We start from the raw sequence: 1,153,433 nt of genomic DNA, 5'->3' as shown, positions 1-1,153,433 counted from the left end.
TTAGTTTTTTGATAAAAAAAAAAAAAGAATTTCTCTGTATTCAATTTAATATTCTTTAATTTAATCTTGTAGTTAATCATATAATGTAAATAAAAATTAATGTTTACAACAAATACTTAACACGATTTTGAAAATGTTTATATTATATAATCTATATATAATGATAAAAATAGAATAATCTATGATATAATCCTAATCAAATTGCAAATATCAAAATCCAAGCAAATAATCGGTGAAAATTACATGGATCATGAATTACATTAATTATAATCAATACAAGCTTGAAAATTAAACTAACAAGAATATCGTGACTTCAAAATAATTATAATTAAAAATATATCAAAGTTAATTATCAATATAGCAACAATTATTGATACTAAGTCAGAACAACACAAAGCCAAGAATTTGCATTTGATGTTTCCATTTCTGATTCCAAGTTACTCCCATATGAATATTCGAGCATGCGATTCAAAGCAATATTATTTTCGCCATAAATATTCTGCGATGCGTAGTTACTTCCGCTGCTCTACGATAATCTCTCGTTACGATTAGTATTCGAGGGCGAAATCAGCAACGACGATGACGATGATGGTGGTATCGGTGGTTGCGTACATAGATCCAGGGAGCTTTTAAAGTCGCGTTTGCAAATTGGAACATAAAATCACGGTTATAACGGGCATCGCTGATTGTTCGTTACCACCGCTGCCTACGCAAACGAAGTGCGTATATGTGTGTGCGTGTCGCGAAAACACACGAGTGAACACTACGATCGAGACACGAGGTTAACTACCATCGGGACGTTGCATATAAAGGGCCGTTCCGATATTTCATCGAACGGTATGCGGTAAAGTCATCGTCGGGGCGTGTGTGTATCGAGGGCGAATCGATTTCTCGAGGAAGAACGAGCGAGCTCCGATGGTGCTCCGATCTTCGTCGATCTCCATTCTAGATCTTCATTCGCAATTTCGACTCCGCGCGAGAGATATTCCGGCTATTTATTATCTCACTGTCCGCATCTGCTGCCTATTGCATTTTTAATTAATCCATAGGCACATACGGCGTATCGCGCGTGGACGATCTCCTGCACGTGTATCGTCTTCTTCGACCATCGTGACGTCGTTTTCAATTTTGCCCTTCGAGTCTTCTCTTCTTTTACGATTTGTCTACATTTTTTACAATTTATCTATATTTGTCTATTATTGTATTAGCTGCGAGTAGCAGTTTTTGTAGCAGAACTCGATATTGATTACTAAATTTTTATCGATATAAACAGATTGATAGCAAAATGAATATTTGTCATTATAGTGTAATAAGTAGCGATGACGGTGGATGATGTGTGATTGATATGTAATATTAATAATAGAGAGAGAAGAAGATAAATTACAATACAATATTATAAATTTAATATTAAATATGATTAATTCTTATATTTAATATATTATTTATTATAATATTTATTATTATATTATTATTATATTATTATATTATAATATATTATTTATATATAAATCATAATTATTGTATAATTAATTATTAAAGGTTGTATAGTTATGTTTTATCAGAGACAGGTAACATTTTTCATTTATAAGCAATATTATTTTATATGTGTGCATATGTGTGTATTTGATATTATTGGAATATATTTAATGCTTATGCCTTCTTCCTTCACATATATGCAGATTATCTTATATTTAGAGATAAAGATATCTTTAGCATAATTTTTTTTTTTAATTAAGTTGAAGAAAATAAAAGTTGAGAAATTATTTACAATTATTATACGTCCCTTGATGAGGAATGCAAGAAGAGAAGCTCGTTGCGTGAGCGACAAGCGGCGTCTGTCCGGGTAATTACGCGAAATAGATTCGATATCTCGATGTCTCCCAGCGAGGTTCCGACCTTTATCGCCTGTTTCTTCTCTTAACAAATGTCCATTACGGTTGTCTTCGTCGACTCCTCCGACTTTTCGTGCTCGCACTCGTTGACGTGCTCGGGGGCGGCGAGGGCCGGAAAGAACGCCGCCACTCGTATTAGTCGCCGAAGGGGTAAGAAGGGGATCGGGGACCGGTCGGATGCTATCCGAGGCACAGAGGGCCCCCGCTGGGTTACTAATTGCAATCATGGTCAACAATCTGGTAAGGCAAGAGGCCAGCGGATGTATTGGCGAAAGGAGCCTACGTCAGAAAGCGCTCTTCCGCCAACCTGGGAATTAAGCCGCGTGCACAGTGATTGTCAAAACGTATCTATTCACGTAAACTTACACTTTTATGCAATTAAATCGATAAAATTAACATCCTTTTATATGTGAAAAACACTTCAATATTAATTCGCACATTCTAAATATGAGCATAAAAATATTTATTTAAAATGACGTACTGTCTCACTGATATTTTTTCATATAATATGACTTTTCTAAAAAGCAACTAAAGAGAAAAAAAGAGAGAATTTATATTAAAAAAATACTTGAGATGCAGTCTTATTTTAAAGAGCCTGACTTCATATATTGTATAATTTATACTAAGAGATCGGGACTTTCATATCAATGAATGACCGTATTAAAAAGATTAGAGCAAAATTTAAATATCATATTAAGCGGTAATAAGCCAATGCAATAAAGTGTACTTTCTCGATGACGGACGCACAGGTAGCGAAACTTGGCCGCAGCCGGCAGCAGATTGGCCGATAGTTCGTACGAGCTAATGGATGCTCGCGATGGTTACTAATTGGGTAGATCGTCGCCCGTCGATATTGCAACCGGCACAGCCGGCAGCGAGCATTCGGCCCCGAGAAGGGCTCAATGGAATCTCTCTATCGGCGTAACTGACGTCGGGGCTTTTGTACGACGTTGCGCCTCGGAAAAACGCGCCGCTAAAAGCGGCGGTTCTCTCTTTCGAGGGCCCTTTGCCGTCCCATCGATTCGCCGGGATGCGCAAACGGCCTTCCAGAAATTCCACCGCGGAAACATTCGGCTACCGCAGCTCTCGATTTGCCGAATATGCCGATTAATTCTGGATCCCCGACACCGTACTTGCATATCTGCTCCCTTAACGCGGAGCCGAGATGCGTCCTCATTAACTCTTTGCGGCGTGAATTCTTTCCTTTGTATGTCTGAAATGCTTTAGCCGCGTCGGATTGGAATGATAGCGGTCTGTCTATAAATGCAAATTGAAAGGGTGATTTTTTATCTTAACGAAAAGATTGATGAGTTCATGAGTTAATTGATTGGGTAATTTTGGAGCTTGTTTATATAGTATAATGTGTGTGTCGATTTTTCTTGCTAGTCTCTACTAAGGATAGGTTAGCGTCATTGCTTATTCAGTCAGCACGTTCTTTTCAATGCCTGACAGTTAAAGAATAGAGATGAATAATTGAATAATTTATGATTTGTTTCTCTTGACATATTTATATCGCAACGATGACATAACGAAGATTTTCTTCTCTTCTTTCTCTTTCTTTGGGTATCATTCAAGATTCGAGTGTGTATTTATCTTGGTTAAAGATATTATCGAGTTGCTCAAGGTACAAGACGTAAATGTGATCGATGAAATCGATATTTGTTTTCATTCACTCCCGTTCACTTTCTCGACAGTATCATGGCAAGCCATTTCAGTGACAAGTGCTTATTTAAAGAGCTTCAGTTCCCTAACTTAAAGAAGGTTGTTTCGGAAACTCTAAATGCGTTTTCAAATCCTCCTCTAGAGATTCCTTCTCTATCTCAGGTTTAAACTAACTTGTAAGATATATTTTTTCCCGAAATATATGTATTTTAAAGTATCATGCTGGATCCAACCGGAAGAGTTGTCGAGCCTTTCAGATACACGCGTATGTAAAGTATGTATAAGATTTTACCATAAAAAAGCCGCGTCAGCTGATAACGCATCTCCGATACCAATCTAGCATGACGCATGGTGTCCTCCTGAAGAATTTACGTTCACTGCTATTTATTGCCATCCGCGGCGGATCCGAGAAGATGCTTCGGAGAAAAAAACGACGAGAGGAAGCTCATACATGTTAGAGTAGTTTAGTTCATTTTAATTATTTCACAAATTGCATTAATCTGGAACTATCAACTATAAACTATAGTTAAGAGAATATAAAGTCAAATTTTGAATTGTAATCCTGAAATTGTGTGTGTGAATCAACTATCTAATCGAAACGAGAGATATATTGAAGATACATTGAAGAAATCCTTGCAAGCAAGCGCTAATTTTAGGACAGGATAACCGTTAATAAGCGACGGTACCAGACGGATATATCCAGCTTCTTTCCTCGACAAGAGAGCAGTAACGTCCTTGCGAGTCTCGGCGAACGGCCTCGAGAGGAGGGTTTCCGGGCTGGAGGAGCGACGCGATGCGCGGCGATGTGTGCCAGACACTCTCGCGCACCTAGGAATTCCTGACTCTGCCCACCTTGATTGCCTACCCACGAAGTGCCTGCCTGGAAGCGCGAGAACCCGGCGGGTAGAATAATCGTACGCTCGCACACACGCGAAAATTCGCGCATGGGCACGGCCCCAGCTTCCTCTGGCATCTCTTTGTTGCAACTTTCTTGCACCAGACTATTTATAGTTCGCGATCTATTATGCGAATATTTGTCACGTTGATTTCTTCCCGAAATACTAATTATTTTTGTTTCGATAATCATATGAAATGACGTACCTTGATATTAAAAAAAATATGATATTCTATCATTTCTTATTTATTACTTATATAGTTTTAAATTAAAGAACGATTATATATTTATTAGAATTGTCAACAAGTTGTTAGTTATTAATTCTCTGCTACATTTCTCTCTCATAGTAGCATTCTTTTTTTTCTAATTTTTAATAGTACTCATCGACAATTCAAATTGATTATTAATTAATTCAGAAGATACATAAATAAAAAATAAAAAGATGATAATATAATTTAGGAAAAAAGTGAAATTATCTAATAATAATTTTTAATCTTAAATCAATTTACTGATACGTCATGTAGATAACTCACACACGTCAAGATAATTGAAAATTGAGAGTGAAATACTGATCCCTAATATTTTCTTCAATCAACTTGCTTGTCACAATCTGATAGCAAATCGAGTTGAAAAAATATAATAATGCGTACCGCCGCATGCACGTATTTCCCGTGTCTAAATTATTGCGATCTTACAGTGTTGTAATTGCGTCGTTCGTACCATTATATGTTAACACGGTGCTTCTGAATGATATCGGTGTCGCAACTCGGTTTCGGACTCGAGGAACAGTTATTGGACGCGATCGCGGAGAATATAAAATCTATCATTACGCCAGATAACTATAACCGGTGATGTAGTGCGGAGCATAAAATAGCGGGCACGTATTACGGCGCTATTACGATAACTATTATATATTGTTACGACTCTCTATAACGTGGACGGCAGAACCGCCCGCGCGCGAGATATCGAATGGCTCGCTCGCTTCATCAGGAAGCGATTGTCGTCCGGGCGCGACACGTAGGACGAGAATCGTCGTAGGAGCGCGAGATCGTCTGGATAGACTTTCACTGGCATTTTCCCGGCGGTGTGTTACTACCCACCCACTGCACCGCACGCACTGCACTCACGCACTGCACGCATGCGATCAGCCGCGAGGAATTACGACTCGCCCGTTCTCATCGACGATATATCCGTCGCGATAAATAACGCGCATAATGTAAGCTTCGCATGACTCGCTCCAAATTCGAGCCAAGTCGCGACTAAAGCGCATATCTAATAACCCATGGTTGGTAGATCGCCGATTTATCAGGATTTTTCATCATCGCTGAATGGCCTTCCTCGCGATGACATTAGACAGTCATAGCTAAACTGCACCAGGTTGACACATTATTACAGATATAGACTATCTAGACTTCAAATTTATGTATTTACGAAACTGTTTAGAGTGATACCAGACGAGGCATCAGATGAAAATTTGACATGCGCTAGAAAAGTTGACATATCTAATGATTTATGCAGGCTGTTCCAGATCCAGAGAGGTCGAGGAATATTAAGGGACAGATCTTACGGCGTGAAAATAACCGGGATTGTTTATCAGAGAGATTGACATTATGAATATAAATGAAACAACCAGTGGATTTACACAGATTTTACAACTTGTAGTTCTCGTTTCCCAATACAATTCGATGGAAATCGATTAATCAGATTTAGATCCAATAAGTCCCGATGTACTTTCACTACCATTCTCGATAGTCCGTGTTCTCCACGAAATACTCATCGACTGCTTCGTTATTACTTTAAAACGATAATGTTTATATATGTAAAATAAAATAATTTTCTGCAAATGCAATTCAGAATATTATAGTTATTAAAAAATTAATATTATTTGTTATTAAATATTATTAATAATATTTTAATTATTTAATTTTAATTATTTTTTAATTATTTTCAGAATATTTATCAAGAAATTATAGTTATTAAGAAATTAATATTATCCATTATTATATATTATTAATAATATCATTTTCAGAATATTGTAGTTATTAAGAAAACACAAAAATGACAAATTAAGAATTTAATTTTTACCTAATTTCTATCCTGGAAAAATAACTTTTCCATTTATGTCAGGTATAAAATCACATCCAACGTAATCACCACAAGATATAATGACGAGACAGGCCTATTTCGTCGAATAAGAACGTTGTTACGCATTAGCGCGTTTTGTTATTATCGCGCGACATGGTTTATAATATCGCTGTGGTGGTATATCAATTCCATTTACCGCAATGCATACCTGCAGGTGGCCAATAGTTATAAAACGTCGAAGGCGGACTGCCAGGAAGCATATGGCTTTCAAAAGACTCTTGGTTGTTTATGAGATTTCCACGCATACGGATGAATGAATTTATAATACCAATATATCTCGAATAATTTATAGAATTATTGAATTTCTTCTGACGATTTGAAATTCAGCGCGCGTAATAATATACGCGAGGATATTGTTGGTATGCTTTAAATATTAAATCCAGGATAAGCCATGAAGCTCGTAATTATTAAAGACAGGCTAATTTGAGACTCTTACATCACTTTTCCTTTATCTAATTGACATCGTTTATTATCTAATAATCTTATTCGTATTTTCGCGACTCATTTTCTCTAATTGAATTTTGCAATTATTTATAAACCTACTAGAATAATTAGTACAATCGTGTGATATATTTATTAAAAAAAGAAAAACCTCAATGTTAATATATAATAGCTTTTAACAAGAGCGAAAAATTATAAGTTATTTACTAAAAATAATATTTTAATAACGACTAAGAGCGTCCTTTTAATTAAAATTTGTCTAGAGAGATTTTTATTTTTTATAATAATATTCTATATTTAATTTGTTATGTTCTTATATTTAAATATTAATTATTTTTTTAATTATCATTTTCTGATAATGTTTATAACTTGCTATAAATTCTGCAATCTTAACAGGTAAATCTTAGTCGTTTATTTGCTTTCTCTGCATCGTGATAAAATCTATTTCGATTATCACTGTAGCATAAGGTACGCGCAAACAACAGTTAGCTTTCTAAATCACGCAACGAGCGCAAATCGAATCGACATCTGTCAAGCAATCGATCGATTAATTAATAGCGATGAATCGGCAGTCTCTATTAACATCCTGTAATTGCATTTGCAATTATATAATTTGCAATATTAGCGTTATAATATAACGAATTTAACTCAAATCCAGCATGAATCAATAAATGTTTGACGCTCGTCAATATAGATATACTATTCAAAATAGAGAAACATTGATATATGATGCAAAGATTCGATCGGAATACCAATGAGATACTGTTAAAGCCAGTCTTACAAATCCTCGTATAATTTGAAAACTAATTATATTCTAACGTTCAGTTAAGAAATATAACAGCCAAAGAAGCACAATTAATAATAACAGAATATAGTTATTGAAATACAGTTATTCGAGAAAAAGAATTATTATGTAGAAATATGTATAAACTTGCGAAATGTTAAAATAATTTATTTATTTATCCTAGAAGTCGATTTTCCGATGTGCAAAATTAATTACATTGTAAAATCTAATTTTAGAAGAGATTTAGAATAAAACAAATCTGTATACTTTAAAAATATTTTTGTATTATATGTAATATATGATATATATAATAATAAAATAAATATAGTTTATAAAAGTTGATAAAATAAGGGAAAGATATTTTTTGGCAGATTTTGAAAAAGAATTATATATTGTTTCGATAATTGATAAACATGACAGTATATAAATATAATATATAAAGATGATAAACATGATATAACCTTTATATTTAAACTTTTTTATTAGAATTTTAATTCAATTGAAACAATTAATAATCTATAGATTTCATTGAAGAAAAATCAGTTAGTTTCTGGATTTAAAATTATACATATTTTAGTGTAATGGATTTATATTAATTCTCTCTTTTAATTGAATAAAGAATAATTATTTTTTCTATGATAAGCTCCGTGATACATCATATTTCAACGACAAAATAATAATAACAGTTCGTCCTTGACGGAGTATAACGTCAGACTAATGTTGTGTGTTTCAGTTCTTTATCATTTGAGTGACGACGCTCGATGAAAAGTAGTGATACGAAACGCTCCGTTAAATTTCTTTTCTAGACACGAATAGTGTACGAAAATTAATGTTATAATAATATAATAAATTTTTATAAATAACATATAATTAATACCTATATATATCACAACGAAAGTGTTTAAAGCGCGTAATTTATTCATTTAATCAAGTAAGAATCTAAATTAATAAATCGGAAATAAAAAATAATAAATAATCGTTTCGTCGCAAAATCGAGTTTTACGAGCAAAAACTATTTCTTAATAATATTTCCAGTCAAATATAATTTGGCGGCGATGTTTTATCGTTCTATATATATTTTTTACCATCTAAATATAATTTGGATCGAGAACGCGCAATATAAAACAATCGAATCGGTCTAAATAATTAAGATAATAAAAGGCTTCGTGATATATTAATTAATTAATCTATATAATTTAAAATACTTTTATACTCTAATATTCCGCGTATACATATTTTAAAGTATGTGAAATGTTTCGGCAATAAATGATACACGGTGTTCGGCCTTGACAGCGTACGACGTGTTATGTTTACATGTCACGGCTTTAGTATCATTCGCATGGAAGGGGGAATAAGATGAGAAATATTTCGTATATCGAATTCTCTTTCTAAAACGCGATCATGATTAATATCGAAACATAATTCGCTATGATAATTATAATTAACGATTGAACGAACGAACTACTGTAGGATATTTTGGTGTAAGGATGTAAAATGGAATAGAATACTTTTTAGGGCAAATGACTCAGATATTTATTTGTTGGATTACAAGATTAATATGAACAAAGAGATACGCTCGTCTAACGTACGTCTTCGCGCTCTCGCAACGACACAGAGACTACTCGCATCGCGGACCGGAAAATGCTCGGGTAACCCATCTGTTTGTACCTAACCCAAGCGCCCGGGTAGTCCATCTGCTTATTTTCAGAAAAATACCCAAGCACTTGGGCAGCCCTATGGACTCACTCTCCTTCACTCGGCCGTCCTGCTCATACATTCGTCCCGAATGTCTCCGTCATCACTATATTATTTGAAACTACATGTACGCAAATCGGATATGAATGCCCGTCTACAATGATTTCTGTTTGAAACCCTCCTAACGTCACATTATTGCTCGAACCCACGCCGTCGAAATATATTTCGCCTAAACTTAATCGAGGAGATCCAAGCTTAACATGTTCATCCGCGCGAATTAAGGTAACATCGCTTGCCGAATCTATCACCGCCTTAATCTCGCAACCGTTAAGCAGAACATTTTTAAAATATTTACAAGGCGAAGCTCCCGATACCGCACAACTTTCTTTATTCACGTTCGTCTTCTCGGAACATCTCAACGCGATATGCCCACGCTCGCCACATTTAAAGCATTTAGCGCCTCGCTCTTTTGTCGGACAGTTTGCACTTACATGATCGCGCTCGCCGCAATTAAAACAACGTACAACTTTAGTCGAATGTTTTTTGTTTCCTCCACCGTTAACAGTCTCTTTTCGCTCGCTTTTATTTTGATTACCATTTCGTTTGTTCGATGTCGATGATCCTGGTGTGCTTGCTCGGTCTCGAAGAGTTACCTTCTCAAATGCTTCTAGCAATCCATCTGTTGTCGTAAATCGTTGTATACGCGCCTGGTTTTGAAGTGCCTCGTCTGGAATGCCTTCAATCACGTACTCAAGTATCTCGCTGTCGTCGATCGGTACTCGGTTGCCCATAATAATTTTCTCATGGAAATATTCGTGGAAAGTCTCGTCTTTCTTCCACATACGTTCTTCAAATTTTTTCCGAATTGCCACCTTGCTCTGTCGACGATGAAACATAGCTCTCAGCTCGTCCAGAAGACGATCAAATGTCATCGCAATGTATTCCGGTTTGGAATGTAGCCACTCGAGTGCTTTTCCTTTAAGCCGCATGCCCACAAGTATTTTCGCAGTATCGTCTTCCAATTTGTATGTCGCTTTGAGTAGCTTGACTTGCTTTTCCCAAATCTCATAATCACTAGATTGACCGCTGAAATTACTGAGCAAGTCCGCTATTGTCGTAATATTTGCTCGCGGCCGACCGGCCAAAACATTGTTGTTCGTGGCAGCAATGCTATGCGTCGATTGTTGTCGACTTTCGTCTTCTGCAACTGGCTCGGTATATACTCCTCGTCGCATTGCTGCTATTTCAAGACGTGCCAATGCTAACTCACGCTCTAACAACTCTCTCTCCCTTCTATATAAATCGATCTCTCGTTGCTGTGGATTAATCGTTGGCTGCGCATTTGACGTGCCAGCTCCTTGTAAAGAATCCTCGACATCCTCATCATCTTCTCGTCTATCATCCAACCACGCTCCCGATGGATCAGCTTCCATTATGCGCGAGATTAATTCGGTTTTCGTGCCGATACTGGACAAACCACGCGCTGACAGTAACTCTTTTAAGGCAGGTACCGTGAGTTTATTCAGATCTCTCATCTCTACACTACTCGAACACTTTCTCGTCCTCTATATCTCTCTCTTCTACACAACACAATGCGATATCCCGCGGACACACTGCGGAACCTTCTTGAAGACGATCGAATGCTCAAATATTCTTGCTCGAAATCTCTCTCTTCTCTCTCGCACACTATTCGAAGATCTCTCGTCCTCTGTCTCTCTCTTTCGCACAACTCACAACACTGCTCGCGGAAACTTCTCGAAAATGCCCGATTAAATGTTCAAATATTCCATTGACTCGTTATTATCCCGTTATGCACCGTTATTATCCCGTTATTATCCGTTATCATCCCGGACGAGCCCCCAAATTGTAGGATATTTTGGTGTAAGGATGTAAAATGGAATAGAATACTTTTTAGGGCAAATGACTGAGATACTTATTTGTTGGATTACAAGATTAATATGAACAAAGAGATACGCTCGTCTAACGTACGTCTTCGCGCTCTCGCAACGACACAGAGACTACTCGCATCGTGGACCGGAAAATGCTCGGGTAACCCATCTGTTTGTACCTAACCCAAGCGCCCGAGCGGTCCATCTGCTTATTTTCAGAAAAATACCCAAAGCACTTGGGCAGCCCTATGGACTCTCCTTCACTATTTTTAACCTAACTTAAACTTTTAACAAACGACACAAAACTCGTAACGAAAAAATCTTTATTAAATCATGATTATCCATAATTATAAATAAAAATTAAAACGACGAGCTAACCGATTGGTATTTATATGCATATAATATGCATACTATCCACAATGAAAATAGCATTTACAACGCATAGCGTATGAATTAGCTTCATATAAAAATCGTGCGAATCGAGTGTTCTCTCAATTTTACAATATAAAAAAGTATGTATCTCGTGTAATTATTTCGCGATCGGAAGTGCCGTCCAAAGTATCTCGCGATCGTTGCATATGATTAATCATTATTAATCGTGTTTTCGGGAGTGAGTGTAAAGTGTAAGTGCCACGAAGAAATAGCAAAGGACGAACAAGGAAGGAGAAGGAACTTAGGAAAAACATTGGGCAACATACGGAGCAACGAAATATGCGGTAAGTCATTTATAAATTATTTATCATTCATATTACTTTCAGACATATTGCCTGTTCCTTTTTCATTTTTTCGAAAGTAATTTATTTTAAATTCATCTAATACATAACACATGTATAAAAAATATTAGTTTTAAAATATTAGTTTTTTTTTAATATTCCAAGCAATATTGTATATAATAAAATATTTGTTGTATTAATTAATATTTTCATATAGATAAATATTAGATGTTTCATATACAGTGACTCGCATTAATATTCGGACACTATGATGTGCGAGATATTATTGCTGTTATATTTGCTTACAATAATGTTAACGAGGTAATTGTGGTATCATGTATTAAAGTGAACATCGTAGTTGGAAAAAACATAAATTTTATTTATTTAATATAGATATGTTTGTAAATAACAAAGTATAAGTGAAATAATATACAAATTTCATGTCGCAAAAATATTCGGACACTAAACAAATTACATTTCGTATAAAATATGCTTATTTAAAAAATATTATAGTGAATATTAATACTTTGTTGGAAAACCATTTTGTTTAATAACTTCGTGTAATTGCTTTGGCATATTAGAAATAATTTTTTTTTAATATTCCTGCGTAATACAGTTCCACTCTTCTATTAAATATTGTTTTCATTCTGGTATTGTTCTTATGGGTATTTTTCGAATATTAGGATCTAATTGATCCCATAAATTTTCAATGGGATTTAAATCCGGCGATTGAGGTGGTGGGTGCAGCACTTTGGGACAATTATATATAGTAAATATTCTTGTACTATTCTTGATTTATGTTTCGGGTCATTGTCTTGATAATATTATATATAAAAACCATGGATACAATAGCAGAGTAGCTCGAAAAAAACCATATATAAACGAGAAGAATAGAAAGAAGAGATTGACTTCCGTTAAAGAATTTGTTTTGAAAGATCAAACGTGGTGGAATAATGTAATATTTGCTGATGAAAGCAAATTTAATCTTTTCGGATCAGACGGGCGTAAAATGGTTTGGCGTAAACGAAATGAGGAATTACAAATCAAAAATTTGAAACCGACAGTGAAACATGGATGTGGAAGTGTAATGGTATAAGATTGTATTTCGATGGCAGGCGTAGGTGAATTAGTTTTCATCGATGGCATTCTAGACAAATGCAAATATCTAAATATTTTAAAACAGAATTTAAGCAAAAGTTTTTTTCGAGCTACTCTGCCATTTTATCTATGGTTTTTATATATAATATTATCAAAACAATGACCCGAAACATAAATCAAGAATAGTACAAGAATATTTACTATATATAATTGTCCCAAAGTGCTGCACCCACCACCTCAATCGCCGGATTTAAATCCCATTGAAAATTTATGGGATCAATTAGATCCTAATATTCGAAAAATATCCATAAGAACAATACCAGAATTAAAACAATATTTAATAGAAGAGTGGAACTGTATTACGCAGGAATATTAAAAAGAAATTATTTCTAATATGCCAAAGCGATTACACGAAGTTATTAAACAAAATGGTTTTCCAACAAAGTATTAATATTCACTATAATATTTTTTAAATAAGCATATTTCATACGAAATTAATGTAATTTGTTTAGTGTCCGAATATTTTTGCGACATGAAATTTGTATATTATTTCACTTATACTTTGTTATTTACAAACATATGTATATTAAATAAATAAAATTTATGTTTTTTCCAACTACGATGTTCACTTTAATACACATATGATACCACAATTACCTCGTTAACATTATTGTAAGCAAATATAACAGCAACAATATCTCACACATCATAGTGTCCGAATATTAATGCGAGTCACTGTAGTTAAATATTTTATAAAATTTTTCGCAATAATGTAATTATTATATAATTTATAGATAGGAATTAGATATTTTTTAATAGATTGAATTTATTAAAAGTTTATATTCAAGACAATTCTTATATTAATACAATTACAATTTATAATATCAAATACCTGTTTAAAAGGTAAAAAAAATTGATTGCGCGTATTAATTAATTTTACAATCAATTAATTTAGATACTTAGTTTTTATACAAAATAGATTTATAAAAATATTAAAATTGAATGTATTTGCACTAATTCGTGTTTGGGGCCTTTATATAACGATTAATATTCGCATCAGATGTCCTATATATCGGTAACATTCCGAATTTCCCGACCTAAATAATGCACAGGGACTGTTGAGCGAAATACTCCACGCGGATTTGATCGATAGCCAATAATCATATCATAAAAATTAAATGATATAAAATATATGCGTAGAATACACCTTCCATTTTAATGCTAAATACATAACATCAGTCATATTGCGTTATTAATGTTTAAATGATTGAAAAATAAAAGATATTGGCTATCTCCTCAAATATCCTCACTGATGTCTTTCAAATTTCTCAGACTCGACAATCTCTTGTACCCGACAATATTAACGATCCAATAACTATTTCTTACGCGCTGGCGTTGGCGTATTTCATGACCAATCTCTATTATTTCCCGATTCCAATTATTGGTCACGGTAAAGTGCTCGAGAATTCACCGGAACGAGCGAGGTTCATCCTTTTCAAAGACTCGTCGTAAAGAAGAGCCGGGAAAGATCAGTAAGAGGTGCGTCGCGCCTCGAGAAATAAAAGGAGTCGCGAGCGTTGGAAAGATCAATCGGCGATCCTTTTCAACGATCCGCCCTTCGTGTCTCCAACGCGGTGCTCTTGGCCACCTCGTACCTTGCAATTAGCGACTTACGGCATATCGGCGATCGTTAATTAAATTGAAACCAATAGCCGTAGAAGCGACTTATTATTCGCATCTTGAGACGCCATTCTCTAGGAAAAAGGACTTGCATTTGGCTGTGCTAGACCAGCTGTCATTATAAAACACGTCTATTCGTCAATTTTATAGTCAATAGAAACATATAATCTCTAAGATTATTATTAAAGTGTCCTTTGTTTAAAAAATATTTTTTTTTACGCTTTAGTTTCTTCATTTCTATTTATTAGTGAAATAATTGCTAATAAACAGAAATAAAGAAACTAAAATTATAATATTAAAAAGTTATAATATTAATATTGAAATTGGTTGAATAGGGAAATTGGAAAGATAAACATTTTTAATTTTTGTGCTAATATATATTAGCATTATAACGAAACTTATTATAATGCGTATAAAAGTATAAAATCGTCAAATCATATCAATTGCAGCAATTAAATAGGTCAATCAAAGTAAAATCTCAAAAATAATAATTAAAAATTAATATCGCTTAAAATTCAAAAATAAAAATTAATATCATTCAAAATTCTTCCGCGTCAATAAAATATTTTTCAAATAATATTGTAAGCAATGCGAATCGAGGAAGACTGTATAAATTATGTAAAGGTATCACGATAGCCGGTGGGATATCTCGGCAAAGGCTCTCAATTTATGACGTCCGTATGGGAATTTTTAAAGCCGTCTCGCCTCCGTATCTGCCAACACGATGATAATGATAAATCCTGGTACAAAGAGAGCTCCAATCTCGCTCGTGCAACGCGAAACGTTCATGCTCCTCTTCACGCCGATTAGCGTATCGCATGTGCATTCCCCGCTGGAGCCTGTGGGCCCTGATGGACCCACGCGTCTAACAATAAGTGCACCGCCATTGAACCGCACATGGTGCGCTGCGATCGACCGAATTATAACTCGCGGATAAACGTACGCACGAAGAAAAGAACTTCTACTCAGCCTTCGGGGCCCTTTCGAAGATCGCACAAGCGGCCTTCATTCGCATGCACTAAGCAAGCGCGTACCTTAATCCGGGATTAGATCCATGATCAGGCGATATCTTTAACGTATTATGTATGCGACAAATACGGTTTGATATCGATTTTTTTATATCGAAATCCAAATTGTAAAAATTTGGCTTTAGATAGTTGAGATAATGCTTAGATTTTTCTATATTTTTCTAAAAATTTAGACAATAATATTTTTGACAGAACTGATAAATTTTTCCTATTTGATGAAAAATTGCAGGCTGTTATGCCTCCTTCTTTGACCGTTAAATTTAAGCAAATAGATTAAATTTAAGTACGTTTGTATCTTCTCGTGCGAGCCTATACTGTTCTGTCTTTTGCGAAACCGGCAACGCCCGTTTTACATGCCAAAGTAATGAATGCTAGGACCGAAGCTTCACACACATAAGGTCTCTTTTCTTTCCTTGTTTATCTATTTGCATCCTCACCGCGTCCGTTCCCCTTTCTCGCTTCTCTAGCCATCTTTCTCTCAAGACTCGAGAGGCTTTTACCTTAACGCGAGAAATGGTGTTGTGGGCCCTACATGGCAGCAAGTCGTTAACGCGGTGTCGACGGTTTTCTCCTCTTGACAGTCTCTCGGTATTGTTGGCGCCTACCTGCCTGGATTGCAACGACACTCCACCTATCAACCTCACTTCTCACCCTCGCTTCTCGCCCTAATAAGGCATTCGTGAACATGAAGAATGTTTTCCGCGACACATTTCTTAGTGTGCATACTATAACTGTCAGACGTCAAAAATGTCTCTTATAGCGAAATAATAAAAATATAATTTATAAAAAATTAGAAATTTATAAAAAAATTCAAAGTAATATACAATATGATATTAAAATAATTTCGAGTATTTTTATAGCATTTATAATTATTTACAATTTTTACATTATTTTTGTATCATTATTTCAAGATCTCGATGTAGATGTATCATTTCTGAATAACGTGTTTAATAGAATATTTCAATTTGAAATCGACGATCGCCTTGAGAATAATATACTCTAATTGTAATTGCAATAAAGTTTGCTAACAAATTCATCCATCCAGGATGAAATACTCGCCAGAATAATCTCCCTCTATATTAATCTAAACAATGTGTCTCTTCTTCCGGGTATGACTTATATCCATGATAGATACAAACCACGATATCGATTTTCGATATCAATCTTTTAGCTCGACCAATATCCGTGTGTCTTATATCTTATATCAATCGCTTAATACATGAATAAACTTCCATTATTGCAAGTCGCGATTAATGATGCGAAATACCGCTTTTTCACCCCGTTAGATTTAGTTAAGATATCCTCACGAACGGAAATCATTAGAGCGATTTTTCTAAACATTATCGTAATTTAGCATAAGCACCTCAATTGTTTAGCTTTTTATCATATCGATATATCTTTACTTATGTATATATCTTTATGTCGATCTATACCACTAATGATATGCATGATCATTTGCTCTATAAAATCAATTTCTTTACCTGCTCCCTGGATTGCAACAAAATGTTTCTTTCGAAATATAGACATATATATATATATATATATATATATATATATATATATATACATTTAAATTATATGTACGCTATTATATATAATATAATACATATAAAAGAGGCAGAAAAAGAGACAAAACAAAATTTACTTTATACGTATTTCTTATATTTGATATAAAATATTCGATTAAATTTGAGTATTAAGATGTGAAAGCACTATAATATAATATTAATTTATGAAATATTAATTTAGAATATAAAAATATAGATATATTACACAGCCATTATCAGTTTTATTAAACCGTAGGCTTCTATAATAAATTCTACAGTTATAATAAATATAGCTCCCTGCAACTTAAAATACTTTCGTAATTGAAAGATTAAACTCATTAAGGTCTATTTGACTATTTGGCATTTTCCGAATTATTTGTAACTTGCGCTCGACGTGGATATATCCGTACCTTCATTAAATCTATTGCGTCAGTTGATTTTCAATTAATATAATCGGCCGTATACTTTAGGAAACCCGAGATCTATCGTTTACGTATAGGAGATTTCGTTCGGTACCGTCGTATTTCGCCATTTAACGGAATCAGGTATTTCACTCTCGGCTGCAGAACGGAACGATAATCGCGCGAACAGTTTAGAGGCAGTGGTTTGGTGCGTGCTTGGCGATCTTTAAGACCTTTAATAAGGGGCTTTGGCAAATAACAAGGTCTATCTGAGTAAACGTGTCTATTTACGAGATATACGGATTCTCTTTCCTCAGTTTCTCTCATCTCTCAGTCTTTGATAATCAAGGCTTAGTCATTGATTAAATTTTCGAACATATTATTAGCCCATATAAAGTAAAATTTTCAAGAAACGCACCATTAATTTCAAACTTTTGACAATATATGACATCAATAGTGCAAAATATACTAAATATTTCTCAACAAATATTGTACCTATAGACATATTTTTTTTACGATCATGCATGATTCTAAAAAAAGCAAAATACTAAATATATTAAGAAAAAAATTGTTTTTAATGCAGAAAAATTGCAGTTTATTATAGAATTTATTAAAGAAAAATTTTAATTATTTTAATAAATTAATAAATTATAATAATTTAAATTTAAAAAAAATGTTTATATATTATGGATTGAAGCGCTAGATTGCATTCAGAAAAAAATATATTCGCTTTTATTCGCGTATTATCCTTCGTGGTTTGTTGAGTCATGAATAAAAAAATATAAACGCGCGATTTTACGTAACGAAAAATGATGGCTTTCCGATACTGAAATGCCGATTTATCATCGATATAACGACTCAAGCGGCTTCGATGGCTTCGGCGATAATTAACCCCCACTGATTGGCTCTATTGTGAATAAATAAAGTTGCGATCGTCCGTTTCTTTGGTGTATGTTAAACAAGACGGTCATATCACGAACGAGTGTCTCCAAGGATGAGTCCCATCCATAAGGACGAACAGCGGGAGACATGACGGTTGCAAACTTAAAAGCCTCGGTCTCTCTACAAAGCTAAATTTTATTCTTCTTAAGCAAGCGATAACTACATATTTCCATAATATCTCATGGATTTCAGATATTTACGAGCAGATTTTATTGTAATAATTTTACATATCTTGCATTTATCTCGCTGAATGATTGTAAATTATTAAAATTTATTAAAATTATATTTTCGAGTATAAATTAATAATAGAAAACATTAATGACAGACATTTCACTCTATCATAATAATTATAATCAGAAAAATCTCAAAAATAAATCTTCGTTAGTCTCGTGCTCTCCTTTTGAAAAATTTTTAAGCTTTACGATGGTGTATTCAAAGACAAAACTTGAGAATGCCAGAAATGCATATAAGCAGCAATAACGATTTACCGATCGTCTTGGAACGATTTGTCGCGGACATCCAGCGTATTTTAAACGCACACAGAATGATAAGAACAGCGATGCAAAGGAACAAGAAAAAGAGGAAGAGCAGGAAAGAGAGTGGTAACACGCGATTACTAATCGTGGTATCGCCTCTATCCCTAGGGGTCGTGGGGTTGGACGATGAGCAACGGCGGTGTACATTATTCGTAGAGAGGCCCCAAAGTGCACGAAATCCCCCTTTCTCGTATGAGATATGGCCGCACGTTTCGACTTCTTGGAACCGGCGGAGGTCGACGAGCTTGGCGAACCGCGGGGATCCTCGCCCACGCTCGGAGCGGTGCACAAAGCGGAGGAATCAAAACCACATTCGATTCGGAGCCCGACCGTCGAACGCAGGTGAAAACAGGTGGAGTTTGACCTCGACAGGTCAGCGGGAATTAATACGACGTAGATAGGACTCGATTCCTCACTTTGAAATTTCATGTGTATTCAGGAATCATTATCTATCATATCTTAAAGCAGATATATACATAAATTTATCGCAAAAATATTGTCGGTAATTAATAATTTTCTTCGCGTGCGACTTTTGACGCTCGAAGGAGCCTTGTTCCTTCTCGGTCGCGTTCATGGTGAACCATAAATCCTCTGTCCCGCCGAGCTCGCCACACAGGTTGTTTCTAACCGTGATAAGATAATTGGCGAAATGTAGTAATCCCTAATTACGCCAGATACCGCGCCTAATTCCGCGACACGAACAAAGGTCAAAAGGTGATGTATTCTTTTCTTTTGGATTAATAGTTACCGCTTACTTAACAATCTAACACGCTTCTTAATAATGTTCACCAAGTACTTTATTACGAATGCATAATTGAATAATCGTGCATTTTGAAACGATCATAAATTTTCTCATATCTGGATTGAAAGTGTCAGCATATTGATTATAATAATAACTTGTTCGAAAGTAAACTCGAATAATTAATATCGAATAGTTAATTTCCTTTTTTTCTTAAATCATTCAATGTCTCCGTATGCGAAATGCAACGCGTGCAAAAAATATAATAACAAGGCGAGATTTCCTAATCATACATTACATGTGTATAACATTCATGTGAAATATCTCATTTCGCACGTAGCTTTATATTTCGCCTGAATCCCATGCGAAGCCAATAACTCTACGATTTCCGTGAATATATCTTCTCGGTGAGATACCGTTAACATTTAATTATCCCATTAATACGGTCATCAACCCTCGTTCGCGTCGCGAGATTACATCACGCGATTTAGCTTTCGAAAGAACACTTTATTGCCGGTCGCTGCTCGTAATTCAAGGATCGTCACATCGTTAGGCGGCGGACGCCGCTATCGAGAGATCGCTATGCTCATCGAGAGCCAAGTCGACATTTATGCGGGATTGAGGATATCTCTAAACTGTCCTACGGAGCCTCCAATAAAGATGTCTCTACACGATTTCATACGATTCTATTTGGTGGCCGGGCAGCGGATTTTACGACGATCCTCGCGTATTATCGTCGCGATCCCGTCCCCCTCGATTCGCGGCTTCTCGGTTCATAGATTCGCACCCGATTTTAACACCTCGTAAAATTATGACCGCATAATGATAGCGGGATATCGCGAGTTATGAGTCACTTCTACGGCCTCTTCTGATGTCATCGCGTCGAACAGGTGGAATCTGCACGCGCTGTTACGTCGAATCTTGCAGCTTAGTATCTCGACATAGTATCTTTCCGCCAAAACTATCGGGTGTTTATTCTTTCGATGCTGTAAAAAAATGCTTGCAAGAAAATTTGTAAGTCTAAAAAAATATATATTTGTACAAAAATAAGATTAGCTCCAAGATTGATGCAGTTTATTCCGAACTTTATGATACAAATCATGAGGAACAAGAACAGGAAAATGTTGATATCTGTCTCTTTAATAGTAGCGTAAAAAAATTTACAATTTGCAATAATGTACTTGAAAGAAATTTCCACAACAACTTGTTAACTTATTAAAGAGAATTAAGTAAAACCATGCATGCGTAGATTAAGTGTCGTTATCGCACAAGTAGTATGTTCAACGAATGTAAATGGTCGTTCGGCAAACTCGTGCGACGAATCCGCGATAATTCTAAGCGACAACTATTAACGCGCCGTTAAATATAATACAAACGAGGCGACAAACGACGTCGCAGTGGCTTTCGTCCTCGACGAGGATCCCTGAAGGAAAAAAGCTCTGAAGAGACAGTATAGACGAATGGCATAAATCAGCTGGCAGACCAAGTGTCCCTCGTATTAATTAAGATAGCGTGCCTCGAGACGACCGTAGACGAAGACGAATAACAGGTGGAAGATTTGAGAAGAGCGAGAGAGAGGAAAATACTTAAAGGACAAGAAGTTTTGTTGCTCGAGCACAGGAGGTAGTAGAGACGAGTAGAAGATGGGAGAGAAAGAGAGAGGACGAAACGACAGTCGCGAGCGCAACGAAGCCTGGACGGCTAGCGTGATCCTTACAAGAGGGGGCCGAGGGTACAAGACTGGAAGGTAAGAAGGTAGGCATAATGGCGTAATTATCCGAGGACGAGACAAATTGCGTACACGCCTGGCCGCGACACGCCACCGTTGGTCGGCGCGTAGGAGTCGAACTTGGGAACCCCGCAGGGGGGTCCGCTCTCTCGCGTCGCAATTGTCTCGTTAAAGTCGCCGCGGGGGATGCCTGGAAAGGAAGATCCACCTGATCACGAGGGGATGGCCAAGCGCGATGCCGTCGCGTACATAACAACTCGCTGTTGTCTTGAGGGTGAATTATATTCGTGATGCGGTTTGAAGATTATGATGCGTTCCTCGTTCATTCTCTCCACGTATCTTCGCTCGTCCGACATAGGCAGAGAAGCTACGGTCGCTCGAGTATCTTCGGTATTTCGACACTGACTTTTCCACCCACTGTGCTCACGATCATCGTCGTTACTGCACGATTATGATCGTTATTTCGGAAATTATTCGATATGTTACACGATTTCAAGATTTATGCCAAGAAGTGTCGGAAGTTGTACTTCTTGCTTCTTTCCTTGATAATTGGGAGGTGAAAATTTTAGAAAGGAGATTCGAAAGTTTGGGAAACGATGCCTTCTAGTGTAAAACGTGCGCAAATGCGACGAGATAACGTGTACATAACGGAGGTTGCATGCTTGAAAATTCTCGCGATTCAGATAACGCTACATAGTTACGATGAACGATATGACTTTTCGTATACAAGCAGAATTTCTTGTTTCTGTTCCAAAATACTTTACGTTAATTATACATTTAGAGTGCATATTATAATACTTTGTATAACTGTCTGTAAATTTAATTTTTTTGCAATATTGATTTATGAGCTTAATTGATGCATCTAATTAAATTGCAAATGAAGCTGATATACGTTGCACAGTCAGTCTAAGGTCAGACAAAAATTAATTTTCGACGCAGAGAGAGTCCGTAGCTTAAGAATACGAAAAAAGAAGGGGAAGAACGAGATATATTCGTCTCTATTCATGACTCTTGTTCTTCTCCTTAGGCGAGAACGATAGCGCTCGCTACTCGGGGATAGTAAAAGCGATAAAATAGGGCGAGAGAGGGAAGATGCGGTAAGTCAGGAAACTGGAGAGCGAAAGAAGACGAAGAGTACACGACGAAGGCGGGCTTACAGCACCCTAATCGCCGATATAATTCCTCGCAACTGGCTCCCTGCATCGAGGACAGAACGATTTCCCACTGTTAATCTGGTTAATGACGACCATCGAACAGTAGCGATCATTATTTTCGCAATACCTTTTCGCGAGTACTTGTGAAACCGTTGAGTCGCTCATATATATCGATCAAAGATCATATAACGACGTTATAAATGTATTGTTGCATGATAAATTCCGAGAGAGCGAGAGAGAGATTTGATAAAAAAAACTTTAACTTTATTAGCAATCATTGAAGCAATGAATATTTTTGTTTCCTTCCTTGCAGAATTTAAAAATTTGTCGACACTGGAAATAGGATTCTAAGCTAAAGATACAATTTTCACGCTATAAAGGTAAATTTGTTGTACCACGTAACGACATAGTCGAGCAACGAGACAATATAGTGTGCAAGTGCATCGAACCTCTGCATATTGCAGCCTGTTTTGCTTATAATCTCGTCGAATACCGCTAAGAGCCGTGTCTTACGGTCGTTTCGCTTTGCATCATTACCGTCTGGATAGCGCTGAAAATACCTATCTTTTATTACCGGTCTGTTCTTTATCTACTTACTTACGTATCAATTTACTTATCTATAAATCACTCCATCGGCAGATCTACGTATCTCTATCGCGACGATACAGGGGAGCTACCTTCCACGGCGACGTAACGACCACCTAATGGGAATAGTAGCCTCCACGTGTATAATTCAAGCCGACCCGACGACAGCCCCGTTGTTTCTGGTGCTACACCCTGACAAAGCGTTTCCTTGCGCGAGAAAGGCATGTATAATCAGTAATAGCGACTGCAAGCTCTCGAGATATATCCCGAAAATAGGCTCTCTAGATTGCCAGCGAGAAAACCTCCGAGCTAATATTACTGCCTGCTTCTTACATCGGGATGAAATGTAATCGAAATTTTCAAGTTTTTTTGCATCTTCGCAATCGGATCTATTTGATCAATCTTTCCAAACTTAATGCATATATTATATACACTTATTAAATTAGGAATTAAATTCACGTTTAGCCACATCCGTAATATTATAAATGTATTGCTCTTTTCAATCTTTGACTTTTTTTTATTATAAATGCTATTATCTATAATATATATTTTCTATGTATTTAATTTTGTATAAAATTAAACAAGGAAAAAACCTGTCAAAATTAAATTAAATTTTGACAGTCTTGAAAATTATGACAAATTATAGAAAATTAGACATTAACAGTAAAATATCTTGAGAGATATTTTTATATCATCAAAAATTTTTTAAATTATTTCAAATATAAATTAGATATAAAATAATAATAAAATAAATTAGACATTAATTAGACATTTAAAATAAATTAGATATTAATTTATAAGTTACACGTTAATGGTAGGGTATCTTGAGAGATATTTTTGTCATCAAAAAATTTAAAAATTATTTAAACTATAAATTAGATATAAAATAATAATAAAATAAATTAGACATTAATTAGACATTTAAAATAAATTAGTTATTTAATTTATGAATTAGACATTAAAGATAGGATATTTAGAGAGATACTTTTGTCATCAAAAAATTTAAAAAATTATTCTTAAACCATGTACCGTGAGCATAATATTTGATACACAATTGTGACATGGAGTACTGTCAAAATGTATTTTCCGACATCGCGACGAGAATCATAAAACTCGCGTCAGCTGTGTCACGCGGTGCGACGAGGTGCGAGCAGTTATCGCCGCGCTTGAATCTCGTCGTATATGCGTGAGAACGCTCGTGTCAGGTCTTCGACACGTGCGGTGCGCCGTGGGGTATAAAGGTGGGCTCTTGAATCGTCGGCAGGCGTAATACACCGCGATGAGAGATAAAAGTGCGTTTTCCATCAAGCGGCGAACCGCAACGTAAGCCGCGGCGTAACGCACCGCGTAGTAGTCACGCGCGTTGGCGAGAGCGCGCGGTCGCAGGAGATGCGTAGACGCAGGAGACGGGTCGCGCAAATTGTATTATGCCGTGTGTATGCAGATATGCCTTTCCCCTGCCGCAAAACGCAATTGTCCCCGGCGTATATGCAGCGCGACGGGAGGAGGGAGGAGGGGGGGAGGGGGACGACGACGCGTAACGCACACGCGTGCGTTAAACGCGAGACCGGCGTAACCGTTCGCGAAGGAACCCCGTTCCCTTCCTTGCGTGCGCCAAACTGCGTGCGTGATTATTTTTCCCGCGGCTTCCCTCGCTCCCGACTGCGGCGATTTACGAGTTTATCCTTTTTTTTCTCCCTTCCGTTTCTCTCTCTCGTCTTCTAAAGATAACGACCGCGATGCTATGAGCGATTCTCTCTAGCGTCTATCTTTCGACGTTACCGTGGCACCTTTCTGACGATTTCCGCATTGTCCGCGACGCTATTATATGACTGATTGGCAGCGATACTAAAATCATCAGATGTCACTTAATGATGATTAGAGACGGACGAAACGAAATGAATTTGCAAATGAAACTTGGAAATTGCATAATCCACAAGATGATATTAAGAACCTAAGTTTAATGACGGTATCAAAATAAAAAAAATTAATAGAACAATTATTAAAGATAATAAAATAATTACATTTACTATTTTTCTATAAATGACATTTATGGAAAAATTTATTAAATCGAAAAATATATAATAGGGGCGTAATTTTTACAACAATTTTCTGTAACAAATACGAATTGATTCTCTCATGAAATAATTCTAGCTTTCGTAGGGATATGAAATTTAGCTTGCTCCAAAATTTTCAAACAAGCAATATGCTTAGATTATTTCAAAATATTTAATAATTCGATAAATAACTATATAAACTATTAATGATAATCAAGATGAGAATTCCAATCAACCAAAAACCTATAAACCCAACATATTGGTAATTGTAAAAGGTACGTGGAAAGGTACAGAACATACTTGCGAGAAGCTCATAGGTGTTCTCCAAATTATTCAAAGCAATCCGGAAAACGTATTAAGGCGTTTTAAGAGTGGGTATACGCTGCTGAATAGACAATAGCGCGATAACTCATAATAGCATCGGGTATTATGCCATTGATAGGACGCAAGGCTGCGTACTCCATGAATGCCAATGAGAGCGCAAACAATGGCCCACGTAGGTAATAATTCTGTGATCCGTATTCTTTCGTCGGTCGATTTAAGCCGGGTACGTCGCAAACGCGCGCATGCCGTCGCGAAAGTGCAACCGCATTTATTAGCGGCGGCCGCGCATCCGCGACGCGTCAACGTCCGCATAAATACGAATGTAAGATGTCGCATGACGATTGAGAAGGAACGACGCTGAATAATTAGTTCGAGCTTCGGTAATCTTCACTTTAAACGCTAATAATCTTGCTCTCTTGCGCGTGACATTACATTCAATTGTGTACATTTTGTATTCTGCGGAGTCTAAAAAAAGAATAAGAAAATTGATTAATCAAATTTTTATTTACAAAATCCTTATCTAAAAATTTATTACAAATATACTATAAAAATTTATTACAAATTTCCTTTATAATAAATATGAATAATTGCGCGAAATGTGACATAAATATTAAAATTTAATAATTATTGATAAAACGTGCATTTTTAAAAAAATTTGTGTTTGTCTAAAAAATGTATGAGTCTTGGTAAATTATTTTTTAAATTTCTTAGATATAACAATTTAGATACTATTATGTAACAATTTAAATCATTGTACTATCGCGTTAACGATTTGCTAAAGAAATTTGATGAACGTGTTTACGAAATGCCTATTATTAAATTCATAAAAATTTAACTGTGCCTTCTGCTTCAAACGGCGCAAGAGTAAGAAAGAAAGAGAGAGAAGGAGAGAGAGAAAAGCTCTATCACATTATCATCCGTTTATATTTAGTTGATCTTTCGATCCACTAAGCCGCGATAAACAGTCCTTGGATAGGACTGGGTTTGTTCCGTGCTTCTCCTTTTCTTCCTCGGCATTCGCGCCTGTTATTTTCGCCCTCGCCACCGGCGCATCTCGCGCAAAAAGGCCATCAGGAGGCCTGATCGGAGACAAAGGGGCAAAAGATGGGTAGAAAAATGAGTAAAGTGGAACGGGGGTAGAGTAAAGGCGGTCCAAAGAAGCATCGACGAGAAAAAGAATCGGAAAGCAGCGCCTACGCCCCGGCGGACAGACTTCCTCTATTGTAATAGTCTCTTCCTCGTCTTCGTCTTCTTCTTCGTCTTCGTACACCGCTGCCGCCACTGCTTCTTCGTCTTCTTCTTCTTCTTCTTCTTCTTCTTCATGTACGCATGCCAGCCACTGACTAAGCCCTCGCTCCTTCTGACAATGAGTCAGTGCACTTGCCACGCACTCGACGGAGGGAAGTGGGAAAACAAAAATGAGAAGAGGCCGCTCTCGAAGAAGAAGTAAAGAGGAGGACGAGAAGAACAAGAAGAAGAGGAAGAAGACTCACCGTGGAATACGGGCCAACGACAGGATGCGATGCATCACTGTCGAGAATCGAGCTCGGTTACGGGTCAAAGTTTACGGAATCGGGAGGACAGTTCTTCCTCGCACATTTTGCTCCGTTTTTTTTTCTCGTCTGGTTTCCGTTGGAAGCTCGTTGCACGCGTACCACGAGACGCCGGGAGCGTGACTAACTTTTGTACGAGACAAAGAATGCATAGACTTGTGCGCGTCTAAAAAATTTACGCATTAATCATACATAATGCATCATAAGCGATATATAAAACATCTGTGTAAAACTTTCTCTTCAAACAATCGTTATGTAAAAGGAAACTTTTTCAACAATCTTGAAGATTATTCATTATCGTGTAACATATTGTGAGTTCTCTCTTTCTTTTTCTCTCCAATGGAAGCGACTCAATTATGATGCTGTCCATATTATAATGAGCATGCATTATAATGCGCGCGGGAGAAAGGCAACGACGATATAAGCACCACATCAAAGTCCTTATTTCCGCAGAACGGACATCCGGCTGCTCACCACAACGGATAATTCAGATCCGCGGTGTCCGAGCGACGTAGAAAGCAAAGGCGCGTAGGTCAGAGTTCGACACGGCAGATGGACGGTTTCGATTTTTCCACTGCCTCGACTGTACTGAAGTACATTTGCTTGCTTACGCGCTATGAAAGGAAAGTGGTACGTGAGTGGATATCGCATTGCGAGTCGATTTATTTGACGTATAAGCGAGAGAGAAACTATCACGAGAGTGGTAGATAGATACTGGATGAGGTTGATGACTTTTCAAGCCTTGAAACAACGCAAGAATACATGTAACTGTCTAAATTTATACAGTATAGTATATATATTAGTAATATAAAATTGTGTAGTGAAACGATATAATTCTTTAAAAATACTTGTTTAAACATGGGAGAAATTATTTTTTAAATATTATTATTAATATCTTTTTAATACTTTAATATTTTATTAAAATATTTAAAAAAATTGATTATTATAATTATTTAAATAATATTGAGATTACCCTGCGGAAATCTGCGACAAAAGAATCGAGAGAGCTTAACTTTCATTAGTTGTCAGACGGTCTCGCCCTTGCTACGCACGTATGCGAGCTTGTGCACGCACTCGCTGTGCATTTACTCGCGCTCACCAATTACCGTTAAGCACCCGCGAGCCGAGTCGTTTCCACGGTAATCTCAGTTTCTATAATCCCTTCTTCCCTCCTGGCGATTGTCCAGCTGTCAGCCGGCGCGAAACTATAAGCGCGCCTCTCTCTGCCATTCGCTTTTTGTCCGACTAGACGCGCGTCTGCATCGCTTTTCCTCTTCCTACTGAGATCGTGCCCATAGATTCGGCTGATCTTGGAAGCGACGACGGGCGATGTAGATAACCCGAGTTCCCTCGAGGCCACCAAGATTTCTCACACGGGAAAATACTCTCCTGGTAATCGGAAATGGCGTAATGACAATGTTGCTCGAAAGATGATTCGTACAAGCTTATAAAACGTTCGTGTATCCGATAACAGCCTTATTTTTTTTGCGATCGTTTGCTTAAAAATGAACTTGAATGTCACTTGATCAATTAATGCAATTTCAATGAAAAATTGTTACATCAATAATTATCTCAATATGCTTGTTTAAAATCAGTCAGGTCAGCATACATTGGTCAGGTAATAAAAGATAGTTTCGTTATCAAAATTCATTTCTTCCGCAACAAGGGACTTCATTATTTTTTCAAGTCCAACAAAATCGGATTCTGGCGACTTTAATTGACGAGCATTCATCACCATGGACAAATATATTTGTAAACAAGAACCCCGGAAGGCGTATAAGTCAGACGTCTGGGGAAGATTCCAGAGTCGTATAATTTATTCTTCTAACGTAGCCCATTATGCGATACAAGATGTCATCTGGCTTACAGATCTGAAGGAGAGCGGACGCGACGCAATGAAGAAAGAAGAAAGGAAAGAAAGAAAGAACGGAAGAGAAGCAAGTCCGAGGAAGGAGAGATGCGTATCGATAACCAGTAACACTGGTAACACAGGTAACTGTTAGTGACGTGACGATTTCGACAGTGAGACCTACCGGACTCGGACAGCCGCTCCATCATGGTATAAAGTCCCATCGTCACCGTCGGCTCAACCTAGGCGGAAAGATCTGTGTTTTCCCTTCCGTGCCTTCGTGATGGACACGAACCGGCGGAAGAGCGATAACCGTTCTTGTGATTGGTAAGATAACTCATGGACCACCATCAGTCAGAATCTATCACCGATTGTAATCGATTTAGCTATTACAGCTTGAAACCTTTGGTTTCAGCCGCGAATCGCAAATAATTTCGACATCAACGAAGCTAAATGCAAAGCGCGCAGAAATAATGTCGTTAAATCTCAAGAAACCTAATTAATTTGCGGCTGAAATATTTTTCAGCTTTATCTAAGCGCTAAAAATATTCTACTGTGCCATCTTTATTATTTAATAATTAATCCCGATATGAGAGAAATATTTTTAGTCGCATCAGTGATAAGAATGACAGCGTCTGTTTCCTTGAAAAATAAATTAAGAAACAATCTTGTTAAGATCCGGGTTAGGCTCGATTTTAAGGTCACGATCTTTCGCGTGCTTTCGATAGCTGACTATCGCATCCCGGTGATAATAATTCGCGAAATCGAGGGGTCATGATCCTCGATAACCTCGGCACGATCATCGAAACGAGGCAAGTCGTCCCTGATATCGATCGGTTTCCCCGACAGCAATGCGCGAATGCGCTCCGAGATCGGCAGCGAGAAATCTACGTGACGGCATTAAGCGGCGATTTCGCTCGATTCCCCGCAAATTGCCCTTGTAAATTCCCCCGCGGTGCAGGAATATTCCTACAAAATGTTGATCGGATTACATCGATTTCTTCCCTTACTTTGTTGCAGTCGTTCCTACGCGTTCGCATCGTTCTTTATGTTCGTGGACTCGTGATTTGTCTCGGTAAAATCGCGCTAGTAGGAGGAAATGGGCTGAATCGTATAACGTTGATGAAACGTTTACGATGGCTCTCAGCTAAACGCAAGTAAGATCGGATATTTCAGTGAAATCGCTTCATTTGCCACAAAAGTGGAGCTGCCACGTGTAATCGTCTGAGTATTTTAGATATCTTTTTCATCAGATCTATTAACTTTACATATTTTAAAATATTATACGCATTATTATATGCATTATGTTATTTCGATTTAAATGTTAAATCGCATATAAATGATTCTGTCTCAAGAATTTATTATAACGACTAAGAAAATCTGGCTTTACTTGGAATAATCAAGATGAATAGCTCTGTATTAGCTAACCATACGGTATCAATCATGTTGTATTATTATCGATTATGACAGGATCGTCGACTGTACGCGCGGATGCGCTCACCTTAGAAGATAAAAGTGTTGTACGAAGTATGCACTATATCGACAGTCACCATAACTCCTGCTCGCTTGAAAGGCATCTCGTATCTCTAATCTCGAAACAATAAACTGATGGTGGTAGCAGCATAGAGGAGAGAAAGGAAGAGAGACACGAAACAAGATAAAGCGAATGGCATTGCATTAAAATAGCCGATCAAAGTGAAAAAGAAATAAACACAAGATTAAGAGCGGTCAAAAATAAGAACAAAAATGTGCGAATATTTGATGATAAAAAATACAGAGATAAAAGAAATAATCTCTGTAAAGAAGAGCAAGAGATACATGAAAGTATACAAGTTCTCTCTTAAATTGAATTAGTTCACTCAGAATATGATAAATTTATAAAAATGAACAAGATTTTTATTATTTTTTATTATAGTCAGATTTTTAGATGTTTCTAAACTAAATATATAAAAATTAATTTCTCAAGATAATAATATAATATAAAACGCATTTAAAATATTACTATTTAAAACAGCCAGCATTACTAATTGATTCTTTCAGTGAAATTTCACTAAGCAATATGTCATATTTTTCTAATAAAAACCAACAATTATTCACTACTTCTCAATAATAATAACATTAATTTAAGAGAATATATGAAAAAGATTTTAAAAAATAAAATGAATCTAGAAAATCGCTCACAAAGAGACTTAACTCAATAAACGGAAAAGACGAAGGAAAGAATCGGCGAATCTCATAGGAAAAGAGATATAGCGTTGTGTGTCGGTTCAGGTCCGCGAGTATCGCGGCCATAGATTCAATGGGTACGCGAATGGACCATCAGTCACCAGATAATCTGTACCTTCCCTTGGAATATTGACAATGACAAAGGGGCCTGATAGACGCGCGCGCGAACCGGCAGCCAGTTACTACCTGCTACCCATAAGGCCCCGACACAACTCGCCTCGAGCGCACAGCTCGCTTCTCCTCTCGCGAGCATTATACGCTGCTCTTCTGCCTCGTCAGCGAACCGACCTCGCTCTCGTCCTCGTTTCATCTCGGTTAATTTCCCTCTGTCGCTTTTTCCAGGCGCCCTCGCTCGTCATAGCCGCGCGCAGCTTATCAATCATTTTCTGCTTCTTTTTCTTCTTCTTCTTTTTACTACGTTACGCTCGTAGCCGCTTTATGGTCCGTCTCGCGAGGATTGTTAATTGGAATTATTAGAAACCTCCAGCTTTACACAAATCTTTAGTTTTAGAATTTTTTATTTTATAGTAGCAATTTTTAATTAATTGCTATGAAAACAAATATATTTAATATTTAATTAATATCTCATTAATATTCTATACTAGCAATTTTTAATTATTGCTATGAGAACAAATTTGATTTGAATGTAAATAAATGCTTTATAAAATGAAGAAAATGAAGAAAATTTATTTATTGAGAAATGAAGAATAAAATGAAAAAATGAAGAAATGAAGAAAATGGAGAAAAAATGAAGAAAATGAAGAAAATGTAGAAAATTTATTTATTGAGAAAAAAAATATATGTATAAAGGGTAAAGTTGACACACTAATATATAAAACAACGTCATTAATTAAATGATACATTTTAATTTTGACTATGGATGCGTTGAAATGTAATAATTTCCAGTCCTCAATTTCTCTTTGAATTTAAACGAATCCAGACACGAGTGCATTAAGTAGATCTCTAGAATCCTCTCTAAAGCAGCATCATCTTTAGAGCATCATCTTCCATCTAGAGGTTTGCGGGGAGGGAACGTCGCTCATCGGAAACGCATCCATCTCCTGCAGCGGCTACCGGCACTGACGTTCTAATGTCTCGCGCGCACAACAGCCGGTCTATGACGTCTACCAGATCTCCAACCCGCATCTAGCCAGGTCGGACGTATCTTAACGTCGGATCAGCACGAAACCCCGCTCGGCCGATCATCAGGAGCTCGACGGATGCTGGATAACAGCCGTGGCTTACGGATCTGAAGATTAATCGTATTCCGATGATGCGGACGGCTCCTGTTTTGGAAAACATAAGAGGCTAACACGGGGTGTCTCGGGTAACCGAGATGTTTGGCGGGATGGAACCATCTCTTCTCCGCGACGAATCATTCCGATTGCCGTGAGAGTTCAAAGTCCGGCTATTTCTCATCCCGGGCACGAAGAGGCACAGCAAACATCAGTTTCACGGCGACTGCGAGGCGTTCCTCACCTCGACGTTCGGTGAACGCGCGACAATAACAAGCGCGCGAGGGATGGTAGTTTCAACGAAGCAGTACAGCCGCTGTTTATAGCCGCGTAGGACGCAGCTCGCGTGGCAGTGTATAATTAACAACCGCGAGCGAGAAGACAAATACATTCGAACGAGAGGCGCGATGGAGGCTGAACGGGTTAAAAAATAAAAACGCTGGGAACGACAGGAAGCTCGATAAGCACCTGTAGGAATGTACGGTAATTAAAGATTTATGGGCGAAAATATTTATGGGTGTGCTACTTTATATGAGAGAGTTATAATGTGACAGTATGTCATTTATTTTTCGTTACATTATCGACTCGTAAATATTTTATTAGTTATTTTCGGATTTTCGCCCAAAGTCATCAAAATACTGGCCAATCGGCTGAAGAAGCTCGAGACTCTTCAAAAAAATCAAAATTAGATAGTTCTAATGCTATCTTAATAAATTTATGATTCTTAAAGCTTCCGTGATCGTTATTAATTTTATTAATCTTACTTATTGAGAAAATTTTGAATTTATCCAATAGTTTCCTAGAAAATGTCTACAATTTCTGATACAACGAGTTATACACGTAAGGCTGAAGAATCACGGTTGGAAGTTTCCGGTTCGCATGATTCTTCCTTAGATTGAACTAGACGAACGCGCAAAGCGCGCAGGTATCGTAAAAAACGTCAAACTTGTGCGGCGGCGAGGAATGTAACACGCGGAAGAGAGCAGTACGCGTCGACGACGAAACGGGACGCGGAGGGGGCGGACGCGGTACACGATCCCCGATGCGGATAGCACCGGCGGAGGCTGGGAGTGAGACTTCTCGCCGGGGCCGATGAAGAGCCGTAACCGAGAGAGAGGAGGAACCCGTTCGAAACGAGAGTTTATATACCGCGTATAGCTCAGGGCAAGGCTGCGGCGAGCCTTGGCGATACCGTCTCATGTGAACAGGTTGTGAGACTTCCAAGAGTCCGCGATGCAGAACAAACGATTCCCTCCTCTCTCCTTCCACGTGTCTCGGTATGTACGAGCGATTAGAACATACCGGTAATTGTGCTCGCGACTTCTAGGCGGTTTCTAGCCTCCGGGACGAGGAAAGGATTATCCGATACGCATGTGCGAATTTTTGTAACGCGCAACATCGACTCGCTTCTGATCTACATATTGGAAAATAAGGAGGCACTATTTTAACGTTATCTATTTTTCAGTTTTAGAATGTCAAAAGATGAGAAAAAAAAATAAAGAGATAATTTTCAAGATATATTTATTCATTCAAATTTTTAAAAATTGTCCTGGTGTAAAAAAAATATTTGATAAAAAAATTTGATAAAATATTTGATAAAAATATTTGATAAAAAGTGCGACCAGGCAATGTATGTATCATATTCTGTTCTATCGTAGAACATTTCGCTCCTCGTCTCATTGCAAGCAATTTCCATTCATTCGTAAAAAAATAAAGAACGGAATCGAATCATCATCGATACTAGCGATCACGTGCGGTTGTCATCGAGAAGACGAGAGCTCCCTTCGGGGAAAGATCGTCGAACACGCCGCGAGGCAGGCGATAGCTAAGTTACGCGTTGCACCGGTGGGGCCCCTGGGGCCCCATTACGGGCGCTACCTCGTCGTTGGCGATATTACCGCAAATTGCCACCCTCAAAAGAGGAACGGCATCAGCTCTCCGCTGTTGCTAGAGCCACGGAGTCGGCCGATTGCTCGGTGCATCGCCTACGTCTCGCAACATCTCGGTTTTACAACAGAAACTCCCCTTTCGACCCCCCTTCCTCCCTCTCTCCTTCGCCGTCCATCTCCTCCCGCGTCCTCCGCTCTCACCGTCCGCTTGTCCGCGGCGTGTAATACTGTAATCGGGCAATTTCGGGGCTTCTCGTCCGAATAAATCCATGGTTAATGCCTCCTGCGTTGGCTCCTCTCGCTCTGTTTTCGACTCCTCTTTTCTCCCCTACGGGTTCCCCTACCCTCGCCGTTCACCATCACCGCCCCTTGCCTCTCGTCTCCTCCGTATCCTCCCTCTCGTGCGCGCTCGGTACGCTGGAAGTCGAATATATATATAAAGAGATAGAGAGAAGAAGAAAGAAAGACGAAGAAAGAGGGAGAAGGAAAGAGGAGGACTCGGCTTCTATCCGGGCACTCGGAGGCTCGCGTGCGGCTAAGTGGGCCCCGAGAAAAGGGGCCCCGAAAGAAGAAGAAGAAGAAGGAAAAGAAGGAGGAGACCGGAGGTAAGAGGGGCATACAACACCATCTACTACCTTTTACCTCAGCCATCCTTTCGCCTCACCCACCTGTCTGCCGGCAATCTTCTAGTAGCCTTGGGCTACCACTCCGCGGCTACCACAGGGGCTACTCTTCGGCTACCAACGTCCGGTCCTGGTTTCACCTCGCGGTGCAGTAACCCTTCTGCACGTCCGTCAAGGATACTTTAAGACAAGCTACGCAGTTTTCGCGCGAACCAAGATTTTTGCTTTTGTCGATTAAATCGGTCAAATTTGAAGAATTTCACGTGTCCCAAATTTTTCGGACATCTCTCTTTAAAAAGTAGAAACTTTTGTAAATATTTATAATTAATTTGACAATATTTGAAAATATAATTCCTTCTGTTTCTATGTGAAATAAATTATTACAAATTATTATATATTATTAAAAATTAATTATTATAAATTAATATCAAAGATTTGCCAGAAAAAAATTTTGTTGAAAATAGACTTGATAACATTCAAAAGATTATTTGTGAAGAAATGAATATGAATTTCCATCTTAAAGAAAATATGAAAATTTGTAAAATAAAATAATGTTTTACCTCGCTAAAATATAGAAAAAATCCTTTGTAGAAATCAAATCAAGAAAAATTGTGCAAAAAATGGAGAGATTTAAATGACAATATATATATATATATATATATGATTTTCCTAACTTACATTACACATATATTTACAACAAATCTTAACGATCGCAATCGAGTTTTTAAAATTGTTAGAGCATAAAGTTGCGCACGCGAGTGGGCGCATTTTACAGTTGACGGCTCGAGAGGAAGACATACGATTATGCATTTCTGTCACTTCCAGTGTGTTTCACCTTTCACCTCAACTATTATCCGTCGCACGCTCACCTGTTAGTTCCTAAAGGGATATCACGTGGTTGAAGTCCAGTATAGAAGTGGAGATAAACAAAAAGAGAATAGAACAATGTATTATTTCGTTTTGATATAAGAAAAATGTGTTAAAATTGAATTTATAAAGTAATTTAATACAATGAAAAGAAAGAGAAAGAGAGATATTTAAGTATATTATTATTTAATATATTTTAAAATACATTATTTATTATATATATTTATAAAATAATAAATAAATTTTAAAGAGGTAATAGTGTTAAAATGCAAAGTTACGTCTTTCTATAGTAAAGAAAAAGTTAAAATTACAAAAATATTAATTTATGCAAAATCTAATGAGACATCAATAAAAAATCTTTGTTTCAAATAAAATCGATTAAAATCGAATAAAATATAATTTATAAAATAATATAAAATTATTCATACAAAAGCTATTTAAATGTTTCAATCTTCGAAAATATTCATGTTTTGATACATTATTTTCCTCTTCATCGAAAGATGAAATTTGTGGTGCGACTTTTTGTGATCTTGCATCAACAAGAATTTCCTTCACGAATTTCTTTACGGCTGCCGGCAAAAGATCATCGAACGGGTCTGCTCAAGTGCCCCCACGCTTTTTCTTGCCTTCTACCTCCTCCTCACCGGTTTACCCTAATTTTCGCGTATGAGCTGCCGGATTCGCCCCGGCATTCGAGATGGTTGCAGGTGATCCACCTGCCTACGCAGAAGCTGGTTCGCCTTTTACGCCGCTTCGAAAAACATTGTGGCAAAAAAGTGACTCCGGGGAAAAGACAGTTGTTCTTCTAACGCTGTTGCCATCATAGCAAGTTGTAAGAATACTTTCGTACCCAAAGCAAAACACACAAAAATAAATTATTTATCGTTTCAAACGAAATAAATAATTAAAGCATGAAACACATTGAATCATAAAACTTTAACTGTTTCTTGAGTCACGCAGAGCTCTTTACGCCATAAAACTTATATAAAATTTATTTTATTATTTTATATATTTCTCTTTAGTTAAATCTCTTATATTTATATGTGTTTTTAATATCATTTATTTTTTAGCCATCAGGTAAATTATAAAAATGATTCTTGAATGTAAAATTTTACCTATTATAATTAAGATATTTACAATGAAAGTAAAATATATTTTATTTTTTAATACATTATATAACAAATATATATTCTTAAGTTAAAAGATGATATCTACTTCAATATTACAAAAGTTGATATACGCTTTGCGACCTTTTAATTTAAATGCTTACAATATATTAAGATAGTTGATTGACCAACCAGGGTAAATACATACAGTTAGCAACTATCGACGATAGTTTTCGTCATGATTTTCGAAAGAACGAAAATTTAGTTTCGCGCGCGAGCCTTATTCAACTTGGTCGACTTGAATCCAATTAACACTCTGAAACGAGCGGAGACTCGGGCAAGTCTAATTAAGGAAGACCAATTACATGCCGCGAGATCTCGCAATTAGTTGGCAACAAGAGAGAGAAAGAGATAGAAGAGTGGACAACGGACACGGATCTTGGGTGCGGCGCTGCTCAGAAGAGAGCAGCCGGAATCATCTTTCTCAGCGGGAGACGCGCGACGACTCACAGCTTCATCTCGGCGCAATCTAATTGGTCGAAATGCTCGTTTACTAATTAAGCATTCGACTAATTATTAATTACATCGACGGGGCCGCTCGAATTAATTCGCCTGGCGGGGGGGCGGGGTGCTCGCGCCGCGGGGCATATTAACTGCACATAAGTATCGCATTTAATGCGCACGTGCAGGTCGCACGACAGCCGAGCATACACCACGTGTACGAGCTACAAGGACGTAGGTTCCCGAAGATACCTCGTGTTAGTTATGCCTCCGAAAAGCATCGTCGTGTTCTTACGTAGCCCTGCGATTTATCTATCTATGCTCTTTCCGCTTCAGTAGAGTCGGAATAAAATAACTGTTTCACATACGGTGAATAACACACGCTTGGAGAGAAACATATCACAGCCGATTCTACAAGTCGCATTAAGACGATACGCGCGATATATGTCGAGGTAGAAATTGAATTCTAATTTTTCTCAAGACGAGCCATTATTTCAGAATAGCGTGAAAATTTTTATAATCGACGTCCATTAGGTTTAATTATTCCACGTATCGCGTATTTAGGAACGTTTTTTCGTAACGTGACGTCATTTACTTTAGATATTTCGCCGGATAAATTTGCCTTTATACATGGTATGCTACTGGTGAATTTATAGGTTCCAGGCGGACGTGAATTTATAACAGGGAATAATGCATATCTCGTGCTTGAAATATTCTAATTTTATGATTAAAGTAGCATTGCTAATTTAGCATAGGTGGTAGCTATTGCGTGCTGTAAATGATAAACAAGTCGCAAAGGCAACAATTTACATGCAATTTATGCGGCGCCTAGATACGCGCCCGAGGGCAATCGAAGCACAACATTGTCATTTTGATCTTTCCACGTGGTAAAGGGACGGTGGTGTTTGCACCACATACGTATATTTACGACGGAAACTGAGACGTTCAAGTGATTTGCATGCGTTTCAATATTGGCGAGAAAATTTACTAGAGCTTATGATTTATTTTGGTGATATTAAGAGACGTTTCTTGAAACATCAGTATTTTAAGCAGCAAATCTTATTTTATTCTTCATATTTCATTTATCTGCGCGTCAATCAAGACAAGATTTTTTGTTGCCTATAATAATAATAATGTGTACTTAGGAATAGATTTTATTCGGTCAGTTACAAAAAATTAATATTTCTATCAAAATGAGCAACATTTGTACAAAAAAAATAAATTTTAAATTTAAATTTAATTTGTAAAATATTTAAATCTTGTAGTACATAAAAAAAATGAGAAAATTATCAGAGAACTTAATCTTCTAGATTCATGTACACACAATCTATCACACATCCTTTAGGATGATATGTGCGAGTAAGCACATAAATTTTGCATAAGTTGATACCACATGTATTATATTTTTATACATTGGAACCATACGGTTTTATGTATTTCTGTTAATTATGATCGAGAATCGATATTACAAATATTAATATAGCTTGGAAGAGAAAACGACAAGTCTACTTGTTGCAAGTAGAATCTTCATCCCTGAAAAGAGTTCTAGCAAGGGATGTGTAAACAAGAAATTCTACATCTCATTTCGATTTATATACTTTGTTCTTGCGATCCTACGAGAAAGACCTTCACGAGCGAAGTTCGTATTTAAAGTATCGGGGCGTAGGTGCAGGTGCAACATACACGCATACAATTTATTTCAACGAGTTAGCGTGCAACACTCGCGCTCTCGTTCTCGTAGATATCATTTACGATTATGGATCGTCGCTGTTTATTCGGTGACACCTTGACTGACTACAAGTACCGCTTGTCGCAAAGTGAGTATATCATTAACAGTTTCATAAACAGCGATTATTAATAACCCCGCGCCGGTGAACAGGGGTTGTTGATGCACACACATACCCATATATACTATATACACATGTATGCGCGTATCAGTTATTAATTTCAACCTAGAGTACTTTACTTCAGAAGATTTCTGGATCGACGGGATATCCTAAGCATCTATATCGATTTTAATCAGGCTCGTCTTATTAACGGAGTATTTTTGATGAAAACAAACACAAACGAGTCTTCAGATTGGATTACACCTTCGCGAGCGGATGATTGACTTTTCATTATACACTGGATGTACGTTGCATTAGTTTCAAATTATTATCTATCCGCCGCGAGAGGATATCCATTGAATGAGGATAAACACTAAACGATCCGTGTGTCTGTATGTGTGTGTGTCGAATGACGTGCCGATATCTGATTCCCGATTATCGGATCGTCGGATCGCATCGATAAAGCAAAGCGAAATTTTTCATAATCAATTGCTATCGCGTAGATATTCAGTCATTACGTACGGCAAATATCGAGCCAATTAATCTCGACGTTGCTCGTTCTCTATTTTATCGAATATTCCTCCCTTGTGCACACAAGCATATGATCGCACGTGTCAAATTCACCGCTGCACGATGTTTATTTTCTTACCTGTGCTCTTCGTTTATCTAATTTACATGGATATTCTTATTACTATTCATAAGGATGTAATGACACGATTATGCATCGGTTATCGCGAGTCACAAATTCATGCGACAATTAATAACAGTTGGATCGAGCATCTCGATTGCCTCCCTCGTTAAGGTGATCGCTAAAATCGCACTACAGTGAATAGAAAAAGCCTAGGTTGTTGCGAGGGACGCAGCGAATCTTGATAAACGAAGAAGAAGAAGAAGTCGATGGCAAAAGTGGTGGAGAAAGAAGAAGAATACGATGTGTATGCGAGTGATGTGGGGGAAGGGAAGGGGGATAGGGGAACGAGAAGAAAGAGGGACGATGTGCGTGCATGCCGCTCACGTAGCGTGCCAGCCAGCCTGGCAGCCTGGTGGACTCCCTTCGACCTCTTCCTCTTCCCTCGCAAGTAAAAGTGAGGTCCCATTCCTCTCTTTCCCTTCTCTCTCTCTCTCTATCTCTCTCTCTCCCTCTCTCTCGATTCTCTCCATTCCGCCCGCCTTTTTTTCCTCTTTCTGAGGAAGAGCATTGCTACGGGAGAGAGAGAGGAGAGGAAGGGAGGTATCTTCCTTTTTATCAAACTGCAGCCTCTTACCTGGAGCACTCCCACCCACGGCCCCACCTGCGGCTGGAACGGGCATCGCAACAGGTGAGCGACTACCGAGAACGCTCGCCGCGGCCTTAAAGCCGTATCGCGCGGCGCGATTTTCCCGGGGGACGTCGACGGATCGACCTGGCGGAGTGGCTACCAGGTGACCGATTAAGGTCATTATATTGTCACATAGCGTTCTACTTCTTTTTTACTAAATATAAAGAGATACGACGATTACTTTGATCATTCGCCACCGCCGGGGTATACTTACGCTTTACTTCGGAGATCCATAAAAAAATCTCGATATCTTCATACTTTAAGAACTGACAGCTACTTTCTCGCGACGCGCTCCGTTTTATCATTATTAAAGTACTTGGCTTGAATTTATGCGAGGAAACGCTTTGACGCTGATGGTCGACAATCTCAACGCACCGGGCGAAGATATTCCGCTCGGCGAATAACTCGTTCTTTACCGCAAATTGCTATAATTCGAGTAATACAATGTTGCAAGAACACTAAGGAGATACGGTATAACTTATTCCGCGGTCATTTTTAAGACTGGTCTGCCCGAGTGCCGAGCGACATAAGGATCATTTTTGTATATCAACGACACCGCGCGCGAAATAATCGAGGCTCGTCGAAATTATAACGGTTCCGACCTTCTTGTGTATCGTCGGCGATTTTCGCAAAGGAAACGACGGTCCGATAATCTTTGCTGCGTGCTGTGTATCAGGAATCGCATTGCGACGAATTCTAAATTAGCTGTCAAATTTCTTAGCTTCTCCGTTATTAGAACTGGGAGTTCATGATTCCGTTAACGATTAACCGTCAAAATTCCAGAATAATTCACATCGATAAGCTTCAGATAATTTATCAAGATACTACGCGATCTCGTTGCTCTATCATTACCAAGATAGTAATAATAATAAATTAGTTTCTAATTAGTATTTTTATCGTAATGAATTATGTAACGTTCCTCAATCGCGCGAGGTCGTTATGGTTCAACGCGAATTTAAGATTTTTCCCTTATGCAAACAATATATCTCGTAAATATATGTACACAGTGATTCGATAGATCTTTCGATATGCGTATTGAGAATTAAATTGCTAAATTGATTTAAAACAAATGCATTTAAAACAATTAAGCTCCTTATTAACTGTTTCTATCATAATTTTCTACAAATTCCAGTGCTTTCTTTCTCTCTCTTTCTTTAAGGCATAATTATTAATTATATTCAATGCTTGTCGATGTGAATTATTCTGTAAACAGGTTATCGATAAAAAATTACATGATTTATACGTAATTCCAACATTATATAACAGATACATCATTTTATAATTATAAAAATTATTAATTGATAATTGTATAAGTTATATAATTATATCATTTATAATTGCATAAAATATAGGTAATATTTTTTGCAAATTAATGATTTCTCGATCATTTTTTTTTCATTACGTATTTGAGAAAATATTGTAATTTAAGAAAAAAAATTTATTTATTAATTTATATATATAAGAAATATATTTATTTAAAATCGTATATTAATTATAGTAAAAATATATTAATTTAAACCAACTAAAAATTTCTTTCCAGAAATTAATATATCCGTCATTCGTGCCACTTTCGCATAAACTTCAAAATCGTTAATAACGCAACACAGATCTGTCAATACGCGTGCGATGTGCAAATAATGATACGTATAATCAAACGGAAATATCTTTCATTGAAGTTTATCGATGACTGGGAACGATTTCTTCGTAGAACGCGATTTTTGCAACGCATTTTTATCGCATGCAAGCGAAGTACGTCCGTTCGTCCGTCCGTGCGTGCGTGCGTGCGTGCATGCGTGCTCGCGTGCATGCGTGCGTGAGCGAAATACCGAAAAGTTCGGACTATCTTCTCCTCTTCCTCCATCTCTCCACCTCCTCCTCCTGCCCCGCCTTTTTCGCCCTCTTTTTCTTCCTCTCGCAAGCCACTCGCCGGAAGCGAAAGAAGCTCGAGTCCTGCTGCGATTAACCTTTTCAGGGATGAATTATCTCGCTCGTCAAGTCCCAGTCTCGGACTCGCGATATTGCGATTTTGCGATTCGTCGAAGGAACACCCGCTGGGAATATCCGCCAAGAGCCGACGACGGCGAAATTGTCACGCTATTCAAAGCTATTGATAATATTAACGATAATGATCTGTTTTCGAACAAAAGAAATTAAAATTTGCACCACTTTACTAAGATTTATTTGCGACAAGTATTTATTCATACTATAGGAAATTAAATTACTCTCATATTTATATAATTTATGAATCTATTCAATAACAAAATCGAATCAATCAAAAATATAATTTTGCTATATATTTTATTTTATTTTTATCTCAGTGCAATTTAATTCAATTTATATCGATACACAACGAAAAAGAAAAAAACACATCTGCAGCCAAGCGTGCAGATATCACAGGTTCGAGGTTTTTACGAAACGCTTCGTTAAAACATGCCTTAACCATAAAGATGATCCTTGGAGCGACAAGTGGTATGCAATAATCGATACAGACAGTGCGGATTAATTGAGAATGAGTGAACATTAATTGAAAGAGGAAAAGAACGAGGCACGTGCAAGTTTCCTTAAGCAGGCAAGCGCGTGGATGCGACTTAACGATCGTGCATAAGCGATAATTCAACTGAATTCATATGAACGGGAATCAATAGCTGAAGGAAAATTAATTGAAGGAATCGAAGGGATAAAATCACGGTCGCATATGATCTCAGAAAATTTAATGGGATTATAGATAATCGATTATGACGCATAAATGTAAAAATAGACATGTGATATGTGTGGAATTTCATTGATGGAAGCTTTATATAGATCCTCACCACTCTATTCTTATTCGGATATGAAGCAAAGAACAAGTAATAAGAGATATATAAAACTGCATCATTGTAATTAAATAGTGCAACATGTGTGTCCGAAACTTCGATTATATTAATAACGATAATCTTTTTCTTTCTCTTTCTCTCTTTCAGATAGTGAAATATGTACTTTGTGTATATAAATAAATTTGAGATGTATTTTTTTGAATATAAATATCCACATCATATAACAGTATAAGAATACAAATATACATATGTAACAATATTTAACAAATACCATAAAATTAGTTTGTTACATAATGTAATAAAGCTATACATGTCAAAGTCGTTTGTATAAAAGAAATTAAATCACAGATTATATTTATATTAAAAAGACAAAAGTTACTTCAATTAAATTCTTAAAAATTTATTCTTTTATTTAATAAGAACAAAATTTCAAAAATTATTAACAAATAGATATATCAAAATTTGGTTACAGTATTGTAATTTCTCACAACATATATTATAGATAATATTATTAAATATCGCAATAAAAGAATTTTAATTAAAGATATCTATAAGACATTTTTGATAATTTTTTTCAATGAAATTAAAAATGAATTTATTATAGCACATTGTATATAGCTATTTCTCTTGTCTTCTATATAACTATACAATATCTCATTATAACAATAATGTTAATTATAACGTTAACAATAATGTTAATTATAACAATAATGTTAAGAAATTTGAAAGGAATTGCGTTGCATCTTTTAATTACGAAAAACTGAGAAATGAGAATATAATTTAAAAAAATTATGTTTTCCTTTCATTACTTTTAATCGCAAAAGAGAGCAGCCATGAAAAAAACAATCCAAAAATAACACGAGATGACAAGGAGTTGGATAAGGGCGCCGATCCTGAAATAATCCTGAAGCTGTTTTCTGAGAATCGCGCGGTCCATTGATGTGCATGCAAAACAGCCAGCGCGGTAGCTGAGACAGTGCATGAATGAGCTCTCGGAAAAGAGAAAGAGAGAGAAAGAAAATGAGAAAGAGAGAGAGAGAAAGAGAAAGAGCTACACTCGCTTGAGAAACTACCGTACCTCGCGTGCAACGCGAGGTATAAACGCGCCGTAGCTTTCTCGGGGTCGAATGCCGGCGGCTGCATTCGTGTTACATACTTGTAAGGGCGTATCCTGTGCTCACCGAGACCTTGTAACGGTCAATCACGAATTCAAGAGCGCTTGGATCAATAATACTCTGCGAAATGTACGAGCGAAAATAGCACGAAACAAATACTTAGAGTTACTTAGATGCCCTTAGAAAATTCTCGTAAATAAATACAGTACCATTGCATTTTCGCTTACAGATTTGATTGAGAAAGAAAAATTCTCATATATTTCGCACGAGAATATTATATAAAAAAAGAAGATGGAAAAAAATAGAAAATACATAGTTAATGATTTATGATTTCCAAATTTGCTTCACGTATACTTAACATGTTATTGACCATTTAATTAGATGCGTGGATCGATCGGACCTTAAAAATTGCTTCAAGGTCATATCTTGATCTTTTGCTTAATTTTTTCTGGACATGGAACTTTATGTGAAAAATTAGCACAATATTAGCATTAATATTAGCATACTATTATAAAGAGATTATGTAATTGTCAATATTCAATGAAATGATGAGAAAGGCTCATTAGGGCTATTTAATCGGCATAAGTAATTTTAAATTTTATAATTGAATAAAATTAATTTATTTGCATCAAGAGATAAATGCTTTCTTAATCAAATAGAATGTTTGATCACGTATGAATTATTGTCCGAAATTGTACAAGATTTTCGCCCTTTTATCCACAATTTTCGCGGGTCCGAAATTATATAGGTAGATATGTATAAAATGCCCCTGTCTGCGGTAATTCGAGAACCACGAGGGGATAACCACGAAGCATTTGATATCGGCTTTGCGGAGGTGGACGAGCCTTCTTCGATATACATCGATATACGTCCTTCAAGAGCAACCCTTCTGTAATCCGGGAGGTTCGGATTACACACTTGCCCATAATATACACAAGTTGGTGATACGCTCGTGATATTTCGCTGTTTACTTTTCCCGAGTTCTTTTCTCGTGTCTCCGTCAATCTTGAAGACGATAGGAAGCGAAATCTGGCCTGAAAAAACTCCGGTGTCCGATAAAGTTACATCGAGCCCGTAAGATCGAGTCCATTAACCCTTTTAATGCTCTTAGAGAAACGCAGCTTGTTGTTTACACGTATCGATTAATTTAATTATGTATGCATCAATCGGGCACAAAAAAATTGTGACACACATATAAATTCAGTAGAATTTATATATCTCCAAAAATAAAACTAATTCTTATGTATTTAATCATGAAAGTTATAGCAAAGAAACTATTTTCGAAATCGATAAATTTCTAATCGAAATAATTTAAACGTTCACATGGGTCATTATCTTTTTCTGGAAATACCGAATTTCCAATTTTGAACGGAATCGATTCGAGGTTGCGGAACAAATATATTCAGCGTGCAAAACTGGGACGATTATTGATACTGATGTAACCACAGGGAATCTCGGGGAATATATATTGGCTTCGCCGACGAATTTTACTTCCGAGTGGCGGAAATTCATTCTGTGCCTTCACGATGCTTGCATTAACATCGGCGTAATGCAGAGGCGTAAATGCGTCCGGTGCAAGATGCAACCGCTCATTACCGAAACCGCCGCTTTTATCGGTTACGCGTGAAATTGTACTCTCGAACCGTTGCCAAAGAAAACAAGCCGAAGAGCCGGGAAGAGAAAGGGTGGTAAAGCAACAACAGCGTGTGTTATCATCTGGCGTTGAGAAGAGCCAAGTATTCTCCGAAGGATGATATAGACGTCATAATTCATAACTTGAGCTTCGAAAATTATTTATATCGTTGAACGTTATTTTATAGATTTTTTACATATGTAAATATCTCCGCCTTAATTTAATCCTTTCCCGAGCGGAAATGTAAATTTATGATTACACTATTCTTTCTATTATTCCGTACTAGATTTCATCTCATTATCTTATATGAGGTAAAACGAATTCTCGATAATGTTCCACTTTCTGGAATAAAATATGCTTCTAGTGGCTTATAAAGAGAAAGGCGGATCGTTGGCGGAAGAAATGCAAAATTTCATAGATTCCATATGTATGCTTCAGTTCTTGCGCATCGACTTCTTCAAGCTGATGCGGTTTCTTCGACGTGAGATGGTATTCTCTCTAATGAGAAACGGAAACGCGCGAGTCCTTGCGAAGACCGCTGGCGAATGAGCGAACGCCGACAAATGAACGTATTAATTATTTTTCTTGATAATAAGCCCGCCATCATTCGGCATGTTCGCAATTATAGTTTTGTTTCGACCTAATGTAACTTACCTATCATCGTGCACGTACATTACATGCGTAAACCGGAGAATCAACCGCGACAGAAGCTGTATTAAAGATCTCCCACGTATTAGTGCTATATTTCCGCTCCGCTATATTTAATTTCACAGCATAATATAAAATGGATTTTTGCGATAAAAAGTTCTATTTTTCAAATAAAATACATTTTTTATTTAAAATTAATGTCTTCTATAAGCATCAAATTACTGTCATATTTGAGCTTCAAATTTGTATTCTTCATTTAACCTCAAGAATCTTTTAAAGAATCGCGTATATTTGACTCATTTGGCTTATATGATATTTGTATAAATTGTTTATATAATACCAAAAAATACTACTTTTTAATAAAATATATTTTCAAAATTAAAACAGATATTAAAACGATAAATTTAATAAAAATACAGTGTTCGGTTGTCTTCCAATTCGATTCTGGAAACTTATGTTGTGACTAAAAGAAGTTAACGCAGATGAGGCAGAGGAGGCAATTGAAAGCAAATTTCAATGTAAGATATGTTTTTATGTATTTGTCAGAAATTATAGTTAGTTATCCTTAAATTTCAATAATTATCTAAGAGTCTATGGTTTCACACAATTATATAACTTTTATCTTCTAATTAAAGTCATGAAGTAAGATTATCAACAATGAAAATTAAGCTCAAGCAATCATAAAAAAGAAACCAACTAAAATAAATACTTTAAAATGTTATAACAATAACTTAAATTTAATTTCATAATATAAGACGATTAATATTTCTATTAATAATGATCATAATGTGATAGGCTTCACAGCTGAAAATTAAAAAGAATTAATTATCTGTAAGAGAAGTAGTTATTAGTTGACTCGAGAATAATACGATTGTATATGAACACAATGCTATTTGGCAAGCACCCCCTCTCCCTGTCGGAGGGGTCTGCACAAGGCAAACAATGGATATCAGTCGTATAGAGACTGTTCCTTCTGTGATTGCTCAGAGTCGAACTGGGACTCAACACCTTGCGGCAGAATACAAGAGTCGAACTAGGACTCAACACCTTGCGGCAGAATACAAGAGTCGAACTAGGACTCAACACCTTGCGGCAGAATACAAGAGTCGAACTGGGACTCAACACCTTGCGGCAGAATTGAAAGGCTAAATTAGCCTTAGAGAGAGATTTCTCTCACTCTTCCACCTTTCGGCACGTTTCCTCAGATTGCCCGAGAAAACCCAAAGTATAACTCACAAACTCGTCCCCAATTGGACTCGTATAGGGTTTGAAAATTCGGAAATTCACAAGTCTCGCGAGACACGTGTCGTCACGACTCAAAGACAAAATTCAACATGGCTTCCGTCCGACGCAGCCACGATCCTCCTCCTCTAAGTGAGCGGCCCCGCCGGGACTTGTCGCCCCGAGCGCTCTCTACATAGATTTAGCGTCGGTAATACAGTTCGTTTTCTCAACATTTCCGCCCGCCTTCGACAGGGTATCTGTCGAATGTGCTTCGTTAGGATCTATAGGCAGCACACACAACTTAGTTATGGGCCTTTTCATCGTGGAAACAGCTGTCTTCACAGTGACCACCCGTGTTAGCCCGTGTGGCCCTGGATGAAGATGGATTACTCTTGCTAAGGGCCACTTCCCAGGCGGATAACGTTCATCAGTTATCAACACCATGGATCCCTCCTTGATGTCATTGGAAGGATGATGCCACTTTGATATTGACTGATACCGTTGAAGACATTCCGAAGACCACCTTGTCCAAAAGTGATCCACTTTCTGTCTCAGCATCTGCCAGCGTGAGAGTCTGGAAGTCTTCTCGTCTAATAGACTGGGCTCTGGTATTGTAGTGGGGGGTTCTCCAATAAGAAAATGCCCGGGGGTTAAGGCGGTAAGGTCAGATGCGTCTTCTGACAGCGGACATAGCGGTCTGGAATTTAATACTGCCTCTATTTGAATTGTGATGGTCGTCAATTCTTCATACGTCAAAATGGCGTCCTTTAACACCCGTTTCAAATGGTATTTTGTTGATTTCACTGCTGCTTCCCACTTTCCTCCGAAGTGGGGGGCAGAAGGGGGATTAAAAATCCATTTAGTATTATCCTTGGTTAGTATGGAGGCAATATCGTGTAACTCCTTTGAAGATGACTCAAAGAGACGTCTCAGCTCCACATCCGCTCCTACAAAATTTGTGCCACAGTCACTTTGAAGTGTGGCGCATATTCCTCTCCGTCCTGTAAACCGCTTGTAGGCGGCAATAAAGGCTTGGGTCGTGTAATCAGTGACCACTTCAATGTGGATGGCTGACGTAGCGAGGCATACAAATATTGCTAAGTAAGCTTTATAAGTACGTGCCGCCCGCCCTTTCCAGGTTTTCACCATCAAGGGACCGGCATAGTCAAGACCGGTGTTGTAGAAGGGTCGAGCAGGAGATACTCGAGCCGTAGGGAGCTGGCCCATCAACTGTTGAGCTCGCACGCCTCGGTAGCGCGCGCATCGCCCACATTTCAGGATGTGAGATCTTACAGGAGCTCTTCCACCAATGATCCAAAATGATCTTCGAATGAAGCTCAGGGTCACCTGAGTACCCCCGTGAAGCATTCTTTCGTGAGCATCATCTATTATTAACGTGCTGAGTGCTGATCTTCTAGGTAGTATGAATGGATGCTTCGTTTCCGTGTCAATTTGAGCATTGTGGAGCCGTCCTCCCACGCGAAGCAGGCCATCTTGATCCAAGAAGGGAGTAAGACGTGCTAACGGGTGAGATTTTGGCAGCTGCTCTTTCTTAGAGATAATTCCTATCTCATTCGAAAACCATGCCTGTTGTGTAATCCGTATCCATAACTTCCGACTATTCTCTATCTCTTCAGGCGTCAGTGGATGTGTTAGTGGTGACGAGTTCGGCTTCTTCCGTAAACAAGAGATGAACCGGCAACAGATTGTTGTAATTCGAAGTAATCTCGTGATAGAAGAGTACTTGTCCATTAACTCCCAATAAGGAGCTTGTCGAGTGACTGCAACCATGACGTTACTTTGTCGTTCTTCCATATCAACGTCATGTGTAGGTTCAACTCTAAGTGAAGGCCAAAATGGTTTGGGTCTTGGCAGCCAGGTGGGCCCATTCCACCATAATCCATGTTGTTGCAAGTCAGCTGGTCTCAACCCTCGAGACGCACAATCCGCTGGATTCTCCTTGCCGGGTGTGAATTGCCACGTTGCATTCGGCAAATTGTCATGTATTGCGGAAACTCGGTTGTGGATATAGTCTTTCCAGCGGGCTGGATGTGTGGTGATCCAGGTCAGTGTCACGGAAGAATCGGTCCAACAATATACTGGTGCATTTGTAAGATCGAGTGCTTGAATGGTTTTCGTCATTAAGCGCGCTAGGAGTAAAGCAGCGGTCAGCTCAAGACGGGGAATAGTGACGCGTTTTATCGGTGCAATTTTAGTCTTGGAACACACGAGCCGCGTAAGATGTTCCCCATTTTCTTGAGGTACTCTCACGTAAATCACTGCGGCAATTGCTAACTGTGAGGCGTCTGAAAACCCATGGAACTGAACGGAAGTAGAAGCGCCATTGCTGCCGAGCCATCTCGGAATCGACAACTGCTCGAGCTGTAGTAGCTGCTGACGAAAGGTCGTCCATCGTTGCTGTAACTGCAATGGGAGAGATTCGTCCCAACCTACTTTTGCCAGCCAGAGCTCTTGTAGAATTATCTTGGCCCTTACCAGGATCGGCGCGATTAATCCCAGCGGGTCGTATAATCTTGCTATTTCAGATGCTATTTTTCTTTTTGTGAAAATAACGTTATTGGTCGCTAAAATGGTTGAGAAATGGAAGGTGTCTGTGTCTGGCTTCCAGACAAGACCTAATATCTTACAGAGTGCAGGTTCGATTTCAACAGGAGATGGTGACTTGTCGGTGCTCTCAGGTAACACTTCGGAACAGTTGCTGCTCCACTTTTGCAGCGGAAATCTGCCCGCTTCACAGAGCAGTGTAAGTTGTTTTATAATTTCCTTCACCTCTACGATTGAATCCGCTCCTCCGAAGATGTCGTCGACATAACGGCCTTTCGTCAAGGGAGTGATTGCTCTTGGAAAGCGATGTCCTTCATCCTGCACTAACTGCTGAACTGTTCTTAACGCAAGATATGGGGCGCAATTTAGTCCATATGTTACGGTTGTGAGTCGGTAGGCAACGAGTCGGTCGTCTTGTTCGCGCCACAAGATCCTCTGTAAATCCCAATCGTCTTCATGTACCGCAATCTGGCGAAACATCTTGACTATGTCTGTTGAGAATAAGATTCTGTGTGTTCGAATCCACAGGAGAATTTCTGTTATGTCCGCTTGTAGTTTTTTGCCTGCGTGTAAAATGTCGTTGAGGGAGAGTCCGCTGCTAGTGCGGCTGGAACCATTGAACACTACCCTCAGCTTGGTTGTAGGGCTGTTCTCTCTAAGCACTCCTAAATGAGGCAGGTAGTATACGGGTGAGGCTTGATTTATGGAAGCATCAGCTCGCACCATGTGACCCTGGTCCTTATATTCCTCAACGAAATCACGATATAGCTGATGAAATCTCAAATTGGATGAAAATTTGTGTGTTAACCTGTTCAGGCAATTGAGTGCTCGTTGTTTTGAGTCTCCTAGAAGCGTCGGTTCTCTTTTCAAAGGGAGACGTACGATGTATCTTCCCGTTGTGTCTCGTGAATGTGTGGTTCGGAAGTGTCGTTCACAAACCTCTTCATCCTCGCTTAGTTTTGAGGCAACAGATGAAGGGAGTTCTTCTTGTCTCCAAAATCTGGCGATCAGCTCTTGTAACTCATGGTCGAGTGTACAATGATGAGCTTGTGCCGGTAGTGTCATTTCGTTTGTAAAGATCGTTCCGGTGAGAACCCATCCAAATATGGTTTGTTGCGCGACAGGGGTTGACGGCTCGCCCTGGATCAAACCTGGGCGGATAACTGTACCGTAATAGTCCGACCCGAGTATGATATGGATAGGCCCGGAGCAAGCGTAATCAGGATCAGCTAGTGATAGACCGGTTAAGTGTGGCCAGTGTTGTGAGGTAGCACTGTAGGGTGGTAACTTCGCAGTGAGCCTTGGCAGTATATATGCCTCGATGGTACACGATATTGTTGGATCATGGATTGAATAGAGCTGTATTGTTACAATTCCTTTGGTATGACCTGCGTGTGTGCCACCAATTCCGAGAAGCGGGATTGAAGCTGCGGATCGTCTTAGCTGCGCACGTTGTATCAATTCTTCTGAAATAAAGGATAGCTCTGATCCTTGGTCGATTAACAGTCGTACGGGATAGAGTTCTTGGTTCTTCTTTCTCAACAATGCTCTGCAGGTTGCAAGTAGCGTTAGTTTTCGATTTGAGGAAGCTCTCCCGGACTGATGTATGCACACTCTCGGATGTCATTGTGTAGTAGGTTGATCTCCTGAATGTAGGGCGACGGTCTTCATTTGTTTTTCTGCTGATTGTATTGACGTCGTGTTGCTGGCATCGTGTATCGATGTGTGATGCTTTTTTCCGCACTTTACGCAACGTCTCGTGGAGTTGCATTTACTAGCCACGTGTGGTCCGAGGCAGTTAAAGCATCGTTTTTGTTTTGATATGTAGTCCCTTCGTTGTTGGAACGTCATAGATTGATATTTCTCACATTTCGCAAGGTAGTGAGGAGAACCGCATAATATGCACGCAAAGGCACCTTGTGTAGTCGTTGAAGAAGTGGCGACGTGCGCCGCAACTTTTGTTCGGGGTTTTCCATGAAACCCAGCGGCACTATCCTTGTGTGAATTAGAAGTGGGAGTGAGCAGGTTGAGGTTTTCCAATGCTCTAGTTCTTCCAACCAGGAACTCCTCGAACTGTGCGTAAGTAGGATAGGATGTAGATGTTCCCAGTTTCACTTCCCACGCTTCTCGAGTTTCAGGATCTAGTAACCTTACGAGTAGGTGTAGTAGCAACGGGTCCCAGTGATGCACAGCGCAACCAAGTGCTCTTAAAGCGCCTATGGCTTCCGAAATTGTTGTTAAAAGCGTTCTCAAACCTTGCGGGGATTTTGTCTTAAGCGGCTTCAAGCTGGTGATCCTGTCAATCTGTGCCGTTATCAGAAATCGCTTGTTTTCATATCTGGAAACTAATAAGGTCCATGCAACTGCAAAATTGTCTCCTGAGACTGGTAAATTGCAAACCAAGCGGGCCGCTTCTCCGGTTACGCACGTTTTCAGGTAGTGCATTTTCTCCACGTTTGACAATTCAGTGTTGTCGCGTATGAGCGACGTAAATAGATCGTGGAACGACTTCCAAGATTGATAATCCCCTGAGAAGGATGGTAGTTTTATCCGCGGCAAGGCACTACGAGGCATTATTGTAACAGAAGCTCCATGGTCAGAAATTGAAGATCTTGTCTGTAGATCTAATGTTTCGAATTCGTCTCGTTGTGAGAGCAATTTTGCGCGAGAATATACGTAGAACGCCTGACAGCGTTCATAAACTCGTTTTCTGATATACTGCTGGTCGCTCAAGGCATCACTTTCTGATAGGCACATATTCTCATGTTCTTCCTGGAATCTTGTCCAATTCTGTTCTAGCATTTCTAAACGCGTAATAACTAATTGACGCGTGACTCGTGGAACTTCCGTGTTGTCGAACTCCGCAGCTTCCTGTATCAGATTAAACCGGCTCAGTTGGAGAGCAATCCTTCCATCTAAGTTGGACATCTTGTTATTATCCGGCTCGAAGGACCACTAATTGTTCGGTTGTCTTCCAATTCGATTCTGGAAACTTATGTTGTGACTAAAAGAAGTTAACGCAGATGAGGCAGAGGAGGCAATTGAAAGCAAATTTCAATGTAAGATATGTTTTTATGTATTTGTCAGAAATTATAGTTAGTTATCCTTAAATTTCAATAATTATCTAAGAGTCTATGGTTTCACACAATTATATAACTTTTATCTTCTAATTAAAGTCATGAAGTAAGATTATCAACAATGAAAATTAAGCTCAAGCAATCATAAAAAAGAAACCAACTAAAATAAATACTTTAAAATGTTATAACAATAACTTAAATTTAATTTCATAATATAAGACGATTAATATTTCTATTAATAATGATCATAATGTGATAGGCTTCACAGCTGAAAATTAAAAAGAATTAATTATCTGTAAGAGAAGTAGTTATTAGTTGACTCGAGAATAATACGATTGTATATGAACACAATGCTATTTGGCAAGCACCCCCTCTCCCTGTCGGAGGGGTCTGCACAAGGCAAACAATGGATATCAGTCGTATAGAGACTGTTCCTTCTGTGATTGCTCAGAGTCGAACTGGGACTCAACACCTTGCGGCAGAATACAAGAGTCGAACTAGGACTCAACACCTTGCGGCAGAATACAAGAGTCGAACTAGGACTCAACACCTTGCGGCAGAATACAAGAGTCGAACTGGGACTCAACACCTTGCGGCAGAATTGAAAGGCTAAATTAGCCTTAGAGAGAGATTTCTCTCACTCTTCCACCTTTCGGCACGTTTCCTCAGATTGCCCGAGAAAACCCAAAGTATAACTCACAAACTCGTCCCCAATTGGACTCGTATAGGGTTTGAAAATTCGGAAATTCACAAGTCTCGCGAGACACGTGTCGTCACGACTCAAAGACAAAATTCAACATGGCTTCCGTCCGACGCAGCCACGATCCTCCTCCTCTAAGTGAGCGGCCCCGCCGGGACTTGTCGCCCCGAGCGCTCTCTACATAGATTTAGCGTCGGTAATACAGTTCGTTTTCTCAACATACAGATAAATAAATCGCACGTAATTTTAACGAGCAAACGTATTTTCTCAGACGAATTTTTAGAGTATAAAAAAATATCGATCTTGACGTGAGATTCGTCACACCGTAATAAGACATACAGTCGTTACGACTTATCAAACGATGACTTAATTTTATTGCCCGCAAGATTTACGGCGGCCATCGGATTAATAAAACAATCAATCGCGAGCTCACGGCGATATTTTATTAGAGACTAATCCTCATGCAACGCGATCACGTGGTACGATTCTTCAGTGGTCCACGATTTCTAATTCTGTCGGAACGACGCGCGATAGATCATGACGGATGGATCGTGACGGCCGGAACGTATCGGATAGATCATGATGGATACATCACATCGGAGATATATTCTCATTTCGAGTGAGACTACATATGGGATTAGATAGACTGTTTTGCTCCGTGCGAGATTACCGTTTCTAGTACACGTCGATTTCTTAACCGCTCCTCCCAGCCTCCTCGGTCGCTCCTATTGATTCGGCACGATCGATCCGTCTCGATTTCGCACCGCGGCCTTATATGGTCGAATCTAATTTACGGACGCTGAGCGAAATAATGGGAAGTTCTAAGATTATCGAATATTATATTAATGATATTAATTATTAAATTACTCGAGCTAAGAGATAAATTTATAAAAGCTGAATTTAATTGAATGATCATTCTAAAATTTTTTATTCGTCTCGTTATTTGTTTTCTAAGTAGCTTAATAAATATGCCTTATGTTATAGATTTAAATAAATTTTATTAATTAATTAAAATAATATTTTTAAAATACTTCTTTTTATAATTATTTATAATGTTGTTTCCCTTGTGTAACAGCTACGACTTTTCGTGTCATCCAGCGTTAGTCAAGTAAGAAACACACCGCTCATTTTCTGCGGACGTCCCGCTCGAGAAAATCTACTTCGAACAGAGTCATCATGAACGTGACATCGGCATGGGCCGGGATACTGACGGCGTTTCCGTCTCCTCCAAAATGAAGGGCGAGGGGACATGTCTCTCGCGACGAAGAATCCGCGAGGGAACGATCGATCAGGAAGGAGGTCTGACACTAATTGCGGGGAACACTCGAGGAACACACGCGGTTCCAGCGCGGAATGATCGTCGGAACGAAACCGGCGTGATTTATCGCTTATCGGCGGTTGCCTCATCCCGTTGATTGGCCGACTGGAGGAGAGGACTCGGAGGTTCGGCGCGACACTCGTGTCCTCCCCGATTTACGATCGGTGACGTCCGGTTAGCATGACGTCGAACATCGTCGACGACCGACATAGCCGGCCGCTTGATTGGCAACGAAATCGAACAGAAATTGCTCGCCGACGGTCTATTAGCTCAGTGTCCGCGAGATACATGTCTCGCGATCGGATACGCATAGGAATCGCCGGTGGCGGCCAAGTAATGAGGCCGCTTTTCAGAGCGCATCGTTGAATCCGAACTTTAAGTATCGCGTCGCATCCTTACAACCGTAATAACATTTCTTCTTATCTATCATTGCGCTAATATGTCTGGGATAGTTTCACGACCGAGTACTAATAGCACTCGGTTCAGACAAGACTAGAATGCCCGAAGAATCTACTAGTGACCTGAAGCTAATTGCATATCATTTCCTTGCACGAAGATCATAACAGTAATTATCGTTTCTCGGAAAAGTTAATTAAACGTTTTAAATGCTTAGTAACGTCAGATTTATGGCTTATTATTTTTAACGTTAAATATGTGTGCTGAGATTATAAAAGTATATAAATCTAATTAAATCTTTCCAAAGTCCATTTAAAATTTATTAAAAGAAGGATCTCATTATATTTCATATGCTATCGGTATATTTAAAGTTTAATTGATTATTTTAAGAAAGATAAACATTTTTCTCAATTTATTTCTTTCTTCTAAATTTTTACAAAGAAAAAATATTATAAAAAAAGCGCTTCTTGTAAAAAGAGAAAAGATCTCGAAATATCCTATATAAACTTATAAGAGTTTATATTGTATCGAGGAACACGAAATATGTTACAGTGAAAGGAGGCATACGGTTGCATCCTATCTTCCTTTAGTCTTTGCTAGGTATTCCAGTATCTCTGAAGATTCGACAAGAGAAATTAGAAACTCCCACGATACCCACTCCTTCCGACAGCATTAATGCGGAACGGCAGTCCGACAATTTCCGAGACACGCATTCCTAAAGGTGGAATGACCGGTCACAACAGTGTCCGCCAATTTTTCTAATGCTTACGGGCACCGTGCAACTTCCGGGAAGCAGCGGTATTGTGTCTCGAGATTCTTCCCCTCACCTAGGATGAACTTGGAAAACGTAGGAAAGATATGCGTCACATATGCGTAAAATAGCTTTTTCCACAAAGTCGCGCAATTTTATTTATAATAAATAAAAAAATTCCATTAAGTAAATTTTAATAAACAATTTCTTGTCATATTTAAAAATAGATGTTAACTGTTTAAAAACTTGTAAAAACACTTATATAATATATAGCTACACTGAGAAAAAAAATTGTAAACTTAACTAAATATTTTCAACCAATTATTTTTTTAATTAAAATATTTAATAAATTAAATACAATATATTAAATTTAACTGAAATACTTAAATATTTTCAATTTAAAAAAATAATAATTAATTGAAAATATTTAGTCAAGTTTACATTTTTTTTTCTCAGTATGGCTACCATTTTAAAAATATCATAAAACTTAATTTCGAAATTTTATAAACTATAAAAATTATTGCAAGCTTAATTCAGATATTTATTTTTAATATCAATGTTTTTCTCTTTATTATCGATATTGTCGGTTTTTCGACGATTACACGGAAAATCGTCAAATCCCATTACAATAATTTGCGAATTTCCGCTCGATCTTGTTTCGAAAAAAAAGAGAAAGAAACGAATGTATGGCGCATACATTATCGCGCATAAAGCATTTCCGGCGACATCGGGTAACGCCGCATAAATCGCTTTGCGCGTATCTCTCTCGGATCCCCCCGAGGTCCCCCGATGATCCAATTGGCGAAGTAAGAGAGGAACCGGAGATGCGAGCCGAAAGAGCGCGTACACCGGGACCCAATTACCTCGACTGCCGCCGCACAGTGCGTGCGTACCGTTAGGAGGTGCGTACGTACGTTTGTGCGAAGGAACGAACGAACGCGGCGGCCACCCCGAATCAAATTGAACGCTGCATCACGTTCGCGAACTCAGAAAGTACATACGGGTCCCGGTATCGGAAGAAAAAAAAGAGAGAGAGAGAGAAAGAGAGAGACTCGAGGATCTCTCGATGTGGGGCCTCACGACGAGGCAGAGGGAGAAAGGACGGCAGGGCGAGGTTTCGAGACAGCCTCGAGGATATATCGCATTTCCGGGCTGCCCCCGAGGCCTGACCTTCTCGTCTGCCCGTGAATTCCTGCACGCCGTTACGGATGTGCACCCGAGAGGACTACGCTGTTGACCGCTTGTTTCTTCTACCGTAACTTCGTGTTCGCGAGTTGTCGACTTCATGTGCTTTTCCTCGGATCAGAGTGCAAAAGTTGAGCCTCTTTTCCTGCACGAGATATTTGTACTTGTATGTAAGGTATATTAGAATGCCTGGGGAGGACTCTTGTGTGCACTAAAATATTTTAATTCATTCAAAGTAATCTTATAAAAGTGCCAAGTACGTGAAACTAAAGGTGTAAACTCCTATTGTACATGTATTTCTTGAATATTTTACTTGAGAATCTTTCCTGAAATGATATAAATAATTAATACCAAGAAGATATCTCCAAAATCTATTGTCTTCTAGCTGCAATATTTCGTACAATCCGTGGATTGCGTAAAATTTTCCCGATGTACTTCTGCAGCATCGCGTACCGCAATGCATCTTTTATTATGTGCTCTGTATTTGATACGCGCTTAGCTTCTTGGCTCCATAACTCTCGTTCTTGCATAGTGAACAGAACATTTTAATGTACTGCGGATGCAATCGCGCCTTCGTACCGTCCTCGAGGGCCGATTCGTTCCCCTGCGCTCATTCTTGCTTGCTCCTCCTGTCCTGATCGATATTTAACTCTTGCATAGGCAAGTCAAGATATTCTTATACCTCTATATTTGAAGAAGGAACGTCTGCACGGGTTTTTTTCGTACAACATTTGCGATTCATTTATCCGAATATTTTTACTCAAAATTTTGTATTAAATAATTATTTCAGCGAAAATTATTTTTCCTTTTTTAGAGAAAATGGTAGAAACTGTAAGAACCTCAAGATTCATGAGATTTCATGGATGTTTCGAGATGCTGATTAATTTTCTAATAAAGCCGATAACAGAACATGTGGTAGGGAAGCTTTAATTTCAATTAAAAATAACATTATGTGAAAACAATTTCATGTGGACCGCTTTAATATGCCATCACCGCCTGCCTGGGAAGACTCGTCGTGGAATCTCACGAACTCCCACACTATAATGAGAATATATATTTATATACAAAGACCGGAATAATATAAACCGCGTCAAAAGCATAGAAGCAAATATGATTAAACAAACGCAATCCCACGAAAATGAGCCCACTCACAATGAGCAAAACTCCGACACGATAAAAAGGAACGATTATTATCACACGATCGGCATTCCTTTAATTAAAAGTGTTTAACGGAACAACGCGACAAGAGAATTGCGAGAAATAGTGAAATAATTCACCGGATATATCCTACTTCCGGAGTATTTTGTGAACCGACCTCGTTTCCGTGAATTCTCGTACGATACAATGAATATTGCGTTATTTTTTAAATTTCGTTTTATTCATCTTTTCGTTATTTGTATGTTGCTAATATTATTAATGTTTCAATTAAGCAGGAAATTTTATTTATATGCGTGCTAACATTTATTAATTTTAAATTGCAAAACTTTATAGATTGTGCAAAATATAATTAAAATTAATTTCAATATTAAAATTATGTTTTCATATTTTTATCATATTATATTTGATTATTTAGTTGTTAAATAAGCAATAAATTATATAATTATTAAATTATATAATTACTAATTGTTTTATATAATTATATTTTTAAAATATAGTAAATCTATAACGTAAGATTTCGAAATTGAAGAATGCTGGCTTGTGCGATAATTCGAGTTTCTTTGCGGGCATTTGATCATGTTTTATATAATGAAGAAGAGTTATGAGGACGGCAGTGCCCGAGAGTTAATTAATTTATGAGGCCGCTTAATCTGATATTACGCGAATCCTGTCTTCGTCGGTAACGTTATGATAGAAATAAATTACTGCCGAATGTTGGCCACGTAGGGCGGGAGAAGAGGGAGGGAGGAGGAACGGCCGGGTGCCCTCCAGGCGAATAAATAATCGATACACGAACACCACCTGCGAGGATACCTAAATATATTTCGCACTCCGTATATTCTCGAGCTGCGGCCTCGCGGCATCGTCGTCGCCATTTCAAGGGAGAAAGAGAAAAAGAGAGAGAGAGGGAACGAAAGAGAGAGAATCTACGTCGCAACCTCTGACCTGGGCCAAATTATCGCCACTATAAAAACCACGCTACTCGCCATTAGCATTCGATCGACGTTATTTTATGAGGGATACGTACAGGGGCCAAGTTCGATGCCGACCGATCATTCTTCTCTTCCTCGATCTTCGCGCCGGCCGCCAGCTTCTCGTCTCTCGTGGCGAAATATAATATTACACGCTTCTGCCGATTGATTTGATTCTCCCTTCCGGGTATCCTAAAAAGCACTGTAATTTTTCAAAACTTACCGGCTCAAGAATCATGATTTGCCTAAATCTATTCCCGTCGTATTTCTTTTTGACAGCTCCAAATGAGAAGCGGGACCCTTATAATAATCACATAATGAGACATCAGAAAAATACGAAAGAAATGATTATTAATACGTATGGCATATTTCTAACGGAGAGGTATTCTAAACTATTACCTTACATTATCATAATATTGTGATACAAATTAATTAACTTTTTTAATTGAGTTATCTCTGGATCAAATTTAATCATCTTCTTTCGAGAGTTTAGCTGGTCATTATAAATGTCAACCAGAATTGAAAATTAAAATTCCCCTAAAATTTGCTCTTTGAAAACGACTAAGATTTCGTCATCTATTTCAACGCGAAAGATAACGAGACAGAATTCTCGATACGATCGATCGATCGATCGGTCGGTCGATCATGGACGATCCGCGACTTGTGTAAATCCGCGACGAGAGGCGGGGAGAAGAAAGGGAGCGAGACTTTTTACGATGATGGATCGCCGGTCGAACCGGACGGGAACGTCAGGTTCGCTGGGCCCACTGGGTCCCACATGTGTTACACGCCGTGGGTGGGGACGCGGGAGCCATACACGTCTCCCTGAGCACACATAAATTCGCGCGAACCCTCATAAATCGCGGGCGGTGGCGAGCGCGAGCGCGGGACGCGGGGACGTGTCCGCTTCTCGCGGTTTCGGCCGCTTCTCGGCGATGCGGTCTCGTTTGGGAATTGCGTTGGAGCCCGAGTCTCGGGGCCCACGGCGTAGTCACGAAGGCATCCGGTATAAGGCAGCGACCGTCGAGAACCGCTCCCTCGACCGGTTTGCTTCTCGCCGCGAATATGAATGAAAGCGTCCTCCGGAAAGCGCGGCGCGTTTACTACGCCGATTATCGATTGATGCGAGACGCATATCACGTCCCGAATTTATCGCACGCGAGATAATTCTCGATGAAAAAAGTAGACATTATCGTAATGGCGAGAGAGGACTTTTCTTATCGTACTCGGATGCCTTCGATATAAATTCGATTAAATTGAATGATCAGCAAAAATGAATGAATTTGTAAAAGAACTAATAATTTAATTGCTGTTTTGTAAAAGAAGAATATGTTTTAAATATAAGAATGTGGTGCTATTAATTAAAATTGATTTAAAATCTAGATTTCAATAACAACTATATATTATACAATGCGTGTGATTTATTCGCATTAATATGTATGAGAATCGTTGATATCGAATTATTTATCACGTTGTCGTACTTGTAATGATGCGTGCTTGTTGATCGCAGTCCATTAATTAAAACTTTTCTCTCGATATGTCATATGTACATGATTTATACTCTTGTTCGTCAACTGCCATAACTAACATTGACTGATACATTTGTAAACCGACACCTGCGGATATCTCTACGAGTCAAAAATCATTGGTGTTTTCGTAAAGTGTAGCATTTAATGCGACATCGGCAAAAAAATTCGTCCACCTCATCCCATTTGTAATTCTTCGGACCAATGGGACCCTACAGAAGGGAACAACGGCCTTACATACTTGTTGGCCCACTACGCGTTCTGCATTGATATTATTTCATTAACTTTTTGCCAATCGCCCCGCTTGTTGGTATAGTGATTCCGTCAGTCGTCTCCTCCTTTACTCTCCTCCCGTGTCTCCTTCTTTCCTCCTTCCTAAAAAACCAAGATCATCCTTCTCCTTTCGTCTCTCTCGTTCTCTCCCGATACTTTTCGATACAGATTGTATATGCACCTGCTTGCACGGAGATAACTCGCGGGAGGAATGTATAGGAGATTTCAAACTAACCTACGAATCCCTAATCATTTGATCCGCGCTTTGATAAGTGACGAAATAACCGGTGTCCGGCGATGTAAAACAAAAATCTTATTTGTCTGCGCGTTCATTAAGATTCTAATCGCCCGTAGCCTCGAGTCGACTTCGGCAGCAGCGCGTCCTGTCAACTCAAGCAACACGCCGCGAGCAGACTTGGCCGCTGAATGCATGATTAAAGTTAAAATAATCTCGACGAGAGTCAATATATTATTGCGAACTCGAGGAATATATTACAATCTTCTCTCCGTCTTTTAAAAGTATAATATTAAACTCGCATCAAACGAATAAAATTATCCGCACGCTATCATTATGATTCCTTCAATATTCGAGCTGTCAAATTACACGATCTTCGCTCGATGAAAAATTCTGATCGACATGAAATAATATAGTGTATATTAAAATAACCAGTCGGGGCGGGACAAGAGGCAACGAAATAAACCTCTTTACTTTCATGTGCGTATCCCCTTCACCTGTTACAGCTGTTTTGCGTCTGCGAGCTGGCATCTTCGGTCCCGACAGTTTTAGGGAATTAATCTCGAGCTCGGTTGTCCGCTTCGCTTCCCGATGCCCAGAGTCGCGAGATGCGGGCCGCGAATCACGCAGAGAGGCGAAAAGAGCGGAGATCGGCGCTTTATTAACGAGGCGTTCCGCAATAAAGCGAGAGCCGTATTGCTCTCGTCTCGGGTCAAGAGAACCGCACGGAGGCCGCGCCGTTATCAGGCCAATCTTTCGAACGGTTCCGCGCGAGTTCCTCTTCGCGAGGAAGGCGTGTTCGAGGAGCATGAAAGGGATGTAGGTACGCGATACGTCCGTTGCTCGCTCGCCCTCTCTGCCCTCTCGCTCACCCTCTTCCTTTGTGCTCTCGAGCCTCCCTCTTGCTCTCTTTTTCAACCGCGAATGATTCTGTAAATTTTTCTCGACCATAACTGGATCAACTCTTCAAAATACAGCATTATATTATTATACAGCATCATTTTAAAGCTCCGAGAAATTCGTATGTTTTGTAACTTTATAGATATAATTTATTTCTGGTTTATTGTTAGTTTCGATTCAGCTTTGGAGTAACAATTTTGTAATCCAATGTTCAATTCCAAAAGCAAATAAATCAATACATACTGATAAATCTACACAGATAAATAAGCTCGTATATATTCTAAAAATATATTTTATTTTTTGATATATAGGATGCAATTTGTGGATATCATTGATATTCGATATTCTATTATTACGCAAATTTCATCGTGGAATTGGAACTTTTATCATAATCAACATCCCGAAATTAAATTTTTATATTCTATTTTAAAAATTTTGTATTGCCCAGTAAAACTACGAAATAATATTTTATTTCTTCAATTTATTGCTGATGACTGAATATCAAAAAAAAAGAAACAAAATAGATTATGTAATTTTTTTCTGATTTAAATTTTTATTCATAATTTATACTTGCTTATGCGAGTTCGTGTAGAATTTATGTAATTATTTACACGGAGAAAATTTTATATCAAAGATTACTATAATGTGGTAGTAGCTGCGGACCATCGAGAATTTATAAGCTTAAATGCTATAGTCATTATTTTAAAAACAAGAAAGCAACGTAATTTTTACACTTTCTCATAGTAGAAATTATTATGTTTTAAAGTAAAACTTGCTGGATAAAAGTTAGTATTGAAAAGAAAAATAAAAAATATACAGGGTGACCCATTTTAACTTAGGCAGCCAAATAACTCGAAAAATAAGCAAGATAGAGAAAAATGTTTTAGACAAAAGTTGTATGGTTTCGAGGGGGCCATAAGATGGTATCATTGGTTTGACCTTGAAGAGTCATTTGAAGGTCACGTGAAGGTCACTTCAATTTTTTTAAATGGAATACCCTATATATTTTTGTACATTCTTGTAGCTTATTTCGAGAGCTTTCCAAAACACTATAATTAAGTACCTTTCCGTTAAGTACTTTTTGAGTTATGATGCTTGAAATAATTTCTTAATTTTACATAAACCGTAAAATATCTTGTAAAATATTCATTTTTCGATTATCTTACCTTAATACTTTTATGTACAAAATAATGAGAGGAATCAATTGGTGTAAAGAAAACACATAGTTGTTTTTAAGAAAAAATATGGAATTGTTAATTGCAAATTACATATTTTTTCTTAAAAACAACTATGTGTTTTCTTTACACCAATTGATTCCTCTCATTATTTTGTACATAAAACTATTAAGGTAAGGTAATCGAAAAATGAATATTTTACAAGATATTTTACGGTTTATGTAAAATTAAGAAATTATTTCAAGCCTCATAACTCAAAAAGTACTTAACGAAAATGTACTTAATTATAGTGTTTTGGAAAGCTCTCGAGATGAGCTACAAGAATGTACAAAAATATATAGGATGTTCCATTTAAAAAAATTGAAGTGACCTTCACGTGACCTTCAAATGACTCTTCAAGGTCAAACCAATGATACCATCTTATGGCCCCCTCGAAACCATACAACTTTTGTCTAAAACATTTTTCTCTATCTTGCTTATTTTTCGAGTTATTTGGCTGCCTAAGTTAAAATGGGTCACCCTGTATACAAAGTCAATTTTTACTGTATACTATAGTAAAAATTAACTCTTCCCACCTTAGAATATGGCTTGAGTGTCGGTTTAACAAAAATTACTTTACTTATGTGATAAAAAACAATGTTACCATAGTAAAAGTTACATCAAAATCATGTACTAGTTGTTAAGAAATCGGAGAGAAGAGGAAAGCGATAGGTGTCGTCTGCAAGAATAAGCCGAAACACGCAGAAGCTTGTTTTATCATACAGTGTACACTTCTGGTTGCAGCTACCGCGTGTCGCATTCAATCGTTAACTCGATAACGTATGCGTTTTGTTGAGCTTTGTTTAACGCTTATTTTATTGTCTTTCTTATTCGTTATAGAAGAATAAAAGAAAGTGTTGTGAATGAAAATGCTGTGAAGATAAACGAAAAAGAAAGCGTAAGTATCTCTTCGATAAGTCGAATTGCAATCTTTATTATTATATTACATATTTATTTATCGTTTTCCATCTATTATTTTTCTGTTAATGTATCTCATCTATTTATAATTAATATCTCTGAGTGCTGTTAAATTAATTAATAAAGTGTATGGGAAAAATAGCTTTACAGCACATAATAGTTTGATCATATTTAAGAGATCTTAGATATAAGATTCAATTATAAATACTTACAGATACATTTTGTATCTGTCTTTAATAAATTTTTATTAGATTAAATAAAATTGTATATTATTTATTGTGTCCGTTCAATAATGAATGAAATATTATTAATTATAAGTAAAATTAATAAGAAAAGCAAAAAAGAAGAATCCGGAAAAAAGTAATAAAAGAAAGAATAAAAAATACATTTATCGAAGTTGAGATTTAGTATTATAATGTTTTACAATAATACATAATAAAGATTACAATTTAGCACCTACGAATTTTTACTATGGCAAATAATAAAACATGTTATGTAAGTGTTAGTTTAAAATTTTACTATGTTGTACTGTAATTTATTCTATAAAGTCATGATGGTCCACCAATCATACAAAAAATAGTAAAATGTGATATAAAATTGTATTACATATTAATATAAAATTTTCTCCGTGTAGTGATATCAGAAATTGAAATAATATATCATATAAATATCGGTCATTTTTATAAAAATTAATTTAATTTCTTGTGCGTAAAATTGATCATATTGTGGTTTCGGTACCGTTTGTGGTTTCCACTTTCGCGAAAAAATGTCTATGCGAAAAAACCGCGTTTTCAGCATACGCCATGATATACCGTGTGCGTGATATATCATTATATCTTATACCTTATCTTGTAACGAGAAAATTCATCTTTCACATGAGTGATTTCGTAAACCTGCACTCCTACGCGTATCTCGCGAAAGCACGCTCTCTCGAGTGCTCCGGCAAGTATGCGAGGCTCGCAAACGTTAAGAAAGCGCAACGAGCGAGCTCTTTCGCGCACACTATGCAATCGCAATGGGCTCTGCATTAAACATAAAGCTGCTCCCTTCCCTTCTACAGGAGGGCCCCGCGCGCGCGGGACGCGGATCTCGATAAAAACCAGTTCCATTTTCCGCGCGTACAACCGATCTGACGCTTCGCTATAAAATCAGACACACGTACATAGCATATATCCTTCCTTTCTTAGGGGAATTTCTTTCCTACTTCGTGATCGCCGCCGTCATCGCCGCCCCCTGCTCGTCCAATTTTATAAATGTGGCGAACAAAATAAATCCTGTCGCTGCTGGTCCTAAGTTTCTCTTTCTTTATCCCTTCAGGATCATCCTGTCCCATAGGAAAGAATGAAATGCATGTTCTCTCTAGTCAAATAATTGATTTTATTATTTATTTAATAATTGATTATTTAATAATTGATTTTATTTATTATTTTATTTTTTATTGGAGAAATAATTATGCTGATCATATTGATTATTAAAAATTCATTCCCTCAATTATATGTTAGCAATATTCAAATATATATGTATATTTAATAATTACAAAGACCCTCGAAAATAATAATTAATAAATACATGTGCCCCTAATTAACGCGATATATCAATAAAGCAATTCGATCACAGCTAGATGCTAAAGGAATACGCGTGCGTTCCTGCAAAAATCATCTCGGCTCCCACATCTTTATTCCGCGCCGCCGCTCGAATTCCACGTAGCAAGGAGTCGAAGGATCTTCCCAAGCGGAGGCGCATATCGAACCGCACAACGGGGCCCCTCGGACCTTTTACGGGCTAAACGCTCGTTCCGAATGCCGTTCCCCTCGATCGGGACTGTGACAAAGCCGCGTTTTCCACTTCTTGTCGACGTTTACGCCGTAAAACGCCAGTGCCATCCGTCTTCCGAGAGGCAGACGGCGAGTATATCCTGGACGCATCTTGCCGAGGAAACGCGCGCTCTGTGAAAGTGTTCATGGGGGACGCACGTCGAGGACAGAGAAATCTTTACCCGATAATAATAACAGACAAGCTCATTCAATCTGGAAAAACAATTAATTAAAATTTTAAAATTGCATAAAAAAATTTATATAATTATTTAGTTGAATAATTTGTGATTAAATTTTATATAGAAATATAATTCGCGCTGATGAAAAACGACCTTTTCTAGAAATCCTGTTGCGCGATAATATACATATATATTAATCATGAGAAAAACAAAAAACAAATGACCGCGTAAGCGGTTGATAAGGATTTAACAGCTCGTTCACGTCGAAGTGGCCATAAATACGCTTTCGCAAAAAGCCCCAGAAATGTTGTCGTGCGAATAATCCCACGCGTATCGTCCGATCTATAAAACTAGACGATTATTAATTGCGACGCTGAGTAATTTCGATATTATACGCGAAGGATCGTAACAGACATCGATTGTCTGGCTACCGCGTTTCACAATGCATTAATACCGATTAATCAACGTGTGAGCAAGAATATACGTTATTTTCCGCGCGTCTAGTGTCGCAAGAATCCGCGAAAAGTGCGTAGGCGACGCACGTTGAGTTGCGTCAGGAGAGTAACGCATACGTAATTTATTGACGTCGGGAGGAGAGAGAAAAATGACTCGATTTATTCCACCGTGGAAAGGCATTCGCGGAAAAGTTATGGCGTTTAGAGCTCTCGATAGCGTTTAGATTGCCCGCGGCGCGGCGTAGTTCAAGGGCTATTAGGACGTGGAAGTCTGCCGTTACACGAGCATCAACTACCCGAATGTTTTATTGTACGAACAATCTATTACTGAAACGATTCGCACAAGTATCCAATTTAAATGCAAAACACTCTCCGCGCTACGAAATCTTTTTTTTCGCGCAAATATGATACGCGATATAAATTGCATCGAATTGCGCGGAGATGCAAAATTTATCACCGATAAATATAGAATAAAATAGAGCGCGTGGAAGAAGATGAAGTATCATTATCCTTCTATAATTTTATTTCTAAATCTTGCCGTCTTCTCGACAATTTGCCGGAAATACACGACAAATGGGTTGTTATTCGGAATTAAAGGCGACAGAAGAAGATGCATCGAGACGAGATAATGCATCGTAGAAACGTTCGACGCGAAATGAACAGAAACACGCGCGAAAGTAAAGAGAAGAGCAAGTAGAGAAGAGACGAAGATTGAAGAGACGAGGGATCCCGAGGCGCGATGCGGCAGAATCGTTATTGTCATTTCACGTTGCATAATAATACAGGTCTTGATTAATTAACAGTTTGATAGATTGCCTGCGGTCATACGCTATGGGAAATAATGAATCCGGTATATACTAACTAGGAAGATGAAGATGAATTGTCGTAACTAGAAGAAAATGATGGTGATGATGATGACGATGAAAATGAGATACGATAGACAACGAACTCGGAGGCGGGAAAAAACAATCGCAACATTGTATCCATCTCCTTCGCGTCCCTTTTTTTCACGCGGAATTTAATCGCGAGATCGATTTACGCGCGATTCAATCACTCCGAGGCTCCACCGAGTCGATAAACACGTCTCATCGCTTCCGTTACGCAATAAGGAAAGCGCATCGCATCCATCGATTCTCGCGTCGCAAGCAATATGCAAATTTGCTAGCGGATAATCGCCTTCTTTCCTAGAATTTAATTATGGCGCGAACAAGATTTTTTTTCGCCATCTTGCTCATGCGTAACCACTGTACATATTACATGGAGACATCTCACCTGCGGATCGCATTATTTACAGACTGTCGATTAGATATTTACAGAGCGAGACGGGCAGGATCGTGGTTAATTTGAAAACGGGTCATAGCCGCGTGTCCCACGACCATCTACGCGATTAATGACAGGCATTACGGCAACGATAGCCGCGCTTTAACATAAAAGACAATGGAACCCGCTAACAGCCTCGCACGTTTTCCTTAATGACCCAGTCGACTGGCAGAGAGTTTCTTCTAAGGTGGCACCTTTGCACGCCGAGCATGAGGCGATCGGACTCGTTGCGCGCCGATCGGCGCAATCCCAGCCGGCAATCTACGCGTGTACAAATGACACGTTAGGCGACAGAGCTAAAACGGCGAGTTCAACTATTTTACCCTCTCGCTGCGCATCCTACTTCCAAGAATTGGCGTACGCCTACTTGAAAGAGGTGCGCTAAGAACAAACGCTCGTTGAATGTCGATTCAATTGCGACGACGACCTGCGAAAGTGAAGATTTAACTAAGTCGCAAATTAGTTTCTCAGCGGATATATAAACTATAATAAATATTAATATCTGTATTATAGAAGAATTAAATTTATATTTCATTACGTTTGAATTTTTCAATTTTGTATTGTTTAAGATAAAATTGGGGAGAAAAATCGATTTTCCAGATATTGATATCAAGGCTAAATCATTTTCAACAGATTGATTTGCATTTAAACCTCCTAGAAGGCTCGTAGCTTTTCGCAAGATGTCACAATCCTAAATCCATCCCATAAGCATATCGCGATTTCATTGCAAGAAAATTAAAATTAATTAATTATAAAAATTCTTCTAAAAATTAATTAATTATAAAAATTCATTTATAAAGTATTCGTCCTTTTACACCGTACGGTCAGTCCCTTAAAAGAAGAAACGTCCGTTCCTCCACGTCCTCGATGCTCTAATATATAATTAGGTGGTCGTTTAGAAGAAGGCGATCGCTGTAGAAATGCGGGTGCTCGGAGCGTTAATGGGGACCGTCCTGGTCTATCATTACGCGTAATACGGACGTGTAATACCGGCTGGTACCTCGCACATTCGTACATACGTGTATACATGTAACGTGTACTTAAAAACGAACGCGTTTCTACCGCTCGGACGGGAGAGATGCGCGTGGACGAGAATGGACAAGCTATCGCCGTTAACATCAACAACATCCTGAGATGATGGGCACCACCATCGGTGTTGCATCTGAAATTGCAGACCCAGGATCTAATAATACATCCCATTAAGCCATCGCTTGTTACATTTCCGCTCAACGGATATAAATATTTCGAATTATTCATTATAAAAAAATCTATTTAATTAAAATTATATATTTAATTATACATAGAATATTAATATTAATACTAATATTTATCAAAATTCTATTCCATAATTATATGTAATTAAGAATATTTATGTATATAGTTAAATTATATTATATTTTTAGTAGAATATGCAGATGTAACGTGTGCGTTTACAAAGAAAGAGAATCCTCGACTATTCATCTTGGGAGAAGGAAAACAGGAAGACGAAAGCGAGAGACTGAGACGACGATCCCGCGATTCCGAGAAACGCGATATTTGTTGTCATTAGCATTACTATTCGCACTAAGCGAACGCCTTCTCCTCGCGCGAGAGCATGATCGTTCACCGGTGACGAGAGCGAAAACCGTCCGCGGAAACCGGCATTACGTAATTGGCCGAGGGTTTTCATTAGAAATCATTACGAGCCGCTGCTCCTGTGGCCGGCGATGCTGAAGAAACGAAATTATCGCGGAACGCGAAGATACAAATAAATACGGCAGCTCTTTCAACCCAGGGATGGCTGGTAGGCTCTTACATTCAACCATCAAGGTCGCAATTTTCTGGTACCGTTAAGGCGCTATAAATTAATTATCCGCGTGCTTTTGCAAGGAGGGAGATTATAGTTATCGCGCATATTGTGACCGCGGCAATCGTGGGGTCTCTCATCATCCAATTTCTTCTAGAAATGCCTGTAGCCCATGTGACATGTGACACTCTCACGATTAAATCGTCTGCGTTTCAATAATCAACGATAAATATTAAATATATTTCTTTGTTTTTCTTCAAATTTATTGATGATATAAAAGATTTAATTTAATTAAATTTATTAATATAACATAATTTAAATTTATTTTTATTAATATAATATAATTTAAATTTATTAATATAATTATTGTAACGTTTTCAGTTATTTTCAACGATATTTAAGGATTGAAAATTCTAACAAGAATGCATCATGTCAGTTTTACTTCGCTCTGCGAAATGAGATAATAACAAGTTAATTAGATTCTGATTTGACTAATTCTAGTTTTCTTCTTTTTATCGAATTTCGCGCATAAATGCCATTACTTTAATGAATGTAAATTATTTATTAGTTTGAAATTCCATTATTTTATCATGAATTATTTCAATCGTTTTCACATAGTTCGATTTTCTATAATCATACTAAATGTGTTCAATGCTATCTCCTGAAACATGTCGTTTATACGTGGTATATCATATCGATTATTCGCATCACATTGTTGCGCACAATCTCGTGCCGCAGGATCCCGCTGCGATCAAGACATTCCTATTGATGTTCCTGCGGCAGGAATCGAGATCTAAGGCTCGAGAAGCCTTACCGGAGAAGAAAACTAGTAGCCTTGAACGGCCTCCTATCGCAAACATAACGCTCGAGGCATCGAACGGCTCGCATTATCGAGGATAGAAGCTAGACCCTCGTGTGTTGTGCTGTCTCATGCTATCTTCCTCTCTGTCTTTCTCTTTCTCTCTCGTTTTATCCCTCTCGTTTCTCTTTCTCTTTCCCATCGTCGTGCGTGTTGTCCGAGGTACACGCACAGTTTATAGTTCTTGTCAATAGCAATGAACAGCCCACGAAAGGCGGAAGCGCGTTTACTGCCGGACCCTATGGCCCCTATTCGGATTTGCAATTGTGTTTTGACACCTGAAGACCTTAGCCGGTCTTTTTACAAACGCGAACCAATAGTTAAAGTGCGTGTTCTACGATGGTATTTATATTATTATTATCGAGAGGCGTTTATTAATCAAATAATGAAGAATATATAATGCAAGAAAAAGAATTTGTATTTCATATCCTAATATTTTTTAAAAGCAACTATTTTTTCATAAAGACAAAAAAATATGTGTAAACTAATATGTAAAAAATATTTTCGAAATCAAAACCAAATTCGAAATTTGATTTGTAAAATATTTTCGAAGTAAAAAATATATTAATAAAAAACATTATAACACTAATATATTGATATTTCATCTTGAGAAAGAATAAAATCCTTTTATTTATAAATTATATTTTACTGCATAACTAATCGATTTAAAAGATCGAAATCATACATCATGGGCAATTCATCGATCCGAAATGAAAGAAGCTATTAACTCGTATTGTAGAAATGTGAAATCATAATCTATGAACATGTGATGAGATTCGTCGCGTCCTAATTAAATCTTTGAAGAGAATACGAAACGCGAAGCTATGAAGAGGGTCATTGTATGCAAACGATACGCTAAAAGAATATATATTCATAAAGTTTATCAAAGCGATCGATATGAAAAATCGCGGAGAGAAGTGTGATGTACGGCAGTCATTTCTAAATGTAACGCCCGAGGCTTTGGGAGAGAAATGGCTTCGCATTTTCTATTCGTATGTTCAAAGGCAAGTTCATTCGACCAGCAACGTCGCAAGAGTGATCCGCGAAATTGTGATCATCGATAGCAAATAACAGCGCAAAAATGCCAACGTTATTACATAAATTTATCTCAATTAATATTTCATATTTTTCGTAAAATATGAATTATGTATTATTTTTTTAAAAATTCCGAAAATAAAATGTTTTTTAATTATATTATTTTACACACACCGAAAGGAATTCTTCATTCAATACAGCTGATAACCATCTATCGATATTTATTAAAACTGAAAAAAATTAAATTTGCATCCCTAACAATCACAGAATTGGAGTCTCTAATTAATGCTGTTGAATCCTGGCGGATATTCTAGTGAACGTTGTTGTATAAGGATTATTTGCTATTTTTCGAGCCTAAGCCATCAGCCCTCCGGGCTTCGTCTTCTGCAGAGAAATACGTTCGCGACGTTCATACGCTCAATTACGCGTCGGTGCGCGCACGCAACGGCCCCTGCGCATTATCCGCTGCTTACGATGGCTGATGGTCGGCTGATAAATTTACGGCCCCGCTCCCGGTATGCTCGGAACGAGCACAGGAGGAGAAGCGGCCCGTGTATTTACGGGTGCAAATGCTTTTTATTATCCATGCATGCGGTAGGTCACTTCCTCCCGTTCGCGTGCCCCGTGATTCCTTTAGGACGGGAGCGTATCCTCTCTCGCCGAGGGACAATTATGCGATTAGCAGTTTAGCACTTTTTGTTTCGAGGCATCGTGCGTAACGCGATGTAACTTAATGCCGGGTTGTCCCACAAGATTTGTCGATCTTTCTAACGCTATTCTTGAAGTTAATGGTGTAAAATTCTAGCATTCTTTTTTAAATCCAAAAATTGTTTAAAGATTCTCTCAATAAAATATTGACTCAAGTAGAAATTGTGTATGTGTAACATGTATTGATTATAATAAAAATACACCAATTATTTCTTTTTTTCTAATTTTTAATCATTTAAATTCACGTATAATAAAAGGGTAACATTTTAAAATATTGTTGTTCATATAAAATTACTAACATCATGAAAGGGTCATCAAAAAATGTATTTTTAAAATAATCTGAGAATTCTTTTTTGAAGGAATAAAAGGAATTTTAAAAAATCTCAGAACCTATATATATTTAAAATTTAAATAACATGACATAAAATATTCAATATAAATAAACTAATAGTTGGAAACAAGGCGGAAAGCGCAATAAATATTCACAATCTAATCGGCGTTGATAGAAAACAATCTAATCGGCGTTGATACAAACAATCTCTTCGACATCCGCCTGATAACACCCCGATAAATCGATAATTCGAAACGATACAGGCTTTTCATGCGAATACATCATTTGTTATTGTTCCAAATAACGTTAAACGGAAATCGATGCCTTACGATAAATTACAACGATCGCGGTCCGCTTGTCGGATTAATGATAAATAAATTACATCGGTCCCGATATTTACGAGAACCACACGCGGGACTACAGGAAGTCCATAGATCCTCTCTCTTCCCGGGTAAATATAATACCAGATCTCACGATAGTGTATCGCCGATAATTCAAACCGGCCGATCCCGCGGCCGGCGACCCGGAACGACGCGCGTCTTCTTAACGTGCGTCAAAATTTTTCGCCGCTTATCGGTCGCGCGCGTGCTCGTGGCACGAAGAACGCGGATCGGATCGCATCTCGCGGACCGAGCTTGCGAAAACTCGACAGCCCTCGGATGCGCTTGGTTGAACAGCTGACCGCGCGCGCGCGCGCGAGCGAGCAATAAGCGCCGAGCAATAAAGTATCCTTAATACGCCCGTCGACCGAATACATTATCGCCTTAACGATTCGGAATGCGGATTGCCAACCGTAATCGGACGCGCGCCCGCGGCATCGAGATTCAACTACGTCGGCGCCAGAGTTCTGGATTCTATTGTATAATGACTTCAATAAAATTTTATAGGGAGAATTCTTTTTTACTCGTGAACAGGGAAATATAAAAAGGAAATATTTTCGCATAAGATGTGTTTCCTCTACTAAAAGATTATGCAAAATAACACGCTTATTATGTTAATTAAAGTGTTATGTAAAATAAGTAATTGGTTTTACGAATCGCGGAAAAAAATATTTTAAATATATATTTCTCGTTAAGAAGTAACGAAAATAATTACACAGGCCCACAAAAAAAAAAGTACCCTGTGCTGGCGATCTGACTAGGCTAGTCTTATGTATTTTGGCCCGCTGAATTCGAATCTGACGTCAGAATTGCTCCATCACGTCACAGTTTTTTTTAAATCTCAAAAATAGACGAAAATTTCGTAAAAATCGACATTCTAGGATAATAAGACTGCGCTTCTTAAAGAAAAAGTTACCAAAATCATATTTTAATGTATTTTCAGACATTATAAATCCAAATCCGACCTAGAATATAAACGTTGTGCTCAATCTTTTTTTGTGCTCATTTTTTATTTTTTTTTATTTTTTCAGGTTGTAACACCTAAAATTTACTGCAAACAGATTCTATTTATCAAGATGCGAAGATATTAAGATAGGTTTTTACCTCCAGATAACACAATCTTTTTTTTCATGTACCTCTAGCGCTTTAAAGACATGAAAAGAGGTTTGTGACCTATATAAAGAAATTTCTGCATCTTATACGAACTCAACAGCTAGAAGCTGTAAGTTTCGAAAAAATTTTTCTCAAAATTTGGACTTGGAGAATATAAGATTAATTCTTTCCAATATAAGATTTATGAATGAACTAAAATCAAATATGGAATACGGAAGATTGCTATTTTTTCATGACAAATGTTAATGGAATCGATGGTATGATTGGTGTGACAAATCGAATTTGGATTTATAATGCCAGAAAATACATGGAAATATGATTTCGGTAACTTTTCCCTCAAGAAGCGCAGTCTTACTACCCTAGATCGATTACCCCTATGTCGATTTTTACGAAATTTTCGTCTTTCTCTTTTGAGATTTAAAAAAAAACTGTAACGTGATGGAGCAATTCTGACGTCAGATTCGAATTCAGCGGGCCAAAATACATAAGACTAGCCTAGTCAGATCGCCAGCACAGGGTACTTTTTTTTTGTGGGCCTGTGTTATTTATCTAATTATAAAGGCGATAAAGTATTTGAAGTACTGTTTTCATAAATTTACATATATATTTATTTATTTATTTTCTTTAAACAAAATTGTTTGAATAAATTTTCAATAGTTTGCACTTCGAAACCATTATTATTGACTATTATCGCGAATATTACAATCATATCTTGTTTCCATCTTTTATCAAAATTTCCTTAGATTTTTAAAAGTTTGATATGACAAATCAGAATTTTTTTTATATATAATAAATAGCGCTATAGGAAAAAGAAGAGGAAGAGCGAGATGCTTGTTTTTTGGGAAGGATGCATCCAGCGAGGACCGAAGACGGATGATTCCTCGGCCAGGTACCATTTGACCCCCATTACCCTCTCATTCGTTCTCCACTGGTCCCTCGATTTCCGTCTCTTAATTTTTCTACCGTGCATTGAAATCCCCGACGAATCTGTACTCGAGACATGTCGTCTGCAAATGCATTTCTCATATAAGTGACACATCACAATTAATGTTTCCATTACTTCGGTATACATGTAATTTCTCAATTTCTCGTTGTGCTACGTTGATGCTCACGCAATACATTACCACATCACGGCGCAAAATCTGAAGGGAACTTCTAAAAGCAAATAATTAATTATTCTTTATATTGATCCATTTACACAGACAATCACATGACACTATTATAATTGCATATCCATCTCGTCGCTCGCAGTCAATGATTCTATTTATATGCAATAGAAAATTCCTCAATCGATGTTATGAAAATTTCAGCGTCATTCATCTTTCGAGAGGGCTTCTTTAACAATCCACGCGGGTTGAATCGATATTACTCGAGAAATACATTATTCCATTATCGATAATCGAATTATCATTTCGCTCTAAAACGGTATTAGATTCTGTTACAGATCGATTTTCAACCGAGCGCCATTTGACCTCCATTATCCTTTCGTTCGTTCTTTCTCATTTTTACGATCTCCTCGTTTCTCTTTCTCTTTACCTTCTCCCCTTTTCCCACCCCAATCGCTCCACTGCTCTCTCAATTTTTCTTCGCCGGTATCGAAACTCCGTCGATGGAAATGGGCCGCCGGAAGAGCGGGGGAGAAAGAGAGGGACGCTATTTATTCCCAAGAGCGTACACCTAGGGTACACAGATATCTCGCCCCGAGGGCGGTTGCGCAAGGATAATAATTATCGTCCCGGCTACGCGTACCTGGAGAGTCGTGAGCGGCGGCGATCAAACGAGTCTGCCGAACGAGCGAGTCGCCGCCGCGAGGATGGGGACGAGAAAGGGGCCCCGGGGGCCTGGAGAGAGAAACCGGGGTCCCGCCGCCAGCACCTGCCGGTTCGGGGCCTTCACAAGCCCACGAGGTCGCGACACGCGGATCGATCCAAGTGAGGCGATTCCTTCGCCTTTTGTCTCCGATCCTCTCTCGCTTTCGTGCTTACCGTGAGTATTTTCACCAATCAAACTCTCGCCTTTAATGATGCGTTGTGCAATCAATTGGAATGAGTAAATTATACAGGATTGATTGTAATTAGTTGTACTAATGGTAATTGATAAATAAATAAATTTTATGTAAGTAATTAATTAATTTTTAAGAGCTTGTGAATTATACAGAATAGTTTGCACGTTTTTCCTCGAGTTTTTTTGACGTCATATCAGATTTATTAAATTTCGATTAAAAAATGTCATTAGCATTTTTATAAAAATAAGAGGGAAAAATAATTTATTATGCAAACTATGTTTGCATTTTAATAATTTATAAATTTTATTTGTATTCCTGCCTAGAAATAAATGACTCATGTATACTAATTAGCTTTTCTAGTAAACATCATTGCTTTTTTTTTAGAATCTATGTTGACTCGAATCGTCTATGGAAAATGCATCTATTTTTTTTCTTTCTTTTGAATACGCGACCACTATCGCTGGCCATATATCGTCAGAGGCATACTTGTATCGTGGTTCTGCGACAGAAGGACTCTCGAAGGAGCAGGGGTCCAGTGACGCGGCTCGGACCTGTAAGCCTCACGCTGCACCCTGGTCAGTGGCCCCCGGAGGAATAATATTCCCACGCCTGCGCGCAACATCTCTGGACCCCGCCTTACCGCTTTACCATCGAGGCAAGACAGGTAGAGAAAGTCTATTCAGTTAAATGACATCTGTCCCGATATCCATTAAATTTAATCTACACATCAAGAATCACTCTAGACACATTTAAATTTTCTTATATAAATTTATTATTATTATTTAATTAGTATCATTTTAGATACTTGTAATAAGCTAGATAAGTATCTTGGAACAGGCAATTCTTTTTAGCAAAGCATTGGCGTGATGATAAATTAAAAGTCATTAAACGAGCGTTCTCTAATAAACGAACACAAGTGAAGACATAGCAAACGTATTAATGACGGAAATAAAGAGACTGGCCATAATGTCTAAGAAAGTCTCGGGACTCTTTCGCGCACAATTCTGATAAATTCCCGGCGCCGAAAGCTCGTATATGCAGATAATTGCTAATATGGTAGCCCAACGCGCTTCTTCTTCTTCGTGGGAACGTATCCTCGGGAACGCGTCCTCGCATCGCGCCCTTGGCCTCCGCGTTGCCCGATGGTGGCCACAAAGTCGGCGCACAAGCTGCTCTTATCACTCGCTGGGATTGTAAACCCGCGGTGCAGCTCTTATGGCTACGCCATGCGATGGACGCGCGATTAGAACCATCTCACATCGATGTGCTTGTCAGCAATTAATGTCTGTCAAACAAACTTGAACTTATGAGACAACATTGATTCAGTAGTTGAAAAAAGAATTAAAAGAATTAAAAAAAGAATTAAAAGAATTGAAAAATGAATTAAAAGAATCAAAATATATCGATATTTCCTTCGAATTTATAAATTATATTTTATTAATTAGTAAATTATAATTTATCTTATTATTCTAAACAAAATTTGAAAATTTATATCAGATTTAATTTTGAAAAATTTAGAGAAGTCAGAATAATGTAAAAGCAATCGTTTATTTTAAAATTCTATTTTAGTTTTTATTTTTCAATTCGGTATTGAATGAATTGATTTCATAGTTAATTGTCTAATTATGAAATTGAACAATTAGAAAATTAAAATTATGATAGATTATATTATAATAATACAAAATTTATCTAAATTGCCTAAAGTTATGTATTTTCAAAGTATCAATTCTTAATCATAAAAAATAATTATTCATTCACATTCAAATAAATGCATTATTTTATAATAATTTTCCCATAATATAATTAATAGCAATTTTATAGTGATTACATGAGAAATAAAAGTTTCAATAAAAATATGATTAATATTGATATTCAGAGATTATTTTTATATAAAATTTCTATACTATTGGCTGTCATTTTAAAAGATTGATTAATCGTAGAAATTAAAAGATTCATGATAACATCATCAAATTCTTCGAAGCGACATACACGATAGAGAAATATGTGTCTAACAGAATTACAACTCGCTACTGTGAAAAATAAACCATGACGATCTAGTTGACATGTGTTTTGAGCAGGTAGCCATCGTTCTCATTAAAATACGTGACGGAGAATGCCGCGGGTAACATCGTTTAGATTTTAATTGCCTAAGACATATATTAAAATTCGAGTCCACAAGCTAGTACTTGTATGTACCTAGCATTCTACACGCACATATGTAGAGCAATCGCACTTGGCATCTTTATTAATTAATTATTTTCTCGGAGTATATCCTTCTAATCGTCCAATCTCGATATCAGATTAGAAAAGATAAGCGCTCGCGAGCAATTCCGATAACGCAACAAATTAATATAATTGAAAGATAAAGCGACACGCTTATATATACGATTGTTCTTCTTTCAAAAGTGAAGAGAAATGCAAGTTATATCAGATATTTCTCCACTTATGTGTCGAACGTGTAACACGCGGGAAAAACGCGTGTTCAGCATGAGACACGAACGGGGATTCTCGAATGGCGTGTGGGTACAAAAAAAAACGCATTGGTGACAACTTGCACCACCAATTCGTCGTCGGCTACGACAGCGAAAATTGCGAGACGCGGGACAAACGGTGCCGCCGTCCCTTGGCTTTTAATTCTCGTCGTCCGACTTGCTTGCCGATCGGGAGGGAGCTTGTGACCTACTTTTTCTGCATTGCTATGCGATGCGCGTTGTCGCATCACCAGAACGTGCATCGATCGATCAGCTCGAGAAACACACCTGCGGTTTTGCGCGTAAAAATATTTCCTTGCGAAATATCGCTCTTGTTGCAAAATCCGTGTTTATGCACGTGTAATCAATGATGGAGATGAATGGTGTGTTTTATTTCAATAAAATTTTATTTAAAAAAATCATCTTTTCAATAAGGGTAGGGAAAATATTTATCTGAATAGACTGATTAATTTCAAAATAATGATTTTTTTTAAATATTACATTTGTTTACTTACAAAATAAATATTGTCATATTTTAATAAAATATCTAATGAAACTGAAAATTCAAAGTTACAATCGAGAGAGAGATATTTTTAATGCGCAAGGAAGCTCAATAATTAGATCATTATAGAACCACTCTGTCAATGTAATTGATACTGAATCATTGACATTATCAAGCACATGGTTTGTTGACTCGAGCATGTAGGTGGGCATGTGGGAGCCGCGTCTGGACGCGTATCTCTCTATCGAGTCCTTACTCGTCTCCGATACATCGAAGAAATATCGAGCGCGAAAGTTAGAGGTGCGGACAGGACTCGATCTACATGAGAACCGTGTAGAGCCTCCATAACGAGAGACCGTGTAACGCCCACGCGATTGCTCCGCTATCTTCGCCTCTACACGACGGAGTCATATGCGATCGTTCCCTGCCGATGCGTCGCTCTTTACTTGTACCCGGGAACGATGATGAAGAGGGCAACCTCCCGCGGATAGAAGAAGATCCGTTTTAACGAACGCCCCTCGCTGGATTTATGCAGCCGTTTATCAAACACGGATGAAAACGTAAGCGAAACGCGTAATCAAACGCACTCCGAGGTGCAGTGGATATGCAACTTTCAGCGACGCACGTTCTCAAAATACGCAATCATTTTGGGCTAATGATATATACTCAAGCAAAATTTTTTATTCATCTAAATCTGATTTAAATCTGAAGATTAAATTTTGCTATACTAATTGTAAATTATTATTACAACAAATGAGGGAAAATTCTTCATATTAAAAAATATAGCAAAATATCCAGCACTTTTCAAGCTCTTATGTAAAAAGGCTAAATGTGATTTCTCGAATAAATTTAAAACGATGACTCGGATGACAAGCGACAATAATCGATAGAGTTCAATCGAATCGCTTATTATCCTTATGAATAGCTAAGCGGTGATGAAGCTTGCAGGATTTATACCCTCGCTTGTCCGCGACACGATAACATTAGCGATACATCTTTATTAGTTCGCTATCTGCAAACTGTCTTCGTGATCAAGTGTTGGTAGTTGATTATGGGCGTGATCTCGACTATGAATAAGATCCAATCTGGAGGAAACTCGTTCCCCAGCGCTCCACTTTCGATTATGATTAAACATCCGCCGATATTTACCTACTTATCAAGCTCGCATCCCTTTATCACCGAGATAGCTAGGAAGTTGGCGACCGCGAAAATTTATGTCGTTCGATCGGCGGGTCCGCCATTAAATCGATGGATCATCGCGATTGCCGGTCATCTAGGATGCCAAGTGTGCGACATCGACGTGACCGAATCTATAACAGTAATATCAGATCGTATCGACGTGGTGATGTCTTCCTTCTACGCCAGGAAGAACAACGGTGACGATGGGACGTCCCGCGGCAGGTAGAAACACCCGTTACGAGGAACGGCTTCCCGGGGCGACTCCGTCGTTTATCAGACAACAGGAGGAAGGAAGCCCGCGCGATGAGGATAATGGAGCATTTGATTTTTCTTCTTGCTCGCGTGATACAGCGACTTCTGCAAAGACGCTCGAATGCGCGCGTTTTCATGGGGGTCACGTAGCATCGATAAAATAAACGTCTGTCTTCGCCTCGCGAAGTCGTGTTCGCAGACTTCCACGACGTTTTCTCATTTACCGCGTAATTGGTTCTGCAGATAATAAAGAAGTAACGGTTCCAGATGCAAAAATAATCGGAAAAGTACTATATTATTAGAGTAATATATCAGTTTATCGATGTTAATAAAAAATGAGACATAAAATAGTTTGCAATAAATTTCTTTGTTCAGCCTTCAACTTTTTACAGTAAAATTATTATTCGCGAAATGTGAACAAAAATCTTTGTAAGATCCAAAAATTACCATATTTTAGAATGTCAACATCAAAATTAGAACTCTTCATATTCTAATAATTTATCAATCATTTATTTATTTCAAAAGCACTTATTAACATTCATTAGACTAACGTTCTCAGAAATACAGTTGTCAGATACAAAGAACAACCTATATAACATCTCTGCCTATTTACATAAAATCGTTATCGTATTTTACTTCTTTTTTGATGGTATTATTTGATTACACAATAAAATGTATGTACTTTTCAAAAACACTCATTATAACGGACTTTCCTCTCTAGATATCAGTTATCAATTTCCGAATCGCGTGCACAATCATGAAGATAAGCCTGCGGCAGATCGATAAGAGTTTCTTATATCAGTCCAACTGACTGCAATCATTATGATACGATCGCGCTAATGAAAGCGATTATGACTTACGTAAATTAAGATACAAAGTGTACATAGCTCGTGCAGAATCGCAATATATTAAACGTATATCGGTGATGTAAGATCGCATTAGACTTATCTTCCTTCTTCGTGTACCGGGACAGATGATGAAGAGGACAATCATCAAAGAATCGACAAATCCTTTCTCCAGGGCTTCCTGGACACGCTCCCGTTTATTAAGAACCAGGTAAAAAGCAAAAACCGTCAGAGTTGCATGTCGTAGAGTAATCAAGAATATTTGCGCAGTAATCAAAAGTAATTTCCAAATATATAATAAGGATGCAACTTTTGAAGATAAAGTAACAATAATTACCCAAATTGAGTATCTTCAAGAATATGTAAAAAAATATCTGTTTTTTAAGTTATAAATTAGATCAAAATTATTTTAATATATAAAATAAAATTATTAATATATTATTAATATATAAAAATTTAACATATAAAATTATTAATTATTATTAATATATAAAATAAAATTATTGCATTATTTTCTTCTGATAAAAATAGGCATTTTGCTAGCATCTATCAAAAGTAAAAAATAGAGAATTTAAAACGAAAGCGTTCAAGTGAGAGAAACTGAACGTCTAAGGGTAAGATCTGGAAATTGAGATCTTTGATTAGAGTCCATCGGAATTCAAAACTCTCGACGCGGTAGTCGAGTCTTAATCTGGCTCTAATTCGGCGAGACTTCCAACAGCTGCGGATTAACGCGGTAGCTAAGCACTAACCGCATGGATGGACGTGCGTTACGTGCTTCTTGCAGTTATCTGCTCGTCAAGCGGACTCGGCGGAAGCCGTCTCGCGAGTTTACATCGATTCACCCCGCCACGGCGATCATATACCACCATCATGCTGATGTTGCGTAATTGCGGCTTACGACCGACTAAGCAAACTGATGAGCAATAAAATGGTACCCGAGTTCCTTTTGCAAGCCTGATGAGCGCGCGACTCGAAGCCGTTATCGAAAATCGATCTGTTGCTTTCGTTCTTCGAGGATCCCTCATGTCACAAAGATTTTGAAAAAATATATTTTCATAAATCATCTTATATACATCTTACATAAAGTTAAAATCGATCGATCATTATTGATGTTTTTATAACCATATTTGTATAAAGAAAAAAATTTGCCACCTAAAAAAAATTTTTTAATCAGAAAGAAAAATGTTATACCCGTGATTTAAACTCCATAAATAACACGATTAGGAAATAAATATGTATAGAAAGTAATATGCAGCATCTTTTCATATTTTCAAGACATGCATGTGTATATATGCATTACGCAGCGCAATATTATTTTCATTAATCATTAAAGATCAAGTTTTTGCAATGTGTAGGAAATACTGGCGACCTTTTCTACCAGGAATCGATGTCTCCCGGTTTACAAAGAGAGTTCAAACCGGCTGACGTTAATCGAGACAAATGATCATTACGTGAAAAAAGGAGAGAAATCTCCGATTGAGAATTGAGACAATGCAAGGAATGCGATTTGATTCCTTTAGCATCTTATGCTTATAAGAGATTTAACTTCTCAGTAGCATGCAGTTAAATGTGGAAAAAATATTTTGTAAAATAATTTTATCACAGAAAATAATATTATATAATAAAGAATATTGATTTTTGCAATAAAATTGAATAAAAATTGTGGAGTAGAATATTAAAAAGAATTATTTAAATAATGTACGTAATTAAAATTTACTGCTGTCTAATTAATTAGCTATCTTTCATTATATATAATATATGTTACACATCATTAATCATTTTTTTACACCCATATAAATAACGCAAACGTCACATTAAAATTTTATTAAAGTTTCTGGTAATATTATCGCAATTATGTGAGAGAGGAAAATGAAATGATTTTATATACATAGTATTCTCTTCACGATATTATACGGTGATAAAACGATACGGCGAGGATATTAAAGTTAAGGTAATAAACTTTTTGACGCGCTGTTAATATTTCCGCGTGATACTTAACCGTCGTTAATTTCTCAATCGTTTGAAAATATTTAACGTTTCGTCGGAAGAGATCTCTATCTTTGCTCGCTTTATTACATTGTCGAATGTGAAATCAACTCTTTCGTTCTCGGAGTGGTGTCGAAGGAAAAAAGAAGGGAAAAAATTCGATAACTCGATCCTCGCGGGGGCTTCGAGAGGCAAAATCAATTAGCCGTTAAATTTAATTCGACGTGGCCGCGCAACGTGTCGCAAGAAACACATTGCGTTCCGCGCGGATTCGCCCGCGGCCATTAACAGCTCCGCTTGTCCGTTCCGCTCCGACCGTAATTAATTAAGCTGAGCTTACTGCCTGCTCACTTACCCGTCGGCGTCAACCGATCCTACACCGTACCACCGAGTGCGCGAATATCAGCAGGAAGTGTCCGCGCGAGACATCTCGCTGACGAAAATATCGTTATAAGTTGCCCTTAGGCCAGCTGCTCAGGGCGTTACGACGAAGCCGCAAACAAATAAATATGACGAAGATGACGCGGTGCTTGTGTGTGTGACTCGTAAATCAGTCCGGCCTCCCTGCGGATTCTGCGTCCAGCGAAAGCTTGGATTTTCATGCGCGGATCTGTAAGGATATTTTTCCAACGTGACGCGGTCTTTGCCACAGTTCTCTTCCTTACGTAATGCCGGAAATATCGCCTATCTCTTTTGCGAAGAGAGGAAGATATAATTCTGTTGAAAAGCTAAATTTCATTTGCACTCTTAATAATCTACTGCAGATTCACGTAAAAATACACATGTATATTCATGGATTTAAAATTTGAAGAGTCGTAGCTTCACTGATCTAACTAACGTCACACATAATGATAATGTGACAGTCTAAAATCATAAATCGTGGTCTCTTAGGCGTGGCTGTTTTGCGCGACAATCAATCAAGATCTAATCCGTAATATATTTAAGTAGTACCTCGAAAAAATGTCCAATCTTCTATCAATCTATTAATCTTCAAGGTGCCTACAAAGATTCCTTCCATTTGGACAAGTAGAATTAGCCGGCTTTCGTTGGGGCGAACGACCGGAACTAGAGTCATTATTAGTCGACATGGACTTAATTACTCCTTTCGGTAATTACGTTTTTGTGGCGCTTCTACTTCGCGATTGGAAAGGAGCGTTTCATTAGTGCCTCGTACAGTTCGTGACACGATACGTCATGGTTATAACTACTAGGAAAAATTTAAATATCCCCGACGTTATTGATTATGCGAAGATGTATAATCTCACGATTCCACAGTCGTTTCTTGGAGCATTTAAGTGCGGCTGATTATACCTTGAATAATAGAACAAACGATTTTGAATAATAAAAGACACGCGAGTCATTAATCGAGATCGTGAATCAATCTATTTATAAATTCGCTTTGTCTCTTCTTCTCATCTCAATTGATTAAAGTATAGATTCTTATTTACTGTCATCGCTGTGTATAATAATTTATGTTGTGTCATATAAATGGAAATTATCGAATATAACGTTGTTTTACTATCGTACGTATGACGATTTTTATTATTAAATTTTAAGACACGTAACACAAAGTATATATGAGATATTTCATAGAGTTTTCATAAAATACACGCTAATCTTTACGTTGCACGGTACAAGAAGCCGGGACTAAGAAAATAAAATATGCTAATGTGTTGAAGATACAAGAATCCAAGCAAGAGCTTGTCTCGTCCGAGTCTCGGAAGATGTATGGATCATAAGTCAAGGATATCTCTCGTTCCTGCTGATTCGCGACGTTGACGCCGCGCAAATTGCGGTCCGGTCAACACACAATAAGGGCGTTTCGCGAGAGGATCCATTGAGTTAGGCGGAAAATAATGCGCGGACGTGATGGGACGATGACATGAAAAGAGATGCCGGGTTCCTCTCTCATAGCAAGGTCGCGCGAGCTCGTCGAGATCCATACTCTCGTGAACAATTATCTTAATAGCGCAAACGGCTCTAACGAATAGCGAGGTTTTTGCTCGGGCGGAATAAGGAGAGAGAGAGACAGAAAGGCAGGACGCTGGCTACCTCGTCCCTCTGCGGTCTATCCTCGCCTGATGAACCGCGAGACTACGTGAGGCTCGTTACCTCAACGAGAGTACGAAAGAGCCGCTCAGGAACAATCAAGAGAAGCGGAAAAGCTCGTTAAACTGAAACGGCAAAAATGCCTGTGAGATCCCATCGAAGAGGAAACCTCTCTGATGAATTTGAATTTTATTCGGATACGCTTATCATTAACGTTATGTCTCAATATGATAACATGATCTTATCTCGATTTGTCTTTTTTACGCTTTAGAAAATGCAGGATTCTTATTGTTATATTTTTTTCAGTAATAAAATAGAAAGTTTTATATTTCCAATAGGTTTAAAATACTTTTTAATCAATTAAAGCGATTTTAAAGCGATTTCAAAGAGATCATTCGCAGTCATTTAATGCACTTCTTGGTGCACTCGATTCGTGTCACGTTTTTCATGCTTATGTAAGAAGTAATAACGCTACGTACAAGTTAATAAATCACCATCACGTGAAATTACATAAAGTTGAACAGAAAATAAAATATGCATATATTTTCTTTTATCGTCGCTAACTTATATAGTTACAAGATTTTCCATCACAACAGATCACTACAAAATATTTTAAAATATATTATAGATTAAAAATATTTTATTTTTCAAATAGCCATTTTATTTTTTTAAAACATCATAGTATAATATTACATTATTATTTCTATAAATTGAAAAAAATTATATTGTATTTTTCTTGTTTTTTAAAAATTCTTTCGTTTTTGAGGAATTGATTCCTGCCTAATTCGTTTTAATCTAATTTCAGATTTTCAACTGAAAACCTCTGCACAACAGCTTACAAGCCCTCACAAGTTTATGCCTTCTTCGATCGTAAGGCCTATAGAAACTAAACAATAAGGTACAGATAAAAGAAGGGAGAAGGATGGAGAGGCTACAGAATATACCAAAGAATCCCCGAGACAGGCGATTATTAAGCCTTCGCGAGAAAAAAGTGCCGGCAGATTCACGGTGATGAAGAAACGGCGTATAGACATTTTATCGAAGGCTACCGACGAAGGCTCGATTGGTTATCGAGAATCGATCACCGGGAACCGCTCAACGCCGGTCAGCGTTTGGAGTCGTAGAAATCTCTTGTTACTTCCTTGCGGCTCCTATCCGCTGAAAGATATGACGTTGATTGCTCGTCCATGGAGGACCCGGTGATGCACGGCGCGAGTCGATGACCTCTGCGACGCCCGACCTTTCGAAGAGTGAAGAGAAAACCACAAAGAGAAAAAGAGAGAGAGAAGAAAGGTTCGCGGCAGAAGGAACTTTGACTCCTTGAAACGTCAGTTTCTTCGTCATCGTCTTCGAAGACGACGACGACGACATTCACTTCGAGGACGTGCATAGCGGGCGGCTCGAATTCTTCGATGATTTCTCCAAGTTTTTCACACCTCGGGATTGCTAGCGGTATCCCGTTAGCGGCCAAAAGGTTAAGCGACGGCTAATGTTAACGCGAATCGAACGACGACATTCGCAAATCGATCGTGAGTTCGTGACAATCGCAATCAACGATTATCTTCGCGCTTCGATCAACCGTCAGGAGATTCTTCTGGTTCATTTTCTTGCTCAAGTAAACTACAATACTTCCCTCTAGCTGAATGGGAAACAAAACATATTACCTTGGATTGGATCGATAATCGGATCACGATTAATATAAAAATTTGTATGTCAAAAATTATCTATTATCAGATCGATGGATATCGATTTTTATGGAGATCCATTTCTCGATCAGATCGGAAATGCGATGATCGAAAGAAACGATGGACCGATAAAATTCCCAGAGAATCCGAAGAATTATCCAGACAACATGAGATATCGTAAAAATTAGGATAACGCCAAAGGTGCCGATCGGACAAACGAGTCGTCTTCGCGCTCTTTTATCTGTTTACGAGTTTCGGAGTCGATGCGACGCGCTGTGCGAGGCGGATAAAAAGTCGATGCCGAACGAATGTTGAATGACGCGAGTGGGGTAGGCAGCTCGTACGAGAGGAAGGGATTTCTTTCTGCAGGAAGAGGAAGGAAGAAAAAAGAGAGAGGTTCCTCTCTTCCAGTGCCTTGGTTCAAGGTGAATTCGTCGATAACGTCCCACGCCTACCCGCCCGAATAATTAATCATCTGTTCCCGATGAACTGACGTACCGTTAAAGCGGGCCGCCTTCAGGGTACGTTGATCCTCGCGCCGAGTAAAAACAATTTCAACACAGCTATCCCGCGACATCAGAAGGATGCGCACAACTATGTTTTAGGTTGATATAGTTGAATTTTTAGTCTATAAAATAAATGCATGAAAGGCTTTTCTAGAAATGAAAAAGTATAGCAAGATATGAAGATTAAGAAAATAATTATATATAAAAAAATGAAGTGTCTTTCAAAATTGAATATGCACAACGAAGAAAATCAATATATGATACTCAGTTAGCTTCATAAATTAACAAATTATAATACTTCTGCAAGAGATGTTTAATGCAGAATCATTAAATGAGAGAATTCTTCTCGAGAGAGTTACCTTTCACGATAATCCCGTAAAAGACATCGTAAAATATCGGCAGCGCACCAACTTAATCATGTCATCCTTAGCAGTTCGCAACGGATATTACAATGTAATGAATATGTTCAGAATGCCCGGCTGAAAAATGAACCGCGTGTGTTCCTCTCGTATAAAACATACTCGGCGAACGATCAAACTATGTGCGCGATATGCGACTGGAATTTCGAAGAACCCCCTCGCTCTCTTGACTGTAAAGTTTCGCAGTCTATGGACCTGGTGAGGAGAATCTTCTCCTCTCCCTCTCTTTCGTTTTCTTATTTTCTTTCTCTTTCTCTCTCTCGAGTAACCCAATCTCACCGAATTTTACCGAGAATTTTTATGGAGCTGCTTAATGGCGTTTTAATTGCACGGTCTCGCGGCCTCGGCTGATTAAGCAGTAAATTCGCGTATTCATAAAACACTGCGGTTTACGAATGTACAGTGTGTATGTATGTGTATATATGCGTGCACATATACACACTTGGTCTTTTATCCCGCCGCCTCGTCCCTCGCGCTCATCACCCCCTTTTATTATTCGTCTCTCGTTATTTTTTTTCTTGTCGTTTTTCTCTTGCAAGCCACGGGACCTCACGTCGCGAATTATACGCATCGCGGCGTCATTTCGCTCCTCAGCATGTCGCGCTCGATGCTGGAAAATCGCCTTCGTGCGTTTTACGATGCGTCAGTCGAGCTCCACATTCGCTTGGTTGGCGTTTAAAGTTGATATAACGCAATAATTAATCGCGACGGTAGACTTTCTGTCGAAACGAGCGGCGATCGCGTCGTCCGAAAATTCTTTACGCCAGTCGGCGGGGATTAATGAAAAGTGAGCGGCGGAGTTTAATCCTAATTTAACGCTCGTTAAATAAAGCGGCAGTCTTCGCAATCTTCTTGGCGGTAAGATACAAAAATAAGGAGAGATAACGTCGCGAAGTGGATTTAAAATTTATCGCCCGCGCTCTCGCTGATTTGTTGCGGCCTTGATCGCTTATAGGTTTGTCCCTTTCTAGAATACACAGCCCGCAGCCATAACGATAGATCGAGATGAAAAATGTAGCTGATCGCGGTAGCGCCGAGCCGTCATCGACGCAACCGGCCCCCGAGATTGCTAGCTACCTTTAATGAGATGGATGCGGTTGCAGATACGCGATATCTGCACGATAAATCACTGGTGATTCTATCTCGACGAGGCATCAATACTGATACTTGCGCGATGTCGCCCGTCCGTCATTAACTCGATCGCGAGCCACGATGCATCGAGAGAGAGAGAGAGAGAGAGAGAGAGAGAGAGAGAGAGAAAAGGTCTCCTTTTAGAAGCTCGGCACGGTGCTCGAAAATGAAGGAGGCGTGTGAACGAGAGAACCAGCTTCGTAAAACAGAAGAGGAAGAACACGACGGGGAAAGAAGAAGATGAAGAGCGAGAGACGGGGATGAGGGAGGTGTGTCTGTGCGCGGCGGCTACCTGCAAAACCACTCTTGGACGAGCTATATATCGCGGTCCCTCCCCCGCGCCGTATCGCTTTAATTTTAAATTAAAATTCATGAACGGGTTATTACCTTTTTGTCGGATCAGGTTACGCACTTTTTCGGGGCCAGGCCGTCGCGATTCTACCCGCGCCGCGGCTGTTACCCTTGGCGCGGCTTTACTCCCTCGGTAGCCTCAAGGACGTTTATTTAATAAAACGTCATCGGCGCGACTAGATGCTCGCCGGCAATTATAAATTCTCGTTACGCCGCGAAAAGTATCGAGCATCGTAGATTGCACTCCACTCAGGCTGCCTCGTGTACTTGTTATTGCTTGTTGAAATAGATATACACTCTGCGTTGCCTTATTTTGGTCTCAAATACTGATGACTGATAAGCGATTATAAATGAGCCATCGAAGATAGAATAGTGGTGTAACGTATCCATATTCTCTTTACTTAAAAAAAGAGAAAAAGGCAGGAGAAATAAATTTAAAAATACATTTTATGTAAAGTTAATTATTTTATCATGATATTCTTTGCGCGAGAAAATGGCGTGTGTAAAAATTTTACTTTCTCATCTTCTCGTGATTTATGTTACTGTCTCGAGGGTCTCTTAAATTATACGTATCAGATATTTTTGAAACAGTTACAAAATCCGTTCTCAGTATTGTTGATATTTTTGCGTAAATTGCGGAGGAGTTTCTAACACGAAAGGAAGAAAAGTCGCACGAAAGAAGAGCGACTGCGAATTCGACCAACTTGAAAGTTATACTTACAGAGTCCTAGAGTCAAATGGGTCGGCATGTGCTCTAATAAAGCTGGAAGAAATTGCCCTTTTTCGCGTAAAAACCACCTTCGATGATCGAAGGACGACACTTCGAGGTGGCCTTGGTCTTCTCTGGCTAACCCGAAATTATTGTTCTCTCCGATGGCGATGATTTTTTGAATGCCAAGGACGCTCTTAACGCGGTGTCCTCGTATCCGACATTTACTGGATCTGAACATTATTGGATCCTCCGGTAAGTAATTGCAACTACTGATCCAGTAACTGATAATTATTCAATTTGCATCTCTTTCATTCATGAAACTATAAATATTAATATATAATTAATAACAAAAGCTTCATGACGGATAATCATTTTATATTTATAAAAAGACATACAAATACTTATGTTCCAATTTAGTTTCAGAATTTACTCATTGCATGAGAATTAAAAGATACAATCTCTAGAATTTATTAATCTTAACAAAGTGAGTGCTAATTGAACAGTTGAATATATAATATATAAATAGTACATAAAACATTTGATATAATAAAAGGTATTTTATTATTTCTGAAACATCAAAAGCTGTAATTTCGAATTTCAAATTCACATTCACGTGCAAAATATTAACACTTTTGAAAAAAAAATGTGACGCGTGCTTTTTGTAATTTAATTGCCATAAAAACGTTTCGCATCAAGATTAGGTCGTATTTTATTTTTATACGCGCGATAAGCATTAATGCTCGCGCGCATCATATTAAATAGCGCATCGTAAAACGCGCTTCTTTCCCCCGTGGTTATTAATTTTTTTCACCCCAGCGAAATAATCTCCCTACACAAATCTCAGAGTCGACGAGTTACGAACAAGATCGTTGCCTCTCGCGAGGAGTATCCATGGCCTGCGCGTCCAGCAGGACGTAGCGTACCACGTCATTAATTAGGAGCTCCCTGCGTCTCGGGGATTCATTTGGGTTCAGTAATGAAACTCGAGCAACATGCAACCTCGGCGTATCGAGAAACAGCAGTAAGCTTCACTCTTCGTGTAAATAAAGCGTATAAAACATCGCAAGATCGAAAAGAAAAGCGAAGGAATTGATTCTAAAGATGCCTATGACTCGTTTCTTTGCAGAGAATTCATCGTTTTATTCAAGAAAAATTAATATCTTATTTATGTTTCACCCTACGCATGTTAATCATATTGTAAAATTGACAATTTAATTAAATTCTAAGAAAATTATACTTGCATGTGTGTAAACTTTTCACAGCATTTTGTAGCCATATGTTATATCGATTGTGTTGAAAGATTCTATTAATGCTGCTTAAGAAGTGCATTCTTTAAAACAATTAATTTATGAAAGAATTATACAGAAAAAAAGAAATCATTATATTGATTTCTTTGAATATCGACATATTTCTTGATATTATTAGAAAAGTGCAGAGATAGAAAAGAAGAATTACCATGAGATGCGTATTAAATTTGCATATCACAATTAAGGCTTTTCAATGTATGCGAACCTTCACCGTTTATCTTGCATTATTAGAAACATATCTTCCGCGGTGTCCTCGTAAAGTTACGTTCAACGACAATGTATTGCTGCGTTGCTGCGACACGTAACAAGGGCATGCGTTCAGCAACACCCTAAGCCGAGCTGCCATCCGTCGCGCTGAGAAACATTTATTTGCATACCTATCGATTACGGTGCAATTTGAGAGAATATATGGCGGACATGGCCGAGGTGTCCGCATAATACGGATGCCACAAAGTGAAACTCACGGCGAGCAAGATAGGCGATCTATATAGATGCAGGAGCGGATTTAAATAACGCAATGCCCCAAATTCATTATTACACGCCATCGTGTTAAATTCATTCGTATAATCATGCTTACATTACAGAGTAGTATTCTGCAATACAAATAATATTTGTCGTGTTGTGTGTCATTCAGTAAAAGATTCTCTAAAGAAATTAATTAATTCTTTTATACTAATAAATTTCCCAATTTTTATGAATAAAGTTTAAAATTTTTATTAAAGAAAATATGGAGATATGTGTGTAAAAATATATATATATAAAAAAATAATTATAAATATGAGTAAGTTCACAGCAATTAATATTTATATTGCCTCGCGTATCGAAATACACAAAAATAAATAAATCAGTAAAAAATGAAAAGTAAGTAAAAGTAATAAGCGGAACGATGAGAATTTTTGCTTTGAAGGAAATGACATCATCTCTGGATACTGGAAAGATTAAAGAAGTCAGGAATTTGTTCTACAAGATACGTTTATCTCTCCTCGAGACGACGCTGTTTCTCTAGATCCCTACTCACTAGGGTCCACAGCTAAATCCAGCGCTGTGAAAACTCGTTTCCACGCGGACTCAGCGGTCGGCTAGACATGCGTAGGCGTGCGTAACGTAGCGTAACGCGCGCGCGTACGGGAGGGAGGCGGAATGGCAGCCAGGCATTTTCAGATAATGAGCGGCACTTAGGCCTGCGTGGGTGGCTGGAAATAGCCCCGCACCGGACGATACCGGCCGTCGTGTGGCCTGTAATTCGAGCCTCGGTCAGGTGCGCCGGGTCGATTACCTTAATTCTCGAAACTCGTTCCCATCTCGATTCACAGGCGCACCCAGAGGAGGAAGCGCTACGTCCCAAGCTCCCAAGCTGCGGTAACCTCGATAATACAATCGCCTTCGTCGGGCGCTAGCGCAAAATTGCTCACTTAACTTTCAGTTAAAAACAAAAAAGTTACGAAATATTGTGATGAAGCGCGTATCGTTCGCGATTATCCTCGCCGTTTTATTTAAATCCTCTTGGACCCTTATATGTAAAGGTCATCATCGCTAATAGAGTTAGATAGTTTTGTCCAGAAAAAAGTTGCATATTGATTCAAGTGTTAATATTAAATTATTATTATTTATAGTTTCTTAATGTCTATTTATCTTTTTTTGAAAATTTTTAATTTTCTAATCTACGCACTTAATAATTTTCATCAAATTGGCTTCAAGATTATCTACAAGACTTACTAAAGCATGAGTACGTTCTGTCAAGTAACTAAAATTGCAAAGACAAGATTTAAAAGAATTTTGCGTTGATAAAATCTCATGTATATTTACACCGACTCTTGCCGCAATCGAATTTAACTACAAACGAGTATCCGACAACGCGCGTAATGATTCCTTCCTCCCTCTTCGCACCAAGCATCATCAAGTCGCCGATATTCTCCGAGAAGGAATAATAACCGAACGCCGCGTAGACGAAGCTTGTTAAAACTTTAGTTAATCACGGCTCGGACATCGGTCACACGTTGTCGTGCTTAATTCTCCGAGTACGCCGTTCCTCGTTTGTCCTCCGTTTGTCCCGCACGATCTCACGATCCGTTCCCTATCACCGTTGGAGCCTCATCCTGCCTCCTTCTTGCTTGCCCCTTTTCTCCTCTCCTCCTCGCGTATCGAACATCCTACATAGATGTATCTCAGTCTCCGTATCGCGAAGCTGAAAACTCAATTACCGCTTAATGAATTGGCACGAAGACTCTCGGGTACGAAGGAGGCCAACGCCCCCCTCCCTTTCCTCTCTCTCTCTCCTTTGAACGAGGTCCAAGGCAACTTAGCGATAACGAGCCGGACGGTAACCCGCGCAACCTGCACGTACATATCGGCCGCGAAGAAGATACGGAGCCTGAGATACGGAAATCTCGAGAATCGATTCTCCTCTCGCGCTAAACGCGCGCCATATCAATCAATCGCGCTCATCTCTTAGCACGAACAGATCGATCGGCGACCGCGAGATCCCGTAATCGGCGATTTCCCTGATCCGAGATCGGCACCGTAGAGGAGGGAAGGAAGGGGAAGTACCGGTCACGCGGCCTCAAATTTGATGAGAGATACTATATTGAACGAGATGGGCGGGATTGAAAAAGTTCCGCGTGCGCCGTTCACGATAATCGCGAGTACGTGTATAAGATTTAATGAATAAATCTTCCCATGTTTGGGGAGAATCGTTAACTATCGTTCTTTCTCGTAATCGGCTAAAACTTGACCGAAAATCCACAATTGTCGTAATATAATGTTCGCGACTTGAGGAATATCAAAGGATCCAACTATTGATTTATTAGAATAATTCTACAGAAAGCTGACATCTGAAATTAAAATCGTAGTAACATTTTTCACTTGAACAAACATACATGTTTTTTAATCGATAATTTATCCTTGATTTATTTATCCGCACTCGATCATCGGGATGAACGTTGAAAACAAATCTTGTCAAGGGATAACTTCATTAAACGCAGCTGTGGGAGGATCATCGCGGAATTTATCTTAGCACGGGAGGCAAAGCATCACGAGCAAGGTTTTAATAAAAAGACGGCGTGGATCATTAGCGCCGAACGATATTTACGAGCGGCGAGCGCATGAACGGTTTAGATTCTGGCGTAAAAATAAGGGGTATAAAATTTTTTTGGACCAGCTTTCGCGCGCGTATCCACCTTCCCTGCGCGCTAATAACATTCTTTTTTTTCTTTCTTTCGAACGTGTACGAGCCTCGAAGTAAAAGCCATTCACGAGCAAGTCTGTCCGTTCGCCGATCCCGTAGAAGTAGGAGCTCAATTAAAAAGGGCCGCGTAGAAATCGTGCGATACGCAATTTGGCGCTAAGTCCATGAAATACCGGCGACGTTAATCGCCCGCGCCATCGTAAACGCACCGGGAACCGCTACGCTTATCTTGAGCACTTTGACGAGACTCTTGTCCCGACAGAGAGAGCAACGGAACGAGAAGAAAGCCGACAAGCTTGTTGAAATGGTCTCTCGAAGACGTCTCGTTAACTGTCGTCAGGAATATTACACTTAACGAAGAGACGCTTACTAAAACTGAAAAATTAATTTTTGGGTCTACATTGACGCTGGTATATGTCAGATTGGAATTCTTTATACATATATTTCTCGAGATTCCGTGGATGTGTCTCGTGGCGACTTTGATGCTTGGTGAAGTAATCGGCCAGGAAAGTTCAACGTCTGCATACGCGATGCTCTAAGAAAATCTATTTTTACGATATTTCTTTACAAATGCAATTAAATATTTTAATTATAAAATATTATTAAGATATATACCTAACATAAATACTCATTTATTTCATAGATTCAAGATAAAATATAAAAGAAACATATAAAATAAATACTCATAAATTTAAAATAAAATATATATGGAATAAATACTCATTTATTTCATAGCTTTAAAATAAAAGTAAGTAAAAAGGTTGTTTGTTCAAATTTACACGAAGATAATTTTTAGATCGACTTATGAAAGGCAATCGGTCTCGTTTAATATATAGATTCGCAGATTGATAAACAACGTTTAAGGAAAGAGGAGAGCAGATGTTACCTTGTCAAAAGAAGTATGTTCCTCGCGAGAGCATGTCGAGGTGTCCGTGGCCATTGCGTGGGCGAACACGCCGATAGAGCCTACATGCTCCTCGGCGTGTGCAAGCCGGACTTGGTGGTTGCTCGACTTTTTCGATTACCTTCCTGCCTTTTTTATTAGCCGCCGCGTCGGGCCAGCACGATGAGAGGCTTCGTCGCCGAGAGAAAGAAAGAGGAAGAACCCGATACTTACGACGCGTGGGAGGAACGGACGGCCGAGTTTGCTTTGTTGGAGAATCGAATTTTAATAGCCTGGATGCTTCGAAGATTCTTGCCGATCACGCAAAAGAAAAATACTGTAAACAATTATCGATATAAATATTTTTAATATACAAATATACAAATATTAATATACAAATATTTTTCAGTCTTATCCGCGAAGAATTTATATTTTTTTAAATTATATTATTAAAATCATGATTATTTAGATTCTGCTGCAAAGCAAACGAAATCTATTGATCTATTAATCGTAAAAAACATGGCGGAATTTTAATTAAAAATTCCCCTAATATATACAAAATACATACAAAATTAGCATACGACGGCGCGCGCGAGGACAGAGATTAATTCGATCGAATAAAAATACTCGACTTCGGGCGATAATTATCACCGCGACGTAACAGACATTGTCTTAAAAATTACCCTTCATCCCGCAACAAGATACGCTAATGGGCGCGCACCTGCTCGCGGATATTGGCTCTTCCACGAAGACCCCCGCTTCGTCGAAATCGCATCGCGGAAGGTTCAAGGCACTTTGCCCGTAGATTATGCATGCCTCCTACTCCCCCTCCTCTCTTGAATGGCAAAGTGGAGCATCGACTGTACCCCCGGAATGAATATGCAACGCGGGTAGCACAACATTGCGCGAGCGCAAACTTATTAAGCTTCATCTATTGTTCAGGATAAACAAGGCAAACTAACATAAAATTGCACAAGTGCAATTCAATGAAATAATATAAAGATAAAAACTTACATAAAACGTTGTTCTTATTTTATATAATTGCATTTTTATATGATCCTAATCAAATTTAATATAAAAGAGAAAAAGAGCGAGAAAGCGCTTTATAATTAATCTTTTATTAAGTTTGTAATTTAGATTTGAATTAATAAATCCGAAAATTCAAATAATATAATTTAATTTTTCGGATATTAAATTTTCTTTCGAGTTATTTCGATAATTCAGATATCCTAAATCAAATAATTAACAATTTGATAAATCAATAACCCAAATAATCGTATATCTTTCTCCTTCAAATTTATCTGGATCGATATGACAACATCCAGAATAAAGTACCAAGTCTCTTTGAACAATACATACTAGATTTACATAAAAAATATCTACAAAGACACGATTGAATGCGTAGGAGTGGATTGAAGGCAAGACTCACGCGCGACGACACATTGTCGGTCATTTTCGGCCATGGATACGGTACATCGGTAAAGACGCGTGTAAAATCGTACGCGCTGTACACACGTGCGTGCCGAGGGTGAAGTGCCGTGGGTGACTTGTTTCTCTCTCTTTCCTTCTCGATTCTTCACACACGCCACACGTTCTTGCTTGCCTTGCGCGATGACCGTGCCTCGGACGGTAATAAATATCAATGAACTCTCTTCGTACCTGTCCCGCGTTAATTACCCGAGACCATTTCTTACTCACGAGGCTTGAGAGCCTCGAGAAAGATAAAGGTCCTCTTAATTACTCGTAGCGGACGTCCCACCCCGGCGCTTTCATTCAGTTCTGGCTCAAAGGCAGCCGGATATTAAGAGGACTTTCGGATTTTAGTACCGTTAATGGTAATAAACATCATATTAATAAGATATAATGCTTCAACGAATAAATCTGCCATTCGAAATCTCGCGAATGATATAATTTAATCTTATAAATTAGTTTTATGTAGGTAACTCGTTAAATCAGTATTATATACGACTAAAAAGATATTGAGCGCAGATTTAATTAAGGTTTTTAAAAAAATTGCAAAAAATGCTGCTAGAATCTTATAAGAGTACAGATAGAATTCACAGTAGGTAATGCATAGCATTTAATTAATTATACATATAAAAATTAAATATATGAATATGCTCTATAAATATATAGGTACTTGAATACAAAAATACATAAGTTTATTATGAATGTCGAACAAATATATTATATATATGCAAATATGAACGTAGCCTATAATTTATAATGTTTTTTCATATAAAATTCAAGATAAAAGTAATGTGCGATCACATTTGATAAATTTAATCATAGCATTTATTGCATTTATTTTGATACTTTATGAAAAATCAATTATAGTCAAAATTGCAGAGGAGAAATAAATAATTGGCAAAGCAAGAGAGAGACAAAGCAAGAAGTGAGGTCACAGCTTCGACACTCGAGTGAAAACGGAACTGCAAGAATGGAAAGAATAGGTAGGTTTATATATCAGCAGGACAACGGCATGTTTTTTATGTGTTGGCAATCCTCTTGTCCGCATAAACTTTGTTGCGTCAGATAAGCCTCGATGCCCGCGAACACTCGATTAAAATTATCTATCGATACCTGCGCACGTTCAGTTTTACGCGAATTTCTTTCCTCCATGTTCGATTCGTGCATGATCTTAATATCGTATTCATAAAAAATAAAACTATAATCGAATTTATCAAGGATTTATCTAAATAGATAGGAATGAAGAAAGAAATGCTGAATTTCAGGCAACGAAATAATTATGATTTTTTCGAAAAAATACATATAAACACGTAAAAAAAATAAAATTTAATAAATAATAATGATGGTAAACCGTGTACAGGTAATTTATAAAATTGAACGTCTAATTTTATACGCCAGCAATAATAATTGTCTTATAATTTTGTTTTGTCATTTATATTATTACGAGCGCATTATCATATGCATGTATTATCAAACCACGTCTCTCAGAGAGATACAGGTACTCCATATACGTCGCATGTAGAATCGACATCCGTCTCGTGAGATCTCGTGATACATGGACTCACGCATTATGTCAGCCGAGAGGATACCGGATTTATACACGAATCGTCGGCTGGCCGGCGCTTTTATCGTCGCGCCGTTCAGGTTTTCAGGGTTGTCGAATCGGTTTCAGTTATCTAAATTGCATCGGAATCGATGTTGGTGCCCACGGTTTTGCCGCGGCGTCATAAACCAGCACCTGTTGATACCGACACGTGCACGGGGTGGTCCCGCACGTTGTCGATGGACGACGTGTAAAAAAACACGAGAACCGCGAATATTTTTGCTTAAAGTATAGTCGTTAAGGAATTTGGGCATTTACAGATGTAACGATGATAATAGGAGGAATAAAACGGGTTTTACGCGCCAGAAAAAAATCGATACACCAAAACCGAGCGATAAGTTTTTCTTGACAGATCTATAATATTTAATTTTTCGATTTTCAATCTTATAGACAAATTGATAAATAAGCTCCAATTCTAAAGTAATGTCTGATAGCATCCGAAAAATAGAGATTCATTATTCATTTGTATTTTTTAATCAACAAAAATCTCTCTTTATTCTCAATATTTACCGTAATATTAAATTGCTTTAAACATAATTCTTGCTTAAAATAAAAGTAATTTTAAATTTATTAAAAAAATCACCCTTTATATTTTTTGGAAATATTACATATACTCTCTATTGAGACGTCACGTTCGAACTACCAGTAAAGTGGTGCAAAACTTGTTTGAAGGTGTGTATTTTGAGTTCCCGTTGGCGCAGAAGGGCCACGAACGAGGAATTCCTCGAACTGGTCGTCCAACTCTTGCCGCTCGTGCCCGCGTCCGCCAGAAGGTAAGCCAACTCACTTCCTTTATGGAATATTTCATCGTCTGATTAACGCACGACCTCTAATCACTCACACGCGCGTTTTTCCTCACATACGACGGCTACGCGTTAACTTAAGCCGCGTGCACACGAGCGCGCGAGCCGCGTACTCGTCGCAACACTTGTCACGGTACGATAATCTGACATTGAATAATGAACTGTGAATAATTACGCAAGGTGAAAGGCGCGCCACCGACTCCTCCGGTTCTTCGAGACGTTTTGACGTCTCTTCTGGAAGGCTCGCCGTCTAACCATCGATCGTGGGTGAAACTTGCAAAGTCGAGGTCGTCGCGCGACCTTCCAAGATGACCAACATGGGACGCACGTTTCAATGCAAATCTATCTAAACGAACTATCTTTTTTACATCTACCATTATTACATCTTACGGTTATTGTTTAACAATTTTTTATCTGTTATTCAAGAAAATTTTTACCTGTATTATCTTCTTTTCCTTCAATTTTAATTAAAAATATATATAATCCTTTGAGTACAAATTTTGATTATTATTTCTAATATTCATATTTTATATCTGAATTTCATAATCATTTCTTTTTATTTTTTTGCTTCTTTTTGCAATATTTATTATTATAAAAATTTTTGAAAATCAGATATAATTGCCATATTAATTATATTATCTTTAATTTTGTGTTATAATTGTAATAAATAAATTGTAATTTCATTATAATTGTTAAATAATAATTATTAAATAATTACTAATAACAAATAATTATTAATGCTAATAATTAATGATATTACTATAAGAGTACTGTTATATCACATAACTCGTATACTTTATGCTTTCAGTAAATTTCTTAAGCTCGATCTTAGAAGATAATGAATATTCACTCTTTATCTCTTTTCTTCCTTTTTTCCTACTTCTTTATTTTTTTCTTTATATGTATATGACACACAGAATAGTTATAAAGGAATGCTTTCCTCTATTTTTATCTTTAGAGAGCAGCAAGAAAGTTCAGCGTTTTCAAATTATTTCCTTTCCACGGTTATGAAAGCAATTCGATTACGGTCCATATTTGAAAAGGATTATATTCTGTATAAACTGCAGTGATTTATTGGTAGATTGAAGTTGCATGCTTAGAAGAGAACCATGTCGAAACATGGAAAGACAAAGACGAAACGAGTCGGCTCTACCGACTCATTAATTTTCTCTATTAATGACTGCAATCAGCGGTACAAGTGTGCTCGGTGAGCGCTCAATTCTGTTCTCGATTACGAATGATCCTCGGGATGCAATGCCGACGCCTAATCACCATCAGTAGGAGCGCCGGTAATCATTGAAGACTCGGCAAAGATCTCTCTATCAACCTTATAATATTGTCGATTCAGAGGATTCCGATGAAAACAAATTACGGCAATCTATAACCCGCAAAAACCAACTATTGGTGATACCTGCGGTGCATTTGAAGTAGAAAGGAAAATATCAGCAAATATAAATAAAATTGAACATTCTTAGAAAATATCTCCTCTTTTGAATCTTGAAGTATTTTGTATTTTTAAAAAATAATTGAGACTTTTATGAATAAATAAACGTTCACAGGGATTAAATAATCAAGTGTTTCAAAGATTCTCTAAAAATATGAAAGAACATAAAAATATTCAAAAATTTATAAATTAAATAATTAAAAAGTTTAAACATTTAAAAAAATTCTGAGGTTCGTAAATATAAAATTTTAGAGATGTAGAACTCTTTCTCTCTTTCATTCTCTCTTTCTAACATGATAAACACGTTAACTCAAAAGAACTTCGAAATACGAGGAGGAAGTAAACTCTCTTCTCCAGAAACATTGACCAAGATGGAGATTAGTCCTACTGTTTAGCATAAATAACAAGTACATACATGATGAGTGCCTACAGGCGACTTGGGATGTCAGTTCCTCGCTAGTTGAGAGAGAGAACGGAGAGATAATCCGTCGTTGAAGGGCTATGAAAAGAGCTACTTCATGGCACGATTCTACTCTCCCGCGAAAGGGAGAGTAAACGCGTCCTCCTTCCTTCCTCAGCTGTCCGAGTTTCCCACAGTTCCCCGCGAAGGGGTGACCTTTGTTTCGGATAAGACGACCTAGCCACCCATCGTCTCCCTTCTCTCGCCCTACCTTGCCTCGGTTTTCACTACCGGCGATTTATCGACGGCAAAATCGTGAAAGTTTATGTACTACGTTGCACTGTGTTTGCGTCGAGCTCTCTTAACGACCGGTTCCATTCCGAGGGACGAATCGAGGAACGCACCCTCTCCCCCTCTTGTTCCCCGAGAAAACGTGATGCGTATCGATTCATCATCCCGAAGGGAACTTTACCATTTATTTCACAGCAAAGATGTGTAGCTGTTGTTATTTCCTTGAAAATGCACAGAATGAAAGACGAAAGTATACGAAACTTCAAAACCATCGTTATGTATTTTAGGTAAAAAGAGGACAATTGCAATTGATTCATTATCGATTTTGAAACATAAGCCATTGAGCAAAATAACAATTTCGTTAAACAAAAATGTTTCTTTAATATTATTTTTAAAATATATATACTTTGATAAAGAAAACTGAAATTTTATGGCATGCAATCTTTTATTAAATATTTACTAAAAATAAATTTTTAAAAATTTTATCATTAAAATATGTTATCGAATCTCTGCAGTGTGATAATAATCCGGATCGAAAATGTCAATTAATCACATATATTAATTTATCACTAACCTTATTGTAATACTATCTATAAAACATAATAAGATGATGATTAGTTCTGTTACTTAAATTGATTTATATATTCAAGAAAATATATTGTTGCATTCATTGAATAACTTTCACTCGAGCAATATTTAAATAACGCAGTCAAAAATTAAAAACCTATAGATACGATCTAGCAGCCTGCAACCATCGAACAAGAAAGCAAAAGTGAATAAATAAAAATAATGAAATCAATTTAAAATTAAACAAAAAGAATTGAGTCCACTCGAAGCTGATACAAGCAGCCCGGCGGGAATGGAAAAGGAGGATTGGTGGGTGTTTAGGATTAATATGTGTGTCCATATGTATGCGTATATATGTGAGCACGTGTATATAAGTGTATATATGTATGTGTTTGGCTTTCCTCTGTGCGATATGAACCAGGAGCTCGTTAATGCGCGTGCACGCTGGAACATAATGCGCCATCGGGCACGCTAATAGTTGTTTCGTACCGACGACAACCTCGTGAAATAGGCCCCTCGAGCTGGTCCATGTATCGTACGCCGGTACTTGTACGATTCAGCCGCCCACGTGAACCGCGGATGATTCACGCGACGCCTTCTTCGACGAGCCGACGCGACGCTCCTAAAGGACTGTAAAGTTGTCTTCTTTACTTTCTTTACTCGAGCCGTTCTGCTTCTTATGTATAATGCGTTCTCTTTTCATGCGATACTTGATGAAAATCGACGATCACGCGTTAAATTTTCAGCCCAATTAAATATTTTACATTTTATAAGGAACCGTCAATTAATGATAAATGCATTTTAAATTAATATAATTGTTGAAATAGGTTTTTTTTTAAATAAAAATCGCTTAACATACAGATATATTAATTATTATATATATATTAATTAATAGATATAATAATTTATTAATAGAATTAATTATTACATTATTAATAAAATTAATTATTAGATATATTAATTATTTATTTATATATGTTACTGCAGTAGAAATATTTTCTCAAATATTTTTGTCTTCTATTTAAAATATTTAGTCGAAAATTCCATCGTCAATTTGTGCCAACTCGGCTATAACTCTCGTTGTAACAAGCGGTATTATTACATCGTAATGTCAAAATAATGGCAACTCTTACTAGAACAATGGTGTTGGCGACACGACAACGTACCGCCGTCCCAGACACCTTTGCTCGTGGGCAAACACGATGTTTCTTTCTTCCTCTCGCAAGAAAAGGCATTGTGTGGCGTGGCAGACGCGCCATTGTGTATCGCGGTCTTCGCCACCCACGTGAAAATTTCAGAGAGTCGCGGCGACGAGACGCACAACGTCTCTCTACTTTGCATGCGCATTCGGCAGGCGGATCTTGTTCCAACGAGGCACGTGTCAGATCTCAACGTACGCGATAAGGTACTGCGATGGTGTGTTAAACATGACGGTATGAAAAACAAACTCTCTGTATCCCATTATTAATATGAGGAAAAATTATTAGAGTACATAAGTAATGATTTTTGCGTTGTCTTCGATTTTTATACAAGTGTGTTCCTTAAAATTATAAGATTTCTTTTTTCTTTTTTGCATATTTTGTATTTTAATATTCCTACATCGAAATTGAAATAAACAATCAAGTCAACCATTTATTTATCTTATACGTCTCTTGTTCCGCTCGAGAAACTCCGAGAGATGATCTCAATGATGTCATCGACCCCTGGAAAGAGGCGTCCAGGTGTATCTTCCGGGATCTCGGCACGCATGAAAACGCAATCGGACGATGGATATTGATGGAACGCTGGAAAGAGACAAGTCTCTTAGTTTTCCCAACCAAACAGTGAACGGTTTCCCCTCGCATCTTGCGCGATCAAGAGGGAGAGAAAGGGAGAGTGTTCACATATAACGAAGGTGCGCCCTGCGAGAGGCGAAGGAGAAAAAAGAAGGGAATGCAGGCTCTCATAGTTTCTCCGAAATATGCATTCCGGCGAGACGAACGATGCGAATATTCGCACACGTGCGCTCGCTTCCGTTGAAAAAACGTGGGGGGTGGCGGCATGTATACCACGTGGGAGCTTGAAAAATTCCCTCAACAATACTCGTTCTCCCACAAGCCCGATCCAAAGAAATGTCATCGTCCTTCGCGTAACGCGCATTACTTAGACACGTCAGATTCTGACAGTCTTTTACGAGAAGACTTTCACAAGTTGCAAGATTATAATCCCGAACTTTTATGTCTTGATTTAAATTAATAAAAATAGATTTATTTTCCTATCATTCCTCTAATTTTATCAGAAAAAAAATCGATTATAACATTCATCAAGAAATTCCTTATTTTTTATTTATTAAACTTTTGGTTTCCTTAATTATAGATAATGTTTAGAACACAAAATTATGATATTTTTGAAAAAATTAAGATTTGAAATCACATCTCTCTTTTTAGAAGAAAGATCTTGGATTCCCTCTAATATTAAAATTATCTTTGTATTTTTGAAAGCTGTGAGTTTTAATACAAGCATCCATCTTTCATTGATTTTATAGGGGACGTTGTATAGTCACCTGCCAGAATTTTGGCGGGAAAGCTCGACGACCCGGCACCCTCAATGCAGATCGGATCCCTCGCGTGACGTGTCAGCAGTGTATGGGTCGAACATGACGTAAAAGGTTTTTCGATGGTGTTTTGGCGGGAAGCATTAAGGTATTCCGCTTTAGAAGTGCGTCTGCGCAATTCCCACACGAGAAGAGCTGTAGTTCCGAGATTCCCCTCTCCCTCTCGTCATCCCCTCGTTAATAACTCCCTCCGTGACAATAGAGGGATCGCTCCTTCGTGTTCCTCAAGCAGGCGGAAGGAGGGGGATGCTGACTGGATAAAGAGAGCCGGTCACCACCTGGAGGCACCGTGCGCCTCAACGTGGGAGCTGTTTGTTCCCTGATATGTTTTCTCTGTACAAAGGCAAATTTAAAATACATGTGACAATTTTGAAGATTGGAAAGTATATATATTTTTAGATTGGGAAGTTCAACTAGTTTTCTCGAGACTTCCGCTTTTCAAAGTCGGAGTTTAGGATTGCTTATAAAAGCTCCGCATAGATAACAACGTGCTATTCTTTTATAAAAATAATTTACATCAATATGTACAGGCAAACAAATATACTTTAATATTTGATCAGAATATTAATCCAATTTAAAATATAAAAAAGACATATTATAATCAACATTTAAATAATTTATAATCTATGACCGACGAAAAGCACGTAAAAAAGTTCATTTGAAGCACAGAAATGTCACAGAGATATTGGAATTTTGTAACTCGAACGCATCTAGATCGTTCTCAGTACAGTGTAAGGCATATTACGATTGGTATTCGAGCGATTTGCGATGTACGATCGGCGAGGATATCGCGTACCTGTTGCGTCGACAGCTCGGAAGGATCGGTCGTACATTCGTTATACGCGCGGTACATTCGGGATTGCATTGTAGGATCGACGGGCCGAGGTCAGGAGATTCTGAATCATCCCGATCCTTATCGGTCCTGTCGACTCTCCCGAGTTGCACAGCGAAAGGTATCCGAGACAGGTAACTCTCGGTCGCCCGGAGATAAGTCACTGCATGTCTAAGCGCCAGGGCCGATTATCGTCCTCGTCGATCGTGCTCGATTATCTGCAATTCAAAATGCCACCAAGACGACGACGACGACGAGGACGAAGAAGACGACGAGGAGGAGGATGACGACCGCCGCTGTCTTTATGCGGGAGTCGCTCCTGCCTCCGAGCGTCGACTACGCTCGCCATCGGCCATGTTGTTTTGCGTCGCTCGCATTCGCATACGCGTCACGTATAAAGGCGTGCAATTTGTAGTACGACGGATTGAAAGATTTTGCATCGGTGAATCCCGAGTGGCAAACTAGGCCGGCAGTCGTAGAAGAGCAATTGAGAATGTATAAGAGAGCTGTCGTCATTTCTCGCGCAGAACTTGAATACTCGTCCCGTACCCATCTCTCCAACTTGGTATTTTAATTATTGATTGCACTGTACTCTAAAAATGTTTTTATTTTCATCAACTCTTCAGAAATGAAGATTTCATGAAAATTTGAATAAAAAGAAAAAAATAAGAGAGCGACACGATTTTCCAGCAAAAGAGCATCATGAAATTCGTTCCTCGCGGATTGATGTAATAAATTCTGCTTTGCTACACGGAGAAAATTTTATATTAATATGTAATACAATTTTATATCACATTTTACTATTTTTTGTATGATCGGTAGACCATCATAACTTTATAGAATAAATTACAATACAACATAGTAAAATTTTAAACTAACACTTACATAACATGTTTCATTATTTGCCATAGTAAAAATTCGTAGGTGCTAAATTGTAATCTTTATTATGTATTATTGTAAAACATTATAATACTAAACTTCGATAAATGTATTTTTTATTCTTTCTTTTATTACTTTTTTCCGGATCCTTCTTTTTTGCTTTTCTTATTAATTTTACTTATAATTAATAATATTTCATTCATTATTGAACGGACACAATAAATAATATACAATTTTATTTAATCTAATAAAAATTTATTAAAGACAGATTCAAAATGTATCTGTAAGTATTTATAATTGAATCTTATATTTAAGATCTCTTAAATATGATCAAACTATTATATGTGCTGTAAAGCTGTTTTTCCCATACACTTTATTAATTAATTTAACAGCACTCAGAGATATTAATTATAAATAGATGAGATACATTAACAGAAAAATAATAGATAGAAAACCATAAATAAATATGTATATATAATAATATGTAAATATAATAATAAAGATTGCAAATCGACTTATCGAAGAGATACTTACGCTTTTTTTTTCGTTTATCTTCACAGCATTTTCATTCACAACACTTTCTTTTATTCTTCTATAACGAATAAGAAAGACAATAAAATAAACGTTAAACAAAGCTCAACAAAACGCATACGTTATCGAGTTAACGATTGAATGCGACACGCGGTAGCTGCAACTAGAAGTGTACACTGTATGATAAAACAAGCTTCTGCGTGTTTCGGCTTATTCTTGCAGGCGACACCTATCGCTTTCCTCTTCCCTCCGATTTCTTAACAATTAGTACATGATTTTGACGTAACTTTTACTATGGCAACATTGTTTTTTATCACATAAGTAAAGTAATTTTTGTTAAACCGACACTCAAGCCATATTCTAAGGTGGGAAGAGTTAATTTTTACTATGGTATACAGTAAAAATTGACTTTGTATATATTTTTTATTTTTCTTCTCAATACTAACTTTTATCCAGCAAGTTTTGCTTTAAAACATAATAATTTATACTATGAGAAAGTGTAAAAATTACGTTGCTTTCTTGTTTTTAAAATAATGACTATAGCATTTAAGCTTATAAATTCTTGATAGTCCGCAGCTACTACCACATTATAGTAATCTTTGATATAAAATTTTCTCCGTGTATAAATATACCACTTTGGAAGAAACAAATCTGACGATTGATTAATATAATACACAGTATAATATACATAATAATAAGGGTTGTATGCAATATGTAGCCAAAAAAATTTGTTATTCTTGGTCCTAATTTCTTTGACATTAGTCGCATTGTGCCTAAACGGAAGCAAGGCATAATCATACACGTAACGTACAATCAGTCTCGGAACAAGCAGGTCACAATCGCATTGTTACCAAAGCACAACTAGGAGCAACAACAACGGTGGACCTAATTAAAATGCTGGGGCGAATAGCGGAGGGCGGTCGTGGGAAAGGCGTAGAAATAAAGAGCGGCGAGATTTTCGAAAGAGGATATCGAGAAACTCCTTATTTCTCTCCTCGCAGAGGAGATCTAGCCAGTATTTCGGCGCCCTCAGGGTCGCTCGAACCCTTAACCCCTTCGAGACGTGGACGAACGTCTCTAATTTGCATGCGCAATAAACAGTCTTTTCCCTCCTCCCTCCCCCCCACCCCCCACCCCGTCTCTCTCTTCCTTCCTCCTCGCATATGTTTTCGTTCTCCTCGTTTGACCAAGTGAACGACGTGTAAAACGTGACGTCACGTCACGTTACCGCGAGGAACAAGCAACCCCCGACGAAACAGCTGCTCGCAGATTTCTCACGCGTCCAAAAGCCACTGCGAGACAATTGAACTTGATTCCGGTTGGCCTGGGGTGGCTTCCTCGAGGTGTAAGAGACGAGGGCGAAGAAACGAGGGAGAGAGCCAGTCCACCCATATGAGCGCGCACCTTCCGTCACAACCGAGGAACCCGCCCCGATGACGCTTCCGGAAAAATCGATAGACAGGTGGAGCAGATGCAATCAGGATGCCGCTTAGACGATATGAAAATCGCTATTGAAATCGCTTGAGAGAATTACTCAACGATCTATCGATAATACTTCGAAACTGAATGTATTTTATTGTCGGCATTTGCACATTAATTATTAACAAATATTCAGTCAAATAATAAAATTTGTTAAAATAATAAATTCTTTTATATGCAAAAATTATTATTGCTGGTAATAATTTTAATATTATTAATATATTATAGTACAGCTTTAGAAAATAAATATTTTTTTAAAATGCATTGTTAAAAATAAATTATTGAATAATTAAAAAAACAAATTATATTGACAACATTTAACGCAAATTTTATATGATATGAAATTATCAAAAAACAAGAAACTCTGTAGTTATTTTATAATTAAATACTGCGTTATTTCATATAATATACTTTAGAAATCTTGATAAAAATCGTTCTGCAAAGACGAAATCATATGATAGTCGAATAGACTATAGGATCTTCTGGCAAATGTTATACGAATACAATTTCCTTTCGAGGACACGTATACTTGGTCAATTCTGTTAGATCCTGAATCTAGGTCCTCGTCGAAATAGCGCGGTTATCGATGTCGAATTATCTCCAGACGATTCGGCGATTCGACCTCATATTCAGAGCGGAGGTCCTTGCATCCTGATCCCGCTGTTCGACTCGGCTAGATATCCTAAGGTAATATGCATTCGCCGGCCAGTCGAATGAATTATGCAAACTCTCAGGGATCCGATCGGCACAGTCTTTATATGCATCGATCTCTCGTCCTTCTTCTGCCTTATTTTCGTTTCCTTTTTACGTCGCTCCTGCTGACCTAGAACCTACCAGTAATGTTTAAGAAAAAGTATAAGGATATATTCTCGACAAATATATACTTGTATTTTTACTATTATTTATTCGATATAATATTACAGATAAATTTTTTAATTAATTAATCATATATCAGTTTTTTAAATTATTTTATAATATTTTAAATTATTTTAAATAATTTTATAATTTAATTATTACTTGTATAGGATAGTGACAATTATTTTGATATAATTTATCTTTTTAATATAAGTTTAATGGCAAAATTATACATGTATGAAAATTTAAAAAGTATAAAAATAGTAGATTAATATATAAAAAATTGTGTAATAAATTATATGGAATAAAAATGTCATCTTGATATCTAATGCGTAATGGATGAAATAGAAAGTGGCACCTATCGATTGTTTATTATTCGCGATCGCAGCATCCGAAATATGAAATGCGCGCGTGTTGCTAAGCAAATTCAGCTGGATCCAGCAAAGGAAACTGCACTCGACGAACTTACGAATCTAAATTCATTTATTCGATCGCGAACGGATCGACGCAGTCTGGTATCTGTAGCGATGCAAATACTAAACAACGAGGCGTGGGTCTGCTTTTTTTCCTCCCACTTTGCAATGACACTATCAGTAGATCTAAATGTAACTACGCGCGAGAAAGTTTGTATTTATTTATATCCGAAATATATATAATATTTTGAGAAAACTCGTACAAAAAAATAATTGATTTTTTCAAAAAATTAAAAAAATTCTTATATCAATTATAAATCTTTATGATATAAAAAATATAGATAACTAGATAAAAAAATTAAATCAATCCATCTTTAAAACGTTATTATTACATTAAAAAATTTAATAATTAATATTTCTATTATTGCACAAATAAATGCATTTATTTTCTACTTATTTTGTATATTATATTTCTTTGTGCTCATCTCTTTCTCTGCTGAAAGTCGATATATTTCATCGTCAAGACGAGTCATCCTTGTTCTACGTTCACATAGAATTGCAACGCAATATGGCCGGATTGCGACAATGTGGAAACGTTTAATTGATACTGCATTACAACGATATACCATAATGCGATAATTATTCACAATGTCGACAACCATGTTGCCCGCGTGCCCGTTAATCATTTGTCACATCGGTGCACTCGAATCTCGCACGTTCTTATTTGCACTTGGCAAATGACTTATTATCAAAGATCGAAATTAAGATTAAGTAACGGCGAATTTTAATATTTATGTAGATCGCTTTTTGTGCAGCGCGACGATATACGATACACGTCGTTCTATATATATATATTCATAAAATGGTACTTTCAATAAATTAAACATTCTGCATCGTATATCGTAAATATATGTACACGTATCCTTTCTCTCCATTCATTAGTAACATGTATATACTATATAATCGTAATACAAAGTTAAATGAAAACACATAATCCTGTGACAGTACAATCTATCCGTCATCTGTCAAACTTTAGGATCTCTTTATATCAAAAATTTTAGGAAGATATTTTTTTATACGCGATATTAATTATTAAAGTCTAACAATTTTATTCAAATAAAATGTAAAAATTCTTTCCTCGTAAATGTGTCGAAGATATTTACTTAAGATTAAAAAAGTAATTATTACATCAAAGACAGTACAAATAGTCCAGGAAAAATTTGACGAGACAATTTTAAATAATTAAACTGAAAAGAGGTTGGTCGAGAGATCTGCAAATTATAAGAACTTATTTTATACAAGTTTACAAAGAGAAGAAAAAAAGAGAGAGTCCAGTCGCGTCGCGGTCCGTGACATACACGACAGAAGATGAATGCTCTGCGCTTTTGTGAGCGAGCCGCAACTTCTTGGGCGGGACGCGCGTTTCCTCCGTCTCGCTCCGACACCGTGTATGCGTAACTCTTATGATGAATGTCGACATTAACTGAAACAATAATTCAATTAAGACTACCGTTACTTGCGGCTCGCTGGCGTCGCGAGGTCGACAGGTACCTCGCTCATGCGCGCGTGCCTATTGTGTACATTGCGTATAATGTCGATGTCGATCGAACGATATACGATTGAAAGTCATTCATAGTCGATACCCGATTTGACGTCGGCGTTACGAAGCAGAATACAATCGCGATTGTAAGAAACTGTATCATAAGACATGCGGTTATATGTTGGTGTGATTCTCGCGAGAGAAAGAATGTGTGCTACAATTTGTGCTATATCAATAAACAAAATGTGCGAAATCCTCTTACACTTTCATCTAAATTAAAGGTGTATTTTATTTATTGATTCCCAAATATGTGTTTTAAACATATTAAAATAAAATGCTTTATTTTCAGTTTATAATTATAATAAATTTAATGCTTTTTTCATTCATGCTATAATATAATATATTGTAAAATATAATTAAATTCTATAAATCTATCGAATATACGTTGCCACTTAAATGTGAATGCTATTTAAATTCTCTCTACTAATATTGTTTAAAAGAAAATTACTTCAAATTATAATCCTCGTTGCAAGAAGGAGATTCGCATTTATTATTTAGGACATTGATTCGATATGTTCTCAGCGAGTTTGTATACTCTCGGGATTCGTGAATGCGCGAGACTATTGTTTCTACGTTTCATTTGCGGCTGTCGGCTTCCACTCTCGCTCTCAGCGAGATATAACGGCGTAGGAGAGAGAGATGAGGGTCTCCCAACCGAGTATAATTATTAGTCACGCTGTGGTCAGAGAATGTATACCTGGATGTGGCCGCGGCCCGACCGAGACCAGCGTAGATTCCATGTTATTTCCGCTGATTACATTCATTATCGGATTTAAAGTTAGTAGACCCTTAGTTAAGAGTGTCTCGAACTGTGTGTATGTGTCTCGTTGAGCCCGCCGAACCTACGACTTTGACTGGGACTCTTGACGCACGAACACGGTGAAGGAACCAACGAGAACCGTATATTAATTTTATTGAGCCACGATTATTTCGAACTCTGCCGTTCTTTACCGTGTCTCGTATTTCATTATTTCTCGATTCGCCAACGCGCAAAAAATAAACGTCGTTGCTCGGAAACAACTAGGGGGAGGCGAATCAATTAGATCGGATTTCCTATAAAATAAAATGACATCTTTAAGCTTCTAGGCACACAAAATAATCCCAAATTAGTATCCACTTCTGCGTGAAAACCTCTCATCAATAGGATCCATTTTTCTTTTAAAACGCAGGTTTCTCTCTCTTCTTCTTTTCCCTTCTTTTTTTTTATTTTACAACATATATTTCAATATGTAATTATATTTACACGTTTAAGACATTTTATGCATTAAACTTTTTGTTTAATTAATATTCTATTAAAAATAATAAAAATAGATTTATTAAAATTTCTGAAATTTCAAATATTGGTAGTTCAATATATTTTCGTTAACAAAATTCCAAATTAATACAAAATTCTCATTATGTGTATTAAAACGCAAATTTATGATAAGCTTATTACTAATATTATACTCTATCACTATTAAAAAAATTTCTCTTTATGATAAATGTTCGTTAATTATATCATTATTAATCATTGTTTATATACCTCGGTTATATGCATGATTAATAGTTTGATGTCAAAGCTACGAGAGAGACAAGTTTTCAGATATCGCGTGTCACAAATCTTGCAAAATACAAAGTCGCTTATCAGCGGTGGGATTGCTACGCCTACGCAAGATAATGCGAGAATTGCGTACATGTCCCATATAGTATTCTATTCTAAAAATAAGCGCTCTATGGCGATATATATATGATATCGCAAATAAAAAAAAGTTTCAATCAGGTTAAGAGTTATCGCTCGAATTCAAAATATTTTGTCGAGTATCCTCCGATTCTGACGTATCTAATCATTAACTCACATTTATACAGTTGTGAAGAAAAAGAAAAATTAACATTGTTTTTCTCTAACAATAAATAAAAGAATCACACATATCTGATCTATTGCATATTTATAGACAAATTTTTTTTAATAAACTATAACTATAATATTTTTAAAAAACTATAAATATATAACTATAAAACTATAAATTTGTCATAAAATTCAAATTATTTCATCTTAGCTTTAATAATGCTTTCATGCAGCCATTTAACGTTTGTACGCAAGAAAGAGAATTATATGTTTTGCTATATACATATATCTTACAAGATAAGTTTGACCTTCATTTTGCAGATGCATCAAAGCATGAAATGGCTCAATAAAATCCACAGCAAATTCTTCCGCGGAGCAATGAAATCGCCGATCGAACGATGATCATATTGACCCCGATCGATACAATTGCGGCCAATTGTCGATGTTCTCATTCTCGATCAATTGAATTTGCGGTGGGTGCTTGATACAGAAAACAATGCTGACGCGATCAATGAGCGGCGTCCGAGACGCCCACTCCGAGAATTACGCAAACAGTTGATAAATCTGACTTTATCTAGCTTTATTTATGTGTAATCAACATGATTCGTTCAGCGTATTTTTTTAGTCTTTGATTTTATATATCGTCTCGTCTTGTCTCAAGTTAACCATGATAAATGAGTACAAACGCACAAAAACGCTACTCTCGAGATTAACGATTTGAAAAAAATATCGATAAGTATTTTTTACTTTTAAATATATAATCTGGAAGATGCAGATTCATAGAAAGAAATAAGATTAATGAGGATCATTAGTAATAAATATTTAGATCGTCCGTTATCACTGTTTATACAAAATATAATTAATATATTAATTAAATACAATACATAGTTATTTCATGATATTCTGGCTTATTTAATCGAGTTTGCCATTGCAAAACCAGGAAACGCGTAGCATCAATTCAATTACCAAATATAGTAGTGAATATATAATCCAGATTTTCCGATTTTTATTTTAATGATAAATATACTATAATAAATTCTTCACATCTTTTTTGATCGACTGTTTCATAATTAATAGTGTCCAGACGCTTTCCGATTATAAGCAATTGAAAACGCAAAGACAGATCAAAGATGTCTAGATTGTAATTAACAAAATCAAGTTTTTACTATTTATTTAAATGTAAGCTTTATTTTTTCAAAATTTTATATATTTCGCAATTGAATAAATAAAATATTCGATATTGAATTCTAATAAAAAAAATAAAAAATGAGAATAATGTCTATAAGAAAAGATAATTAAAGTTATGAAATTCAAGAAAAATCTATTATTAAAGTTGTAATTAGTTTTAACACCATTAAAGTTTTAATTAATTTTAAACACACAATTAATTATTGCATTTGCAAAGATTTAATTAATCGCGGAGGTAATCAATCGCGTTTAAATTAAAACAACGTTTTGCGTCGCGCGTGAAAAACTGTGACGTTTTAAAATCTACGATCAGCCTAATTATTATCGACGGGCTTTCTGCGTGGGCTTCGAGAGCCGGTCTCGATACGTCTCGTACAAGATGACGGATAAACTCGTGGCTGACTGCACTATCGATACATTAATTAAAACATCGATGCTCCGGCTGTGACTGGCAGCGAACTCACGCCCAGATTTGATCGCTCAAATATAACGTACTTTTATTTCGTCTCCTGTTCTCCTCGCGCTTGACGCATCTTGTTCTTTCTTTGCACTTGTTTCCGTCTTCTCCTACGAGCTCCATCAAGTTTCTCGCATAAATTAATCATTGTCAGGTGTGATTGGCCTGCTCGAAAGTTTAAAGACGACATGTTTCAAATTTAGATTCTCTTTCCTTAGGTTTTCATATCATTTTTTATTTAGGAAATAATTTTCGATATTTCGTTAATATAAAAGTTTTTAAAATATAATGACAATTTTTTATGTGATTAATATTATTTCAAGAAGATATTCTTACAATTATTTTCTAAATTCAAAAATTCAAAAATTCAGAAACATATGATCGTAATCATTTTGAGTTATTGTCATCAAAGAAATTGTTTATAGCATGATGAAAATTTAATCTGGGCAAGTAATTCACGGCAAAATCTAGAGACGTTCTCTATAGACCTCGCCACCAGTTGCTTCGAAATTACATTACCCCATGTGCAGCTATGCTCAGCGTGGGACACGACGGCGAATAAATCTCAACCCCCGGTGGACGTACCGGGGGCGGCAGCGGACTTCCGAGAGGGGCGCATGGTAGTACGCGGTCTACCCTCGGAAAAGGGCGCGTCTCCAAGGGAGGAGTCCAGGCAATGAGGATGCAGCCGAGGAGGCGGTGGAGGAGAAGGGACGAAGGGAGGAATTGCGGGAACGCGGCGTGGGAACCGAGAGGGAGAGAACGTTCGCCACCCTTCGTTGGAAGGGGAACGGCAGGGGGGAAGTGAATTTTGCAACCCGGAGAGATCGTCGACGACGAAAATCGTCGTAGCCGCTTAGTCGTCTCTCGTTCATTGACACGCGTGGGTTTGTTTTTCAATCTCGACGCAAAACGCGTCCGCGAGAGAGCTCGGGTGAAGGGGGAGATAGTTAACATACTTTTAATAATTACATTAATTGACGTAATTTTTAATAAATTAATATCAATTTATTATATATACGAAAAATTTATCGTTCATGTTTTCACCAGTGTGTAAGATTATATAAGAATATCGCGTGTTTTTAACTTTGAAGTAATTCTAAAGATGTAATGAAGAGAGTCATCCTTTTTTTAATACGTTCTTGTTTTAATACGTTTTGATATATTATGAAATGCATGTCGTGTCCCGGGAAAATTGGCAAATTGCTGCTTACATGAAAATTTCCTACGATGGTGGAGGTGATACATCCTACATATGTGAATGAAGAGCGGAACTTTAAAGCGGTGAGTACAATTGCATATAAAAATAGTTTATTAGTCAAACTATTACATCATCGTTATCGGAAAAATTTGATAGCTTCGCTGTAATGAAAGCTGATATTATCCGCATAAGAGTTTTCATCGATGAGATATTCTATCTTTTACTATTTATCACTTCAACATATGTTAACAATAAGTGTAAAAGCGAAATCACTATCCATACATAAAATTATAATAGACATTTCATCATAAATCTCAACCATATAAGAATTTTTTCGCTATTTATTCTATATTTATTAGAGAAATTGTTTTTGAATTGAAAGATCATATTTTATCAAAAATATTAAGCATTTAATTAACAAATTGGAATGATGCAACATCTAATTATTCACATCGGTCAAATATTACCAGTCGCATTGTTATTAATTTATCGGACACGCGACGTCTGTGTAAAGCGGTATCCGTGAGACATTTTAAAAGTAAATTGGAAAGAAGCCAAAAAATGGTTTCGCAAGCTAGGCGAGAAATCGAAGTATCAATTGAAGAAGATGGAAAGGTACATACGGCGCGAATGAGAGGTTGGCCGGCCAGAGAGAATCGTGTGGAAAAAGGGGGAACGCGCAGGATGCTCGATGTAGAGAGAGGAAGGAGAGGGTGCCCCGTAAGAGAGAGAGGGGCCCCGGAGGAACAAGAGGGGACCGTACCCCCACTTTTGTCTGACCCTCTCTCCCCCTACCAAGGCTTGTGTCGCGTGTCCCATCTCCCACTCCTCTCCTATCGATACATACAACACCGTCGCTGTTGCTGCCGCGAATCGGATACATCAGCACATGCGTAAGCATGTGTGTATGTGTGGAGCAAGTAGTTTTGCTGCAGTTGGCGCGTTTATTCCGATGGAAGACACGGCCTGATTGTCGTGCGAGAGAGAGAAGGAGCGAAAGAGGGGGTGGTCTGCGGATGGAGTCGGGGGATGGAGAAGGGTGGTGAGCAGAGAAGGGGACAGGCCGTGCGTGTCGGAGATGCACGCGCGCGCGACGGTGTGTTGGCGGCCACGCGTGTGGTGGAGAGAGAGATCTCTCTGAGGAGAGAAGAGACGAAGAGGAGAGAGGTGACTTCTCCTCAGGGGCCTTAGTCGCCGACTGTCCGCTACTACGCACGGTGTTACACCATCATCGTCATCGCGTTTGGCTCTCTCTCTCTCTCTCTCTCTCCTTCGCTCTCCCACTCCACCCTCGCTCTTTCTCTCTCTCTTGTTTGTCGCGGCGCGTATATCTTTGATCTCAGTCATTTTCGTGCATCCCACGTCAAGAGCGACGTGTCTTGTTCAGAATCCTTGGAGAGACTTGGAAAAATTCGACACAATTGGATCGGTCACATCTTCAGAAGGAGAATCATCAAAGAGGAAGAGAGGTTTCCGACCAAAAGCTTTCATGATGGAAGAGCATCATATATAAGAGCGTAATCTTTAGACAGAACTCTCCCTGATAGCCTAGGATGTCGAGAAGTTTCGTAATCACGATTTGATCTTCAACACAGACAATATTGGACAGACGGTTGTAATTCGAAATTTCGTGGAATTCGTCTATTTACGGAATAGTCATCTCCATGATAAATTCACGACGACCGTGAACATGCCGAGAGGAGTATAAACAAGATCATTAGCACTAGATTCCCAGATGTATCTTCGAATATGCGTCTTTTGCACACTATGAGGACGCTTAAACATTGTCGAAAACATCTCTGTACGTTTCTCTCCTCTCCTACGAACTGTGAATATGACTGTGGTTCAAATTTATGGGTGATTTAAGAAAGACAGGTCGAAGGCTCGATGACAAAGGAAATCAATCAATTCCTGATAATAGCACTTTTGTTTCCTTCATCAAAGGAAACGAAGTTGGCTTGTTTGAAAGGTGAGATTCGAAAAGTGTAAAAATGCATGATATGAATCCTAAGTGAAGTGGAGACTACAGGGTGCTGACTGAAGTGTATTGGCATCGAAAAGTGCTCTCCATCATCGCCATCATTGAACGACCGTCGACAAACGGATTCACGCTGCCATCTGCACAAGAGGTGAGAGATCGTCGTGATAATACTCTTCCTTGTGAGAACTTTTTCGGATCAACCTGGTCTTTATTAATTTTAATTTCGATTTGGTTTATAATTAATGATAAATAAAGAGCCGCAAAAGAATTTAAAAAAAATTGCAAGTCATTAATTAAATATTTACATTAGGCATATTCGATTGAAACATGGATTAAAGTCATTGTTTCAGCCATAAAAGGTTTAATTTAGTTTTCATTTGAATGTATCTAATATATTAACAAATTTCGATATTAAATATATTCTAATTAAATTTTAATTAAATTAAATATATTTTAATTAAAAATTAAGATCGGATATTCATATATTCATTACTAAAAAGATCCTGAAGTATTAATTAAAATGTATTTAATATCGAAATTTATTAACAATATATCAGATATGTTCAAATGAAACGTAAATTAAGCCTTTTATAGAATAGAATAGATACATGGAAAGTTTCAAAGTAACTGAAAAATTAGTGATAGAAAAATCGAAATCCACTTCAGCTAATTGAAAGACGTATTAATATTATCGATCTAATCACGAGTTTGTTCCTTATATGTGTATGTGTTGTAATTACTTTGGAATTAGTCATTTACTATTCGATATCTTTTTCGACTTTCATTATACATTAGTAGAAAAGAATAATGAATTTCTGTTAACATTACGAGGCACTTGTGCGTCATCCTTGTCGCCAGAGATTATCGGCCGGAGATACCACAAAAGTTTACCTACTAATTGCTCCGACGAATTGAGACGACGGGGGTGGGGTGCAGCAACCAAATCATTAAAGAGAAAACGGTCGTTTGTCTTATCGCGAGACATTGATATCGGGCGTTTTATATCTCTTACCTACATCACAAAATTACATTTATTAATCTTTTTTCCCCGTCACATTTTAACAATAATTAAATCGCTGCCTCGTTCACCATTTTGCCTCGCATATGTCAGGTGGACACGTCAGTCCCAGCCCAGCAACAATCAAGCCCGACGTAAAGCTGTCGGGAGGAAATGATAAGCATCTCCTGGGTGAAACGCGCATTTGGAATAAATCTTCGAATGATATCGTTTACGGGGAGAGAATTTGTACCGAGATGGAGAGAAAAAGAGAGACAAGTACATGTATATTGGCGCTCGCTCGTTCGCGCGTTTAACGAGCGCCAATAAAAATATCTAATAAGCTACCGCGCCACAATAATTAATTCCGGCAATAGCATTAATCGTTGCCATCCTGGCGGCAATTATTTTTAAATGTACGCCGTTACGCGTTTCATCGTAAAACTCGTATACTGCCGGCGCTTTTTTTCTACCCGACATCCCGTAGCGGCGTAAAACGGACAGTTCTCTCGAAAAGCGAGGCGCGCATATAAACAGGGCCTTTCTTCAGGGTATTCGAGCCCAGGATAAAATATTACTTGACACGCGCTAGTTAAGAAAAATTTAAATTTTAAATTTAATTAAGAAAATTATTGTATTACATATATATATTGGATTATGTTATTTAAATTTGATATAAAAGAAGAGATGCGTCCGAGATTTATTGTCGATATTGATTTTCTATCTTAATCATCATTCATGAAAAATCTCTGAAAGGCTTTTAGGGATGTTTAGGACACGTGGTTTGTCCAATCGTAAGCGGAAGAGATGGACATCGCTTGTAAACGCGAGCATCCGCGAGAAGCCCCTTGATATTTCGCTGCGAGACTTTCCGCCATGAATTATCGCCGAGAACCGTATAAATCACGCATGCGAGCATGCGGAATAGAAGTGAGAGATGTACATTACATACGGATACACGTCATGTAACACAGACACGCTGTCGTACAATAGCAATAGCGCGGTGTTATAACACACTACGTGCGATTCGGTACTTACGTAATTCGCGTATGTTATAGGTAGTAACGCAGGTAGCCGACATGCAATCCGCTCATTCTTTCGCGGTAGAAATTGATTGCATCTGATACAAGCAGTAGCCCGTAAAAGCACGTCAGTACAAATAGCTCTGGGAGAAGGAAAATAGACCATTCCTTCGCTTTGCAATGCGCGGAAATCACCTTTTAACCTGCTTCTCCTTCTTTCTCTCTCTCTTTCTCGTGTAATATATCTTTTACATAGACACTTGTATCTCTAAATCGCCCTAATATGAACGGGATTGAAGGAAACGGGATTATTTTTATATTCTGTTTTATTTGCTATTTTATGTACTATATATTAGTAATTTTTATATATTTCTTAATAAAATTTCGAAGAGGTTTTTCTTATGTATAATTTATTTTAAGTTACAAAACATGCATTTATTATAATAATCCGAACTCTTAATCTACTTTTTTGTAGTTTCGCACATTTTCAACCTTGATTATTTCTTATCTCTAAATCGCCCTAATATGAACGGGATTGAAGGAAACGGGATTATTTTTATATTCTGTTTTATTTGCTATTTTATGTACTATATATTAGTAATTTTTATATATTTCTTAATAAAATCATTTCAAAGAGGTTTTTCTTATGTATAATTTATTTTAAGTTACAAAACATGCATTTATTATTATAATCCGAACTCTTAATTTACTTTTTTGTAGTTTCGCACATTTTCAACCTTGATTATTTCTTGTTGATGCTACATTCAAGATTAATTTTCGAAAATCAGTTGAAACTTGTATCAGTTGAAACTCTTATTTTTATGCGAGATATTTTATTTTATACAGCGATTTGTTACTTCAATATCGAGAATGCAGCAATTGCTCTTCGATTTAATCTCGTCGGCTAAATCCATCGCACGAAACATAGGAGCAAATCAGTATCTATGCTTTATGAATCAGCATGCAAACATTTTATCGCGCATATTGGCAGAGCAATGTCCGCTTCTTGGCATTCCTTAGCATCGGGATTATAATAAAGACCTTCACAGGACTGTAAAGCCCATTCCAATTTGTCCCCTATCCATTTACATTCAAGGTACGCACGGCAGTCACAATCGTGACATTTTCGATTGCCCTCTCTGCAAAGAGGAGGAGGAGTATCGTCATTGCATATCCCGCCCGCTCGATTCTCCACACATTTCTGACACGTGCGGCTGAAACATGTACCCCGAGGACATTTACGAGGGTTTGGTCTACCTCCTATGCATTCGAAATATGTTTTGCAGTCGTTTTCTGGATTGGATATCTTCTCGTTCTCAAACGTGCACTTGTCAATCGCGGGCTTCGTACAATTTGCGCAACCAGCCTGCCACGGCCAATCGCAAACTTGTAAGTGTCTGTTATAGTGTAGTCTCCTATATCCCGGAATCCCGGAAAGAGGACAGTCCTGCAATACTGGTCTACACCAATCGCATTTGTAGAACTTTGTGCAGTCTGTCTCATGCGGCAGATTAGTCGCATAATCCTCTGGACATTTGCATTGTGTAACAGGACATTCTAGCTGCCAGTCGTGGTTTGCGTTGACCACGGTCCAAAGTGCCAACGAGGCGATGACGATTACGTACACTCCTGTGGCAAGAATTATTGTGAAGCTGTTAATTGCGATATAATCGAATCGCGGTTTAATCGGTTTTTGTCATGATAGAAGAATGTATCAATTATTTATATAAATCTAAATAAATAATTTATATAAATAAATAAATAAATTATTTATATAAATTATTTATATAAATAAATAAATTATTTATATAAATATAAATAAATAAATTTATTTATATAAATCTCAATAAAAAAAATTTGTGGTACGATGTGTAATACAAGTACATATCGATCATTTAACATTAATATAATCTTATTTTAGAAATTTGTTAAGCAATTTCAACACTTACGCTTCATCGCCTGTCCTTACTCAAGTTCGCACTCGAAGAGAATAAAACGTATCGTCCGTTTCTTTATAACACTTCTCTGATCCGTTTAAATATGTGCCTGAGACTGAATTCAAGTAGATCATCGGCTTTTATAAATATTCATTGCGTTATCACGAAACATACGAGGACACAGATTATCATATCTGTACTTAGAAGATATACTTTTCTTGTTTACCGGAAGAGTGGATTATTGGCATAATATTTTACAGAAGAAATCAGATCAAACCGCGATAAATATGACCAGGCACAATTTTTGTCGGTCATGAATTAATAGTTTAGAAAATATAATGCAAAAATTAATTATAATCATATTTTATATCATTTTGTTTTATCCTTAAATCTTGTTTCAATCAAATATATGTATGCTTTGTATATACATATATTTTATAAAAGATATGATATAAATTAATAAGATACAAAGGTAACATCTAGTATAATTTTTGATTCGATAATAAATGAAAGCTATAAAACGTTTTATCATTCAATGAATTTTTGATACATTACATTGTATTGCGACTTATACAGATAAATTTTTAAATTTGATATAAATATGCTTCTTGATATACCTCTGCATATTATCAATCCAAGCCTTGAAATTTAATGTGATATCTAAATCGGCCTTTGGTCGCGATATTATCAAAGAATATAATCTACATTGTTCTATATGATATCGAATAATAAAAAGATGATTAATATAAATAAAATTTCATTGCATGTCCAGACGTGCAAATGTAATTCTAATCAGATCAATGTAACGTATCATTGTGTACTGATGACTAAATAGACTAGATAGAATGACATTAAAATACAGCGAATATCACTTAACAACGTATCATCCGTCGTAGAAAAATTTTGGAATTTTCTGCTGACATTACAATCCTGGCCCGAATATTCCGAGCACAACAAATAGACGATTGTTCAGCCGATGTTCATTTTTATATTATATATAACATTAAAAGAAACATCTTATTGTTTAAAATTCATATAAAAAAATATACATATATATATATATATATATATATATATATATATATATATATATGAATTTCCTGAATGTTTTTAATTTCGCAATCGTATAGAATCCTTGTTCCTATTATTTGGTCCTGAATGACATCAAATCATGTGATTAGTATCGTTATTTTGACAATTGACGAAAATAAAATATATTATTTTTTCATTTATATAATGATGTGTTTTTTATTCTACAATAAATAAATTTTATTCGAAAAGGAAACTGGACAAAATTTTAATAATGTATTTTTCAATACACACGGACGTCACAAATCTCGAAGAGATTTCTCCATCGATTGATTTGTTATTCGTTTCGTCGTATCATGGCGTACAAATACATAAATAAAACTGTAAACGCGAAATATAACAAAGTGAAAGTCGTTTTAATCTTGTTTCACCGGAACTATTATTCTTGATTTATTAGCGATGTTATGACGATGGCGATGTTCGAAATTTGTTTGCGATATATCAATGCCGTAAAAAAATTATAACATTATTGTAACAACAATCGAGCACTTGCGATAATATATCTATCAAATGATATAAAAAGACTTAATTTGTCAATTATAAATTTTACATTTATAAAAAAGAAATTACTCTCATAGAATTAAAAAAAAATATAATTTTTTACATATCATTTATTAATGCAAAACCGATGTGGTCTTATGAAAAATACATTCTCTATATGATACAAATAATATTTTATCACAAGTTTAAATCTCGTATACATATTTCTGTCAAAGTTATATATTATTTCGTCTTAATTCGTTTAAATTTGTTATCGTTTTTTATCTTGACATATATATTATTTTCTTGATAAAACATTTTTCAGTTTTTATATCACTTGTATAAAATTTGACTTTTTAAATGACTTTTTAAATTCCAAGGGCAATAACAAAATTGCATCCTACGTTTCGATATGGCCTGCTGTAGAAACGCCGTTCGTTCATAAATCCCGATGCGATTCCAGTTATCGCATTGAAACGGGCTGCCGCTTGACGGCAATTTGTTATCGGCGGATTTATTGCATCTAAGCGGCTGTCGTGGAACGAAAGTATCTATTCAGGATCGCGATTTCTGTCGACAGTATGTCAGCTTATAGCAAGGAAATTCCAGCGTACGACACCGTAACCCTTGCACGTACCAGTAGCATAGCAACTAGGGGCTGTGGATTTACTTATTGTACATACATACATGCATACATACATACATACATACATACATACATATATATATATATATATATATATATATATATATATATATATATATATACAGGGTGACCCATTTTAACTTAGGCAGCCAAATAACTCGAAAAATAAGCAAGATAGAGAAAAATGTTTTAGACAAAAGTTGTATGGTTTCGAGGGGGCCATAAGATGGTATCATTGGTTTGACCTTGAAGAGTCATTTGAAGGTCACGTGAAGGTCACTTCAATTTTTTTAAATGGAACATCCTATATATTTTTGTACATTCTTGTAGCTCATCTCGAGAGCTTTCCAAAACACTATAATTAAGTACATTTTCGTTAAGTACTTTTTGAGTTATGAGGCTTGAAATAATTTCTTAATTTTACATAAACCGTAAAATATCTTGTAAAATATTTATTTTTCGATTACCTTACCTTAATAGTTTTATGTACAAAATAATGAGAGGAATCAATTGGTGTAAAGAAAACACATAGTTGTTTCGAAGAAAAAATATGTAATTTGCAATTAACAATTCCATATTTTTTCTTAAAAACAACTAAGTGTTTTCTTTACACCAATTGATTCCTCTCATTATTTTGTACATAAAAGTATTAAGGTAAGATAATCGAAAAATGAATATTTTACAAGATATTTTACGGTTTATGTAAAATTAAGAAATTATTTCAAGCATCATAACTCAAAAAGTACTTAACGGAAAGGTACTTAATTATAGTGTTTTGGAAAGCTCTCGAAATAAGCTACAAGAATGTACAAAAATATATAGGGTATTCCATTTAAAAAAATTGAAGTGACCTTCACGTGACCTTCAAATGACTCTTCAAGGTCAAACCAATGATACCATCTTATGGCCCCCTCGAAACCATACAACTTTTGTCTAAAACATTTTTCTCTATCTTGCTTATTTTTCGAGTTATTTGGCTGCCTAAGTTAAAATGGGTCACCCTGTATATATATATATGCATTATATATATCACTATATAGCTCCCTCGCGTGCCAATACTACGCACGCACGCACATGTGTACGCACGCCTTGCGAACTGGATTACGTGCACGCGTCATACGTATAAATACGTTTCATGTCGAGATCATACGCGTGTGTGCGCTGCTGTAGAGGAGACAGATGCGTAGCGCGCACGCATTTGCGTTCCCGGCACGCGAGCATTTTCGTGCAGCTCTTTTCTATCACATGACAGACTTTCCGCAACCGTTCAATGGGACCACGCGTTCTTAGGACAAATTATATTCGCATAAAAGAAAAGGATTTGCAAACTTTAAATTGACGGTAAAGGAAAAATAAAATTTTTAAAATATGTTAAAATAAAATCAAATACTTTTGCATATGATTGAACTTTTTAACGTAATGATAAGAATCTCAGAAACAAGATAAATAAAATAAGATAAGATATTAACTGGAAGATAAATATATAAGATTGGCGATCTCGATGAAACATAAACTTTCTGCGAAATATTCAATTGTCTTGATTTATATCTTCCATCAATAAATCATTTCAAAAATTTTGTATATCAATTCTAATATATTCATATACACTCTATTATAATTTTTTACTTTTCTCTAAACTTTTATATATATTTTCGTCCCTATCGAACAATATTTATTATAGAAAATCACCGCAATACTCTATCAATTCTTCACGCGTTTCAAGATGCTCGAACAGAACCAAATCGAGATCACCCCATAATCAGAAAATAAAATCGCTGCGCATTATTCATCATGGTCAATGGCTGAAGATGGTCCTGATTTATATATGTATAAAGAGATCTGTACACGAGACACGTGCCGCGGAGAAATCGCAACTTTGGCGGAGCAGCTGGCAGAACGAGCTAAAAGAAACGTCGAGGAGTTCCCTTGGTCTAGTCCTAGATCCGTCTCTAGACGGATCGGATGGACGGATGGACGCACATACAAGCAAAATAGACAAACAGGGGAGAGGGAGAAAGACAGATCGCCAGACGAAGGGTCCAAGGACCTACGACGATGGTAGCACGTGCCCCATTCAAGACGTCGTTCCCCTGGTGTTGCTTCGGGGACCCTCCACCCCCTCGTAACTTTGCCTAACCTAATCCAGCCTCCTTCTAGCCGGGGCTATTCAACCGGTGACGAGACCGAGGCTCTTTGTGACCCGATCAAAGTAGCGCTGGTCCCGATTTCTCGTCTTGCTTCCTTTCACGCTTTTTTATCGCGCCGCGCGGCATCAGGAAGTTATAACGACCGCTGCCTTTCGACGGTGCTCCCTCGAACTGAAGAAGGCTAATCAGTGCGAAATAATAGAATAGGATACAATAATAAAAGTTGGAGAGTGTGATATTTTTGTTCTTGAAATGCGTTAATTATTTTTGGTACCACGATGACAGAAGGAGCGGTCAATTTTTCCTCGTTTTTTCCCGGATAAAGAATAAAGAATAATAACACTTATCAATTACAAGATATACATTGTAGATATATCTATATTCTTTGCCGCAATTGCAAAAAATATGTAGATGTGTTTATAATAAAAAATGCAAGAAGCTGATAAACAGATTTTGAGAATTTTATCTATGAATTTTCTCTCTCTCTCTTTAATCACGGAATTGGAGCTGAAATCCATTTAAATAAAATAACACTTTAATTTACAACCTACAAGTATTTTGATAATAATGTCTCATATTTTTTATCTTTTATAAAAAACCTGATTGATATCAATATTACACAGACAGATTAAATCTCAAAGCATCAAACGTAACGATAAACGAATTAATATTTATCAAAGATAAGAAAAATGAGGAAAAAATTCAGATTTGCATGACCAATTTGTCAGTTTCATTATAAACCGCAAGTTGACAACTTTCCGCTATAATACTTATAAATCGTTACTTCCAACTGTGTATTTGACAAATCGTATCGCCGTTTCTTTTTTCCTTCAAAGAAAATTCGGTTTTCCAATCGTAAGTGTCAATTTGTCAGAATTGAAACGCGAACAAATGTTTAAGGCGTGTAACCGCCCTCGCACATAAATCAGGAAAAGAATATTAGCTTTAGGCTCTATAAACGTCCCGTTACACGCCCTTCAGAACGCTAGGGGGTTGCTTTCATTGCCTCTCGTAAACTCAGTGTCCTGAACAAAGGTTCGGAAGCTTTTCACAAGCTTTGACTTTCCTTTCCGGATAGAAAAGGATGCACGAGAGCAACATGGACCAGTGCCTTACGGAAATGGGTCATCCGTTGATTCAGTTTGCACCATTTAAGGACAATGACATATGTCGAGTTATGCGCCTTGAAATTGCGTGCTGTTGTTAATATTGTTCCGTTCAAAGAACACGAGATACCACCCACAAGAAAAGAATGAAAACCGACGGAAAAGGAAAGGAATATAAATCTTTCTTAAGATTTAAGGACTTTTTTCTTGAAAGGCGTGTTATACTCACTTTTACGATTATGAAGATTTTTATGATTAGAACATTTTCCGATAAAAGATAAGAGAAACTTATCTTTTGTTACATAAAATATTCTCATTCATAATTTTACGTAATCAGCAGCGTAAAATTTAATTCTGAGCGTTATAACATCTATACACTTGCACATTTTATTTATATATATTAATTTATATTAATTAATAAATATTAATGTATATTAATTATTATATTTATCATAATTTATAATATTTATAATTGTAATTATATTTATAATTATATATATTTATTTATCTATATCTATTTATAATATTTATTAATAATAATTAACAATCAACATTAATTGGGACAACAAAGCTACGATTAATAGTGTGTTCCAAGGATTATAAACTCTGTTATATCGCTCAGTGTCTTAGATACAGTAGTCGGGGAATAATGACGATGGTCTCTCATTAATTCTCGGAAACTACATCCGTCACTAAATCCATCCATTTAATTACGTAGCGGCCAAGGAGCAAATGAAAACGACCACGCGAGGCAGTGATGCCACATAGAATTTTCTTCCCAGGAATCCCGCTGCGTAGAGATTTTTATTTGAAACCATCTACTGAAATATTACACAATTATCTTAAGAAATATTAAATTAATAATATTTTTTTCATATATCATCCAGCTGATTATTGTATATCCGTTGAAAAAGTCTGTGGGAGAAAAATTTTGCATCATCAAAGGCTTTAAATTTTTACGAAAAAATTGCTACGTGCGTTTTGCATTAATATTACATTTTATTTTAAGCAATCAATCTCTATAAAATTTCTTGTATAATATATATTAAATTTGACACTTGCAAAATTTATTCAAAAATTCAATTTTGGACCCAGTGTCGTCAATTTTGAAATGATTATTGTACAAATCGTTTAAAGATACATAGAATAAAATAATCTTCCGAGGCGATTATAGGAGGAAACAAAGAAGAGATTCTTTTGTGAAATTTCGCACCACTCTGCGCAATCTTCTGCCATGCTAAAAGCTCGTTTCCAACGTCGTAATGTCAATGTGCTCGCTACCGCGGTTAGTATAGCGGCGGCGGACCTCAATTCAGGTTTCTTTGGGGGCCCCCGAACTCCCCTTTCACACGTCGCCTCGAAAGGAGAGCTCGATATTCTTTCAGAAGGGCGATAAAGGTACCGCGCGCCTCTGAAAGGAGGACTTCTCGCAGCGTGTGAAACCGTCGCATCTCGGCGCGATCTGCCGCGGGCGATCGTTAATAATAAGGCTTCATTATGAGGTTCGCGGGGGGACAGTATATAGCGTGCAATTACGCGTCAATTCTGTCAACGTACATCGTCACGCTGCAGGACGCCCGCTGAAAAGGATCGTGACACACGCACCTTCCTGAGGAACTTTCTTCTAGAGCATCTCGCGAAATTCTTCCCGATCACCTGGATCGTCTCGACGAAAGCTATCGTTCTTTTGGACGAAAATTGCACGATTTACAAAATATTTGCGTGATACTAACACCTTTATCTTCTTGATCGCATCAATTTTATATAAGAGCGTGATGTTTCGTCAGACGTGTTTATCAGATAAAATTGAAAACGAAATCGAAGCAGAGTCATCGCTGATTTTGATAATCAATTTGCCTCGGAAAAAATCTTTCTTCTAATACATCTTAATACAGAATTTGACAGAGAAAAATAAATAAATCTTTTGCATCAATCTGTATGCTTGAGTTAGTTATTTAAGATAATAAAAATTTTGAGAAATTTAGAGTACGCTCACATTTCCTATAAACATCCACGTGTTTCTCTAGTTAGATCTTTAAATAAGATCTTTAAACAGACAGTGTGTTAAAAGAGCAGACTGTGTTAAAAGGACCGGAATCGAAACTTCAATATTTGGAAAAGGAGAAACAGTCTTTTTCCCCGAAATTATTCCGATGGCCAGAACATATTGATATCGCAGAGAAGTCTAAGGCTTCTTACGATCATCCTCGCGAATCCTTTGATCCCCTGGAAGTTGACGTAACGCGCGAGTCGGTGTCGCGCACCTCTCGCGAAAGATACAAATTGAGATAGCCCCCCACCCGCGTCGCGCAGGGGGCTACATCGCACCCCTGCAGCTTCGTTGTTCCTGCGCCATTGTCCCGTGAATGCGTCCGCGGGGCGAGCGGGCGGAGGGAGGGCCCTAAAGGGCACGTACACGCGTGGTTTACACGCGGAGTACAAGGCAAGCTGCAACATCGAGCGCCTCGTCATAACGGTCGCCGACGAGGTCACGGGGTATATACGGGCGACAGGCAGCCAGCCAGCCAGCCAGCCAGCCAGCCAGCCAGCCAGCCAGCTCTGGGGGCCATTATTGTGCACGGACGACGATCTTTATGTGAGATCTTACACGGGGTCCCACGGGGGCCCCGCGGCGCACGCCCATAGGATGCGGAGGGTGGCTGCGGTTTCGCTATTTTTCTTTCCCTCCCCGATATCCGCCTCCCTCTCTCCCGCGTACTTGGTGCAATCTCTCTTTTCTTCGTACTACTCCCTTTCGCCGCCTCGTAAATCTCTTTAGGCGTTGAAATGCATGGGGAAGGAAGGCTACATTGCTTCCTCCCCCTTCCTCCCGTTTTTCTTTCAAAGTTGCTGGTTAGTAACTCACTTATTATTAGTGTTAATTCAAAAAATGAATTTTAATCCTTAAAAATGGATTAAGAGTGCTCTTCGTAAAAAGTACAATTTTTTTACTTGATTTTTAAATATATTCTATTAAGTATAAATTTAAATATATTCTTTTAAATTTATTCTATAAAATAACTGAGAAGAGCTTGAAGAGAAATATCTGCTGATCTTGAAAGATTAATATTCTTTATTAATATTCTTTCCTCGATATTATTGTTCATTCTGGTTGTCCTCATTATTCTTTAAATTTAAAAAAGTATAGTTTATATCTTATTCCATTATACATTTTTAAAAAAGCAAAAGAGAGATGTAATAAATTTTTGCGTAATCTATCTAGTGCACCCATAATATAAAAAATGCTTCTACTAGACAAGAAAGGATCTAATTCCAGAGTACAACAAATATTCTCGCTCATCATCCCATTTCTTTGTCATCATCGCGATTGCTCTTCCAAACATCCTCGTAATTAATCTTTGTATCATGAAAGTGTGTTGCATCTTTGTAAAACCGTTTATATAATTTTTTTATTCAGCAAGTCATTATTTACCTTATGTAACTGACGTTACAGTATTGTAAATACACATTCGCACTTGGATTCCACCTGGAACGTATATTCCACGCTCGCGGAATAAATTGCATTTTTTCTCTCTCTCTTCCCGGCGATGCTGCGGTGTAGAAGTACGGTAGTGACGATAGCCTCTGGTAGGGGCAAGTCCTAATGAGAATTCCCCTTCCCCTCGGATCCCTCACCGACCGACCGACGCAAAGTAAATGAGCAGGTGCCTCTGGTATGCGCCCCGCCTACGCTTTCCACTCCGCTCATCGTTCTCTCCCTTTTTTCTCTCTCCTTCTCTTTTTTTTCTCCCGCATTTGTGATGGGAGATTGTGCGTCGTGGAAAAATGGTCGCCGCGCCCGACAAATTATTCGTTTTCCCGCAGCCCTTTCTCTCTCACTCCCCCTGCCGCCCCTCTTTCCTGCAACGGGACCAGCTACGACCGTATTAGGGTGTATTAGGAAGGCCAACGTCATAATTCACGCTCGAATTCTCGGTGTTCCGCTTCACCACGTTTGGGAAACCTGTTGCGCGCTCTACGCGCCACGTCGTAGGTGGATCGTGTAAATTACTCCTGTATTCCACCGTGTGCCACTTTTATGCGATACGGGTATTAAATTTCCTCTGTATTTTTTATATTGCTTCTATGGCTCGTATACTAATCCCCGTATTTATGATATTCAAGCGGCGCTCGTTCTCGCATTATGTTATCTTACAAGTTTATTCCACGGATATCTCGAAGACGAACTTATATTTGGATAGAGATACATATCCAATATGTCCAATAAGAAAAATCACAATTTTAAAATTTTAAAATTCTTACTAGCTAATTGAGATATTATAAAAAATTTTCGATTAAAAAGAACGAATGTTTAATCATAACATATATACAAAATAGTAATTAAATAATTAAATAATTAAAAATATTTTTCTTTTTTTTTAATTGCGATCTTTGATCACATGTACATGTTTCTTAATAACTTTTTTCAAATATGCTTAAATTATCTCGATGGTTGCGTTAAAATTTGGGCCTGGCGTTACTTTCTTTCGGCGAAAGCGGTCTACAAAGTTACGAAGAATCGACGTGTAATCCTCTTATCTACTCGATCATGGATGACGGATCGACGCGACGGTCGTTAGACTTTCAACCTTGAAGAAAGACCTTCCGAAGGTGAACAGAGGCGGTGACACGGCCGGCTAAATCGGGAGGAGAGTTCTCGGAGCAAGACTCCTCTCTTCTAGTCGTACGTGCCCGCAAAGAGGTCTTCGAGACAGAGCAAACGCGCGCGCTTTTTTAATACGCGTAGTCATGCGTGCACGCACATGAACGTCACGCGTACCCGCGCACGTGTTTGCTTAAAATCTTGACGCATGACCGACCGTTCGATTTGTTTTTCCTTTCTCAGGGCCGGAATAGGTGCTTATGCGAAACCGATGTCGGCCGCGAGACCTCAAGTGTCCGGCAATACCAAGAAATTGTCTGTACTTATGGAAGATATGAATATCTTGAATTGCAATATTTACCAAAAATTCACTAATATTATATTTTATTTAAATATAAATAATACAAAAAAATATCATATAAAATGAAGCACTTATTTTTGGACACGCACTTTGCTTTTTTTTACAATATGATAATTTTCTATGGATAAGAGAAATCACAAAATATCCTTTCTCTCTTCTTGACGTTCATCATTTTTTTCGATCAAGATGATAGATTAAATACAGTTAAAGTTTAATGGTCAAGAATTAATTTAAATCATGAAGATAATTACATGATATTTCTGATAATTATCGATTACAATATTTCAAATAATTGCGAGGACTTTATCCGATCCTGTTCGATTTCTGTGGAAGAGGAGTCACCGTCCGTCCTTCATCGATCGTACACTACTGGCGACCTTAACGACGTATACGTCTCACTCCGTGCGTTCTCCGGAGCCGTCATACCTTCTCTCGGGGAAAAAGGACGAACACCTCCCTATACGGACTATACCTTCCTTCGCCGGTATGTAAATACGAGGAAGGAGAAGGCTCCTCATCTTCTCCCGAACGACCGACCGCGGTGCATCGTATCGTATTCCGCTGCTATTTGTCTTCGCGATCCGGGATTACGTTACCACGATGATACACGATGACATTTATTTCGGGATTTGCTCGGCTCGGCCCGCGAGCCTCCCTTTCCTGTCCGCGGGAATCCTTCGTCAACGATCCTTTCGTCGCGCGAGCCACGCGTACTTGCGTACGGCTGGACTCGCGTGAAATAAATGTCCAAAGAAGGCATTTTTTAAAGAATATACTTTCGCCTTAGAAGATATAAAAATGATGGACTTGATTTATTTAATTAAGAAAAAAACCTGATATATATTTTACACGTGGAAAAAGATATTAAATCTAAATATTCTCCAACTGTTAAATATGTAGAATTCATAAAAATTAAGTAATAAGAAAGAAAGGCTAAAAGACCGTGGCACAAGATGTTAGAGTGTAAAAAATAATAAAGACTCTAAGTAAGAGACATAATATATTAATAATCAGTTAAAAATAAAAATACATACGTACGTTTCGATCTTTTCAAGATTCTTTTCAATGTTCAAGAAGTCGTTAGAAAATAAATAAAACATTAAAAATTTCAAAATTTCAAAATTTTTAATGTTTTGTTTATTTTCTAACGACTTCTTGAACATTGAAAAGGATCTTGAAAAGATCGAAACGTACGTATGTATTTTTATTTTTAACTGATTAATAATATATTATGTCTCTTACTTAGAGTCTTTATTATTTTTTACACTCTAACATCTTGTGCCACGGTCTTTTAGCCTTTCTTTCTTATTACTTGATTTGTTATCATCCGGACCGTATATTGCGTTTATCATTGTATTCATAAAAATTATTTTTCAAATATCACACATGGCTACTTGGTCAATTATAAATGCCTAATAAAAAGAAATTATAATATCTCTCAACTTTTACATTTTTAATTTAAATTTCATAAAGTACTTGACTTTTACTTGACAGGTTTAATTCGTTTAATTAGAGAGACTTAATACATTTTATATATAAAATAAATATGTTTAATTTAAATATTCTCCAACTGTCAAATATATAGAATTCATAAATCGTAAAAATTATATTTCAAATATCACATGGCCACTTGTCAATTATAAACTCCTAAAAAAATTATAATATACGTCTGCATTTTTAACTTGGATTTCTTAGAGTAATTTATTTTTCCATATTTCACCTCTTTTTTGCAAGAAATTACGAGATCATACGTGCCAGATTAATTTTTCGAAAATCTTGAACGTAATATGCATCTGAATATTTCGTAATGGTGTCAAAATACGATGCATTTACCGTTACTATGTTCTCATATCGCACACAGGAGATTAGCAAAATCTGATATAACGCGACATTACGAGCGCGAAGACTGTGTAAACGCAGATGCCGTTACGGAATCCCGGCGCAACGTAACGCAAGCTCCCTAAAAAGGGAGCGCGTGGCGGAGATCAAACAGCTGGATCATCTCGTGCGTGCCTTTAGGTAAGGATCTCTTTCTTGCGGGGAAGGTAGGTATATACCCAGGTGCAAAACTCGGAAGGCGTGCGTGACAATGCGCGTACATACGTGGTATGTGCAACGTGACGTGAAAGTCGCGCGTGAAAAAAAAGGAGGAAGAGAAAAAGAAACAGAGTTGCGGGCTTTACGCGAGTCAATGACCGCTTTCCGCTTTCCCGGAAATTTTAGAGGCGCGCATCGGATGGGAAAGATGCGGAAATTATCCTTATCGACAGCATCTATCATCGAATCTACCTTCCTAAGGATCAGAAATGTGTTGCATTATGCCATGTTGCGTTTCATCTCCTTTTCCAATGTTTTGCGACTCGACAATTGTATCGATTTAACACAAAAAAATGTATCATTTATATATGATTAAAAATATTTTATTGAAAAATGTATTATTTTATTTAAAAAGTGTATTAATTAAATTCGAAATAATAATAATAATGATTATATATTTTTAATTCTATCTCTTTAAATATATATAATTAATAAATTATAAATATAACAAGAAATTAATGATAAAATATATAATTAAAAATTAATTTGCTTCAAATCTAAAGTTCTTAAAGAAGCAAATGCTCTTAGAATATATTTTATGGAACATGTTGAGAGCAAACGTAGCAATAACGATTGTCCATAGCCCATATGATTAGCGTACCTTTATGATCTATTAGGCAGATCATGTGCTCTCGAAAGCGTGTAATTACGTTGGATTTTACGAATCGGATGGCGACGAGGTGCGTGGGCCTCGTGAATACCGTGTATCTGATCATTTCGAAAGTGCAACGGTTTCTAGGAGGCGTCAAGAGCCGACTCGGGCTCATTAAGGCTAATGATCGCGGGATCGCGCAATTATTCCAATAAGCGATGGACCCTCGAACCTATCAATTTATTATAATTACAGCACCAAGGGAAGGGGGAGCGAGGGAGAATATATATATGATTGCGCTCTAGTGTACGCACTTTTCAAATTACACGTCTCTCATACGTTCCTAGATGGAACAGATTGAAATCCATTTGGCTCCGAACGGGATTGTCACGATTCACACGCGACTGTTGACCCCATCTCTATGATTATTAGAGTGCCGACAAATTACTCGGGCATTTTTGCGATTGTCCATTATTAATAATGATTACAAATTGCTTAATCGTGTTTTTCTACGGTCGACGTTCGGTATAGATAGAGCGTTCGATTGAACAGAAGGGAAAAAAGAGTGGAAGAGGATGACGTTAGATTTGTATTCGCGGCACGCGAGCTAAATAAGATAAATCAACCTCGACTCATTCTCCGAGGTTCTCCATTTGGCATTGGGTCGCCGCCGCGGCCGGCTTCTTCGAGGAGAAGAGGAGAGAGAGAAAAAAAGGAACTGGAAAGAGGAAAAAGGCAAATACGAGAACGTCTAGAAAAAATTCAAACGGTCCAGCGGTGCCACTTAGCGAGCACTCTCGACACGGTGGACACGTGTCTAAAGTGTGGCCGGAGCCTCGATCACGTGTCAATATCTCAAGAGGCATCTGTTTACAAAAGTCGTACAAGGAGAGGACGGCGCGCCGGGATATTTTTATCAGAAAACTTTCCGAAAGGCTATATTTGAGTTTCCGCGTTCGCGGAACCGGACTTGCGATGAACGCATCCGAGTCGCTCTCGCGAAAGAATGTCGCTGAATAAACGATCCGGAGAGGAAAATTTACGGACGCGAGCGGTAGATTGTATCGTAAAAGCGCGCGGTACTTTTCGATAAAATCCCAAGTTTCGCGTTGCTGGTAGAGCCACGATCCTAGTGACGGCTCGGGACGCTATTAAGCGCGCGCGACTTGGAGCCGGCTTCTTTATCGGGGAGCGAGTCCGTAGCACGCAAAGCTCTCGAACGCGTGGGCAATCCCGGCGAGACGCCAGAGCCGCGCGAGAGAGACAGCCCGCTCTCTCCCTCTGCCTCCCTCTCTCGCGTTCCCTCTCGATTCTACCCTCGGCCACCGCGCCGGGTAAAAACAGCGCGAACTGGTCGGTCGCGTGCACGAGGTAGGGAGATAGGCGTGGCACCGCGTCCGTACGTGCGTCCACGCGCTACGGTGTGCGTGCACCCACCTAGCACCTATGCGTGCGCTCTCGAGAAGAGAAAGAGAGAGAGAGAGAGAGAGAACGGAGTCTGGAGGAGCTCGAGGAACGGTAGTGGGGCCCAGCTGGCACGGGTAGGCAGCGGTGGCGGAGGAGAAAGCGGCGAGGAGTCGAAGAGAGAGAGGAGCGGGGGAGAGGAGGGAGGGGGGAGAGAGCACCTAAGGTCCGCGGACACGAAAGTCAACGACGAGGGAAGGGGTAGACGTGCGCGCCGGGTCGCGCACGTGGAGAGAGGGACGGGGCGGGAGGGGAAGAGCACGGCGGGCGAAGGTGAAGCTGGCGAGCCGTCGAGGCTTCGCAGTCGGCGCGAGACCGCGCTACTGGAAGGATCGCCGTTTTGTCGATGTTGTGCGAGCGTGCGCCTTACGTTTTTCCCTCCTTCCTCGTGCCCTCTCTGTCTCTCTCTATCTTTCTTCTCTTTCTCTCTCTTTCTCTCTCGTTTCCTTCTTTCACCCTCGCGCGCGTGTAAATAGCCGTTGAAGCGCGAGAGGAGAAACGTCAAACGCGGGAGGCTGAGGGTTCGAGGGAAAGAGTCCGGAAGCAAAAACGCGTGTGATCGTCGTCCGTCGGGGAATCGTCGTCGACGAGGGACTCTCGAGCATTCGTCATCCCGATCCTGTCGAGACACACCTAATAATTTCGGCGACGTCCCGGAGAATCCTGTGATTTCGATGTGCCTGATTGATCTCGCTGCTGCGGCGAGTTTCCGCCCTGACTGCTCGACGTTATTGGAATATCGAGAGAGGATCTAGGAGAGGAAGCACGTCATCGAGTAATGTCATTCCCGACGGAGGAGCGCTCGTTCGCACGTGTACGAGAGACGAGGGGGATCGTGGAAGAAGCCGTCTGATCGGCGAGGATCTTGACGCGAGTGTCGACGCGATGTGACAGCGTCCTCTCGGCGGGCAATCTTTTATCGTTGGTCTTGGTCTTACCGTTCCAAGTCTATCGTTCGACAGTATTAAACCGCCGCGAACTGTGCGACGGCCCGGCTCGAACGTTCGATTGTTGCTGTGATAACGGAGAGAGGATGGTCTCTGTATAAGCTAAGTTCAGTGCCTGCTCTAATAGTGATTTGTGACTATATAAGAAAGTAAGATAAGAGAGGAAGCCCCGCCCCCTTCCCCGATTAAAGTGTCCCAGGTTAAGGTGGAAGAGGTTAAATCTACGGAGGATCGGATGCGCAGCAGCAGCAGCAACAGCAGCAGTCCCTAACTGTCACCCGGTAAGCGACGCGACCTCTCATCTTATCTCGCTACTTTTTATCGTCAAAAGCGCGCCGCGATGTCCCTCGACCCGTCTGTAATTATCGATACTTATCGCGAGATCCGGCCTCGGATCGGCCGAACCGCAAAGTTGCTCGTAAAAGCGACGTTTTATTAATAGTCGCAAGAAGAGCATCCCATATATGACATCGTGATGCTTAACGCTACTTAATTACGTGTCTCTTATAATATATTGGATTTTCTCCGCGAATCTATGAATATTTTGTAATAACGTTAATAAAAGGGCGCACGAAACATAAACATAAATGTGAGAAAAATATCGTATTAGAATTTTTCTCTTAAAAAAATCCGTTTCACGCGAAAAGGAAGAGAGAGAATCGATTACAAGTGAAATGTGATACGTCGCATACTGTAAAGTATGCTGCTGCCTATCGAGGGTTATTACAAAGTAAAACAAGCGCGCCAAGTATATTAAAATTCGATTATGAACTCAATAATATTTTGTCAGTTTTTTATTCGCTGCCACTTTATCGTTGTTCACCACATATTAATATCGACTTTAATCGCCGTTTTCACTCCACACATTAAGAGACAAATATAAACAAAAAAATCATCGTGCTGTCCTCTTTTCGAGTAAATTAAAGCACCGATTATTCGATATTAAATAACGCAGCGTCGAAAGAATCGAAAGAGATAATCGCGCAGACGGCCATTTAATATCAAAGCCGCTTTTTCCACCCTCGTTGACACTAGAGTGCGTTTATAATCGATCTCATGGAGGCCAGCCTTTCTGTCGTCCGTTGCGAGGGCGGTTTTAACATCGTTACACCGCGCTCGTCAAAGCGTCGCGACGCTGAGCGTCGGAAGTGGAGCGGACACGCGTGTTAAAGTAAATACGTGCGAAGAGCGTGTTCTCAATTACTTCGGTCTCTTTTTTTTTCACGCTCGACCTTTTCCGCCTCGCAAAAGTTTGAAAACGCGACTGAAAATATGTGCTTATCGATCCTCGGAGGGGGAATTTGTATCGTGGAAAACAGAGACGCGCGTACGATTATTACGTATTTACTATGCTAGATTATTTATGCGGCAAACGCACGTTAAAATAATAATGCAAATGTGGATTTATATTTTGACATATATAATCTGAGTTTATAAAATCTTTGGGCACTTTCCATTTAGTGACACAAGTCTTTGTTTTTCAACTGATGTTGAAGAAAGACAGAATGATCCTTTATTTTCTTGTACGCTCAGCTTATCAATTTGTGCTGTTTGTTGTATTTATAATCTCGTTGTCATACATCTGTCAACAGAATCAGCTGTGAGAGTTGTTATTGTATCTTAGTAAATCGGAAAAGTCCAAAATGAAGAATGACACATACATTGTTTAACAATCTTAAAACTCGCCAATTTTATTCCTATGATGTCTTTAATAAAAGAAAAGATTTTTTTTCTCTTTATTTTAAAATATGCTACTTTATACAATTCACTTTATGCATAACATTATCGAAGCTTCGTAAGTTTGATAAAGTAATTACCCGAGAGTTTGCGTGATAGTAGGGAACTCTCTCCCTCTCTCTCTCTCTCTCTCTCGTTCTTTTTCTCTCTTTCTCTCCGCGGGCTTTGAAAATATCTTCCAGCGACATTACGCTGAATGCCACCTTGCGAGGGTGGCTTAATGTCGGAAGTGGAGCGGACACGCGCGTTAACCCAGCCACGTAGAACGATCTGCCGCGACCAATCTCACCACGCTTCGTCCCTTCACGCCTCGTGACTTTGACGCGTGCTGCGAGCGTGACATGTACATTAAATCTCTCCGCTGCTACTGTCGCGCACGCGCCGATTTACCGCGCATTACATCGTAGAATTTTGTCACGCTGCGAGCGTGTGCCTGTAGTGAATTGTCGGATGATACAGATACATATTAGCAAACACAAATGCCAATTTGACGGAATTATAATAAGAATTTTAAATCTCTGTTTCTGTTTTTAATTTATAATTTTTCATAATTATTTTTATTTTCATAAATGATGTGTATCTCAAAGCAGCAGAATTAAATAGAAAATATAAGATATTTAATTTCAAAAACATTATTCGTCAAAAATATTACAGATTTTCTATTTTTATTAATTTTGTTAAATTGATTTTTGATAAAATACTGACATAATAAATTATATATAAAATAATATTGAATAAATCATATATAAAAAAAATAGTATATTCTCGAATAGTAATCATAATACGTCGACTCGAAATAAATTCATGACAGCAGCACCAGTTTCTCGCGCGTTTCGAGTTAGGTAACAAACGAAAGTTTATTGACGTCGATGGGACAGTCGTGCGAAACTCACCTCCATTGTCTTAATGGCTTCTTGATACGACAGCGATCCGAGAAGTCAGCGTCCTTCGCGACTCGCGCGCGGTAAAGAAAGCGTGGCCGCACAAAGTGTCAGATGTCACGGCTGCCTTGTCTCATTTGCAAACAACGCGACGAAAACGTTCCTCCGATTCCACCTCGATTTCTTGAGCGAATCCTCGAGGTGCTTCGATTTCGCGAACATCCGTATAAGAAATGTTATTATATTTAGGAACAATTTTATTTTTTTATTTATGTAATTTTATAAAAGTCTACGCGAGTGATAATTCGATGCAATTTTTACGAAATTTATATTGCACTTGGATATTATATATTTTCAATTTAATTACTTGAATATATCAATCATCACGCGAAATTTTGATTACACATATTAATTCTTTTTTTATACAATTTTAATAATTTTAATTATAAATAAAATTACTACGTATATTACAATTTTAATTACAAATTATACGTCATGCTCGCCGATACATACGTGTAATTGCTGCGAGGAGAAAGTACGTAGGTACACGTCGGGATTAGACAGGCGGCTCCTCTCGATGGCAATCGTCGGGCGATTGTCATCCGTCGATCGGTATCTATGGGTGGGCACGATTTATCGTGCTTTATGCGCATATTCGCGCCAATGCAGCGGCAGCTGCATCAACGCGACGGGATCCCGGGTCCCCGTAATGATACATTGCGCCGGACATGAAAGTTATAAGCTTTAATTCGAGGCTCGCGCGATTCACCGGTGCACCTCGCCGCGCCGGTCACCGTATATCGATCGCCAATTTGCTATGCAGATCGGGAGGAGGAGGAGGAGGCCTTTCGTTCCCTAACGCAGCCCCTGCAATCTTCCTTCTTCTCCTCTCTCCTCTCTCTCTCTCTCTTTCTTCCGCTCCTTTTCCTCCCTTTATATTCCCTCTTGCCGCTCCTCCTCCCCAGCGTGAGACGTTCTCTTTTTCTTCCTATCGGCGCTCCCACGTGAAAGAAACGGCGGCCGTGCAGAAATAGAATAAGCGAGGATTAAGGTAGTCGCTATCTCGGGCGATAAGATTACGCGGCTCCTCCGTTGCAGAGAGACAACCGCCGAGCGTTTCCTCTCCCCCGCCTCCGCTGAATCTTTGTTCTCGGAAGCGATTGCGAGCTGGTATATCGCGTGAAAAGGGTTTGGGTGAAGGCTTCTTAGGAAAATCCCTTCGCGGAAATTAATTTGAAAGGGGGTATTTTTGAATAAAATAGACAGACGGATCCTGTCAGAGATCGATTCTGCGATAAATGCGTCTCTCGCGGAGGACGGCTATGGCGGCTCGATATTTACCGATTCGACGGACGCGGGTTGATCGAACGTGAGTAATCTCCTTGTGGCGCGGCGCCGCAATTAGGAAATCCATTTGGTGTAATTGCGCCAACAACCGTTCTCGGTGCTAGCTACCGCGCTTAATCAAACGGCCGCCGCTCGCCATTTACCTGTGTACCTGTACCCGTGACGTGGAGTCTACCTGTGGAGCCTCCAGAAGGCTACGAGTGCGTGTTCCTCGTATTGCGTATGTATTCGAAAATCGATTTCTTCCCCTCAAAGAGTGGAAAATCAGGCGGAGTATGAAGCCATTTAGCTGAAATTGAGGAATCTTAGTGAATAACATTTTTTCAATGTATAAAACTCTTAAACGAAGATGTAATTAGATTCTTCGACCGATGTGGACTTTATACAAATCTCGACTTGAAGCTTAGGCATCTTGATATTTCAAGATATCTTTCTTCTCAACTTGAGAGATTATTGAAAATAGACTCCTAATTTGCGGTTGATAAATAATTTGCGATCTTCCTTTTTTCTTATTTTATAGCATTTATGTTTCTAGATATAAACTTAAAGTTAAGTCCTGAAATATATGTCATCCAGAGAATTTGAGCCAGAGGAAAAAGTCGCCCAATCGGTTAAAATTAACTGCAGATAGTTTGTGACATTCACAGAATTGTCATTAAATTGTCAAAAGAATAATAAAAAATATAAGTATCTCACATAACATATTATATTACATAAAAATGTGCTTCCGTAAATTTTAAGTCTCTGCTCTTGATTCTGGTCTTATTATTCGCAAATATTGTTTTGTCAAATTAATCGATTCGTGTGAATTTCAATGAAAAAACGTGTTCAATCTAATCAATCGGCGATATTTCTCAACGTGCGATTGCACGTATCGATTGGATATATATTTGCGATCATGATAGTCGACGTCGGAGGTAATGACGATAACAAAGAGAGAGAGTAATGATCATAATAACGGTCGATTATCGATTTAACGTGTGTAGATCGGTAGCTTTCGGAGCAAGCTACAGGGAGCACATAATGTATGCACATTGTACGTTTTCCTTCCGAGAGAAATTTATGTGCAGAAATAAGGAAAAAAAATTGAAAAGTCGCAATTTTACAAACGATCTTACAGTCGGTTCTGTCGATATAAGTTATCATACGTTCGTGTAAGCCAGCTGACTCATAGGAAGTAGCACACAGAAAATCGGAGCGCGTGTAATGTTAAATCTATCTGTTCGTATGAAAGAATTCTTAAAGGAGAACGTACGTTGCAGTGAACGCAAACGGGGAGTGAAAAAAAATTAAAAAAAGATTTCAGAAAAAATCAATTAATTTTCAAAAATGTTAATTTTCTTCGCGATTTCAAGAATTTTGCGAGATAAATATTAAGTCACTTGTAACTTTGACAAAAAATATATATTGCTTTGCAAATTATAATTTATTTTGAAGCAATGAATTAATGTATCCATTATTTCGAATTTTTTACACATGGAGATCACATACCATAAGTGGAAGGCTATTATGTTATTCTTTCGCATTTTGCGTGGGTGCGTTTGATTGTTTCTTTATTTCGTCTCCTAGGGAATACTCGTTTGCGCGCGATTTCAAATGTACGCCCACGAAAAATCTGGCGATGTCGATCGTAATGATCAGTCATTATGCTAATCGCCGAGTTCGCAAATCTCGCGTTACAATACGCGTCGCGAATTGTCACCTGCGCAAAGAACCGTATTGCGAATCGTATACTTGCGAGGGGGCACGACATGCAAATCACACCTTCGAGGCGGTCATAATTGGCAATGTGGATTTTTTAGAGACGTACATTCAATACGCGATCGAAAATCATCGCAAATGTAAACGTCGCGCGAACCTATGTTTTGTATTGTTAGTCTAATGATTCGACGGATCGTGCGATGTCATTAATAGAAACTCTTCAATGGAACGTATTTGACCTTTGGAGGAACGATGCATGGTGAGAAGAAAAGCTCGAAGCTATGTTAAGAATTCAGAGATTGTTCCGATTCATATTTTATAAATGATTATGTGGAGCTTTTGAAAAAAGTCAAAATTCAATTTTTTTCATTTTTTTTAATCTTTATATTGCAATATTTAAATCAATTAAATATCCTGAATTATTGTAAATTTTTAATTAATAGCGTTTTCGAGTGAAGCAGGTGTGATTAAATCCAATATGCCATAAACATATGTTCGACCAAAAATAAATCTTGTGAATCTGATTAATATAATATAAATCTTTAAAGTTTCTCAGATTCTTTGTCTTGATAAATCACTCAAACTTATTCAAAGTATTTCATTGATTAATTTAATAATCCTTTCCGGCAATCCAAGACAGAGTTGATCAAACTCGCTTCACTCGAAAACCTCATGACAGACTTCTGAGGAACACTTTGAAAGCATCCCCGAGGGGAGATTTACGCATGTAATATCGTATGCGTCGACGAACGGTCGCACAGAGGCGTGTGAATCTTCGTCTAATTAATTCTTCGACCGGGCCGATAATGGGGCCCCGAGCGAACGAGCGAGCTATCGCGTAGGTGGGCCTGGAGTTTCCTCATCGCGCTCGCGCGCGCGAGCGCGGCAGGTGTAGTCCTCGCGGTAACGAACGACCAGTCGATAGCTCTCGACGATATTTTATACCGTTGTCTGTCCCCCGTCGATCCCCGCCGAGAGAGATCCGTGGAAAGTAAACGCTTGCGTAAAACCGTCGATCCGATACGCTCGTCCCCCCTTCACCCCCTCATCCTCTCCTGTTCCGAGGCGCGCGACTTGGTGTCGTCGATTCTAAAATGTTCACTTCGGGGGAACGAGCAGAGGAGCTCTAACAACGTCCTACGCTAAATTCTTCCAGCCGCGTGGACGCCGGTGAATACACTTGCCTTACGCGAGGATGTAATATTAATTACCTAACGCGGCGTAACACGAGACTGGTGTAAAGAGAAGGCGCTTTTAAATAAAGTAACGAGAGGGAGTAAAGTAAATAAAAATTGGGATCTTTAAGAATCTTGTAACATCGGCATTTTATTATAAATATATCGCGAGGTTTCGAATATTAATTTAATGAGCTTAGGGAAATATTACGTCGACGCCCTACATAATAAATCTCGGATACTAACGCTCCGCGTGTCAACCTATTAACGAACTTTGCACCACTTTCAAGCCATGGATGACGCTGATTATGCTCCAGCAAGCGCGGAGGGGTTGGGGGGAGTCGTTAATCACGACACCGTGAAGCTTAAGCGGGCGGGTGCGAGGGTCGCACGAGGATAACACGGAGGGTTGCTTGCACCGGCCTTGACCGTGAATCCACCCACCCCCTCGATAGGCCACGCCAGCACGAGGTTGCACAGGTCGGTTGGGTTCGTTCCACGCTACGATGCACACGGTGTCGTCTCATCTTTCCTCCTCCACCCTCTCCCTCCCTCTCTCCCTCCCTCCCTTCCTCCCTCCCTCCCTCTCCCTCTCTCTCTCTCTTTCTCTCGTTGGAAATCAATATTGTTCTCTTTGCTCGTCCGGCAGAGACTGCGTCGCACATACGGACTGGTCTACTAACGGGTTGCGATATACGGAACGTGACTCTGGATATGTCAGGATTATATTTTTATATAAATATATTATATTTATGTATGAAAAAAAAAATATATGTATATTTTTTATATAATTATATAATTATAATTATAATTATAATTATAATTATAAATTATTATAAATTTTGTTCGCAAGATCTTGCCGTCATAATAGCTAAAAAAATTATAATAGATGGAAGCTAATAAATAAGGTGCTGGAAAGTTTATTCGATTGTAAGGGGACGAATGCATTGCGTAGGGAAACCGCGTGTGCGGGCGAGAATTACGATGCAGTATATTCGTAATACAAAACTGGTAACGAGCGGTATGAATGTTATGACGAGCCGCGTTATGAAGTACACACACACACACACACACACACATATATCCGTGTGTCATAAACCGCGTATCATTCGCCGCGACCGAGCAGTATCTAACCCGAATATATTACTAACGAACGTTGTTAAGTATGCTATGGTATTTCGTAATAAATCTCGCGAACCCCTCTCACGCTGGATCCTAGATTACTTTGTAAGATGACACACGAAGAGACAATCTGTGTCTCGAGAGACGCTGAACAGATTTTTTTCTTATGCGTAGTTTTAAAATAATACATCTTATATTTTTGAGCACACTTTACTATGATGTAACACGTCAATGTTCTATAAATGCCAATATTCGGCTTTGATGTAACTTTGTTTGTACTGAGTTTTCGAGCTTCTCTCAGATTCTCTTCAGTGATAAATATTAAATCGATCACTTATTAATGGTTTAGTTTAATTCAGTTTGATTGAGCTGATTTTTCATCAAGATCTTTGTCGCAAACTTAATGCGAAGTGTGAATAATTAATTCTTATTTTATTTTAATAAATTCTTATTTTAATAAATTCTTATTTTATTTTAAATATAATTTCACATAAATAAATGATATTTGATATTAAATATGGCAACGATACGACTTGTTATATTTTTTTCAAAGGGAAACTAAAGAGAAACAAAGAGAATCAATTAAATCTATCGATTGTAATTACAAACTTGATCAATATTGATGAAACCAGGCAGGCAGAAAGAGATACATATATACGCGACCGCAGCCTATCTACGGTCGAGCAAACACGCTTGCAATGTGTCCGGGACAGGCCGCAGCCGGTCGTATCCGTCGACATTTTATACCGATGTGTAACGCACTCCCACTAACGCGATGCGACAGATTTAACGGGGTAATTAACGCCCACGCGCGCGGCTTTGTACCGTCGAACGTTGGCGATCCGTTGCTCCTTCGACTCGCTCCCAGATCGATACATCCGGCTGTAGATACGAGGATCCGCGCGACGGATGTGACGCAGCGATTCGCGACGATTTCCGGCGGCGGATTTTTTTCGTATTTTTCCGCGCGCGAGAGGATCGTTAATTGCTTGGCGGCGCGAGGTATTGCTTTGTTGCCGGCGATTTGTGTCAACTAACAAAAATCGACGTCCGCGTCCGAGCGACAGGCCGCATGTTTACTGTTAATTGGACGCCGGTGAATTTGCATTTTAATCGGCCGCCGATCGGCTCCGAGTCGAGAGCGCGTTTTATTTACTCGTGAGTCATGTTTTTCATGTGCATTTTCAAAGCGACGGGGGAAAATGAAAATGAGCGTGAAAATCGAAACGACCGACGACAATTTGACAGCTAGATTAATAATAGCTGGCAATCGCGTCGATTGTCTTCGGAATAATCGTCCGATGATATCTTAATATATCCTCGACGCTCGGATTTGATTTAAAATTATTGCGCCATGTGTTTTGCAGGAGGATTTACGTAAACACACGTGTCGTGTCTTATGTGTGTACAGTATTAAAATTAGCTTCTTCCACATTACTTACTTAATGAAATTAGATGATAACGCGTATCAGAGTGCAAAGATCTCTATCATTTTTATACTTTGTCGCGTGTTTACAGAAAAGAGAGAGATCGGAGGAGATGCTCGCGTTCGCTCTCGTTTACCCTCCCCCGGAATTCTCCATGTTTATATAGGTCAGGAGACGCGCGTGGCGCCTATCGATCGACCATGGGATGCGAGTTCAAGGTCGCGCATCTCGCGTTTCAGAGGCTGCGCCGCACTCTGCCTCCCCCCTTCTCTCTCTCTCTCTCTCTCTCTCTCTCTCTCTCATATACGAGGCTGCTGCACCACTACACTTGCAAGCTGAGCGCATGCGAGTGATAACGCGAAGCTTTCCGATTTTTTTGATCATGCTGGTATTTTGTGCTGCATCAGTACTTTATTGAAAAATAAATAAATATCGCCACGCGATGAGATTATTTTAATATGTCAATTTATATATAAAATTCTGAATTTTAATCAGCGTAAAATACATAATTTTGCATCACGCAAAATACCATCGAGGAGAAATATGAAAATATATATAATATTCTTTTATACATAAAATAATATATATTTATAATGTGATGTAAATTGAAAATATATTAAAAACATATTAAAAATATATTAAAAATAAAATATATTAAAATATATATTTTAGAAGCAAATGCAAAATCGAGGAGTTTTCGAGTTTTTGCGAGCAAGATATTCAATTGAAATACGATATTATGCACGTGGATGATATCGATATCATGTTACAGGCGATAGTAATATGATACGACAACATTTTATCCACAAATAACAAATCTTTACATGCGAATATCGTCGATGTGTATTTAATGCGTTTCATAATTCACATTTTTTTTCAACGTAACATTGTAATATATGTTAGTGTAATTCTTACGTAATATTTCCATAAATGTACATAACTGGTTTTTTTTGGACTCTAAAATATGGACGTACGATGCTCACCTTTCAAAGTATTGCGATACTTGTAATAAATTTCCCTTTGCCTGTCGTTACAAGCTACACTGGGCTTTTTTCACATTTCGTATAGAGAATAAAAATTATATCTAAGATGTAAAAAAAAATTTCTCATGGCTAGGCTTTTGTCGGACAATGAAAAAAGATGTGTAAAATTAGCGAAGCACTTTAACAATGATACGCGTATACTTTATCAAATTTATTTCAACTATTATTCAAGGTAATAAGACACAATAAAGGTTTAACGACGTATCGATCTTGTCGTGAGAATGCGTTGATTTCAGTCATTTAGATAACGCTCGATTCGCTGAAAGCGTTAATCTCCCCTCGCCTGCCCCTTCCTCCCCCCGCCTCCCTTCGTCCCGCGGCTCGCTCGCTTCCGCAGTCAGCTGTCGCTGAGCGATCGTCGGCACTAGGAAAGCGATCATTCTCTATGGTCGAACAGGTAGCTGGGTTGGGCCTGGATCGTTAAGTAGGTGTACGTACCTGCCGCGCGTGATCGCGAAGTCGCCAAAGTGCCACTCAGCTACCGGAGTTAACGAGTTAAGTCGAGCTTCTCTCTCTCGAGTCAGATTCTCGCGATCATCTACTCCCTATCCCGCTTCTCCTAGACGCGAGAAATATCGAGGAGAAAATCGACACGGAAATCATCAACGTGTCGAGTATTTATAGATCCTCTTTTCAAAACGTCGGCGATAATGCGCAATTTTTTTCGCGCTTGATTAATGGGCTATATAATCCTCAATTTAATCATTACCGCGGTGAAAAATCGCGTTTTTAATTATGTGCATTAATGATAGATCCTTTTGTTCATTCGCTCGACGCTAAAAAACGTTCGTCTTACACGTAATATTCTCGAAAAGCGCGTTATTAAATCTATATTTTGTTATTTAAAAATTCGATATCGACATTTCGTCGAATTTCGCCAAATTGTAAAATATTGATCCCTGATTAATTAATCGAAATTTGAATAACCAGTTTGGAAAATTGCAAGTAATCGAATAAACTTGATTAATCGATCAAAAATGTCCTCGTGAAATGCTAATCCAATGGGTGTATCTGCGAATCCGCGCATCGCGAGATATCGATACTCGACCATGCGCCTTGAGAACTGAAGAAGATGAGGTACCACCGTCTCATCTCCGACACTTTCATATTCGCGGCTCATATACATACAGAAAGCGGCTCTTATCGGAGATCGGATCGCCGTCCTCTGACTCTTACGGCAGCCCCGACGTCCCGAGGCTCTTGATCAGTGGTTCCCAAGGATCGGCATTTCTCGTGTAATTTCTTGTATATAAATACACCTCTATGTTTTTTTTATTTCAAAGGATCAAAAGACGATTCATAATTCCCGATTTTTAGAGATTAATAATAAAGCGATCTCCGTAAATCAGATTTTTTAATGTTGATAACATTGTGAGAAGTAATTGTCAGTTTCTTAAAAGATGTATCTTGATAGTACTTGAAAGTTTTTTCTTACATTTTTGAAATTTTCGAGATATTCATTCATTTATTTCCTTTCAGAAACGTCATGCTTTCTTTGAAATTTTGGTGAATATTTTGTAAATTATGCTGATTTTATTATGAATTTTCAGTTTATTTCATTCTATTTCGGCGAGAAATTATTTGGAATTGCGATCGAAATCAAAATTTGATGACGTGAATTTTTTTATATAACCAATTATTAAAAATAAACGTGATATCCTGCTGGATTTTCGATTAAATGTCGCGGGTTCCAAACTACAGCTGTTCTCTGGAATCGAGACGCGTTGACACGTGCGCACGATTCGGGACGCATAATTTAGAGCCCGATCACGTGCGGGAAACACATTCAATATTGACTCAAGTATGCAAACACTGAAAAAATATTTAGACTTTTGAGTGTGCCAGCATCTCGAAAATCCTGGTATCCAAATATTCAACTAGCTAAACATCCAGATGTTTAAATAAACCATCGAATTAGCCGTATATGGAATATGGATAAACTACTCTTATTTGATAAAACCCGGTATCATTTTAATATTAAATATATTTAGATGTCCTTACGTATAAAAAAATTCTTAGTACAATAAATATTGACCTTATGTCGAATTATTACATATTTTTTTCTTTTATTAGCGATATAATAAAATTAATAAAAAATTATGTGGTGAATATAATTGTAGCTAATCTTGCAATGAAATTCGCCTTCATCTCGTGACTTTAATAGAATTATATTATTGTTACTTATTATTTTTTCTGCTTGATTTCTTGCTCATTGAAATTAAAAACCGCCTGCTGTGTTATCGAAATAGTTTTTGATTAAAAGCATTTTTTGTGCCGTACATATTTTTCTCATAGCTATAAATCTTTGGTCTTTTTTATTATCGGGTCCTATTTTAAGACTCATCTATCTATTAAATAATCTATAGAAGATACTTTAGGCTAATCAACAACTTAAATAAAATAAACCTTTTTATCAATTTCATCAAATCTTCTTGAAGTGGAAATTTCAAAATAAGCGAAAGCATTGTTTTTTAATTTTTAAATTTATAATAATCTTTAACAAGTTAATAAATGTCTAGTGAAATTCTAAGATTAATCGAGAAAAACAATACTTTGCTATCTGTTTATATTTTATAGGTTAATATAGTTCATTTTCAACATGCAATATTTTATAAATATGACTGATTAATTTAAATTCTCCTAGACTTTTTTATAATTTATATTTTAATAGAATTTTTCGAGGAATGAAAGAAGAAAGAGAGATGATGGGTCGAAAGGAGATACCTCATGTACCGGCTTCGAAGTATCCACGTTTTACATCATCAGGTGTACCATTATCACTTTTTGCAGGCTCATCGCCTTATGCTATTATTATATTTATACCTGGTTCGCCGCGTAGGAGAGTTGAGTGCGAACATGGCACGCCAGGTGTCTTATTCGAAAGAAATAGCTTCGGGCTCGATACTGGTCGCGAATCTCCGAATACTTCGGGCGATTAATTTTAATTGGCCCATCTGTCCCGCTGTCAAGTCGTATATCTCGCTTTTTGAATATCCGCCTTAAAAGAATGTCTTTATCGATCGTGATTTACGTACGTCGCGACTTCTTTTTAAGTAAATTCGCACATGTACTCGCTTATATTCGCATATAACGAACGTAAATTATCAAGTATGATAGCTAAAGTGTCTCTGTTATCCAAATTGACAATCGTAATAGCGTTAATAAATTCAAAATCTAAGAGCTTATTCTAATTTTATCTTGTATTAATATATAATGTAATTAAAATGTTCTATTTCATATTTTTGTAAAGTTATTATGAATATTATCCCTTCTATAGAGATTTGCTTGGACTTTGCCCTCTGTCACGATTGATGATTACGTCATCCTGGTTACTTGTGTACGAAAAAAAAGAATGTTACGTTCCGGGTTTGATGCGAACGAACAAACTGGGTCGTCCTCTTAAGTCTCGTCACCTGAATCCTCGGAAAAGCTGTTTGAGAGTTCTCAATCTGGTTTGCCGGTGATAAATTTTCAGGACTTTAAAGTCAGCACGCGGAACGACTAACTTTGTCATGGTCAGTTAAGCAGATCGTTCTTTTTTAAAGCGGATCATTTATTTATATATTGCGAGTATAAATATATCATTTATTTTCTTTCAGGTTTATCTTTAATATAAGCATATAAGGTATCATTAATTATTATCAGAGATCAAATTACACATGTTTTATTTACTTTGAGTTCATTTTAAAATTACAAGAATCATGACTATAATGATTTAATGATCAATTCTTATTTATTCAATATATTATTTCTTCCTACGAGTATCCGCTATTGATACGTCAAATTCTTTTAAATAGCCTATTGTGATGTTTTGCTATTGATATAATAAAGAAATAATCTTCCTCCATTCTCGTCCGTGAAGATTTATCACCTTTAGCCATTACAAAAATACGGACGAGAAACCGTCTTTTACGCTTCCGGACGTCTTCTGCCGACCGCGCATTTCCTTGATAAGATCGGCCTCTCTTGCGTGGTATTAACTCTAATCTCCAAAGGGAAGCGGCTAACCGATGCGGAAGTCGATTGCTATACCACGCTCTCAAAATTATGTTATGGAAAGTACGCGTCGAAAGATTGATAGTATCATTCGGATTTTCCTCAAACCATTATATCGCATTTCGTTTCATATTTCGACTAATCGAAATTAATTATTTGATTAAAATCAAATTTTTATTATTATATTATTATATTATATTTATATTTTTATTATATTTATATTTATTTTTATATTTATTTTTATTTATATAAATTATATTTATATTCATTTTTATTATCATATTTATATTATTTATATTTATTTATATTTTTACTATTATAGTTTTTTACTTACATGTATTTTAATTTTTTAATTTGTCTAATTTAACTGTGTGAAAATTTTATCTCTTTAATTATATCTCTGCTTGATAAAAATCGCTAATTATATGAAGTAGAATTATATAATATAATTGTCAATTGTAATCATTTTTATTTAGTTTGGTTCTTCTCTTTGGTTATTTTCGTCTCTCTGCTTTACGAGTCTCTTATCGTCGAATTCTTGGATTCTTTATCTTGGAAATTTACCACGTGAAAGTTTTTCATAATGGGCCTACCTGATGTGTCATTAACAGATAAGAATATAGCCTACAGTAATTTGGAAAAAGAATTTTTCATTTTCTATTTTCTTTTTTTTTCACGCGATACTGTACAAATATTGCTTTTGCATAAATTTATTTGCATCGCACTGAGTAATCCATTTTTATTTATATGTTGTTTAGTAATGAATGTTTATGTTTTTCACTTGTGATATAAAGTTCAAAATATATCGTAATTATGAAGATACATTAACAAGCCAAAAATGTGAATTAAAATAAACTATTATTATATACATGTATTTTATACAAAATTAAATTTTTTAGATACTTTCAAAATATTTCCAAGATACTTTCAAATAATTTCAAATTCAATTTAATTATAGACAAGTGTGCGATGCATCGATTTTCCATGTTTCAGATAACAAAATTTTTGCCGAGCAAGGACTTTCCTTATCTCGCGATGTTAAAGTGCGAAAACACGGAAGGAAAAATATCTAGATACGTCGCAAATGTTGAAACAAATATTTACCGATCGCCTTTATACTATGATTTCTATCGAAGAAAAAAAAACGACAAATCGATGCATCGTATCAATCTCTATAGCCACTTTCCAGTCGCGTAAAAGAACTTCAAACGACTTCAGAAAATTGAAACCACCTCCGATGGACCAAACGGAATGAATAATAGTCGAAAGCAAACCTCGGAAGCAAACAGGCGAGACAAACCTCCTATTCTTAGTAATATTTTACGGGACGCTTCGACCCGAAGATTCGGCGCAGAAGACGAGCTCCTCGACTCGAAGTTAGGCCGAAGCGTCCGCTGTAGCGCAGCGAAGTCAAAGTGAAGTGAAGGAGCCTATTCTAGGTTTAATGCACCTGCGAGCGCGGTTTTACGAGCGGCCGGGAGATCGACGTCTCCTCGCGAAAATAGAACGTCATTTGGGACATTGTCGCGGCTCTCCTTGCGCGCGAGCGAGAGATATGAAGCAATGAGGATGACTGCGGAAAAAAGAGAGAGAAAGCACGGAGAGTGACAGCGAGTGATTTAGAAAACGATGTCCGCCAACGCGTACGAAAACGCGCGCGCAATTTTCGAGCTAAAGCTCGCGGCGTCTTGCCTTCGAGACGCGTCGAGCTGGACATAACTGCTCATAGCAGTAAATTAAAATTACTATGAATTAAAATTATTATCTCTTATCAGACAATTTAATATCTTAATACTATGTATTTTGATTATCATAATTAATATCATAAATTAAAGTTATGGCAAATATCTCTCGTATCAAATAATTTAATATTCTAATACTATATATTTTGATTATTGTAATTAATATCAGGAGCAATAATTAAATGGAAATTGATAATATAGTTAATATTGTCGCCTTTTGTAAAATCGATATAAAAATTTTCTATCAGAGTATTTTAATTTTATTCCGATGTATCATCGAGATTGACTTAAAATTTGTACGCTAGTGAAATGCGAAGAGATGGACGCTAATGTTCTTTGTTTGTCCTCGTGTGGAATTCCGGAGTGAGCGGCTTATTTGCAATTTCGCCTGAAAATAAACAATCCCGTTAGAGATGTCGGGAATGCCGCGGAAACTTTTCAGGCATTTCTCGTCGCAAACGTCTCCCTGCCGAACGTCGTTCCACGTCGTTTTTGCGCAAAACGGTCGTCAAAACCGCCGACAGAAATGAGAAATTATCTAAGGATCTCGGCGAGGAAATCCTCTTCCACGAACGTCGAGCGGATGATGATAAAGGGCCGCGATTACACATCGAAGGGGAGAAGAATTGCGCGATAATCGTCCTCGTCTTGGAAAAGTGAGGATGTCTCTGCCTCTCGTCCCTTCTCCTCCACCCTCGATGCTTATTTCCCGATTAATTTCCATAGGATTCGGAGGACGGGAGGACGTTGTCCGGAAGGACGACGTCGCGTGGGGCCGTCATTACGTGGGTACAGCCGTGATACCTCGCCGAGCCTCCGTAAGGAAGGCCGTAACGCAATAATGTGTCGACTTTATGCGACAATTATGGCAAGAGCTCATGGCGCGGAAAGACGGTGAAACCTCCGGCGAGATCCCATTAAGCGGCCACGGTGGGCGCCCTAGCGTGTGGCACCTGTCCGGGATCCCCCCTTTCTCCCCCTTCGAATCCTATGCCGCTTATTTGGTCTTCATCCTTCAGCGCAGAACTTCTTTCGTTCGAAGAAACTTCCGATAAAACACGCGAAACTTCTTTCCAACACGCGAGTCATCGAACTCCTCTGATTCCTCTTCTCGAAATTTTATTAAATTTAAATTTTTGATTGAAACGAATATTTTTTCGAAAGAAATTCGGATTTATAGCTATTCGAATTTTATACTATTTAGATTCTTTCCTTCTCAAGTTTACATAATATGATGAGAAATTTTACAAGATACTTGAAAACTAAAATTTTTAATTTTTTAAAGAGTTTGAATATATATATTTTCCTGTAACATTTTATACTTATAATTATTTTTAATATAATATTTATTTTTAATATAAATATTTAATATAATAAAAATTTTTAATATAATTATTTTAATAATTATTATTAATATTATATATTTATATTTTTATTATATATTTACATTATATATTTATTATTTAATTACTATTTTAATATTATAATTATACTCTTTTTCTGTAATATATCATACTTTCAATAAAGAAACGTCAAATTTTTTTTTCATCGGAAACATCTGTGAACTATGAATCAGTAAATATATTTGCGAAATAACGCGATCCTATCTTTATTTTCATTAGTATAAAACAAATATACTGTTAATCGAGCCAATAATTAAACGGCGCGAATTAGTCATCCGTCTTTTACGCGGATGAAAGTATAGCGTAAAATCAAGGCTGCTGGCCGTGACTACCGGGCACGCAAGTTATTCTATCTCCTGTTTGTGCGATAGACCATATCAAACCGATGATTATCGATCTCGATCGCAGAGATACATAGCGGGTGCCGTTTGCGAAACCACGCAAAATCCCATCGGCTTTACTGCGACTTTGCCAAGTTTTTTTCACACAATGAGTTCTTTCTTTCTGGAAAATTGATTTGAACTTACGAGATATGGAATAAAACAAATTAAAGAATACAAAGCTGACGCGATATTGCAATTAAAGGTGAACAAAATTTCATAGGTTTCTTGCTAGTAGCTACTATTATGTATAAACAAGTCGTTTTAATTTACTTTCGCGATCAAAAAATGTTATAATTAAAATCTTAAAAAGAATATGTTATTAAAGTACTATTAAATCTTATAACGTTTTTTTAGAATATTTCGTAATAATGATTTTGCTTGCATGCCTATAATGCAGCTGATAATTATTATAAAATATCGACAAGATACTATAATTTTCTTTTGTACGGATGATGTAAACAACATATCAAGGCAACGATTATCTCGAATTATCATCAAATCAAAAATAATCGATTGTCTTTCTCTTAGAGATAAATACTCGACGCATAAAACGACAACAAAGTCATCATCAATAATTACACATGGTTGATATCTCAATGCATTAATATTTATCTCAATTCATGACACGCAGTTATGTGCGTTGTAGAAACTTAACGAGATACATTTGAGTTTAATTCGCTGATTTTTCCTTGTCACAAGCTATCTATTAACGAATTAGCTGATAGACTTACAAATTAGACTATTAACATTTTCTAAAATATTCTTTTAAAATTGTCATTATTTATTATCATAATAATATTTTTTTAGATCTAATATTTTTTTTAGATTTCTTTTTATTATCATAATAATATTTTTTTAGATTTGTGAGGGACGGTAGGGGAAATTTCCTTTAAGCTAGATCCTATAATTTAAGAGAGACCAAAAGAAGATAAAATGTAATAAATATTAGATTTTGTAACAAATTTTCTCGCACCGGAAGTTTCTTCGGGATTGTCGACGATTGCACCAGAGATGAAAGGCACGTTTTACTTCGTAATAAATCATTGGCTTAAACAAGTCGCGACAGAATGAAAGTCAATGACTCGGGAGATTGTTAATCGATCGTTGGCTCATTTTGGTAAAAAAAAAAAAAACGGGCGGAAAAGGCCCCTTTGTCGCGAAACCGGCGCATTCGTCAAAGTCCTCGTAATTATTTTTGATAAATGAACGAGCGGTGCTGGAGGTATGCGGCCAATTTGGTGATTTTCGTCAGCCGAGCGTAATTAAAAATGTGTCATCGTTATTAACGATCGCTTCATCCTTTTTCGCCGAATCGAGGGAGCCGAAAAGTCACGTAAGGGAAATCGTCGATGATTAAAATGGGTTAATATGCGTAATTAAATCTGCCGATTGGAAAGCGCATTTTCTTAATTTCATTCTCCCTTTTTGCTTTCCTTTTCTGACTCGTATTTCTGTGAAAAAAATCGTTTCGTGTTTATTGTGAATTTTAAAAAAAATCGCAAATCAGGATAAAAATATCGCGATGCTTAATTTTGAATCAAAATTGCGATATTGAATCGCATGCTGATACATATGATTGATATATCAACTTGACAGCTCGTTTGATTCTTTCTTCTAAAAAAAGATTCTATACAAAATTTTTTTTGAATTAATTTATAACACTAATTTCATTTTAAATTAATTTAACACTCTCTTTTTCTTCAAAACCTCGCATCACTTTTCAGAAGCTTTTTTTATATCGAATAAAAATGGCAATATCGCCTTTAGCAGCATTTTTTTCCGCATTGTAAAGACACGCGTGTGGTTCGGAATTTCGCGAGATCTATGGCGAATTAAGCGATTTCCGACGATGAAATCACGACTGTTTTATTATTTTCTCTCTCTATCTCTATTTCTTTCTCGTCTCTGTCGATCTCTTGATGCGAAGAGAAACCACTGCGAAACATCTTTATAGCAGCAATCAAACCCGCGTTTCCACGCGAAGAAACTCACGCTCGAGCGGAGGGATCGGTTGATCCACCGATCAAGCCGTAAAACAAAAGGTCTACAAAAACGGGGAAGGCGACCGACTGTTAATAGCGGGGTTGACCATAAATCAGTTTCTGTTACTAATGTTCGGTCAGTTAAAAATACACGAAGGAGTGCATAAACGCAGTCATTGAATGAAAAATAGAGAGAGAGAGAGAGAAAGAGAATGCAAAATCGAATTAACAGTTCATTGATACACCCGATAATCGCGGATATTAATTCATCACATAGTTTGATAATCGTTAATTATAATAAGGAAATGCGGTCTTCTCAACTTGCATCGATCATAAATTCTTCGATAGACGAGGACAGTGAACGTCTGTCTCAAAGTTACCGCGCGAGTGACGTCACGACCGCAGAATGTCAACAATGGCGCGCTCTACGTCACAAAATTCGGCGCTCGTAAAAATATTAAAATATGTATATTCTAATACTTTTTCACCAATCCATTATTTTGAAAATATAAAAGAAAGAATTTACTACTCACGAATATACATAAAGAGTGAAGTTGTAGCCTCCCCAATCCTCCTTTTCCTCGATCTTCCTCGTCCTCCCCGATCCTACTCGTTCTTGTCCTCTTCCCTTTCCATGCTTCTCCTCTTTTGTTTTGTTGTAGCTCTTTCATGGCACTTATTCGCGTTAATTACACTTACACACGCACTAATAAGCAGGCTAACAATCGCGCGACACTCCCGATATTAATCATACGCGACAGTTTCACTTTTATTTATTATTATGACGAAAGAATAATGTAAAAAAAATGTACGTATTCTCGTGATTGCTTTCGATCGGACAACTTACACAAAGTACACGGGGTGTTTTAAAGTGGATGGATCTTCAAACGCGATCGCGTCAAGTATCAAATTACGTTGTTACTCTCTAAATTTCTTAGAGTGAAGCTTGCACTCAAAAAATTGAGTGACTGGTCAAATCACTCTAGTTAGAGTGATTTTTCACTCCTATGAGTGAAAAATCACTCTAACTAGAGTGATTTGATCAGTCACTCAATTTTTCGAGTGCAAGCTTCACTCTAAGAAATTTAGAGAGTAAACTCGTTTTAAGCAACGTGCGATACGAACTCGACCATTCCATCTTAACGGCTTTTCGTCTACGCTCGAAAATCGGCAATTTCACTTTGATACCGCACGATACTACGTAAGTCAAATTAACAATTAATAAAATGATAATTGAAGAACGGAATTTGCGACATCATCTTTTCGCACGAGGCTCGCGGTGTAAGTGACAACAAAAATATAACAGCGCTCAATGTACCGCGAAGTTCATAAAAAACGAGCGTCGAATTTTACATACAATGCGCCATGTTGACATTCCGCGGTGACGTCATCGTGATGTCAGTCGCGCGACGAGCCTCGAGGCAGACGGCATCGACACGCTCAGTGTCCTTGTCTATGGAAGCGTCTACGATTCGTGCAAATATTTAAAAAACGCGATCGCGATTTCTTTACTATAATTAACGATTATCAAGCACTTATTATGCGATCAATTAATATCCCCAATTATCGCGTGTATCAATATATTAACTACTAATTGGACTTACGTAGTATCGCGCGGTGAACTGTCAGAGTGAACTTGGCGATATTCGAGTGTAGACGAAAAATCGGAACGAGCCTGAATCGCGCAACGATTTGTTGCAACGAGTTAAACAATTAACTGAAATTAATTAAATTAAACAAAACAGTTATAATGGCAATACGAGTCGAGTGTCGATGTTATAACACATTTATTTATAATACAATCAAATAAATATTGATATTAAAGCATACAGAGAGAGGATAGCGAACGTTTCGACCCTATTTTTGGGTCATCTTCAGCGCGAAAGTATATAATAAAAGATAATATAATGAAAAAATATAATAACAAAGTGTTTTATATCGGAGTCTGTTACAAAGGGTGCTGTCTAAAGCGATAATAAATGTCTCGGTATCTCATTATCTTGACGATGCCTACGTAAAAACAAAGGACAAAAGTAAAATAAGTTAAATAAATAATGTAATTAATATGAACAAAGAAAGAAAAAGTACTAAATTAAACATGAAATTACGAGATTGAAATGTTAATTTATTAAAAATGATCTAAATATAAACTGAAGACATAAAGTCAAAGAAATAAAATAAATAAGTTATAAATAAGTTAAATAAATAATATGACTAATATGAACATAGAAAGAAAAAAGTACTAAGAATTAAACATGAAAATTACGAGATTGAAATTATTTTAATGTCAATTTATTAAAAATGATCTAAATAAACTGAACATATAGTCAAGAAATAAAAATTAAAAGGTTAAAAAGATAAGAAGTTAAAACTACGGAAATAAGACTTACTTCCAGGCATCGAAGATAATGACGCGCCGAGGAGATGAATAGAGACAACTTAACATCTCCGAAGACAAAGATCGACTCGTCTTTAACGGATAAATGTGACTTATATATAAACGGTAAAGAGAGTCAAATAATGTATAAATGTACACATACGCAAAGTCGCAGACCTATTTGTTATGATAGAAACTGTGTTAAATTTTTGGCAAGTTGTTGACAATATTTAAATAAATTTCTGGTAAACGTTCAGTATCCGTATCCAATATCAATATTTATTTGATTGTATTATAAATAAATGTGTTATAACATCGACACTCGATTCGTATTGCCATTATAACTGTTTTGTTTAATTTTATATTTCGAGTCTTATATTTATTAATTTTTGTTAATTAAATTAATTAACTAAAATAATTAAAGAGAGAGAGAGAGCAAGGTATGTAATATATATTTTTAAAAAAATCTATATTATTAGAAATATAGATAATATGCTAATTATTTACTTATTAACTGATAATAATTATGGAATTAATTGGTTTTCATGTTCTGAGAAATTAATATATTCTCATTTTTTGATTTATAATATCTATCAATCTATATTCATTATTATTTATTTTTCTTATTTTCTTATTTATTCTTTTTTATATTAATTTATTTTCTTATTTATTTTTCTTTATATTAATTTTAATTTAATTTAATCTAATTTTAATTTTAATTTTTTATTTGAATTCTACAATTTTATTTTTCCATTACTTTAATTTATTCATCACAATTCTGATACATTTGTATTATAGTTTTACTGTTACTATGAAATGTGTTTAAAAATTAATTAAAATAAAGAAGAAGCTATATTTAACTTATATTTGGGACATTCATTTAATATAATTTCTTCGGAAAATTGGGTTTCGTATTGTGCAAATAACGAAAGTCCTACAGACTCCGAACAGATTCCATCTGTCTCCTCTGTTATCTGTTTTCTGAAATTAGTCGCGTAAATCAGTTTTCGTTCCGTGCATCGCCGAGAAGTGTTTCTGCGGGTCGAAAACGCGAAGAGGAATAAGAAGACACGAGCTATTCCAGACGCCATATCCCCGACGCGCGATTTTCTCATTCCCTTTTCGCTACACGCCGGTTATAACATTCAATCTCGGTTTGTAACGGCCTGTAACAACAAAACCTATAACCACGACACGGTATAAATTACGGTAAATGAGGAAAAATAAATGAAATTGAGCGCTGGGCTTCAGGATAACACACATTCTACTCAAAGAGCAAGATTTCTTATTAAAATTGACTTTTAATGCGGGACAAATTAATAAAGATTTGTAAATATAGAGCACATAACAATTTTTTAACGTCCAGCGACAATGTTAAGTATCATAATTCTCGCTTCATCGATTTTACATTTATGTTCAACCGATTGGAAAGCACAACTTCATTTATTCGTGTGACGTTAAACAAGATATACACGAGAAAACGACTTTAATTTTTTACGCGAGTGCGATGAATTTTATTCAAATCTGTCATTAATTATTCATCGCATGATATGTCTCTTTTTTTGCCCCCAACATGCGTTACTTCCTCATTAAATCGTTTTGAAATAACTTCATCCGACACACCTGTTTATATTATGTGAAAAATATTTATTATCTCATAATGCGTGAAACCATTTTTCTCCCTCTCTCCCCTCCTCCTCTCCCTCGAGATAACTGTATATTTAAAAAAATTTTTTAAAATAAATATAATTTAAGGAAATTTTTAGATTTAAAATTTTTTTGCGGCTTAAGAATTAAGATTTTTCGTGATCACCAGCCAACGACTGAGGAAATGCGATAGCGATATCCGCGAAAAATTGGTGGGTGCTTATAACGAGTTGCGGTGACGTGGTGCAAAGTCTGGCTGGTCATGCGATGATCACTTAGGGTAGTAATGACGATCGGTCGGCCAGATGGTGTGGCCGCGATAAAAACTCGCCTTCACTATGTGTGTTGGCCATAGTCACCATGTAATACCTTCGTCCATCTATCCTAACATCTTCTCTCCCTCTCCCCCTTTCTGTGTTGTGTGTGTTCCTCTCCAGATCATTTACCTTTCCGTTCTATCTGAGCTAGTTTGCTGCCGATCTCTCGCACCTACAAGTCTGCTAGTTGCCTCTAAAAACTTTGCAACGTGTCTGGATATTATTTTCTTTACCGTAACATTTTTGTTTATTTTTTTTTAGCGATAATAATCAAAAATCTCTGCCACATTTCGTGAAATTGTAAATCTTTTAAAAGTACAGCGGATGTTAAAAAAGCACGTTGTAAGATTTATTAACACGTTTCTTGAAATCTTCTTGTACAGTTGATCAAAATAGGTTTCGAGCGAGTACATATATTTCTTTATCATGTGAAAAAAGCATGATATCGATATATTGTATATTAGATTGCGAAATACTTGGCTGTTTCCTAGGAACGAGAACTCATCGTGGCCTAAGATACGAGAATCCAAGAAACAAAAAATCGTGCAAAGCCGGGGGATTGCTTTGTCCGAAATACAATAGTAATTAAATCGGACGTATCGTTCTTTTTTCTCGACTTCTTCGTGAAGGATTCGTATTATCGGTGGCATAATCGAGGACAGGATCGCGCGAGAAACACCGCGATACGGTTAATCGACACTTTATTCGACCGGGATCGTTTTTGTCACATCCGGGATTAATTTCTCGCTTCGCGGCGTTGAGATTTAATTTCGTAATTTAACGAGCGGTTCATAAGATCTCTCTCTCTCTCTCTCTGTCTCTTTTCTCCGAGGCGAGAGATCGAGTCGATCTATATATCGAAGCAAGTAGATACATCTCGATCGTATCGAGGGTGCTCGCTCGGAGTTAACGACAACGATGAGCGCCCACGCTGCAGGATGGATCGGGTGTCGAACCGAGATCACTTGGGATTGATTTACGGCCGAGATGCGTTCTTTATCGATCAATCTGTGCGCGCGATCCTTCTAAATCGCTCCGCGAGCGTTCGCAGCCATCATTGCCCCTGCTTGAAAGCTATCAGCTGTTCTCTCGATCTTTTGATTTCTATTTAAATTTTTTGTTTTATTTAATTATTCGTGTTATTATTTTTTTAAACATTTTATTTAAATATTCTTATTTTATTTAATTAATTAATTTTATTATATTCGTGTTACTATTATTTATTAAATATACTTACTTTTTTCACATTAAATATTTTGAAGTGATAAGAGGGCCTTAGTCATGCTTCTTATAAAGCTTGAAATTAAATCCAATTTATTAATTTCTTAATTAATTAAAAATTAAGTCCAATTTATAATTTCTTAATTAGAAAAACTATTAGAATAGACTTTTGCAAAAAATTATTATCTCATAATTCATACGTCGAAGATGTTTTTATTTTATTTAATTATTCGTGTTATTATTTTTTTAAGCATTTTATTTAAATATTCTTATTTTATTTAATTAATTAATTTTATTATATTCGCGTTACTACTATTTATTTAAATATACTTACTTTTTTCATATTAAATATTTTGAAGTGAGAAGAGGGCTTTAGTCATACTTCTTATAAAGCTTGAAATTAAATCCAATTTATTAATTTCTTAATTAGGAAAACTATTAGGATAGACTTTTGCAAAAAATTATTATCTCATAACTCATACGTCACAAGATTAATTTTATTTTCGCCGATTGATTGTATCTCCATAAAATTCCTTTTTCTTCCCGATAAAGCCGTCAGCTCTGGCAATTGATTTCCTTTTCCGATCGACAAGCGAGCGGCGTTGCCGCTCGGGCGGTCGATTCGTTGAAAGACAGAGAATGGCAGAGCGAGCGGAGGAGAGATCGACCATCTCCGGCTATCGATGCATCGATAGCGAGAGGAGAGGAGGCGCATCTCGCGCTCGATGACTCGGCCCGATCTGCCGTCCAGATACACCGCAAGGAACTCTGAAAATCCGCGGGCGAACTCTTCTCCGCGCGTCTCTCTCTGGCCGAGCTATATAATTTCAAAAGACTCCTCTCCCTCTCGCGTCGGCGGGTGATTTATGTAGGACGCGTCGCACCCCATGGAAACCGCCATGAACTGCAGGACGCGGGGGAGAAGAGGAGAGCCGTCCCGCGAGAGATCGCACTTCGGATAATTCTGTAAACTGCGCGGCATATTTCGCCCCTTTACGATTCACCGACGAGTTCTGTTTCTCTCTCTCTTTTTTTTTCTACCGGCGCATTTTAATATCGCTCTGGCAAAATCGCGCGAAATTTCTCACCGCTAACAAACGCAAGCATTCGCGAAAACGATCTTGAATCCGACGAACAGGGGTGATGACAAAGATTTATGGACGCGGCTCCAAGTTTGTATTTCCTAAATTTTAATTTTTTGACAAAATTTCAGAAATTATAATATAAATTACTTTTGTATTTAATATAATATTAATATTTATATAATTATTTATGTAAAATTCTATTATAATATTTAATATAACATTATTATTAAATATATAATATTAAATATAATATTAAATTTAATATCAATAGAATTTGATATAAAATTATTAAATTTTATATTAAAATTTAAATTAATAGAATTCATATTTTTTAACTTTTAATTATACTTTTAATCATGCGCAATATATGATATTTTGTATCAATTAAGGTTAATTGCAAACCGATTAATTATCGAAAGATACTTGATGTTGAAAATTTGGAGTTTATTCTGGTGAAAGATAAACGTCTCGAGGAAATATCCGGAGCAATTTATACTTGTTGCAATCGGGTGCTGGTTTGGTATCATGCGGATACTTTCGTCGCCCACTGCTCGCAGCATAATTTTTTTAAATCGTTTCGTGAATGTGGAACCCGAAGGAAAACGAACCGCCCTTCATTCTAGTTTTTCCCTCGCATTTTCGCTCGCACGAATCCCGTTTTTGCATAATACACACCACATGATCGGCCGCAATTTTACGCGCCTTTGTCGTAGGAAATATTAATAAACGCTCGTACGGATAATGTAATGTATGGGGTCACGCTCGTTTCGATACAGTGATATACAGGTTTCCGTAAAGTATTTCGACAAGTCCGTTCCGCTCGAGTCACGCGCAAAATCGGACCGTAATTTACCGCTCATATCATTTCCTCCGCGCGAATTCAGCAAGAGCAATTGAAGTGTTCCGTGCAAAAAAAATTAAACAATGTTACGTATGTGTTATATATTCCTTCATTATTCGAATCTGTGTATAATAATTTTAAATAATTAATAAATTTTTTTCATATATAGTATATTGTTTACATAAACATAAACGCGTTTACATCGAAAAGTAAACACACCTATTGCTCTTTCAATATTCTTTATGAATTATTCAATTTTTAGTATCATTCGCGAACGGTGGTAATCGTGGTCGTTAGATCGACACCTGATCTAATTATAATAATCGCGAGCGCGGATACTGAACACGGATGTTTGCACACGATAGGCGAGAGAGACGATAGCGAGGAAGAGGAGGGCGGGTGGGCGGTTCGCGAGCACTTTAATTTCTATCTTGGGCTCGCGTTTCTCCGTTTCCGTTGCTGCTTCGGCTGCGAGGTTTCCTCGGCATCATTCTAAAGCCACCGACACGTTAATTAATTGCGCTCGCCGCCCGATCGGGCAACTTTAATTGGAGACTCCAATCTTGAGCCTGCACTTGACTCTGTTGCTCTTGCAACATCGAGAGCAGCGAAAAGATCTTTAAAACTGGGATGGATTTCGACAATTTATCGTAGAGTCCAGAAGATGTTATATTCATTTCTTTGAGCTAGGCAACAGAATAAAGTTAAATACTCAATTTCTATCTTGCCTAATAATCAATTTTTACGATTATAATTTATTATGATTATTTAATATTTTTTTAATTAATATTTGTTATTTATCGTTTAAAAAAATATATCTAGTTGTCAGAATATAAATCTATGGAATTTTCTTTGCTATAAAACGGCAGATAATTAAAGCTTATATTTCATCTATTTTGAAGTCAAAGTCAAAAAATTCTTTATACACCATCTGATATTTATTTGTACTTTAGACGCTGCACAAATAATTCGCGCGTATCCTCAGAGCAACGATAGACAATTAAAGAGAATAATTAAAAATTAAAAATTGAAAACTATAAATTAAAGATTATAAAGATTACGGATAGTGTGAAGAAATGGAGAGCGAGGTAAGAAAAAGTTCTCGCACACGACACGCGACGTTCATTACAAGTCCCCAGGACTTGTCACCTGCGGGCCCCCTTTTTTACCCGGAGGTCCTGGTGCGATATCGCGCGTCTGCCCCTCGTTCGCGCCGTTATTCGTCGGCGTCTCCTGTCGGGGGTGGTTAATTTACGTGGCGGCTAATTTACGCCGGCCACTCATCATCGCGCGCGCCAGCTTATTACTACTCTCCTTATCCTCTCTCTCTCTATTCTTTCCCTCCTTCTCCTGCCTTTGTCGTCGCGTCCCTCGCTCTCTCTCTCTCTTTCCCTTCATCTCGCATTCACTCGGATCTTTCGCGATCGCGGTGTGGAATACGCACTCCTTGACGGTTAAGACAAAGTACGCGCGTCTCTCTCTTCATCATCGCTGACTATGCGCTCGCGCACCGTGACGACTGCACATGCCACATGCGACCGAGTTGTCACCTCTGCCACGAGAAATCGCGGCACAAACAACGGAACTTGGTGCAGCGAGGGATTGTTGAATCAGAGATGGCTGCTCAAAGTTGGAATTTGAAAGATTTTTATATGTATAGTTATTTTTATATGTATATGTATTTTTTTAGTTCTTTTTCTCACGAATATTAATATTGTATATAAACTATATAACTATTATATAACTATTATATAACTATTATATTATATCAACACTATAACATTTCTCATTTTATAATCTTATCATTCTTTTTATTTATATTTATGTTGATTGAGAGATTAGATAAGCAAATTATTAATTCAAAAAATTTAATACGCACTTTTTTTCAAGTGTCATATGTATATCAAAAGTATATCACAACGTATTAAATATCACGCTTGTAAAGGCGTAATATTCCTAATATTCCTTTACGTCTTGTATGAGCGGGAAGTTCGCCCGTATAATAGGAGTTATAGCGGAAACCCATTTGCCAGCGACCACATATCCGGTAGTCCATAATTCAACTCTACGCGAAAGTGAGTCACCTTAGGCACTTGGCACATTAGTTGCTGCTTTTTCCTTCGTTATTTTTTATAATTTGATTTTACATAACAGGGTATTCTTCTTTTTGCATTTTTAATGGCATTTATTTATATTATAATTTTTGATTATTTTTGATATTGAGTGAACATATACAGAAAATATAAAAAAGAGTGAAAAATTCTGATAACGACCAGAAACGTATTAAATTTGAAGATTATATACCTAACTACATTTTCAATGATAAAAAACAAAAAATAGTACTTGCAAATTAATTAATATCATAAATTAATATCATAAAAAAAAGCTTTCATATAAATCTTCTTTAATTTCCTTGAATCTAAATTTCTTCGAGTGAGGGAAATATTCCTGAATTTATATGTATCGGCTTGATAAATAATTTCGAACATAAAAAGTCGTTCTCGAATGTAGGACGATGAAAAATACTATTTGCAACTTGTCAATTAATATTGTAAATTTCGAAAAAATGTATCTCTTTCATATAACTCTTCTTTAATTTGCTTGAATCTAAATTTCCTCGAGCGAGAGAATTATTTCTGAATCGAATAAGTATCGGCTTGATAAATAATTTCGAGCACAAGAAATCGTTCTCGAATGTAGGGCAATGAAAAATACTATTTGCAATTTGTCAGTTAATATCACAAATTTTGAAAAAATTATCTCTTTCATATAACTCTTTTTTAATTCCTTGAATCTAAATATCTTCGGGCGAGAGAATCATTCCTGAATCGAAAAAGTATCGGCTTGATAAATAATTTCGAGTATGGAATCTCGAGTGTAGGACGACGACAACATCGAGAACTGAGATGGGGAAACGCGGGACCGAAAAGGGACGAGCAACCTCTTTAGGCTCGATGCAGCCTGCCGCTTTACGCGATGGCGTGCAAACTGCCAAGAAAACGGCAGGTAAAAGGGAACGAGGGAGGTCGATGATATTTGCATACGGGAGATCGCGAACGAGGGGATGGGGAGGGGGAATGTTTACGATATCCGTATAATGAGGGCGTGGGCGTTTCTATTAAGGCACACGGTCCTATATAGCTGCCAAGCAAAGAGGCCCCGACCTATCCGAGGCTCTGATCTCTCTCGGCAAACTTACACTTTACGCGTGTGTGCGTTATTATAAAATGCACCGGCACACACGGGAAATATTATGTGCCGTCCGCACCGAGAACCTGGATTCGCGTTGCTCGTATATCTCACTGCATCGCTTCGTGGCATCCTCTCCCAGGTGCCACTCGTTCCTCAGATTCCTTCTCTTCCTCCGTCTTTAATCCCGGAGAGAAACGATTCTTCTTTTTTTTTTTTATACCGAACGAACGAATGCCCGCGCATCGTGAATAAATGATTGAGTCGTGCTCGATGTTCCGACTTCGTAGAGATCGACTTTGTCGGTCTTAAGAATTTCCTTCGCTCTATTCAATTTAACCGCATATCTAGAATTCTGCATTGCAGGTCATGTGACGCAATGTAATATGGATTAATCAACCGTATTTTCTCTTGCCTGTTTATCACTGTTGCTTAATGTATCTTTAAAGTACTTGCTTGTTAGAAAAATGTGTCGCAGGGAAACAAATTTTAAACAAGCTATTTTTTAAAGAATATTAAAATAAAAGAACGATATCATAAAGATTAATAATCTGTGGAAACAAAAATTTATTTTATCAAAATATATAATACTTGTAATTTTTTTATATCAACAGAAAGAGTCTTCGATATGTGAGGTATAATTTAATAAAAATCCAAAAAAATAATAAATATATTAAATATAATTGTATTATATTTTTAACTGTAATGTAAATATAAAAATAATTTAAAATCTAATAATAAATAATTTAAAAAAAATAAATAATTCTAATAATAAATAATAATAAAAAAATCTAATAATAAATTAAAATTCTAATAATAAATAATATCAAATAATTCTAATAATAAATAATAATAAAAAAATCTAAATAATTTAAAATATAAAAATAATTAAAATAATTAAAAAATAATAAAAAATCTTTTATATAATAAATATCTTTTGCAACAATATAAATAACAGAAAAATAATTTTGAGAAAATTTAGATCGAAGATATTTTCTAGATGAAAGTAAATTCCTAAGATACTTCACATACATCCCGTGAAACGAGATTTTCATGCTTTTCACACATCCGATGAGTAAATCTTACGTGTCTTCTCTTTTCGCGGTAAATTCAAGAGGCTCATTTACAATGAGCCTCTAGATTTCGCGCGCTTGATTTTCATGTAAATTATAGCCCGAACAATCGTCGGTCTCGCGCGACGAAGCGTAAAATATGTTCAACGAGCGCTGGATAGAGATCCCGAGAAACTACTACTAGGAGACGTCTCTGTCATTTGGCGAATGTGTGCGGTTGCGTGCAGCTACGCGAAACGACAAAACGAGACAGGCCTAAGGAATCGCCCACGCCTTGTATACCGTCGCCTGCCAGCCTCGAATTAACCCGCAATTACGCGATAACGTGCGCCATACGAATGCTGTGCTTGTGCGACTGCCTGCAACATCCGCGTGCGTTTATACACGCGAAAAATAATACGTATATAAATAGTTGATTTCATTCTTTACTCGAAAAATTTATTGATTATTTATTAATTATTTATTAATAGAGTTTTATATACATTTAATACATGTATATAATATATACATAGAATGGATATTTTAAATTTATATTTAAAAATTTTTGAAAAATTTTAAAAACAAAAAATTTTAAAAAAATTTGAAAGAAATACGATTTAATATTAGATACTATATAGACTTTTTTCACATTAGAAAGTCGAATTTTAAATTTTTTACTCATTTATTATAATTTTCAAAATTAAATTATCGAGGTTCATTTTATTCTATTATTCTAAAATTTCACTTTATTATTAATAATCATTATAGTTTACTATCGAAATTGATTGTTGTTTACATCTGTACATGTATGTCTCGAAAATTCTAGGCAAAGTCCTCGTGCAAATCAATCAAAATGCTATCTCATAAGATTTCATCTTGATCATAACAGATTAATTAATTATTTTCCATGATGCCTATGCTAATAATCACAATTTATCATATGAAACTGTAATCTTGTGAATGTTGCAATTTTTGATACGTTAAAAATGTTGAATCGATCATTAATAAATCTTTTCCTTCTCCCACTTTTATCAGAAATTATCATTAAGACAAAAATATAATTATTGTAATAAGCGTCTCTCTCCTCTCCCTTCCTTTCATTGTTGCGCAATTAAACTTTATAGTCCTTTAATATAGTTGCATTTTGTTACGCTTACTTATTGTCCGGTCTTTCGGCCGGCGCCTATTGCAATTTTCCGGCGTAGCTGTGAGTTTCCGTGACCGCATATGGCCGCATACTATGCTACATTTCGGAGCCTGCTGCAGTCTTGCTGCACTGCAGTGCCATGACTCTTCCGATGCGGCACTGAAATAGTTTCGCGCGCATACAGCATCATCCCGTTCTGTATCGCTCCGCGATATCTCGGATCAAAATACGCTCCGGAAAGAGCATTCCATTTGAAGCAGGTCTCGTTACGATGAAAATTTCGCCTATTTTTACGCGGAAACTTTTCTTGGCCTCGTCTCCATCTTATTTACAAAATTTCCTCATTTATATAAGTCACACGATTTATTTTCTCGCGTCACTTTTGTAAATTATACTCAACATCCAAGTACCCCTCCCCCCATGCGATAAGAATAAATCATAATAAAAATATTTCTAAAATTATTGATATGTTACATCGCGTCACTTGAGAAAATATAATAATTGCCTTTGCAATTATTTATTTCGAGTTATAATATACTATTTAATATTTTATTATACTATAATATATAATTATATAATAATATTGAATTATATTAATTATAATATAATATTGAATAAACCCCACAAATTATCTGAAACACTTTTCAAAACGTTATCCTTAAATATTACATCAATAATAATTTAAAAAATATTTTTATAAATTTCTTTGGATTTTTTCCGCAATTTTATAAAATATTCTTCTGAATAATTTTTATACATATTATGATTTCCAATTTCATCATGCGTCCGCGTAATCGTGGCTCTTGCAGGTGGTAGCCAAGATTTATGTCAGTCTAATCAAACAGTGATACTTTCTCATACTCATTGCATAGATTCTGAATGCATTAAACGTTCAAAGGTACGCTCTTGGATCGCGTTTTTACGGCGGCTACGCTCATAAAAAAATCAATGTTCCTCGATTTTATATACGCGCTTTCTCTCTCTCTACGATAGGAAATTGTTATTTTCCAGCGAATGCCACTCCCAGAGAGCAGAGCATTATTCTCGTATCGCATTCTACTCGCGAATCATTTTATGCATTTCGGTAGCGAGTTGCAGTTTCGCGGCGTATTTATGGCCCTGGAATGACACACGAACGTATAAATCGCGAGCACTGTTATAAACTACTATGATACTGTTTATACCGCGCTGTCAATGTTATGAGTTCGCGGAACACTTTAGCAAGTTGTGACGTAAGGAAATCGACTGCGAATAATACGAGCAGCGGGTAAGAATGCTAAATGAATTGGCTATTTATTTGTCGAGCCGGACACGATTGTCGTCATCGTCTCGCTGATGTATACTAAATTGCCACAATGCTCGCCCATCGATCATTTCCACCTCATTCAAGTCATTACGCGACAATCGAAATCATTGTAATCTTATGTTATTAGCTTAATTTCAATAATTGATCGGTAAAATTTAATTTAAAATTTTGGTTCATTTTCTGTCATCGGCAGAAAATTTTATATTAAATATTAGTCATTTATTACATTTTTATATTAAATATTATATTAAAGTTTATATTAAATATTAGTAATTTATTACAATTTTATTTTCAAGGTATTTTTAATTCTTTATAAAAAGCCTATTAATTTCTTTCCAAGAAAAACTGTCAAACTGTCAAACGCATCGAAATCGCGCTAATCAATTAAAAAAAACAATTTAATGTAGATTATCTATGATAATTATATATCAGTTTTTAGAGCTAAAATACATGTGTGTACTTTTTTCAAAATGACTCTTTTTAGTTTTCGTCGAGAGAAGCGTTAGGTCGTTAATGGTTGCCGGGCAGTTTTACGCTGTCGGCTCGTAAGGCGCCGACATACGCACTGTATCTTGCATCTCTCTCTCTTTTTCTTTCTCTCTTTCTCATATTGCAGTGTGACATGGCGTGGCAAGGTGCAAACCGTAAAAAGCCAACGACGTCGGCCGACGAACGACGGCAAGCAAAGTCGCGCGAGAGTTTAATTACCGGTATGCCTATCTTTTTCTCTCTCTCTCTTGACACTCGGTGAGGATCCCGGGATCGCGGACCGACTGACTAACGACTCGACGATCTTCGCGGAGATCCCTTGGCGGATAACGATAATTTCAGAGCGTATTTTCAGACTGCCTCGTTCGGCTCCTCTCTTCGATCTCTCGTCGTCGTCATCATCATCGTGTCGTCTCCCTTCCGCAAACGAGCCGACTCGGCGGCGAGAAGAGCGGAGAAGACTTAAATAATAACGTCTCGCGGGAACGGGTCGACTTTAGCGATGGCGGCGACGATGGCATTTAGAACCTGCAGCTCGGAAAATGGAGGAGACCGAGGGGGTATCGAGCGTTTAAGCAACGCAAGGGGACGCGTGGGTTTTGCGGCGGCCAGATGGAATGAAATGCGAGCGGCGCCGCGGGAAAACGCGACCGGATGAGAGAGACCGGGATAATCGGATTATACGCGCCCGTCGAAACCAACTTGCCTTAATGTCGATAGAACGGCGTGACATCGCGATGCGTTTCGGTTGACTCCGAGATCGCGAGACGCGGTAGAGATTTGACGGACACTCGGAATTATGACAAGCGGTATTTTAAGCTTGCACTGAAAATATCGTTCTTTAACGCGGAATATAACGTGATGTAAATAGAGATAGAGAGCTTCTCCAAAATTGAATTTTATATTAAGATTTAATAATTTATTACAATTTTAAAAACATTTTTAATTTTTTATGAAGCCTAGTTTCTCTCTAAGAAAAGCTGTCACATCGAAATTGCGCTACTTAAAATTGCATTAAAATTAAATTATATTAAAAATAATTTGTCATAATTTTTATTCAATTATGTTCAAAATAATTTAACATAATTTTTATTCAATTATATTAAAAATAATTTAACATAATTTTTGTTCAATTAAATTAAGAATAATTTAACATAATTTTTATTCAATTATATTAAAAATAATTTAATGTAAACTCTATATTATTTGCATGGATTTATGAAAATCGATGGACCTTAGAAGATAATAATTCATTATTTATGATAAACGCAATGCACCTTTAGTATCATTGAACCGTAATGCATTTATACATAACGTGCAGATAAATAATCGAACTAGAAACTAGCGAACAAAGAGATAATTGATATAGTACACAGAAGACTACAGGATACAGGTACGCTTGTTTTCTTCCTCCACCTGCACGCTGCATCTATGTATATTGCATTAAAACGAAGAATACGGAATATTTTAATGCCTTATTAAATAATGCATGATGCCGTTCTCCGGCGTCACAAAGCAGACGGTCGGGAAACACGAGGCGTCATTGGCATCATCGTCGCGAATTACCCCGACGGCGGTAATGATTCAGTGAATTCTACGCCCGTCCCCTTATACAGAGACGAGGGCGATCGATTACACGCCAATCGGATCGCGCTAACTAGATCGTAAGAGTCGAGGACGACGATCTATACTCGACTACGAGCGCCAAGTCCCGCCTCGTCGCGGTCGGCAAAAAGCGCGACTCGGGATGACATCTTTTCGTGGAAGTTATCTAATGGAGGAGGCTCTCGCGGCGAGAATCCTCGATGACCATCGCGTTGTTCTCTCTGCGAAGCGAAATCGCGAATGCCGCGTCATTTTTACCCGCTCGCTCTGGAATGTCTCTCGAAAAAGACGTTCCATGAACGATCTCGACGTGATTTAAGCGAAATCGATTAAATCAGCTGCAACTTTAGGATACGTGAATTTTTTTTTAATTAATATCGAAAAGTTTTTAGATTAATATCGAAAAATTGAACTATCATCCTTTGATCTCGAGATTTTTTTATAATTATTAATTTTTATAATTAAATATATTTTTATAATGATTAATTTTTAATTTTTAATAATTAACTTTTTTGCCGGCAAATATTTTTTCTCTCGATAAAAGCCGACGAGCCTGTTTCGTTTCCGTCGTAAAGTAGAACCGAAGTTACACCGTCGTCGCTTTTGATATGCGTCGCATGCGTTACACGCGACAGAAAAATAGAAACGTGGCGACGCGTTAGCATCTTTGTCAGGAAAAAGGACGAGAGAGACGTGAATCGAGAAAGAAATACGAAATATATAGGAGGAAGAAAAAGGACGGAGAGAAGATACGATCGCGCGCGCGCCTCTTGTTCGCCTCGCGAAACTTTAAATCAGCTGTAGTTGGCCTGTCACTCGCGCCGCGCACGCACTATATCTGCGTGGCGCACAAATTGCCGCGCGTTTAATTACCGTCCAATATCCAGCGGGGGGCCATTAATCACTCTCTCGATAACCCGTAATTTTCCACCGACGATAAAATTTGTCGCGCGACCAGACGCTCGGGCATGCGACTTCTTTGCATCGCTTTGTAAAGAAAAGAGAGAGAGAGAGAGACACAGGAAAAAGACGAGACATAAAGAGTGGAAAAAGAAAGAGCGAAAGAGAGAAACGAAGAAGAGGGGTTGGGGGAAAGAAAAAACAAAGCGAGGAAAGTGGCGTGCTTCTTCTCTCTACAACCCGTTCCGCGGAAAAGTGCGCGAACGAACGAGTCCTCCGACGTGCAACTCGTGGGCAGCCCGATATAGGTTGTCAGTCTTCTCGTAGACGAGCCAAACCGGGGCCGGAGCCGCTGCCGCGAAAAGGCTTAATGGTTAACGAGTGCTCGTTCGCTCGTCGAGACAGATCATCGACCTTCGATCGTCGGCCGGCTCGATCTCTTTCTCCTCCTTCTTTCCCCCCCCCCCTCGGTTTCTTTTTGCGAACCTCGCCCTCGCGGAAAGATACGCTCCGATGGTTGCCGCGCTCTTTCCGTAGCCTATATAGATACCAACCACCGGCTTCCCTTCGGTAGCCCGTCTGGTTTTTTGGTAGCAGTTCGCCAGAATCCTATCGCCACCGCGGTAAGCCTGTCTTGCCCCGAGGCTGCTCTTCCTTTCTCAAGGAACACCGGACGAGAGGCCGATAGTGATGGGCGCGGGACGCATTCACGATGTACGCATCGAGATCGTTTGACGTTTCTCTCGCCAGGCTTCCTTTTTCATTTCTCTTTATATTGTATTTTTTCAAAAAATCCGTCTTATCATAGTTATCATGTATTCAAAAATGTAGCTATTTTAATTTTGGAATAATAAGACAATTAAAAATATTAAGTAAAGCACTTATAAATAGAAAAATTCAAAGTAAAGAGATTAAATGTCCTTTAAAATCTCTGAAATATATCTATTATTTATCGGCATATTTCAAGGGAATATTGTAACAAAAAAAGGTGTACCTTAAAAAAGTACGAAACTGGTGCATCTTTGAGATGGATGCGGAAACTCGCGCGCCGAACGCGCCCATCGCTAGCCCATCGTGGCCAGTATATGGGCAGATCGTGCGGGAGAGAAAGATCAAGCGCTCCACCCACGCCCACGTCTCAACCTGTTCTGTTTCTCTCGTCGTGCCACGGTTACAGGTGCCTGCCCGAGGGCATTCCTGCTGGAATTCTTCACCGATGATCCTCGCTCCGCTCACCTACAGATCCTCGCATCCTCGAATCATCGCGCGTGTAATCAAACACGCGTGGATACAAATATATTTTCCGCGCTTCCGATACAATTACTTGTGTCGAACGAAAATGGTTTATATTTTTCTTCTCCGTAAAAAAAATTATGAATTTTTCTTCTTTATGCAAAGAAAGTGAGTCTAAAAATGTGCACAAGTCATAGATTATGTTGCTTTATTTTTTCTCTTTCCTTGTTATTACTTTTAAAATTTAATTCTTTTGATTTTGCTGTATTTTCTTATTTATTTGTCTTATTCGATAAAAGCGATAACAATAGTTTTATAATCTTTGGTCTTCTCCAAATTTTAATTCTTCTCCATTCTTTAATTCTTTACTGTATAATTTTAAGAAATTATTATATCCTTCCCATCTTTTAAAATCTTTATATCGTTAAAATTTAAAATATTTTTAAAATATTTAAAAAATGTTTAAATATCAAAATTTGTTATCCAAATTTCATAATCTACGAAACTGCAATTTTTTGAAGACCTGAAATTTTTGCATTCTTGAACTCTAATCTTTAATTTATTAGCATCGATTTGACAGGTAAAAATCGTTTCTGACACTGTTCTAGTAATTTAAAATAATAACATACTTTAAAAGAGGTAGAGAACAAAGAGAAAGTAATGAAATGTGGCAGCAGAAATCTCTGAAAGATACAAATATCTGTCTGAAGAGAAAGGGGAGAAAATCAAAGCAGTGTGGGAAGAGTAAGTACGCCCACACCGCCTTCCTCGAGGAGGACCTGTTCTCGGCGCATTTACGTTCTGACATCTTTTCACTCCGTTTACGAGTCCCCTTTACGTTTTACGACCGATCATCGAGGCCCTTTCTCTCCGTAAATGAAGGCGGGGAAGGATAGGACATGCGACGGCGGCGCCAGGGAGAATAAAAGGATAGCCACTGTGGCGAGGAAGAAAGACTCGAAGCGCCGAGCAAGAAAGACCGTCAAACAGGACTCGTCATCCATCGCGAGTTTTTTTCTCTTTTTTCTCGAAGTAGATGCTTCGTAGAAGCTACACGTTCAGCTCTAAGATCCACTGCACGTTTCGTTTTGATTGATGCGATTTTATAATTAAAAAACCGCAAGTATCCATTTATGAATAGACAATAAATGTAACTCGATAAAGAGATTCCTTCCCTCCCTTCCTCTCTTTCTGTCAAACATTTTATTCAAAAATAAGTCACGCTTTTTTGCAACGCGCCCCACGAGAGCATCCAGCCAGTAAAAACAATCAATATAAAAAGACGAGACTTTAATGTTTATTCTATCTCTCGAAGAAAACGGCGCAAAAAGACTTTCGAGCGCATAAAGCAGTTTTTTTCGCGCGACAGCCACGAGTCCTTATTCTAGAATCCCGGGAATGCTCCGGCGGTGCAAAGTTGAAGGACGCGCGTTGCACGTGTATCGGAATAAATCGCGCATTAAGTCACTCGAGCGACTGTCAGAGCCCGCCTCCTGCGGCCAGGAGGAGTCGGCGTCTTTCGCTACCGATGCTTTTCTCGGTATTCATCGGAGGTAAGCGGCCCCCCTCCTCCCCCCTCCTTCGACCAGGACGAAGATCGGTCTCGAAACGGCGCTCTACGCACGTACGCACGTCGGTATGCGTACAGCTGGAGCCGTCCGTGGAAAACCGTTGGACGGTTTTGTCCTCCTCCGCGTCCCCCGCGCGTTTTTCCAGGAAGCCCGAGTAAGAATCTCTATTCCACGATCGTGACGCGCTATTCAGACCGAAGGCAGGCCTGCAATCGAGATTATGCACGGCGCCAAGATACCGTCGCATCGAGCCATTAAGTGCCACCGGTTCTCAGGAGGCGCGTCGTGATTTAATTTCCTTCACCCCTCTCTGTCTGCTGAGCAAGTTGCATTTTCCTCCCCTTTCACCTTTCACTTTTCCTCGTCTATTTAATACACGCGTTCGGAAAATTAATTAATTTACCCTTACCGTGCTAAATAAATGAGTATATCTATTGTATGTAATCAAAAAAGAAAAAAATAAAACATAAAATAAAATAAAATATAAAATAAAAATATAAACATAAAATAAAAATAAAATAAAACATATGTTACTTGACGTTGAGACTTCGCATCATTTTTGGTTGGCAAAAGCACGCATTAAGGGATTCAAGATACATCAGATAAAATGATTATAATAATGTATATACATTATATTATGTAATGATTTTATCTGATATATCTTATATGTAATTAATTGTCTTTGATGTATGCGGCTAGATAACGTCGCGTCTCGGATAATTAATCGCTACGCCTTTAGAATTCTGTTAACTTCTCGCTCGTATAAAAGAGCCGCAGATACAACCGATAATGGAGTTTCATGGGATACAAGCTTAAAACTAGACACGCGCAACGAAATTTCGCCCACGCTGTCAAAAAAAGAGGAAAAAAAAGAAAATGAAAAGGATACCGAATTAAACGCCAGTCATCGGTTGTCTGTCCGTTGATTCATACATTCGTGCTCGCAGGCGGATTTAAATTTCAAATATTCAGCAGATACATCTCTCGAATTACGCCGCGCGCGGTCTTATGACAAAGTGCCGTTGTCACGTCGAACAAGACGGAGTGTGGTCCATTAATGAATAAATCCATGCGGATTAAAAAAAAAAATCCCTCGTGACACACACCGCCTCCTTTCCCGTCCATCATTTCGTGGGAATTGGGACTTCGTCGAGAATTCTTTATCATTATTTACGTGTCGTACTCGCTTATCGCGAATCGTCCAAGACGCAACTCTTTTTTTTCTCTCTTAGAAACATCATGGTTTAATGGACACTCGAATCGATTGACCCATGATAGATCCCTTCCTTCTTTTATTATTAATTAATTTCCTCGGGGCAGCGCTCCTCGATAAGCGGCGACGCTGCCTGTTTACAAAGTGGGCGAGATTCCTTTATCGGGAATGTTGGGAAGAGAGAGAGGAAAAAAAAGTTCCGTTAGCCGAATCTGCGGCGGCCGCGATAATCGGCCCCATCGGCATCGAGCGCGATCTCGCCGAGAGAGGCGATCGTCTCTCTATCTCTCTCTCTCTCTCTTCGTCGTTTAATGGCGGCCGTGCAGCTAATGACAAATGGCCGGCCGATATCGCGGCGCAAAAACGCGACGAATATTCTAATCGCGTCTCGTTACGACAACTTGGCGCTTTTTTACCGTCCCTGCCGTCTCCCCCTTCGGGGAGGCCTCCGTTGCCATCACCACGACCGACATTCGTTTCGAGACGAGCCTCTACGCACCTGTTGCCTTCGCACGAATACGTCGCTGATACCTATCCTTTTCGGATCGACGGTAAGATTCTATGCAAACGATCGCTCCTCACTTTCACGATAACGACTTTGTTAACGATGATGATCCCTGAGTTTTGACAGTAGCCTCCCCCTCCCCCCTACGTTCACAATAAATTCTCGGCATATTTCACCTTTTGACGTTACTCGTTAACCTGTTCAGTTTTAACGTCATCGATATTCCGTGATATAATAGCGACATAGATACATAAATGAATTTGATATAACTGTCTCGGAAAAGTTGCTATTTAAAATATATAAATTTCTATTTTAAGTTCCTATTTTAAATGTATAAATAATAAATTCTACTTTTTTTCTCTTTCATTTTATGACAAAATCTACATTTTATGCCTAGCTTTCTAATGGTTTTTTTATGATTATGCTAGCCTAGCAAATCACATATACGCTTCGGAAATTTTGATTTATTCGTTACTGAAATTATTCGGTAATAAAATTTGCTTGTACGTGGTGATTATATTAAACGTGATTTTACCGAATTTTATTTTTACTATATTATCATTATCTATATCGCAGCTACGGTTGTTTATGTCGTAAATAACATCATGTATAATTACGAAGTCATGGTTTATTAGCACCTGCGAGTCTCAACTTCGCTTGTATAAATGTCGCCATGATATGTGAATTACTGTCATTAGCAATCCGATGTTGTTAACAACGTTATGTCAACAAAAATATCATTTTATCCATCGGCGTTCAAATCTGATTAAATCTCATCAATTACATCTCGTTTTCTTTTTCCCTGTCTTTTTAACAAGCGTAAAATTATATATGATATATAATTATACATATAATTATATATATGATATATATTTATATTTTATAAGACTTATGGGGTATATTTGATTGCAATTCAATTTATAAACACGATTAAATTTATAAAGATAATGAAGGGCTGTTACTTCTCAATTTCGAAAGAATTTGAAGCTTCGAAAAATATATTCTTGCAAATTCAGTAAGAAATGTTGAAAATGTGGCAAATAAAAGTGAATTAATTAATATATACACAAAAAATTATTTAAAAAATAAATTATTAAACAATTATTAAAAATTATTGAAAATCAAAATTTTTAGACATATTTTTCAATTTAGCAACATTTTATTTAGATCTTGTCATGTAATTCTAGAAATATGTATTTATCACAATAATATAACCTCCGAAGCTTTGAAGCTAAATTATCAGCCCTAGTACACATGTTCAATGACTCAAGCTAATTTTAAATCATTATTCTGTTTTTAGTGTTATTTTTAAGATTGTGTATTATTTAAGAGCGCGCAAGATTTGAAAATTCGAAGATGCTTAACACGAGACATCCTCGAATAATCGCACCAACGTCATTTCGATTGTTTCAGGACGAGGTGGGAGGTAGTACGGTGGTAGCCGAGGGTGTCGTAGGTGGCATAAGGGGCCCAGGCGGCGGGTGCCGCGCATCCTCGATGACGATGGCCGAGAGCGCCGTGGAGGACGCCGCAGCCGCGCCCCCGGGTCCGGCTAAGCCACCACCGCCCTCCTGCACCAACAACAACACCCTCGCGGCGACGGCCAACCGCAACCATCGAAACCCGCGCAAGAAACGGAGACGGCTGGAACAGGTCGTGGATACACTGCAGGCTCACCGGAGCTCGCCGTCCGAGGGCGAGGTGCTGCGATTCGAGGGCAGCGGGCCTGTGTCGGAGGAGGAGGATGTGTTCGGCTCGCCCAGATCGTCGTCTTCGCGATCCGCCGCGGACGCCACTCCGGTCATCGGTCAGCTGCCGTTGAGGCTGAAGGACGCGGAGTCGGTGACGTCGACCGAGGAGGAACCCCATGAAGCCGGTCAGCAGCATCACCATCATCCCCACCATCGATCGTATCGCTCGTACTCGTATCACCATCATCATCATCATCGGCACCGTTACTCGCCCTACCAGAACAACCATCGGCTGTCGACGCCCAAGTATCCCGACTGCATGTGCAGCCAGTGCTCGCAGTCGCTGGCCGCGTCGGCGGCGGCGGCGGCAGCGATAATGTTGCCGACAGCGACGGCGACGTCACTCCAGACGCCGCTCTCGCGATCCAGCTTCGCGTCCTACAGCAGCATATGCGGCACGTACAGCATATTCGAGCAGTATATGCACAACAAGTACCTGACGCCTTCGTCGTCGTCGGGCGACACCTTCCGCGGACGCAGTCACTCTGACTCGGACGTGGTGCCTAGATGGGACGACACGAGGGTAACCGCCTCGACCACCTGCTCCTCGTCGTCCTCCATCGTCAGTCATCCACCGCGAAGCGGTTCCCTCGAGAGCGACGGGACGAGTCCCCAGGAGTCGCCGTTGGATCTCTCCATGAAGAACCTCACGTTGCAATCCGCCGCAGCCGCTGCGGCGGTGGCGGCGGCCTCCACCATGTCTCCGGCTCTTCAGCTTCTACCGTCCGGTGTCGTGACGCGGGGTGCTGTAAACGTGCCCGTAGTGAGGGGCGACGTCGCGTCACCCACCACCAAGGAGAGCGTCGCGGAAAGGTACAAGCTGACGGTTCTGCCCGTCGTGGAGGAAATGGCACCGGGCGCGGATGTGGCTTACGTGTGTCCCGAGTGCGGGCAAATGTTCAGTCTACACGATCGTCTGGCGAAACACATGGCGTCCAGGCATCGTCGACAGGGTCTCCACGATGCCTCGGCAAAGGCGTACCTATGCGACGTGTGTCAGAGGAGCTTCGCCAGATCTGACATGCTAACCAGGCATATGAGATTGCACACCGGCGTCAAGCCGTACACGTGCCGGGTCTGTCGGCAAGTCTTCAGCAGATCCGATCACCTCAGCACCCACCAGCGAACTCATACCGGCGAGAAGCCGTACAAGTGTCCGCAGTGCGCGTACGCGGCCTGTCGCAGGGACATGATCACCAGGCACCTCAAGACCCACAATCGGTGCGTGGACGGTCCGATCCCGAAGACGGAGCCGGGTCTACTCGGCACCGAGGAGTGTCCCACCTTCGGTCAGAACGTAACGGCGGCGCCGTCGGCGGTTATCAAGGCCGAATGACGACGGCCAGTCGGATGACCCTGGTTGCACTCTGGCAGCAGATGCCAGCGAGGACATCGCAGCAGGATCGATCGAGGATCCCCAGGGACGATCTTCGCGGTTCGATCGGGACTTCGTCGAAACGCTTCGAAGGAACGAGGTCGCCGTTCGATGAACGCTGCGACATCAGCCGAACGTTAGAAAGAGATTGATGCTCGAAGAGGTTGCGGTCTTTTGGTGAAACGGATCGATGGGAGGGAGGATTTGCTTTGCTGTCGAAACTCGGGGTCCCGACAGACGCTAATCAGAGTCTGTGATTAAGATTATGGAACGGCTATTTTGGAAGGAATTGCAGCTAAGACGCGTCAATTTCACTCTTTCGCGTTGAAACTTAATTTGCAGCAGAAAAATTTACATATTGATAAACTTAAGAATTAATTATACGCGAAAATATGATTTCACGATATCGAAAGATACAGCGATCGTGTGCACGTAACATTCACAGCTGTTTTGCTGTCAAAAAAAAGAAGAAAATTATTCCAACGTTCTGCGATCTTTTATCGTATTTCCAGGTCCGAAAATCTCCCTTTACATGTCTTTTCTCGGCGAAAGAGTTAAATTCACGTGTCGAGAGAGCATCATGAAGAGCTGAGTGATGGATAGAAATACTTCGCTCTCCCGTGAGTATATTATATTTATATTACTTGTCAAAAAAAATAAGATTCTTTTTGTTTGATGAGTGTCCGCGAATTGCCTAGAAATCACTCCCCTTTCATGCGTCATATGCGATCGCGATCAGCGAACAATGCCGAACAGTATTATCGTACTTTTTTGATCTTCCGTCTGATTCCGCTTTCGCGGATCGATGTTTTCAACCTCTGAAATTCGCAAACGTTTCATCAGTGACGACTTCGGCCGGAAAACAGTCCATTAACACAACACGCAGTTTTGTAAAAACTTTATTAGCGGATCAGTCTGTTAAAAAAATTTATTTCGAAAAAATCGCAAAATAATTTATTAACAAAAAAAATTTATTTTAAAATGAAATTTATTTTAAAATAAATTTATTTTAAATGTATTTTAAAGTAATTTACTAACAAAAAAATTTATTTTAACAGATATCTATTTCCATCATTTGGAAAATTTCTTGAAAGTCGATCTTATAGTTTCCAAAATTTCTTTGCTTGCATTGATCACTGCGTCAATGGTTGTTCTCGAATGTTTTTTGACCGTCATCGTTATAAAAACGTGTATCACCGATTCTCTTTATACATCTTCCGTTCTCTCGTTCTCGATGCGTAAAGTTAAGTAATAGAAGCCGAAAATGTAAAGCATTCCTGCTCGGCCGTGCAAGTGCAGCGCGGAGATACATGAAAGCGGTGCTTAAAGCTTGGCGTCAGAGTCGAATCGTGTTTTTCTTTTTTTCTTTTTTTGTTTATCGTATTCGTTAAACGACCACGTGTCCATATAATATCGTATGTACATAATCCATCATTCTTTTCGCGCGTTATTTCTTCACAAAGGATTCTCTTGATCTTTACCGTTAACTGTGGAGAAAATTTACATTTACATGACGCGAAATACACGTGCCAAATTCTTCGAAAACGGACATTTCGAACACGCGATTAACACGCATGTCAACCCCGTTAAAACTGCACATCGAGATCTAATGGAATCCATGATTTTGACATCGTTGATATCGTTATTTCCTATTCTTTATATACATATATATATATTTTTTAGCTGAAAGATATATTGAAATGCAAATTGTTGTGTGTATAATTTTTAACATGGCTAATAAATGGTATTATAAATAAATCATATCGAGGATATATGACAAGAAGTCTAGACAGGATTCATTAGACTCCAGTGAGCAGTTCTAGAATTACATCGTGTAAAACATATCCGTCGGTCGAGCTCGCGATTTTTGCGGAGAAAAATTATTGGTGACGAGATGAAACGGAAGTAATCTCGCCAATAATCCCGACGCAAGACGAGACATCGATCATTCAGGACCAAGTCTACAAACCGATCAACGGATCATTTCTCTCGTCGAGTTTATTTATCACCAATAATTTTCTCAACGTGTCTATGAATAGCGAGTCGCCATTGGTTGCCTCGTCGATTCGCCCGAAACCTGCTCAAGTTGTTGTTACTTGAAAAATTGTTAAAATGACTTTCTAGATAGAGAAACCGAAGAAACTTCCGAAAAACCGTGATGTATTAATAGTTACAAATGTGTAATCGTCCCTTTGCGGTGGACATTTCGTTAAAGGCGTCGATCGATTGCAAGGATGATAATGTAAAAAAAAGAAAGAAACTATATCTGTACCTGCAGGGAAGGAAGGAGAGGAGAAAACTCGATGTTAAAGCATAATAAAGCGTATAGAAGTAACGTTAATTAGTAAGTAAATACTATTGACATTATTATTGCGTTCTATTATTGTAACTGTTGTAATTATTCGCGCCGCCGCACGCCTTGTAAAGGAGATAAAAAATATTTTTTCACACGCGAAGCGTGGGTGATTTCGCAAGAGGTTTCGGTTATCAGCTTGAAAAGCTTGGAAATTGTTCTTACCTCGAAATTAATGCTAATCAGTTACGTCGAACGTCATCGGGGTCATTAAGTTGACGATCACCGATTTGTTATCGAGAGACGAGCACTTGAAATTGATACACGTGTTTCTCTCTTCGAGTTTTTTAATGAAAATCAAGTGTGCATGCGTTGCGGCGCGATTAATCGGAACCTGGTTGTGGTGCTTAAGCGAAGAACAGGGCGAATCGGACAAGGTATCTTTGCGCTGTGAATCGACGAAGACAATCTCAATATGATCTCCGCGGATAAGATCGCCGGGTCGAGTGAACGGCAAATTGAACACGCTAATGTCGTTCCAATAGAATCATAGAGCACGGAAAATGTCACTCCTCTTCCTTCCCCGAGGAGAGATGAAAATTAAAGAGGAGGCTAAAAGTGATTTGATTATACGATTAACACTGTTGAAACTATAATATTTATATACTGATACAAAAAAATCACACGAGAAGAAGAAGTATTCCGTCCTCTCTGAATCTGTAACTCATCGCCATTATCCGTTTGTTCGGCCCCGCGAACAAGTTCGTCTCTCGTCTCGGAAACGTCAATTCCACATAGTTTTACGAAAATAGTCAATATGGTGACTCGCTGACAGGAGCAGCGCACGCCGACGTAATGCTCGAGCTTATTCAGTTTCGAGGAGCCGCGCGCGTTTCGTTCTTAATTCTCACCCTGTATACATATACGTATGTACGACTCCGTGTACTTCCCCCGATGTGTCTCTTATTCTCCTCCTCCTCGCCGGCAAATAGATAAAGTATCAGTGCGCCCTGATACGCAACAATTGCGCGCGCATAAGTACGTATATCTGTATTTTTGTATATCGAGGTTTTTTCTAATTATCTACCTAATACCGATTAAGCGTTTCCAGAGGAATGGGACGAGTAAGTAGCTATTAAGGAGAAGGTATTGTCGCTCTCTGCTTGCCATTTTACTTGCCCCCTTGATCGAACGATTGCTTGGAAAAAGCGGTTTATATCGTGTGGTGCGACGTGCGAGGGAGGATTGTCGAATCGGAGAATAATTGTTTCATCCTTTAATCGATAATACTCTAAGTTTCGAGTAGTAGAAAAGCGACCGTGTTAACAATATTTTCTAATTGTTAGTGCTTTTTTGAACGGTGAGTCAATCAATTGTAAGAGCGTAATTAATATGTGGCATCTAATGACAGTAATTAATTATTGTTGTGATGATAAGTTATTTAATTGCTTAAACAATTATTGATTTTCTAAATTGATTTTTTAAATGTGTTATAAATTGAGGTAAATTATGTTTGTCTCCCAGATTGAAAATTAAAAATCTTTGCAATGCATTTTCTGTTTCGTTATCTCGTTCTTTATTTTTTGGAAGTTTGTTTCACGCAACGGAAGAATAATTCAATCCGGTGCTCGCTCGGATAATTAATACTCATAGATTAACGAGTGGATTCGCTCATTTGTATTACATTGAAAAGTGAATTGCTCAATATTCTTCAGTAGAAAGTTGTTATATTTGCACATTCAAGTCATGCGATTAATTCAAGTGCCATCCAGTCTTCGATGTATCGCACACAAACTCTCGTCCTTTTTCGTTTTATTTTCTCTCATTATTTTTTCGGCGATTATCGAAGCAAAAACATTGTTGATCTCTGACTTGACGTTATCCCTCGCACCGATTCAGCCTTAAACTGACAGAATCTCTTGCGTAATAAATCTGTAGTAATTTAAAATAAGGAAAGACGCGAAGGAAAAAGGAACAAACACGTTCGACGTGTCTTCGGGCAGTTAAGCGATTGCCGTGCCAGACTTGTTCTTGTAATTATTAACAAGTGTAGCCATTCGTATGATCATTATTTTATTTCTATTATTAATATTATTAATTATTATTATTATTATTATTATTAATATTATTATCTCTAGTTACGTTGTTAAGTAATTAATCATGTTTAATGCTTCTATTATTTATTTTGTTATTCATGAGTCAAGCTTTCTATTCTCCTCGTCTGTTCTTTCCTCACTTTCTCCCTTCGACTCTTCTCTCTCATCCCTCATTCTAGTTTTCTACTTTACTCATTTATCTCTTACCGTCATTCCGTCATCGAATCGGAAGAGGAAGGGAGAGAGATTCCAATTTACTTGGTATCATAAAGATAAATTCATTGCAAAATAATTCATGCGTTTATGAAAGATATTCGTCGTGTTCTCGGTTTTACCGGGACGAAAGGATATTTCGAATCTCAAGCTCATCCCCCCTTCTTCCTTCTTACATGGCACAAAAAAGCTTTTCTCGGAAAGAGATTTTGATCTCCGACTCCCAAGCGAAAGCATATTATCTTTTGTAATGATGAAACACTCACGAGAATTTGTGTAAATTATTGAAGATGATTGTGTACGTTAATTTATAAATTATGTTGTGTTTACGATTCGTGCCAATGAATGGAAAAAAATATAATTTTTCAACGATTCGCTTTTGTATTTTGTCATTTTCACCCGTATTTTTCCCGTTATATTCTGTTACAATTTATTTTATTTCTTTTTAGCGTGATTTACCTTTGAAATTAATTATATTAAATATTGAGATAATCACAAGGTTATATTGAGTTATAGAAAATTAATAATTGAAGAGATGCTTGAGATAGTTTTGATTTCAATTTTAATTTAATTGAATTATATACGATTTTCATGCTAATTACGTCGGAAAGTATGCGGTGCCTTGCAACGTTTGAGGATTCGTATTTAGAGTAAATAAATAAATGAGTATGTCTATCACATATCACTTTAAGGCTGAAAAAGAATTATGTAGGAACAGGTTCCGAGCAAATTATTTTTTCATGCGATTCTCGGATAAGAGAGCTAAAAAGCTCTTTCCTATCTATATATACGTAATTAAGAACACATAATCTATCTATAAACCGGCAGTCAGTGTTGTGCAAGACAATCGTGATTATTATCTAAATAAAATGATACCTAGTATCAACAGAGAATATAAAATGTTATTAAATAATACTTCAAGTGCTACTTTATCATATATCATACAAAGCGATTGTTAAAAATGATTGATTGAGCGATAACTATACCGGTTTATATATCGTAGAAAAATTGAATTAAAGAGAGTATTCTATACATGATGCTTGATTAGGTTTATCTATCTATGTATATTGCACAACACTACTCGCGATACTTGCTGCAGTAAATTGTAAATATTTCAAGGCCTTTAACGAGAAGGGCATAAATTCGTTTCGTCATCTTTGTATTTTTTTCTACTGCCACGAATTTATAATCCACATATCTGTACACACATCGAAATCGAGACAGGAACCTGTATGTGCTGCACATTTAAAAAAATGAAAAAAATATACATATGTATATATATATATACACGTTACTTGTTCCTTACTAATTTTTGGCTGCATATTTATTTCACTTCTACCTATGATATAATTTTGTTTTGAATTAATTAAAAACATTTTTTTCTAAAAAAAATTTATTCTAAAATATAAGTAGATTTGAAAATATTGAACAGCGTGTGTTGCTGCAATGGTAACTGGATAAAGAGTTATGATTGTTCAATCTTGTTTGTTGAGTAGGATATACAAAACAAAATATAATATGAGATTATAACTGTAACATCAACCAGAAAATAGTATAAAATTTATTCAGACAAATCAAATATGCAGTGAGATCAAAGTAATACATGAAACTAAACTTTCTAATTCTTGGATTTAGTAATTGTGAGATTTATAAAATAATATAAGGATAATGAACAAAGATAATACTAAGTATAAACTAGTAAAATATTCATAACAAAGCTTAAATAAATAGAATGTAAAGTGATGAATTTCACTTAATTAACAAATCTAAAACTAAACACTTAACAAATAAAATTATTATTAGAGATATTGCTGTAAATATTAATTTACGTCTTTGTCTTCTACGATACTAAGAAAAGAGAAAAGTGAATATAATTAAGGATCAGTATTCCAAATGTCTTGTCCACGGATGTTACCTTACGTTCTCGTTTTACAAACAAGTAAATGCTAAATTTGTCATCCAACCTTGTTGTGTATCACCCCTGTGATCTATACAATCGTTTGATATTGTGTATCTAGCGTAGTCCGTTCCTTTGTGTAAAGCCAAGATGGCCGGATCACTGAACGTCTTGGTTACGATCTCGTATGATCGATCTTTGTTAGATTCTCCTGTGAGGGATCTTTGTGATAGTTCTTTCGAGAACCGTGATTACACACGGCCACAATGCAGAGATGAGATAAATACTTACGAGAACCGTAACTATTTATGGCCACAAAACACTAAAGAGAAGCGCCCAAGATAACCGTGATCATTCACGGCCGACACGTAGAGAAGAAGGAGGTGCGCCCAGCAGAGGATAAAACAAAAGAGAAAGGAAGGGCGCCCTTCCTCCTGTAGGATATGATAGTGGCGCCACGCGGGTGGCGCCGCGTGGCGCTATCGGTTGGAAAAACCGGCCGTTCTTTCGATGCGCGCGCTCTGGCGCTCTCTATGAGCAGAAATGATGTTGTAACAGCGTGTAACTTGTTAAAATTCTTATATATATAGCACATTTATATTTAAAGATATTTATTGACAGCTAGAATATCTGCGAATGTTCAGCGGACATAGTGTTTGGCTGAGGATGTATCGCGAAAAAAAAGATACGATGAAGGCGACATCGATAACCCGACTTGACCCAATCGTCTTACAAATTCTGAAATAATCGATATGCGTACTTCTTTCGGCGTTAATGGATGCAGCGAAGAGGGTCAATATCATATTTTCTTACACTTAAAGTTTCCATTATTATTAATTCTTTATCAAATCCACATATTTATTGTGATTAGATTTATATAAAAATCTCTCATTAAGTTATTGTACTTTTATCAAAAATGAAATCGCATCATTAATATATGACTTTTATTGATAACTTGTAAAGTAAACTATAAAATATTTTAATGATTCTTAGGCCGGTATTCATAGTCCGTTCTTATATTTAAGATCGTCTTAAGAACCCATTCAACCAATCAATGACCGCATTGCAGCTATTTGATTGGTTGAATGGGTTCTTAAGACAATCTTAAATATAAGAACGGACTATGAATACCGGCCTTAATCGTCAATTAATTAATCGCTGTCAAGGGAGTGAATCGAAGACCTATCGCAACATTCAGAATGCACCGAGGATCGTATTATATCTTGAACCACGAAACGTATATCGATAATCGGTTGGATGTGTTTACATCATGCGCCTGGAATTTCAGCTGTGCACCTCATTATACGCTCGCCGGACGTACGTACATTTCCCTTTCAGCGCGATCGATATCCCGGATAACCGGTAATGGAATAATCGACGTTTCGTGTAAGGGATATTCGAATAATCGGCTTGCCGATGTTCCATCTCCGTAACAGCATCCACCGGCACAGCTTCTCAAATGATTGCGGCAGCGCGGATGAAAAGGCGTCATAATTAGATTAATTATCGCGGATCCTTCAAAATAAGGACCACACCGAGATTCCTCGCGTTCTTTCCACGTGAACGCAAATATCGATCGAAATAGCTCCATTTGCCTCTAATTAATGCAATACTATCAAGTGATTATAGTTTAATACATTTACTTCACATATGCTGTGTTTCTCACGTTATTTATAGGAAACATATTTTATCCTTATTTTTACAGATTTCTAGAACTTGATAAATGCATGAGACTTATGTCATTTCATTTTTAATAAACGTTTAATAAAGATATTTATTTTTCCTCGCGAAAAAAAGAGAGAGAGATGGAAATGTACAGACACATTATTAAAAGAAAATTATGACGTAACATATGTTATCATACTTTTATTCATCATATAATTTGTAATTAATTTGGCTAAATTTAACTTAAGTTATTCTTAAAAAATCGATAGATATTTTAGAATTCTTTGTATAAAGGAGATAAAATATGTTATATAACATCTCGTCTGACTGTCATCGACCATACGAAGCACTTTTGATTATTAAATTAGAAAAAAGTCTGTTGGCGTACGAGTTTCTCATTTTTGCCGCTTTTGTATCATTCTTGAACGCTACATGAAAACAACATCTCGTTATCTCTGTACAAGAACGTGATGATGCTATGATACTTTAAGAGGTATCGAACGACGCGCAGCCTTGAAAAAGTGCCGACAAGGCGAATCGTGCTTCTTTCGCCTATTCTTATTTCGTTATAGCTTCACTCCGCAAACACATCAATCTTATATTTGCGAAATTCCTGCAATCTGTTTTACACGTTTCGCTAAAACTCGCGATAGTAGCATTGAAAAATATTTTATCGCGCCCATACAATAAAATAATTATTCTAGTCGATTGTGAAATTTTTAAGAATGAAGATACTTATTTGTAAATATATGTATATTTATTTCTACGTGTGATTGAAATTTCGCGAAATACACCTAAATACTTCAAATAAGATTTTAACTATTAAAATATATTTTGAATATAAAAAATATATTTTTATTTTCAAAACAAAAATATATTTTTAAAAAATATATTTCTATTTTCCATCTTAAATATTATTTTATGATCGCTTCTGCGAGGATACTGTCATATCGCGAATTACAAAAAAATGTCAAACGGTAGCTTCGGTGACGGATCCACTTCTCCCTTTTTTCCTTCTCGCGAACGCGACGTGACAGCGCGATTCTCGCGTCCGTTTCTTCGCTCATTCACGCGGGATCGCCGGTGCAAATATAAATCATTGCGGACGACGGTCGGAGGAAGCGATCCCGAGATGCGGACGAAAAAAAGGAGAGGAGCTACGTACGTAGCTCGCACGATCCATTAGAAATTATAAGCGTCGCTGCCCATCTTCGAGGGATCTCGACTCTCCCGTTTTTTTTCCATCATATACTCTCTTGCACGCTTTTTTCCTTCTTCCTTATCTCGTTCTTTCTCTCAGTAGATCGACCGCGATCCCACTTGTCACCGTTCGACTTCCACCCACGTCCCACCAGCTTGGCTCTTCGAGGTGCCTGGACCGGTCCTACTTTTTTGTCATGATGGCCTTCCTCGGTTCCCTTCCTTCTCTGTAACTTGGTCATTCCTCTCCCATGATCTATTTGTTCGTATTCGCCGACGTCTCTCTCCTTCTCTCTTTCTTTTCTCCTTTCCGTGTCTTTTGGTCGTCTTTTACTCTGGGGAACCACTTGCCCTCTCACGGAAAAATATCGATCGTTCTTCGAGATAGTCGCCGAGACTGAAATGAGTTGTCGTTGCCGCGAATTGGCATCGTCATTCGATCACTATACTTGGTGATAACAACGATCGTTACAGCCTACCCACTCTCGCCGTTATTGAGACCGGAAATAATTTCATTGCGTCGAATTTCTCCTTTAAGGAGACTTATCTCTCTCTACGCTTTACATTTTTTCAAAGTGTCAACAGATACATGGGTTTTATCCCCCCTCCCGTCTACGGGATTTTCAACCCGATAATATCACAATAAGAGACTCGAGACTCTTCAATGATTTTTTTCCTCTCGGAAAAGGATCATCGCGCAGGGATAGAAATTCGAGATAGTAATCGATCGATTAAGGATTGATATCTTCGCGAGCGAACAACGGAAGCGGATAATCGTCATTGATGATGGGTGCGATGGGATCCGCGTCGAGTCGCTCGATTGCCTTGATTCACGAGCACTCGTCGCTAATTGAAACATACCGGCGTCGAACCGTTACAATTATCGGCGCTTCCAGCCGCAGCACCTAATTTCTGGTAATGAGCGCCGTCAAGCCCCGACACGGTGTAAATCCGCGGATTCGCGCGGATCGCGCGAGCGCCAAGATTAACGAGCGCGATGCGCTCGTAAATTACGCTCGCGAGCGGACGATGAGGCGTGAGATGCGACCAACTTTGTCCAGGACCGACCATCGCCGGTCGATTTAATAAGCACCGCGTTTGAAAACAGGAGCAAGTCGACGGTTAAAATAGCACATTGAGTCACATACGTGTCGGAGTTACGTATCGCTTGCATATTGTAACTTTCTTCAGGTTTCGTCCCATTCACCCAGCTGAGAATAATTTTCCATGGACAATCAAAATTTTGATATTGCCTCCCATTATTTATTTTAAATTTTGAATTTATTATTTATTAATTATAAATCATTTATTATTTACAAGTATTAAATAATTTATTTATTTATATTATATATACAATATGTTATATACTATTATAATTAATAAATAATATATTTATATTATATATTATTAAATATAAATTAAATTATAAATTTAAATTATATCTAAATTATGAATTTATTATTTTTTTCTAATTTATAAATTTATTACTTTGTCTTAAAATTAATTTTGATCTATCGATTGCAATAGCAGCTGTTTTGATGTTTACTGTAGTGTTTTCTAATTTCTCTATCCTATGTTTCTTGTCATTCTTAAATCATTGCTCACGATAATTTCCAACTTATAATTATAGGTAGTCTAGATATCATTGATATCATTAAATGGACGATGTTTTTCATCATTGTATTTACACACACATGCGCTTTCGCGAAAGCAGAAACACGATAGACCGCAAATTCAGGAATATAATGATCATTACACAGGCGGTACCGGATCGAGATCTACACTATGTTTGTCCGGCAACGTGACATTAGAGATCGCGGCAAAAACCAGTTTACGAGAGACCGGAAATGAACAATAGACAAGTTCAAGCGTGAAAGAGGATGCGGGAGAAAGATGTGGAGCGCTCGATGAGAGAAAGAAACGCGCATCGGGACGAGAGGAAGCGCATCACGCGGGGATGCGCAGCTTTTCTTGCAACGATGACCTCGAGGCATCCGGTCTTCTCGCACGCACGTCGAGAGCCTCTTCGTCGATTAGATCCTCGCGGCAGATCCTCGGAACATCTCCGAGACTTCTGGAGCCGTTCGATAACACCGACGTGTCGACCTGTAATAATGACAAGTGTTGTAACTTAATCTCTGGAATAGCGACTTTATCGAATTCTTGAATCTCCGTCGATTTCATTTCTGATCATCGATTGAAAATTTCAACTTCTTTGTTTCATTTCGACTTCGATTTTTCTTTGACATTTGAATCGATGAAAAAATTAATCCCATCGAATTCGCTTATCATTAAATAAACCGTTCGCTCAGAGACGATAAATTATGTCACTTTGCATGTCACGCGGAGTGACAGCAATTCCATAAAGTGATACGCGCGAGCTGTCGGCAAATTTAACGAAAGATCCGTCGTCGCGATATTGTACTCGATTATAACGGCCATCGCGGCTAAATTTATCGCGTCCAGTGTCGCGTCCGTTAAATGAGCGATTCTATCGGCAGATGTGCTGTGCACGGAGGAGAAATATCACGTGTCGCTCCTGAAAAGAGAGAAATAAGGGAGAACCACCTCCGCGCGGCGCGATATGACGCTAGCGTCTCTTGCGTGGGCGGTCGCGATAGCATCAGATCGGCGGGGTACTTACGTCCAGATACCTTCTATATGTATGTACATATGTATGTATGTGTCTATACGCACGCGTGCAAACTCTATCTCTATTACCTGGCTAATTTTACACGGCGAGGCACGGCACGTCACGCCACGCGACCGGCCGCGGATATAAAGTCTTTTCGAGATCTTTCCGAAACGAGCTCACAATGTAAATTCCGCGGCGAGAGAGAAATATTTATTGTAAGGAAGAACCAAGTGTCCGATAACTCGGAATATCGCGGTAGCCAACCCCAGTTCGCGATCACATCCGTGTCTTTTTACGAGTCTGACATCATCGAGCAATCTTCTTTTCTTCCCTTCCCTCTGAAATCTCATTTTATTTTTCCCTATATCTCTATTTTAATCATATTAATCCAGTCTATAGAGAATCTGAATTAACAAATCATTGCAAATATCGTATATCTTTTTAAATTATTTATTATTTGAATTTTTCCTCCTCCTATCTTTCATTAGTTAATAAATACTGACAAGTGTTTATAACGCGTAGCAAATAATTCGCTTTTTTATTAATTTTAATACTCTATTTTTGCTTTTTTAATCTTTGTAATATTTTAACAATTAATTATTAAGTTTATTATTAGTTAAGTCATTTTATTAATTTACAATATTTCTTTGACTTTTTTTGACATTACAGCTTTTATATTTTTTATAATATTTATTGATGGCATAAAATTTACTAATAAAAACATTTTTCTTTAGTTTAACTCATATCTATCCCTAGGATACATAATATTTCTTTACATCTATAAATATTTACATATTATTATTTTTTTTCTTAAAGCGTTTTTTTGTAATTAACGTCGGCAAAAGCGTAACGAATCGCAATCGCGGATAATCCACCTTTGTCGCGTTTCTGCGTTACTTTGTCGTGTTTACGCTCGTTTAAAAGCCAGGAGTGCGAGACTCGAGAGAAAAGTCGCAAGATTCGCGGCGCGATATAATACGCTTATTCATAGCGGAATAATCCGCTTAATACGCCGCGACACTTAGTTATTAACACTTGGCGCTCGCCAATCAATTAGCACGGTTTTTCGACTCGTGTCGGAAGATTAAAGCGCTCGGGATTAGCATCGGTAATTATACTGTATCGGGCATTAATTATTCCTCGTATTATCGCGCGCTCGTACATCGTGATTCTTCAGGAATAGGCGCGATTAAGCGGACGAATGAAATAATGAATCTGCTCCAAGATCTCATAACCGTTCAATTTAACGAATAAAAATCATCGTTTTATTAAGACATATCTGTCCTCGACTTTATTGATATTAAATTCGACTTAATAATACATCGTCGCGTAGGACACTAATGACAGAAACGCCATCGTGATAAAAAGAAGAGCAGCGTTAACTCATTAAGCGTATACGAGAAAATCAAATACCCGCGCGATATACGGAGGGAAAAAAATATATATCATGCGGCGGCGGCGGCGATAAATAGCCGACCCTCGCTCGCGAGATTCTATAATATACCGAAGATATTAACGTAGAAATATATATTTTTCGCAAGTAGAAATTATATATCCAACGATAACGAAGTAGCAGCAAGTAGCAGGGCACTTGACGCGATCGCTATTAAAAGCGATATCGTATTTCTCCGGCGCGATTACGGCGATTAAATTGTATCAAAGTATCCGCGCCGCGCGGAATTAATGCCTATCGCGTAATCGTTATTTCCCCTAATGACTTCTTACCGAATCGCGAAATAAATAGTAAATTCCCCCCTCCCCCTCCTCGGAAATGTACGCTTCGCGAGGCAAGTACGCGCGCATCCGAGAGGCGTGCGCTCTTATCGTCTTCGCGATTCGTGATCGGGAGACAATTTATCCCGGCGTTTAATGGGCACCACCGATCGGGCGATCGCCGATCGAGAATTATGGGCGGCAGTCGCGGAGAGAGCGCGAGAGAAATTGTTAGCCGACGGGATCGTAATTATCCCTCGCAGTCATTAGTCGGGAATATATCAGCCGAGTGACACGCGAAAACGCGGCACTGACGTGCCGTCCGATGGACGGACGGACGGACGGGAGATGCTTATCTCGGGCGTATATATCGTATGCACCTTTCTTCTTACGCGCTTCTTGCGACGCGGTTGCTCGCTGCCGCAGGTGATCGTCGCGTTGCGGACCCTCGGCAATCGGCGGCTCTTCGACACGAGGATACTTATTTGCCAGCGCACGGGACTTAATCGCCTTGCTTGCAATTGACTGGCTACTATTGGGCAATGAGAATGCTATCCCGATCGAGACATGCGTGTCCACGTGCATAATCAACCGCGTCAATATCTTTGGAATCGGTAGCGATATTATGAGAAATCGATGGGACGTGTTTAATACGAGAATTAATTAATAATTAAATGATAAATTTGCAGAGAGATGTGCGCTTTTTCCGTTTTATTTTTATTTATTGCTTGTATTTATTTATATTGTCTCATACAGTTTTATTTTTTCTTTTTGAAAAAATATTTGTACATATATTCTGTTTATAATATTAATAATTTTATTTCTAATATGTTGGAACAATCATACATACATTAAATTGAGATTATTCTTTTCAAGTAAAATCTATTATTTTTCTGTAATTAAATGAATCAGATGCGATTTATTTATTTATTTATTTAATTTACAAATCAAGAATTTCGATTTTTCTGATTCTATAATTTGCTCATACATATTTTCATGAAGTCTAAAGGAATAAATATCAGTATCATACTTTAATGTAAAATTTCAAATTAATTCAATTTATTTCAATGAAAAACAAACAAAAAATTAGTTAATTAATATACATATAATGAAAAATTATTCTTAATAACGAAATTAAAATATTAAAAAATATTGAAATGCGATATTATTGCAAATGATTGATAAATTATGACACATCGTACGTAATTTTTAAAAATTGTATAAAATTGAACCATATATAGTTTACAGAAATTTTAATTTCCGTTAACTGATCTTTTATGTTGTCACACGATATGTTAAAAAGAAAGCTATATCTTTGCGAACCCTATTTCAATTTGCACAAAGCGTGGGCGGAGAGGTCATTTATCGATCGTTACTGTCGCTCGATCAAGCATAGACCGGCTAGACCGACCCTTTTGAGCTCAAATACGTCTTTTTAGTCATCTCCGATCGCTATCCATCGCGTCTCGCGAGACCACACAAGGCGATCGACCGAATTGGGTGGGCTTAATTAATCCATATTAATTCTTTTCGACTTCTCGCCGAAGAGTTTCGTCGATCGAAAACGCTCTTTGAAAATATCGCGATTAAGTAGGAGAAAGCGAATCAGATGGAACGCGATGAGAGGTGAAGAAAGATAAGGTGAGGAAGGAAGAAGCGTGAGACGCGAAGGAGAGAAGACGCGGGATGAGCAGCGGTTCGGGGGCGGAGGGAGAGGCAAGGGAGAACCGTAAATTTCCGTTATGGGACTCCTCGTAAAGCCGGCTCTCCCCGGTCGGCGCGATAAAAAGGCCAGTCTGCAGGTTGCTGCTCCCCAGGATGACTCCTTCCTCTCACCCCCCCCCTCTCCCCTGCCCTCCTGTCCCACGCCTTCTTCTCTCCTCCTCCTTTTGACCGAGAACGGCTCGGGAAAACTGTGCGAGGAGAGACGCGGCGGCTGTTATCCCTCACAAAGGTATCCTTTAAAATTCGTGGGACATCGCCACGATTGCGGCAACGCTAAAGAGAAGGATTCGATTCGGAGAGAGATTTGCATCTCCCCCCTCCCCCTCCCCGCTCGTTAAAACGGCGGCGACTCCGCTCATCGGTTGCTTCTCGCATCGTAATTGCCGATGCTCGCCCACGCGAAATCACGCAAGGCGTATTTACGACTTAATGTCCTCCGCCTTCTCTCTTTCTCTCTTTCTCGTCCGCTTCTTTTATCTTTTTTTTTTCGTGCACTGTGTTCTCTCTCGTCGCTTGAAACGCCGCAGATACGATCGGGGATGCCTTTTCATCTTTCATATTTGCGCTTCGGAGAGAAATCGAGGTTTTGATAAATTGGAAAATAACTCGTAATGAATTAATCATTGTGATCATTGTGACATGATTGATTGATTAGTCTCGCCGCAGTTTTAATATTATTATTACTAATCAACTGTCATTTTGATTTAAATGGCACAAATATGCCTTGCAATGAATCTATTCTTCCGCAAAAAAAGTTACATTTTTTATAATATTAATTCATATATCATTTAGTGAAAATGCAAATCTAACGACGTCTTTAGCAAACGATGCAACTAATTTTTGTTTACACTGATTTGAAAACAATTTACATGCTTTTAAGCGATCAATTTTAAAACTGCACGCTTGTGCAGGATAAATCCGAGAGCTACGTGCTTGCCTCATCTATTATTAAACGACATTAAAAGCGGGTCGTTCCAGCCGAGATGAAATATTATTTCACCTTATTCGGAAATACCTTCGCACGAATTTCATGCATTAACGGACATATCACGTAATTTAGACTACAGTCTGCGGCATCCACGTTCAATAATACATCTGCCACGTTCAATTCGGTTAACGGTGATTGACGTATCTGCGCAGGTTGAGTGCACCTGAGCATGAGGGCTCTAGAAATTTCGACTAATAAATAACTGAATCGTTGGGAGAGGTCAGACGCGCGATATAGATTCGCCTCGTTCCACTGTCAGGATATATTTGAATATCCAAAAACTCATCTTCCGGATGTCAATTAAGGGATCTAGGTCAGCGCTGGAGAAGTCGCGCGAGTCCTCTGTATATTTCGAAAGCAATTTATCAAACGTAATAGTATCAGAGTACACGAATACATGTGGAATAATCGATTAAAGTCGTCATTTTTTTTCTCAATCTGACAAATTTTTTTCACAATCAGACTTTTTAGAAACCTATAAGTTCGTGATATAATTTCGCTGAATGATATAACTTAGTTTTTGTCGGTTTCAATTTATTCACGTTTATTACACAATAAAACTCGCAAAAAATAGTATATCTGGATCCGACGTCCTGCATTATAACTCGCGAATATCATTGACATGAGTTTACATTGCAAGTGGCTCATTGGCATCAAGCTATACGATTATTCGACATAAAAAGATGAAAAGCGTAAATAGTACAGTTCACGACGATCAATAAATCGCAATTCTAGCCATCGTAAAGGAATCATTCCGACGTGGTACGACGAGTAATAAGACAATTGTTTCGCATTTCGTTTTCCCGATTCGTAGTTGCAAGTCGAGCTAGATCGCCGGCGAGGTATAAATAATGTAGAGATCGTTAGAGTTCTAAAAGAGCTGCTTGCCTTCCCGCATTTCTTATTCGTTGTTGCTCTTCATCCAGACAGATTGTCGAGCATCGCGAGATCGACAAACGGTTTGTCTGGAATTATTGTGCCACGATTGTTTTCGTCGACTTGAAAATATTATTGCACGTAATATTCTCTTAAGCGAAAAATAATTAAAATTTAAACGAGACACGAATAGAGGTCGTGAAATATTCTCGGTTTCTTTATTTTCAATTACTTTCGAATTTTAAAAACGTTCGATATTAGTCCATTTATAAATAAACAATGAATACAGAAATTATAAGCTTCTGATGAGTATAAAGATAAATCATTGAATCAAATTCAGATCAATTTTGATTAAAAATACACTAATTAATTAGACTAATTAATTAGAAATAGGAATATGTTTTGCGTGTGTAATATTTTTTCCTTAATATTAAATATGATATCTTTGTTTCCTATCAAAATTTTTCAAATATGATTTTGTGGCAATTAATTAAAAAAAATTCTGTTAAAATTTCAATAAATCTTTCTTAAAACTTCTTTAATAGATTATTCTGAAAATTATCTAGATAATAAAAATAATGAACAGACTATACAAATGTGAAGATGATATGAATGAAGAAGGATGCATTGTGTTTTTCCGTAACCGCGCGCGCGCGCGAAATATTTTTTATATTTATTTAACAAGACATGTAACTTTTTCATCGTAAATGGAACAATCGAGGTGAGAAAGTAGAGAACAGCACAGCTCGCCGTCATTGGTCTTCCCACGAAAGAGGTTCATGCGCTTCTCGGTTGACCATTAACTTCGAAATCATGGATTTACGATCGGTTTCTCGTATTTTACGCGTGCGAACAATGACCGCCTACATCAAAGCATTTTATTTATTCGTCGATCCAACCAATGTATGTAAGGATGTACACATTTGTATAAGTTCTCCACCGCGTGTATTTATACAGAATAATTCCCAGAATAACTGTCTACTTTTCCAGAAAAATTTTCTCAAAAATATTTGAAAAAATATTATTAATAAAATATTATTAATAGAAAAAAAGCAAAGGAAATAATCAAATAACATAACGATTATTTTTTCTATCAATAACCTCATTTTTTTACAACAATGTAGCAGAAAAAATGCATGTCAACTGTTTGAAGATTAAGGTAATGGATCTACATGTCACATTTTTTTATAATATATTGTATTACTAAGGATACAGACATGTCTGGAATATAAATTTTAGGATTCCAGAAATGTCTGACATATAAATTTCCTAAATCTGTTACCTCAACATAAAATAAAAATGGATCATTTATTGGTCAATGGGTCGATGAGTCGAGCGAGGTTGATTGCACTTGAGCCATGTTGATCTATAACACACAAATTAAGATCCAAATTAAAGCAGCGTTCAAAATAATTAATATTTATTAATATTTCAAAAAATTATTATTGTACGTATTGAATCTTATATTCGATGCGTACAATAATCAGATATTTAATGAATTAATTTTATAAATTTTGGAAAAATTTTATTTTTTAAATAGAAACTTTTACAAGATTACAGTTTTCATACCAAAATCTTTTTCTAATCCTTTCTTTTTGTTCAAATTATTTAAATGTACTAAATATATTAAATATACTAAATTAAGCGATTAATTGTGTAATTTAAGCCTCGCACATACGCGATTAATACTAGTATACAAAGAATAAATTATTTACCTGGTACCTGACACTTCTCTTAGACGTCCTCTTCCTCCTCCCAGGTTATTAAAGTTTCTGAAATCCGTTGACTCCTGCGCTTGATCGCGTGACACTTTGAACAATATTCTTTTCGCGCAAGATTGTACGTCGAGTCGAAATAATTTCAAACAAAAGTTAAAATCGAGTTGAAAAAAATGGATGGGATCGAGTAGAATTCATCCCGACTCTTGTTTCATAGCATATTCGGATCTTGGAATGATTCGAGCTCGTTAGATATGGTTTGTTATGATATCATAACAGTTTATAGACATTATGATATTACAAAAATCGTGCTAAGTTTTTTTAATCAGGCAAAATTATCGAGGCGAAACATACATATCTTCAAGATATAAGAAAAAAGGAAGCCGCGGTATTTAGTGGGCACAAGACATAAAAACATGATACAGCGATACTATTGATGTATGGTGTATGTGACAAGAGACGGGACGAGACCAAATGACGATCTGCCCTTATCGGGCAATCGATCGAACTCTAACCGATTCGAGCCAAGAACCGCTTGTCAGAACATGCTTTATATAAATTATTTGCGACTCGTGACAATCCTCTATTTTGGGTACTTGGCTTCCCCTTTGGGTTTCCTTCTGAAAACCTTCCAGGTACTGAGCCCTCCCACCAACGTCAAGGTGTACCCACTGGGAGGGTAATATTATATAATTTTGTAATGTAATGCATATAATTTTTGGGACTTTTTTATTTTATAATTGAGAGATTTCTTATGTCGCATTTTTTTTCTAAAAAGAAACATCACATAGATGTGTTTTAAAAAACCGATTAATTCTCTTTTTTAATTATTAAACAATAAAAAAAATAATAAGCATATTTATAATTTTCATTTTCGTATCGTTTTGATTTTTATTTCGGATGAAAATAAATTGTGTCAATTTTATTTCGATAAATATTTATAAATAACATTTACAAATTTTTTATTACGGAATTAATTAGTCGAACTAATTGTAGTGAGTTAATAATACGACCTGATAATCGCTAAGTATTTTCAATCATTGAATTATTCAATTAATCAAATATCATATATCAATTAATTAAAGAATCAAGAATCAAATAATTAATTATATAATGGGGAAATATAAAATTTTGATCTGTTTATATATATATATATTAATTAATAAATTCTAATTTCTCATTGTCACTGACATTAAATTCTTAATTTGACATTTTATATTCTACTTTTAAACGAGTAATTTTGCAAACTCTTTTAAATTTAATCGAAAAGACAATTCTAGTGTTACAAAAGCTCGGGTCAACGAATGTTTTTATAGCTTCTCTACGAGAAATCATTGCATTAAATGTTTCGAGTCAAAATAAGCGAAAACGGTTCAAAATCGTTTTATAATACGAATGAAGAACATCGTGCAGTTATTCATTAATATAAAACTTGCCAGATTCGATCAGTGAGTGAGAGAATTGGTTTTGCAGAATATATAGTGAATTATAAAATGAACGAAGCTTTTGAAGAGGCAGCGGGACAATGAAAAATCGATTAGACGTCTATTTAGCGGGCTACGGAATAACAATGTAACACGAGGCCAGCGTCGAGCGATTAAAGGCAATTTCGTCGGATCAAAGAAATCGGTCTGACGATATCAGATTTTTTTGTCGTAGCGAGCGAAACTCGTTCTCCACTTGCGACTTCTACTCTCCTCTTCTCGAGGAAGGTGGACTGCTTTCGGCGTCATCTTCCGCCCCTCGTCTCGCTCGCGGAATCCACGATCGCGATCTCGTTTCGGATTTTTTGTGGGTGCCCCGCGAACACGCAAGCACACCTACATCAAATCGTAAATACATTTATTCATGTCAGGCACCGGCCAAGTATTGTATTCCGTTCGAGCGACTTGGTGGACAATGAAACGGGGGCGTTTTCGTCAGTCTTTCATTGAACGTATCGAGACAGAAAGGGAGAGCAGTTGCGGATCCTGCGAGAGATGGCAACGTCCTGAAATTCATCTTTGCCAGCAAAGAGATGTCAATTATACGTTTGCGAAATTTTAGCCTCTCTGACGACGCAAACACGCCCGATGTACAAAATAAATTGTAACATCTATAATTCGCATACGATGTATATCTGAAGAGTAATAATATACGAAAAAAAAATCAGATTAATTAGAATTCAAATCTTTTATCGATAATTTTATGTTAAAATTATGCTCATATTTATATTATATTTCATTGCGTAGACGTGTTAAAAAAATTAAATATTTTTTTCTATTCCATTATTATGTACATATTATATAATTGCCATTATCCTAATTTAATTTTAAATTAAGAAATGAAATTATTTTATCTGAAAATTAAAAATTTAACATTATGAAGATATGCACGAGGACATCGCAAACCGAAAGAATAACTATTAGAAATCGACCAAAAAGGGGGTAAAATCTCCGGATTCCATGATGGAAGGATATCCATTGCTTTCTCGCAATTGGTAACGAGGACGATCGATGCGCCGGACGTTTAATTGGCAATTATTTGTTGAGGCAGCGAAACCGACACCATAAAGCATTGTAAATCGACTAAGGATAAATCCTCCCTTCGCCGAAAGGACGATCACCGACGATTCTCCCCTTTGTTTACGACGAACGAGAAATACGTCTGAATGCAACCACGAGACACTTTCCTCTCGTCGCTCTCCCTTCTGTCCTTGCCCTTCGCAAGATTCCCTCTTTTATGTGCGCGCGGACGAAGATGTACGCATAGAGATGCACAAAGAGCACCATTGTGCGTCCATTTGCACACACTCGAGATCTCTACGATCGAAGGACGACGAGGAAAATGTCGCGAGAGACTTGGAATTGTCGTAAAATATAACCGATTAGTCTTTCATGCTTGAAAAAATTTCGATACATATGATTTATATGTTAACATCCAGTATAAAAAATATAAATATAGCTAATAAATTGACTTTAAATTTCTTCAGTTTCAAAGATTTTCTCACTGCGATTTTTCAAATAAGTAAATAATATTGATGCAAAAATTTTTATGCATTAATGTTTTTCTATTAAATTCTATATTAAATTAAATTAAATGTAAGATAAATTAAAAATACACAGAATTTTTTCTAGTTTTTTTATTAAATTCTATCTTAAATTAAATTAAAAATATGATACGAGAATTAAATATACGGAATTTTTTCTGAAGAAAAGAGGATTGGAAAAACTTTTTTTACAGGGAGAAAAAAACTGATTTTGAAGCAATTTTATCTCGCTCTAATTTCAACTTTATTTGATAGATATCACAAATTTTTTCAATCAAATTATTTTCTGTTCCCTTATTCTGGCTATTCAAAATTCAAAAACTCTCTCTCTCTCTCTCTCTCTCTGTAGTCTCATTAATAATATAAATTTATATTTGATTTATATATTTATATCTTAAATTTAATAAATATATGCACGTAATTTAATACATATATACAATAGCGCATTAATAATTTTTGATAAAGTATAATTATCACATTATTATTTTCTCCGTATTTACAAGTTTAATCTTTCGGTACGTGTACCTAAAAATTATTGAGATAAATAATACGCGCGATCCGGGAAATAAACACAAAGAGAGAGAAAGGGAGAAACGCATCGATCGGCTCGTTAGCCGCATGCACCTGCATAGGGAGATGCACACGTATAAGTTGTGCGCCGCCAGCAATCATGTGTGGGCCAATCTCGCCGTCCGGCGACCTCGGGGGCTGTTCGTGGCACTGTGCGTGGAACCCGGGACCGCAGGGAGCCGCTTATTACCGATGCGGAATCAATTTTAATTTCGCGCAGGTTCACCACCTGCGATGCCGGCCATCTCACAATCAGTCGCGAAGGCCGCGCACCTCGCCCTAAGATTACCCGGTGAACACCGTACGTTGCCTCGCATACATGCGTTTTCTGCAGCGTTTATTCAACGCGAGTTACGCAGGGATTTAATGTGCGCGAAGTTATCGAAGCAGGAAAAAGCTGACTGATGGAAGGCTCCTCATTATTTTGTTCAATAGTTTACCAATTTTTTTTTATAAAAAGATAATTGTATTTTAAATAATGTTAGTTGCTTTTATGTAAATTAGCATTAAATCAATAATTTTTTTTAATGTAAATGTGTATTTATTTTCTTATGACTTTTCTAATTATTTTCTTTACATTTAAAATAATATTAAAATTAATAAATAATAAAATGATAAAATATTTTAAATGTGATCAATACAAATTCGATAGTTTCAAATATTATATTGTTTATAGATAAAAGAAATTATCAAACATAAATTAAAAGAATTAAGAATTAAATAAAAATGTTTAATAAATTAAAATTAAAATTATTTAATTATTACTCCCATCATCATTATGGAAATTAAATTTTTAATTAATATTTTATTCAAACGAGACACAAATGCTATCTAAATAATTTTTGATAGTCTACATATAAAATGTATCCATCATAGAAAAGGAGAAATACAGATGCTGTATTTGTAGATTTCGAAAGACACAAATTGAAAAATCTTCACTATTGCTTAATATGCTAAGAGGATGTTCAATGGATAATTGAACAATCTAATCTCGATAGCTATAAAGTATCGAGCTAAGGAGCGTTTTAAACGCAATCCGTATATGCCAGGAAGAAATATATTTGTTTGCCGTGCAAGAGGAGTCACTCGAAATTTATTACCGCTGGTACTTTTCGATTCCTCGCCAACTGTATATTAGCTTCCTTATCGTATCTCTAGTATATATATATTGTATATATCCTTCTATTGGATACTATTGCGTTTAATTAATTACTGCCAGTATACGTTGCCTCGTTTATTAAAATCCCTACACCACTCGATATCGGCGCGAGTGCGATGCAGCTCGCAACTCTTACTCGCCCCGAGATTAAATAAAGTCTTACGTTTACTTCTCGCAGCTGCAAGGTGCTAAAATTATACAAGAAGCGGGCAAATCGGAAGTGTCATTGCTGTCGCGGCGATTGTTACAGATAGATATCGATCTATTTTATTATTACGGTCTCTCCTACATTCGTTTTTCGCGCGACTTCTTACGCGATTTATCACGTATTTATCCTATGTCCGATTGGCGAATGTATGTATCGCGATAAAGAAGCGGTTATATACAGCGGAAATTGTCGCAGGCGTCCATTTATTTCTCGCTGCAACGGCAGGACTTTCCCCCATTTAGATCTCACACGCGAGATTATTATTTAGCAACCAACGTTTACAACAAGGATGGCATTGAGTGCAATAAAGTTGCGACTCAAAGTTAGTGCGACTATTGTAGTAGTGTAATAATGTTTGTTGGTATTCTATTAGTTAGATAGAACTTATCGATTCCGAAGTATCTTTATTTCTTCCTCCAAAATACGATCACGCGCGTAGTCATTTGCACGCGTTTACCCCGTGCGATTTTATATTAAGCTGTAAATATCCAGCTTGGTGCTTGGCGCGAAAGGTTCGATTGTAAGTCGCACAGGCAGGTGTAAAAGTCGACGAACGCATACGCGATCGCACAATTTAAAATATCGCCGATAAAATTTGCCGAGAAGCGACTGCGGTTGAAATTGTGAGATTAACGCTATATAGATATATCTAAAGCGATCGAATCGGCCATTTCAGCGTCGTTTCGTGCGAGAAGTTAAGAATTGCCGAAAGCCAGTAGCCCCTCAATTACGGAAAACATCGATTTACATGACTTTTATTGCGATTACACATCTTTTCACAAATATTCGTGATGTGTGAGTAAGAATATAATGTGATCTTTCATCCATTTTTCAAGTATCGGATTCTAAATAATTTGAATTCTCATCCTGGATCTTGAGATCAATTATTCAAAATTCCTGTCTACCCTTGTTCCTTCTATAAATTCTGTATTTATTAAATTCGCAATATTTCTAGGGTGAAAAGCTCTAGTAACGAGAGCGATTCAAGTAAAATAATATCTCTCTCATCGTGATTATTAAATAAACTCTCCAATTAAATCCAGCATATTATTATTTAGGTGTAAAGATATTAATTAAGCTTAAAATGCTCGAGATGCGAGTGATTCAACAAATTCGGATCGGGATTAATTCGCCTCGCCGTCATTAAATTCTAATCATTGTCATTCGATTTCCAGAGTACATGCGTTGCCTATCGAGAATGAGTTGAATCCGAGAGAGTTTCACTTTCACAGCGAGGAGTACCTGTACTACACGAACGCCGCTGATGGATTTGACTTGCTTTCGTTCCGTTCGGAGGATGAGCGGCGACGGCCATGAGGGCGATTATAGAACCGTAGCAATCGCTGCGGAAGAAATGAGGGGGAAGGGAGGGAAAGGGGGGAGGCTCTCGAGGACCTTCGTTCTCGCAGTGGAAGAGGACGAGAAGTTGGCCGGCGCTCCTGCTCTCGAGAGGTTGATTGAGGTTGGTGGGTGGCCCCGCTCTCTCTCTCTCTCTCTCTTTTTTTCTCTTTCTTTCTCTCTTTCTCGATGTTACCCGGTAATGCCCTCTAATCACGGCCAGCCATTAACCATTATGGTTAAATACGATTTTGAGCGATCTCAAGCGCGGCAAATTCGACGGAACCAGGAACGCGCGCTACTTGCTCGATGCAGCATGCGACTAATGTTATTACCTTGTAATTCACCAATATTACGCCATAATTAACGCGTAATGTTTCATAAAGGCTCGGCGATACAAATGATTCGCGCGCGGATTTAATTAAGATAATTTAATACGCCTAATATCTCTCGGAGTAAGTTTATTGCGAAATAATACGCACGTTTCTATACGAAACATTTGCTCGTAATATAAATTTCTAATAACATAGCTAAAGTTTCTCTACATAAAATTTCTAAAAAAAATGCTAAAATACCGTAAATAAGACAAAATTATAGATATTTATTTTATAGATATTTATTTATTAATTATAGATATTTATTAGAGTGATATATTTATTTTATTAATTATACATATTTATTAGAGTGTGAAACTATTATTTATCCGTCTAGGCTTCATAATATCTAATATAATAAATATCTAATATGATAAATATCTCTATTAATCTTTACAACATATATCACATTAAATTTCATAGATACTTTTTTTCACGCTAAAATTCTCGGATTTTTTCTTCGGATTGTAAGATATAGATGTAAAAGAAACTGAGTGAATAGATAATGACATTTATTCGATGTTCTGTAATTACACTGCTGATATCATGATACATTAATTAGCTGACAAAATTCCGCAAATTTCGAGACTCGGATCAGCCTGTAAATCGTACACGCTAATTAAGCAACGGTAGACACCAATTAACATCATTCACGCGCACAGGCACCATTAGGTTTTATCGTTTCACGATGAGATAGCGTAGAACGCTGACGTGAGCTTTACCAGAAAAGCGGCCATTGGTGATAATTGCGAGAAATATATGATCGTGGGATACCGATAGCAAATACAATAATACGCGAATCTTCTTCCAACTGAACCGTAACGTCACCGGCAAATTTTATCAGGACCAGATAGTGGGTGCCACTTATAATTAGGGTTGGTAAATTCACTTTGAAGATTTCGATATTCAAACTTTCGAAGCTTCGATATTAAAATCTTCGAAGAAATTTTGAAAGATTATATTACTGTGATAAATACACATTTATAAAATTATATGACAAAATTTTAATAAAATGTTGCAATTATTGCTAAATTGAAAAATGTCTAAAAATGTAGATTTTTAATAATTTTTAACTAATTTATTTTTTAAATAATTTTTTGTATGTATATTATAATTAATTCATTTTATTTTATTACATTTCTTACATGAATTTGCAAGCATATATTTTTCGAAGTCAACTTCGAAATTCGAAGCTTCGAAGATATCTCAAACTTCGAAGTTTCGAAGTTAATTTTGAAGCTTCAAATTCTTTCGAAACTCCGAAGATTCGAAATTGTCAAAAGTAACAGCCCTACTCGTAATACGAGGTACTCTCGACGTCTGTTCCGCAACGCGGATTATCGCGGAAATTGCGAAACTGCACGACGATCAGCGTCGCCGGTGAGGCGTATGGCGTAAAATCTCGCTCTTCTCTCTTTCTCTTTCTGACAGGCGGAATTCTGCGGTCGCGGCGGCGGAAACGAGCCGCGAAGATTACGGCAAAAACCGCTCCCTCGCTGGCTCTTTTACACGTGCTGCGATCCGCGCGAGTGCAGAGGAGTAAGAACTAAGAGTTCGCTTCGAGTCGAGCGAGCGTAGAAGGGACGAGTCATCGCGTTCGACTTTTCCGGAAAAATTCCCGCAACGCGCGTTTCCTCTTCCTGCTACCCGTTACCGATTCCCCGTTCGTCTCTCTTTGCGTGTTTCCATTTCCCCCCCTCGATCCCGATCCAATTCTTGATTAATGAGTCCTTCGGAATATTTATTGGAATAATCAAAATGGATAATTTAATTTTCTTCTCAGAGCTGACGAGTAATAATAGAAACTTGTTTGTTTAAGTATGCCGATTATGAATGTAAAAGTCAGTGTAAATTATTTCCAATTAATAAAACACAATATTGGCTTTGATCGATTAAAAATTAAACGTAGATTGAAATGAGATTGTCACCGTAATATTGAAAATAATTAACTTCTAAAATAATCATGATACTTTTACGATGAAATTTTTTCTTCTGAGACATAAATTTCTGTATATATTAATTTCTTAACCCGTTATATATATTACATTTTTCTTTATTCGTTTCTTTTCTCCTTATTTTTTAGCGATATCCATTATATCAGTCGAACACGCCCCTGGCTCGCCTGTTATTTGACACGGCAAACGCGATCGTGGGCGGAAGTTCGTGCCTCCTCCTCCGGAAAAAATTCTTAAAATTATTAAATATTCGAATATCCTCTCGTACACGCGGCGTTGCGGGACGTGGAATTCGTTTTAATTATATAAATCGCTTCCTCTTCCGCGTACTTCTATGCGCGCTGTAATTTCTGCGTATGACTCTTCCTCGAGTACCCTCAGCATACGAGGATTACTCGCCGTCTTCTCCGTCTCTCCTCCTTCTATCCCTCGCATTCTTATCGAAATAAAATTTTAAGTACAGGTTTTGTGGCCGAAGTTACCGCTCTTACCTACCGCACGAAACGCATCCGCCCGTTCGGCGATTTTACGGTGCGGCTCCGAGATTCGGGGCGCATCGCGGATCGGAGCATGGTTTAAGTACCAATTAAAGTACATTTAAAGAGAAAAGACTTCATTACCCGAGCGGCGATTGCACGCCGTGCCCTACTTATTCCCGACATTTCATTTGATTTATTAATCAGGTGCTACCTAGTTCACTAAAACTTTCCTCACCGTAATCATCGTAACGTATCCGCGCGATAAAGCGCGTATAATGAAGCATGTTATTGCTCCGCTAAAAATAAGCAGCTGTGCTAACCACTAAGAGAGCGTAAAACGTTGTAGTGTTTCATTTATTCGCTGTTTAGGCCAACCGAAGCGATTACTTTAGCTGCCGTTTTCTAGTCGGCTATGAAGAGAGTTTATAGTCCTATTAGCTTTTAATCAATATTATACGAGGAATAAGAATAAATTATACATCTTTTTTTATTATTCGGAGAAATCAGTTTTTATCTCAAATATTCTCTTTTAAATATTCCGTTCATATTGTGGTAAAAAAGGAATCCTTCAATCAATGAGAAAGATTATTACATTTATATTTCTCTCTCATGCGCCTCTCGACGGAATATATTAAATCTTAAGTAATCTCTCCTTTAATCTCCCCTTTCTATCTCAAGTAGATTTAACATTAAAGTTTAAAGATTTTGCAATACAAGATTGCATTGGATAGCTTTAGCTGACACAATTTTGTATTAGTTTAATTTTAAACTTTCCCATACCTCTCCAAAAGTATGTCAATTTTTGTCGCATATATTCAATACGAATATTTAATTAAATAATACACTTTAGAATAATTACATCTATCTTTTATCACATCTTTATCTATCTTTATTACATCTATCTTTTATTTCTCATTTAAGAGGTATCTTGCCATCGACTAATTATAATTATATCCGTTAATAACATGAAAATTTCATGTTATATTTGCAAGTTCCCAAAAATTGCACATATAAATTTATTATTTCTTAATGTAACTGGATTTAATTAAAATCTCCAATTAGAATTTCTTTAAATTAATCCTCGCGATTATATAAATGCATTAAATTGATTCCAGCCAACTTTTGACATAAATAATCCCGCTCTGACGCGACGCTTTGAGCACGTGCCGCTGCAGGTAAGCCCTTTGACTCTCCTCGATACATAAGCCCGACTCGCATGTGCATACGCATATATACACGCAAATACTCGCTACTGCTGCGCATTCAGAATACCCTCGCGGCCGCCGTCGTGTCGCGCACCACGTCCTTGTAAGGCCACTTGTTCACCGGTTGCAGACTCTTGTCTTGGTGCACAGACGAGTAGCGTACGTACGCGAAATGTATGCGTGCGTCGCGCACGCACACGTGGCCGCACTGACGCAACGGCGTTTACTCGTAAATCGATTCCGAGGGAACAGACGGACGGGGAAGAGGTCGTGGAAGCAAGAAACTGCGCGCCTTAAGCAAAAGCAAGCAGCCTCCCTCCCCCACTGACTTCGACTCCTCGTAACAACTGGTATTGTCGTAATGAGTGGTGTTATGTCGTCGTGTGTGTACTTTGGATCGTTACTTCACCACCGATCGACTTTTATCCCGGGATGAAGTTTGTTAGAGATTAATCGACGTGCACACGGACAAAATGTTGCGAATTCACTGATTCTTGATTGCTTTTCTTAGCGACTACTTATTATAAAAATTTTATTATATTAAAATTACATAAAAATTTTATTATATATATTAATATTATATAAATTTTTATATTATTAATTTTTATATTATTATAAGTTATATTGATAATAATGATTTTTTTCTCATAATTAATATCAGAATTTTTATTAATTGCACATTTAAAAGATAGATTGATAAAGAATGAAAAACTTCCAGAATTAAAAAGATTAATTATTTAAATAATAAATTACTTAAAATTAATTATTTAAAAAAATTACTCAAAAAATTCACTTAAAGAAACTTGTGTGTATGATTAAAAAAATTTTCTGGATTCATCCATCATCTGGAAATAGAAGGAATAACACTGTAGGGAAGATGAATTTGTAACACGTTGCGAGATACCGGAAGTTCTAGCACGGTGCTTGTTTGTCAAATGCGTCGCACGCTATTTCCGAGGATCGCTGCGAGCTTAATTGCATAATTTCGTATCGCGGCACCTCGTATATTGATTACCGCGTGGATGACCGGCTAAGACAAATCGCACTTTAAGATTCTCATCGCGCCGCGCAATTTCCTATGCTAATTTTCTCTCGCGGCTGTTCCGAGGTGTGCCTATCTATCCAGCAACTGCGACTTGGTATCGCATTCAGCTGAGAGAAAGCAAGAAAGAGAGCCTGGGGATCGATCGAAAACTCGCCGATTATAATGAGATAATTTAACGAGCAGCTCGAATCGCTCTCTCAGACACGCGTCCGTCACGCATCGGGCGGAAGTGACGGATTGGATTTGGCCCCGAAATGAATACCGTGATACACGGTTGCTCTCTTCGCGGCTCATCTTCGAAATTCAGACAACATCGTTGCAATTTCTCCCCAACTCTCAGAATTATTCGTGAAAATTCAAAAATTTACGAATAAAATATATGTCAATGATTAAAAAAATTAAAAAAAAATTTAATTCTTAATTTATATACTAATCAAAATAACGTGATTATAAACAATAATTTTCGAATATTTTGGCGACATCTCTTAGTGATTTTGTAAAGTAATTTTATCTGAAAAATATAATTTATAAAAAAATATCTTTTATTGTCTATTCAAATCTTATCAGAAACATTAAATTCATTGACGAAGAAACATGATAAAAAATTTTTTTTCGAATCTAAATAAATATCCTAAATATATAAATATAATCTCCTAAAAATTCGAGCAAGAATTTAGCGATTCGATAAATTGACGATTGCGAATAGATGGTCGCGTGAGACGAGGGACCCTTCGCTCGACCCGTCATCATCGAATATTGAGAGTCGATCTCTCTCGCGTCGCGCGAGATATCGTCGGCCGCGGGCGAAGTTGAAGAGACTGTCGAAAGTGAAAGGAGACGAAGAAATCGGGAGATGGATCGCGCGTTCGTTATAACGCGGGTTCTCTCGCTGCGTGCAACACGCACCTCTGCGTATCCAAGGACTCGCGGTGAACGCACGATCGATAGCACCGATCGATAGCGTGTATTTTCGCTTTGGGGATGACGGAGAAGCCAAGGAATGATTATTCTTACAAAGCGCGAAATCCTTAAAGCACATCCTTGAAATTCATGTATCTTAATATCTCGTTCTAATAGATTTTAATAGATTTATCCATCTTTTGATGGAAATATAGCCCGTCTCTTTTACCTCTTCTTATTATATTTACGTCACAAAAATTTGTAACTATGCGAAAAATATCCTCCTGTGACGTAGCGTTTTGCTCTCGTAAATAGCGAAGATAATGCGAGCCTCCGAGAACGTGTGGAACCGATACTTAGGCTCGCGCCTCGGTACTCAAAATTGTCTTGAAGCGAATTCCGTTATGTTTTCGTCCGTAAGGCCTAACCACCGTCCGTTACGTTCCAGCAAAAAGGCCCTAACAGCTCTCGTTATAACAATTTCGGCGCACACCTTTTCCGACAGTAAAGAAGATCCCCGCGATACAGCAAAGTGCACGGATCTTTCACGTTAGACATAACGTAAAATAAAAATATTCGAAATAATTATTTTTCTCACAAATTCCACAAATAGCGAGAAACAGCAGCCAGCACGTTGCTCATATTTCATTATGCATAGCAAATCAAATATCGAAAGTAAATCGTAGATACTTAACAGTTAAACAATCGCATATTTAAGTGTGCAAATAATACAAAGTATTGAAATGCGCGAAAAAATAATCAAACGTCAATATTGAAACCAAGCTCTCGAATGGCGCAAATATTAAATTGCCAAGTATAATTAAATATTCACGGATATCCCGCGCGCGTAATATTTAAGAAACTCTCAGCTATCCAAATATTTTACAAATTCTCCAAGCACGCTCAGCATCAAATAATACAAATCCTCGAATGCCGCGCAATAATGACTCGACTTCGGCGAGCACAGAAGGAGAAAACATTATATCGGGGCGGCAATTTCACCGCGTATTATTCAGCCGAGATTCACGCGTATACCTCATAATGTCGAGTTTCGTTCGACCCAGCGGGATTTCAGCATGATAGATTCCCTCTCCGGAGCGAGAGAAGGAAAGAGAAGGAGGGAGACAAAAGCGCTCCAGATTGCCGGTCAAAAGAGACACGCACATGCGAATGCGCGTCACGTAATCGCCGAGTCCTCCGGGGAGAGTCCGCGAGAAGAAAGGGAGAAGGCCCGTTTCTCTCCGGGTAATTTCGTGTGGGATAACACGGGGCGAGAAACCAAAGGGGGGAGGAGGCGAGGGGATCGTCCGGTACCACGAATTTAACGATTCCGTCGACTTTACGACGGCGATCGCGCCGCCCTTATTATTAACGCGGCTCGCAGGCCGGTTTCGGATCGCCCTTGGGAGACACTCGCGCATCTCTCTCTCTCTCTCTTTCTCGTCTTTCACGAGGCGCACCCGCGCCATTACGTCATTAAGGCGTCCAATAAACTTCTTTTACTACTTCCTCGAGAGAGCCCTCGCCGCCTCTCGTTCGGTTCGTAACGCGTTGCGTCGCGATTCCGCCCGTGACATCGCGTCGGTCCTTCACCTCCCGCGAGTCGTCGCCCTTTCCTTTTAAAGGACGAAAAATTAACCTCTGCCGGTTTTTTTAGAAATACTTTAATGAGAGGAATCAAGTGGTTCAAATTGTAGAAACAAAGTAATAGCGGGATTCTGGGAAAAGAGGGAATTAATAGAGATAATTTAATAGAGAGAGCTGAATTTAAACAAATTACGAAATTTACATAGAAGAGTAAAAATAATTGTTTAAAAATAAAGTAAATAGAGGGAAATTGTACAGTTAAATCTCTATTGCTTAAATTATTATTTGCGAAAAAGGATAAATAACGGAGAAATTTATAAGACAATTTTCTCGACGAAATGTCATTTTAATTCATTGACATTAAAAAGCTAACTTTATACCTTCCCAATTTTTTTTATAGAAATGCTAATGTTTATCGTGAGATTTATGATTATTAACACGTGAAGAATATCACGGCATGTTGATCGTTATAACTACAATTAATCAGAAATTAGTATCGTATCGAATCTGGAGATAAGAGATATCCTGTTTCCGATCACTTTGGTTTAATTAAGCCTCGCCTCGAACGGCACTAAACGATGATATGCGACTTTTGTAAGGACTTAGTTATCCTAGGAACTGCAGTTTCATTTAAATTTCGTCGCGAGACGAGCGTCTGGAATTTAAAAATAGCCGGTAGATACGATATTTACGACGACGGCGGCGGGGACCGTTCGTCTCTCACGTGAATGCGAGATTTAATTTTCTACAATATGTGCCTGTGTATCCGATGTATTACGTAATTCATGAATATTGTGCGCGTTTGAGATTTCACTGTTTCCCACAGTTCCGAGGATTATCGCGCCGTGTCATCTCTCGGACTTTCGACCTTTTTCTGCCTCCTCCGTTTCGAAAATCAGGAAAGAATGACAGGAGGCGCGAGCGAGAAGGAGCTACTTTTTGTGTGTGTATTTGATCGGATTTTTTTTTAATTATTTCTCTATGCGATGACCGGAGTTCTCCGGCCGGTCGTTGGAAAAAGTATTGTCGACCAATGTTTCTTTGACGCGACGACTTTACGGCGCAGCATCCCGGTCCAGACTTTCGCGGTGCGTGCTCTCTCGTTGTGTGCTATTGACCCTTTTTCGCTATACACAGGTGAGCTGGGAGGGGCAGCCCGGACAGGTAGATACATCTAACCCACGTACCGTAAGAAACTGCGGCTGACGTCTAACGGGTGTTTGCGCAAGAAAAGCATCTGTTTTTTCCATTTTATCATCATGTGATACCTCGATTCACATTCCACCTCAATAATTTGCAAATTGTCCGATTAGATATCTTGAAGAAATATACAATAATGAATTGAAAATTGTGATATTAAATACGTCCTATCGTGTAATTTTTAACCTAACCTACAATTGTCTAATTTTGAATTCGCGCAAAAGTATTCAAGGAGAAAGAAGTTACTTTTCAGCTGGAAAGCGAAGGTTGCGAAACAGCCATTTACGTCAGTCGCAGAACAATTAGAAGTACGATGGCTATCGGACATTGTTATCTTCAAAAGTATTCACCCAGTATGTGGCACGGTACGATGCTGTGTAGATATGCGGCGAGAGTGAGCATAAGGTGCACAAAACATACATGCCCTTGCATGGTATTCGTATGTTACGACACGTTTGCTCATACTTGAACTGAGTGCTGTGTGTGTTTGTGTGCGTGTGCAGATCTCGTTACATCGTTATCTTTGCGGTCATTAAGTACATTGTTGTTCGAAGGTGTTTCCTATAATAGATTCCCGTTGCTTATTAAAACGGTAGGTCTCTTACAAAGTGCTGCCGTTCACTCTCGACGGGCATCCACCTTGAAATTATGTCGGTCCTCGTAATATCGCTTATCGATCGAATACGCGCAATTAAAAGAGTACGAAAGCCGAATGTTATGTTGATTTATGCGCGTCTTGGAGTGAACGTCGGATGGTTGCAAGAATTTCACTCGCCGATTAAACGAGGCGTCGAGTAATTTATAATTTGAATTATTCATTGGGCAATGTGTCATCGTCAGTTAATATAGGTCCTAATTGGCCCTTCCGATCATGATCTTATACATCACATACTCTTTTCATTTTTCATACGCTGCGGTATGCGGTAATGTTTCGGCCGCATTATATTTTTATATCGAAAATCTATAAGAGTCTGAAACGAGAGATATTATTATACAATTATTCTTTATTATCTTTTTTATTTTATTTATTAAAAAATTTTATTTTATATTTATTTATGTATTTATTTTATATTTTTCTATATTTATAAAAATATTTATTTTTTTAAATTTATGTTTATTTTCTTTATTGCAAAAAAATTATATATAAATATTACAACTGTCTAGAGAAAAAGCGTGCAAAGCGTTTTATTGAACGAAATCATACGCGGGAACATTCAGTCCAGCTTCATTAATGTTTCGTCGACGCAATGAACGATAAAAACCGATCGGGCGGGGAAAAAATTGAATTAGCTCAATGTCGACTCTGTTATTTCGTTACGAAACCGAGAACCGGAGACCGGAAATTTCTTCGAGCGTACCGAGATATATCCTCCCTCCCCGCAAAAAAAAAAAAAAATAACGGCGACGGAGGGACGCGGCGCAATCATCCGTTACGACAAAAGCGCGAGCAAACAATATTTATCCCGATAAATCGCGATTCGCGCGGGCATAGAAAATCACCATAATTCAGCCACGAGATAATCATCGATTCTTTTCCTCCTGTGCTCTCTCGCACGCGTGCCGGCCGATATTACGGTCGTAATCGTCCTCGTGCGTTGACGTTACGGCATCGACGCACGTGCGTGCCGTATTGCGAAATGTCGAATTTAACGAAGCTGGGGAGATAGGGAGAACAGGTGCACGCGGCGCAATATTGGAAACCTGGCGCGCGCTTTTTATTTTTTTTTCCCTCAGCCTTCTGGCGGTAGGATAATCAGAAACGATAGAGTATTATATAGCCTCTTTAATTTTTGTAATTATAAAAAAATTTAATTTTTATAATCGTTGAATAATTTTTATTATTATTCAAAATTATATTAATTGTTTAAAAAAATTTTTATTATAATTAAAAATTATAGTAATTGTTTAAAATAAAATAGGAGAATGTTGCGGACAATTCTTTCTTAATGTCTAATGAGGAAAATATCAGTATGTCAAGAGATACATATATCGATTCTTAGACAGGAATGTTTATGATATGTAATGTGACATTTGCTATAAATAAATTGAAATTATGCAAAATCTACGCTGCTACCACCAAGACAATTTTATACTTTACTGCGATTGCACTATTTAGTAACTGGAACTTTAAAGATCCGTTGGGAAACGAGGGATTAGAGCGCCCAAGGAAATCGAGGCGCTTTGGCGATAATAATCGTAGTGCACAAATATTGTGATTATTGTGCGCTGCAGTCCAGCAGTTTCGTTGAAACGCGGTCGTTTCTCGTTGTATAATCTGGCCGTTTCTTGTTGAGTAATCTCGCACTTTATATTTAGAACGTTTTACGATTTGTTGCGTTGATAACAATGCAAAAAGTTTCCAGCAACTTAAAATTAATCTGTATTTCTTATATCGGCATAATTTTATCATACAAATAATTATCTGTCTGTTTAATATTTGACGTTTGAAAAAAATGTGTAATCTAATAAGAAAATATATCGCGTTGCAAAATATTGCGCAAGGAAGACTAAAATCAAATCTAAAAAACGATAATATTCTTATATTTTGATTATTTGATAATATTCTTATCTTTTTAATTTTTTGTAGATTTTGTGTGCATTTTTTTACACATGATTTTATCAGTGATTAAATGTCAAATGTTAAACGAATTATTAATTAATTTTAATTTGCAACAAATCACAAGACATTCTAATTTTTATATTTGCTTTGAAAATGTCTATTTAAACTGACATGTAAAACAAGAATCTCTTTCTTTCCACCGCACGTTGCAGCACAATTGGCGGAGTCATTGCTCGAAAGTGACAGTACGACCGAGAAAGTAAAGGTTTAAAGCTCCCAGAGCCAGATTGATAATCGCGTTCCGCAAATATCGCGATTATCCGGTGTAATCTGAACGCGAATGCGAGCTCGTTGCGATCGTTGCTCCAATCTAGTAGAGCAAATAAAACTCGGCAATATCGCGATCCTCGCGGGCGGCACGCGATAGTTAATGCCGCGGATTTGTGTCCGAGCGAGCGATTATATATCGCGCGATTGAAATTTGCTTCCGGCACGTAACCAATATGGCCTGATCAAGAATTCTCTTAACGGCTCGCTAATTTGATCAGTCAATCCGGCTTGGTTGCTCGTCCTTTCTCTGCGCTTCTTCTTCTTTTTTTGCATGCCACTTTGCTAATCATCGCGGATAGTCGAGTCCTGAGTGCATCCTATGTATCCCTAGATATAGGGGATCCGATCCATTCGCCGATTTTTTCGCACATCCTTCGTTCTCGTCGATCCAATCAGCTAACCGAGCCTCTCGTTCCGGTTATATGGACCTCTCGACGTTGCTCTTTTGCTCCTTCCTCCTACTCGTTCGCCTCATCATCGCTACCATTCACTGGTCTTTAGAATAATATTTGCTTAGCTCGCCTGCCTCCGTTTGACAATCGTTTGTATCAACAGTTCTCTGCGCGATAAAACGGCTAAATCTGAACAATCGCGCGTCCATGTGGGTGTGTGCGTATATGTATGTGTTTGCATATTGAGAATCCAGAGAGGAAAAGAGAGAGAAAATTCCGAGAGAGAGTCCGGGCAATTTGCCGAGACCGATTTGAAGCGAGGGAGACTAGGGAAGTGAAAGCAAAACTCGGAGCTCTCCTATTTCGAGATTTTCACGGCATACAGCCTACGAATTGTAATACGCAAACGTAATTGCACCGCTCAATCTCGTCTTTGCGTATCGTGAGTCACATTAAATTTCTTGGAATAAACCTTTCCTTTTTAGCTGAAATTTTTTCATTGCAATAAACATAGGAAATACAATAATCTAGAATAATCTAGAATAATTCTAAGAAATTAATAAATATTCTTTTTTAATTTATCAGATTACAAAAAAATATATAAGATTAGCAAGATTTGCAAGCAAAATGGGAATCCATTATTTTTTAACATAAGTATCATATGTAAACAATAAAGCCTCGTGCTTCAAAAATGCTCTGCTAAAAGAGGCCTATGATTCGGGAAATCTAACGCTCATTCGATGGGCGAAATTACGAGTCAAATAAACAAGCGAAGGAACAAATAACGAGTAAATAACTTTTCTCGAAAATTATTGCGTCGCCGATGCCTGCGGGTTCGTTTGTCGTCGCTGACCGCGCTGTAAAGTCGGGCAGGATCCGACCACGGCCGTTTCCGTCGTTCGCGAGGATCCTCCCGAGATTAATGGGCGTCGTAAATAAACGACGGTTTCCCGGTATCGGTCGGGTCTTTCTCGGCCGCGTCGAACGCAAGCAAAAGCGCACGCAAACCGGCAAGCGGCCGGTTGCACGTGCTCGCCGCTCGGCGCAGTCACGTTTGCGGTGCACCTGTGTAAACGTCAACCGGCCGCCGGAGTTATTACGGCGGCGTTAACTCGCTCATTCGCGAGACGTTACCTGCGTTACGCGAAATTAATTCCGCGGCGGCTAGTTTGCAACGCGGGTACGTACATCCCATAAAATAGTGACACGTTGTAACGAGGCGTCACCCTCGTTATTGCCCTCGCGAAACGGATCGCGTCGTGTTTCGTCGACGATTCCACGCGAGTTACGATTATGTCGGTCAATGGGACGTTGAATGTTTAACCCTGAATTCCGAGATAAGAGAGAGTTAAATGAGAATGCGTATCCTAAAATTTAATTCCGTCGTATATAAGATACATTTGCAGACAAAGAGTATTTGTGCAGAAACTAATAATAAAAGTGATAGGATTAATTAAATGTAAAAAAGTTTAATGCAAAGTTTAATAAAAAAATTTGTAATAACAAAATATGTCAAAAATAACATTCTTAAATGCAACAATTTAATTGAAAATATTATATAACACGTGAAAAAAATTGCTGCAAAGTAGTGCGTTGCATACATAGAAATTTCCATGTTTCAATTTTCCTTACTTTTAGGTAATTTTATCATCTTTATTGATATTAAAAATTTTTAAGATTGAAATTTCTTAAGAAAACTGATGTAGCTTTTCATTTTTTCGACATTAAGAGGTCGTTTGAGACTAAAAGTTAACACTCGATGCACTTTATCGGCGATATTGTGGCACAAGAAAGAGTGAAAGGGACCTGTTGGTGTCGCGTAAAAAGCCCACGTGCGATAATTAGCACGAACTAGTGGATAATAGATGTCGGTATAAAAAAGACACAAGTAAACAGCGCGGCAGTCGAGTATTAATTAGGGGCGAATAAGAAATAATCACGCTTGCATACATTTATGCCGGAATCATAATTTATTTGGCATGTGTCTACGTATGTGTTTGTACACATATGCATATGTATACCGCAGTCGAGCATCTCGCGAAAAAACTGGACTTGTGTTTCGCGAGTCGTGTTCGCGCACGCATTCTTTACTGGGATAAATTAAGTAAGTACTCGCACCAGCTATATTATTATTATGTTGCTATCTTTTTCTATACGTACGCTTGCTAGTCACGGTATTTATTCATTTATTTATGGCGAAATTAAGTCAGGAATCTCGTGAGGAATGACGATTCACGTAATCGTATATCGGTACAATTGAGAAAATTCCTCTGTGTTGCACGGGAAACAACGATAATGATACAAAGAAAATAATAAATAACTAGAATGGAGTGATTTAAAAAGAAGGAAAAGCATGCATATTCCAAAGAAAAAATTATACATGTTTTTTGAGAGTAAACAATTTATCGCATAAAATAAATAAATAAATAAAATATATAAAATATATAAAATAAATATATAAATAATATATAAATATAATATATAATATATATAATAATATATAAATGTATAAATAATATGTAAAATAAATAAATATATATATCCGTATAAAAATATTAATTATTAGAAATATTTTAAATGTCTCAAAAACTTTAGAATAATTTATATACACGAATATCACACAAGTAATGATTTAAAATGAATCATATTGCGAAGATAAAGCAATTTATTTCAAAAATAATAAATAACAAATTAAATAAGTTATGAATTGCTTACCTTCGCTATAATTGCTTCGCCGATTCCTTCTCGGACCTTTTCCTCCTCTTCTATTTATCTTTTGCTGCTCCTTCATGGCACTCACTCGCGAAAACACAGTTAATTACGATCGCAGCGGGCACTAATAAATAGAATACGTTAAACGCGTGACATTTTACGGCACTCCCGATATTTATTATACACAATGGATATATTATTTATTACATTACTTGTGAAGAACAACGTGAAAAGTATGCATAAATTGTTCACACGATCAATTTCGGTCAGATAGAACGCACAAAATATGCGTTCTAATAAATCAACAATATTTAAACGCCGAATTTTTGCTACGCAGTTGGCAAGTGTTTAATTACGTGGTTGAATATAATTATATTTGCTAATTAAACATGTCACTGTTTGACTCGATACATTTTAGATTTGCAATTTTTTGTTATGATCGCGAAAATAACATTGGCGGCTTTATTCTGACATCAGAAAATATTGCGCGAATTAATTAATACGGAATAATCACGAGAATAAATTGATCGCGAAAATTGATATTCAATAATCTTAATAATCGTGAGAAATAATCGTGTTGAACATATCTAGTACTTTTCACGATCGTATTGCGAACAATAGTACGACGACATACAAAGCGTTTCGTATCACAACCTGTTCCTTCGAGCCACGTCACGCAAATGACAAGATAATACAATGAAAACAGGTAAAGACGACGCGGTTACAAACCATGGTATGTAAACAATAGCGAACTTTATGCTGCGAATATTTGGCAACCATTTTTTGCGTAGCGGTTATGACTGTTATTCTGAATGTGAAACATGTATATATTGCTTTTTTTTGTCAGATCGTTCTTTCTTACGAATTTTTATAATTATTATATTTAATTTTTCGTTATGTCTTTTACATTTATATTTTTGTCTATGATTCGTTAAATTATCTTAGTTATTTTTATACTATTTATTACACTAGTTATTATACATTATTAAATTATTAAATAAATGATGGTTATTCTTCTCCAATAAACGTATATATATTTTTTGTCATTTTTCTATTTTCCTTATTATATTTGCATCTCTTGCTCTTTATAATCTTCTCACAAAAATGAATTTTTAAATCCTTCAATATTTTATTTAAACAAAAAGGTAAATATATTTGAATAATAATTTTTATCATAATTTTTAAATAATTATCTGTACTCAAACCGTGCTTATCCTATTTCTCTGCGGCCATAAATAACCAGCGGATGGTCAGATTTCCAGAGCGTTCATTACTCGAAATTGTTCCAGCTTATATTTCGGTGATAGATAGGTAGGCAGAGAGAAAACGGATTAGCACAAGGCAGGTATCGGGAGTGTACGAGTCGGAAAGTATCATGGACACATAGGCGCGGCAAGAAGCACTGCCGTTTGCAATTAAAAAGCGATTTAAATGCTAATGGTTACGTGTAATTAATGCATCACGCGCAAACTCCACGCACTGGCGCTTCTCGCGCTTTCCCACCCCCTCTCGTTTTCTCTCCCCCTTTCTCTCCACCGGGTGTCAATTATTATTTTACCCAACGATCCAAAGCGGAAACCTGCGGGGCGGAGCCGAGGGAGGCAGATGTATCGATTTTACGAGACACACACGTCCAAGCTGTCGATGGATTTATAATAGATTACTCGGCGGAGAGAGAAGAGTATCCATTTTGTGCGTGGTAAAGATCGTTAATACTACTCGGCGCGGCCGACAGCTCGGAATATCATTTTCACTTTACGGGAGAGTTTCTTGAGAGGCACCCCCGTAGGGGGTATGCTAACGTTACGTTAAAGCTGCTTCGATATTTCGAGCTCAGCTGATTTGCAATCATTGCAATTCAATTCTTTTTACTTTTAAATTAAAAATACAAAATAATTATTTTATATGCATTCTCTTCATCTCGTGAATATTTAATGATTCGTCGAAGAAATAATAAATTTATGTCGTGAGCAACAAAACGATTTCAAGATCGATACGATGTCTCTATAATAATCTATGAAGTCGTTCTTATTAATAAGTCGAGAGATCGTGAATATGTTTTCCCATATCGGGCGACAATATTCTTGCCTGAATAACACGCGGAATAATTTATCTGCGGTTTACCGAGTAATTGGGTTCCGTCGAAGGGTCGATATTTTCGTTGTCCGCTCACGATTGGGATACGCTCGTCGCCGATCCAGCACGATCGTAAATAGATTTTTAATCGGGCAATATATCTTCTCCAAACGCTCTCTCGGTTCGGCGCGCGCGACACAATCCCGATAAAAAAAATATCGGAAAATCGAGTTGGAGAAAATTCCATTAACCCATCGGCGTTTTGAGCCGCAGCTAAGTGGCTCCGAAAGGGGCCACTTGATAGGTACACGAGTTATCGCGCGATATCGTCCTACACCGGCACCCGTACGTGTAAAAATCGTAATAATGGTTATCGCCGTCTGTCAATCGTCGACGAAGTAGGAACTCGTTAATTCAATAATACGACCCATCGCGAGCTGATAAGCATGTTCCTCAAGAGCCCGAAAAAAGGCACCTACGCAACTTCTGTCTGCCATAATAAGGCACAAATAAGAGGAGACAGCTTCGAATATCTGGAAAAGATTAAAAATACTTCTATGGTTAAGAGAGCTTAGAAGACAAGAGAGAGTTATCCACTATTCTTATTAATAATTGAAGATCTTATTTCAGAATCGTCTGAATAATTTGGATCTTATAAATATTGCGGTGTTAATTTTTTCAAATTGAATTACCTTAAGTGAAATTCGGAATAGTTGACGTGACGGCTGTCGCGATGATTTATTTGATTCGACGCAATCAGAGAGAGACACAAGTGTACTCGAGGATAATCTCATTGAAGTATTTCCAAGCAAGCGATTCTCTCCATTGCACGTACGCTTTAATCCACTTCACGAGAACGCGAGGCCGTGAATGATCCGCGATTGGCAATCGATTAATCGGCATTATCCGACAATACTGACAATTCGTCGCGCCAATCTCCCGGTTTCCCGTTTGCCACTCTCGCCTCTCGTGCAAAATTCTACGTCAGCTTTTTTTCGTCGACGTCGAATCGAGGGCCGCCACGTTCCGTTTTCTCGGCGCGATCGTATTTGTGTATATATCTGCGCTTTTTGTCTCAACCACCGTCATAGCTAATTTATTTCTGCGGCAGTTTCTTTCTGACAAGCTACGTTTTCGCAGAAAGACTTCTGAATGTTTCTTGACAGTCATTAATATCAATATCCTTTTACTCTTTTTGTGGAATAATTCAGTATTCATATAATCTCCCTCTCTCTTTCTCTCCCTCATTTTTTTTTAAAGGAGAGACACTTTTAAATCAGTAAACTCAGTCACATAAATTTGTAAAATCTATATCTTCATCATTAACATATTAATTCGTTACTCCGATCATCCAATAAAGACTTTATCCTTTCATATATTCAGGTACCGGATCAGATACATCTTTGGCGTCGCAATTAATTTCAAGATGTACGTAATTAAGAGTCCTTATATCAATATGTCAAACTAAGATTACGGAAAAATTTATTTGTGAGAAACGCTTTGCACACTTGTCGAAAAATATGGAGACAACGATTACGTCTGTATTACGTATTCATACGGCAATGTCGTCACTATGGGAAATCGTTAATACGTTTAATACTGTAACGAGCATAGACAACGAATGGACAGCTGACAAATGGCTCGAGAGAATTGCGCGCGCACAGGAAATTGATTTATGTCTATCTCGGCGTTCTTTCTCTCTCTCGGGATAGTTACGAGTCGACACGACTGCGGTACATCTCCGCGATTGCCAATATCTTCCCTTTCCAAGTTAATGATCGACCTTGTCAATTAGGGGGCTCCTCTAATCGAGGCTACGGGGTAGGTAAGTTTTACATTATTACGCGTCGCTCGATACAAAGTAATCGCTCGCGTACGAGACGGGCTCGTACCTTTTGGCCCTTCCTTGGTTCTCGAGCCAAGTTTCCTCCGAGAGCTCGTCCTTTTTCTCCCTCTCCCGCTGTTCCATCCGCGATTCGGTTACGTTGATGATTGACCCCCAACCGCGGCTGTCGAAGAAACGGAGTGCCCCGTCGTCGATTAAGACGTGACCGATGAAGAGGGAGACCTATCGAGGTAATTCCATTTCTTTGCGGGGGTTGCGAGGCAAGGCGCACGTAGGTCGATCGTTTTTCTCTTCTTCTGTCACATCCTCTCTCTTCTCCTCTCCAAGACAATGATTCACTAGAGCAAGATGGGCAATCGGCAACAAATTCATTTGAACCCAGATGTAATAAAGACGCAGGCCTTCCGATGGCAACGACCAGCCCAGCAAACTGCTCTCGCGATGATGTTTTTGACGCGCTCGTCGACAAATCTGTGAATCTTGAATCATGTCCTATCTTTAGCACAGTGAGAAGGATGCTCGACCCCGAGGAGGATGCTCGTGATATCGCGTACCTTCCGCGCGAAACAAATATGTCGTCCCGGGGAATCGGGCACCGTGAGAATGACGCCTACGTGAAGCGGCCGCTCGAGGAATATTTGAACGAGGCCCGCGGGATCTGAAACGACGATCTATAACGTGGATCGTGAATCCCGCCGTCCGGTCGTTGAACTCGCTCACGGTCGTTCGCGGTGCGCCATAACGAGAATTTTAACACCCTCGCCGGGGCCTTTTGCCGGCCACGCCGAAGGGTATCGCTTCCACGTGACGGCATATTCCGGCACGTACGTCTGCTTCTTTCTTTCTCTCTCTCTCTCTCTCTTTCTCGCCGTCATTGCACGGCATATCCTTAATTCCTCAGATAAGAAACATCGAGTAACTTGCCTGCCCCGGGTCCGCAGCTCCAATTCTTAAAAGTCAGCTTACAGAGATCATCGCGGATAAGGTAATGTCGTTGCTCGTTGAGGTACGAAGTAAAACCGGGGATACTCTCGGTCGCTTATGTGATTCATGGTAGGGAAATTATGGCGTGTCTCGTGATGGTCGGGTCAACATAAAGTTACATGTAATGTCCTCTTTACAATTATTAAATAAATTAAATTACACATAGCTGCTCCCGAAGTGCAACGATCAATTGTTAATTATGTATATTCATACAACTATAATGCACGAATTTAAATTAAAAATAAACTATATAATTAACATAAATATAATATTAATATAAATTATAATTCTCCTAATAAACCTCCTCCCTTTCTTTCCTACGAACCGTCATGTAACATGTTGCTGTGTTTAAATAGTCTTTTATAATCAGCTGCTTTTACCTGGATATGCCTGGTTAACGAGACGCTTGCCTATACGTTTTAAAGAACTAGCTCTCTCTCCTTTTCATTCTTCTCATCCATAAAACCTCCAAAATCATATCTCTTCTCTTTTATCTGGCCTGAAGCCACACAAAATTAAGTAATTACGACATACACGGATATAACGATCCCGTGAAAGTCTTGCCTTTTTTTCTCAGTATCGCTGCACATTAATCGAGATGTTAAAATGCTCCGATTTCAAAGCTCGCCTTTTTATCTGGCACTATAAACGCGTTTGCTACTTTTTATTATCGTGCATCGAAAATTTTATGTGAGGTTGAAATCCTCTGCAGTCATGATGAATCGGTATCATTCTAGTAGAATGCCACTTAGCAATAATATCGAGACGCGAGTATATCCATTTATATTATTATTTATGGACTCTTGAGATTTTTATTGATTGCAGATGATTTTTAGAAATTCTTATCCGTATCTTGTAATCTTTTCAGATATTCTTTTCCAAGATTTCTAAATATTTACACATCTTCGCACACGTGTAAAGAAAGCAAACCTTGTTTCTTTCACATCGCGTCTATTTATTACAATCCCCGACCGTTCAGACAGACTTGATATTACCGCTAGTTTATTTGCCCTTTAGCTGAGTAGGCTGGAAAATATAGCTTAATCAGCGATAAGAAATCGAACGTGCTATTCCGTTATTTACTCGTTTGCAAGTTACACACCCGCCGTGAGTTACTTTAGTCACGCGATGTGAAACGCGTGATCAAAAAACCAGAGGGAAGAGTTGATGAGAAATGACAAAACACGTACGTCTCTTCGTGCGCCCGGTTTGACTTTTCATTTTTCACGCATATTTACGACACTTGATTACAAAGCTCACTCTTGGTTGCGCAGCGAATGCCGGATACAGCTAACAGGTATTAATTATTGCGCACAGGGAACCGAACTGACAACCTGTTGCATTCTTCCTAACGTTTGCCGGTGTCGCCACGAAGAATCTGTTTACACCATGAATATCATAAATTCTTGCGATAGCCTCTCGATATATGTGTATTTATATCTGCTGAAAGCTAAGTCACATCTCTCTCTTTGGATATTTTTATAAATATATTTAAAATATATACATGTATATAAAAATTATTTTTCAACATTATTTATAATTTAATTTTTTAAATTTATTTATAATTTAAATTGTATTATTAATTTAATTTAAATTATATTTATAGTTTAAATTTATTTATATTTTAATTAAATTAAAAAATTATTCTTGTAATTTAAACTATTTTTAAATAAATCTATTTTAGTAATTTAATCACAATAAATATAAATAAAGATAAGTTTGTTGATATTTTTGTTTATTAAATTTACTCCCATTTTTCTTAGTTTTAAGCTATTCTTCCTTCATGCAGCAATATTGTCGCTGCATCTGTGTGCGGTGATCAATTTAACATAGATACATCATAATTATTCAAAAAACACCTATCAAACACAGATCGGCAAATTCGGCGTAAACGTTCGCGGGATGCAGGAGATACACGAACGGTAAAAGCGGTGCGGTGCGCTGTCGCCAGCCGGAATATATGAGCTATCGCGCGTTGATGAATCGCTCGAAACTTCGGGGACGGTCCGGTATCGCCGACCGGCCAAGCGGCCGGTGTAAACGGAATCGTAAATCGTCGGGACGATAAATGACAATTGCGGCTGACACACGATCGGCTGCCGTACGCGGTGTCGCGCGATCGCAAGGGTGGGAGGAGGGAGGAAGGGTGAGATCGGCGACAGAGTAGCCCGAACGCGTGGGCGGATGCGTGAGATAATGCGTCGCGTGGGATGTTAATAAATTATCGTTCCCCCTGCCGCAGAATGATATCTCCATTGTCCTTCGAATTAATAGCTCGCGGGGGCAACGCGTGGTAACCGCGGCTAACAGTTGTCTTTGGGAGTCGAACGGTGGGATCAGACGCGATGATCGACGACGTTGCTATTTCGAACGCTTGCAGAATTCGCGATACGATGTTACGCAATAGATGCTTTCGTCGCGTAATATTCTCGAAGAGAGAAGGATGCAAGGTTTGAAGAGTGTGCGACATGTGTATTCAGAAGAAGTCATATATATCAAGTCATGCACAGCGCATGAAATCGCACGTATCTACTTTCCCAGTGATGCTCCGACTTGCCTGAACGGTAGTGTATTTAAAAACGTGATTCACTTGGAGCCATTCACTAAAACCGCGACGATGAGCCAAGCGTGAAAGCCTAGAGACTATTATCGAGTATGACAGGTCGGTTGTACCTAATTTATCTCGCTTTACTTCTTATATCTGGCGAGAGACACGCATTCGTATTATAAGGACGCGCCGCATACGGAACAAAGATCTGTCCCTCTCCTTCTCTCTCTCTTCCTACTCGGCGATCCATCATCGTAACAATTAGTGTTGGCCACGTTTCTTTATCGGCTCGCACGTGGGAGGTGTAGGTGGTGGTTGAGCCTTCGTGCCCGAGGATGATTCAACGTCTGATTGCATTAATGGCACCATGGAATGTCTTTGTCTCGATTTGGTAGCGGAAACCGTGCATTCCGACTCATTGTGTGTTCCTTCACTTTCGTTTTCCTTTTATCCGCTCCATTAAATATTATCGATCTCGACTCTCGCAACGAGATAAATCACTAAGGAATAAAATAAGTACTGAAAATAAAGACGAGGAAATGTATCTTTAATAAAAATCTGGTATCGCTTTTATAGAGCTAATGAAGCGGAATATGAAAATGAATTCAAGAGAGTTAACGGTTGTGAGAGAGTGTTGCAAGATGATTTAGATACGGACTACTTTTAACATACGATTGTACGGAATACAGTTAGTAACGACGATGGTAATAACATTAATAAACTGTTCTTACTCTCGTGTTACACCATCGTACAACGATAGAGGCTGCCTTCCTATCGACGTGTCCGTTAGTCATACGTCAAGTAATATACCCCTATTAACCTGGCACCCCCACCATGAAAAATCGAGTTCGAATATAGTGCATAATTAAGTGCTAATTTGTTGCTAATTTGTTGCTATAAGCGCGAATTTGTTGCTTCTACCGATTAGCAGGAAAATCATATTAAAGGTGGGGGTGCTAGCTTAATGGCAAGCTAGCACCCCCACTTCCGAAAAACACTTATAGAGAGTCGCAAATTAAAAAACAAATACACTAGAATTTGTTGCTAATTAGTTGCTCCAAGATACTGCAAATAGATTTTAAAAATACAAAATTTTTAAAAATACACCAATATAACATATATACATATAAGCGTAAAATCATTAAAAATAAGTAACTAACAATATCAGTTTGTCATAAAATTGTTTCTCGCATAAAATAAATCATTTCTTAATTTATTGCCTATAATTTAAATGAAAAAAATCAATCAAAACGAGTGGCGGCGTTATCTTACCGCCAAGAGTAAAGTACATTAACGCAATTAGTTGCTTCGATTATTTTTGTCTTAAAATGTTTCTCTAATTAGTTGCTCGAAGAATATACAATATCGAAATTGTTGCTCGACAATTAACTTAAAAAATTTGACTCGAACAGATGACGGTGTTAGCTTGATTTCCCGATATCTCCCGGTCGGGAGATATCGGGTGCAATATACTCTCTCTGCACGCGCGTCTACATCAAATTTATTTTTAATTAACGTGCAAATGAAATGCACCGGCCGGCGAAACTTACATGAGATTGCTTGAAAATTCCGCCGATTATCCCCAATATTTCGCGCGCACAAATTCGACATCGCGTACGTGAAAATAAAAACATGATACATTCATTAAATTTGTCCGACCGGAACGAGAGAATTCTCTCTTATATTCGTGGAAAAAGCTGTTTTTCAGATAATTAATTAATCATGCACGCAAATTCTCGGGATTGTTTCTGTATTATGTAAGATTATCTTGTTCCGTTGGCGTACAAGTAGCGAACAAATTGCGTTTTATATCGGACAAATTTAACAGCGAGGAGGGCGGGAGCGAAGCGTGTAATGGGAAAAACGAATCTGCTGCAGAGTAGATTTATTACATCCGAAGCGATTATCCAGGGGGTGTCTCACTGTCGCAATACATGTACATTTTTCCTGGAATTACTTATGCATTACTTCGAATTACTTCGCATTACGTTGTATTATTTCGCATTTTACCGCGCTTACGTCTGAAGCAGCATCGATAGCATAGGAATGGGGATGAGTGGGGGTCATTTTGGACGGTACACAGTGTCTGTATGCATGTGCGGCCGTTCAGAACCATCCCCACTCCCATACTGTCGATGTTAAACTTATAGAAAAGTTCAATCTACAAGATATTGTATCTCCTGATTATTTGAAGCAACTTCTCCTTTTTACTGGATATGACAATATCACATCAATAAGCAAAATAAACGAAGAAAGATTTTTGCCAAAGAAAAGTTAACTTTATTGTTAATTCCTGAAGAAAAAAAAGATTTTTTTGGTATATACACGGCAAAAGAACAATATTTTGAAATTTTATTTAGGCATAAAGAATTATTAAATATATTAATTAAAAGTAGTAAAAAGTTTCTTGAATCTACTATTCTTGAAAAAACTCAAGAAAAAAATTTAGAATGTTTATGTGACGTTAGTACACAACATCAAAGCACGTCTAATAAACGTAAATGCTTAAATAAAGATAGAAATATAAAACGTAATAAAAATAATTTTGATGATACAATTAATACATCTAAAAACAAATCTTCTTATTTAACTGAAGACGATAAATCTAAAGCTGTTAATCATATTAAAAACGTAGTTTCAAATTATATTATTAAATTCCTACAAAGCATCAATTATGATGAAGCTAAAAAATCACAAACTCTTTCTAACTTAGATAATATTAGCATAGAAATAAAAAATCAAACTGCTTATGTAAATTGCACAGAGTGCAATTTTTTTTCTAAAACATTTACACAAATTGAAAATAATAAATATAAATGGGTTCTTTCAAATTTTAATAAGCATTTTAAAACGCATTTTAAAAATAAAAAGTCTCAAAATATGGTAAAAAATTCTAATATTTTAAATTTTCTTCAAGTAAATCCAAAATCTAATGTAATAGAAAAAAATATTAATGAACAACCTGATGAATGTAATAACAATGTCGTCATAATTCCGTATGATAATGCACTCAAGAAAATACATGTATGGAAGCTGAAAAATTATCAAGTGTCTCATTATGTTCTTCATCAAGTGTTGATGATTCGATTCAAAAAGAAATTAATTTTATTGAAAATGTATCACAAAGTTCTAGTTTCATATGTACTCAACTTTATATGGATGATCAACTAACTTCACATAATGCAAGTCTTTTCTTGGATTTTTCCTCGGATTTTTCTAAGAGTGAAATTACTAAGGAGGCAAATCAAAATGACAACAGCAATTCTGATGAAATTATCCAGCTTCCACAAAAAATAACAAATTTTCCAAACAGATTAGATCGAACAAAGACAAAAAGAAATCTTGTTTTAGATATAAATCAAACGAAAATCACAAACTTTGTTGAAATTTGTGAACGTATCAAACAGCATGTAAATGAATGTGAAATAATTTCTCAAGAGTTTGTTTCCAATTTAAGACTTTTGGATGAGGAAAAATATTATGCTGTCTATTATAATAACACATTCTATATTGGAAGAGTCATTGAAATATTTGAAAATTCTACAAAAATTAAATTTTTTAAATCCAAATTAGATGTTTATAAATGGCCTAAAGAAACAGATATATATATGTTCAAATAATACAAAATGAATACTTATTCTTTGGACCAGTTACTCTAATTGGAACCGAACCGTTTTCTTTAAATAGACATGAAAAGTATTAAAAAAAGATACAAAGAATTAAAGAGAATATATAATGATTAACTATACATATGTAACTCAAATATGTGTACATATATATATATATATATATATATATATATATATATAATTGTATTTTATGTGTTCATGTTTGTAAGTTTAAAATAAAAGATTTTTTTTTTAATTAATAATTGGAACAAAGTTTAAAATAAGACATTTTTTTAAATTTATAATATGTATATTTTGCAAAATAAACAATTATTCACGTATATATTTATTTTATATATATATACATGAATAATTAAAAAATATATGTATAACTAAATATTATAATTTATATAATCATTAATGATTTTATTCCGATCTAATTTTATTACTAATTTTAGTACTAATTTTATTTGTATTTTATGTGTTCATGTTCGTAAGTTTAAAATAAGATTTTTTTTTTAATTAATAATTGGAACAAAGTTTAAAATAAAACATTTTTTTAAATTTATAATATGTATATTTTGCAAAATAAAAAATTATAAATAAATATATTTGCATTACATAGAATTACTTTATATTTCATGGAATTGTTTCGTATTACGTCGCATACTTAGAGTACATGGTGCATTACATGGAATTACCTGAAATTACCTGATAATTCGCAATACATGTACAAATTTTTAGTCAGTGAGACACCCCTTGGTTAATATACTTTACTCTTGGTGGCCAGCCAGCACAACCACCAGTTCGAGTCGAAATTTTTAAGTTGATTGTCGAGCAACAAATTCGATATTATATATTCTTCGAGCAACTAATTAGGGAAACACGAGGGGATGGTCACTGAGGTAATTTCTGTACAAGGGCTAGGTAATTCAGCGGCAGTCCAAAGGAAATTTTGGGTAATCTAAGGTAATTTTTGGTAATTCTAAATAATCTTTAGCATTCTCAGGTAATCTTGGGTAATCTAATAGGAAATCTAAGTAATCTAAGGGTAATATCAAATAATCTGTAGGTAATTCTAGGTATTCTTAAGGTAGTCTCAGATAATCTGAGGTAATCTAAGATAATCTTTAATTTTTGAAGTTAGTGAACGTCATTGACGAACTTGTATCTTTTTACAATATTATACATTTACAGTTGATTTTTGGAATCGACGCTTTGTAAAAACGTGCTTTTTTGCAGTCTACGAATTGTCGTGGTTAGGTTTTCGCGGTATCACGTCTTGTAATGCTTTCTCTCTCAGGCTACGAACACACGAGCGTTTAAAAATTGTGAAATGCATTCTTATCCACAACTTTTGGTAAGCCATCGTCATTTAATGGTAAAACAAAAGCTATATTACAATTTTCATGTATTGAATATTCTGCCGGTAATTCCAGTCGCATTTTCACTAAGCCAAACTATTTTAGGCAAATTTCTTTGCGTTAAGAAGTCGCTTAGTTCCTTAAAACGAAATTCACCTTCCCGAAGTAAACAATAGTTTGAATTTATTACCCTGCTGATAGTGGATACAGACGGAATAATGCCATTCAAATTGGCATGTAAAGTCGTTTTGTAAGTCAGGTGTCTACTTATTATTCAAAACAAAATTCAAAAAAGCTAAAAATAACTAAAAATACAAATATATAAAAATTGCGAAATGCATCCTTATCAATGAAAAGATATGTGCAAAATCTCTTAAAAGATTCTTCATATTGATTATTCTTCGGATTCGTTTTAGCATTGTTGAGAATTGCCGTTTTAATAAGTCGTTTAAAAAAATCGTCAATGTTATTTGGGATCGAAGCAATACTTTTTTTAAGACATCGAAGTTCCTCGGCATGCTCAAAAAACACTTTCTTCAAAATGTCATTTTCTTATGCTATTTTCGAAATTTTACTAACATAGGAAAAATATTGAGTAATGAACATTTGATTTGGAGATATTATTGTAATTTTCTTTTTAATCGACTTTGTCGACTGTATTTTTTACTAGAAGATGATTTTTTTGAAGCTGTAATTTTAGTACTGCACACCATCTTATTTTTATCTAATCTTGGGTAATATAAGGTAGTATTTGATAATCTGGAGTAATTTGAGGTAATATTAGGTAATCTTAAGTAATCTGAGGTAATTTATAGGTAATCCGTATCAAGGGTAATTTTTGTACACTATAACCACTAGTGATCAACCCCTCGGGGAAACATTTTAAGACAAAAATAATCGAAGCAACTAATTGCGTTAATATACTTTACTCTTGGTGGCCAGCCAGCATCACCACCAGTTCGAGTCGAATTTTTTAAGTTAATTGTCGAGCAACAAATTCGATATTATATATTCTTCGAGCAACTAATTAGGAAAACATTTTAAGACTAAAATAATCGAAGCAACTAATTGCGTTAATATACTTTACTCTTGGTGGCAAGCCAGCACCACCACCCGTTCGAGTCGAATTTTTTATGTTAATTGTTGAGCAACAAATTCGATATTGTATATTCTTCGAGCAACTAATTAAGGAAACGTTTTGAGGCAAAAATAATCGCAGCAACTAATTGCGTTAATGTATTTTACTCTTGGCGGCAAGATAACACCGCCACTCGTTTTGATTGTTTTTTTTTTCATTTATATTATAGGCAATAAATTAAGAAATGGTTTATTTTATGCGGGAAACAATTTTATGACAAACTGATATTGCTAATTACTTATTTTTAATGATTTTACGCTTATATGTATATGATATGTCATATTGGTGTATTTTTAAAAATCTAATATTTTTAAAATCTATTTGCAGTATCTTTGAGCAACTAATTAGCAACAAATTCTAGTGTATTTGGTTTTTAATTTGGGACTCTCTATAAGTGTTTTTCGGAAGTGGAGGTGCTAGCTTGCCATTAAGCTAGCATCCCCATCTTTAATATGATTTTCTTGCTAATCGGTAGAAGCAACAAATTCGCGCTTATAGCAACAAATTAGCAACAAATTAGCACTTAATTATGCACTATATTCGAACTCAATTTTTCATGGTGGGGGTGCCAGGTTAATAGGGGTAAGGAATATACTGTCCGCGACCGAATTACTTACCGTCGGATCAATCATCTAAATATATTGGCGTCATTACGAATGCGGTGTAATGCCGATAAATCTATTCCCGTCGCGCCTTTACGTTCGCTGGTCTTCTTTGTACGCCTCCCTGTCGCTAAGAAGTATCTTTCGCGCAAGCAGCAACGACGAATGACGTTGACGTTCGCCTGGCAGTGTGACAATTATTAATGAACATACCCCACTGCGCGTTCTGCATAAATCCTTTACGACCCGTTTATGTCCCGCGGTTTGTAAAATGTGTTAAAGCAAAGTCCGCGAGGTTTACGGTAGCAGAGATTGCGAAAGGGACTTTTGCGACAAATATGCTCTGATTACGCAATTGTTGTAATAAACATCTCTGTACGATGCTTTAAAGTAAAGTCTAATTATAAGGATGAGCATATTTTATATTATATTTCTTGTGATTCTTTTTTTATAAACAGAAAAATCGATCTTAATTAAAACGTGATTATTACTTGAATTAAGATAATTTGAATAATTTTTTATTTGATTTTTTCTCCAATATTTTATTCTATTGATTTTACGATTATTAAATTAACTTTTGCAAGAATGACACAAATATCAGAATATTTTCATCATATCTTTAAAGATCTGGTGAGAAAAATACAGTAATTTCTGTAATCATTTATTTATAATTTTATGAAAGAGTACACCGGAATAACCTATTTCTCAATATTAAGCTTTGCAATGATCTTTCCAATATCGCGAGAATATTATTATATACTCACATAAATAAAATAATTACACAAATTGGAGAATCTTGTCGTGGGAAAGAAGCGTATCGTATTGTGGCTACTGACCATTAGGCTAATGAGCGGCTGTTACATTACAGGGAATTTGTTATATTTGCTATTAGAGCCGCGTCATCGTAAAATAAAACGAAAATATTAGCATTTCATTGAATTAGCAATCGATTCTGAAAACCTGCCGAGAACGCGATAAAGACTCTGTTAATGGTCCGAGCGTTACACCTGGACGGCTTAAAATTCCCCACCGGGCGAGTGCTTGTCCACTGGACCGGACGGCCGAAAAAAGCCGGTCCTGAGACAGGCGTAGATTTATTGCCGTTAATATCGACGCGATATTAAAATGCGCGCGTTAATTAGGAGTTTCCGTCCCACGGTGAGAGACTCGAGCACACTTTGCGTCGTGCTTCTCGATACACTCGTAATACGTTATACACTTTACTCCATTCTCGAAATAACTCCCCAAGATTGTCGTTTAACCGGGGTCTTGCAAATTCATGCCTTTTGCTTGTCAAATTTCGTCCTGCAGCTGTCGCGAGGAACGACGGCATTACCAGCGTAATTAATTCTTCGATAAACTGTAACGGAAATACCGCTTCGACGTAGGCAACCCGACGATCTTTATCCGTCCGGATTTTTCGCGTTCATTTTTCCAGTTTATTATACGTGCTGCATGCATTAGACGATGAAGAATTTGTCGCCTGTCACTTACACCGAAATAACAACAATAGCAGTTTCAATTAATATTTCAGTTATCGCGGTAATCCTGCGATTATTCCAACGGTCAATCAAAAAGGAAAAGCCGATGAGTGACAGCGATGAGATTAAAATGTTTTGCACGTGCCAATAATGTATGAAATGTAATGTCAAATAAATTTTTTGTTGTAATGAGAAAAAAGAGAGCATGAAATAATATATCGACAAATATTAGGAAAGTCGTATTACTCTTTGGAAAATTGTTCCTTAGCAATTGTGAATGAATATACAATCTATTCGAATAATAAATGATGCAAAACTGAATATTATTTTTTACAAGATAATATAATGTATATCGGACACTAATTGATTAGTTTTTGCAGGAGAAAAATTCAATTTTTATGACCGCAAATTTCGATTTTATAAATGTTTGAGAAGAAAAATTTTTTTGTGAAAGAATTAATTGTTACTTAATAAAAATCTTCTATTTTTTTCTGTTTTAATATTTTTTTCTGTTTTAATTTGAACTTTTATTTTCAGCAAATTGATGATTTTTATCATTTATCCATCTTTTATTGTCAAAGTGTTTTATTTAGAGACGTTCTTACAAATTAAACACACATCTATACATTCGAAAATATTCATATTCAATTTAAAATAATATTCATTCCTTATTTATATATCATAATTATATCGTTTTAATCCCTATTTTCCGTGAAACGTCAAGCTCTTGGGGTAAGAGTAATTTCTCTCGTTGAACGATATAATATTGAATAATATTAGCCATTTTCCAGCGCTCAATCTCGCTGGTAAACGCGAGATGGCTTCGTGGCTCACCTCATCTCGACTCACCTGCGGTCGGCGAGGCTGGTAGCACCTGCCGAACGAATTGGCTCGTCGCGCTCGGTGGTAGGTACAGCACCACCGAAATAGCGTATAAGTTGTAAGGAAACGTCGGTCGTTATGTCTATGTGCGCACATACGTTACATACATACTCGATGTGATAGCAGTCGCATATACAGGGTGTCACATGAAAAGCATTCACAGGACGAATTCAGTATCTCAAAGCGAGAAAAAAGTATTTATCTTTTTTTTTTGAAATGCAAAAATTTTAAAAATAGTGTTTTTTTAGCAAATTTTCGTTAAAAGCTTTTTCATTTCTAAATATTTTATGACATCTTAATTTCAATATTAGACAAGTTTGTCGGTTGATGTGTTTAATTATATGCGTGGCAGTTCTAGATATTAATTTTTAACGTATGCAAGGTAAAACCCCATGGTACTTTTCACATATTACGTGACATCCCGTATACGAGCGTGGTGCGAGTCGCGCACACTCGCGATTATAAATAGAAGCCAGCGTGGCGGGTTATGCGGCACCCGCTAGATAGCCGCATCGCGCGCTGTGCGGCGCTATTATAAGGACAACCGCAAACCTGTCAGCGATCGGTGTCGTACAAAAAGAACGGGCAAAAAGACGGACGGACGGATGCGTTCGCGCGCGAAAATTCCTCCCTTCGCCGAGGAAGGACGAGAGATTTGACCACCGGAGGAAACGCCACTTGTCTCTCGTGCGTCGCTCGTCAATCTCACCCTCTCTCCCTCCTCCCTCCCCGTCTCTCCCACCGTCGGGAGAATTAACCGGTTGCTCTTCCGTACGAAGGAAAGTGCGATAACCGTGAAGCATTGACCTACGTGCCTCGTACGTTCTAATCAAAGCCTGATGGAAGCAAGCTAGTCGATTTGTGAATGGCCGGAAAAAGGGAAACTAAAATTTATAAACTTGCAAAATTTATGTAATGGTGAATTATTGTAAGTTTTATCCATTGAATCATAATTAAACGGCACGGATTTTAAATTTAAATAAAATATTGTGAAATAGTCGATGCTTGAAAGATAGATTTTAATCAACTTTATAGCTGATTGTGAGATTTCGATTAGTACAACATATTGTTATTCAATTATCGTGCAATCAAGTAGCATTTAGTAACCCTAAATTTTAGTCCCAATGCGATTTATATGTTTTAAATATGTTTTTAAAGAGGTACATATATTATTTTATCAAATTTAAAAATATTATTTGTTAGAACATATTTAAAATTAATATCGGCACATTACTACACTGAGAAAAATCATTTGATTGGCAACAAGACGTATCTGTTGGAAGGCATGTTGATTAAACCAAGCAAAATTTTTAGTTATCACGATAAGACTCGATTTCTCATAACTAGGACGTTTAATAGACTTTACTACAAGGATTTGGTTAGTATTTCCTAGTTGGATCTATAAAACTTTTTGTTATATTAACTAAACATGGACATAGTGATGCCATTTTTATTATAAGTTTAGTGTTATCAAGAAAATCTGGTAAACAGGAAGAAATTAATCATACTTATCTGGTAATCCCTAAGGGAATTCTGATTCGTCCATTTTCCAACAAACATATTGGTTCAATCTATCAAATTTCTAATGCAACCAGATTTTTTTCTCAGCGTGTTACATGTTATTAGATGTTTTACTACCTACTAATCGTTTCTTTTTCCTCGTAGAAATATGAAATATTTGATCACGGCGGTTTTTACTTTGCAGCGTAATTTTTAAAGTCAGCAATTAAGGAAAGTAATCTTTCTTCTCGGGAATCACCGGCAATAAAACCGAGATTAAATCATGCTCGAGGACTCTTTTTAACGATACATTCGCCACTTATTTATAATATAACGGTGAAACTTTTATGGGACCGGTCGGATTATCCCGGACGTATCGCGTTGTGCGAACGATAAAGTCGGCCGGTGATAATCGCGTAAGTAACGAGGCTACATTATATCGTCATTAGCCCGAGGTGCCTGGTTTAAACGCTCGGGGCGCGTCCGTCACGCGCGATGCCTAATTATACGTCCTCCGACGAGAGATCCCGAGTTGATATCCCGAATTACGTGGGCAGAGATGTCGGAGTGACGGACGGGGTGTCTCTCCAGTCCATTGAAATCTCGCGAAAACGACTGAATGGGCTTCGCGGAAGCGAATAATGGGCTCCGGCGGCGGGCGGCGGTTATTCGGTTATTCATCCGTTCGCGAATCGCGGCTCTATCAACATTGTAATCGTCGCGGCTGTGGTTGGATCTCGTCGCGGTACGATATAACGACAAACGGCCGCCACCGTCTCGGAACACCGGTCATCGTTGTTCGCCTAATGGGCTGCGCATTTCTCCGTCTGCTTTCACAGCCAGCTGATTATGACATGTTGGTCGCGTCTGCGACCAGACGAGAGCGAGCGAGAATCGGATACGTACCCCATACCACGTGTTCCAGGCACCGTAATGTCATTTGCCCGGCTAATGACTCGCTGGCACTTTGCGTTACCAAGATCCCCTTCGCCTCCCCTCCATCTCCCTCCTTCTAGCGTATCCTCACTGCTTTCAGACGGCTCTATTCAAAGAAGATCACACAAAGTGTCGCTGCGAGTAAAATCCTTTACCTTTTGCCAGCTGATCGCGTCACTCGATTGCGAATCAACGTGTGTTGGGATATTTAAGCGCAAACGCGGTAGTTTTTTGGAAGATATATTATTAAATTATTTTAGATATAGGGGAGTAAAAGCATTTAAAAAGGACTTGGAAGATGTTTTGCAGTGTGCCAATCTTCTATACCAATGAAAACAATAATTATGCTCAGTTGGAATGCGCACGTTGCATGATATATAGATTACGAAGTAAGAGCTGCACGACTATAAATAATTATATATGAGCATAATTTGGATAAGTTAGCCATCATAGCCCATAGCAAACGAGCGATTTCCGATCTTTGCGTGTGGGCAGGTTAATAACGTGTTATTAGTACTATCGGGATAACAGAAAAATGAATACGATACAAATCTTAGATCGGCTATCTAAAGAGACTTTTATACGGGAACGAACGCACAGTAGCAAAAACCCCTGGGCGTCCTCATAATTTATATAAGGAGCATGACATTAAAGGTACTTGGAATTATCATGGGATATCGATACCAACTTACGACTTTGACAAACTGAAAAATCGCAAACTTTTGCCGCGTTAGAGGCTGTCGCGATCAATGTGGATTCGTTACGCTCTCGAACGAGACGAATCGATGGAATGGGATTAAGATTGGTGAAGACGTCAGCAACCGCCGAGGCCATAATTCTCGCGAGTATAAAGGACGCCCTCATCGGCGTCATCGTCGTCGCGTCGTTCTCGTCTTCGTCTTCGTCGTCCCGATGTAGGAAACGATTCCGTCGCCGACGTGGAAATCGCGTCTTACGCCTTGGCGGCGTGACGTCGCAATTATTCATCGCGTATGCTTGCGAGTAACAAATCGCCAGTCAAGTGGCAACAGTGTCGGCAGCTTGCGCAAGAGAAGGTGGAGAGAAAGAGAGAGAGAGAGAGAGAGAAAGGGGGAGACAGAGAATGCATACGCAGAAGAGACGAGATCGAGAGAGATGTATGATGATAATGGTGGGCCGCGTAGGGGGAAAGGACAAGTGCGAGGAGGACAGATAGAGGGAGAGACAGGGAGACAGGGAGAAGGAGATGAAGCGAGAGGCGGACTCCTCCCACATACGTCTAGATTCGTGTCGCCAGAACGTAAATTTAGCACTAACGCATTATGCACGCTCGGGCTACGTCGCATTGGGCGTGCGATACCGACAACAGTGTCCGTCTATCGCTGTGTCGGATGTGTTGCAGACTATGTGAGGAAGGGCGTCGCTCGACCTTTTATTTCGTGCAAATGAGGTGCGAAAGTCACAGCGAGGCCGATTGAAAATCGAGAGATCCTGGAAACGACCAACAAACTCAGTTCAGTCTGCCTCATCTATCATTATAATCAAAATGCAATATTTTATTCAATAATATTTTTATATAAGGATTAAATTATGTGTTCGCGAAATTTTTAATATATCTAAGTAAGTTTAATATTGCAAAGGCTGAAGAAATAAACATAAAAATTATAGCAGATAGGAGAAATTATCATTCTTCTTATAAAGTTCAATATCAAAATTTAAAGATGTTAGAAACGTTAACTTTTTACAAGTGTGGGGCAATTTTCAATTTTAAAGAATTGGCCAAAGACGAAGCGATGTGCTCTTGATTTTCGCGGTCATTACAAGGTGGCCTCATTGAAAATAATCGTAAATCAGCACTAAACAACAAGCGCAAGGTCACTGGTTCACGCCGTAACGGTCAGAAATCTCAATTAGCCCTTTGTGTTGGATGTGTACGCCTGCGCCCGGATTTGATTAATGTACATTTTACCGTAGGCCGCCTCTTTGTGCCTCGAGTCGGTGGTGGCGGAGAAACACAATTTACGCCGACTGCGATGGCAATATCTGTTTTACGTTCGGGCTTTGTGAGTGCGATCCGTTATGATTTACATGGATATTATCTACAAAGACGAGATTAGAATTGATAGAGCGACAGATCTTCATTATCGTGACATCGATGGTTTTTGATTATTTTCATTGGAATTAATCTTGCATCAAATTAATTAAAATTAATTAATTAAAATCTAAATGAAAAATTTCAAGATATTTCAATTTATCTGAGAAATTATAAAAAATAAATAATTGGCTAAGTGATACTACCATAATTAATATACATAATTGTCATAGTGATGAATTAATCACTGAAATAGATGACGGAATTTCATAGATTTAATTATTCAATTTTTTATTCTTGAATGAAATTTCTCTATTTTTAAAATATTTAAAAAAAATTGATTTTTTTCTTCCAATATAAATGCAATTTATTTATACATTTTTCAGTTAAATCCGCTATGTTTCCACCCGTTATATTCTATTTCCGTGATAATTTGGTCTCACAATAGTAGCACAAAGACAAATGTTAGCGGTAAAGTCACGCAAATTGATGTACCATGTACACCCGCTGCTTTCTCGCTTTATAACAATCATCCTCGGTTACGTCGCGCAATTTCCACGATTCGTAACAATATTTCACATCACCCGTGCGCGTGCGAGCGCGATTAGTCGAAAGAGTCATTCACACGTCGCGTTTCCCTCGATGCTCTTAGAAACGGAGTTATGCCGTAATAACTTCCCTCCGCGAGGACACATTGAAAATTCGCAATGAGAAATGAAATGACCGACGGATTTGTCACGCGTATAAAAGCGCGGGAGGATTATAATTCGCGGTTAAATCAGACGGGGACTGGAAGAAGAAGTGCCTCGCGAGTGCATAATCCGAGACATTAATTAACCGTGTAGTCATAATACTGTCCGGTAGTGGAATCGAGTCTCTGAAAGACGTTCCTTCTTCGCTCATTGTGCGTGGCTATCGTCGAATCAACAAATGGAGAGAGAGAGAGAGAAAAGACGAAATTATTCAGAGCACCCGCTCTTTTTCGAGAGAAAAATTTCGAAAGAAGGGGAGGCAGCGAGATTCGCGGTAGTCATCGAAGAAGGACAATCCGGAGACAAAACAATTGTGCGCATTCGTCCCGAGATGCAATGTCACGCTGCACAAAGTGTGACTAAGCTAAAAGCCAAGTATCCCGCTTCATGTCGTATGACACTCTGGATCGCGCTGACAAACAATACTCGGCTCTCGGTAGCGAGATAATAAATCTGGCAGCACGAGCTTTCGTCACATTTTATAATCATCTCTGAGTCCTCTCTCTTGGAAAAAAATTTTAATATATGACGATTGAAATCAATATTCATCACGTGTATCGAATATTTATTAATCAGAAAATTGTATTAATTTAATGTTTAAAATTAATTAATATTTAATTCAAATAATATTTTAATTTAATTTAAGTAATATTTCAAATATGGTACATTCTCTTTAATATTGTGTAGGGATTTCGTTAAATAATAAATCGACAAAAAAATAAATCGGCAAAAATATTTTTGAGAAATTAATATCGAGAGATCTCGAGATCCGGATGTACCTGCGACAATCGATCAATTTGCAAAGAGATCGATGAGATCGCGCGTATAAGATCTTGTTCGCAAGCAAGTCATCTTGTATGCGAGGCAAGATTTCAGTTATAGACATAGTGGATAACAGAAGTCGCCTCCCTGCAAATCGCGTTCACCGATCTCGCGCCTACTTGAGATAATTGCGTCGAAGACGAAGTGATTCACTGACTAGAATGACTGCATGGATTGTGGGTCGGCGATCTATTTCGATCTAGGTATCATCTTCTCTCACAAAAGAGCTCTGATATATCCAAGCTATATTTCTTTTGCTAAACAAATCGACTTTATATATGCATTCTTTCTTTTTTTATTTTATTCAATAATAAATATGCAATCAAATATGTGTATTATATGATTCTTGGTATTTTAAATTTACCTATTACTAATTGGTAATAATCTTGAAATATAATGCAATTTAAATAATATTTAATTTAAGTAATGCTTTAATTTAATTAATTTTTAATTTGAGTAATATTTTAATTTAATTTAATATTTAATTAGTATAATAGTAATATTTAATTTAAGTAATATTTTTATTTAATTAGTATTTAATTTAAATAATATTTTTAAGTAATATTTTAATTTAATTTAAGTAATATTTTTAAGTAATATTTAAAATATGATAGTCTCTTTAATTTTTTCTTTATTATTTGATTCTGTTTATTATTATTCTCCGTGAATGCTTTGTCTCGTCTTCTCTTTTTCGATTACCATTATTCTTTCTAATTTTACACGACTGCCAGCGTAAAGTAAGTTATCCCGTAACACACGTCACAGTCGTGAAAGGGGTAGCGCAGAAGAGAGAGTTGGGCCCACAATACGCGTCGACTCGTCGCAAAACAAGGACAACGCATCGAGAGCTTTCGCGCGTTGGTTACCATCGTCTTCCCTTGATCTCTTTTATCTCCTTCACCTCTCTTCTTGTTCCTCCTCTCGTTGCGCCTCATTCTTTTTTTTTTCGACGGCGCTTCGCTCCCTTCATTTACCGTAAGCACGCAAAGCCGCGATGCCTGGATCCCCGACCCCTTCTCTTCTTGTGAACAAAAGCCGACCGACTGGCTGGCTGGCCTTCTTTTCGGATGCACTCCTTAACTTCCTTCCTTTTTCATTCCCGACGGGAAATTCCATCTCTGTGATACTTGTATTGTTTTATGTAGCCAGCGTTTAATTAGAGCATCGCGTCGTAAATACGTGCGCCACGTCCCGCCGAAAATGCGTGAATAAAATTTATATAAATTTGTTGACATATCACAAAATTTGTCATTTTACTTTTCTTTATTTCTGTTTCAATTTGCATGACATTTTCCAATAGTCTATAATATTTTCAAAATATGCATAAGAATGACTATCTTTATACTTGTAAACACGCGCGATGTCGAGAATCATGTAACAATATTTTAGGATTCGTCGTCAGATCCAATCGATTCGATGACTGAGCGCGAAGACGCAAAAAGTGGAGTGCTCTAACAACGAGAGTCTTACGGTCTTTCCTTTTCAATGGGATTTATGATAGCGAGACTCTTTTCTGGACTTCCATTCGACAGTAGTCACTCGTTGCCTCCGCGATGCATCACGACGTGCGTACAAAGCGCAATAAGGGGAGTTAGCATTCGCAGTCCCCGCTTCTCCATCTCTCTTTCCACGCCGCCAACTCGAATAATTCACATTGTCCGTCGGGAATGGTAGGCGCAGTCCTGGCTTTTCTTTTGCCAATTATTTCGGGACACGCCGGTGCGAGGAAAGAAAGCCCCGCGGGACAAAATAGATCGCGCGATTTTCTGCGGACTAATTTAGCCGCGCTCTCTTGTTCAACATATTCCCTCTCTTTCTCTCTCTGCTTCCCCTTTCCTCGTCGTTTACGCCTTGCTGCGTCCATGTGGCGTGTGCCTTCCTGTCTTGGAACTCGGCTCGATTATCTCTCTCATTAACATCAATCGCATAAGAAGGATATTTTACGACGGACAACACGGTTATATCGGTTTGCGCAGAGAGGTCTATTTCCGTCGCCTCTGGTCGATTGTAACAATCGATGGAATAGATGGTCTTTCAGCGAAACGTCAATTGGACGAGATATCCCTACGTAATTTATATTTCCGAATTATTAACGCAGTTGCGTTAATATATGCATCCGCGTCTAATTTTAACGAATCGACTCGTCGTTTCGAAGACGGCGCACGCTCGGAAATTTCTATCGACGCCGATCTATCTGCCAGATAACGGCAGATTAATGAGAAGAACAGAATTGGTAGTTGCTCGCCAGCGACCTTTCGAAACCTCGGGATATTGTGTTCCTTGAATTTCCGGCGGTTCCAGCTCGTTATCGCCAGTTTTTAACTGGATACTTCTGAGTCGCTTCAACTTTGCTGAGAATTATTATATTTTCTTGTAATTTTTTAGAAATATTATAAGGAGAAAAAAATAATTTTAACGTTGGTTCTGTAATTTCTAGGAAATTAATTATATGCATATTAAATTATATTAATTATATTAATTATATATTAAATTATATATTAATAATAATATATATTAATAATATATATTAAAATTATATATTAATAAATAATTAATTTCTAGAGAAATGGGACTCTTAATAAAATTTTTACCTTATTAAAAATTTTTTTAATGCGAAATAGAGATAGTTGGCCATTAGTATTACTCGGGAATCGAATCGTCAACGAATTTGCGCGAATTCCAATCAAAGTTCCTCGCGGTCGTGCCCGTCGGGAGTCGCTCTTCTCCCCTCTGCACATCTCCGCCCTCATCGTCGCCGCTTGCAATTTTCGACGCGCCTTCCCTCGCCCAGCGAATTAATGCTCGCGGTGTTTCAGGGATCGCGCGCGCCATTCATAACGCGAATGTTATTAGTGCAGATCGCAGTCAGATATACCGCCCGGCCCGCGTCGTGTGGTTAAAATAAAGATGATGAATGCCCGGCCGTCCCTCGCCGCGGTGCTGGATGTAGATTAATATCGGCCCTCGCTCGCTTTACCGCCCCGCGCGCGCCTCCTACTAATATCTGCCGCCTGTAGTAGGTAGGTAGTAGGTACACGAGGATTCTTTTTATTATATATCGCTCTCTTTCCCCTCGACTTTGTCCGCTTTCTCTTTTTTTTAGTAGCGTTTTTTTTATTTTTGTCGAAAAATAAAAAAAATATTAAAAAATATTGGTTCCTTCACTTATTTTCAAAGAATTTTCCAAAGAAAATCTGCACTACAACAAAAATGATTGCTTTTTCTTTCCCTGATATACTTTTGAAGTGAAAAAAAATTTTCCGTTAACAACTTCTTAAATTTGTTAAATATGTGTACGTCATCTATTTTATATGTAATAATAATTTTAGAGAATTTCAAAAAGATTTTAAAAACCTACTATTAAAACATTTATGTAAATTTTATAATTCAGAATAAATATTATTTTATTTTAGAATTACTTTAGAATATAAATATTACTTTATTTTACTTATTTCTTTTATATTAAAGTGATCGCATTTAATTTAGAATCGACTTCGAAGCGAGGCATATTTGTTCATAATCCTTGTATAACTGTAAAAATGATTCTAAATGAATTTATCTTCTTTTATGATCTTTTTTTTCTTTTTTAATTCTAAATAATTTTATAAATAGCATGTTAAATGAATGAAAAATAACGACGCGCGTTGTCTGTAATTTTGCTCTCGATATCGCATACCTGACGCAGGAATCTTGTACGGTTCCGTGCGAGTGATTTTAAATTTTTTTCGATGCGCGAAATGGAGGAGTCAGGAAGGAGCGTGATGTTCCTTCTCTCGCGATAACATCTTACGATTACCTGAAACGTACATAATTTTTAACGAGGGTCCTTCATAACCGGGCAATCGCTCCTGCATTACACGGCTTCGAATTTCGAATCTGAATTATTGTAACAATGACTTTGAACGCCGTCCTAAGTTAAGTCTAAATATTCTGACGCTTCTCGCATCGCGCCTGCAGATTTATCGGACGTGGCGGACGTTAATGAAACCGTGCGCGGCTATGCATATCTCGAGATAAATTTGCATAGTAGTGGCGCGCACATTTAGTCGGCGCGCTTAGTTTAAGCCGGGGAATCAGGGAGTTCGATCGACGACATCGCAAGCGAGCCTCCTTCGCCGTGAAAAACGATCCACATGCATTCGCACGTGTTCGCGTTCTTGTAAGGCTTATATTTTCCATCGTGTTTATTGCCCAACGATGGAATGATCGCTTAGCTGTAGAATTTTATAAACATTCGCATGTTTGGCATGAACTGAAACATCAAAAGGGACGTCTTAACTCATTTCATTTTTTTGTAGCTATTTGTATTTAACTAAAATTGATTATTATCTTCCGCTCTTCATGGCCGCGTAAAACTTTTAAAATTTGAGAGATAAGTGGGATATAATTATTATATAATTAATTAATATAAATTAAATTAATTATTATAACATTAGTGTAAATTTTAATTAATAAAATTTGGCAAATTTCTACTAATGATTTTATTTTGTTATTTTTGTTATTAATTATTTAGCAAATTTCTATTATTCCTAAAACATAAATAATAAGGACAACAACACACCAAACAGAATGTACTGTTATTTTTTTTTATTGAATTTTAACAATTTTTAGATTTTTTGTTGATTTTTATTTAAAATTAATTAAAATTAATTAATCTAAATAATAATCTAAATGATTTTATTGAAAATAAAGTGACGAACAAATTGCATGTAAGCAATAATTAACAGGACTATGCCATCGTTTCTGACGTTAATTATTCTACATTGATGCGAGCACTCATTACGAATAAATTTAATGCAATATTAATTTTATCGACGAACATGTACGAGTTTCTTCAATGGCCGTACTATAAACGTAGCTTCTCGTAACATGCTCGTATCTTCGAGCAGAAAGAAATGACACTAAATACACTCTTACTTATTTAAATAGTAGAACCTAATGTTCGGAGCTTAATTGTATTACATAATTGTAAAGCGGAAGCGAAACAAACCGGTACATGTACGTGTATGTGATCATCGTTACAATCTCAACGAAACTCATCGTTTTAAAGTTCCCTCGAGAAGCGTTCTTGAACTACCTTCGACACTAATGATCGCATGAATATCCGCGACACTGACGTAGTCATTACGTGTCGCAAGCAGGTTTTCTTTCGCGTATGAAAACGTCTTATAACGAGACAAGGACGTATCGCGGTCGCGACAAGAGAAAAAAACGTGTCTCGGTTTTAGATCCATCACTTTCATTATAAAAGCGAATGATCATCCGATCGTATGGGACAAGTTGCTGTGACAGGCACGAATTGAAAAACTTTGCACAAAAAAGTATGGAAAGTTTGCATATAGAGAAATAAACAGCAAATAAATACTCTTAGCTGTTGATGAATTACAAAATTTTACAACAAAAATTAAGATTAAAAGATTAAATCACAAAAATGTTATTGACGAAAAAAAAAACAAATAAATAAATGAAAATAATTTATGAACGAAATACAAAAACATATAAATTTGACTTTAAATTTTATCTATGTCTTTGTATATTTTTTTACCCAAATTTTTTAACAATTTAATTTTAATTTCTATTTGTTAATTAATTTAATATCATATACACATGTTTACAACACTTAATTCTATCAAAGCTTTTGAATTCAGTCCTCTCTCGAGTCGAGTCGCGAAGGACAAACGATAATATCCTGACGACATACTCTGGATGCGCAGATCCTGTTCGCTTTATCCGAGCTCGCGCAAACGGATGCATCTTTCGGCCTGACAGAAGACGCCCTTGAGGTAGACTGCTAGTCGCGAACCCGATCAACTCGTGCTAAGGATTATAACTTATAATAACTGCCAGTATTATTAGATTAGATTCCAGAGTGGAATCGATGCGACTATATAAATCAAGAGCTACAGGTGTAGCCCTAGAAATTAACGGAAAATATATATGTCATAATTAATGTCTCCCGGCGACGTTGTTATGTTGTAACGTGGTTAGTGCAATAAAATCGCAATTTTAACTTATTAAAAGACAAAACATTTATTACAAGCGAAATCTTTTGTCATAGGTTAAATTGTCGACACTGTATTTTACGGATTTGAAATTTGATTTAACGTGACCTATTTTTCATATATTTTAATATCTACTCTGTAATATAAATATTCACATATGTGTAACTTAAATATCACAACTGTCATGTGTTACAATTTTGGCTCTATGCATTCGATGAATTTTTATCGATAAATCTTTCATTTTAATATTTGAGATAAAATAAACCAATATAAAATGTTTGACAAATAAATGTATAACTCATGTATTACTTATATATATTCGTCCTACATTTGTTAATGTGTCTTCAATATATTTGTGCACGTTTGTTTCAATTAAAATGTTTTTTTTTTGCTTCCCTTCATCTCGCTATTATGATTAATATCAATAACACGACTAACGAACTTTATCTTCATTACCTGATGCCTCATTATATCGCGGTTAATTTTTTACGTTATTATAGTTGGTTGTCGTCTCACGTGAAAAACACCATGTCACGACATTATCACGACGAAGTAGCTTATTAACACGCGCGAATGATACGCAGCATTTTTATTATTATAAATCAAATAAGAGGAAGGAGTGTCCTCGTAAAATATCGATCATTCGATGGATGGGATTGTTATGGCCGGTCTATCATTTGTTAAATTAACTTTAACGAGCTCTTACATCACATGTCTAACGCTTATTATATGCGTTCCTAACATCTGCTTATCAATTAATCTCGAGTGAAATCCAATTATTTGAAATTCCGTTTACACCTGTATATTATATATAATTGTATGTATAAATATTTATTCCATGAAAACTCCCATAAAATACAAGTTTGAGATTCTATATTTTTCTCTTAATTTCTCGTAATTTTTCTTTACAAAAAGGAATTATTAATTAATTTATAAATAACAATTATATTTACAGATGGAAATATGTATTGAATCTATCTATGTCCTTATCATCTAATTACATTACATTTATTACACACAAAAGATACGACAAATTTTAATTAAAATCTATGAATTTCTAATTTATAATTTCCCTACTGGCAGAAACGCTTCCATACTTTTATTGGTGAAAACTTGTGACTAGCGCGAGTCCAGTGGCCTCTGCTAATACGCAAGACATTCTCAGACGGCGTCGCCGCGAATTAATATAGCCTCGACGGCACGGTGCATCGGAGATTATAATTGCCCCGGAATAATAAGAATACTCTCTGAGGAATTATATGCAGAATTATATGCCGCAATCTGTGCTAAAGATATTTCTAATAAATCTGATTTATTCTCGTGCGCCGACGCGCTGTATTGTATTTTCTCTTAAAGTTAATTATTCCCGCCATCCTTTCAAGTTTTACACGGCAATAAATATGAGAAATAAATATTAAGAATTTTAGAATACAAATTAAATTTCGAGATATATTCTAAAATTTATTATTGCCAAAAAGAGTATTTTATTGAAAAAATAATGTCTTCTAATAAATTATTGTTTTTTAAAGGTATAATTATTGATTTTTATAAAAGTATTATGTTTAAATATGGATTTATATCGTATCGCTCTCGCGCTTCATTATAATATATTTGGAAAATTTTTAATTAGTTTCGACACAAAAACATTTCTTTTATTTATATCCATTTTAATACCGTAGATCTCATTAAAAAGTGATGATTCTACGATCCAAGCAATTATTAAAAATTTACGAACGACGTCATGCAGCGACGGACGTCTTTCTTAATCTTTATTCTCGAAACAGCCCGAGTTTTCACCTACTTCATTAAATGTAGACAGGTTAATAAGTATCCGCAATTTAATGTGTGTTGAACTTGATTTTTATGACGAAGATCTTTCTATATCAGAATTAAGCTAAATTAGAATGTTCTCAGAAATTCCAATGTAAAGAGGCTCTTTTCCTCTTCTGAGATCATTAAAAATGACGCATATATTTTGATCTGATTTTTAAGACATCCAGGATTGATATATTTGTATTAGCATTTTTCTAAATATTTAATCTGATTTGAAAACTCTTATTTATGTATCTTATGTATTTTATTATAAAGTATTTTATTCAAACACTATCGATAGCGATAAAAAATCGCTAATGTTTATATCGTAATCCTACAAAATATTTTCTCATATTAATCTGTTAATCGCGGGTTCAACTTAAACTTACGTAATCATCTGTGTACCACGATCTGGCTTCTTTCATGACAACGAACACGTTCTAGCCATCAGGCCTTGTAACGTCGGACATTGAGCGATGCCACCGAGACGAACGATTGTGTCCGCGAATATTTTACTAAGTCGAGAATCGAACTAAATTTAGATTGCGAATCACGCGAGATATCAACCAAAACGGGCACATGAATCTACTTTAATTTTTTAAGGAATTATACTTTATATCCGTAAAATTCTGATTGAATAAGATATTTAAAACAAATTTCAACATTATTTATAGTAAGTGGACAAGCAACAATCATCATTATTTTTCTGAAAATTTTTTGTATAGATATTAATATATAATTAATAGATATCCTTGTGTTTATTTTTTCTGCAAAATTTTATTATTTTTTGTAATTTTCAAAATAGAAAAGTCACTGCAAAAATAATACAAATATCTTTAGTCTGATTGTAAAATGAATGGAATTAATTGATTTCTGTAAAAAAACTTGCCTACGCTGATTGCTCACAAATGAATGAACTTAAATTGGTACCGATATCATATATCACCGTCCGTTCCTTCCTTTCTTAATGCCTTTGCTTTGTCCGCCTTACTGCCAGTATTTCTGGATTGAGCTCTCAACAGGGTTAAAGTAGCTTAAGCGTTGATTGAGCGAACAGCTTGGAAGCCGGATTAGTCCTTTGAACCGGAATCGCGATATACCGCCACTTTCACCGTAATTGTCATAAAGTAATTTTCAGGTACATTTCTTGCTTTCTTTCTTCTCAGCTTTAAGTATGATAATTTATTATGCCAACTTCATTTGCTTAATTACTTTATCCAAAGCTCTTAATCTATTTCTTGCTTGTTTATATATTAAATTTTTCATGTTTTCAATTTTCAAAATTTAATTAAAAAGAAAAAAGAATAAAAATTTTAGAAAAAGAGAATGAAATAATGAAAGTTGGCTAGTTATGATGAATATCAATATCGTTATAAATATTGAATATTATCACAATATGAAAAATGTTAAATTTTTAATTGAATTAATTATTTCCCTAGAAATCTTATTTTAAAATTTATCAGAAGATAAAATATTATTTAATAAAATTTAATAAAATTTATATTTAAAATACTATGCATAATATTATATTTAATATTGATATTAAAAAAAAATTATGTGATAGATATTTATTTATTACGAGATAGATTAATTAAAAAAACCTCTTAATTGAAATTTACTCAATCTTGATTTTTTCCTAAAAATTTTTTCAAGTAAAAATTAACATGATATAAATTTCCGTTTCTTTCTTCATTAAACAAACAAAAATTATTTTGATATTCTTTTTTAGTGAGTATACTAATTACAAGTGTAATAAACAAATCATTAATTTGGCTTTTGCTTACAACAAGAAAGGATCGAGATCGTTTATCGAATGAAAATCCAGTAGCATTGCTCGCATAATGTAAACCGGAAGGGCACCCTCGCGGCCACCTGCGCGCGGAAATGTATTCAATTTTCGTGACGAATATATTCGCGCGACGATGTCTACTGAATAAGTATGCTAAGAACTCGAATGAAGACGTTCCCTTCATTCCGCTCTCGGCGTCGCATCTGCTGCGTACCTGCCCGATCGATTTTCGAGCTGCGAGTGCATTTACCTCAGGAACCGAGCCGGCGAAGTACAAAGGGCGAGGCCGAGGGTGCAAAGGAAGAGATCGGTTTGTATCTTGAAATGGGAGCGTCGACGCAGGTTGCTCTACCGCGCATAATAAATGAGAGAATCTCTCTCTCTCTCTCTCTCTCTTTTTTCCCGGAAAGGAAAGTAGACTTCCACGGATCCCCGCCCGGAGCTCGACGCAATATAATGAAAAGCATGCCCATTACTATTTTATTATCGCTCTCGCACACATGCACCGGAATGCTTGCTCACTGTTGCACTATCGGGGGAGCGTATCTGACACGTGCGAGTTATTGCGATTAGTAACGGGTACGCGTTTCTCGGATATTTTATTGCAACCGACGAGTACGCAATCGGACGAAATACAAAACCGGCGATAAAACCTCCCTCACTAAACTAAACTATCCGCGATCCGTTACTCGAAAAATTAATTTTGAATAACGCCCGGACGTTTCCTTATCGCCTCTTTCTTATCGCTTCTATAGCGTCTTTCTGCTTATCCGCGGGTTATCGAGGGTTCAACGATAATTATCCGATGGCTATCTGCATCTTCGCGAGAGATCCAGTTTAAATTCATCTCGCGCGAACGTCCGTAGATCGATACCTCGTTTCAGACAATTAATCAGAGCTCTCGTCGTGAATAATCCTTGGTGCGTAACCAGCGAAATGTATCCGAGACGGGACGAAAGAGCGATAGCTAACATTAGTGACAATCATCGATAACCGTTTAACGATCCACTGTAACTAATTCCACGTAAGCAAATTTTTTTCCTCTATGGACCGATATCTCCGATGTTATTTCGCTGATTACCATATTACCACGAGACAATGTTGCGAGAGATATACACCTGAGATCGCTCAACTCGCTAAAAATTAAATCAGATTCCTCTGCCTATCTTATCTAAATTGTTACGTGCGCGCATTTCAAACACGCCTAGACTTTATCTCACCTATTCGTTCTTTCTTGCATCTTGCGTGCAGCGCCTTTCTCGTTAGCGAGCGATCGCGCACGGCTATAAATTTTATCGGCACGGGTTTAAACAAATTTCAGATGCAGACTATTGAAAATGATCGTTTAAGAGTATAATTTCGTTTAAATAAAATATTACTTTGCTATTAAAGAAAGAGCATGCAACAGATTTGAGATACATAAATTGTAAGAGAAAAATAAATACAAATCAATAAAAAAATTATTTCCAAATATTTTATTGCTTATATAATATAAGAAAAGTAATCATTTTAATTGATTAATTGAAATATTTATTCGCGTTAACATAAAGCAATTTGAAAAGGAATTTTTGAAAGATTCTCATCTGTTAATAATGAATGATTCGAAAATAATGAAGTAGAAAAAAAGAGATTTACGCAAATTTAATTAAAGAAAAAAATTCAAGAAGCCATAAATCGCAGAAATTTAATCAGTGAAATAAAGTCGGAGAAATCAAACGACTATAATATATGTTATTATAATATATGAATTTTTATATTATGAATGATTATATTATATTATAATATATGAATATTAAATATCCAAAAATTGCGAAATAAATATCAAAAAAATATCGAAAAATAAATCAATTATTTCTAAAGGTGTTCCTATATTCATGGGAAAATACGCTCCCGTAATTTAATGTTGATATTAAGAGGTATATAATAGAAACGCAGAAATTATGTAAATATTTAATTATTATAAGAACCGGGCAAAATGTCAACTCTCTCTTGTCTCTCTTTTGATAATGCCACGGTTAACGCTCGAAATCGGTACGTTACTCCAAAGTCACATTATATATCAAGCGTATGACACGTGGATCCTCGAGTCATCCTGCATGAAGATACCCGTCTCGGGATAGGAGATAGCCTAACCGAAATTCTGGCTCCTGGACAACCTTGGGGAGCATAATAAGGAGCGTTATGAAAGGAGGGAAGAAGGCACGGGACAAGATCCTCTCGCGCATTGAATTCGAATCTGAGCCGTTGGCGAACACCTTGAGCACACACGCGACGCGATTCAATGCGACTCAGCTGTTTGCCCCCTCCGCCAAAAACTCTCCTCTTTTTTTTTCTTACGACCCCGTCGTGCCTTGGGCAACTAAACTTTCAATTTTGGCACGCGTCCTTTGACGACAAAAAACGTTGGAACCGTTGGATTTACCTGCGGCACCGTTACGTTTCGCGTGATGAGACTATAATTTGATTATAGTGCCGTTCATTGGCAAGAAAACTTAAGGAATTTTGCTTTTTATACCACCAGATATATATGAAAAATGTTAAAGAAAGTGATAGTTTCGAATCAACGTTTTATTTCGCTTTTTTTCTTTTAATTAATATAAAGCAATGTCAAGAGATCGTTGTGATTTATAAAAGAGAGCAAAAAATAATTTAATGAAGTAAGGAAGATAAAAGAAATATTTTAAGATAAAAATGACGATTCTTTTAAAAAAATATTTAAAAAATAAGAAAAATTTAACGCATTTTTAAGATTTACAAAAATAGCTTAAAATTAAACATAATGGAAAGAGAGAGACACATTCTCTTTTCTAATTAAAAAATTCAGTGTTTCTTTCTTTTGTATCTGGCTGTAATTGGCGCAAGGATGTAACTAATTTAAATTAACTATTAATACGATCGATCGAGGCTACGGCAATGAAGATTAGCTCATCGCTTTTGCTCCGCGAACGCATCAGCCTCCCTATTTCTCGCGGCAGGTACACGTAGGGAATGTACGTTACGCAAGAGATCCGGTAACGTATCCGAGACCTTTACCTGGAGCCTTTCAGAGGAAGAGAAGAGAAAAAAAGGAGGATAGGTGGCATGGGGATGGCACGCGCCAACGTAAAACGGCAAGGGAGTAGCGGCCCCGATCAGCTGCAGCTGCGCTCACTCGGTTCCTCTACTCTTGGCAGCTAAAGCCGGGCTCTTTGCTGCTTGGCTCTTGGCCGATCTTGACCCGATCGTATCGAACGGCCGCGCGACCGACCCGCTGTCATCCGAAAACGAATAACAACGCCCGCGTTAGTCTCCCCCGGCGGCCCATTGCTATTCTCGAAGAGGCGACAAGTTGACTTTACATTCGTGATGTATATCTCGCCGTATCGCGCCTTGTCGTCTCTAAACGAGCAGTCAGATCGCCGATTTAGCTAGAGATACATACGGAGAGATATATGCTTTCCGAATAAGACATAATAAAATGCAGTCATTATCGTTCCCCCTTTCATATAATCCGTCAACGATGAGGTCGATAGGAATTTTATAATTAAATGGAATCTTATTATTTTTGAACATTTTTGAATATTTCATTAGGAAGAGATATCGAAGTGACAAATGTCAGATAATAATAGATAAATATCTTACTCGTATTTTTTTAATTTTTAATTTAATTTCATTATTTATAATAAAATTTTATAATTTCGTTAAATATGTTTCTATCTTGATCAATCGTTACTGTTAGATCGGTATTAAATTAAATTCAGAATTTGCCAACTACAACAATATAATTCTGATTATACATATAACTGACATTTATTAATAACAATTCCATGTATAATAAATAAAGTATTATATAATTATAAAATTATAAATATATTCTAATAGAAATTTTTTAATTAATATTTTAGTAAAAGTTGTATATTTATGCGTCCTTCGACCGTATTATTTTTAATTATATTATATATCAATATATCATTACAATATAAAATTACGAGCATTCTAACAATCGGTAAACATAAATTCCAATAAAAACGAGCGTCGAACAAAGTTCACTATTTGCCACGTGCATCTGGCAAAAAGCCATCGTTAGCGTCTATCTCGTTAAACATACCGATGTGAAAAGCGCCTGGGGCCACCCTCGCGCCATGTTTAGACACGGTCGCTATTCGCTTGATAAACGACCGGTGGGCGGCTGGTCAAGCGGTCAGTATACAACGTGTTGTCAGTATTGTCGTTGCATTGTGCTAACTGCGCGGAAACACGTGTACGCGATTAGGCACCCTCGTAAACTCCCGGTCAGGCGGGGGGCGCAGTTTCTCGGCCACCTTCAAGGTGACGTATATCACGAGGGGGACGGCGACGACTACCAGCTGGTGCTGTAAGGAGGAGTCCTTCTCGCGGGATTTTCGTCCCCATTGTCCTCGTAAATGCCCCTCGCGTGAACGTCCGATCGTCACATGCCGCGCTTTAGACGGATGTGGGCGCTTAACTTCGATTTTTTATCAATGCCACATCATCCTCCGTCGCTTTTTTCTCGCCTCGAAGGCAGTAATCATAGTCTTCTACTTCGGTGGTTACAAAATGTGCGTGTATATACACATGTATATGTGTATTATATCATTGACGTATGATGTATTATGACACACTTATGTGTGCAAAGCCAGTTGCACGTATTTTTTTTTTTAATTTTGAAGTAAAAGGCAGAGGGTGAAATTTTATTACAAGAACAAGATGCATTAAATTTATTATATAATATAATTATATTATTTTTATTATGTTACAATCGAGATCTCTGAAAAAAAGAACAATGATTTTTTAAATAAATTTCGTTTTGTTTATTATAAAACATTTTAAAAATATCAAATATTTACTTGCAAATCAGCAGAAAATAATTGAAAACATTAATACAATGAATTGTCTCGTTTATTTGAAGATATCGATTACAATATTGAACTTTTTATAATATTGTTATTGATTTAGATTGCGATTTTGATCGATGATTGTATCATAAAAATTGAAAAAAAATTTCGTTCAAATTCAAGCATAGTTTCCGTGTTTCAAAACCGTACGCAAAGTGATCCTGGACTCGTTTTCTTCGTAGTTACGTTTCTCCGAATACACGTTCATTTTCTCAATTATGCCGGACGCTATCATCGTGCTGCGTAATCGCTGTCGGTGTGCATTTATCGGTTGCATAATTAAATTATCATGGCCCTTTCAGGAAAGAGGACTTTCGCGCTGATCCAGGAAGGAATAAGCCTCGGGGCCAATAACCGCGTAACCGCCGTATAATAATTTATAGAAATATCCGCCGTTGCGCGACTGGTTAATGCCACGACAAGAATGCACTCGGTATTTCCACGTGTTTGCGCTTGGCATAATGCATCTCGTTTTTGCCAATCGACGCTTTTGAAGTAACCGACTAAGATATTATTAAGATAGGGAGAGATATTTCGAAAAGAGATTTTCTAGAGATACGAAACACTCTCGCGGAGCCAAGAGTACTCGAAATCTTCAGTCACATTAGTGACAAGTACAGAGTGTCTTTAAAGAGTCAAACTCGTATAAATCACGATATGAAATACGTGTTTTGCATTGGAATTTTCAACAATAGCAAAATAAAATAGTGTGCAACATGTTTCAGAGTTTAATTAAAATTTTATTAAAAGAGTTTAATTTATTTCAGATTCGTCTCAAGATTTAAGATTGCTTATTAGCAGAAATAAAAATAGCAATATTTATTCAAATTCCTAAACAAGTAGTTTATCTTGTAACTTGTACCCGGCTGAGTTTCGAATATACCGTGTGCGTATTTTAAACTAATGAACGCATTTGCGTGCTCGAGGCATTTCTTACGCGACAAATATGCGCGTACAGGTGTAACTGGCGACGGAAATGTGCGTTTACACGACTCGTGCGTTTCGTCGTCGCAGCCTATCGAGAACGGATAGGGTCCTTCGGGGTCGCGCGACACTCGTTAATTAAAATAGCGAGCTGTTAGTCCCGTATTAACGCCGGTTTACTGCCGCGCGGAATTCATTGAAACGCTCGTACGACTGTCGCTCAATGTAATTACGCGTACCGTTCCCGGCCGACGGCGATCGCGAGCAATTCTCATTAATGTCCGATGCCCGTACAACTGTCGTAGACGTGCTTTTCAGTCGTACCGCGTGTGCGTATACATAAAAGGCTTTATATATTGCCGGCCGCACAATCGCGCTCGTGATTCCGTTAAGCCTCCTTTACGACGGGTTTCATTTTCTATCGTCGGCGTATAAAGCGATGATAACGCGTTTCGCGAAAATATCCGCGATGCGTATCATTTACTCTCGACGATTCGATATTTTAACGCGATCGCCTTATTATTAAAGAAAAAATAAGATTGATAAAATATAAGATTAAAATATAAAAATAAGATTGATAAAATATAAGATTAAAATATAAAATAAGATTGCTTCTATTATTTCTGTTTTCTAAATTAAACAAATTATTTGTTGTAATTATTTATACCTGCTACAAAATTGATTATAGAATAATTTTCTTTAAGTCAAAATTCTTAAGATTTAGCTAAAATTATTGAATTTAGAATATAATAAATAAATTCTTAACATAGACATTGTATACGTGTGTGATGTTATTTTCCTTAAATTATTGAGTACGATGTGTTTTCATAGCTGGATGATAAATGCATTCTTATTCTGCCATGTCAAGATATATGACTTTGATAGAGATGAAAAATCGGCGAAAACGCATCAATTCTTTGTGAAATATAGGCAAAGTTTTTTTAATTATTTTGATATAATTATCCTCGATCGATGGCGAGTATAGTTAATAATGGTCGAATGTCGTTTTGGTTTTCATCGAAATTGTAATTTAAATTATTTAATTGTCTGATGTGGAAATAGCTATCTCGCAAAATGTAATTTTCATTAAGAATGCTGGATTCGATCGCGCGATTTAATTTGCAATGAAACGGCAAAATGGCTAAATGGATAACAGGTTTCTCACTGCTGGTTTAACATTGGTTGTCAAATGATTTAGAAGTGTTAACTAAATATTCAACCTGACAATTCGATGGTATATATAAGTAGAGAATGTTTCTTATATTGTACGCAATTGATATTTTCAATTTCCAACAAGTATACGTCTCATTAAATTCATTTAACTATCATAAAAATGTTGTTTAGAAGTAAAACAAGAATTCTATTTGCCTCCTATACAATTATAGGAATATTATTTTTCATCTACTTTTATTTCTAATTTCTTAAAATTGTTATTTAAAAATAGTCTTGCAAAACTGTTAAATATTTTTTATGGCTGGTTTTTATGACTTCAGATTTTCAGTTTCTAACATTAAAAAAGTTTCGACTAAAATAAATTAAGTTAGAAGACTATGAGAAAGTAAAACTGATAAAATCTAAAACTGTTAAATTTGTTAAAATTTATTTCTTCGTTTTGTGCTGACGTATTCTTATTTTCTTTGTCTGTAATATTGATTGGAAGAATTGTGTGCACTTCGTACATTCGCTAATTTAAATTAATCCAATGTTAATATTCATCGCGTTGAACGGTGGCCGCAATAAACGTTCACCCGCTATATCTCGTTGTCTACAAATCAATTTTCGATTTCTTCGCTCGCCTCGAAAACGGCAGGTGGCCTCTCGTGGTCCAATTTTAAGGGCGTTCGCGTGATAAATCTCTCAGATTTATACGTCCTTTTTAATTGCATTGCGCGCGGAACGATCAGCAGGTAGCACGAGGCACCGGAGAGGACTTTATTCGCGAGTCGCGCATACAACTTGAGGAGATCAGAATCTCTTCGACGGAAGAGATCTTGCATCTCTCTCTTTTACACGCAAAGAACATCGAAAGAAACGTCACAAATATAGCAAGTTGTAAATATAAACGCTCATCCTCACATTTCAACGATCGCCTGCAATTCCTCAACAATTTTTCGGCATAGGAATAAATTCGGGAGACAAGATCGAGGCCATCTTTGCGCTGCGGTGATAAATAAAGAGAAGAAGAAACACGCGGTGGTATATGAGTCATATACTTGCGTGTCTCACCCTCATCGTTTTTCTTCCCCTCTGTCTCTCCCTCTCATCCTCTTCTCTTTCTCCCCGGCCCCGAAGCGTGTTCGGGCCACAATTTGCCGGCAGGTGCTCCAAATTGAAAACCCTTCCTCCGCCCTCGAAGATGCGCGTCGCCTACGCGCCTCCTCGGTACGAAAACCGTCGGTTATCGCGCGACTTTCCATCGCGTGCGGCCGTTAAAATTCCCGCCGATCTCCCGGTCGATCGGCTCGATGCTATCGCGCCGAATAAAGTAACGGACGGGCCGGTAATTGAGCAACCGCCGTCCGTAAGTTTGCCGGTCGCTCGTAATCTACGGCCGGATTGTCCGATTCGAGCGAGCGTCGCGTGCGCATAAGTCACATGCGTGCAATAATTAATCTCTGCGGGGAATTAATGCCATTTACGCGCGACATAAATCTCGGTGGCCTGGGCGCGACTTAGAAATCGGCCGAGCACCGAAAAGCGATCTCCGCAAATTACGTGATCGGATTGGAAATCGGCCGGGAGATCGATCGATGTCGCTTTCCATTCGCGCGTTGCACGTGATAAAATAATGAGCGGCCAGCTTATTGCTTCGACAATCTGTCTTAAAAGCTCGAGCGTAGAGAGTACTTTGTTACTTTGTAACTTCCTAATAGAAAGGATTTGTCTCTCATTTTCTGTTCTAGCGATCTAATATTTTATACATGTTTTTCATCACATATGTGTGCTTTTTTTACACACAATATCTTAAAAGTTATATGAAATAATCTTTAAATATATTGAGAATATTTTACCAAGTCAATTTTTTGATTGAAAATTGTCATGTATTTTTTTGACAGGTTTAAAATTTTTATATTCAATTTCCAGATGATAAAAAAAATTGTCCATGTCGATATAAAAAGTACATATATATATCATCTATAAAATATAATCTATGCATGAGGAAGACAAGTTTAAGAAGATATCACGCGGCGTTTGAGAAGATAAATCGCCAGTGGCAACGTACGACATAAAAATTCATAGCTACTGCGCCTTTTTGTTCAGCCAACATTCTCAAACAACAGTCTCGGAATAGTGAGCTCTATAAATAATGGGGACATCGTTTCTACGCTCGGATGTACTATGTAAGGCGTAAGTCTCGCTTCGGGTGGTGCTTCGTTAAAAGAGAGCAACGCTACGATGCTCATATCTCCCTGCTATAATATACGAAACCGCCGATGCGAGAAACAGGCATTTCCGGAAACGTGCGAGAGAAAGAGACTATCTCGCGCGTTATCGCGCCGGTAAAACGTATGTCACGATTTCTCGAGATACGAGCCTCGCTCCGGGTGCCAATGGCGCTCGCTTAACAACGAGCCGTCGCTACGTTCTCAGTTTGTAACAGGAAATCTGTCATTAATTTCACAAGTTACGTCGTGTATAACCGCATTGAATCCGCAACATCGCCTCCCGAATAAGTCGCTTTGCATTAACTGCAAACAGTATAAAATATCCTGCGCGTATAATAAAGGACTTTCATAGCGTGACAATAATTTTATATTTTTTTAGTTTTGCGAGACTAAAATTAGAATATCAAACTGTATTAAGCTTTACTAATCTCGAAAGGAAATCTAAAGCACCTACAATTCCTACTGATATGCTGCAGCATCTTAGTATCGCGCAAAATAATTATTTTATAATTATTAATTTATGATTTAAATAATCAATAAATATTTATTTAAATTATTAAATTATTATTAAATTATTAATTTATTATTAACTATTAATTTATGAATGTGTGTGTATTTAAAAAAATTATTTCTGCCCTCTCTCTCTCTCTCTCTCTCTGATATTATATAAAAATCTTTATATTTGTTATCTATGAACATGTAATATATAAATAAATCTTTGGACATACAAGCTGCAAAGTTAGTTAGCATTGATAGCAAATATTAATTATAATTTTGTCATATATATCGCTCTTGGATTGCAAGCTGGTTCACTGTCAGTTTTAACATAGCAGCATCCGATCGGAGGAGCGCAAAAACTAGACGTCGAACAAGATGAAAAGACACATATTTACTGGATAACGGGTTACGTTTGCGAGAAGTCATCTGTAACGTTACCTGATATTTAGCGGCAGTGTCGTGCAAGATACGTACGTCTCGTATTAAGCGGTGATGATGATGATGATGGCAGTGATGGTGGTGGTAGTGATGGTGGTGGTGGTGGTGATGGAGGAGGACGGCCGAGAAGAGAATGGCGCTGCCGAGCGGCGCTTATGTCTTCCTCTGGTAATCAGCTGGTACCTCCTGCCGGTCGAGGCCTCGTCAAGTTATGACACGGTGCACCTGCCACACGAGAAGCCATCGTTCGCTCGGCGTCAGCTTGATGGTGCCGCTTCTCCGACGCAATGACGCCATCTTCTACGATCGGTCATCGGCAATTTATTTATTAATGAGCTCGGCTCCGCGACGTGGGCAGTACACGACACTCAAGAGTTCGCTATCCCCCTCTCCCTCCTCCTCCTCCTCTCTTTCTCTTTCTCTCTCTCGGTCCCCTATTGTCTTCCTCGTCGCCCAAACTAATTAAACATCCAGCGGCCGGAGAGAGCGAATCCAGCGAGTCACGATGCGATGTGCAGTCATGGCGCCGTGTTTGTTCTTGCGACAATACGATGCTGCGCGATAATGGCAGCGATTTTTTGCGGCCGACAGTCGCTTCGTCAGCGTCCGAGACGCAGCGAAATTCAACGGACTTATTCATGCAACCGCAAGTGAATACCTCTTTTGATCTCGCTCGTTAATGATTTTTACACAGATGACGGAGAAATCATCCCATTAATTGCATCGATTAGGTAAGAGAAGGATAAAATGTACGCCTACGACCCTGCAAATTCGTCCTTCCTTCCTTCCACGTTTTTCCCGAACGAGAAGGAATGTCGGTGATCTCGGTAGCCGCGCCAATCGATGTTTTCTCCCTCACGTCGCTTTCTGGAAACCGGGCGGGATCGATTATCCAATTATCCTCGAGCAAGAGCCTTCGCTTGTATATACCCGAGATACATGTATATGTATATACATCCGTACATATATATATCGGACGTTTTTTCGCCCAAGGCTGCACATGCATGGCGCCGCTGCGTTGCGTTGCACGCATGTAAGTCACCGTGTAATTTATCACCGTGCTTAGCGAGATCTTAATACAAATCGCTCATATCGGTCGCCGCAGATACGCTCGAATATACCTATTATTTACGATGCATAAAATAATATTGAATACAATTTATATTTTTTAATATTATATTTTATATATATTTAATATTTAATATGCATTTAATATATATTCTATGTAATATTATTTTTACATACAGGTGTGCAGGTTCACGGGGAACTAGTAACCGAGAGAAGCAATTAAGGCGAAGCCAATGAAGGTTGCGACCACAAGTTTGCTCCCTTTTACACGTCCCTCTTCTCATCTCGACATCCGTGTCCCATGGGCGCCCAGCGTTTCCTGTGCCACGCCATCGCCATCCTTGGTCGCGATCCTGCGACGCGGTCGATCGGAGAATCCGGGGTGCGCGGGATAGAAGGCGTATAGTAATTTAGAAAACCATCGCGATAGGGAGAAAACCGCCGCGGTTAATACGGCGCTACTTGTAACGAGGCATCTCTGCGTCTCTCGGCTCGTTATCACCGGATAATACCATGTTTTCCGGATCGCGAGCCTCGGCGCTCCACAGGAAAGAGAGAGATCTCGCGGCGGTCTCCTCTTCCTTTTTCTTCGACGGCGCAAATTATCGGCCGTCTTAATCGAACGTCCATTGAACATCTTGCTCGCGCGATGCTGTAAATCCGCATCGCGCATTTTTCCGCGATTCTTTCGCCGGATTAATTCCACGGGGCTACAGTTATCGCGTCATTGTTCTCGTTTTGCCGTCACGTAGAAATTTCCTATTTAATATTATCTCATTGATCTCGAGGAACGCAGAAAGCGAAAAAAAAAATCTTAGATTAATTTGCGGCGAGTCACTTTTAGTTATCGAAATGATCAGTTGTGCGGCTGAAAAATGACGTAGAACGCAAATTGATACTAGACAGTAATCGTTTTGTCATTTTTGAGCTTGAATACAAATTAACAATTTTAATTATATTAAGCATTATAAATTAAAGCTTCATATATTATGCAATTTTGTTAAAATTACATTTTTTAGAAATATTCTCTCTCTGGCAAAAAGATTTTTATATCATTTTAATATGATACTTGACGCATCTAAATTATGCTTAAATGATGAACGCGTTCTTTCACGAGAGCGAGATAATATAATATCGTTATTTTAGCTCCTGCACGATTTTATTATTCGTATTATCTCGTCCAGCGGCATAATACATGTTTACACAAATAGACACACACATACATATAATCGCGATAATTGTACCGAACAATAAACCAGTGGAAAGCCTGGATACGGTCTTAATGCGCTCTCATTGTTAGTCATTATGCATATGGCGGACGATGCAGTGGCAACTGAAATCAGATCGACAGGAGTGCAGGAGAAGATTCTCTCCACATGGTTGGTTCTTTGTATCCCGCGGTGTTTACGGTTCAGTGATTTAACTGGGAAACAGATGCGACCACTCGAACACATTGTCTCTTCCTCCATAGATCGCGCGATATTAAGCGCGGTCGCCCACTTCCTCCCTCCTCGCTGCGGTCGTTTTCTATTTTTTTTCTTCTTGAACGCGTAAAAGCGCATATTACCAAGATCGCCCTTCGGCCGTCTTTGTATTGTAAAGGGCGTAACACTATTATAATGCAACGCAACTATGCGCGCATTTATACAATTCTTTATGAATTTTATGAATTTTTATTTCTCTCTTACAACTCTTATGTTTTTTAAAAATTTTATCTTTTATTAAATCATACTAATTGTAAATTAACATTGAAAATGGACGATACGACTTTTTGGAAAATGCATATTTTTTTGCTAATTATTTTCCTTGATACATTATATTAGAAATAATTTAAAATGATATAAGGATAATAAAAGAAAAATAAAATATTTGAAATGCAAGTGAATGCAAAGTTAAAATTTATTTAAACTTATATTTTTTGAACGATTATTATTAAAAATTGAATTAAAAATAAAAATAAAATTGGAATTTTTAATTTTTAATTGATTATTAATAATTTGTATTTGAAATAAGCCCGCCATTAATTCTCTCTCTCTCTCTTTCTCTCTCTCTCTCTTTTCCTATATATTAATAAATTATAATTTATTATTTACCGTGAAACACATGACAGTTAACGATATACAAATAGAATATCCTATAAAAGAATACGATTGTCAAATGATATATAAACCCTGAATAGAAAGTGACTACATTTTAATTAAAACTCACGTCTTGTAAATCATAAATTATAATGAATAGAATATGGAAGTCGATTATAAGGCGCATTCTTTCTGAACTAAAGATAGCAATTCTAGACTAATAGCGACACTCCTATATTACACAAATCAGCGCGTTTAAAGTCGCACATCAATAATACCGATACTAAAAAAGTAATCGGTAGCAACGTAGCACGTATAATACAACGCCTTTCCATACGTACGGGATCATCCGAGGAGAAGGTGGCAGAGACGGGGGGACCGGGGGGGACCACACACCGGTAGCGTTCAATTTATATTTTGGGCGGAGTTACGTTATTTATTGCTGCCGGCCTTTCGTGCCTTCGACTGCCATTCCGCGTGCCGCCTTCGATGTAAATGGGACGAGCTGCCTTCTTCTCAGCCGAGGAGCTCCGCGAGAAACGCGAGGATGCATCTCGAGACGTATACATCGCGATGAACAGAGGTCCTTCACGCGCCATGTCCTTTCGCCAACTCGGTTTGTCCATTTCCTCCTTCGTCCTCTCGTACAGACCTTTTTCTCTTCCTCGACCGCACTCTTGACCTCGCGTTTTAACGAGCCGCGGCGCATCATCTTACGAGGACATAAATTTTCAGTTTTGCGAGCGGCCGCTTCCGCGAGGCTCTCATATTAATTGACTCGACGAGATCACCCACGTTCCAGGTTAAACCTTTCGTCGGCAGCCGTTTTTTCGTAAATAAGTCGCGGATGGAATATACGACCTCGTAATCGCGGCGATCAGCTGACTCAATTAATGCGGTGCCCTTTTGCGATTGCTTTCAATGGATTGTCATTGTATTAATTTCACGGAGTTTATTTTTATGCGAGATAACTATATAATAATTTTTTCGATCATTTAAAAGCTGATTTTCTTCTTTCGCGGAGAAAAGAAATGCAAATTCCTTCGCGATAAATCGCGTGGGTGACTAGAATAGCGTTCGTATCTCGGTGAAAGCGCGTTCCCCATAGTGATATAATCGATTTATTCCAAGTAACATAAAGTAGTTCAGTAAAGTGAAGGGTTTCGTTTCTAATGATAATTCGCTAAAACGTGCACTCGCTAAGATATTAAGTATTCACGTTCAATTTAATTCCGCGCTTTCTCAGCGTGCGAGATATTAATGACCCTTCAAACTCTTTTCTCCTGGACATTTGTATGAAATAAACGTTATTTCGAGAATAAGTTTGAATAATAATATTCTCTCAACCACGAAATAAACGAAAATGAATCTTTTAATAATTGCCTGATGTCTCTCCAGTAAAATTATTATTATTATAAAGCATATTGGGATTTAATCATCTTAATTATTACAAGAAAGAGGATTAAGAGGTTCTTAATATACTTTCCAATATTATTTTAAGTCATATTTTTTTTCTCTCATTTCTTTCTCTTTCTTTCTCTCTCAAAAATCCATATTGATCCCGTCTAAAGGACATGCAGCGAAAAGGATATAAAGAGACTAGTAAAAGCGTTGAGCAAAGATACGAGTGTCAAGAGGCGAATAATAATGGCGGACTTGTGTGTGGCACTTAATGATCTAATGCGACTCATTAGATTCATGAGATGTTAATAACCCGTTTATGACGTTCGATTCGCAATGCGTTTTTTTGCAACCCGGTTATGTCCAACGCGAGAGCGATAGTAACGAGAAATTTCAGCGGCAGGCCTCCGAGGTCCACGTGGATGACACACGGCGGCAGGAACGCGAGAAAAAATGAAGAGCAGGAAGAGACGCGCGAAAGGGAAGACGGTGAGGGAAGAAAGAGGCGAGGGGGACGAGAGGAACGGAACGGGCGCTGCCACTCAGCGGCCCATAAACTGTATGAAATATTAATAATGGCGCCGGCGCGCTTTCTTGGGACGACGTTGCGAAAGACAGAGAGAGAGACAGGTCCCGCGGGACCGTCGTCATCGGTTCGTTAACCCGGGCCCCCGCGACTGTCGATCGTCGGGGACCCTCCCGAGAGCGAGATTCTCACGATTTCTTTTTTCCCCTCGATTTTCTCCTAACGAACCCGCGGCAGCGTATCGTCAATAACGATCGTCCGGACACCTTCACGGCCATTTAATTAATTTAACTGGTTTATCGCGTATTATTCGACGTGTTACACGCGTCATCGCGTCGAGAAAGATGCGTAATTACATGACATCTAGAGAAATTCGAGATAACTCTGTTTTAATTATCATCTTAAGTTGTTATCTTCTTAATTGCCCTCTTTTTGTCGCTTATCTTAAACAGTACAACCTGGAGATTTTAATCTTGTTTATCATGTCTAAAACATGTATATTGTATAAAAAACAAATGTAACGATAATTAAATTTTCTAGCAATATCTATTAACCTGTGTGCATATATATTTCTCATTTCAAGACAGCGAACTTCTACATGTCCCCGTGAGAAAATTATAATTCTAATTTTATTCCACATAAAGTCTCTGGAAATTGTAATTTTAATAGACCAGATGAGAGAGAAAAAAGGTGAATTTTAAATGGCAGCTAAGAATAACTTTGCGTTGTCGGTTACGCACGACGGAGGATTTATAATTGGATAGGCTTTTAAGTGTCATTCGTGGGCAGCAGGTGCTCCCGAGCTTACCGAAGTTCGACCGCTGAATGCGTCGCAATGAAAGACAATAGACTGTATTACGTCGTGACCGCCCTCCACGTTCATAGTTCGATGGCTTTGACGTCTGTAAGATCGCGGCGCACCTGCCTGTACGTGAGTTTATTAGGCGGTCGTCGTGCTTCACCTTGACGATTGTGAAAGGAAATAACAGCGATTCCTCTTCGGCGGACATGATAACGAATCCATTAAATATGAAAAAAATTTTAACGACGCTAGTATTATTATTACAAGTATTGCTACAGCGGGAACATAAAACGCGTACGACATGTGTCCGTATTCTCTGATATAAATATTTAATGTCGATAATATACATTTGATCGACGGCGACAGGCGACTTCTATCTTCGAAGCGGAATAGATATGTCATATGTTTATTCGTTGACAGGTCATTGCCATATCGCGAAACGATTCTTATCGCGCTGGATTGGACATGAAGTAATATTCGAGCGAGTTCGATCATTAAAGAAGCGGCTAATTGCCCTGAAGAGAAGGGAGAGAGAGAGAGGAGGGTGAGCTATGCCGATTAACCGCGTCCCCAGTCGCGTAGACTGCCTCCTCTCTTCACAGGTGTTGGTATCCTTAAACGGGTATTTACGCTCGCATTGTCGTAATTATTTCGTAAGGACGACCGTAAAGCCAGCTACGTTATTACACGCCCGACGTGCGCCCTCCTCCCCCTCCTCTCCGCCTCCGTTCTAAGTCTTTTTCTTCGCGTAAGAACCCGTCGCTCGCGCCCTACCGATTCCGCCGTGAGCAGGTGAATATTATGCATAATGAATCGTCCACCTTAGGTCTCTCGCCTGGAAAGTCGAGGTGCGCCATTGATCTCGAGTCAGTGAGGCGAGAGGATGGCTGCTGACGAACGAGTCAAGATCGGGACGTCGATCCGTTCCGATCTCCCCGAGATCGTTACGGTGATGATATTTAGAGGAGCGTATCGATAATTTACTATCGACATTATACACGTCGCGATACGAATTTGACTGTCGCGTCCTCCTCGAGGAGGAGGTAAAATCGACGTCCAGGTAAATCGACGAGAAATTAACAAGCGTACGTCGATAGAAGTTTAATTGGCGATGACGGGGGCAGGTGGCGGGGAAACACGACTGCGTCCTTGTATCTTGATCTCGCGCCCATCTGGCACTCCATCATTGGAGCAGAGTCTCAACGTCGGACTCGGTGAATGTGATTTTACGCGGTAATTTCGTGAAATTAACGGCGTCGTTTTCTCTACGCCATTTCAGTAAATCCTCGCCGGAGAAAAATAACCGCGCGAGATCCACGCGTATTCCGTATTTAGTCTGACGTTCCGATATCGCCCGAAACATCGGGCGGTAAGACACGTCATCCAGATGCGGCATCCGGTTATATCGCTCGCCGAGATACATTATCCCGATCACCCGAACATCTCGCGAGAGAGAGAAAGAGAGCGTGATGCGTTGCATCAGCTGATAAGGGATAAATTTTGCGCGATCGACTCGGCTGATAAGGCAAGAAGCCGCAACTACGCGGAAATACGCGATCTCCGGTTGGTTTGCGAAACGATCGACAACGGTTGTTCCGAGAGGTGCGACCGAGTATTACGAACATTCTCTTAGGAATTTAACGAGGAAATAGTCGACAAGCGCGATAAAAGATGGTCCGCAACTTTTTGATTGTCTTTATATGGAGTGTATCCATATAAGAAAGAAGAAGAGGAAGAGGAAAAAAGAGAGGGAGAGAGAAAGAAGCATTCCAGAGATCTGCACCGACTGATTAGGAAATTAAACGTGAACAGCTTCAATATCTAATTAAATTGTTTTATAGACATCCGCTGCGATAAAATCTGTTTTATTGTAATTTTTTAACAGTTTTTATTAATAAAATTGTGTAAGTTGGATGAAAAAATAGCATGCAAGAATTAAATTTGAGAATATATAGAGAATTATTTTATTATTTTATTATTTTTTTATTATTTTATTTATTATTTATTATTATTTATTATTTTATTATTATATTTTTTTATTATTATATTTTATTTTTATTATTTTATTATTAGAGAATATATAATAATTTTTAATTGATAAAATTAATTACTTGATGTTCATCAAAATAGCACAAAAAATCACATCGCTTTATTCATTTAAAAGAAAGTCTCGCTGTAACCGTATAAGACGTAAATCATGAGTATATTAAAAAGCATATTATGCAAAATCGCGACTTTTGCTGGACCTCGGCAATTCATAACTTTTTGTTCGACCATAAGGACGCAATTACACGTGCATACAAAGTATCAGGCAGGTACGAAAATCAAATGTTCTCTCTCTTTCTCCGAAGGCAGAACAAATTTTTCATTAGCAAATACCGTAAAAGCAGCGATTCGTCTTTTTTTGTGCGACGAGAGATACTTCCTGAAGTCATCGAGGCTTGCGAGAGAGCCTCGTCGGCGCGCGAAATTTCTGATGTTTTGCGGGTTTCTTCGTACAACGATTTACGCTCTCCTGTCGGGCGTAAATAATAATCAACCCCCCTTCTCTTCCTCCTCTCTGGTGGAAGGCAGTAAACTCCATCACTGATATTTCCCTCCCACCTTTCCCTGAGCTGAACCCCCGGGCGTTATCCTCAATTACAAGTGGCTGGTTCGTTTCAGTAACGAGCGCTACCGACCACCAATTCTCTCCCCTTCCCCTCCCTCTTTTGTCTCTGTAATTTTTTTGCTAGTTTGTCCCACGTTTTTATTTAATCGTCCTGTTGGCAGCTTTGTTACCACAACGTTTGAGCCGAGGAACGCATAAAATCTGCGTATCCGGTCAGATTAATCAAGTGAAAATGTCAATAGTAGAAGCGAACAAAAATAGTACTCAAATTAGAAAATAAAATAAAATTTTACATTTACTCCTATTGTAATTATAGATATTTAATATAAAATAATACTTTGCATATGTGTGTTTATTATGATTAACTAAACAAAAAATTCGGAAAAATAATTTAAATTATAATTTAACTTTTTCTCTTATGATTGAAAATCTTTCTTATCATTTATAAATAAAAGTAATTTTGAAAAAATAGGCACGTACATATTGAACACACATATGGATTTTATTCCACGACGAGACAAGTAGCATGCTAAAAATTTATATTAAGAAACATTATCGCTGGCACGTTCATCATAGGAAGCTGCAACACCCGCGAAGCGATTAACACGGTTAATCTCGCACAGCTGATCCGCGATTAAAGTTTCATTCTACTCGAATTAATTGCCGATGCTGATGCCGCTGCATTCTTGCAGGTGAAACGTATCTAATTTTGTGATTGGTACGATACCCGTAATGAACACGCTCACGAGTTCGTGCGATCAGAAATATCGAATCTATTAAAGGAATTGCGCGGACGCTGTTCGTACCTAATAAAGTGCGTTCCCTCTTTGCGCATAGAGATAATTTTTTCTCTCTAATTATTTTATTATATACTATAATAAAATGTTTTATAGAGTAATTGTTAACAGATATTTAGTCTGCACATATTATTTCTATTATTATTTTTTTTCTTTACAATTATTCGATCAATCGATTCGATGATAATTTCATCGCAGGATCGATGTAACTTTTACAGACGACGCGATTGTATCGCACGTTAAGGGTCAATTCGTGGCTGACCTCGGCCATCTGTCACTTTGCGTGACATTTGTCGCGTGGGAGGTATCGAGCTTCTCCGCACCTACCCCACTAACAGTGATTCCTACAAAGTACACTCGGTTATACACGTTGCTACCACGTGCACGTCTGCTTAAGGCGATCAGAATTTCCATAATGAATAGTACGAATTTATTCTCACGGTGCGCATAAATCCCTATCCGGCTGGCACGCGGAGAAACTCATCAGATATTAAGTTCTAATTAACACGTTGGATATTTTGCAGGCACGTCATAGCAGCTAACTATGATAAAGTTGCGGATATGTTGTTAATTATACGGATGGCTTGGCGAAACGCGTGTTATTTTTACGGACGGAATTAATGAAGCTGACGGTATATTATATGTGGCGGAAGAATTCGTTAATAAAACTGATCGGAAACGCTATACGTTCTGAGTGAAAATATTTAGATTCCATTTGTCTCTCAATTTATTTTATCGATGTATTTTTTATCTATCATTTAATCAATCGCGTGTCTCATCGCAATTTGTCACAAATAGTTAATTTCCCCCCTCACTTTTGGATATATCAAATCTTAGGTAATCAAGTGTCATTTTTATATCAATGAATTTTATTGCGATTTTTCCGAATTATAAATATGATCTTGTTCTTCCTTTTTTTGTTTATTTGGATCTTGGATCTTGACTCGCCAGTCTTATATCGCGTAATTCGGCTTCTAAAATAAGTTTGCCGTTAATAAATAATCCTTTCTTCTCGCACGATCGCAGTATCAGCTGCGTATGCAGTGCGTCATCTTGATAGGATCTTGAGTCTGGTACACGTTTCTCGATTCGATACGACGGCTGAACATTCCGCCCATTTAATCACGGTATAATTCGCTCAAGACCGCCGAATTTTGTCTCGTGGTTTGCCTTCGTTCCGCCGAGAGATCTGTTCTAGCGATTAGCTCGCGCACAAAAATATTTCGACTACCGACTAGTCGTCTGTAATGAATATCGTAGATAATATTGGAGAAAATAATGTCTTTAATTTTAATAAAGTCTTTTATGAGACTCTGTATAATAATAAAATTATAATCTCCTTTTCTATCTCGATTAATTCGTTTTATTAAAATCATTTAATTCAATTAAATCTGACCATATTGTATCATGTAACGTGCATAATACAGATGTAATGTGTACTTTAAATAAGAGAAAAATACATCAACGCGTTAATTCATATAGATTTAGTTCAAACTAATCATCGATAAAAAAATTGGATCGAAGATTCAATTGAGCAGCCATCCATCATACAAACTGGTTGTCAAAACTTAAAATTTGAAGTCGAGAAGAATTTCTTTTTAGTCAGTTCTTGCCGACACGTCAGGTATAGGAAAACTTTATAAACGAGAATAATTTAGGATATCTCTTCGTAATGGGAAATGGATCACAATGGATGCAGTTTATGCATGGAAATCATTAATGACGTTATAAAGATTACGAGTGACTATCCATGCATAGAATGTCAATTTTATTTTCAAAATCCTTTATATGTTTGTAATGAAGAATTCATAAAAATAATTTTCTTTATAACATTAAAGAAAGAAATGCTTGTATTTAATGAATAAAATGTGTAATTTTCATTATAATTATATATTATCGATTAAATTTCTATCCATAAAATCAGTAACATATTAATTTTCTCTATAATAATAAATAAAAAAATGTGTAATTTTTATTATAATTACATATCATCCATTAAATTTCTACTCATAAAATCAGTAACATTAATTTTCTCTACATATAATACATTAATGTTATTAAATATTAATGCATTATAAATATAACTTTACTAAATATGACAGAATTGGTAAAACTAAGTTCTGTATATTAAAAATATGTGTGTAATAAAAAGATCGTTGGAATGTAAGATTTATTTTCATCATGAGAAGAAAACTTGAATAAAATTCAGCGTTTCAACATATATATTTCTATTTACCTAATATTAATATATTATATTTTGATATTTTTAATATATTATATTTTATATATTAATATATTATATTATATTACACTTTTAATATATTAATATATTATATTATCTGATATTAACATAAAAAATAATTACGCGCTGTAAATGTTCGGATGGCAAGAAAAGAGAAAGAATCTCGATATATATCGATCTTAATTTACATAGTCATCGATATAGTAAACTACCGCTCATCCCTTTTATACAAGATTATTCGTAATAAATCATTTCTTAGTACATGCGCTCTTTTAAGTATTATAAGAGATTACGATTTATTTGACAGCGATCTGTATCCAGCTGATTAGATGGCACGGCTCTATTATATATCATAATCGTATCTTTATCGTAGCCCAAAGAGATGACATTTCTATCAACTGCGAAATATTGTCGCAGGTGTAATCGATTATCCCGCAGTCTCTCAGAGTCAGCCTCCTTCTGTGACGCGAGAGATGCGAGATATACCGAGTCCGATCGTCTCGGACAACGCTTAATGTTCATTCGCGTGTAGTCGCCACGAAATAAGCGATCAAAAAGCATCGGTGCGGCAAGTCGTGCGCGCGCGAGACGGTTTCCGTCTTATCTCATATTCCATTACACGGACAAGCTCGGGGACGACGGGTGGAAAGCCGCTTTAATGGCAGTTATCAGATTCAAAACCAATATCCTATGCGAGGATAAGCCGGATCCGGGCTCCGGCTGAACGATGTGGGTAGATAATCACGCGAAGCGGAGGTATCTCGACGCCACACGTCTCTCAATCGCCACGTACGTTTGCTCCGTGTGTGGGTATGTGTACTTTCTATGTATGTACATACATTATTATACATATACGGATAAATATATACATGCGACGCGAACACGCGAAGGACCGCGCACCGACTGCGCCCGCGATCTTCCCAGCTGCTGGAGCCGATCAAAACTTTCGATATCGATTGGATATAATGACGCGTTCATAACTATTGGATACTGCGGCGAACCGCAGGATATATCGCCGTCCGAGACCTAAAAGGTAAGAAGAAACGCGGTGCACGCATCGCGTACGCGGTTGCATCAAAGTCGCAACCGCGATGAGTGGGAGAGAAGAAACGATCGTCAAGAATCCCCTATCGTCGAACCTTCGATCGATGGCCGATGCTCGATCGACTATTGCCATTTACATCAAGCATTCGCATGCCAGTTATTTTTCTCGATCGACGATCAGCTGCCAATTATCGAGCTGCTTATTGCTAATATTAAGATTGAAGAGTAAATACTTTGAAATTTATTTTATTTCGCCTTTAAAAAATTTAATTTTGATTAAACAGATAATGAATTAAAAGATGAGGTCAAAGCAAAATAACTGACACAAATATTAATATTATAATTGTGTGTGTGTTTTGATAATAATTTTTGTTTCATCTCTTTTAAAAAACAATGATGATTTTATATTTTTGTACCATTTTATATTTTATATTATTCTGTCAAAGAGAAGCAATCTTAATCATTTTCTGTCTTTAATATACCGTCTATAAAGGGAGAAAATATTCTATTGTCTTTCTTCGGTTTCATCTTTTTTTCTTCCTTTACTAATTTACTTTTATGTTATATTGTTTTTGTGCACCACAAATGACACTATAAACGTTTTTATTAGATTTATGTACTATCACATGCACATGCTCTCTTTTTTCATAAATAATGGAGCAAATATCGCTTAATCAAAATAAATATTCGCAATATCAAGATGATAAATCAAAAATATAATTTCTATAATTAACTTTTGTGATCATGTCATTGGAAATAATCACATATACTTGAAAAATAAACGTCATAAAATAAATATTAACGACAGAGAGAGAAATTTATATTGTATAATGTTCATATATATATTTTCGATTCGAGAAAAAATGCCCGACAAAGAGAAGTGAAAAGCATTAACGCTCCTTGACAGATCTGCGCTTTAAGGCAACGCGGTCTCACACGACGCGTCTCGTCTCGTTTCGAAATCCGAGTTTCTCGGTAAAAGTTGGCCCCGTTGCATCGTGAAGGTTCCCTCGTATATCATCGCGGATTACGAGCCGACGTGGTGCGAGTCAACTCGACGCCGAGCATTTCGACGGCGATTCACCGATGAACGGGAGAACCCCCTTCGTCGCCGTCGCCACCGCGTGAGTCTGTCACCGACGAAAAATGTCGCTTATTCTTTGCCGACTGTGATAAACGCGTGTGCCGCCTCTCGAATATATCTCTACCTACGTCGACATACGAGCGTAAACGTCTCCATTTCCTAATTAACGAAGAATGATTGTGCTTCTCAGAGTGATGCACATCAAATATAGATTATCGCAAATAATTAGAAATATGGTATTTTACTTAAATGGAATATTTAAAAATTTATTATCTTTGAAAATGTGATAGGAACCCACGAATATGTAAATATTTATTAAAATATTAATTTATTTAAATCTAATTTATTTAATAATTTATTTAAATTTAAGTTATTACACAAATATATGATAATTTATTTAAAAGTAAATATTTATTAATTTTAAATGTTTATTTTGAAAAGCAATAATTTCTTAAAAAATAATAATTTCACCAGAAATACCAGAAATTAAAATTCAAAATTTTCAAATTTAACCTTTTCAAATATTATTTTAAATGTCATGTACTTGTGTGAAGTAGGACAGAATTTTGTGAAAATAATATTTAACTATTATAGCTCATGTGTAATGAGATATAATAATTATTGTAATAATAATATATTTATAATAATATAATAATAAATAATTATCCTAATTAATTACTTGAACTTTCTAACGAGAAGTACACACATCTGCAATATTCATTTTTTTCGTAAAATCCATTAATTTCAAAGGATTTTAATATAGACATATATAAATAATTGATTATCTCACATTAATCATTTATAGTGTCCCCTTGAAGAAATAGAAAATATATATATTTTCTATGTCAAAAATATTTTTCTCCATCTCTGTCTTCTCGCACCGTGATGCTGCAACGCGCGGACCCAACCGGTCGACAAATTAATGTCAAAGGCCAGTTAATTGGAGAGACGCGACGCGGAAGCCTCATTCTAGGATCCTTGATAATGATTCGCGAGATCTAATCTACGATCTATAGTCGCGCGCGAAGAGGAGTGTATTTTCTGTCTTTCTTCCACCTTTCTGGATTTCTAGGAACATTAACCTGTTATCTTAATCACACGGATTATCCCCGCATGATCTCTTTCAGGATTTTTTTCTCTGTCTACGGCTTATGTGACTTTCACGTATTAATTAGCGACTTACTCGCATGTCCGTCTCATGCGATTAGCGTGAATTGACGTTTATATGCGTGGGCAGTCATTTGCGACGTCTCGCGTTATTGCCAGGACGAGCCCGCATCCTACGTCAACGAGCAATCCTCTCGCTCACCTGTGCACTAATTGCATTAATATAATATTATAATGATATATTATATTTTATTATATGATATTTTATTATTATATGATATTTTATTATTATATTGATATTTTATTATATCTCATAATTTTATCTTAAAATCTTAATTATTGAAATGCAAATATATTTTCCAATTAATATTAATTCTTTGCGTTGCTAATGTCAATTTGGTTTTAAGAATATTTGATAATTTCATTATTTTTAATTTACAATAGTAAATGCATTAATAAACAAATTTCAAAAATGTTTTCAAAGCTCTTTGTAATAAATAATTATCGAATATTAGCACAAAATTATGAGAAGTAGAAAGGATCAATCCTAGAATGTGCATAATTATAAAGAAAAGAGAAAGAAAATAACTACATTGTGTCAACTTACAAAGATTTGTCTCGAGATTTAGGAGTCAAGTTGCGATAAAATCGTGAGACGATGATTGAATATAAACGAGCGTAAATATACCATGTTAATGAGATAGCCGACGAGACCATGATAATTAAAGACCCTAGGATTAACTCTTGAGCGGGTCTGCCAATTATCAATCTTCGATAAATGATCCCTTCGACAAGCGGATATTTATTTTGCAGCATCACCGATAAACGAGTCGCGGCATCGAGCATTGTTATCGGTACTCGCGGCAATTTATTTTCCTCCAGAGTGGCATAATTAATTATCGCGGCTCGGATCGTCAACGCGCGAGATCCATCGATCCGCGAATCGATCGATCAAACGGAATGCACACGACGCGACGTCTTGTGCGTGCATCTTCTCTCGCCGCGCAAGGATAGTGAACAGCTGTCTTGTCACTCGCTCGCGGAAAGGGTAAGGAAAAGGCCATTTGTATTATCAACGCCGCGTAATTATCCCGCCGAGTTCCCGCAAATTACGCGTGCATCAATATTTAGTATTTTCTTCCTCCCTTTTTTTTTCTCCCCCTCGTCGCACGTGCCCGCCTCGGGGTACGAGAGGAAACAGTCGCGACGAACCGGTGCGTGCGTCTCGTGCGTACGCGAGCTTTCGCGCGAATACGTCTTATTACGTTTAATGAGAAAAATCGAGTTAATGAGAGCCGAAGCGTTACAAAATGACGGTTTTAATATCGCGATCGCGCAGCTGGTACCGTTGATCGACGAAGACGAAGGTGTCTGCCGGCTATCAATCGCGCCGCCGGGTATTTGAGTAAATGAAATCGATAAGCGCACGCGGCTCGAAATTGAAAGCTAAGGAAATTCAACGTACGCCGATGTTAAGGGGAGATCGTTTCGACCCAAGGTGCGCGGTTCTCGAGAAAAATTTCACGCCTATTCCGTTATCGTCGTGCTTTATCCTCCTTAACAACTATATTTCGTTAATATTTCTTCCCGATGATATAATGGGGAATCGTTAAAATTTATACAGATACAGGAAGAACACATATACGTCTCGCACACAGACACAGAACGCTATTATAAAGGAACGAGACGGAATTTATTGACGAACTGTCAAACAACAGAAGGTATAATGAGCGGCCAAGCAGCGCTTCTGGAAGAAAGCGGAACGTTTTCGAGGGGTTTTACCTCGAGGGCTCGGTTAAATCTGCGAGATCGGCGCGTTCTAGAAGTCGGACCGTGTGCTGAATGTTGGCCGAGGTGCATGCGTGACTCTTGCACCGAAAGAAAAACGATGGATGCGCCAACATGTGCGAGGACTGACACAAATGAGGCCGCGAACATATGGTTGATTCATACGCATATCATTATAGATCGTAGATCTGAGCTTCTACAAAGCGATGCAAACTCGAACTCATCCTCGGTTCGCTCGCGATCGTCTCGATGACCAGGACGGTCATTAAATAGAGCGCGAAATTTCGAACCACCCTTTATATCTTCACCTCAAGTTTTTCGCTTCACGTCAAATTGTGCGATATAAAATGTAAATTTCCTCTCAGTGTATCATCGTATACGATATATGACATCCTATCTCGCAAGTTTCGTAGGATTTGAAGAATTTTGGGAGGAATAAGTAGAATAATTAGCTTTTAGAGAAGACAAGAGACAGGAAATAATAACGATAATCGCGTTATTGATCCATCCTCAATCTCTGTCAACTACGGGCAAGAAAACTTGGAAGAAAATCGAAAACAAAGTTAAATTACTCGGCTTGCGTGCGCTTGATTATTCCCTCGAGCTTCGAGTCAGGTGGTTGTCTACCGAACCTTGAATACTCGGGATTCAAAAGTCGGAGAGAGCGAGGAGCCCCGGTGTAGTAGACTGCCTTCGGGGCTATCGTCTTCTGGCCCTGAAACTGGAGATTTGTCCGCAAAGAGAGAGAGAGGCTCCTCTCTTAGGATGCCTCTGTGAATGTCTCTGTTCAAGGTCGGCGGTGCGCTTGATTGGATAGAGAAAGCTATCATTCTTAACAACCACTTTTTTTTCACGTATGAAAGACGAGTCGTTGAAAAATTTTTAAGACCCGCTTTGCTCGCCAAAATAAGAAACATAATTTCGCATGATTTATCGAGGGACGCAATAATTTATGCGGCTTCCTGAATAATTATCACCAACGCCACGCATCGCACAACTACCGATCCGATAATAATAGATTCTTGACGGCTATTATTTCTTCGGTATTATTAACGTCCTTGCCCTCTCTCCATCTCATCCGCCTGAACCAGTATTTGTTAGCTGCACCTGATATATTTAAATGCACTCGAACGGAAATAATAACGAGGATAGTTATTTATATTGCTCGCACTTCTTTCTTAATCGATATTCAACTTGACTCCCGAGTTCTCTTCACACGCCTCTATAATATCAATTCTATAATTTGGTTTTTGCGAGACATCATTTCCGTATCAAATAACCGATATCCTCACACGTTACATAATGTACATATTATAATACAGAGTTGTATACTGATCTTTAATACAATAATAATATAAACAATTTTTTATCTTTATAATCTTACTAATTTTCTATCTTTCTAATAATCTAAAAATGTTTCTTTTTTTAATATTTCCTTGAGAAAATCTCTCCACAATTCTCCTTTTATTATCAAAGATAGATATCGTAAGAAAATGAAATTATTTAAAACGTGTGAATTTTATTTTTTTTTTAATTTTCGAAAATGGTTGCTTGTCAAATATATATATATATATATATATATATATATATATATATATATATGTCTTTATGCAGAATATCACACGGTAGAATGATTATGAAATAATAATAATATAAAAAGCATTTCTTAAAAATATTTTCTTCAGAATAATTTCCACAATTTTTTCTATTATTGAGCATAAGAAAACAAAATTATTTAAAATATATAAATTTTATTTTTTTTAATTTTCGAAAATGCTTGTCACAAATGTATATATGTTTTTTTATACAAAATATCACGTGGTAAAATAATTATAAAATAATAATATAAAAAGTGTTTTTTCTTAATATTCCCTGATAATAAATTCTTTAATTTTTTCCATTATCGAGCGTAAGCAATTAAAATTATTCAAAACGGTAAATTTTACTTTTTCCTGAAAGTGGTTGCTTATCAAATGTATGTGTCTTTTTACGCAAAATATCACGCGGTGGAATGATAATGAAACAACGATGTTCCGATCGCTAACGCGAGCCCTGTCGGGAGTCTTCCGCGAGGAAAAGGCGGCCCTCGTTCCGGTAGAGCAGCTCGGCGGACAATCTTCCGCTCTCTCTTTCTCTCTCTCACCCTCTCACCCTCGACGGAGGGTCCCGCCGTCCGATGATGGATGCGCGTTAGCGCGGGAGTGCGCGAAGACAAAGATCCTGCGGACTCCCTCCCGGCGTGCGCAACGTGCATTAGTTTCACGTCGCTCCCGCTGTGCGCAAATTAGAGCCGAGAGTGCAGCGCATCTCGCGGCGCGGAACGAAGAGGTTCCCCTGGCCCCGGAGAAATGGCCGCGGAGAGGACGAGGACGCGCGAGGGGGAGAGGAAGCTGGGACGTGCGGGCGAAGGTGGAAGCGGACGAGGAGAAGGGAAGACGGGTGGTGGACGGGGGCGAGCCCGCGATGAACGACCGCAATCAACGCAACACCGCCCCGCGAAAATTGCCTGGAATACACCCGGAATATATTATCCACACGGGGGGCGGCGCGTCCACCTCGCTGGGTCAAGGGGTCGCGTACCCCGGAACGGCCCCGAAGCAAGAGAAGCGTGCCCGTGAAGAGCCGCACGACCGGCCGCGTCACGCTGATGGCGCATCACGTGCAATTGCGGTTGCATTCGACGAGACCACCCCAAGTTCCTCGGTTTTGCTAATTGTCCGTTGGAACGATTTTACGTTTCTTCAACATGTGTTATATCTCCTTTTTTCAAATAATAAAATGAACAAAGCTATATTTTTTAAATAAAAAAAAGTTACTCCCATTTTTATTTTAATTAAAAAAATATATAATATATATAAATATATATATTTTATATTTTATATTCATTAAAAAAATATATAATATTCTGTCACGATAATTAAATATTCTTTTTCGAATTTAATAAATTAAAATTAAAATTAAATATTATTTCGATATTAGAAAATATTCTCGAAATGCGAAAGGGGAACAGATGTACATCTTTTGTCGAATGCAGAAGAGTTTTTTTTAAGTACGGCGCGTTTGAATAAAATTGCGATATATCAAAGACACCGGAATTGAATTATATCAATCGGTGCGACACGCAACTTTTGTCGCTCTTGTTGAAAATAATCCTCGCTATTGATTTTGACGGTTGTCCCCGCGGGACAGCGATGCGTAAATCATTACGCCACCACGTGGTAGCGGCCTCGGTATTCGCCCCGAGGTGACCAGCGGGGAGAGTAGCGTATGGAAGTCGGCACCAATACTAATCGAGATGTGTTAGCTCATTATTGTGACGTATGGCTGCCGTTGCCGGCGGTAACGCGATGCCGACCACGCGAGGTTCTCAATCGACCACTTCCGCGCGGTTCTGGTAGGAACGTTTATCGGTTCCGTAATAGCGAGGCAACAACAGGATAGATAGGTTTTGCCGATTCGTACCGACCGATAGCTACGTTACATTAAGTATGCAGGCATACCTTATTCTGTAAAAAGTGCGGTGAAATCGGAGCTCGCTTCGAAAGCCGCGCCCTTCCGCCTCTGCACCTCTCTTTGGATAACTTTATTTAATGTGCATTCGATATATCTGTCCTCCCCTTTCTACCACATCGATCCGCCAACGATGATGCCCTATAGCGATTAATACGATTCGCAAAGCGATTTTTTTCTCATCTTCGCGATGGGATGCACGAATAAGTTTAATGCGTACACGAGGTAGAAATAATTTCGGTTCCCTATCATTTTTTTGAGTGTATTTTTCGATAAGCTAGATATGTGTTATAATTTATTGCACCATAAATTGTAAGGAAAAGTAAGCTGCTTAAATAATTATTCGCGATTTATTCTATCATCTATTTATCTCTTTATGTTATCATCTTATTTTACATTGCGTGATATATATTATATGCAACCCTACACTATAAAATTATCATTATATATTTATTAAAATTATATCGCTGTTTATTATATAAATACATATTTTTTAGATAATTTTAATAGTTAATTAAATACTTGTAATATTTATGATTTTCACAATTTTTATAATTATAATATTTTTGAGAAATTATTCAAGTGATTACTTCAAATTAAAACGTAGTCAAGATTGCATAATATTACATAACCGGGATGTACGACGCAGAAATTAATAAAATATCGTTTCATTTAATAATATAATTTTACTGTGTACGATTGTACGTAAATTTCAAGCTGAAGCTCTAATTGCCTATGTCATCAAATTGATGTACACGTATGACAAGAGGAGAATAAAAAAAATGATCTTTTCCTTTTTTTCTACCAACAGATAATTACGGATTGCTAGGATAGTTAATCACGTCCGGATGGTTGTTCGTTGACGGTTCCTGCATCTAGTACCCAATTCTACCGTGAGAAATTATCCTCGACAAAATGTTACATCGCCGAGCACTTTAATCGATCTAGAACCGGCCCGGTAAATGCGTAGGTGTCTATGGGACGCTCCTTCTGGAGCTGCTTTGAAAATATGCGTCCACACCCGACGAGCACCACATCTCAGACATCTCTTCACAGGTGTGGAACGATCTCGAGTGTTTGGTCAAGTTTATAGAATGCCTGAGAGATGCCTGAGAAAAGGGCGGAAGCCCTTTGAAAGGGTACCATTTTAATGACTTCACCTGCGCAGTTGCTATCATTTATTGCATCTCATATTTATTATAAACTCACAAATCTGACCGTAAAAACATTTTTTTACAAGCAAATGCGTATGAAATTATAATTGCTTCGTTATAAAATGTCAATCTGTTCCTCTTTTTCATATCAATAATATACGATATGTGTAAAAAAGAAAGAAAAAACAATTCAAAATCGATTTACAGAACCGAGAAAAAATTGCTAATTTAACTTGCTGACGTCATTGTTTTTTAATCGTCAACATGTAATTAGCAAAAAGCCGACGTGCGTAAAATTCCATCGAAAGAGTTTGATTAATTGATTCGCGGGTCGTAGGTTCGATACGCTTTTGAGAATCCCGCGTTGGGATCCCTGCGTTTTGCATTCACGTGTACGGAAAGATCGTCCACGTCGTATAACGAGATTGAAAAAAAAAAAGGAAATTTTATATGTTAATGCGATGTCAATGTTTACAAATGATTGTAATTATAAACACGCGTCTTGAAAACACCATCGCTCCGACATTCCTAGAGACTGCGAGCAAAATTGTTGCGCAACGAATGTACCTTTTAATTCACGGCCGAAGCTAATCGATTTAGTTTTTGTACCTGTTGCTATCGCTTGTGTTGCGCGAGATACATATCCGCGGGGGGATAGAAAATTTATCATCATTTGGGATTGCTCCCGTTCTAAATATCATTATACTTACGTGACACGTCATTGTATGTCATTTACTTGCCATATTTTCAGTAAGGTTGTGATTTAATTATTCGAAGAGAAAAATGATTGAATAAATAAGACAAAGGAATATAAAGTGTACACAATATTTTGAACAATATAATCGGTACTTATACTTAATTAAATTAAAATTAACAAAGATTAATCGAATTTGATTCGAGCATGCTTTCGATTGAAGAATAAATGAACGTGATAAATGGAACGATAATCGCGCAATGTATCCTGTGGCGTAAAAAGAACAGATGAGAGAGAGAAATTTTGTAACGAGAAATCTAGAAAAAAAAATGTAAAGAGAGAAAAAAAGGAGAGAGGAAAGTGAGCTCCAAAGAGTAGTGCCTCTTTAATTTTAAATATACTATCTAATGGCCGATCGTTTATCACTCTTGCTCTACGCACGAAATATAAATGCGTTTTCTATTAATTCTTTCCGCCGCTTTCGTATCCCCTCCCCCCACCCTTTACTCCCCCCGTCGCTCCTCCCAACCCAGACGATGCGAGGATGCAACCGGATCACGCAAGCCTGCGTGATGATAAACCCGAACGGATGTTATCCCGCGTCTATTTACTCGGGATCATCTCGCAATCGATCTTTTGTGAGCGCCGTTTTGCTCCCTCCTTCTCTTTTTCTCTTTGCTTCTTCTTCTTTTCCTCTCGTTACGCATTGAAACTTAACGCACGAATGAACGTCGCGCGATTTATATCTCTATCAATCCGTAAAAGTTCCACACCCTTTGCTGATTTTATTCCGTTTAGCAGGCAATTAATATGCGCGAAATTAAAACACGCACGTTAAACCGGACGGACGTCATGCCGATAAAAATAATATTAATAATACGACGCAAGCTCATATATATCCTTGATTTAATGGGCGCTCATAATTTAAGTCCAATCTAATCAAATCAAAAATAAATAAAAGTAAACACATAAAAGGCAAATATATATCGTTTTGAAAATATTGCATGAAATTTGTACTTAACATTAATTTTACATCAAAATAATTTTTTATATCATAATAATTTTTGCGCAATAAAAATAACTCGCGATGTATTTTGATCATTTCATTAAAGCAGACGCGATAATCTCACAATTTTATCCCGCGCGCTTATCTTCGCACTTTATCACTGCTGGAGGGAGAACGAGAGGCTCCGATTAATTCACGAAGGACGATGTGCGGCGGCGGCGGCGGAGGAGGCCTCTGCTCCTAAGTCATTAACGTCGGGGCCATCGATGGGGACTAATTAGCTCCGCACCGCGGTGCTTTAGCAAAAGCGCGCACGAAATGGTAGCAGCTGTTTCGACGGGAGCAGGTGAATCTCGCTACCGTATTCGCTACGCAAGTCGACGAGCTCTCGAGACCTAATCGCCATCGCGCCCCTAATGACGTCCAACCCCTTCGTTCGCGCTCTGCACCACGTTCCTTTTCGAAATTGGCTTAATTGGCAGCGCCGGCCGATTATTTATTGCCATTGGCGCTATCTTTTAACGCTGTCTTTTAATGGCCGGTTGACGGGATTTAGATTTTTCAGATCGGTTTAATTTTTCTCAAACGAGCAACATTTCGATATCTCCGAAATTGCACACTTTCCCGCATGCGATGTTTATCCTCGGTAATTTAATTTTATGAATATTGTACTAATTTTATGAACTTTATAATTGTTTCCCAATTTTTATTTATTTTATTCGTTTTCGTAATTTTATGAATATTGGTTTTAAACGAAATATTTCTTAGGAACATCACGATGAGATATTGTTAAACGATTTATGCATTAATGCGAGAGATTATGTTAATTAATTATTTAATTATTCTATTCGATAGAATGTTATTAATATTAAAAAATAATGACATATTCACACCATATATATATATATATATATATATATATATATATATATATGTATGTATATATATATATATATAATCTAATATTTTCACGAATTCATTATTTCCAAAATATAAATAAAAAAAAGAACAATATATACTACTCACAGAGATACAATATGCACGGAGATTCCTGGGTGCTCCTCGTCCTCGCCGATGATCCTTGATCCTCGCCAATCCTCCTCGTCCAGTTCGTCCTTCTTTTCCTTCTCCTTTCTTGTTTTGTTGTAGTTCCTTCATAGCACTCGCTCGTGTTAATTACACCTGCAAACGCATTAATAAGAAAGCTATAATTATCGAGTGACACTTTACACGGCACTCCCGATATTAACCTTATGCGACAGATGTTTTACTTATTATGAAAATAGAAGGACACAACGCGAAAAGTGTTTACGTATTTTCGCGATTGCTCTCGATTGAACAGCTTGCACGAAGTGCCTAGAGTTTTAAAGAGGATGGATCTTGAGACGCGATCATCAAGTATCAAATTACGTTGTTCAAAGCGTTGTACAAAGCTAAACAACTCCGGATTCGCGATTTGTTTTATAATCATGGCTTTTCATTTGTCCTCGAAAGTCGATAATTTTACTTTGATTACGATACTACGTAAATCAAATTAACAGTTTATTGATACACGCGATAATCGTGGATATTAATTCATCATATTTTGATAATCGTTAATTATAATAAGGAAATGCGGTCTTCTCAAAACTTGCATCGATCGTAAATTCTTCGATAGACAAGGACAGTGAGCGTCTGTCTCAAAGTTACCGCGCGAGTGACGTCACGACAGCGGAATGTCAACAATGGCGCGCTTTGCGTCGCAAAATTCGGTGCTCTAAAAATATTAAAATATGTATATTCTAACTTTTTCACCAATCCATTATTTCGAAAATATAAAGAAAAAATTTACTACTCACAAATATACATAAAGAGTGAAGTTGTGGCTTCCTAATCCTCCTTTTCCCCGGTCTTCCTCGTCCTTCCCGGTCCTATTCGTCCTCGTCCTCTTCCCTTTCCGTGCTTCTCCTCTTTTGTTTTGTTGTTGCTCTTTCATGGCACTTACTCGCGTTAATTACACTTACACACGCACTAATAAGCAGGCTAACAATCGCGCGACACTTTACGCGATACTCCCGGCATTAACCTAACCTAAGTTTATGCGACAAAAATTTTACTCTCAATTTTTTATTATGACGGAAGGACGACGCGAAAAGTATTAACTTACTCCCGCGACTGATCGGACAGATTACACAAAGTACACAGTTTTAAAGTGAAGGGATCGTGAACGCGGTCGTCGTCAAGTATCAAATTACGTTATTTAATTTGTTGCAACAAGTCGGTGCGCGACTTGGGCTCGTTCGGTTTTTCGTCTATACCCGAACATCGCCAAGTTCATTCCGAGCCGCGCGATACTACGTAAGTTCAATTAATAGTTAATATTGATACACGCGATAATCGGAGATATTAATTGATCGCATAATAATGGCTTGATAATCGTTAATTATGGTAAAGAAATCGCGGTCGCGTTTTTCTAATATTTGCACGAATCGTAGACGCTTCAATAGACAAGGACACTGAGCGTCTCGCTGCCGTCTGCCTCGAGGCTCGTCGCGCGACTGACGTCACGACGTCACACGTCACCGTGAAATGTCAACATGGCGCGCTGTATATATGTCGCAAAATTCGACGCTCGTTTTTTACGAACCTCGCGGAACATTGAGCGCTATTATTTATATTTTGTTGTCACTTTCACCGCGAGCCTCGTGCGAAAAGGTGGTGTCGCAAATTCCGTTCCTCAATTATCATTTTATTAATTGTTAATTTGACTTACGTAGTATCGTGCGGTATCAAATTGAAATTGCCGATTTTCGCGCATAGACGAAAAGCCGTTAATATGGAGTGGTCGATTTCGAGTCGCACGTTGCTTAAAACGAGCAACGTAATTTGATACTTGACACGATCGCGTTTGAAGATTCATCCACCTTAAAACACCCCGTGTACTTTGTGTAAGTTGTCCGATCGAAAGCAATCACGAGAATACGTAAATTCTTTTTACATTATTCTTTCGTCATAATGATGAGTAAAAGTGAAACATTTGTCGCGTATGATTAATATCGGGAGTGCCGTGTAAAGTGTCGCGCGATCGTTAGCCTGCTTATTAGTGCGTGTGTAAGTGTAATTAACGCGAGTAAGTGCCATGAAAGAGCTACAACAAAACAAAAGAGGAGAAGCACGGAAAGGGAAGAGGACAAGGACGAATAGGATCGGGCAGGACGAGGAAGACCGGGGAAAAGGAGGATCGGGGAAGCTACAACTTCACTCTTTATGCATATTCGTGAGTAGTAAATTTTTTCTTTATATTTTCGAAATAATGGATTGGTGAAAAAGTATTAGAATATACATATTTTAATATTTTTACGAGCGCCGAATTTTGCGATGCAGAGCGCGCCATTGTTGACATTCCGCGGTCGTGACGTCACTCGCGCGGTAACTTTGAGACAGACGCTCACTGTCCTTGTCTATCGAAGAATTTACGATCGATGTAAGTTTTGAAAAGACCCCCCCTCTCGCATTCCCTTATTATAATTAACGATTATCAAACTATGTCATGAATTAATATCCACGATTCTCGTGTGTATCAATAAACTTAATTTGATTTACATACTATCATAGTATCAAAATAAAATTTTGATTTTCGAGGATAGACGAAAAACCATGATTATAAAACAAATCGCGAGTCCGGAGTTGTTTAGCAACGCTTTGAACAACGTAATTTGATACTTGTCGATCGTATTTCAAGACCCCTTTAAAATTCTGTATATTTTGCGTAACCTGACCGATCGAAATTAATGGGAAATTAACGAGTAGATTAATATTTTTCGCATTGTTCTCTTCTGTCATAATAATAAGTATGTAAAAGTAAAATAGTGCATTTTTTAACATCAGAAATGCCGCGTAAAATGTCGTACGATTATTATATTCTGCTTATTAGTGCGCGCGCAATTATAATTAAGCTAAATACGTGCTATGGGCAACAACAGAATAAGAGAAAAAAATGAAAAACCTGCGGGAAAATAACGATAAGATGAGCAATTTACATTTATTGATTATTTTTTTGTGATTATGACAAATTAAAATAATTAAAAAACTTTAACGCTTATCGTTTTTTTTCCACAATTGGCAATTAATGATATGTCAAAACAATGGATTATCAAATATGTAATACTTTCTACATATATGTATCTATATTTGGCATTTTTACGAAAAATAAATGATCGAAGAATAAATTTTTTATTAGACGAATTTATAGAAATAATTAATTTCAATAATCTTTGTATAAAATATATATCCGTTATCGATAATAATAATTTAAATATGTAGAAATTTCTTTTTTCTTCATTTATTTATTATTATAATTAATGTCATATTTTTTTTATTTTTCTTATGCAGACTTTATACAGTTAAATCGAAATGATATCGTCAGAATTCGATCTAAATAAAGTTTTAGATGATTGCATAATATGATAATATACAATATACGATATTATATCATGTTCAGAAAAAGGAGGCATGTGGTAACAATCTATTTTATTCGTGAAACGTGAATTTTGAGAAAAGAGAGTATAAATTAATCAAAATCATAAAAAATCCGATCTCTGCCAATTTTTTAAAATTCTTTTCTTCATGAAAACCATTCTACACTTCTCCTTTTTCTGCCGATATATCGCCAAGGCAAGCGTACGTATAAAATGTACGCACATGGTACTGCGTAAACGCGCGTCGGCATCTCATTATCAGCTGATTGGCAATCGTGCTTGCGCGCTCGTAACCATGATACCATTCGCCTTTTGCGAGAAGATAAGCATTGGCGAACACGCAAGGGAAAACGGAAGGAAGAATGAAGAAGACAGAAAGAGAGAGAGAAAGCGGTCGGTTTGAGGTAGATCAAAGAACGCCGGCAATAATTATAGAAATATGCGCGTTGATGCGTACCGCCTCTTGCCGGACGAAGGACTCCTAGCATCGCTGCTGTATTGCCACCGGATGTTATCGCTTCCTCCTGCTTCCTCCTCGCCTCCCGCTGTTCCTAATACAGTTATTTATTCGCCACCCGGTATTATCTCGTAATCTATAAACACGCTGTACCTCGACCGCTTTCTGTACAGCTACCTCCTCTATCTTCTCTGTCGCCTACTTCTTCTTCTTATCGTGCTTCGACTAGTATACGTACTTCGGAAATAAGAGGGAGGGAACGAAGGCGATTAAAGGAGGATTTTTCGATGAAATGAGCAACATTTAGCAACATTTATAGCATCCATTAGTTTAAAGTGCAGATAAATCTATTTTTATTTATAATAGACTCGCATACTTGAGAATATATCCGTGCGTATGTGTGTGTATACCAGTACAAGAAGCGTAACATTCATGCGACAGCCGGTTGATACGCGAACATACCGATAATTATCTTAAGGGAAGGCTATTATCTCGATCCGATACAGCACCCGCGCGAAACTCGCCGCTCGATAATTCAACCGATTGCTTCTTTTTTATTATGCACGCAAGGTCTCTGGATTAAGATTCTTCAAATTATCGTGTGTCTCTTTTTATACGGCTTCGAATGCCGATTAAATGCGCGCTGAGTCTGCAACAAATAATTAATGTTATCTGCAACGAAATAGTCGTCTTTCATTTTTATTATAAAAATCACGAGCAGGAGGCTTCCGTAAAAATTATTATAGAATTATTACATAATTTTATTAAATTATTATAAATTTATTATATCGCTCTCTCTCTCGACTGTGAGGATGAGGAAGGGAAAGAAAGTACTGTTCTAAAAAAAATTGCACTTTTAGTGGAACACGCTTCTAACAAACTAACGATTCTGCCAGGCATTTGCTGGAATATTTAACGAGGAGCGTTATTATTCTTGTGCAATAAAGCCAGAAATAAAACTTCTCAGAGAAATGTTCTAGGATTAATCATAATTTTCGAAAATTAATTTCTCGATTTAAAGTAAAGATTTTTTTCTCCATTAATGACACGAATAAAGAGCGAAAATTTGCAAACAACGCTTGGCTGCTGATAAATGTCGGCGTTCAGTTATCGTGGTTGCTGTACCGGAAACCGCGCCCGATGCTACGGGCTATCGTCAAAAAGCCATCCGTGCGGCAAGCCAACCGAAAGCTCGGACAATGTGGAATTTCTCGTGACGTTTAACGTATTGTGTCCGTTGGGGAATATCTCGCCCGGAAGCGACAAGAGCGCGAAACTTTGCCTTGGCACAATCGCGTTTCGGCTCCAACGGATATCGCGCGAGATTGTGGGCGGAGATTATTGTGATCGTTCGACGAGATCGCCCGGTAACAACGTTGCTCGGATCAGGAAATGTATCCCTAAAGCGACAATGTAATGAGGAACGATGCGAAAACAAGAAGTCGTGCAATAAGGCATGAAATGTACTCTGGATGCTGCCTGGTGAAGATGGCGGAACACTGTTGGATTGACGCGCTATGATCCTTTATATATCCTATTTTATATAAATATACCTCCTTTTCCTTCTATCGCGTTAGATGAGATCTACGGGCGATACCGGAGATCGATCTCGAGGAAACGAATAGGCGATATATAAATGGGTATTAAAATAAATTGTCCGAAATTGTCCGTACAAAGCAACCGATGCTCAAGCGTGATTTCCTTAACGATGTCTAAAAACTATGATGGGATAAGATTCCCGGAGGCAGCAAGAGTAGAATTGTTGCACAGAAGCGCGGATCTACGCGAAAGCTAATGGAATTTTAATTTCAGGTTTTCAATTATCTGTCAAGAATATTATTTGAAGTCAGAAGGTGCAATATATATTTTTGTTTGAAATCTATTATGCAAAAATTTTGATTGGAAATAATTTTAACTAATTTAATTTAATTAATAAAAATAATAATTAATTTTAATTAGTTTAAACTTGAAAGATTTTTCTCTAAGATTTTTCTTCGAAATAAATATAATGTGTGAAATTTAAGGAAACATAATTTTTCTTTAAAATATCTGCTCATCTGGACTCTTACTGTGATTTTTAAAGAGACGCCATTTTTACGGCCGACATTTTACTAATTGTCGAATAGCTCTAGGCATTTGATTTAATAAAATTCACTTCTCACCATAAAATAAAATAAAAATAACATCGAAGATATCATAGCGGGTGTATCATTATTAAAAGGCTACCTCGAAGGTGACAGACTGATGAACTTATTATTCGCAATTGCATTTCGCGTTAATCCCCCTACGCGTCGTGTAATTGCCTATCGGTCAATTCGTTAAAGCTGCCGTGTCGCGTCAGAAAGATCTTTAATCTCTGTCGCCCGCAATTTTACTGTCTCCGTGTTCTTGGCAGGACACGCAGCCTTTAATCCGTCCGGAATTTCGCTCGGCAAAGAAAGGAACCGCGCGAGTCAGAAATACACGCGCCTTCTTGCGTCGCTCTCTCTTTCGCGAGAAAATGCGAGCACATCGTCCGTATCTCTTCGGTTTATTACAGGATACATCTGTTTCTGCTCGGACGATGGTAGTAGCCATGTAATCATGCTCGTAATTCGAATGCAGGGAGAGGGAAATTGCCGATTAGCCGGGCGCGTTTCTTAATCGCGCCGGGCATTATGCTTCGAGTGCAATCGACAATCGTCGCAGTCAAGTCGTTCTTACTGCTTACTGCCCAGAGGTAAATGAGAAAAACCAGGTCAGCTAATCTATTCGTATGCATAATGAAACACGATAAAAATTGCTCTCGATTCAGCGAAAGCGACCGCTTTTCGTACGATGAATTTTAATTTTTAAACACATTTTATTTCTGTAATTTCAATAACAATAATAAAATAATAGATTTATAATAGATAATAGATATAGATGTTTATAATAAATTTAATTATTAAATATATATTTTTAATATATTCTTTTAATATATTTATTATTATTTAAATATAGATTATTATTTAAATATAAATTTTTATTTTTCGAATTTTTTTATATAAAATATAAGTTTAAAAAATTATATTATTATTAATTTATTAATATTGCTGTTTTTAATTTTTAATTTTATTTGACATTTTCTTATCATTTATCGTAAATAAAAATTTATTCCAGCATTCAAAAATTTAATTGATAATTAGACTCGTAAAGAAATTAATATCGCGGAAATTTTCACACTATCTAATAAGTATATATATTTAGCGATTATTTTTACGAATGCATCTATTCTACTTGCAATAATGCGTCGCTCTAGCTTAATCAAGATATCACATGATCCGGAAAGGTGTGTCTAGGGTGTCGCTTCAATCTCGCACAATGTGCGTAATATATCGTAATCATGAATTACGGGCGCACGTGTGTCGTGACTTCAACTTTTGCTTGACGAACGTCGCGGATCTCTAGAAGCGAAGACGTAGATCAGCGCTTCCGACTTCTCTTCGTAGGCGGTGTAGATCGCGCCCCGAAGAAAAACGTAACGCGGCATAACTCGTGCCTCGGTCTCGGGACGAAAACATGGCGTTTCTACCGCTCGCGAAGCTACGCTGAGATAACATACGCGTGTAACGAGTGGCGCCTTAAATAATGCAGTCTGCCAGCTCGGTGAACGACAGTCGTGCGTCTTCTCTCACGGCAGAGGCATCGTTTCGCGGGCACGACAGTCACGCGTGTCGCGTTGATACGTGCGGGGATTACGTTTCATAAACTGCGTTAAATCACTGTAGCTGTGCGTTTCATCGTGGCTTGAAATTCTAAGGTCCGACCCTAAGTATTTCAACGTCACTCTTTCTCAGAGATCAAAAAAACGACATATATATATATATAAATTATTATATTACACCATTATTTTTGTAGATTTTTTTATAACTGTTATTAATAATTAAGAATTTTTTTACCATCAAGACTCAAATTTTTATCGATTAAATCTTTTAAATGGAAGATATATAGATATTGGTTTTTCTCTTGCAAAACAATTTATTCGAATCAAGTACGCTTAAGTATTATTTTATTTTATTATGCTTGTGTGTGGATTTTATTTGTAATTCTTTGTATATTTAATAGTTGTTTAAAAGAATGAATGTTCGAAAAAATTGCTATTTTAAAGTATCCATTAACAAAATATCTATATTTATAGATATAACTATCTATATATTCTTTAAAAAATGTATGAGCAGTCGAGAGAGCTTGTTATAGAAATTATTTATATCTTACTCTATTAATATAATTATTAATATTATTATTAGAATTATATTATTATAATTATTAATATAATTTTTAGATTTTTCATTTAATGAATCTATTCTAGACGCGAGTATATATTTTGTATTAAAAGTACTTAATGCTGTGTGAAAGAAAAAGATTTTAATATGTATATAAAATTAATATTTATAAAGAATCTATAGAGAAAATTTATACAAGTTATATAAAGAAAGTTTTATTTTTATGATACTTTTTAATTGTCTACCATTACGTAAATGAACAATATTGTTATAAAAATATTATTTGATTAATAGCTATTTATTATTTAATGCTACTAGAAATTACGAGTTTTATGATTTTTTATAATATCGAGCGCTCGTAAATTTATATTGACGATCGATTTGTATAAATCGAACATGGATCCAATTTATAAGCAAGAAAAGAGGATTTTCCAACAGGATGCCATGCGCTAGTAACTCATATTCAGCGACACATTGCGAATTGTAAACCTATTATTACCTCCTGTTGCAATATCATACAGGTGTGGAGAATGTTTCGACCGGAAAGAAAAGTCTCTCGCGTATATACGTCACGACAATTTATAAAAACTAATGGCGGTTAAACACTATAACTCATGAACTCATTATATCTAATAGCCGCCGGCACTTTTACGCCGAACGAGTTCGTTATCCCTCCTCAGGTCTACGTGGTTTGCAAATTACACGTGAGCCGGAATTATATTGCCGAGATGCGTACAAAAACGTGCTAAAATTACACGATGGGGACTCAATTCTAATCGATTAACAAATTTCGGTAGACCGGACACAGATACTAAAAAAAAATCTGTATTTTGCGATAAAGATAACAATAATTTATCAAATCGAAACTCGATAAAAGATCTAGAATAGAATACATTGAAAATAAAATCACATGTATGATAAATACGCGAGACGCGATTTTGTGACGCAACTTCAAGACTTCTTTTCTTGAAGCGATTTTTGATCAATGATAAAATAATGCTTGCATTATTTACGCGAAAAATTGAGATCAAGATATTTTCAAAGCAACGAGTTAAATCGATCACTTGAACTTCTGACTTCGGGTACTCGTTTGACTACAGACTACAGACTGTTGTCACGCGCTCTGTGCTTCGTTGGAAACGCGACTTTTAATCCGTTCACGTAGCGTGAAAGAAGAGATTCCTTGGAGCAGAATCGTTCGAGCGTGAACGACGAGGAGGCCATCCCTCTCAGCATGCATTAGAAATGTCCATTCAGTCGTCTAATTTTAAATCTTACCTCCCACTCTCTATGACGCGTCGCGTGCATAAAGAATCCGTGTTTATGTACATACATCAGGATGCTCGTTGCGCGAATTCACATCACATCGCAGGGAATGTGACTGTATTGCGCCAGCAAAACGTACCGTGGATCTCCGCCATAAATTATTTCGCTCCGTCCACGGTTCTCCTATCGGAGTTTCATATGATAATCGCGACAGAGGTGTCTCTGACGAATGTATAAATCGAGCTTGCGAACGAAACAAGTCGTAGTCAAGAGACTTTGTGCGTAGATTACGTAAGATCTTGGCATCTGGGTGCCCACACAAGGGATGATATATATAGTCATTACATTGATAATGCGAGAAAGCGATTGATCAAATGTAGGATGCAAAAATGATAACGCGATGTCGCCCCATGATTGTCACGGTTTATTAAATATTTAAGGCTTGGCAAGAGAGTATAACGCACTATTATCATCGTATTGTTTTGTGCATAAGAGTGAATTATATATTTTGTCGTTTGCGCGCATCAAGCACTTCCTTAAGCAGAGAAGTGCGAATGTATAGATGAAATTACGGCGAACATCTTTCATCTTGTCCGATTGTTACGTCAGCCGTATTATTCGTATCAGCCGTTGAAACATCGTCCGAGTTCATAGGGCAACGGCGTTGCGCGAAGGGAAGGAAGGAGGAAATTCTAATAACATTCGGAGAGGCAAGATAAGAGTTTAATTATTCACGCAAAGCGGAGTTCCGGGCCGCGGAGGATCTATTGGTCCCGGCGCTCGCGCGTGTAACGTGTATGGACGCACTCGGGATTTACGCGGTGTTTGTGCAGCGCCAGTGTGTATTACGTAGGTAGGTGTATACCTTATATCTAGCCATCGTGAGCGCGATAAATCTCGCGGAGTCAGGTGGACGATGGTCATCAGCTAGTCGCCGCGTGTAAGAGGCCCGGTGAGCCTGGGTTTAAGCCGTGTTCTCATGATGCCGGACGGTCCAGCGACGACCCACGACCCTGCTGGCCACAACTTACCGCATGGTACACCCGCAATATGCGCTTTCCACCGCGATCCCTTCCACGGCATTCCTGACCCAGCGGGCCGGAAATACGCGATATTCCACGCTGTGGATTTCGACGAGGAGAGACGCAGAAAGATGCAGGAAGTGTCGTATCGATCGTGACACTGCCTGTGATAATACGTCGGATGTGATTGCTCGACACCTCTATAATTACGAAGATAGAATTTTCCTTGACGCAAGCAATGCGTTGTGACAACTTGACACGCATGTAACTTTCAAATATACTCATTCATATTCAGAATAATGTCATACCCACGTGAAAAATGAGAGAAAGAGGAGATAAAAGAATTCTTAGGGGCTAAAAAATAGATTCTGTCAAGATCAGCTGATCCGCCAAGCGCTCTGTTCCTTGCAATATTACAGATTTAACCGGGATACAAAACACGCCGGGGGCGAAACGTCAAAATGATTCAGCTGCGTTCAAACCGCGCCAACTCTCTACAAATGTAGGAGAAACAAGGGGGAGAATGATGGGGAGGAATCGCACAGCGTAAGAATCCACGGGACTTGTCCTCGTAGCTAGAACGGTACGAGCAAGGGAGGTCTTGGCTCTCATTAATCTGGGGATCCAGTCTCGTCAAAGAAGACACTACACGATACGCAGGGAGGACAAAGGGCTTCCCTCAGCGCGGTATCGCAGCGCAATCTCGTCACATCGTACGATCGCGAGGCGGTGATCGCGGAACATCGAGGAGCGGGCGGGAACCCGCGGCGCGAGATAGAATCTCGACGAGCGACCACACAATGCCAAACATATTAATTAATGTGCCTCGCCTCGGGAGCAATGACGTGCAACTGTAATACGAAGTACGTTTCGAAAGCCAAGTGTATTGTCTCTACGATAGGGTACAGTACCCTTTATGCACAATAATGAAACACTTAATGCACTGAAATAATTATTACATGCTTAATTATTTATTTATTACTTACTGCATTAGTGAATATTTCCAGCAGAAATATGTGTTTACAATATTTGTTAAATATATATATTCGCCAAAATAAATACAAATCTTTGAAGGGATTTAAATGATTCCAATTTACTCCGTATGTAGTGCATCGCAAAGTTTAAGCTCGTGTTGGAGTATAATTACATGCGTGAATATTATCTGATGGCTTCTTCGGGAAGTAAACTTGGTCAAGTGGACCGGAGAGTGAACGCTTGCGCGCATCCTCATTACGGTTTTTACTGTGAAAGTTTCCGCGAACTATTACTTCATTATATGATTGAGAGAAAAGGAAGAGAGAGAGAGAGAGAGAGAGAGAGAGAGAGAGAGAGCTCACAAGTATGCAGTGCTCGTCTCTCAAATGCTCCTCTCTTGTCGTAAACGCGGACAAAAATATCAATAAGCCGGATGCAAGTTTGCTCGCTAGAGTACCTTGCACGCTCTTGCAACTTCGAAGTCGCCTTCGAAGCAGTTTACGACTATTCGGTCGATTCGTTTGAGGGAATGTCAGGGAACTTCATCGGACGATAATTTGTCGCTTAATTAACGGATCGGACACGATTAAGAAGGAGCGAGAAAGAGAGAAAGAAAAATCTCTCTCTTGGTATTTATTATATTTAATTCTCACTGTCCGACGAAGCATAATCCGTCGCTAAATAAGAACAGATGAAACGCTAGAGTCGTTTTACGAGCGCACTTAGGCGGCATGCGATCTTGATCCTCCCTTCCCCCTCTTTACGTCTCCTCCTCTTTTTGCATCCTGACTGATTCCCTTGCGAGATCGCTTCTCCAGATCTTTTAACAAAGATGACAGCGCTTCTTGCCGCGAAACGAGAATTTCGTTCGCGGACATTAAATTAAAGGGTCTTCTCTCACTTGTCTCTCTCGTTCTCTCCCCTATAATGCACTGACATGCATCATTTTCTTATGTATATCCTGTCATTAGCAGGAAGAAACAAAGCACGCGCGCGCATTCGATTTATCGGGTTTATCGCAAATAAAAGTTATTTATAATCATTTCTCTCTCTCTTTCTATCTTTTCGCATCTCTTTCGTGTTTTCATCCCTTCGTTTTTCTCCATATTTCGTCGCGTGATAGCGCGACCACACACACACAACACGAGTATGATAGACGCGTTTTACGGCGCTTTAACGCCCCGATGCCGTCCGTTCTTCGTCGCGGAAATCTAGAAGCACGGATTCACAGTTGTATGCACCGTGACGATGTTTTACTGAGGAAATGACTCCGTGCCTCGGCTCTAGCTCTTCCAGACGATCCACGACGACCGATGGTCTACGGTAGTCGTAGCAAAATATGTTAACAAACGTAGTACTGTTATTCACTTAGCCTTTGGACTTTAATCCGACGCACTTTTTCAAATTCCAATATCGGATACTTGGAATTGGTCTTGGATAAATCTATCGGATACGCTGAAGAATCTCGCTCACGACGATAATTACGGGTTATCGGCCTGAATTTGCCATTAATAATATTTATGCCTCGCCGATCATAGATTCTTCATCCTTGCGCGATATTATTCTCCGGATCACACCAACAATGCAATGCGATTTGTTACAAAATTTCAATGACACTTCATTAAACAAAGCCGCTCCGCACCGGTATAATTAATTCGCTTGATTGTATTTGCGTAGATCGATGGTCCTTCCTTTAAATACAGCCTCTCTGCCAAATAGAGAAACTAATTATCGTGACCTGATAATACTGCCGATAATAGACATCGTCGTTGGTACGTTATTGTTCTCCGGATCTATTATGGCGGCGTGATAAAAATACATCGTCGAGAATGAGAGAGCCTCGCCTCTCGCTCATTCAAATCAGCGGTGCGTGTTTCCATCCCGCACGTGCGTACGAAGGAGACGCATGTGGGTGTCGCGGTGATTTAAGCGTCTCGACCGATTTTCTCGATCCCAGATTATCGCCCCCGTCATTGTGCAATATTTATCGACCAATTCGGTTAATTATTCCGCTTAATAAGAGATGCGGAGTAATTGCCATCGAGTGTGTTTACCGAATCGGCGATCTATAACCTCGATTCGAGATGAAAATCCGCGGAATCTCGTCAATCAAGATATCTTGCGGAGAAATCAGAGGAGAGAAAAATCCAAGTATTTCAATAGAAGAATATTTAAAAAGAAAAGATACACATACTTTTATTAACCATCACACATTCTGTGCGATATATATATTTATTGTGTATATTATATTTATATTTTTATCATCAACAAAAGAGAATGTTTGAATTTTTATAATTTTTATAAATCCTTTAGGGAGCTCACTGAATATCTTAGACGCGTAAAACTGATAATACAGACTCTCTCGAGTTTGGAGCATTTAGGATGATTAATACATATCCCGCGGAACTCCATCGCTGCGCGAGAGATTCTGGGTCAGAAGTTCACGAAGTGCCCAGACCCGGGTAATTCTATTCGCCGCGGAATCTCGGCGAGAGCGCGGCGGATATTTTTGTCGGAGGGGTATATCCCGTAGCACGTTCTACGGGGAGAATGAAGGAGAAAGAAGGCTCGTTTAACCGCGATATCCCGATGCGGGAGGAAATATATGCCTCGCGGCTTCATCCGACGCGCGCGATGAAACGTTCCGGAATAAATAGAACGTATACGAACACCAACAACCGCCGCCGATAACTAACTACGTGGCTAAGCGTGCGTGAAATTACAAGTTACTGCAAACGCGCTCGTACCTCGCGGAACGCATCGTTTATGTCGCTATTAATTATTAGATCCATCCAAGATAATGGCTCGCGGATTATTTGTCGATTAACGGCCGGGTATGACTTGTCGCTCATCCGTCAAACCCCCGCCGTTTATCATCTTATCGTCCACAATCAGATGCTATTGTTTTCCTCGATCGATATAGGAGAGAGTGTCTACAAGTCTTTGCAAGATGATTGCGAGATCCGAAAAACAAATCGAGTTTCGAGTCTGATCATCGCTTTAATCCGATCGAATCTGAGATTGGATTCTTGCTTCGCGATCTTCGTGATGAAGCATGGATAAATGTCGCTATCGCGCGATTTCCGTGTACGATTCGGATCCTCCTCGCGACTCGACTCGACTCGTGGGCGAGGTCGATGAGGAAAGGCAAACATTGAATTGCGTCGCATTACGAACAATGCACGAGCCCACACGATCTGAAATCTTCTGTCTTCCGTCCTGGGAATTCCACCGCGCCAGCCCACCATATCCTCGTGGCACGCATTCCCGACACCGCGATCCTTCTGCAAGCCTCCATAAATACTATTCGGGCGCGCGTGCTATTGTTGTTGTGTCCTAAACCGGTGATTTAATGCGATTAAGGTGTTTCGTCATCTCTCGACGACATTCAACCTCGACTAGAGTGAGTAAATTGTTTCCTTTGAAAAAAATTGTAGAGAATAGCAAGAGAATATTTCAAATTATTATTAGATACTTTCAATGCATAAAATATTTTTTTATTATTTTATTATTTTATTTTTATTTATTATTTTTTATTATTTGTTATTTTATTATTTTATTTTTATTATTTTTTAGCAATATGAAAAACAAGAAATAAGGACCTCTCTTTTAATATGTGACTTAATTAAATATGTGAAAGAAAGACAAGAGTTGCATTTTAAAAATTGCATGCAAACTAATTTTTTTTAAATTCAATCTCTCAAAGATTTGACAGTTTCGCTAATTTATGTCTTGGTTTGACGTCGAGATCGTCTTTTGTATTCGAGAAGATCGTACATCACGTCGCATGTCGATCATGCGAAGTAGATCGTTCGGCGTCTCGCGATCAGCTGATCTATCCGACGTGTAAGAATCATTCGGTCAGACAATTTGCATGCCGCGTTTTGCGCGACGAAAGGACGAGATCCTCGGATCAGGACTTACACACCTGGCATTCCGGTTTCCGTTCGCGCAAGAAAGTGGTTAGATCGAAGATGTCGCGCAGGGATTCGCGTGGGCGGCGAGTCCTTAAAGCGAGTCTTCCTCTCTCGCGCTGCCATTAAGATACGGTTAATTTACGGCGGTCGTAATACGAATGTAGAACATTGTTGAGATTATCGGCGACTTAATTGTCATTCCCTCGGACGCGGGACATCTCATTACGCCGCGCGTCGCAATAAATCAGGACAATTGGGAGCCTTTCTCCCAGCCTCTTTCTTTGCTGCTTCCGCTGTAATTGCTCGAACGAGATACCGAAGATGATGATGTTTCGACTTTTCTAATCTTTGCTTCTCGCAGTGATATCGAGTGAATTTGCCGGGATATTTATTTATTAAACTTGAAACAGGCAACATTTTTCGAAAGCGCGATCGCATGAGAATCGATGATTACTCAAAGCCTTCCCTTGCATCACCTTTGGCGTTCAGAATCTTTTGCTCTTTCACCTTCCTTTCAGTCGGCGAAAGATTCACGGCGAATTTCATATGCGATAAAATATCCCAGTCGACCATCGAGTCTAATTAATCACCGTTAATTACGAGCGCGGGGGCAGACTCGCGGCGAAAGAGGAGGATTAATGAGTAATTGATTTCGATCACGCCACACGCCTCTCGAGAAAAAAGCCACGATGCAATCACCAAGAAGATGGCTGGATATACATTTTTTTCCGAGAACGAAGAACAGTGAGTTTTACGCGGATATAAACTATGAAAATTGCGACAAATCAAATGTGTATGGAAAGTAGAGAAATCTTTCTCTACATGTCTATAAATCGGCAAACTTAATAAGTACAATTAAAATTTTAGATATTATATTTTGATTTTTAGATTTTATTATTATTTTTAGATATATATTATTTTTTGAATACAATTTTTATGTGTTGTATAGATTTTATTAAATTTATATTGTGTGGATGCAAGTTATTTAGAAAATCTCTTTGCAAAAAATGACGCATGTGTCATGTACAAAATTTCCGTATATGAATAATTATTTGTGAAAGTTATAAACTCTTCGCATTTAAGATTAAGTCGTTCGTTCAGCTTCGTGGCAGCTTGACTCTACTTTGACAAGCGTGTAATTAGCGAACTCTAATTTCTGGATCAAATCGAGCTCTGCCAACATTTCGCGCGATATTGATGATGCCAGGGATCATACGTATCCGGTATGCCTACTATATGCGTCGGTTCCTTCTGTCAGATAGACTAATCTGCGGTTACTCATAATTCGCGCGCTATTACCTGCTCAATTAACGGTTGCTTCACGGCTTACCTGATGACGTCAGTATTTCAAATTTGAAAGCGAAAAGATCTAAAGAGTTTACATGTGTGTAAATGCGCGTTGCGTGTCGAGGCTTTACCACAAGCTTGAAAGTATAAATTCGTCGTTTTCTGCTTCTTTTCTCGTCCCACCATTCGAACCAGCCTTTCGTTTGGATTACAAGGCAAAATCACGAGAACGAGGTACAGCGGCCTCGCAAAATTGCTCCTAATTTCATTTCAGAATCGCGTGACGAGAATTCGCCGATTAATTCTTCGCAATCACTCACGCAAAGCCCGATTATGAATGGACTTTTGTGAAAAACGAGAGCATTTCAAGCAAGTTCTTTACAATGAATTTTAAATCATATACAAGCATCAATTATTTTTCGGTAATTGTGAAATTATCATTTAAAGAGGCTTTTTTTTAAATTTAGTACGTCTTAGTTTTGACATAAATCTATTTTAGAGGTATAATTAATAGTTTTCATAAAAAATAATGTATTTTAAATAATTTATTTTAAAGATACATAAAAAACTTTGTATTTTTAAAATTAAAATTTTCAATTCTTGCAACTGAATCTTCTTTCGCATAAATATATAACAATAGTATGCAAACTGTTAGCTTTTAGTATCTGCAATTTTTATGCTTGAATAATCTCGATCGTAGTCACACACACACACACACACATGGGATCTGCAACGAAACGGACAGGTCTTTAATTAATTAACGCCGGGCTTCATCGCCGGGATGCTAAGCTTAAACGAGGATGCGCTGATCGACGGTCGATTTTGCCGATCGATAAGAGAACGTCGCAAACGTCGCGGAAAGCGCTGAGTTGTGATTACATTGTTTGGAGCTGAATAGAGCCGTCCGTGCATGAGTACGCGCAACCAACCATTGTAAGCACTCGGGGAACCTGCTGGTTCCGCAGTCACTTCCCTGGCCTCCCTCTCTCTCTCTCTTTCTCTCTTTTTTATTTTTTCTTTCTCCCTCTCTGGATCTCTATGTTGGTTTATACTTAATATAAATACAAGAGCGCGCACGACGGTTACCGGTTCTACGTCTACCGGAAAGTGTTCTTCTCTTAGTTGGACGCAGCTGCATCTCGATCGAAAAATTGTGTCATTGAGTTACGACAACGACGCGCGAATTACATACAAAACGGAGCTCCCACTCGCGGTGATTATTTTACAGCTAACCACGCTAAGAGAGATGGCGGTGCGATGGTGGCTCGCCTTTAAAAAAAAAAAAAGAAGGAATATTCGACCGAGAGCCACCTCTTTCTTCCTCTTTCTCTTGCGCCTGTCATAATTACAAAGTATCTTAAAATCAATTAAACAGCGGTGTGCGAACATCTCTCGGTAAAAAAATTACCGGTTGTCACCAACGCATCACGTTAACTTCCTCACCGCGTACGATGCATGTCCACCTCGTTATAATCAAGAAAGTGCGATCAAGAGCCCGATCAGGAAACGGCGTAACGATCGATCGAACGTCTGTCGATTCAAGTGACGTTCTTGACAACTCCCCAAAATTATATAGCGCGTGTGCAAGAGCCCCAAAAGGTCTTTGTTTCGCATCGCGATGCTTCTTTCATATTTGCACGTAAGGATTTAAATAGCATATTATTGCAACGGAAGTACCATTTTTTATATGAAAATAGAAAATGCCCCGCTAGAGAGATTAAACAATCTTCTCAAAATTTATTTGAGATTAAGTTATAGATTTATGGTATTCTTACTAGCCAATATTATAAATTGAATAATAATAATTGAATAAATAATAATTATATTGAATAATAATATAAATTGAATAATAATAATTAAATATATTATTTGAATTCTATCAACATATTTCGTATTTTAGATTTAAATACCTATGAAATTGAAGATAATTCTATTTGAAAGGAGATTATTTTATTTTTCGCTTGTTTAAGTTAAAGTACCTCTATTTATATACATGAAACTGCTAACATAGTATTTGAAGGATATAAAAACGTTTTGTACGGTTCCCCATAATACATGCAGATTATTACAACGGGATTAATCAAAGACACTAATACGAGCGATCGACGGACGAAGAGGATAATTAAAATTCACGATGCGATTCCGATGAAAAACAGACCGGTCAGTACTATCGACGTTGACATCAACCGCGTGGGACCTTGCTAATTAGCGATGCAAATGCGGGTTGCAATGTTGTAAACAGACGATAGAACCGCGATGCAGCCAGCTTGTGTCTAAGAAGCCACAAAAGAGCCGTATTCGCAAAGCGTGTCTATTGAAGGCACGATGCAGGTGTAACGTCAAGACTCTTGCCGTACTTTTGACTCGTCACGCCTTTATGACGCTGATATTCAACCTTATCTCGAAATTTATCAAAACAGAATTAATTAAACTCCGAATAAACATTTATTGGTCATTCAAAGGTTTTTGTTACAACGAGATAAATCTATTTCTTTTTTAATTTAATAGATCTTTCACTGTTTAACGTTCAGTAAATTGTGTATAATTGCTTTTTCTATCGTAAACGTGATGTAATTTTTACAATTCAATAATTGATAAAAACGAAAAGTTGTGCTACGATCGCTATCTTTAATGTCACAACTGCTATAATTGATTTCAAGAGATTACAATCAGGGGGGAAAAAGGAATACTTTAGATTACGCAAATGTAGCTTGGTGGAGAAGTAATACTACTGCTTTCTAGCCCGCAGCAACGACAGCGTTGTGTTCAGGTCCGCGTTTCCAGTCCGTTTCAAGTCATTCGGTCATTGGAAACGTTGGCGACACCTTTCTAACGCAAAAATTGTCACTTTAAAGGCACATTTTTCCATCACAACATAATGTATAACAATTAAATTTCACAATAAATAATTATAGACGTAAAAGTAATAATCCTACTTTCATTTAACGATGACTAGTCAATCGACGATCGTCAAATTGAAATAAGTCGTCGCGTTTATTTATTTCTTTTGCTCAGATTTTCCGATCAAAAAGCCAGACAGGTGTGTTCATTGCACCTACTGCTTCCGGCTGGATTCGTTGGCTTGATAAAAAACGCTATAAATTACGTCCAACTCACGTCGCGCCCGATATTTTCCTCCTCGCGACCGAGGACCATTATCGGTAAACACGCTATTAGCGCTGCCGTTGATCGGGCTTAAGAGAGACCGGGGCTAAGAGAGCCGTGTACCAATCTAGACCCATAAAACTGGCCGAGTGTCCGGTAATAACGTGCGAACGCGCTATCCATCAGTCGGCACAAAACAGTTAAGCGGCTATAGAGAACGGCCGCGGTAATGAACGCCGGTCGAGCGAAGCGAAATGTCGGCGAAAAGAAGTCCAGGTAGAACATGCGCTAAATCTTCCGTCAGGGAGGAACGGCAGTAGCAGCGTAATTCGCAATTACATCGTTAATCAATCCCATTGTCGCTGCTATCACTATTACAATAATAGACTTATTACCTTAGACGCTCTTTTGGTATTTGATTATTTGCTGATAAGATCTGTTATTTCTGATGAATTCGATATAGACACTAAACGCGCGAAATTAATTCTTATACGAGATCGGAAATTAAAATTGAAAGTAATTCTTTGTGTAAAGAGAGATAAATGGAAAATATAAAATAAAATTTTTTCGTACAAAGCTTTTATTTTTGAGAAAATTCTCTTTTTAAAAATCGATAATATATTTACGCTTTTTAAAATTTTTATACAATATTTAATTAAGTATAAAAATTATTAAATTAAATATATATAAATAAAATATGTATATAAATTTATATATATATATATATATATATATATATATATATAAAATAAAATACTTATATAAATTAAATATAAAAAACTAAAAATTTAAATTAATTAAAAACTAAAATATTAAATTAAATATAAACAAATAAAAGCAATCTTAGTACCTTGATGTATATAATTTTTCTTTAATAATTTAAATTGCTGATAAAACGAATTTGATATATAAATTTATTAATCATTTTTAAGAAGAGAATTTTAAGAAACCTTCAGGTATGTGTGTCTTTGAATGAAACACGGTATCGAGGTCGAAATTGATTGTGTGGACGTCCATAAATGAAGTACCGTCACGCATAATGTAAGACAGTCGATTATGAGAATGCTAGTAGATGATGCAGCATACTTGGTCGCTAGTTAAGTACACGAGCCGTATTGCGTATCAGTCGTTAATAACGCTTCGATGTAGAATCGGATGCTGTAGAATTGCCACCTGCTGTTTCCGTATCGTCGGCGTAGCCTAATTCGAGTACCTGGTAGTTTACGGTTGGTTATCAATCGCGCGGATCGCACGAATTAAAATTTCTCTCACGTGATCTAGGTATAATTAGCCGCGAAGGTGGCGGGGCGATTAAACTTCTGGAATGTAGACCGAGTTACACGTTTGCACGAATTAGAGCGCGATGATCTTGTCCTCTTCTTTGGCCTTTCCTTCATTTCAGTTTATCTCGGCATTTTTATATGCACTAAAAAATTCAAGTTATAATAATAAAATATAAGAATAAAGTTTCGTAATATTCCCATATATAAATAGCAATGAAATAAATATGATTTTTTCAAAAACATTTTACAAAAATAAAAAGCTAAATTCCTTTTTCCAATATTTAAACCAGCCAAGTGTCCTGTAGCAGGAACTGACATTTTTTATCTCAAATTTACTTTAATATTTGCCTTTTCAATAACATTTATAAAATTGACTTGCGGCAAAGCCTGCTTTTTCGGTAACATTTATAAAAATATTATTGAAAAAAACATTAAAATAAATTTGAAATAAAAAAATGTCAGTTTCCTAAGGCGAGAAGCTAACGACAAAAGTATAAAGTGAGGAAAAGTATCCGTTATGCAAAAAGACCAAATGCTATTTCCGTTTTCCGTAATAAAATCGCTTGAATTTTACCTTCCTTTTTGCTAATCATACTTGCAGAACGTTGCGTGCGTACACTTCTTGCTTCGCCGATATAACTTACGTTGTAAGTTAAGTCGGAGGTACATATCCGCGGGTGTGAGCCTCCGGTCAACCGCCTAATCTGGCCCCGGAGAGTCGACACTCTCTGCCGCCTCTCGGTGGTAACATAAATCTACCTTAATGATACCACGTGTATAAAGCCGGAGTGACGCTATCTCGGCCAGTGAGAACCCACTGACACCTCGGTATCCGCACAGTTTCACGTACGCGATGAGAGGAGATAGTATCGCAATATCGCGCGAGATTTTCTGCCCGGGCCTCTTCCTGTCCGCCTCTCGCGTCATTCAGGTAGATCCGTGCGAGTGATGAGCGAACGTGAAACGCCATTCGGGACAATGGTTATGTCTGCCAACGACCGCGAGCAGCTTTCGTTTTTTTCAACATAACGAAAACACAGGGAAAAAATACCAGGGACAACCGTTATGCGTTACTTTAGGCGTACCGTCGTTTTAATTTGTCGCTTTCATAATTTATTAATAAATTTCTATCATACGTTTCTATAATTATACATTATTACACGTGTACAAAAAAATTTTTATGAACGATTGTATAAGAGTCGCTGTTTGACACAAAAATATTTTTCCTTCGAAAATAAATTTATATTTTACCAGAGATACCCATCATGAGATATAACGTCTCCAAGGAAAGTTATTTTTCACGTAAACTTAAAAAATTACATTTTAAAATAGGTTACAATATTCAATTATAGAGTAGCAGAAAATATTATTCAGTGTTATTATTGCCTTGGAATCTTACGGAAGCTTGCGGTCGCCAGGGACGGGAACAAATCGATACAAGTCGAGATAGTATCTCTAGATTTAACGATACGCTTTTTTTACGTCGAAATTAAAATCCAGATGGACCACCAGGGAGAGAGAGAGAAAGAGAGTTTCGTTCTTGAAAGAACAGTGAACGGTTCTTCGGCTATAAAGAGGGTCTTAGGATAAAAAGAGTCACCGTTAGAACAGCATTAATATCGCTTGATAGATCCCCGGTAGTAACATCGCGTCGACCTCCGGGAGAGAGTCCTGTCGAAGAATAGAGAGCAGTTAGGATTGCGGCGATTAGGTTGTCGCAAGATGTTTAAACGGGAATCAGCAAAATCCTCTTCTCTCTTTCGCTTTCTCGGTAAACACTACTAATCACTTCTCGATCTTGACGCCTCCAAGAATTGTCGCGGTTGGTTTTATTCAAGTTAGCCACGAGAGCCACGTTTGCGTTTGAAAATCGTGCCAAGAATACGCCGAGGATTCGAGCGAAATTATGTTTCTCGAATACGACAGGAAGAATATTATTTTGCATTATTCTTTGATGTCATCCTTTTATATCATTCAGAAACAATTGGTTAAATTATTAAAAACAAAGATAAGAATGAGAAGAAAATAATTAGGTCGATTAAAATAGAAATACAAAAATTATTGACGAGATGTAATGGTATATAATTGGCAGTGTAAGAACATACAAAATTTGCAAAAAGTCAAAGACTACAAAACAAGGCTTGCGCTGTCGACGTACATTTCGGACCGCCACTGCAATTTATCGTCAATATATGAGACAAAATGTGTAAATTCGTAAAAAAAAGGAGTTATCCCCGCGTCACTGATCGGTAACCACCGCGTCGAACGATCAATCCTTTGCAGTCTCGATCAAAAGATTGTAAGAGTTTGCTTTCGATTCCGAAATTAAATTTCTCATAATGTTTAACAACATGTAATACTTGGTTCATACTTAATAACTTTTTTTCAATTTTGTATAAATTTTCTCCCTCGATATCATATCATTTATAATACTTTACAAAGACGATATATACGCGCGACTGCAAAGGATCAACATTCGGAGCATCTTTTCGTAGATCACGGCTGATCGCGATTTCGGTCGTCGATCATCTCCTTGTCGCTGCTGCTCGATTGGCTGCGAGTCTGACTTCGATCCCGGCTACGGCTCTGTTGTCTGGACGGCGTTTTATTGTCGGTGCTGTTCTTGTACAAGTAAGACATATTCTTTCCAAGGCTCTCCATCGGAGTCTTTCTCAAGGTATCCTCCGTACGTTTCCTGGACGACGAGCACTTGTTGCATCTGGTCGCGAGAGATCTCGATCTAGGTGGAGGACTACCCCTTCCCCTGCTCCTTCTTTTGCTTCTCCTCCTCCCCCTCCTCCTCCTCCTTCCTCTCCTCCTTCTTCTCCTTCCGTCTCTTGCGGCACGAACTCTTCGCCTTCGTCTCCGCGATACTCTGCGGCCACGTCTTCTTCCTCTTCTTCGTCCCCTTCGTCTCCTACCTTGTTCCAAGGGTTCCAAGGTGTGCGCTTTGTACATCATGTCAGGATCCATATTCAGACTGTAATAACCGCGGTCCTTCTTCAGGATACCATAGTCCAAGCCACGTTTCAAGGCAGTGTATATCTGTGAAAAAGCATTTCTTATGCAACTTTATTGCGTTTATCAATTTGCAATCTTTAATATAATTTTTTTATTTTTTAACAGTATAATTTTTAATATAATTTTTTAATTTTTTAACAGTGCATTACAGATATTTTGAAGATTTTATAAATTACTGGATTTTTATATATCATAGAAATAGAAAATTTTTTTACAATTGTATTTTTTCAAATTTAATAGATTATAAAAATGATTGATTGTTGATTAATATTAATGAATAATATGTCAATTAATCGGGTAATTTCATAATAAACAAGAAATTAATATTAATAGAAGAAATTTCATAAAAAATAAGATATGTAACATATATAATTTTTACATAAAAAAGGAGAAAATTGAATTTATCTAAAATATATTAGATAAATTATATAAGATTTAGATACCTGCTTTTGCATACTGGAATCCGACCCGTTAGTGTACTGCGACTTGATGTAATTCATGATTTCCTTGGACGTGGAGCCGCGGATCTCTCGCAGATTCCGAATAGCGGAGGCCACAAGGGCCGACATCTTCGGCTTCGTCATATTTTAGCCCCTCTTGCCGTCTCTCCCCTTGAAAAATATTCCAGGATGATAATGTTGATGTGTCGTTTCATGGAGCGCAGTCCTCGATCGCCGAAACCTTAACAAGCCAAGTACGAAGAGCACGAACGGATCAAGAGAAAATCATCGCCGACATCAATTTCATCAATTCAATCTGCGATTATCTGGATGATGTCGAGTAATTTCTCGCGGTGGCTCCTCTTCGCGACTTCCCGAAATGTGCGACGACACTAAAATAACTTGGATTTGGGGATTATGTAAACTTGGAAGTGGCACATTCAAGACGGCACGCTTAAACAATCACTAAGAAGATTTAATTAACCGATAGGAATCGGTCGTAACGATATGCCAAATATGATTTTGTAGAGAGAGGATAGAATGTGTTGCTCGTCAATGGCGTGTCCGGAGATAACTGAACTGTTGTTATTCGATGCGCTGTTTTGTCGGATTCGCGTTGCTAAGAAGAAGTCGCGAGATCTAGACTCGGATCGCTCGGAAAATGAAGATCTTTAAAAAATACCGGGCGATAATAAATTATTCGGCGATCAAGAATTATTCGAATCACAATCAACGTTACAGAAATAACTCGTAGCGTAAAATCGACGCTTGAAAGGAATTGAATTAACGTGGGAAAATCAGATTGAGACACGTGTTTCATTTTTATCTTTTTCCGTCTTGAATTTCCATTTGATTGAGATATCGAAAATTTACTGTTAATATATTAATTCTCACATATTACGTTTAATTCAGTTATGTTAAATAAGAAATATATTAAGTCAACGCATTGAAAAGATTTGAATAGAATCGATAGATTTGATAAATGATTCAATTAGCAAATTCGAACAACATATCGCGATGGCAATAACAGGGGATAATAAGACACGCATGTTAAATTATGCGATTATCGATGTTGATTTTATTGAATATTCTCGTTTCTCGCTCATTCGTATTTTTTCAGAAGGCAAGAAGAGAGTGGAACGACGTGACACTTCTTTTTTACGTTTTCCCACATAATTTGCCAGTAGCTGCATGCGATGCACAAGTACCGCTGTTCGCGTAAATGTCGTGTAATCGAGCAGCTCCCATTGAGCTCGCCTTAATTAATACGCTCATTTTCATGCTTATAATAATCGCCACGTGCATAATTAAGATTGTAGAAAAATGAAGGGAGCTTGAAGATCCGCACGCGACTTCGATTTTAATGCCGTTCGTAATCTTTAAGCGGGCATTCATCATCGCCGATGAACGTAACATAAGTAATATTAATGGCAACGAAATGTTTCCCGCTCGCGAAGATAAGACTCGTGCCTCGTAAACCGTCCTTTGCTCGTTGAATGCAAATGCGTCTCCAGGATGCGCAATCTCGGAATCGCGGCGCGCAACATTGTGTAACCGCATAAATCTAATGGGGGTTCGGAGGTCTCGTCGGTTCACGAGCTTTGTATACGAAATTATGCTGCATCGCGCGTAGACGTCGTAGAGAGAGTTTCCTTTCTTCTCGACTCGCGAGGTCGCTTCATTATCCGTCTTTAACGGTACTTTACGTCGCCGAGGAAAAAAAAAAGAAACGAAGAAGATGGAAAAAGTCGCGGAACGCGTGTATCCCGGAGACGTGAGACGACTCGTCACCTCGTCCGGTAATTGGACAGTCCATGAGGATTCCGCGGTTTGCACAAGAGTAACATGGCAATTTAGATCGGGTTGTTTAAGTGTCGCTAACGTGCGCGCATTTCGTTTCGCTCGTGCCGAGGACGATTCGTTTGTTAATCAGCACCAGGTGTCTCTTCAAGAGGCGCACCTGCTTGTGTGTAAATGCTCGGCATCTACGCTCCAATAATTATTTATCAATGTCGCATTCGGAGCGAGGGGGACGAGGGACCCGCACCGCGCCATTCCTCGGGGCATTTTATTATTCGCAATGTACTTGGATCTGTCTCTTCTGCTCCTGTTCCTTTTCTTCCTTTTCACCCGCAGCTTCCGCGCAAGGCGCGTATTAAAAGGATCGCGAAAACAGGTGCGTTTCCGCAATTAAATTCAATCGAACGTACCCCGCGAGCGTGTAATCCGCGATATATTATGTATATTTACGATGGTAAAACGACGACTTTATTCCGTTACTACATCTTATCTAGATTCAATTTGCATCGGCTGTTTCTGAAGATTAAACCTTATCGTAAATTATACCGATCCCGATCCTGGTTTGGAGCGCGCCTTGATATCATTTCGAGATATCGATCGCATTACGCGCCGCATTGATCGATGAAATCATCGCGCATTATTCGAGTTGATGTCGCGAGATATTGCTTCATCGACTCTTCGTGTCGGGAAGACGGGACGCGAGGCAAAAAGCCGATCTTCGAGGAACTCTAGGAACGTAACTTTGTAACGTCGTGCTCGGCTGCGAACGAGAAACCGCGCTTTGTTGCAGAATCGTCCGCCACGTCGACCGAGATTCCGACCGAGCGACAGGACCTTAACAAATGTCGTACTACGTCAGGATAATTGCGGGCGGAATTCGCCACTCTCGAGCGCGTTGTTTCTGACGCCGCAGGAGAATAAGAACTTCTAGGTAGGATGGAGCGTCTCGCCAGACATGGGCAAAATAGTATTTCAAATAGGAAATAAAATTATTTGTATCATTTATTTTTTCCCTACTGAATTATATAAATAGTAAAAATAATTTATTTTTGGATGTTAATTATAATTCTATTTAAAATATTTAATTAATCTTACGAATCAGAAAGTAAATATTTACAGAACATATTTTTCTAATTTCGTGCATAGAAACTTTGAATAATTAATTGAAATTATTATTATTATTATTATTATTATTTACATGAATTTGTATTCATTCTTTATTTTTATCCTATGGGTTTCTCTTAAATCTTCCTGTTTTTGCTCATATTTTATTAAAACATTTTATTAATTATTTTAATAAATTAATCTTAAAAGATCAATTATTTTTTTTAAATAAGTGCTATATTTGTTTCGTCATAATTACTTAATGATTATTACTTACGTAACATTTTAAATAATATTTCTCATAATACAAGAACTATAAGATACTATTTAAAATAACAATTTTAAGTATTATTTTAAATAAGAATTCCTGATAATTTTTTTTAATTCTTATTTTAATAACAATCTCAATTATATAATAAAAAAAATAAATATTTAATTAATATTTTAAATAATATTTCTCATAATACAAGAAACTATAAGATATTGTTTAAAATAATAATTTTAAGTATTATTTTAAATAAGAATTTCTGATAACTTTTTTAAATCCTTATTTTAATAACAATCTCAATTATAATAAAAAGAAATAAATATTTAATTAATATTTTATTCGAGGAAAACGCGCGATTTTTACAAATGTTTATTTGCAAATGTACCCATTACTATTTCTCAGGTCGCACGTCCCTGACGCCGACGTCAGGGAACCGCAGAGATTCCACGCTTCGTACGTTTGTACGAAAGTGTGTGCGTGCGTTTAAGCGTGTACCATCACCCCCTTCGCCGCGGGATGTCCGGCCGGACAGAATGCGGTAAACCGAGCGTGACGATTGCCCACCGAGACATTTTTACACCTACGCCCGCTCTTTCCAGGAATCCATCGATCCCGATCCTCCACACCTCGCGGCGTCTAATCACCGTGACTTCGCCCCGGCGGAATTTCTTTCTTGGACTAAGACAATGTCGGGGACTACCTGGGGAGCGCGCACGTACGTTCGTGATTTTACTCGGCGTGGTCTGCTTCTTGTCGCTCGGAAAGTCGTTAGGGTATTGCCAGAGAAACGCGGTGCCGTGTCGCAAGAAAGCTAAGCTCCTGACAATCGTTGCGGATCTTGCGCCTTTTACGATTGCAAACGTGTTGTTACCGAGTATACTTTGAGGATTCTTTACCGGACAAGACGGAAAATACGCATTGTTTCCGTCACACGTCCTATTTATTTTATAATAAATTTTTTTACGTGTAAATTATGCTATTTATATGATTAATGATGAACATGATAGAAAAAATCCTATTCAAGATATTTAAATTTTTGTCGTTTTATCTTCCTTATTTTCTCTCTCAATCACTTGTAACTATAAAAGTATTTTAGTGCCTCGATATATTTTAATTAAAGAAAAATAACCTTAGAGAGGCTATTTCAATCGCCTGTCATTAAAATCTAGATTGAGAAACTTTTATATACCTATAAAATACATTCTACGTAGAAATTCTAGAATTTTTTTGACTGACTGCGGGTTAATTGCTGCTCGTAATGATTGAAAGACCTGAGGCTACGATCTTAGAGGTGTCACGGTTCGAGGACACACGTTGCAAATTTATATACCCGGAGCATTAAACGACGTCTATTAAATGACGGAAAGACAGCCTTCGGGACACGATATTGTCCGATCGACCAATCGACATGTCGATCCACGCGTTGCACTCACGTGCCGCGATGATGGCGATTGGTCGATCGAAGTACCTTTCTACCTTCGACGACTGACAATCGCGCACAGGTATCAAGCATAACGTGTTATTCGCTTTGCATACTTGACCGGCGGCGCCCAACGCCGTTCATTATCCGTCGTAAATACGTTTTTGCCACGCAAATCGCCATTTTGTATTAATTATCAGCCGGCTCCGAGCGCGCATCGCATTAACGTTTTCCCCGATGGCGCAATACGCGAGTTATTCGATCGACCAATCATCGATTGCACGGCTTGCAGCATAATACGATCGGATAAAAATATTACGCGTGTAGTATAAATAATTGGCGTTCTCCGGACGGAGGGAGATCGAGGCGCGTGTTGACGATTTTATTATCATAATTTGTACGACTGCCGTATCTATCAGCGCGCGGCTTTTAATTATTACCTCACACAAAGTTATAATCTTGCGGCACATGTGTCGCTTGTATTTTACAGAATATCTACAATCATATATATTTATTAACGGCGTAACGCTCTTTATTCTTGTCAGATTTTAATCTTGATCTCACTTTTATCGTAATAAATTAGCGAGAACACTGCTTTTAAAAAAGGAGAAAATGGTCACTGATAATTAAAAGCCAGTTCAAGTTTTTTATTATGTTATTTTTTACATATATATATATGTGTGTGTGTGTGTATGTGTAGCATTTTTATTTTTTGTTATATATGTATAATTTATATATCTTCATTTCATATATTATAAAAATTCGCAATTAGGACGCTAGGTTCTAAATATTGCGATATAATAAAAATAGGAGCAATTTCTATGCGACAAATCTTTTTTTCTAAAATTATACACATCCTTCGGACTTGAATTTATAGGTGCATCACATGAAAAACCAACAAAGAATACTTATTTTTTTTTTCTTTGCTTGTCTTTTCGCATGTTGAATTTTCGGCTCGCAAGGGATTCGCGGTGAAGGGTAAATTAATGCGCGAATGGAAACAGGCGCAGTTAATAAACCGGATTTATTAAACGATTACATTAGCGCAACCGTCGCCGGAGATTAATGCACTCGCGGCACTCGAACGTCTTATTCGCGCACAAGGAAGCCGACAAGAAATATGATGTACGCGATGTGGGCACCGCTGCACCGCGGTAGCTTTAAGATAATTACGGCCACGACCGATCATCATTTTTACGTATCGAAAGGCTAAAGTTCGAGCGGTAAGTCGGGCGAATCGAAATGAAGCGAGCTTCTTTAACTCGCTTCTTTAACTCGCTTTAATTAGGGCAAAGCGCATCGCAAAGACAGCCGTAATAAATAGAAATGTGTAATTGTCAAAAGATGCGCGCAATGTCCGACTGTGTGTATTTATACCGTTAAAAGTACATTAATTTATTTTATAAATGTAGATCAAGCAGATTCCATGACGTCGAATAACGTTATAAGCCATTTGCATCAATTAACGATAAAGCGGGTACATTTATTTTAATTAATTTACTAAGTATTTAATTTATTTGGTTTTTTATTTAATATTACTTTTTAACAAACTCTGAATCTAATTTCATGACATGATCACTTATTTTTAATTATTATTTAATTTATTTAATACTATTTATTATTTACAGAATATTTTCTCTTTAATTATTTTCTCTCGAACATAATTTTTAATCGGTTGCATTAAATCTTTCCATTAACAATTTTTCGGGCTAGTTTGTATTACATTGATTGATAAGAATTATACATAAGTTTGATCGATGATCTTGATGAAAGAAAGTTAAAAGCGATTAGGGAAATCTCCGTCTGCGCAAATTTAATAACGAGCTAACTATTTAAGTAAAGCCTACGGGCATCTGAGAAATGAATCGGAAGAAAGAGTAAGAAGAAAAGGGAAGAGATAGGGCGTCTGACTTCGCGAGAGCAGGTGGACGAGAAGAGGCGACAACGCGAAAGTAACTCTCCGTCGCGGTAGCGACGTAGGTTTTCTTGGCCCACCCGCACCTACCACTCGTCTCGATGTCACGTGTTTATAAATAGTGCATCAACGTAATGCTCGGCGGCTGTAAGCACAGCGAGAGATTTACGAACACCGTGGCGGCTGAGCAAGTGAGCATTCGGCGGAGACGGGAAACGAGAAGACGTTCTCCCTGAACGCGGAAAGGAATTCGGCGAGAGATGTAATAACGAGGTTGAGCGCCTGGTTAGGCAATACCGATGATTCCTAGAACGTTCCGTTTGAGCTAGAGACAGTCGGCAATATTATATCTAGGCCTGTCACATTACGCAGGAGAAACATAGTGGAGGGTTTCGTTACACATTAACACCAAAAACTCTGTCGAAATCAAGCCATGTCTTTTTTTCTTGAGAGAAAAGATTGTGCAAAGTTATTTTAATGGAAGGAAATAATTTTATTAAAAAATAAAAAAATGAATCCAGCACGCAAAAAATTATTAATATGATTTTATTTTGATTTAATGACATGTGTAACATTTAAAAAATATTTGGAGTAATATTTTTACAAAATATTCGAAAATATTATATATATTTAATCAATTAACATTCTAAAAATGTAAAAAAAATACTATATGCGTGAGAGAAAAAATATTCAACAAATGCATTTAAAATCATTTCAAAATCATCATGTTTTTTACTTATCTATTATTTATTTGGATATAATAATTTCGATCAACAAAATTATCAATATTTTCACAAAAGATGTAATTCATTGTCGAAAATATAAAAAAAGCACTGATATATAAGACAACAATTTAAATATGTGACGCAACCAAATAAGTTACACCTATATAGATTCTGGCGGAGTCGCCATAAAAGTGGTTTAAATGGACGATGGTGGAATCTTGAAAGGGTCCCGAAAGTCGTAAAGATATCTTCGACAAAGTAACGACACATATTTCACGGATCATAGCTTTTTCGGATACGCGCTAGCTATTCTGGCTATTTGCGACACTCGTTCGTGTCAGACGCTCACGCTCCTCCTCGTAATGCGAGCAAAGCGTCCGTGATTTCGGCTGAGATCCACGTACGCGCTTAGGTCTAGTCATCATCGTCGGAATTTGCAGCTCGACGCCGCCGATCGCCTCCAATTAGTCGCGCCCTCGGAAATCGCGCGGTCCGAGGATAATTAATAATACGGAAAAAGATGGTTGTCGTTGCCGACAATGCAGAACGGATCGCGTACCGACGATAGCAAGCTAAATTCAGCACGTTTGCGATGCCCCGCAGTGACGTTGGAGATCGCACAGAGTATCGACCGGAGTCGAGAATACCGTCGGGTATAACTAAAGCGCAGCTAATTTTGTTAAGACCACATATACTATGTATCTATACGTGTACGTTGAGACGTAATCTTGAAATTGAATACGGTACACCGATGTTAACCAGTTACACGCGCAATCCCAGTTTAGGAAAGCGATCGTAATTCTTTCGTAAATTAATTACTATTGATTAAATTATTTTGATTTAATAATTAGATTAAAATTATTACATATATTATCATGCAAAAAATTCAGATCAAATAATCAATAGCAGCGAACAATTAGATATAGTATGTCAGCTGAGAAATGCGATGAGTTAATATACACGATTCCTTCTTGACGGATATGCAAATATTTAATAGAATCTGCGCGACCTCAATAATAAAATGATACATAGAATGGTACTTGTATGATAAAATTTTATAAAAATTAGAGAGAGTTGTAAAATAAAATTTTATTCAGAGAAAGTTGTAATTTAAACAGCATTCACACATTTGAGTATAATTAATGAATAATTACGTTTTAGAAACATGATTGGAATTTCTGGTACGTAATGATTCGGTACACGTGTGATTTTATATTTTTATGCAAAATTATACCATCATATTTTATCGCAGAGAACATCAAGAAACTTTAATAAGTCGCGGAATTAAATCACCGAGAGGATTAAAAGTGCTTGACCACTTGTCCGATAATCCCGCTATCCGTTTTGCTTATGATCGATGAGATGTTACTCCGTTTTAACTCGGCAAAACGTCGTTTCTCGCGAATGAGGGCGGCTGAAGAGCCGCTTAAAGCGGACGCGACCATCTCCTTCCGTAGCCAGTAAATCACGCGAATCTAAGCTCACAGATGCGAGTTTATAAATGTATCTCCCACGCCTTACACTGTCTGGCCGAATTTCTCTTTTTGTATTCTTTCCAACACCCGCTCACGGCCCGCGAAGCCTTTTGCTCTCTCTTATGTGTGAACATCTTGAAAAGGAAAATTAATTTGGTTGTTTCTCAGATGTTCCGCGATCGTCGGGGAATTGTTTCACACTGAAAAAAAGATATCTTGTAAACGTAAAATAGAAATATTTGGAAAAAAAAAAATTAAAACATAGCTTAATAAATTTATTTTTTTACGAAAGGGACAACAATTTTATTGTCTCAAATATTTGATAAAGATTATATTTGAATAAATTCGATATAAATGTAAAAGAAACTTAGTTTTGTGCAGATTTTTCATTTATAATCTATTTTCATTTTTATATCGATTTTACACAGATTTTTCAATTAAAGTTTGATATTGCTTCTAATTTTGGATATAATATATAATTTTCGTTATAGTGAGAATATAATATGTAACATATATTTACATCTCTCTTTAATATATAAAATTATGTATATTAATATAACATAAATAATTGGAATAATAATAATAATAATAATAATAATAATAATAATAATAATAATAATATTAATAACAAAACCGAAATAAAATTTTTAAATAAATCTAGCATTTTATTTTTAATTATCCAGGTATTTTATGTTGAATTTAGGAATCTTAGGAAATCTCACGTATATCTTTGGAATTTAAATAAATTTTGCAACGTTAAGTTTAAAACATGATAGAAATCTATAGTCGCTTAAAGAAATTTAAAATACGCAGTTAAGCGATGATGTTAGTTAATGAAATAATAATCGACGTACATAAGGAGGATATTGATGATCTAATTTATAATTATGCGTATATTATACTATCGGTGGAAATCTATCACGTTAAGGATAATAATCAAGTCTCATAGCCATAAACGCTAATGATCAATTAATAACAACCTTTACTTAAGGGACATCATGGAAAAATATGTCTTCTTTATCATCTCGAGAGTAGCAAAGTAACTCAAGTGAAAGTGTCTCTTGAATTCGGAACGAATGAATGTCATGTAAAGGAATCTCTCATTTGTTTCTGTTAATTATCAAATTTATTAATAACATGTACGAAATGCATTGATGGATATTCGCATTAAAATATATTGATTTAATTCGAAATAAAACTTAATAAAATTCAAATACAAAATTCAATAAACAAACAACAGATAACAACAAAAATTAAATATATTATTACACATGCAATTAATATTTAAAGAATGAAAAATAAATATCCTCCTTTCATAATTATTAATATGAAAAAAAATAAATAAAAAATCAATTTAATTTTATAAAATATACAATATTTTTTGTTTTTTATTTTGCTATTGACTGAATTAGACTTTATCCCACGTGAAAGAATTCGATGATCGAAAAGTTTTCATTTCTTCGTTGTTCGCTTTTCAACTTCGCGTTAACGATTGACTTGGTTCCAAGTATGCCGCCGTTCCAGCGCGAGATCTTTCCGCCTCGTCGACTCTAATTGACTAGACGTGCACGAGGGGGTGGCAGTCCACGGCTGGACACTCGCTTGAAATCGTGCAACAAGGAGGCCGTTTGCGACGAGCGTGAAAATAGACGCTCAATGCCTCACAGTCGCGCAGGCTGCCAGCGCGATGCTTGACTGTTATGAGCAGCTATAATAACAGTCGCCGCAAGAAGGAACTCTCATTAATGGTACACCCGCGGGACCATGAATCGTGATCATGGTGGAACCGCGCTCTGAACGAAACTCAGACCGGCTGATGCGGTCTGCGAACGCGGATGAATGTACTCGCGTCTCTCACGCGCGAGGAGAGATTCGTCGTCGCCCTCGTATTGTGAACACTGTGACAATAATAGCCAGCTGCGAGTGCGTCCACGATCTCACCAAATTGTCTTGAAAATTCAACGCGATAAATCAGCGCAAACGTCCCTCACGACTAACAAAGATTGTGGTATTATTAATATCCCATGTCACGCGTGATAATAAATAAAAATGATAATTTTGTCATAAAGAGCTAGGTGATGCCACATCAATTATACTATAACATACATTATAATAATTATATAAAAGTCTACGTTAATTTTTTTAATTATTTAAGAAAAATTTCCTCTCTATTTAAAATATAAAAATGCATATGCTTGTATTTTTAAAGTTATTTATTTAATTGATTATTTAATTAATCATAGTACAATGTTATATATATATCATTAGCTGAGGGGAGACGTGAAATATCGATCTTTAGAGATTTACTTTAGCTCGTAAGATGCCAGAGCAACGCAATGACGTTTGTGATTGAAAGCACTAAAGACAGACGACTCGAAACAGTAAACGAGATACCGTCAGCATTATAGACAACATAAGAGATCACTAATGGCGCGGAATGGCACTCGCAACAGCTTCTTTATCGATGTAAACAACCGCTAAACTCACTGGGAGCGGTACTCTGTGCCAAAGTGCCGTCGTATTTTTGGAACGCACTAAGCGTCATGGCGTCTCACGTCAACACGCCCTCGCTCAAGCCACCAGCGTCTAGATGTTGGCAAAAAGTGCTAATAGAGTCTGAACTCTGTCTGCCTCGGACGACCATATCAAAAATACGCGTTCGCAGTTTAATCCAAATACGGTTAGCGATTCACATGTATAAAAAAAATTAACTTGGAGATTTACAGCTAATATCTCCGAACGATTAAAAGATAATTTTGCGTCTTGAAAAACATCCGATCTTTTCTTCGTGTCACTTGCGTTAAATAGAGATCTTTGCCTTGTATAATACAATTTTGCATATTATATATGGTACACAGCGGAAAAGTTGAAAGGGCCTCTCCGAGTCTGGGCGCATGATCCGTCGTTGTCCGTCCGTTCATTTAATCTTTTTTTATTTCGGCGCACTTGATACGGCGTTAATTGGTTCCTGAAGACGCAGGCGTAATGCTACCGCGGGAAACCAATATAACGTTTACGAGTGCACATAAGAGACGGTCATAAATCAAACGCTTGAAAATGAACGAAAGGATAGGGATCGGGCCGGGTTTGCAACATGTGATACATCAAGACACTGCGTGCCGCATAAATCTTGTTTATATCGCGCCAAAAATCAATGTTTGAAAAGCAATTTTTTAAACGTCGCTTTAACGACGCTGCCCACGAGACTCGGACGACGAAAAGAGCACGCGAGACCTATAATAAAATAAGATACGGAGCCGAGTGAAAAAGCGATATTTATCGCCATTCGATAATGTACAGATACACAATTTATCGCAATTAGAGAGTCACTTTGTCATTATTTCGCTATCGCGATAAAAGCAGGAGAACGATTGATAAAATTAATCTCGCCGCAATTAGAGATAATTTGCAAATGCTTATTGCATTCTTTTTAATCCTGAATTTTTTATAATAGGGATATATATTTCACGTGCGACTTACGCGCATTTTTAGATGAAGAAATATCTTTAATGCTGTTATAAAAATACAATCATGGCACCGTAAAAGCGTTTACCCTACTACCCGATTACTGACGCGATAAAGATGCAAACTTAATGTCGTTCGTCGATTCCGCGTGTCGTTAATCATGCGACAGTTTTCACTAATTAGACTAAATAATGACTTGCTCTACTTGGTTACGTTCTATATGGTAATTTATCACCCAATCGCATTAAAACGAACATTGTCGCATGGTACTCGGTGGAAGAGAAAAACGGAGATTGAGACATTTAAAAGGCGCCTCTTATTGAGAGGCGATAGCGCAAGATAATAACACGCTTGAATAACGTCCACCGGCTTTAATAACGTAAACGGTGTCCAACGTGACAAGTGTTTCTCCCCCCCAACAGTTGGCGTCTAAGCGATGTCCGGGGCTAATGTGTATCATTGAGCGCGACGGAACCTCGCATTTAACCCATCGATGCCGGGGTCAAAAATCCACGGCGCGCGATTATAATCCCATTATGGAAACGGCCGTTTTGTGCGAGTTTCCTTACATCTCGCGCTTAATTATACCGTGCATGATTGCAGTTTTAACGCGCATTTGTCAACTTCCAGCGGCTTTCTAAGTCGCGCTCGCGAGGGGGGAGCGCTTTTTTTTCCTCCTCTCCTCGCGAGTCCGACCGTGTGTGTAGCCCCGTTTGAAACAGGTTCGATTTTTACGCAGCCCCGCACTTCGTATTCTCGTCCGCGAGACTATTGCTTAGCTATTGCCAGCGAGCGATTTAATCGCAACGATCGTCGATGATCCGTGACTCGTTATTCAGGAGCATAATTTTGTTCCGTTTGTCCCCGTCGACGATTAACCCGAATCGAGGAAAGGGGAAGTTTAGGGGCTATAAACGACTCTCGCGAATACCAGATTAATATACCTGAATTTATTTTTTGCGCCCGGTTAAATCGGACTTTAAATGCCGCGATATTCGCGCAGGATCTGACAAAATAGCGGGGCTAAAAAAAGGTAGACGTCCGATGAAATCGTCCCGCGTTTGCAGATGTGTAATTCTTTTATCTATAATTTCGCAGATTAGCCTAAATTTAACCGCGACGCGATCCTCCGATTAAATGAGGATCTCTGCATAATTGCCGCTTCGTTCTAGCGCTTTTGCGCTCCGTCTTTTTCTCTCTTTCATAAATCGCATCACGTAACGGATACTTTTGTATAATGTGGCGTTAACCCGTTAACGGCAACGGTGTTGATACATTATGTATTGAGCTGATGAGCTGGTAATTACGTTAAACATCTCACCATTATTGCCAGGTTAATTTTCGATATTACCTTCGACGCGTCTTTAACTCTTCCCTCGGATAATATGTTCATATGTTGTGGCGCAGGTTTTATTATGAGTTTTATAATATAATATAATATAATATATCGTGTAATATATACGCTTTTTATATATTTTATTACACATGTAATACAACATATCCATCTAAAAGTTATACATTATTGTATATTAAATGTCATTCCGAAGGTTTTAATTTTATGAAGCATTTTTATAAAGTAAATATCTTCCGACAATCGCTCATATATCACGTTAAAGTGACATAATTCTTTTACGAAAATATGCTTCAGTTTTTGTTGAATGTTAGCAATTCTTGAAATTATAATAAATCAGATAAAATTGGAAAATTCGTGCAATAATACTTTTTACAAGTTTAAAATTGGCTAGAAACCCTTTAATCCAATATAAATTTTGTGCTTGTTATTGAGAAGAGATCCGGTTTACGTGAAGCTTCACGTTCATTTCCATTGAACGTGATCAGTGGGAGTTGTTTGATGGATTCCAGTAACAGACACCGAGTTAATTGACTTCGCGTTCTCATTGTCCAAGCGGCCACGATCCATTTAACATAGTTTATTTCGGGACGACGCGGCGCGCTTCGCGCGGTTAAGCGCGTCTGCCATGTGGGTGTTGGCGTCTGTTGGTGAATTTTCTTCGCCTTGTGTTTACCAACTCTGACGATTCTCTGACGTTGTCGTATTTCGCATCGTACAATGTTACGTTAATTATATAATGTTGTCATTGTCTCCGCCGAATACGCATGTCCAATTAAGACGCCAATGTGATGCTCTCTGCTGATTAGCCGCATTCTTGGCAGTCGTGGATATATTTCAAATGCAGATTATTGGAAATAATTACTTAAATAGTTTTTAATTAAATACTATTTAATTGAATATTACTTGAATTAAATATTATTAACTTTTTTTCTTGTAAAATTTTTAGAATAATTATGTTAATATATGTAACAATATTTAACATGCAAGAAACATAAGAATTGAAATGATTAAATGGGATAATAATTTTAAAAGATTATTAGAAATTCTTTTTTAAAATAATAATTTCGCTTTTGGAATTTGCACTATTTTAATTATTTTATTTTCTTTCTTTTATAATATTTCAAATATTATGCGTAATAAAGAAAATATTTAAAAAAATGACAAACACTTATTTATATGAATACTTATTTATATGAAAAGTAACAATTATATCTATTTTTAGAGTTAATTTTTATAAAGATAATTAATAAATATAATCTAATAAAATACGAATAAGCAGAAAATAATTGACGAGATGTAAACCTTAAAACAGAGATAAATAGAATTAATATAATAGTTATGAAAATATTTTTATAGAAACCTTTTTTACATATCTTACTGTCTATAAAACGAACGAAATAATTATTTCAAATCATTATTACATATTACATATTACTTGAAGCTTCTGAATGAAAAAAAATATCGAACATATTTACTCTTAATTCGTAAAATCAATTAAATATGTTAAATCAAATTTTAATTAACATATGGCTAAACTATTTGCGTAAATTTTTCGAGGACATAATCGTTGACCAGAAACAACTTGCGACAATTGTATTGTGCATCTGTGTGAATATCATCGGAAAATCTCACGCACATAATATGTCATAGGTCTATGTCAAGCATGTATTTCATCAATAATGAAGATGACATGCGCGTTCAAGGATATGTGTGAGTATCTACAGTTATCCGCGTTACATGCGAATTATACAATAGTCACACATTGATGACATATTCTAAAATCGAGAAAGGAGAGCCAATCTCGCCGGTCTCTGCGACGTCTTCTGCGCTTCTCTGAGCTTGTGGACATGATATACTCGAAATATATGCGGAAGTTATCACACGAAATATCACGGAGGTGATATCTGTGATACGCGAACACCTCGCAGATGCACAATATTACATTACGTGAGTCTATTACATGGTTTACTACGTAATATAATCTAGTAGTTATGCGTAAAGTTTGTCATGACACGTTCTAAGGTAATATAGATCATGCGCGTAGTTAGAACTTTACTACATTCTTACATTTGACATTTCATCATTAATCGCGTCCCTCTATTAGCTGTTTTTATTTGATTAATTATCACTTTTTACGCTTTATTATTTTTATTTCACTAACTTAGAGATATCTTTTTATGTATAAAAGTTACAAGTAATGAATACGGAAGAATAATTCTAAGAGAGACTATTTTTCTTTATTTAAAATTGATTAATCTCATTATTTATTATATTTTTGTCATTGTGATGGATTGCGATAATTTCTCTTGGATAACACGTGAGTTGTTCGCGCTTCTTTCTTTTTTTCTCATTCTATATCCGTCGTTTCGTTAAGCTAAATATCTTATCTTGCTCGTCGCAGAAAAGAACATGCGAATAATATCGGCTGGCGCGAGTCGGAAGAATGAAAAAGTGTAAGAACGGCAGAAAAAGGCACGTCTGGAGCGACCGGGACTTTTTGGGAGGCAACAGATGCTCGCTCTTTTTCGACAGTCTGAACGCGAAAAAATTCCTCCTCTCTCCGGGCTTCTGTCAAACTCGTCCGGGATAAAAGATCTTATTTATTACTTCTGCTTCGTGTAATTTCTCCTTATGTCTGGCGGCGATAATTCTATTCGATATATTTAAATAAGACACGTTTTCAATTTAATTAATAAATATTTCTAAGTTCAATTAATAATGAATTAATTAATCATTCATTATTCACATGGATTTTTAAGAACATATTTATTGCATTGCAAATAATCGAAATTGTGCATAAATAAACCGTCATTCACAAATGTCAAAATGTAACAATATTAAAAATTATTGAACTTTTTCATTGATTGTCCAGAAACGTCGAAAGAGAGAGAGGAGAGAGAAAGAGAGAGAGCGTTTGGCTCGAGACGCGCGGTCTAAGTTTGCCACAAACGCCGGACAAGTCTGATATATTAGTTTCATGCGTGGTTACATAACCGAGCACATGAGAGTTCTTCGGTTCTCCTCGCATACCCGACGTCAGGCGCTGTCGCCGCGGACGAGGCGTCGACGTGGTCTTCGTCGTCGTCTACTGCCTCGTCGTCGTCGTCGTAGGTGCCTTCGTCGTCTTCCTCTAGGGTCTGAATTCGACTGGCGTCGTTGTGTCTCACAGGAATACGCATATAGTATTATATGATACAAGGAGAAATTCTTGAGGAATTTTACATAGCTGAAAACTTTATGGGTTATGTTTTTCGTGTGTTATAAATTAATCTTCATGAAGAGCCTGCTCATAAAATTATCGACTAATTATTGCAGAATGATTAGCAAAATTCGAGTGTATTTTAAAATTTCCAAAAAGTATACTAATTATTGCTTGCTTGTCATTTTTAGAGAGTATAAAAATTAGAGAATTTTTAAATCAATATATATAAGAATATATTATATTTATATAATTTAAAAAAATATATTTTTCTGATAGAAATTATATGTAATATTAAATCGGTAAAATTGCATATGTCTTCCTAAATTGAAAGAGAAATATATACGTGTAACATAAATCTCTGAAAACTTTGATAACATGAATACAGTACAAAACACGACTCATTCTAATGAGGAAGCTCTAAAGTAATCTTTGTCTGGAGAACAAATATGAATCAAAGAGAAACATGCGCGAAGCAGATAAATTAAATGCTGTTGTTTCTACAAATACGACATGACGGTTTGGCTTGTCTGATACTTGCGAAACATTGTTTGTGCTCATATAAAATTTCATGATTAATAAAGTAAAAAATGAGAAAAATATGAAAAGAATAAAAAATGTATCCCCTAAATGTATAATTTAATTTTTCTGGAATGATACACACACTTATATGAGTCTTTTTATTGAAAAAATTTATTCAAAATATATTAAATTTTTGCTTACCAATGACATTTGTATCAGGTGTTCGATAATTTGCGGGAAATGTTCCTTTTAATTAGGTTAATCGCAAATGACCTCTGAGTAAGAAATAGCAGAAGACGTTGAGACATATTTCGTTGTTTTGTTTCAGGCAACATGACAGTCTGGCATGATAGCAACGTGTATACTGTTGTTCATTCAACCCGTGGCCACCCACCTCAAACGTGTTACACACACACAAGAACAGGCTGAGAGACGGAACAGATATCGAAGAGATAGAGGCGTAATAAAAGAGATGGCGAAAGAACTCGGGGAAAAAGCGACGGTGTTGACCATGAGATGGAAGACGATTCGGCGCGTCCAGATCTTCAGAGTTGAGCTATGTATTATAGTCGCTATTATTATTCCTTCGCCACCCCCGACATCCCTCTTGACGGACAGTATGACAGACAGTCTTCTGTCTCTCTCTCTGTCTTTTCGTTTCATCTTTCCCCTCGTCTTACTCTTGCTTCTTCAGTAACTGGCAGACTCACAATGCACACGCTTTCTAATTATCTTAATAAAATGCGCGTGGTATTAACTCACGTCAGATTTAATTAGGAGGTATAATTGTCTTGAACGTATATACCTATGATTAAACGATAAATGTGTCAGTAGATGCAATAATAAAAAGATATTCAGACAACTTGTTTATTAAATAATGGTATTTTTGTTCAAAATGCTATTAATTTTACGCAAGAAATATCATGCAAAGTTGAAAATGATGAAAATGGAGAGAGAAATTATTAAATTAATGGTCTTATTAATTAATTGGCAATTTTAATAAGTACTTAATTTTATTATATTTCAAAATTAATGTTTTCTATGCTAATATATTTATTTTTTTATTCCACTTTGTTCCAAAATAAGATATTATTCTTTTTATGAATATTATTAATAAAAAGAAGCATAAAAAATAGAATTATTTACTCATCTCCATCTGTTTTCTAGTATATATCGCAAGAAATATATATTTTTAGAATCATATGTATAATTATGTACAAGAAGAGAAATTTTAATTAAGCTAATCAAGAAATAATAAGCACATTATATAATTTATTATAGTTCAGATTTCTCCCACAGTTCAAAACTAAACGCAAGATCATATGTTTGTTTTTTTAATGATCGAAGACGAATGACGACAATTGCCCCAAATTGACGTAGGAGCATTACGTTTAACATGATGCTCAACATTTCTTGATTCATCTGTATAGGTGAGTGCAGTGCGTGCGTATGCGTACTGACGCACAAGCCGAGCTGTAAATATTCCAAATGTTTTATCGCAGAGCAATATAATTATATTTTGCCCGATGTGCGCTGACGTCGCTGACAATTTCACGACATCAACGGCATCATCGTCTGTTATCCGTTTAAGAATCTCTAACGTGATCGCCCGACAATCTCGCTGGATTTGCTGGAGTATGTTTCGCGAAGCGTGTTGCAAGCGCATCTCGCACGCGACGAAATTATGCGGTACTTGACACTTTGTCGTCGGACAACGAGCAGTGGCTTTACATACTTGTATATATCGTGCACTCACGCACATCGACGCACGCGTTTGCGTTCGTGTGCGTGACTCACTCATCATCCAACTTGTCAAGCGAAACAGTGATTTCGGTGATCCCGTCGCGCGCTTATTAGCCACTGTCTCGCTAACGCGACTTGTCGCGAGACAATGTCCGACACGGGAGAAACTCGTTTCATTTGACTACTTTGTTTAGCAGACGAGCAAGTAGCAGGGAAAGAGAGGGAGATGAGTAACGTGTCCTCGAAAGAGGGACGTCATAACTCATAAATTATATTCCACGTGAACGGAACAATGCGAGCGATGTCGAGGATTATGTTTGAGCCGCTACAGCTTCTCCCTTTTTACAGCTTGTTTCGCTTAATGCAAGCAGATGCCTCTCCTCGCTTTTCCCCCCTTGCTTAATTTCTCGCGAATATTTTCCCTTCCCTGCGAGGCATCCTGAGTCTCATTATAGGTTCTAGAAATTCGCTCTCCCGAGCTTTGCTTCGATGCAGTTTCTCCATTGCATTCCTCTGGCAAGATTTACCTCGCGTAGTCCGCGATACCGCTGCCTCTTTAAATGCGACTTTAGCAACCGCAACCCGAGCCGTATCGCCGATGACGGCGATATCGCTGTTCTAGAGGTACCCGGTTAACGTGATCGCTGACTGAGACGAGCCACCGTCATCTGAGAATAGGTATCTCGGCCGTGGTGTTGAAAGCGAAGCCGTCGCGATACTAATATGAACATGCAATTCCGATTTCGTGATGGCTAGAGTTTGTCTCGTGGGCGCACTCTGGAAGAAAGATGTAACTTATCAGCTGGCTAATAAAATCATGGCAACTTGCGTCTTACATATAATGATCGTTAATCAAGAAATATGATTATTGTGTTTATTTTGCAGCTTGATAATGTGTCTTTCACATTTATTTAAAGTTCTCAAGATTTCTTTGACTCTAAAAATTACAGCAGTATTGTCTGTGCAAAAATAGATAACGTGTTTTTTATTATTATTATATTACATTTTTTTAAGCTAAAAGTTACAAAATTGCCACGCGTTTGATACAAGAAATGTTATAAGATTGCGATGATTTATTCAATAATTTCTCTTTTAATTGGACAGATTTACTAAATAACTATTAATTATAATATCTCAATTGAACAGAAATAATAACAGTCTCTTGATCAGATGGACAAGTTTATCTTCTGCCAATTTTTTTTTGTTAATCATATTTTTTAAAAACAAGCTCTTTAAATAATTAAAAATTTTTCCTATTAAATGCGATATAACACAGAAAATCACTCTTCTTTCATTTTGTTTTTATACAATCATATATTGCACATCATTTATCCTCATATTTTTATTTAGAATTTTATAATCATTGGCTGATTTTATTAGAATAATCATTCACATCAAAGAATATTAAATCGAGAATATTAAAGATAGAGGAAACAAACACTTGTGCATCATGTAACGCATGTGCGAAAAAGTTTCGATGCATTTCGTGCAACTCGAATGTGACTTACGTAAGCGCACGCGCGCTCTCTCTCTTCTTCTCTTTCGTAATAGAGGGACAATATTTCTTCGCGTGTCAGGGAACGAGACGGCCGCTCAGACGAGCGACGCGACGAACTTACCACCCACGCGAGTCGGCCAACGGCGGCGTTTTCCATTTGTCTATCCACCCTGTCGTCTGTCTTGCCAATCGCGGAATAGCGTGACCGACCCTAGTCCCTCGTCGTCATCGTCGTCTTCGTCGACGACGTACATGTCGTTTCGTGGACCGCGCGAAACGTTACAATCATCGCTCATTCCGTGGATGCTGCCGCGTCCATCCCCCTTTCTCCCCCACTCACCCCCTCTTTACCTTTCCGCGGACGTCGTCTGCTTTAGACGCACGTGGAGAGACTACGAGGCTGACGCGAGACGATTCTTCGCTACTATTTCAAGCGTACGGAGTCTACGCGTGTCGCGTTGGACCTTGTCCAGGGCGATCGTCCAATTGCCCGCGGAGATTATTAGCGGGCGCGCATAGTTATTCGATTGTCGCTGGACATCGATTCCGCGACACCGATGATGTAACGGCAAGCGTGGAGCGTCGAGTAAATCAGCTGACCTGTAGAGGAAGAGTAATAAGCGATTTATCATCGGGAACGTCGAGCTTGAATATTCCAATTCAATCGCCGTCAGATGTTATTAGCGTTATATCAGCTTGATATTGATATATTCTGTGCTATCCATTTATTTAGTTATATATAAACGGAAGAGGGGAAAATCTCTCTAATACAATTTGCTTGTCATACGTCGAAAGGTACAAATAAAATTAGAAAATAGAAAATTAAATAAAATTAGTAATTAATATTAAGTTGTATTTGAATAAAAGAAAAAGATAAAATAAAAAAGTAAACACACTTAATTACCAAAGATTACTATTGGCTTAATTTATATGTATATAAAATAAAGTCAATTAAATTCAAAAAAAGTCACTTGCATAATTTGGTTTATGGAATGAATTCTTTTCTTCTCTTTTATCAGGGAATAGAAATTATATTTTGAACATATTTTTGAAATATTTGTCTAGCCTTAAATCGACATTTTATGTATCATCGATCTGAATTAAATACGAATTTAAAACGATAAATAGCATTTGTATTCGCGTATCTTTCCTGTCAATAAGAGGCTGGACTTGAATATTATCCGCTGACTGCTTATATGCAAAACGGATTTTGTATAAGAGCTCAGCACAGAGAGCTCCGAGAGATCAAGCATCTTTGTCGAGTTTCAACGAGATTGTCGCAAAGTATGCCATGTGGAACATGTTGAATCCGAGAACACGCGCATCTCTCGATGCGCACAAAAGCAAGGAGAGAGTCATACGAACAGAGGAGATACGACAAGGCATGGAAAGAGCCAGACGCGTCGCCGGCAATAACTTGTTGCACCCAACCACTTGTTGCACGCCTCTCAAAATTCTTCACGCCTCGCCGAGCAATTTTACCGTAAATTGCCTCTTCGGGAAAAAATCTCTCTCTTTCTCTGTTTTTGTTCTCTCTCCCTTTTTCTCTCTCTCTTTCTCCTCTCTCGTAGCGTATCTCATTGGATGCGGGGCCAAGACCGAGGCAGGAAGACTCGATCGGCTATGAGAGCTCGTAGTATCGCGAACAGGAAGAAACCGAGAGGAAGTTAATGAACGAAAGTAAAATAATAAATTGAGAGATTTTGCGCCGCAGGAAGATAAAGGACAGTTTCTCGCGGTCGTTCGCTAAGATTTCCTCGCATCTTACCTACCTTTAATCGAGATTACTTCATTAACCGTAATTTTATCGACATCCTCCGACGTGAGTTCATATACGAAAAAAACGACCGTTTAATCTTTTCTTTTGTTTTCTTCTCAAGAAAACATAGTTTCTTATCGTAATTGTATCCGTAATCACTTGCTTGCCATTACGATTATAAAATCACAATTATATGTCGAGGTCTCAAAGACAATCAAGAGCCCAGTAAATTATTCGGTCCTTTGACGCTCTATGCCGCCTCCATAGTTCCATAATTTCTCATGTTGCGATACATAGATCTTATTACATCACGTAAACTTTTTTAAACGTAGTGGATATTTGATTCTTAAAAATTCAGCGAAACTGAGAATTGATTGTTCCAATCACACAAGCCTTTTCCTAAATATTTAAATTTGCGTTTATGATGAATAATAATATAAATCCGATATATAATATACAAACAGATGACATACTAATCTATTTATTTCCAAAAAAAAGGCAAAGTCGATTACTCGAAAGTATCGAAAGTTATTATTGTTTTTTTCCATGATGCTATTATCTCAATATACGCTATGCGTTATTTTATATTGATAAAAGTTTGTGATTTTTTAAGATTGTGATGAAGATTGTGTAATGACAGCTCGAATATTGAAGGATAATAGTGTATAATTTTATTCGTTTAATGCGTGTTTAAAGTTTTTAAAAAATGGGAAAAATCATAATAAGCTTCTCTCAAGTTTGCAAGATATTCGAAGAGATTGTCATCACGGAGATTTATATTTTGATAGTTTTTTTTAATCTTGTGGTCAATTATTTAATATATAATAAATTTATTTAATATAAAATAAAATTATAATTATAAATTAAATTTTTTACATATATTTTTCATTTATGTAAAAAGCACACATAGATTTATCCTACAATTAGATATCTGTTAACTGACAATTAATAATGTCAATAGTGTTAAAAAAGCTACAACGTTAAAAAAGATATTCAATAATAACGCGTTAAAAATTATTTTGTTCATAAATAATTGCATTATTTCATGTTAAAATTGCGACAAAATTAAGACGAATATTTAGCGAACGCAATCTGTAATATTTCAACGTCGAATTTCTTTAATCATATAGCGTTAAAACTTTTGAAACCTAGACGTAGTGTCAACAGGACTACACGCTGAACGAACAAGTGAGCTCGGTTTTAAACCGGGTCGCTTTGAAAGAGGAACATGTGGATTTATTAACTGAACGATGCTCACATACAGTACATCAAAGTAAGTATTATTAGACGGTGACATGTTGTGTGACGAGAATAGAAACACACCCCCGCTTGTTGGTTTCAAATATTGTTGGAACCTCGACCTTGCTTCGGTGTAGCCATACATCATCATTAGGAGTATACGTCTGCTTTTATTTGTACGTTACAGTTTATGTTGAGATCATTTCGTTAAAATGTTAATAAATGCAACAAGCATTTCATCATGTTTGAACATGTGTTAAATGTTTAATTATAATATTGTTATCAACATATATTTAAATTTTTATCATGTTCTGTCAAATCATTACAGAAAATTATCAGATATCATTCTAGAGGAAAAACAAACATAATTAAAACCTCGAGCAGTTAATCGATTCTGGATACAAGTTGCGTATGATTATTATAAGGGTTTTAATTTTCAATTTTCGTTGCAGTCATTAGACGCCTAAGTGCCTGTAAGTTATTACGCGAACCGAGACATACGACGTCTTTAACGAAGATTAATTAAATGCGTCACAATGACAGTGATAAATCGATATAATGTTGCGATGATATTGCACGTTTTAAGAGATCCACGTGCATCGCCGATTAACTTCTATTAATTAAATTTCTTGCGCTTTAGCTAGTCAGCCGTCTGTCCATCGGATGATCGCTCGATGATAAGAAGGTTCACGAAGAAGATGCGAAATCTAAGCGACACCGCAAAGATATCGTTCGATAAATCTAATGATAAATCGATCATGCCAGATCGATCTGTCGATCGGTTTTTAAAATGGTAGCGACTAATATCGTGGCTACGAATTGTATAGATACATATATCTTCTCGTCGCGTGTCCCTTTCTTGCACAATCGATTAATATAATCTCGCAATTAATATCGGCGTGATATAAGCGCGAGCGCGGCAAAAATCGTTTCCATGCATGCAAATGAGCGACTCGGCATTAATTAGTGTCAACGTCGTCGAAGCGATGCCGGCGTTGCACGAGTGTATGAAAGTTCGTACATTGTAAAAAAGTCCCTACGTTGCGTTTTGCACATGTGCGTGTTGTGTGCGTCAGTATTCCGCCGATAAATATTCGCGTCTGATCACGCATGTCAAAAAAAGTACGTGAAAAAGTCACAATGTCTAATCCAGATCATCGATTGTACAATATTTGCGATGTTATATTCTTGCTTTCAATGAAAGTATTTAAAATTTTTTTTTAATGTGAAAGATTCTGAATTATGACTTTGTGTATCGTACGTTATTTTTTGATTTTAATCCATAATTTTTAGTAATTGATAATTTTAAAGAGATAAAAAAGACTCGTTACAAATTATATGAGTATCTTTTTAATTCTTTACACAATATATTACATTTTGTCACTATTATAATTTGGATATATCATTTATCAATTATTCAATTATTTCAATGAAAAATTAAATTAAATTTGATATTTAAAAAGATAAGCGAAAAGATTTTTGAAATTATAAAGATATTGTAAAATCGTCCAATTTGAGCGATGCAATGTTTAATAAGATATGAAATTTAAAAATAATGTGATACAAATAACGTTATAATTATAATAATATTTTAATATAAATAATAATGATTGTAAATAATAGAGATTTTGGAAATTATAAAGAGTTTGAACATATCATTATTTAATAAAATAAATTTTCAAATAAAACTTGCAAAGTAGTTTGACATTTGCAACGTTCTTTCTAATAAGAACGAGGAGGAAGCATTCCTTCAATTAGCACAATTTGCATTTGCGTCTTTCATATCTCGGAGCGAAGAATAGAATCGCGACGAATCGAAAGGAATACACGTTGGATGTTCGTTGGCGCGACGCAAAGGGAAAAAATAAGAAGGAAAAAGTCTTGATTCACAACTCGACTTATTAATGGTTAAGCCGTCGTTGGAGAGCGCGCTAAAGGAGGCGTACGCGTCTTGTTTGCCTTTCCACCTAATTCAACACGCGCTGGGCCTCGAATATAACGCGTACAAGTGTACGTGTGCACGTATATGCGAACACGCGTACGCAGGTATATACGCACATCGCGCCTCTGTCACGGGAATCGCACCTGTCCGAGACTCGTTCGTGCCGCGAGCCTTAAGCCTGTCAGCGAGATTCATATGTACTCGGATTGATATATCTCCGGTGAGAGTGCGAATTCGCCCGTGGTCTCCCTCTCTCACTCTCTCCTTTCTGCCTCTCTCTTTCTCCTTCTCTCGGAACTTCTTTCATTTTCTTTCGCATCTCGTCGATCTCACTGCGAGGTCATTCGTGCGTTATGCGTTTAGTGCGTACGAAGAGTGCGTGCCGAATAAAGACGCGGAAGAGCGGGGTTCGTTTTACCTTACAAGCTGCAATTATTTTATGTGGCAGCTGTAATAGAGGATGTAGGACCTTTGCAAAGGATGGTGAATGTTTCTCGCGGATGAAGCTATCGAAACGCAATTTCTTCCTCAAAAAATAAGGAATATTATATAATAGAAATAACGCAAAAGAAATTTTTTTTCTTTTTCCATAAATTTTCTTTCTCTAACTTGAATCATCTAAAAAATAATCTCGCACAGTCCAGTGAAAAATAATTACGCCAGTTTCATAAATCAATAATTATGGCTGATTCCAAACATGCTCCGCGATTAAGGGACTAAGAGAGCGCGAAGAGATCGACGTGCGTAAGGAGGGGGTGAGTACTCGCGTGCATCGCGATGACGTACGATAAAAAAATCTCATTTTCGTTGCACCTTGCACGTAGCGGTTGCCACGCCCGCTAAATTATGTTTTCCCCAAATTGCCTCGCGCCACGCCCGCTCGTACGTTTCGGACATCGAGAAGGGTTGACGGTCGTTAAGAGTCGGCCGATTTTTCTCCCGTCCAGCTCCACCGCTCACATTTCATCGTTTAAACCCCCATCAACTAACGGCAAAAACTGAAAGAACAAGAGTAACCTTGCGGAGATAACATTCACAAGTGATGCGAAAGAGTTTTGCGAAAAATGTGTACTTTGATGAGATCAGAAATGACTTTTGACGCTTGAAAATAAAATGAAAATTATGCGACTTTGGAAAAGAGATGTGTAAAAAATATTTTGGAGACGAATCTCTTAAAAGATCTTGGAAATATATTTTTTAAAAATTTTGCAAATCATTATATATAAAATTCTAGGTAATAAAATATATTTTGTAGAAGCTGTCAAATTTACAATTTTGGTTTATTTTTTAAAGGTCATTTGAATTTTTCTCACGTTTATCAAAATATTACCTCAAAAATCTTTGCTGCAAGACTATCGAGACAGTACGTGCATCCGCGGATTCATGATCTGGTGCTACGGTATTCAGCTTCTCGAGATTCCCGACGCACGAGCAAACTATGCTCTCGCCGGATGAATGGAAATCGCGTGAATGACCGAGGATTGCCTTCGGGTGATCGAGAGAGGCAGAATGAGCAGCGACGATCCGGTATGCGTGATTGAGAATGATCGAGCGAGTCTCTGAACCGAGCTTCTTGCGATTCTTACAGCTTGCTTGCTTCAGGGAGATGAGGAATAATCCTCTCTTCGTGATGCATACGCGCTTTCGGAGGCGTACAGAGAGAAAGGGAGAGGAGGAGGAGAAGAAGAGAACTATTGGGGGAGAGGGAGAGGGAAGAAGAAAGAGAAATAGCCAAGTGGAAAGTGGCAGGCCACCGTTAGCGACCGAAAACGCGCCACCTCGAGGCGCAAAGTATGCAAACGACGCTTTAAAACGGGATATATCTGTACTTGGTGCCGTCGTCGAGATCCGTTGGTACCACCTCGAATCTTACTGTTCCCGATGCAGCGCGATCAGACGGTGTCGATCATCTGGGTCTCGCTGGGCGGCGATAAAAAATTTTGTCCTATATTCGCACCCAGATGGTATTAAGGAAATGATGAAGAAGCTCTTTTGACGGGAATGTAAAGATTCTTTCTGCAATAGTAATCATTACGACGAGGCATCTCTTTAAGTGTGTTAAGAAGAAATTAATCCACACACAAGTCTAGGTTCACTATTAAGGATATGTTTTGCTCATTTAATTTCTACTATCAATATTTTAATTTGATTTTATAAAGAAGAGGAGTGTCATTCTATCGCGAAACGAAATATAAATGTCCTATTTTTATTCAATAATTATGCATTTCAATAATCGTATACTTGAGATACGCATAATAAGTAGATCTGTATTCAAAAATATGATCTCTTGTTTCAAATAAAACTATAAGGTGCAGGACCAAGTTTGAATTTGAGAAGAAAATAGATGCAAGATCGAAATGAATAATACAGATACGCATCCGATATGCACGCCGGAAAAAAATGATATTAATTAAATCTTGAGAAATGATATCTCTCCCATCTGAAAACTCGATAATCTTGAGGAGGACTTTGTTATCTCTGAAGAGGATTCCGTTATAAGCGGGCCCGTGTAAACGTCGACGAAAGAAGCTCACCGGAGCCTCGGGGGAGGACCAGATCGAAGAAAGAAGAAGCGATTTGCGAGGAACGAATTGAAGCGGGATGAAAGAGACAGAGGAAAGGGAAAGAAGCGAGGGAGGAGAGGGTTGCTCTACATATAAGAGAGCCGTAGCCCGAGGCGCGATTCGGCTACCGACGTTCCCTCCGCTCCCTGTGCATGAGATTCGAAGGGGCTCGGAGGAAGAGAGCGAGGAAGCAAGATTCGAGGCGAGCGAGAGGGGAAAAGAGAGAAGGAGCGAACTGAGGAAGATATGGAAGAGGAAAGGGAAGGCAGGGGGACGTTCATCTTATCCATCCTTCTGCCGTTCTCTCGTTCCTGCTTCTCCTAATGATAGCGTGCACGGTGCCCCCTCGGATGCATCGGCAGCAGCAACAACAACAACAACAACAGCAACACCAGAATATATACAGAGCGGAGAGGAATACGACGGCCGGTGATGGCGAACCTAACTACCAGAGCACGCCTCCGCCTCCGTGCACTAAAACATTACCACGCCGGCAGCGGCGGTTTACTCTCGCTACCTTGTAGGGTATCATCCGAGGATATGTATAGAAGGGGGCCCTAAGTGCTATTCCGGGGCCCCGAACACCGTCAGTGCTACCCTTGGGTCGTTCTTGCCGCTATCACGAGACCGAGGAGGGGAAGACCGGGTAATCGAACCGAGGCCTGTGATTACCCATTGAGGGTGGAATTCATTATAGCGAAATCCATTTTGACCCTCTCCATCACTCTTTCTCCGTCTCTCCTTTTTCGTTCGAACTGCCTTCGCACTCCTCTCCTCCCTTTCTTCTCGCGAGGGAGAGATGGAGGGCTTTAATTACGAGATAATTGCGCGGACATGACCATGTATTATTCGGCGCGCTAGTATACTTATTATTTTTTTTTAATATCTATATATATTTTATCTTTCATGCTCGAAGATTATTCAGTTTCTGACATTTTGATATTTTTGGGTAAACTTATTCTTATATTTTATTTTTCACATTCGAAGATATTATTCAGTTTCTGACATTTTGATACTTTTAGGCAGACTTATTCTTCTAACTTTAAAGAAGTTTTAATTTTTCCAAGACACGTGGGCGTTTGAAAATTGCGTATATTTCGTCATATCCCTTCTAAAAAAATTTTATATATGTGTATATTTTTTTCTCCGATATCAAATTATCCTGTCACACCTTGTTAGTGGATGAGCACATCAAAGGGATCTTGGAGGCGGCCGAGTCGAAGCCGAGCGTGGCCAAGAGATGTGACCTCGCCGCGGTTGAGGCCTCGCAATCTGTCTTCCTTTCTACAAAGTTGAATTTCAATTCAACGCGTTTGTGTCGACTTATCCGGCGGTAATTGGCGCATTTACCGCCAGACGCTGTCTACGCGCGAAACATGCTCGGTTAACGGACACAAGGTATCGGGAAACAAGAAAAGGCGCTCGCGTACGAAACGATATAATCGTGTAATTTACACACCATGATCTCAAATATATCCGCTGAATGCGGCTCGATATCTAATTTGCGGGCTACCAGAATAATTTCACACGATTTAATTCCCATACGCTTTCGCAAGCAGACCTGAACGTATAACTTGATGTAAGATTTATGCAATATTTTATAATTGGTGACATGATTTTCGAAATAGTAGATGATATCTCATGGCTCCTTCCTTAAATCTAATATAACTGTATTTGTATAAATGATCATTTAATTTTCAGCCTCGTTCTCTTTCTTACAATTAAAATATCGATAAGATAAAGTTTATAAGACGATTAATACTGAAAATTTAAACGTGTAAGAAATTGCACATGTGTAATGTGCCTTTAATGTTTTAATAATTGTTTTTCAATGCCTATTAAATTTACAATTTATTATACGCGACAGCCATCGCAGACTGAGGTAATATCAATGTCACCGGAAACGCGTTTCCGCATAGAATCTCGTACAAAATGCATTGACTTACATTACAGCACGACTCGTCGCCGATGTCGAGCGCGAAATTGAAATTCAATTGCGCACGCGAGGAGCAATTCTTTGGTCATCCTCGCTATTCGTTCTCCACTTGGCGAACCTGTCTTGTCTCCTCTGCCATCGTCTCTCTTTTTTCCTATCCCTTCCCTCTCCCGGCGGGGTTTTTGCGCTGTGTTTACTCTGCGCTCGCCGCATAACACGACGGATCGTATGTGACAACGATAATCAGCGAATTAAGTGGGCTTTAATTTTCTTTGGGCGCGGGGGCGAGTGGAGAAAAAAGAGAGAGAGAGAGGGAGATAGAGACGCGGATGGTGGGGAGAGGAAAGAAGGAGGAAAATGCGTGTATACACCTGCCAAGAAACACGCAGACTTGTACACAACATAGGCGGACCTTGTGCGGACTCTCGTCGACAGAAAGGGGCACGAAGGGAAGAAAGAGAGGAGAGAAGCGAGTGAACGCGCGAGCTTGGACGGGGACACAAGAATATCCCGAGCACGCCCGCACCACCTGTAATTGGGTCCAATCATCGTGGTTCTCATGCGAGATCTTCCTAAGGTCTCGTAGATCGAGCTACTCGCTAAAATTTGTAGCTTACGCTCGAAGGTGGAATCATGTGTTAATCGAGTCATATGACAAGTACACGTAGTGTAAATATGTTACACTCATGTAAAGGATGACATTTACGATTAGGAAGTAAAACTAGATGTAGATAGCTAGAAATTATAAAATTAAATTTTTCAAACATAAATCGATAGCGAAGATCATGCGTCATTTTGTTATCGAACGAGTCCCGTATCTTGCCATAAGGTATTCTAAGCACTTGACGAACCAAAGATAATTGGACCCAATCACCGTGATTTTCACGCAGCGCACCTGCCAAGATCCTGTAAATCAGCGTGAACGTGACAGCTCGCGTGAGCGGAAGAGATTCTTGTAAATCGCAAAATTATAACAAATTAAAGGAGTCTCTTATGAACTCGTTTGTACAGGAAAGAAAGAAGGAGTAAATTATGATGTAAAAAATATACCTTTGCACAAGTGTATTTCATCATCTTGCGAGAATTTTCCTTTTTGTTTAGTACTTGTGTATTATGTGCTCCGATGATGCATCTCTTTGAACTCCTTTATGTTTATCTACAATAACGCAGATACGTATAACTGATCTTTCTAATCATCCTTAAGCTATGAACTATGAAAAATATTAGTATGCTCTATTATTTGTTACGTACACTACTTTGAACATTCTGTGTGATAAAGATTAATGAAGATTATACTGAAGATTATATTCTCGATGATGTATAAAGATTGTCTCTTTTTATTTCTATAATTATAGACTTTTTTACTCGCATTAGATTTCCTGCCACGCGTGCCGTCGACTTTAATCGTCGCGATTTCCTACTTGTTTTTCAAGATCCGAATGAGAGTTGCTGGTTGGCTGCACCTACAGGAGCCACGACGCATCTCCGAAGGCAGCTGCCTCGCCTCCTTGCCTACACATAACTTATACAAGTCGATGGAACGACGGATAAGAACATCTATTGAATTCGAATAAAGATAAAACAACATTCATTTCGCGTATATGTAGAGAACAACACAATTATTGCTTGCAAAATTTGTAAGCAATATTACAACTCGTCAACAACTCGTTAGAGCTGACTTTTTATTGTCTGCAGTTTATAATCTATTCGAAAATTTAATGTCGTTGTGTAATTCGTCACACTCGCTTTTACCGAAGATATTTATGATACTACTGTTTCCTCGTAGTTACACAATGTAGCATAGATGAAGAGCGAGTGGGCAGCAGAAAGGGTAGGTAGGTGTATGTTGGTTATATACTTTAAGCTGTGAAGCTGTTAATGACGCCTACGATGTTTCTTTTCGTCTACGACGAAAGCAGCTTTGAGTCGCTACGGCTACTTGTATCGATTCGAAAGAGACAAGATTATCGCGACACGAAATATTGTGTTTTTGTTGCTATCTTGAAGCAAGCTTTCAGTGCGGTAAAAATGACTTGAAGAATATTTTATTTATATTAAACTTATTTATTTGTTAATTTTTTATTTATATATTCCTCATTTAATATTACTAGCATAATTACTGTGCATTAATTAATATAATTTTGAAGGGTGTGGTCTCTTTATGGCGTTGTGCTTGTCAGTGACGGTTTTACGGAAGCAAGCGACTATTTAGAGCTTTAGGGGTTCTTCGTGACAATCGACAGTGCATCCATTGAGCGAGATTCCACCATCGCTCTGGAATCATATGTGACTGTGTTAAATAGCGGCATTAAGTGTAAGATCTGAATAGCTCAGAGGTTTAGAGCAGTTGCCAGGAAGGTGAAAGACTCAAGTTCGAATCTCGATCCAGCCACTTGCACCTCACATCGCCTAGTCCACGAATATTGATTTCTAGTAATTATTCGTTGGACTGAAAAGTGTGTGAATGTTCTCTTCATAATAAAATATATAAACGACTGTGCTATTGAAGTTAGCAAGTAGGATGTATTAGATGCAATAAGTTGTATTGGAAAACAGCGAGAAAAAAATATTACTATTCGTCGATAAGGTATTTAACATGATTGTAATAATTAATAAATTAATAAATTAAATAAGTGTCTTTGAATATAATTTTTGTTGCTGCTTTCTAATTAAATATGTAAAGCATCATTAGAAAATATATTTAAGGAATTCTTTTTTAGTACAATCATGTTAAATACTTTATCGAACGAGAATTGGTATTTTACTTCTCGCTACTTTCCAATACAATTTATTGCATCTGATACATCCGATTTTCTGCCTTCAATAGTACAGTCGTCTATATATTTTATTATAAAGAGAACACATTCACACACTTTTTAGCCTAACGAATAATTGCTAGAAATCAATATTATAATCTTACATTTTATATGTTAATGTTTGTAATCCTTGATGTTGGTCAAATCATTAATTATTATTGTTAATTCTAATTCTAATTTTTATTTTTAATTCTTTTTTTTAATTCTAAATCCGCTTTTAAGGAAGTCAGTTGTGTAGAGATTGTTCTATTTGTTTTTCTTATGTTTTAAATCTTTGTTTTTCCTTTTTCAAATTAGTTTCCAGGTCTTTTTGATTTTCTTTTAATGCAGCTATTTCTTTTTTTAAATTTTAAACATCGAATTCTTTTATTTTATCATTATTTGTTTGTTGGGCACTTTTTTCCATAATTTTTAAACTTGCCATGTTTTGAACTTGCTTATATTATTTTCCTTTTTTTTGTACTAGTCGATGTAGTGATAATGCTTGAAATTTAGGTGCTATTTTATCGGTCCGCTCACACGCTCCTCTCATGATCCAATCTCTTGTTAGATAATTAGTATAGTTTTTTATTGACGATGGATTGACCGAAAGTTTGTTCACACTATCGGTGCAACTCCAGACAAATTCGATCACGCTTCGGCAAAATATTCTTTCGAAGGATCGTTGCTTGATCCAGATCGATCTATTTGTATAAGTTTTAAATGTCTTGTGAAATTAGATTTTGGTTTATGTAGTTTCAATTGTTCAAATTGCAAATAAATTTCTTTTTTTATTTTTATTACTTATTATTTATTTTATTATTTATTTTTTCTATGCTTTTATTATCTTTTCATTGTTTCATAGATTTTTACTTTTTTCTAAAAAATAGTTTCTCTTCGTTATTTCCTTTTTTTGTACTTTGCATTTTTCGCTTTCCTCGTCTCTTTCTCTTCTCTTTCTTTCCTCTTCTCTTATGTCTGTTTTCTTTCCTTCTTTTCTTCTTCTTCTTCTTATTTTCATCTTCCTCTCTCTTTTATGCTGCATGCACTTTAAATGTGTTGCATGCGCGTGAACTTGTAGTATATGTAGTATTATACCTTCACCTGTTACTCGAAGATGAATCGAAACTATAAAAAACGAAGAATCTTAACTCTAATCTTCACACAACCATTGAAAGATTCCCTTTTTAGCCTCCTACAATTCAGAAATTGCTTACTTCGTGCAATTTACGGGAACAGACTTACTATTTCAAAAACCGTCTATGAGTTTATTTTCTAGACATCAACTTTCAAGAGTTAAAAAACGAGAAAGTAAAAAATGATGATTTAAATTTTAATACTTTTTATCTAATTACAAAAATTGTATAGATTAGTTGCTCTCTCCACTCTTATCACTCTGTTGATGTCCTAATGATTTCAAGTTCCTCGAGCAAGGAAGTCGTAAAGAGGTTGCCCTCTGGTAACTGGCGCGATGAAACGCGCGAATCGAGCCGTTTCCAAGGCGCAAAAAATCGCGTCGTAACGATTAAGGACCGTTAGGATCCTGATCCTGGTTTGCTGAAGGTGGCGACTGCGCCGAGATTATTTTTCACCTGAAGCCGGCTCAAGTTAAGAACAACGACGAATATTTTTGAGGGGCCAGGAGAGTTCTTAGTCGTGCCGCGCTACCGGGCTCGGTATCAGGAGGCATAATCAGCATTCTGGCATTCTCCAAGAACGGAACGGCGGGATAGAAACTTATGGCGGCGCCATGTAATGACATTAGTAAGGCGGGACGAGTCCGTATTTCATTGGTACGTACGGGAGATTCCATAGATGAACCGTTGATATGCTCTTATTAATGCAACGTTGCTTATCTTCGCACATCATGGGGCTTGTTTTCGTCGGTTGCATTCGAGATTTTAAAATCAAAATTATTACTTGTTTATTCAATTATTTTTAATTGGAAAGAGTTTCTTTGTAATATTTAACGCGTACAAAAGTCAATGGATCATATCGAGAGCGCATCAATTAGAATAATGTCAGTGACGAAAATAAAAAAGAGAGAAAAAAAAGACGAGAAAAATAGACGAGAAAAATAGACTTTATTAAGGATAATGAAATAATTTATACTAAACGATATGCGACAAAAAAAGAATCTATTGAATTGGAAAATTGTTTGCTATAAGCAAAGAAGTTTTATAAGAAGTATATAAGAAGTATAATTCCTAACAATTTAAAATTTGCTCCAATATTTCAAGACAAACAATACATTTATTGTGTTTAATAACTTAAGAATATTACCCTTAAATAAGACACTTAAAAATGTCCATTTAATGTTGCATTATTACAGAAAATAATCATGAAAATAGACAATTAAATTAATTATAATAATATATTGGATTTTACACAAATAAAAATTTATTAACATCTGTTATTTAACATTTGAACAGAGAATTAATTTATCGAATCCATTTATCAAAAATATTCTTTATTTGCTTAGATTTTATCATGATTATTTTATTATATTATGATTTATTAAAAGAATGATTTTTCTACGTAACGTTAATTAAATTTTCTTTTTAATTTTTTAAAATAAAATGAAGTATTTTTTCTGAATTTTTATTTTTATTTTAAAACAATTTTTATTTTAATACGTAATATTTTTTTGACATTGGACATCTAACTAGGTTTATCTTGTTTAAGATCTCTTGCATTAATTAACTGTCCCATAAAAGAGAACGATGTTGAAAGCGAAGTCCTCTCTTTCAGTAACAACTTTGTTAAGAAGTGAACGTTGCAAAGTCGATAAGATTCTTACTTTGGCGCGTAATCGCCAGTAAGAATCGGTAGAACATCGCCGTCGTGTTGGCTTCTTATTCCAATGTGGCAGTGTCCCTTATCTCGAGATACGTTCTCGCGATGCTGCCTCGTTTTGGTCCTCCTCTTCCTCCTTTTTCTCGGATTATCACGCACCTCAAGGTACACGTTGTCATACGATGGCGGTAGGAAAACACTCTAAATGATCATCTTTAACTTATCGCAATATCCTTACGCATAGATAACAATCTATACATTAATTAGCATAAATTAACATCGCGCCAGGGAAAGAGTGTTGTGAGAGTTGTGCAAATCTCCAAGTTTTACATCGGTATCACGAGCAACTTGCAAATAATTTGACAGATATTATTAAGATAACGTCCTTTTTTTGGCACCTGCCGTCCAAAGACAATACGTTCGCATACCTTGGAACATCCACGACGCGCATCTCCCTGAATCGAAGCTATCCAAGTTATATCTTTCGGGGAAGGGAGGTCAAAGGCATGCGCGGACGCGGGTTCGCCACCCGCGTGCAAGAAATAATAATAATTAAACGCGCTTAATTACCGGCGAGTCGCGCCGCGTAGGATTCGGACGGGCGATAACTCTCAGTCGGCGGGAGAATGGCCGACCGAAAGCATTTGGTAGGATATTGCGCGAGAGTGTGCGTAGTTCATTAGAGCGCGGATCCTTTTCGGACCTGGCAGGACCGCTGCTGGCAGGAACAGTGGGAATGAGAAAGGGGGGTGGCGGGCGCGCGAAAGAGGCACAGATAGCTGCAGAAGCACGAAGCAGTTAATATTGTCTCCTAGGGGCATATTTTATGGCAGATACAATCTTTAGGATGCCTCGCTAAAAGCTACACGTGTTTATCAGCGTATATAAGCCCCCTCCCGCCCCCGCCCGTCATTCTCTCTCTCTCTCTTTCTTCCGTCTCTCCGACACCTGTGAGTTTCTTTCTTCTTAACGGCTCCCGTGCCCTTCGATGCTGTAATTTCTCTCGGTGGTAATTTCCATCGCAGTTTACATCCGCCCCATCTTATCGTTCGTGGATTTATTAATCGAAAGTCTCACGCGTTTCTTTCGTATTTACTTTCGGTCAACAACTTTCTTTTTGCTAAAATTGCTCCTCGTCGATAAATTCCGCGAGGAATTTGAGAACATTATGTATGTAAATCAAGTTATTATATAAAAATATATCGTCGTTAAAAAGTTATTATTTATCTTGGCGTACAAAATGATAATTCAGTATTAATTAGTATTTTAATATCTTACAACTTGGGAAAGTACTTTAATCTTCATTTTATGCAAATTAAGAGTAGAGATACAATAAAAATAAAAATAAATTTGCTTGTGACATGTTTAAAGTTGTTGTCTTGTCAAAGAAATTTTGAATTTCTGAAGGAAATTCAGGAATTTAGCGTAATATTAAAATATAATATTTTTCCAAGTGTTTTTAAGATATTTTTAAATATTTCAAAAATTCTTGAAACATGAAATAAAAATATCACCATGAATAAATCTATCTGAACACAATCTTTGTATATAAACTACTTCATATAATTTTTGTGGAACTTTTTTGCCATTCTTTACAACGATACATTTAATTTTGTTAGTCACATTCTCGTGATAAAATTTCACAATAAATCGCTAAATTGTAAAAGAGCTCGAAAATACACTCTGAAATTAAAGTCCTTAGATTACTTTATAAGATACAGATGTGCTTCCCATATCTGCGATTACGAAATTTCAATTGCTTATCTTTCCTTCATGAGCCTGTATCGTGTGGGACAAATATATGAGTGCACCTGCATGAAGAAGGCTCGTACACTAGCTTATCTGGCGGCTGATGATACCTTCGTTCACAATGATGTGCACCTACTCATCTCTCGTATCCCGAATCATTCCCGATACCCCCTGAGGCGTCGCAGCCGAGATCGGACCCCGGTAGCCACGCGCTTCTAATGTATTATTTTCTCTCATTCTACCGAGAGAGAAAGACGTCTATCTTCTCGGTCGGCGGTACTTATCAAATTCTGTAACATCAATTATCCCAATTTTCCTAATTCATCCGCGAGTCGTGTTCTTAATATACCGGTGCATTAAGCTCGACCGCAATTTGCGAACGTTCACTGGTTGCGACATTTAAATTCGTCTTTTAATATTTAATGACCAGAGAGAATAATTATTTTTAGTCTTCCCTGATAAACTAGTTTCCTCGTATAATTATTCTGCGAAAAATGCAATAAGATGTCGATTATTTTTAATTGTGTGATTTCATCTCAAATAATATTGCATTTTATTTATCGAACTTTGCATGTAGCTGTAAACTCAATTATTCAGATCGACAAAAAATATTTTTGCAGATGTGAATATCGTTATTTTTTTACTCTCATGTGTACGATATTTTATCATAAAATATCAATAACCCTCGGAAGACCCATCAAAAAGCGTTCATCTAATAAATGTCACTGCGATGTACTTTTTGGTTGAAAGATACATCGACATCTTTTATGTCAATTGAAATAAAGCATCCGGTCCCGGTTACAACATTTCCCGAATGAGTAATAGATTCATAACAGTTTCCATTTGCTCGACGTTATTTACGATCCCGTTCAACCTAGAGAACTCTATCGAATAGTGAGAAAAAAATGGCGAATTTTTACATCGGCCATATATAATTCACGGAGAGAAACCGCCACCTGTGCTTCGAAAGTGGCGTGCCACGTTATTGAGTTTAATAACTTTTACAGAACGCACCTGATATCTCGTCTCGACCACCGCGCGTGTAAAACGATACGATAATAATAATAATATTAATCGATTATTGCGCTAAATGATAGTTGGCGCGCTGCGACTGAAAAAGCGGGATAATGATCATGCGCGCGCGCGCGTAAAGAAGAATGAGTATTGTGCAGGTAACGATCTTTTACGACACCGTTCTGGCGTCATATTCGTAGCTCTCTCGCTCGTTCGAAGAACGGCGGTGAATCAATCATTGTATTATCGTGTTCCATGCGATGATCGCGTACGTAGTCTTATGTATGTACACGCAACAGTAATCTCGATGGTGAGGCGAAGGCAGTGATTTTCGAACCGATGTTTTTATCGCAGAGGATTACACGCGTGAATATGACAAGCGAACGAATACACATATTCTTTTTTCTTAATGATATCCTCTTTTAAATCCACTTTTTCTCAATATTTTTTACGTCAAGTGTGACTTCGAAGACTGATCGATGTTTTCATTAGGGCTGTTACTTTTGACAACTTCGAAGTTAACTTTGAAGTTTGAAGTGTCTTCGAAACTTCGAACTTAATTTGACATTAATTTCGAATCTTCGAAAAATATATTCTTGCAAATTTATTTTATTATTAATTTATTATTATTCATTCAAAATTCGAAGCTTCAAAGTTAACTTTGAAGCTTCGAAATTTAAAGTGTCTTCGAAGCTTCGAACTTAATTTGAAGTTAATTTCGAATCATCCAAAAATATATTTTTGCAAATTCATTCATTCAAAATTAGAACCTTCAAAGTTAACTCTCTTTTTGAAGCTTCGAAATTTAAAGTGTCTTCGAAGCTTCGAATTTAATTTAAAGTTAATTTTGAATCTTCGAAAAATATATTCTTGCAAATTCATTCATTCAAAACTCGAAGCTTCAAAGTTAACTCTCTTTTTGAAGCTTCGAAATTTAAAATGTCTTCGAAGATATTTGTGAATTTTAAGACACCCCGTCGAGAAGCTCGCTGATGTAGCGCGAGAGGAGAGACGTCAGGATGGCGTCGAAATAAAACCCGAAGATCCACGCGCGACCAGCAGCAGATAAAAACGAAGAGGCTGGCCGTGGAGAAGCGTTCGAATTTGCATATTCAACGCCCGGCCGTGTTACAACAATAAAATGCCGCTAAACACGTGTTTCGCGGTACGATACAGCCTGTCTCTCGGCGCTCGGTTCGACCATCGGGTCGTGCCTCTTTTCGCGAACAGGTAACACGGCCATAATCGCAAATTACCCGGGACTTGGAACGTGTGTACGTCCTCGTGATTACACGTTCCTCTCGTTTACATTCGTTCGATACGGAAGTATCGAAGCAAATTGGCTCGCTCGAAAGGTCTCGCGTGAAAGTTCTAGTTTGATAGTGAAATGACGTGTGTGCGCGAAAGTTCCTTGCAGCTATTTACATACATGACGAATAATAACGCCTCTTGCTATTCTTCGATTCACCATCGAATGCTCTTTAGCTATTTACACTCTCTTTCTATAGGAAATTTTTTTTTATATATTTATAAAATTTTATATATTTATATATACTTATAAATTTTTTAAATATATTTTTTTATATATTATAATTTTTTTATTTTTTTTATATAAAACAGAAAATAGTTATTTTTCATGGTTTTTTCGATATAGTTTTGATTTTCTGGATACTATAATATTTATAATAATTTTAAGAAATTTAAAGTTGTAATTCTAACGAATATTTTAGCATACCTCGTCATTCTAGTAAGATATACATAGGGTATTGGAATATTTGATTATAAAAATTTTATTAATTTTAATTTTCACAAGAGGTTTATTTCGGGAATTTTAAGATTTAACATGAATATTAAAACAATATAATTAATTGAAATGAAAAAAGAAACTTTCCTAGTCATGTCTTAAAAATATCCTAAATCACATAAAACAATTTTATCTTCCTTGACTTAAATTTTTTCAAAATTGTGTATATAATTAATTGTTAATATATTTAAAATTCGATCACTTTACTCGAGTGAGAAACATCAATCAAAAATAACGTTGGAAAGTTGGTCGCTGGCATAATCCACATGAAAGATCGCAAATTGCAATTCGTGCTCGCCGGCGCTCGCTCGTTCGTGCGTGCGTTCGTTCGTGCATGCGTGCGTGCGTGGGCGCGAGTGATTGTCTGTCCGTGTCTCTTTTTGCGCCTAGATCGCTCGCGGCAAAAATGAAAATAGCTCGGCTCGCTCGCGGCTATAAGAGACAGTTGTATGTACCTAATGTAGGCCTGGCCTGGCGCGAAAGGGCGGACAAGTCGCGTGCGTGCGTGCGTGTTGCGTCGAACACGTCGCTTAATTCCACCACTGATTTACGTACTGATTTACGTACTGCCGTGTGTCACACGACGCGGCACATATAGGTACGCACGACGGCTTTATGCGTCGCCAATTTTGTCCCGCGCGCCAAATGTCAACGCGGACAAGCCGCGCCAATGCACGGTTCCCTCTCTCTCTCTCGCTCTCGAGAGTGTCGTAATCTTAATTAAAAACAGATTGGAGCATGTGCGAAAAGCTTCCCACTGCTGCCAGATTGATATAAACACAATCAGCTGTCAATCCGAACAGGTGGTGCGTTGCGAGTTTATTTTAAGCATTATTCCTTTTTACGAATCACTGTCACTTTATCGCCTCTTTTATCGCTCCAATCTTGGAAAGAGAATACGAGAGACTATACAAGTTTACGCGAGAAGTTATAATTATTTTAACGATTAATGCAGGATAAAACACCTGCTCTCTCGTATAATTCGCCTTTTGAGAAATATTAATTCGCCGACACTGACGTTCGGGTTTTTCTCTTTTTTTTTACAAACCAAGACCAAGGTATCGCGACTCGAGAATGAGCGAATGATAGATTTTGCCGCACCCTGCCCGGTATCGAGATTACGTGTATTGTCACGCCGATTGGCGTTGCGTAGTTATGCCAAGTTTATACGTCTATCGCTATAACAGGCACGACACGACACCGACACGTCAAAGAGAGACTCGATATAGAGTCGCTCCCCTCGTGTAGCAGAATGCTGCGGGCACATGGGCGGCACGGATTCAACGGGAAACCGGGCCCACCGGCATTTTGAAACCGGTCTCTCCGCGATAGGTCCGGAATGACACCTACGCCCTTACACGCGGCTGGCGAAATCGATCGAAGCGCAGCGAATTTCGTTGACATGCCGATTTCCATGTCTAATCGGCACGTGTCGGTTCCCGAGGATTTCTCAACAGGCGTGAGATAATCGAGGTCCTGCGTTTCAGGCGCAAGATAAAATTAAAAATTTCTTAAATAATATTAAAAATTATTTTTATTTGCGACGTTAAAAAAGAAGAATAAAAAAGAAATGTTGGAAATATCGATTAAAATTGAGAGCGATAAAAAATTGGCCCAACATTTATGTACATGATTTAAATTTAAATTTAATTGGAGTTAAACTTATGATTTGAATAAAAAAAAAGACTTACTTTAATAATTTTATTTTTTCGAAATGTATCCAGCTTCCAATAAAATTATTACAGATATTAGAAAAAATCAGATGAAATTTTAGAATGATTTAAATTTCTTTCGCCTTCTCTCTCTGAGATTTCTTTCTAATAATATTGTATTAATTTCAAAAGAGATGCAGTTGACGCAAAGTTATCTTCAATACAATATATAACTTTCGCTGAAAAAGTCAATTACTTTATCGCAGAATATATGTATATGTAATTTTTATCTCTCGCGATCACGAGACACCGAGACTAAAGGATGTGACGAGTGGAAGGTTGCGTTTCGTGGGAATCGATTCAACACTCTACGATCATCGTTAATTCCCGTCAAGCTTCGCGAATGTGATACTAATCCGGCAATCGGCTCGAGAAGAACGACACGGTCCAGCACGTTTCTTCTTGTTTCAAATGGGACGCAAAAACATCTTAATCCGACGCAAGAGTGGATGGCTCCTATATTCGGCTGGATCCACGAGAATGTAACCGATACCACTCTCTTACTTGTCTTTACAATCGGTAAATCCTCGACTCGTTGTCGACTCCTCGTCACTTCTCGCCATTTCTCAGCATCTGCAACTGATATCTCGCTGTCGTCACCGGTATCATAGCCATGCGAAAAGAATATGCCATAAATATCTTAAGGGTGCTTAACAGAAAATCATTTAATATTCTGTTAAAGAAATTATTTTCTCTAGGAAGAATAAAAATGATTTTTGACAATTAATTAATTGTTCAGAGATCTTAATTTTTGTTCGTTAAAGAAAATTGAAATAATATCAAAATTTCTATCGAATATTTGTGGCTGCAAATTTTTATTTTTTTTTTAGCCAGAGACTGGGAACAAAATATCTTGGCTTCCTATAGAAGAGATGAACACATAACTATAATATCTTTAAAAGTGCTCTTAATGCATGATTCAATTTTTCATCAAAAAATCGTATAACAACTTTGGGCGATTACTTACTTTTGGCACACAAAGACTATAATCCTTTGGTGCCTCTAATTCTAACGTTAAGATTGAACGTCTTTACACGTATTATCATAAGAATCACTCGCTTATGCGTTCTCGCGCATTATTGCAAAAGATGCGTAGGAAGAGATAAAGAATAGGGATACAAGTCCTCGGCTTTGCCCGATTCAATTGAAGCGCAATAGATGTTGCCAGAGACTATTGTGTCTTTCTCATAATCTGTGATTCAATGAAATCACAGATGTACGAATCTACTCGAGTAAGTTGGGAAAAGCAAACAGCGTTGATTTTTCCGTATTATAAGGCGGTGATATTTTCTTCTTTCTTGTTCTCTTTCATGGCGGTCAAAAATATGTGCCATTTGTGTCCAACAAATCTTCTTCCTCTATACAATTTGTGTATTCAAAACTTGTTGTTGATTGAAATATTTATCTTCTTAGAATTTCAGAAGCCATGTTGAATTTTCAAATCAACCTTCTTCCTAGATTATAGTTCTCGACATGGCTGAGACTATCAGGTCGAGCAGTTTTTTTCGGTTAAGACTCAGCGGCGCCGGTTTAAGGCGGCCGTAGCTTTTCACCTCCGCCTTAAACGGGATAATTAACCGTCTCTGCTCACTTAACGGTAAAGTACGATATTTCAGGCCGACGCGGTACAGCGTACCGTATATTCTATATCCGAAGGCAAAGCGCAACCTCTCTCGTGCCGCCCCAGACGTTGCCCGCGCATTACGCACCTTGTAATTTTGTCCAATTAAAAGGGGCTGATAGCGCCCGAGAGATGCGGCACTCGTCCTAGAGACCGCGAGAGCGTTCCTATTAGCACCGATAATTGCACCGAGCCCTCGTCTCGATGGGAGAAAATGCAGTACGCAAGCAGTAACCTAGACGAGAACAACGGGCATCGAAGTACACCTCAGAACCTTGATAAACGCGTCTGTAATCACGAGTTCTTTTCGGTCCGATTGACTTACTTTGACTTAATTGGAAATATTTTTCAGACCAAGAAATTTTTCGTACAATATAAAGATTGTTTCATCCAAGGCTTATCAACCAATGAATTAAATATTTTAATTTGTAGCGTATATTGTAAATTTGAATAATATATATGAAATAATATTCAATTTATTTTATAACATTGTATGTTTTATAATTCGATTTTATAAAGTATTAAAATCGAGCAGTGTCAATGTTTAAGAATCAAGGATGCTCTGCAGATTTTCCTTATTTACATGAGAAGTAGCTGCGTGTCGTGTCGATTAAGAAATAAAATGACGATGTGGTCGTTAAATAAGCATTATGATGCATATGAAATTGGAATAATCTCATAAATAATTATAAATTGGGATCACAACAACGTGATTCCTAGCCCGACAACAAAGTTGCAGCGGAAATTATCTCTCGACGTGTGTAAGGCCTGACGCACACACAGCGTGCGTACCTTAAAACGCACCTGCTCATTTCCGCACGCACCACACTGTGCACCGTCTTGCGCGATAAGAGAATCCAATTTAAACGACAGTCTTATAATTTTATATGGAGCGAACAAGCAATAAAATTCATTTTTGCTGAAGCTCGATCAAGCGGGTGTATTCGTGCCCTATAGTTAGCCAGATAGAATCATCAAAATTCGAAACTTATATGATAATTTTAATCACGCAGCCACACGTTCATTAATGTCTTCGGTAATAATAATAATAATAATAACGTAGTGAGTAACAAGATAATAATATATAGCAACGCGCTGCTGCATCCGGCATAATCAGTTGTCAGAGCTTTTTCCGTCGGTGGCGTCTGCTATCGAACAAAAATCATGTGACGATTGTCTTTTTTGCGTGTTCCGTGTTATTACTTTCATAAATGTATGTTATTATATTGTCCAAACATTTAAATTCTACTTTCATAAAGGAAATTGAATTTTGTTGACTTGCTGAAAATTTACACGAAAGGAAACACAAATTTGCGTTGAACTTAAGATGATTTTCGAAATAAATTTTACCTGATTCTTGTAATAAATATTTCTGTTAGAGTAGAGCGTATATAAGATGCGAGCTCATTCATAATGCGATTATTAGGCGCGGCGCCAGCGAGGCTTTACGCTAATCAGATTAATTAATCCGCTCTGTTTTCGTTTTGGTGCACGTCGAGTAAATTTTTATTTGTCACTGACAGTTTCGAGACTTGTCACACCCACGTGTGCATCGAAATATACAAATAACACATGACAAATGATACTCCTACTCAAGAACTTGAAAGAAGGCTATGTCTCTTATGAAATAATTCGATTGTCAGTTGATGGCCATCAATTTAGAAAAATTCTTTTTCATATCTTACTTCATTATTTTATAGCAACAACTAAACTAATAAGGAAACTAGCATAAAAGATAAAATTACAATCATCAAATTGTCAAGTTGCAAGATGGAGATATTTTGAAAGTGTTTCCAATAATGATATTTCTTGAATGATAATACAATCTCGACAGATATTATTGTTTTATTAAATTTTTTTCCATTCAAGGTAGAATTTTCATTTCATTTTTCGAGAGGAAGGATAATCGACGAAATATGGTGAAAGTAACATTATGAAAAGGAATTCGCTCGTGCACGATATATTTGCGTGGGTGATAAGTTGAAACAGAATTTACGGATCGATGTTTTTAACGGTAAAGGCGAAAGGCAGGACACACACAGCAAGGAGTGAGAACAGGTGACATAAATCGCTCTTGGAAACTTTCATTGGACATAATTGGATTGTGACCAACTCGTCATCTCGACGGGCGAAAGTATTCCCTCCATCAAAACTAAACGCCAGGCGATGAAGTGGAGTTTCCGCGATTGAAAGTTTAGGACAGGACGTCTCTTAGGATGAGAGGACGTGAAATCAGTACGAGAGCAATTTATGGAGGAGAAAGGATATCGGTGATCGAGGAAACGGGCCGGCGTACGATCAAGATCGATATCTATCCTTGCGAATTAGACGTCGACGCGTTTCCGGCTGCTGCTGATGTTGCGATCACCGTCAGCTATTCTCTCGCTGTCCTATCGATATAACGCTTTCTTTTTTTCTCGCGGCTGTTTTCTAATAAGATTAAAGAGAGCCGGTTATGTCGACGTGTGCACAAGCCAACACATTGCAACAAACAGATCGTAGCGTTTCCAATAATAACCATCGCAACTAGAATGCGATGTAAAAATATAATGCTAAGCCGTTTTGAAATATCGAACAACCGGATAATTGCAATCACAGGTGGCTTTTCGAGCGAGATCAGAAATTTTATATCTATGAATTTTGCAAGTGGACAGTTATTGCCTGACTCTGACAGCTTGTATTGATGTATTATCGAACGGATTCTGTAGTTTTTTTTCTTCAATATTAAATAGATTCAAATGCAGATTATATTGAAATCATTTAAATATAATATTATTTAAAAATTTATTTTTTGTTAGCATGATATAGTTATAAATACATAAGAAATATCGATTTAGAGCGCAATAATTGGCAATTTTAATATACATCTTTTAAAAGAATTGTCATAAATTTTTTTATTCGATATATCATTCAAATGTTTAATGTTTTCAAATTTTATTATTCCAATTAATTTATTTTTTATATTATTTTAAATATTATTTTCAATAACACAGAAAATAATTAAAGAAACGGAAAATAAATATGTTTTTCTTTAAAAAATCATTGTTGATTTAATACTAATTTTCAAAAATAACTAATTTAATTTTAAATTTTATTAAATTCATTATATATAACTTATCTTAATATCTTGTTTATCCTTTTATCTTTTGTATTATTTGATTAGTACACTCGATTATACATATAAAGATTAATGCTAGCCTAACAAATACATCAATCAATAAATGCATATTAAAAATGGAATATAAATATCTCATAAAAAATAGTATTAACGTAGTTTCTTTTTTTTCAGATCACGTTGAAGCTTTTCGTGTTTCCAGTTTGCAAATTTATTAAGATTTCGCAGATACCATGAATATGTTTCTAGTCACGTATCATTCGTCTAATAATCGACCGATCGAATTACGACTCGCGTTGCAGGCGACTTGCACTACTGCGAATGCAATGACGACGATTTGCATACAATCGCCTTGCACGACTTGACGTAGCATTTCTCGCAGTTTTAAACGTAGCACGTCTCGCTACTTTTGTGTCATGAATCAACTTCCTGAAGCCGGTGACATTTATTGCGTTAACTCATATGGTCCAATGATTAGCCTCTTTCAATCTCAAATTATTATTCTCCTTACAAAAATATTTGAGAATTTCACGAATATTTCATACATGTTATAAGATTATATGTTATAAGATTATATGTCGTAAATGTTCTAAGATTATATGTTTACATATTATAAATGAAGGAAAAAAATGTTCTCTTTGATATCAAAAAGGAAAGATTTTTCGTTTATTTGATCATGGTCTTAAAAGAATTTCAAACATGCATAAAAGCTTAAGAATGTAAATTAATTAATATAATAAATGAGTATACCTTTAATATAAGCAACAAATATTAGTTAAAGATAGCTATCGAAATTATGGCGGGTCCCAAATCTACATTATAATAGAGTATCCCTCCTTTTTTCGGGATCAGACCGACGAATCGACCGCATCGGTGATGCGTCCTGGCGAAGTTCACGTTCGGGAACCGTTACGCGAAGAAATGGCTATAAATCTGCTGGGTCGACATTGATTGCGTCCATAAATCGATCGACTTATTAAATCAATTAAATCGATTTATTAATTTTGACGCAGAAATCGCACGGCACCGGCCACCATTTCTCCGGGGTGATTGATTTATCGGCCTTAATCAATTTCCACGCCGAAAGTTCCGCATGAATAAGTAATTTCTCTCCCTGCGTGGTCCACGGCTATTAGCACTCGTCCGAATACGGATATTATCCGGACGACTTTCAGCGTCCCGATACAACGTACTGCATTTTTCAAACATGAGAATCTCCCAAGTGGTGGAAGAATCGTTTCATTAATCTTCGAGCATATATGGCTTCGTAATAAAGTACTGCAAGGACTGTTATAAGCGATCTTGATAAATTTAAAAAGTAGCTTAAAAATTCGCCGGGGCAAGAATTAAAAAAAAAAGAAAGAAAGATAAGAAACTTGTGTCAGTTTGCTACAGTAGAATCAACGATCAGTATATATATTTTAATATTTTTTATATTTTCTTCTCCAAATTTTTTCAAGGATTGCATAATATTGCTGCGTGTGGTCCAGCTAGTAGATTTTATCTTCTGATTTTATCGATGATCCCCAGACTATGTTTACACGTTATACCTGTATGTCTTAGTCACGATCTTTTATTGTCGCGAGATAACAACGATGTGTAACGTGCGGCGGCACCGATCGTATTCGAGGGTCGGCAATGCATGTCGATGACTATCTGAATAGCACTCGACTGTCTTTGAGTGCTCCAATTTGTTTACATGCGCAAGTATCACCTTGATAGAGACCTCCCGTCAAGATTAAGTGGCATTCAAAATTCTTAAATCGCAATCAATTTACGAGCGAAATGAATATTCAAGTCTTCTTGGAACGTACGTTTACAGAGAAAAACGAACTTTAGATTAAATCTTGAGATTAACATTTAATTTTCAATATGCTGGTTATTGATGTTTCTTGTGAAAATAATTTATATTATTATTTTTTTTCATAGACTTGAAAGCGTAAACTACCAGCTCATAATACTTTCATGCTTAAAAAAATTGCTTTCGATGATTTTGATTACCGAGAAAGTGAATAATAATCAGTGCGTATCATCATATGATTACTGACATATCGAATTCAAGAAGATTAATATCATAACGCAATCGAAAGTTGCTAGATATATTATTTGAAGAATTATTAACGTGATAATTAAGAAGTATATTGTCAATGAACATACACTTATAATTAGAGATGATATAATGAAATTTTTACAAACTTTTGTTCAAAATTTATTTTAATTTGGAAAATAACGAACTAAGGAACTATTACGTCTTTAGAATCAACGATTGCTGTGAATGTACCTTTAATCGTCGGACTCTGCCAACTCCGCGGGATGCCATGCCTCGAGTCAAGCATTCCTGACACTCTGAAGTGACTGTCGGAACCAGAAATGGAAGGTGAAAGAAGGAGAAATAGAAGGAAACCGAGAGTTAAGCCGAGAAAATATCTAGAGTTCCGCGGTGATGAAAGGACACGTTCGTCATTCCCGCCATATTTGCGTACCATTGTCCAAAATCAACATCACGTAACATAATGCGTCGGCCAAATGTAACGTAGAGTTCAGGTTCGCCAATTCGTGTTCTCGCTTGATACTAAAATAAGATTCGCGCGATGGTTCAGTAAGCTACTATTTTATCTAGCAATGCGCGATTTTAGTTATATTTTTTTCGTTTGCCATAGTATCGTAGTAGCAAATTAGCGTCGTTTCACGCGCCGCGTGTTGAGAATGTTTCGCGTGACGAGGATGAATCTTACACGAGAATGCAATGCGGAAATTTCAAGAGGACCTCCGTTCTGGTTTCCCTCCCTCTGTCCCTCCCTCACATCACTTTGGCAGCCGTATTCGTTGATTTCCTTAGTAAACTCCTTAAAACGTTCCAGCATTTCGACGTCGAAATGACATTAAGAAATAATGGCGCCTCATAAATATCACGCGACCACTGAAGCATATGTTTAATGTCTTTGTAAAATATCTTTAACACTACAAATCTTGTTGGACTTTTTATTAAAATAGCAAAATATAATATAAATTTGCTTCAAATTTTCTCCATCTTATACAAAGTGAAATTTTCATGAATTTTCTTTCAAAATGTGTCCATTAAAAATAAATGTTAATAATAATATTTATAATTATTTATAATTATATAATTATTTTATGATAATTTTTGTCTTAAGTAATTAAAACTTGTATAACTTAAATCTGATGTATCTGAATACATCTCAAATAATGAAAATTTATATATATTTGACACATCTTAATTTCTCTCTGATTCGTGAAGAATTGAACTAATTAATTTAAATAAGATTTTAATTAGCACAGAAATAAATTATTATGTCTTACATTAGCTATTTATAATCCAGTAGAGGAGAAACAGCTTAAGTGAATATTTTTATTTCTTATTTCGAGCACTATTTATGCCCAGCTCCGTTCATATACTATTGTAAAATATACGCGTGTAGCAGAGCGTGAAAGCTAATTCATGCAGTTTCAGTTTTAGCGACGTCGTTCAGCCGTTAGTCATGGAAGACTTACGAAGGCAGACGCAGAAATCGCGCGAACAGGATCGACGATGTGCAAGTACGTGCGAAAAGTCGTCTACGATGGCGTCTCGGCGCTACCTCTGGCCAGCGGAGAAATAAGAATGCATCTGTTGCAATCTCTGACGGAAATAGTAGCCAAACTACAGACGAAGTCTCGTTGTACGATATTTTAAGTGATATCAAGTTATTAATATCACACGGTAGATACCCTGTGCCTAAATATATATTTTTGGCACGAATCCAAGTCATCCCTGGCCGGTTTTATCGCGAACGGGGAAGGGGAAATAATGTTTTACCCGATAATTGGAAACTGCGTGGATTTCTCGCGTGGTCTCTCAATGTATCGAGTTTGATAACTTTTAATTTAACTCCTCGTCGATGAGTGTATCTCTCACTTTTCGCAATACATTATATGCTTTCGATATTTTTCAGAAAACGCAAGGTACTTAAGTTGTATTTCAATATCCTTCCAAATTAAGGTAGCATTTTTTCTTTGGCGGTCTTTCTTTTATTTTTTTCTTTCGTCTCTTGTACTTTCTTAGCAAGATATTATTATCATTTTATTTCAAAAATTAATAATTAAATAAAAATTAATGATTTTCGACATACAAGACAAAATCTGATGAAACTTTGAACCAATATCAGAGAAGATACAAATTAATATTCTTTTAATTTTTCTTTAACTTTGCTTAATTTTTCTTTTATTTTTTATTACATGATTATAATTAATAATATAAATATTTAGAAGTAATTGAAAAATAATTAAAAAAAAAAATTTTTTTCAAAAAAAAGTTTTTTATTTGATACAATTATATTTGATGAAATTATATTTGATACAATTATCTACATAAGTCATATTAAAAATTAGATTGAGAATTGAATGAATCACACACACGAGCTATATAATATAAAATTTAATATATATTTATGCATATCATATTTTTTGCTGAGAGAAATAAATCATACATCTTAACTGAATGCAAAACCTCAAGCGCACATCATATCCATTTCTTCACACAATTACTTAAATGATCAATCAGTTATTTATCGGGATGCTGATCGATCCCTCGTGATTAAACGAGAGAGAAAGATAATATCCTGCGAGAAGGAGGAGGTCAATGGTCTATCAAAAGACGGTCGAAGAACCCTCTTGCGACAGCTTAGGTGGTGGGAGGGTTGGTAGTTAGTAGCCGAAGAAGCATCTGTTAGCGCCAGGCATTCACATGTAAATCAAGCACCACTAAGAAAAATAAACAATTGGAAACAAGCGTGCAAGACGAACCTGACGTACGGGAAGATGCGCAAGCAAGTTTCTGCTTGGAAAAAAGGACAAGACGAGGAAGATCCGACGTTGAGTGTAACACTTTAGAGAAAAGGGTGCGCATGAATTAAAATGTTTGCACCGCCATGTCATTGTCACTCGATCCATTCGATTTCTTCGAATCATTTCCATATCGAAAAAGTCACGATAATATCGTGACTTTGATGTTATCTAAAATTCGTTATATTTCGTTTTGCAAAAGACAGTTTGTCACATTTGTTATTCGAAGATGATTATGACTTCGACTGCATTATAGTGTATCGATCAAGTTGAATAGTTTCGAATTCTACTTACATCCTTTTTACACGACATTACATGAGACTTATTATTACATGAGACTTATTATTTGAAGGAATCTTTATCACGTTCGATTTAAGAATCGGTAATTTTTTTTTTCACGAAAAATTTAAATTTGAAATAGACCTCTCGAGCATTAGACTGTATTAGCAAATTGAAATACTCATATTTTATTGTGTCAAGAGCAATCTCGATAGCTTAATAACCGAGTCACGTAGCAAATAGCAGTCGAGGAAAAAGATTAAACGCTCGCCGAAATCGGACTCTAATTACCTGAAGAGTAAGGTCACCGCATTAAACCACCTCTCTACAACGCGCATGTATCGGGGGGGTTCGGTGAACCCACATGCTATCAATCTTGAGACGTAATCGTCGACGTTTCATTAGAGCGGCACAATGTACGCTGCGCGTGAACAATTTCCGTTCACGTCCTTCTCTCTCTCGTACAAATATAACGGAGCGGTACTTAATTCACACACAACATAATTCGTATCCTCCTAATTTCGACTTCTCATTATTTATTCTCGCCGCGTTTCCAAATAAAGCGCAGCATGCCGTCCGCTCTTCTTTTATAGAGTTCGGCGGCAATTTCGTATTTTCTCTCATTAAATCGACGTCATTATCGACGCGCGCGCGCGAGAGAGAGAGAGGGAGAGAGAGAGAGAGAGAGAGAGAGAGAGAGAGAGAGAGAGAGAGAGAGAGAGAGAGAGCGTTTTAAAAAGGCGAAAGAAAGAAATGGATAGAGTTGGTAATTGCAGGTGTAATGCGTCCCTCGTTACGGACGATTTATTCGTTTTTCTTAGTCGCGCGAGATCGCGATCTGCGCGAATATTTCAGATCTTGTCGGGTTCCAGCTTGCGTTTCCGCCTTTTTTCTGTTTAGCGCCTCGATATTGGGGCCGATCGCGTTGCACAAATTGATATTGTATGTATATGGTAGCAGCTGACCCTTCGTCTTCTTCTCGCGCGACTGTATTTTGATAATACTTTAAATCTTTGTCTCACTTATACGTAATTTTAATTACACTTAATATATCTCGCATCCACCTGTCGGCTAAATTTCGATAAAGTGAAAGAACGCAACAATAATTTAGATAATTTTTTCCTTCAGTATCGTCTTTGCTTTATTAATTGCAGCTTTGCTCACTTTGGGAACACGTAACGTGCTTTGAAAAAAAAATTATGATACCGATATCGATGATAGCGTTAAAGGTACCAATTTTGTTTCGAGTCGCGACTTAATAAAATATCAAGAAGGTCTTTTCTCTTTCACTTTCTCTCTTTCTCTTTCTCTTCCCCCAGGTGAATCCTTTTCATCTAAACTACCGGGTATGAGATTAAAGCGAGTTCATTGAGAATTCTTGAATCACGTGTGCCCCATTCCCAAGAGGCACTTGTGCCCACCAATTACGAGAGAAGCTGCTTTCATCTACGGTTCTTCCCGTACTCTCCTTCCTCATCTCTCGTTTACACCGCGAAGGTCAGGAAGATACGCGCTCGACCGCAGTTATGAGCTTGGGAAACAACAAGAACGACGGGGAGACGACGATGGGAGGCATCTGGGCACCTGAACTTTGACCTGAACTTCTTCACACGCGACCCGGGAAAGGGAGAGATGATATATTATTTTCTTCTTTTCCGCGTGAAGAGTCAACGATTATTGTCGAGAACATATTAAGTAAGTTTCATTGAGACTTCACGTTATCTATAAGGAATGACAGTGAAAATCCATTCATTAGGGATGTAAAATTTTTAAGCGAGCTAACCATCTAAAATCGTCACGTCCTCTTCGAGCCAAATTCAATTTCAGTTCGAGTAATATTATCAAAAATATCGAATTTTGTGCATGTGTGTCTTGATATTTGTAGAGAATATATTTCGAAGAGCAAAACTTGGCATAAATATCGGTAGAAATATAAATATCAGTTATATGCGATGAAGAGATTGAAATGGAGGTGGGGAATGACGTTGACCTAATTTCAGATTAGTAACTGTCGCATGAAGAGAGAGCGCATATGTTTCATTTGATTTGTGTCATAGCATCACGAAGACAAGTTGTCCAAACATTTTAGCCTTTTGCCATCGTTATTATCGTTGTAATTATGCGTTTTAACACGTTCTTTTTGGGTGATTGTCACTCGAAAGGTATTAAAATTCTGACAGCATTACTTTCAACATCAGAAAATTCTATTATATCTATTCGATATTATCATCAAAAATTTAATCGTCTAATAAATTTATAAAAGAAATTTATCTAATAATCAGTCATCACAAATTTTTAAATCATGAAAATAATATTTAAAAGTGTTCAATTTGCATCTACAAACACAAAAGAAAAAAAAAGAAAAACGGTAAAAAAATGCATATTCCATTTTGATTGTATTCATTCTCATGAGGCACTTTTTTACACGTGTACACTCAAATTTACATAATAAAAAATAATCAATTTTTCTCTAGAGAAGCGTCGTAAATCCTCGTTTTTACAATCGAGGGAAATCGTGGGTGTACGAAAGAAACGAGTGGCAGCGCGGGGGACGGGACGGGAGGAGGAAGACGGAGGTGGAGGCGAATATGTGCGCTTTTGCCCGTTACGAGAGAACGTGCGCCGGCTTTCGTGCCACGCCGAGATAAGTGGTGTATGATTTGGCGATGATTGATGGGGTCGTAGGTCAAAGTGATCAGCGGCGCTCCGGGCGCCTCGGCTCACCTGACTCCTCGGCGGGATCTGAAAGTCTGGAATACCGGGGGTTCTCCTCGGCTTCCCGAGTGTGTAATACGCCTTCGTTCCCCCCGACTCCCTTCTCTGTCCCCCTCGCGCGGCTTTTTATCTTGTGTTTCGATGTCGAATACCGACATAAATCTAAATTTATGCCGGTATTCAATATCGGTAAAAATTTTGCGCTGTCGATAATCCTTCCCTTCAACAACCTTCCAGCCAAAGAAAAAGATTCGCTCGTCGAGCAAAATAAATAATGTATAAGAAATATTTTATCATTATTATATTTATTTTAATTAATTTATAATTGTAATTAAAATAATTCTAATTATTTCATACCATATTATTCATCACCGTTAGATAAAAAAGAAAAATCTTACTGATATGTGTTTATCTGCAAACGCAATTAATTATTCAGTCATTAATTTTTGACATTTATAATATAATAAAAAAATGTATCATATTTGGATTCGATAAAATATTGACTGTCACTTTCGACGTCACTGAATAGTTTTATAGTTTAAAGTCATTTATATAGTTTAAAGTCAGTTTCATTTCTAATGCAAGTTGTTTATTGCGTATATTGACGAGAGAAATGACTTCCCAGCCAGAAAACAAGCAGAATAGAGGCTTATTTTTTGTATAAACTTTTATCGTCGCATTATTTCGAAGCCTGAGCAAGCAATATCGACTACATTAATTCGGTATAATCAATTTAGGCCTAATTGAGGATTACGATGAACCGCTCAGGGATCTTTCGAAACCCATTCTCGTCTCTTCCCCACCGTCGGAATGCAGACGACCGCGGCGTTAATAGATTAATTTATTATGTTAAAGCCCTCAAAGACACCGCCCGATTTCGTAGCTCGATGACATATTATTATCGTGTCACGGCTATCGTTAAAAGAACTCCACGAAGTACCGCGAAACTTCCACCGATGGAATGTTAATTTCATCGCAACACACGTGTTCAAGTATGCACACATAGTGTGGGAGACATCAAATTTATTTTGTATTTTCTTATTTTACTTTGTTTACAAATTCTTTTCGTAAAATTTAAGAGATTCAGAGATGATTTTTATAATTAATAGGAGAAACATATCATTATATATGTATATATGTATTTTTTTCTTCTATTGATATTTTATACATAATGATGTAGGTTTTCTGATATATTTCTTTTCTCTGTTTCTTAGCAATTAATCAAAATTGCATTTTATCAAAACTGATATAAATGTGAGAAAATTTGATTATAATTAATATTACAGAAAATATTGCTCATTAATTGTATTAGTAAATAAACTTTACAAATCCATAAATCAGAAATTTTTAAGTTATAAAAATGTATAAAAAAGATGTGTAAAAGAAATGTATAAAACAGATAAGAATTTGTGCTATACAATTTTTATATATTGTATTTATATTATAAATCACAAGAGAGATGCGAACGTATAATTTTAACATTAATACAAATTGACGATTAATAATATTACATATAATATTAAATGTTAATTAATAATAATCTTAAATGTTACATTAACATTAATAATATTAAATGTTAAAGCATTAGTCAATATATCACTGTAACAATATAACAATATAACAATATAATTTTTTATGTTAAGCTATTAAAAATCTAATAATAATATATAATAAATTTTATTATTTATTAAAGAATGAAATTGGCAATAAGAAGCATCTCGAAGATTTTTTCGAAACTCATATTTTACATGAATATATTTTGTATCGAATATGTATCGATTCGAAAACATTATCGTTCATCTGTTTTTAAGGATAATAATATAATTATTTAGAATAAAAAATATCGTAGAGAAATATAATTTAAGTCTACATATATATATATATACATTATATGTACATATATATTTGGACAAAATTACATATACTTTATTTTTTGTCCTTATATAGTAATGATAAAATGTTTTACATCTATGAACTATTTCTTTGCATTATTATATTTTTAAAGCTTGAAACGATAATTTTATCGAATAGTTTTATATTTAAAAAAAATTATAAATGATAGATTTTACAGACTTTATTAAGTTAGTTTCTCATTTTAAAGATTTGTTTAAAAAAATTAAAATAATAAAAAAATTATTTATAATTGAAATAAATCTCCGAGCGATATATAATTTGTACTATTCATAGATCAATAGGTGAATTATTCAAATTTAATATTTATTATAATTCAATATAATTCAAATTTATTATAATTCAATATTTTTTTGGCTCGATTTTGGATAAGATAGATTTCATTTAAACGTTTTCCTATCTTGCGAATGATAAACAAAATTCGTTCGGATATCATATCTCTTATATATTCATCCAACTAAAATAAATTATTTTTCCATTGTAAGTAACAATTATTTGTTATAAGAATATAATGTAACATACTTTCTGATTGTTATCATAAGGGAAATAAGTAATTTATAAATATCTACACAAATAAAATATATCTTATACAGGGTGTTCTAAAAAGGTATGTCAAAAATTTAAGGAGATATTTTTCACACCTGAAGGATGAAAAAATGTTATATGGACATAGGTGCGGAAATGCTTATTTCAGGAGTTATGTTGAAAATACTGTTAGCTGTATTACTTACACAAGGAAAAATTTAGGATTAATTATTGTAGACGACAATCGTTTAATTAGGCTTATTTACATTTGATTTTAATGTGACCTTGAGTATGTTACAATAAATGTTGAAAATGTTCACCATTTTCCTGAATACAAGCAGTGACACGTCGACGCATCGATTCACGAACATGTTCAAAAATGCCACCAGTGCGTGATATTCAAGATCTTCGTGACCGTATCACTGCAAGTTGCGAGACAATTCGCTGTACGCCAGGCATTTTTGAATGTGTCCGTGAATCGACGTGTCACTGCTTGTATTCAGGAAAATGGTGAACATTTTCAACATTTATTGTAACATACTCAAGGTCACATTAAAACCAAATGTAAATAAGCCTAATTAAACGATTGTCGTCTACAATAATTAATCCTAAATTTTTCCTTGTGTAAGTAATACAGCTAACAGTATTTTCAACATAACTCCTGAAATAAGCATTTCCGCACCAATGTCCATATAACATTTTTTCATCCTTCAGGTGTGAGGAATATCTCCTTAAATTTTTGACATACCTTTTTAGAACACCCTGTACATGTATGTATATATATATATATATATATATATATATATATATATATATACATATATACATGTAAATGTATATATCATATGTATATATTTTATCTAAAAAGATAAAAAAATTTTATGATAAATAAAAAGATATTGAAATGGATATATCTGAATCAAAAAATTTACCTTGTCAAGTTCACTATGAAGCAAAATAGCCTCCAAATTATTAGTATCTAAAATGTATCGTTCCATAAGATTATCCGCAAACTCCGTAATCTAAAATGAATTATTTCGATATTTACTGTCAGCAAAATAAGTTAATTATTACACAAAAGTCCAATGCGACATAATTCTTTTTTCCCAGTATAATTAGATCAAGAAATTATGTACACAGAGAGATAGATGGGATTAATATCGAGATACAAATAAATAAGTATACACAGTACATAGTTTTTCGAAATACCTTGTGTAATTGTGCCTCAGAATACACATGATTAATTATAATAATCAATGCTGTGTACGTATTAATTTCCCTATAAAATCAAAACAGCAGATATATTAACATGATAAATATCCATATGAATTGTAAGAATATATTTACGAAATACATATTTATTTTACCTGGGTTTTACTTTTTCAAAATTTTGCAATATATATTCAAGTATTTCATCGTTCTTTGCATGTCTTATAATCATGGAAAGAAACCTTTTAACAGGGTCAATGTCCCGGAAGTTTACAAATATATTTTTCTCAGAAAAATATGTTTTTTTGAGATCTAGATATGCTTGCAAACTTTCTTCATTCAAATATTCTTTGATAGATATAGGATGTGCAATACAAGCTAGAAATTCTAAAATTCTGTGATCAGAAACTGACGCCCACTTTTCTAATATTATCGACCAAGTACCGTTTAAATCTTTTTCCATCATTATACCGTTACAGTATGTCCATTGTTTCCACCATGGTAAAACTCTAATATACCAAGAGAAAAATGTATTATACAAATATTTAGGATATATATATATATATATATATATATATATATATATATATACAGGGTGTCCTAGACCACCCGTACACTCCTTTTCTTTCAAAAACTAAGCATTTTAGAGAAAAACGTTTTCGACAAAAATTGTATGGTTTTGAGGGGAACATAAGATGGTGTCATTGGTTTGACCTTGGATGGCATCGTTAAGGTGAGGTCAAGGAAGAAAACACAAGGAAGAAAACACAAAATTGTTTCGAAAAAAAAAATGTAATTTGCAATTAACAATTACATTTTTTTTCGAAACAATTGTATTTTCTTTACACCAATCGATTCCTCTCATTATTTTGTACATAAAAGTATTAAGGTAAGATAATCGAAAAATGAATATTTTACTAGATATTTTATGGTTTATGTAAAATTAAGAAATTATTTCAAGCCTTATAACTCGAAAAGTACTTGATGAAAAAATACTTTATTATAGTGTTTTGGAAAGCTCTCGACATAAGCTATAAGAATATGCAATAAAAAATAGGTGGTTCCATTTAAGAAATTAAAGGTGTCCTTGATCTCACCTTAACGATGCCATCCAAGGTCAAACCAATGACACCATCTTATGTTCCCCTCAAAACCATACAATTTTTATCGAAAACATTTTTCTCTAAAATGCTTAGTTTTTAAAAGAAAAGGGGTGTACGGGTGGTCTAGGACACCCTGTATATATATATGTACATAATAAAATATATATAATTGTTTAATATATTATTTAGCATGCATTGTACAAGATACAAAAAAGACTGCAACAGAAAGATGATAAAAAAAGTACTTTTCAGAATGGATAATATGTCGTTCCAATTTATTTCTGGCCATTTGTATGCATTTAGGATCCTTCAGAACACATGCCCATTTGGCAATTTCTTGTCTTAAACATTTAGTAAGGACACTCTCTTCAGAATGTTCTTCATATCCAATGCGTTCAAGGACTCCATTAAATATACCTTTCATGATTTTCTAAAAATTCGTTATATAATTAGAATTGTACATTTGGAATATTCTATGTTATACATATATTTTTTATTTACAATAAAAAAGTACAACTAAAAAATATTAATAACTCATAATTACTTATTGAAAAAGTAAATAATAAAAAAATTTATTTTTAATAAGTAATATGCCTTTAAGAAATATTTTACGACTTTACAAATTAAGATTTTATATAGAATTTAGATAGGATCTAGATTTTAGATAGAATCTAGAATTTAGATAGAATCTAGATTTTTTAATAAATTTTTAAGTAACAATCTTTATAACGAAAGTAATCGATAAGTATTCTTTTTAATAGATTGCTTTCTCTTGAAACTGGATGTAACTTTTTAAAATTAGCATGTAATTATTATTTCTACATTCATTTAAAGCATTCTTTATATTAACGCAAGAATAATTTACTATTAACATGTAATGTTTAACATCTAGAATGTAAAATTTGAGAATATGCAAATCTCTCCTTTATAAATTTTCTTTATCAAAATAAAATTATGTAAAAGTGCAACTAAATTTTCTCGTATATGTATATTTTACGAAATTGTTTGACAATTTTGTTTTTTATATATTTTATATGTAATAATCTAATATATAGTATATGAAAAACACTTTTATTAATGAAATGTCTGTTATTATTTACCTTGAATAAATTGACATTTTCTTCTGTGTCTGATATTGGAAGGATACTTGACATATCTTCAAGAGCTTTGATCATAGGATACCATGCCACAAAATCTGTCTCTTGCGATAAGTATTTCGCAAGATCCAAAAATGTATACATATCGAATTTGCCTGACGACAGGAAATAATAGGCGTCGTCGATAATTTGAGCACGATTGAGAACATGTATTTTATTATAGTTTGCAGAGTTCAAATATTTCGCAATATTTTGCCAATTTTTAAGTTCGTAATTAACACGATAATATCCTATGGTACAAACAATACACTTTATGTCTTACTAAATCCTTTCATGTATTAGTAATTTATTAGAAAATATTACCAATTTGTTGTAAGTTAGCTATTATCCAGTCACCGATATGGCCATCTATAGCAATATCCATAAACCAAGTAGAATTCGACTTTTTCCAATTATAGAAAAATTTCCAAGGATGTATCGTAAAATTTGATATCGTCTGTGTAGTTACAGTTACAGGTATGCACCAATGATTTTCAATATTTTCTACTGTTATTCTTACATAATGAATATTAATGTAATCGTATATTCGTGCAACCTTTAAAATAGGATAATGTTTTTGCTTTGTCCAAGCATTCATTATTTCTCTTACGATAATTCTTTCAATATTAGTTGTATTATGAGCACTTTGCATGCTTTCCCAGAAATCATCAATAGATGCCGAACTAAATTTGCTAAATTTATAAAAAATTACAAATAATTGACGATAGACATTATACAAATTGTATAGATTACAGGAAAGCAACTATATATTTTGATATCTACAGATAATTTTGAAGCACGTACAACTTAATGTAAATTATTTAAATAATATAATAAGGAAAATGATTTGTGGTAGAAAAGACATAATAAAAATTTGAACAAAAATAGAAGTAGATAGTTGCCCGAAAAAGAAAGAACATAATAATGAAGAAGACTAAAAAATAAAAGAAAAAATTATATATTTTAAAATAGGAAAATTAAAAATATTTTATAAAATTCTTAATCTCCATTTATAATTTTTATTTTTATAATACGCAACTATTATATTACTCACTGTCTGCTAAGAAATACGTCAATACCCCTTTGGAATACCTGGTCCGTAAGAAAATGTCGCAACGTACGCAGTATGACAGGCGCTGCGATAATGACAAATCATAAAGTACGTATACAATTAATACTAATATACTAATTTATTCTAGTGCCCGTAAATTCATGAAAGCATATCTGTGATTTTATAAAAAACTTTAAATTTTATATTTAAATTCTACTTTCTCTCCTTTTCTATGAGATTAATATATGTACATATAAATAAACTGAGGAAAAATTAATTTATATATTTAATTTTTCCAACTTTTTTTCATGTTATTTACGTTCAGAAATTTATGGACAATCTACTTATGTGTTATTATTGTTGTAGTTGCTTTATCTTACCTTTAATATGAAAAGAAAAAGAAAAAAGTGAATTAATTTCAGATGGTTTATTGACTTCTGATGTAAGAGGCTTCATAACACCTTCTGTAAAATTGTCCAAACGAAGAGATTCTTGTTGAATTTGAACCACGAATAGATCCCACATACGGAGATCTTCAAAACCCTATGAATGAACGTTTTATTATGAAAGTTTGAACCAATAATCAATAATCAATTTTTGAAAGGAAGTAAATATTTTTAATAGGAAGATCTTGTGTATATTTTTTTGTATTACATAACAAAAATTGTTTACTCCACTAAATAGGTTTTTTAATTTCTATTGAGTGAAAAGAATATAGCAAAATTTCCCTGCAATGATATATATGCGTCTAATTATCTGATTGTGAGATTATAGATAATATTACAAAAGATGGTTTTTTATTTTTAAATTAATACGTATCATATTTTAAATTTAATTAAATCATTTTTATACTTTAGATTTTTTATAAAATTAAAAAATTGAAACAATTAAAACTTATGATCTTAATAAATTTACAACAAATTTTTTCATTGTCAATTTTAATACATAATAATATAAATAATAATTTTTTTTATTGTATATAATCAAAAAACATTATATGTAATCAGATAAAGAAATCACCTTATTGAGGACATCTGTTCCCAGCAATGTAGCAATACCCTCGTTCAACCAATAGTCAGGCCACCGGGATGGGCTGATCAGATTATCAAACCATTGATGTATCAGTTCGTATCCTATTCTACGTATTACGTCCAATTTGTGCATATCAGAATCTAATTCATCATTATAGAAAATAGTTGCATCTCTAAAAAACCATTGTAATGTGAATATGTAAAGTTTTCATTAAGCTTAATGTTTAATGATTTTTCATGTATTCCAATTATTATACTTTAATACTTTAATATACTTATACCTGTAAAGAATAAGTTTCTTGGTGATACTATTTTGACTATCTAAAATGATATGACGATACATATTTGAAATATCTTTAAAATATTTCCATCTTTCGAGGTTCATTGTGATAAGTTGAGTGACATTATCTGCAAACACTGTTTCTTGGATATATTGCTGTTCGAATTGTAGGTCGAGAGGGAACTTATCATATATTCCAAACAACACGAGGTAAGTAGATATTAAAGGAGTGGTTTCGAACTTTGTCGAGAGTACGTACTTAACATCATTAGTTACATGTTCTATCGGCATGTTTGACAAAATCATATACATTTCGTAATGTTTAACTGAGATTTTAAATGTCGCTTTTAATCCTGGCTCGTCCCAACATGGAAACAATTGTCGAGCTCCAATTGCTTGGAATGGTGTTGCGATAAACCATCTACCACATTTTAATAGCATATCTCATATAATAAGAAATATTAAATCATCATTAAAAGTTACTTTAAATTTGCATTAAAAATTATTCTTAATAATGTAATTCACTAAAAAAAACGGATATATATATATATATATATATATATATATATATATATATATGTACATATTTATATCCGTTTTTTTAGTGAGTTACATTATTAAGAATAATTTCAATGTATTTTACTAAAGATATTTTTATTACAGTATATTCAACATTTACTCACGCTTCATTTTTATTTGAGTATGCGTAGGCAATTCTCAAGAAACTTTCATCATCATCCGCGTAATTGATGAAGTTCATCATTAATGTATAATTTCCAATTGATAATTGATCATTAAAGTGAAAAACGAGAATATGAGTTTCATTGTTATATGTAGTATTTGTCGGTTCATAATAATAATAAAAATAATGAAGTTTTAATTTCGATGTATCGATGAGGGTAGCATTCTGTATTTTTATTTGCGGCTTTTTTGCGTGCAAACTTATGTTCCTCGTTGGACGAGTAATCTCAATATTGACATTGCATTTACCGTAGATATTTCTGAACTGATTTCCTTCTTTGTCAAAATGTGTTAGATCCAGCAGGATATCATAATGCTCTGGTATGATATAAGCCGGTAAACGGAATCCAACTGGCATGTCCACTTTATAATCGGAGTTAAATAAATGACCCATTGCATTTATTATTAAGCCGCTATTTAATAACAATTTTAACAACAGTCTCCCCATGTCAAGTTTTTCGCTTCAGGTATCTGTTGCTTTATTAAAGAAAATATAAACGTAAATGAAATACAATGTAGAGCTTCTTATATTGAATGCATTTTTTGAATGAAAAATAACGAGAATGAATACAAAAATATTTCAAATATATCAATTTTTATTAAACAAAGCTAATTAGGAAAAAGCTTAATGAACTTTATTATTACACACGGTATGCTATATGTTAATCTTACGAATTAAACTCAATTTAATCGTTATATAATAGATAAGATACATATATATTTCTTTTTTTTCTCTAATGACTTACCTTATCTATTGAAATTCTATGCAGATTGAAGTGTAATCTTTTGTTGAAATGTAAACTGCAATTAACACATTATTATCACAGATTGTTAGTGCCAGAAGATATCGCACAATTACAATCTTTTTCTTTCGAAAGATCATCGAAATCTAACGACAATCTTGGTACTTGCCATATCTTATAAACAAGCTCTAAAGTCAATAATTGTGTTTTCCCACTTCACAGACACATTCAAATATCAAAACACGTAACGGAATATATTTACATTGCTTCCAAATTTAACGTATTTTAGCAGACTTGCGTGCTTTGCATCTCTGTCTTCTTCATATCATTAAAAAATTTTATAAAGTATTTATAAAATTACCTATCTAATTGTTTGGTAGACACATTGTTACAGTTTTGTTTGCTTCAAAAACACATTGATGATTTCTTAATTAAATTATCATAATCACGCTATTTATCTTGTGTTTATCACAGATAAAAGCTGAAAGTGAGCAGAAATGAAAGCTTCCACGAAAGCTCGATTTATACATAGTGCATTTCTTTCTCGCCTGATCTTCGAGGGAAATCGCAAGGGACCTTTAATTCTTATCACCAAATACAAATGCATTATGATAAATCAGAAATTTTTGAATTATAAAAATGTATAAAAAAGATAACATAAGAATTTGTGCTATGCAATTTTTATATATTGTATTTATATTATAAATATCACAAGAGAGATGCGAACATATAATATAATTTTAACATTAATACAAATTGACGATTAATAATATTACACATAATATTAAATCTTAATTAATAATAATCTTAAACGCTACATTAATATTAATAATATTAAATGTTAAAGCATTAGTCAATATATCACTGTAACAATATAACAATGTATATAATTTTTTTATATTAAGCTATTAAAAATCTAATAATAATATATAATAAATTTTATTATTGATCAAAGAATGAAATTCGCAAAAAGCATCTCGAAGATTTTTTCGAAACTTATATTTTACATGAATATATTTTGTATCGAATATGTATCTATCCGAAAAAATTATTGTTTATCTATTTTTAAGGATAATAATATAATTATTTAGAATAAAAAATATCGTAGAGAAATATAATTTAAGTCTATATATATATATATATATATATATATATATATATATATATATATATATATATATGTACATATATATATTTGGATAGAATTATATATACTTTATTTTTTGTCCTTATATAGTAATGATAAAATGTTTTACATCTATGAACTATTTCTTTGCATTATTATATTTTTAAAGCTTGAAATAATAATTTTTTCGAATAGTTTTATGTTTAAAAATATTAGAACTGATAGATTTTGCAGACTTTGTTAATATTTCTTATTTTAAAGATTTGTTTAAAAGAATAAAAATAATAAAAAGTTATTTATAATTGAGATAGATCTCCGAGCGATATATAATCTGTACTATTCATAGATTAATAGATGTATTATTCAAATTTGACAACATTTCTCTGGCTCGATTTTGGATAAGCTCGATTTCATTTGAACGTTTTCCTATCTTGCGACGGATAAAACCAATTCGTTTGGGTATAATAGTTCTCATATATTCATGTATCTAAAATAAATTATTTTACCATTGTCAATAAATAACAACTTTTTTGCACTATAAGAATATAATGTAACATACTTTCTGATTTTTATCGTAGGGTAAACAAATTATTTATAATATTATATTTATATTATTTATAAGTGTCTACAAAGATAAAATATATCTTATATATATATATATATATATATACCTATATATATATATTATATGTATATATTTTATTTAAAAAGAGATAAAAAATTTTACGATAATTAAAAACAGATATTGAAATGGATATAATATCTGAATCAAAATTTACCTTGTCAAGTTCAGTGTCTAGCAAGATGTCCGGCAAGACGTTCGCTAAATTATTAACATTTGAAGTGGATTGTTCCATAAAACTATCGACGAACTTTATAATCTAAAATGAATTATTTCGATATTTACTGTCAGCAAAATAAATTAAATATTACACAAAAGTCTAATGCGATATAATACTTTCTTCCCAGTATAATTAGATCAAGAAATTATGTGTATAGAGAGATAGATGGAATTAAAATATCTAGATACAAATAAATAAGTATACAGTACATAGTTTTTCAAAATACCTTATGTAGTTGTGCCTCAGAATACACATGATTAATTATAATAATCAATGCTGTGACCGCATTAATTTCTCTATAAAATCAAAACAGCAGATATATTTACGTGATGAATATCCATATGAATTGTAAGAATATATTTACGAAATACATATTTATTTTACCTGGGTTTTACTTTTTCAAAATTTTGCAATATATATTCAAGTATTTTATCGTTCTTTGCATGCTTCATAATGGAAAGAAATTTTTTAACACAGTCAGTGTCTTGGAAGTTTACAAATATATTTTCCTGAGAATAAAGTCTTGTGTGATCTAGATCTGGCTGTAAGCTTTCTTTATTCAAATGTTCTTTGATGGAAGTTAGAAATTCTAAAATTCTATGATCATAACCTAACACCCTTTCTAATATTATCGGCCAAGAACCATTTAAATAGTTTTCTATCAGTATACCGTTGTAGTATGTCCAGTGTTTCCACCACGGTAAAACTCTATATAATATACCAAGAGAAAAATTTATTACACAAATATTTTGAAAAAAAAAAAAAATATATATATATATGTGTATATAATAAAATATATATGTATAGTTGTTTCTACTATATTATTTTAATATATTTCTAATATATTATTTAGCATGCATTGCACAAGATACAAGGAAGATATGACTGCACCAGAAAAATTATAAAAAAATTACTTGTCAGAACGAATAACATGTTGTTCCAATTTATTTCTGGCCATTTGTATGCATTTAGGATCCTTCAGAACACATGTCCACTTAGCAATTTCTTGTCTTAAACATTTAGTAAGGACATTCTTTTCAGAATGTTCTTCATATCCAATGCGTTCAAGGACTCCATTAAATATATCTTTCATGATTTTCTAAAAATTTGTTATATAATTACAATTCTACATTTGGAATATTGTGTAAGCATATATTTTTTATTTATAATAAAAAAAGAATAACTAAAAAATATTAATAACTTATAATTACTTATTAAAAAAGTAAATAATTAAAAAAAAATTTTTTTTAATAAGTAATATGTTTTTAAAAAATATTTTACAAATTTTATAAATTCTACATTTTTTGTAAAATGTTTTATAATAAATTTTTGAGTAACAATATATTTATAACGAAAGTAATCGATAAGTATTCTTCTTAATAGATTGTTTTCTCTTACAACTGGATGTAACTTTTTAAAATTAGCATGTAATTATTATTTCTATTATTCATTTAAAGCATTCTTTATATTAACGCAAGAATTATTTACTATTAACATATAATATTTAACATCTAGAATGTAAAATTGAGGATATGCAAATCTTTTCTTTATAAATTTTCTTTATCAAAATAAAATTATGTAAAAGTGCAACTAAAAATTTTCCCGTATATATATATTTTACAAAATTATTTGACAATTTTGTTCTTTATATATCTTATATGTAATAATCTAATATATAGTATATGAAAAACACTTTTATTAATGAAATGTCTGTTATTATTTACCTTGAATAAATCGACATTTTCTTCTGTATCTGATATTGGAAGGATACTTGACATATCTTCAAGAGCTTTGATCATAGGATACCATGCCACAAAATCTGTCTCTTGCGATAAGTATTTCGCAAGATCCAAAAATGTATACATATCGAGTTTGCCTGACGACAGGAAATAATAGGCGTCGTCGATAATTTGAGCACGATTGAGAACATGTATTTTACTATAGTTTGCAGAGTTCAAATATTTCGCAATATTTTGCCAATTTTTAAGTTCGTAATTAACACGATAATATCCTATGGTACAAACAATACACTTTATGTATGATTAAATCCTTTTATGTATTAGTAATTTATTAGAAAATATTACCAATTTGTTGTAAGTTAGCTATTATCCAGTCACCGATATGGCCATCTATAACAATATCCATAAACCAAGTAGAATTCGACTTTTTCCAATTATAGAAAAATTTCCAAGGGTGTATCGTAAAATTTGATATCGTCTGTGTAGTTACAGTTACAGGTATGCACCAATGATTTTCAATATTTTCTACTGTTATTCTTACATAATGAATATTAGTGTAATCGTATATTCGTGCAACCTTTAAAATAGGATAATGTTTTTGCTTTGTCCAAGTATTCATTATTTCTTTTACGATAATTCTATCAATATCAGTTGCATCATGAGCAATTTGCATACTTTCCCAGAAATTATCAATGGATGCCGAACTAAATTTGCTAAATTTATAAAAAATTACAAATGATTGACGATAGACATTATACAAATTGTATAGATTACAGGAAAGCAATTATATATTTTGATATCTACAGATAATTTTGAAGCACATACAACTTAATGTAAATTATTTAAATAATATAATAAGGAAAATTATTTGTGGTAGAAAAGACATATAAAAATTGGAACAAAAATAGAAGTACATAGTTGCCCGAAAAAAAGGAACTTAATAATGAAGAATACTAGAAAACAAAAGAAAAAATTATATATTTTAAAATAGGAAAATTAAAAATATTTTATAAAATTCTTAATCTCCATTAGAACTTTTATTTTTATAATACGTAACTATTATATTACTCACTGTTTGCTAAGAAATATCTCAATACCCTTTTGAAATACCTGGTCGGTAAGAAAATGTCGCAACATACGCAGTATGACAGGTGCTGATAATGACAAATCATAAAATACGTATACAATTAAATAATAATTTTTTCTAGTGCCCATAAATTCATGAAAACATATCTGTGATTTTATAAAAAATTTTACATATTATATTTAAATTCTACCTTCTCTCTCTCTTTTCTTTTCTATGAGATTAATATACATATAAATAAACTGAGGAAAAATTAATTTATATATTTAATTTTTCCAACTTTTTTTCATGTTATTTACGTTCAGAAATTTATGGACAATCTACTTATGTGTTATTATTGTTGTAGTTGCTTTATCTTACCTTTAATATGAAAAGAAAAAGAAAAAAGTGAATTAATTTCAGATGGTTTATTGACTTCTGATGTAAGAGGCTTCATAACACCTTCTGTAAAATTGTCCAAACGAAGAGATTCTTGTTGAATTTGAACCACGAATAGATCCCACATACGGAGATCTTCAAAACCCTATGAATGAACGTTTTATTATAAAAGTTTGAATTAAATAATCAATACTTTTAAAAGGAAGAAAATATTTTTAATAGAAAGAGCTCGTGTATATTTTTCATAATAAATAACGATAATTTGTTTATTGCACTAAAATGGTTTTTTTATTTTCTATGAAGTGTAAAAAATATAGCAGAAATTCCCTGAAATAATATGTATGCAATGCGATTAATTATCTGAGATTATAGATATTATTACAAAAAATGATGTTTTATTTTTAAATTAATACGTATCGTATTTTGAATTCAATTAAATCATTCTTCATACTTTAGATTTTTTATAAAATTAAAAAAATTTATACAATCAAAACTTTTGATCTTAATGAATGCACAACAAACTTTTTCATTGTCAATTAATTTCTAATATATAATAATATAAATAATAATTTTTTTATTGTGTATAATTAACAAACATTATATATAAACAGATAAAGAAATCACCTTATTGACGACATCTGTTCCCAGTAATGTAGCAATACCTTCGTTCAACCAATAGTCAGACCACCAGGATGGGCTGATCAGATTATCAAACCATTTATGTACTAGTTCGTATCCTATTGTACGTGTTACGTCCAATTTGTGCATATCAGGATCTAATTTATCGTTATAGAAAATAGTTGCATCTCTAAAAAACCATTGTAATGTGAATATGTAAAGTTTTCATTAAGCTTAATGTTTAATGATTTTTCATGTATTCTAATTATTATACTTTAATACTTTAATTTACTTATGTATTACCTGTAAAGAATAAATTTTTTGGTGTTATTATCATGACTATCTAAATTTAAATTGACATGATACATATTTGAAATATCTTCAAAATATTTCCATCTCTTTAAGAAATTCATTGTGATAAAGTGAGTGACATTATCTGCAAACACTGTTTCTTGGATATATTTCTCGTAGAACTGTAAGTTACGAGGGTACATATCATATATTACAAATAACACGAGGTAAGTGGATATTAAAGGAGTGGTTTCGAATTTTGTCAAGTGTACGTCCTTATCATTTCCATTTGCAGTTTCTCTCAGCATGTTTGATAAAATCATGTACTTTGCGTAATGTTTAATTGAGATTTTAAATGTCGCTTTTAATCTTGGCTCGTCCCAACATGGAAACAATTGTCGAGCTCCAATTGCTTGGAATGGTGTTGCGATAAACCATCTACCACATTTTAATAGCATATCTCATATAACAAGAAATATTCAACCATTATTGAAAGTTATTTTAAATTTGCATTAAAAATTATTCTTAATATTATAATTCACTAAAAAAATGATTATATATATATATATATATATATATATATATATTCGTTTTTTTTGAGTGAATTACATTATTAAGAATAATTTCAATGTATTTTATTCAACGCTAGATATTTTTTATTACAGTATATTCAACATTCACTCACCCTTTATTTTTATATGAGTTTGCGTAGGCAATTTTCAAGAAACTTTCACCATTATCCGCTAAACTGATGAAGCTCATCTTTAATGTATAATATCCAATTGATAATTGATAATTAAAGTGAAAGATGAGAATATGAGTTTCACTGTTATATGTAGCATTTGTCGGTTCATAAAGTTCTAATGACGATATATTGGTGAGGATAGCATTCTGTACTTCTATTTGCGGTTTTTTTGCGTGCAAACTTATACATTTCGTTGGACGAGTAATCTTAATATTGACATTGCATGTACCGGAGATATTTTTGAATAGAATTCCTTCTTTGTCAAAATGTGTTAGATCCAGCTGGATGTCATAATGCTCTGGTATAATATAATCCGGTAAACGGAATCCAACTGGCATGTCCACTTTGTAATCGGAGTTAAATAAATGACCTATTGCGTTTATTATTAAGCCGCTATTTAATAACAGTTTTAACAACAGTCTCTCCATGTCAAGTTTTTCGTTTCAGGTATCTGTTGCTTTATTAAAAAAAATATATATAAACGTAAATGAAATACATTGTAGAGCTTCTTTTATTGAATGTATTTTTTGAATGAAAAGTAACGAGAATGAATACAAAAATATTTCAAATATATCAATTTTTACTAAACAAAGCTAATTAGGAAAAAGCTTAATAGACTTTATTATTACACACGATATGCTATATGATAATCTTACGAATTAAACTCAATTTAATCGTTATATAATATATAAGATACATAAATATTTCTTTTTTTTTCTAATGACTTACCTTATCTATTGAAATTCTATGCAGATTGAAGTGTAATGAAATTGTATTTTACTTTGTTGAAATGTAAACTACAATTAACACATTATTATCACGGATTGTTAATGCCAGAAGTAGATATCGCACAATTACAATCTTTCCCTTTCGAAAGGCCACCGAAATCTAACGACAATCTTGGTACTTGCCATATCTTATAAACAAGCTCTAAAGTCAATAATTGTGTTTTCCCACTTCACGGACACATTCAAATATCAAAATACGTAACGGAATATATTTACATTGCTTCCAAATTTAACGTATTTTAGAAGACTTGCATGCTTTGCATCTCTGTCTTTTTCAGATCATTAAAAAATTTTATGAAAAATTTATAAAATTACCTGTCTAATTGTTTGGTAGACACATTGTTACAGTTTTGTTTGCTTCAAAAACACATTGATGATTTCTTAATTAAATTATCATAATCACGCTATTTATCTTGTGTTTATCAGAGACAAAAGCTGAAAGAGTGAGCAGAAATGAAAGCTTCCGCGAAAGCTCGATTTATACATAGTGCATTTCTCTCTCGCCTTCTTTAAGAGAAATCGCGAGGAACTTTAATTTTTAACACCAAATACAAATGCATTAGGATAAATCAGAAATTTTTGAATTATAAAAATGTATAAAAAAGATAATAATATAAGAATTTTGCTATATAATTTATATATTTATATTATAAATTACAAAAGAGAGAGAGATGCGAACATATAATAATAATTATAACATTAATACAATTTGACGATTAGTAATATTATATATAAATGTTGTAGCATTAGTCAATTTAACAATATAACAATATAACATTATAATATTATAACAACATAATAACATCTAATTTTTTAATGTTGTTAAGAATATGCATAATATTATATAATAAATTTTATCATTGATTACAGAATGAAATTCGCAAAAAGCTTCTCGAAGACTTTTTTCGAAACTCATATTTCTTATATGAATACATTTTGTATCGAATATGTATCATTTCGAATAAATTATTGTTTATCTATTTTTAAGGATAGTAATATAATTATTTAGATTAAAATACATTATACAGAAATATAATTAAGTCTATATATATTTTTTTTTTGACAGAATTATATACACTTTATTTTGTCTTTATATAGTAATGATAAAATGTTTTACATATATAAACTATTTCCTAGCATTATTATATTTTTAAAGCGTAAAATGATAATTTTTTCGAATAGTTTTATATTCTAAAAAAATTATAATTGATAGATTTTAGAGACTTCGTTAGTGTTTCTTATCTTAAAGATTTGTTAAAAAAATAAGAAAAATAAAAACAATGACTTATAATTGAGATAGATTTCCAAGCGATACAATTTGTACTATTTATAGATTAATAGATGAATCATTCAAATTTGAGAACTTTCCTCTGACTGTATTTCAGGTGAATTTCGTGATTTCAAAGAAGCGTTTTCTTATCTTGCGACGAATAAACGAAATTCGTTCGGATATAGAAGCTCTTACATGTACCTAAAATAAATTACTTTTACACCTACTGTCAATAAATAACAATCTTTTTGGACTATAGATAAGAATATAATGTAACATACTTTCTGTTTTTTATCATAGGGTAAATAAATTATTTCATTATTTTATCATAAATATTTTATGATAAAGAAAAGATATTGAAATGAATATAATATCTGAATCACACAAAATTTACCTTGTAAAATTCATTAGGGAAGAAGATATTCGCCAAACGATTAGTATTTAAAATATTTCGTTTTACAAGATTATCCACGAACTTTGTAATCTAAAATGAATTATTTCGATATTTATTCAGTTAAAATGAATTATTTCGATATTTACTTCAACAAAATAAGTTAATTGTACACCAAAGTCTAATGCGACATAATTCTTTTTCCCAATATAATTAGATAAAAAGAAATTATGTGCATAGAAAGATAGATGCGATTAATATCGAGATACAAATAAATAAGTATACATAACTTTTCAAAATACCTTCTGTAGTTGTATCTTAGAATACACATGATTAATTATAATAACCAATGCTGTGTACATATTAATTTCCCTATAAAACCAAAATAACAGATATAAACACATTTACGTAATACATATCTACATGAATTGTGAGAATATATTTATGAAATATATATTTATTTTACCTGGGTTTTACTTTTCTAAAATTTTGCAATATATATTCAAGTATTTCATCGTTCTTTGCATGTCTCATAATCGTGGAAAGAAATCTTTTAACACGGTCAATGTTTCGAAAGTTTACAATTATATTTTTCTGAGAAAAATATGTTTTTTTGAGATATGCTTGTAAACTTTCTTCATTCAAATATTCCTTGATGAACGTAGGATGTGCAACGCAAGTTAGAAATTCTAAATTTCTATGATCACAACCTGACGCCCATTTTTCTAATATTATCGACCAAGTACCGTTTAAATTTTTTTCCATCATTATTCCGTTACAATATGTCCATTGTTTCCACCACGGTAAAACTCTATATAATATACCAAGAGAAAAATTTATTACACAAATGTTTAGAAAAAAAAAAAATATATATATATATATATGTATATATATATATATATATATATATATATATATATATATATATATATATATATATATATATATATACAGGGTGACCCATTTTAACTTAGGCAGCCAAATAACTCGAAAAATAAGCAAGATAGAGAAAAATGTTTTAGACAAAAGTTGTATGGTTTCGAGGGGGCCATAAGATGGTATCATTGGTTTGACCTTGAAGAGTCATTTGAAGGTCACGTGAAGGTCACTTCAATTTTTTTAAATGGAACATCCTATATATTTTTGTACATTCTTGTAGCTTATTTCGAGAGCTTTCCAAAACGCTATAATTAAGTACATTTTCGTTAAGTACTTTTTGAGTTATGAGGCTTGAAATAATTTCTTAATTTTACATAAACCGTAAAATATCTTGTAAAATATTCATTTTTCGATTACCTTACCTTAATAGTTTTATGTACAAAATAATGAGAGGAATCAATTGGTGTAAAGAAAACACATAGTTGTTTCGAAGAAAAAATATGTAATTTGCAATTAACAATTCCATATTTTTTCTTAAAAACAACTATGTGTTTTCTTTACACCAATTGATTCCTCTCATTATTTTGTACATAAAAGTATTAAGGTAAGATAATCGAAAAATGAATATTTTACAAGATATTTTACGGTTTATGTAAAATTAAGAAATTATTTCAAGCATCATAACTCAAAAAGTACTTAACGGAAAGGTACTTAATTATAGTGTTTTGGAAAGCTCTCGAAATAAGCTACAAGAATGTACAAAAATATATAGGGTATTCCATTTAAAAAAATTGAAGTGACCTTCACGTGACCTTCAAATGACTCTTCAAGGTCAAACCAATGATACCATCTTATGGCCCCTCGAAACCATACAACTTTTGTCTAAAACATTTTTCTCTATCTTGCTTATTTTTCGAGTTATTTGGCTGCCTAAGTTAAAATGGGTCACCCTGTATATGTATATAATAAAATATGTATAATTGTTCCTAATATATTATTTAGCATGCATTGTACAAGATACAAAAAAGACTGCAACAGAAAGATGATAAAAACGTACTTTTCAGAATGGATAATATGTCGTTCCAATTTATTTTTGGCCATTTGTATGCATGTGGGGTCCTTGAAAATACATGCCCATTTGGCAACTTCTTGTCTTAAACATTTAGTAAGGACATTCTCTTCAGAACGTTCTTCATATCCAAGGCGTTCAAGGACTCCATTAAATATTTCTTTCATGAAAAATTTCTTTCATAAAAAAATTTTTATTAATAAGTAATATGCTTTTAAAAAATATTTTACAAATTTTACAAATTTTAGATTTTTTGTAAAATGTTTTAATAAATTTTTTAGTAACAGTATATTTATAACGAAAGTAATCGATAAGTATTCTTCTTAATAGATTGTTTTCTCTTACAACTGGATGTAACTTTTTTAAAATTAGCATGTAATTATTATTTCTACATTCATTTAAAGCACTCTTAATATTAACGCAAGAATAATTTACTATTAACATATAATGTTTAACATCTAGAATGTAAAATTGAGGATATGCAAATCTTTTTTTTATAAATTTTCTTTATCAAAATAAAATTATGTAAAAGTGCAACTAAATTTTCTCGTATATATATATTTTGCAAAATTATTTGACAATTTTGTTCTTTATATATCTTATATGTAATAATCTAATATATATGAAAAACACTTTTATTAATGAATGTCTGTTATTATTTACCTTGAATAAATCGACATTTTCTTCTGTGTCCGATATTGGAAGGATACTTGACATATCTTCAAGAGCTTTGATCATAGGATACCATGCCACAAAATCGGTCTCTTGCGATAAGTATTTCGCAAGATCCAAAAATGTATGCATATCAAGTTTGCCTGACGACAGGAAATAATAGGCGTCGTCGATAATTTGAGCACGATTGAGAACATGTATTTTACTATAGGTTGCAGAGTTCAAATATTTCGCAATATTTTGCCAATTTTTAAGTTCGTAATTAACACGATAATATCCTATGGTACAAACAATACACTTTATGTATTATTAAATCCTTTTATGTATTAGTAATTTATTAGAAAATATTACCAATTTGTTGTAAGTTAGCTATTATCCAGTCACCGATATGGCCATCTATAACAATATCCATAAACCAAGTAGAATTCGACTTTTTCCAATTATAGAAAAATTTCCAAGGGTGTATCGTAAAATTTGATATCGTCTGTGTAGTTACAGTTACAGGTATGCACCAATGATTTTCAATATTTTCTACTGTTATTCTTACATAATGAATATTAGTGTAATCGTATATTTGTGCAACCTTTAAAGTAGGATAATGTTTTTGCTTTGTCCAAGCATTCATTATTTCTCTTACGATAATTCTTTCCATATTAGTTGCATTATGAGCACTTTGCATGCTTTCCCAGAAATCATCAATAGATGCCGAACTAAATTTGCTAAATTTATAAAAAATTACAAATGATTGACGATAGACATTATACAAATTGTATAGATTACAGGAAAGCAATTATATATTTTGATATCTACAGATAATTTTGAAGCACATACAACTTAATGTAAATTATTTAAATAATATAATAAGGAAAATGATTTGTGGTAGAAAAGACATATAAAAATTGGAACAAAAATAGAAGTAGATAGTTGCCCGAAAAAGAAAGAACATAATAATGAAGAAGACTAGGAAATAATAGAAAAAATTATATATTTTAAAATAGGAAAATTAAAAATATTTTATAAAATTCTTAATCTCCATTTATAATTTTTATTTTTATAATACGTAACTATTATATTACTCACTGTTTGCTAAGAAATATCTCAATACCCTTTTGGAATACCTGGTCGATAAGAAAATGTCGTAACATACGTAGTATGACAGGTGCTGCGATAATGACAAAAATCATAAAGTATACAATTAAATAATAATTTTTTCTAGTGCCCATAAATTCATGAAAACATATCTGTGATTTCATAAAAAATTTTAAATTTTATATTTAAATTCTACCTTCTCTTTTCTTTCCTATGAAATTAATATACATATAAATAAACTGAGGAAAAATTAATTTATATATTTAATTTTTCTAACTTTTTTTCATGTTTTTTTACGTTCAGAAATTTATGAACAATCTAATTATGTGTTATTATTGTTGTAGTTCCTTTATCTTACCTTTAATATGAAGAGAAAAAGAAAAAAGTGAATCAATTTCAGACGGTTTATTGACTTCTGATGTAAGAGGCTTCATAACACCCCTTGGAGAATTGTCCAAACGAAGAGATTCTTGTTGAATTTGAACCACGAATAGATCCCACATATGGAGATCTTCAAAACGCTATAAATGCACGTTTTATTATAAAAGTTTGAACCAAATAATCAATAGTTTTAAAAGGAAGAAAAAATTTTTAATAGGAAGAGAGAGAGAGCTCGTATGTGTATACTTTTTGTATTAAATAACAATAATTGTTTACAATTACTGCACTAAGATGGTTTTCTTATTTTTTATTGAGTGTAGGAAAATATAGTAGAGTTTTTCTGTAATGATATATGTGCGACTAATTATCTGAGATTATAGATATTATTACAAACAAATATGCTTTCTTATTTTTAAATTAATACGTATCATATATAATTTTATACGTATCGTATTCTTCATTTTAGAGAATTTTTATAAAATTTAAAAGTTTAAACATAATCAAAATTTGTGATCTTAATGAATTCACAACAAACTTTTTCGTTGTCAATTAATGTTTTTTTTTTTACCGTATATAATCAAAAGAGCAATATATGTAATCAAAGAAACAACCTGATTGATGACATCTGTTCCCAGCAATATAGCAATACCTTCGTTCAACCAATAATCAGACCACCAGGATGGGCTGATCAGATTATCAAACCATTGATGTACCAGTTCGTATCCTATTCTACGTATTACGTCCAATTTGTGCATATCAGGATCTAATTCATCATTATAGAAAATAGTTGCATCTCTAAAAAACCATTGTAATGTGAATATGTAAAGTTTTTATTAAGCTTAATGTTTAATGATTTTTCATGTATTCCAATTATTATACTTTAATACTTTAATATACTTATGTATTACCTGTAAGGAATAATTTTCATGGTGTTATTTTGAGGACCTAAATTTTTGACGTGATACATATTCTCAAAATATTTCCATCTTTCGAGGTTCATTGTGATAAGTTGAGTGACATTATCTGCAAACACTGTTTCTTGGACATATTGCTGTTCGAACTGTAGGTCGCGAGAGAACTTATCATATATTATAAACAACACGAGGTATGTAGATATTAAATGAGTGGTTTTGAATTTTGTCGAGAGTTCATGCTTAACATCATTAGTTACATGTTCTATCGGCATGTTTGACAAAATCATATACGTTTCGTAATGTTTAACTGAGATTTTAAATGTCGCTTTTAATCCTGGCTCGTCCCAACATGGAAACAATTGTCGAGCTCCAATTGCTTGGAATGGTGTTGAGATAAACCACCTACCACATTTTAATAGCATATCTCATATAACAAGAAATATTCAATCATCATTAAAAGTTACTGGCATTAAAAATTGTAATAAAATATAAGCTTAGGTGATATACATGTATATATATATATATATATATATATATATATATATATATATATATATGTGTGTATATATCCGTTATTTTTTAGTGAATTACATTATTAAGAATAATTTTTCAATGTATTTTACTGTAAGTACTTTTTATTACAGTATATTCAACATTTACTCACGCTTTATTTCTATTTGAGTTTGCGTAGGTAATTCTCAAGAAACTTTCATCATCATTCGCGAAACTAGTGAAGTTCATTTTTAATATATAACGTCCAACTGGTAATTGATAATAAAAGTCAAAGACGAGAATATGGGATTCATTGTTGTATGTAACATATGTCCATTTATAAATTTCTAATGACTTTATATTGGCGAGGCTAGCATCCTGTACTTTTATTTGTGGCTTTTTTGCGTGCAAACTTATGTACCTCGTTGGACGAGTAATGTTAATATCGACATTGCATATCCCGAAGATATATTTGAACAGATCTTCTTCTGCGTCAAAATATGTCAGATCGAGTTGGATATCATAATGCACTGGTATAATATAGTCCGGTAAACGGAATTCTGGCTTGGGCTCATCGTTGGTAAAAAAAAAGTCGAAGTTAAATAAAAAAGCTGTTGTGTTTATGAAGAAGCAGCTGTTTAATAACAGGTTTAACAACAGTCTCCCCATGTCAAGTTTCTTGTTTCAAGTATCTGTAAAAATATTTCTTTATTAAAAAAAGTATAAGCGTAAATAAAATATAATGCAGAGCTTTTTATATTGATTGTATTTTTTTAATGACAAATTACGAGAATGAATACATAATCAATTTCTATTAAACAAAGCTAATTAGGAAAAAGCTTAATAGACTTTATTATTACACACGATATGTTAACCTTATAAATTTAACTAAATTTAATCGTTATATATAAGATATATATTTTTTTTCTAATGACTTACCTTATTTATTGAAATTCTATGCAGATTGAATTAAATCCTTTGTTGAAATGTAAACTGCAATTAACACATTATTATAACGGATTATTAAGGCCGGAAATATATATCGTACAATTACACTCTTTCTCTTTCGAAAGGCCACTGAAATCTGACGATGATCTTAATACTTGGCATGTCTTAAAAACAAGCTCTAAGGTCGTCAATAATTGTGTTTTCTCAATTCAGGGACAAATATAAATACGTAACGGAATATTTACATTGCTTTCAAATTTAACGTATTTTAGAAGATTTGCGTGTTTTACATCTCTGTCTTTTTCAAATCATTAAAATTTTTTGAAGAATTGATACATGTCTAATTTTTTGAAGAATTGATACATGTCTAATTGTTTGTCAAGCATACTCTTACACTTTTGTTTGCTTCGAAAACACACTGATATGATTTCTTAATTAAATTATCATAATCACTATTTATCGTGTGTTTATCAGAGACGCGTGAAAGCTTTTGCGAAAGCTCGATTTATACGTAGTGCATTCCTCCCTCGCATGATCTCCGAGAGAAATCGCGGGAGACCCTTAACTCTCAACACCATAAATTCAGGCCGCGTAGCGTCATTAGCACCGAATAACGAGGCTCGTGTTGTGGTTGCTCCAGCTGGAGTCCCGATCATGGGTTTGAAATAACGAAACCGACGCAACCACGTCACATTCCTGGAGATCCCGAAATAAAATCCCCCTAAATGCGGTTCATTTGCACGGAGATTCCGAGACTCATCGCGCAAATATTTGTCATTATTTTCGCAATTTTTTTCGTATCTGAAATCGTTTGTTACAATTTTTAAGAATTGGTTAAAAGTAATTACTCGAAGACATTTATTTACTTTCGCACTTTCGTGGGAAACCAATCAAAAATCAAAAAAATATGTATATGTATTTTCAAGAATCTTGTATAATGAGATGGATGACTCATATTTACAAAGAAACATCGCTTATGATTTCGTGAAATTTATTTTCGCTATGTTTGGTTTTCGGAAGTATACTGTTTTATATGTTATGTTTTACATAATTCAAAACTAGATCAAAGCATATACGTTCATAGCCATTTTCCTTCTCCTCTGTCGCTCTCTCCGCAAGCTTTGTTCCTTTTTACGTACAATCAAGTTGAAAGACTGAAAATTTATCGATGACTAAAACGCAACAATAAGCAAAATTTTAGATAAATTGCTCGTGCTAAAAATATTAACATGATATTTATGAAATTTCTTTTTTTATTTTTCTAGAATAGAAATGTTTATGAAAATAATTGTTAATATAAACATCACAAATACATGCGTTATCGCAAATAATTTTGTTGTTATTAGATATTAAAAAATATATAAATAATACACACTTTTTTCTTTACTATATTTTATTTTATTTATTTTTATTTATTACTTATATTTTATTTTATTTAATTTTTATGATGAGTTTTTACTTTTAAGGTAAATTAGGAGAACAATAAAGAAAATTCAAAGACAATAGGACAATTTATACAAATAAAAAATAATAATAATTAATAATTAATCGTAAGATAAAGTAGCTGAAATATATGAATGACGTAACGCGTGTTGTATAGTAGTTGTTTATGAAAATGTGTTTTTAAGGCTGTCTGTCATACGTCTAGATAAGCAAAAATACTTTAATGTAGAGATTGTGCATGCTAAAGCGAAGGACGATGATGCAGCAAGAATGAGTCGATCTCATCTCGTCATCTATTCATATCGATCTATGACGTCGACAAGAGTTCTATGGAAATTTATTTATCTTATAATCATCGGCGAATGACAACACCCACGTACTCACGTCCTTTAGGCTCGTACTAGCTGCACGTTTGTGATGCATAATGCATGTTCTCATCGCACAGAACTTCGCTAAGCTTTAGAAACAGCGACTTCTCTCACGCTTTTATAGTAATTAAAAGGATAAAACTATTATTATATATCTTGATTGATTTCATTTTATTTTAAATCTACGAACAATGGAAGAGTAATTTTATTCTACGATTAGCTGTGTAAAAGTAAATTATTTTGTGTCTTTGTTATCGATTCCTCTCTTTGCAGCTAACAAAATTACATTCATGAATATGACGAGTAATTCGAATTTAATTTGAATGAAATTTCTGGATTGATTTAACGGCGGTTTCAGCCGCAGTAATCAAGAAGAGCCTCGCATTGCGCCAATTTATATGTTTCGATGTTTCATATTTATATCTGCCTTCTCCCATTTTCATCAAATACACAGACTGGATCGCCAAAATCGTGCAATTACTCGCTCATAAACGAGCGACATTAAAGAAAGTCATGCGCCTGGTCAATAAAAAGCATCACAATAACACACGGTCGCCGGCAAAAAAATATTAATGATCCTCGTGCAAAATCCATGAGCACAATATTGTGTTATACAGGGTGTTCGCTATTATTAGGAGTACACGTGAGAAACTCCAAGCTCGACGATGAGGTCGAAAAGTAACGCGGTCAATCGCCACTTAAGAATTCCTCGTGCGAGATAAGAATGATATTTTAAACATCTTATTACATTTTTATAACGTATATCGTCCATTTAAGCTTCTCCAACGTCGACTTGTTCGTATCTTTCTAACTTAAGTATAGATAATTTAAAGTAATTACCAAATTAATACATTAACATTACCAAATTAACATTACCAAATTAATGTTAATATTAAAAAGGCTATCCGGCTATTAAGTAAGTTTCAAATTTTAAATACCACTTTGTTTAAAGAATATATGATACCAAATTAATGGGAAATATTTAAATATAATAAAAGGAAATATATTTTAAATATTAAAACTACCATCAAATTAAAATTGCAATTAATGCATAATGATTATCAATTAGAATAATAATATTATTAATTGAAGTAACAATATTATAATAATATTATCAATAATATTATTTTGTATTAAAAAGTTAATTAAAATATTGAGAGCAGAAGACAGGTAAAAATCTCATTAGTTGTAGAAATGTAGGATGAAAACTGAAGATTAAACTATATAAAATGACAGTATATTTTGCAATAATGCTCGAACGATGTCTCTTTCTTTGTTTTTGGGCTCCATAATCGTTGATGCGGGCTTCCGACTCGATTTTTACATCGTTAAAATCTCTCGCTCGCTCATCAATTAATTGCGCGCGAAATACTTTGGCGATCGATGTGCGCGATGGCATACCGCGAATGGTGAACACAAGTTGCGGATTGTTTTCCACATCGAAGGCTATTACGTGCGCACTGACTTATACCGATCGCGGCAAAGATTAAGCCGAGATGCGCTCTTGCCATCTCGAGTCGGCGCTCACGGGGTCTGCCACTGCAGATCGATGATAATTATATGCGAATTCCATAGGAATTAATTAAGCAAGAATTAGTAAAACCTTATAAGAGTGTAAAAGGAAGTGGGGACCAAGTAGTTTTTAACGGCATGAAACCAGGCATTGAAATCGCTGCAATCGAGATTAATTTACTTCTTATCGATTCTATAGATGTAGAGAAATGCATCTTTATTTTATGTGTCACGGAAGAGAGCGCTAGAAATCTCAATAAAATCATGTTGCGGTGCGTTTAATTAGAGTCTACAATTATACCGCATATATTAAGTAGAACACGCGCTACCGGTCAGTAACTTGGAGAAATTAGCTTCCTTTATATTAAGACGCTATCGTGTGGAAGCGCCTTAAGGCAGGACGGGCAGCACTCCGGCAGGTCAACAGAAGCATATTTTGCATTCGCTGGGCATAAGCAGCATTAACTCCAAGAATAGTGCTAACGTGGGCGGCTCTCCCACATGCCTTCTTACGCGTCATACGCGCTTCATATTGAAAGAAGCGCACTCGACAGAAGCAGGTAAGGCACTCTACCGTAAAACAGAAACGAACATAGGTTCGTCGTTTGCTCGACAAGAGAGTCCTGTAAATGACTAACTTGCGTCGTTTTAAAATTAGAATAAATGATGCCAGATGATCATGAAAAGTACCTAGTCATGAGAAATGTTAAGATATAAATTCTTTTACTAAGTATACCTTGAAAGGAAAGAAAAAGAAAGGAGATTATTTTATATCAGGCCCCGTAACCAATTATGTTAGAGAGAGCAAAATTTCTTTTTCAATGCACAATTTTATGAATTTTGACATAAATCAAACGGCATTTTATTCAGGAAACAAAGTTTCTGAAAACGAAAGAAAAAAAATCGATTCTTTTTGCAAAAATACCCAGCAGAGAAATGATTAAGGAGCAGATACAGAATTTAAAAATATATACTATGTAATTACAATTATATCTATACGATTAAAATATAAAATCTTTCTTAATATTGATTTTCTCAAATATTCAACTAAAATTAATCGATATTTAGCAAATAATCACTTAAAATATATCAACCATCTTGTAATCGATAAAATACCCCTTTCTTTAATAAGAATTAAGTCACTCTTTTTCGAAGAGAAAAATAGCTCCCCTCGTCATTCTTTGTTAGTTCGTCACATCGTGCGGTCGGCCTCGATTAGGCCTACGGAATAAATTTCTGCGGAGTGTGGGAGCGAGGCGACTGAGGTCCTCGTCTTCAATTGACCCCACTTTGCTGCAAAACTCAAGCGATTACGCGGGCAGATTTCAGTACGTATACGCGGGCGCATGCCTTAGATTTTCGCAGATTACGCGCGGATTTCTTGCAGGTGAAGCACCATACATCGCGTCAATTAAATGGATTTTTCGTGAACTTAACTTAGAAATTTATAAAGAAAATTGAATTATTAATAATAGTAAAATATAATGCTTGTAGCAATAAAATAATAAAATTACGTAAGTAATTAATTATAAATTAAAAAAGAAATATAATTTGCTTTTGTTTGCAAGCGTAAGAAATTAGATTTTGCAAGAATAAATCTAGATTTTAAAATATATAGATATATTATATTATATATTAAAAAATATAGATATATATATCATAGATATGTATTATTAGAATACATCATTGAATTTAGGAATAATGCGAATAAAAATTATGTCTGAAACGAAATGTTCGGCGAAATTTATTTATCACTTGTCATATGATAAGATCATTATTGACATTATTTCTTATTTTCATTTAGTTATTTCATTTAGATTACAAAATTCTTGCAGTAAGATTTAAAAAATTTAGCAACTACTAGTTGGAAATTTTATTTAGATTCTTGTAGATACGAGCAAGACAAATATTTTCAAGTTGTTTCCACTTTTGAAAATTACTATTATATTACACAAACTTGATTTATATATAAGATTTATATTATAAGTTTTATAATTTAATATTTTTATTTATATAATTCATAAACAAAAAATTATTATCTATTTTTTAAGACAAATTTTTAAAAGAAATTTCAGCTTAAAAAACTCTGAAATATAGTAAAATGCATTTTAAATCAAACTTTACATTTGGACATTATTTGTCACGTTAGATAATTCATGGTTTATCCTATAAAAAGAAGCTCGATAAGAGAGCTTTCACGAGGACTTGCAACATATAATAATGCCTCGACATTAAATTCTCGTGACTGACGTCACGAAAAAATTAAGATTGTTATCACAACCTTTCTCTCTCCCTTCTTATAAGATAACATGTCAGTCTCGTTACGCACAAATATAGTACTTAAATGGCATAGTGGGTGGTGGTTTCGTGTGGACAAGTCTTTAAACGTTAATTGAGACAAGAGCCGCGCGTTGGTGGTCTAAATTCTTCGTTATTCCGGGAAAGCTATTTTAAGAGACGTATCTACGACAATTCGCCAAGTCCAAGGAAACAACGATGACGTGCATTGATATGTAGGTTTTCTCTATTTGCGATATTTCGCTGTTATATTGCGTTCTATCGTGCATAATCTAACATTTAAACCTTTCGTATCATATTTATTTCGCTTTTATGTGTTGCATGACATTGAAGATCGACATTTAAATAGTATTTATTTCTCTACACATCATAAAAGCGATTTTATATTAACTTATAGTACAAAACTCTAAAAAGAAAACTCATAAAACAGATTGAGACATGTCGATATAATCAATGCACAAATAATAAGTAGCTTTAAAATATTTAATTGCTTTACTTATCACGAATTATCAGCAATCTAAGGTTTTAAAAAAATAAAATTTACAACTTTTTTGTAGCAGTAATAATATTTTTTTCACGGTAAATTTATATTGTGTAAATTATTTCGCAGATTTTTATATGTTTATTATGCTTATAGTTCAATCAATTATTTTAATACCGTAATTATTTATTAATAAACTTCATATGCTAATTATTTGCAGCATATGATAACTCGCACAATCAAATGTGATAATAGATATCTCCCAAGAACCGCATTAATAAAAGCAGTAAAAAAATCTATTTCATATATATATATATGTTATTAGTAGCAAGTTTATTCATTATTTACGACAAATTTGTGCGGATCATTAATTCAGTAAATCATAGTTACATGTAACGGTCTCTCATAATCGTCGTCTAGAGTTATTAGTGTCAGACGTGTCCAATATCATTTAGATTAGCTCGAAATTGTGTCCAGCTCGGGCACCACTTCTCGATCACGTCGGACGAGGAGCGACGCCCACACGCGCAATGTCGCATCGCGTCTTAAGTGGTTTCAATGAAAAAAGCGCGCGTCCCAGTCCCGGGGCTCGAGGTCCTCGACAGTTGCATTATAATTACTACAAATTGAATCGTTTAGCCGCTTTTAAGGTCGTGAGATAGCGCCCAGCAGGAATGAAACCGAATAAATCAGTCGCTGCGTCCGCTCTTGATGTGTGTGTGTCTGTGTGTGTGTGTGAAACAATAAGAAATTATTGATAAATAATAATTACCTTTGCAAAGAATACACGAGAAATTCGTAATTTGAATTACCCGCATATAATTATCCGCATTCGAATCACAGAGCACTCTTCATTGACAGGATCTCTTGTGGTTAGGTTAGATGATATTATTTGCATCCATCACAAGGAAGGGACGAACATATGATAATATTAATCGCAAGAAACTCAATGTTAGCGAGAGCAGAACCGTTAATCGATTGTATAAATATAATTCGTAAAAACAGAAAATCGTTAAAATATCTGTAAATATAATAATATTTCATACTTACGTATTAAATAAATATTTTCTATATTATTATTATATTCTTATATTATTATTATTTTATATTATTATTTTATTATTATTATTTTATTTTATTTATATTATTATTATTTTATTTTATTATTTTATTATTTTATTCTTATATTATTATTATATTATTATTACATTATTATCCTTGCGAAAAATTAATTTCTCTATTTAAACGAAATACGATTTAGATTATAATAATCTTTATCTAAAACGCATGTATCTAATGATGCTGCGCTCTTCTTGCGCAGCATCCTGTCGCGATATTTCGCGACGATCGATTTTACTCGGCGTAGAAGAGAATTCGCAATGTAAATATTGCTTTCCCCCGCGGCTGTCTCTCTCTCTCTGTTCCTCTCTCTCTCTTGCTGAGCGGAGGTGCGGTCATGAATATTCATGCCGGTAATGACGCGGATAATTGTGGTACGCGCGCGGATCTTAAAGAACTCCACGCAAGGGTCTGTATCTATCTCTCTCTCTTTCTCTTTCTCTCTTTCCCGTCTCATGCTTGCGCCTTCTTTGCATGCCCTCGGGACGGATGCCCGTGCGCGCGTAACTCGGTGGTTAATTCAACAACCATCGGCGGATTGGAAAACATGATTGCAATCACTCCGCGGCACGAAGGTGAAAGAAGGGAATAGAATACGAGCGAGCGACTCGGCGGATTATGCGGAAGGAATATTGAACGAGCGAGCGAGCGGGCGCCGATCTACGGCAATAAAGATGCCATCATCCGCGATTTGTTTCAATATTAACAAACTTCGTGGCTTAATTGACTTCATTCCGCGTACGATCGTAAATTATAGATAGGGAACGGTAGCGGCTGCGCCTCTCGCGCTTTTCATCCCGTCGATTCAACGCGGAAAACGCTTCAACAGCTGCGTAAATGAAGATAAGATTGATGTAAAGAGCTCTAATGTATCTTTCATATATTAAAGATTAGAAAACGCAATTTCTATTTTGCGTAAATTAAAAAATTTTTTAAATTATTTTCTCCTGAATTCTTTTTCTTTAATAAACTCCAGACCTCTAAATCCTCCTGATCGAAAAAATAGAATTCGATCCTTGTAAGTGAGAGGATTGGGGAAAGATATGCCGGAAAGGGAGATCGGAGGAGGAAACGGCGAGAATACGGGGCTGCAAAGTGAAACGTTTCAAGCACCCACGCGACCCAGAGCCAGTCCAGATGAACTGTTTGTGTGTTTCAGTAAATTTACGAGCGGGCCGCGGCCTCGCTCCACGAAGCCGCCGTATATTAGCGGCTGAAAGCCAGCAAATGAGATCCGGGAAACATTACAATTACCATCGCAAACAATATTCCGCGGCGCTCGGACCCGAGAAAACGGTTATTTACAGCCCATTATAGTCAAGGGACAACCGAGACGAGAGAAGAAGATACATAACGTGCGCGACCGCCTCTCGACGACACGCGTCGTAGACACGAGAGGAAAGGAACTTTGAGAATGTACTTCTATAATATGCAGAAAAGAATTTTGTATAGCGACATAAGAATAAAAAATAGATCATCGCTGTATTAGATATTTTTTTTAATTATAAATTGTTAAAATATATATATTTGTTCACGTGTATTAAATATGTTTAGGGATAGTCATATTTAAATATTTATTTTCGATGTACATTTTAAATGTACAATTAATTAGGATGTAATAGTGAAATATAATTTGAACCGTAAATATATCCAAATTATATAAAATAATTTTTAAAGTAATTATTATCTCAAGAAAATGATTATATATGTGATTATACACAATTAAATTCTTGTTTGTCATTTTAAACGAACATTAAACGAAAGAAATAAATACATAATTCTCAAAAATTTTATTTAAGATGTAAGCTTGTACATATGCTATGTATATATCTCATAAATAGAAATTTAATTCTTACAGAAATAATGTAAAGAATGTAAATAAGAATATATAAATAAGGGTATAGCAGCGTACAAGGACGTAGCGCGCTGTTGTTTACATTTGGTGATCTCTTGTCATTCACGTAGTGAGACGGGAAAGTAGTGGCACGAGTTGCTCCGTGCGTGTCGCATTTTCTCTCGGAATATAATCGTGAGAATATTAAAAGATATTAAAAGATATTAAATATCATTCTCTCGAATAATCAGAGCTTGTAAGTCAACGCGATAATTAATTTTCGCGTCTTACGTGATCATTTATAATATGATATAATCGATATCGTGGTTTAAAAGAGTTCAGATAATATTATTTTCAGATTTTGGATTAATTAACAAAATGTAGTAAAAATTAACTCGCGCAATATTACGACGTTTATGTGTATTGGTGATTTATTATTGAAACGTGTATTTTGTATAATTTAATCAATCGTAATTTACTACGCAATTTGGCAAAGTGATCTGGCTACGCGATTTGGTAAAGTATATTATATTCTTTCGTATATTGTATTCTCTATGGATATTGATATTTAATTTTATCTTGCATTATATTTGTCCTCTTGTATCATATCGAGAGAACTAATTACCATAAACATGTATGTACGCATATTGATTAACAGAAATAACATGCGAATATGATCATTTTTCATGCCAAATGGATAGCTTTTTGCAATCATGATTTTTTTGTATCCTCCCCGAGACGCAATAATTGTAAATAATAATTATTTGCGCTGGTTAACAATTTTTGTAATACAAATGCGCGTCTCATACATACGCCAATAATTTATATAAAGTGCATCGCGCGAGATTGTCGTATTCTGATAATTAGTGCACGCGTCTAATTAATTGTGTTTCCGCGAATATGTGTGTGAGTGTCACGTGAGTGTCATGAAGAAGCAGCCAAGCATGAAAACGAGAGAGAAAAAAAATCCAGGAAGGCGTCGATAACAACATGGTGAAGCAATCATGAGGTTTTGCAATCAAATGTTTCTTTACAATTTGCACAATATTAGAAATATAATTTTAATGATTTACAAATTCACTTTTCTTATTACGTTATTTATTGATTTGCGATCAAGTGAATTTAAACAAAATTTATGATTGATCAATTTCAAATTCTTCTACCGAAAATTTTTGTTTGAAATAAAAAATCGCGCAAATACATTTATATTATTTAATTTTTCGAGAACTTTATTATTGTTATATTTTGTTTCATTTATTTTACGACACTCTGTGTAATAAAAAATCAGCTTATATGTGTCAATATTTTTATTTTATACATATGTACTATTTTTTTGCTCGTGTTACAATCTATAATAGTATGATCTATATATATGTATAATTTGAATGTTAATTATATATTAATTGAATACATTTTAATGCCTATTGAAATTCAATCTTGTCCAATTATGTGTGCTTTTAATTTTATTTTACTGAATTTTATTTGACTTAATTTTATTTTACTCCGGTTTATATTAGACCTAATATTTTAAAAATCATCTATTAAATTTGTATCATATTGATTTATTTTTAGCTTATAAACTTCTTATATATAAGACAGGAATCATATATATTTTTAACACAGTTAATACTCTCAAGGAAATCATTGCCTGAAAAAATAATAAAATGCTATTAGTTCGCGGGGAACGCAATATGATTTACGCTAAGTTCTCTGTCATTTTGATATCACGCTGCCGCGGGATTATAAATTTCTGCTAAGTTTTAAATCTCTCTTTTTCTCTCATATATGTACAAAAACATCGGCAAAAGTAACGAATGACATGATATTTTGCGAAACGTCAAATAAATCGTTGACGACGGGTCCTTGTTGTATACGAGCGACTACTTGCCGCCGTTTGCCACTTGGCAGTTTAGCACGTGGAACCGACAGTTAAAGAGGATTTTTCTCGAGTTGATCCACCGACTCACGCATTCCATTTGCCGTCTGAAAATAGAAACGCTCCATCAGCTCCTGTAGATCGTTTCGCAGCGTGCTGTAATACGTCATGCTTAGTCGCGGATTAGAAAAAACGCGTCAATACAACTGGCTATTACATCGATGGCCAATGCAAACCTCTATAATATATGAATTCACGTATCGAGAAAGCTGCGACTATTATATGCAATGTAAATAAATGTAAATATACGTGGCATACACACGCGGTTATTCGCTTATTTCAATTTTAATCTGTGCCATAGGAATGACGCAAATCGAATGACGCAACGGAATGTGCGCGTAATTCTTTGGATTACCTGTGGAAGATATGAAAAGGATATTATTCTATTGATTTATCGATTAAAATCTTACACTAATAACACGTTTCAAATAGAAATTTCATGGAGTGATGCTTAAAATAATCAGTAAAACAAATTTTTAGTCCTCTCTTAATGAGTTTAATTTTTAAAAAGATTGAGCTCCACAATATTATTTAAAAAAAAGTTTAAAAATATGTTTATATAAATTATAATTTTTTAATATATATTTGGTACACATATTAAATATAAATAATTATATATATTTAAATATAAAAATCTGATATTCTAATATTTTAATCTCATAATTAACATAAAATAATAAATAGCTGACATAAAATAATGTTTAGAAAATTCTTTAAAAAAATTCCTTATATACTATATATTTTAAGAGCAGTTATATCAAACATACACAAGCACAACAGCATTTATTTCTCTTCTTTCGCTGTTTGCCGATAGAGCACCGTCTAGACATTAGAAATTTAGATCGCATTCAAAGCATTTTCTGAGTTTCACGGCAGAATTTATAACATATTTAATGACCGGTGCCGCGATAGAATAGCGAGATAACGTCGCGCGATTCGCGGTTGGCGAATATACACGAGCTCTTATGCACATGTAACCCTCGTCGAAGATTTATGCACGGAACATGTCGTTGCCACCATTGTGCGAGCATTAGGTAACACGGTTGGTACTTCATCATCGCCGATATGAAGGAAATAAAAAAGAATAATCTGGGGGAGAGACCACAACTGGAAGCTGCGTTTGCTCTTTTCGTTTTCATTGCAATGAAAATAGGAGAACAATGAGAACGGTAGCTTAAAATTAAATCACACAAAAAAATTAAATAAAAATTGTTATACGAAGAATTCCCCAGCTATTGGCTGGACAGATGTTTCATCAATAGGCTCTCCTTTCTTTGCAACTTTAGATTAGTCTTCGTTTTATATAATTTTAGATCCATGTTCTCCAATTCTCTAATACAGTCGATTAAGTACAGTTAATACAGTTGTAGGCTATGGTGATTTTTACGTCAAATTATGGTCAATCTATCGCAGTAATTTTGGAGAAACGCTACGAAAACGCTACGAAAACGCCTTTCATAATGTTACCAATCAAGCGGGTCCACAGAGACGTGAAGTAGTATAATCTCGACTTGCGAGGCAATCGAGCGGGGAATGAGGTCACACTTCCGATAATTCTAGCAACCGGATCGGCCTGATCCAATCGGCCGCTTGCGAGAATGCGGCCGGCATCTAAATAAGACACAATCGTACCGAACAATCGCATACCGTCTCGCTGCTGCATGTCATGTAAGACTTTCTAGCGTCGTCTTGACCGGCCTTGCTAGGACTACCGGCAATCGAATCGACCAGCCAGTCAGCCAACCGAACGGCCCCTCAGCTCCCGTTCAACAACCTGTTGCTTTCCGGCGCCACGTGCCTTCTCACCTACCTGGAATGTCAGTCTTGAACGCACTTTTGCCAGAAGGGTAGATTTCTTTACAATGCAGAGAAATTTCGCACAAATTTCGCAAAATGAGAAAAGAGTCTAACTTTGTTACATTTCGAAATTAGAATTATCGACGATCTCGCGCGTGTTTTTTTTTAAGATTTTCGATGATCGCCTCTTATCGACCTCTCTTTCGGGAAATGAAATTTATGACATCTCTCAGCATTCATTTTTATTTTTTTAAATTTCGCGATGATAAAGTACCCTTCCTCAAAGAGAAAAGTTTGTTTGTGAAACTGAACAGACCAAGCAAGTTATTACTGTTTATTAATACAAATTATTTGCATTCTTTGCAATTACAAAGAGCATTTAATATTTTTATTGAATCATGTCTGACAATGAATTATCGAGTGAAGTAATCCCTAACATACGTAATTGATTGCGAGTATAATTATAATTTATTTCAAAAATATATATTTAATCATATATATGTATACATATTTGTAGTATATATGTTAGTATATTGCTTTCTTTTGTACTTCTTATATATTTAATACACTTTCAATCAACTTTTAAAATCTTTTAAAATCTGAAATTTTGTCTGATTTAAAAAAAATTTTATTACAAACTTTGAAATTATACTATTGAAATTGTAATATAATTTAATAGAGGATATGAGATTATAAGACTTATATTTACAAACAGTACATATTTATAACTTACACAGTACCGGTATCGATGTTTCGAGATTTCGGTGACCTCTCGAAGTGAGAACGTGGTAATTGTACAGATATATTTCTGACAGTGTAGAAATAATACGTTAATTGCTGGTAACTATTACGGAGGATTATTTCTTGATTGCCATATAATTTTATCGTACAAGGTGAGTTATTAGCAAAATGAAACGTAATATATAAACATATATTTCTTTTTCAACATAAATAAATTGTACAACACGATGTATAAATGTATCTAAGTATGAAAAGCATACAGTTCTATTTCCATAACGTTATCTTTTCAGAATTATTTTGAGAGCATTAATATTTTTTTTTTATTTCACTATATGTCTCTATTATTTTTATTTTTCTCAATAATACAAAAAAACGAGATTTCAACCATATATTGCAATATTATATGTCAAAAATATTGAACTTAAGAAAATAACATAAGGAGTTTTTTTAAGGTTCAAAATTATATTTTATTTCTATGTAAATATTAGACTCACTATACGCAGTATATATATGTGCAAATTTTAGAAACGTTTAGTTACATATTTTTTCCGTAAAGTAGTTATAATAAATATATTCTTCAAAATTATATTAAATATGATTATATTGAGCGAACGAACTAATTTTCGTCATTAAAAAAAATATATATCATAAAAAATATGCACAAAATATTCGCCAGTGTTCAATTTAACTTATTTATGTAAAGGATGAGATATTTAAGAAAATTTAATAAATTTCTGAGATTTATTTTCAGTTGTTCGTTTGTCTAGTATATTCTCCTTGAGAAAACATAAATAGCAGACAATATGTGATAAATATACCCGAACGAAAATATTTGAACAATCTTTCGCACGAAAATTTAATGCTTAATTAAATGTTTGACATTTAAAAATTAAAGTTACATTAGAATTTTCAAAGCGATTTCGATATATATATATATATATATATATATATATATATATATATATTTATGTGTGTGTGTATATTAAGATTATATATAATTGTTCTGTTTTGTCTAATAATTACGCGATGCATACATTTACGTGCTGCATTTTGTTTGTATTTGGCTTTAACTAATAAAGAAAATAATTTTATAGGTACGTAAAAATTAGCATGGCACTCTTAGAATTATTAATAAGTATCGGTATGATTATCACTGCGATGGCTGCCTTAAATGAAGATTGGACAGCTGAAATACAAACCACAGTTAATTATAATTTATCGGATAATATAAAACCGACACATTACGACATCCAATTGATATTACCTATCGAAGAAGATGTATACAGTGGTGAATCAATGATCAGCATCGAGATTTATGAACAAACGCGACATATAGAATTGCATTCAGCAAACCTGGTTGTTACCAAAGTCGCATTGATTAACAAAAATCTACAGATATTTAAGAAGAATACAGAAGAATCAGTTTATAAACCAATGATATATTTATATTATCATCGGACAAACATTTTCAGCATGTACTTTAGCGATGAAATATTACCTGGGAATTATACTTTAAGCATGAAATTCCTCGGTAAAGCAACTAAGAATACCGAAGGCCTCTTTAGAACTTCTTACAAAAATAGAAAAGGAAACACAATGTAAGTAAATGTTAAGAATTAAGAACACTTTTATAGTTACATAAACATTATTCATATATATATATATATATATATATATATATATATATATATATATATATATAATTATTTTTTTCTATTCTTTATAAATTATTTCCATTACCATTATCATCATTAAATCTATTGTGTAAAACTTAATGAAATATCACTATCAATAATACATATAATAACAATCAGCAACAGCATGCTAAATATTACAATAAGTTACGAACAAAAATGAGCAATAAGAATCAATCGCTAGATGAAAAATGATATATTTCTTAATGATTCATATACATAAATAATTTCCCAAAAATTCGTATATATTTTTCTATATATTTATATGTAATTACATTTTTCTCTGTTCAATAATTAAACGGGTCAATATGTCAATCAAATGAAATTTGTTTTTATCATAATTCTATTAAGCTGAGAATAATGATAATTTTAATATTTAAAGCATGTTTCTTGCCCATTGACAGGTGGTTATTCGCAACATATCTACAGACAACTGGGGCGCGATATTTATTTCCATGTTGGGATGAACCGAAATTAAAGGCCGAATTTACAATTTCTGTAAAACACCCTAAAAAGTACAAGGCTTTGTCGAATATGCCAATACAAAATGTACATAACGTTGAAAATGACATGGTGTGGACATATTTTAATACCACTCCTTCAATATCTCCTTATCTCATAGCGATTGCAATAATCGATTTTACGGATGATGTCAGCCTTAATAATGATATTATTAATAATATTGTTTTCGATGAATTGGATATAAAAGTATGGTTCAGAGAGGAAATGCATTATAGCTCAACTGCATACAGCACATTTCAGTATTTCGCTAAATTTATGAACGATTTTTGGCATATGTATACTTTCAAGTTAATTCCGAAAGTAGATTATGTTGCAATTCCGGATTTCCCAGAGAAAGCTGTAGCAACTTGGGGACTTGTCTTTTACAGGTAATATACAGAGAAGTACAAAAATCTCTCTCTCTTTATATAGAGATGAAAAATTATTTTTATATTCTACATTTCAAAATTTTCAAATGTAAATTCGGATATATGACACATGTTTACATTTAAATCAATCGCAATAATATATGTAATAGGTATTTCTATTTTTATATCAAATTAAAAATTAAAAGTTATTATTTTTTTCATTAAATTTTATATACATAATGTTAAAAGAATGCAAATTTGATTCCTATGCTTTATTATAAATGTTCGTAAAATTTGTTTTATCGCGTTAATATACGGAAATATATATTTTGCTTTTTTTTAATAAATTAATATTTTACTTTTTTTTAAGTAAATGTGTGTTTTGTTATTTAATATAGAGTATTTCAAAATTATTAGATGATTTTAATGCCAAATTATTAATGCAAATTTACAAATGGTTAATGAGAATGTCAAGACATCAATAATTTCCAAGTTATAAACAATTTAGCAAAAAAATTTTTTGGAAACTAAACTTTATGCAGTAAAAACTAAATTTAAAAATTAAATTTTTCTCAAGTAAAATTCCTTTTGATAGAATTTTAATTTTATTTTAATTAAAAAATATGTAACGATAAAAATTGGAATTCGGATATTTATAAAAAAATAATTTTTCTTGACAGTCACTAAGGAAAAATTAATTCTAAATTGAAGATTTGTTTTGAAAAGAATATTTGATAATTTTTGGGATATCTATATATATTGCTTGCGCGCGTTCGTACATGTATAAAATGCAATAATTAAAATATACACAGTGTTTTATTTTAATTTTTGATTATGTATTATTTTCTAAGAAATTATTTATTATTATTATTTGTATTTATTATTTAAGATAATGCACAAATATTTTTAAGTTAAAGAAAAAAGGCTTTTCAATAAACAAAATGTAATTTAAATAAAACAACCAAATAAAAATCATGCGCAAATGGCCGTAAATAAAAATTTCGAATAAAAAAACTCAAACTATTCATTATATATCGATTGGACTTCAGTACAATAGTCTATCTAACAAAATAATGAAATAAACAATCAATATAATGCCATGAGAAATGGAAGAAACTTTGTACAAATTTTAGTATCTCATTAATTCAAAAACTCATTAAATCTTTGAATGTAATGAGAATAACAGATTAATATAAAATTATAATCCATCAAGAAAAAATAGTAGCTGCATTGAAAAATACGTATTTATAAATTTATAAATATAAATATAATTAAAAAATATCTTTTTAATTTATTTAAAAAAAATTCATACTATTATTTATAAAAGTTATCGAATATCTTTTTTAATACAAATTAAAAATAAATGCCGATTATTTACATGATTTAAGTTTTTTCGATGATTAATAATAAAACTAATGTATTCAATAAAATTAATTTTCAAAATGATTAAATTGTGTATTTAATAGTTTAGAAAAATTATTAATAACAATTTTAGAAATTTTCTAATATTTAGTTAATTAATTAATTAAATATTAATGATTTATAGAGAAGCAGATATTTTCTACGAACCAGACAGCATAATGAGCGAATTAAACATAGAGTCTTTAATAGCATATAACATGCTAGTTGAATCTCTCAGTGGTTTACCATCTTGGTTAAAGGAAGGATTTGCAATTTTTTTTGACGCGGATATCCGCGATAAGGTTGTTTTATATTCTTAACACTAATTTACTTACACAGTTAAAAAAAATTGTCTGTAACAATCATTGTGAAATGAAAAATTCTTAAATTTTTTATATATTTCTTTTATTTATTACAGTTTATATATTTTATTATTATTTTATTAATATTTTTTATACATTTTTTTTATTTATTAGTTGGTGTTAATTTAGTTGGTGTTTATTTTTAAAATTTTTCATAAATTTCAAAATAAATTTGAAGTATAATTTTAAAGTAAAAAAATAATTTTAGTCAAAAAATGGCATGCACATTTAAAGTTAAAATAATAAAAGAAGAATATAATTATTACTTTCTTCTTCAAAATCTTATAACAATATTTAATTGCAAAAAATTACAATCTATTTTAGACATAATTTGTTAAATTGTATTTTTAAATTTATCAAAATAAAAAATAAAAGAAATAAAATATACAATTTTTTCTTAAGACCAAGCAATTATTTCAAAAATATATTGTTAGTAGGAATCTTTTTCGATTAAATATTTATATAATTAAAATATTTTTAACATATTAATATTTTATTCTATACAAATTTTTGTTTTTAGCATTTCTCATCTTATAACAAAATGAATTTTTTCGTCGTCCAAAACCAACATGAATCTCTCCGTTTCAATTTTCATCTCAATAAGAATCTTTTACAAATCAACAAGCTTGATATTAATTTATTTCCTGGCTTTCTTCGTTACAATAAAGGTAAATGTTAATTAAACAATATATCATGAATTTTGAAATGTAAATGTAAATTTGTCGTAGCATAAGATATAAAAAAGAGAGTTTTGCTATACTACTATATATATATATACAGGGTGTCCCATTTTATTTTTGTCGGTCAAATATCTCGATATTACTTAGAGTTAGAAAAAAATGTTTCAGACAAAAGTTGTATGGCTTGAAGGGGGCCATAAGATGGTGTCATTGGTTTAATACTTTTATGTACAAAATAATGAGAGGAATCAATTGGTGTAAAGAAAAAACATAGTTGTTTTTAAGAAAAAATATGTAATTTGCAATTAACAATTATATTTTTTTTTAAAAACAACTATGTTTTTTTTTACACCAATTGATTCCTCTCATTATTTTGTACATAAAAGTATTAAACCAATGACACCATCTTATGGCCTCCTTCAAGCCATACAACTTTTGTCTGAAACATTTTTTTCTAACTCTAAGTAATATCGAGATATTTGACTGACAAAAATAAAATGGGACACCCTGTATATATATATATATATATATATATATATATATATATATATATATATATATATATAAATATATAATTCTTCTATACAAAATCAGTTAAATTGATAAAGTTATAAACATAATAAAATTTTATGCTGAATAATAATATTGTTTACATTTAATTGTAGCTTTTTCTATATTGCGTATGCTGCATCATTTAGTCACCGATCTTGTGTTTCCACTTGGTATGAAGATATATTTAGAAAAAAAGTAAGTATTATTATTTTATGTCTTATTATATGCCTTTTAATGTGTATTGCATCGATAGTCAAACATAATATTAATTTTAGATTACATATGCGTTCTAATCTCTTTATTCTCAGAATTCTGTATCGGCTACTCTATTCTATTTTATTAATAAAAGATAGCTATTTTATTATAGAAAATAAGATTAATTTTGGAATTTTTTTTACATTTTACTATAAATTATTTTATCGCTCACAACAAAATTGTTATATATATATATATATATATATATATATATATATATATACATATATATATATCATTTTATGTGACTTTTAATACAATTAATTACAATATTAAAGAGTTTTTAAAAATATTAAATTTATTTAGTTTAATTTTATATAGTTCAGGTTCTATACTTTCATCGAAAATATTCTGGAGATCTATGCAAGATGCTCTTGATGAATTGCATCCAGAAAACAATGTTATCTTAATAAGAAAAATGGATGGTTGGACAAAACAGAATAGTTATCCTATATTAAAACTAACACGAAATAACGGTTATACAAATATATCATTAGAAAATTCCGATTCAATCGATGGTGAATTGTGGATACCTATGACCTATACTACACAGAATAATCCCGATTTTAATAAGACTTCGTTTCGTGATGTCGAGTGGCTAAAATTCACTAAAGAAGAGTCATTTTCTAATGATGTATCTAAATTTTTCAAAGAAGATGGTTGGATTATAATCAATTTACAACAAGCTGGTAAACATTAATCAAATTATTTCGAATTATTTTATGTTTATTTCACATAATTGAAATTTTATTTTATTTTTATTTTTTTGTCATATGCTAATATAAATTTAAAATAATTATGCGTGCATTATTTAATTATTATTAGTAAATATGCGTAAAAATTTTATGTAATGTATAAAATGTCATATAAAGTATTTAGTGTTATTGCCATTGAAGAATACTGAATTAAATTTCATTTTATATGCGTTATCTAATGATCTAGTGATCTCTAAAATCAATTTAAATTTTAAATATAAAATTTCTTATATAATTTTATTTTACAGAATATTAAACAATGATAAATGTGTAATTCTATAACTAATAACAACAGTTCACATTTGAAAGTTTATGTTAAATCCAACAAATTTAAAAAATTTAATAGTGTTCCTCATAATTTCTTTTACTAATATAATTTTAATCATTTTAATATTTTATTATGTATAATAGTAAAATTTATTTATTATATGACAGGATACTATCGTGTCAACTATGATACTGAAAACTGGAAAAAAATTGCAAAGTATTTAAATGATATGAAATATACGGATATACATGTTCTCAATCGTGCTCAAATCATTGATGATGCGTATCATTTTTTAACGACTGGACAAATTGATTCTTCTCTGTTTTGGGAAATCACGAATTATCTATCCCGAGAGACAAATTTTATAGCATGGTATCCTATGATCAAAGCTTTTGAATACATGTCGAGTGTTTTCCCATTATCAAACGTAGGAGCATATGATATCAAGGTAGTTATAAATTTTGTTAGCAAGAATTTTACATATAAAATATAGAATCATAACATATAAAATATATTGACTTCTCATATAAATTATTTTTAGATAATCTACAAAAAGATAAAAAAACAAAATGTGTAAATATGTTTTAGTCTAACTGAAAAATTCAATTATATTTTTTATATAATCTTATTTGACTAAAAAATAAAAAAATTTTAGCTAGTTATCGCATACTTTATACTATGTTCATTAAACGTTACATATTAATACATATTTTTTTTATATTAAGACTCTCTCTGTACTAAATAAATATATATGAGTGGGCTCAGATGCCAAAATAATACAAATTCATTCAAACTTGATATTAGTAGATTTGAGATGCAGAATACGATTTATCATCAATTAGTACAACTATAAACTAAAATCATCTGTTTCCAAGATCAATCTAGTCTGCATAATTAATTCATTTATATATGTATACTATTTATGTGTGTAAACGCAAAAATCTTTATTTCTGAAATTTTTAATTTTCGAATTTGTACCATTTGATATATCTGAACTGCTTATATTATTAATTGATTTTTTATGTAAAATTATGTAAAATTTCCAAATTATCACATTATGTATACATTTCATTAATGTATATTCTTTTCCGTTATTAAATATTTCGTAAAATTTAATTAATTTAAATAAACACCGTAAAAAATATAATAATTTAAATAAACGTAAAAAAATATATAAATTTATATAAATATATACATATGAAATATATATATAATCAGGGAATATTTCTTAGGACAGCAATTTTGAATTATATTTATTTTATCAGCGAAAAAAGTTCTACAGAATGTATTATAATTTGGGAACACACACACACACACACACACACACACACACACACACACTCACTCACACTCACACACTCACTCACTCACACACTCACTCACTCACACACTCACACACTCACTCACACACTCACTCTCACACACACACACACACACACTCACACTTACACACTCACACTTACACATATGTCTTATAAATAAGAAATAATGAAATATTAATGTAATTAATGTTATATTATTATTAAATTCATATTTTATATTAATTAATAATTTTTAGGAAAAAATGCAGAAAATATTAAACAGATATTTGCAAAAGGAACCATACGAAAAACTTAACATGTTAACGTATATGGCGCAAGAAATCACAACGTGGGCATGTATTCTCGGTGATTTTGATTGCAAGAAACTAGCAACTTCTAATTTACAACAATATCTTTCAAATCGTACAAGGAATAAGTAATTTTCCTGATCATTATGATTCTTGAATAGGATGTAACATTTTTCTTACATATTCTATGTGACATGATTCATATGTTATTTGATCAAAATATATATATAAGATTGCAAAATAAACTTTTATAACTTTTTATTTTCTTTTTCAATATAGATTTCTTCCGGAGGAATGGACATATTGTAATGGATTGGCGATGTCGAACAATATTCTTTGGACTAATGTACTTGATATATACCAAGAAGAATTTGATAATAAATATTTGAGATTTTTGGCTTGTTCTGAAAATATTGCTATAATTCAAAAATTTATAATGTTAGTGGCAGTGGAGAATTGTAATAAAACAATAAAACATAAAGACTGTATGAGCAGTTTGCATTTTATTATTGCCAAGCATGCAAAGAATAGAATAATACTTGATTATATATTTGCAAATTTTAACAAAATAATACCAAGGTAATTATATATGTATTTTCTCATAAATGTTTCCGTTAGTAGTATCGTGAACAAATTTTTATATTAATTATAAACCTGCTGTTTTATATTTATAGACAAGCTACGGTTGCAATATTAATTGATATTATTAATCATGTGTATTCTACGGAACAATTTGATAAGGTAAATCTTATACAACTATAATAAAACTTACAAATTATAATAAGATTATTATTAGTATCTTTCAATTACATTACTTATCTTTGTATTATATAAGAGAGAAAGAATATATTTAATATTTTACTATAATTATATTAAAAATAAAAGTTATGACATAATTATATCAAATATGCAAGAATATTGAAGAAAAACTTTTCTCTCATAATGTGACAGAATAAATTAATTATTCACAGAAAATGTTGACATAATTTGTTTTAGATACGCCAATTCGTGAAGGATTATTCAAAAGAACTAATTTTAAATGTGGAACGCAAAATTGAGATACGTTCATCTGAAATAAAAAATCAGATGGATTATCTTGAAATACTTACAAAATAAGGCGTAAATGATCAATTAACTAAATCAATCGAAGCTGATAACTTTATATATTGCTTGTAAACACATTTACTTTCTATTCAGATATTCACATTAGTTTACATATTTTAATTAAGTTTTCTTATATTGCTTATATATATTTTTATTCGAATTTATATTTTATCTATTGTCATTCTTTTGCTTTTTTTTGTCTATAATATTTTTAATATTAAGTTTTAATATGATCAATTGTTATACTTTTCAGTTATTACTACTATAAGAACAAACATTGACATTTATTATAATTAATATATATTTATAAATGATATTAACATTAATTATTAATTTATTAAAAAAGATTATTATTAATGTTAAACATATAAGTTTATGCGATTAGTATTAATGTTATAATATTAATATTAATATTATATTATATTATATTTAGGATATTATAATATTAATATTAATACTTAATATTATAATATTTAAATATTATATATAATATTAATATTAATGTTTATTTTTTTGTTTTTGCATATTAATATTTATAATGTTTCTATTATTATTCATATTAATTAAACTTATAGCATTATACATTAATAACATATATACGTAATATTCCTGGATTTATAATAAATTCTGTAACACTATTTGGCGTTGTTATATATATTGCTAGATATTCCCTCCCCCCTTTCAACATATACTTATATATTTACTTTCTTTTTAAAATGAAATTTCCTTTGAAACGATTACGATATTTGAATAAATAATAATTTTATTTATACTTAGCGGGTATAACAAAAACATTTTTAATATAAGTTCTTATTATTAATATCATTATACATTATGTCATTATTGCGAAAGGCAAATTATTAAATTGCTATTACGTCATTTGACTATTACCTTTCAATTTACTTTAAATTCAAAGAATAATGAGTTTGTTAGCCATGTTAAAAAGCGGAATTTTAGTAATTTAAGAAATTTGCACTTAAAGTTTCAACAACTTGAAAACAATGTTTTAAATTGAAAGAGACATTATTTAACTTAAAAATCTATAAAATTTAAAGCTTGCAAAAATTTATGAAATTTGCGATTTTGATATTGCATCAACGGTATGGAAATAAATATTTAATAGTTTTGGATATTTTGTACTAATTCTGTAAAAGCTATACAATGTGTCGATTAGCAAGACACACAATGTCTACAATTGTAGAAGTTATTTATATAGCGCACAACACATTACATATTTATTATTTTGGTTACCAATATTATTTTGGTTACCAATATGTATCAGTTTTCGATGACCTCTCAAAGTGATGAGACGGGTAAGTGAACAGATACATCTTCGATATTAAAAGATTGTGAAGATAATACGTTAATCGCTGCTCTAAAGCAGGCTGTTACAAGGGACTATTTTTTAATCTTCATACATTTTTAGTATAAGGTAAGTTATTAGAAATAAATTAACACGTATTATTCTTTTAAGATAAAAACTATATAGAATAATTTAAATGATCTCTCTCTTTCTCCTTCGAACCTCGAAGTATAAGTACAATGAACGCATAGTTCCATTTTCTCAAGATTATTCTTCCCAAGTTATTTCAAGATAATTAAACTTTCTTTTATATCTCATTACATATTTCAATCATTTCTCTTTCTTTTACATAATTTACGTAGTTTAAAAATATTTTCAAACATATATTATAATATTATGTACCAAACAGATGCTAAAATCAAAAATAATATGAAGATAGTTTCTTGCTAACTACTGTCTAAAATTAATTAATTAATATTTTAATTGCATTTGATATCCCATGTACAATGTATATGTGTATACATGTTGTAGAAACATTTAATATATGTTTACCTTTTCCTTTATACATTTTTTTTAATAGATACCTATAATAATATTCAAGATTACATTAAGCAGCATAAATTGAACGAACAATTACTGCCAATTTTCATCGTTATAGAAAAGATAGAATAGAAAAGATTTATATAAGATAAAAAATACGATGAAGCATTTGTTGGTGTATAAATCATGCTTGCATTTTATATATGTGAAATAAATAATTAACAAAATATTTTAATAACTTTCTTATTTGTGTTTTCGACTATTCGTTTATTTAGATATATTTTGCTTGATAGAAAACAGGATAAATAGACTTTGAAAGCAGCGTGTTGATAAATATATGTCAATCTATTATATACATGTATCTATATAATTTGAAAATAATCGAACGTTTTCGAATCGAACGTTACGTTATGATTTTCAAAATACCTTATGCGATAATGATATGCTTCAAATTCTTTTATTGCAATAGTAATATAAAAATATCAGCATTTTGTACAAAAATATCAAAATTATATGCTCTTTTACTTGTTTTCTTGTTACATAACAATCATGCATTTGAAAGATTTATATTTTACATTTTGTTTGTTCTTCTCCTATCAAAGAAAATAATTTTTCAGATATAGAGAATAAAATTTGGCATGGCACTTCTAAAATTGTCATTAAGTCTTGGCACAATTATTGCCGTGATAGCTTCTTCTACTTTTGAAAATTCGAAGAAAGATTTGTCCACTACAATTAATAATCGTTTATCGGATAATATAAAACCGACACATTATAATATCGAGTTTATACTAAATATTGAGGAAGGTATATATTATGGTAAATCAAACGTCAGCATCAAGATTAGTAAAGAAACTGATCAAATAGAATTGCACTCAATGAACTTGGCTATTACCAAATCCACATTGATTTATAAAGATGTACAACACTCAGAGGAGAACAAAGAATGGCTCTATAAACCATCGTATTATTCATATGATAAGGAGACAAACATTTTTATTATTCACTTTAGTGATAAATTATTGGCTGGAAATTATATCATAAACATGGAATTCTTCGGCGAAGCAACTAATGATACCGAAGGTCTCTTTAGAACTTCCTACAATAATGGAGGAGGACGTAAAGTGTAAGTAACTGCTAGAACATTAAGAGAACATTTTTATATTTACTTAGTAAATTATTTATTATTATTCTTTACAAACTATTTCTATTACCATTATGTCGAATGCTTTAAATCATTTACTGTGTGAAACTTAACCAGATATAACTTATAGTCATACACATAATTAACTTTGAATAAGTAAAATTTTTTTCTATTTGATTTTTTTATACATGAATTCTTTATATAATAAACAAGTTAAAATATCAATCAATACACAGTAATACGTAAGAAAGGTACATATATATTTAAATATTATTTTTTAAGCATCATTATTAAATCGTATTTGCAATCTTTAATTTCTAATATTTTTATGCCAATAATGATTAAAAATTTATTATCTCTAATATTTTATTATCATGTGACAGGTGGTTGGTCGCAACACATCTGCAGACAATTGGAGCACGACAGTTGTTTCCATGTTGGGACGAGCCGGAATTTAAGGCTACTTTTACCATTTCCATAAAGCACCTTACGAAATACATAGCTTTCTCAAATATGCCAGTGAAAAATCTGCAAAAAGTTGAAAGTAATATGATGTGGACACACTTCCATACTACCCCTATAATGCCTCCTAATTTCCTGGCGATAGCGGTGATCGATTTTATAGGTGTGTCTCACAATTGGAATGTCAAAATATGGCATAAAGAGAAAGAAATATACCAAGTATATATTTTTTATCATATATATTTTTTCACTCATTTGCTCACGCTGACTTTGGAAAATGAATGGCACATGTTGAGTATGAAAATGATCCCAAAGGTGGATTATATTGTAATCCCAGATTTCCCCAAAAAAGTTGCAATAACTTGGGGACTCATCCTTTACAGGTAATACATATAATATAACATGTAATATAAAGAAAAGAACAAAATTATTTTAACATTCCAAATTTCAAAATTTAGAAATATGTATAGGGGAGACCGGGGACAAAAGTAACATTTTTTGTATTTTAGGTCACTAATTAATTATCGTTAGAGATATAAAAAAAGATTATATATTTAAAAAACTCCATTTATTGCTCTATTATTATACCTATGTTTCAATCTCAAATGATAAATATTTAAAAAGCTACTATAGTTTTTCGCAAGTACGTTGATTGTTACTTTTATCCTGGGGGCCTGGGACGAAAGTAACATAGTCTGGGGATAAAAGTAACAGTTCTTATTTTCGGAAAAATAAAATAAATATGACTTTTTTCAATTTAAGGCAACTTTTATTATAATCTTTTATTAAGCAAGATAACTTTTTTATAAATTTGTATTATATTATATTAAAATAAAAAATAAAATAAATATTTATTTTTATCATCTTGGAAAAACTTAAAAGAAATAATCTTCGTTAAGCAAAATAATTATAAGTAATATCATAAAATAATTATACTTAATATCACACCAGTCTTGTACTTTTTTAAGTCTAAATAATAGTTTAATTCTAAATAATAGTGTAAAAATTGCATGATAACTACTTATACAAAAGAGATTGGTATCTATTCCGAATCACAATTATGGCATACGTAATAAGAATCGCCTTTGGTACAGTTATTATGGGACCAGCCCTTATACTTTAAGCATTGAAACATGTTACTTTCGTCCACAGAGTGTCGTGTTACTTTTGTTCCCAAACACATTTTTTAGAATAAAAGCATTATAATCTAAATATGATGCAAGACTTAGCCAAATCAACTATAAAAACTTATGAATACATTTTAGAAGAATACACCGGCAAATAATTACGTTAATATATACACTTTAATTAGACATAGATACAAAAAAACTAAAACAAGAAATACTTAGGTGAATAATGCAAATACGCTAATTTTACTCCTGCATGTGCAACCGGCACGATCGTTCTACAACAATTAGCTGAAAAGGAAGAGAATCGGGGCATACGCGTTTGACTATATAGTACAAATTATTCAACATATTGTGTAGTTTATTACGAGGCTTGTTACTTTCATGATATTGTTACTTTTGTCCCCGGTCTCCCCTATTTGTATTAATTTTATTTCATAATTTTAATTCATAATATATATATATATATATATATATATATATATATATATATATATATATATATATAATATACTATATATATATATATATATATATATATATATATATATATATATATATATAGTATATAGTATATAATATATAATATATAATAATCAAATAAATTTTTCCATTTTGAAATCAAAAATATTAATTGGAAATTATTGTGGTGGTGATATTATTATTGTAATAATTTTTATGTATATATGTGTGTGTGTTATGCATGTATATATAATTTTAATACTTATAATCAATATGTATAATTAATGTTTAAAATAATTGTACATGTAACAAAAATTTTCAATAAGAATGTCTTAATTCTTTCTAGAGAAGATTATATTATCGACAAGGAAATATCATTAAACATAACATATGATAAAATAAAAGCGTTACGCTTTATAGCATATAATATGGCACAGGAATCTCTGAATAATATACCACCTTGGTTATCTGAGGGATTTGCTAGATTGTTAGAAATCCATATCATTGATAAGGTTGTTTCTTTAGCGCTAATTTATTTATGTAAACAAAATATTTTTTATAGTTGTTATGATATAATAAATTCTCTAATTTTTTATATTTTTTTGTACTTTAAAGTTAGAGTGAAAATTTCTCGATTTTTCAGTTTTTTATAAAAATGTTATATATAACTTTATTTTTATAAAATTATAACATTTCACTTAGACATAATTTATTATAACTACGTAAAACATAATTAAATTTTTTTCTTAATTAAAATAATAAGTACACATTGCTAATATCCAACAACTACTTTTGATCAACATTTGTTTAACATATTAAAATCTTTGCCTTTAGAATTTAAACGATCGAATGATGGATATGCTTGTAGTTCAGATTCAACACGAATCTTTCCGTTTAAACTCTTATTTCAATGAAACCCTCTTAGAAATCAACAATTCTAAAGTTAATTCACTTCCTTCTTCTTTTCGTTATCACAAAGGTAAGATTGAACATGTAATTGGACGATTGTTCATAAATTTTGGAATATATGTATCATAAAAAGATTCAAAACATAAATGATGAGTAAAGTTATTTGTTGTTTAATACATTATGTTCGCTAAAAGAGTATAAGAAAAACAATTATATATTTATTTTTGATGTATATTACACACACGCACATACAGAAAGAAAAAAAAAGAGAGAATATGTGTGTATACAGGGTGATTCAAAACAACCTGATGTCTTTGAAATATGATATTCTTGAACGAATTCTAAGGCCGGAATTAGTCCGATCTTATATTCAAGATCATCTTAAGTAAGGTTTGAAAATGTTATACGGCTATTTCATTGGCTGAATAGAATCTTAAGACCTAAAACCAGACTTAAGACAATCTTGAATATAAGATCGGACTATGAATTCCGGCCTAAGACTATTTTTCCTCTTGAAAAATTTTGAAATTTTTTTTTTTTACTTTATGTAATTTCGCGTTTGAATATTTTATTCTTAAGCGTTACGTTATAACCCCCCTAGACGGTAATAATATTGTTAAATATTGTGTAGAAACTGCAATAATAATTTAATACACTTCAAAGGATCAAATATTGTGCAATAAAATTGACTGTCTGGAGAAACGGGAGAGCATTTGTCTCGTGACGCTTTGCGTCGTCCCTGCCTGCCCGTTGTATCGGACTCGTGAGTAGCCAACTATTTTCTATTATAACTCAAAAATTAAGCTTTGGACAAAATTTTTCAAGAGGAAAAATAGTCTTAGAATTCGTTCAAGAATATCATATTTCAAAGACATCAGGTTGTTTTGAATCACCCTGTATACATATAATACATATGTAAAAAAGCTAAAAATTTCATTTTTCGCTGTAAAATCAATTAAATTCACGAATTTATGAACGTTTTATTAAATAAATTTACTCTAAACATTCTTAATTATATACATTGTGTAACATAAATCGTAGCATTTCCTATATTACGTATGCTGCAATATCTACTCACTGATGAGGTGTTTCGAGAAGGTATTAAAAATTATTTAGATACAAAGTGAGTATTTAATTATTTTATTAATAAATATGTGTCATACCAAAAATTAAATATAAGTTAAATATATAACTAACTATTATATAAGTGAATTTAACTTTTCTAAAGCAATTTATTACAGTGTATGTGTATTAACTATTAATTTTATATTAAATTTAATAAACTTAGTATGAATAATCGGACAGCACTTAATGATTTTTGGATCGCTATGCAAGATGCTCTTGATAAATCGAGTAATGAAAAGAAGATTAACTTAATAGAAAAAATGGATGGTTGGATAAAACAGAAAAATTATCCTATATTACAAGTAAAACGCAATTATGATGGTAATATAAATATATCGCTACAAAATCTCAATTCATTTGGTAGCGAATTGTGGATACCTATAACCTATACTACACAGAATAATCCCGATTTTAATAAGATTTCGCTTCGTGATGTCAAGTGGTTAAAATTCATTAAAGAGAGCTTATTCTCTGCTGTGACTACATTTTTCGAAAATAATGAATGGCTTATAATCAATTTACAACAAATTGGTAAATTAAGCAACAAATTTATTATACGTGTTATGTTTATTTCACATAATTGAAACTTTATTTTATTATATAATTTTATTCATTTCTCTCATGTATTAATATAAATTTAAAATAATTATGCGTTATATTAAATACATATACTAATTAAGCGTTACAGTAAATATGTATAATAATTTTACGTTGTATAAAATGTTATATAAAATATTTGGCGTTATTGCTATTGAACTAACAATGAATTGAATTTCATTTTGCATACATAATCTAATAATCTAGTGATTTCTAAAATCAATTTAAATTTCTGAATAAAATTATATAATTTTATTCTATAAAGAATTAAGCAATGATAAATGTAATTCTATAACTACACTAACAGTTTACATTTAAAAAATAAGTTTTCATTAAATCTAACGAATTTTAAAAATTTAATAATATATTTCTTGTAATTCTTCTTTCTTTTACTAATATAATTCTGATGTTTCAAATAATTTATTATATATAATAATAAAACTTATTTATCGTGTGACAGGATACTACCGTGTCAATTATGATACTAGCAACTGGAAAAAAATTGCGAAATACTTAAATTCTATAGAATATACGAAAATACATGTTCTCAATCGTGTTCAAATCATCGATGACGCGTTTTATTTCTTAACGACTAATCAAATATCTCCTTCTGTATTTTGGGAACTCATAAATTATCTAGAGCGAGAGACAGATTATGTAGCATGGTATCCTATGATCAAAGTTCTTGAGCACATGTCTAGTATTTTTCTACTATCAGATCCAGAAATTCATGAGATTAAGGTAATATATTTCAAAGTAATAAATTTCATAATTAAGAATATCATATGTTAAATCATTACATATAAAATACATTGAATTTAAATAAAATATTTTTATTAAATTATTAAATTATTTATATAAAATTTTTTCTATCATCTTTTTAGATAATTTCTAAAAAGATGATAGAAAAAATTCAGTTTTGTTATTTATTATAATTTCTTTGTAATAATTTTATTTGGCTAAAAAATACAAAATTTAAAAATGAAAACTTCTCATTATTGCTAACTTTATATTAAAAATATCTTATGTGCTGTACAATAATTTATTTTATTCGTAAATTTTATAGATAGAAGCTTCTTATTAATCAATTCTTCATATTATATTCGCCAAACTTTAAAATTGTAGAACATGTTTAATAATTTTCTTTATTACTTATTACATGCATGTTTTTCGAAAAATAAATAAAATTTTGCAAATAATTCATAAAATGTAAAATATAAGTTTGTGAAAGTATTAATATATTATACCGTATTAATATCAGAATTTATAACATCTATTAATTACTTTATGAATATTTTTGTGTAAAAATAAAAATTTTGAAATATATTTTATATAGCTATACCATAAAATCATAAATTATGTAGCAACTATATTTATATGTGTAAATATTTGTGTAATATAAATAACATATTTGCAGTAATAAAAATGAGAATCGAAAAAAATTAAAGCTACATTTATTTTATTAAGGAAAGAACTTCTAGTAAAGATATATATTTATATATATTTGTACATATATCTGTTTTATAAATACAACAAATCATATAATTGTGAAATAATTTTCAGGAAAGAATGAAGGAAATATTCAACAAGGTTCTTGAGAATATAGGATACAAAGAATCATATCAAAAAAATAAAAATTATTTTACTAATTGCCTCAGGCAAGAAGTCACAAAATGGGCATGTCTTCTCGATGAATTTAAGTGCAAGAAAGCAGCAGGTTCTAAACTGCAACAATATCTCGCAAATCGTACAGAGAATAAGTAATTTTCCTTATTATGATTTTTAATTTTTCTCTCATCTTGAAAGCAACATTTTTTTTCATTTTATGATTCATATTTGACCAAAATATATATAAAACTGTAAAAACTACATTTTTATAACAAGAGTTCTTACTTTCTTTTTCAATATCATAGACTTCTTCCATGGTGGGAAGAATGGACATATTGTAATGGTTTGATGGTACTGGATAATAATTCTTGGCATTATGTATATAGTATTTACATGAAAGAATCTAATAATAAATATTTAAAATTTCTGGCTTGCTCTGAAAGAACCATTACTATTAAAGATTATTGTTCACTAATATTGAAAGAGAATGGACCGATAAAAAATAAAGATCGTGCGATTAGTTTTCATTATATTATTGCTAAGCATGCAAAGAATAACAACATACTTGATTATATGTTAGCAAATTTTGAGAAAATAACATTAAGGTAATTGTATATTTTTTTTCATAAATGTATTTTGCTAAGAATATCGTGAAAATTATATACATGAATTAATTAAACTTGCATATACATGAATTAAATAAACTTGCTGTTTCGTATTTATAGAGTGCCAATGAGTGCGGTTGCAGTAATAACTAACCTTATAAACCATGTCTATTCTGAGGAGCAACTCAAAAGGGTAAATTTTCATATTATCTTGAATTTTATATTATGTATTTATGATTGTATGCATATAAGCAAGCATACACGCTACGCACTTATATGAATATATTTATGCGTAAATCAAATTATGTCAAAAATGAAAAGCTACGACGCATCAGATAGTATTATAATGAAAATTATTCTTTATAATACAAAAATTAAATTACTTATTCTCAGGAAAAATGTAGAAATATAATCTGTTGTATAATATAATCTGTTTTAGATATACCAATTCATTTCAGAAAGTTATATGAACCATATAAAATTACATGTTCAAGATAAGATAAAGAGGCGTTCGTCAGAAATCACAAATATCACAAATTATTTTCAAAAACTTTTCAGTTCCAAAGAACTCAAGCACATCTGACCAATCATCTGAATCAATGGAACATTCTTTTTATACACTTGTACATATTCATCTATATTTTGGCTAGAGAGTAGAGAAAACTAGACATTACTTATAATTACTTTTAATTTTATCTTCTTAATCTTTTATATTGTTTATTATTTTTTAATCTATATGAATATAATTTTATTTTTATCTGATTTTTTAAATATTATCTTTAATGTAACTAATTTCAATATTTTTAATTATTAATATTAATAATAAATTAATTTTAATATTAATAAATATTAATATTAATACTAAGTTAATATTAATATTAATAATATATTAATATTAATATTAATAATAAATTATATTAAATTAACTTATATTAATTCACATTTAATAATTTACATTATACTAATTAATAATAGGGTATAAATTAAATTTATACTGATTAATAGTATAAGAAATAAAATAATAATTTTTGTGATACATTTAATACACATTTGTATTTAATATTAACTATTAATTTAATTATTAATATTATCATTAATTTAAATTAGTAAAATTAATATTAAGTCAAAAAATATGTAGGTAAGGAGAAGAGTATATTGGGAACGAGGTGACGAAGTAGCTCCATAACAAAGTGGCTGCTCAATAAGAAGATCCTAAATCCTAATTACGAAAGCTCCGTTATTTTCCCTCTGCTCATAAATAGCATAACAATAAATATTAGTTTATTATTATGCCCTATATAATATCTACATATAATTCGTCTATATAATAATAAATTAATATTAATTTATATTTTAGTGCATTATTAATGTTTCTAACATTTATTACTAATAATAGAAATATTAATAATAAATATAAAATTTAATATTGTTAATATTATGTAGTGTGTATATAATATAGTTTAATTATATAATATAATGTAATATTATAATATAATATTATAATATAATATATAGTTTAATTATATAATATAATTTAATATAATTTATATATTCATAATTTATTTTTATATATTAATATATTGAGTATAACATTTATTATCATTTAATATTTTGATTTTATATACAATTTGTAATGTATTTGCATCTACTAGATTTTTGTTAAATTCTATGATATTATTTTATACTATTATGTAATATGTCCCAGACCATTTCTCTCTGTAAATACATACGTTATATATTATTTTCAACAAATTTGTTTATACTAATATTATAATTGCTAAATAAAGAAAATTATTATTGTTCAATGAACAAATGCAATAATTTTTTAATTCTTTGATTTATATAATTTCCATTGTTAACAAGAAATATATGTGACAGAAAGAGAAAAAGGAAATAGAATTTCAACAATCGTAGGTTGGCAGCAGTCGGGAGTACAAATTGAAATAATTCCAACCAAATTTATGCTTAGAACCTCAACTTTCAAAGGAATTTGAAGTTTTCTAATATCGCAGATTCATCCATATATAATTAAATTACATATTATGTTTATAGATATATAATAGATATATAATTATATTACATATTATATCTTATGCATCAGCAAAAATATTTTAATGTTTGTTAAATAATATTTGAAATAAATGACATATGTTCGCGCGTTTTATATTCTAATATTCTTGACAAAAACAATAGGAAATCTATTGCGGGAGCAATTTTTTTAATATAAACATTATTCAAAATTTATAGAGTGTGAAAATGATAAAACATTTTAACCTTAAAATCGCCAAAGATATCCGATTTCGATGGATAGCGATGGATCTGTTTCTCGGATGGAGAAGCTAAGAGTTATTTGTTGTCATTATTTGATACACTTGTTGCTTGTCAGTAAATATAATTACACGATGGGGACGATTAAATGTAATTAAACCATCGTTATGTCGTTCCCATAATTAATTACACTTCTATCTTGACGACAGAATTTCCATAAGTACTTCTCCATATAAATTCTTTACTCACTATTCACGTCGCTAAGTTATCATCATCAGTTGTCGTTATGTAAGCTTGATCTCTTGTAGAGCTACCATTTAAATTCTTTTATCGTACAGAATAATTGCCTTCGTAGAAATAATTCCTTGATCTGTAGGCACTGCTTTGCATATCATTTAGTTACCCTCCTTCGTCGCTGATCGCCATCGTAAGTTATCATTACCATCCAACCCTTTCTACCCTTTTTCTCATAAAATTACCGCGAAAGTCATCACCAACGTCTTCCGAATAGAGAAGCTCGCGAATCTTTCGTTCGTCCGGTTTTTGCGTCGCTCCCGCCATAAAATATACTTTGTCGAGTCACAATGACGACGAAAAATCCTAGCGGGGCTCTATCTCCACTTTACGGGGATCACTCCGCCCTTCTCACGAAGAGAGGCGAAGAGACGTTCCTAGAGCGAGGGGTCCGGCGCGTCGGACAATTAAATCTTTTTAATCGCTCCGCGTAATTGTCGCGGATTAGAGATGCCGTCCGTCCGCTGACGGGCTGCGGTCCTTGATTATCGCCGATGGTCAGAGAAAATAATAGTGAGCTAAAGAGAGACCGAGAGACGGGCAAATATCGTGGAGAACGGGGTGGGGGAGGGGAGCAGCAGCCGTTTTCTTGCTCATCGAGAAGCCGCCGGTGGTGGACCGGATCGGCGTTCGGCGTCCGAAGTGCGTTTTAACGGAGGGGAACACTTAGAGGAATACGTCTCCCGGTGATTATTGGCCGTGATAATGATCGAGTCGCTGCGAGTTGTCTATGGCGTGATTGCAGGTCGCGCCGTTGATCCTTAGGCCATGCGCGTTGCGAGGGTGGTTATTAAGAGCGACCGGTTCCATCTCAAGGAGGAACGAGAGGGACCGGGCTTGGAAGGGAGCGCGAAGCCCTTCGATTTCGAGATGCATCACTGATGGCGAATCTATGAGAGAAATCGAGAATCAAGAAGAAATCTGAAACACTGAAATCGAGAAAGTCTGATAGTGAATAATTCAGAATCTAATACAATTAAATTTGGAAGAAATAATCAATACAAGATTTTATTAGGAGGTTTTTCCCCCACAAAATTGCAAAATAATAGAAGTAAATTTATCGGCTTTAGACACATGTCTCTGTTCTATCTTGTTTCATCTATTGACTTCTTTTTCTATTTCATATGTCAACATTTTTGTTTTTTCACCTCCTTTCTTAAATTCGTTTTTAAACTTAAAAAATTAGTTTTTTTGTGATCACATACATGTTTTTAATTTATCATATTTTCTTAAATAACACTTGCATTAAAAAATTCATATTTTCTTACAAATAGCGAGTCTTTCAAAAAAATTAGCAAATATGTTTTATATTTTACATTAGATATTAATTTATATGTACAATGTATTACAATTTATATAACGATTTATATTACCGAATAGATAATTAAAAAAAAAATATATATATATATATATATACTGTTATTACTACATATTACTATTTCTTTCAAATTTTTTTTATTTTGAAATATTATCGTTTCTCCCTGCTCAGTGATGATTTCCAGAGTGTCCGTATTCTTTATTTTGACATGGGTACTTAACTCGACGTATTTACCCTCGAGAGACAAAGTAATGAGCCTGCAATTAGGCGCGAACGATTAAAACAAGGCCTTAATTGGCTCTAGTGAAATCTTCCAAGAGAGATTTGCGCTCTTCATCCCTCCTCGCGCTTCCATCCGCCTTATCTTCTCTCTCTTTCTTTCCCCTCGTCTCGATTCTTCTCGCTTCTTCTCACCAACCTCGTAAGTGGCTAACGCTCAGCGATAAATCATGTTAACTCACGTAAGTAGTAACTAGTAACCGATTCGCGTTTGTACGACTCTCGTGAGATATTGGCTATTAGGAGTGGAGTTATGGCGTGGAGTTATGGCTAGGATGCGCGACCGATCTCCACCCGTTAGCTAAGAAATCGCGAAAGATCCTAGATAGTCTCGCAAGGTTATCGGGAATAAATTTTGCGAAATATCTGCCAAGTTATATTTTTAAGAAAAGCGACCGAGTTATAATACAGAATAACAAATATCTCTTATATTTAATAATACCGACGAATTTTTAACAAAGATCTAACGAAGTAACTATTAACAAAGCATAATGGTAGACTATAATTTTTATAAAAAATGAATTTCTTATAAAATATGGAAAAATTAGTTCTTTAATGACTTGCATGCAAGAAGTATTAAAGCACTAGCTCGTTGATATTACATATTGCAGAAAAATAAATGCAGAACCGACAGAGAAGTCTCTTTAAATCAACATACTCAACGTACTTTTTAGCAATCAAATGGTCTTATGTATTCATTAAAAATCCAGGCTGTAATAAATGTATTTGTAGATGTGAATTTTTATTTCCACAATTTCTAGCGACTCAAAAATGAAATAATATACCAGTTTTGGCACGCTATTTTTATTGAGAAATAATGTGATATTAAAACTGGGTGCATATTTCATTTTTGAATCTCTAGAAATTGCGGAAATAAAAATTCACATCTACAAATACATTTATTACAACCTGGATTTTTAAAAAGTACATAAGACCATTTGATTGCTAAAAAGTACGAGTATGTTGATTTAAAACTTTTCTGTCGGTTCTGTATTTATTTTTCTGCAATGTAATATCAAAAAGCTAGTGCTTTAGTACTTCTTGCATGCAAGTTATTAAATAACTAATAAATAACTAATTTTTTCCATATTTTATACACGATGAAAACTATGCTAACGATTACTTTGTCAGATTTTTGTTAAAAACTCGTCGGTATTAACAAAATTTATTTCGATATATTGATATATTGATATATTGTAACATCGAAATAAATTTTGTTTATTATTTTCAATATTGTTTTTCTTTTACAAGCATGTCTAGTTATTAATCGACGGCTAGACATGTCTAGCAGATTCATGCAAATATTTTCGAGCAAATGTCTATAATAATCTCGGACTTTCCGGTTAGACAAATTCTTTCTCTCCGCGTTTTTTACATAAAATTGTGTTACGCTCGATTTTCTGTCACGCAAAGTTGTATTAACGCCACGGGCTATAAAACCTTAAGGACTATATTTAAATAGAAATAAATTAACGTTTTCTTCCAAGAAATGCTAACATCTCGTCCACTAGGTGTATACAACACGTGACACGCACAAGAAACTTTTATACATTTATAAAGACGTAATTTAGACTTTATTGTCTGCTTCAACTATCTAAATTTAACTTTCTTACAGTTATTTTTATTATCTGTCATAATCCTTAGTCGATTCCGTTACTTCGACGTTTTATTCACTATTATTTCAGTGCTAATAACGTAGCGTGTAGGTGTCCACGGTTTCTCTCTTTCTCTCTCTCTCTCTCTCTCCCTTTCTCGTCTTCATCTACCACAAAATGTATCTTTAAACGACTACGAGAATAACAACGTCGACTAACGCAATAATTTACGACGGACTAAAGTACCGCGAAGAGCTTTTATGCGAAGCAGGAAAGAGCACCAGGCGACTCTCTCGGAGAGGTAGAATAGAGGGGCCCGTAAATTACGCGCGTTTCGTCGCATTTTATTCGGGTCCCGTAAGAGTCGTGTCTCTGGGCAGGCCCCCGGGTTCAATCCCAGGTCGGTGATTACGAATTTCTGGGTCCGAATGATGGCCAGGCCGACTAAGGGCACGTCCCTGTGCGCGCCGTCCACCTTTGCCGGGATGGGACGACGACGACGGCTGCGAGGAGGACGGAATCGTCTTAAGCGCCAAATTGCACGTATGCTAAGTGGCCGCGATTCAAATTATTATTATCATCTACCCGGCCACGGGAATCGCCCTTCCGAGAATGATTACACGCGGCGGTCAGAGATGCGCCGCGTGTATCGTTTCGCTTTTGGGGGCCCTACGACGAGAGCCGCCCTTCCTTTCCTCATTTGAATGCGATTTGGACTGCCAGCGGTGCGCAGTCGTATCTCTCGTGAGCGTGTCTCCTTTCGAATGTAACTTGAAATCTTGCGAATGGATAGATGTAAGTCTGAGAGAATATTTTAAGAATACTTTATTATTGATAAAATAAAAAACATATAATACATTTTTTAAATAATGTCTACTTCGAATTGGTCCAAGATTTGTTATATAACAAATAATAAATAAAAATAAATAAAAAATAATAAATAAGAGCGGGATAGCGTACATAGAGTAAGATAGAGTTTAAAGACACGCATTTTGACAGGAGAGAGCTTGACACTTGTAATTAGTAACATTGTGTGTGAAAAAAAATTGGAATCTTAAAAAAATAATTGTTATACAGTGTTTCTATTATGATTATATGAATATATAAAAAAATTGGAATCTTAAAAAAATAATTGTTATACAGTGTTTCTATTATGATTATATGAATATATAATTGGCGAACGTCTCTCTCTCTCTCAAAAGTATAATTTCAGCTCTAATTAAAAGTTGTATGATAAATTTCGTTTATATAGAAGAAAAAAAGTTTTGCGTAAAATTATGTTTAAATATTTAATTTTATTTATCAATATATAACTTAATATGTAACTTAATACATAACTTTATTTATTCTTATATTTTTATTTCATTTCAGAAATAGTTACATTTTCGAAAAATATATTATTTCAGCATCGTACAAAATATATTATAATTTTCTTCATAAGTATCTAGCTCTTGATATGTTATGAAAAGTTTTATTTTTATAAGTATCTGGTTTTTAAATATTTTACGTTTTCTATTTTTTTATCTATATAAAAAGTAAAGATTGAAGTATTTGAATTTCCAAGGCATTAAAATATGAATTGATCAGTTACTATTTTATGTTAGCACGTCTCTAAATTATCTTATTTGCATTTTATACGTTAATTTAATGCATTTATCATGTTTTTCACTCCACGCTTCTTTACATTCATATTCATTCTATTCTTTTTTAATTTAAATTCTCAGTAATATATGAAAAATAGAAGTAGTAAACAATATAATACCAAATATTAGATTAGGTAATTAGATAAATGTTAGATAAATATTAGATAACTGTTGATGAAAAGACTGTCACGAGACCGTGATGAGAAGAAATGAGAACCTCTGTGGAAATGATAGTGTACAGAAAGCAATTCGTGCGTTCGAGTTCTCGATTGGAGGTGATTCTCGTAATACGTTATTAATTTGAATGCTTCGTGCGTGATGAATTATTTAACGGCGCGATTAGCCTAATGCATCATCGCGCGTCCCTTCTTCCTAAGTCTCTTGTTTCTTGCTCATAAGCGCGAAATCACTTGTTCGTGATGCCGTGGACTACAAATCCCTCTAAGCGGCTAATTCTTTTAATCGGGCGATTTAGCGAGGATAAAACGAAAAAAATACAATTTCTTCACGGAAAAATATTTGCTTAATTATTTTCATCGCGTCCTTAACATGTTGATGATCGTGACGCTTTGTCTGTATAAAAAATTTAAGAAAATCACAGTTCAACGTACGTAAAGTGCTGTAATATCTTCTTTGTATTCTACTTAAATCGTGCTAAATTTATTTAATTTTTCTAATCCATTAAAAGTAGAAAATAAAATATATTACTCCCATTATACGTAATCTAATCTTAGACATAATCTTTTATCAACGCAATATTTAAATTCCAAAGATACGGAGTAAATGCCGCAAAAATGTCTTACAAGCATATATTAGACCTTGCTTTTTTCTAGCTGGCAAACATTACCATGGATAGTTATCTGGAATTCGAAGAATGCGAGTTGCCAAATATCATCGAATAAACCACAATAAGAACGTAAAATTAGCAAGGAGGCATCGTCGCACCTCGGGGGGCATTCCTGAAGACTACGCAACGTGTAGCGTACGATTTTGTATAGGTAAGGTCAATAGAAACCACACTTATCCCCAGGGACTCGGGCAATGTGTCCGTGCTCGATTCCCCGGGACCGATCATCGCGCATCGACGGTAATTAGAGCTCATCGTTTGGCCCGCGGTGAGGATTTCGAAAAATCCTGTAACGCAAACCAACTCAAACGAATTCGTCGAATCGACAGATGGCCCTCGACAGACGCACAGGAATTTCGTGGGTGGGTCCTCGCCCCGGGGACGCTTGTCGGGGCACAGAGTTAGAAGTCTAGAGACTAGGGAGTTGGTCGTCGCGACGATTGCCTTTTATTCCTCTTCACTTCTTGCTGACTTTGACGAGGCTCAGCTAATAATCGAGACATTTATTTTTAAGAAAGCGAGGAGGGGCGTGATTTAATGTAAAATGTATTATTTTTACAATGCAATTTTTTACTCCATAATTTTTCTCCACAATCTTTATCTCTTTTATACAAAATTGAATCTTTTTTCCATATAAATATTTTTAAATATTTTCTTATGGGGGTTCTTTTCTTACGAAGCGAAATCGTTATATTTTTTAGAGCAAACTCATTTGTTCAATTCTGCGAAAATCGTCCGATCGTAGATACATGAAGAATTTTGACCTGTATCTAACGCGGTCGCTAAACGTGATATATTACAGCGGCGGTTTTTCCATAATCGATAAAAACATGCTGTCGAAATTGCCGATGTTCTCCATTAAACGATTCTCATTAAAACTTTCGGGACTGGAAGGCGATTTTTTCACTCGCGATACTTCCACTTCACGGAAACTGAGCCCGAATAGAGCGCCGAATTCGGCGCCATAGGTAATACATGCGGGTGGATGATTGCATGATTACAGTTATTATGGGAAATTTATAAAAAATCGGTCGTGCTCCACGGTATATACGGCCTTGGTATACTTAGATCTCCGCGCGCCGACGTAATTCCTCTCTTACGGGGGCCTAATCGGGCCGATTACCGGAACTTTTGAAAAACTGGCCCGAATAAAATTAGCGGCGGATCTCTTCTGATGGAACTTTGATGGGTTCTCGAGGCACAGACTTACAAGCTCAATACAACCGGTTTAATAACGTAAATTTTATTGTTTAAATTAGACGTGACATATAATCGTATCTACAAGAAAAGTACAAAGTTATAAGTTTTATATATATATATATATATATATATATATATATATATATGTATATATATATTTAGTGCGTTATGTGGTAATACTCGAGTACGAGATAGTGAGAGACTTTTATCTTACTTTTACTTTTACTTTAGACGTTTACGAACTCGTTTGAATACATCGTGAAATGGGGAGATTACCGTTGTGGGATGCGGGGATGGGAGAGGAATAACAGTTTACGAAAAAATAGAAAAATAAACGTGTGAATCGCCGAAAGCAGCCACGACAGAAGGCACGATAAATTGCTATATGGAAGCAGATGCTTGCGTTGAATTACAAATAATTGCTTTCGTCCTATTCCATTTGCTCGCCATCGTTATTCTCTGGTCTCTTTTGTCAATCATTGCAAAATGCATATGAAGCGGGAAGACAAGTCTATTGAATAACAAGATATGAAATGCAAAACGGAATCGCTAAAAGATGCAAATATATCCATAAAAATATTATCGGTTATTTATATTTATTATCTATTATTCACATAAAATTTCGAATTTTTGCAAGAATTTTTAAAAAATGCATGACAACAGATTCGGAAGAAAAACGCATTGAATAATTAATTAATTCTAATCTCAATATTATACTCCATGCGATCCTGCGAATGATTGATCGCGAGAAATCATGAATTTATTTGGCGAGCGGTTAATTCTAACTTCCTTATCATTCACCCGTTTTCCCTTTATCGCGCGCGCGCGTATTTTGCTTTTAATATATCTTATAAATTGCTTTTCCATTCTCATCAAATACATATGCAATCTTAAGATATGATTTGTCCGTACGCCAAAAACATACACTAATAGGACAAAATAAAACTCGCTCTTGGGAGCGTCGATGTCGAAGTAAGGATAAAAACAAGCAATGATATGATTGCGTGCATCATTATCTGACAAATTAATGATAAAATTGAAGAATTAGCGAGTTCAGTTGCCAGCTATATATTTACAGAAACTTTGTCTCATAAAATTACTACAATCGGTAAGAAAAAGTTGCTTTCAACAACTTGAAACAAGACATTTCTCTCTTCGTTTTAGTTTTGATGCTACTGCGAGCTTTGGCGATTGCGATAAGCAACTTAAATGTCTAATTGTTAGTCTTTACGAGTTTATATTACTGAAGAATACTATCTTTCTTCGATTTGTGTAAACATGTCACATGACAAATCGTGTAATTCGACGCTCGAGAATAAACTCTCGATTTATATTAATTATCTCTTAATCCGTAAAAAATAGCGATTAATATGAGCGTATATAATTTCTTCGCGAAAATGCGGATATATATAAGTATATATCTATATATACTAAACGCGTGTGTATATTTGGCTTGTGAGTCGATAACATGAAGATGGAAGGGGCATCTATGAGTTGAACGTATGCGCGCGCAAATTACGCAAAAAAAGCAATGTTTTTCTTTTAATAAAACAAGAACAAAATGAAAAATAGAACAAATGTCTATCAAATGTCTCTAAACGTTACAATAAAATAATGCGGATAACGTGATACTAAGTAAGAGAGCGTTTAATTAGAAATTAATACGTCCTTTGTACAGGAGCGCGAATATCGTCTTACGAAAATTTTCTTAACTTACCTTAACATGTATTTACAATACAGGCATCTCTGATTATAACAAAATTATACTTAAAAAAGAGATATATCGCATCGCGGATTTAATAAGTACGCATGCGTTATTCGTGGTAAGAGCATCTGTTGAAGTTTGAAAACCTATCCCCACATTGTGTAAAAAGAAGATATTTCAAACTCGCGATATACGATCCGGCTTCGTATAGCTATAAATCGAAGCGATTATTCGAATCGAGGCGATTATTCATCCGCAGTCTTGTGACTCCCGGTATCAAATTCGTAATTATAAAATCAATCTTATCGATGTTTGTACGATAACGTGTCCGATCAACTTGTTTTTGTCCCCTTTTTAAATCGAGTCTTCAACTTGTTTAGGTTTTAATTAAATGCTTAACCATCGCAATATTTCGTTGCGTGTTAGCGATACTGTCATATAAATTAAAGAAGTTTTAATTGTGGTCATGGTTAAATTGTGTGCTATTACACAAATTTGTTAGAATATTGATATCGCTTAAAATTGTTCATTTTATGTAAAAGCGTTCATTTTATGGTAAATGTCCGTCGAAGAATTCGAAAATAAAACATGGATCTTTTTATGCGATCGACTCAATATAAATCAATATATCCAGATAACGCAGTTGACAATGAATCGTATTGTACCAAACTTCTCTTGAAAAAGCGGTGAAATAAATAACAATGCGCGCGTTACCATGCTGGATTTTTAAACAGGCGGTAAAGCCCAAAGGGTTGCGGTTTTATCAGCGGAAGTGCTGAGGAACGAAAATTCCGTCGGATGCCAACGTCCTGAGATGACTTTATCCTGATGTTGGGCTACCACAACGCTAGGTAGAGGCATCGTAAGATCACCTGCAATATTTTATTGTGCTTATGTTAATTTCAGTATGATTCTTACATTATTACTATTGCTGTTGGATTATTTCAGCCGCTGTAAAAAGCGATTCAATGAGAGACCTACCTTGCAAATCTGTGAGTACCAGTTTGTTGTCGTATCCCGCCGTCAATAAGTAATACGCTGACGGTGAGAATCTTATGCTTCTGATATCCGCTGCGTGAGGTTTGAAACACTGCACCGTCCTGCCGCCGCGAATATCAAAGAGAACGCAACTGCTGTCCTCGTGACCGGACACCAAAAGCCGACCAGACGGATCCACGCATAGCGCGGCTACGGGGCTGCCGACCTGCAATGGAATCAAATGCTGATCAAACAAACAATACTGCTTCCATTCCCAGTACTGTTAAAATGTCCGATAAAAATCCGATCAAAAAGAGGTGACCAATGTTCTGCAATTGGAAGAGATGATAGTGCGATTTAAAACTATAAATCGGATATTTATCGGACATAAAACTTAATACGACACTAGTACAAAACAGAAAATGTTGGTGCGACGGATTTTAAATGATAGGAAAATTTCTTATCTAGTCTATTCTAGTTTTTCTAGATGATGAAGTAGATAGAGTATTAATTGTGAAAACGGAAAATAGAAACAATATTTTTAATATGATTGACAAATTTATAAAATTTTACTTCTCTCTTTAATCTCTTTTTACTAAAAAATACAATATTCTATTCTCCGCTAGTTCAGTAAAAAATTAAACGGAAATATCAACGAGGAAGCCAACCAACCCGACTGCCAGGTACCGTCGCAGGTGTAACCATATTGACGCAGCCTCTTGTTCTCAAGTCCCAGAATCTGACTGTTTTATCCTGCGATCCGCTGACGAACATCGCTCCGCCCCAGTTGTAAAGTGTTAGCACATGACCGCTGTGGCCGCTTAAGGCTTGGAAAGGTGTACCAGTCGTGCAATCGGTAACGTAAATCTTACAATCGCCCGCACCACCGCTGATCAGAAGACTCGATTTGTTCGACGTGTCCTCTAGGAAGCACAGATCGCGCACTGTACCATCGTGCATAGTTAATTCGACCTCTTGTCCTAAAAATTAAACAATTTATTGACCAACAATTTATTTTGCGAGATAAAAAAGGATTTTAATTCTTTATATTAATCATTTGGATATGCTCGAAAGTAAAAATATTGCAGTAAAAGTAAACTGCTAATAATTTTTATCTTTTCAATAAATTTAAGGAATAAATTATTTTCAAAAAATACAAAAAAAATAATTAATATATATCCCAATATACATAAAATTTGAAATAAGAATGACCTGAGATCACAATTTATAGGATCAATTTTTAAAAATTGTTATGTAAATACAAAAAAAATTATCATACATTTCTTGTGTCTGTAAAATTATACCTTCTAGATTCGAAGTATCAGCATTGAAACGCATCAATTTTACGGTCTTGTCGTTGCTTCCGGTTGCCATCAATCGACCATCCGGTGTCCACGCAAGGCAATAAATGGAACCCTTGTGGTGCTTCGTTCTCTTGAAGAGAACAGTGGGTTGATACGTCTGATGATCCTCCCTTGAAGACACAAGACGCGATACCATTACTCTTAATGTCATCGTGATTAGCAGGCGGAATGGAGCAGTAAGTAGCAAGCGCATTTCGTCGATATAAATCATTCGTATGAAAGGGAGATATATTCTATTCCACCCGAGTCATCAATCTATCCGATCCGAAAGAAGAAAGAATGCTCGAGTTCTCGCGCAGACATCACTTTCATCGAGCCGTTTTTTCCTCCTCGTTCCCAGCCCTCATCAGCCGCGTCACCTCTAATTGATATCGCGGCATATATTGTACAGCGTCGGCCGTGGAAACGAGGGAGAGGTTCGACGATTTTAAAGACAGACGCACTGCCGCTTTCACGGTGCCGGTTTTTTTTCTTACGCAGATTTTAATTAAGCACGGTTCTTTCTCGCGAGGCTGATGCACGTGAGATTGCGGTATCTCGTCCCTCCCGCGTCCGCCGATCGAAAGAGAGAGGAAGAGACGGAGAAAGAGACGTTCCTCTGTAAAAATCTTCTCCCTGTTGCTAATTATTATTTACCCCCTTGAATCTATTCGGTTCGAATATGATGCGCGAAATTAACGTCACTCCCGTTTGTCGCAATTTCCAGTGAGCGCCGGAGGGGAACGACTTTCGAAAGTGACGATACAATTATTCGCAAAAGCAGTTTCTCCGCGGACAATGACAACATAGTTGAAGATACCGTATTAAGTGACAAGAATAATGGAATAAGTAATTTATGTCATACATTATTCAAGAGACACGTAATTGATGTCGGAAATTTCTTGTTGATATTTATAAAAAAATTTATAAAAAAAAATATGTGTCAAATCATATAAGTCTAATAATTTTCTAAAATCATATTTTTAATTGATTGAAATAATTATTTCATTAAATGATTAAAATAATTATTTTATTATATATTTTATTTTAATTGATTAAAATAATTATTAAATAATTATTTTAATCAATTAAAAATACAATTTTAAAAAATAATTAGATTCATACGATTTAAAGTACACATAAACGTACACATATTCTATCCTTATTTTTATAATTATAAAATAATAATCTGATTAAAAAATTATTTTATATAAATTCATTGATTAATTATAATACATTATTATACTAATTAAAAAGTGCTACTTAATTATAAAAAAACTCGAAAATTCAGCTTAAATTTCTCGTCGCTGATTCACTTTTGAGACATTCTGTACCTCGTTTAAAAATCAAGGGAGATGACTATCAAATTTCGAACGATGCCACAAGCTACTTTATCATCAAGTAGAAATTTTACGCTGGAGCACTTGTCTATAATACTCGAGACAGCTAAATAATTCTTCATATTTTGAAAGTTGACGTGAAAGTTGAGCGAAAAAAATTAAAGTGTCAATAAGAAATAGAAAATTTTCGTGCTTACGTTTCAAGTAACAGATGCAAAGATGCACTCTCGCTTATCCATCAAGTGATGTGTCACGTATACGTTCGTCATGTACGCACCTAATTACCGGACAACTGCACTAACGACTATCATTATTAGTTCTTATATCTTTTAATGCTTTTGTTTCTCCATAACTCATAAGCTAGAGTATTTAATGAGCGATCCATGTATCCGTTCTACTTTACCCGTAGTTAAATAAATATCTTTTCCACACAGTGTCAATAGTACACTATTGACATATATATCGCCGAGTATTACTTTGATGTGCAATAGATGTAACGAAATAGCAGATTTTTATCGGCTCTTGCACTGTGACGTAAAAATCATTAAGTTCGCGGTATCTCAATTTAATCGAGCAATAGGATTCCAATTAAGATAGATGTAAGTAAAACAATCATACACGGAATCGCTTAATAATCAAGTTTTGTAAGTAATACTGTTTACAAAATATTAATGCTGATTTTGCACCTTTCGCAATACAAAGGAGTCATGATACGAGGAACGATTTCTTGGGATCCAATAATTTCAATTAATTAATAATTAATTAATAATTAAATATAAATAGCCATATAAATGTAAATAATTAACCATTATATTTAATTGCCACTTATAATTGCCACAGTATGTAAATGAATTTTACAAGCTGTTTACGCCTTATTATTGCGGTCTAAAATAAACTTTCGCGAAAATAATCTCTATGTTCGGTGATTGTTCATAAAGAAATTATCTAAATAGTAATTTCGAAGATGCGCAATAATTACGCAATAAGACACGAGTTCGTCACGCGCTTTACACCTTCCATTAATTCGAATATAAGTTCTAGCTTATAGTTCGGACTTTCTCGAGACGCCGACAACGAGAGTCGTTTCGCGCGAATGAAGCAACATCGCAAACGTAGCATCAGGATATTACTATATCACAAACGGATACAAATGAAAATTGCTGTGCGCGCGTTATTGACTTTGGATACAAATTACAGCTCGCTGAGTTTGCTGGAACACTATAATGTTACCGTCAAACGAGCATTACTTTGAATTCTAGACGCAATTCTGCGAGTGAAAGGGTACTGTTTATTGTCCACCATGCAATGCAAAGCAGGCGTAATAAATCTTGAATTAAAATAATGTTATCTCCGAAAAATAAAAATACAGTTTGTACGTTATTCATGAATAAAATTTTTATTATTTTTAAAATTTTGCTACTTTATTATTTATTCACGCTTTCGATTACTTTATATTCTTCACTTGTGTTGTTGCTATAAAGTAGCTAATTGCTTTTTACATTTCATGAATATCTTCATTATCTGCGAATTATATGTCGTTGAACCGTGCGATAAAAATTTCGTTAATCCTAGAATTTTTTAGACTGTTCTGAAAATTAGTAATCAAGTCTGAAAACCGTACGTAAAGATTATTATTAAAAAATTGCTCTAGAAATACGACATAAAAAATAAAATATTGTAAATCGCGGACGATGTAAGCGGAAATATGATGCATCGCGGAAACGCCGTTAATGGAAAAAAAATGTACCGGTTCTCATATTTTGTTTCGCTGTAGGAATGCTCCGTTTGGCATAAAGGTCTCTGCCTCTCATATTAGACTGGCATGTTCGCGTAAAATTAGTTTAGCAAACATATACAAACTTCCTCAACATGATCTCTTTCAAATTTGACGACAAAGCCTTTTTTTGTCACACGCGAGATTTTTGATAACAAAGTCTCGTCAATTAAAATATTGTAACTCATACAATCGAGATTATTCTCAAAAATTTTCTGAAGTAATTTTTAATTTATTTTCTCTTCAAATCTCTTAAATAACTTCAGATTTTTCAAATAACTCGCAATTAATGATATTTCGTTTCTTGTTGACTTTTAATTATTTTTTGAAAAATTAAAATACCATTGGTCATATTTCTTGATTTATTCGATAAGACTTGTTATGTAAATAACTGAAACTATAAATCTCATTCGGAAAAACGCTTTTACATCGGTGAAGTCTCCATTAATCCTGTTCCCCATCAATGTAAATTCAAAAGCCACTCAGCATAGCCTTAACGAAAGTATCTGCTCTGAACATGTGTGTATTATTATATCTAAATATATTATTAAACGTTATTAAAACCGTAATATTCACCTCTCAAATTACATAGTTCGCGTTAAAGAAAGCAACGTAGAAGAACGCATTGGATTATTTACAATCTCTGTTCTAATTACTCCGAGCAGCAAAGTTGCGTTGATATCATCGAGATGATAGATAAGCCCGAGCTTATTGAATAGCGTAACGCGTTCCGCTGTAAGAGTCATGATTTCTCTCTCTCGCGTTTCGTATATAATCTATTTTTCGCTAGATGTCTACATCAAGGATCCAAAAGACGTTCGCGCCGAATAAAAACGACGCCTAAAGCTTGGCTAAGCCAGATTGATCGGTTCCTCAAGCTCTATTCACAAAACGCGAAATTATTTTGTCATCGATAATTTTCTCCGACTATTTTGAATGACGATCGAATCGGCCTTCAGTCGGTTTATTATACATTATAACTTATGGTTATTTTCGCCTCGGCGCCACTAAATGTATCACGACTCTCTCCTGCTTTTCGCGGAAGCGTGAATATAAATTCATCCGATTTCTCTCCCGACTCGATAACGAGAACTGTAATATTCTCTATTTTTCAATAAGCGAATAACGCGACTCATTTATTAAATTTGCGTAAGACCACGATAACGATATAGTAATAACCACATAATGAAATTTATCGAGAAACGCGAATTAAAGGCTATCATTAATTATTGACATGCAATCTCGAAATATTTTACATGCAATATCGAAATATCGTTTTATTCGATTCTGCATCAAAAAGAGAAGGCAAATATCGCGTTATTTCCATTCGCAGTTCACAATCATAATTCATTTCGATTTTTTTTAACGCAAAAACAGATTTCATCTGTTATCGAATTTCCGCCGATTTCGATATAAAATGTTCTTTGTAGGAAATTCAATATTGATATTACGGATTTTATATTGACGTATTAAATAGTGATCGTAAAACCGCTTTATTTATTTATGAAATATTCGATCAGTGGGAAATTCGTGAAAATATAAAATTTTTAAGTAAAATCCTATACAAGTAGTAAAAAAAATTGTCGCAGATACCACAAGTAAAATTAATATATAATTAAAAAAATCATTTCATGGATTCTAAATAATGATAAAAATTGAATTGAGGAAAAATTGTCTTCAAAAGATTTATAATTCATATCTAAAATACTTTTGTATATTTAGAAAAAAGATATCAAAAAACTACGATATAATATTTTGTATTCTAAATGAATGTTACAATTTAAAAATTAAAACAATTTAACAATTTAAAAATTTATATATTCACAAAAATGTTTTTTAGAAATTGTCAAATTACATCACAGTTTTGATAATATTAATTTTTAATAATATTAGATTTGATCTCTTTTTAGAAGAAATGATCTCTTTTAAAAACAAAGAAAAATTCAAGAAATTAACTAACTGACTAATTGCTTGAAGAAGACTATTTTCTCCTAAAAAGAGATTAAAATCAATCAAAATTTTTAAATCAATATACTATTTTTGAAAAATGATAGAAAAATGAAAAAGATTTAAAAACTTACAAACGAAAACCTATCAACAAACTATGCATTTCTGATAAATAAATGGATGAGAGAAATTAAATTTATATCAATTCTGATAAACCATAGCGTTTAAATTTCGAGAAATAAATGTATATCGGTTTAAATCCTTACGTCGCAATTTTGATATTTTTGTTCTTATAAAAATTCTCTTCGAATATCACGATTGGATATGTAAATGATATTATTCCCACCTGACATCGTGCAGCTTCGGGTAGGCGCATATCCGTAGCGTCTTCGAATTCGATCCCACGGCGTAGAGTTTCCCGTGGGGGTGGAATTCGGCACATCTTACCGCCTGCACATCCTCCAGAGCAGTGACGGGAACGAATCGGGGCCTGCCGCCACCGTTGCTGCTTCCGTTGCTGGTGTCGAGTTCCGGTCTCGGCTCCTGCTGCAGAAACAGTACGCACGATCGTTACTCGATCTCGTTAATACGTAATTATCATCGCGCGAGCGAGCACGCGCAACTAATAATACGCTCGTCGTTACGGAAAAAAAAAATGCACGCGGAAAAGGCGCGGTTGCTGGGTTTTAACGAGATATCTTCTAATGAATGCCTGTATTGGCAAATCAGCAACTGCTATTACACTCGCGGAAGGGACAAGAAGTATCGCTGCAAGTTCCGGATGCGTTTCTACATCCGGCTGCGATGAGACGAACGTAATTCAGACAATATCACTGCATTTGATGCTCACACGCTCGCTCAATTATTTCCCATTCAATTGAAAAAATGGTGGTAAAATTACACGATGGCAGAGTACAATATGATCGTGTTTTAATTGTGAAGAGAGAGTAATCTTCAAATTAATAAAATGTTCAGCTAATCGTAAAACAAATAAAGATTGTTTAAGTAACGATTCAATTTTACAGCAATTTCGTTTTTTCCTCTTTTTTTTGAGAAGTATTAATTACACTCGCTTTAATAGCTTTATAATAGCTGGCATGTTTTCATTTAATTCTTCTTTGCCACCGTTAATTTTTCTTTCAAATTAATAAGCTTTATATGGAGATATGTTTTATGTATCAAGAAATTTCACTTTCACGCTCCGTTTCAAGATGAAAAGATGAGCTCTTCATCTTGTTGCGAGACAGTTTATTGCTTCCAAAGCCGACAAAACCAGCTCGCATATGTTATATGCACACAGCGAATCGAATGAAAAGTGAAAAATTCAAAAATGTTGGAAAGTTAGGCTCCAAGTAAATTTCTCGCCGGATTCTGCAGTCTGTTAATTTCAATATTCATGAAATAATCATCAACCCTGAATCGTAAATCGAAATAATAATATAGTAGTTTTCTCCTTGTCAAATTCTTCGTTTATTATCAACGAAGAAAATGGATAAGATAAAGATAAATCGATCGGTTTAAGCTAATCTTTAATATTTAAAACAGATTAAAAAAGATTCTCGCTGAAATAATTTCCTATGTTGTCATTTTCCACGTGTCACGATAAGGATAATAATTTTGTTTCAACAAGTCAAACAACAGTCGGGAGTTACCTGGACGCACCTGGACGTATCGATGCAAAATAAAAAGCTGCCGCATTTTTATTCTTTTTCCAACGTCTTTAGGAATCGTTTCGCGATTCGCGTTTGCGTAATTTGGTTCGCGCGCTTCGCCACGCTTTTACTTTCGAGCCGAGATTGGCGGCGACCGTTTATCTAGATGGATAAATTAGCAAAGCAAATGCACCCTGTCCGTTGTTGTTCTCATCTTGGCAAACCGTGCGGCACGAGCGGAATTATAAGCGTGCGTATATCATATCTAACGGTACACCTTCTTGCCAATTGGCGATGAACTTACGCACACGCAATTAGATCTCAGACTCACGCATCAGATCCTTAGGAAGATAAGAAGTATAAAGAGGTATACGAAATGACGAAAGATTGAGCATAATTGTTCTTGGTGTAACTAAATGTTTCAACTAGAGTAATTATATCCACAATTATCCGTTGATATTTGTAAACATAAATACCGCCTGAGGAGTTAATTGTAGCTGAAAAAAATAGAGAAAATAACGAAACGAAAGATTGCCCCCAGAGAAACATTTTCGAAATATCACCTGTTTCACAATCAACTTTCAATGTGAACAACTATGGCGTTAATAATCGATACGTGATTCATTGATGCCCTTGGATAAGGACTTTTTGCCTATTCTCGGTCTGAGTCAGTGTCGGAACAATAGCTGAACGGAATTAAAATATGAAGCAAATTGGATTTTTTAATCATAATTTCGCTCTTGCCAACTTCATTTCCTTTCACTTCAAGTTGTTGTCGAGAAGCAAACCTATTCATTCATTCCGATGACCAATCGTTTATACTTTCTCTAGAGCATCCGGTTCTAATCCGATCCTGCCCTCGGTCCGTCCTATTCATCGATCGTCGCCGACATCATTATTGTAACGCGAAAAGAAAAATGAATAATCGCGCGAATAATACATGATCGCTTTTTTACGAGCGAACGATACAATTTACGAGTGAGAATCGGGCCACGAGGGAGAATCGATTGTGGAGAGGATGCCGATTTCGCGGAAACTCTCGCATTCTTCCGGGCGATTTAACGAACCGGAAACGATCCTCGATTGTAAGTCTGCCGGGAAAAGCGCGATGAGACATTGGATGAGAGATACTACATCGTTGGCGAAGCCTAGTTTCGCGATCGGTCAATCAACTCATCGCGTCGTCGGCCATCGGTTGTGGACGTTCAATCTTAATAGTTGTGCGCAATCTTGCGAAAGCGTCTGCTAGCGATGATGCACACAGAATTATCATATCACACGGATAGACACTTTGAGGTCCCGTATAAAAGCGGGACAAACGTGACACAAATCTTGCCTTTCGAGCATCGCGTTATTTTGCATTCGATTAATTAACCTCTATGTTAATGATTTTACTGACAAATGAAACTTCTGTCTACCGTAATAAAGCGTCAGTCTTACAATAAAATTTCTGGACAAATATCTTTGCAATTTATAGCAATAATATAATAATAACAAAATATATATTGTATTTAAATATTAATGTAAGTATAAAATATATAAATATTTAATATATTAAATGTTTTATTATGTTAATTATTTATATGTCAAATTATATAGTATATTATATAATAAAATCATAGTGTATCATATTAAAATAAAATAACATGAAATATACAAAATATATAATTTATTAAAATTATATATACAGCTCTCTCTTAAGGATCCGCGTAAGACGTTATGCTAATATGCCAACCATTCCTATTCAAACATAAAATCCAAAGCACATAATAATGTGAAAGCAGGAATCAAGTTAATCGAGGCATCAAGATGCATCTAGAACGTTAATGACAATTGATATCCGCGACCCTAATGTCTCTATAAACGGTTGTCTTCTTCTTCCAGAAGGAAAGGGTGGATCACGAAGGATCCGCCGGATGCCCCCAAGGCCTTCAAACAGATGTCTTCGATCGAAGATTGGCGGGACGGCGCCCAACGACGCGTGACACGTCGAAAAACAACTAATAAAGGGACCCTGACCTGATTGTCGATTCTGCTGGCTTTTTACTTTCCTCCGACGCCGCGTCGTCAGAAAACGATGGTCGTAAATATTAGCGCAAGGCTAATTACGAATTTATTTTCGTCCTCAATGCAAACTAAGGAAATCCTCCAAGGATTTCCTCCGTGGAGGAAATTGCAACTCGTTTCGCATCGTCACATGCGATTTTTTTCCTTCATCGCATCTCCTAATCATCGATGATTATCGAGCCAACAATTATGGAAATTTTCACTCTTCTCTGAAAAACTGGCTAAACCGGATTTATCGATGATCGTTTTCAATCTCAAAAATGAGCTTAGATATTCTAGATATCCATGACAAGATTCGATATGCATTAGTCGAAAGAATTAAAATTGAATGTTGACGCAAAATGCAAATTGTTTGCGCAAAATCGAATATATTTGAGATAATAAAATCCAGTGAAAAAAATATATATAATAAAAAATATGGAATAAAATGTATATATTTAATATATAAAAAATATATATAATAAAGTATATGGAATAAAATATATATATTTAAGATAAGAAAATCTGGAAAAAATCTGGCTGTTTTCTGTATTATTTAGGTTGTGACGAGCCGACAATTATGGAAATTTTCACTCTTCTCTGAAAAACTGGCTAAACCGAATTTATCGACGATCGTCTTCAATCTCAAAAATGAGCTTAGATATTCTAGATATCCATGGCAAGATTCGATATGCATTAGTCGAAAGAATTAAAATTGAATGTTGACGCAAAATGCAAATTGTTTGCGCAAAATCGAATATATATGAGATAATAAAATCCAGTGGAAAAAATATATATAATAAAAAATATGGAATAAAAGTATATATTTAAGATATAAAAAATATATATAATAAAGTATATGGAATAAAATATATATAATATATTTAAGATAACAAAACCCGGTGGAAAAAATCTGGCTGTCTTCTGTATTATTTAGGTTGTGACATACTTTTTGGTCGTTGGACGGCGTTCAGACGGAAATCGAAGGTGCACATATGAGTGAGTTGAAAGACACTGGAGATTTCGACGGACAAATTTCACTGTATAATTTTAGCGCGTGAAATTACCGAGGCAAAATTACGTTTTGCAACCGGAAAGGGAACGTTCGCGCCGCGCTTCTTCTATTTTTATATTACGTGTAATTAATGCGTTCACCTCCGTAATTAGCGCGTTACATTCCATTAATGTGATTAATTGTCGTTACACTCCTTAACACGTTAGAATTCTTTTTTTTTGACAAGATATAATATTAAAAAATCATTTCTCTCTTGTATTAATGAGAATAACAGGCGAGAAATTTATTTAAAATATGTTAAGCGAATGCGGAAGTGAATCGAATTATCACATCTAGGATATCGTGCAAACCGACGTATCCTCGATACGAAGAATGGAGAAAAGTAGCGAGAGATTGTAGCGGATTCGCGAAATGCGTTCTCCGAGAAAATTAAAATGGGTTAAGGAGAAACAAGTCGTGTTATCGATTGAAAATTTGCAAAATGGAATATAAAATTCTGGTAGCATTTCGTAAGAGATTACTTGCTAACGAGTTTTCGCGACAGTTTTTCATTCGCAAACGAGACACGACTATAATTCTATCTCATTCCTGATATATTCCAGCGATATTTCTCGACTAGAGACATTTAAGTTGACAGTTGCTCGTCGATGTACGTAATAGTTCACATAGTGACATTGAATCATTTTAAGAAGCAAAGCGAAAGTATAAATATATATATATGTAATGACAGGGTATCGCAATCCTGATTATTATGTCGGTTATTAATGCGACTGCTATTACTCAGCTGTTATTGAGGCATTTTTATTCCGGGTGAAACTATCGACTGAATATGACTCGAAACTTCTCGTTCTCTAAATCACGAGCGACATCGCAATTAATTTTCTTACAAGGCGGTAAGACCATCCATTCCATTTCAAGGAAGCCTCTGTAACTTTCTACCGTATGTACGAAATGCACGCGACGAACACTGCAATTAAGCGGTCGATTACGACGTGACGGAAAACGCAAACGCTTAGTTAATGACGGACTCCGGAGAGGAACTCGAGAATTACGCCGTTTACGCTTTCGACATACGCGCAATTCGTGTCCATTCGCCGGGAACAAAGCCGCCCCGCAGTCGCCATAATTTCCCCCCCTTTTGTCGTTAACGCGTCCCCTCACATCGATTAATTGCGCAATCGCGAAAAATACCTCACTTTCGCCGATTACCGGGCATTTATTGTTACGAGTCCGGTGATCGATTCAATTTCCCAGACGATTGTTTCTCGAGAAACGATTGTCGAAAGAAGCAGGAAATCGAGACGAACAACAAGAAATAATCGACATCATCTCGATCGGATAGAATAGATTTATCTTTCCACGTGCGCTCGAAATTGAAGATTTATCGATAACGTCATGATGCAACCGGTGATAGAGGTACATCGCGTTTTCAATCGATAGATTAATGGATCTAATGCAATCTATCAATCTGTCGATCAATCCGTTGACGCTGTATCTAATTAGCATCGAGAAGAGATAACAATGTAACGATTTAATAATCGGCACCTGGTTAATAACACTTCTTAGACGCAAGCATCGCCATTTTTACGATCGATCATGGTCGATCGACGAGACGCGTCCGAGATTGCGAAAAATAATGAAATATAATTGCAATCTTTGGCGAGGATCTCTCTAAAGCTACGCGGAGCGTGGAATAAAATGTTAAAATAATTCACGTTGATTAGCGATTATTTCGATAGGGCAAGCTACTTTTCCTAATAAAAAAGTAACGGTTGATTAATCCCGTGCCTATCGAGAACACTTTCTAACCCGAGTTAATCGAGACTGCCGCTTATTAAAGATGCATAATTTGGAGAAAGATATGGACCGGATCATATATATCACTAACTAAACAGGATATCTGCGCGAAAAATTTGCTTAATTTATTTCATATATATATCATTTACATAGACATTAATATTAATATGTTTGAACTAAGAAATATTATTATAAGAAATTATAAAAAATAAATATTACAAATAAATATTAAAAATTAAATATTATAAAAAGTTTAAAAAAAACGTCAAATAAAAACATTATTTTTATGAATTAATAAAAAATATAGTTTTTCTTCATACGATAAATCTACAACTTTCAATACCTGTTTTGCCTAGTTTATCCAGTGCATATTCGCACAAAAAGCCAACCTATCGTTTATATTATAACCGTCTTGCATAATACACAGAGATATATAATCCAACAATAAATACGATTAATCAAGCAGATATTCCGCAAACAATTAATTCACCTCTAATGCACAACTTGCAGAAATAAGCTGAGTCAAATTCTGCGAAGCACTTTCTTCGACCGATATTCGCGAGCGGCGACAAACGCGAGGAAAAGCCGATTATGCATCCGTCAGCGAATCGAGGCGTCGAGTTCCAGATTATACGATACGATATAATCGCGACGAAGTAAACGCGAGATAAATGCCGCGAGACGCGGTTTCTCCTCGAAACGAGCAACATTAATAATTTGGCCCATTACTCGCCGAATGACTCGGCAAATTTAGCGCTTAGAACGTAAGCAGCAACACGTTTCCGGAAAAGCTAATAAAGACAGCAAAGCGCCGATTTTGCAACCAGCCAATCGTCAGACTTAATTAACAACAAATCCACTAATCTATAAATCTCGGTTAAAAGTCGTTTGCCTGCACTTGTATGTGTGTGTACGTGTGCGAAAATATGGATTAGTCTTGTAATCTAACATATTATACAAGATATGATCGCGATAATCTACGCGAAAAAGCGTACCAAGAAATGAATTACTTGTCGTTCGATGACTTAGAATGTGATACAAGTACATAGTTACGAGAATTACCTTTAATCTATAATATTATTATTATTTAGCTGCGTAATATACATGTATCAAGAAAACACGGACAAGCCGAGCAATAATATTAATCGTTGAAAGCGATTAATCCATCATTTATAGGAGAAATCGATACAAGAGATCTTTAAAAATATTCTCATTTTTATCGTGTACCTTTTATTACTCATAAAAAGATATTTACGTGTAATAAAAGTGTATTAAGTATTTTTATTATATGTTTAAGATTATTATTTGATAAACTTGTAAAAATTATATCTTGCGTATCCCGGAGAAAAAAAGTCCCTTCTTATATCGCAGAACATGACGTACCTTAGTCTTCTTAACAAAAATCTACCTACAAAGATCTTTCAACACACCATATAGCTACCGCGTCGCTTCCCCGACTTATCGTTCCTCCTCTCCTCGGATCTTCTGCAGATCTTGCCGATCCTCTCGAAGGTGTTCAGCGCGCGTTCCTCTGTATCGACATCCAGCAGATTCTCCATAGATCTGCGAACCTGCCGGCATATGTTCACGCTCTTAGGGCTGTTCCTCTGCAAATGATTGCCGTTCTCGTCGTGATAGTCGTCCCACTCGCTCATCTCGCTCCTGACGTCCTCCAAGGACCTGGTTCGGCCGACGGCGCAAGTGCAGGGTGGCACGCTCCTGGTGAGGCCCCCGGAGCTCTTGGCTCGTCCTCGTGGCCGCTCCATCATCATCATGCCAGGCGGCGGCGGCGGTGGCATCGCCACCGGGGACACCTGAAGGGGCGACATCGCCTGCGGCGGGGGTGGCATCGCGTTTCTGTAGAGCGGAGCGAGGTAATAGTAGTCTCGGGACTTGTTGGGGTTGCCGGCGATCCTGGGCGCGGGCACGTAATTGTAATCGGGGATGTGAGGGGTTATCCACTGGGCCAGGGTGTCCAACGGAACCGGTCGATAGCAATAGGACGGTGCCCGGCCGTTCGGATGATTCCGATACATCGGCGGCCAAGGCCGATGCTGCTTCAGGTCGAAACGCGGATCCATACGTGGATCCAATACTCGGATGTCGCCCATCGTAGTTATCTTATCGTAAGCGATCTCTGTCGATCCTGTGCAAGATCTGGAGGCCAATCACCTCAGAGCGAGTTGAAGGTTACTATCATAGCCTCTCAGCTGATTTCCTACTCGAATTTGGCAAACGTGCTCTTATTAAATATATTAATTGTTTGAATATAAAATGTCAAGCTAATGTTTTTCTCGAATATCTTTCACGATATGTGTAAGTCAAAATAAATTTCTATAGAATAAAAATCTCTGTTAAAAGTCGCGTGATAATTTCAACGAGCGACCGTCGAAAGTCTCGATAATGAAATCGTCAAAGGCCGATGTAGACGAAAGCGCTTAACAGTGTCTGATGATCACGCGTAGAGAGTTTGGCACGCTTGGTCGAGTAAATCTGGATTCTAGATTAGAAACGTCTCTCTCTTTCTCTCTCACAAAGCGGTGAGACAAGGACCGAGGGAATAATTCGGTCACGCGCGACGAGAAATTTGATTCTTACCACTTTCCAGCGTTCTCGAGGGGAAAAAAAAATCGAAAATCACTTTTGAACGTTTCGTAATTCGGCTCAACACTTCACTTCACTTTCTATCAAACGGGCTTTTCGATTTCTAACTGTCATCGATAATCGAGGGATTCATTTCGATCTCTCGTCATCGCGTCCTTCCTTATCGTCGCTCTTGATTCTCTGCTTCAAGGTTTATCGAAACATCGAGGTACCTTGTATCCGCACTCGAAGAACACTCGAGAGGAGGTGATTCTTCAGAAACTATCTCTCGCGGATCGTGAATTTTCGCGGCCCGCGCTCAGCTGAGTACGACGGAGGAGTGCGTAGACCTACTGTTCGCGTGGAGCTGCTATGGTCCGTTGAGAAACGACCCACTTCTCCTCGTTCGAACGACTCGCGAAAGACTCGGACTCCCTACCGCCGCGAAACTCATCCCCCTTTCTTCGCGCGTATCGTGCGAAGCGAGAGTAGTTTGCAATTCCGTCGAGAAAAAGACCGCTCGGATTTCAAATTATAAAAAAAATATCAAGTCGTTATACCATTTTACTCCCTGGATTCTAGATGGAAGCTCAAGATAAAAATTTATATCAGGATATATTTATTAAAGATTTCCCAATAATATTTTAAATAATAAATTATTTAATAATAAATTATTTATTAATAAATTTTTACGTCTTAATTTTCTCGCCCAATTTTTAAAAAATTATTTGTCAAGAGAAAGTTAATAAAGTTTTGCAAAACCATTCAAAATTTTCTGAAATTTTATTGTGTACAATTACAAGAAAAAAATGAAGATTTTCTTATATATTTTTTGAGATAAAAGAAATAAATTTGATTAATTAACTAACATATTCAAATTCGAAAATATATATAATAGATTCTTGAATTAATCCAAAGTTTAATATGAAATTAATTTTAAAAATACATTCCAGTTTACTCTTTTTATACCATACTTCAATTGCTTATTGCATTTTATTCTTTACATACGCAAATTAAAAGTGTAAAAAGGAGGTGCAATATGTAAAAAAACAATGCAAAACGATATTAGATAGTGGGAAAATAACACGTGTAGCGGTCAAGTATAAAGCGGCTCCACGTAAGTGAAATCTAATTTGCAAATTGTAATTGATATAATAAGAATAGAAAATTAGAGTGCTACCAGTAACTATCCGAAGACAATTATATCGTAAAGAACAATAGCGATTGCACGATAGTCCCGCAATATGCGCGTGATCTCATTTAAAACAAGCAGCGAGGGGTATCTTGGTTGAAAACATCAGCGCACGCTAAGAAAAATCGCGTAATATAGGAATAGAATTAGGAGAAAAAAATCACGCAATAAGGATACTTATCACGAAAATGGCGAATGTTGATGTCCGAAAGATGACGTTTCTCTCAGCCACGAACAGACGGAATGAGAGATTCACGCGTGAAAATTCGTGTTCGATCGAAGTCTTCGGATCATCTTCGAGAGCCGCGAACCGAGAAGAGCGATAATCGCATCTCTATCGAGAGAGTTCGATGATGTACACACACGAAAAAAAAAGGAAAAGAGGGACGACTACAACATTCGTTTTCCATCCTCTCTCGCTTTCACTGCGCAATCATCTTTTCCAGCGACAACCGCCGGGCCCATCCGCTCGTATTAATCCTGTTTCGAGATAGAAATCGCGTCATTATTCGCAGGAAGTGAGAACGAAGGTGGGCGTCGCGATCGTCGGATCGTTTTCAGATCGTAAAACTTGCGTTGCCTCCGCGAATTCAATCGCGAATTGTGTCGCAACGATTCGCAATGTGCGTCAGAACAGAATTGAAGGTTGCTGCGGAGTTTGATCAAAATGTATGTAGATACGTATCGTGATAAAGTGTAGGAAATATGCAGGAAAGCGTATAAAGTGATAACTTATGCGACTTTTTTTCACACATTCATTCCTTTGAATTTATTATATTAATATATTAATTTCAACATATTGTAACTAGTATTCGATTTAATTTTTATTTTATTTTTAACTGCAAACTTCTCTACTTGATACAGTAATTTTATTCAGTATTTTATTATTTTATTTAGTATTATTTTTATTTTATTAATAATATATTATTATTAATATATTAATTTCAACATATTATAACTAGTATTCGATTAAATTTTTATTTTATTTTTAACTGCAAACTTCTCTACTTGATACAATAATTTTATTCAGTATTTTATTATTTTTTTGTATTATTTTTATTTTATAATTAAATAAATATATATAAAATAGATATATTTTCTACTAGCATTATCTTATAAGTATCTGGAAATTATATATATTACTTTATAATTCTATATTTTTTCTCATATAATATTATAATTATAAAATATAATAATACAAAAAATTGTAAATAAAATTTATAATATTTAATAATTACATGTTATTATATATGTTTTTAGATTAATTATCCTCGGCGTAATTTTCATCTCTAAAAGCTTATAATTCTTGCACGTGCGCAGTTATAATAATTAGCATAATTAATGTGATATATATATTTCGAAAAAAAATGTGAAAAGAGAAATTAATTTTATACCTATTTATTTATTGACAACGAGCGCAGACGCGCGCTACTTATTTTCAAGTCGTTGCGATCACAACTATTTTAGCGTTACAAGAAGCACCGTATATGAACCGTTGTACTTTCCTACACATTGTGATCGATGCTGTTAATGCGTCAATCGCCGGGAGTTCTATCAATGTTATCGTGCGTGTCTTATAAATTTTCTCGGTCGGCTGATTTCAACGCGTTCTGCGTCCATCGCAAATCTATTCCAATGACCGGTCCAAGCATATATGTATATCATATCATGACATAAATTACACATTATCGGACTCTTCTTGCGTCTCAAGAGAATAGGAGTAAGAATTTATGTAGCGATAATTTCTAATTAAAAAAAAAAAAATATTGAATCTTTATTCCGAAGAAACTTAAGATGGGGGAGTCTCTTAGGAATTAAAGAGTTTACTTTTATTAATATTTAATTGAACCCACAGAAAAAAATTGCCGTTTCCTTCATCGCTCCAGCGGGCGGCCACATCAATTTTCCATCGCTTCCATCGCTTTCTCCGATACGCTCCGTTAATAATCCATCGAGATGTGTCCTCCTCCAGTCTTCATTCCGGCCTCTCTTCCTTTTTTTTAAATCGCGGGATCGGTCGTTATCTCGCGTGTACGCGCGAAATTTCCTTTCGCCGCAATAACCGATCACGTGAATCGTGAATTATACCTCGTATAAATCGCCGATCGACTCGTTATTAATAAATACCACATTTTATTCGCGCCACGTTAATTTCACTATCCGAGATTTACGTTCTTTTAACGCGTTTTCAGGAAAACCGCGAATACCAGGCGCATAATTATTAAGTGTGTCCGCGAGAACGAAAGTGGATCGAGATCCTTTCGCCGTGTTCCAAAAGTCACTTGATCGATTAATATAGATGCGGCCACGCCTGTTGGTATCCTGATTGATCAGGTGATCCTGGCGCTGATAAAAGGATCTGCTTTTTCGACGAATAAATAATAAAAATCAAGTTCGATACACTTTATTGGAACTTTCTATGATTAGATACATCAAACTCTCGATGTCGATTGTGTCTCGTGATATAATGTATCATTATGTAATAGTCAATTAAAATACTTCGATTTGTCTGGGTTTGACCCGAACCGAAGGCAATTTGACGGGATACATATGTTATAGAAACTGGATTTCTCCGAATAAATATTTCGAATCGATCGACGGAAATGACGGGAAATAGGTCGCCAAGCATATAATAGGCTGTCGATGCACGTCATCTTTGTACATCTGCGTTTTAGAGAAAGTATTGGGCGCAAAAAGTAAATTGCTATGATCCGGTGACACGCGTGTACGCAATTTATCTCAACGCGCGAAAAAAGGAATCTTTCGGGTGTTTGTCATTATGTGGATCCTTAGCCGATTATCATGGTCTGCTACCATTAGAAAAGTTTGTTCCAGTACGTTTGAGTGACGTCGAGTCGCGTGCGAGGTATCGCATCGTTATTAAAATTGAATGACTTTCCATGTGGATGTAGATCGCGAGAAAACGAAATCTGGAGCGAGCGTTTGTTTCGGGGACAATAACAGTAGCGAGAGTTATCTGATAATGAAACTGACGGTGATCCGCGTAAGCTGCGAAACAATTCGTCTAATTAGGTAAAAGATTACGTTTTGTGATAGGAAGATTCTTTAGAGTAAATGCGTCAGTGGGTTGACTGTAAATGCACATTATAGATAATTTTAAACAACATCATAATCAATATTTTTTAGAGATAATATTGAATTGCAATTATTTTGGAGTAAATAATATTTCAATTCAAAATTATCCAATGTTATTATATACATAATTTGAAATTAATGATGCAAAACAAGTGATTGACAGACTGATTATGACCAATGACTGATATTTTCAACAAATAATAATTTTCTCTAACATTATCTGCATAATAATTATATAAAAACTAGTGATATTATTTCTTCATTAAAAAGGTATAGAGCTGCATGGCTTTGATATAAAGAGATGTAGCAAGTATAGAGTCAATAGTCAATCATTGATGCATCTACGGTAATAATGGCGCCGTTGCATGCATGTCCGATGCGATTTCTTCGTCCTCCGAAGAAAAACGTCATGACTTGCAGGCACGCATCAGCGATGAATATCACAGAAGTCAAAATTGTCACAGAGACAAGGCACTTGTTGACCGAGTTTTCAGTACCGGTATTACCAGCTACCAAATAATCCTACTTCAGTTCGCGCGATGATTCTGCATTATATATGTGTCCAGTCACATAAGAAATAAACATATTTAATTTTTTTTCTCACGGTTTACATTCGCGCTTCTATTCCTCAAATTGACTCATACCTTTATGGTCAATCTTGGAAAGTCCAATACATTGGAAATCAACTACATAATTCTATTTTGCACCGATGATCAATCCTTTCGCGACTGACTGCCGGGAGCGTGAATGGAAATTACTTAAATTTCCTATACATGCGTCTACGAACCAATCGTTCTATCCTTTTCATTCTGAATAGCTATCGACGACTGGCGTTCACGATTAGAAACAGCTTGCTAATTGATTGCGTTCCGCAGGATTTCGACTCATGTTCGACTGCGTGTGCCTTCTTATTTGCGTATCCGAGAAGTCACGCGAAAGAAGAAAAAAAGAAAAAAAGAGAGAAAAGAAACGCAAACCAGTTTTCCTGAAAAAGCACTTGCGTAATAGGTTGACCAACAACTGAGACTTCTTTCGGAGCTCGAAACGCAGCAAGATACGGAAACGAAAACTGTAACGTCGAGTATGACCAGCCATATCGTACGTACACCGTTAAAAAATATTAATAACAGGTTGACTTGTATCTGTCATGAAAACGGGCAACATGATAACTGGTACGAAATGTAAACCGTACATTACCGCACGATAATTATCATACGTCCGGTCTTGATACCGTGGACCATGACTTAATCCGCCGCTGACACAAGGTATGCCAAAACAAAAAAAATACTATCGAAAATGATAGCTTAACGTATGGAAAACGGAAGAATAAAAGTTTCACACGGTTGCAATTAAGGAAAAAATTGTACGAATAATGTAAATTATTATCGCACTGCTACTATACGTACACTGTGTATATAAGTAAATGTTATATTTAATTTTTATATATATTATATATATATATATATATATATATATATATATATATATATTTATAGATATATTTTTTTGATATATTTTGTATTGATATATATTTTGTTTCTATTCGAAATAATATATTACATCTAATTATCAATTACATTAACAGAGAAGCTAAATAATTTTTGCCAACAAATTAAATCAATTTCTTTCTAATTAACTCGATGTAATTATTTTCTTCCATCATCACAACGGAATAATTATCCATTAAAATAATTAACGGATTTTTAAATCAGCTGTATACTTAATATATATATATATATATATATATATATATATATATATATATATATATATATAATCGATAATTACATAAATGATAAATAATGATTGCTTTTAATCTTGCCTTGTATCGCTTAAATTAAATTAAGACAATCATCATCATTCGTCAATCATGTCGTGTAAATTAATTATTAATGTAATTAATGGCAAATGCACAAGTGCTACAATATGTCATGTCTTCAATTATGATCATCGCGAGGCTCGATTGAGAGAAAAGAACGCATCGATTTATGACGATCAAGGAATTTACAAGAAAGTGGATGATTATTAGATGCGCCTGGTCAAGCTTACATCCATCAGCATGAAGATCGTGACCTACATTTTCTCAACAACAATATCCGCCAGTATTCGTCATGTCTTCGGTAAATATTTATTCATCATTTCTCTTTGCACAAAAATGGTAAAAAAATTATGAATTGTTATGGTCTCTGAATTATTGCAGTAAAAAAAAAATGAAATATCGAAAAACAAAAAAAAAGAAATAATAAAAAGAAGACTGGAATACCGATAATGCAGAAATTCTTCGGTACTCGAGATGTTCAAAGAGAAGTCTTGACCAAGAATCGACGATGTAGAGACTCCGGTGAAATCCTTTACCGCTAAAGTTTCATACACTCACCAAGCTAATGTAGGTTTCTCTTTTATCCGCAACAAAATGCAGCATTCACAAATCACACCCGGTATATTATTTAATATAATCCGAGAAAAATATAATTATATACATAAATATAAACATATATAATATATTATGTAAATACATATACAAGATGTTCCTTAATAAGTTGGGAAAATTTTAGGAGATGATTCTTTGTCGAAAATTAAGGGGGAGTTTTTCATATAAACATATACTCTTACATCCTTTCCTGTGGAGTTACACTCCTCCAAAAATGAGAGTAAAAATTAGGGTTTTATTTTTTTCTCAAATTTAGAACAAGTTAAAGAAATAAAATTAGGTGGCTATTTTCTACTAATAAAAAGGTTATTTATTAATATTTTTTTCAGCCTCCCGTATTGTTATAAGGAGATGAAACTAGCAACCCCTATTCAATTTTTTATTAGAACTTTTTAATGTTTATGTGAAAAATTCCCCTTAATTTTCGACAAAGAATCATATTTTAAAATTTTTCGCACTTATTAAGAAACACCCTGTATGATTCTACATATTATATATATTTATGTATATTTATATATACATATATAGAAAAAGGAGTTATCACAATATATAATATAATGAAAAATATTAGTATTAAATATTTGATCGCGGTCACGTGATGATCTTTACCACAACTTGATCTTTTTCGCATGATTACGTATCTGCGTTGTTATTATTTTGGAATATGCGCGATGTATATTAAAAAATAACCGGAACATCATTATTCAAATGATGATTACTCGGTATTCCTACTTTGATGCCGCCCACAATGATCGGAGAAACGGAATAATCGTTTCGGCAGCAACAAGCGGATGATTGACTATGACATTAGCATTGTAAATTATCTCTTCTACGCGCATGTTTATCAAAGAGAGGTGATCCTCATTTCGCGAGATTAATGCGCACTTTAAAATTTGCTAAATAAAAATAAATCTAAATAAAAATAAATCTGAACGCCCTCTGAACTGTAATTAATTTAATTAAAGATTTTAATTAAAGTTCAAACGCGGATATTGTACTGATATGTAATCTCTCGGATACTGTATAATCTATTTACTTCAAAAAATAATTTTACAGAATAAAAAGTGTATGTTTGCCTTTCTAAACTCGTTTAAAATATCTGGAATATTATACGATGAACGGAATTGTAATGAAATGCACTTACAAAGATAAAAAAAAATTGCAAAAAAAATACATATGGGCGTAGTCGACCACGTTGGCGAGCAAAAGTGCAACGACGACCTACACCATCATACCATACATGGAAATCTGACTGACCAGCAAGTTATATTACCGATGACGAAAAGGATAACCTGTGTCTAACTTTAGAGCATGCAAGGAAATACCGGTCATTGCAAAAACATCTTTATTCCGCGTTCAGAGTTTCCTATTATATCGATTATTCATGTAATTCTTATTTGTATCTCGAGAAACTCATTAACTTTTGATCATAGAATTCATTGATATAATTTTTAAAAGACTTTGATATTTTATTAATTCTCTCAAAGGAAAACAACATTAGAAATAATTCAATATATAAGAAAGAGAAATATATTTAAAATTAATGTATATTATAAAAATATATTAAAATTAATGTATAAAAAAAATTAATTATGTATATAAATAAAAATATACTAAAAATTAAGACAGAAATATATTAAAATTAAGATAAACATCGCTTCTTATACTTTCTGAAAAATAAAATGATAGATATATTTGTTCTGGATGATTTAACAATGTCTTATAGTAATGTTTTAAATATCGTAAATGCCGCCCGATTGTTTTCACTTGGAAAAGAAAATGTCCAACAATAGTCTTAGCAGACCGTGATTTACGCTACCAACAAAAAGGTCATGTGTCGAGAAGAAAGATACACTCGATTTCACTAAAATGCAAGATGAAGGAATGATTGTAATATAGAAGACTTTCACCAAATTAACAAACATTTTGCGTCGTGTAGATTCTCTTGCATCGTGCTTCGACAGGTCTCGAAAATTGTACGTGACACGAGCACAAGATCTTTCACTTTCTCGAAATATTTATACGCGAAATTGAGTTACAAGAATATTTATCAGTTCACAAATCAATTATATGTTCGAGAGACAAATTTATATTGATTTATCAAACATTTTGTAATTAGCTACAACTATGTAAGAAGATGTTTAATGAGCCACGACTAATATCGCGATAAATTTATATAAGAAATCTTCAATGTTAGTACTATAAATTAATTTTATTAAATTCTATTTAATGTATATTTCGGCAAATCTGATTTTCAAAAGTCAATAATAAAATACTTTTTCATTCGTCTATAACAAACAATTCGCCAATCATGCAAAAATTTTTCACGTTGTCTCAATTATTGCACAAAGTAAAATAAATATTCACTAAATTCTCGATCTATCATTTATTCGTCGCCTTAATTACGCCGTTAAGCTCGCCATTAATAGCAAAAGCAGAAAAATACTACGATAAGATAAATATGTCAAAGATTACCAAATTTTTAAAAAATTAAAAAAAAATTTATCATGTACTTCTGCATTAAGATTTTCCCATATCGAGAACATTTGAATTTAAAAAATCACGAGTATTAATTTCTTTTTAAATCACAAGTATTAATTTCTAAAAATAAAAATATGTCAAATCAATATTTATATATCAAGAAATTTTCTCATGTACTTAATAAAGGCTTAAATAATTTTCTAGATAAATAAACTGTTAGAAAAATTGTTTAAGATATCATAATATCATTGATTGTTATTGACACTTGTAGGTTTCTCAAGATTATTTTTATACTTTTAACCTTTGATAACTAATCTCTTTGTCGTGTGAAAAAAACGTCGTTTTAAGTATTCTGCACTTATGCTCTTCAATGCAGATAACTTAAGTGCTCTCGCGTGTTTTTGTTAAGTTCTTTGCTATCAGCGCTGCACGATATGTATAATGTATATCTGAATCAGCGAAGTTGAAACTTAACATTTAAGATCGACTCTGATTTTTGCGTCAATTTTAGTCAATTTTTGACGAAATTATTACGGTTCACCTAGTTGTTCGCTTCCGGTTAACGATCGCTAGAAAGACTAGAAGATTGCAATATCGAGGATGACACGCGAAGCATTCTCTGCAGGTCAATTTTGGCTGGTTTTGTATGCCAATAAGCGTCAATTTTTGATAACGGTACCGACCACGATCGGTCAATCATCTCGGATGTCGTCGTGAGACGGAACCGTTCCGGAACTGTATGACACGCGGAAAATTGTGTGCTCGCCGACCGTGAAGTCGCATGTAGGTAAAGCGCATCATGTGTATGAAGCACGTGCGGCGCAGGCCGATTATGGGATTTTCGGAACCCTGCAGAGAATAACGCTGTAAATATGTCGACTGCGACTAAGAGAGTAATATAAGAATACATACGTAGAACATGCAGACAAAATTTAATTATTTCTCCCTTTAAATTTAATAAATAATGTAAGTAATTAAATAAATAATGTAATTATTTAAATATAATGTAATTAATTAAATAAATAATTATTAAATTATTTGGTATTTAATATCATTCTTTGCAATTATAAAAAAGTATACTAGGAAATAAATTTAGGTCCATTAAAGAAAAATTAAAAATGTATTTAAATAAAATATATAGTAAAGATATTGATCTTTTACAATATTATATTATAAAATATTATATTATATATATAAAAAATATTATAAAAAATATATATTACAAAAAATGTATATATTATATATAAAAATTATATTATATTATAAAAAAATTTTAAGTATAAGAAACAATATTTTTTTTCTATTTTTTAAACTTAATTAAAATTCATATTTTCTAGAGCTGACAAACTTGTTTTAATATTACAATCTTTTTAGCACTGCCATCAATAAATAACCTGACACAAGTAAGAGGCTAAATAAGAGATGTATAAATTCGTGATGAATTAATATAGTGATGTAACACGATTTTTTTTTCAAACTTTCGCATTCGGAAGCGACCATATCGAGTGCGCTGACGTGGATCCAATAACTCTCGCGTTATAAAAAAAACCGAGCGTTGATAGATGAAGATAGCGGGAAAGGAAAGATTCGTCCGCAAAAATGTGAATTATCAATCTCGTTGATCCGAACGCGTAGGCCATCGCTCAGGGCCGAATGTACTGTGCGTGGGTTATACCTCCCCCTTTGCCTTTTTTTGTGGAGGGAACTTGTTTCAGGAAATCTATGGAACCATTGCCTATAGGACGAATAACCAGAGAAAACCAGGTTGTACCGTAACAATGTAACAGCCAATGTTTGCTGAACAAAGATGAATATAACGGCATTCGACTATAAAGCATTTTTGTATTTATATGGTTTGCCGCCATGTAAATCATGTTAATAGAATTATAGACTTGTTTTTCCTATTTTTATGATAAAAAAAATATTAGTTTGTAGAAAAAAAATTAATTGTATAAAAAAGATAAGATCCTTCTTTATCAAAATGATATTTTAAACAGAATTTCTAAATCTAACACACGTTGATACTTTTTAATTGCATAATTTGTAAACAAAGAAATATATATAAATAATATATAATAAATATTTATGCAATATGTTAATTTTAGATCTCTGTTAATTTTAACTCTATCATTTAAGAGTGATTTATCAGTTAGCATCATTTATCGCGTGATTGATTATCAAATAATGAAATAAACGATTAATGGGTAATTCTCAAGAACAAATAGATCTTGGATATGCTTAAGCGAATGGAGTGATATATTTCCCCTATTTGTTAGCGGCAGTATTATAACGTTTCGATGACTAATGCACGACACTCTCATACCATGCAAGGCACGCCGGTGACGTAAGCACGTGCCAGAAATGTTTGCTCCCCCTCGACGTTACATGAAATCAATTTTACCGATAAAGTTCGAAGTTATTTAATAATATGAAAAAGAAGAGTCAATTATAAAAAATATTTCATTAATTCAACATTAATAAAATTATTTATAAAATATATGCAACATAATTTTGACTAAAAGCATATATTGAATGAATAATTTCGACGAATTTAAAAAACTCGACATAAATTATAAATTATATGATAAAATTATTTCACAATATATTTAAGTAGAATATATAATAAAAATACTGATATCTTCTACAATATTATATTATAAAAAATTTTATTTCACCATTTATTCATATGCTAATAGCATGTATAATATAATTTTAATCCCACAGAAATGTAGATTAAAATTATAAATTAAATTAGAAAAGTTTCAATTAGCCGTCAAACAATTAGCCTGTGAAATTCGACAGGTTTCCTCCCACTTTTCTACGCAAATTATAATCGATGTCGAAGAGCGGATTACATGGCATAACTGTTCCAGTAAATACACTCTGTATCTCGACAGTAACTAAATATTTAGCGTACGCATTAACGGACCCCGGTTCCCACGCATAAGTGCGAGTCGCACTCGCATAGGATCGCTTTAACAAGGACTGATAAATTTGTATTCTTTCCCGCGTAATAATCCAGCCGGTTTTCTCTTCAACCAGCAAACCGACACATTTTCTCTGGTCGCTCGTGAGAATGCAAAACAATGCAAAACGCAGGAACAACAGAAACATATTTCATATCCATCGGCCTCGGATAACGAGAGTCCTTAGCTTTATCGCGGGAATAACAGTTGACTTGTACGACAAGTTTTTTTCACGTTGGTCGATGATACTTTCGTAATCCTATCTGTATAATCGCGTTATAAAAGCGATATTACGGCACGCGTGCAACTTACTCAGCTCTTCTACTTATCGATGGCATCATCGTCGGCCTTTCACATGATTCCTCTCTCTCTTTCTTACTTGGGACTTACGGGTAAACAGAACTCATCATTACCTGGCCGGCGAAGCTTCCTTCCTCCCAAATCGGATCGTCCCACCCGCCTGAAGAGCCCGAGGAGCCCCTGCGACCCGGATCCCACGAGTTTCTCTTCAAGTTATCCAAAGAATCCGTCGAGAGCCGCCGCCGATCGTACGAGCCCCTTCGGCCACTAGAAAGCGACGTCGCCGACTTGCCGTCTGGCTTTTTCAGGCTGCCCGAACTCGCTGGGTCGCCTGAACTCAGGGTCACGTTCAGGTTGCCCTTCAGATTCCCACTGGAGCCGGCCAGGCAGCTCCTCAGGTTCCCGTTGGAATAGCTGCGCGCCTTGAGATCGCCATTAGACGAGCTAAGACCGGTCCTCATATTCGCGCGATAATCCGCGGAGGTTGCGACAAACAGGCTGGCCAAATTGGGGGCGGCAACGTCACGTCGTATTGTCGCCGGTCGCTGAAGATTCGTCATCGACTTGGCCACGTAATCTCGCCTTAATGGCGAGTTGTAATTGGACATGGTGTCCTTTCTGAGGCAACCCATGGAGCGGCCGATGGGGTCTCTTCGCAGAGGCGAGCCGCCGATGGTGTTGGAGAAGAGATCCTTCCTGGTGTTGTTGATGGCGCTCATAGACGATCCCAAGGGATTCTTCCTCAGAGTGCTGGGGAAAGTTGAGGGATGCAATTCTCTTTTGGGCGGCGACATCGGTATCCCCAGGGAGCCCCTTCTGGGAGACGTGGCTGAGTAATTGTAAGCCTCATGGCGTCCGAAGGAATCCTTTCTGGTCGCGTTACCGAAAGATCCTCTGCGATTCCAGCAGTTCTCCTTGGCGTGCTTGCCGTGCACTTCGCAGCACTTATCGATCTTGAGCTCGTGCTTGATCAACTCGGGATTATTGTGCAGTTGCTCCAACTTGACGTCCCTGAAGAGCTCCTCGAGGCGACGTATGGCCGCTTGTTGATGCGCCGACGTCGACATCGTGTAATTACAAAGGGAAAAGCGCTCTCTCGTCGTGAAATCAATTAGAGATCACTGTCTTGCTCTTGAATCTTTCGGATATACTCTTGGTGAAGTGTTTAATCCGATCTTGTAGAGATTCCGCGCCTCATGCATCACATAATTGCTCCGAATTACGTAGGAATTTGTTCAAAATTGTCTCGCTTAGTGACTTTTACGGCTACAGGATGCTAATTAGCTCGCAGAAAACACCTTTGGAACCCGATAAGTCAAGACGAAAGGTATCTCGTCTTGATCTTAATGCTCATCGACCATGTATACCGTAACAGTAATAATCTTTCAAGTGCTTTAAAATGTTATTCGATGATAGAAGAAATTCTTATGCACTTCATTGTTATTAAAAAAATTTTAAATCGTATTTATTTTTAAACTAAATTCTCTATTTATATTTTAGCAATCGTTGACGATTGCTTCTGTGTATTATCTTGTTGTATGGAATCGCTAACAAGTCCGTGGCATCACAATGTCATATGCAGATGGTGTCACGAGATAAATTGAATTCTCCGATACTAGCGTTCATTCGACACGCCTCTGTACTCACTTACAATTCGACACCACGTGTGAAGGGACTGAGGATTTTCGGTTTTACCTTCGCGGTTCGTTAAGCGACCGGCATGCAAGCGGCGTGGTGGGAGCGCGATCGTAGCTCGAAAAGAACGCATGTGCGTCGTAATACACGTCCGATGAGATACTGGGGTACCGCGATACCCGGTGAGAGACCCGGTGCCTCTCGAAGGAGCTCTCTGTCAGAGATCCCCACCAGACCGATATGCATGTGTCTGTGTGTATTGCCATTCGTTCAAAGGCGAAGTATCCATATTAGGTCAAACCTTATGGGTTTGGTTTGTCGCGCAAAACTGCGAAGGAATCCATCGATATGACCCTGGACGAATCAGGTCGCCAACGAAAGTTGGCGCCCCGCGATTAAGGGGATTTGCTATCGTGACGAAGCACGATACATATGTCATGTGAGCTCTGCCCTATCGCGATTTTCTCGCACACGATCGCGATATATCAAAAACTTTGATAGCACGTATTAAAGTTGGCGATCTTTGATATAACTTCCTTTGGCAACATGGAAAGAAATAAACCACGTTCGCGCTCGAAGTATGATTTTGAAAGAATCATAAATCGCGCATAGTAAGTATCTAGAAATCTTTCTAGAGCTGTATATGCATATGAAATATCGTATGTTTTATGCAGAACCTTTGTAATCTTAAACCGATTACGTCAACCAGTAGTAAGAGTAAGAAGGAGAAAATTATAGAGCAATTAATTTTTAAACCTTTACAGTGCAAGGCTAAGCAGACAAAAACGAGATAAGTGGAATTAGAAGAAAAAAAATAAATTTGTATTAAACGAAGTGCAATTATAATCAAATTAGTTGTCCTCTGCGCAATTAATCAAACGTGTGATAGATTTATAAATTAGTAAAAATATAGTCACGGAATCACGAAATAAAATATAAATCGCAATTTTTTAATCTTAAAATGAGATTCAAGCTGATTAAATAGTTCTCTTTTTGGCGAGATGTGCGATTTCGATCTTTGTTGCAACACTGAATGCCTCATCTGGATGTGCAAGAAAAAAACATTTGTATTTCAAATTGCTGCGAACTAGAATGGCAAATGACTCATCCTCAGTCCATGCAACACCGGTTCGCGTGCCTTTCAGAGGAAAAGAGTATCATTTTGTCGCATGTAAAAAAACAGACGATTTATAAGAATTGTTCGTTGAAAAGAAGACTAAAGCGTAAATAAATCAAAACGAGTTTATAAAATATAATTGAAAAAACATATAAAGATAAAAAGGCCAAAAAATCATAAAAAGACAAAATAAAAAAATATCCTTTCAAACATAAAATAATCTTTTATTTACGTTTATTATAATTTATTTTGTTTAAAAATAATAATTATATTATTTTATTATTTGTCTCTTGTAATAAAATCTCAATATAATACATATTGAAAATTTCCGTAATTATATTTTTATCGAATCAAGTTGGAAAACAAAGAGATATATCCTTGTATGTAATTTATTATCAAATATGATATGATTAATACACTCATTCTAGAATGCTTTTATTAGCAACTGTAATTGGCTGGCGCCATCTACTCTTGATTAACGGGAAGGTAGAGAGGATATTTAAGAGTACGATATTTCTCCGGTGAACGGAATAGAAACATTCTTTCATATAGCCGACAAGATGGAGCAATTGCGTTGTACTCTATAGAGACAACATGTACGGATTAAATCGCAGCTGCATATCATACCGTTACGTAAATAAGATTTTTATAAACTAAAACCGCAATGCTATAAATTTAACAATCTATATAAAGCCAAATTTAATTTATAATCGCACGAAAATTATACAACTAATTAAAAGAATTATTGAATTAATGAATTATTGAATTAATTAAAAATACCACAAATATAAATTATTATTGCATAAATCATAATTAATACATTAATCATAATTAATGCAAATATTTTATTTCGTAAGTTTTATATAATTATATATTTAAAATGTTAAAAAATATAAATAATATTAAAATAAATATTAAAATATTAAAAGATATAAATAATAAAAAAATATTAAAAAATATATAAATAATATATTAAATATATGTAGGTTCTAAAATTTAATTTTCTCGAGGGATGTGTTGTCTTAATATATCATGAGAACATCTGATACATGTTTATCCTTGGGAGAATAAAACTGTCGTGAAATATAGTGCCGCAATCGTAAAACTTTATCGCGCAAATTGCGACCGCTGCTCGATTGCAAGTCACGTACTGCAAGAAGGAAACGCGCGGTATGTTTGCGGGTTATCGAGTTACCCGGCTTCTCTTTGACACCTACGCGAAGAAGTGGTGGCCCGTTCACCTTGACGACCGAAGATAAATAGCGACTTTGCATATATGTCAGGAAAGGGTATACCCCCCTTGAAAAAGTGACAATGCTCACACAAACACGCGTATCACGTTACAGATGAATTACGAATGAGTTCAGGTGTCAATTATGTTCGTGTCTGTAAAAGCGTTTGAAAATTTTGGAAGGTCACGAGGGCTCGATTAGGTCACTCGTCTAATTCCAATCGGCTTCATTTCACGGTCCCACCATTATGAATACTAACGACCGTGAGGTAGCTTCTACATAATTAAGCGGATGACGATCGAAAAATCTCGGAAGAGCGCCCACGAAATGCCATTTTTGTCAATAACGCGACTCGTCCTCTAATTGCATACGATGATAACATCGGCGCTCTTATGTATTTACATGCATTTGCATTCCACAGCTGCGTCATTAGCGTCAACGTAATCTAGCATCGGACGAGAATGGGCATTAGAATTTCGAGTGTAGGTGTTCAAAGGTCTCGTCGGATTATTGCATTAGCTGCTGCAGTTTATTCATAGAACGTTAATCGATCGCATATAGAATCTTCCTTCCAAATTAAATGGTATTTAAAAAATATTATATTGAAAAAAAAACAATCATTAAATGAATTCAATAAATCTAACTGTCAAATTAACATTAAAACTTCAGTAACTTAAATTGTAGAGATGGATTATATTATATGAAAATTATGTGAAAATATAATATTAAGTAGTTTATGCGTAGTCATCGGGATAATTCAATAATTAAATTTTCACTGAAGAGAAACCGCCTGCAACTGTTGCCTTTATTAATTCGAGAATCGAGCACACTGCTGTTGCATTTATGACGCAAAAATATAGATTAGATGCGTATGAGGTTCGCAAATGAGTATTCAGCATGGTATGTCAACATGAACTCTTTCATAGCGATTCGTTAGAGCTCAAAGACAAACGGATGAAAGTAAATAACCTAAGTAAGTAAACTATGACACATTTATGTAAGCACAACGTTTCAATTATCGTTATAATTACCGGAACTTCCGCTGTTCTCTGACAGTTTGATATATTGCACTTATTATTGATGATGTATCGTATTTTCTACGTAAATGAAAGAAAGAAGTGCACGAAACTGAACCAGGATCCTTTCGCAATTCATGAAAGATAAATAAATAATTTAAATAAAATCTGTAGTGATAAAAATCGGTGAATGCATATTAAAGGTAGCGCGAATTCGTCTTTAATAATTAAGAAGTCAAATGATGCACTGGGAATTATAAAACGCGTCGTTTATAGTCACCGAGCTTATCCACACCTAGCTGACGTCACGACACTTCCGCGGAATTATTACGTTACATAATGCGTCGATATCGAGGCCGCTGAATTCAGAGCAGCAATGAGTTCTTTCGCGAAAAGATAAACCATCGATCTTATCATTCAACATTGCTTCATAGTGTTGCTTCTCTCATCAATGCAGTTAGTCACGAAAATATGCTTCACATGTGTAAGATAAATTAATAATGTTGCAACAGCAGGATTTTGTTTGCAGAAAGTAATCAAAATATACACATCATGAAAAATAATTTTTTCAGACAATTGTAACAGAGTTAAAATTATTAAAAGTGTAAATGACTTCAGATCAGTTTCCCACGTCAACTCTTCAGTCATACTCTATACAGGGTGACCCATTTTAACTTAGGCAGCCAAATAACTCGAAAAATAAGCAAGATAGAGAAAAATGTTTTAGACAAAAGTTGTATGGTTTCGAGGGGGCCATAAGATGGTATCATTGGTTTGACCTTGAAGAGTCATTTGAAGGTCACGTGAAGGTCACTTCAATTTTTTTAAATGGAATACCCTATATATTTTTGTACATTCTTGTAGCTTATTTCGAGAGCTTTCCAAAACACTATAATTAAGTACCTTTCCGTTAAGTACTTTTTGAGTTATGATGCTTGAAATAATTTCTTAATTTTACATAAACCGTAAAATATCTTGTAAAATATTCATTTTTCGATTACCTTACCTTAATAGTTTTATGTACAAAATAATGAGAGGAATCAATTGGTGTAAAGAAAACACATAGTTGTTTCGAAGAAAAAATATGTAATTTGCAATTAACAATTCCATATTTTTTCTTAAAAACAACTATGTGTTTTCTTTACACCAATTGATTCCTCTCATTATTTTGTACATAAAAGTATTAAGGTAAGATAATCGAAAAATGAATATTTTACAAGATATTTTACGGTTTATGTAAAATTAAGAAATTATTTCAAACATCATAACTCAAAAAGTACTTAACGGAAAGGTACTTAATTATAGTGTTTTGGAAAGCTCTCGAAATAAGCTACAAGAATGTACAAAAATATATAGGGTATTCCATTTAAAAAAATTGAAGTGACCTTCACGTGACCTTCAAATGACTCTTCAAGGTCAAACCAATGACACCATCTTATGGCCCCCTCGAAACCATACAACTTTTGTCTAAAACATTTTTCTCTATCTTGCTTATTTTTCGAGTTATTTGGCTGCCTAAGTTAAAATGGGTCACCCTGTATATTGAGATTTCAAGATTAAACGGACAGAAGGAATGATATATAGTACGTGCGCGATGAGAACAGATGAAAAATAATATGATAAATGAAATGATAAATGAAGATCAAATGTAAACATTCATCATTATTTTCCAAAGAGACACGTTCGCGAAAATTTGTAGCCGAATGTTGGCAACACTTACTCATTTGTCACGTTTGTTCAGTAAATGAGCCGTTATTTGGCTCCTTTTTTCATCACGATATTTCCGCGAGAATAGGAACAGTAATTGACATGCAAATTTTCGGCTAACACCGTGCCATTGTTGTATTATATCGCGCGGAAACGCGCAATTTCATATTACGTATGGACATGAATCGAATATCGCGTATTCAAGAGACATTAACGCAATGAATCGCAATATCAAAAACGAAAAAAATTAGGATATACAGATTTTGAAGTAATATAAAAAAATTAAGATGTACTATATTAATGTATATTCTAAATTAAGATATATTAATAAAATATGCTTACAAAAATTATCAAAATGTTTGGTATAAAAATACGCTTTGAAAAAATAAATAGACGAGCAGAATTAATAAAAAATATACTAAAGAATATAAGAAATATAAGATCTATCGAGTCGAGGAAGATAAAGAGGAAGATTATCCCATAGCTAATTGACAGTTGAGGCAATTACGATGTTTAATTGACAATTTCTTAATAACCGCGACTAATCAATAACGAGAAGAGAGTTAAGCCTTAAATAGATCAGCAATAAAATAAAGAACCTATATACTTCTCTAAACAACTGGAAAAATTTGTATTAGTTCCTATAAAGATCATACAAATTGCAAAATAAACACAAAGCTTTAATAACGCATTTGCAGAAATAATCTGTTAGAAAATATTATCTGTTAAAGATACCAAAACACATGAGAAATTACAGACCAAAATCTTCATTTTTTTTCATATATTTATACGTATATAATACAAAAAATTTTTTTGCTTTGATATCCAATTTATAAAGTGAGAAATAATTTTAAACTTTAATAATTCTACCATTTTACAAAAAAACTTCGGCAATTATCATTCAAAATTATTCAGGTTTGATATACGATATTTATCGACGTATCAGTCTTTTATATCGAACATTAAACTCCTGCTCGGTTGAAAAATGGAGTAACAAGCTTAAAATTTCTTACAAGTTACCGGAAATGATACACAGGGAGTCTTAGGTAGACTTTACGTGCCCGGTATTTCAATCGATTCGTGAGAAATGTGTGCGAAAGCCGGTTTCTGTGGCGAACGACACTATAACCGAGTATAAACGAGTTATAGGTTTTACGTCAAAGTCTACGGAATAAGAAAGGACGGATAAGAAAGTTGGCAAGTCATTGCGAGGCGTCAGTGGCGAATTAACATGCAATTTTTATAAGGATGTGACAACCGGTATATTATCAAAAATATAGTGATAAAAGAGATATATAGATGTTTACGATTTATGTTCATGAGATAATCGAATGATTAATTATTAGATAATTTAACGTTATAAATGCAATATTATATTATTGCAAATAAAGTAGCCAGAGATTCGTGGATATAAAATTATTGCATAAAGCAACATAATATGATATTAACCAATTAACTCACCTTTGATTTGATGATATCATAATGTCCCTCCGACATCCTTGAATCATAAATGCCACCTGACATCGAATTCTGTCTCCTGCAACAATCAATACACACTTCATGTTATAAAAATAAATAATTTTAGAAAGAAATAGATTTAAGAATTTATTGCTGCGGGGGATCAGAAAGAAAGCCATTCACTGTAAGCACTATCGATATATTAAATGATGCAATGCCTCGGACAGAGCCATAAATTTTCACAGCAGGATTATGGGGAGATTTTTATGGCGGTGTAGCATGTGAAAACTTACGCGATTGGATCTGATCCATTGATCGTGGGCTTCGGCGACTGGATTCCAGACCGGACAGGTGTACTCGTGTGAACCGGCGAGGGTCCTTTGCTCCCCAATGGTTGCTTAATGCTGCAAAGGCCAGAATGAATGCAAACGATAATTCCCGACAGTCAAATCTCGTCAATTTCATGCACGCCATCATAAATTCTCTTATAAAGCGCGAGGAATTTACGACCGGAACTGCTATGATCGCGTCTGTCGCTCATTAACCTTCCGTTTTAGTTGACATTTTTCGTCCTGACCGAGACAATCTCGCTGTTAAACCGGCGCAAAGATCCAGCGAGAGATCACGCGTTACACGCAATAACTGCGTATATAATTGCTAGACATATAAAACATGTCCGAATCTCAGAAGCAGACAGATGTGAAGTATAAAATTATTTTATTATATAATTATATAATTTTATTTAATTATTAATTATTTTATTACTTAATTATTAATTAATTTATTATTTAATTATATAATTATTTTATTATTTCTTTCTTTTGTTCAGGAAAAGTTCGAGATGGATGACACTTTCAAGATAAATAAAAAAATAAAAATAAATTGCGTGTAAATTATTGGAATTTAGATGTAAAATAATACATTGATTGTTGACGTTTATTATTTAATGATTTTTGTTTGAGAAAATAAAAATATTTTTTATCGTTAAATTATTGTAGATAATATATTCCTGCTATTTAAACTACAAAGACTTTCTCTATCAAATCATTATGGATAATTCGCTATATCCTGTTAAAGCATCTGTTCTTTTCCGTTTCTGAAGAATGGGCCTGGGAATTAACCATGACCGCGATTTTCGTACATCAAACAGAAATGGAGAAGTTCGAGAAATTGCGAGACTTCCTCGATTATTCAAGCAAGACGTGATTTATCGAGATTCGTTGTCATCCTTCGACTTCTAACATAGCTATCTTGACCTTTTCGAATTTATGTTCGCCTTACCTTCTGGCGATGCATCTATAGAGGATTAGAAACTATCTCTGAAGTGACTTATGCACGAGCAGCGTGTGAATTCGCGAAAAGTTATTCATTCCTCGTGAAATTGGATATACGTGAATGTTTTGAAAAAAACACTGACATCTTAATTTTCTCGAAACCTCGTATTTTTTATCGGCTACAAATTGACACAGTTATTCACGTCGCCTGAAGGCAAATCTTACTGCTCCCTTATAATAATGTTTGATATATAAAATAACCGGCAATTTTTGAATATAACGGTTTGATTTACCGACATATCCTATAAATCGCTGAAACAATCTCCAGTCGATCATGGCTCAGTTTTCGTTACCGTTATACAAAATCGCGCTGCATCATGGCGCGTGCTGTGTTCTCAATCGAGCTAACGTTTTCCGATGTGACATGAGCTCTCAATGCGCAGCTTCAAGTTTTTACTAAAAGCGTGACTTATTAGTTATAAAGATTACTGCTGGATTCGTGGAAATCGTGATGATGGTTAATTAGTACTTAAAATTACTAATTATGTTTTTTGTTAATGCACATTTTCTAATATTTAATTAATTTTCTAATTAATTGATATGTAGTTCATTTAATTAATAAATGCGTAAAAAGAAACATACATGAATTATAATTATAATGTATGATTATAATACCAAATATACTATATTTAATTAATCTAAAATTGCGTGATATATTAGATTGTATATTTTATTATTAAATATTTTAAAAATTATTTCTTGAATAATCTATTCGGGTATATTTAAAAAAATCTGTTATTTAAAAAAAATTCAAACAATTTGCAGCTTTCTAAAAATACTCGAGCACAAATAATTAAAGAAATAATTTTTAAATACCTGTACTCTTTGATATATTAAATGCTAATTGAAGCTGAATTATCTCCGAATTTAATTAAATTTTTCAGAGTAACTTTATTTGATATTTATCGAATCACTGAGGAAAATTTAATTCTGTCAAATAACTATATTGCAGCACCTGTCAGCGGGCTAAGCGAGCAATATTTACCGGTTTATGCACGGCGGCGTGGAACCAACACTCCTGAGACTGCACGTGCTGCTGTGACTGTTCTGTTTACTATAAATCGGTCGATTGTTAGGAGGCTGCACGCAGATCCGTTCGGCGATACGGAATCGCGGCGTCGTCGGCTTGTGATAAATCATGCTTCCTCGCAAATCGCGACTTCACGCCTTCATCACGTCCACGAGAGAGGCTTCCTTCCGCCAACGAATTGCGTCCAAGTCGAGCAGTCGCGGAGGCTCGAGGGGGTCCGATTTAGCGCCAGCTAAATCGGAATGCACTTGGCGATCGAACTCAATTCTCGGTACCGCGAAATGTAAAAAGAAAGAAAAAAAGGACGAGCCCGACGCCGACTTGACCGCTCGAGAAGCCGCGGAATTCGCGCTCGAGATGCAAGCAGTATTACGTTTTGCACTTGGTTGCACAGTTGCAACCAAGAGTGATACCGAATCGATACGGACTGGCTGGACCGACTAGAGACTCTCGACGTGGAATATTGCGAGCTACGACGGCGGCGGCGATTCCGCCTGCCAGCGACATTAAGCTCTGACTGACTGAGCTCGTCGTCCGAGCTGACAACCGAGGCTCCGACTCCGCACCGTAATAACAAAGCCCCTATCAGGGGCCGCTTTGATTCGCGGCGCACGCGGTGCATTCGCGGCGATCAGCTGTCGCTGAGCGACCGCGAGAAGCGTAGAAAGTCTCGCGAGCTCTTTAAAGGAAGCTCGCAAACGCGGGGATCGGTGAAGGATAAGGGAAAAACGCGGCTCGCTATTTTTGCGGAGTAAATAGCGTATCGTCTCTCGCTCTCTTTCTCTCGCATTTCAATAAAAAATAGAAAGTTAAGAGGGGGAAGAAATATCGAGAATTACAGGTGAACGGAGATATAATGATGCAGGTGTTACGATTAGGCAACAAGGTCGCAAATTCGATTCGAATTCAGAATCGAACGTGATAGTTTGTGTAGTTTGTTAAATCGGGTGAATCGCGAAAAATATTATTTTGAAGTATCAAATAATAAATTACTTCAGGATTTATTTTATTGGTATTTAAAGCATCAGTATAAACAAAATAATATTTAATATATAATTATGCAAGGATAAAAAATAATTTCTCTTCGATTAAAGGTATTTAAATTATTTGTATTTATGCTTGATCAATTTTGAAAAATTAAAGTTTAAAAAATTGAAAAATTAAAATTAATTAAATTTTAAATTAATTAAATAATTAAATTTTCAAACTAAGGTATTTGAAATATATATATCTACATTACTATATTTAAAAATCTCGAGATAAAATTCATAAGTATATATTTTTTAAGTGTGAGAGATAAAATCAAAATGTGTTAGTAGGATTTTTTTTACCAATCTACTACTTTCGGTTGCATTGAATAACTTTCGAGAGAGGAAGAACAGCGAGTACAATCGCGAACAATCGCTTTCGAGGAGGAACATCTGGCAGATGCCCCGCTTCGAGAGACAGAAGCTACGCGCGCCTCACAGTTATTTCTCGCAGTTGAAGTGATACACGCGAATTATATTCAATTTTATACAACGGCCTGCACGTATCGCTACACTTTCTGCCTCACACCAGAAACGAACGAACGAATTCCTATGAATTTTCAAACGACGCGCAGCCCACACAATCGACAAAGAAATTTTCCGTTCTGCTTTCTTAAAATCACGTAGGATTTTACATCGTCCACGCAAGATATTTTGGTGTCAATGCATTAAGTAATATATTCCTGATACTCTTCTTTTTTTAACAATTTTTTTATTCGCTCGTAATCAATGAGTTTTCACTTACTCCATTTCTGGATGTGCGTGTTTCTGCAAATATAGAATTTCTAATAACGCGCTAGAAACGCGAAATATTCGCGAATATGACGAATATGAAAAAGTTATCTTCTAAAAGAAAGAACTATATTATTATAAAATCAAATAAAATAATCGAGATCTTTATTTAAATACGTCAATGCAATAAATTTTGAATAATAAAAATGAACAATTATTTTTCTTTATTAAATATTAGATAAAGTTATCAGATTATTTTAATTTTATCGAAAAATTAATGTTTCTATTAATTAATTAAACTCTCCTGAATGTAAACAAAACAATGTCTTTGATAATATTTTATTTCGTAAATTATATAAGAATTATTCCAGATCCATGAATTTTTAATTATTATTACATAAGTTTATGGAGCGTTAAAAGAAATTAAAATTATGCAATTACATAATCGCGCTCAATATAACATCCAATTAAAATTCGTATAATAAATAAACTTCGTCGCTGTAAAACGACTTGTGAAGACTTTTATTCGTCTTTAACCCACAACACCTGGAGTATTCAATGTTAAACGAGGCGCTTTAATTCAAGAGAAAGAGAGGGACTGTATCGCGATTACTTCGTATTCCGATGACGTTTCAACAAAGCCTCGTTTGTTACCAATGACGGCCACTCGTGCGTTCTAATTACGTGCTGTATCTTGCCGTATTCGCGCAAGTAGGTGACTGCGAAGCAACTGCGATGAATCTCTCGATGCGTCGAGAGAATCCGTCTCTTTGGCGTCATTCGATTCCGAATCAAAGTAAGTAATTTCTCCTCTCATTATAGAAATTCGACGCGTTACACCTCCGTGAACAATCGACGGTAAAAGTATATCTACCCCAGCGATATTTCCGGATATGGTAATGCTTATTATTAGTTGCAAGTAATGATTAGTGAAGGTAAATTATTAGGAAGACTGACATTAACGAGCAATCATTTTTATGTAATTTACACGTGTGGATTTAAATTTGATAATTTTTTTCCGGGTTTCTTTATAGATATTCTTAAAAATGTTTTTTATATTGTTATTTAATTTACTCATTTTTATTCAACTAATTAAAATTAAATTTATTTTTATTTTTATTCAAGTAATTAAAATTCAAAAATTTTTAAATAATATTGTGTATATATGTGTATATATCTGTTTTTAAAAACTATTTATATTTTTGAATTTTTTAAAATACATATTTGTATTTTATGTATATTTTTAATTTGCTGACATGAAACTAAATGAAAAATGTTTCGAAAAAAGATATGTATTTTAAGAATAGCTTTATATATACTTCATTGGAAACGGAACCCATCATCCGATAAATCTAGCAAATCATCAAGAATAACCACGTTTGTTGAACTCGCTGAAGGATCAAGGGCTTCCGTTTAGCCTCTATCTCCGCGAAACACTGCCGTCTAAATACGCTATATTTCGTCGCTAACGAAGTGCCTGACACTCGAGGCTTCTTTGGACCGAATTAATTTCTCGACTCATTCCTCGAAAATACGTCAATACGACTGCTAACCAGTCTCATTGCCTCCTTCATGGAACTGTACTTTATTACTAATGAAAATATTATCTAAAGGCATATTAAATAGTATTTATCTAGAAACACGATTAAATAGGTAATACTCGGTAAAGTCTTGTAATTCTAAGATGGCATTTTCTAGTTAATGACTCATAAATTGCAGATGAATAACAACCGATAATAATAATGCTATTAGAAATTATAAACATATATTATTATAAGCTAGAATTTTGATTTGAATTATATAAAGAAAGCTAAAATTTAATTATTGATAATATAAGATAACATGAATTTATATATATATATATATATATATATATATTATATTATTATTTATATTATATTATTACTTTAATTTATATCTTATTTCTGAAATTTTTATATCATGTGCATATCATGTGCAATTTATATAAATGCATAAGTTTATATTACAGGTCTAAATATAAAGTTTCATGCATATTTTACAGAATACAGTTACGCGCATGAATGGGACAATGCAACCATAAATATGTATGGTGGAGGTATGCGCGTGAATCGCAGATAGGGCGAGATCAATGGCGAAATTGTATAGGGTCACGACTTTGTGCCGTATATATTTACATGCATCCGGTATCCGGTTCGGGCACGTTAGCGGTGCCAGTGAACCGTGATCGAATTTTAATTTCGATTGCAACGTCGAGCTTTCGATGAGTAAATGTTTGCTTTCTCGAAAATTATCTTGATTATGAAATAACATGTTAATAAAAATGTTAGAATTATTTCCTGAGATCGAAACGAATAAGAATTATGGCATTCCTGGATGATTAATTTCAAGTTTGATTCTTCCAAATATTTTAATAAATATTTAAAAAATTATATATTAGATAGAGATATTTTTTTATATATAAATACTTCGATATTTTTATGTGTAATTTTAAAAAGAAAGTAAGACTCAAACGTAATTTCTTAGTTCGAGAAATAGTATGGGAGATATCAAACAGTTAAAATAATCAGTTTTTTCCGCCAATTTTCACTGAAGGATTGGGCTATTTTGATCGACACTACATTCTAGACTAAATCTGTCTAAATCTATTACTGCCACTACTATTCTTGCCACATATTTTATCACAATAAATGCAACAAATGCATTCCGCTATCGCCATCTATTGGAGAATGCAAAGAACTTTACCTTTTGATTAAATGCATTCGGTGCAACAGAATTATTTCACCGATATAGATGATATTAACTGTGTATAACTGTCTTTTTTTAAATAAAAATTAATATTAAAACTAATTCTAGAGTAATTTATTTTTTTTTCATCTCATGCCCATAAAATAACTTCATTGCTATTTGCTAATAAAATATCAGAAATATGAAATTAATACAATCACTCACCCTTCTCCCTGCAGTCTATTATCAGTTACTTGCATAGGTAACGGTGCCGATAGTTGCCTAACTAATTCGTCTCTCTCCCTTTCCTTCTGCTGAATAGTTTCCTGCAATCTCTGCTTCTGCTTCTGGTACTCCTTAAACAGGCCACCATTATAACTTTGTTCGAGATGATCGCCAGGAGCTATCACCGCTCTAACCGGGATTGCAGTTGGTTCCGTAATTTTCGCCGCGACTCCGGTAGGCTTTTCCGCCAAAGAATCTCTTCTGGAACTCCTAGCAGTCGAGAGCGCTGGTGATTCTCTGCCAGTCACTCTACGTTCTGGCGTGGATGTTGCTGAAGGATCCACGTCCACACCTGTAATGGATTATTTATGAAATGACTTAAAAGCTCCCAATGATATAGAACTTTATTTAACAATTCATTTAATAATACATTAATTGTAGAATTATTAAGGCTAAGTATATTAATTAAAATAATAAAAATTTAATATTTTTATTATTAAATAAAAATATAATAAAATTATATATGATAAGAATTAAAAATTAGTAATTTTTTTAAGATTCTCTATAAGTAATATTCTATTATTATATAACTAATATATAACTAATTAAAAATCTTCAAAATGCTATGATATACTTTGTAATATTTACCATCGGGGCTTTTGGAGTGTCCTCTCGTTCTCGGTGGAGCTTTAGGTTGAGCATTCGTCGTCTCTTGTATCGAAGGTAGCTGTTGGAACTCGGCGTAATTCGAGCTAAGGAAGACGTCACCCTCGTTTTCGAAGAGCCTATCGACGCTGGTATTCATCAATTTGTTGTTTTTGAAGCCGGTCAGGTGGAAGCTAGCGAAGGACGATCTGGACATCGGGTTCACGTCACCGATGGACAGCGCCATGAGCGCCGCGGATGGTATGGCCGTGTTCTTGGATCCGGGACTCCTGGGCCCGAGACCGGCCTCTAGAGCCGGCACTAAACTGCGAGACATCATGTCCGCGGCGGATCTAGGTCTGGTGAACGGCATAGCGCTGTGCGGAAAGGTTTTCGGTTTTATCGGCGTTATCAACATGTGCTCCGTCCACGAGGTCTCCAGAGAGGGTCTCTCCAGGCGCTCCACGTCGACGTTCAAAGTTCTTTGCGCGAAGGGTACAGCGAATGTCTCGGGGGGTATACTTTGGAGCCATGAGAGTAAACTTAAGTCCGAATCGCTGAAGCCTACAGACCCATCGAGCAGCCTCGAGAAACTCATCTCTACCTGTAAATAAAATGAAAATAAATGTATAAAATATATTAAAATGTATAAAATTCTTCAAAGAATTCTGAAATATCTGAAATTACCATATTGTAATTATTGTATGTATAATCTATACATGTATAGAGAAATAATGTCGGTATAATTTCAGAATTAATTCTGTCAAATTTTTACTGAATCCTTTATAATGAAGTATAAAATACAATAAAATATAAAGACAAAAAGCTAGAAAATAAAAATTACCTGCTCGCTCTCTTTCGACCCGGTAGCTTTCGCTTGGCAGTAATTGACGCAGGACTCGTATAAGATGCCCTTGATAATAAGCTGAATGAGCCGATCGTTTTTCGCCGAGGTGACCGGATGCGCGGAGTCGATACTCTTCCTGTCGCCCGGCAGGAACTTCTCCACCAAGGGATGAACCTCGCGGAAACATTGCACCCTAGCGTTGCTGGGGTTCCAATCCTTGTACTGCAGATGATCCGTCAGTCGCGGCAAAGTAAGCAACAGGCACAGGCTGCTGTACTCTTCTTTGGAGGGCGCGACTTTCTCAAGGTCGCTCAACACCTTGACGACTTCCTCCACCGCGTTGTCGACGCTGCCGTTGGTGCCGGCGGCAATGACGTTCGCTTCCGACTTGATGCACAGCAGCTCGACGTACTTGTGACGCAGGATCGAGTACGTAAACTTCCTCATGTCGAAGTCCGAGAGCGCCTCCAGCGGTTGGATGAACTCGAGGACGTCGTCCCATTGTCCGTCGAGGATCAGCTGACGCAGGAAGAGCACGTCGTCGCTGTACTGGCCGTTTATCACGCCGGTCTCGCGCTCGAGCGAGAGCTGCGAGATGTGAAGGTCACGGCTGTGGAGAAACTCCAAGGTCAGTCGCACCACGTCCTCCTCGCGCAGCGTCAGGTGCGCCGCCGGCATCACGTACCGAATACGCAACCTAGGCAATTTCCACAATAAATTGGCACATCCTAGTCGCCAGGAATAGCGAAAGAGGCATCAATCTCCGCAAGAAGGATGCCTCGCAAGAAAGTATCTTTTATCGAGGGATAAATTACAGAGAAACTTTGTAATTTGCTTTAATATTGAACCGTTGCATAAAATTAAAAATTTGCATTCCGAAAGTTTTATGAAAACGTTCATAGATATTATCTGATAATCAAGCATATGTTAAAGTAAGAGAGAGAAAGAAAGAGAGAAATCATTGTTTTAAAAAAATAGACATATTTCAGCTTTTGTTTCCTAATATTCTGAATTACAAATTTGTGGAAGCGTCTAAAGAAAATTAGAAAATTTGTAGAACTTCTCTCTCTCTCTCTATAATTTCCAAAAATTATATGCAAATTTATAATATACAAAAAAAGTTTAATATATAAAAATTACATAAATATATAAAAATATATAAAATATAAAATAATATATAAGTAGTATAATATAATATTATATTAATCTGTATGAAGTTATATTACCTGTTATATTATGCTATTTATACATTATTTTATATTTTATATATTTTTATATAGTTATGTAATTTTTATATATTATACTGTTATTACTTTTATATAAAATATAAAATAATATATAATATAGTATAATATATAAAAATTACATAAATAATAATAAATTATATAAACAATAAATTACATAAATTACATGAGAATAATAATAAAAAATATATAAAATATAAAATATTATATAATATATATACATAATATATATAAAATATATAAAAATAGAATATATAAAAATTACACTTAGAAAGAATAAAAATTCTTATTCTCAGAAAGATTGAAATATTATCACGAATGGATGGAATAATTTGATGCCGCATTAAATTACCGAGTTTCAGCTTGGTAAGATGATTTAGCTTTGGTTTCAACTTTCGCGTGTAATGCAAGATACGAACAATGCGAGAACAATGAGGCAAACGAAAGACTTCTAAGAGATGCCTTCTAAGAGATACCTTCTAAGAGATGCCTTCTCAGAGATGATATATTTGAAGGTATGGCTCCTACAACGAGAGAGAAGCCTAGATCTAACGTCTCGGCAAAGAGCCACCCACTTACGCGATAATCAGGGCACATCTACTGGGTGCGCTGGCCCCAAAGTGCAACGAACTCCCGCGAGGAAGTGCATTTTCGCGCATTCCATATGTATACGTTCATATCATTGCCGGATTTTGCAATCGCGTGTTATAACGAACGGAAATCCGAGTCAATCAAACAGTCATTCAACCAACAGTCATTTAGTCAATCAACCGATCATTAGAGTTTCGTTTGTCAAATCAATCATTAAATAAAAACACATGCATCTATTATAGTCAACTAGTACTATTCACGAGTACTATTTACGACTACCAACGATTTTTTAGGATGACTAACAATGCGTTTCTTTCATTTTCTTCTTATAATATTTGCTGGCGTTCGTGTTTCCACTTCGAACAGTTTTAGCCACAATATGCAAGCTAATCAAATTACAAAAGAATATGAAATTCATTACATCAGCAAATTCATTGGCTATTTACGCTTAGCGACAGACCGAAGATTCGTATCAGTCTCGAGCAAACTGCAGCAAGAGCAACAAGAAATCATGACGTTCACATGTCGACAAATAGTAAGTGAATTTTTCTTACATTTATTTTATCAGAAATTAATTTTGTAGATTCAGAGTTTCAATAATTAATCTTTTAATATTTAAAAATTAACACCAATAAAAAATTCTATAAAAATTAGTGCATAATAAAATTAATATAATTAAAAAAATGTATAATAATGTTAGGGGATAAATCTTCATCGTCGAAAATTTATTCGAGAATAATTTAAAATGAGTTTACCTAAACGTTACAGATTCTAGCGATGATAATTTCGTCGGCAAAAATCATATTCGGCGACATTCTGGTTCAACCCGGTTACGAACATCAATATAGTCACAATCCGTCTTATCTGCCATACCATACTGTCTCGCATTACAAGGTGTTGTCTGCGGCCGAACAGCATGCAAAACAATTAGCAACTCAACCCTTGAAGCAACATCCTTCGGGAGTTCAGATAGTGCATCCCTATTATGTACCGGAAGTTCACCAAGACAAAGTTCGATCAAACTTGATGGAATATCCATTTCATTTACTACATCATTACCCTCTTCATCACTATGTATCAACGAAGCCTGCCGACAACTTGCACTATGTGAAGCTAGGAGCCCGTGAATATATGCAACCCTCACTATTCATCGCTCACTCCAATCCTTTGGTAAATATTTATCACGTTCAGAGAGTTATTTATAGCAAAATAAAAATAATATTAAATCATGAAAAAGATACAATTAGAAAAAAACATCATTAATGTCATAATCATTATGAAAAAAATAACATTTTTATTTCTTATTAATTCAATTTTGCAAAATTTCATATTAATATCATTTTACGATATTTGATATTTCAATGTAATATTTTTTAATACACATAAGATTAACTTATAAATATATAATATATCGTGTTATTAATTTAAATAATTTCTTTCTTTTTTTTGTTTTTTTAATTATATATAAAATAACAATAAAATGCTAATACTCTTTAATGTATCTTGTATAACTAAATAAATGCGATTTTTTGAAGATTCCTTAAGTACAATATTTTTTTCAGGCAGCACACTACCGGCATAAGAGGTCAACCGATTTTACAAACGTCAAATCTAACAAACCCGCGATCGCTACACATGATGTGGCCACGAAGCCGTCCTTAATCGACACCAAATATTCCACAGCTATCGACTCGCTGCTTCCGGAAAACAAATCTATCGATACTAATGGTAAATATTTAACAAATAGTCATCAAGTTATGTGTCAAGTTCCCTGATTCGCTATTTATTTCAAAAGTTTTGCATTCCAGTGTGAAATATGAACATAAACTATAATGTAGTTAATTCTAAAACAATTATTTTTTCAAAATAAACTATTCCATTACAGATAAGCATGTGAAGACCCAAAGCGATTTCGCAGGAAACCCATTTTTATTCGGTTTAAATCCAAATAAGATGTACTCCAAACTTCAAACCGAAAATTTAGACGACAAAAAGGACGAAACACAGCATCCGGTTTCCAAACGTAATCACGCCACTTTAATTACGCCATTCACGCCATTAATTCTGACTCAGCCATTTACATCAGATTCTGCTAAAGCAACAATAACCGAACCGGCGCAACAAACGTCGTCAAGTTCCCAGAAAAAAGAACAAAGTCAAGAGCCATCTCGTACTAATCACGAAGACCCACATCTCACTCCCAAACCATCTTCTATAAATTTGGAGCAATCTACGAGCCCGATAACTATACTTCAAGAGTCAGAAGAGGAATCGGACGAAGATGATAGCAAATACTATAACAACTATGGCACATTTACTTTGCCAACGTCAATAGCATATCGTCCAACAATACCATTCGTATATAAGTTTTGGCCAAGTTATATAACGTATGACGCCGAAATGCATTCGAGTAAGAAGAAATACCTAGATCAGCAAAATATATCTAATTATCTAACCCGTCAATCATCCAATCAGACATCTTCGCAGGTGAGAAGATTCTACGAGATACTGACCTAATTCATTTCATATTCTTCGAATTTTTTAATTTTTATTCGATCTATAGAAATTTAATTAATTATTAAAATTAATGATAAAGATTATTTTTTGTGCAGATACTTTCTATTAAAATCTAAAATTTAATTCAATATAATTAATATAAAGTTCAGTTTATCTGCAATCTAAATTAAAAACAAATTGGACGTTTTCTTTTATGATGTTTCTAGGATATGTTATATCTTTTAAAATTATGTAAAAATCAAGATTCATGCTTCTAATGTACTTTATAATAGCTCCTAAAATATTTATAATAATAATTAATTAATGAAAACTGTTGATTAATTTATCAGCAATCTTTTGATACATTTTCTTGCTTTCGAAAATGGAAATTTTTGAAAATATAGTTAATATGTTTTGAAATTAATCGTATTATTTTGTTCAATATAATATTATACATATATGATGATTAACAAAATATACAATATAATTTTCTTAGAAAAGAGAGATATCTTCGCAAAAGTAACGGATATATTTTGCATCTCTATTCGCAGGAAACTACACATATCGGCGCAACTAACATAGGCCAACCAAGGAACAGAGAGTTTACGACACATCTTTGTGCGGGTGGGGTCCCGTGTTCTACGAGCAATATGAAAAAAGCGCCTAGTGAGCCCATATCAAATATACCTACACTAACTTCAGAACAATCTCCTACGTATTTCCACTATAATAACAAGGAATCTTCCCCAAGAAACGAGATGATCAATGCGCCAAATCCTGGCACGCAGCAAGTTTTCTATGCAATTCCGGACGACAGTGTAAACTATTATTTCAACGACTATCAAGACAGTACGAAAGACTATCTGGACAATTTAGAGACAGATTATCCAGACTACGACGACAAATCTACATTTCTGACCGACGGTTTTAATCTCTACTTGAAAAAAAATTCCGCGTATTCGAGCAATGTTCCTTCGAATAAAATTGACTATTATAATTATGACAACATACTTTACAGAAACAGCAATCCTCAAAGAAACGTAGCACCGTTGTATGTCGTCCCGACCTCATCGCAAATGCGACTTTCAGATTATTATCCGAAAAAAGCGAGGAAGACTTACGCCACTTACAAGCCGCAACATTATTACAAGCATTACATATACGATACGAAAAATCAAATAGTACCAAACGTATATTATCGCCGTATATCGTATTCGCCACCTGTTTATTATTAGTAGAGCACTATTATAGATACGATGCTGTTATCGATTCGTACCACGTTACCTTGAAGCAACGAGTCGATTGACCATAATGATTTTTCATGATCCATTTATTATAATTACTCTATCATGTCGGGTATGTGTAACTTTATTTAGACAGGCACGCATGTTTCCCTCATCGTACTCCGTCCGCTCGTTTTATCAGAATAAACTTTTACGTATTGTTTTCTATAAATAGGGAATAAGATACTTTAATTCGATTTTTTAAGTTTTATATGTATCAAGTTTTTAAATAAATGTGTTTAAAAGATCGCTTATTTTCTTCTGCATTTATTTAATATTCTGTGGATCATCATCGCATCATAAAAGACAGTCTTAATTAGAATCTAGAATTATTAGCACATTTAAAATATTAATTTTTTTAAATATTAATTTATTAAAACACTCTTAATCTTTAAACATAATGTTAACTGCGAAGATGTATGAATCTGAAATATCCTATATCTTATCTACAGATGAGTCAATTAACGAGAGGATATTTGCACGATTAAACGAAAGCCATCTAATATTTGAGCGCAATACCCGGATTTTATGTCGGAAATTATTTCTCATGACGATGTATAAATCGAATGGAAAGAAAAAACTTTCACCGGTAAATTCAACTCTGATTGTACCTAGTATAGATGTACGCAGTGATGAAACGAAAATTCAATTTCAGACAATTTGCCGGGACAGTTAATTGAGCTGAGCGCAGGTATCGAGGCGTCGTCGTCCGCCTGCAAAACGCGCGATCGTCCGCCGGAAAAGGAGGGCAAACACCGATCGAGAGCAATTTCTGATCGCCCCCGGGACGCATCTCTCTGCGATGAAATGTAATTTCTTCAATTCCCTCATGAGATACGCGAATATTCGTCTTTCATTACAAATGCCGGAAGAGCAGAAACATCATACGATTCGAAAGAGAGCGTTGAAAAGGAATGTTGATCGAAGAGAGAATTATATTAATTACATTTTCCCGAATCGACGTTTTAATGAAAGAGTATCCAAACTACCTGATGAGGTGAAACAGTGAAATAATAATCGAATAGTTAAGATTCTACGCGGAATCAATCGCGATATTCATTGATCGAGGCGCACCGTCCATTACTTTCAAACGTACACGTATGAGGCTGATAACTGGCAATCGTGTAACAAGTCGTAAACCCGTCGTATAATAACGTGTCCCGAGGTAACGAAGCACTGAGGCGTTTAAAATAAGCTGAAAGTTATAAAACGAGACGTAAAAGGTATCCATCTGTTTACAGCGATCTAATTATCATCGTTGCGTGAGTTGCGTTATCGCGAAATCAAAGTCAGTCTTTAGCATATTGATTCGCGAAAATTTCTCTTCTTCATTTTTTTTATTTCTTTAAATCCTTTCCTGTTCCGACAATGAAATAAAAGTTTCAATAATAGATTTAGAAAGTAAAAAAAAATTGTGATTGTACCTGTATTACACAATATTGCACAAACGTGTGATATCGTCGTCGGACGTGATTGATTGATCGGTTCGAAATTTACGAAAAAGTGCATTCACCAGACGGAAATTACAAATTGTTGGCGTAAGCGTTCCATAACCGTTTGGCGTAATAACATCCGGGAATCGACCATTACGCTCGTAACAGACGAGTTAACCTGGCTTAATTAAGCATTAATTAACCGGTCAACAAGGAACCTTAATTATATGTCAAAACACAAGGCCTATTATCACTCTGTACTAGTTAATATGGACACAAATTAACAATATTGACGAGATTTAAGAATCCTTGAATTATCAACTATATAAAATTAGAAAAAAAGCATTATTACAATAGATTTAGAAAAAAGAATATTATATATATATATATATATATATATATATATATATATATAAAATGTAGAAATAAAATATATAAGTTAAAATATATTGCTATAGGAAATTTATATTCATGTTCTTGAATATTTAGATCTTAAGTTTCATTGGCTTGTATAATCCTCGAATTTTTTAAATATTTTACTTGAAAACTTGAAGATTTTCTTGATTTAAAAACTTGGAGAATTTTTTAAGTCTTTGAATCTCTTTTCTTCATATTATTTATTCTACGAAGATCTTTGAATTTTTGAAATCTTCTCTCTTTATAATAAACGAAGCGTAATGCAGTTTCTCAGTAAAAATATACTTTTAACTTCAATTCGCGAAGAAACTTTAAACGCAAAAAAAGCCGTTCGAGTGAATTTCAGAAGGAATACTCATGAGTTACAATGACAAACTCGCTGAATGCGTTCTGTCGCCCTCAACTTCAACTTTAACATCTCCTTGACTCCTCGCCATCGTCCTCGTTTCCCACGTCGTTCGTTAATGCTAGCTTTCCAACATCTCCATGTCCATCTCCGACAAGAACCATTCCATTAATCTTAGAGTGCTAATATAATTTTAATGATTGGCTATTGCTTACATTAGAGATTCAATTTATTTATTTACTTTTTAATTATTTTAATTATTTTGATAGATTACATAATTAATTTTAAGCAAATGCAACAAGAAAAAAAATAAAAATTAAATTAAATTAAAAGTTACAACGAAAAATTACAACAATTTGAAACTTTCTCCGGGGTTTCCCTGTTAGTATTCTAGAGTTAATTTATGCCGCAACCCTTGAACAATCCAATATAACGGCGTAGCCTGTCTTACCTTTGGCGCAGGACAGAATTAATCGGGCATGCAAAACGAGAGACGAGACGAGATATCGTTTTCGCGTAGGTCACTTTACTTTTCCGCATCTATCGATTTCTCCAGTTCACCGCATGATAAAAGTTTGTAAAAACTATGGAGTCACTGATTTCTCATTCATTTTAATAAATTAATATTCATAGGTAATATTAAATTATTGTCAATTATATCATACGTTTCATATTAATATATCTTGTCCTAAATTTGCATGATAAAAAAATCCAGTTAATCTCTTATTCCTTCATAATTTTATATAATTTAGCATATAAATCAATTATATTTTAAATTAAATTCTGTAAAAAATTACACTTTACAAGGCAAAAGAAAAGGATGTGACTCTTCATATTAATACACTAACGTAAACAGGACTCTTCTGAGGAAAAAAGCGGAACTCGCGATTGGATGGAAACCGCGCGTTCAAGAATTTATATTACCCGGAGGAAAAAAAAGCAGAGGAGAATATTGTCGCATGGTGCCTATCTCCGGGTAAATCAAGCTTCGAATACCGGTACCGGTTTTGACTTACGGGGTCAAAGCTGACCCGCTGAATACCCTCCATTACGGGATAGCTAATGGTTCCTTTACGCGATACTCACCGCAAAGATGGTCCCCTCTGGGAATCTTGCTTCTGGTTAATGAAAAAGTAAAAACGGGAAGCTTGCTGAGGTATGCTTGCCCTTTTCGCACGTTCGACTCCTGGATTTTCAACATCATATTATTCCAAGAATTAATATTAACGTGCGGGTACCTGCTAAATTAAATCTATCAACGTTCGTTCCTTGGTAGATTAAATTCCTCGTTAAATGCCCCTCTAAATTAAGTCTTGTCGCATTAAGCTCCTCGTGAACCCCACTAAATTCAAAGAATTCAAGAACATTTCGGTTGTGATATACACATGTAATAAATTCAAAACGTCGTTAATAATATCGTTTCTTCGCACGAAACTAAATCCTGCCATATTTCTCCCGATGACTCATCTCGGTGTGTCTTAGTCTCGTGTGCAGAAACGAAATTACTGACGATGCTCTTCTCTTATAGATAATCACTGGTGGCGTGTGTCGCTATGTATATGGAAGATCATCTCTAGCTATTAGGACGGAAAATCCGCGCGATATAGAGAAGACATAATAGAAGGGAGAAAATTAACAAGCCGAGGCGAACGGACAACCGCGACCATTATCCGATAAGCCTTAAATTGCATTAGAGAGAAAAAGTGAAATTGAACCATTAAGGTATTATTTGCTATCGATGCCTACATGTGCAAATCAAGCTGTTTAAAATGCTCGTGTAAATCATAAATGAGCGAAATCGAGAAAAATCATACGAGGCTATTAAAGTTATCAGCGAAAACGTTGTGATTCAGACTGCAAGCTCGCATCATTGCATGAGTCACTTTACTCGAACTAGATCTTACCTTCGACGCAAAAAATATTATAGATAATGATAAAGAGAACGGAAGAGAGATTAAAAATAGAAAATATTTAAACAAGAGAAATTTTATATAAATAATATATAAAACAGCCTATTTATTGTGTAAAGTAAAAGGCAGCTTCCATAAATTATTTTAAGCGTGATATAATTATTTTAAGCGAGATATAATTTTTGATTGCTTTATTAAAGGATTGGAATTTTAAAAATTGATAAAAATTGAATGAAAGATTAAAATAAAAATTATTAGAATATTATTGTTATTATTATATATTAATTTAACATTAATATTATTACATATTAATTTAATGTGTTGATAAAAAAACTCATCACAAATATTAATAAAAATATTTGTTATAATCATTATATTCATCTTACATTGTAGACACAATTTATAGATAATTATTAAAATATATAAATAATAAATATATTTACTTCTTTTGACCCGCGCGTTTATACGTGGCGGACATTCACGCGAGTCAAGAATCCCGTAGCATATCACACACACGCGCGAATTTTTATACAAGGATGCTCGAGAGTAAAATTGACGGAGCACGTGACGTACGAGTGACGTCTCGCGACGCACTGGCTCGGTCCCTCGATCGGGCGTCCCGACGCCGCTGCGACGGCGCCGGAAGTGACACCCTCGCGATTACGCGCGGCGCGCACGCAGGATCGCGTCGCATGTGCAAAAGTGACCGTGCAAGGAAATCGATCACGAGGGGGTTGGTCCCGGGGTGAGTAACCTCATCGGCGTCGGGACGAGGGGGGGATCGTGACGTCATTGGCGAACATTTAAATCCGTTATGCGAGAAATATATTGCCGCCGAACGGTGTGTATGAGGTCAAGGTGCGAGTGAAGAAGTGACTGTCTAAATTATTGGAATCGACTTGAGAAGAAAACGATATACGCGAGTTCTCTCAGCAGTGACGTAACCGAATTTTAGTCCAATTAAACGTAATTATACTCGAAAAAGACAGGCCGATCCCTTCAATTAAAGACAATTATATTCGGAGACGAGGCGATCGGCGACAAGAAATCCTCGGATATCGGACTCAACGAGGCTAATGGCATCGAGAAATTTTAACGAGCAACCACTCGATAAATCTTGAGAGCCCGATCATCAAGAGGTACCAGTCCCCCCTAACCTTTCCGTGACCTTCACCTACGCAGCCACCTTCCCCGGAATACCTGAGGGCAGGTATCGACTTCCGCGTCCGAGAAACGTATCTTTACGTAGTGGTATCTCATTAGTCGAAGGCCGGTATTTACTTGTACGCGATTTTTGCGGAATCGCGACGATAAAGAAACGGCAAACGAAGCGAATAACGGCAAAAACCTGACGAAATCCCGCGAGCGTATCGGGCCAAAAAAGAAAAGATCGGAGGCGAGTACACCGCAATTAGCAGTAAATTAATATTGCTATTCGCGTACAGCAATATAAAATTAATTAAATACCATCGTAAGGTGCTTCGGGACGTCCACACTTATGTTAAAATTAATTTAATGTTCTGACATAGCGTTTCGGAGTAAAATACTCGAATTCAGAGAGAAATAATTCAAAATTAATTCGGAGGCCAAAGGCTAAAAATTGAGAGAAATTTATATATATTTGCTGGAAATAATGAATATTTTCCTTTTTATATTTTTTAATAATATCTCGTATTTTCACCTCTCTTTTTTTATATATCTATATTATATATATATATTTTTATATATTTAATTTATATATATTTTATACATAAATAATAATAAATAAATAATATAAATAAATATAAATAATATAAATAAATATAATCAAATATAATTAAAAATTTAAAAAAAAATTTGATATATGCATGTATTAAAAATAGCCATTTAATCAATAAATAATAATAATAATTTTTTTTTAACATGTTCTTTAATAACAACTTCTATTATGTACTGTATAAAATTCTATCTGTAATTTTTTATTTTTTTATCAATTTTATTATTAATTGATATAAAAAAAATTCCATTCTTATTGTTAGATAAGTCTAAATGATTTTTACCATGTGAATTTATAAAAATAATGCATATAAATGTATGTTACATTTTTATAACACAATTTTTTTTAAATTAAACTTTGTTAAACTATTTTAGTGCAAAAAGAGTTAATATTAAATATTAATATACTTTCATAGAGCAACATCGGTCTGTTTAAGTATAGAAAGTAGGTTGTCGAGATTAAGTTAAGCATTGAGTTAAACGTTCTTAAACGCAGCCTCGCTTGTGTGCCTCGACAAAAATGTCGAGCTCGAAGGATATAAGAATGGACTTGACGAAGTCGGCGCAGCGCGACGTGTTCTGGAGCAACGTCCGTTCCGGGCTACGTATTCCCCTTAATTGAGCGTGCACTACCATCTCCCCTTCCCCCCTCTCCTAGCCCCCCTTTTTGCCTCGTCTCTCGTCTTCGGCCTGGGTGCCGCGATGGTTCCCTTACTTATAGTCACGCCTTAATTGAGCGTGCGCCCACTAGTCAGACAATTCTTTTCGCATTTTCCTCTCGCCCCCCGCCCCTTCCCATCATCCCGAGACATTAAACCGTGCTCACGTACGCGCGTAATAAATTGAAGTCGTGCGCTTTCGGAAATAGTACTCCTGGCGGCTTTAGGGCGAAAGAGCGACCGCGAAGAATCCGATTAACTTCACGTAATTCAGTGTGACTCGTAATTAAAATATTAATTTTGTTTTTTTTTCATCATATTAAGCGAAGGTTGAAGCGATCTCTATAGTTATCTGGGATTGGATGACGTCAGGAGCGAGAAAAAAATATGTGAATAATTCTTGCATTTGAAACGACATCTATACTAATTATTTTTCACCAATAAAATCGATATCCTGCATAATAAGACCAGTTTATAAAATATACATATGTATTCTGATGAAAAAAAAATAAATGATTCGAAATAACATGACATAGATACATATTTAAAAATCCCAAAGAATTAATGATGACTATTAATATCAATAGTCAATTTATTATAATATTAATTGTTTTCTATAACGATGGCAAAATTTTAGGAGATTAAGATTCTATTAAAGATTCTATTAAATTATAATTTCTGTATTAAATTTTATTAAATTATAATTCTATTAAAATTTTATTAAATTATAATTTCTATTAAATTATAATAAGTGTACAAAAATTTATTTTAATTAAAGGAAAGCAACTATAAATAAATAATAGGTTGTTGTAAAACCGAAGCTCACTTAGACGATTTACAATTCGCGATAGAATTCAAGACAGAAACCTATCTATAATTTTATGCATTACATATACATATTATGCATTTTGTATGCATGTGAATTATATGATGCGTAAAATTATAAACAGAATTCCGTGCATTTTGTCACAAATTAATAAATCACCTAAATTAAGCTTCACTTACACGCGATCGTATGGAAAGATTTTTGCACAGTGTCAAGTTCAAGGTATTCTATAAAACACGTACTATTTTAGCACGAACAATCGATGCGCGACCTTAAGCTCTCGCATACTCATAATCATCGCAAAAAATTCATTTATCAACGTGACTTGTCAATCATGATCTGTTTAAAGGAACAAGTCATGTCAAGAATTGTTCCTTTAATAGTCACGCATGCAATTAAATATGACTTTTCCATTAAAAAATAATCCAGATATCATTTCCAACATAATTCATACTGCTTATGATGATGACACGATACGAGTCTGTAATCAGCACAAATATTGTCAGAGCGACATCGTGCGCATCATGTAATTTCGGAGTAGACCTGTTTATCAGTGATTCATCGCCGCGGGTGTTCATTCTGAATTTCTTATAAGCCGCAAGGTCGATCGAGTCGGCTGGCTGAATAATTCGTTATTTTCTTTTTTTTTTTTAACCGATCTAATATCCACAAAAATGATTGACATAATTCAGTATTTCAGCGTATTCAGTATTTTAAACAAGAATTTATGCAAAATATATGCATAATGCTAGAAATGAACATGTATAATATAGGATAGCTTAAATAAAGTTTGAATATATATAATTAGTGTACGTATGTATACATGCAGAGATTTATATTTTTTCACTTTTAATATTTATATTGTAAAATATAATTTTATATAATTTATCAATCTTTCAAAAGGTTTCTATTAAAATTGATTATCTATTTTATAATATTGCATGCTAAATTTTTTTATAAAATTCTTGCTCACTTTTAATATACGTAACTGTTAATTTCTTAACATTAAAAAATATATAGCCATAAAATATGAAATATCTGTTAGTCAAGAAAATTAAAAATTAAAAATAAATAAAATATATAAATAAATAAAATGAAATAAAAAATAAATAAAATAAAATTTATAGTATTATTATCAAAAAAATAATCGATTTTGATGTAACATATATATTACTGATTAAAAAAAAAATTATTTTATTCCCATATGATTTTTGTAGCGTACCTCTCATCGAAGGCCAGGGAGAATTCATTGAACGATCGAGGTCAAGTTCGTGCCGATATCCGACTGTGTGATGCGTCGTCACGATCAGAAAGCTAAGTACTTTAGATTCGCCGATCGCGTTTCGGCATCAACGACACGGGGCGTTCGATCTCTCGCCGAGAGGAGAAACGATCCGGGAGGATTTCACCGACCCAAAAAAACGACGAAGCTCTTCTTCGACGTCGCGCAAATTCCTTCCACCCGTGCGCCATACATTTTTTTCCTTCCTACGAATGTTTTTACGATCAAAGAGAGCAAGTGGAGAAGCAGAAGCTCCTTAGATCGCGTGATGAATCGGAACGATCCGCTCGCGTTTGATCGTCGCGATTTATATTGTCTAACGCAAAAAGTAATGGATCTGAAACTGCTTGAGAAGCCATTTGGAATGATTTGCGTATCACGTGGGACTTGAATGTGTAACGGCCCCAAATTTACTACCGTTGTCTGACAGAATTCGTGTAATTGTAACAGTTTGTGAAGGCCACAATCGTCCCTCGACTATTAAGGCACTATATGATATATGTCAACTTTAAATCGGAAATGTCCAGAATAATTCGTGAAATTTAATTTAGAAACGGATGAAGAGAGAACAACCTGTACAGAGTAAAAGTCGTACTCGTACCTTCCTAATGTATCCTTCGAGAAGTCCTCAATCGAAGCGACCGCCGATGATGCCACGATGATCATGATAAGACTCGTATCCCATATCTCGAGACAAGAAGAATTTTACAGGATTTTAATTAAGCGTGTTTCAAGAATAAGATCACTACACCAATACAATTCAACTCACTGCATGAAATGTTCACAATAAATTGCATTCGATGGTCCAATTTCTTTCCCAAAAATACAGGAAAGATTACTCGATCTCCCTTAAATAAATCTCTGTAGATCCGGTTCTTCCGGATATTCATCGAGTCCTCGAGCCTAGGTCAGTTATGATCTAAGATCGCCGGTGGTTAATTTTCTCCAAACATGACAGCGAGCCGGTAGCAGACGCATTCGGTGAACACGCGCCGCGAATGACAATCCGATGCACTCGGCGATGCACCGCATAATGCAGCTCGTGGTCACGTACGTCCAGCTCAACACGCGATGCGAATTGCTTCTTCTAACTTCTGAAATCGCACGACACGCCGCGTTTAGCGAGTTAACGACTGTACTCGATGATCTTATCTAAACTATCTCGGCTGCATCAATTAAGCCGACTCCTTCGGTGCACCTGACGAATACACGCGTTTCACTTTTATCCCGAGTCGAGTGTTGTTGCCACGAAACATCGGAGGATACTCGGATTGTCGACGTCGAGATTTATGTTCCGCACTCTTCTCGTCAGTCGGTTATGGTTTCGGCGAGCAGCGGACGGCGAGTGCACGCGAGATTGCCGAGTGCCAGGCCGCAAGTGCGCTGCTCAGGCAAACATCGAGGAGAAGAGGAAGAGGGTACGACTACTAAAGGTGCTCGCGCCGGTTCCGAGGCACATTCACCTTGCCAGGCCTCCACGCACTTGCGTCTGTCGCTTGCTCTGTATGTTTGTGTGTGTGTTTGTACGCATAGATGCATACATCGAACTCGTACACATGCGTACACCAGCGTATCCGATTTGTTCTCACGCGAATGACCGACGACGAGTTTCTCTGTCGCGAGATCCAGAAACACCGGGTTTCCACAACCTTGATCTTGACGATCTTACGTCACGAAGACGTCGATTAGTCTTATTGTTAGGTTGCTGCGAGGCGTCGATTAGGACCCGCTCAGCTGTCAAAGCCAAAATCGATACCAACGCGTCTCTTTATTTTTAACTACCATAGAGAAAAAACATTCAACCTTTTAATTCATTCATGGCTAAAGACTTCCCCGCAATCTTCTTGAAACAATATTCAGATATTTTATGATAAAGTTTGTGTAACAACGAAAGAGAGAAGTCTAGTACAAACTGGTACATCAAGGAAAAACACAGAAGAAGATTCTAAAGGTGCTTTCCATTTAGCGACTCAAGACACAAATATCATTCTATCTATTTACTAAAGTTGAAAAAAGACAGAATAAGCCTTGTGTCGCTAAATGCAAAGCACCTTAAGACTCTTGGCGCGCCTCATTTCACACGTCAAGGAGCAATTAAATGAAGGAGCCCTTTGTTAGGGAAGATCGTCACGAAAGGAAGGGGATTCTTTTCTTTTTGGTTGAGAACTGGCGGAAGAGAGATCGCTAAAAGAAATCGCTTATACGTCAATGCTCGAAAAAAGAGGAGAAGGAACACGCGAATCTAAGACGGCCTCCAATTACTTAAGTCGATTAGTATGCCGTTAATCGCGCTAATGAGAACGCGCTTTGACGGAACTTAACGCATTTAGAATACATTGTACGCACACACACCGCGGTCACACTCTGGATACGACGAAACGTGATATTTAAATATCGCGAGTCGCTCGGCTGGATGATTACGAGCGACAAGAAAATTCGCGTGAAAGGGATCTCCTGCTGCAAAAACGTCTCGTTGTAAATCATAGATTCACCGAACAGAATATTGGCGCGAGTTTCTATTTTTTATCTCCATAAAAATAACTGCGTATCGAGATTATTCAAAAATATTTAATAAAAAATATTTAATTATTTAAATATTTATAAAAAAAAATTATAAAAATTTTCAATATTTATTATTAATATTATTTATTATTATAATATCATTTATTATTATTAAAATATTTAAATATTTAATTAAAAAATATTTAATAAAATGAACGGAAATGTAACGGATAATGTGTGCTTAAACATTTCGGACAAAATCCGGAAAATAAATGTAAATCTCTTACATTAGTAAAAATAAAAGTTTGACATGTGCAAATTTTCGTTCATCCTCGTAAATCATGTAAAATATGTTACATCTTTTGTTTGTAAAATAATTACATTATTTTTCACAAGTTATTTTTTCTGTCTACGAATGAGAGAAATTACTTATCACACTTTATCCGCCTAATGATTCGATTATCAATCGATCAATTGCCTTCCATCAACCGGATCTTCGAGAAAAAAGAAACGAGCGCGAAATGCGTTCCTAAGTGTATTTATCTAATTAATTCATCTTACTGATTGATATATCGACAAGTTCGACATGTTTTCTACTTTCTACCACAACAGCGCGGACGAAAAAAAAGGGGAAAAAAGCAAAACCGAAGCGAGGAGAGAAAATGTAAAATTTACACACTTTGCGCTTTCGAGTGAACGCGCATGAAAAGATTGTATATGCATACACGATGCAGCTTCGATGCAATAATTTGCATATGACATAGAATCGTTAATTAACGCCGACGCTGAATTAGAAACGAGAGCTGATTGGAGCTAATTTAGAGCAGCACGAGGACATCTTTCGCTCAATGACAAACACTCATTGAAGCTACGCCTAGATACGTAGGTTGAATTCATCTCTCTGTTTATACATTAGCTTATTGCACATTCCAATGTAAATAATCAAATGTAAATATCAATTAAATTATCTTATTAAGTTAATTAAATTATTCATATTAAAAAATAGAAAATATTTCGACTTCTCCTTATTATTAGTACCAATCTTATTAATATATATTCTGTCATAATTTAATTTAAAATGCAATTTCGTGCGTATACGTAATTTAAAAATTAAATAAAAATACTAATAAAATATATGAAATATATAAATAGATATATGTATATGTGTATAAATATGTTCAACTCGTGCATCTCGTAAGCAGTTACAACGATAATGTCTCGCGTGCAAAGAAACTCGCTGGCACAAGAAAGCAATATTTTTCGATTCAAATGTGTTTCGCGTGTCAATACCGTTGCCTAAATTATCAGACGGCCTACCAAGTGTAAATCCCGACATGTGTTTGTGCGAGTGCAACATGTATGTGCATATACGAGGTAAAAATAACGGTACGGGATGATCTCTCATTACCGAAACTGGTTCCCGGAATAATTCCCGACGAAGTTCCCATTGAGAGATGCGGCCCATATGGCATTGAAACAACCACGCGAGTCTACCACCTCGTAGAACGTCCCTGTTTTTTACGCAAATAGAACGCCGCTTAATTCAGATCATCGCTCGTGCGCTTTTCCGCGACAGGTAACTCGTTTCGAAGGCAAGTGCATCTCGTGCGGCCGAGGGAGAAGGATAGATCGTTGCATCTAGCGCTTCGGACGAATGACAGGCGCGTGCTCGACGACGTGACGCGTGCTACTCATGTGTCGGAAACCAGTTTCGCGTGAAACGCGAATGGCTCCCAAGGAGGAAGACGCTATCCATCGTGTAATCTCATAATTAGCCGTTTCAATCGAGTATCACCTGACACGTCCGTGACTAATAACGACTTCGAGAAATTTTGAACTCGATCGTAAATTCCATTTCGATGATAAGATTCATTCTACCACGCGAGGCATCGCTGCTGCTTGTTAATATTTTAGTGCCAGGCCAGCGAAAACCGTAATAAAAACATCCCATTTCGTCTACGGTAATCTTGATCGCGATACGCAGTCGGACCACAAGTAAAATCGATTTGAATCTCGAGACGGAGTCTGATTTACCGTTTTACCCGCTCGTTTGCACCGAGCGTAAAAAGACAGCTGGAGATAAAACTTTCGCGAGACACATGGAGCAGTTTTTCAAAGTTTCAAGAATTATAACCATATTTCCAGCCGAAATATTATTATATTTGACAGTACAAGTATGCATGTATAAATATTTCATATTCATTTTTCTAATATTCTCTAGTCTTTTAAAATTCGATACACGTTTCGCTCCGAAATTCCTTATATATTGTGTTTCGTCAAAGAAATATTATTTTTTTGCAAACTTTCTACACATAAATTTATTATAAAAAAATATTATATTATATTATACAAATTTATTAATATATATTATATTACATTATTTTATAAATTTACTAAATATATTAAATATAAATTTATTAGGATAAAAATATAAAACTGGAAAAAGATACACAAAGATAGAAATTGTATGTTAAATATATTCTGTGCCACAAGTTATACGAGAAAAATTGCGTTTAATTATGCAGAATATTTAAAAATAATTTTTCATCGAAAATATAATATACAAATATGTAATTACATCATTACTTTTACAGTTATGTAACGAGGAAGAGGAGCAAGTATTAAATAAACCGAAAGACAAGACAGAACTGGCGCGAGGAACTCGTCGAGAGGAATGATAAATAAAGCGACGCGAGCAACTGACAGCGACTGACAGCGCGCCTTGTGCAATACGTCAAAAGCGCAATTAAGGGAATGTTATGAATGAACTAGCTACAATGTTACTCACAAGAAACAAAGATGAGGTGACGTGTCGCGCGCATCCTCCGAGATGACAGAAGACTCGCTCCGGAGTAGGAAGTGAGGTTAAGGGATCCCGCAGGGAAAACACACGGCGTGAAGTTCACGCCGAGAGAGCGACACGTTCCGCGGGCAAGTTCACGCCGTTTTTCATCAAGATCGATCGGGTCCTTCGGGGAATTTTTCGCGACCTTATCTCCGCCGCCGCGCGACGAGACACCTTCTGTCCTCGTCGCCGAGCCTCGGATGCTCTCGCGAGGAAGCGCGTGCAATTTCGCCCTTGATTGAAGCGGCGCTGGGCTTGGCCGCAATTGGCTGCAATTCTCGGTAAAAATAAACGCGGTGTCCCCGGTTGACAGCGGGGTGGCACGAACGCGCGCTAGGGGCTCTCCTTCTCGGACGACGGGGCCTGTTACTCGACAAGTGCCGACAAGTCTCGTCGCGCGACGCGGAAAGAAACTCGTATCTGCCGCCGACGCCGACGGCGTGCGACGCGCGTCTCGTTAATTACGTAACTATTGTTGAACGGCGCGTAAATAAAGGCTACTTACCGCTGATCGAGGCGAAAAACGTCAGGATCGCGCGCACACACACACACGCGGCGCGTTACGTTCTGCGGAGACTGCTTCCGCGCAACCGCCGCGCGATGGCGCTCGCGCGTGGCCGCCATCTTGGATCAATCGGCGCCGGGGCGCCGGGATAAATGCGCGCGTAAATTCTCGTTTCTCGGCAGGAGGGTGAGATATGTAAGGCGATTTATTAATATTAATTAAATTTGCATGAATGTTTAAAATGCAATGTCGCGCAAAATTAAATAACCTCACAATTATTATCAATATACTTATATCTTTTCCATAATTATTCAATATTATTATCCATAAATTCTGAAATAAAAGATATATAATAATGAAATAAAAGATATATGGTATTCATTATCCATCATTTCTGTAATTTTTTACTGCATTAAATTCATATTAAAAGTCTGTTATAATCATCACCGATAAAGACATAAACATAAATTGGATGTAAATCAAATCAACACAAAATAATATTTAATATCTAATGGATATAATTTATATTTACATCAATCATTAATGTGACTTACACTTTTATGTTCAGACTCTGAATACTAAATTAATAGCAGTATGATTATGATTGCAGTGAATTAGAAAATGTTGAACTTGAAATGTGAACTTGAAAATGTTCGATTGATCAATCAAAGTAAAAGGAGCCAATATTCCCTTATTCTGATTCTTTATCCTCATCAGTTAAAGGCTTCAAAGCTTTGAAACGCTCACTTGTAACGTCTGGTCGATTATAGATTTAATCTTAAATATCTCAACTTTTACTTATGAACTATACATATTCCCTTTATAATACTATTTAATTGTGATTAGTCTTTAGTCGGAAGTTTCATGAATTAAAAAGACTCATTCTTTTGATTCTTTGCCATTTATAATTCTCACAATAAGTTTATTATAATTTGTATAATATATAAATGTAATTTTTGTAGTCTATTCTTACTTAAAACACAAAAACTAATACACATGATACATGCATCTTGTCAGATTGTACGTATTGAATAAATCATTGGCAAAATATAAAAAAATAGCGAGATCGTATATGAATAAATAGTGCATAATTGGAACGTATTAATGAAACCGGCATTCTTTTTAATTCTTATAAGCTTAATAATATAAATTATAAAAATTGGCGGACATGCAACTCAATATCAATCGCACGTAACATTCATATATGCGACAATACAATACAGCAGTGCTACTATTTGCGCAATTAATGTATCAATAAGAGACATTATGCGCTGATAGTAGAAAGAACTATATCAATATGCATTCATGTGATGAAAAAATATAAAAACAAACGAAAAACTAAAATATGAAATATAGCATTTAGTGACTTATTGATATATTATTTCATCGAGATGCATAAACATAAGGAATATTGTATATCTCTATACTATATGTATATACATATTCCAATTATGTATATACTTTGTATTAATTATATTAATTATATATAATACATATATGTATATACACATGTGTGTATTTATATATGTATATATACATATCTTTTTCATACATTTCTAACGTCTAAATGATATTTGTGATAACTTAATGTACTTTCTTAAGCATACACTTTCGTCACATATAATAACTTACTTATATATCATTTATATATACTCAAGAATCAATTATTTCTTATATAAATGGTACAGGCAATTATCTTAAATGATTAAAGATATTACAAATATCTCTTCTTATATTTGTAATAGATATTACAAATATCTATTACATCCTGCACGACATGAAATTCTTTCTCTTTTATATGTGGAAGTTTGATAAGCAAGTTGACGAGCTTTTTCCGCCGTCGGGAGTTGATTATTAAATTTATCAATAAAAACGACTTATCTATTACTTAACAAGTATATCTCTCTCGCATCACAAGCGTGTCATCGCAAATTCATTCTTATATTTGGCTATAAATTGCGTCAATTTCATTAAAAATCATAAGCTGGAAGCTTAGAACGTATGTGCGTTGCGGCAGATGCCGCAACCTAGAGCAAACTCTTCTCCGGTCGGCGGATGCTTCACGTGCAATGGACATTCGTCTCCTTCTAATTGCTTAGCTTTGGGACCTTGAAAAAAGAAAAAAATCGATAAAGTACTATCATCTCTGCAAAATGGTTGTCTTGATAATGAAAAACGTATACGTACCAGCGGGACATACAGGCAACTCGCTCTTTGGGATAGTGGTAACACGCTGAAAGTCGTCGTGGCAGGGTTTGCAGAAGTGCGTAGTTCCGAAGCAGAAGAAGACTGCCACTGAGCAGCAATATCGACATTTATACTCGAGGAAGTCCGCTCCGTGCTTCGGACACATCTGTGCCCTTGCCACGTCGCTACAGCCACCGCACACTAATTCCGCGGGGTCGAAAGACTCCCCGCCCAGCTGTGCGTCGCAACGCGCCTCGCCACCATAATAAGCCTTCTGACACTTGTAACATACGTAATAAGCGTATCGCTCCATCGCGTAGTCAGCGGAGTCCTGGTAACGACCGCCGGGTGCAAAAGTTCCTTCAGCCCTGCGGAAAATAAAATGTTGTTTACATTTTTAGAATATCCCTTGAGATGCATTAAGTATATTTTTTAGAAAAAAAATATTACTTGTGCAAGCCTTCATATTCCAAGCGCATTAGAGCCTTCCTTCGTACGTCCTCGTAGAGTTCTTTCACGCTTGCCAATTGTTCGGACAACGTTGGGTGATCCATTGGTACTTTGCAGATTGGGCAGAGAGAGAAACCGAAGGTGATCCGGGGTCCCACCCAGCGCTTCATCAGGACGTGTCGGCAGCATTGCAGATGGAACACGTGGCCGCACTGCAACTGAATCGCAGGCGCGCAGGACAGGGCCTCGGTGAAGCAAATCATGCACATGTCATCGGCGTCCTGTTTCAAATCCGTCCCTGGTAAGCAACGATGCAAGCAAGGTAAACAAGTTCTCTCGTTTCTAACACCCCCGCAAATGTGACCACAAGAGTGAACCTTGTTACAAGCGTTCTTGGCATGTTCCTGACAATCGTGATCGGCGCAAATGTTGCCTATCGCTAGCAAGCCCTTGTTTCCCGTGGTGCCGCAAAATCGGCAAATACCAGTAGTGGCGCCGACCGGTTTCCTCGGCGAACCGTCGCGAAATTCTATTAATGCCTTCAATGTTCTGCTGTCCGCTAAAGCCAAGATCCAGAAGAGTTTCGTTCTGCCGCAACCTTCGTGAAGGTCCACTCGTATCGCTTCCTCTTCTTCTTTGCACACTTGTCTGAGATGGGTTCTGGTCCTTCTATGAAGATGTAGAATTTTGTCGCATTCCGCGCACAAATTACCACAAACATTACATTGAATAATAGCTGTGGTTTCGTCGTCATCGTGATTGCTACAAGTTGGCTAGAGAAAACAAAAAAAAATAAAGTCAGTTAAAATTGTACTGTACATCATATGTATCAATAGAAATGCAAAGAATAATCTTACTCTAGGTGGCAGCGGTTGCCCTTCAGAACCACTCCATTGACCAGATGATAATCTTTCAACGTGATCTGAATCCAAAACGCACAAAGAGGCGAGTGCTAACCACAGTATCGGGGATCGCAGGCATTCTGTAGGATCGCGACTCTTTTCGTCCAATCTGGTTAAATTTAAGATATTTTCGGCTATAGCCGCTTTCGTTATAGATGCCCATTCCTCCGACAATTTGCCCTATAATAAGAAAAAAAAAGATATCAGTTTATTAATAAAATATTTTACAAGAAATGAATTATATCATAATACTTACCGATGCCATGTCCTTCAAAAGTTGAATTATTACTTCTGCCAGTTTACGTGTCATGCAACCTCTCAACCACCATCTTGTTCCAACATAACTTTTCGGATGAATGCTAGTAGCTAATGAAGCGCTTTGAAGCGCCTTGCCATTATCTTTTCCTTTTACTTTAACTTGTACAGTTAATGCTTTTGCAATGCAGCTTAAAAATACATCGAGAATCCCGGCAGAATGTTCATTGAAATCCGAAACATGAGTGAAACCGCTATTTGCCGCGGATACGATGCTGAAGTCGGTAGGGGGCAATCGTTCGACGTTTATAACGCTCGCTAGTGTTTCGGGTTTAATTTCTGGCAATATTCGTCTTAGGAGAGATGTTACCTAAAAAAATACAATCGTGATGAAAATGATTTCAAATTCTACCTATAATTTTTCAAACGCTAGTGCAAAGAATGTACCTGACGCTGTACTCTTGCTGATCCGGTATGCAACAAACTTAGTAGATCCTTTAGTAAGCCAGTCTGATGTGATAGGTAATATTGCCCTACAGAACTTCCGCTTAAAGCAAGAACCATAGAAAGCATTTCAAAGCAATAAGTATCGGCCGCTTTCGGCAAATCGCTGTTGTCGCTCAACAGACTATTAACGGGTGTCGGTGAACACAGAAGCATCTCCCATTCTTCTCTCAAACGTATAGTTTCTTTTCTAATCGCTTGCACGATATGAGTACACACTTGTTTTTGTAAGTGAGTCAAATTACTTCTGCTAAATAATATTCCGACCATATGTTCTCGAAGATCATTACTGTCCTCCAAATCTTCGTTAACGCCTTCTGTCGATTCTGTCTGTTGTTGCTTGTCTCCTTGTATAAGTTTCCCAAATACCTGCAATACAATACGATACATTGTGAGAATATTTTGAACGAAAAATAATTATAAGAACACATTATAAGAAATTAAACTTACTTGAGAAGTAATTAAACGAAATACTTTCAAAGTTTCTGCCTCGCAATTTCTTTGCTGAATAGTCTGTGCGCTTAGCTGTTTTCCTATTTTTAAAGATCCTCCTTCGATCTCACCAAGCACTCTGATTTGACGTACTCTCAAAGAATTATCTGGACCCTTTAATTCCATGCCTACGACTATATGACGCTGATCTGTGGAGAAATATATATAATTACAATACAATACAGCTCAAACATCTTTAAAGCATACTTTGTTTTAAAATAATAATTACAATATTTTTATATATTACCAATGATTGAGCAATTAATCCATCCAGCTGATCTGCTCTCAATTTCTACAGATCTCAGTTTTGTCATCTCATCGGCATTAACTCCAGACAGAAAAGTCACGCTTGACACTTTGTGCTTTTAAATAAAAATGTTCAATTAGTCAAACATTATTTATAATAGGAATAATTCAATTTTTATAAAAAGAACTTACTGTTAAATCGCGGCAGTTATCGATGTGTACGTACAACATTCTAGGTAAGGTATGAGCACCACAGATGATAGTAATCACTTTAGTTTTGTTACGATCTTCATCTCCGGATTCCCAAAATGTTTCCGTTGAATTGTCCGTTAGACTACCAATCATGGCTTGGCGACTGGAAGCTTTGATTTCGACACTAGACGTTAAATCCTTTAAAACTTCCACACAACTGCTTATCTGTTGCGAAACAGTCGACTGATGGCTCTCATGCATACTCATCGTCACATCTTCTTCTTCTTCGGAACGAGAAAGGATTTTGCTAATGTTACTAAATACATGACTTCTATGCAGAAACATGTGATCTGCTGGCGTAAATCGAATACCCCAGCATCGAATCGCAGCTTGTTGTAATGGAGATCCTGCAAATTAATAAAATTAATTATTATAATATATTTATTTAAAAAAATATTCACTCATATTTACTGCAAATTATTTACCAAGAGGTGGTAATAACATTAAATCCGCAATCGTTTGCAATAAGGTGTGAAACACTGTAGGTAATGGATTGACAGATTCTCCAGCTATCACTAAATCACATAAAGGATGCTCACTGACGCCGATTGTATCCTGAAAATTAAAGTAATAATCATATCATATTCATGTCTAACAAGTAAATTCGTATTAAAAATGTCACTTACATGATCTTCTTTCTTTTCTGTTTTATTATCATCATCATTTGCATCTGTAGTGTCAGAAGAAACGATCGGTGTAAGAGATGAGACGAACCACCATAATAAATCGTGCAAACAAATTGGTTGCGTTACGCTTCTTAAAAGCCAATTTAATGCTTGCATTGCGTAAACTCGACAGGCGGCACGACGCAATGCTTGCTTCATCGCAAGCTGCAGATGTTGCAAATTGTGTTGCTGAAGAACGAACAACATCACAGGTCTCATGAGAATCTCAATTCGATCATTACTTGCTACTTCAGTTTGACTAGTGGATACTATTGCGGATTGATCCATTGATGGTACTAATTTTTGAAGTGCAGCAGATGGATAACATAAAAGCGAAGAACCCGCTTCTGAAAAATAAAATCACAATATATTTTACTTATTTAAAATCAAAAATATATTTTGAATATTTATTAAGGAAAGAAAATTTTTAACAATTATTTATAATAAGAAATAATATTTTATTTCAAATATATAGAAACACGCATACCATTACTCATTTCGCTACTGCTATTGTTCCGTTTCCTCATCATAACAACTCTGCCATCGTTACTATTTCTAGCCCAAGGTGCGCCGGTAGACATAGACACCGATCTATGGAACATGCTGCGATTCTTGCTGCTTTCATTGTCACTATCACTCATTGGATACTCTGATAATGGCTGGAAATCGGAGAACGATTTAATTGAAGCAATGTTAAATATTAAAAATAGAGAAAAAGAATATCTTTTTACCCTGCCATTTGTGTTATTGAACGTGCCATTGTTTCCTTCATAATTATTTTGTTGTCCATTTTCACGTCTCAGAGTCTCTTCGTAATATCTTTCATCGTGACTTTGTGAGTGATGAACACCTAAGGCTTGCAAACACTGGAATGGTCCTGTTGGCGGAAATGGTCCAGCAGCCTCTGGAGGACTATAATTCTCCGCCACCGACGATAAAGTCTGCGAAGGTCGTCTTTGCTGTTTCGGGATATTGAAACCAGAAGCGCTAGCCAAATCCAGTAGAAACATCGCATTATTTTTCATTATAATATGAGTTTCATTTCCACTGGGACTGTTAATCGGAGACAGAATTTTGCTCGTGCCATTTTTTCTCTTGGAAATCCCGCTTACAAATTTCTTCGCAAACTTGCTCTTCCTGGCCTTCAAGTACTTATCTCTACATGTGTCACAGATTAAGTACCACGAGCTACCACCAACTCCGCCATCTCCGCAATTGCCTGCCCACCCTACGCAGTAATTTCCACCGCTGTTGTATCCTTTCCCGCCCGCGTGCCAGCCACAACCTGGATGCATCATCTTCATGTGATAAGTAACTGGATGTGGGAACATCAGGCCACAAAGCTCGCAGATAGTCTCGCGCTCGATTCCCGCCAAAACCTCAGATGTATTTGCTCTACCAATAGGTTTCCATTCCTTCTTTTTCCGACTACTTTTCTTCTCGCGTTCCTTCACTTTATCCTCTCTGGGACGTTTCTCTGGTATCGGCCGTTTCGCTAATTTCATCGTCTGTATCTGCGATATAGGACTAGGTAAAATTGACTGTTGTTCAATAGCCTGCAAACAATTGGTGCTGAGTTCTTCCCATAGAAAAACTAGGCTCTTCAACGCGGGTGGCAGTACCGCGACTGTGTGAAATTCGGGCAGAGAACTGAGCTTGCCTGAGTTTGCCTGTATCTCTTCTTTGAGCGTATTCTCCTGTTTCTTTCTGTTTCTATTGGCATTAGCGTTCGCGGCTGAACGCGTGAGTGTCTCTAATGTGCTAGGTTGGATGTGTAAATAATTACCGGCATTTGTCACTTCAACAGAATGTCTCTGCCGTGCCTTTTGCTCTTGTTGCTGCTTGTCACTGGATTGTACAACGGTATGCCTGGTTACAACCAGTGCACCTTGTTTCGGTAAATTCGGGTGGAACTTGAGGAAACTCGCGCAAGCCATAGCATCGTGTACGATCCCTTCATGCCATAAAAACGCCGCAAAAACAGCCCTCAGACATTCTGCTACGGAAGGACTGATCGCTTCCTTCACCTTGTCTCTACTTAAATTTAGAGCACGATTAGGATTTGGACTCTGCTGTGCGTTGGCCGGCGACATGGCACGTTTTGCTCTAGTTTTCACAGCTTTCATGTGATCCCTTCTGCTCATTTTCGGCGAGTGTCGTTCGTCTTTTACTCCGGATGAGCCGATACTAAAGTGACCCTTCATAGCTGTAGTAGCGCTTTCGGGACTCGTCTGCGTTTGCGCTTGAGACATTTTGCGCGGACTTTCCTGAGGATCCTTTAATAAAGAATATGGTTTATGTAACCCCTTGGATTTTACATGATATTGTAAAGATTTTATCTCATGTAAGAAGTAAGATTAAAATGTGCATAAGAGGTTTTTATATTAAAATGCTTACGGCATTTTCCTTTTTCGGAGTATCGGGCGGACTTGCTATGCTGCCCTCGGATCTCATGTGTAGAGAACTGCAACTTGGACTCGGTGATAAATCACGTGTATTGGCAGTAGTACTGATACCGCTCGGTGACTGAGATGGATCTCTCGTCAAACTGCTAACCAAGGCACTTGTGTCGCTCTGCGTCGAACCACGGCGTTGCGACGTTATGCTGTCGATCATCCCTCCTGACACTTTAAAAAAAGAAATAATAATATAATAATGACCGGAGTCATATGGCATCTGCAAAATACACTCGAATATTTAATTCTGATGGCAAGAGGGTATCGCTTTCTCACCTTAGTGGCAAAACGCATGGAGAGCGATAGAGCAAAACACTTATAACACATTCGCTTACATAATTCATTCAAAAAGTTTAACTCGTGCAGATTAATTTCGTGCAACTGTGTTGAAAAAGTTTCTAAAGAACATATATATATATATATATATATATATGTGTGTATTAAAATGTGAAATATAGATTACAGCAATATAAAATTTGGTGATTTTTTTGTTCGATTTTAACGCGATTTAACTAGGATTAGGATTTAAATATATTAGCGTGTATTAATGATCTTACCCAATAGGGAGAGGCCGACACTTCGGGGGGAGCCGCAGAGTACAGGGCTGCTACTCATACTGTCTCCCCCTCCTATCGCGCTTCTCCCACCTAATAATTTTGATTAATTGTAGCATGTTTATTAAGTACGTCTTAATGATTTAACTATGCTCTCGGTTTCTGAATCGCGCAGAATTTATTACTTATGTATATGATGTAAACAATCATGCATCACTAAGAAATGAAACGATATCGCGTGCCATTCCGATTGCTATTTCACATGCATAATATAATATCGTAATATTCACTGATTAATATGTGAAGTGGAATTCTACTGTGCCATCAATATATATCCTATATATATGTAATAAATAGAGAGTGATAATATATTAAAACAGATCATAAATGATACAGATTTTGTGCACTATTCGATATTTTACAACTTTAGTAATTCATAGGATAGGAGCGAGTACCTGGTGCATTAGCAGCAGGAGGGAAGAGGCAATTGCCAGAAACGGCTGGCTGTCGACTGGACCCAGCTAAGATCAACATGACTAATTTGTTATAACTAATTCACAAACATATATAAATATATTTAATTAATAGAGTTAATATATAATATATATATAATTGTCTAATATTTTTTTTCTATCACATCTATCATGTACTTTATCGTAATATCACTATTTCGAAATCATCATTATCGTATTCTAACGCGATAAAGAAAGGAAGTATAATAAATACAAAATATTTTGCATTGTTGCCTTACAAGTATCGGCGTCCGTTCTCACAGCTTCTGAAATAATTTCATTTTCAAAGCAATTGCCAAATAGTGCCAAATTACACAAGAGTACACATGGATGTACAACATTATAGAGATGAGTCATGAAGTAAATTTGTTCGATAGAGAAATGAGGTAGAGAAATTTTATGTTTTTCAGCAAGGTATCGCATATATACCAGGTATTGGGACCGGACTAGAAGACGGACTGTGAAATCTCGGCGATCCACCTTGGGGATTCTTTGGCGAGGAACTTCTTGATGTTCGACGCGGTGTTTCCGGCGGTGTCGCTCCATTGCCATTCGCACGGCTTTCCCCCATTGCTTTTACCAGCTCCTTCACAGATACGCCCACAAATTCGGAGAAATCCCTAAAAAACATTAATCGTATATGCAACATGGGAATTCCAACTTTGAAACTTACTATTTTTAAAAATTTGCCATAAAATTTGTTATACAAAGAAGAAATAAGAGACATCATAAATAGTTAAGATAATTCGTCTTTTCGTTATACAAAAAGAATAAGTATTTTCAAATTTCAAAATTTAATGATATAAAATTCAGAAGAAAAAATATAATATATTGCGTAAATAATTTTCAAACTGATGACTAAAGAGTGATATATATACTTAAAAATGTTAAAGATATATCAAAAGAATATATTATGCAGGAAAATAAGTACCTGCCCGGAGAACTTCTTTTTTCTCCATGACATTTATCATCACCTCGTAACCATTTCTGAAGAACGCTAAATTTTCCTCCGCCACCTTCTCTTTCCCGCTCTTTGGCCACTCTTTCTTTCGAATGAGGTTTCGAGAACTTTGGAGTACCGTCAGCTTTTTCCGGTATGAATCGTTCGCTCCCTGAAATATATATTTAATATTTGCAATATTATTCTCTCTCTCTTTCAGATTTATTTTTGCAATTATATACCTGGCGAATCATGTTGATTATACGAGCCGAAAACAAATGGATTTGTATTACAACCCTCAATGGACTCGGCCGTATCCGGCGTGTAATTTTGCGTGGTAAAATTGAAGCCCTCGTGACTAACGGAAGGTACCGAAAAATCAAAACCTTTATTACTCGGTGAAATGGCCGGATCCGGTATTGGCTTTTTTTCGACCGGATCGTTTTCTAAATCCTGCTCGAGTTTCATATAAATTACACCAGTTTGTTTGTTGATCGCGAGCGACCATGCTTCTGTGCTTCGACCCTTGTCGAAACAATACTTGGCCACCGAATCATCATCGATACGCACCCAAGTTCCTTCGTGATTCACGCACTATGACAGATAAATCGTGAAGTGTTATACTACATGTATAAACGGACATTTGTTAATGCATTAACATTATTATCTTATCTCAGTATCAACTTACGTATTCTTGAATAGTCACTGTATTTCCAAGCGCTAACATTCCAATTGGCGCGGCTTTCAAGCTTGGTTTACTCCTAATATTGTGTCCGGAAGCACCACATTTCACGACTATCATGCTTCTTCCGGCATCGAAGGTCACCGTCTTTCTTTTGCTATAAGTGATTATATTAAAATTAGAAATGAATAAAAATGAGTAACGGAAGAAAGATTTGTTTACATACTCGTCACCAGTATCAGGCCGCTTTCGCAGGATAGTTTCCTTGATGACTTGATCTAGAATAGACTTTGGTTCCTCCACTGGTAGAAGCAGAGTTTTCCCTAAATGCTGATTGTACTGCAAGCACCAGGCTTCGAGATGACTACTGTTGCAGTATTCCTTGATTGTCTCCGCATTTAAACGTAACCAAACACCATCATCGTTGTGAATCTAATCAAACAGAAAAGGAGTTTTATTCTCGTTTCAATATCTCTTTTGTTTTTGAAATATTTAAAAATAATTTAACCTAAAATCGTACAAAAAAGATAAGAACACGATATTTTTGCTAATATTTTTTCGATATCTGCAAATTTGACGAAAATCTACATTATTTTCACTTATTTCTTATAATAAGTTTTAAAAAAGTAAATTCGATTAGAACGCCAATAATTTTTTATGTCTTACCTCATCAACGAAAGCTATAGTGCCGTTAACCGAGACGAATCCGATTTGTTCGCTTTGCAGAGACGGATGAGCTCGTATTCTCAGGCCAGCGCTATTCTTCGCAACAAATTTCCTGAGTCTGCTCGGCTGAAGCTGAGGCTTTTTGACAATGTTCTGAGTAGGCGGTTGCATACCTTGCGGAGGTTCCTTCACTTCGACTTTGTAATTCTAAACGAAAATGAATTAATATACTTAAGCCTTACTTCCGTCTAGTAAAGAAGAAACAATAGGATTAGAACTGAGATTTCAATTTAGTCCCAAGTAATATCTTAGAAAATAAAAAGCCTACGTACATCCTCCATGTTGTAACCGTCCACCGTGATCATCAACGAGTACCAACCGACGGAGGATGGTGTCCACGTAGCACTGTAACTGCCATCGCCGTTGGGCCTGACCAACATACTCTCGCTGGATCTCTTGACGGTGGGAGACATAAACCTCAGTTCCTCGAACGAATAATTTTGATAGGCTTTCATGATGGTGATGGCGTAGAAGCACATTTTGTTATTGATGGTCACCTCGTACGGGACGTCCAAGGAAGGCTGTGGATGACCGCCAAAGGTCAGAGGATCTGGTTGAGAAACACGGCGGATTTTCCTGCTCTGATCGGACTCTGTGATGTCTGTCTTGTCGATCGGCACCGCCTTGACTTCGATCTGCAAAGACGCCAATTTGACGTTGAGAGATCCGATCGAGTAACACGAAAAGCAGAGAAATATATACCTTTAATCCGGATACGTGCACGACTTCTCCATATTGATCCCTCGTGAGCACGGTGACGATTGCCGGCCATCCGCATCTCATTTCTTCCCGGGAATATAACGCCTCACATTGGGAGGGATCGACAAAGCTATCCGGTTGCAGCCATCGCGCGAGTCTGCCACCACTCGTGCCAGCTGAGCAGGAGACGAAGTCGCGCAGGAAAAGGCGCTCGTTTGAGTGACAACTGTAATGAAACAAACATTCCAAATTTAATTAATCAGCAAAGCATTTCTTATCATTATACTAGCGCTATATAAGTATCATTTTCTCAATCACGTACTATATATTTAATGATATATAGGGAAATAAATTTCAGATTTAGAGAAAATTTTCGAAAAAGAGATTATATTTTTTTTGCAATAATTTATTTCTTAAATCATTATATTTATTCAGGCTATATAAACTTTAATTCACATTCACATCGAGAATCATGTCTTTTTATTCACGTCATGGTTCGGAATTTGTCACGAAATATACAAGCAAAAGTTACTTCTTTCGCACTGGCATGCTGGCAAAAGTTGGGGAAAATCTCGACTCTTTTATTAATGAATATATAAAGTGCGAGAACTAATCGTATATTCCGATTAATATAGCACGATGTAAAATTAATAACCGCACGAGGAGTAGGAAATGGAGATTTTCCGTTAAAACTTTTACATATAATCCTTCGTTAGTCATATCAAGGATTGCAGGCCGCAACACCGAGAATAAGATCATTGTGCGATACGAGAGATATACCGAGGTACATAAACGTTCGCGAAAGTTCACGGTTCGCGGATGGTGCATTTTTATTGCGAAATCGAGCTAAGTCTATTACCGGTATACAGGTAGAGCGAGCGCAGTTCATTAAAGCGGGTTTGAGAGCCGTGATGCCCCTAATTGGTAAGTGCGCTTGGATCTCGGTTGGGTAGATCGCGAATAGAGGACGATGCTCCTCTACCAGCTAGACAATCGTTGCTTCTCCCGCGGATTCTCGTCGGACTTGTCCCTAATAAGGCGCAATCACATCGCGGTCCTTCTCCTCGAAGCTCGTCAACGTGATCCGCGCCTCGCTGCCTATGTACCATTGTATTAAGCGAGCGAACTATATCTGACATCTAAATGCATTTGAGAGAAGGGATGTTATAAAGTTTCTGAAATTCAGGACGCAGAAACTTCCCCCGATTCTAGATGATGGGAAATATGGTCTATGTGTAAGCTGTTATTTTAATTTTAATAATTTTAACTTTCATCTTTCAATTTTTTCCCCTCATATAAATTTAGTATCTTTAATAATTTTTGTGAAATTATTAAATAATAAAATAAAATTATTAAATAATAAAATAAAATTATTAATGTAAAATTGTTAATATACTTATAGATACCTATGGTTTTCTCATGAGTATAGAACCGACTCTATATTTTTACCGTAAGAACCGGTATTCTGGAAAAATCATGAGAGATCTTGCTAGAATTCCCGCGTATCGGTCGATTACGGTACTTCCGGGTGAAAAATAATCAAAATCGGTATTTCCTTCGATGTCTTCATGACCAATAAATATATAATATATAAACACAATAGTGCATAAGATAGTTTAATTAAGATGAAATATATAAATATAATGTTTAAAAAGTTACTTATTAATCCCCCTTTCAGATTTGTACTTTTTATAAAAAAAGAAATTTGAATGTATCATGAATAATTGTTGATAATAGTTCTTCGACTTTTGAAAGAATTTGTGGAAGAAAGAGAATTTTAAACTATTTAAACACCAATTATTAATACAATTAAAATAAGTATATATTTGATATTAGTAATTAATATTTCAGTAATTAATATCTAGTATATTTTATATTAATATTTTATTTAATAAATATTTCATATTAATATTTTAATATGTACTATATATTAATATTTAATCAACAAACTATTAAACTATTAAATAGAGCGACATCTCTTACGTTAAGCTTAATATCGTACTAATTAATTTAATTTCGAGAGTGATCATTCTAACGTCGTTTTGCTCATTAATTTAATTTTGGAAGAGACCACTTTAGCGGATTCTAGATTACAAAGAATTAAATTCCGATGACTGCCTCGACTCTCAGGATGAGAGTTATGTTACAGCCCCGATCCAGGTCTGCGGTATCGCGGCGCGTATCAAACCATGTAACAAATGTAATTTTCGCGAGTCAGATATAAGCGTCGAGGAACAGCGCGCTCTCGCCATCGATCATAGTCACGACGAAAAAGATGAACGAGCGGCATGCTAAAGATAATAGACATTGGTGCATAATGCACGAGAGAGAGAGAGAGAGAGAGAGATGGGGGAGGAGGGGGTGGATCAGGAGTGTGCTTTAAAGATCAGTATCCACGTGACGTACAGCTGGTACGTGACCATTTCGGAAATGGGCACTTCGCGGCACCTTTCAGTTTGAGAAACGCGTTATGAATGAATGGAACGACGTTTCACAAGCGTGTGTGACAGGGGAAGGAGAAGATGGCGCGACGAGAGGGGTGAAGAGACGGGGGTGCGCGCGAGCAATTTCTCATGGGAAATTAAATGGGCAGCTTTCCGCTCATAAAGCGAAGAGCTTACGACGAGTACGGCGAGCTTTAGGGAAACCCTATCTGCTATTATGAAAAGCGACGCGGCGGCGTCTTCCAGGCCGCTGTCTCGTTTTTATCGCGCGCGCTTCCCTTGTCGCGTATTTCCGGTTCCGGCGCAATATGTCGGAGACGGTGGTTCGCGTTACTTTTTGTCACACGCCGCGTATCCTTCTTCTATTGTCGACAAGAACGAGTAATCGCGAAAATTACCAGCTCTTGCGGGTGGCAGAAAAATTCGCAGAGATATTCGAACTCGTTCGAAAAAGTCTATGCAATATTTGCTTGATAATGGAAAATTTGTATATAAAAATCTGAAGAAATTTTCAAGAAAATTTCAAAAAAATAGTCCTAAAAAATTTAATTTCTATTAAGTCGAAAGCAAAAAGAAAGAGAGATAATTTTCGAGACAATTTTTATAAATAACTATATTTTATATTCGTTATTCGTGATACAAATTTAAATTACGATTTAATCATCTTATTAATTTGATTCACAAAATGAAATTATTTTAATAATTAAAGTTTTACAAAGAGATTGAAACAAATACTAAAAAATTTAATTTCTATCAAGTCAAAAGCAAACAGAAAGATAGATTTCGAATCAATTTTTGTAAGCAATTATACTTTATTCGTAATACAAATTTAAATTTAGTTTCAATCATCTTATTAATTCTGATTCAAAATAAAATTACTTTAATAATTAAAGCTTTATAAAGACATTGAAACATAAATAATAATAAATTGACAGAAAATATGAATTTTGGTATTTCCTTCCCTCAGCTTATAAATTAACAGCTTTTAATTTAATAATTAGTATCAATTCCAATTAAAATTTTGTCGCTGTAAGCAACGTATCTTTTTATCGCATAAGATCTCCTTTTATTGAAGATAAGATAAAATCTTAAGAATTCTATTTTTATCCAATGCCATGTTTACGTGCATGGATTTAAAAAAAATACATTTACACGAAATCTCCAGTAAATATTTAATACACTGATTACCTTATCAATGCTTAAAACCAGAAGCAGCTAATATTTCGTTAATAAATAAACACGATGCAAAGTTCGATCGATATTTCTCGTAATCGATCGAATTTCTATTAAAATAAAAATACATAAACTTCGCTTTCTATAAGAGCAACACGCCGATTAAACCCATTGACCGGGGTTACAAGTCCTGAACGCGGCTTGCGCAATTAGCATCCGCGATGAACATCGGTCACTTCGATGCGGATCGAGGGTACTCCGGATAATTTGGTCAAGGTCGTCCTGGCAGGTGCGCACCGTCCATGGCTCGACGAAAATCGACGACCGCGCTCGCAGAAGTCGATGTCGATCCCCTTGACGAGCGCAGCGCGCCGATCGGGCCCTCGGGAAAGAGCACGAGCGCCCGTCTCATTCCTTCGAAGCCGATGACGACACGAGTCATGGCCGGCGTTTATCTCTCAAAAGACCTAAGAGAGAGAGAACGCGCGGCGAGAGGCGAAAAGAGAGAGAGAAAGAGAGTGGCAAGGCGAGTCGAGCTGTATAGATCTAGGTGGGGAGCAGACACCGATCGTGCATGCTACCGACCACAGTTTAAAAGCAACCTCCGTCACGATCGCATCAGCTGGTCTCTAGTCGCCTGGCTTCCTTCTGTCAACGAACGCGCGCGAATCGATTATTTAATCGATCGTTGATTTCGGTTCCCCCGCATCGTGGAAGCTCGTCGTCAAAGATCGATAGGGCCCGATAAAGGGGGAGATGTGCCTCCTTGTCTGCTCGGACGCGAAACGCAAGATCCATCAGTGGAAAAAGTCGCGAGGATAAGGAATATAGTGTCTCCTGATCGATCGATCTACGCGATCGATTGGCAGATCAATGATGGCACGGGTTTTCGCTTCGCATGCTTCGTTGTGTCTTCGCATCATCGTTCCACGACGAGACCAGTGATCGGATCGTTATGAGAGAGGCCGCGATCGCGCGAGGAAATTGGTGACAGGTGATGATCTAACGATCGCTCTGATCGCGTTCGATCGAGGATCGTCGCATGATGAGCGCCAAGCGAAGAGTGTCGAGCGGCCTGGATGGGCTCGTTATTAAGTGTGATCGTGGGATCGTATGCTCAGTGTTCCTACTGTGGTATCTCGCATTCCTCCCATGCATCATCGAAGCCACCAAGCCAGGGATATGCGCCATGAACGGCTGCAACTGCACCGTCCAGGCGCACCGATGGATTAACGTCAAGTGCGTCTTCTCCAAAGAACAGGTGAATGCAAGGACCGCCGTTGCGGCCATAATTTCACGCTAAAAATAAGCGAAATCCACAGAGAAATCAAAATTCTTCTTCTTCTCCCTCTCTTTATATTTTTTTAAAAATCCAAAAATTATTTAAGATAAATTAAAAAAAAATTATTTAAGAAATTATTAGAATATTAAAAATTATTTAAGAAATTATTAAAGATTTTAGAGTGTAATTTTTTTGAAAAAGAAGATTCTATATCTTGTCAATACTAAATAAATTACTAATCAATTAAAAGACAATAATCATTAAACAGCATAATTCGATGGTCTTGGGAAGTAAAGATATCATTTCTCTCTTACTTAAATTGAAAATTAATACTCTCGATGCCGATTCTTTCGAGAAAGACTAACAATAAGCGACAAGGAATTTTAAAGTTGTCAAAGTCGCGACTGTTGTTTGCGCTTTTGATTAACGTGCAGTTTTTCGCGAATTATACGCGAAATCGCGATTTATCTCGGCATCCGGTGCTCCATAAAAGAGAAGTCGTTAATGCACGACGGTGAAAGTTTACGGTGGAGTTTTGGATTCGCCTTCCACGCGAGATTAGCATATAAATCATTGGCCCGGTAAATACGCTGGGAATCGCGTGCACGGAAGCGCACGCAAGTGCGTGCGTTCGTTAAACGCAGACCGGAGTCAGTCGCGTAGAGAGAGATCTGAATTTCAAATAATTGTAAGATTATAATACATAAATTTATAATATATAATATATAACATATAAAATATATAAAAATTTTTATAAATCAATATATGCGAAATTTAAATGCTAAACAAGATCTGATTTTCATCGATAAAGGTTTCTAATAAATTAAAAGAAAATAAATTAATAAATTTAAATAAATTAAAAAAAAATTTTTTTAATTTAAAAATCATTTTTCGCATCAAGTGCGGCACCTTTTTAATATGATAATAAAAATAATATTGAGTTAATATAATGAAAATTGGAAAAATGGAAAATTCGATAGAAGCATGATTGAGGAAACATGTGACGTCCGTTTCTTAAACGTCCGTCCCTGAGCAGGCACGAAACAAGCTGTAACTTGCACTACCACGTTTCTGTATACGGTATAACGTGCAACAGCCGCAGCCTCACTTGCCGCTCCCGTTGTCAGCTGCACTCAAGCTGAATATCATCCGCAACCGATGCAAAGGCGCGATGCGATGCGCTTCTCGCCAAGTTTTCGACACGAGAGACTCAAGGGTTGAAAACGCTCGCGATAAAACTATCACGTACAACGTGCCAGGAGCGATAACTTGTTCAAATAATGGTCAGAGATATAGAGTAAGATCTCTCTGATAGATTTGAGATTTTGAAACAGATTTGAAATATCCCAGAGCCATGCGTTGCAAGAATCTCTAGAAATATATGATATATGATATATGGTTCGTAACTCGATTTAACTCCGATCATAAATTTGTGATTGAGATAATACACGGTTCAATTTATTTATGGAACAGAAAATTGATTTTACTGCAAAGGATTAATAATGCAGTAACGTTTAATATTTTATGAGAGCTCGGTAATCCTTCAGATATTAAGAGCGATGATATTTTGCTAGAGAACCTGCTTTTTATCGCTTGAGGAGATGATGAATCTAAATCAATAATTTATTCTAGTTTGATTACATGTAATAAGACGTAGAACATTAATTAATCTATAATTCTTCTCCGAACGGAGGTTGAATTTCTGCCATGCTTCTTGACCGCAAACTGGAGTAAGCCTATTCTCTATCTGCGCTATGATCAACCGCTCGCATAGAAACGCAACGGAAACCAGTTTTAAGCGGCACTCACAGCACTTGCCTTCTCTTTTATGGTAGCCCGACATACAGTCTAAGGCCACCAGATCGTTTTATTACTTTGTCGCCATTCACTATTTCAGGCTGCCTCGAGTAATCGAGATATTTTCATGCAATACATAAATTATTTAAAATAATTACAAATAAATTATATATAAATTATTTAAAATAATACAATAATTATTTAAAAAAGTATTAGCTAAAGAGAAAAATATTAATAAAATAACTTTCTCGGATTAAAAGCGAATCACATTCATTTTTGAAAAGTATTTTGACATATCTGTCTTATAATTATATGAAAAAATCTAAAAGTTATCGATATTTCATTGCAAATATTTAAAGTATAATTTACATGATTTTTTCATGACTTTTAACGTATCCTCAAACAACTTTTAAATCATTGAGAGCGATTCCTCTCCGTCCGATAAACGCGTTAAGCGTGGGCGTGACGCGCAATACAACATGTACCCAGTGTCCTTAACAATTGACAGACAGCAGAGTGACTGGTGTCGATGAATAAAGTCGATAGTAACCGGCCGAGAATAAAATAACGAGTACATCGAAAGTGTTACGTACGTAAAATTATAAATACACAGTCGTTTTCAAAAATACTAGCATGCTCGAAAAGCGAGGGCATTGACCAACCAAGCGGGCTACAGAGACGGTGTTTTATATTCGCTCAACAACAAGTGACAACACAGAAACAACAATTGGCAGCGTTAAGCCACTATTATACCGCTGGACGGCAGATACTTGGTAATCAAATCAGATTCAGTCACATCGTCACTTATCATTCCAACGCCATTAATTCCATTTATCGTACAGCCGGTCCATCGCTGTGCGATATAACTGACTGGGCTACTCCTTCTTGCTGCCTCGTGCAAGTTCACTCGTATCGAAACAAGGACACTTTAATTTGATCGGCGGAAATGACAAATCAAGCGGCGATCAAATACTGAAATCACGGCGAAGAGTGTAGAAACGCGCGGATCCCTCTTATAGGGAAATAATGCGAGATTTCCTCCCGCGATCGAGGACTCCGATAATAAAAAGTGATCAAGTTGAGCGAGATAATCAATTCATAAATAGGCGTGAATGAAATATTGTTCGTCTTATTGTGCTCTATTATTAGCACAATATCATAATTATATTTACTAAAAATATTACTTAAAAAAATTATTAAAAAATTACTAAAAATTACTGGAAAGTTACTAAAAATTACAAAAAATTATTAAAAAATTACTAAAAAATTATCAAAAATTTATTAAAAAATTACTAAAAATATTTTGTACACATTTAGTTTCGTTTATCTTATGTCTCTTTATATTTCGCTTATTGATATTCCATCTATTTTAGTCTCGATCACCGAAATTATTTTGCATATTTTACGAGATCTAAAGGGAACACAATTGAGATATTAGAATGAGACACGTGTACACATCCTCACGCGACTTAGACGTTTGAAAAGATTGACAATAGCCAACTCGCTCGGAATAGAATAGATCGGTCCCGATATCTCCCTCGAATTCCTCCTCGTGCATTCGATCGAGCCTAGGTCGACTTCCGCTGCACGCAATTTCCGATCGGAGGGCTCATCGCGAGCGATGCATTGTCCGAGTCAACTGCTTCACGAATATTTTCTACTTCGTTCGACAACTATTTCAGTATCGCCGCTCAAGTTTGATCCTAATGTAATCCCCTACCACGTGTTCCAGTTCTAATTTTAGGGTCGAATATTTTAGGGAAGAATTTCCTTTCTCTTCCCCCTTTCATTCCGACTTAAAAAGAGGCGGGGAACCGGGTGTATTGAAGCTATCAAGGATGACTTTTGGATCTCTACGCTAATGTTCGCGAAATGCGCCTTCAGGCGGTCAGCTGTTATTCGCTCGACTGCCGTTGCGCGGGATTTAATTCGCGTGTTTCGCGGTATCCCCGTTGCTATTTGCGATGGTCGTCGATTCGAAATTACACGTGGAAACAACAATTAACGTTGGCGCGCGTTAGCCGTTGCACACCAAAACAATTTCGCGCGGCGCCAGTTTAGGCGCGCGATTTAACGCTCACGGACCCGTTAATAAGCGGCGGCTTTTCCCGACCTAACTCGATTACAAACCGATTGCGATTATGGGGAATGTAGGAGGGCGGGCGAATCTGTTGACGCAAACCGGCGAAAACAATATGCCGGCGATTAAAGCGTGCTCTCGCAACGCTGCTTGTAATTTCCCTGTCTCCAACTTCATATCTTTCTCCCTCTCTATCTCTTTCCCCACCGTAATCATCTCGAGTGGAGCGAATAAAACCTAACAATCGGAACTGGAAAATAACACGTCGCGCGAAATCGCGCGAGAACGATAGCAGCGCTTAGGACGGAAACGATGCCACCAGATACACGCGTGCGTTACGTTCGACGACCTCAGCTGTAGAAATGTAACATTGTTACCCGCCCGCAATTACATCTCGTTATAGTCTCGTGAAAACAAAGTCTGAGTCTCTCCCCAAAAACTACCCATTCGAGGTCGCTGAATGTTGCGTTAAATTTTACGAGGAGGAAGGGACACACATTGCCTTTCATGAGAGCCCTCCTTTCATTCGCATCATCTGCTTCAGCTGTCGATGAATTAATAAATCGTTATTCAGTTCATGTGCTCATCCTAGGACCCAGGAGATCGGGCCGATGGGAATTTCGTACGCACAAAATCGCGCTGCGCGTTGGAAGTTCGCCTGGTCCGATCCTCGCCTCGGCTCAATTTATTCACAATAGGCCCTTTCAACGAATTACACTTTGGTTGGTCGGGGGCGTCAACGCGAGAGAGCCTTGATCGCGTCGACGACGATGCGGGCTGATCCGAGAAGTGACCGGGATAATCTTACGTAAATCGAATCCTATCCCCTCGGTCTTAAAAGGCAACTCTTAGAATACATTTTAAACCTGTACGATATCCTATTTATCCTCTTTGGAGTTAACATTCTCATGTAAATCATCCGAAAGACTTTCTTTCCTTACAAACATTGAGAATATTAATTTATAAATTGATCGATGATAAGATTAAAATTGAAATGCCTTGATCTGATCGAGGCGTTTCTTGCCTATGAAAGTTCATCATTGTTCGCGCTGTCGTATGTTATCTCTCTACGACTCCGACCTACCTTTGTGTTTCCCAACGCAATATTTCACAATTAAAATCTGTGAACACGTCGACTCGAAAACAATTCTCCAATCGCATCGACGAAGAGGGAGAGATCGCGCTCGTGAATCTTTCAAAGAGTCTCTCGACTTCCCTCTCTCTCTCTCTATCAGCCCCCGATAACTTCGATAATCCAATAAACGGTTCGATGAGAAAGGGAAGAGAGATCCGGCGTTATCTCGATCGCGGAACGCGCTATTATCACTCTCGGGCCATCCTCGGCTCCTCGCGCAACCCACCCTCCAGAATGATAAATTATTTTAGAACGTCCCATCTCTCCCCCATAGTACATACAATACGTGCATCCGAGAGCCGATTGCGGTTTGCCGGCTTTGTCTGGAGAATTTGCTCCGGGGGCGTAGATATAGCCCGACATCCTGCTCGTTTATTCGCAACGATAACTCTCTTTCTCGCTTTCTCCAACGTCTCCTCTGCCACGAGTTCTCTTCAGTTATCGCGATTAGCCACACGTGCGAAGTGCCTCGCCTATCTGCGCGAATACGTCCTCTGTGTATATTAAAGCGTCGAGATAGGTGCACGTGTGTGTGCGTGTGTGTGTGCGTGTGAATGGGATGGAGAGACCAACAATCGCGTAAATATGAGTGCATTTACGCTCGCCTGATCCAAATCATGTGTCTTCCGCGTTGCAGCCCGTGAAACCGTAGTGGTTCTATAATTTAGACTCCCCTACGCAATCTACTGTGATCGGATTAACGTTAGAAACGCCTTTCCGGTCTCGCCATGCGTTTAATTTAGAACCACGTTGTTCTAATAAAAGATTCAAACAACATTAATATCGATTAATATTCTTCAGCTATTCGACAGCAGTATCTTCCTCATCTCTTCACAAAAAATAATGCATCTTCATTTTTATTTCTACCAATTCATTTTGTCTAATGGCTCATATAAAGATATGAATGTTTCTATAAATGATTCCGTGTACTAATTGAAAGAGGCAAAAAGGGAGAAGAGGTTTAGATGATTGATAAAATCTCTAGGTGTAATAGAGAAAAAAAGACGGAAGTAGAGAAGATATCGATTGCAGAAGATTAAAGCGACGGAAAAAAAAACACACACACGAAAAATGTAGCACTTAGCAGATCGCAGGCCATCCAGTGCCCGGTGCGCTGCGGCAATTAACCGAATTATCCCTCGACGCGACCCCCGGTCGGAGGGTCCCCCCTGGCCCCCTCCTCCCCGCGGCAGGGCATAATGGCGCTCGCATGTCGGCAAAGGCAGAGGCGTATTCTAGCGTGGCCGCGTTATGCGAGAGAGTAATTTCATCCCGTGTGCACGATGCGAGAGGAGAGCCGAGTGTCAGCTCTACGGGTGGCATCGCGCCATTCCGCGAATTAACTTCCGGCATTCCCCGTGACGATCGCCGTAACGCCGAGCCCCACGCGAATTCCACGGAGGGGGAGACGAGATATCCGCACGACCTGGAGATACACGCCCGTATAATAAGTACACTCCGGGCTCTCGCTCTTCGCGAGCGAAACGCTCGCCGGACGTGGGCGCGGAACATTAGCAGCGCGCGATAAAGCCGGCCAAAAATTGGCAGACATTAACCGCGCAGAGTGTCATGCGTGTCTTCTTGTCCACATCGAATCGCATGTCTGATGGTCGAATTGCTGTTGCTTAGTTTAACCCTCTCAGCCATATATTTCTGTTTACATCCAAAATCTTTGCACAGAAAAAAAAGACATTCTTGTCTGGAAAATATCTTTAGTTTTAATATGAAATCTTGAGATGAGATTATATTGCGTTAATTAAAGAAAAATATAATTGCTTGCTTGAATGAAGCCATTTTATATAGTTTAATCAAGGAAAATATATTCTTATGATTTAAGATTTAATTTTCTTAAGTGGAAAGGAAACAATGTTTTAATTTTTAAATCAAAGATTATAATTTTCCTAAAGTAGAATTAAATAATTATATATTCTTGAGATGACAATTACAATATTGAAATAAAACTATAATATTGTTGAAATTTAAAATTATTAAATTCTTCTAAGAAGATTGCGTATATATGAAACAATGAATGCGTTAATATAAGTTTTGATTTGACACTTATTTTTTTCTGTGTGCCAATTCGTTTTCTGGTCCCTGAATCTGAGTCTGCTGTCAAAATTTTCGATTTCAAAAAATTCAAGATGAAGGATACAATATGGCAGAAAATTATAAATTTAAAAGATTATAAATTTTTCCTTTAGATTTGGATTCTGGCTTGAAAAATTCTCAGAGAGAAAGTTTTGGGAGATACAATTGTTAGTTTGGATTTAGTACGGAAAATATTGTATTTTTTATAGAAATTTTATTGATAACAAAAATAACACGGTGGATAAAATCTGAAAAAATTCTAAAAAATATTTTAGAGTGTACTAAATTCGTAAAAAAATTGCCCCTTTGATTTTCTTAATAAATTAGAAGAAAATGCATTTCTTCGTGAAAAAGTACTAATTTTGACTATTTTTATATACGATTTTTGCAACTAACATTTAATGACTTTATATTTTTTTACATTTATCGATGTTTTAGGGATTTTGTAGAAACAAAAAATCCGATATTTGTTGTTAAAAAAGTGGTGTAAGTGAAAAAAATGAAAAACTGCGAAGAAAAAGATGGGCCGCCAAGTCGTGATACAAAGGGTTAAGCAATAGAATGAATGCATTCGGGCGGAAATAATTTTATTTCTTTTTCGATGACTACCTCTCTCAAGTGTTATGCATAAATTTCTTAAATAAATCGAATGATTTTTCGATCATTTGAATTAAATTCGCAACGCATCGATCGAGAACAAACAATCGAAGTGTCGTATGTGTCATAAATTCGCTGAAAATACAATCTCGCAATTTCATTATCGCAAAAAGGGACGATGCGTCCCTTTTTTCCAAATATAATATTTAAATCTTATGATAACATATTAACGAGCCGGGTAATTAAATCGGAATTGTTTAACAGGCGCCGTTAAAGGATACGGGGGAAACATGTAATTATAATTTCGTTATACCAGCGAATAGTATTAAATATTCAGGTCTCATATTGCGTGGAATTATCGGGAGTATATCAATGCTCGTAATGTGCTATACATCAGATAATTTAACGTCAGATAATATTCCAAATTTACTTTTCAATCCAATTTCGTATTCCGTGATTTTACGATGATTGTATATTTAAAAAAGCGCAGACACTCTCTCTCGTTGTCTCTAGATGGGCCAACTAAAAGGAGGAATATAACAGCTACTGTGTATTATAACGACTACTTTCCTCCGCCTTTTTAAATTGAAGGCGAGATTCGTCTCTCACGGCCGATTAATTTCGAGGAGCAGAAGAGACGGCGCCTGAGGGATCTCTCTTTCTCGCGTGCCAGAGTTTAGAATAACTCGATTGTCTTCCTCCCGTTCACCTCGAACTAGAACTAGACAGTGAATCGGGTTATTTTTACAACGTCGCGGAGAAACGCCCGGGCTTCTGTTTCCCCGACTATACGTCAATTAGCTGGGGCGCAAGTTTGTCAGTGACGAAAATGGAAACTCGAAACTTTCATAGACTCGACACTTATCCGGTTCATTCATCTCGACGAGCGTCTCTCACGCCCTGGATGACGAGAATCGTCGCGACGAATTGAATGCGGGGGAGACACGTCATCTGCGTTTCGATTAGCGTCTTCCAGGAGCGGTTAATGCGCCGATCTGATGATATACGGCCGTCAATTCCTCGCCGATTTCAATTCAGACGGCGAATCTTTGACGCGCGTGACTTGGCTGCCGTAGACGTCTCTCTTCGTGCGAGCGAATCGAAATGCGCGACGCGTATCTCCAATACGCCGTTTAATTATTTATCCATGCGATGGATGTTTCTCGTCGCATAATTTGGAAGTCGGTCGATAATAACGGTAGAGGTCCTCGAGGAAGGCCAAGAAATTTAATAGAGAGATGCTCGCTTTTCTCACTCGCTTGCTCTTGCCTAATTCATCTTACGTAACTTCTCTCATTTTCCGCATTTTATTTTCGTTCATTCGTCATCCGCGTCAGCCGTAATGCGTTCGAGAATAATTATTTCTTCCTCTCATCTTTTTCTACAATTTTTTCAGCAATATCGAATTCTAATATTAATCCTTAAAAGTCACATATGGGTTCCTATCGATATTTTAATAATAGAATCTCGAGATCTTATAAATATATAATCGATAGAAATATTTAACATTTATTTCTTAATTTTTTTGTACATAATTTTTAATTTTAATTTAATTTAATTTTAATTTTCTACAGATGTCAAAAAATATACGTGAATTTTTATACATTTTTTCAAGCATTTTAAGACAACTAAAACAGTGACAAGGCATTGTAAGTCAAAGAAAAAAATGTGTAACCTGTAAGGATTAATAGTACCATGGAAGGATTTGCATTTTATTTTTACTTTCATCGATGAGAAAAAATAATCGTATACAAAATTCTTGGAATTTTAATAAAATTTTTCAAAAATTGTGATATTAAACTACATAAATAACAATAAAAAATTAAATTAAAATGAAAAATTAAATTAAAATAAGGATAAAATATTGACTTATTTGCCAAAATTATGCATCGGAAAATATTTTATACAAACGCCTCTTCAAGGTTGCTCTTTCCCGTGTTTGCTCTGGCAAGGCCAGCGTGTGCGAAAATATTTTAACGACAGCGAATAACCTTCGCGAGTTGCATTAGGTCATTATAATAAACAGGGTTTCTACTCGATCGTTCCATTCGTCGAGCAAGGATGGCGTCCGGAAAAAAAAACTATCGATTCTCGCGATGGCGAATTCGCAAATTCCACGGTTACCACGGTATCCATTGGTGTTTGCGCAATCCGGCTAAAGTGACCTGCTCTCTTTATTTCCGGTCCGATGCATCGCACGACCAAACTTATCCCACTCGTGTTGTAAGTTGAAATAATGTTTCCTCGCCATCGAGGCGATGTGACCCTCGCGATTCATCGATATTCCGGACATTCAGCTTTCTTAAGGTTCCCTTCGCTAACGGTATATCTACTGCAACATCGACGTTGCAGCGGTTTCTCGTCAGAAATATATCCCTCGTATTCATATTACATTGTTGTATCATGTATGTTTAAATAATTAATCAGATAACGGGAAATAACGTCAAATAATACGGCCTCTTTATCGAATCGCGAAGGAAAATATACAGAATTATCTTATCTTACATACAGCGTAATATATGTTGTACATAATGTAATAAAGAGTTTAAAAAATAAACTCATACGTGAAGAATCAAAATTTTGAATTTCTTATAAATTCAGCGAGCGTTAAATAATTCTGTAAAATTCGTAATTAATTCTTAATTGATTCTGTAAAATTCTTAATTAATTCTGTAAAAATCTTAATAATTCTTAAATATCTTCTATCCATTAAATGGGTAATATCAAAAATTGGCTAAATGTCTCGTGAAGGTATCGCGAGAGGGGGAGAACTCGAGATATCTCCAAAGTTTTCCTCTTACAAAAATCTTTCCCGTATAGAATCGAAGCTAAACCAAACATATGGAATCGAAACTAAACCGAAACGATAACGGAAACGGTTCGATACGCTCCGTCGCTGAACGAAGCAAAACGAGATGCGGAACGATGTTAAAAAAAAATCCGCTCTAAAGTTTCAGGGCGGTCCGGAACAAATTGTAGATATGTAACCGTTCTCAAATAACTTCAGCTGCCGGAAAATTTCGGAAGTTTAAATACAAATGTTTTCGTATGGATTTCTTTGTCTCCAATAGTCCCCTTTCCCATCGTGAAAAATACCCTCTTTAAAATCGCTTGAAGTGAACAATGGGAAAAAATTGTGCGGAGCCTTCGACGATTTTTAATTTCGACGATTTTAAATTTAAAGTTCGATCGAAAGTATCTCAATTGACGCGAAAATTGATCCTATGACATATTTTTTATTTCAATGGCCACTATGTTATTAATTCATCGAATATATTGAAGAGGAAGTGAGAAGGAGTGAAATGAATCGATGTCTAGAAATACATCGCGGCAATCGTAGAAAATTCTATGGCTGCGGGCCAGCTCGTCATCTCGGTACTGCAAAATTAATTCGCACCAGCGGTTTCACGTCTTGTTGTTCGTGAAAGATTTCGAGAAAGAGAGAGAGAGAGAGAGAGAGAGAGAGAGAGAGAGAGAGAGAGAGAAATGTTCTTTGTGCCCAAGGACCGCGACGCAGAAATAACCGATGTTATCCCAGCCCTTGAGTCACAACCGTGCGACTTTTAAGAGCAGACTTAGTCATTCGTCGAGAAGCATAGAAAGGAACGACGCATTTTCCGACTTGCATTCGCTCTTCCCTGACCGCGTTTCTCCTCATCCCGAGGAACCGACGGCGGTAACAGCTGGGTTCGCCGCGCAAAGTGCGTGCAGTGATGTCATCGATGCCACATAATGAAAGTGGATCCGATACAGCGCCCCTACAAAGGGGTTGTATCACGCGTTGACACATACACGTATTTTGCTCGCTTTTCTAATATTACGGTTTTTCCTCTCGTGCCTCTCTTTCCTTCTGTTTTTCTCTCCCTATCTATCCAGCTATTTATCTCTATTTTGCTAATTAATACTTCCCGCGCGAAACTCTCCTGCTGAACTACAAGGAAGTCACGTATATTTTTAATTAGGAATGAGCATAAACAACATTCGCTGCTCACTACTAATACTGTTTTACTTTACTCAGCGTTATCAGCCGGAGAAGCGCGTATCTCATCATACAGAGTACAGGAAATCCGCATTATGTTGTAGCAAAGGATAGATATCAGAAAATAATATCATTTCATAAGAGTTTAGAGTAGATTAAAATGTGCCGTATTAAGATAAAATTAATAAGTCCTACAACAAATCAAACAGAGTCCAGTAAATTAAAAATTAATAATTTTGCGCGATAAAATATGTATGATGATGAGGAATAATTTACATTATTGTTGCGAACCTACTTTTATTTCGCGCAATAAATTTCTGAGCTTTATCTGGATGCACTTTATCGGATGCTGTCATGAAACTAAGCCCGATACTATCGATTGATCGAATCGTACTGAAACAACAATCACCGTAGTCCAACAAGATTGCCTAACATAACTACTATACCATGCGTTATCTTAATCGACATCTTTCTCTCTTCCTCTCTTAATATTTATATTAATTTAAGATGCGCGATGATATCGATACGGGAATACTTTTTCTTCTTTTTCTGACAAGCAAGCCTTCAAGGGTAAATCTACCAGTTGAAATCAAACCGCGACTTATGACAGCTCGATTGCGATGAGGAGACGACAAAACAAGCAAGGGAACACCGGAGCCTCGCGTTACCGTGTAACCAAGACACGGGATGCGAAAGTCGAACCGTACGCATTACTAGTCGCGAACAGTGACTCATCGGAGTTCTAATGAACTCTTGAAACGATTTTCCGGTGCTTTGAAGGAACCAGCATGGCACGGATGCCGCATTATGCGGTCTACGTTTATTGAGCTTTTTCGTGTGTGTAGACCAAAGTCGAACGTAAAAATAAACCAGGATACACGGAAAAATAATTTCGTACGAAAAGTAAACATCCGAAGTTGGAAGAAATCCAAACGGGAAGAGACCGATAATTCTATCCATTTCAAGCATTCCATAATTTTACGAAGATATTTGAGAGAAGATACAGAAAAGATACACAATTATTTATTTATTTATTTATAAAATTTATCTATTTATAAATTATTTATTTAGAGATTTATAGAGTATATCATTCTCACAAATGTGGCATCCGCAACTCTTTAGAATTCTATTTTTCAATGACAGAGAGAAAGAGCAAAGGAAGAATATTTGATAAAAGAGATGACTTTTAAAATATAGTGTTTTTTTATCGCAAATATCAAAAGAGGCAAACAGATAATAAATCGGAAATACAGAAAAATAAATTATGTATAAAGTGATTTATAGTCGTATTTTTTGTGTCACGAAATACATTATAATGTATTATCAAGTTGTCAAGATTAACACTCATTGAAGTACGGCCGACACACGCTTGTAGTTGTGTTGTAATATCTCATATATGGAAAAATATCTCATAGATAATGATTTAGTCATCGGGTCAAAGATGCCGAAGCAAGAAACCGGATGCGTTCACACACACATATACATATCACCAGAAACAAAATCAGTAATCTAAAAATAGAGAGAAATGAATAATTTTCTATAAACTGTGAAAAAGAAACTCCCTTGATTGTCTCTGATATTTATTCGTGAATCGTCAAAAATTTCTGCAAAAACCAAATTTTATGAATGATTGTGAGATTTCAAGGCTCTTTTGTATAGGCTGGCTAAATTTCCTCTGCCTTACATTTTTCAGTGATCTTCAACAGGGTCGTTTCGCAGTCGGAAGTATTGAGAGATTAGAATATCTCTTTCTCAGTAGTTTATCGTAGAATTCTAATCTGTCTTTTTACTAAACAATGTAACGTCGAACAAAACTGAAAGGAATTTCTAAAGAAGTTCGAGTGACACGTATAATCGGGGTCAGCGCAGAGAATATATCGGCATAAACTGAAGGAAATTTATAAATAGTCGTCAGGAAGTCGACGTGGAGTTCAGTGGAAATATTTCAAAGTCTCCTCGGAAACTCGATTGTTTAATGAGAATATAATTGTTACTTCACTCCTTATTTTATCTCGCCCAATTATCTATAACCATGTATATTTACAATAAAATAAATTTTTAATAAAATAAAAATTTTATAAATTTTATAAAAATTAATAGATAAAATTTAATAAAAATTTAATAAAATTTTGAATAAAATAAATTTAAAAAATTTTTTTGGAATTATAAATTTGGAAACTTTGAACCAAAATAAAATTCTTTTTTCAATGATTTGTCAAACTAACTGTATTATGTGCGATTAATGTTGTGCAAAAATATTATTCTTTCGATGTGTCAAAAATAAAATGTGTCGTAAATTATTACAAAGCGAGAAGAGGCATAATGATGTCAGAAAACAGCCTTAGTCAGTCGCTAGATATCCGCTCATTATGTAACGCACAAGATGTAAATCTAGATAGAGAAGCAAATGACGAGGCATACGACCTTGGAGGTGCGAGATGTCGATCGCGCGACATTACCATCTTCTTTAATTACACCTGCTAACGTTCTTTCGCACAGACTCGACGTAGCGTCATGTTTCATCTCTCGTCTCGATTTTCCTTCCCTAGAACGTGGAGCTGCTGGAGGGGATGATTCCGCCGGAAGCGTCGGACCTCGAGATCTCGCACTGCCGTGAGCTGAGGATACACACGGGCGCGTTCGACGGGGGGGTGCCTCTGAAGCACGTCCATGTTTCCAGGATCTACAGCGTGGTCGCCAAGAGACAGGCCTTTCAGAACCTCAACGCGTCCAACACGCACCTCGAGGTGTCCGAGTGCAACAGCGTGTTCCTGGAGAGCCACGCCTTCCGGAACACGCGTGGTACGCTCAGCGTCTCGATATCGCGCTGCAAACACGTGGAGATCAAGCCCAACGCCTTCTCCTGGCTGCTGTGGATCTCGGTGAAGGAAGTGAAGTCCCTGGAGCTCTCCAGCAATGCCTTCAAATTCGAAGCGCCTCAACACGGACGACACGGACCAGCGACCAAGGTTATCTTGATGCACATCGTTATTAGTTATTAAACTATGATAACGTATCAGAACCGATATCGATATTAATATATCTTTATCGTCTTATGAATGGAATTAGCTTCGATAAAGATAAACAATAGATGTAATTCCTATCTCCTTATACAAGCTTTTAAATGAATGCATTGCTTAATCGGAAATTTTGGAGCAATTTAAACTTAATATTTGATTGGGAACAATTAAATCTTTTAACGAGAAACTATCGTACTTTAGAAGGAAAATTTAAATTTTTAAATCGATCATATGCACGTTTGTTATAATTTGAATTAACACAATTAAGTGTAAATTAATTTAATATCTTCAATTGAACTTTTTTTACACGTAACTGTATTTAATCTGTATATTTTTATTTCCTCTGCTAGTGTATGCATGGTCAGAAAGAAATTATATTTAGAGAATGTTGTTAATAAAGTAATAATAGTCGAAATTATATTATCGAGTTAATTAAACTTATTTTAAAAATAAATAACATCGTATATGTTTAATAATAAAATCGTATTAATTTGACAAAAATTAGTATGATTATGGAAGAAGAAATTAACGGGGATTAATTAAAAAATCTAGTAAATTTTTTTCTACAATGTTTTTTTAATGTAATTAATTTAATGCATTTACGCGTTGCATAATGTATTAATTTAATATATTTACGTGATACTCGCATCCCAATTATATTATGTTACTCAATTCTGATATCGAATAACGCATAGATATAAATATTTTTGATAATAATATTCGTAACATTCTCCGTTTCAAATGTCACTAAATGAGGGCAATTCATACTGATTTGCGCGAATTATTATTCGATTAAACGTCAGACAATAAATAACTTTTAGATCGAGTAACAATATCTTGAAAATTTAATAACACAATTTTGAGATGTCGTGCTCTTTGCAATACAGATAATGTTCCAAAGTGTGAGGATCGCCGAATTACCGAAGGCAGTGTTTCCTTCGGCAGTCGCGGAAATACGAATGGACGACATCTGGACCAAGACTATACGCAAGGACGCTTTCTGCGCGATGACCATCCTCAGCGTGATCATCAGCAACGCGTCGATCCACGAAATCCAATCCGGCGCCTTCAGCGACAGAGCCCTTATCCAACATCTCGAGTTCGTCGATGTGCAACTTACGAATATCAATACGGCGGCCTTCAGGGCTGGTCACGACAATCTGACCATTCAATATTCAAGGTTCGAGATATTAAATTCACTTCGCAAAGTTACTTATCATATTTACAGCAGAAATTCACGGTCGTGAAATGGAAATCAATCCATCTCTTCTTCTCTTTGCATTGCTTCAGCAAACACAACAAATTCAACTCCAGCCAATTTCTTAATTTGTTGTCTTCGATTTTCGGTTTCTTTAATTATTTAGTATTTTATTTTAATGCACGTTTTAATTTTATTATTCTATTAGATTATCCGAGGTGGACACCGGGGCCATCAACACGTCAGCGGCGAACGTCACCTTCAGCAACAACGAATTTCGGCATCTGCGCCCTGGTTCGATTGTACTTCACCAGTGGAACTATATAGCGATCGACCACAATCTCTTCAACGATCTCGAGAGCGAGGCTATTAAAGCGGAGGCTATTAAAGCGGAGGTGGGCGCCACTTCCAGCCCAAATTTCGAATTCTCCTTTACCGGTAATCACATAGAAAAGGCGCGGGCGGGCGCGCTCAAGTTCGTGGCAATCTCGCAAAGTGTGAACAGTGCGCGCATCGGCAACAATTACTTCAGGGAGAAGTGTAACTGCAATCTCGAGGAGTGGATGCGCGAAGTGACGGGGCTCGACAACTTCGCTTCCATGATCATGGAATCCAGCCACTGCATGGTTGACCAGTTCCTGGACAAGTGCCTGAACCTGTCCGAGGGTTACATAACCATGCGCAACTTTACGCAACTCATCTGCACGCAGCGGCATCACGTCGAGTGCGAGAAACCGTCGTCAAAACCGAAGCCAAGCGTCATCCCGCCCAGCGTGGGCCCTCACGTTTACCCAAGACAAAAAGGATACTTTGATATGGAAATGAGCGAGTCGGAGCAGCTGGAGCGTGAGAAGAGGATCATCGTCATCGTCTGCATCGTGGCGGTCTTCATCGTTGTTGCGGCAATCCTAGCCTCGGGAATTCTCTACGTGCGTCGTCGTGGGGTCTGTCCCAAACTGACATCCAGTCCGCTGACGAATCTAACGAGCTGGTTCTCGTCCAGCAACGGAATGACCGCCGCGACGTCCGCCAGGTCGATCTCGCGGCTGAGCGTGCACGAATACGTCGGTCTCCAGCCGGAGACCAGGATCCTTCAGATCGAGGAACCTCAGGCGAGTGTTCAAGAGGACGACGACCAGGAAAACGGCGATATTTATCCGTATGCAGAGAACAAGGCCACGCAAACGTTACCGGAAGAGCTCACGGAGGAGTACCTGAGGGATCTTCGGGAGCGACTGAGCGATCCCGACAATTACAGCCAGGCGAGAGAGATGATCGAGCACTTGTACGATCTCATCAAGGTTGAAGAGAGCTGCAACAACAACAACGATCAGCAACCGGCGGCCGATCGGGAGGAGAACGCCTACGATGTGATCCGTCCGAGAATCAAGAGGTCTCGCGGAGCATCGAAACCGTCCGTCAACATCGGCACCAAAGCACCGTCCTTGGAGAAGTTATTGCCCAGCGGGATACGAGTCAGACCACCCATCACGGAATACGCGCAACCACGCGATCAGCGGACCAGCGACCAGAATCACTTATACGCCGAATTACCAGGTGATGAGACAGTCCCCAGCACCAGTCGATTGTCTCAACCGATCCTAGAGAGCCTGATCGGCCGGGCACCTCAGCCGCTACCGCCAGACGTGGTTAACGATCACCTCGTCAGCAATGATGGTCCACCGAAGAATTTGGGCTACGGTGCGGATCATCGCGAGGTGGATTCTACCTGTAGGGATCAACCCGCTAGGCCGATGAGCTTCCTCAAAGTGCTCGGCGAGAGTATTCTGGGCGCGACCAACAAGATGAGCAACAAGAGGCCGAATTCGCTGCTATGTGAATATGCTGAACCGTCAGATGCGACTGCTCATTTGTACTCGGAGCTGCCGGAACCCCAGCAAGCGTCCGCGTCCACCAGCAAGATGGCCAACAGGCCGCTGCCCACCAAGCCCGATCAGGATTCCGTCGTCGCGAACGCGGCCAAAGCGTAGCGACGCCCATTATCTGTGATATAAGTGTTACGTGCTGCGACGATGAAGATTGTAAAATGTCCTTTCTCTTTTCGCCTCGACGAGTAAAGTGTGTTTGCGCCCAAGCGATTGCGTAAGAGGTCTGCACCCGACGAGTCACGTGGAGCGCCTCGACTCGGATAACGTGCGTGTATGTGCCTGTGTGACAATAGCGAGAGGAAATACGTCAGAAATTAGTGCAATTCATGCGTATACAAGGCTCGAACGAGCCAGACGCGCGTGTCGAGTACCAAGTGTTGTTACTTTCAAACTGCGTGCGTGCGTGCATGAATAAGCCCTTGTTTAGAACAATCGCGCACAGCCAGTTGTATTATTCGGATGATTTCATTTTCGTGAAAGGGGAGGACGAGTCCGAGTATCGACCAAAGTGCCACGCTTATGCGAAAATACCACGAGCGAATCGTGCCAAAATTATTAATGCATTTCACGTTACGGTTGTACAGCCGACGCAATAATAATTCCATGGACTTGTCTACTGTTGCTACCATGCGTTCGATTAGTGAATCGTCAAAAAGTACCGCGAGAGAAATCCAAGAGTTTATTTATCCGCGAGAAAGATGGATGTAACATAAATTTATATATATTTGCTTCAGGTATTATTAAATAAGTATTTTACACATCTGACATTTGAGAGAAGTTAATCAATCCCCGCTTTAAAACATTTGAATTATTTTCAGTAATTAAAATTTAATGAACCGAGTATTATATATATGTGTATTTAAAATTTGTTTTTTAATTTATTTTTTTAATAAATTTTATTTTAATTAAATAATCAATAAATTTCATTGCAACACAAGAATTAAACTTTTTAAATATAATTGTAATGTAATAGTAATTAAATATAATTGTAATATAACTGTAATATAATAGTTATATTTTTAAATTATATTCTGCAATGTTAAATAGTATTTTGTAATCTTTATAACGATATTTTTAAAAATTTCTATATTAATCTACTTTTATATAATATCGAATTCACATCGATTCAAACAATACGAGAGCTCGCGTCGAAATACGGAATATTTCTCTTCGTTTCCGCAATCAATCCGCTTGAATGGGCAATAAAACACCGCGTAGAGGTCCAACAATCAGATCTCCCTCCGGCTGCTCTCGAACAAGTATCTCTCACTTCAGATAACACCCACGCTAGTGTCCGAGGCGAGAAAGAGAGAGACAGAGGTATTCCAATTCACAAAGTACTTAGTCGTAAGTTCACCGAGCGCGCATCGATTACTCCTCTATCTAAATCTCTCGCATTCAAAGCGCCCGTTGTCTTATCTCAAAGAATTTTACGATTCGAGCAGTTTCCCATCTCGCTCGCTCCACGAGAACGCTTTCGGGGGGTTCAGGGGTCGTCACGGCTACTCTCGTATCCTTTTTTTCCTTTTAAACTACGGGCAGTGGTGCTCCTCTCGAGGAAGCCGCGTCATCCTGGAAGCAACGTGGCTGGGTCGCGAACGCTCCGATTCATCTCGGAGCGTCCCGTGAAAGCCGAAAGATATTCTTAATCCCTCTCGGGGGGCGCGCAGTCAGCGTATATCCACGGCGAGACCAAACTATTTCATGAAGAATGTAAGAGGAGCAAATAGAGCCGGCCATAGGCGGGGCGGCCTGCGTCGCAGCTGTTGACGTTTAAACGGTCGCTCTTCTACGGATGGTAAAACCCAGAGAAAACTCTGGTCGGCGACGCGAGCAACAAAGGCGACGCCCCCGATGGTAGAAATGACGGGGAAAATTCGCGAGAGGGAATATATATATATATATATATATATATATATATATATATATATATATATCTCTTTGCGACGACGATCAATCTTCCTAATTTCGATGCTTGTATTCTTTCATCCTGCATTTTTCGACGTCGCTCAATCCAGGTGTAAAGTTATAGAGTATTCCTTCTCGTCTCCTAGTAATTCGCAGTCGATTTTTCCCTCGACGCGAATTTAATCTAAGAGCTAATTATAGCGCTATTTAACGTTGAAAATTAAAGCGCCCGGACAAATTAAATGTCAGGAGCGTAAAATGAAAGATGAGACTTGCTTTCTTACTTTTCAATTAATTGGAAATTAAATGTTACCGCGGCAAAAATTTCATCCACTCGAGGAATATTGTTGGGTGATTGTAAAGATTGTAAATTACATTTTTATCGGGCGAGAAATTGAAATTACATTCTTGTTACAATAGGTCGCTATTCGGCGTGTTTTTTTTATAAATATATTTTATACATAATATATGACAGTCGCTTCGCGAACGAGCGTTTGAAGTCATTAATTAAATTATCTAAATTCTAAATTATTTTTAACAACTATAATAATACATGACATAATTCTCAGAGTCTACTTTTCCCATCCAGGTAAAGAGCACTAAAAGCTCTCTGCCAATATTTGTACACGCTTGAGTCATTGTGTCTTCGATTACGTCACGTAGATAAAAATGAGAAAATGTTCACGTATATCGAAGAAAGTCGCGAGTTCTTGCATCGAAAATATTTATAGATGGAGAAAAAAAAATTACGTTAGAGACGAAAAATTGCAACGTTTCGAACGAACGATGTAAAACGCAAGAAATAACATTTAACGACACGTGATACGTGAATATTTGCGAGCAATTGAATTTTATCTTATCTGGGCGAAAATATACAGAGCGAGCGGAAGCTCTTACGTGTCTGGGCGACTTCTCTTTTCTACCAGAGTTGCGATTTTTCGCGCGTTTTATCATGCGGTATTTCGTCGACAGGTTAAAGAGCGATACCGAGGCGTGTACGAGAGCAACGGGGTCCGCTCGCTATCGCGCACCGATTCCGCGGGATTGTTTATGGCCGACCATTTTTTAGATAAGAGTGTCATTTTTCTCGAAACCGGCTGCTCGTCGTGGAGAAGTCAAGAGAGATGGCCGAACGAGTTTTCAACTGGATGCAATTTGTTGCTTTCTCCTCCACCTTCGATCCACGCTCCCGGCACAGACAATGTTCTCTGGCACGAATTTATGGACACTTAAACATTATTTAATTTACGACCGTGTATATATATATGGGAATGTCTTCTCTCTTTTTCTGCGAGAGAGAAAATATATATAATATCGCGAAATTTATTTCTCCATCAAATTCACTTGGAAGTATCTCTCACAGCCCATTTTCTTCAATTAAAATCGAACTAGAGTGAAATCCTATTTGAAGATCCTATATGGGGTACAAATATAAGATAAGATACATTTATCTCGTATTTTCACATCAATAAACTCGCCAAAATAAATTACAGCGCCTAATTCGAGGTCCTAATTTTGCCAAAATCGGATTTCGACTTGACGGATGGCGATTGATCGCCCCGAAGCATCGAAGACTCGCGAGGCAGAATAGGTGTCCCAAGGCGGAAGTGAGAGATGAGATCATAGTGGCTGGATCAGCAGCGTGTTCTCGCACGGTAGAACATAATCCGCCAAGCCGGCCGAGCAGCAGCAAGCAGCTCTATCAGGTTTCATCAGCGGGCCAATCATCTCATCACTCGGATGACCGTCCTAGCATCCGATTCCGTCGCGCTCTAACCCGTTTCTCTGGCCCCTGACCTAATCCCTTGTCGAGATACCGGGGAAATCGATCGAGAATCACCGGCGGACATCTCGCTTCGGCACGACCGGGTTATCGAAGCACTGAAATCACGAGGGACGATCTGGGGCAGCAGCTTACCCTAATCCGGAGAGCTTAGATCGTAAATGGATTTTCCATTTCGCGACTCGCTGCGCCCGAGTCGGTGAAAACAACTCTCACGGTATAACAAACTATTGTAATTACCGCAAAACTCCCGTCACGCGTTACAAGATGGCACATGCGAGCCACACATGCGACAGAAAGAGCAGCTCCAACTCGTATTTGTCAATAATGTTTAGTTTGACTCCTGAATTTGTTTCCACCCGATATATTCGTCGATCTGATATTAATTAATGGGCAACACATTACAACGTGACTACTGTTTAATTCAACGTAAACAGATATCGAGAGCGAAAAATTTCCCATTCTCGATGGCAGACGAATAAATATGGACCCAACGATGATCACATACATTAACCAGTAGTTTCATGCCGCTTACAAGCGATATGTTTATTTAGATATTACGCGTCATGTTACATCGGGGATATATTTCCGCGAACACTCAGGTGAAATAATATTATCCCCCTCCGAGCGATCGAAACGAAACGTGTGCCGCGTGTCCAGGTTTCCACTTGGTCGTGACGACATACCGGGTGGCGTGGTCCTTAATATACGCCGTGTGCGTCTTACGACCCGGTGTGTCACCTGTCGCAACGATATTGCATCTGGGGATCTAATGGACCTTTAAACCGAACGTCTTTCTAGTGTATATAAGCTAACCCGTGTCATCGACCTCTCCTCGAGAGCAACATATTCGGCACAATTCGAACAAGATGGGCGCAGAAAATGAGATACCTTCCTTCGGGAACAAAAAATTACCAAAAAAAGCCCAGCAACAGCTGCCTGTTGCAATTTTGGGAAAATTGATGATTCTGAAGGGAAAAGAAAAACAGAAACCTGTTCCCTTTATCTACGATCCCTTTATCTTCTATTATTCTATATCCTCGCACTTTTTATGCACAAAAATTACAAATAATGATAACAAGTTTCCATTAAAATTTATGCAGCTTGATTAATTTTTGTCTTCACAAGTAGATTAAAAACTGTTTTCACTTATTTCTAATAAAATTAATTAAAAATTTTTTCTACAATCTCTATAAAAGAGATTCAGTTATATTTACGTTATAGATTTATTTGTAATATCTGGACATTGAATTATGGGAGAATAAAATTTGATATAACTCTTGTTTCTTAAGAAGGAAAATTTCAAACCGTGAGATGGCTCGGGTCTCGTTAAATCACGTCGATGGAGATTCGGCCCTTTCGGATATTCATGAAACGTCGAATAAATCCTTAAATATTTTAAGGATTTGCTGGGAAACCGCGGACGCATACTTATCATCCTAAGAAGCTTTTTTCAAAGGATCTACATCTACCGCGGCGAGGAGCCGCAGCGACGTGGATGCACAGAGTGCATCTGTGAAGCGTTTGCCAGTCACGTGTCGAATCTCGAGACCTCTCGCGAGAAAAACAAAAACGGAAGAGACAAGAAACAGGATGTCGCGGTAGAGGCGAATGCGTATCCCGCCGTCGCGATAATTATAAATATAAACCAGAAAGTGCATTCCGTTCGGGGCGCTTCGTACTCCAGAAATAATGCGATTCTCTCGCTACTCGCGAGTTGAAATATTGCTCGAGAAACGAAAATGTGCTACGCGTGCAATAATGTTGCACTCGCCGCTGCAGAGGCGGTCATTCAGATGCAACTACGCGCGAAAAAGATATCGTTTTCTCTCATAAAATTTAAAATCAATATCTTAGGAACTTCTCTTTTGGACTTTGATAAAGATATAAAGTTATCTATCTATCCAATCTGAGTTATATAATTATTATAATCATATCCACTTCAAGAAGATGTAACCTAACTCAAGCTTAATTTCGATTTTAAATCAGAAACAGATTTTGATTAGCTTAAGTCTGCTATTAAATTAGTCTTCTATTTAAGTGCACATGATGTCCAAAAATGGTGTGAAATTTGTGAAACTCTTTTTGTAACTTTTTATTGACAATATATGTCAAAGTCATTGAAATCGATGAGATCGTAATGTGCATAATTATGCTTTTTTTTAAATTTTATTAATTGAAGATTTTGGAGAAAAGCAAAAGCGCTGTCAATTTATTAGAAACGAAGGAACGATCGAGTTTGTAGTTTTTTTCTATAGAAATCCTTCTGCCTAATAAATAAGACGCAAAGGAACCTCGGATAAGGGGCCTTTCTATTTTGCAATTTGCGCCTTGCAGACGGCATATCGAACGAGCGACTCGTACAGTCCCGCGTCCTCTTCCCCATTGGAATCTAAATATACCTCGTGATATTAATAGCGTATAGTGTGCGGCGGTGGCAGAAGAACCGTTTCATACGTCCATGATGCGGTCCTCGGTGCAGAAAAGAGCGCATTCTGCCCGAGGTTGTGTGCAAACTGGTCGACAATGCGGTTCTGCGTGTCTCGTAGGCGGCAATGTATGCGTCAAGTGCAACGTTTGCATCCGTATAATTAAGGGATTCGTCCCGAAAAAGACGTAAATGACGACACCTCCGGAAAGAGATTTAAACATTTCCACGTTATGAGAAAAAAAAATAAATAAAATATGCACAATAGGTAGTAGACAAAAAAAAATAAAAATAATTCTTTGAAGATTAGACGCAGAAAGAAATACATTGTTGACACTTTTTCGAGCTTCAATGCGAATAAATTTAATTCAAGATCACATTCCGACTCGTATTCTGACTCGAGCCATTCATAAATCAGAGAAAATGACTCGACATGCATGCTATTCACTTACGCGACAGTCTAGCATTGTCAACTGATCTGTGTGTGGGTGTTTGCACGTCGATGACGTGTGTGTGAAATAACACTAGCAACGCTAGGTAGAGGTCAATAACACGTCTCTTTTCATGATATCGATAACGCGTGAGCTATGGACGCCTATATTTCGCACTGATTGATCGTTCGGTCATCCAGAAGAGTTATCAACCGTTCGATTCAGTCTAGAAGAGTTATCGTGCCACTCGATTTCCACTAGAAACGCTCCGCCGCGATTATTCATTTCCCACTTATTTGATACCATCGATTACGTCGATGCGAAAAATGCGTCAATGATTAGTGGCTTTCCTCGATGATGAGGAGAGAGAGAGGAGAGGAGACCTCGAGACCGAGGCAGGGGAGGAAAAGAGGGGAATAATTCCTTATAATAATAACGTGCGCGTCGATCAAGTTGTAGGAGGAGCGCGATGAGATCATCGGGGCGGAAGTGATGTTTGAATGGAGTTGAGAACTTAATTCGTCTCGCTCTCGGCATTCTTTATCTCTCTCTCCTTTTCTCCGTCATCGTCGCCGCCGCCCTCGTCGATCATAATGCCCCGTCGCGACGTGAGAACTCATTACGGGCGGACAAAGTGGCAATTTCGTCGGATTAAACGCCACGAGAAGCGCCCTCTCCCCCTCCCTCTCTTCCTCCTTCCCGGCTCGCGGAAGGACGCGATTAAAAGTAAAATGCATTACGATCAACAGGACGATTATCAAACGTTTTTTCGAGGAGAGACGCGACGTTAAAAACTCAATCTTTGAACGAGCGTGAAAACTTTTATATCTCGATAATCTCGGATGATACGTATCAGGAAAAATCTCTCTTTAGCGCTCGTCAAGAAAATACATATTGCACGATGAAGAAGGATTTTACGTTCGCGTGGAAATTCTTTGATTTAAATTCTTTGTTTAATTCTATTTGAACGCGTAATTGAGGATTAAAATAGACGAGCTCGCGCGCGTAGGGAACTTTATCGTGAAATAAAATTTCTGTAGTGGAAAAGCGGTATCGTATCGAGACAATAACCACAAGGAGAAAAAACCGCTATAAGCCGAGAAAGCATATTTTTTGAGAACAACGTTTCAAGGATATTATTTTATGTTTTTTCCTATAAAACTCTCAACACTCTTGGCAAAGGAATTTCATGTATTAAACTTTCGCCTTTTATGTACGTATTAAACTTTCCTCTACTAATCTCCAATAAGAAAAGTGCTGTTGTGCCATAAAGGAATGTCTTCTTTATGTCCATCTATTATATTCAATTTTAAAATACCGGCCTTTAATTGCAATTAAATGATGTTAAAAAATTAGATTGCAGACTATTTTTCCACAAATTACAACTTTTTTCACTTACTAAAACTTTAATGAAATTGAAAATAAAATAGATATTTTATTTTCACGCGAGGAAACATTTCTCTGCGAATCTAAAAGCAATTTTACAAGGTGAAAATTATTTTCCTTTCTTTTCTAAAGCCAATATTTCGTGTTTAATCCTTTCAGCTATTTTTCCTTACATCCAAAATTTTTGCAAATTTATTTTCTGGGGGATTTTTGAATCAAAATTTTCAATTTCAAAAAGTTCAAGATGGCAGGAAATTACAAATTTCTCCTTTAGATTCGGATTCTGTGACCCAAAAAATCCTTAGAGAAAAAGTTTCAAGAAAATACAATTGTTAGTTTAGATTTAATGCAGAAAATATTTTTTATATAAAATTAATAACAAAAGGAGGAAAATTCTAAAAAAATTCTGAAAAAAACTTTAGTATACTAAGTTCGTAAAAAAAATTGCCTTTTCGATTTTCTTAATAGATTTGTGAAAAATGCATTTCTCCGAAAAAAGTACTAATTTTGATTATTTGTTTTTATACATCTTATTTTTGCAATTAATAATTAATGACTTTATATTTTATACATTTCTTGATGTTCTAGAGATCTTGTAAAAACAAAAAACCCGGTATTTGTTATTAAAAAAGTAGTTAAAAAAATGGAAAATTACGAAGAAAAAGATGAAACGACCCGACCATGACGTTTATTCCGCTTTGCCGCTCTATTGAAGCAATCAGACCAAATTTCGCGAGCGAGCGCATTGAAAGATGTTGAACGAACTGTCTCGATTGTGTGGGTGACCGCGCCTCGGAACTGACGTCACGAGAATTCATCATCGAGTACCAGGCGAGCTCCTTTGGCTCGAAAAAAAGATTCGCTCCAGGAGGAGGTTGGTGCCTTTCGGCCTAGATGGCTGCACGCTACGCAACCGAGCCTCTCGACGGTCGAGGCTGACGATGCATCAAGTCGACCCGGTATGCATGTCGGGCGTTCGAGGTCAAAGGGCCACTGGGTCATCCGATAAACTCGGGCGGCAGGTCCTCATAAAGAATTCGCGCGCGACCGCTGAAGAATTTAAGTCAACTGCGGACAGTCACGGCGACAGTAAATGCATCGTAAATGTGCCTTGTCAATGTTTACGTTGTCTCTGATGATTAATTAATTTCATTTTTTACGCGCGCGAAAAGGCAGCGACGCGAATTTCCCGATTAATTAACGCGAAAGTTAATTGGTTAACTGTTGCGGAAGCTGCAGTTATTAATCAATAATTAACGGACGGTAATATAATCGCGAAATTGGTTTCCTTGCTCGCAAGAGTCAAAAGTCAAGAATATATTGTGTAAATTTCGATAATGACACATCTTTATATAATAAGACACTTTTGCGATCGAGTAGAAAATCTAGATTTTTGCTAAAATAAACGGATTTATGATATTTAATTTAAACAAGTGCACTTGTTCCGTCGTGCAAATCGTCCGGATTGATGTCGAAATTGAAGTTTGATCGTTGAAATCCTCCCCCCTCCCCCTCTCTTTTTCTCTCTTTCTCTATCTCTGCATTTTAACGTGGCCCAAGGCGAACAGATTTTGATGTCATTTCCCTCTCTTGCGAGTTTAAAAAAAGCGTATATAATAAAATCGAAATGAAATTTTTGGTGCGCGGATATTCTGGATAGATCGAACACGGGAAACAATTCTGTATTCAGTTACATGTACGGAAAATTGGATGAGATGCAATTTTCTGCCCATCGTATCAAATCTGTTTCCCAAGTTTTCCAGCACGCGCCAGTATTAACGATGTAGAAATTCCGATTTAATGAAACGTAGAAGAGAGCGTAACTTGCGTGTAATGTAAGAGTTTATAATTTAGAATTGCCTTTAATAGGATTCACGCGGCTGTCGCGTATTATCATTATTTTTTTTTTACGATGGGAAGAGAAATCATGCAACGTTAAACTGGAAAACAAGAGGCTCGTATCGAGATCGCTTTCGTGAATCTCTTTTATCAAAGTAAAAATGTAAAAATAAAAAAAAATAGATTTTTAAAAATTAAAATAAAAAAAATTAAAAAAAGTAAAATTAAACAAATAAATGTTATATTGGTTGCAAAATGATTAAATAGCACGTGAATAGTAATAACATATAAAATTATAATTTTTAGTTGTAATGAATCTTTTTAACTGATTTTATATTGAATATTTATAATAAAAATCAATAATTATTGAAGCGAATAATTTATAATTTCCGTTAACAACTACTGATTATGAAGATGAATCTAGTTTCTATTAAATTACTCCTAACTATTTGTTAATTTTGAGATTTAACATCTCTTGCACTTATGTTGCAATATTGATATCTCAGCAAAATAAAAATAATGATAAATTCTTTGTGAAAATAATTTTATCCTCTTTGATTGTTCTGGATTTATGCGTATTTTTGAATAAAAAAGCTCCACGATAACAAAATTTACACACGACTTAAATATATAATAATCTTGACCTTCTATACTGTTTCATATAATTCCATAAGTAAAAGATTCATTTGTAAAATACGGGTACAATTCAAAATTTCGAGGAGAAAAAATTTAGACACATGGCGGAAAAAATATAAATATTGTAAAAGTACAAATGAATAATAAGTTACATTCGCGAATATCATATCGGAGTAATTACAATGGAATGAAAATGGAAACCATGCAAACGGTCCAATATCAAAAAAATATTTGCCTTGTAAATCAAATTTAATATTAAAATTGAAATTCACAGAGCTACTATTCCTAATACCTTGAATATTTTCGTTAATTTTTTTATAATTCACGCTATCATTATTTGATTAGCAGATTCTGAAAATGTTCTCAAATAAGAATAGTATAATTAATTATTTACAATCCTCCTTTCTTTAATAAGTTAAAAAAAACGAGGAAGTTATATATAATCATTTGAATGTAGAAGAGAAAGATATATCGGAGAATGAAGAATTTAATAGTGGAACAATGAATAAATGAACGAGTACAAAACTCTAAATTGCTCATCGCAATCGAAAATTATTTCGGAAGATAAAACGAAAGTCGAGAGAGGGAGAAATAACTTTTCTCTCTTGTTTCACGCCAAAATGAAATCCGTAATTTTCGATAACGAAATAACGCGCGAATCGGGGGGGGGGGGACATGATATGTTCGACATTATCATGACGCGGTAACATCATTGTTACTCATTTCCGCGCAGAAAATACAAAATGCGGGATCGAGACAATGAGACATCTTGTCCTTCTTGTCTACGATTTTGCGCGAGGGAGGATCACGCGATTCATTATTCACGCGGCTTTAGCCCCTTTTTCGCCGGCCCGTTCCTAATGAAAGATAAACACAATCAATCCCACCGTGGCCGAAAGAGGGAATATTATATCGGGTGGCCGTGTAATTTCGTAGCCGCGAGCGAGCGGGGTGGCCGGTTTGCGCGCGCGCTCTCGCACCCCAGGCGCTGCTGTTTTCGTTTCATTATACCGTGCTTCACCGGGTTATCATCGTACTAATTATCCCTTCAAAGAGACACGGCCGCCTCCCCGTTGAATCCGCGTAATTGGCCGAGAATCTTTTATCAGGCTGTCTCAATTTTTCCAGACGAGATCAAAAGCGATCTCCAGGCCGTACCTAACCTAACAATCGCAACACAATTGCAACAAATTCCAATTATCGATGCGGAATTTCGATGGGAAAATTGCGTTCCGTCCATCTTTCCACGTCGATCGATTATCGCCGCTAATAGATTCTTGCAATTTTGGCCACGTATTATTTCAACAGTCGCAAAACACGCGCGTGGGCGGAGGCCGGGGGGGATGCACGATGTTGTCTCCAAACAGACGGACGTATTTATAACGAGAATAATGCGGAGCGTGTGTTTATCGTCGCAGCGCGGATCATTTATTACGAATGCGAGAGATACAATGGAGTTTTGCAGAAGTATGCCGGAAACGAGTGCGATACAAATTTAATGCCGGGCCGGTTTACATTCGAGCTACGTACCTACCTACCTTCAACGGACATTGAATTCTGTAAATTCATTCTACAACGCCGGATGTGTGTATTTGAATATAATATTAATCTTCAAAACGCGCGGAACGCGTCCCGTCCATTCATCGTTCGCCCCCCGATATATATGATGACAAAATCAAAAGAACAACATTCGCGATACAACGTATTTGGGATGGGGGCGGGGGTGGGCGGCGCGCACGCAATTCGTTTACATTAGAGCGATATTCCATAAGCCGTGGGAGCAAAAAATCATTCATTATTAACGTCATAATGATTAAACCGGTAACGTGATATGGCGTCGTAAATAATACACCGCGGTCGTCAAGTAAAATTCCAAAATCACCGCGGAAAATATCGGCTGCGTAATATCCATTCAATCATAGAATTAATTATTAGAAATGTCAGACTCGAAAATATTAAAATTAAACATATAAATTGGTTAGGATAGCAATACGAGTCAAGTGTCAATCTTGTTACACAGTTATTTATTATATAAATTAAATATTAAAATAATAGATACAAAAGTCTGCGAATGTTTCGACCCTATTTTTGGGTCATCTTTAGCGCAAATATAAATCAAAGAAATAACAAAAGCTTTACATAATCGGAGTGAAAATTAAAGGCGTGCCGTCTAAAATTACGTTAAATATGAATTATATAAATTATATGTTTAATTTTCATAGAATTAATGTCCGCGACTAGCGCGATCGTTAACTTACTTGTACGTCGTTACACGGGTAATAACGTTTCGGGCAATCGTGCATATATACACGTACATTCGCATTTTTGCGAATGAAATTTCGCACTCCCGCCTCTCTTTATTTCGGTCATTAATTATCCCGTCAATTTATTCGTCCGTCCGTTCGCTCGCGCAAAGTTTTTTCATTAAAGTACCATCGCGTGTCTATGGCAGATGGAAAAAAATGTGGACAGAGAAATATAACAAGGGGGAGGAGAGAGGAAGGGGGGGGTTGATATCACCGCCAACTATTAACTCTCTGTCGCTATCGAGCCGAATTCGAGCGGTCCCCCCCCCCCTCCCCTTCTCTTTCTCGTATAAGTTGAAAAGAATAATGTCAACAGCAACGGGAACACAGTGATAACGCAGTTATTGACGATTGTTTCGTCGTTGGTTGCAATTCGCTTAAGCGAAATTCATGCAAACGCGGCTCACAGAAGCGTGCGTTCCCAGAAGAGGGGAAAAACGAGAGAGAGAAAGAGAGAGAGAGAGAGATAAATACTCGATGAAAATGGCGATCTCGTTATTCCGGAGAGCATGAAATACCGTGTATCGGCCTGCATCGATACTTTTCAACGTTGAATTTCGCTGTTAGATTATTAACGACGATAACGGTCTATTTCACCCTTTCGTTCGCCGGCATTCAATGGCTTCTTTTCGCCAGTTATTTATGCGCCGCATCCAATGAACGAATCGCTATTAAAAATGAATAAGTCAATTATACCACTCAACGTAACCTTCTCTTCCGTTGAAAACCGACAATAGAAAACAGGGAAGTGTACAATGAAGTACACGTGATTGAGGGGGGATAATAAAGTTCGCGAACATATTTTTTCCCCTAATTTATAATAGCGCGATCTATTATTTTTTCCCGCTATATATTTCATGTTCCCTCTTAAGCCACTGATGAAGGATTCTATAAATTTTTTTAGCAGAAATATAGTTATATATTTAAGTGCTTTTTGCTCAATTTCTTTTTTTTAATTCTACGAATTTTTCCTTCAAAAAAAAAAATATATATATATATATATATATTTTTTTATATATATATATATATATATATAATATATATATATATATATATATATATATATATATATATATATTTTATATAAAAGATATTTCCTGAAACAATTAATTTTCAACAAATAATTAAATTTCAGAAATATTGAAGAAACCTTCTTCTTATCTAGATAAATACATTTCCCTTAAAAAGGTAATAATAGTTTCGATAATTAGCTTAATTATGCTCCAGTTAAAAAAAAAAATGATTCATAAAAATACAAAAATTCTTCCTCGCATATATAGTGTGTCTTCGTGGTTCACTAGCACCTCGCTCACTTGTTACCCTTCCTTTTTTCCCCTCTCGTTTCGCCTGGAAGTTCGCAGCTCCGTAAGAGCAGCTTCTCCGGGAGAGGCGCGAGGAGAAAAACTATATTAATTACCGCTCTAATTACTCGCGTCGAGCCGCGGATGTTTTACGGGCTTTCGCGAGAGGCGGGCGCTTAAATCGAATAAACTCCAACACGCTCGAGGCCAATAATTTTCCGCGTAGGGTATATTAGCCGTTGGATAGCGAGCGCGAATTCGAGCTCCTCGCCCCCTTCCCTCCACCCTCTTCCCTTACGCTCGCGTCTGATAAATCGGCATCCGCGAAAGTTACCGATTAATTTTCTAATTAGCCTCGCGGTGCGCTGCCAGGCCCGATCGATATTAAACGCCGTTTGTCCGCGGCGTTTAATTGCAAATAGTCGTTCGATCCTGCAGCTGTAAGGCCAGATACCGACCATTGTATCGCACGCGCGCGGCTTCTTAAGTTGAATTACCGGCGTTGTTTAACGAGCGCCATTCGTTCGACTCGGGATCTTGTTAAAATTAACGAACGTTCTTTGGCGCTTTGAAAACGGACGCGACCGATGGCGCGCCGAATGTTTCCCTCTTTCCCCCCTATTTTCTCTCTCTCTTTTTCCATCGGCAATCTTGCTAGTTACGGAGTTTAAAGACGGAATAAAAATACGACGGAATCACGCGGCGGGGGAGGAAGCGCGTGGGGGGAGGTTTTATCGACGAGATAGAATCCCATTGTTTTAAGGGGCTAATTTTGTTTCGACTTTAACAAAGTCAGCTTAATGGGAAATTTCCGTTTTCCTTGCAAACGACCATCCTCTCCCCCTCCCTCAGCGTTTTGATGTGAGCTGAATAAATGCAGGTTTAATTTTTAAAATATGAAGTAACAGCGCGGAAGCGCGTTCGTCGACGTCTTTCGGAAATAGATCGATAATGTGATATTGGAGTGGAGATTATCTGTATTAGAATCTCTTCCATTCAATTATCTCGCAAATTTCGATCGATTTCGCGAAATAGACTCGTCTTCTTACCCACAATAATCATTTCCGGTACGAATTTCTTAGTGAAACATTTTGTCCTCTCCAAGAAGTCCTCTTTAGAAATTTTTTACGCCTTGAAATGAGAAGCCCTCTCTTTATTAATTATGTAGTAGTAATAATTTGCTGATTAAGTTCGAAAAGCGACATGAATTATTGTTCTCTAAATTAAAATTCCTGCGGCAAACGATCGCTGGCCTCGAGACCCACGAAAATTACAGGTCAGTCGGCATAATCTTTCGACGTATATCTACCGATGCGAGGGCCGTCATTGCCTCTAAAAGCAATGAATTAATTACCAGATTGTTTTTAATTATTGTGCAGCTCTCGGGCCGACTTGCACGACGTTAAAATTAATTCGCCGCGATCTACCTAAGTCTTAACCTCGCCCGCTTTGCAAATTGCAATCTTCCGAGAGCGGGATAAACATGCCGGGAGGTACGCTTCTTGCTAGGAGGTTTAATCGTCTGACTTATTTATGTAGGGTAATTAATTGGCCTGGTGTAAATTCAGCCTTGATCGCCCTGCGTGTGGGGTAAGTGTGTGTTGGGGGCGGGCTTTTTGTATCCTTTCTTATTTACATAAATAATCATGCGCGAGTTAAAGAAAAATCTCGCCATCTCCGAATAAGCAGAAAATTGTGGCAATTTTTTTCAAACAATATTTTTGATATAAAAAATTATATAAATTATATTTAAAAAATTATTAAATTATTTATTAAATTTTATTTAAATTATTAATTTAAATTTATTTATTTATATTTATTTAAATTATTTATTTATATTTATTTAAATTATTTTATATCAATTATATTAAAAAAATTATTTAATTATTTAATTATAATTTAATAATTTAATTAAATTATGTAAAAAATTATATTATGCAAAATTAATACAAAATTTATTAATATATAATTTATGGAAAATAATTATTAGGTCAGTCATAAAGCGGAAATGATTGCCGTAAGAAATAATTGAACAAACGGCAGAACAAACGAGGGAGAGACACATCCCGCCACCTCATTTAAATGCAAAAGCTCGCATTATATGTATTACGACGATATAATGATATCACGAAGGTCGAGAGGATTAAAACTAACCCTCCCGGCATTAAGCTCGGCTATACGTGAACGCAATTTTGATCTCGATCCGCTGGTCCGAGTCGGCATATATAGGGGAATATAGAAGTTACGTAACTCACTTGACACGATTATTCTTCAAAGAACCTCCATGATGTGAAATAACCCTTAATGGATTCGAGATGCCGTCGAGATGAGGACGATAAGCTGCACTTTCAGCGGAACGAAATTCAAAGAGAAATCACGATCGGTATCGCGGCTTTTCAGACATTTCCCGTTGCTCGTGTCGCAAACAAGCCTCCCCCTCGCGATTGATTTTACATCCCACGTACGTACACTCGCATATAAATTTCAAAAACATTTACCGTACGTGTATCCCTCTCTCTGTCGCGTACAACAAAAGAATAAATGAAACGTTCCCAACTTTGTGACGCACGAAATTATCTTATTCGCGAAATGATTTTATTGGAAATTTTTGAAACATGCCTCGCATTTGTTTTCATGAATATTCATTTATACGTCAAAATTTATTCCATTATAACGCTTAGAGAATCGTAAATAAACAAAATAATTCACGTGGAGTGAAAGGTCCGACGCTTTAGCGACATCAATTTGGAGTCATTATGCGACATACGTTATGTATACGCTTGCAAAACACGGAGTTAACAGATTTTACGCCACGCAACTGTCCGTTGTGTATCTGACAAATGGTTTCGCGTGTGATAAGGACTCTCCTCCGCGTGCGCTCAATAATTTATCTCGCCGGTTGACCGAATAATTGCAGGTCGCTCGAATATGCGTAGCAAAGTTTCTATCGAATGGGTAATCGGTATATATTTGCGTTCTACTATTTGCCCAGTAATTACAATACCAGTTGATATACTCGCGCGCGCGCGCGCGCGCAAATAACGAATTATTAATCGAATGTGTATTCAGCGCACGCGCTCGTTTTGTCTCCGAATTTCTCTCCGCGTAATGGATCTATTAATCGTCATTTTATTATAATGCCGGACCGCAATCGCGCAATAAATAGCATTACGCGCACGCGGCATGTTGGTTATCAAAAGTTGCATAATAAGCCGCTTTCAGCTTTAGATTACACCATGATCATCTACGTGATCACCGTGAGTCTTTAACGTACCTTACGGCATAAATTATTCCTCGCTGCTGCTATTTTCCTAAGTACACGATAATGCGAAGCGATCATCATAGAAACGAGAGACATTTGCAGGATGACTCTGTCTAGCGTGAGGCGACTCGAACCTAAATGCCATTCGACTACATCTTACGGGGCTCTATCTCGTTCGCCAACTGGGAAAGTTAACAGCCACCGGGACGCTTCGTCGAGGAACGTTTCGTCGCTTCCCGAAATATCCTCGCTACCCTAAAGTACCACCCCCGCGGGCGATAATGACGAGGACAATCACCGCGGACGGTCCTACAAAGTTGGCAGATAAATCGCAAACGCGACTCTCGCTTAAACGTGATTTTTTTGCTGCCTCGTCGCCGTTCACTGTTATGTCATTACATCTTTGAAGTCGGAAGCTGTTGACGACAATTTCGAGCGAAAAGCTTTGCCCATTAGGAGCGATGAAACATGCACGCGTTTGCCTTTCATTGAAACCAGGAGACTTCAAACGCTGGGAGCATGCTCAGTTAAATGTCAACTATGTGTGTGTATGCTACAATTTTACATAAACCGACGCTTTTTCTTCGTGAAATAGTTCTGTCGGAAATAATATCAACTCTGAGAAATTAAAGCACGATAAAATAACAATCCCGACGCCGAGTTTAACCTTGGCGTTCTTTTTCGAACGACTCGGTAAATGCGCAAAGTAAGTTCCTCGCGTTAAGGAGACGCAGCAGCGCGAGGTAGATTGCACGTTCGCTCATTAAAATTTACCTGCGAAAAAGGCGTAGCCGGCTTCAAAGGCGTTTGAAGACGAGCATGCCCCGACGAGAAGGTAAACGCTCGCTTGCCGTGATCAGAAAAATTATTTTTTTCTTTATTCGTCAGAACGAAATGTGACTTTCTAACATGCTTACGCGATAAAGTATAAAATGTACGCACGACTAATCAAGAATTTGTATGATTACAAAATTTGTATAATTATAAAATTAAAAATATTTCATAAAATGGCGAGATCCCAACAAAATCATGGCGACGATTGTCCTCGACATGAGCGGGATGTAATTCTCGCGGCTTTTCTCGCGAAAATTACGCGCTACTTTATCAGGTAGCGGTGTAGGCTCTGTCAATCTTCGCTTCGCGTCTCGTTTCCAAGTAGGAGATACCGTCGATAGAAGGTTGCGCCGCGAATTTGGCGGAAGCCAAGACGCGTTCTCGGATGTTTCCGGAAGTTTCGATCCCGAAGGAAACTTCTCCGCGTCTCGTCGAAGCGCCAAACTTGTCGCGCAGACACTCGCCGAGTCTTTCCCCGACGAAACGACGAACTCGTGCGTAGTTAAGTGCCAATCAGTATTACTCGCGAAACACATATACACACGAGGCGCGTGTATTTTAGACCGTCGCCGCCGACAACGATGTTTCTTCGATCAGAACTTCACCGCCGTCAAATATTTCCAAAGATTAATGGCCGGCTTCTTTCCCCGTGAAATTAAACAGTCGTGAGAGACGAAACAGGCTGGCTTGTTTCTATCGGAAAACAAGTCTGATTCATAGATTTCTTTAGGATCTCGAATAAATGTTTTCTCAAATTTGTGTGATATAAAGTTCATAAAAAGAACACATTAAAATTTTAATTAAAATTAAAAATTAAAGAAATCTATTAAATTGAAAAATTTCAGGCTCAAGATATGTCGAAGACATATAAGTAAGAGTTACAACAAGCTTATGATTATAAATTAATTTATTATTAAATTTAATTTATTATTAAATTCTTTAATAATAAATCTTAATTAATATAATATAATTCTTTAATAATAAATCTTAATTAATTTTAGTTTATAATTAAATTCTTTAATAATAAATTAAAATTAATTAAGATTAATATTAAATGTATTAAAACTGTGCAATAAAGACAGTTGTACTTAAAGTGATATAAAAATATAATACATAAACATTTTTTTTTTATCAAAGAGATGAATCTTGATTACCAAAAAAATCGAATCCAGAGGACAGAAAATTTGTTAAAAAAGCGCGGGAAATGCATAAAGAATGAATATTCTGCATAAAGCGAGAATCGGGATCGAACAAACTAACGTCACGATGGCCATGCTGATTTCACAAACTAGCCCCACGTGCAACGGACCGCAAATCAGATCGCGACATATCTAACAGGAAGTATGTCCCGGAATACCCGAAGTTCGAGGCAACGTCTGTCGGCAATGCTAGGGCGAGACAATTCGCGGTTTCCGGCAGATTCCGCACGCGGCGAAATCCGAAAGTTACGAGCGAGAAGAGGGTGTGAAAGAGGTAACGACCCTCCGAGGTTTGCTTTGAAAAAGCCACCGGTAGCTCAATCATTTTCCGGTGCACTTTTCCGTCTCGAAGTGACGCCATCCCTCTCTCTCTTTCTCTCTCTCTGTCTCTCTCAGTAGATGCGCGTGACCCGAGACACGTGGTTTATCTCTTCGCGGTCTGATTTATGCAAACACATGTTTACACGTCGCGCTGTTGGCCGCACATAATTCTGATTGTGTATCGCGCGCCTAATTAAACGCGCGGTCTTTACTATACGAAGCCCGTTGCATAAAGTATCTCTGTCACGTGTACACGAGATATGTGATGGTCACTTGGGGAATCGATCTATCAGTCGCTAAAGAGCGATATTTTCTTCCGGATTAATTATTAGATACGATAGGGTTGAAGTTTTCTCGCGTGGCCTTCTTTTTGATCTCATTTCGTTGCTTTCGACTAAACGATATGTCTATTATTTTCGCTTTAGATGTTATAATATGGACAGTTATAAAAAGATGAAAGCTGTTGCATATTTATCGAAGCGGTTATTTGAAGTATTTCTACTTTAATAATAATTCTTGACAATGAATTTCTCATGAAACTCAAATTATATCTATACTTTTTCATCAGCTATCAAATTTGGAGACTGTTCGATTTCAATCTCCAATGAAAAAAATATGCAATATATTAAAAATATGCAATATATTAAAATTGTATTATTACACAGATAATACCGCAGAAATATAAATAAAACTTAAACGATCATAATGTTTTTTTATCGAGCGCATTTCGAAATTCAATACGAGACCGTGTAATACGTTTCTATCGGAGAAATAGCGAGATGAAACCACTCGGGGATTATTTTGACGGTATTCTATTAGTGTTCAATTACAGAGCGGCAATTGAAGGCGAGCAACAGTTAAGTCCCGCTTTCGAAGGACCCTTACATGTTCTCCCCGGGGGCGTATACGAATGTTACCAGAAAGTGGCTCTTTGTGCCACGTCGGATTCGATGCCGGAAGTCGGGAAGGTTGTCGAGGAAACGGGGCGAGACGAAGCCAACACGACAACCAGAGAGAAAGAGAGAGAGAGAGAGAGACAGCGAAAGACAAGCGCAGACTCCGAGAAAACCCGGAAGGAGAGAACTTCATCGTAACAACTATCGCTCTAAATCTTGGCACGCTGCGAGCTACTCTTGCGGCGGCCCCCACCCATGAAGAGTTTCATTATAAAAGCCAAGTTGGCCAAGCTCCTCGCGGACCCGCGCGATCGCCCCTGGTGCGACCATCTTGGTGAATTTCCTACATGGTCGCATCGCACCCCTGTTTGAATCGAGCCCCATGGGCATGAGTAGGGGAAGAGGAAGGGGAAGAGGAGGAAGAGAGCTTAAACCCTTCCAGCAAAGTTTTCGAACATTTTAATCGAGTTCGGAGAGCGATCCCGAACTATATAGCCCGCAAGTATTTAGCCGCGAAAGGAAATCGTTTAATATCATCGACTTGAGCCATCGAGATCCGACGTAATCGCCCAAGTTTAGAAGCCTAATGGTAATGTAACGCTCTGAATATAGAGGGTTCGATGCTCGAGTATGCGCAGGATAGGGAAGATGTGGGGATGTGTGTTAAGTTCAGAGTTAAATTCCTAGTTGGATCATTAATCATAAATAATTTTTGTTTTTGTTTTTAGTCAAAGGTGCCATCGAATACTTTAGCTTCTTTTGATTCTTCCAATTAGATAATTTTCTCCTCGAGATTTCAATTTTAGAAATGTCACATGTCACAATTCTGAAAAAATTTAAGAAATTATGTAAAAAAGAGCTATTTTTAAAAATATTAAATTTTTAATAAAATCATAAATAATTTATCATGCTACCATTGGCGTGATAAATTACATAGGTCTACAAAAAATTGGGTCATGATTGTTGTTGGGCAGCTGGGGGTCATTTCCGAAGTAATTTTCTGCGTAGAATCCGAATCCGAGGTCAGAATTGGCCCATCACGTCAGGATTTTGAGATATTTGAGGTTATATACTCGAAAAATGGCTTTTTGGGCTACTTTTGAGGTTATGTACAGGACGCACAAAATTTTTTAGCTCTTTTCTTCTAATTGCATCATTTAGTACTACTCTTTCCCTTCAAAATGAGCTGTCGAATGGTCATCTACGATTTTTCCTTGCAAAGTTACGGCCATTTTAAGATGACATGATGAATTCCAAACCCTGCGCCGTTATAGCCCAACAACCTCATGAGCATCAGCGACCCCAAAAACCCATATATACAGTTTTCAGTCCAGGTTTTCGGGTTTATAGTTCAAAGTTTACAGGTTTAATGTGAATGCTTTTGAAGGGAAAGAGTAGTACTAAATGATGCAATTAGAAGAAAAGAGCTAAAAAATTTTGTGCGTCCTGTACATAACCTCAAAAGTAGCCCAAAAAGCCATTTTTCGAGTATATAACCTCAAATATCTCAAAATCCTGACGTGATGGGCCAATTCTGACCTCGGATTCGGATTCTACACAGAAAATTACTTCGGAAATGACCCCCAGCTGCCCAACAACAAAACCTTGTAGACCTGTGTTATTAATGTGGCATCTCTAATGTGCTAGAAAAAATTTATTAAAGATTACATATATTATTAAAACTTTAATCTTCAAAAAAATTCATTGCAAAGATTAAAGTTAATAAAATTCATATCGCAGAAATATTGGAATTAATAATCTATTTTCTAGTTCAATCTATCTTGTATTTGTAAATTTTAATCAGGTCCATATCGGAAATTTTTATAAGAAATATCGTGTAATTTTTATAAAAAATAGATAAATTTTTGTGATATAACAGAACGTTTTGAAAATTGCATGTAATACATATTGCATGTATTTTTGATGTTATAAAAATATTAGAATGGAAAAAATGATATGTTACTCTCTTTCTCGGATAGTAAAACAACTATTTTTTATATTAAAATTATATTTATATCTATTATTTTTTCTTTAGATATTATAATGTAATGGTCAGTTATAAATTAAAGCTATTACATATTTATTGAAGCGGTTATGAAACTTCATTCTTAATATTAACTTTCAATAGTGAATTTTTCATAAGCAATGAATAAAAGGATTTAAACCAGCATGCTTAACATATGAAATCGATATCTAGCAAAAAAAAATTAAATTATTCAACATAATATAATCCTTAATTCGCCTATAACGAAATACTTTATTATTTTTATTCACATCGAAAACGTAGGATACAGATCAAACGAATATAAGGAAAGAACAAATGCTTGTTTTTCCAATCGCGAATTTCTTTTAAACACCCAATTCTAGGAGAAATCAGTCTTCCGTCGATATTCGCGTCGCTTGCATTTACCAGGTCGAATATTCGCTCTAAATCCGAGTCACAGCATCGATTCCTGTTCCACGGTTAACGAATACGTTGCCGTGACGTTGACGGAGCGGAAAAGGACGAGGAAGGATCGTTCTGGGAGCGAGGGTGGAACGTACAGGAAGGGGAGGCAGGCGCCAGATAAGACACCAGATTTCGGAGTCAACGTAAACACCACGCATTCTGCATTCCGTGCTTGACACGGTCGCATTTACGTTCCAATTCACAGTCGACCAGTCGAACGACTCCAAGTCGCGTCTCGTCATCCATGAGATGAATTCGAGGCGGTCGTTTCTCAACATCTCGATATTTTTCGACACGGCGAAAAATATCGAGAGCCCCGTATCTCAACGCGATCTATCATTTTCTCGAATATCCCTGGATTATAATAATAACTACCGAATGGCGTCATAAACATATGAAACGTTCCGCGCAAATAATTCGATACAAACACTCGCGCGTGATCAAATAAATTATTAACAGCGTATTAATTTCACATCGTCGATCGGAATCCCGGGAGGGGGGAGACGCCTGACATTACTTTTTACCTCAAATTTACCTCGCAAATAATATTATTAAAATCCATTTCAGCGGAATTTTCACAATAGCTGCATCCGAAATTGCCGATTATCGGGGCATGGAGGGGAAAAATGTAAAAAAAATAACCGCACGGTATCTCTTGTTGAACCTCTCGGAGCGCGAGATGCGCATCGGTGCGAATCGCGGTTCGATTTTCTTTTTTATGTTTCTGCAACATCACACACGGTGCGGCTGCTATTAAAATAATTAAAACTGGACGGGCGCCGGATGGATTCGCGTGACGCTTTTACACTTTTTGCCCGGATTTACTCGCTTTATTCGGCGCTTTACCCTCGTGTTTCGTCACCTCGCTTACGAGAGCGAAAGCGATAAACGAAGACGCGATCATCGCGAGGCTTTATAGGACAGGGAAGCTATGCGAGTCCTGATAAATCGATCCGATACAAGCGACGCTTTTGACCCGGGGCCAACTTCGGTTTCAGAATTATCTGCAAAGTTATTTCAGTTAAGCATTCCGGTTAACTCGGACAAACTTCTAAAAGCATCTCGCGCATTTCCGCCGAGGCAACGGTAAATAAAGTAAACGAGGGCACGAGACGTTAATCCATTACAAAGAAGCTTCCCTTACATACCCGTCATTTCCTCGCGCGAGAAGGGAAAAAAAGAGGAAATAAGAGGATACCATGCTGGTTTTTTTTCCCGAGCAAATTCGCACCGATGGAAAAAAATCCCAGTTTTTAACCCGAACAACTATGCATCCATTTTCTAATACGATAACAAAAATTTTATTTATCCAAATTGATAGAGAATGCGACAGTTAAATTTACGAGAACAGTTGCATTTTATTTTTTGTCACTGTTATTTTGAAAAATCGAATATATATCTCTCTAAAATTGCTATCCGAGAAATAATCAAGAACAAAAAAAGATTTAAAAAATCCCCTTTAAGCTAGAAAACTAGGTCGTGTATTTGCAAGACCTCTGTATTAATATATAAAATAATATAAAATCAATCTCTCTCTCTTCTTTCATAGATGTATTAAAGAGACTGCGCGAATTTTAGATTTTTCTTCTTTTTTTCTCTCGTATTATAAACGTATATAATGTATATACATTCAAAAGTTGATCGCCATCTCTTACGTGATATGAATACATTGTGCGCAAACCATCTTTTTTAACACAAGCAAGCGCCTATTAAAGGAGAGAACGTGCGAGAGAGCAACCTGCCATTAAGGAAGAAATATCTCTGGCGCGAAACGGCCGCGTGATATCGCAGGGTGAAAATTCCCATGAGGAGATCCGCGCAGCCACGCCTTGATTCGTGTTCCGTCATGAAAGGGATGTTATTCTTTTGCGAGATTGATCACAGGCTGCGTCCACACAACGCAAACGAAGACGAAACGACGAAACAAAACGAGCAAGCTGCTTTTCCGCATCCACTTTGCTATCTTTCTTTCCCCCTCTTCTCCTCTCATTTTTTCTTGTGGAGCTTTCCGTAATAATAAGGCTGTGTAAATATAAAGGAAAGATACCGAAATAATAACACAAGTCTCGTAAATCTTTATTCCTCGGCAATCAAATGTTGTACTTTATCAAAGATGATACAACTTTAGTTTATTCATTGAAAACCTATAATTTGTATATTTGTTTAGACATTTTGTATTGAAAACTCTCAAGTATAAAAGTTTTCTTTCTACAACTTTTTAATAGATTACAAAATAATAGTAATATCGAAGAAAATCATTTTCGATGATATATTATTTTGCATGAACAAAAATTCTTAAATTTGTTTCATTTTTATTTTTATTTATTTCATTGCGATTTTTATCACATTCTATATAATTTTCAATAAATGTACTAGTTCAGGGGATCAATTTCTCACAATTTATATTTCAATTTTCGTTCGTTTTGAGAAAGAATTCAAAATAGTTTAGAAAATATCTGTGAATTAGAAATTTTCATACTAAACTTTCAACTAAGACGAGAGTGTGTATTTTAATTCAATTGATTTTGAAGGAACAAAGAACTAAAATATACAAATATAATATAAATAATTTATAATATAATTAATTTATATTATAAATTATATTATATTAATTATATTAATTAATTATATTATAAATTTTATAATATAAATAATTTATATAATTATTATAAAAATAAAACGATCAGTTTTGCTCTCTTTTCGTTTTACGGATCTTGTTTTTCTGCATGAAACCCGCTTCAGCAAATTCAAATTTGTAATTTTACCAATCGATAGGATAACACACGCTATCTGCAATATAGTGAACCGCGTAAGACGAGCTTTAAGGAGCTACAAAGAGCCTCAGTTCACTATTAGAGTTGTAAGTCTTGTCGCTTTATCGTGCATACGTAAATTCGCGATAACATGGTGCATGCATGGTAACTCTATTGCGTACTGTCAACCAACAAAAGGCGCATTTATGGCGATTCCACGGAGAGAAGCTGCCACGCGAATGTACATGAACGTAAACGCGGATGTCTAGAGGTATCTCCCTCCCTCGTCGTCGTCATAAAATTCATTGATACGATTTCTCTTCCTTTGCCTTATCGGCTAATCCGTCTGACAGATCGATTCTCATTAGTCTCTGATTCCATTACTGTCGGTGAAAACTAGTCTCATGTAGCAACAATCGGTCTCTTCTTCCGATGTAGTGGCAACCATATCTATCATGTGGCTCTTGGATCTTATGATCACAAAAAATATTGACCTTCTCTCTCTCTCTATCTATCTATCTATCTCTCTCTCACACTTTTGTTATCGCGCGTTACTTTTTTTTTTTTAATAAAGCGCATTAATTGAATTGCACAAAACTTGTTTATCTTTCACGTGAAAAATATTTTTACCATGTTATAAATACTGAAATAACTTGGCGGTATCCATGATTAAAAACGGCATGTTAATCGCAAATAATGTTGCCTCTTTTACGCGAGATTAATTATATATGCTAATTAATCTAGTTCTTTGTTTTTTGATAGATAAAACAAGGATTTCAAGATCTCTAAATAACGAAAAACGGGGATATATTTCAAAGAAACACTGGCAAGTTTAGAATTAAGACAGCGAGACTTATGTAAGGACATAAGTATGGCTGTGCTTGACAGAAAGGACGACTCCTCTCGCAAGAACTTAACTGAGGATTATCTTTATCCCCGGGATAAAGAGTATTTGACAAAACTTTCCTTGCGCCGGCTACCTCTGAGATGTAAATAGGGTAGCATCGATAAATCAATTAAGCGTAATTAGTTTACGGATCGTATGAAAAAGAAAGAGAGCGCGACGGGTTATTGTCTTGGTATCTGCCTCTTTCGCGGCGGCTTCTTTTATTAAATTAAATATACTCTCCTAACGAAATCGGTACCAATCGCGGCCATTACGCCGGAAACTCCTCGACGCAAAGTAACTTCCACGAGATTACTTCGTCTACTTTGTCGTCGTCGTCGTCTATCGGGAACTGCCGAGAGATTTTCTCCCACGTCGGAGAACGTGACCCGATCTCCTCTTTGAATTTTTTTCCTCCTCCTCGCCGGATGGAAGAAAGAGTCCCTTCTCCATCGCGAGAGAAGAGAAGTCTCCTAGTTACGCGAGAATACTCCCGAGACTTTAATGAATTCCGATGGGAGAAGCAAACGGTGGCGGGGGAGAGGGAAAGGTTAGTCGGGTTAGCAGAAGAAGGGGGTAAGAGAAGAAGGATAAAAATGGTAATTACGATATAAAGGGGTCCCTGGGATAAGAATACCCGAGGTAAGAACGAATGATATAAGAGAGATGGAGCGAAGAAGTTGAGGGAGGAAGGAAACGGCAGGTTGAACGGGGACGAGGGGTAGGAATAAGAGAGATGGCTCTAGAACCGCAAAGTTATGAGCTATTCGTAGACATTCTGGAAAGAGGTCGAGCGAAAGAAATGCTAGAGAAAAAGTTAAGAATGGAGTAGAGTAAAGAAAATGTGAGGCAGAGAGAAAAAAAGGAAGAAGACATCGAGTGTCATGAAGTTTAAAACTCTCTCACCCGCCGGTAATTTAACAGTTTATTAAAGATCATCCACATGCGTTAATATACCGGGTAGTACATTTCCATGTGTCGCGCGCATTCACCTCTCGGAATCGTCCTCGATCACGTCCTCCGACTTCGTCCAGATCGTTAAATTTTCTGTTACCGTTCTTCGATTGATGCAACGCGCGCGCCGACGACTCGCTGAATATTAACCCCCACGAACACCCGGCGCGGAAACAATACCCGGTATATTGTACGCGACGTTAATATCGATGCGATTCCGGACGAAGCTCGTGTCTAGAATACAAAAAGCACGGTACGGATGTAAGATACGTCGCCAAGTATATACTATTGTTTCCAACCGATGTACTTCAATTATGTTCGTTAAATTATGCTACATTTTTGGCAAATGATTAATGAACGGAAATGAAGCTATTAAAGAGAGAGAGAGAGATTTGTCTCACTTCTTACAAATATTGTAAAACAAATAAATACAAAAATTATTAATTTCTATTAAAATAAAATAATAATATAATAAAATAAAATAATAAAATAAATAATAATATAATAAAATAAAATAATAAAATAATAAATCAATGATTACTACCATTAATATAAAAATAATAATTACTACCATAATAAAATAAATAATAATATAATAAAATAAAATAATAAAATAATAAATTAATGATTACTATTATTGTTTGCAAACGCAAGAAATTAAATTCTCAACGGCATCGTACGCAAATAGAAGGACAATTCATCCCGAGTGCTATTTGAAAAGACAGAAATCTCCTCCAGGTATTAAATAACGCTAACTTTCCAAGATCGAATTCCGACTACTCTCCTCCTAAATCCGTATCTAAAAGGAACAAGGACCCGTCGGGGAGACGAGAGGACGGATCTACCTACCCTTTAAGGCTATTACCGGAGATCATCCCTGGTTATCAGGAGTACAGACCGGGGAATACCTGCCGAGTAGCAGGATAAACAAGGTGGGTTGCGCTCGAAAGTTAATCTAATCCCACGTAATAAGGCTGTAAACGAAGAAGAGATGGGAAGAGAGGGGGAAGAAGCAAGGAAGGAGAAGAGGTGAGGCGAGAGTCAAGTGGCTTTGAAAGGGGACAGTATGAAACGAGACGGGGCAAACGGGAAAAAGCGAAACGCAATGAAAGGAAGTAAAAGACGTCGTTGGAGGGCAGATACGCGTCGGGGTGAAGAATGATTAAGATGCATTGGTTTATAATGATACTTGCCCCCGCAAGAACAGCGTCCTCCGAACGAACGAGCGTAAAACTTAATTACCGCTTAATGAAACTCCCCCGCGAAACGAAATCCTTATCGATTCTTCAGCAATGTCCCCGCAAGAACGTTCGCCTCGCGAAATAGACAGACTCTCGCAATTCAAGATCAAAATAGACGAAGCTTTAAACGGAATCCACAAGAGCTTTGAACCGATTAAAAGTAAAAAAAATGTCATATGAGAGGCGAAATATTATTACTTCAGACTGTCTGGATCTTACCGACACTATAATGCAATCAAATCCTCTTTAGACAATCTATCATTAATTGCTAAAAGCATGATTAAATATTATCTTTCAGGTCAAATAAATATCTTGCGAGCTTTTTCATATTTTATGTTGAAATAAATTACAAAATGTGTCACAAAGAACTATTCAAAGCTATGCAATCTGACCTAGTTACGCCATGTTCTATATACATGTATAATCTTAGCAAGTAAAGATAACAACCCAACTTTCTTTCTTTTCCTTTATAGCGTAGATGAAGTATCCGCTGAAGGATCTGCTTTTACATTATATTTACATTTACTGCTTTTAAATTATTAAAAAGCAATTAAAGTTAAAATTGAATTTTGCATTAAACAATTTGCGACACAAAATACTTTCGCAGCTTCGAGATAAAAAAAATTATTCATATCAATATTGCAGCGCGTATAAAACGATTCGAATCTAATCTGCATCGAATGCAATGCGCACATTGCATATTAATGCATAAAGTTCCGAGTTAAACCGTCTCAGGTATCACAATAAATGTCATTGCACGCAACGCTTTGAACATAAAGCGGTTGTCGCGAATTATTTTAAGTGCTGCAACGAGTAATCGTCTACTTTCCTTCGCCGCCAGGCGAGGATTAGCATCTCGGACGTGTTTATCGTAGGATTACGGACTTTATTGCTCGCATCTTCGTAGACGCGAGTGCACCAGAAGAGTGGATTCTTCTCCCCTTTGGTAAGAAAAATGCCCTTTTCCCGCTTTTGCGCTCCATCGGTATTCGATTCCTCCTCTTCTTCTACCTCTCTACCTTCCAGAAAAGATCATTCCTGCATTTTGACTACCTTCTCTCTTTTATCCCCATTTTCCAATCGAAGCGAGGAAACACTAGGAAGCAGCGGCACTGCTGCAACTTTTCTCCGAGAGAGAGAGACTTTTCTATTCTAGTTCCCGTTCTATTCTATTCTACAAATATTCGCCCGCATTATATTTTATTCCACCAAATATGTGACCAAATAAACGCGCGTGAAAGGAACATGCAGACACGAGAGATGAATAAAAGATATAGTAAAAATATTACATCGTATATCTATCGTACGTTATGTAATATTGCGCTAAGTTGTATATTGGCGACATGTATCGTTTAGCTTGAAATCTATTTTTCAAAGATCTCATCGAGAGAGCAAATGTCTCGACGTTATTCTTCCATGAGAAGAAAAATGATCCTTAAGTATAATCATATATTTATTAAATTATATATTTTTCTTTTCGCTTAATCTTCTCTTTGTTTTCTACCATTATAATTTTGATGGCACAATTTAAATAATATAATATAATTAAATGGTACAATAAATTATTAAATTAAATAATATAATAATATAATATTACATTTAAATTAATATTTTATTTAATAAATAATATAATATTATATTTAAATAATACAATATTATTTAAATAATGTAATAAATAATATAATAGCTTGTGTTATGTTTTATATTACAATTACAAAAATATAAATCTTAGCAACCTAATGATATATAGATAAATTATTATAGTGAATGAATTTTCAGTTTATAAAATAAGCCATAATATCAAAGTTACTTTCAGCTTCCACCGTTGGATGTTTGAATTCGAGGTACATTGCGATTGCACGAGACCATTGCGTAATATTTAAGAACATAATCGGATCAACACAGCCATTAACGTGCGATCGCGGGCGCATTGTCATGGAATTTGTTTCTACGACGAGAACGCAATCGTCTACGAATTCCTGGTAGCTTACGGCATTAGCGTGGCAACCGCAATTGGGGATGGGATATTGGAGCAGAAGTAAACTATTGTTCGCGTTATTCAATTGCGAAACGAAAAGCGACAGGGCAGGCGAGTAAAGAGCAGGCCGGTCTCGGGGAGGAGATGGGGCCTCCCGCGCAGAGAGGAAACTCTAAATCTCTTGAGGGAATCCCCGACTGCGCTAATTGTATAACAACACGGGAGGGGGTGGTAGAGTCGACAGCGCGCGCGGATAAAGCTTTTCTCGTGGCTGAGGCACATAATATGTATTGAAAGGATCACAGATGTACATTTTGATTGATTTTGCCTTTGATGAGAATAATAAAAATAGCGAGTGTCATAAAGGTACCATTTTTAATCATAACATTCGTATTCAAAAAATGAAAGCGTTAGATCGCTGAATATGAAATGTAAATTTTACATCATTTTCAGAGAAAATGATACATATATGAAAATAATACATGTAATTGCAAAAGAGATTTCTCGTGATTTTATTTCGCTTAAATATATAAATTAATATTAAATAATATTTTATATTTCTTTAATAATATTTACAATATTATAATTAATATTTTGAATATTATTTATTTAATTATTATTTGAAGATATAAAATTTTAAAATATTATACTTAAATATATTTTATATCTTTTTAAATAATATTTAAAAAAGATGTCATATCAAAAGCTTAATTATCAAAAATATGATTAATTTTATACTTTGTGCGCGTATAAATATTAAAAATTCAATATTTTTTTAATATTTCAAATGGTACGAATCTCCCTCTAGAAAATTTCTACTTTATTGTTCCAATAATCATTTGACTTTAAAATGATATTTTACGAATACTTTGTTCTCGTCTCTACAAGTTTACTGTAATTTAATAAACACTTGGCATAAATCGAAATACACTTTTAGGAAATTATTCTAACTTTATAAAAGCGTCCTATAAAATTAAAACTTTGGGCATTCGACATTTCGTATGCAACGACCTAATAATTCTATGCCATTCTAATGGTAATCTTATGGTAATTCTACGATATTCCCAGTAGCATTCATTCCCTCTAGATCAAATAATAATCGTGCATGGTGTTGCTAATGCAAAAACCCAACGATCTCGTTATAATTACACGTCCGCGCATATATATATCGCGGATAGTCCGTATGCCATAGTCGTTAAATCAGATTGACTAGCAAATCGATGACAACGGCGGAGGGAATACATTGGTGTTAATTAAGTGGACACTTGTTGATTGGCGTGGCACGAAATCCAATAACGGTCTTGGAAAGGCCGGGCATTCGAGGGAAACCCGCCTGAAAACGGCGGGAAATTTACGTCGCGCGTTCAAATTAACCATCGGCAGAGTCTCCGAAGCTTCGGCAAAAATAGCGGGAGGAACGCGGAGAGATATCGGAGTCTCCTCTCGGTGTATATATAATCTAATATGGATGGGGAAACACAATTAATTCGTTTCTATCTATTCGAATACCAGAGCGGGGAAGCACAATGACGTTTAAGTGTTGCATTGTGTACTAGTCTCGAGTAATTCCAACAATTCGCTGTAAAGCGCAGCGATTGGATTTAATGAAGATGATTGAACGCGACCAATCTACAGCCGAGCCCGATGGCGGAGAGCCAGCCAGCCAGCGAACGAATAATGCCAATGACGGTTCAACTCGTGGAATTTTAGGCATTCTAATCGGGAAATTCCCGATATACTTTGGCGGCGCGCGGAACGGAATGCAGAGATATATCGATCGCGCGTCTACTAATCGGACCACCAGTCGGGGTCATCAGGCGCGTGATTCGCGACACGTTGCACGAAAGAGGAACGGATTCGTGATTCGCGACAATGGATCGCGGAAAGGCAGCCGTGTATAAATCGCCGACCGCGGAGATAAATCTCGACTCTCTCAAATTACCTGGCGCGATGAATAAAGTTCTCTCTCGTTTCTTTATCGGAAATATTATCCGATATACCGAGAAACTGCTATACAATCCCCATGTAAAGAAAACATCGGATATCGATGGGAAATCTCATACATTGTTAAACATCGAATCCATAACGCGAGCCAATTTCTTTCTTAACTTAAAGCAAAATTCTTCCATGAAATATCAAGGAGGAATTTTCAAGATATCTCGTTCAATATAAATCTATTGTAATAATATATGAATATATATACGCAACATTAGAAATTCTTATATATAACGTATGTATAAAATAATTCATTTTTTAAATTACGCATATTATACGAGAATAATTAAGCAAGGATAGCAGAGGGATTCGAAAGAATCCCTCGTCTGATGTAAAATCTCATACATTGTTAAACATCGAATCCATAACGCGAGCCAATTTCTATCTTAACTGCAAAATTTTCGTATAAAATATCAAGGAGAAATTTTCAAAATTAAATATAAATATAAATTTATCTAAATTAATCTAAATTCATCTAATTAAATATAAATTAAATAATATAATAAATTAAATATAAATTAAGTAAATTATATAAATTAAATAAATTAAATAAAATAATAATAAATTAAATATAAATTATCTAAATTTATTTAAATAAATTTATCTACTGCAATTAATATATAACCGTGTACAACATTAGACGTTTTTATATCACGTGTGTATAAAATAATTTATATTTCATTTCTTAAATTGCGAATTTTATACGAGCGTTAAACAAGGGATAGCAGAGGGATTCGAAAGAATTACGCATTTCAAAGCCAGCCGGGTAAAACAAAGCGTCTCGTCTCGAGTAATGGATCTCCGGGTTCGTTAGCTCAAATGCGAGATGTCGCGTGAGCCAATCCGACATTTTCCGAGCAAATTAGCACTTACCGTGTGTAGCAGCGGCTAACGAGTAGACAGAATCTCTGTCACACCCCGCCCACGGTCTTCCTCTTGGACAAAGCCCAAGAGGACTGTTTATCCCTATGCATTATGGAAAATGCAACGCGTATATACACCTGTCTGACGCCGATGCTGGAATATTAATCGGGATGATTAACCCCCGCGAAAATTAAATATCACCCACATAATCGCTCATAAGCCGCGGTCATATTTATTGCGACGATATATGTCAAGTTGTCAATTTAAATTACGCTCGAAATTATTTTAGGTGGTATTATTTTTAAGATCAGCTGATTTCTCAAATGTCACATTGTTATTCAGTGTGTCATATTAAATCCAGTTATTTAATCGCGTATGAATTGTTGCGCTTCATGAAACAACAGCCATTGCGGATAAAAGAGTGGTCGCATTATCTTAACAATGTCGTAAACACATCGTTTCAAAAAGCGCCCGGTATAAACGAGTATACGCAGTGCAGAATGAGAGACAGACAGAGAGACAGAGAGAGAGAGAGAGAGAGAGAGAGGAGAGCTCGGATGCAGTAACAGATGCGGGAAATCGTCGCTACACGTGGCAAGACGAAAAACAATTAGAGGAAATTGCGAATATAAATACCCGAGAGCGCGCAACCAAGCCGCAACCGAGCCATTGCAGATCGTTCTGCCATGGCGTAATTACACATGTACGTTATTAAGCTATTCTCTTTTTTTCCTGCGAACGTAATAATCGCGCGAAATAAACAGGCTGAAGACATATTATTACCAGCGTGCAACCATCGTGACGTCATCGGTGCGTCAAAGCGGAATAATAATCGAGAGAGACATTTGTATTTCTTTTTCCAAAAATATAAACGGATTTTAAGACCCCAGGTTAAACTGTGTCTCTCTCTCCATCTCACGAATAAATCACAAAAATATATAAATGTCGGCTCAAACCGAAATCGCGATCGACAAGATCAAGTTCCTCGAATAAGGCCGGAAATATCACCACGAAGATCGTAACTCGCTCCTTTTCTTTCCCTCTCTTTCCGTCGTATCGCGCTCTATCGTGAACACTCGGGAGCGGTTCCGAGACCCGTCATTTCCGGCGGGTTAACTAGGATAACGATGTGTAATCACGGCTGTCGAGAGCGGGTACCCCGATTATAAACACGGCGATGCTCGTGGGACGTATAAATAACGCAAATAACACCCTGCTGTTGGGGCTGCCCTCCCCTTTCTCCCTTCCTTTCCCTCCTTCTTCTTCCCCAAGAAAACTCACTCCCTTTCGCACATATGGTCAAGATATTCCGCTCTGATATACCCGCCTACTCGAGCTACCTCTCTTCGATTATTTCAAATACTTGAGCAGGATAATCGGCGCGATAAGTTGCAAGTAAGTGACGTTTACACCAACTATTTCGATAAGCGTGTAAATGCACCTCGATCGAGTTATAATAAATCATAAAAGAAAGATATAATTACGTCATGAATGAAGCAATTTTGTATTCGTAACATCTAAAATGGCATTTTGATTCGAAAGTCGTAAATAGGAATCGTTATAATCAAGCGTTTTATTAGTATTATTATTATTATTAATGCTATTATTATCACTATCAGACAAAATAATGCAGGTATATCGTGGACGCGAGACACAGAACAGTAATTTCCTAATATAAAATTAATAGACGTTATATATACATGTAAAATCGCTCGAAATAATGACCTATTTATTTCACAAACTCGGTAAATTATTTAAAAATACCAGGCAGTGATTTTATCACTGACAAATCACAATATATGTTGCAGAGTTTTATTTATCCAATAATATCGATAAGCGTTCGTGCAAAAAATATTATGATATTGATATCTTGTAATTTTTAGTTTTCATAACTTTTCGCTCATATGTCGAAGAAAAATTGTAGAATTTTAAAATTGCTTAAAAATACCAAACGATGCTACCACTGAAAAATCATAATCTAAATTGCAGAGTTCTATTTATTTAATAATATCGACAAATGCACGTGCCAAAAATATTATGCTATTGAAATCTTGTAATTTTTAGTTTTCATTTTTCGCTTATGTCAAAAAAAAAAATTTAGAGAAAATCCTAGAATTATTTAAAAATATCAAGCAGCGATGTTACCACTGCAAAATCATAAAAATCTAAAATGCAGAGTTATATTTATCTAATAATATATCGACAAGCGCACGTTCAATATTATGGAATTAAAATCTCATAATTTTTAACTTTTCCCTTATCAAAGAAAAATTTGTTAAATCTCTTGATAGAGTAAAAAAATTCTCCAATATCTTTACTCATATTTTTTCGAAAAATTTTATTTCGTATGCGCAAATTATTATCGCCCTCCCTTTCTTCCCGATCTCTTGTCAGGAATTAAATATAATCGACAGAGAAATCCAAAAGAGAACACGATTAAGAGAGGACGAGCATATCGACATACGCTCTAATTTATAAGAGTAACGTGCGGTCGCGATAATAAATTGCACGGTGGGCGCGAGCGCGTAAATATTAGTCGGACAATCCGCATCGCGCTCGTGGTAATTTACATTTTCCAGTAATCACGATCCTGGCATAGTGCGGATATGATTTTCAACGGTATTAGCATACATCTGGTACACCTGCAACCTGCCGATATTAATTGACACGTCGCGTCCCTCGCAAAGAACAGCACTGTTGCATTCATATTACCCGATAATACATTATCAATATTATAATAAAAGCGGTTCTGCTAAACCATTTAATATAGCTTATAATCCTATCTGTGAAAAAGAGCCGCCGGATACAATCGCGCGATAGATATTTTAGGATGATTTTGATAATAAAAAAATACGACATTTTAAAATCGAAATTTAAATTTGAAAAATAAATTAGACGAGATAAAAAATACGCATGAAAGAGGAAAAGGACTTTATAAAAGCAAAAGTAATTACGGAAATTGTTCAAACAGATCGCGATTCATGCGCGTAAAAAATATATAGAATGTTTTCAAATCATCGATATTTCTTTTTAACTATAACTATTTTTTAATCCTTTTAATGGCAGATTTTAATCAGCAAAAATATCGATCGATGGATCATCGTTTATTTGCGATTAAGCCTTAAATTAATGTTCCATAGATTAATTAAATTTAACTGAAGCATGCGATGTCATTTTTTTCCTAAAATTTAATTTGTCGAAAGATCTTTATTATTAACAATTAATAATTAATTACTTTAAATTGCCCATTATTTTTGTTCAGAAAAAGCTGATTCTAGTTAAAACAAATATGGACGAAACATCAAGGGATTTTAAAACCCTCCGTAAATACGCATACGTGTGTCTGTGCGCATTATGCATTCGCGTTCAACAACTTTAGAGGAGCGATGTATTTTTTAAGCAAGATATTCCAAAGACCTCTTGCGGAAATGACGATGGAAAATGAATAGAGCTCAGGTAAAAGAGGATTATAAAAAAGCGCAAGGAAGGAGAGAAACGTCGCGCGGGAGAGATCGAGGACAATATTGCGGAAAATATTTCCGTGTCGCGACTCCACCGGAAAAGAGCTGTCACCTCCCCCCCAAATCTTTTCCTGAAAATCACGCGAGCGTTAATTGATAATTTCGTCACCTCGGATGAGGTTCTATCGAAACCTAATATCAATTCCGCGGCATGCGCGTGCTTTGCACGTCAAACAATTATAAAAGCACACAAAGGTATAAACGCGATACGTAAATTAACGCACGCAGCCGCGAAGACAACAAACTAGCGTGAAAGCGTGGAATTTACGGGGTTGTAGCTGGTGGAAGAAGAGGAGTTGCGTCGCGAGAGACGGAAAAATAGCCGCCGCCTCGCGATAAACAGAGGAAGGGCGTATCTTTTCTTGACTCCCCCGCGTCTCTAGATCTCCATCCGCCGAATGCGGTCTCTTCCCAGGTCTTTCTTAGTCGCCGGCGTTTATATTCCAACCCGTCTCTCTCTCGAGAGAGAGGAAAGGGAGAGGAGAAGCGCGCTGCGAAAACGATAATTAATTTTGCAGAAAGTAATTAACGATGTTTTATGCATCGCGCGAGCCGGCGCAAATTTTTGCCGGCCGCGTCCGGCGTTTATTTTTCCTCAACCGCCACGCATATTATAGCTTTTTAGCCGTTTCCGCGCGTATATGTATATGTATATAACGCGGCCATATAGGTCGTTCTATAACGCAATATCCCACGCCGCAACATGAATTTTCGCCGACGGTTGAAAGCCGCGAAATTCATTCAAACTCGATTCGCGCACCAAATTCGAAATAATGACGTTCGCGTTGATGCACTCAAACTACTTTCCCGAAGATCAATACAATGAGCGGCGGAATCGATTCCGACGTTAAAACAAACCGCAAACAGCGGCGGCGCCGAATCCGAATCCAGCGGGCGCGATTCTGCATTTCGCAAGATTGCAAAAACTCACCGTCGAGGGGAGATCGTAAACTCGAGGCGAGTCGCCGCTTGTGTCTCTTACCTGAAACAGACGAAAAGAAGAGTCTTTTAACAGAAATGCACACAAACACACCTCGACATGTACACGTACACACACTCGAGAAACATATCAGTTTTGCTGCGCGAAAAGTTGCCCACCCCCGCAACGACTTTAATCGTATTTCCATTAGATTGCTCTTTTTTCCATTGTGTTAAGAGAGAGACCCTCCCCTCTCCGCCCTCCCCCGTCAACCGGGGAAAGTTTGTCCGGCCTTAATCGTCGCTAAAACTCGCTGCGACAACTGCCGACGCTTAAACCCGAATTGCACCCCGCGCAATTTCTTCTTTCGCCTTTCTTATAATCCGATGGCCGCCGGAATGTCTCCTGGTAAACGTTGCCGGGAAGGCATCTCGCGAAATTACTCGCACGACCGGCATACCAAGCAACAGCGAGAAAACAAAAGAGTCTGCGTGCGGAGAGGGAGGGGAGGGGATCTATCCCGAACTATTTTAATTGCGTTATGAAGGAGCGAAATTAATTCGATTAATTTATTCGGCGAAGCAGAAAATGGTCTCTCTCTCTCTCTCTTATTCTCTCTCTCATATACGTTGCTTAAAATCAGACATTTGGCGTTCATAAATATTAGCGTCGATGATAAGAGGCCGCGGTTCGATCGGAATATTCGATGCTGCCGCGAACTCGATATTTCACGAGTATATTTATCTCTTTCTCGCTTTTTTAATCAGGACACAACTGTTCCGTTATGGTAAAGCTCTCGTAAATCCCGGCGCTCATCGACATGGGAGATTAACGCGGGAAAGTGACTTTTTTTATTTTTTATTTTTTTACACTCGCCCCGAACACAGATGCTTACCGTGCACAATGCGCATATTGTTTTAAGTGATATACGACCAGCCAATTCACAAAATGTCAACGCATCGATCCTCAAAACGGGATACGCATTTTTCAAACGATAACATTATATCCATCGTCGGAAAAAAAAATCTTAGCTGCGCTCTGTAAAATTGAGAGCACTGAGGTGAACCACGCTAACGATCTAACGCGTGTACGTGAAATTACAATCAGCATGCGAAATTGAATCAACGCCTGAACAATCAAGCGCGATGTTTTCAATTCGTAAACGAGAAAATGTGTTTTACTCATGGAACGCTTCTCGGTTTGCCTCTCTTTCACCTTCTCTTTCCTCTCCTCCCTTCTCTCTCTCCCTCTCTTTTTTAATGCAATCGCCTCGTTAAATGCACTTGTTACTACCACCATGTGATATAAAGTTTCTCCGGATCAGTTACATTTCTACTCTAGACAGTGATAAATCAACAAATCTCTCGAGAGTTTAATCGCACGAAGATATTAATTACGCATCATATAAATTACACTTGTTTTAATATGTATGAAAATGCGAGTTTTGCACTAAAATACTCGCGGCGTGTTAGATTTCCGTTTAATTGAAATGAATAATGCGATATTTTAAAAGACAATTACGACGATGCCGTATTTTAAAAGATAATTACAACGTATTTTAGATATTCCTATTAATTTCAAAATAAATAATTCCGCAAGATTGACTCGATGTGTTTGTAATTTACGTCGAGCGAGAGTCCTTTAAAGCCAAGGCTCGAAACGACGAATCGAACAACTCGGTGGAACAAATCGCTTTTCGCGCAACGCGAGGATGATAAAAGAGCCGCCGCGGTTCCAGGACAAGAAAGGAAATATACGCTGGTTTTAATGGCAACGAGGTAAAAGGAAATTCAGAAAGAGCCGCGGGAAGAGGGTGGAAAAATCCTATCAGAAAAAGCTTCGCTCTCCACCGCGTGCGGTCTCGTGTTTGCCCTTTTTTCTTACTAATGAAACCATTAAACACGTCGTCTTAGTGCGCCTCGGCTCTCTCTCTCGGACCGATTTCATTTTCGTTTCGTCGGCCTCGGCCAGAACCGCCCCCGCCTCTAATTCATCCCCTTTATCTTCCACCCTATGCTTCAGCTAGCGCGTTCGCGTCTCGCGAAAGGAATAAGGACGAATTCCTCGAGCGAAAGCTCGTCGATTCGAATTCTTCGCAAAACCGAAAAAAAAGAAGGCTGGTCCGGAATTAATTGAGAGCCACTTGCGAAATTAACGCGATGTATTTCAGTCATTCCGCAATCAATTATCCCTGTTAACATTCGCGCTAATGGTTCGTTTATTTACCGCTTCATCAGCGATATGTAACATTTATTTCATCGCTTAACCGCCAATGCATTTTATCTTTAATTCGCGCGGATTACAACTGTAATAAAATGTATCGATGTAATCGCCGTATAAAAGGATAATCGGGCGCTCTCTGCATTTTTAATTTAATTTTATGCATTTCGTAAATAGCATCAATAATACAAAATCGATGCTCGCGTTAATATTACGGGAAATTCCACGCATGTGACATCCAACCCGAAAATAAAATGTAGTTCCTGTAGAAGACATTGACTACAGCAAAGCACAATATATACGCGAACGCGAAAAAATCCGGCGTAAATGAATGGGAGCTGCCGAGTAGAGTCTCTTGCTAAGGGCTGGCAAGGTATAAGCCCTTTCTCGTGTCGCCGCGTGCGAAGTGAAAAAAGAACGTGAGCAAAGTACCGGTTGCTACACACACACACACACACACACACACACACACACACACACACACACACATATATATGTGTACTTACAGACACGACGTGAAAGAGCGAGCAAGAAACGAGAGAGAGGATTGACAGGGCGAAAGGACACAAAGGTGCTGAAAAGGGTTGAAAATATTTTCAACGTCGATCTTGCCGCTCTAGCTGGCGCAATGGTACCATATGATAGCAGAGATCACCTAGCGGATGCACTCGACAGAGAAGATCGTTCTCATGGCGGTCACGCGCACCTTTCTGTCTTTCGTGGGCGCGAGCGGCATCACGTACCGATGAAAAAAAAAGAAAAAAAAAGAGTTCGGCCGCCCGACGCGGAAATATTCCGAGATAAATGCGCCGTATGAAAGTCTGTCGTATCCGGCAATAAATATTTTTGGAGATAAAATCCATCTCCGGCGAGATAGATGTAGAGCAACTATTTCTCGCTATCAAAATTTCTGAAATATGCGCTCCTTTAAAGAATACGCAACGTGAGATAATCTAAAGAAATGATCGAGAAATGTGTATGTATGAAAGTATATGTAGCACTCGTAAAACTGGACAGAAGGTTTGAAAATAATACACATTTGTGCAAATCAATTCTGACAGGTGAATCAAATAGAGATGTTTTACATAGATATATATCTCAATTTTCTGCAAATAAAGCTTTTCGTGCCCATCTTTCACGTCAAGTTTGAAATGTTCATCTTGTTACGTTTCCTGGTCGTCAAAATTGATTTTAATGGATTTATTTCAACTTTAGAAAATTTCTAATTTTTATATCATATTTCTCAATTTTTTTTCCACCTTTTTAGAACGTCCCATATATATAAAATAGAGATCATACGTTATGTTGCAACTTTTCACACAATGAAAATTTTCCAAAAAACAATTTCTGACACCTAACAATAAACTACGATACTTTATCTCTGCCGCAAGCAACCCGGAATCTTCAAAAACTCCGAATCCTTAAATCCGAGAAAGTTATAGCCGCGGAACCGACGTTGAAAATTTCTCAAGACGCTAAAGCAGCGTCCGTACCATGAAATATTATAAAGCAACATCGTCCACGCGAACGTAGCGCGTTTCATCTAATTGGGAATTGTTTCCATCGTGACGACAGCGCGTTAATTAATGCCCGCGAATTAGGTTTAATAATTAACGTCTACAAATTAAATTTCTTTTCGAGATATTATGTATCGGAACATAATTCACTTGCGCGAATTAAGAGAAAGGGATGATCACAATATCCGTTTGATGGACGCTAGACGTTCGCTGTTCGTGATAAGCAGTTGCTGATGAGGGGGATACCATTTTGGCGATGCATAGGGCTTAACGCACGCATTCAGATGGATAGACAGTGGATCTACGGATCTGCCGAGCTGTGCTAATCAGGGCTTTATTGGCTATAGCCAATTAACGGCTGCAATTGGCACGCGAACAAAGCCGGGCGCGCGTTCCAATAGATCGACCGGGGCTTTCTGTAACGCGCGTGTGGCCTAACCCCGGGGGAGGAGGAGGGGAAGAGGGTGGCAGGTTAGGGGAACAAACCGAGGGAGGTGGGAGAGAATGAGAAGCCGCGGCCTGTCTCGAGTATCGCCCAAATTCCGGCGTTAAACGATTCCATTATCCCGTCAGACCTGGCCGTGGATTAAACGTGGATCGTTGCCGGGCATAGAAATCATAGTACCAGTGATTTCCGGCAGTGTTCCCGCCAAATCCGGGGAATTCCGGACGAATATCCGAGGTTGCGATGCGATACCGCGATCGACAAACGTCTTTATGCGACTTTGAATGCGTTTGATAATCGTGACTGAGTCTTATCGCGACATAAAGTCACTTGCGAAAGCGAGGCTAATTTTGGAAATTATGGCATTAATTATTTCGCACGTTATTATTTGAAAAGTAAAAGCACACTCATCTGACGAAGATCAAGTGCGCTGCAATGACCGCTTTACCCCTGGATGCACGACGTCAATTTTTCTCCGTTTTCGCGAAAACTTTCACCTCGCAACAAGGGGCGCGTAAGTTTCCCAAGAGATCCCGGGATATTTTTCTTCTGTCTCACGAGAGGTAACGTAGTATGTACGAGGAGGAGATACTTCTACGATATAAAGTAGATGTATGAAATTCTCCTCAGAAGAAGTGACGACGCCCCCGGCCATTGTTGTCGGAGGAAAACGGGATGCCATTGACGTATTCTTTTTAGATTTTAGAAATTATAAAATGCTTTAAAATAAAGAGAAAATTACGTAAAAACGTAAGTGCTCCATCAATTACATACTTGGAAATAATGTTGACATCTTTTAGTCGAAATTAAATATTTTTAAAAATTTGCGAAAATCTTCACTTTTTAAAAATTTACAAAATTAACGATGCAGAAGAAAATCGAATGATAAAGGATACTTTTGCATTATTTTATGGTCTGTTCAGAATCTTTATATATCTGATCTTTATATATGTGATGATGGTATCGATACGAAATATGTAAACTTCACGAAAAAAAAAAAAACAAGATTACTTCTCAAAAACTGCTTCAATCTGGTATCTTTATATTTTCTCAATCGCTAATCGTTTTAGGATGTGAGAAGGCAGACAAGGAGGATTACGCAAGTGTACGAAGAGCGGCTAGAAAAGTACACGAAACGAGGTCGAGTCCCGGCGCACAACAGTCGGGTGAAAAGAGTGTTGGTCAAACTAACTCCTTCTCAGACGGACCGCCATATCCGCCCGTTGGCGTCAAGCCTTTGGCCAACGGTAAACAATGAAGCGCCGGAGTGTCCGGCTTTCCTGGCGGAGTCGGCAAGAGGAGTGGAGGACAAGACTTCCGACGGGCTCTCCGGAAAATAAATTTACGGCTAAGCTCAGCCCAGCCCTAACCCACCCACCGTATTCGCGAAGGAACGGTAGAGAGACCGTGAAAAGAGGAAAGAACGCAGCCGCAATTGCCATTTGTCATCTCTAGAGAGGATATAAGGCGCAAGACTTTTCTGACACGCGGATTATCACCCGCGCCCGACAGATAATCCCGCGCGAGAAAGGGTATATTTTCTTAAATATTAAAAGACTAAAAAACTCGAGCGAAGAATCTCAAATAAATAATTTATGACATTTGACTACAAAAAATCCTCACGTACTTTGCAAGAATATTTCGTAAAACTGAGACTCTCGAAAGTCGACGTTTTCATGTCATATAATTATTTATTAATAATAATATTTAATAATTAATATATTAAAATAGTCAGTAATAATTAAAGTAAAATTAATATAAATTAATATAATAAAATATATAAAATTAATATAATTAGTATAAATGTATAATTATTAAATATATTATTATTATTAATATATTTATTATATAATGACCTAATAAAAATTTAAAATAGTGAACGGAAATTATGATTTCATGATGTTGAAGCACATTGACCGTGTAACTTAAGTTTCCTTTCCCCATTGAACCTCGTATATCGGCCCTCAAATATGTATCCCGGTGGTCGATAAACCATCCCTCGTCGGCAAAGCATTCTTTCCCCTTTGTGGTGCTTCTAATGACGGTCCTTATCACCCTCATAAACAGGGATTTACCTTCACATATTTCTACCGCTCAGTCTTCACCCTTGCTATTCGTTCGTGTTCGTTCGCTATATTCGTTCTTCAAGAGCGCCGAGGGTTCGACATTTATTCGTCGAACCTTCTTCACTTCGTTCCAATCCCGGCTCTTCTTTTCAACAGAGATCGCAGAAAATATGGACTCGAGACAAAGTCTGATTTGGCTATTTGATTTAAAGATATCTTTATTATATAATACAAGGTCTAAATTCTCTGATAATTTAATCACAATATATTAAAATTATAATAAATACATCCATTAAAATTATAATAATTTTTAGCTCTGCCAGAGAATGATAAAACCCAAATGAAGAATCTCTAAAAATAGTGGATCAATACTTAATATTGTTAAGCGATCAAATTCCGTCAGATAATTAAGATAAAGAAGATTGTTTAGATTGTTGAAAGTGTTGAGAGCGAAAGAAAGATAGCTGTCGATACACATTCAGCTCCGAGCAGAGAGAGAAATACCCTTTCCTAGCGATTGACAAGTAGTACGTGTTCCAAGCTCGCAAGTATTCTTTCGAGCAGGGGTCATCCCTTCGGGACGAGAAGGCGAGCCGTTACCGCGGAAAACTTTCAACCCTTTTCAGCGAACATTACTGTTCTTCGCTTTTTATAAAAGCCCAAAAAGCTTAATACGGTATCTGGCTATAAAAGACGGATTAACATGTTTCCTCCATTAATGATGACATAAAAAAAACTTTTTCGATTATTCAAGGAAACTTGTATTTGTAACAAAGTATTATAAGCACGTCGTTATTGCACAGGAAAATGAAATTCACCGACACATGATAAACTCTTTGTGCCTTTCACGTTAAAGGGAAAACTTCAATTCCCTGTTTATTCCGCCCTCGCTAAAGCGACGCTGCACTTCTCATGGTACAAGGTACACCTAAGAGACAATACAACAATCGCCATGGCCGCTAATGGCCTGCCGATTAATTAAACACGACTTGGCGACCCTCCAAATATTTTCCCTCCTACTCGACAACATGACACGGCGACCGATCGATAAATCTCGTTTTTGCCAGTTTCATTACGACAAATATTTCGACGACAGGAGTTCAACTTGATCGCACTTGTAATGCCAGCGCAGATATAATCATATTTTTTTATTGGATCCAAACAAATCTATATTTTAAGTAATATTCTCTCCCGACAACAGCTTCATCTTTAAATTATTTACGCGCAAAACAGGTCACGTGTGCGAGAGAAGCGTTACTGTAAGAAGCTCTACTCTTACATATTACATTTTCCAATCAATATATAAGTAACACATCAGTCGTAAAGAGAACTATATATATATTCTGTTATTTTTTTCTTGGTTATCGTTTGAACTGTAATCATATGAAGCTCCTGTTAATTTACGTTACATGATAGAATTCTATTTGGATACATTTTTAAATATCATATCGAGAGAGGCAAATACGATTTCCTCCGGTTGAACGCGCGTGCATAATGGTAGCCGTTTCAGCTACGTGTGTACATATTTCGCGCGAGCAATGGCGGATAGTCACGACCGTCGTAGTCCATATTTAACGAAGTTAAATGTCTCCCAGAGCTCGCTGTAAGGACACCCCACGGTCCTTTGGATTCCGCCGGTTCAGATCCGCCTTTACGGACCCGTAAGACGTAACCCAGTCGTACATGGTTACGCTGAATGCGATATATACGACGTAACGCGCCCGTAGCCCTAAATCAAGGGAGCTCTCCGTAGGAGCCTGGGGCGAGTCGGACAGTCGGAATAATTATTTGGCGAATTTGCATACTGATTTTGAGGTCACGTTTGCTTCCACGGCGCCCGGTTACGGAGATTCACCCTCCCCACCCTCAGGAGCTTCCGTTCACCATCGTCCCTCCCCTCGCGAATGATGCACACTCGTGAACTATCGGTACCATTGGCGATGGCGTCCAATATGCGTACAAATCTCTGACCTGTCTCTGCCAATTTGGCAGAAATGTGTCAATTTCCAGCCTATCTCTCTGCGTCACGTGACTATAATATACGCGCTTTCACGAATGATCGATGATTGAATTCTCCATTCACTTGTATAAAATGCATCCAAATCTAGAAACGAATTTTCTTTTCATATAACAAGTTATGTATTTTTGAATATAATGTTAGCAAATATAAAATAATAATTTGTAGAAAATAATTTAGAAGAATTATTATTTATAAAATGATGTTTAAATTATTATTGTGTGTGTTATTTTCATAATACGATCTCGTTATAATTTCAAAAGAGATGCAACATTTTTATTTATATTATTTATAATCATTTTTAAATATTTCTTTTTATAAAATATCTCTTTTGAAGAATTTTATATTTAACGTTAAATATATTATATATATAATTAATTTATCAAATTACTCCTTCTCTTATGTAATGTAATTATTATGTATATTGTCAGTTTTTTAAGCAGATAGTTTTTAATTATAGAATATCGTGTTTTTGATTAATTATCGCATTTTCAATGAAATTGTTCTCATTTTTAAAAAAATTTTTTAACTTTACGTAATTTTACGCTTTAACAACAGAAATGGTTAAAAAACTAAAGCTATACAAAAACGGCAATAATTTTAAATTTCGCCTGCCTGTTTTTCATTAGGGTGTGTGTTCTAAAATTAACATTGCTACAAAGAGTAATCTTTCCACATGACGTCTTACACACGGAAAGCGTGTAATCATAATCCTGCTGTTCTTGTGTTAAAATGCCTCTCTGATTTAACTAGTCTGTACAGGACACGGTATCCATCTATTTTGCATGAGCTCGCGAACCACTCAGTGAACACTGTCAATGTTTATGCAAATCTCAAATATGTGCGCGGTACGAAATACCTCTTGGCCGCCTGTGCCAATTTTCTCCATGTCTGTTGCGACATTCGTACAATGTGTCGCTACATGCGAGTCTGCGTGATGTCGTTTTGATGCTGCAGATTTTCGCAAAACTTACGTCATGGAAAAACATTAACTAATTGCAATTTTCTCAATTTCAAATCTCGTCAATTAAAAAATTCATATTCCAGATTTTTATTCAATAAGAGATCCTTACGAAATTTCTCTCATAGAGTTTTTATTAAAACTTGAAAGAGAGATCTTCAATAAAAAAAATTTAATAGAAATTGAATACAAATTTAATATAAATTTAATAAAAAAATTTAATACAATTAAATAAAAAATATTTTCTCGTTTTTCCGCTGATATTTGACTTTAAGGGACGCACAACAAACTACCCTAAATTAATTATCATAAAACCTACCATAAACTTGCGTAAAAAAATTTCTTCAATCATATGATAATTTTACGAAAACATAGGAATAAAATTATTTTACTTGCCCTAGTTCAACTCTATAAATGTCGATGGAGAGGCACCTAGATAGGCATCACACGGCGCTTTGCGCTCGTCAGCTTGTCGATTTTGATATCCTAACGCTCTGGATTCCGCGGCCATCAATCGTCACATCACGTGCGCGTGGGAGGAAATTGGCACGCTCCGTCGTTTCGGCAGACTTGGCTTTACAGAATTATGGCTCTTGCTACGAGAGACGTCCCAGTTTTATCGAATGTACGCGCGCCGAGAGTTCGACGGTGTAAAGCAATCACCGGAGAGATACGTAGCGGATATACATCCCGTAATTTCTGGCCGCGGCGTCATTTCGTCCCGGCAATTAGATCGGGCTATAACAAATGGGAACGATCGCTGCTACCCGATGCCTTCTCCCTTCCCCGCCCGATCCGCGATTCGTATGCACAGCGAATGCCCATCGGGACCTCGAGGAGGTGCGGGGGCAGGCGGTAATACACCGCCGACCGCTTTGAAAATCCAATTCGAGCTGCGAGCGCGACCTATCCTCGCGTGTCGACCCCACCTCGCGCAGCCTCGATAATTGACCGGAAATCGAGGAGCAAAATTAATCAAAGTGCGCTCTCCGCATTTTATGCAAAATGGGAGGTAGATGCATTTCGGGAGGTCGGGAAAATCGCCGCGAACGTACGCGAGATCCATAGACCGCGTGGGGAACAAACAAGGAAATTTGCCTTGTCTTCTTAGATGTGCTGGTAATAATAAAAAGCTCTCGAGACGGGGAGCGCATATTAATTCCAGGCGCGAGATTCGCGTTAAGAATATTTATGCAAGTATTATACTCTCGCGCACAGTTAAGAGATTCTCCAACAATAATTCTCGTAATCTCGGGGATGGAAAATACAGTTGCTAATAAATATTAAAAATTAATATTCATGGCACGAAATATTACAGATATATTCCTCGCGATACGCGAGAGAGAGGAAACAACATAAATTCAAGACAGTTATTAAAATATATCTTCGCCTGGGATTACACGATATTTTTGTCCCGTGTATTTCGTTCGCCGGATTGAAATTTATCGCCCTTTGGACGACGCGATCAACTGCTTATTCGAGATTTTGGTAAATCGTCCTCCTGTCATTATTACTACTGTTACGCGATTATTTCGAGCGACTCGCCAACTCTGAGTGTTTAACTGGAAATAGCATATTCAAATGGACGTCGCGGTGAGCGTCATATACAGTCGCTAAATAGCTACTAGCCTCGCAACTGTAAACCACCTGGAATTGATCGCTTAACCGAATCGCGGCTGGAATCTACTGGAGATGCAACCCCGATGTGAACTTCTAAACGTGTAAATTTACATGCGAATAATTTAACTGTTAGACGCTGTTACTCGCTCTTGTCAGCGATTATCAATGTTTTGATTATGTTACTTGTTAATTTAGATATCCGAACGTCCATTAAATCTGTGATCATTACATACACTTAATTTCTTTATATTCCAGATACGTAGCTTCTTAAATTTTCGCAGCCCGAAAATCCTTTATACTTCGTTCGTTGATCCTGATGCACGAATTTCCTCCTTTTAAGAGCGTGCTTGAGAAATTCGCTCCGGGAAAAATACACGACGGCATCTGCCAGGGGTATCTTTGGCGCGAGACGCTATCACGTTTAATATAACGTAGCAGCAATCACGGAGGATGAGCGAGAGGGAGAAAAAAAGAGGATAGTTGACGACTTTGTGATAGTTTCGAAGTCTCGAGGTTCCGTACGGACAACGGGGTCGTCTCTCTATTGGTAACTCCTGTCGGAGAGCGGGATTATCTTGACGTAAAGTTCGCCTGCCTCGGCTTCTCTTCCCTGCCGCATTCGTAAAAGAACTTCCCGAGACATTAAAGATACTCGAGTCCGCGCGGACTCGAGAAGGATGGAGCGATTTATCATCCCCTTTACCCCCTTTTTCCGAGAATGTCGCGGGCCGGAAGGGAAAAATGTATTTTCTATCTCTGCACCTCCGGATTTCTCCCTCGATATTTCTACCTTCATCCCTTCTTTTGCCCTCTTAACTCAAGTTGTAATACATACGATAACATGTTACGACACCATATACATGTCGACATTTATTCTTTTATAACCATATAAATTAATTCTATAATATAAAGTCCCTTTCAAAGTAAAATAAAAAGATATTAATTAAAAGAGATGTTAATTATTATGCATTATAAATTAAAAGAAAATTATTTATCGAAAAAATTTTATAATTTTTCCTTCAATTTTAAGGATCACATGCTCTCTTCTTATATAAGTAAAATTTAAAAAATTTAGATTCTTAGAAAATTCGAAAGATTTATTATCTCTAAAATATAAAGAAATATAAATAAATAAATGTGTAATTGTATGTATCATAAAAACATCACTTCTTGATAAATTAAATTAATTATTATAACGTTATTAATAACATTATAACATTATAACATTATTAATTATTATAACATGCATTCTTTTAATAATAAAAATAATGATATATCTTATAATATGTGCTTAATAATAAAAATAATAATATATCTTATAATAATAATATATCTTGTAATCTTTCGCCATTTAACAGTCCAGTACACATGAAAGCTTTATCGCAAGGGATGCCACGTTACAAACAATTAAAATATTACATGTGCACACAGCTCTCATGTGATCCGACAAGCAAACGTAATGCTTTATTGATGGAAAACGACGTGTCAGGTTTGCCGGGTAACCGATTAAACGCAATACCGTAATTGCAACGTCGAATCGGATACGAACATGTTTAACGCGATAAATATACAGACATCTGCTGCAACGCCGTCGTTCGGAAAAAAAAAACTTTTCCCAATGTTCTGCGTAATGCATGACAGATCCAATTATCGATTGTGACGCGAGGCGAAACAATGCGTAATTATCACTTCGTTCGAACGAGCTGACTGAGCTGGAAATCGCATTATTCCCGCTCGTTCGATCAACACAGACATGTCGACGACTATTATAAAAACGTTATAATATTTAACGAGCGCGCGTATTCATCTCATCAAGAGAGACGGAAGAGGGGGGAGCGATAGATGTTAGGACGTAAACGTAGAGAAACACAAATGCAATTACGGGAAATTAATTCACTTTGATTATCCGAGAGATTCTCTCGACTTTCCGCTCGTTTTTCAACCTCGAGCTTATCGATGAGAATCAAACTTTGCGAAAATTTAATCGAACCAGCAAAGTGGCGCGAAAAACACATGCGATTTTACTGAAATTTTAAAGATTTTCCATTATGTGAACACGAATCACACATTGTTCGCCGTATTGTTTCTCGTCACGTGTCAACGACGTTCTACAACGAGACAGGAGAGAAAAGCAGAGGTAGACTCTGAGCCGCGGCAAAAGTTCTCGCACAGGATATGGGAGTCGGCAGACAGGCTTTGGGGTTTTCGATGATGGATGGCTCGTGATCATAAATTAAGCTTCCACCCCGAAAAGCCGATGCTACTCACGACATGTACATGCCGCGCAACACCCGCGTTCTTGTCACCAAGTTTCATCATCGTCTGCCACGTATAAGATGAAACGTACGTTAACCAAGAAGTACACTTACTACTTACATAAGGATACCACTCTCGAGATTAGTTTCATTCACACACAATTAATATTATGAATAAACAACAAACGCACTCTTTCGAGTGCCCGAAATATTTAATTTATTTTATATTGAAATATTTTTCAATTATGTATATCCAAAGATTTTTCTATCAGTTAAATAATTGCGATAATTATATCTCGTACATCAGTGAGATAAACATATTTTAAATGTAGATTATTAAATATATTTTATCTGAATAAAAATTTAAAAAATGTACAAATATATGTAATTAACTTATTTAAATGCTAATTAAAATTAATAATGAAACTTTAAATAATTATAAAAAAATTATTAAAAATTTTCGAATTGACCAAATATGTGTGCATTTCTTGTGCATTTCAAATATTAAATGTTATTTAAAAAATAATTAAAAAAGTGACACAATAGCACACATTTATTTTAAAAACAAAATTTAAGCAATTTAATCAAACGAATAAAGACAGATTTAAGAAATCACGAGAGAAAAATAAAAATGGAATGACTACAAATTTTTGAAAATAATCAAATATTTTATTATTTAACGAGAGAAATAATTATTTCAATTGATTATTTAAAATCATTAATGAGAAATACATATTTCAAATATTTATTTCTGATTCATAAAAACAACTAAATATTCGTAATGGAATTTCAATTAACATACGCATATAAATTATTATTTCGCATTAATCATTTATAGTACAGTGGAAGACGCAACTTACGTAAATATTTCAATATTCTACTTCAAAATACTATTTTATGCCCATTTCTGTTTACATTATATAAAACATGGTTGCATCATACATGTGCTTAACCACCTGCAAACTCAACATCTCTTTCACTCCATTTCTATAGTTTATTCTCATTTCTTGGAATCATACGGTATCTCGAATATACGTAGACGGAAAATGTAAATATTGTTGCGCTCTTTATTAACGATAATCACCAACCGTGATATATCATAATTAAGAATAAAAGCCAAGTTAAGAGCCAACGAAGTAAAGGTATAAAATGTTGGTTAAGTGTCTCGGTGAGATACTTGGGTCGGGCAAAGTGAGATAAGTAAGTGTGTTTCGTGATACTTGCCAAAAACACACAACGACCGGGTATATCTCTCTCGCATATGTATGCAGGATCCATCCACACACACCCGCGCTCGCGCGCGCAGGATGTGACTGCAGGATGTTAATGAACGTACCGCGTGCATGCGCCAGACGACATCAACCGCGACGCGTCTCTAATGTCGGCCGTCGGGTTTCTTGTCTCTCCGCAGAGGTCTACAGAGTTGCCCCCATTGTTTCGTGTCCGCGAGCTGCTACGACGCACCATATGTGACAACTTGCACGCCTTCCTTCCACGTTGCATACAAACGCAAATACCGCGGCGGGCGTAAAGTTACACCCGTGTCGGGATACGTCACACATGCGAAATTAATCGCAGAGTAAAATTAGATAGCGCACAGCTGCGCTAGTTCATAATCGATAGTTCATAACCGTCTCCTCGTTCCGGGTATTTCGATATTGACGTTTATAATAACGAGATATATGGGATAGATGCATTAACTAATTTAAATGTGTTGATGTATGTTTGCTAAATAAAATATTCATTTCATTATTTGCTTTTCAGTGGGTGTGATTTGAAATTTGCATTTCTAAATGTTATTTTATATCGAAAATAAAGTATTTATTATCACAGAAGGAAAAAGAATATTATTTAATAAACAAGTGCTTTTTAATTTACAATTATATAATAAATAAATATAATAATAAAATAATAATAATTAATAAAATAATAATTAAAACAATTAAAAAATAATTAAAATAAAAATAAAATAATTAAAAACAAAATTAATAAAATAATTTATATTAGTAAATTAATTTATATTTATATATAATATTCAAATAATAAAATGATAATTAAAATAAATAATTAAAACAAATAAAACCATACCCTTATTTCTTAAGGAAGATTACATTGCTTTATAGATCACAGAAATATAATACAACGATAATGCACTATCTCTGCAAAATAATTTAATCAACTATACAAAGTTTTACGGCACATTTTAAGACCAACTTTCTGCAAAGGATATTATAATATAAAACATTTATAGGAATATTTTCATATAAGCTAAAGCTTCTTGAGGTTGCAATTCCGCTCATTATGAGCGAATCAATTATTAAAGCCCCGCGGGACGTATGTGACAACTAGGAGCGTACATTGCTGCAACGTGAAAGGGTGATGCAAATGTGAATGTAAAGCGACGTATAGAGTAGAAACCGTGCTCGAATAACAAAGATTCGTGTTACGCGAAATTAGATGCGGATCAACGATCAAAGTGCTCAAGCTTTATTAGAGTGATTAATACGTTAGGTGCATTATTCTATTCTCCCCCGACTGTACGAGAATTGAAAATTGTTGGCAACCTGCCTCTGTTAATGCCAACTTGATACTCTCTATGCAAAGCAAACGTTGTAGCCTTATGCGATTATGCTTACAATGAAATATCGACAAATATATCTTGTTTCACTCTCAAGCTAACAGTTGGAATTAAATTAGTGATAAATGCATGTGAGTGACTATATTGACATGTTATATCTGACGTATTATCCTATTATCCCGTTGACAATATTTAACAGAAATTCGTACATAAAATATTGGCACATGTGTTATAATTATACGTTTCCGATTGTCCTAATTTTACGTAAATATATTACGCTTCATATATCATGCATTCTATATTTATTTTAATATTTCGAGGAAATATACAATATTCATTTTCGTATAAAAAAAATTAATGTTTAATGTCCAAAGCTCAATGAAATATTTCTAGCATTCTTAATCGATAAAAATATGAATCCCTTCAAACTATAATAAATGGATAAATAAATAAGCGATTGTCGCGTAAGAAGGAAACTATTCAATTAAAAGCACGAAGGGGCGAGCGACTATTGCTGGTTATAAAATATGCTGCGATCTCCTCCGAACTACAACCGGATAGTCTCGCCGCAAGAGTAGCAGCCTGGTTAGGTCGTTAACACCAACCCTGTACCAACATTCCCCGAGACCGCCCCTTTAGATCCTGACACAATGCAGGCTACCTTGGCGGAGCCGCGCGCAATCGTTTTATTAGAAACGCCGCGTCAGCTTCCGTGGTAACGGAGACACCTCGGCAATAACGCCGACAGCTCGTTACAACGTTGATAAAGCGCCGTGTTCGGCTAAACCTCAACGGTGTGGTAAGGAACACAACGCGATCCGACGACGATGGGTGACGACGAGATAGCGAGGAAAAATTCGCTCCCCGTCTGATTGAAACACGAAATCGCGACTTTCACGATACGAGTGTACCCTCGAAATAAGAGGGAAAGTAGCTAGACACAGAGCGCGATGACAGTCGTTGCTTCGAGTGACGTACTGTTCTTAAAAATTCATCGCAATTCCTTCGTCTACGTCAGTAGACGCGACCAACACGTGTCTCTGTACACGTTTTAAAATTCTATTAAGCGATTCAAAATTACCAGTTTATTACGAGCATATTTTTTTTTATTTCGCTTTCGACATTTTATTTCCGAAATATGATTTGCTACATCATCCTACATTTGGAAATGTATTTTATTTCCGTTCCTGGTTAAAATTTGCGCGATTAAAGATCCGCGTTCTACGAGAAAAATCCGAAAAGCATTTCACTCCAAAATGTAAAATGTAAAATACTGTCATTTTTAATATGGAGGTCGATATTTATGATTTAAATTTCAAGTTGTGTAAAATTTAAACGGCCGATATATTCTGAATTTAATAAGAAAAAAATTTTGCGAAAATTTACAAGTTTTAGACAAGGATTTATAAAATTTCCTCAAAGTATCTTACTAAATTTTAGAAACAAATGTAGTACGACAAGTTAGATTAAAATATATAACCGAGTTGGCGAAACTAATGAAAGAACCTGGCGGTCTGGCGGGTCTTTTTTGCCCCACTTTCCAGTCATACGTTTTAAAATATAATTGTCAGAATTATTCAACGTCGAGACATAATTAAAATAGCAAATTCTGAAAGTTTTATTTATGAATAGCCTCAAAATGAGGCGTAAAATGATTCATTTTCAAATTACCGTCGAGTAAATAAATAATCCGTTCGTCAGGATCAATTAACGAATCCATTTCCGCGTTATTAAGATGTGCAACTTCCTCTCGAAATCTATCAATGAGAGAATGTCGTACTCGATTTTTTTCATGTTATGAATCGGAAGTGGCTGCTCGCAATGAAAACGCAATCTCGCTCTCTTGACGGTGAAACGATCAAAGAACAAATGAATATTAACTAGGATAAGCCGATCTGACGAGTTTTACGAGCGAAAGCTGAAATTGCGTTTTTCGTGCAATCCGCGAAATGCGTAAACCCGACGAACGTAGTGTAAACAATAATGGTTGACGTAACACACGTAAATCGTGATTATTAATATTTTTCCCGTACAAGCTGTGACGAAATATTTCACAAAACCTAAAAATTTTAATACATTTATTTCATATATATTTTATAAATATATAATAATATATGTATTTATTTTTCGGTAGGCAGAATTTTTTTAATATTTAATAATTTAATAATTAATTTCTGTGAAAAAGAATTAATTTAAAATACTCAGTTAATTAAAAAAAATAATGCGTCTCGAAAATTTTCAATGAAATGTTCAACAAATATATTACGAATTCTTGACAATTTTCGATCTCTATTTCAATTGTCACATTTTTTGCGAAACTTACGCACGAAAATCTCGTCCCGTGCGGTTAACTGTCTTTCAATGTCAAACGAGAGGGAAAAGATTTACGTTTTAACAGTTTAAAAATCATCGTCGGACGCGAAACGATACAACACGAATGGCCGCACTCGTACTCCTGATGGTCGAAAGGTCTACGGTGGCGGTCACGGGGAAATTTTTCAGGGCGAAAACAAAAATCAAGTTTCGCCTCCGCGCTTCCTCGCCCCTCTACCCCCGTCACGATGCGCTCTGCCGATCGTTGCCGTTACGGAAGGCACAAACTCGATTTACAGCGCGACACGCGACACGCACCGGCGATAACCACCACGGTTAACGACGTTTCCCTATTGGCGCGTCGAGCATCGAGTAATTTGATTGCATTGGGACAGGATGTTGGCACGATGAGAGAGATAAAAGGGTAGGAGGGAAAAGAGGGGGACGCGAAGCAAGGCGAAAGAGGAGAGCAGGTGGTGGTCTGGGTTGGCGAGAGATAAATACTAGTAATACACGCGCGTGCGTTCCTGCGTGCATCTGCATGCGGGGGAGAGAAAAGGGGGAGAGGGGAGAGAGGGGGGGAGAGAGAGAGATGGCGAACGTTTCCGAAAATGTCATTGTCCTCTCCGATAACAGTCATATGTGCATGATAGAATTTTCTATACAGTCTCGTAAATTAACTATGGTATCGTCCATTTTTTGCGCGACGCCAAATGTCAAGATATATCTTAATTGCTTTACATATTTCATACACACACACGTGTCATTTTTGTCGAGAAATAAACTCTAGAGATTCTTGTTTACATAATTTCAAAATGTTAAAATTTTTCCAATTCATTAATTTTGTCAGCGACGCAAATTTGTTGCCTCTATCGATTCATAAGATAAATTATTCAAGCATCTTAAATATAATTTATTTATGCTAATTGCTGATTAACATAATAATTTAATAGTAAATTATCGTATATTATAGTACCTAATATATAATACATATATATCACGAAATTAACGTATATGAATTTCAGCAACCGGAAAAGGGAGGTTTATCCCCTTTTTTATCGCAACAATAAATCTCACGATATTCTATATTATTAACACATAAAAAGTTGAATGGCGGCTATATCGATTGATATATATTTGATGTTACGCGCGTGACATCGATAAAATGTAAACAACATCGCATTAAAAATACTATACAAAATAAATAAAATCCAGATTCAAAAATAACGCGATTCTCGAACGAAATTTCGAAGGCACATGTGATTGCGTTACAAATTGCCAAGGTACTTGTGCCTCTAGATTTCCCGTCCCTTTATTCGCTTTTATCCGACGATTGTCTTAACCTTCGCTGTGCCGAGATTGACTCGTAGTCAGTCCGTCTCTCTGAGATTTATTCGCGGACTGTTTGGCAGCCACCCGACCGGAACAGCCGACTTGAGATTAAGGCGAGTTGTCAATAGCGACCGAGAATGTCGGCGGCAATCTTGGTTCATCGGAATTCCGACTGGAACGACGACCGATTCTTAGACGACTAATCTTCGATAAGGAAACTGCGGACTGTCGAGTTGGCAGCGAGAAAGTCGTTAAATCGCATTTCCCCTTGATTTGCATTCGCGATAATCTGCCAGCGTGTCTTTCGATTTCTTTCCTCGATTCACGTCGATCACGAGATGAAGAAGCTGATAAATAACCGTTTTTCTTTTCAAAATTTTCTAAATTAATAAAATTTTTCTCGCGCACACATATAAAGATCCAAAGTCCCGACATGATTAAAGAGAAGCGAGAGAAAATTATTTAGAATATCCTTTTGCAAATATAAATGTATGATAATAATTTCTGAAATTAAAATTCTGACATTAAAATATTGTCAAAAGTATAGCGTGAATTAAATGATTTTTTATTTTTATTTTGTCGCCATCGTTAAGAAACTTTATAAAAGTTCCTCAAAGTTTTTCAAACTTTTTTACTATAAAATCCCTGATTTTCAATTTTTTCATTTCCTGCGAATTGATTTTCATGGTTTTTCGTGTCCCTATCGACATTTCTGTCGCGTCGCTATCAATTATCAGTCCTTTCACTTGCACTGTTCAAACGAGTTATTATTGAGTCAAGTGGCGAAATAACGATCATGGTCGGAGTACATCCGCTCTGAGATAAGGTTTAAACGATAATTACCTGACTCTAATTTAATCTCTCGTGCGTATCAAAGAATTAATTAGGTAGCATGGATGATTCAACATGCTTCTACTAGATCGGCACACGCTCATTTGAACGTGATCTCATTAACGTATCACGTTATAATATTCAGCGACGCGTATCTTTTAACATGATCCCGAGGTAATTATTCGAAACACGCGCAATATTCATCAAAATATTCGATAACCAAAGACAGAGAGGGAAACAGAGAGGGAGACAGAGAGGGAGACAGAGACAGAGATAGAGACAGAGACAGAGAGACAGAGAGACAGAGAGACAGGCAGGCAGGCAGGCAGGCAGGCAGGCAGGCAGACAGACAGACAGACAGACAGACAGACAGACAGACAGACAAACAGACAGACAGACAGACAGACAGACAGACAGACAGACAGAGAAACAGACAGACAGAGAGAGAGAGAGATCAATTACAGCTACCAATTAAAAGAAACACGAATAATTATGAACCGCGTGGGACTTGTGCTAATTCCGGTCTGCCCGACTTCCCTAGGATCTAAGGTTACTTATACGAGTTGTATTTTCTTCTCTCCAGCGCGTTGGATTTCAACTGCTCGTCTACGAAATGCAGTAGCGTAACCGTATTTAAAGACTTAAGAGAGTCAGTAACGTTCAAGGAGTCGGTTTTCTCCGCAGTGTTGATTTCAAATGCGATCCTTGTCTCTCCCTTTTGTCTCTTCCTTCCTTTCTTTTTGTCTTTCCTTCGCGTTACAAGCTCTATGTATCGCGTGTCTCTTTCTATGTTGCAGATGTTCCGTGTTCGGAACGAAATTGTCCACCATAAACGCTCTCAATCTTGCCTCGCTCTTTTCCATCGCCGCGATAATATTGTTACGCTCGAATTAAAAAAATAATGTTTCGCATCCTCGGATTATAAACGAAATTTCATGTCGAACTGATGAATAATCGCACAACTCTCATCGTTGAAAAATTCTAAAGTTCTTGAATAATTTAATATCCGTAGATATAAAATCACATAACGGTTGCAGAGGTCGGTAAAAAGCGTGGTAAACATCGTTATATACGCAGCTGGTCCGGTTATACGTTCAAATATTTAAACTTGAACTATTCCGTCCAACATGTTGGTCAGATAACGATGTAGTTTAGCAAAAATATGATTCTGACATGCACAAATTTTCGTATAAAATTGTTATGTCGTGTAATGAAAAATAGTTTAAATCTCATGGGAAAACAGACTATAAAAGACTTAAATATATACACTGAGAAAAAAAAATTGTAAACTTGATTAAGTATTTTCAACAATTATTATTTTTTTAATTGAAACATTTAAATATTTTAATATTAAAATATTTTAATTAAATACGATATATTAAATCCAACATGATATTTATTTAACTTAAATATTTCAATTGAAAAAATAATAATTGAAAATATTTAGTCAAATTTACAATTTTTTTCTATCAATAATGTAGTTTGAGAATTTCTTTTAAAAATGTTTTATAATATTTTTATAGAGATATTATATTCTCGATTAAATAATCTTGTCGACGATGTAACAACAGAAGAAAATAGGCCAGATATATAATATTAATAAAGCTAGACATATAATATCAATTCCACACTATTATACTGATATGTTATATCAATATTATTATATTGATATTATATATAATGTCCTCTAATTAAAATTTGCACAAAGCTCGACGCGAAATCATTCCTTAAATTCATTAACGTTTCAGAGATGGGAGGGAGGCAAGAGGGAAAATTCACCGACAAATGCCCGAGAAGTGTTTTATACCGCGATAGAAACCATGCACGGCACATGGATTTAAATTCGAATAGACGGCCTGCCAGCCGCAATATCTGCTTTATCTCAGGCGGAATAAACGCGCGGCGAGGTAACCGCCGCTGATATTTCCTGTCGTAGGCTATCGGAGAGGCGACTTAATAGAAGGATAGTGAAGCACGCGCCCTCTTAATGGAATATTACATAAAACCACTGGTGGCATTAACCCCCATCGGCCCATCGGTAGTCACGGAAAGCCCTGACGCTTCCGATAATTAGGATGATTATAGGCTTAAGATCCTTCTCGCCACCCTCTCCTTCCCTCTCCCTTGTCTTCTTTCGCGTAACAATCTAAGGGCTCGAATCGCGCGACTTTTAACTGTCGCTATTCACGAAAAGTTATGGCCTCACGATCGATAAATGAGCCATCTGCATTGAAATAATTAGACGTATTTACTATAAGTGCCACTCTTTGGCGGTCCATTTCCGTACAAGTTAATGATCCGTGGAAACGTCCTCTCTCTCCCTTCCATCCCCCTCCCCCTTCTCTTTCCCCGTCGCCACCCATGCTCCTGTCTCCTGGTGAAATATCGTCGATCCAATTTAACGATAATTAATTGCACTTCAGTCGAGAGGACGCGATCAAGAGCGATCGTCCGGCCGCCCGATGCACTCAATTTAATTCGATTACGCGTCGTAAGGGGAAAATCCGTCTTATCGCGGAAAATCCGCAGAAAAATCGCGAACCGTCCAATTGAAGACGGCACAATTTTCCTCCTCTTCTTCGCCATTTTTCGTTTACTCCTTTTTTCATAAACGCGTTTACACCTGGCGTCTTCCGCCCGCATAATCTAGTCGGCAAGGATCTAATTGGTAATCGACCATACGAGACGTGCGCGTGGTTTAAAAGCGAGTTTAAAGTGCGCACACAAGGTGAAGTATAAAACCTCCCCTTTCAACGTCCACCACAATGTCGTCCAACGTTCCAATTACACCGCGAAATTACGGCTTAATCTGAATACGAGCGGAGGATTCGTTCGTCCTCTCTCTCCTTTCGTCCGAACGAGATCGACACCTTTGTTTCACGCTCCGGCGAAGTTCGATCGATCGGTTGGTCGTCTTGAACTTGCGAGAGGACGACGCGATTCGCTTATTCCGCCATAAAAGTTTCGCGGATTTCCGATTTTCCGAGTCCGCGCGATGAAGGAAGATCCTTGCGTTAATTAATCCGTCGTAAGGATGTAAAATGCGTATCAGCGATGTTAATTAATACTCTCATTGGACGAAACGAAACCCTCGGCTAAAGTTTGATAAGCCGGACAGCGCCAGCTCCAGAGGACTCTGGACATTTAAAAACGTAATGGAGTTTGTAAAGTTAGAATGATAGTGGTTTTTCTTTCTCTTTTACGTTTTGACGTCCGTTTAAATGTATACGTATATATCCTTTTCCGGGCGAGCTCACAACGCATCGAATGCTAATTAATTAAATAATTTCCACTTTCAAAAATTTCGCCTCCAATTTTAATCAACGCGCTTATTCGATATCGAATTAAAATTTCGGTGAATTTAACGCGATCTTATTCTCTATTATAATTAATTCGGCTTGATTTTCGCAAAAATTCAATCGCTACGTAAAGATTTTTAAATCACGCGATAAAATAATATCGTCGAGATCGAGCGTTTGCGCTATTAATTGAATCGATTGTGCGTGCGATGTGTAACTGTAACTCTTTACAGGGAGGGAGAGAGAGAGTAAATATGGCGGGGTGCATCGTATGGCAATCTGCATTTTCCGATTTCGCGAAAAACGGACGGACAAAAACGTTTGCTGACTGCGTCAGGAAAACGCTCCATCGATAACACGTCCGGAAAACAGAAAGTGCAATTTGAGAGCGCGCGACTTTTCAACCCCCTGTGCGGCGAATAATCGGCGGGGATAGAAACGGAACAGCGAATCCCCGAGTTTAAATGATCGATCGGTCCGCGAAAACTCTCTCGTTAATCGTCCACTTCCGTTTTCCGTACTTTCCCTATCTCGTCACGATGAAAACTACCTCGTCGGGAGGTAGTTTCGAAAAGCGACGATTTCGATAGCCCTTCCTCTCCCTCTCTTCGCCTCCCTTTTCCTCCCTTTTCCCGCTAAACTATCCATCAGCTAACCGTTATTCCTTTCGCGGCAAATACAGGAAGGTAGATCAAAGGCTCTCTATCTCTCTCTTTCTCTTGTTCGTTATCAAATATTTATCGAACGTTATTTGTAATCCCATTTTTGTCCCGATTTTCGCATTTCGCAGCTTACAGCTATCAAATATCGCTAATATTTCCGCGGCACAATTTAACGAGGTTTATTGGATGTGCATTAAGCAACATGTATCATTGGAATTAAAATGCGCTCAATGTGCAGAAATTTTCGATCGAACGTACGGGATATTTAACGGGTATAAGGTCATATAATATTTATAATAATTCAAGTTTTTTTCTCCCTCAGACGTAAAAATGCAATTAATATCCAATTAAATCTTTTATCCGATTCCATATTAAATCTTCCAGGATTAGCGTATTGTATTTATTTTTATTATATCGAACTTGTAATGTTCATTACTTGATTGTAAATAATTACATCAAGAAATATGCATCTAATATACAACAGCAATTTAGTTATTAAAGAATTTTTATTATTACGTATTTATTAATAATTATAATTCCGTATTTTCCTCTTTTTATAGAACCATAAAATTGCTGCGCATGGCAACGTAAATGTTACGTTATTTATTTTCATGCCTAAAAGAACTCTTTGACACAAAATTACGATAATTAGAGAAAAATGGTGGATGCGTAATTAATTTTATTAACCGAAAATAATGCTAAAATCACATGAAAAGATACAAAAATTGTCAAACGGAGAGAAAATTTATTCCACTTTAGATCCTTGTCGAAAACTCTCATTGGTTTTCATTAACTTTTCTCTCACTATTGTAATCTTATATCAAGGATTCCTCATTCATCTGTTTTCATAAATGTTCTTTTTATGCTTCACGATGGGGAGGACGATAATATATCGTAATTCCGCCCTCGAAAGGTCTCGAATGGAGTCTCGAGGCTCGGTGACCGAGAATCAATGTAAAATTTTACAGCCGATATCGCGATAAATCGTGCGGTCGCATAACGGTTTGATGATCCGAACGTGCGAAAGGAACCAAGGAAGAAACGAATGCGCGCGGACAGGACAGGTCACACTCGAAGATCGTAAAATCTGAACGCGCGAGCTACAGTAAGAGAGAAATAGAGACGAATCAGAGGTGCGGGAGATCGTAGACGCGATGGTGAGTAACGCTTCGCGTCGCAAGGACAGACTTCCTTCGTTTCACGAGCGATTTTTATGGATGTCCTACGGCTAGCTATGCTCGCTGCCATCGTAAAAGCGCGAACGGTTGTTCCAGCATTCGATAGGATAAGAAATTTTAGATCTCAAAGTGACTCGGGTCAGAGACTTTGGAAAAACGTGAGAATCGAGAGAGAAATCGACGAGTAATATGAGCGAGAGCGCGAAAAAGTGACGTTCCATCGCTCATAAAAATTAGCAATTTCACTTATATCGATACGATTGAATCATTCATGAATTTAAGATCAAATGCGGTTGCATTTATTTGAAAAAAAATCACCATTTATTTAATGATCTTTACAAAAACCATTTTATAATATAATTTAATGTAAAACATATTAACAAAATTTAAGAGAAATAAATGAAACGAGTGCAAACTCGTGAAAATAGTGTTTTCAAGTATTTTAATGAGGGGCGAAAGAATTGATTATTTTAATTGAAATCTGTGTAACGGAAGAATATTGGAAACATTTATTTCCGATTCGTAAAATCAACTGAATATTTCGAGTAGAATTTTAATTAACAAATCATTATTTTATACATAAATATTTATATACGTATATAATTTAGCGGAAAAAAATAGCTTACGTAATACATATTTTTATTTTCTATTTCAAATATTATTTTGCTGAATCAAATATTATATTGCTGAAAATATACATATATCGCGCAATAAAAATAAACACGTCAAACAAGAGCAATATTATGCACTTAGCAGTGAACTGTTATTTAATTAAATATCAAGCGATATAATAGACATGCTCGAACGGATTTCGTGCATCACATACGAAAGACGAACGTGCATTTCGACGGCAAATAGTCTCTGGGGAAAGACGAGGAGAGGCAATGACGGATAATTAAAGAGGCTAACCCGAGGAGAAGCAGGAAGCTCTGGACATTGGCCATCTCCAGTTCAGGAAAGACCTGGGAAATTCTTCCCGGATGGCGGAGTAAATTCGCTGGCGAGCGACTCGAATACTAAAGTTCCGTCAAGACGCGATGCGCTGGATCGCGCGATCCGGCGAGACGTCCGCGCTGAATGCCAACGAATTTTACATTTCCGCAAGTAACAAGGAAGAGAGAGAGAGAGAAGAAAATAAGACTGTCACGAATTTTATTTACGTAACGATAAAAAGGAAAACGAAACATATTGTGCTCACAGCATAAAAATTAATTACGATATATATTTATATTTATTTATTTATTATATATATTTATATTTATTTATTTATATATATTTATATTTATTAATATATACTTATATTTATTTATGACCAACTTACTCCAATATTAAATTTCAATATAAAATAAAAAGATTGCTTCATAAAATTGCTAAAAAAAAGCTGTATCGGAGACCGAGATTTTTATCGACTTAATCAACAAATTTTTGCAATCAAGTCCCATTTCGCGGAAAGACTCTCTCTCTCCCTCTCTAAAAAAAAATTAAATTAGCTCAACGTAGCGTAAACAAGTCTAGATCCGCTCTCATCTACGTAAACGCGGCGTGTTTTCACAGAGACCGTTACATAAGACCTCCGGGCGGTCCGTTAACGGCGAAAAATGTGATGCACATGGGGGAAAAAAAAAACATAATACTCCATAATGTATGCAAATATTAAGGAGACATGCGCGTCGCTATTCACCGAAAGATTTCCATTGTACGGGAAATGGTAATAGACGCAATCGCGCGCGCGGAGTGACAAGCGAGTGGCAAAAAAATCGCGCTCTTCGCACGGTCCTCCCGGGAAGCGGAAGCTTACGCGTCTGGAGTATTCGGTCGGATAGCGAGGTCGGGAAGAGACAGAAGTAGAGGAAAAAGAACCAGCGGGGGCTGAGAAAAGAAGGCGCGCGAAGCGCGGAGGTGAAGAGCGCGAGCGCATAAAACATTCAGGGGGCCGCGAGGTACCGGTGAATAATGCATAACCGAGGAAATGGACCGCTTAGGCGATTTAAATCTCATAAATGCATCGCCCGTTTGTTCCCAAGGACACATACCGTTTTGTCAGGACATTCGCTTTCGCGTCTTTCCCTCGTATCCGTGATTCCCTCCCCTCTTCAATCCCCGACTCGTTTGGGAAACGAGAGGAAAAGTCGCCCCCGCAAAGAGAGCTAGTACACGATATTACGAAATGAGAAGGAAAAAAAAGGAAAGAGAGATTAAGATACAGAGACAAAGACGGAGGAATTTTCCGCCCTTTTCCTTGACGCTCGTGCTTTTTAATCTCCACCGAGTATCTGCTGTAAGTGATATTACCGCGAGTATCAAAGTTGAAACTTCTCGCAAGGAATGCACTCTGGAAAGAAGTCATGCGCAAACCTCCCATTGGATGATACGATAAAGCATCTTCAAAGTGAAAACAAGAGAAAAAGGTAAAGCACGCGCCACCAGGAGGGATTCCCCACGATTCTCTCTCTCTCTTTCTCTCCTTCTACCTATACGAAAGAAACCTTGCTTCACCTCGTGCTCTCCGATAATAATTACAACGAATCTTTGTAAAGCAAAGATTTTCGTGTTGTCGCAGCTTTCAGAAGTAGGGTTCATTGTGTCGAAAAAAGACCCTCAGCGAGCAACTCGTGTCTTTCACAATTTTCCAAACAATATCGCGAAAGACCCTCAAAAGTCTCGCGTCTTTTATGCGACCATCTTCGACATTCACCGCAGCCATGTAACTGTATTAAGCTATATTAAGATGGACGCAACCCCGTAGTTGGCGTAATTAATAGCGCGATTAATTAAGGTGGTACGAGCGAGCACATTTTTTCTCTCTACGCGAAGACCCTCGTTCACCTCTTTCCGGTTTTCGACGTCAAGTCGCCGGCGAGATAAAACTCGGTCTCGTCGTTTGAAGTTTAAAGAGTTATCTCGACCTTCCTCTGATCTCCACGTGACAGAGTAATTTTTGATCGGAGGTCCGGTCGCGCGAATCATCGAGGCAAAGAGGGAAGGTGATTCGGAAATTAGGTCGAAGAAGAAAACTGGCGAAACTCTCATTCGTATAGACACATGGAAAGGAAAAGTCTTCGTCTGTTCATCCTCCCGGAAAATCCAGCGCTCCATAATTCGCTTTTGATGGATGCTACTGCGAAACTCATTTCTACGCCGGTTCGAAAACCAACGGAGTACGTCACGCGAGAGAGAAAATTCCCAGGAACAAAGGAGGTCTTTTCATGCCTTAAAGAGCAACGAGCAAAATGCTTTCTTCTCTTATACGAGGTCTTATAAAGGAAAAACGCGGAGGGATAATCAGCGAAATTTTAACACTGAAAAGTGATCTCGAGAAATTATCACATTGTTTTACTTATTATTATTAATTAATTTATTATATTGTCAATAGTATATTAAAGATAATATTATAATATTTTAATTAAAAAAATGTTTCTATATTTGATTAATAAAAAAGATAATGAAAATTGATAAATAATTAAATTTATTAAATAAAGATGAAAATATTGAAAGAGCGAGAGAGAAATGCGACAAGTAGAAAGAGTAGAAGAAAAATGAGAATATTGTATCTCAATTTAAAAAAAAAAAGGTTTTTATATTTGACTAATAAAAGATGAAAATTGATGAATAATTAAATTCATTAAATAAAGATTAAAAGATTGAGAGAGGGAGAGAGAAATGAAAGTTGATAGAGAGAAGTGGAAAAATTAGAAGAAGAATAAAAATATATCTCAATTAAAAAAAAAACAGAAATTTCTATATTTGACTGGTAAAAAATAATGAAAATTGATAAATAATAAAATTCGTTAAATAAAGATGAAAAATTCGAGAAAGAAAGAGAGAAAGAAATGAAAGTTGATGGAGAGAAGTGAAAAGATTAGAAGAAGAATAAGAATATATTTCAATTAAAAAAAACAGAAGTTTCTATATTTGACTGATAAAAAATAATGAAAATTGATAAATAATGAAATTCATGAAATAGAGATGAAAAGTTCACGAGAGAGCGAGAGAGAGAAATGAAAGTTGATGGGGAGAAGTGGAAAGAGTGGAAGAAGAATGAGAAAAAGAGAAGGTGGCAACTCTTATTCGTTCGAAAGATTCAGTAGCAGGAGGGAAGCTGGATTGGTAACTCGGTTTCGGTAACTCACTCTCAACACGATTCGAGTCGGAAAAGCTAGCTTCAAACTCTCGGCCGGATGTAACGTGGCTCGCGCTCTGCTGAACGTGCAACGAGGTCGACGTCGTTCGCGTGGAAACGAGTTTGCACCCGAGTGCTCGTTCGTGGAGGAACGTTTGACCTGAAAGGGGTTGTTGCGCGATTCGGCGCGTTCTTTACGCCATTGAAAAGATGAGAGAGAGAGAGAAAGAGAGAGAGAGAGAAAGAAAGATAGAGAGAGCACGGATCCGGTGTATCCATTTCATATTCGTTCGGGGAAAAAAATTCGCGCCGCGGGGCAAACGATCCCCGTTGAAGTTCGCGAGTTTATCAATATCGAGTTTGAAACAGAGTTCGCCCCACTTGGACCCGCTTTTCCCGCGGTTTTCTGCATATTATTGCTCTGTCGGCGATCGCAAAAACTTTCCTCCCTCAAAGGACGGCCGCAAAAATTATCGCGACTCAAAACGTAAATATACTGACCGCATTCCAAGACAATTTATTCAAGCGGAGGGAGATTTTTTCTCTCTCGATATTACGTTACACAAAGAGGTAGAAGATAAACGTGTGATACTTTGCCGCACTTTTGATACTTTCCGTTGAAGAATAAATTGAATAAAACATTTGGAGACATTTTTAAAGTGCTTTAAAGCACCTTCATGATGTATTGTGTAAAGCGCATCGTACCCACAATTCCCCGAGCCATCTTGTATAATTTATATACGCGAGGAAACGATATTTTAGGGCGATTCTCAAGTGACTCGCTGGCAATTCAAATTAAACGAAAATGGCAAAAATTGAAACAGCACGAGGAGCATGAGAATTCGACTCTAACGGCGCCAAAAGCCTCTCGGATTTCGAGGTGTCTCGTAGAAACTGTATAAATAGTTTCCTTATTCACAGCCGGGGCAAGTAACTTCGCGATTCGTATACGCGACATAACGATGAAACAACAATGGTTCACCGAGGTACAATCAAGAGCTCGGAGCTGTTTACTACAAACAGCTTTTGTCAGGCTGCACCACTCGAACTTCCATCGAGGATGACCCGCTGTGTTGACCACTCTTAGTTCACTAACAAGACGACACGACCAACATCGAGTGCATTCGACCAAAATGTACGTGAAAAATGCGCGAGCACTCTTCTACATCCAAAAAATACATTAAATTGAGACTAAAAATATGCTCAAATTAATACCTATTCCCAGGTAGAAATCAGTCTTGGCAATGCGAGATTAAACATTATGGCTGGCTAGTTTTTCCAATGTTCGAAAATACGATATAAGAATAGACTGGCACTAGCTTGGTTCTGGTTCGTCAAATTAATATTGAGATACCGAGTTTCGGCGAGCCGGTGCCTAGAATTGCATTATCTCGCAAGGACGACTCTCGTGGTGGCGATGTTTCGCTAGCTTGTACCTAGCATGACTTACATCGTCCCCACTAACTCGGTATAACATCGCTAATTACCTTGCTGCTAGGTATTTTCTTATGATAATAAAAAATTCGGCGCTCGCGGCAGTGTAGCGTTTGTTTATATGGCGCGGTGACTTTGTGTCATTCACACGGCGATACTTGAGCGATGTGAGACGGCTCTGTGTGTTTATCGCATCAGTCGTCGTAGATTCGTGATCGTGAGAAGTGGTACAAAATATATCCAACGTGATCATCTTCTATATAATTAGAAATCGTGAGTTCGCGTGATTAATCAATTTCGACGACTTTGTATCGAGGTCGACTATTTAGCGAGGTAAGTATTTCGCAATTTATATACGGTGCGCGTCAATGATTCGTTCCCTGAGGTAAGGGGGGTACATAGAAGTTTGTGTGTGTTCTAAATGTATATGTATATGTACCCCTTACCCTTCAGGGAACGAATCAATGACTGGCAATGTACATATGTTTTAGAAACAAATAGAAGCGATAAGTATTATAAATCACAGTTTCAGTTGATAATTATTTCTTTAAATAAGATTGAATTTATACTTTTGCTCGCGCTTTGAGTTTTCCGATTATAATATAAATATTATTATAATATAAATGTTATTGTTTTGCAATTATCGTAAGATTGAAAACACGTAGTGATACACGAATCGCAGATTGGAGCAATTCAAGGGTTGTGAAGTTGACACGACGTTCTACGAATTTCAAAAAAATACTAAGAGTTCTAATAGCACTTTTCATAGTTCTACAGTTTCTGATAAAAATTAAAAAGAGTTCCGCATTCCTTATATTAAAAAATCGAAGTAGACACGATTCAAGGATTGTATTTCAAACATTAATTTGTTTCAAATATTAATTAATGTAATAGTACAAAATGGAGAAATCGAGAGAGAAAAAACGCCAACAAGCCTTCATGGCAAAAATGAGAATGAGGAAATTTAGAGCCTTAAAGAAAATAAAAAGAAGATTGCAACGAATCAGCAATGATGAATCAATGTCCGCAATGGATATTGATGATAATTCAGAAACAGACTCCAATAAGAGATTATATGGAGATGCCTGCGATGAATTAGAGCCACCGTGTCCGCCATTACCTCTTCAACGTACTGAAGTGATGGAAGTATCCCAGGTGAAAATAAATCTCATAAATTCTTAGAAAATTTTAAGAATTTTTCAGAACTTATATTTATGAAAAATTCTAAAAAAAAATAATAGATTTTTTAATTTTTGTCCAGAAAATTATAGAATAATAAATCTCAGAATATTTTACATTCAGAGTGTGAAAATATTTCAGATATTTTCAAATGTACTTATTATTTCTCATATTTTTCAGTTTTTCAAAATATTTCTGAAAAGTATGCCACAATTCGTAAAGAAAATCTTAAAATTTTCTGAGAAAGTTTTAGAATTTTTATAGAAAATCTAAAAATTTTTATGAATAATTCTGAGAATATTTTTCACCAGGGACACCCAAATAATTTATCATTGAATGGTAGTGAACATGAAGATGATGATGGTGATAGTGATGATAATAATAACGTAATACCAGATTTTAATAGATTAGAAAGAAATAATACAACGCCAGAAATCAAACAACTTCGCAAATGGGCAGTTAAATATCGAATTCCTCAAGCTCATCTAGATCCTCTTCTTCGTGTACTGCGAGTAAGGTTGCTACCGAGTTTACCCTTGTCATCTAAAACTTTTTTGGAAACAGCAAAAGCATCCTACTGCATTGAACACATGGAAGACGGAGACGGATCACAGGGCGAATTCGCATATATTGGTGTCAAACAAGGACTGCTATCATGTATAAATAAATCTGCACATGAAACTGGAGTTATAGAGTTACAAATTAATTGTGATGGTTTGTCATTATCGAAATCCAGTTTACGCCACATCTGGCCTATTTTGTGTAAAGTGCATTCTGATTTAGCCTTCTACGAACCATTTGTTGTTGGTTTATACTTTGGATCCACTAAACCGAAAACAGCTAATAATTACTTAAAAAAATTTATTCTAGAAATGAACGAATTACTTGAAAATGGCCTAAATATTGGTGATAAGCATTTCACAATTAGCATAAAATGTTTCATATGTGATACACCAGCTCGAGCATTTCTAAAAGGCACACAAGGACATGTTGGGTTTCATGCTTGTGAACGCTGTAATGTCATTGGCAGAAAAGTGAGAATGACAATTTATCCTCTAATGGAAGGTGAGCCACGTACTGACGCTTCATTCAGAAACTTTGATGATCCGGATCACCACAATAGTCCTTCGCCACTGTTATTCATCGTTTCTCCCATCAACATGATCAGCGTCTTCATTCTTGACTTTATGCACTTGGGATTTTTGGGGGCAATGAGTAAATTACTAAATTATTGGTTTCTGAGTGATGCAAAAACCAGGCAGAGCCAAACAGCAAAATCAGAGATATCAAGAAGACTGGAACAACTGCGAGCGCAGACACCAAGTGATTTTCAACACAAAATTAGGACTCTTGCAGAATTTACGAAGTACAAAGCAACCGAATTGAAATTTTTTGCACTTTACGTGGGTCCAATCATATTGAAAGATATTTTAAATAAACAGATGTATCGACATTTCTTATTATTTCATGTTGCATCGCGACTTTTATGGAGTAAGAAAACTGCTCGACGAAGTACAGTAATCGCTAAGCTGTACCTCAGACTTTTTTGTGCATCATTCATCTCGATTTATGAAGAGCAGTCTGCCACGTTAAATACACACAATTTAATTCATGTGGCCGATGATGTTTCCAATATGGAGTGTAGTTTAAGCGAGATAACCGCGTTTCCATTTGAAAATATGTTAGGCAAAATTAAAAGACAATTACCTCATCATACAATAGCTCAACTGTGTCGTCGTCTGCATGAAGAGGCAGCAATATCACAACAAGCAAAGCTTATTCCCGAGATAAAAATAAGAAAAGAGAACCATTTAGAAATTAAAAAAATGCAATATAAAGGGACTTCACTAACCACAAAAGCTCCAGATAACATGGTTCTATTGAAGAATAATACTATTCTCGAAATCAAAAAAATTTGGCGTACAGAACAATTAATCCAATTAGAAGGAACGGTTTGGGATAAACGCAATAATTTAATCTACAATTATCCAGTTTCGTCGGATGAGATGCATATGTGGGAACTTCGAAATTGTGAATCAGATCGTCGTATGACCATATTGCTTAGCGACATAAAAAATAAAATGATTAAATTAATATTAAATTTTTCTATACAATCAGAAATGCGTATTTTTATTATTTCTTTGTTACATGAGTAAATATTATGGCCATAATATTGTTCATCGAATAAATGTTAGGAATAAAAATATGCATTTATAAATAAAGAATTAATTTTTTCTACATTTTTAATTTTACTTTTCTTGATTTTTGATTATTATTCATAGTTTTGAACAAATAATCTAATGACAAACTTCGCGATAGACAATGAAAAAAGTCTTCAAAAGTTAATAATATGCCCTTTTTAAGGTAGGAGCATTCTAGTAATTCTGAAACTGTGAATACTTTGATACTTTACTTTGTGACTTATTTTACTCTTTACTTTGTTTTACTTTGTGAATTATTTATAACAGAATAACTTTTGAACGGTAAGTGTTACATAGCAATAAAATTAAAATTTCAGTGTTATTTGTACTAGTAAAAACTGAAAGAAACTGATTTTAATTAATAATATTTTCCCAAAAAATATTTCAGATATGGCAGATGAAAGTCAGGAAACTAAAATCGATGTCCTCGATTATCAATTAGTTGAATTTATATCAAGAGGCAGAAAACCACCTATGAAAGTGATTGATATTGTTCCTCAATCTTGGATTGCCAAAGGAAAGAAAAAAGTGACGTGTCGATTCCCTCCAGGTCCGGATTACAGCGGACTTCACGAAATAGTTAAAAATCTTGTGAACTACGAGGAAAGCTGGCCAACATTTAATGTGCACATAAGAGGTCAAGCGTGTATGTATAGAAACGTCTTTTGTATTTTGAATTAAAGTGAGACAGCAATTAATTTGTGACCGGTTTTTAATTCTAGCAAGTTATAAAAAGACAATAAAGTATCTGAAAAAATTGGAAACCAATCCATATGCTTTTGCAACCGACACTGACGAGGATGGTGCTTTGAAATCTGCTCGAATCGCTCAAGCTCTTTTAATGAAGCAGTTAAAAGAAGCAGAAAATAATATGAAGGCAAATCTAGTTAATCGGGACTCATCGATGGATCTAGATTTGTCACCTCAGCTAGGAACTTCACGAGAATCAGATCCGGGAGCTTTCGATTTTGTAACAAATATTATGGAAGCTGATGTGATTTTCGACGGGGTTATTGACGACACAGGAATATTGCAAAAAACGCCTGCAGAATCGTCCATTTCATGTCGACAAGAACCGAAACCCAGTGAGCAGAAAATGTTCACATTTAAGACTGGTAAGAATATCTATCAATTATGTTTTATTTCTTGAAGAATTTTCTTGTTGTTATATCTTATTATCTCTGGGCAAAAAAAAATCTTATCTATGTATCAGAATTTGATATTTTGTTGGAAAAGGTAATCTCCATAGAAGAAGAATGCAAGCAAACTTCATCAAGAGTTGAACAAATATTTCAAATACTGCATTCGAAACAATCTTTACTGTCAGCAGAAATAGCATTGCCAGAAAAATACGATGTGACACTCCCTCTTGAAACTCCCTTGGATCTTATGAATTTTGAAAAAAAATTAAGGGAAAATGAAAATTGCAGAAACGACATGGTATTTCTTACTACAATACTTATTATACATAACGTATTATTTTTATATATATATAATTGGTAATTACTATATAATAATATTTATGCGTTAAATTTTCAGATGGTGTCCATGAAGATGTTGGTCGACAAGGAGAAATTAACAAAAAGTGCTTTGTACATTTTAAAAAAATTTCTGTCGAGAAACACAGCAACGCAGTACACGGCAACGAAGAAGATGGAGAATAAATACGTCATGAAAATGAACACTCCTACGTTTTTTAATTGCCTCAAAGGTAAGTGAAGTTGTGTGGTTCATTTTAATTAACGTCATATGTGAAAAAATCTGAGAGAATAAAAATTTCTTTACAGAAGTCTTAAGCTCAACACACAAAAAAACAGAGGCAGAGGTGATATCTGCAATAGGCACCGTCTTAACAAATTCTAAGGATTGGGACCAACATCGTACACGGAGAACAAAAAATAATACAAGTCATCATGAAGAAGACATTGCAAATGAAGAAGTTGCCTAATTATTACTTTTATTAATTTCAAAATTTATATTAATAAATAATTATAATTATTTTATAAAAAAAATTGCAATAAAAAATATTAAACCGATGAAAAGTAATTATTATTGAAAAACCCCAGAACAAGGTGGTAAGAATAGCCAGACCCATTCCCATTAAAAAAGCCTGGCCTGAGCTCAGGACACCATCATGGGGCAGGTTCGTTTAACTAGACAGCCACTAGGTTATTTCTGCGTAACAGAATCACCTCGTACCTTTGCCATTTGGCTAGCTCATCACTAGCTAACAATCTAGCAAAGAAAGTTAGGGACTAGGTTGTGCCGAGATACGATTTCTACCTGGGTTTCATCGTTAATTAATTAATATCCTTTTCGTCTCGGATTATAATTGTTATCTTTAACTGTAATTCTTTTAAAGTTTATAATAAGCTTTTTAAGTAATTTAAAAAAAAATTATCTTGTATGCCTTCTTTATTTTTTGATATTTTTCATAAATACATTCGTATCAAACATAATAATCCGAAAATATTAATTAAACTATTAATTTAATTATCAAATAAGCAAAAAAGCATCTAATTCCTAAGAAACACTATGTGTAAACAAATATTATATCTAATTGTTTCATATGATTGACAACCATTTTTTAATTCACATTTTAAAAACGAAAAATATGTTCAAACTAATATTTATTTTATTGTTAATTAATTAATATTTTTTTGTTTCTAATAATTATAATTACAATCTTTTAATTGCTACCTTTAGTAATTCTAAAGTTTTATAATAAGATTTTTAAAAATTATCTTATGCCTTTCTTGTTTTTTATTTTCGATATTTTTCACAAATATGTTCGTATCAAATATCAATATAATAAATAAATGAATATAATAAATAATAAATAAATGAGTATAATAAATAACAAATCAATATAATATAAATCCAAAAATATTTTTTAATTTAATTATGAAAAAATTATCAACAATATCGTATTCTAAGAAACATGTATAAACAAATATTATATCTAATTGTTTTGTGATCGACAACCCTTCCTCCAATTCACGTCTGAAAATTGCCCACTTCCGTCTGCAAATTTCCAATATACAATTTTCGAATTCCCTCTAACTAAATTTGTCGCATCGCTGTTTAAAGATGAAAAAAGTAGAGCGGATCAAACGACGTTCCCTCCCGTGTACATATGTGTAATGAAGGCCCCCAAAGATTCAATCCAGCGTCCAACGTTTAAACGGTCGAATGTTTGCGGTCTGATTGGCGTTTGCCAGCCGATTGAATTTGCGGTCGGTTAATCGGAAGAGATTAAAAGTGGGCTCGGATCGAGGAACGAACGACGGGGCGCCATGTATATCGAAAAGGTCGGATCGATTATGTTAAACGACTGTGGACGAGAAGGGAGGATTTCGCAGCCCGACGAACTGCCAGCTGCAAAATCCAGCGTTAAAATTTCATAAATCACCGCCGATAGGCGGTGAACCTCAAAAGTCTCACGGCTTGATGAACCTGAGGAGGCTGATACTCGACCACTCCCGCTCCATTATTTGCGCGGAGGAAAACAAGTTGAGAAAATTAAAATTATGTATATACAAGGTAAACATGATAATTTTCAGATAATTTGACGGATGCTTCGAGAGAGGAGCGCAACTTTGCACTTGAAAAAAATATACACACATAGATATGCATATTTGCAAGGATCCAATAACCGCGTTCCTCTCTTGAAGCGTCTGTCAAATTTCACGGATTCCCGCCATTTTCCGTTAGCTAGTTTGAGCTCGGGATAAAATTGTGATGAATACTTGGGCTAACGTACGTAAATTTCGTTATTTTATATAATACGATTAGTCGCGCAAAATAGCGCCGGTCTGTATCAACAGAAGCGGGTAACGATGATTAACGATAAATTCCATAAGGGAATTAACGTAAATCAAGGCGTTTGATACACGGGTAGCTTATTTAATCGAGCTTCGTCGAAGCGTTATTATTTTTATTTCGCATCGAGCCGCTCGCATAAATGCCTTTCCACGACAGTAATTGCAATTTTATATCTTTCGCTTTGTTTTAGCTTGATCGTTCATGCCAGAAATTACTTATATCGACGAGAATATACATATATATATTTTACAAAATGGCTCGCGTTAGAAACGAAGCGTGTGGAATACATATTGCCCGATATAGTGCGTCATCTGGTATCCTTTGTTCCTGACAATCCGCGCACATATTTCTCCGCAATTAGTTTAATTACATCTCGTCACGGTTCGTTTATTTGCATAATTCGGACAAATATCCGTCCCGCGGGGATTCGCGCGGTCAACGAACGAATCATCGCTCGTTCATATCGCATGTCGAATCTCATTTTCGTTATCGTCTCGGCGAAGAGAGAATCGATCTCTCTCTCTCTCTCTGTGGCTCGTGACGATAGCTCTCCGAACGGATCAATAAACGTTTTATCCGACTTTTACTACGATCGTCATCTAGGCGCATTTTACGAGATCCTCGTGTAATCGTATGGAAGAGCGGCTGGCATTACGTTGGATGGATGGCATTTTCGCCAAGTTGATGGATGCGCCGTAAAGCAATAACGCCCATAATTTTATTAAGCGTATAAAACAACAAAAATACCTTCGAAAATTCTCGCAGAAAATATATTTGTAAGAGAAATGCAATTATATATACTCCTGGACAAAATTAACGCATAATTTTTTTTTAACTTTTTCTTTAAAAGCTGATTTTAAATTTTTAACTTTTTCTTTAAAAGCTGAGTTTAAATTTTAACGAAAAATTTTAAAGGAAAAGTGAAAAAAAAATTATACGTTAATTTTGTCCAAGAGTATATATATAATTATAAATATATAATTTAATTAATTTTATTAGAACAAATTATATGTATATGTTGAAACTCTGGAACACAGAAGACTGCAAATATTGGAATATCTATAATTGTATGTTTATATATGCAACCGTTAATGCAATCTATTATAAAATGAACTAAATTACAGGGTACAAACGTAAAGCAAACGCACGGTGCAAATCCACGTCGCGTGCGCGTAAATCTTGTCTACGTATTAGCTCTGTGCCTGTGGCGTGCAAATATACATAAATATACATAAATATACATAAATTATGGTGCATTACGATTATTTCCATAATCCTCAAACAATAAGCTTGTTACTGTCATTCTGTTTATATTTTCTGCAAATTTGTTAACAGTTTCTCTCGTGGATGAATCAATGAATAGCACGTCACTCTCCGCTTTTTTAATGTAATTCTCCAAGTTAATTGTTAATATTATCGCTAATTGTTTTTATTTCATTATATTGTGCAATACACGTACGTTGATTACATTAATCTATCGCAAAGCAATAAGTTTATTGTTTGCTTTTATCTCGGCTCCAAAATGTCACAAGAGTGTTCGCGGAACAAATTACTTATCTCGCTTATCAAGAAATGAGAAAAATTTTTATCCACATAGTTATTTTTCAAACAACGTGCAAATATTTACGGATAGATGGACAATAATTTTATCGAAGAGCCGTTCCGTTGTTGTAAATGTCACGATTTATCCTGCGGGCATCGGATGGATTTTTACGTCGTATCAGATTTTTACGTTACTCTACCAACAGGTATATTGTTTTGCGTATAATGTGGAGCTTTATTTACGAAAAAAACGAAGACGGGGCGCGTAAACCATAAATGTTTCTTGTATGGATATGATAAATATATATGTGTGTACATAAACGATTATTATTTATTTTTCTCCGCGAAACTGTGGAACGATTCGCTAGTTTGCTCATTTGCGGCTTCCTTTCGTGGACGCGTTTCACCTCAGACTCATATATCCGCCGATAAAAACATCCACCTCGATTCTCACTCGCCGGAGCATGGCATGTTTTTTATCTCGTTTCTGCGTCCGTGTTTCTCTTTCGAAGCCATAAATATATGGAAAATCAAGGGAACCATCGATACTGATTAAAATCTTGCACGTTTATCGAAATCCCACTTGAGAAATATGTATTTAATTAATTTTACACAAATCAAATCAAGTAATCGATAAAGATAATTTTTTTTCTATCATTGTATAAACAATCGAATATTTAAGTACTATTTTTACGAAATGTTTGAGTATTACTTGTATTTGTTTTATTTATTTTTCTCTTGTAAAGTCAATATATTTTAAACTAATCTTTATTAAATAATTAACTGTTTTTTAAATTTATGCAACCGTTTTTTTAAATGGAACGAGTGCATTTATTTCTTAAGTATTTTCTTACAATAATAAGTAAAATAATATTTGAAATAGTTTACACAAGTTCCCTGAAAATTTAAAAAATATTATTTCAAAAAAATAAGAGAATCCCCAATAGCTTTTAAAGTTATATATCAATTTGATCAATAAATTCAATTGTTGCGTTTCAAATAAAAATATTTCCCATGTACTTTTATACTCTTATCGCCGCGAAAAATATATTTAAATATATTTTAAATGATATTTTATTCAAACAAAACAGACGCCGTTTCGATGATCGTTTTTTAATAATTTGCGTTTGAAATGCGGTCACTACTGGATCGAAAGAGAATGCGCTTTTCATTTCGCAAAAAAAAAACTAAAAAAAAATAAAAAAATAGCGGAAAAGCAGATCGAGTCAGTCAGTGAAAAAGAGGGAACGTTGCGTTACATACCGGGGACGTGGATACAAGGACCGACGAATACCCGCGAACATTTCCTTTCTCTCGGCAGAGCCATTTGCACCGAATTTTACGGAAGCGCTCGCAGGAGACTGGCTACATCGGAGTTTTCCGTTTGCGTCGGGTAAATATTTAAGCTCGTATTCTCCGAACCGCGTTCTGACAGCTCCCTCTCTCTCCATCTCCCTCTACATCCCCCAACTAACCCTTGTCGCTCGTTCCATACATCGACTTCCTTATATTCGACGCGCGAATCTCCCGAAGCCTCTCTTTAGGGTTTCCCCGATCGATCGAATATTACACGATTCTCCGAGCGATATCTCGATCAAATGTCACCGCTGAAACGACGCGAGATCCACGATGATAGCGTGAAAAATCCGTGACACAGATTCGAACGAAGCCGCCTATGATGGAAAGTTGCACAAGGGCCGTAGCTACGAGAGCCTATCTATCGCGAAGCGAGAATTTTTCCCTCGTAGCCGCAGGAAAGGGAATTGTTGTTCTCTAAATGTCGCGAAAAAACGCTTCTTGATCGCGTTAAATAATCGCGAAAATTACGCGAAGGCCATTTTTCTCGTAACCGAAATATCGACGTTGCTTGCTGCGAGAAATAAAAAATCGCCAAAGTTTCACGCGCGCCTCCAAATGATTTTAGTCGCGAAAACGCGCGATACGCAAAAAGCTCTTGTTTTACAAAACTGCGCGCGCGCGCGTGATTGTAAGTAAAAATGAAAAATAACGCAAACGCACACAACAGGTAACGCATGAAACATTACCCGCAACATCCGGCAACCACCGTGAAAGTTTAACGTTACGTTTTACGTATTTTACAAAGCCATCGGGCTTTTCGGACACATCTCGCGTGAAGCGACCACCACTACCACCCGCACCGACACTACAAATGCATCAACGTCCGTTCGAAATTGCTCGCCCCGGCCTTTCTTGCTCGAAATTGCGTTGATAGAGGCAACCCGACGAAACGCAAACGTGTTTCCCGTAATTTGCAGTTGCCGCGCGTTGAAAGAAAAGTTGGCGCGCGAAATGACAGACGGACGTTGAAGAGTAGCCCGCTGGCTCCGGACAATCGATCTCGTTAATTAGATCGAAAGATGGGAAATAAAGCGGTAGAAAGCCGCGCGCTTTTCCCGTTGACACGTCAAAGGTCTGCATTTTCTCGAAAGCGCACGTGGCTCCGACCTGGCGCGAAACGCGCGGATGAAAAACTCGTTTGTTCCCCTTCACACACGCGTCGTTTCGTTTCGAAAACTTTTCGCCCGCATTCTCGACAAAACATATTTTTTTTCGCCGCGCCCCCTTTTTCAACCGTGCCACGAATCCACCCCCGAGAGAATGACGGACGGAGAGGGTGGCAAGCCAGGTGACGAGTTTTATCGATAAAATCCAAAACGCGAGAATGAAAAATGCATCGACGCTTGGGAAAACGAGACGAGGACGTATCAAAGTTTGTCTTTTGTAGTTTCCGAATGAGATATTTGCAATTCCTCACTTTTGATCTGTGCAACATCGCATCATCCACGTCTTGCATTTATCGTCTTTGTATGTTTAATAAAATTCCGAAGAGCCGTTTAAATTTTTCAACCGAGTGTGAAAAATTAGAAAATAAAAAAAAAGTGCAAAAATTAGAAAAATTCTCGATATTTCGAGTTGAGAAGCAACTTTCAAAATCCATCAAGTCCGATTCGTTTCATCAATTTTAATGGAATTTAATTAAAATAATATGTTATAATTTTCATACTTTTTTAATGGAAATTTTATATCATAAACTCTTGCGTAAAAATATATATTGTCCACGAGTTGCTAAAAATGGAGACGCGTCAATTTTGCTCAGAAACGAGTGTCGCCCCTTCAGACAATTTCGTTTTTCTTTGCTCGCGTCCTTTCTTACCAAAAACGGGAGAGATCTCTTAGAGAGATGGCAAAACAGAGCCCGCGGGGATGCTGGAACTCGATCTTTGACTTGGCAATAAAAACAATGACAAGCAGGAGTGAAAGCAGGGGGTGTGAAAAGCAGGGGTGAAAGCGTCTTCGCCAGCTGCGACTCGTCTCTCTCCGACTACGAGGGGCGAAAGGAACGAAACATTGCGCAATTAAATTATCGTCATCTCTTTCGACCCCGTCCCTCTATCTCTCTCGAGCGACGCGGATGCTACGCTCGAAATAACGCGACGAAATGTATTTATCGAATGATCGAACCATTGCATTTCACGATGTCAATAGCTGCGTTCAAACGAAAAGAGTTGTTGTCGCCTTCATAATCAAGGGGCTGCGCGAAATGTATATTTTATATAAATGCAATAAATATTCTAAAAATATTTCAAAGACGGAGAAATTTATATATATTTATATACTTTATATATTTTATTTTATAATATATAATTTATATATTTTAAATTTATATAAATTATATAATTTATATATTTTAAATTGAATTTAATTAATTATGGAAATTATGAGTAAATAAATACATAAAAAATATATGTCAGTAGTGGAGTCGTAAAATTGTCATCTTTATATAATTCAGATTAAAAACTTGAAATAAACTGGCGAATATACGTTTTCAAAGATATCGCCAGGGTACAATTAACCGGTCAATACGCACAACGCTCGTTTACGAGGGAACGTCCGGGATGCCGCACGTGTTTCACGTTGGACGACCAATGGACGACCAATCGAGGCCCCCAACGTATCGACCAACACCTTTCCTCGATCTTTTCCTGCCTGGTAGAGGCACGAAGTACATTTCCCCCTCCTCCTATCCTCCCATACACTTTTATTTTTTGCCGCCGAGGGCCACCAAATGCCCGATGGCTATTATATTGCCTTGTCCGCGAATGGAAGTCCGCGTTCTCCGTTTCCCTTATCGATATATGTGCCGCTTTATCGATACCAATAAGGAGCAACGTCGGCGATCGGCCCGTTAGTTCTAACCCGACTATCGAGTGGTACATCTAACGTAACTTGGCGATGGGGAGAAACTGCTGCCCAGGCTCGAGGAAGATAGGTGAGGCAGACAGAAACAAACTTGTAACTTCTCGACTCCCACCAGCCCGATGTACTTCCGGAAACGTCGCCCGGGGACTTACAAAGAGGGAACGGGAAGATCTCGCCGAACAAGTTGGCAGGTCGTACGAAGTATCATCTATACGTGAAAAGCCGATACCTACGTACAATGTATTCTGATAGGGAGGAGAAAAAGAGAGAGAGAGAGAGAGAGAGAGAGAGAGAGAGAGAGAGGGGCCTTCTATATAATTATCCCAGTAACTTAACACAAAATCATACGCGCCGATTATTAAAAAAAAATCACGTTGCCGATGGCGGTGTCAGTTTGCGATATCCTGTGCATGGATCATTCTGTCATGATGATGTTCACAACACGGCTATTAGAATTTAATGAGAAACAAATGTTTATGAACTAAGCCGTGACAGCAACAAGTGGCTAACAGCCACTATGATGACTAGACACGTCGAAATGCATCTGCTAAACCGATAATAAAGTCGAATCTGACGCGATAAAAAGAGAAGAAACTTGCGTGGCAGCTTCGCAAGTTGAAATAAAATTATGAAGACGGAAGAGAGCGAAATACCTCCCCCGAGTGAGATATCCCGAAGGTAATACGAGACGAAAGAAACGGCGAAAGAGTGCCGCCGGAAGGACTCTTTTTCAAGGGAAGGATCGGACAAAGACAGCGTGTCCCTTCGGACGCGGCTGGAAAAATATGTACGAGAGCGAGCGTACGTGTACCAGAGAGATTCTAGCAAAACCAGCCAGAAGGCAGGTCCGGTAAATATCGCGGGGTGAGTGAAGGGGAAGAAAAGGTCGCCTCGTGAAATGGGGTCAAGTACTTTCCGTCTCGCGTTCTCGAGTTGTTTCGATCTCGAAAGAGGAAGATACGAAGATCGAAATCTTTGTCACGAGCCGAAGTCTCGCACGCGCGACGAGGGAGAACGAAAGGATATCGTAACTGATGGGAGACCGAGAGGTGCGCTGGCCCCCAGAGGGAGGGACGGGGGAGGGGGATAGAGACAGGTCAGATATCTTAGCTTGACAAGTTGATGCATCCCTCCCGCCTTTCGTATCGAATTTCTTGAAAGCACCGGCGAACGTGCGGGCGGGCGAACGAAGAAAGGAACTCTTATCGAGTTCGCCACCCGTCCAGAAAGAGGGGTGGCGAGGGAGGAGAGCGAGCGACGATACCGGATCGACATGCTCGGAGCTTTTAAAATTCTGCTCTTGAGACGATTTTATAGTGTATACGCGTGCGAGGAGAAACAAGAGATTTCGATTCATCCCGAAGCGTGCGCTGAAATGTTGCTGTTATTGCTACTGTGTATTCTCTCTCTAAAATTCTCGCTCATGGAAGGATTAGAGACATGGTGAATGAAGCTTGTACCGTGTCTCAAAGGACGATCGAAAATTCAGAGGATGTATTTTATTCTCGTGCCATTCAATTTGACATTTCTTTCAATCGTTTCGTGCTATTATTTTGCACTTGTGTAAACAAACGTATTGATATAATTAAACGAAATACACCTATTTTTTGAAACTCAAAAAAAAAAAGAGAGTGATTATTCCCTGGGTTTGTCTTGATATTAAATGTAATTTACTGAAAAGAATGTTTTATCACTCTTATAATTTCGAGAAATTGAAGCATGATTGCGATTTTATATCCTTTAACCTACTTTATGCTACAGTTGGAGTGTATGTTTGCGATGTATTGGAAAAATTTTATTTTCCATTGAAAATTAAATATATTGTTCAAACATTTCTCAAACAAAATTCATATAATAAAAGTTAAGGTGATTAAAACTTTCGAGATTAAATATTAAAAATATTTCACATATAAAATCGTTTATTTTCATACTACTTCAATTTTAAATATTTTAAAATTGTGATAAAATTCGGAGGCAAAATCGTATAAAAAAATAACAAAAAATAATTATTTTTTTAAATGAGTTTTCTTAATTAACTTAATTTATATCTTAGATTCCCTTTCATAAATTTTTTTTACCACCAGGAATTGAACTATTAGGAAAATTGTTAAATTTTTTGTAAATTTGAAGTATTAATTAACAGATATATTATTTGAATAAAGTATTATTTAATCCTACTACGCAATATTTTTTCTCATAATAAAAAATTCGTACTGGAGGAGAAAATTATAACTCGACGAATCAGCACGGAAATGTTTGATCAGCTTCATTACTGAATATTGTGACACTTCTTGTTATCGCAACCCTTTCAAATTCGCCGCAAAACTTGGTCCTTTCCTCGCGACATTATCTCGATGAAGTGCTCCTTCGGGATTCGAAGACGGATTTCCGGAACATCCGGACTACGGATCGATCTAGGTGAGAGACGAAATGCGCGCGGAATAGGGTCGCGATGCCAACACCGCAGTTGGAAAGTCAGACCGAGGGCATCTCCACAGTTTCATCGAACGAATTGTATCGGTGTCGGACGTGCCGGATCCCGCATCGGGCTGGATTCTTCGACCGCGCGCGGAAATTACATTCTAGGGTGGAACGCGGGGGCGCAACCGGCAGCGGCCGGAGAGAGCGAGGGGATGAAAGGTGGCAAAACGTAAGGGAAGAAAAGATCACGGACGCCAACATCTCCCGCGCTCTCGTCGCGGCGATGGAGCCGGAATTAAATTCCTCGAAAGAATGCTTCGCGTCGCACCTGCAAGTGCCTGACACAATCCCTCATGTATCTTTTCGGAAGAACTGGACCGCGAGCTGGAGTTTGTTCGCGAAAAAGAAATAAGTAATTATATAAGTTTTTTTGTAACGAAAATTCATCGAAAATAAAATTCATTCAAATTGATAATCCTAAAGTAAGACCCTTCTCCCTCTATATTTGTACATATTTATTTCAACAATATCTTCCCTTTCACTATTGAAAATTTTCGATATATGTTTATCTCTAAGATCAATTAAACATCCCGTGAAATTAATAATTTTACTGAATATTAATAATTAAATTAATAATTTTATTGCATATATATACATGTATATTGAAATAATTATTTCTCTCTCAAATTAATCTTTTAAGGCGCGTTTGCAAATTTTAAATGTTTTGTAAAAGTCCGATGATAAAATATTATTCTGATAAAATTTTTAATATCACATTCGCGTGTCACACGTTGAAAAAAAGAAAGACGCACGACAACAGTATATGTTTACCCAAAGCTTGAAAAAAATATCGTCCCACCACGTTTATAAAGAGAGCGAAAATTGACCGGCGAAGAAGGAGAAGAGAGACCAACATTTTAATATGAAAAACCTACTTTACCCTACCCGAAATACGTTTCGTGTAACTTTATACAACGGCATACGAGGGTAATGTGCATAAGGTAAATGAGCATCATTTTTCAAACGGAATATTCTCGCTGGATGGCAAAATAGCCGCGCGCAAAAGAGACGCCACATTTATTAAAATATAATAGCATTTTCCATTCTCTCTCCCTCTCTCTCTCTCTCATTCAAATAAAAGGTGTTCACTGTTATTCCAACATCCTCCGCCATAAAAAGTATCTTTTATATTATTCGTTTGCGTCGATACCCGTATATTTAAGCCTTCGATATCAAAGTGTACTCGATAAAGACGACTTTGCAGAACGAAAGCATCATGTAATGCCTATCGATAAAATTGCGCGATGCAGAGTACTTTTTATGAGGGGAAAAAGGATCTTTTACCGCACACTCGGAATCGATCGGACGGAAATCGCTTGCGAAAATATGCCAAAGCGCGTATGTAGACGGGCCGTAAACACTTTGCTTTCGCTTCGAGTTCGGTCCGGATCGCCAGAGCGAGTATATTCGCAGGGGTAAATTAAAATAGGACCTCGGGATTCATGTCGGAGCGGGAGGGAGGGGGAGAGCGGGGGGGGGGAACCGGACGAACTGGAGTGAAATAATGCGAGGCCAGAATGGGAAATGCTCTCGTGCAAATACTCGAATAGCTCCAATGGCGTTTTTCTCGTTTTATGTACCCCCCCCCCCCTAGCACTCTCTATAATGGCCAACCGACCCGTTCCCTCGCGTTTCGCGTTGCTTTTGCGTTTTGTGGCGGTATATTTCGCGCAATTATATAATTTGTGAAACACAGACGCGAGCATGAGTGATAAAGATATTGCCGTTGATTTGACATTTCGCCCGAGCTTCAAGCTGGTTCAACCGCGAAAAATTGCGGATAAAACAGCTTCGTTGGAAAATTATTCTAGTAAATAACGCACGTAATGAGATATACATGAATCTTCTCGAGCTTAATGCTGTGTTTAATTTTTTTAAGGAATTTGTATTATATTCATAGAGAGAAAGACTTCATAAAAAGTCCCGTTTGCTTTGAGCCAAATTTGTTGAATCTCTAAAGGAGGACGTTCCCGAAAGATTTCCTTACAAATAACAATTTTATCGTAGTGTTTACAACACATGTCATATTTATATAAAATTAAATAAACGATTAAAAATAATAAGCGCTTCATGAATATTAAACATAAAAAATTTTGATGTGTAATTTAATTAAAAGTAAATTTTATTTCAATAAAGCTTTGATTTTTTAAATAAATATCTTGATAAACATTACGGGAAAATTAATTATATAAATAATAGGGTTTATAATCTTCAATTTATCTTAATAAATCTAAAAAAAGAATCAAGGCTCTGTGGAATAGAATTTATCAAATATGAAATTTGATTTAAAAAATTGAAAATTATAAACCCTTTTATTTATATAATTAATGTTTCCGTAATGTTTATGAAAATTTTTTTATTTACAATTAGCAATTTCAGCAAATTTAATTCTGTTCACATCGTAGCTAATAAATACACTCATACATACGGCGAAACAAAAATATAATAAATGTTTGTTACAGTTGTTTTCCTAAATCCGTTAAAAATTATGAAATAAAAAATAATTTAACTCACAATTATGATGCGCAACGGCAGAGTTGTAGTGTATGTTGATCTGTAAAATAAAATACATCTAAATTATATATATATGTGTATATATATAAAGAGTATGTCTCTAAAATAATTAATTAATTTAAAAAATTACGCGCGCAATCAAATTTTTATTCATCCCTTAAACAGATATTTAATAAAATAAATTGTATATCTAATTAAGAAAAAGAATCTTTCTTTTAGATATAAACTTTTGTAAATATAAATATAATGACTATAATTTTCTCTCTTATAAAAATAATCTAAATAATTACGAATCTTAAATATAGTAAAATATTCTCTACGCATCTATGTAAAAATAATTTAACTTGAATACTTTAAATATTTTGTAATAAAATCTGGAAAATTTTACGTATTATATTATTATATTACATGATAATTTATAATGGCTCACAATTTCGCGGAGATAAACGAACAATTAATTTTACAAGAGTGAATAATAAATTATTTATAAAATGCTTACCCTACAGTTGCCTGATACTTCCTCTGACCTGCTCCTTCTCTCCATCCTTTGTTGCTTTTTCATCGCACTAGCACAATATTCACTCGCAGAAACACGGTTAATTACGATCAGCAGAATTTAATCGCATAATCGCGACACTTTTCACGACGACACTTCCGATCACGCGACGAGCACTTTATTATATTGCTGAAGAACGAAACACTTGGGTCAAGGTCACGTAGCCAAATTTATGCGTCAACGTTCTATTATCGATTGATACGTAATATATATATATGTTCGCATCTTAAAATAATTTTATTATTTCGATACGAGCGAATGAAAATAAACAAGATAAATATTTGCAGACTGCGAGATATTCAAGCTTCCCGACACAGTTTATATATAACACAATTTTGATCGAGTAAATCTCGTGAAAGACACGTCTTGACAAATAACAACACACATATGGGCAATTAATCAATACGCGAATGATATTAAAGTATAGGATTAATAAATACAATTCTATTTACCGATTTTAAAAATCGAAATCGAATGTAACCTAACCTAACCTAACCTGTGACGTTTGACAATGGCCGAAAACATCGGCAACTTCACACTGGTACTACGTGAATCGAATGAATGATTGATTAAGACGCGATAAATCGACAGAAAATACAGAGATTTTAATTTAGGTTACATAAATACACGATATCCACGTATTATCAATAAACAATCGAACATATATGTCACATCGATAATTGAAACATCCATGATACTCTTATCATTTATCGTGGAAATTAATTGCACGTATCGATCGATAATTGTTAATCTTGTAATACTATCACGAATAATATCGCGTTTCAAATCACTTACGCGATGTAAAAGTTATTACGACGATACACGGAGCGGCTCGTAAGCACTACTTGTACCTTCGAGTCTCGCTTCACGAATGACAACAGACCGACCGCGCGGTTGAATGTCAATACGTCACAGGTCGCGCGAAAAACGAAGGTCAAAAAGATCCTTAAAGCGAAAGTATGTATGTATTTCATCGCATACCATTAGTTTCACATGTAATTGTTGTTTACATGTCATTGTTGTTTACACGTAACTGTTGTTTTCATGTCATTTGCGCTCGAGCAAAAAAACCTACGCAACGATTCGTTTCATATATCGTCGTATTATTCCATCGAAACGCGATTATTTTTTATAATCATTACAATTATCAAACTAATTAATTAATTCCTGGTAAAAATAACACGTAAAAATATCCCGGCTATTTTATTCAAATAATGAAACAACATGAGCGAGTAACTATTTATTAATAATATATATATTTCGCGAAATTTATGCTCTATTAATCATCAATTGTGTATTTTCTATCGATATATCGTTTAATTAAATCGTTTCGCGTAATATCGCGTAATATTAAAGAGAAAATGCTGATGTCATTTTTAAAGGCATTAACAAAATTTCGCAAGTCGACTTCGAGTAGCTTCGTGACACATGTATAATTAATTAATAAATCGTTATTAATCTCATATTTTAATATCAACATTATATCATATATACATTTGATGTCATAGTGTAATTTGTCAAAACGTGTACATTTATTTGAAATCAAAATTCACCGTGTGAATAGTCAAGTCAAAATATATCCTCGAATATTGCAGCCTGCGGATATTTATGTTTAATTTTATCTCGTCCTATTTATTTATATCAAAATATTAAATTGCCTTAAGATTAAAGATCAAAATAAGAAATTGCCCCAAGAGCGTATATTGTATATTAACGATAGAATATCGTCGCAAAGAATGACACATAAATTTGACTGCGCGATTTTTGAATGTTGAATGGAAATAATTTTCACCGTCCTCTCGTCACCAAATATAAAGTGCTCGATTAACGTCAAGGAGTGTCATTCAAAGCGTCGCGCAATTAATGTATTCTGCTGATTCGTAATTAATTGTATTCTCGCAAATGAATATCGTGTGGGTTCCGCAATAAAGCAGAAAAGGATGAACAAGAGAGAAGAAAGAGACCTGAGGAGGCAGCAGAGCAATTGTAGAGAAAGGATAAGCAATTTAAAAAATATTAATTGCTCGTTTATCTGCAAGTTAATGACCCATTTGTAATTATTATGTAATACAAATGAATAATCTACATAAAATATTCCCGATTTTATTTTAAAGTACTTCAAATATCAGTAATATCAAATATCAGTAACTTCAAATATCAGTAAATTAATATTTTTACATTTAAATTCATAAAAATATTTCAACATTTTATTTAAGTCTGATAATTATTTAGATTGTTTATCTAAGAATTAGATTTGTCTTTATATTCTCGAAAATTTATATTTGAAAGAAAGATTCTTTTCCAAAATTAATGCAATACTTTTTATTTTATTAAAACTGTTTAAGGAATGAATGAAGAATTCGATCGCGTGTAATAATTAGTTTTTTAAATATTAATTATTTTGCACTGCTTCATATATATACATAATTTGAATGTATTTTTATTTTATACATCAACGTTGAATACTCCTTTTGCATAGCGTGCGATGTCACATTATTTTGATCACGTAATCTTGAAGTAACTAGTTTACAGAAAAATTGTAACATAAATATACATTAAGATTTTAATAATTATTTGCATTATCTGTGAAATGAAAGTTAAATATCATCCTGATATAGACAATACAATCAAATTTTCATGTACGAAAATTCCTCCAGGATCAACATCCTGTATACGATACAATAAATCATCCTGAGATATAGACAATACAATCAAATTTTCATGTACGAAAATTCCTCCAGGATCAACATTCTGTACGATACAATAAAACGTTATCGGAGAAAAATCACCTGCGTTCTCAATTTTATTATGCCATACTAAAAGTCGCGGACACGAATGAGAAGCGGATAAGTTATCGTGCGGTGCCAATGGCACGCGCCTCTCCTACTACACGAAGAACTCCTCGAGGAATAATTCAATCTTCGCGAGTCTCGGAAACGATCGAAAGTTTCGGAAAACGCGTTCTTAGAGATTTCAAACGCTGGTTATTGGCGGGAAGGAATCTACGACTTCAGCGACGAGCCGTTCGGTTGGTATACTATCGTCGAGATCCCTCTCGTCTCTATATCATAGCAATTTTACGCCCGACCGAACGAACCGTTTCAAAGCTCACTGAACTCGCTCGAAAACTTGGAATGATTTGTACAGTTAGCTTGGTCTCCTCACTCTTTCGTCTTTGCGCAGATAGAAAGGAGAGACCTGCTTCTTAATTCGAATTCTGTGATGGAAAATGCGTCAAGGCCGCAGATATGGAAAATTAAGACCTCATTTTACAGGATATCTAAATTAAAAAATTTTATTCTTTTAAAAATTCAGTAATAAAATTCTGTAATATTTTTTATTATTTTATATTATGTAAAATAATATAATAATAAATTAATATAATATAATAATTAATTATTTTAAAAATATAAATTAATAAATTATTTTAAATTTTAAAATAATATAATAATACATTATTTTATATTATATGTAAAATAATATAATAATAAATTATTTTATATTATATATAAAACAATAATCATTTATCCGAAACGTATACATAATGAAAAACTTATTTAGGGCACTTAAATCACTGTATAAAGGATCCTCGTAAAAGGCACTTTATACGTTTGCGTTGTCCTTCGGTAAACGTTGCGAGGCAAGTAATAATGTTCGTAGCGGTAAAACAAGCTTCTTGAACGGCGAATTAAACTCACCTTAATACTCTCCGCCGAAAAAAGCGTCCGCTCGTTAAAGAACGCCCTCGCCACAAAGTGCCCCTCGTAGCCGAGGTAAGGAGGAAAGCCACCTAAGACCAGAATGTAATCGCAAGAGAGGTAGAAACGTCGTCGGAGGACGACGGTGCCAAGCAATATTCTTTCATTGCCACGCCGCAGCGGTCCTTAATGCACCAGGACTATGCACAATATATATATATATATAAAGTCGCAGTGGGAGACGCACGGCTAAAGCACAGGATCACCTTACCAAGGAGTCTCGTAAAGGACGCAACTTTTACGAGACTCCGCGTAACAAAATACGAATTAAAATCGCGGCGAGTTTGTAACTCAGCCAACAACTCGTTCACAACTGGGTAAAATACATTAAAATGCATACGCGAACGAAGAATGACGTAAATTGATAAAATTTCCACAGAGTTAAGTGATAGCAGAGAGAAAGGAAATTTAATATTTATAATATAACAGACGAAAGTTTTTCAAAAATATAAATTAAATATTACGATTTGTGGAAATAAAGATAAAATTATCACGAAAAAGTTAAAAAAAATAAACAATACGAAGAGAAATTTTGATAATTAAAATCGGGGTAGGTGTTTTTGCGGGGAAATTAGAGAGAATTTAATGAGGTAAAAAATAGTCTTTGTGATTGCTTTGCTGCTCTTTCGTTTGTTGAATGAAAGTTTGCAATAATGACACACTAGATATGTTCGTTGTCCTATTCCGCAATGGGACAAACTCTGCAATTAAAACACGGCTATAAATGCAGTGTCTCGAAAACATCGTGTTTGATTTCCGATAACCGTGCCTGTGCACGTCTCTGTGAATAAACCATACCGTGTTTCGTTACTCTGGTGAAAATTGGACCTGCGAATTTCAGTTGGCGGAAATTTTCGATGGAGTTTCTCTTCGCAAGTAGCGAATGCTACCATCGCTCCACTCGCTCTGTGTGTTTCCGCTCTTTTTTTTTTCTTCAAAAATTCAACAAAACCCATATTGTTGTATTTTCTAATTTTTTCACAAGAGATTAAATACATCGATATACTTAATATGCGTAATTACATAAAAACATAATCTAAACAGTAAACAAAATAAGTATGTGATGTTGTTTATAAAGCAAGTGTACCAGAGTGAAAAATATCTATTGTTTCGTATTTTTATTTATCCTTTAATTCAATTAAAATTTTGTTTTTTCGCAATTTTTTGATATATATATATTACGTGAAAAACACATACTATTTACAACAATAATGAAAATGTTTTGAAAAATACAATAAAGTCACTAGTAAACAATTTTTATCTCTTCTAAACTAACTCAATTGCGTAATTATTATATTTTTTTAAATATATATAGAGCATAAAAAATAAAAAAATATAAGAAAAAGATTTAAAAAAATAAAAAAAAATAATAAAATAAAATAATAAAATATAAGATGTTATATCTTAACATCTTATATTTTTTGTTACTTATATGATCAGAGAAATATAAGCGTGGAGATTTATTCATCGCCATTACATCTATTACATCCGTCGTTTTATCGTCACCTCTTTCGCAAATTAAGTTTAAAGCTACCTGCGGAGATCATTTGTCGCACGCACATGGCACGCAACGCGCGCAAATATTTCGTAGACGACGTCGGTAGACATGCAGTCGGAAACTTTAGCGCTTCTCTCGTTCGTAAACTTCGTAAACCGAGTTACTTTAACGGGCGCAAAGCCCCGCGGCCGGAAGTTCCGACTCTCTTCCGCTATCGTAATTTGGTTAGTTGTCCGCGCGCGCGTTGCTTCTTACCGCGATACAGACAGACCCCGCGAAATTACGCTATCTTTCGCGGGAAGAGAGCTTCTTTCCCGGAGCAGCGGACGCGAACGGTCTCTAGGCAGTTGGAAAGTGCGCGGACAACTTTCCGCGGCGCGGAATTGCAGGTAAGAAGGAAAAAGCTCCAAACTATTGCGCCAACTTCCATTATGTTAGATTTATATCGAATAAAAAGTTGATAAGCTAATGAAACAAGGATAATAAAATAGCCGCTACATCTCGAGAATTGTAGAAAAATCAACGTTAGCATCGAATCGTGTGCGAGATCATCGCCATAAAGATAAGAATAATTAGATATAACTGAAAATATAAAAAATGTACAGAGAAAAAATGTTAAGATCGACATGGAGACTGGCTCCCTATTAGATTAACAGATCATAATTCTGGTAATGCTGATCACAGTCGTGCTTCAAACTTTTGTTTTAACAAATAGACTCTTTTGAAACCATTGCGCCACCTTACACAATGTTAGATTTACATCGAATAAAAAGTTAATAAGATAATAAAGCAAGGATAATAAAATAGAGCTGTTATATCCAGCTCAGAAATTATACGAAAATCAACATTAGCATCGAATCGTATGCATATAATCGTGTGCAAGATTATCGGTATGAAGATGAGATTAATTAGATTTAATTGGAAATAAATTTGTGGAAAAAACTTCGAGATAAAAAATATCAAAACCGACATACAAATTGACTCCCTATTAGATTCACAGGTCGTAATTTCCAGTAATTTTGATTACAATTCTGCTTTTATTTTAACAAATAGACTCTTTCGAAAGTGGATGGCAAAATTGAGATTTGAGAAATTAATTTCAAAAACTAATATATTTACTGAAAACTACAGAAATATGAAAAATTCGAAAAATAGAAAAATAACGTAATAATTGAATTATCGATTTAATTATCAAATTTTTTTAAAGATAAAACTAGATTTTTCATTTATAAAAATAAAAACTTTTAGAAACGTACCATATATCCTTTATTGACTTTTTTTACCTTACATTTTAATTTCAGACATTTATAATTTTTTACTTTACATTTTAATTTTTATACAAGGCATTTAAAACACAGATATAGAGTATATATATATTTGTATGTTTTAATTAACAGCAAAGCAAAATTATAAGATCGTGTGTAAATATGTACAGACGTCGGGTTCACGGAATATCTTAATCTAATTTTCCCAACTACACTTTGAGAAAAATTATAAGAATAAAAAACAGAAATAAAAAAGATTTAAAAATTTAAAAAAGCACGTAGAATAACATAATATCATTAAAACGATTCTAATATTTAGATTATATAATTTAAAAAAATTGAAAAAACTCTTGAATATCAAGAATTCGATATATAAATCGGTTTATCATATAAACAAACAACGTCCATTTTAATATACGTAATACATTTTAAAATGGACTTCGGTTAAATAAAATAATGGAAAAAATCCAAATTGATATATATATTTAATAAAATGCAATACTCTTAAAAAATGAGGACGTTTATTCAAAGGATGTCCATGTGAATCTTAATAACCTTTCTCTTCGATATAATATTCATTAATAAATGGTGAGATAATGCAAGGGTTACATTACACAGAATTTGTGATATTCCTTCGATCATCTCGCCGCGAGATTCATACCTAAATATTATCACGTGGGCGTTAATGTCTGTTGATTTCTGCTTGACTTTACATACGTAGACGATTACAAAGCGCGTATCTGCGGCAAAGTTGCAAACATGTTCTCAGCGAGTAATAGGGTGAAACTACCAAATCAAGAAGTATTTGCCTGTGTCTACGGGAGTGAGCGGAGCAAGTAACGCCTACTCGAGTAACCTCGGCGTTCTGGATAGTTTCGAAATTACTCTGACTGGCGCTTCCGCATCGTACGTCCCGAGCAACGCGGAATAATTGCATCGCATTAAACTCGCTCCTTTTCAGCCGCGCATATCCCGCGTATATAGGGGAAGAGAAACTCGGAGATAAAAATTCATCATGGTCCACGTGAAAAACTGGCCTGGAACTGAAAAAAGTTGAGTTTTTTCGAAACTCCTTGCTTGAAAAAAAAATATATATATAAATATATTTATCCCGTTGAAACGAATGCTGCAATATATTAATAAGCACGTAATCCTCTAACAGTGATGTACTGCCTTGTGTGTGCGAACGTATAATAATGATAAATATAATATACTCGCGTGATAAACATATTACATTTTTGTGTGATATATATTTTTTCATGAACGATAATTATTATATATCAATAACTGGATCGGACACTTATGATTATTATTTATTTCGATTGCAAAAAAATTTAATTACTGAAGATATTAATTCAAAAATAAAGAGCCGATTAAAAGATATAATCCAATAAAGTAACTTAAATCAATTATTTGTCGTTCGTTCAAATTTACACGATTCGATCGAGTTATTATAAATACATGTGTCTGTAAAATTCTATCGAGATAATATAATTGTAAAATTTTAACTGCGATGAATCTCGTTCGCGCAAAAGTCTCGTTGAATTACTAAATCTCGGAGAGAGACAAGAGGAAACTAACTCTTCACCCTCGGACTATTCTAGTGAAACTATTCCACGAGCTCAGACATCTTTCCGCTTCTTCTCGCGGCGGGAGAAGATCAGGGAATCTATTTAACTTTTATGACACGATAGGAAGGGATCTTTACTGTTCTTCGATAGAGAACCGGCACGTTTCGCCCGGGAAGGAAAAATTCTCTGGAAAACCCTTTCTGTTCGCGGAATAAACGATGATCGCGACGAAGGGGATTCCTCTGAAATGGACCGATCGATCGATCGTCCAGTGAAAATTCGCCGAGTTTCATACTAACGTCGGTCACGAGGCCGGAAACGAAGTAGCGGTCGCGAATTCAATCTCGCTCCGCGACCGACGATTTAACTCTTTCGCTCGGTCCTCGACTACTAAAGTCCCCTCGGCGAGAGGAGGATCCTTCGAGCGTCAACGGTGGACGAGCCAAGTGTTTCGCGGATGTTGACGGAAACGTTTGCGCGTTTTTCCTCTTATTCGACGACATGCTTCTCCGCTAACGTCGATCGATGTGTCAAGCGGCAAAAAGAGGGACACGACGAGAGGTACCGTCGCTATCGCTGAGGCGGTAAGATTGATAGAGGAATCGGTCGTTCGATCGATGAACCCTCTACCAGTTACGATAAGCACCCGCCACCGCCACCGGGGGATTAAATCCGCGACGTAATTGGATAGAAAAATGACCGGCCGCTCCCGCTTCGACGACGAACCAAGATAGCTTCGATATTTATCACTGGGATAGATATCTTTGAAAATAGTCCCCGTTATCGATATAGGTACTTATTAGAGACTATATTGTATCTTCCAATTAAGATACTACTCTTGAAATTTAGAGTGTATCTTTTAGATGTTGAAGGAAAGAAATTCTTAATTTTTATTATATTTAATCTTTTATAAATTACAAAGTTAAATTGTCATTTAGTAATAAATATTTATTAACATTATTTTAAAAACTAAATATTCCCTCGGGAAGGATATCGTTTATAAAGATATTATTATCTAGAAAAAATACTATATTTAAAAAAAGATACTATTATCTAAAAAAAATAAGTTTCCAATTATGTGAGATAGCATTAAATAACAATTTGTGCCTGTATCGAGCATGAAATAATCGTTTCGAAAAAGGTACGATGTCCTTCGTGCTTTAAAGGAAGCAACTAATTTTAATGAACGACTCGTGCATCTACATATTCGGCGCGACCTAAAGATGTACAACACAGCGCAAGTAGCAGGTGCATCTAAATGGGTCTAGCGAGGTCTAGAATCACTTCCAACGGTCACGTTCCGGTATTTACGAGCTCCCTTTTTCGCTGAGACAAACCACGGACACCCATCGACCCAATCGCAGTCAGCCAGCCAACCCGAGATCGTTTCGAAACCACGTTAACCTACGTCTCCGAAACCGCATCCTCGTTTCGTCGACTGCGCGGACAAATCGACTATCACCAATCTACCATCAGAGTTATTAAACCGCCGTTAAAACAAATTTTATAAAAACTGTGCTAAAGCGAATCTCTTTCAATATTGCAAAAAATATTATATACAAGAAAAATATTATAATATATAAGATATTATAATACATTATAATATATATAAAATAATGTGAAAAGAATACATATTATAATATATAATCAAATATTTTTAAAATATAAAATAATAATAATTATTAGCAAACAGAAATATTTGCATATTTTTAATTAAATTATATTAATCCCACCTTTGTACTTTAATATTCTATCCTTCACAATCTTTACTCTTTCTTTAATTTTAAATATCTTAAATGAGTATATCTTAATTTTTCTCGTTTAATTATCACACTTTTTCTAATTTAAATGCTATTTGTATTATTTAATATCGATATAACTTATACATTATATGGATTTTTGATATTGTACCAGCAAAACCTCTGAATAAAAATACAGAGTTTTGTCTTTTTCGCGAGCAATAACTCGGCATTCAGTGTGTGACAAAACTGGATGCTGTGCACACTCTAAAGCGAATTACCTTTAATTTCTCCTCTCAATGTCAAAGCTGAATCTCTAGGCCAGATCGTAAAGAAAACGTCTGGGAAACGACGTGGAATGTCTGAATGGCGTAAACCTTATTCAGACAGGCCCCTAAGTCGCGGCAAAGTAACAGCCACAAGGAAAACTATATTGTTTCGCGTAACAAAGCCACTTCCCTCTTCGCTGTACGCATCGGGATCACGGTTTAGATGTAACATCTTGGAAGAACCGGCACGAGAAAAGAGAAAATATGACCGGGTAGGGGAGGCATTCCCCTCTGCGCACAAATCCTTATTTATATACATAGCATAATCGGATTCCGAGGAAGGATTTTCCATCGCCGGAAGCGAATTCATAAAGATAACGAATAAGGGATGCGTTTTTCTTTTAGAATTCTCTAGTAATCTATTATTTTGCAAATGTGCTGAATTGATACGTCGTTTTGGGGGCGGGACGCACGCAAATCGCACTAATTACCCGTGGCTGTCTAGTCATTAGTATGAATAAGTAAGCGTCCCTCCTCGCGAGATCGTAAGAAATTAAAGGCTCTTAATTAAAGGCTCTTTTTAGGATGAATTTAAATCGCCTAATTTCGCCAAGTTATCTCTCGGGAACTTTTCTCCTTTTCGATACACTTTACTCTTCCGTTCGATCATCGTTACACGAAATGTTTAAATAAAGAAGTTTTCCCTCGTCGTAGTGGGAATCGTAATTATTTTACGAATCTGCATAATATTCACAATTCTCGCGCTTTTTCTCTTCTCAGTTATTCTATTAAAGAAATCCAGAACGATTATAATGACTGGATTATAGATAAGTTCAATGCATTTTTTTAAATAAAGCGCTTTATCTTTCCAAGAATCTTCCAAGTACGATAAATCTTTCAATTAAATTATACAAATTGTATAGATATAATTTAATAAATATAATTTTATAAATATCATTATAAATATCATTTAAATAATAATAACTTTAATAATTAAATATTAATAAATAATAATAATTAAATAATAATAATAGCCATTGAAATAAATAAATATATCAGTATAAATATCATTTTTTATAGATACTAAGTTATATAACGAAATGTATTACTACAATTATATGATAAATCATTAATCTAAAATATAATTTGTTTGTGAAATTTAAAAATAAAAAATTATAATATTCCCTTGCGTATCCTTTTTACATAAACTTCTAATAAGAAATAATCTTGAAAGTAATAATCTATAAAACTATGTTGTTAGCGTTTTAATAAACATTCTTCTAAATGACGTAATATTTTGGCAAGAATTTTAATCTACGAATTACGTTAAAACCGTTTATGCACGCATGAGAGGGGAGCGAAAGCAACGAATCCATTGAAAACTTGCCTGCATCCGCGCGAGCGGACGGACGGGACCACTTATCGCGCTCCAACTGTTTAGATATGCGATGCACCGCATCGTTCTTGTAAATTTGCGAGCGTAGGAGATGCGGGAAGCCGGTCGGTACTGCTCGCGCGTCAAGAGGGAATACCGAGACTTCGGCGGACTTTGGATGCCTTAATATTACATTCCTGGTTTCCTTCTCCCACGTCGAGCTCCTACGACCGGTCCATAAGCAAGCACCTTATCCTAAAGCCCGACCCTGGCAACGGGTACGGCACGGAACGCTCTTACGGAACGAGCCAGTTGGCCCCAGGAGAATCTCGGGAGCTCTCTTGTACATCAGGCGGAAGTAGCCGGACTCGTTTCGTATACTTCAGCCATATCATCCGGAAAATGCGAAACGAGAAATAACAAGAGACGCCGACCTCCCGATAACTTAATTCCCTCCCACGCAAGAGCATCGTTAATTTACGTTAAGGGGTTATACCTAGTCAGCAAGTCGAAAAAAACGTATTTTTGGGGAATTTAAAAAAAACTGTTAGGTATTTTTATTTCATCGATTCTTTATCATAATATATATCTATCAAAGAAGTTTTCATAATTTTTTCAATTAAAAATATCGAGAAATGTAGGCACAATAGCTATTTTCCAGAGACATCTTTTTTCGGAGGCGCTTGGCGGTGAGCAAGATTGCTCGGAGCTGGATCATCTGAAATAAAAAATTCAAAAGGATTTAGCTTTCGTATGAATTGATCTAGTCGGTGAACGAAGGAATTTTAATTTTGATGAAACCTTTTTTTTTTATTAACAAAGGAACGAAAAGTTTTAACACGAAAAATTCGTATTTTTGCGTCAAACGTCTGTCGCATTGTCAAAAATCAATTTTTTGTAAAATCCTTCGTTCACCGACTAGATCAATTCATACGAAAGCTAAATCCTTTTGAATTTTTTATTTCAGATGATCCAGCTCCGAGCAATCTTGCTCACCGCCAAGCGCCTCCGAAAAAAGATGTCTCTGGAAAATAGCTACTGTGCCTACATTTCTCGATATTTTTAATTGAAAAAATTATGAAAACTTCTTTGATAGATATATATAATGATAAGAAGAATCGATGAAATAAAAATACCTAACAGTTTTATTTTTAAATTCCCCAAAAATACGTTTTTTTCGACTTGCTGACTAGATATAACCCCTTAAATCTAAGGAGTTACGAATCTAAAGATTGTTACGCAAGCTTCACCGTCGAACGTACATGTCAGATATGTAAGACCTTCATTGTATCTTTATTCCGTACAATGTTCATGTGAAAAATTAGTCATTTTATTACTCTCTATTTCATATTCTTATTTTACTTTTATTTACTAAAATTTTATATATTAATTATATATTTTAGATACTAAATTATATACATATTAAATTATATTTTAGATATTAAATTAATAAATAAGAATCATAATGTCTCTCATATTAAACTATATTTTATATACTAAATTAATAAATAAATATTATAATTTTATGTATTAAATTTTATTTACTAACTTTTTTTTATATATTAAAATTAAAATGGACATTGATGTAAAATTGCAGATAGAGCTATCTACAGCGGACTCGTGCAACTTTTATTCAATCGACCGTAGCTTACAGGCACAAGAGCAGGCTTTGTTCAGCGCGTAAGATGACCGGACATTCTTTCGTGCAAATATCGTCCTTCGTCCCGCTCTTTTTAACAATTAATAACGCGCGCACATGAATTTTCGTCCGCTCGCGTAACCGTAAAGGGAGAAGAAAAAGAGACTGGAGATAAAACGGAATGCATATACGTATACGGTATAATAAGGGTAACAGGTAGTATAATGGGAGAGGGGGAGGAGCCCCGAGAGCTCGAGAGAGCTTCAAGACCGTAGTATATATCATGCGGTAATGGTCCCTTTGGGGGGCGCGACGGCGACCCCCGTGCTAAAGTATCTGCAGAGGGTCCCATTGGCCGTATTCACCGCGACCTGACGTAGAAATAATAGCCCTACCGAATTAGACTACCCCGACCAGGAGGGGGAGGGGGTGGGTCTCGCTCACCCACCCCCGCCATGTATCTGACGAGCGCCTCGAAATCCTACGTTAGCCATCGACGCGGCCCGCCAAGATTCATGCTCCGGTACGTGAAATTTAGAAGGGACCCCCTTCTCCCCCCTCCGCCTTCTCGGAGGGCGCGTTCGTAAGTAACGAGGGGATACAGGGAGAAATTATTTAGCGGTAATGCAGCCGGGAGAAGTAGCTCGGGAAGGGGGAAAGAGAAGGAGGACGATGAGCAAGAACCGCACTTATCGATTTCGCAACTCGTTATTTTGCCGGACGACGCGACGGGGCTTTTATAGTTTTTCCGGGATAGACTTTATACTATATTGGATGCGCGTCGTCAATCGTTAACAAATTATAGCGGCAATCAGGGTAATAGCGAGATAAAGATATTTCTCCGCTGGAGATGCAATATATCTCGGAGAGATTTTCCAATAAAATATGAAAAATACGATTATACGACAGTAATAAGATTATTTATATATATATTCTCCTTCTTGGAATTGTTATAATTAAATGCCACGAATGTATTAGAAAAATAATTGGTATTTTCGTCTCTGGAATATTTTTAATTACGTCAGGTGAAAAGATATTGGGCTGTTGCATTTATGGCGCGTTTACAATTATTTTGATTAATTTTGTCTCCCTGTCAGATAGTTCTTTAATTATATATATATTTAATTACCGTATAATTCTCAAACAGGCTGCTTCTATCGATAAAACAGAACTCTTTAATTTAATCGGTTGCATGGACTAGATGCGAAACTAGATAGAGGAACGAGGGGTTAACGCTTCGCTGGCTCGATAAGAGATAGTATCCCGAAACAATCGTGTAACGGAATTACTGCGGGTGTATGCGTATCTGTATCTGTTGCGGGAAACAAATGTTTTCCGCGGGATTTTGGCGCGTTATAGAGGAAAGAATGGAACGCGGTGAAAGCGGAAATGCCCGGCGATCGAACCGAGAGCTCCGTAGCAAGCTGTCCTCGTCGAAACGATCCGCAGAGCGATAAGTGTAAAGCTCAAAGTTCCGGGTCTCGCGAAAGCTGATTTTCGTGCTTTAAGATCGACCCCGATGCGAGGGGCAAAAAAAGCACGAAAAAGCACGAAGCGCGTTTCGCCGGAAGTGAGCGCGCGTTGCTATCGTTGTGCTTACCTTGTTGTTGCTGCGCGATAACAACGTGTTCGCGATCGAACATCCGGAAAATGCCGTGCACTGATACTCGTTTCGAGAACAATAGCGTTACGGAAAGAATTTCGCGTAATGATCGGAGGTATGCGTAGGATATACCGGCCAGAGATGAAAGATCTCGAGAGAGAACGTCGGGATTGTTCGAGCCAGTTTCGTCCTAAGTAGATTTCCCCTCGAGTTTTCAATATTTAGGTGCGAGAGAACCGAGATGCGCGATCTTACTCTTCTTTAATTTCGCGGGCGTAATTTAATTCGAATTTAATTTAATATAACGCTCGGCGCGATATAAAGGGGTGCGCCGTGAAAAATCGATTCCCCATGGTTGATTGAACTCCATTATCGCGGAAAGAATAAAATACAAAGCGCGCATTTATTTCTCTACCGCTATTAGCGCCTCGATAAAGTAACACGGCGAGCGCCGTACAGTACAAAGGATGTCGTTTTAACGGTGCCTTATGTCGGTCAAGCGTTTGAGCAAACGTAGCTGTGAAAACGGATCGCGCGCCGTCCGATACCCCGTGGAATTACCGTTAAAAAAACACCTTTTTTTCATTAATACGATCGATAGCAGCTCCCCGCTTATTTGCATTATTCAACATTTTTCCGATACGCTACGCGCGCACGTAATTCCGACGTTCACCGCGGAAATTCGACGTGACGTAGAATATCAGAGTCTATCGCGATATTCGATGAGAATCCATCCAAGTCGATTGTACTGTGCGCATGTGTGTGTGTGTGCGTGTGTACGGCTTTGCGTTAATTATATTCGCGAGACCCCGATTCCCTTAGGTCAAAGTCATCATCGAGAGAAACCTCATTGACCCGTGATGTCGTCCTCTCTTCCCCCTTTCCATCCCTTCCCGCCGATGCGAATAGGGGAGAAAACAGGTTCCGAACAACGTTCCGGTACTATGCGCGATTTCGTATGCAAACGCAGAGATACAAGGCCGACCCTCTCCGCACAATGGCTTATGTCATATTCGCTTCCCGTCCCCTCTCTCACTCACATATACTCTCTCTCTCTCTCTCTCTCTTGCTCGCACGCTCACTCTCGGTCCCCTGTTCTCTCTTTCCATCGCTCCGCAATATTGCTGCACGCGGTGTCCCAGGAGGAAAGGTCAATACTTTGGCAGGTCGCGATCGGTCGCGAAAAAGTTTTCGCGAACATGTGTGAAATCTATAAAACTGAGGTTGAATGTGTAAAAAAAATGCGGCTCGCATTAAAATCAAACGTACAATTTTCTCCGAGATTTATTTTAAACTTAGGTCAGGTTTTCATGTAACACTACTTGCAAAATTTGCTGATAAGCTAATGTTAAACGTCGTAAATTAATTTTCATTTCCTTTATTCTTTTTTAACGACTTGATCAAATAATTAATTTCAAATTTAAATCAATGCGGCTGACAAACTGCATTTATATATAAGGTCCGTTTCCAACAATGTTATTTTAATTTCACACGAGTTTTAAATATGTATGTCTTTATTTATTTAGAAAGATAGACACACATTTAAGTCTCGCTTAAATCCAAAATAATGTCGATGCAAATTGGCCTTAAGCTTTCCTCCCAGGACACCCTGTAGATGCGCTCCCTCGTCGCTTCTGGGCTTCGCACGAGTCGCACCGCCGGCGCATTACTCCACTCTATTTTTAGCAAGCTACGTCATTCGGGCTTTGAGTAGCTTGCTCGAGTAGCACGCTCGCTCTATGCGACTGAATCCGCTGATTGAATCGAGCGCGGCGCCATCGAGTGAAGCGCGGCGCCGGATTATTTAAGTCGATAACGCGTTCATGATCAAAGCGTAATCGAAAGTCGAGGAAAATAACACGCCTCCGCATTATCCGTCCGGCGTTCGTCTCGCGAGTCGCGATGTCAAAATAATAGCCTTCCTGAATTAGACCACCAAGTCAGCTACAAGCGATTCATGCGGGCAATTTTGTATCGATTACTCGGTAATTGCGAGCGGTCTCGCTCCGCGATAATTTTATACAAGAAGGCCTATTCAACATATAAACGGGGCAATATCTCTTTAAAATTCAGTCCACCGTGCCAGCGCGAAATAAATTGATGAAAGTACATCCGCCCTCATTTATTCGATATACCTCGTGCGCGAGATTTCAAATCAAATACATATATATGTAATTTTAATGAATTCAAATCTCGACGAGACACAGACAGGTCTCTTCTCGTACCTATTAAAAATTGAATTCGCGGGAATCTTATATCGGTATCAATCCATCGGAAATTTCATCGTGAAAATATTGAGAATGAAAGATTACCTCAGGAATTTTATCGAGGCTCTACTATTTTCATCGCAGAATTCTAGCCTACCGAAAAAATTCGAACAGATCGAGAGGGTTGACCGTATCGTTCACAATGTACCTTTTATTCTCAGTTGTTTCATCCATGTTTATACTCCATGAGTGATCACGGTACCATCAATATTACTACGCTCGTTTAGCATTCGACAGCTTGTCCGGGGTAGAGTTACACTTTTTAATCGAAAAGGATGAGGGATACGCGGACGTTAAATCGCGCTTCGCCTTTTTCCGGCTCGCATTATTCACGAGAAATATGGAAAGCTTCGATAAACCCTGACGATGCCGTAAAACTAATAAACGACACTCCCTCGTCGACCAAGTTTATCGACTCGGCGGCCCATCGTCGTCGCTCGAGCCGAGTTTCAATCTTTCGGCCGATTTTCGATAACCTCGCGAAATATACACACACTCCTCCTCCTGACCCCGTCGTGCACACATCGTAAAATCGATCGCGGTTAACGAGGTACCAGCAAACAAAGAGAAAAAAGAGAGAGAGAAAGAGAAACCTTTATCGAGCCGCTTGCGAATGTTAGGGCTCGATTTAACGAGAAACGACGATCCTACCGAAGGGCGATCGAAAATTTCAGTCGGTTTCCAAAGCGATGCGTTCCCCCCCTCCCCTTCCCCTTCCTCTCTGTCGCTGTCTGCTCTCCCGCATTGCCTGGATCGTAAATTATAATCGTGAAAATACGGCCTTTCGGGACATTAAACGGACGGGTTCGCGCTTTAAATAAAGTGGCGAACATCGCTTGATGGCGAGGGACCAAAACTAGAGGGGGTGGTTGGTCGGTTAATGCGGCACAAAGAGGGCTGCGGACCGGACCGACCGCGGACCGAGCCTATAATTCCTGATCAGCATAAATCTCCTCCCTCACGTGCGTAACATACCTATGCGCCGTGTGTACATAGCCACTTCCTTCTGCACGGATCCACGGTCAAAGTTACCCCCGGTCGACGACGACCTCTCCTGCCTCCCTTCTCCCCTTCCTCTCCCGGGGTCCGCCCGTTGTCGCCCACGCACACGCACGATAAATACCCTCCCACAGGGGAGACTCCGACGCGAGGGCGCCGGATGCCACTTTGAAGCGGATATTCCGGCCAATGAGAGACGACAGGATCAAAAGTGGCTCCGAGATGGTACGAATTGCAAATTTCCTGCTTAACGTTGCGCTCCCAGAGAGGGTGATTCAGCGGCGGTGCATAATAAGGGTTATAGACCGACTGTCGTATACGTATCATGTGTGACGGAGAACGATGCGATTACGTATTCGCAACCCTCCTCCCCCCTGTTGTAACTATGCGAAAATCTCCATTGGCGCAAAACGTTGGTTTCCGGGGTGAAACAACCAGGGCGTGTATGGGGTTACTTTGAGTCTTCAGAAATTCTCGGGTAGACAGAATACGGAAATTTTAAGAATACGGAAAATCTAAAGCTTTCGCAGATTCAGAGAATTAATAAACTCCAGTTTGTCTGCCTTTTAAAGAAATAAAAGACAATAATGGATCACTTTGTCTACATTTTCTGTGGTTCGATGATCAAACTTTCCAGACGATTTTTTATCCGAATTTATTTTTCTAACGCGCCTGTCTTTATTATATATTTTTTCATATCGCGATTTTGTAACTTCCATGGTTTCAATTAAGTTCGAGTTAAGTGAGAATATTTTGTAATTATGTAATAGATTGATTGATTTATTAAGTTGACCAAGAATGTCGGAAGAAACATTACGTATAATGAAACATCTTGAACCAAGAAAATGTCAAAATGATAAACGGAGAAATATTTATAAATTATAAAAGTACAGTATCTTTTACAAAACTCTCTAATACATGAAAATTAAAAAAAACATGTGTATTTATTTTACATTTTCTTGTATACAGGATGAGTCAAAAGTATGTTTTAAAAATTTGTGAGCGTGTTCCTGGATAAAAAGTTTGTTTTTTTGTTTTTTTGTTTGTTTGTTTTTTTTTTTGGTTGGTAGTGTGGTTTGGTTTGGTTTTGGTCATGCAGACGTCGTGCTCAAGCATGTGTTGAAAATGATGGAGGACATGTAGAACATCTCTTATGAACAACAATAACAAAATTGTAAACGTTCAAATAAAGCATTATTTGATACTGCTGATTTATGTCCATTATCTCGACAACAAAGCATTTGCGACCATATGTTCATATGAACATTTGTTCTTCGTTTTTATCCAGGAACACGCTCACAAATTTTTAAAACATACTTTTGACTCACCCTGTATAAATATAAATAATACTTTATATTATATAAATATATGATATGATAAAAATATAATACTAGCTAGCATAATAATGAAACTCGAGATTATTTTATGTTTCATTTTTAACTATCGCTAAAGTAAAAATTAAATAATAAAATTTTCCTGATTTTTCATATATTTTATACGTGTGTGGATCTTTCTTTTACTTTTTACATTTCTTAGTCTTCTTTTTTACTTAGCATTTCGAACACATATCGAATTCCTTATCAAGGTTAGATTCTCTTACAGACACTACGTAGTCCACGAATGAGGGTGCCGTTATTTAGTCGACGATAATCAAAGGAATCTCGATATGTCCTGGCCCTCGTGAAACGGACCACTTTGCGGCCACGGTCGCGGTCTACGCGATGCTATCAATGTGCACTTGTGTCAAACGGAACGAACGCTTTGAATTAAACGATCGCACCGTAAGGAGCTCTAGATAAGAGTCCACAGGCGTTGAAAACAACTTCCGGTTGCTTCCGGTCGTCTCGTTTCTCCTTGATATCTGACACGAGGGCATCAGTGACTACATAAACGACAGTTAACACATGTTTGTGTGTGTGTATGTGTATTAAATCAATGTATATCAAATGTTCCCTTAAAAACAGAGCGTTATTTTTATATTAGATTTTGAAAACGGAAATAAATGTTAAAATAATATTTAAATATTATTTATTATTTACTAATAAAATATTTATTATTAATATTAAAAATCCTTAAACAATTTTAATTAACTATGGTTTAACATTATACAATTATTAATTTTTGAATGCATGGAAATAGATCTTTAAGATTCTAATATTTATTTATTTTAGTTTTATGATATTCTTAATATTTTTGATTATTTTTCCTTTAGTAAGGAAGGTAAGTTTTCAAAGGGCTTTAATTAATTCTTTCGAGACACACACCAGAGATATTCAATTAATTAAAATTATTAAAATTATTGAATAAATTATTAACATTATTAGTCATTCATTAATAATTAAATAATTATCAAATTATTGAAATTATTGAAAGCAATTTTCCACTATTCGACGTTTTGCGAGATTTTTTATTCAGATGTCATGCACATTTCAGGATTAGAATATAAATCTAGTTACATTTAATATAATTTTGGTTTTCGTTATAAATCCTAATGTACACTTTTGTACAGATATCGCGAGGCTAATAATCATCCGATTTTTCAGCGAATCATTCAAACCTTTCGCAGAAAGAGATTAATTAAATTCGGAATACTACGCAGTATATGTACGGGTCATTTAATTACCATGCCTCGATCATTGTTGGAGTCTGCGGTACGCGGTCGAAACACTCTCCACTTTACATATCGGGTGTGAGCGTCCGTCGCATTTGTTTGCACCGCACAAACAGGTGCGTAAACCTGCGTACTCTGTCGAGCACGAAACAAGCGTCAATCACGTCAAGATCTGCATAACGCGACGCGTTAGGCTCGTGAAACGATCGATGGACCGAGGGAAGAGAAAGGGGCGCCCTTTAAGGCGGCTTTTCAAGAACGCGAAAACGCGCGTTGACATTCGACGAAAAATTACGCCGCATTAATCGAATAGTCCGCGACGACGAAGAAGAAAAGGACAGGCGACGCGGGGGAGGCCTCCCCGGATAGTTTGCAGATAGTTCGTTATGTACGAGGTTTCACACCGAGTGTCAAATCGAATTTCCGCGGTGTGTGTGAATTGGAATTACTTCCTGCGAACTTCTCCAATCGAAATGGCGCGAATCGACAATTTTTTCTGGCCGTCACTCTAGTAGAGAAAAAGAAAGAGAGAGAGAGAGAGACATTCCACCTACCCCTAGTAAACGAACACGCGACGATCCCATGCTCGCTCCTGGTGAGTGGTACTCGAGCACCTCGTTACAAAAATCACCGCTTCCTTGTTGCTCGCCGCGAGGGCCGCACTTAGGCTGAAACGTGTGTATTAAACTGTGCGTTATCATCACCGGTGGTTCGTACCTGCATTAATGAAATCCGATGAAAAGGCGAGATTAATGCGCATAAATATCTCGGCGTTGACGGCGTAAACGCGAACGGCCTCCACGTTCCGAGAAGCGTACTCGCCTTGGTAATTACGTAAGAAATATGTACATAGATAACGCGGTCATTAGATTTCCTACCGCGTATCATTTTCCTCGCTTTCCCCCTGGAAAGCGAAGGGTTGAAAAGAATTCCGCGCCATTAAATAAACCGAGAAGAGTGACTTTAAATGAGGGAGATCGAACGTAAATGTTCAGAATTAGAGATGCATTAGCGGATTCATGATTAAAGAACGAGCCTTAAATATAGTTTATATTTTATATAATATAACATGCACGTTAACCGCTTTCGAAGATAAATTCGGATTCGTATTTAAATATTATTATATTGCACGAAAGATAGATACTTGACACACCAAAGATGTTATTTAATAATATTGAAAGACTATAAATAAAATCTGTTAAATCTTTACTCCCAAAGAATATCGAAAAATTAGTAAATTATCGATTAGTTGCAATCTAATTTTAATTTTTCGTTGTATTAAAATTAAAAATGTTATAAAGTTGAAGGATATAATTTATATTTTAATTCAATTTAATTTATAATTTATGAAATGTTATAAATTTAAAAATTAAAATTAAATAAGAATAAATTTATTTCGAAAATTTCGAATAATTTATATCATTTTTTGTAAATTTAAATTGCGTATGAAACAAACATTCGAGAGACTAATATTTATACACGTGTTTATTGAAATATCAACTCATTGCACTCAGATTGTTGATGCGGAATTCGTAATAATCAGAATTAGGATAGATGCATTAGCAGATTAATGATTAAAGTACGGGCCTTGAATAATTTATACTTGATAAATAATGCACGTATTAACCTCTTTCGAGGATAAATTAAGGTTCATATCTCTCTAAATGTTATATTAATATAATAAAATAGATAAAATAAAAAAATATATTATAATCAGACAAATATTATAAAAAAATAAATAGCATCGAATAAAGGAATAAATAAAGCAGCCATGAGCTTATTTTTATAATATTCGGCTTCGGTAATAAAGCTAACGCGTTTCTTGCGTGATCACACGTTTCTCACATATATGTAGTTGCCATCGGCAACTATAGTCATTAGTCTAGAATCTGCGCTTATAAAGCGAGTACTAAATCACCAGGTGAGCGGTAAGGTAAGGAAATACCTCTTAGAATAATCTTAGATAGAATTCATATTACCATGTCATTTTTGTACTATATGTATTGTATAGTTGAAGTTGCACATTAGCGGGGATTATGTTCTGCAAACATGAAAAATGCGAATGTATATAGGAAAAAGAAATATATATGTATAGGGTGTATCATATAATATATATCATATAATATATATAATATATATATATATATATATATCATGAAATAATAATATTATATAATATTATATAATAAAAAGTATTGTTTGCTTCCTGATATCAATTTATTTTAAAATAAAAATCACAGAGGGGGTAGTTTATAAGATCTACGTGAAACGTGAAAGCATTAAACATTGTCCGATCTTTTATTGAAGCTCGCAAATGAAAAATATTTAACCGCAATAATATTTATGTATAAAGGAAATAAATATGCAGCTTCTACCGTATTTTATTAGATCAGATATCCTCAACTTTTTTTGCTCGTAAAATTCTTATTGCAATATAAAATATACAGCACGACAACGCAATTGCATTCGTTTCCTGTAATCAATATTTTCAGAATACACAGCTGTAAATTGTATGAATGTGATTAAGAATGCAATGTAATCGTAAATTCCCTTAGTTTCCGAACATATCTTTCGAGAATAAAAATATTATCTCGACACTTTGTACTTTTTAATACACATATTTTAGATATACTTTTTATTTTCACTTCTATGATAGCCGGGAAAATAAAATCCGTATCAATGGTATAATAGTCCTTTGGAAAAGAGAAAGAAAGTCGATATATTCTTGATAAAGATATAGATATATAAAGGGAATGGAGTAGCTGGGAACTTGAGCGGACAAATACAAAGCGTATTTACTTGCGGCGGGCGCTTTGAAAACGAGCCTGCACTTCAAAAATTACTAGACGTCTAGCAATAATTAACTTACGATCCGTGGCGACTCTAGGCGGACAAGTCAAACATTGCGCAAATCGTGCTACTTGGTATTCGCATCGTTAAACAATTACACAACGGCTCTGATGAGTTCGCCGCCGACTTCGTGTCAACAGCCGCGCTTCGGAGAGACTTCTGTTTACTTTGAGGGATTCCGCTGAGCTTTCCGTTTGTGCATACTAAAAATTCTTTTGTTGCGCGACGTTTAAATCCTATAAAAATGAAATCAAAACGTGCAGATATATTTAAAAAAAAAAGATAAAATAAATACATACACATTTGATTACATATACCTTTTATTTATTGTTATCTTGTAAATTATGAAAAATTACACCTCAGGATGATGATAATAAATTCAAATATACTACATGGATCATCTCGTTATGTCAGCATTAAAAGTATTTCATTAAGAATGTAAGACTCATTCGATGGCGCAAGAATTGCAAAGTTTTCTCGCTAGTTAGATTAGCCACGAAATCTCATGCATCTAAAACTAAAATAGTTTATAAATATTTAATAAAAAAAGAAAAAGAATTCTTAATATCAGACTAGTTTGCGGAAAAGTTTAAATGTACATTAATAACATTAAGTTTCCGTTTGAATTAGCCAGACTCTATAATATATGCGTAGATTTCTCTTTAATTAAGTCCGAGCCGGGGCAGCGAGAGATTTCAATCTTCGCATTGCATGAGTGTTTGAGTTTCGCTCGATTCTACGGATATATACAGGGTGTTTCTTAATAAGTGCGAAAAATTTTAGGAGATGATTCTTTGTCGAAAATTAAGGGGGGTTTTTCATATAAACATATACTCTTACATCCCTTCCTGTGGAGTTACCCTCCTCTGAAAATGGAGGCAAAAATTAGGTTTTTATTTTTTTCTCAAATTTGGAACAAGTTAAAGAAATGAAATTAGTCTCAGCCTCCCGTATTGTTATAAGAGGATGAAACTAGCAACCCCTATCAATTTTTTATTAGAACTTTTTAATGTTTATATGAAAAATTCCCCTTAATTTTCGACAAAGAATCATCTCCTAAAATTTTTCGCACTTATTAAGAAACACCCTGTATATATATACACGGTGATGATAAAACAGCACGTATTTTACAGGCGCCCGTTCGTTCATAGCACCCCGCGTTTATGCGTCCCGCCTCGCGTGACAAGATAATTCGGAAGGTTCCCTCGATAAACGAGGTGACGACCGGGAACGGAACAAGAAGGGACAATGTACAAGTGGATCATATCGAGAAAGGTTAAGGGAAACGGAGAAAGAGAGAGACTCGCGAGAGTGCGAGGAAAAGAGAGAGAAAGAAAAAGAAACGAGAGCGCGCGTGGAAAAGCAGGAAATTTGCATCTACAGGCTTCACAGCCGGCATAATGGAATTAAAACGAGGTGGCAGAGCAATTAACTTCCAGACTAATTCCGCGTCTTCGCATATGTATGTACGTGTACTCGAAAAATAAAAAAAGACAGAACGCAACATCGATTTTTCACTCACTCACGTCATTTTCAAATTCTACGATCATATCTCTAAAATAACATGACTATAAATCAAGTATCTAAAGTAATAAGTCTTGATTATTAGAAATTTATTTAAAATGTACATTGATTAAAGTCTAATCAATTTAATGACAATAATTGTAGAATATTGGAGTTTATCAGAAAAATTTCTTCAAGATTTTCTCATACGTATTACACTCATTATTATATAAAAAGTAGTGTACTGATTTATATTTTTTTACGTAATAAAATAGAAATTTAAAAATCCTGATATTTTAAAAGTATTATTATTTCTAAATTGATCAAAATACGAATCAATAATGCCAATAATATAATATAATAATAAATAAAATCAGTATAATAATAAATATGTCTATATTTCTGTTTAATCTCTCTCTCTCTCGATATAATTATAAAAATAGAAATGTACGATCGTTTTATCCTTTAAATTGATTCTGCCTGCTTTAATCGAGGAGATACCGTCTCGTTCTGTGAAGTTTGTGCTCCGGACTTGTGTCACGAGCAAACAGCCGATACGTTGATACCTATCGAAGGCTGTTGTAGAATGGGATGTAAACGGAGAGAAGACAGAGAGATGTAAATCGAAGGAGAGATGAAACAAGAGAGGGAGAGAGAGAGATAGAATGTTTATCTCTTTGTGTAATTACAATATACACTGTCGAGATCTTTGTACAAGCATCGGAACCCAACGACAAGTCAACTACTCGCATCATCTGAATATGATCACACGATTCCTTCCAGGAGAGGAAATTTAACCCCCTAACAACGGGTTACTTTTCTCCAAGTGGCTTCTATCGTACCCTCGGGAGGAATCTCAAGACATTTCGCGAAATCTGTAGAAACTCTAATAATATGTCTATTGTATCATGATGGAAGGAAGGAAGTGAACATAAAGAAGCGACATCGAAATCTCGGTCAGAAGTTCTCGATGCCGGGCAATTACTTAAAGTTCTACCGGATTGATTAGTGCGATTCGCGGAAACGCGCGCGGAACCAATCTATTTCCCAACGAATTATCGAATTACTTTTCGAAAGTTTCGACACGAGGAGTACTAAGTCAAGCGTGACGCAGGAATAATTCCTGGAGAATTGAATTTTTAAATCTGCTCTTATCATGCTTGACAGCTGAAATGACTTCTCTCTCTCTCTCGAGGATTCATCATTAAGTAATTAATTTTTTACGATATTCTATCTAAAATCGTTAAAAAAATCAACTTTTTTTACCAACAAATTAGATAATAATGACACCAATCGACATTGAAAACATTTATCTTTGTCTTCGCGGTTTTTTAAATATTAATCGCGAATCCTAAAACCTGATTCTCTCTCGAAAACGAATTTCAGCGCAAAAAATTCCATCTCAATATCTTCTTGTATATGCATGCGGATTATTTCCTCTTCGCTTGAAATCGCCGAGCTTTCTGTGAGTGGCTAATTTAAAGATCTGTCTCGTTCCCTTCACTGTAGCACAATATGGCGCGCCTATGGGAGATTAATTCCGCTTTCATTAACGTGGCTTGGCTTTATTTTCCTCGTGTCTTCCCGACCTTAATTCCGGCGGAAGACACGAGGAATCAGTTGATTACAAATTGGAATACAAGCATAGTTGGGGAAATCGATCGCGGTAAATGGAATATGTATGTCCGGAATCTACGATACATCTACCACCGACGGAATAGACGTATTTGACGAGCGCTGCCGGCGAGATAACGAGATAAAATCGGTTCCCCGCGATTGCAGAGAAAGCACCTTCGGAATCGGGAAGCGTCAGGAGCCGCAGCAGCCGCTCCTTGTCTCGGCGTACAAGCGTCAGAGATATTACTTGGTGCGAGCGTGAATCGGGGGTGGCGGGGGTGGACGAGCGAGGGCGGGCGGTGATCTATTATGAGGCTCGCGTGTAATCAGGCGAGCTTCAGGCGCGAACATAAACACGAACGCGTACACGGCGATGGAGGATGGGAGGTGTGATCAGCGATTAATCTCGCCCGTAAGGAATATCCGGGCGGGCTACTCATGACGGGGTTGCGCCGAATAAAGGAGACGTACCGGACGGCGCGGGTGTTTCCGATATACGGGCCAAAAGAGAGAAAACAAGTTTCACGATGGCTTCGGTTCATTTAGAAAAAGAAGAGAAGGAAAGAAGGGCAGACGTCGAAGATAAATCTCGCGCGATAAACGTCAACGTTGGATCTATCCCGTTCCCAGATGATGCAGGAAAGAAGACAAGAAGACGTCGCAAGAGCGGGTTCCGCTCGTCATCGCGTTTGTCAAATCCCAACCACCCGTTCCATTTCTCCCTTCCCTCCCTCTTCGCCTTCGCCCGCGATATGTCGCGCGAAAATTCCGTTTTGCATGCGCGGTAAAAGTCCCCGTAGCGTTTGATCTCTCTCGATCCTTGCGCGGCACCGAGTTTCTTTTATGCAAAAGGCTCAAAGAGAATGGCGTGTGTTCCTGCGCGCGCACGGTATACGAGTGACTGGAATAATGCACGGTAAGAGGGAAAAAAGGGAAATAGAAAGAGAGAGAGAAATCTCCAAAGAAAAGTAGGGGATGAGAGACACGAAGAAAGCTCGCGGGTGAGGGGGAGGAGGCCGGCGCGAAAAATAAGGGATGAAGGAAAGAAGCGAGACTCTTCCTCGTGGGACGTTAACACGCGCCGAGAGTACTTTGTATCTTCCGCGCGAGTATCTTTGAGTACCCCCGGCGCACACATATGCACATATGCGCGAGTGCACCAGGCCGGGATGTACGGAAGAGGGGGTGGGGAGGGAGGAAGCGAGGCGCGCAATTCTGTCCATTCGGAGGCATCCGGGCGCGAGGTTTGTTCTGCATGCACTTTGCATTCGCGCGCGCGGTGCATAATTCGTACTGTCCGAGCAACCGGCATGTACCGGTACATCTCCTTCCAGCCTCGCCTTCTCTCTCTCTCTGTCTCTCTCTCCCTCTCTCTCTCCCTCTCTCCCTCTCTAGATCGATAAATCTCATCGATCGCGCACACGCCCCCTCTGAATTTGCGGCGCGCGTATACAAATTATGCACGCGCACACGCGTTTGCGGCGGACGATCCGTGCTATTCGATTACGAAGCATCAGACTCGTGAGTGGAAAGATATAGTGTATGTAATCTTGCGCGAATTTAGCTGCCGGATTAAAGAAGTCGAAATCTGCCCCCGAGTAACTATCTTGCACACTTTTTTAAACTAGCATAAGTATCATAGAAATGAAAATGTAAACATATATACAGGGTGTTTCTTAATAAGTTCGAAAAATTTTAGATGATTCTTTGTCGAAAATTAAGGGGGGTTTATCGTATAAACATATACTCATACATCCCTCCCTGTGGAGTTGCTCTCTTCCAAAAATGCAAGTAAAAATTAGGTTTTTTTTTTCAAATTTGGAACATGTTAAAAAAATGAAACTACGTGAATATTTTCTACTAGTAAAAAAGTTATTTATTAATATTTTTTTCAGCCTCCCGTATTGTTATAAGGGGGTGAAACTAGCAACCTATTCAATTTTTTATTAGAACTTTTATATGAAAAACTCCCCTTAATTCTCGACAAAGAATCATCTAAAATTTTTCGCACTTATTAAGAAATACCTTACACACACACACACACACACGCGCGCGCGCACACGCACACGCACACGCACACGCACGCACGGTATGTCAAAATCACCGATTTTCTTCTTTATAACAGATTCTTTGGCCAATTAAAAGCCAATTTTTTCAAAAGTGAAATTTTTTTCAAAAATGTATAATACAATAATAAAATTATATAATATGATAATAAAATAATAATATAATAATTAAATAATATAATAATAAAATTACAATGTTCAATTAATTTCATTTTCCCAGGACTTTTACGTGTGTGAAAGATTTAATTGAAAAGATATATATAAAGTTTCGAAAAATAATGATCTTCCTCCGCATTTTTATTATTGAAAAATTATGACTAGATTATCCAAGGAATCTATTAAAAGATCATTTGGCGATATGTTTAAATCTACATAATAAATGCACATTTCCTATTTCAATTGTAAACAAAATGAAAATATTTTTCCCGTTAAGAATAACGAGAAAAATAGGAACAATACTTATTTACACCTCTTTTAAAAAATTATGATTGTAGATTATCCGAGGAACTTATTAAAAGATCACTCGGCGATATTTTGAAAACATTCTACATAATAAATGCCACATTTCCTATTTCAATCGCAAACAAAATAAAAATAGTTTTCCCGTAAAGGAGAACGAGAAAAATAGGAATAATAGTTACTCGTATCTCTTTAAAGATAAATATTGCACGCAGTCACAGTTTCCGCATTAAAGTAGAAACACGTGTAACGCTACATCTTGTATTTCGAAACGGGGAAAAAATTCTGCGTGATATTTTTCAGCAGGTGCATCACGGGAGACAGGTGAAGGACTGACGACCGGATAAATATTGTCATGCAGACGAGCACGCTCCTCTCATCGTCGAGAGAACGTATCTCGTCGTAATAAAAGACGTAGGTAGGATCCTCGCAGTCGGAACGATATCGCCGATAAATCCTCTCTTTCACATGCAAGTAATAGACGTTCGAGGGCGCATTGTTGTCGGACGGTAATATTTATCGCCGCGAACGGGGCGACCATAAGTCTCGCGGGAAACGGTTACAAGGATTTTTACCGCGCGGCGGTATACTTTTTTAACAGCATCGGATTCTATCAGGAATGTAATAGAAATGACCGTTATTCTGGAAAGTGGACATAACGCGCGATATCCTCCGTCGCGAAAGACCTATCGGATATAATAAAATTGATCCATCGCGTTATACACGTGCAAAAAATCTCGATGCTCTGTCGATACTATTTCGAGTTTAAATATTACCCTATCATGTGTCTATCCCGAATATAATAAATCGCATCTAAATCCGTCCTCAAAAAATTTTTAATCAATCATTATTATTTAAATGTAATTTTTATATATGATTTATATATTTATATATATGAATAATATTGGCGAATGTAAGATTTTATACTGATAACATATTTTTTAAAAGATACGATTTATTAATATAAATAAATATATATATATATATATATATATATATATATATTTATATATTTAATATAAATTTATATTTATAAAATATAATTTTTGGATTATAAAAAAATTCCTTAACTTATTTAGAATGTTATATTTTTTTTTCATAAGTTAAAATTTTACATAATGCACTGTTGACATTAATATGAAAACGTCAAACGTTAATGACTAAACTTTTTCCACCCACGCGTTGCGTTGCCAGAGACTCATAAAAACCAAACAGCACGTTTTACGCAAGCTTTGAGCGTTCGAAATCATTGTCTTAAATCTTGTCACGTTCGTTACGAACAGAAAACGAGAGATCGCTTTACTTTTCATCGAGATAGGCAAATGATAGCCCGCGCCAAAATTATTGCTATCAATCTGAGCGTATATATTCACGTCCGGATACTCGCACTTCAATAAAGTATAAGCCGCGAAAGTGGCCGACCTTAATTGTAAAACGGAAGTCTTCTTATCGATCGGTGTAAGTAACGGTCGATGAACTTTTTCAAGGGATTCCGATTTTTCTCGATTATTACCAATCAAAATTTTCGTTAATTCCTAATTTTAACGTCTCTCTTGCTCGTCTCCGAGTTTGAATCGACTTCGTGAGATTTCCATTCCGAGTTATTATCAGAATAATCAAACCGGAATAGATTGTAATAACGAATCGAATTGAAAAAACTGAGAATATATGAACATTTCGTTGATCAAATTATATTTATACACACATGTATGTGTATTAATATATGAAAATCTATAATATTATTCTAAAAGTTTGCTACTTATTTTAATAATTTTTTAACTGATATCTAAATAATATAACTGATATTTAAATAATTTTTTACTGACATCTTTTTTATTTCATAAATATATAACCGTTGTTTATAGAAAATATATATTTTCTACAATTTTGATGCCTGGCATTTATAGATCTTTCACATATATATGAACATATGTAAAATCCTGAATTTATAATTTGCAGAATATAAATTTTATCGATTCTATCAATTTTTTTCCGAGCTTGTTAAACAGTCCTTCGAAGCTGAGAGGACTGAACGGTGGCGCCTACGCTCGTAATTTTCACGATGGCGAAGAAATTACGGCGAGGCCGGCCGGGACTTTCAGAAAGTCGAGCAAAAAAAAGGCAACGTTATTAGTAACTCAATCATGACGCGTGCGAGAGGTGGCCGTCGAACTGTAAAACTCGCGCCTAGTTTCCTCCAGCGTGTGTATCGGTCGAAGAATATTGACCGTAACGAAGGCAACCGTGAATCCATCGCGACTAGGATAATAAATAACGGGCGAACGGTGGCGAGAGACCATTTCTCTCTGTCGTCGAAAATACATATTTTCGTCTCGTAAAAATCGAAGTAACGGCCGTCGCCGACACACGCGCGCCAACAATTGATTCATAACGAGTCCGAGACTGTCCGAACCGATGCCGATTGCACCGCCTGTCACGCGTCACGACATAACGCAGTTTATTACGAAGGAGGGTTGACCGTGTATTAATAAATTCCGTTTACGAGCCAGCAGAGACTCTATAATTCTTCGTTCGCCGCGTCTTGTCGCGGGAATAAATAACGTTTCTCGATGCGCGAAAATCGAGAAATTATACCGCGGAACGAAATCGCGAGTTTACGACGACGGGAGTCTCTGCTCTCTCGGGAAATGTGTAGGGAAAAAGGAAAAAAAGCGCTTAAATAAAAAAAATCTTGCGCGTCCCACAATTGTTGAAATATTGTTCGGATACATGTACAGCTCGTTTTTTTCCCTCCTCGATTTATTAGCATCCCGTGATCGATTCCCGTTGGCGGCGCATGATTAAGTTTTCATCGAAATTCGAAATCCCGGGTCACTCGTAAATTCGAGCGATCACGCATCAAAATTCGCGTGTCATGTAAACTCGTGGTATATCGAATTGAGATAGCGCGTCCAAAAAAAAAAGGAGAGCTATCTTAGGCAAATCCGATTTGTCGATAGCTCTAAAGCCGATTAAATCGCCATTTTCACAATGCGTGCTCTTCAATATTTAATTATGGAGACTGTCTCGTGGTGTATTTATACCAGCGATATTCCTCGAGCAAATATTCCTGTTGTCTGCCGCCCGATAAATTTCAAAACTGGCGATTTTGCGGGTCAGAAGATCGTCCGATAATCCGATTTCGTCGCAAGAAATGTAATTCAATTGCGACGAAATAGAAAGAGAGAGTTATCGACCAACTCGTTTTCGCAAATCGACAACATAAATCGTCTCATATGTGCATGTTGTTGTGAGATAATTCTATAAATCAAATGTTCCAGATTTTTAAACAAAAATAACAGACAGAGGTCCCATTGTCAAAAAATAATGAGTTAACATCATAAGAATTCCGAATTTAATGGATCTAAAGATAAAAGTGTGACGAAAAATTCAAATTAAAAGAGATGATAAAAATTCGAGATATTTAAGAAACTTTAAAAAACTTTCAGGTACAACAAGCGATCGTTCAAAGATGCGAACATCCAACGCAAGGAAAGTTCAAGGAAAATCAGAAATTCAAGGGTTCTCGAACACTATATTTTATAAAGCAATGTCATATAGTCGTAAAAAGTGATCAAACTTTCGCGTATAACGATTTAACGAATGTGCAAAATTCTCCCAACAACGAGAACAAACTTCGTAAACTCCACAGCACTTCACGCAAAATCGTAAAATGTGAACGCAATGAAACCCGCATTCGCAACACGATGCATTCTTTTCGACACTATCGGCTTCGTTATCACATCGACATCGTCTATTACTAACCGTGCTCCTGCGGGCGAAATCGAGACTGCAAAGCCGAGGGGATTCGTGAAAACAGGAATGCGCGTAAAAAGAAAAAAAAACAGCATGGTGTGCATCGACGGTTGATACGGAGGTGAAATGGAACGAGAGGGAGGGGCCATTAAAAAGATGCGCGAGATGACGTGATATCGAGAAAAAGCTCTTCTTTTACAGGGATTTCCACGTAGTCTCGAATAATCGTCGATTCTCGTCGAGGAATCGGCAAGTAAGAAGGTATATCCATTCCAGTTCATTGTGGAATTTCAAGGGGAAGGCGGAGAAGAGGATATAGTTATAGGATTATAGTTATAGGTTCTAAAACAGTCTCTTTTCGCGCTGTGCAAACCTTCTTTCCAGTAATGTCGCGGATAGAGACCGCGGATAAAGCAATAAAAGGTGCTTTGTAAAAATTCAGATGTAGAAAAACTAGGTAAAAAAATTCCTGATCTGATTCGTGTATCATAATAATGAATACGGAATATCGGTTTTATGTCGACGCTTATCTTATTGTCAGATAATCATCATAACCTGATCCGAAATCATGGAATATTATTTTGAAAGTAATATTTTTCGATCTTTCATCTTCCCACAAATTGACCGCAACGTAAAGAGATTGGAAATATTTTGCCAAAAAACTGGGTCATATTTTTATTTTAAAGCGTGTTATTACATTATATTACGTACGTATTAAAATATTTATTTTACAAGTATTTATTTTACAAGTTATTCCATAAAAGCTCAAAATTTCCAAATTTGACATTTCATATGCAATCATATGCAATCAATAGAAATGCGAGTTTCAAAATTAATATATAACTTTAATACCGTTTAATTGTCGGAAGATAAATACGAATGGAACAAAAATCATTCCCAATCTTCAATTTTGATATTTTATTAATGATATTCGTTCGCATTTAATATAATATATAATGACGTACGGTAATAACAACATCGCCCTGAAATTTCGCGTTAAAATGCACATCATCGAGAAGTAAAAACCGCATCGATAAATCGGGCCCGTCTCGATGATTAATAATACCTCGAACGAATTGACCGCCGCATGTTTCCTGAAATACACGTATAAGATCGCATCTCTATCTCGGAAAAGAATAGTTATTTACTCGCTCCTCTGACACTTCGGAGCCACCTGCATTGCAGCAAGCGCAAAATTTCCATACGCGAAACGAGAGACAAATTCACTTCCCATTGTTCACTCGGCGAACGCATCGGGCGTCGTAACCCGGAAATGCAGCTTTACTCGCACCTGTCCCGGTAATACATTTCTTCGCGAGGACGGCGCTTAAATTTCCGACTCTCTGCGAACCGCCATAGTACATAACGGCGGTACTAAAATATACACACACACACACACACACACACACACACACACATATATACAGGGTGACCCATTTTAACTTAGGCAGCCAAATAACTCGAAAAATAAGCAAGATAGAGAAAAATGTTTTAGACAAAAGTTGTATGGTTTCGAGGGGGCCATAAGATGGTATCATTGGTTTGACCTTGAAGAGTCATTTGAAGGTCACGTGAAGGTCACTTCATTTTTTTTAAATGGAACATCCTATATATTTTTGTACATTCTTGTAGCTCATCTCGAGAGCTTTCCAAAACACTATAATTAAGTACATTTTCGTTAAGTACTTTTTGAGTTATGAGGCTTGAAATAATTTCTTAATTTTACATAAACCGTAAAATATCTTGTAAAATATTCATTTTTCGATTACCTTACCTTAATAGTTTTATGTACAAAATAATGAGAGGAATCAATTGGTGTAAAGAAAACACATAGTTGTTTCGAAGAAAAAATATGTAATTTGCAATTAACAATTCCATATTTTTTCTTAAAAACAACTATGTGTTTTCTTTACACCAATTGATTCCTCTCATTATTTTGTACATAAAAGTATTAAGGTAAGATAATCGAAAAATGAATATTTTACAAGATATTTTACGGTTTATGTAAAATTAAGAAATTATTTCAAGCATCATAACTCAAAAAGTACTTAACGGAAAGGTACTTAATTATAGTGTTTTGGAAAGCTCTCGAAATAAGCTACAAGAATGTACAAAAATATATAGGGTATTCCATTTAAAAAAATTGAAGTGACCTTCACGTGACCTTCAAATGACTCTTCAAGGTCAAACCAATGATACCATCTTATGGCCCCCTCGAAACCATACAACTTTTGTCTAAAACATTTTTCTCTATCTTGCTTATTTTTCGAGTTATTTGGCTGCCTAAGTTAAAATGGGTCACCCTGTATATATATATATTTATATATATATAAAACTGGCACGCATGGGAATTATTGTCACGTTGCGTGGCAAAGAGGAGAGACGACAAAAAAGAGAGAAAAGAGAACGTAAAACATCCACTGTGTGCCGATCGAGCGCACCTTCTATCCGCGCGCATCGATAATCCGCGCATCGAGAGATTTAGCTTTGACGACAGTGTGTATTTTTTGCTCCCCTTTTTTTGTATCTCTTTCGTTTATATCAGCACGCGCTTGCGAGTGTTGGACATGCATCGGACGACCTGTTCAAAGAGTCCCGCGACTCTCCTCGCCATTCGTTAGCCGCCGGATAACTTTAATTAGACGAGAGAACGTATCGGTCCTGACGTAGCCGCGAGCTTTTCGACGCGTTCCCTCTTCGACGATACCCGTACATTTGTTTTTTTCAGTCATTTGCAATATACTTTGCAATTGCAGAAAAAATCCAGGAATCATGTAGAAACCTATTTCACGTCTTCAGGAAATCACAAAGGTCTATTTTTTTCATTTAACTTTATATATCTCGAAACTTTTTAAATCCCATGACGGATAATTTTGGGCAAGAGACAATTTATCTTACAATTAAAGGGAAAAATCTAAAAAATCTCCTTCATTAAAAAAATTATTTTCACATAAGTATCTCGAAATTTTTTGAATCCCGTGAAAAATAATTCAGGCGAGAGGGAATTAAATTGATGACAAATTAAGCGTATTTCTTCTTCAACACCTCCATCAGTTTCAAATCCGTCAGTCGCTTCAAAACGTTAATAAAGTCACCAATGATTCCAAACTACTATGATAACTTGACGCCCGTTGGTTGATTGATAGGAGAAGGACAGATACATACACATCTACAGTATATCAATATATGATGTATCAAGCTTCAAAGGATCGTATCCTCACACGTCGGCCTTTCAACGGCCGACACTCTGGTTGTTTTAAAACTCACGCCCACCGCTATCCATACCGCAACGACACAACTTGCCACCCCATCGGACGGCTCTCATCCCTCGAAACGTTTTACGGCGAGACTCCCGTCCCTTCTCCCCCTTCCTAGTCGCAGTTTATTTTTTGCTCCCTCGAAACCGGCCGAAATGCACATGCATAGTCTATCGTCCGCTTTCATAGGGTCCGACACAGCACGCCGCGTCGGTGGAACATCAAACGTACCGCAAGAATTAAAAAAAAAGGAACGAGAGAAAGCGGTGGAACGCCGTTGTTAAGAAACCGGGATTATAATCATCGCTAAGAGCGGAAAAAAAATGATGGCGATGACGAGAAGCGAGCAAAAGTGCGATCGACATCGAAAAATTACGCAACAGATACCAGAAAAGAGATTCTTCTCAATCGCGTTATCGAGAGAGAGACAGAAAGAGAGAGAGGGAACGAAAACGTTGCGAGTCTTACGCGATTTAAAGATTTTCCGAGTTTTAATTAGGTACTCTGTAAGAGAGACATTCTTTTTCTCTCTTCCGTGCACATATTTGTTTGCGTTTCCGCTATCATGGGTGCTATTCCAATTTTACGAAAGATTTCCAGCCATGAGAAAGGGTGTTTCACGATGTTGCGTTCTATTGATGCCCTCTAAATCTTGATTATATCTACAGTGATTCGCGAAACTGTGATTAATGATTTTAAAAATTTTGCATTAATTGTTTTCAGAATATTGATCTTTTAAAAATATATTATTTTTATATTCTTCTTGGATATTTTATTTTTTTATTATATTATTTTATTATATTATTTTATTTTTATTTATATTATTATATTTATATTATTTTTTAAATGTATTATTTTTACATTCTTTATATTATTCTTCTTGAGAAGGCGGCATTTTTCTTATTATATTAAAAAATTGAATTTTAAAAACATCTCATCTAAATTTGTGAGTATAACTTTGTGAAGCTTGTGAACCTGATGTTTGATGACAAGATTTTTATAATTTGACAATACAATATAAATATGATGAATGAAACTATTTTTTAACTACATATATTAAAACGCGAATATACACACATTTTCCGCTTTTCTCGAATGACTGACTTTATATTCGCGTTTCGCTTATTAAAAATAAGCAATAAAAAATTAGTTAAAAGGCTACAAGGACCAACGCAATGGTGGAAATATGCACAAAATAATAAAACGGTTATTACAATAAAATAACCATATGAAAATGTTTATTTAATTTGAACATGACAAACGCCGCGTTTCAATCCAATTCGGATCCTTTTCAATGTCGACATTGAAAAGGATCCGAATTGGATTGAAACGCGGCGTTTGTCATGTTCAAATTAAATAAACATTTTCATATGGTTATTTTATTGTAATAACCGTTTTATTATTTTTTGCATATTTCCACCATTGCGTTGGTCCTTGTAGCCTTTTAACTAATTTTTTATTGATTTTATCTAACGGACCTTTATTTCATTATAATAAAAATAAGCAAACTATAAATTTTTCACAAACTATTCTTTACTTTCGTTTCCGTTTGCTTTGCAACGCGACTTTTTCAGAAAAAACTCGTTTGAAATATAAGAACATTTACGAGCACGCGTAGTTAAGAGTTGTGCTGCTTGCAATCCGCTAGATACCAACGTGCCAGCGTGTTGATAAGAAGAAAAAAATGAGAAACTAAACGGTAGGTAGAATCAAAAATACGACTGTATGCAAAATATCATTTTACATATTCAAGTTTCGAACAATAACTGGAACAGCACGTTGTTCTTATTAATTCAACACGCAACATATGCGCGAAAAAAAGTTTTATAAAAATTTTATTATTATTTAACATCCACAAAAAACGATTAATAATTAAGAAAATTAATTATAATCTATCATCAGCACAAAAATTTTTATAAACGAGCGAGTGAATTATAAATCTTACGACGATTATTTCACCAAAAGATGTCAATTAAACAAATCGTCGAAAATATCTCCTTCGACTGATAACAGCCATCAGCGACTACACCTTGGTGCAATTTCTACGATCCGCAATTTCTTATCGGGAACATGTAAGTCATGATGGCGGCGATCGAGCGACAGTGACAGATGCCAGCGACCCGAGGCAAAAAGATTTTGCCGAAAATGCATTAATGCGGGAAAGAAGGGACATATCGCTACGCGACATGATCCCCGGAAACGAGCGACGTAAACAATTTTAGACGAAGAACGGATTATTTTCCACAAATGCGCCGCAAATTTACGGAGTACGAAGTTATGACGGGGTTGCGACGCGAATACAAATTTATGCGGCCGCGTGTGTAGCGCGACGAAGAGAAAAAAAAAAAGTAAAATACCTTTTTTTTTCCTCCGTTGTAAACCCGTTGTAAAGTTGACTCGAGACACGGGGGAGAAAAAAATATGTACTCGAGCGCGCGCGCGCGCGCGTGTCATGAGTCGAGGGGGTGGCCGCGTGCACGCACCGCGATGTATCCGCGGATAAATATTTATACGTGCACTCACACACGTCGACGTCATACGCATGTACACGCACCGGCAGGAATGGTGTCCCGGTATGTATTTTTGAACGGTCGACATCATACGCACACACGCGAAGCGCGCACGTACGTGAGCCAAGAATTTATTCTTCATTAAATTTTATCTTTTTATATATAATTTAATTATTATTTAATTTAACAGAATGAATGCCGACCTTTAGTGCACGCGATTAAGCCGCATTTCTTAAAGAAAGAAATGAAAAATATATCGATATCGATATTAAAGCGCACGAGACACGTATAGAAACAGCGCGGTGTCCCGCGCGGTATATAGCTGTCTCGCTCGCACTCTCTCGTTCGAGCGTCGAGCGAGAGAGACGGCTATCGGACACCTCTAACTCGGGTATCACGTCTTATAGTGCTTTCTCTCTCGCTCTTGTGCCGTGCGCGAAGGACGCAACATCGGAATGCCCCCCACTACTCTACCCCCACTTTCTCTCTCGTTGCCCGACCTGCGTACATGCGCGCTTCGCTTGTGTGAGTGTGACGTCAGTGAGCGTCACACAAGCATACCGAGACATCATTCCTGCCGGTGCGTGTACATGCGCGCGTTTCTTTCATCGTGAAAAAAAAAGAGAGTCAGTTTTCGCGCGGCTGAGAATTTTGCGCGGCCTCGCGAGGGATGTCATTTTTTTTTTTTTAAGCGACCCTTTATTCTTATACACGATTGTGAGGACAAATTTGATCTTGCAGTTTCGTATATTACAAGAGGTCGAGCTTGTCAAATCATCTTAGCTATAAAAAAATTGTTTGATTGAGAAGAAAGAATATTTTCTCGATTTTTATACTCGCCGGATTCAACATAAATATATAACAACGTTGCGTTAAACACAATTATTATGTTAAATATTTGTATAAAGAAATGATACGAAATACAAACTTCATTATAAAATGCATAAAAATAATATAGAATGGAAATGCAGGTCATGAGGGAATTTATCTTTATCATATTTATCTGATATATTTACCGCAATATATAAATATATTTGTTCATGTGTGTGGAATTTTTAAAGAATCAAGAGTATATATATAATTTCTTTTGTAAATTATTTGTAATTAATTATTATTTTTATTATTATTATTAATTATTATTATTATTTTGTTGAAATCTATTATAAATATCTCCATTTTTCATGTAAACTATTTAAAAATACATAGATGCTAAGTATATTTAGATATTATACGAAAGTTTTATGTAGGACATAAACCTTATTTATACACGATATCATCTTTATACCTTCCTTTCGATTACAAAGCAAATCATAAAGCGTCTAAAAAATGATAAGAGACATTAGTCTCTCCGCAAAATATAGTTTGAGATAGGACAAGAAAAAAAATAGCAAAACGCGTGGAAGGAGTTACGGTAAATTTATCGTTAATATTTTTCGTAAACACGCGCGAAATATGCAGAATCTTGGATTTCCGTAAGAGAGATAAAAAGAATATTTTGTTTTCCTGAAGAGGAAATCGTAGCAGATCGTTGAAAGATATGAAGACTGAAAAATTTATCTGGACGTAAGCAAAAAGTACGCAAGACGCCGACAAAATTTCATTCCGTCTTCAAGCTCGAGCTTCCCTCATCGCAAATCACTCGGTGTCACGTAATTTCGATCCCTAAAAAAATTACCTTTTTAAAAAAAAGGTAAAAAAAGGTGCTAAGTCCGCGTAAAAAACAGTATATGTATTTGCAAAATAGTGTATTATTAACTGTAAAAAACTATTGTAAAAAACCTGTCTCCAAAATAGTGTTATTTTAAAACTGTAAAAAACTACTGTAAAAAACCTATCTTCAAAATAGGATTATTTTAATCTACAAAATAGTTATTTTAATCTGCACAAAATAGTGTTATTTTAAACCGTAAAAAATTGTTTTACAAATTATTTTAATTTTGTGTAAAATTGTATATCCTACAAAAATAATGATATCAAAAAAATTGCGCTAAGTGAAAATAAAAACTTATAAAAATATTTTAACCAAAAGAAGTTATATAAAATGTTGTTTTAATTTTCTACATTATATCCTAGAAAAATGATGATATCCAAAAATTACGCTAATTGAAAATAAAAACTTAAAATATTTTAACTAAAAAAAATTGTACAAAATAATTGTTTTAATTTCCTACAAATAATATTAAAAAGTTGCGCCAACTGAATAAAAATTTTCACTATAAAATATATATTTCTTTTTTATTTCCAATATTAAAAGAAAAATGATATTAAATGAATTGTAATATATCTATTATAAAAAATCGTTGAAAATATGAACAATCATATACATTGCAATAATCATATGCATATATCCTGAAAAGTTTAATTGAAAAAAAAAAAAGGAAATGATAATACAAAATACAAAATTAAAAATTATTAAAAAAATTAAAAATTAGAAATTAATAAAAAAAAAATAAAAATTTATATAAAAATTAAAAATTAATACATATAAAAAAATTTTAGTTAAAAAACTTAGCGCTGCTACGTTGAATAATGTGCTAATGAAATTAGCAGCGCTAAGTTTTTTAACTAAAATTTTTTTATATGTATTAATTTTTAATTTTTATATAAATTTTTATTTTTTTTTTATTAATTTCTAATTTTTAATTTTTTTAATAATTTTTAATTTTGTATTTTGTATTATCATTTCCTTTTTTTTTTTTCAATTAAACTTTTCAGGATATATGCATATGATTATTGCAATGTATATGATTGTTCATATTTTCAACGATTTTTTATAATAGATATATTACAATTCATTTAATATCATTTTTCTTTTAATATTGGAAATAAAAAAGAAATGTACATTTTATAGTGAAAATTTTTATTCAGTTGGCGCAACTTTTTAATATTATTTGTAGGAAATTAAAACAATTATTTTGTACAATTTTTTTTAGTTAAAATATTTTAAGTTTTTATTTTCAATTAGCGTAATTTTTGGATATCATCATTTTTCTAGGATATAATGTAGAAAATTAAAACAACATTTTATATAACTTCTTTTGGTTAAAATATTTTTATAAGTTTTTATTTTCACTTAGCGCAATTTTTTTGATATCATTATTTTTGTAGGATATACAATTTTACACAAAATTAAAATAATTTGTAAAACAATTTTTTACGGTTTAAAATAACACTATTTTGTGCAGATTAAAATAACTATTTTGTAGATTAAAATAATCCTATTTTGAAGATAGGTTTTTTACAGTAGTTTTTTACAGTTTTAAAATAACACTATTTTGGAGACAGGTTTTTTACAATAGTTTTTTACAGTTAATAATACACTATTTTGCAAATACATATACTGTTTTTTACGCGGACTTAGCACCTTTTTTTACCTTTTTTTTAAAAGGGTAATTTTTTTAGGGATATCACTCTTTTTTGTACTATATGTTAAACATCTTTAAATAAATGAGCAAAGAACCCGCCACCACCCCCGTCATATTTCATTAAAATTCGACGGTCCTCTTTGCTTACTATATAGATATTCAGATCCTTCAAACTTCTTTGCTATTCTTATTGCAAAAATAACGGATAATTACAAATCAATATGTCATTAGAAATCTACATTTATTATTCACAATTAATACTTATAAATCCATTAATGAATAATCGTTGCTTTGCTTATCTAATTTATCATTGAATATATAAATGGAACGGAGAAAAAGTGAGTTATTTTCCACTTTTTACAATGGCTAATCGCAAAAGGTAAGCATGAATATAAATACATTATATATATATATATATATATATATATATATATATATATATAAATTTTATTAATATACAAATAATAGATAATATTGGTTAACCTTTATTTTAATCTTTTATCGTAATACACACATTATATGTTGCACGCGTGATACATATTATAAGAAAATATTAAAATAAAGATAAACCAAAACGTTATCTATCATTTTTATAAAAATATTTTATAATTTATATTATATATTTTCACTTCCAATAAAAGATAAAAACAAAAATTAATCACTTATCTATCATTTCTATAAAGATATTTTATAATTTATTATTTTATTATTCTATTATCTTAATCTTTTATTATAATGCATATGTATTGCATGCACAATACTTAGCTAATCTTTATTTTAACCCTTTATTATAATACATAAAATATATGTTATACGCAGAAATACATATAGTTATTCATCGCAATAATTAATGATTATTTTAATCCTTTATTATAATACATTTGTATTGTGTGCACGCAACATATAGCAATATAAATGCATTACAATAAAAGTTAACTAAATATTGTGCACGCAACAAATATGCACAATAAAAGATTAAAAATATATAAAATAATAAAATATTATAAAAGATCTTTATAGAAATGAAATAGTTTATCTTTATTTTAATTCGTTATTGTAATATGTATATGTTGTGCATGCAATACATATGTATTACAATAAAAGAATAAAATAAAGATAAACCAATACGTTTTCTATCATTTTTATACAAATATTTTATAACTTATATTATACATTTACAGTTCCAGAAACGAAAAAGAACCAGCAATTAATGATAATGAAACTCACAAAAGGTAAGCAATGATTATTAATAATATCTATAAAGATATTTTATAATATAATTTATTATTTTATATATTTTATTTCAATCTTTTATTATAATCTTCTATTATAAATGTTTCACGCATGATACTGTTTAACTTTTATTTAAATGTCTTATAATTCATATATGTATTATACATACAAATACATATAATTACTCATCGCAATAACTAATGATTGTTATAATACATATATATTACTATATGTTGCATGCGCAATACAAATACATTATAATAAAAGATTAAAATAGACCATTAAAATTAAAACTAACCATTAGTTGTTGCGATACGTAACTATATGTACTTCTGCGTATAACACATATATATGTATTACAATAAAAGATTAAAATAAAGGTTAACCAAGTATTGTGTGTGCAACTCATATGCATTACAATAAGGATTAAAATAATAAAATATTATAAAATTTTTTATAGAAATGATAGATAACAATCTATTATTTCATTATAAAAATGTTTTATAATCTATTTTAATATTTTATTATCTTAATCTTTTATTATAATGCATATGTATTGCACACACAATACTTGGTTAACTTTTATTTTAACACTTTATTGTAATACATATTGTAATACATATATATAATAAAAATATAGAAATATATAATAAAAATAGATGACAAAGAATTAATTTTTATTTTAATCTTTTATTGTAATACAAAAATATTTTATATTGTACAATATATTTTATACATTTCTATTTTCAGATCTAACGAAAAGGAAAATGAAGAAAATCCTAAAAAGTAAGTGTAACACATTATATTATTAATACATATGCGTAAGAAATGATAGATAACAAGGGAATAAAAATTTATTTTACTATTTTTATTGTAATTCACTTATTGTAATTACTTATTTTTTATTGTAATTCATATTTGTGTTGCACACACAATACATATATGCATTACAATAAAAGATTAAAATGAAGATTAATCATTTATTATCTATCATTTCTACTATCATTTCTAAACATATTTTATAATATATATTTTATATGTTTCCATTCTTTCAGAACCTACAATATGGAAGAAATGGAGCCAGAAATTGAATTGTCGTCCTTTTTACGTGTTGAGGCTGAAGCGGCTTTAAAAGAAAATATAATACTTAAAAAAAAAATACAAAAATTAATGGAAACACAAAAATTAATGGAAACACAAAAAGAATCGCCGCCACCAACGATGGCATCACTACCACCGCCACTGCCGCCGTCAACGTCGTCACCGCTGCCATCGCCGTCAGCGTCGTCACCGCTGCCACCGCCGCCGTCGTCACCGATAACGACAGCGGGGCAAGTAAGAGGTAAATAATTTTGAATTATATAATTGGCACGTTAATTATAAAGGAATCAGCTAAATGAATCAGCTATGTTAAAAGTTAATAAATCTATTACATTTTCAGATTTATGAATTTAACATTGCCCAAAGTATTTTTAGCCTTCTATAGAATTAAAATTTGTATTTTCATGAATTTTTGTGTCGTATAAATTATATTTTACAAAAGAAATTTTTAATTCACAAATAATTATTTTTATATTTTAAAAGGCTAAAAGTATTTTGCGTAATGTTAAATTCATGAATCTGAATGTACATATATTAAAATTAGATTTATTAACTTTCAATATAGTTAATCCGTGCAGTTCTTCTTTAAATATTATATTCAAATAAAATAACATTAAAATATTTCTTTTATTGTAGAACAACCGCGTGCACGATGGGCTAGAGCGGGACGGTCGAGAGGACGAGCCCGAGGCCGAAGTTCCAATCCAAGAACCTCAGCCCGTTATAGAAATAATATTTTTAATTTTTATTAATATTTAAATGTGTATGCGTGTGCGTGTGTGTGTGTGTGTGTATCATCATAACATAGAATATTTTTTATAAATGTGTCTTTTTGTTTTTTCTTTCTATGCTTTGCACAAACTACTTTTTATTTTTCATTTCCTTTTGCAAAGCATAAGCTATTTTTAATTTAAAAAATTTAAATATTCTACGTTATGATGATATAAAAATATGTTTGTATATGTGTACATGCGTGTGCGTGTGTGTATGTAATATCATCATAGCATAGAGTATTTATTTTTTCTTTCTATGCTTTTGCATAAACTACTTTTCATTTTTAATTTTCTTTCGCAAAGCATAAATTATTTTTAATTTTGAAATTTTGAATTTCAATATTCTATGTTATGATGATTTTTTCTTTCTATGCTTTTGCATAAACTACTTTTCATTTTTAATTTTCTTTCGCAAAGCATAAATTATTTTTAATTTTGAAATTTTGAATTTCAATATTCTATGTTATAATGATTTTTTCTTTCTATGCTTTTGCATAAACTATTTTTCATTTTTAATTTTCTTTCGCAAAGCATAAATTATTTTTAATTTTGAAATTTTGAATTTCAATATTCTATGTTATAATGATTATATCAATTGCAATAAAATGAGCATTATATTTTTTCAATGCCATTGCTAGAGCTGTGATGACTATACCAGAACCACTACCTATTTCTAAACAAATCACAGGTTTCATCGCATGCAGAATGTCTAAATCTTCTTCCAAATCATCTATTAAAAGATACGAATCCTCAGAAGGATCATAAACTGTCTTAAGTTCTTCATCTGATAAATTAACTACTGGAGTTTCCATAAAATTTACGGTGAAAATTGTAAGAAATTTCTTTTATAAAACTTGCAAAGTAATCAATGTTAAGTAATAACAATCCGCTGCTTCAGCTCTATTTGACATATCCTATAACAAAGAGAATAGTTATGCATAAAAAATAATACTCTTCGCAACTTTTGTACGCAACTTGTAGTACATGATAGAAGCACAATTTTTTATAACATTCCAATAATTATATATGAAAATTGAAAATGATTTTCAAAATGCTCAAGAATTCTTGTAAAATAGGTAACAATAAGATATATATGTTGCTTGTGTAAGTAAATCGCAATTTTTTATCGTTACAATTCGATGAATAAACATATATTTTGCATAAATAGTACATACTGTGAAAGAAATATAAGAATAATAAATATTCGTAAATTAATTAGTTACATTTAAAATTGTTGTTTCTCAGCTTCCACTTTGGCTGGCTCTTCCTTATCCGACTCAACAGTAGTACTACTATACACAGAACTATTATCTAAGAGTGTTTTTCTCTTAGCAGTGCTCTTTTCGATAGCTTGATGAATTTTGTTTAATCGCTCTTGAGTGGTTTGTAAGATGTTGCTAACAATAGTAATTTTGTGCTTAACATTAATAAGTTTCTTTACATAAGAATCTGTCTCTAGCGGATATTGTAGTGCGTCGTTAATTCTCTGAAGTTCCTCTGTTAAGGATTCAATCCGCTGCTTCAGCTCTATTTGACATATCCTATAACAAAGAGAATAGTTATGCATAAAAAATAATACTCTTCGCAACTTTTGTACGCAACTTGTAGTACATGATAGAAGCACAATTTTTTATAACATTCCAATAATTATATATGAAAATTGAAAATGATTTTCAAAATGCTCAAGAATTCTTGTAAAATAGGTAACAATAAGATATATATGTCGCTTGTGTAAGTAAATCGCAATTTTTTATCGTTACAATTCGATGAATAAACATATATTTTGCAATAAATAGTACATACTGTGAAAGAAATATAAGAATAATAAATATACGTAAATTTGCAAGAAGAAACGCGAAAAATAAATGTTACTATTACTGCATGCGCGCTGAAAACAGAAAACTTGACGTCACCTTGTGGCGCGAATTCTCTCATCCAGTTGATCCACCGTAAGTTTCAAGAGACTCATAAGACCTTCCGTTAATGCATCCCGCGTCGGATTTTCGCAAAAGTCATCTATCTTGTCGTCGATAGATGTATTGTCACTCGCTGTGTCCACGTCCATGTTATAGCTGAGTGAAGTAGACACTACCGTGTCTCTTGATATATATATATATATATATATATATATATATATATATATATATATATATATATATATATATATATATAATCTGAAATAATAATATAGATACAATCTAATCTAAATATATAAATGTTATATGTATATTATTAATTATTTTATATAATTACCTGAAGTGACACACTTAACCTTTTACAACATATTTATAAGCACCGGCTACTAATGCTGCGTCGCGTGAATCACTGCTAGCGCATTCTTGTGGCAGACGTTGGAAACGTATTTCTGTATTTTCTTTGTTACGTTAAGAGGAGTTGATGACGACCATGACGACGTTTCTTAATCGAAATTTTCACATTTCAGACTTTGCATCATGATATCTCCGTTTACAGAGCACGTAGCGCAAAAATAAAAACACTTTTATTATTTAATTTAAACCCAAGCTATCGATTAATTCTACTAAAAACTCGATCCGTTGAGCGGTTATATGAGAAATAAAAATATCGAGTTATACTCTCAATCCGACTCGCGTAATAATACACGGAGTGCATTTTTTGCTTACGCTGGGACTTAGCAAAGACACTACCGTGTCTCTTGACTCAATCCGACTCGCGTAATAATACACGGAGTGCATTTTTTGCTTACGCTGGGACTTAGCAAAGACACTACCGTGTCTCTTGATACATCGCCAGTCATTTTGAGGCCAGTCACCGGGTGTCTGTGAAGCTGGCACGACAATCTACGAATTATAAAAAAATACTAAGAGTTCTGATAGCACTTTTCATAGTTCTATAGTTCCTGATAAAAATTAAAAAGAGTTCCGCATTCCTTATATTAAAAAATCGAAATCGAAAAAATGTCGTGCTAACTTCGTGAATCTAGCACGACACTCTTTCCTCTAAAGTACCAAAACGCGTTGAATATTATGATTATTTTTAGCAAGAGTTCCCGATAGTTCTGTTCAAGTTCAGCCTATATATGCAATTTCAGATCGATATTTCAAAAATTAATAATTTTTAAACAATTTTTAAGATTCTCGCCCAGCATGACATTCTCCCTCTAAAGTACTAAACCGCGTTGAAAATTATTATTTCTAATAACAGTTCTCGATAGTTCTGCTATAGTTCAGCCTATATAGGCAAATTTCAGATCGATATTTCAATAATTAATAATTTTTTACGAATTTTTAATGTCCTCGACCAGCACGACACTTAGTAAAAATGTGTCGTGCTGATGATTTTCCGTAGTTTTAACGGCAGTTCTGGACAGTTCTATATAAGTTCTATCTTTTAGAAACATTTTTACGCAGAGTTTCGACCGATTACTATTTTTTAAATAATTTTTTACAATAACCCAGCACGACACTCCCTCTAAAGTACTGAGACACATTGAATATTATTATTTTTAGCAAGAGTTCCCGATAGTTCTGCTATAGTTCAGCCTATATATGCAATTTTAGGTCGATATTCCAAAAATTAATAATGTTTAAACAATTTTTAAGATTCTCGCCCAGCACGACATTCTCCCTCTAAACTATTAAACCGCGTTGAAAATTATTATTTCTAATAACAGTTCTCGATAGTTCTGCTATAGTTCAACCTATATATGCAGTTTTAGGCCGATATTTCAATAATTAATAATTTTTAACGAATTTTTAATGTCCTCGACCAGCACGACACTTAGTAAAAATGTGTCGTGCTGATGATTTTTCGTAGTTTTAACGATAGTTCTCGACAGTTCTATATAAATTCTATCTTTTAGAAACATTTTTACGCAGAGTTCCGACCGATTACTATTTTTTAAATAATTTTTTACAATAACCTAGCACGACACTCTCCCTCTAAAGTACTAAGACGCGTTGAATATTATTATTTTTAGCAAGAGTTCTCGATAGTTCTGCTATAGATCAGCCTATATTTGCAATTTTAGGTCGATATTCCAAAAATTAATAATGTTTCAACAATTTTTAAGATTCTCGCCCAGCACGACATTCTCCCTCTAAAGTATTAAACCGCGTTGAAAATTATTATTTCTAATAACAGTTCTCGATAGTTCTGCTATAGTTCAACCTATATATGCAGTTTTAGGTCGATATTCCAAAACTTAATAATTTTTTATGAATTTTTAATGTTCTTAACCAGCACGACACTTAGTGAAAATGTGTCGTGCTGATGATTTTCCGTAGTTTTAACGGCAGTTATCGACAGTTCTATATAAGTTCTATCTTTTAGAAACATTTTTACGCAGAGTTCCGGCCGATTACTATTTCTTAAATAATTTTTTACAATAACCTAGCACGACACTCTCCCTCTAAAGTACTGAAACGCGTTGAATATTATTATTTTTAGCAAGAGTTCCCGATAGTTCTGCTATAGTTCAGCCTATATATGCAGTTTTAGGTCGATATTTCAAAAATTAATAATTTTTATGAATTTTTAATGTTCTTGACCAGCACGAGACTTAGTAAAAATGTGTCGTGCTGATGATTTTCTGTAATTTTAACGGCAGTTCTCGACAGTTCTATAAAAGTTCTATCCTTTAGAAACATTTATACGTAGAGATCCGACCGTTTATTATTTCATAAATAATTTTTTACAATTATATTATTAATTGTTGGAATATCGACCTAAAATTGCATATATAGGCTGAATTATAGCAGAATTATCGAGAACTCTTGCTAAAAATAATCATGTTCAACGCATTTTAATACTTTAGAGGCAGAGTGTCGTGCTGGGTTATTGTAAAAAATTATTTAAAAAATAGTAATCGGTCGGACTCCGTGTAAAAATGTTTCTAAAAGGTAGAACTTATATAGAACTATCCAGAACTGCCGTTAAAACTACGGAAAATCATCAGCACGACACATTTTTACTAAGTGTCGTGCTGGTCAAGAACATTAAAAATTCATAAAAAATTATTAATTTTTGGAATATCGACCTAAAACTGCATATATAGGTTGAACTATAGTAGAACTATCGAGAACTGTTATTAGGAATAATAATTTTCAACGCGGTTTAGTACTTTAGAGGGAGAATGCCGTGCTGGGCGAGAATCTTAAAAATTGCTTAAAAATTATTACTTTTTGGAATATCGACCTAAAATTGCATATATAGGCTGAACTATAGCAGAATTATCGAGAACTGTTGTCAAAAATAATTATTTTCAACGCGTTTCAGTACTTTAGAGGGAGAGTGTCGTGCTGGGTTATTGTAAAAAATTATTTTAAAAAATAGTAATCTGTCGGAACTCTGCGTAAAAATGTTTCTAAAAGAAAACTTATGTAGAACTGTCCAGAACTGCCGTTAAAACTACGGAAAATCATCAGCACGACACATTTTCACTAAGTGTCGTGCTGGTTAAGAACATTAAAAGTTCATAAAAAATTATTAATTTTTGGAATATTGACCTAAAACTGCATATATAGGCTGAACTTCAACAAAACTGTCGGGAACTCTTGATAAAAATAATAATATTCAACGTGTCTTAGTACTTTAGAGGGAGAGTGTCGTGCTGGGTTATTGTAAAAAATTATTTAAAAAATAGTAATCGGCCGGAACTCTGCGTAAAAATGTTTCTAAAAGATAGAACTTATATAGAACTGTCGATAACTGCCGTTAAAACTACGGAAAATCATCAGCACGACACATTTTTACTAAGTGTCGTGCTGGTCAAGAACATTAAAAATTCATAAAAATTATTAATTTTTGAAATATCGACCTAAAACTGCATACATAGGCTGAACTATAGCAGAACTATCGGGAACTCTTGCTAAAAATAATAATATTCAACGCGTTTCAGTACTTTAGAGGGAGAGTGTCGTGCTAGGTTATTGTAAAAAATTATTTAAAAAATAGTAATCGGTCGGAACTCTGCGTAAAAATGTTTCTAAAAGATAGAACTTATATAGAACTGTCCAGAACTGCCGTTAAAACTACGGAAAATCATCAGCACGACACATTTTTACTAAGTGTCGTGCTGGTCAAGAACATTAAAAATTCATAAAAAATTATTAATTTTTGGAATATCGACCTAAAACTGCATATATAGGCTGAACTATAGCAGAACTATCGGGAACTCTTGCTAAAAATAATAATATTCAACGCGTCTTAGTACTTTAGAGGGAGAGTGTCGTGCTGGATAATAATAAAAAATTGTTTAAAAAATATTAAACGGTCGGAACTCTGCGTAAAAACGTTTTCAAAGAATAGAACTTTTATAGAACTGTCGAGAACTATCGTTAAAACTACGAAAAATCATCAGCACGACACATTTTTACTAAGTGTCGTGCTGGTCGAGGACATTAAAAATTCGTTAAAAATTATTAATTATTGAAATATCGGTCTGAAATTTGCCTATATAGGCTGAACTATAGCAGAACTATCGAGAACTGTTATTAGAAATAATAATTTTCAACGCGGTTTAGTACTTTAGAGGGAGAATGTCGTGCTGGGCGAGAATCTTAAAAATTGTTTAAAAATTATTAATTTTTGAAATATCGATCTGAAATTGCATATATAGGCTGAACTTGAACAGAACTATCGGGAACTCTTGCTAAAAATAATAATATTCAACGCGTTTTGGTACTTTAGAGGAAAGAGTGTCGTGCTAGATTCGCGAAGTTAGCACGACATTTTTTCGATTTCGATTTTTTAATATAAGGAATGCGGAACTCTTTTTAATTTTTATCAGGAACTATAGAACTATGAAAAGTGCTATCAGAACTCTTAGTATTTTTTTATAATTCGTAGATTGTCGTGCCAGCTTCACAGACACAGTCACCGGTGCGTTTCGACTCCTGAAAAGTTCGCGAAGTGTCAAACGGAATTCCACCCCATCGACGAACGGCGGCTAAATCTTAATTTATATCTCGCGCATGTAGCGAGAGCTTCGATAGCGAAACTGCACCAGCTGCACACCATGGACGGAAATATCATAACATCAGTAACACACATGTATAAAGTCGAGCAACGATTGCATCTCCGTTTCTCTCTCTCTCTTCATCCTTCCTTTCTCTGTCGAAAACACTAGGAAGAGTGGAGTCAGATACAACGCTGCTCTCCCCTGAGGCATCGCACCATGGAAACTCGGCAAACAATTATAACTTCCGGTGGGAAACAGCGGTATATATCGCCGCCGAGAGCTGCCGTTGCGCATGTTGCGAAACGCTACATTTATGGTCCCGTTGGTGTTATCGGGCTCCGGAATTTCTGCTTTCGGAATTTCTCCAGTTTTACCGCGCCAGCTTGCGGTCGCCAACCATCCTCGACAACGATTACCTTTCTTAGCGCAGCGCACGATTCGATTCATCCCCCTCGGCACTGTTCGCTCGGACGCGGATCTCCTCGTCCGCCATTAAACCGGGGGCGCCCTATCTTTGATGGGAATATCGTATCACTTTAACCTTTCGCATTCTTCATGGGATTCCTTCTTTCGCGTCAGCTGATTCGAGGCTATTTTCGAGCAAACTACTAATACGTGAATAATTAATTATCGCGCTCTTCCTCCCCGTAAAAAAATTGAAATTAACAATGATCGGATAGAATTGGAGCGTTAACAAGGCACAAGTTTATTCTTTCACCCGCGATTTATTTACGATCGAAATATTGTAATAACAGGGTGTATACTCAGATGCTGTAAATAAATTCTCTGAGAATTTCGTGATTTTCCAGGTATTTATGTTTAAAATTTCTAGGTAATTAGAATTTATATAAATACAACATTTATATAAATACAAATTTTAAAATAAGTTTATTTATTGCATTTATTTATTACATGAACTTTATACTCTAACATAAATAAAACATTTTAATATATTTTGAATTTAAAAAATTTCAGATATTGTTTTAAAATAAATATTAAAATATATTCAAATTTATTAAACATTTTTTTTTTAATAAATATTAAAATATATTCAAAGGGCCTAGGGGGATAAGCATGTAAAAGTTGCCCCCGCCCGTATCAAGTCGAGATTGGCATCATAGATTGGCATCTATGTGTCTAAAAAATCCTGTAAATATCAACCTTAAAATTGCATTTTTGTAGGAGTTATGGAGAGGGAAAGCAAAATCAAAAAAGTGATTTTTCTCGAAAACGACTGAACCGATTTTGATGAAAAAAATATATGTTATGAACATCAACAAGACTATTTTAAGAATAAATTAAAAAAAAAATTCTGACCAAAAATACGAGTAAAAAAAATTTTTGAATTTTTCAAAATGTTTTTTGAGGTTATGTTTTAGAGATACACCTCCAATTTTTTTTTTTTTTAATCTTAAAATGTCTGCTTTAACATCTATTTTTTCCAAATTTTTCGTAGAGGTACTTCATGGCGAAAAATGATGAAAATCATGCATGCGGCGCGGTACCACGCTTTCACAGAACACTCTCGCTCCAGGCGCGTATATCGAATGTTCTAGTCTGGTTAGTATGCTGGATTCTTGAATTATTTTACGACAAAGTTAGTAAGAATTTAGATTTTATTTTTACTTGTACGTTTATTTTAAGCGCCTTTCGAAAAAGTTAAGTTTTAGTGAAATTATGATTTCTGTAACGATACCTACGTGATTCATCAGATCAGATGAAATAATTGAAAATCTATTTCGTGAAAAACGGTTAAAAAGAATGTTAACATTTTATGTATATAAAGTATTTAAATAAGGATCGTCAGTTCGTCAGATCTGCAGTTAGTCTATAAAAATAAGTGTCCAGAATTCACTATGAAAAGGATGCAGTACGGTTTTGAACTCCTTATCGGAGTGCTTTGTTAGTGTGAGTCCCCTCGCCTCTCAGAAAACCGGGTACTTTTTATAGGAGATGAGATTATTATTTTTTTAATCTTCATCACTATCACTCTCAATTACTGGAATGTAATTGTATTTCTTGAATACTTCGCTGAGTATTTCGGCCGGTTTGAAAATTTTTGATAAATACCTAGCATGAGATAAATAATACACCACTGCAGCAATATGGGAGCAACAACCAACAGACCGTTTGCCATTGGCACATTCACATGTGTAATGTGTCAAACCAGAAACACCAACACTGTTAGGTTTATATCTTAAGAAGCATCGATATGCTGTTCGACAAATATGACGAGATGGAACTTTCAATTTGAGTACATTTGACTGATCTTTAACATACTCAATTTTTAGTTTACCATCTTTGTCAACCATTTCTGCCAAATATGATATGGCTTGACCGCGTTGGTATGAACCGGTGAATAAGATTTTCAAATCTCTTTCTGTCATTTCTACTAACTTTGTCGTAAAATAATTCAAGAATCCAGCATACTAACCAGACTAGAACATTCGATATACGCGCCTGGAGCGAGAGTGTGCTGTGAAAGCGTGGTACCGCGCCGCATGCATGATTTTCATCATTTTTCGCCATGAAGTACCTCTACGAAAAATTTGGAAAAAATAGATGTTAAAGCAGACATTTTAAGATTAAAAAAAAAAAAAATTGTAGGTGTATCTCTAAAACATAACCTCAAAAAAAATTTTGAAAAATTCAAAAATTTTTTTTACTCGTATTTTTGGTCAGAATTTTTTTTTTAATTTATTCTTAAAATAGTCTTGTTGATGTTCATAACATATATTTTTTTCATCAAAATCGGTTCAGTCGTTTTCGAGAAAAATCACTTTTTTGATTTTGCTTTCCCTCTCCATAACTCCTACAAAAATGCAATTTTAAGGTTGATATTTACAGGATTTTTTAGACACATAGATGCCAATCTATGATGCCAATCTCGACTTGATACGGGCGGGGGCAACTTTTACATGCTTATCCCCCTAGGCCCTTTATTAAAAATATTTTTTTTTAAATAAATTAAAATAAATATTTATATTGAATAATATATGCTGGTGTAGCGTAGATTGCTGATATAAAAAAATTACAATTAATTAAAAAAAAATTAAAATAAAAAAAATTATCAAAGAAACCATTTTTAATAAATTGCCCGAGTCCCAATAAAATTCCATAAGAATTCCCTGATTTTTTTTCAAGGTAAAACAAAAATTCCAGGTTTTCCAGGTTTTTTCGAGAAACATACATCCTGAATATATAATGAAAAAGATTTTAATACGAATAAAAACTTGAAACGAATCTATATTCTTGTAATTGTTCGGATAAATTCCTGTTTGAAAGAACGTGTTCGCGAACTACGAATAAACGTTTCTTTCTTTTTATTTATCGTTTGAGATGAAATTTCGCTTGAGCCTGGTCTCCGATGAGTCCTTATCTCTACATTCCACGTGCGTACATACGTAACGACGTAATGTTCACGCGTAATCCCCTTCGTCGTCGCGTCGCAAAGTTTTCCCATTTGGCGAGGGAGGATGTGTGCGCGCTACTTTTGTTTTCACTGCGTAAAACAAATTCCCAGGTATATTCTACGAGTACTAAGCGAGCGAGCTCCATTTGACAAGGTTGCATCCCGCGTTTTCTCATCTCCTACTCGAGATACCGGGAAATTGCAAAAAGTCATCTCTTCGTCGAATTCACGAATGGTATATGGCAGGTTCATCTTTTTTTCCCCAAGAAAAGCTCGTACGAAGCGCACGAATGTTCGAAGCATTTCAGGAAAAAGTCGTTAACATGAATATCAAAAAAGCAGACTCATATCAGCCTGAAGCATTTCTCCGGAAATAGAAATCTTATAGGCAAACGCATTTTCAATGATTCCACGACGCAAAGATAGTCACGAAATATTAATGAATATAAAAAATCAATTTTTAATTATTAATAAGCCCTCGATTTAAGATAGCAAAATCATAAACATCAACCTTCGAAGATCAACGAGAAAAATTAAGGCGAATATTCATACAATTGCTAGAAAAATAAATATATAAAAATAATATAAAATATAAAAAATGTATAAAAATAATATCCAATAGAAAAATTACTATTTTGCATTCGTTTAATTATTAATAAACCCTCGATATTTAAGATAGTAAAATCATAAATATCAACCTTCGAAGATCAACGAGAAAAATTAAGGCAAATATTCATACAATTGCTAGAAAAATAAATATGTAAAAATATATAAAATATAAAAAATGTATAAAAACAATATCCAATAGAAAAATTACTATTTTGCATTCGTTTAATTATTAATAAGTCCTCGATATTTAAGATAGCAAAATCATAAACGTCAATCTTTGAAGATCAAGAAAAATTAAGGCGAATATTCACACAATTGCCAGAAAAATAAATATATAAAAATATATATAAAATATATAAAATATAAAAAATGTATAAAAATAATCCAATAGAAAAATTACTATTTTGCGTTCGTGAGAAAAATTATAGACATAGTTTCGGGCGCGACTTATCGTTGTAAGTAGGTCAAGTCTGTATATCTACGGGCAATTAATCATCTGTTCAGGTGAAATAAAAAAAATTATCGGATCGCGGCATTAATGCGTATGAAAAATGACCGGTTAATAATCAATCGAGATCGCTATCGGTGAGCATGTGATATCAATTTAGAATACTTAATACTCCTCTTTCGCGCGCGTGCGCGAACGTGCGTTTCCGATCGACGTCACGAGAAGGGGGTCACTTTTTCAACGTCATAACGAAATTGGAAAACCTATCGAGGGCCGCCTCGGTCACGATTAATCTTGAACGACACTCGGATCGCAAGCTTTTCGATATTTTACTCGCGCGATGTGACGTCCGACTGTACTGAGAAAAAAAGAGAGACGAAGAGAGAGAGAGAGAGAACAATGTCAATGGGTGAAGGAAATGACCGGGCGACAAATCGATCATCGAAATACGTTTCTTATCGGGCCGCCAGGGTCTCCCCACGAACTTGAAGGTGAAAAGTTGATCCCTCGCGTGAGATTTCGGCTCGAGGTTTCAGCGACGCAACGTAATGTCACGACATGGCTTCGCGCACCCACACACGGAAGAGACGAAATCAGGTACAAGTGTAAGGCTGCGTGCACAATTAGCGACCGATAAGCCCGCGATGACTTGCGAGCCATGAATGGTTGAGTTGAGCAAGCACGCCTGTCACGTTAAGCGAAACTCGCAAACGGACGTAATTTAATGAATGTTACTACACATGTACATGTGTAGTAACATGAGAACAGGGCTTGAGACCAATATTATATTCACGATCTTCGATCAACATTGATGATCTGTCATGCTATTATCGCGGTTCTATTGTTGCGAGCAAGCACAGGAATAACTATCCTCCATCGAAACTTGGATTTATTAAAGTTGTACCGGCTCTAAAGCAAACTTTTCCAGGGCAAACTCAGTTATATTTCGATTATTATATAACATTCATGACTTGAATTTTCAGAGCATTATCATTCTTACCGCCGATGCGTACGCATTCATCAAATTACTCGCGCTCGTCTGAATAATAATCACAAATATACATTATTTTAAAATTCATAAATAAATGTATACGTCCATTTCCTCTCTCTTGAATTCAAAGTTCATCGTTTGTCATTTGTCGACTTATCGGGGAAACAATGTGACTTTGAAAAAATGGAAAAAACCTTACAAAAATAAATCGGAAAATTGAAATAAATATCAGTAGCCATATCAATTATAAAATATTTTCGCGCCACGATATAAAACTGTCGCGATCTCGACACATAACATCTTTGGAATTATGGCATGAAATTGATGGTGAAAAATTGTCGTTATCGAGTTACGAAACGCGAATCGTCGTATACTATTACTCACGAAAATGAATGACGTGTCGCGTGCGCTCTGCCTGTATTTTCCTTTGTAAAGCTCTTGCTTTACAAGATTTTCGAAGCGCGGATCGATGGCATTGGATAGAAATCCGATGTCCCGAAAATCCATGTCAAAATATCGCGATGTAACGGCAGCAATAACGCCTTCGTCGTTTTAGAACGTTGTAATGTCAGCCGTGACATCTTGTCAGAAAAGCAAATAGCGGAATCAATTTTTAGAAAGTAAGAAAAAAAGAGAAAACGCTCCACAATGTCGTTGATATTTTTCTTGCTCAAGCTTTGTGCACCGATTTGTATAAGAGAAAATATGATCGTCTTCTCGATACGAATAATAATTCAAAGAGGAAGCAATTTGTAAACTTATAAATGTATACAATATAAAAATTTCGAGCTCGCAACAATATCGTTAAAAATTCATCGAATAATGACAGCGAATAATGTCTTGAATCCTATAAATTTATAAACGCTATTAAAGATTTACGAAATGCAAAAGGGGAAATCAACATCAAAATACGAAACGGCTCTACGCTTTTATCACAAGCAATTTATCATGAGTTGTCAACCTAGATAATTCAAAGCAGTTATTAGCTTTTCAAACTCCGTTTCAGACTTTATTTAAATATCTCACCTTCCTCCGATCTGATAACAAATATAAAAGATAAATTATGACAATATATGCACAAAACTTACATTTTTCTCGAAAACACAAAGTCGAGGTCGAGATAAATAGAGAATAAAATTTTGATAAAAAAAATATTCAAGTAAAAAAAAAATGTTCTATAAAATAAAATATTTCTCTCCATAACTGAGGATCTTCCGGTCCTAATAGATTAAAATATTGCCTAAGGTTTTTTCCAGATGATCGATAATAAAAATAAATTCTTTGCCATTAAGAAAGGAAGATGCAATCGTGCAAGAGCAAGACTTAACAGCCTTATCAGCCACACTTTATCGTGACTGATAAAAAGTTTGCAGTATAAGATGTGTAAGACGGCGAAAGAGTCGAATAAGGTCGTACGGTAGATACCTAATGAGATAAGAAAAAAAAGACGGAAAAAAAAGACGCGAAAAAATGTGTTCATAATTTTTTCCACTAATTGACACATTGTTTTAGTGACATGTCGACTGCGACATGATGAAAACGATAAATATCTATTAGATATTCACGAGAGATAGCTGGCACGCTTGACGAAAACGCTTAATCGAGAAAATATGACTCCTTCTTGTCCAGGAAAAAGAAGAATTTATTCTTGAAAAAACGCAATACGCTATTCAATAAAAAGCAAAAAATATAATAAGAGAAAAAATATAATAAACTATTCATTGTGGCATAAATAAAAGACACAAGGCAAACAGCTGTTTAGAGAAAGGCATCTGTCAAATGTGCGGGATCGCTCGAATAACGATACGAAATAAACGCGTAACGTATGCAAAGCGGAATCTAAAGATTAAGCGCGCTAATTAAAAAGGCGTTAGGATTTTCGCAAAAGGACGGGGATACGAGGAGAAACAAGAACGAGATGCGCCGCAACGCAGCGGAGATCACACTGAGTGCCTGGTCGAGGGAGGGAAGTTTGCCGAGATCGGTGGGGATGCGTTTTACTCCAGAACAGGAGAGGAGGGAGGGAGCGAGCAGCGGGTGGCGTAGGAGAAGAGAAGGCGAGAGAGAGAGGGAAGGTACACTCGTGTCGCGCGATAACCGTCGCCGAGGTGCAAACCAGCCGCGAATTCGAAAGGCGGCCAGTCGCTGTTGGCGCGTCGGCGACGACGCGTCGTTGGTTCACCCGGACACGGGATTAAGGTACATAAGCCTCGTCTCGCGAACGTTTCCGTTTCTCGACCGGAGTGTTTCTGTGCCGCCGCGAGTGACAGAAGGGAGCCAGAGCTGGGGAAAAATATACACTCGATTTAGATTTAATTTAAATAGTAGGGATGCTCCGATTTGCATAAGAATCTTGATGAAGACGTACTCTAGGTTCCCTCAAATACTGGTGGACAATAATACTTTAACACACTATTAGTCATCGATGCTCGGGTCGATCAGCGACTCCTTTGACGCAGTAGAGCTCCTCGAACATGCAAAATGCATTCGACACGCTCGAGTCTTCCCGAGCCAAGTGTCGTCTTCTCAATCGTTGCATAACGCGGCAGCTGCATCACGCATCGGGATATTATATGCCGAGGTTCTAACCGAGGAACTAACGCGAGCGTTTGACGGATCGTAAAATAAGACTCGGTCCATGGCATTGAACCGCGACGTCGATCGGCCGACCATCAGTCGGCGACCACCAGCGTCGTCATCGCGGTCGCGACCAGAGGAGAAATTCCTTCTTAGCGATAGTCGAGTTTATTCCGTGCGGCTCGAGAGAGAGAGAAAGAGAGAGAGAAAGATACTCGGTTGGATCATCGCAAGACCGTAATACTTGATTTCCCACGTGGCATGGTGCGGGCGTGCTATCTCTCACAACTGGCTGTAGAGTCGATTAATCGCTCGTTTCTCACCAGTGACTCTGTCCCGCCCTCGAGGAAAGCATCAGAGGACGCTCAATTGTCGCGAATGAAACCGACGTCGCACAAAACGCGCCGATGACAGATGTACCGATCAAACTTTTACAACCACGTACGTGGAATCTAAAGAATTCATAAACTTCGACACGAAAAAAAAAGTTTTTTTTTCCCAATTTCTTCCAAAAAATTCGCACACCTTCAACTTGTCATGCGACGAATATCGACCCGAATCGCGAGGAATGCGAAAGTTTGTGTAACGATCGAGGCTTGATCGAGTTCGGTGGTCGAGGCTAATTTCGACGAACCGCGAAATTTCCCGGAGAGAAGAAATTTTGCATTTGCATCCCTCTGAGGGTTTCCGCGTAACAACGTTCAAGTACCCTCGGCTCGCTGGGCTTGCCCTTTCTCGCCTGCTGTTATCTCGAAATTGAAAACAATGCCGCGAGACTAAACATTCCGCTCGGCGTTGCTCTCTGCGTGTTGCATGCATAACGTTACTTGAGTTACGGGCTGCAGGGCCGCAGCGACGCGAGTTTATTCGCTGCATTAAACCGAGAGAAGAAACATTGCTCTGGTGGAGAGAATCAAGTCGCTAAAAATATCGCGAATATTGCGATTAAAAGGAGGAAATTTTTCCACAGTCATATGATACTTCCAACAATGACATCGTGTACCTACATTGAATTTTTCAATCGAAAATCGAACATCGGAGATACCCGCGGCTTCTTTAATCCAAAAAATTTGATATCAACTTCTCTCGAATGTGTATGGTATGAAATGGGAGATTACGATGTGATAAATTGCTCGTTTCCAGCCGCGCTTTTTAATAAATCAATTTCTAAAATATCATTAAGATTATGCGAAAAATCGATGATCGAACGAGAATTTATCTTCGTTGACGAGCGTAAAGTCTTTTCATTACGCGACGGATTATTTGATGGGAGAAGGAGGAGAAGGAGGGGGAGGAGGAGGAGGACGAGGGGAAAGGACGGCAGGCACGGAGAAAAATGTGTCATTTAGGAAAAGGCGGTCGAGCACGTTCTCCCTAATGTAGGTTATCGTCGTCGATGCCGATACCAGTCGCGGGTCGCATTAAAAGCGCGCCATCGATAACGGGACGGAGCCAATATTGCGATTTTTCATTCGCGTAGCGAAAAGCGCACCGCCATTCGTTATCGTAACAAACATGGAAATGAGCGAGCTCGCCTCTGCTCTCTGTTCAAACACGATCGTCGGATCGTTGCTGCTATCGCTCGACGTATCGTAACGTGATTTTATTTTCCGCTCGCGTCAACCGACGCTTCGATTCTGGACGCTGGCTCCGACTCGTCATCTCGTAAACGTTCGGCCGACGCGAACCGCGAGATCCGCAGCTGCATTCAAATTCAGAAACAGCGATCGAATACCGTGAACAGCTGATCGATAAATAAAACTAGCCGGGAGAGAGAGGCGCAATTCGTGTTTATCGCTAAAAAGAGATTCCTTTTAATCTATTATTCGAAATTAATACCGCGAAATGCAAATATTTAGACAACGATTATCAATGCGAATAACAATTATGTAGAACAAAACAATTGTGTAGAAATTACATATGTGTGCAATTAGTGCTGGCGCACTTTCCGGGTGCAACGATTCCATTTTTCATTAAAATCGCGCGAAAAAACAGGCTCGTCGGGATAAAAAAAGTAATGAAAGTGGGATCGGTGATTTCGACGAAACTTGAAAATGTCACATTTGCTCCGAAATTGCGACTAAAACGCGATCATATATATATATATATATACGAAATACACTTCCACGTTCCTATTGAATTAGCTAAACCTAGCGATATCTGGAGGGGAGTTTATCAATAATCGATGCATAGGCCGAGAGAACGCTATGTATTATTACTCTCCCTTGTCCCCCCTTCTCTCTCTCGTTCCCCCTTATAATACCACATTAATTCGTCAAGCACGTCATGCGCGCCTCTAATGATGGTCGACTTTATTCAAATCGCATCATTTTAATACGTAAATGATGGGAACGGGGGTCACAATTACCGCTGAAATCCGATTCGAATATTTCCTCTCATTATAATTATAAACATTTTGCTCGCGGATTGTTATATAATCTTTAAGCTGTTTAGCGAACTATACGATTTATGTGCATTAATACAATTTATATAATGTAATGTAATATAAAAATTTAATATGATATTGACATATTATAATTTATAATATATACATCAAAATTTATGTAATTTATTTCTAATTTAAAATTTATAATATCGAAATATCACCGATAAATATTATTGATAATAATAAGATCAATCTTTAATTAAGGCAGTGGAGCATTATTTCCTCTGCTGATAAATCAAGAAACAAATCCTCCCCAGATCTTTGTCGAATTATCGCCGGATTAGCCCTCGTCTGCCGGTCTTTTAATCCGCGAAAAAATTATTCTCCTTTACCCGAAACGTACCGTAAACTATCGAGGTGGTGAATCGGCGTCATTCCTCCCTCCGATCCGGCCTCGTTTATCGTTATCGCCGTCTGGAAACTGCGAAGGCTTCCCCGGGAGGGTACGGACGATTCTTACAAGTCGCGACGATAAAGCGGATGGGAAAGATAAGACGTTGCCGAAGGAATAAAGGCGAAATGTATTGGAACGGGGGTGTCGGTTGGACGGTGAGCGAAGGATCGCTCTTTCTCTCCATCTTTCCTCAAATTGCATGCAGCAGGGAATCGCATACGATATTCTAGGAGGCGCGAGAAGTCGAACGATTCGTCGCGTGTGTGTTATATATATATAACATATATATAACATGTATATAACGTGTATATAACATGTATATAACATATATATAACATATATATATATATATATATATGTGTGTGTGTCGTCGGTGAATCGACGTGGTATTACGAGCGAGAGGAAGAGTCACGTAATCGGAAACGATTTAACTCCCACACGTACCTCACCTCGCACTTTATCGTCCCGTGTCGCGTGTCGAGGAGGCGAGGGAGGAACCGATGGAGGATCGCTATTTATCCATTCCAGACCGTGTTTCTGCGACGATAAATACGCGGCCCGTTCTCCGATTGTCCGCTCTCGGAGTCTCGGAGTCGAGTGTACATGAATATCCATTAATGAGGTGTGTAAATCAGACGGACCGAGACTGTTTAATCGTCCAACCGCGCGAATCCATCGCCGAGAATAATTCGCGTTGCCTCGCCCTCGATTCCGTTATCTTCGTGTTTCCCGGTTTTTTTTTCTTTTCTTTTTCAACACGCGCGCTTTTTCGTTGTATTTCGCCGCACTTGTTCGTTATAATACCGGCGAAAAAACCGACGTCCGGTGAACCCAAAATCGATTAATTAATCTTCGTCGATCGTCGCGGCGAGAAAGTAACGACCGTTCGTTGATTGGAAATGATTTACAGATCGATGCAACGACATACGAGTTTTCTCGAACGATATTATCTCTGTTGTTGAAAACGAACGACGTTAACGAGCAAAAGAATTAATTCCAAAAGTGTCAAGAAAATTAGTAAATAAATTTCTATGAAATATATAATTTTTCTTACGTATACAAATGTATGTCAATATCTTACTTAAAATTATTTTTTAAATATAATTAAATATAATTTTTTAAATATAATTAAATTACTCATAAATTAATAAGATAATATACATAGAATAAATATCGAAAACTTGAGAATATATTGCATTTTTAACGATCAATAAGGAACCGAGTTATAATTTTTCCCGAGCTTAGTTAAATATCTTTAATTTCTTGTAATTATTTTAATTAATCCAACGAGCAATTAGCTTAGTAAGAGCGTCACGCGTTAATAGCGAGGTATTTCTTTATTGCTACTAAAAGTAAAGCAAAAAGGAAGTAAGTGAAAAACGGAAGACCGGAAGAAATTTCGAGCAGTCGTTGGAAGGACTCGATCGTAAAGGGAAATTCTTCTCAAATCCTTTGAGTGAGACTGCCTTTCATTCACGACGCTCTTTTCACGTCTATCGATCCTACCCGCTTCTATCATGTGCCATTTCACTTTTTTGTTGCTCTCTGAATAGACCAAACTTTACCTCACCGAAAAACGAAGATATCAAAGATACATTTCGTTGGCCATCTATGTATATGACAGCAGTTTCCTAAATTATATGCGCTATTTGCTGATGGAAATGTCGCTTTATATCCAAGATTTCAAGATGAAATGATTGTATCTGCTATCACCTCACAATGCAAGATTAATGTTTGACGATAAAAATTTCAAACTTGATAATATATCTTAAAATTGAGAACATTTTTTATTTTCTCATGACTTGTCATTTCTGATTTAAAATCAATATTTAAAAATTTTCAAGATTTAAATTATTTTTACATTCTTTTTCATTCTTCTCATGTCAGTTATATTTCAATCTATTCTAATGTATTTTAAAAAATAATATTAATTTTGAATTTCCCGTCACTCGTTTTTCTTGAAACACAAATTTAAATTTACTTCCTAAACTCAAGTTTGGAGTTAAAGAGTCAGCCAAATAAGACTACTTCCTCTCGTTTCGCCGAGAAACTATCGGGAATAACCGAGAAGCGGAGCGCGAACGCGAAAAGTTCACAGTAACGGCAGTTGACACATTTGTACGATAAACAAAACCACGTCATGTCATGAGCGAGAGCATTTTGATAACGCAAGAATGTAGGCACGATTAGTCACGCAACGATACACAGTGGGAGAGGTAGCCGGGTGACAGATCGCGGATTATCATCATTGCATATATTGCGAGCTGTCATTTAGCGCAGTGTAATATCGTGTGACACTTTCAACGGTTCTGCACGTCGTTCGCGTACGATCGAGTGTGATAACGCAACGTAATATTTATCATCTTGGGAGAAATAAAGGAAAACGTTACTCGTTATCAGTTATCGAGCGACATGTCGTATCTTTTCGATAAATCGTGAACTAATTTACGCGGTGTGAAAAGATTCCAGATAAATTTAATCGAGAGAAAAATCCGAAGAATATTTTATGACAATTTATAAAATTGTCAGTCGTGTTAAGAATAAGATATACAAAAAAATGCTAAAGATATCGGTAAAAGTTTGATGGAGGAAAAAGAAATTTTAGGGTGGGAAGATTTCTTAATTTCTCTATCCTTACAGAAGGACGATCGTTTCCAGAGGACCGAGATCGAAGAGAGGAGGGATTCCGGTGCGATGTTCGAAAACGTTGTGCGCTGTCACCGACAAAATTGGATCGCACCACCATCGTCGCAGCGAAAGTACGAAAAGGCGTCGAGACGAATGTCGTAGTAGAAGACGATCCCACGAATCGGCGAAATTCGAATGAGCTTCCTGGGAGGATACCTTATGTCGGACGTCGTCGTCGACCTCGTCGAGAAACATGAATTCAGCGAGAGACAGGGCGCAGATTATAACCGCGCGCAGAATCACGTAATATTGCATGGCGTGTGTCACGTGTCGCGATAACAAGGTCGAGATAACTTTCCTTGGTGCAAGCGGGATTAGTCGGTGCAGGCGGCGATTTAATCGCGCGCTGAGTTAACGCGATCGAGGGAACCACCGGCGACCATAAACACTCGACGACGCGGATCTAAAGCAGCCAAGAGTCATGTCGAGACGACCTCGCGGTCGGCTCGACGCGGAATCATCGCCTGGCGCCAGCTTGGCATAAAACAGCCGGCTGATAGAGGCCAAGGAAGAAGAGGGGACTCTTTGAGCGTATGAAGGCAGAAGGAGAGAGAGGCGGGGGCGAGGGAGCGAGCGAGAGGCGCAAAATGGGAGCAACGAGATACGTGTTAGGCAGCGCGATCTTGGGCCTGTTTTGGAGCAGCTTACTCAAGGGCGTCCTGACCAACTCCAGCACCAGCAGGTGCGACTACCCGCCCTGTTCCTGCGACCACTACGGCCGGTTGACCTGCGACTGCAAGGACGAGGGAGAGGTAGGTTCGCCACAAGCCCGATATCCCCGACAAGCATTCGCGTTAGAATCGATTTTCGATTGAATCTCTCTCTCTCTCGATACCGCGAGGAGGTCGAGGGAAGATAGCGAGCGAGGAAAAAATCGCTCAACGCTATCGCCAACATAGATCTAGGCACGTATCTTCCGGCTCCCAGAGACAAGAAGGTATATCCTCTCCTCTCGAGACTGCTTATCGTATTTAACCCGACTCCCTTTCTCTGTTCAACACGAATGAAAAGATGTAACCCGATCTTGGATTCATACAATGACCTCGCACACACGTTCTCGACTTTACTTTTATATTAATGGGAGAGAGAGAAAATAACAGCGCGGCTCAAAAAAAAAATTATTATCTTCTACGTACATGGATATTTTAATATTCGTCTACTTTATTTTATGTTATTCTCGTATTTTAACGTATTTCTCTTTTTTATACAGAAGAAGGAAAACCTACAATATCAATAAATTTCTGTAAAATCTTATATAAAGCCGCATTTTCATGGGGGTTTATTTTTCAGTAGAGTTGTTCGAGATCTCAGGGTCGGGTTTCTGAGGCCAACTAGGTCTCTTTTCACCGCGATTTCGTTTCGGCGATCGTCGTCTCCGATCTTCCTCACTACCCTTCTACTTCGAATGATCCAACGAATGATGGGAAGGGTATGCGCTCTCTCAACAACGAGAATTCATGCGGAAACCGTGGCGGGATTAGCTATCGCTATCGCACGAAAAATCTCAGACAATGCGACACGGGGCTCTGTCTGGCAGTCCTTTGTTCCGCAGGGGGACGTTATTCCATTTGCGAATTACCCGACGGGGAGATAAAGAGGCGGTATCGCGGGTAAGCCTGGCGAAATCGTAAAATCCGATCTCTCTCTCCCGCGGCCCGGAGAAAAAAAAAGGACGAGAGAGAGAGAGAGAAGAGAGGGAAGATGTTTCCTCGCGATCTCTCTCGATGTGACGTCCCGTATCGCCCGAGGTTGCGACGGCAACAAAGATTGAGATAAAGCAATAATCGCGTATCCCGAGATTCCATCGAGAACGGCTCCACCGCCCTACATAACAAAGGGAAGACAATGTCTCAGAGTTGCCGAAGGAAGAAAAAGAGAGAGGGAAGAAGGGACGATCAGGGACGAGCCTCTAATCTCCCGACTTCGAGGGTGCCAACCGCGACGAAGGGGTGGAGAAGGGGAATCTCCATAAATTAGAGTGTGTTTACATAAATCGGTAGGGCAGGGAGGGGGCAGACAGGTAGATGGATGCGCGAGAAAGGATAGAGATCCGTTGTTTCGTTTTTATCCCCCGTGGCGGATACCCCTTCTCGAGCGAAGGTGAAAAAAAAGGGCGAGCGATCCCCCGGCGATCCTAGTGATCACGCGAGCCGCTCGCACGTTCGTTCCTTCCGTGGCGAGTTTCCCCGGCACTTCCGGCCATCCGCGATATTAAAGGATAGACAGAGAGAGCGTCTGCCCCTATAGGTGCTATAACTAAGCCGAATGATTCATAATCGCAACACGATATCGCGATAAACCGAGAGAGCTCGGAGGACTCGGTGGCGCGTCGAGACCGGAAGTCGTTGGTTTTCGTTAAATCGAATCGAATAGCGCGAGCTGGGAGATCTACGACGCGGTAACGCGACTACTATCGCTCTTTCATCGCCGTCGCTGCTGCTGAATTTATCGAATAAATTTGGAGAAATTCCTCCTCTCGCGCTGACGAGACTTTGAAATTCGACTTGGCCAAAGTTTCGCTCCTCTCGGACTTTCCCGTCTTTTTCCGTCGCGATAAAAAGCGCGGGAGGACGATAAGAAAATAATGAATGCGCGACTCGGAGAGGGGGCGGGGGGATACATGAATATATATCACGCTCGGCGATTACAGGACGAGATAAAACAATCAGGCCTGTTACTGCAATTAAAGTCCCTCTCGCGCGTTATTTGATTTAAAATTCCTGAGATTTTATCAATTTCACACGCGGGAATAATTCCGGATAACGTAAACGAGTCTCGCGTACCGTCACCGCGAAATTTCATCGGGAAGCCCGAGCTCCGAGAGCGCAAATATTTCGCGATGCGAAACGACGTCGCGTTTTAATTGCGCGGGCCCCAAACGAGGAGGGGGAGGTAACGTCACCGCGTGTCCTCGCGAGAGGACATTATTGTCCGCGATAAAGCGGATTCTCTCTCTCGTTCGCGACGAATGTCTCGTTGACGGTACCGTAAACCCGATCCGTAAAATCGAGAAGCGTGACAAAACGACCGGGGGAAAGAGGAGCAGGCTTTTACGGAAGGTGCGTCATCCCTATTGACGTTGTTACGTCCTCCTGATAAGCATGGCAAAAAATAGAATCACGCGTGGACTTAATCACCGAGCGGAAGATATAACGCGGATTGCAAGAAAGAAACTTGGCGTACTGAAACCTGATAAGGGATATAAATCGCACGAAACGGGATTGAATTTCTGTTGGCCAGCTAATTGCTCGAAAACGTGCTGCCCATTCATCATCGATGATACGTCACGTGTGTAAAGTGAACTCATAATTATAGCAAAACGAAGCATGTACGAGGGGAAAATGCATTTTTGATGTTAAGGAATATTTTAACGTCGATTCGTATTTTAAAAGCGATCGAAATTTATAATCGCGAAAATTTTTGCAAAATGCAAAATAGTCGTGATGATAAAAGTTTTATTATTAAAAAATAATAATAAATAAAATAATAAATTTTATAAAAACTATAAAATATTTTAAGAAAAAAATGTTACAATTATAAATAACAGCATGTATATAATAAAAAACAAAAGTACTTTATAAAATATCAAGTTTATAGTTAGTAATCATTTAATATATTTTGTGCGAAAATATTTTTACAAAGAATATGATTTAGAAGAATTTTAATGTAGCTTAAAAAAATGCACATTCCGAGTATAAACATTAACAGACTAAACAGATATGAAAAACAGAGATACATTTGATAAAACATCAAGTTTAATATTAATAGTCGTGATTAATTTATGCGTTTATTGCCGATTTGAACGCTTTGTAACAACGGAAGGGGGAAGAAAGGAAGAGGTACGAGGTCTTTGGTGGCGAACTGAATAATTGACGACGAGCGTAAATAATTGAGAGTGCCTTTTAGCGAACGCGACTTTAAACCCGCTCGCTTGGCCGTAATAAGCGAGACGGCGGAATAAGACACGAAACGGCGAAAGAAAGGGAGCTCACCCCGGTCAGGAGTGTAAAAGTAACGACCGTAAGAAGTACCGTTGGGGAAGCGTAAGGGTGCCACTTACGGGAAAGAGGCTCGCGGTTATGAAAATACTCGGGGAAATGGAAAAACGCTGCTACGACAGTTCATGTGCACTCGTGCAGGCTGAATTGCCGTCAAGGGTAAAAATGCGCGCTTAAGTAAATGGCAACAATCGCTCCCCGGAATAGCATCGATAGTAATAAGCCAATGGTAATAAAGCGCGATCGTGTGCGTACGAGAGAAAATTGATAAAGTGCTCTGTTTGCGCGCGTAAAGACACTCCATTAAGCTCTGTTTCCATGATAAATCGAATCGTTGCCCTCGTGCATGTGCACGAAATTAAAACGTTAATTAAAACATAATAACCGCGTATTATCGATGAAATCTATCGCGATTAACTAACATCGGTGTGAAATAATTGATCGAGGCTAATCGATAATTTTCCCTCTCATATTTGGAGTTATTAAGGGATGGGTATCAGGGGTGCAATTTTTGAGTAACGCGAGGACTTTGACGAAAGAAAGCTGCCACGGGTAAAACTGTTACACATAAATTCTTTATGGATCGTAAAAGAGCTTTCATTTCCATTTCCGTGGCACTGTGCCACTTTCCGTTTGCTGCCTTGTTTCCGGTCTCCGAGTCGAGGGTTTCCTTTTTTTCTTCCTCTCTTTCTTTCGTTCGCGGCAAATCCGACACAATCGCGTGTTTTCCCGATAAACTTAATCCCGCTCGTTAAACCAATCTGATTTTCATTCTCATTCTCCGTGTAACGATCGTCTTTTTATCGTTCAATTAAGAACGCGTAAGACACGTTCGATTACCGTCATCGATATTAGATCAATCTCGCAATCTCTCGCGAATTATCGCTCGGCGAAATCACCTCGCAGATTAGCCCGCAAATTTGCAGCGGGGAAAATGTCACGGGGCGAACAACTGTGGGCAAAAAAGCCTGGGAACTAGTTCCGAGAGACGAACTAACGTGTCCTCGAGTTTAATTCCCGGCGGGAATCGTTTCCCTGGTAATCGACGACCGCGCGAAAAAGGACATGGAGTTAGACGTGACGCGTGAAAACGTTCCACGAGAAGAAAGTCCATATCTATGGAGAAAAATTGCAGGCAGCGAGAGAGAGGGAGAGAAAAAAAATAGAGAAAAATAGAGAAAGCAAAAGCGTGACTAAAGCAGAAAGTACGAGCGGAATAAAGGTGCGTTGTTTGCGAAGGTCGAAAAAAAAAAAGAAAATCATCGCTTCGTCTTCCTTCTGGTTCTTGCAGCTTTTTTACGTGAGCGCGTCGAATCCTCGTGAAGGGAAATTCAAATGTCCATCGGGATCACACAGAGTTACGATTCGATTCGATTTCTCTGCCGCAACCTACCCCATCTACTTATGAATTTTATGTGGTGCACGTCGAGAGCATTTCGACGATGGATAAGCCATCGCGAGGAACCAATTACATTTCTCGATGCGAGCGTCTCGGGAGATGCGATGTCGAATTTTCCGTAGGATGAATTTTTCCGAGGACAATTTTCGTTTCTTCTCATTTTTTTTATTTTTTTTTTTTTCGAAACGGCTGAGGCTAATAATTCTCCCTTGGGCAATGCTAAACAAAGGCGACACATTTTTTTCAAATGCAATATTGTTGCACGAAGAAGCGTAAAACTTGAGTTAGTTTCGAGATAAATCTCCACCCTCGCAACACGTAAATTTCCCAGGCGAAACGTGCGAGCGATAAAAGTGGAGTCTCGTTTCGGATAGACAGGTAACGTCGGTTAATAATCTCAGCTCGACGTCGAGCGTCCAAAAGTAGCCGCGAACAATAGGGGAGAGAACAAAAGAGGAGGGAGTTCTCAAACAGAAGCAGGAAGGGACGAATGAGGCAAGACGTTAATGCGTAAGAACGACAGAGCCTGAAAAAGAATAATATAAAGGCCCTCCTCTCTTTTTCACGTCGCGCCTTTTTATTTCTGTCCTCTATTTTTACCATTCAACAGACACTCTGTCTCGCATATCTTTCCGCGTTGTTTCATTGCGATTCGATGACATAGAGAGATCGTGTCTCCAGTTTCTCATTCTTCGCTTTTTCCAAAAGGCCTGTTTAGTGAAAATTTATTTCAACGTGACGTCGTAAAATGATTCGAAAGACAATGATGATGATTGTATCAGTCCTGAAGTCGTGAGCTCTCACAAAGTCAACGAGTGTTATCTGTCTCAGAATAAATGGAATCTATTAGACGGAAAAGTGCGATAATTAATTAAAGAGCTAGCTTTGATATCTCGTAGTAAATCGAGTTTTATCGAGATATTTCGACGTTGCAACGAAAGTTGCAGCTGTCACGAATAAATGAGGCAAACTCATCGCAAATAACGCATCATATGGGCAGCTCGATGTAAATTATCGAGTGTAAACGACTGATGGGAAAAAATATCGATTAAATAAGGGGGAATAAATCTGTGCAGCATGTTGCCTCTCGATAGAGGGCGAGACAGAAATGACGACTACGATATGTCATGAAATTAAGCTGTCGGCCCTTCCTCCGTGATTATGATAACGACATTATTTGCGATAATTAGCGAGACTGAGAGCGCACGTCGCGAATAATTAGGATAGTTAGACCTGTAATTACGGCTATTCGACCTCTATTAGGGCTCTCCCTGTCGGTACATTGCGTTGCAGCAAATTGCTATGATTCTTCCTTCTTGAGGGAAATACATCAAAAATTAATCTACCGGCGAGAAAACCTTATTATCTCGACTCTGAAAAGCCCTGATTCTAAAAGTGTTTTATTTCTTGTTGGTAATTTTAGATTAAAAATGATTCGAGATGGTCGATACGATCGTGCTTATATATAACACGTATTCCTAGAACAAATTTAAAGATAATTACACTTTCCCCTCTCCTCTCTATATAAAAGATAAATATAAAAGATATGTAGACATATATCGCATGATATCGAAATAAAAGGTCGTTTCAACTTGCAGGAATTGATCCTGACCACAGAAGGGGACAGACGGCTGAGTCCTCACACCAGCAGGATAATGGTGAGCAACTGCTCGTCCGTGATACTCGCAAACTCGAGCCTGGCGTCGATGGCCGGGTTACGCTCGGTGGATCTGATTAACGTGGCGAATCTGTCCCTGGTCAGACAGAGCTTCGAGCTGTCATTGCACAGCACGCACACGCGAATCTCCGTGCGGAACAGCAGCATCGACGTGATGCCGAGCTTCGTGTTCCGCGGCGATGTCGAGGCGATCACATTCGAGAACGTGCGGATCGGCCAGCTGAGTGCCTTCTCGTTCGCCAATCTGGTTCACACGGACACTCTGCGACTGGCGAACTGCCGCATCGAGACGACGGAGGCGCAGGCCTTCAAGAAATTCGATGTCGGTTATCTGCACGTGATCGGCGGCAGTTTCGGCGATCAGTTGCCGAGTCGTACCATGAACGACATCGAGGTGTACTACAAGTTCATGCTGGACGGCGTGAAGATGGGCGTCGTGAGAAGCAACGCCTTTATCGTGAAGAGTCCGCGCACGGTGGCGATACAGAACTGCGCGATCGAGAGCCTGGAGAGCGAGGCGTTCGACGTGACGGCGCGAGGCGCCGTCATCATCAAGAACAACACCTTCGGTAGCATCGGCGTGGGCGCTTTCTTGGGTATTCGCGCAGATCGCGAGATCAGGTCATCGCCGCCATCGTCATCGTCGTCATCGTCGTCATCGTCATCGTCATCATCATCATCGTCGTCACTAGTCCACGGCCTCATCTTCAAGAACAACAGTGTCACTAGCTTCGAGGAGGGCTCGCTCATGTTCGACCGCGTGAGTTTCCGGCCGGAGCTCGACAATCTACTCATCGCTCAGGCCTGTGACTGCCAGATGTTACCTGTCTGGAAGAATAACGTGCTCAATTACACGAGCGTTTACTCGCGGTTCTACGTCAGGCAAAACTCGCTTGTGCCGCCCCCGCTGCCGCAGCCCCAAGAGCCCATCAACGAGACCCCGGAGACCTTCCTGTGTCTGGACGGTGGACTGGATGGGGTACCAACGAGCTTCGTCGACTACGAGACGCGTCACTGCTCGCTCGGCGGTTCCATGCTCGTTCTCATTCTAATCATCGTAGGTGCCGTTCTCGCCCTGTTGGCGAGTATCTGCCTCATCGTCTGGTGCTGCCGAAGACGCCGGCGGAACAACAGGAAGAAATGGATCAGCGTTCCCACTAACGCGCCCGACGTGGTCTCCAAGAAGAACGGCGTGATCGGCAGAGAAGCGGCAACGTCCGGCACGCCAGTTGACAGCAGGATAACCATGGTGGTGCCGGACGGCAGGTTGTACCGGGAGACAGAGTTCCACGTGATCGTCGAGAAGGCCGAGCCGCTTACGACCGAGTTGTAACGAGACGCCCCGGGCGGCTCGACGGCCAGGCCCGCGATCGTCGCTCCAGTTGAAGAGGAACTCGAGTGGGTGGAAACGTCGAGTCGCTTTCGAGTGTACAAGCTGTGAAAGACGCTGTGAACGAAACAGTGAAGTCCCCGGAAAAAAAGGACCTCTGTTGTTAGGAGAAAAGGACCTCTTTCCGAGGCTCTGAGGGAGATTCTCTCTTCGAATTTAAATCGTACATAGATTGTAAATCGTTGCTGCTTGGGGAATAATAGAACGCAAAGCGCAGTCCCGAATCTTCATCCTTATCCCCTCTCCACGTCATGTTCTTCTATTTTTAATTTAATCGATTATGTCTCCTCTAGTACAATACAGTTCGTAAGCTTCCATTCACATATCACGAGCGGTCGCCGATTATCCGTCGCGCGTTCTTTTCATTCCTCTGCTGAACCGTCCTTTCTCCCGAAGGCGGTCACGTTCCTCCGCGGCGATTAAAAAGTTTTTCAGAACGAGTCACGCGGATTCGGGTGATCGGTCACCGCTGTTAGTTAAGTTTATCATTAAAATAACTTTGGCGAGAGAGAAGGAGAGACGGAGAGCTCGTGTCGTAGAAGACGAAGCAAGATTAGAAAGCAAGAAAGAGAATGAAAGGAGTATAACTCGTGTAGAGAAAATCCTAAACTCGCTGTCTTGCGTAAGATACGCGATTGGACCGACCTTTCGCATTTCTCGTCGTTTTAAGTTCACCGATCGATAACGATAGCGCGCGGTTATCGTGAAATTACGTATTAGTGAGCGTTGGAGTGAAAATGGGACGGTACCGAAGGACCAAAAAAATGGAATAACCGCTTATTCGAATAGCTGTGCCATTCCTGGAGTGACGTTAAACACGATTCGTGTCCACTCCATAGAAACCCTGATCTCGAGAGAGGGGAAGAAAGTGAAACGGACGGAACTCTTCGCGCTAAGTTTTCATATCAAAATCGTTCCGAAACTACTCGTTTTTTATAGACAAGATTGGATAGTGATGTAACAAGTTATTGGACAAAAATAAACTGGCAGGATCAATTTATCGAGATAAGAGAGATGTTCCATATCTCATATCAGTGGCGGATTTACAAGTTAGATAGTTCATATCGCTTTGCGAGTTACATGTAACGCGTGTACTTTTTTCTCCATTAAAAATTTATTTATAAATAATTTTTATTAAATTATTTATAAATATTATTTATAATTATAATTATTTATGATTTAATAATTAACAAATATTTATAAATATTATTTGTTAATTATTTATAAATAATATACTTTAATTAAAATTAATTAAAATATTACTTGCATTAATTAAAATAAAACTTGTACCTTTTTAAACAGATTTTTTGTTTTGTTAAGAATAAATATAAAAATACCCGTTATGTATTTTTAAATCAAAGTTTTGTAGGAAGAGCCTACAAGGGATATTAATACAGGTGTCTGAAAATGTAGATCCGTCATTGTTTCGCAGGCACTTTTGAGGAAAGCGAAATTCGCCAGATAGTAAACTAAAGTGAGTTAATCTTTATCCGCGTCGTGCTGTAAACTTTTCTGTCTCGTTATCATATTGTCTTATTAATGTCGATGTGTATTTATTTTTAGCAAGCTATTTGCTATAAAACTTGGCAATAAAAACTGTTGTTACTGTTATCATCATAATTTACACTTAATCTTAAGTACGTTTCTCTGTAATCAATGCATCGAGATATAGATCCACGAAATTTGCTGTACGTTAATAATGTAAGAAATGTGGTAGAAAATTTCAGCGAGACAGGCCATTTTGTAAAATCAAACGAAAACTTATTTCGAGTGTATATCCCGTTGTATACTTCGATACAGTTTAATCTGCGTATAACGAGAACAGTTTTAAGGAACCCGATTACGAGCGAACATATCCCTAGATTATAATGATGAAAATAAATAAACCTCTTATCCCTTTTCCCTTTTCGATTAGAAGGAGGCGAATACATCGCGACATTGAACTAATAATATTTTGATAATCGTAAAAAGACACTTCGCCAATTGCAGAAAAAAAATAAAGCTTATCAGAGAAACTGTAATATATCGTATCGGCAGAGTTGATTTATTGAACAGAAAGCCCAAGCAACTCGGAGCACTTGAAGACTTGAAGATAAGCGATGTTTCTTTACGCTCTTTTCGAGCGCATGAAAGAGCAGAATTGAGCCTCGGGAAACTTTTTGTGCCTCTTATGCTCGATACCTTGAATTACCAAGGTGGGTCTTATTAGCATCCGCGTATCGAACGATCCAAGTCTAATACGTCGCAACATGTGCAAACTGTATGCGCAGGTATGTATGTGTGTGTACATGCGCAATTATACCGTTGTAGTGAACAGAATCAGTTTGTATAATGTTATATATATAGTTATAATTATCGCGAGACTGTGATATATAACGACAGCTGCCGACTATATAATTTGTTTCGCATTGAATGATCAAAAAAATACAATAAAGAGAATACCAATAATATTGGCTAATCATATTAAGACTCTAACCAAGGATAAACACATGTGCTAATGTTCCTTCAACTGGTACGTATATTATATATTATTTAATTTTTATTCGCGAAATTTAATTAAGATTAATATATCGCATTTGTATTTCGAAGATAATAATGAATCAAATTGTTGCACTTATATAATTGCAACGACTAAAATTCCACTCGGCCGTAAAGCAGAAATTACGCATAAATTTCTTATGCGTTTACACGTGTATTGCTGAACACACAATATGTCACTGTGTGTAATTAGAGAGATACTGCTTCAGATATTTATACAGTTTTGTGACCTATTTGCCATGGCCTTGTTGAGATAACTCATATAATGCCATAACGAATAAATAAAATATCATTCCATCACAATTTTTTCTCAAGATAAAAAAAGAAACCGCTAGAGACTGATTGCAAATAAAAACATATAAAGTTATCTATGCACAATATAAATGGACAATAATAACAATATCGACAACTTTTTATATTATAATTAAAAATAACTATTTTCTTATAATATAATATTTATTGTTATATTGTTATATTATAATATGTTACATTTACTCTATTTTTTTGCTTATATTATAATTAAAAATAACTTTAAAAATTAAAAATTAAAAACTATTAAAAATTTAATTGTTTAAAAAAATTTATTTTTAAATTTTTAATTTTCCTTTAAAACGGTTTCTTTTTTTAATAATACTGTATAATGTTAGGTACTTACCTGTACGGGAGCACACCATCCAAAGCCTGTGAAACTGTGGGGGGCGACGCGAGTGCGAATCCTCGTCCGAGTAAAGCCGAATGTACAGAGAAAATCCTCTTTGCCGTTTCCTGCATCGATTCCAAGTCCTCTTCCACCTCTTCCGCTGAAAATTGTAATACCGCATAGATCAGTTTTTTATAAAAAGTTATGTTACACTTTTTACACAATTAAAATCGAGTAAGAAATTATATTTTTTTTTAAAACGATATTTTTTCAAGAACGAACCAAAATCAGAAATATGATCATATATCATGCGTCATAATATTTAAAAAAATATTCTCATGATATTGTATTCATGTACTTATATTCATATTTATTAGCTTATTAATATGAAATAGAAATTTCAATCACATTATACTTACAAGATACTGAAGGCAACAGTAAATTTTTCTTCATAAGACTTGCAGCACACGCTCCACCAAGAAAAGATAACTCGATTTCCAAATTTTTCAGACCATGACCGGATGTAATCCAATCGTAACCGATAACTAAGCATTTGAAGCCATATGTAATGGAGCTTTCATTTTTCATATAATCAGATGCGGTTTCCAAAGAAAATACCACTTCATTTCCTAAACACAGTAAATAATTTATTAATAATTTACTGCAGTTTACATCATATTTTTAGTAAATGCTGGATATAAACGTACCTGGTAATACAACAGCGTTTTGAGGCCATTGATTTTGAACATTGCTCAATTTATGCAATACTGGCCAGTACAGAGGAGCATCTTCGTTCGTAATATTTACAATTGTCCTGTAGAAACAAAAATTAAACTTAAGTATCAAAGATGCGCACACAATATGCTTATATATTATAAAAGTTTGAAAGTATTATATTTACCCAGCTGAGGAATTCAGGATTATATTTGGTATATAAAGCTGCAAATAGTCTTCGGGTTGCGATGTTCCACACTCTGGTGTAAATTCGACAGTCAGCCATTTTACTGTTTCCGGAAAAGTAACTTTGTAATACGACACTGTCGCCGGTTTATAAGGATGTTCGCTCTCTAGCCAAGTATAATGATGACTAGTGGTAATTGGAGGAGCAAAGTGTGATTGAGTTTCGCTGTCTTGGGATATTTGAGAGGCTCCCATCGTAGATAGTAAATTTAGAGCTGCGATATGTGGCAACATCTCTTGTATTAATGTAAGGATTTGCACGCTGCTCTAAAAGACACAGAAGAAAATAATTTATATTAGATACTTTTTTGTCAAACTTATTTAAATGTTATTTAAAAATCGAAAAAGTTTATATGAAAGAAAATTTCAAAGGCACTTACTCTAGGATCTGATGTAGCCAAGGGACTAATATGTGCCATTACTAGTGGCAAGAGAGTCGTTACAAAAGCCGCGTTACCAAGGACTTCATTAGCTATTACTTCTTCTGCTCTTTCTCTCGCCAGAGAAAAAATTTCATTTGATCGTTGAATGATTGTTGCAGTCATAGCGAGGGTACACTTTCTTGCTTGTACTTCCGCCATAGCTTTATTCGTGTGTTGCCCATCGGAATCTTGCGGATTCGAATAATATAAAATATGCGGTATTTGACCTCTAGTTTGTGTTGTGCCTGCAAAAGCATTACACACAGCATATTATAATCCAGATATTACATGATATTATAATCTTTTTTAAACATAAGCATGTGCAGCGTTTAAACACACCATTAAAACTCAGGGAACAAGCTGTAAACGTAAACGTTGTGCCATCCGCTCCTTTGACAACGCTCAAACCACCATCACCGTTACTAGTACGTCCTCCACGATTCCGTAATCTAATAGCATACTTAATATTCTCTTTTATAAGAACTGGTTTATCAAATTTTAATTCTACTATATCATTAACACAGTCATCTGGTCCAAAGGAGCCTCTTGTAAAATCTAAGCTGCTCCAACGCTGAGTATGCGATGGATCGTTACCAGTATTATTTTGCTATAATAAAATAATAAATACACTGTATAATTCGAACATACAAGAATAATAGAATATTTATATGTTACACTTACATCATCTAGCAATTCCAATTCGTAATCATATACTCCTGCACCTCCATAAATACCAACACCGGCTATAAGGATGCCTGGTCTATCAACAGAAAAACAGATAGCATCCGGAGAACCGTTGCCCGTATTCCACGATCTTGATTGATTTGTCCTCGTGAATCTCGACGGTGTGGTATACATAAGCCTACCGCAAGCCGCTTGCAGTTCATCTTCGTTTCCACTCGATTGCGCGGCCAATTCAGCGATGACTCGCGCCAATAGATAACAGCAATGAAGAACCAATTCCGGCAGAGATTGAGTTTTTTCTCTACAAAGACTTCTCTTGACTGGTATTAATATCAGATCCAGTAGTCTGTCGAGTACTTCGCGGAACGACCAATTCAAGATTTCCTTGCTAGCGCTTTCTACTTGGGACTTGTAGCTGATTTGTTCGACCAAAATCGGATATTGATGGGTCTCTGTAGAATTCATCATAAGCAGACCGGCATTGTCGGATGGGCTGAGCTGCCGTTTTACGCTGTCGCTGCTGTCCATGATATTACTCAAAATAGGAAATGTACACCTGAGTCGTATCGCCGAGTTGCACAACGAGGCTAGCACGGCGGAGAGGAGACGATCCTTCGTAGTTGTACCTTGTTCTTTATCGATCTCCGATAATAATTCGCACAAGCACGTCCATTTGAGATACGCAGTAGGATAAAATGCATGATAACAAGCTACAAACGTCTTGTGACATTCGTCCAATATATTGCTCGTCATCTTATTCCCCAAGGTACTATTGGAATTCTTATTAGATCGCGTCTTCCCTTTAGTCTTTAGAGTGATCGGCAAGGAATCGGACAAAATTTGACGCAATAACGCCCGTACTTCACCTATACATTCCGCTAGACGCACCGATTCGGGAGGACTCTTTTTTACAACATGATTAGGATAAATTTCATTGGTATACGTTCTGAGCAATCTTAGACTAGCTTTACTTATGTACACTAACCGCTCCATCTCGAGCAACGCGTGAGTCGTTGACGCGATATGAACAGCCGCGTCGGCTAGTGATGCCTTCAATGTATTCCAGCTCCATTGAAGAAGAGATATCAAGGACTGGAAACATTCCTTTGTAACAGTCCTACTGAATTCTCTCTTCAAAACGTAGACTGGTTCAATTTGATCTCTCTGTCTGTTCGATGTTTGATTTTCAGGTGTGACAATACGATATAGCAATTGCGGAATTTGACCGGCATTGACATCGGTACCGTTGTTAGATCTTTTAGACGATTTAAAATAAAACATCACCTGATCCTCGGCCGTGACCATTCCTTGCCCACCGGAACCGCAATCGCTGGAAGGCCCGCCGACTTTAGCCCATGCCACGTACCACCTGTTTGCTTGCAAGGAAATCGGTTCGTCGAACAGAATTGAATATTTCTGTCTTGGTCCGCATTCGTACGGGATCTCTTCTGTCTCCGCGAGAAGCTCTCCGTCGTTCTCTTGATCTCCACCATCAATTCCGATATCAAAGAGCTTTATCTTCGCGGTATATTCACCTCGACCGCCAAATAAACCATATCCTCCTAATATAATGTCTGTATCTGGCATAAATCTAATCGCTTCGATCGAATGAGCGGAATAACCCCATCCTCCGCCATGACTTTCAAATCTGCTGACGGTAGCGTAGTCTTCGCGGCTGTAAACCTTGCCGTGTATTGATTGATTACATTCGTTTTCTTCGACTATCGATAAGTTCTCATCCTGAGCCTGCGTCAATGTATCCAAGCAAGCTAATAAATGCATCGCTGCTTGAGAACGCGTTACGAAACAAGTCGAAACAACCGGGAGCGCCAAGCCTGGATTGAGTATAGATGCTTCCAAACTGGGTATCGTCCGAGTTTCTGTCGATATTATATTATATAAGCTTATCTCGTTATTCACCGAATTGAAGGTCCAAATAACGTTGTATAAAGGATCCAAACACGCTGCACAGTTGCTGAAATCGACCTGATCCGCGCCGTTATAACTGTTGCACGTACCATCGCGTTTACTTATCATCAAACTCTTGAAAGAATTCGCGTGCTCGTTTTGATGAGGTATTAAAATAATGCAATTCTTATTCGCCATAACGGTACTTCTCGTCAAACTGATGGAATTAATTTCATCTATCTTAACGTAAGTTTGATCCCCGGCGGCGCCGATCCACGTCGCCCGTCTGCCCCATCGAGGACCGATATTTGGAACTACATTTGGAAAACTATGCCATGGTTGAGACCGATCAGCGCGACGATTTACCTGGGAACTAACGTTCGTAGATTCATTCTGATCGTTCCACCAATTCATGCCGAGTTGTCCCTTTTGATACGCGCCGAAAGTGTAAACTTCGCCCTTGGACGTGAGTATAACGGTATGATTGCTCCCAGCAGCTACTTGGGTAGCGATAGTCGGCAATTTAACTTGAACCGGTCCCGCATGCGCCACTAAATCCCCGACGCCTAACTGACCGTATATGTTACTACCAAACGTGTACACTTCTCCGTTTTGCAAAAGTAACACTGTATGATGTAAACCGCAAGATACTTGAATCACGGGACTCTCGCTGGGAATGGGAACTCTGGCCGGTGATATACTGGCAATTCTCGCAGCGTCTCCCCGCTCCACATCGCTACCGCCGACGCCTTCTTCGGCCGCGAGATTACCGCTCAATCCCAATGCAACTCTTTCCAGAAATCCTTTTTGCGCGATACTAGAGCCGGCGATACGCTGATTATTCGAGCCTTTGATTTTTACTCCATATTTAACGGTACTCGGTCCTGCTTTGCTTCTTTGCCGTTGCTTTATCTCGCCCAATCGTCTCTGCAAATATTCACGAAAGTTGGAGCCCGATAAGCCGTTGCTGCAACTCTTTCTCGCACACGTGCGGCAACATCCGCATTCCGCGCATCCGCTATCTCCTTCTCCGCATCCGCACTCTTGGCCAGGATTTCGATCGGGGCGTATACTACTCAAGCATGATATACTGTAGCCGGTACATTCTCTGCATATCGTGCAAACCATGCAAACACGATGCCTCCATTGATGTTGCCCCGGTTGGCACATGCCTCTCGTTTCTTCCCAATCTTCTGCAGGATCCACGTTTTCTTCTTCCGCTATTATCAGTTCATCTTCCCCTGTACCCATCTCCATCGCAACCACCGACATTTCTTTGTTCACGGTATGCACTGTCGCCGAGTCGCGACCACATTGTCCTTTATTATTTATACCAAAAGTATATAAATGTCCTTTGTTTGTTAATGCAGCGGCATGAGCTTTTCCTAACGATACGCGAACTATACACACGTCCCTTAAATCGGTAACTAATCCCGTTACTGGATCGCTATGTAGTGTATCTTTGCCAAACATTAATAGAGAGCCGTCTTTCGTGACTAAAGCGGTAGATCCGTTATTGCAAGCGGCGTCAACGATAAACTGGCCTTCTACTTTTGCCATTTTCTTTGGTTTTACCGGTTTTGGTTGCCTACGAGCTTTATCTAAAATAAAATGAATAATTATAATAGTTTTTATCATTATAAAATAAGTTATTTCTTTATACAACAATAACTTACTACTATCTCCATCTTCCCCACGTCTAGCAGTGCCAGTAAATAATACAGAACCATCTTCCATGACCATTACAACATGCTGACCATCATGACCTGCCGCAAAATGCGCAATTCTAGGACTTTTACCAAAGGTAAGCTCTAACCATCTGTTAGGTCTTGTATTACTTTTCATGCCTAGACAAGTTCCCTTTCCGCTATATAATAACTGTACAGAATGATAGATTAACATTTTATAAGTAAACTAAATATAACACATAATATTGAAATGCATTGAATAATTTTTTAAAATATTTTTTGAAATATTTCTTTGAAACATGATACCTACTTTTCCAGACACTGTTTTTAGTAAACCAAATTCTTTCCCTGCTGTAACCATTGAAATTTCATCATCGCATCCCGGATTCAAAGTATGTATCGTTTGTTCCTCATCAAATGAAGCATATCCAAATATATCTACGCATTTTCTTGCTAATTTCAGCGGCAATTCAGAGGCAACTGTTACAGGATTACTTAGAGTATTTATTGTACGCACTACAAAGCCTTCCTGTTAGGAGAAGATGAGAACAAATTGATTATATAAATATCTCAAACAATAATATGTATATAACTGCAATAATTACATCTTTGCCTGCTGTTATCATTCCTAAATTTTCGCCATCAGAGAACATGACAGAAGCTGACCAATCTTTTCCTTCCAACACGGCAATTCCTGTTACTACAAGCGTTTCTGCATTAATAATTAATAATTCACTCTGTTTCCTGGGTGCACATTTGAAATATAACGAATTCTGTAAATAGAATTTTGTATAAGTGATACTTATTATTTATTATTTAGTGTGTAGTTGTAAACACATTAAAATGAATAACTAACATTAGCATAACCAAGCCATCCTATTTCTGTTGGATAAAAATCTGCTTTATGTATGTATATATGTCCCCATATTGTACCACCATGGCCACTTCCAATTTTCAACAAACCACGAGATGTATGCAAATATAAATACTTTCCATCGCTCACAAAACTACGTTCATTCAATACTATATTGTTCATCTCATTTGGTAACTTAAGCGTAGAGGTATATATCTTGGAACACTTAGGAACTCCATATGTAATCCAATCTGGTCTCACGAGTTTACCTAATAAAACAGCATGAACGCTTCTCTGCAGAGACGTTAATACACATGGCATCTGAAATACAAAACTAACTTTATAGTATACTATATTATGTTATATATCAAAATAATGTTATGGCAACATCTGTACAAGATACCTGAATATTTTGTATTGCTAATGCTCTGGGAGACATAAGCAAAGCTGCTATAGCTGCTAGCAAGCGCCCAGTGTCTCCTCTAACCACAACAAGACTCAACAAACATGCGCAAGCAACAGCTGTCAAATGACTGCCATCATTGGCTGCGGCTGATTCGGGACCATGAGATGTTGCGAGATCCAGTAATAAGTCGAATAGTGGATCTAGAAATGGGTTATTAAAAAATATTTAAAATATTAGTCAATTTATCAAATTTTTAAAGTTTTTTGATATTCAAAGATACAAACCAATAACATCGTCTGGTTCGAATTTGAGGCCTTCTGGTAGTTGCCCTTGTAAAACGTCCAGTAAAGCCGATAACGCTTTTGTACATAAGATTGGATCAATTGTTCTACTCTCACGCATCAATGTAAAAACACTTCTTAAACCAATACCTACAATCTTTAAAAAAGACTTTTGTTACAAATATATTACACATTTATCGAAAAGATTTATATTATAGCTATACATGTGCTATTTATAATATTACAATACAAATTTAGAGTATAATTAAATATCACAGTAAAAGATACAAGTTAATATAGACATCAAACATATGAATTTTTACCTTTGGTAAGTTTTGTATAGTTGATATTCTATCTTCATCATCACTTTCTGTATCTATAGTATCACTAAGATCCGGTGGTGGAGAATTACAGTTTGACGTTCTATAAACTTCACTTGACAATTTTGTATGTTTCTCTAGAATAGCATTTCTCACACTAGCAAATACAGCAAATGCTGAAGCATTACAAGACGTTTCTATCTCTGGTGGATTATTGTAATTTAATTCTCCATTTAAATCAATCTGTATACATATAAAGGTTGTCAAAATTTATTTTACCCTAGACTAGAGGAGATGAAATTGATTATTATAATTGCTAATACCTTTTTCTTGTCCCGTTTACGAATAGCTTTATTTTTCTTACATTTCCTCCATTCTCCCTTATTCCTACAATAAAATATTATTATAATTATTATAAACTACTATAATTTAATCTTCCATTTAAATTAATTTATATCCTTAAAACACAAATATCAAAACATATTTGAATTGTATATATAGCAATAATCGCACATAAAATTTTATTATAGTTATGATAAAATTATTATAGTTTTATTATAAAATAATGTGTATTATTATTAGTAAAATTTTATTATAAACTAATAATAATATAATTATACATACATATATTATTATAAAATTTCTGTTTATTCTTTGCGAACACTTGGACAAATTATTCTGTATACATGACTAAAAATTTTAATATTATAAGGAAAAAACAGCAGGGGGACTCGAAATCACGGGGATTAAATATATTGAAGTGTTAAAATTAAGAATAAATAAACGAGAAAAAAAGAATTCCTAATAAACAAAAAATTTGAGGTTACGTTCTAAATCGATATAACGCGCCTGAGACGTGTTTCATTAACGTCGTTTTACCAATAAAGAATCTCTCTCAATCAGAAATTGAATTATCTAATTTCTACCGAATCATCAACCGGTGGTTGACAGCCGGTCAGCGGGTGAAGTCACCGCCGATCTGTCGAGTAAACAAATCGCGAGAGAGGTTATACGTCACAGGATAATTTCGCGAATCGTACCTCTGCGCCTCGGCGACATTCCTGAAGAGATCGTAGAAACACTTGGCGTAGTTGTCAGGCTCCGGCAAAAGCCTCTCGTTCTCCCCGGACACCATGATTCGCGCGAAATCCTCGACGATATATGAGTCACCAGGTCATTTTTCGCGACACTATTGATCGTTGACAAGCCGTCTAGTCGTCTTCTCCCCATGTGACGACACCACGCATCTCGGGAGCCTGGAGGAGAGACGCTCCGGCGAAGACCCCGACTTCCTCGACGAGCGCGAAACGTCGTCCTCTCGCGACCGGCGATCCGTCCGCTCCCCGGGCAAGATTATCTCCTTCGGCGTGATTCAAAAGCGAAACGTCTCTCGCTCCGTTTCGCGTTTGTGTTGACAGACGTGCCACTCGCCTGACGCGACTTCGATAATCGAAGCGATAACCGAAGCGACTCCGGACCGCGCGAACTTTGGAAATGGAACGTACTTATGTCGTCGCGCGCGACAGATGAATATTTCAACGTGGACGCTAAATGTCAACGCGTCACATATACACGACGCACACACGTGCATGCACGTATGTACGTCATGCGTATATTTAATGAAACATTTTACGATAACATACAGGAAATCCTATACATATTATTGCGTCATATGCGAGCGTATGTTTCTCGAGGGAATGTTTATTACAACAGCCGACGAAACAATGAAAATATCGCGATATAAGGCGAGGTGTCAATTGAAAATATTTATAACGCGAGCGATCACTTTTATCCGGCTTTCCAAGTGTCAATGTTACACGTGCGGAAATGTCAGGGACGATTCTTTTCACCTGCTCTAGGTAAGACGAGGAGAATCGGTGGTTCTTTTTTTTTCACAGCGTATACAGCGCGATACGAGTCGATTAATTTATTAATCACTGGATTGTGCTCGACGAGAGGCGATCGGGAGGCGATCTCGGTTTGCGCGAAATATCGGTATCTTGTACGCGTGCGTCTCGGGACGAATACAAAACGCGATACGACACAATCTACACGAGATAGATACAAGGACCCGGAGAACAATTCGATAACGTGTCACGTCGAGACTCGGGGAGCCATTCGTGGAGAGCCCTTTCCAAGTATTAGTACTTGCTGCCGCGAGACTGACAGATTAACATCCAGCAGGATCAAACACACACATTCCGCACTTCGTGTTCTACCTATATCGTGAAATCACTGTTGTGATAGATTATCGAAGACACATAACCTCGAAGGCAAAGGATTCACTCAAGTCTCGTTTCTGATCGAAAGATTCCTGTAATCATATAAAATGTGATATGTATATAATTATCTTAGAAAAAAATATTCAAAACACACACACACACACACATGATCCATCTTTTTATATAAAGACACAAATAAAATAAATTGAATATCTATACGTATATTGATTCATGAAATGCATCTTGTTTTTACCTGAGATCTTTTTTAATTTTCTGTTAGACTAGCAGACAGGAGGCATGCATGAATTTTAAATATGTGCAGTTTCAAACTGAAAAGCAAGTTGTAATGAACAAGACTTGAGGCGTGCAACACTACTTTTACTTTGCATTTATTTGTGAATCATGAAGGTGTAATGTTAAAGTGACACGAAGCAGATAAAAGTATGCTTATAATAGTATATCATCTGTATGTGGTAAAAGGATATGACTTGTCATGATATCGTTTTTTCGGTAAGTAAAATTAATCTTGAATTATATGTATCGTATAAAGCAGTATTTGTCATTTTCAAGTTGTTTAATTTCAGCCTAGTCAAATGCAAGATTTGATAGTACGCTTGTTCCACTGCTCTGTAAATGTAACTTAAATAATAGGTAATAATTCGCTAAAGTTATTAATACAACAAACTTGTGGGAATGGGCAATTGTTTGTGTAAAGATTCTCCAGAGCTCGAGACATATGGCAGTAACAATCATGCGCAAACTCAAAATACCATAATACCAGAACCGAACATAAGTTTGGTTTCGTCCAGCGATTCAGCATCTTCTTCTTTTAAATTTCCCACATCGGCAAACATTGACAAACTTGTATTAGAGACGCTCGGAAGTCTTGATACTCTGGTAGATAAGTAAGTACAAGACATTGTAATACCTGCAAATATATTTGTTTTGAATTTTTAATGTGGATTTTTGTCTTTACATATTTAGCGATCATGAACCACCACCAGCAATGTTAAAATTGAATGCTATTGCGGACAAGGAAGATGGTTGGATACAAGTAGTTAGCTCTATGGTCAATGTTATTCCAATGCACAATCCATTAGGACCTTCTGTTATAATATTACTATTAGATGATTGCCCTTTACCTTCAAAGGTTGGAATTTATTTGTTACATTAGAAAAATTAAAATAGCAATAATAAAAATAATCATTTTTTCACACGATAGGACTCTGTGCTACGATTATCACATATGTTTCAACTATCTCAAAGACTTGGGCAAATACAAATTACAGCTACACAGCAACGCAATATATGTGTTGTACTTGGTTGCATCGCAGAGAAACTTGCTGGTCCTAGTAGTATAGCGATATTATCTGATGCCACTTTAGATTATCTTGTTTCAAATTTGGTATGTTAAATTTTATATTTAATTGATTTTAAAAAATATTCAATGATATATCTGTCAATTATTTCCAACATAATTTTATTTTTTCAGCGAGAGGATGTTGAACCTTATGTAATGTTATATTCTTTAATAGCGCTAGAGAAGTTTGCACAGACAAGTAAGCGAAATATAAAGCAATTAAATGTCTCTATTTTTCATTTTAATCAATATGCAATCAATACATTAATATTTATAATAAATCAACAGGTGAAAATAAGGTAACTATCAAGAAACGCCTCATGTCAGAAAAGCAAAATCCATTACTAGAATTGGAGAAATGGGCCACGGAAACCCATTATGTACGTCGTCAAGTCGGTTTCTGTGCACAATGGTGTTTAGATAACTTGTGTAAGCATAATTAGTTCTCAGACTCTCTCTCTAAATGTGTTATGTTTAACTTGTACCATTCCACAAACATAATAATGTATATAATTTATTCTTGTTAGTCTTGATGGAAGGTAGAAAATATTCTCATGACTCGGTCGATGTGACGGGTATTAATGTAATGTTAAATACAAAGGATGTAAGCGAGTACCTGAAAATATCACCCAATGGTTTGGAGGTAGATATCCTGCTATATTATATCTTTTCTTAATGTTATGAGTGTTTTATTATAATCCATTTTAATCTAATGATTATCTACTATCATTTCAGGCGCGATGTGATGCATATTCGTTTGAAAGTGTACGATGCACATTTCAAGTAGATTCAGGGATATGGTATTATGAGACACTTATAATAACTACAGGAGTGATGCAAATTGGATGGGCTACAAAAGACAGCACGTTTCTAAATCATGTAAATGATTTGTATCCACATTTTAGAGTATTTTTATTAATTTATTAATTTTATTAATTTATTATTAATTTTTATATTTATTAATATTAATATTTATTATATTAATATATTTTATTAATTTTTATTAATTTATTTTCATAATTTTTGAAAATAGTATTTTTATTATTAGACATATTACAATTTTTATTATTTTTGTACATGGATACAAAACACTAATTTTGATTTTTCTATGTTAGGAGGGATATGGTATAGGAGATGATGAGTTTTCTTTGGCCTATGACGGCTGCCGCAGACTGATTTGGTATAATGCACGAAGTGAAAAATTTCACGACAGACCATGCTGGAAATCTGGTGATATTCTGGGTTGCTTATTGGATTTAAATAAATTAGAGATAATATTTTCAATCAATGGTGTACCTCTTAAACCGTGCATTCAAGTATTTAAAACAGTAAGGTACATATATATTTTTTTTTAATCTCATGTTATCCAATTTTTTCAAAAAAATTCAAATAAGACTACACTCATTGATAACACTTGTGGATATTTCTAGATCTGGGTTCTTTGCAGCGGCTAGTTTTATGTCATTCCAACAATGCCTATTTAACTTTGGAAATGCACCTTTTAAATATCCGCCTACAGATCGAGAATTTCAGAAATTTAACGACTATGCTACATTGAAGCCAGAAGATAAAATCATACTTCCCAGACACATATATCTAGACCAATTGCGAAGACTTAGTGTTAGGGAAGATTCTTGTACATTATGTTTTGACCAGAAGGCATCAGTAAGGTTACTGCCATGTAACCATAGGTAATATATAATGTATAATTATATATTTTAATTTGAATTATATATAAATTTTTACAGTAATGTAATATGCAATAACTTTTCTAGAGGATTTTGCCAAAGGTGTTCGAAACAATTGATTGAGTGCCCAATGTGTAGAGCTACTATCGAAGAAGTAGCCTCAGATAACATATGACATCAATCATATCATATCAATGATGTTTTCTTTCACTACTTCTCTTATAACATGCAACTTTCATGGCAATGTCTCGAGATAATAATAACACTAGACAGTTTGCGCTGTATATTGTATACAGTTATCACATGTTACATAGTATTTTTCTTGCAATGCAATGCGTTAATAAATAAAAAGGACTACAAATTAATTGTAAGTGGAAGAATTCTACGATGATGTATTATTAGAAGAAAGATTTGAACAAGTTTTCGTTTTAAAAATCAAAGGACTCTAAGCGCAAACACAAATGTTGGAACAAAACATTTCTCTTCAAAACACTTTTCCATACTTCTCCATACTTTTTCTACTATATAGATTAGAAAAATATTATTTGTGATTTAAATATTATTATTCTCAAGATCTTAAAATGATGTATATAATTGAATATACATTATATAAATATGATTAATAAACAGAGAAGCAAATAGATGAAAGAAAACTATTAGAAATGAATGAAAGAGAATCATAAATCATAAGAGCATCAAAATCAGAGAGACCAGGAGAACCAATTCTTCTAACTCTATTTTAAAAAAAGTTCTACTTCTAGGCACTTTCCAAATGTCTAGAACGAAAGTAAGTTGTGTAATAATTATTGTAAAAATCGAACCAGATATATTGGCTATTACAAGTCAATCTGCAGTTTTTAATGCATAAAATAAAAACTGATAATTGAATAATGGTTTTGTTTGCTTTTTTCAAGAGAAATTTCTTAATTTTTTTGATTATTTTATGATTGTTTAAAATATTTTAAGCAGCTACATACTTTTTATTCGTCAACCAGATTATCTGAATTTATTCGACTTGAGAACTGTTGCCTTTGGATTTAATACATATATATATTAATATACAGACAAAATTTTATGTCTAAGGATAATTCAAACTTGGGATATTTTGATTGTACATTTATTAATGTTACAATATTCTGTGCAATATGCACAAGATCTGCATATTGGCTAGTATTAAGTCTATCTTTTTATTTTATATTTTTCAAATAGATAACAATAGCTCTTTTATCATTTGTGCCTAATGATTCTCACCTATGACTGAATCGTTCAATTTGAAAGAGATTATTCGTTCGCTCTTTCTCACTCTCTTTAATGTAACAATTTCTTCTATTAAAATTATATACGAAAGTTCAGATTATTTACAAACTATTTAAATTTTTATTTGATAAGTTGTGCAAGTAAACATAACTATAGCGATGTAATGTAAATTTATCTTTAAGAAATTGTGAAACATTAATATAGTATATATTACACTAAGATAACACATACATTCACATACATATACATATATTATATTCTTGGGATGATATAAAAAAAATTAATGTTTTATCATATACATGTATTTTTCAAACATTTTTTTATAAAGTCTTATTTTTGTTATCAATTACCTCTCCCATTATTTTAGCATAATTCCTATGTCTAGAAAAACAATAGTTTTTCAAACTTTTAAAATATGAATGATAAATTCACTTACCAATCATTGCATCGCCAACTTGCTGTTGCATTATTTATCATCATCTTGACTTTATTTCTAAAAATTAAATTAAAATGTATTAATATTATATGTCAAGATAGACATTTTGCTAAATATTCTGTTCAATTAATTTGGGCAATTAAAGTTAGATTATATTATATATTAGATATAATTATTCCATAAAAAAAAATATTTTTTTTTATTCTTTAAATTAATATACAATTATGTATTACTATTCTTAACATTCTCGTTATGTGTCTATATTTGCAGACAATATTCTCAATAATCTCTAATTTTTTATCAATATTTTAATAAAAGTATATTTGGAGCAACGGTTGTGCGAAGTTTACTTGACAGATCTGTCGCACTATCAATGAAATTTATTGTATTTAAGTATAATACAACAGTTACAGGATTTTTACACGCGCTGCACACTTACTTGCAGACAATATTTCTTGACAATTTAATTTCTTCATATAATTTCATTAATTAGACTTACTTTTTCAAGCTACAGTCACGAGGAGTTCACTTGAGGAAACTGTCAGAATTATCGCATCACCGACGTGATATATAATATTTGCGTACAATACGACAATCTCCGATACTTTTCTCAATTTCTTCTCGATTTTCCACGCACTTTTTTCGCAGTTGACGTTTACTTTCGATTATTTCACGACGCTTGATCGCTGATCTATCTTCACCACATCCATTGTCACCGCGCGCACGAATAGAAATATTCAATATCTCAATATCTCAATATCCGGTTCTGTTTTCTGTGGTCCGATTCCATTATTCCGAGTTCATAATACGCGACTTGAATTTTGCCATAACATTATTTGAGCGCCAAATTTTAAACGTCAATTACGCATTAATAATTAATGCATGATAAAAATTATTACACGATATATTCGCATTTTATATTTGCCTTATGTTCATTTTTGATATATATACAGGGTGTACCATTTTAAAAGTTCCACCTTCATAACTTTTCAGGATCAATGTTTGAAGGAAAACGATTCGGATAAAAGTTGTAGGGAACAAAGGGGGCTATCTAATAGTGACCTTGGATTCGACATTAAAGATCATTTCAAGGTCATTTGGAGATCAACTTCCGTTTTTTAAATGGGAACCCCTATTTTTTATTACTTATTCTTGTAGCTTATCTCGAGAGCTTTCCAAAACACTATAATAAAGTATTTCTTCATTCAGTACTTTTCGAGTTATGAGGCTTGAAATAATTTCTTAATTTTATATAAACCATAAAATATCTAGTAAAATATTCATTTTTCGATTATCTTACCTTAATACTTTTATGTACAAAATAATGAGAGGAATCAATTGGTGTAAAGAAAACATACAGTTGTTTTTAAGAAAAAATATGGAATTGTTAATTGCAAATTACATATTTTTTCTTAAAAACAACTATGTTTTTTCTTTACACCAATTGATTCCTCTTATTATTTTGTACATAAAAGTGTTAAGGTAAAATAATCGAAAAATGAATATTTTACTAGATATTTTATGGTTTATATAAAATTAAGAAATTATTTTAAGCCTCATAACTCGAAAAGTACTGAATAAAGAAATACTTTATTATAGTGTTTTGGAAAGCTCTCGAGATAAGCTACAAGAATAAGTAATAAAAAATAGGGGTTCGCATTTAAAAAACGGAAGTTGACCTTCAATGACCTTGAAAATGACCTTTAATGTCGAATCCAAGATCACTATTAGATAGCCCCCTTTGTTCCCTACAACTTTTATCCGAATCGTTTTCCTTCAAACGTTGATCCTGAAAAGTTATGAGGGTGGAACTTTTAAAATGGGACAACCTGTATATTAATGCCACATTTATATTCAATGACGTGGCATTTAATAGAACGCATCTCGTGACAGCCATATTTGATTCGCGCGCGACATCCATGTATTCGGAATTTTGGAATCGAACCACGACGCTCGAAGCGAATCGGAAATTGAGTTAGTCGGTTTCCGCTTTCGTCTACGATGCACGTCGCGCGCGATCGGTGCCAGGACGATTATGGTGTGGATATAATCGCGAAATATCATCGAATATCGCGAGTGCCGAAGATGCAAAGTCAACCGATCTTTACGATTAACGTCACAATTATTATATATCACGGTGCGTGCGTGTGTGTGTAATATTACGATGATGAAAATCACTCGGTCCCCTTCACGTCGTCTTATTGAAAATATAGATCGTTCGCAAGTGAAATATATCGGGAGTGCCGGGAAAATTATCGGACAATCGTCTATTATCCGTAAATACGAGTAAATCGTATCGATGGCGCGAATTCGTCAAGTGAAACTTCGCGCGACCGTAGCTTTGAATTTTGCAAAAATCTCTGCGAGAAATGAAGTAAACAAGAGTAAATATCGCCTGCAAATAAACATGTGGACATGAAAGTGTCGAGATCATTCTCGGGTCATCGTTTTATTACGTCAAAGTATTATATATCGCGTTGATAATACATGGTTGTCCTACTTTTGTCGAGTGAAAAATTGTACGCGATAGGCGCGACTCAGCCCTAGAGGAGGTTCAAACATGTCGCGATATCGATAACAAGCAGGCCGCGCGAGAAGTCGAAAGCCTCTTTCCAATCGATCATGGAAACCGACAGCAAGTTGAGCGCGTGGCCGCGAGAGCGCGCCGCAGTTTGTTACAAGATGGCGGGTGAGTGAGTGCCCGTGGGACGGGACGAGGCTGCTTCGAAAAACACGAGGGATTTTCCGCTAACCCGTGGTGTTTGTGGGTTTCAGATATATCCTACATCCAGACAGAGGATCTAGAGGACCCGGACGAGGGTGAGTACCCTGTAGAGCGCGAACGCGCCTTTACTTTCCGGAGGCACCGTCGTCGCGCGACACGCGACACGACGACCCCGTCTCGACGATCGCGACTCGCGTTCCTCGCGACGGGGGGATTCTATCGGGATCGCACGTCGACCCGGAAATCCGTCCCGGAGTCACGTGCTCGCGCGTGGATGCGCGCGATCGCGCGATCCACCCACGCGACGAAATCGTCGCTGATCGCGACGCCGTCTCGGGGGCGCGCGATCTCGCACGCTGCGGTTTTCGAGGTTAGGTCGATACGTCGCGGCGCGCGCGCGACCGGGGATCCTGGTTCCCTCGCGAGGATTTCCGACTCGCTCGCGCGAACCGATGTCCGGCCACGTTTGACAGCTGGACGTGACAGCCGCCGAGGTACCCCGCGTGACGCGCGTTCCGCGACGAGATCACAGGGCGTTTCTGCCGGGGGACGCGAGGGGGCGCTGTGGAACGCCACGCCGCACGCGGTGTTTATCTCTCGCGGCGCGAGAGAGAGGAAGGCAGTCGCGACCGGTGACGAGAGAGAGAGAGCGTGTTGTCGTTTCCGTCGTCGCGGCGGCGAGGACGTTGTTCTCGAGAGGCGAGATCGCGTCGCGTTCTTCGAATGAGCGATCATCTGCAATTCGATAGGGATCTCGAGGATCTCTTGCATCGGCGCCAATATACTCGGTGTTTATTAGATGTCGATTTATCGATAAAAATATTTAATTGATTGTTATCTCGAGGAAATTGACACGTTTAAATGAGACGTCGATTCGAACTTAAAATTATCTAGCTTAATCTTAAGATTAATCTTTTTTTTTAATATTCAATGTATTTTTTGTCAGATATCTCATATAGCACAGATTATTGTTGTTATATTGCAGCAACATTGCAATATTGCTGCAATATAATTATTTATATTATATTTTACATTAATTGTCATATTTGTATTCACTCTCTAAAAGTGAATCAGTGTATTATCACTCTAATCAGTGCTGTACTTATAACTGCTTGTAATCAGTGAATATTTACTGTTTTTCAGTGATAATACACTGATTCACGCTATAGTGAAAGTAGTATATATACTACTTTCACTAGACTGAATCAGTATATTATCACTGAAAAACAGTAAATATTCACTGATTACAAGCAGTTATAAGTACAGCACTGATTAGAGTGATAATACACTGATTCACTTTTAGAGAGCAGGATTAAGGAAGAGGAGTGATTTTTAAAATGTAAATTTGGCAGAATTAAAAAGCGAATTATACTTTAATCCTCATTAAAAATATGATCGAGAAATTCAACGTTATAGACAAATATTTTGAATGACGCCGACACTTGATTACGACCGACAGTTGCAGTAGACGTTTTATAATTGTCGCAGCGGGACGCGATTACGACTAACCGACACGATTATATTTTCAAATGTCGCCGATAATTGCAACCGACAGTTGCGACGATGTCGCAGATTGCGGATAAAAATGGGATTCAGGTATAATTGATACGCGCGACACATACGGATGCCGTTTTGACTGAAAACGCGCAATAATCGCCTAAAATACGGTGTGTTCGAGAATCGGAGTCATGAAAAGTGGCGGCATCTCGAAAGATGAAAGAAAACGGCGCAGTTCGTACGATCCTCTATCGGGGTTACTGATCTCTCGGCTCCCTCTTCTATCGTCTATTTGCGAGTGCCATCTGTCGTAAATAGGGACGTACCAGGTCGACGGTTTTCCGGCCTCGGAGAGCGCGTCCCCTCCGGGGATCTCCCTGAATTTGAAATATCCGGAATATCTGAAACATGCACGAGATCAAATTTCTCGCGATAATTCATAATTTACGCGATTATGCATAATCCAACGAATTATCCGGCGATTATTCCGGTTTGAGACGCGAACGTATTTATCTCCTCCGTTTCTCCTCGCGAGTATCTCCTCCGACGTCGAGCGAGCAGGTCCTAGCTGCCTCTTTATCTTACATTCCAGAGACCGTTTATCAGCTTCGCTCCGCTTATATTTCTAAGCGTCTAGATAGAGAGAAGTATATATTCGGATCAGTAACCTCTTCCCGATGCTCGAGCGTGCCCAGATCTAGAGATCGGGAGGATGTTACTCCTCGTGTGAAGCGGACATCGCTTTGCGAGTCGATTATTCGAGGATACAGGATGTCTAGTCCTTGAAAAAACATGGGAAACCTGGATTTCTCAGGGATTTCTTTTGCACCTGGAAAATCAGGGAATTCTCATGAAATTTTATTGGGAGACAGAGTTTTTTTAATTATGAAAATTCTGCTCTCAAACAGTTGACAAGTTAAGAATTATTAACGTTTAAAAATATATTAAATATATATCTATCTCTCTTTATCTTATTCAATATTTTAATAAAATATATATTCTTTTTTTATTGTAATTTTTAGTGACAAATAAAAATGTTATGCAAAATGATTATCTTGCGAAAACACATTCAGTTTTTTTTTTTTCAGTACATTTGTAAATACACATTTAGCATTTAAAACTTAAAAAGCTCCGTCCCTTCCTGAAAATGGAAAAATATTGCGTGCAATAAACTAATTTATTTTAAAAAGTTGCACCAAAAAATTTTTAATATTCTCTTGAATATCTCTCTGAAATTGTGAATAAAAATGCTTGGAAAATCAGAGAATTCTTTTACAAGATTTCAGTAGACACCCTGTTCAATTTATGATTACTAAATTTTACTCCCACGCTCATACATATAACATATAATCCCATTCTATTTAATATTTACTTTACTTCAAATACTTAACAAATACTCATTTCAAGTAACACTTATATGTAAAATTATAAAAATTATAAAAAAGGAAAATTTTACTTTATCGAGAATGGAATTATTATCGATAAGATGTCTTAATTAGCCATCATCGATTTTTTGTCCTCAATATTATCGTCAAAATCGTCTCACAGTTTGCTCGAAAATTTATGGGATTTTTCGATGGTGCTGCACGGCAATGACTATGGCAGCCATGGTAACTGCCGACAATCGATCGCGATTATGCAAATTATTTGGTAACTGGCTGTGACAGCTACTACATTAGACGTTTCTCGGGCATCGATGACTTTTGTTTTTTGTCCTTCTAACGCGAAATTATTGCAATCACTTACAACTTTCTTCAGCGTTCGCGTTTATTCTGATATAGCATTCTTGAACAAATTTTAAAAAATGATATAAAAAAAGAATTTAAATCTACTTGCGTAGAAAATTCTTATATTTATACTTGCTATACTTTCTTATACTTGCGTAGATAATTCTTTTTACGAATCAATAATTTATTAAACTTTATGTGGGCAGAAATTTTCTTTAAAAAAAAATAAGAGAAAAAATTATAAAAAACTAGAAAAATTAGCGAATCGTGATATAAATCAATTGTGATCCTCAATGACGGACGATTACAATGCGAGATCTCAATGTATTATCTCTTCGTTCCTTTCTACACGATTTTAATTCGCGAGGTATTCCTTATAATATGATTCATGAAGTTTTTATATAAGCTCCTCTTTCAAACGTCTCGTCGGATGGGATATCTTTTTCTTTCCACCGCGTAACGTCGACTTTATCCGACCGGACATGAGGACGGATAAGAGGGGCGACAGACACGAGGAGAAGAGGGGAGGGGGGAAGTACATGGGGTATAGAGAACGAGTATAGGCGGATGTATAAAGAAACTTTAATTTCTTGGCATTGCGTGAAGTTCCTTGCCCTTTCAGCCTTTTCGGTTCGGTGGTCTGTTTTTGATAGGAAGACTACGACGTCGTCTAGACGAGAGAGCGAGAGAGGAGGAAAGGGGGAGGGGGGAGGGGGTTACCTCGGCTTTTATAATCGCAACACAAAACGCACCCCTTGACGTGCTCGAACGCAAAAATACCAGTTTTCTTCCCTCCTTTTTTTCCCCACTGTTCTCTCTCTCTTCTTTTTCCCGCGTACGTCGGCCTTTACTATTCTTTCGTTGTCGGCCGTCGCCCTTCCTGTACCCACGTATGGGCGCGTAACATTAAAATGATTTATTCACCTTATTAAATTCGCATTCGAGACTAGAGCTAAATATGCGCGGAGTAGACCGTATCCCGCCGCATCGCAAAACCGGACCCCGCCACCCCTTTCGAGACGACGAACTTGGCGACGCGTTCATACACTTCCCTTTCTTCTCTCGCTTTTTATTTGTCTTGGAATCTCGCGGTGGATCGTTATCGTGGTCGACACCTGTTTTAATCCCTTCTGGAAACTATTTTTTAACATAAACAAATGAAAACGCAAATTAATCGTTACGTTTGTTTAAGATTCGTCCATGTTGGTTAAAGCCAGCTTGAACCGTGATTTAACTGAATCTCTCTTTCCAAAGAAGTTATAACTAATAGAGTAGTCGAATTTTAATTAATTTTAATCAATATCTCTACAAATAAAAACAGTATTAAATTTAATCTCAATCTTTACTTAAAAAAAAAAGTAATATTAGACAATTTAAAAAATACAAATATTAGTACGTTTGTTTAAAATTCGTCGATGTTGGTTAAAGCTAGCTTGAACCGTGATTTAACTGAATCTCTCTTTCCAAAGAAGGTACAACTAATAGAGTAGTCGAATTTTAGTTAATTTTAATCAATATTTCTACAAATAAAAACAGTATTAAATTTAATTTCATTCTTTACTTAAAAAAAAAGTAATATTAGACAATTTAAAACATACAAATATTAGTACGTTTGTTTAAAATTCGTCGATGTTGGTTAAAGCTAGCTTGAACCGTGATTTAACTGAATCTCTCTTTCCAAAGAAGGTACAACTAATAGAGTAGTCGAATTTTAGTTAATTTTAATCAATATTTCTACAAATAAAAACAGTATTAAATTTAATCTCATTCTCTATTTAAAAAAAAAGTAATATTAGACAATTTGAAAACATACAAATATGAGTATTTAAAAACATACAAATATGATTTGTTTTTGATTTTATTCTACTGCGATAAGCAATTACGCATTTTTTTTTTTTTTCATAAAATAAGAATAGATTATGTCAAATATATATAATCGATTATTTTCTTTTTTTTTTCATAAAATAAGCAGAAGTATCCACCTTCGAGCTGGCTGTAAATGATTCGAAATTAAATAAAAATTATGTCAAATACGTACCATGGTCGATTTGGTCCACGAGAGTCACGATCGAATCGAATCGAGCCGAGCCAAGAGGTGGCGCCGCCTCTCGTCGAAACGGACGATCGAATGGCGGCCGATTATTACATGACATTCCTCGAATACCATTCCAATCTCTCCTTCATCTCCTCCTGCGGTCCAACCAGAGTCTTCCACCCTCTCCTCTTCACCGTTCCTCTTCCCCGGCTCACTCTCCCCTTCTTTCTCTCGGCTTCACCCTTTTTACGTCTTCTCGTTGTAGAGGACGCGCGAGCCTTCCAACAGGCACAAGTGGCTTCGATATCGAAGTAGACGATACAAACGATAAACATTTCTTCCTTCTTCCTTTCAGTAATCCTACATTAATCCTTCAGTTCACTCGATATGATTAGATATGTCATTTTTTTTATTTTATATTATTTTATGCGTACAAAATATAACTCTTGTCACGTATATAATCTTGCACTAAGTTGTCAAGTTTATTTAGAAAAAAGCACTTGTTGCTAATATATATTTTGCACAAGAATATTATGATTTTAAATATCTAGATTCATATAAATGTAAAAACGTGTATAAAAGCTTAGAAGTTTATCGTGACATTTTTCATATCGATAAAACACTCTTGATTCGAGGCAACAGGAAAGAGATTGTGAACATTATATATATTAAGTAAAATTAAAAATGGCTCGAATAATGATAATTAAAAGTTAAATCAAAATTGGCAAATTACAACAAAACCGTTTTTGTTAACGTAATATTTAATTTGAAATATACGAGTAATTACAAAGAAGCAAGTGTTATTTCTTCTTTGCTCTCCAATTGACGCGCTGTGGCTCTAATTTGTCAATTTTGATTTAATTTTTAGTTGTATATATTATATTTCTTTCTTAATTTTCTCTTAAAGCGGTCTATCTGAAGATTAATTTGAAGAATATTTAACATCCTACTTTTTTTATGCATCTTTGTGTTTCGAAGCAAAATTCAAGTTGTCAAATTTATTTAGAAAAAGAACACTTATTGTAGCTAATATGTATTTTGCACAGGAATATTATGATTTTAAATATCTAGATTCATATAAATGTAATTAAAAACGTGTATAAAAGTTTATCATGACATTTTTCATATCGATAAAACACTCTTGATTCGAGGCAACAGGAAAAGGATTGTGAACATTATATATATTAAGTAAAATTGAAAATGGCTCGAATAATGATAATTAAAAATTAAATCAAAATTGGCAAATTACAACAAAATCGTTTTGGTTAATATAATATTTAATCCAAATATACGAGTAATTACAAAGAAGCAAGTGTTGTTTCTTCCTTGCTCTCCAATTGACGCCCTGTGGCTCTAATTTGCCAATTTTGATTTAATTTTTAATTATATATATTATATTTCTTTCTTATAAAATTTTCTCTCTTAAAGCGTTCTATCTGAAGATTAATTTGAAGAATATTTAATATCCTACTTTTTTTATGTATCTTTGGGTTTCGAAGCGAAATTCAACATCGACCGCGCCCAGAGAAGCATGCGATGCAAGCTACTTTGGAAGGAAAAAATTAATACGAACTTTGCCGCATTAATTCATTTTCAGGAAACTAGATGTTATATTTTCACTCTTATCATCACATTTATGAAATTTGATTGTTTGATATTGAATTAGAGTCTTCTGAAATATAGTTTTCCCTTATACTCGCCGTGAAAATACGAGACGAAAATCAGAGACAGAGAGAGAGAGAGAGAGAGAGAGAGAGAGAGAGAGAGAGAGAGAGAGAGAGATCTCGCGTTAAACGTTGGCAATTTACTTTATCGTATGAAATATTTGGTACAGACTAAATCCCGATAATTGATTTAAAACTATTCGTTCGTTATCGAATTAATTACACGGACATATTTCGATTCCACTCGCTCTCCTCTGGTCCAGCTCGGTTTTTCGCTCGCGTAATATCGGCGTCAGCTTCCCGAATTCGTTCTCTCGAGAGCAGCCCCGGGGGCTCGTCGACGACGAGCACTGTGAGAAATATCGATTCGCGACCGTCTTCCATTCTGACTGTAATAGCGCGAGCCTCCGAAGAAGGACACCCTGTCACGAAGGGAAAAGCAAGAGGGGGGGGGGGAGAAAGGATATGGAGGCCGTCGGTAGTGAAGATAGTACGATTTCTCGTAAAGCCGCGAGAGCGAATCCATTCATAAAGACGAAACCGTGACTAACGAGCAAAGAGAAACAGCTTCGTCCATTCCTTTCCGCTTTTCTTTCCCTGTCTTCGTTCTCTCTCTCTTTCTTTCTTTCTCGATACAATTATTTCGTTATTATTTTATGAGTCATTCGAACGATGTGTATACTTTTTTTTATTCGTTCGGTTGCATCGTTTTTATTTTTGCGTAAGTGAAGGGAAATTTAACAGAGTTTAGCTTCGAGCGGTAGTCGGTAAAGACAGATTTCGATGTTATAAATAAATTGGAACACGAAAATAAATTTCATGTTTATCTCTTTGTAATTTTTATATTTGTTATACGATGTCTGTGACGTAAAATGCGACTTTTCAATGAAAATGAAAATTAAATATGTGTTTTTCCTTCAAAATTATACCAACAGAAATTATAAAAAGTCAACCGAATGATGTTCATTCTTCGTAAAATACCCCTTAACGAAGATGAAAATTAAATATGTGTTTTTATCTCATAATTATACCAACAGAAATTATAAAAAGTCAACTAAATGATTCTCGACATAATGAGGTGAAATATTAAATATCTTTGAAATGAAGGAAGTAATGAAGCAATTCCCAGACATCCTGTGTGCGAAATGAATTTAAAATATGCGTTTCTACATTTTTCCATTTGTTGAGCGATTGGAAGCGCATCAGAGCGTATTTATAACACACAGACTTTGCGTGATATTTCTCGGGCAAAGTATCCTGTTTTACTTCCTTCTTTTAACCCTTTAACGGTGGAATTTTGTTTTGAAATTTACTTGCGTAATTAAAATCAATGTATACTCAAACGCAGAGTAAATACACCTACTGTAAATTTGAATTAATTATAATAAAATGGCAAATATTATGAGAATTAAATTTTTTTTATTATTTAAAGACCAATAATTTTATTGTTCAAAAATTCAAAAATTAATATAACAAATATTATTAATACAACTTTAAAAATTCGTATTTAAATAAAACAGGAAAAATTCACATACATGAGAAACAAAAAGTAGAACAAAATAAAAAATTTACTCTGTCCTTAGAGATATTTTTGAAAACAGAGTGCGACACATACTTCACGTGTAAGGCACCAATATCTTGTCTCCTTTCGAATTCCATATTTGAAACAATTGTGCAATATTAATTCATTTCGTCGAATATAACAATATTTTCATAAAAATGCAAGAAATTATTTGATTTTTTTATTCTAAGAAAAGAAATACATTTTTCATTTGTTACAAAAATTTCAATTTTTATAGCAAATGGTGTTTTATTTTTTCACGTGACGAGTATACTTAAACACCGTTAAAGGGTTAAAAGGACTTCTTCGTAAGAGAGACTGCGAGCAAGAAGTGATTACAATCCGGACAATCGTACGAGAGCGATGACAAGTAACAGCGAACAGGGTTCTTTCTGGTAGAAAACTTCCACGTTCTATCGTGAGAACCTCCGAGAAGATCGCTGATGACGTTGCATCTCTCCTTCTGTCTGTCTTCTAGAAGCGCCCGTTTAGGAATCATTGTCTCGAATCGTATAATCGCACGATTTACTGTGAAATATTCCAGCACAGAAGGATCATAACTCTTTTTTCCTCGTGTTTTATATCTTTATCCTGATAATATTTTAGATAATCATCGAAAAATACATTTAATATAAGAGAGAAGGCGATCGAAAAAAAAAAACAGTCGCAGTTCAAATAAATGATGAATACTTTTTAAATGTTCCAAACAAAGACTTTATCGTTGAAAACTTTTGCATATATCTTGTCACGCATTTATCTTGATTTTATGCAATGTCATACACATTTAAAGCCGTTTGGAGTTTACAAATTTTATGCAATGTCATACACATTTAAAGCCGTTTGAACATTACAAATATTGTCATCACACAACATACACACACACACACACAAACACTTTTCTAAAATTATTACAAAAGAAATTTATTTTATATATTATATATATATTTATTTTATATATTTTATTTATATATATATATATATATATATATTTATTTATTTATTTTATATATTATATATATATTTTTTTAAATAAAGCATAGTTATACTGGGTTATTGGGTTATTGGTTAATTGAAAAATAAATTAAAAATATGCAGATACGCTCTACAATTTGCATTTTCCGCAAGATGCATCGACTTTGCTTCAAGAAACCTGGGTAGAAGCGATTTCACCAGAAATTCCACCTTGTCAGCTTCTCCAAGTGACATTTTCATCGGTCATTATAAATTCATAGAATTCGAGATTTCGCGTAGATCTTTGCGGAGTACATCGAAACCGCGTATTACGTATACGATGTACTTTACCTGATCGACGGGTGCAAGGATAGGTAAGCTAAGGGGAAAGTTTTGATTGGGTTACGAGGACCGTTGACAGAGGGATCGATGGATATTCCGGAAACGGAAAAGCTCGATGTAAACGTACCCTCCGCATTCTCCGACCCTTCCATCCCGTTGATTTCTCTCTCTCACTTTCTCTTTTTTTTTCTTTCCCTCTTCCTGGCCTTCACGCAACGTTCGATGGAAAACCACCGCTTCTACGGCGGTCTTCTCCCTTTTTTTCGGGCGGGAGAGAGGAAAAAGGGGAAAAAAAACAATTTCGCTAATTTTCGACATCGCGTACAAGGGCACTGGGACAACCGTCCTGTGAAATTGACGTGCTTCCCCACCTTCGGGCATTCAGTCACTCATTCGCGCTTCAAAGCGAGCGCCGGATCAAAGGTGCGCCTCGACGTTTAAACGTTTACGGACTGAAACCGTCGAGCCGCGTAAACCCTCCCGTAGAATATACCAACGGCATTCCCTCGTGGATAATTTACGATCTGCGACATTCCTTTCTGGCTGACACAGATTCAATCGAACATGTCCTGCAACGGAAATTTCAGATCTGTGCGTTTCGCGAAATTACAGATGAATTAGATAATATCATTTATCACAATTAATACATCAGTAACTTTACTCTCTAAAAGTGAATCAGTGTATTATCATTGTAATCAGTGCTGTACTTATAACTACTTGTAATCAGTGAGTATTTACTGTTTTTTCAGTGATAATACACTGATTCAGTCTAGTGAAAGTAGTATATATATTACTTTCACTAGATTGAATCAGTGTATTATCACTGAAAAAACAGTAAATACTCACTGATTACAAGTAGTTATAAGTACAGCACTGATTACAATGATAATACACTGATTTACTTTTAGAGAGTAGTTTCTTTACTTTTTATTGCAAAATACATATGTCCGAGAAAAGCCTACCCAGGGTTAGCTTTGAGTTACGTAGCTAACGACAAGCTTGTCTTCGCGAGGAGCGACCAATAATTCCATTAATCAAATCTCGAAGAAACGACGATGGGACACAAACGACTCTCCTAATCTGAATAAGAGGCCAACGCGTCGTAGACGCGTGTATGACCGGTGTGTTATCAGGTGCTCTCAGAGGGGAATGAGATAATGATGGAATATGTCGTAACATTTACTTTCCGTATACCCTCTTTTTTTCTTTCTCACGACGTGCAAGTGTATAAAAAAGTAACGTGAAAAAGAGATTGCGTTGTTGATCCTGATAAGCTTTGAAAAATTAATTACAATTAGATTTAATCCATAAAATTAGACGTCTATTGAAATAAGAAATTTTGCACACATTTTATTGTGATATAAATGTCGTTCATCGATAAGCAGTAATATTTCAATACAAATTACGCCGGCTATTATTTTTTAATAAATTTGTTTCCAATAAATTTCTTCTTTAAAAATCATATTTTATATACAGTGTTTCTTAATAAGTAGAAATTTTAGGAAATGATTCTTTGTCGAAAATTAAGGGGGTTTTTTATATAAACATATACTCCTACATCCCTCCCTGTGGAGTTACCCTCCTCCAAAAATGGGGGTAAAAATTAGATTTTTATTTTTTTCTCAAATTTGGAACAAGTTAAAGAAATGAAATTAGGTGGATATTTTCTACTGATAAAAAGGTTATTTATTAATATTTTTTTCAGCCGCCCGTATTGTTATAAAAGGATGAAACTAGCAACCCCAATTCAATTTTTTATTAGAATTTTTTAATGTTTATATGAAAAATCCCTTAATTGTCGACAAAGAATCATTTCCTAAAATTTTTCGCACTTATTAAGAAACACTCTGTATACATAAAATTTGAATTGAAAATCACTGTCTTCGGTGCACAAAAAAAAAATTCAATCTTATTTAATCTTTAGCGGAAACACGAGCGGTTCCGCTTTGTTCCCGCCCGTTTTTCTGCTCTCAGGCTGGTCGGTCGATTAGGCAGCGTCCGCGTAAACGCGCTAACCAGCTTCCCTGAATGGATGGATGGCTCTAACGTTCTTCCCTTCTTTTTCGGAACGCGGACGTGGACCTCGCCCGCACGCTGCGGACGTTTCCACGTGTATGAATGCGTAGTGTAAATAAAATTCCAGACTGCACTCTGTCTGTTCCCCGAGTGTCGCTATGGAACGCGCTTTCCAGGTGCACGAACTTCCGTTATGACGTTCCTCTCCGCTCTATCACATATTTCATAAGTAACGTATACCGTGTCAGGGGGGAATCGTTGCTTATCGACGAATATTTTCATGTTTTCTTTCAATTCTCCTATCGATCGCCAGACCACTTGAAGCGTCGAAATTATTCATCCAGTGCATAAGATTGCAATTTATACATATATGTGTATATCAACGATACAAAGTTATTCTCTATCAAAAATTTATGATTAGAAAGATTTTTACGCATGATTTCTTTGTTCTTATATAAATTATTACTGTTCATTTGCTATCATGAAATACGTTTTATATTAAAACGTGATTTAAAATTTAAATTAATAAATTAAACTTTCCAATTTGCAATTATTTTAATTTAGTTTTTTAACTACTTTACATATTTTCCCCAAGTATTTCAAAAGTATTTGAATGAGACAAGACAATAATGAAACTCACAAATAATTCTTGCACTTACCTTAGGAGAAAAATGACGTAATAATATGAAAATAAAATATTCAATACATATAATTAATTCATCTTCCATCATGAAAGTTGAAAGTTTTATTGTAAGGCATGATTTAAGGTTGAATCGTAATTGAAATTTATAACGTTAAACGGCTAGAATATTTGATAATCAACCGATTATGTATATAATTGGTTATTTTTTCCTCGGAATACGTACGATTGACGTATGGCTGAGACGAGAATGAGGTCGAAGCTCAAAGTGGCACGAGGAACGGCCGCCCCGGAATTCGTCGGTTCCCGCGCAATTGTTGCGACAATTTAGCGCCGTTGTCTCCATCTTCTTCTTCGTTATCTCGCCAACAAGTTAATCTTTATAAATAGCCCGAGCACAGTTATATTTAATCCTGACCCTCGCGGTCGTGTGCAACTTCCACGTTGATACCTCCCGACTTCGTATCGTCAACGTCGATTCGAGACTTGATCGGGACACATATAAATAAAGAAAAGTGCAGTATCCCCATTTACTTCTCTAATTTTGAAGAAAAACGCTTCGAAAGAATTAGGACAAGAAATAGTCTAAACTTTTTTTATTTTCACGACTCGTGAGAGACTCTAAACCTTTCATTTCCTTCATATTTCACATCATTGATTCAATAAAATATATTTTACACATCTTTTATTCGCGTAAAGTCTTGTATAATAATTTGGAATCAGTGTTCCTTTACCGAGAATTGAATGAAATGCTGTATTTTTACATAATCTTTGAAATATAAAATTATATTAATGAAGTTGAAATAAAATTCTTGGAATAAAATCTATTTAAAATTAAATAAAAAGGAGTTTTATTATTTGTTGTGTCATTTCTAAAGATTTTTGTGTGAAAAAAATGGTTTAATTACTTACAATTTAAAAATCTATTTATATTTCAAGATTTCTATTAAAAAAAAATCAATTCCAAATTCAAAGACTCAATAAAATTACAAATTTGCATGAATCTTTATATTTAAAATTACATAAACTTTTTTGTGCGTGGGAGCTTTCCTTTAAAAATTTCACAGGATGAATATTTATGCTGATAACTTTCGATGGCTTACTCTGCATCAGAGACTCTGTATGTTTCAATTAGAGGACTAACAAGATTACGATATCCCGTTGTGACATCTCAAAGGTATTAATCCTCTGAAAAAGGAGCATGCTTCGAAATATCTGTCGATCATCTGTGCAGGTAGAAAACTGCTTTCCATCGCGTTGTTTTCTCTCTCACGCTTCACGAGGAGAGCCTCAGCTCGCCGATATTTCTAGTGGTTCTTCGGTCAACCTAATTTCAGACACGACCAGTAATCGATCGTTTCTTAGGCACTACCCCCATTTTCTCGCGAATATATACATCCATCTTACGCGCCGCCGAATAAATGGCGTCCGCGCGCCGATCGATCGTTCGGTCCTAATTTTTCGCCTTTCACACGAGAGACAGGATATACCGCGGGGTATCGATTTTGCGTCGCATTTCCCGGTCTCATCGATGAGAGAGAGAGAGAGAGAGCACATTGTTTCTGACGAAAGTAACTCGAGAGAGCGAGATTCTCGAGGCGAGATCCGAGAGAAGTAAAATGGCTCTCGTACGAGTTAATCTTAGGGCTCGACCGGCAATAAAACTGGACTGCCCTTACATTCCTGGGTAATGCGCCGTCCGCTATTTTAAGCCCGGGGTTTAATAAACTTACGTCGCTTAATTAGAGCAACATTTCTCCCAATTCGTCTTCTCCTGCGTTTTCAACCAGCTCGTCTGCTGTCGCTAATTTCACGATTACGATCGATTGTAACCGAAAAACCGCCGCATTTTTTAAGTCTACTTTAACTTCTTTCGTGAACATTTTTAACATATGAACACAGAAAAAAAGGACAGTCTTGTTTTGAAAATATATTTAATTTTAACATGGAAATTTTGAAATGAGATTATATTGCGTTAATTAAAGAAAAATATAATTACTTGCTTGAATGAAGTCATTTTATATAGTTCAATCAAGACAAATATATTCTTATGAGTTAAGATTTAATTTTCTTGAAAGGAAAAGAAAAAATGTTAGGTAGAAAATAACATTTTTAAATCAGATTATAATTTTCTTAAAGTAAAATTAAATAAATATATATTCTTGAGATGACAATTACAATATTAAAATAAGACTATAATATTGTTAAAATTTAAAATTATTAAATTCTCCTAAGAAGATTATAAATTATTGCGTATATACGAAACAATGAACGCGTTAGTTTAAGTATATAAGTTTTGGTTGGACACTTATTTTTTTTCTGTGAATTTATCATAAATAATTATGCATAATTGATATTTTAAACTCTGCGTGTAATAATTGTATATAATTTATGATGGGAATAATAAATCAAGAAAGAGATAGACAGAGAACAACAATGTAATATTGTATAATTTCATCTTGATAATAATATAATTAATTCAAAATATTAATTATTGTATCTGTTTATTTATAGCGTTTCGCGCGCATCATAATAGAATAATAGTTTCGCAAAATTTGGTCAATCATCGCAGTTACATTTTACGATAAACAATGTTCGACGATTTAAAAATAGAGGGTGGAATGCGCTTGACATATCTAATTTTAGATCGTGGGATGGAACAAAATTAACGCGATTTTTCACAGAAATAGAAATATTTTTATGCAACAAACGTATGCTTATATGAAACAATACGTCGCGATTTTTCTGCTTTTTTCCCGCTCGTTTCTTGTGTGCTAATAACACGCATCGAAGTCGCACGATGTATCTTCCGCCTCCGCCCTTCTGTCAATTTCCGCTTCTCTTCCGTCATCGGTTTGTTATAAACACATATTTATTTGTCCAAGCATCGTATCGCTCGTTGCCACGTGTATTTTTATGCAAATCGGTAAATTTATCGTGAATCACGAGAGGTCGAATCTCTTAATTGATTAAAAGTTCAAAACACACATACATATTTTAAATGTTACGTGCCGTATAAAACATAAAATATATAATGTTTTTTACAATTTTACTTTAAATTTTTCTAAACTATGATGTCGTAGAGCCTTTTGGAACTATGTTTAATATCAAAAAAAGTACAGGAAATAATTATTCTATTTCCTGAATTCGAGAAAAAGCTACTTTTGTGTTCAATAAAAAATACATTCTCGGGCTCTGATTTTACTTAGAACACAGAAAAAAAATAAGTGTCAAAATTCTTAAATTAACGCCTTCATTGTTTCGTTTATACGTAACAATTTATAATCTTCTTAGAAGAATTTAATAATTTTAAATTTCAATAACATTATAGTCAATAATATTTCAATATTGTAATTGTCATCTCAAGAATATATAATTATTTAATTCTACTTTAAGAAAATTATAATCTTTGATTTAAAAATGTTATTTTTTATTTAACATTTCCTTTCCACTCAAGAAAATTAAATCTTAAATCATAAGAATTTATATTTTTTTTGATTGAACTATATAAAATGGCTTTATTCAAGCAAGCAATTATATTTTTCTTTAATTAACGCAATATAATCTCATTTCAAGATTTCCATCTTAAAACTAAAGATATTTTCGAAATAAGAATGTCCTTCTTTTTCTGTATACCGTTTCTTTGAATAGTCTATTTGACTTTTTGGCAAATATTATACTTAACCTTTAGGCTTTAGTCGAAAAGTCCCTAAGTTGATAAAAATTCTTGATAAATGTTGCGACAGAGAGCCCTAAATTTAAAGAGACCAGTTCTAAATTAGTATTCTTCGTAAGATCAAAGCGCGCTGCTAATAGTATTTCATTATACTGTTTCGTTACACACGTTCTACGCATCTCGAAGTTAGTTACACGGCGGGCTACTTTTAGAACGCTACATCCGTCGCGTAATAAACGGGTCTCTTCGAATTTCCTCGTCCATTCTCGTGAACTTTCCTTACTGTATCAATAAAAAAAAAAAGAAAAAAAATGAAGCATCTCGCGATACTTAACCCACGTACGGTATTCGTTCTCACTGTGTCGAGTAATACGTATACTTTCTCTTTTGTCTTCGATCGTTCCCGTGCTTCTCCTTCTCCTCCTCCTCCTCCTTCCACATCGCGCACGTTGTAGTCGTCACGTCTCTTTCCGCCCGTGACTTACCACGCAAACTTACGTGCGTGTCGTGCCGCGAGCTGCGCAACGTGTATACTAGCCTCGAATCATACTATGATACTATCAATGAATGACTGACTGTCTGGCGTGTGTGACGTGGCCACGCACATTGACCATAATGACTTATCTTTCGTTCCTTCTTCTCTCTTCTCTCCCTCCCTCCCCTCTATGTCTCTCTCGCTCTATCTCGCTCCATCTGTCTCTTTTTTAATACTTTGCTGGATATTTGTCGTCGTTACGCAAGCACGCGACAAACGTGTTTTTCCGATTCTTTCTCCACAAAGCGAGATATATCTCATAAGAAGATTGTAATTAAAAAAATTATTTCACATTTACGTTTCTCATTTCCTTTCAAGAAGCGCGATTTTTTTATGTATTTTTTTATATAATTGTATTTTCCATCTTGTAAAAAATACACTAACATAAGATGTTTGATGTTTTCATCAAAAATGTTAAATATGTATATATAAATATTTTTATAATCGATAAAAGGATATTGAACATGATTACATTTTATGCAACTTGATCGTTAAATCGATAGATGATATTGCAAAAGAGCGCAAGATAAAACAATGTATTTTGATGTAGATAATTTATATATTCAGAGAAATTGTTCGACTCATGATATCATTCACGAGATTATATTTTTATATTCATTAAAGACTTCTCTAAGAATATTAAACGTCTGTAATAATTAAAAAATTCAATCATCTACGAATTAAAAAATTCTCAAATGAATCAAACTCTCAATTGTTATTAGCAACTCAATATATCGCTTCTACATTCGACGCAATAGTAGCTACAGGGCGATCCTGAAAAACGTTATGTCTTTAAAATGACGTATTCCTGACACCATTCTAAGACAATTTTTCCTTTACCAAAATTTGATTTGAAGCGTAGTTTTTGAATTATGAGCAAAAATAGTTAGTAAATCACGCGTCGGGTACAGAAGGCAGGCAGGAGCGGCGCGGCGTGCCGCGAGCGCGGGCGCAGCTGACCGCCCGACGGGTGATTATCACCGCATGAGTCGCTAACTATTTTATCTTATAACATAAAATTATGCTTTAAATAAAATTTTGGTAAAGAAGAAAATGTCTTAGAATTACGTCAGAAATACGTGTTCCTTAAAATAACGTTATTTTAATAATGAAAAGTTCCGGATCGCCGGCCGTCCGACGTTGCAATCAGCTGATTGCTACACGCGATGTGTGTATGGCGGAGTGTGTGCGTAAGAGAGAGAGAGAAAGAGAGAGAGAGGGAGGGTAGGAGGGACAGACATTCATACACACGCACGCACTTTTTTTCTCGCTCTCTTTCTTTCTTTTACGCAACACTCATACACTCTCTCATTCAGTCTCTCACTCACACTCTCTCGGTCACTCACTCACTCACTCACCTGCTTACTCACTTGCTCACTCACCTTGTAGCAGCGTAGCGAATCTTCATGCTATGTATTGTTGTTATCTGCTGCACGGTTATAATTGCTAGAGATGCGCGACACATCGAAATTTTTTCGATTATTAGTCTCACACTCGATTGACACAATACAGATTACACGATAACGAGTTTACTGTTTATTCACTCACTATTGATTTATCGATACCAAAAATTACTTTCAAAGAAACGCGAATGCAAACAGCACATGACTCGACGCGAAGCGACGGACCGCGGAGACTGCGCGACCACAAGAGTTATGTTGCCAGAAACGCGACACGCGACATCTAACAAACGACTTGCGCGTGGCGCGTGATTGACGCGAGATAAGACGAACGATCGGCTAAGAATTAAAATTACATTATTCTTGCGATTGACTTAAATCTTCGCATCGTGAATGCAATAATTTCGAAAACGTAATAACGTACAACACATGCTTTTTAAAATAATAATTATTTATTATAATTAGAAATAGTTATTATTTATAATAAATAATTAATTTTTTAAGTATGTCATTATACGTGTCATGTTTTCTACCGCATTCGCAATGCGAAGGTTTTAGCCGATCGTTCGTCTTATCTCGCGTCAATCACGCGCCACGCGCAAGTCGTTTGTTAGATGTCGCGTGTCGTGTTTCTGGCAACATAACTCTTGTGGTCGCGCAGTCTCCGCGGTCCGTCGCTTCGCATCGAGTCATGTGCTGTTTGCATTCGCGTTTCTGTGAAAGTAATTTTTAGTATCGATAAATCAATAGTGAGTGAATAAACAGTAAACTCGTTATCGTGTAATCTGTATTGTGTCAATCGAGTGTGAGACTAATAACACAGGCCCACAAAAAAAAAAAATTTGTTTGACTATGAATCAGAACATAGTATTCCCATGTATTTTTCGACGCTGAATCCGAATCCGATGTCCATTTTATCGTATCACGTCAGGTTTAAGGGCAATTCAAGGTCATATCGTTGAAAAGCGCATTAATGAGGCCAAATATTGTATCTTCATGTTTTTGAGGTTGCTAAATCCAAATCCGGTGTCCATTTAACCATATCACGTCGAGTTCAAGAGTATATCAAAGTTGAATCACACCCTAACACCCCCCTGCAGGGCAGCGCGCCTTCGCTGGCTTCGTTACTCCAGAGAATCGGAAAATGGATCATTCTACACATCCTTCATTGAGGCAGTTGTCACCATTTCCAGCATCCTCTGGGGCAGCAGGCATTCTATATGCACGCACGCGCGCGCACACACACACACACACACACACACACACATACACATACACACACACACACACACACACACACACACACACACACACACACACACGAACACACGTACACACGCACGCACATACAGACCTCATGCACTCGCGCACTCATGCAAACGCCGGCGTTAGCGTACACACACAAAAGTGTGTGTCTGGTTAAAAAAGCTCAAACACGCTTATTTAATGATTTACTCACTGATTTTTTAAAGATATAAATCGTTACTGAACGTTCCAAAAAATTTATTCTCAGGCCTTTGGGTTGTTTGGGAGTAAAGTCGCTTGGGATCTTAGAGCTCGAGGTTAGACTCTCAGACCTTCAATTTGTCTGGGGGCGCTTTTCAACGATATGACCTTGAATTGCCCTTAAACCTGACGTGATACGATAAAACGGACATCGGATTCGGATTCAGCGTCGAAAAATACATGGGAATACTATGTTCTGATTCATAGTCAAACAAATTTTTTTTTTTTGTGGGCCTGTGTAATCGAAAAAATTTCGATGTGTCGCGCATCTCTAGCAATCATAACCGTGCAGCAGATAACAACAATACATAGCATGAAGATTCGCTACGCTGCTACAAGGTGAGTGAGCAAGTGAGTAAGCAGGTGAGTGAGTGAGTGAGTGACCGAGAGAGTGTGAGTGAGAGACTGAATGAGAGAGTGTATGAGTGTTGCGTAAAAGAGAGAAAGAGAGCGAGAAAAAAAGTGCGTGCGTGTGTATGAATGTCTGTCCCTCCTACCCTCCCTCTCTCTCTCTTTCTCTCTCTCTCTTACGCACACACTCCGCCATACACACATCGCGTGTAGCAATCAGCTGATTGCAACGTCGGACGGCCGGCGATCCGGAACTTTTCATTATTAAAATAACGTTATTTTAAGGAACACGTATTTCTGACGTAATTCTAAGACATTTTCTTCTTTACCAAAATTTTATTTAAAGCATAATTTTATGTTATAAGATAAAATAGTTAGCGACTCATGCGGTGATAATCACCCGTCGGGCGGTCAGCTGCGCCCGCGCTCGCGGCACGCCGCGCCGCTCCTGCCTGCCTTCTGTACCCGACGCGTGATTTACTAACTATTTTTGCTCATAATTCAAAAACTACGCTTCAAATCAAATTTTGGTAAAGGAAAAATTGTCTTAGAATGGTGTCAGGAATACGTCATTTTAAAGACATAACGTTTTTCAGGATCGCCCTGTATAGTAATCGTCGTTACCATACGTGATAATACATCCGCGGTCAATCACCGTCACGAAAGCGAAGTACGAGTCGTTCGATAAGCGAGCTCCCAATTGACGGAGCAGCTCCGGGAAAAATAAAAGTGCCAGCGAAAAAAGGAAGAGAGGAGACGTAGGAGGAGGAGGACGAGGGGAAGAGAGAGAAGGACGCGTGTAATCGCGAGCGAGTACGTTTCTCATACTTACATTCCCGCCCCCGCCCCGTCCTCTCTCTCTCTCTCTCTCTCTCTCTCTCTTTCTCTTTCTCTTTCGCTGTCTACTCGCACGCTCCGCTATCCGGCGAACATTAACGGCGTAGAGCGTACAACGTTCTCCGCGTACGATGCAATCAATGAATGACGGTATAGCGCGGCACGCACAGTGACCGTGATGACTTTTCTTATCTAACGTTCTGTCGCCCCCTTCCTTCCTCCCTCGCTCTCTCCATCTCGCTCCCTCTCGCCGTCCTTCCGTTCACGCTCACCACGATCTTTCCGCTCTCGTAGTACGCTTCTTTTCCGCTCGCACGCACTCGTATTTTCGCGCTCCCTTACCTCCTTTCTCTCTCTCTCTTTCCTCTTTCGTCTCCTTGCGTATGCCCTCCCCTACTTCCTTCGTCCGGTTTGCGTTTTTCGCGATGCGTACGTTGCCAAGTAGAGAAGGAAGTGCCGACGTAACGTTTGCTCGCTTGTTTCATTCGAGTTTAAATTCCGCACGAAACCGAGATATATTCTTGTGGGTCTCGATTTTATTGTTAATTTTTTAGCAGGTATAATTAAGATTAATTAACTTTAAATCTGAGAAGAATTGTACGTTCGATACAGGATTCATTTTAGATAAATTATGGCTTTACATGCAGTTTTTAAAAATACAAATATACCTGTTTTTTTCCTGATTTATAAATAATATAACAATAATATAACAGTAATATAACAATAATAATATTTAGGGAACTTCTTTCGAAACGCATGAATGGTTTGGTATAAATAAATATGATGCTACGATATTAGCAATACAATCTTTTATTTCAAAAATAAAATACACGCAGTTTACATTAATGAAAATATTCGAAAACATCGCTAAAAAGCAGAGAAAGAAGTACAGATATCATGCCCATCACATTATGCAATTTTTTTCCGTAATATATAATGCGTATAAAAACCAATATTTTATTCAGAAATATTCTTTCCAACTCCTATGAATTCGCATTTTTCTCTTTCTCTCTCTAGATCGTAATAGATCCTTTTTCCCTGTCTTGCTCCAACCTACACACAAAGTCGCGAGTGAGACTGAAGGAAAAAATCGTTGGAGAAAACACCGGAATCGAATTTTTCACGTGATCCTCGACTTGACGCGCTCTTTCCGAACCCGACGAGTCCCGAGAAAATTCCCCGGTCGATTTTCCCAATCGCCTTTCCTCGGCGCGCCAACTGTCGAAACACCAGGACCTGGCCCGCGGGACGAGAGACGCAGGAAAATGTACATTCGTCGGGAGTTGTACGTCGTCCTCATCTTCATCGTCGTCGTCGTCGGTCGTGACTATCGATCGGTCGCGGGCGTCGGCGTCGGTATCGCTCGGTGGCGCCTCCGGCAGCTCCGGACGGCGGCGACGGCGCTCTACGTCGCCTACCATCCGCCCCTGGGGGGCAGCGGGGGACCGAGCGCAGGAGGCGGAGGGGGGCGGGGGGTGCGGTGGGGGGCATCGACACGCAGAGAGCGATCGTGCCTTTGGCGGAGCCGGCAAGAACCCGGCGTGTACGTCGGGCCGCCACGTTAAAAGCGGATTTATCAGTTGGTAGGCTCGCGTTCTTTCGTTCCATAAAATGTCCGGGTTGTCCTCACCGTCACCGTCGTCGCCATCGTCGTCGTCGTCGTCGTTGTCGTCGTCGTCGTCGTCGTTGTCGTCGTCCGGAATTGGCACGACGTACTTGGGTCTTGGCCGAGAGAGAGGACAGAACCGAGTCGCGAAAATCGGCAAAGTGCGCGTGAAAAGTGTGCGATGGGCTTCGTGGGCTTCTCCCGGTTTCCTCCGCTTCGAGAATCGCGAGCCTCGTCGTCGAGTACACTCGTCCTACCGGCGTGTCGCGGAGATGTCTGGAATCCGCGAAGTGTTCGTGGAAATTCGACCCGACACTCGTCGTCGTAATCGGGAGGAGGACACTCGAGGATAAGTGGAAAAGTTCGACCTTAGACGCGCGACACCGCAAGAATTCCCACAACGAAAGACAGTGGGACCGAGTCGAGTTTAATGTCGGAGAGACCGCATTTTATTTTCCGCAGAGTTGACGGGTGGCGGTGAATTCGTCGTCCGCGACACTCCCAGGGATGTACTCGTCGAAAACGAGTCTCTCGTCTCTGGATGGCGATGTCGTCGTCTCAAGACTCGTGGACGAGAGGAGAGGTTCAGCATGGCTGACGTCGCGACGTCGATCGCGGGGAGATTCTTGTGAAATATCAGTGCGGCTGATACATCATCGTCTCTTTGGAGGCGATCTCCGGGGTCTCTCGTTTCCCGTCAAATTCGCCAGGCACGTCGAGTGTAGGCGAAACGAGACGTGTTTGGCCGGCCCACGCATGGCCGTTTCGACAAAATGATGTCGGAAAATGCCGGCTCCGAGATGCCTGCCCCAGCATCCGGCTCTTTCCACCGATTGCGAGAAGGGAAGATCGACCGAGCGAGATAAATTTTTTTTCGAGATAAATTTCACCCACCATCAACAAGTTCGCTTCGTCAAAGAACTGGGCCACATCTCTCTGGGAATAGATTTCAAATGTCATTGATCGCGCGCGACCTTCGATGGAATTTCGCGTACGGTTGTACGTCACGTCACTGCTCCTCGCAATCGCCAAAGTGATGATTCTAATGGCTAATCTGCCCTTCGGCTTGAAATGAGTGATCGTCGTGCGATGCGTGCGCGAATCGATTCGCGGAAAATGTGATGTGTGCGTGATTCGAGAGAGTGCGCGCCCGAAATACGGCGTAGAATATGTTCCGTGGTGCTCGTGGCGCTCGCCGTCATGTGGATATACCTGAAGAAGCTCTTTCCACTCGCCCTCGACGTCAAGAGAAGACCGTCCGCTCCCAGTAAGATCTTTCGCTTTCGCCTGGGTATAATTACTCGATACAATTCGGCGAACGAGACACGCAATCTGATCTAAAAGTCACGATTGATACTCGTTTCGCGGAATAATGCCGCTTCTAATGACAGCCAACTTTTATTCTTTCATGTTAATCGATAATTTATCGAGCTTATCATAATTCCAGGAACTTGAGCAGCGAAATAGATTTTTCGCGGATTTAATCACGAGGAAAATTGAGAGATTTTTTTATCTCTTTTCATAGTAAAAAAATTTAATTATCATTCTAGGTACATATTCTGGCAAATATTCTGTTGAATGATGATGGAACGTAAGGTGAAAATTGCAGAAGCAGTCGTCACATCCCTCCTCTTGTCATGTACATCAACTTTCTTGTTTATTAATTAGTCGTGTAACCCAATTAACTAGTTTCTCGATTTGTTCTATTCTTGTGCGGGGGTCGGTCTCGTTGGCGAAAATAAGTTACGTAATTAGCGCGGTGACAGATAACTCGCGGGTAAAGTCGGGCATTACGAAAGAGGAACACGCGTCGAATCGTCGTCTCGACGTTCGCTTCGCAGTCCCGGAGGGTCCATAATGGTTTGTTATTGATCTATCTCCGCGCGCCTTCCTTACACTTTTCTTCTTCCTTTCGTCCTTCGTCTTGCTGCCTTCGTCCATGCCGACAACGTTGGGTGGTGTACGAGGGGGCTGGGGCTCGGGGGGAACGCGGGGTGGGGGTACGAGGGAGGACGATGGAGTCCCACGCAGGAATTCCGCGTACCCCGCGTACCCCGCGTACCCCGCGTAGATTCCCGAGACTCCGGGGGGGAGAGAAAAACCACCCTCTTTCCCCTCTGTCTTTTTTTCCTTTTTTTTTTTCCGATCGAGAATCTCGCCGAAAGTTTCGACGAGAGAAAAAGAGAGGAGAGCCGCTGTGAAATATTTCGTGGTCACAGAGCTCGACGTGGAGACAAGTGTCTTTCTTTCTTACGATTGCACTTCATCTCTTTCATTTTACGCACACATTATGTAATAATTTCAAATATTTCCAGTTGTTTTTTCAAGGATTGCTTAAATTGTTTTTTATTCATTTGTAGCTTGCATTTAATAAAATGTATATTTCGGAAGAGATGGATCTCCGGGGTTAAAATAACATCGAGCTTGAAAATTATTATTAAAATACGAGATGGAATGGCATTGTTTTTTTGTATGTTTGATATTGCGAGTATATTATTCTCCTATTTTTGGGAGCGAGTGAACGAATCACTAGCTTCATCTGATGCCGAAGATAAAAAAATAGTTGATTTTATAAAATATTGTTCCACATCGCTCACTCTCGTTTTCAATTGAACTGTCAAAAAAACAAGTTCCCGGAAGTTAAACAAATCCGTGTCGGAAAATTTAAAATCATAACCGATGAGCAACAGTTTTATAATCGAGGAATACTGTAATTACAGTTTAAATTTAGACAAAGTGATAAAATATTTTTGCATTCGTTAAATATATATTTTTTTATTAAGCACTTAATTTTAATAATAATTCGATCAACTACATATTAAATTTTGAAATGTTTTATCCTCTAAAGATAAGACAATTGCATCGATTTTAAATATGGATGAAGCTTTAAAAAGAGATTTGTAGCATATGGTTCAACTAAATCGCGCACTGAGGGAGAGATCGACTGAATCCATCGCATGTTTCTTATTTTCATGTTAATAAGAAAATTTAGATTAATATAAAAATAACAATTTTTTTATAAGACGCGGTAAAATGATTTTTTAAATAGACACGGCTTATGACTCGAAATTCGCTTGTATCGATTTCGTCTCTCTTCTGTATATTAGATAAAGTATATATATATATATATATATATATATATATATATATATATGTGATAAAATTGAAAAAGTTGCTAGATGGAGAGGAAAACCTGCATGAAATCCTTTAACATGTGAAACATCCAACGCACATTGTTTATTATTGAAGATTTAATTTCCCGCATATGCGCGTGTACATTTTAATTTTTTTATTCACCGGTAAATTTAACTTTATATGATCATAATTTATAACATCGAATTTTCTCATACTGTCACCTCGTCAAGTATTTAAACAAGATTAATTTTACATAATTCCCTCCGCTCATTCTATCACGAATGGGTGTGTTATTGAGGTTTTTCTCTAAAGCATCCCTTTCAAACAATGTGTTTTCCAAATAGAAGATTGAACGTGTCTCTAGGAATGATATTAATACCGCATACATAGACGTTACCGTGAAATTCGATCAACCGGAATGGCGATGATTGACGTCACGACTCTACTGTCGGAATGTAATTAATATTGCATAAATGAGACCACCCCGCAAACTTGTAGCAATTAGCACGATTCTGATCGTATGGTGGAATCATCTGTAATTTGCGCGCATAATCGCGCGGAAAGTTTTACTCTCCGGGAATAATATGAGAGAAAAGTACGCTTGAAACGCGCACGTGTCGTCTAATATAATCGTGTCTACCGCCACGTATCTTTACGTGCCTTGTAAAATACACGTTTGTCTCTTATGCACAGTTAATATAAGGACATTAGGCGCCTTGCCTTAGGTAGAGCCAACAAGCTACGACGCGAATAAGTCGCGTGAATAAGTCATGCAGCGCCACGATCTAAAAACCTCCTTTTCTAAATTGACGTAAGTCAACGCACGAGAGCTCGTTGTCGATGACGACTTACACTCGTCGGTATTCGCTACGGTGTAGCTACAAGAGCCACTTTATTTTATCATTTGCCGATGTGCAGGGAGAGAGACAGAGAGAGACTACTGGGGAGAATACGTCGTCTGAATAATAAATGTTCCGCCATCGAGCCGCCGCATCGATACCTTCCTTGGTGCACACACGAGCTTTTCAGCGGAAAGAGCGAAGTCAAACGCGCAAGAAGTACTTCACGAGAGAGAGAAAGAGAGAGAGAGAGAGAGAGAGAGAGAGAGAGAGAGAGAGGAGAACTTTCGCTCGCCAACTGTCCGCTCTTCGTTTAACCTATGATTATCATGGTACTTAGTATCCACCTGTCATTACGATACATTGTGGCGACACCCATCCAGTTTCGTGCGGAAGAGAAATATTTGCCGCGCACTTCCTGATTATATGCCTTCGCGGGTAATCACGAATCATGCGAGGAAGAAGTGCCCAACATTGTAATGTGACGCCAAGCTACTTCCTTCAACGATTCTTCCGTAAATACGCTCAAATATACTCGATCAGGTAGAAATACGATGTCGTCAACCGCTCGTAAGTTTCGATGTAACCTGATGAAGCCGAGCTTGAATCTTTTTTTCGAACCTGAAGACGATTTCGCAGAGAATCTCTCTAAGCAAAAATTAAAATAAAATCTGTAATTACGTTAAATAAAATCTCGCACAATTAGATACTACGAAAATAATTCTATTTTATGAAAACGATAACGAAAATACAATAAGTCAAATTCAATAATAATTGGAGTAAGATATGATTTTTCTCCATTGATAGCTATTATAAATTGAAGAGTTTGGAAATTGTAGAAATACGATGTCGCCACCCGCTCGTAAGTTTCGATATAACCTGATGAAGCCAAGCTTGAATCTTTTTTTCGAACCTGAAGACGATTTCGCAGAGATTCTCTCTAAGCAAAAATTAAAATAAAATCTGTAATTACGTTAAATAAAATCTCGCAAAATTAGATACTACAAAAATAATTCTATTTTATGACAATAATGAAAATACAATAATTGGAGTAAGATAGATACAACTTTTCTTCGTTGATAGCTATTATAAATTGAAGAGTTTGGAAATGATACCAGTTTTGATCTCTAGATCTAAATCACTTGCCGAAAATTTACGATATATAGATGCACGAGAGTCTATTTTCTCAGGAAACGTCTGGAAACTGTACAAGCCAGATCATTGCTCGCGTCGCATGACATAAGAAGATTGTAATTAAAATGGTAATCACCGGTTCGATAAAATGCCATCTCCATTACAAAGCGCTCAACTACGGAGAAAATATTAATCTACATCCTTGAGCTACATTTCTACGTTTTATAAAAATAATGAAGGTGCTCGGTGGATGGCTTCCTTTCGGATGCGGTTTCATCGTAATAACTGCAGAATAAGAGGGCAGTAATTACTTTTCGTGAAACTGTCACGTTTGTCGGACTCGCTCTTCGTCTACCTCGTGCTTTGGCTATTACTAACAACGAATGGCAGACTGCGTTAATTCCTCTTATGACAATTTGTGATACGCGATGCTTTGTGAAGTAAATTATTTTTTCATTAGTACATTATTTTTTCACTAGTTTGGATGTTCGCCGTAATAATAATAACTTTCTACATATAATGCATACATGATATTGTCAAGTTTTTTTATGCATGATTTTTCATCTGAATTATAATGGACTAAATTATTCATATTTGACCTTATTAGATTTATATGATATAAACATGAACAACTATAATTTAAAACTATATGAACGGTTTTCTCCTGGCTTGTAATAATTTCTCTCGGGATTTCTGATATTTGCGGAAGTTACTCTTTCACGAATATAAGGACATTTTAACCGAAAAATTGCGTATTCGGTTACCAAACGACGAAGATGTCGTAGGCCTCGATGGTCATAGAACTGGTCGCCGGTAGGCAGTCTGGATATAGCGAGAGAAGGGTCTTCCTCAGGTTCTTCGGCTTCGATCCAGACGGGGACGACCTCTCCCTCGCCGGAGGAAGGAAGGAAGGACGGACGGACGGAACGAGATAGAGATGGAGAAGCCGGCGAGAGAAAGAGAGAGGAAGATGGGTGCACGCATGACCCTGAACCCAACCGCCGTGGCACCCAACCCCCGGTACAGGGGTGCGAAGCCTCGGGAGAGAGAACTCGAGATAGAACGGACGAGGCAAGGACGAAAGAGAGGAGACCGCGGTAGGCGAGGGGAGAAGATATACCGTATACGAAGAAGAGAGGAGAGAGTGAGAGAGAGAGAGAGAAAGATAGAGACTCCGCTGAGAGAGAGTACAGTTCCCGAGATCAATACTCCCGCGTCTTGCGATCATTCATCTTGCCACGCCCCTCTGCTCTCTCCACACATTCCCCGTCTTTCTCGTTCCCTCTCGTTCATCCCCTTTTCCCCATCAGCCTCTCTCTCTCGCTCTCGTACTTTCTCTCCTTCATTCTCTTGCTCTAGCCCGCATCTCCCCCTTCGCGTGCCGCGATCTTCATCCCTCTGGCACCCCTCATAGTCGTGGTCGCCGTCATTTGGCGCCCAATCGTGGCGCCTAATACGAATGGAGCAAAGGGGAGAGAACTTTCCGAAGGTCGCAGGAGAGAGGGAAATCTAGAGAGAGACAGATAGGGAGAAAGCGTGATAGCGCATAAGGTGGTGCCTTCGATTTCCTACGCGTTCACATACACGGTTTTATGGGAAAATGACAATTTCTTAGATCCGTACATCAAATATATTTAGTATTTTGTAAACGAAGACATATGCATTGCAAATTTCTATTAAAAATACATTTTTCTGAATATATCCTTCTAAAATAATATTTAAAGGAATTAATTCGTACCGAACATTTTCAAAAAATTCATAAAAATGCGGACAATAAGACACAATCTACAAATCGATTCTTAACATGCCAAATAAGTTTTCCAATCAAAGATGAACATTATTTTGAAGCAGAAAAATATTTAACAAAAAAACATGCGAGTCATGTAATTTACTTATTCATTAAAAATTAAATTTACAATTAAATATACACTTTATATAAATATTAAACGTTTATTATGCATACAAAATATCGTACAACAAACATTCGAAAGGACAAACATACAGATATAAATCTTAACTTATTGTACAGGCACAAATAATGTTGAATATGAAAATACAGAGAGAGAGAGAGAGAAAGAGCATTGTGTACGCTATGTGTGTCATTGACGCTTGTTATTGTACTTGTTATTGTATTGCTCGTATAAGAAGACGCTCTTATGTGAGAGAAATTATTTACATGACCTACGTACTTGTTATGATACACACTCAGTTGTCAGTTTTCACCGATCTCTCAAGATGGAAAGATACAATCAGTACAAGAATAGAGTTTTGGAATTCTTTGTAACTGTTTATAACGGTAATATTTTTAACTAAAAAATACTGCTAATTATTACGAAACTTGTAATATTCTTCCCATATCGATATAAAATACTTACACGATTATTACGACTACTACATGATTATTATAAAATCGATAAATATTCGTTTGAAATTGTTTAGAATTTGACGGAATAAACTGAATGAAGTTAATATCGTGAAAGAAAAATAAGAATGCCGAAGAAATGTTTCCTATCTCGTATCGCGATATAGAAAAAAATGTATTTGGACATGTGTGAGGCGTTGAACGTAATTTAAATAAATTCTTAAAGTCAGTTTTTATTTTCCATTTAGCAATGAGAGAATTAATCAGAGGACGTGTTAGACGATACGAAAGAGATAGTTTCAAAAAGAATATTCATTGTAAATTGAAGGAGTAGTAGTAATAACACAATCCTCTCTTTCCCTTTATTCGATTAGATCTCGTGATAAAAGAAGTAATTTATCATCGGCTGGGCAAAATTTTCAAATAAAATCGATATATATCGATTCGCCTTCCGGAATTCTTTTTTATATTGAGAGTTCGGATTCTTTTTATCTATATTTCTTTTTCGATCTTACGCCGACGATTTATAGAGAAACGACTCATGCGGGTTTTACACATTTAAGGATATTGTAAGAAGGGAGGGATCGCTTCAATTGTGAAAATAATTCATATCTCGATGAAATACTGGATGCGAAATTATGAGGTAAATCGTGCAATTATTACTCATTTAAAGAATATTTAGCCTGCAGTAGTCATTAAATTTAAAATCTGTATTTTATCTGCGAAATATATTCTTTGTGTCAATCATTGTATTGTAATACAACATTCATTCCTTTATAATATCAGAATGAATTTATCGAAATTATCCTCGTATTATTTTGACAAGTATGTCATTAAAAGTAATAATAGCATGACACTACAACGTATATCTTCCTTTCCATTGCTATTATTATGTAATTTCACATACGAAAGATTTAAAAAACATGAGTAAAAATTTGAAATAATATCCTACTTTAAACATTAGCAAATTTATTTATCTGTCAAAGACCGTGATTTTTAAAGAAATATGAAATATATCGATAATCATGAGCTACAAAGGTAAACGTTGATTATTTAGTTTGTTGCTATTCGTGGTTCTCTAGTTAAATATTAGAAAAAAAAAGATCGATAGAAAAATCCGTACTAATAGCGAGGAAATATAAAAGACGAGGAAAATCGAAGAAGAACAGGCGAGATGGAACATATCGTAGAGAAGCGAAGAGACGTAATGTAAGTAGGGACGAGCTCGTTCAAAGTCTCGGAGATGTCCGTGATATCTTTTCCTTTGAATCGTTTCCTCGCTGCTATCGCACCACCTGTCGCTGCCACCGTACTTGTTACATCCGCCAACCCCTCCCGTCGCTTCGTCCCTTTCGTGGGACAAAAAGAAATCGAATTACGAGCGGACGATCTGTCTACGATCGATTCGATTCATTCTCTCGAGGTCAATACGACCAACGATTTGTTGCAAACTGATCGTTCCTTCGACAGATTGTTTCGTCGAAATTTCTTCTCGAGGACATTATTTATTTTTCGAAAAATAAAAACTGCCCCAAGCAATCTCCATCCTTTCGCATCCCTTTACCACTCAGTGGGGGTAATTTCCGATTACGCCGGATTAATTACTCGCATATAAAAAGAACCTTCGGTGGCGTAAAACGACACAACGATTGACATTCGCGAACGAACGGTCATCTCTCGCTGGTAGATCGCAGAGAACCGCTTCCCGAGAAGCCCTCGAATCGAGACACAAGGTGGAGAGCACTCCTCCTCGGTCCTCTCGGTTCTTGACAGATTGGGCAAGAATCCTTTAGCGAAATCGTCGGATTGGAGAGCACTCCGATTCCCCCGAGATCTTTCGGTTACGTGGCGTTTTGCATCCGACCGTCCATAACGTCGAATATATTTCTCGAGGTGGAGAGGAGAGCTACCTCCGACGAGTTGCTCTCGTCGAAGCGACGTTTCCTCGCGAAATCATCTTAATATTGAAGATCAAGAGACACGGTAGTGTCACGCGCAGCAAAGCGAGTTTGAGAGTACCTTGGATTATCGAACCTCAATAATGCAACGGATCGAATTCTTCCTAAGCTTAATCTTTGCTTTGAATTATATGCTAAGTGTCTTTAATTTTTTCTTCTATATGTATCGTGAACGGAAAAAATGACGCAAAGTCGAAATATGAAACTTTTCTTTCAAGTAATGTTATTGTCATCGTTACCATCATCATCACCGTCATCGCTATACGCATGTATAGATATGTAGTAGTATTGTATATCCGTATACAACACATGTAAATGCGCAAACGGTGCTCTGCGATTACGTGCGATCAGCTGTTATTACCGCATTTTTGACAGCTTTGTCTGTGAATTCAAGATTATTAACTTTGCGTAAAATGCGTGGCAATTGTGTAGTGACGGTGATGGTATAGCAATAATTTGCTATAATTTAGTATTGTTGAGTAAGATAATTCATATTAATACATCTTTACGAATAACTTGGTTTATTGAAAAATAGAAAGAATTATAATTATTATGTAAGAAATATTTATAAAATATGTTATTTGTTTATATAATTATTGCTATTTTTTAACGAACCAAGTTATTCATAAAAATGCATTATATGAGTTACTAAATTCACTAAATTTTTATTAATTAAACAATTAAATTTACCAATTAAACCAAACATTAAATAAATAATGTTTCATAAATAATTCCTGTCAAGCTAAATAATATGTTAATAAAATTGGCAGCGCCAAATTTTCTTAATTAAAATACGTTTTATTTTATATTAATTCAGTTTTCAATTTTTAGACAAATTTTTAATTTTCAATATTTTATAATTTAGTATTATTATTTTAGAAAATTAACTATTTTTTGCGCAACAATGTTTCAAATTAAAATATTTTTATTTAAACTTGTAAAATTTTTATTCTTAATTGGCGCATTACAATTTTTCATATCACTCTTTTCATAGGAAATTAAGACTATTTTGCACAACACACAAATAATAGACACATAATAAATTTTATTTTATTTTAACATGAATTAATCGCGTTCTCTCTTTCTGTCTCGCCTTCCCTAATCCCGACTTTGTCTATCCGACGGCAGACTTGCGGAAATCATCCGTGACAATAGTTACAATTAAACGTAGAAATTACTTTTATATATCTGTACGCATAAGAATCTGAACTCATTAAGATTGTGATTACAATTTTTATTCAGAAATAAATCAATATTAAAATTGGGTGATAAACTAAAGTCACAGATTTAGTCTATGACGTATCGTAAAACTCGTTTATTTAAAAATAAGACATTTAATCACTACTAAAAGATTTAATATAATATATTGTGGTCTCGTTAAACAACAATTTCTATTTCTACTCGCTAATCCTGGATTTATCGAATGCGCAGCAATGGAAGCCGAGGACGACGAGGAGGTCAGTGACAGTAATGAGAGATCCGGCGAATCCAGCGAAGTTTGGGACTGCGTCGGGGGCGGGGGCGGAGGTGACGAGGGCGGAGGAGACGAGCAGCTCTTTCAGATCAGCCGGCTGCAGCAACACGCCACCTCGGAAACCAGCTTCAATCGGTGAGTAGAACCCACTCACATTCTTCTATTATTATCGCCCGTTTAAGTTCGTCATCTATATGTCGTACATCATTACATTCCTCTCGCTTTGGCATACCCTTATATACGGAAAAGAGTACAAGTATTGGCCGTATAACTCAGCATAAGACAAACGTATACACGCAGACACGGAGCTTTCTCTCAGCGATCCTGATGCTCGCATGGATAAAGCAAGAGTACGTCATACATTGTGCGAGAGATCGCTGCTGATCAGTCTTTAAACTCGCATAGAGAAGATTGAGCCCAAGTGTCATAAGCTATGCAACAATAGCATTTTTATCTTTCGCTTTGCCCGTCATTATTTTGCGCTTCACCTACTCGATCTCTCTTTCTCTCTTTGCCTCTCGTAATTACATATATAATAAAAATAAATAATTCACTCGATGCTGGCCCAGCAGTTCTTTTTAGGCCTGGAAATATTTATAGTATCGTTATATATTCAATTACACCAAGTAAAATGCTGAGCAAAACGTACACAGTAATTTCATAATGTATGAGTAGATAGATTATTAATTCATTATTAATTTATAGAATTACAGAATTATTATTACATTAATCGAACACAGTGATTAAATCTCTTCCGTTCGATTAGCTACAGATTAAAAAATGCAGTGTAGATGATTGTACATGTGATTAAAAAATAATAGATATTAGCATGTTATTAAGTTATTTTGTCGGAAGTTAAATAGAACTTTCGATAGTTACATAGAGCTTTCATATATCCGTTTATAAAAAGTAATTTTTTAAATAATTATTTTTCTTAAATTAAATCTAAAAAATCCTACAAAAAATTATTATTCGAATAGAAATTAGCTGAAGATATTTCTAAAAGATACCCAGCAATTTCTATACGTTACATAATTATTAAATTATTTCGTCAGGAGAGTTGAATAGAACTTTCAAGTAGTTTTCAAGTTGCTGTCCACTTATATAAAAATGTTTTTCTTAAATTAAGCCCTAAAAAAATTAGAAATTTAACTGAAGCACGATATCTCTAGAAGATACCCAGCAATTTCTAGCAATTCACAGTTTATCCCATGACGAGCAAGATTCGGCGAAGAACAAAACGTACAGGACGACGTATATTCGCATAAAGGGGGTTCTAACGAAATTGCACTCGAGTAATGTGTGCTCGAGAATCGTTCCGCCCTTTTCCGCAGCTTCCACTGCCAGAGAGTTTAACGAACTCTCTCTTTCTCTCTCTCTCTCTCTCTCTCTCTCTCTCTCTCTCTCTCTCTCTCTCTCTCTCTCTCTCTCTCTCTCTCTCTCTGGTTTAGGAGCGCCGTATTTTCCCCAAGTTTCCCCAAATGCCTATTTTCAGTCCTCGCGCTCTTCCTCCGCCAGACGGCTCGTATCGCGGACAGACAGAACTCGTTCGAAACGGTATTACCTATCTACCTACCTATTACCGAGAGGAAGAAGAAGACGAAGAAGAAGAAGAGGTGCTATGCACGCACTGTACGATTCGGACGTTGCGAGCGGATCGGCCAAATATACGCGGTGCGTCAGCGTCGCGGCGCGCGGCGTCGCGTCCTCCCTTCCTGCGCCCCCTCCCCCGTTTCAGCTGCCGGGCGCCTCGTTTGAGGTCAACGTCATCCGGCCTCTCCCTCTCTCTTTCTCGCTCTCTTTTCCCGTACGCGCGCGACTGTCCTCACCCTCTCCCCCTGCCTCCCTTCCGTCTCTTTTGCGGTATCCTTTGTAACGTCCCTTCCCCTATCTGTCTCTCTCTCTCCCCTTCTCGCTCTGTCGTTTTCTTCATTTGTCTTCGTTCGGGACACGTCGCGGATGAGCGAACTTTGAAACAAGCATACGCGAGTATTTACGAGGTCAGCGTTATCGTTATTGTAAAATTGAAGAGTTGGTGTAAAGGAGATTGTAAAAGTGTCGGATAAATTAAAAGCCACGACATGCACACATTTTTTATATTTTTTATTTTATAAATAATCTCGTAAGGCATGTGTAAATTTTTATAGCATTTTTACAAGATTTTTTTCTTAGAAATAAAGAAGTGGTCGTGTATTGCATACTGGACACATTCTAAATGTGTGAATATTTGATAAAAATTAGCAAAATAATATTTCGAGAAATTTTGGAATAATTGTTTCATCTTAAACCTTGGAGTATTTTACCGGCTGAATTATCGCGATAAAAATCCCTGTGTCCCTATTAAAAATTCCAGGAATTATTACGCGTAACTGCAGGAAAAATATAAATCTTGTACGGTAGAAGGATTTTCGATTCGCCTTGCGGTTAAGTGGACCTAGGCAAAAAGCGGAAATAGCGTGCCGCCCCAGTCGTTAAAACTACCGTTGCTTTTTTGCAAATTGTAGCCGATGCACGAGATGCCGTACCGAGTTACATTAGCATACGAGCGATCGAACATAATCGAGAGCCTTCCGCGAAAGGATCTGCGTAAGATATTCGGAAAGATGTTCAGGTAGTTCATTCATTATCCGCGTAAAATTTATAATCCTTTCATACAGCACGTATCTATGATAAAAGGAAATAAATTTAGCGAATTATTAATATCGAACCAATTATTAATATCCAACGATTAAAAGATTTACATTTGAATACATTTTTTAAATGTACTTGAATATATAAGATATACATTTCTTTCATATATATACAGGGTGTCTTTTAATAAGTTCGAAAAATTTTAGATGATTCTTTGTCGAAAATTAAGGGGGCTTTTTTATATAAACATTAAAAAGTTCTAATAAAAAATTGAATAAGGATTGTTAGTTTCATCCCCTTATAACAATACGGCTGAAAAAAATATTAATAAATAACCTTTTTACTAGTAGAAACTATCCACCTAATTTCACTTCTTTAACTTGTTTCAAATTTGAGAAAAAAATAAGAACTTAATTTTTTTACCCCCATTTTTGAAGGAGGGTAACTCCACAGGGGGGGGATGTGGGAGTATATGTTTATATGAAAAACTCCCCTTAATTTTCGACAAAGAATCATCTCCTAAAATTTCGCACTTATTAAAAAACCCAGTACATATATATATATTGATACTTATATTTATACTTTTTTGTTTTACATTTTCTATATTTTTTCTATATTTATTTATATTTATGATATTTGCCGATATAAATCGATGAAACTGGACTTGCTTTCGGAGAAACGAGATATTTCTTATAGATGGTAGTTGCATATCGCCGATTGCTCTAGTCTTCTGCAGCGTGTAATTAAAGGAGTGCGTTTCGTAATCACTCACACGTTCTCGGAGGGTTTCCGATTACCCACGGTAAGGGACAAGGTGCGCGAATTACGTGCGCTTACGGGATTCCACGTGTAACCGTGTAGTTTCTCCCGGTGTAAACGAGCCCGAAGACGAGAACGCGAAGACCGAGTGTTCTCACGTGTTGACGATACATATTCTCGATGAGAGAGGAACGTGCTTCTTTTGTGAATAACCGTGAAACACGCGTTATTAAACTCGCTTTATCGTGCGCGTATTAAGAATTAACGGCGAGCTAATATTAAACCCCGTGGCAATATCTCTTTATTCCGAAGGCGCGTCGGGCGCATCCTCTTGACACTTTGATCTTTACTCGCGTCGCTTCACGCGACCGTTTGACTTTAACTCTATGTTTACCTCGATTATATACATCAGATGACACAAGTCAAATTCGCCGCTTTCGTCCTGAGCCGAGCTAAATTTATCGCCAAACGCGGGATTCTTTGTTCTCGTTAAAACGCGTTACACCCAATTCATTCGGTCCAATTAATCCGCAATAATATCGAGACGATCCACGTTCCGAGAAATGAGAATTGACGGCCGAGTAAAGTCGTTAAGTTATCGGTTAACCGACTCTCTCGGCGTCGCGACGCAGTTCCGTGAAACGCGCGTGATGCGTGTGCATGGGAAATATTTCGGAATACCGAACGGGTTAAAGGGGAGAGGGACGTCGGGGGGGCCGGCTCGACGGGTTTGTCCGGATGGTAGTTCGGCCGGTGTCTCGGTGTCGGTACGACATCGACCGGCAGACGAAACAAAATACTGCTAAAATTAATCCAGGCCTTAGGTCATGTCTGCAAGGAGTCTAGACGACTACGACGACGACGACGACGACGATGACGATAGCGACGAGGACGACGCGACTCGTCGCCGAAAGTGGACCGAAGCGTGTGGGCGCGAGATACTTTAACGAGTTCTGGTATTTCGACACATTTCCGACTTCCTGCTGCTACGCTCCTACTCTCTTTCCATTGTCTGCGCGTGTGTGTTCCTTCTTTTTCGCTATATTTATTCCCACATCTGCTCCTCTCCTTTATCAGGATTGTTGTTTGTCCAGATAAGCGCGGTAGAAAAATTTAGAAATTCTCTTTTCCATTGGAAAAATTAAAAGAAGCGATTATTAATCTATTGAGATTTCATGATTTTATTATTATTTTTTTTTTAATCGTGGAATTTTGAATTTTTTCACTTTTATATTACAATTTTCCGAGAAAAAAAATATGTAGTTGCAAAAATATTTTTCATATTTATTTTTTAATTTAAATATATATTATGAAGCTTAAAAATGAAAAGGATGAAAGAGTCAAAAGAATGGTGGGATTTTTACTATACTATTAATAATTAAATATTTTCATACTATTCGCATTAACTTGACTTTTACCTTTCTCTCTTTATTTTATTCTCTCTAATCTTTCCTTATCATTTACACAATTTTATTTTAATGGCACTATTAGAGAGACGGAGTGAAACTTATTTTCGCTCTTTGGTTTGTTGAAATTCAATAGCTTGCCAGAGAGAGCTTTAGAGCTTTCATCCCCTACGAATCCGTAAGTTACGTAAAAGTCACTTATGTAAATTTAATCCGCGTCCAGGGCTTTTTATTTATTTAACTTTTTATCCATACTTACATTAATTCCTCTCTCGCGCAATTTACCAAGTATTATACGCTCGCGAGTAATTTTTCTCTTAAATGTAAAAGGAATCGTGCTATTTTAAAAAATATCGCCGCACGATTTTATCCACGACGTTGCACGTTGTCGAAATTCTAATTTTGTTGTAAATCGCCGTAAATCGTAATATACGCCACACACGACCACCGACCAGTCCTTTATCGCAGATTACGACCCTCTAACGTGCACGCCACGAATTCGATTTGCGCTTGTTGATGATGCGATGCGACCAGCCAGAAGCGACGAAATTTGGTTCGACGATGACTGGGTCGAATATTTGCCATGTCGTGCCTCTATTGCCGCTGCGTAGAACAGATAATACGGACATTGTTCGATGTGAACACAGCTTTCGGCCAGATGGCACGATTTTCCAATCGCCAACCTCCTCCCCCCCGCTCCACCCCCTGCCCCCGCTTTTTCTGCGCCTCGCTGCTGATTGTTGTTCGCTCCCGCTTTTCATTTGCAACATCGTTACCCGATGAGAAATTGACGACTATCCATTACGGAACGTCATTTGTTTGTTTATTTATTTATTTATTTGTTGCATGAGTTTGTCCATTATATAAATAGTGCTGTTGATTTCGAGAAAGAGAGCCGGAAATGATGTAACGAGTGCTCGTTGTTGTTGTTTACGGTGATTCCTTGGAATCACTGTAAATCCGTTTTGTATTATTCGCGCAATTTTATTATGACGTCGAGCAATCAATTAGCAAAAAATAAGCATCCGGCCATTGGAAATCGAGCTTAAAAGAAACGTGTCCACGATAGTGGCCGATAGATTAATTCTCCGGCATGATTACGCGATTCTGATATTTTGCACCTCGATAAGACCCTTGACTTGTTTTTTTTTTAAAGGCAGAGATCGCGGGAAGGTTACGACTCGGTGACGTCACCTTTAATCGCACCGCGATTGCATGATATTGCGCGACGTAAAGCAACGAAACGGAGCGCAATGGCCGCTGCGAATTTTCTAGCACATTGTGTAAATGTTGCACACCGCGTGTGTCGTTTGCATGCGCAAATAACGCGTATTTACTATGGGCCATGATGCGTGAAAAATAGTTGCTCGTCGATATATCGCATGTCGCGCCCGTACAATGGCTCCTGTTGCCAAGGATTGCTTTTTCAGAAATCGCAGATGCAGGAAGGAGAAGGAAACGGGGTCGTCCTTCGAGGATTCTTCCTCGAATCATGAGGATTGATTGAAAAATTGAGGAAAATTGCGCAAGGAAACGTGAGGAACTGGGAAAAATGCCGGTGATCTGTAATTATCTCTCATTGAGGGGGATCTTCAGGTCTCTCGTAAAGTTGATCGAGGCACGCGCCTTCGTCCTACGACCATCTGCCATCAGTCTCTCGTTCCTTCTACCGGTCGTTTCGTCTACACCTTCTAGCCGCGTTCCTTTTTTCTCTCCTCCGTTCGGAGGTTCGCGTACAACACAAGTCGCACGTTAATAGCTCCTCGAACTGTCGCGAGACGAGCAGCGGTATTTAATACGACGATATTATTACCCTTGCATCTGCCGCGGAAAATGGTCATTAAGGGGCCCTCACCTCATTAACGGTGTCAAGATAACGTAGAAAACGCAAGCTGGTAAACTTTTAATAACGATCTCTTGATTATTGCTGGCTCTGCAGGTTCCTTCGTGGAAACATCCTCGACTTTTTTACCGAGATTTACACTTTACAAAAGCAAACGAATATTGTTTTTTCTCATAGACTGTATTATATAAAAATTATATCATTTAGTTGACAAGTAACTCTTGATAAGGTGCTCGAAATCGCGTAAAATGTAAAATATGTTGATGTAACATCTTAAGAAAAAATGCGCAAAGTTATTTCTCCCATGTGATGTTCCAAGGGAGGAGGGGGGATTAAGGAATCGACGAGGTTAACGAAGAGGAAGCTGCGGCGAGGGTAGCGCCAACGGAAACAGCTACGAAAACAGTCGCGTCACCGGCAGCAGCCGGCTTTTAGGTCTTTGCTCTCTCGCGCAACTTCTCGCTTTGTGTCTGTCCCGTTCGTCTCTTCTGGTCCCAGCAGGGCCGTGTATTTTTTTTCTTTAAATGTCGATTAAAACATTCGAGATTTATAACGAGAAAATTATCTGTATACGATGCAAGAAACATAAATTTATCGAAACGCGAATATTATATTTTTGCACAAAATAAAGTGAAAATTTTTCTATTTATTATGTCATGTCGTTATGTGTTTTGAATATATTAAATGCTATGAGGAGTACGATTATTTTGTCAAAGCGAGTTTTAAACGAGGTCGAATGGTTTTTTTTAATTTTTTATAAGACTGCAGCAATAGATTAATGTAGTTCGATAGATAAAACTAAAGAGTTATTATCGGCAGTCAATACATTCAACTAACTCCATCGCAGCTTCCACGTGCCTATTCAATTTGTTCCAGCGTATCGACAACCATTTTGATTTGCGCGATATGCCATGTCCACGCGAAAATATTTCTGATCCAGTCATTTAAAACAAGACCAATATATATTTTTCTTTGTCAAGAGGTATTAATATTAAACGATAAATTATACCATTCCCTCTTTTTCTCTTTCTTCTTTTCTTAGACGTTGCGAAGATCAATTATGAATAAATTAGAAACAATTTTTCATCATTTTTAAAATTATTCTAAAAGTCGCCCCATTTCGGATTAACTTATAAAGATACAAATTCATGGAAAAAATGACGAACTGATATCTTTATTTTTAATCACGTAATGTGTTTTGATACTGAAAATGAGCAACATGAAAAGGTGCTTTAAAGTTATGAAATTATTTAGAAGTAACTTTTATAATTTCAAAGAAGCATACGCTCTTCTTCATTGTTGGTGAAGTGTCAATACCACTGCTAATGTTGATAAATGAGTATCGGTCGTCTGTCGCGGTGGTCATCCTCGTCCCCGAAACGAGGGCTTGGGGTGCCCGATGCTCCGGTTACGGCAGTGGTGGCTGCCTGTCTCTCCACATCCTCCGCACCACCGGCATCGCCGGGAGTAATCCGTGTGCATTTACGACCCTCGCCGTAACAACGTGCATGCGTGTCGGTGAGGGGCAGGTGTGTATACTCGGGTAGAAACGAGACTTATCCGTGGGGAGAGAGAAGAGTGACGAAAAAGAGATAGAGATAGAGAGAGAGAAAGAGAGAGAGGGAAAGGCGGAGGGAGAGAGGAGGAGTAGCGCGTGCCGCCGTCGACCATCCGGAGGCCAGGTGTAGCCTTTATTCATTTTACTCGCGTTTGTTACCCTCGGACCTCTGCGATTCCGATGCACCCTCTGGGTCTCGCTTCTGGGGCGCCCTTCGGCCGATGTGAACGTACGGGAAAAACAACTAAGAGGGAGAAAAAGAGGGAGAGAGAGGGAGAAAAAGTTGCAGCGATCAACGACCAGCGTTCCTTTGGAACACTAGCTTCGAGATGCGAATTTATACCCACCCCTCGCCAACACGCGCGCGAACGATGGCCCCGTGCGTTTTTATTCCCCCTTCCCTTCCATTTAAATTTCAATGTTTAATTTGTAATCTTATGTAAATTTTTAAGACGCGTTTCTATATTTTATAGATTTATCGCGAGTGGGATTAGGACGTTGATTGATTGTTGAAGCGATTCTGCGGGAAATTCGGGATTAAGTGAATTAAAAATACTTATTATTATTCTAAAAACGTATACAAACACATAGTTAATATGCGACACAAGATAAAAATCGATAACGAGAGTGTAACAGGGCGAAGATCGGTATTGTTCTGTAATTTCAGCGAAAGATCGTAGGAAATGGGCACCACCTGGAATTTCAAAAATCCACTCCAGCTGTCGTGTCTGGCGCGATCGACGAGTCTAATCCCAGAGTAGCGCGAGGGGGATAATCACGCTCCCCTTCATCGTCCTTTTCGTCGTTTTCCCCTGTCGTTTCACCCCCTTGGAGCGGCACACGCCCACGCGGAAATGACGCCCGCCCCTAAAGTAATCTACGTGACCCCCAATAACGATCTATTCGAGGAGCATTCTTGCAACGCTGCCGATTTTCCTCTCGATCTTGTCATATCGGACGCGAGTCTCATCATTCGAGGATCAGAACAGGGGCATTTTAAAAAAAGGGAAGAGTGAATTTAGTCAGTACGTACATCTAATTAGATTTCTTCAGTGTTTGATTTTTTTACACAAATAATCAGGTTATTTTGCCTAATAATACCCTCGCGTAGGATGCATCAGTCAATAATCAATCCTTGTAAGAGCTTTCGATTCTACATCTGTTATATGATAAATGATATAAGATGACGTGTGAGAAAAATGATGAACGCTTCTAGAAAAGAAGCATAATTTCAGCAATTTTCCGATGAATTTCCTTTAATATCGTGTCTATCGAACTTGTGCTCTATTTCTTTCTTTCTCTCTCGCGTTAAGCCGACATCGACGAATTTGCAGTATTTTTCTTTTCAATTCCGTCATGATACTAAGATCAACATCTCTCATCGGTTATCTCCTCGCGAGCGTCCCGTAGATTAGGACAACGTTAAAGAACTTTCCTCGGAGAGAAACGCGACGACGAAAGCCTTTTGACATGCATTAAATACGACGGCACCTAAGTGTTCAGCCTTCGCCGCCTCTTTCTACCATCGCTTTTCTCTCTCTGCGATGACAGATCCGGACTACTTCATCCTCCGGGACCTCCAAGGACCTCGAATCTTTTATCAGAAACCGTCTTAAGGAATGGTGGATACGAGTGCTATTTGAGAGCCGCCTTTAGAAATAAAAGAAGTTTGAGAAACAGGACGGAAGAAACTTTGAACGATTATTTCGAGTATCACTTAGAGTACCTGAAAAATGCTATAATGAAAGAAAAGCGTCACTAATAAGGAAATTTGTCTTTGAAAACTAATTCGCTGAACAAAAATATACATTAGATATTATATTTTCTTCTCTAATAATACATGTAAATTAAATTACTAATCAATAAAAAATTAGTTAAAAGGCTACAAGGACCAACGCAATGGTGGAAATATGCAAAAAATAATAAAACGGTTATTACAATAAAATAACCATATGAAAATGTTTATTTAATTTGAACATGACAAACGCCGCGTTTCAATCCAATTCGGATCCTTTTCAATGTCGACTAACAAAGAGAATAATAAACATTAAGATAAAATTAAAATTAACGGTCATAGGAGAAATGTAAATAAGTTTCGGAACAACGCAAAGTCAAAAAATCGGAAGCAAATATATGTACAATAACGGAAAATTTAAATTACTAATGATGATAAATTTAAATTATGATGTATTTAGGCATTAATTGCATCAAATATTCATATTGATTCTAAAATAAATCTTTGCCAACTAAAAGTTGCTTTTTTGCTCACGATATGGTGAAAAAAAAAACAACTTTTGGCAAATTTTCCTCGAGATATTCGGTAAGAGAAGGATTTCTCAGATAGTAGATAGACCGACTCGAAGAGATGATCCATTAGATGATGAGGTTCAACGGCCAGTTCTTCCTCGAGGAACAGGACCGAGGCGATTGGCTATCATATTACGTTAAACCCGGTAACTGAATATATCTCTCCAATAGTCGTCAAACGTCCGACAACGATCGAATTTGTCCAGCCAGACATGCCGCTTCTGGCGTCCTTTTTTCCTCTTTTACTCTTATTTCTCTTTCTCTCTTTTCGGTTCGCCACTCTGCTGCCAAAATACATCAGTAGAACGGGTTCTCAACTCGATCGCACGCACGTCGCCTCGAGCGTATCGCGTAAACGTATAATAAAAAACTGATTTTAGGAATCGAAACAAATCCTATTCTGTAGCTTGGATTTATTTTACAAACATTATTCTTTCCTGGATCTTTATTTTCCGTCAAAATGCAGGTGAATTCACACTTTGGGCGAAATATCCGTCTAATTTCGAGGAGAAACTCGGTTACCCGGTTGCCCGATACGCGAGTGTTGATGGCAATTGCGGGAAGATCACCAGTTGGTCCCTGGCCTGGAAGAGCCCGATGGAAGACAATCGCGCAGCAGGTCCTTAATTGCCATGGTGCGGTGGAGTGAAGCCGCGAACGTGCCGTGCACGTTCGCGTTTGTGCACGCGCCACAAGGTAGAGTCCAGGTGCGAAGTGCGTCCCGTCCTCTCTCCCTCGAAGCGTCTTAACCACCTTTCGAGTGTGCGGCACCTCGTGTGGCGCGAGCGCGGGGGTTTCGGGGGAGATGGAGAAGGAAAAAGAGAGAGATAGAGGGAGATAGACACCTCTCTCGTAAGGAGAGCTCGTTTTAAGGACGCACAGTGGGTGCCCCGTAGGTCGAGAAACGCGACGCGACGGGACGGATGGGACGAGAGAGGAGGAGGGGTGGAGGGAGCGGCGGGAGGGAGGAAGGGGGCTCTCGACAGGGCGGTTTGTGCCGCGGAGAGGCAGCTGCAACTGCGCTCGCGAGATAGCTTAGATCGTCGTGGCACGAGCCTTCACGGCATGTGTTTTCTTCGGCCTCTCTCTCTTTCTTTCTATCCATTTATCTATCTCCCTCTTGCATTTTGCTATTCCCCCTCCCACGTCCCCGTCCACGTCCTCTTACCTTTCGTCTTTCTTTCTCTTCTGCTAATGTTGTCTTCCTTCAGTGTGTTCCGTGAATTCGCCGAATGTATCGCATCAGAGACCGCGAAAATAAAGCTAGAACTCTTAATAATTTATGAATCTTTAAGAAAATGATACATTTTATAATAAAAGTTTGAAACGTTGAGAGTATTATTTAAAATAGAGAAATATTCTGATAATTTCATCAAAATTATTAATTTAATTGATATTATTGCATCAATCCATTGGACTTTAAATTTTCTATTTTTTTTTTATTAATCACACACACACACACACACACACAATGATATCATAAAATATAAATTTTTAAATAACATCGAATTTAAATAAAATTATTTTCAACACTCTACTAAGATTTGCTCTATTATTTTATCAAAGTATGCAGAAATCATATTCAATTAACAAAGTTTGATTCGGACACGAACGACTTACACATTCTATTGGTGCCGAGAGATTCTTAAGTTACAGTAATTATGGAATGTCAGTTGTCTCTTTTTCTCAAGACAAAAAATATCGCTTTGATATTTCTTCCAGGAATAATCGAACGTTATAATAATCGAACCTTATAGTCTTAGTAATCTTCTCCTTGTACGCCATCGCGATTGTCGGTATCGAGCACGCGATTCTACCTTCGTGCATAATTAATGAGCCCTATTGATAATGATGAGGGTAGGCACGTCCGCTTTCTGCATATTGTACTCCGTGAATTGTAAAACTCGAATATACCGTCGATATCTAATCGATCTATCAACGCGCCATTCAACTTCATTAACGATTACGTCACAATTAAAATAAGAAACTTCATTAACAAAGAATTATCGGACGCATATTCTGAAAATTAATCTTTTCCCATATCTTTACCCATAAGGCACCCCACATTCGCAACTTTAATTTGACGATAAAATTATTAAATTGATTATTTCTCAATTCGAAACGTACACAATCTTGAACAATCGCAAATAAATCGCATTTTTGCTCGAATAAATTTCATTAATGCATTAAAGTAATAAAATCTTGTCGGGGTTCGAGATCACAGAACCAGATTTTACTTTTAGAATTTTAATTCGAGCGATAAAAAATTGATTGATATTCAAATATTAAAAAGGTAAAACGCAAAAGTTTGGCACGTGACTTCTCGTAGCAGAACCACTCGTCTTGGTCGAGACACCCCATCCGTAAGCTCTGTTTTATGGGATACGAAGTTCGTTCCTTTCTCCACGGACATCTGGTACAGATCGCCCGGGCCCGGGAAAATTAATGCACTTTTTTCCGGCGTCCTCCCGAACTCCGTGCAAGCGTGTCACGAGAGAAGAAGAAAAAGAGAGAGAGAGAGAGAGAGGAAAAAAATAAAATCGGTACCTTTCTCCTCCCTCCCCACCCTCTTCCCTACCTGCCCTCCTTCCCTACACCTCGCAGGAGCATCTGCCACGGCGTTCGATGAAGTGATTTCTTAGTGCACCTTTTCCCTCCCTCTCCCTCCTCCCTTTTCCTCGCGGAGCAGCGCGTGTATCGCTCCGGGGTGCTGGCCCCGACGGGCCCTATGGGAGGAACCGAGAAATTCAGATTAGGTGCAGGTAGCCAGGTTGTGCGTGCGCTGCCGATACACTTTGCCGATACATTTACTTTTCTCCATCTTGCCAGCCGACTCTCCGAGAGTCGCTCCGCTCTCTTCTACGTTGGTTTTTCATCATTGCACTTTTCCCTCCTCGCTTTCTCTCTCTCTCGACGAAGAACTCGACCGACTAGCAGCCGTTCGAGCAGCCTCCTTTGCGCGCGTACGACCGGCATTGACAGGAACCCGGGTTACCATCGTTCGTATCGCAGCTGACACGCACGCGCCACGTGGTTACCCAACAGGCACCGTGTACATGTGTATATGTGTGTGTGTAAAGGTACTTTGATCTACGGATTATCTTCAAACAATTTAAAGTTGATTTTCCAGTCGAAAGTTTTCTCGAAGGTGTACATATTTTATCGCGATTTCTCGATTTATAGATACATATCTTTTAGACTAGCGCTTAAATTAGGACGTTAACATTGTTTTGTAGCGTAATATAAATGATTTATTACGTTAATTAACGTATTGTTCTCTTTATTTATAAATTACATAATAATAGTTTTATAAAGATGCTGATGGAAAATGAAACAAGATATTAATATATTGACATAATCAAACTCGATCTTTATATTATAATGTACCTATTTCAGCTTACAATTTAGTAAAAAAATATTTTACTAAAAATCTATCTTAAAGTATAATATATAAGACAACTTGCGTTTAATTTTATTCTTCCTTTTTTTATAAATATTTTAAAATATAGTTGTATAAATAATTATTCTGCATATTTCAATTCTTGTCATATATATCGAAGATTTTCTCTAAAATTATATAAATTATATAAATAACATATAATTTATATAAATTAGGGGCTCCCCCTTGTCTCCTATTGTAGCTGACATAGTATTGCAGGATTTGGAAAACAAAGCATTTCTTTCCTTAAAATTTACTCCCCCCTTTTATTTAAGGTATGTTGATGATGTTCTGTTAGCCATTCCTCCTTCTTTTTTTAAAGATACTCTTGACACTTTCAATTCTTTCCATCCTCGTCTACAATTCACAATGGAAATTGCTGTAGACAATAAAATTAACTTTTTAGATGTGACTTTAATTTCCGACAATAATTTTATAATTTTTGACTGGTACCGTAAAGATACCTTTTCCGGTAGATACCTACACTTCTTATCTCAACATCCTCTCTGCCAAAAAAGAGGCACAGTAATTGGTTTAATAGACAAGATTTTCCGCTTGTCTCACCCTGTTTTCCATTATAAGAATATTAAATTGGCTATCAACATCCTTTTAAGCAATGGATACCCTTTAAATTTTATTTTCCACACATGTGTTGACCGCCTTAAGAAACACCTTTTCAAATCAAATTCCTTAGTGAATAATACCCAGGTCATAAACACAAATGATCACATTACTTATTTCACGATACCATACGTTCCTTCAATCTCCGGGCGTTTTAAACATATCGTTAAGGATTTGGATGTTCGACTCTCATATTACAGTATCAATAAAATGAAAAACTTTATCAGGGCTCATAAGGATCCTCTTCCTACCTCCAATTCTTTGAACGTCATATACAAATTGAACTGCATGGATTGCGATGCGTCCTACGTTGGACAAACTTGCAGACAACTGCATACCAGAATTAACGAACATCGCAGTCACATTAGACATAACACTAATTCTCAATCAGTCATCACGAATCACAGGGTTGGTTTTGATCATACTTTTGATTGGGATGGCGTTCAGGTTTTGGATCGAGAACCATATTTGAGTAAAAGATTGATCTCCGAAATGTTATATATCAAAAGGCAAAAAAATGGTCTCAATTTGCAAACTGATACTGAACGTTTACCAGAAATTTATTTAAATATTGTCAACAACTTGCCAAAAATTTAACATAGTTTCTATCATAACAAATAGGTCTGCGACTTTGCGTATGTGTACATTTATACATTACTTGACTCTCTTTACCGTTTATATATAAGTCACATTTATCCGTTAAAGACGAGTCGATCTTTGTCTTCGGAGATGTTAAGTTGTCTCTATTCGTCTCCTCGGCGCGTCATTATCTTCGATGCCTGGAAGTAAGTCTTATTTCCGTAGTTTTAACTTCTTATCTTTTTAACTTTTTAATTTTTATTTCTTTGACTATATGTTCAGTTTATTTAGATCATTTTTAATAAATTGACATTAAAATAATTTCAATCTCGTAATTTTCATGTTTAATTCTTAGTACTTTTTCCTTTCTATGTTCATATTAGTTATATTATTTATTTAACTTATTTATAACTTATTTATTTTATTTCTTTGACTTTATGTTCAGTTTATATTTAGATCATTTTTAATAAATTGACATTTCAATCTCGTAATTTCATGTTTAATTTAGTACTTTTTTCTTTCTTTGTTCATATTAGTTACATTATTTATTTAACTTATTTTACTTTTGTCCTTTGTTTTTACGTAGGCATCGTCAAGATAATGAGATACCGAGACATTTATTATCGCTTTAGACAGCACCCTTTGTAACAGACTCCGATATAAAACACTTTGTTATTATATATTTTTTTCATTATATTATCTTTTATTATATACTTTCGCGCTGAAGATGACCCAAAAATAGGGTCGAAACGTTCGCTATCCTCTCTTTGTATGCTTTAATATCAATATTTATTTGATTGTATTATAAATAAATGTGTTATAACATCGACACTCGACTCGTATTGCCATTATAACTGTTTTGTTTAATTTTATATTTCGAGTCTTATATTTATTAATTTTTGTTATATAAATTATATATAAATTATATAAATTATATAAGTAATAAATTAATAATTAATATAAATAATAAATGATATAAATAATATATAAATTCAAATCGGAAAATTAATATAATAATAACTTGTTTTAATTTTGGCGAATATGCTGAAAGAAAACAGATTGTTTTTACCCCTGACACGAATTTAAATGTAACGTAAATAATGTTTGTCACACATAACGTTAAAATCTTTCAATCTTCAAGGAGATTGCTCGTGTTTGATATAAATATTTTCGATGGCACGAGCACGCATTTATGCGAGTGTCACGATTTAGATAATGCGAGAGAAGGAATCTTTTTCGAGCGCAAAGGGCTCGCTCTCCAAGACGCCAGGCGCACAAGGGTCGATGGTTATCTGACTTCCTGTCCGTTCGTATGCCCCGCGTACGTGCTTTCGCGGTCGAACGAAAAGGAGCGAGAGGAGGAGGGGAAAGAGGAGAGATAGAGAAGAAGGGGGAGGAGGAGTGAGAGCAATAAAAGTCCGACCAAATAAATACAAAAGATAATCGACACCGCGCAGACAGTCGTGCGAGCAGCGGAGGCTCATCCCCCATCTCTTCCCCGCGTTACTCCTTTTTTACTTTTTCCGTCCGACTAGCATCTGTCGGTTCTGCTAAGTCTCCGCAGCGAGGCAAGAAACGCATATTGCCGCCAAAAGCGACGGCACAAAACAGGAAAACAAGCCTCTCGTTTCGCCGCACGGTTGTTACTTTGACGTATTACGGTCAAAATCGAGACGAGAATGGTAAAAAACGAAAGAAACAAATTTTTCAATTTTTTTTCCTCTATTTACAACTTGCATTTACCCCTCTCTCCTCTCTTCGTTTTCTCTTGAATAGATTGAATAATTTTTTTTGTATAAAGTTATATATAATTCCTTAATAAATCGCTGTTGGAACATTTGCCGAACCCGCTGTGAATTTAAAGACGATCGTTAAAAGGCGCGTGCCCGCTCGATACGTAGTGCATTTACATTTTTTACGTATTGCCACTTATTATGCCGCAGCCGAACGAGAGTGCCGAAGTATCTGAGTCGACGGCTTCGGAAAAAAGGAAGAAACCGAACGAAAAAGAGTGCCTCGATATGAGAGAGAACGAGAGAGAACGATAGGTCGAGGGGTTGTGGAGCCCGGGCACGTGACCGGAAGGCGGGGGGCAAAACGGCGCACGCGCCGTCGTCCTCCACCTGGCGCATCACCTGCTGCCCCCTGCTTAAGCCTCCCTGTCTCCATCTTCCTCTTCTCCTACTCCTCCGCGTCCCTATCCTCGTTCTCTCTGACCTCTCGCTCTATCATCTTCGATTCTGCCCAACCCTTCGAGCTTTCTCCTCTTGCGAGCCATCCCGCCTCTCTCTTCCCGGATGGCGGGCGATATTAAGTAGCTGATGTAATGCACTATCGCATATTACATTTAATTATAATGCATTGCACCTACATCGAAACGCTTACAATTAGTAGATTGTTTAAACCGATAGTCTAGATTCAAAGTCCAGCTATGATCTGGGAATCAATTTTAATATTGATCTGTCAACACGCAAACAATTTTAAATTTATTGTTTTCCTATTATTTCATATCTCGCGTATTCTAATAAAAAAAGAAACGGCATTTTAAATCAATTTAATATCAAAAGTATATGAAAAATATCTTATGAAAGAATTAAGTCTCTCTCCCTTCGAATTATGGAACATTGTAACGGAAACAAATTGCATTCCTTTTTTGGTAAGAATCTGGGAGACACATAATATAGGACTAGAGTCCTTTCTCCCGAGATCTTGAAGGACATGACGTTAAATCAGCGGTCGCGGAATTTTTCTTCTTGCACATAATTAGACGTCCCGTTTGGAGGATGATTGAGCTCCTTGTAGGACGATGACGATGACTCATAATGAAGATGACGATCAGCGTGTGGCGCAATTATAGAGTGAGTCAGGACGAGGGAAGCAGGCGCAGCGCCAGGTGACAGATGCGCGTGTCTTGGGATGCTTTCCTGTATACTTTACAGGGCATCCCGTAATGAGCGAATCCATCCGTAACACGCGCGGCTTAGGAGGATCGCAGGGGAAAAAAAATGTGAACCAATATTTAATCAAACTTGTCATTAGCGCTTGAGGGTTCTCGGTAATCATTCATCTCGGATTATAATCGCGGAAGCGAGAATACGTGCTTCGTTTTTGCTCGTATGCATTTTTTTCAATCGCTTCATGTTGACTCGATCGAGTAGACATGATGCAAGATATGATGGATTGTTGAAACCTACCTCTATGGATCTATAGGTCTTCATAGATATACTATTTATACTTACAATTTTATATTTAATGCAAAACGATCATTGTCATTAATGCAAAAATATATTTTTCGTCATTAATGACAATGATCGTCATTAATGACGAAGATGATTGACACAGATAGTATTGAAGTAGTAAACGTGCGTTTTATTTACTTTGAAAGACAAGGGGGGAGGGAGATAAATCAAGAGAAGATTGATCCAAAATTGAGCCAGATGCAATAGTCTCGTGATGCTTTCGGAGATTGTCAAGTTATCGAAGAGAGATCGGAGGATGTTAAGGTATCGGGCAACGACACGAGATCATTGTCCTGATCGCGACAAGCTGGCATGCCGGCTGCGACATGGATGCCAAAGAACGCCTCCTGCCAAATCGGCCTTCCGCAAATATGGCCGACAGAATATTGAAGAGAATATTCTTATGAATAGCCAGGGATATATTAACAGCAGATGAATGATTCCTCCTTATACTTCCTCACATAGGGACTCATCGTTTCTTATCGAAAACGAGAAAATGATCATTTCTCTTTTTTCTATATCGAATGATGTGATGGGAGAAAATAATAGCATCTTGATTTTTTTTTCTTTATTTTTGATTGAGATTTATTAATTTTTTTAAATCGATTTTCTGTTTTCTTTTGTTACAGGTAAGTTTTTCAAAGAATTAGAAAAATATTATTTTGGATTTTCGGATATTCATCGAGAACATGATCTTGTCATTTGGAAGATGTGAGTAATTTGAAAAAATGCATTTCTCTCTGTCATTCTATTTTTTCTTGTTACATATCATGCTATATATTAAGTTTTGAAATCTAAACTTAATAATGTTTTTACTTACTTTTGCTAATAATATATGATAATACTTGACACATATAATATTTTATAAAATTCTCTCTCTTACAATAATTTTCATTAAACTATAATTGCTATCAATTTAATTAATTTTCTTTTGAATTATCGGATTCAATCACTATATATTTTTTATATATTATTTTGCTTTTTAATTTTTTTTTCTTATATTTTTGCATTCTTATATTCTTTTATTTTTATAAATCAAAACATGTGCAATCGTTAACCAATCGGTTTCATTTCAAGTTCTCGATATTTAAAGTTGCCCAAGTTCTCTTATATAATTTAATCTTCTTTTCTTTTGTGTGTAAATACTGGTCTATATTTATCTTCATTTTTTATTTTTAATTTTTACACTCTTTTCATACCTGTGATTTCTCGCTGGATCCATTCGGTTCCATTTGGCAGCCATAGATGATCTCGGCACTGTTATTCGCCGATGAAAGTGAATGCGTTGGTCGCGGTTTGCACGTGGGAGTTCCCGTTATTTGAGTCGCATCGACCGCTCTCTTTCTCTCTCTCTCTCTCTTTCTCTTTTTTTCCTTTCTTTTCTGCTCCACCGACTCAGACGTAGTATATTGCTCTCACTTTTGTCCGCTCTTTTTTTCTGTCCATCATTCTTTACGCTTCATCTCACTGCATATTCAATAATATTTGTTGTTTTCGATATAAATAAGCAACTGCAAACAATATTATATTGATGCAGAAAAATAAGAATAGAATTATTTAAATAACAAAATAATAAAAATCATCGGTATTTTGAAGGATGCATATCTATCTTTAATGTCACTGATATCAAGGTATTGAGAGAAGATATGGACACTTTCTGTCAGGTATCAGCAGCCATGTTTGATTCGTGCAGTTGGGTCGCGCGTGCCGCTTGATCGAGCCTGAATCGTCGTCGTCATCGCCCGTTGTGAATGAATTCGTTATCTGAGAAAACGGTCGCGACCCGTCGCTGTGAACCGTATCACGTGGGTCAGTCGCGTCATCGCGAAACGCAAGGGTGGAGGTAGCATGGAATTTACGTTACGTATCCTTTCAATAATTTCTCGAGCGATTCTGTAATCGGCCGATTAGTCACGCCACTAATCGCGTATCTGCGATTCTAATCGCTTGGCTACTTGAAAAGTATGTGGCACGGTTGCGAAATGGGAGATTAAAAGGAAGGAGGGACGCTCATAGTCTTTGAAGTATCGAAATTTTCAGATTCTTTTAGCCTCTGGTACTCGCTTTCACTTCGCTATTTATCGTTATCCTATAATGTACGATCGCGATTATTCGATACGATATAAAGGAGAAAATTATCATGCATTCAGGTTATTAATTTGATCAACTTGAATCAATTTTAGAAAATTTACGAGTTGGCAGCGCGAAAATATAACTCGATTTTTCGCGAATTTTCGAGCTCCATCTGCTTCTGTCGAAGAAGAATCTCTTTCTGTCCCTCGCAAGATTGTGCGTACGCACGAGATCGCTTGCGTTTAAACTGCACGCACTCCTCGGCGAGAGCGCGCGATTCAATGTCGCGCTCGAAGCAGTCAACAACAAAATGTATAACCGCTAAAAATACTCTCTTCCTTTCCGTCGTCATCGTCCTCCATACGGCTCCGTTCATGACTTTTCGTCTTTCTTCCTCCCCGCCGCTCTCACCGCTTTCGCTTTCGTCAGACGAATCCATTCTGGATCGTACAGCTGATTACGACAAACAACACAACAGCCGTGGCTATAAAAATAATTCCTCGACTGCGAAAATAACATTTCGTGGGCCTGAGATTTTCTTCCGATGATTTGGCGACGCTTAAAATGGATCGTTTTTCGAAAATATCGCAATTGCTAAAATTTTATTTCCCAGAAACTTAAATTTGATAGAGATCGAGAGAAGGAATTAGTGTCAATTATGCAAGTGTCTCTGAGAAAAAATTGACAGTATTTTTGTTTTTAGTTTTCAATACTAAAGTACAGTTCTTTCTTTGATAGAAAATGACTTATAATAATGAAAATTATAGTTTTTCTTACATGTATGTATTTCATATTTTTTTAATAATGCTTGACATTCGTTGTTTCTTGAAATAACGAGTAGCTATCGCTAATACTTTTGTGTTGAAATTCTTTTGTAAACTATATTATCAAACATACATATGTGATATGACGACAATTGCAATTAATGTCAATGAGGATGTCATCAAATAATATCGAACCTTTGGAGCGTAGATTTGACGTTATCGCGCAATTCATTCGCGTCATAAAAGTATGTACATGGTAGATAAGAGGAATTATTCGTTTGCATCAATTATTGGTTTGCGCCAACCACAATATTGTTTTACTTCATTCGAAAAGAGAGAGAGAGAGAGAGAGAGAGAGAGAGAGAGAGAGAATCTCTGCCATAAACATATTTGCAAAACATTTAAAAACTCGAAGAGATAAATTACAAATCTTTCAATCTTGATTGGATTAGGATTATTTGTACTTTTTATTCTCACACACATCTACTTCTTGAAACAAATATTCACATATATGATTTAATCGTGTGTGGATGTTATATTATCATATATTATTATAACTACAGTTACATTAAATTGTTTAATAACATATGAGAAGTTTACAAAAAATTTAATGTAGAATTTCAGTTATGTTTTATTCAAGATTACAACTTTGCGTTTCATTCACGCAACCATTCATAAAATAAAATTGCTAACGTACGAGTACCTCGAATTTTCTACCAGTCATTCAATAGTAATTTAGTCAAGAATCTCTTTTCGTACACGTCAAGAGATTTCTTGAATCATCGAGATACTTGGAAGCGTCATTCATCTATTTGTCACTAGCAGAACGCAATTTTGTGACATTATATCACACGTATAGATCGACTCATTCTTCCGCAATGTTACTTATATTATGTTGTGTACTATTTTTCAAATTCATCGGAATTAAGATTACGAATCGCTCGAGCAGGATTTTAAGAAAATTTCTGATTCACTTGCCGTGAATAATCATTAAACTAGTTTCTCCTTATATGGTGCAGGATTATTCTCTTTACTCACGATGACGTAATCAAGGAATTTTATTTTTTGTCCCCTTTCGTCGAAATTAAATCTTACCCAGCAAACATCAAGTAACATTTATATAACTGTTAGTTGTAATTTCCCACTCAACAATATAACTGTTACATGTTATGTAACTGTTATTTGGGTAAAAATGTTTCTTGATAAATTCGATGATGTCGCGATGTAAAAAGAATTACGTCAAAAATGGATTCGCGACAAAATTACCTGTTTTGATTGCTAATTATTCATCATTTTGCTGAGAATGTTTTCCGACAAGTATGCGCGGCGAGTCGTGTTTACGCGTAAAGTTGTAGCGAAAACCGAACGCCGAGGATACGAGTGAAAGTAAGGCTATCGAGCAAAGTTGAAGGAACTTTCTGTCTCTAATCGGCGTAGACCTATCAGTCGCGATTATAACGACATCGCACACGCGGGTCGACGCGACGCAAACGTCATGTCACACGCGTGACAGTTCTAGAAAAACAGCGAGCAAGATATGCGTGCGCAAGATAGGTGAGATGCAGCGATGAACGTCTGGTTATAAGACATTTTTATTTTCATTAAATGAAGATATTACGTCACGATGTTTGTCTTTCAGCAGGCCTGACTCTTTAATGCGTTCCTAACTTTTTAACGAGTTTTTAATAAGTTAAATGCGATTTATAGCTGTAAAAAAGTGCATTGTAATTATAACGCATGCTAAAAAATTATGCAGATTAAAAGTTTTTGTTAATTGTTCGCTAAAATTTCACGAGTTGAAATTAATCGCGAGAGAAAAAATTCCATAAAATGCTGAGATCGGCAATAAACATTATTTCGAATAAATTACTTCAATTTGTGTAATTTACATGATTATCAAATATTGCTGCGATCACGTGTGTCATTCTTGAGAAGATTTTACAATACATATGGTTGTAGAAATAAATGTGAATTCAATGTTAGATTAGTGGATAAAAAAACATTCTGTCGAGTGTATTCAAATTTCATTGAATTCTAAATTTTTTATGCGATATGCGAGATGATGATTCTTAAGAAAATATAATAAATAGAAGAGTGGCAGGGATAATAAAAACAAGAAGCTTTACGTGTGCATATATTTGAATAATCAAATGATACTTCCGCTTCCATCGATCGCGTATTCTCGTTAATTTAATATCCGTAATGAAATATTTACAAGAAATGTTCAATAGTAATTTTAGAAATGACTAAACACAATTTAGCTCTTGATTCAAATTGTGAAAATAAGCAATGAATCAATATTTATTTTTGCAGTGTAAAATATCTTTTGCTTTTTAACACGAGATCATACTCAGTTTTCAATAATTATTAAATTTTAGTCATAATTTATTGCTAGAGTTATAATAATATTTCATTCTCTTCCGTGACTTTTTTCAGTTTTAACGTATAATATTTTTTCTTATTACGATGGTAGTAATTTTTAATGCTCGAAAATTTATGCGACACTTGACCGAGATTCATAACGAATAAATGTACAAAAAAAAATGTATCTTTTTGCAGCAAAAATCGAAAATAATATATTTCAATCGTAGTGTTTGTTCGCCGATGCATCGACTTTCGGGCTTGTATTCCTCGGTATCGGCCGCAAGAAACGCCGAGAAATTCCGGCTCGCGTTTCTCCATCGGCTTCGTTAAAAAGTTAAATTATCGAGAACCGCTCTAGTCGCCAGGGCGACGCGTGACGTCTGTCGACGCGACGCGAACGGGCCGCAACCGGGTCGACGTCACGCGCGTCACGTTACCTATCTAGGTAGAGAAGCCGCGAACGTCGAGGCCGTTCATCGGGAACAATAATAACTGGCGGCATCGACGAGGAAACGAATTTCTGTGCGGTCGTTGGAACGTCAACGGCGATCGACGTCGATAAACGTCATCGAGAAACGTCAAGGTGCGACGAGGTCAGGTCCGGGGATGACTCCGGGACGAACCTACGCTTTTGCCAGATTCAACGAAACGATTAATCATTTTAATCCTGACGCCAAGGCAAATTTTCTACGAATACATCGGGAGAATTAGCAGTATTCGAGGAAGAGCTCACAAAAAATAAAAAAAATTTTGATAGTGTGTAATAATTGTACTCGAGGAAAATTTTGATTCTCTAAATTTAATTGATATAATTATTATTAATTCATAAGATAATAGATATTGATTAAGATAAAATAATATACCTAATAATCGTACTCGAAGAAAATTTTGATTCTCTAAATTTAATTGATATAATTATTAATTGATAAGATAAAATATATATTGATTGAAATAAAATAATAAACATATTAAATATATAATATAAAATAATGTACATAAAACAATCCCTCTAAAAGAGAGAAAAAAAATTTATAAATTAAAAATTAAAAATTTTTATAAATTAAAAATTATAGAAAGATGACAATATATATATGAAAAAAATATAGATCTTTTCAAGTGATTGTCAAAAGTCAATATATAAATTGTTTTGACAGCATCGATAGACACTTCCAACTGAAAAGTTTCGCTATAAAAAAAAAAATGGAACATTTCACTCTCTAATCGAATTGATTCTCGTAAACGAGTAACTACCGCGTGCCCGCGATGTCGTCAATCACGTGACCACGTATAGACCATCGAAACGTTCAAGGTCTTTGATCGGCAATAATTCTGCGATAATGCCGAACAGGAAAACAATCGGAATTTCCTCGAGCAGTAAACGCGCGATATAATTTCAAGCGAGGTTATTCAGTTTTTTATGCACTTGTGTATTTAATTATATATCGATTATCGGGAATTATAATTGTCATCAATTTGCAATTCTAGCGTCGCTGAATATTCGAGAAAGTTGGTATTATTATAACGATACGATGAATATTACAATTTTTCAACGAAAAGTAGGTAGGTTCTGTTGACGTTGCCTTCTGGTGAAATGATGACAGATGAAAAAAGAGAGGGAGAATTTTCTAGCTTTCCTTTTCGGGATAATTGACAAGAATGACACTTTAAAAAAAGCTTAAAAAAATACAAAAATCTCGAACACACACGTTTAAAGTTTCAAAACTTTTAATATCTCGGGGAACTCCGAAAGAAGCGCTGATGCGCTTTTTATTCACGCCGCTCTCTATAAAGCCGATTGCGATGTTCGTTTTCGGGGCAGGATTCCAGCAAGAAATAACGAATTCAGCCAACGCGTTCTCTGATTGTAAATATCGCATTTTTTATTCACGACGAGGCAAGGTGCGCATAAAGATGCGTGGGAGGGGGAAAGGGCCAACTGGTATCTCTCTCTCTCTCTCTCTCTCTCTCTCTCGTACCCAGATAAGATCGTCGGGACAAAAATCTCTAAAAAATAAAACTCCTGAATTCGCGAGGGAAACTCATCGCCGTCATCATCATCATCATCATCATCATCATCATCATCATCGTCGTCGTCGTCGTCGTCGTCGTCGTCGTGATCTCATTGTTGCCGTATTACGCCGTACGCGTTCTCCACCTTACCCTCGACGCTCCACGGACGCGCACGCACGCGGCGGCGTCGGTTACGTGTGCGACACGGCCGCTTTTATCGCCGCACGCACATACGCGTACGCGGCACACACGTGAGCGCGCGCGCTCACGCTCTTACACTCGTATATACCGCTCGGCTTCAGGTACAGCGCCACCCCGAATACCGGATATGACGACACTCGCGCACTTGGCCCGACGCACTCCCGAGATGTCTCCCCCTTCCCCCTCCCCCTCCCCTTCTCGCGCGGCCTCGCCGTCGCTTCCCTCTCTCGCCCCGCCCTCCCCTCTTCCTTTCCTCCCTTTTCGCGTTCCTCGCCCCGACTCGAGAACGCGCGGCTCGCTCCCCCTCCCCTCCCCCCTCCGCACCCCTATCCCCCCCCCGTTTTCCTTCGGCGGCCCGCCGCCCGCCGCCCGCCGCTTCCTCGTCTCTCGGCCCGCTATTTACTCTCGTAGTTGCGGCGACGGCCGAGCGCGGCGCTGGCGGCGCCGCCTGCGTCGCATCCCGTCGACTCGCGCGCCGCGGCGTTCGCTCTAGCGGCGCAGTCCCACGCGGCTTCTCGCGCGTGTCTACCACACCACACCATTACTCGCGTGTAGTACGCGCTTCCGTTTACGTACATGTTGTTTTCGTGCGCACGGTCGCCCGCGCGCGAGCGAGCGAGCGAGCGCGTCCTCTCCTCCTTTTGTTTTCCTCCTCCGGGAAACGTGTCTTCGCGCCGATTCCGCGAACGCGTGCGGGGAAACAATGCGACGAAGACGACGAAGACGACGAAGACGACGACGACGACGACGACGGTGTCGAGTCGTTGGCCGAGCGTGGATAGGTGATGGCAAAAGGGGGAAGGGAGAGAGAGAAAACAAGACGTACACACGCTCGCAGCCATTTTAATCGCGTCGAACCGGGCCACCCAGTGTGTAACGCGAGGGAGACCGCGACTGGTCTACGCGTGCCGCCCGCGTCGTCACCATCATCATCGCCGTCATCGTCATCGTCGCTGTCGTCGTAGTAGTAGTCGTTCTCTAGTCGACTCGGAATTGCGCCTGTCGAGGCTGCGCGCCTCGCTTCTGCGCACGCTTCCGCGCATTAGCCGCGCGTCGTTTTGCGCCTCTCTTCACGCCGCTGGCGCGTCCCGTTCTTCGTGCACGCTCGTGAAATCGTCCAAATAAGTGAAGGTCATCCCGAGACGCGGAAAGGACGCGGTGGAAAATTACGCGTAATTGCCCCGCGTTATCGTTGGTCGGAGGGAAGAGGAAAGGAAGAGGGAGGGAAACGCGATTCTCAGCGTCGCCTCCGAGAGTTCCTACGGTTTCGCGACGCGGAGTGCGGCAATCGCATCCAAGTGACGCACGATGACAGGACTGATTCACCGAGATGCGGAATCGCGAGGGAGGCGGCGGCCCGCGAGACCCAGGGCGGGAAAGACGTCATCGTCGGAGGACAGAGGTGAGAACCTTGATTGATTAAGGTTGGGGAGAGGAAAGGGGGCGGAGAGAGAGAGAGAGAGACAGGGAAAACCATCTCTGTCGCGACGTCCAGTTTCCTCCGATCGAGGCAAACTTCTCGTCGGAGGAGCGGCCGCGAACTGCGAGCGTGCGAAAGTTTTCCGCGCGACGCAGAGAGGCCGAGGGACCGCGTGACACGGAATCTGCGCAGTAGCTTCGCCGCGAGATCCCGCCGACGTTGTCGGCGGCGTCGACGTCGGCGACGGCGCCAGAGGAGCGTCGTCGTCCGACGGAGACGCGTATGTGCGCCGCGTCCGAGAGAGAGGAGTTCCCTCCCCCTCCTCCTCCTCCTCCCGCCCCCGCTTCCGTCCCGCGTGCGTAACTCGAAAGAGTCTCGCAAACTCGAGCGCGAATTCTTCGGCGCCGATTATTGCGACGTTGCAGAAACTCCGATTCCCCCCATCCCCCGCCCCCGCTACCTTGGCTGCATGTGCGTTACGCACGCACACGCGCGTGCTTCTTCGACTCGAGATATGTAATGTATGGTATAACGAAGAGAAAAAGTGTATTTATTTTTCTCGTGGTAGTTTTAGACGGGAAGAAAGTTGCATGTATGATGCAGTGTGGATTTCTCGTGAAATTTCGTCCAATTATTGTAATAATTTGCAGTATATTGAGAGTTTCGAAGAGTCTCAAAGGAAGAAATTTATACTACTCGTGTTAATTTTCTTTTTATATAAAACTGCGATAGGAAAAATTAATTTATATAAAATGAAGATAATAAAATGTATATAAAATAAAAATAATTAGAATAATGTATAAAATAAAAATAATAAAAATAATATATAAAATAAAATATAAAATAAAAATAATTAAAAAATAATAAAAATAACATTAAAATAAAATGAAAACAAATAAGAAAAATATAATACATTGTATCATATATTTTAAATACCATAAAGAGAATGATCGTGCCAAGTAAATGTCCTGCCATTTCGCTTTGAAATTTCAATCTACATATTCCGGTGCGTATACCAAGTGAAATATGAGCTCGTGAAAATCGAGCATAATTGCTCGCAGGACCGAGAGCGCTCTTTGTCTCTCTCTCTCTCTCTCTCCACGTCACGAAGACATACATTAATCTACTTTTTTATTCGCAAGACCTCTCTCTATCTCGAGTGACTAATCCTCCTATACCCGTCCGAGGCGAGAAGACATCCTTGGTCTATAATATTCTCCTCTCTTTTCCACATTTTCCGAAAACGCTACTCGAGTAACTTTCTGATCGCTCTCTCTTTTCGCGCGGAGCCCCTTAACTGCCACATGGATGACGTAGGCGACGCTTACATAATGCTCGATAAGGCGGATAATGATAAGCGACGTCGTCTTCGTCGTCTTTCGTCTTCTTCGAAGGCGCCTTCTCTATTTTCGAATGCGCAAGTCACATGTTGCTCGTTTGTCGATTTGACCATCGCGAGCATCGTGACGCGTCCGAAAATGCCCCGCTCCGGACCGATAAAAATGTCACGAGGTAACGAGTCGGCCGGACGCGATCAGCCGTGAAAATAGGCGGCCACATTCGCACGACGTTTCCTAATAGATTTGGCCCCTTTTATCCAGACGACGCGAACATCCGAGAGATGTCGCAAAGATGTCCAACGGGCAGTATTTCGGAGTATCGGAGATGTCTCTCTTTTTTTCTTTTATCTTGTATTGTGTTTGCATAAAAATGCGCTTTTCTTCTGCAGATGTGTAAACAACCGCTTTGTCTTCCCGATGGAATGTGCGTGTAGCTTTGTAAAAGTTTGCAAAATTTTTTAATTCGAGGGGGAATAATATTGAGAAACTTTTTCGTCGAAACTAGCTTGAGGGAATTAAATTAATCATATTAAAAAATTTTATTGGATTAAAGCGTATTTGTGTGGAAATTGCAAGAATATTTTTATCTGCTCGTGAATGTTTTATTTGATTCGAATCATTGATGCCTTTTGATATTCTGGAAATAAAATTCTCATCTCTAATTTAATTTTTTACACACAAGTTACAATTCAATAAGAAATAATATTAATAATTTACAAAGGCAAGTAAATTTAATTATAAATAATAGAATATTTCTAGACACGTATATTTCAAAATTATATAAAAAATATATATATATATATGTTATTATAAATATAATTTTTATTATGTTACGGTAAATTATTTTGTAAAAATTAAAGGAAGTGATGAAATGATTAGACACGAATTGAATTGGAATTTAATTAGAATGCATAATTCAAATTGCGAGGAAAACAACCTAAACAAACATAAAGGTAATGAGATTAAATTAAATAGATTTTAAAGAGCAGCTCTCGGGACAGTCTGAGCAGCTGATATTCGTGGATATTTGAAAATATGTCGTTCCTACCGCATTTTCGCCATCGTCGTCGTCATTGCCGGCACTACGAGACCCTGGACACGAGATTCGACGGTCCGTATCGATCGTCTACGTAGTCAAGCCAAGGTAAGACGACGACGACGATGGCGGGGTAACGGCAGACAAGCGAGAGTTCCTCTCCGAGCCGATGACCTCCATCATTCAAGGACGCGATTCCTGGAAGGTGAGGTCGCGTTTACGAAATAACGGAGTTCTCCTTGAAGAATGGGACGGGGACCATCGATCTCTATCCCTCTTTCTCCGTCTATTCCTCTCGACCTCCCCCGCCACAGATCCTAAAATCCGCGAAATACCTTCCAACATTTGTAAAGGAGAGAAGGTCGGGATATGAGAGATTGCCGTTTTATCTGTTGACGTAAAGTAGACGATCAATTCGCACGTTTGCGTCCATTATCGCGTTTAGATTTTGAACTTTATTTTATTGACGTAGATACAAATGATGAGTTTATTATAAATTTCCATGCTTGTCGACAAATTAAAAAATACTTGAATTTTTTTTAATAGCAGTTATATATTATATAATTATTATATAGTTATATAATTACATAATTATAACATAACTATAATATAATATAATTATATAACATAACTACAATATAACATAATTATAACATAATTACAATATAACATAATTATAACATAAATACAATACATTACATTTTTCAGTAGCAAAATTAAATTTCGATTAGGTGGAATTTTCCCGTTTCATCTTGTCCTACATTTCCATGTTTTCCCCTGTTTTTCTCTTTGTTCACTTTGACAGGATCGACGGTGCTGCCTCGAAAATCGGCAGAGGCCTCGATAACGCGCTCGAAAGCGGACCGTGACTCATCGAGTTGCGACGCAACGCGAGAACGAATCGCTCTTTCGGCTTCTGACGCTGAGATTCATCGCTTTGTGATGCGCGATGAGGAGGACCTCCGCGACGACGACGACGAAACGTCGGTCGCCCGACGCGATTGCGAAATCGGCTTGCGAATTTTTCATTCGCCCGCGTTATCTCGGAGTCGTGAATCCGGAAACTTCCCTCTCGTCGCCCGAGACGATGAAAGAAAGAGAGAGAGAGAGAAACGAACGGCGGTGGGGGCTCCCAGCTTGTATGGCATGGCGGCTGACGGGCAAAATGGCGGCGCGGTGGAAGACACGTGGGTGATCTTTTGAGGCGTCGATGATCATCCGCGATTTCCGAGCCGATCTCGGTGCAGATGTCGTTCAATTGGAAGTTATACGCTCGTTGAATATCGCTAGAGAATATTCGCTATGTGCCTTGAGGTAATCCTGACCTTTTTTCTGCGCATAAAGGCGCACATGCTTGAGAAATGTTGGAATAGTCTAGGAATGACCAGAAAAAGACGCAGACTGAGGTAAAAAATATATTTTATGCTGTCAAATTTTCTTGCAAAATTAATTTAATCCTGTGAGAAATAATATATATTTAAAATGACTAATGATAAGTAATATGATAATTTAAAAAAATTTTTAAGAATGCTGTTTATTTAATTGATATCAATTTCTTTAATGATCAATTATATTTTTGCCTGCGTGTGCTTTACAAATTTCTTTTCTAATAAATTACGAGGTATATTTGCAAAATATGTTTTAAATATATTTTTTACAGCGAAATATTTCTTGAATACTTAATTAAATGTTAAAAATGTCAAATAAACAGAATTGTTGACCTCTCGTTCTCTATTCATTCATTTAAAAATGAAAACAATCAGAAATGTCGCGATGAACTTTGCGAATTCTTTTCGGTTTGCGTATAATGTGTTGCGAACACGTGTACGCGCATGTTTTTGCCACGTGCATCGACCGGTTGGAGGGTTTAAAGAAAACTAGTAGACGAGACCGTTAGTGAAGTTCTATCGATTTTTGTTTCAAAGTTCCAGACGTCCCACAGAGAAGTCTCAAAACTTCCAAACACTTTGCTAAACTGACACTTTTAGGTAGAATTTGTTTTTAAATTTTAGCAATACACACAGGAAATATATTTTTTTTATCAAAATCTATGCAACAAAATTAATCGAAATTTTGAAAATAATTTGGCGAACATTCTCTCTTTTCAATTTCAAATTGACGTTAAGGATACATAAACATATTCGATAAATATTGGATAATAAATATATCTATCATAAAAATGATAAAAACAAAAAATTGGTGATTAATTAAATTTGATGTTAAATATAAAAATGTTAGATGTAATTAAATAAAAATACAAGAAACGATATGCATATAGTAACAAACATAATCAAATCATATATTTGTTTCTTGTATTTTTATTTAATATCTAACATTTTCATATTCAACATCAAATGTAAATTGATTACCAATATTTTCACTTGTCATATTTTTGTGATAAATGAATGAGGGGAATTTATCAAATTGAATGGGACGTAATATCAACGATATTATGTTTATCTTTAATTAATTATTTTGATTTTAGTTTTAATGTATATCTGTAATTATACTAGATATTTCGATTTAAATCCGTGACGTTCGTAGAATTGAGTAAAATCGCGATTTTTTACAACAGAAACGAGTTTCTTCAGAGACGTCGTATTCTACCGGAACTCTAGTCGCTTCGTTCTTCTGGGCGACTTGGTAGTATAACCCGTTGTCGGCAGGGACGGGTAACGATATTATGTGCTTAAGGGCGAATGCGAAAGGGGTGTGTCCGAGAGCGGTGGACGTCGGAAGCTGTAATGGAACTTGATGGATGCTTTCGCGGAAAAGTCGATGCGGCTAAAGTAAATTAGCACCCGGCGGAGGGGCTAAAATTGTAATATACCATCGAATGGGCCGCTCTATCGTGCCTCTAACGACTCTATCGCGATTTCTTTGATCGGGTCAACGCCACGCGTTCTTGCATTATACCTGGCTTTTTGAGCGAAACGTTACGTAGGACGTCTTAGAACTCTGAATATCTTTTCAGCTGCAGTCTACGATAAATTAATCGATATTTCTTAATCTTAAATTTCGAATTTTTTTCGCCTTTAGTTATATTCAGGCAGATTTTATTCTCGTATATTGCTTTTAACGTTCTGGAAATTATCGAAAATAATTTTAATTTTCTTATGCAAGCTGTATCAACTAGAAATATTTTGCCAAAGCAGCGTGAAAAGTCTCGAGAAAAATCACAAACTTTGCGATAGATTAAAAATAATTTGACGGGGAAAAACATCGTATATGTCACAAGCTTTCAATTTTTAACGTTGAATATCTTCATAATTCAGTCTTAAATTTTACATTTCTGTAAAGGATTAAATTAAAATTCACTGAAAACTGTGTCGCCTATATTTACATTCCCTGAATGTATTACATTAAGTATAAGATTGTAAGAAATTTTTTTGCATACAAGACTAATTGTCAAAAAAATTAAATTCACATTTTCTACAGATTCCCATTTGTTGCCTGCACGAATCTGAAAAAATTCACGTTGGAAATGAAATTGACGAGTTTGAAAATTATTTAATCGCTATTACTAATCTCGATGCCAATTGTTTAATTGCGTCGACATTGCAAGCGACGAAGTGTATAACGTGTGGTCGGATAAAATGGAGATTGCATTTGCGCGGCTCTCGCTTACCACCATAATTATTCCGGCGCAGTTGATTCGTAATGTGCATTCCAATCGCGGATGTTGTTCTATTGTTTTCTGCGTGCCTGTAGACACAGGGCGAGTCCTGTCCGAAAAAGGACTCAGGTACAGGTTTCATTTCCGCTCTCGGGACTCGTGTTTGAAATTCTTCATCTTTGTGTAAAACAAACGAACGGATTTTTTATTTTTTAGATTCGTATGTACGTGTTTGAAGAATCGAAACAATTTCTGTAAAATATGTGAACGATATAATTTTTTTCTGCATTAAACTTCAATATTTAAAACACACAGAAAATTTCTCCGTACTTATTTAAGCAATCAAAACATTGTAATTGGCACGATGACAATTGTACGTATCTACAGCATTAAGAAATTCAAAATTATTTTAGTTTTACCTTTTGTATGGATGGCATTCCTTTGAGCTAGATATTGACGAATTATTCATTTTGCGTACAACAGCACGATTTTAAAACACATTTTTAAGGAATCCAATTACTTCAGAATAATTTCGTCAATTTTCTCACGATTATCTCTGCATAATAAGTATAATAATATTGTTTATTATATTTGTTAAAGAGACATTAATCTCTTCTTTCTATTCTACTTCTAAGAAAATTGCATAATTTTGAAAAAATAATTCCCGACATTTTCGTAATAATTTTTTTGAAACGCAGTATTATTTTTTTGCTTGCTTTTCGTTTTTACCTCACTTTCCATAGGAACTTGTAAAAATCGCCACAATGATATTTTACACCGCGGAAAGCATCGGAACTTTCGGAACTATCCATAATTAATAATCATCGAAATACCAGGAATTGCTCGAGAAACCCCGATGACTGAGCGCGCGAGGGGCGTACGAGGAGGGTAGGGGGAGGAGGGGTTTGTTTTGATGCGTGACTGCCGCGTAGGGCGCGCTTCCGTGCCAGGCACGCAATCGTGCGTACGTGCGTGTATGTAACGTAAAATGCGCGCGTGCCCACCTGCATCTATACTCTATGTGCGAGAGATAGAGTACCGATAGCCGCCGTCCTAGGCGGTCGTGATTTAGGGGTCGCTATGGCGCCGCGATTCAGAAACAAGGGTTCGTCGACCCAGCTCACCCCCTTCTCCTCCCCCTCCCATCGTACTCCCTAATTGCCTGGTAATCGTCCAACTTGATAAATATTCCTCGTGTTGCTTGGAATCTTCGTGGAATTTTGCGCAACTCGCGAGGTTGTTTGAAAAAAATAGCTGTCATTTTAAATCAAACGTCAAATTATTCCGCAATTTATTGACGCGACGGTTTTGCGGATGCACTTAATGTAGCGTTAATAAGCACAATCGTTGAATAATATCATTTGTTGCATTAATCTTGCAATTTATTCCATCAAACGATTCGATACTTGTTCGAATGTCTTGTTGGAGCGTTTTATTCACTCGACAATTGCAATTTAGCGCGCATTTCAGGAATAATCGATTTATCGTTCCTTGTCGGCTGGTAAAAAACGAAGAATAAAGGAAGTTTTTAGCGCGATTGAAAAACACGTTGAAGCGAAAGGAAAAAATGTAAAGCATTAATCTCATCAAACATTTTTTTCACCGCTCATTTGTCATCTGTGAATAAGTTACGTCGCTTTTCTGAAATATTTACGAGCGACGTATCGTTCTTTTTTAATTTTCTGTCACTTTTAATCTTATTTCTTCACATGTCATGTCTGAAAAGAGGACTTTTGATTGGGACGATAATCGAATTTGCACGTGAGATGAAATTAATTTTCACACCGTTTCACTTGTACGCCTTAAAACTCTTGCCCTTTCAATCGTCATTCGATTTTAATCCTAATTTAGTTGATTGCTTCTTCGTACAATTACACTTTTTTATACAAGTTATAAAAAAAACTAAATTTAAAAAAATTAAAAAAAAACTAGGGAAAAAGAAGCGAGAAATTGATTAAGCCAAGTGACTTGTGAAGTCAAGCGACAAGAGCGATCGGTTTAGAATTTTATTGTCCAAATTTTCGATCAATTTCGCGCGACAGCCATTTCCCTTAGACCGGAAATGCTTGGATCGTTTATTTATTTGCGCCTACGCGCAATATCGTTACGTTATTATCGGCAATTTGGGGTTATCGAGTGCATGATAGAAGAACGATGGCGGCGGCGCCCACGAACTCGGCTAAGAAACTGTACGATTCTACGAAGTCTGGCCAAAAATAGGCAACCGGGATCACGAGGGCTCGCTTCCTGCTCGCTTTCTGCTTTCCACTGGTCGGCCGACCGTCGTCGTTCACCGATTCTCTCGGTATTTTGGCTACTAAAGATACCGTCGACGAGAATACTGATATGATTATCATATCAGTGTCACAAAGTTATCCGGAGAAATACCAGAGAGATCGTACGCGACGATTTATACTTCCGCAAAAGTGCGATCGCGTCACTATTTTGTCTAATCGAGAGGTCTGCATTTAAATTGGCGTATTAATGAGATGACAGTTCGAAAGAGGCATATATCTCCGAGAAAAATGAGCGTCCCGTACCTTTTAAAGAAGATTTAAGAATTTTTAAGAATTAAATTTTAAAGAATTTATTTAAAAAAAAATTTTTTTTAAAGAACGAATTCGCCATCCGAAAGTGGTCACGTGTTTATTTTTGAAAGACGATGAATTACAATGAAATATCGAGCGTAAAATGCAAAGCGTCGATTTTTAAGAAATTCTGCCTTTATTATCTTTGTCTTTGTTAACATCTTTTTCCTTAGATAAACTCGATTTACATACAATACTGTGCACGTTTTATAGCGGCATCGTGTTTACCGTGACGGTAAAATTTAGATTGTCAGAATACAATCGGCGATTAAATGACGACGCTGTAGCAATAGTCACAAAGTTATAAACCATCTCTGCAAATATATGCATGCGAAATATTTATTCTGATGGACTTGAAGACCTCTGTCTGATCACCTTAATGTGCGCTCTTTTTTTCGTCTTGTCGCTTTTAAATTTTTGACGCGTCTTATATTAGCGCAGCGTATTAATGGCGGCTGCGCGGCCTCTACTCCTTTCTCTCGTCAAAATGTGAAGCAAACTATAGCGAACTATAAATTTATATGCAATTAACAAATTTGAATATTTATAAATTGGTTGAATAGTTGGCAATAAATAATATAAGTTATTATAATATTAATTAAATTATATTAATTTATATCAATTTGTTATTTAAATTATACTAATTAATTAAAAATGTAATATATATTATATTATATATTAGATGGAGAAAAGACATTTTTAGACAATATAATTTTCGATTAAATAAATTTTGTATAATATTTACAATAGTATTTGTATAATTTATTTTGTATAATATTTACAATAGTATTTGTATAATTTATTTGTCGTAAATTAATGTAGTATATCGCGAGTTGTATAGATACATATAAAATAGGTTTGAAAAATCTTTGGATATTTTTTTACTGATGTTGCATCATATAATTTTAATGTAACGATACAAAATTATCAAGTATTATTTAAAATTTATTGTTACACTTGAAACAAGTTTGTCATCAATTTTATTAAAAAAATATAGAAAAAGAGAGAGACAATTTGACGCATATATAAAGCAGCCGACAAGAAGGAGAAGTTATCGGCGCGTTGCTCGCACTTTGAAATGGAAACAAACTTTCACGTGGGAGCAACAAGTAATTACTTTAAAGAAATTTAATTATCCAAACGCACGGCACAATGCGTGGGCGGCCATCCCCCTTAAAGCGCACTCGCACCTCCTTGGATAATCGAATTCTCAGCACAGTCTCTGGCGCCTAATCAAGAAACACATGTCCGCCGAGAGACGCACACTCGGGGGTGGAAACTCCTTTTGTTCTCACGCATTATTCGATTCTGGTGTATGCGACTTAACGGAACGTCTCGCGATATCATTCGTCAAAGGGTGTAGCTAATACAGAACATTTCTCGACAATTTTCTCAAGTCACAAAACATCCAATGAATAAGAGTATACATTTTTAATTTGCTTTATAATTTTATTATCTTTTTAAATCGTCGACATTTTTAAAAATATTACGAAAGGTTGGATAGAAAAGATTAATTCAGGGTTAAATAAAATCTTGGACTAATTCTCCGCTTTATTTCTTTTTATTTTCAGAGGGAAAATAATCATGTGCCTTAAATTTTCGCGTCAAAGTCTAAAATGTCAGATACTCTATTTACGTTTTGTCAGCTGGCGACAGTTTTCAGAAGTCCTTTCATAAACCGCGTTTGGCGCGCCACCTTCTCTACCCCCTTCCTTGATACGCGAAGGGGTCCTGACCCTCGCTACCCGCCCTTTGAACTTACAAGGGTGCACTCGACACTCAGAAAGATGCTCCTGAACGTTCAATGAGGCCAATACCGCGAGAGTGCGGCTCTTAACGAGGTTACGGGATACGACTCTCTCCGTCGTTCCCTTTGCCTCATCCCGTTCATCGCGTTTCCTGACCCCCCCCCCGGTTCCGGTACGGCATGGGCCCGACGACCAGGGAGAGGGAGGGACGGGGCGGGGGCCGGTGGAGGAGTCTGAGAGGGGAAGGAGGTGGTTGATTTGGGCGCGAAATTGCCCGACAAAATCAAATTTCATTTCGCCGGAGGCGTGTCTGGACAATCGAGCAGCCAAGTGGCCAGCGGCCAATCTGACTATCTCGTCAACCAATTTTGCCGGTGATTACTTTACTCGCTGCTCTCTCATCCGCCCCCGGGGGCGCATGCAGCGTCGTCGTCGTCGTCATCGTCATCGTCGTCGTAAAATAGTAGATGTTTTTCCCCGTTCTAAACTTTCAGGTTCGCGCGGGCGTTTGAGAAATCCAAGTTTCAACAAGACCCACGCGTTTTCAACGGACGATTAACCCCTGCTTGCGTCAGCGATCGAACGTCCACTTGTGATTTTTTCTCAAACAACTGACAAAGATTAATTTTTACGTGTGATTTGTTGTTTACAAACATTGATGAGGAAATTCTTTTATTTTTTTCCTGATGATGTAGTAAATATCAAGTCCATCTTCATGACGATCTAGATTTGTGAGAGTAGCATAAACTTTTGTGCATAAAGAAGCATTTGGTGTGGATTAAATTTAAGTTTAAATCAACAGCTCTCTGTCAGAGATAGAAATCAGATATCCTCGGATTTTCTCCGATTTTTGTCGGCTAATAAATTTATTTTTCGCCGAGCTTAACGAACTAAAAAACTCTTCTATAACCACAACGATCCCGAAGAAGACTGGATGAAAGTTTAACGAGTAAAGGAAAAATAAAAAAGTTGGTTATAAATATGAGAAAAACTAACTTTATTATTTATTAATAGTACGCTTTTATGATAAGCATATTATAATAACGAAATATTAATCTACATTTATTATTAATTCATTAATTCCTCATCGTTATTTCCAATCGAAATTTTGAGCGACTCGCGCGATTTCCTTCACTTTGTTCGGTTTCCATAAACTTCAATATCGACGTACAGCCCTGCTTGATATTAAAAGTATGATAAATATTTTTTCTAAAGCTTCTTAATGACGTATATGCGAATGTCGATCGGCGTAGCTTCCCACGCGATGGACCACGAAAGCTCGGCTTAATCGGCGGAAAAATCTCGGGATCTACGAGAAAGCAAGTAGTAATGGTAGAATGAATGTACACGCATATACATATGTATGTATGCGTGCGTGCGTACGTGCGTGCCTGCTCGCACGCAGCCGTGTTGCGTGCGCGTTGGTTCGTGCTCGCACAAGGAATCACTCTGGCGGATTGTGTAGTAGGAACGGGGAGAAAAAGGCCCGAAGAGATCGGGTCCAAGTTTATAAGGGTTCCTGGAAGGGCGGCGACCTCCCTCTGTCCCCTTTCATCCGGACCGCGGCCTTCTCCGCCTTCCCCTCTCCCCGACTCCTCGTTATATTCTTTCTCTCTCTTTTTCTCCCGTTTGCTGCTCCTAGGAACTTCGCGTCTCCGCTTTTCTCTCTCTTTCTCGCCTCTTTTCGCCCCGTATCTCCTTTCGTTCTCTCCACTTCTTGCCTCTGTTTCTCTTCCTCCAAGGGAAAAAAGATCCTACGAGCTTAGGAAAAATACATTTCAAAAAATTCCAAACGGCATCCACTTTGGCGTGGATTTTCTTTCATTTTAAGCCAAGAGGTTGAACGATTTTGGAGCATTGAAGTTGTAAATAAGATGAGACGTGTGAAAAGGAAATGATATTTTTCTAGAAAACTTATTAAAATATCATGGAAGATATTCGATTAATGCAAATTCGAGAGAGCAGTATATCTATAAATTTTGAATATATTAATTATTGCGTTTTTAATTTTTTATTATTATATTACTGTTATATTACAATTATATTACCATTATATTATAATTATATTATTATTATATTACTATTGTTTACTATTATATTATTATTATATTACTCATCAATCTTTATTGCTCTTGTTCTAGGTAAGTCCCGACACACATTTGAACTACGTTTGATTTATCTCTGCGATTATACGCTCCACGTACGCGGTGAGTTGTGCATTTCATCGTTTATTTTATTTACGCGCACGAGTTTTAAAACCCCTCGCGTCTAACAATACGGTACTTCCGACTTGTTTTCCTATTGCAAAACTCGACTCGACAAACGTCAAACGACCGGCGCGCGGTAAATATCCACTTACGACGCACACCGGGAGAGATTTAGATATAATTTATGGATACCTACTATTATCTCTCCAACTTTTATCACACGCGCAACTTGACGCGAGGTGCAAATTGGATTATTCGTCGACATCGGGTTAATAAACGGCTGTAACTCGAGTCGCGCGAACGCTGTTTGTCTGCTGGCGGCCATCGCTATCGGTTATCGCACGCGGGCAACAAGGAAAGAAAGAGAAAGAGAGAGAGAGAGAGAGACGACTTGGACGTTCATTGACGTCTTCCGATGTGTCGCGTCCGCGCGAGAAGACGAGCCACAACAACGTCGGTGTCGGTCGTGCACCGCGGGTGGCGGTCGGCGAGGGGCGTGGGGAGGGGGGGTGCGGTCGGGGGAGGACAGAGGAGCCCCGTCGAATTGCGCGGTGCGCGTCGAATTAAGGAAGCGGCCCCGTCGTACGCAGATCTCGTTCTCGAGGCGGCGAAACTTACGACGCAGTTGCGCGTACCTACCGCGGGAGCAACTGCGTCGTTCGAATAAGTATAAGAGGAAGCGGGCGAGAGGCGCGGGAGGTGGAGGAGGAGGAGGAGGGAGGGCGCGGTGGGGTGGCGAGGGGAAGGAGTCGTCGCCGCCGCCGCCGCCGTCGTCGAAAGTTACGGCCCGATCACGTGGTCTTACGTTCGTTCTCGCTCTCGTACCCTCCTCGCACACACGCGCGTCATTGGCGGAGGCGACGGAGAAGAAGAAGGAAGGAAAGAAAGAGAGAGAGTGCGAGTCAAGTGAGTGTGAAAGAGAGAGAGTGAGGGGGGAGGGTGGCATGCGGGAAACGTTTTCCTCGGTTCCCACGGCGCGCGACGCTTCTCTCTCTCTCTCTCTCTCTCTCTCTCTCTCTCTCTCTTTCTTTCTCTCTCTGTTTCTCGCACCGATACACTGGTGCGTGTGTGCGTATACGCCGCGGATCTGTTGTACGCACGCTGTGTGTCCCTCCACCGAAAGCTCAAGTGTCACGGAGCGGGGTGGGGGGGAGGGGAGAGGGGAGGGGGCCACCGTCGCCGATGGACCGCCCGAGACGCTGCGCGCCGTGAATCTCTCAAGGAGATAGAAACGGCGCGACCTCTGCGTCTTCTCGTGTACGACCCGAGAGAGATGGAGAAGACTGCGGGACAAGGAGAGGAGGATCCTTCTTCCCCCGCCCGGTTTTCTTCTTCCTCCTACGGCAAAGCGCGTTCACCGGCGACGACATATCGGAATCTCACGCCGTGGTCGTGACTTTGAGCGCGAGGAATGTCCCGTCGAAATATTTTCCCTCTTTTCCGTTCAAACGCACCGCGTATTTCGAGAGAACGGAGGGTAATCGCTAAATCAATTTTTAAAATTTGTAAAAAAATATTGCAATACAATTTACGGTATACGAATAATTTATATGGCATATAACTCGTAATAAATTTTATAGTGAAAGACATAATTAAAATTATATAAACAGAAGGAAAATATAAAACATGTATATCTCTTTAATCGTATTAATATGTTACTATCACCAGGACACATTAATTGGTGGTTGGAAATGAAACTATTTTGGGAATCTACACTATTTAAAGAGACCCGTGCGCCCATACATTTGACGTAATCGCGTCAACACACGCACTCGCTTCGGCGTCGTACGTCGAGAACGTCGCCGTCTCGCTGTCAACGCGATCACGGGAGCGCGAGCGATCGTCCGTGGGCCAGGTCGCCAGCCGCTGATGACAGAGAGAGAGAGAGAGAGAGCCACGTGGTTCGAATACCGGCGCTCCGCAGTCTCTCGCCGGAGACTGGTTCGCGGCGCCGGTATTCGGGATTCGTACTCCTTCCTTGGACGCGTACAGTATCCGCGATGGGGTCCCGCGCCAGACATTTCCCATCCCGCTCGCGCATCTCCCCCCTCGCCCCCCTCATCCTGCCTCATCCCCTCGCTCGCTCGAGCCTCGCGCGCGCGGCCGGCTCATTCGCTCCCTTCCGAAATCACCGCCGTCGCATTGACGGCATTCTCTCACGTACTGGTCGCTCGCGTTGCTCTCATCGTTCTGGGCAATGAGAGAGAAAGATTAGCGAAGGGTATAAATAAGAGAGAGAGAGAGAGAGAGAGAAGAGGGAATGAATAGTCCAGTTTATGAAATTTGCGTTTCAGGCACGTTGATCGATCGACGTGTGTAAATAGGGGTTAATTCGGTTCCGGTAAACAGTTGACAAGTGCGAATTGTCGATTGAGAATCTGGAGAAATGGGTGAGTCTATGTTTTATCCCCAGAGACGTGTTTAACTGAAGAAATGGGACTTCGAAGATTGAATAAAAATCTGGAAATTTGCGATGTGGAGCTGTGGGCGAGTGTTGCTTGCTCTCGAAGATTGGCTATAATTATGCGAAAGTATCAAACTTATTTAGACATTTGCGTTTTGAATTTTATGCAACTTTCAGATTTTGACTTCCTTGAAATTTTTTTAACTTTTTTTCTTGAATTTTTTTCAACAAGTCCTAAACATGACGAGCGAGCAATTGGTCGCCGGAGACTTACGTACAAGTTGGAGCAGTGTAGCGTGTTTTGACCTCGCGGTGTCTCCGAGACTTCCAAAAGGAAGCAGGGACGCCGTGCTCCGCAGTGGAATTTCGAGGAACGGAGCGGAGCGAGAACGCGAAAGAGGGACGGAGAGAGGGAGAGAAAAGAGAGAAGAGAGACTAGCGTGACCGGGACGGTGCGAGAAAAGAGAGGGGAAGATTAGAGGGAGAGGAACGCGCGATGGGCGGCGTGGTTGGCGGTGTGTGGTGGCCGATGATGGTGGGGTGGCTGTCGTTTGTTTCCTGGTGTTCTTGCTGCATAGTCGGATGCTCTCTCGAGTGTACCTACCTACCTACCTACCTATCTACCTACCTACCTACCTACCTACCTACCTACCTACCTTCCTACCTACCTACCTACCTACCTACCTACCTACCTACCTACCTACCTACTCGCTCCCTCATAACGAAAGGGCAGCACACCTTGGCTGGCCATTGGCTCTTCCCTCCGTCCTCGTTCTTCCCTTTCACGGGAGAAGCCTCCTCTCTCGCTCTCTTTATTCTCTCGCGTTCCTTCTCCCTTTCCTTTTATTCCCTCTCCTTCTCCCTCTCTCTGTCTCGACGGGATTCTCCGGTGTTCCACATAAATACACAAATACCCTGGCATAGGCTCGGGACCGACGCGCGTATAAACCGAGACCGCGGCCGCATTCCACGACACCCGCCCCCTTCCTTCTCCGCCTTGGTGCCTTCTTCCTTCTTCTCTGCACCTCGTCCGTCTCTGTCTTTCTCGCTTTCTCGCCTTCGTCCACCCTATTCTTCTGTATCACCACCGACGATGCCGCGCGAGACCGGGCGAGGTCCATCTTCGGGACTCTTTGCCTCTCGCGGCCCCCCTCCCCCTTTCCCCTCGACCTCCACCTCGCGCACCGTCTTCTCCTCGTCTCCCACACGTCTTCGATCGGACGGGCAACCTCCGTTTCCCTTTCTATCGAGCCTTCTCACCCTTCGTGCGCGGCGCCACCGGATACTTTCGTAGACCATCCCTCTTTCATCCCAGCTCCCACTAGAGAGAATCCTTCCTTGTTCTCTCCCTCGTAATCCTCCCCCTCGGGAGGTCCGAGTCTCTACTTCCTCCTTGATTTCTGCCTTTCGACTTTGTTTGATATTTTTCTTCATCTTCGTTCGCGATTATTCTCCCATCCCACTTTGTTCCGCATCTTTTCCCCTCGTCGTTATTTATCCTGCCTTTCTTCCGTTCTGTTTTCTTCACCTTCACCGTTTTGCATTACACCTTTCGTTTCCTTCATTATCTTTCTCTTTTTTTTCGGTCTGTCCCGTTCTCTTCGTCCCGCATCTCTTTCCGTCTTCGTATCTTTGCGTTCGTTCTTCGCTACTTCGTTTTCTTCATCATCGTTCTACTCGCCAGATTTGCTTTCTTACTTCAATGGGTCGCACGTACTTTTTACGTCTCGTTCTCTTTCGAGTCTTTGAATTTTGCTGACTACTCTTCCTTTTATTGCTCTTCTTATCTTTGTCTAAGAATTCACTCCTAAATTTTCTCTAGATTTTCTAAGAATTCACTCCTACATTTTCTCTAGATTTCCTATTATTGTGTATATAAACTTTTTAAAAATTTGGAATTATGAGTTTTATTTATAATAAATTTGACAGCTGCTTAAGATTGAAGAAAAAAAATATAAAAAATTTTTTTTAACCTTGCGATAATAATTTATAATATAGTTCTACTTAAAAATATATATTATTTTTTTAAAATGATAACTAATCATTTTTATAACATTGAAAAGAATTCTCTTAATTCGAAATTATCCAGGCTATATCTCCATCATAAGTAAACGACCCGTAGAGAAAATACTATCTTCGCCCCGCGTTCTCTTTCCTCGTCCTCGCTTCATAATCGCGCGGAGGACAGAGGAGGTCCTTTATCGGACTCTGGCCCGTCAGAGGCTTTTATCTCCGTTCTCACGCCCGGATTTCGAAAAAGGAAACATTACGTTTCGTCCGAGCGTTGTAGATGCGATATACGCGCGATTAATGCGACTGCATTCACAAACCTACGCACACGCGCGCGTATTTTCGTATAAAAGTATGCAGTTATTCCCAGCATCCCGGGTTTCTCTTTGGCGCGGCGCGGAAGGAGGGAGAAGGACGACGGATCGGATAAGAGGGAGACGGAACGGGACCCTCCGAAGGAAATATATAGCACCGAGAGAGCAACGAATGAGGTCCTTCCGAGAATCGGGCCACCGACACAGGGCCTGCATCTTGCGCGCGAAGGGTGAGAACTACCCCAGTCGGGTCTCTGGCGCGCGATGACTACAATCGATGATCAATTCTACCTTTTTTTCTTTCTTAGTTATTTTTTTCGCTCTTCTGATCCCTCCTCCTCGCCTTTTCTCTCTCGTTCTCTCTGTTTTTATTCGTTTTTATTGCGGGTAAATTGCTCGCCGGGATCGCATTCCAACGTGTTAATTTTTTCACACCCACTTTTTTTACGCTTCTATCCGCATCGCGATATCTTGCGGCGATTATCGATTCGTTTTACGATTCGTAAACCTACTCATCGCGAAAATATGTAATCTTATGGTCGGTTTTCAACGAAAATAATGATTAAATTATATTTGATTTTTTTTTGGTTCTTCGTTATCATAATTCGATAATGAAATGAAGACACGATATCTGAATTTCCAAACAATATATTAATTCACAAATTAACAAACATTTCGAGAATGCAACAAATGATTTTTTAACAACGATAAGATTTTAATGCGGGGCAAATGTTTCGAAAAGCCAGTGAATAATGGAATTTTATATTTTTGAATTTTAATTTCATTACAAGATTTTTTCTCTCAATTTTTAATTTTATTTTTCACGAGAATTTAATTTCATTTTTTTTTTTATCGTTCAGTCGCTGTACTCGATTAGTGAATAACCGATGTCGAAATAACGAAACCTCCGCGTCGGTCCTTTTGCATAACGCAACCAAGAGCGGCAAGAATATAAGGCGGTGAACCGCTTGGCGCCACAACACACATGTACGCACACATACCCTCTTACCTTCCTCTCCCTCATTCTTCGGGCCCTTCCTCGCGGCACTTTGGTGCCTACGATTCACGTGACCGTCTGCATTCTGTGTTTTCTGTGAATGACTGGGCTCGCGGACCAATCCGGAGGAAAGACGGAGAGAGAAAGAGCGAGATAACTCTGGGAGGAAGAAGGAAGAGCGGGCAGTGTTTGAGAGGGGGCGAACGCAGCATCGTTTCGAACATGGGGCCGAGCGCGTTCCTTGGCCTCTCTCGGGACCAAAATCGGGATTGGAATTCCTCAGGATAGCTCTGCGCAGTCTCGATACCTTGACAGATACTTTGTGTTCCTTCTTTTTTTTTTCGCCACGATCGCTCGTTCCCCTCTCGACGCGGATCAAATCTTCGCAATCGCGGTCCATTATCAAGTTTTTCCGATTCCTTATCATCCAATGAACCTATTCCATGTATGTGTATGAAAGAAACATTGTATTGCTATGCATATTTTTTTCTCATTAATTTGTTTTTATTATGTTAATTATTTTTTCCATCAATCATTTATTTTTCTTTATTTTTGTATTTATATTTATTTTATTTTTATCTTTATATATTTATATTTTTAATAGCTAGACATAAAAATAAAAAAATCATGCTCTCTGATTATTTAATATTCGCATAATTCATAAAAATCACGGTTAATGATATAATTATCTTTTATTTCTACAAAAATTGATTTTTCTGAAAATATATCGGGTGTATTAGATTTCTTGCATCGTAAATTTCTAAGAAAAACAATCAACTAAAAAAATTTCGACACAAATTGAAACGCGTGCGAAAGATAAAATGCATGTCACTCATAATCTGATCGTTTCGAGTAAAAATATGATAAGAAACTGCTCTATCGTAAACGTAATGTCGATATTTTCACTGTTTTGACATCGTTCTTCCATAGAACGTTATCGAATGCGATATCGCCCAGGTACATCGAAGGCAATATCTTTCCAGACCTCTATCAACATTAAAATACAAGATTCTATCTAGATATTCAATTTTAATCAAAAAGATTGCAATATTTTTATATTTTATATGAAATCTCTTTTAACATTGTCTTAATTTTGGATTTATAATAACGAGGAATATCGTGAAATTGACTTGTTTTGATTAATCCGTGGGAAAATTTCCGTGGATATTTTTCTTGGACGGTGAAAACTGAGGGTGATCCGACCTTTTTTCAGATAATCTTGAATATTGTGACTCGCGCCCACGCGAAACGGAGCCGGGGTGCGTGGGAAACTTGGATGGCGCTTCGTTTCTTTCTTACCCTCGATCGACCCGGTCGGCGATTCCGAGTTTCTCACGTCGTATTTGTGAACCGTAACGAGCGACAACGAAATGGCGCCAATTCTTTCTCGCACAAAGACGATATCATTCCTCGCATCCTTTATGTCATTATATTCCTCCTCGTCCTGCCCTCTTGCTCTACCTCTTCTTCCAATAATATTTTATATACATCTCATATATAATTTATAATTTTTATATTATATATTTTTTTTGTTTGTACTTTTGTTAATATTATTATAGATTTTTTCTTTAATCATTTTTAAATAAATAATACAGATCTTTTCGCACTCTGAGAAATCGCGAGGATTGGTCTGGTCTTCTTCAGCTCGTTAACTTTGGCGTAAAATTTTATTCAGAGAGATACTTCATATTACTACATCGTAGTAGTAAGAATTTCGACGGCACTTAAAAGTGGCGAGAGGAAGGATCTAAAACTCGACGGAGAGTAATAGCCGGGATAGAGAGAGAAAGAGAGAAGGAGGTAGAGAGGGAAGGCAGTCTTGAGAGAGGCTCATCGATTCCGAGAACCGTGGGGTAGGTCCTTTCAGAAAAAAAATGCGTCCATAAAACGTTGCACTGGAGCCTGGGAAAAGGAAAAGATACGTTTTTCCAGCCTACGAGGAAAAGAGACGCGCCGAGGAAACGGGGGGAGGGAAGGGGGAGGACAGTTTGCGGCGACGTTCGAAAGTGAAAGAGAAGGAAGAAAGGTCGGAGAAAGCTGTCGAAATGAAATAGCGCTTGACAATTTATGTCCAAGTCCGCGTTTCTCGGAAATCTCATTGTCGATTCTCATATATATGCGGACGGATTCGTCCCGTTTCTCGTTTCGCCGCCAGTTTTTAACTATCCCGCGATGGCGATCCGATTGTGAACGCAGGAATATCGATGCGTGAGAAAGGCGGCTTTGAATGAAGATTCTAGTCGCGCAAGTTTATTCGATTTTCAATCCACGTGTGAAACCTTCCTCGAGAATTCACTTTCAAACCGCGTTTTCAATTCTAGATCGAGAAAATTATAGCGAGTCTCCCTAAATCTCTCTCTCATAAATTAAATTTTTTTAATTTTTAAATACAATTTATTCTTTGCAATTTTTATGAAAAATCTGACAAATTATTCTGGTAAATTTTTGCGAGGTGGAGTTGATTATTTCGTTTTGGGAGACAAGATTCCTCGCTGGATTCGTTAACAAACGCGAGTCTCGAGAAGCAGTTGCGGTATCTTGTTAGCGCCGTACGCGAGCGGCCGTCATAAAAAAGTGAGAAACTTGAGAGCTTGGTCGTTTCCGATCGAGGGCCCCGACACTCGGCGATTCTCGGAAGGTCCGCCACGAAATTCGAAGGTGCCGCTGCGACCTCGGGCAAATGGAGATTTCGTATGTCTTGACCTTCGTCAAGGGAGGAGCCCGAGAGCCGAGCCAGGGATTCGGCTCCCGCTAGGCTGACGATCTTTGGCGGCAGAAACTGCGAGGTTGTTGGAACAAAACGGTATGGCCGACGCCCTCCTCGCTCTAAAAATGCACATCAAGGTCCGATAAACATCGCAGTTCTCTCATTCGGCCAAAACTACCGTGCCACGTGAAATGAAGCGCTCTTTTGTAAATTATCTCCGAGTGTCTTGAATAAAAAATTTCGATCAATTTATAGCGTAATAGTAATAAAATTATAATAAAAAATATTCATAATTTTTTAGTTGAAAATATTACTCGGAAAAGGGGGCAATATTGGCGTGTTTACTTTCTGCCCCATCGATTCGCGCAAATGTTTATTGCCTCGTAGTATCTGCGAGTACTAAGGAAATTTGATTGCTCTTTTGCCTGATGGAGCGTTAACCTAGCTCTCCTCAGAGGGAGGGGAGAAGACGAAGAAAGGAAGGAGAGAAGAGGCCTAGGGGATGGAGACGAGACTGAGAGGAAGAAGGAAAAAGAAGGGCTGATTGGAAGGTGAAGATAAAGGAATACGAGACGGCGGCACGACCAAAGAGTAGAAACCGTAAGAGGCACTCTCCTCCCTCAACAAGCAGAAGCAGAGAGGGGGGGAGAGGGGGAGCAGCATCGTGCATAGAAAAGCAAAAAAAAATTTATAAGGAGAAGGAGAACATATACGGGCGAAGAGAGAGAAGACGGGCGACAAGGAAAAGGCATAGGTGAAGGAAAAGAAAAAGAGAGAGAGAGGGAAGGAGGGCAGCAAACCGTGCGGCCTGAACCCCCCGGTATCTCGGCCACGATCGCCGAGCTTCGGGGCCTTATTGTGTTGTATATCGGGGCCTAAAGGCCCCGAAGGTGAAACACGGGGCTCCGTTCCGTCGAATCTACCTCTAGTTATACATCGTGTTATGATACGCTCCTAACGACCGTGAGATGCCGATAATGAGAGGCGGCTCCATCTCATGACCTCCCTCTCCCCTCCACCCCTCTGTTATCTTCGTCAAACACCCGAGGATTGGTGGGCCTTGTCGCGAGAGAGATCCATCGAAGATCGACACGTCCAGCGAGCGCTTCTGGGTCGACAAAGAACGGGCAACAATCCATTCATCTGATGCATCGAATGCATCGGATTGCACCTTTTAGCGAAAATCATCACGCTAAGAATCAGATTCTTACAATCCACCGTATATATTGTTTTTTTTTCTCTCCTTTTCCTCCTCGCGAGATGACGATGGCGTGCGATCTACGATCTTGTCAGCCGGCAAGGTAAACGGGTTTCTTTGCTCTCTTAATGCCGCTCGTCCGCGATAATTGGTGATCGGGCGTTTCTTTATGGACGCATAGCCAAAAAGAGAGAGAGAGAGAGAGAGAGAGAGAGAGAGAGAGAGAGAGAGAGACGCACGTGCGTAGTGGAGAAAAGGAAGGAGGACCGAAAGAATGAAATAAGCGACAAGGAGAAGCACCCGAGGGCTTGATAGGCGACGCCTAGTCTACCTCGAATATCCTCGACTCCGGGCATTAGCATATCAAATGAAGCTCAAAGAGTCCCACGCGAACGTCTCGTGAAAAATCCACGGTGAAACGGTATTTCGCTCAAAAACATCCGCCCGATCCGTCGCAGAAAGACGCTCATCCCACGAGGACCTCGGGCGGATCCTCCATCGTAGATTGAACGTAAACTCCACCGCTATTTCCACCTGTCGGAAAGAAGTCTATTAATAACTTACGAGCCGATTCAAAAATGCGGAATCTCGTCCTAAACAGGAAAAAATTCAAAATGAGAAATGTCATCTACGAGGAAACTAATAGAAAATTTTTTAATGTTGATGTATCAGCTATTCTTCTGTCAAAGAAATTATAATTTCTATGAGGGAATCAATAAAAAATGTACAAATTTTTAACGTATCGATGTATCAGCTGTTCTTCTGTCAAAGAAATTATATCGCAAGTTTATATTTTTTGTAATCAATTAGGCTCGAGTTTTGCCGAAATATAATTTATCTCGAGAATGATCTTTTCAAGAAAATTGCAAATTCATAAATGACTCGAGGAATTTATAGAATTATGACTGGAACAAGATGTGGGGCTCACACCTGTCCGATTAATCGAGGACAGGGAAATAAACACGGCGCGGATTAAATATTAGGCTTTCCGCGAGGGATACAATTTTAGCAGAAATCCACCAGCGAAATCGAACCAACGGGAACGGGGATAAACGATACCGTAGGTCCGGCACTGAACGTCGGCGGGTCGATGGGTTGGCGCGGACATTCCATGGTCTACAGGTAGCATTAAAGGAATGCAGATAGGATGAATGAGGTGGTCCATGCCACTGTCGATGGATGCGGAGTAGATGCGTGAAAGAGAGAGACGGAGTGAACAGGTAGGAGAGAAGAGACGGGCCCTCGCGTCGAAGAGACAGAGAGAGAGAGAGAGAGAGAGATCGGCTAAAGAGAGAGAGACGGAGAGAGGGAAACCGAGGCGCATTCCACGTTACCACGATAATTAACGGCTATATTCCAACCTCATCCCAGCGGAACGATCCTTACGAGGCGATGGATACAAAGGGGGGAGGGGGAAGGAAACGACGAGCGAGGAGCATTTGAATAAAAGGCGCGAGTACACGAGTTTCCTTTAATCAATGCATTCTTCCGCGATAAATGCGGGGAGAAACTCGACGGGCGACAACGCGATAAGATTCCTTCGAGATGCGTAATCGCGAACAAGCCGATTTACTTTCGCTTATTATCGCGTTCCCTCCAATCCTCAATTAACATCCGCGAGGAATCAATTTCGCGAGGTATGTAGATGGAATAGAATTTCAAGTTCGTCGATAAAATGCCTGCCCTCGCGTTGATGCTGCCTTATATATATCTCGGGTAAACGAAATCGATATCTGCTTAATCGAGGCTCACCTTAAATAGCACATGTCAAAGAAATATAATATTGAGATAAATAAAATTAAATATAAAAAAAATATTCAATATATTAATTCAATATATTAAATATATTAATATATTAAATATATTAAATAAATTAAATATATTCAATATATTCAATATATTAATTATAAAATATAAATATAAAATTCAATATAATTAAAAATAAATTAATCAATTAAATATAATATATATTAAATATTAATTAATTATATAATTAAAATATGTAAACATAAATATGATGTATTCCCAAAAAAGACGATTATATAAAGACCATCTTATACAAACGCGTAAGATGAAAACGTATTTCCTTCTGCGTATCTTTTCGGAAATAAAAAGCCTAAAAAAGAGCATTTCTCTTCCCACTGTTGAAAGAGGACGTTGTAGTTGCACGTGACCAACAAAGAGCAACAGATAGAACAGCGAGGGCTATCGCTCTCCGTACACTGGGTCACCGACTGATAAGCGGCCGCGGTGTCACATACGACAAAAAAAAACACTAGACCGCGATATTATACTTTTTACGTAGAAAAATTAAGTGCCTCGGGTCTTATGCCCAACGCGATACACTGGCCCTATTGATAGGAGAGGGGAGGGGGAGGAGGAGGTGTCTTCTGACAGCGCAACAAGAACGTGGAAACGCTCTTGATAATCGACTTGCCATAAATAACATGCATCTCACTTCAACGTGGTCCCTTTCAAAATAATCTTTAAAATATGAGGGGGTAGATTTCAAAATTAAACGAAAATTAAACGCGACAGTCATTCTTTTTTTATATATATAGAATGGGAAAGGAATTAAAATTGGTAGGGTTATATTAATTTCCACATTCTGTTATTTTTTTTGTATATAGGCGTAAATATCGGGCTTTGCATCGTGTTTAATTATTTCCCTCCCGCTGCTGTTTTTCCTCCTCCCTCCCTCCTCTAGAGGAGAAGGCGCACGCGATACTTCATTGCCACGTTTAAAGCCTCTTTCCATTGAATGCGTGCATGACACGATCAGGGTTCTGCGGTAACTACTACAACCGTGTCGTATGCAAATCTACGTCTCCAGTCTTTATAGAGCTTATTTTCTTTCCTCTTTTTTTATGTTACCTGCGTGCTGATGAATTAATTCTCAAATTAATAATGTACTTCTCTCCTTTACCGACTAGAGACAAATTTTTATCTACTAATATTAATTAAATAAGATTTTTAATTTTTTTATAAGTCATTAATCCTTAATTTATTAAGAAAGTTATTAAGTTTTAATTTATTAAAGCAGTTATTAATCCTTAATTTGTTAGTCATATGATGATGTATGACAATTTGAATAGCATTTTATTTAATGTGCTTTTCGCATAATTTAATATTCTTAAAAAAATATATAGTATTTAATTATTTCTTTAAATTTTAATTGAACTGTATGTATAATATTACGTCACTTTTACGTAAAATATTCTGAAAGGAGATAGGATTCGAAGAAGCATTCTTTGCTCTATTTTAATCTCTTCATTTATCACGTTATTTTTATCTTGCAGCATTTCATTCGTTTTCTGTCTCTTTTTTGTTCTTATATCTCCCTCCTCCCGAATCTCTCTCGCTCTCGTTCTCTCTTTGCATTGCCCGATTTCGAAACAATCTGTTTTCATTCATGATCGTGGCACGATGGAAACGAACCACTGCGTCTTAATGTGACTATTCAACCGCTGCTTGATTCATAAGATCAATGGTTGTTATCGCCTAATATCCTCGACTCGATAAGAAAACGGTGTCATTATCAGGCCGTTTCATAATTCAATTATTTTTCAATATATTTATTTTACAAATAGATTATTTCAAATATAATTTTTTATTCAGAATACTTATTTTATTCATTGGCAATTAAATTCGCGCTTATTTGCTAGTGAATTTTTAGGAAGATAGAATTTGAATCTGTCAAGATAACCATATTGAGACTTTTGTGTCCGATGAGCACTTGATAAATTTATCCAAACATGTTTTTAATCGGCCGCAAGATTTCGTCTTGACCCTGCCAATATCGCGTTTTCAACGGCACTGAACTAAATATTTCTTTCTTGCAGCATATATATCGACGTTATCCTACTTCGAGAATGAATAAGAGGTTGATAGGTCGCTAAATCCGACTCGATAAGGCTTTTATGAATCGAGCACGATCGGCACTTTTTCCTTATTCGATCTAGAGATTTTGCAGTATTATTATCGTATTATCTCTAATATAGATATAAATGCAAAACGAATTAGAAAATAAAATATTACAATAGTTATACAGTTGCAACAATATTTTGAAAATTGTCAAATAAATTTTCAAACATAAATATATATAAAAAAAATCGATTAACTTGAAGAATATTGCATCTAATAGAAATTTAATTTAGATTAAATTTATATACAACATAATTGTCGAGGCAGCGAAAATATTAAATGGTTGAAATTTTTCGTAATTGAAAGAACGATGGAAGGTTTCCGGGACATGTCTGCTTTTTTTCATTCCTTTTTTTGACAGTCCCGTGAATCGATCATTCGGAAATCGAATTCCAGAGTCGCGTACGTAGGTAGGCGACCTAGAAAAGGCCCACCGCAGCGCTTTGCTCGCCACCGTTGGAAAATTTTTTCATTAAGTCTTTTTCTCCTACCTGGCGCTTGTGCCTAATCCAAATGGCTCCTCTCTCTCGTCTCCTCTTCTCCCATTCCTCCTCCTCCACCTCCTCCACCTCCCCCCCTCCTCCTCTTTATCGCCCGAGTGTCTCTCTCGCTCTCGATAGACTGGTCCCTCTCGCTCTCTTCTCGTTTCTACGTCTATGAATGGGATTCTTTCGTGAACAGCGTTCACGCACACCGTTGCACATCGCGGTGCAGCCGCTTCAGTACACATCGTTTACAGAGCGAAGAGAGAGAGAGAGAAGGCAAAAGAGAATGGCTCGTATGGCTTTGTATGCCTGTCTCGTGTACGTATACATTTCACACCGACGATTCCACATACGCATTCCAAGCTATTCCCATGACGAAATTCAAGACGAGTCGCTGCTCTGATAGCTCCTCCTGGCCTCCGTGTCGTCGTCGAAGAGCAAACTCTGCGAACGGGCGGCGAACTCGTTTTCGGAGTTCTCGTATCCTTCTCGGCGAGTTGATTCAAGAAACTCTCCTCGTGAGCGGTCCCGCTTAAGATCACCCGTCGCTCGCGGCGAGAAGAAAAGAAGGGAAAAGAAAACTCTCTTTCCTACACCCACACAAATATCACGTGCGCACGTACACGCGCACACGAGCTCGCCAACTTCCACGAGAATTTTCGGGATTTTCGTAAAGTAGCGAACAAAAATTTCTCACGTTAACTCTCGCCGCTCGTGACCAGCCTCCACAATATTTTTTTTTCTTTTTCCTTTTTTGGGAAACTTTTGATGAGCGCAACTCCCGTGGCTTTGAATATTCGAGGTGAATATGAGCGATGCATCATATGATTATATTGCTTTCATCTTGACCAACTGTGGCCTCATCTTTTAGAGAAATAAAAGCTGAAAATTTTTAGAAAAAGAAATTAGAAAATATGTGTAAAAGTATATTTTGATATAGCAATTTTCTCTCTCTCTCTCTCTCTCTCTCTCTCTCTCTCTCTTTCTCTTTGAGAATAAAAGAAAAAATATACGATGGTGTAAATTCGATTCAAACGATTCGATATGAAAATGGATTGAAATTGACATGTAACTTTGGTAATTGGATGTTTTTCACTTTTTTTTATCGCGTGAAATTTTTTATCGAGGAAGCGTGGCCGTCTTTTTACAAGGTCGCGTGTTTATCATCGCCGGACCACTTCCATGTCCGGTAGGTTTAATCGACCTCTTCCGCAAAATTCTGATTGTCAAACCGGCCCGGAGAGTATCAGCATAGCTAAGCTGCATACGTCACCGTCATTCATGATTTTTTCCCAACCATTCACGCGCGACGCGTTATTTCCGACTTAGTCATCATCAGGCTTCCATCCAGTTTGCGAAAATATTCCGATGTAAGTTTCTTCGTTGCTTAGTTTTATGAAAAAAAAAATATATATATATATATATATATATGCAGGTTTCTTAATAAGTGTGAAAGATTTTAGATGATTCTTTGTCGAAAATTAAGGGAGGTTTTTCATATAAATATTAAAAAGTTCTAATAAAAAATTGAATAGGGGTTGCTAGTTTCATCCCCTTATGACAATACGGGAGGCTGAAAAAAATATTAATAAATAACCTTTTTACTAGTAGAAAATATCCACCTAATTTCATTTCTTTAACCTGTTTCAAATTTGAGAAAAAAAATAAAAACCTAATTTTCACCCCTATTTTTGGAGGGATGTAGGAGTATATGTTTATATGAAAATCCCCCTTAATTTTCGACAAAGAATCATCTAAAATTTTTCACACTTATTAAGAAACATCCTGTATATTGACATGATAAGAATATCGAGATATAGCGATTTTTAAATAATGCAGATCGCGTCTCAGATTTTAAATCATTTCATAAATCAATCATCAAGGTAATATCATCGATTGCATATTTAATCGCGCGGAGAAAATTACTAAACTGCCACTAGCACGTATAAAACGTTGAAGAGCGATAATAGAGCTCTTTATAGCAGAGTTATAGCGGGGCTCTCTGTATATTTAACGGGCTCCTTCCTTTTCTTTTTCGAGGATTTCGTCGGACACGCCACGCGTGATAATTAACGCGGCGACGTGTAACCGGTAAATATCAATTCTGGGAAAGAAACGGAAGTCGGAGAGCGCCAAGAGGAGAAAGAGAAAGAGAGAGAGAGAGGGAGAGACGACGGCGACGTTAAAAGGCGACGAGGGGGGCTTCGCGTTTTATGAGCTACGTAAACGCCGCGAAATTGCGCAGTTCCACCCACGCGACACGGTCGTTCACCCGCAACGTATGATTTTCTTATAGCTTCCGCGCGCGCGAGTCGTTAGCTATAATTTCGACTTCCAGCGACTAGCGACTACGTTGCTTTCGGCAACGTGACGTTCCTTCCGATGCAGTCTTTCCCTCTTGTTACAACGGCTCGCACGCTATTTGTCTTTTGCATACGTGATGCGTGCGCGAGGGTGCAACGAGGGTGGGATATACGTGTGCGCCGATGACGCATCGATTTTGATTGATTTCCAACGATAACCTGAGGTTTCTTCACGATCGAGGGAAGTTTCAGCACGATCGAGAGGTTTCAGCAAGAAAAATTGCGATAAAAATGGGCGAGATAGATGAAGATAGATCTCTCGATTTCGTTATTTATAATATTTTTAATTAATTATTATAATATTACAATTTGTAATAATTAATTAATAATAATAATATTATAAATTATTATAATATTTTCAATTATTATTATTTTTTAAATATATTTTTTATTATTTTTTTAATATATTAAATCTAACATGACATCCGTTTAACTTAAATACTTAAATATTTCAATTAAAAAGGTAATAATTAATTGAAAATATTTAGTCAAGTTTACCATTTTTTTTTCTCAGAGTACATATGAAAAAAATATTCTCTACAAATATAATATTAAATAATAACACTATAATATTGAAATGTAAATTGCTAATTAGACAGCTTTAATATATTTTAGGTAATCGATTTTCCGAGTGAGTAAAGCAAAAGTCTGATTTAATGCTAATTTAACATTGTTTACGATACGTAGTACACATGACGTCGCGTTCGGGTATAAGTCGGGGAATTTCATTGCGAGAGGTAAAAAGAGTGAAACAGGTGAAACCGCCGTTACCTCGCATAACACACGTACGCACAAAGACGCGTGCACGCACGCGCGGACGATGCTCGAGAATTGCTAATGTTTCCGTTTTGCGTAGCTAAGCGTGGAACGGAGAATTCTGGAGCACGAGCCGCGTAAAATAAGAAATGTTTTCGCGATAATATTCCGCGTATAGAGAGGAGCGTTAACCAAGGGGTGAGTAGCGGCGTTCCATAGGAATTATGATGGGAAGGGAAGCAATTATTGGGATCATGGATGGCCTCGGGGCGCTGCTGTAATGCTTCTTTAACCAAAGATCTCTGCCCCTCTTCTCACCACCTCTTCCTCGTTTTCCTCTCACAACAGCCCGCGCCCTTCGCGTCTCCGCGCTTGATCCACGACCCTGCTTTCTCTTTCATAGGAAAGGTAGAGAAAGAGAGAGAAAAGGAGAGGGCGGTCTGTAACAAGAGATTTCAAGAAATTGACAGGATTGCGTGAAAACGCTATTAGGAAGAGCATTTACTCGTTGCGTGTGGATTCTCAGTAAATTTACCATCAAACTATGGATTACTGATATCGATTATTGCGTTAAAAAAATAAAAAGTTGGATATATGATGACTTGTAATTAATACTATTTTTTATATTTTAATTTTATTTATTTTAATATTTTATTTTATTTTATTTATTTTAATATTATTTATTTATTTTAATATTATTTATTTATTTAACCAAGATGGAAGTCAAGATAATGAAAAATTTTCGAGTTGTCTTTTAATATTGTCCCGTTATGTTTATATAATATAATGTAATATTTTCTCTCTCTCTTTTCGCTAAAATTACAAAATAATTTAAATATTTGCACAGATCTGAGTTACTACAATTGATATATATATAAAAAATGATAATTAAATATATGGAAGAATATATTATACGTAAAGTAAATTTCTAATAAATTCCGATTTTAAATGAACATTTTTATAATGAAAAATTTTGAGTTGAATTTCCGTGAAATAAACGATTGTATGTTTATTTTCTTTAAAAGGAATTAATTATTTATCCTTACTATAATTCAAAGAAAAAATAAATCAGAGGCCAGATTGAATAGTGTAAATCTTACTGGGCACTTAATTTTCTACGGCAACAATTTGGGAAAATAATTTCATCTGGTTCGACCAGGAGAGATATCGATCGATGGCTAAGGATACGAAGGCATCGGTTTCTAAAAGACAGGAAATCCCCAAGTATGTGAAAGAAAGGGCTCGTCTCGCGTTTCATTCCTCTCACGAGTCGCTCGGTGATTTTCTTTCGTCAGAGTACGTGGAACGGATAGTCGAGGGAACCGTATATGGATTTCTCCAAGCTATATTCCATCCCTCTTCTTTAACCCCTTCCGTTTTTATAATATTCCGGTCTTCCGCCTTCGCTCGTTCTACGTCAGACCTCGCGAGATGCATGACTGCAAAAGCCTTCAGCTGCAACTCTCGCGGATTCCTGGCTTGCCATTCTCGATCTCCACTACCTGTGTAACGTCTCGACAATACTTGCGCCACATCGACTCGTGAACTTGTCGACGATAGACTTAAAGGAGAATTTCATTTATCTATCGCGACTTTTTCCCCCGAAGAAATTAATATCTGCAAGAAAGTTTCGTCTGCGTTTGATAAACGTCGTTCGTGAATTAAATTCCATAATGCAACGATTTCGCGAATCGATATTATCCGTTCATTATCCGTTCATGACCGTTATTGGCCTTTGCAGTGTGTGTTTATGATGTAAAAACGTTTGTATGCGCCGTATCAGCACAAAGGCGACCTCCTTATAACGAAAGACATCCCACTCTCGTCCATCTCAATTCTGTTTAATCACATATTGCGCAGCTGAATTACTCGATACCGAAGCAAAGAGCAGCGAGGGCTCAATCTCGATCGATTGTAAATGAATATATTGTTTATCTTTGCACTCGAAAATCGAGATGTTGCTCAAACAAGCCACACAATCGACGCAGAAGTCATCAATTTCCCTGGTTGCGGCAATATTCCTTTCATCTAGAATTGTCAGCTCAATAATTCAATTTTATTTTCACTTTATCGCTATCAGAGTTATTTGAAAAAAATGGAAATTCATGTATCAAGAGTGGAAACTTAAACAATCCTTTCCCAGATGACGATAGTAACGTCCCGACAGGCTAGAATTGCCGAAGAAGGATGTAACGTGGGGATGAATGCAGGTAAAGTGGTGCTAGCCAATCACTCCATCAAACTCTATCGACTGCGTGAACGTTGTACGCATCGTACGCATCTCGGTGCATCGCGATATTTCCCTCCCCCGCCCCCCTTCTCTCACTCTCTCGTTTCACAAGCGGGAAATGAACCAAATGTTACATCAATTGGAGAAATTAATCGTCTGAGCCTCGCGATTATTCTAATCGCTCGATGCATTTGCGACCCTCGTTCAATTTCTCGCTTTTTTTATTTATGCGATCGCTCAAAAAAATGGTCTCGCGATTGCGGCAACAATTTACTGGATTAACCGAGTAGATAAGTCATTAATAAATACTGTGATATCTCGCATTTGCATTTAATCAAATCTAAATGACAGAGACAAAATTTATGTATCAACTATCAGAAATTTAGAAAGAAAGTCTTCCCATGTTAAGCCTAATCATACTTATTATATACGTACAAGATGTGTACTCTTTGGAATTTTGAGGAATTTTTGTTTTATTCTGAAAAATCAGGGAATTTTCATGGAGTTTTATTGGGAATTTTTTGAAAATTGCTTCTTTGATAATTTTTTTTAAAATGATCTGCTAGTGTAAGTGATCTGCTAGTGTTACTACTGAAATCTAAATCAACACTAGCATATATTATTCATTAATAAAAATTATGAAATTTTTTAGATTTAAAATATATTAAAATATTTTATTTATATTAAAGTATAAAATTCACAATAAACAAACTTATATTTTAAAATTGTATTTATATAAAAATACTTTAATTTTATCTGGAATTTTGAACAAAATATGAACCTGGAAAAAATCGTGGAATTCTCAGGGAATTTATTTACAAGATTTGAGAGCACACCTTGATATATAAATTTTGACTGTGGTACGCAAATCGATTTCTCACGATTCAAAAATCATTCTATATCTGAAGTATCAAAACTCAAATTTATCCAATGCAGAGATCAATACTTGACAATGAGATCTAAATTCTAAATAAATTTAAAAAATTACTTGAATTTGCTGCTATAAATTACATAGCAGATACAAAAAATAACAATTTTTATAATTATATTATATTTATGAATTAATTAATTAATATTATATTTTATTATATAATATTTATTAATTAATTAATATTATATTTATATTATAATTATATTTATATTTATATTATAATTACATTTTTGTCGCGACACTTAGAAATCCACCTGTATCTACGAGACATTTTCTCGAGCGATCGCGCGCTTTTCGCGGTTTATTCTCGACTCGGAGCGTTTAACTTCGAACCGTCAAGTATTTGTTCCACCGCGTATAATTTATAAGCGGTATCGCATCGGCGGTTTCCATTCACCAAGGATATTGACATAAGACGGTAATACGCGCCGATGATAGTCGCGCGTTAATCCGCCAATCGAGACGCACCGTATCAAGCGTATCAAGCATCCGGCCGCGCACACATGAAACGACACGGTTTGCGAGAGAGATTGCACTGCAGCATCACGAGCCGATATATGAATTCCCGACACAAAGGGAAGTGACGATTAAGCAACAACCATGCATTTCGCAAATGCGCTTTCCGCCGCTAACGATCGCGGGTGACATGGAAGGCGTAATAGAAACGTCATCGCGCTGCGCTATTATTAAGGATAGAGAGATCGATATCAGTTAAAATACTGCTCTCACTTTATCCAATTTTTTTACGTCTCTAAGTTTCTCAATTTTTTGTGAAAAGTGTATTATTTGAAATTAGTAATAAAAAATACTGTTGAAATATAGATAAGAGAGAATCATATATTATAATTATTTAAAAAATTATATTTATTTTTTTTTTCTCAATAAATTGCCTTCACGATGCCAATTAGGGTTGCACAAGATTCGAGACAAAATAATATTTTTAATAATATTGTATTGTGATATTAAATCCTTTCGAAAACTTAAATTTTTGTAGGAAAAATCTCGATTTTATTAATAATTTGTATCTAATACTATATAAACGATTATTTATAAAATATTTAATATAATCTTTACAATATAATTCAAAATAACTATTTAAATTTAAATTATTATTTATATATTACTTGTTTATTTCCCAAAACACAAAATATATATAAAATTCGTATAATATAATAATTTTTCGCAATTTTTCTAAAATTCACAAATATATATATCTTAGCTTTTTTTAATCCTAGCAATCTTGATAAGCTAACTAAGAATCTTACCTCGATCTTGTCCCGAATTTCCTGAGACAAGACAAGACAATATCAAGACCGATCTCGATATCTGCAACCTTAATGTCAATGATGATCGTGAATTTTCGCGAGGACGCGATTATTTAAATACGCCGACGATTTAAAGCGGACTTGCGTTAACGAGAAACGAGTTCATGGTAATCATTAAGCTAATCGCGCCAGCCGTTTTCTCGTATCTGTCTCTCTCACTATGTATATAGGGTGTTTCTTAATAAGTGCGAAAAATTTTAGATGATTCTTTGTCGAAAATTAAGGGGGGGTTTTTCATATAAACATTAAAAAGTTCTAATAGAAAATTGAATAGGGGTTGCTAGTTTCATCCCCTTATGACAATACGGGAGGCTGAAAAAAATATTAATAAATAATCTTTTTACTAGTAGAAAATATCCACCAAATTTCATTTCTTTAATTTGTTCCAAATTTGAGAAAAAAAAATAAAAACCTAATTTTTATCCCCATTTTTTAAGGAGGGTAACTCCACAGGGAGGGATGTAGGAGTATATGTTTATATGAAAAACCCCCCTTAATTTTCGACAAAGAATCATCTAAAATTTTTCCCACTTATTAAGAAACATCCTGTATAATATGTACATACGTATAATATATATCAGGCTTCGGATGATGAGAGCGTGGACTATTTCTTCACGAGACGCAAAACGTTTGTATAAAACCGTCGACCTAGTAATGAGCGCGCGCGACGAAGACGAAGATTGGAAATGTATTTAGGGGCGGGGAAGGGGAAGAGGGACGTAATGGGTAGAAATAGAAATGCCAATGCGATTATTACTGTCCTCGACGGCGGGTGAAACGGTGGCGATTACTCAACGCAACATTGAGCAATTGTAAGAGGAGAGATGCTGTCGGTTAGCTTTGTACAACCTGCGAACATTAGGACACATACACGGTGATGTTCGAGTGGAAAAAAAAGCTGATAAGAAGAATTCTTAATCCTTAATAAGGCAAGGTCGCACTACTTCATCGTTGTTAAGATAGCTTAGATATGGAAAAGATGATTAGCGTATTTTAAATATATGAAAAACAGTATTTTGGTGTAAATAATACACACAAGTCGTTATCAAATAATATTAAACGCATAATAATTATCGAATATATGATATCACGTATAATAATATTAAATGCGTAAAGTGTGTACGTGTGCGCAAATAAATATTCGGGTAACGGCAAATAATCGCTTTAATTCGTAGCTATGCAATTAATATTGCAAATTATACAGCATCGCGTCTCCATTTAAGAAAAAACATGCGTAGTTATATTTATACGTCCGTGAAAGGATTATATAAATGCATATTATTCATTAATCGTTCCAATAAATCCAGCCGCGACGTAAAAGGTCGTCTTTATAAATTTATGACGCGATCGCGAAATCTCGACAAGTACTTATCGATAAGGTATCGATATCGCATTCTGGAAAGAAGCTTCGATCAACAAGAGGAAAAGAGAAAAGAGAGAGAGAGAGAGAAAGAGAGAAAATAAACGATAGATCCTCTCGCCGCGATCTACGATATAACGGGGGGTCACAATGTTTCCTACGGATGCCCACAAGGTGCTACGTTCACATCGATCCCCGTGTTCGATTATCATATTGGAACCAGTTCCATCTGGCCCTTCGTAACCCTCCCGTTCACGACATTCGTCTCGCCGTTCTTCTTTCCGGGCTAAGAAGTGTCATCTCCCTCCCTCTTCCTCGACTTTCTCCTCTTCTCTTCTTTCGTTTTCGCTCGTTGTTTCTCTCGCTTGCGTTCCCGATCAAGATCATCCCTCCCTTGCCCACCTCGAGAGTTCGATCGGCTCTCTTCTTTCTCTCTCTTTCGCTCTCGCTCTCGTCTCTCCCGCCTATTGTCGAGCGCCCGCCAGCATAATGCATCTTAAACGGCGGCGCCTCAAAGATCGACGCCTCGGTCTGGCCTCTTCGGGAATTCTTCAATATAAATTAGATGCTTGAATGGGGATTTTGATCGCCGGCTATGACCGCGACGGCCCGGCCGAAGGGAACTCACGTATGTATTTATTTATCTATGCGCTCGAATATTGGAATACATTTTCCGGCGTCTTCCAACTTTTAACTTCAGCGTCTTTTGTCGTCGGAGTCTCTTATCGTTACTTTCCTCACTCTTGATCGTTTCCAGTGTGAGATTATCTTTTAAAGTCTCTCTCTTGAACACTTGAGCCGTAAATTGGAGAAAATAATGCAGCAAAGTGAATACTTGATAGATTGTCAATTTTTTAATTTTGAAAAAAATTTATAAAATTATGGGTTTATTATATTCCACGAAAGTATGCAAATATTTTTTTATATATTCTTTATTTCGATATAAAATGTTAAAAAATGGCGGGAATATTTTTCAACGCGAAGAAAAATAAAAAATTATTTCATCGCGATCGATTATCATAATCAGACGAATTTTTGCGTTCTACTCGAATCTCGAATATTTGCGGTTTCCTGAAAGAAAGGTTTACAATGGGCGTCGTCATCGACCGATTCACCTCTGAGAGGCCAGTACCTTTTGCTTAGAATTTCTCTTTCGTTTGCTCTTTGATTTATCCGCGATTTCGCATCGGTAACTTGGATGTAAAAATTTATGGAAGCAGATCAAAGCTCATTCTCCGTAATTTTTAGATTAATCGAATATCAAATTTAAGAGAAACAAACACTCGCTTTGTCTTTGTAGAAAGAAATTTTTTGAGATTATGGATTATTGTAGTTAAAAAATTTTTTGAGATTAGAGATAGTTAAGATTGATAATTAATATTAATTGATAATCAGATGTTATAGTTTTATAAAAAATAAATAAAATACATAAATAAAATAAATGAAATAAATAAATAAAATAAATAAATAAAATAGATAAATAAAAATTAACTTCTTTTCACATATTTTTTAAGAATGACAATAAAGAAACGATGACTGGAGTGAAGTGCAGTTTGCTGTGTTTACAATGTCGAGTATTGAACTCAATAAGATTTATGCCAGTTTCAATGCGTGATTTCTAGTCAATGCCCTTTGGACTGAAATATACGTAATCGAGTTCCTCCATTATCGAAACAAGTTTATGTATCGAATCGTGTTTACAAGATCGTAGCACGTTATAACTACTTGATAGTCCCAACTGCATCGTATATATCGCATCGTATATACCTACACTGAAACGTTCAGAGCCGCTTATCTGTATATTTATAAACATACGTACCTTCCGTGTATATCCATGCTACGACGTCGTGAAATACATATAGAATGAGAGAGCAAGAGATTAAAGACAAAGAAAGGAATAGAAATAAATTTATCATATTATTAGTTGAATAATAAATAAATACGTGTCAAAATATCATCAGGATAATAATAGCAAGAATTTCATGTGCAAGAGTATAAAAAATTATTCGGTACAAAATAATAAAGTTTGTATAATAAAGCGTAAGAAATATAAAAATTGAGATTATAACATTAAGAATTGAAATTAATAATAAGAATTAAACTGAATGATAAGTTTAAATTCGATACAGTACACATATATGCATAAATATAATTCTGAATTTTAATTTTCACTATGTTTACATTTTATTTGCTGTAATTGAGTTGCACTGCAAGAGATTCAAACACGTATCGCCGAATGAAATAAAAACTAAAATATCGGAGAGCAACAAACATGCATATCGAACAAACATTAATAACGCGCGGTAATTGATGAGAAGCACGTAACAATAAGAAGCACATAATTAGATTAACATCGAAATAAATTCACCGAAGAAAGAGAAAAGAGAGAAAGAGAAAGAGAATAGCGAGAGAAGAGGAAAGAGTAGCATCGTGCTTAGGCACAAAGCGAGGGAGCGAGCGAAAGAAAGGACGGACGAGCTGGAGAAGAAGGACGAGAGGTGGGACGACGAGGGGAGGAGAGGGGGGAAGGCCTGCGGAGAGAGAGAGAGAGAGAGAGAGAGAGAGAGAGAGAGAGAGAGAGAGAGAGAGAGAGAGAGAGAGAGAGAGAGAGAGAGAGAGAGGACGGAGAAAGGAGAGTACTTGCGGCGCGTAGAGAAGCCCACACGAGTCTGGCCGGATACTCGCACTTCCGGTCCTACACATGGGCCGGGGCGTCGTTCTCCTTTGCTTCTCCTCGCGCGAGAGCAAGATCGGCGTGTGTGCGTTGTATACGTGTGTACACATGCACTTGAGTACGCACGCGTGCGCGCGCGCGCGCAGACGCACACCGAAAGACAATACCGTACGTCACACACGCGACTTGTGCTCTTTCCATTGGCGCGACGACGACGGTGGCGGTGGCGGCGATGGTGTTGCTACAATGACGTCACGCTGTCGGCACCCTACGCACGCATACGCACACCCACATATGCTATACGCCGCGAGTCCGCTCCTCGTTCGTATAGGCTTTCCTGAGACCTGAGGTTACGCTTCTAGTGACATTTGCAGAGAGATTGTCTCGTTAGGTAGGATAAAGAAAGATGAGATATACTTGACGCGAGTCTTTGATTATTATGTGGTTGAAATGTAAATTATACATGCATTTTATAAATGGTACATTTTTTAAATGCACATAAGATTATTAGAAACGCGCCTTTAAGTCTCCATTTTCGCGCTTGAAAAATGGCACTTTCGGCCGTTTAAATTTTTCTCTCTTTGTAAGAAAATTTAATTATTATTCAATAGTATGTTTAAGCTTGTTTAGAATCTAAAAAAACCAACAAGTGATATTTTCTCTCCCTCTCTCTTTTATACATGTCGCAGTTCTCTTTTGAGAATTCTTCTCAATTCTAGAGAAACGGAATATTGGAAACTCATTATAGGCCGAAAGGATAAATTAACGAGGCGAGTCTTTAATTATTATGTGATTGAAATGTAAATTATACATGCATTTTATAAATGGTACATTTTTTAAATACACATAAAATTATTAGAAACGCGCCTTTAAGTCTCCATTTTCGCGCTTGAAAAATGAATGCGCTTTAAAGATAACACTTTCAGCCGTTTAAATTTTTCTCTCTTTATAAGAAAATTTAATTATTATTCAATAATATGTTTAAGCTTGTTTAGAATCTAAAAAAACCAACAAGTGATATTTTCTCTCCCTCTCTCTTTTATACATGTCGCAGTTCTCTTTTGAGAATTCTTCTCAATTCTAGAGAAACGGAATATTGGAAACTCATTATAGGCCGAGAGGATAAATTAACGAGGCGAGTCTTTGATTATTATGTGATTGAAATTTAAATTATATATGCACATTAGATTATTAGAAACGCGCTTTTAAATTTCCATTTTCGCGCTTGAAAAATGAATGAGTTTTAAAGATGACACTTCCGGCCATTTAAATTTTTCTCTTTGTAAGAAAATTTAATTATTATTCAATAATATGTTTAAGCTTGTTTAGAATCTAAAAAAAAACCAGCAAGTGATATTTTCTCTCCCTCCTTCTTTTATACATGTCGCAGTTCTCTTTCGAGAATTCTTCTCAATTCTAGAGAAACGGAATATTGGAGACTCATTATGGGCCGAGGGGATAAATTAACGACGCGAGTTTCCGTCCGGGATCGGGCGTCGCGCGCGGCTCTTCCGATGAGACAAATTTAGACCCCGAAGGCAGGAAAAAGTGGATGCGTCGGCGGAGGTTTACGCGGTCTGTTTACGGAGAGCGGATCGAGGGCCCCGAGTGGTAAAGGTTCAACGACGACGGGATGGTAATCGGGGAGATGCCGGGTGCCTACGTCGAGTACGTCGATGTAAGGAGGAGGGAGAACAACGGGGGAAGAGGGGAGATGCGAGAGCAATTCGAGAATCGGCGACGACTTCCGGCGACGGTTCCGTTGACCCCGCGGCAAAAGTTCGTCGTGTTGACTTTTCGTGCGCGACGACAGAAAGAGAGCGGGCGTGTATATATGTGTGTGTGTGTGTGTGTGTATTCGCGAGGGGACGATTCGTGGTTCCTTCGGCTCCCTCCTCCCGTCGAGAGGAAGAATCCTCTGATCTCGAACCGAGAAAACGAGAGCTCTGCGCTAAATGAAATATCGCCTTAATTCGGCTGAAAAATGTCCGCGTTCCTCTCAAGTATCTAATTTATAAAGATGGATCCTTTGAATTTTATTTATAGGAGCAAGAAAAAATATAAGAGATATTCTCTTTCTTCAGGGTCTCAGAATTTTGTCTTTCGAAATAAGCTGTATAGATTTTTTTTTTAATGAACACACGAAAACGAAAAAAATTGTAGCAAATTTTCTCGAAGAAACGTAAATGACTTATTGAATAATTATCGATCGATATTGCAATTTATTTTCATTTAAGTTTCAATTAAATCGTCGAGGCCCTCTCTTCTTGATTTTACAAAGTATCTCGCATGACGTTTCAAAGTTCGCCGGTTATTTTCGCGTCAATAAGGTTGCGACGCGAGCGCGTTCAATGAGAATCAGGGGCGGAGGTGTTGAAAATGGAGGTGGAACGTCCACGCACGCGATACATTCGATTTATACGCAAACGCTCGCATTCCGAATGGCGTGTGCCTTGCACGCAGTTAAGCGAACAACCTCGTAGGAGCACCGTCTCATTGTGGAAAAGCGTCTCCTCGCGAATCTGTGCCTTAAACCTCATCATGAAGGACCTAAGGTCTGCGCCTAATTAAGTAATTATTTTTCCAAAAATTATAAATTATATCATAAACCTTACGCGTCGTATGTGCATCCATAATCAAATTTAGTGCTAACAAGTGCAAAAAAAAATTTCACGCCTAAACAAATCTAAATAAATATCCAAGGTACACTAAAATCATCATTAATTATTTCATTCTACGACGCGGTAATGATCTCGACATAAGTAAGGCCTCTAGTCAAGGTGGATTGAAACACACACTATAAATCCTCGAGACGCGAATATTATCGGCAAGTGAAAGGATTTATTCTCTGTTTTCGCAAAGCGGTGGAAATAAACCTCCGCTCGCCTCGCGAGCGAGGAATGCGTACGTCAGCCGGTAAAGGAAGTGCGTAAGCTCGTGAAGGAAGCGAAGGGTTGCGCGAGCCAGGGCAGGAAGGGTGGCGACGCCGAGGAAAAGTGCCGCCGAGGAGGCGGCGAGTCGCGCGCACGCGCGCGCCATATGTCCGGCGCTTTATGAATGCACGTCGCGCGTGTGCGTGAGTGAGCGCGCGCGCGCGCGCTCTCGTGTGTACTACGTACGGCGGCGGCATTGCATTCATGCGGCCGTCGAGCGTATTTGTCGCGTAGTAAGTAACCCATACGCGTGCGTGCGCGCGCGATAAATGGAGGAGGGCGCCGATGAATGTACTTAGAATATATCGCTGCACCCCCCGCGGAAATCGTTAAAACCGACGCGCCTGCGGCCACGGCCTCTTGCGCTGTTTACACGCGAGATCGATACACGCGAACGGGATCTGACATTGCGTCGTCTGGTCTCTTGTGAATTGCACTAGTAGATTCATTACGCTATCTTTATATTTAGAAAAATATTCTTCGTCTTATTTTTTCGAAGAAAAATCTACATTTTTTCAAATTAATTTCACTTTGTTTGAAAAAATCAACTTTACAGGGCTCTTATAGTAAAATAATATCAAAGTAAAATAATCTTATAGTAAAATGATATTACTTAATTTTTATTTGGAATTAAATTATTTAAACACATGACTCTGTTGATAATTATAATTAATAAATATCACTTAATACACATATTATATCTTTATAAATATAAATTTGAAGGATCAACAAATTATCGAAATGTATACGTGATATTTTATTAGCGTCAGGAATGCCTTCTATTGAATCTTGTTTGACATATCCCTCTGATATATATTAAATGCACATACCTTTCGATTCGTATCACGTACGTTCCTTCCGTGCCCTCCGCGCATGCGTCCTGTGCAATAATAATTACGCTCATTGACATTTTTTTTCCGGTTCATTCATCAGGGTTGACCCGACGAGTCAGAAGGCGGGTGTGTCGCTTGCCGCACCTCGTCGATCCCACGTGCTTTATTAGAACACATGCCGTGCACGAGCGTTTAAACACGAACGCACGCATTCCTCTTACACACTAGGTGTCTTTGATAATTTGTACAGCGCGCTGCATCTTAGGTGCTCCAATTAACGACCCGAATTTTTAGATATCCTAGAAAGAGAAGGTATCGCTCGATACGATTAATAATTAAAGGAGAGTAGAATTTGTAGAGAAAACAAAAACTCATACGTCACCTGTCAAACGTAAAAACACAAGACAATTAGCGCGTATTATTTTTACGCGAGCGCATATTTTTAACGACGCTTAACCAGTTCTGTCAGCTTCCGTCGTTTCAGTCTTTCCATCGCAATTGGGAATAATACACGAATCTATATTTTGTCACACATGCACACGTGCGCACGTAATATTTTTAGTAGCAACGTTCGTTTTTATCTAGTGTGCCGCATGTTTTCAAAAACACGGGTTTACGTCAAGATACTTGATCAAATATTCATATACTGGCTGTACGTCTGGCTTCCGCTTCATTCTCGTTGTTGCGTCTGATTATACACCACGCTCGTAACCGACCCTCCATCACGTCCAAGTCAATTTCACTCTCTTTCTCTCTCTCTCTCCTTTTCTCTCTCTTCTCTCACCTCGGTTCACAAAGTATGTATACATTCTATACAATACGCACACGCGCGTTCGCAAATTCGCGTAGTCGCTCACGCGAGGAAACACCCTCGTTTATACTCGTCAACTGGTTGGAGGTCGCAGGCGTGGAATAGATTTTCTCCATTGAAATTCGTTTGCTTGATACTAAAATCGAGAAAAAATTTTTCATACAGTTTGCATTTCAATGCTAATTGTAATTATTGATTATTAATGATAATTATTAATTCTTATTTTTGATTCATTATTGATTTTATTTGCTATCGATTAAGAAAATTAATATAACTGAAGCATAAAATATTTTTTTTGATAAATTTGTATCTCGAAAGAAGATTTCTTATACTCTGAGACTAATTATGTGAATTTAAAAATTCATAATACACAAATATAACATAAATATAACTCTTCAAATGGTAATTTTATCAGTTTTTTTTCTTTTATACTTCTTCTTTTACAATTTAAAAAAGAATAAGAATTATCGATTTGTTATTAATTAAAACTTATTCAAGAGTCATAACTTAGATCCTGATTCACCGACAGACTCGATTCGTAGCGTCTGTCGTAATAATTGCTTCCATCTCGATAAACACCACGTTCGTTGATTCGTCAATTCTCGAATGGCATAAATGCATCTTTACGAGCTTTCGCGACTCCCGGCGTCGCGTACTACGCATAAAATAATTACGCTCACGCAATGCGGCTCATTGACTCCTTTTTTTCACCCTACTTCTCTCGTCGTCGTCGCGGTCCATTCACCGATTCTGCCGACCGAATAACGCGCCACCTCGAGTATCTATTTGTGCATTCCGTACTGTTTGTGTACCGACGGTTTACGTATGTGTGTGTGTGTGTGTATGCGTACGTGCGTACGTGCGTACATGTGTATAGAGGGGAGACACGATTCCGTCGAGAGAAACAACACCATAGAACGGAGGAGCAACGAATCAGGGGAGAGGAAGGAGAACTGTCTTTCTTTGTCTCTTCTCTCTCTCTCCCTTTCTCTTTCCCTCCTCCTCTCTCTCTCTCTTTCTCTCGTACGTATACTACACGAAGAACGATGCACGGAGGGGAACAAGATGCGAGAGAAGAGAACTTCCTGTTGTGTCTTCGGATGCATCTGCCCCAGCCTCTTAAGTCCGAGCCACGCGCGAGCGCGAGTACTTATTAAGGCGCCATGGATAAAAGTCACCCAAGGCTCCTTTTCCATAATTAAAGAGTTTTCCCGGAAAAAGGTACTCCCATTAATAATCATATTTTGAGAAATGAAATTTTTAAAAATTTGAAATTTTTTGTTCGAAGAAATAAATAGGAACCGTGTATGGTTAAATATAATTCTACAAGTGGTCGGTTGCGTGAAAAGTTGGAAATAAATGTACGATAATTAACACAGTATTAATTGAAAATAATTATTATAATTATAGTATATTTATAATTTTATATTAGTAATAATTACACTGTATTAATAATTATATACTATCTAAATAATAAAACAATTATTATTCTATACTATATTAATACTAATAATAATATAATTATTATTATTTACTATATTAATAATTTTCGAAAATTGAATGAAAGACTCGTCAAAGGAAATCGTGGAATTTTACGATATTTAAAAAAATGAAGTTCGAAAGATACATCCGACGATGTGTGCATCCCCGATGTATGCTTCCAGGATTAGTAATCCCAGTTTGGCTTTCGCTCGTATCTCGTTGATGACGACAGACAAGAACTAGATAGCTTATCGTCTGACGTCCAAGTGCGCATATCAGGTACAAGGTACGGCTATCTTTGTCGCGTTCTCGTTGTCTTATTCCCTACTCTCGGCACGATCCTTCTCCTCCTCCTCCTCCTCCTGCCTCGTGTGTGGTGGATTCTTGCGTGTGTACAACGCTTGTATATGTCCTACGGTCGTTCACACGGCCACGAGCGATGGAATGCACCGGCGTCGCAAACACGCACACGCTCTTGCGCGGATTCGTGTTGAAGAACCGTTAATGAGTCTTGCAGTTTTCTTAGACCGCCCGTGTGTTATCGGACGACGTCGTCGGCGCGGGAAGAAGGGATGACGGAAGGGAAGACGGACTGACCGTCGGAACGGAACGAGATTGGATCCTCTTTCTCGGATTAGGAGAGGCAGAAGAGCGCGGCAAATGTTACAAGTACAAATCACGCCTGATTTTTTCTTTTTTTTTCTTCTAATTTTCCCCGACCGTAGGACTTCGAAATACGAAATAGAGCACGACATCCCGCGAAAGCGGAATTTCCTTTAGTTTTTTTAAAAGGATCGAGGAAAATGTGTAAATCTTGATTTTGAAAAAAATTATCTTGTTTTTTATTTATTTATTTTATTTAATAATTGTTTGCTCCACTTCTCATTTATTAAAATTGATTTCTTAACCTTTATTCATAGACACAAATATTAATATAAAATTCCTATATATATATATATCACTATAATATATATAGGGATTTTGTGGGTTAATCCGTAGAAATTTTCGTAGGGAAATATTTCCGTGCAATTTTGGGCGTGTGTGTACTACGAGAGAAAAAGAGAGAGGGAGATATCGGTGCCAGCAGGCCCAAAGCACGCTGATACCGGCGGTCTCGGGAAGAAAAGGAAGAGAGAGAAAGAGACAGAAAAAGAGAGAGAGCGAACCAACCAGCCAGCACCAGGCCGGTACACGGTTGCAGCTCTGTTTGGCGGCAGTCCGCTTCTGAGAACTAACGGGTCTGCCCCTTTCCCCTATGGCCCTCTTCTCCCCACCACTCGCGGCAAAGCATCGCATACTCTCCCCTCCACTGTACACACTCGTCTTCTCTCTCTCTCTCTCTCTCTCTCTCTCTCTCTCTCTCTCGCTCTTCTCTCCCTGTGTACATCACGCCTGCGTCGGCGCTGCCTGCGTTCGCGCGAGCGAACGCGGCGCTGCTGCCGCTGCTTTGCCGCGTCGTGCGCAGTAGCCAGTGCGCATCTGGCATCTGCGCATTGGCGCGAGCGTGACGCGCCAGCGATCATTCTCAGTGTGGCATGGTCCGTTGCGCGGGTTGGTCGCGTTTATCGCCGGTCTCAGTGCGGTTCACGCGCCATCATGATCGTTCACTCGCGCATCTCGTTATTCCACGCGATTTCTCTTCCCGCCTCCCTCCCCGTTTACTTATGAGCGACTTACGATATCGTCCGACGAGGACGAGGACGGGATTAATACACAGTGCGCGATGAAGAGGACGGTACCGAGCGATTGTCCAGCTGATTGTCCATCGACGAAAGTGATAAGGACGACGATAAGTCAACGACGGGAACGGGACGAGGAGGACGTGGTGGTGCCGGTCCGCGAGTGCGCCCCGCGATGGCATCATCGGGCAAGGGTATCCCTATTTTGGCAATTGTGCTCCCAAGTGTTTGGGATCGAAAACGGGTGAGGACCAAACGGTGGAGGTCTCTCTCTCTCTCTCTCTCTCTCTCTCAGCACGGTTTAGTTTATCGACCGAACATTGACGATCGGATATCGCGACGTGGCCGCCATGCGGGTGACGAAACGACGCGCGTCCGTCCGTCCGTCCGTCCGCCGCGAGTCTCGTATTTTAGAGCACCGGGTATAAATGTATCGGCCATCATTTCCGACATCCGTATCTAATAATATCGAGGTAAAATCTCCTCGGGGGGGGGGGGGGGGGGGGCGACAAAATAACGGTGGGAAAAACAGGAGATGGGAAAGAAAAACGCAACGTGGTTTTTGACCGATATATAATCGGATTCCGTTCCTCCTCTGGCCATTGAGGTACGCTAATGGCCCTCGCGTAGTTCGGTCACGCTACGCTACGGCGCGCCATAGTGCGCCGCGGAGACTTCCGGCCCGCCACAGGAAGCGAGACACACGTGTTCGGGCGTGTGTGTTCCCATAATACGATCCGCCGCTCCCCCCTTCCTCCCCTCCCCTCTCCTCTCCCGTCCCCCCTCCCTCCCCGCCGCTCTTTCTCGTCTTCCCGCCGCGCCGGTTCTCGCTCTACAGCGCGCTCCACATTCAATGGCCCTCTCTCTCGGGGAGAGGGTAGGGGAGGGGGGACGGGAGAAAAAAAATGAGCGAGCGTGTCGTAAATATGTGATATATACACGTCGTTTCGTCCGTTCGTTCGTTCGTTCGCTCATCGAAACGTGCACGAGGATAAGTGGAACGAAGCGACGAACGAGGGAAAAGATCCGCCATCGCTAGCAAGATAGCATCGGGATGAGTACGTATATCACAATCCTCATTATCTCTTCGCATCTCCATCTCAACGGCTTCCTTTAATCACGCTTCTTTCGCTGACAATGCGTGGAAGGAGAGAGAAGGACGGAGAGAAGAGGTGCGTGGGATCTGCGCGAGCGAAAGTGTTGTTTACGAACTGACACTCGATGAACTGTCAAAAAAAAAAAATATATATATAGATGCGTTGCAATTTCCTTCGTTCTTCGAATTGTATGTACATGTGTGTAAAAAATAGTAAATACTATTGCGAGTATAGAAATTAACGCACGTTTTATAACCCCTCTTGATTTATCAAACGTCAAGATCTTTGCGAGGTGACAGCTGCCGCTCGCGGTGCGAAGTGAGCGATAGAAGAGAATCGATCGCAGTAGAGGAAAGAAGGATGGGGGGGGGAGGGAAGTATCGAACGAAATTCAATTCGATCTTTACGCGCGTCATTTTTAAGAATGGATGTCGAGCGATACTATAATATCTCGGTGCACATTTGCAAGCGAGAATTCCACCTCAGCGGTGTTTTTCTTATCGCGCTCATCGCATTCCTGAATATCATTGCCGTGCATTTTTTCGCTCCGTGTAACTACTACCTCTCTCTCTCCCTCTCTCTCTCTCTCTCTCTCTCTCTCTCTCTCTCTCTCTCTCTCTCATACACACATGCACGCACACATTCCCTCCGTCTTTGCGCGGGAATCGAAACCGGTGTGATTTCTGACGAGGCCAGTACTCGGAGATGCTGCGAAAAAAAATAATCTTGGCATTTACTTCTCCGTGTTTATCCGTAAGATAATTTTATCTGCTTTTTTTCCGGAAATTCAACTCGCTAACGCATTACGGGTAGTTTCAAAAAATATAATTATCTCGTCTCTTTTTGTCGCGCTTGGCAGCGTAAAACGAGCGCTTTCTCTCTTTCTCTCTCTTTCTCTCTTTTTCTCCTGCTGCTTCTTTTGTTTTATCTCGTGATAAAATTGCTTAAAAGCTCGTCTCGATCGTATGTCGGACTCATTAGCATTACTCGCAACCGCGAGTGTAGTTCCATTCGTCGAATTCCATTTAATTCCCGTAATTGGAAACGAGTCGCGACTCCCTTTAACGAGTGGGAGCAAACACGTGACTCGCAAGAGCCCTTTGTTTCGCGTAAAGTCTCTCTTCCACGAGCCTTATTACCTCGGACGTTCGTTCTCGCCTCCTTCGTTCGTAAAGCTCCGAGCCCGCGCGTCGAGATCCTCCAGATTCTTATGCGTATGTTGTATTATGGTTAGGTGGGCCGGGATCTCTCTCTCTCTCTCTCTCTCTCTCTCTCTCTTTCTTTCCTTCTTGCCCCTCTCGCTCGCTGCTGAGCCGTGAATGCGAACTGTAGGAGGCTGAGTTAAGGACAGGTACCAGTGGAATGCCGTCTTCGAACCGACCGCCTGAGAGTCTCGACCTCCGTGTGTTCCTCTCCTCGATGCAATCCAAACACTTTCGTAGCGAGCCGCGCGCGAGCGCGCACCGTCTCGGACCTTTATGAATAACAACAAAGCGGAAGAGGCGTTGCTTCGCGAAAATCGAGCTTGATGTGAAAGGAGCGACGATTGCGCTTTGATAAAATAACTTTGAGGATTCGCATACTTGTCGCATACTTTTCCAAGGGAATTTACGAAGGGAACTATATATGGCGCGGAATAATTTATATTAATATTAACATTAAAAGAGGGAGCTTTAAAATGTAATAAATAATTTTGTTATTTAGAAATTTTTCGATAGAGCACGAATTTTTATCAAAATATTTGTCTCTCTACGACATAAATATTTTGCTCGTCTACTAAAAATACAAGATATTAATTTGCGAATTATGTATTTTATTGCAAGCTTCGATTGAATATTCTTGCAGCGATATTGAAATTTTATTTATGATCGATATCGATCTGTTCTCTTATATTTTTGAAAAACTTTATTTTTTTGTAAATTATTTCGAGTGTTTTTATAAATACAAATCAATTTTTCTCGCATACTTTTCCAAGGGAATTTACGAAGGGAATTATATATCGCGTGGAATAATTTATATTAATATTAACATTAAAAGAGAAGAAGCTTTAAAATATAATAATTAATTTTGTTATTTAGAAATTTCGATAGAGCACGAATTTTCATCAAAATATTTGTCTCTACGACATAAATATTTTGTTCGTCTACTAAAAATACAAGATATTAATTTGTGAATTATGTATTTTATCGCAAGCTTCGATTGAATACTCTTGCAGCAGTATCGAAATTTTATTTATGATCGATATCGATCTATTCTCTTGTATCTTGGAAGAACCTATGTATTTCTTTGTAAATTATTTCGAATATATTTTTTCGGGTGTAAATATAAATCAAATTACATCTTCGATCGAGTACTTACGAGCTATTGAAAATGGTACTTTTTACGTCAGATTCATACTCGAGTGTCCTTATAAATATAAATCAATTTTTCTCGCATACTTTTGCGCAAGCTTCGATGACGCTCTTGTCGGCAATAAAATCTCGCGCGAGTAAAGTATCTTTTTCCGCTTATTTTCCATTTTTTTTTAGACATATATGTGGGAACGCAATTGTGTGCAGCGCGTACTCTCGCGAAACCCGCTCATTTACCGGGCGAATTACCAAACGCGGGAGAGAATAAAGGGGACCGCGTTATATAGGTGCGCGCACACGTATCGTTTCGGGGCCACACGGTCCCGGTGCCTTGTTTACGTCGTCGTACAGAAGGGCCCCCGGGGTCCGGAGGCGCGAGGGGCCCGGGCAGCGTGAGAGCGGGCGCCTTCGCCGAGGAGCATTTAGCGCAGTGGGCGCTCCTCGCTGCCCTTCTCCCCTCCTCCTCCTCCCGCTTCCTCACCTCTCCCCTCACCTCGTCTCACCCCCGTCTCTCCCCGGGCTCTCTCTCCTCCCATCTCTCCCAGAGGTCTCTTTCCCTTTCTCTTTCTCTCTCTTTCTCTCGCCACCATCGTCGCTCTCTCGCTCTCGAGTAATTTATCGCGCGGCGAATTCTATTTTTTTTCCCCGCCCTTTATATTTCATATTTCGTCCCATTGTGCTCTTTCTAACGATAAATCGTCACGTTCCGTAAAAATGTATTAAAAACGTCGTCGCTTGTGTCCATTCCGTTTACGTCGTGGAAGGATGTTGTGGGATGCATCGTTGGATAAGTGTAGAAACGATGATTAAAAGTATTTGAAAAATAATTTGAAAATTTGAAAAATTTCCTTCGTTTGTAAAAGAGGGATCCTTTTAGCATCGATGATTGTCGGCTCCCCGGTATATGCGGACCCCGGCGCCCGCGTCAAACGCGCGAGAGTAAGGATCCCGCGGCGACGAGGAGGATTCGCGTTGCGCGAATCATCACAAAGCGCGGTGTTCTTAGGGGAACCGCGTCCCCGAATACTCAATAAACATCACATATGAACGTACACACGCGCGCGCGCGCGCGCACACATACACACACACACACACAGAAGAACGTCGTTTCCTCTCCGTCTTCTTCCTCGGTCGCTCCTTCTTCAGCGAGGGCAACGAGGCCGGTGCCTCCGGTGCCGTGCATGTGCATTCGACGAGGACGGACGAGGAGCGTCTGAGCGGCCTGGGGCCGCCATGACAGAGCGGAATGCATGAGAACGCGGAGCTACTGACCCTCTCCCCCTCCTGTCCTCCGCGTATGTCTCGTTCTCTCATATCCCATAACCCCTCGAAGACCCCTTTCGCCCTTTTCCCCCTATCTTGGTCTCTCTCTTTTCTTCGTCTCGCGCTTACGCGTCGCCGGTGGTGAGTTTGTCTCTTTCTTTCTTTCTTTCTTTCTTTCTTTCTTTCTCTCTCTCTCTCTCTCTCTCTCTCTCTCTCTCTCTCTCTCTAATCTCCATATCAATCTCGCTCGCCGAAACCGCGCGCCCGGGCTTTTAATCGCACCGATTCAGTTATCCCGGACAGCGCTCGTCCCTTCGGCTTATCCCACGTTCGCGTCGCGATACGTCTTTTGACGCGCGTCTTATTCTTCCCCTCCCTCTCCCTCTCACCCTCCGTATCGTTAATTCGGCCGAGCGCGCACATAATTGACTCGTACGGGCCGTAATCGCTCGAGCGCACGTCGTCGTCGGAGATAAGGAAGGAGATAGATCGGGGCGCGAGATGTTTCTGCTCCTCGCATACAACCGCAGCCAAATTTTTTCTTCGAAAATTGCCCGTGATCTCTCTACAATTCATATTAATAACAATACTCGTATTATTAATACGAGAACAATGTATTTAAACTGTCTAAAAAAATCTAATTAATCAATTTTTTCAATTTTATGTCAATTATATTAATCGATTTTCAAAAAATCTTGAATTAAAATTTAAATTTAAAAATAAGAGAATAAAAATTTAAATTTAAAAATCTCAAATTAGAATTTGTTACAAGAAAAAATCTAATTAATCAATTTTTTCAATTTTATGTCAATTATATTAATCGGAGATTTTCAAAAAAATCTTGAATAAAAATTTAAATTTAAAAATAAGAATAAAAATTTAAATTAAAAAATCTCGAATTAAAATTTAAATTAGAAGAAACTGATCAAAAACATAACACTACATGTATGCAATTGTGTCGGCGGTAGTGGTTGTGTGCCAACTGTGTGTCCCGATAATAAATTCGCGAGTCGCGCCAAGTGAGTTTCACGCGGAGGAAAATGCGTTTCGCAGGAAGGTGTTCGAAGGTTGTTAGAGGAGATTCCGCGAATATCTCTCGAGACGTTATTCTACAAAATCGACCCGAATGGAGACCGGGATAGACCCCGAGACTCGCTACGGCTAATAAACGACGACGGCTCCTCGCGACGCGACGCTTTGCGACGCGACGAATACGCGGCCACAGGTAGACAGGTGCACACACAGTCCACATTTTCTGTCGGTAGTCGTCGTCGTCGTGTGCCAATCGGTCACATAACGGTCGCACGGTCGTAACACGACCGTCGCGCGCCGCCGCCGCCGATATGACGTCAGGAGATCGACGACCGGGTGTCCACGTCGCCGCGACGGTCATTCATACGACTCCGCCGATGGAGGCCCGCGCGTTGGAATCCGAGGCGAGGAATGTGACAGGAAATAGTCGCATGCTCGTTGGTCAGCGCGCGGAAAAAAAGGATCCATATTGACTTACGCTGCCGAATCCTCGTGATTTCCATTCTCTCGATCTTGACAAAGTTACGGATGCAGCTCTCGAGCCCTCCGACAGATAAAGCGAGCTGCATCTTTTTTGACGCCTATTCTATATATTATATATATTATATATATTTTATTAATTATTTAATAAAATATTATATATGTATTTTTACAAATATATTTTATATGTGTATTATTAAAAATGTATGATAAATACAGGGTGTCCCAGACTTGTCGAATCAGCCGTTAATAGTAGATTCCTGAGATCATTTAGAGACGAAAATTCTAATATCGAAATGTTGAGAAAGACTTCCTAAAAAATGTTCAAACTACTGACTACCGTCACATCGAAGACACAATCGCGCTTACTGCAGAATCCTATTTTTTTATTTTATATTGATCCCTCTATCGATATCGATATTATCGCGCTGTACGCGGGCGCTATGTCCCTGAGCACAGAAGAACGTAACGCGATTGGTAATCTTTAATCTTTTGTAGCGCCGAAACTACATCTTTCTCAACATTTTGGTATTAAAATTTTCGTTTCCAAATGATCTCAGGAATCTACCATTAACGGCTGATTCGTTAAGTCTGGGACACCCTGTGTATATTATATGTATATTTTGTTTTTGTTAATTTTTCTCGAAATGACGAGGCTAAACATTGGGACTTTGACGATTCGACGAAGTCGATCAGCGCACGCGCGATGACATTACTCCGAAATCGATCGTTGTTTACACGAACGTCGCTCCTGTCATTATTGCCTCGCGCCGCGCGCGATGCCCGTAATCGAATCAAAAGACTCTCGTTAATCGCGCGTAACGGCTACGTACGTATCGGTAATGGAAAGGAAGGAGGAGGGAGGGTAAAGGGGAGAGAGAGAGGAAAGAGCGGCGGGGAGAGTTGCAATAAAGTCCCGAGCGCGACTTAATATACCGCGGCGACGGCTCCGCTCCTCTCGTTGGGTCGTTGACTCTATGTGTTTCTTCTTTCTTCGAATCCTGGGGGCCCCCACAGTCTTCTCGTACCAGATCCTCTATGCCTGCTCCTCCTCGCACACACTCCCCGACTAAATCCGTCCCTGCACCAGCACCCTCCCACCCCCTCCTCTCTCTCTCTCTCTCTCTCTTTCTCTGTTCTTCCCGCGTCATACCTTTCTACGTCTCGCTCTTCCCCCCTCGTCGTTTTTCTGTCGGCATGCACGCGGATACTTCTTCGTTCCTGCTAGACGGTAAACAACGCGCCACGCCATTCCTACTTCTCCCATTCATATCTCTCCCGCGAGCGTCTCTCCCGAATTATTAAGATGCCGCCGCGTCCCGCTCAGGAGCGTAGAGCGAGTTGAACGATAGCGACATAAACTTGATAATTATTATTATTTTTTTTCTAATCACGAACGCGAGGACCTTGAAACCTGACGTCGATCTTCAATTCAATTTACACGACTTGACGGCTCGCGTCTACTCTTGCACTCGATGGAAAGTAATTGAAGCTTTTGCGTATCTTGAGGCATCGAAGAGAAATTTTAATTGCCATGAAGAGGAAATTCTCGAGAGATACCGAGGTGTGAAGCTGCTCTATTATTGCACTGTTCTCTCTCTCTCTCTCTCTTTCCGTCGCTTAATAATTTATGAAGTGCATCGGTGCAGTATTTTGCGTCATCGTAGCTATGAATCACTAATGCCTACACTTGACTCTTTGAACTTGCTGCTTAGATAGAGGACATATCAGCTCAGAGAATGACGCTCGAGACTGTGATGGTATTTTACATATCGCGTACGGGAGTTTATTCAATGACAGATGATTGTGCACTTGCGACTGAATATATTTCTGCGTATCTGTCAAAAGAAATTAACTCGGAGATCCTGACGGTTCCCATGACAAGTTTGGTACACGTGTGTATTGCTCCCTCATGATACAATTTCTAGTAACTTTGATCGAATGTTCCTCTTCATCTAGCGTTGTATCTAGCTTTTTTTTTGCTTTTACTCATCTTGCTCGACTCTTCGAAAAAATCTCTCTCGCGAATCGATACTTTTCTGCGATAGCCGCCTCGGGAGGAACCGTTCAACAGGTGCTCGCTTCTCGGCCGGACGCCGAGAAGAATACCGCTGCGAGAAGAGGAGGCGCGAGAAAGGACGGGGGGAGGGGGGAGAGGAGAGATCGATGAAGAAAAAGAAGATGCTAATTGGAGCGGGCTTGTAGTGTCCAACAGCGCGTGTTAACACGACTTCCAGGTATTCAACGTGCTCTCTCTTGCTCTCTCTTCTTGGCCCTCGCGAACGAACATCGTTGTAGGTGCTTCCGGCTAGACGCCGGCTTCCTTCAAAAAGAAGCCTTTTGGAACTGGAACTCGCGTCATTCCTGGGTTGGGTGATGAGAAGAGGAGGGGAGGCGACGCCGAAACGCGTCAGGTATACATACGGTTTGCGCGGAAAAAGCGATGCGAGGGAAGAGATTCTTGTAGAGAAACTGTGAATGACTCCTCATGACGTCTTCATCTTGCGTCTTCTCTGCCTGTTCACTTGTCTTTTTTTCTCTATCTTTTTACCCCACTTCTCCTTTCCAATTTTTGACACTTCTCCTTCTGGCGCACACCAGTTAGTCGGATCCTCGACAAATATTTGCACAAATTCGGGGCGACCGCTCGTAAATTAGAGGAAGAGCGAGGAGAGGGTGCTTTGAAATTCGTTAGGGCCCGGTTGGCCCCTGGGCCCTCGTTGCCTCCTGCCATTCATCCATTACCCTTTGTACATCCGCTTTTTTTTTTGTTCTCTTCCAAAGTCTAGACTAAAAACCTCTGGTCCATGTCGGAAAATTGAAATTGCCTCTTCTGTTTCTTTCTTCAGCAAAGCCGTGCTTAAGGTTGGCGTCAAACGTGTCGCCTCCGCTCGTGACTCGTCGTCGCACGTTCCCCGAAATTCCCTCGACTCTCTGAATCATCGCGTTGAATCATGATCGCCCTTGGGTCTCCGAGTCAGATTCCGTCGCTAATTGATGGTTGCCGAAGCGGGCCTAATCGGCTTAGATTAGGAGTTAACGAGCGTCGAACAATAAGTGTACCAAGTTTTCGAAATCGACGATTATTTTCGGACTCAATTACCTTCACGCACGCTTCATCCGTCCAAGTCCACAGTTAGAAATCGGTAGATAAACTACCTTTAATAGTAGGAAATGACTCGTTTATGCATTTCGTCATGTCACAAGTTTCGACGTAATGTTATGAGTTGAGAGTCAGAGAGTTTGATGATAGCAAGTTGACGATATCTGTCATTTCCGATCGATGATGATAAAAGTGATAACAGCTTGCAATCGATATTGGACTCTTTTAAACACAAGGGGTACGAAAAGAGAGAGCGAGGTAGGACGCCAAGTGGTCGAAGAAGGAGCGACTTGTACGATGCTGCGTGGATCACACAAAACATCGTCGTAGTTACCCGAGAAAGAAAGAGAGAGAGAGAGAGAGAGAGAGACCATTTGAAGAGCGCGCGATGCTGGAAGGGCGAGAGAGAAACCGAGGGCTACGAACGACGCTCAACGGGGATGACGGAGGCGAGCGGAGGGAGAGAGCGGGCGTTGGGGGTGGGGGCAGTGGCGATGTCCTAGCGAAGGTCACGGCCGGGAATGCGGTTTACGTCCGTCGGTCCAAAGTGGCGTGCCGCGTTGCGCAGCTCTCTCTCTCCCTCTCTCTCTCTCTCTCTCTCTCTCTCTCTCTCTCACTCTTTCTCTGTCTCGCTCTCGCTCCCTTCGCTTTGCTGCCCTCTCGGATACCGCTACTCCCCCCTCGTCCTCCCGCGCCCGCCCGCTCCTCCGGCTTCGTCTCTCTTCCTCTCGCGGGCTCTCGAGCCCGCGGCGCGGCGCAGACTGCAGGAATGCACCAAATGCACCGCGCTGACCGATGCCCGTCCCCGTTCCACCGCTTCCACTTGTTTACTTCGGCCGTTTGCCTCTCCTTGTTCCTTCTCCCTTGCTCCCAGTCTCTGTTTCTCTCTTTCTCTCCTTCGCGGTCCTTGGTTTCTTTTTTCTCCGGTCGGCTACTCCGCCTCCGCGGGCCACTCTCGCATCCTTTACATCGTTCTGCCGCCACCGCCACTCCCGGGAACGGTCCGTTTCTCTACCACCGTGTGCTGGTGCGCGTCTCTTCTTTCTCCTCCACGCCCTCGTGATACGCACGCACGCATACGCGTGCAGATCGGCACGCAGAAGAAGTACGGTGTCGTTGTGCCGGGGATACATACCGGGTCGTACATCGCGACGCGCGTTCTCGCGCCCTTTTTCTCTCTCTCTCTCTCTTTCTCTTTCGTTCGAGATGAGTCCACTCTCCATTGGCCTTCTTTGCCGTGTCCTTCGGTCGCACTTCCTTTTACGCCCCGATCCTGGGATAACTCCCGTTCATGGGAACGCGACCCGAGCAATATCGATTGTCGATCGGCATTCCCGATGGTCTTGTCGATGCTGCGATGCCTTGAACGAGGACGATCTCCTTTATTTTAAAGACAATCTCCGTCGCCGACAATTGGAGAGAAGATTCGCAAAATTATTATACATCTTTTGTATATATTTTTCTTATCAAAATAAATTTTTATCGCTTAATAATTTAATTTTAATAATTTTTGGTTCCGAAATTTATAAAGTTCAGACAGATTATTATTATTAATATTAAAAAATGTTTCATTTATAGGTATTAAATAGAAAATTTGATTTTGAGGACACGTAAGGACTTGCTCTAATTCATGCTTTCGAATAATATATAATTTCTCAGATTCTCTCATAATCGCATTTGAAATATATTCAAAAATTTAAATTGTTTAATTTGAATTGTTACAACATATACAGACACGCAATCTAAATAACTCACTTTTTATGACTTTTTATATTAACTTCTATATAACTGTTATATAACTTTTAAATAACTTATATTAAATTTTTGGGATAAAATTTTTACTTGCAATTTTTTATTCAGAGATAAACGAAGCGAGTTTATCAAGTTAAGACGGATGCATTATGGAAGCGCAAAAATTTAGGCGAAGCTCGAGTCGCGCGTCGCGCGAAAATGCAACATTAACTGTAATAAGAATCTGGCCGAGCCAGCTGACACGAAATCACAGGGTGCAGAGACCTCGGTAGAGATTTGACAAACTCCCTTCCCCCCTCTCTCTCTCCTCCTCTCCCCTTTCGACCTCGTCTCGCACATCCCCGCTCTATTCTCGTCTGTCTCTTTGGCCCTGACCCACCCAAAGGATGCAGTCACCCCGCGTATGGCCGACGGGATGCGCTCGGTGGTGGAGGGGAAAGGGAGGAGGACGGTCTCCGAACCGCGTCCGTAACTAGGATGAAGAGAGACGAATGTTACACGCACACGCACGCACGTACGCTTGAGGGGGGAGGAGTGGGGCGGAGGGAGGGTGTACACGACTCGCTCGCGTGTGCACGCGTAAAACATGCGTGCTATGCGTGCGAAAGAAAAAGAGAGAAAGAAAACGATGCGATGCGGCGCGGGGCTACGCGGGACGGCGGGGGGAGGGGACGAGGGGGGCGAGAGTGAGAGCGCGTTGGAGGGGGTGCGTTCCGCAAATCAATACCTAACGCGTTGAATCCCGCGTGTGTACCAGCCGTGCACGACGCACGAAACGTGTCACCCACCGACCCAAACCCCATGGGCGACGTAGCAGCTGCTCACGCGGCTCGACATATGTCGTCGCGCGCCAAATCTTAGATCCCCTCCCCTCTTCTTTTTTACAACTTGCTCACGCGGTAAACAATCCTGAGAAAAACCTCGCGATTTAAATGACCAATTATGCTTTGATACTTAGTATGCGTGAATGAATTAAATTATTTTTTTTTATACGAAAACGTGTAGTCATAGTACATTAATATTGATGGTTTCATGATTATTTATATTTTATCGATTATATTAATATTTAATTGAATATCGGATTTAATTCAGTGGACGCTTGCTGTACCTGTAGATCCTATTGATTTGTCAACGATTCGCATTCTTTCTCGATATCGTAGGGAATTGGTAGTGTGCAATAACGATTCCGGTAACGATTCTTCCGCGTCGAGCAAATTTCTAATTTGCTTTCGTAACACGGATCGAGGTCAACAATGACGATGACGATGATGGCGATGGCGACGGTGGCCGTAACGAGAACGACGATCTCGGGCATCCGGTATTGTGCCGTATTGCGAACGAAAGATTTACCTTCGCGAAGCAGACGTCATACTGGTCGATACAAAGTACTCAGTCTATACTTTTGCGACAAGTAAAAATACGAAAGAAAGAATATTCTATCGTTTAAATTGTGTTACAAAATTGTTATATAATAATTATATAATTATTATATAACAATTATTATATAACAAATTATTATATAACAAAATACAAATCTTGCAAGTTGGCATAGTTTTATCTTGATTAGCCTCTCGGGAGTATTTTATAAATTGTTTTTTATAAAAATTCTCTTATTCTTATAATTAAGATTAAAAGTACTTGGACGATGCATTCGATTGGACGTGAGAGAAAATTGCGACTCGCAGTCATCTCGATCTGCGAGTTTTCAGTGCGCGTTCTGCGCCGCATCGTGTAACCGCGCCCTCGACACGACGCGACGCACTCGCCGCTTATCCGATACTCCGATGCCCGCGTACGCGTGTGTGCGTTCGCGGCGGCGACGTCTCTGGCGGAGGCGGTGGTGGGGGAACTTCATTCAGTGCGCCTCTCGCTCGCCGCTACGCGCATGCGCCCGCCGGCTGCGCGTACACACGCTACTCACGCTGCCTCCCCTCCCACTCGCCCGACGACGGCGGCGGCGACGCGACGCGACGAAGACGACGCGATGCGATGCGATGCAATGTCCCTCACGCATACACGCATAGTATCTAGTGTCTCCACGTTTATATACACGAATAAGCGCGAATAATGCAGTAGCGTCTCCGCTCCTGGTGTCTTTCTCCTCCCGTATCCCTTCGCGCGAGCGTATCTATTTATAAAAGAACGCTTCGCGAGAGAGAGAAAGAGAGAAGGAGGCCAACGAGTGACCGGACCAGCGAAGAGGACCACACACCGTCTCCTGGCACGGTGTCGTGATCACTCTATGCTCGCGCTACTTCGTGCTACTTGGTGCACGAGCAAAATTCGTGAATTTCTTGTTTCATTCGAGAGTATTTCGATGATAGTCCGCTGTAAACACAGCTGTAATAAGACGCCACGTTGAGACATTGAAAGCTTTATCGGCAATGCTCTCTAATGAGGAGTGACAGTAGTGAAGATGACCTAGAAAGAGAAGGAATTCGATGGACGATAACGCTTATCTCGGTATAATGGCCGTGTTCCTTCCTCGTCTTCCCCCTGCAGAACAAAGTCCCAAGACTCGATGTATATACATGTATTTAATAATTTTTATTTTTTTGAAGAATCATGTTGGAAATTCATCCACAGTAATCAGTTACTTAACATCTGATTAGATATATTTGAAGTAAATATCAAATTTAATGACGTCGATATCATACTACAAACTCGAGATTCAAATTAAATTTCCAACTTGACACGTCATGTATCGATACGATAATCATGAAGGATTTGCTGATAATTTAAACAATATAAGCAATAAAATTCTCGCTTTTCTAGAACTCTAGAATTATTTTAATATATAAATAGTTCGCGAATAATGAAAATAATTGATGAAAAATCAGAATGCCATTAAATTATGGATTTTCAAAATAAATTAATTTATTGCGATAAATTTAAGGCAGTGAAAAAATTCACAGTTTTATTCTTTAATTACAAATTCAAATTTACATCGAACAATTTGCGCCTAATTAATTTCGAGTATAATAATCGTTCATCCTTTATACCACTAACTTCAATATTAAACACATCTGTCATAAACAATTGAAAATCATATAAATGAAATTGACCAAAAATGCGGTAAGTTTATAACCCATTGCAAGAATAAAACAAGGCCCATTAAAAATAAAAAAAAAATATTCTATTCAATTCTATACAAATATCGATTAAATCCGAAAGTTGACAAGTAAAACTATCATATGTAGGTCAATGTTTCTCTTTTCGCGAACCACATTTTCGCTGGCGAATCTTAAAGATCGACAGTGCAATGCTACCGATGCGTTGCATACAACAACTTCGCGCATCGACGAATTCGAACGGGCCGAAACAACAACGTCGAGCGCGCACATACGTGTGCGCGCGCGCGCGTGTGTGCGTGCGTGCGTGCGCGCGTCTACATTGTAGCCCCCGAAGGAAGGAAAAAAAGAGAGAGAGAGGAAGAGACGCCGCGGTCGGTATAAAGCGAGGTGGAATATGCACTCTCTGACGTAGGGCCCCGTATTGCCTGGCGCAGCGTTGCATTCCCCCGCGGTGCATTGACTTCGCTTCCCTTCCAGCGCGTCGCCACCCTCTTCGTCTTCCCTCTCCCTTGATCTCATTCCACCGGTTCTCCCTCCTCCCTCGCCCCTCGCTCCGCATCCTTCTTCCTCTCGCGCCTGGCTTCTCTCTCTCTCTCTCTCTCTCTCTCTCTCTCTCTCTCTCTTTTTGCGTCGGGTTCTTCCACGCCGCCGGTCATATCGTCGCACCCCCCCTCCCCCTTGTCCCCCTCTATCGGTGCAAACGCTTCCCGGCACAACAACAACATTCCTTCTCCTCCATAGCCCCTTCGCGGAAACTCTTGCTACCAGACTCTTCTCTCTCTCTCTTTTTCTTCTTCTCTTCTCTCCTCTTCTCTTATTTTTCCTTCGTCGCGTTCTTCCTCCTCATCTTCTCTCGCGCGGGTGAAAGGAAGAGACGGAAGGCCGCGTTGTTGAACGCTGCTCCGCAAAACTGGTCGCCTGCGAATCGCATGTCCATCCTGATGCTCATCGCGCCTTTTCGTCGCGGCATCTCGTTCGATCTCCTTTTTTCCTTTCCTTTTTTCTCCTTTCCGAGATTTCGCGCGGGAAAATCGAAGGAAGAGTCAATGAGCCTGGTCTCTCTCAACTCGCACTTTTCTCGGAAAATCTCGAATTAGCGGATTAAATCGAGGAGAGATTTACTAGGATTGAAAGAAATTGTTTTCTATTAAAATTTTATAAAAAATAAAAAGAATTGCGGGGACTATCTGTCTTCGACAAATTTTCTTAACTTCCAATAAAACCAAATTTCTTCGTCGACAAGTCCTTTAGGAATGAGCTTGTTTAGCATCTTCCGTTATTGCCGCCATGCGAAAGCAAATCAGTCGATCAAGGAGCGATCGCAGCCTAATTAGAGATCGGAGCCCCCTCTCAATTAATTAACGGATTTTATTGTCATCGATCGTGCTCGTTATCTCTCTGTCGGCGGCCAGAAAAATTCTTGCACGCGCTACAGGCTGCACCTGCTCTCTCAGCTTTCTACTAGTCGGGAATTCAAAGACAGCGCGATCTTATCGGGCTGTATACAAGGCTTAAACCTGCGGAATGTTTTCAGGAGGGTACGTGCTAGGACAGGTGTCGGCAGAGACTAAGGAGAGCCCGGGAGGCGGTCATCGGCCACCGAAATATTTGTTCGCCGCAATAAAAAAGAGCGCTCTTTCGCGTTTGTCCTTGCTCTTTTCTTTAGTCCTGTCGTTCACTCGCTTTCTTCTGCAACATTTGATGGGTTAGCCAGTAACACGTTCTGATCCCTTCCTTCCATTCGAATGTGAATAGTGTCTCTCAATCACTCAAACGAGGGATCTTCAGCTCTCTCTCCTCTTCCTCTTCTTTATTTCCTAGATTTCCATCCCTAGGAATACAATGGCGTTTTTTCCCGAATTCTTATTTCAATTTTTCGATTTCTACAGAAAACTGGCAAAATCGCAACCACAACCGATGGTATTTCACACACTGTCGAGTTTTAAATTATTGGAACTCTCCTCTCTCTTTTTAGTGACGCCATTTATTCATTTTCTTCGATTCTTTCTTTGATAAAAGTTGACTCTTGTCTTGACTTTCCCTTTCTTAAATGACATTCACGTATTTATTAGTTTTATTAGAAAATTCTTTTGACACCGATTTCAATTTATTCATTTTATTTTATTTTTTTCTCTCTTTCATTATCGCGTTTATCTGAACGAAACAATGGATTTTTGAAGAGTGTGACGGTGAAAGCGCACGGTAAAGGAATCTAAATAAATGTACAGGATAAAAAACTAATGTCAATATATTCCATATACGTGAAATGCTATTGGTTTTATTCGAGATTTACAAAGTTATATTTACATAATCTTTTTTAAATGATTTCTATATGTATTATAAATTTAATGTTTGAATGAAATTTAAATTTTTATCAATTTTTAATTCCATTTTCACTTTTTCAAACATGTCGATATTAAAAGGTTTTTGTGATGTCGAATTATAATATTTTCAGACTGATTAGTTTTGTGGTTGCCTTTTTATCAGAAAATTGAATTATATTTATATAGTCAATATTAAAATACTTTTTGCTGTTTTCGATTTTTCGATTTTTGAAGAGTGTAAAAGCGCAAAGGAACCTAAATAAATCTACAGGATAAAAAATTATGGTCAATATATTCCGCATATGAGAAACTCAGAAACGCAATCGATTTTATTCCGAGATTTACAAAATTTTATATTTACATAATCTTTTTTAAATGATTTTCATTCTCATTTTTTCAAATACATGTCGATACTTGAAAGCTTTTGCAATGTCGAATTACAATATTTTTAGATTGATTAGTTTTGCGGATGCCTTTTTATCAAAAAATTGAATTAATATTTATATAATCAATATTAAAATGTCTTTTACTATTTTTTGATTTTTAAAAAAACAATCTGCAAACGAATGTCAACATATTCTGCAAATGCGAAACTCTGAAACGCTATCGGTTTTGTTCCAAGATTTACAAAGTTTTATATCTTTATAATCTTTTTTAAATACCATGGTTTTTATATGTATTATAAATTTAATGTTTGAATGAAATTTAAATTTTTATCAATTTGTAATTCCATTTTCACTTTTTCAAATACATTTCGATATTTAAAAGCTTTTGTGATGTCAAATTACAATATTTTCAGATTCATTAATTTTATGGTTGCCTTTTTATCAGAAAATTAAATTAATATTTATGTAGTCAATAAATTAAATTAAAATACCTTGTGCTGTTTTTTTGATTTTTGAACAACAATCTTCGAACGAAAAAAATATAAGCGGCTTCTTTTTATTTCATTGTATTCTTTTTGGAAGAAAGTCAATTGTTTTTTCAAAAATTATAATAATAAAAAATGGAATAAAAGATCATTTTAAATTATACGTACAACTACATAAGATCTTTTTGCGTTAAAATTATAAAATTTTTGCTTTCTGTTTTCAATCGAATTAATACAGAATTTTTTTATCGGATAATCGGCGTAAATTTATGTGTAACTTAATTTTAAGGAGATTGATCGAGAGAAATTCTTTTACCTTATTTTAATTACACAAGTAATTTGTTTCTTGGAGAGCGAATTAATGCGTTAAACAATAATTAAAATGCTTTCCTTGAAAATTTATTCTAATTTTATTCGTTTACTCGCTGATTAAATGATCAAACACAGTAGGAATAAAATAAAAAGATGATTAATTGCCTTTCTGATTTTTTTCCTATGCAATCTTTGAAGAATCAACGATTTTCGATTCCCGAGCCCGCATTATCGACGTGTCCAAGTTTCTTTCTATCTTACAATTCCACGATGGATAGTCTATCGATATTATGATACCGCGGAGAGCCCATGTCGGCCTAAAGCGCTACCTAAAATCAACCCTTCCTTATACATACGTACATATATACATATACACACATTTATACATATATACATATATAAACATATATATATATATATAAAATATATATACATATCGCTCGCTAGAGGGGGAGGAAGAAACGGCCGTGTTCTTTATCGATCTTGGCGAAGTACGGCGATCATGCGCGTGGTAGGCCGTTAGGGAAGTGTCAGCGCCGTGTACTTGAATTTTGGGTCAGCGGGTGTCTATGGGTCCGGGCGAGACCTACCCAAGAAGTTGTCGTCCCGCGGACACAGGTGGATGAAAGGAACGCTCGGGGGGTAGCTGGCGGGCGCCTCGCTCGAACGCATCGTGCGCCGAACCAAAGAGAGACAGAGACAAAGAGAGAAAGACAGAGAGAGAGAGAGAGAGAGACTTTTGCGCGAAGAACCCGCGAAGCGCGCGCGCGCGCTGCCGAAAATTCTGCAGGGACGACTTCTTCGTCTTCGTCGTCTTCGTAACCGCCGCAGCGGTCGGCGGCCATATTTGCGCCAGGACGGTAGGCGTTCACAGGCGGTACCGTCTCGTCGCGCGTTCTCCAACTGCTTCGGCGAACACCTTCACCCCACTCGCCGGCGCGCCGTCAGGTTCCTGGTGGGGCACCCTCGGCGATGTTCTGTTGGTGTCGCCCTCACCACCGTCGCCGTCCACCCCCCCTCCCCCCCGCCGCTCGATCCCACTCGCGCGCGGTTTCCTCGCTCCTCCGTCGCGAGAGGGGGGGAGCTCGCCCCGATGCGTCGCGGTGGGGGAAGAGTCGGACGGGGAGACGATGATGAGTTCGCGGGGTGGTGGGAACGCGACGTGGGTAGGCGACGTGATCGAACTACGGCGGCGGCGATACTTCGTCTTCCACTTCCTGCTCTTCGTCTTCGATTCCACTCTCGTCGAGGAGGGCGGCCGCCGCCTTCATGGCCCGCGACGATGGTGCGTTGCCCGCGAACGTCTTCCCTGTCGTCCTCTGCTCGTCCTGGCGCTCGTTTGCCTCGATGCTCCTTCTTCTTGCTTCCTTTTCTTTCGCGACATGGAAGAAGTTTCGTGGGAAGCCGGGCCGTCTCGAGGCCTAAACTCGGTTTATGTATTTAATTATCGAACTTATTCGAGCTTCGCTGGAATTTCAGGGAGCCGAATGCGCCGAGTATGAATAATTGATGAAGATAATCCGCCGCCTTCTTCTTACGCGTGCGAAATCCGTTCTTATATTTCCCTCTTAGCGCCTTAATGCCGGGTACACCCTGTGTGTTAAGGTGGACACATGTTGCTTCTCGGTATCCCTCGTTATCTTGGTAGAGTCCTTTATCTTCTTCTTCGGGCTCCAAGTTGCTCAAGAAATGCTGACTGAACTTATATTTGTATATTTAATTATCGAATCGAGTTTGTGGAATTTTTAAATTAAGAATATTAAAGGAGGGGGGAGAGGGCAGAAGTAAAGATGCTGAAAATAAGGGAATCGAAAGTATGCGAAGTTTGTTTTCTTCTTTTTTTCAATTTATCGAACGCATTTTTCTCTTTACTCGATTGTTAAAATGGAGACTGTTCCTGAATTATTTAATTGCTTTAATTTATTTAAATTAACTAACACGCACATGTACAAATTCAGCTTAAAAACTACCCAAGTATTTGATAGCATGTCAAAAAAACATTAATTAATGAATAAAATGATGTATAATATATTAATAGTAAGAAACAACGAGCAATTTTGATTGTGTGGAAGCAATATTATAGAGTGAAAAGGCGATCGTATGTGAGAAAGAGAGAGCAAAATGATGGATGACTGGAATGTAAACATATACCCCAAACGATGCGAATCTTCAGATGACCTTAACTTATACACGAGAAAATCTCATCGGTCAAAACCGATTGCTAGCAAGTTATCTGCTACATTTGTCGTTTATTCTCTCGCAATCACATTTTACATTATAATTCTAACTTAATTAAATTCCTACGCACAAATATAATAAGGCTCCATGATTATTGGAGTGGATATCTGTATCGGAAAATTAACGAACGTTACGATTACATCAATAGCTGCTCGAATGATAACTCGTTGCACGGCTAATTCGGTGAAATTTATTGTTGCTCATCCGTCGAAAGCGTTGCGTTAATGAAGGGCTTTGTCGATTTTTTCCCTCCAAACTTCGTTGTAAACTGCCCGAGAAAATCAATTGAGCTATGACTTTATATCTCGGATTCAATGATACGCTGGTCTAATGTATCTGTCTCCATTTTCTGTTGCAGGCAAATGGTGGGCCGCATATTGGTGGAAATGTTTCGCGCGGCTGTCAACAATAAACTGACACTGGTCGTCGAGGACGTCATGCAACATGTACAGCTGATCATCGACGATAATGGTAAGTCGCGATCAACGACCATCATTCGTCAAAATAAACACTTTGAAATGCATAAAATTATTTCTGGATCACGTACAATCGCTTAGACAATTGCACTGTAACGTTGTAATCAATTCCTGACAATCTTTCGCAGCAATATAGTCTGAGTATCCACGATTTCATGATATTGCTTGTAAAGTTGGGGGCAAATTCCCACCTTTAATTTTTAAGTTCTTTACATGATGTCGCATCATTCAGTGAAGAGAGAACGATATCGCAAGTGAGGTTCATCATTATCATCGCACAATTTCTCGCATCTTTTTAGAGATGCCTGGTGTGAAAGGATTGGAAACATGTTCATTTCTGAGCCAAATCCTTCGCATCATTCACGCATGTCACAGGCATAAATGTGATTGGCTGCTATGATTTTTATCTTGTGCTTTTCTACCTGAATTCCATTGATGCAAGCTTAAGGAAAGAGAGATAATGATTTAGCTTACGCTTTTCGTTTTGCATTCTAAACGTGAGTTTTCCCTATTACGTGTTACAATTTATTTATAACTGACATAATGCATTTATTAAAAATATTGTGATCATAAAATATAAGATTCTTATGGAAAACAATTTTATAAGTTGCATACACATCATCAAATGTGATCGAAAGGGTATATTGTAGTTTTAATCGCAATGTTAGTCAAACATCGACTTCTACGATGTACATGGTTCATAGTGTTTTATCGGTTATGTGCAAAAAATTTGTAAAATTTCTCTCTTGCATCGACACAGTCAAGGCCATTAGACGTTTTCTAACGAGATCATATTGATTTTACTCTTTCCGTTTTTAACTCGTAATCAATATCTGATAAAAACTGCAAGCATAGCTTGCATCGGCTGCGTGTTTTAAAGCTTGTCCTTACGTAATTCCCCTTTTTATTAAAATAGCGCCATCCACTTTGCTGGAAATTGGATTTTCTTTGAGCAGGTTTCGTTTAAATAACGCGTCGACCCAGGAAAACGTTAATATTAGCAACATCAGCGAGTTCTTGACCGAGATTTAACGTTTAAAAGGACGGAGCATCTTAAATCCATTGCTCGAAAATTCTGTTTTTTACAAAAATAATATATTTCACGACAAATCGACTGCTTTAAAAGAGGGAAAAAATATATAAACTCTCTCCAACCGTCAGCATAAACCTCCAAGAAATATTTTAAAGAATGCAAATACATATAGTCAAGTAAATTACGTATCTCGATGCTTGTCGCCCGTAATTCTTCCTTCTTGTACCGAAATAACGTCTTACGATTCGCTGCAAGATTGAGCTGCAAGATATCTTCTTAAATGGGGGTCGCTTAAGTAACGTGTCGCCTCAGGAAACGCATAAATATCACCGCATCGGGGTTGTTTCTCTCGAGGACGCGAGTCCTTTTCTCGTGGGGGTCTCGAGCGAGCGCGTGGGCGGGGAGCAAGATGGTGAAAAGTAAGAGCTCCATCGTCGGAGGCAACGAGACGAGAGACGATGAGAGCGAACGTGCCCTCGCTTCCGGTGTGGCACGCGCCGGGGACGGTGCCGGAAGTCGCCCATGGATTCGAGAATACGACATTAAGCCGCCGCGATATTTATACAAGAGGGCACGGCCCCCGATCTCAGACGTAAACCCACTCTCTCCGTTCTTAATTTAAACATCGCCATCTCTGGTTACGAGGAATCTTGCGTAAAAGCCGGCGCATGCCGGAACACACGAGGGTCACGCAGACGCATCTCTCCCTCCGGGGGATTTTGACGCATGGCACTTTTTGACAGCTGACACCAACCTGGGCCCATCAATCCGCCGCACGCGTTATTTCGTTACACGCTAAAATTTTCAATAATCTCGCGGATTAAAAGGCAATGTTGATCGCAGATTTTAGGGAGAATCTTTCGGTAAAAAGGAAACGAATATGTCAGCCATAGGAAGTTTATTACACGATAAGTTTATTAGCAATAAGCGACAAGCTATGGGCAAAATTTAGTGAAATTGACAGTTTTGAATGAATAAAATTTTAATAGAATTAATTTGTCTCCATCGAGTCATATAAAAAATTAATTCGAGGAATGTTATCGTAATTTTATCGAAAATTAATTATTCAAAATAAAATATAAATTGCAGAAAATTTGTTGATTATAAAATTCGAAATGGCAAAGTTTTTCGATCGACATTAATATATTGATATAAAAAATTTAAATATACTTCGATATGAGAGGAAAAAAAATTAGAATTTTATAAAATATATTTCTTGCATTACAGAATAAATCAGAATTCAATCAGAAACGATTTTAATTGGAAGGTTTGAGTAAAACCTAGATAAATTTCCTAAAGTTACTAATATTATTTTCGAAAAAAAAAATATACATCAATTTATCTATATCAATAGCTATTTTGTCGAGTGTAATTTTCAATGAGAAGCTGAAGATTGGATAAACTAGGGCATCGCGACTTTTGAAAAATGAATTCCAGGGTAAGAAGATTATGGGTGGAGGAAAAGAAAAATCGTTTACACGAGGCTCTGCAGAGTTTTCGTCGTTATGAGGAAGACTCTAACGGTCATCTTGAAAAGTTTCATCGATGGTATCTCGATATAGAGCCGGTCCGTCTGCGGCCATTTTGAAAGAACGTCGACGAAAAACATTCCTTTTACCTGAAATTGCTTTCAAGAAACGCAGAAAATGTAGCTTGCCGATACATTTTTTCCCCGAAGATTTCGGCCTCGATTCAGGTCTTTCTTCCTTTCAAGAGGTTCCTTGTATAAAGATGCGTTAAATATATTCTTAAACGTTCGTGCGGTGAGAAAAAGGTTTAGCTTTTCTATTTCTTATGGTTGTCACGAATAACAACGTCACACTTAACAAGTTAAAATTAATTGCCGATAATTAATGAATTCAAGAAAACACAAAAGCGCTTTATCTCATCAGGAACGTGTGTAATAAAAGTTAAATATATATCTTAATATTTTATATTCAAGGATTTTTCTAAAAAGAATTCAAAGTACGATAAAATGTAAAATAAAAATCAAGTTCACGGAAAGGATCGGATATATTTTATATCGCTCAGAAATTGTCATAAATTATACTTGACTCTCTGATGATAATACCTGAATATTTAAGATAAATTAATAATAAAAATGGCGATTTTTTATTTTAATCGTAAGGCATGTTATATATATTGGATACTTATGAATTCAATAATAAAAATGAAAGAATTTTCAACGAATTTTTAAACTTTGAGAGAACATTTATTGTACTTTTTGGATCTCATGTACCAGAAAATAATAATGAAAACATTCAATAAAATTATTTGATAAATTAAAAATTATGAAATATAATTTAATAAAATAATTTATTAATTTTATTAAATATAAATTATATATGTTTGCAACAAATACAACTGTTTGTCCCGCAATATTTCTGCGAGAAAATTGACTTCGAGTTTAAACCAATTTCCAGAAGATATGGGAGATTCTATGGGACATCTTGCACGAATATATACGACGCGCATCCGGAAATCGTGAAGGGATGCAACGCTGTTCGGGTGCATCCCGATGCAGATGCACCCCAAAGACGGCGATGTCGTCCTAGTAGCCGGCTATTTTTAGGGGCAAGCCGCGGAACATCTTGTCCCGGTAACACGTGCCACTGTCGAGTGTGTTTTCCTGTCGGGGGACACGCGGAAGAAGGGGCCGCGATGCAGCAACACCGGTTTACGACACGGGGCACGCGACACCATTCTCGTTTACGTATTTTTGGATACGCCGTTCGAGGAAGCAAAGTCGAACCTCCCCCTCGATTTTCAACAGGAGCATTGCCCTCGTAGTTTGAAACTAGGGTGGCTCGACATTCTTGGAAAGTCTCGACGAGCTCGAGCTTTTCGCGCGAGGACATTATTGTAAGCTTCGCGTTTGCATAGAAATAATTTCTGTTTCATTTATTATATACAATATAAATAATGTCATAGGAAGAATAAAAATTATTAATTTATAAAATTATAAAAATTATTAATTTATAAAATAAATTAATAATTTATAAAATGTAAAAGAGGGTGAAACGGTTCAACGAGTCACGACATAAAAATTCTGAGGACGTTTTATATTCTTGAAAGAATATCCTCCCATGGAAAAACGCGCCAAGATGGTGGTGCCTCGAGTACAGCGGGATATTTTTGGCGGGATTGCGCAGAAATATGCACTCGGGACGAAATAGGGCGGGAAGGGAAAATAGGTCTTCGACGGAGATTAATGGACGATGCGTGGGACCAAAGGGCAACGGAGGGCCAGAGAGGGGAGGGGGGAGAGGGGAGGATGAAGTCCTTCGAGACCATGAAAGAGAGATCGGCAAAAGGGACGAGGGAAATGACCCTAGAAAGGCGAACGGGAAACAGAAAGATGAGCTCAAAAACGTTGAAACGAAGTGATGGGCCCTACGGAAAAAAAAAAGCGTGCGCGTTTTGGTCTCTCCCTCCCCCGCCTCCCTCTCGCGCGCACGCGCGCGAGTCCCTTGCTACCCCGATCCCTTCCACGCGGTCGAGTTTCCTACTTCGCAGTCCTATCGTAAGGCCCCGACTCTCCCGCTTCCAGCATCCATCCCCTCCATGGCGCGTTTTCCTGTCGGAGAAGCTGCCTTCGCTTCGACGAACCACCCTCAGTAATATCCACGTCGAGCAAGAACAGTGATACGATTCTCTTCTCGCGGGAGTTTTCGTTTTACACCGCCTGTAGCCTCGCTGAATTTGCAGGAATAATCACTCGTAGCTTTCTACACCATTATTTCTAACAATATGGCTTTTAGGTAATATCTAGAGGATAATTGATTTAATCTTATACTAGGATAACGACTCTACATCTCTGTTACATCTTTTCCTTTTGAGAAAATTTAGTTTAATATTGCAAACTTGCTTTAACAGATTCGATATTTCTTTGAAAATTTATTATAAATTCATGAAATAATAAATTAATCAGTAATATTAATAAATTAATTAATTAACTAACTAATAATTACTAACTGTTAGGATATCAGTTTCATGAGATATAAGAATGATCACAATATTTGAATATACATGATTATTGATTTCCACAAGTTTCTTAGATCTCAAAATAAATATTTTCATATCTGTAGTGTTTTTATATCATTTCTTCAGAAGAAAATAACATCGGTTATTTCGAAAACAAGCTATTCATACAAAGATTGAGTGAATATCGAATAGCGAATTTACTCGATTGTCAGTTAAATCCAGTCTTAAGTCAGTTAAATCTAATCTTCCTTTGGCCACTTTTCTGAAATATCTGAAATTAAATTAAAAAAAAGAGAGGAATGAAAAAATTCTTTCCTACAATATTTTACTAATGTGTATAATTTATGTTCGCAGATGCTTTGGTTCGGTCGGACTTGGTGGAGCAGATTCCGAATGTGGCGATCATCTGTCTCGAGGCGCCGGATCTCTTCGGGGATGTTCTTCGCAATCACTTGCTCGGTATTATAATAAAGTACCTGAGCGACCCTGACAACCAGGCAAGTGATTCTTGTTTTGATTACATTTCTCAGGACACAAACAGAACGAAATACACATGATACGTACAATATGAAGTGTTTTTGTTCCGTAGGTACGACAAATGGCTCAAAACGCGCTCATGACGATCGTGAAGCGGGGTCTCCTCGACAATGACACAATCGAGCACGAAATCTGTCCCACGATAGAACATTTGTCCTACATGTCGGCCGACGAACATCTTCGTAACGCAAACATCTCCGTAAGTTTCCCGCGCTTTATCACTCTCTTTTTTCCACTTTATCTTCCGCTTTGTTGATAATGGAAGAGGACACGAGGAAAGTTGTGTAAGTGAGACGTGTACTTTTGCTCGAAGCCTTATGTTGAAAATAAGGTTTACATGCCAAGGATGGTGTTAAATGATGCTAAAAATATGTGAAAAAAATTGATACCTTTTTTTTCTTAAATAAATAGAGTAAATAAATTTTTCCAAGTATAACAACTTATTCTATTTATTTAAAAAAAAATGGTACTAATTTTTATTTTTGATATCTACAAAAATGAATATTCTCAAGTAAACGTTAATAATAGGGATAATTTTGTCTCACTTACATTCTGTCTTACGTGGAATTTTCTTTATTTGAAATGCGCGAAAAGTCTCTCATTCTTAAAAACACACACGATATCTGACATCTCGTCTAATACGTATCGAGCAAACGAAACGGCCCATATCTGATACGGATTCCTCCTGAAAGACATGGGTAGTGAGATGTTCTCACGCAATCGCGTCTCACTATCTTGTCTTTCATGCGGCGTTCGTTCATCCTGACAATCATTGAGTGGATACAAAGAGTCGGAAAATCATGCGGTGAAAATTATACGATCTGTCGCATCGTCGAGCACAACGAGGACGAGGCGAGAAACGTGGGAGAGAGGAGAAGCTGGGCGGAGGCGGGGTAAAAATGCTCTTTAAGGGCGAGATTAAAGGAACGAGCGAATATTTGGCCCCGTCGCTTCAAGATTTCCGTAAATGGAGAAAAAAGGAGAAAGAGCGTGGGCGTTTTCGTGGAAAACGCAAATACCGGCGTCCTGCGACGAAAGACGGGGCATACTTTTACCATCAAAGTTGGTTTGTCATAGAGTTTGACTATCACAGCCAGCTTTGATGATCAAAATTATGTCCGTTCTCCGATGGTTGAAAGACAAACGAAATAAGAAATATAAGAGGGGAAACATTAGGAGAGAAGGTGAAGAAGAGGACACACCTTCCTCTCCCAGGACACCCCATCGGGAATATACCTTTTGCGGTCCGATACATCAAATTGGTTGTGGAATGTTTCGAGTCATATCACAGCCATTTTGATGAGCTGGCCCGCAGAATCGATCGTCGAGAAGATTTTACTTTCCATTTCGATAACACTGTTGAATCGATAACAGGCAACGAACAGAATGAACGAGGAGCAGGAGAGAGAGAAAGAGAAAAATGATATAATAAGATCACCACGGCGTTTTCTTCTCATTGTATATATACGGAGTGTTCAAAAATTCACGATACAAACCTCGCACGCTTATCTCGTCCATTATGTTTACACGCGTGCGAAATTTATGCTGTAAATTTTTAAACACCCCGTGTATATCTACGTGACATCGCCAAATGTCTCGCAAGAGGAGGTCCCTCTCTGAGGATCGAACTCGCCTGAAACTTTGATGAACAACATCACATATATACACAGGAGAGGAACGCGATCCAATCGTCAAATTGGTTGTGGCGTGTTGCTCCTCTGAATTTCATATCACAGCCATTTTTGACGATTTGGATCGCCGTTTTATGCATCGGCTTCTTCCATTTGAGATGCGGAGAAGAACGTAACGAGTAATCAGGAGGTCTATTCCGGAGATTGCATCTTGGACTTGACGGAGGAGAGTGTGTTCGCGTTGCTCACAAAGTGGCTGTAATATGCTGATGTAACGATCATATCACAGCCAGCTTTGATGAGCGTTGCGACATTCAAGGTTCAACGAGCTCGGAGATGTATGAAAAAAATATTTCAATGCGACAAAATGCAGGAAATGTATCTCTATTACATTGCTTATATCATTGCTCAATTTGTGATTTAATCTTTCATGTGATATAATTTATTTATCATATGTCACTTAAATATTCTATTCTTTACACATGCGAGATCAGAATATGTTATCGTGCATCATGAGATGGATGTGAATGCAATATCGTCGTGCTAATGTAAATAAACGCTAATTCATGAATATACACTTTTACAGGATAGATTGCAGGCTGATTGCATAAAATCGACTGTTCCTCCCATCAGAGTGGTTGTGATGTGGTGCTATTGATTCATATCACAGCCAGCTTTGATGAGCGGAACGGAACGATGTATCTCTCGAAATTATTTAATAATCTTAATTATAATATTATCTTGTAATTGTTTATTTTATACATGTAATCGTACGCTTATCAGTTTAGTTGTAACGTTTTTTTTTTATTTATTTTTAAATCGATAGTTAAGAGAATGCGTTTAAAATTATGATCACCACACGTAGACATAAATAAATGTGTTAACATTTTTTTACATTGAATTTCTCATTATGCTTGTAACAATTCATTCTCAACATTCCGTATTTTATATCGATTCGCAGCTTATGTGTCGACTAGCACCGCTGATTGGTAGCGAACTTACAGAGAAGGTCTTCCTAAGACGATTCTTGGACCTGTGCGAGGACAATGATATGATGGTGAGGAGAACCTGCGCCACACACTTTGGGGAAATGTGCGTAGCTGTTGGGAAGGAAAAACTGTATAGCAAATTGGTGAGTCTTATTCACAGATAAAAACAGGACATCAAATTATATGAACGCATTTCTGACATTTCGTACGAATTTGACCGATATCACATCTTATTTCTCGCTCTCAGATTCCTACGTTCGTGGATTTGTGCGGCGACAGAGTGTGGGGTGTGCGAAAAGCATGCGTCGAGGTCATGATGCCGGTCGCTTGCTGCTCGACACCGGAGCATCGCCGATTGTTACTAGCTGACATATTGGCTAAGCATTTGAACGACGATTCCAAGTGGGTGCGAATATCGGCTTTCCAGATACTCGGACCGTTTATATCGACCTTCGCCAAGCAGTTTGCCGATGTCACTTATAACAAGCACGGCGAGTTAGTGTATACTAGTAAACAAGATAATCATCTCAGGTAATTTGTATACCCTTTGTTCATTTCTTCGTTTTTCAACGTTGCGTATATTAATTTCAATTGAACGTGTGTTTTTTTCAGCATACGTTACTCATACGAAGGAATCTTTCCTACAAAGGGCGCGATCAAAAGTCAAATATCTGATATGGATGATAAAAGCTCTTTTTATCTGCCTATGATGAAACATGATAATGTTAAGACACCGGATTCTTCGGAGGAGGAATTCTACGAATTCCAGAAGAAAGACGTCTATTCACAATTGCGACTTAAAGTCCTGGTATGAAATTAATAACTTTTAGTATTAATTTTTACGTGTATATAAATAAATCTGCTTACATATAAAATTTCTTTGTTATAGTTCTCATGTGTACGTGTATTAATGATTTTCTATGATTCAATTTTTAGGCCGTAAAGCGAAAAAAGCGTAAACCTGTTCCTCTGCTCAAGATAGACGTGGACGATACGGAGAATTATAATCCATTTTTATATTATTACATCCCTCCGGATATACCATTAGATGACGAACTTACTCATGCTGCGAGGCAATCAGCGATGAATCGTAATAACGCCAAGAAAGGATCATCAGGGGAATTAATTCATTTTAACAACAGCAGAATGTTTAATCCATACAAATCTCGTACCTGTAATTATCCCGAAATTCTCGTCGACGAGGATGACTCAAGTACTGATGGACAATCGAACGATGATAAGCTCGATAATCGAAAGGAAGAGAAAGACGACGATGACGATGGAGATTGCCCACCGTTGTCACAAGACACGACGGACTCGTTGGATGATACTCAAGATTTATGGACAAATTTTGATATATATCATGTGGACTCTATGGACAAGAGTGACGAGTCCTGTAACTTCGGCAAGAACTTAGACGCGAAGGAAAACGGACAAGAAATCGTACCTCAGGAATTAATCAATTACTACGTATCGATGACCGATCCGGAGCAATGCGTGGACATGGGTGCCGAGATCCCGCATCATTGTGCCTTCAGTTTTCCCGCGGTCACGCTTACGCTGGGCACGGAGAATTGGCATTACTTGAAAAAAGCTTATCAGTCATTGTCAAGTGCGAAACATTGGAAGGTCAGGCATACCCTGGCGTCCAGCATTCACGAGATCGCCATGATTCTAGGCGAAGAACTCACTGCCACTGACCTCGTGCCGATCTACGATGGTTTCATCAAGGATCTGGACGAGGTCAGAATAGGTGTACTCAAACACCTCGCAACTTTTTTGAAGATACTCAAGCCTTCCGATCGCTGCCAATATCTGCCGAGGTTAAGTGACTTCCTTGTCACAGACAACGAATGGAACTGGAGATTCAGGGAGGAACTTGCTACTCAGTTGCTCGAGATTGTTACCCTGTTCAATCTAAACGATGTAGCACAAAGTATCGCGCCGTTGTCCTTCCAATTGCTTGTAGATAAAGTTGCTGCTGTCAGAAACATTGCGCTTGAATTGGTAAAGTCTTTTTTAGATTTCTCATATATTATATTTTATATAATCATTCCATCTCATATATAAATACAAACCTTGATTCTTTCAGATCACGCGAATTATGTGCTACTTATCTCGCGATGACGCTCTGATTACGTCTCTTATTCACGAATTCCGAGACATTCTAGTTAAAAATACTAAAAAATGGATACACCGACAGATTTACGCACTCGTGTGCTCTCACTTGATCCGCAACGGCGCAATTACAGGAAGCATGTTTTCTAAGGAGATGTTACCATATTTGATAGGCCTATCTGTCGACAGAGTACCTAATGTAAGATTAGCTGTAGCGAGAACTTTGGCGACGGATGTTGTTGGCATGGGTTGTAAGTATACTTGTGTATAAATATATTCTTGTCATAATATATATTGCGCGCTGGATCGGTATATTATATAAAATTTAATATTATATCTCTCTCTAATAATATATTTATATTTTTAGTGGACACTTTGGGTATGGAAATGATGGAACGAGTGCAAGTAGTACTCGCAAAAATGCGCATGGACGATGACCGAGATGTGCGAGTGTTCGCCGGAGGTCAAGAGCAATTGGGTGTACTGGCTTATTGTTCTTCCGACGAGAACAATCAAGTCGAACAAGCGAAAAATATATTATTTTAATAGTGATGTATTCCGATCTCGTGGATCTGCGGTTTTATATGCAAATTAAAAAAAAATCGAAAACTTTTTATATATATACATATATCACAAGATGCACCTTGGTTCTTCCACACGAGTGACTAGCTTGTATAAATGATAAGCCAAAAGCGTGCGCTGGTTATTAACTGCGCTGCAAATGTCAAGCTTTGATCGCAAACATACCAGATTTGCATGGATAGCAATTACAATTGCGGACACATTTGTTGATAAAAATGTTTAAAGCAAAGCTCAAATACATAGCGTTCGCGATTTAGTCGAAGAATAGGTATGATACAATTATGCAATGACGACTGATGCATCTTTTGCGTCCAATAATCTAGGACAGAATTGTGAATATCGATAATCGTATACCATGCGATTACATAATGATGCATGAATGTATATGTATATGTGTATATGCGCAAAAGAATGCGTGTTTTACCATTGTGATCAATGTAACTCTGATCTCCCGAGTGAGCCGAATAGTTGAGTGCGTTATATCGATGCAGTTTCGCTTGATTCATTTCACGAATGTTCGATTGTACGACTTATCGGCACTACATCGCGTTTCGCGTTATTTTGTAGCATCACCGGCAATAATACCGGCAAAAGTGGAGGAGATATTGTTTAAAATATCCTGTATAATATGTATTTCATAAAAAAATAACTGGAAAAAAATACATTAATTTATTTATTACATTTACACAATTGTCACCATATTATTGATTAGGAAAGTTCTCGAGATTGTAAAAATTCAATTACATTTTTGCACGATTTCAAAAATTGCTGTGTGGTAAAGTGTAAGTTTCCAATCTAAAATCATAAATTTGTACAAAAACTTTCATTCACAAAAGAAGAGATCTAGAGTTAAAAATTTATCAGATGCTTTGCGAACTTTTCTTCTCGAAAAATGAATACTCTTATCAACAGAAAGCAATTGTGTATCGAGAAGCTGATTATATTTCAATTGGACAATTGGAAGACACTTATGTGGGGCTACATCATCGAAATATTCCCAGGAACTTACCCGGGGGACAAGCTGGCAATTGGCACGCTTTCTCCTCCATCTCGGTTTCCGCATCGGTGCAATCGTGCAGACAATGTCTCCACCTGATCTGTCGACCCTTGCCGCATGTAACACTGCAACTGCTCCAATCCATCCACCTGCCCCACTTGCGACGTGATTTGCTCCTCGGGATTGGGTTCTCTCCTCGCGCGAATCTCGAACCACTGGAAGACACGACTCGGGATGACGCTCTTTTCCCTGCTGAAGTCACTCGTCCGCTGTTGCTCGCCAGATGTCGAGGATTGTCGGCGATCTCGGACTTGGAAACTTTCGCAAGGCGTTTTTTCTCAGAAGAGGTCCTGGGTGTCCCTTCGATGACCAGACGATTTGCATTCTTATCAACGCAGATGTCCGTCGTGGTCTCGTTACGATCGCTCACGTACACTTGCAATTCGTTTACCTGAAGACGAAAGATACGAAAGCGAAAGATGTGTAGTCGAAATCGATTTTGAAATCTTGGGACGATCAACGTGGAGGTGACTCTTTATCCAACGATACAGCGACTCACCTTGATGATTAATTTCTCAGCGAGCTCCTTAATTTCTTCGATCGACCTCACGGCGCGGTTACCACGAGGCTTGTGCTTCGACTTTTCGCGCTTTACACCTTCGATCGATGTTCCTCGTCCGTTCTTGGAACGTTTCGATCCTATCAGTGCGTTCCTATCGCTTCGTAGATAACGTCCAGACGTAATTTCCTGGTTTCTCTTCGCGCGCGATTTTGCATCCTCGTCCAACGATGTCTCGGCGCGATTATATTTGCCACTTTCCAAGCCTGGATTGTCCTTGATACTTGACAGATCGGATCCAATCGGATAAGATTCCGAATAGTTAAATAACGATGCGTTTCTGGAATCGTTTGTCTGCCGATTGGCAATGTTGCTTCTGCAATCTAGCTTCTTTACTATAATTTCCACTGTCAAGTTATTAACTTTTCCCCTCCCAGCAGAATCGAAATTCGGGACGAGTTGAAAATTTGTGGCATTTTCGTTCACAATCTCGTCGTCGTCATATTTTAATAACGCAGTTGAACAAGTACTAGTCCCGATAGAATGATCCGTCCAGTTGCTAATAAGGGATGACTCATTCCTGGGAATTTTTTCGATACGGACCCGCAATTCCGCTCTTCCAGTTTGCACAAAGGGCGATGCAACAGCGTTTTCTTCCTGCTGAATTTATTTATAATTTTTATTGTTAATTAATGATGCGTGTTATTGATACGAATAATTAAGATTCTTACTTTGTCGTAGTCGGTAATGCTAGTTCTAGCAAGATCAGTGTTCAAACTGTCACTCCCGGATTCCCTTTTCTCTATTCGCGATTCATCCATCGTTTTGGCAGGTATGATTTTTGTTTTTTTTCTTGCCTTTTCTATAAATAGGTAAAGTTGATTGAAAGAAATTTATTTTATGGAATTGAATACTCGACTTTGCATTTATACTTGTATTTGTATGTCACCTGCTGTCAAATCATACAAATTAAAAGTAAATCCCTAATTTAATTTTTCATATATAAAATAAATTTAAAATAAATCTAATAAATTCTAATAAATTTAAAATTCTAAAATATGTAATAAATTTAAAATAAAACAATTTAATATATACTATTATTTTACTTTTACTATAACATGAATTCAATTATTATACATGGCTATCATAAATGACATCGTACAACATTGAAAGAAATAAATTTTTTTATAATAAAAGAAATAGATAACGTTAGATTTTTTTTGTAAAGGATATAACTAACGATTCTCTTTTATTAAGAACTGATTAATGTAATTATAATTTATATTGTTACTTTATATTTAGAGTGGAACAATCGTAAGATATGAACAGACTCAACATGCAAAATATTTTAACTCGAAATGAAATTTAAATCATTACGAAATGTACTCGAATTGTCCGCTTTTTTCTTGCCAGGTTTGCGAGAAGACTTCAACGTATCGTGCCTCTTCTTCCTGTTTTTAGTCGCAACGCGATACTTCGATTGTCTAACACTTCTTTTCAGGCGTTCTTCACGTTGCCTGGTTTCAGACAAGACTCCTCTTTTGTGTCTTGAATGCATTACATCTATGATAATCGTATTAGATCGATTTCTACGATCTGGATTCACATATGAGTCTTTAAAATCGGACATGAGATCGCCGTAAACGTTCCTCGTATCGTTATTGCTCCGGGAATTTTGCGAAAAAGAATCAAGTTTCATGTTCAGCTGATGACGGATGATCGAATCGTTGGTCGGTTCGCTTCTCTTGACGCGAACGTGATCCGCAAAATCCTGATCACTCTTATTATCAAGATCCTCATCGATTATCGCCGGTCCTTTAAAGTCTATCAGAGTCCGATCCTTTGTACTTTCTATGACATCTCCAAATTTTCCATCTCTAGCTATTTGAGCGTTTACATTAAGTCGTGAGGTCTCGTTCAAAGATCCATCGGTTTCGATCATTTCATTATTATAAAGTAATCTTCTTTTCCAAAACTCTTTAGAGAGATCACGTGCCACTCTTTCCTTCTGAGGATCCAAGAGAGAAATATTCTTTTCTGGGAAAATCCAAGGAATAAACCATAATGTGCAATGCAATTTATTGCTATATCAAAAGGTTAATATCATTATAATATATTTGTTTCCAGCAAACACCAAATAACATTTATATAATTGTTGGTTGTAATTTTCCACTCAACAATATAACTGTAACATGTTACGTAACTGTTATATAACATGTAACAGTTATATTGTTGAGTGGGAAATTATAACTAACAGTTATATAACTGTTATTTGGTGCTTGCTGGGTTTATTTATACATTTCGATGCTGAATTTATTGTTTTTACAAATTTGCACGAATCTATTTAAAAGTTTAACGAGATAAAGAAATTTGAATTTAGCTCAAAAGATACTATACTTGGATATAGTTTATTCTCTGTCATGGTTAGATCATAGAAGAGCATAAGAAACCAAATAGCCGAGTAAGTTGACAAACTCGGCATAACACGATTCGTTGATGATGCTGATAAGCAAGATGAGATCGGTATCCGCAGCTTATTTTCATGAGCGTTTTTAAATTTGTTTATAAGATATTGAAGATGTGATACTTATTAAGATGACATAAAATGCTATATAACGTGGAAAGACATTAAATCCTCCTTCTATTTTCTCGATTACAATTCGATATTTTTATTAATAGAAAGATGAAGTGACATAGTTCACGATAAACGACGTATCATAGATGCCATACGAATTGCATCAATTTTATTTAAATATTATTCTCCAGAAAATTACGATGTGATCTTTCAAAGCAATTGACAAAATGATACTTAGAAAATTTATTTTATTAAATTACATTTTTATTAAATTAATGCCTATTTTATTTGAGAATTCATTCTTAATAGTTTTTATTATAACTAAAATTAAAATCATTACTTTCTCCTCAATTTCAAAAATTTTGTTACCCACATACATGTTTTTTTTTTCTATGGCTTTTTTATATAGTTTTAATATTAAAAATTGTTAGTTGTCATTTCCCATTCAACAATATAACTGTTACATGTTATGTAACTGTTACATAACACGTAACAGTTATATTGTTGAGTGGGAAATTATAACTAACAGTTATATAACTGTTGTTTGCTGGGTTATAAGTATCGCATATATAATGTATATCATTTTTGTAAAATTATTCTTATATATTCATGTATAACACATATTAATTATATAAATATATAATTTTTTGAACCAACAGTCATGAAGTATACGCATGTAACTAGACGCGATGCATCTAGCTATTATTGGCCCCGGAAGATGCATCTGACATCTCTGCATATCACTGCTCTACGATACTTATTATTCTATGATTGAACTTGAGTGAATCGTTTATTACTCGGATAATCGGATTTCTGTTTCGTGTTGTTGAAAACTAGATTCGAGATGATTAACACATTCCGCCTGATATCTCGGCAAAACCCTCATCAATTTCGTCAGTTTCATAAATGGTGAGAGATTGACATATTTCGAGTACACATGTATGTGACAATGCGAACGAGTAAGGTTACATGACCTCCTTTGTACATGGTTATCTTAATTTCGAAAATTCGAAATAATATATATTTATATTATTAAATTATATTAATATAATATAATATTAATATAATGTTAGTTATTATATATTATATCATAAATATATAATATAAGATTATATTATATAATTTTATAATATTATAAATTATATTATTTATGTATATAATTTTATTCGATAAAATAAAAATTAGCAAAAAATAATTTAATTGAATGAAAAGATACGAAGTTTAATAATAAATGTTGGATAACTTTCTCAAATTAGAGGCACTTCTCTAACAGGGAATTATTTCAATGATATACTTGTTATGCATTTAGCATTATTCGACAAACAGAGGCAACAAGTGCTGCGGCAGCAACTACGCCACCACAACCACAACCACCTCCATCAGGTGTGGACAAACCGGTGGACCCAAAAATCGACAAAATAGCTAATGACATAAGTGCTCTCAATCTGATAGAAGTAGCGCAGCTTAGTGATTTATTAAAGAAACGACTAAATCTACCAGATGCGCCTGTCATGCCTATGGGAGGATTTGTTGCCGCGCCTCAAGTTGAGGTAACTTTTGTATCATTGTAATGTTTTATATATACATACATTATACAAGTTCCATTTTATGGAACGTAACTTTTTTTGTAAAAATATAAAATTCCAACTATATTTATTTAAATTTGAATTTGCTGCAGTGTCAGGCTGAGGTAATCTTATTATATTTAATTAAATTAGAAGATAATAGAAAGAACATATATATATATATAATATCAAGTATCTATTCATTTTATTTTATTCATGATAAAATTTTTAAAGTTTTCAAGAGAATTATTTTTTATTTTTTCCATTTAGGAGGAAGAAGAGCAAGTGCAAAAACGAGTACAAACATCATTTACTGTTAAACTGACAGGATATGACGAAAAACAGAAGATACCTCTAATAAAGGAAATAAAGAACCAGTTACCCGACACAAATCTTGTTCAGGTATTAAGTTTACTTATTAAGTACTCTTGTTTTAATCAAGTGTTATATTATTAAAAATTGTTTTATTTTGTACAAAAATAGGCGAAAAAGTTTGTCGAAAGCGTACCTACGATAGTGAAGGCGGATTTAGCGAAAGATGAAGCAGAGAAATTGAAAGAGTCTCTGTTAAAGGTCGGTGGTACAGTCGAGATTGTATAAATCATGATTACATATATTGTTATATGTATCTGTAATGTTATACAGTAAAAATTTATTACTTATACAGCGATGCTTTCTACTACTCCTGTATTGAAAAAACTGTAGCATTTCATTTCATTTCATTTTTATTATTATTGTAAGATCCTAAAATTAAATTATTTCAATATATAAATATCTCTATATTGTGTATATATTTTTTACAAAAATCACATATATTATTTTGTTTTATTTAATTAATCATAATAATCATTAATCATATCTATTTTCTTTCGATTAATGAATAATATTCCTAAAGGACTTATAATCTAAAAAATAATTTAATTAAAATATACACAGTTATTTTATAAAACTTAATAAAGATGTATTGAAGAAATATATATCTTATATATACAATATTTTAAAATTCTAAAATTAATTTTTTCTCAATTATTTTATATATACAATATTTTAAAATCCTGTTAAAAATTATTTTTCCCCTCACAATTTACCATCTCATTTAATTGCTTCTGATGGTTGTATATATAAACAGAATTATTTTATATTAAGATTTTTTTAAATTTAATTATGTTGAATCTTTTTAGAAGCTACTGAGTGTTTCTTTCTAAATCTTGTTAATTTTTAAAGAAAGCTTTGCAGAGTAAATATTCATGGATATTGATAAATAACCGAAAAAATAATTGATGTGAAACATCGTTTATAAAATATGATTAAATCTATTTGATAAAAAGCGCAACCATGTTCGATTAAAAAATAGATTAAGATATCTAAAAAATATTAAAAACACATTACTTTCCACGTTTTTCGCAACGAAATACAATCGGATAAACGTTCCGATAAAGTACAATACTTGCGAATCGAACGAATGGCGCTGCGACGGCCATATCGATAAAATAAAAGTGTCGCCTCTCACGAACATCGGGCCCCGTTCCTTCTCTCTCCCTTAATCCCTCCGTCCAAAGTCCAGTGAGAACTCGAGAATCAATAAAATAAATACAAATTCGCGCTCCACAGGACGCGCCTCCCGCAGAAAATTTTGACGGGAGATTTTTTCCGCGAACACGAGGGTTGATCGATCGATCGTGGACGCAATCAAGGCGACGCTACTGCCGGCCACGACTACTGCCACGATGGCCGAGGAGGCTGACACAAACGATAACGCGGCGATGGAAAGTATAGCGCAGGACATACTAGAGGTGCGTATAACCCGGCGACGAGCGTCAACCGGGTCGTCCCGGAGGAGAGACGGATCGCAGGACGATCGATGAGGGGGAAAGGGGCGGGGGACGAGATGGGAGATGATCGCGCGATCGGCGACGTGAGACCGGAGGTTAACCCGCGGTGACGTTCCTCCTTCTGATTTTGACAGGTCAGCGCCGGAGGCGGCGGCCCGCCGTTCGCGGCCACCGAGGTGGGTGCGTTGCACTTCCAGGCGTCCCAGGTGATCGCGCGCCTCGAGCAGGCGGTGGAGCGGGAGGCCGACGGTCACGGCGGCACCACGTGGAACAACCCCTCGGGATTCCTGTCGCAGCCGAGGAAACCGGACGAGATATTGGCGTTGATACAGGTGAGCGAATGAGGGTGTGTAGGTGTGTGTGTGTGTTTATCAGCGGAAGAGCCATGGACGCGCGCGATTGGTTGTTCCGATAGCGCGATAGCTCCGATGATTGCTTATCACGTGGCCGAGTGTTTTGCGCCGCTTATTTTCTTTTGACTGTCATGTGTGTTTTATTTAATTTTTTATTACACGTTTATTACGTAACATATGTAACAAGTATAAATATATTTTTAATATAAGTATATATTTTTTATTGTACTTGCGTTTATTATATAATATCCCATACAGAAAATTGCAGCAATATTGCGGCAATATTGCAATGTTACAACAATATTAATAATATTGCTGCAATATTCTGTGCTGTATGGGATATGACATATTATTATATGTTTATATCTTATTGTATGTTTATTACATTTTTCTTATTGTATTTTTTATTTTATTTTTCTTATATCTATAATAAATATACAATAAGAAATAAACATGTATAAACATATAAGACAAATATAGTAAGAAAATAATAATAAAAAAATAATAAAATAAAAAATATAATAAGAAAAATAATAAAATAAAAATATAATAAAAAAAAATAACAAAATATAATTCAAAACATGTATGTTATAAATATGTAATATTACACTTATTATAATATACAAAGTCGAAACACATGACCGATGCTAATTAAAATTTGAAGAAATAAAGACACCAGAGATTTCATCAGAAAATTTCTGTCCTACAGGATTTGGTGGTTCACGAGGATGCGCCGCAACCAGTCGAGGCAGACTCCACGGACACGCCAGTCAGCCAGATCACGGCTCTACCGAGTCTAACCGAGACGGTGAGATTGGCCTTAGTTACGCACACCGTTTCGGCTTACGCGATAGCGCTACCAAAGTCACACGCTCAAAAGCTCGCCGGTCGTCTCGCCGCCGACACGACGAGATGGCTCAGTCACATCTTCCGCTTCGTCGATTGCGCGTCCTCCTTCCACGAGGATCACCTGGAGGGACTGGTCAGGGTGACGCGGCTCGCCCTACATCGAAAATATCCTCGATACATGGAGGAGGGCTTCACCGCGCTCGTATCTCAGACTCCTCTAATTTACAGCTCCGTCGCTGCACCCTTAGGCGTCGTCCAGCACTTGTGCAGACAGGTGATATTCCTCGATCCTTTTTTCAGTGATTATTGTGGGATACATGTCACAGAAGAGTTTGAAGATCGCTAAAACTGGCTAATACACATTAAAGATTTGCTATGTTTCCGCAGCTCTCTTTGCCACTTCATTGTATAAGACCAATCCCACACAACACCATGTTTGGCTCGAGGCATACAATGGACATCTCGGCATTGGAGAGACGCTTAGCGGAGGATACTCAATCCAACAATGTGACGCCGTTATTGGTACTAGCCGAGGCTGGTTCCGTACTAACGGGTCATTGCGACAATATTACGCGATTACGAGCGATATGTGACAAATATAACGTTTGGTTGCATCTCAGAGGACATTCACTGGCTGCGCTCGCGTTGAACAACTCGACGAAAGATTTGGTAAATGTTCGCATGTGTTATTCACAAAGTTTTGCTCGCCTCTTTTCATCGTCAAACGTCTTTTTGAAATCTTCTTTTATTTTTTATGTTGTAGCCATCAAAGATTGCAGACAGCATTACATTACCACTTGGCACATGGCTAGGTATACCTTCGCTACCAGTAGTTGTATCCTTTTATGATGTGTTTTGATATCTTTAAGAATATAAATGTTAAAATGATAGCAATATTTGAAACTAAATTAAAATGTTAAAATATTTTGGTAAAAGAAGTTTGATTTTTGTTGTCCATATATTCTGTATAGTCGTTATGACTTATTTATCTCCTTCTATTATGATGTTCTTTTATATACATTATGTCAATCAATTATTGTTTCCATTTTCCTTAATATTCGTTTATAGACATTATATAGATTAGCAGATATTAAAGGAGGAAGACCTACTCCGAGAGACACTACCCTATCGCTAGTCTCAGGACTAATGGCAGATTCATTGTCTAGAAGATTACCAACTTTACCCTTGTGGGCCGTTTTGCAAGCTCTAGGTCGAGACGGAGTATACAACAGATTTAAAAGATGTTTCTTGGCAGTGGAAGAGTTGTACAATAAGATTAAAGAGTTCTCTTGCATTAGAATATTGGTAAGTTTCTCCAGAAGAATGAAATACTCTTTGCTGAGAAAAAAGAAAATATACTGTGAAACCAAAATTTCTCTTTCTTTCAGAGTCAATCGCCAGGTGGTGAAACAGAGTCTTACACTTTAAGTGAATATCTCGCAAACAATCCTGTAAACAATTTACAGTTATTCGAAGTTGTAGCGGGCGCGTTAGTTTTCCAATTTGTACCTGCGCACAAGGATCTTCAAGCCACGGAGCGCGTGCTACCCTATTACGACAAATTAAACTCCTGGTTGGGACAGATTCTTCAGAGGGACATTGACAATGTACAAATAGAACTTTGTGATATAGAACAGTGCGGTGTCGCGATTCGCATCTGTCCATTGGAGAATCCCGATCAGCCGCCTACGACCGAAGATATAGATAATCTAGTGACCTGTCTTGAACAGCAAATAGTAAGAACATCTTGGATTTTGCAGGTCTGTATTCCTACCGAACGTAAAACGATAAATGTATGACATTTTCTTTTTATAATCTTCTCTTAAACGAGTAATTTAAACTGGCAAAGCATTTAACGTTGAAGATGCGGTAGGAATACGGTGCCAAATGTCTCGAATTAATCATCAACGTTAATTGTAAATTCATCAGTAACGCCATCGCAATTTCGTTGAATAGGAAATATTACTAGCGACAGTGGAACACAAAGACACCTTCGTACGTTTAGTCTCAGAGAATGATTCTTTACATTTAGTGGAAATGCCGGGTTGGGCGGGTTTGGGTGGTGTGCGTTACGCTCCGCCTACCTGGATTCACGTTATGACCGATCAAGCAAGGGAAGAATTGAACAAGCTAAATACGCAATTGGTTGAAACTCTGCGCAGCACGGACGCCGCGTTTTCCCTTGGAGAAGGCGCAGATGGTTTGGCCTGTGTACGATTTGGCATGGTGACACAAGATACAGGTAAGGACAAGATACTTTTTTGAACATTGATGCGACTCCACATACGTTATTTTTCATTGAAAATGCTATGACACCACTTTCAGACGTTGCTGAACTGTTATCCTTAGTCTTGCAAGTTGGCCAGGAGGTTGAAGCTAGTTCTAAGATGATGGATACCATTTCTGAAGTAGTTAAGAGAGGTATCGAGACGGCGCAAACCGATCTCGAGAGGGAAAATGCGGAAAAATTATGGCAGGAGGGTATTCTTAGGCACGTCCCCGTAGTGGGGACCTTTGTCAATTGGTGGAGTCCTATTTCCAAGGAGACGGGCGTTCGCGGTCGTAGTTTAAACTTGCAAGCTGGTAATTATTAAATTTTATACAATGATATGTGTTCACATTCACAAAATATATAATCATAATATAAATAATATACTTTTATATCTGTTGAAACAGGTATTGTGGAGAGTACGGAAAATATCTACAAGTATCACATGCAACTGCAACCTAATTTCGCGAACAGCAACGGTTCTGGTGCTAGAACTCCGCCTCAGCCACTAGTGCAAACACCAGTCGGTGCTAATAGTCAAAGCCATAGTCGATCATCCAGTCATTCTAGCTTACAGAGCGGTAAGAGCATGCCTCTGATAATCAGTGCCAGTTTCCAACCCCAAGTGAAGGAAGAGTCGGGGGAAACATTGAAGTCGTAGTGAATATTTCTACCGTTACGATGATACGTCGAGAGCATTCTTGTTTCCAAGTTGTTGAACTTGGCATGAAAGCGATATTACATTGGAACGCTAAGATGTTTCCCACCTCCAGGTACTCTTTATATCTGCAAAGTATTAGACTGTAATCTGTATAACTTATTTGTTGGGTAAAACAAAACGCGCGCGACAGTTTAATTTTTTTGGCATCTAATACTTTTGACCAGCTGTTTCTCACCTTCTCACGTAATGCCTCCGCAGAGTCTCTTTCACATACTTCGCTCTATTAAACGAATAGATTTTCGCTACTAAACGATCGCGACTTAATCATGGGATGGTCCATGTACTTATTAGACTGATACACGTAGCAGTGTTACTTTTATGGTAAGTTCACGCATAACAATTTTACACTGCAATACCTGTTGACGCGGCAAACTTGTACGCGATTCGATTTTGATATGCTTCGGCGATCGATTTCGCCTTTATTTTTCTCGTGACATGTCTTTTTTATTCCGATCACCAGCGGTCCAGCCACGAAGATGCAGAAACAAGCACGAATCTTGACGCATATTGCATGCATGAACGGACAGGTTCCATGAAGAATGCGAATAAATTTTCTCTCCACACAACGCGAATTGCGAATAAATGCATTAGTCTGGCACTAGCTTTGTGAAACAATAATTGGAACAGATCATTTTCTCTTCTAATCACACACAGTTGTCTTTTGCTTCTTCTATTTTATTAATATTAATTTGCATTTGATTAGATATATTTGGCAGATATCTTTTTTTTAGAATATATCACAATAAAACTTATTTATTGTTGAATATAGTAAAGTTTTATATGTATTATATATGTATTAGATATTCTTTAATTACACTATCTCGAAAGATGCTTACGTACAGCTTTTTTTTGTCATCAAAGTCATTTAAAAATATTTTCTCCTTTTCGATCATTTTTATTCCCTTTAAATTACTAATCTATAAAATGATATTCTTCGCATTCGTTAAATTTCCAATTTCCACAAGCACAACATTGTAATTAAAGTGTAATAAGGAATATTTCTTTCTCTTTCTCCATGTACATTTATATCTTTTATGAAAGATAATGAAGAATATAGCTATGTATCGTGTATGAAAATATTATAAGAAAAAGTGTTCTGAAGGTATTCGAAAGATGTAAGCAATGACTCGCCAAAGAAAGAACTTATATTCCCATCTAAATAAAATAGAAAAAGAATGATCTGTATTATTGCTCCCATATTAATCGATGATGAAAAATCAAAGTAAAATATTGCAATGATTAAGATCAACAGGTAAAATGTATCGCGTAATTAGGAGTAATTCGTAAATTGTTGAAAAATATTGAAGAGATGAAAAGAAATCAAGCAGTATGTATATTTATGTACCAAAATTGTTGTAATAAAGTATTGCTAATGACTACGAAATATTGTAATATAGAGAACAGGGATTAAAAAGTCTCGTCTTGCGCTTCACACACACACACAACAGACACATACATATTTATGAATAATGAATTTCTACGGTTATATAAATTCCTACGGCGATGTAATCGCGATAAATAATTATGGATCTTAGGTTTTTATTTCTCTTTTTATAATATTCATGTTCCGTTACAATATGAGGAATTAAATCCAGAATATGGCAATTATAGACACAATCGTAATATACAAAAGTGGTATCGATTAACGAGCTTCGTTCTCTGTCTCTGTTGCCTCCTATGTATATATTTATATCCCTCTTTGAGATAAGTCTCTTTTATATTACATCAAAATTCGCGTAACCGCACACATACAAACAAAGACGCAGTAGAATATCATAACTTATGTAAATTGGAGAGTAATCGAGTTAGCCTCTACGTACTTTATAAACCAATCTCTTTCGCGCAATGAGAGAGAAATGCGCAGGAAAAAATAATATAATATATATTATCTACATTTCCGCTATAATAGATATAGCAAGAGAAAGTTGCGTCAGAAGTGCAACTTAAATTGAAGAAAAAATATCGAAAGGAAGATGGATACTATTACGTGACAGAAATAAACGTTCCATCCCAACACGTGTAAAAAATTACGTGTTTATCTACGAATATAGGGAGAAAAAATATTAGAGCCCTGGATGTCCTTCTTGTATATATCCAGTATCAGTCTTAAAAGGGTGCAGAAAAGCTTAGGTCTCCCGTTTTCCTCGTCTGTCACGCGTATCCAATCCGATTCTTCTCTCTTTTTTGATTTTCGTTTATTAACTACTCTTCTTAATTCGCGAAAAATTCGTGAAAAATTGCCGTAGGCCAAGAAAACCGATTTCCAAAAACAAGTTATTTAATGTATCATACGTCGCATCATTTCCATCATCTTTGAAAATAATAATTTCCATTCTCTCTCATGCATACATATATATATATGTATAATAGACACATACATATTCTCTCTCTTTCAATCATCCTGCCTTCCTCTCTATTTTGTTCGTATTCGTTTCGCAAACGCTCTCGCCTTTTATACCACACACACAATTACATTTATTTATCGTATAAAAATCATGAGAAACTTAAATTATCTCTCATTCGTTAGAAACTCTGATTCATAACTGTGTGCTTCAGACTCTCGTTTCAACTACAGAAAAATTGAAGAATTATAATAAAAGAGAAAATTTTTCATTATAACAATTGTCTAGATTACAAGTTCGCATGGTAAGAGATGTTTAACAACTGTTTCCTGTTCTAGATTATTTTGGAATATACGTTAAACGCGCGGTAAACTAGTCTCCTCTTCGTTATTTTCGCCCGGAAATATAATTGAGCGCGAATCGAATATTCCTTTGCAGAAAACTATCCAAGCATGAATTAATTTTCGACCGATTGACTCTTCATCAACCGATCGCTCGACGTTCCTTCATCTGAATAATACATTGATCCCGTTTGCGCGCTTTATTGTAAAATCTCAAACTACAATTTCTCTTCGATTATGTAAAGATATCCACCTCCAGCGTTTTATAAATTGAAAAAGAAAAAAACAATATATTAAACAAGTGAAAAAAAATTAAACATTGAATAAGAAATAAAATTCTGCGTATGATTTTTGATAACTTTTAATATAATAGAAAAACAAAATGGAAGAAAAGAAACTACTCGGTGCAAAATAAAACAAGTAAACGTAATCATATAGCTAAAAAAGCTACGAAGCTATAAATAAAAGGTGCTCATACTTCGTTAAAACACTGAAGCTGGATCACGCTATATTTTCTCTCGACAAGTAATTTTTTTTTCTTAATCTAGAACATGTATCGGGGCAATCACGCACTAATATAGCTTTCATATGTATTAATAGTGACGATACAAATATCTGAGAAAAAAGAGCAATCCTCTTTAAGTTTTTTCTTCAAGTCTTTTTATCCTTGTTTTTTTTCTTGTTTAAATTGAGCCCATTGAGTTAAAAATTTGGCAAGAGATTTTTCACCTGTTATCGAATGTACTCAACTTTATATACTGACTAGGGTACTTTTCCGTCTCTCTTTCTATAAAATGAACAAAATACACACTTGTTCATCTACGCGGCCGGTATACCGCGTGTACACATTTAATATTTATCTCGTCGAAACTTAAATTAGCGCATTTAACTAAACTATACGCTACTAGTATATCTATATGAGCTATCGCGCTCTGTAATAAATATTACAATTATTTACATTGGATCAGAAAGTCCCCTTGCTATTCACGCTCCTTGTAATTCTTGGTGTGTACTGCGATTACGATTAATTATAATAGTTATTCAACTAAACACAAGTTCCTAAGAAAATTCTGGAAAGTGGGTTTGCGATAAATGCATACATTATACACTGGAATGGCACGATTTTCCTCCCCACATCCCGAAATCGTAGTCAAACTGTCAACCAAAGTGGCAAAATGCTTCCACGAATTCGTATAACATCTAGATTCGATTTATCACACTTTTTACGTTTACTCGATAATCTTAATTGTTACTGTTTATATACAGATTTACTGAATTATATGCGGATGCCGGTATAAAGTCACTTGTTATCGTTTGAAAATCTATCGACTCTTTAGAAATTTCTAAATAGTAGTCAATTAGAGATGTACCGAATACACTACAACCTCAGGCATCCGTTCAGGTAAGAATTGAAGAATTGCCAAGCGGATGCTCTGATAATCGTAAACAACACTCGTCCGGTTATTCAGGCACAAAATTATTCCTTGATACTCGGATCTAATTATTTACGATTAAAACGTGGCGATTATAAAGATATCTAGCAAGCGGGAAATAATTACTGAAAGTTACGTTAAAATTTTTTAAAAGATGAGCCGTTTTACGTAAATTCTCCTTCTTATCACCTTTATTATTTTAACATTGGTGTTAAAATAATTATTTGGTATTCGACGCTATTTGACGAACATCAAATAATCGCTAGATTATATACCCGGTATATCTCTGGTGTTACAGAATGTCTCTCAGGAAGACTACAGTCCGCAGAAAATTCATTCTCCATCCTTACAAAGTAAGATTCGATTTTAGATCTATTTCTTCCACCGCCTTAAAAAAAGTAATACAGTAAGTTTAACTAGTACGACTTGTGGAAGTAGATTTCCAGTAATTTTTATAATAAATCGGACACTCACGCGCGTGTTTTAGCTCCTTCTCTTCCGCATGTGAAAATTGAAAACGCATAACATCTGTGCTACCATCATGTTTGTACTTAAAAAATATATTCGCCTAAGCATTGGCAGTACATCGTACATCAATCGACTTCTGCCAAAGTGTCTCGTAAAAATCACGAGACATTCGTGCGGTAACTAGAGATGTATGTATATATAACGCGTTCACACACATATATAAAGTGTATTGCATATCTCTCAGAGAAAAATTCAACGTAGATTCCCTCGGTGATAAAATGTAAAAAGTATATATATAAAAACCTCGGTATATCTCTCTCCCTCATTGTATAATTTGGTATTTCTTCTTCAGGACATTCAACGATATTTAACTTTCCTCAAGTTAAACATTGTACGCGAAATTAACAGCTAATTTAGAATGAACAAGCGAATATTCTCTCTGTAAATGATGTCAATGTAAATATCTTTATATGAAGATCTTTGTGCTTATTCGTTGAGATGTACCTTATCGATCAACCAACCAAGCAATAAATACATACGTCGCCGCTTTAAGTACTTATTCCTCTCTGGATACTTCGCGCGCGATCTGATCAAGAACGCGGTAACAAAGAGAGAGGCTAACACAGAAGGACGTACCACAATCACTGTACATGATATACAAGTACAAAATCTCGGATATAAAGTATGTCTCACACAAGTTTCTAGGTTCTCTAAGATTTTTCTCGTCTCCTCCCCCTCACATCTTTTTCCCTCACTTTTATCGCAGATCCCCGAAATCGATTTGCCATTTTTTTCTCTTAAATAGGAACTCCAAATCGTACGACTTGAACTTCATCGAAGGACAAGATTTTTCCCCAGGTAAAATGACAATGTTTTGAAAATATGATTCACATACATTGAATACGATCTCGTCTCTTCTTTCTTTACCATGATTAGAGTTCCGTTACGGCATACAGATTAGGATCGCTACCCTGTACCTGACTCAGCGTGGCCACAGTCGGCTTTTCCTGCCTCCCCTGCGCTCGATTATACGTACCGTACATATTCGGCACCGTGTTATTTTGCGCGGCGGTACCGTTGAACTGACTGCGCGAGAAATTTCTGTCCAAAGTCCTGACCTGATCCTGCATCTGATCCTGAATGCGAATGTTAGGCGCCTTGTTCCGCACCAACGATCGAAACTGATTCATGTTAGTCTGCGAGCGCGACTCGAACTCCCACGTCGGTTGCTGCTGACTCGCGGGATTCGGCGGGAGCGGTCGATTTTGATTCCAGGCCGGAGTCGGACCCCTCTTTAGATTGGCCAGATTCTTCGGATCCAGCGTTTGCGTCTTTCGAGAGTCCTGGAAAGTGGCAAGGTGCGCGGGTCCGTGCGAATTGTGAGACAGGGTACCGGTGAAGGACGCCACGCTGGGCGTCCAAGGTGGTTCTCTACCTGTGTAACATGAAATGTGATGTGTCATTTCAATTTTAATCGCAAAGAATCAGAAAAAACAATTAGCTGGAGAAAAAATATAGACTCTCATCAACACATTTCGTTTAAATCCACCGAGAATGCATACGTATTAAGCCTTTTTTTATATTTACCGGGCCCTGCGGGGGCGTGCCCTCAGTAAAAGTCACTGGATTCTAGCGTTTTGCACTGTTTGCTCAGAGTCGCGTACTGGCCAGGTTGATCTCCGAGTCCAGAACGGTGCTCAGCTCGTCCACCCGTTGATTGCTGATTATGCTGAGATGATTTATGATCCCCCCCTGCTCCGCTCCCGTTAACACCCCCACCTCTGTAAATGGCGAGGAAGAACAAACCAAGTTGCAGCATTATCTTTGTTTTACATAATGACCGATGTTAGCTTATCTAAACATAAATCCAAATTCAATCACGCCTGCAAAACCGTCTATACATTATATTCACGTTGATAAAAGATTAGGATTACAAAGCGCGCTATTCTAGTTTTGTAACGATATTATAAAAGCAATCAAAAGTGTTTGCTAAGAAAAATATTAAATTTGTTCCTAAATATGCTATGTCTCGCGCAAAAACACTGAAATATTTAAATAATTAAAAAACATCAAATATAAAATCAAGACAATTATTCATATGCAATATTATCACACTTTATCTTACGTATATTCGTTAAAAGCACTAATGTAAAAATATAAATTCGATGTAAATTCGATATGATTTTTTTTAATGATGGTAAAATTATATATGATTAAAGCAACATTCAAAGGAGACGCACTGAATCTAATATAATATTTTAGCGCGATGTTCATCGATTTTTGAATTCAATTAGCTAAATAAATTAGGGAGAATAAACTGAAAATCTCATGCACAAACTTTAACATGCTCTCGTGCAGTTGACGTGCTCGAGCAGTCGCAGTAGCGTAGGACGGTGGGGGCGGCGTTAGCAAGAGAGGCTGCTTAATCGTATTATGAGTGCCAAGAGCATTCGAATTAAGCGTAGGGGCTGTAGGCGGGTACGACCCTTGGCCTCGAAGGGTCCGCGCTGCTATCGCTTGCGAGGCTGCCGACGGTGGTAAGTAAGGATCTTGTTCATCGACTTGATGGTAATCCCTTCTGGAACAAACGCATCATTGATTACGCCTTGTCTAAGTCAATCCAGCCGATACCACAAGAGTTTTCTTAAAATAGAATACGAACGATCCCATGGTATCTGCTGAAGCGTGAAAGATAAAAAAAACTTGACCGCAATTTTTATATAAAAATAAAGTATCTTGAGATCTGCAGATGTTTAATTTTCATAAACATCAATACGCTTACCGTTTTCGTATATATATCCATGTATGCGAGTCCACCCAAACCAGTACAGTGAACAAGAGACCTGCGGCTAAACTGGCTATTAGCATAAAGCTTAATCCGTACCTAAAACATATTGCGGAGAGAGTTATTACTGTAAGAGAAAGTTTTACATATCCATATTCAGCGTATAAAATCTATTTAGGATATCAACTTACAATCCCAAGTGGCATAAACTCTTAGCGGCATGAACGTATTGCTTGTGCAGAGGTTTGCAGTCGAGTAATGTGGCCAGGCCCGATACAAGTCTGTCTACAGTATTAACATCCGTGGACAAGCTGCTGAGCTTTGGCTGGAGTTGCTGATCCTTAAACAGTTCTATTGCTAATCGAGTCACGCTATTCAAATTGTGCCTCATGTTTCCCACCGCACGTTGCGCGTCCCGTAATCTCTGCGTAAATGGATTACTGCGCGTATTCTCGCAATGTGTGTAGTACGAGAGTACCTCGGAGGCTAAGGTCGACGGTACGGCTTTGCTTAGATAACCGTCGGGCGATACACAGAGATCACCTAGTGCTACAGAAGTGGCCAGGTATAAGGAGGCCATGAGCCAAGAGACGATTACCGCAAATAAGCCGAATACGGAGAATCTGAAAAGAAATTCTGTCAGAATGACTTCGTTTTGACTTCACATCTGTAACGTGCACAGATGTAATCTCTCTCGAATAATAATTAATTAATAATATCAATTTTTAATATTTTGCTCAGGAATGTGTACAAGATAATTTTAAATAAAATTGAGATACTAGATAGGTTGATTTCCATTTTTAAAGAAACGTACGTTATGAGGACGCATCTAGAGTGCCGTGCAACACCGACCACCAGAACCACACAAAGAACAAGTAGAGCGCTCAAGACTGCCATAGTGATAGGCCATCTTAATTGCTCGATCTTCTCTCCCATTCCGATGGCGCCAGCGAGACTGATACCGCTTAAGGGCTTTCGTATCTCGAAACTCCGATTTACAGCGATGCTCGTGTTTTGCTTCATACCGTTAAGTGCCACCAACAGCCAGCCTAACATAGTTTTATTGCTGACCGGAGCGTCGAATTCGTCACCCAGGGCGGTCAATTGCGGTTGCACTTTTTTCTTCAGAGTCGCTTCTATAGTGTCAGTCTGAAAAAATGTATAATTATGACATGCAGGTAAAAATACGACTCTTATAGTTGATTGTTTAAACTATAGTTGAGCCAAGATTCTCAATTTATATATTTTCTATTAAATATTGAGAATATTTTTCAATGAAATATCCATCAAAAATAGGAATTTTACAAATATATGCCACATGAAGTTATTTTTTCACATAAGAATTCAAAGTATTAAAGCGATTAACTATTCAACACTTATCAGAATGTTTTATTACTATGATAAACAAAATACAACCGCAAAATACTGCGCAAGAATCAGACCTGATTTCTGACGCCCATGAGGATTCCATCGACGTTCTTCGCCGCGGCTACTAGTTGCACTAAACCATTGTGCACGTCGTCGTTGCCATAAAGACCAACAGCAACTGCTCCACTACAGAGCAACGCTAGGATGGCCAAGGAACACTTTAATGCGGTTATCGACTTCTTGGGGCGCGGCCTCCGGTCGCAGCATCTCGTTACCAAATAAACCAACAATACCAGCAACGTTAAGATTAACCAGGCTGCAGGAATACTTCCCAATATCCCGAGGCTCTGAAAAAAAATTGCATCCAGTCATGGTCTTTTTCTCTTTTTCTCGTGTATATATTTTTTTTTACAAAAAAAGATCTGAGACTTTTTAATATATAAAATATAATTTTATGCATATAAAAGTCATTTTATAAAATTTTATAAAAGTTAACACACAAAAATGAGTCATGAGTCTTTAGATTATGAAGTAAAAATTTTTTCAAAATTAATAATTAAAATTAAATTAAAATTTAATTAGGAGAGAAGTTCTCCTCTCTCTCTTCTTTCTCTATCTCTCTTTCTCTCTTACATTCTTGGCCTCGAGAAATTTCGGTTACGCGTGCTATCCAAATAAACAACGTCCAAAAAATTGGATGCACGCCAAGATTTGTTCATTTCCGCTACTCTCAAAGATGCTCGTGCCAATAGCGTTATCACATCATCGTGCATCGTCGAGGACTGCATTGTGACACCATTCCGGACGCATTTTACGCATTTGCTTTGTGCGCGAAACTGCGCTTAGGACCACCTCGTAACTTTCATCCGCTCCTCTTCTTTTCCCAAGATGTTTATCTCGTTTCCCGGCGACTTTTAACTCCGCCGATCCATCCTGCTGAGCAAGCGCGACGGAAACGTGCGCCGAGACCAAGTTTCAAAGTCGACTCGGGGGTTCCGTTCCATGAATTCGTCGACTTCGACGGGGAAAACGTGACTGAAGAAAGGGAAGGGCAAGAGAGAGAGAGAGAAGATGAAGAAAAGACAGAGGGTAATATGACGGGATACACCCGAGCACGTTGCCCCCCCGTTCGCGAGTTGCCCCCGAGGCGCATTATGCGAAAGCCTTTGTGCATTGTTTGAGCTTTCCCAGCCATTGTGCTTTCCTACTGTTACACGCGGCCTGGATTCTTGCGCGCTCACGCTCGTGGCATCCACCTGCCTGTCGTGTGTTTTCGGCCTTTTTTTTCCTTCCCTTCTGCCGGCTTCTCGTTCTCCGTTTTTCCTTCTTTTTTTCTGCCTTTCTTTTTGCGTCTTCACCGTGTTACATCCTCGCCACGTCCCGTCACCGGTTGGCTTCTCCCGGACACGTGAATCGTTTTTTTCCTCCTTCTTTTTCCCCTTTCTCGTTCCTGGATGTTTCCTCTCTGAACTTCTACGTCCATGTCCATGCATCGCAAATCTACAAGCTGACTGTAATAATAATCCATAGTGGCCTTCGCCCCAAAGTGGCTAAGGGAATACCTCGCGGGAAATTGTGATTTTGCAACACCAAGGTGTTGGCATCAGAAAATAGGGGGTATCATACTCAAACGGGATTCTCAATTAATGCACGACCGCTCGTGCAAAATGTAAACTTGAGCATGAAGCAAATTACAAAATATTGAAAGAATCGAGGGATGAGAGGACCGACACCAGAAAGAACACTCTCTTGAGTTACATCAGGGGGAAAGATGTTGTTTCAAATATTTATATCAATTACATGTATTTGAAGTACATCCTCCAGCGAGATTGAAAAGCTGATACTCCCCAAGAGAACATTTCAACCAGCGCGCACACACACATTGATTTTAATAAAATATTTATCTTGAGACTCTCTAGGGGTTCGCACGCGAAATCCGAATCCTCTCGTCGAGTAATTCGTTCATCGATCCAGGCAAGAGACTTAAAAGCTCGGGTCGATTAATCGGGGACGCACTTTGTTTCCAATCAACGGAGGTCGGTTCGTTCACCAGCAGGATGCTGAGGGGATCTAATAGTAAAATCATGCCCCAAAAAAAAGTCAAGTCGACAATCTTCATACATCTGCGTCCGGGGAATGCCTACCTCCAAATAGATTTCGGAATGCGGGTTGAATGTGTTATTGACCGAGTGTAGAGAGACGTTGAGGTGCGGCAGACTGTGAAAGATCCTCGCGTATTGTGGTACCGTGTACTGCTCCGGAAGCTGCTGACCGCCCGCCATTTTGCCGGATCCTTATCTGCCAAAAACCCTTGTCGAGAACGTGCCTCCTACTCGTCAAGACATGCTACGCTCGAGCGCTGTAATTGAAAAATCAGAGATCAGTATATTTCCGAGAATATAATATTCGGAAAAATCAATATTAATGTGCAACGAGATACTGTGCAAATAGAATCTGGATTTCGTGCTAATTTAAATTTAAATTACCATTTATAATTAACGTTTATGTAGTTATATAATATGTACTCTATAAATTGTATTACATAATTCATTAATATATATGTTACATGATTTATTACTTTTTATATACTTTTCATTCGATATCTAAAAATTCCGTAGGAAAAAAGCGAGCTATTAATATATTATATATTTATTTTTCCTTGTTTTATCTTTTATTAAAAGTGATAAAACATCAAATCACACACACACACACATACACACACACACACACATACACACACTCTCTCTCTCTCTCTCTCTCTTTCTGCTTTTTAGAATAAATACCGAAGATAATTCAATATTTAATTAATAAGTATATTATTCAAATATTATTTATTAATATTTAATTACACATTTTCATAAACTTGCAAAAAACTAAACTATTTCTTCGGAGAGACGTACAAGAATGTCCTACTTTATTATCTTTTGACAGATATGTCAGGTGTTCTAACAGTCCAATAAAAATTTAAAATGTCTCATAAAATTCAAAATAATTGCTTCGAAATATTGCAACACATTAATACACTTCCCATCATTCTTCATTTGAATTAAAATATTATACAACAAAGTAATTCAAATATCAATTTTTTAATCGATTTCCAGAGAATGATCTTGTAAATAAATTAATAGAAAATTAATTTGTGGGTTAGAAAAAGATAGAACTAATTTATTAGCGATTAAATTCCTTCCATTTGATCTACGTTGATCCCATTAACTTCTCGCACAATATTTCTGCAGTTTATCGAAGAAAGTTACTCGCAATTTAAACGTCAAATCTTTCGCTAAAGAGCCTCATCGAGAGTTTTAATTTGATTATTTCGTATTAGCATATTGTGTGTGCTCCCGCTCTTTCGTTGTGAGTCATACGATTCAATCTCGGTTAAATACGTGGATGTCACTCAGTGTCGCAAAACGTTTTAACGTAGTGATTCAACTCTTCCGTAGTGGAATCAACGCGCGCTTAATTAATGAAGTCTGCGCCAGAGCCTGGACTCCCCCTGCCCCTCGTCCCTCTTGCTCTATTGACATCGCTAAAGATTTTCCAAGATGCTTTTTAGTGCTCAAATCGATTGAAGCGGATTTAATGAGCTATTATCGCTTAAAAACTTTTGCAAAACTTAAATGTTTTTGTGAAAAATCTCTTTCGTGTACGTCTACTTGGTATGTATGCTTATTCAATTTAAGAAAATAAAAACTTGAAGTTAATAATGAGAAACGTACAACAAATTGTGATGTAAAAAGCTGAGGAATACAAAACAACAATTATTTTCTGAATTAATAGTCTGTCAATTAAAACAATTTTAACAATAATAACAGACTCTGAAAAAAAAATTTATGTACATATGGAAATCAACTTTAATTTTAAATCTCTCTCTCTCCCTCTCTCTCTCTCTTTCTCTATTATTGTGTAAGCTTACATTAAACTTAAGAAAATAAAAACTTAAAATTAATAATGAAACGTACACTAAATTGTGATATAAAAAACTGAAGAATACAAAACAATTATATTTTGAATTAATAGTCTCTCAATTAAAACAATTTTAACAATAATAACAGACTGAAAAAAATTTTATGTGCATATGGAAATACAATTTTTATTTTAATTTTAAATCTCTCTTTTTGTGTATGTCTATTATTATGTACGCTTACATTGAACTTAAGAAAATAAAAAATTAATAATGCAAATTATGATATAAAAAGCTAAGAATTTAAGAGTATTTATTAAATATATATAAAAAAAATTGCATTATCATTTTTTTGCAATCTTGATAATTAAAAAACTAGAAAATTTAACTCGGAATAAAAATTGCCAAGTTTGAGCAAACTCAGAGAAATCAAAATGAGCTTTAAATATCTCGTCATAATTATAAGAATACGTTGATAAACTAATAGCGGGAATGCGTGGGCGCACGTTTATTTTCGTCGATTGAATAAATAAAACGCCTACGTAGAAGGATGGAATCTTGATCGGAATAGAATTCCCGTAATAGAACTGCGAGAGAATTAATTTATCGTGTGTGTACGAGAACCTGTTCGAATATATTACAGTATTAAACATGATTTGAATCGGGGGGGGGGGGGGTGTCTCCCCCGACCGATTAGAGCGTATATAACATATATTTTATATATTTTATACGTCGTCTACACGTTCTATATCGAACTCCTGCAGACGAGCAACAAATACCTATCTCCGTAATAAATATACCGCGGATCGATAAAGTGCAATGTACACATACGGTTTATTAACCTACTTTCCTGATTCCATTCTATCCGTACATCGTAAACTCACAACACGCTTCTTCCCCCAATGGACTCGATAATACATTCAAACGAGGAAATCTATAATAATATACGTGCTCCTTCATATCAACATTATGCTATCAACGATCTGAAAATACGCGAACCGAAAGAAAGTTCCTTGATTCCTTCAATCAAAATATCACGATTCGATAAGAAAAAAGAAAGCCTCTTGCAAGGGATTGATAGAAAAAAATTAATCAATTAAATTAAATTAAAGACGCAATAATAATAATAATAATAATCGAAATAAATCGCAATTCGCGACAAATGCAAATAATCGTAATCGAGCTGCAAACGAGTCACTATTAAATATTACGCAAGAACCACGAGCGGTTCCGTCACTCGATGGTGATTTTATCGGGCTTAACGTATAATAATATCCGATTCGCGCAGAGAAATCTTTCGTACTTTGCATTTTACGTCACCGCCGGAGCACGAGCGGTTATTCATTCTCGTCCGATAAAAAAGCGGCAATTTTATCGCTGGAAACGCCGCAAGAAGCCATTCGCGAACGCCATTCGCGACGAAGGGACTACCCGGTGTATATATCGTGTACGTGCGTCCATATTTTTATTCATATATTTTTATGCCATGCCACATGCGTGCGTCAACGCATGAGGTAGGAATAAAGCCATCGCCAATCGCGTCGCGGTTTTAAATGAAGATTATTACGCGATCGTTCACCTGTCACCTGCCTCGATCTTTTATTTTCACCTCCTTTATTTATTTATTTTTTAGCAGCCAAGTATTATTCATTTGCAAAGACGGAATGGATTTATTTCGTTCATTTACAGCGTGAAGAATGTCAGAATAATTCCGGTGCCGTGTTATTTTAAAATTCGACCGATTCTCTCTTCCGCTATTTAATATAATTTTAACGACGTATTATTATGTAATTATGTAGTCATCTGTAATTATATTAGCTTCGTTCGGTGTATGTATTTACATACACTTTACTTTGCAAGTCAAAATTGTAATTTCAAAACCAAAAGATTTAAAAACTGAAAATTAATTGTTATCAGCTGTGCTAATCTGCGCAATAATTAAGTCTGATGAAAAATCGAAAGAAAAATTATAGAATTATATAATATTAAAAATATAAGAATATAAAATATAAAAAATAATAAAATAATATATAAATAATATAAATAATAAAAATAGTGAGCAAAGAAAGATAGAAATTTATAAATAAATTCCTTTAGAAATCTATTAATAAAATATCCACAGAGTTTCCTTAAGAAATTTATTAATAAGATCCACAGTTTCTAGGCTCAATATTTTTCTTTAGAGCAACGAACCGAATCCATTATTACAGGACTACGTTGTTCACGTCGTCCGCGTTTTTTGTAGCTTCATTCTTTTTCCTTCCTCTCGAGCTATTCACTACGCCTGTTTCGTTCTAAGTGCATAAAATGTAGAGCGTGCATGTAACGCGAACGGAGCTCCCTAGTAATATCGAGTAAAGCAGAGACCATGTTGCTTTGTCACGAGAATGTAAATGTAAAAAAGGGAATTTTGCGAAATTTTTTTCTCAAGCCAAATAGGTTATTTTGCAAATTTACGATGCATTTATGAATAAATTTAACAGAACGCTTTTGTCGTCACATCGCTTTTGCCTCTTTTCTAAATAAGACACGTTGTTGTTTTGGCATAGGATACCTTAAGGTGCTTTCCATTTAGCGACACAAATCGACATAAGCGTCATTCTGTCTTTTCTCAATGATTAACGATGAATATCAATGAATAATAAAGAATCTGTTTTTTTTTTCAACATTGGTGAATAATAAAGATGGAATGACGCTTGTGTCGTTAAATGGAAAGCGCCCTTAGTGAAGGAGCAACTCGGAGCAGCCTGATTTTCGGCATTAAAACCTGATAAGCGTCATTTTTCTCAATGAATAACAATGAATATCAATGAATAATAAAGAATCTGTTTTTTTCTTCAACATTGGTGAATAATAAAGATGGAATGACGCTTGTGTCGTTAAATGGAAAGCACCCTTAGTGAAGAAGCAACTCGGAGCAGCCTGATTTTCGGCATTAAAATCTGATAAGCGTCATTTTGTCTTTTCTCAATGATTAACGATGAATATCAATGAATAATAAAGAATCTGTCTTTTTTCAACATTGGTGAATAATAAAGATGGAATGACGCTTGTGTCGCCAAATGGAAAGCGCCCTTAGTGAAGCAGCAACTCGGAGCAGCCTGATTTTCGGCATTAAAATCTGATAAGCGTCATTTTATCTTTTCTCAATGATTAACGATGAATATCAATGAATAATAAAGAATCTGTCTTTTTTCAACATTGGTGAATAATAAAGATGGAATGACGCTTGTGTCGTTAAATGGAAAGCACCCTTAGTGAAGGAGCAACTCGGAGCAGCCTGACTTTCGGCATTAAAACCTGGTAAGCGTGTCTGTTGCCGACCAGAGCGTGTCGTGAATCGTGAATTGCGCGCGCAAAAAAGTCATCGACCGATCTTTCATAGTCGTTTGGTATCGCGACATGCAATTGCTCGCGATCGATCGACTATAACGCGGCTATAACGCGTCGTCTATAGAGCCTGTCTCTCGTCGATGACTCTCGTCGAGAGACGGGACGTCCGCATGTGGTTTCTTCGCACGCTCGAGCACGTTGTCACTTTGAAAAGATTGAGTTGAGTCTCGTTACGCGAGATTCGTGCGTCTCGAGCACGTGCTTTCCACGAGATCGAAGCGCGATCAAAGCGAACGGAAGTGACACGGAAATGATAAATCTTGTTTCGCTTCGAAAAAAATGACGATAAGAGTGATTGATAACGCGACATTTTTTAATTTCCACGAAACTTTCCACGCACGTTCAACATCGAAATATTTCACGTAATATTCATTATATCATATTATTGCAAAGTTAACGTTATGTAAATTGGCGAATGTAATAAATGTGAATAAATATTTAAAAATGATATTTAATGATCAAATATGTAATGATTAAATATGCAAAGTATATAAAATGTGTGCATGTGTAAGACGTGCAATAAAATCTCTCCGGACGAATATTCGGGCAAAGATTTTTAATATTTGAAAAATTGATGTCGAATACGAAATTAAAAACTGCTTTCTATATAAATTAGGAATTTTGGAATTATTTCGCGAATAAATATGTGTATAATACTTTAATTATTAAATATTTATTTTTATTAATTTCATTTATTTAGTAAAAATAAACGGGAAATTTACCTTAGTATGTCAAATTTAACGCTTCGAGAATTGGAGTTTTATGTTTCATTTTTCAAAAAATAACGCACACACATGTGAACGGTACTTTAATTATTAAATAAAGTAAAGTATGTAAAAAAAATATATCGTGGAAAAAATATATCTTTTCAGCTAAATGTTGACCAGGAAATTTTTTAAATTTGAAAAACTCATATATCGAAAATACGAAATTAAAAACTAGTTCCTTAGGGTCATTTCCATTGAAAAAGGACGCGCACACATGTACGCGTGTCTCCAACAATTTTATCGCGAGAGACTCACACTCTTGAGTTAGATCTCAGAGTATCAAGGAGGATACACGTGAGATCTTGCACTTGAATGATCGCGATCCTAGATCCCTCAGCGTATTTTCGACCCGTGTTGTCGAACCCGGATCGGTGCACGCTATCGCACGCTAAAAAGTCATCGACCTATCGCGTATAATCGTTAACATCCGCCACCTTCAATCATATCGCCTCGTACTCCTCGTCATCGTCGCAGAACGATGACGATGACGTTTCTCGTCGCAAAGACAACAAGACGGACCCGAGGAAGACCCCGCTCGATACCCTCCTCTAGAGGACGAGTTATCCGCGTCCCATGGTCATCGCCGAGGCTTCCGCTCTCTCGGCGACGATCATGTGAGGCGTCTTAGGCTTTTACGGGACACTCGGCCCACGCTACGCAACATCTGGCGAGGTTTCCTCGGTTCCGGGAGACGAAATCCAGCCCCCATGCACTTCATCCGACAGCCTCTCTCTTTCTCTCTCTCTCTCTCTCTCATTCGCTCTCGCATACATGCACACGCACACAGCCGAGTTGGAGTAGTGTATTCTCGCACCCACACACTGTCGCCCCCAGTATGTACCGTGTATCGATCCCCGAGAGTACACGCGAAGACGACAGTGAGCGCCATCAGGCTCCTCTGTTTCTCTCCTTCCCTCTCTCTCTCTCGCTCTCCTATGTATATACTATATATATCATCTCTTTCTCGCTTATCTCGAGAACGGGCAGGCGCTGCCTTTGTTGCATACGAGGCGACCATGCTGTTACGTTACTCCAGGGCACTTTACAAAGCACACGGGGTACGATATAACGTACCTAAGGGCGAGTCCGCGAGAGAGCACGGGATCCTCGCCGGGCGGATCACCTGGTGTGGGTGACGGGGATACTTGACGACACTCGGCGACTCTCGTTCCGAGATGCATGAACGATCGACGAGTCGAAGTGAGAATTCTTACCTCGATTTTTTTTCTCAGTGACAAGCCCGTGTACGCTCGCGCACGTAAACGCGACCAGCGACATACAACGCACACGTGCACACCCGACGACGGCCCGAGTCCGACTGACGAAGGGGTGGGGCGGCGTTGCGGCCGATCTTCCTTCCCCCCGCCTCTCTCCTCCCACCCTACCTCTTGCTGCACTTGCGCGAAGGCCTTCCGCTCGCAGATGCGTTCGGCTTCTCTCGTGCACTCTTGTTTGCACTTGAAACGAGATGGATAGATATGCGTTCGAGCGAGCGAGGTGCAGAAGCAGCAGCTTTAACGAACAGATGCCGCACGAAAATGGCGCGAATAATGAATTAACGGGCTAAGAAGGTCCAATATTTTCTTTCCATCCCGATTATTAAAAATCTTCCTTCTACTTTTTCTTGTTAAGTGACATTATAAGGTAATTAATTAAGAAATTAATTCAGTAATTAATAAATTATGCACGTACACATCGGTTGTTGAAGCACCCAGCTCCATCTAGTTGCAATGCATTAATATTGTAACATAAAACTGTCGATATATACGTCAGCTACGGAAAGATAAATAAGATAATACAGAAAAAATCGAAATGTAAAAAATATTTATAAGCTTATTAGTAAAAAAATTTTTTTTTTAAATTGCACTATAAATCGTGTAAATAAATAATTTGAATGGGTCCCATACTCATACAGCACAGACCATGCAATATTGCTGCAATGTAACAATAATAGTCTGTGCTGTATGGGAGTATTTTCATTTAATCAATCATTAAAAATTCCCCTCCTTTTAAACATATACATGCAATCTAATAAATTAAAAAATTTCAATTTAAATACACATTTTTTTTATATTATAATAATTTTTTTTATATATAATTAATAAATGCTTAAATGCTTGAATAAGATCAAGAGATACTTGCAGGAAGATTGCCTCCTTTTAAAGCTAAATGCTCTTAATAGAAAGAAGAAGAAATATTTTTGCTTCATCTGTGTTTATTTTCACTTTTTCGTCAAATCATTCAGGATTTCTGATCATATCGTCGATAAGATATCAATAAATGTTGCGGTGTCTTAATTTACTTAAGAACCCGTTTTATTTGGTCACAATAAGAACTTTGCACGCGCATCATATAGTCAGCATTAAACCTAAAAAGATATTCAAAAAGACAACGTATCATGATATCCTTCCTTGCTTTCTTTCTTTCTTTGTCTTGTAAATGTGTAACAAAATGCAATGACGAGTGACACGAAAGCCATAAATGGGACAAAATTACATATGCAACGTGCATAAAGTGGAATGACATTTCTTCCATATATATACATTCTCTACTCTTATTCCAACAAAAGAGTAAGTAATATATAATGTTAATATATAATGTATAGATTCTTTTTCAGTCAATTTTTACCGCAATTTCTAAAATCATTATAATAACGGGTAGTAAAGGTCGCATGAATCTCACGGTTCACATCGTTGCTAATCATCGTTATATGCACTTCCTACCCGTGCCCATGATACGTGTGACTAGTAATATAAAAATTAATTAATTAATACAATAACTTAAATATCTTTCGCACACTATATATATATATATATATAATCAAATGTGTGTGTTTGTATATATATATATATATGTGTGTGTGTGTGTGTGTGTGAGAATATATATGTATATACATATATATATTATATGTTATAATATATATTATATAACATATATAATATATATAACATATGTATATAATATGTGTATATTATATATTTATATATATATATATATATATATATATAAATTCTCGTTCTTTCACTCTTTGCTCATGTTCACTACTCAACATCCGATTGGAATGATTGTTAAAAAATTGAGAGATTGAATATTTAATCGCAATAAGAGAAACCAACTGCGGACTCAAGTTTTCATTATATAGAAAAGCCATTCTCTTTCTCTCTCCCCGTGTTCTTCGTAAATTAATTATGCCTTTTTTTGCAACAGGAGTAATGTGTCCGCACGATTGGAAGAACTCGAATGACACAGCTTGTAATAATATAAACTGTAACTTATGCTGTTTCTAAACAATGAAACTCAGAGAAGGAAACTGCGAAACTAATAAAATTCGACGACTTTTGCAAAAACGAAATCTCTGTATCTAAAATAAAACGCTTATAAGTAATAAGATTGAATAATATGCTTAATAATGACGTGTGTGTATCAGTATTAATTATTTAGATAAGGCCACTAGTGGAGAGATGATACAGGTATAATATAAATATTACAATTAAACATAGATTCAAAGCAATGGTCAATGATTACATAGTATGTCCAGAAACGAAACGATATTGTAGAGAAAACGTGTATTAACGCAGATTCGATAATGTATAAATTTTTTGTTATTGTCATATACTTTCATTGTAAGATAAACACACAATGCTTACGATGTTTACGTTGACATAATATTATTAAACGCGTTACACAATTGCACGAAATTGTCATTCCGGAAATATCCTTCTTCTGGACACAATGTAGAATTTAGTTGCCTATTGTATTGAAGTTCTAGATACATAATATATAAACACTAGAAGTTTTTTTCTCTCTCTCTCTTTCTTAAGATTACGCGATTTTTTATATATAAGTATAATTGAGTATAAGGTTCTTTTAAAAAGCTATTTTTTAGCAGCTATTATTATAATATAATACAATCCACGCGAGCTGTATACAAACATGGTATTACAATTACAAAAATTACTAATGCCTCGTATTTTCTATCATCCTCAAAAGATCGCCTGCGTGTAAATTTATTACATATTTCGAAAGGACAGGCGCGGAGAGAAGCATGCCGCTGAAATCCATGTTATCTATCTCAGCATCTCTGTACAAAAAAAAATCTATATAAATTCGAGCTGGAGGAACGATTTTTTGGTGTCTCTAAATTATATCGTCCCACATTCGGTAATCGAAAAATAACGAATTTATATTCTATCGGTGTAGTCTTTCTTTCTTTTCTTTTATCTCACCCCACTCGACGTTATTCAAACATCACGGCACACCAGGCACTGTACATTGAGCATCGCTCGAGCCAGACATCTCAGCCTGGCTTATATCGTATGTTACAACGTGGATTCGTGTATCACGGTTGTATTCGGATCACTGCTGGCATTCTGAATTATTGTTGATGGTATGTGTGGCGTCAGTGTAATGGATGAAGTCTTCCGCACGGGTTTAGGGGAGGCCTGCAAACAAATATTAATTTACAACACGTTTGTTTCTCTTTTCTCTGATTTAATTTCAGAAAAAAATGAAACATGAAACATATATTTGGTCTTGATAATAGTAGAAGAGATGTGTATTGCGTACCCATTCTCTTCTGCAAGGCGCCTCGTCGTCCGAATAGTGATCCATCTGTCCGATGTCGGTTTCCGTCGCCGCGTTCCTCTTCTTTGGCTGCAAAGTCGCGTAATTGCCGCAACCTCTAGTGAAATTAGTCATATTCTTCTCCTCGACAATCTTCTCCTGGCAGAGTATCTCTTGCGATTTACTTTGTTTATTGTTCGTAACATCACTGGTGCTCTTGTTGTTGAAATAAAACGGCGGCATTTTCGATACCCAGTGATCCAGACCAGAACCGGCCGAGCTCGTGGACGCTGCGGATGAATTTCCCGTGGAATTATTGGACAAGCCTCTTCGTTGATAAAATAACATGTACGCCGAGTTAGTGATTAGATTCGTGTCGTTCACCGCTTCCACGCGCGTGTCGTCGAAGCAGTACCATTGCGTGTCGTACGGATTTCGACAAAACGCCGTGTAATGCCCACCCTGGAGATCCTGCCCGTGATGATTGCATATCGCATAGAGGTCGTACACATTCTCATCGTACTTGGGGATATTGTGTTGTCGCGGACGCGGTTTCTTCCAAGGCGACCAGCCCAGGCCACCCAGACTGGTGACACTATTATGCGTCGCCTGAACGCCATTGTGGGCCAGATGCGGCGTCATATCGAAGCCGTACAAAGGAAAGTCCACCAGCATAGTCAACTTGGACGTTGACCGCTGCTTAGACTGCTGGCGGAATCTCTTCAAGTGTATGACTAATATATCAGGCAACGACCAGAGACCCAGTTTTTTCACAACTTCCTGTTTCTTGTTGCAGTAAGGACAATGCCACGCATCCTCCGCGCCCAGTATCTCCGCACGCGTGTACAGATCGAAACATTCCTCCAGGGTGACCGCGCCACCCAACTCGGAATTGGTCTTCAGCTGTTTCACGCTGGCGTGCTCCTCAATCTGATCGCTATCGTCCTGTATAATATTGCGCTTGGTGGCCTCGTCCCATTCGAGGATCAGCTTCACGTGCTGCGGCCCGGAATCGTCCGCGCAAAGTGCTAATGCTTGCTCGATCTGCTCGGTATAGAGCGGATGCTCGACGCAAGGATCGATACAGGGATGCTCGTCTTGAATCGGCGTCGCTGCCGGATCCGCCACGCGAATATTGAAAAGTCCGGGGCTTTGGCTGGTCGTGAGAACGTCGTCCGCCAGCGTACTGTGCATCTCCTTGAGTAATAGTTTCTGCAAATCCTCGTACGATGTTTCCCGCGAAACCTGCATCGTATACGGGCTGCCGAAACGATGCTTCAGATCCCCCTTTACGAGAACATTGATCCACACCAGCAAGATGTATGCTTGTTCCGTAGGCTCCTTCAATTGTGGCAGTTCGATGCAGTAAAGCGGGTCGTTCTCCATAATCACGGATAGAGGTTGACAGTCGGAGAAGGTTCTGCGGAGAAAAATATCTCTTATTTTCTTTCCTCTTGTGTTCTTTTCATCATTATTGAAATGTGTGAGCTATATCTATGTAAATGACACGAAGCACTGCGAAGTGTAACTGAAACAATATACATATGTGTAAACCGATGGAAATTGTTAAGAAAATTTTTTTCGTACTTTTCCATTTTTTATACTCTCTTATCATAATATGTAAATAAAATTCATTAATTTTCATTAGAGATATTTGCTTTATATATTTTTTTATATTATTTTTAATATAAAACTTATAATGTATATTTTAACGTGGAATTTTTAATCCTTTCATATATTTTTCTTTTAAAATTTTAACAAATTTGTTTTCTGGAGGTTTTTTTGAATCCAAAACTGATACTAAAATTTTCAATTTTAAAAAACTCAAAATAGCAAATCCAACATGGCAGAAAATTATAAATTTTTTCCCTTTAAATTCGGATTCTGTGGCTCAAAAAACTCTTAAAGAGAAAGTTTTAAAAAAATACAATTAGTCTGAATAGTACAGAAAATATTGTATTTTTATATAAAATTAATAAAAAATTAATAAAAAATATGAAAATTCTGAAAAAATTTTGAAAAATACTTTAGTCTACTAAGTTCATAAAAAATTGCCCTTTTAATTTTCATAATAGATTAGAATTTCTTCATGAAAAAGTACTAATTTTGACTATTTATTTTTATATATGATATTTTTCAATTAATAATTAATGACTTCATAGTTTTTTTTTTACATTTTTGTTGTAGAGATCTTGTAGAAACAAAAAACCCGGTATTTGTTGTTAAAAAAATAGTGAAAAAACTGGAAGAAAAAGGTGGATCGCCATCCAAAGTGTTAATAAATATCTTTCGCTTTAGTTTACTAAAAAAAATCTTTTTTTTGCCGTTACAAGTTCATTGTTTCTTGTCTTTACCTGTGAAATCCTTCGTCATGGATCTCGGTTAATAGCATATGATTCTCGTCTACGCCGGTGTCGCTGGCAAGGATTTCTCTCAGCTCTCTCACGTTCGCCGCTTGATTCACGCTCACGCCGATCTTGACTTGCCGGGGTTGCTGAGACGTGTAGAGGACGTTCACGTAGAGATTCATCTGACGGTGATTCTGCGGCACCGGTACCGACACACAGAGAAAAGGGTCGAAGGTGTTGGATTGCCGGTGACATCTCGGACAGGTCAAACTAGACCGAAACTGTGCTTGAAACACGGCGTGCACGAAGGAGTTGTTACATCGTACGTGATTCGCTAGGGTCTCTGCGGCGACGATGTCATCGGGTCTGCCAAATGAATTCTGCGAACAGAGAGAGAGAGAGAGAGAAAATTAGAATATGTAAAATAAAAATAAATGATAAATTAAAGAGAGAAAATTAGAATATTTAAAATAAAATAAAATAATAAATTAAATGATAAATTAAATAATAAAATTAATATTCCCTGTCAAGAATTAATAAGAATATATATACAGGGTGTCTACTAAAATTTTAAGAATTCATTGAAAATTTCATGATTTGCCAGATTTTCAAAATTTCAGGTAAAGTTTTTTTATGTAACTTTCTAAAAAAATAAATTTTTTTATTGCATGCGTTTTCTAATATTTTTCACTATCGTATGAAAAACAAAGCTTTTTAAGTTTCAAGATGTTATATTTATAAATATAAATTGAAAACATCTGAATAACTTTCATAAGATAAACATTTTCTTTGCATAAAATTTTCATTTCTTATCAATAAAAATTAAAATACAAAATACGTACATTCTTAAGACATTAAATACAAAAATCAAAATAGATATATATTTATAATATATTTTATACGCATAATTTACTGTTTACACTATAAGAGTAAAATTATCAGAGAGAGAATTTAAAAAAAAATTCCCTAATTCCCAATTAAATTCCACGAGAAAATTCTCTGATTTTTCTACAAAAAATACAAAATCCCTGAGAATTTCCGATTTTTCATAGAGTAGGCACTCTGACGTAATAGTTGAATAATAATTGAAAGAAAACAGCTGTTTTTCCAAATACAACTGTCAAATATTTCGCATCAACCTGACTGAATAAATCTTCTTTTTATTTAATAGCGCGGTTTTTACGTAATCTAATTATCTCGGACAAAGCTGACTGCCGGTTAATACGAAGCCGTACACAACACACCGGCAGACGACAGCGAACGTAAGTAGATTCGCGCGATCAGCCACATTATATACGTGGTACATTAACGCGAAACTCGGTTACCGCTTCAAGGTGCATAACGACAATCATTTGTAAAGCTATTAATAGATCACAGCCGCTTGACAGCTCCCTTTATCGCGTCGGCACCCACTGCCTCTCCTCCTCCTGCTCCTGTCGCTGGAGGGAAGACGCGGAACATCAGAGAAAAGTGCCGACCGAACGCGACGCTAACGAACTCGGCCTGTCACAATTATTATTGATGTGTTAAAATTTATACACTCATTAACGTCGCATTTAGCGATCTAACGTCAGGATATACACTTGGGTATTGCACGATTCAATATCCAAGAATCTATAACGGAAATGATTTATTAAACACGTATCATATCATCGAGAATATGATATGATCTTTAGAGAAAAAGATATGTATTTAAAAAAAATTTTATTTAAAAAATTTATTTTATTTGAGGTCAGTTTGCGTGGAAAAATTCGGAGAAAGAAAATCTCGCAAATGTCTAAAACTATAATTTAGATAATATCTAAAGATATAGGTATAAAGATCTATAAATATAGATAATATCTATAAATATATTTATGTAATAATAATGTATTTATATAATAATTTATATATTTATATAAAAATATATAGACAATATCTAGAACTATAATAATAGATACATAATTATTTTTTGATATTTGTTTTTATGACGTAATTAAATGATTTAATATCCTAAATAATCGAGGCTTAAGCGAATCGCTATCTTCCGATATTTTATTATCATTTGATAAGTTTACTTGTGCAAATATGTGCGTAAATATTTATATATATTTCAAATATTTCAAGAATTTAAATTTATCGCACAGATCTGGAGCGAAGTACTTATCTGAAATAATAATTAAGGATTTAAGTTTGCCAAATAAAATGTAATCAATAAAAATCTCATTCGAATTAAACCGGAAAAATATCGCAGAGAAATAATAATTTACCATTTCCGTAAAATAACTATCTACCGTGTATCTCTTCGTCTAGTTTCACTGTAATACGGTATAAGATACAACGAGAGAGAAAGTCCCTCTTAGTAGATAATAAGTTTTCAAAGTTGCGTTTTTTTATAGACCTTTGACTGGCTTGTGTCGATATAAGTGCGATTTCATAGAGGACTATAAGAACTTGATTTTACTGGAATGCATGAAGTAGCGGCATATCGTGCGTTCAACGCAGGTGGTAGAAAACTTTATGCGTACAACTATTTGAACTTGCTAAGAGGATGATACTAAACTTATATAGGAAAGTTACACAGGAGTATATAGGTGTCATTATCGACTAGCTATTCTTATGCGCATTGCATAGATTTGTTACTATAAATGAAAAAGATATGTATCCATATGTAACACACAGTTCTTGGAAGAAAAACAATATTACATCGAATAAAATACAGTAAAATTATTGTTAAATAATTTAATAGAATGTTTAGATAATATCAAGTATTATTTATTATGAAAAAAAAAAAAAATATCACAAATATAAAAACCTACGTAATCAAGTAATTAAATATTAAAAAGTGAAATAATAATATTGTTGAAAAATTACAATTAATTAATATTATATTAATATAATATTAATATAATATTCATATTATATTAATATAACATTAATATAATATTAATATAATATTCATATTATATTAATATAACATTAATATAATATTAATATAATATTAATATTAATATAATTATATTGTTATATTATTAATAATAATTATGCACAGAAATGTATAATAAAAAATAGAATTTAAAAATATAATTTTGATACAGAACAAAATTACTCCTATTTTTTGTATCCCAGATTCACAATGAAATAACTATGTTATCACAAAGTTATATAGCATACAATATGTAATGTAAAAAAAAAATGTTTCGATATGATATCGATGACGAAATGTGCAGCTTATGTAATATCTCTTAGAGATATGTAATTTTTCAACAATAAAGGATTCCTCGACGACAGAGTTGTTAACGCGAAATACCGCAACTGATAGCACTTTGCAAAAACGCCACGCGATATCCGTTGCGTTCCGAGGTACCCGTGTAATTTGTAACACGCGATGAAAAAAAACCACAAAATGGGGTATAATTATCGGACTTGTCACACAGGATGTATCAACGATCCGGTTACCGGAAGTAATTTCCGATATGCGTACTGGAGCGATTCGCGATTGGAGCTTACAATTGGTCAATGTCAGATCGGTGCACGTGCACTCGCAAGACTCACATGTAACAAATGTCACATACACTTCCAATCGATAATGGATCTATACGTATCGGTAATACACCCTACTCTAATTCCTGCCATTGATCCTCTTTTAGATTCTCGTACTGGAAAATACCGTTTAATATATTCAATATTCTCCCTCACATAAAGGGTATTGCTTATTGATAACGAGCAGTATCCAGATAACAGGCTTTATAAATATTAGATGCTAGATATTAAATGATCGCATGCGAGACGCCAATTTTATATCAACGATCACCTTCACGTGACATGATTTCTTTCATAAAAAAATACGCTCCAATTTTCGCGAAATATATATTTATATCAATTTATATTCAATATCTATACTTCATATTTCTATTCATACATAATCTTTGACTAATGGATACAAAAAATGTTTACTTTATAATATTAAAAAAATATTAATAAATATTAATATTAATATATTATTAAAATATTAATATTAATATTTTAAAATTATATTAATATTTTATTAATATTAATATTAATAAAATTTATTAATATTAATATTTTAAAAATTATATTAAAATATTAATATTAATATTAATATTAAAAAAATGTTTACTTTATAAGAACATCGTATAACTTTCGTTTATTTCATATGCAACGATCCAATAATTAAATGTGCCAAAATTTCGCGGCCAAATCTCTCTTTCTAATATATTAAAGAATATATTTCTTCTCGTTTATAAGATGAGCTTGTTATTCCATGATCCAATTGCCTCCTGCTCGCATGAAATGGAAAAAATTCGCGCGATTTATAATTATTGATGCATTAATTTCGGCCTTCAGAATGCGTGCACCGAATGCGTATACGATGCAATTATCGACGCATGGAATTCGAAATATGTGCAGAAACAGCATAATTTTTTTTTATCATCATTGCGTGTACGAAGGATGATGGGCGTGACGTTATTTTCCCCCTGTATCCGAGCTGATCTCGCTATAAGCGTGCTATAAATAGTGTTATGTAAATATTTTGCTAACAATTACATTGACTCCTTTCCCTTTCCTCTTTTCTTATATTAAAAGACGAGTTACATTTGCGTCATCGATTGGCCGGATTAATTCTCTCTTATTTTTTCTCAAATAAAAATATATCTATCTAGATTTGTTTTCACTGTTAACATATGTATTTTTATTAACTTGTTGACAGAATTGCGAATGAGTCATTGCGACTTTTCGCTCCCTGTGATTTACAATTATGATTAAAATAATAATTAAAAGTAACAATTATAATGATTAAAAAATAATAATAATGAAAAATGTATAATTATGATTAAAATGAGAATTAAAAATAATTATAATAATGAATTAAAAATAATAATTAAAATTAGTACATTACATCGCAAACAAGAGATAAAGATTTTCTTTTAATATAATTTGAATGATCTTGAAATTTTTACACTTTGATTAATCATAATGATATAAATATATTTTTGTAATTTTTATTCCACGAATAATGTACTATTTAAGCATTGATTTTTAGCGGAGACGCGCACAGTATCCAAGATAAAAATTGACAAATTAAAAGAAATTTATCGTAAGACAAAATAAATTATCAGTTATTAATTTCTTATAATTACTAAATTCATTAACTGTCACATTTATAAGAGACAAAAACCAGATCATGTTAGAAAATAAATATTTCAATACATTCGCACGCATATCCTAGATATGGAATAATTTATCAGGTCTGCGAGACAGAAGCCGTGCTGATCGATCGTAAAGTGCGAAATGCACGACATCGCGAGATGCACGTGCACATCGGTGCCGGATGACAGTAGTTAAGGTCACATCGTAATTCACAAAAAACGCACTGAGATGTAAACTGATAACTGGATCTCCTCATGGCCCCATTCAAGGCCGGTCCTCGTTACGGTACTGGCTCCTGTTCGACTCCGGTTTCTTCGACTCCGGTGCTCGACTTTACGGACGACGCGATTGTACGTTTCGCGTGAATGTATGTCGGGGCCTGTGCACATACGTGGTTTCTCGAGAGGCATTCTCGAGAAAAATGTGCGAGGTGTACTCTTTTCGCTCGAGAAGATAAAAAAAAAGACTTGGCAGCGAGATAAAATTGATTAAGTGTGTTCGCTTTGATCAATATGGGTCTGTCAACTTATCACGTCTAATGTTCCCAATAGTGAAATGCATGTAGATGATCATTTATATAATTTTTACATAAAATAAATGTATTTTACAAGTTTCATATGATGTGTGTAAAAATTTCAAGACTCCTCGAATTATTCAAATTATTTAAATTATATTAGAAAAAATAGCTTTAGCTCTTGTTTGCGATGTAATGTACTAATTCTAATTATTATTTTTAATCGTAATTACTTTTTAATTATTATAATTATTTTTAATTTTTATTTTAATCATAATTATAAATCATACATTTTATTATGGAACAATTTATTGTTTAATTTTTACATAATAAAAAATTTTTGCATAAAATAAATGTATTTGACAAGACAAGAGGGGACGATAGATGTGAAAAATATAATCATATTATTTCTGAAAATATAATTTTCTTAAAATAAAAATATATAAAATATCATGAGTAGAAAATATATTTTTACTCGTTTCATTTTGTGCAATGTTTATTTTAATTAAGTTAGCTTCGATCTTATTTATAAATTAAAATAATCTCGAGAAATTTCAATAACTGCACGTTTTTTATTTTCTAACTCAATTCCATGTATTCAAAATGATGTCAACAATATGATTAATCCATATTGTATGTTTAATTTAAAAATATCTATACAATATTTAGAAAATTACATAAGAATTATCGCCTGCTTGGTTTCGTATTTTGCTTCAAAAAATACGAAAATTTATGTGTTATTGAGTGGAGATAAAACTATCTTTTTCGTGATTTTTAAACAGTAACATGGCCAATAATCGATGAAGCGTCACATTTTATTGATATTCGAGATCGAATTATCGGACTTTTCGATAGAAGAGAAACAATCTTATCTCCCCGGCTCAGCAAACGATTTATAAACGCAATCGAGGACCGAATGATAAGATAACAGTGGGAGATGAATAATTGCAGAGAAATGAAGATATGGAGATGCAACAAACGTGTCTGTTTGCCCATAATTTACAGTGCATTGTAAATTGTTATTTTTATATCCCCTCGCTTTCGATGGATGGAAAAACATAATTATTTAAGCTGAAAGAAATCGCAATATAATCACCGATATTTTTTTAAATGACTATTTTATTTAGGCTGAAAAAAATCACGATATAATCACGATATTTTTCAATGATATTAGAGATAATGATTGATAATTGTGACATTTTATGACGATTTCGTAACGATTTCGTGACGTATTAAATCAGTAATAATCAATAATTGATAATCGTCACGTTTAATCTGAATGATTCTATAAGAGGTTTTAAATAAGCAATTTATGAATTTTAAAAATTTTATATGATTAAAAAATTTTGAATAATTTTATAAAATTTTATTTTTGATATTTTAATTTTTATTTTATTATTTGAATTATAATATAATTCAATATATACATAAACGTATTACATCACAGTGTCAAAATTATCTGATAGACTCTAGTAATTACTTAGGAAAACAGGAGGATAGAGGCAATTCTTTTATGTGTTATATAATATTTTTAGGCTAAACATATTCGTCCAACCTTCCATTTACTTTCATGCTATCTTACCTTGGAATTTCAATGTTGGAAAACGTAATACGTATTTTCGTACGTGAAACAAATTTGGGTTAAGGTCTCGATGGGTTGGTCGTTTTGATTTACTTGATTCGTAAAGTGGTAGATAAAAAAATAAAGCCAAAGTCTGTCGCAATTCGTTTTGTGTACAATCATCAAATTGTACTTATATAAGCAGAGATGTAGACAATACTTTATTTGAATAAATTTATATAAATTATTCGTGACAAATGCATTTCAATAACATTTTACTCGATTAAACAATTTTTTAAATAATTATCCGGAAAATATTCTCATTATCTCGATTATTTATATAAATATAATTAAAATCTTTTTTAAATAATTATCCGGAAAATATTCTCGATTTTTACCTCGATTATTTATATTTATTAATTATATAAATATAAGTAAAATCTTTTTTTATCATATAAATATTGATTAAAGAGTTTTAATTTCAAAGGTTATATTGGAAACCGAGGGGTAAACCGCTGATCAAAATTATGTACACTAATGCCTACTAATGCCCAATTCCTGGACATTACTGCTAAATTTTTAAAATTTAATAATAAATTTTAATCAATTTAAAATTATTATTTGGAAGAAAAGACTTAATAATACTTTAATAACATCCATAATACGCATTAATACTTCAATAAAACCTAATAATGCCCAAGTAATGCCCAAGCAATGCCCAGTAATGCCTCAAATCTGTACACCGCAATGCCCTCAGCGGTTTACCCCTCGTTGGAAACTGACGAAAAAAAACTGAAGTAAATTAAGCAGAAAAATTTAAAAGAAAAATTAAATACATACATGAATGCTGGCTTACACATTTAATGAAAATTCAAATAGCATGTACTGTATTAATATTATGGCAGCAAGTAATATAAACAACCAATAATCCAAATATCTAACAATGTAACAATACAAACAACGGGTAGAATTTTAATTGAATAACATAGTGAATGAAAATTTAATCGAATGATGTGCGTGTTTTTGCTTTTGAAAATTAATTAATATTTCAAAAACAATCAATCTTTTTTCAAATATCAAAAAACAACAACTCGTAGCGTTTTCTCTCTTCCTCCCATCCTCTTCTTCTATCTTTATATACAGGGTGAGTCACTTAAGACCAGCCACCCGAATAACTGTTTTAGTTAAAAATATGTAACTGTTAATTGCAAATAACATATTTTTACTTAAAAACAACTAAGTGTTTTCTTTACACCAATTGATTCCTTTCATTATTTTGTACATAAAAGTATTGAGGTAAGATCATCGAAAAAAGAATATTTTACGAGATACTTTATGGTTTATATAAAATTAAGAAATTACTTCGTCTTATAACTCGAAAAGTATTTAATGAAAAATAACTTAATTATAGTGTTTTGGAAAGCTCTTGAGATAAGCTACAAGAATATGTAATAAGAAATAAGAGTTTCCATTTAAAATTTTTAAGTTGACCCTCAAATCTCCTACACGCTTCCACCTGGGAAAAAATGTTCCCCCTAACATGACGTCCCCCTCGATAATAAATAATTTTTACTTCAAACATTTTTTCCTATCACTAAAATTGTAGGAGTTATTCGGTCTTAAGTGACTCACCCTGTATATTGCAGATTTAAATTCTTACGATGCTCTCGGAGGAGCAAAGAACAGAAGGAGATCTCACGAAAGGCGGTCACCAGCTGACGATAAACGTAATAATTTCTAATCTCTCGAGAGATTTTATTTTTCTTAAATCGACCTTAAGAAGAAACGTCATCGTCGAAAATCCGTGCATCTCAGCAGCGACTGTCGTCGCGTTTCCGGCTTTTCCCCGAGACGCACGTGCGTTCAGAGTTGAAGATTAAAGCACCCACACGGTTATTCTCGTCTCGTCTCCATTCTCCGCGATGTGCTCGCGCCATTATTCGTCACGCATGCGAGAGAGAGAGAGAGAGAGAGAGAGAGAGAGAGAAAGAGAGACAGAGAAAGAGAGATATTGTCAACGCAAGCTACGTGTGCAATCGTGCCTACGCACGATATATGCGTTCGGCTTCATGCACGCGATTCCAGAGAGAGAGGAAAAAGGAGAGAGAGAGAGAGAGAGAGAGAGGGAGGGAGGGAGGGAGAGAGAGGGAGGGAGAGACAGAGACTTTCGTCGCGCGTTTCTTACATCGGCGGCCACGACGAGCCAAAAAGAAAGTTTCTTTCGTCGTGACGACCAGCTTGACGATTAAATTACACCGAGGAATGCAGTTAATTGGCTGCTATGCTTTTAAACCACCACCACGTGTTTCGTTTTAATTAGATTTTATTCGTTCTGCCTGAGTTTCTTCGGATTTTACTGTCGAGATGCCGTTATTTTAATGCTAGAAAGTGTCGATTCGTTTTTCCTTCCCTTTTTCCTCGACATGATATATTGGGTCAATATTACTATATTAACAAAAAATAATATTCATCGATTTGCATGTTAGAGCATAAATATTAAGAATATATTAAATGTAAGTAAAGAATAAGTCTAAAATAAATATAAATGAAATATAGGAATGCTGATACTTTAATATTGTAGGCCAAATTTCTTTTTACTCGGCGAAAAGTCCTCTAAATTAATGGCTTAAAATCACATCTCTTCATATATAATCTTCATAGATAATTTCAAGATACAATTAAAATACAACTATTTTAATTGAAGGAATATAATTAAAATAATTTTGTATAATTTTTAATAATTTAATAATAATTTAATTTTTTATTAATAATTTAATAATTGTATAATTTAATTGTATAACATTCTTGATGTTATATAATTTTCTTAGTTATTGAATTATAATCTCATTTTGAAGAAGCAAAGCATCTCTCTCTCTCTCTCTCTCTCTCTCTCTCTCTTTCAAAATGTCCATTACTACTTGTTATGTCTCCCTCGTGGAAATACACACCATGGCACAGTTTTTACTCGAGGTCAAGACGCGCCGAGCATTTTTGATACACGAATAGCCACGTGTCACACCGTCATTTTCGTTTTCGCACACGACCTTTCGCTCCTCGATATTACTAAAAATATGTTCGACAACACGACTGACGGCGACGGTCTAAAAATAAAAGAAAGCAAATAATACCTTACCCGCGTAAAAAAGAAATATGACATGATCAACGGACGATTCCGACGAACCTCGATAAAAAAAAAGATATCGCCGAGTGAAAATTAAATTTCGTTTCTCGCTCGAAAAACTCTGTTTCCGCTAAGATTAAAAATAAAACGATTAAAAATAAAGCGATTAATTATTAAAACGGAACGAAGAAAAACATCAGCTGATGTCAATGACGTAAGAATTAATTAAGAACACATCACATCGCATAATTTCAGGTAAAGTCTTTAAAATATATACGCATAATTAAAAAAAGTATAATAAATTTAATTATTTAAATGTTAAATTTAAAAAAATGCCAAATGTCAAAGAAAAGAATATATTGATTAAACGTCAAAATAATATCTTTTCTCACGTGAAAAAGAAATTTAGTGTGATTAACGGATTCCGAGGGATCTGAATAAAAAAAGATAGTATCGCCGAGTGAAAATTAGATTTCGTTTCCGTGAAAATTAAATCCTATTCTCGCTAAGATTAGAAATAAAATTAATTATTAAACAATTAATTATTAAAACGGAACGAAGAAAAAAATCAGCTGATGTCGATATAAAGAATTAATTAAGAACACATCATATCGCAAATAAATTCAGTCTTTAAAACTTATAATAATTAAAATAATTATTAAATAAATAATAATTGAAAAATATATATTAAAAATTAAAAATTATAAATAAAATAATTTAAAAAATATATATTAAATAATATATATTTTATTAATATATATTTTTAATATATATTAAATATCAAAATTTTAAAATGTATCAAATATCAAATAAAAAAAGGATATATAGATTAAACGTCAAATTTCAATGACGTCACATACACGTGAGATTTATACACAACGAAGGCTCATCTTTCTCTGCTATAGAGAATCTACTAACGAGAGTCCAATTTCCATTGGCTAAAACTCGCAAGAAAAGCGCGCGCGCTCACCTTAATGATCTTGTACTTTTTCTTGGTCGCCTGATTGAGGTCCTCGTGCACCTTGTCGAGGAGCCAGAGGAGGAACTCCTGGGCGTCGTGCTGCAGGTTACCGCGGTACTGGCTGCCGTACTTGTCGACGACGCTCTTGAACGCGGTGCTCATCTCCGGGTCATACTGACAGCTCCAGATGGCCTTGAGCAGCAGCGCGAGCTGCTCGGTGATCTCGCCCCGGGTGCCGTACTTCTTCGAGTTGAGTTTGTTGCGCCGCGACAGGTCGATCTTGTACTGATCGAGGACGAAGTACTCGGCGAGGATGTCCGTGTGCGAGAGGCACTGCAGCACCGCGTTCATGAAGCACGTGTTGCCGTGGTTGCGTAGGCCTATGACGCCCGGCACCCGATCGGCCGGGATGTGGGCCGGCCGCGGGGGCGGCGGCACCCTGATGTCACCCGCGGACGAGCCGAGGTCGTCGCCGCGTTGATGATGGATCGACGCGGCGGCGGCCGCGGCCGCCGCCGCCGCGGCCTTGTGGCCCTGGACGCCCACGTTCGACATGTGGCGCACCATCTTGTTGATAAACTTCCTCCAGGAGGGCCGACGAAACACCTTCTTGCCGCAGGGCGCTTGTCGCTCCTGACAGTCCTGCACGATCTGCTGATTCCCGTGCAGCAATCTCCCCGCAGCGTTCTGTCGTTGCTGTTGCTGATGTTGCTGATATTGCTGTTGCTGGTGTTGCTGCATGATGCCCTCTGTCGCGGCGTGTCGCGACGCCGCGTTGTTCCTGACGCTAACGCACTCCTTCCCCGGATGCTCCGCGCAGTGAGACGTCTGCTGCTTCGGACGTCGCCGCGACATTCTGTTGCTGGCGTTTTGAAACGGGTTTCTCGGCAGTGTAAAGGTGCGCTTGAGCCGCGCGGCGCCGCGCGGCTCCGCGCGCTTAACCTCCTCCTCCACGCCCAGCTCACCCTCGGACACCGATTTCATCACCGACGTCGCCGTTCCCACGGCGACGTTCATCGCCAGCCGTCGCGGCTGGCTGGCTGGCTGTCGGCTGGTCGGCTCGGCTAGAGACTCGAGGTTGGAATCGACGAGGAATCCCGTTCGGTGAATCTCTGTCGCGGAAACGGTCACGCTCGTCGACGCTCACGTCACGTCACATCCCGGTCGTGGAACCGAGTCCGGGTGCTCCTCCCGCGTCTCGATCGCGACGCGACCGATCTCACCACCGCCGCCACCACCACGTTGTTGCTGATCGTCGACGACACCCACCACCGCGGCACGCGGACCCGCAGCCCGTACACGGCGCTCGTACGCGCAACACCTCGCACGGAAACTGCGGCACCACGGCGGCCATTTGCCGCGTATCGGGGATCGGCGGCGGAAGAAGCGGGGGGGAGGGAGGTTAGGTTCCGCGATTTCTTCGCGCACACGACACGGCCCAGGGCATAGACCGCGCGCGATACTCGAGAGAAGCGATAGCCGCGCTGTCTCGTTCTTACCTAGGGGGCGTTGGGTGTCTGAGCTACAGCGCCGTCATCTGGCGGTCGATTTTGGAATATTGTACACGTGGCGTCCGCTTTTGTTGAGCGACGATATCGAAGGGAATTCGAGTAAAGGATTTGAATCTTGGCTAAGGGGAAATTCGAATCCTCGCCTAAGTAGGGTGATTTGGATCTTTAATCTCTATTCTAAATGGAGAGGGTTTCTGCTGAGTGGAATTTGTATTTCTCGAAATCTGAGATTTACATATATATATTATGTATATGTGAAATATATATTTTTAATTTTATTTAAAAAGAAGGAAATTGAAGGAGATTAAATTTCTTTGATAAATACGCAGGTAGCAGAATGTCAAATGACATCTTAATGATGGTTTAATAATGTCATAATACGTTATTAAAAAGTCTAGACGTCATCTTGATACCTGAGTAATCAATCAATCCCGATTTTGCCGAAATAATTATTAAAACAAGGGACAATATATATATATATATTGTCCCTAGATGATTCGAAAATTATTCTCTATATATTTGAATCTCTATATATTAAATTTAATCTATCAATTAAATCTATCAATTATATTATATCTCATTTTGTTTTCTTTACTTTTCTTTTCTTTTTTTTTTCAGTGCACCTATCATCTGACATTCATATATATTATGTATATACATATATAGGGTGCTCCCGGATTAAGTGGCTAAACTTGAAATATAAATTTAGGATGCCAAAACAAAAATTTCTTCTGGAAGTATGCTCATAAATGCTTCATTCAAGAGATATTGATTTCTGAAGTTAAAAAACTATAGAAATAAGTAATGTCGAATAATGGTTTTTTTTTGTTTTGAAGATCGAAGGTTATTGACAGGCTTGTGCTCGCACTGTAAACAAAATTTTATCTATTTGTACCAAATAATTAGTTCGCTGAATGCTTGAAGAACTTTACAAACACACAATGTCAATCATTCATTTTCTCATCAATATACTTGTTTCGGGACTAGAGGCTATTATTTTAAACAAAACATTTAATAATTAAATTTTGATTATTATAAAGCAATAAAGAGGATAAACTTAAATTATTTTGAAATTATTCATTTCTAATAATTCCTATAAGTTCAATAGCTTCATCAATATCTTCAATCAATATCTCGAATGAAGCATTTATGAGCATACTTCTAGAGAAAATTTTTTTTGTTTTGATATCCTAAATTTATATTTCAAGTTTGGCCATTTAACTCGGGAGCATCCTGTATATGTATGTTATATTATAATCTTTTCAAGAAAGCAAAAAAAAAATAAATTAAATTTTTTTGATAAATATCAATCATGATTTTGCCGAAATAATTTAAAAAAAAAAATGAAGAATAATATCAATATATCTTGAATAATTATATTGAATAATTATATATCTTGATATCTATAATTATCTTGATATCGCATATTAATCACACTGCCATTAACTCTAAAAACTGAAAAATACCGATACTGATATAATACAATTATGTACTAATAATGATTTGCATTTTGTAATAATATGACTATGGAGATAAACATTTTTTATGATCAAGATTAATAGTGATACAAAGAATCAATATAAAGAGTAAACTACATCAAATCTAAATCCTCCTATTTTTGAATCATTAATCACTCGAGAATACGTATTTGCATTTTGATTAACTTGATTAGTTGGTTGTAAATTCACCTAAAATCTGGTGATTTTCACCTTGAATATGTGTATTCATCAAAAATAGAGTTTTACGTGTATATGGGTTACATAAAAAAACACGTGGCTCCACACATATAATTGTTTATATAAGCTGACGTTTACTAGCACATTGTTTTCTTTTCGACATAATAATGATTACAATCAACATTGCTGAGAATAAGTCATTTTTCTTGGATAACACATGAGTAAATTACTGTAAATGTTATAGAATCATAGTGAAAACTGTTTGTCGGCGTCGATTTAAATTATGAATCGACATGGTAAATAATTTTGACACTGGTCAACTTGTCCATAAATTGATCTACGATGACGTAATCGTGGAGGTGAGGTTTTGTAAAAATCCTTCATCGGTCACGGCTGTAGTAGTTGTGATAGAAGTAAACATCGTAAATATACTTATTATCTACGCTTATTATCTGATTGTTTCAACCTACTTTAAGTAATATTATTTGCTTGCTATCTAGGAGAACGCTGCCGATTACATGACTAGATCAGCGACAAAATAGAACTCGACTTTTCTATTTCTCTAAACTTAATTCAGCGATACTTGATTGCTCTAACAATTAAAGTTGAGAAACATCATACGGTAGTATGATATACTTAATAGTTGTCCTTCAACCGCGAAGAAGTACATGAGTACAATATGAGCTTGTTGTTCTATTTCTATGGAAGTAGGAATCAAGAACATCAATGTAATTTTCTCTCGATGCGTTAAAAATACGGAAAATGTACCTTGCGCCGATTGTCGTATCTCCATTATTTTTTAACGCATCGAAATCTCGAACACTCTCCAAAATTACCGATTTCAACTCCTGCTTACAAGCCTTATCATCAATTTATGTGTAATCGCGTGCCGTAGTGGTCGTAAGAAGCTCTTGAAGTTGACAAGAGGTTTCTACTCGTCGCAAGCCTTGACCAAGGGATGAATGGCCACGGAAGCACCCGAGCAACTCACGGTGTTCTGTATATAATCCTGGACGTTACTCTCGATGACCCACATAAGTCTCTTATATCCAGGTACCACTTGGGTCGCCAATCGACAGTCGTTGCCTTTTTGCACCAGCACGAAGTTCTCTTGTCTGAAGGGTGTCTCGGTGTTCCACATGTAGATATCGGAGTCACCTGGAAATTAATTAAAAATGTTTAGAAGATCGAAGTTTTAGAAGATAGAAGTTTCCTCTCAAAATTATGGCTCATGACAGAAAGATCTTATAGACATAATTTTCTTTATTTTAAAAGAAACAGACGAAGCCTGTAAAAGCACCTGCCTAATGTAAATTTTAACTATTTTTTTGATATAACAACTTTTTATGATTCTACAAAAATAGCTAAGTGATATGTGTCAGTCCTTCCTTTTTATTCTTCTAATTTTCTAGCGAAACTCACCCTTGTATCTGAAGAAAACGGCGCAGCCGTTATCGCTACCGAGGAGAACCAGCTTCTCTTGCTTCGGCCCAACATCTGCGACCGATCCTTGGGTGAGACCTTTCCTCAGATTCTCAGCCTTGATCGCGAAAAGCCTGTTGGATCCCAGATAAGTGAAGTACAACACCGGTGTACCGCAGCTCTTCTTCACCAGCGTCAAGTAGAGAACGTCTCTTCGTTGGACACCGGTGGTAACGGCATTCGGAAGGATTACCTTGTGTCCTTTATTCGCGGTGATATTGTAAACAATGATGGATTTCGAGGCGGCGTCGGTTATGTACGCGTATACCTGACCATCTTCTGCGTAATCGATCGCCAGATATTGCAAACGAGACAACGGATTTACCAAGAAGCTCAAGTCGATCACCTTCACGACCTGTCATGAGAAATATTTTGATATCGATCACCTGTCTCCAGAGTTTTATAATTTTATTTTTATATTATGGAGTCTAGTAAATTAATTTTGTAGGACTTTTGCTAAATTAAATACTTCGCTAGTCAACAATTAAATCATCACACAAACAAATGATAATAATTTTAAAGATTTTATGCAAAAAAGAGGACTTTAATTATTCCCAAAAAAAATATTAGACATGTATCTTGCAACTACATCTTTAATTATAATTTTCCGTACCTTTCCTGATTTGACGTTAATTCCGACGATCTTCGGAGGACACCTGCGCACCGGTTGTTCCAAAGTGTTTACGATACCAACGTCTAATACCCACAGGATTTCCTGAATGTCCAGGACCAAGTCCACGACGCTCTGCAGGGCCTGGCAGTTGCCCTCTTCCTGAATCGCCCAACAAGGGAACGGTGTCACCTTCGGCGCGCAGTCCTTCGTTTTCAGCGACATGACACCTAAGGTGAAGGGTACACCCGGTTTGTAGCGCGGCATCGCTATGATCATGTCCTCCTTGTAGATTTGCGCTCTGGTGCCGATGACATTCCTGGGAATGTAACGTCCGCTCGTCTCGTAGATGTTCCTCGTGCTCTGGCATGGCCAGTCCAGGCTGTAGCCCGTCAAGGAGAACGACAGCTCCGGCATCAACTGCTTGTCGCATACTACCAGCAATAAGCCACTCGCCAGGATCACCAGGCTCAGAGCGCTCCTCGGGATTCTCATCCTGCGCTCTTTTTTTACGACAAGTTAGAATAATGCGTGTCTTCCGGGTTGTAGTCTACAAGAGCGTACAATGGAAATTTAATTATTAAATCAATAAATAAATTATTAAATTTATTTTATGTAGATCTTTTCGAGAAAATTATTGAAAAATTGTAAGAATTGATAAGAACAGCTGTTGAAGGCGCGGCAAGAAGGATGTGAAAACTTACAAGATTTCCCGTGTGTAATCAGTTGGACGAAAATCTTTGAATGCGCTACTCATTTATACTGCTTTATACTTATACGCTCTGATTATGAACCGATTGAAATTGTTTACACTTTTATGCGCATATTGCCGCCTTCTTACGCAATACTTTGTAACAATTTTCTTGCTTAAGAGGGAATTTGTGAAGAGGAAATGCCTTGTGAAATGCATTTTCGAATGTCGTTTGTAAATAATAACGAATCCAGGAAGAAGTGAAAAGTGGGATGCGATAAATCAGGAAGTGAAATTGTATCAGGAAATTATTATTTCACTCGTTTTGTCAACTCTTTTATATTTTCCGTTTTTAATAATTTTTTATGTTTATCCTTTAATATTTGCCTTCAAAATTACTCTAAGATATTTTATATATATTTATCCTTTAATTTTTGCCTTAAAATTGAAGTTTCTATTGTTTCATTATTAAATATATTTAGAAAAATGCAACTGCTTAAAATATTTTAATAAATTTGTTTCTTCTTTTTTAATATATAAATAATATTTAATTATATATACATTAAATTAATTTAATTATATATAAATAATATTTACTCTTATTTATAGTGTTATTAAATATTTTGTTTTTATTCCTATTTGTTTAATTAATGTTAACTAATTGTTTAATTATAATTTTTGCATTTTTGTATTATTATTATATATAATTTTTAAATTATGCAAATATATTGTCAATTTATTTATTATTAATAGATAAAATATATTCTTAATATATTAATAGATAAAATATATTCTTAATATATTAATAGATAAAATATATTCTTATTTCAAGAGAGTAGGAAGAATCGATTCATAACAGAAAAAATAATTTAACGATTTGTTAACTAATTAAGTGATGAGTTCATACATGTATATACATTGTTTTTTGTTTACAACTAATTCTTTGTGTTTACCACCGGTTTTGGCAGTTCCATCCCACACATTTAGCACCGACTCGTGTGCGGAACTCCTTGAATGAACGTGATGATGTGTTGCGCATCGCGATTAAATATTTTTCAAACCGACACATTTCGTAATGAGCGGCTGCGTTACACGACAGGATTATAAAACTGGCGTAATTCGGAGGACCCTACAGTTTACGGTTCGATTCCTTCGCTAAAAGAGACGCGGCTTGGGACGCATAATTCGATAGAAACGGGGAAAACTCGAACGGGAAAGCATGTTCTTCGCACGGGCGGTGACGTTTATCATCGCCGTTGCTCTCGTCGGTGCTAACGAACAAAAGTGTATCGCGAACAAGAATATCGCGTGGACCGGCGGATCCTTCGAATGGCCTTGCCCGGCCACAAAGAACATGTTCAGGACCAGCGGTCGTTACATCTCGAAAAATGTCCTCGCCACCAGGGCTGCGATCTACAAGGACGATGCTGTCCTTGCTTTACCTAGGTATGAAAAATATATACAATTTATTAATTTCCAAAATTGTTTTAAATAATTTTCAACATTGTTTCTGCTACAATTATACAATTATAAATTTTTGATATTTTTATTTTTTAATATTTTTATAATTTTTTGATGTTTTTATAATTTATTAATATTTTTATAATTTTTTGATATTTTTATAATTTTTTGATTCTCTTTATCATTATATATAATAAAATTATTCTACAGAAAAATAAATCAGAGCAAATAAATAAATTTCTGATATTGCATCAAATTTTTAATGATGCAATATTTAATAAAAACTTTCGGTTATTTAAAACGTGTTTATGAAAATAGATTTTCTTGAATTATCTTATGAAAAAATTAATGTAATATTAATAAAATGTATAAGTAATAAGGATTATAATACTTCGCAAATTGAAGTGAATTTTTTGCTACTATAATAGAATTTTTAAATACATTTTAAATACATTTTTAAATACAAATTATTATATTACTAAAAATTCAAATTTTATATCTATAAATATGTGTTTGCATGTAAAAAAATCTACAAAAATAATTCTACAAAAAGAAAGCAACATCGTCATTTGTGTTATTTCTTTAATGATAAGTCGCGCTGCTATTGCAACAAAAAGTTCGAGGAACCTATATAAAGAAATAGATCGTATTTGTACCTTCGATTCACGAAATCATACGTTCGATGGCGTCCAAATCAGGATAAAAAGGTAGCCGCATTCTTGAGCGAGTTAACTGGTCCCATAAGAGGTAAGCGCACGTGCGTTACATCAGAAGCGGTACACGCAGTTCTTGTAGAAATCGTTAACGAGATCGTTGGTCGTAAGTCGATCGTAATCGGAGGGCGCGGTCGTAATCATAATTTCTCCGATGCGGAAAGATGTAGCGGTCGTCTGCTGGTAAAATTCCGATGAAACTATCACTTTCAAGTTTCGCTTTGAACGTGGCAATCGAGAGAAACAAGGCTGTAGACCTTGTCAAGGGTCACGCGATATAAGTGTCTACCTTCATAACAACGTTACATCATTCGGGCATTAACCGTATTGTAGTGCAAAGAGATATTTACATCCGTAAACGTAACATGAAAAATAACTGAAACGTACAAAGTAATTTTAACTAATATCTATCTTTAATTTATTCGATATAAATCAATCGAGAGATGCAAAAAATTGCATTTCACATAATTAATGTATCTTATAACAGATTTCACCCTTTATGATTGTTATTTATGAAGCATCATAATTTCAGGAGAAGTAATAAAAAATTTAAATTGCCGGAAGAGATTTTGTGTTAACATTTTCCGAAAAAAAATAGGGAAAATCAATAATTCCAAGAGCCTAAGAACATATTTGCTTGAAACGTTTCTTCAGATTTAAACCTGGCGTGCCAGTGACCTTGGCCAGAGTGTCGTTGAAGGATAAGAACTGTCAGGCCAATCTCCTCCCTTTCCCTTGCTGGTCCCTCCAAGAAGAGGGAACGTGTTCCGCGTTGCAAAACGTCGTGGACATCTATTTGGATCCTCAAGAAATCCTGTGGGCGCTGGACACGGGCGTCGTAAATTCCCTCGAGCAGCCCGAACGAAAATGCCCGCCAAAGGTTGTCGCCCTGAACATAAAAACCGGCAAGGTGAGATAATTCGCGCGTATCAATTCAAACTAGCGATAAAACGGCGTGTATGTGTGTCGTTTACGTATACATATAAAGATATAAATTTTATGGTGTTGTTTAATTCTTTTCTGAAGGTATTTTTTCAAAGGATAAGAACGATATCCCTGAAATTCACTGCAACTTGTTATTTATATAGAAAGAGAAGCGTTCTAATATATATTTATTTATTTAAATTTATTGATGAAAAAGAGAATTTGTACTTTTATTTATGTAATTTTTCGTTAGCATTTGTGCATTATTCGTGCACATTATTTATTCAGTCAGCATTAGTTGCTTTTCCCTTTTGCTTTCGCGAGTCTTATGTAATAAGAATTTTAAACGCCTTTCCTATCGTAATCGCCGCGAAATATACAATTAAAAAACCATCTATTATCTTTTAAACCGTATAATTATATTGAAATTTAATGCCAATTGAAGTAAGATCTAAGTTTGTTAAGGAAATTGCAATGCTATCTTTATCTTTTCATTTTGAGAAGAATAAGTTTTTTTTTAAAGAAAAGTATAGATATATTTAATAATTAATTTATGATATACTTATTAATAATTCAATAATTATTTATTAATAATATTTATTGATAAATTTCATTAATTTTTATTTTTTTACCATTTTTTTCCTATTTATATATTTTATTTGTTTAAATTTATAATTTACATTTTTATTTAAAAATTTATTTTAACCTATAAAATAACTTTTTTAAATTTTCTAATAATTTAATTTAATAATTCATATTTATTATATACATATATATATATATATATCCTTATTTTTTATATATTTAATTTTATAAATCTTAAATTCTTTCAAAATATTAAAATTAATTAAATAAGTTTACTAAATTTTATTTATTAAATTATTAAGTTTAGAAAATTTATATAATCGCCAGGAATGTTGCTTTTTGACAGTAAATTTATGACTGGATTTGGATCGCGAAGAGAAAAAGAGAGAGAAAATAAAAGAGAGAATTTTGCAGTATATTTTCTTTCTCTTCTTCAATCAATCAAGGAAGATGTAAAATGACCATTTTCTATTCCAGGTCGTAAAAATCGTCGACCTGTCCGGCCTGACAAACACCGCGTCCCGACTGCAGTATGTCGTGGCCGACTACAATTCGGACGGCCGGGTGTTCATCTACGTGTCTGACGCGGCTTCGAGGGCGATCCTGGTGTACGACGTGACTTCCGGTCGTGGCTACCGCGTCGTCCTTCCTCAGGCCGTGACCACGAACTGTAACCGTAGGGACGTGCTGTACCTAGCGCTGATGCACCGCCAGGACGGTAGCACCTGCCTCATCTTCACGTACCTGGGCAGCAGCCGTCTGTTCTCCATCCGAACGGATCACCTCCGGAACGGATACACCCAGGGCAAGATACACGATCTCGGCGTCAAGCCCGCGCGTCTCGTCGTCCTGGGCACCGACAACGGCAACGCGCTCTTCTTCCGTTATGAGGGCAACGCCGAGGTCTACAGATGGGACACCAACACGCCCTTCGTGTCGGCCAACTTCCAGCCGGTCTACACCAGCACCGAGTGCGCCCTGGCCACACACATCGTGCCCGATTACAAGAGGGGCCAGATGCGTGTCCTGGAGAGCAACTTCCCGGATTACATGCAGGGCACCGTCGGCTGCGGCGCCAATCACGCGTTGAATCTTATGTGAAGAGCAAGAGAGAGAGAGGTTCCTTCTCGCTCTGCCGATTGCGACTAGTCAAGGAGATGGTGTTGTTATTAAGAAGGGCGCGCTAATAAGAGATTTTCCGGTTTTTATTTTTTTTTTTGGGTCGGGAAATCGATTCATTCAATTCATTCATAATTCTCGATGTTCACCTCTCCACCTACGCTATAAATAACGTACCTTGCGCCGATTATCGTATCTCCATTGCTATAAATGTAGGACATAGAGGTAAAAAATACGCACACATATAGGCATATGCACGTTTACTTTATCACCTTTTAGCGTCGAAATTTGAGTGCAACGAAAAATTATGTCGGCTGCGACGCGTTCTTTGCATAGCCGACGAAGCAAAAACTCTTCAACAGTAAGCAAAATGTCAATCGCTGACATTCGACGAGCGGAGAAATAAATGTATTTTAAAAATTCAGCGTCTTTTAACTTTTCCTTCGCATGTGCAGCGCTTTAAATTTGCTTTGATGAATCTTAAAGAAGTTCAATTATTCTAATTATTTTAACTCAATTTTTTCCCATTGAAATCAGTTGAATAATTTGACAATTATTAAATTATTCAATTAAATAATCAATTAATATAATAATAAATTGATTAATTATTAATATTATTAATATTATAATTGATTATTATAATTATTAATATTATAATTGATTCAATTAAATAATCAATTAATATAATAATAAATTAAATAATTAAATAATTTGATTTTACGCATTTTTTTAATAGAGAGATTAAAGAGAATGTTTTCTTTTTTGCTTCAGTCAAATTATAAAATTATACACTAAATGCTTTTGAAAAGGAAAAAAAGAAAGAACGTTAGCAAATTGTGCATTGTGTGCAATTAAGGAATATAAAAAGATAATCACATCGCGTGTGTTGTATCTAGATTAGCAGGTGATTCGTCAACACTTTTTTTCTCTACGTTGATCCAGTTCCACAACTCGTACACTTGGAATAATTAACGAGAACGAGTTTGGTTTTCAGTACTGGTTTTCCTTTCGAATTCTCAAGTCCGATTTACTAACAGCTGTTTACAATATACGTTACAATGAATATTTCTCTCTTTCACGTCTTCTGAAACGGACATTGAACCGAAATGTTATACGATACGTTAAACTTTCAAAATGAAACTTGATATTCAAGATCAAATTGTATCCTTTCTGGCTTTATACGATACTATGAAAGTTTGATCTATGAATGTATTTAATTACATATTACATAACGTGTGTTTTAATATTCTAATTTCGCGATATTTATAGCTTCGAGATTATTACAAAATAATACTGGAGCAAATCGGAGCGATTCTATTTTATTTAATTAGCAACTGATATAACAAAATGGAATTTTAGTTTTTTATTTAAATGAAACATAATAACGTATATAAATATTATATTTAAAATATTACTAAAATATCTTCAAGTTGAATAATATTATCAGAGATAAAATAATGATATTACTGATTTATGATAACAAAATTATGTGTCTTATTATGAATAATGTTGCATTGTTTAATACAAGAAAAAAAATTTTTATATGAACAAAACTTTATCGATGCAGATTGACATCAACAAATTATAATGACAATGATGTTCGCTCTTGAATTTATTCTTTAATGATTCATTTCCATCGCATTTGATCAACTGAGCTATAATTTTTTTCCAATTAATGAACTTACTCGGCGTAATATAAGTCGTAACATTTAATGAACGTAAATTAATGTTAATAAGCGCATTATAAATAGCAATTTTATTTAAACGATACTCCACACGTTTCATGACAGTCAAAATTAAATTTGCACTATAAGCGATTAATCGATGGTAGATGGTACAAAAACATCTCGAATAGCGAAAAGAACGAATCGCTATTTATTTTCAATTTAATGAAAGAAGGAGGGTTGTATTTTAAAATTTCATCTCTTGCGTTATCTTCTAATTTATTCTAAACATATACAAATGCACTTTCGAAATACTTGCTGACTTGATATGATCTATTAACTAGTAAAGATAAATATTCGTTAATTATATGTTTACTGAATATAATTATATATCTAATATGTGTAGTTTAAGTGACAGATGATATTTATTTATATGAATGTACCTCAATAAATTTACTCAAGTCACGCTTAAATAACTCGAAGTAAACGCTCTGTTTCAAAAAATTCACATTATTAGTTCAATTTTTATTGCATAATGCGTGACTAAAATTTCTAAATAATCACAAAATAAATTCATGAAAAGATAAAAAGAAATGAGTATGTATAAAATTTTTTTATTTTTAATACCATATGGTTTTTTATTCTATATAATCATTTATAAAAAGTATTATATACCGATTTAATATTTTTATTCTGACAGCATCATGAGAGAGATTAAAATAAAATTGAACCGATGGAATCGTTTTGAAGTAAACGGAGCACCTGAAGCAAAAGTGCTTATCATGCCAGATAACCACCTTGGTGTAAACGTCCTTTATAACTATCTATTCGCTCTTATTCCCAGGTTGAGAATTTATTTGTTAATTTTTCCAAGTCGATATCGTTCCAGGTCGATAGCTAGGCACTTCCACTTCGTGAGAATGAAGGGCGATCGTGATCGCATGGTATTTCCCATGGTGTTTCGTGCGCGATATTGGGTAACAACAAAATATCCGATCTCTTTCTCCGATACAACGCAGAGTTCGATACACGAGAGGTTCGTGATCGAATAATCGAGCCTTATCCCCTATTGCCATACCTCATTTCCCTATCTTGAGCTGAGAATTGCACAGAATTGCAACGATTAAAGATTGTGCATTTTGTTAGCGAAACATCACATTATTCAGTCTTTTAATTAGCAGTTGTAGCAGAGATTTCGAGATAGTAACACAAAAAATGGAATGCAAATGCGTTGCGATTTTTTTGTATCGAACAAAATTTAGCAAACGTGTGATATTCTAAAAAATGAAGAAATAATTAATAATATATAAAAAATATATATAAGAAACATTGATTTTTATGTATTTTTTATTTATAATAAATAATATAAATAGATTAATATTGCTATTCTTAATATTTTATTTTTAATTTTTATATAATAATTTATTTTTAATAATTATTATATCAAAAATATAATTAATAGTTAATGTTTTAATAATTAATAGTTAATATAAAATAGCAAAACTTTATATATATATGATTTTGTATGCAAGCATGCATATATGACATCATAAAAAATTACGTATACCGATAAATATGTCAAGCAGCAAAATTGTGACATGATGATAATATAGGAATGTCGAATTAATTTATCATGCTTTCTTTTGATCGCACCTATAAGTAAATTGTATCTAGTTCAATGGGTGCGGTCTTTAGTTCCGGCACTTTCGATCGAAACCAAGGACGTTTACGTATTGATTCTAATGCTGTAGCTCCAGCTCAAGTGTCGTTTGATGTCACAGTATTTTATGGTGTTTTGTAATATCGTAGTTAAATTAATGGTGATTTATACGGGGGATATTTCAAACGTTTCGAATTAAATTTTTTTGTCATTTTATAAAATTCTAGAATCTATTTCCCTTCTCTATAAATTCTAATCTAGCGTATGTACAATTAATTTATGAGACATTGAATATGTATATAATAAATTAAACGTATATTGATTCTGACGGATCACACATAAATTTTTTAAAGAACGAAAAGATACATGTGTGATAAGAATATTTAAATAAGAAGCTTAGAGATAAATTTATTTTAAATTTTATTTCATTTCGATAAAACGCAAATTGAGTAATTACTATCATTGAACTATTAAACTAACTGAACTATTTCAATAAGTTACAGTAAATATTGATGATAGTTACAAAGCATAATATCAAGCACGCGTAACACATTACGTTATGTCTGTGCGTGATATTGATTGAAATGTTACGAGATATTCCAACATGATCGATATAGTTTCTCTACCGAGTTTTTCTTCCATTAATTAAGTTACACGTTTTAATTATTAGCGAAACTTAAATAATTGTGCTTGCATAAGTTAATACAATTGCATGATATACGTTTCAGTTTAATTTCATATATGTATTAATAATTATTATTTTAATAAAAATCAGACAGAAAATAATTATGTGTAGAAAATATAAATGGAAAAAATTGTAATTCTTTTCAATAAAAAAATTCTAAAAAAATACTAAATCAAATTTTAGAAACAAAAGACATGGACTCTAAGAATTTAGAATTTTTTAAGAGTGTTTTACTCGAAATATACATATATAATCTTTGGATAATTTTTATAATTTTTGCTTTTATAAAGAAAAATATATATTTATTGCTATAGTAAAGCAATTATATATAGTAAAGCAATTATATATAACATTATTATATATCGTAAAAGTCAATATAATACAATACAATGTAATAAAACCGAATCATATGATATCTTACCTCGTTATCAGTCATTTAATTAAATCATCATTACGAAAAATTCCTCATCAAGCTTATCGCAGCATCAATTATTAGTGCGTGAAGGATTTTCACTTTTAATTTCCTTTCCGCGATATTTTATCGCGAGGAAAGCGATACTATTAATCTCAGATCTACGCAAGCTAGAATAAATACGAAGGTGTGGATGTCAAGTAGTCCCGAGCTATCTTTCTCCCCACTTTTCAAAGAGAGATTTGCACGAAATTGAGCGCACTTCGAATTCTAGTCCCGGAATGGCTCGTTCTTCGTAGGCGCACTGCCCCTTAGATAAAGCGATTGTGCGTACGCGTTGTGAGTAAAAGTGCATTCGTGTCTCGTTACACAATGCGTTCGAGTTACAGTATCCTGTCTCCTAGTGCACTGCAAGTTCCAGGTCGATGCTGGAAAATTGAATCAGTCAGTATTGTATTGGTGAAGCTTGTGGCACAAGCCCAGTATACTTCTCGCGATAGTTCACGCTTGTGCAGCGCGAACCTATTTAGTTCCAGCGATAGTTATCGTCACGCTATCCTGTCTCTTGTGTTGCTAGAAGAGTGATACAGCTTAGATCTGCTACAGAATTTTAGCTCCTGATTCTTGAAACATGAGGTGAGCAGATAATCACGATGTAGGAAAGAAGGAAATAGATAATTTAAATAGAAATATATAAAGAATATATTATTATTCAAGTAGAGTTTACCCTTTCCTTTCTCTTACTTAAGCTACCTTTTCTCTTTAGATTATTTTAAAAATAATATGAACGTTTCTCTTCATAAAAGAAAAAATTAATTTCAATAGCTGCTTATTCCTGAATTTTTTTTCAGGTACGTGCTGTTGATACCGACTATTCTGTCGTTGCTGTACGTCAGGACGAAGGCAGAAACGTTGGAAACCGTGGCACAATGGCAATTGCTTGATTTCGCACTGCCATACGATCGCGGTTTTCTCGATCAGTATCAGCAGGAAAATATAGTGCTGACTGGTATCGAGATATCTTGGGACAGAATTTTCGTCAGCATGCCCAGGCTACGAGCTGGTGTGCCGGCCACCTTGAGCTTCTTCTCCAGAAGGGAACCCTTAGGAAGCAGCCCGAAACTTCAGGCGTATCCTTCGTGGGACTGGCACGGAGCTGGAAAGGGGGAAATCAATTGCACCAAGTTGATTTCGGTGTATCGAACCAGGATCGATAGCTGCGACAGATTGTGGGTTGTTGATGCCGGAGTCACGACATCAGTCGATGATTTTATGCCTATCTGTCCGCCGAAAGTCGTGGTCTTCGACTTAAAGACCAATCAGGTGGTTCGTCATGTCACTTTTCCGCGTGAGGTGAGCGAAGTGACATTTCTCTTTGTTATAAAGAGTGGAGTGAACGCGTTAATAAATGAGCCTAGACTGATTTTTAAGTAGAAGCTATAAAATAAATATATAAAATTAAATAAATTAAATAAATTAAATAAATTAAAAAAATTTAATAAATATATAAAAAAAAATAAATAATTATATATATATATATATATATATATATATATATATATATAAAGATATCTGAAAGTAGAGAAATATTTTTATAGGGAAAAATATATCCAGAACAATATTTGTGAATTTTATTAATGTCTTTGTATAGGAAAGATATTTTTTATCTATTAAGCTGTTTTTAAATGTGATAAGAAATTTAAGAAATTTATTTATAACTTTATACATACACATTTTAATACATACATGTATTCAGACGTATTCTTTTTTTTAGTACGTTATATGACAGGTAACATTATAAATAGAATCACAAAAGAGAATGTTAGAAGGGGCGAAATTATCTGCAAATGACTAGTATAATAATTTCAAATAACAACTAGAGAGAATAATTGGAAATCGGTTTTATTACTTTACATATCTATAAACAGCAAAATAGAGTTGATTTGTAATAATAATAGCTTTCGAAAAACAAGTTACATTGAGAAAACATCATTATGTGTAAAAGTAATTGTTTTCGGTTATTATTATTATTTATCTCTGTTTAGGTGTTGAGGCCAGATAGTTTGCTGACCAATTTTGTCATCGACGAAGTTTCGGCAAAAACGTGTGATGATGTATTTCTCTACATAACAGATACTCTTGGTCCAGGTAAACCATTTTTAATTAAATCGTTGGAAAAATATTTTTAAGAAAATATCGTACTTTAAATCTTCTACAATAATATTTTTGATTTATTTCGATAAAAAAAAATAATGATGATTTATCATGAAATTGAAATATATAAGAGAATTAAGTAAAAAATAGCAAATACCTCTCTTCAACAAACATGATTTTTTCTCTTGAAATTATCTTTTTCAAGCTATTTAGTTTTTTTATTATAATAAGGAATTATGTATAAAATTTTTTCTTTATAAATTCTTGAAAAAAACTTAATATCTTAAACCTTAAAATATATGTATTTAAAAAATTCTAATATCTTTTTAGGAATTCTTGTCTTCGATGCTGCTAGGGATAGGAGCTGGAGCCTTCTTCATGCATCCATGCTTCCTAATCCAGATGAAGCAACATACAAAGTGAGGATAAAAGATTCAATTAAAAAAGCATGCATTATATAAAAAATAAAATTAAAACATATTCGTTATATAAATTATTTTAAATATGTTTTATAGGTTATTTATACACATTTAAGTAGTCATAATAAAAACAAAAATATTATTAAAAAAATAATAAAGAAATACTAATTTTACGATAGAATGGAAAATTTATTATTAAAGGCTGCTAAAATAGAAGAATTTTTTATTGAATGATAACAATCTTGAGTATATGTTTCTTAACTTTCAACACTTCTTGTCACGAACGTTGACAGAACAATAATCTATCCGTCTCTTTACATGTGTCTCTTTCATATCGGTGCTTGACCTTTTCCTTTCTCGATACCTTTTGTGGCAGACCCCACTACTGACATATCACCAGATACATATGTAAACAAGGACACGTTGCTCTCTCTATTTCTTACAGTTTTATTATCTCTCTTTTTATTATCTCTCGCCAATTGCAATAATTATAGAAAATGATTGCATTTAATGTCTAACATTTATCGCGCTATCGCACTTCAAAAAATATTACGACACACAAATTTTAATAATGTATTGTATTCAAAAAATTTATTGTTTTTCATTATTTCCTCAAATATATAATAGATTATTTTTGAATTTTATATAGGTTAATATAATAAATATCGTTCAATACCTGTCGTAAAAATTTATAATATTCATTAACATAATTTCCCCTAATTAGGGAAAATATTATAAAATATAAAATATAAAAATATTATAAAATATAACGTGTGCAATATACGCATGATATATGATACACGATATATTCGAGTGCAGAGGCAATAAAATTTCTTCAATATATTGCACGCATCTATACTATAATATTAAATAGGCACTTCTCCCCAGATTGGAAGCGTCACTTTCGAGTTCCTGGACGGCATAGTGGGTATAGCATTTTCACCGAGACTCCGAACCGTTTATTACCAACCTCTGGCGACCGATCGTATCTACAGCGTATCCACCTCCGCGTTGCAAGCCGGACCGCTTTCTTTGGGGCAACAGTTACCTGTGACCACGATCGGCAGAAAGTCAAGTCAAGGTCTGCCACTGGCTGTGAATCCTCAGGATGATACGATCTTGTTCGCCCCTTTAACCGAGACCGCGATTGCGTCGTGGCAACCGCGAACCAATCAGCAGAGGTGCGACAAACAATTTCGAAGATGTGTTTTCAGCTATTAAATTACTCGAAAAAATTTGACAGATAAATACACAATATGTCGACCTAATGCGAATTAATTTTTAGAAATTGACGTTTAGCAAAAATAATCTTTAAAAAAAAAACAGAGAAAAATAGTTTGATTATTATTCTGTATTATATTATAAAAATAATAAGTTTCTATAATCGAGGGTAACAAAATCTATAAGAAAATCTTAAAACCGGTTTTGCCAAGTCCAATGATCGCAATAATTAGAATATATTGTATAGGTCAATCTTTTTTTTAAATACTGAATTACTAAAGTATAGTGTTAGGATTTTCCATAAGGAAATATAATTGCTATGACGTCAGTTGTTTTTCCATCGTTATCTTAATTGTTTGAAAAAATGGAAAAAACGATTTGCAAATATTTTATTTCTTATAAATATTATTAGTCAAAAAATATTTCGCAGGGCTGACATCATCTTCATATGCTTTTTTTAGTAATATAATAATATCTTATAAGAGAGAGAGACTTATTAATCTAGAAAAAATTTTGAAACTTATTGTTATTGCACAAATTTTGAAACTTATTGTTATTGCACAATGAATATAAGACAAAAATAATATTTTTAATGCCTATTTTCATTCGATTGTTCTCTCATTTTGATGACTAATAATTTATTAATTACGAAGTAGCAATCATGTTCTTATTATATATATTATAATTATAATTCTATAAATATTATTCAAATTATTCTTTTAATTTTTTTTAGAATACTCGCTTATAGTCCAGAGGAATTACAATTTACCGCCGAGATATTATGGGCGAAACGTGACAATGGCAACTACTGGGTAATGTCGTCGAGATTCCACAAGTTCTTCCTGAGACAAATTGATACTCGTCAAATTAATATTCGCATCATGAGAATCAAAACGGATAATCAAGCGTTAAATCCGTTTTTTAATCGACAGATTGATCCGTATTTTTCATTAAATTTCTACAATAATACCCTAGGATTCTGAAGAAGAGAGCATTGATTGTGGAAATGAAATGAAAAAGAGATTGTGCCAGTACATTGATGTTTGAAAAAAGTCATCAGTGGAACTTATATGGAAATGAAATTTGTGATAAAAGTATAGCAGAAAAGCAAGAAATGTCTGTCATGTATAAAAAATGCTTTGTAGATGCTTGTAAAATAAAATGTCTTGTATGTTTAAATGTTCTCCGATTTGGAGCATCGATTACAAGAATTCTATTACATTCTATTACAAGAATGTAGCAATTAAAAATCATTATTTATGTGTAAACTCTGCAAACGTTATTTCAATTTTTAATTTTTTCAAAGCGATATCTCAAAAAATCCCTAAAATAAAAAATACTTTTTTCCGAGTTTATTTTTTTTGAAAATACACACAATTTTAAATATGTACAGTAGTCTTTGATTTCTTCTTATATTAAATATTTAAAAAAATTGAATTAATTAATTAATTTCTCAAATATATATAATTAAAGTACATTATTTTTTATTCAAATATTGCTCGACTTTATCGGAAAATTAAGTTTAATTCAGTATGTTGCTGAGTTCGCAAATTCTTCAATGTACGTAATATCGACTCGCATTCTTTCACATTCTTTATACAGCCTGATATCCAATATGCTCAATAACTTACATTCGCAAAAAGCTTGCGATATTACAAGTTTGTGATATTTTATAGTATCGATTTTTAATACGTCACTTTTTCAGTTTACGCAGTGCACGCTTTTCTATACGTTTTCTCATTTAAAGTCAATTTAATGCATGTACTCTCTAAAAGTGAATCAGTGTATTATCACTGTAATCAGTGCTGTATTTATAACTGCTTGTAATCAGTGAGTATTTACTGTTTTTCAGTGATAATACACTGATTCACGCTAGTGAAAGTAGTATATATATTACTTTCACTAGCGTGAATCAGTGTATTATCACTGAAAAACAGTAAATATTCACTGATTACAAGCAGTTATAAATACAGCACTGATTACAGTGATAATACACTGATTCACTTTTAGAGAGTAAAGAGATTAGGTAAACTTTTAAGCAAAAGACTGTTAATATGACACGTTAAAATGATTCAATGATAAAAGAAAATTATAAAAAAGATCACTAAAAATATCTGTCTAGCCTATTGCGTCCAATTTTCTTATAAGCAAACATTAAACCTGTTTCATCATTTAAAATGAGGATATTAATATCTCATAAGTTCATTTAAAATATGAGTGTATTAATATCTTAATAAATCCAGTGTCATGTAATAAATTTATAGATTAAAGAATAATTAACTCTCGTATAACATGTATTCGATGGAAAATATCATAAAAAATCATGTGCTTAAAAATTTGTAATCTATTAAATATGATTGCGTGATTTGTAAGCGTTTTTTAATACAGATGTTTAAATTTAAATATCCACTAATGTTCCATTTATTTGCTAAATTATAAATTTATGCTTTTTTATACGATTTTACAATTAATCATATATTAGAGAAATTCAAAGTATTGTAAAATATTATAAATTATTTTAATAAAACTATTTATTAAAAATAGAGATTTTTTATGGTGTCTTAAAGTTTACTGAAACTCTTTTTGTATGGGATAAATGATGCGGGATTTTATAGAGAAATAAAAGGTGGCAATCGGTTTTTATTTATTTATTTTTTTTTATTTTTCTGCAAAAATTCAAAAGTGATTATATTTAATATACTAAATTTATAATTAATATTTGTTTAAATGTATCTACAGCAACAATAACTATTTATATATTATTACTATATTATCAGTAAACATATACATAGTTATTAATCATACATTATTTGCAGATGCATCATGTTATTCCGCAATCAAGCATTGAAAATCCTGGTCTTATCGCGTAGTATGATAATAATCGATATTACGCATAGAATCTCCCATAATGACGAATGAGTTGAATGCAAACGTCTTGACGTGCAAATACACATATGCAGACGCTTCTGTATATATGCGTTTCGCTATTGATTTCAGAAAATATCGACAATTGATATCGCTGGAAAAAAGGACGTTTATGCAAATAATAGTATCCATTACTAGATGACATCATCATTTGCTTGATCATCCTTTCAATTTTAACTTTTTAAAATGCCGACAATGGTGAATAATAGTACTCGTAGATAAGATGGAGGAGATATTTTTCACATTTGGAAGACATAATTTGCCTAAAGTATTCTTTAAACAGTACATTGTGCAATAATTTCGGTTGTATCATTATATTTATCGCAAAGAAAAAAAACTTTGTTATTGAACGTATTTTTAAAAATATTATAATTTTATTCGTATATTTATTAAATACTACAAATTAAAAGAAGATGGTTCTATTACTGTTTTTAATTCTTTCTTTTTCTCTATCTCTTTTTCTCTATAATAAAAGCCTTGCATATCATGTGAATAAAAGGAATAAAAAACATTTGTGTAGATAATATTTTATTTATATATTTGTGTTAAACGTTAAATGGAGATAAGAAACAGTTTTGTAAAATAATCGCAATGTTTGGAATCGCCTAAAATTCGCCGAATCTTATTCTCGAAATACGTCGTTTTTTTACGCGATAATAAATACTCGCAAGTAAATTTAAAACTGATTGTGAGATAAAACCGGAATTGAAGTGTGACTACATTTACATGCACACCAATTAACACGCTGACCGCAACAACAAACGCGCCTCGTGTAAATCACTGTAGATAATTGTCTCTTTTTTCTTCCCATTAAACAGATAATCTTGTTACTCAAGCAAAATGATAAATAATCGCTCGCGCAATGCGCGTTTACTCCAAAGCTGCAGCTCTCTTAACTTTCGTCAACGCTTGCTGATATTTCTCCTGATATTTCCGCTCCCGTGCGTTAATTTATGCAGAAAAAAAGGAGACACTTGCAGGTATACCTTGTGTACCATGACCTATGAAAAGACATTCTTATCTCGGACAGAACAGGACTTAGTAAACAGAAGGTATCCACCTCTCCTCAACACGTTTCTATTCCGGTGGAGCGGAGATGTTCGAACGCGTTGAAAAGTTACGCGCCGGCCTGAGAAATCTCGCAGTCGTTTCTCGGTCGTCTTCTAGTTCGGAGCGTGAAGTCAGAAGAGGACCTCCTGTCTTTTCCAAGTATTATTTATATTGAATTATATCATTTTCATTAAGAAAGAAAGAGAGAGAGAGAGAGAGTGTGTGAGCTACGTTCGCCGCACATCAAGATCTGTCGAAATACACGAGGAATACTGAATATGAAAGGAGAAAACTACAAGAAAAGCGTGACGAATGATCAGTAAAGGGTAAACGCGAAGGCAGTCGTCGGGTAGTCCGATTTGATTATAGCAGAATTGGAATTTTGGCGATTTCGAAAAGAGAGAAAATGTAAGGAAGGCGAGGGAAAAGTTCTATCCTAGTTTCGTGTATTATTCGTTAATATAATCGTCTCTTTGAATTTTTCTTTCCGCGGCAGTGAAAGTGTCAAGGAACGAAAAAACTTATTAATAATATTCTTGTTTGTCGAAAAAAGCCAAGCAAAAACGTAATTCAAATGGCAGTGTTGGAATTCTCGACGAGATAAAAACGTATGTAAAACTGCGTCACCATTCATATTATCACTGAATGCTTTGTGACGCAAAAAGTGCGCAGAAATTGTAGAATTTATCACTAAAAAAATTAAGTAATATCGAAACTATATAATGTCAGAGAAAAGTAATAAGTTTTTATTAAAAGAATCACTTGCAAAGTGAAGATTTGACACTAAAAACGCGTCGTATTTTTTTAAAAAAAGAAATACTTATATCTGTCAACGATAGGAAGGTATTATTATATATATTTTATTTTTAAATCATCTAATATAAATAAATATATATATATATATATATATATATATATATTTAAAGGATATCCAAAATCCTTAAAAGACTAATATCTATATATTAAAAATAATTTTCTGCAGCATCAAAAAGAGATGTCATATTTAAAAAAATACTCCTGGACAAAATTAACGCATAATATTTTTTTCACTTTTTCTTTAAAATTTTTCGTTAATATTTAAATATCAGTTTTTAAAGAAAAAGTGAAAAAAATTATTCGTTAATTTTGCCCAGGAATATATATTACTATAAGTTATATTTTTTTATGTGTTATAAAGGCTTTATACATAAGAAATAATTAATTATGAGGTCAAAATCGTTTATATTTAAAAAATTTGAAAAATTTTCCATTTAAAAATTTACATTTGAAAAATTTGAAAAATGTTCTGTTTAAAAATTTCCATCTAAAAAATTATTATTTTATGACCATAAGGTGCCTTCTAGACAAGTGTTTCCATTGATAAGCTTCTATATTGATAAGCTCTGTCAATAATAATTGTTCCTGACACATGTGTCTCACCTGACTCACAATTATTTATGACTCACATATAAGATATTACATAATAAAGACATTATGTGTATTTTGTATATATACTTAAAAATATATAAAATATATATCTTTCATTTTAATATATTTATTTTGAAATTTTTATCGTAAAATCTAACATTGTTAATTATATGAGTATCAAGTCTTTATTTTTAATTTTTTCCAGTTTCTCTTATGTTTTAATTTATTAATATATATTAATATATATCTTAATTTATTAATATATATTAATATATATTAAAATGGTAATATATCAGATAAAGAGTTTCAATGAAAGAAAGATATAAATTTTTTTTATGTTCGCGAATGCTTGTATAAAAGGTAAAATGTAATAAAATACAAAAGTTTATCATATCTTCTTTTTTTACATCAACGACACTTATTAACTTCATTCCCTTCATTAAATTTTATTATGCAATTTCTGCGGTGAAAGTCTATAAAGTTAGAAAGTGTAATGCTTTAACTAATTTGTAATACCGACCGGTCTAATATATGGAGCATATGTAGATATATTCTCGATATTTAATATTGTATAGCTAATTTTCAATTACATTTTGTCTTCAAACGACGTATCATTTTCAACTTAAATGACCAAACTTTAAAAGTATATTCTACTCACTGTAAAGACGAAAAAGAATCATATTAATACGAGTTCGTAAACGCTTTGTTTTCAAATCATAAACATTTTTTATTTGCAACAAACAACTTAAGAAATTTTGTTAAAAAATTATTGGTAATTTCCTTTCGCATTAATGCATGCCTCGCATTCCTTGTCTCATTGATCTTTGAAAAATTTCCGGAGTATTTTGTCACACAAAGCAATCATATGATTTTGAAGTACTTCCACAATAACAAGTGTCATAAAGAAGAATAGAAGTGTCATAAAAGAGAGTTTTAAAATGTCCTCATAAATAAAAGTCTAAGAGATTTAAATCGGGAGACCGTATATATAGATAATTGGTGAATATAAAAATAACCCTCATGAGACATGCTCTTAAAGTTTGGCTATTTACTTTTAAAACATCTTGTATATATATATATATATATATATATATATATATATATATATATATATATATATTATTATTATTATTATTATTATTATAATTTTTAATAAATGTATTTAGAAATTCTCTTTCTTTTTTTCTCTCTCTCTTATTTTCTTAAAAAAATATATTAAAATTTATTAAAAATAAATTATTTTCCTTCGAGTCTTAGAAGGCAAATGCCGTAATTTGTTAACAGATACACGATGAAGCAGGAAGCAGGTTGGTTATTACGAGCTATTCTATCGTTTTTATTTCTTGGGAGACCCGAGAGCTTTGAAAAGTTAAAAGTTATACATTCATGGAAGGCCTTGGAATTTGACTTTCCAAACGAACACGCCAAAGAACTTGCTATACAAGAGGGTCGCTTCATTCCCGGAGCACCGATACCGATTGACGTGGATTTCTATCACATAGGTACTAAATGATTTCAAAGGTTTTAAATAATTTTAAATAATTTTAGAGGTTTTAAATATAATTTTAAATAATTTTCCTCTCTCTCATACTGTAAAAACGTTTGAAATAACACATCGTTCATTAACACAGGGTTTGAAATAACACATTATTCGCCAAATAAATCATTCAATCTTTCATTTGTGAAATTTTTTTTATATTTATATATTTTATTTTTTCTTATTGTTAATGTATTTCCTTCTTCTCTCGATATTGTTACTTATTATTCCATAACATTGAAAACTATAAATGCCATTAAAAGAATTAATATTTTTATTTGATCTTATTTTTTATTATTACTCTCATTATTTGCTAAAGCAATTATATTAATTGGTCGAATATTGATTTGTATTATATAATTGAAACTAATGTGTGTGGGAGATCGAAAGGTTTACGCGCTTACATTATTGATATTGATCAGTTATAATCTAACGGTTCGTACTAGCATATTTCACGATCCTTCATTATTTATGCGGTTTAAGTAACGAAGTTTCTTGAGTAACGATCATTTTTGCACAATGTTTATGCAGAGTTTCACATCGACTATCGTTACACTAATAACTCTTTCTTATTCAATTATATATTATTATTTATTACTGATGTAACTCACTTTGACAAATGATTGATGAGACTATTTCGAACTCGAAGACCTGCATAAGCATAGATTCCAGTTAGTTTTATTGCTAGTTCAAATGCAACTTTTCGAAAATTACTATAAAAATGTACATGGAAAAGTGAAAAGGATATTATAAGGATAGTATAAGATAAAAAAAAATAAGAGAGGACACTGTATATTTATAACAATAAAAAAAGAATATTTTTTTATAACAAAAATAATATTCAAAATTAATATTTCGAATTCGTACATAAGTATTAAATTTTTATTAATTTATAATAAATTTTTATTTTAATTCTGTAAGAAAATTAAAAATAAGAGATCGATTATTCGAAGATTTTTTTATTTTCAAGATCTTTTAATTCCTTTCAGGTCGGATCGTGACACATTTTCACTTATCTCGTTTAACACTTGATAACAATTTCAATGAACTTATAGCTAAACGCGGGTCCGTCATATTCATCTCAATACCAAGATTTCAAAATGGAGTTCCTGTCACCCTCGGTTACATCACGGAAAAGGTTTCTGCTGAGGGAAACCCGATAATCGCACCTTATCCAAATTGGGAATTGAACAGATTGGGAAATTGCGACGCGATCACCAGTGTGTACAGAATGCAGGTAATAATAGAAAATTTTGTATTTATGTCTTGCAAATTTGGATTAATTAGGGCGCATAAATATTTCACATATTGCGCTCGATAATAATCTTTTTGATTAATTAATAAGTAACTTAATGTTAATTAATTATTAAGTAATTATTAATAATAATTAATTAAGTAATAATTAATTAAGATATATTAAATTTAAGCTTTAATTTAATAATATAAATTTTTAAAAAACTTAAATTTAATACATCTTAATTAATTATTAAGTGACATTTTTAATATCAAAATTAAACATTTTATTATTGCTTAACATTTTGATTAAATAAATATTTATTTTGTTTTATTTTTATGATATGGCAAATAAAATAAATCGGTAGATTGCAAAATCATATATATATTTTATACAAAACTGTATATTATTTCTTTCACATGCATGATTATTAATTCTCCACGAGTCCCCTGAAGTCTCAGAAATATTTCTGACTGTTTTATTATCGGAAATCGCGCCTCGCGCATTCGAAGATAAAACATGTTTCGTGTGATGGCAGGACACTATATGGAAATAACGCCTTCATTACTATTCGAGAAATGCGGATAACGATCCGCGAACGTGTGATATAAGCGAATAATTTTTCATAAAGGAGACAATATTAATTACTGTAAATGTTGGCATTGACTATAATAAGATGGAAGGCACGCTTTTCGATATTTTTTAACGGTATTTTCCGTTATGTGTTCTTTTGCAACGACTATTATCAAATATCTCAGTTATTTACGAGGCGCATGACCTAAAACAATTGTTTGCTGATGTTTCGTGCGGATTGAGATTAAGGAGAAACATGAGTTTGCTCTCGATAAGTTTTATCTCTCGATTTAACGTCGAGTTCCATTACGTGCATGTTTAAAATGTAAATTATATAATTAATAAATGAGGTATATACTACACTTTTCTACCTAATAGATGAAAAATACAGAATACATTTTTTCGAGAAGAAAATAATTTCTAGTTTTCAATACGCTAACAATTATAAATTCGTGAAATTATTTAAAACACTATTTTTATTTGAATGTTAAAAATTATGATATAAAATACGATCATCGAATTTTATTAGAAAAATATTAATTTTAGATTTTTCCAATTTTTACCAAAGAATCCTTTTATAGATAAAAATGCTGAAAAGTCTGACAATGAGATAATGTATATATTTATTTCTATGCAAAATTTTAATTCTTATTTTCATAATATAATATTCATTCGTAATATAATAATATTAAAAATATTATATATAGTTTCTTTTTTTAATTTTTGTTGCGACTTCAACTAATCGTAAAAATAATTCTGTATACGTTATATTAGATATAAAATGTTCCGTAGGCGTCCACCTATCGTATACGAAAGTATGATATATCGTTTGTTTAGAAAGTATTATTAGAAAGATTGTAACGAGTATAAATGAATTCTGCTGTTATTATCATCATTGTTTGATTTATAACCGTGTTATTTGCAATTTCCATGTTAATGACGAACACGCGAAGTGTACTAGTATAGATAAGTATACGTATACATAAATAGGAAAACGAACACTAAAAGGAATGTGTTATTTCCTCGAAGCGAAAGCAATTACCTATGAAAGTTGCGTACGGAAAGATTTGAGAAGTAACACGATAGGAAATATTTAGAAAGCAATATACATCTTCATTAAATTATAATCATATTTTTCTAATTATTAGTTTTCATTACGATAATTTAAATTTAATTCCTTATTCGGCAATTATGTGATATTATATTTTTGTGATATTATATTACTTTATATGGACATTCCAGAGAGTTAAAAATCATGACATAAATTAATATGATCCTCGAATTTTATTAGAAAAATATCAATTTTCGATTTTTTCAATTTTTACCAGAGAATTCTTTTATAGAAAAATGCTGAAAAGTCTGAGATAGTCTATATATTTATTTCTATGCAAAATTTATTCTTATTTTCATAATATTAAAAATATTATATATAGTTTCTTTTTTTAATTTTTGAATCCAAAATTATTATTATACGTCATTACTTGACATCAGATTTAATTTTTCAAAATTCAGGACTATAAAACTTTTCAAACAAATAAAATAGAAATGCATATTATAAAATAATATTTTCAAAAATTAAAGAAATTGAATCTATAAAATAATGATGTCATTAATTAAGTCACAAAATATGAGTTCAGGCTTAAAATTTAATGCTTCTGCTTTGCTCTGCGTCTCTAAACACTATATATTTTCAGAGAAAATCTTAATTATATTGTAAAACTTGTAGTGAGAGACGATTTTTCTCACAGATCAAACGATCATCCAGTGTTCCTATTAAATAATAACGAGACAAAGTGTTGTAGCTGCAGAGTAAAAATGTGATTACAGGTAGACTCGTGCAACAGATTATGGGTTCTCGACACCGGCAAACTGGAGGAGCGACAGATCTGTCATCCTCAATTACTGTTATTCGACCTGCGAACGAACAAGCTTCTGAGTCAGTACAAGTTTCCCAAGGAACAATTCAAGGAGGAGTCCCTGTTCGTCACCCTCGTGGTCGACATTCGCGACGAGAAATGCGGCGACGCCTTCGTCTACATCGCCGATGTGACCGGATTCGGATTGCTCGTCTACGATCATCGCAATGTCCGCTCGTGGAGAATCACCAATAACCTGTTTTATCCTTATCCGCCCTATGGAACATTCTACATCAACGGGCTCACGTTCGATCTGATGGACGGCATTCTGGGACTCGCGCTGAGTCCCATGAAACTGGATGGCGATAGAATCTTATATTTCCATTCCTTGGCCAGCAAAGTCGAAAGTTGGGTACCCACTTCCACTATCAGGTAAGAAAAAAAAGAATAATCATGCTTATTTAATCGTGAAAAAATTAATATAAGCATTGCATGATTTCTCTTAAAAAAAAGAGATAATATGTAAATATATTTTATGTGCAACATACTGTTCAAAATTTATTAGAACGTATTTGTTAAATAAATAAAAATGCCTTGGATTTTTTATATAAAATTTTTCAGTTTTTTAAGCAAAAAATCTTATATATAAATTCATTTTTCAGATATATTTTACTCGTTTTTATAAATTATTAATAGATTTATAGTTTTTCTCAATTTTTTAATTTTTAATCCCGAAAATGTTATTGGATACACTTTTATTTTGTTTCGGATTTAACTCTTTCTTTAACAGCAAGGTAAAACTTTCCTAACAAAAAAAATAAAAATGCATTATTACTATAAAATATAGTTTTTCAAATAAAAAAATGAATATAAAATGATGATGTTATGAATTAAAAATAAGCATTTGATAATCGATTAGTCATAGTTTTTGCTTCTATTATTAAATTCTGAAACTAGATATACAGCTGCAGATATATTTGTAGCCACAAAATTAATAAAAATAAATTAATAACAAAAAGAATAACTAAAACACATTTTTCTATTATATAATTTAAACTTTTTAAAATCGTCTCAAAGTATTTCGATAAGTGGCATCTCGCTGTAATCGAACATTTGCTATTATTTAGAAATCATAGCCTCTTCCACGATCACCCCGATAGTGCACCAAGGTCATTCCGTTCATTCCCCAAGGAAAGATCATCGCAATCGGCCGCTCAAGCCATGGATCGGAATGGAATTCTCTTGTTCGGTCTTCTATCAGATACAGCTATTGGATGTTGGAACAGTATAACTCATCCCGAATATGGTGGCACCAATAACGAAGTCACTGTCGTCAATCCCGAGACTTTGCAATTTTCGTCTGGACTAAAGGTACAACAATCACGAAATTCTTCAACAATATGTAAACGTATCCTTCCATTTTAATTATATTTTTTATATCTAAATTAAATAGAAAATTATATACGATTATTACAATTAAAAAATAATAATATTAGGCTAAAAAAAATAGAATCCGTTAAAATAGTGTTTTCAGAATATTAATGAACTGTCAGAAAAATATTTCGAGATCAAAAAAACAATTCGTTGTATTTTTTGATCTCGAAATATTTTCGTTGTGTTTTTTGTCAAATTACACTTGACACATCGTCAACCTCGTTGCAGATCATCAAAACAAAAAATGGCCGGCAGGAGCTGTGGATGCTCACGATGCCGTTCCAGAAGTACATGACCGGGACCATGAACGCGAACGAGACCAACTTTCGGATACTGGCTGGTTACGTGGACGAGCTCGTTCGCGGCACCAAGTGTAACGGTGGTTTCGACCGCAATCGCGCTTACGAGACGTTCGCTTCCGATTGAAGATCGTGGCACCGCGGGGAGTTCGACGATTCGCGTTTTGATCACGCGGTGGCACCGACTGTCCGCAAGTATCCCAGTTTCTCTGCGGATTTTCATTATCATCACCACCACCACTACCACCACCCACCACCGCTATGGTATCGATTTCCAAGATTATTTGCCAGACCATTTTTCTCCTCGATCACGAGAGCGATCTATCCTCGACCTCAGGTCGATTACACCGTCATTATCGATTACGATTGAAGAACGCGCGACACTAAACGTACCTATGACATTCCAGGCGACGAAGAACGAACAGAACCCGCTTTTTTAGAAGTTCTATGAATTTTTTAGAGCTTATGAGCTCGACAAGCCATCAAGCTTTCACTGCTCGTGGTGCCAATTAAGCTTCTCTGCTTACAGTTATTTATCATGAGAATAATCACCGTTCCTAATAATTGTTTTTTTTTTAGTTTTATTGAAAATAGTGGACAGTAAGTATCTGGACAGTAAGTATCATTGGACTGTGACAAATGTATTTTTAATTTCTCATATTGCGTATCATATTTATATAATCCAGTGCAATAAACATGTTCATCTCTACCGCAGAAATATTTATCAATTACACTTATTACGTAATAAGAATAATAAAATTTATTGTACAAAGTTATAGTATGTGATGTACATTGAAGCTGGAAGCTTCGTATTTAATAATTATAATTATTATAACAAATAAAAATTTATTTTAAATATAATTATTTACCTCTCCCTATTAATATACTAAATGATATTCTAGGAAAATATTTATTTAAAAAATAATATATTTTATCTAAAATATTTGCCTTATATTTTTGACATCTTTATTTTTAGATTATAAAATATAAAGAAAAAAGCTTTTTTGAATAAAAAACATATTAAAAAAAGAATTATTAAAATTAAAATTATAATTAAAATTATTATGACTGTAATATCATTGATGGAAAGATAATAAAGCCTATACGTCAAGAAAAATCAAAAATGTAGAAATTCCAGTGAATGTTATAAGGACAATTATATAAACGTAAATAAAGTGAAAAAATAAAGATGAAAAGCCTCTTGAATAAAATTGAGCCGAAAAATGAAAGCTCTTTAAAAAAATTACTACACTAAATCTTTTTTTTAAAGGAAGAAATGATTATTTCGCGTATTTTTTAAAAATATGATATAATTATTTCCACTGCATGTGTCAAGACAGATTTTAATCTATCATATTACATAATAGATGGAACTAAATCGCGCTCCTTGTAATGTTCTGGTATTAGTCAAACGTAGTGAGCAAAAACGACTCGACGTGGAAACACGAAACGTGCATTAAACGATAGCGAGTGAAGTGTAGTTTCGTAAGTATAGTGCGATCGATATTTTCTCGTGGAGAACAAAAGAAGCTAATTACACATTTATTATATGGCAGTTGCATTAAATACGATGATGCAAGCCAACGATCGAAAGGGAATGCAGTTTCTTGAAAGATCAAGATCAAATATTTGATGCCACCGTAAAATTCTTTCTACAACTTCAAGCACCACTTCATCGTAGACTGTAAATACCATGTCATTGACGTAAAATATCATCTTATACAAGCAAATATTTTTAAAAGAACATTTTATATCTTTACATCCTGTTTGATTTATTACGAGGAAGAGTCTTAATGCTCTGGCACGTCAACAAAAATATTCACACAGGTGTGATAGCATCTCGTTCATCGATGTACACCGCTCTTATAAATCCAAATCGCCGACACAGCAATTCAGTTTCACTGATCAGTCCGTCAATAAGTGATTGTTTAATGTGTAACTGCTCTAACGAACATAACGCGAGTCCTAGATACATTATTAATAATGTAAAAAGAGACACTTGTCACGCAAGCAACACTCTTTGTCGCGCAAACTTTAATTAATTTCACAATTGCTTATTATTATAATTCTTTAAAAGATACGTGCCTTTGGTGGAGAGCACGAGCTAGAATGAGAACTCGAGTGTCGAACATACGATTGCTATTATTACTATTATGCATTGGCATCGTTTCTATAAATGTTGTCGCGCACCAAGAGCACTTCCAGACGATGTACCAATGGAGTTATTTCGACTACAAGTGGAAAAACACGAATCACAAAGCGGCGGCGATTGCCTCAGGCGATTACAACTATACGAAATGTGTAATCATCGACGTCGACCACTCGAAAGGTGAACGCTCGATATAAATTATTTATGCTTCGTTATTATTATTTGCAAAGCTATACAAGTCGTACAAATATATTCAACAAGCGAGAGCTCCATTTAATTTTTAAATTAGAATTTATTTAAATGTAATTTTTACGATAATTCTTTCTTTTTTAAATCCCTTATTTTTTTCAATAGATGGGAGAGTATTCGTAACCATTATAAGAAATAATGGAGTTCCGTCGAGTTTGAACGTAGTTAGTAAACAGAAAGGCCTCGGCGGTCCCCTCTTACAACCATATCCTGATTGGACGTGGACCAAAAGAGGTGATTGCAACGGTATCACTAACGTATACAGAGTTACGGTAAATTTTGTTAATACTGTTTATTATTTACTTTTATTTATTTTTATTTATTTAATGTACTATTTAATATTCATTTTTTATTTATTTTTGCTTTTTACATTTTTATTCATTTTTATTTATTAATACTATTTATTTTTTATTTATTTTTACTTTTGCTTTTTACATTTTTATTTATTTAAATACTATTTATTTTTATTATTTATTTTTATTTATTACTATTTATACACTACTTTAATTTTTTTTTATTATTTATTTTTTAAATTATATACTTTTTACTAATCGCATTTAAATATTGAAATATATCGTGACCAAAAAATTTTCCCTCCTAGATCGATCGTTGTAATAGACTATGGGTTTTGGACAATGGTAGGATCGAAAAAGAAGTAATATGTCCAGCACAGCTTCTTGTCTTCGATCTCGCTACAAATGCATTAATTAAAAGAGTGAAGATCCCTAATAATCTCTCGCATAATTCCAAGACAAAAGCAGGCCTATTGGTTACCATTGTTCTGGAGACATATGGACCTCATTGCGCGCATACAACTGTAAGTCGACACGAAATAATTATTCAAATTCCCCTGTTATTATAAAACTCTATAAATCTCAAATTAAAAGAAATAGCGCGCAAATAAATCGTATTGTAATTTCATCCCAAAATTATGGAATCATTCAATTTTTCATACGTAATATTTTACAATCGTTATTACTTTGTTAAGGATAGCGTTCAGATATTTTCATATTTCGAGGTTTCAATTATTTAAAAACTATTACATGATGTCGTGAGCAGATTAAGCGTTTCGTCGCTCATAATTTTGCTCAAAATTTTTCGTTTCTGCGTCAGGCGTACATGGCAGATGTCTTAGGATACGGACTGATAATCTATGATAGCGACAGCGAGAAGATTTGGCGTCTCGAGTCTGAAGTATTCTATCCGGATCCGAACTTCTCAAATTATACCATCAGGGATGAGAGTTTCCAACTGCAGGATGGTATCCTGGGGATGGCCAAGCATCCGTATGCGCCTGTTCTCTATTTCAGATCCATGTCTTCGCGGGACATCAACAGCGCAAGGACCACCGATTTAAAGAAGTCGCGATATGGTGCTAAAGTACATTATTACACGATACGAGACGTTATCCCGAGCCAGGCAGCAGCCATGGCTATTTCATCGAACGGCATCCTGTTCTTCGGTCTACACACGAAATTGTCCGTGGCATGTTGGAACACTTGCAAGCCGTTCAACAAAGATACTTTGGTCTCAGTCCAGTTTATTTAAAATCTTGTCTAAGAAATTGATTTATATTGTATATACATTGAGAAAAAAAATTGTAAACATTTTCAATTAATTATTATTCTTTTAATTGAAATATTTAAGTATTTAAATTAAACTTAAATAGATGTCGTGTTAGATTTAATATGTCATATTTAATTTAAATTAAATATGTCAATTAAAAAAGTAATAATTAAAAAACACTGAAAATATTTTGAGAATTAAAAATATTTAGTCAAGTTTATAATTTTTTTCTCGACGTACGTAGATTCTAAATTAAAATATGATTGCACTCTTTTCTGTAGAATTCAAAAATTGTGCAAGACTCATACAAGAGAAAAAAATTATATTTTCTTAATACATATGGTTTCTACGATAAATGATCATAATATAATTACTTTTTAATTTTCTTTTCAAATCTTTTAAAAATCTATCGAATTTTTCAAATTTATTATTTATGCTATATTTTCGAAAACTTTTTTTTACTTAATGCATGTTATTTACTTATTTATTTAACTTATTTAACTTATTTATTTATTTAATTGCAATTTTATATCAGTTGTGACATATTGTCACAACTGATATAAAATTGCAATTTTTTAGTAAATTTGATTTCAATATTTCTTTGCAAACATTTACAGTTAAAAAATGTTTGAACGATAAAGAAATCGAGATATTTCACTTTGGTTTGCAGGGTATCATCGCTTGCGATCCTGACAGATTTCAGTTTGCCAGTGGCATTAAAATAATATCGGAAGACATCACCGGCGCAAACGAGGAGCTCTGGATAGTGACTAATCGTTTTCAAAAGGTCATGGTTGGCACATTTAATTTCACGGAGGTCAACTTTCGAATTATGAAAGCGAATGTCACGCAATTGACAAATAATACTGTATGTGCGTTACCGTGATTAGTGAAGATTATTGTACGTGATAATGATAATTATTATCTATAATAATCTTCTATTTTATTATAGATAATCAAGATTATTATAGATATATATTATTAATAAAGATTGGTATAAATAATAAAGCGAAAAAAATTGAACGAACCCATTAATTTTGAAACAAATAAATAATAAATATAAGATTGGCATGATTAATTATTTAATAAATAAAAGAAGTGACTTTTTGTGTAAATTTTGAATCAGAGAAAAACAGGTAATTTTCGTAGGAAAAACTTTTATAGGATTTATATACGAATTTTTATAAGATCTATTATTATTTTTATAGGATTTATATGAGAATTTTTCCTCCTAATTTTCTCTTGTTTAATTTATTCAAATAGCGAATTAGTGCGCGTATGCGATAGTCATCTCAATGTACAAAATATACAAATAATAATATACAAATAATAAATACCTTGTTGCTTCGATGCAAGATGCTTCTCCAAAGCTTCCTCCTCTCAGGTTGTCAGGATCGCCAGTTATATAGGTCTGTAATATACAATTAGAAGATCTAAAGTAGAAGTGTCCAAAATAATATTCAAAAAAATTATTATTGTACGTATTGAATTTTATAATATATTATTGCTTATAATAATAAGCAAATTAATAAAATAATCTTATAAATTTTGAAAAATCTCTGCTAATAATTCTCTAACAACTCTATATAAAAGCTATAATTCTTTAAAAATGGAAACTTACAAAATTATATAGATTTTATTTACATATAAAAATCTTTTTCTTCTTTAATCTTCTCTTGTTCAAATCTTGTGTAAAAATAAAAAATCGAATACACGATTAACTGTTCAATTTAAATTCCACGAACGCAATTAATAAATAACTAACATGTAAATAAATAAATTACTCACCACAGAGCTGCTCTGCCGAGTTGTGTCTGATGATTGTCCTAAGGCATCTCTCAGATTGTCAAGGTCGTCAGAGTCCATTAACTCATACGCGCGACACTTTTAACGGCACTCCCGAATTTCGATACGATCGAAAATCCCGTTTCGTACGAGAATTACACTTCGAGCTTTTTTCGAATAAGACGGGAATTCAACGATAATTTTGAATAAGAGCCAAGCAAGATAATCGAAGGATCGTAACAAAACTTATCATTTTTATTTCTTTTGCGTCGATATTTACTTACAATAATGATCACTTCTTTCACTTATAAAAATTCATCGTCGTGATACAATGTCGTGTTTATCAAAAGTTAATTAATTATTAATTATAATAATCAGCGGATTACGTTTACTTATCATGATCGCATTTAGGAAAAGAATTCGATAATATACGAAGCGTTTTCTATCACTACTTTCCTGTCCGAATGTTGCCGTACGAATGATAACAAAGTCATGATGTATAAATAATAACGTGCTACGCGCCTTCAAGGCCACTATGTTATTGATGTGATTTGTTCTCAAAATATTTTAAATATTTTTTAATATTATGATATATATACATTATAGATATATACATATATATAAAAAAAAGCGAATTAAGCGAAATATTAAATTATACAAGTATTTTAAAGTATAAATATTATAATAATAAAGTATAATTATAATAATAAAATATTATAATAATAATAAAATATTGTAATAATTATCTATTAAGCGATTAATGTATCACAAGGCTTTTCATTATGTTAATTATTTGACTGTCCATTCGATTATATTTTATTCGAGTATATTTTATATACTCTGCGCGTTTTCAATTCGAATTATATTTAGATTTAGATCGTTAGAAAGTCGATTTATAAGGCGTCGAACAAGATATATTTAATTTTGAAGTATCGTTAAAAAATTATTTATTATATTAAATAATTATTACGTAAAATTCGCGACGAAACAATAATTTATAATTTTGATTTCTGTTACACATACACATACATATGCACATTTTGTGCTAGGTCAGTCATTTAAATATTTTAATCATAATCAGTAATGTCAAATTATTTGATATATATTTATATATATAATTTTAAAAATATTGTAATATATATTTTATTGAATTTTTTAAAGATTTTTTGAAATAAAATCTCTAATATTAAATATGTATTATATTAATATTATATTAATATTATATTAATATTATATGTATTAATATTATACGTATTATATTAATATGTATTATATTAATATTTAATATTATATTATGAATCCCTATCGTGTTGTAGCTTTTATGTCATGTATGCATAAGTGTATGCATTTAATCAAATTAACTTTTGTTTTCACAATCAGTGTAAAGATTATTCATATATTTTATTGGATAAAAGATTAAAAAAAATTTTTTTCGGCATGGCAATAATAATGTACGTAGTAATTATGGTTATTAATGCATTGTAATTCTAGATATACTAAGGAAATGCGTGCTAATGCGAGAATTTATTTCTACAATGTATCACAAATTAATTTCCTCTTTATGGTTTTAATAACATTAAAATATGCTTGCAAACATGCTTTGAAATTACTTTCGCCAATCTTAGCTGATCAAGAGAATAATGCGATCATGGATATTTTTCAAGGAGTAAAGATTTAATTTAATGAGATATTGATTGCAAACTAAATTGTGTGAAATTGTATGTATTAAAATTAATTTAATTCGATAAAAAATGAAGTTTTATATATTTATTTGCTTCATTTTTTAAAAATAAAGTGTATATTGCAAATAGTAATACTAATTCTTGTTATAATATGCAACGGTAAATTTTCTTCAATTAAAGGAAAATTGAATTCTAATTCACAATAATAATTATTACTAAAATTACATTCTATTTTCAGTTTTCTAATGATTCAATAACGGGTGATGTTATATAACTACTCGCCTTTCCATTAATCTATTTTTTTATTATTTACTTCTAGTTCTGCATGCACGCGAAATAAAAACATATGTCGAAAGATAAGAACAACTTGAATAAAAAATATGTGTAAATATAAGACAGGCTATCCTAAACTGAATCAGTGAAAGTATCACTGATTGAAATAGCGTTGCAAAATTTCAGATACACTGATTTGATTCAAGAGAGTATTTTATCTCAAAAATCTTATTAAACATTACTTGCTAATTATTTTTATATAGATATAAATATATAATCTTCTCAAAATTTTCAAATGATATTTTTTTAAAAGATATACATAGTTAGATGTTTTATAAGTGTAATTTAAATAAATCGAAATCAGCGAATTAATATAATTAATTAATTAATTATAATATTATACTCTATAGCTGAAAATTAAAAGAATGTAAACAATGTGCAAAGTGTATTTTCTTTTTATGCAGATTAATCGCTTTAATCATAATATGTTAATAATATAAAATAATATATGAATAATATAAATTAATAATAATTTATAATAAATTAATAATAATATTAAACGCGTCTTCGGCAGACTTTTCAGAAAACGCTCGGAATTTACACCGATATTATAATTCGCGTATATGAGTATAATCAAAATACATGAAACCAATTTCTGTGAATAACTAAATTGAGACATAAATCAGCTGTACGCGATAAGAAAGTCTATGACAAATGGATGTGTAAATAAACATGTTATTTCATACTTTCAGTGTAATGTGCGACAGCTAAAACGTCTTAGGAAATTATCGATACATTTTTTGCTTCAGTTTTTATCCGCGCCTCATGTTCGGATGAAACCGAGCGGTATCTTATTATGAATTAGAGATAAAATAACAGGAGGAGGATGCGAAAAGGATGCGAAAGGAAAGTCCGAAACGCCAATAAGACGCGAGATGTTTCGGGAATCCACGAAATCCGAGTTTTCTATTGGATCGAGTATCAAGGGGACCGTGATTATTGGCTATATCGATCGAGTCCGCGTGGAGTATTTAATTCAGAAGTCCGCGCGGATTATTTGGGTCAGAGGTCAGAGGAAATTCGGGGATGAGATCGATATATACCGTGAAATGCGTCATGTGGATATTACTAATTACAAACACAAAGGCCAGACACAAATTAAGTGCAAATATAATCAATTAAAACTTTTAAAGATCTATTTTGTATAAAGCAAAGTATATATATTCAAAATAATTGATTGTGAAATTTATTATTACGCGCAATCAATTTTTTTTATTTCTTTTTTACAGATATTTAATATATTGAAGTTGCATAATTAAATTTTTTTTTTAATAAAAACTTTTGAAACTATGATCATAAAAATTCTAATTCTTATATGGAATCTAAATAATTATAATATTGTGAAACATTTTACAAAATATTAAACTATCTGTATAAAATATTAATTAATAAAAATATTAAATTTTATTATAGATATTTTAAAATAAAATCTGGAATGTTATATATATATATATATATATATATATATATATATATATATATACACGTTATGTTATATATAATTTTGAAAGAATTACTATCGAGAGAAAGTAAATAGAGAACAAGCAATATCTCATAAAAATAATATAAATAATATATAAATATTTACATATATGATTTACATATATAATTTACAAATATATATATAATTTATCGTATAATTTTTGCTTCATATGTTGCCCAATGCGTTTCCCAATTATTAAACACGTTACCCTTTTCCAGTCCTTTTTTTCCCTCTTATTCGTGCTTTGCTATTTCTTTCTCCTCATGGCACTCACACTCACTCGCGAAAACAAGATCAATTTTATATAATTAATCGTAACCGTTATACGTAACCGATCGCGAGACACTTTGTATGGCACTCCCAATCGCAGAACATTAACACGAAATATTTATTTTATTACATTGTAAGGAAGCAATATGAAAAATGTAAAACATACGCTCAATGACATGAATTATATGATCCGAAGATTAAAATAGTGAAATGTAATATAATCATTTAATTAATTTATATTCAGGAAAATTTATATTTAGGAAAATTTAAATTGGATGAAATATATTTAATTCTAATCTCTTATTGTTAGATAAAAAATTGTTAGAATACGTAAAAATCGATAGTCGAAGGATTGTTGGATTGATAAATTTATCACTCTTATCCCTTTTGCTTCAATATTTATTTGCAGTAATGAATGATCACGTTTCGATAAAAATTTATCATCGTGATACACAGTGAAATTTATGTTTTCACCCAATTCACCAAATTTTGATTCGTGGAAAGACAGAGGTAACACGATTGACTTGGAATGGCTTATTGGACATGCATGACCAGTTTTATAACTTGTCTCTCTGAAAAAAAAATCGTGTAGCAAGCGAAAATGGATTTGAAAGATGAAGATTAGTATTATATGTCATTGATATTTCAAAAAAATTAAGTTCTCTCGTAATAAATTCATGAAATTGGTCGAAAAAGCCATTTTGAATTATTTTAACCACAAATTATTCAAAAATCTGACGGGAAATTCTGCGGCCAGATTCGTTTTCAGCGTCAAAAAATCTATCAGATTCCTACTTTGTTTTTTGTAACTAACCCTTGTAGGCCTGTGTTATTAATGTATTACAAGATTTTTCGTTATATTAATTATTCGATTCCATCATTCGATTATTTTATACATTATGTGCTCTCAATTCAAATTATAATTAGATTTAGATTGTCAGAAAGTCGAACGATAGGCGTCGGACGAAATATATTTAATTTTTAAGTATCGTTAAAGAAATAATTATTACGTAAAGCTCGCGACGAAACGATAATTTATAATTTTGATTCTTGTTACACACACACACACACACACACACACACACACACATTTCGTAATAGATTAGTCATCTAAATATTCCATAAATATTTTAAACATAAATTATTGTTAAATTATTTTTTTTGATATATATTTATATATATAAATATTAAAATTACGCGCCGCGCCAAGACCGAATACCATATTATTGTTAATTCGTTGCCGAAATATTTTTTATGACATATATATATATAATAAAAAAAGGGAAAATATTAAGTTATACAAATATTTTAAATTATAGATCAAATTCATTCACAGCTTTGGCATGATCTTTCTTTCAAAAATTTTAAATATATATATATATATAATATAATATATAAAATTAAAAAATAATTAGTAATGAAAATAATAAAATAATGATATGAATAATGCTGTATGTATACATAAATTATATATAATTATACGTAGAAATCATGTACTAAAAATTTATGTTCCTTATTTGTTTGATAATTAATTTATTAAAGATTGGCTGGAACGTAAAAATCGGAAGGAAATAATGAATCACGAATGCACAGCTGTAATATGGAGAGGGTGTGCGGTAAAAGTAATAAATTGCGATACTTTAGCAAACAAGCACACAGTGCGCGTTGCAAGATTATCGAAGTAACAGCTCGTTGTCCTAGTCAAGTGTCTAGCCAATAATTATATGATAATTAATTGTATCATATGATGTAGTTAATCATATTAATTTCGGCGACATAAATAACTGTCTTATTTTTTTCTCTAATCGTTTGCCATTTATAGTGAATCTATGTATGTTAAAAGCAATTACATAATTGTTTTTAATTACATAATTAATTACAAAGATGATAATCGCCGGACGCTTTGATGCGCAAATTCCCGTGAATTCTCACATCATTTGCGAGTACAAGATATTCGATAAGTATTGACGTTGCTTACGAAATGCTCAGCGTCTATCGTAGGAGGAAGTAAGTGCGAAAGCGGAAAGTGTTCCTAATTTCCTGTGGAAAGTGGCATTTACATGCTAAGATCGAAAAGAGCGTCTTGCTTCGCTTGCGGAACGAGTCATTGGAACGGAGCTACTATATCAGGTAACGTGAATTCTCTCTCTTTGTGTTCTCTCTTTTTCCCTCTGATGAGAGAAAGAACGTGTTTTGATGACCGTGAGCTTGAGTCGCGAAATATGTCGCGTCATCGAAGAAACGTGCATCACTAATGCATGGAATTAATGAACGTCATCGCGGACCTTATTTCCCGTTTACGCGGCCATGAATTTTCTGAATTTAAGCAATACGTAGGAATTCAACTCCCTCACATGCTTGGCTTTTTATCAGAAGGGTTAAATATTATAATGTATAATTATATATAAAATACGTCACGAAGAGAGAGAGAGAGAGAAATTAATATATAAAACATGAGTAGTTTACATTATCTGATGTAGAAAATAAGAGAAGACTCCTGTAATCCTTAATTGGAACGGTTATATTACATAATTAAAATCCGCAGACGCTTTGAAGTCATCGCTCCAATTAAAACAAATATTGAATTGCTTTTAGAATAGAAATGTGTTTGTATATGTTAACATTTTTTTTAATTTCGTGTGAACACTCATAAAACATGTAACAATTATAAAATAAGAAAATGTCCACAAAATTTAGAATATTGCATCCGTTTGTTCAGAAGGGAGAGAATTTAGTTATACATTCTTATACATTTTAAAGCAGCAATTTTGATACATATTTAATTAAAAATAAAGAAAATTGAAATAGACAATAATATATAATTAAGAATATAAATAATAATGTAAATAATATAAATAATATAAATAATAAATATAAGAACTAATAATAAATAATAAATAAGAATAATAATAAATAAGAAACAATGATTTTAAAGAAATGTGTAATAATTCACATTGATCGAGAAAACCGTATCTATGGGCATGAAAGATTGATAAATTGATTGACTAATTGATTTTTGAGATTTTGGTCTGACCTAAAAGAATTCTCGTATAATTTTGAGATTTTACTTGGGTGTGTATTTTTTTAGCAAACTATAATATTTTAATTGAGCACGAAGTCATTCTTTCTTTCTCTTTGTAGCAACAAATGTAAAAACAGGTAATGGTTTTGTCAAAACAGAATATGTTTTTGCATCAAATAACATTCCGCTGCGTAACGACGTGAAATTATCGAAGCATTGACGCAATTGTCGAAATGTAAAAAGTGCGTGTAGGCGATTGCTCGAATTAGAGTTATGCAAATTACAAGCTGACGTCATATATGCATTTTGTGGCTTCTAAAAAAAAATTAATTTAGCAATGCAAGTTTAAATACGTTTTTGCATTTTGTGGCTTCTAAAAAGAAATTAATTTAGCAATGCAAGTTTAAATACGTTTTTTTAATCAATTAAATTATTAATAATATGTGCAAATATATACGATATATTGAAGAATGACAAGATATATATAAATATGTTATTGATTATCCTGTTGATTGTAATCGTTAAAGTATTTATGCACTTTTTTATAAAATGTATAGTATCTTTGCTTTTAATATTATGTGTGCTGTACTTTCTATTTCTAATTAATATATATTATAAATTATAAATTATAAATTATAAATTATAAATTATAAATTATAATTATAATTTATATTAGAAATTATAAAAGATATATACTCTCATTACATAAAAGTCTACAGTTATTCGTGTAGGAAATTATGCTACTTATCATCAATATTATTCTGCTCATTTAAATGTACATATATCTCACGCACATTTATAAACATTTCCGAACTGAAAATTAATTGCTTTTGACGGCATTTATAGCTTGCTCATTCTGCATTTATGCAATATTCCGAAGACAGCGTAATCCATCCGTGACCGATTATAATACGATATTATTCAAGATATAATTGTTACACTTCAATTCTTCCGTTGTTTTAATTTTCATTCTCGCGTAATCGGCTCACGGTTCACGCTTGCTTCCAGGCATGCCATGACGAGAAAGAAGAAAAGTATCGACGTGGAGAGAAACGGATGGTCACCATTTCGACGGTTATGGATGCCTCCGAAGAGGATGAACTGTACCGGCGATCACTTGTACGCTTCTCCCGATTATAATTCCGGCGATGATTCTAGTAGGATCGAGGATGATTCTAGTCCGATGTATCAACGTGATTTCCGGAGTCGCAGAAGGCTTCAGCAATACGATTTGCCGCGTAGAAATCGTGAGTTTTCAAATGTCAGCATTTATAATTTGAGAGATACGTGCAATGTATTAAGTTTATAATCGATGCTTAAATTTAGATCAATGAAATAAAAAATAAGAAACTAAATATTAAAAATAATATCAAATTTTAAATAATTCAATATTTGCTAATATTTATTTATTCGCTATATTTTTATTTGCTATTAATCCCAATAATATTAATAATCAATTTTGATAATAATTTTTAATTATAAAATGATTTGTCTCTCTTTCTCTCTGTCTCTCTCTCTCTCTCTCTCTCTCTCTCTTTCTCATTATTGTTTTTTATTTTTTGTAAATTTTTTATCCAATTACATTTAAATATTTTGATTTGACGTAAACAACTTTGAATTGCAAGAATTGAAAGCAAGAGAAATAAAAAAAATTGATTATTAATTATTTTCATTAAAATGATAAATTTCAGAAAACAGATGCGCGCGGAATCTTAAAACAATATTCCTTGCGTAAATATGCGGGCAATTGAATTACGACGAACAAACACAAAATCTGCATCATTGTTACTGTACCGTAAAATTCAAACAAGTTTCACCTGGAAACACGCAATAATAAAAAGAAATGTTCGATATTACCTCATAAAAAATGTAATTATGGTGCTCACCGGTGCTGTAAAGTGGCCGACGCCTTCCATAAAAAATTCTAACGCAATGCACAAGATAGTTTTTATTTCTTTATATAAAAAAGGTCCAGAAATATGTCGAAAAATTTCTAAAATAATTTTGGAAATATATTTCTCTCTGTGTGAAGCATATTTAAAATAAGTTATAATAAAAATAATAATAATAATAATATATATATGTGCATATATATTCTAATAATTATTTTAAAATTCCAAATGCTCTAATAATTTAAGAAACAATTTTTCTTAAAGTTTTCAAAAAAGATCGATAATTGTCAAAAATTTCATAGACCGTTAACTGGATGGTTTCAAATAACGATAAAAAATCCTGACAAGTTATGTACGTGTCTTTCTTATTACACTATCCAACAAGACTTGGCCATTAGCATGAAACCTATATCACTTCTTGTAGAATTCAAATCCGCCCGCAAAATTTATGTAACACGTAGCAGGATTTTTGAGAAAAACTCAGTTAAATATGCTAAAAATGGCTATTTTGATAGTTTTTCACCAGTTATAACTTTCCATAGCGACGTGTTACGTGTAACTATGATTCAAAATTAAGCTTGAGAGACTTGCACTTTATGTATAAAATATTCCATGTCAAAAAGATTTTTTGAAAAAATGGTTGCATAAACTCGAAATGTTTTCCTCAGCGTTATTCAGAATCAATGACGTGGACGTGGCGGGAATCTTTGATCCCTTTGTATATATGTATGTGTGTATGTATGCTACGAGCGAAGGATAAAAGTTGTATGAATGAGATGAACCTCAAACTCGCGTAAACAACAGGCGGAGGATAAAAGTTCTATAAATGAAATATACTGTAGACTCCTACACAACAGACAAGTCAGAGATAAGAGCTTTATTAATAAAAAAAAGGAAAAATACGCAGACTCCTACACCACAGAGCAGGGGATAAAAGTTGTATAAATAAAATAGACTGTAGACTCCTACGCCACGGACAGGTGGGGATTAAAAATTACACAAAAGCTCTTTTATTCTTATTTGTTTTCTTAAGCAAACTATTTAATTTATTTTTAGAAAAAAATATCCGATGAAGTGTGTTTCGTAAACAGGCTTGTAAATTCCTCATTAGTCATATCTTCTTTATTACTGCTACACATTTATAGTATTGCATAATTAATTAAATAATTTATTTCTTTTCATAAAAATTTTTTTGGCATAGATCTTTTTGCATTTTACGCAAAGTACAAGTCCCAAGTTTGTGATTTTGAGCCATCGTAATTGCTGAAAAATATATGCTGTCAAATATAATTATAATTATTTTCTTAATTTATAGATCAATAATTTTTGTTTAAATATATCATTATGAAAATCTAATTTTATTTTATCAATTTTTTTATTTTTAATAATAATTACAGATTTATTAATTATTTTCCTTTACTTCTCTAGATTAATCTCTAATGAACAATTTAAACTTAAGATTAATTTTATTTTTTTATCTTTATTTTTATTCAATATATTTTTACTCACTAATTACTTTAAAAAAATTAATCTTTTAAATTTATTTATCTATAAATATAAATTTCATGAAAATAATATTTTTCAACATTTAACAAACTAACTTTTAATAATATTTTAAACTTATACGAATATCCATTAAATAATTTAATAATTCTATCAATATTTTATCTACTTTTTTCACTTTTCTCCGTTATTAAAATTTGCTCTGCAAAATCGTTATCATTACGAAAAATTAATTAATTTATTATGAATAAAAATATTTTAACCTTTTTTAATAAATCTCTAATCAAACTCCCATCTCCTATTAACATTTCATATTGATGAAATTTTGGATCCTTATTAGGATTATTCCTAAGCATCCAAATTATTAGCGGATTCTTTTTATCTATTATGCATTATTGTCCTAATATAAATTATGCTTTTAATAGAATTATTCATATTATGTAAAATATTAATATAGGATGATTAATTCATAATATTCATATTAATGGAGCCTCTATATTTTTTATTTGTATATATATTCATATGGCCATTTAACCGAGTTTCTCTCAAAATCCTGACGTGCTAAGCGAATGCTGCGGGCGGATTTGAATTCGACACGAAAAGCTCTACATGCTAGTGTCGAAAAAAGCCAAATTTTGTCCTTCAGTATTATTAAACCGCGAATTAGAGGCATCGCGCGCGTTTTTCAGTCGACGTTCTCGATTCTCGATAACTGCAGCGATGCAGTTTTATCGAGCAGATGCGCGAGTTCCCATGAACCCATCCGCCAATGACCTATACCGGAGTCGCAATACACGAACGAGAGGGAAGATCATCCTCGGGAGAAGGGATTCGCCATTCTCTCCTTTCGTAGGATCTCCGACTCACTTACGACCTGGATGGTGAATATGGTAGTCGCGTAACATTCATGGTGCCATCTCGAGCACTCGTCTTCCTCGCGCTACGCATCTCCGACAGTGCATCTTTAGGGCGAGAGCGATAGTCTCGTCTCGTTTAAAGAGCGCTCCGCTTTCGTAGGATTCCGAAATTACCACACGTCGTTCGCGAAGTAAGTAAGAATGATGCAGACTCACCCGTCGATCATCGTTTTGCTTTCATATTTATGTCAGTGAATAACGAGTGCCGCTATTTCATGCGTTATCATACATACGTCGAACATATGTCAACCGTTGACAGATGATTAAGATTTAATTCCGCGCGCGATGCGTCCATCGAATGTTGACGATTTCCTCGCGAAGGCCCACTTACCTCGATAAAGGAGATAATGTTGGAGCAGGTTTCAACTCATGTAATGTTGCGAAAATTTCACTGAATTTCTAAGAAGAGTAATCAATCTCTTCTTCTATCTCCTTTCATGTATCCTTTCATTCGATTATTTTACAACGGTATTAATTTATGACAGATTGTAATAAATACTTTGACGCAATTAGAATTGTAAAAGTATTAAAGGATGTATTTTCTAAAATTTTCTTCTAGATATGACGAGCACGTTACCATGGTTATTGTCGATTTCGCTATTAAGTGTTCCAAAATTTGCGGTTCACACGGGCCCCAGTATCTTATCCAGGGAGCTTCAAGCACCTGCCTTGCCATTAACTCCATCCATTTCGACTTCATCGAAATTCTCTTCCCATGTAAGAAAAATACAAGAGAAAAATAAATGTTGAAAATATTAAAATTTGAAATATTAAATTTAAAATGTCAAAATTATAAAACTATAAAAATAATATATAAAAAAAATCCGGATCTCTAATTTTTCTTTTACATTTAACAATTTTTTTTCAAGTTCGAAACACATCTATGTACTTTTAAAAATGTATAGTACATATTTTTATAATATTTATCTACTTGTGAGAGAGCAAATTTAAGCTATTATTTACATCTATAATAAATCAGATTAAATTCTTCTTTGACTTATAAATTAACAGTACATCTAACTAAATAATTTACCGATCAGCCCATCAATCATAGAGGTTCTACGTCAATTTATGATGAACATGCTGCGAAATGTGATTCTTATGGAAATTCGGCGGGAAGGGAAACCGCGAGCAAAGGTGATCTTTACGGATCGACACCGCAATTGACGCGGCATCACGTTTCTACGTTGAATCTAGGCAGAAGCGACCTTTCGAGGCATCCTGGAAGTGCCATCGATATATTTCGCACGGATCCTCACTCGGTCAATCAATTGGATTTTCATGATTTCGGCGACGGTTTCGAGCCGGGATACATTTCGGATGACTACGTCGGCTCAGCTATGGAACTAGTGAGTGCAACGTGTTTTTTTATTGCAAAATTTTTAGGCGACGATGTCCGAGATTCCGCAATTCCGTTCGCGTCAGCAGATTTTGCATTGTGACGTCGAAAGTGAAGAAAATCGCTCGAACAGCTCTCGCAATTGAAGCTCACTATAATTCGCAACTAAGTATAAGACAAAAAATTTGTTTATATGATTTGACACATGTCTCTTAAAATATATATTCTGATATTTATCTTGTATATTAGGTACGTTTTAATTCCTACAATGTTTTCAATATCACAAAATGTAATATTAAAAATTCTCGAATTTTATCACAAATTATAGATTATTTCACATGGCTTAAATCATTTGTATTTGAATACATTGCAAATTATTTTCTAGAGAAATTTGAGAAAGATTTTGCCAAAAAAAGAAATAAGATTTGTATAAATAACTGATTAAAGTTTTTGTTGCTGCACGAAATGAATTAATGACATAATAATATAATAATAATTATATAATAATTGCGATGCATATCTGTTTTATTCATCAATAATTTCATTAAAGCTCCTTTTGATTTTCTATATTTATATTTTCTATATTTATATTTAATTATTTATATTTATTTATATTTAATCCTTTGCGTCATAATTGTTCCTTTTCTTCGCAGTTTTTCATTTTCTCAACTACTTTTTTAACAACAAATACGATTTTTTGCTTCTACAAGATTCCTAGAACATCAATAAGTATAAAAAATATAAAATCATTAATTGTTAATTATAAAAATAACATATATAAAAAGATCAAAGTTAGTACTTTTTCATGGAAAATCATTTTCATGCTTTTCCACTTTCTATTAAGAAAATCAAAAGGGCAATTTTTTTACAAATTTATTTATGAATTTATTAATACACTTTAAAGTATTTTTTAGAATTTTTTCAGAATTTTCCGTGTTTTTGTTATTAATTCTGTATAAAATACAAAATTTTCTATACTAAATCTAAATTAACAATTGTATTTCTTTTTAATTTTCTCTCTGAGAGTTTTTTAAGTCACAAAATCTGAATCTAAAGGAAAAATTTGTAATTCTTAAAATTTATAATTTTCTGCCATATTGTATTTGCCAACTTGAATTTTTTGAAAATTTTTCGAAAATTTTGACTTAGATTTGAATTTAGCTAATCAGAAAAATTTCCAGAAAACGAATTTGCAAAAATTTTGCAATAATTATGTAAGGAAAAATATATGGCTGAAAGGGTTAAATTAATTATCGTTTATATTTATACAATATATCAAAATAATTAGAAATTTCTCTAAAAAGTTTATCTCATATAAAATAAACTTTAAAGAAGTAAAATAATGTTTTTACTGGCGACGAATTATATTATATATGATAATTACGATTTAAAATGGTAATTGTATCGATATTGAAGGTATTTTTGACAAACTTAAGTATTATTTTTCTCTAACAGATGTACGCCTGGACCACGGTTGACTTTGAATTCGACAGTATCGAGGCGAGAGATCTCGCTATCTTCGAGGGCAACTACATCGCGGAAAATAATTTGCCGCTCGGCCTGGATGTTTGGCGTGATAAAGTCTTTGTTACTCTGCCAAAATGGAAGACTGGCATACCGGTGACTCTGGCTACTGTGCCGAGACATTCAAAGAAGAGGAATCCCAAACTGAAACCATACCCTAGCTGGCAGTGGCATCGATCAGGTTACCTTTAATTGTCAGATTCATATCGAAGAACTTATATTCTATGCCATACGTGACAATTCTTGATAATATTTTTGTGAATATGTATTAAGTTTTGTCACTTGTTTAGTTTTTTTTTAAATTATTACTTTTTTTTAAATTATTACTTGTTTTTTTTTTAAATTATTACTTGGTTTTTTTTAATTATATGAATTATTATCGAGAAAAATCTTGATTGTAACAAAAATCTATTCTATTTTGCTTTACGAGTTTAAACCTAATCAGAAAGCAGGAGATGATCCAGGAAATATATATCAAGAATTAAAAAAAAAAATACTTTCAGATCGCATGACATAGTTGACGCATGAAATATACATGAATGCATTGTTTACTTGAAAAGAAAATCACCAATGGTTATTAATGATAATTTTTTCCGAGAAAATTGTCATTAATATTTGCGTAAAATTAGAACAAAGACTGTGAAAATACAGGGAAACAACAGCACGAGGTTATTTTCAATCGGGAAAAAAGTACGGAAACTGAATAAATGAGCTTCCCATGAATTATCCCTCGCGATAATAAACGAGCCTTCTATTATTTCCTGTTCGAAACAAAAGCGAACTGTTAGATAATTTACTGAACTACCTAATTCGTGAGAAACCAAGCAAGTGGCTGAGCAACCAAAAGTGTAAGAAATATCTTTGTTGAAAAATAAGAAACATACTTTGACTTCCCACGTTCTATTGAAAAATAGAGAATTTATATATATTTGATATAATAAATCTCCGATAATCTAATTTCAGCATTTTTGGTTCTACATCTTTTTAATTCTAGAAAACTGCGAGGGCTTAACATCGGTCTTCCGAGTCCAAGTGGATGAATGTGATCGATTGTGGGTCCTCGACTCCGGCAAAACGGAGCTCGCTATAAGGTCCAAGCAAGTGTGCCCGCCTGCCATATTCATCTTCGATCTGCGCACCGACAATCTCATCAGAAAGTACACTCTGCCGGATGAGCAGATCAAGCAGGACTCCCTGTACATCAACATCGCGGTGGACATCAGGAACCACGACTGCGGCTCCGCAGTGGCTTACCTGAGCGACGTATGGCGGTACGGCATCGTAGTGTACGACTTCTTCAAGGACGCCACTTTCCGAGTCGAGCATCCCTTCTTCTACCCCGATCCCCTGGCGTCCAGGTACGAGCTGCACGGGATAAAGTTCCTGTGGACCGACGGGATATTCGGGATCGCGCTCAGTCCTGTGGACATCCGCGACGACAGGACGTTGTTTTTCCATCCGATGTCCAGTTTCCGGGAGTTCGCCGTGTCCACGTCGATCTTTAGGGATAAGAGGACCGCGGATCGAAACGCGGAGGAGTTTGTGCCTGTTGGTCGACCTAGAGCCAAAGACTACGGTCACTCCTCGGGGTCCGCGATCGATCGGAATGGGGTCATGTTCTTTAACATGGTAACGAGAGACTCGGTGTGGTGCTGGGACACCAGAAAGGAGTACATACCGCAGAACTTGGGCGTGATTGGAACCAGCAACGTGTCCCTGGTGTTCCCGAACGACATCAAAGTGGATCACGAGCCGGAACAAAGTGTGTGGCTGATCTCGAATCGCTTGCCCATGTATCTGTACGGTACTTTGAACAGCGGAAATATTAATTACAGGATATTTAAAGCGAGCGTCAAGGAGGCTATCAGGGATACCGTCTGCGATCCTAATTACGTGGTTCCTGATTCGGATCCAGGCCTCGACGATAATTGCTGAAAACCCCTGGAAATGCTGGAATTTTCTCTCCTTCATCCCTTTATTTTAAATTATTCTGTACATTTATGACTATCGCGAGTTGTAAAATATGACGAACTGAATTAAACGATTCAGTGAATACGTCTTTGTATAATATAAATGTGCAGCACATTATTTAAATATTATTGTAAATAATGCAATTCTTTTTGAATCAAATTGCCAATGACTAGATTATTGTATATGAAATTTCTAGCAAATAACCATATTTTGTATATATATATAAATTTTATTTGTGTGCGAATGTTAGAAACTTTTAGAAAATACATGTAAAATTTTTAATTATGTATATATCTCAAAAATATATATATATATCTCAAATATATTAATCATAGAAATGTAAGTAATATTCCAATTAATTTTTATGCCAATTATTTATTAATAATTATAAAAATATTTCGCAAGCAAATTTGTCAAATTCTTTTTCAAATATTATTGTAATATCCGTGCAATTTTTTTCATAATTTTGATGAGCGGTAAAACGTTTCTATAATTTTTAATAGTGAAGAAATTGCGATTGATCTAAGCTTGTAATTTTACAATATCTTATCTTTCTCTTTTATATTAATTTTATATTGATTAGCCTTCAGTTATATTGAACAAATTCTTTACGCAGCTTCTGTTACTAAAAATTTCTGGCGGAAGCATTTGAAGACGGTATAGTGCTGTTTGAAAACTCTTCCATCAAACTGCCATCTCCGAATGAGATCGGTGTCTTTGTACCGTCGTGGTTTCTCTCGTACATGGAATAAAAGCTGTCATTTTGTTGCAACCTCTCATTTTGATTCGTCCCGGAAAATCGATGAGTCGAAAATATATTTGCCTTTCCGTAAATATCCCTATTTTCGTCTTCGTTTTTTACGTCGTTCTGTATCATTTCTAATGAATCTAAGGTTTCGACAGCCTTAAATTGCGATATCATATCGCGATTTGTGGTTTTCAAGTTCATTATTGATTCTGTTCCTTGGTTTTTTAACGTAGCTTCGCTGGCCGAAAGTTGCGTCAATCTTTGCAGTTCTTCCTCGTCGATTGACCTTAGCATTGATTGATTGAAATTATCTTCTTTAATAAATGATGGTGAGCCAGAAGAAGATAATTGCAAGGCATTTTCAGGAGTCTGATTAAATACACTCTTCTTGCTTTTATTGACTAACGTGTCGAATTGATTATTATTACTATTAGATGCTTGCGACTCTGTATTATTGTTAACGTCTTTAAGAGACGAATTATTCTCATGTGTTCTCTTTTCAGAAGAAATATCGAGCGCACTTGTGTGTCTTTCATCTGGCAAATTGTAAGGATTATCACGTTGCAGCAGGTTGACAGGTGACGTGACGCCATCATCCAGGCAACTGTCATTCGGAATCAAAATCTGTTGATGTGACGAGATTGTACTACTCCTATTATTATCTCCTTCTTCCTCAGGGCTTGTCTCATTCGAAGATTGAAAATTGGCGATGACGTTACTTATATCTCCATATTCCTCCGTATTTTGCTCGGTAACGTCATGTATATTTTCCTCTGACACTTCCAGGCCAAAGTCTCTCAATATGCACACCAAGAGGATGTTCGTCGCTTCAGTAGTCTCCACACTCGAGCGCGCGTTCTGCTCCTGGGGTCTGACAACCGAATCTTCTATGATCGTGGTCTCCGATTCGTGGGACGCCTGTTCCTGATCGATAAATATTATGCACAGGTTGCGATTTTCCTCTTCAGCAACGCGATTGCCGTTGGCATCGGGAAAGGACGGGTTCCCAAAGTTGGTCTGACCCGCTATTCGTTCGAGATCCAGGTCAAAGGGTGACGAGTCTCGATTGCCCTGTATGGCCATCTCGTTGTTCACCTGGCAGACGAATTCCGTGTTGATATCCTCGTGCCAGAATGTCGGAAAGCTCGGGAGAGACTCGCCGATCCTCGTCTGAGCTCGCCGGAAGACCCTCGTTACGATTTCGGGTTTGAAGAAGAATGCGCTGTGCAACGTGCTGGCGACATTGTCGTCGACGATATCGCGCTGCTGGCTCTCGCGTCTTCCGTTCTCCGAGAACTGACGGTGCAAGTTCTTGTTGGTCAGAACAATTCCCCGAGGATGGACGGTCCACTCAATGTTCCTCGTGATCTCCCTGAGATTCAGCGAAGTATACGCTTGTCCCGTGTAACGTTCGTTTAACTGAAGACTATTGTTTGCGTTTCCACGTCGAGCCTCGGACGAGAGGATCCCAATTTCCTCGCGATTAACTTCCGAAAGATGATCAGAAACGCTCCTTGAATTTTCAACATTTTCCTCTGATGTTTCGTCCTTTGATGAATCATGTTTTTCTTCAGCTTTTAGCTCTTCCTTATCTTTTGATGTATACTTGGAAACTTTTAAAGAGCTCGAGTCTTGCATCGGTCGTTTGCGACTCGAGAAATCATGTCCTCTTATTATTGTACCCATTTCTTTTTGCTCTTCCGGTAAAGTAAGGTCGTCGTGAGGTTTACAAACTTTCATTCCCGGCACTTCAGATCCCCTCGTCGGTTGTTCATAATTCAGTGAGTCGCGATTCCTTTTCGCTTCCAATTTTTTCTTATCCTCCAACAGAGTAAGCTCATTAAAGGCTCTCAAAGTCCTCAACTCTACAGCTTCGCGTTCCTCGCTCGATAGTTTGCGATTCGGCGACAAATCCTGCCTTCTTCTCGCTTTCACTCCTCTTTTATTTGCCAGCAACGTAAGATCACTAGCTTCCGGACATTTCGTCTCGCATTTCTCCGATTTCGCATAATTCTTTTCCGTCAAGGACGCGTTGTAGATGGAACGTGAGTCGATCGATTCGGCACAAGCTTCGCTCTGAACGTTCCTCTGACAAATCCCGGACGATTTATTAGTCGCGACGACATCCCTCGCGTATCCCGAGGGTCGTGCAGTTTGGGCCAAGGACATACTTTCCCAGGCAACCGTCTGCTTCGTGGAAGATCCCTCGGCCTTTTGGATCCGTTTTCTTAAACGGTACGCCTCTGAATATTTGAACGCAGACCCGCATCCGTTCATCTTGTCTTTCTGAGAATTAATAATAGACATAAAATGCCTAAATTCTTTCCTATCGTGTTTTACATCATTGATGTCAGTTGATCGATCAAGCTTCCCCTTCTCGGTATTTCTCTTCAAAGCACGATGGCACGCACACAATGACGTCCTCGAGTTCTTATGTTCCTTCTTATCCGAACCGTTTGGCGTTAATTTCATTCGATAAGAGTTTCTTCGATCGAGTTGGTCGAACCACTTTTCCTTCTGGTTTGTAGAAATAGGGTGAATAGGTTTCGTCTCCAGTTTCCTCACAAGAGAAGAGCATGGCTTGACCTCTATATTTTTCGCATTTTTGCACTGGACAGAAGACAAAGGACAGATTTTTGCCAGCCTCTCCGCTTCTTCTTCCCTTTTTCTCCTTCTTGATGATGCGTCTTCTTGAAGCTTATGAGACTCCGTTGATTTCACGCGATTATCTAGTCTGTCGAATGTAACGTCCCCACTTTTTGTCAATGAACCATCTTGCTCTTTGTCAATCAAAGTCTGTTCTTTCTTATCGATCTTGTTATCTTCTTCCTCCCTTTCTCTTTCTATCTGAAAACTTCGTATAATAACTTCCTCCATCAAGTTATAATCCACAGCTTTTTCTATGTCTATTGTCGTCTGTTTACTCCTTAAAGCATCATTAACTTCTCTCTCATCTTTTCTTTCGTCCTTTTCTATCTGAGAATCTCTCGCAACATCTTTCTTTTCCAAGATACGATCTACAGGTTTCTTCATATTTTCTTCTTTGTCTTTCTTTTCCTTTCGTGAGACATCATCCGTTTCTTCTTCATCTTTTTCCAAGGAAATTTGTATTGCACCTGCTTCTTCTATCGCTTCGGGAGTCTTCGTTATTTCGTTTTGTGCACTCCAGTAGGATCGCTCCTGTATCCTGGCACACGCGTCCATCACGTCCTCCGCGGTTATACCCAGCATCCTCATCGATTTTTCTGCCACGCTCAAGTCGTTGGTATTAAAACCGTTCGTATCGTTCGAATCGTGACTGTCATCGTTGGTAATCAAGGTCGTCAACGACTTGGAAATTCGTAAACCGAAGTTGATTTTGTTAGACGATTTCTCTGAAAGTTTCAGTAGATTCGCGTACTTGTTCCGTCTGATCGTCGCTATATCGAGACACTCGTCGTCTAGAGAATGACCGATTCTTCCGGGAATATTAACGAGATTCGCGATGCTTCTCCGCGCAATTTTCACGAACATGCGGATTTTCATCTCTCTTCGCAGTCGCATGTACCACTTGAGAACTGTCCGCCATTTGCAGATCGAAATTGCTGGAAAGGTTAGCGCAAAAGTCATCAATTCAAGTAAGAAAAGCTTATTTTTCATATAAATATTATTTTATGTTTTTTTTTTCCTTGATCAAATTTTCTTATTTACCCAGCCAAAATATTTTTTCTGTGACAAACCCGACGAAGAGCCACGTCGAAACGCTTCCCTTGTGCCATTGTAAGAAGGCAATGATAATGACGATGATTTCCAAAACAATGTCTCTTAGAAGACTGAGCACCATCCAAAATATAAGCAAGTTTTGCCATCTTCGTGTCGCTACCGTGCAGATGTTAACTATGTATGCAAGAAGCGAGACACGGTTGATGATAAACCGAATCAGGACAATCCACGATAGAACTGAAGAGAGTTTTCATCTTTAATTTCTGCTTTTAACATCACAAGAATATTCTTGAGAAACATTAATATAATATAAAAAAAACTATATCTCTAGTCTATACAAGGTAAAGTACTAACCCGTTTTAAGCCAATCGATATCTTTCACGTCTAAATTATCGGAAACTGAAAAGTTTGAAATCTTTTCTAGCTGCTGATCCCACTTGAACCAGCTCCAAATGCTGTCAATCTAAAATGCAAAATAATTAATTTAAATTAAGCAAACAAAGCGCGAGTTGAAGTTTCAATACGTAACAATTCTCATAATTATTGTCTAAAATCTTGCGCTTTAATTATTTGTATCAAATTATCATTATTCGAAATATTAATTGTATATTTTATTTGTAATTTTCGCAAGTATGATTTGGATAATTCATAATAATTATACAAATTGAAATTTACAAATTTGCAACGCGATTTATAATTCAAATGTGCACGTTAAAGTTTTTTAATAATTTTTCAGAAAACTTTTATTGTAAGAAATTTATAAAAAAAAAGATAATTTTATATAAATAATATTTTCTTAAATTCTACACATCATAAAACCTAATATTGCCAAGATACTTACTAAGCTTATGACATTTATCGATATTATTTGTACTTCTAAAGACGCAAAGACAGACATCGCGTAGCCAGAGCTCCGAGATTAATTTGATCTGAAGCTTATTTTTCGACCTTACGATCATTTCTTGACTTGACGCTTTTAATTTTGCATTGTTCGAATTAACGAAAATTCTTGTAATAAAAGTAGTCTACTTAACCCAATAGGTTAAGTAGACAGAACAACTGCACGTTTATGCGCTATCGATGAATGGATGTAAAATCTCGATGTTTCGTTTTCTTCATTTTCACATACATTTCACATACATTAAAAATATTCATCAATATTTAAAAATTTTAAAAATCTTTTTTAAAAAGTTTTAGTATTTTAAATAAAAAACGAATAAATGTGGAGAAATTATATTTACGAAATAAAAAAATATCTCTTTAACGTTTGTACAATAGAGTTATGAAAGCCTGAAAGCCTGCAACTGATTTAACGCTTCTGTATCAAGATCATCTTAAAGGAGACATAATTCATCATTGCTATTAATTATAATTATGAATTTTTTTGTTTGCCAATTTTTAAATTTTATTCCAAATTTTATTCCAAATTTTATTTCCAATTTTACTTCCATATATATTCTATCCCATATACTTTTTTAAAAAAATAGAAAATGAAAAAAATTATTGTTATTCTTTTTTTATAACTGTTTCGCAAAGTTGTGACAATTTATTTAATTTTCGATTCGAATACGAAGCTAGATACATTTAACTGAATCTAAATATTATTTTTGATTCCAGTGATGAACTTTACAGAGGCAGCTTCTGATATAAATTAATAATAGATAATAAAAATATATCTCTGTCTATATGCATGGGGAAAATGCAATGTTTGCACTTTTGCGAATTGTCGGACTTGGAACAAGCGTTTTAATTACATACCGAGATATGGAAGCGTGTGTAAAACCATTCATTACCTATGTGCGCAAATATAGTGGCAATGTCAATTGGTTTAAAATGTTATCTCGAGGTCGCTCGACGCGCGCAAACTAACAAACGCAATTTCTCAGCTGTTTTTAGCTTTTTCCTCTGGACAACTTATCGCAGAAATATTATGCCACGCTATAATAATAATATAATTAATTATACATCATATATTACTCGGTAAATTTATTTTACACGTGCCAACTTGCGCTTTTTATAAAATAATCTCTCTCTCTCTTTCTTTCTGGTGTTGATGCAATCATCATAATGATTCAGTCATGTTTCTAAAAACATTGAAACCTTTTTACTCCACTCTTGACCTCGTGAATGCGTGTTACACTTTCGCAACTCTCAGACTTATTCTATTTCACTGAAAGTCTCTGTAGGAAGCTTTAAGATAACCAGGACTTGGAATATTTTATCCCGAATAAGAATAAATATTTGTGAAATTTTATTTCAAAAATCGGAGTAAACGTCATCGAGAGCTACTTTCTACTCCATTAAACTCATCTCTAAGTTAACGACCGCGATCGGGAGAGACTCTAACGCGGATCTAAGACGCGAATCCGCGACGCAAAACGCGGACTTTCTCGGTTAGACGCGTGACGGATATGAAGATCAAAGATCCTCGAGAAGCGGTTACACTCGGCTTGTTTACCAGAGAGTGTCAAGAGAGCGGGCTCTCGTAAGATCTCGCTAGCGATTCGTATAAAAAGCGCGATCGCGTCCGTTCTCCAAGAGTCCCCCGTCCTCCTCCTCCTCCCCCTCCTCCCCTTGCGTTCTCCATCCGCGATATATGCCATTCGCGTAAGTCGCGGTAGCGCACACAAGACGTACACACAAACACACAGACACAGATTTGCGCCGACTTGGTGTTGGTGGCACCAAGGCACCGACATGTAGGTGTGTACACGACTGTCGTAGGTGTACACCATCCGCGGTTTGGCGCGGTTGGCCGCGCGCGCTGTTCTTGGCACAGTTTCTGGTCATCTCCTATCGCGAGCGGACGATTTCCACCTCGTATCTCTAGTCTAGTCTCGCGTCTCCTCGGCATCCATCCCTAGATCGGCGTGATCGATCACAAGAAAGGAGATCTCGCCCCGAGATGAAGTGAGTATCTGGCGATACCCGCCTTCGCGAATCAACGTGACATTTGACAGCTGGATTGACAGCAGGTCCAAGTGCTGTTAATGAGTGCGATGTAAGGGATTTGACGGTCATTAATTGAAAGTGAATGATAGATTATTCGCAAGCAAGGTAGCCAGATACCGAGTCAGCGAGTAAACAAGGTGGCTCCGGTAGTGATGTAACTCGATCATACTTTACTCCGGAGCGTTTTACAGCGATGTAATAATTTATTACGATCGTGCGCGATTTATCAATCGCGCGTGTGAAGGGACCTCGTTCTTACTTTACCTACGCATGTGCACACATAAGTATCTCGATAAGTGTTACTTAAAATATTTATTAATATTATAATAAATATAGCTAATTTAATTTAATAACGTTATATTTTTTAGAGCGTTACAATTTATTATAATTCATTCAATTTTGATTAAACAAGAATGTATCCTATTTAAAATCAAGCGTAAGTAGGTGAAAGGCATTTTTTAGATCTTCTTCCAGTTTCGTCGACCTCAAAAAAATTATTCGAAAAAATTACAAATTTCAAAAAACTGAAAACTCTAGAGGAAGTAAAAGAAGGTCGCGCGCGTGACCGAAGTATAAAAATAAGACACTCGCAATTTTGTATACAGCGTGTTTTAAACGTTCACGTGCCTCGTAAATATACGTGCAACTTATCACGTGGCTCACATGTTAGTGCATTTTCATATCCATTGTACTTGGAAATCGTTTGGCATTGACACTCTTCGCATTCGTAAACACTGACATGAGATGACATTTGCGGAATCGCATAATGACTTATTGACGCAATTAACGCGAAAGACTCGATAAAATTTTGTAAACATTGATTCAATGTGACTTTTCAACACAGTGCAACTCGTGTAAAAATCATAAAATAACATATATATATAAATTAATAAACAAGATAAGCATATAAAACCTTATATTTGAATATTTCCAGGGAAAATGATGATAATAAGAGTTTCAATTTAAAAAAAATTATCTCTTATAGTCATATATTTCCTCGTTAAATAACTTTTCTTATCATTATTTTTTATATGTTCGTGTAAAACAGAAATATTCAATATTCTGTGGAATATTTTCCGTGAAAAAAATATTATATGTATTTCTTTCTAGGAATAAAATAGTAAAAATCTTAAAAAAATTAATTAATTTTTTTACAAAAAAAAATCTTCTTAAGAGATCGATGTGTGCAAGAAAATTATAAAGATTACCTAAACTTGCTTGTACAATATTGATCTTCTTCATTCTTGTCCTAAGGCCGCACCTCTTTCTTACATTAATCGCGGCATCAAATGAAATGCACGTGAAAAATCTCCCCAGAAGTCATCCCTTTTTCCTTTCATTCTTAATTAAATATATATCTAGATCGAGAAAAACAATATTGAAGTGATGGGCCTATCGAGTAGTATTGTATATTTTTAACCAACGTTTTTTTGCGCTTGGCTTACTCACCGCCTAAATTTAACGTCAATTCCGCATGCAACGGGCCAATTGTATCCGAGTCGATCTTACGAGGTTGTTTTCCGCAAGAATTTTTTTCTTATCTTCATCAATTACGCACAAATGCATACGTAAGTACATATATTCCAAGTATGATAAACATTTGACGTCACAGTCACATTTTATATGTATCGCACTTGAAATATAAATGTGGGTCAATGTCATTAGACGTTAATTAGATGTTATTTTTCCCTTTTGTTTTAAAAATAGAATTTAGAAAATACAAAATTGGGCGCACATTAATTAAAAAAAATATATACATATATAATAAATAAATAAATAAATAAATAAATATTTATATAAATTATTCAAAAATGCAAAATATAATAGCTCACATTTTTATTTAATATTTTTTAATTTAATAATTAAATTTAATTAAATTTAAATTGAATTAAATTTATTTTAATTTAAATTTAATTTAATTTGATAATTTAATAATTTTCATCAATAATTGGCATATATATAAATGTCTAAAGACACGCATCACATAAAAAAAAATGCTCTCTTAGGATATTAACATTTAAAACGATCGTTCCTTCGTCGGAAAGAATCACTCACAGTGATCTCTATGCAATGACGTAATCCCTTTTTGCGCGAGCCGGATAGAATCGCCCTTTCAGCAGTGCATAGTGCAGTGCTCTTCCGGGATGCATTTATGAGTAACAGCAAGTTCATTCTCTACTATAGTGGACACACAACTATATATCTCGTATAATTGTAGTTTTGAGAACTTTCACATTTCGATTCTTTTCAAAGACATTTTCTGGAGAGAGAGAAATCTCGAATCTTTTACAACGGAATGTCAAAGATCGTTATTACTTGATGTCATCGTTAATTATGACATCAGAGATTCATGTAAAATTCTCGCACACATGCAATGATTTTTCATCGAACAAAACCGGTTTAGTTTGACTTATAAGAAGAGACTTATAAAAGCAGAAATTCTCTACGAATTTTGACATCACCTAGATTACAATTTCGATCATTTCACTTAACGTTTCAAGTCTTTTTAATGGAAAGAGTTTTTCCATCATTTAAATTTGCCTCATCATCAATTTTCAAAGATCGCAAAAAGCGATCTCTTCATTCACATAAATCGATTTCTCGCTCTCTCTCCTTTCTAACGTTTCGAGAATCAAGATGACCAAGGTGTGCGAAACGTCTTAAAGTCTTTTTCTCTCGTGCTCCCAAGATCATCGGTCAAGTACAATCGTCGATTCGCGAAGGTGAATCACCAAGGTGATCTTAATCACGATCGGTGACGTGATAGTTTTGTTCACTCGCTCGAGGTGAACGAGAAAGTTCGCGAGAACGACATAGGACCGAGTAGGACGCGTTTCCTTATTGGGGATCGGAAGGTCTCGAGCTGAACCTTCGTCATGACGATGATCTTGGCCGATTTCCGGAGAACGCAAGAATGCATCGCGAGTCTTCCGATGTCGAGTCCAACTTGTACTCGTTTAAAAATGCTGATTATGCTTAGTGGCTCATCAATGACTTCACCTGAAATCATCGTAAAAAGAAGAGCGATGCTTAGTAAAATTCGTTGTTATCGTATGTGCATCTGCGCGCGTTTATTTTGCACGGATGTATCCATCTTCCCCGGATCTCCCGGGTGTCGGAGGAATAATAAACGCCGGAAGGAAGGTCAGCGCGAGTCTGCTTGCGAGCTTCGCTTAAGTATCTAAAATAGGCGCAAGCGCGCGACACGTGCCAATGACCTAAATTTCCCCTATTTTCGAAGATTAACTTTGCGTACATGAGGTCGCGATATGAGATCCCGTCGCATCATCGCCCAATATTCCGTAACTCGCCTTCGTTACGTCACCACTTGGGATTAGTGGGTGAGGTGCGGGTGTGGCAGATCTATGACAGAATTATGTGAATCGTATTGGAATCTATTTCGATCGAGATAGTCTTGAAAAGGAAACACAAAAGTTGTTTCAAAAGCGAAGCTTTTTTATTTTTTTCTCTCTGCTTCTAAACAAATTGCAGAAAATATTATTTTAATCTTTTTTTTTCTTTTTTAATTATTCTTCAGCTGCTTTGAATTTCTTGAAACTTGTAAAACATACCTATCATATTTAAGAAAGAGAGAGAGAATATGATTTATTAAAAAATAATTATTAAAAATAATAATTATAATTATTATAAAATAATTATATAAAAAATTATATTTACAGCGATAAATAATTTATTTTTAATAATTTATAATAATTAAATATTATTAATAATTTATTATTTATGTTATTATGTAATTTCGATAAGATTTAATTTCGCTATTTTTCTCCTTTCAGTATACAATTGAGAACGTGTTGCAGATGTTGTTCCCTGAAAACGGGAACGATTTTTAGCGGAGTATGCGGAATCGTAAGTACTATCGTTCGTGTATTTTTTAAGTTATGCGATTTAATGTTACGTAAATTTTTCGTGCAGGTGCTTGCTATCATTTCTTTAATTCTGATCTTCACGGCGAACGTAGAATGGAAAACGATAATCGTCGACATTCTGGATAAAACGACTGTGAAGATTATCTTTGCGATCAACCTTTGCATGACCATCCTGATTTCTACGCTGCTCATAATCGGCGCCTTAAGAGTAAGAAAATATTTCTCGATAACTGAAAATTTTGTAGGAGAACATTTAAATAACGAGAGACTCAAGCGGCGAAACATATGAAAAGTCATCAAATACAAGATTAAAAAATTTTTTACATTAAAAATTTGTTCCAAAAAAATTTTTTTAAATGTTAAAAAAAATTAATGATGCAAAATATAAGTACAGCTTTTATATACCTTATATATTACTAGCACATATTGTATCTTAAGATATTCACTATGTGAAAGTATGTATATATTTTATACAAAATTTAATTCAGGAAAATTGAATTAAACGAATAATATATAAGATTAACATAATTCCAATTTGAATTTGCAGAAAAATACATTTATGATGCTGCCATGGGTGGTCCTGGGTATAATGTTGGTCATCGGCCTTCTTGTGAGCATCCTTTATACCGCGATCATGTTCTTCGTAAAGCACGAAGTTATCAACGGTGTTCTTTGGCTTGTCTTCGGTATACTTGCTGTTGGTGAGTACTTAACATCAATCATCTAACATAAATGCAACTGTAAGATCTTTAATAACATATAAAAAATATATTATTTTAAAGAAAATTATTTTTTTAAACTGATGATCGAGGACAAAAAAAGTTTCACGAAAGTCGAGCTCATATTTATAGTTTAAAATTTTATATTCAAGATTTCTCTCGTCTCAAGTATAGATTTAGATGGTCTTAAGATCTTTAGATGGTCTTAAGATCTCATCCAATTAATGAATGAATTAGTTTTAATTTAATGATGATGAAAACATATACATTAATATAATTTAAATAATAATATTAATTATAAAAAATTATAAGATAAATCATAAAAATCAATTATTTTTTACCAAAGATTTACACGTAAAAAATTAATATTACATCCATAAATAATCAGATTCTGTAATGTTATTTTGAATCTTCTTGCAGTGATATACACATACATGTGGCTGGTGGTGTACAGTTATTTTCAAGAACTGGGGATCGAGAAAATGAACAAAAGAATGGGTCCTTATGGAAAACCGTATAATTACCGAAGGCCATGAGAGAAGGATTGAATGCATGGTTGCGCGATTACAACGGTCCAGCTCGCCCGCGAAGTGATTCATTATATCATTCACAATACAAGCTCATATCGAAACGATAGTCGACTACAATTTTGCAATTTTGCGATGATTCATGTCGCTTTCGCGTATCCACCTGGTTTGCTAAAGAACGACCTTGGAAAATGTAAAACGACAACGTCACTATCATGACTAGTTTAAAAAAATGACCATGTCGTTATCATGAATAGTTTAAAAAAATGACCTGTTTTTTTACACATAATCGCAACTTATCGTACAATAAATTGTACAAAAGACAGAGCGGAAGCGAAACGACATGGAAATATATCTTTTCGCAGATCTTTATATTAATAACATCGCGTAGATATATATTCATCCATCGCGCAGCTTATTTTTCGTATACCAAAGCACGATATATTTCGATTTATATGACCGGATGTATTGTTTCGTAAATGCATCCCACAATCTATGATAAAATAAGCTTATAGATTAAAATAGATTTTTTTATTTTTTTAATATCATTATTATTTCTCTCCAGGCACATATAAATATCATACTTTTAAAGAATTTTATTTTCAAGCGGCTGCACAGAGTTAAATTTTCTATATGTAATTATTAATCAACATATATATAAGAAACACGCTTTTTGTATATTATTAATTAAATTAAGTATTTATTTAATTAATTAAAATAAATGTTTATTTTACTTAAATTAAATATCAAGTAATATATATATATATATATATATATATATATATATACATATATAAGCAAGGAGATTATTACTTTCATTATCTATACAAACTAAAAAAAGAGAAAAAGAGAGATAGATAGATAATTAGCAAACTAATGACAAATTGTTTTGTTATATATAAATTTATAATAATTTTTATTATAAATTTATTATAAAGTTATAGTAATACTATTTTTTTATAATATGAAAAAATACTGCCTTATTCAGATTACTAAAGTAACAGTAGTAATAAGAAATAGAGTTTCGAAATTATCGCATAATCATAAACAATCAATTCTTTTCTTTCTTACTTATCAAGAAGAGAAGAACAAGATATAAAATATCCTAACATTGTTATAAAAAATGAATTTTTATACTTTATTTTATTTTAATCTCTTACTCTCATTTTTCCCTTTCGTGCCATATTTCAAACATTCTTGTCTTATAATATTATTTATGATAAACATAGATTATTTTCTTTTCGTCCAGTAGAATGCGTTACAGTCCTGATAATTGCATAACTTTTTTCAGAATTTCTTTCTACGATATACATTTTTCGCATGTTTTGTTTCAAAAAATACAATCAGTTAAGTATTTTTTAAGCAATATAAGTTGGCTATTTCTTAATCAAACGATCTCACATGTGTGTTCTTGTCATCTTAATAAAAGAATTTAATGAAGAGAATCAGATTTGTGAAGGAAGTATAAGCATTTGATAAGAAAATCTTCTTGAAAATTTAAGAACCGAGCTCATTTTCTATATTTTCTCGAATAAATAAAGCAAGGCTCGCCGCGCCAAGACCTGTCATATGATTGTTACATCCAAAGTCAGTCGATGATGACGCTCGCGGAGTCATCTTGTGCTTCTCAGAAAATCTGAAACGTTTAACATAATACTCATCTCGTGTTTTTTGCAAAATAACGCTTGGTAAGTATGTGCCTAGCCTTTAATCTAACATTAGACAATATATGTATAATAAACGTATAGATAATATAATTATGAACTGAAATTGATATATGTATATTGTACAATTATTATGTGGTATATTTATAATTATAATACTTCTAATACATACGATTATGCAATTATATATATTATAATTCTAATATATTATATGCCAATTAAATGTAATTAATAATTATGCTATCGAGTGTTATGAAATTATATAATTTAAAAAATAAATATAATCATCAATAAAGATATATTTATCATTAATCACCTTTGTAACTTAAAGCAACCGCTCCAATGAGGCCAGCTTAATATCAAATCCTCATAATGTTTATCGAGAAATTCGTAATAGCCTTCCATTCCGCACAAAATAACTAAAAAAAAAAAAAAATAAGAAAGAGCAATTTATTTAATGAACATTTTTGTACTCTCACTTTATTCTACTCATCTGATGCGAAATATTATTTTTTATATTTTACATCTTAGTTTGTATAATATATTTTTTATGTATATATGCGTACTTTGTTCAATCATGAGATCTTGTGAGACGTTTGGGAAATTCCACGCTTCGAGATTAACGAGGTCCTGAAAAATTCTAGCGCATAACGCAGGTACCAAATATGAAAATGGCAACGATGCAGTCTCTTGACATCCAAACTAAAACCGATAGGAATTTTTATTTCGTATAGAAATTTTTATTTCACTTTCTTTTTCATAAAAATGAACAGAAAGAGAAAGATATAAGAAAAAATAATCGTTTTCTCTTTATAAGTAATATACAATAAATATACAATATAAAATAATAAGAATATTATATATATAATTGAAAATATATTAAATTAATGCTCACACATTTAAAAGTATTAATAAACACTTCAATAAGATATGTAGACAAATATAAATAAAAATCAGAAAAATTTAAATAAAATATAAAAATTCAAGTGATAATTTAAGATCTTTTGCCACACACAAGCACGCGATATCTTTTACAAAATCAATTAATAATAAAAACCTCCATTAATGTCTTACTCTTTGAGCGGTTTGGATTATAAGCAATCTATGGGTGAGAGAATATCCCGTAACGTTATCATGCCTAATCAATCCTTCAGCGCAAGTCTGAGGAATTTTACACTCCTTGTTTAAAGCGCTTTGCGTAATTTTGAGCAAACATTGATCGCTGTTTAATTCATTTGGCCATCCATGTTGAATGGATTCGACGACTTGTTCATAGTTTAATCTCCAGTTGAGAGTGGGTTTATTTTTTGGAAAGATCCTCATCCACCATACAGGTTTCATCCACAGGGTAACATTGTTTAAAGCCAATTGCACTGAAAAACTTTGTACCTCGCAAAACTCGACACAAGATATACTGATAATCGATAAAAGAACTTAATGATATTCGATTAGGAAGACTTATGCCCGATTTCACCAACCGCGTTTAACTTTAATCTTAGTTTAACTCACTCTTTATCTCCTTCTAACTCGTCCTTTAAAAAGAGACAAAGAGTAAGTTGAACTAAGATTAAAGTTGAACGCGGTTGGTGAAATCGGGCATTAATGTATTCGAATTTGGTAATCGATAAACGAATTAATCGATAAAAACTTTCTAGTAATATTCAAATAAGAGAGACATAAATTAAGAATTAAATTTGAATTAATTTCTTATAAAAAAAATTCAATTTTCTCAACTTTATAATTAACGTATTAATTACATATTTTATTATTGTAAATAATATATAAATATCTTTATTAGTTATTATAAATGTTCTGTTCTACTTCTAGAATGCAATTGAAGATAATGATTTTAACATTTTTTGAGCTCCTTCTTTCTTACATTTTTTTATTATCATTTTCATTTTTTTATCTCTTTTGAAATACTTATTTATTACGCATCACACATATCGTTTTAAGTATAGAAAATGTATGTATGTAAAATATAGTAAAAAGCAAACTATTGTTCGTTTCACATTGTGCATCTACTTACGCGAAAGTTCGATCTCGCTCGTCGGGACAACGTTATTCATCAAATTTCTTCGAGTCAAATCGGATAACGCGAGCATTTCTTTGAGAAAGACAAAGAATTTGTTTTCCAAATATTGTACATTATCATTGGAAAGTGCCGCCATCAAGTTAACTATTTCAAGAAATTAATTATTCAATTTAATCAGAAATTTAAATATTTATATTAAATTTATATTAAATATTTATATTAAATATTTATAAATATTACATTGAATTAAATTAGAAATTTGTATTAAATATATTAAATATATTATATTAAATATATTTGTTTTGTATACATCTCTGGTAAAATTTAAAGTATCTTACATAATTAAAGCTTCACATTTTAGAAGCCTCTTACTTTAATTAGACATTTTACAAAAAATATGCGATTATTATACAGTTTTAATTGGCAATATAATTAGAAAGAAATTCTTTACCTTCACTTAAAGTAACGCCATAAGTGGCGTCCACGTTCATCTGCTCTGTTCTATCATTAATATAAGTGAGAACCTTATCTAAGGCGAGTAGTTTTTGTTCTGCAATTGTACATTTCATTATTCTATAATTATTTGATTTTCACACTTGGATAAGTTGCTTCTAACGTTCGAGTGTAATAAAAACTTGATCAGAACGAGAAGCAAAACAAATCCAATACATCTCGACCTTTTGAAACATCGTGAAATAACGTATTTTGAATCGGATGAAACTCCTTTTCAAGTTTATTCGAAAAACACCCCGACTCACATATATATTTCTATTTCTGATATGATTAATTCACTTACCGAAACTTTCGAGATTAAATGCCGCTTCGGTTTGCAAGAAGCAGGCGAACAGAAGAAAGATCCCGAGAACACTGGAAAATCCTGCAATTTTAGTTTCCATCGGGATGCGTTTGTGAAGAAAAACCGATAACGTCTCTTCGCACAGTCTATATAAACCCTACTGGGCCCCCACTAGAGCTCCCACACTATGTCCACAAACATCGAGTAAACTAAACGAAATTTATCGTCGATCGCTTTTTCTTCATCGAAGGGAAAGCATGTTGCTCCCGAATGCCAGAACACGCGGTACTACTTTTTCTTCATAAGTCGGACGTATCCTGACAGGAAAAGCGTCCTCCGGGACTATCGTGGATTATCGCGGCTCCCCACAACCACCTACGAGGAATTCAATCTCTTCCAAGCTTACTTTGACTGAATTAAAAAAAGTGATTATTGATTTTATCTCGCGTATACATAATAGCTTATACATAATTACGGGGTTTATCTTCAAGTGTCCTAAAAAAGAGAAGGATAGAGGGAGCAGAAAAAAGAGATTTCTTTCTCTTCAAAAAAAAAACATGTATTACAATAAAAAATAATAATATTATATAATAAATAACTGAATAAGATATCTTATGAATAATTATATTTATAATATATATAATTAATATATAAATTAATATATTATATATATTATAATAATATTAATTTATAGGTAGTTAATATAAATTAATATAAAAAATATTAATAAAAATTAAAATAATAAAACAATTAAAGCAAAGTAGAAATGTTCAATTACATAGAAATCATTAATTTTTTAATCGCGTTTATATAAATTTATCAACAAATATTTTTAGTTTGAAATTTCCTTTGATCATATCCTTTATATGTTACTCTGAAATAATAAAGAAAAATATATTTTTTTCTTAAAAGAGTGGGAGAATTTTTTTAATGCATAATTTTTGATATAAAATAAATTACTTCTTGTTTATTTATTCATAACACAACTTTCATGTTACGTTATACATATAATATATAAAAATTAATTACAAAATAAATAATTGTCCTATTTTAGCGCGTTTACAAAATATATAATTTATAAAATATTATATTAGTATTTATATGTCAATCAAATTATATCTTATTGTTAGAAAGAATTTTACAGCCATACGCGAAACAAATAAATCCGTCCTCTTATCGCTGCTTTATCTTTTTTTTATCTTTTATCTTAATAATCAGGAAATCATAGATAGGAAATATAATATACTTATATATAAACAATTAAAGGTTTTTTTAAATCTAATTTTATATTTTATAAGCATTAACTTTTAATTAGCTATTTAATTTTCTTAAAGTATCTCAATTATCAGTCATCTAACTAATTAAGGTCTAATTTCAATTTATCTCACAAATATTTTCTAAATACAATCTTTTTTTTCTCTCTCTCTCTCTCTTATCTTTTTTCTAACTCCTTTCTTTCATATCACTATTTTCTTCTGTAATAAAATCATAAACTTAACTTGAATAGCATACATGTGTTCTCGTGATATATTATAATAAGATGTAACGTAAAGTTCTTAAATTCTATTATGACAAATGCAATATCAGTTTGGCGGAAGTATAAGCATTAAAAATTGACAAGTACTGAGCAAAAAATTTCATGTATGTCATGTGCTTATAAAGTATGTATGATACAATTGCTAACATTTCAACAGTTTGTATATTACATTATGTTGTATAATTAAATACAGTTTATATTTATAATTTAAACCTTATAATACATCATATATGCATATGTTATTAAATATATAAAGAAACAGTCTTATGCATCTATCCATTCTCTCTTTTACGCTCATATTATAAATGATTATGTTGGTCTGCATTGTCTCCAAATTCTATCTCTAATTGTAATCTGTAATCCATGGCGACAAATACAATAACTAAAAGTACGGGCAAACGGAATCTCGACTGCCAGCCGAGTTTCAGTATAAACATCAAGGAACGATGTAGAGTTCCTCCATTTCCTAGAAAAATTTCAGAAGGCATCCTTCGCATGACCATTGGATCCTCTTTTACAAGTGTGAGTATATCAATGCTTCGCTGTAGTATATCTCATGTACTCCACCAAACTGGATTTTCCTAAACAGCGAAAAATAAAACTGTCAATCAGCTGATTCAAGCCATGCTCTTCAACACCTGGGATTCAACAAATCCTTATCCATAATCGTTTAAACGATTTCGTATTCGTAATCACATACTCGTTAACCTTCTACATCATTATACATCTTAAATTGAGAAGATTCTCCTCGCAAATATAATTACAAGATAAAAAATTAGAAAGATCTATAACGGATCATATTCAATATTATCAATAATACTAACTGCATCGTTATCCACTGTTTTTGACAGTTCCCCTGATTTACAAAATTACACAAACACAGTTCTATGTCCTCGTATAAATTACGCACGTGCGTAGGCGGCCAGTTCCTGTCACAGAACCAAAATACAGCATGAGAACGGACATTTTGCATAGGTGCTTGTACCAGAGAGAAGCTCGAGAGCGGCCTGATGTCTCCGATTTAGAACTCGTACTCAAAGGACCTCTATATATAAAACGTAGACATTGAACTACATAGCCATTTTCATAAAATTTCTTAGGCCCAGTTCCACAACTTAAGCCTACGGCACACGGTACAATTTTTCGTACTGGATTTGATAAGATTTAGTAAAATATTAGAAATGCTGCATTCTGATTGGTGCATTTTTAGTAAGATCCATATTCTGAATCCTCTTTTATCGATAAAAGTGCCTCTAAAAGTGGCTTATAGCCAATCAGAAGGCTTATAAGCCACTTTTAGAGGCATTTTTATCGATAAAAGAGGATTCAGAATATGGACCTAAATCTTATCAAATCCAGTACGAAAAATCGTAGCGTGTGCCGTCGGCTTTATTCTAACAGAGAGAAGAATGAGAGGTGTCATGGCCCGCTTTTAGGTGATCCCTGAAAGCGATACGCCCTCTGTGGACCTTAAAAACGTGCACCTAAACTACGAAGCCAAGGTGCACGAATGTTCTCAGAGGGTAACATATAAGGTGCACAATTTTTGGTTCTATTCCGTGCTATGTGCACAAAATGTCGGTAGCACCAGTGCTGTATAGCAAGGTGCTTACAATATCAAATAAATTTTAATATAAATGAGAAATGACGAATTTGCGATCCTCTCTCTCTCTCTCTCTCTCTCTCTCTCTCTCTATATATATATATATATATATATATATGTATATAATTTTTTTTTGATATATGAATTTGCAATGAGCAGCGACATATTTTTTCTTAAGAACAATTATATGTTTTTTTTTACATTAACTGATTCCTCTTACTATTCTATGCATAAAATTATTAAAGTAAAATAATCGAAAAATGAACATTTTATCAGATATTTTATAATTTATATAAAATTATGTCAACTTAAAGAATCAAATATCTCGTTAACTGTTCAATTTTTGACTATACTATCTTTATAACTTTTTACACGGAATATTGCGAAGAATCGATTTATATAAAAAAATTAGGATGGTTCCATTAAAAAATATGAAGATAATCTTGAAATTTCTAAAACGCTTCCACTTACGAAAACAATATTACTAGCATATCATGGTCCTTTTAATCGTACAATTTTCGTAATTACAATTTTTTCATATCTGTAAAAATAGCGTAGATATTTCAAGTGAGCAAAGTTTTATATACATATATGTGTGTGTGTGTGTGTGTGTGTGTGTGTGTGTGTGTGTGCGTGTATAGCGTATACGAGTTATGTGAGCAAGCGAGAAGGTAATAAGAGAGAGCGAAATGGCAATAAGAGCGAACGAGATAGCAATAGCACGAGCAACGAAAACTTGGAAATAGAGTCTTTCTTGCAGCCTGGCATACTATTTCTCTCTCGCTCGCTCCTATTACTATCTCGCTCGCTTCTGTTATTGTTTCACTCGCTCTTACGTACTCATATACTGTCATGCTCATCTCGTTATCAAATCTGCCGCTGGCAAGCGGCCGATGACAAATTATGACAAATAAATAAGTTAATTATTTTAAGATATATTTATAAGGGTATAGAAGTAATTTTAATGGAATAATGAAAATTTTGCGATTAAAATAACAAACACGGTATCAATCGGATAAACGTAGTTAAATATATAATCAAAATTTTTATTATCAGACCAATTAAAAATTATCCGATTTACGTCGTGTTTGATATCATTTTAATCGCAAAAATCTCAATAATTCATTAAAATTACTTTCATATCGATAAAATAAAAAATAAAAGTTTCAGTTTTTACTTTATAATCTCGTAAATTGCGAATGGATAGAGGAAGTGAAGAAGCCGATTGTAAGAGACTTCGGAATTCTTTGATGATAGGTCATCTCGCTCGCTCTCGACTCGCGGTTTCGCTGTCGCTCTCGCACTTGACAGGTCGTAAAGATAAGCGGACTCGGCTTCCTCGCGAATGTAAACATCTTATAAAATAAAAATCGGATAATTTTTAATTAGTCTGATAATAAACATTTTGATTATATATATTTAAATACATTTATCCGATTGATACCGTGTTTGATGTTATTTTAATCGCAAAATTTTCATTATTCCATTAAAATTACTCGCATACCCTTATAAATATATCTTAAAATGATTAACTTATTTATTTGTCACAATTTGCCATCGGCCGCTTGCCAGCGGCAGGCTTGATAACGAGATGAACATGACAGTATATGAGTACGTAAGAGCGAGTGAAACAATAACAGAAGCGAGCGAGATAGTAATAGGAGCGAGCGAGATAGTAATAGGAGCGAGCAAGATAGAAATAGTACGAGCAACGAGGACTCGAGCTCGAGAATCGGATTTTTCTTGCGCGCTATTATTTTCCTCTCGCTCGCTCCTATTACTGTCTCGTTCGCTCCTATTATTGTCTCGCTCGTTCTTGTTGCTGTTTCACTCGCTCTCGATTCTTGGGTCCGCTTATCATTCCGGGCTATCTATCACGACTGCCAAGTGTGACAGAGAAAGCAAGACCATGAGTAGAGACCGAGCGAGATGACCTATCATCAAAGAGTTCCGAAGTCTCTTACAATCGGTTTCTTCGCTTCCTCTATCCATTCGCAATTCACGAAAATGTAAACATCTTATAAAATAAAAATTGAAACTTTTATTTTTAATTTCATCGGTTTGAAAGTAATTTTAATGAATTAAAGAGATTTTTGCGATTAAAATGATATCAAACACGACGTAAATCGGGTAATTTTTAATTAGTCTGATAATAAAAATTTTATAATTATATTTAACTAAATTTATGCGATTTATATCGTGTTTGATATTATTTTAATCTCAAAATTCTCATTATTCCATTAAAATTACTTTCAAATGAATAAAAAATGCATTTAATTTTTTGACATATATTCGTGAATATTATAAATGAAGTCTCGTGTAAAAAACTTCGGAATCTGCGACATCGGGAATTTTTTCATTATTTATAATAATATACGACTTTAAATTGCCATAAAATAAAAACTAAAGCTTTGATATTTTATTTGATCTTTTTAATTAAAAGGGATTAATGAAATTTTTGAAATTGAAAATTATTCTAATAAAATATTGAGTTTAATGTGATTTCAATCGTAAAAATCAAATTAATTCTAAAGTTATGTTCAGTAAGATAAATTAAGTAAAGTACAATGCAACATTTTATACAATGTAGTCTTATTTTCAAAATTATAGTTTAAATTAGACACTATTAATTTATTAAAATAAAACTATAATTATGAGAAATTAAGAGTTTTATTATATACATGTACACATTGATTTTTACGATTGAAATCACATTAAACCCAATATTTTATTAGAATAATTTTCAATTTTAAAAATTTCATTAATCCCTTTTAATCAAAAAGATCAAATAAAATATCAAAGCTTTAGTTTTTATTTTATGGCAATTTAAAGTCGTGTATTATTATAAATAATGAAAAAATTCCCGATGTCGCAGATTCCGAAGTTTCTTACATGAGACTTCATTTATAATATTCACGAATATATGTCAAAAAATTAAATGCATTTTTTATTCATTTGAAAGTAATTTTAATTGAATAATGAGAATTTTAAGATTAAAATAATATCAAACACGATATAAATCGCATAAATTTAATTAAATATAATTATAAAATATAATTATAAAATTTTTATCAGACTAATTAAAAATTACCCGATTTACGTCGTGTTTGATATCATTTTAATCGCAAAAATCTCTTTAATTCATTAAAATTACTTTCAAACCGATGAAATTAAAAATAAAAGTTTCAATGTTTATTTTATAAGATGTTTACATTTTCGTGAATTGCGAATGGAGAGGAAGCGAAGAAACCGATTGTAAGAGACTTCGGAACTCTTTGATGATAGGTCATCTCGCTCGCTCTCTACTCATGGTCTTACTTTCTCTGTCACACTTGACAATCGTGATAGACAGCTCGGAAAGATAAGCGGACCCAAGAATCGAGAGCGAGCGAAACAGTAACAAGAACGAGCGAGACAATAATAGGAGTGAGCGAGACAGTAATAGGAGTGAGCGAGACAGTAATAGGAGCGAACGAGACAGTAATAGATGCGAGCGAGAGGAAAATAATAGCGCGCAAGAAAAATCTGATTCTCGAGCTCGAGTCCTCGTTGCTCGTGCTATTTCTATCTCGTTCGCTCTTATTTCACTCGTCCTTCTCGCTTCCTCACGTAACTCTCGCATCGCTTTTATGCATATACAGGGTGACCCATTTTAACTTAGGCAGCCAAATAACTCGAAAAATAAGCAAGATAGAGAAAAATGTTTTAGACAAAAGTTGTATGGTTTCGAGGGGGCCATAAGATGGTATCATTGGTTTGACCTTGAAGAGTCATTTGAAAGTCACGTGAAGGTCACTTCAATTTTTTTAAATGGAACATCCTATATATTTTTGTACATTCTTGTAGCTCATCTCGAGAGCTTTCCAAAACACTATAATTAAGTACATTTTCGTTAAGTACTTTTTGAGTTATGAGGCTTGAAATAATTTCTTAATTTTACATAAACCGTAAAATATCTTGTAAAATATTCATTTTTCGATTACCTTACCTTAATAGTTTTATGTACAAAATAATGAGAGGAATCAATTGGTGTAAAGAAAACACATAGTTGTTTCGAAGAAAAAATATGTAATTTGCAATTAACAATTCCATATTTTTTCTTAAAAACAACTATGTGTTTTCTTTACACCAATTGATTCCTCTCATTATTTTGTACATAAAAGTATTAAGGTAAGATAATCGAAAAATGAATATTTTACAAGATATTTTACGGTTTATGTAAAATTAAGAAATTATTTCAAGCATCATAACTCAAAAAGTACTTAACGGAAAGGTACTTAATTATATTGTTTTGGAAAGCTCTCGAAATAAGCTACAAGAATGTACAAAAATATATAGGGTATTCCATTTAAAAAAATTGAAGTGACCTTCACGTGACCTTCAAATGACTCTTCAAGGTCAAACCAATGATACCATCTTATGGCCCCCTCGAAACCATACAACTTTTGTCTAAAACATTTTTCTCTATCTTGCTTATTTTTCGAGTTATTTGGCTGCCTAAGTTAAAATGGGTCACCCTGTATACGTACATACATACGTACATACCACACATACCCCCACCCACATATATATATATATATATATATATATATATATATATATATATACACACATACATCTTTATTATTTAGAACTTTTATTCTTAAGAAATGTGTACGCGTTTTACATTAAAAATAATATCAAACTTTATCTCTGTAAATATATAAATTATTTATTAATAGCCTAATAAAATATCTTATTTTCAAGTGTTGTAATCATATAATGAATAAATTTCTATATATATATATATATATATATGAGAGAGAGAGAGAGTCATACAAAATTCATTAAAAATTTATTTAATATACGTAAGCGTCTTGCTATACAGCACTGGTGCTACCGTCATTTTGTGCACATAGCACGGAACAGAACCAGAAATTGTGCACCTTATATGTTACCCTCTGAGAACATTCGTGCACCTTGGCTTCGTAGTTTAGGTGCACGTTTTTAAGGTCCACAGAGGGCGTATCGCTTTCAGGGATCACCTAAAAGCGGGCCATGACACCTCTCATTCTTCTCTCTGATTCTAACCGAAGTTTAGCTTGTTAAAGAAGGATTTACATTGCGTCCCAAACCCATTGTATCCAATCAGACGTCATACATCGGACATTGAACGCAATGTAAATCCTTCTTTAAAGCGTCGTTTACAATGAGATTTTAAGGAGACTTAAGGCGTAAGACTTAAAAAATTGACCAATCACAGTCAAGAATTAAGAGAATACTCGACTGTGATTGGTCAATTTCTTAAGTCTTACGCCTTAAGTCTTCTTAAAATCTCATTGTAGACGCCGCTTAACGAATTAAACTTCGGTTAAAGTAAATTGTGGAACTGGGCCTTAATCACAGACATCTATACTATATACTAGACCGCTAACTTGCGTCGAATACATGTCCACGAAATTTATGTACTATTCTCACGCATGCGTAACGTTGGTGGACAGCAGTCACATTTGTGATTGGTTGATGTTATGTACAATGTACATAAGTATGTAATTTGTGTATAAACTTACAGTTGAATATAAGTTATTTTTAAATAATATATAATGTTCTTCGTTTTTAATTAAAATTTATTACAGCCTTTAAAGATAAAATATATCAAAATATATTTAAAAGGTATATGATATAATTAAAATCAAGATTAAAAATATATATAGAAGATTAAAAATATATAAAGATTAAAAATATATGTATATAACATTTATATATATATTTATATTTATTTTATTACAAAATTAAAAGTTTATAATGTAAAAAGTGCAAGATTTAAGGTGAAAACTTAAATATTAGCTGGCTACCAGTGTCCACCATATTAGTTTTCCACCAATATTACGCATGCGCGACCGCCATATTACATGGTTTTCGGGGATACTACATTTTATGTACAAAATCAATGGGAGTTAGCGATCTAGTTATAGTATAGATATCTGTGACCAAGATCACGCGTTGTCGGCTGAAGCGCCTTGCACAATGCTAGGCAACAGGCAATAGAAATAAGGAATAGAAACTATTCACCAATAAATACGCGGAACAGAAAATATTCGCCAATAGGAGCAGAGAATAGATACTATTTCTGTTCTTATTGCCTGTTGCCTAGCATTGTGCAAGGGGCTTGACAGTGATTCCATTAGTGAGGATTCCACGGAATATATCGACAAAATAGTGCATAATTCGCAAATTAATGCTCTAGACGGACGTAATACAAAATTTTGTATCATAGCAGGTCTGGCCTCGTGGGCGCCCCACAGACATCTATACTATATACTAGACCGCTAACTTGCGTCAAATACATGTCCACGAAATTTATGTACTAAATTCTCGCGCATGCGTAACGTTGGTGGACAGCAGTCACGTTTGTGATTGGTTGATGTTATGTACAATGTACATATGTATGTAATTTGTGTATAAACTTACAGTTGAATATAAGTTATTTTTAAATAATATATAATGTTCTTCGTTTTTAATTAAAATTTATCACAGCCTTTAAAAATAAAATATATCAAAATATATTTAAAAGGTATATGATATAATTAAAATCAAAATTAAAAATATATATAGAAGATTAAAAATATATAAAGATTAAAAATATATGTATATAACATTTATATATATATTTATATTTATTTTATTACAAAATTAAAAGTTTATAATGTAAAAAGTACAAAGTTTTAAGGTGAAAACTTAAATATTAGCTGGCTACAAGTGTCCACCATATTAGTTTTCCACCAATATTACGCATGCGCGACCGCCATATTACATGGTTTTCGGGGACACATTTTATGTACAAAATCAATGGGAGTTAGCGATCTAGTTATAGTATAGATATCTGTGGGGCGCCCACGGAGCATGAGAGGAGGAGAACATACCCCCTCTTCTCACGGCTGCCTCTTCCCGTCTTTCCTTTCAGGCTCCTCGATCCACCTATCCCTTCTATAAGGCTGTCGATTCTCGCGCGCTCTTCCTTATTCCACATATTCGTCAGTTCTACACTCATTGTCAACATGTACGGTACATGCACGCGTCCCGCGCCAGTGGAAGAGGAAGCAGGGAAGCACGAGTTATAGTTCGTGGGCCAGGCCTGATATACAGTTATTATTCCACGAGTGGTGCTTTAGCTGTATGTGCTCCGTGTATGATTGCTTTGCAAGACGTGGATAGTTAACACATGTATGCTGTTAGAAAGCATAAAATTGAAACACTCGATGCAATGGACGATTCTGCTCAAATTGTAGAGATCCATTGTATCTAATATTTGCATGTAATATGTGCTCAATTTGCACGCAGTGAAAAAATGGAAAACGTCGAGCAGACTGAACGCGACCTGGTGGAGCGGTCTCACCAAATTACACCTTGGCCGAGTATTTTGCATGGCTGCAGCGTTGCGAGGAATTTATTAAACAGCTCAAAGAACGCAATTGTGTCAAGCGTCCGCAACTCTCGATCGGAAATAGACAATCTCTGGTGGCTAAAATCGCGCGACTCGAAGGTGCAAAGACTCGATTGCAGAGACGGTTTATACCCAGTGGTGGTGATTACAGTGGCGACAATAACGCGGAAAGACTTGTGTGGCGTGAGATTGATACGGCGTTCGAGAGTCGTATATTGACTGGTGCGATGATAAACTATAATCACATCGAACCTCGCCAATTTCTCGATGATGCCAAAGACATTGTGCTAGAACATGTGAAAAAATGTTATGAAAAAACACTACAATGTGAAAGTGAACACTATATTCAATGGTGAGTTTGTGACCAGAGATAAACGCGCAAATAAAAGTATCAGTACGAGAAACTATAAACTCTTTTGCACGTCTGATTTACGCGAGTGGTACGAACGGCGCGTTATCGAACCCATCCTAGCATCGCTGGAAGAGTTTCAGGAACGTGATAGCGGATGGGCATTGTCGCGAATACAGAATTTGACTGTTAATGTAAATAAATATAATCCTATGCACGCGGGATGTCACATAAAATTGCCGCGGGAGATTATGATGAAGAGAGCGGTGATTAACGTGCAATCAAAAGACAATGCGTGTTTTGCGTGGACAGTGGTCGCCGCTCTATATCCCGCCGAAAGTCACGCGAAACGGGAATTATCATACCCGCATTACGCGACAGTGTTAAATCTGCGGGACATTGAGTTTCCAGTGACTGTAAATCAGATCAAAAAATTTGAACTTGTCAACGATATTTCTATAAATGTGTACGGCATCGAAAACGAGGGCATTGTACCGATACGTCTTACGGAGCAAAAACGGGATAAGCACGACAACTTGATGTACGTGAAAGACGACAACAACATTGGACAATTCACATGGATCAAGAACTTATCCTGGCTCGTGAGCTCGCAATTGAGTAAAAAAGATCATAGGAAATATATCTGCGATTGGTATGTATAATTTATATAATTTATATATAATATGCATTGTATAAATCTTTAATTTAAAAATTTTCTTTTACAGATGCCTGCGTTACTTCGGACGATAAATTGCAATCACATACGGTTGACTGTCGAGAGATGAATGACTGCGCTATTCGATTGCCGAGCAACAACGAGTGACTCGAGTTCAACAACTTTAATCGGAAAGAGCGACTTCCATTCATCGTATACGTCGACTTAGACCAAACTGAATGAAGAAAAGAAGGCGTACCAGCACCATAGGGTATTTAGCATAGCTTATTATGTACATTGCTCGTACGATGAATCGTTATCCGCGTACCATTATCATCGCAGTACCGATTTTATTTCATGGTTCGTCGAAGAACTTAAAAACTTGGCAATTTGTGTAAAAAATATTTTAACCACTAATGTCCCCATGATAGATTTAACGTCTGAAGAGTGGGAAAAATTTCATCGCGCTCAATGTCATATATGCAAAAAACCGTTCGCGCAAGATGATACACGCGTACGCGATCATTGTCATCTAACCGGGCGGTACAGAGGTCCCGCGCATTCAAATTGTAATTTAAATTATAAAGAATCTTTTTGCATTCCGATAGTTTTTCACAATTTATCTGGTTACGATTCGCATTTTATAATCAAGGAAATAGCCACAGCGTTCGAAGGGAAAGTCGAGTTACTTCCGATAACAAAAGAGAAATATATATCGTTTACGAAAAATATTGACCTTAAGGAAGAAAAATAAAAAAATCATGTAAAATTACGCTTCGATTCCTTCAAATTTCTTGCATCGAGTCTCGATAAATTGGCATCATTATTAAATAAAGATAAATTCAATATTTTAAAATCGGAATTTCAAAATTTATCGAGTGAAAATTTCAATTTATTAACATGGAAAGATGTCTTTCCGTACGAATATCGATTCTGTCGACAGGTTACAAGATATACGTTTACCACCGCGCGAATCGTTTTACAGTTCCTTGACCTTCACGCCGAGAACATCTGGATGCGATTCTTCATTCGAACGCTAGGCGAATATAGCGATTTATATTTTAAAATCGATGTTTTGTTATTAGCCGATATTTGAAAACTTTCGCGATAAATGTATCGAAAGTTACGAACTCGACCCCGCGTATTACTATACTCTTCCCGGATATACGTGGAACGCCATATTGAAACATACGAAAATAACGTTCGAGTTGCTTACAGATATCGACATGGTTATGTTTATCGAACGTGGTATACGCGGCGGTCTAAGTCAATGTTCTAATAGATACGCTCGTGCTAATAACAAGTACATGGAGTCGTACGATCCATCGAAACCATCGTCGTACTTGATGTATTTTGACGTTAATAATTTATACGGATGGGCAATGTGTCAACCGTTGCCTTACGCTGATTTTCGATGAGTCGATGACATATTTAATTTTGACACGTCATTTAACACGTTCGATTCGCCTACAGATTATATCCTCGAGGTAGATTTAGAGCATCCGCAATATCTTCACGATACGCATACATGTTTGTACGAGTTTTATCACGAGTATATGGTGTCAATGTATCGCGACAAATGCCGGGTAATGTACACCGACACAGATAGTTTGATATATCACATTAAATGCGAAGACGTGTACGAGAATATGAAGCGCGACATCAGCAGATTTGATACGAGTGATTATGCGATAGACAATGCGCACGGTATACCGCTTGTGAACAAAAAAGTGCCGGGCTTGATGAAGGACGAAAACAATGGCGCGATAATGACCGAATTCGTCGGGCTTAGAGCAAAAATGTACGCGGTAAGAGTGGACGGCAGAAAGGACACGAAAAAGGCAAAAGGTGTCAAAAGTAATGTCGTAGCGTAATATAACGTTCGACTTTTATTTGGTCAGTGAGCGACCTTTTCGAGGATCCTCCATGGCAATCAGCATTCCATCGAGCAAGATACCAACATCGCTCTGGAGTCGTATATCACTGTGTTAAAAAGCAGCATTAGGTGTGAGGTCTGGATAGCTCAGTGGTTTAGAGCAATTGCTCGGAAAGCGAAAGACTCGGGTTCGATTCTCGATCCAGCCACTTGCACCTCACATATTTTTCTAGTCTGCGAATATTGTTTTCTAGCAATTATTCGTTGGGCTGAAAAATGTGTGAATGCTCTCTCCACAGGATATGCGTCGATGCCGTTGCCACGGATGGATTCTGTCGCTCGTTGATCCCTATCTTTTCTTACACGCGGTGTTTGCATAATGAAATTGAAATGACGCGACAGCAATCCTGTATAAGATCGAAATTGCATGAAGTGTATACCGTCCGCGAGACAAAAATTGCTCTAAGTCCGTACGATGACAAGCGGTATGTCATACCTGATTTGACTGACGCGTTATCATGGCGGCATTACCGGATACCTTTATAATATGTAATGTAAAATGTAAAATGTGTGTGTGTGTGTGTGTGTATGATATAATGTATTACACTATTAAAAGAAATATTAATAAAGATTTTTTGTATTTTTTATATTTCATATATTTTTATGTAATGCATATTTCATACATTTTATTAAAAATACATATACTATTGAAAGGAATATTAATAAAGATTTTTATATTTTTATGTATATTTTCATTTTTCAAATATTATATGTTGTTGTACACATATACTTTTTCCGAAAAATTAAAAATAAACACTGTATGAATTAAATCACATTGTTCTTATGTAGTCACGAGTTGTGCGAATTGTCAAATCCCAGCCATTTCATGTAAACTTCGTCACCGTTCTTGCGCAATACTTTCTCCACGAGATACCGGTCCGGATAATTCGCGCGATGTAACTGGTCAATTTGCTCACGATTAACGATTAATGTTTCATTGTAGAATGGGCCTTACAATTCTTCCTAGAAAAAAAAAATATGGAAGATGGTTCTGAGTCAGCCCCAAAATCCAATCCTCTTCAAAGGAATACCACTGTTTATATTGTTTTATTGTTTATACTTGCCATAAAACATCCAACACGTGCGCCGAAACAAGCGTTCCCCGCCCCGCAGCCCCGGCGCCACCGAAATCCCCTTCGTCCCGCGTGACGTCATTCCTCCGCGTCACCGAAATTCCCTCTGTTCCGCGTAACGTCATCTCCCCGCTCTACTAAGATCCCCTCGCACCTCACCTCCCCTGAGAGGACCTTATTCAAGCAATTATATTTTTCTTTAATTAACGCAATATAATCTCATTTCAAGATTTCCATGTTAAAACTAAATATATTTTCAAAACAAGAATGTCCTTCTTTCTGTGTGCTCATTCTGTGTGACATTCGAGCAGTAAAGTAATGATGCGAAATGCTTCATATGTTAATTAATTGTTTAATAAATAATCGTCTAATTAATTTATAAATTGAAAAACATCTATACAATTTAATATTTTCATGTATAACAGTACATGTTATAGCACGTAAAATATTTCAGCAATGAATTATCAATAACACGGTGTTCGACTTTGACAATATAAACAGTAGCGCGCTATTGTTAATATGTTATGGCTTTATCATTCGCACGGTGACACTCGAGTAATAAAGTAGTGGTGCGAAACGTTTCGCATATTGTCGAATTTTTTTTTTAAACACGATTACGATTAGTATCGAAATATAATTTGATATAAATATTAATAATTAAAAATTAATTAACTTTTGATATAACTTTTGACATGAAACTGTATTGCAATGATAAATCTTTATCGAATCGCAATCATTCATTACCGCGAATAAAAATTGAAACAGGGGATACATAAAAGGGGATAAAAGAATTAATTTTGTTATGATCTTTCGATTATTGATGCTTATTATAATAATTTCCCTAACGATACTTATTAGAATTAAATAAATTTCGATCAATACTTTAAATTTTTTAAATCGGCAATCACTCATAGAATATTTCAACGATGAATTATAACAATAACATAGTATAAATTGATCTTGGCGATATAAACAGTACTGTGGTAATGTTTTTGACTTACGGTCACACAGTAACCTTAAGCAGTAAAGTAGTGAGACGTTTCATATATTATTAAATTCTTTCTATAAACACAACTGCAAATGCAACGAGGAACTTTTCATGAATGAGTGTAAGTGCAACGAGGAATTCAAATGAGTGCAACAAGGATTGAAGTGTCACGAGGAAAAAGCGAAGAAAGCAAAAGAAAAAAGGAGATCTTGGAAATGGATTGATCAATAAGATATGATGTAAGTCATTTATATAAATTATTTATGATTTATTATATATAAATTATTTATCATTAGTACATATATTCAGAATATACATATTTCTCGTTTCGTTTTATTTCTTTGATAGTGATTTTAAATTATAACATATATAATACTTATAGTTATAAAAAGTACTCCATTTTATTTTAAAATAATTAAAACATTTATAAAATGTTTTATTAATATTTTCAGATACTTTTTACATTTTATAAAATATTTCATATTAATATATTTATTTAAATATTTCATATATAAAAAAATAGAAATTTTTTTATTTGTCATATCTTTAAAAGTTTATATCTAAGAAATTTTAATTATTTTGTAATTACGCAATTTATGACATTAAAATATATCTATTTAAAACAAAAAATTAATTGCGCGCAATAATTAGTTATTTTGAACAAAATTCATTATTTTGAACATTGCTTTATATAATATATTTTTTCTCATGTTTCATATTTTTATTTATCGTTTATATTTGCGAATTTAAATTTATATAGTATATTACAAAATAAATTCCACAAAAAATATATTATATTATACATAAAATTATATATAATATAACCTTCTCATTGGGTACACCTTGTCGGGGGTGAGAGGACCTAGTACTTGGATGGTGCCTTGAGGTTTATCTTAAATTTTTCTATTTAGGATAAATCTTAAGGAGCTTGAAGAGGAAGCTAAGTACTCAGCGCAGCATTGTCACGAGTCGCACAATGGCTCTTAGGCTGCGATTACCAATTTAACGCTAGTCTAGTCAATCACGTGATCTCTTTTTTGAAAGAAAAAAGCTGGATTTGTTCAGCTTCAAGCGTCAAGCAGCGTCTAAAAAATGTCTGACAGAGAAAACGTCAGTAACATATTGTTATTACTTATTTATTATTCAGTATATTTTAATAATAATAATAACTAAATTTGCATGAAAATATCTATGATAATTTCACGACGTAAAAGTATTTTTTTTTTAATAAGTAGAAAATTGAAAATACATTTTTAACCCTTTTTCATCCAATAAATATTTAATTGATCTATGATATACTTTTATGTAAATCATTAATATTAAATAATATTTATAATAGTTTGATTTGAGTTACAGATATAATTCCAAAGACCTAGACCCATATTCTGAATCCTTTTTTATCGAAAAAAGTGCTTCTAAAAGTCTTATAAGCCTTCTGATTGGCTACAAGCCACTTTTAGAAGTACTTTTATCGATAAAAGAGGATTCAAAATATGGACCCTAATCTAATCACATATAAATTATGTCCACAAATTTCTTTTAGTTATTAACATCAGAACATGTAATATTGATTTATGTAATAAAGTGTATAAAATAATATATATTGTATTTTAATGTTCAATAGAAATTTGATAAATAGTGCAAATATGTAGGCTTCGCGAAATGGTACTTCCCATAGAAAATATAAGCACTCATCCCTATTTAGAAGGATATTCCAAGTATTCAACATTATATTTTTTTCCAATGACAGAGACAACAATATAGTTCTGATAGTGCCTGAGGATTATATAAATTGTTTCTACATAACGCTTTTTGTTACAGATGACGGACAAAGTATAATAAGAAAAAGTTTAATTAGACATGATGAATTAACAAATTAGAGGCAACAGATAATAAAATTCTAATAATAAGGAAAATTTGTCAAAAAATACAAATATTGTAATCATTTAAAAATAAGATGTAATATATAATTAAATATATAATTATTTTTTGCAAGTAATATTCAACAATAAAAAGATAGCTCTCATGAATCACTGCCACACAAATCATTTGACATTATTTATTCTTCTCTAGTCTTTTTAAATTTATTATTTTTAAACATTTTCTTTGCCATTCGTAATATCGTTTGTATAAAATAACATTTTTGTAACAAAATTAAAATCGGTTATTTTGTTTTGACGCCAGCATTGACAGACGTTAGCGTCAATCAGTTTTCATTGACGCTACGACGCTGCGGCGATATGACGCTGAAACCCAGCGTTATAGCGTCAAGTGAAAACGCACCCTTATGTGGCACGCGCATTTAATGCATTGGACGCACATTGCATCGTCGACTTTTCGTCATCGGTGCCGTCAACGTGTCGCGAACGGCGGCGTCTCGTTACCGCGTTTTCGCGTTTTCGCGCTTCCGCGTTGAACTTTTCGTGTATAAAAATTCTAATTTCATTATTGTCACGAGTCTCTACTTCCGATGCCAACTAACCAGGAGGTTTCGAGTTTGCACACGTTGCTATGCAACGTACACTCGCGCTTCGTGCTTCGTCAAGTGATTCGGCCCGAATTAGTTAGAACTCGATCGATTGCTCGGAATGGTCGTCAATGGGTCCCTTCTCTTTGCTCGTATACGCACAGCGTGTGTTAACCTTGTCGAGACTCCGTCGAGTGGATTCCCTTAAGCACGATTTTCGCTCGGTAAAAGAGGTTGCCTCCCCATTTTCTAAATTGTTGATTGTTAGCATTTAAAAAATGTGGGTATCCTCTTCTTTTGCTGTCTAGCAGCCTGGTATAGCATATAGCAACCGCGAGAGGCATAATATGTCCGGGCGGAGCACCTGAAATCGTGCTTAGCGGGTCCAGGTTCGATACGAGATAGGATAATTGTGCGCGAAAAAGAGTTGGTGAACTTCATTTTCCTCTATTTCCGTCAATCGTTTCGTCTTCTTTCCGGTTCGGGCCTAGTCTTTGCTCGTTGTATCGTTGCATTCCCGACCTGTTGGCTCGAAGTTGATTCTCGTAAGTGAAATGGGATTTTCGCTCGTACCGGGAGTGCCATTCAAAGTATATACATATTAAGTATATACATCGCGCGATCAAATATAAAATTTTTAATCGCATCGAAATAGTGCGGAAGTTAAGTATCGCGCGTAAAATAGCGGAAATAGCGATATAAAAATATCGCTCATGAATGCGGAAGTGCCGTTGAATGTATCGCGCATCAACAACATGAGAAAAGGAGGAGGCCTGAGAGAGGCATCGGGCACCAGTGGAGCAACTATGGTAAATAAATTATCGCTTATACATATATAATTATTTATTAATTGCGTACGCGCAATTTAAATTAAGTAATTAATCGCGTAATTTGATTTTTTATTTACATGACTTAAACAAGAGGAAAGATTTTTACATAAAAATTTTTTACATAAAAACTATAATTTAAAAGTATTTACTTTCGAATAGCTTTTAATAGAATTATTAAATTATTAAACTTATTAAAAAATTATAAATATTAATAGAATTAAAATTATAAATAATAGAATTATTAAATTATTAGTTATTAGTTATTCGAATTTTTTTCAAAATTTATAAAATTGTTTATCTATTTATTATTATATGCTTCGGATATAAAATTAAATGCATACAATAATAATTTTTTAAAATGTTAGTTTTTTGATTGTGATTGCAATTTGAATCTTTTTTGTATGTTACAGACCAACAAATTATTGTGAGAGCAGGAGGAGGCCTGGGAGAGGCATTTTGCATCGGCGAAGCAATCTGATGGTGAATATTTATTATTTGTATATCAATTGTTATAAATCGTATGCAACAATTACAATAATTCGTTTTTCTAATTTAAAGGAATTGAAAGAGAAAATTAAAGAGAAAGAATTTTATAAAAATCATATATAAAAATTTCTATTTAAAAAATAATTTCAAAATTTATAAAATCTTCCCATACGTGTTTATATCTGTTTATTATTTTACATACCAGATATGAAATTCCGCACAATAATAATTTTTTCAAATATTGATTGTATTTTGAGCTTTGTTATAAATGAATTTTATATTTGTATGTTACAGACAACGTAGCTTCGATAACGACAACTCCGCTGTTGCACATCAATGGTGAGTGACAAAAATTTTTATTTAATTTTAAAGTAACGGATTCATGGAGATTGTAGATAAATCCGTTGCCTTAAAATGGATGAGCTAGAATAGATTAAATTAAATAACTTTTAATAAATTTTCTCTCTCTCTCTCTCTCGTTCGAAATGTATTGCATCCATCGCGAAAATATATTGCAGTATTTTAATTATAAAGAAAAAAGATCGAGAAAAGATTATTTTTGTATAGATTTTACCTAATTTGTTGAAAATAAGGAACACTAAAATTTTTATCAATTACATCTAATTTATTCTTATAACGCGCATTTATTTATCTTATTCACTTATCTTACTCTAATTTCTTGTAGCTCATCCATTATAAAATTTGTTTTAGATATTGTTTTTAAACTTAATGTAAAGCCAAGTGATTAATTAATGAAATAACTTATAATATGATAAATTTAATATGATAAATGTTATACACATATTAATTTTATATTTTATTTTATTATAAATTATGGATTACTATAAAAATTTATTAATTATATATATTATTATAATATCAATCACTTTTTTTATTGGTCTGCACAGAAGCTCTTATATTATAAGAATTTTAAATATTATACTAGGCTGTTAACAGCTGAAGCTGTCCAGGATAATCATTTCCCACACAACATGCATGTCTTGAAGACGTCTTAAACATGTCTTTCTTATGACGCCTTTAAGACTTGTCCAATTGACGTCTTTCTGATGTTTTTAAGACATTCAATTTAAGACGTATTTTTTTAAACGTCTTAAAGATGCCTTTCTTATGACGCCTTTAAGACTTGACCAATTGACGTCTTTCTGATGTTTTTAAGACATTCAATTTAAGACGTATTTTTTTAAACGTCTTAAACATGCCTTTCTTATGACGCCTTTAAGACCTGACCAATAGACGTCTTTCTAACGTCTGTAAGACATTCAATTTAAGACGTATTTTTTTAAACGTCTTAAACATGCCTTTCTTATGACGTCTTTAAGACCTGACCAATAGACGTCTTTCTGATGTTTTTAAGAACATTAATTACAATTGGACAGGATATATATATACAGATTAGATTAATATACATATTATGTCGTACTTCCATTTTTGTCGGCATTTATTAATATATTATAGTAAATATATATTATAAATATATATTATAATAAATATAAACAAATATAAACTACTCCCACACAACATGCATGTCTTGAAGACGTCTTAAACATGTCTTTCTTATGACGCCTTTAAGACTTGTCCAATTGACGTCTTTCTGATGTTTTTAAGACATTCAATTTAAGACGTATTTTTTTAAACGTCTTAAAGATGCCTTTCTTATGACGCCTTTAAGACTTGACCAATTGACGTCTTTCTGATGTTTTTAAGACATTCAATTTAAGACGTATTTTTTTAAACGTCTTAAACATGCCTTTCTTATGACGCCTTTAAGACCTGACCAATAGACGTCTTTCTAACGTCTGTAAGACATTCAATTTAAGACGTATTTTTTTAAACGTCTTAAACATGCCTTTCTTATGACGTCTTTAAGACCTGACCAATAGACGTCTTTCTGATGTTTTTAAGAACATTTACTTTAAGACGCCATTTTTAAGATGGCCGCGGTGCCAGGCCAGCCAGGCATTAGACGGGGTCGAGTTGGAAAATAAATTATTCCATTTACCAAAGTTGAGCAGTGCTTTGCACAGGTAAGAATTAATGATATTTAAAGCCGGGTCTGCAATGGCCATAGCATAAGGTTGTAAGATGTAAGCGAAATAACCAAATCCATTTCCTATGGATTTCGTGCGTTCTACGGTGGTCTCGCATACGCAGTCACGGAAGAATTCTGCGTTCTTAATTCTTATTGCGCGTCCGCCGTAGAACATACATAGAGCCCATTCTACAATGGCAGTAACAAGACTGTAGGAGTAGAGATTAAATCGTTTTTAGTGAAGTAAAGAAGAAGAAGTAATGAAATAGACAATTCTCATTTTGTACTACTATTACCTTAGAGTACTAATGAGAATTTCTATTTCGTTACTTCTTGTCTTTACTTCATTAGAAACAGTTTATTCTTTACTCCTACAGCCTTGTTATTGCCATTGTAGAATGGGCTTAGGGCGTGTTCCAAAATTCACTGCCAGCGCTGAAAATCTTTAGTTCACGTTACGTATATTATATATTTTCAGCGCTGGCAGTGAATTTTGGAACATGGCCATAGTAGGAAATGGATTTGGTTCATTTCGCTTACAACTTTATGCTACGTTATATATATATATGTATATGTATGTATGTGTAAAAAAATTAAACTCTATATTGTAAAAAAATATATTAATTATCTTTTGTATATTTTTTTTGCAGCATTATGACAACATATGAAGATTTTATTCAACAAAATTTTATTCAACAAGATTGTGACGGTGTGCGTTCCATAAATGGAATGCTTGGCCATCATCGCGTATTGATACTACTAGACTAGTTGTACTATTGAAAACTTTGTATCAACCAATTAAGGAACAAGTAGATCTTCCGCCAATTCAATATGATCCAGTTTTATGTACAAGATCTACATGCAGAGCTATTTTAAATCCATTATATCAAATAGACTATTGTGGTAAGTAATAAGGTATTATAAATGAATAGAACAAAAATCATTTTTTATTTATCACAAGAAACATTTTGAAAAATATTAAAGTAGTTTATTTCTATTAGAAATTAAAGTATATTTTAATGTGTTTCTTTATTACGATGTATTTACATTCATATTCTTTATTATTCTTTATACTTCATTTAAATTCGTATTTTATTTAATGCATAATTCTCTTGTAATTTTCTGTCTATATCATATAAGATAATTTAAAAAATCAAATTATTTATTAGGAGCATATAGTATTCATAAAAATATTGTAAAGATATTTTTATATTTCAATAAATTCTAAATTTGTGTTATCATTATATATTATTTTTTTTAAGTTACATTATAATACACATATTGTGAGTTATATTAATAATTATGAGAAAAAAACTTTGCAAAAAGAATTTATGAGGAAATTCTTCGAAATAAGAAACAAAAAGGAAATATATTTAAATGATCAAAATGTATGCATTTATTTGAATAATAGTGTTATATATGTGTTATATATGTTGAATAGTTATATTATGAAACAAATATTTTTGATTTTACTTTTTTTAAGATTTGATTCTTTTCGAACATTGTTTTTATTATCATTTATTGACATTACATGATTTATTATAGTTTTTATTATATATAAATTTATGATATATATATATATATATATATATATATATATATATATATTACTTATATATTACTTTAAATATTATTGTATCTCAGTCCAATTGTATGTATTTATATGTATTATTTAGCGTGCCCAATGTTTGCCATCAATATTTTTACTTTTTGCGGATACATATGTCTGCATGATGAAGAATTAGAGGCACTTAAAGATTCATTACAAATGTCATTGTCTCTGCTTTCACTCAATGCTCTTATTGGTCTTATCACATTTGGCAAAATGATTCAAGTTCATGAATTAGAAGCACAAAGGATCTTCAACCAAAACAAGTTCAAGATATGTTAGGTACGAATAGAATAAGTCCCAAGTTATATTTACTATATTAGTCATTGTTCTTCATGATTACTTTATTGCATTTTATTCACATTACATTTTGATAGGTATAGGTAGACTAATTCCTGGACAAAATCCAAATCAACCAAGAGGACCTGGTGCGTAACTATTGCCAGCTGCTAATCGCTTTTTGTAACCAGTACATAAGTGTGATATGAGACAGTTCGACAGATCTTTTAGGAGAACTGCAACGTGATCCATGGTCTGTTGGGCCAGAGAAACGTTCATTGCGATCTACAATTGTGGCATTAGCAGTCGCCACGGATCTCTTAGAAGTTAGTTATGCAAATACTGATGCTAGGTATTTATATGTTGTAATATGATGTATATATGTTATGTTTTTCATTGTAATCCTACATATAATGCTATCAATGTATTTAAGGATTATGCTATTTGTTGGCGGACCATGTTCTCAAGGACCTGGCCAAGTTGTAACTGATGATTTATGACAACCAATCAGATCACATCATAATATTCAAAAAGATAATGCTAAGCATAAAAAGGCAATTAAGCATTATGATACCCTTGCATCACGTGCTGCAACTAATGGCCATAATAGATATTTATAATAGATATTTATTTTTGTGCTCTTGACACCAAACTGGTTTATTAGAAAGGCGACAATATTGCAACTCTACTGGTGGTCATATGATGATGGGGGATTCATTTAATTCTTCATTATTCAAACAAACTTTTCAACGAATATTTGCTACAGATGCCAAGGGTGATTTGAAAATAGCATTCAATGCAATCTTAGAAGAAAAAACATCTCAGAAAATTAAAGTTCCTGGAGCAATTGGATCTTTTGTATGTCAGTGGGAGAAAGGATCAAGTGTTGGAGTACTACAAGAAGTAGGCTTACTTGTCAGTGGAAATTTTGTTCATTGACACCATCTACAACAACAGCATTATTCTTTGAAGTTGCAAATTAACATACAGCCCCAATTCCGCAAAGTGGAAGAGGCTGTATTCAATTCATTATCCAATATTAACATAGTAATGGACAAAGGCGAATTAGAGTTACTACTATTGCAAGAAAGTAAATATATTTTTTATTATACATTATATGTATATCATAAATATTTATAATATCATAAATAATAATATATCATAAATATTTATGATGTTATAGGGATATCTTTAATTATTAGTTGGGCAGATGAATCATCATCTTTGCATCATGTAAGCATAGAATTTGAGGAAGCAACAGCTGTTTTTATGTCACGTTTAACTGTATTTCGAGCAGAAAGTGATGATGGTCCAAATGTTTGAAGATGGGTTGATCATATTCTGATTAGACTTGTTAGTAGTTTCTATCATTAAAATTGTGCCCAATTACACTTAATATAAAGCTTAAACTTAATATATTTATACATATAGATTTACACATAAATATATATTTTATCTATTTTGAGGTGTAAAATCTTATTATTGCAGTATCAAAAATTCGGAGAATATGCAAAAGATGATCCAACTAGCTTTAGATTGGCAGAAAATTTTTCCTTGTGTCCACAATTTATGTATCATTTACGCAGATCACAATTCTTCAAGTATTCAATAATTCCCCAAATAAAACTAGTTTTTATAGGTAAGTTGTTATTTGTATAAAACACATGATATATTTAAAACTTATTGATACTTTTAGGTCTCATATTTCATATATCAATATATATTTTTTGACATTCTTTTTAACTGAAAGAAGAAAGGAGCATCTCAGATAAAGTTTTCATTTATCTTATGATAGCAGTCATTTGTCATAAGTTGCTAGTGTATTACAGCTAGCGAATACACTAGCAACTTATGACAAATGACTGCTATCATAAGATAAATGAAAACTTTATCTGAGATGCTCCTTTCTTCTCATCTTTCATCGAGTGCGATTGTGATTGTGGTTGTGCGTTAAGTGAAAATTATATAAAATAGTTTATAATGAATGAAATTTAATAACACTGTGATGAACAGTATAACTAACAAAATGAACTCACAGACTTTATATTTACAGATGTTGACATTACTGATGAGGAATGGTTGAACGAAAGTTTAGTAGGTGATTACGTGTCTTGCGGTAATGCTAATGTGCGTGATGATGGTAATAGGCTTAATAATGACAATGTGCCTGATGATAATAATAATGATGATGATATTGGTGACAATATGATTAGCCCCGATAATGTGCTTGACGGTGATGACATGACAACTTTCAATGCCAACGGCAATCAGTTGGAAAAATGCTATGGTATGTATTAAACTTTATTCTTTATTCTTCCTTCTTAATTATATCGTTATATTGTACTTATAATAGCAATATGTTATATGTACTTAATTTCGTATGTATGTACTTGTGTAAAATAACTAAACAGATAATTTTAATGATACTTATAAAGAGAAATAAATATTTTTCTTTTTTATCTTATACAGATGCGTGTCGTATCGAACAAAAAATTATTAAAAATCTCATACAAAAGAATACGAGACAGTTGGAGATAATAATAAATTTAATAAATAACGCAGGACCAGCTAATACAATATATAATAATGACGAAGTCCAATTATTGCCGGAATTTCCGCTATCAACAGTTGACAAATTTTTCAAATTTGACACGGATCTCCAAAAGGACAGAGAGATTCGGAAACAATTAGTGAGTACTTTTCTGTTTTTGCGTCCATTTCTTTTTTCTTCTTCTCTCTATTTTTAAATGTGAAATAAATGTATATTTCTATAATTCAATCAACAACAAAAATTCTTTTGTAGAGATAAAAGTAGAAGACAAAATCTAGATATTGAATATACTGGGTGTCACACTAATTAATTCCTCTCATTATTTTGTACATAAAAGTATTAAGGTGAGGTAATCGAAAAATGAATATTTTACGATTACCTCACCTTAATACTTTTATGTACAAAATAAGATATTTTACGGTTTATATAAAATTAAGAAACGATTTTAAGCCTCATAACTCTACAAGTACTTAATGAAAACTAACTTAATTATAGTGTTTTGGAAAGCTCTCGAGATAAGCTACAAGAATAATAACGCAATGAAAAATAAATGGTTCCATTTAAGAAATTGAAGGACAACCTTCACATGATCTTGACAACACTATTCAAGGTCGTACTAATATTACTGTGCATTATTTGAAACCCTATAACTTTTATAGGAAACATTTTTGTCTGCCGTTCTCGGTTTTCGAGATATTCGGCTGATACGGGTGGTCTGACACACCCCGTATATATATATATATATATATATATATATATATATATATATATATATATATATATTTATTTATTTATTTATTTTTTTATTTATTTATTCATATAATAAAAACAATTGTGAAAAATAAAATAATGAAAATAATAGGCTCAACATAATAATAAATTACTAAGGGGTAAAAAGGCAAATAAAAATCAAAAGACACGCGGTTATTAGTGCGCAAATTTAGATATATAGTATAAAATATTTACTTAAATTTACTTAAAGCGTAATATATAACATTCTTTTAAATTTTATTACAATTTTTGCTGCCTTTTGTCGCTTAGTAATTTTGAAAGAAGCTCTTAAAATATATTAAATTCATGTTTCCTTTTTCTTCAAGCGGCTTAAATTGAAAATATTATTAAACATTTTTGTAACATTCTGTTATAGAAAAGGAAAATTGCAAAAATTGGAGGAAACACTTTCGTTCACAAGACAAGGAATATTATAAAATACACATTATCGGATGAATTGTGCCGCAAATTATCATGGACAGGCCAAAAAGGATCAACGGCAATTAAGGACACAAGTTTTGTCACAGTTATTATGGGTAATTATTATTTCTTTAAGATATATTTTTATTTCTCCTTTTTATGTAATATTGTTTAAAAATAGTTGCACCTTTAATGTATTCGAACATCAGTATTATTCGAGATAGTATCTAACATATGCTTAGATGTAACGTGCACTTTTAACTTTAAATTTTTCTTCAGAATTATTAATAAGATCTTACTTCAAATTTCGTTCAAATATTCTTCTACACTTTATACTCTTTCCAATTTTTTACGGATCAAAATTTTTATATTCTTTCCAAAAGTTGCAAACGTTTATAGCTATACTTTACTTCATGACTACCCTATTCTAACTATTGGAATTAAAGCACAAAATATTTTAATAATTATGTAACAAATCGTTTTTCAGCATACGTTTCGGACGACGAAAAAAGTAATATGCACGATATTAAAAATACCATCCAAGAATGGTTACGACATGCGGGAGATCGCCTCAACTATTTAAGAAACAAGAAGAAAAAGGTTGGTAAATTATTGAAAATTCCATACGATATTATTTAAAAAACAATAGGGCTGTATAATGTTGCTGCATAACATTTTTAGTGTTGAAAATGAGAAAACATTGAAATTAATATATGTTTTTTAATATATGTAAATGTATATCTTAAATCATATTTCACTTATATATTTAATTTTGTGTGTGTGTGTGTGTGTAAAAAATTAAATTCTATATTGTAAAAAAAAATATTAATTATCTTTTGTATATTTTTTTACAGCACTATGACATATGAAGATTTTATTCAACAAAATGAAGATTGTGACGATGTGCGCAATGGAATGCTTGGTCATCATCGCGTATTGATGCTACTAGACTAGTTGTACCATTGAAAACTTTGTATCAACCAATTAAGGAACGAGTAGATCTTCCGCCAATTCAATATGATCCAGTTTTATGTACAAGATTTACATGCAGAGCTATTTTAAATCCATTATATCAAGTAGACTATCGTGCAAAATTATGGATCTGCAATTTTTGCTCTCAGAGAAATCCTGTAAGAAAAAATTCTATCCATTTTCTTTTAAGCTAAATCATTTTAGCTAGACTAGAGTTTAACTTAATTAGATTTAAGCTAGCAATTATTCAATTTTGGAAGTAAATTCAGCAGAATAGTAAGCTATAGGTCCTTGATAAAAATGACTAAAATAATATGATTTAGATTGTACAGATCATAAGATTTCAATCTTGTATTATAGTATGTATGTATATACACAGCATAATATATGCTATACACATAAATGAATAGAGTAAAAATCATTTTTTATTTATCACAAACATTTTGAAAAATATTAAAGTAGTTTATTTCTATTAGAAATTAAAGTATATTTTTATGTATTTCTTTATTATGATATATTTACATTCATATTCTATTCTTTATTACTTCATTTAAATTCGTATTTTATTTAATACATAATTCTCTTGTAATATTCTCCTCTCTATATCATATAAGATATAATTTAAAAAGTAATCGTAAATTATTTATTAGGAGCATATAGTGTTCATAAAAATATGTATAAATATTCAAAATATAATAAAGAAATGAACTTAAGATGAGTTTTGTTATTTATTATAGAATAAATCAATAAATCAATGCAGCTATTTTACCGACCGAATTACGCACGTCTAAAAGTCGTCTTAATTGAAATGTCTGAGACGTCTTTATAACATCCTGAGTGAGACATTTAATTATATCTTGATTGGGACGTCTTGAGTGAGACGTCTTAAAACAATGCCCGATAGATATCTTAAATCGGGACATAAGACGTCTTAAAGACGTCATAAAGATGTAATTCTGATAACTTCTTAAGACGTCTTTAGAAATTTCATGACGTCTTTAAGACATCTTTAAGACGACATAATGTTGTGTGGGCTACGAGATAATGGTTAAAATGAATATAAGCAGTTTTAAAATATTAAAATATAGTATTTAAATAAATATAAGCAATAACCAGCAACTATTAAAATAAATATATAAGCAATACTCATATAAATTACAATTGCATCTTTCAAGAGCGGCAATTATGTTATGTTAAATTCTGTGATACCCGGCATAAATTCTGTCCAATTATAAATGATTGCCTTTGTTTTACATTTTACCATATGAGATATGGCCATGTTAGCAGTCTAATACAATATAGAGGTAAATTGTCTAATTCGTGTTTTTCCTGCGTTCTTTTCGCGTTCTTAGACGAGATTGTCGTTTTAATAAAAGAGTTATTGTTGTTCGTTTCGTTAAATAAACGTTAATGAAAAAGTTGCGTGGCTCGTACCGCTGAGGAGTCGAAACGATTTTCATCATGGAGAATAATAATTTCTCATCGGTTCTTGTGAGATCCATTTGCGACGTCTAGTTCGATGCCCTGTTGAAAATTGGGGATTTTTATTGAAAGATTGGAACTAATCCCAGGTTTTCCTGCATGGCAATTTCCGAAAGCAATGATTTCGGTAGTAATTCAACGACGATACGCTTCTTTAACGTCGAATTAATTTAATATATATTTAGATGAGAGAAATGTATCTTTTCTATTCTTCGTTAAAAATGTTCTATCATTATTAGGATTGGTATTATTATTGTCTAATGCCAGAAAGATTTAATAGTAGATTGAATATGGATATAGTTATTGTGTATAAAAATCTATTTTTCAAGTAATTTCATATTGTAATTAGTTTTTATTAACTTTTTTGATAAAAATGATTACGAACGAATATATTTTATTAATTAATAACTAATATAACTATTTACAGGTATCGAACATCCATCGTCATTTTAAAATATTAGTTTTTAGATATATACCATTTTATATATATGTATAATAAAATACATGCATAAATTCACATATCCAAAATATTTTTATAATTTTTATTAATGTTATATATTATATATACGCGAAATTATACATGAATGTTACATAAAATGTGCGAATACTTAAAAATTTCGAGAAAAATCGAATGGGTACCTCTATATCAGTAAGATATTGATTAAAAGAAAAGAAATTATTAATTTAAACGTTATAAGAATAAGAATCTAGAGAATTAATCCAGAATTAATTGTTTAAAATTATTTGATTTATTTTATTTTGCACACTGTTCGAATTGAAATTTTTTAAATCTTGCTGATATCGGGTTCGATTCGCCTCGTGTGTGCGAACGGTACCCGAAAATTATTATATGTGTTCGCACAGTCAACACAAACTCCAATGATGTATGGATTTTATTATTTATAAATATAATCATTCGTAATCACATTTCTATTTAAAAAATCGTTATATCCATATTTAATTTTTAAAAAGAAATATAATATATTTCTTAATAATGGAAGAACATGTTTTCTGACGTGAATATCAATTTCGTGAATTGAAGATAATGACGAGGAATAATTGATGGGGAGTCGTTGATTTATTACTGAAATCATTGCTATCGGGAATAGTCCGGAAGATCCGGGATTCGTTCTTTCCTAATACAGTGAAGTTTCTGGCGTTCAATGAGTCACTTAACTTTTCTTCGCAGATTGATCTTGCGAAATCTGATGTAGAAACAAGATGTTAATCGTTCTTCATTTTTAAGATCGTTCCTATTTTTTTATCGGATATTATTTGTATGTTACCCGCGTATCTGATGGGTTCGATTATTATATTATATTATAAAAATTATACGCGATTGAATATTTTGAATATTATCGATTTATTTATTCGTCGCGTTTTATCGCGAATTTTAAATCGCGATTTATCTTGTAAAAATCTGCAGTAAATCGGTCGGTGAATTGTATATTCGTAAATATTACAGACATCAAATTGTCTGGCGAAATATCTTCGATTTTCTATATTTACATGATAATAATTATATCGTGCGCGATAATAATGTCTATTTAGGGTCGCTTCGATTATTATATTATAAAAGATATACATATCGCAATAGGATATTCCGAATATTATCGATTTATTTCGTCACGTTTTCTCGGGAATTTTAAATCGCGATTTATCTTATAATTTAATATTATCTTATAATTTAATCGTTGACTTATACATCGAAGCTTTGTCTTTCTACGTTCTTTGAATATTGTCTTTAATAGTCCGCGCAAAATGCGCTAGTAGTAGCAAATATTTTTTCTATAATTAAAAGACGATCGATAATTTTATTATATGACTGTTTTAATCGCGATTGTTTACTATATAAATCTTATTAAATTCTATTATTACATCGATTATTAGAGGGACCTTGATAAAATCATTCAATTCTCTATTAAACGTGGCGAAAACGTGATTTTTTAATTATATTTTAAAGTTTATAAAGCTCATTTTATCTTATTTATTATTAACTAATCATGCGCGAGATAGGATATGTATTTTAATTATTCTCAATCGCGAAATTCGTATAAAGTCGCGTATTAATAGCAAATAAATTGGACAGTAAATTTTATGTTCATAAACAATGACTTTCTTCTACAATCGAAGAAATGATCAATAATTTTATTAATGACTCTTTTGATCACGATTATTTGCGTTACATAAAACTTAAATTAAATTAAAATCTATTATTGCATATCGATTATTAATGATAAATGTCGCGTAATTAATCATCGCTAATCAGTCTTGTCTGGACTATATAAAAATTTTTAGTAAATTTTATGTTTATAAACAATATAAATATACGTACATTTTGGACATTATCGCGTAATAAATTATTCCATGTAATAAATTATTTTGTATTAAGTTTCAAATTATATTTTACATTCACTTTTGCATTAAATCCTGTATTGAAAGAAAATAAAATAAAAAAAAAAATTTTTCTCCTCGATGTATCTCCATCTTAATCGAACGATTGCATTCCGGCTGTCGGTAAAATAGTGATATTGGATAGTTACAGAGAGCGGCGATAGGTGCGCTGTGAGACACGTGGTATTGACAAGCGTTGACAGGTATTGATTGGCATTGGTTCGTGGTGGTTTGACGGTATCCGTCATCGCGGTGTGTCTTTGGGGTGTGTTTCGCCGGGACCAGGTTTATCAGCGAATCGGGAATCATGCTCGGGCGTCTACCTGCGTGTGTCATCGACGTAGGCACAGGGTAAGTGTGATTTTCTGGGGCGAGGAAATTAATTTCGAGCGAATGGTCAATTTTGGGTGGTGTCAATCAGGTTAGAAACCGACTGTCACTGATGACACACACTTCAGATAAACGCCCCGAGAAGCATAAACCGACGTCTTTTCGACGATTCATACAAAAAATAGACTTTTAAATAAAAAATTTTATATTGTAATTTTTAAATAAAAAAGTTTTTATATATGACTTGCGTCGATGTGCGTAAAAATATTGCTCGCCCATGCATGATTAACACGCTTGACATCTCCTATTGGAGCACAATTATCGATTGTGTTAATAATTGTCTTGCAGATACACGAAATTAGGATTTGCTGGCAACAAGGAGCCTCAACTGACCATACCTTCGGCGATTGCCATCAAGGAGACGGCTAAAGTTGGTGATAACAATGCCAGGAGGATTACGAAGGGTGTGGAGGACTTGGATGCTTATATCGGGGATGAGGCTTTTGAAGCCACTGGATACTCGGTTAAAGTATTATTATTTATTCACAAAGTATTACCTTGAAGTAGGATCATTTTCAATGGTTCGTACTTAAAATATACATCTTGACCCTTGATCTGCAGTATCCTGTGAGGCACGGACTAGTGGAGGATTGGGACTTGATGGAGAAGTTTTTACAACAGTGCATTTTCAAGTATCTTAGATCGGAACCCGAAGATCATTATTTCCTTTTGACAGAGCCACCCTTGAACACTCCAGAAAATCGGGAATATACGGCAGAAATCATGTTCGAGTCGTTCAATGTGCCAGGACTTTATATAGCTGTACAAGCTGTTCTCGCCTTAGCAGCATCGTGGACAGCTAAGAATATTGAGGACCGTACTTTAACAGGCGTCGTTGTTGATAGTGGGGATGGTGTAACTCACGTGATTCCAGTAGTACGTATATCAATCTGCATTATACACTTCATCTTAAAATCTTTATCATCAGATCTGATGATACATTGAATTTTCGCAGGCAGAGGGTTTCGTTATAGGAAGTTGTATAAAGCACATTCCCATTGCTGGTCGTGATATTACCTATTTTATACAAAGTCTGTTGAGGGAACGGGAGATTGGAATACCACCCGAGCAATCGCTAGAAACAGCCAAGTCAATTAAAGAGAAATACTGTTATATATGCCCAGATATATCGAAAGAGTTCGCCAAGTACGATAGCGATCCTACAAAGATTAAGAAATATGAAGGTGTTAACAATATTACCAAGAATCCTTTCGTCGTGGACGTCGGATACGAAAGGTTTCTTGGACCGGAAATATTTTTCCATCCCGAAGTAAGTTATATCTACGCTTATGACTATTATAAGTTGCTTTGCACAATCTCTTATTTCCTTACATTTGAATATTTCAAGTTTTCTAATCCGGACTTTACGACGCCACTCAACGAAATCGTCGACGACGTGATTCAAAACTGCCCAATCGACGTCAGAAGACCATTGTATAGTAATATTGTATTATCGGGCGGCTCTACCATGTTCAAGGATTTTGGCAGGCGACTGCAACGTGACATAAAGAAGATTGTCGACACGCGACTCAAGCTTAGTGAAACATTAAGCGGCAGTCATATTACGGTGAATGTCGAATATTATGGCGATAATTCGTTTAAGTGAAATAATACTTTAGGTTTATTAAATCACCATTTATATATTGTAGCCAAAACCAATAGACGTTCGTGTGATATCGCATCACAAGCAACGTTGCGCGGTATGGTATGGTGGCGCGTTACTGGCCAGTGATCCAGAATTCTACACAGTCTGTCACACAAAGAAGGCTTATCAAGAATACGGTCCTGGAATCTGTCGTTATAATCCTGTGTTCCACAGTATGGTTTAAGAGATAATAAATGAGAGAAACGTCGATTCGAATTATTTTTAATGCATATTGTCATTTATGAATGTTAACTGTCATTTATGATTATATTGTAATTTATGTTTACTATCATTTATAATATTTTTTTTTTACACGATGTTAAATGCAATTAAAAATAATACAAAAATTTCAACTGATTTACAAAGAAACAATCTCTTGTATTTCTTTTTAGAGATTCATGTAACATGTTTGAATTTCTAACTTGAGTATATGATTATATTATAAAAATTAATAATGTCTTTTCTTGTTTTTTTTGTATTTAATATAATCATTTATAAATGTACATGGTATATATACATGTATACAGTTTACATATAAAATGCATACAGAATTTATTGTTTTACTATATAATATATATAATTTTCACTATATTAATTGCAAATTTAAAAAAATTAAAAAAAAAATTCAATAACCTTATGACAATGATCTTTCGTTTAATTCATACTACATCATAATGCATTACATATGATATTTAAAAACTTTTCTCGAAAAAAATAAAAATAAAAAAATAAAAAAAATAAAAAAAGATTGCAAGTTTTTATTGTTTTGTACATTAAAAATCCAATTACTCTAAAATTATCTTTTTATTGTGTTATCAATTATCATGTTGCTATTTGCATTCTCTCCAGTGTATGTTATATATTATTTGAAATCGCATATAGTTTTCTTACCATGAAGTTGACACAAGGAAAAGTTATTGTGCATGGTCATCATTCTCCTCGCTAAACAAATAAATAATTATGAATATCGCCTGACATTTTTCATCACATAATGTGATTATGTGTGTTGCAAATTTTGTTTATAATAGATATATGTAATTCAGTAAAATTCTTTCTCTAAACAATTTAATTGTGAGAAAATAAGTAATACACAGGATAGTATAAATATTACAATTCTATTTCTTATTGTTACTATATTTTCTTGTTATGTATACTTACAATATATTTAAACCATTTAAAGCAGCAGCCGCGCCATCGATATCCGTGAATAATGAAGAAAAGAAGAGAGAGAGAAAATTCGAACTGTTTTGAGCTATTCTGTCATTTGCTGTAGGTCTCTTGTAAATATCAATGCTGTCTATTGGTGGTAATGGATCATGTGACAACACTGGACCTTCGTTTTGTATCTAGAATGAATCATGTATGTATGTATGAATTTTAATAACTTTATAATGTTTCATGATAAATTGTAAAATATAGAATATTACCTCCTGAACGTTAACTATAACTTCCTTCATGTCTGCTAATATAATGTGTCTTAAAATGTTTTTCGGTAACCTTCCTTGATAGCGTTTACTACGCTTTACTTGACAGTACTTGATGTAATCATCTTTAGACTCAATTCGATTTAGCACAGCATGCACGCATTCCTCTAGCCATGGTAAAATATCTGTCTCTTTCCAGAGATGCAAGCTACGTGCTATATACAAATTCTGTAGCTTCTCTAGAGCTGGCGATGTACTAGCTTGAGCTTTAGAGTTAAAGAAATCATGATACATTACCTATAAATAAAATATTTAAATATAGTAATTTTATATTTATATAATTTTGGATTCTCAGAAAATAATTCTCTAAAAACATTTTTTTTAAATCTATAATACCTTAGTATCTGTTTGTATATTACACTTCTCAATTAATGGTATTAGTACACCTGGAAACATGATAAGAGCATTTTGCAGAAACGTATCAGCATCATCTTTATTTCCCAAACGAAAATGAGCCAATGCCAAGCTGTACGCCATGTTTGGTAATTGAGTTAGATTTCTGGAACTTTCCCATAGATTACAAAATTCTATAAACCATTCATATTCCTTAGCTCTTAAGGCGTAAAAATCAATAGCTAAGACCACTGCTAGTGGATCACCTTCAGGATCCAATGACAGAAGTAATTTACAAAATTCCAAGCTTGTTCTGAAATTTTTAATACAAATTTTTTCATCTTCCCATTTTAAGCTCCTCTTAGATTTAATATGTTAAGATGTTTACCTGTAACAAGCTCGTCCACCAACAAATCCAAGGTGTTTGAAAAGTGTTATAAAAAGTGCACGATTCTGTTGTTTCCTGTAATCTAATCTACACTGCGCAGTTGTTACATTGAAAGATGGATGAAAGGCGCATTCTAAACAATATAAAGCTCGTTCTATAAATTCTGCTGCCATTGGTAAATCTTCGCTCAGTTTACACAATTCAGCTATCTGGAGGAGAGCGTCTACATGGTAAGAATGTACGTTTATTATACTCTGAAATATAATAATTTATATTAACATTTATGTGCACACATGTGAATATTTGTATTAATATAAATTAAAAAATATATTTTTGTTAAAATTTTCCACACAGTATATTACATTTATAAGTATATTATGGAATATTATATTTGATAAGTAAAACAAGATATATAATATAATAAATCCTCTAATATCATTATATTATATATTCACTTACAATTATGTTCTCTGGATTTAAACTTTCAACAGCTTGCAAAAATCTAAGTTGTATCTGTTTGTACGAAGTACTGTGTTCGTATACAAAATGCTGTACATTTCCCGTAGGTTCTATAGAATGATCCAAGGACATTGTTAATCCAGATTTACCAATCGGCGACCAATTATCTCGTGGGGAAACCAGCCATGTCTTTTTCAAGTGTCCAAAACGGCCTCTACCTCTTCTTTTGCTGAGAGAATAAAATTTCCTCGCCTTAATAACTTAGAAATTATGCACATATAAATATATGTAATTATAGAAACATACTTTTGCTCAGCTTGCACAGTTTTACTACCAAATATTCTCTTTAATTCGTTGTATGGATTCAAGTGCTTATGCTGTATGGTCAATATATCTTCTTTAGACTTCTGATTAATCCACTGTGGCTCTAAAACTTGATTACTACAACTCGGTAGTGGCTCTCCAAGTAACTTGTTCACTTCCAATACACTTCGCTCAATCTCATCTTCATCAAAATCTATATCATGTTGTTGACTCTTGGCTTTCTCATTTTCCAATTTCCTACGCTTTTTCCTCTTTTTCCTACGTTTCGCATCATTGCAATTTGCATCGCAGTTTGCAATCGAATCCTCGTCCTGCTTGTCGCTGATATCCTGCTCATCGTTGTCAGAGCTCTGATTTAACTGCGAACATGAGTTTTATCGTCAATATTATTCGAAGAAGAGAAATTGTGTAAATATTAATAATAATGTAACGGGTGGAACGTTTGGATCTGGAAAAGCGTTGGCCAAAAGAAAGAACGACATATATATAATACATACCACATCAAAGACGTTGAAGGACTTGGACTTGATATCGTTAGTCACTGAAATTTCGGCATCACTCGCATCATAATCCTTCTCGAGAATTACATCGCTGCCATAAATCTTCTTCATATGTCGCGTGGACATTTTCAATTATTCAGGAATGTAGTGTCAAAAGAGAGAATACAATTGTTGATTTTTCGAAATATGGAAAATATTTTTTTCGTTGCGATCACAAGATGGTTACACAAGATGCCAATTGACGATTCGCAAATTCCTTACGTAAATAAATTTTCGCACGACGATGAATTTCCTCCTCTCTGAAATTTATCTTGAAACGTGAAATTTATCTTGAATTTGCGATAAGCCTTGCTCGATCTCAGCTGGTTCTCACTTTCGACATTCGATCACGATGCATGATCGCAATACATGTCACGCACTTCTCTGGTTGTAGCGAGGCCTTTAAATAAGGAGCAGTCTCGGGTTTTGATTGGTGCATCCCCTGCTCGATTAAAAATTATGAGAAAGATAATAAATATAATTGAAAAGTAGCAGAGAGAGATTAGAAACAGAGAGAAGACTGAAAGATGTCATGGCCTGCTTTTAGGTGATCTCTGAAAGCGATAATACCTCTATGAACATTGAAAACGTGGACATGAACTACAAAGCCAACGTCCATGAATGTTCTCAGAGGGTAATATATAATGTGCACAATTTCTGATTTTGTTCCGTGCTATGTGCACGAAATGCCGGTAGCACCAGTGCTGTATAACAAGATAATACTTATGTATGTAAATTGATAGTAAATAAATTATTCAATCGCGAAAGATACTGTAATATTCAAAGATGAAATAAATATTTTTCTATATTCATTGTCTGTCATATTTATATCTTTTTATTTACAAAACACAAAATGCCTGCTGTGGGATAAAAAATTTTTAATCGTATTTCTATAAATCTTCTTAATTAGCAGTAAACTGATCTTTGATATTTATCAATCATTTTTTTAATTATTTAAAAATTTAATTAATAATACATGTTAGAATTTGTCAAATTAATCACTGATTCTTCTGAAGTTTTTATAATTAAGACTCGAGAAATATAGATGTTGCAAAATATTTTAAGTCACTTCCTTTATATAAAATATAAAGAATTCATATGTTCCAATCTAATATAGCTAACACTATTTATATATTTTTATTATAATTTTCATACCAGCATAATACTTTTGTGCTTAATACTTTATATAATACAATGTACTAAATTATAAAATTTAATATAATTACAAAATAGTATTATTATTAATAAATAGGTTGTATGCATACTGTTTTTTAGTTTCTAATCATTTCCAATCACTATGCATTTCTATCCAATATATTCTCTTCTTCGAGTTCTTGGATTATTATGGTTTATTGTATTCCTTTGTGTTAACATCATAAAAATTACCATCACTTGTCATGCTTATTCCTTCCTATGGAGTCCATCGGAATACTTTCTATGGACATTTGTTCTCAGGTATAGATATTCAAATCACTGCAATTGCCTTTTTCTATTTTCTCGATTATTGTCTCTTTTTTTTCATTTTATTTAAAAATATTAATATAATTAATATAACAAATATTTCTATAATCTTGGTATCTCTCTTAGTCTTCCCCTTCGACCTGTCCGGCATGGGTGATCCTATCAGTAACTACGGTCGGTATTCATAATTCACTTTTATATTTAAGATCATACTTAAAATTATCTTAAATATAAGAAAAGTCTATATGAATATCGGCGTATGTTACCGCCGGCATAGCTCTCAGGTTCATTAGAGTACTCAAACCTCCTCACCCGGCAAATGTCTTCGTTAAGGTGGAGATACCATCGAGGAGGAAAAATTTTCTATTTTCTTTCAATACAGAATTTAATACAAAAGTTAATGTAAAATATAATATAATTTGAAATGTAATACAAAATAATTTATAACATAGAATAATTTATTACACGAAAATGTCCAAAATATATGTATAATATTTTATAATATAAAATTTACTAAAAATTTTTACATAGTCCAGACAAGATTAGCGATGATTAATCCCTAAGATTATTGGAATTTTAATATATTTTCCTTAGCATTAAAGGAATATTAAAAAAATTTTAATGATCACCTACTAGTCCTAACAATCCTTTTTTTTTTTACGTGAGGAAAATGCTCCTTATGCACACCCCGGCGGGACCTATTTAGCGGTCCCGCCGGGGCAGTGTTGGGCTCTCATATACATAAAATTTCGTATTACATAAAAGTACATAAATTTTGTATTACATAAGTACATAAAATTTCGCAAAAAAATTCGTATTACTATAAAAATTATTGAGTGTTAACAATTTAATTTTCATCCTTATATAAATAAAATACCTATAAAAAAAAACATTCAAAAAATATTGACCCCTTAAAAATTGTTAATATTAATAATATAATTATTGAAATATTTATTAATCTGTTTTCCCTAATATTATTTAAACCTACATTTCTTGATTCTTTAAAAGATACATAATATATTAATCACCTAAATTAATCACATAATAGCCCTAACAATCCTCTACTTCTTGAAAGGAAAATTAAAAAATCTTAATGATCACCTAATAGCCCTAACAATCCTATATTTCTTGATTAAGTGAAATTATTCGAGGAAAGCCTATCTCTAATCACGTATATTTTAATTACGTGCCTTAATTACATTCTCTAACCGCGTGCCCTAACCGCGTGAATAAATGTCCGACATTACGTACTATTGTACGTAAAGCTTTTCTTCAGGCCAGTTGAACCTACCTTTCGTTGATCCTGGCCACTTTCTTTCTCAATCTCTAATCAGAGATCGAAAAAGGAAATAAACACTCCTTCTTTTGCCGATTAATTGCCGACAAATAAGCGTAAATATTTCACGCTCATCGTAACGATCGCTCGATTTTACGATCGTTCGTTAAATATTTGAATATAATTTTATTTTAACTCAAATAAAGCCAAATTACTACAAATTTCTGTATATTATATTTTTTAATAAAATATAAAATTCATGTGTGTGTATAACTTTTATCATATTACAAATTATTTAATTAATTAATCATTTGGCTTTATATTAAGTTAAAGTAAAATTTAAAAACAATATCTACAAACAAATTCTACGATGGATGAGCTATAAGAAATTAGAATAAAGTAAGTATGCGTTATAAAAATAAAGTAGCATCAAAAATTGATAAAATTGATAAAATTATTAATGCGTGCTCTTTATTTAATAAATTAGACAAAATCTTAACAAAAAAATTTCCTTTTCTTGATTCTCTTTTTTTAATTAATACTTCAATATATTTTCGCAATAGATGCAAAGCATTTCGAAAGAATTTATTAAAAGTTATTTAATTTAATCTATCCCAGCTTATCCATTTTAAGGCAACGGATTTACTACAATCTACAATCTACAATGTACAATCTACAATCTACAATCTACAATCTACAATCTACAATCTACATCTACAATCTCTATGAATTCGTTACCTTAAAGTTAAATAAAAGTATTTTTCACTCACCGGCACTGATGCGCAACAGCGGAGTTGTTATCGAAGCTAGTTGTCTGTAACAAAATATAAAATTCATTTATAATAATGCTCACAAGCTAGTTGTCTGTACAAATATAAAATTCATTTATAATAATGCTCACAAAATGCAATTAATATTTAAAAAAATTTTTAGCGCGCGGAATTTTATATCCGATGTGTAAAATAATAAGCAGATAAACACGTATGGAAAATTTTTAAAATGTTTGAAACTGTTTTTTAAATAGAAAGTTTCATATGACTTTTATAAAAATCTTTTTCTCTAATTTTCTCTTTAATTCATTTAAATAATAAGACCGAATTATTATGCGTATAATTTATACCAATTGATATACAAATAATAAATATTCACCATCAGGTTGCTCCGCCGATGCAAGATGCCTCTCCCAGGCCTCCTCCTCCTCTCATGTTGTTGACGCGCGATACTTTTAACGGCACTCCCGCACTCACGAGCGATATTTTTATATCGCTATTTCCGCTATTTTACGCGCGATACTAAACGGCACTCTCGCACTAATTCGGTACGATTAAAAATTTGGTCGCGCGATGTATATATTTAATATATATATATTTTGTACGACACTCCCGGTTTCGGTACGAGCGAAAATCCCATTTCATTTCACGAGAATCAACTTCGAGCCAACAGGTCGGGAATGCAACGATACAACGAGCAAAGACTAGGCCCTAATCGGAAAGAAGACGAAACGATTGACGGAAATAGAGGAAAATGAAGTTCACCAACTCTTTTTCGCGCATTATCTTTTTCGCAATTATCCTATCTCGTATCGAACCTGGACCCGCTAAGCACGATTTCAGGTGTTCCGCCCGGACATATTATGCCTCCCGCGGTTGCTACATGCTACACCAGACTGGTAGACGGCAAAAGAAGAGGATACCCACATTTTTTAAATGCTAACATTCAGCAATTTAGAAAATGGAGAGGCAACCCCTTTTACCGAGCGAAAATCGTGCCTAGGGGAATCCACTCGACGGAGTCTCGACAAGGTTAACACACGCAGTGCGTGTGGCTGTAGACGAGCAAAGAGAAGGGACCCATTAACGACCATTCGATCGAGTTCTAACTAATTCGGGCCGAATCACTTGACGAAACACGAAGCACGAGTGTACGTTGCATAGCAACGTGTGCAAACTCGAAATCCTAGTTAGTTGGCATCGGAAGTAGAGACTTGTGACGATAATGAAATTGGGATTTTTATACGAAAAGTCCAACGCGGAAGCGCGAAAACGCGACGACGCGAGAATACTACAACGCGAAAACGCGGTAACGAAATGCCGCCGTTCGCGACACGTTGATGGCACCGACGATGCGAAAGGGTACTTAGCTTCCCCTTCAGGCTCCTTAAGATTTATCCTAAATAGAAAAAATTTAAGATAAACTTCAAAGCACCATCCAAGTACTAAGCCCTCCCACCGCGACAAGGTGTACCCAATGGGAGGGTTATATTATATATAATTTTATATATAATATATTTTGTGGAATTTATTTTGTAATATACTATATAAATTTAAATTCGCAAATATAAACGATAAATAAAAATATAAAGGATAAGAGAAAATATATTACATAAAGCAATGTTCAAAATAATTGATTTTAAAACTAATTATTGTGCGCAATTAATTTTTAAATTTTTACTTTTAAATAGATATATTTTAATATTATAAATTGCGTAATTACAAAATAATTTATATTTCTTACATATAAACTTTTAATAATACAATAAATAAAAAAATTTCTATTTTTTTATATGTGAAATATTTAAATAAATATATTAATAAGAAATATTTTATAAAATATAAGAAGTATCTGAAAATATTAATTAATAAAAAATTTTATAAATGTTTTAATTATTTTAAAATAAAATGGAATATTTTTTATAAGTATATGTATTATATATGTTACAATTTAAAATCACTATTGAATCACTATCAAAGAAATAAAACGAAACGTGAAATATGTATATTTTGAATATATACTAATGATAAATAATTTATATAATGTTGCGTCCACGGAACGATATATATCGAACGCGCGCGACACAATCGGCATACGCTGACACTCGTGCACTCGTAACTAATAACGCGATTTAAGGTGCACAAGAATTTTAATAAACCGCGAGTAACATACAAGAATTCAGAATAATAAAACGGATCACAAATAGACGCGCGTCCGTACAGCTTGACAGCTCAGACTGGGCTCAGACTCTGACACTTCTGACAGTCGTTGTTCATAACAACATCTTGACAACGCGCGCGGAAACGATCTTCTTCGAAAGAATTCAACGGGTGACGAATACATTCAGCGGGATGGGACACGGAGACGCAACAATATAATAAATAATGAATGTGATAAATAATTTATATTAATGACTTACATCATATCTTATTGGTCCATCCATTTCCAAAATCTCCTTCTTTCTTTTGCTTTCTTCGCTTTTTCCTCGTGGCACTTCAATCCTCCTTGCACTCATTTGAATTCGTCGTTGCACTTACACTCATTCACGAAAAGTTCCTCGTTGCACTTGCAATTGTGTTCAGAGAAAGAATTTGATAATATATGAAACGTCTCACATCACTACTTCACTGCTCAAGAGCCACTGAGCGAATGATCGTAAGTCAGAACCATTACCGCGGTACTGTTTATATCGCCAAGGTTGACTATGTAAAGAAAGAATTTGATAATATGTGAAATGTCTCTCACGTCACTACTCAAGATCACTATGCGAATGATAATAAAGCCATGTAACGTATTAACAATAGCGCGATACTGTTTATCAAGGTCGAACACCGGTGTTATTGATAATTCCCTCGTTGCCGAAATATTTTCTGTAATATAAAATATTTGCGGGAGGAATATTAAATTATAGAAGTATTTTAATTTATTGATTAAGATTAATTGATTATTTATTAAACTATTCATCACTCATGAAGTCTTTCGTTATGCTAATTATTTCCATCTATAATTCGATTATTTTACTTCGTGTTCTCTCACAATCCAAATTATATTGAGATTGTCAAGTAGAATGATAACGTAACACGGATGGAATATATTTGTGACTCTAAGTATTAAAATAATAATTATTGTCCGTAAAGATTGCAAACATCGATGTGATTATTTAATATATCGGATTCCTATCACATTAAATCGATTCTCGATTAAATTGTATATTGTTTAATTAACCAGGATTGAGAAAATTTAAAGCATTGGTCGAAATATATTTAATTCTAATATTGTTAAAGAAATATTATAAGCATATAATAAGCATCGATGATCGAGCATTTTGCATCAGTACTTTACTGCTCGAACACAAAGTAAAAGAATCGAATTACAATATACAATTTAATCGAGAATCGATTTAATGTGATAGGAATCCGATATATTAAATAATCACATCGATGTTTGCAATCTTTACGGACAATAATTATTATTTTAATACTTAGAGTCACAAATATATTCCATCCGTGTTACGTTATCATTCTACTTGACAATCTCAATATAATTTGGATTGTGAGAGAACACGAAGTAAAATAATCGAATTATAGATGGAAATAATTAGCATAACGAAAGACTTCATGAGTGATGAATAGTTTAATAAATAATCAATTAATCTTAATCAATAAATTAAAATACTTCTATAATTTAATATTCCTCCCGCAAATATTTTATATTACAGAAAATATTTCGGCAACGAGGGAATTATCAATAACACCGGTGTTCGACCTTGATAAACAGTATCGCGCTATTGTTAATACGTTACATGGCTTTATTATCATTCGCATAGTGATCTTGAGTAGTGACGTGAGAGACATTTCACATATTATCAAATTCTTTCTTTACATAGTCAACCTTGGCGATATAAACAGTACCGCGGTAATGGTTCTGACTTACGATCATTCGCTCAGTGGCTCTTGAGCAGTGAAGTAGTGATGTGAGACGTTTCATATATTATCAAATTCTTTCTCTGAACACAATTGCAAGTGCAACGAGGAACTTTTCGTGAATGAGTGTAAGTGCAACGACGAATTCAAATGAGTGCAAGGAGGATTGAAGTGCCACGAGGAAAAAGCGAAGAAAGCAAAAGAAAGAAGGAGATTTTGGAAATGGATGGACCAATAAGATATGATGTAAGTCATTAATATAAATTATTTATCACATTCATTATTTATTATATTGTTGCGTCTCCGTGTCCCATCCCGCTGAATGTATTCGTCACCCGTTGAATTCTTTCGAAGAAGATCGTTTCCGCGCGCGTTGTCAAGATGTTGTTATGAACAACGACTGTCAGAAGTGTCAGAGTCTGAGCCCAGTCTGAGCTGTCAAGCTGTACGGACGCGCGTCTATTTGTGATCCGTTTTATTATTCTGAATTCTTGTATGTTACTCGCGGTTTATTAAAATTCTTGTGCACCTTAAATCGCGTTATTAGTTACGAGTGCACGAGTGTCAGCGTATGCCGATTGTGTCGCGCGCGTTCGATATATATCGTTCCGTGGACGCAACATTATATAAATTATTTATCATTAGTATATATTCAAAATATACATATTTCACGTTTCGTTTTATTTCTTTGATAGTGATTCAATAGTGATTTTAAATTGTAACATATATAATACATATACTTATAAAAAATATTCCATTTTATTTTAAAATAATTAAAACATTTATAAAATTTTTTATTAATTAATATTTTCAGATACTTCTTATATTTTATAAAATATTTCTTATTAATATATTTATTTAAATATTTCACATATAAAAAAATAGAAATTTTTTTATTTATTGTATTATTAAAAGTTTATATGTAAGAAATATAAATTATTTTGTAATTACGCAATTTATAATATTAAAATATATCTATTTAAAAGTAAAAATTTAAAAATTAATTGCGCACAATAATTAGTTTTAAAATCAATTATTTTGAACATTGCTTTATGTAATATATTTTCTCTTATCCTTTATATTTTTATTTATCGTTTATATTTGCGAATTTAAATTTATATAGTATATTACAAAATAAATTCCACAAAATATATTATATATAAAATTATATATAATATAACCCTCCCATTGGGTACACCTTGTCGCGGTGGGAGGGCTTAGTACTTGGATGGTGCTTTGAAGTTTATCTTAAATTTTTTCTATTTAGGATAAATCTTAAGGAGCCTGAAGGGGAAGCTAAGTACCCTTTCGCGTCGTCGGTGCCATCAACGTGTCGCGGACGGCGGCGTTTCGTTACCGCGTTTTCGCGTTGTAGTATTCTCGCGTCGTCGCGTTTTCGCGCTTCCGCGTTGGACTTTTCGTATAAAAATCCCAATTTCATTATCGTCACAAGTCTCTACTTCCGATGCCAACTAACTAGGATTTCGAGTTTGCACACGTTGCTATGCAACGTACACTCGTGCTTCGTGCTTCGTCAAGTGATTCGGTCCGAATTAGTTAGAACTCGATCGATTGCTCGGAATGGTCGTTAATGGGTCCCTTCTCTTTGCTCGTCTACAGCTACACGCACTGCGTGTGTTAACCCTGTCGAGACTCCGTCGAGTGGATTCCCCTAGGCACGATTTTCGCTCGGTAGTAGGTATACAAGGCGGGTTCTAACTCAGGTCCTCTCAGGGGGGGTGAGGCGCGAGGGGATCTCAGCGGCGCGGGGGAATGACGTCACGCGGACGGAGGGGATTTCGTAGCCGCGGGGGCTGCGGGGCAGGGCGGGGGACGCTTGTGTTGGATGTTTTATGACAAGTATAAACAATCATAAACCGATGTTTGACTGCTTTGTACCCTTGCCGCACGTGTGAGAGAGAACAATAATATCGCGTACGAGAGAGAACGATAACGAGACTTCTAATTAATGCGAGAGCACGCAAAGGATTGGAGCGCAAGGAAAAGGCGTGTAAATAATTGCAATTTTTTTGAAATAGAAATTTAAAATGTGTATGAGTATTACAAATTGTGTGTGTGTGTGTGTGTGTGTGTGTGTGTGTGTGTGTGTGTGTGTGTGTGTGTGTGTGTGTACTTAATAGTAAAATTATGTAAAATTTAAGAAATTAATAAAATATAGAAATAAAAAAAAGAAAAAAAAATGAATATAAAATAATGCGGACGGTGCGCCGGGCTGTAAGGGGGAGGCAGCTCCTGAAACAGGAAAAACGCTACATTAATTTTATCTTAATTAAAATAAAAAAAATAATAATTTATTTTAAGATACTTTTGATATATAATAAATTGTAAGTTACTTACAATGTTATCCATGATCCATTTATTTAATTTGTGCAAATAGGGCACATGTTGCAGGCCAATATTTGATTCAAACATTTTCTGCACCCTGTGCATGACATACTCGAATTTTCCAAATGAACATAAGCTATGGTTCTATGTTCTCGAACAGCACTAGTTTCTTCAAACTGATACGGTACACTTAGAAAGCATTCGATACAATATTTCGATCCATTTTCCATGTAGTAATAGGAAATGCAACATATCTTTGTTGCTTCGTTGTATGTCATTATTTCAGGTATGCTTAAATCTCGCTGTTTCTTTTGTAACCGTTCATCAAGAATATCGACACTATTGTCACTATCATAATCACTGTCCTTCGCCAAGGGTTCTATATCAGATTCATCATCTTCCATCTCTCTCCTCTCTCTCTCCTCTCTCTCTATCTCCATCCTCTCCGCCACAGCTGGATCCATCCAATCATCGTAATCATCATCCGTATCGTCGTCGATGATAATTACGTTTTCTTCAGCCATTGCACAAGACCACCGAAACACAGAAGAGCAACGAAAGAAATGACACTCTAGTGCAGCAGACTCCTCTTCATTATATATATTTTTTAACATAAACAATATAAACGCGGGGGAATGACGTCACGCGGGACGGAGGGGATTTCGTAGGCGCGGGGGCTGCGGGGCGGGGCGGGGGACGCTTGGGGATGTGTTGGATGTTTTATGACGAGTATAAACAATCATAAACCGATGTCCAGATGGTAAACAGCGGTATTTGAAGAGGATTGAATATTAGGGCCAGAATTATTTTCCATATTTTTTCTAGGAAGAATTGCAACGTATCAGCGCCGATATTCGGCTGCTTTGTGCCCTTGCCGCGCGTGTGAGAGAGAACGAATTCTTTCTGAGACGTAAATAAATGATTATTATGATACACCACTTATTTATTTTACACAAAGATGAAAAGGTTTAGACGAAATACAGGGAGGATTGAAGCGCATCAAGTCACAGTACATGATTTGAACGCGCATCGACACGTCGCGTCGGTATAGTAAAAGTATAGTCAAAAAGTATAGTGTTCTGTCAGTGTTGTGTGATAATATATATATATATATATAAAAATGGAAGACGAAGATCACGCGTTGTCATCTGACAGTGACTGCATTAGTGACTGCAGTGAGAACTCCACGGAATTCAGAGAGAAAATAGTGTCTGTTGCGGAAATTAATGCTTTAAACGCACGTAGTACAAAATTTTGTATCATATACAGTTATTATTCCACGGGTGGTGCTCTAGCTGTATGTCCTTCGTGTATGATTGCATTGCAAGGCGTGGATAGCCAAATGATGTATGCTATTAGAAAACATAAAATTGAGACACTTAATGCGATGGATGGCCGATTTTGTTCAAGGTGTAGCGAGCCGTTGTATATAAGATTTCCATGCAATATGTGCCCAATTTGCACTCAGTGAAAAAAAAATGGAAAATATCGAACAGACTGAACGCGACCTGGTGGAGCGATCCAACCAAATTGCCACCTTGGGCGAATATTTTGCATGGCTACAACGATGCAACTAGTACATCGAGTCGCTGGAAGAGCTAAGTCGGATCAAACGACTACGATTATCGATCGGGAATCGACAATCATTGATTGCTCGGATCGCGCGACTCGAAGGTGCAAAGACTCGATTGCAGAGACAGTTTATGCCCAGTGGTGGTAATTACAGTGGCGACAATAACGCGGGTGCCGGATGTAGCGCGCATCAAAATGAACTTGTGTGGCGCGAGATTGATACCGCGTTCGATAACCGTATTCTGACCGGTGCTGTGATTAACGCAAACCATATCGAACCTCGTCAATTTCTCGATGACGCCAAAGACATTGTGATAGAACATGTGCAGGACGTTATAAGAAGACACTACAGTGTAAAAGTGAACACTATATTCAATGGTGAATTTGTGTCGGGTGATAAGCGCGCAAATAAAAGTACCAATACGAGAAACTGTGAACTCTTTCACACATCCGATTTACACGAGTGGTACGAGCGTCGCGTTATCGAACCCACTCTAGCATCGCTGGAAGAATTTCAGGAACGCGATAGCGGGTGGGCATTGTCGCGAATATTGAATTTGACTGTAAATATAAATAAGTATAATCCTATGCGCGCGGGATGTCATATAAAATTGCCGCGGGAGATTGTGATGAAGAGAGCGGTGATTAACGTACAATCAAAAGACAATGCGTGTTTCGCGTGGGCAGTGGTCGCCGCTCTATATCCCGCCGAAAGGAATGCGGAACGGGAATCATCGTACCCGCATTACGCGACAGTGCTGAATCTCCGGGACATTGAGTTTCCAGTGACTGTCAATCAGATTAAAAAATTTGAACTTGTCAACGATATTTCGATCAACGTGTACAGCATCGAAGAGAAGAACGGCATTGTTCCGATACGTCTTTCGCAGCAGAAGCGGGACAAGCATGTGAATCTGCTATACGTGGAAGACGGCAACAATGTCGGACATTTCGCATGGATCAAAAATTTATCCCGGCTCGTGAGCTCGCAACTGAGCAAACACAAGAATCAAAAATATATCTGCGATCGGTGTGTATAATTTAAATAATTATAAGTTATGTAGCAAATTGTATATAAATCTTTAATTTTTAAAAAATTTTTATTTTCTTTTATAGATGCTTGCATTACTTTGGTTCGGACGACAAGTTGCAGTTACATACGGTAGACTGCGGAAAGATGAACGACTGCGCTATCCGGTTACCGAGCGATAAGGACAAGTGGTTATCGTTCAACAATTACAACAGGAAAGAGCAGCTTCCATTCATCGTGTACGCCGACTTGGAATGCGTTCTGGCCAAGATGGAGGAAGAGAAGAATATGTGCCAGCACCATCAAGTATTTAGCATAGCATATTATATACATTGCTCGTACGACGACTCATTATCAGCATATCATTCGCGTCGCAGTACCGATTGTATAGCATGGTTCGTCGAGCAACTTAAAATGTTAGCATTTCGTGTAAAAAATATTTTAACTACTAATGTCCCTATGGTAGATTTAACATTCGAAGAGTGTGAAAAATTTAATAGCGCTACTCAATGTCATATATGCGAAAAACCGTTCGCGCAAGACGATACACGCGTACGCGATCATTGCCATTTGACTGGACGGTACAGAGGTCCCGCGCATTCAAATTGTAATTTAAATTATAAAGAGTCTTTCTGTATTCCGATAGTGTTTCATAATTTATCCGGTTATGATTCGCATTTCATTATCGAGGAAATAGCCACAGCGTTCGAAGGGAGAGTCGAGTTACTTCCAATAACGAAAGAGAAATATATATCGTTTACGAAAAATATTGACCTTAAGGAAGAAAAATAAAAAAATCATGTAAAATTACGCTTCGATTCCTTCAAATTTCTTGCATCGAGTCTCGATAAATTGGCATCATTATTAAATAAAGATAAATTCAATATTTTAAAATCGGAATTTCAAAATTTATCGAGTGAAAATTTCAATTTATTAACATGGAAAGATGTCTTTCCGTACGAATATCGATTCTGTCGACAGGTTACAAGATATACGTTTACCACCGCGCGAATCGTTTTACAGTTCCTTGACCTTCACGCCGAGAACATCTGGATGCGATTCTTCATTCGAACGCTAGGCGAATATAGCGATTTATATTTTAAAATCGATGTTTTGTTATTAGCCGATATTTGAAAACTTTCGCGATAAATGTATCGAAAGTTACGAACTCGACCCCGCGTATTACTATACTCTTCCCGGATATACGTGGAACGCCATATTGAAACATACGAAAATAACGTTCGAGTTGCTTACAGATATCGACATGGTTATGTTTATCGAACGTGGTATACGCGGCGGTCTAAGTCAATGTTCTAATAGATACGCTCGTGCTAATAACAAGTACATGGAGTCGTACGATCCATCGAAACCATCGTCGTACTTGATGTATTTTGACGTTAATAATTTATACGGATGGGCAATGTGTCAACCGTTGCCTTACGCCGATTTTCGATGGGTCGACGACGTGTCGAATTTTGACGTAGCATCGATCGCGCTAGATTCGCCTACAGGCTATATCCTCGAAGTCGATCTCGAGTATCCGCAACATCTTCACGATGCGCACACTGACCTACCGTTTTGCCCGACACGCGACAAACCACCTGGCAAGCGGGAATTCAAACTGCTTGCAACGCTATACGATAAAAAGCGTTACGTGATACACTACCGCAACCTGCAGCAGTGTACGTGTCACGGTCTTCGCGTTACAAAAATACATAGAATTTTACAGTTTTCTCAATCTCCCTGGCTTCGAAATTACATAGAACTCAATACACATTTTAGAACATTGGCTAAAAACGATTTTGAAAAAAATTTATACAAATTAATGAACAATGCGGTGTTTGGCAAAACGATGGAAAATGTGCGCAATCGCGTTGATGTAAAATTACTAACTCACTGGGACGGGCGGTACGGTGCAGAGGCAATGATCGCTAAACCAAATTTCCACAGCAGAAGCGTCTTTTCGGAAAATTTAATAGCTGTGGAATTGCGCAAACTCGAGGTGAAATTCTACAAACCAATCTACGTGGGTATGTGTATACTCGACATATCCAAGACATGTTTGTACGAGTTTCATCATGAGTATATGTCTCCCCTGTATCGCGACAAATGTAAGGTCATGTACACCGATACCGATAGTCTCATATATCACATTGAGTGCGAAGACATGTACAAAAATATGAAGCGCGACGTCAGCAGATTCGACACTAGCGATTATGCTGCAAACAATGCGTACGGTATGCCGCTCGTAAATAAAAAGGTACCGGGTCTAATGAAGGCTGAAAATAACGGTGCCATAATGACCGAATTTGCCGGGCTCAGAGCAAAAATGTACGCATTACGAGTCGATGGGAAAAAGGATACGAAGAAAGTTAAAGGCGTCAAGAGCAACGTTGTCGCGAGAACGATAACGTTTGACGATTACACACGGTGTTTGAAAGAAGAAATTAAAATGACGCGCCAGCAGTCGTGTATACGATCGAAATTGCACCAAGTATACACAATCCGCGAGACAAAAATTGCTCTGAGTCCGTACGACGACAAGCGGTATATCGTACCCGAAACCACCGATACGCTACCGTGGGGGCATTATAAGATACCATTGTAAAATGTGTGTGTGTGTGAAAGATATATTAATAAAGATTTTTGTATTTTTATATTTCATATATTTTTGTAATGCATATCTCATACATCTTATATTAAAAAATACATGTACTATCGCAAGGAATATTGATAAGGATTTTTATGTATATTTTCATTTTTCAAATATTATATATGTTATACATATATATTTTTTCCAGAAAATTAAAAATAAACACTGTATGAATTAAATCACATTGTCTTTATGTATCCAAGAATTGTGCGAATTGTCAAATCCCAACCATTTCACGTAAACCTCGTCACCCCTCCTACGCAGTACTTTCTCCACGAGATACACGTCCGGATAATTCGCGCGATGCAACTCGTGCTCGTAGAACGCTCCAGCGATAGGTTTTTTACGATAATCCTCAAGTAGATAGCTTACGGGATTAGTATGCTGCACTTTTACAATTTTAAACACTTCGGTTGTCCAATTTGGCGTGTAACCTTTCTCAAAAATTGTCTTGTACTTGCTAACGCGTACCGAGTCACCTACTTTGAATTTTGCCGGACCCGCGATATTTACACGGTTATACACAGTAGCCAAGAGTCTTTCAGCGACCGCGGGGGTAACGTCGACGGGTCGCATACCGATCGTTCGATGCTTGCGCGCGTTGTAATCCGATACGAGTCGCGGCAACGCGCTGATCCACTTGTAAGATCCGTTCAGCGTAAACATCTTCCACATGTCGTTTTTCAGCGTGCAATTGAATCGCTCAACGATCGATGCCTTCAATACTGAATATGTAGAATAATGATTGATGTCATGTTTCCGCATGAGCCGTTGCACGTCAGCGTTATAAAATTCCTTCCCCATATCAGTCTGTAAGTTTTTCGGACATCTTTTGCTATTTCGAATTATCTCAGCGATAGCGTCAGCTGTCTCGCTTCCGCCTTTACTCTTGAGTGGTGCGGCCCACGCGTGCTTGCTCAACGCATCGATGACTGTGAGTATGTAGTGGTAACCTCTGTTGAAACGAGAGTACGGACGCATCTCGACAATGTCAGCTTGCCACAAGTCATCGTATCCCCGCACTATGACATGTCTTCGGGGAAAATTTTTTCTCGCCGGCGCGTGCAATTCGTTCACCAACTGTTGTTTCTCTAAACTATGTTGTTTCTTCGCTTCCTCGGTTATTCCCGATCGCCGATCCATCGTTGTTTCGATTCGTCGATCAAACGATGTGTGCCCCGAGTATCACCGTGCGTTTTATCATTCGTTACTGTTCGATAACCGTTCCTGCCCCGTTCGATAGCCGTTTCTGACCCGTTCAATAGCCGTTCGTTACCGTTCCTACCCCGTTAGTTGTCGTTCCTGCCCCGTTCGATAGCCGTTTCTGACCCGTTCGATAGCCGTTTCTGACCCGTTCAATAGCCGTTCGTTACCGTTCCTACCCCGTTAGTTGTCGTTCCTGCCCCGTTCGATAGCCGTTTCTGACCCGTTCGATAGCCGTTCGTTAGCCGTTTCTGACCCGTTCGATAGTCGTTCCTTACACGTTTGATAGTCGTTTCTGAGCCGTTCACTGCCGTTCTTGACCCGTTTGTTGCCGTGATTGATCCTGTTGGTAGTCGCTTCTAAGTAGTCCGTAGCCTCGTTCACAGTCGTTTCTGACCCGTTCGCAGCCTCGTTGGCAATCGTTTCTGACTCGTTCGTAGCCGTTCCAGAGTTGTATGCCGCCTCGTATGTAGCCGTTCCTGACGTGTTCATAGCCTTGTTCGCAGCCGTTCCTGAGGTGTTCATAACCTCGTTCGCAACTGTTCTTGAATTGTTCGTAGCCTCGTTCACAGCCGTTTCCTCTTCGATCACTGCCACTCATTGTAGTTCGATAAGCCTTTGTAGATGTTCAATAATTGTACAATAGCCGCTGTTTAGCCGCTCGTAGCTGTTTCTGAATTAGTGTTAATCGCACGCTGAAGCTCATTTATCGCAGTCTGCAAAGCTCGCACGTCCTTCTCGAACGCAGTCAACTTCTCGTCTGATTCTTTCTGCTGATTCTTCAACGTTTTAACGCATTGTTCCACCTACAGTTTGTTGACTGCATCGGTATCAGCCTCAGGTTGCGCTACACGGCGAATCTTGCGCGACCTCGCGTCATAGTACGTAGCGACGCGACACAGAGCGTTTTGACGCAAGTAACTTGTCACCGATTTATCCCAATGATCGCTTGTTCTAATTGCTTCATTTCTCTGTTCGAATAATCCAAATTTGTTGATGGGCATTTTTTTTTCTCGATGCGAGTGACGTCGATCGACTGATCAGTTTCGTTGAGACACCGTTTAATTTATAATAAGGCCGACTTCGCGAAGTTCCTCTATAATCGACAGGATCTCGTTGTCGTGAGCGTTGTGGCCAGCTCGGCGCGAAGCATCGAGCAATCGTAGACGATCCACTAGCTCGTTGGGATCGTCCCAGTGCACGTAATCGATCTTATTGTCGGTTAGCGTCATCGCGCGAGGCATGGATACTCCCGTACCGCATTTTTTCTTTTTCGATTCGATCGACATCAACGGTGCAATTATGTGTTTATACTTGTATCCCCTGTTGCTCTTTAATTGACCTTGCGCATCATATTGGCGTTTATGCGCACTCGTCGCCATTAATATGCTCTTATATTTTTGCATATCCTCCTCAGTGTATATGTCATCATCGGGAATTCTCTTGAAGATCAACTCGTATAATCCAGGTGTACCAATGAATCTCACTTTGTCTATGATTATAGAGTCATCTGCGTCGATGTCGAATCGTTTGTTACCGAGCCACATTTCATTCTCGTTGAAATAGACACCGTACACGTGATCGATCTGATTTTTTTCGTCGCCACTAAGGAAAGCGCTCATGTACTTTTGTGGCAGTGGCCCGAAGTACTCTCGTAACATTTTTTGACCTTCCAACGTTTGTAACATGTTTCGAACAGATGGTGATTCGAGCGGGTTGCCCGTGGTTTCGAAAACATTTTCGATTGCGAGTGATTCGGGTATCGTGGGTTGTACGATTCTCGTTGTCGCGGACGGTGTGGAGGTTATCAGCGGTTCATCCGATTTATGCGATGTCGATAAACGATTCGCCTTCAATCGTTGTCTTTTTTTCGGTGTCGTATGCTCATCCTCCTCCTCCTTCTCCTCTTCTTCCTTGTACCGCTTGATGGGTAACGTTTTAATTATAGCGTTACTCTCCGGCTCGTTTTTCACCGCTATTAAGCTAGAGTTGTCGACGATTTTTTGTAGTGGCTCGATAATAGTTCTAAAATGGGTCTTGACCGCGATATCGTCGTCGATCTTACCGGTCTTCAAAGCGCGATGTTTCTTGCGGATCGATTCGCTCGTTTTCTCAATCTCCCTCGCAATCTTTTCACGCTCGCGAATATTATCGCTTTCAGCCATGTCGACAGAGTGTCGGCAGCGACTAATCGTTTTGCGGTATCGCGAACACGTTAAATCCTTTTCTGTATCGCCCGTTCGTAAATGAGCTGTCCTTATCTATCACTAGAAATCCATACTTTTGTTGCCAACAAGTACGACATAATTCACTGAAATCCCCGTACGACATGTCGGTATTCACGTGATCGTTGTACACGTGTTTCAAGTTGGTACCGTCCTGTTTAAACAAGATCAGCAGGTTCGCGTTGTCGCGTATAAGATGTTTTGGTATTCTCGCGTACGTCTGACAGAGATAGAAGCAGTCGACGTTCGAGTGACGACCCATTGAGAAGTACTCTCTTATCGTATTTTGCTTGTCGCACGCCACGTCATCGAAGACGAAAATCGAGTTTGGACGTGCCTCGCTCGGTGGAATGACGTCACTGTTATTGGAGAACGTAAAATAGCCGATTTCGTCAATCGGCGTCAACAAATTCTCCAGATATCGATATTTCGGCTGTTGCAGCGACTTCGAGTACACGTACACGTTCTCGAAACGTACACCGTGCGGGCTTTCCAGTAGACTTATCAGAACGTTGGTTTTACCACAATTCGAGGGGCCGCAAACGATCGCGCGTATAGTAGTCGGTAGCATCGTACCGTGCCTGCGCATCTCTGCGTTGTCCTCCATTGATCGTAATCTGTCGTCGCAATTCGTCACGCGTATCGTCAAAGGTTGTCGCACGAATCTCATTTTTTCAACACTACCGATTGGATCGAACGCCTGCCTATTTATAGGTGCGCGAAATCACGAGTCGCTCAGTAGAGAAAAAATGTTCGTTCTGCTATCAAGTCCTTCCGACATTCGCGATTTGAGCGTCGAACAACTACAATTTGTGTCAAAAGCTGTTCTGTTGCGAATGTGCGGTGATCACGTCCACTACGTGTGGGACAAACTTCCGGAACGCATAAAAGCGGATCCGGAGGTTCAGACGTATCGTCGCTGTTACGAACACTACAATCAGCCGTGGCAGAAAACACACATCGACGGTCCGGCACCATTGATAAAGAATTGCAGCGAATGTCAACGAAAATAGGTAGAGGCCTATTAAATCACGCGATAAACACACTTCCGATCGAATTCCATATTCCCGGCTATCAGTTTTGCGGGCCAGGCACACGGTTGGAGAAGCGATTAGTCAGAGGCGATCGAGGTATAAATCCATTGGACGCGGCGTGTCGCGAACACGATATAGCATACTCTCGGAGCAACGATCTCACCGAGAGACACGCGGCGGATAAGATACTCGCTGAGAGAGCGCGGAATCGCATCGTTGCGAGAGATTCGACTCTCGGTGAGAGAGCCGCCGCCACAGCTGTCTGGACAGCGATGAAAGCCAAGACGAAGCTCGGTATGGGTCTGAAGACGAAGACGAAGAAAAAAACGGCGAAGAAACGGATACTTCCGGTAGCGAAATGCGGCGGTGTATTGCCGATTCTACCAATGTTGGGTGCGCTCGGATCCCTGATCGGTGGAGCGGCTGGTGTAGCGAAGGTGGTGAACGACGGAAAAGCCGCGCAACGTCAGTTGCAAGAGATGCTACGTCACAATCGCGCTATGGAAGGTCACGGATTATATCTCGCTCCTTACAAATACGGACGAGGAGCCTCAACGAGAAAAAAAAAACGTCAAAGAGACGCTAAAAATGCCGCAGGGCGCAACTACCAACATACAATTGCTACAACTGGCAAAACGTATGCACATTCCATATTTTAGAGGTGTTTTCATGCGCAACTCGTTACCGATCGGTGGTATATATCAAAACGAGAGCGGCATTGTAAATTTGGATAGCGTCGAAGGACCAGGTACTCATTGGGTAGCGTATGCAAAGAGGGGGAATCGCGCTATATATTTCGACAGTTTCGGCAATCTTCGACCACCGAATGAATTGGTGCGATATCTCGGACGAAACGTAACGAAGATACAGTACAATTACACACCTGTTCAAACTTACGATCAGAGCATCTGCGGACAATTGTGCTTGCAGTTTCTTCGAACGGTCGATGCATGTGAATTTAAAGACAGATATTGCGCTATTTAACTCAGTATTCGTTAAACAGTTTCGTCGACATGTCTATGACGTTCACATTGACTGGGAAGAGTAGCGTTCTCACGGCAAACTTCTTTCCCACCATAGATTTGAGCGACGGCGAATACGAGCTCGGTCTAACGGATTTTGAGACTTATCACACGATACCGAATGTGAATTCCTCGAATAATAAATTTTACTTTGGCAAAGACGACGAGGAAATTACGATTCCCGAGGGATCGTATGAGTTGCAAAATATACATGAATTTTTGAAACAAGCAATTTCACGGAAACATCGCGATAAGAAACACATTGACTATGAAGATGATGAATATCCGATAGTGCTCCGCGCTAATTACAATACAATGAGGAGCGAGATCAAATGTGCCTACAGAATAAACTTTACCAAACCCGACAACATTGGATCGCTGCTAGGATTTTCGAATCGTATTCTCGAGCCGCGAAAATGGTACGAATCAAACATGCCGATTAACATTCTCAACGTGAATATTATCCGTATAGAGTGTAACGTGACCGCGGGTGCGTACAACAACGGCATACTCGTTCATACGATACATGAATTTTCACCGAGGGTACCACCGGGATATAAGATATCGGAAACGCCTGCACAGATCATTTACCTGCCGATCATCGCGCGGAGCATTACGGATTTAACGTTACGCGTTGTCGACCAGAACGGACGATTGCTCGATTTTCGAGGAGAAGAGATCACCGTAAGATTGCACGTATGTATGCGACGTATGAGATGCTCGTATTGAACGGATCGAAAGACGTGAGAGATAACGCAATCTTTACGAGACCAGCAACACCACCGACAACAACAACAACAACAACGTCGACGTTCGCTAATATCAAATCATCCAAGAAAAAGAAACTCAGCGCATCGAACGTTGCGTTTTTACAATCTTTGGGATTTGCGGTGCGAAACAGCTGAACGATGACCGACATTCTCAACATCGGTGATGAACCGATCTTTGACAATCGTATCATCAAGATCGAGACTCACACGTACAACCCGTTCGCCAATACAACGTTCGGACACAGTGATGAAATAAGAATACCCATACAACAACAGGATCTGTATACATTGCCGTATGAGAGTTTCCTATACATCGAGGGACAACTAACGAAAACCAAACCAGCTGAAGGAAGTGATGTGGAACTGGCAAATAATTGCGCCGCATTCATGTTCGATGAGATTCGATACGAACTCGATGGCGTTGAGATTGATCGCAATAGAAACGTAGGAATAACTACTACGCTCAAAAACTATGTAACGGTATCATCCGATAGAAACGTGATTATGAAAAACGCTGGCTGGGATCCGTGGACCTATGAGAATGGACATTTCAATTTTTGCGTACCGCTCCACATGTTATTGGGATTTTGCGAGGATTATAAACGAGTGGTGATTAACGCTCGTCACGAATTGATCTTAATACGATCGCGAAACAATAATAATTGTCTGTTTGGAGATTCGACACTGGAACCTGTGATCAACATATTCAAGATACAATGGCGAATGCCACACGTGCTGTTGAGCGAGATCGAAAAACTGTCGATGCTGCGTGCTCTGGAAAGCGGACGATATCTCAGCATGGGTTTTCGCTCGTGGGATCTATACGAGTTTCCGCTATTGCAGCTTACAACCAAGCATTCGTGGGCCATTAAGACCGCGACTCAACTGGAGAAACCACGATACGTTGTCTTCGCTCTGCAGACAAACCGGAAAAATATCATGTCTGAGGATACGAGTCGATTCGACCACTGCAAATTAATCAACGTGAAACTCTATCTGAATTCGGAATGTTATCCGTACGACGATATGAATCTGGATTTCGAAAAAGGCAGATGTGCCATTCTCTACGACACGTACGCGCGCTTCTGCAAGATCTATTACGGATACGAGTATCTCGAGCCGAGTCTCTCCATCTTACAGTTTCAACGTCATGGTCCGTTCGTGATTATCGATTGTTCTCGACAAAACGAATCGGTCAAGAGCGCAACCGTGGATGTGAGATTGGAATTCGAATGTAAGGAGAACGTGCCGGCGAATACCACTGCGTACTGTCTCATCATACACGATCGTGTGATCCAGTACAATCCGTTGACCAACGTTGTACGCAAAATCACCTAAGCGATAACATCGACACAAGAGAGAGAGGGGAGGAGAAGCAGGATATAAATCAAAGTGCTGCGAGATGATTTTAGAGTTTTGTCATTCATCTCGACTAACGTATCGAAGAGAGAGATCTCGTCATGTCCGTACCAACGTTTGTGGATCTGCAAGGATTTATTGTCGGGAGAAATTTTGTCGTGAAGGAAGCTGCGGTTCTGAGAAAGGGATATGTTCTCTCGCATTACTTTTTCGCAAGTCCCGTACCGTGGAACGTGCTTACAAAATCTGAGCGATGTCAAGTCTCATGGGTGATTAGAAATCATCATGGATTACAATGGGAAGACGGAAACGTTCCGTATGGCTTGGCTCAGCGTGTAATTACAACAGCTGTCGTTGGTACGATACACGAAGAAGAAGAAGAAGAATCGTCTGTCGTGTACGTTAAAGGACTTGAAAAGCGAAAATGGCTGACCGATATACTAGACGATGCGGGAAACGGCTATATTATTGAAACCTTGGATGCAGACTATGAAGATATTGATTCTCTAAATAAATTAGATATTACCAATAGTATGCGATGTGGAAAACATGTTAAGAATTGCGCATTACAAAATGTATTCAAAATATTTAACTGGTGGTCGCAACGCCAGAAAGAATTGCAAGAAAATAAAATATGTAAACATTAATATGTTTTATCTCTTATTTCCCCTTCCTAGACCTTTCTATGCGTTTCTAAGAATTTTTTGTCTGAGCGTTATCCCTCCTCCTAAAATTCAAAGCATTGATCCCCCCACCACATTATACTTTTGGAAGATGAGCGTCATGTATACTCGGTTATTTCTTATACGATCAGTGTCGCGTTAACACCGCTCTCGTGGTTCACTTTTCATAACTCCCAGAGAAATGTATTACGTCGAAAGAAACGGAAACAGCGGCATCGGAGGACGTGTGAATAATTACGTACCGAGTCGTGATAAAACTCCATCGTTTGAGAACAAATGTGACAAGTAAGTTTCATTTAACTTCTTTCTATTTTTTATATATTTTTTTTTACAAATTGTATTATTACTATTATTTTAATTTTAATTTTTCTGTAGCATTTCGTTGGAACGTCGTGCGGTTCGTATACTAGGTAGACGATACGCATTGACAGCTACGGAATTCAAATTCCTCGAAATTGGTATCAACGTGGGTCCACCGAGTTACGTGGAGATTGCCATAGGAGATCATCGAGGAAAGGAACTGATATTATCTCTCGAAACGTGGAAGGGACTCTACGAGCAACGTCGCAATATTCAAAAATTACTTTGGAACAACTCTAAAGATGACTACAATTTCATAAGCGTTGGACCGTTAACAGTGAGAGTTCGTACGATTAACGACGTCAAACTCATAAGTCTCGAATCTTCAAACGTATGCTTGATGATGGTCGAATCGACATTACATCGTATGTTCGATCTCGATCAATGCATAGATGTAACTTTTGATCGATTGGGTAAAATTATCGAAACAGTTGATGTCAAGTTTACGCAATTCTCCAATATCGCGTCTACTGTAATAAATCCAAAAGAAATATCTAATGTAATACGCGCGAGTGACGCTTTCAACAAGCATCAGCTCGTCGATTGTGAGCTGGCAGCTTTAGTTTTTAGTTCATAGTACGTAAGAAAAAAAAAAAATATATATATATATATACATAAAACATAAATAAAGTTTTAAGTCTAAATCATGACGTAATTTCTTCGCACGCATTTCCATCCACCCAATCCTCTTCAAAGGAATACCGCTTATATTGTTTAATTCGAAAAAAAATCTAGAATTACTTATATTGTGGGAGAGGGGGTGTATCACAACAGCACAAAACTATTTTGTTTGCGAAAACATGTCCCGACGCGTTAGTCAGCCTTAAGACCCAATCCTCTTCAAAGGAATACCGCTTATATTGTTTAATTCGAAAAAAAATCTAGAATTACTTATATTGTGGGAGAGGGGGTGTACCGCAAGAGCACAAAGCTATTTTGTTTGCGAAAACATGTTCCGACGCGTTAGTCTCGGCCCGAAGACCCAATCCTCTTCAAATACCGCTGTTTATCAATCGGTTTATGATTGTTTATACTTGTCATAAAACATCCAACACAAGCGTCCCCCGCCCCGCCCCGCAGCCCCCGCGCCTACGAAATCCCCTCCGTCCCGCGTGACGTCATTCCCCCGCGCCACCGAAAACCCCCTCCATCCTGCGTGACGTCATTCCCCCGCGCCGCTGAGATCCCCTCGCGTCTCACCCCCCCTGAGAGGACATGAGTTAGAACCCGCCTTGTATACCTACTCTCGGTAAAAGGGGTTGCCTCTCCATTTTCTAAATTGCTGAATGTTAGCATTTAAAAAATGTGGGTATCCTCTTCTTTTGCCGTCTACCAGTCTAGTGTAGCATATAGCAACCGCGGGAGGCATAATATGTCCGGGCGGAGCACCTGAAATCGTGCTTAGCGGGTCCAGGTTCGATACGAGATAGGATAATTATGCGCGAAAAAGAGTTGGTGAACTTTATTTTCCTCTATTTCCGTCAATCGTTTCGTCTTCTTTCCGATTAGGGCCTAGTCTTTGCTCGTTGTATCGTTGCATTCCCGACCTGTTGGCTCGAAGTTGATTCTCGTGAAATGAAATGGGATTTTCGCTCGTACCGAAACCGGGAGTGTCGTGCAAAGTATATATATATTAAATATATACATCGCGCGACCAAATTTTTAATCGTACCGAATTAGTGCGGGAGTGCCGTTTAGTATCGCGCGTAAAATAGCGGAAATAGCGATATAAAAATATCGCTCGTGAGTGCGGGAGTGCCGTTAAAAGTATCGCGCATCAACAAAATGAGAGGAGGAGGAGGCCTGGGAGAGGTATCTTGCATCGGCGGAGCAACCTGATGGTGAATATTTATTATTTGTATATCAATTGGTATAAATTATACGTATAATAATTCTGTCTTATTATTTAAATGAATTAAAGAGAAAATTAGAGAAAAAGATTTTTATAAAAGTCATATGAAACTTTCTATTTAATAAACAGTTTCAAAAATTTTAAAAATTTTCCATACGTGTTTATCTGCTTATTATTTTACACATCGGATATAAAATTCCGCGCGCTAAAAATTTTTTTAAATATTAATTGCATTTTATGAGCATTATTATAAATGAATTTTATATTTGTATGTTACAGACAACTAGCTTGGATAACAACTCCGCTGTTGCGCATCAGTGCCGGTGAGTGAAAAATACTTTAATTTAACTTTAAGGTAACGAATTCATAGAGATTGCAGATGTAGATGTAGATGTAGATTGTAGATTGTAGATAAATCCGTTGCCTTAAAATGGATGAGTTAGGATGGATTAAATTAAATAAATTAAATTAAATAATTTTAATAAGTTCTTTCGAATTTATGCTTTGCATCTATTGCGAAAATATATTGAAATATTAATTAAAAAAAGAAGAGATCAAGAAAAGATTTTTTTGTGAAGATTTTGTCTAATTTATTAAATAAAGGACACGCATTAACAATTATCAATTTTATCAATTTTTGATGCTAATTTATTCTTATAATACGCACTTATCTTCTAATTGCTCATAGCTCATCCATCGTAGAATTTATTTGTAGATATTGTTTTTAAACTTTACTTTAACTTAATATAAAGCCAAATGATTAATTAATTAAATAATTTGTAATATGATAAATACACACATTAATTTTATATTTTATTATAAAATATAATTTATAGAAATTTGTAGTAATTTGGCTTTATTTCAGTTAAAATAAAGTTATATTCAATACTTGACGAACCATCGTGAAATCGAACGATGATTACTAAATGAGCGTAAATATTTCACGCTCTTTTGCGGGATAATTATCCGGCAAAAGAAAGAGTAATTATCTCCTTCTTCGATCTCTGATTAGAGATTGAGAAAGAAAGTGGCCAGGATCAACGAAAGGTAGGTTCAACTGGCCTGAAAAGTACGGTTAGGGTACGCGATTAGGGCATGCGGTTAGGGCACGTGACTAAAATATATACATGATTAGGTGAGGTGATGATTAGAGATAGGTTCCTCAAATCTCGAATAATTTTAGTTAATCAGGAAGTAGGGTTGTTAAGGCTATTAAGTAAAATCATTAGAATTCTTCTATTAATATTAGGGTTGTTAGGGCTCTTAAGATCATTAGAATTCTATAATAGTAGAATTGTTAGAGCTATTAAAATTATTAGAATCCTTTAATAGTAGGGTTGTTAGGGCTATTAAGTAAGATTCATTCTTTCTTTTAATTTTCTAATAATCCTAGGGATAAATTAAAATTATTTTACATAAACTTAAATTTAAACGGGCAGTAAGAGCCAAACGCGGATGGTAGTGCGTAAGTTCAACGAGAATTAAGTTTTATTTGTGTGCACAGGGCACAAATTTTCTTGGTACGATACCAAGCAAATTTAAAATAATTCTCAATTTGAGACTTTATTTTAATTATTATCCCTCTTTTCCCTGTAATGTTGTAGGCGAGAAAAATATCGGGCCGAAAGTCGCTGAATCGGGAAAGAGGGATAATAATTAAAATAAAGTCTCGAATTGAGAATTATTTTAAATTTGCTTGGTATCGTACCAAGAAAATTTGTGCCCTGTGCACACAAATAAGTTTCAACGAAAACTTAATTCTCGTTGAACTTACGCACTACCATCCGCGTTTGGCTCTTACTGCCCGTTTAAATTTAAGTTTATGTTTAATATACAGAGCCTAATTTCTTATAGTTATTTAAAATTATTTGAATTAAGTTGAATTTATTTTTAAAAACGTTGTAAAAATAAATATAACATGTTTTAAAAATAAAAATGTTTTAAAAGTGAAATTTAAATTATCAAAATTATTTTCAGAAAAATTAAAGAAATTGCATAATTATTAACGTTTAAGAAATCTTAACATGTTATATTTTATTTTAAAACTTAAAAATATATGTGTATTAAATCAAATATAATATTAAATCGCAAATCAAAAGTAAAGGCAACAGAACCAGAAACGCTGAACGTATATTGCGTAGAAAAATTCTTAAAATATATTACATACTTATTGGAGCATATTACTCATACAAAATAAAAACCGCAAACAAAATGATAGAAATTCTGTCGACAGACTTGCTCCAATAAGTATGTAATATATTTTAAGAATTTTTCTACACAATACGTTCAGCGTTTCTGATTCTGTTGCCTTTAATTTTGATTTGCGATTTTTATCATATGAACCTCTTGATACTAATTTATTATATTATAATATTAAATCCAAATATTAATGCTATCAATATCAAATTATTATATCGATGTTATTAAATATTTGAATAAATGGAATATTATTATTTGATATTAATAGCATCATAAATTTGTAAATTGTAAATTGTAAATTATAAATAGTTATAATTGTATTTTAATTATAATCTAACATTGATATTTTAATTGTAAAATACAATACAATACTATAATTATATTATATGAAATTGTATTTACGATTGTAAATTCTTATGTAAATTACACGAAAAATTATTGAAAGTATACGTATAATGATTACATAATAGTAATTAACATAATAGTAATTCATTAAATTAAAGTATTTGTTTCTGTAGTATATATTTTTGGAATATTCATAAAAGAGTAACTGTTTGTATTTTCATGTCAAAGAGTCATTAATAAATTCGGAAAATTTTTATATAAAATGTAAAAGTTTGATGCTAAATTAATGATTAAATATAAGCATTATAAAATTTGACGGACGCCTTCGTTACAGAATCGCGAGTCAATTATTATAAATTTAATGATATGCTTTCCGTTAGCTTTATTTATTTATGAATTCCATATCGCGCGGAACTGAATATTCTTAAAATAAATGATTAAATTATGATTGCGAAAATACTGTGTTCTTTCCGCGTTCTCTTCGCGGCTTTATACAAGATTATCATTTTAACAGAAGAATTTTATCGCTGTCCCTCTCGTCAGATAATATTCCTAAATATTGCTAATTAAATATAAAGAAATGTCGAATAAGAGAGTGAAAATTCGATGTGATAAGTCAACGATTAAATATTAGCTTCACAAAATTTAACGATCACCTTCGATATTATAGAATGGCGAGTTAATTATTATGAATTTAATAATTTGTTTTTTCAATTATATTTGTATTTACGAATTTTTTTTTTCGTATCGGAAAATATTCATAAATAAATTAATAAATTACCGTTGCGAAAACATCGTGTTTTTCTCGCGTTCTTTTTCGCGTTCTTAGACGAGATTGTCGTTTTAATAAAAGAGTTATCATTGTTCCTTCCGTTAAATAAACGTTAATGAAAGTTGCGTGGCTCGTACCGCCGAGGAGTCGAAATGATTTTCATCATGGAGAATTATTTCTCACCGGTTCTTGTGAGATCCATTCGCGACGTCTAGTTCGGTGCCCTGTTGAAAATTAGGAATTTTTATTGTAAGATTGAAGGAACTAATCCCAGGTTTTCCTAGCAATTTCCGAAAGCAATGATTTCGGTAGTAATTCAACGACGATACGTCTTCTTTAACGTCGAATTAATTTAAATAATATATATTTAGATGAGAGACATGTATCTTTTCTTTTCTTCGTTAAAAATGTTCTATCATTATTAGGATTGGTATTATTATTGTCTATATATATAATGCTAGAAAGATTTAATAGTAGATTAAATATGGATATAGCGTTGTGTATAAATTTTAATTTTTCAAGTAATTTCATATTGTAATTAATTTGTATAAATTTGTTGATAAAAATGATTACGAACGAATATATTTTTAATTAATATTTAATTTATAAATATATTTATTTAATTTATATATTTTTAATTAATTTGTCTCTTTTGAAAAATTATTTCTAGGTGCTGGGGATATTAACATTAATTTTTAGTTTCTTTTAAGAAACTATTTGCAGGTATTGGACATCCATCGCCATTTTGAAATATTAGTTTTTAGGTATATACCATTTTATATATATGTATAATAAAATACATGCACAAATTCACGTATCCAAAATATTTTTATAATTTTTAATAATGTTATATATTATAAATAAGCGAAATTATACATGAATGTTACATAAAATATGCGAATACTTAAAAATTTCGAGACAAATCGAATGGGTACCCCTATATCAGTAAGATATTGATTAAAAGAAAAGAAATTATTAATTTAAATGTTATAAGAATAAGAATCTAGAGAATTAATCCAGAATTAATTGTTTAAAATTATTTGATTTATTTTATTTTGCACACTGTTCGAATTGAAATCTTGCTGATATCGGGTTCGATTCGTCTCGCGCGCGCGAACGATACCCTAAATTATGCGTTCGCACATTTAACACAAACTCCAATAATGCATGTATTTTATTATTTATAAATATAATCGTTCATAATCACATTTCAATAAAAAAGGTCGTTATACCAATTTAATTTTCAATAAAGAAATATATTTCTTAATAATGGAAGAACATGTTTTCTGATGTGCATATCAATTTCGTGAATTGAAGATAATGACGAGGGATAATTGTCGTTGATTTATTACTGAAATCATTGCTATCGGGAATAGTCCGGAAGATCCAGGATTCGTTCCCTCCTACAGCGAAGTTCCCGACGTTCAATGGATCACGTCTTAAGATCGCTCCTCTTTTTATCGGATTACCGGTATGTCACTCGCGTATTTGCAATTGAATATTCCGAATATTATCGATTTATTTATTCGTCGCGTTTTATCGCGAATTTTAAATCGCGATTTATCTTATAAAAATTCGCAAGTAAATCGGTCGGAATTGCATATTTACAAACATTACAGACCTTAAATGTTTGTCGAAATATTTTCGATTTTCTATATTTACGTGATAATAATTATATCGCGCACGTGTCTATTGAGAGCTTCGATTATTATATTATAAAAATTATACGTATCGCGATCAAATATTCCGCATATTATCGTCTTATTTATTCGTCGCGTTTTCTCGTGAATTCGAGTCGCGATTTATCTTATAAAGATTCGCAATTGACTCGGACAGTAAGTACTGTATTCGTAAATATTACAGTCATCAAATTGTCTGTCAAAATATCTTCGCATTTATGTGATAATTATATCGCGCGCGATTATAATGTCTATTGAGGCGCTTCGATTATTATATTATAAAAGGTATACATATCACAATCGGATATTCCGAATATTATCGATTTATTTATTCGTCGCGTTTTCTCGGGAATTTTAAATCGCGATTTATCGCGATAATTTAATCGTTGACTTATACATTGAAGCTTTGTTTATCTTTCCACGTCTTTGAATATTGTTTTTAATAGTTCGTGCAAAATGCTCGTAGTGCAAATATTTTCTTCTATAATTTAAAAGACGATCGATAACTTTATTAATGACTGTTTTAAACGTGATTCTTTACATTATTTAAATCTTATTAAACTCTACAATTACATCGATTATTAAAGGGACTTTGAAAATCATTCGTTCCGTTATTTTCTATTAAATGTGGCCACAACACGATTTTTAATTATATTTTAGAAGCTTATAGAGCTCATTTCATCTTATTCAGCTAATCATGCGCGAAATAGGATATGTATTTTATTCTCAATCGTGAAATTCGTATAAAGTCGCGTATTAATCGCAAGTAAATCGGACAGTGAATTTTATGTTCATAAACAATACGGATCACAAATGTTTGCCAAAATATCTTCGTCTGTCATCATTTGTGTGTTAATAATTATATCGCACGCGTGTCTATTGATGATTTCGATTATCATATTATAAAAATTATGCGTATCTCGCAATCGAATATTCCGATTATTGTCGATTTATTTATTCGTCGCGTTTTCTCGCGAATTTTAAATCGTGATTTATTTAGTAATTTAATTGTTGATTTCGAAGTTTATTCTATCTTTTCATTTTGAATATTTTCTTTGATAATCTATACAAAATGCGCCAGTAATGCAAATACTTTCTTTTACAATCGAAGAAACGATCAATAATTTTATTAATGACTCTTTTGATCACGATTATTTACGTTATATAAATCTTATTAAATTCTATTATTGCATATCTATTATTAATAATAAATGTCGCGTAATTAATCTTCGCTCATCAATCTCGTCTGGATTATGTAAAAATTTTTAGTAAATTTTATATTATACGTATATTTTGGCCATTTTCGTATAATAAATTATTCCATGTAATAAATTATTTTGTATTAAATTTCGAATTATATTTTATATTAAATTTGTATTATATTTTGTCATATATTTTGTAATATGTATTTAGCATAAAAATATTATGCATAAAAATATTATATTAAGCATAAAAATATTGTTGGTATGAAAATTATAATAAAAATATATAAATAGTGTTAACTATATTAGAATGGAACATATGAATTCTTTATATTTTATATAAAGGAAGAGACTTAAAATATTTTGCAACATCTATATTTTTCGAGTCTTAATTATAAAAACTTCAGAAGAATCAGTGATTAATTTGACAAATTCTATACATGTATTAATAATTACATTTTTAAATGATTAAAAAAATGATTGATAAATATCAAAGATCAGTTTACTGCTAATTAAGAAGATTTATAGAAATACGATTAAAAATGTTTTTATCCCACAGCAAGCATTTTGTGTGTTGTAAATAAAAAGATGTAAATATGACAATGAATATAGAAAAATATTTATTTCATCTTTGAATATTACAGTATCTTTCGCGATTGAATAATTTATTTACTATCAATTTACATACATAAGTATCTTGTTATACAGCACTGGTGCGCTACCGGCATTTCGTGCACATAGCACGGAATAAAACCAGAAATTGTGCACATTATATATTACCGTCTGAGAACATTCATGGACGTTGGCTTTGTAGTTCATGTCCACGTTTTCAATGTCCATAGAGGGAGTATCGCTTTCAGAGATTACCTAAAAGCAGGCCATGACATCTCTCAGTCTTCTCTCTGTTAGAAATGTCAATATCGAGCCGAAACATCGTATATGAATTATGATTAATTTAATTTAACAATAGAAAAATATGAAAAAACCTGTATAACAATTTTTTTGTCCTAAAAATTATATACAAGGATATTTTTGCAGAAGAAAAATAATTACAGAAAAAAAATGCAAATTAATTTATACAATACAAAAAAAAGATTACCTTACAAATTTATAAATTTGCGAGAGAAAGGATAAAAATTATGATAAAAGAGAAAAACGTTTTTTAATACTTGCATTATTGATCAATCTAATTACGTCATATAAATTATATAAATTATATAAATTATATATATTTTCGATGCGAGAGAGAAAGATAATTTTCTTCATCCTTGTCAGCATCAATCACACAAGAGAGAGTTGTTTCAGTAAAGGAGGGGTCACTTGCTATAGATTCCATGTCCACCGTCCATGTGGGTGTTTCCCTGGTGCATCATATGTCAAGAGGTATAGTTTGCTTACGTGTATTGTAGGTGATAGGAGGAAGATAAACTATATTTTGGAGGGGTTACTGCGCATTTCTCGCAGATGAGATAATTTGTAACTCGACACTATAAACGCGCCTGCAAGTATTGTTGGATGAATTATTGTGGGTTTTTTCTTCTTTTACACATCACAGTTCCTGCATTTCGATAAACATGACTGTCCAACTGAAACTGAAGGATATAAAGGATAAATTGAAGGACGACACTCTGGATCTCAGCTTGTACGAGCTGGAGGAGGTGCCCGTGCGAGAAATTGTGAGCGACTCTTCCTCTGTCTTGCAAAAAAAAAAAAAAAACTGACATTTGTGGAAATTAATAAATTTTGACATCGCATCATATGTTTCAGGCGTCACTTACAAAAGCTACAAACGTAAATCTATCTCTCAATCTCCTGGTTTCGTTACCGGTATGTTGTTTCAGACTTTAATTCCGTGCAATTTAGACACGATAAATTTTCACACGAGATCTTTTACAGACCACTTTTGTTACTTTAAGACAAATTGTAAAATTGGATCTTAGCAGAAACATGTTGATTGAATTGCCAGAGAATTTTGGCGAAATGACACAATTAAAGTACTTGGATTTATATGCTAACAAGGTAAAAAAAGAAATATTTTTTATATTCGTTCATATTTGTGTATATCCTTACATGTCTGTGACTACGTGCATTATTGTGATATATGCATCATAATTTACAGATTAGTAGGCTGCCTCTAAGTTTAAGCGAACTAAAGAATTTAAGATGGTTGGATTTGAAAGAGAACCCTTTGACTGAAGCTGTAGCTAGTGTTGCTGGATCCTGTAGTAATATGAGTGAATGTCAAGCATGCGCTCGTAATATCGTTACTTATCTATCTACTATTAAACTGTACGTAGAAGAAGAAAGATTACGTAGATTAAAAGACTTGAACAAGAGAGTAAGAAAAAAATTACAGGAGAATAAGAAAAAAAAGAAAAAGAATGTGGAAAAAGAGTACAAGTCGGACGAAGATAAAATTAATTCTCAAACAGAAGACAATAGCTTTCAAGACAATAATGATGATGTAAAATTAACAGAATTACTCTCTGATAATATGTCCACACATGAATCACACAAATCCTGGACAGGTAATGAATGTTCATGTTTACAATCTTTATTCTTGAATCTTGTTCACGATTTACATATTATAATTGTTTTGTGGCTATTAATGATTATTGTTCTTTCTCAGGCACTGGGTTACATCGGTTTCTTGTTCGTGCGATTTTATGGTTTTTTATTATTAGTTTAATAGTAGTATTACTTTTTGTATGTTTAATGGTATTACTTTATGTACATTTATTCTATCTTGCGCATTCAATGCACTATGTTGAAACTATAGAAACGTTTGTACAGAACGCACAAACACTGTCAGGTTTGCCATTTAAGGAATATTATCGGTACATCATGGAATGGTACATAGTTGTATTATTACAAAGATATGAACAATTGAAACCAATTACTGAAGTTGTAGATCCATTTTTGTTGAAAATAATTCAAAATAATACAAATAATGCAGGAAAGGAATTGTAGAATGAAGAGGTACTTATTTTTTTTTAATCATGGAAATTAATGAAATTAAAAGATATTTATATAATGTATTGAAACAAAACTTGTGCATTACAATAAGCATTTAATATTTTATATCATAAAAAAGCTATTTTTATGAGGAAATAAATAAATAAATATGTTTGGTAATTATATTTATTTTCTAACCCAATATATAATTTTATTTCTATCTTAATTTAGAGCTTAATTTCTGATACAATTCCATATAGCAGAGATATTGATTTTTGAAAAATCGAACATGAATAAATATTCGGTTTTCACTTATTAGGACATATTGAATAAGTGAAAATGTGGAATCAGCTTACCACCAATATATATTTCTAGGGCTCAATTTTCTTATTCTGTAACATTAATATAATTGCATTTATTAGATCTTGGGATTTTCCTGGGTAGTTATATTTATATATTAATAATTATATTTTATAAAGAAAGAGATCGATACAAAAAATGTATTCTCGTTCAATATGATATTATATATATACTATAATGTGTTTTACGCATCTCATTCGACTCATAATTGATTGACTTAATAAATACTTATGAGGTAGAACATGTATGCCTAATTTGATACATAGCGTAGGATCCACGAAATTTGTTGAAATTGTACTATATATTTGTTACAAAAATTGAGAGTTAAACTGGGAATCGCGCGGTGTTATGGAAAATGTGTTGTGGAAATCCAAGTCAACTTATCAATGTTAGATTTAGTCTAGTTATTAACATGAATCATGGAAATTTAATGACGCGCGTATAAATCTATATTTTTATTTTTTATTATGTAATCTATGCAGGGAAGTAACGCGTTACTTGTTACGCCGTTACCGTTATAGTTACTTTTTTTTGGTAATGGACTGGTAACGGCGTTACATTTTTTTTTCTGTAACTGTAACGATAACGTAGTTACATTTTTTTAGTAACGATAACGAACTTAACAGTTACTTTTACCGTTACTTTTCATATTTTGAAAATACTTATGACATCGTATTTCTGTCATATTCAATTTTTAGTCATCGACCGACATTCGTATAAAATTCGATAATATTTCGGATGAAATTTATTGCTCTGAGAGGTGTCTGTGAAGCTGATACGACAATCTACGAATTTAAAAAAAATACTAAAAGTTCTGATAGCACTTTTCATAGTTCTACAGTTCCTGATAAAAATTAAAGAGTTTCGCATTCCTTATATTGAAAAATCGAAATCGAAAAAATGTCGTGTTAACTTCGCGAATCTAGCACGACACTCTTCCCTCTAAAGAATCAAAACGTTGAATATTATTATTTTTAGCAAGAGTTCCCAATAATTCTGCTATATTTCAGCCTATATATGCAATTTCAGACCGATATTTCAATAATTAATAATTTTTTATGAATTTTTAATGTCCTCGACCAGCACGACACTTAGTAAAAATGTGTCGCGCTGATGATTTTCCGTAATTTTAACGGCAGTTCTGGACAGTTCTATAAAAGTTCTATTCTTTAGAAACATTTTTTAAGCAGAGAGATTTTTTAAATAATTATTTATAAAATAGTAAACGGTCGGAGCTCTGCGTAAAAATGTTTCTAAAGGACAGAACTTTTATAGAACCGTCCAGAATTGCCGTTAAAACTAGGGAAAATCATCAGCACGACACATTTTCACTAATTGTCGTGCTGGTCAAGAACATTAAAAATTCATAAAAAATTATTAATTTTTGGAATATCGATCTGAAATTACATATATAGGCTGAACTATAGCAGAACTGTCGGGAACTCTTGCTAAAAATAATATTTAACGCGTTTTGGTACTTTGGAGGGAAGAGTGTCGTGCTAGATTCGCGAAGTTAGCACGACATTTTTTCGATTTCGATTTTTTAATATAAGGAATGCGGAACTCTTTTTAATTTTTATCAGGAACTGTAGAACTATGAAAAGTGCTATCAGAACTCTTAGTATTTTTTCGAAATTCGTAGATTGTCGTGCCAGCTTCACAGACACCTCTGGAGCGATTAATGACATCATTGGTCAATCACAGTTATTTCATTCTGAGGAATGGATGTGATTAGCCAGCTTTTAAGTTTGACGTAATATTCGACGAGAGCACAAAAAGAATGTAAATTTAGCTGTATTTATAAATTTAATGGAAATTAAAATTTTTTTATTTACATGTGAAGTTACATGTTAAGTGCTTTAAAATCTATATCTCCTTAAATTTTTTACGGTTTTGTAAATTTAAAATAAAGAATTTGTTGCTTTTATATTAATATTTTAATAAAAAATATTACCAAAGTAAATTTTTTATTTAATTCTATCTTGTTTTAACATTAAAAGTAACGGGAAAAGTAATGAATCGTTACTTTTAAAGTAACGGTAACGGTAACTTCTAAAAATAAGTAACTAATAACGGTAACGAGTTACTTTTTTTACTCGGTAACGAGTAACGGTAACGAGTTACTTTTAAAAAGTAACTTTCCCATCCCTGAATCTATGATATATATATCTTTATCTCTATATATATATCTTTCTTTTTTTAATGTAACATTGTAAATATTTTATATGGCATTATAGATCTTAATAATTTATTTTTAAATTCAGCATCGCATTTAAAATGCCAACCAATTATCACGCCATCGCAATAAACTACTGATAATGACAAATAAAAATGCGTTACGATCATACCAATAGCAAACTCGATTTTTTTATTTCTTTTTTTCGGCTGTTCTTCATCTCTTATGATGTTAGATCTGACCTGTGTGCATACGAGAAGTAATGATAACAGAATTTTAGCTGGTATTTTGTTGAATAATTTTCAAATTATTGTAATTACTTTTTTGTTATTATTGTAATAACTTAAGTTATAAATTAATTATAATGAATATAATCTCTTTATATATATGTATATATATATATATATATATATATATATATATATATATATAAAGAGATTATATTCATTATAATTAATATATATATACATATATTAATAATTAATTATATTATATGTTATAAATTATATGATATGTGATAAATTACCTCTATTGATTTTGTAATATTACTATATTCAGTTTCAATATGTATTTCTTCAATATTTTTATATTTTATAAACCATTGCTTTATAAGATACATATAATTGTTTAGGGGATGTCGAGCAGGTGAGTTAAAATCACGAATTGGATCTACATAATTTTTATGACTCAATGATTTATCCAGATAAAACATTGTCATTCTTATCGACTAAAAGAAATAAACGTATAAATAAAATTTCGTTTGTAAACAAGAAAATAATAAATAATTTATTGGTTTAATTAATTGCTATTTTAACTTGTTGATTCAAGCAGTTGTACATGAAGAGTACCATTCAATATTTATTGCATTATCGAATACGAATAAATCCGAATTAGCTTTCTTAAAATAATACTCTTCTGTCTCCATATCTTCTATATTACTGATACATAATAAAATAATAAACATCATACACACACACACACACACACACACACACACACACACACACACACACACACACACACACACATATATATATATAGGGTAAGACAATAACTTTGTCCACCTCGAATATCTCCGCTACTTTTAGAGATATGAAAAAAATTGTAATTACCAAAGTTGTATCAAAGGGGCCATAATGTGGTAAAAGTATTTTTAAAAAATATATATGTACTTACATATACAGGGTGACCCATTTTAACTTAGGCAGCCAAATAACTCGAAAAATAAGCAAGATAGAGAAAAATGTTTTAGACAAAAGTTGTATGGTTTCGAGGGGGCCATAAGATGGTATCATTGGTTTGACCTTGAAGAGTCATTTGAAGGTCACGTGAAGGTCACTTCAATTTTTTTAAATGGAACATCCTATATATTTTTGTACATTCTTGTAGCTCATCTCGAGAGCTTTCCAAAACACTATAATTAAGTACATTTTCGTTAAGTACTTTTTGAGTTATGAGGCTTGAAATAATTTCTTAATTTTACATAAACCGTAAAATATCTTGTAAAATATTCATTTTTCGATTACCTTACCTTAATAGTTTTATGTACAAAATAATGGGAGGAATCAATTGGTGTAAAGAAAACACATAGTTGTTTCGAAGAAAAAATATGTAACTTGCAATTAACAATTACATATTTTTTCTTAAAAACAACTATGTGTTTTCTTTACACCAATTGATTCCTCTCATTATTTTGTACATAAAAGTATTAAGGTAAGATAATCGAAAAATGAATATTTTACAAGATATTTTACGGTTTATGTAAAATTAAGAAATTATTTCAAGCATCATAACTCAAAAAGTACTTAACGGAAAGGTACTTAATTATAGTGTTTTGGAAAGCTCTCGAAATAAGCTACAAGAATGTACAAAAATATATAGGGTATTCCATTTAAAAAAATTGAAGTGACCTTCACGTGACCTTCAAATGACTCTTCAAGGTCAAACCAATGATACCATCTTATGGCCCCCTCGAAACCATACAACTTTTGTCTAAAACATTTTTCTCTATCTTGCTTATTTTTCGAGTTATTTGGCTGCCTAAGTTAAAATGGGTCACCCTGTATGTACTTTTATACAGGGTGACCCATTTTAACTTAGGCAGCCAAATAACTCGAAAAATAAGCAAGATAGAGAAAAATGTTTTAGACAAAAGTTGTATGGTTTCGAGGGGGCCATAAGATGGTAACATTGGTTTGACCTTGAAGAGTCATTTGAAGGTCACGTGAAGGTCACTTCAATTTTTTTAAATGGAATACCCTATATATTTTTGTACATTCTTGTAGCTTATTTCGAGAGCTTTCCAAAACACTATAATTAAGTACCTTTCCGTTAAGTACTTTTTGAGTTATGATGCTTGAAATAATTTCTTAATTTTACATAAACCGTAAAATATCTTGTAAAATATTCATTTTTCGATTATCTTACCTTAATACTTTTATGTACAAAATAATGAGAGGAATCAATTGGTGTAAAGAAAACACATAGTTGTTTTTAAGAAAAAATATGGAATTGTTAATTGCAAATTACATATTTTTTCTTGGAAACAACTATGTGTTTTCTTTACACCAATTGATTCCTCACATTATTTTGTACATAAAAGTATTAAGGTAAGATAATCGAAAAATGAATATTTTACAAGATATTTTACGGTTTATGTAAAATTAAGAAATTATTTCAAGCATCATAACTCAAAAAGTACTTAACGGAAAGGTACTTAATTATAGTGTTTTGGAAAGCTCTCGAAATAAGCTACAAGAATGTACAAAAATATATAGGGTATTCCATTTAAAAAAATTGAAGTGACCTTCACGTGACCTTCAAATGACTCTTCAAGGTCAAACCAATGATACCATCTTATGGCCCCCTCGAAACCATACAACTTTTGTCTAAAACATTTTTCTCTATCTTGCTTATTTTTCGAGTTATTTGGCTGCCTAAGTTAAAATGGGTCACCCTGTATGTACTTTTATACAGGGTGACCCATTTTAACTTAGGCAGCCAAATAACTCGAAAAATAAGCAAGATAGAGAAAAATGTTTTAGACAAAAGTTGTATGGTTTCGAGGGGGCCATAAGATGGTAACATTGGTTTGACCTTGAAGAGTCATTTGAAGGTCACGTGAAGGTCACTTCAATTTTTTTAAATGGAATACCCTATATATTTTTGTACATTCTTGTAGCTTATTTCGAGAGCTTTCCAAAACACTATAATTAAGTACCTTTCCGTTAAGTACTTTTTGAGTTATGATGCTTGAAATAATTTCTTAATTTTACATAAACCGTAAAATATCTTGTAAAATATTCATTTTTCGATTATCTTACCTTAATACTTTTATGTACAAAATAATGAGAGGAATCAATTGGTGTAAAGAAAACACATAGTTGTTTTTAAGAAAAAATATGGAATTGTTAATTGCAAATTACATATTTTTTCTTGGAAACAACTATGTGTTTTCTTTACACCAATTGATTCCTCACATTATTTTGTACATAAAAGTATTAAGGTAAGATAATCGAAAAATGAATATTTTACAAGATATTTTACGGTTTATGTAAAATTAAGAAATTATTTCAAGCATCATAACTCAAAAAGTACTTAACGGAAAGGTACTTAATTATAGTGTTTTGGAAAGCTCTCGAAATAAGCTACAAGAATGTACAAAAATATATAGGGTATTCCATTTAAAAAAATTGAAGTGACCTTCACGTGACCTTCAAATGACTCTTCAAGGTCAAACCAATGATACCATCTTATGGCCCCCTCGAAACCATACAACTTTTGTCTAAAACATTTTTCTCTATCTTGCTTATTTTTCGAGTTATTTGGCTGCCTAAGTTAAAATGGGTCACCCTGTATATAATGTTTTATTTAGTGAACTTTTTAATAACTTTTAATAAATAGAGAGAGAGAGAGAGAGAGAGAGAGAGAGAGTTTGAAAGTGAGTGAGATGTTTAGTCGTAATAATCTGGATAAACAATATTGATAGCTAGACCAAAAAAAGAAGAGCTACTACAGATATATAATACATATATAGATCGCGCGTTCCCTCTCTCCTTTGTTTCGGTAATATGAAATTTTAGAAAGAGAAAACTTATGTTCATGGTAGTTTTTTCTTTGCTTAACGACTCGTGGTGGAGGAAAGAAGTCGATCAAGCCATACATCAAAGGCAATAGTCCCATATTGAATTTTTGGCACACTCTAGGTATTGATAGACAAAGAAACTAACACTACCAAAGCGTGTTGTCTCTTTCTAAAATTTGTACAACTTTTTAATCAAACGCGAACTTTATACATTATACATCTATGAGAGCTACATTCTCTTTATGTGTACCTAGCTTCTCACAATGCATTAAATATAGTATAGTATAGAATTTTCTATTTCAACGAGAGTATTTATATAGCTTAAGGAAAAATACAAGCTTTTATACATTTTGATCCTTTATTAATAATCATATTTAAGTCAAATCAATACGTCGCAGTAAAGCAGCAAATTTCGAATTAATAAGCTCTAAGAATATAATAGTTTTTAATTAATTTTTTTAATGTTAATTTTTGCAAAAATGCTTCTTTGTTCAATGAAGATCGATCGAGTAAAATTAATATAAACCCTTATAAAAATAAATAACAGTACCTTTGGTAAAATTTCTTTTCCCAAAATTTTTTACTGTGTATCATTTCGTGGAATTGTTTACACGTGAACTTAAAATTCACGGCATCCTTAATGCTGATCTTTTCATCTCCCAGAATGATATCAATCGCTTCATCGGGTAAAAAAGTTATAGTAGCCATTGGAAAAGAAGCTCGCAACGTTATTCACTAGTACAGTTTTATTATATATCACTAATTAGAATATTATATGTATATGCACTAAATAAAGAAGCTTGAATGAAAAGTTTAAAGTGGAGTATATACGACCCACGTAGCATGGAACGTGTTGATGTATTTAAATGTATTCGAATAGACGAAAATGCATATAGCTTACTGTAATTTTTTTTATCTTTATCGCTTACTTATCTTTATCGTTTACTGTAATTTTCATTGGGTGCATCCAGAAGCACAACCGCTCACTGAGCGGCTAAGTAGCAATCAAATGTGATTGGTGAATTCAGAGATAGAAACCAATCACATTCAATTGCTTAGCCGCTTAGGCCCAATTCCACAACTCACTTTAACCGAAGTTTAACTCGTTAAAGGAGAATTTACATTGCGTCCAATGTCCGATGTATGACGTCCGATTGGATACAGTGGGCTTTGGGCGCAATGTAAATCCTCTTTTAATGAGCTAAACTTCGGTTAGAATAAGTTGTGGAACTAGGCCTTAGTGAGCGGTTGTGCTTCTGAATGCACCCATTGACATTGTAGATGCCAAGATGTACTGTACCAGAAGGTAGGGCCTGAGCAGAATGGCTGCCTTATAATTTTAAGACTATGTTTTATGCCTTAGGTCTTTGTCTTAGGTAACGCACAATACTGTGTGTTACCTAAGACAAAGACCTAAGGCATAAAACATAGTCTTAAAATCTTAAGGCAGCCATTCTGCTCAGGCCCGTACGAATACTTCAAATTATTTGACTGACCAATCTACACAAATTGGACAAAACTTCCTCTGTTGTGATTGGTCATGTATAATGAACAAAGGATCATCTCACAAATTCTTGAAGAAAATTTTCTACACAACATTTACTCTCTAATCTATTTGAATTTTATGATTTTATAGCTTCGTTGTTTTGTTTAAATTGATGGCATTTCCGTCATCGCAACAATTTTATTAACATGAAAGTTTGAATGAAAAATAAGCTTTCGAAAAGTTTCGTAAAACCTTCGTTGTCTGAAAAATTGGCATCAGAAAATAATAATTTTAAATTCTTTGTTCACTTTTTCTCCCTGGACTTTTTGTTTCCATTTTTCTTGTATTTTTATACTATGACTTTTCAATATTCTACATTTATAAAAGACATATTGATTTTACATTTATTAAATTTTTTGAAACATTGCAATTTATTTGCACTTTTTTGAAAGATACTACAATGTGTAAATTTTTATATAATGTGTAAATTTTTATATAATATGAATTATATAATATAAATTTCAATTATTTCTTAATTTTAATTTGATTATAGTTTATACTTTGATTTATAATTTTTTTTATTATATTTTAATAAGTACTCTTTTATTCTAAAACTAGAACTTCTACACAAGATCTGAAAATAAAATTTGTAGAATAACATTCTTTATTTCGAATTCTTTATTCATAGAATATTTGTATTTTTTTACTAATTTTTTCAAAATCTTTAATTATAATTTCTTAATTTTAAGTTTGTGATAATAAGTGATACGCAGATATTATAATTATAAATTTTTTTAACTAACTTGTGCAAATAAAAATATTCTTTTTTTTTGTTATAATCTATAAAAAATAAGAAAATCTCGTAAGTATTCTGCGTGTGTGTGTATGAAAGCAAATAATATTTCATATTTATAAAATTGAGCAAATATTATAACTATGATATAACGATACTATAATATATAACGATGTTTTGCATCGCATTCGACTCATGATTGATCGACCTAACAAACATTTATAAGATGCGTAGAACATGTATGCCTAATTTGGTATATAGGGTATGAGCCACGAAATTTGGAAGATAATTTGTATAATTATATTGTATTGATTTGTATAATGTATAATATATTCGCATATGTTGAGAGTTAAATTGGAAATCACGCAGTGTTGTAGAATATGCGAATATTATTTATGTATACAATTTTAATATATTTATATCATAAATTGTGTATGTTACAAGTCATTGATTGGAAAGTATTTCGATTATAGCAGCAGTATCGTCTGGATATTCTTTTGCCAGGAATTCAAATGGTACATAATGAGTACCTTCGAATCTAGAAAAATATCGTCCTATTTCTACATTATTGATCAATTTTGATCGTTTACTTGTGGAACATTTCGATATAGCATCTAAAATAAAATTGATAAATTTCATATTGCACAGGTAAATAATAATAAAAAAGAAGGATGCTATTAGTACTTTTACCTTGTCTCACATAACGTATTTCATTGCTATCTGTGAGAATTATATAATGCGGATGATCGTAATTATCATTAGTACATCCACAACTGCTGTAAATCGTCCACTTGTTGAATCGGTATGGTTTTAAAGATCTCTCTATTATAGATGATTTTATTTCAAAATAACCGTTGCATTCAAGATGCCAACCAATTATCACGCCATCGCAAGAAATATTTGAGAGTTCCGATGTATGTGTTACGATCATACCAGTAGCAAACTTGATTTCTTTATTTCTTCTTTTCGGTTTTTCTTGTTTCTCGCTTACGATGTCAGATCTGACCTATGTGCATATAAGAAATGACAGAATTTTAACTGAGATATTTTGTCGAGTGATTTTCAAATTATTGTAATGATCTAAGTTATAAATTAATTATAACGATGTAAATTCTTTATATATCACTAATAGTTAAGAATATTATACGATGTGTTATAAACTACCTCAATTGAATCTGTAATATTATGATATTCAGTCTGTGTTTCAATATTTATTTCTTTAATTTTATTGTATTCTCTGAACCAATAATTTATGGTACTAATTAGGTTCTGTACAGGACTTCGGATTCTGTAATGCGGATGTACATAATTTTTATGTCTCAGTGATTCATCCAGATAAAACATCGTCTTTCTTACCACCTAAAAGAAACAAATATATAAACAAAATTTCGTTTATAGACAAAAATTTATTAATATAACTCATTGTTGTTTTAATTCATTGATTCAATATATTACTTATAACCGATTGTTATCTTTATTAATAACTACTATAATTAAAAAGATAGTATATATAAAAAGTTGTCTACTTGTATACTCTTTGATGTATAAAATGTTCCAATATATCTACGTGCGTCATTGTTTAATCCTTCATAGGATCCAAATGAATTCAAAATACGTTCCTTAAAATAATACTCTGCCCTCTCCATATCTTCTATATTACTAATACTATAACAAAATATATTACTAAAAAAAAAAAAAAATATGCATTTGTATATATGTACATTCATATCAGAGTATAAATAAAAAGTAAAAAGAGAATTCATTATAATGTATGTGCAAATATTTCTAATATTTACAATAAACTAATTAGAAATGTTGTGAATAAAGTCTCTCTACTTATCTCTAATTAAGTTACAAATTATCTTGATGTATGTTATCAAAGATTTGGTAGAAATAATTTTTTAGTAAAAAATAAAATATAAAAAATAAAAAAGTTTCTTCATTCTTAAAAAAATTATATATTTTTTAAAAAATAAATCGCATTTGTCATTTTGCATATAAAAGTATTTTATCGTTCTATATGCGTTAACACAAAGTTGTGGAAAGAATTTTTAATCAGTAAAATATAATATAAAAAAACAACAAATTTTTATTAAATTATTTTCTAATTCTTTAAAAAAAAAATTAAAATTAGAATTAAATTGTTATCATATTCTTGTATATATATAACATTACATCCAAACGTAAGCTTGTGTACTTGTTTTAATGTATATGATTGCATATAATTCTTTTTTGTATAAATTGATACATTTTACATATTTTATAATCATAAAATCTGTTAATCTCATTAATTAAATTCTTCCAAAAATATATAATTTACTTAAATTTTAAAGTTTATGTAACAACAAATAATAATTTATGAGATAGATTTACAATTTTTACTGAATTTATTTATAAATGTAAATATATTTACATGTAAAATAAATTAACCAACTATTTATTTAAATGAAATTATATTGCTGTATTTAAAAACTCAAAATAAATTTTCTTAATCAAAAAAAGGAATTTTTCTGATTACACAGGCCTGCGAGGATCAGTTGCAAAAAGAATAGGTGAATCTGAGATATTTTTTGACGATGAAAACGAATCTAGCAGCGGAATTTCCCTAGCACGTAAGGTTTTTGAGTAATTTGTCGTTAAATTTTCTAAAAATGATTATTTTGGACGATTTTATGAATTATGATGAATTTATTATGAGGGAACTTAATTTTTTGAAATATTTCTGTTTATGGTATCGTATAGTACTAATCTTCACCATTCAAATTCATTTTCGATTACCACTGCACATATATATATATATATATTTATAAAAGCCAGAAAATTGAAAGCGCCCTAAAGTCAAATCCATATAGTACCGAAACTAGTAGCAACATTGCTACAACATTGCAACATAGCAGTGTAATGTAGCAAAGACATTAATGCAATATTACTTTAGCAATGGCTGCGTTCAGCAGGAAAAGCTGCTTTGCAACTGTAAAATTTGTGAATCTGATTGGTGTATGCTCTTAGATTCAGTCAAAATTAAGAGCATACACCAATCAGGCTCACGAATTTTACAACAGTTGCAAACCAGCTTTTTCTGCTGAACGCAGCCAATGTTGCACCAACATTTTAAAATAGCGAGGATATAGTGTTTCTTTGCTTGTCGCTACGCGGCGGCATTAAGCTTAATTAACTCGTACTCAGTTTTTTTTTTTAATGGATTGATATTAACGTAAGATCTAAAGTATATTTCTCTTTTTTATCAGTTTAATTTCTCACAAACTAACTTTCCAGTGAGAAGTGACAAGTCGAATAGATGTCTATTCGACTTGTCATTTCTCATTGGGTTAATTTAAAATAAGTTGTTTAATAATCTGGATATTTTGTTGAGATTTGAAATATTAAATTTGAAATTAGATGGATAAATAGGAAATAGTCCACTTATTACGTGTATTAAAATATTCCTATTGTCGTAGGTATCTAAAAAAATAGTTGTATATATAGATTTAAAGAAATTAATTATGAAATTAATTAAATAAACACTTTAATAAGAATTTAATAAAAACATTAAGAAACGTTTTATAACCGGCTAATAGATTTTTAAATAAAAAGTCTTATGACGATCTAATTTAAAAGAAACTAAAAAATGTCCACTTGATCATATTTTATATTTTTTTATAAATTCTTAATATTGTATAGAATATTATTGGATGCTTGCAAATATTTTTTCAAATATATTACACAGCAATGTTGACGTCTTAACGTCCTGACGTCTTAACGTTGCCGCAATTTTACAACAATGACGCAACAAAATTTTGCAACCAATTTGTAATATTACAACATTTCAATGAAATTATTCTGCAATTATTCTGCAACTTTTCTATGTTGTATGGAAAATTGTACTTACTATTTCGGCCTCCATATATAATCATTGATATCATAAAATGGTACATATCTTGCACAACAATATATACCAAGTCTTCTAGCCACGCTCTGATATATAATAGTTTGTAAAAACTTTCGATGATATAAAAACTATGACATAAATTTTATTTTATTAGAAGTACGTATAAAACATAGAAAGCATAATTATGTTTATGCGCCATAAAACAAAGTATAATTATAACTTGTAATATTATTTAAAATTACTTACATTAATTATAAATTCGCATACTATCCCTAATGTTGTCAATAGTTTATTTAATTTATAAACTCCATGTTCTGACATAAATTCTTGAAGAATTTTTATAATTTGAATTGCTTCTGTTTGATTCCAGAAATTACGTTCGATATTATTGTCTCTCCAAAACGAAATTTGCTCAGGAGACGTTGAAAATATAGAATGCCTTGGATATCTCTCTTTAACAAGGGAAAGTACTTCATGCGCAAAATCATCCAAGAACGTTTTTGTGACTGAGTAAGACACACATGGCTTACAATATTGTGCCATAATAATAATTAGCCGTTCGAAAAGTTGCTTTTCCTTTGGCATATTTAGAAATTTATTTAGCTTGTACATAAACCGATATTGTTTCAGATAGTAATTAATTCGATCAAAGCTGTATATATTTGCCAAATTGGAGTCTAAATTCCTGTAGAAATATTTTATTTTAATTATACAATAATTGTATAATAATTATATATTAATTTGTAATATTAATACCAACATGATATTGAAATTTACCATGGATATATTTCTGGAGAAATAATTGAATTTATTTAATCGAAAACAAAGTAATAAGTCATAGAATCTTCAGCAATGGAAATCAGAAGATGTCCTAATTCTTTTTTGTTAGTGTCCAATAAGTTAATATTGGACATCAGATGCACATAATATTGTAGGGATTTGATACACTTAACGCTCGTTTTCACTTTTTCTTTAAAATCTAAATTGTTAAAAATTTTTTTCCGTTCCTCTGCGTTATACTTTTTCCTCGCAGAAGGGCATCTAAAATTAAGACAAAAAATTTTCAATAATTATACTGTACTACGTAACGCGCTATCAATAGCAGCAATAAATTTTAGATAATACTTTGCAAAATTTATATAAATATTATAAAAAGTAGTGTCCCACACACATACAATATTCCCTCATATATTTACTCCATGCAATATTTTAACAATGTATTCTAGAAGTCTAATAGAATCAAAAGTTCCAATGCAGAAATATTAATAATCAAAATTTATCAATATTGCATACAATTTGCGCGCTTATATGCATAATTACAAACATATACGCGCGTATCAGTCTGTCACCTATTATTGATTTCTTCAAATCAGGTGCCATTGATGTTTACTACATAGATGATTTTATTGTTTCTTATGTGTGCGGATCATAGATCTACATAGATAGACTGCATTTCCTTACGGACGCACGCATGCCGACATAGAAGGACAGAAATGGTGTCTTCTACTCTCTTTCACACTTTACAGAGAGAGAGGGGGGAAAGTGATAACTGGAAAGAGGAAAGGAGAAAGCACATAGCGTTTACCCTCATTTAATCACATATTAGATAGAGAGAGTATCACTCCGTCTATGCTCTCTCATTCTTGCGACAGGGAGCGTTTCTTTCACAGTACGCTCACAGTTAATTTGTATAAGTGATGTGGATATTACATATGACCTATTAATATTAATGAGTTATGAATGTTGTACATAAAATGTTTAATTTATTGTCAAAAAATAATTTAAGTTAATATCTATATTTGATTAATTATTCTAATTAATAATTATAATATTTGTATAAATTAAAGAAATGAAATTCGGTTTTGTTTTAATAGAAGAAATATTTGAGAAAGACAATTTATTTATTAACTGTTTTATAAAATTATTATTACCAGACTTTTAAAAATCGATAATAAATAACAGATTGATACATAATAATTGATATATAAATATTTGATATATAAATATCAATGAATTGAGCACACAAATTCTATGCAATATCATAGGGAAAAGTGGAGAAGGAAAACAATCCTAGATTATTTCTTTCTAATTTTATGCTAAACTGAAAACAAATAAATCACTAATCAGATTTAAATAACATCCGTTTCTGGTTAATCAGTCCGTTATTGAATCCGATTAAGCGTGATGTTTAATCGTAATAATTTAGATAAACAATATATATGCCCATAGACAGACAAAGAAAGAGCTACATTCCCTTTATTCGCACCTCGCTTCTCAAAATGCATTAAGTATATCAGTAAAGTATAAAATTTTTTATTTTAACGAGTATTTATATAGTTTAAGAAAAAATACAAGCTTTATTATACATTTTGATCCTTTATTAATAATCATATTTAAGTCTGATCAATATGTCGCAGTAAAACGGCGAAACTTCGAATAAGCTAAGAATATAATAGCTTTTAATTTATTTCTTTAATGTTAATTTTTGCAAAAATGCTTTTTTGTTTAATAAAGATCGATCAAATAAAATTAATATAAACACGTATAAAAACAAATAACAGTACCTTTGATAAAATTTCTTTTCCCAAAATTTTTTATTGTGTATCATTTCGTGGAAATGTTTACACGTGGACTTAAAATTCACGGCATCCTTAATGCTGATATATTCATCTTCTAGAATGATATCAATCACTTCATCGGGTAAAGAAGTTATAGTAGCCATTGGAAAAGAAGCTCGTAACGTTATTCACTAGTACAGTTTTATTATATATCACTAATTAGAATATTATATGTATATGCACTAAATAAAGAAGCTTGAATGGAAAGTTTAGAACGGAACGTATACGATCCACGTGCCATGAAACGTGTTGATGTACTTAAATGTGTTCGAATAGACGAAAATGCATATAGCTTACTGTAATTTTCATTGACACTGTAGATGCCAAGATGTACCCTACCAAAAGGTACGAATACTTCGAATAGTTTGACTGACCAATCTACACAAATCGGACAAAACTTTCTCTGTTGTGATTGGTCAAAGTGAGTAATAAATAAAGGGTCGTCTTATACATTCTTGAAGAAAATTTTCTACACAACATTTACTCTCTAATCTATTTGAATTTCATGATTTTATAGCTTTATTGCAATGCTGTTTTGTTTAAATTGATGGCATTTCGGTCATCGCAACAATTTTATTAATTTGAAAGTTTGAATAAAAAGTAATCTTTTGAAAAGTTTCGTAAAACCTTCGCTGTCTGAATAATTGACATGAGAAAATAATTTTAAACTCTTGACTCAGTTTCACTTTTCTCTTAGGATTTTTGTTTCCATTTTTTCTTGTATTTTTTTACGATTACGACTTTTCGATATTTGGCATTTATAAAAGACATTTTTTACAACACTGCAATATTTTTGCACTTTTTTTAAAAGGTACTGCAATTTGTGAATTTTTCCTGTAATATGAATTTCAATTATTTCTTAATTTAAATTTGATTATAGTTTATACTTTTATTTATAATTTTTTTTTATTATATTTTAATAAGTACTCTTTTAATCTAAAACTAGAACCTCTACACAAGATCTGAAAATAAAATCTGTAGAATAACATTCTTCATTTCAAATTCTTTATTTATAGAATATTTATATCTTTTTACTAATTTTTTCAAAATCTATTAATTATAATTAATTATAATTTCTTAACTTTAAGTTCCTGATAATATGTGATACGCAGATATTTTAATTATAATTTTTTCGAACTAACTTGTGCAAATAAAAATATTCTTTTTTGTTATAATTTATAAAAAATAAGAAAATCTATTCTGCAGGTGTGTGTATATGAAAGCAAATAATATTTCGTTATTTATAAAATTCGGCAAATATTCTTTGTTGTGAAATATCGTATATGTTGGGAAATATCTTTTCTAACGGTACTAAAATATAACGAAATTATAATATATAACAATGTTTTGTATCCCATTCGACTTATGATTGATTTACCTAACAAACATTTGTAAGATACATAGAACATGTATGCTTAATTTGGTATATAGCGTATAAGCCATAAAATTTGGAAGATAATTTGTATAATTATATTATATTGATTTTTATAACATATTTGTTACATATGTTGAGAGTTAAATTGGGAACTACGCAGTGTTGTAAAATACACGAAAGCCCAAGTCAATTCATCGATGTCAAAGTTTGTCTTATTAACATGAAACATTAACATTTAATGTTAACACGCACATAATTGTATATTCTTAATATATTTTATTTTTTATAATGTAATCAAACATTGCATAAACATTTTAAATTTATGATGTGCAATATTATTTATGCATACAATTTTAATATATTTATATCATGAATTGTACATGTTACATGTTACTGACTGGAAAGTATTTCGAGAATAGCAGCAGCATCGTCTGGATATAGTTTTGCCAGGTTTTCATTTGGTACATAATGAGTACCTTCGAATCTAGTGAAGTATCTCCCTATTTCTGCATTATTGATCAACTTTGATCGTTTATTTGTGGAGCATTTCGATATAGTATCTAAAATAAAATTGATAAATTTAATATTGTACAGGTAAGTAATAATAACAAAAAGAAGAATGCTATTAACATTTATACTTTGTTCCACGTAACGTATTTGATTGCTATCTGTAAGAATTAAATAATGCGGTTGTTTCATACAATCAGTTGTTTCTCTACAATAACAACTTTCGATAGTTGTCAACTTGTTGAGTAGATATAGATTCCCTGATATAGGTGGATGATTCAAATTATTCATTGGATCTATCATATCATCCAACTGATTCAATAGATTAGTGAACACACTATCACATTCATAATGCCAACTAATTATTACACCATTAATATTGCATTCGACTGGCGGTGCATGTTTTATGATCATACCAATAGCAAATTTGATTTCTTCATTTCTTCTTTTCGGGTCTTCGCTTCTTTCGAAGAAAATGTCAAGTCTGTCCTGTGTGCATATAATGTGTAATAACAGATTTTCAATTGAGTTATCTTATCGAGTGATTTTCAAATTATTGTAATGACCTAAGTTATAAATTAATTATAACCATATGATCGCTTTAGATATTATTTATAGTTAAGAATATTATATGGTGTGTCATAAATTACCCCTATTGATTCTGTAATATTAATGTATTCAGCTTCAATATTTACTTCATTAATATTTTTATATTTTCCGAACCATTGGTCTAGGTAACTATCTAAGCTATATTCAAGTAGTCTGCTCACATAAACTGATGCATAATTGTCATATTTCAGTGATTCATAGAGACAAGACATCATCACTCTTATCCCCTAAAAGAAACATATATATAAACAAAATTTCGTTTGTTAACAAAAAATAATGAAAAATTTATTGGTATAATGCATTGTTGTTTTACCTCGTTGACGTTCAACATATTATTCATATTTATAATAAAGTGTTATCTTTATTAATGACTACTATAATTAAAAAGATAATACATATATGAAGTTGCATACCTTTATATCATTTAAGTTAATAGATGCATTATATGGCAATTCCCTTCTTGCATTATAGAATGCGATTGAATTTGCATGATAATCCTTAAAATAATACTCTCCCAACTCCATATCTTCTATATTACTGAAAATAAAAAAATAATAAAAAAATAACAAAAAATATACACCTATATATATGTACACATTCATATAAGAGTATATATAAAAGTATATATGTACATTCACATAAGAGTATATATAAAAAGTAAAAAGGAGTTGTAATCAATGTGCAAATATTTCTATATTTACAATAAATTAATTAAAAACGTGTTGTGTATAAATCTATCTGTAACTAAGCTACAAATTGTCTTGATTATCAAATGTTTGACATAAATAATTTTTTCAGAAAAAAATAAAAAAGGTTGCCTAACTTTAAAAAAAATTATACATTTATTAAAAAATATATCGCATTTGTCTCTGTTCTACGTATAAAATTATTCTGTCATTCTATATAGATTAACACAGAATTACGGAAGTAAAGAAATAGTCAGAATATTTATCAGTAAAACATATTTAAAAAAAATAATGTTTATTAAAATATTTCTTAAAACTTTTTAAAAAGAAAAAGAAAAAGAATTAAAAAAGAATTAAATTGTTACCACATTTTTATATAAATATAACATTACATCAGAAACGTATATATATAAACTTGTATATCTATTTTTAACGTATATATACAATTGTATATAAATGTTTTTTATATAAATTAATACATTTTACATATTTGTGATAAAATCTATTAATATATCTCAGATAAATTCCTTCAAAAATATAATTTACATATATTATAAAGTTAACACAACAACAAATAATAATTTATGAGATTGGTCTACAACTTTTACTGAATTTATTTACATAAATATATTATATTTCCATGTAAAATAAATTGATCAATTATTTATATAAATGAAAATATATTTGTTTTATTTGCAACTCTCAAGATTACTAACTCTAATTTTTTTATCTTATATTGAAAAAGAAATTTTTTTGTGATTATTTTTCTGTGCATGCATTTGCGCGTGTACGTGTGATTGTGTGTTTTGTGTGCGTGCGTGTATTATTTTGTGTGTATGTGCACGTGTATGTATCGTGCACTTTGAAATTTCTATTGAATGTTAGGTAATTGCATTTTTATATACAATAATTTATTTATTATTAATATATTATATACAAATATATTTATATGAATAAGCGCGCGTGTATGTGTGTGTACACACACACGTGCACGTGTATGCATGTACGTATGTATGTTTATATGCATATAAAAGTATGTATATAAAAATATAAACCTAAAAATTAAAGAAGCTCTGAACTTAAAATTATATTTACTATTTCGGCTTCCACATGCATTTATACCAGTTGCCTATATAAAATTCTGCATACGTTGAACAGCAATATATACCAAGTCTTCTAGCCACGCACTGATATGTAATAGTTTTTTTGAATTCTGAATCGTCTAAAAACTATGGCATAAATTTTATTTTATTAGTTCGTATAAGACATGAAATGCACAATTATGCTTATGCACCATATAACAAAGTATAATTCTAATTTTTAATATTATTTAAAATTACTTACATCAATTATAAATTCGCATACTATATTTAATGTTTTCAATAGTTTATTTAATTTACAACACCCCAATTCTGACATAAATTCTTCAAGAATTTCTATAATTTGCATTGCTTCTGTTCGATTCCAGAAATTACGTTCGATATTGTTGTCTCTCCAAAACGAAATTTGCTCAGGAGACGTTGAAAATATAGAATGCTTAGGATATTTATTTTTAACAAGGGAAAGTACTTCATACGCCATATCATCTAAGAACGTTTTTATGACCGAGTAAGACACACATGGTTGACAATGTTGTGCCATAATAATAATTAGCCGTTCAAAAAGTTTCTTCTCCTTTGACATATTTAGAAATTTATTTAGCTTATATATAAATCGATATTGTCTGAGATAGCAATTAATTCGATCAAAGTTGTATATATTTGCCAAGTTGGAGTCTAAATTCCTGCAGAAATATTTCATATTAATTGTAAAATAATTATAATTAATTACAACAATAATTATATTATTTTGTATTATTAATAGCAACTTGATTTATTGAAATCTACCATAGATATATATGTGATGGAATGATTGTATTTATTTCATCCAAAACAAAGTAATAAGTCATAGAATCTTCAGCTATGAAAATCAGAAGACGTCCTAATTCTTCTTTGTCAATGTCCGATAAGTTATTATTGGACATCAGATGCACATAAGATTGTAGGAATTTGATACACTTAACGTTTGCTTTTATTTTTTCTTTAAAATCTAAGTGTTTAAAAATTTTCTTCCGTTTCTCTGTGTTATACTTTTTTTTTCCAGTAAGGCACCTAAAATAAATTTTTCAACAATTATATTACATAACGCGCTATCTATATCACTAATAAATTTTGGATATTATACTTTGTAAAATTGATATAAATATTATAATAGTGCCATATTTTAATAGTGTATTCTAGAAGTCAAATAGAATAAAAAATTTCAATGCAAAAAAAATATTAACAATCAATATTTATCAATATTGTATACAATTTGCGCGCTTATTTCCATATTTACAAACATATATGCGCGTATCAGTCTGTCATCTATTATTGATTTCTTCAAATCAGGTGCCATTGATGTTTACTGCACAGCTGATTTTATTGTTTCTTATGTGTGCAAATTATAGACCTACATATATAGACTGCACCTTCTTATGGGTGCACACGTGTTGCCGACATAGAAGGACAAAAATGGTCTTCTACTCTCTTTTAAACTTTACAGAGAGAGGAGGAAAGTGATGACCAAAAAGAGGAAAGGAGAAAGCACACAGCATTTACTCCAACTTAATCATTAGAAAGAGAGAATACCACTCTACCTATACTCTCTCACTCTTGCGTCAGCGAGCGTTCGCTTACGGTACGGTCAGTTAATTTGTATAAGTGATGTGGATATTACATATGTTCTGCTAATATTAATGAGTTATGAATGTTAATGGATAAAATGTTTAATTTTTTGTCAAAAAAGTTAAATTAATTTTTATATTTGATTAATTATTCTAATTATTTATTATATTTAATTAGAATTACTGTACAACAATTACTAGCTTCTATATTTTCAATATTACAAATTTTTATTCTATTTTATCTCTATCAGCATACACTATTAAAATATTGTACTAATGTAAATAAAATATTGTATTAAAGTTGTGGAATATTCTGTATATAAGTTAATGCTTGTAATAAATTGAAGAATTTATAAATAATAATATATATTATTACATTATATTTAATCGTGACATTAATACATTTTTTAAAATCAAATTGCAATTATCACAATGGTAATGAATCTTATAAATCATCTAAGTAGTGTAAATAAACCTTGAAAATAAATGTAAATTAGTTGTCCATATTTGATTATTATTTCGTAGATAAACCTTTACAATCGCAATATTGCAAATTTTATATTTATAATATGAGAAATCATAAAAGTAGCCTGATTTAGTATTTTCTCATTTATACAATAAAATAAACTTCTAATCTTAAAATGAGAATAATTAAAACGATTATTAATACGCCTGTAAAATATTTTATCTATATTTTTAATAATTTAAAATAATATATATAAAAAACAAGATAATCATTTAGAGATAGGGGTCATCTTAAAAACATATATCGTGGTTAGAGTTTTGAGTCAGAAAATTAAATATTATTTATTATACTTTCTTCGTTAATAAGTTTGAACAACAAGGGCCAATTAAAACCTTCACAATGTTACTCAAGGTGATGAACATGATAACATATTTCAAATTATTGAAATCGGCAGAGGGTCTCTATAAGTAATAAAAACTGAAAAATTACCACAATAGTAAGTCATCATACGATGTAGGTTGAATTTGATCGACGTAACTTATGTATATACAGGGTGTTCTAAAAAGGTATGTCAAAAATTTAAGGAGATATTCCTCACACCTGAAGGATGAAAAAATGTTATGTTAAATAATTTATATGGACATAGGTGTAGAAGTGCTTATTTCAGGAGTTATGTTGAAAATACTGTTAGCTGTATTACTTACACAAAAAAAAATTTAGGATTAATTATTCTAGACGACAATCGTTTAATTAGGCTTATTTACATTTTAATGTGACCTTGAGTATGTTACAATAAATGTTGAAAATGTTCACCATTTTCCTGAATACAAGCAGTGACACGTCGACGCATCGATGAATGAAGCAAGCATTTTCGCACCTATGTATGTATATAACATTTTTTCATCCTTCAGGTGTGAGGAATATCTCCTTAAATTTTTGACATACCTTTTTAGAACACCCTGTATATATCATTGCTAAATATTGTTATACTATAATGTTCACTTATAGATAGAAACAAACAGAACCAAAAGCGAGAGAGAGAGAGAGAGAGAGAGAGAGAGAGAGAATGTTTGGAGAGGGAGGGGGGGGCGGAGAAAGAAAACAATCCTAGATTATTTCTTTCTAATTCTATGCTAAACAGAAAACAAATAAATCATACTGTCTATATTTATATACAGGGTGAGCCATTTTAATTAACGCACGCAATTATTTCGGAAACAAAGCATTTTAGAGAAAAATGTTTCAGACAAAAGTTTTATGGTTTCGAGGGGGCTATAAGATGGTATCATTGGTTTGACACTGAAGAGTCATTTGAAGGTCACGTGAAGGTCACTTCAATTTTTTTAAATGGAACACCCTATATATTTTTGCACACTCTTGTAGCTTATCTCGAGAGCTTTCCAAAACACTATAATTAAGTACCTTTTCGTTAAGTACTTTTTGAGTTATGAGGCTTGAAATAATTTCTTAATTTTACATAAACCGTAAAAAATATCTTGTAAAATATTCATTTTTCGATTATCTTACCTTAATACTTTTACAAAATAATGAGAGGAATCAATTGGTCTAAAGAAAACACATAGTTGTTTTGAAGAAAAAATATGTAATTTGCAATTAACAATTCCATATTTTTTCTTAAAAACAACTATGTGTTTTCTTTACACTAATGTCATGTGTGCAATGTGTATGTGTGCAATGTGTATGTGTGCAATGTGTATGTGCGCAATAATGTCATGTGTGCAATCGTACTTTCGTTTCTTTATTTTTTTCATGTGTGCAATAATACATGTAGGTAATTGGGATGTAGGCAATCGGGAATGTTGGCAAAAGTAGCTGTCGGCAAAATGTTTTGTGCAAACGAAGCAGTTGGCAATCGGGAATGTAAGCAAACGGGATTCCCCCTTTCCAGTATAGTATAGAATTTTCTATTTCAAGGTGATTATTTATATAATTTAAGAAAGTATAAATTTTATTATTCAATTTGATCCTTTACTAATAATCATATTTAAGACTGATCAATACAGTCGCAGTAAAGCGGCAAAACTTTGAATTAATAAGCTAAGTATATAATAGTTTTTAATTAACCCTTTCACTACGGCGGTTCGCTCCGCCGTAGTGCCGCCATTAAACGAGTCCCCGCGCCAAAAGTGTATACATTGCGCGTGGACAGTCTTTGGCGTTCGGGTTTACGACTTACACATGAACAACGCCGCTTTAACATGCTTTTGGAAGAAATGGGACTTTTCTTTAAAACAAGATATTAATAATTTCTACATAAACAATAATTGTTTTAAGTAAAACATAATTAATATATATTATGTAATATAAATTAACATATATATAACAATAATTTGACGTATTCGAACTTTTTTATTTTAAAGTTTGTAATATTCTCGTTAACTGACTATTGCTGTATGATACTCAAAACTGATTCAAAAAATGGAAGACGAATAAATACAGTGTGTTTTCGAGAAAACTCCGGTTCTCGAGAAAAACTCCGGTTCGTGAGTTTTCGAGAAAACTGATTCGAATCATATGATTTATTTTTTCCGTCAAATAATTTGCGCGACGATTACAAAAGGTGCTACTATCCACAAACTAGTTCGCGAATGCCGCCGACTATAGCCGGCGCTCGTCTCTGCGGGTCACATCGTGGATGTCGGCTATAGCCGGCGTTCGTCTCCGCGAACTACTTCGTGGATGCCGGCTATAGCCGGCGTTAGGAGCGAAAGGGTTAATATTTTAATGTTAATTTTTGCAAAAATGCTTCTTTGTTCAATGAAGATCGATCAAATAAAATTAATATAAACACTTATAAAAACAAATAAGAATACCGTTGGTAAAATTTCTTTTCCCAAAATTTTTTACTGTGTATCATTTCGTGGAATTGTTTACACGTGGACTTAAAACTCACGGCATCCTTAATGCTGATATTTCCATCTTTCAGAATGATATCAATCACTTCGTCGGGTAAAGAAATTATAGTAGCCATAAGCTCGCAATGTTATTCACGTTATTCACTAGTTCAGTTTTATTATATTTCACTAATTAAAATTTTATATATGCACTAAATAAAGAAGCTTGAATGGAAAGTCTAGAACGGAGTGTATATGATCCACGTGGCATGAAACGTGTTGATGTATTCGAACAGACGAAAATGCACATAGCTTACTGTAATTTTCATTGACACTGTAAATGCCAAGACGCTGCCGGAAGATACGAATACTTCAAATCATTTAACTGACCAATCTACACAAATCGGACAAAACTTCCACTGTTGTGATTGGTCATGAGTAACAAAGGCCCAGTAAGCAAAATGTTAGCAGGTTGGCAGCAGATTGGCAGCAAATTCGATCAAAATCCCACACCAGAACCATAGCCATCTGTGTCCGCATTAAGCTTTTGTTTTGGTGACAGAGTCTGTAAAACATAACCTGTCAACAAACTGTCGGCAGAAACCGAGTAGGATCTGCGCGATGCAATTTGATGTTAGATTGCCAGCAGAAACTGCACAAGATTTGCGCTTACTTTTATTAATATTATATAAATGCAACAAAATTGATTATTACAAGTGCTAAATAAGAATATTATCGGCAAGTTAATTACAATTTTCTTCTAAAATGACATATATGTCATATGTTATATCGTAATATATGTTAATGTAATATATGTTATATCGTAGTTATATCTCATATAGCGAAGGACTAATTAAATTAAATTAAATTAATAATAAAGTAAATGATAAAAGTAAATGTAACTTATAAAACTGGAGATGTAATTTATTTAGAATTAAATTCTTGCTTTATGCTTCAAGTAGGCAGTACATGAATAATTTACCATTTATCATATTGATTCCAATCAGTTTAATATTCTGAATCTCATCTGCTTGTATCAGATATCAGAAATTAAAGTGATAGAAATTAAAATGATAATTACTATATTTTTAGTCTTTTATTCATATTCGCGACTTTATATATATTTCTGACAGAAATTAGATTACGAGAAAGTACAGCTCACGTAGCGGTAAGTGAAGGAACTATCGAATCATGCAAACTCTGTTCCGTTTCTGCCGTCAATCTGCTATCAGAGATTGTGTGCGCAGATCCTGCTCGATTTTTGTTATCAATTTGCTATCAAATTGCGCCTCACAGATCCTGTTAAATTTCTGCTATCAATTTGCCGTCAGTTATATCTACAGGCTTTACTCGATTTCTGCCGATAATTTGACATCAAATTTCATTGCGCAGATCCTGCTCGGTTTCTGCAACCAATCTGATATCAAACTGTGTTGCACAGATCTTGCTCGATTTCTGCCACCAATCTGCTATGATAATTTTAAACAAATCCTGTTCAGTTTCTGCTATCAAATTATGTCAGCAGGTTTTGTAACATTTCTGCTGACATTCTGTTATCATTATTTGATATAACAAATTCTTTATACAATCTGCAATCTTACTGTCGACAAAAATTTGTAGCAGAAATTGACAAAATCTGTTTGAACAGACTTTGCTGACTGGGTACTCTCTAATCTATTTGAATTTTATGATTTTATAGCTTCGTTGCTTTGTTTAAATTGATGGCATTTCTGTCATCGCAACAATTTTATTAACTTGATAGTTTGAATGAAAAGTAAGCTTTCGAAAAGTTTCGTAAAGCCTTCGTTGTCTGGAAAATAGGCATCAGAAAATAATTTTAAATTCTTTGTTCACTTTCACTTTTCTCTCTGAATGTTTTGTTTACATTTTATCTTGTATTTTTATATTATGGCTTTTCGATATTTTGCATTTATGAAAGGCACTTTGATTTTACAATAACGTATAATTCTTTTTAAAGTATTTTATTTTTCATAATGTAAAGTAAACATTGTGAAGATATTTTAATTTTGTAATGTACAATATTATTTATGCATACAATTTTAATATATTTATATCATGAATTGTACATGTTACATGTTATTGATTAGAAAATATTTCGAGAATAGCAGCAGAATCGTCTGGATATAGTTTTGCCAGGTTTTCATTTGGTACATAATGAGTACCTTCGAATCTAGTGAAGTATCTCCCTATTTCTTCATTATTGATCAATTTTGATTGTTTATTAGGTAAGCATTTCGATATAGTATCTAAAATAAAATTGATAAATTTCATATCGTACAGGTAAGTAATAGTAACAAAAAGAAGAATGCTATTAATATTTATACTTTGTTCCACATAACGTATTTGATTGTTATCTGTGAGAATTAAATAATGTGGCCGTTCCATACAATCAGTTATTAGCCTTTCTCTACAATAACATCTCTGGGCATTTGTCAACTTGTTGAATAGATATAGATTCCCTGATATAGGTGGATAATTCAATGTATTCATTGCATTTAAATCAATTTTCAATTGACTCAATTGATTAGTGAATACACCATCACATTTAAGATGCCAACCAATTATCACACCATTGCGAAGAGTAGAGTTATATTCGACTTGCGATTTATGCGTTATGATCATACCAATAGCAAATTTGATTTCTTTATTTCTTCTTTTCGGTATTTCACTTCTTTCGAAGAAGAAATCATATCCGTCCTGTGTGCATATAAGAAATATGTAATAACAAAATTTTAATTGAGATTTCCTATCGAGTGATTTTCAAATTATTGTAATAACCTAAGTTATAAATTAATTATAACCATATAATCGCTTTAGATGTTGTTTATAGTTAAGAATATTATATGGTGTGTCATAAATTACCTCTATTGACTCTGTAATATTAACGTATTCAGCTTCAATATTTATTTCTTTAATATTTTTATATTGTCTGAACCATTGGTAAATTAGGTAAATACATAAGCTACTGGCAATTGTTGGATTCTCAGGATATGCGCATATATAATTGCTATATTTTAGTGATTCATACATACAAAACATCATCATTCTTGTCCACTAAAAGAAACAAATATGTATACAAAATTTCGTTTGTAAACAAAAAATGAATGAAAAATTTATTGGTATAACGCATTGTTGTTTTAACTTGTTGACTCAACATATTACTTATATTTATAATGGATTGTTATTTTTATTAAAAAGATTACTATAATTAATAAGATAGTATATATAAAAAGTTGCATACCTTTATATTTAATCTATAAAGTGATGCGTTATATGTCCATTCATTTACTGAATTATAGAATGCGATTGAATTCGCATCACAATCCTTAAAATAATACTCTCCCAACACCATATCTTCTATATTACTGAAATTAAAAAAATAATAAGAATATATATATATACACATTCATATAAGAGTATATATAAAATGTATAAAGGAGTTCTCATTGCAATCAATGTGCAAATATTTCTATTTACACAATTAAAATTAATTAAAAACGTGTGTAAATCTATTTGTAACTAAGCTACAAATTGTCTTGATAATAAAATATTTGACATAAATAATTTTTTCAGTAAAAAATAAAAAAGGCTGCCTAACTTTTAAAAAAATTATACATTTATTAAAAAATAAATCACATTTGTCATTCTGCGTATAAAATTCTGTCGTCTTATACACATTAACATAGAGTTATGGAAGAAAATTAGAATATTTATCAGTAAAACATTTTAAAAAAATATTTAAGTAAAATATTTAAGAAAAATAATGTTTATTAAAATTTCTTAAATCTTTTCAAAGAGAAAGAGAAATAAAATTAAATTGTTGTCACATTTTTATATAACATTACATCAGAAACGTATATATGTATATATATATATATATACGGTAGATTTCAATAAATCAAGTTGCTAGTAATAGTACAAAATAATATAATTATTGTTGTAATTAATCATAATTAATGTACAGTTAATATGAAATATTTCTGCAGGAATTTAGACTCCAATTATATACAACTTTGATCGAATTAATAACTATCTGAGACAATATCGGTTTATATATAAGCTAAATAAATTTCTAAATATGCCAAAGGAGAAGAGACTTTTGGAACGGCTAACTATTATTATAATACAACATTGTCTACACCATATGTGTCTTACTCGGTTATAGAAACGTTCTTAGATGATATGGCGCATGAAGTACTTTTCCTTGTTAAAAATAAATATCCTAAACATTTTATATTTTCAACGTCTCTTGAGCAAATTTCGTTTGGAGAGACAACAATAATATTGAACGTAATTTCTGGAATCGAAAGGAAGCAATGCAAATTATAGAAACTCTTGAAGAATTTATGTCAGAATTGGGTGTTCATAAATTACATAAACTATGGAAAACATTAGGCATAGTATGCGAATTTGAGATTGATGTAAGTAATTTTAAATAATATTAAAAAGTATAATTACACTTTGTTATATGGTGCATAAGCATAATTACGTTTTTTATGCTTTATGTCTTAAAATTCAGGAGAATAATCAACTGTGATTGGTCAATTTCTTACGACTACTGCCTTACAACCTTATGCTACGGCTATTGTAGACGACGCTTTATACGAAAAACTAATAAAATAAAATTTATGCCATAGTTTTCATACATTTACGAATTTTCATCAACTATTACATATGAGAGCGTGGCTAGAAGACTTGGCATATATTGCTGTTCAACATATGCAAATTTTAATATGGGTAATAGTTGGTACAAAGACAGGCCGAAATAGTGTAAGCATAATTTTTGATTCAGAGCTTCTTCAATTTTTAGGTTTTTTTATTCTTATATACATACTTTTAAATCCATATATACATATATACGTACACACATACACGTGTGTGTACACACACACACTTATTCATATAAATATATTTGTATATAATATATTAATGATTTATAAATTATTGTATATAAAAATACAATTACCGAACATTCATAGAAATTTCAAAGTGCATGCAACATACGCGCGAACATACACACAACAAGGCATATGCATATACGCATGCACGCACGCACGCACGCAAGCACAGAAGAAAACATACACACACACGTGCACACGTGCATGCATATACACACAGCATGCACGCACAGAAAAATAATCACAAAAATTCTTATTTTAATATAAGATAAAAAAAATTATCTTGAGATTTGTAAATAGAGCAATATAATTTCATTTATATAAATAATTGATTGATTGATTTAACATGTAAATATAATATATATATGTAAATAAATTCAGTAACAGTTGTATTGTAGACCAATCTCATAAATTATTATTTGTTGTTGTGTAAACTTTATAATATATGTAAATTATATATTTTTGAAGAAATTTATCTGTGAGATTGACAGATTTTATGATCACAAATGTGTAAAATGTATTAATTTATATAAAAAAGATTTATATGCAATTGTACATATATGTTAAAAATAAATATACAAGTTTATGTATACCTTTCTAACGTAATGTTATACTTATATAAATAAAAATGTGATAATAATTTTTAATTCTATTTCTCTTTCTCTTTGAAAAGATTAAAGAAATATTTTAATAAACATTATTTTTTTTAAATATGTTTTATTGATAAAATTTCTGATTTTATTCCGTAACTCTATGTTAACGTATATAGAACGAAATAATTCTGTACCCAGAATGACAAATGCGATTTATTTTTTAATAAATGTATAATTTTTTTAAAAGTTAGGCAACCTTTTTTATTTTTTACTGAAAACATTACTTATGTCAAACATTTGATAATCAAGACAATTTATAGCTTAGAGATAGATTTATACACGTTTTTAATTAATTTATTGTAAATAGAAATATTTGCATATTGATTACAATGAACTCCTTTATACTTTTTATTTATACTCTTATATGGGTGTACATATATACAGGTGTATATTTATTATTATATTTTTTATTATTTTTTCATTTTCAGTAATATAGAAGATATAGAGTTGGGAGAGTATTATTTTAAAGATTGTGATGCGAATTTAATCGCATTCTATGATGCAATAGACGTAGGGTCATATAATGTATCTACTAGGTTAAATGATATAAAGGTATGCAACTTTTTATATATATTATCTTATTAATTGTAGTAATCAGTTTAATAAAGATAATAATCCATTGTAAATATAAGTAACATGTTGAGTCAACGACTTAAAACAGCAATGCGTTATAACAATAAATTTTTCATTATTTTTTTGTTTACGAACGAAATTTTGTTTACATATTTATTTCTTTTAGTGGATAGGAATGATGATGTTTTGTCTGTATGAATCACTAAAATATAGAAATTATATATACGAATATCCTGAAAGACCACGATGTATCAAAAGCTCACGTATTTATCTAATTTACCAATGGTTCAAACAATATAAAAATATTAAGGAAAGAAATATTGAAACTGAATACATTAATATTACAGAATCAATAGAGGTAATTTATGACACATCATATAATATTCTTAATTATAAATAATATCTAAAGCGATCATATGGTTATAATTAATTTATAACTTAGGTCATTACAATAATTTGAAAATTATTCGATGAGATATCTCAATTAAAATTCTGTTATTAGACATTTCTTATATGCACATAGAACAGATACAATTTCTTCTTCGAAAGAAGTGAAAAACCGAAAAGAAGAAATAAAAAAATCAAGTTTGCTATTGGTATGATCATAAGGCATACACCGCCAAAGAGTTATGATATTCCTCGTTATGATGTGATAATTGGTTGGCATCCTAAACGTAATGGTGCATTCACTAATCTATTGGATCAATTGAGTAATGATTTGTATGCAATGAATACATTGAATTGTCCGCCTATATCAGGGAATCTATATTTATTCAACCAGTTGACAAATGCCAATAGTTATTGTAGACACAGTCGAACAACTGATTGTACGGAACTACCGCATTATTTAATTCTCACAAGTAGCAATCAAATACGTTATGTGGAACAAAGTATGAACTTTAATCCTTCATTTTTCTATGATTACTTATCTGTACGATATGAAATTTATCAATTTTGTTTTAGATACTATATCGGAATGCTTTCCAAAAAAACAATCAAAATTAATCAATAATGAAGAAATAGGGAGATACTTCACTAGATTCGAAGGTACTCATTATGTACCAAATGAAAACCTGGCAAAACTGTATTCGGACGATGCTGCTGCTATTCTCGAAATACTTTCCAGTTAATAACATGTAACGTGTACAATTCATGATATAAATATATTAAAATTGTATGCATAAATAATATTGTACATTATAAATTTAAAATGTTTATTACAATGTTTGATTACATTATAAAAAATAAAATATATTAAAAATTCAGAATTATACGTGCGTGTCATCAAATTTTCATAATTCGTGTTAATAACACAAACTCTGACATCAATTAATTGACTTGCGTTTCCACAAATCCGAAAACACTGCGTGATTCCCAGTTTAACTCTCAACATATGTGTGCAACGAACATATTATACAATCTTACAAATTTCGTGGCTCATACGCTACGTATCAAATTAGGCACACATGTTCTACGCATCTCATAAATATTTGTTAAGTCAATCAATCATGAATCGAATGGGATGCAAAACACCGTTATAATATTGTTGGTAGAGATGTTTTCCAAAGAATATTTGCTCAATTGTAAGTAATGAAATATTATTTGCTTTTATACATACACACAGAATATACTTGAGAGATTTTTATTTTTCTAGATTATAATAAAAAAGAATAATTTTATTTGCATGTACAATTAAATTTGTTCGAAAAATTTATAATTAGAATATTTTCGTATGACTTTTATTATTATGAACTTAAAGTTAAGAAATTATAATTAAAGATTTTGGAAATATTAATAAAAAGATATAAATCTTCTATAGATAAAGAATTCGAAATGAAGAATGCTATTCTACAGATTCTACCCTCAGATCTTGTGTAGAGATTCTAGTTTCAGCTTAAAAAAGTAAGTACTTATTAAAATATAACCAAAAAATTACAAATAAAAGTATAAACGATAATCAAATTAAAATTAAGAAATAATTGAAATTCAAATTATGGGAAAAATTCACACATTGCAGTATCTTTTAAAAAAGTGCAAATAAATTGCAATGTTTTAAAAAAATTAATAAATGTAAGATCAATATGTCTTTCATAAATGCAGAATATCGAAAAGTCATAGTCATCATCAAAAATCATATAAAAATACAAGGTAAAATGCAAACAAAAAATCCAGAGAGAAAAGAGAAAGTGAACAAAGAATTTAAAATTATTTTCTTATTTTTCCGACAACAGTCTTACGAAACTTTTCGAAAGTTCACTTCTCATTCAAACTATCAAGTTAATAAAATTGTTGCGATGACGGAAATGCCATCAATTTAAACAAAATAACATTGCAACAAAGCTGTAAAATCATGAAATTCAAATAGATTAGAGAGTAAATGTGTAGAAAATTTTCTTCAAGAATTTGTGAGATGACCCTTTGTTCATGACTCATGACCAATCACAACAGAGGAAGTTTTGTCCAATTAGTGTAGATTGGTCAGACAAACTATTTGAAGTATTCGTACTTTCTGGTAGGGTACATCTTGACATCTACAGTATCAATGAAAATTACAGTAAGCTATGTGTATTATCGTCTATTCGAACACATTTAAGTGCAACACGTTCCATGCCACGTGGGTCGTATACACTCCGCTCTAAACTTTCCATTCAAGCTTCTTTATGCATCTTTAGTGCATATATAATATTTTAATTAGTGAAATATAATAAAACTGAACTAGTGAATAACATTCGAGCTTCTTTTCCAATGACTACTATAACTTCTTTACCCGACGAAGTGATTGACATCATTCTGGGATATGAAAATGTCAGCATTAAGGATGCCGTGAGTTTTAAGTCCACGTGTAAAAAATTCCACGAAATGATACATAGTAAAAAATTTTGGGAAAAAATATTTTACCAAAGGTACTCTTATTTGTTTTTTAAGTATTTATATTAATTTTATTCGATCGATTTTCATTGAACAAAGAAGCATTCTTGCAAAAATTAAAAAAAATAAATTTGAAGCTATTTTATTCTTAGCTTATTAATTCAAAGTTTTGCCGTTTTACTGCGACGTATTGATCAGACTTAAATATGATTATTAGTAAAGGATCAAAATATATAATAAAATAGTATGATTTAATTTTTCTCTGTTTAGCATAGAGTTAGAAAGAAATAATCTAGGATTGTTCTCCTTCTCTGCCCCCCTTTCATTTTCGTTACATATCACTTACATTCTCTCTCTCTTTTCTTCCTCCCTTCCTCTTCTTTCTCTCTTTTCTTTCTTCTTCCCCCCTCTTTTTCTCTTTCCTTTCTCCATACTCCTCTCTTTCTCTCTTTCCTTTCTCCCGTTCCTCTCTCTCTCTCTCTCTCTCTCTCTCTCTCTCTCGCTCTCACACTTTATCTCACTCTCCCTTGCTTTCAGTTCTGTTTGTTTCTATCTATAAGTGAACATTTTAGTGTAATATAAAATTCATCAATGATATATATATATATATATATATATATATATATATATATATATATATATATATATACAGGGTGTCCCTGAGCATGTGCTCACGCACTTGTGAGGAGGTAGAGCGCAGTAAATTAAATAAAGAAATGGTGATATTTTCAACTTTTGATTCCGACCGGAAATACGCCATCCGGATCGGAAGTTGAATTTTTTTAGGGAAATATGGTACTTTTTATTACAGATTCGAATTGTACGTGAAAAAATAAGAAACTTTTGTATCAAACGCTTTTTCTGAAAGTGCCTCTGTCAATCTTAAAATTGACCTTGAAACTAACTATGATGAACTTTCAATAATTAATATTTCTATTATTATTACAAAAATCGTTACATGGAATAGGATTTTTTTATTTAATTTACTGCGCTCTACCTCCTCACAAGTGCGTGAGCACATGCTCAGGGACACCCTGTATATATATATCATTGTTGAATTTTATATTATATATGTATATATATATATATATATATATATATATATATATATATATATACAGGGTGTCCTAGACCACCCGTACACCCCTTTTCTTTCAAAAACTAAGCATTTTAGAGAAAAACGTTTTCAACAAAAGTTGTATGGTTTCGAGGGGGCCATAAGGTGGAATCATTGGTTTGACCTTGAAGAGTCATTTGAAGGTCACGTGAAGGTCACTTCAATTTTTTTAAATGGAACACCCTATATATTTTTGCACATTCTTGTAGCTTATCTCGATAGCTTTCCAAAACACTATAATCGTAAAATATCTTGTAAAATATTCATTTTTCGATTATCTTACCTTAATACTTTTATGTACAAAATAATGAGAGGAATCAATTGGTGTAAAGAAAACACATAGTTGTTTTTAAGAAAAAATATGTAATTTGCAATTAACAATTCCATATTTTTTCTTAAAAACAACTATGTGTTTTCTTTACACCAATTGATTCCTCTCATTATTTTGTACATAAAAGTATTAAGGTAAGATAATCGAAAAATGAATATTTTACAAGATATTTTACGGTTTATGTAAAATTAAGAAATTATTTCAAGCCTCAACTCAAAAAGTACTTAACGAAAAGGTACTTAATTATAGTGTTTTGAAAAGCTCCCGAGATAAGCTACAAGAATGTGCAAAAATATATAGGGTGTTCCATTTAAAAAAATTGAAGTGACCTTCACGTGACCTTCAAATGACTCTTCAAGGTCAAACCAATGGTACCATCTTATGACCCCCTCGAAACCATACAACTTTTGTCTGAAACATCTTTTTCTAAAATTAAAAATAAGAAAGTTATTTGGGGTGGGACATTAAAATGGGACACCCTGTATATATAAGTTACGCCGATCAAATCCAACCTACACGCAGCATAATAACTTACTATTGCAATAATTATTAAGTTCTTATTAGTTATGGAGACTCCTTTGCCGATTTCAATAATTTGAAACATGTTATGATCATCATGCTAAGTAATATTGTAAAGGTTTTAATTGGCGTTCGTTGTTTATTAAAACTTATTAACGAAGAAAGTATAATAAGTAATATTTAATTTTCTTACTCAAAACTTTAACCATGATGTATGTTTTTAAGCTCGGGCCTCAATCACCACTCCTTCCCCACTCACCGCTTCGCCATACACCTAGTTTAAGATTACAGTGGAACGACTCTCGTCACCGTACGCTACTTCCACTCACGCAGATTGGTCGATCTTCTTTAATTATTACGAATATCGCAAAACAGTAGAGGTCCTTCCTTCTTAATTTAAGCCAATCTACTTTCACACTTTGGGAGTGCAAAAAGTTTTCAGACACTCTGTAGAGGCTACCATAATTGTTGATGTATAAGTAAATATCAAAGATTGCCGATGATATTGCAATTTGATAGAATTTGTATGCTCAATTCAGTAATATTTATATATCATATATTTATATATCAATTATTATGTATCAATCTGTTATTTATTATCGATTTTTAAACGTCTGGTAATAATAATTTTATAAAATACAGTTAATAAATAAATTGACTTTCTCAAATATTTCTTGTATTAACACAAAACTGAACTTCATTTCTTTAATTTATGAAAATATTAGATTTATAATTCTAATTAAATATAAAAAATAAGTAGAATAATTAATCAAATATAAATATTAATTTAAATTGTTTTTGACAAAAAATTAAACATTTTATGTACAATATTTATATAACTCATTAATATTAGCAGGCCATATGTAATATTCACATCATAGACTTATGCAAATTAACTCAGCGTACCGTGAAAGAAACACTAACTGACGCAAGAATGAAAGAGTATAGATAAAATGGTATTCTCTCTGTCTAATATGTGATTAAGTGGGGGTAAACGCTATGTGTTTTTTCCTTTCCAGTCGCTTTCCCCCCTCTATCTGTAAAGTGTGAGAGAAGATATCATTTCTGTCCTTCTATGTCGGCACGTGTGCGTCCGTAAGAAGGTGCAGTCTATCTATGTAGGTCTGATCCGCACACATAAGAAACAATAAAATCAGCTATGCAGTAAACATCAATGGCACCTGATTTGAAGAAATCAATATTAGGTGACAGACTGATACGCGCGTATATGTTTGTAATTATCGATATAAGCGCAAATTGTATGCAATATTGATAAATTTTGATTGTTAATATTTCTGCATTGAAATCTTTGATTCTATTCGACTTCTAGAATACATTATTAAAATATTGTATGGAGTAAATATTGGAGGGAATATTGTATGTGTGTGAGACACTCCTTATTATAATATTTATATGAATTTTGCAAAGTATTATCCAAAATTTATTGCTGCTATAGATAGCGCGTTATGTAGTATAATTATTGAAAATTTCTTGTCTTAATTTTAGATGCCCTTCTGCGAGAAAAAAGTATAATACAGAGAAACGGGGGAAAATTTGTAAACACTTAGATTTTAAAGAAAAAATAAAAACGAACATTAAGTGTATCAAATCCCTACAATATTATGTGAATCTGATGTCCAATAATAATTTACACATGGACACTAACAAAAAGGAATTAGGACGCCTTCTGATCTCTATAGCTCAAGATTCTATGACTTACTACTTTGTTTTGGATGAAATAAATGCAATCATTTCACCAGATATATATCTATGGTAGATTTCAATAAATCAAGTTGCTATTAATAATACAAAATAATATAATTATTGTTGTTATTAATTATAATTATTGTACAATTAATATGAAATATTTCTGCAGGAATTTAGACTCCAATTTGGCAATTATATACAACTTTGATCGAATTAATTACTATCTGAGACAATATCGGTTTATATATAAGCTAAATAAATTTCTAAATATGCCAAAGGAGAAGAGACTTTTGGAACGGCTAACTATTATTATAATACAACATTGTCTACACCATGTGTGTCTTACTCGGTTATAGAAACGTTCTTAGATGATATGGTGCATGAAGTACTTTTCTTTGTTAAAAATAAATATCCTAACCATTCTATATTTTCAACATCTCTTGAGCAATTTTCGTTTTGGAGAGACAACAATATTGAACGTAATTTCTGGAATCGAAAGGAAGCAATGCAAATTATAGAAATTCTTGACGATTTTATGTCAGATTTGAGGTATTGTAAATTACATAAACTATGGAAAACATTAGGTACAGTACACGGATTTAAAATTGATGTAAGTAATTATAAATAATATTAAAAATTATAATTACACTTTATTATATGGTGCATAAGCATAATTATGTTTTTTATGTTTTATGTCATACGAAAAACTAATAAAATAATATTTATGCCATAGTTATTCTTCATTTATGAATTTTTATCAACTATTACATATCAGTGCGTGGCTAGAAGACTTGGCATATATTGCTGTTCTACATATGCAGATTTTGATATAGATAACTGGTGGAAATGCATGTGGAGGCCAAAATAGTAAGCATAATTTTAGGTTCAAAGCTTCTTCAATTTTTAGGTTTTTATTTTTATATACACACATACTTTTACATGCATATATACAAACATAAGTACATGCATACACATGTGTGTACACACACACACTTATTCATATAAATATATTTGTATATAATGTATTAATGATTCATAAATTATTGTACATAAAAATACAATTACCGAACATTCAATAGAAATTTTAAAGTGCACGCTACATACGCGTGCACATACACACAACACAGCATATGCATACACACATGCACGCACGCACGCATGCAAGCACAAAACAAAACATACACATACATACACACGTGCATGCATATACACGCAGCATTGCAGAAAAATAATCACAAAAATTCTTTTTTCAATATAAGATAAAATTATCTTGAGATTGTAAATAGAATATAACTTTATTTTTATAAATAATTGATTAATTTATTTTACATATAAATAAATATAATATATTTATGTAAATAAATTCAATAAAAATGGTAGACCGATCTCATAAATTATGATTTGTTGTTGTGTACTTTATAATATGTATATGTAAATTATATATTTTTGAAGAAATTTATCTGTGAAATTAACAGATTTTATGATCACAAATGTGTAAAATGTATTTATATAAAATATAAATATTAATTTATATAAAAAAGATTTATATGCAATTGTACACATATGTTAAAAATAAATATACAAACTTATATGTATACCTTTCTGACGTAATGTTATACTTATATAAAAGTGTGATAATAATTTAATTCTATTTCTCTTTCTCTTTGAAAAGATTAAAGAATTATTTTAATAAAAATTATTTTTTTTAAATATGTTTTATTGATAAAATTTCTGATTTTTTTCCGTTACTCTATGTTAACGTATATAGAACGACAGAATAATTCTGTACCCAGAATGACAAATGCGATTTATTTTTTAATAAATGTATAATTTTTTTAAAAGTTAGGCAGCCTTTTTTATTTTTTACTGAAAAAATTACTTATGTCAAACATTTGATAATCAAGATAATTTGTAGCTTAGTTACAAATAGATTTATACACGTTTTTAATTAATTTTAATTGTGTAAATAGAAATATTTGCACATTGATTACAATGAAAATTCCTTTATATATTTTATATATACTCTTATATGAATGTGTATATATATATATATATATATATATATATATATATTCTTATTATTTTTTTATTTTCAGTAATATAGAAGATATGGTGTTGGGAGAGTATTATTTTAAGGATTATGATGCGAATTCAATCGCATTCTATAATGCAACAATGGAATAGACATATAATGCATCAATTTATGTATTAAATGATATAAAGGTATGCAACTTCTTATATGTACTATCTTTTTAATTGTAGTAATCAGTTTAATAAAGATAACAATCCATTATATAAGCAATATAAGTAATACGTTGAATCAACAAATTAAAACAACAAATCGTTATACCAACAAATTTTTCATTATTTTTTTGTTCCCAAACGAAATTTTGTTTACATATTTGTTTCTTTTAGGGGATAAGAATAATGATGTTTTATCTGTATGAATCACTGAAATATATCAATGATATAAACCCATTTCATAAAAGCAGACCAGATGCCTATAGCATATCGATTTACCTAAATCGATGGTTCAGACGATATAAAAATATTAAAGAAATAAATATTGAAGCTGAATACATTAATATTACAGAGTCAATAGAGGTAATTTATGACACATCATATAATATTCTCAACTATGAATAATATCTAAAGCGATTATATGGTTATAATTAATTTATAACTTAGGTCATTACAATAATTTGAAAATCATTCGATAAGATATCTCAATTAAAATTCTGTTATTACACATTTCTTATATGCACACAGGACAGATATGATTTCTTCTTCGAAAGAAGTGAAAAACCGAAAATAAGAAATAAAGGAATCGAATTTGCTATTGGTATGATCATAACGCATACAGACGAATGCAATATTGATGGTGTGATAATTGGTTGGCATTTTGAATGTGATAGTGTGTTCACTAATCTATTAAATCAGTTGGATGATATAGGTCCACTGAGTAAATTGAATCATCCATCTATATCAGGGAATCTATATCTACTCCACAAGTTGACAAGTATCGAGATATGTTATTGTAGTTTCGATCTAACAACTATTTGTATGGAACAACCGCATTATTTAATTCTCACAGATAGCAATGGAATATATTATGTGGGACAAAGTATGAACATTAATTCTTCATTTTTCTATGAATACCTATCTGTACGATATGAAATTTATTAATTTTATTTTAGATACTGTATCGAAATGCCGAACAAATAAACGATCAAAATTGATCAATAATATAGAAATAGGGAGATACTTCACTAGATTCGAAGGTACTCATTACATACCAAATGAAAACCTGGCAAAACTATATCCAGACGATACTGCTGCTATAACTGAAATACTTTCCAGTCAGTAAGATGTACAATTCATGATATAAATATATTAAAATTGTATGCATAAATAATATTGTACATCATAAATTTGAAATGTTAGCGCAATGTTTGATTACATTATAAAAATAAAATATATTAAGAATATAGAATTACGTACGTTATATATTAAATTTTCATGATTCATGTTAATAATTCTGATATCAATGAATTGACTTGAGTTTCTACATATCTTTCACTACATGATTCCCAGGTTTTAGTTCTCAGCATATGGAATGAATTAGACAATCTTACAAATGTCGTGACTCTTATACTGTGTACCAAATTAGACATATTCTACGCACTTCATAAATATTTATTAGGTCGCTCAATCATAATCGAATGAAATACAAAACACCGTTATAATATCGTTAAAAGAAATATTTCCAGTAAAGAATATGTGCTCAATTGTAAATTAGCAAAAGAATATAAATCTTGTGAAAATAAAAAGAATTCGAAAAGAAGAGTATTATTCTAAAGATTGTACAATCATTAGAAATTCTAATTTTAACTAGAATTAAGGATATATTAAAATAATGAGAAAATTATTAATAAAATTATATATTATAATCAAATTAAAATTAAGAAATAATTGAAATTTGCACATTATGGAAAAAATACACATTATAATATCCTTTAAAAAAGTATAAATACATTGCAATATTTAAAAAAAATTACTAAGTGTAAAGTATTACAATGTCTCTTATAAATGCAGAATATCGAAAAGCCATAATATAAAGATAAAAGAAAAATTGGAAACAAAACATTCAGAGAGAAAAGTAAAATAGAACAAAGCATTTAAAATTATTTTTTAATACCAATTTCAGACAGCGAGAGTTTTACAAAACTTTTAGAAAGCTATCGAAAGCTATATTTTTTTTCGATTCAAGTTTTCAAGGAAATAAAATAATTATACGATAACAGAAATGGCCATTAATATGGACTAAATCTCTAATTTAGACAAACATTAAGGGCGGTTAATGGCTGAGGCGACAAAGTGTTTGCATGCCATATAAAGGATCTTCATATCCTTTATATCATCATATCCATCTTGAGCTCAAGACCCGATACAGGATAAAGATTTTTCTGCGATATCGCCACCCCACCTCTCTTTTCCTTATCCTTCTTCTTTCCTTGTCTACTCCCCTAATCTTGTTGTATTTGATTTGAGAAATTTTATTCTATATTGTTTATTATACTCTAATATACCAGATTATTATCAAAATGATTAGACCCCTATTTAATGAGGTCAGCGTTGGCCAATAAAATTAAAGAAAAGGAGACAAATGTTACAACAAAGGTATAAAACCATGAAACACAAATAGATTGGAGAGTAAATGTTAGAAAATTTTCTTCAAGAATTTACTAGACATCCCCCTGTTAGTTACTCATGACCCAATCAGAACAGAGGAAGCTTTGTCCAATTTGTCTAGATTGGTCAGTCAAACCATTTGAAGTATTCGTAACTTTTGGTAGAGTGTATCTTGGCATCCATCAATGAGCTCTAATACACATATTGGAGTGAGCTATCCCTTTGTTTAGGCATGGAGGGTGGCACTTGGACAAAAGGACATGAATAGCAGTATAGGTACATTTGTTTCGTCCTAACATGTACTATCACTAAAAACATTTGTCTCAATTAACATCAGTGTTATTAATGTCATGTGGCACACTAAGTATTATTATTTAGAGAAATTATTTACAAGATTATAATAAATTATTATTGAAACTATTATTGAATTATTTATAGATTTTTTCTTGAATTCTATCTCGAAATATTTTTCGAACAATGTTTTTGAGAAGAGTTTTACGGAAACGAATATTTTGCGTTAGCCAATCAGAAAACCGCACAACAAGAATAGAGATCTCTATACGATATGATTGTCTGTTTCTATAAGTTATTCGGCCCCAATTCCAATGCCTCACTCTAGTATGTATTAGAACTCAATAGCGTCTATATAGTGCCAATGGAAGTAAGCTATGTGCGTTCTCTCGTATTCAAATACATTTAAGTTTAATATAATATTAAAAAATTCAGTGAAACTAGTGAATAACAACTGTTGCGAGCTTCTTTGAATTTTTTCCAATGGCTACTATAACATCTTTATCTGATGAAGTGATTTCTATCATTTTGGGATATGCCAACATCAGCATTGAGGATATCATGAGATTTAACTCCACGTGTAAAAGATTCTACCATATAAAACACAGTAAAAAATTTTGGGAAAAGAAGTTTCACGAAAGGTATACTCTTATTTGTTTGTAAGGTTTCTACATTAAAATTGTACTCAATCTATATTTCTCACACAAAGAAGCATTTTTGCAAAAATTATCAATAAAAAAGCAAATTTAAAGTTATTGCATTTGATATTTCTTAGCCTATTAATTCAAAGTTTTGTCTCTTTACTGCGACGTATTTATCATACTTAGAAGCGATTATTAGTAAAGACGAAAGAGAGAGAGAGAGAAAGAGAGAGAGAGGAAGTGTATAATAAAGTATATTTTTTCTTAAGCTACATAAATATTCGTTGAAATAGAAAATTCTATATTTTGCTGATATAATTAATATATTATGAGAAGCTAGATGCGAATAAAGAGAATGTAGATCTTCTTTCTTGATCTATCTATCGGTATATATATATATGTTTATCCAGATTATTACGATTAAACATCACATTTAATCGGGTTTAATAATATCCTATGATTGGTCAGCCTAGAACTACGAATGATTAAATTCGAGTGACGTACAAACATAGTCAGTACGATTTATTTCTTTCTTTCTTTAGCATTGGAAAAAAATAATCTGAAATTGTTTTCCTTCTCGCCCTATATTCTCCCTCCCACCCTCCCTTCTCTCCCTCCCCCCTCCTTCCCTATCTCTCTCTTTCCTTTTTCCCTTTCTCTCACTTTATCTCCTTCTCTTTATCTCGCTTTCGGTCCTGATGTTTTTATCTATAAGTAAACATTTTAATATAACATAATATTCAGCAATGATATATACATATATATATATATATATATGTAAAAGTTACGCCGATCAAATCCAACCTACGCGCATGATAACTTACTATTGCAATAATTATTCAGTTTTTATTAGTTATAGAGACCTCTCTGCCGATTTCAATAATTTCTAAATGTTGTCATGATCATCACCTTGAATAGTATTGTAAAGGTTTCAATTGGCGTTTGTTATTTATTAAAACTTATTAACGAAGAAAGTATAATAAGTATAATATTTAATTTTCTGACTCAAAACTTTAACCGTGATGTATGTTCTTAAGATGGCCCCTATCTCTAAGTAATTATCTTGATTTTTACATATATTATTTTAAATTATTAAAAATATAAATAAAATGTTTTACAGTGTAGTAATAGTCGTTTTAATTATTCTCATTTTAAGATTAATTAGAAGATTATTGTATTGATTTATTGTATACAGAATGGGAAAATACTAAATCAGGCTGCTTTTATGATTTCTCATTATAAATATAAAATTTGCGATATTGCAATTGTAAAGATTAATCTATACGAAATAATAATTAAATATGGACCATTAATTTACGTTTATTTTCAAGATTTATTTACACGATTTAGACGATTTATAAGATTTATTATCATTGTGATAATTACAATTTGATTAAAAAAAATTAATGTATTAATGTTACGATTAAATATGATAATATATGTTATTATTTATAAATTCTTTAATTTATTACAAACATTAACACATATACAAAATGTCCTGCAACTTTAATATAATATTTTAATAGCGTATGCTCATAGAGATAAAATAGAATGAAAAATCATAATATTGAAAATATAAAGACTACAGTAATTGTTAATCTATAAGTCAACATCAAATATTGCCGATGATTTTGCATAGAATTTCTGTGCTTAATTCAGTACATTTATATATGTATCAATCTGTTATTTATTATTGAATTTTAAAAGTCTGGTAATAATTTAATAATTAGAGATTTGGCTCAAGTAATCAAAAAATTAAAAAGAAAATGGCATAAGAGCCAACGCGCGGTAGTTGGAGAAGCAACAACACTTCTTTCTTTTTTCAGTATTAGTTTATTAAAAAACACATTATAATAACAAGAAACGTACGTTTCGGATCATCTTTTGATCCTTCTTCAGCGCGATGTTAACAATATATGTTACAGATAGTGACGCGTTACATTAAACGAATTTATTCTCGACGCGTAGGTGACGCTAAATTGCGTCCCGCGGAGGTCTAGTAAGCGTTCTGCTTCCAATAGTCAATTAAATATGTTATAGTTATGCAATGCGACGTCACAGCAGATCTAACAAATCGAGTAAAATTAATAAAATAAATACCGAAAGATATTACACGTGAATAAGCTTTTTTGCTTAAATTAATAGTTAGAAGCATGGCTCACCAGATTCCGCGCTTTTTACAATTAATAATATAGTATACCGCTGTGCGCCTCATGTCGGTTCGAGATTCAATGACGAACTGTATAAATATGTCCTCGGTTGTCAGGACGTAAACATGGACTCAACCAAGGACATGCGCAGTTGACTCAACGATGACAAACATACCGACGCATGAACGAACGTCTCATATTTTCGATAAATTATCGATTATTGTCGCAAATGTATGATGCAAGCCCTCTGTATCACTCTGCAAGTTCAAGCTATTTTTTTGGCGTTTGATAAACAGCATTTCAGAGACAAGCCTTTTGCCCAACGAGGACTCCCTGTCCAAAATCTCAGATTCTTCCCAATTAAAATCATGACCGAATTCCAGTCTGTGATTAGTTATAACCGAAGGTTGTGACGTATTTCGTCGAATATGATTTCGGTGTTCAGAAATTCGTTTTTTTAACTGTCTGCCAGTTTGGCTGACATATGACGCATCGCAATCATTGCACGAGACTTTATACACTATATTGTTACACGAATCTTTTGGCATTATGTCTTTATGAACCTTGATAAAATTACGAAGTTTATTTAAGCCAAAATAAGAAACTCCTGTGTCATGATTACGAAGAACTCGCTTAAATTGTTCCGAAAACGTTGGAATGTATGGGATTGTAAAATATGAAGAGGGTCTTTTTTCAGAGTGGTCCTCGTCGGGCTCCAAGCCTGTCTGATTCAAGGCCAATAACAACTTCAGACGCTCTCGTATTACATGGAAAATGTAAAATAGAGGATAGCCATTGTCCAAGAGGACGTCGACTATCAGCTCAAAGTTTTTTTGATGGAATCTCGGATGCGATAATAAAAAGGCACGATCCACCAATCCTACGATTGTTCCCCTCTTATGGCATAGTGGATGATTTGACTTGTAATTTAGATATCTCCCGGAAAAAGTAGGTTTGTGATACCAATCGAATTCAATTAAATTATTGTTCATGATTATCGTAACATCAAGAAAATTAAGTTTATTATCAACCCCCTCCTCCAATGTGAATTGAAGCCTTGGGTGAAAAGAGTTGAAGATACCCAAGACCTCATTGAACATAGAAGAGGGAGCCGCCAAAGCTATATCATCCACATACCTATAATAGAATGGTAGGTTGAAGGGAACTCGTCCAATTGCTTTATTTTCCAAATCTTGCAGAGTGATATCGGCAATGAGGGGGGATAGGGGAGAGCCCATGGGAGTTCCGAATGTTTGTTGGTATATTTTTCCATTAAAAGTGAAGAAAGTAGAATTTAATATAAACCGAACTGCAGTCAAGAATTCGTCGCGGGGAATGCTGCACTTTTCTTTTATTAAACACCATCTCTCTAAGACGCCATCCAACGCTAAATCTAATGGGATGTTAGTAAAGAGAGAAACAACATCCAATGATAGTAATTTAAAGTAGTCATTTAACTGTACACCTGATAGTTTTTTGACTAATTCAAAACTATTGGCAACATGACTATGTGCCCTGGGGATAGCGTCATAGATGATGTTATGTAAAAATGCAGCTAATTGGTATAGGAGAGTGTTGATTGAGGAGACAATCACCCTAAATGGGCAGTTCGGCTTATGAACTTTTGGTAATCCATAGGCTCTCGGTAACACACCATCAGTGCAGTTCAAACGCTTGTAAGTCATATCGGAAATGTAGTTATGATTTTTCCATCTCATTAGCAACTCATGGAGACCATTAATCATTTTTCTAATCGGATTTTTACTTAAAATCAAATAGGTGCTTTCGTCACTAAACATATCTGTCATTTTTTTAAATAAATCTCCCTGTCAAGGGCAACTGTGACATTTCCTTTATCCGCTCTTGTAAAAATAACGTTGGGATTTTCCCGTAGGAACTTTTTCGTAAAGTTTGCCGCGCTATACTAACTATAGTATATTTAATTGACTATTGGAAGCAGAGCGCTTACTAGACCTCCGCGGGACGCAATTTAGCGTCACCTACGCGTCGAGAACAAATTCGTTTAATGTAACGCGTCACTATCTGTAACATATATTGTTAACATCGCGCTGAAGAAGGATCAAAAGATGATCCGAAACGTACGTTTTTTGTTATTATAATGTGTTTTTTAATAAACTAATACTGAAAAAAGAAAGAAGTGTTGTTGCTTCTCTGCGCTCCAACTACCGCGCGTTGGCTCTTATGCCATTTTCTTTTTAATTTTCTGGTAATAATATTTTTATAAAACATAGTTAAGAAATAAATTGACTTTCACAAATATTTTTTCTATTAAAACTTCTATACAAAACAACTTCATTTCTTTAATTTATGAAATATTAAGTTTATAATTCTAATTAAATATAATAATTAATCAGCAGTTTTCCAGTCGCTTTCCCCCACTCTCTGTAAAGAGAGAGTAGAAGACTTTACCACTATTTCTGTTCGCCTATGTTGGCACGCGTGCGCTTGTAAGAAGGTGCAGTTTATCTATATAGATTTATGATCCACACCCATAATGAACAATAAAATCAGCTGTGCAGTAAATATCAGTAGCACCTGATTTGAAGAAATTAATAATAGCTGACAGTGATACGCGCGTATATATGTTTATAATTATGGATATAAGCGCGCAAATTGATAAATTTTGATTGTTAGTACTTCTGCATTGGAATTTTTGATTCTTTTTGACTTCTCGAATACATTATTAAAATATTGCATGCAGTGTATGTGTATGTGTGTGTGTGTGTATGTGTGCGCGCGCGCGTGGCTGTGTGGTGTGTATGTGTGAGAGACACTTATTATTATAATATTTATACAAATTTCACAAAGTATAAAATCCAAAATTTATTGCTGGTACAGATAGCGCGTTAAGTAAAATAATTGTTGAAAATTATTTATCTTAATTTTAGGTGCCCTACTGTAAGAAAAAAGTATAACACAGAGAAACGGAAGAAAATTTTTGACCATTTAGATTTTAAAGAAAAAATAAAAGCGAACGTTAAGTGTATCAAATTGTTACAATATTATGTGCATCTGATGTCCAATAATTACTTATTGGACATTGACAAAAAAGAATTAGGACGCCTTCTGATTTTCATAGCTCAAGATTCTATGACATATTACTTTGTTTTGGATGAAATAAATACAATCATTTCACCAGATATATATCTATGGTAAATTTCAATAAATCAAGTTGCTATTAATACTACAAAATAATACAATTATTGTTGTAATTAATTATAATTATTGTACAATTAATATGAAATATTATTTCTGCAGGAATTTAGACACCAATTTCGAAAATATATACAACTTTAATCGAATTAATAACTACCTGAGACAATATCGGTTTATATATAAGCTAAATAAATTTCTAAATATGCCAAAAGAGAAGAGACTTTTTGAACGGCTAATTATTATTATGGCACAACATTGTCAACCATGTGTGTCTTACTCGGTCATACAAACGTTCTTAGATGATATGGCGCATGAAGTACTTCCCCTTATTAAAAATAAATATCCTAAACATTCTATATTTTCGACGTCTCCTGAGCAAATTTCGCTTTGGAGAGATAACAATATTGAACGTAATTTCTGGAATCGAACAGAAGCAATGCAAATTATAGAAATTCTTGAAGAATTTATGTCAGAATTGGATGTTCGTAAATTAGATAAACTATTGACAACATTAGGTATACAACACAAATTTATAATTGATGTAAGTAACTTTAAATTTTAAAAATTATAATTATACTTTGTTATATGGTGCATAAGCACAATTATATTTTTTATGTCTCATACGCGAACTAATAAAATAAAATTTATGTCATAGTTTCTATACGATTCAGGATTTTTATCAACTATTACATATCAGTGCGTGGCTAGAAGACTTGGCATATATTGCTGTTCTACATATGCAGATTTTGATATAGATAACTGGTGGAAATGCATGTGGAGGCCAAAATAGTAAGCATAATTTTAGGTTCAAAGCTTCTTCAATTTTTAGGTTTTTATTTTTATATACACACATACTTTTACATGCTTATATACAAACATAAGAACATGCATACACATGTGTGTACACACACACACTTATTCATATAAATATATTTGTATATAATATATTAATGATTCATAAATTATTGTACATAAAAATACAATTACCGAACATTCAATAAAAATTTTAAAGTGCACGCTACATACGCGTGCACATACACACAACACAGCATATGCATACGCGCATACATGCACGCACGCACGCATGCACGCACGCACGCATGCAAGCACAAAACAAAACATACACACACACATACACACGTGCATGTATATACACGCAGCATGCACGCACAGAAAAATAATCACAAAAATTCTTTTTTCAATATAAGATAAAAAAGTTATCTTGAGATTTGTAAATAGAATATAACTTTATTTCTATAAATAATTGATTAATTTATTTTACATGTAAATATAATATATTTATGTAAATAAATTTAGTAAAGTTGTAGACCAATCTCATAAATTATTATTTATTGTTGTGTTAACTTTATAATATATGTAAATTATATTTTTGAAGGAATTTATCCGAGATATACTAATAGATTTTATGATCACAAATATGTAAAATGTATTAATAAAAAAAATTATATAAAAAACATTTATATAGAATCGTACATATACGTTAAAAATAAATATACAAGTTTATATACTATATATATATATATATATATATATATATATATATATATATAACTGGTGAAATGATTGTATTTATTTCATCCAAAACAAAGTAGTAAGTCATAGAATCTTGAGCTATAGAGATCAGAAGGCGTCCTAATTCCTTTTTGTTAGTGTCTATGTGTAAATTATTATTGGACATCAGATGCACATAATTTTGTAACAATTTGATACACTTAACGTTCGCTTTTATTTTTTCTTTAAAATCTAAGTGGTAAAAAATTTTCTTCCGTTTCTCTGTGTTATACTTTTTTCTTGCAGTAGGGCATCTAAAATTAAGACAAAAAATTTTCAACAATTATATTACATTACGCGCTCTTTATAACAGCAATAAGTTTTGGATATTATACTTTGTAAAATTCGTGTAAATATTATAATAATGAGATCACGCACGCGCACGCGCGCTCACACACACACGCGCGCGCGCGCGCGCACATACGCACACACACACACACACACACTTTCTCTCTCTCTCTCTCTCTCTCTCTCTCTCTCTCTCCATGCAATATTTTAATAATGTATTCTAGAAGTCAAATAGAGTAAAAAATTCCGATGCAGAAATATGAATCAAAATTTATCAATATTGCGTAGAATTTGCGCGCTTAGATCCATAATTACAAACATATGGTATACACGCGTATCAGTCATCTGTTATTGATTTCTTCAAATCAGGTACCATTGAAGTTTACTGTATAACTGATTTTATTGTTTTTTATGTGTGTGGATCATAGGCTTATATAGATAAACTGTGCCTTCTTATGAACGAGTGCACGTATGACGTCATAGAAGGACAAATAGTGATGGTGTCTTCCATTCTCTCTCACACTTTACAGTGAGAGGAGGAAAAGGACTGGATTGAGGACAGCGGAAAGCAGAGAAAAGCACATGTATAGAGTTTTCTATTTCACCGCGAGTATTTATATAATTTAAGAAAGTATCAACTTTATTATTCAATTTGATCCTTTACTAATCATCGTATTTACTAATAATCGTATTTAAGTTTAATTAATAACCGTCGTGAAATAATAAAATTTTGAATTAATAAGCTAAGAATGCAGTAGCTTTAAATTTATTTTTTTTTATTGTTCATTTTTTGCAAAAATGCTTCTTTGTGTGAGAATGATTGATCGAATAAAGTTTATATAAAAAACTCATAAACAAATAAGAGTACCTTTGGTAAAATTTCTTTTCCCAAAATTGTTGACTCTGTATCATTTGATGAAATCTTTTACACGTGAAGTTAAAACTCACAACATCTTTAATACTGAGATTTGCATCTCCCAGAATAATCTTCATCACTTCGTCGGGCAAATGTGTTAGCTCAGTCATTTGAAAGAATTAAGTGAAACGATACTCAAAGAATTTAACAATGGATTCTATTCTGATTTCGTACCACTAAATTCGTATATGTACTTATAATGAACTGTATAACACGAATCGCTAATGTATGTATATGCACCAAGTTCACTATAGCTTTTTGCTATCGCGTGTCTTCAACGTGCACTACTTTTAGAATACTTTGGTTAGAAATGCTTCAAAGCGTTCGATATACCAACTAAAATGGACACAGATTCCTTGGTCCTGATTGGACAATGAAACTAAAAAATAAAGGCAGGTATACATCTTTAAAGAAATTCCAAAGGATCTGTCCCCTCATGCCTCACTACTTTTGAGACTTATGGTTTAACGGCTTCGTTTCAATATTATTTTAAAAGAATTTTTGACTGTCTATTACCTGTTGTTTTTAACAAAAGGATCTGCTTGTAGAACAGCCGGTAACTTGACTTTTAAGAGAGGGATTCAGTAATATTATGTAAAGTTTATGATTTTTTCTTTCCCGCAATCTGTTCTCAGTATTGCAAAAAACTAGGAAAAATCCGAAATAAATAAAACAGAATCGAAAAGCACAAATTTTAATTATTAATTAATTTCTCGTATTATACAGTGATGGGAAAAAGTTCCGGAACGGTTAAATAACTTTTGAACGGTTCAAAATAAAGGGCTAAAATTTATATGAGTTCAATGGGACTATAATATCGATCGTTTAATCACACAGTCACACACACCCACACACACGCGCGCGCGCGCGCGTCTGAGACAATTTTGAATCGATAAAAATTCCATGGAAATTTTTATCCCGTCCGTTCGTGGGCTGTCGCAACCGACTACTTTTAAATCATCATAAGTCCGTGAAAAAAAATCGTAGCGAACTTTTCCAAAATCCGTTGTATTCGTCTTGAAAAACCCTTTCAAATGAGCCGTCACTCGACCCCCCGTGCCATTACAAAAATTCGCCCCCCCCGTCGCCCCCTGCCCCCCATTGGGGGCTGGATGAGGGGTTTTGTCGTTAAACGATCGATATTATAGTCCCATTGAACTCATATAAATTTTAGCCCTTTATCTTGAACCGTTCAAAAGTTATTTAACCGTTCCGGAACTTTTTCCCATCACTGTATATAAATATATTATATATGAAGGCTTAATTTTTAAAGGTAAAGAGCTATAGAATCTCTACAGCTTTAAAAATCTTCACTTATGCAAAGAAATTTTTCGATCCTCCATGTGCAGAATATATAATAAATAATTTTTTTATAATATAATCTTTTCAAAAAATCTTGCAATCAAATATTCTTTAATTTTTTAGTTTTTTAAATACATATATATTAATAAAGTGTAAAACACACTGATTTTTAAATCGTAAATCTTTTTTTTACTCGATCGATACAACAAAATATATTTTTTTATTATTTGTATTATATATAAACAATTTGTACTATATATAGAAGATATTTTTTTATTATATAAATATAAGTTTACGCGAGATATGTAGAATATATAGGCATAAATTCTCGATCGATTCTTTGACACTATAAATTTTATGGAATTTTTATATTATTATATTAGTGATAAAAGTTGTATAATTTGATTATTATTTATGTAACCAGAATCAATTTTATGCTACATAAAAATATCTTAGGCAATTTAATTTTTATATGTTATTTTAATTTGAAAAGAATAAATAAAGAGGTTTAACAAAATAACAATCATATAAGATGCAAAAAAGCTAAAAATCAGACGCAGATAGTATAGCGTGAAAATTATAATTTACATATACAGAAAATTAATATGATGACTTTTACATAAGTATGTGTGTAGTACATAAGTTATTCAAAAATTATTGTTAAAAAATATATAAATAGAAATCAACGACAAACATCTTTATACTTAAATGTTCACTCATAGATAGAAACAAATAAGACGACAGAGAGAAAGAGGGAATGAGAAAGGAGGAAGGGAACGGAGAGAGAAAGAAGACAATTTTAGATAATTTTTTATAATGCTACACTAAACAGAAAAAGAAATGAATTATGCTGACTACGTCATTCTTAATAACGTCGGTAGTTCTAGCAAGCTGGCCAATCATAATCCATTATTAAGCCTGATTAAATGTGATGTATGAAATAATGTTAAAAAACAATATATATACATATATATAGACAAAGAGAGAAGAATTACATCCTGCATACTCGCATCTAGCTCCTCACAATATATTAAGTATATCAGTATAGTGCAGATTTTTTTTATTTCAGCGAGTATTTATATAGAAAATGCAGAGAAAATGCTTAAGAAAAATACAAATTTTATTACATTCTGATCCTTTACTAATAATCATATTTAAGTCTGATCAATATATCGCAGTAAATCGGCAAAGGTTCAAATTAATAAACTAAGAATATAATAGTTTTTAATTTATCTTTTTTAATTTTAATTTTTACAAAAATGCTTCTTTGTGTAATGAAGATCGATCGAATAAAATTAATATAAAAAATTTACGAACCAATAAGAATACCTTTAATAAAATTTCTTTTCCCAAAATTTTTTACTCTGTATTGTATGACCTTTTACACATGAAGTTAACTTACCATATCCTTAATACTGTTGTTGGCATCTCCCAGAATAACTACAATCACTTCGTCCTCCACCGAACTCATTTGATCAGCAAACGATCATCTCTGTGGCAATCGGCATTGCATCTATTGAGTGAGAAACTCCAACATTGTTCTGCAATCTTATTTCTGTATTACGTATTACTTATGTTACTTATATTACGTATTACTTATGTTACTTATATTACGTATTACTTATGTTATTTATATTACGTATTACTATATTATTATGTTAATTAGCGGTATTAGGTGTAAGGTCTGGACAGCCAGTGGTTTACTATTTTTCTTTTACTTTTATACTATGACTTTCGGATATTCTGCATTTATAAGAAACATTTTAATACTTTAAATTTATTAAATTTTTTGAGCAATTGCTTGGAAGGCGAAAAACTCGGCTTCGATTCCCGATCCAGCCACTTGCGCCTTAAAAATTTTTCTTCCAATATACTACTATACACTAAAAAATCAAACTCGCTGTTGGTATGATTATAACGCATTCACCGCAATTCTCATATCGTTATAATATACCAACAGAGAATTTGATTTTTTTGCTTATTCTTTTTGCTTATTCGGTTGTTTACTTCTTTTAAAGAAGTGAAGTTCAGATCTGACCTGTATATACGAAATGTAACAACAGAATTTTAACTGGTAATCTTGTCGAGTAAGTTTTCAAAGAAGTTCGTAACTTTTTTAACACTGTAGATGCTAACATGCACCTACCAGAAGTTACGAATACTTTAAATGGTTTCACTGACCAACATTTATTAAATTTTTTAAAATATTACAATTTTTTTATACTTTCTTAAAGGATAGTGCAATTTTTTTTCATAATATAAATTTCAATTATTTCTTAATTTTAATTTGATTATAGTCTACACTTTTATTTATAATATTTTTTAGTATAATTTTTAATATATTTTTAATTTAAAAAACTGAAACTAGAAGCTGAAACTAGAAGAATCTCTAGACAATGAACGTAGAATCTCTAGAATAACATTCTTTATTCATAGAATTCTTTCTATTTACACAAGATTAATTCTTTTACTAATCTTTTCAAAACTTTTGATTGAAATTTTTAACTTTAAGTTTATAATAATAAGTGATACACAGATTCTAATTATAAATCTTTCGGAATAACTTAATTGTATGTGCAAGTAAAAATATTCCCGGGAAAAAAAAGTCCATATAAAATTGGCCATATATGGATTTTGTCAATATCTAATTATGTTTTGCCAAATATAGTTATATATAATATCATATATGAATAAATATTATCAGATCTGAAAATTACAGCACTTTTCTCATAAAGAACCACTAGCTACCACTAAGTACCACTTAGCTGCTTCTATAATAATATATAAATATAACTGTTGTTTTTAAATACTGCATAATAATTAATTAAATATATAATGCAAGATATAATTTTTAGGAAAAATTATATTTGTCTATATAAAAAAAGGTAAAATCATATATAATCTTAAATGATTATATATAATATCATATATGATTTATATCAAAGCATACATGAAACTAACCTTTGCTTTGGTTTTATACATGCTTAGATATGATATCAATATCTGACTATGTCTGATTGTACAAAATGACGTGAGGTATCTAATATCATTTTTTATGATTAGAAATGGCCAGAGATGGACATCATATCTAAGCATATACAAAAACGTATGCTCTGATAAAATCATATGTGATATTATATATAATCATATAAGACTGTATATAATTTTACTTTTTTTTATATAAATAGACACGGACTTTTTTTTCCCGGGCTGTCAATGTGTAATGCATTATAATTATGATTTATTAAAATGAATTATGGTTTATAAAAAAGGTTCTGCATTACTGAAAAGAATTAAAAAAATATATATTCTATCTCAACTAAGCAATTGCACTGATATACGTTATAAGAAAATAGAAAAAGTTTTTTTTTCAGTAAAATATAAAAAAGTTGTCTTACATTTAAAAAGATTATACATTTTTTTAAAAATAAATTGCATTTGTTATTCTATGTATAAAATTATTTTTTTTCATTCTCTACGCGCTAACATAGAATTATATTGAAAAAAATCAAAATTTTTATTAATAAAACATAACTGAAAATATTTTTTATTAAAATATTTTCAAAAAAATTAGGAACATAATTAAATTGTTATTGCATTCTTATTTAAGTGTAACGTTGTATTAAAAACGTAATATTGTATATTTTTTAAAATTCTTCTTTCCGTATGATAATTCTTTTTTATATAAATTGATACATTTTACATTTTTTGTGTTCGTAAAATCTGTTAATCTCAGATAAATTCCTTCAAAAATATATAATTTACATAAATTATAAAGTTTAATTATTAACAATATATGATATAATTTATGGGATATATTTACAATTTTTTACTAAATTTATTTACATATGTAAATACATTTATATGTAAAATGAATTAACTAACTACTTATATAAATGAAACTATATTATACGAGTGCATGTACACGTGTGTTGTGGCTATAAATGAAATATATATTCTTCTCATATTATATTACATTGTAGAACTAAATGGCGTGCGTATATCGCACGATTTGTAATGTCTAGTTATATATATAATTTATATACGTGTGCGCGTGCGCGTGCGTGCGTGTGTGTGTGTGTAATTATTGCGCGAGATTTTGATAGGATAAACATCAGATAAAAAAGGAGAGATAATATTTGTACCGCTTCTGCGTCTCTCTCGTTTCTCTCTCTTTCGCGACTGCGCAATGACGATCAGCTGATTGACGTAACGACGATCAGCTGATTACGTACTCGGCTCTCAGCTCAGCAGTTTTGATTCTTTTTACTGTGCTTATTATAGTAAAAAATTTTTACTAGCATATAATATAATAAGAAAGATGCATATTTTATCGTGTGTATTATTATTATTGATATAATAAGAAAAATACGTATTCTCTATTGTGGATAGCGGTTTATATAATATTTAAGTGTTCATTTATAATTGCTGAAGGAGTGGAAATTTAATGAGGAAATCATTAAAAGATTTCGGTAAAAATATCAAGTGAAAATCTTTTTTTTTACATAAAATCAATATGTGTGCTTTATATTTATTATACTCTTTATTTCAGTACTTTTTTGAATGCAGCTGTGTGCTCATTCTTTTTATATAATTTTATATAAATTTCATTTACATTCATGTAATAATTTTGCAAACTTATGTGTATGGTACCTGTTGTATCTCCGAATTATGATCAACAAGAGAAAGAAGTCTTATAAATAGAAAAAGATAATTTTATGAGAGTTATTGCTAACGAGCACTCAAATGTATATAACAAATAGAAAACTGATAGTGCAGGAAAAATACTTGTGTGGATCGCTCCGAATGGAAATATTTTAGTAAGTAAAATGTTAATAACATGTGTTATACTAACAATATTTTATACAGATATTAATCGAATTTATATAGAATTATATAGAGAATATATTTTTTATATTTATTATATATTTTATATTGTATATGTGATTACATATTATATTTTATTTTATACAGGTTATAAAGCATAGAATGTACAAATAGAAATAGTAAATTTGTGATATTCAAATAACTGCTGATATTTGTAAACTTATAAAACATATTTGATCAACTGCTGCTAACAATGTTGCGAATAAGATTGTGGCGTCATGTGAATTTAAATAATTATTTTGCAACTCATCAATTTTCCAAAAGCTTCAAATATGTTGGTGCAGGTACTTATGAAAGCAATTTATCATAATATATATTGTATATTTATTACTAAAGTATAATCTCCATTATATCCTTAGCAAAAATTTTATTACTGATGATTTCCATGTCTATAAATGTTAAATTTCCTGATAATTGAAAAGATAATTTAAATAATCAAATTCCTATATGTTCATATAATCTTTACTTAAAATTAAGAAAAATTTATTACTTATTTAATATTTTAAAATTTAACATATTTATGAAAGAATTCAAGTTTCTTAAAAATTTAATCTCCTCTCTTTATCTTCCCCGAGATGTGCTTTATATATTATATAAATATTATATATATTATATAAATTCTTATATTTTTATAAAAATGACAATCTTGATCAGAAATTGGATTATTTATAAACGACTATTGTTGAATGTTGCAGGGATGACATTGTTGGGCATTAGTTATACCTTTCTGCCTCCAAAGAGAAAAAAAGTTGTAAAGAGCGTTGCAGGCAGTTGTATCAGATTTACAAGGTCACTGAAAATTGGCGTAACAATATCTATGAATTACTTGATTGCTCCTTTAATGGGTTATACAGAAACGGAAATTCATCGAAGATCCGCCGATCGGATTGTTCAGGGATGCTTGCAAAATGGTGGAATTTACATAAAGCTTGGACAAGGTCTAGCGGCAATCAATCATATTTTACCAAAAGAATATATTGAAAGTTTATCAATATTACAGGTATACTTTTGTATCTCATTTTTCAGCTTGCATTAATGCTAAATTCAAATTTACATTATAATTTGCTTAAAATAATGTTTTGTAATAATATTTTAAATAATATTTTGCAATAATATTTGTAATAATATTTTGTAATTTTGTAATAATTTTGTAATAATTTCTTATAAAGTTTGTCACATATTATAAATATTTAGAGATTTCTAATAAGACATATTATATTCTATAGAAACATAAAACAGAATATATTTTTTAATGAAACATTTTTGTGAAAAACTTGAGGAAGGAATTCAATTTCGAAAAAAATTGGATCTTATTTATCTTTTATATCTTGAAAATTTTTGTTTCTTGGTATGCTTATTAAGGATAAATGTTTAACTCGAGAAAAGGATGAAATGGAAGAAATATTTTTACAAGATTTTGGCAAGAAACCTGAGGAAATGTTACGCGAAATTGAACCCGAGCCAGTTGCAGCAGCTAGTTTAGCTCAGGTATTAAAAATACAATATATATAGGATTTTCTTTTTACAAAATTATCTTATTACAAAAAATAATTTGCATAAAATTGTTATAAAGTTTTTTTTTCACTATTGATTTTTTACTAATTTTTCTTTTAAATAGGTATACAAAGGTGTAACTCTAAATGGGGATAAAGTGGCTATCAAAGTACAATACATTGATCTTCAGGACCGATTCACATCCGACTTGAAGGCAATAGTTTATTTATTAAAGGCTGTGACTATTATACATCCCAAATTCGATTTGCATTGGGTGCTTGATGTAAATATGTATTTGTTATTTGCAAATGTTATTATATTTACATGTGTTATACGTTTTTATTTTTTTAAATTTTCATTTTTGCTTTCTATCAAATTTTGTGGAAATTTTCCTTTACCAAAAAAATTATCTATATCTATAGGAGGTCATTGATACATTGCATATGGAGTTAGATTTCCAGAATGAAGGAAGAAATGGAGAAAAATGTGCTAAGGATTTAAAAAAATTCAAATACGTATATGTGCCAAAAGTTTATTGGAATCTTAGCAGTAAAGTATGTAATTTTTATTCATGCAAACTTCTATATATAAAGATTACATTTTCTTCAATTAATATTCCTTAATGTATCTTTTGAATCACATATTAATATATCACCTCCTTTTTAAATTTCTTTTTTCATTTGTCAATTATTATAATTTTATTTATGGTTATAATATAAAAGTTCCTTTCACTGTATCAATTTCTGTGATTCTTAAATTTTCAGAAGCATAAATTTATTATTTATCTTTAATTCTTAAGTTGCTCTTCTTTTTAAGTTGCTTCTTTTGTATTCTTAGAGGATTCTTACAACTGAATGGATTGATGGTATTAAAATCACAGATGTGGAAGGAATTAAGGCTCAAGGATTAAACATTTCGGATGTCGATAAAAAACTAGTCACTTTAATGGCAGAACAAATATTTCACACAGGATTCATACACGCTGATCCACATCCAGGGAATGGTATTATTTTTTTTTTACCAAATATATTTAAATAAACAATATTTTCTCATAAAAAGAGAGGTGGTTTGCAATATTAAGGCGTAAGATTTCTTATCCATTGTCACTGTGGACTTTATAACCCAATATAACTACAGTTAAGAGGCTATATTAATAAAAAATATGGCATATTCTGACAATCTTGATTTGCATAGTTCTGGTAAGGAAGGGAAAGGATGGAAAAGCGCAAATAGTGCTATTAGACCATGGCTTATATGAACACACGACAGAGAAGGTGAGACATACTTTATGCAATTTATGGGAATCAATGGTTTTGAGAGATGAAAATTCCTTAAAAACTCTTGCAAATGATTTGAACGTGAAAGGTACGTAACAATTTTTTGTAGTATATCTGTTTATATTATACATTACAGTTTAACTCTGTCATACTTTTTTAATTTATAACATCCGCAAGATATTAATTTATATTACTTATATTATTTCTATTTATTGTATACATGCTGGACTTATTTATTGTTTTAATTTTAAATACTATACATTCACAATCATTCTTAAAATTTCATATAATTGAAATATATTCCATAAAATATATTCCACGTTTTTAAATATTAAGTCTTCTAAATTATATCTTCTAAGTCATCAAAATATTCGCATCTTTGATTTAAAAAATTTTTGACATTACATTTCTGATGTATTCTCGATATGTATTATTTCAGATTACATAGTATTGGTGGAAATGTTATGTCAAGCACCGTACAAAATTTCTTTCGCATCATTGGATAATATGACACTGGAGGATTATATGAGAAAACGGGTACAAGAGCGATTCGATAAAATAACAGCTGCATTGCAATCAATGCCTAAGTGTATGATGCTAGTAATCAGGTAAAACGATGCAGTTTTTTTTCGTTCGCACTTTATTTATTATACGAGTTCCAATTTGTTAAGCTTTTCTTTAATATCTCATTTTTTCAGAAACTTGAACACAATACGTGCTATTATCAAAGATCACGGGGACATTATCAATAGATATAGGATAATGGCAAGAATCGCAACACGTGGAAAATATCAAACTGCAAAACAATCTTTTTACGAAAATATCGCGGGTATTTGCAGTATCGTAAAATTCGAAGCTCATATTTAGTAAGTTGATTAATGACTATCTTTTATGAAAAAAATATACAATCAAATTCCCTTATTCTAATATCGTCGGATGTTTCCAAATATTTCTTCTATTTTATGATTTTCTCTCAATGCATAATGGAAAAACAATATAAGAAAAATCTTGTTTAAAACAAATAACTTTTTCAAAATAAAGGAAAACCTACAGAATAGAAAAGATATTAGGATAAAGGGAATTGATTCTATAAATTATTAGATACATAGTTATCTATTTTTAATATCAAAACTTTTCTGCAATATCAAATAGAAAATGCTTTGTTCAATATTTTGATATACTTTTGTAATAACATAATTTTATAATAATTTCTTACACTTTTTTATCTTTTTCAGCTGCAACAATCTCTTACAATGGATAACTAAACTTTATCTAACTTTTTTGAAATTACTTGGTTACACCAATGTTACACCAATTTTACAAACATTGTAGCAATTTAATAAAAAATTTATATATTGTAATATATTATATTTAATATGTTGATTATGCCAGAGATAATAAAATAAGTTTTATAACGATGTTATTAAGATTAAAACTGTTTCTTATTGATCATTCATATTAAATTTTAATATTTAAAGCAAGTCATATTTTTCTCGCATTTTTCTTATGCACATTTTTCATATTGATGAAAGTTAATTTTATTGTCATTTATATTCAATAGATTTATAAAGTAAACTAATTATAAGGATATTATTCGTTCTTTTTCCATTATCTTGTATTAATAAATAATATATATATATATATATATATATATATATATATATATATATATATATATATAAAAGATACATAAACTGAAATAATAAGAATTTTAATCGTTAAAAAAATTGGCTGCAGACGTTGCTTTTCAAAATAAGAAAACAGGTTGCTTTTAAAAAAAAAAATTGTATTAGAAAAAAGATAAATTACACAATAATTTTGATAGGAACATAATCATTCTATCGTGGAAATTTCTTCTCTATATCTGGCTATGTGGAATCCTTTTTTCACTTTATTATTCTAATTACTGTTGATGCAAGAAAATTTATCAAAAGGTTGTCTATCAAAATAATAGCTGTCAGATTTTAATTTCAGAAACGTCAAACTGTCAAAGTCGCGAAATAAAATTTTAAAATTCGCTCGTCTAAGCAGAACATTCGATCGAACAATCAAAATGAAGTAAATTTAGCGCCTCTTGCCGGATTGGTCAATCAAACGCAATCCTGTCTAGGTAGATTTTCGAATGCACTTTTTTCAACTAGTGCATGTATACACATATATATAAATTAATCATCGTTAAAAAAAAATTTGTGACGCTGTTTTTTTGGAATAAAAAAAGATTTTGTATTAAAAAAAAAAGACGCGAATGAAAGATAAGCTACGTAATAATTTTGACAGGTAGAATACAATCATACAATCATTCTATAATCTATAACTTCAATAATATAATTGTATACATTCCCAGCAAACACCAAGTAACAGTTATATAATTGTTAGTTATAATTTCCCACTCAACAATATAATTGTTATTTAACACATAACAGTTATATAACATGTAACAGTTATATTGTTGAATAAGAAATTATAACTAACAATTATAACAGTACAAGTAACAGTTATATATATGTTATATAACTGTTAATAATAGTTATATAACAGTTATATAACTTACTTGGTGTTTGCTGGATAAATATACCTGAGTTTGCGCGACGCGCTGACTGACACGTAACGTCATTGGTCGATGTCGCGGCCAGCGGCAAGGACTGGCGATAATAACCTGTCTTCTCGCGGTCGTGTCGTGTCGGGAACTGGAAGAAGAGAGGCGAGGAAGGATACGCGTGCGATACGCGTAACGTTGCGTGCAATCGGACCATCGGACCTGCCGCTCGTCCTCTCCCTTGATGAGCGCGTGCGATCTCGCGACAGGTGTGTGTGATGATCTCCGTGACGGTGACGGCGAGCGTATCATCATCATCGTCGGAGACATCGAGGCCGCACTTCCGGGAATACGTCAATAGGATCCTAATTTATTGACGAAGGCGCGAAGCGTCCGAGAAAGATGACGGAGAGCCTGATCAACGAGTGGCTGGCGGACTGCAAGGATGTCTCGCCATCCGAGCTTCACACGTTCGCCAGCACGCTTTCGCAGGATAACGAGATCGTGCGAGCGCTCTACATGTTGCTGGAGGAGCGCACCAAGTACAGCGAGGTACATGTCCCTGATTCAATTGGCGCAAAATTGCGGTCAATTGCATATATGTGGTCTGGAAACGTCATTACATTTAATCTATCAGTGCAGTCTCTTGTGCAGTATATGTCAATATTAGTCATATGTGTATCATATGTCATGTGTCATATATGAGGAAAATGTCATGGAGTTATTATTACACGAGGAGGAAAATAATATTAATAAAGTAGTTTATAATTAGTTGTTAAACCTTAACGAAGGTTTGTAAAATGTATCAGCAATTTTACAAACACTTGTTGAGGGGATGCGTATTATTATCGTCATTGTGAGAGATTTATTTTTTAAAACTGATTGTTTATATTCCGCTTATCTTGGGTCATTGTTGCAGTTGATGGATACAGTATGTAATCAGTTATATAATTTTTATCGATCTCGAGAAATAGAGCTGCAAAGGTTCACTCTGCAATTTCTACCGACTCTGATATATATTTATCTAAACTCAGCTGCGCATGGTGACATTAAGGTAAAATTATACTATATATTATTATAATTAAGAGTACATATGACGCATCATAGATAAAAAACAATAATATTCTATCAACTTGCTTATCAACTGTATCATTTCTCTATTATGTTTTATGCTATCTCATTGTATATAATTGGTATTTTAAATAGTTATATAATGAAAAACATATGTTTACATGGAAAAAAAATTTGCCATTTTGTGTTATACTTAACTATTTTATATTGTAGCATGATAAAAAAATTATTTGTATAGCTCTAAGATAGATCTTGATTTGATCTTTGATATTATATTGATCTTTGATATTATATTTCTTATGAAAAAGAAACTATTCTTAAGAGTATTTTATAAATTCTACAGTTATATACAGTTATATACAGTTATATTCTGGTTTCAAGCACATAATACATAATACTTTGTTAATAATATCTAATTTTCAGAGCTGTCGTTCCCTTGAGACTCTATTAATCGGATTATATAATTTAGAAGTGGTCGATAAATCAGGACAACAGAAAGCAATCTCATTTAGATTACCATCGCTTGCTATGTTATCCATATATCATGAGGTATGTTGATCATATTTATGGAATGCATAAAAATGAACAAGAATTAATAACAGAAATAATATAAATCACAGATATATAAATTATTTCTTTTTCTTAACATAGATTAGAATACATAATCAATTATTATAGAATTTTATAAATCATGCACTTTTTCTTTTTAATAAAAATTTTTCAATTTTAATAAAAATATAAGTCAGAATCAGAAGTATATGAAGCAAATTTTATATATGGAATAATTTTTAATTTCAAAATTAAACTATATTTAATCTACAAAGTATTTAACACATGTAGAATAATCTTATTAAAAAAATTTCTGTGTTAAAAGAAAGAAAAACTTTCTAATTTATATTATTCTATTGCAAAATTACTAGATTTTCTTAAATAATTATTCAATATAATATGTTCTTTGATACAGCCTGCAAGTTTAGCGCCAGCCTCCCTAACAGAAAGTGCAGTGCGTCGTTTTGAAGAGTGTAATTCAAAGCTTGTGAGCTGGGGTCCATTGCAACAAGTAGAAACATTGAATGCACAAAACAGGTTGAAAGTCATGACAGCTCTGCTTTTTATCTATAATCAACAACTTGGTTATATAAATAAATTCGCTTTAGAACAATTGTGCAAGGTTGCAACAAAGTAAGTTTAGTTTTTAGTCATAAAGATACAGACATTAAATTTGTTATATTTTCACCTTTTAATCGCAATTTTCAATTTTATTTCTGGTGCAGACTTGTCACGCAAGGGTTCATGAAACCAGGACATCATCAACGCTCTTCATACGGCAGTGAGTCTAGCTTTGTTCCAAGGCTTTTGCCACGTATACCAGTATCCAGCCAATTTCTCTTGGAATTTTTGCATGCTGTATATTTTGCCATGTATGTAATGCATTATTGCAAATTTAACAGGATTTTTCACAATCTATTTTCTCCGCACACTTTTCTCATTATCTTATTATATATTAACAAATATAAACTTAGCACAGCATTTGACTAATTTGTGCTAGCATTGCATATCTTCATGTATAAGATTACATTTCCTCAGTAAAATATTTCGATTTGTAGGTATAACGAATGCTGGTATATAGGAAATCAAGCTGTGGAAGATATTCATAATAGAGCATGTTACGAAGCATATCCAAATGTAATGTTGGTTACCAATGCTGTGCGAAATTCCGCCAGTTCTGGAGCACCAGGTAATTATTTCCATACATGATTAAATTTAAATTTGAGATATTAATTTAAGTATAAAATTTAAATACTCCAAAGAATAAATATTTTATAATTTCTTTTATATCTTATTCAGGTCAACCGAGCGATGGACCAATTGGAATTAGCGTTGCACTGTCCCCGGCAACTGCTACGCCAACCGTTTCAAAGTCTATGATCACAAATGCTTCCTTTCGTACTAAAAAATTACCAGGTATGTTCATATATTGTATCTATATGTATTATAAATTATTAATTTTTCTACGACGACATGTGATAAAAAGTAAAGTTGTCAGGAGCAATAATAATGAAGAATAAGAGAAATGTAATATCTTTTGAGAAAATACCTAAAATTGATATTATATATATTTTTAAAAGTGAAATATATATCTAAATTTATATCTCTAAATTTTTATTATATATGGATAGATAGTATAATATGTAGTTGTATTCATTTTTATATTAATTCTTTCACTTGGCGCTTTTGAGAAAAAGCCTTTCAAAAAATTCGTTTACATAATTTTCTCGAAATTACACTCAAAATTAATTTTCAAATTCATTTTAATCGAACTTGGTAATTGGTTATTGTGTTTTACGCAAGTTTGTATATGTGGGCGAGTATATCTGAATAAAAGTGCTAAATACTAACAGAATATTAACATCAGAGCTATGTTTTCCATTAAAATAGCTAACATGCATAGAGATAAAATTTTAATTGTGTGTTGAAATATATTAACTTTATACCTTTTACACAACAGACATAAATAATACACAGAAAACAGATATGCATGGACGTGAATGTATTCGAGTATTCTTAGGTCCAAGTTTGCATGTGACGTCCCTCTAAGTTTTATGAAATTATTGCTGAATTGAAATGTCTTTTTTTGTCCCAAGAATGAATTAGTTGCCCAAACAAGTAGATATTGATATAATGATTATACACACACATTTTTGGGAAACCACAATGTGCAATGTACTATGTATTTTCTCCTCCGCCCCTTCCCCGCTCACTCTTATCTGTATTTCGTGATTTGCTTGTGATAATTCGCAAAAATCATGAAATACATGTACGAATAAAAATAAAGTGAAAATTGACTAAACTCGAATTCGCATGATATAAAGTTTTAAAATATATACGATAAGCTAGAGAGAGAATCCAAAAAATGTGGATTGCGCGTCTATGTCTACTAGACGATCTGGATGAGAAGTTATTTGCGGTCGAATTGAGCAATTGTCAAGTCGAGAAGCAACAGCAACCGGCAGTATCTGGCAGCAAACGTCGTCCATGGCATTGGAAGCACACGCTTCCAAATACGGTCGATAAGAAGGACCCGGGCATGGGAAAGGCGCAATCTTCTTCCTCGTTGGAAGGTTCTAGACGTGGAAGTGTATGCAGCAGCAGCCAAAGCTCGCCGATAAAGTCCTCTCCTAAAAGGAGCAAGGATCAACAATTAAAGAAAGCGGCTCTCGACGATGGCAGTCCGAAAAATAGAAAAGATAGTAACGTAAAGTGCGACTCTACTTTTTCCGACGATAGATTGACGGCCGTTAATGCGCATCTGTATAGCGTGTTAGAGGAGCAGGCTCTGGGCGAGATTATTCGTGAATCGGTGGACAGTGTATATACGGAAGGCAACAACAGAGTAGATCGATGAAATTTTGCGCCACTGCCGCACTGTCATCAAACATATGGTATTATCACTTCAGTTACAACCACTATAGGATGGCGTAAATCTCATCACGCTATGATATCTCCGTCAGACTTACGATTCTCATTATTGTTTTCTCATTCGGTATACACACTAGCAGCGCACACACGCAAAACAATGTTGTTGACTTGTAATAATCCATCGTGATCGTGGATGTATTCCTTTCAGAAGTATCACTCCCAGCTATAATGAGACATACGCATAAAACAAAATCTAAACAGAAACCAGCGCATGACTGGAAATATGCATGTCGTCACGGCACATTTATCTTCCCGCACCGAGAAATTCAAGTATATTGCTTGACTAAAAAATGTACTTGATGTATTCTTTTCCTCTACTAACTGTACTTCTTGTCTGTCTCTCACGTTTATATTCTCATTTAAATATTACTTGCGCAATTTGTCTTTTTTTTTTATTTTTTGCACTCTGTATTTTCCTCTCTATATCAAATGTAGATTTTATATGTTTAATATTTTCTACTTCCTATAAATGTTCTCTCCCACTCGTTTAAAATACATCTATGTATTATGAACATATAATTGAATATAGAAAAAATAAAAGAGATATTGTGGTTGATACACACGTACATATTGCAATGCATTTTCGTTGAGAACAAATACATGTTCCTTTATCGCGTAATTAATGTAATTTATGTGCTATTTAAACGTATAATTTTATTAGATTCTCTTCCAAGCAAACAGAAATAAATCATATTTATGTTATAAGATATTTAATATATGCAATTTATGGATATTATGTAGAATGTATATGTATGTTTTGTTGCCTCTAAGAGACGCTTGTTAATTTTTAATATTGCTTTTATTATTGTCAATTCCAATTTGACGGTACACTTTTGTTTACTTATGATACAGGAACCGATATTGTATAAAAATTTTCTTTTGCCCTCAGATGACATACCAATACAAGTTGTAAAAGATGATACTATCGGAGAGGGTAAAAGTAACCTGGTATCAATCACGGAGGAACAAGAATCAACAGAGCCGAACCGTATTGGTTCCATGAGACAATCAAAGGATCAAAAGACTGCTTCAAAGATTACAAATTTCCCTGTACTCGGTAAGAAACCTAAAGAGAAGGAGGGGAAGATAATGAAAAACACTCACGTTGCATTGTCCGAGAAGGAGAAGAAGCTCGGTTCCCAAACGACATCGAAAGAGAACATTAAAGGAAGTTTATCCATGTTGAGCAATAGTGAGCAACAAGCGGAAGTCGATGGAAATATTAATGGATGTGCGATTCGAAAGAAAAATAACAGTGTAGAAAACAATACGATCATAATAGATTCAAACATTGCGTTGATCGAAAATGACAGACTGGCATTAAATAATGATGTTACCGATAGTAGTATGGAAAATTCTATCAATTTAAGGGCGCATAATGAAACAGAGTCTATGGCTTCTTCTATCCAAGTTAGCTCTGTTTAATGACGATAAGAGTCTATAAGTTATACAAAGTGTTATATATATAAATAGTAATGGGCTGAAAACATACAATATTAAGCAAATAAGTCGTTCTCTTCCAACTAGCAAATCTGATAAAAATCCGTGTCTAACATGTACATGTTGCCTTTTCCTAAAATTATTTAAGGTCACACACTACTTTCCCAATAATAATATGTGTACATTACCACTGTATTGCAATATTTCGAATAGGAATTATATATTTTTCTCGACATGTAGAGCAATTTAGTCAGTCCATTACTCTATTGATCTCCATGATAAATCTAAAAAAATGGGAGAGGGAACAATATGAACTAAAGGTATACATGATTGTTTAATATTTTGTGTGCATATTAGTATATATTGACTAATTTTTGTAATTAAATTTCTATAATTTATTCGATATATTTTATATATATACATCAGAATATGTGTAGTATTGTAATCTCCTTATCCTCATACGGTTATCGAGTCACACTTTTAGAGATTATAGATCATTATTATAATCCAGAAAACGAGTATTATTACACAATGCAATGTAATATCAATGTATGTATTTATGTTTAACCCAGATGTGCCTTGATGCACCTGTGATGAAACTTTCTTTATCGTCCCAGATATGTAGATAATAAATTTATGATGAAGGGAAGAAAGGAAGAATGTCTAGATAAAATTACAATATCGCTTAATTAGTAAGCGAATAAATATGTATCTATACGAATATAGAATATCAGACATATCTGGGTTGAATAATATAAATCTATTACTTTTGTCATAATTGTTCCGAAATGATATTAAGAATTCGTGACGAATCATTTGTTTTTGCAAACAGTTGTAAACATTTATATATACAGATGTATACATGCACATATTTATATATAAGATGCTCCAAAACTCTACCCTAAATTAACTAAAAAATATATACTTTTATTTGCTTTTTCATTCATAATTTCATTCATAAAATTTAGTTCACAAGCCCTTCCTTTTCAATTATTTAACTCGGAAATTATTGATACCTCGACATCACAAAATCCACTATTCAAAAACTTTATTCGATGGTTTTGAAATATCTTGTATATATTATACATATATGTGTAATTGTTGGAAATAATGCGAAATTTGAATGTAAGAGAGACTTTATTCTCTCACGTGAAACTTGACTCACGTTGAAAATGGTCAACTAGTCGAGAAAATATTTGCCATTTGTATATAAAAAATTGGGAATAGAATAGCAGAAATGTTTTTCGAAGAATTTGGAATTCAATTTTATTTCACGTTTTATTATATATGTCTCGCTATTTATATTTAAGCGTGATCAGGTTGTAATCAGATCGATATAATCAATTTTCTAAACTTTTTAACTTGATACATTCAACAATATAGAAATTATAAAAAAAAAGTAACGACAAAAAGAGTCTTTCTCAGACGCAATATGTATTGTTTTAAAATTTCCACTGTGTATCTCCTTATAATATGTAAATATACAGATATACAAAGTTGATCAACAAATAAAAAATACATCACATATTGTGTGTTTAATAATTAATTTTTCTCTTAGAATTTTAGAGAAATTGATTTCATATTTTTCAAAGGATACTATGTTCAATTCCCAATTCTTTATGTTCATTCTGAGTGCACACAAAGTTGTATTAATCTATATTAATGTGTAAATATATATATAATTAAAAAAAATATTAATTGTAGAAAAGGAAGAAGAAAAGGTTTAACTCAATATAAAGAACCACATATATCGTCAACTGCATTTGTTAAAATAAGTCAGTTAATTATTCCAAACTGTGAAACAATATATCATGAAAGTGAAGCACATTGGAATCGATGTGACATTTAAGGATCACTGGTTAATTTAATTACCTTATGGCCTATTGTATTAATTAAAGTGTAAAAATAGATTATAAAAATACATTGAAGTGTTACCCGAAGAAGTTGATAATAGCAATGATAAGTGTAAATGCCATATTATTTTATGTGATTTTATATTTTTAGGTTTTGCTCCCCTTAATTTTTAAAGAGATATATTGTAGATTTTAAAGATATACTGCATTTTTATATTCATATATTTTTGAGAAAAATCATTTTTTAAAAATTTTCAATTTTTAAGAAAATAGATTCTTTTAGATTTTTTTACTTGGATTAATAAATTCAAACTATTTTTAAATGATTAATAGTATCGTTCAAAATGCTTTTTAGAATACAACAAAATTCGCGATTCAGATCTCTGCTATCAATTTTTCAGAGCAAATTCGCAACTGTAAATCCTCGATTTGACCACGAAAGGAAAATAAGTAGCTCTCTCCTTTATACGACAGCTAAGGAAGACAAACGGACGGATTACCGTACTTTCCTTCCTTGTGATTCTATTCACAACCCGCGTCAGCTTTTGTCGAACGATTTATTTATTTCTTACCATCGCACTTTTGTATCACATTTGAAAGATGTATTGAATTTTTAGGAATGCAGAAGAATAAGGACAAAACTGAGCGCGATAAATATTAAAAGAAACAAGCGCGTGTCCTCGATTCAATCTCTGAAAATATAAGAATCCAAATCTAAAAATGTTAGCCAGAGAATGCGAGACATTCAAGATAAATTCTTACATTTAAAACTCCTCGATGTCTGACAGTTCTAGATTCTAAAGACACTGAGAATTCTGAATTCTATCCTCTCGGAATCCACCGATCCTAAAATTGTTTAACTTTCTCGCGAGAGTTTAACTTTCAACTTTGCATCTCTCGGAGAGAGAATCTTCGAGTTTCAAATTTTTGTTCTATTTTTTTGTGACAACCGAAATTTCTTTCGATCGCGAAATTTCAATTTGTTTCAAAAAATTGGATCATCCTCCTGTCGATGCCGCACGCGGTCATGTCGACCGCTACATGACACAATATGACCGCGCGAACTGAGGGTGACGTCTATCAATTATTATCTGGGGATGACAATTAATACGCCAGAAATTTCGGCCATATCGGGAATAGATTATTAACAGATGATACAGTTACGTGTCGCGACACAAGCATGACGAATCGACAATATTAGTTTCATGCTACAGGAAACGTGCGTCATACGTCCTTCGATGTATTTACAGACGCAAGATATCCTTTTCAATGTTCTCGTAGATCGCACTGTTTCATTTAATAAATTCTTTCATTTCTGAAATAAATATTTTAAATAATTAATAAATAATAAATAAATAATAATAAAATATATAAATAAACAATAAATAAAAATTAATAAATAATTAGCAAAGAAAAAGAGAGAAATTAATCTGCTTAAATGACATTACGTAACATTGTAAAACGAGATATCATTTAAATAATTATGAAATTATTTTGTATATCTCTTACCATTTTATTAAATTTATTTATTTATTTTATTAAATTGCCCTCGGCGAATTTGCCCTCGACAAATTGCTTTCATTCTTTGTCGGAAAATTTTGCTCGACTTCTGTTAAAAGAGATTCTGCTGCGTTGTATATATAAATATATAAATATATAAATAAATTTAAGGGAGAGAGAGCCTTGGATTCTTTTAAATTCTTGGGATATCCCCTTGTACTTTTAAAAATATACATGTAATGATTTTTCACCCCAACTTTCGGGGGATGCGACTCTTTACTTTAGAGATTTCTTCATATATACAGGGTGACCCATTTTAACTTAGGCAGCCAAATAACTCGAAAAATAAGCAAGATAGAGAAAAATGTTTTAGACAAAAGTTGTATGGTTTCGAGGGGGCCATAAGATGGTATCATTGGTTTGACCTTGAAGAGTCATTTGAAGGTCACGTGAAGGTCACTTCAATTTTTTTAAATGGAATACCCTATATATTTTTGTACATTCTTGTAGCTTATTTCGAGAGCTTTCCAAAACACTATAATTAAGTACCTTTCCGTTAAGTACTTTTTGAGTTATGATGCTTGAAATAATTTCTTAATTTTACATAAACCGTAAAATATCTTGTAAAATATTCATTTTTCGATTATCTTACCTTAATACTTTTATGTACAAAATAATGAGAGGAATCAATTGGTGTAAAGAAAACACATAGTTGTTTTGAAGAAAAAATATGGAATTGTTAATTGCAAATTACATATTTTTTCTTCGAAACAACTATGTGTTTTCTTTACACCAATTGATTCCTCTCATTATTTTGTACATAAAACTATTAAGGTAAGGTAATCGAAAAATGAATATTTTACAAGATATTTTACGGTTTATGTAAAATTAAGAAATTATTTCAAGCCTCATAACTCAAAAAGTACTTAACGAAAATGTACTTAATTATAGTGTTTTGGAAAGCTCTCGAGATGAGCTACAAGAATGTACAAAAATATATAGGATGTTCCATTTAAAAAAATTGAAGTGACCTTCACGTGACCTTCAAATGACTCTTCAAGGTCAAACCAATGATACCATCTTATGGCCCCCTCGAAACCATACAACTTTTGTCTAAAACATTTTTCTCTATCTTGCTTATTTTTCGAGTTATTTGGCTGCCTAAGTTAAAATGGGTCACCCTGTATAGAATTTGTAATTTTGAAGAGAAGAATCTGGAGATATTGTATTGCATCCTTTTCATTCATTTGGAGAGAAATATCAAAATTTACATGTGTGTTTACAAATGTAAAATTTTCCAACTTTTATTATATAATTATATATGCTGACAGAAAATGCTTAAATTATATAGAATTACTATAGTTTCTTATAAACCGCATTTCTAACGAGAGAGGAATTAATAAAGCTGTCAATTTAAACAAAATGAAACTCTAATTTAATGCTTACTATTTATTTATTTAATGCTTGCTATTTATTTATTTAATGCTTGCTATTTATTTATTTAATACTTATTGACATTACGCGATGAAATTTTACATCTATACAAACCGTAAATATTCCTCAATTTTTTCAATTTAAGAAAAAATTTTTACTTTATCTTCAAAAATAAAAGAGGAGAAGATTGGACTGTTTTAAATTCTTCGGACACACACTCGTGTCGTTTTAAAAGTACGCATCTAACGATTTTTAATCCAATTTTCAGGATGCAACTCTAGATTCCTCATATATATAGAATCTGTAATTTTGAAGAGGAGATATTATATGTCGCATCCTTCTCATTTATTTAAAGAGAATTATTAGAATTTACAGAATTTGTGTGTTTAACACAAATTCAAAGTTCTCCAATTTTTATGTAACATTTATATAACTGTTACATGTTATATAATTGTTACATAACATGTAACAGTTATTTTGTTGAGTGGGAAATTATAACTAAAATAGTTATATAAATGTTATTTGGTGTTTGCTGGGTATACTGACAGGGTATACTGAAAAAGCTTAAATTACATAGAATTATTTTTATAAACCGTATTTCTGATGAGAGATTAAAGATGTCAATTTAAAAAAATCCAGTTCTAATTTAATGTTTGCTATTTAATGTTTATTGACATTACGGTGAAACTTCCCAGCAAACACCAAGTAACAATTATATAATTGTTAGTTATAATTTCCCACTCAACAATATAATTCTTAATTAACACATAACAGTTATATAACATGTAACAGTTATATTGTTGAGTAGGAAATTATAACTAAAAGTTATATAACTGTTACTTGGTGTTTACATCTTTACAAACTTAGAACAGTTTCTCGATCTTTTCAATTTAAGAACCTTTAATCTTACTTTACTTTCAAATTTAAAAGGGGAGAGACAAATTTGTGAGAGTTTTTCGATCTTTTCAATTTAAGAATCCTACTGAATCCTACTTTATCTTCAAATCTAAAAGAGGAGAGGGTTGGACTGTTTTAAATTCTTCGGAAACGACAGACACTCGTGTCGTCTTAAAAGTACGTATCTAACTCTTAATCCAACTTTCCGGAGGGGATACAATATCTCTCCCCCTCTTTATCTACAAGTTCCGTACATAATATGCATAGACTGTGCAACTCCGGAGGGAGGAGAGTCTCCGGAGACATCGCAACCCTTTCCCGTCACCTGGAAAGAGATATCGGGATTTATACGTGTGTGTCTGGTTGGGCTCGTGTGACCTCTATTCGGTATCGCTCTCGGAACACACTCCGTGCGCGGCACTTCAAAGGATGGGCGCATTGTGATATCGCGCAGCTTCACGAATCCTCCTTACGACCTCCGGAATTACCACCGCTATGTTCACGCGTCGACGACGATCGCTCGTTCGCGTATCAATATCAGACTCCGACCAAAGCCCAGGATATTAAGCCACCCCCTCCCCCTCCCCCATTCCACCCCCCGTTACCCCTTCTTCCCCCCTTTCTCTCATCGGCGAGCGTCAATCCGCTCTCGTAACGCAATCATCCTTTCTCACCCTTTCGTTGCCCCCCTCCCCCTCTTCGAGGAAAATCCTTCGGGGAGATTTCTCCTGTTCGCCCGCGCGAACAGGATACGTTTCCGACGACGGAGCTTATCGTCGTCGCCGGGTTCCCGTGAGCGAGGAACGATGATCAAATCGCGCCGGAATCAGCTGTTTGATTCGTATTAATGCGATACGTCATTGGAGGACTCTGGATTTTTCTTGACGGAGCTTGTGTAAAAGCACCAAGTCCGAAAAATCGAGCGCACTTCTGTTAAGTGTCTGCTGAGTATCGAAGCAACACGTATTTTTTAAAAATTTTATAGTATTGTGAGTTTAGATTCTCGCTATTTACAAGTAATTGCTATTTATAAAATATTGTAGTATAAATAATGTATAAATAAATAGTTTAAGTAAATGGCGTGTAAATGGTTTATATATACATATTAAAATTTGTTAATCTCAAATGACGAAAATTTTATTGATATTCAGATCAGTAGAAAGACGTAACAAATATTTAAAATCAAAATAAATTAAATTTTATTATTTGGGTAAAAAAAAAACAGATATATAAGCACAAAATACATATCCGAAAAACTAGTTTATATAATATGATACATTCTTTTAAGTGAAAATTTCGACACAATTTCTTTTCATTTTTCCAGAGATTTATGGCGTATAATAGCTTCAATGTTCAAATCTGATTTTAATGTAAATTTTTGTTCTTTTTAATGTAAATTTTTGTTCTTTTGACTCTTTGTCAATTGTCCATTGTTAATTCATTGATAATATGTAACCAGTAAAAATAAAATTATTATCATCCACTCCATTTGATGATAAAATTTCATATCTTATATCGGTTAACAAGCGAAAAGCAAATATTTAGCTAGACTATAAGAAGCAGATACACATATAATAGACGGACCCTTGCCGTGACAATGTGGAAAAATGAAGAATAGACATAGCATTCCAAGCATTTTTCTTTTTATCTGGAATAAAAGTAGTAGGGATGAAACCAAATGAGCAGATATATGGGACTGAAAAAATGAGATTGAAGCGGTCGAAACGGATCAACAGGAAAACTCCTAGAAGGATTATATTTATACTTCTGCACAATCGTGAATCATAATTTATTATTTTATTATGGATTTGAATATATAGAAATATTTTTGCACAATCATTATGATAAAATTCAATAAATTGAAATAAATTGCTACTCACATTGTAAATTAATATAATTATTTTTACTTATTTTAATATAATTATTTAATATAATTATTATTATATAGTAAAGTTACAGTAAATATAGTATCCTTTTTAAGCAATATAATTGCAATTTGTCGAAGAGATATTATTTTAAGATAATTTTTGGATATTTGAAACGGTATCGTTTTATTTTTTTTTCTTCTCTTTGTATTTTTATTTTATTTTTTATATAACATTCTATTCAATTTATGTTTCAAATAATATATGTTTTTTCCAATCTCTACTATTTCCACTTTTTCTTTCGTTTTCTTTTCATTTATAACATTACATTATCATATTTCCTTTGCATATGTATATATTTTTATCTGTTTATATACCTACGGTTAGAATATCATATCTCGACTGTGTACATATATACAATATTTGCTTGAGTTATCCATTTAGATAATAATAAAATCTTCTATATATGAAGCTTCTATTAAGTTAATAAAAAAATTTTAATATCAATAATTTATTATAAAATGATAAAATTGGCAACAATCAAAGCGTGATAATTGGATCGCAGGGAGAAGGAGAGATAATATCTTCTTTTTTATTTTTTATCAACATATTTCAAAATATTCGCTTTCTTTAAAATATATACAATATATTATGATACATATGAAATACGAACGTTGTGAATTATTTTTTGCTCCATCTTAAATTTCCGTAAATAAGTTATTATAATAAAATATGAAAATATTAAAAGAAACAAGAAAGAAATTTTGATAAAAAGATGATAAAAGCATTAGTGCAGCATAAACGTTAATAGTGATAGTAGTTTTATCTTTACTGATCGCCTTTTTGGACTTATTCCGACGCACTGGATTTTATTTTTAATAACACTAGTTATTTTTAATAACACTGCAGTAATTTTGTTTTAAGAAGAACAGTCTTTATAATTCTATTAATTAATGATTCTTGAACATACACACATGCAATTATTATAATATATATTAAAGCTATTATTCTTGAATCATTGAAACTCATTTTGCAATGTGTCAATTTCGTTTATTTCCACTTTTTTTATATGCATTTTTTTAGTATCCAGATTGCGATAAATAAAAATCATAAATTTTACAGAAAACATTCAATTTCTTAAAATTCAAGTATCGACTGTCTTAAATCTCCAAACAGATTTTTTTGTCAAAAATAATAGGCAATGGACAGCTAAAAATTCCATTAAAATGACATCGAAACATGTTTAAACCATAAATCTCAAGAACAATAAAGATTGGAAAAGAAAAGAGATCCCAAGAATTTGTTATACCTGCCTTCATTGACCAATCGGAAACAAGAAGTCTGTGCATCTATCCTGATTGGTGAATGAAACGCTTCGAAGCACTTCTAAGCAAGAATAACTTTCAGTGTAAATCACATAAAACACGTTATAGACGTATCGCCATAGTGTAAAAAGCTACGCTAAACCTTGTGCATACATTTGTGCATATATTTGTGATACTTTACACATATAAGTATATATACGAATTTAGTGACTTGAAAACAAAAATAGTGCTCTTCCTCGGTTTTTACGAGCATTGTTTAATTCGTTCGTTGAGCATTGGTTACCTTATTCTTTCCAATGGCAAAAATAACAATTTGCCCGACGAAGTTATTGCTATTATTCTGGAAAACAAGAACATCAGCATAGAAGATGTCATAAATTTTAAGTCCATATGTAAAAAATTACAGCCCATAACACTGAGCAATTGCTTTTGGAAGAAAAAAATTTGTCAGAGGTACTTTTATATATTTATAAGCTTTATATTAATTTTGTTATATTAATTTTACACTTGGTCAATATTCGTCGCTCAACAAAACAACTTCGGGAAAACAAAATAATATAATAATAAAAAGGACAATTAAAATTATTATATTGTTATTTTAGTAATTTATATTATTATCTGTTGTTTTTATTGGATATTTTTCGTTTCTGATGTTACAATTTAATACGATTGTAGTAATCAAATTAAAGCCGAAATCTTGATGCGTCTAAAAGTTTAACGATAAGCTTTATATAACAAGCTTTATTGATCAATTCTACGTTATTCTACGCACCATTTAATAACTTTCATTCGCGGTTCATGATTTGTTGTTATCATACACTATAATTTTAAACTTTTTTTTAACTAGATTCTGTTATTAAATTAGGAACACAAAATTTATCCTGTCTTTTATCATTGTCTTTTTGCATGCTGAATTTGTCCTTTTTTACATAAATTATTTTAATTTAGTCAAAATATTAATTTTAAAGGAAATTTTCATTATTGTTGTGTATTAATAGTCTTACTCATTTTGATTATTTCGATTTTGAGATTAAAACGAAGTATTTATTTTATAGTGTAAAATATATAAAATTAGATTGCTACTGTAGCTTTTTTTCATTACAACTCTAAAATTAACAATAGTAGAATTATGTGTTTAAATGTTTGTATAATATTATTCAAACAAGAACACAATTATTACATTTATTTCAACATTTACATTTATTTTAAGATTTATTATTTCTTTCCAAAATTTATTTATATACTACTATATTTTTACGTTTCATAAATAATTATATTCTTTACAACTAAATAAACCTGTCATTTTCTTAAAATTTTCTGTTTATATTTAATAATTTCTATAATTTTATATATAAATATCATATATACAATCATTTATCTATTTGAAGATTGTAAAGATTAAATAACTTTTTATTCTATAATATCCTTTTAGTTTTTATTTTCATTTTAATGGAATAGAGACTCAAAATAATACACGTTTCATTTTTACACTCGAATTTTTATTTAAATAAGATACAAAATAACAAACTTAAATACATGTGAGATTATTACAGTAAATGCATCACAATATCACATTGTGTGGATATTTATAAATTGCCATCCATTAGTATAGCAATAATAACAATTTGATTAAAGAAATCAATATATATTTTTCTATTAAATATTGAAAAAGATATAATATTAATATTTAGATATAATATTAATATTATTAATATTTACAAATCATTTAATTTGCTCTAAATATTAATTAAAAATTTTATTTTGAGGAAAATATATTACTCGCAATTTATTGTTGATATTGTAGCGTTGTTAATAATAAACATAATTCTTGAGAATTTTGTATCTTAATTTTAGATATTCCACAGTAACGAAGAACTATTACTTACATAAGCTGGATAAAATTGAGCATTTAAACTTTGAAAAACAAATAAGTACAGGAACAAAGTGTATCAAAAAGCTATATTATTATGTATCATTAATGTCCGACAATAATTTAACGAAAACTAAGAAAAAAGAATTGGAATATTTTCTACTTTCCATGGTTAAAAATTCCATCACCTATCATTTTGTTTTAGATAAGCTTAATTATTATAGAATTAATTCTGTTCTACAATTACCACGGTAGTATTCAATAAACTAAATTGTTATTAATATTTTAGATTAATGTAATTATTGTATAGTTAACATTTAAATTTCTTTCAGGCCACCAGATATCAATTTGACAATTAAATATAATTTTGAGCTAATTTTCAATTGTTTGACACAATATCGCTTTATATACAAACAAACCAAATATATGACTAAGCCGATCGAAAAGCAGCTTCCAGAACGGCAAATTACTATTTTGGCACAACATTTTTTACCATATTTATCTTATTCGGTCATCAAAACGTGGTTAGATGATATTGCGCAAGACGTACTACTTCGCCTTAAAATTAAATTTCCATCGCATTCAATATTTTCAACATCATCAAAGCGATTTCTTTATTGGAAAAGCCACAATATATATGATAATTATTGGGATGGAATAGAATCAATGCAGATTATGCGTACATTGGAAAAATATGTTTTCTCTGAATTAGAGATACATAAATTACTTCAATCATTGATAATATCGGATCTTAGTGAATATGAAAATAAGAGAGTAAGAAATTTTACATTATGTTAAATTATAATAATTTGTTATGCTCTGCGCAAGAATTACTCTAATTTTAATATTTTATTAATGTTTAATATACAATTTTTAAAAATATAATTTAAAACAGATTTCAGAATTCTTTCTAACTTATCTACTAACTATTACATATCAATGCGTAGCCAGAAGACTCGGCATATGCTGCATTCTGATGCCAATGAAGAGACGGAGAGATATAAACTCTCTAGGAGATCTTAGAATCGTATGGAACTCGAAATAGTAAGCTTAATTTTAATTAAACATAATTTATTTTAGCTATTTCAATTTTTTTGGATTTTATATCTTTTTCTTATTTTTAGTAATACAGAAGTTGAGGATTTTGCAGAATATTTTTATATGGCAAGGGGATCCAATGAAATTTATCCATTAAATATCATTAGAGGAATATATTGCAAAGATATTTCACCTCGTCTCTTAATAAATCGGAAACTTTTATATGTAATTTTTATGTTAATTTTAGCAGTAGTTAAGAAATATGAAGATCAATTGCATGTCTTACAAATACATTAAGTCAATGAGTCAATATATATTTTATAATCATTTAATAAAATAATAAACATTATTTTTACATTCTTGTCTGTAATAGAAATTTTGTAGTTCACTGTTATCTATTTTTTTAGATATTGTTAAAAATGCTACGTAAGTTTGATATTACAACATTGAAAAATTGGAATAATATGAATTATAAGTGGAGTTTCAAAATCATACGCTATTTTCTACGTTTTATATTCTATATTCTATATTGTTCAAAGAAGATAAGAAATAATGCTCAAGAGACGAATGATATAAATCGAATATTCGAGATTCTAAATCAAACTTTCTACGAAAGAATTACAGAAGTAATAGAGGTAGATTATTACACATTGTATTTTAATTATATTTTATTTATATAACAATATATAAAAAATTATATTATTTATAATTATTATGTATATATATATATATATATATATATATATATATATATATATATATGTATATGTATATATAACTTAAATCATTATTTTAGAAATTTGATAAAGTATTATTCACAAATGTTGCTATTACATTTTCACAGGTTAGATCTGATGTTGCAATAAAAGGACAAGTAAAAAAAAGGAAAAAAATAATAAAATATGCTGTGGGAATTATAGTAAAGCATTATGTACGACATGCATTTCATATCAATCATCATTACGGTGTAATAATCGGTTGGCATCATAAGTATGATCCAAAGTTTGTAAAGCAATTGACGATGACAAAAACATGTCAGTTTCCATATCTATGCCCGGAATATGTCGATAAATCTATATGTAAAGAATATGTAAATACTGTCGGAGTACCGTACTGCATAATTCTCAGCGAAAATAATAAAATATGTTATGTCCGACAAGGTATGAATATTTATAGCATTCTTATAAAACTATGATGACACTTATGATTATTTTACGAGTATGATTTTTCATCTTCACAACGTACAATATATTTCTTTAATTTCAGATGATGTATCGTTATGTTCACCAAGACAAATCAATAATATAGAAATAGGACGATTCTTTTATAAATTTGTAGGTACTCATTATGTACCAAATAAAAGACTAAGAAAAAATTATCCAAGGGATACTGCTGCAATTTCTAAAATACTCTCTAATTGCTAATTGATATTAATGATTAGAATGAATTTTAAAAATATTTTGAATGTATCTTTAATGTATAATTTATAATTTCTAAAAGCTATTATTTTAAAAAAAGATAAAAAAAGGTGTCAAGTATATGCGACAATAAATTACTTGAATATAATTATATCCTACAAAAATGATATCAAAAAATTGCGCCAGGAATAAAAATTTTACGCAATAAAAGTATTTTTTTATTATTATTATTATAATATATTATAATATAAAATCTAAAACTTGTAAAAGTTGATACAAAAAATGCATATGGCTTTATTGTACGTGCAAGATAGTTCACGTAGCTTTATGAAATAACTAAATGTTACAGAACAATAAGAACATATAGAGTACATTTATGGAACATACTGCTTGTTTCAACAAGCAATAAGTTTTAATAAACAATAAATATGCAGGTATTTAGATATTTAGAAAACATATTGTTCTTTTGATAACATATTAATTTAATGTGACATGAGTAATGCGATATGTAATTACTTAATCCAATTATCTAAAAATTTAAAAGAAAATTATATAGCTTCACTTCTTTATAAGCACTTATATAGAAACATTCTGCAATATTTAAATTAGATTAAAATTTTTGTATCATATTTATTATTTATTAAAATTTACTATTTGTTAAAAAAACAATATATTCCATAAATATAACAGATTTAACAATATAAACATTAACAATATATTTTCAACATTCTTTTATTCTCTATTTTATACTTTTGTTACGGATGATCTTAATAGAAATGTTTTTGCACAATTACTATGATAAATTTTAACAAACTAAATTATTACTAACATTATAAATTAATGTAATTATTCTATAGCAAGAGTATAATATGTATGTAAATCTTTTTGAGACAATCCAGTTTGTAAAAGAAATATTATTTTGATTTAATTTTCCGATATTCTAAACAATTTCGTTTAATATATAAAAGTAAGAAGTAAAACAAATTTAGTAAAAGTAAAACAAATTTAAAATATCTTCTCATCCTCAGATTCGGTTATTCTTTTATCTTCTCTTTGTATTTTCCTTTTATCATATTACTGAATTGATTCAAATTTTTTTTCTCCAATCTCTAATACATCCACATTTTTCCTTATTTTTTTATGCATAATTAATTACTGTGTTTTCTCTACTTGCTGTATACGTGTACTTCTGTTTTCATCTTTTTTCATATTTTCATATTTGAGAATATTCTCTCCATTCCCATTTTTTTAATTCTTCTTCTGATCTTGGTCTTCTTCCTCCTTATTAATCTTTCAATATGTATAATTATTTTATTAGTTATTTAGATATATTAGGCCGTGTGTTTTTAATATATATTATATTTTGTTATATATATTATTAGTTCCTACAACTAAAACATTTATTAAATGCAAAATTTAAAAGAAATTTTTACATAAAGACAAGAAAGAAAGTAAAAGCAGAAAAGTCTGGAAAACATAAGTGAAAATGATCTGCCAAGCAAATAGGACGGCGAGAGGTGGAGGGTGAAAATTTAAAATAATTATTTTAGTTTTAGTTTTAACGAAAATTTTATTGATGTTCATACATATCACGTTCATATTTGGAAAAGGAAGTCTATCAATCTGTCAATAGTATGTCGCTCTGAATTTTATTTAGAGATCAATGGTAATCACTTCGAGCAATTCCTTTAATTGCGTAGAATAAACAACTGCTGTATCAGCAAATGCGTTGTGTATTTTGCGCGTCGCCTTCCGGAAGCCACGCCGACCCTATGTTCCTTAACAAAAAAATATCCATTTTGTCCCCGTCTATTGTCCCTAAAATTTTGGAACGGACTTTGGAAACACCCTTTGTATTCAACAATTCGGCCAGTTTTAACGTATATCCCCTCCAGTGCCAGCACACCTTCCATACCTTATAACGTGCTGGTATCACTGAGTACAGTATACAGTCGACTCTCTGCATTATTCTAAATCAGATGTCAAGCAGAAGAGGATATTAAGAAGCAAAGGCCAAGAAATACCTCACATAAGCAGCAACGTGGAGGAAAATCTAAAGAATAGAACGAGAATCTACAAGGAGTTAATTAAATCGACGATTTGTATTTTGTCAAAAAGGTAAGTATCACATTTTCTTAATTTAATAATTCAGACTGAAAATAATCCTTCCATGTAAAAGGTTTTACGCGTCAACCGATTTATAGTATGAATAAAGCGAGAAGAGATAGATAATATATAGAATTAAAAGAAATAAAATAAAATAATATACACATACATATAATATAAATACGATTGAATTAAACAATAACATGAATAGACTCTTAGATACATTAAATCGCAGTTATGACTGGTAAATGCTGTTGCAATAATTGAATGCTTTCCCTAATATAATGAAAATTTACTATGTACAAATGTATATTTTATTTTTAATACGCACATATATATTTTATGGTTATAATCAGAAATTAAAGAATTTTGAATTTAAATTTTTTTTATAAATCTTTTGTTCTTCCTTTCCACCATTCGGAAAAATTTAGAAACATACACGAAAAATACACTTTCCTTTAGAATTTGCAAACATTCAGTTATCACGCATTAATGCAATTAATTAATTACAATTAGACTTTTATTAGTCGTAAGATTACATTAGTTATGTTGAGAGAGAGAGGGGTGAGAGGGAGAGAGAGGGGGAGAGGGAGGAGTGAGAGGGGTGAGGGAAAGAGGGGAGAAGGGAGAGAGAGAGAGAGAGAGAGAGAGAGAGAGAGAGAGAGCACGAGTGTGGTGCATATATCGCTTTGTATGTATAATAAGAAAGGTCTTTTATTGGTTGCTTACAAATAGTGTATAGTTTCTATTTTCTCTTTTCCCTTGCTTTGTTGCTTTGTTTTCCTAACAGTTCATATTTTATAACCGTGCCAATTTTTCTTCCGTCCACTTTCACTCATGTTCACTCATGAAACTAACGTTTATATCTCGTTTTATGCTATGAAAAATACTGCAAATATAAATGTTTCAAAAATAATTGTAAAAATATTATTCTATATTTTCTATAATTTATTGAATAAATCATGAGATTATTAAGTAGAATTGCCTTTACGTGTCACTTTCATATCATAAAATGAAATAAAGTCAATTAAATTTAAATAAACAGATTCTATAAGGAATAATTGTTTTCTCCTTCTTATACATCTAAAATTTAGTCTGCCATCAGAAAATCATCATAAAATGATTTTGTGACAGTTTCTGTTTAATTATTTCATGAAAAAAATTATGAAGCTTTACATAAAATGCGCTATCTGGAAGAAATCAGCTTGATTTATGTTGTTTCGTGTGTAATAACATAATTTCTATATCTTCCTGTATACCTTGCAGATGCCTAACATAAAGCTACAGAGTTCCGATGGCGAAATATTCAAGGTTGACATCGAAATCATAAAATGTTCAATTACCATCAAGACTATGTTGGAAGATCTCGGTATGGACGAGGATGAAGAGGAAGTCGTGCCATTACCGAATGTTAATTCCGCCATCCTCAACAAGATTATACAGTGGGCTACGTATCATAAAGATGACCTCCCACCACCCGAAGATGATGAGGACGAAGGGAATTCTAATGATGATATCAGTTCATGGGATGCCGATTTTCTAAAAGTAACTATCCTTTGTAGATTACGCTGAAACTAAACAAAGTCTAGAGTAAATATGTATTATGTTATTCAGGAGAATATTAAGATAAATTTTACTATAATTGACCACGAATATATGTATTTCATAGGTTGAGCAAAGCACTCTCTTCGAATTGATTCTGGCAGCTAATTACCTTAATATCAAAGATCTCTTAAATATCACATGCAAAACCGTCGCCAATATGATTGAAGGCAAGACAATCAAAGAGCTATGTGAAACATTCAACATCAATCGTGACTGTAATATTTTAGAGGAAGAACAAGAAGAAGAGTGGATAGAGAAAGAGGAGGAGAAAAGTAGTGTGAAGAAAAAAAAAAAAAAAAATCTTCAATGTTGAACATTATTGCATGACTGGATTTAGAATTTAACAATTTTATTTTAACAAATATTTTATTAGTAAGAATAAGTTTTTATTTTTTTATGTTCTTTGAAAAATGATCAACTAATTGTAATAAAAATATTAAAATTACGTGACCATTTCCTATTCTATTACATCCAATATTATTTATTTCCATTTAATAAATATAGAATAATAATTGTCAAATCTTACCATGCTTTAAATCTAAAATGAATATAAAAGTCAAAATAATGTCATCTGACATCGTATTGGTGTCAAACTAACGAAAATATATAAATTTGGTCAAATTAATGTTATAAGGTCAGGGCACAGATGAATATTATTAAAAAATAATGTATTTTTGAGAATTAAGATGTTTGAAAATTAATATTTTCTCTAGATGTATATGAAATTGCACGAAAAACAAGATATTCATTTTGCTATGCGTGCTTTGTAAGATTGTACAAACTATAACAGCTTTATAATACCAAGAATTTTTCAAATTATAAGTGAACATTGTTAAAGCTTAGAGATTCTATAGTCGTACCCTCAGCTTAAAATTAAACATTTATATGTAATATTGCTTGATAATTAATTTTAATATATTCATGTACAATATAATAAAATTAATTAGCAAGCCATTAAAATTTATGCTTTTGAAAAAATGTATTTTTCTATAAAATATTCAAAGAGATCTGGATATCTTGCGCACGAGCATACATAAAGAAAAATCTTTCATATAAAGATGAAAGAGAAATTGTGTGTAAACGAAAAATCCAAAGAGAAAGTAAGCAAGTGAAGAAATGTTGCATATGAATAATGGTTGTAAATTAAAAATTATTGTTTCTATTATTGAACTTGGGTATTATAAAGACCATAAATACAATAAGTTTATTAATTTATAATGTTAATAGAGAGAAATGTCATTTTTGAATTTTTTTCAAAAATATTATGCTAAAATATTTCTATCCAAAAAATCCGTAACAAAATAATAAATCATAGAATTCACAATGATGGAGTAAATCGAATTTTTTCTGTTAAAATACAAGAAGTTTCATTGGTCGACATCAGAAATATATAATAATCTGTAGATTTTGATATAATTTGCACTCGATTATATTTGTTCTGTAAATGATTGAAAGTAAAATATTTTATAAATATTTCTGTTATTCTTTTAATAGTGAAATTTAAATAAAATTTAAATAAAAATAAATTTAAATAAAAAATAAAATAGTGAAATAAAATAGAAATTTAAATAAAATAGTGAAATTGAAATTTCAATAAAGAGTAAAATAAATTTTCTTGTCTCTTTCACAATCTTACCTAACTTTTCTAGAGATTTATGGCTTAATAGCTTTGTCCAAATGTGTTTTTAATGGAAATTTTTGTTCTTTTGACACTTTGTCAACCGCCCATGTTAACGTTGATTTAATATGCTACCAGTACAGATAACATTATCATCCACCCTATCGGATTATCAAATTTTATCAATTAACAGCGGAAGCAAATATTTAGCTGGTTATAAGAAACATAGATACACATAAAATAGACCGATCCTTAGGGATAAAACTAAAATGAAAAGAATTCATATTGAATTTATATGTATATATGATTATGCGTCGTATGCTTGCTTCAATGCCACATATTCAGTCCCACATAGCCGTTCATTTGGTTTCATCCCTACTACTCTTACTCAAGATGAAAAGAGACATGCCTAGAATGCTATTTCTATTCAACATGTTTCCACATTGTCTCTCACGGCAGGAGTCGGACTATTATATACGTCTATAGAAAAAATAAAATTAAAAAAAATAAAATTCTAAGAAAAAATAAAATTAAAAAAAGACTATGCATTCCGATAAAAATGGACAGTCTCGAAATTACAGTTTGAGTACATGCCCAATAAATTTCTCTCATGCAATGTATTCATATATGCGCTGCGAAAATAAGTTCAAGAGAGTAAACAAATCAAATTCACACCTTTTAATATCGAAAAATTATGTCAAAATAATATCTATTCGATGGATTGCCTGAATAAAATTTATATTTAGATTTACAATAAACAATAAGTTCATTAATTCATAACATTAATAGAAATGTATTTGAATATTTTTTTTAGATAGATGTTGTGCAAAACTATTTCCTATATAAAATAATAAATCATAGTATTCATATAGTGGAATGAATCGAATATTTTTTAATTCACTTTTCGACATCAGAAATATATAACATTCAGTAAATTTTAATATATTTTGTACTCGATTTTATCTGTTCTTTAAATGTAAAAGTAAAATATTTTATATATTTATGTTCTTTTAATAAAATGATTTCTTTAATAAAAGTTAAATAGTACAATAATTTTTCCTGTCTCTATTTCCTGTTTTCCTGTCTCTATTTTTTTTCGCAGGAGGACGTCTAAGATTGAAATAGAAAATATTTTAATTCTCTGTAGTTATATTATACAATGCTATAGAATTAGCAATATATCTTTTAAAGTACATATGAAACTTTAAACTATATATTTTGAGATTTATGACATTACAGTTGTTCTATCATATTTCGTCTTGATGGCTCTCTGTTTTAATCTTTAGATATCGGAAGATTTAAAATAAATAGATAAATAATAATAATAAATAGATTTGAAATAAATAATCTGTAGGTATTATATCTCTTTCTTTTTCTCCTTTTTCCTCTCATATAGTCGGCAGGCTTTGAAAAATTCTCATTATACCTAACAAAGATACCTGATTCAAAGATTTTGAAAAAAAAATTTGTATAAGTATTTTCCGTCGAGTAAATTTTTCTTGTAAAGCCATTCAGTGCATTTCTCGGAATTTGCAAAGAAAAAAGTTCACAAAGGTTTACATAAATGTACGCACACTAAATAAATACTATTGAGCTCGCTTCCAACGGTCGCAACGGATTAACAAGGAAACTCCTGGACTTTCACTTAAAAGATTAGGATTTCATCTACAGCATAATGCTTTTGATGTATTGGAGAATGAATTAATGTATTTTATCAAAAAAAGATTATATCTATACTTCTGCATTCCACAATCGTGAATCGTAATTTATTATTTTATTACGGATTATTTGAATATATAGAAATATTTTTGCACAATCATTATGAAAAAATTCAATAAATTAAACTGCTAGTCATATTATAAATTAATATAATTATTTTTACTTATTTTAATATCATTATTTTATATATATTAATTATAAATTAATATAATAATTATTGTATAGCAAAGTTACAGTAAATATAAGTCTTTTTTAAGCAATACAATTGCAATTTGTCGAAGAAATATTATTTTAAGATAATTTTTCAATATTTGAAACGATATCGTTTTATTTTTTTTTTCTTCTCTTTGTATTTTCATTTTATTTTATATAACATACTGTTCAATTTATATTTCAAATAATAAATGTTTTCTCCAATCTCTAATATTTCCACTTTTTCTTTCGCCCTTTCATTTGAAGCATTCATTACCATGTTTCCTCTACATACGCATACATTTTTATCTGTATACTTACCTTTAGAATATCATATCTCGATTGTGTATACATATACGACTTTTGTTTGAGTTATCCATTTAGATAATAATAAAATCTTCTATGAAGCTTCTATTAAGTTAATAAAAAAATTTCGATATCAATAACTTATTATAGCATGATAAAATTGGCAACAACCAAAGCGTGATAATTAAATCGCAGGGAGAAGAAGAGATAATATCTTCTCTTTTATTTTTTTATTGATATTATTACATCCCTCATATTCGTGATCGTCAAGTCGACATTGCAAACGATGAACATCTGGTTGACAAGGGTTACTGATAAGAGAAGAACAGTGGAGTTGAAGAATAGCTGTCAAGCTTTCCGGATGTGTGTACGTGTCGTTATCGTTTATTCCTGCTATTATCCGTTGTTTGTGTGTCTTTTGTGTTTCTCATTAAAGTTCCTCATTATTCTTAGGAATGTTTTGTTATTTTACGTGGCCCGCGAGTGCCCGATTGCGTTGATACATCAAAGTCGTCGCCGCGGACGTAACAATATATTTTAAATTATTCGCTTTCTTTAAAATATACATCAAATACGAACGTTTCTTTTGAATTATTTTTTGCTCCATCTTAAATTTTCGTGAATAAGTTATTATAATAAAATATAAAAGTATTAAAAAAAACAAGAAAGAAATTTTGATAAAGGTATAAAGATGAAAGCATTAGTGCATAAACGTTAATAGTTATTGTAGTGATAGTAGTTTTATCTTTACTAGTTGCCTTTTAGACTACGCACTGGATTTTATTCTTAATAACATTATGTAGTAATTTTGTTCTAATAACAACAGTCTTTATAATTCTATTAATTAATGATTCCTGAACACACATACTATTCTTATGTATATTAAAGCTATTATTTTTGAATGATTAAAACTCGTTTTGCAATGTCAGTTTTACTTCCTTTATTTCTACTTTTTTTTGTATGCACTTTTTTTAGTATTCAGATCGTGACAAATAAAAATCATAAATTTTACAGAAAACATTGAATTTCTTAAAAATTCAGTTCCGACTGTCTTAAATCTTTGGAGATCTAACAGAATCTAACAGATACTTTTGTCGTAAATAATAGGCAATGGACATCCAAAAAGACCATTAAAATGACATTAAACAAAGTCATTAAGTTAAGTCATAAATTTCAAGAACAATAAGGATTGGAAAAGGAAAGAAGTGATCTAAGAATTTGTTACATCTGCCTTCATTGACCAATCATCAACAAGAAGTCTATATGCTGATTGGTAAATGAAACGCATTGAAGCATTTCTAAGCAAGAAAAATTTTCAGTGTGAATCACATGAAACACGGGTACGTTTCAGTCGCATCGGGGCAGTGGAGGAAGACACAGTAAACATATATTTGTGATTCTTTACACATACAAGTATATATATACGATGTAAATATATAAATATACGAATTAAGTGATTCGAAAGCAAAAATAGTGTTTGTTATCAGTGTTTTTGATCATCGTTTTCAATGGCAGAAATAACACACTTGCCGGACGAAATTATTGCTTTTATTCTAAAAAACAAGAGCATCAGCATAGAAGATGTCATAAATTTTAAGTCCACGTGTAAAAGATTACAGTGCATAACACTGGGCAACTGCTTTTGGAAGAAAAAAATTTGTCAGAGGTACTTTTATATATTTATAAGCTTTATATTAATTTTAGACTTGATCAATATTCATCGCTCAACAAAGTACTTCGTGAAAACAAAATAATGAGAAGGGACAATTAAAATTATTATATTGTTATTTTAGTAATTTAAATTATTGTCTTTTACTAAATATTTTTCGTTTCTGATGTTACAATTTAATACGATTGTAGTAAACAAATTAAAGCCGAAATCTTGATGCGTCTAAAAGTTTGACGATAATAAACTTTATCGATCAATTCTACGTTATTCTACGTACTATTTGATAGCTTTTATTCGCGATTCATGATTCGTTGTCATCATACACTATAATTTCAAACTTTTTTTTAAATAGAATCTATTTTAAATTAAGAACACAAAATTTATCCTGTCTTTTATCATTGTCTTTTTGCATGCTGAATTTGTCCTTTTTTACATAATTTATTTTAATTTAGTCAAAATATAAATTTTAAAGGAAATTTTCATTATTGTTGTGTATTAATAGTCTTACTCATTTTGATTATTTCGATTTTGAAATTAAAACGAAGTATTTATTTTATAGTGTAAAATATATAAAATTAGATTGCTACTGTAGCTTTTTTTCATTACAACTGTAAAATTAACAATAGTAGAATTATGTGTTTAAATGTTTGTATAATATTATTCAAACAAGAACACAATTCTTACATTTATTTCAACATTTACATTTATTTTAAGATTTATTATTTCTTTCCAAAATTTATTTATATACTACTATATTTTTACGTTTCATAAATAATTATATTCTTTACAACTAAATAAACCTGTCATTTTCTTAAAATTTTCTGTTTATATTTAATAATTTCTATAATTTTATATATAAATATCATATACAATCATCTATCTATTTGAAGATTGTAAAGATTAAATAACTTTTTATTGTATAATATCCTTTTAGTTTTTATTTTCATTTTAATGGAATAGAGACTCAAAATAATACACGTTTCATTTTTACACTCGAATTTTTATTTAAATAAGATACAAAATAACAAACTTAAATACATGTGAGATTATTACAGTAAATGCATCACAATATCACATTGTGTAGATATTTATAAATTGCCATCCATTAGTATAGCGATAATAACAATTTGATTAAAGAAATCAATATATATTTTTCTATTAAATATTGAAAAAGATATAATATTAATATTTAGATATAATATTAATATTATTAATATTTACAAATCATTTAATTTGCTCTAAATATTAATTAAAAATTTTATTTTGAGGAAAATATATTACTCGCAATTTATTGTTGATATTGTAGCGTTGTTAATAATAAACATAATTCTTGAGAATTTTGTATCTTAATTTTAGATGTTCTACTGCAACAAAGACGTATTACTTACAAAAACTGGATAAAATTGAGCACTTAAATTTTGAAAAACAAATAAGAACAAAAATAAGAACAAAGTGTATCAAAAAGCTACATTATTATGTATCATTGATGTCCGACAATAATTTAACGAAAATTAACAAAGAAGAATTGAAATATTTTCTACTTTCCACGGTTAAAAATTCCATCATTTATCATTTTGTTTTAGATGAGCTTAATAAAATTAATTCTACACAATTACCACGGTAAAATTCAATAAACTAAATTGTTATTAATATTTTAGATTAATGTAATTATTGTATAGTTAACATTTAAATTTTTTCCAGGCCACTCGATTCTCATTTGACGTCTAAATATAATTTGGAACTAATTTTCAATTGTTTAATACAATATCGCTTTATATATAAACAAACCAAATTTTTAACTAAACCGATCAAAAAGCAGCTTCCAGAACGGCTAGTCACTATTGTGGCACAATATTTTTTACCTTATTTATCTTATTCGGTTATAAAAAAATGGCTAGACCATATTGCACAAGGCGTACTAACCCGCATTAAAATTAAATATCCTTCCCATCCAGTATTATCGACGTCATCGGAGCAATTTCATTTTTGGAAAACAAATAATATATTTGATAATTACTGGGAATCAACGGAATCAACACAAATTATACGTGCACTTGAAGAATATGTTTTTTCTGACTCTGGGATGAATAAATTATTTCAATTTCTCTCATTGATAATACCAGATCTCGATGCTAAATATAAAAATGTAAGAAATTTTACATTATGATAAATTATAATAATTTGTCATGCTCTGCGCAAGGAGTACTCTAATTTTAATATTTTATTAATGTTTAATGTACAATTTTTAAAAATATACTTTAAAACAGATTGCAGACTACTTTTTAAAATATTTATTAACTATTACGTATCAATGCGTCGCTAGAAGACTCGGCATATGTTGCATTCTGGTGCCAACGGAATACAGATATTTTCAAATCGTATGGAAACCGAAATAGTAAGCTTAATTTTAATTAAACATAGTATATTTGAGCTATTTCAATCTTTTTGGATTTTACATATATATATATACATATATATATATATATATATATATATATATATATATCTCTTTTTCTTATTTTTAGTAATACAGAAGTTCAGGATAATGCCGAATATTTTTATATAGCAGAGAAATCCGATGAAAGTTACTCATTAAATATCGTCAGAGGAACACATTACAATAATATTTCACCTTGTCTCTTACACAATGATGGACTTTTACGAGTAATTTTTATGTCAATTTTAGCAGTAGTTAAGAAATATGAAAATTATTTGCATGTCTTACAAATACGTTAAATCAATATACTTTATTATCAATGAACAAAATAATAAACATTTTTATCTTCTTGTCTACAATAGAAATTTTATATTTTTACTGTTATTTATTTTTTTAGATATTGGCAGATATGTTATTCCATTTTGATATTATACTGAAAATATTGAATATTATGAATTATAAGTGGAAATTCCAAATCTTACACGATTTTCTATATTCAAGGGAGTTAAGAAATAATACTCGACAGACGAATGATACATGTCGAGTGATCTTAGAGCAGACTGTAAATCAAACTTTTTACGAAAGAATTACAAACATAATACAGGTAGATTATTATACATTGTATTTTAATTATATTTTGTTTATATAACAATATATAAAAAATCATATTATTTATAATTATATATATATATATATATATATATATATATATATATATATATATATAACCTAAAGCATTATTTTAGAAATTTGATAAAATATTATTCACAAATGTTGCTATTACATTTTCACAGGTTGGATCTGTTGTAATAAAAGAAGAAGTAAAAGAAAGGAAAAAAATAATAAAATATGCTGTGGGAATTATAGTAAAGCATTTTGTACGACATGCATTTCATAATTTATGCCCTAAATATCATCACGGTGTAATAATTGGTTGGCATCATAAGTATAATCCAATATTTAAAGAGCAATTGATAAAGACAAAAACATGTCAGTTTCCATATTTATGCCCGGAATATATTGATAAATGTATGTGTGAAGAATTTTTAAATACTATCGGACCATACTACATAATTCTTAGCGAAAATAATAAAATATGTTATGTCCGACAAGGTATGAATATTTATAGCATTCTTATAAATCACTTATGTTTTACGAATATGATTTTTCATCTTTACAACAATACATTTCTTTAATTTCAGATGATATATCGTTATGTTCACCAAGAGAAATCGATAATATAGAAATAGGACGATTCTTTCATCAGTTTCAAGGAACTCATTATGTACCAAATAAATACCTAGAACAAAATTATCCAAGTGATACCGCTGTAATTTTGAAATACTTGCGCAAAAATAAAAATTTTTCGCGATAAGTAATTTTTTAATAATTATTATAATATATTATTATATAAAATTTAAAACGTGTAGAAGTTACAAAAAGTGCATGTGGCTTTATTGTACATGCAAGATAGTTCATGTAGCTTTATGAAATAACTAAATGTTGCAGAACAACAAGAACATATAGAGTACATTTATGGAATATACTGCTTGTTTCAACAAGCAATAAGTTTTAATAAACAATATGCAGATATTTAGATATTTAGAAAACATATTGTTCTTTTGATAACATATTATTTTAATGTGACGTAATGAGTAACGCGATATGTGATTACTTTTAATTCAATTATCTAAAAATTTAAAAGAAAATTATATAGCTTCACTTCTCTATAAGTAAGCACACATATAGAAACATTCTGCAATATTTAAAAGATTAATGTTTTTGTATCATATTTATTATTTATTAAAATTTACTATTTCTTCAAACAAACAATATATGCCATAAATATAGCAGATTTTGTTGTTTTTCAACGAATTTAGTTATTTCACAAATCTACGTATATTATACTACGTGAACTATTTTGCATATAAGAGCATATGCACATTAATGATTTACTTATAATAAATAAATATTATTTAGAATATGTATATAATATGTGATGTATAAAAAGTAATAACATGTACATATATATATATATATATATATATATATATATATATACAGGGTGACCCATTTTAACTTAGGCAGCCAAATAACTCGAAAAATAAGCAAGATAGAGAAAAATGTTTTAGACAAAAGTTGTATGGTTTCGAGGGGGCCATAAGATGGTATCATTGGTTTGACCTTGAAGAGTCATTTGAAGGTCACGTGAAGGTCACTTCAATTTTTTTAAGTAGAATACCCTATATATTTTTGTACATTCTTGTAGCTTATTTCGAGAGCTTTCCAAAACACTATAATTAAGTACCTTTCCGTTAAGTACTTTTTGAGTTATGATGCTTGAAATAATTTCTTAATTTTACATAAACCGTAAAATATCTTGTAAAATATTCATTTTTCGATTATCTTACCTTAATACTTTTATGTACAAAATAATGAGAGGAATCAATTGGTGTAAAGAAAACACATAGTTGTTTTTAAGAAAAAATATGGAATTGTTAATTGCAAATTACATATTTTTTCTTCGAAACAACTATGTGTTTTCTTTACACCAATTGATTCCTCTCATTATTTTGTACATAAAACTATTAAGGTAAGGTAATCGAAAAATGAATATTTTACAAGATATTTTACGGTTTATGTAAAATTAAGAAATTATTTCAAGCCTCATAACTCAAAAAGTACTTAACGAAAAGGTACTTAATTATAGTGTTTTGGAAAGCTCTCGAGATGAGCTACAAGAATGTACAAAAATATATAGGATGTTCCATTTAAAAAAATTGAAGTGACCTTCACGTGACCTTCAAATGACTCTTCAAGGTCAAACCAATGATACCATCTTATGGCCCCCTCGAAACCATACAACTTTTGTCTAAAACATTTTTCTCTATCTTGCTTATTTTTCGAGTTATTTGGCTGCCTAAGTTAAAATGGGTCACCCTGTATAAATACATACATTTCTCTATTTATTTCCCCTTCTTTTTCCTTCTTCTTTCTCCCTTTTGTGTTCTCTGTCTTTCTGTGTCTCTCTTTTAATCTCCATTTCTCAATCTTTCTCTTTCTCTTTTTTATATCTTTTTCTTTCTTACGAATCTTTTTTTCTTTCTCCTCTTTCTCTTTCTTTACCTATCTCTCTCTTTCTCTCTCTCTCCCTTTCTTTCTCCATCTATTTATTTATCTATTCCTTTTCTTTTCTTTTTTTAATACTTTTTCGACTTCCTTAACTCCAAACAAAAAAATGAAAAACAAAAACATTAATAATATATTTTCAACATTCTTTTATTCTCTATTTTATACTTTTGTTACGGATGATCTTAATAGAAATGTTTTTGCACAATTACTATGATAAATTTCAACAAACTAAATTATTACTAACATTATAAATTAATGTAATTATTCTGTAGCAAGTGTATAGTATATATATGTAAATCTTTTTCAGACAATCCAGTTTGTAAAAGAAATATTATTTTGATGTAATTTTCTGATATTCTAAACAATTTCGTTTAATATATAAAAGTAAGAAGTAAAACAAATTTAGTAAAAGTAAAATAAATTAAAAATATTATCCTCTCGTCTTCAGATTCAGTTGTTCTTTTATCTTCTTTTTGTATTTTCCTTTTATCATATTACTGAATTGATTCGAATCTGTTTTTTCTCCAATCTCTAATACATTCACATTTTTCCTTATTTTCTAATACATAATTGATTATCGTGTTTTCTCTACTTGCTGTATACGTATACTTCTGTTTTCATCTTTTTTCATATTTTTATATTTGAGAATATTCTCTCCATTCCGATTTTTCCAATTCTTCTTCTGATCTTGTGGTCTTCTCCCTCCTTATTAATCTTTCAATATGTATAATTATTTTATTAGTTATTTCGATATATTAGGCCGTGTGTTTTTGTTATATATATTATATTTTGTTATATAAATTATTCTTTCCTATAACTAAAACATTTATTAAATGCAAAATTTAAAAAAATTTTTTAAATAAAGACAAGAAAGAAAGTGAAAGCAGAAAAGTTTGGAAAATATAAGTGAAAATGATCTGCCAAGGAAATAGGACGGTGAGAGGTGGAGGGTGTAAATTTAAAATAATTATTTTAGTTTTAGTTTTAACGAAAATTTTATTGATGTTCACATATCATGTTCATATTTGAAAAAGGAAATCTATCAATCTGTCAATAGTATGTCGCTCTGAATTTTATTTAGTGATCAATGGTAATCACTTCGAGCAATTCCTTTAATTGCGTAGAGTAAACAACTGCTGTATCAGCAAATACGTTGTGTATCTTGCGCATCGCCTTCCGGAAGCCACGCCGATCCTATGTTCCTTAACAAAAAAATATTCATTTTGTCCCCATCTAATATCTCTTAAAATTTCGGGACGGACTTTGGAACCACTGTGTATTCAACAACATTTGGTTACTTTTAACGTATATCCCCTCTAGTACCAGTATACCCTCCATACCCTATAAGCGCGCTAGCATCACTGAATACAATACACAGTCGAGTCTCTGCATTATTCTAAATCAGATGTCAAACAGAAGTGGATATTAAGAAGCAAAGACCAAGAAATACTTCAGATAAGCAGCAACGTGGAGGAAAATCTAAAGAAAAGAACGAGAGTCTACAAGGAGTTAATTGAATCGACGATTTTTATTTTGTCAATAAGGTAATTATCACATTTTCTTAATTTAATAATTCAGACTGAAAATAATTCTTCCATGTAAAAGGTTTTACGCGTCAACCGATTTATAGTATGAATAAAACGAGAAGAGAGAGATAATATATGGAATTAAAAAAAAAATAATATAAAATAATATACACATACATATAATGGAATTTAAATACGATTGAATTAAACAATAACATGAATAGACTTAGATATATTAAATTGCAGTGTTACGACTAGTAAAAGCTGTTACAGTAATTGAATGCTTTCCATAATATTCTGAAAATTTACTATGTACAAATGTATATTTTATTTTTAATACATACATATATATTTATGATCAGAAATTGAGGAATTATGAATTTTTTTTATAATCTTTTGCTCTCCCTTTTCATCATTCAGAAAAGTTTAGAAACATATACGAAAAATACATTTTCCTTTAGAATTTGCAAACATTCAATTATCATGCATACTTAATGCAATTAATTAATTACAATTAGACTTTTATTAGTCGTAAGATTACATTAGTTATGTTGTGTGTGTGTGTGTGTGAGAGAGAGAGAGAGAGAGAGAACAAGTGTGGTGCATACATACATCGCTTTGTATGTATAATAAGAAAGGTCTTTTATTGGTTGCTTACGGATAGTGTATAGTTACTATTTTCTCTTTTCCCTTGTTGCTTTGTTTTTTTAACAGTTCACATTTTATAAACCGTGACAATTTTTTTCCGTCCACGTGCACTCGTGTTCACTCATGAAACTAACATTTACATCTCATTTTATGCTATCAAAAATACTGCAAATATAAATGTTTCAAAGACAATTGCCTTTACGAGTCACTTTCATGTCATAAAGTGAAATAGAGTCAATTAAATTTAAATAAACAGATTCTATAAGGAATAATTGTTTTCTCCTTCTTATACATCTAAAAATTAGGCTACCATCAGAAAATCACCGTAAAATGATTTTGTGGCAGTTTCTGTTTAATTATTTCAATTATCGTTAATTATTTCATGAAAAAAATTATGAAGCTTTACTTAGAATGCGCTATCTGGAAGAAATTAGCTTGATTTATGTTGTTTCGTGTTTAATTTCTATATCTTCCTGTATACTTTGCAGATGCCTAACGTAAAGCTACAGAGTCCCAATGGCGAAATATTCGAGGTTGACATCGAAATCATAATATGTTCAATTATTATCAGGGCCATGCTGGAAAATCTCACTATATACGAGGAAGAAGTGGGAGTTGTGCCATTGCTGAATATTAATTCCGCGATCCTCAATAAGATTATACAGCGGGCTACGTATCATAAAGATGATCCTCCACCACCACCCGAAGATGACGAGGACGAAGAGTATTCTGCTGATGATATCGATTCATATTATGCCGATTTTCTAAAAGTAACTATCCTTTGTAGATTACGCTGAAACTAAACAAAGTTTAGAATAAATATGTATAATGTTATTCAGAAGAATATTATGACAAGATAAATGTTGCTATAAATTTTGTTATAATTTTGAACACGTATATATGTGTTTTATAGGCTGCGGAAAGCACTTTCTTCGAATTGATTTTGGCAGCTAATTACCTCCGTATCAAAGATCTCGTAAATATCACATGCAAAACCGTTCTCTTAAATATCACATGCAAAACTGTTGCTGATATGATTGAAGGCAAGACATCCGAAGAGCTTCGTAAACCATTCAACATCAATAATTATATTATTTCGGAGGAAGGACTAGGGAGATGCTTGGAGAAAATGACGAATAAGAGTAGTATGAGGAAAAGAAGAAGAGAACGTAAAATCTTTGATGTTAAACATTATTACTATATTTAGAATTTAACAATTTTATTATTTTTTATTTTAAATCTAAAATAATATCATCTAATATCGGTGACAACCAAAGAGCTTCGTGAAATATTCAATATCAATGACTGTATTATTTCAGAGGAAGAACAAGAAGAAGAGTGGTTAAAGAAAGAGATGGAGAAGAGTAGTGTGAAGAAAAGAAGAAAGCAAAATCTTCAATGTTGAATATTATTGCATGGCTGGATTTAGAATAACAATTTTATTATTTTAACCAATATTTTATTAGTGAGAGTAAGTTTTTATTTTTTTATGTTCTTTGAAAAATGATTAACTAATTGTAATAAAAATATTAAAATTACGTGACCATTTCCTATTCTACTACTACATCCACTATTATTTATTTGCATTTAATAAATATAGAATAATAATTGTCAAATCTTACTATGCTTTAAATCTAAAATAAATATAAAAGTCAAAATAATGTCACCTGACATCGTATTGGTGTCAAACTAACGAAAACATATAAATTTGATCAATATGACGTCAAATTAATGTTATGAGATCAGAGCATAGATGAATATTATTAAAAGAATAATGCATTTTTGAGAATTAAAATATTTGAAAATTAATAATAAATTCTCTTTCTCTAGATGTATATGAAATTACACGAAAAACAAGATGTTCATGTTTCCTATGCGTGCTTTGTAAGATTGTACAAACTATAACAACTTTATAATACCAAGAACTCTTTGCAATATTTTTCTTTATTTGATTTTAAGTAAAAGAAATCTTTTCTTAAGTGAGACTTTTCTCTTGACCAGATACCAAAAATAATCATATACAAGAAAAATTATAAGTAAACATTGTTAAAGCTTAGAGATTCTATAGTCATATCTTCAGCTTAAAATTAAGCATTCATATATAATATATTGCTTGCTTATTAATTTTAATATATTCATGTATAATATAATAAAATTAATTAGCAAGCCATTAAAATGTACGCTTTGAAAAAATGCAGTTATCTTTAAAATATTTAAAGAGATCTCGATATCTTGAGCGGGCGCATACATACAGAATCTTTTATATAAAGATGAAAGAGAAATTGTGTGCAAACGAAAAATCCAATGAGAAAGTAAGCAACTGAAGAAAAGTTGCATATGACTAATAATGGTAAATTAAAAATTATTGTTTCTATTGTCGAACTTAGGTATTATAAAGGCCATAAATACAATAAGTTTATTAATTAAAATGTTAATACAGAGAAATGTTATTTTCTGAATTTTTTCAAAGAAATTATGCTAAAATATTTCTATTCAAATCATCCGTAACAAAATAATAAATCATAGAATTTACGATGGTGGAATAAATCGAATTTTTTCTGTTAAAATACTAGAAGTCATTGGCCGACATCGGAAATATATAATAATCTATAGATCTATAGATCTATAGATTTTAATATATTTCACATTCGATTTTATTCTTTAAATGATTAAAAACAAAATATTTTCAATATTTCTGTTCTTTTAATAGGAAAATTCAAATAAAAAGTAAAATAAATTTTCTTAAATCTTTCACATTCTTTCCCTACTTTTCCAGAGATTTATGGCTTAATAGCTTTGTCCAAATGTGTTTTTAATGGAAATTTTGTTCTTTTGATCATTTGTCAACTGCCCATGTTAACATTGACTAAATATGCTACCAGTAAAGCTAAAATTATTATTATCTATTCTATCTGATGATTAAATTTCATTATCAAATTTTATATCAGTTAACAGCGAAAGCAAATATTTAGCTGATTATAAGAAACATAGATACACATATAATAGACCGACCCTTAGGGATAAAATCAAAATGAAAAGAATTTATATTGAATTTACATGTATATATGATTATGCGTCGTATGCTTGCTTCAATGCCACATATTCAGTCCCACATAGCCGCTCATTTGGTTTCATCCCTACTACTCTTACTCAAGATGAAAAGAGACATGCCTAGAATGCTATTTCTATTCTTCATGTTTCCACATTGTCTCTTACGGCAGGAATCGGACTATTATGTATGTCTATAGTAAGAAAAAATAAAATTAAAAAAAGACTATGCATTCCGATAGAAATAGACAGACTCAAAATTACAGTTTAGGTACGTGTCCAAAAAATCTCTCTCATGCAATGTGTATTCATATATGCGCTGCTAAAATAAGTTCAAGAGAGTAAACAAATCAAATCCACACCTTTTAATATCGAAAAATTATGTCAAAATAATATCTATTTAATGGATTGCCTGAAAAAAATTTATATTTAGATTTACAATAAACAATAAGTTCATTGATTTATAACATTAATAGAAATATATTTGAATATTTTAAATAGATATTGTGCAAAAATATTTCCTGTATAAAATAATAAATCATAGTATTCACAATAGTGGAATAAATCGAATTTTTTTAAATTCATTTTCCATCTTCTAAAATATATAACACTCTGTAAATTTTAATTGTTCCAATCATATATTTTCTTGATGAAAAATTGAAACACTTTTAGACATCGGGAGATTTGAAATAAATGTGTTTTTCTTTTTCTCTTTTTTTCTCTCATATAGTTGAACAGGCTTTGAAAAATTCTCATTATACCTATTAAGGATATCTCACGGATACCCTGATTCATAGATTTTGATAAAAAAATTTGTATAAGTATTTTCCGATAAGTAAAGTTTCTTTGACAAGCCAATAGTGATAATAGTGATAATAATTTTATCTTTCCTATTTGTCTTTTAGACTATAATATACACTGAATTTTATTTTTAATAATATTACGCAGTAATTTTGTTTTAATAACAATAGTCTTTATAATTCTATTAATTAATGATTCCTGAATACACACACAATTATTATTACATGTATTAAATGATATTATTCTTGAATGATTGAAACTTGTTTTGCAATGTGTTACTTCGTTTATTTCTAACTTTTCATGGACTATTTTTAGTATTCAGATCGCGGCAAATAAACTTTACAGAACAGAAAACATTGAATTTCTTAAAAATCAAGTAACTGACTGTTTTAAATCTCGAAGCAGATTCTTATAAAAAAAGCAATGGGCAGTGGACAGCCCAAAATTCCGTTAAAATAATATTGAAACAATCACTAAGCCATAAATCTCGAGAACAATAAGGATTGGAGGAAAGAAGAGATTGTTAAGAATTTGTCATACCTGTCTTTCGTCATTTTCACTGACCATTCAGGACCGAGAAGTCTGTGACCTTTTATTCTATTGGTAAATGAAACGCTTTGAAGCATTTCTAAGCAAGATAAATTTTTCTGAATCACGTGAAGCGAAGTGTGTACGTTACAGACGCATCGCGACAGTGCAAGAAGCTACAATATATATTGTGCATACATTCGTGACTCCTTACACATATAAGTACACTCACCCGCAAAAAAAGCGGTACACCTAAAATTTGAGAAAATTTCATCAAATTTTAAATGATCATAACTTGGTAAATAATGATGATAAAAATATGTTTAAAAAAACAAAATGAAGGCTGTAATGTCCACTTTAAGAATATTTAAGTGGCAATTATGCTCAGCCATTGTTTTCAAAATGGCGGATAAGGAAGTGAAAGGATGTAAAATTGATTATTAAAGGATCGAGTTTGGGACGGTGCACGGCGTAAATCAGGTAACGCAGCCCAATGAGACCAAATGCTCGTGAAAGTGTGGAGTGTTATCTTTAAAATGTTTTTTTACCGAGCTTGATACGATGATTTTTCGCTGAGTTATTCCGAATTTAATTAAAAACGCTCTTTTTTCTTCTTCAATTTGCAGCTCAGCGAATAATTATCGTATCGAGCTTGGTAAAAAAGCATTGTAAAGGTGATACTCCACACTTTCACATGCATTTCGTCCCATTGGGCTGCGATACCTGATTCACGCCACGCACTGGAGCAAAGCGGGAACCTTTATTTATCGGTTTTGTATGCTTTCATTTATCCGCTATTTTGAAAAAAAATGGTTGCACATAATTTCAATTTAATTTAGGTGTGTGTGTGTGTGTGCTCGTTTGTATACCACAAGGATAAGGACCCCGTGGTTCGTCAGCTCCACAGTATTTAAAGACTCCAAACCCTCCTTGTGGCGTGTGTGTGTGTGTGTGTGTGTGTGTGTGTGTGTGTGTGTGTGTGTGTGTGTGTGTGTGTGTGTGTACGGGCGCACGCATGTGTGTATTAATAGTGGGTATGACCTCCTCGTGCGCGTATTACCTCATTCATACGATCAGGCATACTCTGTATTAGTCTTTTTATTTCATCCTGCGTAATTGCATCCCATGCATTTTGAAGAACTCTTTGAAGTTCTTGCAGTGACTGAGGTGCAGGTACGTGATTTCGTACTTTCTTGCCGAGATTGTCCCACAAATGCTCAATGGGATTTAAATCCGGACTACTTGCTGGCCAAACAAGTCGATTTATGCCAACTTCATCGAGGAAATCAAACACTCTTCTCGCAGTGTGTGGTCGAGCATTGTCTTGCATAAACAAGAAGTTCTCTCCGATAAAGGGTGCATACGGAACAACATACGGAAGGAGTATGTCTTCCACGTATACATCTGCGTTCATGTTCCTGTCAAAAAAGTGCAAATCTGTATGAGCGTCCCAGAACCAGGCCTCCTCTTGAAAGAATTGGTGTCTAAGTACCTGGCATAAGCACGTTGCACAGTTGACACTGACAGATCAAGTGCCTCAGCAACGTATCTTCGACTTCTGCCATCTTCAATTAAAGCAACAACTTGAGCAGCTTTTTCTGGAGTTATCGTTGCCATAATCGAGAAGTAATTTCGAGAAGAAGTAATTAATTATGGTTTCAATAGATGAAGTCGCAAGGAGCAACGCGTCTAGAGAGCTAGCAAATCAATCGCATAACTTGTACTATAGTCTTTCAATGTTTTTTCCGTTTGAGACGTGCTTATGCCAGGTACATTGAAAGACTAAAGTACAAGTTATGCGATTGATTTGCTAGCTCTCTAGACGCGTTGCTCCTTGCGACTTCATCTATTGAAACCATAATTAATTACTTCTTCTCGAAATTACTTCTCGATTATGGCAACGATAACTCCAGAAAAAGCTGCTCAAGTTGTTGCTTTAATTGAAGATGGCAGAAGTCGAAGATACGTTGCTGAGGCACTTGATCTGTCAGTGTCAACTGTGCAACGTGCTTATGCCAGGTACTTAGACACCAATTCTTTCAAGAGGAGGCCTGGTTCTGGGCGCCCTCGACGTACCAATGAAAACGATGACCGATTTATTGTTTTAAATTCATTAAGAGACAGACATCGAACAGCTGTTCAAATTCGAAACAATTTAAGGGATGTCCACAATTGCAATGTATCCGTTGACACCGTTCGGAGAAGATTAGCGGAACAAAATCTGTTTTCGCGCAGGCCAGCGGCTGTACCTTTTCTTACAGGTCGTCATCGCGTAGCTCGACTCAATTTTGCAGTTGCGCATAGAGACTGGAATTACGCAGACTGGGGCAAAGTACTCTTTAGCGATGAATCTCGTTTTTGTCTCTATTCTCCAGATGGACGAGAACGAGTTTATCGTCGTCGTGGAGAACGATTTGCAGATTGTACTGTAAGTGAAAGGTACAGCTACAATGGAGGCTCTGTGATGGTTTGGGCAGGTATTTCAGCGGACGCTCATACAGATTTGCACTTTTTTGACAGGAACATGAACGCAGATGTATACGTGGAAGACATACTCCTTCCGTATGTTGTTCCGTATGCACCCTTTATCGGAGAGAACTTCTTGT

At 35.4% G+C, this 1,153,433-nt stretch overlaps 51 protein-coding genes, 9 long non-coding RNA genes and 1 pseudogene across 128 annotated transcripts; 33 read left to right on the top strand and 28 right to left on the bottom strand.

Moving 5' to 3' along the window:
* Window positions 1–48,552: 48,552 nt before the first annotated feature.
* LOC145959247 (uncharacterized) lies at window positions 48,553–52,555 on the bottom strand. Its single transcript, XM_083077901.1, has 2 exons — window positions 52,441–52,555; window positions 48,553–52,394 (listed from the first exon to the last, which is right to left on the bottom strand). Exons 1-2 carry the CDS (start codon window positions 52,553–52,555, stop codon window positions 48,553–48,555), a joined length of 3,957 nt encoding a protein of 1,318 aa, XP_082934027.1.
* On the bottom strand, window positions 52,552–53,856 carry LOC145959246 (uncharacterized). Its single transcript, XM_083077900.1, has one exon. It carries the CDS (start codon window positions 53,854–53,856, stop codon window positions 52,552–52,554), a length of 1,305 nt encoding a protein of 434 aa, XP_082934026.1.
* A 28,939-nt stretch (window positions 53,857–82,795) lies between these two features.
* LOC145977628 (uncharacterized) lies at window positions 82,796–92,828 on the top strand. Its single transcript, XR_014440593.1, has 3 exons — window positions 82,796–82,995; window positions 87,628–91,878; window positions 92,471–92,828. It is a non-coding gene; the product is annotated as an uncharacterized LOC145977628 (long non-coding RNA).
* Window positions 92,829–105,185: 12,357 nt separating this feature from the next.
* Window positions 105,186–159,559, bottom strand: LOC145977626 (uncharacterized). The gene is made up of 3 exons (XR_014440592.1): window positions 159,373–159,559; window positions 106,121–106,504; window positions 105,186–105,362 (listed from the first exon to the last, which is right to left on the bottom strand). It is a non-coding gene; the product is annotated as an uncharacterized LOC145977626 (long non-coding RNA).
* Klu (zinc finger protein klumpfuss) lies at window positions 118,623–188,639 on the top strand. Of its 3 annotated transcripts, none has more exons than XM_083109708.1 (2): window positions 118,623–119,560; window positions 181,951–188,639. In XM_083109708.1, exon 2 carries the CDS (start codon window positions 182,035–182,037, stop codon window positions 183,622–183,624), a length of 1,590 nt encoding a protein of 529 aa, XP_082965834.1. In that variant the 5' UTR covers window positions 118,623–119,560; window positions 181,951–182,034; the 3' UTR covers window positions 183,625–188,639. The 3 variants fall into 3 exon arrangements, with proteins under 3 accessions (XP_082965834.1, XP_082965833.1, XP_082965832.1); XM_083109707.1 differs by lacking the exon at window positions 118,623–119,560 and adding an exon at window positions 138,244–139,181; XM_083109706.1 differs by lacking the exon at window positions 118,623–119,560 and adding an exon at window positions 177,815–180,583.
* On the bottom strand, window positions 121,825–123,491 carry LOC145977621 (uncharacterized). Its single transcript, XM_083109705.1, has 2 exons — window positions 123,381–123,491; window positions 121,825–123,060 (listed from the first exon to the last, which is right to left on the bottom strand). Exons 1-2 carry the CDS (start codon window positions 123,385–123,387, stop codon window positions 122,381–122,383), a joined length of 687 nt encoding a protein of 228 aa, XP_082965831.1. The 5' UTR covers window positions 123,388–123,491; the 3' UTR covers window positions 121,825–122,380.
* Window positions 140,290–142,125, bottom strand: LOC145977624 (uncharacterized). The gene is made up of 4 exons (XR_014440590.1): window positions 142,032–142,125; window positions 141,531–141,722; window positions 140,718–141,070; window positions 140,290–140,482 (listed from the first exon to the last, which is right to left on the bottom strand). It is a non-coding gene; the product is annotated as an uncharacterized LOC145977624 (long non-coding RNA).
* A 5,881-nt stretch (window positions 188,640–194,520) lies between the features above and the next one.
* Window positions 194,521–203,344, bottom strand: LOC145977620 (uncharacterized). 3 transcript variants are annotated; one of them, XR_014440587.1, is made up of 3 exons: window positions 202,680–203,344; window positions 202,247–202,330; window positions 194,521–195,133 (listed from the first exon to the last, which is right to left on the bottom strand). It is a non-coding gene; the product is annotated as an uncharacterized LOC145977620 (long non-coding RNA). The 3 variants fall into 3 exon arrangements; XR_014440589.1 differs by lacking the exon at window positions 194,521–195,133 and adding an exon at window positions 199,243–199,665; XR_014440588.1 differs by lacking the exon at window positions 194,521–195,133 and adding an exon at window positions 201,454–201,827.
* Window positions 203,345–226,294: 22,950 nt separating this feature from the next.
* On the bottom strand, window positions 226,295–291,092 carry LOC145967406 (uncharacterized). Its single transcript, XR_014437403.1, has 3 exons — window positions 290,829–291,092; window positions 290,017–290,172; window positions 226,295–226,333 (listed from the first exon to the last, which is right to left on the bottom strand). It is a non-coding gene; the product is annotated as an uncharacterized LOC145967406 (long non-coding RNA).
* A 17,967-nt stretch (window positions 291,093–309,059) lies between these two features.
* Window positions 309,060–312,156, bottom strand: LOC145977612 (uncharacterized). The gene is made up of 4 exons (XR_014440585.1): window positions 311,578–312,156; window positions 310,671–311,146; window positions 309,552–310,091; window positions 309,060–309,444 (listed from the first exon to the last, which is right to left on the bottom strand). It is a non-coding gene; the product is annotated as an uncharacterized LOC145977612 (long non-coding RNA).
* A 905-nt stretch (window positions 312,157–313,061) lies between these two features.
* Window positions 313,062–315,059, bottom strand: LOC145977611 (uncharacterized). The gene is made up of 2 exons (XM_083109698.1): window positions 314,468–315,059; window positions 313,062–314,048 (listed from the first exon to the last, which is right to left on the bottom strand). Exons 1-2 carry the CDS (start codon window positions 314,606–314,608, stop codon window positions 313,500–313,502), a joined length of 690 nt encoding a protein of 229 aa, XP_082965824.1. The 5' UTR covers window positions 314,609–315,059; the 3' UTR covers window positions 313,062–313,499.
* A 16,807-nt stretch (window positions 315,060–331,866) lies between these two features.
* On the bottom strand, window positions 331,867–335,329 carry LOC145977625 (uncharacterized). The gene is made up of 2 exons (XR_014440591.1): window positions 335,074–335,329; window positions 331,867–334,231 (listed from the first exon to the last, which is right to left on the bottom strand). It is a non-coding gene; the product is annotated as an uncharacterized LOC145977625 (long non-coding RNA).
* A 34,911-nt stretch (window positions 335,330–370,240) lies between these two features.
* On the bottom strand, window positions 370,241–378,791 carry LOC145977609 (aminopeptidase N-like). The gene is made up of 13 exons (XM_083109697.1): window positions 378,568–378,791; window positions 377,764–378,298; window positions 377,082–377,501; window positions 376,790–376,973; window positions 376,150–376,312; window positions 375,773–375,854; window positions 375,043–375,410; window positions 374,683–374,969; window positions 373,828–374,012; window positions 372,638–372,988; window positions 372,480–372,549; window positions 372,203–372,292; window positions 370,241–371,202 (listed from the first exon to the last, which is right to left on the bottom strand). The coding sequence occupies exons 2-13, from the start codon at window positions 378,267–378,269 to the stop codon at window positions 371,062–371,064; spliced, it is 2,847 nt and encodes a 948-aa protein (XP_082965823.1). The 5' UTR covers window positions 378,270–378,298; window positions 378,568–378,791; the 3' UTR covers window positions 370,241–371,061.
* Window positions 378,792–379,772: 981 nt separating this feature from the next.
* Window positions 379,773–394,401, bottom strand: LOC145959244 (uncharacterized). The gene is made up of 25 exons (XM_083077898.1): window positions 394,272–394,401; window positions 393,505–394,024; window positions 392,835–393,242; window positions 392,538–392,721; window positions 391,904–392,066; window positions 391,537–391,618; window positions 390,808–391,175; window positions 390,448–390,734; window positions 389,773–389,960; window positions 388,303–388,647; window positions 388,139–388,208; window positions 387,840–387,929; window positions 387,564–387,646; window positions 385,328–385,831; window positions 384,655–385,080; window positions 384,358–384,541; window positions 383,716–383,878; window positions 383,344–383,425; window positions 382,617–382,984; window positions 382,257–382,543; window positions 381,447–381,631; window positions 380,917–381,240; window positions 380,759–380,828; window positions 380,470–380,571; window positions 379,773–380,177 (listed from the first exon to the last, which is right to left on the bottom strand). Exons 2-25 carry the CDS (start codon window positions 393,999–394,001, stop codon window positions 380,031–380,033), a joined length of 5,607 nt encoding a protein of 1,868 aa, XP_082934024.1. The 5' UTR covers window positions 394,002–394,024; window positions 394,272–394,401; the 3' UTR covers window positions 379,773–380,030.
* Window positions 394,402–403,384: 8,983 nt separating this feature from the next.
* Window positions 403,385–417,731, top strand: LOC145977605 (aminopeptidase N-like). Of its 7 annotated transcripts, none has more exons than XM_083109693.1 (14): window positions 403,385–403,530; window positions 403,694–403,851; window positions 407,806–407,961; window positions 408,904–409,407; window positions 409,908–410,393; window positions 411,919–412,075; window positions 412,656–412,803; window positions 413,481–413,562; window positions 413,944–414,311; window positions 414,813–415,093; window positions 416,204–416,382; window positions 416,534–416,833; window positions 416,929–416,995; window positions 417,251–417,731. In XM_083109693.1, exons 4-14 carry the CDS (start codon window positions 408,920–408,922, stop codon window positions 417,368–417,370), a joined length of 2,676 nt encoding a protein of 891 aa, XP_082965819.1. In that variant the 5' UTR covers window positions 403,385–403,530; window positions 403,694–403,851; window positions 407,806–407,961; window positions 408,904–408,919; the 3' UTR covers window positions 417,371–417,731. The 7 variants fall into 7 exon arrangements, with proteins under 7 accessions (XP_082965819.1, XP_082965817.1, XP_082965816.1 ...); XM_083109691.1 differs by having other exon boundaries at window positions 403,385–403,591; window positions 403,720–403,851; XM_083109690.1 differs by having other exon boundaries at window positions 403,385–403,591.
* Window positions 404,679–407,029, bottom strand: LOC145977606 (uncharacterized). Of its 5 annotated transcripts, none has more exons than XR_014440580.1 (3): window positions 406,039–407,029; window positions 405,534–405,626; window positions 404,679–405,318 (listed from the first exon to the last, which is right to left on the bottom strand). It is a non-coding gene; the product is annotated as an uncharacterized LOC145977606 (long non-coding RNA). The 5 variants fall into 5 exon arrangements; XR_014440579.1 differs by having other exon boundaries at window positions 405,448–405,626; window positions 406,039–407,023; XR_014440578.1 differs by having other exon boundaries at window positions 406,739–407,016.
* A 925-nt stretch (window positions 417,732–418,656) lies between the features above and the next one.
* LOC145977604 (aminopeptidase N-like) lies at window positions 418,657–428,673 on the top strand. The gene is made up of 13 exons (XM_083109687.1): window positions 418,657–418,790; window positions 419,819–420,327; window positions 420,729–421,190; window positions 422,743–422,908; window positions 423,231–423,375; window positions 424,347–424,428; window positions 424,594–424,961; window positions 425,488–425,768; window positions 426,591–426,787; window positions 426,941–427,240; window positions 427,361–427,433; window positions 427,680–427,863; window positions 428,379–428,673. The coding sequence occupies exons 2-12, from the start codon at window positions 419,840–419,842 to the stop codon at window positions 427,821–427,823; spliced, it is 2,706 nt and encodes a 901-aa protein (XP_082965813.1). The 5' UTR covers window positions 418,657–418,790; window positions 419,819–419,839; the 3' UTR covers window positions 427,824–427,863; window positions 428,379–428,673.
* A 9,063-nt stretch (window positions 428,674–437,736) lies between these two features.
* LOC145977564 (WD repeat-containing protein 47) lies at window positions 437,737–504,176 on the bottom strand. 7 transcript variants are annotated; one of them, XM_083109684.1, is made up of 13 exons: window positions 499,054–499,351; window positions 498,886–498,971; window positions 484,040–484,739; window positions 483,199–483,799; window positions 482,745–482,902; window positions 482,551–482,681; window positions 475,789–475,899; window positions 475,499–475,574; window positions 446,118–446,317; window positions 440,672–440,841; window positions 440,040–440,347; window positions 439,371–439,611; window positions 437,737–439,261 (listed from the first exon to the last, which is right to left on the bottom strand). In XM_083109684.1, the coding sequence occupies exons 2-13, from the start codon at window positions 498,948–498,950 to the stop codon at window positions 439,116–439,118; spliced, it is 2,907 nt and encodes a 968-aa protein (XP_082965810.1). In that variant the 5' UTR covers window positions 498,951–498,971; window positions 499,054–499,351; the 3' UTR covers window positions 437,737–439,115. The 7 variants fall into 7 exon arrangements, with proteins under 7 accessions (XP_082965810.1, XP_082965801.1, XP_082965807.1 ...); XM_083109675.1 differs by having other exon boundaries at window positions 482,551–482,902; window positions 499,054–499,622; XM_083109681.1 differs by having other exon boundaries at window positions 446,118–446,314; window positions 482,551–482,902; window positions 499,054–499,353.
* Window positions 486,365–489,910, top strand: LOC145977545 (uncharacterized). The gene is made up of 5 exons (XM_083109651.1): window positions 486,365–486,412; window positions 486,646–487,047; window positions 487,440–487,605; window positions 487,763–488,364; window positions 488,925–489,910. Exons 1-5 carry the CDS (start codon window positions 486,389–486,391, stop codon window positions 489,606–489,608), a joined length of 1,878 nt encoding a protein of 625 aa, XP_082965777.1. The 5' UTR covers window positions 486,365–486,388; the 3' UTR covers window positions 489,609–489,910.
* Window positions 504,177–504,586: 410 nt separating the features above from the next.
* Window positions 504,587–713,791, bottom strand: Hiw (MYC binding protein highwire). 4 transcript variants are annotated; one of them, XM_083109482.1, is made up of 40 exons: window positions 712,592–713,791; window positions 711,875–711,938; window positions 711,555–711,794; window positions 711,235–711,388; window positions 710,948–711,150; window positions 710,548–710,865; window positions 710,297–710,464; window positions 710,002–710,220; window positions 709,680–709,881; window positions 706,093–709,604; window positions 705,751–706,018; window positions 705,370–705,656; window positions 704,931–705,256; window positions 704,737–704,843; window positions 704,449–704,658; window positions 704,045–704,189; window positions 516,662–516,884; window positions 516,232–516,594; window positions 515,900–516,106; window positions 515,460–515,665; window positions 515,240–515,390; window positions 514,794–515,145; window positions 514,543–514,723; window positions 514,041–514,231; window positions 513,555–513,620; window positions 513,103–513,192; window positions 512,487–512,716; window positions 510,821–512,365; window positions 510,577–510,748; window positions 510,051–510,436; window positions 509,850–509,979; window positions 509,365–509,771; window positions 509,174–509,288; window positions 508,885–509,075; window positions 508,378–508,803; window positions 507,932–508,300; window positions 507,631–507,855; window positions 506,774–507,546; window positions 506,324–506,691; window positions 504,587–506,244 (listed from the first exon to the last, which is right to left on the bottom strand). In XM_083109482.1, the coding sequence occupies exons 1-40, from the start codon at window positions 712,684–712,686 to the stop codon at window positions 506,129–506,131; spliced, it is 14,001 nt and encodes a 4,666-aa protein (XP_082965608.1). In that variant the 5' UTR covers window positions 712,687–713,791; the 3' UTR covers window positions 504,587–506,128. The 4 variants fall into 4 exon arrangements, with proteins under 4 accessions (XP_082965608.1, XP_082965617.1, XP_082965627.1 ...); XM_083109491.1 differs by lacking the exon at window positions 513,555–513,620 and having other exon boundaries at window positions 504,588–506,244; XM_083109501.1 differs by lacking the exon at window positions 513,103–513,192 and having other exon boundaries at window positions 504,588–506,244; window positions 712,592–713,790.
* Window positions 520,741–540,105, top strand: LOC145977473 (uncharacterized). Of its 2 annotated transcripts, XM_083109525.1 has the most exons (4): window positions 520,743–521,536; window positions 535,783–536,202; window positions 537,141–537,433; window positions 537,660–540,105. In XM_083109525.1, the coding sequence occupies exons 1-4, from the start codon at window positions 521,318–521,320 to the stop codon at window positions 539,440–539,442; spliced, it is 2,715 nt and encodes a 904-aa protein (XP_082965651.1). In that variant the 5' UTR covers window positions 520,743–521,317; the 3' UTR covers window positions 539,443–540,105. The 2 variants fall into 2 exon arrangements, with proteins under 2 accessions (XP_082965657.1, XP_082965651.1); XM_083109531.1 differs by lacking the exon at window positions 535,783–536,202 and having other exon boundaries at window positions 520,741–521,536.
* LOC145977525 (uncharacterized) lies at window positions 612,091–613,061 on the top strand. Its single transcript, XM_083109619.1, has 3 exons — window positions 612,091–612,304; window positions 612,381–612,773; window positions 612,895–613,061. The coding sequence occupies exons 1-3, from the start codon at window positions 612,133–612,135 to the stop codon at window positions 612,939–612,941; spliced, it is 612 nt and encodes a 203-aa protein (XP_082965745.1). The 5' UTR covers window positions 612,091–612,132; the 3' UTR covers window positions 612,942–613,061.
* Window positions 613,213–613,606, top strand: LOC145974063 (uncharacterized). The gene is made up of 2 exons (XM_083103804.1): window positions 613,213–613,369; window positions 613,446–613,606. The coding sequence occupies exons 1-2, from the start codon at window positions 613,213–613,215 to the stop codon at window positions 613,604–613,606; spliced, it is 318 nt and encodes a 105-aa protein (XP_082959930.1).
* LOC145977539 (uncharacterized) lies at window positions 668,692–671,396 on the top strand. The gene is made up of 4 exons (XM_083109637.1): window positions 668,692–669,153; window positions 669,956–670,006; window positions 670,758–670,793; window positions 671,063–671,396. The coding sequence occupies exons 1-4, from the start codon at window positions 669,137–669,139 to the stop codon at window positions 671,355–671,357; spliced, it is 399 nt and encodes a 132-aa protein (XP_082965763.1). The 5' UTR covers window positions 668,692–669,136; the 3' UTR covers window positions 671,358–671,396.
* Window positions 670,678–673,970, bottom strand: LOC145977531 (SNAPIN protein homolog). Its single transcript, XM_083109627.1, has 3 exons — window positions 673,795–673,970; window positions 673,105–673,422; window positions 670,678–672,795 (listed from the first exon to the last, which is right to left on the bottom strand). The coding sequence occupies exons 1-2, from the start codon at window positions 673,944–673,946 to the stop codon at window positions 673,107–673,109; spliced, it is 468 nt and encodes a 155-aa protein (XP_082965753.1). The 5' UTR covers window positions 673,947–673,970; the 3' UTR covers window positions 670,678–672,795; window positions 673,105–673,106.
* Window positions 686,356–702,881, top strand: LOC145977485 (uncharacterized). 3 transcript variants are annotated; one of them, XM_083109544.1, is made up of 3 exons: window positions 686,356–686,480; window positions 692,339–693,138; window positions 699,382–702,881. In XM_083109544.1, exons 2-3 carry the CDS (start codon window positions 692,920–692,922, stop codon window positions 700,792–700,794), a joined length of 1,632 nt encoding a protein of 543 aa, XP_082965670.1. In that variant the 5' UTR covers window positions 686,356–686,480; window positions 692,339–692,919; the 3' UTR covers window positions 700,795–702,881. The 3 variants fall into 3 exon arrangements, with proteins under 3 accessions (XP_082965670.1, XP_082965678.1, XP_082965687.1); XM_083109552.1 differs by lacking the exon at window positions 686,356–686,480 and adding an exon at window positions 686,514–687,299; XM_083109561.1 differs by lacking the exon at window positions 686,356–686,480 and adding an exon at window positions 690,100–690,320.
* On the top strand, window positions 713,225–718,333 carry LOC145977496 (RING finger and SPRY domain-containing protein 1). Of its 6 annotated transcripts, none has more exons than XM_083109583.1 (12): window positions 713,225–713,410; window positions 714,054–714,283; window positions 714,358–714,678; window positions 714,758–714,923; window positions 714,996–715,178; window positions 715,266–715,332; window positions 715,422–715,562; window positions 715,661–715,776; window positions 715,869–716,012; window positions 716,249–716,466; window positions 716,564–716,824; window positions 716,909–718,333. In XM_083109583.1, the coding sequence occupies exons 3-12, from the start codon at window positions 714,467–714,469 to the stop codon at window positions 716,994–716,996; spliced, it is 1,596 nt and encodes a 531-aa protein (XP_082965709.1). In that variant the 5' UTR covers window positions 713,225–713,410; window positions 714,054–714,283; window positions 714,358–714,466; the 3' UTR covers window positions 716,997–718,333. The 6 variants fall into 6 exon arrangements, with proteins under 6 accessions (XP_082965709.1, XP_082965739.1, XP_082965728.1 ...); XM_083109613.1 differs by lacking the exon at window positions 713,225–713,410 and adding an exon at window positions 713,417–713,824; XM_083109602.1 differs by lacking the exon at window positions 713,225–713,410 and adding an exon at window positions 713,417–713,867 and having other exon boundaries at window positions 714,059–714,283.
* A 2,848-nt stretch (window positions 718,334–721,181) lies between these two features.
* LOC145977402 (serine/threonine-protein phosphatase 4 regulatory subunit 1) lies at window positions 721,182–859,578 on the top strand. 10 transcript variants are annotated; one of them, XM_083109360.1, is made up of 12 exons: window positions 721,182–721,203; window positions 721,290–721,334; window positions 754,443–754,620; window positions 847,906–848,018; window positions 853,395–853,537; window positions 853,630–853,776; window positions 856,170–856,340; window positions 856,445–856,728; window positions 856,810–857,005; window positions 857,134–858,204; window positions 858,290–858,566; window positions 858,683–859,578. In XM_083109360.1, the coding sequence occupies exons 1-12, from the start codon at window positions 721,197–721,199 to the stop codon at window positions 858,859–858,861; spliced, it is 2,811 nt and encodes a 936-aa protein (XP_082965486.1). In that variant the 5' UTR covers window positions 721,182–721,196; the 3' UTR covers window positions 858,862–859,578. The 10 variants fall into 10 exon arrangements, with proteins under 10 accessions (XP_082965486.1, XP_082965494.1, XP_082965504.1 ...); XM_083109368.1 differs by lacking the exons at window positions 721,182–721,203; window positions 721,290–721,334 and adding an exon at window positions 743,716–744,850; XM_083109378.1 differs by lacking the exons at window positions 721,182–721,203; window positions 721,290–721,334 and adding an exon at window positions 750,912–750,987.
* Window positions 859,565–863,116, bottom strand: LOC145977444 (uncharacterized). Of its 3 annotated transcripts, none has more exons than XM_083109461.1 (5): window positions 862,851–863,116; window positions 861,831–862,490; window positions 861,185–861,315; window positions 860,454–861,110; window positions 859,565–860,345 (listed from the first exon to the last, which is right to left on the bottom strand). In XM_083109461.1, exons 1-5 carry the CDS (start codon window positions 862,933–862,935, stop codon window positions 859,881–859,883), a joined length of 1,998 nt encoding a protein of 665 aa, XP_082965587.1. In that variant the 5' UTR covers window positions 862,936–863,116; the 3' UTR covers window positions 859,565–859,880. The 3 variants fall into 3 exon arrangements, with proteins under 3 accessions (XP_082965587.1, XP_082965578.1, XP_082965596.1); XM_083109452.1 differs by having other exon boundaries at window positions 859,566–860,345; window positions 860,454–861,113; XM_083109470.1 differs by having other exon boundaries at window positions 859,566–860,345; window positions 860,454–861,113; window positions 861,840–862,490; window positions 862,851–863,115.
* Window positions 863,117–863,777: 661 nt separating this feature from the next.
* Window positions 863,778–865,257, top strand: Mrpl12 (mitochondrial ribosomal protein L12). Its single transcript, XM_083109267.1, has 4 exons — window positions 863,778–863,937; window positions 864,338–864,578; window positions 864,864–864,995; window positions 865,077–865,257. Exons 1-4 carry the CDS (start codon window positions 863,873–863,875, stop codon window positions 865,191–865,193), a joined length of 555 nt encoding a protein of 184 aa, XP_082965393.1. The 5' UTR covers window positions 863,778–863,872; the 3' UTR covers window positions 865,194–865,257.
* Window positions 865,258–866,198: 941 nt separating this feature from the next.
* On the top strand, window positions 866,199–872,001 carry LOC145977314 (putative pyridoxal-dependent decarboxylase domain-containing protein 2). Of its 3 annotated transcripts, none has more exons than XR_014440478.1 (11): window positions 866,199–866,386; window positions 866,560–866,757; window positions 867,488–867,901; window positions 868,015–868,296; window positions 868,391–868,462; window positions 868,696–868,932; window positions 869,016–869,363; window positions 869,584–869,869; window positions 869,953–870,210; window positions 870,304–870,669; window positions 871,078–872,001. XR_014440478.1 is itself a non-coding variant. In XM_083109203.1 (10 exons), exons 1-10 carry the CDS (start codon window positions 866,321–866,323, stop codon window positions 870,555–870,557), a joined length of 2,415 nt encoding a protein of 804 aa, XP_082965329.1. In that variant the 5' UTR covers window positions 866,199–866,320; the 3' UTR covers window positions 870,558–872,001. The 3 variants fall into 3 exon arrangements, 1 of the variants encoding a protein (XP_082965329.1); XR_014440474.1 differs by having other exon boundaries at window positions 870,304–870,938; XM_083109203.1 differs by having other exon boundaries at window positions 870,304–872,001.
* On the bottom strand, window positions 871,919–876,391 carry LOC145977355 (uncharacterized). The gene has a single exon (XM_083109280.1). It carries the CDS (start codon window positions 876,389–876,391, stop codon window positions 876,134–876,136), a length of 258 nt encoding a protein of 85 aa, XP_082965406.1. The 3' UTR covers window positions 871,919–876,133.
* Window positions 876,392–876,496: 105 nt separating this feature from the next.
* On the bottom strand, window positions 876,497–888,832 carry Tty (tweety). Of its 5 annotated transcripts, none has more exons than XM_083109229.1 (9): window positions 888,493–888,832; window positions 881,499–881,713; window positions 879,429–879,701; window positions 878,801–879,135; window positions 878,178–878,609; window positions 877,984–878,085; window positions 877,540–877,779; window positions 876,789–876,982; window positions 876,497–876,636 (listed from the first exon to the last, which is right to left on the bottom strand). In XM_083109229.1, exons 2-8 carry the CDS (start codon window positions 881,634–881,636, stop codon window positions 876,811–876,813), a joined length of 1,692 nt encoding a protein of 563 aa, XP_082965355.1. In that variant the 5' UTR covers window positions 881,637–881,713; window positions 888,493–888,832; the 3' UTR covers window positions 876,497–876,636; window positions 876,789–876,810. The 5 variants fall into 5 exon arrangements, with proteins under 5 accessions (XP_082965355.1, XP_082965348.1, XP_082965370.1 ...); XM_083109222.1 differs by having other exon boundaries at window positions 888,633–888,832; XM_083109244.1 differs by having other exon boundaries at window positions 877,687–877,779; window positions 888,633–888,832.
* An 883-nt stretch (window positions 888,833–889,715) lies between these two features.
* Window positions 889,716–907,086, bottom strand: LOC145977304 (ubiquitin carboxyl-terminal hydrolase 31). 2 transcript variants are annotated; one of them, XR_014440470.1, is made up of 5 exons: window positions 905,647–907,086; window positions 894,336–894,709; window positions 891,985–893,401; window positions 891,645–891,860; window positions 889,716–891,499 (listed from the first exon to the last, which is right to left on the bottom strand). XR_014440470.1 is itself a non-coding variant. In XM_083109179.1 (4 exons), the coding sequence occupies exons 1-4, from the start codon at window positions 906,652–906,654 to the stop codon at window positions 891,738–891,740; spliced, it is 2,922 nt and encodes a 973-aa protein (XP_082965305.1). In that variant the 5' UTR covers window positions 906,655–907,086; the 3' UTR covers window positions 889,716–891,737. The 2 variants fall into 2 exon arrangements, 1 of the variants encoding a protein (XP_082965305.1); XM_083109179.1 differs by having other exon boundaries at window positions 889,716–891,860.
* Window positions 907,087–909,020: 1,934 nt separating this feature from the next.
* Yellow-g (L-dopachrome tautomerase yellow-g) lies at window positions 909,021–911,962 on the bottom strand. The gene is made up of 3 exons (XM_083094878.1): window positions 910,920–911,962; window positions 910,247–910,661; window positions 909,021–909,982 (listed from the first exon to the last, which is right to left on the bottom strand). The coding sequence occupies exons 1-3, from the start codon at window positions 911,409–911,411 to the stop codon at window positions 909,756–909,758; spliced, it is 1,134 nt and encodes a 377-aa protein (XP_082951004.1). The 5' UTR covers window positions 911,412–911,962; the 3' UTR covers window positions 909,021–909,755.
* Window positions 911,963–912,510: 548 nt separating this feature from the next.
* LOC145959238 (uncharacterized) lies at window positions 912,511–925,927 on the top strand. The gene is given in 9 exon segments (XM_083077885.1): window positions 912,511–913,053; window positions 914,436–914,691; window positions 915,768–916,394; window positions 916,658–916,770; window positions 921,682–922,183; window positions 922,876–922,978; window positions 923,315–923,403; window positions 924,292–924,584; window positions 925,358–925,927. Coding segments are annotated over 9 exon segments (2,460 nt in total). The 5' UTR covers window positions 912,511–912,826; the 3' UTR covers window positions 925,608–925,927.
* Window positions 925,928–928,530: 2,603 nt separating this feature from the next.
* Window positions 928,531–937,800, top strand: Y-e3 (yellow-e3). Its single transcript, XM_083109138.1, is given in 7 exon segments — window positions 928,531–928,629; window positions 928,631–928,758; window positions 931,291–931,508; window positions 932,599–932,780; window positions 935,178–935,638; window positions 936,334–936,577; window positions 936,869–937,800. Coding segments are annotated over 7 exon segments (1,515 nt in total). The 5' UTR covers window positions 928,531–928,545; the 3' UTR covers window positions 937,067–937,800.
* A 559-nt stretch (window positions 937,801–938,359) lies between these two features.
* On the top strand, window positions 938,360–942,031 carry LOC145977246 (major royal jelly protein 9-like). Of its 6 annotated transcripts, none has more exons than XM_083109114.1 (8): window positions 938,360–938,424; window positions 938,496–938,623; window positions 938,767–938,859; window positions 939,017–939,268; window positions 939,443–939,609; window positions 939,939–940,154; window positions 940,451–940,864; window positions 941,574–942,031. In XM_083109114.1, exons 3-8 carry the CDS (start codon window positions 938,790–938,792, stop codon window positions 941,787–941,789), a joined length of 1,335 nt encoding a protein of 444 aa, XP_082965240.1. In that variant the 5' UTR covers window positions 938,360–938,424; window positions 938,496–938,623; window positions 938,767–938,789; the 3' UTR covers window positions 941,790–942,031. The 6 variants fall into 6 exon arrangements, with proteins under 6 accessions (XP_082965240.1, XP_082965233.1, XP_082965256.1 ...); XM_083109107.1 differs by having other exon boundaries at window positions 938,726–938,859; XM_083109130.1 differs by lacking the exon at window positions 938,767–938,859.
* A 6,094-nt stretch (window positions 942,032–948,125) lies between these two features.
* On the top strand, window positions 948,126–958,913 carry Y-h (yellow-h). Of its 3 annotated transcripts, XM_083109072.1 has the most exons (7): window positions 948,126–948,586; window positions 950,487–950,725; window positions 954,350–954,507; window positions 954,831–955,139; window positions 956,585–956,834; window positions 957,648–958,415; window positions 958,489–958,913. In XM_083109072.1, exons 2-7 carry the CDS (start codon window positions 950,494–950,496, stop codon window positions 958,635–958,637), a joined length of 1,866 nt encoding a protein of 621 aa, XP_082965198.1. In that variant the 5' UTR covers window positions 948,126–948,586; window positions 950,487–950,493; the 3' UTR covers window positions 958,638–958,913. The 3 variants fall into 3 exon arrangements, with proteins under 3 accessions (XP_082965198.1, XP_082965187.1, XP_082965209.1); XM_083109061.1 differs by having other exon boundaries at window positions 957,648–958,913; XM_083109083.1 differs by lacking the exons at window positions 948,126–948,586; window positions 950,487–950,725 and adding an exon at window positions 953,758–953,921 and having other exon boundaries at window positions 957,648–958,913.
* A 59-nt stretch (window positions 958,914–958,972) lies between these two features.
* LOC145977237 (uncharacterized) lies at window positions 958,973–964,173 on the bottom strand. 2 transcript variants are annotated; one of them, XM_083109041.1, is made up of 4 exons: window positions 963,916–964,173; window positions 963,429–963,537; window positions 963,063–963,311; window positions 958,973–962,956 (listed from the first exon to the last, which is right to left on the bottom strand). In XM_083109041.1, exons 1-4 carry the CDS (start codon window positions 963,970–963,972, stop codon window positions 959,250–959,252), a joined length of 4,122 nt encoding a protein of 1,373 aa, XP_082965167.1. In that variant the 5' UTR covers window positions 963,973–964,173; the 3' UTR covers window positions 958,973–959,249. The 2 variants fall into 2 exon arrangements, with proteins under 2 accessions (XP_082965167.1, XP_082965171.1); XM_083109045.1 differs by lacking the exon at window positions 963,916–964,173 and having other exon boundaries at window positions 963,063–963,337.
* Window positions 964,174–965,678: 1,505 nt separating this feature from the next.
* Window positions 965,679–971,903, top strand: LOC145977289 (uncharacterized). 3 transcript variants are annotated; one of them, XM_083109165.1, is made up of 5 exons: window positions 965,679–965,984; window positions 969,821–969,893; window positions 969,960–970,121; window positions 970,461–970,614; window positions 971,053–971,903. In XM_083109165.1, exons 1-5 carry the CDS (start codon window positions 965,980–965,982, stop codon window positions 971,166–971,168), a joined length of 510 nt encoding a protein of 169 aa, XP_082965291.1. In that variant the 5' UTR covers window positions 965,679–965,979; the 3' UTR covers window positions 971,169–971,903. The 3 variants fall into 3 exon arrangements, with proteins under 3 accessions (XP_082965291.1, XP_082965278.1, XP_082965284.1); XM_083109152.1 differs by lacking the exon at window positions 965,679–965,984 and adding an exon at window positions 966,035–966,075; XM_083109158.1 differs by lacking the exon at window positions 965,679–965,984 and adding an exon at window positions 967,203–967,594.
* On the bottom strand, window positions 971,637–976,072 carry LOC145977281 (UPF0764 protein C16orf89 homolog). Its single transcript, XM_083109145.1, has 7 exons — window positions 975,655–976,072; window positions 975,310–975,408; window positions 974,853–975,002; window positions 973,898–974,196; window positions 973,390–973,525; window positions 973,140–973,242; window positions 971,637–972,795 (listed from the first exon to the last, which is right to left on the bottom strand). The coding sequence occupies exons 1-7, from the start codon at window positions 975,752–975,754 to the stop codon at window positions 972,657–972,659; spliced, it is 1,026 nt and encodes a 341-aa protein (XP_082965271.1). The 5' UTR covers window positions 975,755–976,072; the 3' UTR covers window positions 971,637–972,656.
* A 529-nt stretch (window positions 976,073–976,601) lies between these two features.
* On the bottom strand, window positions 976,602–978,370 carry LOC145969004 (uncharacterized). The gene is made up of 2 exons (XR_014437937.1): window positions 978,016–978,370; window positions 976,602–977,772 (listed from the first exon to the last, which is right to left on the bottom strand). It is a non-coding gene; the product is annotated as an uncharacterized LOC145969004 (long non-coding RNA).
* A 7,363-nt stretch (window positions 978,371–985,733) lies between these two features.
* Window positions 985,734–989,744, top strand: LOC145977222 (uncharacterized). The gene is made up of 2 exons (XM_083109029.1): window positions 985,734–987,218; window positions 987,292–989,744. Coding segments are annotated over exons 1-2 (693 nt in total). The 5' UTR covers window positions 985,734–986,526; the 3' UTR covers window positions 987,293–989,744.
* A 7,038-nt stretch (window positions 989,745–996,782) lies between these two features.
* LOC145977180 (uncharacterized) lies at window positions 996,783–1,004,366 on the top strand. 7 transcript variants are annotated; one of them, XM_083108955.1, is made up of 13 exons: window positions 996,783–997,046; window positions 997,530–997,625; window positions 997,702–997,954; window positions 998,728–998,942; window positions 999,038–999,291; window positions 999,373–1,000,029; window positions 1,000,123–1,000,172; window positions 1,000,428–1,000,578; window positions 1,000,993–1,001,226; window positions 1,001,409–1,001,629; window positions 1,002,638–1,002,797; window positions 1,003,169–1,003,281; window positions 1,003,536–1,004,366. In XM_083108955.1, the coding sequence occupies exons 6-13, from the start codon at window positions 999,990–999,992 to the stop codon at window positions 1,003,548–1,003,550; spliced, it is 984 nt and encodes a 327-aa protein (XP_082965081.1). In that variant the 5' UTR covers window positions 996,783–997,046; window positions 997,530–997,625; window positions 997,702–997,954; window positions 998,728–998,942; window positions 999,038–999,291; window positions 999,373–999,989; the 3' UTR covers window positions 1,003,551–1,004,366. The 7 variants fall into 7 exon arrangements, with proteins under 7 accessions (XP_082965081.1, XP_082965071.1, XP_082965089.1 ...); XM_083108945.1 differs by lacking the exon at window positions 997,530–997,625; XM_083108963.1 differs by lacking the exon at window positions 997,530–997,625 and having other exon boundaries at window positions 998,728–998,964.
* A 3,345-nt stretch (window positions 1,004,367–1,007,711) lies between these two features.
* On the top strand, window positions 1,007,712–1,009,772 carry Arp3 (Actin-related protein 3). Its single transcript, XM_083109013.1, has 6 exons — window positions 1,007,712–1,007,880; window positions 1,008,208–1,008,388; window positions 1,008,481–1,008,795; window positions 1,008,875–1,009,189; window positions 1,009,268–1,009,486; window positions 1,009,569–1,009,772. Exons 1-6 carry the CDS (start codon window positions 1,007,837–1,007,839, stop codon window positions 1,009,746–1,009,748), a joined length of 1,254 nt encoding a protein of 417 aa, XP_082965139.1. The 5' UTR covers window positions 1,007,712–1,007,836; the 3' UTR covers window positions 1,009,749–1,009,772.
* A 536-nt stretch (window positions 1,009,773–1,010,308) lies between these two features.
* On the bottom strand, window positions 1,010,309–1,013,599 carry Nulp1 (Nuclear localized protein 1). Its single transcript, XM_083108999.1, has 8 exons — window positions 1,013,050–1,013,599; window positions 1,012,535–1,012,911; window positions 1,012,229–1,012,457; window positions 1,011,770–1,012,023; window positions 1,011,385–1,011,694; window positions 1,010,992–1,011,285; window positions 1,010,723–1,010,910; window positions 1,010,309–1,010,506 (listed from the first exon to the last, which is right to left on the bottom strand). The coding sequence occupies exons 1-8, from the start codon at window positions 1,013,176–1,013,178 to the stop codon at window positions 1,010,479–1,010,481; spliced, it is 1,809 nt and encodes a 602-aa protein (XP_082965125.1). The 5' UTR covers window positions 1,013,179–1,013,599; the 3' UTR covers window positions 1,010,309–1,010,478.
* Window positions 1,013,600–1,024,476: 10,877 nt separating this feature from the next.
* On the top strand, window positions 1,024,477–1,026,215 carry LOC145977173 (uncharacterized). Its single transcript, XM_083108932.1, has one exon. The coding sequence runs from the start codon at window positions 1,024,572–1,024,574 to the stop codon at window positions 1,025,478–1,025,480; it is 909 nt and encodes a 302-aa protein (XP_082965058.1). The 5' UTR covers window positions 1,024,477–1,024,571; the 3' UTR covers window positions 1,025,481–1,026,215.
* A 20,002-nt stretch (window positions 1,026,216–1,046,217) lies between these two features.
* LOC145977156 (uncharacterized) lies at window positions 1,046,218–1,047,963 on the top strand. The gene is made up of 5 exons (XM_083108912.1): window positions 1,046,218–1,046,504; window positions 1,046,596–1,046,655; window positions 1,046,725–1,046,847; window positions 1,046,948–1,047,356; window positions 1,047,458–1,047,963. The coding sequence occupies exons 1-5, from the start codon at window positions 1,046,403–1,046,405 to the stop codon at window positions 1,047,796–1,047,798; spliced, it is 1,035 nt and encodes a 344-aa protein (XP_082965038.1). The 5' UTR covers window positions 1,046,218–1,046,402; the 3' UTR covers window positions 1,047,799–1,047,963.
* Window positions 1,047,964–1,057,071: 9,108 nt separating this feature from the next.
* On the bottom strand, window positions 1,057,072–1,061,223 carry LOC145970201 (uncharacterized). The gene is made up of 6 exons (XM_083096752.1): window positions 1,060,818–1,061,223; window positions 1,060,572–1,060,699; window positions 1,058,209–1,058,365; window positions 1,057,847–1,058,041; window positions 1,057,373–1,057,688; window positions 1,057,072–1,057,296 (listed from the first exon to the last, which is right to left on the bottom strand). The coding sequence occupies exons 1-6, from the start codon at window positions 1,061,181–1,061,183 to the stop codon at window positions 1,057,127–1,057,129; spliced, it is 1,332 nt and encodes a 443-aa protein (XP_082952878.1). The 5' UTR covers window positions 1,061,184–1,061,223; the 3' UTR covers window positions 1,057,072–1,057,126.
* A 3,676-nt stretch (window positions 1,061,224–1,064,899) lies between these two features.
* Window positions 1,064,900–1,072,656, bottom strand: LOC145970876 (F-box only protein 21-like). Its single transcript, XM_083097919.1, has 8 exons — window positions 1,072,371–1,072,656; window positions 1,068,253–1,068,516; window positions 1,067,711–1,068,149; window positions 1,067,462–1,067,595; window positions 1,066,094–1,066,217; window positions 1,065,722–1,065,907; window positions 1,065,203–1,065,560; window positions 1,064,900–1,065,124 (listed from the first exon to the last, which is right to left on the bottom strand). The coding sequence occupies exons 1-8, from the start codon at window positions 1,072,526–1,072,528 to the stop codon at window positions 1,064,955–1,064,957; spliced, it is 1,833 nt and encodes a 610-aa protein (XP_082954045.1). The 5' UTR covers window positions 1,072,529–1,072,656; the 3' UTR covers window positions 1,064,900–1,064,954.
* A 1,816-nt stretch (window positions 1,072,657–1,074,472) lies between these two features.
* LOC145977111 (uncharacterized) lies at window positions 1,074,473–1,075,775 on the bottom strand. Its single transcript, XM_083108825.1, has 4 exons — window positions 1,075,654–1,075,775; window positions 1,075,275–1,075,466; window positions 1,074,737–1,075,109; window positions 1,074,473–1,074,658 (listed from the first exon to the last, which is right to left on the bottom strand). Exons 1-4 carry the CDS (start codon window positions 1,075,762–1,075,764, stop codon window positions 1,074,489–1,074,491), a joined length of 846 nt encoding a protein of 281 aa, XP_082964951.1. The 5' UTR covers window positions 1,075,765–1,075,775; the 3' UTR covers window positions 1,074,473–1,074,488.
* Window positions 1,075,776–1,078,827: 3,052 nt separating this feature from the next.
* LOC145977130 (uncharacterized) lies at window positions 1,078,828–1,079,719 on the top strand. Its single transcript, XM_083108861.1, has 3 exons — window positions 1,078,828–1,078,894; window positions 1,079,065–1,079,426; window positions 1,079,500–1,079,719. The coding sequence occupies exons 2-3, from the start codon at window positions 1,079,135–1,079,137 to the stop codon at window positions 1,079,664–1,079,666; spliced, it is 459 nt and encodes a 152-aa protein (XP_082964987.1). The 5' UTR covers window positions 1,078,828–1,078,894; window positions 1,079,065–1,079,134; the 3' UTR covers window positions 1,079,667–1,079,719.
* Window positions 1,079,720–1,081,141: 1,422 nt separating this feature from the next.
* LOC145977069 (uncharacterized) lies at window positions 1,081,142–1,088,807 on the top strand (annotated as a pseudogene). Its single transcript, XR_014440403.1, has 8 exons — window positions 1,081,142–1,081,439; window positions 1,084,878–1,085,144; window positions 1,085,248–1,085,688; window positions 1,085,812–1,085,945; window positions 1,087,175–1,087,301; window positions 1,087,494–1,087,682; window positions 1,087,848–1,088,202; window positions 1,088,276–1,088,807. The product of XR_014440403.1 is annotated as an uncharacterized LOC145977069 (transcript).
* Window positions 1,088,808–1,090,430: 1,623 nt separating this feature from the next.
* Window positions 1,090,431–1,098,584, top strand: LOC145977106 (uncharacterized). Its single transcript, XM_083108811.1, has 5 exons — window positions 1,090,431–1,090,702; window positions 1,095,762–1,096,025; window positions 1,096,132–1,096,570; window positions 1,096,685–1,096,818; window positions 1,098,318–1,098,584. Coding segments are annotated over exons 1-5 (996 nt in total). The 5' UTR covers window positions 1,090,431–1,090,544; the 3' UTR covers window positions 1,098,319–1,098,584.
* Window positions 1,098,585–1,104,309: 5,725 nt separating this feature from the next.
* On the top strand, window positions 1,104,310–1,109,188 carry LOC145977085 (putative aarF domain-containing protein kinase 5). The gene is made up of 12 exons (XM_083108760.1): window positions 1,104,310–1,104,579; window positions 1,104,660–1,104,927; window positions 1,105,082–1,105,278; window positions 1,105,690–1,105,994; window positions 1,106,357–1,106,482; window positions 1,106,613–1,106,771; window positions 1,106,911–1,107,042; window positions 1,107,326–1,107,491; window positions 1,107,683–1,107,853; window positions 1,108,205–1,108,373; window positions 1,108,464–1,108,631; window positions 1,109,001–1,109,188. The coding sequence occupies exons 3-12, from the start codon at window positions 1,105,188–1,105,190 to the stop codon at window positions 1,109,095–1,109,097; spliced, it is 1,584 nt and encodes a 527-aa protein (XP_082964886.1). The 5' UTR covers window positions 1,104,310–1,104,579; window positions 1,104,660–1,104,927; window positions 1,105,082–1,105,187; the 3' UTR covers window positions 1,109,098–1,109,188.
* A 1,150-nt stretch (window positions 1,109,189–1,110,338) lies between these two features.
* Window positions 1,110,339–1,118,235, top strand: Hyccin (PI4KA lipid kinase complex subunit hyccin). Of its 3 annotated transcripts, XR_014440412.1 has the most exons (10): window positions 1,110,339–1,110,853; window positions 1,111,221–1,111,355; window positions 1,111,796–1,111,921; window positions 1,112,337–1,112,554; window positions 1,112,647–1,112,793; window positions 1,112,980–1,113,110; window positions 1,113,221–1,113,337; window positions 1,114,315–1,114,815; window positions 1,115,001–1,115,122; window positions 1,115,742–1,115,829. XR_014440412.1 is itself a non-coding variant. In XM_083108780.1 (9 exons), the coding sequence occupies exons 1-8, from the start codon at window positions 1,110,704–1,110,706 to the stop codon at window positions 1,114,776–1,114,778; spliced, it is 1,488 nt and encodes a 495-aa protein (XP_082964906.1). In that variant the 5' UTR covers window positions 1,110,339–1,110,703; the 3' UTR covers window positions 1,114,779–1,114,815; window positions 1,115,742–1,115,881. The 3 variants fall into 3 exon arrangements, 2 of the variants coding, with proteins under 2 accessions (XP_082964906.1, XP_082964897.1); XM_083108780.1 differs by lacking the exon at window positions 1,115,001–1,115,122 and having other exon boundaries at window positions 1,115,742–1,115,881; XM_083108771.1 differs by lacking the exons at window positions 1,114,315–1,114,815; window positions 1,115,001–1,115,122 and having other exon boundaries at window positions 1,110,355–1,110,853; window positions 1,115,742–1,118,235.
* Window positions 1,118,236–1,127,251: 9,016 nt separating this feature from the next.
* LOC145977100 (uncharacterized) lies at window positions 1,127,252–1,129,673 on the top strand. Its single transcript, XM_083108801.1, has 7 exons — window positions 1,127,252–1,127,287; window positions 1,127,369–1,127,810; window positions 1,127,932–1,128,080; window positions 1,128,161–1,128,299; window positions 1,128,482–1,128,709; window positions 1,128,919–1,129,234; window positions 1,129,341–1,129,673. Exons 2-7 carry the CDS (start codon window positions 1,127,463–1,127,465, stop codon window positions 1,129,496–1,129,498), a joined length of 1,338 nt encoding a protein of 445 aa, XP_082964927.1. The 5' UTR covers window positions 1,127,252–1,127,287; window positions 1,127,369–1,127,462; the 3' UTR covers window positions 1,129,499–1,129,673.
* Window positions 1,129,674–1,131,412: 1,739 nt separating this feature from the next.
* Window positions 1,131,413–1,133,622, top strand: LOC145977122 (S-phase kinase-associated protein 1-like). Its single transcript, XM_083108853.1, has 3 exons — window positions 1,131,413–1,131,610; window positions 1,132,865–1,133,143; window positions 1,133,268–1,133,622. Exons 2-3 carry the CDS (start codon window positions 1,132,865–1,132,867, stop codon window positions 1,133,514–1,133,516), a joined length of 528 nt encoding a protein of 175 aa, XP_082964979.1. The 5' UTR covers window positions 1,131,413–1,131,610; the 3' UTR covers window positions 1,133,517–1,133,622.
* Window positions 1,133,623–1,138,413: 4,791 nt separating this feature from the next.
* Window positions 1,138,414–1,142,867, top strand: LOC145977078 (uncharacterized). Its single transcript, XM_083108747.1, has 8 exons — window positions 1,138,414–1,138,704; window positions 1,140,064–1,140,327; window positions 1,140,409–1,140,853; window positions 1,140,975–1,141,102; window positions 1,141,233–1,141,371; window positions 1,141,542–1,141,748; window positions 1,141,939–1,142,257; window positions 1,142,347–1,142,867. Exons 1-8 carry the CDS (start codon window positions 1,138,547–1,138,549, stop codon window positions 1,142,517–1,142,519), a joined length of 1,833 nt encoding a protein of 610 aa, XP_082964873.1. The 5' UTR covers window positions 1,138,414–1,138,546; the 3' UTR covers window positions 1,142,520–1,142,867.
* A 2,780-nt stretch (window positions 1,142,868–1,145,647) lies between these two features.
* Window positions 1,145,648–1,147,933, top strand: LOC145977119 (S-phase kinase-associated protein 1-like). The gene is made up of 4 exons (XM_083108839.1): window positions 1,145,648–1,145,820; window positions 1,146,939–1,147,220; window positions 1,147,364–1,147,619; window positions 1,147,770–1,147,933. The coding sequence occupies exons 2-4, from the start codon at window positions 1,146,939–1,146,941 to the stop codon at window positions 1,147,853–1,147,855; spliced, it is 624 nt and encodes a 207-aa protein (XP_082964965.1). The 5' UTR covers window positions 1,145,648–1,145,820; the 3' UTR covers window positions 1,147,856–1,147,933.
* Window positions 1,147,934–1,153,433: the final 5,500 nt, after the last annotated feature.

The sequence above is a fragment of the Camponotus vicinus genome, unplaced genomic scaffold (assembly GCF_025532165.1).
Source record: "Camponotus vicinus isolate PSW18456_S1 unplaced genomic scaffold, iyCamVici1.0 SCAF_1, whole genome shotgun sequence".
NCBI classification, from domain to species: domain Eukaryota; kingdom Metazoa; phylum Arthropoda; class Insecta; order Hymenoptera; family Formicidae; genus Camponotus; species Camponotus vicinus.
The sequence above is the reverse complement of the archived record's forward strand: the minus strand, read 5'-3'. Positions and strand labels throughout refer to the sequence as shown.

Excerpts from the sequence above, each read along its gene's own strand:
- LOC145959247 (XM_083077901.1), bottom strand. The coding sequence starts at position 52,555 with ATGACATCCGAGAGTGTGCATACATCAGTCCGGGAGAGCTTCCTCAAA. Across the intron at positions 52,395-52,440 it reads AGAACCAAGAACTCTATCCC|AAGAATTGATACAACGTGCG; the intron begins GTACGACTGTTA and ends CCTTTATTTCAG.
- LOC145959246 (XM_083077900.1), bottom strand. The coding sequence starts at position 53,856 with ATGTCCAACTTAGATGGAAGGATTGCTCTCCAACTGAGCCGGTTTAAT.
- Klu (XM_083109706.1), top strand. The coding sequence starts at position 180,344 with ATGGCGGCCGTGCAGCTAATGACAAATGGCCGGCCGATATCGCGGCGC. Across the intron at positions 180,584-181,950 it reads CTATCCTTTTCGGATCGACG|GACGAGGTGGGAGGTAGTAC; the intron begins GTAAGATTCTAT and ends CGATTGTTTCAG.
- LOC145977611 (XM_083109698.1), bottom strand. The coding sequence starts at position 314,608 with ATGACGAAGCCGAAGATGTCGGCCCTTGTGGCCTCCGCTATTCGGAAT. Across the intron at positions 314,049-314,467 it reads ATTCCAGTATGCAAAAGCAG|ATATACACTGCCTTGAAACG; the intron begins GTATCTAAATCT and ends GCTTTTTCACAG.
- LOC145977609 (XM_083109697.1), bottom strand. The coding sequence starts at position 378,269 with ATGGGGAGACTGTTGTTAAAATTGTTATTAAATAGCGGCTTAATAATA. Across the intron at positions 376,974-377,081 it reads AAGAAACTTATTCTTTACAG|AGATGCAACTATTTTCTATA; the intron begins GTATAAGTATAT and ends ATGGTTTTTTAG. Across the intron at positions 372,989-373,827 it reads CATATTATCCATTCTGAAAA|AGTTTTACCATGGTGGAAAC; the intron begins GTACTTTTTTTA and ends TTGGTATATTAG.
- LOC145959244 (XM_083077898.1), bottom strand. The coding sequence starts at position 394,001 with ATGGGGAGACTGTTGTTAAACCTGTTATTAAACAGCTGCTTCTTCATA. Across the intron at positions 391,619-391,903 it reads TTTTTCTCTTCATATTAAAG|CACCTGTCATACTACGTATG; the intron begins GTAAGATAAAGG and ends TCATTATCGCAG. Across the intron at positions 383,879-384,357 it reads GAACAGATGTCGTCAATAAG|GGTTTTGAAGATCTCCGTAT; the intron begins GTGATTTCTTTA and ends GTTCATTCATAG.
- LOC145977605 (XM_083109688.1), top strand. Across the intron at positions 416,834-416,928 it reads TTTAACAAAATAATACCAAG|ACAAGCTACGGTTGCAATAT; the intron begins GTAATTATATAT and ends TTATATTTATAG. Across the intron at positions 416,996-417,250 it reads CTACGGAACAATTTGATAAG|ATACGCCAATTCGTGAAGGA; the intron begins GTAAATCTTATA and ends AATTTGTTTTAG.
- LOC145977604 (XM_083109687.1), top strand. The coding sequence starts at position 419,840 with ATGGCACTTCTAAAATTGTCATTAAGTCTTGGCACAATTATTGCCGTG. Across the intron at positions 423,376-424,346 it reads TTCTTTTCGTTATCACAAAG|CATTTCCTATATTACGTATG; the intron begins GTAAGATTGAAC and ends CATAAATCGTAG. Across the intron at positions 425,769-426,590 it reads CAGAAATTCATGAGATTAAG|GAAAGAATGAAGGAAATATT; the intron begins GTAATATATTTC and ends AATAATTTTCAG.
- LOC145977545 (XM_083109651.1), top strand. The coding sequence starts at position 486,389 with ATGACGTTCACATGTCGACAAATA. Across the intron at positions 486,413-486,645 it reads CGTTCACATGTCGACAAATA|ATTCTAGCGATGATAATTTC; the intron begins GTAAGTGAATTT and ends TAAACGTTACAG. Across the intron at positions 487,606-487,762 it reads CAAATCTATCGATACTAATG|ATAAGCATGTGAAGACCCAA; the intron begins GTAAATATTTAA and ends ATTCCATTACAG.
- LOC145977564 (XM_083109675.1), bottom strand. The coding sequence starts at position 498,950 with ATGATCATCGTGGCATCATCGGCGGTCGCTTCGATTGAGGACTTCTCG. Across the intron at positions 482,903-483,198 it reads ACACTCCAAAAGCCCCGATG|GTGTGGACGTGGATCCTTCA; the intron begins GTAAATATTACA and ends AATCCATTACAG. Across the intron at positions 475,900-482,550 it reads AATAGACTGCAGGGAGAAGG|CATTAAGCAACCATTGGGGA; the intron begins GTGAGTGATTGT and ends TGGCCTTTGCAG.
- LOC145977473 (XM_083109525.1), top strand. The coding sequence starts at position 521,318 with ATGATGAGCGCCAAGCGAAGAGTGTCGAGCGGCCTGGATGGGCTCGTT. Across the intron at positions 521,537-535,782 it reads GCGTCTTCTCCAAAGAACAG|AACGTGGAGCTGCTGGAGGG; the intron begins GTGAATGCAAGG and ends TTCCTTCCCTAG. Across the intron at positions 537,434-537,659 it reads CTGACCATTCAATATTCAAG|ATTATCCGAGGTGGACACCG; the intron begins GTTCGAGATATT and ends TTATTCTATTAG.
- LOC145977525 (XM_083109619.1), top strand. The coding sequence starts at position 612,133 with ATGAAAGTGATTGATATTGTTCCTCAATCTTGGATTGCCAAAGGAAAG. Across the intron at positions 612,305-612,380 it reads GCACATAAGAGGTCAAGCGT|CAAGTTATAAAAAGACAATA; the intron begins GTATGTATAGAA and ends TTTTAATTCTAG. Across the intron at positions 612,774-612,894 it reads AATGTTCACATTTAAGACTG|GTAATCTCCATAGAAGAAGA; the intron begins GTAAGAATATCT and ends TTGTTGGAAAAG.
- LOC145974063 (XM_083103804.1), top strand. The coding sequence starts at position 613,213 with ATGTTGGTCGACAAGGAGAAATTAACAAAAAGTGCTTTGTACATTTTA. Across the intron at positions 613,370-613,445 it reads GTTTTTTAATTGCCTCAAAG|AAGTCTTAAGCTCAACACAC; the intron begins GTAAGTGAAGTT and ends ATTTCTTTACAG.
- LOC145977539 (XM_083109637.1), top strand. Across the intron at positions 670,007-670,757 it reads GATAATGAAACTCACAAAAG|ATCTAACGAAAAGGAAAATG; the intron begins GTAAGCAATGAT and ends TTCTATTTTCAG. Across the intron at positions 670,794-671,062 it reads AATGAAGAAAATCCTAAAAA|AACCTACAATATGGAAGAAA; the intron begins GTAAGTGTAACA and ends CCATTCTTTCAG.
- LOC145977531 (XM_083109627.1), bottom strand. The coding sequence starts at position 673,946 with ATGGACGTGGACACAGCGAGTGACAATACATCTATCGACGACAAGATA. Across the intron at positions 673,423-673,794 it reads GAGAGAATTCGCGCCACAAG|GATATGTCAAATAGAGCTGA; the intron begins GTGACGTCAAGT and ends TCTTTGTTATAG.
- LOC145977485 (XM_083109544.1), top strand. The coding sequence starts at position 692,920 with ATGAAGGCAGAAGGAGAGAGAGGCGGGGGCGAGGGAGCGAGCGAGAGG. Across the intron at positions 693,139-699,381 it reads ACTGCAAGGACGAGGGAGAG|GAATTGATCCTGACCACAGA; the intron begins GTAGGTTCGCCA and ends TTCAACTTGCAG.
- Hiw (XM_083109482.1), bottom strand. The coding sequence starts at position 712,686 with ATGGTGTCCGGGGAGAACGAGAGGCTTTTGCCGGAGCCTGACAACTAC. Across the intron at positions 710,221-710,296 it reads TGATAACAGCAGGCAAAGAT|GAAGGCTTTGTAGTGCGTAC; the intron begins GTAATTATTGCA and ends TTCTCCTAACAG. Across the intron at positions 509,076-509,173 it reads GATTAATTGCTCAATCATTG|ATCAGCGTCATATAGTCGTA; the intron begins GTAATATATAAA and ends ATTTCTCCACAG.
- LOC145977496 (XM_083109583.1), top strand. The coding sequence starts at position 714,467 with ATGGGCAATTGTTTGTGTAAAGATTCTCCAGAGCTCGAGACATATGGC. Across the intron at positions 714,679-714,757 it reads CTTGATACTCTGGTAGATAA|CGATCATGAACCACCACCAG; the intron begins GTAAGTACAAGA and ends TTACATATTTAG. Across the intron at positions 716,825-716,908 it reads TTACTGCCATGTAACCATAG|AGGATTTTGCCAAAGGTGTT; the intron begins GTAATATATAAT and ends TAACTTTTCTAG.
- LOC145977402 (XM_083109368.1), top strand. The coding sequence starts at position 744,784 with ATGTGGATATACCTGAAGAAGCTCTTTCCACTCGCCCTCGACGTCAAG. Across the intron at positions 853,777-856,169 it reads TTCGTAACGCAAACATCTCC|CTTATGTGTCGACTAGCACC; the intron begins GTAAGTTTCCCG and ends ATCGATTCGCAG. Across the intron at positions 856,341-856,444 it reads AAAAACTGTATAGCAAATTG|ATTCCTACGTTCGTGGATTT; the intron begins GTGAGTCTTATT and ends TCTCGCTCTCAG.
- LOC145977444 (XM_083109452.1), bottom strand. The coding sequence starts at position 862,935 with ATGCCGAGTTTGTCAACTTACTCGGCTATTTGGTTTCTTATGCTCTTC. Across the intron at positions 862,491-862,850 it reads AGAGAATAAACTATATCCAA|AAAAGAATATTTCTCTCTTG; the intron begins GTATAGTATCTT and ends GGATTTTCCCAG. Across the intron at positions 861,114-861,184 it reads GCATTACCGACTACGACAAA|CAGGAAGAAAACGCTGTTGC; the intron begins GTAAGAATCTTA and ends AAATAAATTCAG.
- Mrpl12 (XM_083109267.1), top strand. The coding sequence starts at position 863,873 with ATGATTAACACATTCCGCCTGATATCTCGGCAAAACCCTCATCAATTT. Across the intron at positions 864,579-864,863 it reads TTGCCGCGCCTCAAGTTGAG|GAGGAAGAAGAGCAAGTGCA; the intron begins GTAACTTTTGTA and ends TTTTCCATTTAG. Across the intron at positions 864,996-865,076 it reads CCGACACAAATCTTGTTCAG|GCGAAAAAGTTTGTCGAAAG; the intron begins GTATTAAGTTTA and ends GTACAAAAATAG.
- LOC145977314 (XM_083109203.1), top strand. The coding sequence starts at position 866,321 with ATGGCCGAGGAGGCTGACACAAACGATAACGCGGCGATGGAAAGTATA. Across the intron at positions 868,933-869,015 it reads TCTCTTGCATTAGAATATTG|AGTCAATCGCCAGGTGGTGA; the intron begins GTAAGTTTCTCC and ends TCTTTCTTTCAG. Across the intron at positions 869,870-869,952 it reads CATGGTGACACAAGATACAG|ACGTTGCTGAACTGTTATCC; the intron begins GTAAGGACAAGA and ends CACCACTTTCAG.
- LOC145977355 (XM_083109280.1), bottom strand. The coding sequence starts at position 876,391 with ATGAATCAGTTTCGATCGTTGGTGCGGAACAAGGCGCCTAACATTCGC.
- Tty (XM_083109229.1), bottom strand. The coding sequence starts at position 881,636 with ATGGCGGGCGGTCAGCAGCTTCCGGAGCAGTACACGGTACCACAATAC. Across the intron at positions 879,136-879,428 it reads TCATGGGCGTCAGAAATCAG|ACTGACACTATAGAAGCGAC; the intron begins GTCTGATTCTTG and ends ACATTTTTTCAG. Across the intron at positions 876,983-877,539 it reads CTGCACGAGAGCATGTTAAA|AGGTGGGGGTGTTAACGGGA; the intron begins GTTTGTGCATGA and ends CGCCATTTACAG.
- LOC145977304 (XM_083109179.1), bottom strand. The coding sequence starts at position 906,654 with ATGAACGTCGCCGTGGGAACGGCGACGTCGGTGATGAAATCGGTGTCC. Across the intron at positions 894,710-905,646 it reads AAAAGTACAAGATCATTAAG|AATTCATTTGGCAGACCCGA; the intron begins GTGAGCGCGCGC and ends CTCTGTTCGCAG. Across the intron at positions 891,861-891,984 it reads CGCCTTGCAGAAGAGAATGG|GCCTCCCCTAAACCCGTGCG; the intron begins GTACGCAATACA and ends ATTTGTTTGCAG.
- Yellow-g (XM_083094878.1), bottom strand. The coding sequence starts at position 911,411 with ATGAGAATCCCGAGGAGCGCTCTGAGCCTGGTGATCCTGGCGAGTGGC. Across the intron at positions 910,662-910,919 it reads TTAACGTCAAATCAGGAAAG|GTCGTGAAGGTGATCGACTT; the intron begins GTACGGAAAATT and ends TTCTCATGACAG. Across the intron at positions 909,983-910,246 it reads CGTTTTCTTCAGATACAAGG|GTGACTCCGATATCTACATG; the intron begins GTGAGTTTCGCT and ends ATTAATTTCCAG.
- LOC145977246 (XM_083109107.1), top strand. The coding sequence starts at position 938,733 with ATGCTCTGGCACGTCAACAAAAATATTCACACAGGTGTGATAGCATCT. Across the intron at positions 938,860-939,016 it reads ACTGATCAGTCCGTCAATAA|ATACGTGCCTTTGGTGGAGA; the intron begins GTGATTGTTTAA and ends ATTCTTTAAAAG. Across the intron at positions 940,155-940,450 it reads CTCATTGCGCGCATACAACT|GCGTACATGGCAGATGTCTT; the intron begins GTAAGTCGACAC and ends TTTCTGCGTCAG.
- Y-h (XM_083109061.1), top strand. The coding sequence starts at position 950,494 with ATGACGAGAAAGAAGAAAAGTATCGACGTGGAGAGAAACGGATGGTCA. Across the intron at positions 955,140-956,584 it reads TCGGCTCAGCTATGGAACTA|ATGTACGCCTGGACCACGGT; the intron begins GTGAGTGCAACG and ends TTTCTCTAACAG. Across the intron at positions 956,835-957,647 it reads CTGGCAGTGGCATCGATCAG|AAAACTGCGAGGGCTTAACA; the intron begins GTTACCTTTAAT and ends TTTTAATTCTAG.
- LOC145977237 (XM_083109041.1), bottom strand. The coding sequence starts at position 963,972 with ATGTCTGTCTTTGCGTCTTTAGAAGTACAAATAATATCGATAAATGTC. Across the intron at positions 963,538-963,915 it reads CGATAAATGTCATAAGCTTA|ATTGACAGCATTTGGAGCTG; the intron begins GTAAGTATCTTG and ends TTTGCATTTTAG. Across the intron at positions 963,312-963,428 it reads TATCGATTGGCTTAAAACGG|TTCTATCGTGGATTGTCCTG; the intron begins GTTAGTACTTTA and ends AACTCTCTTCAG.
- LOC145977289 (XM_083109152.1), top strand. Across the intron at positions 970,122-970,460 it reads TCATAATCGGCGCCTTAAGA|AAAAATACATTTATGATGCT; the intron begins GTAAGAAAATAT and ends TTGAATTTGCAG. Across the intron at positions 970,615-971,052 it reads CTTCGGTATACTTGCTGTTG|TGATATACACATACATGTGG; the intron begins GTGAGTACTTAA and ends ATCTTCTTGCAG.
- LOC145977281 (XM_083109145.1), bottom strand. The coding sequence starts at position 975,754 with ATGGAAACTAAAATTGCAGGATTTTCCAGTGTTCTCGGGATCTTTCTT. Across the intron at positions 975,003-975,309 it reads TGGCGTTACTTTAAGTGAAG|TTAACTTGATGGCGGCACTT; the intron begins GTAAAGAATTTC and ends TTCTTGAAATAG. Across the intron at positions 974,197-974,852 it reads GAGCGAGATCGAACTTTCGC|TGCAATTGGCTTTAAACAAT; the intron begins GTAAGTAGATGC and ends AAAGTTTTTCAG.
- LOC145977222 (XM_083109029.1), top strand. The coding sequence starts at position 986,527 with ATGAAAAAACACTACAATGTGAAAGTGAACACTATATTCAATGGTGAG.
- LOC145977180 (XM_083108945.1), top strand. The coding sequence starts at position 999,990 with ATGGACAAAGGCGAATTAGAGTTACTACTATTGCAAGAAA. Across the intron at positions 1,000,173-1,000,427 it reads AATCATCATCTTTGCATCAT|TATCAAAAATTCGGAGAATA; the intron begins GTAAGCATAGAA and ends TTATTATTGCAG. Across the intron at positions 1,002,798-1,003,168 it reads TTTTGTCACAGTTATTATGG|CATACGTTTCGGACGACGAA; the intron begins GTAATTATTATT and ends ATCGTTTTTCAG.
- Arp3 (XM_083109013.1), top strand. The coding sequence starts at position 1,007,837 with ATGCTCGGGCGTCTACCTGCGTGTGTCATCGACGTAGGCACAGG. Across the intron at positions 1,008,389-1,008,480 it reads CCACTGGATACTCGGTTAAA|TATCCTGTGAGGCACGGACT; the intron begins GTATTATTATTT and ends CTTGATCTGCAG. Across the intron at positions 1,009,190-1,009,267 it reads AAATATTTTTCCATCCCGAA|TTTTCTAATCCGGACTTTAC; the intron begins GTAAGTTATATC and ends GAATATTTCAAG.
- Nulp1 (XM_083108999.1), bottom strand. The coding sequence starts at position 1,013,178 with ATGTCCACGCGACATATGAAGAAGATTTATGGCAGCGATGTAATTCTC. Across the intron at positions 1,012,458-1,012,534 it reads ACTGTGCAAGCTGAGCAAAA|CAAAAGAAGAGGTAGAGGCC; the intron begins GTATGTTTCTAT and ends TTATTCTCTCAG. Across the intron at positions 1,011,695-1,011,769 it reads GGTGGACGAGCTTGTTACAG|AACAAGCTTGGAATTTTGTA; the intron begins GTAAACATCTTA and ends TAAAAATTTCAG.
- LOC145977173 (XM_083108932.1), top strand. The coding sequence starts at position 1,024,572 with ATGCCCAGTGGTGGTAATTACAGTGGCGACAATAACGCGGGTGCCGGA.
- LOC145977156 (XM_083108912.1), top strand. The coding sequence starts at position 1,046,403 with ATGACTGTCCAACTGAAACTGAAGGATATAAAGGATAAATTGAAGGAC. Across the intron at positions 1,046,656-1,046,724 it reads ATCTCCTGGTTTCGTTACCG|ACCACTTTTGTTACTTTAAG; the intron begins GTATGTTGTTTC and ends GATCTTTTACAG. Across the intron at positions 1,046,848-1,046,947 it reads TGGATTTATATGCTAACAAG|ATTAGTAGGCTGCCTCTAAG; the intron begins GTAAAAAAAGAA and ends CATAATTTACAG.
- LOC145970201 (XM_083096752.1), bottom strand. The coding sequence starts at position 1,061,183 with ATGTACAAGCTAAATAAATTTCTAAATATGCCAAAGGAAAAGCAACTT. Across the intron at positions 1,060,700-1,060,817 it reads TATGCGAATTTATAATTAAT|TTTTTATATCATCGAAAGTT; the intron begins GTAAGTAATTTT and ends TTTATGTCATAG. Across the intron at positions 1,058,042-1,058,208 it reads ATACATCAAAGAGTATACAA|GTGGTAAGAAAGACGATGTT; the intron begins GTAGACAACTTT and ends TGTTTCTTTTAG.
- LOC145970876 (XM_083097919.1), bottom strand. The coding sequence starts at position 1,072,528 with ATGGCTACTATAATTTCTTTACCCGACGAAGTGATTGATATCATTCTG. Across the intron at positions 1,068,517-1,072,370 it reads GAAAAGAAATTTTACCAACG|GTGCCTTACTGGAAAAAAAA; the intron begins GTATTCTTATTT and ends AATTTATTTTAG. Across the intron at positions 1,065,561-1,065,721 it reads ATATTACAGAATCAATAGGG|GACAGACTTGACATTTTCTT; the intron begins GTAATTTATGAC and ends ATATGCACACAG.
- LOC145977111 (XM_083108825.1), bottom strand. The coding sequence starts at position 1,075,764 with ATGGTGTTGGGAGAGTATTATTTTAAGGATTGTGATGCGAATTCAATC. Across the intron at positions 1,075,467-1,075,653 it reads TTTATAGATTAAATATAAAG|TGGACAAGAATGATGATGTT; the intron begins GTATGCAACTTT and ends TGTTTCTTTTAG. Across the intron at positions 1,074,659-1,074,736 it reads AATACGTTATGTGGAACAAA|ATACTATATCGAAATGCTTA; the intron begins GTATAAATATTA and ends ATTTTATTTTAG.
- LOC145977130 (XM_083108861.1), top strand. The coding sequence starts at position 1,079,135 with ATGATCATAAGGCATACACCGCCAAAGAGTTATGATATTCCTCGTTAT. Across the intron at positions 1,079,427-1,079,499 it reads AATACGTTATGTGGAACAAA|ATACTATATCGGAATGCTTT; the intron begins GTATGAACTTTA and ends ATTTTGTTTTAG.
- LOC145977106 (XM_083108811.1), top strand. The coding sequence starts at position 1,090,545 with ATGGCTACTATAACATCTTTATCTGATGAAGTGATTTCTATCATTTTG. Across the intron at positions 1,090,703-1,095,761 it reads GAAAAGAAGTTTCACGAAAG|GTGCCCTACTGTAAGAAAAA; the intron begins GTATACTCTTAT and ends TCTTAATTTTAG. Across the intron at positions 1,096,571-1,096,684 it reads AACACAAATTTATAATTGAT|TTTCTATACGATTCAGGATT; the intron begins GTAAGTAACTTT and ends TTTATGTCATAG.
- LOC145977085 (XM_083108760.1), top strand. The coding sequence starts at position 1,105,188 with ATGTTGCGAATAAGATTGTGGCGTCATGTGAATTTAAATAATTATTTT. Across the intron at positions 1,106,483-1,106,612 it reads CAGCAGCTAGTTTAGCTCAG|GTATACAAAGGTGTAACTCT; the intron begins GTATTAAAAATA and ends TCTTTTAAATAG. Across the intron at positions 1,107,043-1,107,325 it reads ATTGGAATCTTAGCAGTAAA|AGGATTCTTACAACTGAATG; the intron begins GTATGTAATTTT and ends TTGTATTCTTAG.
- Hyccin (XM_083108771.1), top strand. The coding sequence starts at position 1,110,704 with ATGACGGAGAGCCTGATCAACGAGTGGCTGGCGGACTGCAAGGATGTC. Across the intron at positions 1,111,356-1,111,795 it reads CTGCGCATGGTGACATTAAG|AGCTGTCGTTCCCTTGAGAC; the intron begins GTAAAATTATAC and ends TCTAATTTTCAG. Across the intron at positions 1,111,922-1,112,336 it reads TGTTATCCATATATCATGAG|CCTGCAAGTTTAGCGCCAGC; the intron begins GTATGTTGATCA and ends TCTTTGATACAG.
- LOC145977100 (XM_083108801.1), top strand. The coding sequence starts at position 1,127,463 with ATGACTAAGCCGATCGAAAAGCAGCTTCCAGAACGGCAAATTACTATT. Across the intron at positions 1,127,811-1,127,931 it reads GTGAATATGAAAATAAGAGA|ATTTCAGAATTCTTTCTAAC; the intron begins GTAAGAAATTTT and ends AATTTAAAACAG. Across the intron at positions 1,128,710-1,128,918 it reads GAATTACAGAAGTAATAGAG|GTTAGATCTGATGTTGCAAT; the intron begins GTAGATTATTAC and ends ACATTTTCACAG.
- LOC145977122 (XM_083108853.1), top strand. The coding sequence starts at position 1,132,865 with ATGCCTAACATAAAGCTACAGAGTTCCGATGGCGAAATATTCAAGGTT. Across the intron at positions 1,133,144-1,133,267 it reads GGGATGCCGATTTTCTAAAA|GTTGAGCAAAGCACTCTCTT; the intron begins GTAACTATCCTT and ends TGTATTTCATAG.
- LOC145977078 (XM_083108747.1), top strand. The coding sequence starts at position 1,138,547 with ATGGCAGAAATAACACACTTGCCGGACGAAATTATTGCTTTTATTCTA. Across the intron at positions 1,141,372-1,141,541 it reads ACAATGATGGACTTTTACGA|ATATTGGCAGATATGTTATT; the intron begins GTAATTTTTATG and ends TTATTTTTTTAG. Across the intron at positions 1,141,749-1,141,938 it reads GAATTACAAACATAATACAG|GTTGGATCTGTTGTAATAAA; the intron begins GTAGATTATTAT and ends ACATTTTCACAG.
- LOC145977119 (XM_083108839.1), top strand. The coding sequence starts at position 1,146,939 with ATGCCTAACGTAAAGCTACAGAGTCCCAATGGCGAAATATTCGAGGTT. Across the intron at positions 1,147,221-1,147,363 it reads ATTATGCCGATTTTCTAAAA|GCTGCGGAAAGCACTTTCTT; the intron begins GTAACTATCCTT and ends TGTGTTTTATAG. Across the intron at positions 1,147,620-1,147,769 it reads GAGGAAAAGAAGAAGAGAAC|AGGAAGAACAAGAAGAAGAG; the intron begins GTAAAATCTTTG and ends GTATTATTTCAG.